The sequence below is a fragment of the Thalassophryne amazonica genome, chromosome 3, assembly GCF_902500255.1.
Source record: "Thalassophryne amazonica chromosome 3, fThaAma1.1, whole genome shotgun sequence".
NCBI classification, from domain to species: Eukaryota; Metazoa; Chordata; class Actinopteri; order Batrachoidiformes; family Batrachoididae; genus Thalassophryne; species Thalassophryne amazonica.
The window spans coordinates 17,895,472-19,048,904 of record NC_047105.1 but is presented as its reverse complement, the minus strand read 5'-3'; the positions used below and the strand labels follow the sequence as shown (position 1 = coordinate 19,048,904).

General features: G+C 41.6%; 1 protein-coding gene and 5 long non-coding RNA genes across 6 annotated transcripts; 5 read left to right on the top strand and 1 right to left on the bottom strand.

Moving 5' to 3' along the window:
• The first annotated feature begins 205,877 nt into the window (after nucleotides 1-205,877).
• Nucleotides 205,878-221,893, top strand: LOC117506390. The gene is made up of 3 exons (XR_004559451.1): nucleotides 205,878-205,888; nucleotides 217,715-217,721; nucleotides 221,810-221,893. It is a non-coding gene; the product is annotated as an uncharacterized LOC117506390 (long non-coding RNA).
• Nucleotides 221,894-226,335: 4,442 nt separating this feature from the next.
• Nucleotides 226,336-1,148,896, top strand: LOC117506389 (metabotropic glutamate receptor 7). Its single transcript, XM_034165896.1, is given in 13 exon segments — nucleotides 226,336-226,961; nucleotides 507,327-507,543; nucleotides 644,451-644,586; nucleotides 646,795-646,949; nucleotides 769,275-769,412; nucleotides 859,646-859,846; nucleotides 871,307-871,446; nucleotides 978,339-978,359; nucleotides 978,361-978,424; nucleotides 978,427-978,470; nucleotides 978,472-979,275; nucleotides 1,128,478-1,128,724; nucleotides 1,148,596-1,148,896. Coding segments are annotated over 13 exon segments (2,715 nt in total). The 5' UTR covers nucleotides 226,336-226,463; the 3' UTR covers nucleotides 1,148,646-1,148,896.
• LOC117506391 lies at nucleotides 232,251-239,907 on the top strand. The gene is made up of 3 exons (XR_004559452.1): nucleotides 232,251-232,262; nucleotides 233,898-233,905; nucleotides 239,701-239,907. It is a non-coding gene; the product is annotated as an uncharacterized LOC117506391 (long non-coding RNA).
• On the top strand, nucleotides 535,869-550,794 carry LOC117506392. Its single transcript, XR_004559453.1, has 3 exons — nucleotides 535,869-535,879; nucleotides 548,363-548,366; nucleotides 550,715-550,794. It is a non-coding gene; the product is annotated as an uncharacterized LOC117506392 (long non-coding RNA).
• Nucleotides 659,310-679,833, bottom strand: LOC117506393. The gene is made up of 3 exons (XR_004559454.1): nucleotides 679,634-679,833; nucleotides 674,897-674,901; nucleotides 659,310-659,320 (listed from the first exon to the last, which is right to left on the bottom strand). It is a non-coding gene; the product is annotated as an uncharacterized LOC117506393 (long non-coding RNA).
• Nucleotides 775,710-780,778, top strand: LOC117506394. The gene is made up of 3 exons (XR_004559455.1): nucleotides 775,710-775,728; nucleotides 776,456-776,457; nucleotides 780,707-780,778. It is a non-coding gene; the product is annotated as an uncharacterized LOC117506394 (long non-coding RNA).
• Nucleotides 1,148,897-1,153,433: the final 4,537 nt, after the last annotated feature.

The following is a 1,153,433-nucleotide window of genomic DNA, read 5'->3' as shown; positions in this document are numbered from 1 at the left end:
TGTTTGTGTACTAAACCAGCTCTCCGTCTCTGGGGTCCGACCTTCGTGTCTCCACGGGTATTACCCGGCAGGGCTGCACAAAGGCTGTTCAAGCTGGTGGCGAGGAGATTCGTCTAGCCGCTCACTGCCTCCATCCGGACGTCCACCCCGCTGACGCTGATCTCGCACCCCGGTTGAATAGCCTTCTCTGGAACCAGGATACGAACCGGCCACGCCCGTTAACGGCAGCTCTCCTCTTATGGATCAGGGCTCTTGGAATGTTGCTAGAGTTTGAATTTAGTGACTCGTACAGCGAGTCCCCAGGATGTGTTATTTTCATTAAAAAACCAGACTAACCTTTTAGAGCCTTTTTTGATGTTGTACACCCAATAAACTTTAACTTTTACACCTTAAGAAGCATCAATAATCCAATGTCCGAGCCTTAACACTTTAATTGCATGCTTGGAAATTTATTGCAGGTTTTGCAAGTGCCAATAACATAATCAACATAGATTATATGGTGATAATTTCACAACAGTAATTCAAGTTTAATTAGAATAATGATTGGCAGAGATTTTTGTTTTTGATTCAATAATTCTGTCTGATCTTACTTAGACTGGGACTGGATTGACTTCTTAACTATTTTTTCTAGGAGTGAGGGAAGGAGGTTTTTGAGGTTAAGGTCCCCAGCTCGATGAACTTGATTTCCTCTTCATCAGCTATTAATCGTTAGCTGACCACGATCCTTGTGTGATGTTGTAATCCTTCAGGAAGTTAATCCACGTAAGAGTTTATTCCTTCTTCAATCTACCAAAAGTTGATCTAATCCATTCTGGTATGCTGTGATGTTCCTTGAGAGAGAACTCGTTGAACATTCCACACTCAGACTTAAGGCCAGTGATTATTCTCCAATGTTCTGCTACTCCGTGACTGGACGGCCTGAGTGGGAGTTGAAAACTCTCTCAAACGATCTTCATGGCTCCAATCCTCTCACTCCACGATTCCAATTGATGCTCACAAGATGGTCAAGTCTTGTGATCTCCTTGTAGCAGGGGAGAAGTGGCAACAGCACCTCTCCCTGGAAGAATAACCCCGTTTTCTGGTGTTTCACAGTTTATATATGTGCTTGACTCTTGTTGTCTTCAGATGATCTTGGTTACCATGGGGGCGGTGTTGACTCAAAACCTCCTCCCTTCTCCTTCCACTTACTGGAAATCTCTGCAGCTCCTTACCAGTAACTTATTGCTCAAGTTCCTCTTTTCTGTTAACACTTCAGCTTTTCTGAGAATTCATTCTTTTAAATCATTTCTTTAGAATCACATCACTCATATTCAATCATTTCATTACAACTTTCTTTCACATAAAAACAATTCATATGATCATATACAAACATTTTCATTCCTTATTATTCATTTAATATCTTACTAACATTTTAATTATTTGATCAGTTGTTTAACATCAGCTTTTCTTGCCCTGCTTGCGACATCTTCTTCACTTCCTCTTTTTTTTCTCTGACTCTGCACTCTTTATGAAAAACAACTCATATAATCATTCATTTCACTTATTTGTAACATACTTTTTCTAATACTTTTTCTAATCAACTCTTAATTTTAATACATTAATACTTCATTTGATCATACTTGTCATGTTAGAATCATTCTTAGACATATTCCATCGTCTTCATCACCGAGTTCATTCCATGGGCCTCCCCATTTCTAATGGAAAAGTCTGGTATGACCTCACTTACTTCTGTAAGGTTCCAAACATTGTGCAGTTTAATCCAACAGCATGTATATTAATTCCATGGCTCGTATTATATTCCAAGATGAAAACAAGCTGAAAGCAAACTTAAAGTCATCTTTCCTGACAATGGCTTTCACTTTGCATAGTAGAGTTTTAACTTGCACTTGTAGATGTAGTGACAAACTGTGTTAACTGACAATGGTTTTCTGAAGCGCTCCTGAACCCATGCAGTAAGATCCTTTACATAATGATGTCAGTTTTTAATGCAGTGCTGCCTGAGGGATCGAAGGTCACAGGCATTCAATGTTGGTTTTCAGCCTTGCTGCTTACTTGTAGAAAGTTATCCAGATTCTCTGAATCTTCGGATTATATTATGGACTGTAGATGATGGAATCCCTAAATTCTTTGCAATTGAATGCTGAGAAACATTGTTCTTAAACTGTTAGACTATTTTTTTCACGCAACTGTTCACAAAGTGGTGATCTTTGCTCCATCTTTGCTTGTGAATGGCTGAGCCTTTTGGGAATGCTCCTTTTATACCCAATCATGACACTCACAATTAGTGTCCTCAGTTCCCAGATGCTTACTGAGAGTTGTTAGAAGGAAAGGTGATGTAACACAGTGGTAAAGATACCACTGTCCCAGCTTTTTTGAAATGTGTTGCAGGCATCATTTCAAAATGAGCAAATATTTGCACAAAAACAATAAAGTTTATCAGTTTGAACATTAAATATCTTATCTTTGTGGTATATTCAATTCAATATAAGTTGAAGAGGATTTGCAAATCATTGTATCCTGTTTTTATTTACATTTTACACAATGTCCCAACTTCATTGGAAATGGGGTTGTAGCACTTTGTTCAGAATGTTTCCACAACTCCGCAAAAAAATGTTTGTGAAGCAAATCTAGATCAGCCCACGAGAGGTAAGTGACACCTTATTAAACATAATGCTTTGAATCCAGGAAAAGAACAAATATAACTGTCAGATCTGGTTTCTAATTTTCAGATGGGAAATATGAAGAGATCTTCCTGTTTCCGTTCATCACCTTCCACCCATTTATCTCCCTTTTGCAACACAATAAGTCAACTTGTAATTTATTGTCTTTGTGTTGTGCATCTTCAGTAAACTGCTTAGTGAGTCCTAATTACCTCTGCATGTATGGCAAGTGTCTTTAGGATTTTATTTATTTTTTATTCAAATAAGCCTCTACAATTGAACCACTGGGATGTGACAAGTTGTCTGGTCTGTAATCCTGAAAGGATTGTTTACATGTGAGAATATGGTAGCTGATTGTCTCCTTGGTGCAGTAGAGCTTATTTGTGTGGTATTAAGGGGAAGGGGGACTGACTGTTAAAACAACAAACCATGAGGACTCAAACACTCTGCCCAACAATTAAATCATATTTCTTCAGTTTCGGTGGGGAAACTGGGGAGATTTAGTTGATGATGAAAGGAAAGGAAAATGCATAACAATTATTGGGGAAGTGAGGAAAGTCAAACATATTAAAATTATACCACTTTAGTTACTATAGAAATACTACTATAGAAATGTACACATGGTCTATTTAGTCGCAAGGAACAACATTGAGTCTGTTTACAGCAGTGTCCACATACGTTTCACTCTTTCAAATACCTAATAAGCATGATTTTGATGGTGGGTGGAATCTAGGAAAACTGGAGGGAACCCACACAAACACAGGGAAAACAGGTGACCTTCTCACAGAAAGTTTAGTTTATTACACTTTCCCTCTGGCGGATGATATATGGTGCACATACCATTAAATACAAGAGATTATTACAGCAAGAAGATATAAATTTTTCTGGTACCATCACAAAATGTTACCAGGCAGAAAAATGTAAAACCTATATCTGTGCATACAACTTAAAATTAAGTCTCAACAACATGAAGAATGACAAAATGAAACCCAGGTACAGCAGATAGTGATATCATATTCAGAGTTGAATTTTGAAACGTTAGTCAGAAATTTGTGTTTTAAACATGCCAAAAATATTCTACTGACCTATTAGCCAGAGGTAATTGATTCCACATGGGTATTATTCTCTGAAAGTACACTCAACAAAAATATAAATGCAACAATTTTGGTTTTTCTCCCATTTTGTATGAGATGAACTCAAAGATCTAAAACTTTTTCCACATACACAATATCACCATTTCCCTCAAATATTGTTCACAAACCAGATGATGCTGATTAGACACCATGATTAGTGCACAGGTGTGCCTTAGACTGCCCACAATAAAAGGCCACTCTGAAAGGTGCAGTTTTATCACACAGCACAATGCAACAGATGTCGCAAGATTTGAGGGAGCGTGCAATTGGCATGCTGACAGCAGGAATGTCAACCAGAGCTGTTGCTTGTGTATTGAATGTTCATTTCTCTACCATAAGCTGTCTCCAAAGGCGTTTCCGAGAATTTGGCAGTACATCCAACCAGCCTCACAACCGCAGACCACGTGTAACCACACCAGCCCAGGACCTCCACATCCAGCATGTTCACCTCCAAGATCGTCTGAGACCAGCCACTCGGACAGCTGCTGAAACAATCCGTTTGCATAACCAAAGAATTTCTGCACAAACTGTCAGAAACCATCTCAAGGAAGCTCATCTGCATGCTCGTCGTCCTCATCGGGGTCTCGACCTGACTCCAGTTCGTCGTCGTAACTGACTTGAGTGGGCAAATGCTCACATTCGCTGGCATTTGGCACGTAGGAGAGGTGTTCTCTTCACGGATGAATCCCGGTTCACACTGTTCAGGACAGATGGCAGACAGCGTGTGTGGTGTCGTGTGGGTGAGCGGTTTTCTGATGTCAATGTTGTGGATCGAGTGGCCCATGGTGGTGGTGGGGTTATGATATGGGCAGGAGTCTGTTATGGACGAAGAACACAGGTGCATTTTATTGATGGCATTTTGAATGCACAGAGATACCGTGACGAGATCCTGAGGCCCATTGTTGTGCCATACACAACATCACCTCATGTTGCAGCAGGGTAATGCACGGCCCCATGTTGCAAGGATCTGTACACAATTCTTGGAAGCTGAAAATGTTCCAGTTCTTGCATGGCCAACATACTCACCGGACATGTCACCCATTGAGCATGTTTGAGATGCTCTGGACCGGCGTATACGACAGCATGTACCAGTTCCTGCCAATATCCAGCAACTTCGCACAGCCATTGAAGAGGAGTGGACCAACATTCGACAGGCCACAATTGACAACCTGATCAACTCTATACGAAGGAGATGTGTTGCACTGCATGAGGCAAATGGTGGTCACACCAGATACTGACTGGTATCCCCCCCAATAAAACAAAACTGCACCTTTCAGAGTGACCTTTTATTGTGGACCGTCTAAGGCACACCTGTGCACTAATCATGGTGTCTAATCAGCATCTTGGTATGGCACACCTGTGAGGTGGGATGGATTATCTCAGCAAAGGAGAAGTGCTCACTATCACAGATTTAGACTGGTTTGTAAACAATATTTGAAGGAAATGGTGATATTGTGTATGTGGAAAAAGTTTTAGATCTTTGAGTTCATCTCATACAAAATGGGAGCAAAACCTCTGAAAATTCTGAATTTTTTTTTTTTTACTGTTCCTACAAGTCTAATGCTTTTGCTACTTTTTCAGTGTAACTGTTGTGAATTTTAATTCATTTATTTATGTCTGTGTGAATCCTGTGTGAGCCTCAGGAGTGGTTAGCTTATCCATTATTGGTTAGCTCGTGTTTGCTTGGCTACATTCTTGAATTTCTTAGTGCACAAAGCACACAACTTTACCTACTTTACACCCTCCGTAAATCCTGCGTGATGTTGGAAGATAGGGTGGCTCTCTTCGAGAACTGTGTCCGTAAGTTAGAGCAGCTTCTTAGCTCAGTGGAGTTAGATGTTAATGTTATGAGCACCCCAGATGAGGTTAGTGTTGGGCCGGCTAGCGAGCCCATTAGCATTAGCCTAGAAAAGCCGGCTGTGGAGGATGGCTTTCAGACTGTGGCTAGGTGAAGGAAGCCCCTTAGGGCTTGGTGCCCACTTGTGGTACCCCAGTCACACTCGCCACTGCGAACTGTGAATTGGTTCTCCCCCTTGGAATTGCCTGATGTGAATTCTCTGAGCCCACAAGTGACTTCCACGCATGTCTCCAGGCCAAAACACCGGACATTAGTGATAGGGGATTCTGTCACCTGCAAAGTCAGGTGACAGACACCGGCTGATGTTAAATGTATTCCTGGGCCAGAGCTCCCGACACTGCATCCCATCTTAGGGTGCTGACGCTGCAGAAGGGAAGACACACTAAGGAACATGACATGAGATATAGTCACATAATTATTCACGTCAGCACCAATGATGTCAGGATGAAGCACTCAGAGGTCACAAAAATGGACATAGAGAGGACTTGTGACCTTGCCAGAAAGATGTGTCAGCATTGATTAATAGTCTCCCCCCCTCCCGGGGTACTGATGAGGCATTTACCAGACTGACATCGTTAAATAGGTGGCTGGCGCAATTTTGTAGAAGCAAGGCTTTAGCTTTCTTGATAAATGGCCTTCGTTCTGGGGCTGCCGTGGCTTTCTGATGCCGGACGGCTTTCACCCTACTGGGGAAGGCGCCTCCATTTTGTCTGAAAACATAGATAGAGCTCGACCGGGAGGGTAACATTAGGAATTTACAGCAGGCCACGGAGCATGTGATTAGAGACCCTGCAAGACGTATGACAAATGTGGGTGTGGAATCCATTAGCTTCGCGGGGAAATTAGAGCAGAAAATCCACTATGGTGATAGTGCAGTTTATCTGCGAGGTAGGTAAATTCAACAAGTTGAGACTGTGGCCTGCTTCCGTAGATGTGTCCATAAAAATCATAGAGCGATATGCTTTGCAAACTTAATACCCATTACTACATTGGATGATGTGAAAATGAGGATGGCCCAGTTGTTGTTCCAGCAATAGCAAAGATTTTGTGTCTGCTACCTACAACGCACATGGAATGTCTCAAACCTAAACCTACTTCTAGGCATTTTATATATGCTACTCTGGAACCACCCCTAAATCCAAACAGTTCAACTGTCAACCCCACTGAGGTCCTTAGTCTGGGTCTCATTAACATAAGATCACTGTCCTCAAAATCATTGTTGATTAATGATCTAATTATTGATCATCACTTAGATATGATTGGGTTATGTCAAACCTGGCTTAAACCTACAGCTGTCCTCCCCTTAAATAAGGCCTGCCCACCAGCATATACATTTAGTCATGTCCCTCGTGATGTGAAACAAGGGTGTTGCTCTTATGTATAAATCTAGGTTTAGCTTATTAGCTGTTGGGGGTTACAAATATAACTCATTTGAGCATCTGATTCTCCGCTTTGCTCAGGATATTATGCATTGCCAAGGTCAGAAGTAAAAAATTAGCCATATTACTTTGTCACTGTATATAGGCCTCCTGGCCCATATTCTGAATTCTTACATGAATTTGGTGGATTCATCTTTAACTTGTCAACTAGTGCAGATGACATTCTAATAACTGGTGAATTTATCATTCATATAAATAAGCCTTCTGATCCCCTCTGCACATCATTTATGGAAATTGTGGATGCATTAGGATTTCGGCAATGCATTCGGGACTCAACGCACATTAGTGGAAATACCCTGGATCTGGTTCTCGCACGTGGTATTGCTGTCATGACGATTGACATCATGCCTCTTACATCAGTGGTCTCTGATCACTCACTTATTAAGTTTACAGTTTCACTGCCGTATTTAGTGGAACAACAACCTTATATATCATGACGGCAGTGCATCAACTCCTCAACTAAGACTGAACTCGAAGCTAGACTGCCTGATGTCTTAGCTTCACATTTGGCAAATAACCCAATCAGTTGACAGACTTGTGGATAGTTTAAACTCAGTGCTCAAAACTACACTCGACATGACTGCACCACCTGTGTTAAAACCGCGCACCCCCAAATCACAGTCACCTTGGTTCAATGATTACCTGCGTGACCTCAAGCATAAGGCAAGAGGTCTAGAATGAAAATGACATTGTTCAAAATTAGAAGTATTCCACCATGGCATGATGCTATCTTAGACTATAAGCATGCATTATTGGCTACAAAGCAGACCTACTACTCTGATTTAATCAACAAAAACAAGCATAACTCAAAGTTCTTGTTCGACACAGTGGCAACACTTATTCATGGACAACCACCTGTAGTTTGCTCTCCTTTTACAGCACAAGATTTCCTGGATTACTTTGAGAAGAAAACAGAAGACATGAGGTTAACCATATCCCAGCATGCCTTAACCCAGCCACTACACACTGCTATTGAGGTGGGCGCCATTACTGAGGTATTGCCTAGATTTACAGAATTTGAGAGTATCTCACTAGGCATGCTGCTGAAACTCGTAACGTCAACAAAAAGCACAGCCTGTTTATTTGATCCTATACCAACAAAACTGTTTAAGGACCTGTGGTCCACTCTTGGGCCGACTGTGCTGGAAATGATTAATCTTTCTTTCACTTCTGGATCTGTTCCTAAATGTTTCAAATCTGCAGTGATTAAACCATTACTTAAGAAACCTAATCTTGACCCGAGTCTATTGAAAAACTATCGGCGCATATCAAATCTATCATTTTGCTCTAAAATTCTGGAAAAATTGGTGTCACGGCAGCTCGTGGACTATCTTACTGAGAATAATCTCTTTGAGCTACTGCAGTCTGCTTTTAGAAAATATTATTCCACAGAGATGGCTCTCAGTAAAATGGTGAATGATCTTCTGCTTACAATGGATTCAGACACCACTACTGTTCTGGTGCTGTTAGATCTCAGTGCTGCATTTCATACCGTGGATCATCATATTCTACTTGATAGGCTGGAAAATCATTTTGGGATTACTGGGAGTGCCCTTGCATGGCTGACGTCATACTTGACCAGTCGTTCTCACTGTGTTTTGTACAGTAACACTACCTCTAACCTTAGTGACATGAAATTTGGGGTTCCACAGGGGTCCGTCTTAGGCCCCCTGCTTTTCTGCCTTTATATAGCACCCCTTGAGCACATATTGCAGCATTTTGGGTTTACCTTTCACTGCTATGCTGATGATACTCAGTTATACATGCCGATAACTGCTGTCAGTCTTAGAAGATTACCTTGCATCAGTGAGAAGCTGGATGTCTAGAAACTTCCTACTTTTAAACTCTGATAAGACTGAAATGATGGTTCTTGGTCCAGTGAGACATCGGCTTCAATTTGACCAGTTAACGCTCAGCCTAGGCTCATGTGTCATCCATCACACTGACAAAGTGAGGAACCTTGGGGTAATTTTTGATGCTACATTGTCCTTTGACCTCCACATTAGAAATATTATGAAGACTGCTTTTTTCCACCTGCAAATCATAGCGAAGGTTCATCCCAGCCTATCTATGGCTGATGCTGAGACCCAGATCCACGTGTTTATCTCTTGTAGATTGGACTACTGCAATGTTCTATTTTCTGGTTTACCGCAGTCTAGTATTAGGGCTCTCCAACTGGTTCAGAATGCTGCAACCAGACTTTTGACACGAAGCAGAAAGTTCGACCACATTTTGGCATCCCTTCACTAGCTTCCTGTACCAGTGAGATCAGATTTTAAGGTTGTGCTACTAGTCTATAAAATTGTTCACGGTCTGGCACCTCCCTACCTAGCTGACCTAATTAAACCTTACGTACCGGCCCAGGCTTTGCATTCTCAGGGTGCAGCACTACTTTGTGTCCCAAGGGTGAATAAGAAGTTTGCAGGTCTACTGCAAACTGGACAGGCAGGTCAAGGCGGTTGTTAAATCCAGCTTTTATCAGCTTCGTCTTTTAACCAAAATTAAATCAATTTTATCCTTTTCTGACTTGGAGCGCGTCATGCATGCTTTTATTTATTCACGCCTGGACTACTGCAATTCACTTTTTTTTTTAATTAATCAAAATACACTTCACAGATTGCAGTTAGTCCAGAACGCTCTTAACTGGCACGCCTCTTAACTGGGAGCAAAAAACATGAACATATTACACCCATTCTTGCGTCTTTGCACTGGCTCCCTGTTAATTTTAGAATTGATTTTAAAATTTTATTATTTGTTTTTAAAGCTTTAAATGGACTGGCCCCACAATATATTGTAGACCTCCTCCAAATTTACTCCCCAGCGCGTGCTCTGAGGTCTGAGGGCCAGCTCCAGCTTGTGGTGCCTAGGACGAGACTTAAGACCAGGGGGGACAGAGCCTTCTCTGTGGCTGGGCCCAGACTCTGGAACGCTCTGCCTCTCCATGTTCGAACAGCCCCCACAATGGAGTGTTTTAAGTCTCATCTGAAGACCCACTTTTATTCTCTGGCTTTTAGCTCTGCGTGAGTTGTATTGTCCTCTGTTGTCTTTGGCCTAGTGTTTTATTTATTTATTGTTTTATTGTTTTTATGTTTATTTATTTATTAGTATCTGAGTGGGTTTATTGTTTTGTATAGCTGTATAATCATTTTTATGTGCAGCACTTTGGAAACTGTTCTGTTGTTTAAATGTGCTATATAAATAAAGTGGATTGGATTGGATTGGATAGGTCATAGAGTTTTCTCTTATCATGCCCCTGCTCTGTGCAATGATCTCCCTGTGTCAATAAAACAGTCACAGTCAGTCCTGTGCACCAACAGCATTTCCTGTATATTAGTTTTGTGAATTGTTCTGTAATTTATGTCTGTAGCATGGCCCAAGCAGAGGGTCACCCCTTTGAGTCTGGTCTGCTTGAGGTTTCTTCCTCAGAGGGAGTTTTTCCTTACCACTGTTGCTTTGGGGGTTAGTAAGGTTAGACCTTACTTGTGTGACGTGCGTTGAGTCAACTCTGTTGTGATTTGGCGCTATATAAATGAAAAAAAATGAAACTGATATTTCAAATTATATTAACAAGAACAGGTTCTAGTAGAAAGTAACCAGGTGCTGGTGGAATAGAGCACTAGCAGGAGGTTTTATACTCCTTTGAGTCCATAGGGAGGAAGTAAGTTAGTTCTTTTGGCATCTACCTTTATACCACTTGTATTCACCACAGTGGATCTGATATGGATCTGCATATTGATCTGGCACAAATTTTATGTGAGATACCCTTCTAAATGCAGCTTCATATTACATGGAGAATAAAAATGAGTGGGCTTGAACTAAAAACCTTCTGTTCTGAAAGCAAATGCATGATCCAGTGTCTGAAGCCATTGTAACATTCTGCACTATTGACTGATTGATCACTCTTGTACTTCAATAAAATTTGTATTGGTCTTTGATTATATTGGAATTGAAGATATATGCAAAGTGGATCATGGTTTGATTGTTTGGTTGGGGCCTGTACTGTTGTCTAACTAGTTGATACATTGGAGAGAAAGAATAGTGAAGCATAATTGTGAAGTCGCAGCAGAGATATGTTTTTGTATTTGTATCTTTGTTTTTAGATTTTGATGTGAGGACAGCAAGCATACACATGCATGTGTTCTGCAGGTGTGACGTCCAGGATCAGAGATGTCTCAACAGCTGTTGGCAGCCAGCCACGCCCCTGTCCGTTCAGCACACAGACCAAGGTGTGTCTCTGTGATCAGATGAGAGATGCCTTGCCTGTGTCGGGGCGTGCAAACTCCACGCAGGCATGTGTTGGGGGGAGAGTGGGGGAGCGCGCAACACACGCACATGTGTTGTGGGGGGAGCCAACACTCTGGCACATCACGTGCACTCGCCAACTCCACAGTCGTGGGGCACTTAGACAAATTTCACATCCAGCTTGACAATGATTTTCTGCCAACTGTCTTCGTGATTATAGTAGGAATGGCCACACATTTTCTAAGTGCCAAACAAGAAGTGTTAGATGTTTGTGTGTGTCAGCTGGAATTTCACCTGCCGTGAGAGGGTTTGATGGGCTCTCACAGCGCACACTCTGTCTTTCAGCCGCTGGTGTGCGCAAATAGTTGTAGCAACAGGTGTTCGAGGCGTTCGAGGCAGCTACAAATTTACACCTTTTGCATACAATTCCTGCTTCATGTGCACTTTGACCAAATTCACACATTGTGTGAAGGGGCCCTAAGAGTAACCAAGTTAGATTACTCATTACCTTATTAGTTACATTACTTATTAGTTAAGTTAGTAGTTAGTAAGTTGTTGGCAGCTACTAATAAAGTACCTACATAAAGCTGCTAGTGATGCAACTGTATGAAGTAACTAAAGTATAAATTAGTAATAATAAACTAACTTTTCAACATAAAGGTACCCTGACACTTGCACAACTTTGAACCACGCACTTGTGTCGTGATGATCCCACCCGCTGTGTTCCTAACTGAACGCCGTGCTTTGTTCCATTGGTTGCCATGCATTGTGCTGCTTATATAAAATAATTATTTTGTAGCGGATTAATCATTTTCTGTCAGAGTTAGCTGTTGAAAATGCCTCTAATTGCTTTTTGAATCACAGAGGATCTCTCCAGCTGTGCTTTTTCTCGCGCGCATGCAGAATGAAGTGGAGAAAGCATTTGGAGCCATCTAAAAAGGTAATTATCATGTTTATATTGTCATGGCTTGGTAAACCAGTTGCATGTGCTTTCCTTCTTGTGTGCAGCTGTAAAAGTATGTTTATGATTGATTTAAAATCTCATTATAATTGTTCAGATGAGGTGCGCTGTGATGCGGTACGCTGACACAACCACTCACACTGTTCATTTCTATACTCGACTTGACAAGCTGTGTGTGCAATCTCACACACCATCAAGCATCAACATGCATCAACATGTAGTGTTGGCGAGTAGATCGCGCAACGTTCACAGCCATTTCACGTATGTTGCATGACTTTGATGCGTGAGAGATTTTTTTGAACATTTCAGAATGCTCTTTGTGCACTTGCACACAGCAGCGCACATCTCAAGTTCAGTCTACACCGGTTCACAATGAGTTTACTCACCAGTGTGACACACTGCATACGGGTGTGTGAATTAAAGTCGTGCAAGTGTCAAGGGGGCCTTAACTGTGGCAACATTGGTTCACACAAAGCACGTGCCAGTGCACTTCACGTTCTGCAAGACTGTGATGAGTAGATCAGATCTGGGAGCATGCACGAGTGTTGCACATTACATCCACCAAACGACAGAATCGCTTCGAGTCTTGGGTGGCAGCCACTCAGGCAGACTATCAGTCCATCTCCATTTCTCTAAAGAAATCTATCTGCATGTAGGTGAGATGTGGGTGTGTCCTTCAATTTCTCCAACTGTTGGTGTCCTCAACATTTAGGCTCCCACATGCTCAATCACTACCTGAGAAGCACCATACAGCCAAACTGTTATAGCCAATGTTCACCTCAAATGGCCAGTGACACTCCTCCTCTGAGTTCACCAAGCAACCGCTCATTTGACACAAAGTCATTCCAGTGATACCCAGACATCTTTCAGAGACACAGAATACCAAAGACATCCAGCTGTTGGTTTAGGCCACTGGTTAGTGTGCAAGTCTGCAAAGGGAGAAAACCAATTTGACATATGTCCCAATGCACGGGAATACGACAGGTCAGAGTGGCACCTGTCTCGTCTTTTGAACTCTTGTGCACCGGGTGCACAGTGCTGTGTTGTTGAGGAAATGAATGCAGAAAGGATTAGTAGCTTATTATGCATATTCGTCATCCTGTCAGAAGGCTCAGCTGACACCAAACCTTCTGAGAAGAAGCACTTCAGCAGCAAGGTAAGGGATTATTATTAGTAGTAGTAGTATTGTCTTATTTTGTTTCAGTTCTTTTTTGGTCATGCCACACATATGTCAGGAGAAAGAACAAGAGAGGGAATGAAGGAAGGAAGGAATGGGAGGGACTGTCCCTTCATTAAATATGAGCACCTCATTTCTTCCCCCTCTCACTCCATTTTTTTTTCTTCAGTGGTTATAATACATTGAAACATTAATTGCAGATGTATAATTATTCGTGCAGGCAGAGCGTACGTACAGTATGAAGGTATTTCTTTTCTCTGCATCTGACTATTAAATGCTTTGAGCAGCACTAGACGTTGACTTTTGACTTTTGATTTTATTGGTCTAACATGCACACACATTGTGGTGATGGTAGGTATCAAAACCAGCTTTGTGCTGGACCAGACATTGTTTTTAGGCTGGCATGCACACAGGAGTGTAATTGATTGTGTTATTTATAGGATGTGGGTGCTAGGTGTAAAAATCACAAATGCATTAGGTGGAAATTGGCACTGACACCTCCACAGGGGTTTGTACAATAGGGCCCTAAAATTACATGACAATCAGAGAAGTTGGAATATGAAACAAGTGTAATGAGGAAAAAACAAAAACAAAAAAACAAGCAAATTCCAAGTACATTTAAAAGAATCTATAAAAATAACACTGAAACCATGTGCCATGGATAACCAATGAGGGGAAATTGCCCAGTGAGATGAAGTGACAATATGTTCATGTTGGTTTAATCCGTACTGTTTTGATCAATGAATGAATGTCTTTATGACTTTATATTGCTTATTTGTCTTTGCTTTGGTATATTTACTAGGAATTATATTAATGGAATTGCAATGACAGTAAATTCTGGTCATATTCCAGTTAATCATGAAAAATTTGTTATTGGAATTCCGTTTCCATAGTATTGCCCGTACTTCTGTGGAATTCAAGTTATGCATGGCACCACATTACAAAGATTACAGACCCACTTTAAAGAATGGGGCAGGATTTGATCAGTATACACTTCTTACTCCTGTCTGGGTGTGAATCATTTCATTTCGGTGAACATATATGCTGTTATTTATATTTCCTGATTTTTTTTAAGTGTTAATATATCTATTTGGAATGGCAGGTGTGATGTGAAAAATTGAAAACAAATGATGTGAATTTTCCTGAATTCCATATTAGTCAGCTTTGCCAGGCTCACATCCAGCCTTTATATTTGACTCAAAGTCAGTCTTTGCATGCTGTTGCTATGGCATCATGCTGTAGGATGATGGAATTCACCCACCATTGGTGGAACGCTGCCTGAAGGCTCCTCAGGATTCTCTCAAGCGTCACATACTGCAAGCTGTGACTCCCCTTCTTATTCCTCCTCCACCTTCCTGCATTTCCCATCTCTCTCTCTCTCTCTTTCTCTCATGGTGTCAGGATCCTCAGCCCAGCATCATTCACAGCAGTTTGCACTTCAGTTCCAAACAAATCAACCAGAACTTTACAGGATGTGCAGATCAAACCCTCATCCCTATGGATGGAGATGCTTGACAAGTAAATGATACAACTTTAATCATGTCAACATTTCAAAGCAAATAGGACAATGAAAACACAAAGCAGATCAAAACTGCTTATTGACACCACACCTCCATTTCAAAGGAAGTGCTTCATGTGATTTTATATTGTCAAGATCACTGACTACACAATAGAAATCACAATTCTTAGGGCCAAATCTGTGTGTTTATGTGTGTCTGTCCACTGAAAAAATATAAAAGAAAAAAAAAAAACACACTTGGGCACTTTTTCAGGCAACATCTAAAATGACCTGAAGAAGTGCAAAATAGAAATATTAGTATGTTTTTTGAAGTACAATATCAATCTCATTGCTCACAATGGAGGCAGTCAGTGTCTTTACTTCACACCGAACACTAAGCGAGCACCAATACAATTATACGACATGACATCAAAACTGTAACTTTCAGTGAAAATAAGGAAATTGTGCTGAAACACAATGGCAGTATATATATATATATATAAAAGAGAGATATGGACAGGTTTCAGTCTGTGTTCAGGTGTGATAACATCTAAATACATGCAGGAAGAACATTTTGTTGTTGCCGATGTGACGTCTCATTTTCCCAAACATCTGACAGTTGTAACGGATCGAGAATTGTCAACTGACAACTGTCAGTAAAGACTTACATTCTGTCTTAATGCTGTGTTTACACATAGGCAGGACACATTACGAATGTCATATTTGTGTCATTCTTGGCACATTCCTGACATTCTTAACATGACAACACCTGAATAGTTTTCTTAATAGTACATGTTGGTATGTCATATTCGTGATTTTCGTGGAGCATGCTTTTGGCTTTCAAAAAATCTTCCATGAATGTCACGCACCACCCTCATTTTGCCTCATGTTGTGGAGGTTGCAACTGAGCGTGCTGATCCATCTTGATTAGTGGTGATCCTTAACAGAGCGTGACAGCATTCTTCTCTGATGTGCGCACAATTACACCCTGCTGCACCGCATTCAATTTCATCCAAGTCGGTTAAAAGTTTCGTTCCAATGCTCATCAGCGCTCTCCTGCAGGTGTTCCACATGCTGCTGCTGCTGTGCCTGATGTTTGGGAAAACGTGCGAGACGAGATCCGCGTGGAGCCACACATCTGGCTCTCTCCATCTACTCCTCCTCTCTGCGCCACAGAGCCCAACTAAGCATGCAATCACAAAGTTCTTCTGCTGTGGATTTTGAGGAGCAAACTGAAGTGATCTGAATTGTTCAGCAGCTGATGGATGAATATGGGTGTGTGTGTGTGTGTGTGTGTGTATGGGTGTGTGTGTGTGTGTGTGTGTGTGTGTGGAGACCATTCACTTCATTCACAATATGACTGAACGTAACAATGCTCTGTTGCGTGCCATTGCGCATAACAGTGGGTAACATTATTATTGACCGTGTGCAGTGGTGGGCACAGCTAACCAAAAAGTTAGCTTCGATAACCATTAATCAGATAACTGCAAAGTTATCTTTTATGATGATAAACCGATAAACTGCTAAAAAAAATTATCTTTATCACAGATAACCGATAACTATTAGTATTGATTTGGACGTGGCCACTTCAGATTACACTGTCGGCTTCTGATAAACCAGTTTCACTTTAAGCGCCGCAGGGGCTGCTGGGTAAATTCAAGGATCACAAACACAAAGAACACACGAAAAATGAATAAATAAAAAAGTAAAACCCCAAACACTGTCATCATCTTTCAAAAGCAGTAAAACACAGATTCAGAAGTCACAGTTTATCTCGATATTAGATACACCATCATTTACGAACTAAAAAGCTGCCGCTTTTTTCACACTCTTTGAACCCTGTGGCTTAAACAACTGAAATACATCCATTAATGCATTGACTGGCAGAATAAAATACACGTAATAAATATAAATTCTTACCTGTTAGTTTCAGTGGGATTCATCTGAATTAATAATCCACATAAAGCGTCTTTTTTTAAATCCTAAACAGTGTCTAAACATGAAGAAAAGTCCCTCCCTCTGTACACACAGCTGCGCCGTGAGAGCTCCTCTCCCCCACAGAGTCTTGGTGATTAAATTACAGCCACAATGAAATAAAATAAAAGTGTTAAAATAAGTCTGTTTTGTTTTTGTGTCGATTGGACGAGTCACTGTAATGTCCAATGTGAATCTGAACTACACTACCCATAATGCTCCCTGCGTCGAGCAGCCAATCACGTTTTGTGCTTAATGATGATGTCATCAGCATGCGACAGGCAGCCAGTCTGCTAAAAACACAACAAACTAACTAAAATGTTTGATTTTAGGGTTTACAAACGTTTTTGACCGTTAAACTTTACCAGCAAAAAAATGTTATCCGACTGAAAGTTATCGGAACTAAATTTATTGGAAGATAATTGGTCCGATTATGGTTTTAAAACTTATTTGAAAAGCTAATCTGATAGCAAAAACATTAGCTTTGATAATTATCTGCTATCGGATTAGCTGAACTGTGCCCACCACTGACTGTGCATAATGGTTCCTGATAATTCGCCAGCCACATGTGCCTTTAATCGTAACGCGTGGTAATAGGTTGCAGCAGTTCCTGAGGACACTTGACGCCTCTGCCTCAAATTATCACATTCGTGATCAGTGGGCATGAATGTATACTTTGTGGCATTTGTGGCTTGTCGTTAAGTGTAAAAGCAGCATAATGTGCTGCTGTTCGTCTTCTTTAGTTAGTACTGTGGGTACATTTTGTCGCATAATCTAGAGCCACAATTTCATTCTTACACTTCTCACCTATTTTGTTGCCAGGTTTTTTGCAAAACTCTTTCAAAACATCAACTTTCCAGTGCACAAAGTCTTCAATATTTGTGTTGCTGTCAGCGCTTATAGTGTGTTTTGGATAGTTGTGAACTTTGACCCAACCCAGCATGCCCTACATTGACTGCTGAAAGCAACATTTCTTGAAAATGTGTGAAGTTTTGACTCACTGGGTGCAATGTTGAGAAATGTTGCTTTCTCAGAAAGCAAAAGTTGGAAAACCACACCTTACTTTTTCTGGAGCAAGATCAAAACGTCTCAATCGCCCCTTGTATGTCTGTAACTTTAGCCATTTTCCTATATGTAAGCATGGGTCTGGAAAATTGTCCTCAATCTCCAACATTGATCATTCACCAAACATAGCCTTAATCAAACCACTTGTGGCCATGCATAGGCCCATGCTGTGAGCATGAGCCCATGGGAACCTTTTGCCATTCCCAAATCTCTATAATAACTGCCTGTCTACCGCAGCCTGGTGAGACGTGAACATTCTTCAGCCACAAGTTCTCAACACTCAGGCACCTGCAGACTGGGTCACCATGTGGTCAAAATGTCGAAGGTGACATGCTCTCACAATGCAAGTGATACTCCTCCTCATAGACTCTTCATGAAATGTCTGGATGTCTGCTCCTCTCCTCAACCAACTAGTGCTGTCCTGGACATCTGCATGAACTTAATAACTCTCAAATATTTGATGTTCCTCTGTACTGTTAAAAATGTTTTATGTTAGTATGACCTAGGCAGTGGGTCACCCCTTTGAGTCTGGTCTGCTAGAGGTTTCTTCCTCAATATCAACAAAGGGAGTTTTTCCTTACCACTGTTGCCTGTGTGCTTGTTCTAGGGGTTGGTAACATAAGACTTGTGTGAAGTGCCTTGAGGCAGCATTGCTGTGAATTGGAGCTATATAAATGAAATGTCCAGTGTACCTGATGCAGTTATTCAAAACTGGATTATGTCTTGCTAACAAATATTCAGTTTCATACAAACATGCGATCACAAGAGCGTATGCCACTGGTGGGGGCATTTTGAAGCCATCGTGTGTTATTATGTGAGTTGTGTGAACTTGCTCAGTTGTTTGCAGTGCATAAACAATATCTGGAAGGGGGTGCAGTCTGACTGAACATGTCAAAAAGCAGTGGTGGAAAATTGTAACTGAAATAAAGATTTTGACTTGCAAATTAAAATCTTTCCGGTGGCTTTTGACATTCTTGGATGGGGGGAGGCAACACCCTCATTTAGTCCCTCCATAGATTTACCAGTGAGTACAGACTTTGTCCTCCCATTTATTTAATTCTTATATTTATCACATTTACTCAAGGTTTTTTATCACCAGCACATAAACTGTCACACCTTCATTCATCCCGATTCCAAATTTCCCTTTAGCCTCCACCTTTGCTCACACCTTCCATCAGCTCCTCAGCCATCTGCCTCTCTCCTTCTCCATTGCTTCCACTCCGCCTTCACTCATCTGTCTTTCCTTCTGCTTCTGCACTTCCAACCATGCTTTCATCCCTCCATCTTCCTCTCGAGCCTACTCATTCTCCCTCTCGCTTTCTCAGCTGCCGCCTCCGGTCTTCTCTCATCATTGCTAACATCCCGCTGAGGGTAGGAAAGGAATGTCACGCAGTCGAGAGCAAAGGAACAAGCAGGAGGCCTGTCAATGTCTTGTGAGGATTCAGAAAGGCCTTGCAGTGGGGGTAAAAAAGCAGCATGTGAAAAAAGCACAGGGCAACCTTGCTTTTCCCTTTGTGCTCCGTTTTTTTCCCTTTTCGTCATCGTTTTTCCCTTTGTATCTACATCTCCTCTTTGGTTTGAACCCATCCCCTCTGAGTCTCTGCAGTAACATGTGCTGTTATCTCAACCCTTTTGCCTTCCCACGCACGCAAGTCTTTTTCTAATAAAGTCATGAAAATTTCATTCCAATATCCTGCTGAGAGAGAAGGAACTTTATCTTTCAGTGGAGGCTTTTGCACTTAAACACCTTCCTCTGCTGATTTTAAATCTGATGAAAGGTGACTGTATCACGATTGTCTGCACATTAACACTGCATGCAGCAGCTTTCTGCACGTCGTATATAAAGATGTACAGAAATAAATGCTTGAATGTAGATCTGACTGAAAAAAGCCGTGGAAGATTTTTTGAAAATGGCAGCAAATAACAGCAAGTTTTTGAGACAAACACGGAGGCCGTCAAGAAGTCTGGACAGCACTGGCAGTAAAACAAAGATCACGAGATTGAGTTTGTCAGGAATGCTGTCAGTCTGCAAGGTAGAAAATTCAGTTATACTTCAATTTGGTCTGTCCACAAACATGACTCGCTTGTTCAGTCATGATCACTGTATGGTTTGTTGGCAGACCATGTCCATACATATTTGGACAGCGGCACAATTTTTGTAACTTTGCTCTTTTGTACCACCACAATGGAGTGAAAATGAAACAACCACCATGTGCTTTTAGAGAAGGATTCCACTTTAATTCAACAGGTTTGGGATACTGTATTTTCCTCATTATAAGTCACACCTTTTTTCTGTATTATGAGCTCTTTAATTTGGGATTTTAATGCTTTGTTGGAGTGTACTTATTACTGGTGCATTTATTGTTTTCCCAAATAGAGTTTATTTGGGAGAGCAGCGTCTGTTTCTTTTTTCCCCTCTTATTCTTCAACTCATGTAAAGTCTTGTATTGTTTCTTTAATTGACAGTTTTTGTAAAAATAAGAAATGATAATAAAGTTTGGAAAAAAAAGAAAAAAAAGATTATGTTTTGCTTTGGGAAACATGAGTCGGACGTGTGGTTTTTGAACGTACAATGTGAGTAGTCAGATCGCATCAGCGCATCGGGCCGTATAGTGTGAGAACATAAATCGTGCGCTTTGAACTTTTACACCATGCGGTTTTGTCGTACAGTTTGACCTGGAGCAAGTACGATTGAAAATATCGTACAGTGTCTGAACAGCTTGATATGAATCATGAAGAGAAATAAACAGTATAGCACTCCATGGTAAATCTATCTGTAGACAGTTATCATAAACGTAATGACTGTGACAGGAGACAAGGCAATTCTGAAGAAATTACAGGATTCTGTAGATGTGACTGGAGAAACCGCATCATAGAACACCAGTAACAGCAGTTACTGAAGAAAAACGGATCAAAGCTCATCAAAGCCCACTTTCACGTGCACCTTCTGGCACTACGGTGGTGATGGTAGTGGTGTGTGTCTTCCTCAAGCTTAGGTCCTCTACCAGAGGGTCCTGCACCTACAACTGCAATCTTCTCGAACCTCAGATGCTTCTCCTGCACTCTGATAGAGCCACTCCCCTCACACACACACACACACACACACATATAGTTTGAAGAATATATTGTTTTATTTGAATGTTTTAACATTAACCAATTGTGCTTCTTTCTCTATTCAGAATCAGTTTACTGTTTTATCCTTTATTGAGCTAAGAATATATTGTGTTGTTTGTGTTCAAATGTTTTGAAGTGATCATTTACATTTTAATAGAGCTTGTTGCTGTAGAAAGATAATTAATCATATGCGCATAATGATTAACAAATATTAGTGCTTATTAAACATGCAAACAATAGCTAAGGTTAATCACGTGATATCCAAATGTTTAAATATATTTTGAGTTATACGTTTGAATGCTGTTTGCTGACAGTTTTTCAGTTAGTGATTGTTGTCTAAAAACCTTATCAGAAGACTTCACAGCACATGTGGGCAGAACCTTCAGTTGACAGTTGGTGCCTAAAACCTTATCAAAAGACTTCAGAGTGCGTGTGGACAGGACCATGCAACGACATGGAGGGATCAAGACCACCCAGATGAAGGACACCGCCCAAGATTAGCAGAAAGACGTTGTAGTAGCGTAGGGTATAAATTTAAATGCCAGCCCACTGTTCGGGGTTTCTCTTTGCTGTCAGCTTGTTGCTGGTTGGAAGCTCACAGCTCCTGGGACCCTCAGAACTTCTGGGTATGGTTTTGTTTATCTCACTCATTCTGTAAAACTTAAATTCTGTCAAAATTTGTGACAGTTAAATCCTGTTCAATAAATCTCTGAGTGGTGGACTAGCCCTCAGGTCTGCCACATTGCACCTATATTATTGTACTCAGTACTATTGCACTCCAGTAACATACCTCAACCGACTACATTCTGAAACACTGACAGCCCTGGAAATGTATGCTCACTGTTGTCTATATGTCGTGCTGATTGTTGTTCTGTTATTGATATTATTTGCATTTTATGTCCTAGTGATGTCTCATGTCCAGTCTATATTTAGTTGTATGTCTAATTTAGCCTCTGTTACTGCACATTTGTAGTCTGGGGAAACACAATTTCAGTCTTCTGTGTAATGTACTGTTGCATGGCTAGATTGACAATAAAGTTCACTTTGACTTTGACTTCTTCAGCTTGATGGCATCCCTTACTTCCGACGTCCACCACCGGGTTCGGGGATTGCCGCCGCGACAGGCACCAGAGACCTTGTGACCATAGCTGCGAGCGGCCGCATCGACAATGGAGGAGGAGAGCATGGTCCACTCGGACGCCATGTCTCCAACCTTCCCCGGGATCTAGGAGAAGCTCTCCCGGAGGTGGGAGTTGAAGACCTCACTGACACAGGGTTCCACCAGTCATTCCCAGCAGACCCTCACAATACGTTTGGGCCTGCCAGGTCTGACCGGCTTCCTCTCCTCCCAGTGGATCCACCTCACCACCAGGTGGTGATCGGTCGACAGCTCAGCCCCCCCTTCACCCGAGTGTCCAAGATACGTGGCCGAAGGTCAGAGGATACGACTACAAAGTCGATCATTGACCTCCGGCTCAGGGTGTCTTGATGCCACATGCACTTATGGACACCCTTGTGCTCGAACATGGTGTTTGTGATGGACAAACTGTGACTAGCACAGAAATCCAACAACTGAACAACAACTGAACACCACTCGGGTTCAGATCGGGGAGGCCGTGCTTCCCGATCACCCCCCCTCCAGGTCTCACTGTCACCGCCCACATGGGCGTTGAAATCCCCCAGGAGAACAATGGAGTCCCCAGTTGGAGCACTATCTAGTACCCCTCACAGGGACTCCAAGAAGGTCAGGTACTCTGCACCACTGCTCGGCCTGTAGACCGAGACAACAGGGAGAGACCTGTCCCCGATGAAGGCGTAGAGACGTGACCCTCTCGTTCAACTGTGAACTCCAACACATGGCGACTGAGCTGGGAAGCAATAAGCAATGCTACCCCAGCTCTCAGCCTCTCCCCAGGGGCAACGCCAGAAAAGTGGCGCGTCCAGCCCCTCTCCAGGAGTTTGGTACCAGAGCCCAAACTGTGCGTGGATGTGAGCCCGACTATCTCTAGTTGGTATCTCTCAACCTCCGCACAAGCACAGGCTCCTTCCCCCCCAGCGAGGTGACATTCCACGTCCCAACAGCCAGGGCTGTGAGCGCGGACCGGGCCACCGGGCCACCCACCCTCGACTGCGACCCAATCCTCTCTGCACCCGACCCCCATGGTCCCCTCTGCAGATGGTGAACCCACAGGAGTAACAAAATATGTAATGTCTTTATAAAACATTTTTAATTCTCTATGAACCATTTAAGAAAAGTTGATCATTAATAGTTCATCATTTACAAATGTAAAATCTAAATGCTCAATGTATCAGTTATAACATTTGTAAAGATTGCAATAACTACATTTCCATATTCCTCAATACTTCATGTATCATTTGTTAATGTATAAGTCTCTTTCCCCATCACTATAAGTATGGCGTTTTAAAGACTTTATCTATGTACGAATTGTTCTGTTGTGTGGGCCGCTGAAGAGGAGGTACTGCTGGCCCACCACGACCAGATGGCGCCCTGCTTGAAGTGCAGGCTTCAAGCACGAGAGGGCGTCATAACAACCAGGAGTGAAAGCTGTCACTCGTCATCAGCACCAGCTGTCACTCATCACACATCACCATCACAATAAAGGCTGGACTGCCACTCCACCTCCCCGCCGAGAAATCAGCTACCACTCAAGGTAACCTTCTCTGCGATTCATATTGAGAGTTAAAACATTGTTCTGTGTGCAGCCGTGTTCCTGCGGGCTCTGTCGGAGGCTGGATTGGCGGACGGTGAGAGGGCGACGTTCTTCGTCTCTCACTCCATCCAGGAAAGAGATCAACAGGAGCTGCACGGGTGAAATTGTTTCTGGAAGTGGAGGTTCTCCCTCCCGGAGGAACTGAGCAAGGAAGGATTACTGGGTGTGTCTTCACACACCCACCATTAACTGTTTCTGTTTCTGCCAGCAGTACCAGGTCTGACAGCTGGAGACGGTGGCCACCTGGGACTCGGGACTTGGCGGCTCCGGTGTTCTTCAGATCCGCTGGCGGTGGAAGCCATGTGGGATCTGGCTCTTCTCTGGACAGACGTCTTCTATCCTTGAGCCTGCCCACACGTCACCTTGTGTATGATTGACTGTACTCCTCAATTGTTATTGTCTGTATTCCCTTGTGCAATTCACAACATTAAATTGTTACTTTTTGGCTTATCCATTGTCCGTTCATTAACGCCCCCTGTTGTGGGTCCGTGTCACTACACTTTCACAACAGGATTTCTCGGCCAGCGTCATGGATCCCGAGGGGCGTCAACCATCGCTTGAACAGCCAATGGAAGAGCGAGGTGCACAGGCGCCAGCAGGAGGCGTGTTAGGTGAGCTGCAGCACATCTTAACCGCTTTTACTGCCCGGTTGGACTTAGTTACCGAGCAGAGCATTATTCTCAATCGGAGGATGGACGCTCTCACCGCCCAGGTGGAAGCGCATGCTCAGGGCGCTGCTGCAGCACCACCTCCTGCTGACTGAATGCCAGAAACAGACATTCCACTGGTCATTCAGCGAACCCCCCCACCTTCCCCTGAAGCATACATAAGCCCTCCGGAGCCGTACGGAGGCTGTGTCGAGACGTGCACGGACTTCTTGATGCAGTGCTCGCTCGTCTTTTCACAGCGTCCCATCATATACGCGTCAGACGCTAGCCGGGTGGCTTACGTTATAAATTTGCTTCGTGGAGAGGCACGCGCCTGGGCTACGGCGCTCTGAGAGCAGAATTCACGGCTCCTTACGACATATGCTGGGTTTGTGAGGGAGTTCCGAAAGGTGTTCGACCACCCTCATAGAGGCGAGACCGCTTCAAGCGTGCTGCTGTCGATAAGACAGGGGTGTCGGAGCGCAGCGAAGTATGCAGTCGACTTCCGCATCGCGGCAGCGTGAGCCGGCTGGAATGCTGTTGCGGTTAGACAACTGATTAATCTTGTAAACAGACACACGCAGAACACAATGCGCATACTCTTCCTTTGCGGTGATGCCGACTGGCCTGATTGATGAAGACGCAGAACACAATGCGCTGTAAAAAAAAAAAAAAAAAAGCATACAAAATTGGACTAAAAAAAATCCGTGAAACTGCAAGGCCACGAAAGGTGAACCATGTTATAGCGAGGGACCACTGTACATATTTTAATCACAATCTCAAACAGTTGACCAATTCACTTTTATATGTCCATTTATAAATGTTTATCAACACATTAGTAAACTTAAAAATACTATTATAAAGCCTTTACAAGCTGTTAAGACTGTTGATCTTACAGTGGAGAAATTCACGTTACGTCAGCTCTTAAAAACACACAAGAAACAGCGTGTGCAAGGATAAGCAATAATAATAATACTTGTAACAGTACAATAAAATAAGAAAATGAGGTAGACAGAATATGTGTATATATATATATATATATATATATATATATATATATATATATATATATATATATATATATATATATATATATATATATAAAAGTACATATGCATATATAAGCATGATTGGAATTGAAAAAAATAGGAGCATCATATTTACAATATGTGAAGTGGAATTTAGATGTGATAAGGTGACACTAGTGCTGGGATTTGTAAACAAGTTATTTCACATGATTTGTGGACATATTAATATTGCACGTGATTTGTGGACATATTGCATATGGTTATTTCACAGTGTTATTGTACAGTCTGACAGCAGCAGGGAGGAACAGCCTGCGGTATCGTTCCTTCTTGGACTGAGGGTGCCTCAGTCTGTCACTGAAGAAGCTTCAGTAAAGTAAAGTATTAGTAAAGTATTTTGTGTGAGCTCAGCTAAAGTGATAAAGTTGCATTATAACTCATTTGTAGATGCTATTTATATGTGTTACACAGACTCACCAACAATTGACCAATTCACTTTTATATTTCCATTCATAAATACTTATTAACACATATTTTGTTTTTCAGGAATTGATATGGTGGTATTAGACGAGGAGTGCGGGTTCATTCATCGTGAAATGTTAAAGTGATGTTCGGTGAGGAGAGCTGCCATTAGTTGCTAACCAATAGCTAAACATGGGTTCAGAACGGGTCGCCATTAGCCGCTAAGCAATTGCGGCTAATCGGCTAACTGGTCTTAAAAAAACTAACGAGGTTTTACATCCGACGATATAAATTCGCATCGGTCAAGCGGATAATCTCTCGGATGAAAAGAAAGTGTCCCCGTGGTGATTTTCAACCTTAGAAAATGTTAAGCAGTTAAATTTGGTATGACATTGTTAGCCAATGCAGCTTTAGGCTAGCTTTTGCATTTTCAGTGAGAATGCCAGTGTTAAAGATTTTGTATATATGTTTATCACTGTTAAACATTTGTACCTTTGTCTTTGTTCTGATAAAATGTTATTGTGCTGTTTTGCACCTGTTTTAAAGTAACCCTGAGAATGTACTTGTTATTCAACTTTGTTTTAGCATACTGGGGTCAGTCTGAACTGGGAGTGAAGAGCTGGAGGTTATTTTGACTGTTGTGACCTTTATGACCTTATGTTGTGCAAGTGCTGTGCTAAACAGGACACTCCAAGCTTTTGCAGAACAGATGATAAGTGCAAACAGACGAGCCTGCAAGAACAGGATGTGCTGACCTTCAATGATAAGACTAAACAAAAGGAAGCGAAACTGTTTCTCCACGCAGCTGCAATCATTAGTATACGTGCCATAAGATGTTTTGTATTACGGGAGGAAACTTGTCATGCGAAGTTCCCCCCACCTTTAGGACAAGTTTCACAATGTGGGTAGGGCGTCTCCTAATAAAAAGAGTGGGCGTGCAGCAGTCCACAGTGCTCTCAGTGGTACTACGTGTACGGACTGTCTGCACTCCTCGCGAGCTAAATTTGACTTCCTGTCTCACTGGTGTTTCTTGACTCTGTTTGTCTTATCAAGGTTTTAAGAATGTTTGGAGGAGTAAATACCCAACATTGACTGGGGGCTCGTCCGGGATCTCAACAACACCGGAGGTGTCCGGCGGAGGTCGTCAAGTCCAGACGAAAATCCTTGGCCAAGGTCCGATCGATTGATCGTGTCTGCAATTGTCGACCGCCGTTGGCATCGTCTGGTTGACGAGATTTTCCCGAAGAAGACAGACAGGAGGTCGAGTCAGTGAGTAGAATTTCTTTGTAACAGTACTGGATGAGTGGTGATCAGATCACATAAACAGTTAAATTCTGCAAGCGATGACGTAGAATCGTCTGTTAATGAAACACAGTTAAATTCTGCGAGGAGGTCGGACTCCTCTACGATGGCGAGGAACGCACGTAGTTAAATTCCGAAGGAGGGTGCGGACTCCTCTGTTTATATACGTGTACCGGTAGGGAATAAAAGTGTGAACGTGTAATACTTTGGACAAAGTAAGTGACGACCGTGTGTGGAGGCAGAGGCAAGTGATTCCGCTTCCTACGGGGAGGTGAAAGGAATCAACCACACGACGGACTGTTAATTGTCACGTCCAAAGAAAGTGAAAACTTCAGATTTAGAACACCCTAGGTGTGCCCCCGTCTGAAGTCCAAATTATAACGAAGAATAATAAAAATGGGGGGAAAGACGTCTAAAAAGAAAGAAAATTTATCAACTGACGACTGGAAATTTATGGAAGCAAAAAATCCAAAGACAACAAAGAAATTGGAGACCTGGATTAATAAACATGACTTTGACGGACGACTAAACTTGACCAGTATTCAGAAGTTGAAGGAGAAGCTGGAAAAAGAACATAAAGGTGATGAGAAAAAGAAGCAGAAAATAGGAGCAGACTTAGTGGCATTTTGGGAGGAAGAGGCGCAGAGCAGACAGAAAGGAGCAGAGAAGAGGAGGGTGGAAAAAGCAAGGAAAAAGAAAGGGGTAGGTAAGGCAGAGGAAGATGTAATAATTCAACATAAAGAACCTGAACAACCTCAGAAACCACCGACGGCTGGACCGTCGGCAACAACGCATTTGTACCCTCCTCTACCAGAGGATGGTGATGTGCCGCCACCGCAGTATGATATGGCAGTGCGACCTAAAGTAAAAAGTGAAAAACAAGAAAAGCCACAAACAAGCAGTCAAACAAAAGTGCCTACAGCTCCTCCCATGGAGGAACACAGTGACCAGGAAGGTGCCTATCCTTTGATAGAAGTACCAAATCCTCGTGCAGGAACTCCAGGGCACCGACCAACCATGCTCGTATATCGAACATGGAATGCTGATGATATCAAAGCAGCAGTCGACATGATACCATCACCACATGTCGATATTGAAGGATTCATGCAAGATATAGAAAATATTAGAAATTCTTACCACCTCAATGGACCTGAAGTCCAACAGGTATGGATGAAAGCATGTGGCCCTAAATGGAGTCAGGTACGCGGAGACTGGAATCCTGCAGACCAGGATGGCGTACCGTTGCCACATGATGATCCAGTCTTGCAAACACGAGTGGAAGCTATGATTACACGAGCAAAAGGTGTGTTAGGACCAAAAATAAATTATACTGAAATTACCAGGACAACTCAGAAAGAAGGAGAGCCATGGACAGAGTTTAGATGCAGATTTGAGAGTGTATTTAGGGTCCATAGTGGCATTTTGCCAGGAACACCAGTGTATGAACAACAATTAAAAAACGCTCTGATCCAGCACTCCAATAAGGATATAAAAGCTTGGATACAGAAACATTGGATTGGATTGCCAACAGGCACATTGGAAGAAACACATACCCACTGTTGTCATGCAGAAGAAGTCTTAAAGCAGAAAAAGACAGGAAACAGTGACAAAGGAGTGTATGTAGCACAAGGAGATGATGAAATATATTACCAACAGGGTAACTTAAGACAGCAAAAGCAGTGGAAGCGCCCCCAAAAGCCATGGCAAAACAGACAAGGTGGACAGCCACAACGTCAAGGACCATGGCAACCACAACAGCAGCACAGACGGGGAGGGCCACCACGTGGTCCCCTGATTTGTTGGAACTGTGGAAGAGAGGGACATATGTCTAGAAATTGTCCGAATCCACCTACTGATGGAGCAGCAGGAAGAATTCCACAACGGAATAATCCTCCACAACCACAGTATCCACAATGACTAGATTCCATAATCCATGACACCACTCCAGACAGTGAGGCTGAGTGCGATATGGATTTATGTGCCTTACTGGGAAATCCGGTACCAAAACCGGAAGTGACTTTGTTGGTAAATGGACGACCAGTGGTATTTCTTTGTGACACAGGAGCATGTAGAACCACATGTAATGACAACATACCTGTCCATAAATTAAGCAACAAAGCCTTTAGGGTTCGCTCTGCAAATGGACAAACATCAGATGTCCCTATTACTAAACCCATAACCTTGGAAGATCCATTTGGAATGACGTGTACAATGCCATTGCTGAACATGCCACAGTGTCCCGTGAATCTTCTGGGACGAGACGGATTGACAGCATTGGGCTTGTCCATAATTGTGGAACAAGGGAAATTAGTTGTTAAGCGCACAGGAGGTGTTAACATGGTGAGAGAAGAAAGCGATGACCCCACATTCCACTATTACTATACATTTGACATTTCTGAAGAAGATGCTGCAGGATGGGGTAAAGATGTCGTCTTGCAAGCGACAGCCCTACTGAAACATCCTGAACAAAAGATGTCGCCACCTGACCTGCATGTCACAATGTGGCACAAAGACACTCCAGGTCCTGATGGTGACTATGAAAACAAACTAAAAGATATTTCACCTGTGAAGCTGACAATGACAGATTTGATTCATGATGGCAATTCAACAGCTGTCATAACTGTAACAGGTGCCACTGAAGATATTCTAAAATTAAGGCTCACAGGCATGCCACTACATGTATCACTTTGTAAACCATATTTAGCTGAGTGGCAAGATTTAGGTGTAATGACCATGACAGCACTATCAGTAACTGATTGGGACAAAGTGGGACCACACACTGAGTACAGCCCTTCAACAAAATTGTACAAAATCCCAGTTAATGTGTCTCTGTTATTGAAGGCAGGAACACATATTGATGTGTCCACTTCACAGTCCTGAGTGTTTCAGTTGAGTCCTGAAGAAGATGATCTTCTTTCTTCAGTACCATCAGGCTTGTGGACAACAGGTCCTTCAGACGTAGGACTGATTAAAAATGCACAATCTGTAGTTATAAGACCAAAAACAGAATACAGACCATGTGTAAGACAGTATCCATTGAAACCTGATGCAATTGAAGGAATCAGACCAGTAATAGAGGATTTGTTAACAGCAGGAGTAATAGTGCCATGTCCAGATTCACCATGCAACACACCCATATTTCCTGTAAAAAAGGCTCCGCCCTCAGTAGGATGGAGAATGATACAGGATCTCCAAGCTGTAAATGCTGCTGTAGTGAAAAGAGCTCCATGTGTTCCAGATCCGCACACACTGTTAAATTCATTGAGACCAAATTCTAGTTGTTTTTCTGCAATAGATATCAGTAATGCATTTTTCTCTGTACCGGTGGACCCAGATAGTCAATTCTGGTTTGCTTTTACCTTTAAAGGACAACGATATACATTTACCAGATTACCGCAGGGTTATGCAGAAAGTCCAACTATTTATTCTCAAGTCATGTCAGCATGTTTAGCCAATTTCGTTCCACCGGCAGATAGCCAATTATTAGTGTATGTTGATGACATTTTGATTGCCTCTGACACACGAGAAAACTGCATAACTGACACAGTAGCATTATTGTGTTTCTTATTTGATAATGGCCACAAAGTGAGTAAAAACAAAGTTCAGTTGTGTAGGGATAAAGTAAAATATTTAGGACATGACAGGAAGGAAGCGATTTTACATGCTCCAAAACCACAAACTAAAAAACAGATGATGTCATTTCTTGGACTGAGAAATTACTGCAGGGCATGGATCCCTTGCTATGCAGAACTGACTAGTCCACTTTCTGATTTGATGTACAAAGATGATATTTCAATGTCAACCGTGTTGGAATGGAACAAAGATGCTGAGGAAGCTTTTGTGAAAGTGAAACAAACATTAGTGTCATCCACAGTTTTGGCACTACCAGATTATAGTAAACCATTCATTCAAACAGTAGATTGTAAGAATAAGTTCATGACTAGTGTTTTGGTACAAGCATATGGTTCAAAATTAAGGCCAGTCGCCTACTACTCATCTAAACTGGATGCAGTGGCAAGCGCTCTACCACCATGTGTGCAAGCTGTTATTGCAGCCTCCATGGCTGTTCAAAGTAGCAGTAATGTTGTTCTATTCCATCAGCTGACATTGAAAGTTCCACATGCAGTTTCAGCACTTCTGTTGCAAACAAACATGACCTTCTTATCTCCAGCAAGACATCTTTCGTGTATGTCGTTACTGTTATCACAACCACATCTTACTGTAGAACGATGTACAACATTGAATCCGTCGACATTGATACCTTTACCTGAGGATGGTGAACCGCACAATTGTCTCAATGTAGCAACAGTTTGTATGAAGGCTCGCGCTGATCTACTGGATACGCCCATCCCACACAGTACAATTGTGTATGTGGATGGTTCCTCCACTAAAAATGCTTATGGACAAACACAATCTGGATATGCCGTTGTCACAAATTCAGAAGTATTGGATTCTACTTCATTGCCATCGTCATTCTCAGCGCAAGCAGCTGAATTAGTTGCTTTAGCTGCAGCTTGTCATTTGTTTAAAGGAAAAGCTGTGACAATCTATACGGACAGCCAGTACGCTTTCAGCACGGTGCATGTGTTTGCAAAATTGTGGGAAGAGCGCGGGATGGTGACGTCGTCTGGAAAACCGGTGACTCATGCCACTCTTCTAACTACACTACTGAAAGCTGTCAAATTGCCGAAACAGATTGCTATATGCAAATGTGCGGCTCACACCAAAGGCTCTGATGTCGTTTCAACAGGAAATGATTTCGCTGACAAAACCGCAAAGGCAGCAGCAGCTTCTTCTGTTTTTGTTGTACAGGAAAACACTCCAGATTTGCATTTAGGTCACACACTGCTTGCTGACATGCAACAACAGGCACCTGAAAAGGAAAAACAAATGTGGTTAAACAAAGGAGCTACATTCGCAAATGATTTGTACTCATGACCACAAAAGAAACCCATATTGCCAAAAAATATGTTTAAATGGGCAGCTATCATGAGCCATGGCGTGACGCATGTCTCATCAGGGGGTATGATATCGCAATTACAATCTATTTTTTGTCTTTATGGGTTTGCTGCATATGCAAAACAGCATTGTAGAGCATGCATGACATGTGCAAAACACAACTCACAAGGCAATTTGAGACCCCAAAGAGGCAAATTTCCAACACCACAATATCCCTTTCAAGTGATTCATATGGATCATATACAGTTGAGTAAACATGAAGGGAAGGAATTTTGTTTAGTCATAATTGATGCCTTCTCAAAATGGGTAGAATTGTTCCCCACAAAACATGCAGATGCACTTACAGTGGCTAAAGCATTGTGCAAAGACATCATTCCACGATTTGGAATACCAGAAACAGTCTATTCAGATAATGGAGCGCACTTTGTTAATACAATAGTGCAATATGTAGGAGAAGCGCTACAGATTAATCTCAAAAATCACTGTGCTTATCATCCACAAAGTGCCGGATTAGTGGAAAGGATGAATGGGACAGTAAAAAACAGACTTAGAAAGACTATGGACAAAACAGGCAGACCGTGGACACACTGTATAGATTTGGTGAAGATGTACATAAACATAATGTGTACCACGGGTTTGACACCATATGAAACATTGTTTGGAAGAAAATATCGACTTCCATATTATGGGCAAATCTGGGACGTTCCAGAAGAAGCAAATTTGGCAGATTATATGAGAAAAATGCTGGAAAAGCAAAAGGACAGGACCTCAAACATTGATGATCCCATCTCTCCACGGGACGACCCTAAAGTGGTACCTGGAGACTGGGTACTGATAAGAAGCATCAAGAAGAAACACTGGCACTCACCCAAGTGGGAAGGTCCATTCCAAGTACTGCTCACTACACCCACAGCCTTGAAAATTGGAGAAAGACAAACGTGGATACATTTAACACATTGTAAGAAAGTGATCTCTGTAAACCCAGTGTAAGTACAGAAAGTGAGCAAGTCTGATAATAGTGTGTGGCTCTGGTGTTAAGATCCAGGGCAGACATGAAAATCAGCAGAAGAAATTACAAGCCACTGACCAGAAACTTAGGACACTGACTTTAGGGAGATCCTGACTATGGGGCGTCATACACCATTATGGCTGAAAACAGCATTGAGATGCTGGGCATTAGTGTTAGGCGCCGTAGCGGTCACTATATGGGGAATGCACGTGTGGACACCATTAGTGAAGAAGGGAATTGACTATGGGGCAGTAGAGAACATCACAACCAGAACAAACGAAACTACAAGTAGAAATCCAATCCGTCGCGTTAAACGATATGTGGGAACCTCAAAGGGAGTAACCTGCTACAATCATGGGAGGCAGATAATATGCAGACTAAATCCTTGTGAAGACCAGGAAACATCCTACCAATGGTTTTATGCCTGTTACACCACGCCCAGGATTTATTATGTTGTACAGATACCCTTTTTGGCCCTCAGACAAGATAGCTGGGTTAGCGACCCGGAACAATGGCTGCATTATGATTTTTATATGACTACAGGTTTTCCCCGAGCCAGTCATTGGTGGGGAAATACCTTTCTAACGAATGGCCACTGGGCACAACATTCTTATGGGTGGACAGATGATGCAGTCAATTGGAAAAACATCATATCAAATTTAACAGTCAGCGGCCAAACCAAAACAGTGACATTCACAATAAATTCATTAGCAGTCCCGATAAGTAACCCAGTGCATGTCTGTCACACCTTTGCACTGTGCGCCTACAAAGCGGGATATGATCCCTGCTGGAAGATAGTGCTGTGCCCAAAAATACCCCACACCAACGTTTCAATAAATACCACAGATCAAGCAGTACCGGGCGACCTTCTGCCAGGACCGGGGTCTGTAAGAGCAAAGCAGGCTCGTCTGCACAAAGGGCCGCTATCGGCAGACGATTGGTTCCTAGTGACCACAGGAATTAGTGGACAAAATAATAATTGGCTCCTGATGGCAGAGCAAGCAGGAAAGTCCACAAAACAGGACTGCATAGTATGCATGGGTCCAAGACCTATATTGCAAGTCATACCAGCAGCCTTAGAACAAAGCTGTGTACTACCGGTAATGACTAGTACATCAATTAGACCCGAACATAATTGCTCAAAGTGGGATAAGATCTATCCACTGTCTGCCATGTCACGAAGCAAACCGCTGTTCTCTGAAAAAGTGGCACTAGGAAATTATACGTGTGTAAACCTCCCAGGAACGGGAAAACAGTTGGGTTTGTTGAATCACAGTGCCTGGTGCCAAAACACCATTCAAACCAACACGCCCTTCAAGCCAGTGAGTAGGAGTGACGTGTGGTGGTGGTGTGGAGATAATAGACTTTTTGACAGGTTGCCTAAAAACGTGTCAGGCTACTGTGCTTTAGTGTCCCTACTCCTCCCAGTAAAAGCCATTCCCATTTCAGCCAAGGACTTGCTGTCGCACCTACAGTCTGTGGTGCCTGAAAATTGGCATAGAGTAAAAAGAGATTGGAAAGGAGTGGGAGATCCAACATATATTGATGCGATAGGAGTCCCCAGAGGAGTGCCTGACGAGTATAAACTGGCTGATCAGATAGCAGCTGGATTCGAATCTTCCATCTGTTGGTGGTGTTCAATTAATAAGAACGTAGACAGGATAAACTACATCCACTACAATGTACAGAAATTAGGAAATTGGACTGAGGAAGGATTTAAGGCTGTCCATTCACAGTTAGCAGCCACATCCCTTATGGCCTTCCAGAACCGGATTGCTCTGGATATGTTGTTGGCAGAGAAAGGAGGTGTTTGTGCCATGTTCGGAGAACAATGCTGCACATTCATTCCCAACAACACAGCTGCAGATGGCAGCCTCACTCAAGCCATCGACGGTTTGAGGACATTGAACAGGAAGATGAAAGAGCACAGTGGAGTAAACACCGAAGGCTGGGATTGGTGGCTGGAAGGGATGGGAAAATGGAGGTCTTTGATTTCTTCACTATTAGTGTCTATAGCAGTGTTTGCTGCGATTCTGACATTGTGTGGATGTTGTTGTATTCCGTGTATACGTGGACTTATTAATCGAATGATTACAGCGGCAATAGGGCCAGGAATGCCCACTTCAGCTGCATACCCTCGGACCCAAAGCCGGGGACGATGACGAGGATGAAGATGGCCACAATGATGACTGGGAGCAAGGAGTTCCCGAACTTTTCCCTGACCAAACTAAGTATGATGACCCAGACACCGATGATGATGAAGACGATGACATAACCTCTGGGGTGTAAGCCTGTAGAACATACCATGAACCTCTTAGTGAAAATCTCAAGAAAGAAGTGCTAAGCTAGGTGATAACTACTATATGTTTAACAAGCGATAACAGGAGGGAAATGTTAAAGATTTTGTATATATGTTTATCACTGTTAAACATTTGTACCTTTGTCTTTGTTCTGATAAAATGTTATTGTGCTGTTTTGCACCTGTTTTAAAGTAACCCTGAGAATGTACTTGTTATTCAACTTTGTTTTAGCATACTGGGGTCAGTCTGAACTGGGAGTGAAGAGCTGGAGGTTATTTTGACTGTTGTGACCTTTATGACCTTATGTTGTGCAAGTGCTGTGCTAAACAGGACACTCCAAGCTTTTGCAGAACAGATGATAAGTGCAAACAGACGAGCCTGCAAGAACAGGATGTGCTGACCTTCAATGATAAGACTAAACAAAAGGAAGCGAAACTGTTTCTCCACGCAGCTGCAATCATTAGTATACGTGCCATAAGATGTTTTGTATTACGGGAGGAAACTTGTCATGCGAAGTTCCCCCCACCTTTAGGACAAGTTTCACAATGTGGGTAGGGCGTCTCCTAATAAAAAGAGTGGGCGTGCAGCAGTCCACAGTGCTCTCAGTGGTACTACGTGTACGGACTGTCTGCACTCCTCGCGAGCTAAATTTGACTTCCTGTCTCACTGGTGTTTCTTGACTCTGTTTGTCTTATCAAGGTTTTAAGAATGTTTGGAGGAGTAAATACCCAACAGCCAGTTATTAAGCAACATTAGTCCATACGATACGAAAAACAGTTAAAGCCAGTTTTTCATTTTAATCTTTCTCCTCGGACATTTGTTGTCAATGAGAACAAAAACAGTAAGTGTCGTAGGACATCTTCCTCGCCATTTTAATTTGTTGAACAATTGTGTGAGCTGCTGCCATCTGTCGGCGATATAGTATCATTTACACTTGGTGTTGGAGGCCATTTGTCGGCGAGGTAACTAAATTCACATCTTATTTGGTTTGAAAAAACAATAGGTTTATGTTCCTGGAAATGATTGGGTGATTAAAATTAAGAAATTTAATTAATAAAGCATAAAATAAATAAATGATTGAGTGCTAAAAATGAAAATAATTTGAATAAAATAAAATATGATTAATAAATAATAATAATAAATAAAAATAAAATATGATTAATAATAAAAATTAAAAAAAAGATGACAATGGGAAAAAGCTCAATATGAGGACCTTCGAGAGCAGGTAGCAGCAAAAAAAAAAAACAAGAGAAATGTGATGAACCACTAATCGGTGCGAAGTCATTATTGTAGGATTCTTAAATGGTTTATAGAGAAATAAAAATCATTTATAAATGTTTTATAAAGACATTACATATTTTGTTATTAATAATTATTAAGCCATTTATTTATGTTCTTACCAATGAGTAGCTAATAAAAAAGAATGCTTAATAATTTGAGGAAAAAATGTAAAGACAATAAAAATATGATTTGTAAAGTGTTTATATCACTAAATGATGAACATAATGGTGCTTCTTGTCTTCTTGTTTATATGACTGGGATAGAAACTGTTGACCATTAGTGACATATATATCTGTCACTAATGGTCAACAGTTTCAACAGTTTATATATATATATATATATATATATATATATATATATATATATATATATAGTTATGACATTATGATGTTAATCCTGGCCACATGATATATTGTATTACTCGTACATCACTGACTGAGTCAGTTGGTGCTCATTTACTGTGCAGCCAGTTGCTGTGATGCAGTATCATCTAAATCATTTGTATTAAATGTTTTCATGCAACCCAGTGGCAGGTCGGTGTACTTAACATCACATGGATTTGGGTTTACAGATTTTAACCTGAAAGATATGTGTGGTCATTGGAGGCAGTGGGTAACATTTACAATCACTTGAAATATTCTCAATGTGTAAAATGTAATGTGTCACATAAAATGAAGTGATTGCAGCTCTGATAGGAATGATTCTATTTACTTGGCTCCAGTAAACCCAGTGGTGTGTTTCTTGTAGGAGGTTTTAAACGTTTACACTCCATAAAAAATTATTAGACACCATTCAGTGTGTACCTTCAGTGAGGTTTGATGCAACAAAGAACAAGATAAAACAGACTGAGGCAGTGCACAGGTCAACTGCCAGCAGGCGTACCATGATAAAATAGATCACAAGTCCTGATCTTTACACCTGCTGTAAATTGCTGTTTCTGGTATTCAAGGCCAGACTTTGGGACTCAAGATGCCCAAGGTTTACATGATGAGAGTACATGAGAAGAGGATATGTATTAATGATGTCATTTTTCAAACCTGTTTTGCACTGTCAAGATAATTACAGGAGAATAATGGTTCAAGTATTTTGGGGAGTGGTGCTTCTTGTCTTAATGTATGTGTTAAGGATTTTATATATATATATATGTTATCACTGTTAAACATTTGTACCTTTTGTCTTCTTTCTGATGAGAACGGTGTTGTGCTGTTTGCACTTAAACCCGAGAATGTACGTGTTATTCAACCTTGTTGGAGCTGGATGTACTTATTATTATTATTACACAACTTGTTTTCGTAGCCGCTAACGACTGGGAGTAAAAGAACTGAAGGTTGAATTTTGACTGATTGTGATGTGATGCTTAGTGTTCCAGGCAGATGCAGAACAGCTGATAACTGCAACAGACGAACAAGATGTGCTGACCTCCGACGATAAGAGTAAAGAAAGAAACTGTTTTTCCTTACAGCTGCGCTTATTGACGTATGTGTTTATGTTACGGGAAGAAACTTGTCTCGCGTTGTCCCCCCCCCCCTTAGGACAAGTTTTATGATGTGATGAGGGATTCACTAATAAAAAGAGCGAAGCGCAGGCCAGACTTTAGTGTAGCTTTGGTGTATAGCCTGACTGCACTCCGCGCGTAAAATTTGACTTTCTGTCTCACTGGTGTTTCTTGACTCTGTTTGTCTTATCAAAGGTTTTAAGAATGTTTGGAGGAGAAAATACCCAACATTGACTGGGGGCTCGTCCGGGATCTCAACAATACCGGAGGTGTCCAGCGGAGGTCGTCAAGTCCAGACGTAAATCCTTGGACAAGGTCCGATCGATTGATCGTGTCTGCAATTGTCGACCACCGTTGGCATCGTCTGGTTGACGAGATTTTCCCGAAGAAGACAGACAGGAAGTCGAGTCAGTGAGTAAAATTTCTTTGTAAATAGTACTGAGTGAGTGGTGATCAGATCACATAAACAGTTAAATTCCGCAAGCGATGATACAGAATCGTCTGTTAATGCAAAGCAGTTAAACTCTGTAAGGAGGGTGCGGACTCCTCTGTTTATATACGCGTACCGGTAGGGGATAAAAGTGATCACATAAAACAGTTAAACTCCGTAAGCGATGATACAGAATCGTCTGTTAATATAACACAGTTAAACTCTGTAAGGAGGGCGGACTCCTCTACGGTTGCGAGGGACGCACGTAGTTAAATTCCGGAAGGAGGATACGGACTCCTCTGTTTTAATACGTAAAGGAAATCCCGGGTAGAAATATGTGCACTGTAAAAAAGCAGTTAAATCTGGCAGGGACGGCGGAGTCCCCTAATGCAGGACATTAGTTAAATTTCACGGGAGGGCGAGCTCCCCTGACATAAGAATACGCGTACGATTATTAAAAGTGTTTCTATGTGTAAATAGTGTTTTGTGTAAGTGTAAATAACTGTGAAAGTGTAATACTTTGGACAACGTTAGTGACAACCGTGCGTGTGGAAGCAGCAGGCAAGTGATTCCGCTTCCTACGGGGAGGTGAAAGGAATCAACCACACGACGGCAAATTAATTGTCACGTCCAAAGAAAGTGTGAAAACTTCAGATTTAGAACACCCTAGGTGTGCCCCCGTCTGAAGTCCAAATTATAACAAGGGATAATAAAAATGGGGGGTAAGACGTCTAAAAATAAGGAAATTTATCAACTGACGACTGGAAATTTATGGAAGCAAAAAATCCAAAAACAACAAAAAATTGGAGACCTGGATTAATAAACATGACTTTGACGGACGACTGAACCTGATCAGTATACAGAAGCTAAAGAAGGAGTTAGAACAGAAACATAAAGGTGATGAGAAAAAGATGCAGAAAGTAGGGGCAGATTTAGTGGCATTTTGGGAGGAGGAAGCAGAGAACAGACAGAAGGGAGCAGAGAAGCGACAATTAGAGAAAGCAAGGAAAAAGAAAGCTGTAGGTAAGGCAGAAGAAGATGTGATAATTCAGCACAGAGAACCAGAACAGCCTCAGCAACCACTGCCGGCTGGATCGTCGGTGACAACACCACCCTTATCTCCTCTACCAGAGGATGACGATGTACCGCCACCACAGTATGATTTAGCAGTAAAACCTAAGGTAAAAAGTGAAAAACCAGAAAAACCAGAAAAACCACAAACACGCAGTCAAGCGAAAGTGCCTACAGCCCCTCCCATGGTGGAACACAGTGACCAGGGAGGTGCCTATCCTATGATAGAAGTACCAAATCCTCGTGCAGGAACAGCAGGATATCGATCAACCATGCTCGTATATCGAACATGGAATGCTGATGATATCAAAGCAGCAGTCGACATGATACCATCGCCACATGTCGATATTGAGGGATTTATGCAGGATATAGAAAACATTAGAAGTTCTTACCACCTTAATGGACCTGAAGTCCAACAGGTGTGGATGAAAGCATGTGGCCCTAAATGGAGTCAGGTACGCGGAGACTGGAATCCTGCAGACCAACAAGGCGTACCACGGACACATGATGATCTAGTCTTAGAAACAAGAGTGGAAGCTATGATTACACGGGCAAAAGGTGTGTTAGGACCAAAGATAAATTATACTGAAATTACCAGGACAACTCAGAAAGAAGGAGAGCCATGGATAGAGTTTAGATGCAGATTTGAGAGTGTATTTAGAGTCCATAGTGGCATATTGCCAGGAACACCAGTGTATGAAAACAAATTGAAAAATGTTTCACCTGTGAAGCTGACAATGACCGATTTGATTCATGATGGCAACTCAACAGCTGTCATAACAGTAACAGGTGCCACTGAAGATGTTTTAAAATTGAGATTCACAGGTATGCCATTACATGTGTCACTTTGTAAACCATATTTGACAGAATGGCAAGAATTGGGACTGACAGTCATAACAGCTTTGTCAGCCACTGATTGGAGCAGAGTTGGACCACGAACGGAGTTCAGTCCATCAACTAAATTGTATAAAGTGCCAGTTAATGTCTCATTGGTGCTGACAGCTGGAACACACATTGATGTGTCCACTTCACAATCCTGAGTGTTTCAGTTGAGTCCTGAAGAGGATGATCTCTCTCTTCTGTACCAGCGGCGTGCTCAGCGCCGCCGCTGCCGGACTGTTGGTAGGGCAGCCGGTTGCGTTGTGATCTTAGTGTGTTTTGTGCTCCTCGGATTCCTGGCCTGGTGGTTGACCCAAGAATTGCAGCTCACTGTGGACCAAGCCAGAGAACAACGCAAGCAACATCAGAAGAGGTTTATTCATAATGTGAATGAGACAGATGGACACCCTCATATATACCATACTAATATGTGGTACAGATATGTTCATTTATTGGCTATGGAATTACGTTACTAATTGTTATGTTTGTTCGCAAATACCTATATCCTCAACACACCCAGCTCTGACGGCTAAACCGTACCCTGCTAGGGTGACAGAATGTCTTATCATACGGATGCATAATCAAACTGTATTTCGGGGGCAGCAGTTCTCAGCAAATCTGATAAGATGTAACACCACTTGCCTCAGTGCAACCACTTATATGATAGGGATTTCAACAGAGGACGTACAAGCGTGCCCAAGTGCTGCTCCATTGACTAGACTGAAGGGAAACGCAAAAATATCATCACGTTAAATTGTCATCACAACGGCCATTCCCAATTTGCTTTTACGGGACAGGGAATAAAAATGTAGGTAAAATTAAGAAACGTCTGTGTACCCAAACGTATGTTTTATCAAATAATTTAAGCCTAACCAAAACATAATATGTGGATGGTACTTATCTTCATCACATTGGACGGGGATGTAATTATACAGGCTCCTGTCCATGGGGAACGGATGAATCATGTGCTTATGTTAGTAAGTTTTTGCTACCACCTGTAAATGGTATTCCGGTGTATGATGACATCTATTGGCTTTATGGTTCCAGACTGTACATGAGTCTCCCACCAAATTGGGGTGGTGTGTGTGCACCTACCCAGGTGACTGACCATACATATGTGGTAGGACCTCCACAGAGAAGAATGGCAGCACCAGATGGAGGAGATTGATATACCCAGATGTGTTACCACATAATCACATGTGGGGCTCGGATGTACTAAAGGACCAAAAAATTGTGGTCTGTAGGAGATAAAATAGCACATTCATTGTTCCCCTGGATAGGAGTGGGAAAAAATTCATTAATGATTGACACTCTGAATTATCGATTGGGTCTGTTCATGAATGTAACTAAAAAAAAAAATAGTAGCAGCTCAAAACACTGAAATAGATGCTTTACGTACCATGGTGATGCAAAATCGCATGGTTTTAGACTTGCTTACTGGTTCACAGGGAGGAGTTTGTGTTCTGCTGAACACAACATGCTGTACTTTCATCCCAGACTCCATTCATTCAGTGGATATGCAGGACGCATTGGAAGAGCTGAATAAACTTCGTGATGCAATGCATAAAGACACCCTAGCCGTGAACCGGTGGAATCCCTGGTCCTGGTTGACTTCAGGACCATGTTGGCAGTTACTATTGAAAATGGTGACACCAGTTATTATAGTCCTAATTCTGATTGGACTTTGCATGTGTTGTGTGATCCCTTATATCAAAACAATGGTTGGCAAAATGGTGTCAAATACATTTGTACAGTGTAATCTGGCCTTCCAACAAACTATGCCAAAATATCAAGCATTGAAACAGTCAGACCTTAGTGGAGAAAACTGTAATGACTGTACTGAGAATTATGATGATATTGAAAAGCTCACAACTCCAGTTCAAGCTTGAACTGTTGACGTGATGAGTTAACACACTCTTAGCCTATGAAGCTTTAGCTGAAAAAGTAATAAGACAAGTGGTGTAGTCGAATAATACAGAAAAACGGTTCATTTATACCAGTCGGTAGGAGTGATGTATGGTGGTGGTGTGGTGATAACAGAATCTTTGACAGACTGCCACGAAATGTGTCAGGTTATTGTGCATTAATATCATTATTGTTACCCATGACCCCTGAAGACGTTACGACATATGCAGCCTCTCTTATTCCTGAGGATTGGCAGAAAGGCATAGCCAGACATAGAGTAAAAAGAGATTGGAAAGGAGTAGGAAATCCAACATATATTGACGCAATAGGAGTCCCCAGAGGAGTGCCTGACGAGTATAAACTGGTTGATCAAATAGCAGCTGGATTCAAATCTTCCATCTGTTGGTGGTGTTCAATTAATAAAAACGTGGACAGAATAGATTAAGTTAATAAACTAACTAACTAAGCTGGGTGATGCCTACTGTATGTTTAACAGGTGATAAACAGGTGGGAAATGTTAAGGATTTATATATATATATATGTTATCACTGTTAAACATTTGTACCTTTTGTCTTCTTTCTGATGAGAACGGTGTTGTGCTGTTTGCACTTAAACCCGAGAATGTACGTGTTATTCAACCTTGTTGGAGCTGGATGTACTTATTATTATTATTACACAACTTGTTTTCGTAGCCGCTAACGACTGGGAGTAAAAGAACTGAAGGTTGAATTTTGACTGATTGTGATGTGATGCTTAGTGTTCCAGGCAGATGCAGAACAGCTGATAACTGCAACAGACGAACAAGATGTGCTGACCTCCGACGATAAGAGTAAAGAAAGAAACTGTTTTTCCTTACAGCTGCGCTTATTGACGTATGTGTTTATGTTACGGGAAGAAACTTGTCTCGCGTTGTCCCCCCCCCCCTTAGGACAAGTTTTATGATGTGATGAGGGATTCACTAATAAAAAGAGCGAAGCGCAGGCCAGACTTTAGTGTAGCTTTGGTGTATAGCCTGACTGCACTCCGCGCGTAAAATTTGACTTTCTGTCTCACTGGTGTTTCTTGACTCTGTTTGTCTTATCAAAGGTTTTAAGAATGTTTGGAGGAGAAAATACCCAACATTGACTGGGGGCTCGTCCGGGATCTCAACAATACCGGAGGTGTCCAGCGGAGGTCGTCAAGTCCAGACGTAAATCCTTGGACAAGGTCCGATCGATTGATCGTGTCTGCAATTGTCGACCACCGTTGGCATCGTCTGGTTGACGAGATTTTCCCGAAGAAGACAGACAGGAAGTCGAGTCAGTGAGTAAAATTTCTTTGTAAATAGTACTGAGTGAGTGGTGATCAGATCACATAAACAGTTAAATTCCGCAAGCGATGATACAGAATCGTCTGTTAATGCAAAGCAGTTAAACTCTGTAAGGAGGGTGCGGACTCCTCTGTTTATATACGCGTACCGGTAGGGGATAAAAGTGATCACATAAAACAGTTCAACTCCGTAAGCGATGATACAGAATCGTCTGTTAATATAACACAGTTAAACTCTGTAAGGAGGGCGGACTCCTCTACGGTTGCGAGGGACGCACGTAGTTAAATTCCGGAAGGAGGATACGGACTCCTCTGTTTTAATACGTAAAGGAAATCCCGGGTAGAAATATGTGCACTGTAAAAAAGCAGTTAAATCTGGCAGGGACGGCGGAGTCCCCTAATGCAGGACATTAGTTAAATTTCACGGGAGGGCGAGCTCCCCTGACATAAGAATACGCGTACGATTATTAAAAGTGTTTCTATGTGTAAATAGTGTTTTGTGTAAGTGTAAATAACTGTGAAAGTGTAATACTTTGGACAACGTTAGTGACAACCGTGCGTGTGGAAGCAGCAGGCAAGTGATTCCGCTTCCTACGGGGAGGTGAAAGGAATCAACCACACGACGGCAAATTAATTGTCACGTCCAAAGAAAGTGTGAAAACTTCAGATTTAGAACACCCTAGGTGTGCCCCCGTCTGAAGTCCAAATTATAACAAGGGATAATAAAAATGGGGGGTAAGACGTCTAAAAATAAGGAAAATTTATCAACTGACGACTGGAAATTTATGGAAGCAAAAAATCCAAAAACAACAAAAAATTGGAGACCTGGATTAATAAACATGACTTTGACGGACGACTGAACCTGATCAGTATACAGAAGCTAAAGAAGGAGTTAGAACAGAAACATAAAGGTGATGAGAAAAAGATGCAGAAAGTAGGGGCAGATTTAGTGGCATTTTGGGAGGAGGAAGCAGAGAACAGACAGAAGGGAGCAGAGAAGCGACAATTAGAGAAAGCAAGGAAAAAGAAAGCTGTAGGTAAGGCAGAAGAAGATGTGATAATTCAGCACAGAGAACCAGAACAGCCTCAGCAACCACTGCCGGCTGGATCGTCGGTGACAACAACACCCTTATCTCCTCTACCAGAGGATGACGATGTACCGCCACCACAGTATGATTTAGCAGTAAAACCTAAGGTAAAAAGTGAAAAACCAGAAAAACCAGAAAAACCACAAACACGCAGTCAAGCGAAAGTGCCTACAGCCCCTCCCATGGTGGAACACAGTGACCAGGGAGGTGCCTATCCTATGATAGAAGTACCAAATCCTCGTGCAGGAACAGCAGGATATCGATCAACCATGCTCGTATATCGAACATGGAATGCTGATGATATCAAAGCAGCAGTCGACATGATACCATCGCCACATGTCGATATTGAGGGATTTATGCAGGATATAGAAAACATTAGAAGTTCTTACCACCTTAATGGACCTGAAGTCCAACAGGTGTGGATGAAAGCATGTGGCCCTAAATGGAGTCAGGTACGCGGAGACTGGAATCCTGCAGACCAACAAGGCGTACCACGGACACATGATGATCTAGTCTTAGAAACAAGAGTGGAAGCTATGATTACACGGGCAAAAGGTGTGTTAGGACCAAAGATAAATTATACTGAAATTACCAGGACAACTCAGAAAGAAGGAGAGCCATGGATAGAGTTTAGATGCAGATTTGAGAGTGTATTTAGAGTCCATAGTGGCATATTGCCAGGAACACCAGTGTATGAAAACAAATTGAAAAATGTTTCACCTGTGAAGCTGACAATGACCGATTTGATTCATGATGGCAACTCAACAGCTGTCATAACAGTAACAGGTGCCACTGAAGATGTTTTAAAATTGAGATTCACAGGTATGCCATTACATGTGTCACTTTGTAAACCATATTTGACAGAATGGCAAGAATTGGGACTGACAGTCATAACAGCTTTGTCAGCCACTGATTGGAGCAGAGTTGGACCACGAACGGAGTTCAGTCCATCAACTAAATTGTATAAAGTGCCAGTTAATGTCTCATTGGTGCTGACAGCTGGAACACACATTGATGTGTCCACTTCACAATCCTGAGTGTTTCAGTTGAGTCCTGAAGAGGATGATCTCTCTCTTCTGTACCAGCGGCGTGCTCAGCGCCGCCGCTGCCGGACTGTTGGTAGGGCAGCCGGTTGCGTTGTGATCTTAGTGTGTTTTGTGCTCCTCGGATTCCTGGCCTGGTGGTTGACCCAAGAATTGCAGCTCACTGTGGACCAAGCCAGAGAACAACGCAAGCAACATCAGAAGAGGTTTATTCATAATGTGAATGAGACAGATGGACACCCTCATATACCATACTAATATGTGGTACAGATATGTTCATTTATTGGCTATGGAATTACGTTACTAATTGTTATGTTTGTTCGCAAATACCTATATCCTCAACACACCCAGCTCTGACGGCTAAACCGTACCCTGCTAGGGTGACAGAATGTCTTATCATACGGATGCATAATCAAACTGTATTTCGGGGGCAGCAGTTCTCAGCAAATCTGATAAGATGTAACACCACTTGCCTCAGTGCAACCACTTATATGATAGGGATTTCAACAGAGGACGTACAAGCGTGCCCAAGTGCTGCTCCATTGACTAGACTGAAGGGAAACGCAAAAATATCATCACGTTAAATTGTCATCACAACGGCCATTCCCAATTTGCTTTTACGGGACAGGGAATAAAAATGTAGGTAAAATTAAGAAACGTCTGTGTACCCAAACGTATGTTTTATCAAATAATTTAAGCCTAACCAAAACATAATATGTGGATGGTACTTATCTTCATCACATTGGACGGGGATGTAATTATACAGGCTCCTGTCCATGGGGAACGGATGAATCATGTGCTTATGTTAGTAAGTTTTTGCTACCACCTGTAAATGGTATTCCGGTGTATGATGACATCTATTGGCTTTATGGTTCCAGACTGTACATGAGTCTCCCACCAAATTGGGGTGGTGTGTGTGCACCTACCCAGGTGACTGACCATACATATGTGGTAGGACCTCCACAGAGAAGAATGGCAGCACCAGATGGAGGAGATTGATATACCCAGATGTGTTACCACATAATCACATGTGGGGCTCGGATGTACTAAAGGACCAAAAAATTGTGGTCTGTAGGAGATAAAATAGCACATTCATTGTTCCCCTGGATAGGAGTGGGAAAAAATTCATTAATGATTGACACTCTGAATTATCGATTGGGTCTGTTCATGAATGTAACTAAAAAAAAAAAATAGTAGCAGCTCAAAACACTGAAATAGATGCTTTACGTACCATGGTGATGCAAAATCGCATGGTTTTAGACTTGCTTACTGGTTCACAGGGAGGAGTTTGTGTTCTGCTGAACACAACATGCTGTACTTTCATCCCAGACTCCATTCATTCAGTGGATATGCAGGACGCATTGGAAGAGCTGAATAAACTTCGTGATGCAATGCATAAAGACACCCTAGCCGTGAACCGGTGGAATCCCTGGTCCTGGTTGACTTCAGGACCATGTTGGCAGTTACTATTGAAAATGGTGACACCAGTTATTATAGTCCTAATTCTGATTGGACTTTGCATGTGTTGTGTGATCCCTTATATCAAAACAATGGTTGGCAAAATGGTGTCAAATACATTTGTACAGTGTAATCTGGCCTTCCAACAAACTATGCCAAAATATCAAGCATTGAAACAGTCAGACCTTAGTGGAGAAAACTGTAATGACTGTACTGAGAATTATGATGATATTGAAAAGCTCACAACTCCAGTTCAAGCTTGAACTGTTGACGTGATGAGTTAACACACTCTTAGCCTATGAAGCTTTAGCTGAAAAAGTAATAAGACAAGTGGTGTAGTCGAATAATACAGAAAAACGGTTCATTTATACCAGTCGGTAGGAGTGATGTATGGTGGTGGTGTGGTGATAACAGAATCTTTGACAGACTGCCACGAAATGTGTCAGGTTATTGTGCATTAATATCATTATTGTTACCCATGACCCCTGAAGACGTTACGACATATGCAGCCTCTCTTATTCCTGAGGATTGGCAGAAAGGCATAGCCAGACATAGAGTAAAAAGAGATTGGAAAGGAGTAGGAAATCCAACATATATTGACGCAATAGGAGTCCCCAGAGGAGTGCCTGACGAGTATAAACTGGTTGATCAAATAGCAGCTGGATTCAAATCTTCCATCTGTTGGTGGTGTTCAATTAATAAAAACGTGGACAGAATAGATTAAGTTAATAAACTAACTAACTAAGCTGGGTGATGCCTACTGTATGTTTAACAGGTGATAAACAGGTGGGAAATGTTAAGGATTTTATATATATATATATGTTATCACTGTTAAACATTTGTACCTTTTGTCTTCTTTCTGATGAGAACGGTGTTGTGCTGTTTGCACTTAAACCCGAGAATGTACGTGTTATTCAACCTTGTTGGAGCTGGATGTACTTATTATTATTATTACACAACTTGTTTTCGTAGCCGCTAACGACTGGGAGTAAAAGAACTGAAGGTTGAATTTTGACTGATTGTGATGTGATGCTTAGTGTTCCAGGCAGATGCAGAACAGCTGATAACTGCAACAGACGAACAAGATGTGCTGACCTCCGACGATAAGAGTAAAGAAAGAAACTGTTTTTCCTTACAGCTGCGCTTATTGACGTATGTGTTTATGTTACGGGAAGAAACTTGTCTCGCGTTGTCCCCCCCCCCCTTAGGACAAGTTTATGATGTGATGAGGGATTCACTAATAAAAAGAGCGAAGCGCAGGCCAGACTTTAGTGTAGCTTTGGTGTATAGCCTGACTGCACTCCGCGCGTAAAATTTGACTTTCTGTCTCACTGGTGTTTCTTGACTCTGTTTGTCTTATCAAAGGTTTTAAGAATGTTTGGAGGAGAAAATACCCAACAGTATGTTCATATGACTGGGATAGAAACCGTTGACCATCAGTGACAGCTAGATATCTTTGGCACTAGGTGTCTTCAGCAGTTCCTTGGGTACTGCTGAAATGGCTTTGTTTCAAACTAATATTTACTTTGAGATACTCAGATAATCACCATCACGTGCATTTTTGAGTTAAGGTCAGCTGTGACATTTTAGCCACATGATGTGTTTTCTGGTTGTGATCTAATATGCGGGTGATTTAGTTTTGAGGACCCCAGTGGCTGGAGAAGCCTAAGGGGCAGTGGTGGGCACAGTTCAGCTAATCCGATAGCAGATAATTATCAAAGCTAATGGTAGAGAAGCTTGAATCCTCGAATGGACTGAGCTGCTTGACGTGAGGACATTTCGCTTCTAATCACAGAAGCTTCCTCAGCTAAAGTTCTTGCTCTGGTAGTCTGACTTCTGTCTTGACTCTTGTAGAGAAGAACAACAGAAGCCAGCAAAAGCTGAAGTATTAAACCTGACCAGGCCCCTCCTACCGAGAGGCAGACTGCTATTGGCTAGTGACTAAAAATTGCTCTAATTAGCATCTACTGTGCTCTAGTTAGCACCCTCCTAATGACAGGGTAGCTGTCCCTCCTAACGATGGAACTGACGCCTCTCCTGACTACTCTGACGACTCTCCTGAAGACATGAACAAAGGACTGAAACTGCTTTGTCTTGAGTACCCCATTTTAAACAGGGGACAAAGTGTGTCTCAGACGCCCTCCCCAGTTAAGGCTGGGTTTCAAATGTTTCACATACAGGGCTTCCTTCACTCCCCTTTCAAACCATTTAGTGTTTGGTGATGAGAGAGGAGATGAACTGCAAAGACACTATCAACACATTTGAGGACAAGGAAGTTAAAATCTTAACCAGAGAAAAGAAATGGTTTTGCAACTAAACAAATGACTATGGCTGCCAGGAGCTAAGGTTTTGTAAAATCTCAGCAATCACTCACCAGCCCGGTAGGTGGCGGTAAATGCACCTTAAGCTGGTACCATCTGCCATTGGATCTGAAAGAAGAAGAAGAAGAAGAAGAAGAAGCCTGCTCAACACAAAAACATAAACTAATTTTAATATTATTTTTATTTTATTTCTTTATGGCTGACGGTATCACCAAGACTCGGTGGGAGAGAGGAGCTCTCACAGCGTAGCTGTGTACAGACTTGGATGTTTCTTCACCGTTTAACTGTTTTGGATAATCTCAGGATGATTAGTTTTTCAGATGAATCCCACTCAAAATAACAGGTAAGAATTTATATTTGCTACCTGTATTTTACTCTGCCAATCAATGCATTAATGAATGTATTTTGGTTGTTTAAGCCGCAGGGTTGAAAGTGTGTGAAAAAAGTGGCTTTTAGTTTGTAAATGACAGTGTATCTATTACTGAAATAAACTGTGACTTCTAATACTGTGTTTTACTGCTTTTGAAAGATGATGACAATATTTGGCATTTTATTTTTTTATTCATTCATTTTTTGTGCACTCTTTTTGTGTTTGTGATCCCTGAATTTACCCAGCAACCCCTGCGGCGCTTAAAGTGAAACTGGTTTATCAGAAGCCGACAATGTAATCTGATGTGGCTGTGTCCGAATCAATACTAATATTTATCGGTTATCTGTAATAAAGATACATTTTTTTTAGCAGTCCATCGGTTTATCATCATAAAGATAACTTTTCAGTTATCTGATTAATGGTTATTGAAAGTAACTTTTTGGTTAGCTGTGCCCACCACTGCCAAGAGGACATTCATATTCCACCTGGCTGTAGCAGGTAGATGGCAACTTTCTCAAGTTGGGGATGGTCCAGTCTGATTGTTTGCCTGGATATTTGCCATCCAGGAGCCAGATCTGTATGGTGGTGGAAGGGGCAGTAAGCAGTAGGGCTGCCGCGATTAGTTGACTATTCACGATTACGTCAACTGTCAAAATTGTCGGCAACTAATTTAATAAGTGAAGTCATGGTTTATTTTTTAAGGTTTGTTATTCTCTCAAAGCTGCCCAAACAATGTCATGACTAGCCGCCAATGAAGATAAAAAGTTTGGAAACATTTTAACCAAATTAAAGACAAACATGCAATGCAAAATCTGCAAGGGAGAACTTGCCTTCCATGGCAGAACAATGGTGATGCAGGAGCATCTGAGAAGGAAACACATTGTGGCTGATTCTAACTAGGGACAGTTGTCTTGGAAACTAATTGGCTAGTTAACTGCTAACATTAACATCAGGAGTGAGCTACTTATTTTGAAAACTGTAAACATTAACAATAACAATTTCTTCAGCCTTAGCACACATATGTTATGTGTTTGCTGTAACGTTATAACAGCGATGTCATGTTTGAATAGGAAATGTGAGTTGGGCACTCTCTCTCTCTCTCTCTCTCTCAATTTCAGTATGCTTTATTTTCATGGCTATATTAAGCAATATTGCCAATAACAACACATAGTAAAATGAATAATTAATTAAATGATATAATAAACAATAGCTACATTCAAAGAGAAATAACAGCTGCATGCTAGTGCGATAAACCGCAATGTATGTATGATTCAATTAGTTGACTAATCGCAAAAATAATCAGTGACTAGTCGATTATCAAAATAATTGTTTGTGGCAGCCCTAATGAGCAGCACCACTGCATGCTGACCTTGGCTGTAAGTATTGCTCTAGTTTGAGTCACAGTTGGCTGATGCCATTTTTATATATATATATAAAAAGAAGGAAATTTGAAACTGCTGGCTAAGGCTAAGCATAAATTTGGTAAGATTGTAATTCACGTCGGCAGTAATGACACCCGGTAACGGCAATCGGAGGTCACTAAAATTGACATTGAATCGGTGTGTAACTTTGCAAAAACAATGTCGGACTCTGTAGTTTTCTCTGGGCCCCTCCCCAATCGGACCGGGAGTGACATGTTTAGCCGCATGTTCTCCTTGAATTGCTGGCTGTCTGAGTGGTGTCCAGAAAATGAGGTGGGCTTCATAGATAATTGGCAAAGCTTCTGGGGAAAACCTGGTCTTGTTACGAGAGACGGCATCCATCCCACTTTGGATGGAGCAGCTCTCATTTCTAGAAATCTGGCCAATTTTCTTAAATCCTCCAAACCGTGACTATCCAGGGTTGGGACCAGGAAGCAGAGTTGTAGTCTTACACACCTCTCTGCAGCTTCTCTCCCCCTGCCATCCCCTCATTACCCCATCCCCGTAGAGACGGTGTCTGCTCCCAGACCACCAATAACCAGCAAAAATCTATTTAAGCATAAAAATTCAAAAAGAAAAAATAATATAGCACCTTCAACTGCACCACAGACTAAAACAGTTAAATGTGGTCTATTAAACATTATTCCCTGAAAACTCCCTTCTGTCTGATCATTTCTTAATAACATTTACATTTACTCTGATGGACTACCCAGCAGTGGGGAATAAGTTTCATTACACTAGAAGTCTTTCAGAAAGCGCTGTAACTAGGTTTAAGGATATGATTCCTTCTTTATGTTCTCTAATGCCATATACCAACACAGAGCAGAGTAGCTACCTAAACTCTGTAAGTGAGATAGAGTATCTCGTCAATAGTTTTACATCCTCATTGAAGACAACTTTGGATGCTGTAGCTCCTCTGAAAAAGAGAGCTTTAAATCAGAAGTGCCTGACTCCGTGGTATAACTCACAAACTCGTAGCTTAAAGCAGATAACCCGTAAGTTGGAGAGGAAATGGTGTCTCACTAATTTAGAAGATCTTCACTTAGCCTGGAAAAAGTCTGTTGCTCTATAAAAAAGCCCTCGGTAAAGCTAGGACATCTTTCTACTCATCACTAATTGAAGAAAATAAGAACAACCCCAGGTTTCTTTTCAGCACTGTAGCCAGGCTGACAAAGAGTCAGAGCTCTATTGAGCTGAGTATTCCATTAACTTTAACTAGTAATGACTTCATGACTTTCTTTGCTAACAAAATTTTAACTATTAGAGAAAAAATTACTCATAACCATCCCAAAGACGTATCGTTATCTTTGGCTGCTTTCAGTGATGCCGGTATTTGGTTAGACTCTTTCTCTCCGATTGTTCTATCTGAGTTATTTTCATTAGTTACTTCAGGGGTAGGCAACCTGTTCCAGAAAGAGCCATGAGGGTGCAGGTTTTCTTTGCAGCCACTGACTCCACCAGGTGATTTCACTGATTAACTGATTCCATCTGCTCAAAGTGATATTAATCAGTAAAATCACCTGGTGGAGTCAGTGGCTGCAAAGAAAACCTGCACCCTAATGGCTCTTTCTGGAACAGGTTGCCTACCCCTGAGTTACTTCATCCAAACCATCAACATGTTTATTAGACCCCATTCCTACCAGGCTGCTCAAGGAAGCCCTACCATTATTTAATGCTTCGATCTTAAATATGATCAATCTATCTTTGTTAATTGGCTATGTACCACAGGCTTTTAAGGTGGCAGTAATTAAACCATTACTTTAAAAGCCATCACTTGACCCAGCTAACTTAGCTAATTATAGGCCAATCTCCAACCTTCCTTTTCTCTCAAAAATTCTTGAAAGGGTAGTTGTAAAACAGCTAACTGATCCTCTGCAGAGGAATGGTCTATTTGAAGAGTTTCAGTCAGGTTTTAGAATTCATCATAGTACAGAAACAGCATTAGTGAAGGTTACAAATGATCTTCTTATGGCCTCGGACAGTGGACTCATCTCTGTGCTTGTTCTGTTAGACCTCAGTGCTGCTTTTGATACTGTTGACCATAAAATTTTATTACAGAGATTAGAGCATGCCATAGGTATTAAAGGCACTGCGCTGCGGTGGTTTGAATCATATTTGTCTAATAGATTACAATTTGTTCATGTAAATGGGGACTCTTCTTCACAGAATAAAGTTAATTATGGAGTTCCAGAAGGTTCTGTGCTAGGACCAATTTTATTCACTTTATACATGCTTCCCTTAGGCAGTATTATTAGACGGTATTGCTTAAATTTTCATTGTTACGCAGATGATACCCAGCTTTATCTATCCATGAAGCCAGAGGACACACACCAATTAGCTAAACTGCAGGATTGTCTTACAGACATAAAGACATGGATGACCTCTAATTTCCTGCTTTTAAACTCAGATAAAACTGAAGTTATTGTACTTGGCCCCACAAATCTTAGAAACATGGTGTCTAACCAGATCCTTACTCTGGATGGCATTACCCTGACCTCTAGTAATACTGTGAGAAATCTTGGAGTCATTTTTGATCAGGATATCTCATTCAAAGCGCATATTAAACAAATATGTAGGACTGCTTTTTTGCATTTGTGCAATATCTCTAAAATTAGAAAGGTCTTGTCTCAGAGTGATGCTGAAAAACTAATTCATGCATTTATTTCCTCTAGGCTGGACTATTGTAATTCATTATTATCAGGTTGTCCTAAAAGTTCCCTAAAAAGCCTTCAGTTAATTCAAAATGCTGCAGCTAGAGTACTAACGGGGACTAGAAGGAGAGAGCATATCTCACCCATATTGGCCTCTCTTCATTGGCTTCCTGTTAATTCTAGAATAGAATTTAAAATTATTCTTCTTACTTATAAGGTTTTGAATAATCAGGTCCCATCTTATCTTAGGGACCTCGTAGTACCATATCACCCCAATAGAGCGCTTTGCTCTCAGACTGCAGGCTTACTTGTAGTTCCTAGGGTTTGTAAGAGTAGAATGGGAGGCAGAGCCTTCAGCTTTCAGGCTCTTCTCCTGTGGAACCAGCTCCCAATTCAGATCAGGGAGACAGACACCCTCTCTACTTTTAAGATTAGGCTTAAAACTTTCCTTTTTGCTAAAGCTTATAGTTAGGGCTGGATCAGGTGACCCTGAACCATCCCTTAGTTATGCTGCTATCAACTTCAACTTCAACTTTTTTTTTATATAGCGCCAAATCACAACAAACAGTTGCCCCAAGGCGCTTTATATTGTAAGGCAAGGCCATACAATAATTATGAAAAACCCCAACGGTCAAAATGACCCCCTGTGAGCAAGCACTTGGCTACAGTGGGAAGGAAAAACTCCCTTTTAACAGGAAGAAACCTCCAGCAGAACCAGGCTCAGTGAGGGGCAGTCTTCTGCTGAGACTGGTTGGGGCTGAGGGAAAGAACTAGGAAAAAGACATGCTGTGGAGGGGGGCAGAGATCGATCACTAATGATTAAATGCAGAGTGATGCATACAGAGCAAAAAGAGAAAGAAACAGTGCATCATGGGAACCCCCCAGCAGTCTACGTCTAAAGCAGCATAACCAAGGTGTTGTGTGGGCCGCTGAAGAGGAGGTACTGCTGGCCCACCATCACCAGAGGGCGCCCTGCCTGGAGTGCGGGTTCCAGGCACCAGAGGGCGCCGCCGCCTCACGGGAGCAGCCTCGGTGACAGCTGTCACCCATCACCTGAGACAGCTGACGGCAATCATCAGTGGGGTATATCAGCAGGACGGCATCTCCACCTCATTGCCGAGATATCGTTTCTACCAGAGAGGTAACATATCAAAGCCTACTGAGTACACAGTTTTGACTGAGCTAGTTATTGGTTTACTGTTCCAACGAGAGGTGGAGGTACCTTTCCTGCCGTTCGGAGTTCTGGGTGCAAACGCGCCCCCATCTAACTGTTCTTTTTCCCTCGCCAGCAGTACCAGGTCCGACACGCGGAGGCAGTGGCCACCTGGGAGTTCGGGACTTGGCGGCTCCAGTATTTCCGGGGTCCTGTGGCGGAGGAAGCTGTGTGGTTCCGGTCTTACCTTGGAGAGGCGTCTCCTATCTTCGAGCCTGCCCACACGACACCTTTGTGTATTGACTTTTGTCCATTTCTGTAATTGGTTGTATTCGTTGTGCACATTCACAACAGTAAAGCGTTGTTATTTTGACTTACTCCATTGTCCGTTCATTTGCGCCCCCTGTTGTGGGTCCGTGTTCCTACACTTTCCCAACAGGATATCTCGGCCAGCGTCATGGATCCCGAGGGGCGTCAACCGGCTGTTGAACGGCCAATGGAAGAACAAGGCGCACAGGCGTCCACAGGAGGGGTAATCGGTGAGTTGCAGCGGATCCTCACCGCTTTCACGACTCGGTTAGACTTGATGGCCGAGCAGAACGCCCTCCTGAACCGCAGGGTGGAGGCTCTCGCCGCGCAGGTGGAAGCGCGCCCTCCGGGCGCCGCTGCGGCTCTCCCTCCCGTAGACCCTGTGCGTGACAGCGACGTTCCACTGGTTGTCCAACGACCCCCCCCACCATCCCCTGAAGCATACATAAGCCCCCCGGAGCCGTACGGAGGCTGTGTGGAGACGTGCGCGGATTTCCTTATGCAGTGTTCGCTCGTCTTCGCACAGCATCCCGTCATGTACGCGATCGACGCTAGCAAAGTAGCTTATGTGATAAATCTGCTTCGTGGTGAGGCACGCGCTTGGGCTACAGCGCTCTGGGAGCAAAGTTCACGGCTCCTTCTGACATATGATGGGTTTGTGAGGGAGCTCAGAACAGTGTTCGATCACCCTAATAGAGGAGAGACCGCTTCAGCCGTGCTGCTGTCAATGAGACAGGGGCGCCAGAGCGCAGCTGCCTATGCAGTCGACTTCCGCATCGCGGCTGCGAGGTCCGGCTGGAATAACACTGCCCTCCGCGCCGCCTTCGTAAACGGACTGTCATTGGTCCTCAAGGAGCACCTGGTGGCTAAGGACGAACCGCGGGATTTGGATGGGCTTATCGATCTTGTCATACGATTAGACAATCGGTTAAATGAGCGCCGTCGGGAACGAGACGAAGGGGGTGGCCAGGCACACGTCGTCCCTCTCCCTTCCGGTTCCAACCGCGTTCTGCCCTCCCCACGCTCCACGGCCCCTGCGCTCCGTGCGATCACAGCTCCCCCTGCTGACGAAGCTATGGACACGAGTAGGGCAACATTTAGGGCACCGGCCACACAGAGGAGGCTGGCCCGCGGAGCGTGTTTTGTTTGTGGCTCGATTGAGCATCAGGTACGAGACTGCCCCGAGCGGTTAAACACCAACGCCCGCCCCTAGACACTGGGCTAGGGGGGGGCCGAGACGTGCACGTGGGACACACCCACATCGCCACACGACTCCCAGTTACAATCCTTTATGAGGATTTAACCCTGAAGGCCCCAGCACTGGTGGACACGGGCTCAGAAGGGAATTTGCTTGATAGCAAATGGGCCAGGGAGATAGGGTTCCCTCTGGTGGCACTTACCTCGCCTGTGCAGGTACGGGCACTAGATGGCTCCCTACTCCCTCCAATCACTCACAAGACACCACCAGTAACTCTGGTGGTGTCGGGGAATCACCGGGAGGAGATCGAGTTTTTTGTGACTCCGGCCACCTCCCGTGTGATTTTAGGTTTTCCCTGGATGTTGAAACACAATCCCCGGATCGATTGGCCGTCCGGGGTAGTGGTCCAGTGGAGCGAGACCTGCCATCGGGTATGTTTAGGTTCCTCGGTTCCTCCCGGTTCCCAGGCCAGGGAGGAGGTCAGAGCCCCGCCCAATCTAGGGACGGTGCCGGTGCAGTACCATGACCTTGCGGAGGTGTTCAGCAAGGATCTGGCACTCACCCTTCCCCCGCACCGCCCGTATGATTGTGCCATTGATTTGGTTCCAGGCGTTGAGTTCCCGTCCAGCAGGCTGTACAACCTCTCACGACCTGAACGCGAATCAATGGAGACCTACATCCGGGACTCTTTGGCTGCCGGGTTGATCCGGAATTCCACCTCCCCGATGGGTGCGGGTTTCTTTTTTGTGGGGAAAAAGGATGGCGGATTACGTCCATGCATTGATTACAGGGGGCTGAACGAAGTCACGGTTCGTAACCGATACCCCTTACCCTTGTTGGATTCGGTGTTCACGCCCCTGCATGGAGCCAAGATATTCACCAAGCTTGATCTTAGGAATGCGTATCACCTGGTTCGGATCCGGAAGGGAGACGAGTGGAAGACGGCATTTAACACCCCGTTGGGTCATTTTGAGTACCTGGTCATGCCGTTCGGTCTTACAAATGCTCCCGCGACGTTCCAAGCATTGGTTAATGATGTCTTGCGGGACTTCCTGCACCGATTCGTCTTCGTATATCTAGACGACATACTCATCTTTTCTCCGGATCCTGAGACTCATGTCCGACATGTACGTCAGGTCCTGCAGCGGTTGTTGGAGAACCGGCTGTTTGTTAAGGGCGAGAAGTGTGGGTTTCACCGCACCTCTTTGTCCTTCCTGGGGTTCATCATCTCCCCCAACTCCGTCGCTCCTGATCCGGCCAAGGTTGCAGCGGTGAGAGACTGGCCCCAACCCACAAGCCGTAGGAAGCTGCAACAGTTCCTCGGCTTTGCAAATTTCTACAGGAGGTTCATTAAGGGCTACAGCCAGGTTGTTAGCCCCCTGACAGCCCTGACCTCACCAAAAGTCCCCTTCACCTGGTCGGATCGTTGCGATGCCGCGTTCAAGGAGTTGAAACGGCGCTTCTCGTCTGCACCCGTTCTGGTGCAGCCCGATCCTAGTCGCCAGTTAGTGGTTGAGGTGGACGCCTCGGACTCAGGGATAGGAGCTGTGCTGTCCCAGAGTGGGAAGACCGATAAGGTCCTTCATCCGTGTGCCTATTTTTCCCGCAGGTTGTCCCCGGCTGAACGGAACTATGACGTCGGCAACCGAGAACTCCTTGCGGTGAAAGAGGCTCTTGAAGAGTGGAGACACCTGTTGGAGGGAACGTCCGTGCCATTCACGGTTTTCACTGACCACCGGAACCTGGAATATATCAGGACCGCCAAGCGGCTGAATCCCAGGCAAGCCCGCTGGTCACTGTTCTTCGGCCGTTTTGACTTCCGCATCACCTACCGGCCCGGGACCAAGAACCAGAAGTCGGATGCCTTGTCCCGGGTACACGAAGACGAGGTCAAGGCGGAGTTGTCGGATCCACCGGAACCCATCATCCCGGAGTCCACTATCGTGGCCACCCTCACCTGGGACGTAGAGAGAACCGTCCGGGAGGCCCTGGCACGAAGCCCGGACCCCGGGGCTGGACCAAAGAACAGACTTTACGTCCCACCAGAGGCAAGGGCTGCAGTCCTGGACTTCTGTCACGGCTCTAAGCTCTCCTGTCATCCAGGGGTGCGAAGAACCGTGGCAGTTGTCCGGCAGCGCTTCTGGTGGGCATCCCTGGAGGCCGACGTCCAGGATTATATCCAGGCCTGCACCACCTGTGCCAGGGGCAAGGCCGACCATCGCAAGGCTCCGGGACTGCTACAGCCGCTGCCCGTGCCTCATCGCCCCTGGTCCCACATCGGCATGGATTTTGTCACGGGCCTCCCGCCGTCCCAGGGAAACACCGTGATCCTCACGATAGTGGACCGATTCTCCAAGGCGGCCCACTTCGTGGCCCTCCCGAAGCTCCCAACGGCCCAGGAGACAGCGGACCTCCTGGTCCACCACGTCGTCCGCCTGCATGGGATACCATCAGACATCGTCTCCGATCGCGGTCCCCAGTTCTCCTCGCATGTCTGGAGGAGCTTTTGCCGGGAACTAGGGGCCACGGTCAGTCTCTCGTCTGGGTATCACCCCCAGACCAACGGGCAAGCAGAGCGGGCCAATCAAGAAATGGAGCAAACACTGCGTTGTGTGACAGCCGTGCACCCGGCGGCCTGGAGTACTCATCTGGCCTGGATCGAGTACGCCCACAACAGTCAAGTGTCATCAGCCACCGGCCTCTCCCCCTTTGAGGTGTGTTTGGGGTATCAGCCCCCGTTGTTCCCGGTGGTTGAGGGAGAGGTCGGTGTGCCCTCGGTCCAGGCCCACCTGCGGAAGTGCCGTCGGGTGTGGCGTGCCGCCCGTTCTGCTTTGCTGAAGGCCCGGATGAGGGCGAAGACCCATGCAGACCGGCGGCGGACCCCGGCCCCTACGTATCGCCCCGGGCAGGAAGTGTGGTTGTCCACCAAGGACATTCCACTGCAAGTGGCCTCCCCAAAACTCCAAGACAGGTACATAGGTCCGTTTAAAATTCTCAAGGTCATCAATCCCGCCGCAGTGAGGCTTCGGCTTCCAGCCTCACTGCGGATCCATCCAGTATTTCATGTGTCAAAAATCAAGCCCCATCACACCTCGCCCCTCTGTACACCCGGTCCAGCACCACCTCCTGCCCGGATCATCGATGGCGAGCCGGCTTGGACAGTGCGCCGGTTGTTGGACGTCCGACGGATGGGCCGGGGCTTTCAATATCTGGTGGACTGGGAGGGGTACGGTCCCGAAGAACGCTCCTGGGTGAAGAAGAGCTTCATCCTGGACCCGGCCCTCCTGGCCGACTTCTACTGTCGCCACCCGGACAAGCCCGGTCGGGCGCCAGGAGGCGCCCGTTGAGGGGGGGGTCCTGTTGTGTGGGCCGCTGAAGAGGAGGTACTGCTGGCCCACCATCACCAGAGGGCGCCCTGCCTGGAGTGCGGGTTCCAGGCACCAGAGGGCGCCGCCGCCTCACGGGAGCAGCCTCGGTGACAGCTGTCACCCATCACCTGAGACAGCTGACGGCAATCATCAGTGGGGTATATCAGCAGGACGGCATCTCCACCTCATTGCCGAGATATCGTTTCTACCAGAGAGGTAACATATCAAAGCCTACTGAGTACACAGTTTTGACTGAGCTAGTTATTGGTTTACTGTTCCAACGAGAGGTGGAGGTACCTTTCCTGCCGTTCGGAGTTCTGGGTGCAACGCGCCCCCATCTAACTGTTCTTTTTCCCTCGCCAGCAGTACCAGGTCCGACACGCGGAGGCAGTGGCCACCTGGGAGTTCGGGACTTGGCGGCTCCAGTATTCCCGGGGTCCTGTGGCGGAGGAAGCCGTGTGGTTCCGGTCTTACCTTGGAGAGGCGTCTCCTATCTTCGAGCCTGCCCACACGACACCTTTGTGTATTGACTTTTGTCCATTTCTGTAATTGGTTGTATTCGTTGTGCACATTCACAACAGTAAAGCGTTGTTATTTTGACTTACTCCATTGTCCGTTCATTTGCGCCCCCTGTTGTGGGTCCGTGTTCCTACACTTTCCCAACACAAGGGATGGTCCAGGGTCACCTGATCCAGCCCTAACTATAAGCCTTAGCGAAAAGGAAAGTTTTAAGCCTAATCTTAAAAGTAGAGAGGGTAACTGTCTCCCTGATCTGAATTGGGAGCTGGTTCCACAGGAGAGGAGCCTGAAAGCTGAAGGCTCTGCCTCCCATTCTACTCTTACAAACCCTAGGAACAACAAGTAAGCCTGCAGTCTGAGAGCGAAGCGCTCTAATGGGGTAATATGGTACTACGAGGTCCCTAAGATAAGATGGGACCTGATTATTCAAAACCTTATAAGTAAGAAGAACAATTTTAAATTCTATTCTAGAATTAACAGGAAGCCAATGAAGAGAGGCCAACACGGGTGAGATATGCTCTCTCCCGCTCTCTCCCCCCAGCAGTCTACGCTATAGACGTAGACTGCTGGGGGGTTCCCATGATGCACTGTTTTACATAATTATTGTATGGCCTTGCCTTACAATATAAAGCGCCTTGGGGCAACTGTTTGTTGTGATTTGGCGCTATATAAAAAAAAAAATTGATTGATTGATTGATAAAAACAAATAATGGATGGTAAGGAGTCCAACATAGGGAAATATTGGATGAAGAGAAGTTATATTGGACTCGGCTACACCTCGTCCATCAATTGTTATGTTCTCCACCCCCCTCCCAAATTAAGCAAACAACAAAGAGTCAAGTAAATTAGATCAATTTATTTTGTTGTGAACAGCATATGAATGCTTCTAAAACATCAGTAGCGTGCTTGTCTACCTTCTTAGTGTTTTTGGCATCCTTAGAGTTCAATATTTCCACCAGTTCCTCCTCTGTGAACTCAGCAAACCTCGCTGGCAGTCCGCGCGTCGGGACGCAGCCGACGCGGCGCGGCGGCACAGGAAAAACACCTCCGTGTTGATAACCATTTGTTAAAATCCAGTTGGCTTTTGATGGCTTTCAGTGGAGTGAGTATATGAGAAATTGTTTATCAGCTGGAGATGTTCCAACTTGTCCTTAAGGCTTCCAACGGAGGTGTTTTTCCTGTGGCGGAGCGTCGCGGCGGCTGCATCCCAACGCTGCAATCCGCCTGCACGTCTTTCATTAAAAAAATCTCCTTTAACAGTGGAATATCCGGATAAAATGCTGAAACCGACTTCTTCTGAAACTTCTCTGTTCTCTCACGACATCCTGGATCAATAGAGCCTGAAATGTGGAGGTTTTAAGCTTGAAACAGGCTGATGACGCTGCCTGAGAGCGCCGCACGACGTCTCGCACCGTGAAAAGTCCTTAAAGCGACAGAATCACCTCAAAATCTCTCATCAGCTGTTAAAATTTTCACTGAAGACCAGCTTAATTTTTCGAACCATGTCCACTTCGATGTGTCTCACAGGTTTAGAAAAAATTTTGATCAAACAAAGCGCCAGTCTCTCAGCAACTTCTCAGACAAAGGAATTCCGACGAGGGGCTGGACGACTCCTCCCACAAGGAGTGCTCACAGGCGAATGACGTCACCGACAGGCGTGGAAAAACTCACGCATGCGCACGAGGGTTCAAGCATGTCTGACGTAAAAACATATGAAAGAAATCCATATAGTTTTTGAAAAAATAAAAAGGACCTATACTTTACGGACAGACCTCGTGTATAGATAGATAGATAGATAGATAGATAGATAGATAGATAGATAGATATACAGTGACTACATACTATGTGACTAAAAAGATTAATCCAGGTTTTGAGTATATTTCTTGGTACCAGTAGATTCAGTACATTCTCACAAATCCAACAAGACCAAGCATTCATGATATGCACACTCTTAAGGCTATGAAATTGGGCTATTAGTAAAAAAAAAGTAGAAAATGGGGTGTTCACAATAATAGTAGCATCTGCTGTTGATGCTACAAACTCAAAACTATTATGTTCAAACTGCTTTTTTAGCAATCTTGTGAATCACTAAACTAGTATTTACGAGGTCTGTCAATAAAGTATAGGTCCTTTTTATTTTTTTCAAAAACTATATGGATTTCATTCATATGTTTTTACGTCAGACATGCTTGAACCCTCATGCGCATGCGTGAGTTTTTCCACGCCTGTCGGTGACGTCATTCGCCTGTGAGCACTCCTTGTGGGAGGAGTCGTCCAGCCCCTCGTCGGAATTCCTTTGTCTGAGAAGATGCTGAGAGACTGGCGCTTTGTTTGATCAAAATTTTTTCTAAACCTGTGAGGCACATCGAAGTGGACACGTTTCGAAAAATTAAGCTGGTTTTCGGTGAAAATTTTAACGGCTGATGAGAGATTTTGAGGTGATACTGTTGCTTTAAGGACTTCCCACGGAGCGGGACATCACGCAGCAGTCCCAGGCGTCGTCGTCAGCCTGTTTCAAGCTGAAAACCTCCACATTTCAGGCTCTATTGATCCAGAACGTCGTGAGAGAACAGAGAAGTTTCAGAAGAAGTCGGTTTCAGCATTTTATCCGGATATTCCACTGTTAAAGGAGATTTTTTTTAATGAAAGACGTGCGGACGGATTGCAGCGTCGGCTCGCAGCCGCTGCGACGCTCTGCCACTGGAAAAACACCTCTGTTGGAAGCCTTAAGGAAAAGTTGGAACATGTCCAGCTGTTAAACAATTTCTCATATACTCACTCCACTGAAAGCCATCAAAAGCCACCTGGATTTTACAAATGGTTATCAACACAGAGGTGTTTTTCCTGTGCCACCGCACCGCGCCGGCTGCGTCCCGATGCGCGGACCCAACAAGGAGTGCTCACAGGCGAATGACGTCACTGACAGGCGTGGGAAACACTCACGCATATGCACGAGGGTTCAAGCATGTCTGACATAAAAACATATGAATGAAATACATATAGTTTTTGAAAAAAATAAAAAGGACCTATACTTTATTGACAGCCTTCGTAGTTGTATAACCACAGTTTTTCATGATTTCTTCACATCTGCAAGGCATTAATTTTGTTGGTTTGGAACCAAGATTTTGCTGGTTTACTAGTGTGCTTGGGGTCATTGTCTTGTTGAAACACCCATTTCAAGGGCATGCCCTCTTCAGCATAACGCAACATGACCTCTTCAAGTATTTTGACATATCCAAACTGATCCATGATACCTGGTATGTGATATGTCCTCCGTTCCGTTGGCACAGCTCCAAACGCTGCATGGCTCTCTGCTGAGAAAGAGTCCGGACGGAATTAATAACTTCAAAAAGAATCGCTGCTTTAAATAAAATGACACCTCTTTCCAAACACTGTAATACAGACAATAAACTAACATTTTTCCTCCCAAAATGAGATGTCCTGCATTCTTTAGGAATTACATCCCGACGTGCAGCACAGCCGGCTGCAAGAGCTCAGCTCAGATGCTGTTAGGGGTCTTAAGCTGGTCCAGAACGCTGCTGCCAGACTTGTGACATAAAGCAGAAGGTTTGAAAATACACTCAACAAAATATAAAGGCAACACTTTTGTTTTTGCTCCAATTTTGTATGAGATGAACTCAAAGATCTAAAATGTTTTCCACATACACAATATCACCATTTCCCTCAAATATTGTTCACAAACCAGTCTAAATCTGTGATAGTGAGCACTTCTCCTTTGCTGAGATAATCCATCCCACCTCACAGGTGTGCCATATCAAGATGCTGATTAGACACCATGATTAGTGCACAGGTGTGCCTTAGACTGCCCATAATAAAAGGCCACTCTGAAAGGTGCAGTTTTATCACACACCACAATGCCACAGATGTCGCAAGATTTGAGGGAGCGTGCAATTGGCATGCTGACAGCAGGAATGTCAACCAGAGCTGTTGCTCGTGTATTGAATGTTCATTTCTCTACCATAAGCTGTCTCCAAAGGCGTTTCAGAGAATTTGGCAGTACATCCAACCAGCCTCACAACTGCAGACCACGTGTAACACACCAGCCCAGGACCTCCACATCCAGCATGTTCACCTCCAAGATCGTCTGAGACCAGCTACTCGGACAGCTGCTGAAACAATCGGTTTGCATAACCAAAGAATTTCTGCACAAACTGTCAGAAACCATCTCAGGGAAGCTCATCTGCATGCTCGTCATCCTCATCGGGGTCTTGACCTGACTCCAGTTCATTGTTGCAACTTCGCACAGCCATTGAAGAGTGGACCAACATTCCACAGGCCACAATTGACAACCTGATCAACTCTATGCGAAGGAGATGTGTTGCACTGCATGAGGCAAATGGTGGTCACACCAGATACTGACTGGTATCCCCCCCCAATAAAACAAAACTGCACCTTTCAGAGTGGCCTTTTATTGTGGGTAGTCTAAGGCACACCTGTGCACTAATCATGGTGTCTAATCAGCATCTTGATATGGCACACCTGTGAGGTGAGATGGATTATCTCAGCAAAGGAGAAGTGCTCACTATCACAGATTTAGACTGGTTTTTGAACAATATTTGAGGGAAATGGTGATATTGTGTATGTGGAAAAAGTTTTAGATCTTTGAGTTCATCTCGTACAAAATGGGACCAAAACCAAAAGTGTTGCGTTTATATTTTTGAGTATATTACACCCATTTTGGCATTGTTGTACTGGCTTCCTGTATCTGTGAGAGCATATTTTAAGGTTTTGTTATTAACTTAACAAAAATAAAAATAAACAAATATAAAGATGCAGGACTACTGTGTGTTCCCAGGATGAAGTCATCATCAGTGGGTCAAAGAGCTTTTTCTTGTTGTGCACCCACTCTGTAGAACAGTCTCCCTGTGACCGAGAGTCCATTTTTTTAAAATAGAGACTTAAAGCATATTTTTTATTCTCTTTCTTATGAATAGCTTTTATTTTGTTTACCTGGTTTATTCTTTTACTTGTGTTTTTTAATTATGTATTTGATTTTTTTTATTTTTTTACTCGCTTATTTTTAAATCTTATTTTGAACTGTTTGTTCTGTGTGAGGGGCCTTGAGGCAGCTTTTGTTGTGATTTGGCACTTTATAAGCTCATTAAATTGAATTGAATTGAAATTAATGTGAGTCAATTGCTTCTTTTGGCTGCTGACCAGATCCTCATATGTGAGGTATACGATACGATACACTTTAAACATGCAATGCAGTTAAGTGTTTGAATGTTGAATGTTTGAATGATGAATTTATAACACAAGCATTTATAAAAGATAGTAGTGTTGGGAAGGTGTCGTGACACGGACCCACAACAGGGGGCGTTAATGAACGGACAATGGATAAGCCAAAAAGTAACAATTTAATGTTGTGAAGCGCACAACGAAGTACAGACAATAACAATAGTGCGAAATGTCAATCATACACAAGGTGGCGTGTGGCAGGCTCGAAGATAGAAGACGTCTGGTGATAGAAGAGCCGGAACCCACACAGCTTCCAACACGAACGGATCTGAAGAACACCGGAGCCGCCAAGCCCTGCTGAAGACAGTGGCCCCAGGTGGCCACTGTCTTCAGCAGTCAGACCCGGTACTGCTGGCAGAGAACAGAAACAGTTTGATGAGTGTGAGTACGCACACTCAGTAATCCCACAGTCTGTGTTCAGTTAGGAGGGAGCACCTCCACCTCCAATAACACACTCGTACAGCTCCTGTGAAACCACTTATCTGGTTTGGGGTGTGAGTCAAAGCCGTCGCAGTCCACACCAAACGCCAATACCGCAGATAAGGACACCGTCACAGGAAAACAGCTGCAAATGAGATCAGACTATTATTTGTTATAGATACTGCAGAGAATTACCTGTATGGTAGATGATTTCTCGGCGAGGAGGTGGAGTTGCAGTCCGGCCTTTGTAGTGATGGTGATGAGTGACAGCTGGTGCTGATAAGTGACAGCTGTCACTTCCAGCGGCTCCGACGCCCTCTCGTGCTTGGAGCCCGCACTCCAAGCAGGGCGCCATCTGGTGGTGGTGGGCCAGCAGTACCTCCTCTTCAGCGGCGCACACAACAAGTAGACTTACCTTAGCTTACCTGACTTGTCCTTGCTATTTCTGTCATCTCACAAAGTCTAAACATCTATTGTGCTGAGCAGTATAAAAATGATATTCCCTCTTTTTATTGCAGAGCATGGTCTTCCAGATAGAGAACTTTATTTCCTAAATTTTCTCATTATGATTTTCATTCTACTTTTTGTTCTTCTTTTGCTTGAGAGTGTGAATTGCAATACTTCATTCAGTATACTGTAACAGCTTGTCACATATGTTGAAGGTCTTGCAGTCAGTTTTTTTTTTTGTTGTTTTTAGGTATAATTCCCTTTGAAATATGAGTCACAGGACCTCCTGAATTCATTAAACAAATTTTAAAAAGTAACATACTCCAAAAAATACAGTTATCATAAAATGCAAGAATGCATTTATAATTACATAAAGCATCTTTTCTGTTTGGAAAAAAATATGCATATGGTTTAACTTCATTTTAAGTTTAACTACTGCATTGATACATTCAGATTTCATTTCTAGCAGTTTGCAGAAAACGGAGTTTCTTTCAAAGGTCAGGAGAGCCCACATGGGCTTGATTTACAATGTTTAATATGATAAAGTCAAGAAAAAAAGAAAAAAAAAAAGAACAAGAACTGAAATTACCCTTTAGAGTATGATGACCATGAAATGGGTCTCTGAATCACTAACATATCATTACTCAACTGCTGATTCAGTTTTAGAATATATTATCTGGACTCCTCCTGTGGTTGGGTCTGATGGGAGGTCCAATTTTACTGCTTATCAGGTCCCTCGAATACCTTGAGATGTTGGCAATTCTGTATCTGTTTGGTTGCTAACAGGGGGGTGCACCAGAAAGCTGGGATAAAATGTAAAGGGAAGGCTGTAATTGCTGTGGTTGGCCTTTCACAGCCCACTTGTGTATTTTTGTGTTTGTGAGTGCCCACTCTTCTTTATCCAGCTGGCCTTTAGCTGTCTGTGTGTACTGTTAGTGCCATTATAACTTTGTGTTTGTGCGCACGTATGGCATGAGTGTGTGTATCTGTGTGTGTGCATGCACAATTTTGTGCGTTTTTCATTGAACATGCCAACGTAAGTACATTGTAGCAAAGAGATGACCCCGCTTCAGATAAACTTGGTTTCAGGTCAACACACCAGCTGATCTCTTGCTTTTCTGAACAGTTGTCACTTACATTGATTTATTACACATAGTGCAATGCTTGGCTGCTAAACTGAATGCATTAAATTTCACAGGACATTATATGAGGAGTGACTGAAAGGTTTTGAGACTGACCCCCAAAAAACGTCCAGCATGGTTCTCCATCTTTTACATTCTCAGAACCCACATTCTCAAGGCCCAGTCCCACTTTGCAAGAATGAATCCGAATAAGCTCAAATAGGCAAAAAAAAAGCCAAATTTCGAGACAGTCGGGAGGGACAAGTATTGGGCCAGCCATGTACGAATGTCGTCCGAATACCCACAAAGTGGACTGAAACCACCTCCACTGATTCGCTCACATTCGGAGTGCAGCAGCTCTAGGATGCACATCGAATGTTGTACGTGTGTCATTCGATTGCCACCCGAGGTCTGGGTAGATGGCAAGCAAGGGGGAGGTGTGGCAGACTGAGCGCTGTGATCCGCTCTTTTGAAGACCTGCCATGTCTCACTACTGGGTTCTGAATCATATCCAACCCATGGACTAATTACATGTAAATCAGGGTCCCCTGACTATCCCCCCACTGTAGTGCCTGTGATGATGTGTGATTGGATTATTACGTACATCTGATCACCGACGTGCACACCCACAGCTGTTATTACTGGTAATAGCCACCAGTCTGTGGTGCATTGGTGTAAACCCATGATCAGTGGACCCTGTATGATATACATCAGTCCATATATTGGATAAAATATGGAAACCAGAAGAGAGATAAGGTCCTGAGAAGAATGCATCAGCAGCCGCATGCCACTCCCCCTCACACACGCACCCTCTCTCTCACTCTCACTCCCTGACCCACAAGGATATCAGCTGTTTAGCGGACAGCAGGACATGCTGTCCAGATGGACTCATGCATGCACAGCGATGTTATGAGCACACAGCATACAGTTGAGCGATCATGTGATCCAGCCTCTTGCATGTGCAGCGGCTTGATTAGATGAGGGAGCCCAACAGAGGACCTGTGGAGCAGTGAGGTGATTGAAGCTCATGCACACGCAGTGGTTCAATCAGATGAGAGAGTCCTACACCTTTCCTCTTCCCAGAATACTGGGCCCATGAGCTGACCACAATGGTTCACATGTGTGCCCTGGCAATTAATCAATGCTTCACACTGTGTTGAGCATACAATCGCATGTTATGTGCCTTGATGTACAGCGGGGCATCACGCCATATTGGAATTACATTTTGTGGTGGACGAGGCATTTGAAAGCTGTTGTTGGCAGCTCAGAGCACTGGCAGGATCAGAGGGTGGTCATGACTGCAGCTCCTGCTGGTGTTCACCCTGCACACTGTGACAGGCACCTGGAGTCGTTCCAAAGGTGCATATATATATATATATATATATATATATATATATATATATAGGTGAAGGCATGGCGAACCAGCTGTCTCATCATTCCTCCTACAGATGTACATGGGGTTCATGTCATGATAGGTGTATTACAGCTGTCACATCCCGTTCAGCTACATTGTGATGCATTGCACTGAGCCTATGAGCACACCTGCACATTGTGTTATAGCTATGATGACCATATTATTTCACATACATTATCTAACCCTTGGGAGGGTTATATAAGGTTTATTATGGGTATGACAGCCCGTTCAGATGACCAGCAGTGACACAGGGTGCTTTGATTGCACAATGTTCACGTCAGATTCCCAAGATGAATGGATGCCACAGACCTTGCACATAATATTTTGTTTGCACTCCCTGAACAGGATTCAGTGGAGGTGCACATATACCTCATCCTTGCCACAATCAGGCTGGCAGGATTTGCCATGCCTTACCATGGCGACCCCTGTGCTCTGCATTTGGCCTTGGCCACGCGAATGTGCCCGACTGTTTGGAGTATGCTGAGATACCTGTCTGAGGTGTTTGATTGTGCTGCAACTTTGGCTGAATGGCGTCGAATTTTCATTCATTCGGCATTCGGCCTCTAGTGTGAAGAGGATTTTGACATTCGGAGCAGCCGTACGACTCTGCCCACCTGTTTGACTACTCTGCGACTGCCGTCCGACATTTCCAAATGCACCTCGACACTTCTCGAGTGTCGCTCAAATAGTCATTTGGCCAAGATTCAGCCTAATTTGTGCTAGGTGTGACAGGGGTATAAGTAGAATGAGTGAAATTTGAGCAGGACGGCGGCTTACTGGTTAGCACTGTTGCCTCACAACAAGAAGGTTGTGGGATCACATCCCACCTGGTCCTTTCTGTGTGGAGTTTGCATGCTGTCCCCATGTTTGCATGTGTTCCCAATGGGTGCCCCAGCTTCCTCCTACTTCCAAAGGCATGCAGGCTGGGTGAATATTGATTTTTTTTTGTGTGTGTGTGTGTGTGTGTGTGTGTGTGTGTGTGTGTGTGTGTGTGTGTGTGTGTGTGTGTGTGTGTGTGTGTGTGTGTGTGTGTGTGTGTGTGTGTGTGTGTGTGTGTGTGTGTGTGTGTGTGTAGCCCTGTGATAGACTGGGTGCAGTTTTGCAGACACAATATTTCAATGAAGTGAGTATGGGTGTGCTAGATTGGCAAAATAGACAAAGCTGGTGGGTGTGCTATGATTTAGTATCTCATGAAAATGGGAATGTCTCCAAATGAGACAGGATATGGTAATGACATGCTAGTTACATGCTGGTCAGCGTAATCAACATAGACAGAATAATTTTCAAATATTGTGCAAGATCAGGAAGACCCAGAACTGCCACCATGACAAACATGATCCAGAAGATCCATGATATGTTCCTCGCAGACAGGAGAGCAGTCATCACACTTGAGCTGCAGTGCATGCTTTTCTTAAAGAATACTTGTATAAATTGACAAACATGCCAGAGAAGGATTTCATGCTCCCCCATAAAAGTGCATTTTATCTTCTTAGGCTGACAAATGTTTATGTTTCACCCAGGTTGTAAATCTATTGTGCTGATTAATCTGCATAACAGTAATAACCCAGTAATCAACCCTCACATTGTTTTGAGGTACTACCTGGACTCCATCCATTTTCTATACCTATCCCTGGAACCTATCCCAGCAGTCATAGGATGTGTGTCAGGGTACAGCTTGGAAATGACACCCGTGTGTTGCAGGGTGACACATAGACTTTAGACATATTGACCTACGGACAATTTAAGATGTCCAGTTCATCTAACCTGCATGTCTTTGGATGTGGGAGGAAGCCGGAGAACCCGGAGAGAACCCACGCAAACATGGAGAGAACATGCAACCTCCACATAAATAGGTCACAGGTGGGAATTGAGCCCATGACGTTCTTGCTATGAAACAACAGTACTAACCACTAAGCCACTGTGCTACCACCAGCTGGACTGTCACAGAATTCAGTCCTCAAATTGGATTAAAAAAAAAAAAGTCTTCCTTCTTAAACATTCTTGAGAAACATTCTTTACAGGGAGTCACCCAAGGGTTCAATATGAAATACTGGTAGAGTTGGTATAAGGCAGTCCTGCTTGTTTAAGATAATTAATGTACCACATTAGCCTCTTCTTCAAATAGATCCAGCCTTTCATGAACATTATGAATGCAAAAGCACATGTGCATGCTTGCTTGCAATAGTTCCTTGCTTAAGACTTTTAAGAAAAACACTGCTGAAATTTGGGCATTTGTGCATACACACGTCCATGCGCTATACACAACCATGTACAAGATGCTTTGGCACTCTGTTACATTACTTTTGTTTGCTTTAGAAAACCTGTGTGCATATTTGTGTTTTGGTGTTTACTGCCTGCAGATAAGCTTCCAACAAACATTAGTCTTTAATTAGTTTCTTAGAGCTCCAATACTGTATACGAGTCATCTCTGTTGCCGGTCTGGAGGTCTCTCCTAGGAGACGGAAAGCCTGAGTGACAAGGCCTCGAGACAATGAACACAAAGTCGAACTTCATAAGTGCAGCAAAAATACCGGTCAAAGGTCAGGCTTACCGTCTCTGAGGAGAGACCTGAAGACCGACAACAGAAAATGGCTTGTGATAATTATGGAGGTCTAAGAAACTAATTAAAGACTAATATTTGTTGGAAGCTTATCTGGAGGCAGTAAATACAAAAACACTACGATACACACAAGCACAACTCAAACAAGTGGAAAGATGGACAAACTATCTTAAGGTCTCTAGGACCAAGTGCTGACCAAGCTTTTGCAAGGGCGAATCTAGCTTCAGGTTGCATGCCCCCCCCCCCCCCGCCCCTGAAAAAAAATTCAATTCTTTTGCCTTTTTTCTGCATTCTAAGGCAATATGTGCCACTAAATACTGATTCTGTAGCCATAGATTTTAATACAGAATTTAAAATTTAAACACTGAAAGGCTGACCTGTGCATTGCAATAATTGATTCTGCATGCAGCAGCATTCATCAATCAGCCTTTGTCTATGCAAAGCCTTTCGCATATTTTATCACATTTTTGGTCAGTGGCGCAAGGGGACGAGCAGGTTGAAACCCACTTATGCCCTGCCCCCAATCTACTGCTGTTTTGTCACTGGAATGTCACATTTTTAACACATTTATCGGTTTTTGTTGTATCTTTATACATTGAGCCCTTAAAACTGGCTATTCATTAATCAACAGTATAAATAATTTTGTGAATATCTGCAAAAATCATACCTTTGAAACAAAAGCACATCCAAGCTCTTTTTCTCTGTAAAACCAAAAATGAGAGAATTTTTTATTTGGTGCTGGTATAGCCTTTTGTGTAAAGGTTGCTTAGTCTCACCTATGTACTGTTCGTTAACAGTTTTCCTGACATCTGATAGAATACACTACATTGCTCTGTTTGTAACTATGGATCCTGTCCTTAGGGTGAACTAATTTCAAGAATACAATTTAACACATTGAGACAGAAATCTAAGCTAGAGAGATAAATACATGGTTTGAGAGAGGGGTCAAGGAGGCATTCTATGTGAAACAGTTGAAACCCAGCCTTAACCGGGGAGGGGGTCTGAGACACGCTTTGTCCCCTGTTTACAATGGGGTACTCAGGTCAAAGCAGTTTCAGTCTTTTGTTCATGGTAATGAGTCATTCATGTCATCAGGAGAGTCATCAAGGGAGCCATCAGGAGAGGCTTCCGTCCCATCATTAGGAGGGATGGCTGCCCTGTCATTAGGAGGGTGCTAACCAGAGCACAATAGGTGCTAATTAGAACTATTGTTTAGTCACTAGCCTATAGCAGTCTGCCTCTCAGTAGGAGGGGTCTGGTTAGGTTTAAAACTCCAGCTTTTATGGCTTCTGTTTATTCTTCTCTACAAGCGTCAAGACAGAAGTCAGACTACCAGAGCAAGAATTTTAGCTGAGGAAGCTTCTGTGATTTGAAGCTAAATGTCCCCGCGTCAAGCAACCCAGTCCAGTCGAAGATTCAAGCTTCTCTACTATGGAAACCACCTGGACAACTGAGAGCCTACACAGAAACTTTTCATTTGGAGAAAAAATTCAATTAACAAACTCAAATGTTAATTTCTCTTACAATCTGCAACATAATGTGGTCTATTTCTGGTTTGTTGAACAGTAACTCCAGAGCGAATGAGTCAGTATAAGAAAGAACCGAAACATTGCCTCCGGCTTATGATTTCTGAGGGATGGCACATGACTCATGACCATGAAATTAAAGACATGGCCTCCACACATCTAACGGTGTTCTTAAATTGTATTGTTGAATAACCTCAGTTTTTATTCAGTCTGCTGCTGAAATTTATCATCTCTTTGTTGTAATCATCCAATAATCCAGTAATGCATTAATAAAATTATGCTCACTTACATTATTGGCAGCGGGCTGTCAGAAATCATCAAAAATAGAAGAAAGATGGCAACGCCATGCAGGAGCAGAAAAGGAACACCAAACAGATTGTTTATGGTCGTGGTGGTTTGAGAGAGGAAGATGCAGAGGACAGCACAAGAGGGAGATGACCTCCTGCCGTGACGCGTAACTGATGTCTTTAGACATAAAATGACTGGACACACATTCCCATTCAGTTGACTGTCGATTGGGTGCAATGGGGACTGGGTGTAATTTCATTAAAACTTTTTTAATATTCAGAAGTCTCTTTGTTTAAGGCCCCTTCACACATAGTGCGAATATGTACAACTCCAGGGCGACACCCGTTGGAGTAGCTGGTATGTGCCCACCACAAAACATCGTGCTGATGGGCACAGTTGATGCACGCGGGAGCACAGTGCCAGCTGCGCAATGTGTAACCAACATTGTGCAGCTGGTGTGAAGAGAAAAATAAATAGCAAATAAAAAAAGATACATGTTGCAACGGTTCCATGCATGAGTAAACACAGCAGCTTTTCCCCAGCAGCTGTGCAATGTGTAACCACATTGCGCAGCTGAAAACAAAATAAAAATACGTCACCCATGGGATTCGAACCTGCGCCTTCCAAAAGCTTTGATTGCAGTCAAAAATGTTACCAACTGAGCTATCACTGTCCTGTAAGAGGTGCTGAACACTGCCTCATATCAGGAAGCACATGGACGTATTTAAAAATAAAAACAACACACCACATAAAAACATTGCATTGTATTAAATCCCTCTCATCAAGCGGGCAATACAAATATGATCCGTCTGTTCCTCTGTATGACATATGGTCACTGATATACAGTCATGAAATGACATGCATGAGAAGCTGTTCACTCATCTCATTCATGTCCACATCTGCTGGCATGTGTCCTGCCGGCCTGCGCATGTCTTGCTGACATGTGTGTTTTGTGGATGGTGTGCCACAGGACACCGCGTCATGTGGAACTGATGGTCCGTTTCAACCTGGGGGCAGTCGGTCCATGTGCGTGCCATGCGCGCATGTGCTTGCTTGCTGCAGCCCGTCACCACAGTGATATATGTTTTTATTTATGTCCACTTGATGACAGCAAACAGACACACATGCGTCACAGTGGTCAGTTGTTAGTCCATGTCTGTCCAAACACAGTACTGTACAGCTGGGATGTCCAGAATAACAGAGCTCCACAGCTGCTTCTGTCATAGCCACACCTCCTGTCAGTTCAGCACACACACCAAAAGGCAACACACCAAAGCCACACTCGTGGGGAATGTAGACAAGGTAGTTCAGTTCCTGTGTCCTTGGATAAGACCCTTGTTATAAATTGTCAGGCATCCCGTGCATTCATAGACTAGGGAAAAGCACCGGCACTCATGGGCCTCTGGACCAATATACAATCATCATCTTCATTATCTTCTTTTTTTATTATCTTCATCTTCATGACCTTTTATAAGATTGTTCAATCCATCAAATTACACTGAGAATGGCTCAGGGTTTTTTCTAATCTCACAGACAAACCTCCATGATGAGGTGATTAACTTTGGATCTATGTGTGCCACCTTTAATCGAAAATACTTCATGGCTGGTGTTAACCATTAACAGTTTCTACTACACACTATTGATGAGTTTTAACACATTAGAGGCAGTTCTGCACCTCAGTAAGTCAACTTTAGCACTCTGCTCCTTTGTTAAGTGAAGGGCTAAGTGTGGGATGCAACCTCACACCTCCTTTCCTGACTGAAAGTTGTGGCACCAGGGATGTGCCTAATGAAACAACTACACATTCAAAGATGAATGTAACATTCAAGGCAACACATGATATGTGATGAGATTAAATTTGTTAATAAAAGCAAATTTATCCTCCTGATTTAGATTTGTGCCTTTCTTTGTGCCTTCTTTCCCACATTACACCCCCTCCTTCCCCCGCTTCTCTGAATTGGTGAGAATTGACACATAATGGCAGTGGTGGGACTGTGAAGTCAAAGCCTGCAAATAACGCACATATTGCCTGGGTTACTATGGTGATGGACTCGGAGCCCACAAGGTGCAATGGGAGTTCCTCTAACAGTGCTGGTGTAATCTCACCCACAAACCCCCTCCTTTTAGTTGGGGTTGAAATTTTAAATGGGAGTTTGTTGTTGTTGTTTTCCCATATCAAACAGAGATGTGGGTGAAAAGCTAACTTCAGTGAATGGAAGGCACGCAAAATAGATCTTTCACCTGAGCAACATTTCCATTGACAAGCTCAGTGTCAAAAATTTGAACATGTAGCAACAGCAATGACTTCTTTATCCTGTTTTGAAGAGTATCACCTTTGCTTTTGGCAGGGGTGGTGGCCAAGTGGTTAATGTGCTTGGTTTCAGTGCAGAAGGTTCTGGGTTCAAATCCCACCCCTGACACATTTTCCATGTAATGTGGAGTTGCGTCAGGAAGGGCATCTGGCGTAAAACCTGTGTCAATTCAACATGCAGATCCACCTTGGATTTGCTGTGGCGACCCTGAGTGCAAACAAGGGAGCAGCCAAGGGTCTACACGGGCATGAATTTTGATAGATCTATACTCAACAAAAATATAAACGCAACACTTTTGGTTTTGCTCCCATTTTGTATGAGATTAACTCAAAGATCTAAAACTTTTTCCACATACACAATATCACCATTTCCCTCAAATATTGTTCACAAACCAGTCAAAATCTGTGATAGTGAGCACTTCTCCTTTGCTGAGATAATCCATCCCACCTCACAGGTGTGCCATACCAAGATGCTGATTAGACACCATGATTAGTGCACAGGTGTGCCTTAGACTGCCCACAATAAAAGGCCACTCTGAAAGGTGCAGTTTGTTTTATTGGGGGGGGGATACCAGTCAGTATCTGGTGTGACCACCATTTGCCTCATGCAGTGCAACACATCTCCTTCGCATCATCCGTGAAGAGAACACCTCTCCAACATGCCAAACGCCAGCGAATGTGAGCATTTGCCCACTCAAGTCGGTTACGACGACAAACTGGAGTCAGGTCGAGACCCCGATGAGGACGACGAGCATGCAGATGAGCTTCCCTGAGACGGTTTCTGACAGTTTGTGCAGAAATTCTTTGGTTATGCAAACCGATTGTTTCAGCAGCTGTCCGAGTGGCTGGTCTCAGACGATCTTGGAGGTGAACATGCTGGATGTGGAGGTCCTGGGCTGGTGTGGTTACACATGGTCTGTGGTTGTGAGGCTGGTTGGATGTACTGCCAAATTCTCTGAAACGACTTTGGAGACGGCTTATGGTAGAGACATGAACATTCAATACACGAGCAACAGCTCTGGTTGACATTCCTGCTGTCAGCATGCCAATTGCACGCTCCCTCAAATCTTGCGACATCTGTGGCATTGTGCTGTGTGATAAAACTGCACCTTTCAGAGTGGCCTTTTATTGTGGACAGTCTAAGGCACACCTGTGCACTAATCATGGTGTCTAATCAGCATCTTGGTATGGCACACCTGTGAGGTGGGATGGATTATCTCAGCAAAGGAGAAGTGCTCACTATCACAGATTTAGACTGGTTTGTGTTTAATATTTGAGAGAAATGGTGATATTGTGTATGTGGAAAAAGTTTTAGATCTTTGAGTTCATCTCATACAAAATGGAAGCAAAACCAAAAGTGTTGCGTTTATATTTTTGTTGAGTGTAATTTCGGCCGCTCATGTTATACCAGCATTATAATGAACACACACACACACACCACGCTAGGGTTAGATACAACCAGAAGCTGGATATTAGACCAATGCCCCTGCCATTTACTGTCCTGGTACCACTGGGGTGCAGCAAGCTCCATCAGATGACAGCTGGGAAAAACTGAGCACCACGGACTTGCTTGCATGTAGTTTCAGTTGCCACTGGAGAGTTCTCTCTCCTGGTTGTGTGTCTAATGAGCAGCTGTGGAAGTGTTGGCTCAGCCGGTCATTCACTTAAAATGTTCCCACAATGTACCTGCCATTAACCTGTCAAATGCGAAAATATGTTTTGATGTGAAAATGCCTACTCAGCATTAGAAATCTGGGGCCTCATTTGTAACCAATGCATGCCCCATAAAAAAAAGGCTATCCAGAGCCTAGTTTCAGAAAGCTGTCCAATCTTTTCATCTACTAAAAACTTACTTAGTCGACTCGGGTCAGTCGGCCAACATTAGAAGTCTAAACTCCATTTCACATCCACGAGTAAAGTTCTAGATTAGCCGTTTTACGTTAGGCAATGATTTTTATGGGCATAGTTGCCTCGCAAAGTGCCGTTGCCAAGAAATGCCTCCAATGTGGGAGAGTTTTGTTTACTTCTGGGTTGGTCGCAACCTCAACATGTGCATTAGACTACCACCCATTCCCACAATGTGTATGTCCAGTCCCATGAAACTCTAAGAATTTATGCCCGCACAATAATAGAGATGCACTTGGGTGATTCTTTAACTACGGGCACTATTGGCCTTGTAAATGTAATTTCCACCACACCATTGCCTTACAATATAAAGTGCCTTGGGGCAACTGTTTGTTGTGATTTGGCGCTATATACATGTGCTCTGATGTTACTGTTTATCTCCATAGAAACTACCCACACAATCTTTCATACAATCTTTTTAAAGGGACATTATTGTTGTGGTGGAAATTACGGAAATAGTGTGGGACAACTACATTTTGTTTAAAAAAATCACAACAGTTGTATGACATTGAATACCCCAATTATGTTTTGATTATTTTACTGATATTTTATTCAGAGATATTTTAAAACATTAGAAAAAACGTTTGTTTACTATTCATTTTTATCATTGAAGATCATAAGTCTGGGTGTGGGACAAGCACAAAACGGCAATACTTGCATATAATGATGCTGAAAAAAGGTGAAAAAGTCATCATAGACTACTAGGACAAATTTCTTCAAACACTTTCATTGTAAAGATAATTATAAAAGTGTGAAATTTCCCCTTTTTTCTTTTTTTCATAAAATATGATCAAGGGACATAAAAGTGTCCGTAGTCTAAGAATCACCCACTTATTTTTTTTGTCTTCTCCCCTCCTGCAGAAGAAAAGAGATCATTTAGGGTATTCATAAAGAGATTTGTGGGGTTGTTTGTTTTGTTTCTCTGGCCTGTATGTCTTTTGACACATTGGTCCTATTTCGTTGTTTTCACTTAGTTTTGCTCTTTTCTCTTTATTTTCTGTCCTTTCTGTTATCACTGCAGGATTTATGTTTGTAGGAAGACATTTTTCTGCAAGGTCTTTGATGTCACTAGTTGTCATAAATCTAGTTATGTCATTGGTTGACATGGAGGCAGTGTATAGTTTACCCAGCATTCATCACTGCATAGCATCTTATGAAATACCTCAACAGACATTACACTATTCTTTTAACTGAGTATTCTTTATTGTAAATTTAGTCTGTTAATAAAAAATACACCATTTTAGAATATATTGTGCTTAACTATTTCACCAATTGACATAGACAGAGAGAGGTTTGCTTCAAAGTTATAAGGTAATGAGTCAGCTGTGGAATGTGCATGATGTGCACTTTTATGCATGTTGTTTAGAGTACACAGAGTGCATCACTATGCTCATCTAAATTACTTCAGAAAAATTCCTGGCCACCAGTGCAATGGCACATGCTGCACTGTCTATCCCTACGCCACTGTCTTGATCCAGGATGGTCAAACACAAACAATCTGACATCCATTGATTCCACAAAAATTACAGTATCATCTGCAAAGTCAAGTTCAGTTAATAGTGCAGCAGATAACAGAATATTTACAGAGGAATCCTTCAAATCTGGAATGAAGCAGAATCTGGAAACAAGAGTAATGTCTAAGGAGTATTTGTGCCAACTTTGGTGCTTCTTTCCAGAAATGAACAATTGTTAGTTATCTGCTCCACTAAACTATTCAGAACCAACAAAGGCACTTATATCACTGGAAAATCATGGAATGACACGCACATCACAAAATGTATTGGCGTACAGGGTCAAAAAATTGCATCAAAAGCAAAAAAGAAAGAGACCCGCACAGCCAGTCAGCTCCCAAACAAACCTTTAATGCAGCACCAAAAAAATGTGACGTTTCGGGCCTCGCCCTTCCTCAGACATAATTATCATGTCAGGATGCACCTGTATATAAACACATAATGATTAGCAACATGTGTTGCCAATCATTCTTACCCTCTACACACAATCAAACAGGATACATGCTGAATAAATGTCCCACTTCAATACATTAAAATATCTATTGCAGATGAAAAAAAGACACATTTCACTGCAGTTGAAATCCAATAAATTACATGACAAAAAACGCCGATTTAATACTTAAAAAATCTATTACCTGTAAAATGGCCCTAATCCATTGCCAAATGGGCCAGAACTACCTATAGGCAAAATTTATAACACTCTACAACTGTTAAAAATGACATAATTAAATAATTTAATAAATTCATATATGTCGATTAAAAAAACTCAATTAAATCCATAATAGGCATGATAGTAAAGAATAAAGAGTGGACCTAAGTCACTAACCGATCAATGCCTCTACACAGTGCCACAGCATCGAACAAAACAAAACACACAAGTTGAATGCCTTATACAATGTGAGCATCAGGTGTACACCATCCTAGACTGCTGTGGACAACTAATAATAAATAAACCAAAAAAATGGTACAAGCCAAAAGAAAAAGAAAACAGGTGCATCCAAATGGTGCGAACACCACAATACTAGAATTGAATCAATATAAACATACAACAGGGAAAAGATCACAAAAACAACTACATAAATATTCATGATGACAACGCTACAAAAAAGAATCACAAAAAAGGTCTGATGTCAAAGTCCTCATTAAGTCCTTTAGGATTGAGAGTGTCCAGTGTGTAGATCCCATAACTTTCTCTTCTGAGTAAATTTTGATTAATGTCACCACCACGGTTCGTCAGTTTTACTTGTTCTATCCCAATAAATCTCAATGTACTTACATTATGTTGAGCCTGTGTGAAATGAGTGGCCACTGAACTTTTCTTATCTTTATTCCGAATATTAGATCTGTGTTCCGATATTCTAATTTTAAGAGGTCTTGTTGTCTTGCCAATATAGGTTAGGCCACAAGGGCATTTTAACATGTAAATAACATTAGCAGTGTTGCATGAAATAGTGCCACGAATCTTAAAGACTTTGCCAGTACTGGGATGTGAAAATGATTGAGTTGTATATGTAAAATTACATTGGGCACAATGGCCACAACTATAGTTCCCATGTGGTGATACTTGTGGAGAATATGGTTGACAGCATGATGATAAATTTGCACGGACGCGCATGGAGCCCAGATTAGGAGCCCTCTTAAAAATGATACGAGGTGGCAAAGAAAAATCTTTGATGTCTTTTAATTTAGGATCAGTTTTAATGATGTGCCAATGCTTCTTAATAATCTTCTCAAATGCTCCACCTAATGGTGAATATTAAACAATGCAGTTCAATCTGGAAGGTTCTGTTTTAATATGTTTGTTCTTACTGTAAAGACAGTCATTTTGCGACATGGTCTCAAATTTTTTTCGAGCTTCTATGATCCACGCTGAATTATACTGTCTCTGTTCAAAACATTTTTGCAAATCTTCAGCTTGTAAATTATAATCAGAATTTGAACTACAGATCCGACGTATCTGGTTAAACTGTGAATAAGGCAAACTCTTCTTCAAATGAATCGGATGATATGATGTACCATGCAAAAACGAATTGCAATCAGTGGGCTTTCTATACAGACTAGTCTCAAGTCTATTGTCTTTTTTATGAATTAAAATATCCAGAAAATTGATTTGATCTTTGTGCCATTCAATGGTAAATTTCAAATTGTAATCATTATCATTGATAAATTTATGAAAATCCCTGAGTGATGATTCAGTATCGCTCCAAACAAAAAATATGTCATCAATATACCTCTTCCAATGTGCAATATGTTGTAAATAAGGATTACCGGTTCCAGAAAGAACAACTTTTTCAAAGAAGCCACAAAACAAAGAAGCAAAGCTAGGGGCCATTCTGGACCCCATGCTCGTCCCGGAAATCTGGAAATAGTAGTCAGAGTCAAACATAAAAAAATTAGATGTCAACACAATTTCCATCAAATCTACAATGCTTTTAGTACTCTGTGTATATTCAGTCCGTTGATTTAAGAAAAATTCTGCAGCTCTGAGACCACTCTCAATCGGAACATTTGTATATAAGGACTCTATATCCATAGTGACCAAGAAACACTGATCTGGGACTGTAATAGATTGTAACATTTTCAAAAATTCCATGGAATCTTTAACATAAGAGGGAAGTAATGTAACTAATGGCTGTAAAAAATAATCAACAAAGGCTGAGATATTTTCTGTTAAACAGCCAATGGCTGAAACAATGGGTCTGCCTGGAGGTATATCTGTATACTCTTTGTGGATCTTGGGAAGAATATACAGAAACATTTGAGTTTTTTTAATCGACATATATGAATATGAATAGGTGCATCCTGACATGATAATTATGTCTGAGGAAGGGCGAGGCCCGAAACGTCACATTTCTTTGGTGCTGCATTAAAGGTTTGTTTGGGAGCTGACTGGCTGTGTGGGTCTATTTCTTTTTTACTTATATTACTGGAGCCAACAACACAACCCAACACCCAATGCATGCATGGATTCAAGACAATACTACACCTAACGAGGTAATGTTTTCAGCACTGTTTGCCTCTGGCAAAAAGTACTAGAACAATTTTCAGGAAATATGTTGAAGAAGGGGAATATAGTCCAAGAAAGAACTCTTTAAATTCTGGAGCAGATTGCGATCTCACTAATTGTGAGTGTCATGATTGGGTATAAAAGGAGCATCCCCAAAAGGCTCAGCTTCAACAATTAGTGTCCTCAGTTCCCAAATGCTTACTGAGTGTTGTTAGAAGGAAAGGTGATGTAACACAGTGGTAAACATACCACTGTCCCAGCTTTTTTGAAACGTGTTTCAGGCATCCATTTCAACATGAGCAAATATTTGCCCAAAAACAATAAAGTTTATCAGTTTGAACATTAAGTATCTTGTCTTTGTGGTGTATTCAGTTGAATATAGGTTGAAGAGGATTTGCAAATCATTGTATTCTGTTTTTATTTACATTTTACACAACGTCCCAACTTCACTGGAATTGTGGTTGTACATATGTATTGTAATATCTATGAATGTATAGCATTTTGGAGGTATTTTGACAATTCAGATCAACTGGAAGAAAATAATTATTATTATTTATTATTACAATTATTATTATTGTTACTAATTTATTTATTCATTCATTTTTGTGTAGGGGGATCTCAAACAAAAACACATTTACCTCATTGTCTGGTTTGGTTTTTAATTTGGTATTTTTGTGCATTGAATTATTTTGTTATTGCAGTATATTTTGTTTAATGCTTTTATTTCTGGGAAAGCCTTATACAAATAGTTACAGTATTATTAATAATAACGGGCGTTTGATAGCTCTTTTCTTTCGGGGTGGGGGGGGTTGGTATATGTCGCACCAGAAGATAAGTCACAGGACCTCCCAAACTACGCGTAATAAAAAAAAAAGTGACTCTTAAGACCATAAGATGGAAAATATGGTAACAGAAGAGTGAATTATTGGCCTTGGTGGAGGTCTGCACTCTGAATCCCCAATATAACCAACTAACAAATGTATGAGTGAAAACACAACCTTCTTGACATAGGAAATATAAATATTGCAAATTGCCTTACACTAGTCACATTTGCTTGCCCCAGACTAAATAATAGATGCATGCGAAGTAATGATGAAGCAGTTTGAAATCACTAAAAACCTCCTTGGTTAGATGTGGTACTCATGGGGAGATCACACTCAAGAACGTTTCCGTCTCACCTTTTAAATGATACAACACCTCGCTGAAATAAAGAACAGAGATGGAGAATTTTCATTCTCGCTATTAAGGTGAAAGCTTCTCCCTGGTGATTTTTCCATTATTGAACGATTATGGCAGTAGGACAAGGTGCGTACAGGTTTTTCCCACCACCACACTGAGTTATGGCTTTGTCACAAATTGATTAATGTCTTAAAGGGCGCTGTTAAAGAATGCAATTTAGCAGGGTTTGACTGGGCCTGCTGTGTGATGTGATCATTAATTTGTATTACAGAGATTCTCAAATGCCGATAATTCTCCTCGTGTTGTTTTTGACACTGAACTTGAAGGCAATCATAAATCATACTTTTCTTCCACAAGGCAGTACAAGATGTCCCATCCACAAGCCATTCATCATATTAATAAAAGTGCCACGATTGTGCGTTATTTTTATATTTTTACTTTTTCCCCCACCACCTTGCTGAACTCAAAGACAGTGGAGTTCATCTTAAAAATTCAAAATGCATGCATTCAAAAGAAGGATAATCTAAAAATGAAAGCTGTGAGCTTACCATGCTGTCTCCTCTGGGGTCACTTTCAGGAACAAAGTGTTTCTGGACACATGCAGGAAGTGACGCTGAGTAAAGCTGCCTTCTTATTTCGGAGGGTTGTCATGGAGCATTCCATTCTCATCAAGTCCTGATTCATCCTGGGTGAAATCTTGTCTTTTCTACTGTAATCTTGGCCGCTGCCCAAAGTCACTGTGACTGGCTGAAGGTTAAGTGATTTCCTCAAGTTCAGCTCAAACCACTTGTTCAATTTTCGCGGCCACATATTTTCAGTCACTCTTGAGGATCAACCCAGTATGTGTCCAGACACCGGTGCACCACGTTGAACAGTTTGTCACGTTTCCTCCCATTTCACTGGAAACTTGCCACATGATCAAACACTACAGTGGATTAAGTTCATTCCAATTTTCAACCAGTGGGAGGAGCATCAGCATCCATTGTAATGTCGAGGACAAAAGCCCCCCTCTGAGTAAATTTCCTGTTACAAATCTGCATTTTTAAAGGTATTGTTACTTACATTTTTTTAAGTTTATTTCATGAGGATTTTTTTCCAACATTGTACAGTTTTACAGTATTCACATTGTCAGAGTTGTTCAGAGTTGGACCTGAAAAGAACAACTGTTTACACACAGAAATGATCACGCAAGAGACACTGAAATTCTTTGTCCTGTACAGGAGAGGACAAACGAGAAGCTCCTTCAGAAAGAACTGTCGTCCGTCCTAAAAGTCCCACCCATTTGTCTCTCCTTTTATTGAATATCGTTACACACAGCATATAGGAGTGACAATATCACAAAACAATGGAAAGACACAAAGTCTGGTCTTACATTGATATGAAAACTGTTATGGCTTTTGAGCCCTCAGTCTCCTAAGCTTTCCATAACAATGTCCAGCCCTTGAACCCTGTTCCAGTTACAATGCTCTTCTTCAAGGCTGAACCATTAATCAAAAGTACACATCTGCGATTAGCCAAGCATGACCCTAGCCAACCAGTCTGACATTCTGGCAAAACAATCTACACATTGAATGGTCAAAGATCATCTGCTCACTTTTCTCGTTTGACAGTCTTAATGATCACTTTAACCATTCAGCATGATTGCTTTTGACACTAAGTAATTATTTAAAGGAACAATGGTGCATGAACTTTCACACATGCATATATGTACGAGGTCTATTAGATAATAAACCAACCCTTTTATTTTTTTTTTTAACTATATGGATTTGAATGACCAATCATGCTTGAACCCTCGTGTGCATGCGTGAGTTTTTTCACGCGTCGGTGACGTCATTTCCCTGTGGGCAGGCCCTCTCGGCTGAATTCCTTTGTTTCACACGCTGCTCGAGACGGCGCGCGTTGCTTTATCAAAATTTTTTCTGGACCTGTGAGGTATATCCGAGTGGACACTATTCGAGAAATTAAGCTGGTTTTCGGTGAAAAGTTTAACGGCTGATGAGAGATTATGGGGTGTTTCTGTCGCTGTAAGAACTTCCCACACAGCGGGACACGGTGCAGCGCTTCCAGGCACCGTCGTCGGCCTGTTTCGACCTGAAAACATCCTAATTTAAGGCTTAATTCACCCAGGACGTCGTGAGAGAACAGAGAAGATTCAGAAGAGGCCGGCTTGAGGACTTTATGCGGACATTCCACTGTTTAAGGACATTTTGTAATGAAAGACGTGCGCGCAAATTCGCCGAGTCGTTTCCGTGACGACTCGGCAAATCTGTGTGCGCCGCGACAGGAAAAACACCTCCGTGTTGAAAACCATTTGTAAAATTCAGGCGGCTTTTGATGGCTTTCAACAAGTGAGTAACTGAGAAATTGTTTAACAGCTTGGGCATGTTCCAACTTGCCCGTTAAGTTTTCCAACGGAAGTGTTTTTCCTGTCGCGACCCCCCCCCGCGGTCGGGTCCAGCCCGACATGCGACTCTGCCCGCACGTTCTGTCATTACAAAATGTCCGTTAACAATGGAATGTCCGAATAAACGCCTCATGCCGACTTCTTCTGTAAGTTCTCTGTTCTCTGACGACTTACTGGGTCAACAGAGCCTGAAATGTGGAAGTTTTCAACTTGAAACGGCGAGACGCTGCCGCCTCGAAGCGCAGATCGCCATCAGGCGCCGTGGGCCGTCCTTACGGCGACACTACCAGACCAAAATCTCTCATCAGCCGTTAAAATTTTTACCGAAAACCAGCTGAATTTATCGAATGGTGTCCACTCAGTTGTGCCTTACAGTTTTGAAAAAAATTTGATCAAACAAAGCAGCAGTCTCTGAGCCATTCCTAAACAATGAAAAAATCGACGAGAGGGTGGGCGACTCCTCACTCAAAGACTGCTCACAGGCGAATGACGTAACCGACAGGCGTGAAAAAACTCTCGCATGCCCACGAGGGTTCAAGCATGTCTGATGTAATCACACGTGATTCAAATCCATATGGTTTTTGAAAAAAATAATAAGGTCGGATACTTTTCTAATAGACCTCGTATATATGAAAAATAGAGAACAGAATCAAAGACATGATTACAGAGAGTACATCCAAGTGACGACATTAATATTTGATAATACATATATTGACAATATAGAGAAAAACCCTGTCACACATAAAGGATTCATAATATTATATTACCAGTATGATCAAAATTCGCCTTGTTCAAAAACAACTTAGAATTGTGACCCACATGGGTTTAAAAAACAAGACTCCATGACACTATTTCTGTTGAAAAGATATAGATGATGCCGGGTCTTTTCTCATCCTTAAACTGCAAACTTCATCATCAGATTTGCCAGGCCTACTTTAAAAATGTGACATGGGACTACTTGCATAAGGTACTTGTTTTAAAAAATTGTAATGCATTGTGCATTGTAGGTTTTTGGCATTTTTTAAACTATTGACCAAAACTCTATATGTTGCTTTTTTTTTACATGCAAGGTTGCTTTTTCCCCTATGTACATCATCATTTGCAAGATCTGCAAATGTGCTAAATCTGTCATTAAATCCCTCCAATTTAAGAAAATATTATTAGTTATTTAATTAATTATTATTAATATTATTATTAGAAAAAAAATATAAAATTGAAGGGAATTACACTTTTAAAGATATGGCTCCAATAAGCAGCTCCTTCCTATTTTCTGCTGACTGTTAAAATATCACCAGATAGTCACACATCTACAAGAGAGTGACATTGCAAATTTAATGACAATTAATAAAAACAAACAAACAAAAAAAAAAAACTGATGTGAGAGAGAACAATGCAGAAGTTCATATTTCAATGCTAGGACCCAATATCAAGTCCAGTGTACTTAACACACAATGAGTGAAGCCCTGCACAAACTGATGATAATAGGAAGAAATGAATGCCAATGGGGCAGCACGGTGGCTTAGTGGTTAGCACCGTTGCCTCATAGCGAGAAGGTTGTGGGTTCAATTCCCGTGGCCTTTCTGTGTGGAGTTTGCATGTTCTCCCCGTGTTTGCGTGGGTTTCCTCCGGGTGCTCTGGTTTCCTCCCACATCCAAAGACATGCGGGTTAGGTGGATCGGAATCTTTAAAGTTGTCCGTAGGTGTGTGTGTGTGTGTGTGGGTGTGTCTGTGTTTGTTTGTCTATTTGTGGCCCTGCGACAGACTAGCGTCCTGTCCTGGGTGTACCCCGCCTCGCGCTCTATGGCTGCTGGGATAGGCTCCAGCCCCCCGCGACCCTTAATTGGACTAAGCGGTAGAAGATGGATGGATGGATGGATGAATGCCAATGTTTTTTGTTTTGTTTTGCTTTGTTTTTCTGCTGCTTGAAAAACTACACATTTCTTAGGTAAAACAAGGATTGCATGTTTAAATCATTGATGTGTGGTTGTGTCAGTTTACTACTGCTACCAAAGAGGTTATGTTTTTGCTGATGTCTACAATTTTGAGCAGGACTACACAAAAATTATGAGCCAGTTTTAATTAAAATTTTTGAAGGGTAGGTCATGGATCAAGGAAAATATTATTAAATACAATTTAATTGTGTAAATCATGGGATTGATACAGTTACTGCAAACAAAATTAAAGATCAGTAATCAAGACTGAAGATCAGGTTCATATTCAAGAGAACACTGGACAAACTGCCGGACATTATGGACGATGCCAGTCACCCTCTGCACACCGTCATCAGCAATCAGACAAGCTTCTTCGGCCACAGACTGCTCCTTCCCAAGTGCAGGAACAACAGACTGAAAAACTCCTTTGTCCCTCAAGACATCAGACTGTACAACTCCTCGCTCAGGGGGAGGAGGAGTAACAGTAATACAGAAGACGGGAAGGAGAGGAGCAGTAGTGGCCAGTAAACCAGTATTGATCAGTATGTTTGGTATTTATATTTGTGTATTTATATTTATATTTGCAAACTGTTTTAACAGAATAGAATAGAATTTATTATTATTATTGTACATGACACCAGAAAAAAATACTGTGCATGACAATGAAATTAAAAAGAATCTCTTAAAAGCACAATTAAAATAAATAAATAACCCTAAAAAATTCTACATAAAACCTAGATAAAAACACTCAATCACAATCACAAAATGGCAGGTCCAGCGGCATTCAATGCACCAATAGCTCTTCCCACAAAGCTATTTTTCTTAAGTGCCCTGTATCGTCTGCCTGATGGCAGCAATAATTTTATTTATTTATTTATTTATTTTTCAACTGATGGCAGCGCATTCAGACGCAGCGGCTTGCGGTCTCTTTAAAATGTTTTAACTTTAACTTTTGATACTGTGTGCTTCTTACCCTGTGTGCTGCCATACAAAGATGCCAGAACTTCAAATTCTATCTAATCTAATCTATTCAAATGTCAGTATTTACAATCTAAATTCAGCAACCAGAATCAGTGATCAAGAACGTGATTAAAAATGAGCGATAGGGCTCTAAAATCCATATCAAAGATGAATGACTAGGAACAAAGATCAGCATCAAAAGTCAACTTTCATGATCATATTAATGATTTGGACTAACGTTGACTGTTCAGGTTCACATGATGGTCTGCCCATATGTGTATTTGGGTCCAGATCCAAATAATGATCCAGATCTATTCAACACAAATGTCTTTGCTGTGAGGCATGGTCCACATGAGTGGACTAACAACTACAATCATGACAGTGGTTCAAAATAAATTACAGGGTACTATAGGGACTTGGAGAGATGCTGCATTGTACCTTTAGAGTTTTTAGGATACTTGCTAATACTAATATTGTAGGAAACACTCAGAGCAAACATACACAGTAACTTCCAGTACTGTTTGGATTTTTTGTCCTGATTTGACATGAGGGTGGGGGCGCTGTTTTACCAAAGTACAAAGGCTAGTAAGTAAGTCCCTTCGGCTGCTCCCTTGTTTTTGCACTCGGGGTCACCACAGCAAATCCAGGGTGGATCTGCATGTTGAATTGGCACAGGTTTTATGCTGGATGCCCTTCCTGACGCAACTCTACATTACATGGAGAAATGTGGCAGGGGTGGGATTTGAACCCGGAACCTTCTGAACTGAAACCAAGCGCATTAACCACTTGGCCACCAAAGTACAAAGGCTAGTCAGTGTAGTCGACTTACAAAAGTCAACTTAATTCAGATCTTCTTTAAATACCTGCATGATGTCCTCCTGCAAACAGGCTGACAAACAGACCATTGTTACCTTTGTGCTGGAGGTAAATAAATAAATACAATTATAATCCAGGCTTTAAATCTAAAATGTCATTAGCCTCTGAGGTGAAATTATTACTCTAATTGTTTTATAAACCCTGCCAGTTATAACACAAGTTTGTAACAGATTTATGAATAATTGTTGTAGTTCCCAGAGGACCGTAAATGACCTAAATTCCTAACGATGTACCTGTGAAGTAAACCGTACCTTCTATTGTTGCACTGCGGACACACTGAGGGAAATCGTTTTGAATGGAATAACTGCGACCTCCAAATTTCTTTGTCCTCCAGCTTTTCTTCTCCTATGCATTTTCAAATATACTGTGTTTGAAGTCGTAGCAGTGCCGCTAGATTATCGCTCTGTCATTTTTGTATTTATATATTGGAAAGAGCACCCTCCATTTAGAGCCAGTCCCTCGGATTACTGCATTCTGAATCAGGAAAATTGTGTGAACAGGAATGATGTCTTCTCTTTGTGCTCCTCCAACAAAAGGCCAACTTCATTATTCCCCTTAACTGTGACATTCAAAGCGTGGCATTTAGTGTGCCACACAGGTGTTTTCACAGTCTCTCTCTTGTATTTAAAGCAGGCAAAATTGCAGTAATGACTCCAAAATTGACAGCCCATGTAGAACAATTTATCCCATTATTTTAAATTGGAAAAACTGTGATTAACAAACCCAAAGCAGAAGTCCAGAATTACAAATCTTAGCTGTAATCATTATGACACAATTAACATATTTTCCAGTAAAAAAAAAAAAAAGTCAATTTGTTGCTTTTTGTTGTTGCTGCTGTTTTTGTCAGTTTTGGAAAAGGCTACGCAAGTCCTCTGTAAAATCTTGTTCATGCATAGGTACATATGGCAGTCAGTAAACCTTGCAGGTTTTTAACATAACTCAAAAACAATAAATGCTAACATTTTATACATCACCATGATACAAGGGCACATACTGAGGACAAACCTGTTAAAATTTGGTAATTACAGGTCAATCCAAAAAGTAACTATGTTTGCCTATATGATATCTGATGGACATGTCTTCCACTTACTGGGTGGTTAATGTATGCTGAATGTACAAACGTGTGGTTGTGGGTGAGAGAAATTGACTGTTTGGACAAAATAAACTAAATCAGAAAAATAAACCATTATTTTATTCATTGTGGTCTCCACACAACCCCGCAGAAAGGATTCCACATGAAAGTAGCCTCACAAAGAAAGACGGCAAGGGAGATGGTCAAGCATGGTACAGACGGGATTTTATACGCTTGCAGCTGAAGTAGATGCTTCTGTTGCTCAGCATATGTTTGGCTTTGAAGTTATATTGCTCGACCTCCAATTTCAGTTTCTTTCATTTCCCATGTCTAAGACAGGCTACCAAGGTCATTGCAGCTTTTTCAACAGTGTTATAAATTATTCATTGTATCTATTCACTGTCGATGTTTTTAAAGCCGCTGGTAATGGTGAACACAAATGCAAAGTGTTCATATTGCAAAATATCACTGGTAAATGTTTATTTCCTATGTTGTCTGCAAACTTTACAGAAGCATCTTTCCAAAGCAACTACAGTTTAAGTCATGGTTAAGATGAGACAACCTTTTTGTAGGTTGTAATGATAGGGGAGAAATGGAATGAACATTTGGTCCCCACGGTGATCAAAACTGTTCCGTTCACAGCAGCTCAGCCACTCTTGGAAGCACAAGCCAGTACTGTACATTGTGAGTACCAGTCCTACTCCCACATAAATGAGGAGGGTTGGGTTAGGAAAGATAAATTGTGCCAAATCAAATAAGCACATAACAAACCAGATTTCCAGATTGGATCTGTCATGGTCTTGGTTAACAATGACCGCCACTTGTACTACTGTCCATCAGTGCACTATCAAAAGCTATGCTACTCTTAGGTAAAGTTGTAAGTTGTCCAAAGACCCCGAGAGAGGATGGAGGTAAGAAGTGTGGAAGTGAGACCTTGAATGTTACCACTGTGAAGTGTAAAGGGACAGAAGTACAATGGATACACTGGAGAGGGTAAAAAGTGGATGTACAGTGTGCACAAGAGACTAAGTGTAAGGAAAATAAGGCCAGGAACATCAGAGGTTGGTTCAAACTGTCATACAATTGTGGACGGGAAAGGAAATGGTGCAGGCAAATGGAACTAACCATATATCTATAGCACTTTTCCAGGTGGTGCAGATACTCAAAGCACGTTACAGTGATGCCTCACATTCACTCAACTGGACTCTGGGTTTAACTTTGGAATTAAGGACATTTGTGAGGCTATTCTGGCCTCATGCTCACCTCTCTAATCTCTAGACAATCACCCAGAGTATCTAACACAGTGATGAGCATGAAGCTTAAAACTGAAGTTGTGACGATGAATGTCATCAGAGCATATGCCCCAAAATGGGGTGTGAAGGCCCTGTCACACCTTGATGATTCAGCAAGTGTATGCCAACCGTATTAAAAAACGCTGGCATAAGTCCAAGTTTTTTTTATAAGTTAAGAGCAAGTTGACGCACGTTAAAACTTGTTGAAACATGTTGAAGCTCACTGATGTATGTTATAAATAGCTGAGCTCCTCAAAAAAGTTTGGGCATGCTGAAAATTTTCAACAAGTGTCAGCGTGTGACTCATATGTCCCACACATGCTGGACACAAGTTGCAGGTAAATTCTGTGATTGTTGCCACACATTTCTTGTAATTTACTCATCCGTCTATTAATGCTGGCCACTGACTGGCTGAAACCTGTGGTCATTATGCAGAATGACTGTTTCATTCACACACAGAGTATCTGACCTGTTCATTTCAGTCCAATTCACCATCACAGATAGACATGAAGCCACATAAAGCTCCTGATTTTTGAAAATGACCTCGGAAAATCCTTTAATTTGTGGCTGGAAACTTAGTGTTTGAAACTTAGTCCCTCTGTGGTTTTTCCTGCTGCAGGTGCATTTCTCATGCCCGTGTCTTGCTCTGATCACACAGAAGCGCTGTAATGATTTAAACTTTTAAAGCCCCGTCGCTGTGGTGTGATCATCCGATGATCTGATCGATCGATCAGGGTGATCACGCCTGATTAATGCGTTGTTTAAACATTGAAAGTGCCGGCTGTCGGCGATCACCACACCAACAGGTCATACAGCACTTCATTCAGATCTGATCACACCTGATCGCGGTCATCTGGTGCTTTAAAAGTTTAAATCCTCACAGCGTTTCATTATTCAGGTCTGTGATGACCAACTGCTTGGCACTTTCAGCTCTGCTGATCAGGAAGCAGCCACTCGGCGCTTTAAAAGTTAAGAGTCACAGCCCTCCATTCATTCACAGCAGCCTTTTGCACAGCCAGTCCACTAATCACCATTCTGTACACAATGAAAATGGTCCACCAAGATAAAAAATGAAAATAAAATAATGTTAAATTACTCTGTTTCTGACCCGCACCACACTGCAGTACCGACCAGAACCATTGGGTGTAAACGGGGCTGTCGGCAGATGCTGGTTAATCATCAAGGTGTGACAGCTGAATTAATTTATTAGACTTACGACAGCGTGTGCCAGAGTTTTTAATACGGTCGGCATACACAGGCTAAATCATCAAGGTGTGATAGGGCCTTGAGATGGACAAGGAAAAAAAAAACACTTTTGGAGTAAGTTACGTATATGTGGTGATAGAGAGCAGACACAAGGACAAAAGAGAGATGGTTGGAACAGATTTCAGTAATCAAGTTAGTGGGGGGAGCATATGATAAGGTGATGTTGAGGTCAAGGAGAGATATGTGAAAAGGTAGATAACGGTGGATTTTTCATAAAGGATGGAAGCAGCTTCAGTTAATACATATATTTAAAATGCAACAGGTTCATCATCATGTCCCACAGGAGCCTGTACTAAAGGTTCTTTAAATGGAGCTTAGTATTTTAAAAAGGCACATTTTACTCTTTACACACACACACACACACTCTTTTCACTCGATTGCACCCCCACCTATGCCTCCAACACCTTTGTAAAATATGCTGATGACACTGTAGTGATAGGCTGCATAACCAACAACGATGAGACCCACTACAGAGAGGAGATTCACCATGTGGCACGGTGGTGCTCAGACAACAACCTAGTTCTGAACGCCACCAAAACTAAAGAGATCATCGTGGACTACAGGACAACTAAGATAACTGCACATACACCCCTACTCATACATGGTGTTGAAGTGGAGCGTGTGAACGACATCAAGTACCTCAGACTCTACATCACAGCTGATCTCACCTGGACTCTCAACACCTCATACCTCATTAAGAAGGCCCGTCAAAGACTTTTCTTTTTGAGGAAACTCAAGCAGAGTGGACTCCCCCCACAATTACTTGTGAACTTTTATAAGAGCACAATCAAAGTATCATTTGTCTCTGCATGACTGTATGGTATTCCAGCTGTACAGTGCAAGACAGAAAGGACCTGACCCTGGTGGTGAGAACAGCGCAGAGGATCATTGGAAGTCCACTCCCAGATCTGGACTCAGTGTATGCTGACCGCCTATGCAAGAAAACCAACAGCATTACCAAAGATCCCACCCACCCAGGACATGATCTTTTTTGTTCCTCTTCCTTCTGGACGGAGATACGAACAATAAAATCTCGGACTAGGAGGCTGAGGAACAGTTTCTTTCCCAGAGCTGCATCATCCATCACTCCCTCTGTATTACATAAAACTTAAAATAAATACTGTCATATGTTGTCTTCCTTTGTTAAAGAGGTACCAATCAGAATTTCGTTGCATCATATATAAGGACAATAAAAGCTCAATTCCATTCAATTTAATCCAACAACTTATTCATTTATACCTTGCACTAACTCCATATTTTGCACTATTTTCTCTCTGCCATTTTGCAGCACCTGTACGTTATTATTATTATTTTTTGTATTTTTATTCTTATTTTTCTATTTTATTATACCAAAGTGCTGTATGTTGTCTTCTGTTGTAATATGTTATTGTATGCTGTTGTATGTTTTCCCCTGTTGTCTTTTGTTGTCATATGTTGTGTTCTTTTGTTAAGAGGTACCACACAGAATTTCGTTGTATCATATACAATGACAGTAAAGCTCAATTCAATTCAATTCACATGGTGTGACATGTCAGGGTAGACGATGGTACACACAACTGGATAGTTACAGTTGTTTCAGGAGATGCAAACTGAAAGAGTTGAGGCTGTAAGGTGATGGCAAAGAACAGAGAGTGACAGAGCTGATGACATGCTGCAAATATCCTTAAACCTCATGAGGATGGATGGGATTGGAAATGAGCATATCAGAGGTACCACACAGGCACAGCAGTTTGGAGACAAAACAAGAGTGGCAAGATGGGGATGGTTTAGGCATATGTAGATCACTGATGCAGGGTATATCCAGAGAGAGATGCTAAGGATGGAGCCATCACACAGGAGAAGAATAATAAGGCCAAAGAGGAACTTTGTGATTGTGGTGAGGGACGGTATGAATGTCTTATTGGATGCAGAGTTTAGGATGAAAACGTTGATGTCCTGTGTGGACCCTGAATCGGATATGTGGGTCAACTTGTGCTACCTCAAGAATGTGAACACCCCCGCCTTGCATAGTATTGAGTGGCCCTTGGTGAAGATTAGCCTCCCGGCAGCAGGGCAGTGATATAGTAGTGCAGATGGGAACTGGTTGTACTACTATGATGTTTGGTGAACACCACAACCTTGGTGAGGACCACCTGGTCAGCTACTGTGGGGCAACTTTGAAATATGTCTAAAGTGTTTCACTTGGTGTACCCTAGTCACAAATACAGGAGTCCTGAGGGGATGATGTTGACTTTCTTCCAATATTCCAATGTGAGAGAAAATAAATGTGGTGTGTACAATAAGCTCCACCAAACTTCAAACTAAGTTCTCATCAAAATCGGTGGACTGCTAGAGTTGACCCCAAAACACCAACTAATAATATTTGAAATTAAAATGCCCCATTACACTGCAGTGAACTAAAATTCAACCTGTATATGAACCTGCACAGGTGTTGGATCAGTTTAGATTACTAAGATCCAGTTAAAAGCTGCGAACATGTGTACTATTTCTCCATTTTCTCTCTGTCTAGTTTCTCATAAAATGTTTGATAATGAGGAACAGTAACAAAGATTTATTGTGTCATTTCAGGGTTGGTCTGACATCTGAATATGTAATAAAAGCAGCAGTATCTCAGAGCAGAGCTTTAGAGACCAGCACCATCTGCCTTCACTGCCAAACACTGACTGATCGAGTTCTTCAGCACTGAATGTTCTCACAATGTTATAATACAGGTCAGTATCTTCAGAAAAGGCTACATCTGATGTCTGTCTCATATCTATCTTGTATCTTTGTGGTTTTTATTATCAGTGTCAAATGACAACACAAGGTGGGAGTCAAATGTTCTCATACAAGAATTTCCATGATCACAGCAGACTGATTTATTAGTGTAATGAAGATATGTCTCCTGTTCCTGCATTATAAAAGCTGTGCATCATTTTGAACTACAAAGACTATCAGTTATGGGTAAGAACTTTGATTTTTATTTACCTCAGGTAATTCATTTTATTGTTGGATAGTTTTGTTTCGTCAATTTGCCTTGCATTGCTGTTAATTACGACAAATCGTTTTTGTATTTCCTCTGTTACTGCTTTACATTGACTAGTTCAGTGCCCGTAGGAAGTTTGTATTCAATAGAAAATTGGTACCTTAAATAGATTTCTCATGGATGTTCATATGAGGCTGTGTTCGAAGGTGGGATTTACAAAGAGGTACACTTATATTATTATTTGAATTTAGTATTTCATATTGTTTTAAATAATCAGTTTTATTTTCAATTAAATGAAAATAAAAGGATTCCTATTAAACAGGTTATTGGAAGAGAGTCAGACAAAATTAAACAGAACATTTAGAATATTTATAGAAATATATATAGAATATAGAAATAAAAGGATTAATAGATGGAATAGTTTGACCGTGTTGAACATGTACTTTGGACATGTCATAGGATCCATTGGATTCTTTACCAAAATTGGAGCAACTTTAAGTTTTGACCCCTGCACAAACTGAAACTGACCTTTGTCACTATTTTTGCTGTTTTTACCCCATAACGTAGAACATTCAGTCATATACAGTACAAACTATACCTTTTTGGAATTATGATCAGAGAAGTAATGTGGTATAGTTTTCAACATGATTGGAGCTTTTTTAAACTTTTGACCCCTGTGTAATTCCTTATTGGCCCTATAGCTGAAAATAAACATTAGTTAATTTAGAATGTGTGTGCCAAATGTGATGCTTTTATCACAAAATGCACAGTTGTTATGGAAATTTTAGTTGAGTTGCTCCACTATGTGAGATCGTAGCGTCTTCTGGCACAGATTCTGGAGTACTGGCCCAACTGGCAAAATGGCAAAAGATTCTGGTGCTGATGAGCTGGATCACGGGGTTTAAGTACACAGACTGATAAGCAGATGAATCACAGGTGTGAGAAGCAGATGAATCACAGGTGTGAGAAGTAGATGAATCACAGGTGTGAGAACAGGTACTTTTGCTTTGCTAGCACGCCACCTGGAGGGAAAACAGCTGAACAACACACAGAAAACAGACAACAGGGTCAGAGCAGACCATGACATTTATACTTGTATGCAGACTTCACGTCTACAGTTTGAATCCTACAATTTACTGCTTCGAAAAAATATACCAGTGAAGCTTCTGCTCTTGAGCAATGCACCTGCAGCTGTTTATCCTCACGTTCAACCAAATGGGTGTTAAAAGATTGAACGCAGTTCAGCAGCAGTACACTGCTAATGTGTTCAGTGTCACTTTCAGCAAATGGAAGAGAGAAGTGAAACACGTAAGAGGTTGTTTAGTGGTGTATTTTGGACTTTTGCGCTGCACATTCATTACCATGAGTACACCATCATTTTAATCTTTTTCCTGCTGTTGTTGTTGTTTTTCTCAAAGTGGCATTTGTGACCGATCTAAATCCAACACTTTCATGGCACAGGAATATTTTTGAGCACTTTTGATATATTTAATTTCAGATACAAATTAAAAGTGCTTTTAAAAACTTTGCTAAAGCCTGAGGTTGACTTTCATGAGGCTTTACTGAAATGTAAATGCAGCCTCTTCCTTCTGAGTGCTCCAAAGTGATATTAAATGTACAAACAGATGGAAATTTTATGAAAAGTATTTGATTTCTAACACTGTTACTGAAACTCCAAAAACCAGATTGGTGTCAAACTCACTGAATTAGATGATTCACACAGATCATCAATTCATTCTCCATGACTGCTTAATCCATTTAAGTGTCACAGGGGCGCTGGAGTCTATCCCAACAGTCATAGGTCATGAGGCAGGGTACACCCAGGACAGGATGCCAGTCTGTCGAGGGTTATGTATAGACAAACACAGCCATACTCTCACTCACACCGATTGTCAATTTAAAGTTTTCAGTTCACCTAAGCTGCATGTCTTAGGAAGGAGGAGGAAGCAGGAACACCCGGAAGGAGCTCACATGAACATGCAAACTCCACACAGAAAGGCCCAGGCGGGAAGTGATCCCACACCCTTCTTTCTGTGAGGCAACAGTGCTAACCACATGCCACTGTGCCGCCTTCATACAGATTAGGGTTTCCCAAACAGATGAATCTGTGCACACATTGCCACTAGGGGTTGCTCTGGTTAGTTTGGATTTTTGCTTTTTTGGAGGGGGTTATCATTTGAAACAAGGCAACCACTTTTGATCAAAAAAAAAAAAAAAAAAAAAGATTTCTTTGGTCCAAACCATGTTATGATTCAGCTTTCACACCTGTTGTTTTGGCCTAATGCATAATTAGTCATTCTCTATACCTGCTTATTCCAATTAAGGATCATAGGGGGCCTGGAGCCTATCCCAGAGCAGAGAGCCATATTGTAAGAGACAGGATATACCCTTAAAGGACATCGCAGGACCACATGTGGACAGACAATCTCAGTCACACTCACACATAAGACCAATTTAAAGTTTCAAATCATCTAACCTGCATGTCTTTGGAAGTGGAGGGCTGCCGGAGCACCCAGAGGGAACCCACAGGAACATGGGGAGAACTTGCAAATTCCAGACAAAAGGGTCCAAGTGGGAACTGATCTCATGACCTTCTTGCTGTAAAGCACCGTGCTGCCCTACATGTAAACACTTGTTGCTTTGATTTAAAGGGCATTATGCACTTTTGGTAGATGATTAGTTAGTTGCCTACTTGAACTGATGGCTATATGCAGACATATGTAAAAATAAAGCCAATGACTTTGCTTTATATTCTTTTACAATTCCACCTGCAACCTACAATTCATAACATGGTATAAATATCCACAACAGTTATAAATGGATGGTCTTCTGGTTCTCTTGAAGAGGTTCTACTGAACAACTCATGCTCACTTTTCTAAGATTAGAAATGGTGAACTACAGATGTGAATTTATTATTTTAATCCATGTGAATTAAACTTTTAGTTCTTGCACATCATTGGTTATTGTTATTGCGGTGGGGTGACAGTCAGGATGTACACAGGGGTGTGCAACCTAAAAGGTTTGGGAGCCACTTTTCCATGGTCATGAAAACACAGTGAATTGCAAGAAATTGTACACTACTGTGCAAATGGTTATGAATGGTGCAGTATATTTTGCTAAGAAACACCCCTAAATCAACTGTAGCTTTAATGTTACTGCCAGTTTTACATGTATTGTTCACACAGTACGTACTAGCAGTTTAACTTCCACAAGTGGTTTTAATATTCAGCTTCTCTTTTCAAAAACCTACTGCTATTTGATGCTATTGTTATTTTGCTGCTACTTTGAGTGTATGGATTTTTGTAACCCCAGGGATATTTGCCATGTTCATTCTCATTCATTCCTTCATAAAATAGTTGCTTGAAAAAAATATTTCTCCCAAATGAACCATTCATCAGCCATGACTTCAGCACTCAGAGGTTTGACTGCTAACAATGGTGTAATTTGACTGGGTTTGAAAAAAAATAATTTGTCCTTTGACACCAAAAGAAAATTAGTAATACTGACAAAACGAGATGGTGAATTTGCACTACACATGCTGTACCTCTGCTGATGGAATAATAATGGCTCACCATTATTCCATTTGCCAGCCCGCAGATTTTAATTCTTGGATTTTTCTCTGATTATATGTAACTCTTTCCAGGTGACTTTGTGGGAAAGGAGTTGAACATCAAGTATTGCAGGGTTCGATTCCAGGTGTGAGTCACACATTACCTGTATATGTCCTGAGATAAGATACATCATTTGCAGTGTATAAATCCGCCCAGCTGTAAATTGTAATCAGCTGTTGCCTGCATTGCACATGGTTGGCCCCAATTAACTTCCCCATTGCAAAAATGATGAAATCAGGACAATTGTCCACAGCAGCAGTCTAAAGTTGTGTGTCAGTGTTACGGTGCATCCACAAAGTATTCACAGCGCTTCACGTTATCCACAATTTGCTATGTTACAGCTTTATTCCATTGAATGAAATTATTTTTTTCCTCAAAATTCTACACACGGTCCCCCATAATGACAATGTGAAAAAAGTTTTTTTTTTTTGCAAATTTATTAATAATATCCATCCATCCATCCATTTTCTTCCGCTTATCCGAGGTCGAGTCGCGGGGGCAGCAGCTCAAGCAAAGCCTCCCAGACCTCTCGATCCACACACACCTCCCCCAGCTCCTCCGGGGGAACCCCGAGGTGTTCCCAAGACAGCTGAGAGACATAGTCCCTCCAGCATGTCCTGGGTCTTCCCCGGGGCCTCCTCCCGATGGAACGTGCCTGGAACACCTCTCCAGCGAGGCGTCCAGAGGGCATCCGGAAAAGATGCCCAAGCCGCCTCAGCTGTCTCCTTTCGACATGGAGGAGCAGCGGCTCGACTCTGATCTCCTCGCAAAACTGAGCTCCTCACCCTATCTCTAAGGGAGCGCCCAGCCACCCTGCAGAGGAAACTCATCTCGACCGCTTGTACTCGCGATCTTGTTCTTTCGGTCATGAGCCAAATATCATGACCATAGGTGAGGGTCGGAATGTAGATTGATCGGTAAATCATGAGCTTTGCCCCCCGCGCTCAGCTCTCTCTTCACCATGACGGTCCAATACAGCGTGCAGCGACTGCATCATTGCAGACGCTGCACCGATCCGTCTGTCGATCTCACACTCCATCCATCCCTCACTCATGAACAAGACCCCAAGATACTTAAATGTCTCCACTTGAGGCAAGGACACCCCACCAACCTGAAGAGGGCAAGGCACCTTTTTCCAGTCGAGAACCATGGCCTCGAATTTGGAGGTGCTGATCTTCATCCCGGACGCGTCACACTCAGCTGCAAACTGCCCCAGTGCACTCTGAAGGTCCTGGTTTGACAAAGCCAACAGGACCACATCATCCGCAAACAGCAGAGATGAGATTCTGTGGTTCCCAAACCAGACCCCCTCTACACCCTGGCTGCACCTAGAAATTCTGTCCATAAAGGTGATGAACAGAACCGGTCACAAAGGGCAGCCCTGGCAGAGGCCAACGTGCACTGAAAACAGGTTTGACTTACTACTGGCAATGCGAACCAAGCTCCTGCTGCAGTCGTACAGGGACCGGATAGCCCTTAGCAAAGGACCTCGTACTCCCTTAGCACCCCCCACAGGGCGCCTCAAGTGACACGGTCAAACGCCTTCTCCAGATCCACAAAGCACATGTGGACTGGTTATGCGAACTCCCATGAACCTCGAGCACCCGATGGAGGGTGTAGAGCTGGTCCAGCGTGCCACGACCAGGACGAAAACCACACTGCTCCTCCTGAATCCGAGGTTCAACTATCCCCCTGTAGTTGGAACACACCCTCTGGTCCCCCTTCTTAAACAGAGGGACCACCACCCCAGTCAGCCAATCCAGAGGCACTGTCCCCAACCACCACACGATGTTGCAGAGGCATGTCAACCAAGACAGTCCCACAACATCCAGAGACTTACCTCAGGATGGATTTCATCCACCCCAGGAGCCTTGCCACTGGGGAGCTATCTGACCACCTCTGTGACTTCGGCCTGGGTGATGGATGAGTCTGCCTCTGATTCCCCAGTCTATGTGACGATGGGATTGAGTAGATCCTCAAAGTATTCCTTCTACAACCCGACAACATCCCCAGTCAGGGTCAACAGCTTCCCACGTGCACTATAGACAGTGTCGGTGGAGAGCTGCTTCCACCTCCTGAGGCGTCGGACGGTGTGCCAGAATTTCTTTGAGGCCGACCAATAGTCCTCCTCCATGGACTCCCTGAATTCCTCCCAGACCCAAGATTTGCCTCTGCAACTGCACAGGCTGCAGCACGCTTGGCCTGCCAGTACCTGTCAGCTGCCTCAGCGGTTCCACTTACCAACAAAGACAAGTAGGACTCCTTCTTCAGCTTGACGGCATCCCTTACTTCCGGTATCCACCACCGGGTTTGGGGATTGCTGCTGCGACAGGCATCAGAGATTGCGACCACAGCTACGGGCGGCCGCATTGAAAATGGAGGTGGAGAACATGGTCCACTCGGACTCCATGTCTCCAACCTCCCTGGGATCTGGGAGACGCTTTCCCGGAGGTTGGAGTTGAAGACCTCGCTGACAGAGGATTCCGCCAGTCGTTCCCAGCAGACCCTCATGATACGTTTGGGCCTGCCAGGTGTGACCAGCTTCCACCCCTCCCAGTGGATCCAACTCACCACCAGGTAGTGATCGGTCGACAGCTCAGCCTCTCTCTTTACCCGAGTGTCCGTGACACGTGGCAGAAGGTCAGATGATATGACTACAAAGTCGATCATCGACCTCCTGCTCAGGGTGTCCTGGTGTCACGTGCACTTATAGATACCCTTGTGCTCGAACATGGGTAACTTAGTTACACGGTGTAATTCTTCAATTGACCTCTACCTGAACGCCAACTGAAAATTCAAGTGGCCAATCGTTTTTCCAAAGAGGAGTGTCTAAGGAGTATTTCTGCCAAATTTGATGCTTTTATCACCATTCACACTCTACTCTCTTATCTGCTGCACTATAAGGGGAGCTTGGGGGTTATGGTTAGGGTTACAGTTAAAATTAATTAACTCAATTTGACCATGTCATGAAAATGTGGCGCATATCCAGAAAAAAAAAAAAATCTGTGCAACTGGGCTGCAAAATGTGCACATTACAGGTACTGCAGTATGGAATCTAACCATGTAAAGCATTTTCATTAAGTGAATTTGGTGTGTTTTTTAAGCTGTCTGAGTAGAGCATGCTTGTCTGCAGAAATAAAATTTGACTATGTCTTGAACTCCACCAGTGACAAGTCATGCACAAAAGCACCTTGGAACCATTTTCTGGTACTGTAGCTTTGGCTGCTGCCCAAAAACAGTGATTGGCAGAAGGTTAAATGATTTCCTGCACTCCCAGTCAAAGGTTTTCGTTTAAGCCACCTTCTTAAACAAGAGAACATAAATAAAATATTTCACAAATGCTGACTGACAGTTTTCATTCAAATACACACACACACACACACACTTTCCATGTGTGAAACAGCCAAAATATAACTCAAAGGATGCTTAAATTAATATGCATTTTATATTTTTGTTTACATTTTTTTTTCGAAATATTGACCATATTGTTCATTTGTTATTATTATGTTCTTATGAGCTACAATTGCATGAAAGTGATGTGACCAAATAATGTCTGGTTTAAAGTGGAGCTACAGTATGTCGGATTTATTGTCATCTAGCAGTGAGGTTGCGGATTATATTAGTCCATTGCCAGTCAGAATTATTGTTTGTCTTCATGTTTTTGAATCTTTGTCAATGGATTTTCATGGTCTCTTGCCATCTTTTGTGATAATCAACATGTGTGATCCTTCATTTCACAAAAATGTGGGTTATCAAATGTGCTACCCTGCACTAGCAACCAGTAGACAGTGTATCGGGGAGTAACCACTGATTCCTCTTCTTTTTCTTCATTCTTCAAGCCATGCTGCAACATGCAAAAGATGGAGAAAGTATGATCCTTTTGGGTTAGTCTATCAACATGGTGGTGCAACATGGTGGCCTCCATGAGGGAGTCCATGGAAATTTAGACCTGGAATGGACGTGCGCACCTCAATCTATTAGCGTCACTCAGCACCATTACTAAGAGTGGAGATGTGCCGATCATCAATAATAAACTGACCACTTTTTTTGCAGTAGCGTCGCTAATTCTTAACGGATTTTAATAAATGTAGGTAGGCTTGGCTAGGTAGGTAAGCCATTTGAAAGCTCTTTCCAATGAACCTATGGATGTGTGGGTGAAAAAAAAAAAACTTTTATGTAAAATGTTTCTGTGTAGGCTCTCAGTTGTCCAGGTGGTTTCCATAGTAGAGAAGCTTGAATCTTCGACTGGACTGGGTTGCTTGACGCGAGGACGTTTAACTTCAAATCGCAGAAGCTTCCTCAGCTAAAATTCTTGCTCTGGAAGTCTGATTTCTGTCTGACTCTTGTAGAGAAGAATAAAACAGAAGCCAACAAAAGCTGGAGTTTTAAACCTAACCAGACCCCTCCTACTGAGAGGCAGACTGCTATAGGCTAGTGACTAAACAATAGCTCTAATTAGCAACTACTGTGCTGTAGTTAGCACACCTAATGGCAGGACAGCTGTCCCTCCTAATGATGGGATGGATGCCTTTCTGATGGCTCCCTTGATGACGTGAATGACTCATTACCATGAACAAAAGACTGAAACTCCTTTGACCTGAGTATCCCATTGTAAACAGGGGATAAAGTGTGTCTCAGACCCCCTCCCCGGTTAAGGCTGGGTTTATGTAAAATGCAGAAATTTGGGAAATTATGACAAACTGTGCTGCTTTTCTCACTCTATTGTCGCTATTTGTTAACAGATTTTAAAGGGCTTGTTTTAAAGGGCTTGTTTTAAAGGGCTTGCTTTAAAACCCTTTAATTGATCTTTCTAATGAACCCATACATGCCTGGGTAGAAAAAAATTGTTTTATGTAAAGTGTGGAAAATTGGCGAAAAATATGTTCATTTACTGTGATTTTTGTTTCCTGTCATCATAATTCTCGATGGATTTTTATAAATGAAGCCTTGTAAGTTGTATTCAAGCTGATTCAAAGCTCTAACTAACCCATACATGCCTGGATAAAAAAAAATCCTTATGTATTAAAATATAAATCTGAAGTATGCCTTGTGGTCATTTACCTTGCTGCTTTTTCCACTGTAATAATATTGCTAGTCTTTTAATAACAACATATATATGATTTTTACTAACATTTTATTACAAGTAGATATAAAGCCATTCAGAAGTTGACTTTTGACCTTCAATCAGGGTAAAAAGTACCTCCTCCATCCCCTCCAACCACACTGTTAAAATTTAAATGCTGCCTGTGACCACCATGTACATATCATATTAAACAACAACTGCAAGTATATATATATATATATATATATATATATATATAAATATGTGTGTGTGTGTGTGTGTGTGTGTGTGTGTGTGTGTGTGTGTGTGTGTGTGTGTGTGTGTGTGTGTGTGTGTGTGTGTGTGTGTGAACGCAGCTTAATGAAAAGAACTTATGGCATTGAGTTATAGTCTCAGTATATCGATATTAGATTGCCACATAACAACTTTAAAATATACATTTATTTTACATAATTACACTAAGGCTCTTGTACAGTTCATTTTAGTATTCGAGAATTTGTTTTTGTAGTTGGTGCAGTTGATGTGAAGCACTGGCTGCCTTTTTTTACCCTCATTTCGCTTCTGTTTAACAGGTTCCTTAACTGGCTCAAGGCGCTCTCTCCACCCTTAGTAATGGCCGCCGTGCGGCACGCCACTAGTCACGTGACGTCCATTTCAGGTCTCTATTTCCATGAGGGAGTCCACTCCCATGTGCATATTAAGGACTCGGTCTAAATTTTTGAATACACATTGATTTGACACAGAGCATGCCATAGGTATTAAAGGCACTGCGCTGCGGTGGTTTGAATCATATTTATCTAATAGATTACAATTTGTTCATGTAAATGGGGAGTCTTCTTCACAGACTAAGGTTAATTATGGAGTTCCACAAGGTTCTGTGCTAGGACCAATTTTATTCACTTTATACATGCTTCCCTTAGGCAGTATTATTAGACGGCATTGCTTAAATTTTCATTGTTACGCAGATGATACCCAGCTTTATCTATCCATGAAGCCAGAGGACAGACACCAATTAGTTGAACTGCAGGAATGTCTTACAGACATAAAGACATGGATGACCTCTGATTTCCTGCTTGTAAATTCAGATAAGTTATTGTACTTGGCCCCACAAATCTTAGAAACATGGTAACCAGATCCTTACTCTGGATGGCATTACCCTGACCTCTAGTAGTACTGTGAGAAAACTTGGACTCATTTTTGATCAGGATATGTCCTTCAATGCACATATTAAGCAAATATGTAGGACTGCTTTTTTGCATTTGCGCAATATCTCTAAAATTAGAAAGGTCTTGTCTCAGAGTGATGCTGAAAAACTAATTCATGCATTTATTTCCTCTAGGCTGAGGTTTTAAGCCTAATCTTAAAAGTAGAGAGGGTGTCTGTCTCCCTGATCCGAATTGGGAGCTGGTTCCACAGGAGAGGAGCCTGAAAGCTGAAGGCTCTGCCTCCCATTCTACTCTTACAAACCCTACATATTTGTTTAATATGCGCATTGAATGACATATCCTGATCAAAAATGACTCCAAGATTTCTCACAGTATTACTAGAGGTCAGGGTAATGCCATCCAGAGTAAGGATCTGGTTAGACACCATGTTTCTAAGATTTGTGGGGCCAAGAACAATAACTTCAGATTTATCTGAGTTTAAAAGCAGGAAATTAGAGGTCATCCATGTCTTTATGTCTGTAAGACAATCCTGCAGTTTAGCTAATTGGTGTCTGTCCTCTGGCTTCATGGATAGATAAAGCTGGGTATCATCTGCGTAACAATGAAAATTTAAGCAATGCTGTCTAATAATACTACCTAAGGGAAGCATGTATAAAGTGAATAAAATTGGTCCTAGCACAGAACCTTGTGGAACACCATAATTAACCTTAGTCTGTGAAGAAGATTCCCCATTTACATGAACAAATTGTAATCTATTAGATAAATATGATTCAAACCACTGCAGCGCAGTGCCTTAATACCTATGGCATGCTCTAATCTCTGTAATAAAATTTTATGGTCAACAGTATCAAAAGCAGCACTGAGGTCTAACAGAACAAGCACAGAGATGAGTCCACTGTCTGAGGCCATAAGAAGATCATTTGTAACCTTCACTAATGCTGTTTCTGTACTATGATGAATTCTAAACCCTGACTGAAACTCTTCAAATAGACCATTCCTCTGCAGATGATCAGTTAGCTGTTTTACAACTACCCTTTCAAGAATTTTTGAGAGAAAAGGAAGGTTGGAGATTGGCCTATAATTAGCTAAGATAGCTGGATCAAGTGATGGCTTTTTAAGTAATGGTTTAATTACTGCCACCTTAAAAGCCTGTGGTACATAGCCAACTAATAAAGATAGATTGATCATATTTAAGACTGAAGCATTAATTAATGGTAGGACTTCCTTGAGCAGCCTGGTAGGAATGGGGTCTAATAGACATGTTGATGGTTTGGAGGAAGTAACTAATGAAAATAACTCAGACAGAACAATCGGAGAGAAAGAGTCTAACCAAATACCGGCATCACTGAAAGCAGCCAAAGAGAACGATATGTCTTTGGGATGGTTATGAGTAATTTTTTCCTCTAATAGTTAAAATTTTATTAGCTAAGAAAGTCATGAAGTCATTACTAGTTAAAGGAATACTCAGCTCAATAGAGCTCTGACTCTTTGTCAGCCTGGCTACAGTACTGAAAAGAAACCTGGGGTTGTTCTTATTTTCTTCAATCAGTGATGAGTAGTAAGATGTCCTAGCTTTACGGAGGGCTTTTTTTATAGAGCAAAAGACTCTTTTTCCAGGCTAAGTGAAGATCTTCTAAATTAGTGAGACGCCATTTCCTCTCCAACTTATGGGTTATCTGCTTTAAGCTGCGAGTTTGTGAGTTATACCACAGAGTCAGGCACTTCTGATTTAAGGCTCTCTTTTTCAGAGGAGCTACAGCATCCAAAGTTGTCCTCAAAGAGGATATAAAACTATTGACGAGATAATCTATCTCACTGACAGAGTTTAGGTAGCTACTCTGCCCTGTGTTGGTATATGGCATTAGAGAACATAAAGAAGGAATCATATCCTTAAACCTAGTTACAGCGCTTTCCTTCTAGTGTAATGAAACTTATTCCTCACTGCTGGGTAGTCCATCAGAGTAAATATAAATGTTATTAAGAAATGATCAGACAGAAGGGAGTTTTCAGGGAATACTGTTAATTCTTCAATTTCCATACCATAAGTCAGAACAAGATGTAAGGTATGATTAAAGTGGTGGGTGGACTCATTTACATTTTGAGCAAAGCCAATCGAGTCTAACAAGAGATTAAATGCAGTGTTGAGGCTGTCATTCTCAGCATCTGTGTGGATGTTAAAATCGCCCACTATAATTATCTTATCTGAGCTAAGCACTAAGTCAGACAAAAGGTCCGAAAATTCACAGAGACACTCACAGTAACAACCAGGTGGACGATAGATAACAACAAATAAAACTGTTTTTTTTGGACTTCCAATTTGGATGGACAAGACTAAGAGTCAAGCTTTCAAATGAATTAAAGCTCTGTCTGGGTTTTTGATTAATTAATAAGCTGGAGTGGAAGATTGCTGCTAATCCTCCGCCTCGGCCCGTGCTACGAGCATTCTGACAGTTAGTGTGACTCGGGGTGTTGGCTCATTTAAACTAACATATTCATCCTGCTGTAACCAGGTTTCTGTAAGGCAGAAGAAATCAATATGTTGATCAATTATTATATAATTTACTAAGAGGGACTTAGAAGAGATAGATCTAATGTTTAATAGACTGTTTAATAGAATAGAATGTTTAATAATGTTTAATGGATCAGGTGACCCTGAACCATCCCTTGGTTATGCTGCTATAGACTTAGACTGCTGGGGGGTTCCCATGATGATTTGGCGCTATAGAAATAAAATTGATTTGATTTGATTTGTTGTTGCAGGTAATTTATACACAAATGAAGAGATGGTTGCAAATGCTATATTTCATTTCCGCTAATAAACAACACTAAATCCTGCACACTTTACCTTTAAGGTTTTATTTAACTCTATTATTCTGTCCTAAAATACATTGAAATTCTGAGCAGAAAATATTGTTTTTCGTATTTAATGTAATTTTTCATAGAGCAAAGCAATGCTGCAAATGGAGAGAATAATGGAAAACTTGTCTCAAGCTATGAAAAGCAAACACTGTTTGGACAAAGCTGGCACCAGTGGCTATCTGTGGACTCCCAGACAGGCAAGCTTTGCTAATTAAAGCAGGGGTTTAAGGATTCCATGTGGGAATGTGAAATATATGTCTTAGTATTGTACAGATGACTCAACATGTTAAATCACCCACCCATCAAAAACAAGAGTGCAGCTTATTTGGGATTTCAGTATCTACGTCAATTGTTGTGATTCCAGAACACCATGCAAGGTATTATTCATTTTCCACTGATTTAAACACCATTGTGCCGGTACATGATTATATAGTGGAGAGACTCTTACATACAAACAGACTGAAAAATTATTCAGATTCCAGTATTTATTACCAAATCAAGCTGTCAAAATCCAACCCCTTGTCCAAGTCATGGCACATGGGTCACAAAACAAGCAGGGGATTCCCTGTTGGGGTGAAATATGATGGGGTCCTTGTTTGCCCCATGACCATCACAGTAACCGGGAAGGCCATTAAGGAACCCTGAACACAAGATGGCTAATGGGGCTCTGGTGAAACAAGAACGGCAGATTAGGGGGAGGAGGTGATGGCTTGTAACCCTATAGCTGTGAACATTGTGAAGGCTGCAGAAGGTCCTCAGACACTGATTATCTGGGATTTCCCAGCCATCAGACCAGGCTAAGGATCTGTCAAGGACCTTGCAGCAACATATTCACATGAAACAAACCCACGTACAGGCATCTCTCGGTCGACTCGATGTAGATGAGAGCAGGATTCTGACTGGTAGAAGCTTCTCAGAGCAAACATGTTCAACTTCTGTCAAAAACAGTGTGCGTCAACACTGGAATACCATCTGGGAATCTATCAAGATCCAATCTTCGTTGCAACTGAGGGATTGCCATGACGACTATGAACAAATCACTGATTCCAAAACAAAAGGGAACTCAAGACATACCAAGACATACCTGCACCAAGGACCAACAGTGTGCTCAAAATACAGTGTCTGTTGATATTTTCATTCTACATTGCATCCAGAAAGTATTCATAGTGCTGCATTATTTCTACATTTGGTTATGTTACAGCCTCATTCAAAATTGGAGTAAATTCATGTTTTTGTCTCAAAATTCTACTCAAAACAGGCCATGATGATAAAAAGTTTATTTGAAATGTTTGTAAATTTATTAAAAATGAATTACTAAGAAATCACATGTGCACTCAAAAAACTGACTCATTGAATTGGATTTCCATCTCATTACATATTAAACAAATATGTAGGACTGCTTTTTTGCATTTGCGCAATATCTCTAAAATTAGAAAGGTGAAGCGCCTTGGGGCAACTGTTTGTTGTGATTTGGCGCTATATAAATAAAATTGATTTGATTTGATTTGATTACTGTATGCAATCCCAAGGAAATTAAATTAAGTAATCTTGCATGGATGTGCTTTATTTAAGTTGGGGCTACATATATTTATGAGATGGAAATCAATCCAATGAAGTTTATTGAGCGTACATAAGTATTCACACTCTTTGCTCAAAACTTTGTTGATGTGCCTTTGGTAGCAATTACAGCCACAAGTCTTCTTCAATATGATGCCATAAGCTTGGTGCACCTATCTTTGGGCAGTTTTGCCCATTTCTCTTTGCAGCATCTCTCAAGCTCCATCAGGTTGGATGTGGAGCGTCGGTGCACAGCCATTTTCAGATCTCTCCAGAGATTTTCAATCAGATTCAGGTCTAGGCTCTGGCTGGGCCACTCAAGGACATTCACAGAGTTGTCCTGAAGCCACTCATTTGATATTTTGGCTGTGTGCTTAGGGTCATTGTCCTGCTGAAAGATGAACTGTAACCCCAGTCTGAGGTCAAGAGCACTCTGGAGCAGGTTTTCATCCAGGATGTCTCTGTACATTGCTGCATTCATCTTTCCCTCAATCCAGACTCGTCTCCCAGTTCCTGCTGCTGATAAACATCCCCACAGCATGATGCTGCCACCACCATGCTTCACTGTAGGGATGGTGCCTGTTTTCCAACAAACATGATGTCTGGCATTCATACCAAAGTGTTTAATCATTGTCTCATCAGACCACAGCATTTTGTTTCTTCTGGTCTGAGAATCCTTCAGGTGCCTTTTGGCAAACTCAAGGTGGGCTGCCAAGTGCCTTTTACTAAGGAGTGGCTTCCATCTGGCCACTCTATCATACAGGCCCGATTGGTGGATTGCTGCAAAGGAAGTTGTTCTTCTAGAAGGTTCTCCTTTCTCCACAGAGGAATGCTGGAGCACTGACAGAGTGACCATTGGGTTCTTGGTCACCTCCCTGACTAAGGCCTTATACCTGATTGCTCAGTTTTAGATGGGCAGCCAGCTCTAGGAAGAGTCCAGCAGCAATCTTCCATTCCAGCTTATTAATTAATCAAAAACCCAGACAGAGCTTTAATTCATTTGAAAGCTTGACTCTTAGTCTTGTCCATCCAAATTGGAAGTCCCAAAAACCAGTTTTATTTGTTATTATCTATCGTCCACCTGGTCGTTACTGTGAATTTTCTCTGTGAATTTTCAGACCTTTTGTCTGACTTAGTGCTTAGCTCAGATAAGATAATTATAGTGGGCGATTTTAACATCCACACAGATGCTGAGAATGACAGCCTCAACACTGCATTTAATCTATTATTAGACTCAATTGGCTTTGCTCAAAATGTAAACGAGTCCACCCACCACTTTAATCATATCTTAGATCTTGTTCTGACTTATGGTATGGAAATTGAAGACTTAACAGTATTCCCTGAAAACTCCCTTCTGTCTGATCATTTCTTAATAACATTTACATTTACTCTGGTGGACTACCCAGCAGTGGGGAATAAGTTTCATTACACTAGAAGTCTTTCAGAAAGCGCTGTACCTAGGTTTAAGGATATGATTCCTTCTTTATGTTCTCTAATGTCATATACCAACACAGTGCAGAGTAGCTACCTAAACTCTGTAAGTGAGATAGAGTATCTCGTCAATAGTTTTACATCCTCATTGAAGACAACTTTGGATGCTGTAGCTCCTCTGAAAAAGAGAGCTTTAAATCAGAAGTGCCTGACTCCGTGGTATAACTCACAAACTCGCAGCTTAAAGCAGATAACCCGTAAGTTGGAGAGGAAATGGCGTCTCACTAATTTAGAAGATCTTCACTTAGCCTGGAAAAAGAGTCTGTTGCTCTATAAAAAAAGCCCTCCGTAAAGCTAGGACATCTTTCTACTCATCACTAATTGAAGAAAATAAGAACAACCCCAGGTTTCTTTTCAGCACTGTAGCCAGGCTGACAAAGAGTCAGAGCTCTATTGAGCAGAGTATTCCATTAACTTTAACTAGTAATGACTTCATGACTTTCTTTGCTAATAAAATTTTAACTATTAGAGAAAAAATTACTCATAACCATCCCAAAGACGTATCGTTATCTTTGGCTGCTTTCAGTGATGCCGGTATTTGGTTAGACTCTTTCTCTCAGATTGTTCTGTCTGAGTTATTTTCATTAGTTATTTCCTTCAAACCATCAACATGTCTATTAGACCCCATTCCTACCAGGCTGCTCAAGGAAGCCCTACCATTATTTAATGCTTCGATCTTAAATATGATCAATCTATCTTTATTAGTTGGCTATGTACCACAGGCTTTTAAGGTGGCAGTAATTAAACCATTACTTAAAAAGCCATCACTTGACCCAGCTATCTTAGCTAATTATAGGCCAATCTCCAACCTTCCTTTTCTCTCAAAAATTCTTGAAAGGGTAGTTGTAAAACAGCTAACTGATCATCTGCAGAGGAATGGTCTATTTGAAGAGTTTCAGTCAGGTTTTAGAATTCATCATAGTACAGAAACAGCATTAGTGAAGGTTACAAATGATCTTCTTATGGCCTCAGACAGTGGACTCATCTCTGTGCTTGTTCTGTTAGACCTCAGTGCTGCTTTTGATACTGTTGACCATAAAATTTTATTACAGAGATTAGAGCATGCCATAGGTATTAAAGGCACTGCGCTGCGGTGGTTTGAATCATATTTATCTAATAGATTACAATTTGTTCATGTAAATGGGGAATCTTCTTCACAGACTAAGGTTAATTATGGAGTTCCACAAGGTTCTGTGCTAGGACCAATTTTATTCACTTTATACATGCTTCCCTTAGGCAGTATTATTAGACGGCATTGCTTAAATTTTCATTGTTACGCAGATGATACCCAGCTTTATCTATCCATGAAGCCAGAGGACACACACCAATTAGCTAAAAAGCAGGATTGTCTTACAGACATAAAGACATGGATGACCTCTAATTTCCGGCTTTTAAACTCAGATAAAACTGAAGTTATTGTACTTGGCCCCACAAATCTTAGAAACATGGTGTCTAACCAGATCCTTACTCTGGATGGCATTACCCTGACCTCTAGTAATACTGTGAGAAATCTTGGAGTCATTTTTGATCAGGATATCTCATTCAAAGCGCATATTAAACAAATATGTAGGACTGCTTTTTTGCATTTGTGCAATATCTCTAAAATTAGAAAGGTCTTGTCTCAGAGTGATGCTGAAAAACTAATTCATGCATTTATTTCCTCTAGGCTGGACTATTGTAATTCATTATTATCAGGTTGTCCTAAAAGTTCCCTGAAAAGCCTTCAGTTAATTCAAAATGCTGCAGCTAGAGTACTAACGGGGACTAGAAGGAGAGAGCATATCTTACCCATATTGGCCTCTCTTCATTGGCTTCCTGTTAATTCTAGAATAGAATTTAAAATTCTTCTTCTTACTTATAAGGTTTTGAATAATCAGGTCCCATCTTATCTCAGGGACCTCATAGTACCATATCACCCCAATAGAGCGCTTCACTCTCAGACTGCAGGCTTACTTGTAGTTCCTAGGGTTTGTAAGAGTAGAATGGGAGGCAGAGCCTTCAGCTTTCAGGCTCCTCTCCTGTGGAACCAGCTCCCAATTCAGATCAGGGAGACAGACACCCTCTCTACTTTTAAGATTAGGCTTAAAACTTTCCTTTTGCTAAAGCTTATAGTTAGGGCTGGATCAGGTGACCCTGAACCATCCCTTAGTTATGCTGCTATAGACTTAGACTGCTGGGGGGTTCCCATGATGCACTGTTTCTTTCTCTTTTTGCTCTGTATGCACCACTCTGCATTTAATCATTAGTGATTGATCTCTGCTCCCCTCCACAGCATGTCTTTTTCCTGGTTCTCTCCCTCAGCCCCAACCAGTCCCAGCAGAAGACTGCCCCTCCCTGAGCCTGGTTCTGCTGGAGGTTTCTTCCTGTTAAAAGGGAGTTTTTCCTTCCCACTGTCACCAAGTGCTTGCTCACAGGGGGTCGTTTTGACCGTTGGGGTTTTTACGTAATTATTGTATGGCCTTGCCTTACAATATAAAGTGCCTTGGGGCAACTGTTTGTTGTGATTTGGCGCTATATAAATAAAATTGATTGATTGATTGATCTGACCTTCTTCAATTTATGGATGATGGAGGCCACTGTGCTCATTGGGACCTTCAAAGCAGCAGAAATGTTTCTGTACCCTTCCCCAGATTTGTGCCTAGATACAATCTTGTCTCCGAGGTCTACAGACAATTTCTTTGACTTCATGCTTGGTTTGTGCTTTGACATACTGTCAACTGTCAACCTTATATGTAGACGTGTGTGTTTTTCCAAATCATGTCCAATCAACTGGATTTACTCCAGGTGGACTCCAATTAAGCTGTAGAAACATCTCAAGGATGATCATTGGAAATAGGAGGCACCTGAGTTCAATTTTGAGCTTCATGGCAAAGACTGTGAATATTTATGTACATGTGATTTCTTAGTTTATTTGTTATGTTGTTTGTTTTAATGCATTTACAAACATCTAAAAAAAAAAAAAACTTTTTCACATTGTCATAATAAGGTACTGTGTGTAGAATTTTGAGGGGAAAAAAGTATTTAATCTGTTCATGTCCTTTAAGCCTGCTTGCAAAACCTTCTCATTCTTTGATTCTGATCACTCATCTTTGATCCTGATTTGTGTTTTTTTTTTTTTATCTTGAATCCTGAAAACATAACCACTGCCAGGGATTCTTGAGGTATCATTAATTGCATTTTCCACAATCAACTTTCAATCAATCAACTTTTTTCTTATATAGCGCCAAATCACAACAAACAGTTGCCCCAAGGTGCTCCACATTGCAAGGCAAGGCCATACAATAATTATGAAAAACCCCAACGGTCAAAATGACCCCCTATGAGCAAGCACTTGGCCACAGTGGGAAGGAAAAACTCCCTTTTAACAGGAAGAAACCTCCAGCAGAACCAGGCTCAGGGAGGGGCAGTCTTCTGCTGAGACTGGTTGGGGCTGAGGGAAAGAACCAGGAAAAAGAGATCGATCACTAATGATTAAATGCAGAGTGATGCATACGGAGCAAAAAGAGAAAGAAACAGTGCATCATGGGAACCCCCCCACAGTCTACGTCTAAAGCAACATAACCAAGGGATGGTCCAGGGTCACCCGATCCAGCCCTAACTATAAGCCTTAGCGAAAAGGAAAGTTTTAAGCCTAATCTTAAAAGTAGAGAGGGTATCTGTCTCCCTGATCTGAATTGGGAGCTGGTTCCACAGGAGAGGAGCCTGAAAGCTGAAGGCTCTGCCTCCCATTCTACTCTTACAAACCCTAGGAACTACAAGTAAGCCCGCAGTCTGAGAGCGAAGCGCTCTAATGGGGTAATATGGTACTACGAGGTCCCTAAGATAAGATGGGACCTGATTATTCAAAACCTTATAAGTAAGAAGAAGAATTTTAAATTCTATTCTAGCATTAACAGGAAGCCAATGAAGGGAGGCCAACACGGGTGAGATATGCTCTCTCCTGCTAGTCCCCGTCAGTACTCTAGCTGCAGCATTCTGAACCAACTGAAGGCTTTTTAGGGAACTTTTAGGACAACCTGATAATAATGAATTACAATAGTCCAGCCTAGAGGAAATAAATGCATGAATTAGTTTTTCAGCATCACTCTGAGACAAGACCTTTCTGATTTTAGAGATATTGCGTAAATGCAAAAAGGCAGTCCTACATATTTGTTTAATATGCGCTTTGAATGACATATCCTGATCAAAAATAACTCCAAGATTTCTCACAGTATTACTAGAGGTCAGGGTAATGCCATCCAGAGTAACGATCTGGTTAGACACCATGCTTCTAAGATTTGTGGGGCCAAGTACAATAACTTCAGTTTTATCTGAGTTTAAAAGCAGGAAATTAGAGGTCATCCATGTCTTTATGTCTGTAAGACAATCCTGCAGTTTAGCTAATTGGTGTGTATCCTCTGGCTTCATGGATAGATAAAGCTGGGTATCATCTGCGTAACAATGAAAATTTAAGCAATACCGTCTAATAATACTGCCCAAGGGAAGCATGTATAAAGTGAATAAAATTGGTCCTAGCACAGAACCTTGTGGAACTCCATAATTAACTTTAGTCTGTGAAGAAGATTCCCCATTTACATGAACAAACTGTAATCTATTAGACAAATATGATTCAAACCACCGCAGCGCAATGCCCTTAATACCTATGACATGCTCTAATCTCTGTAATAAAATTTTATGGTCAACAGTATCAAAAGCAGCACTGAGGTCCAACAGAACAAGCACAGAGATAAGTCCACTGTCCGAAGCCATAAGAAGATCATTTGTAACCTTCACTAATGCTGTTTCTGTACTATGATGAATTCTAAAACCTGACTGAAACTCTTCAAATAGACCATTCCTCTGCAGGTGATCAGTTAGCTGTTTTACAACTACCCTCTCAAGAATCTTTGAGAGAAAAGGAAGGATGGAGATTGGCCTATAATTAGCTAAGATAGCTGGGTCAAGTGATGGCTTTTTAAGTAATGGTTTAATTACTGCCACCTTAAAGGCCTGTGGTACATAACCAACTAACAAAGATAGATTGATCATATTTAAGATTGAAGCAGTAAATAATGGTAGGACTTCCTTGAGCAGCCTGGCAGGAATGGGGTCTAATAAGCATGTTGATGGTTTGGATGAAGTAACTAATGAAAATAACTCAGACAGAACAATCGGAGAGAAAGAGTCTAACCAAATACCGGCATCACTGAAAGCAGCCAAAGATAACGATACATCTTTGGGATGGTTATGAGTAATTTTTTCTCTAATAGTCAAAATTTTGTTAGCAAAGAAAGTCATGAAGTCATTACTAGTTAAAGTTAATGGAATACTCAGCTCAATAGAGCTCTGACTCTTTGTCAGCCTGGCTACAGTGCTGAAAAGAAACCTGGGGTTGTTCTTATTTTCTTCAATTAGTGATGAGTAGAAAGATGTCCTAGCTTCACGAAGGGCTTTCTTATAGAGCAACAAACTCTTTTTCCAGGCTAAGTGAAGATCTTCTAAATTAGTGAGACGCCATTTCCTCTCCAACTTACGGGTTATCTGCTTTAAGCTACGAGTTTGTGAGTTATACCACGGAGTCAGACACTTCTGATTTAAAGCTCTCTTTTTCAGAGGAGCTACAGCATCCAAAGTTGTCTTCAATGAGGATGTAAAACTATTGACAAGATACTCTAACTCCCTTACAGAGTTTAGGTAGCTACTCTGCTCTGTGTTGGTATATGACATTAGAGAACATAAAGAAGGAATCATATCCTTAAAGCTAGTTACAGCGCTTTCTGAAAGACTTCTAGTGTAATGAAACTTATTCCCCACTGCAGGGTAGTCCATCAGAGTAAATGTAAATGTTATTAAAAAATGATCAGACAAAAGGGAGTTTTCAGGGAATACTGTTAAGTCTTCTATTTCCATACCATAAGTCAGAACAAGATCTAAAATATGATTAAAGTGGTGGGTGGACTCATTTACTTTTTGAGCAAAGCCGATAGAGTCTAATAATAGATTAAATGCAGTGTTGAGGCTGTCATTCTCAGCATCTGTGTGGATGTTAAAATCGCCCACTATAATTATCTTATCTGAGCTAAGCACTAAGTCAGACAAAAGGTCTGAAAATTCACAGAGAAACTCACAGTAACGACCAGGTGGACGATAGATAATAACAAATAAAACTGGTTTTTGGGACTTCCAATTTGGATGGACAAGACTAAGAGACAAGCTTTCAAATGAATTAAAGCTCTGTCTAGGTTTTTGATTAATTAATAAGCTGGAATGGAAGATTGCTGCTAATCCTCCTCCTCGGCCCGTGCTACGAGCATTCTGACAGTTAGTGTGACTCGGGGGTGTTGACTCATTTAAACTAACATATTCATCCTGCTGTAACCAAGTTTCTGTTAGGCAGAATAAATCAATACGTTGATCAATTATTATATCATTTACCAACAGGGACTTAGAAGAAAGAGACCTAATGTTTAATAGACCACATTTAACTGTTTTAGTCTGTGGTGCAATTGAAGGTGCTATATTATTTTTTCTTTTTGAATTTTTATGCTTAAATAGATTTTTGCTAGTTATTGGTGGTCTAGGAGCAGGCACCGTCTCTACGGGGATGGGGTAATAAGGGGATGGCAGGGGGAGAGAAGCTGCAGAGAGGTGTATAAGACCACAGCTCTGCCTCCTGGTCCCAACAATCCTTGACCTCACTCAAAAACAACTCATTGGATGAATGTCACCCCAACAGCCTCAAAGCACATCCATGCAAGATAATTTAATTTAATTTAGTTGGGACTATATATATTTATTAGATGGCAATCCTGGTCATAACTGAATTCAGTTCATCCAGTGAGTCAGTTTTTTGAGTGCTGCGTGGATTATCATTGTCAGATTAAATTATTCTCAAGAACAGAACAAACTGCATGAGCTTTACTGAGATCACCAGATCCTGGATCAGACAGTGGCTTGTTAAAGCAATGTGCAGCCTCTGATTTCAAGATCAAATGAATCAGGAACAAAGCTGAAACATTAATTTTCAAAGAGAAGCTTCACCTCTTGAACAATATCTGCAACAAAATTTAATCAAATTTTTCAGTGGAGAAGCCCGACTTTAATTAAGCCCAAATTGTTGCTCGTGTCATGTTGTCAAACGCAGTAACATACTGGCACATGGCAAAGAAAAGAAAACCTACTTGGTAGACTTGAAAATGGCTATAATGGAAATATTTCTACTTTATGTGAAATGGTGCTTTTCTATACCCACACAATACCTGTGACATATGCTCTGTTCCATTATCCTCTTTCACTTCGATGTATTGTTTAGTTTGATGGCAGGTTATACAATAAATGATAAATGTATCCCTTAGGCACTGAATTGAGTTGGGGATCTTTGTGTTGCCCCCCCAAGATAGCAGATGAAAATATCACGGAAAAGAGCTCAATATCCTTTTCCCAAGGCAGTATAATTAGAATGCATTTAGACTGAAAGTCTGAAATACCAACGTGGAAGTATTGATTTCCAGCATGCAACAGAATGCAGCAATACTGTAGCATGAACATTTCTGTTCATATTGTAACAACTAAAACTTGGTGAACAATGAAGACATTCAAGGAAAAACTTTTATAATGCCACACTTAACCCATCACATGATTCTGCCATGCCATAGCAAATTCGATTTCGATGGAGAAATACACTTCTGTCTGACACCAGAGAGGACTGTACTTTCAAAGGTTGGCGTTGCTCTCCCCTGCAGTGACACCACAGCCAAAACCTGCATTTCTAGATGGCAGTCCTAGATGACAACCACCCAGGGAAACGACTAGCCCATCATCATCTCTTGCAAATAACATCTACCTGCTGCAGGCAGACAAAATGTGGGTTTGCCCCGTCCTTCTCCAGTCACTGGGGTCCTCAACACTGAGGCAGCTATGTTAACCACATGCTTGACAAAAACCCACTGAGGTTATACCCAATGGTCCTCCAAAAAGACCTGGTACTAAAGACATCCTGTCTTAGTTAGCTGGCTAGCATCCAAACATCACAACCAACTATACATTAGGATGGGTAGCAATAGAATCCTCAAGACTTGGACCTTCCTTCTCATGCAAAGATATCAGCATCACCAAACACCTGTCCAATGAACTCATGACTCAAGAAGCTGTTCCCAGATGTCTCCATTTCAAATGCTTAGGACCAGAAACATGAATGTCACTGTCAATATAAGTGCAAATTAAACTCTTTGATTATAAACTGGTGCTTTTCTGAGTCCAAGAAGACAATGGAAGCCTGGATCTTAATTGTTTCAGGAAAATTGCATTACTTTGGTACCGTTTTGATATTGAAGGATAACTGTACAGCAAAATAGTAATATTTAAATTCACTTGCCATGAGCTGATATCATGGACTCTGGGAAGAGATATTGATGTTTTAATGCCCTTCAGAATTCTGAGCACGCTAAATCGATTCTCCCCATGACTTTGATCTCTGTGTTTACTTGTTCCTATCAATAATCCATCCTGCTTCACCACCTTCATCTCCTCCTCCCTCTCACCTCAATGGGTGGCAAATTAATTCAGTTTCTCTTGTTGCTTTTAATCAAAGGACCATTACACATCACGTCAGGTGGCCATTGAAGGTCAGTACAGTCTGCACATGAGAAGATGCAGGCAAAACCTGACTGACAGCTAAATGATCAACTTTTTGATTAAAATCCTCTCATCGTGACACATTTGAGAAACTAGTGGCCATGGCAGTGTTGTGTCCTGATGGTTACCCTTTAAAGGGCATTAATTATCTATTACAAGCAGTAGGGGTGGTGGCCAAGTGCTTAGTGTGCTTGGGTTCAGTGCAGAATGTTGCCCTTCCAAATCCCACCCCTGCCACATTTCTCCATATAATTGTGGAGTTGCCTCAGGAAGGGTATCCAGTGTAAAACTTGTGCCAAATCAGAATGCAGATACACCTCAGATCCGCTGTGGCAACCCCGAGGGAAAACAAGGGACCTGCCGAAGGAACTTACTTTTTAATTATCTATTAATAACAGTGTAGCAACCAAAAATGGTAGTAGAAAATATAATACATCACTTTTCAGATTAAAAATTGATCTTTAAAACATAAAGTTTTGCATCTTTGTAAACAAAGCAAATTATCTGAAACAAATTCTTGTCTGCTTTCCCAAATAACAGTTGTGTTGTGGTGTTTGCCGGTTCTTCAACAGTTCTTTCATTCAGTCACCTCCAACAGCGTTAACAATTCAAGACTTTCTGGGAAAAACGTAAAAACGCTCCCACCCTACTGATGTCACTGCACACCTGGCCAATTGATACATGTGTAGATTGATATACAAATAATGAATGTTTATGAGTTCAATGAGGTGAAAGATGGAATGCTCCATCTTTCACCTCATGAAATATTCATAACATTGGAAGAATGAAATAACATTTATTATTTGTTTTATATAACACCTAAAATAGATCCTTGTCATTTGATATTTTATTCATTTATAAATGACAGAAAAGGTGCTTACATTTTGTTATGACTGGTGCTTTAACATCAACAGTCCAACACGAACTTTAAATAGAAGACCAAAATTGTTCTCAATCAGCTTGCAAAAACAATCCTGATGATGATGGATTGACACCGTGCACTGACTGCATGTACAAACTGCTGTCTGCACTTTCCTCACTCCAGCAAAAAAAATTACATCAGAAATTTGTCCAGCATTTCATTTTAACTTCATCCTCTTCATCCTAACAGGTCTTCATGCTGCCAGATGGCTCACGGCGTAGTGGATTTGTTTTTGTGTTAGAAGAATTAGCACCACCAATTAGCTCCTTCAAATCATCATCCATCAACAAAACAAACTCTGACATGTTCAGCTAAGTGCCACCCCCAATAGTGTCTGCACACGGTTGGCGCAGCATGCAATGGTACAAAATGTATGGAACCAAATTTGCACGGTAAATGCAACACAACACAAATGGGATGAAAATTCCATGTCACATTACATACAAAGCACCAATCAAATGGCAAGGATCCGCTCAGTCGAGAGAACAGGTTGAGCATGTAAGAAAACAGAAAAATGTCACTTTGTGTCTGTATGACAGAGTAATAAAGTGCACTTTGAAAATCTTCTGAAATTATGTGTCAGCCCTCTTGGATTTTGCCATTAATTATCCCAGGGGAAAATTGAGCTTGGTATGATTTCTATTTTTTATTGACTTATTGTATTAATTAACAATGTCTGTGCAAGATTTGGAGCATTTCCCATAATACACGCAATCATAATGATTATTGTGCGCATATTTGCCCCACTTAACAAAGAGGTAGTCTGCAGACTGAACAAAGGACACGTGGAGCAGCCAAAAAGCCTAAGCTCAGACAATGTCCAAATATTAAATGAACTACATTTATATATTGCATTTCCTGCTGATCCAGAGGTTCAAAGAACTTTGCAGTAATGCTTCACATGCACTCATTCAGATATTCACTTGCGTACCAGTGCCATGCACGGCACGCAGCTGCACATAAGGAACAATTTGGAGATTATTACCTTGCGGGAGAGCAATTTTAGACTTTTTTTCACATCCTGGAACTGAAAGGAGGATTTTCTGGTTGCAAGCCTGCCTCTCTATCATCAAGGCCAAAAGTTTTTGAATTTCAATGGGTATGGCAAGAATCAAAATTCAAACAATAGGTGGATTTTACAACCAAGGGAACAAGAATGGTTGGACAGGAGAACTTAAATTGAGTAAACAGGAGAGAAACAACCAGATGTATCGATAGCTGGAGTACTGACTGAATCATTGATAACAGGTGCTGAGAAGACTGGTGGGAATCTGAATAATGGTAGGAAGTAAAGCAAGCTGTGATGTGTCCACAAAGTAAAAAAGTAACTAAAGTTCGTTAAAGTCCATGTGGGGCATTACAGTTGGTGATGGCACTGTTCCCAGATATAGAGAAAACAGCTGGTAACAGGATGGCCAAAACACTTTGCAAAACTGACAACAGAATAGGAAATAATGATAACAAAAGATAACAAAGACACCATGAAAGAACGAGGTAGAGGAAATGTGACCCGCCCCGGAGAAAGCCCAGGGCCATCATTTTGAGCCAAGCCTGGATGTAGGGCCTATCAGTGAGTGCCTGGTGGCTGGGCTTGCCACAGAGCCCAGTCAGGCACAGCCCGAAAAGGCAATGTGGACCTTCCATCTCCACTCTGTGGGCTCACCACCCACAAGGGGAACTGCTGGTGTTGGGTGCGCTGTCCCATGGGTGGCAGTGAAAGTCGAGGGCCTCGTCGGACCAGACCTGGGCAGCAGGGGCTGGCTCTGGGGGTGTGGAATTTCACCTTGGTGTGGGGGAAGGAGCGGGAGCTTGTGCGGGAGGTGCAGTGATACCAGTTAGATCTGGTGGGCCTCGCCTCCACGCACAGCCTCGGCTCCAGAACCACTCTCCTTGATAGGGGTTGGACCTTATTCTTCTCTGGAGTTACCCGGGGGTGAGGCGCCGGGTGGGTGTGGGGATACTCACGGGTCCCCGGCTGAGCGAAGCTATGTTGGAGTTTACTCCAGTAGACGAGAGGGTCGCCTCCCTGGCACTTCGCACAGCCATTGAAGAGGAGTGGACCAACATTCCACAGGCCACAATTGACAACCTGATCAACTCTATGCGAAGGAGATGTGTTGCACTGCATGAGGCAAATGGTGGTCACACCAGATACTGACTGGTATCCCCCCCAATAAAACAAAACTGCACCTTTCAGAGTGGCCTTTTATTGTGGACCATCTAAGGCACACCTGTGCACTAATCATGGTGTCTAATCAGCATCTTGGTATGGCACACCTGTGAGGTGGGATGGATTATCTCAGCAAAGGAGAAGTGCTCACTATCACAGATTTAGACTGGTTTGTGAACAATATTTGAGGGAAATGGTGATATTGTGTATGTGGAAAAAGTTTTAGATCTTTGAGTTCATCTCATACAAAATGGGAGCAAAACCAAAAGTGTTGCGTTTATATTTTTGTTGAGTAAAATGCATTTTGAGCTTTGTGCTTGTCCCACATCCAGATTTTGATCTTCAATGATAAAAATGAATGGTAAAAAACGTTTTTTTCTAATGTTTTAAAATATCTCTGAATAAAATAACAGTGAAATAATCAAAACATAATTGGGGTATTCAATGTCATACAACTGTTGTGATTTTTTAAAACAAAATGTAGTTGTCCCACACTATTGCCGTAATTTCCACCACAACACTGTAATGTCCCTTTAAACAGTTTGTATGAAAGATTGTTTGGGTTATTTCTATGGAGATAAACAGTGACATCAGAGCACATGTATATAGCACCAAATCACAACAAACAGTTGCCCCAAGGCTCTTTATATTGTATGGCAATGGTGTGGTGGAAATTACATTTACAAGGCCAATAGTGCCTGTAGTTAAAGAATCACCCATTTAAATCATTCATTCCTCATAAAAACAATTACCTTTCTGTTCAAATGTTCCAGCAGTAAGTCAGCTGTAAATGTAATTGTTATTACTGTTTTCTTTTGTTTTAGATTTTCTAGTGCATCTTTTCATTTTTGGAGAATATTCAGTGGAAGGTCATCAAGTGCTATGTATTTTTCCATATGCTAAGAATGAGGTCTTTTGTGATGTCACATTCTAATATTTAAACCACCTGACCTTAAACAAATTTAAGAAGATGCATCAGTCTGACATATCATTGACACCTAAGAGATTGAGAGCCAATTTATCCTCACCACTCATAACGCCTACGCCTGTGGAAAGCATGAGACCCCACGTCCACATTATTTTTTTTACAATGGCAGTGTCTTTTTTTTCAATTGCTCAAAATGAGTACAGGGCATATTTGGCTACATCAGTGGCCTAGAAAAAAAAAAATCACACCCAGTGCTTGAAGTTGAAAATCTCTGAAGTTCTCCAAAAGGCACTTTGATGTCACTGCAACACTTTGTCAGGCAACCAATCAGATGGAGCAAACTTATGGCCTTATATAAACTTATGCCCCTTCATACAAAGTGCGAAGTGTGGACAAAAATGACAAAATAGCATGAAACAGTTCGAAATTAGTGCACCACAAAACATCACGCCGATGGACAGACGTGCTAACGCCAGCATGACCTTTCGTGCACGCAGCGGTGTCTGTCGAGGAGGAACAGCTGGGGCAGCTGCTCACATTGTGTTCCATGGGACGAGCTGCACCACATCACGCTGCTGATTTGGAGGAAAATGAAATTTAAAAAACAGCTGTATAATTAGTGAATATCACTGGGTTGATATAAATAAAACATAAAAGGGGACGCAATACAAAACTCCACGGTTAAATAACCCTGGTTTAAAAAAAAAATACAACATTCACAGGATTTGAACCCACAGATCCTAATTACCAGATGGCAACTCTACCACCCACAATCACTGTCTTGTAAAAGGAGCGTGAAATGGTTCTCATCAACAAGCAGGCAAATGTATTTTCTCAAAAAAATAAAAAAAACCCTGTGATAACTGACCAAATAGCGTTTGCTACAGTGTATTTCTGCTGATATGTGACTGAAAGTGGTGTATTTGTCATCAGGGTTGGGTAGGATTACTTTGAAATGTAATCCAAAAGTAATCAGATTACAAGTAATCCAAATGTATGTACCTACATACATGTAATCCACATGTGGGTGAATCTTAGACTACGGGCACTTATTATGTCCTTTGATCATATTGTATGAAAAACAGAAAAAAGGGGAAATTTCACACTTTTATAGTTATCTTTACAATGAAAATGTGTTAAGAAATTTGTTCTAGTAGTCTATGATGACTTTTTCACCTTTTTTCAGCATCATTATATGCAAATATTGCCGTTTTGTGCTTGTCCCACACCCAGACTTTTGATCTTCAATGATAAAAATGAATGGTAAAGAAACGTTTTTTTCTAATGTTTTAAAATATCTCTGAATAAAATATCAGTAAAATAATCAAAACATAATTGGGGTATTCAATGTCATACAACTGTGATTTTTTTAAACAAAATGTAGTTGTCCCACACTATTGCCATAATTTCCACCACAACACTGTAATGTCCCTTTAAACAGTTTGTATGAAAGATTGTTTGGGTTATTTCTATGGAGATAAACAGTGACATCAGAGCACATGTATATAGCGCCAAATCACAACAAACAGTTGCCCCAAGGCTCTTTATATTGTAAGGCAATGGTGTGGTGGAAATTACATTTACAAGGCCAATAGTGCCCGTAGTTAAAGAATCACCCATGTATTCTTTCAAAGTAATCCTACCCAACCTTGTTTGTCATACTGCTGGCCTGTCATATGGTCCTGCGGTGCCCCGCTCACTGTCCTGTCAGACAGACGGGACGTTCAGATCACCTGCTGCATGTCTGCATCCACATAAACTGATGGTCCGGTCCAGCTGGACATGTCAGTGTGCGTGCTCTCCAGCCTGTCACAAGCGATATATGTTTTTATGTTTTCGATGTGAGTACAGCAAGCGCACACACACACGCGTGCTTGTCCGTCAACACACGGTGCGTGTTCTGCAGCTCTGATGTTCAGGTCCAGAGATGTCAACAACTGTCACGCCCCTGTCTGTTCAGCACACAGACCAAAGTGTCCCTCTGTGATCAGATGAGATGCACCTCACCTGCAGGGGGGGAGAACCACATGCATACATGTGTTGGGGGGGCGCGAACCACATCTCGGCAACTCCACAATCATGGGTAAATTAGATGAATTTCACTCCCATCTCTCTTGTCATGCCAAGAGTGCTACTGGCCACACATTTTCTAAGTGCCATGTGAGCGGTGTTAGATGTTTGTGCGTGTCACCTGGAATTTGGCCGACACCTGCCGCGAGAGGGTGCAATGGGTTCGCACAGCGCACACATCGTCTTTCAGGCGCTTGTGTGTGCAAGTAGTTGTAGCAACAGGGGTACGAGGTGCTGGCAACAGGGACGAAAGTACATGGTTTGCACACGATTCCTCATGTGCACTAAGTGTGCACCTCATCCAACCTTTGCACTATGTATGAAGGTGCCCTTAGGGATTAATAACTTTGTTTTTGCCCTTTCTGTCTACAGTCAGGTAATACGTTGCACAAAATCTGTCACAACAGAGACAACAAAGTGTTATTAGTTTGGACAGATAATATGTTCCTGCTGATGGTGAGTGCTTTTTTTAAAATCACAATACACAATAAGCTAGTTGTCACCCATACACGAAATTCAACAAAACAACTTTCCTGGTCACAATTTTTTAAATTTTGCCTCCAAATTTGACATGAACATAGTGATATATCTTGCCCATAAACCATTACCTGGGATAAGCGATTGACCTTGACTTTCATGGTTTCGCTGGAGGTCAAAGGTCACCTAAATAAGGTCAAACTTAAGATCACAGCAAAACATGTCGTGTAATACATGAAATTAAATGGCCTGATGAGGGGATCCAGAAGATAGCAAATGTTTTAAGTTATGATGTCATTTGATGACGCCGTCATGCAAAAAAATGCATTTGTTTTTATTTTTAAGGGTTTTAACTCGCTGTGCAGCACACAGTTTACATTGCAGACACGTGCAACTTTGCATATAGCAGCCCTAGCAAGGTACCTTTCAGCACACAAAAGGATCAAACTCAAGGGCAAAGGTCAAGGTCACAGCAAGGTCAAACATGTAATTCAATGAAACAACTGTTCTGGTCGCACTTTTTTGAACTTTTGCCTCCAAATTTGGCAGGACCATAGTGTTTTACCTTGCCCATAAGCCATTACCTGGGATAAGCAATTGACCTTCACCTTCAGGGTTTTGTTTCAGGTCAAAGGTCACCTAAATAAGGTCAAACTTCAGATTACAGCAAAACACCATCTAATACATCAAATGAAAGGGCTTGATTATGGGATCCAGAAGATAGCAAAGGTTTGAAGTTATGATGTCATTTGATGATGTCATCACGCAAAAACATGCAAAATTTTGATTTTTAAGGGTTTTGTTACCTCGCTGTGCAGCACACAGTTTACATCTCAGACTTTTGCAACTTCACATATAGTAGCCCTACCAAGGTACCTTTCAGCCTACAAAAAGATCAAGCTGAAGGTCAAAGGTCAAGGACACAGCAAGGTCAAACACTAAATTCAACAAAACAACTTTCCTGGTCGCAGTTTTTGAAATTTTGCCTCCAGTTTGGCATGGACACAGTGATTGGCCTTGCCCATAAGCCATTACCTGGGATAAGCGATTGACCTTCACTTTCAGGGTTTACCTTGAGGTCAAAAGTGAGCTAAAGTAGGTCAAATCTCAGATTTAAGTAAAACATGCTAAATTAAAGTACTTGATGAGAGCATCCAGAATTTTTCAATCTTAAGTTATGATGTCATTTGATGACATCATCACAAAGGGTGTGACAAAGCGTGTAAATCATCATTGCAGACTCTTGTAAAATCATATGTAGCAGTCCTACGGAGATGCCTTTCAGCACACAAAAGGGTCAATGTTGAGGTCAAAGGTCAAGGTCACAGGAAGGTCAAACACTAAAATTACCAGCAACAAAAAACTTTGGTGGTCGCAATTTGTGCTTTCTTGCCTCCTAATTTGGCATGAATATAGTACAACCCCTGGCAAAAATGATGGAATCACCGGCCTTGGTGGATGTTCATTCAGTTATTTAATTTTGTAGAAAAAAAGCAGATCACAGACATGACACAAAACTAAAGTCATTTCAAATGGCAACTTTCTGGCTTTAAGAAACACTATAAGAAATCAGGAAAAAAAAAATTGTGGCAGTCAGTAACGGTTACTTTTTTAGACAAGCAGAGGGAAAAAAATATGGACTCACTCAATTCTGAGGAAAAAATTATGGAATCATGAAAAACAAAAGAACGCTCCAACACATCACTAGTATTTTGTTGCGCCACCTCTGGCTTTTATAACAGCTTGCAGTCTCTGAGGCATGGACTTAATAAGTGACAAACAGTACTCTTCATCAATCTGGCTCCAACTTTCTCTGATTGCTGTTGCCAGATCAGCTTTACAGGTTGGAGCCTTGTCATGGACCATTTTCTTCAACTTCCACCAAAGATTTTCAATTGGATTAAGATCCGGACTATTTGCAGGCCATGAGATTGTCCCTATGTGTCTTTTTGCAAGGAATGTTTTCACAGTTTTGCTCTATGGCAAGATGCATTATCATCTTGAAAAATGATTTCATCATCCCCAAACATCCTTTCAATTGATGGGATAAGAAAAGTGTCCAAAATATCAACGTAAACTTGTGCATTTATTGATGATGTAATGACAGCCATCTCCCCGTTTGCCTTTACCTGACATGCAGCCCCATATCATCAATGACTGTGGAAATTTACATGTTCTCTTCAGGCAGTCATCTTTATAAATCTCATTGGAACGGCACCAAACAAAAGTTCCAGCATCATCACCTTGCCCAATGTAGATTCGAGATTCATCAGCTAACTGATCATCTGCAGAGGAATGGTCTATTTGAAGAGTTTCAGTCAGGTTTTAGAATTCATCATAGTACAGAAACAGCATTAGTGAAGGTTACAAATGATCTTCTTATGGCCTCAGACAGTGGACTCATCTCTGTGCTTGTTCTGTTAGACCTCAGTGCTGCTTTTGATACTGTTGACCATAAAATTTTATTACAGAGATTAGACCACGCCATAGGTATTAAAGGCACTGTGCTGCAGTGGTTTGAATCATATTTATCTAATAGATTACAATTTGTTCATGTAAATGGGGAATCTTCTTCACAGACTAAGGTTAATTATGGAGTTCCACAAGGTTCTGTGCTAGGACCAATTTTATTCACTTTATACATGCTTCCCTTAGGCAGTATTATTAGACGGTATTGCTTAAATTTTCATTGTTACGCAGATGATACCCAGCTTTATCTATCCATGAAGCCAGAGGACAGACACCAATTAGCTAAACTGCAGGATTGTCTTACAGACATAAAGACATGGATGACCTCTAATTTCCTGCTTTTAAACTCAGATAAAACTGAAGTTATTGTACTTGGCCCCACAAATCTTAGAAACATGGTGTCTAACCAGATCCTTACTCTGGATGGCATTACCCTGACCTCTAGTAATACTGTGAGAAATCTTGGAGTCATTTTTGATCAGGATATGTCATTCAAAGCGCATATTAAACAAATATGTAGGACTGCTTTTTTGCATTTACGCAATATCTCTAAAATTAGAAAAGGTCTTGTCTCAGAGTGATGCTGAAAAAACTAATTCATGCATTTATTTCCTCTAGGCTGGACTATTGTAATTCATTATTATCAGGTTGTCCTAAAAGTTCCCTGAAAAGCCTTCAGTTAATTCAAAATGCTGCAGCTAGAGTACTAACGGGGACTAGAAGGAGAGAGCATATCTCACCCATATTGGCCTCTCTTCATTGGCTTCCTGTTAATTCTAGAATAGAATTTAAAATTCTTCTTCTTACTTATAAGGTTTTGAATAATCAGGTCCCATCTTATCTTAGGGACCTCGTAGTACCATATCACCCCAATAGAGCGCTTCGCTCTCAGACTGCAGGCTTACTTGTAGTTCCTAGGGTTTGTAAGAGTAGAATGGGAGGCAGAGCCTTCAGCTTTCAGGCTCCTCTCCTGTGGAACCAGCTCCCAATTCAGATCAGGGAGACAGACACCCTCTCTACTTTTAAGATTAGGCTTAAAACTTTCCTTTTGCTAAAGCTTATAGTTAGGGCTGGATCAGGTGACCCTGAACCATCCCTTAGTTATGCTGCTATAGACTTAGACTGCTGGGGGGTTCCCATGATGCACTGTTTCTTTCTCTTTTTGCTCTGTATGCACCACTCTGCATTTAATCATTAGTGATCGATCTCTGCTCCCCTCCACAGCATGTCTTTTTCCTGCTTCTCTCCCTCAGCCCCAACCAGTCCCAGCAGAAGACTGCCCCTCCCTGAGCCTGTTTCTGCTGGAGGTTTCTTCCTGTTAAAAGGGAGTTTTTCCTTCCCACTGTTGCCAAGTGCTTGCTCACAGGGGGTCATTGTGACCGTTGGGGATTTACGTAATTATTGTATGGCCTTGCCTTACAATATAAAGCACCTTGGGGCAACTGTTTGTTGTGATTTGGTGCTATATAAATAAAATTGATTGATTGATTGATCACTGAATATGACTTTCGTCCAGTCATCCACAGTCCACGATTGCTTTTCCTTAGCCCATTGTAACCTTGTTTTTTTCTGTTTAGGTGTTAATGATGGCTTTTGTTTAGCTTTTCTGTATGTAAATCCCATTTCCTTTAGGCAGTTTCTTACAGTTCGGTCACAGACGTTGACTCCAGTTTCCTCCCATTCGTTCCTCATTTGTTTTGTTGTGCATTTTCGATTTTTGAGACATATTGCGTTAAGTTTTCTGTCTTGACGCTTTGATGTCTTCCTTGGTCTACCAGTATGTTTGCCTTTAACAACCTTCCCATGTTGTTTGTATTTGGTCCAGAGTTTAGACACAGCTGACTGTAAACAACCAACATCTTTTGCAACATTGCGTGATGATTTACCCTCTTTTAAGAGTTTGATAATCCTCTCCTTTGTTTCAATTGACATCTCTCGTGTTGGAGCCATGATTCATTCAGGTGTTAGTTTTGGGGATGAAAATTTACAGGGTGATTCCATAATTTATTCCTCAGAATTGAGTGAGCCCATATTTTTTTCCCTCTGCTTTGTCTAAAAAAGTAACGCTACTGACTGCCACAATTTTTTTCTTGATTTCTTATAGTGTTTCTTAAAGCCAGAAAGTTGCCATTTGAAATGACTTTAGTTTTGTGTCATGTCTGTGATCTGCTTTTTTTCTACAAAATTAAACAACTGAATGAACATCCTCCGAGGCCGGTGATTCCATAATTTTTGCCAGGGGTTGTATATACTCTTGCCCGTCAGTCCCTCTTCATGGTGGTGGTCGTTCCTCGTAGTGGTCTCTTTTGGTCACCTTTTGGCAAGATACCGGTCACTGTCACAGCTGTGACAGCTTTCATTTTAATTTGTTTGTTTGTTTTTGTTTGGTTGTTTGTTTTTTGTTGATAGAATCAAATCCCACAAGGATTTATACATATATTTTTTTTAGTGCTGAGATGTGGGGCTCCATATGGACACAGCCCTATAACACACTGATTTATAGAGCTGTCCATTATTGAGGACATTGAAAAAGCATTGCTGTTTCCCTGGTGTATAAAACTACAATCACCAGCTCCAGTTTAGTATAAAAATGGTCCATGTAAAATTCACACTATCAGACTGCAGAATATCATATAACAAGGTGGTACAACAGTTGAGCATCACAATTGTAAAAGCACATTTTTTTCCCTTCCCCAAACCCAACCAAGATGGATGATGGGGTAACTTTCTAGAACATTCTGTTCATGTACACTTGCGTGACTTTTGTCCCTCCTTTTCATTTTTGTGTGTGTGTTCCTGTTGCTGCTTTCTAATCAGTGTTTAGTGTTAAAGAAATCCTTTGTAAACACCCAACCCAGCACTCCTCCTTTCCCTTTTGGTTCATCTTACAAAAACCCTTTCACATGATGCAAGAAAAAGACCAAATTTCCAACATCATGTACATTAGAGCTGACGGGTGTATGGTCAACAAGGTCAACTTATCCAGCCACCTACCAGTTTTTTTATTATTATTATTATTATTATTATTATTAGCTGAAGGGACTTACTACTATTATTATTATTATTATTATTATTATTATTATTATTATTATTAGCTGAAGGGACTTACTACTATTATTATTATTATTATTATTATTATTATTATTATTTCAGTGCATTTTGTGTTTGAGGAAAAAAAAAAAAAACACCTTCATACATTTCAGCAAAATGCCTTCCCACAAGTAAAGTAAACTATGATGCCAGTGCCAGATTACAGAATGAAATGAAATGTTCCACTCAAGGCCAGGGTAAGACATTTGAATATCAAGGAGAAGAATGGAGACATTGTGTTACTGTATTGAAAAGAGCCAGCTGAAGTGGTTCATGCATCTGGTGAGGAAAACCACCTAGCTGTCTTCCTAGAGAGGTCTTCCAGGCATGTCCACCTGGGAGGTGGCCCTGGGGAATAATCAGGGCATGATAAAGGGATTATATTTCTCAGATGGCTTTGCAATGCCTCGGGATCCCCCAGAAAAAATGCAGGACTTGACAGAGGAGATGAGCTGTTGGATGACTTGTAACTATATGGTGCTGAAAATTAATTTTGTATTGATTATGGTTTTCTTGTTTAGACAACTTATTGTTGAATATCTATCTATCTATCTATCTATCTATCTATCTATCTATCTATCTATCTATCTATCTATCTATCTATCTATCTATCTATCTATCTTTGTACTTCATTAAAAGTAAACTAAATCAAATGAAACCAAACAATATGACATGTCAAACATCTGCAAAGTACAATACAACACAAATCAATTATCTAACCAGAATCCCATTAATTTACTGTAGCAGATTTAGGTTTAATCTCTGAACATAATCTGGTCCAGATAAGGATCATTTCACAGATGACATTACCATCGAGATCTAACCAGGTAAAAATAGACACATCCTCGCTAGCCTCACTTTTTAGTATATTCAATCTGTTCATCATCAACATCAGAACTAACTTTGTTAGTTAGTTATTTCATTATGTCCTCATGCCAAGGCGTTAAAATAGCTGCTGACATTTGTTGCCATTTAAATTTAGATGTTACATTTCCTGTGGAGTCGTTGAGAACTGTGAAGCCTAAAGTTAGAATTCATTTTACTTGACCATCTTTTTAATTGCGAGAGCTACTGGGTGAATGCTGTGAGACGTGATAGGTTAATTAACTACATGAGAGTGTACATTTCCACCACTGCAGAAAGCACCGAGAAACTCCACACAGATGCCAAAGGTCATCTTTCATGGAGATGTAATGATTTTGAAAATGTCATTATGTACAGTAAGTGCCATCGGGAGAGACGGTACTGAGATAGCAAGCTAAGGTCACTCGAAGTGACAAGGACATGATCAAGGAGACAACGGCAACAACATCTAGCAGAGATTGAGCCTGATTTAATGAGCAATGTGATCAGTGTCATGGCTAACAAGTACTAAAGATGACATCCACTTTATCTACTGCTCATACATTCATATGGTATGAATGGGATGTGATGTAACAAACCCATCAAATACTCATTTATAGTAAAATGAAACTCAAATAAATGTGTTAAAGATTTCTAAGAATTATTTTCTGGTCATCCACAAGGAAATGCAATGGATCCTGAGGAACCTGCATGCTGGATCATGCCCAGAGTATGTGTCACATTTAACGGTAACCAAGGGTCATTTAGTTACTGCATTAGGTTACTGGTTAGCATCCAGTTCGCATAACGTACACTTAAACAGGAAATCACAGGATCAGAAAGACTTGGACCTTCATTCTCCTGCAAAAGTACTTGCGTCTCTGTGGGGAAGCGGGGTGGTGAGGGAATGCTAAAAAGATGTCGTCAGGATAATAGCAGTGATCAGACAACTGCTGTACAAATTACTGGGTATACAGAGAAGGTGTGTTGCATGAGTTGCATGAATGTGTATGTATTAGAGGTGAGCGGATCGATCCTAATGTCGATAATATCGATACCAACGCTGGTATTGATATTGAACGATCCTCGTGTAAAAAGATCGATACTCAAGCTTTTTTCTCTCCCGCACGCACTGACTGCTGCGCACGCAGATTCATCAAAGTCTACTCTCTGTCTGTAAGAGCAGCGCTGCACTGTGTCACACAACACGGAGCAGCGCACCTTTTATTGTGGTTTGTCTGTTGGGAAGGTGTCGTAGCACGGACCCACAACAGGGGGCGCAAATGAATGGACAATGAGTAAGCCAAAAAGTAACAATTTAATGTTGTGATAATACACAACTAAATTTACAGAAATTTGCACAGTCAATAAACACCAGGTGACGTGTGGGCAGGCTCGAAGATAGAAGACCCCCGACGAGAGAGAAGCCGCGCCCCACACGGCTTCCACCACCAACGGCCTGAAGAACACCGGAGCCGCCAAGTCCCGAGTCCCCAGGTGGCCTCTGTCTTCGGCTGTCGACCCTGGTACTGCTGGCAGAAAGCAGAGATAAGATGTATGAGTGTGAGTCCGCACACTCAGTAATCCACAGTCCATACACAGTTAGGAGGGAGCACCTCCACCTCCAATCACACACTCGTACAGCTCCTGGTTTAACCACTTATCTGGGTTGGGATGTGAGGCGAAGCCGTCGCTGTCACACCAAACGCCAATCCCTCAGACAAGGAAACACTCCAGGAAAACAGCTGTAACAGAAGTTCAGGTTATACACACAAAGTGTCTGTCAGCAGAGAAATTACCTTTTCAATGGTAGTCGATTTCTCGGCGGGGAGGTGGAGTTGCAGTCCGGCTTAAGTAGTGGTGTAGATGAGTGACAGCTGGTGCGATGAGTGACAACTGTCACTTCCTCTGGGTCTGGCGCCCTCCCGTGCTTGGGGCCCGCACTCCAAGCAGGGCGCCCTCTGGTGGTAGTGGGCCAACAGTACCTCCTCTTCAGCTTCCCACATAACATTGTCAGCCCTCTACCTCAGGAGATTTTGTTTTAAATTGTGTTGAGTGATATAACAAAAATGTTGATTGTGGGCGGCACGGTGGCTTAGTGGTCAGCACTGTTGCCTCACAGCGAGAAGGTCGTGGGTTCAATTCCCGTGGCCTTTCTGTGTGGAGTTTGCATGTTCTCCCCGTGTTTGCGTGGGTTTCCTCCGGGTGCTCCAGTTTCCTCCCACATCCAAAGACATGCGGGTTACGTGGATTGGAATCTTTAAATTGTCCGTAGGTGTGCGTGTGGGTGTGTCTGTGTTTGTTTGTCTGCTTGTGGCCCTGCGACAGACTGGCGTCCTGTCCTGGGTGTACCCTGCCTCACGCCCTATGACTGCTGGAATAGGCTCCAGCCCCCAACTACCCTTAATTGGACTAAGCGGTAGAAGATGAATGAATAAATGAATGTTGATTGTGATAATAAAGTATTTTGTTGTCACATACAATGTTTGGTGAAATTCTGTCCTAGGTCTTTTGGATTCTTTGGATCTATGAGGCTTAAATATGAAAAAGTATCGGTATCAGTATTGATATTGGCGATATTGGGCCTGTATTTACTTGGTATTGGATCAATACCAAAATTCCCGGTATCGCCCACCTCTAGTATGTATGTGGGAAAGCTGCAAATATATATGCAGAGTGTTAAAAAATAAAATGGATATGTGATAATGTAAATGACTTTGAAGCACTGCATCAGAGCTGCAAAACCCCAAACTTCGATGTGGCCACATGGAACACCTCTGTCAAAGCAAGCATCAATGACCAAGAGCACCATGTGAATGAAAACAGGCATGGGAATAGGACCAGTTTGCACACCACCAAGAGTTCAGAAGCTATCATGGGGACTGGAGTCCAGACACTCAATGTAAGAGTCCATCTAACCTCTGTGTACGCCGGAGTGAGGCAACTGTGTGAGCATGAGATATAGGACACAGACTCATGGTCCCAACACCAGACAGAGCACAGCACCTCACAGAGTGAATGGGTCAATACCCCTCCAGGAACTACCCACCAAACCAAGTGGCCGTAACACCCCCAAGCACCACTTTTCCGCCCAGGGGCAAGGTCTTTGTACCAAAACTAAGGGCAGTCAACCAGCTGCTGGTGCCAGGAACATATCATGAAGGTGACCCGTACCACAAAGGAGGGGGACTCTCAATAGTCCTGCAGCACACCAGTCTCCCACCCCAAGCCCCTGCTCAACCCCAGGTCATGTCAACGTAGTCTTCTTCCAACATCTGGTCAGTTCTCAGGTTTATGGATGCTGTAATGTGATATCAGTCGCGAGTACTTTGTTTTTGCTCATTCATGATGTGCACACTTTTCTTGATTTTACAGGAGTGAAACATTAAAAATGTAGATAATGTGAGAATCCCAGAAGCCTCAGTACATAAAGGATTCATATTTCACATGTACTATAGCTACATACAGAACACAATGTGTGTTTGTATGGCTTGTAATGCCATGATAGCATTACATCACACAACAAGCGTATGTTGTTTCTTGTAAACTGGAAGTGAACAACAAAATCTTCACTCTAATTGTACAACATATGAAATACGAGCCTCACTTTACAGGTCAGGTAAATGCCTTTGCTTTCGGTAACATTATTGATGGTCCAAAGTGTTGTTTAATTCCTTACAAAGCATTTTCAGTCTGATTACTCTCTTGCCCTTGGATGTTGTGCCAAGCATCAGCTATGATTGTTTTGTTTGTTTGGGTTTTTTTGACAAACAATCTACAATCAGGATTTGGTTGTATCAACCAAACCAAAGGTACAATCTGACTAAAGTAATGAGTGCTGTGACATTGATTACTATAATATATAGACAGATTTGTAACTTTGCAGACATGGAGATGGGATAGAAAAACATCATTTTATACGGTAGATGTTATTTCCAGTGGGCAATGATATGAATCAGATGTGCAGTTTGTTAGATGAGATAGCAGAATGTATAGCTCAGTGAAATAAGGACTTTGGCTCCCAATATGTAGGTCCTTGGTTTGTCCTTGGACAAGATACTTCAAATGCACTGTTCTAGTCAACCCATATGGGTACGGCCTTGGCTGGGGAAGTGACCTGAGATGGACTGATGTCCAAGACACTAGGGGGTGTAGACTGTCATCTGCTTCTGTCCAGGGTACCCAGGGATCAGAACCTCTACCACTGGGCCTCAGGGCCTGCGTAAGACTTATGCAAAGCATTCCTTCATTCATTCATTTTCAATACATGCTTATTCCAATTAAGGGCCACGGGAGCGCTAGGGCCTCAAGTACAAAGGCTGTGTATGCACAAAAACGTGGCATACATCATTCTCTATGCTACCGTTCAGGTGTATCAAAAGTGAAATTGCCATGGAAATGCGCAGTACACCATGCCAAAATTATGGCTGGCATATGCACGTTCTACAATTATTGGTCCACTGCTGACACATTGAGGTGATGCTGACAAACTGTTAATAGTGTGAACACAAGAAGTCATCAGAGTGGTGTGCACATCAGAGACACACTTAATTAACACACCCACATGTTTGCAATTATATGGATGGACATAAAAACATGTGCAAAGTGATGAAGAAAATGGCATTAACAATGGCTGCATTATGAATGAATGAATGAATGAATTTATTTGGCACAGACTCAACAATAACAAAAAACTGATACACAAGACAATTCCACAGTGACATGTGTGACCAAAAGGGGGTGAGCAGAAGCAAAGCTTATAAACGCCCATCCCTTATATACATGCATACATACATATATACTCATTACCAACCCCCAGAGCAAGCACACAGGCGACAGTGGTAAGGAAAAACTCCCTCTGATGTATTGAGGAAGAAACCTCTAGCAGATCAGACTCTAAGGGGTGACCCTCTGCTTGGGCCATGCTACAAACACATTTAACAACACAAACTCAAATCCCATCATCATAAACATATCTATTGAACACCATATCTTTATATAAATATTTAAATCTGTGAATATTTGGACATTGAGTTTTTTCTGTTAGATTATTCTATTTTTTTGGGGGGGGGGGCACAAATACTGTTTACTGTTTATTTTGGACATGTGACACAAGGTAAGTGAAGAGTGAAAAAGACACGAAAAACCCAATATAATTAGATAAATAAAAACAGAAGACAATTAAATAAATAACACTATGTACCCAACGTATTGAAGCATCAGCTTATTTATCCCAACCTTTTCTCCCCCACTACCAATTATTACCTATGCCCCAAATATGTATATACACATCTACACATACATATATACATATATACACATACCTACATACATATACATCTACACATACAGTGAGGAAAATAAGTATTTGAACACCCTGTGATTTTGCAAGTTCTCCCACTTAGAAATCATGGAGGGGTGTGAAATTTTCATCTTTGGTGCATGTCCACTGTGAGAGACATAATCTAAAAAAAGAAAAGAAAAATCCGGGAATCACAATGTATGATTTTTTTTAATAATTTATTTGTATGTTACTGCTGCAAATATTTGAACACCTACCAACCAGCAAGAATTCTGGCTCTCACAGACCTGTTAATTTTTCTTTAAGAAGCCCTCTTATTCTGCACTCTTTACCTGTATTAATTGCACCTGTTTGAACTTTTTACCTGTATAAAAGACAACTATTCACACACTCATCAATCACACTCCAACCTGTCCACCATAGCCAAGACCAAAGAGCTGTCTAAGGACACCAGGGACAAAACTGTAGACCTGCACAAGGCTGGGATGGACTACAGGACAACAGGCAAGCAGCTTGGTAGAAGACAACAACTGTTATGATTATTTATTAGAAAGTGGAAGAAACACAAGAGGACTGTCAATCTCCCTCAGTCTGGGATTCCATGCAAGATCTCACTTTGTGGGGAAAGGATGATTCTGAGAAAGCTCAGAACTACACAGGAGGACCTGGTCAATGACCTGAAAAGATTGTATTAGTAACGTATGATGCTTTCATGGTTTAAAATGCTGCAGGGCAGCAAGGTCCTCCTGCTCAAGCCAGCACATGTCCAGACCCGTTTGAAGTTCACCAGTGACCATCTGGATGATCCAGAGAAGGCATGGGAGAAGGTCATGTGGTCAGATGAGACCAGAATAGAGCTTTTTAGAATCAACTTCACTTACCATGTTTAGAGAGGATGAGAACAACCCAAAGAAAATCATCCCAACCATGAAGCATGGGAGTGGAAATATCATACTCTGGGGGTGCTCTTCTGCAAAGGGGACAGGACGACTGCACCGTATTGAAGGGAGGATGGATGGAATCATGTATTGCGAGATTTTGGCAAACAACCTCCTTCCCTCAGTAAGAGCATTGAAGATGGGTCATGGCTGGGTCTTCCAGCATGACAATGACCCCAAAACACACAGCCAGGACAACTAAGGAGGGGCTCCATAAGATGTCAGTTTTTCTGACATCTGATAGAAATTGTATTCTATCAGATGTCAGGGAAACTGTAACGAACACTACATAGGTGAGACTAAGCAACCTTTACACAAAAGTCTATACCACCACCGCAGAGAGGGCACCAGTGGACTTCAGTCTGCAGTTCATCTCCACCTTAAAGACATTAACCACACGTTTGAGGACAAGGAAGTTAAAATCTTAGACAGAGAGAAGAAATGGTTTGAGAGAGGGGTCAAGGAGGCATTCTATGTGAAACAGTTGAAACCCAGCCTTAACCGGGGAGGGGGTCTGAGACACGCTTTGTCCCCTGTTTACAATGGGGCACTCAGGTCAAAGCAGATTCAGTCTTTTGTTCATGGTAGTGAGTCATTCACGTCATCAGGATAGTTGTCAAGAGAGCTATCAGGAGAGGCGTCCGTCCCATCATTAGGAGGGACAGCTGCCCTGTCATTAGGAGGGTGCTAACTAGAGCACAATTGGTGCTAATTAGAGCTATTATTTAGTCACTAACCTTAGCAGTCTGCCTCTCGGTAGGAGGGGTCTGGTTAGGTTTAAAACTCCAGCTTTTGTGGCTTCTGTTTATTCTTCTCTACAAGAGTCAAGACAGAAGTCAGACTACCAGAGCAAGAATTTTAGCTGAGGAAGGTTCTGCGATTTGAAGCGAAACATCCTTGCGTCAAGCAACCCAGTCCAGTCGAAGATTCTACTTCTCTACTATGGAAACCACCTGGACAACTGAGAGCCTACACAGAAATCATTGGTGAATATATTATCGATTAAGGTGGCACAATGGGATGTAATTCTACTTGGCCTAGTGATTTTTGGATATAAACTCATGCTGTACATTGTATTGATAAATTCATCTATTATTTTCTGCCTGTTTGGATTAAGCAGATCAATATTTAAGTCACCACAAATGAAGACAACTTCTTGATTGGTTTCTGAGAACATTTCTCCCATCCAGTCATGAATGCTTCAATACTAGAACCTGGTGCTCTATATATACAGCTGACTATTACATTTTTATTTTTTCCTTCACATATTTCAATAGTTATACATTCTAATAAGTTATCAATCACAGTTGTCATATTTTCTACTACTTTATAATCCATGTTCTTATTCACAAACACAGCCACTCCTCCTCCACTCTTACTCTGTTTACACAGTTAAATTCATATTCATCCAGTTCAAAACCCATTCCTTTATCTGCGTTGATCCACGTTTCTGATATAGCAATTATATTGAAAGTTTTTTTAATTGAATTAAATATTCCTTGATGTTATTAAAGTTTGCATACTGACTTCTGCTGTTGAAATGAATTATTGATAATTTATTATCTGTTTCAAGTTTTCAAGTTTCAAATTTATTTGAAGATGTGTATAGTACACAAGACAAGACAAAACAATATCATTACTACATAAAAAAGTACATATTCAAAAAGGAATGGAAGAAGTATAGACTTATTAGTCCCACCCTTTACTCTGAACTTACAATACAACTGATATCATCATTCGGTTCCTTGGTTACAGTGTTGTCCCCACTTCTGTAATTTATATATTTCAGAAGTTTCAAGCTACTTATAACAATTAATACTCACTTAATTGTGAACATTAATTGTTGCTTTCACAGTTTCAGTCAACTTTTCTATAATTTGCACATTCCAAAATTCATTTGCATCAATTTTATAAGACAAGTGCAACAGGGTTTCTTCTATTGCTCAACTCTCAAAAATGCATTAGCTCTAAGTTGCTCTAAGTTGCTTCACTGTATTGTGACAGAATCACCTCTTTAAACATTTTTTTAAACCTTCTCATGTCTGGACACCCTCTCAGCTCTTCACTGATTGAGTTTAATGGTCTGATTGAACTGTTCATCTGTGTAATAGCAACAACTGTCATTGATGTTTGAGAAAAACATTTTTGTCCGGATCTATATCATGCTCCAAGTCCAGTAAATTATAATCCATGTATTTAAATGTTCTCAATTCCAGTTTTTCATGATCAACAATTCTTTGAATTCTATCCCTCTTGTGTCCAGATGTAGTTGATGTAGATGAATAAGTTCTTCCAGTCTGCGTCATGGTGCTGCGTTATGTTTGAGTCATCATACCTTATTATCCGTATTTGTCCAGTTCCTCCATGTTCCTGATTGACATGACTTTAGCTTGCTCTGGAGTTCCGTTCAATTTGATGAATATTTTACAGTTTGATGTTCATGTATGCTGAATTTTTCCCTTTGTTTTTAAGAGGCGAGCTTTCCTGGCAATGTCGGCATTTTGTTTGGTCAGATGTTCATTGAAGAATACGTTCTATCTTTTCAGTTTTCTTCCTTGTTTTAACAGTGCGATTTTATGTTTTCTGTTGATGATCTTCGTGATAACAGCTCGTATATCACTGTCATCTCTCCAGGGCAGAGGGTGGCACGCTTCAATATTATTGAAATCTATTTCAGTTCCTATGGATTGTAGGAAGTCAGCCAGCTGTTGTTCTACAGAGCTGACATCCTGCTCACTGGGCTCCCCCCCGCTGTCGTCGGTCACCGCCCATGGGTATGACCAGGGTTTGATACGGAGCCCGGTGATAATGACGTCATTTATCCTGGTGTTTGCTCTAACTCCGCAACACAGTTCTCAGGTGCACCAGATGCCAGTCCTTCTCGGTGTTCTGGATCCGGAGAGCCTTTACCTCCTCCACCAGGTCCATAATGGATTTCTGCTGCATTTTTACAACAGAAATCTCCTCAGACAAAAAGTCCAGAGACCTCTTGATATCATCTTCCTCCTCCGCCATCAGTGCCTTCATTGGACCCACAGTCAGGTGAATCTGTGCTGGCGGCTCGAGGCCTCTGTGAATCCACACTGGTGGCTCCGCACTTCTCGGTGCTTGTGGGCCTGTTTGGTGAACTCCAGTGCTGCTGAGGACTGAATTGGATCTCCGATGGTGACGAGGGGCTGGGCTGGGAATCTGACTCCACCGCGGGGCTTGGTTTACGGCCTCCGAGGAACTGCAGACCAGGATGGATCTTCGACACTGCCGCGAGGCCGGGCTGAGCCTCCGACGCTGCCCGCAGTGCTCTTGCGGGTTTGGGCTGCTGGGTTGCCGGCCACCGAAGAACTGCGGGCTGAGATGGAACTGTGACGCTGCCGTGAACCTGGATGGCAGACTCGGGCGAGGCTGCTTGTAGTCAGTTAAAGTGCAAGTTTCATCTTTTTTTTCTGTATTATGTTTAGCATTGTTAGAGGACCTTGCAAAGGGTGTAACCCGAGAAGAGCGTGTATTCAGGGAATATGAGGAATTACTTTCAAATGATGATAATTGGTTCATAGGCCACTGTTACTGGAGTTGCACGCAGAACTGTGGTCGGCCCTCAAGCACAATACGGCGAGCAGCCTGGTGTTGTCTGTGCCCACACAGGTGCTGAACACACTGGTGTTCTTGGCAACAGGGGCATTCCAGTGGGAGCTGGCCAATTGGCCAGGAGTGTGCCAGTCAATTTTGAGCTGAGCCATGCCAGCTGTATGGAATGCAGTCATCCAAATGCCATCCAGGTACATCACATTCCAACATTAAAGCGCAATTTGCAGCGAGAGCCGGTTTCCCTAATGTAATTGGCAGTGTTGACTGCACACACATTGCTATAAAGGCACCATCACATGATAAATTTGTTCTTTTTAATAGTAATCATTTTCATTGTTCTGAACCAAAACCAGAGTGGGCACATTTGGGCATGTGCACATTCAAATATGTTTCTTAACAGTCCCCTAATATCTCCCTGTGTTGATTATTTGGCAGTAAACGTGTGTAAAGTATTGAATGTCACACACTATCAGCCGCGGTGCACCTCATTGTTATTTTTCCTTCAGTGTGTGCACTGTTCTGAGTCCACAGCATTTACAGCCTCTCTCTCTCTCTCTGTCTCTCTCCTCACACCACACACACACACACACACACACACACTCATACATAAACGTGTTTATTTCACACGCAAAAGTTTATTTCTCTTTCACTGTTTATTCTGTTTGACAGAGTACCAAATAAACTATCCCTGCATGTCTCCACATTATTTCCAGTCATCTGTAGCTCACACCCCTTATAATTTATTTTCTGCGCTAATGTGGAATGATTGAACAGAGGGGAATCCCACGTCCCACGGCCTATTTATATGAATTTGCATATTTAAATAGGGGCGTGGAGAGAAGGAGATTGGTATGTCTGCATGTGCGCTCAATTCCACGTTAGTGGGATATACAAACACAACGTGCTTGATCCATGCGTATGCAAACTTTGACACATTTTGATATTTTTGTTGCTTACGCCAGTTTCTGGGTGTTACAGTCAGAAATCCATGCAAGACTTTGTACATGAGGCCCCTGGAGGCTGTCCCAAAGGTCACTGAATGAGAGGAGGAGTACACTGTGGGCAGGCTGCCGGACTGTCACAGCACTGCATGTAAAACACTCTCACACACACACACACACACACACACACACACACACACACACACACACACACACACACACACACACACACACACACACACACACACACACACACACACACTCATCTTCAACCGCTTAGTCCAATTAAGGGTCGTGGAGGGCTGGAGCCTATCCCAACAGTCATAGAATGTGAGGCGGTGTACACCCAGGACAGGACGCCAGTCTGTCACAGGGCCACAAACAGACAAACAAACACATCCACACCCACTCGCACACCTACGGACAATTTAAAGATTCCAATCCACCTAACTCGCATGTCTTTGGATGTGGGAGGAAACCGGAGCAACCAGAGGAAACCCACGCAAACGTGGGAAGAACATGCAAACTCAACACAGAAAGGCCACAGGCGGGAAATGAACCCATGACCTTCTCGCTGTGAGGCAATAGTGCTAACCTCTAAGCCACTGTGCTAACCGCATGTAAAACATACTCTTCTAAATTATGTCATACTTCAAAGTACAATACACGCATGAATAAATGAACATCAGTGGGAACAGAATGGCATGTTTCTGAAATGACAGAAGTTGAAATGAAATGTCAAGAGCAAAAGACATTAAAGTGATCTGATGGAAAATTAGAACCTGTTCAGGGTGCTTTCAGTTTATTGAAAATTTTTAAGAACTGCAAGATGATTTGGTGTTTTAATAAGAACAATGTTGTGAAGGTGTCGTGACACGGACCCACAACAGGGGGCGTTAATGAAGGGACAATGGAATAGCCAAAAAGTAACAATTTAATGTTGTGAAGGTGCACAACGTAGTACAGATAAATACAAATAGGCGGAATATCAATTTGACACAAGGTGACGTGTGGCAGGCTCGAAGATAGGAGACGTCCGGTGCGAGAAGAGCTGGATCCCACACAGCTTCCACCACCAACAGATCTGAAGAACACCGGAGCCGCCAAGCCCTGCGCCCCAGGTGGCCACTGTCTTCAGCAGTCAGACCGGTACTGCTGGCAGAGAACAGAAACAGTTCTTGGATGAGTGTGAGTTCGCACACTCAGTAATCCCACAGTCTGTATTCAGTAAGGAAGGAGAACCTCCACCTCCAGAACAGTTTCACCCGTGCATCTCCTGTTGGTCTCTTTCCTGGATGGAGTGAGAGGCGAAGAACGTCGCCCTCTCACTGTCCGCCAATCCAGCCTCCGACAGAGCCCGCAGGAACACGGCTGCACACAGAACAATGTTTTAGGCAACAATAATCACAGCAGAGAAGATTACCTGTATGGTAGAAGATTTCTCGGCGAGGAGGTGGAGTTGCAGTCCGGCCTTTGTAGTGGTGGTGATGGGTGACAGCTGGTGTTGATAGATGACAGCTGTCACCTCCAGCGGCTCCGACGCCCTCTCGTGCTTGGAGCCCGCACTCCAAGCAGGGCGCCATCTGGTGGTGGTGGGCCAGCAGTACCTCCTCTTCAGCGGCCCACACAACAAACAAGCTGCTAGAAAGTAAAAACTTAATTTGCAGTACTTCAAAAATATTTTATTTGATGACCAAATATGTAAGCACCATAATTATCTTGAAATAAAACTCAGAAAAATGTGAAGTACATTTTCTTTCTGCACATATAACTTACAGTATGATGCACAGTCCACTATCTGCCAATGCTTGGATATATTTTCCTATTCAAGTCAAAGGAAAAGTGTGTTCAAGCTTTTGACAGGCAGTGTGAAAGTGAAGGAAGACCCTGTATATGAATCCAGAAAATGCAAGTTCTGAAATAGACGATCCATTTGAACCTACTTAAATAAATAAATAAATAATCAGACCAGGTCATGGTCTCAGATTTGCTACATTTTCACATTCTATAGGTTATGGGCCACATAAAAAAAATCTAAATATTAGATTAATATCTCAAATACTTTTCTCTTCCAGAAAGGTTTGAAAAGGGACACTTATTTTATTGCCAACTTTGAAGGACTCTAAAACATAACACATTTTCCTTTCATTTTTAGATGGTTTTTGACTGTATTCTGTTGACCATTTTAAAGCTAATAAAAGTTTGCTTGAATATAGTTGTTAATTTATTGATGTTCAAAGAACATTTTTAAGTCAATTAAAAAAAAAAAAAAAAAAAAAAAAAAAAAAAAAAAACATCTGTGGAGTATTCTGCCTTACATACTGAAAACGATTTCTGGTCAACAGGCAGATGACATCAGGATCTGATGTTGTTGTTGTTGTTGTCGTCCTTTCGGCTGCTCCCATTTTGTTTGGGATCGACACAGTGGATGCAGCCAGAACCGCATTGGTATTTGGCACAGGTTTTACACCTGATACCCTTCCTGACGCATCTCCAGTTTTACCTGGAGAAACACACACACAGCCCCTGGTGTTCCAGAGGTCTCCCATCGAAGTACCAACCAGGCCCCACAGTGCTTAGCTTCTGAGATCTGATGGGATCAGGATGACACAGAGCAGACTGATTCTGACATCAGGATCTGATAAAAATCTGAATTCCATCCATGCATTATCTATTCCCGCTTACTCCAATTAAGGGTCACGGGGGGCTGGATCTATCCAAGCACTTACAGGGCGTGAGCCAGGGTACATCCTGGACAGGACACGAGTCTGTCACAGGGCCACATATAGACACACAGACACTTTCGCGCCTGCACATACACTTATAGTCAATTTGTTGTACAATTCACCTAAACTGCATGTCCTTGGATGTGGGAGGATGCTGGAGCACCTGGACGGAACAAAAGGAAACACGGCGAGAACATGCAAACTCTACACAGAATGAGTAGGAAGCGATCCCATGACCTTCTTGCTGTGAGGCAACAGTGCTAATCACAAACCACTGTGCTGCCCTAAAATCCAAATTTTCATACAAATGAACCATTTTCTTCTTGATCCTTAAAACTCCAAGAAAAAAGACCATTTTGGGTGTCAAGCCAAATCTGAGTCACCTTTTCTCCACATTATAAATCTTCAGGATACTTTTGAAACCATATTCCTGTTTTTTCTTCAACAGAGGCTGGATACAGTAGTGTTCCCAATAATAGTAGTGCTATGTGACTAAAAAGATTAATCCAGGATTTGAGTATATTTCTTATTGTTACATGGGAAACAAGGTACCAGTAGATTCTGTAGATTCTCACAAATCCAACAAGACAAAGCATTCATGATATGCACACTCTTAAGGCTATGAAATTGGGCTATTAGTAAAAAAAAGTAGAAAAGGGGGTGTTCACAATAATAGTAGCATCTGCTGTTGATGCTACAAACTCAAAACTATTATGTTCAAACTGCTTTTTTTTAGCAATCCTATGAATCACTAAACTAGTATTTAATTGTATAACCACAGTTTTTCATGATTTCTTCACATCTGTGAGGCATTAATTTTGTTGGTTTGGAACCAAGATTTTGCTTGTTTACTAGTGTGCTTGGGGTCATTGTCTTGTTGAAACACCAATTTCAAGGGCATGTCCTCTTCAACATAAGGCAACATGACCTCTCCAAGTATTTTGACATATCCAAACTGATCCATGATACCTGGTATGTGATATATAGGCCCACCACCATAGTAATAGCCCGATTTCATAGCCTTAAGAGTGTGCATATCATGAATGCTTGGTCTTGTTGGATTTGTGAGAATCTACTGAATCTACTGGTACCTTGTTTCCCATGTAACAATAAGAAATATACTCAAAACCTGGACTAATCATTTTAGTCACATAGCGCTACTATTATTCGGAACACTACTGTATGTCAGACAAGGGTGTTGAGAAATGGGCCCATAATCTAAATAGCATGAAAATTAAATATATTTTAGACCATGGACTCAGAGACACTTGTTGATGTAATATGGACTGATCCATTTTAAGTTTAGCTGAAAATAATGAAATTGTTAAGCTAGGTTTATGCTACCAACTAATCACATGAAATTCCTGTGAGATGTGTTGGAGACCTTCAACAGGGTGAACAGGAGAAGATGGATGGATGGATGGATGGATGGATGGATGGATGGATGGATGGATGGATGGATGGATGGATGGATGGATGGATGGATGGATGGATGGATGGATGGATGGATGGATTATAAAAGAGTTGTAGCTTTATGTACTTTTAAAAAAATAAAAAGCTGAAATTTGTAATGATATACATTTACACTGACTGAATATGAAATGCAACATGACTGAAGTAAACTAGAGATATTCATCATGAAATGCCCCGCGCGCAGTATTATTTTCTATGCAAAGTGCAGTAATATGTACTTGTATGGGGTGGGTATTTGGTTGAAGACATATGTGTTTGATGTAACTGGGATATACAATGAAAAAATTGGAGATTGGCATAATATTCATGTAGAGGATATGACAAACAGTGACCATAAAAGTCGGTCACGGTCGCCAGCCTTCAAAACAAATGCAACCACTGGTGACCTTGAAACAAAGGTGGTCAAGGTCACCGGCCTTCAAACCAATGCAAAGTACTCCTCCAAAGCATGTACCCACCAAGTATAAAGTTTCTATGAGCAAAAGGTACCGAGCTCCTCCAAGGCATGTACCCACCAAATATGAAGTTTCTGCAAGCAATAGGTGCCGGGCTACTTTGCGGCAAAGGATTTGACAGTTGTGACCCTTGGTGATCTTGAAAAGTAGGTCAAGGTTACCGGCCTTCAAACACATGCGAAGTACTCCTCCAAAGCATGTACCCACCAAATATGAAGTTTCTGTAAGCAATAGGTGCGAAGCTATGTTGCGGCGAAGGATTTGACAGTTGTGACCACTGGTGACCTTCAAACGTAGGTCAAGGTCACGGCCTTCAAACCCATGCAAAGTACTCCTCCAAGGCATATGTACCCACCAAATATTAAGTTTCTGCAAGCAATAGGTGCTGAGCTACGTTGCGGCGAAGGACTTGACAGCTGTGACCACTGGTGACCTTCAAAAGTAAGTCAAGGTCACTGGCCTTGAACCCATGCAAAGTACTCCTCCAAGGCATGTACCCACCAAATATTAAGTTTCTGTGCAATAGGTGCTGAGCTACATTGCAGTGAAGGGTTTAATAGTTGTGACCACTGGTGACCTTCAAAAGTAGGTTAAGGTCACTGGCCTTCGAACCCATGCGAAGTACTCCTCCAAGGCATGTACCCACCAAATATGAAGTTTCTGCGAGCATAGGTTCATAGCTACGTTGCGGCGAAGGATTTGACAGTTGTGACCACTGGTGACCTTGAAAAGTAGGTCAAGGTCACTGGCCTTCGAACCCATGTGAAGTCCTCCTCCACGGCATGTACCCACCAAATATGAAGTTTTTGCGAGCAATAGGTGCTGAACTACGTTGCGGCGAACAAATTGCGACCAGACAGATGGACAGACAGACGAACTGATGGAAGGATGGACGGACAACCCAGATGCTGTATGCCCCACATGGCGCATATAGCATCTGATAAAATTAAATAAAAACAACTGATAAAAATATTTGCACACTAACACTAAATGACAGGTGAATCCTCCTTCCAGTAATTCTCATTAATTTGGCAAAATGAAAAATCTGTTCATTGAATACACAACAACCATTTGAGTTGCAAATACTGGTGCTCTGAGTCTAATGAAAGGGACATAAATATTTTAAACGACGTTATGGAAAAAATGATTGCCCTTTACTGTGTGTGTCACAGTCACACAAACACACTGAGGTAAGCACACACTGCTATTACGCTTCTGAGCAACCACTTTTTTGAAAGTAGTAGAGGACCTGGCTGAGACATGTATGCACATCATTTTGGAGAAGATAACGCAAGTGTTCAAGACGACTATGACCTCAGTGAACAACTTGGGATATCTGCCAAAATCTCCATTTGGGTTAAACTGCCCGAAAATGACCTCTCTCTTTTCAACTCACTTTTTATTTTCTAAACTGGAGCAGCTATAGATTTTCCAAGGTATTCAAAATGTTCAGAATGACCAATACATGTTTGGGAGGGTCAAAGAATAGTGTAAAATTTCTATTTTGATATTTTAAGAGAAAATGGCTAAAATAAGTGGGTCAACTTATGACCGTACATCGAAAGAAAACAAACATTTGCCAAATATTAATGAAATTTTATTTTCAGTCACACTGATATCAATGGAATATTGATTTAAAGTGACAGTGGCTTAGGTGGTTAGCACTGGTGCCTCACACAGAGAGGTCATGGGATTGCTTCCCACCCTTTCTTTGTGGAGTTTGCATCTTCTCCCATGTCTGCGTGGGTTTCCTTCGGGCACTCCGGTTCCTGCCACAATCACAAACATGCTTATTTAGGTTCTGCAACTTTCTCTGCCCTTGAACAAGGCAGAGTCCTCTACATCTGGAGATGGTCCCCGGTCTCTGGACTATGACTGCAGACTGCTCTGAATGGTTGTAATGTATCTAATTCCAATTAGGGTGAGTTAAATACAGATGACAGCTTTCACTGTACTGTATATGTGTGTGTCGACAATAAAGCCACTTCACTTACTTACTTAGATACAAAAGAAAACTTTGTTTCTTAAACAGCAGTACCTCGAGATCTTAAATGTTTTAAAGATTATCAGGGAAATGTTTCCAACAGCCAATAGCCTAGAAAGTTTAAGTTCCTAAATATGTGATGATTCCGACTGTATGTAGGTCATTTGACATAATGTTTTCTAGTGGTTTTCTTTTAAAATATCAAAATTAGTTATTTTACACTGTAGCCCTTCTAAACATGTACTGGTCAATCTGAACATATTGAGTACACTGGGAAGTCTGTAGCTGCTTGCAGTTTAGAAAATACAGCTGTATTTGAAGTAACACTCGGGAGACAAATGGCACGTCATTTTTTGGGCTGTTCGTCCCAGATATACTTTTTGGCACATATCCCAAGTTGTCATTGGGATCCATAACAGTGTAAAACAGTTGGGTTGTCTTTTCCAAAGGGCCCCTTCACACATAATATGGATGAGGCCGAATGGTGCACAATGGAGTATTTTGAGTGGCACTTGTGAAAAATCGGAACCGCACTCGAATGCCTCGTTCAGCAGTTACCACATCCTTCGGGACAAAGCACATGCACTCTACATTTGGGTGCTGCTCATGCTGGAAACCCATTTGATGGCAGAAGAAAATGAGGTCACACGGCCATCTGATCATGCTGGCAACATTCGCATGGCGGGTTGAATGCAGGTCGGACATATCGTGCTGCCAAGAAGCTGCATGAAATCATCGGCCACGTCGAAACCCTGGCTGAATGGCGCTATCGAGGCAGCCTTCACACCAGTGACCGAAAGACGGTGAATGCTGGAACAAGTGGCCATTCGACCTACTCTCAGCCTGAGTCCAGCTGCCACCCACAAACATCGAACACCACTCGCGGGTCACTGAGAAAAGGTGGGGCAACCAGCACGAAAGTGGAGAACAGATAGACCACTTTTGAGCCGCTGTGTGAATCACTCCACATTTTCTTAGTGCTCAGTGACTGTGTCCCCCCCAGCAACACAAATGGCATGTGAGTGTGTGATGTGCAACACAAATGGCATGTGAGTGTGCAGTGTGTCCCCACCAACACAATGGTGTGCGAGTGTGCAATGTGCCCCCTCGAACAGTGAGTGCAGTGCAGTATGATCGCTGTCAGCGTAGCGTGCACAGCTGGATGGCTGTCATGTCCATCTTGGAACAGCTGACAGCTGTGGAACCACCATGGCATATCCCAATCCCACACCATCACAAGAGATGAAAATAAAATCCCCCACCCGGCTGTATGCATGTCACAGCGGCAGTGGTGCCATCTGATCGTACAGGCACGTCATTTGACACATGATCACAACATCCACACAGTTCCTCCATCATCTAACATTGCCTGACGGACAACCTCACAGAAAAGGTCAGCCTGGCTAGCTCAAGTGGCGCACAGCCTGGAGCCGTGAGCCCATTTATGTGAGTGCATTGCTGCAATGGAAAGGTGGGCATGTCACTTGTCGATGATGTGATGTCCATATTGATTGACATGTTCACATGTGGCACACACCCACGACAGTTATGCATTTGTCAGGGGACCGTGGTTGACATGTAATCACGTCATGTGTTGGATGTCATTCCGAAATCAGCAGGGAGGGAGCTGACCACCGCCCACAGCCAGTGCTGCATTCCTGTAGCTTGCGCTGCTCCATATCGCAGCGCCACATCAGAAAAACACAAAGCTGGGAAACACATATGTGTCACATGTGCTCCAAGGCATGGTGTTTGCACGCATGTCTGCAAATAATGATGACTTGGGGATAAATCAAAACAAACTGGAGTGCTCCCAACCATGTTTTCAGCATGCATGGCGATGAGTATGCAGTCAAAGCTACACCTGACCGCTGCATCATCGCTATGCACAGGTGGGGAATACATATCGTGCCATGCAGAAATCACCTCACAACACTCCACCCGCGATGCACATATTTAAAAACACATATCACCTTAGCAATGTGGTCACCAGCACCTCAGTGTGCGATGGACAGCTGGACACATAGAGCTGGCTGATGTGTTTATGAGCCCATGGTTTCATTCATGTGAGTAAATTACTTCCTTCTTACGTCCATGGCCATGGTTCATGTACATAAAGGAACAGGAGGAGGTTAATTCTTGTATTGTCCACTCTTTGTAACAGGAATTAAATATTAAACATTGCTTTGTTTTATTTCTTCTTTGTGTGTGTGTTTTTAAAAGTGAGAACAGATTCATTACCAGTAAGCTACATGATTGTCTTACATTTAAACAGTACAGTCATTGTTCTTATAACTCAGCCACATGGGGTGTGCACCCAGTATGTTCTGAGTGCCAGTCCCAAGCCTGGATAAATGAAGAGGGTTGAGTCAGGAAGGGCATCTGGCGTAAAACAAGCCAACCCAACTATGCGGACTAAGAATCAAATTTCCATACCGGATCGGTCGCAGCCCAGGTTAACAACGTCCCCCACCGGTGCTGTTGCCCAACAGGGTGCCGGTGGAAATTGGGCTACTGCTGGGTGAAGATGACGATGAAGAAGAGGAGGAGAACATCTCAACAAACAGCAGAAGAAGAAGAAAATTAGAAGGGTGGAAATGAGAGTGGGGACTTTGAATGTTGGTAGTATGACTGGTAAAGGGAGAGAGCTGGCTGATATGATGGAGAGGAGAAAGGTAGACATATTGTGTGTGCAAGAGACCAAGTGGAAGGGAAGTAAGAGCAGGAGCATCGGTGGTGGGTACAAGTTGTTCTACCATGGTGAGGACAGGAAGAGAAATGGTGTTGGGGTCATTTTAAAGGAGGAGTACGTTAAACGTGTGTTGGAGGTTAGCGAGTGTCTGACAGGGTGATAGTGTGAAAGTTGGAAACTGAAGGGGTGATGATGAATATCATCATTGCATATGCCCCACAGGTAGGTTGTGAGATGAAGGAGAAAGAAGATTTCTGGAGTATGTTAGATGAGGTGGTGGAGAGTGTGCCCAAGCATGAAAGAGTGGTGATAGGAGTGGACTTCAATGGGCATGTTGGTGAAGGGAAGAGAGGTGATGAGGAAGTAATGGGTAGATATCAATCAATCAATCAATCAATTTTTTTATATAGCGCCAAATCACAACAAACAGTTGCCCCAAGGCGCTTTATATTGTAAGGCAAGGCCATACAATAATTATGTAAAACCCCAACGGTCAAAACGACCCCCTGTGGGCAAGCACTTGGCTACAGTGGGAAGGAAAAACTCCCTTTTAACAGGAAGAAACCTCCAGCAGAACCAGGCTCAGGGAGGGGCAGTCTTCTGCTGGGACTGGTTGGGGCTGAGGGAGAGAACCAGGAAAAAGACATGCTGTGGAGGGGAGCAGAGATCGATCACTAATGATTAAATGCAGAGTGGTGCATACAGAGCAAAAAGAGAAAGAAACAGTGCATCATGGGAACCCCCCAGCAGTCTACGTCTATAGCAGCATAACTAAGGGATGGTTCAGGTCACCTGATCCAGCCCTAACTATAAGCTTTAGCAAAAAGGAAAGTTTTAAGCCTAATCTTAAAAGTAGAGAGGGTGTCTGTCTCCCTGATCTGAAATTGGGAGCTGGTTCCACAGGAGAGGAGCCTGAAAGCTGAAGGCCTCTGCCTCCCATTCTACTCTTACAAACCCTAGGAACTACAAAGTAAGCCTGCAGTCTGAGAGCGAAGCGCTCTATTGGGGTGATATGGTACTACGAGGTCCCTAAGATAAGATGGGACCTGATTATTCAAAACCTTATAGTAAGAAGAAGAATTTTAAATTCTATTCTAGAATTAACAGGAAGCCAATGAGAGAGGCCAATATGGGTGAGATATGCTCTCTCCTTCTAGTCCCCGTCAGTACTCTAGCTGCAGCATTTTGAATTAACTGAAGGCTTTTTAGTGAACTTTTAGGACAACCTGATAATAATGAATACAATAGTCCAGCCTAGAGGAAATAAATGCATAAATTAGTTTTTCAGCATCACTCTGAGACAAGACCTTCTGATTTTAGAGATATTGCGTAAATGCAAAAAAGCAGTCCTACATATTTGTTTAATATGCGCTTTGAATGACATATCCTGATCAAAAAATTGACTCCAAGATTTCTCACAGTATTACTAGAGGTCAGGGTAATGCCATCCAGAGTAAGGATCTGGTTAGACAACCATGTTTCTAAGATTTGTGGGGCAAGTACAATAACTTCAGTTTTATCTGAGTTTAAAAGCAGGAAATTAGAGGTCATCCATGTCTTTATGTCTGTAAGACAATCCTGCAGTTTAGCTAATTGGTGTGTGTCCTCTGGCTTCATGGATAGATAAAGCTGGGTATCATCTGCGTAACAATGAAAATTAAGCAATACCGTCTAATAATACTGCCTAAGGGAAGCATGTATAAAGTGAATAAAATTGGTCCTAGCACAGAACCTTGTGGAACTCCATAATTAACTTTAGTCTGTGAAGAAGAATTCCCCATTTACATGAACAAATTGTAATCTATTAGACAAATATGATTCAAACCACCGCAGCGCAGTGCCTTTAATACCTATGGCATGCTCTAATCTCTGTAATAAAATTTATGGGCAACAGTATCAAAGCAGCACTGGTATCAAGGATAGGAAATGGGGAAGGACAGATGGTAGTTGATTTTGCAAAAAGGATGGAAATGGCTGTGGTGATACCTACTTTAAGAAAAGGGAGGAGCACAGGGTAACATATAAGAGTGGAGGAAGGTGCACACAGGTGGACTACAGGCCTGTGGCTCTCACGTCTGTAGTCATGAAGACCTTCGAACGCCTGGTTTTATCCCACCTGAAGTCCATCACCGACCCCCTCCTGGACCCCCTGCAGTTTGCCTACAGAGCCAACAGGTGTGTAGATGACGCCATAAACCTGGCCCTGCCTCCATCCTGCAGCATGTGGACTCCCCAGGAACCTACGCTAGGATCCTGGTTTGTGGACTTCAGCTCTGCATTCAACACCATCCTTCCAGCTTTGCTCCAGGACAAGCTTTCTTCTCTGCTCCAAGTGCCCAACTCCACCTGCAGGTGGATCACAGACTTCCTGACGGACAGGAGTCAGCGTGTGAGGCTGGGAAAAAAAATGTCTTGAACCACTCGTGCTCTCAGCACAGGATCCTCCACAGGGCTGGTCCTTTCCTCCCTCTGCTCTCTCACCTCTACACTAACTGCTGCAACCTCCAGCCACCGAATACTCTAAAGGCTCATCAAGTTTTGCGGAAGAACACCACCCTCATCAGACTCATTTCGATGGGGATGGATCTGCCTACAGGAGGGAGGTGGACCGGCTGGTGACCTGGTGCAGCAACAACATTGGAGCTCAACGCCCAGAAAACAGTGGAGATGAATCATGGACTTCAGGAAAGCGCACAGCCCCCCCCGCCCTCCCTTCGGCCCTCAACCAACAGCCCCATCACCACTGTGGTCTGTCGACCACTTCCCTCCCGCGGCACCACCATCACCCAGGACCCTCAAGTGGGAGTCAACCATCACTCACCTCATCAAGAAGGCCCAGCAGATGATTACTTCCTGTGGGCAGCTGAAGAATGCCAAGCTGCCTGTCCACTGATGGTGCAGTTCTTAACACGGGCCATCATCGAGTCCATCCTCTGCTCCTCCATCACGGTGTGGTATGCCGGGGCCACGGCCAGGGACAGACAGAGACTGCAGCGCATTGTGGCCTCTGCTGAGAAGGTGATCGGCTGTAGCCTTCCATCTCTCCACGACCTGCACGTCTCCAGGACTCTGGGCCGAGCAGGTCGGATCACAGCTGACCCTTCTCACCCTGCACACGGTCTATTCAAACCACTCCCCTCGGGCAGGAGGCTACGGTCCATCCGGCCCAGAACCTCCTGCCATAAGAACAGTTTCTTCCCCTCTGCCGTTAGACTCATGAACACCTCATAACTCAGTCACCTTAAGCTTAACTCTGTCACTATTATTTTTATCACGGGTCACTTTAGACAATGTACATTGGTTTTTAATTGCACTCCTCCCACTGCACTGTTTTTTCTGTTTTTCTGTTGCACACAGCCTTTCATATTTCATATTTCTTTTTTTTATCTTATATTTTACCTTATTTCGACACATATGTTATATTTTATCTTAGCATTTTATCTCTTCTTAATGTTGCACATTGTACCGAAGCAAATTCCTAGTCTGTGAATCCGTTCACTGGCAATGGCAATACACTTCGTCTGATTCTGATTCTTTATAGGAGATGCAAGCTAAAGAAATCAGAGACTGTAAGGTGGTGGCAGGAGAGAGTGTCGTTAGACAGCATAGGATGGTTGTTTGTAGGATGACTTAGAGATAAAGAAGAAGAGTGGTGAGAGCTCACAAAGGATCAGATGGTGGAAGCTGAAGGAGGAAGACTGTTGTGTGAAATTTAGCGAGCAGGTGAAAGAAGCACTGGTTGAAGGGGAAGCAATTTGGACAACTGGAAAAGTACTGCAGATGGTGTTGGAGGGAGACAGCTAGGGCAGTACTGGGTATGACATCTGACAGTGGAAGGAAGTCAAGGAGACTTGGTGGTGGAAAAAGCATCCAGGAAAGCATAAGGAGAAAGAGGTTGGCGAAAAGTTTGGGATAGTCCGGCAGAGATGAAGAAAGTAGAGTACAAAGGAGATGTGGCGTAAGGAAAAAAGAGAAGTGGCAAAAGTGGAGGAGAAAGGCATATTGCGAGCTGTACAAGAAGTTGAATACTAGTAAGGAAGGAGAAAAGGACTTGTACCGAGTTGGCCAGACAAAGGGACAGAGCTGGAAAGGATGTGCAGGCAGGTTAGGGTGATAAAAAGATGCACATGGTAATGTGCTGACAAGTGAGGAGTGTGTGCTGAGAAGGTGGAGGGAATATTTTGAAGAGCTGATGAATAAAGAAAATGAGCAAGAGAAAGGCTGGATGATGTGGTGAGAGTAAATCAGAAGTACAAGAGATTAGTATAGGAAGAAGTGAGGGCTGCTATGAAGAGGAATGAAGAGTGCAAAGGCAGTTGGGTCCAGATGACATTCCAGTGGAGGCATGGAAATGTCTAGGATAGAGATGGCAGTAGAGTTTCTAACCAGAATTGTTTAATAAAATCTGGAAAGTGAGAGGATGCCTGAGGACTGGAGACGAAGCATGTTGGTTCCTATTTTCAAGAACAAGGGTGATGTGCAGAGCTACAGTAACTACAGAGGCATAAAGGTGATCAGCCACAGCATGAAGTTATGGGAAAGAGTAGTAGAAGCTAGGCTTAGAAAACAGGTAAAGATCTGTGAGCAGCAATATGGTTTCATGCAGAGAAAGAGCACTACAGATGCAATGTTTGCTCTGAGAATTCTGTTGGAGAAGTACAGAGAAGGCCAGAAAGAGTTACATTGTGTGTTTGTGGACTTAGAAAAAGCTTATGACAGGGTGCCAAGAGAAGAGCTATGGTATTGTATGAGGAAGTCTGGAATGGCAGAGAAGTATTTTAGGGTAGTGCAGGACATGTACAAGAATAGTGTGACAGCGGTGAGATGCGCAGTCGGAATGACAGTCTCATTCAAGGTGGAGGTGGGATTACACCAAGGATCAGCTCTGAGTCCTTTCTTGTTTGCAGTGGTGATGGGCAGGTTGACGGATGAGATCAGACAGGAGTCCCCATGGACTATGATGTTTGCAGATGACATTGTGATCTGTAGTGAGAGTATAGAGCAAACTGAGTCTAGTCTGTAGAGGTGGAGATATGCTTTGGAGAGAAGGGGAATGAAAAGTCAGTAGAAGCAAGACTGAGTACATGTGTGTGAATGGGAGGGAGCCCAGTGGAATAGTGCAGTTACAAGGAGTAGAAGTGGTGAAAGTAGAGGAGTTTAAATATTTGGGGTCAACTGTTCAAAGTAATGGAGCGTGTGGTAAAGAGGTGAAGAAGAGAGTGCAGGCAGGGTGGAGTGGGTGGAGAAAGGTGGCAGGAGTGATTTGTGACCAAAGAATATCAATCAATCAATCAATCAATTTTTTATATAGCGCCAAATCACAACAAACAGTTGCCCCAAGGCGCTTTATATTGTAAGGCAAGGCCATACAATAATTACGTAAAACCCCAACGGTCAAAACGACCCCCTGTGAGCAAGCACTTGGCTACAGTGGGAAGGAAAAACTCCCTTTTAACAGGAAGAAACCTCCAGCAGAACCAGGCTCAGGGAGGGGCAGTCTTCTGCTGGGACTGGTTGGGGCTGAGGGAGAGAACCAGGAAAAAGACATGCTGTGGAGGGGAGCAGAGATCAATCACTAATGATTAAATGCAGAGTGGTGCATACAGAGCAAAAGAGAAAGAAACAGTGCATCATGGGAACCAAGAGTGCAGCAAGAGTGAAGGGGAAAGTTTACAAGACAGTAGTGAGACCAGCTATGCTGTACGGTTTAGAGACGGTGGCACTAACAAAAAGACAGGAGGCAGAGCTGGAGGTGGCAGAGCTGAAGATTCTCTTTGGGAGTGACAAGAATGGACATGATTAGGAATGAACATATCAGAGGGACAGCTCAGGTGGGACGGTTTGGCAACAAAGTCAGAGAGGCGAGATTGAGATGGTTTGGACATGTGCAGAGGAGGGACCCAGGGTATATAAGGAGAAGGATGCTGAGGATGGAACCACCAGGCAGGAGGAGAAGAGGGAGGCCAAAGAGGAGTTTTATGGATGTGGTGAGGGAGGACATGCAGGTGATTGGTGTGACAGAGGAAGATACAGAGAACAGGGTGAGATGGAAATGATTGATCTGCTGTGGCGACCCCTAACGGGAACAACCGAAACACAAAGAAGAAGTCATTGTTCTTATAATGTTCTGTGCTCTCTGATTATTTTGTGCTTACATGTTTCGTTGATTATGTTCATATTTCCAGCATGTGATCGCTGCTGTTGCTGTGTGAGCACAATGTGGTATCACACCTCTCATGTGCTTGCACTGTGTTAGTGCACACTTGTGTGCACGTGGACAAAACCATTTCCACAGGATTGTTCATGCCTGTCTGACCATGTGTCCCTCCCGACAGCGGGAAGATTTTTTCACAGTTTGCCAATTCTGTTTTGTTTTGGTTTTTTTTCACCCTTTTCGGGCGGTTTCTGCTTCTTTCGCCTAACTTCGTGTTATGTGTGATGGGGCCCTAAATGTTGTGCATACATGTCTAAGCCAGGTCCTAGACAAAAGATAACATGTGGATTTAATTAAAGAAACTTGTTCTATGTTTTCAGCATTGCGAGTGGTTAATGGAACAGTAATGGGCATAGACAAGATCGGCATCCAATTATTTTCATCATTACTTTAATGGGAAGCATGGTGGCTTAGTGGTTAGCACTGTTGCCTCACAGCAAGAAGGTCATCGGTTCGATTCCCAACTGTGGCCTTTCTGTGTGGAGTTTGCATGTTTTCCTTGTGTTTGCGTGGGTTTCCTCCGGGTGCTCCGGTTTCCTTCCACATTTAAAGGCATGCAGGTTATGTGAATTGGAAACTTTATAATTGTCCAGGTCTCCTTTGCAAAAGAGATCTTGATCCCAATGGAACTAACCTGGTTAAATAACGGTTAAAAAAATGTAATAAATTTCAGTAAGCATGTTCAATATTTTTTCCCCGTCATTTCATTTTATTACACATAACTTCATTTCTGTACTATTTTTTGGTTTCTTTGTATGTGTGGATTACTTGGGTTTTTACCGACATGTTGTGAAAAATTCATGTCAATAGCACCTTTATAAATATATTTACTGAGAAAAATGGTGACGTGTTACATACGTACTTATTTTATCTGCTGTATGTAGACCAAAACCGTATTTTGTACCAGGTGTTAAACATGTTTATTTCGGCCCTAACTTTGGACATTTTAACATGGAGTCTTATGGGAATGTACTTGCTTTGGTGTCAGCCTCAAGCAGCCAGTCATAAAAACTGCAATATGACTTCTTGGGTTTTGCTAATGTGTTGCAGTCATTGCTCACCATTGGGGGCAGCATCACACACCATCTAATTGCATAGCATAAACTATCCATCCAACCATCCATCTAAGCCCTTTCCACCCTGTTTTTATTGTCCCCGTCACTCAGTATGCATTCAGCATGTGGAGCTGTGTACACAATCTTTCTGTTTTTCAGCTTTTTCATAAACATAATAATAGCATTGCTGAACAACCCACACAAAGGTTTTTTTCCTCTCCTGTGGGAAGAGTCAGGGGCTGATAAGGGTTTTCTCTCAGATTCTGGAGGTTGAATATTACGTGTATAATTATGTGCAAAAAGAGAAGGAACAGCAGTAATTGGACCTGATACTCCCCTCATTCCCCTCCGCTACAGGAGCTGAATTTGAATAATCTTGACAGTAAGGTGCACACACTGAGCGATAAGTGTTTCTTGGGGAAAGAACTGCAGATATTGCTGAAAATGACATGTATTCACGTTGAAGCAGTGATGGACACAGAAATCGTTCTCATCTGAGCTTTTACGTTTATTGCTTTTCCTTGTACCTCTGTCTTATATGTGAAGACAAGAAAACTGCCAGGCCATTAGGTCCTTTTTCCTGTTTACAGCATATAGTTGATAATCTACTGGAGGAACTCTTTCATTTTATTCACTCTGATGTTCTTCACCTTTGCCTCAACCCTCTGCCAGGAAGGCTGTCGTTACACATATAAATCAACAACTACCACACAACTTGAATGGAGAATGGAAAGTTTAGCCAGACATATTCAGACCTGAATCCAGATTTCAAAAAACTTCACAGGATGTTTCAGAAACTAAAATAGACATAAAGTACCAGTCAAAAATTTGGATACACTTTCCTATTCAGTTGAATGGGAAAGTGTGTCTAAACCTTAGACCAGATGCCCATAGTGATGCAACTCTACATCACATGGAGAATGGGCAGGGGTGGTCTTGAAATGGAATGTTCTGCTCTGGAAAGAAGCACACTAACTGCTTGGTCACTGCAATGCCAATTTCCTGTTGCATACCTGAGATGCATTAAGAATTTAACTGAAAATTTCATATAAAAGTTAATGTGACTTTTATGGTGTCATTTTCTTACTTGCATGGACTAGCTGTGGAGTAGGGTTGTGGATTCCAGCAACTTCTGTGTTTTTGTCAACAAAGAAGGGTCTACTTACCTCAACTTTGCAGGAGATCATGCAGTCTTTGCAGAAGCAATGGATGAACTCCTCACAGCACTTCAGAAAGCTGATTGATTCGGAACAGGAAATGTTTAGGTTTGCAATTTTCCAAGACCAAGTTTTACACTCTCCATGACTTCCGGGGCTTGGTCATTACAAATGGGTCTGTCTGCAGTGAATGTATTGAAGTTGTAGAGTCATAGAGAAAGAATATCATGGAGAGATTCACTTATCTTGGCAGTGACATTCATATATCACTTGCCATGAAAGCTGACTGGTTATCATTCAGGTCTCACAATGGTACCAGAAGCTTAAAGACTGCAAAGATTTTGAACAGAGTCCTCCTACAAACATTTTGACATCATCATACATGAGTTTCATTCCCCTTGTCTCCAGAGTGTATCTTCTTCTTCAGTCTCACCTCAACCTGCTCTCTATTCTCACACTACAGACCTGCAAACACCTAATCTAAGTTAAAGACTTATTTATTTAATCTGGCTTTTAACACCTAGTAGGGAGGTGACATGTTCTGTTTTTTATGTTTTTTTATTCAATTTATTGTATGTGTGTTTTATTTTTGTGAATCTGTGTTTTTACTGTAAAGCACTTTGGACACAATCTAGTGCTTCTGTGAAGGCTCTCAGTTATCCAGTGGTTTCCATAGTAGAGAAGCTTGACTCTTCGGTTGCTTGATGCGAGGACATTTCGCATCAAATCGCAGAAGCTTCCTCAGCTAAAATTCTTGCTCTGGTAGTCTGACTTCTGTCTTGACTCTTGTAGAGAAGAACAAACAGAAGCCACAAAAGTTGGAGTTTTAAACCTAACCAGACCCCTCCTATCGAGAGGCAGACTGCTATTGGCTAGTGACTAAACATTGCTTTAATTAGCACCTATTATGCTGTAGTTAGCACCCTCCTAATGACAGGGTAGCTGTCCCTCCTAACAATGGGACTGACGCCTCTCCTGACGAGTCTGATGACGTGAATGACTGGTTACCATGAACAAAAGACTGAAACTGCTTTGTCCTTCATGCCTCTCTCAAACCATTTCTTTTCTCTGGCTAAGAATTTAACTTCCTTGTCCTCAAACGTGTGGTTAGTGTCTTTAAGGTGGAGATGAGCTGCAGATTGAGGACCACTGGCATCCTCTCTGCAGTGCTGGTATAGCCTTTTGTGTAACGGCTGCTTAGTCTCACCTATTTAGTGTTCGTTACAGTTTTCCTGACATCTGAGAGAATACACTACATTCCTGTCCTTAGGGTGAACTAATTTCTGTCTCAAGGTGTTAACAGGTTTAAACAGGGATTTTGTGCTGTCTGAAGATCCTCTGTAGTTTTTCCCCTACTCCTGCTAAATAAGGGAGAGACACTCTTCTTCTTGTCTCTGTATCCTGTCTGTCTGGTCTCTTTGTTCTTGGGACTTCTGCACTTTATCCAGGGACCATCATGGGTATGAACATATTGTGAGGGCTTTCCGGACAAGTTGTTGTTCTTTAGCCCTTCACTCTGTAGTTGTGGGCACCTGTAGGGCTCCATGTTGAAGAATCCTGTTCTCCCCGAGCTTGTGTTCAGGGGGGTTTGAGCCAAAGAGCAGATATTGGTCAGTGTGAGTGGGTTTTCTGTAAACCCCTGTCTGAAGCTGCCTGTTCTCTCCAATCATAACATCACAGTCCAAGAAGGCTAAATGGTTGTTTCTGGCATCCTCACGTGTGAACTTGATATTGGAGTCCACTGAGTTGATGTGCTCTGTAAAGTCCTCAACTTCCTGTTGCTTGATTTTAATCCATATGTCATCGACATATCTGAACCAGTGACTGGGAGAGATGCCCGTGAATGACGTCAAGGCTCTCTTCTCCACTAGCTCCATGTACAGATTGGCCACAATGGGGGATACCGGAGACCCCGTCGGTAGGCAGATCCATGGTTGTGCAATGGGCGTCAGTCCCATTGTTAGGAGGGACAGCTACCCTGTCATTAGGAGGGTGCTAACTACAGCACAATAGGTGCTAATTAAAGCAATTGTTTAGTCACTAGCCAATAGCAGTCTGCCTCTCGGTAGGAGGGGTCTGGTTAGGTTTAAAACTCCAGCTTTTGTGGCTTCTGTTTGTTCTTCTCTACAAGAGTCAAGACAGAAGTCAGACTACCAGATCATGAATTTTAGCTGAGGAAGCTTCTCCGATTTGAAGTGAAATGTCCTTGCGTCAAGCAACCCAGTCCAGTTGAAGATTCAAGCTTCTCTGCCATCTACAGTAGTGCTGTAAATGTTGGTTGGTTGATTGATTGATTGATTGATTGATTGATTGATTGATAGATACAGTTTTTCACAAAAAAATATAACATGCTGAAAAGTCCTGAAAGTTCATTTGAAAAAATAGAGGAAAAGGTTAATCAGTCATTAAGCTTTGCCTCTGCTCTGTGATTGGCTTATTCAACTAGTGATGTTGCAAATTCCAGACTGCCATTCAGAAACTCAGATTTCAGACATGGATACTGATATGATACTGAAAAAAATTCAATGTATTATTTAAAAAATAAAACATCTACAGAGATGTAATCACAACAAAACACACTTTTGCATGCACTGGACTTATGAATATAATATATCCCTCTGAGAAAGTAAGTGTGAAGGACCCTCAGCAACAATTGTTGTGAGAAGGCAAAACTTTAATCATATCCATCGGAAAAGAAGATCAGCCACTGATACAATTCATATTTAACTGTGACCAGGGAAAAACTTTAGAGCCCCTTCACACATAATACAAATATGTACAACTCAGGGTGACTCACGGCAAAATGGCTTGTATGCGCGAACCACGAAAACATCGTGCTGACAGGCAGGCATGCATGATGTCAGTGCGTGCAATGGTTCGTGCACGTGTGTCTTTTGAGCAGGAACATAGTGCGAGCAACTGCACCACATCATGCCGCTGATGTGGAGAACAATAAAAAAAACCAGCTGTATAATTAGTGACTATCACTGCGTTGATATAAATAATACATAAAAGGGGACACAATACAGAACCCTGCGGTAAAATAACCCTGGTTTTAAAAAAAAAAACAACAACAAAAAAAGTCACTCACGGGATTCAAACCCGGAAGCTCTGATTACCAGAAGGAAATTATACCACTGTGCTATACATCTCTGGCCTGTAATCTATGCAAAAAATACCTGAAATCAACAAAGACGTGGACGAGGTGCACTGTGTCTGGCCACTGCAGCCCGGCGCGAAGGCAACAGATGTTGTATATTTCGCCTTGAGGACAGCAGGGTCAGACACGCGCCTCATGGAGGAATGTTGTAAGTTTGTGTCCTTCCAAACATGGAACGTGTTCTCAAGCTGGGATGTCCAGGAACAGAGATCTTTACAGCTGCAGCTGTGGGCAGACCCCCCGTCTGTTCAGCACTAACGTGTCACTCTCTGTTAGGTGGTCATTCTTTTTCCTTATTGTTATGTAATTGCATATGTAGGTATTGGTGTAATTATTTATATAACTGTCCTGGCGGTGGTTTCTGTGTTTGTAATGTGTGCAATGAGCTGTCATCCAGCTGTCAGTGCTGTGAACAGCTGTCAGCACTCCCTGTGTTGTGTGCAATCAGACCTCGCTGTCTGGCCCCCATATGATCAAATTTGTACATACATATAAGCATTTTATGCAAGTGTGCAAGTGTGTGGGGGGTTGGCGCGACACGCGCACATGTGCGAGACACATGCACCACATGTGTGTGGCATTTTGCAACTCAACAGTCGTGGGGCACTTTGTCCAACCTGTTCTCACAGCAAGTCATGATTCAGCAGCACAAAATATACATTAATCTACTGGTTCATGATATTGTGACAAAAAGTGCCTCATTTTCATCACGGCAGCACAAATTCATTCTAATTAATTCCGTGATGGCTGCACAAAATCAAAAGTGAAGCGGGGGGGGGGGGGGGGGGGTGTCAGGGATGGTTATGGTTAGGGTTGGTGGAAGGAGTAGGGTTAGTTTATGGTTAAGGTTAGGTTTGGGGTAGGAGTAGGGTTTGTAATAGGGATTTATAAAAATCCCATCACGAAAATTTTACTCATTTCGTGACACAAGCACAAAAAAAAAAGTGAGACTGGGCTGGATTGTCTGCTGACTGTTTTCGTGATGATAGTACAAATGGCCACACATTTTCTAAATGCCAAACGAGCGGTGTTAGATGTTCGTGTGTGTCAGTTGGAATTTGGTCGGCACCAGACGCGAGTAGGTTTGACAGGCTCGTACAGTGCACACTCTTTCTTTCAGCCGCTGGTGCGTGCAAATAGATTTTACACGGTTTGCATATGATTCCTGCTTCATGTGCAATTCGACAAAATTTGCGCTATGTGTAAGGGCCCTTGGTTAAAACAAGATATCTCCGTTTTTATTTTTTAGCCAGTGAATATGACATTGTTGCTGTTCATCATGAACAAAACTTTGGTGACAGAAAACATTGGTTGTGGTTTCAAGTCAAATATTTACTTAAATTATGTAGCCAACGTAATCTTAAACACATTCTAGAAAGAATGTATACAGTGCAGGTTTATGTTTTCATATATTCCCATCGGTCTATCTGGTGCAAGAATATGTTAAGAGTGTACTGCAGGTTCAGCAAATGTTTGACAGGGTGACAAGTGAGAAGTTGAAATTGATGGAGAATGATGAATGTCATTAGTGCATGCCCCATAGGTAGGTTATGAGATGAAGGAGAAAGAAGATTTCTGCAGTGAGTTAAATGAGGTGGTGGAAGCATGCCCATGCTTGAAAGACAGGTGATTGGAGCAGACTTCAGTGGCCATGTTGATGAAGGGAACAGAGATCAGAAGTTTCAAGCTACTTATAACAATTATACTCACTTAATTGTGAACATTATTGTTGCTTTCACAGTTCAGTCAATTTTCTATAATTTGCACATTCCAAAATTCATTTGCATCAATTTTATAAGACAAGTGCAACAGGGTTTCTTCTATTGCTCAACTCTCAAAAATGCATTAGCTCTAAGTTGCTCTAAGTTGCTTCACTGTATTGTGACAGAATCACCTCTTTAAACATTTTTTTAAACCTTCTCATGTCTGGACACCCTCTCAGCTCTTCACTGATTGAGTTTAATGGTCTGATTGAACTGTTCATCTGTGAATAGCAACAACTGTCATTGATGTTTGAGAAAAACATTTTTGTCCGGATCTATATCATGCTCCAAGTCCAGTAAATTATAATCCATGTATTTAAATGTTCTCAATTCCAGTTTTTCATGATCAACAATTCTTTGAATTCTATCCCTCTTGTGTCCAGATGTAGTTGATGTAGATGAATAAGTTCTTCCAGTCTGCGTCATGGTGCTGCGTTATGTTTGAGTCATCATACCTTATTATCCGTATTTGTCCAGTTCCTCCATGTTCCTGATTGACATGACTTTAGCTTGCTCTGGAGTTCCGTTCAATTTGATGAATATTTACAGTTTGATGTTCATGTATGCTGAATTTTTCCCTTTGTTTTTAAGAGGCGAGCTTTCCTGGCAATGTCGGCATTTGTTTGGTCAGATGTTCATTGAAGAATACGTTCTATCTTTTCAGTTTTCTTCCTTGTTTTAACAGTGCGATTTTATGTTTTCTGTTGATGATCTTCGTGATAACAGCTCGTATATCACTGTCATCTCTCCAGGGCAGAGGGTGGCACGCTTCAATATTATTGAAATCTATTTCAGTTCCTATGGATTGTAGGAAGTCAGCCAGCTGTTGTTCTACAGAGCTGACATCCTGCTCACTGGGCTCCCCCCCGCTGTCGTCGGTCACCGCCCATGGGTATGACCAGGGTTTGATACGGAGCCCGGTGATAATGACGTCATTTATCCTGGTGTTTGCTCTAACTCCGCAACACAGTTCTCAGGTGCACCAGATGCCAGTCCTTCTCGGTGTTCTGGATCCGGAGAGCCTTTACCTCCTCCACCAGGTCCATAATGGATTTCTGCTGCATTTTTACAACAGAAATCTCCTCAGACAAAAAGTCCAGAGACCTCTTGATATCATCTTCCTCCTCCGCCATCAGTGCCTTCATTGGACCCACAGTCAGGTGAATCTGTGCTGGCGGCTCGAGGCCTCTGTGAATCCACACTGGTGGCTCCGCACTTCTCGGTGCTTGTGGGCCTGTTTGGTGAACTCCAGTGCTGCTGAGGACTGAATTGGATCTCCGATGGTGACGAGGGGCTGGGCTGGGAATCTGACTCCACCGCGGGGCTTGGTTTACGGCCTCCGAGGAACTGCAGACCAGGATGGATCTTCGACACTGCCGCGAGGCCGGGCTGAGCCTCCGACGCTGCCGCAGTGCTCTTGCGGGTTTGGGCTGCTGGGTTGCCGGCCACCGAAGAACTGCGGGCTGAGATGGAACTGTGACGCTGCCGTGAACCTGGATGGCAGACTCGGGCGAGGCTGCTTGTAGTCAGTTAAAGTGCAAGTTTCATCTTTTTTTTCTGTATTATGTTTAGCATTGTTAGAGGACCTTGCAAAGGGTGTAACCCGAGAAGAGCGTGTATTCAGGGAATATGAGGAATTACTTTCAAATGATGATAATTGGTTCATAGGCCACTGTTACTGGAGTTGCACGCAGAACTGTGTCGGCCCTCAAGCACAATACGGCGAGCAGCCTGGTGTTGTCTGTGCCCACACAGGTGCTGAACACACTGGTGTTCTTGGCAACAGGGGCATTCCAGTGGGAGCTGGCCAATTGGCCAGGAGTGTGCCAGTCAATTTTGAGCTGAGCCATGCCAGCTGTATGGAATGCAGTCATCCAAATGCCATCCAGGTACATCACATTCCAACATTAAAGCGCAATTTGCAGCGAGAGCCGGTTTCCCTAATGTAATTGGCAGTGTTGACTGCACACACATTGCTATAAAGGCACCATCACATGATAAATTTGTTCTTTTTAATAGTAATCATTTTCATTGTTCTGAACCAAAACCAGAGTGGGCACATTTGGGCATGTGCACATTCAAATATGTTTCTTAACAGTCCCCTAATATCTCCCTGTGTTGATTATTTGGCAGTAAACGTGTGTAAAGTATTGAATGTCACACACTATCAGCCGCGGTGCACCTCATTGTTATTTTTCCTTCAGTGTGTGCACTGTTCTGAGTCCACAGCATTTACAGCCTCTCTCTCTCTCTCTGTCTCTCTCTCACACACACACACACACACACACACACACACTCATACATAAACGTGTTTATTTCACACGCAAAAGTTTATTTCTCTTTCACTGTTTATTCTGTTTGACAGAGTACCAAATAAACTATCCCTGCATGTCTCCACATTATTTCCAGTCATCTGTAGCTCACACCCCTTATAATTTATTTTCTGCGCTAATGTGGAATGATTGAACAGAGGGGAATCCCACGTCCCACGGCCTATTTATATGAATTTGCATATTTAAATAGGGGCGTGGAGAGAAGGAGATTGGTATGTCTGCATGTGCGCTCAATTCCACGTTAGTGGGATATACAAACACAACGTGCTTGATCCATGCGTATGCAAACTTTGACACATTTTGATATTTTTGTTGCTTACGCCAGTTTCTGGGTGTTACAGTCAGAAATCCATGCAAGACTTTGTACATGAGGCCCCTGGAGGCTGTCCCAAAGGTCACTGAATGAGAGGAGGAGTACACTGTGGGCAGGCTGCCGGACTGTCACAGCACTGCATTAAAAACACTCACACACACACACACACACACACACACACACACACACACACACACACACACACACACACACACACACACACACACACACACACACACACACACTCATCTTCAACCGCTTAGTCCAATTAAGGGTCGTGGAGGGCTGGAGCCTATCCCAACAGTCATAGAATGTGAGGCGGTGTACACCCAGGACAGGACGCCAGTCTGTCACAGGGCCACAAACAGACAAACAAACACATCCACACCCACTCGCACACCTACGGACAATTTAAAGATTCCAATCCACCTAACTCGCATGTCTTGGATGTGGGAGGAAACCGGAGCAACCAGAGGAAACCCACGCAAACGTGGGAAGAACATGCAAACTCAACACAGAAAGGCCACAGGCGGGAAATGAACCCATGACCTTCTCGCTGTGAGGCAATAGTGCTAACCTCTAAGCCACTGTGCTAACCGCATGTAAAAATACTCTTCTAAATTATGTCATACTTCAAAGTACAATACACGCATGAATAAATGAACATCAGTGGGAACAGAATGGCATGTTTCTGAAATGACAGAAGTTGAAATGAAATGTCAAGAGCAAAAGACATTAAAGTGATCTGATGGAAAATTAGAACCTGTTCAGGGTGCTTTCAGTTTATTGAAAATTTTTAAGAACTGCAAGATGATTTGGTGTTTTAATAAGAACAATGTTGTGAAGGTGTCGTGACACGGACCCACAACAGGGGGCGTTAATGAAGGGACAATGGAATAGCCAAAAAGTAACAATTTAATGTTGTGAAGGTGCACAACGTAGTACAGATAAATACAAATAGGCGGAATATCAATTTGACACAAGGTGACGTGTGGCAGGCTCGAAGATAGGAGACGTCCGGTGCGAGAAGAGCTGGATCCCACACAGCTTCCACCACCAACAGATCTGAAGAACACCGGAGCCGCCAAGCCCTGCGCCCCAGGTGGCCACTGTCTTCAGCAGTCAGACCCGGTACTGCTGGCAGAGAACAGAAACAGTTCTTGGATGAGTGTGAGTTCGCACACTCAGTAATCCCACAGTCTGTATTCAGTAAGGAAGGAGAACCTCCACCTCCAGAAACAGTTTCACCCGTGCATCTCCTGTTGGTCTCTTTCCTGGATGGAGTGAGAGGCGAAGAACGTCGCCCTCTCACTGTCCGCCAATCCAGCCTCCGACAGAGCCCGCAGGAACACGGCTGCACACAGAACAATGTTTTAGGCAACAATAATCACAGCAGAGAAGATTACCTGTATGGTAGAAGATTTCTCGGCGAGGAGGTGGAGTTGCAGTCCGGCCTTTGTAGTGGTGGTGATGGGTGACAGCTGGTGTTGATAGATGACAGCTGTCACCTCCAGCGGCTCCGACGCCCTCTCGTGCTTGGAGCCCGCACTCCAAGCAGGGCGCCATCTGGTGGTGGTGGGCCAGCAGTACCTCCTCTTCAGCGGCCCACACAACAAACAAGCTGCTAGAAAGTAAAACTTAATTTTGCAGTACTTCAAAAAATATTTTATTTGATGACCAAATATGTAAGCACCATAATTATCTTGAAATAAAACTCAGAAAAATGTGAAGTACATTTTCTTTCTGCACATATAACTTACAGTATGATGCACAGTCCACTATCTGCCAATGGCTTGGATATATTTTCCTATTCAAGTCAAAGGAAAAGTGTGTTCAAGCTTTTGACAGGCAGTGTGAAAGTGAAGGAAGACCCTGTATATGAATCCAGAAAATGCAAGTTCTGAAATAGACGATCCATTTGAACCTACTTAAATAAATAAATAAATAATCAGACCAGGTCATGGTCTCAGATTTGCTACATTTTCACATTCTATAGGTTATGGGCCACATAAAAAAAATCTAAATATTAGATTAATATCTCAAATACTTTTCTCTTCCAGAAAGGTTTGAAAAAGGGACACTTATTTTATTGCCAACTTTGAAGGACTCTAAAACATAACACATTTTCCTTTCATTTTTAGATGGTTTTTGACTGTATTCTGTTGACCATTTTAAAGCTAATAAAAGTTTGCTTGAATATAGTTGTTAATTTATTGATGTTCAAAGAACATTTTAAGTCAATTAAAAAAAAAAAAAAAAAAAAAAAAAAAAAAAAAAACATCTGTGGAGTATTCTGCCTTACATACTGAAAACGATTTCTGGTCAACAGGCAGATGACATCAGGATCTGATGTTGTTGTTGTTGTTGTCGTCCTTTCGGCTGCTCCCATTTTGTTTGGGATCGACACAGTGGATGCAGCCAGAACCGCATTGGTATTTGGCACAGGTTTTACACCTGATACCCTTCCTGACGCATCTCCAGTTTTACCTGGAGAAACACACACACACCCTGGTGTTCCAGAGGTCTCCCATCGAAGTACCAACCAGGCCCCACAGTGCTTAGCTTCTGAGATCTGATGGGATCAGGATGACACAGAGCAGACTGATTCTGACATCAGGATCTGATAAAAATCTGAATTCCATCCATGCATTATCTATTCCCGCTTACTCCAATTAAGGGTCACGGGGGGCTGGATCTATCCAAGCACTTACAGGGCGTGAGCCAGGGTACATGGACAGGACACGAGTCTGTCACAGGGCCACATATAGACACACAGACACTTTCGCGCCTGCACATACACTTATAGTCAATTTGTTGTACAATTCACCTAAACTGCATGTCCTTGGATGTGGGAGGATGCTGGAGCACCTGGACGGAACAAAAGGAAACACGGCGAGAACATGCAAACTCTACACAGAATGAGTAGGAAGCGATCCCATGACCTTCTTGCTGTGAGGCAACAGTGCTAATCACAAACCACTGTGCTGCCCTAAAATCCAAATTTTCATACAAATGAACCATTTTCTTCTTGATCCTTAAAACTCCAAGAAAAAGACCATTTTGGGTGTCAAGCCAAATCTGAGTCACCTTTTCTCCACATTATAAATCTTCAGGATACTTTTGAAACCATATTCCTGTTTTTTCTTCAACAGAGGCTGGATACAGTAGTGTTCCCAATAATAGTAGTGCTATGTGACTAAAAAGATTAATCCAGGATTTGAGTATATTTCTTATTGTTACATGGGAAACAAGGTACCAGTAGATTCTGTAGATTCTCACAAATCCAACAAGACAAAGCATTCATGATATGCACACTCTTAAGGCTATGAAATTGGGCTATTAGTAAAAAAAAGTAGAAAAGGGGGTGTTCACAATAATAGTAGCATCTGCTGTTGATGCTACAAACTCAAAACTATTATGTTCAAACTGCTTTTTTTTTAGCAATCCTATGAATCACTAAACTAGTATTTAATTGTAACCACAGTTTTCATGATTTCTTCACATCTGTGAGGCATTAATTTTGTTGGTTTGGAACCAAGATTTTGCTTGTTTACTAGTGTGCTTGGGGTCATTGTCTTGTTGAAACACCAATTTCAAGGGCATGTCCTCTTCAACATAAGGCAACATGACCTCTCCAAGTATTTTGACATATCCAAACTGATCCATGATACCTGGTATGTGATATATAGGCCCACCACCATAGTAATAGCCCGATTTCATAGCCTTAAGAGTGTGCATATCATGAATGCTTGGTCTTGTTGGATTTGTGAGAATCTACTGAATCTACTGGTACCTTGTTTCCCATGTAACAATAAGAAATATACTCAAAACCTGGACTAATCATTTTAGTCACATAGCGCTACTATTATTCGGAACACTACTGTATGTCAGACAAGGGTGTTGAGAAATGGGCCCATAATCTAAATAGCATGAAAATTAAATATATTTTAGACCATGGACTCAGAGACACTTGTTGATGTAATATGGACTGATCCATTTTAAGTTTAGCTGAAAATAATGAAATTGTTAAGCTAGGTTTATGCTACCAACTAATCACATGAAATTCCTGTGAGATGTGTTGGAGACCTTCAACAGGGTGAACAGGAGAAGATGGATGGATGGATGGATGGATGGATGGATGGATGGATGATGGATGGATGGATGGATGGATGGATGGATGGATGGATGGATGGATGGATGGATGGATGGATTTAAAAGAGTTGTAGCTTTATGTACTTTTAAAAAAATAAAAAGCTGAAATTTGTAATGATATACTTTACACTGACTGAATATGAAATGCAACATGACTGAAGTAAACTAGAGATATTCATCATGAAATGCCCCGCGCGCAGTATTATTTTCTATGCAAAGTGCAGTAATATGTACTTGTATGGGGTGGGTATTTGGTTGAAGACATATGTGTTTGATGTAAACTGGGATATACAATGAAAAAATTGGAGATTGGCATAATATTCATGTAGAGGATATGACAAACAGTGACCATAAAAGTCGGTCACGGTCGCCAGCCTTCAAAACAAATGCAACCACTGGTGACCTTGAAACAAAGGTGGTCAAGGTCACCGGCCTTCAAACCAATGCAAAGTACTCCTCCAAAGCATGTACCCACCAAGTATAAAGTTTCTATGAGCAAAAGGTACCGAGCTCCTCCAAGGCATGTACCCACCAAATATGAAGTTTCTGCAAGCAATAGGTGCCGGGCTACTTTGCGGCAAAGGATTTGACAGTTGTGACCCTTGGTGATCTTGAAAAGTAGGTCAAGGTTACCGGCCTTCAAACACATGCGAAGTACTCCTCCAAAGCATGTACCCACCAAATATGAAGTTTCTGTAAGCAATAGGTGCGAAGCTATGTTGCGGCGAAGGATTTGACAGTTGTGACCACTGGTGACCTTCAAACGTAGGTCAAGGTCACGGCCTTCAAACCCATGCAAAGTACTCCTCCAAGGCATATGTACCCACCAAATATTAAGTTTCTGCAAGCAATAGGTGCTGAGCTACGTTGCGGCGAAGGACTTGACAGCTGTGACCACTGGTGACCTTCAAAAGTAAGTCAAGGTCACTGGCCTTTGAACCCATGCAAAGTACTCCTCCAAGGCATGTACCCACCAAATATTAAGTTTCTGTGCAATAGGTGCTGAGCTACATTGCAGTGAAGGGTTTAATAGTTGTGACCACTGGTGACCTTCAAAAGTAGGTTAAGGTCACTGGCCTTCGAACCCATGCGAAGTACTCCTCCAAGGCATGTACCCACCAAATATGAAGTTTCTGCGAGCAATAGGTTCATAGCTACGTTGCGGCGAAGGATTTGACAGTTGTGACCACTGGTGACCTTGAAAAGTAGGTCAAGGTCACTGGCCTTCGAACCCATGTGAAGTCCTCCTCCACGGCATGTACCCACCAAATATGAAGTTTTTGCGAGCAATAGGTGCTGAACTACGTTGCGGCGAACAAATTGCGACCAGACAGATGGACAGACAGACGAACTGATGGAAGGATGGACGGACAACCCAGATGCTGTATGCCCCACATGGCGCATATAGCATCTGATAAAATTAAATAAAAACAACTGATAAAAATATTTGCACACTAACACTAAATGACAGGTGAATCCTCCTTCCAGTAATTCTCATTAATTTGGCAAAATGAAAAATCTGTTCATTGAATACACAACAACCATTTGAGTTGCAAATACTGGTGCTCTGAGTCTAATGAAAGGGACATAAATATTTTAAACGACGTTTATGGAAAAAATGATTGCCCTTTACTGTGTGTGTCACAGTCACACAAACACACTGAGGTAAGCACACACTGCTATTACGCTTCTGAGCAACCACTTTTTTGAAAGTAGTAGAGGACCTGGCTGAGACATGTATGCACATCATTTTGGAGAAGATAACGCAAGTGTTCAAGACGACTATGACCTCAGTGAACAACTTGGGATATCTGCCAAAATCTCCATTTGGGTTAAACTGCCCGAAAATGACCTCTCTCTTTTCAACTCACTTTTTATTTTCTAAACTGGAGCAGCTATAGATTTTCCAAGGTATTCAAAATGTTCAGAATGACCAATACATGTTTGGGAGGGTCAAAGAATAGTGTAAAATTTCTATTTTGATATTTTAAGAGAAAATGGCTAAAATAAGTGGGTCAACTTATGACCGTACATCGAAAGAAAACAAACATTTGCCAAATATTAATGAAATTTTATTTTCAGTCACACTGATATCAATGGAATATTGATTTAAAGTGACAGTGGCTTAGTGGTTAGCACTGGTGCCTCACAACAAGAAGGTCATGGGATTGCTTCCCACCCTTTCTTTGTGGAGTTTGCATCTTCTCCCCATGTCTGCGTGGGTTTCCTTCGGGCACTCCGGTTTCCTGCCACAATCACAAACATGCTTATTTAGGTTCTGCAACTTTCTCTGCCCTTGAACAAGGCAGAGTCTCTACATCTGGAGATGGTCCCCGGTCTCTGGACTATGACTGCAGACTGCTCTGAATGGTTGTAATGTATCTAATTCCAATTAGGGTGAGTTAAATACAGATGACAGCTTTCACTGTACTGTATATGTGTGTGTCGACAATAAAGCCACTTCACTTACTTACTTAATACAAAAGAAAACTTTGTTCTTAAACAGCAGTACCTCGAGATCTTAAATGTTTTAAAGATTATCAGGGAAATTTTCCAACAGCCAATAGCCTAGAAAGTTTAAGTTCCTAAATATGTGATGATTCCGGACTGTATGTAGGTCATTTGACATAATGTTTTCTAGTGGTTTTCTTTTAAAATATCAAAATTAGTTATTTTACACTGTAGCCCTTCTAAACATGTACTGGTCAATCTGAACATATTGAGTACACTGGGAAGTCTGTAGCTGCTGCAGTTTAGAAAATACAGCTGTATTTGAAGTAACACTCGGGATGAAAAATGGCACGGTCATTTTTGGGCTGTTCGTCCCAGATATACTTTTTGGCACATATCCCAAGTTGTTCATTGGGATCATAACAGTGTAAAACAGTTGGGTTGTCTTTTCCAAAGGGCCCCTTCACACATAATATGGATGAGGCCGAATGGTGCACAATGGAGTATTTGAGTGGCACTTGTGAAAAATCGGAACCGCACTCGAATGCCTCGTTCAGCAGTTACCACATCCATTCGGGCAAAGCACATGCACTCTACATTTGGGTGCTGCTCATGCTGGAAACCCATTTGAATGGCAGAAGAAAATGAGGTCACACTGCCATCTGATCATGCTGGCAACATTCGCATGGCGTGTTGAATGCAGGTCGGACATATCGTGCTGCCAAGAAGCTGCATGAAATCATCGGCCACGTCGAACCCTGGCTGAATGGCGCTATCGAGGCAGCCTTCACACCAGTGACCGAAAGACGGTGAATGCTGGACAAGTGGCCATTCGACCTACTCTCAGCCTGAGTCCAGCTGCCACCCACAAACATCGAACACCACTCGCGGGTCACTGAGAAAAGGTGGGGCAACCAGCACGAAAGTGGAGAACAGATAGACCACTTTTGAGCCGGCTGTGTGAATCACTCCACATTTTCTTAGTGCTCAGTGACTGTGTCCCCCCCAGCAACACAAATGGCATGTGAGTGTGTGATGTGCAACACAAATGGCATGTGAGTGTGCAGTGTGTCCCCACCAACACAAATGGTGTGCGAGTGTGCAATGTGCCCCCTCGAACAGTGAGTGCAGTGCAGTATGATCGCTGTCAGCGTAGCGTGCACAGCTGGATGGCTGTCATGTCCATCTTGGAACAGCTGACAGCTGTGGAACACCATGGCATATCCCAATCCCACACCATCACAAGAGATGAAAATAAAATCCCCCACCCGGCTGTATGCATGTCACAGCGGCAGTGTGCCATCTGATCGTACAGGCACGTCATTTGACACATGATCACAACATCCACACAGTTCCTCCATCATCTAACATTGCCTGACGGACAACCTCACAGAAAAGTCAGCCTGGCTAGCTCAAGTGGCGCACAGCCTGGAGCCGTGAGCCCATTTATGTGAGTGCATTGCTGCAATGGAAAGGTGGGCATGTCACTTGTCGATGATGTGATGTCCATATTGATTGACATGTTCACATGTGCACACACCCACGACAGTTATGCATTTGTCAGGGGACCGTGGTTGACATGTAATCACGTCATGTGTTGGATGTCATTCGAAATCAAGCAGGGAGGGAGCTGACCACCGCCCACAGCCAGTGCTGCATTCCTGTAGCTTGCGCTGCTCCATATCGCAGCTGCCACATCAGAAAAACACAAAGCTGGGAAACACATATGTGTCACATGTGCTCCAAGGCATGGTGTTGCACGCATGTCTGCAAATAATGATGACTTGGGGATAAATAAAAACAAACTGGAGTGCTCCAACCATGTTTCAGCATGCATGGCGATGAGTATGCAGTCAAAGCTACACCTGACCGCTGCATCATCGCTATGCACAGGTGGGGAATACATATCGTGCCATGCAGAATATCACCTCACAACACTCCACCGCGATGCACATATTTAAAAACACATATCACCTTAGCAATGTGGTCACCAGCACCTCAGTGTGCGATGGACAGCTGGACACATAGAGCTGGCTGATGTGTTTATGAGCCCATGGTTTCATTCATGTGAGTAAATTACTTCCTTCTTTACGTCCATGGCCATGGTTCATGTACATAAAGGAACAGGAGGAGGTTAATTCTTGTATTGTCCACTCTTTGTAACAGGAATTAAATATTAAACATTGCTTTGTTTTATTTCTTCTTTGTGTGTGTGTTTTAAAAGTGAGAACAGATTCATTACCAGTAAGCTACATGATTGTCTTACATTTAAACAGTACAGTCATTGTTCTTATAACTCAGCCACATGGGGTGTGCACCCAGTATGTTCTGAGTGCCAGTCCCAAGCCTGGATAAATGAAGAGGGTTGAGTCAGGAAGGGCATCTGGCGTAAAACAAGCCAACCCAACTATGCGGACTAAGAATCAAATTTCCATACCGGATCGGTCGCAGCCCAGGTTAACAACGTCCCCCACCGGTGCTGTTGCCCAACAGGGTGCCGGTGGAAATTGGGCTACTGCTGGGTGAAGATGACGATGAAGAAGAGAGGAGAACATCTCAACAAACAGCAGAAGAAGAAGAAAATTAGAAGGGTGGAAATGAGAGTGGGGACTTTGAATGTTGGTAGTATGACTGGTAAAGGGAGAGAGCTGGCTGATATGATGGAGAGGAGAAAGGTAGACATATTGTGTGTGCAAGAGACCAAGTGGAAGGGAAGTAAGAGCAGGAGCATCGGTGGTGGTACAAGTTGTTGTACCATGGTGAGGACAGGAAGAGAAATGGTGTTGGGGTCATTTTAAAGGAGAGTATGTTAAAGTGTGTTGGAGGTTAAGCGAGTTGCTGACAGGGGTGATGAGTGTGAAGTTGGAAACTGAAGGGGGTGATGATGATATCATCATTGCATATGCCCACAGGTAGGTTGTGAATGAAGGAGAAAGAAGATTTCTGAGTATGTTAGATGAGGTGGTGGAGGAGTGTGCCCAAGCATGAAGAGTGGTGATATGAGTGGACTTCAATGGGCATGTTGGTGAAGGGAAGAGAGGTGATGAGGAAGTAATGGGTAGATATCAATCAATCAATCAATCAATTTTTTTATATAGCGCCAAATCACAACAAACAGTTGCCCCAAGGCGCTTTATATTTGTAGGCAAGGCCATACAATAATTATGTAAACCCCAACGGTCAAAAACGACCCCCTGTGGGCAAGCACTTGGCTACAGTGGGAAGGAAAAACTCCCTTTTAACAGGAAGAAACCTCAGCAGAACAGGCTCAGGGAGGGGCAGTCTTCTGCTGGGACTGTTGGGGCTGAGGGAGAGAACCAGGAAAAAGACATGCTGTGGAGGGGAGCAGAGATCGATCACTAATGATTAAATGCAGAGTGGTGCATACAGAGCAAAAAGAGAAAGAAACAGTGCATCATGGGAACCCCCCAGCAGTCTACGTCTATAGCAGCATAACTAAGGGATGGTTCAGGGTCACCTGATCCAGCCCTAACTATAAGCTTTAGCAAAAAGGAAAGTTTTAAGCCTAATCTTAAAAGTAGAGAGGGTGTCTGTCTCCCTGATCTGAATTGGGAGCTGGTTCCACAGGAGAGGAGCCTGAAAGCTGAAGGCTCTGCCTCCCATTCTACTCTTACAAACCCTAGGAACTACAAGTAAGCCTGCAGTCTGAGAGCGAAGCGCTCTATTGGGGTGATATGGTACTACGAGGTCCCTAAGATAAGATGGGACCTGATTATTCAAAACCTTATAAGTAAGAAGAAGAATTTTAAATTCTATTCTAGAATTAACAGGAAGCCAATGAAGAGAGGCCAATATGGGTGAGATATGCTCTCTCCTTCTAGTCCCCGTCAGTACTCTAGCTGCAGCATTTTGAATTAACTGAAGGCTTTTTAGTGAACTTTTAGGACAACCTGATAATAATGAATTACAATAGTCCAGCCTAGAGGAAATAAATGCATAAATTAGTTTTTCAGCATCACTCTGAGACAAGACCTTTCTGATTTTAGAGATATTGCGTAAATGCAAAAAAGCAGTCCTACATATTTGTTTAATATGCGCTTTGAATGACATATCCTGATCAAAAATGACTCCAAGATTTCTCACAGTATTACTAGAGGTCAGGGTAATGCCATCCAGAGTAAGGATCTGGTTAGACACCATGTTTCTAAGATTTGTGGGGCCAAGTACAATAACTTCAGTTTTATCTGAGTTTAAAAGCAGGAAATTAGAGGTCATCCATGTCTTTATGTCTGTAAGACAATCCTGCAGTTTAGCTAATTGGTGTGTGTCCTCTGGCTTCATGGATAGATAAAGCTGGGTATCATCTGCGTAACAATGAAAATTTAAGCAATACCGTCTAATAATACTGCCTAAGGGAAGCATGTATAAAGTGAATAAAATTGGTCCTAGCACAGAACCTTGTGGAACTCCATAATTAACTTTAGTCTGTGAAGAAGATTCCCCATTTACATGAACCAATTGTAATCTATTAGACAAATATGATTCAAACCACCGCAGCGCAGTGCCTTTAATACCTATGGCATGCTCTAATCTCTGTAATAAAATTTTATGGGCAACAGTATCAAAAGCAGCACTGGTATCAAGGATAGGAATGGGGAAGGACAGATGGTAGTTGATTTTGCAAAAAGGATGGAAATGGCTGTGGTGAATACCTACTTTAAGAAAAGGGAGGAGCACAGGGTAACATATAAGAGTGGAGGAAGGTGCACACAGGTGGACTACAGGCCTGTGGCTCTCACGTCTGTAGTCATGAAGACCTTCGAACGCCTGGTTTTATCCCACCTGAAGTCCATCACCGACCCCCTCCTGGACCCCCTGCAGTTTGCCTACAGAGCCAACAGGTGTGTAGATGACGCCATAAACCTGGCCCTGCACTCCATCCTGCAGCATGTGGACTCCCCAGGAACCTACGCTAGGATCCTGTTTGTGGACTTCAGCTCTGCATTCAACACCATCCTTCCAGCTTTGCTCCAGGACAAGCTTTCTCTGCTCCAAGTGCCCAACTCCACCTGCAGGTGGATCACAGACTTCCTGACGGACAGGAGTCAGCGTGTGAGGCTGGGAAAAAAATGTCTTGAACACTCGGGCTCTCAGCACAGGATCTCCACAGGGCTGTGTCCTTTCCCCTCTGCTCTTCTCCCTCTACACTAACTGCTGCACCTCCAGCCACGACTCTCTAAAGCTCATCAAGTTTGCGGAAGACACCACCCTCATCAGACTCATTTCGGATGGGGATGAGTCTGCCTACAGGAGGGAGGTGGACCGGCTGGTGACCTGGTGCAGCAACAACTTGGAGCTCAACGCCCAGAAAACAGTGGAGATGATCATGGACTTCAGGAAAGCCACAGCCCCCCCGCCCTCCCTCGCCCTCACCAACAGCCCCATCACCACTGTGGTCTGTCACCACTTCCTCGGCACCACCATCACCCAGGACCTCAAGTGGGAGTCAACCATCAGCTCCCTCATCAAGAAGGCCCAGCAGATGATGTACTTCCTGTGGCAGCTGAAGAAGGCCAAGCTGCCTGTCCAGCTGATGGTGCAGTTCTACACGGCCATCATCGAGTCCATCCTCTGCTCCTCCATCACGGTGTGGTATGCCGGGGCCACGGCCAGGGACAGACAGAGACTGCAGCGCATTGTGGCCTCTGCTGAGAAGGTGATCGGCTGTAGCCTTCCATCTCTCCACGACCTGCACGTCTCCAGGACTCTGGGCCGAGCAGGTCGGATCACAGCTGACCCTTCTCACCCTGCACACGGTCTATTCAAACCACTCCCCTCGGGCAGGAGGCTACGGTCCATCCGGCCCAGAACCTCCTGCCATAAGAACAGTTTCTTCCCCTCTGCCGTTAGACTCATGAACACCTCATAACTCAGTCACCTTAAGCTTAACTCTGTCACTTTATTATTTTATCACGGGTCACTTTAGACAATGTACATTGGTTTTTAATTGCACTCCTCCCACTGCACTGTTTTTTCTGTTTTTCTGTTGCACACAGCCTTTCATATTTCATATTTCTTTTTTTTATCTTATATTTTACCTTATTTCGACACATATGTTATATTTTATCTTAGCATTTTATCTCTTCTTAATGTTGCACCATTGTACCGAAGCAAATTCCTAGTCTGTGAATCCTGTTCACTGGCAATGGCAATACACTTCGTCTGATTCTGATTCTTTATAGGAGATGCAAGCTAAAAGAAATCAGAGACTGTAAGGTGGTGGCAGGAGAGAGTGTCGTTAGACAGCATAGGATGGTTGTTTGTAGGATGACTTTAGAGATAAAGAAGAAGAGTGTGAGAGCTCAACAAAGGATCAGATGGTGGAAGCTGAAGGAGGAAGACTGTTGTGTGAAATTTAGCGAGCAGGTGAAAGAAGCACTGGTTGAAGGGGAAGCAATTTTGGACAACTGGAAAAGTACTGCAGATGTGGTGAGGGAGACAGCTAGGGCAGTACTGGGTATGACATCTGGACAGTGGAAGGAAGTCAAGGAGACTTGGTGGTGGAATAAAGCAGTCCAGGAAAGCATAAGGAGAAAGAGGTTGGCGAAAAAGTTTTGGGATAGTCGGAGAGATGAAGAAAGTAGAGTACAAGGAGATGTGGCGTAAGGAAAAAAGAGAAGTGGCAAAAGTGGAGGAAAAGGCATATTGCGAGCTGTACAAGAAGTTGAATACTAGTAAGGAAGGAGAAAAGGACTTGTACCGATTGGCCAGACAAAGGGACAGAGCTGGAAAGGATGTGCAGCAGGTTAGGGTGATAAAAGATGCACATGGTAATGTGCTGACAAGTGAGGAGTGTGTGCTGAGAAGGTGGAGGGAATATTTTGAAGAGCTGATGAATAAAGAAAATGAGCAAGAGAAAAGGCTGGATGATGTGGTGAGAGTAAATCAGGAAGTACAAGAGATTAGTAAGGAAGAAGTGAGGGCTGCTATGAAGAGGATGAAGAGTGCAAAGGCAGTTGGTCCAGATGACATTCCAGTGGAGGCATGGAAATGTCTAGGAGAGATGGCAGTAGAGTTTCTAACCAGATTGTTTAATAAAATCTTGGAAAGTGAGAGGATGCCTGAGGACTGGAGACGAAGCATGTTGGTTCCTATTTTCAAGAACAAGGGTGATGTGCAGAGCTACAGTAACTACAGAGGCATAAAGGTGATCAGCCACAGCATGAAGTTATGGGAAAGAGTAGTAGAAGCTAGGCTTAGAAAACAGGTAAAGATCTGTGAGCAGCAATATGGTTTCATGCAGAGAAAGAGCACTACAGATGCAATGTTTGCTCTGAGAATTCTGTTGGAGAAGTACAGAGAAGGCCAGAAAGAGTTACATTGTGTGTTTGTGGACTTAGAAAAAGCTTATGACAGGGTGCCAAGAGAAGAGCTATGGTATTGTATGAGGAAGTCTGGAATGGCAGAGAAGTATTTTAGGGTAGTGCAGGACATGTACAAGAATAGTGTGACAGCGGTGAGATGCGCAGTCGGAATGACAGTCTCATTCAAGGTGGAGGTGGGATTACACCAAGGATCAGCTCTGAGTCCTTTCTTGTTTGCAGTGGTGATGGGCAGGTTGACGGATGAGATCAGACAGGAGTCCCCATGGACTATGATGTTTGCAGATGACATTGTGATCTGTAGTGAGAGTATAGAGCAAACTGAGTCTAGTCTGTAGAGGTGGAGATATGCTTTGGAGAGAAGGGGAATGAAAGTCAGTAGAAGCAAGACTGAGTACATGTGTGTGAATGGGAGGGAGCCCAGTGGAATAGTGCAGTTACAAGGAGTAGAAGTGGTGAAAGTAGAGGAGTTTAAATATTTGGGGTCAACTGTTCAAAGTAATGGAGCGTGTGGTAAAGAGGTGAAGAAGAGAGTGCAGGCAGGGTGGAGTGGGTGGAGAAAGGTGGCAGGAGTGATTTGTGACCAAAGAATATCAATCAATCAATCAATCAATTTTTTATATAGCGCCAAATCACAACAAACAGTTGCCCCAAGGCGCTTTATATTGTAAGGCAAGGCCATACAATAATTACGTAAAACCCCAACGGTCAAAACGACCCCCTGTGAGCAAGCACTTGGCTACAGTGGGAAGGAAAAACTCCCTTTTAACAGGAAGAAACCTCCAGCAGAACCAGGCTCAGGGAGGGGCAGTCTTCTGCTGGGACTGGTTGGGGCTGAGGGAGAGAACCAGGAAAAAGACATGCTGTGGAGGGGAGCAGAGATCAATCACTAATGATTAAATGCAGAGTGGTGCATACAGAGCAAAAAGAGAAAGAAACAGTGCATCATGGGAACCAAGAGTGCAGCAAGAGTGAAGGGGAAAGTTTACAAGACAGTAGTGAGACCAGCTATGCTGTACGGTTTAGAGACGGTGGCACTAACAAAAGACAGGAGGCAGAGCTGGAGGTGGCAGAGCTGAAGATTCTCTTTGGGAGTGACAAGAATGGACATGATTAGGAATGAACATATCAGAGGGACAGCTCAGGTGGGACGGTTTGGCAACAAAGTCAGAGAGGCGAGATTGAGATGGTTTGGACATGTGCAGAGGAGGGACCCAGGGTATATAAGGAGAAGGATGCTGAGGATGGAACCACCAGGCAGGAGGAGAAGAGGGAGGCCAAAGAGGAGTTTTATGGATGTGGTGAGGGAGGACATGCAGGTGATTGGTGTGACAGAGGAAGATACAGAGAACAGGGTGAGATGGAAATGATTGATCTGCTGTGGCGACCCCTAACGGGAACAACCGAAACACAAAGAAGAAGTCATTGTTCTTATAATGTTCTGTGCTCTCTGATTATTTTGTGCTTACATGTTTCGTTGATTTATGTTCATATTTCCAGCATGTGATCGCTGCTGTTGCTGTGTGAGCACAATGTGGTATCACACCTCTCATGTGCTTGCACTGTGTTAGTGCACACTTGTGTGCACGTGGACAAAACCATTTCCACAGGATTGTTCATGCCTGTCTGACCATGTGTCCCTCCCGACAGCGGGAAGATTTTTTCACAGTTTGCCAATTCTGTTTTGTTTTGGTTTTTTTTCACCCTTTTCGGGCGGTTTCTGCTTCTTTCGCCTAACTTCGTGTTATGTGTGATGGGGCCCTAAATGTTGTGCATACATGTCTAAGCCAGGTCCTAGACAAAAGATAACATGTGGGATTTAATTAAAGAAACTTGTTTCTATGTTTTCAGCATTGCGAGTGGTTAATGGAACAGTAATGGGCATAGACAAGATCGGCATCCAATTATTTTCATCATTACTTTAATGGGAAGCATGGTGGCTTAGTGGTTAGCACTGTTGCCTCACAGCAAGAAGGTCATCGGTTCGATTCCCAACTGTGGCCTTTCTGTGTGGAGTTTGCATGTTTTCCTTGTGTTTGCGTGGGTTTCCTCCGGGTGCTCCGGTTTCCTTCCACATTTAAAGGCATGCAGGTTATGTGAATTGGAAACTTTATAATTGTCCAGGTCTCCTTTGCAAAAGAGATCTTGATCCCAATGGAACTAACCTGGTTAAATAACGGTTAAAAAAATGTAATAAATTTCAGTAAGCATGTTCAATATTTTTTCCCCGTCATTTCATTTTATTACACATAACTTCATTTCTGTACTATTTTTTGGTTTCTTTGTATGTGTGGATTACTTGGGTTTTTACCGACATGTTGTGAAAAATTCATGTCAATAGCACCTTTATAAATATATTTACTGAGAAAAATGGTGACGTGTTACATACGTACTTATTTTATCTGCTGTATGTAGACCAAAACCGTATTTTGTACCAGGTGTTAAACATGTTTATTTCGGCCCTAACTTTGGACATTTTAACATGGAGTCTTATGGGAATGTACCTTGCTTTGGTGTCAGCCTCAAGCAGCCAGTCATAAAAACTGCAATATGACTTCTTGGGTTTTGCTAATGTGTTGCAGTCATTGCTCACCATTGGGGGCAGCATCACACACACCATCTAATTGCATAGCATAAACTATCCATCCAACCATCCATCTAAGCCCTTTCCACCCTGTTTTTATTGTCCCCGTCACTCAGTATGCATTCAGCATGTGGAGCTGTGTACACAATCTTTCTGTTTTTCAGCTTTTTCATAAACATAATAATAGCATTGCTGAACAACCCACACAAAGGTTTTTTTCCTCTCCTGTGGGAAGAGTCAGGGGCTGATAAGGGTTTTCTCTCAGATTCTGGAGGTTGAATATTACGTGTATAATTATGTGCAAAAAGAGAAGGAACAGCAGTAATTGGACCTGATACTCCCCTCATTCCCCTCCGCTACAGGAGCTGAATTTGAATAATCTTGACAGTAAGGTGCACACACTGAGCGATAAGTGTTTCTTGGGGAAAGAACTGCAGATATTGCTGAAAATGACATGTATTCACGTTGAAGCAGTGATGGACACAGAAATCGTTCTCATCTGAGCTTTTACGTTTATTGCTTTTCCTTGTACCTCTGTCTTATATGTGAAGACAAGAAAACTGCCAGGCCATTAGGTCCTTTTTCCTGTTTACAGCATATAGTTGATAATCTACTGGAGGAACTCTTTCATTTTATTCACTCTGATGTTCTTCACCTTTGCCTCAACCCTCTGCCAGGAAGGCTGTCGTTACACATATAAATCAACAACTACCACACAACTTGAATGGAGAATGGAAAGTTTAGCCAGACATATTCAGACCTGAATCCAGATTTCAAAAAACTTCACAGGATGTTTCAGAAACTAAAATAGACATAAAGTACCAGTCAAAAATTTGGATACACTTTCCTATTCAGTTGAATGGGAAAGTGTGTCTAAACCTTAGACCAGATGCCCATAGTGATGCAACTCTACATCACATGGAGAATGGGCAGGGGTGGTCTTGAAATGGAATGTTCTGCTCTGGAAAGAAGCACACTAACTGCTTGGCCACTGCAATGCCAATTTCCTGTTGCATACCTGAGATGCATTAAGAATTTAACTGAAAATTTCATATAAAAGTTAATGTGACTTTTATGGTGTCACTCTTTTTCTTACTTGCATGGACTAGCTGTGGAGTAGGGTTGTGGATTCCAGCAACTTCTGTGTTTTTGTCAACAAAGAAGGGTCTACTTACCTCAACTTTGCAGGAGATCATGCAGTCTTTGCAGAAGCAATGGATGAACTCCTCACAGCACTTCAGAAAGCTGATTGATTCGGAACAGGAAATGTTTAGGTTTGCAATTTTCCAAGACCAAGTTTTACACTCTCCATGACTTCCGGGGCTTGGTCATTACAAATGGGTCTGTCTGCAGTGAATGTATTGAAGTTGTAGAGTCATAGAGAAAGAATATCATGGAGAGATTCACTTATCTTGGCAGTGACATTCATATATCACTTGCCATGAAAGCTGACTGGTTATCATTCAGGTCTCACAATGGTACCAGAAGCTTAAAGACTGCAAAGATTTTGAACAGAGTCCTCCTACAAACATTTTGACATCATCATACATGAGTTTCATTCCCCTTGTCTCCAGAGTGTATCTTCTTCTTCAGTCTCACCTCAACCTGCTCTCTATTCTCACACTACAGACCTGCAAACACCTAATCTAAGTTAAAGACTTATTTATTTAATCTGGCTTTTAACACCTAGTAGGGAGGTGACATGTTCTGTTTTTTATGTTTTTTTATTCAATTTATTGTATGTGTGTTTTATTTTTGTGAATCTGTGTTTTTACTGTAAAGCACTTTGGACACAATCTAGTGCTTCTGTGAAGGCTCTCAGTTATCCAGGTGGTTTCCATAGTAGAGAAGCTTGACTCTTCGGTTGCTTGATGCGAGGACATTTCGCATCAAATCGCAGAAGCTTCCTCAGCTAAAATTCTTGCTCTGGTAGTCTGACTTCTGTCTTGACTCTTGTAGAGAAGAACAAACAGAAGCCACAAAAGTTGGAGTTTTAAACCTAACCAGACCCCTCCTATCGAGAGGCAGACTGCTATTGGCTAGTGACTAAACATTTGCTTTAATTAGCACCTATTATGCTGTAGTTAGCACCCTCCTAATGACAGGGTAGCTGTCCCTCCTAACAATGGGACTGACGCCTCTCCTGACGAGTCTGATGATGTGAATGACTGGTTACCATGAACAAAAGACTGAAACTGCTTTGTCCTTCATGCCTCTCTCAAACCATTTCTTTTCTCTGGCTAAGAATTTAACTTCCTTGTCCTCAAACGTGTGGTTAGTGTCTTTAAGGTGGAGATGAGCTGCAGATTGAGGACCACTGGCATCCTCTCTGCAGTGCTGGTATAGCCTTTTGTGTAACGGCTGCTTAGTCTCACCTATTTAGTGTTCGTTACAGTTTTCCTGACATCTGAGAGAATACACTACATTCCTGTCCTTAGGGTGAACTAATTTCTGTCTCAAGGTGTTAACAGGTTTAAACAGGGATTTTGTGCTGTCTGAAGATCCTCTGTAGTTTTTCCCCTACTCCTGCTAAATAAGGGAGAGACACTCTTCTTCTTGTCTCTGTATCCTGTCTGTCTGGTCTCTTTGTTCTTTGGGACTTCTGCACTTTATCCAGGGACCATCATGGGTATGAACATATTGTGAGGGCTTTCCGGACAAGTTGTTGTTCTTTAGCCCTTCACTCTGTAGTTGTGGGCACCTGTAGGGCTCCATGTTGAAGAATCCTGTTCTCCCCGAGCTTGTGTTCAGGGGGGTTTGAGCCAAAGAGCAGATATTGGTCAGTGTGAGTGGGTTTTCTGTAAACCCCTGTCTGAAGCTGCCTGTTCTCTCCAATCATAACATCACAGTCCAAGAAGGCTAAATGGTTGTTTCTGGCATCCTCACGTGTGAACGTTGATATTGGAGTCCACTGAGTTGATGTGCTCTGTAAAGTCCTCAACTTCCTGTTGCTTGATTTTAATCCATGTGTCATCGACATATCTGAACCAGTGACTGGGAGAGATGCCCGTGAATGACGTCAAGGCTCTCTTCTCCACTAGCTCCATGTACAGATTGGCCACAATGGGGGATACCGGAGACCCCGTCGGTAGGCAGATCCATGGTTGTGCAATGGGCGTCAGTCCCATTGTTAGGAGGGACAGCTACCCTGTCATTAGGAGGGTGCTAACTACAGCACAATAGGTGCTAATTAAAGCAATTGTTTAGTCACTAGCCAATAGCAGTCTGCCTCTCGGTAGGAGGGGTCTGGTTAGGTTTAAAACTCCAGCTTTTGTGGCTTCTGTTTGTTCTTCTCTACAAGAGTCAAGACAGAAGTCAGACTACCAGATCATGAATTTTAGCTGAGGAAGCTTCTCCGATTTGAAGTGAAATGTCCTTGCGTCAAGCAACCCAGTCCAGTTGAAGATTCAAGCTTCTCTGCCATCTACAGTAGTGCTGTAAATGTTGGTTGGTTGATTGATTGATTGATTGATAGATACAGTTTTTCACAAAAAAAATACAACATGCTGAAAAGTCCTGAAAGTTCATTTGAAAAAATAGAGGAAAAGGTTAATCAGTCATTAAGCTTTGCCTCTGCTCTGTGATTGGCTTATTCAACTAGTGATGTTGCAAATTCCAGACTGCCATTCAGAAACTCAGATTTCAGACATGGATACTGATATGATACTGAAAAAAATTCAATGTATTATTTAAAAAAATAAAACATCTACAGAGATGTAATCACAACAAAACACACTTTTGCATGCACTGGACTTATGAATATAATATATCCCTCTGAGAAAGTAAGTGTGAAGGACCCTCAGCAACAATTGTTGTGAGAAGGCAAAACTTTAATCATATCCATCGGAAAAGAAGATCAGCCACTGATACAATTCATATTTAACTGTGACCAGGGAAAAACTTTAGAGCCCCTTCACACATAATACAAATATGTACAACTCAGGGTGACTCACGGCAAAATGGCTTGTATGCGCGAACCACGAAAACATCGTGCTGACAGGCAGGCATGCATGATGCCAGTGTGTGCAATGGTTCGTGCACGTGAGTGTCTTTTGAGCAGGAACATAGTGCGAGCAACTGCACCACATCATGCCGCTGATGTGGAGAACAATAAAATAAAAACCAGCTGTATAATTAGTGACTATCACTGCGTTGATATAAATAATACATAAAAGGGGACACAATACAGAACCCTGCGGTAAAATAACCCTGGTTTTAAAAAAAAAAAACAACAACAAAAAAAGTCACTCACGGGATTCAAACCCGGAAGCTCTGATTACCAGAAGGAAATTATACCACTGTGCTATACATCTCTGGCCTGTAATCAATGCAGAAAAATACCTGAAATCAACAAAGACGTGGACGAGGTGCACTGTGTCTGGCCACTGCAGCCCGGCGCGAAGGCAACAGATGTTGTATATATTTCGCCTTGAGGACAGCAGGGTCAGACACGCGCCTCATGGAGGAATGTTGTAAGTTTGTGTCCTTCCAAACATGGAACGTGTTCTCAAGCTGGGATGTCCAGGAACAGAGATCTTTACAGCTGCAGCTGTGGGCAGACCCCCCCGTCTGTTCAGCACTAACGTGTCACTCTCTGTTAGGTGGTCATTCTTTTTCCTTATTTGTTATGTAATTGCATATGTAGGTATTGGTGTAATTATTTATATAACTGTCCTGGCGGTGGTTTCTGTGTTTGTAATGTGTGCAATGAGCTGTCATCCAGCTGTCAGTGTGCTGTGAACAGCTGTCAAGCACCTCCCTGTGTTGTGTGCAATCAGACCTCGCTGTCTGGCCCCCATATGATCAAATTTGTACATACATATAAGCATTTTATGCAAGTGTGCAAGTGTGTGGGGGGTTGGCGCGACACGCGCACATGTGCGAGACACATGCACCACATGTGTGTGGCATTTTGCAACTCAACAGTCGTGGGGCACTTTGTCCAACCTGTTCTCACAGCAAGTCATGATTCAGCAGCACAAAATATACATTAATCTACTGGTTCATGATATTGTGACAAAAAGTGCCTCATTTTCATCACGGCAGCACAAATTCATTCTAATTAATTCCGTGATGGCTGCACAAAATCAAAAGTGAAGCGGGGGGGGGGGGGGGGGGTGTCAGGGATGGTTATGGTTAGGGTTGGTGGAAGGAGTAGGGTTAGTTTATGGTTAAGGTTAGGTTTGGGGTAGGAGTAGGGTTTGTAATAGGGATTTATAAAAATCCCATCACGAAAATTTTACTCATTTCGTGACACAAGCACAAAAAAAAAAGTGAGACTGGGCTGGATTGTCTGCTGACTGTTTTCGTGATGATAGTACAAATGGCCACACATTTTCTAAATGCCAAACGAGCGGTGTTAGATGTTCGTGTGTGTCAGTTGGAATTTGGTCGGCACCAGACGCGAGAGGGTTTGACAGGCTCGTACAGTGCACACTCTTTCTTTCAGCCGCTGGTGCGTGCAAATAGATTTTACACGGTTTGCATATGATTCCTGCTTCATGTGCAATTCGACAAAATTTGCGCTATGTGTAAGGGCCCTTGGTTAAAACAAGATATCTCCGTTTTTATTTTTTAGCCAGTGAATATGACATTGTTGCTGTTCATCATGAACAAAACTTTGGTGACAGAAAACATTGGTTGTGGTTTCAAGTCAAATATTTACTTAAATTATGTAGCCAACGTAATCTTAAACACATTCTAGAAAGAATGTAATACAGTGCAGGTTTATGTTTTCATATATTCCCATCGGTCTATCTGGTGCAAGAATATGTTAAGAGTGTACTGCAGGTTCAGCAAATGTTTGACAGGGTGACAAGTGAGAAGTTTGAAATTGATGGGAGAATGATGAATGTCATTAGTGCATATGCCCCATAGGTAGGTTATGAGATGAAGGAGAAAGAAGATTTCTGCAGTGAGTTAAATGAGGTGGTGGAATGCATGCCCATGCTTGAAAGACAGGTGATTGGAGCAGACTTCAGTGGCCATGTTGATGAAGGGAACAGAGATGATGAGGAAGTAATGGATAAATATGGTACCAAGAAGAGGAATGCAGAAGATCAGATATCAGTACATTTTGTAAAATGGATGGAAATGGCTGTTGTGAAGACTTATTTTCAAAATAAGGAGGTACACAGGGTCACATGTAAGGATGGAGGAATGTGCACACAGGTGGACTACATGAGGATATGCTACCTAAAAGAAATTAGGGACTGTAAGGTAGTTGGAAGGGACAACATGAGATGATGGTTTGTAGGATGACTTTAGAGATGAAGAAGAGAAAGACAGTGAGAGCTCAACAAAAGATTGAGATGTGGAAGCTGAAGGAGGAAAACTGCTGTGTGAAATTCAGAGAAGATGTGAGACAGGCACTGGATAGAGGTGAAGTGATTTTGGACAATTACCAAAAGTACTGCAGATGTGATGAGGGAAACAGCTAGGAAGGTCCTGAATGTGACATCTGGACAATGGAAGGAAGATGAGGAGACTTGGTGGTGAAATGAAGATGTTCAGGAAAGGATAATGAAAAAGTTGGTGAAAAGAACCGAGGTAGTCAGAGATATGATGACAGTAGGAAACAGTACAAGCAGATGTGTAAGGTGAAAAGAGAAGTGCTAAGGAAAAGGCATATAGTAAGCTGTACATGAATTTAAACACGAAGGAAGGAGGAAAGCACTTTAACTGATTGGTCAGACAAAAGAACCAAGCTGGAAAGGACGTGAAGCTGGTTAGGTTGACAAAAGAATGGTAATGGTAAAGTGCTGACAAGAAGGAGATTGTATTGAGAAGGTGGAGGGTATATTTGGAGGAGCTAATGAATGAAGAAAATGAGACAGAGAGAGAGAGAGAGAGAGAGAGAGAGAGAGAGAGAGAGAGAGAGAGAGAGAGAGAGAGAGAGAGAGAGAGAGAGAGAGAGAGAGAGAGGGAGGGAGGGGGTGAGAGGCCTGGATGATGTGGAGAGAGTAAATCTGGAAGTGCAAGGGATTCAGCAAGGACGGCTATGAAGAGGATGAACAGCAGAAAGACAGTTGGTCCAGATGACATTCTAATGGATGCATGGAATTGTTTAGGGATTGTTTAGAGATGGGAGAAGAGTTTCTCACCAGACTGTTGAATGAAATCTTGGAAAGTGAGAGGATGCCTGAGGAGTGGAGGCGAAGTGAGCTTGTGCTAATTTTTAAAAACAAAGGTGATGTGCAGAGCTGCAGTAACTACAGTGGTATTAATTTGATCAGCCACAGAATGAAGTTGTAGAACAAGCTCGGCTTAGAAAAGAGGTGAAGAACTGTGAACAGCAATATGGTTTCATGCTCCAAAAGAGCACCACAGATGCTGTAGTTGCTGAGAGTACTGATGTGCATTGTGTGATTGTGGATTCAGAGTAAGCCTATGACAGGAACCCAAGATAAGGGCTGCAGTATTGTGTAAGAAAGTCTGGAGTGGCAGAAAAGGATGTAAGGGTGGTGCAGGATATGTGCAAGGACAGTGTGACATTGGTGAGATGCAAGAATGAGGGCTGCATTAAAAGTGAAAGCAGTATTACTTCCAGGATTGGCTCTGGGCTGTTTCTTCTTAGCAGATGTAATGGGAAGGTTGATGGACAAGATCAGACAGGAGTCTTCATGGATTATCATGTTTGCAAATCACATTGTGATCTGCAGTCAGAGGAGAGAGCTGGCTGAGACAATGCTGGAGAGGTGGAGATGTGCTCTGGAGAAAAGGGGAATGAAACTCACCAGGAGCATGACTGAGTGCATGTGTTTAAATGAGATGGAGCCTGGTAGAATTGTGTGGTTACAAGGAGTAGAGGTGGTGAAGGTTCATGAGTTTTAATTCTTGGGGGCAAATACTTGGGGACAAAGCCAAAATGGCCTAGAGTAGGAGTTTCACTGGGCCGCATCTGTATGTATCAGAGGCCAAAAACTTTGAACCGAATACTCATATGCAGTAATTTTTACAGACTTGCATGTGAAAATTTTGTAGACCCACTCACTGACTGACTGACTGGTGCCCTTATTCCAGTGCCTGCCCAGGAAACATTTTTGTCTGTTTGTCAAATTACTTTTCGCTTATGACACTGGAAGGACTGTTTATGAAAATGGTTGTCATTCAGAAGTGGTTAATGACATATTTTTGTTCTATCCTTTGAATTAAAGCAAAATTTTTCACACACTTATCTAGATATTAATAGCCAAGTGGCCTCTGTATGTGTATATGCATGCGTGTGTATGGCTTCAGTCACAGAGAAATTGAGGAGAGCTGACATTTGCCGTTTGGTATGCTTATGTATTTTGGGTCAAGAATGAACACCGTAAAAACAGAAAGTTGATAGGACTAATTTTGGGGGTAAAATTAGGGATATTAGCTTACACCAGTGAGCAAAGGACATTGATAATTAAATTCTGGATTCACACACCATTCCAGCAGAGGGTGGTAAATCATCTTTATATTAAAACCCACGTGGCCTCTGTGTACGTCTGTGCGTGTATGTAACTTCACTCACAGAGAAACTGGGGAGAGCTGACATTTGCAGTTTGGTATGTTTATGTATTTTGGGTCAAGGATAAACACCAGACAAACTCAGCCACATGGGGTGTACAGCCAGTACATTCTGAGTGCCAGTCCCAAGCCCGGATAAATGAGGAGGGTTGCGTCTGGAAGGGCATCTGGCGTAAAACAAGCCAACCCAACTATGCAGACTCAGAATCGAATTCCCATACCGGATTGGTCGCGGCCCAGGTTAACAACGTCTGCCACCGGTGCTATTGCCCAACAGGGTGCCGGTGGAAATTGGGCTACTGCTGGGCGAAGACGATGAAGAGAAGGAAAATGTTGCCACGAACAGCGGGAGAAGAAGAAAACTAGAAGGGTGGAAATGAGAGTGGGGACTTTGAATGTTGGTAGTATGACTGGTAAAGGGAGAGAGCTGGCTGATATGATGGAGAGGAGAAAGGTAGACATATTGTGTGTGCAAGAGACCAAGTGGAAGGGAAGTAAGAGCAGGAACATCGGCGGTGGGTACAAGTTGTTGTACCATGGTGAGGACAGGAAGAGAAATGGTGTTGGGGTCATTTTAAAGGAAGAGTATGTTAAAAGTGTGTTGGAGGATAAGCGAGTGTCTGACAGGGTGATGAGTGTGAAGTTGGAAATTGAAGGGGTGATGATGAATATCATCAGTGCAAATGCCCCACAGGTAGGTTGTGAGATGAAGGAGAAAGAAGATTTCTGGAGTGTGTTAGATGAGGTGGTGGAGAATGTGCCCAAGCATGAAATAGTGGTGATAGGAGCAGACTTCAATGGGCATGTTGGTGAAGGGAACAGAGGTGATGAGGAAGTAATGGGTAGATATGGTTTCAAGGATAGGAATGGGGAAGGACAGATGGTAGTTGATTTTGCAAAAAGGATGGAAATGGCTGTGGTGAATACCTACTTTAAGAAAAGGGAGGAGCACAGGGTAACATATAAGAGTGGAGGAAGGTGCACACAGGTGGACTACATTCTTTATAGGAGATGCAAGCTAAAAGAAATCACAGACTGTAAGGTGGTAGCAGGAGAGAGTGTCACTAGACAGCATAGGATGGTTGTTTGTAGGATGACTTTAGAGGTAAAGAAGAAGAAGAAGAGAGTGAGAGCTCAACAAAGGATCAGATGGTGGAAGCTGAAGGAGGAAGACTGTTGTGTGAAATTTAGCGAGCAGGTGAGAGAAGCACTAGTTGGACGGGAAGCAATTTTGGACAACTGGAAAAGTACTGCAGATGTGGTGAGGAAGACAGCTAGGGCAGTACTGGGTATGACATCTGGACAGTGGAAGGAAGACAAGGAGACTTGGTGGTGGAATGAAGAGGTCCAGGAAAGCATAAGGAGAAAGAGGTTGGCGAAAACGTTTTGGGATAGTTGGAGAGATGAAGAAAGTAGACAGGAGTACAAGGAGATGCGGCGTAAGGTGAGAAGAGAAGTGGCAAAAGCAAAGGAAAAGGCATATTGCGAGCTGTACAAGAAGTTGAATAGTAAGGAAGGAGAAAAGGACTTGTACCGATTGGCCAGACAAAGGGACAGAGCTGGAAAGAATGTGCAGCAGGTTAGGGTGGTAAAAGATGCACATGGTAATGTGCTGACAAGTGAGGAGTGTGTGCTGAGAAGGTGGAGGGAATATTTTGAAGAGTTGATGAATAAAGAAAATGAGGGAGAGAAAAGGCTGGATGATGTAGTGAGAGTAAATCAGGAAGTAAAAGAGATTAGCAAGGAAGAAGTGAGGGCTGCTATGAAGAGGATGAAGAGTGGAAAGGCAGTTGGTCCAGCTGACATTCCAATGGAGGCATGGAAATGTCTAGGAGAGATGGCAGTAGAGTTTCTAACCAGATTGTTTAATAAAATCTTGGAAAGTGAGAGGATACCTGAGGAGTGGAGACGAAGTGTGCTGGTTCCTATTTTCAAGAACAAGGGTGATGTGCAGAGCTGCAGTAACTACAGAGGCATAAAGCTGATCAGCCACAGCATGAAGTTATGGGAAAGAGTAGTAGAAGCTAGGCTTAGAAAACAGGTGAAGATCTGTGAGCAGCAATATGGTTTCATGCCGAGAAAGAGCACTACAGATGCAATGTTTGCTCTGAGAATACTGTTGGAAAAGTACAGAGAAGGACAGAAAGAGTTACATTGTGTGTTTGTGGACTTAGAAAAAGCTTCAATCAATCAATCAATCAATCAATTTATATATATATATATATATATATATATATATATATATATATATATATATATATATATATATATATATATATATATATATATATATATATATATACCTGACTGAAACTCTTCAAATAGACCATTCCTCTGCAGATGAACAGTTAGCTGTTTTACAACTACCCTTTCAAGAATTTTTGAGAGAAAAGGAAGGTTGGAGATTGGCCTATAATTAGCTAAGATAGCTGGGTCAAGTGATGGCTTTTTAAGTAATGGTTTAATTACTGCCACCTTAAAAGCCTGTGGTACATAGCCAACTAACAAAGATAGATTGAACATATTTAGGATTGAAGCATTAATTAATGGTAGGGCTTCCTTGAGCAGCCTGGTAGGAATGGGGTCTAATAAACATGTTGATGGTTTGGATGAAGTAACTAATGAAAATAACTCAGACAGAACAATCGGAGAGAAAGAGTCTAACCAAATACCGGCATCACTGAAAGCAGCCAAAGATAACGATACGTCTTTGGGATGGTTATGAGTAATTTTTTCTCTAATAGTTAAAATTTTGTTAGCAAAGAAAGTCATGAAGTCATTACTAGTTAAAGTTAATGGAATACTCAGCTCAATAGAGCTCTGACTCTTTGTCAGCCTGGCTACAGTGCTGAAAAGAAACCTGGGGTTGTTCTTATTTTCTTCAATTAGTGATGAGTAGAAAGATGTCCTAGCTTTACGGAGGGCTTTTTTATAGAGCAACAGACTCTTTTTCCAGGCTAAGTGAAGATCTTCTAAATTAGTGAGACGCCATTTCCTCTCCAACTTACGGGTTATCTGCTTTAAGCTACGAGTTTGTGAGTTATACCACGGAGTCAGGCACTTCTGATTTAAAGCTCTCTTTTTCAGAGGAGCTACAGCATCCAAAGTTGTCTTCAATGAGGATGTAAAACTATTGACGAGATACTCTATCTCACTTACAGAGTTTAGGTAGCTACTCTGCACTGTGTTGGTATATGGCATTAGAGAACATAAAGAAGGAATCATATCCTTAAACCTAGTTACAGCGCTTTCTGAAAGACTTCTAGTGTAATGAAACTTATTCCCCACTGCTGGGTAGTCCATCAGAGTAAATGTAAATGTTATTAAGAAATGATCAGACAGAAGGGAGTTTTCAGGGAATACTGTTAAGTCTTCTATTTCCATACCATAAGTCAGAACAAGATCTAAGATATGATTAAAGTGGTGGGTGGACTCATTTACATTTTGAGCAAAGCCAATAGAGTCTAATAATAGATTAAATGCAGTGTTGAGGCTGTCATTCTCAGCATCAAGCTTATGATAGGTTGCCAAGAGAAGAGTTGTGGCATTGTATGAGGAAGTCTGGAGTGGCAGAGAAGTATGTTAGGGTAGTGCAGGACATGTACAAGAATAGTGTGACAGCGGTGAGATGCGCAGTCGGAATGACAGTCTCATTCAAGGTGGAGGTGGGATTACACCAAGGATCAGCTCTGAGTCCTTTCTTGTTTGCAGTGGTGATGGACAGGTTGACGGATGAGATCAGACAGGAGTCCCCATGGACTATGATGTTTGCAGATGACATTGTGATCTGTAGTGAGAGTAGAGAGCAAGTGGAGTCTAATCTGGAGAAGTGGAGATATGCTTTGTTGAGAAGGGGAATGAAAGTCAGTAGAAGCAAGACTGAGTACATGTGTGTGAATGAGAGGGAGCCCAGTGGAATAGTGCAGTTACAAGGAGTAGAAGTGGTGAAAGTAGATGAGTTTCAATATTTGGGGTCAACTGTTCAAAGTAATGGAGAGTGTGGTAGAGAGGTGAAGAAGAGAGTGCAGGCAGGGTGGAGTGGGTGGAGAAAGGTGGCAGGAGTGATTTGTGACCGAAGAATATCAGCAAGAGTGAAGGGGAAAGTTTACAAAACAGTAGTGAGACCAGCTATGTTGTATGGTTTAGAGACAGTGGCACTAACAAAAAGACAGGAGGCAGAGCTGGAGGTGGTAGAGCTGAAGATGTTGAGATTCTCTTTGGGAGTGACAAGAATGGACAAGATTAGGAATGAACATATCAGAGGGACAGCTCAGGTGGGATGGTTTGGAGACAAAGTCAGAGAGGCGAGATTGAGATGGTTTGGACATGTGCAAAGGAAGGACCCAGGGTATATAGGGAGAAGGATGCTGAGGATGGAGCCACCAGGCAGGAGGAGAAGAGGGAGACCAAAGAGGAGGTTCATGGATGTGCTGAGAGAGGACATGCAGGTGGTTGGTGTGACAGAGGAAGATACAGAGGACAGGGTGAGATGGAAACGATTGCTCTGCTGTGGCGACCCCTAACGGGAAAAGCCGAAAGACGAAGAAGAAGAAGATAAACACGAGACAAACAGAAATAGGACTAATATTTTTTTTAGAAATTAGGGATATTAGCTAACAACAGTGAACAATGGATGTTGATATCACCATTAATCAGTCCCTGGTAACCACACAAGGCCGGAACAAAGGAAATATCTCAAACATGCCAGTTGTACACATGACATCAACTAAATTCCTAATTTCCTGCATTTTTAGTTAAATTCATTATAGAAATTTTGCATAATTTATTGCCACCATTGAAAATGACCTATTTCATAACACTACCCAGTCTAGAGCCCATGATCCCCATGGGCAACATGCTAGTTTCAGTTTAAGTCCACTGTGGCGGCATACAGAGGCAAAAATAGCAAAATTCATTGTCACTGTCCACATACTTATGGACCCGTCCACATTATTAATATAAATTGGAGATCATTTTACTTTTGATGCCGCTCTTAAGACGTTTTCTGTTCGCCACATAGAGGAAGCATCATGCAGTAACAGCCGTGCACAAGTAATAGACAGTGCAGCATATTTAATATAAAGTTTACTTGAGATGGATAAAAACTCCTGCAGCTTAGAGCCGTGGCCTCAATCCAACACTACACTTCACTCTCTCCCTCCGCCATCTGATTACAGCCACGGACTGCCAAGAGCGCTGCAACGTCTAACTCGATACATGTTTTGGTGATTAATTATAGTTATTTTTCATTTTACACTTGGAAATGTCAGCCAGCAGATCAGGTAACAGTTTCCTAATTATGTTTTGAGGGCTTTTTATTTAGTTAGGCATTAAATTAGTGCACTCAGTGAGGAGATCCCAAAGAGGCCATGACCCTTCATTGATAAATTTCTTGTAAGATGTCAGTGATGGAGATATACTGGTTGATGGATGTTAGATATAATTATGTATGCCTTGACAGGGAAATGCATGGTTATATAACTGCAACTGGGAGTTAGTGTGAGTACTGAAAAATAAGAACTGATAGAAATTGAATGGTCTTTTCAGCAATAGTAATACTATAATATCATGACAGTAGAATGGGGTCATTGCCCCCTCCCATAAATTATTTTCATGTGATTGGAATTGTAAATGTAGTCCAGCTCAGGTCTTCTAGTGACACTTAAATAATAAACTATAGTTGTATGCAGAATTTTGGGCACCCCTGATAATTTTCATGATTTTCCTTTATAAATCATTGCTTGTCTGGATCAGAAATTTCAGTTAAATATATCATATTGCAGACGAACACACTGATATTTGAGAAGTGAAATGAAGTTTCTAGTATTTACAGAAAGTGTGCAATAATTATTTAAACACAATTAGGCAGGTACATAAATTTGGGCACACAAACTACAGTTTGTTCATGTAAATGGGGAATCTTCTTCACAGACTAAAGTTAATTATGGAGTTCCACAAGGTTCTGTGCTAGGACCAATTTTATTCACTTTATACATGCTTCCCTTGGGCAGTATTATTAGACGGTATTGCTTAAATTTTCATTGTTACGCAGATGATACCCAGCTTTATCTATCCATGAAGCCAGAGGATACGCACCAATTAGCTAAACTGCAGGATTGTCTTACAGACATAAAGACATGGATGACCTCTAATTTCCTGCTTTTAAACTCAGATAAAACTGAAGTTATTGTACTTGGCCCCACAAATCTTAGAAGCATGGTGTCTAACCAGATCGTTACTCTGGATGGCATTTCCCTGATCTCTAGTAATACTGTGAGAAATCTTGGAGTTATTTTTGATCAGGATATGTCATTCAAAGCGCATATTAAACAAATATGTAGGACTGCCTTTTTGCATTTACGCAATATCTCTAAAATCAGAAAGGTCTTGTCTCAGAGTGATGCTGAAAAACTAATTCATGCATTTGTTTCCTCTAGGCTGGACTATTGTAATTCATTATTATCAGGTTGTCCTAAAAGTTCCCTAAAAAGCCTTCAGTTGGTTCAGAATGCTGCAGCTAGAGTACTGACGGGGACTAGCAGGAGAGAGCATATCTCACCCGTGTTGGCCTCCCTTCATTGGCTTCCTGTTAATGCTAGAATAGAATTTAAAATTCTTCTTCTTACTTATAAGGTTTTGAATAATCAGGTCCCATCTTATCTTAGGGACCTCGTAGTACCATATTACCCCATTAGAGCGCTTCGCTCTCAGACTGCGGGCTTACTTGTAGTTCCTAGGGTTTGTAAGAGTAGAATGGGAGGCAGAGCCTTCAGCTTTCAGGCTCCTCTCCTGTGGAACCAGCTCCCAATTCAGATCAGGGAGACAGATACCCTCTCTACTTTTAAGATTAGGCTTAAAACTTTCCTTTTCGCTAAGGCTTATAGTTAGGGCTGGATCGGGTGACCCTGGACCATCCCTTGGTTATGTTGCTTTAGACGTAGACTGTGTTTCATAATTATTGTATGGCCTTGCCTTGCAATGTGGAGCGCCTTGGGGCAACTGTTTGTTGTGATTTGGCGCTATACAAGAAAAAAGTTGATTGATTGATTGACTTGTAATTTTATTGATTTGAATACATTCAGTAGTAATTATTGGAACACAAAATTGGTTTGGTAAGCTCATTGACCATTGACCTCCTTACACGGGTGAATCCAGTCATGAGAAAGGGTATTTAAGGTGTCCATTTGCAAATGTTTCCCCTCTTTGCATCTCATCTAATGAGTGACAACATGGGAGCCTCTAAATAACTCTCAAATGATTGCTGTCAGTTTCCACTGTGAGGAACATAGTAAGGAAATGGAAGACCAAAGGCACAATACTAGTTAAAGCCCGAAGTGGCAGGCCAAGAAAAATCTCAGATAAGCTGAAGAAAAGGATGGTGAGAACAGTCATAGTCAACCCACAGACCTGATCCAAAGACCTACAACATGATCTTGCTGCAGATAGTGCCTCTGTGCATAGTTCAACTATACAGCACTCTTTGCACAAGGAGATGCTGTAAGATGCTGTAATGCAGAGGAAGCCTTTTCTGTGTACACACCATAAACAGATTCACTTGAGGTATGCTAAAGCACATTTCAAATCAAATCAAATCAAATCAATTTTATTTATATAGCGCCAAATCACAACAAACAGTTGCCCCAAGGCGCCTTATATTGTAAGGCAAGGCCATACAATAATTACAGAAAAACCCCAACGCTCAAAACGACCCCCTGTGAGCAAGCACTTGGCAACAGTGGGAAGGAAAAACTCCCTTTTAACAGGAAGAAACCTCCAGCAGAACCAGGCTCAGGGAGGGGCAGTCTTCTGCTGGGATTGGTTGGGGCTGAGGGAGAGAAACAGGAAAAAGACATGCTGTGGAGGGGAGCAGAGATCAATCACTAATGATTAAATGCAGAGTGGTGCATACAGAGCAAAAAGAGAAAGAAACACTCAGTGCATCATGGGAACCCCCCAGCAGTCTAAGTCTATAGCAGCATAACTAGGGGATGGTTCAGGGTCACCTGATCCAGCCCTAACTATAAGCTTTAGCAAAAAGGAAAGTTTTAAGCCTAATCTTAAAAGTAGAGAGGGTGTCTGTCTCCCTGATCTGAATTGGGAGCTGGTTCCACAGGAGAGGAGCCTGAAAGCTGAAGGCTCTGCCTCCCATTCTACTCTTACAAACCCTAGGAACTACAAGTAAGCCTGCAGTCTGAGAGTGAAGTGCTCTATTGGGGTGACATGGTACTATGAGGTCCCTAAGATAAGATGGGACCTGATTATTCAAAACCTTATAAGTAAGAAGAAGAATTTTAAATTCTATTCTAGAATTAACAAGAAGCCAATGAAGAGATGCCAATATGGGTGAGATATGCTCTCTCCTTCTAGTCCCTGTTAGCACTCTAGCTGCAGCATTTTGAATTAACTGAAGGCTTTTCAGGGAACTTTTAGGACAACCTGATAATAATGAATTACAACAGTCCAGCCTAGAGGAAATAAATGCATGAATTAGTTTTTCAGCATCACTCTGAGACAAGACCTTTCTAATTTTAGAGATATTGCGCAAATGCAAAAAAGCAGTCCTACATATTTGTTTAATGTGCACAATGGAATGACTTATCCTGATCAAAAATGACTCCAAGATTTCTCACAGGATTACTAGAGGTCAGGGTAATGCCATCCAGAGTAAGGATCTGGTTAGACACCATGTTTCTAAGATTTGTGGGGCCAAGTACAATAACTTCAGTTTTATCTGAGTTTAAAAGCAGGAAATTAGAGGTCATCCATGTCTTTATGTCTGTAAGACAATCCTGCAGTTTAGCTAATTGGTGTGTATCCTCTGGCTTCATGGATAGATAAAGCTGGGTATCATCTGCGTAACAATGAAAATTTAACCAATGCCGTCTAATAATACTGCCTAAGGGAAACATGTATAAAGTGAATAAAATTGGTCCTAGCACAGAACCTTGTGGAACTCCATAATTAACCTTAGTCTGTGAAGAAGATTTACCATTTACATGAACAAATTGTAATCTATTAGATAAATATGATTCAAACCACCGCAGCGCAGTGCCTTTAATACCTATGGCATGCTCTAATCTCTGTAATAAAATTTTATGGTCAACAGTATCAAAATCAGCACTGAGGTCTAACAGAACAAGCACAGAGATGAGTCCACTGTCTGAGGCCATAAGAAGATCATTTGTAACCTTCACCAATGCTGTTTCTGTACTATGATGAATTCTAAAACCTGACTGAAACTCTTCAAGTATACCATTCCTCTGCAGATGATCAGTTAGCTGTTTTACAACTACCCTTTCAAGAATTTTTGAGAGAAAAGGAAGGTTGGAGATTGGCCTATAATTAGCTAAGATAGCTGGGTCAAGTGATGGCTTTTTAAGTAATGGTTTAATTACTGCCACCTTAAAAGCCTGTGGTACATAGCCAACTAATAAAGATAGATTGATCATATTTAAGATTGAAGCATTAATTAATGGTAGGGCTTCCTTGAGCAGCCTGGTAGGAATGGGGTCTAATAGACATGTTGATGGTTTGGAAGAAGTAACTAATGAAGATAACTCAGACAGAACAATCGGAGAGAAAGAGTCTAACCAAATACCGGGATCACTGAAAGCAGCCAAAGATAACGATACGTCTTTGGGATGGTTATGAGTAATTTTTTCTCTAATAGTTAAAATTTTATTAGCAAAGAAAGTCATGAAGTCATTACTAGTTAAAGTTAAAGGAATACTCGGCTCAATAGAGCTCTGACTCTTTGTCAGCCTGGCTACAGTGCTGAAAAGAAACCTGGGGTTGTTCTTATTTTCTTCAATTAGTGATGAGTAGTAAGATGTCCTAGCTTTACGGAGGGCTTTTTTATAGAGCAACAGACTCTTTTTCCAGGCTAAGTGAAGATCTTCTAAATTAGTGAGATGCCATTTCCTCTCCAACTTACGGGTTATCTGCTTTAAGCTGCGAGTTTGTGAGTTATACCACGGAGTCAGGCACTTCTGATTTAAAGCTCTCTTTTTCAGAGGAGCTACAGCATCCAAAGTTGTCTTCAATGAGGATGTAAAACTATTGACGAGATACTCTATCTCACTTACAGAGTTTAGGTAGCTACTCTGCACTGTGTTGGTATATGGCATTAGAGAACATAAAGAAGGAATCATATCCTTAAACCTAGTTACAGCGCTTTCTGAAAGACTTCTAGTGTAATGAAACTTATTCCCCACTGCTGGGTAGTCCATCAGAGTAAATGTAAATGTTATTAAGAAATGATCAGACAGAAGGGAGTTTTCAGGGAATACTGTTAAGTCTTCTATTTCCATACCATAAGTCAGAACAAGATCTAAGATATGATTAAAGTGGTGGGTGGACTCATTTACTTTTTGAGCAAAGCCAATAGAGTCTAATAATAGATTAAATGCAGTGTTGAGGCTGTCATTCTCAGCATCTGTGTGGATGTTAAAATCGCCCACTATAATTATCTTATCTGAGCTAAGCACTAAGTCAGACAAAAGGTCTGAAAATTCACAGAGAAACTCACAGTAACGACCAGGTGGACGATAGATAATAACAAATAAAACTGGTTTTTGGGACTTCCAATTTGGATGGACAAGACTAAGAGTCAAGCTTTCAAATGAATTAAAGCTCTGTCTGGGTTTTGGATTAATTAATAAGCTGGAATAGAAGATTGCTGATAATCCTCCGCCTCGGCCCGTGCTACGAGCGTTCTGGCAGTTAGTGTGACTCGGGGGTGTTGACTCATTTAAACTAACATATTCATCCTGCTGTAACCAGGTTTCTGTAAGGCAGAATAAATCAATATGTTGATCAATTATTATATAATTTACTAGCAGGGACTTAGAAGAGAGAGACCTAATGTTTAATAGACCACATTTAACTGTTTAGTCTGTGGTGCAGTTGAAGGTGCTGTATTATTTTTTCTTTTTGAATTTTTATGCTTAAATAGATTTTTACTGGTTATTGGTGGTCTGGGAGCAGGCACCGTCTCTACGGGGATGGGGTAATGAGGGGATGGCAGGGGGAGAGAAGCTGCAGAGAGGTGTGTAAGACTACAACTCTGCTTCCTGGTCCCAACCCTGGATAGTCACGGTTTGGAGGATTTAAGAAAATTGGCCAGATTTCTAGAAATGAGAGCTGCTCCATCCAAAGTGGGATGGATGCTGTCTCTCCTAACAAGACCAGGTTTTCCCCAGAAGCTTTGCCAATTATCTATGAAGCCCACCTCATTTTTTGGACACCACTCAGACAGCCAGCAATTCAAGGAGAACATGTGGCTAAACATGTCACTCCCGGTCCGACTGGGGAGGGGCCCAGAGAAAACTACAGAGTCCGACATTGTTTTTGCAAAGTTACACACCGATTCAATGTTAATTTTAGTGACCTCCGATTGGCGTAACTGGGTGTCATTACTGCTGACGTGAATTAGAATTTTACCAAATTTACGCTTAGCCTTAGCCAGCAGTTTCAAATTTCCTTCAATGTCGCCTGCTCTGGCCCCAGGAAGACAATCGACTATGGTTCCTGGTGTCGCTAACTTCACATTTCTCAAAACAGAGTCGCCAATAACCAGAGTTTGATCCTCGTTGGGTGTGTCGCCGAGTCGGGAAAAACGGTTAGAAATGTGAACGGGTTGGCGGTGTACATGGTGCTTCTGTTTAGGGCTACGCTTCCTCCTCACAGTCACCCAGTCAGCCTGCTTTCCCGGCTGCTCAGGATCTGCTGGAAGGGAACTAACGGCGGCTAAGCTACCTTGGTCCGCACCGACTACAGGGGCCTGGCTAGTTATAGAATTTTCCATGGTGCGGAGCCGAGTCTCCAATTCACCCAGCCTGGCCTCCAAAGCTACGAATAAGCTACACTTATTACAAGCACCATTACTGCTAAAGGAGACCGAACATTTCACACCCAGACCAGAAAAGTGCGGGAGAGACAGGAGAAGCCGCCATGCTAAATCGGCTAAGAGCTAGTAGCTGCGCTAAGCTAGCGGATTCCTAAAAACACACAAAGTGAATAATGTGTAAATAATTTAGAGGTGATTCAGCAGAGGGAGTGCTTTAGTTAAGGCACGTGAAGATTACACTGTGAAACAAATCGTTATCTAGTTATCTAGATCAATCTAACTGCGCAGATTAAACAGCTAACAGATACAGCAAAATACATACAGCAGATACATTTGGACAAGCCAGCTTCATTTTGTTTTGGAACAAGGTGCTGTGGACTGATGAAACTAAAATTGAGTTACTTGGACATAACAAGGGGCAGTATGCATGGCGGAAAAAGAACACAGCATTCCAAGAAAAACACTTGCTACCTACAGTAAAATTTGGAGATGGTTCCATCATGCTGTGGGGCTGTATGGCCAGTGCAGGTCCTGGGAATCTTGTTAAAGTTGACGGTCACATGGATTCCAGTCAATATTAGCAGATTCTTGAGAACACTGTTCATGAATTAGTGACAAAGCTGAAGTTGCGGCAGAGCTGGATCTTTCAACAAGACAACGATCCTAAACACTGCTCAAAATCTACTAAGGCATTCATACAGAGGAACGAGTACAGCATTCTGGAATATCCATCTCAGTCCTCAGACCTGAATATTATTGAAAATCTGTGGTGTGGTGTGAAACCTGACATGTTTTGTAAAGAAGATTGGTCCAAAATACCTTCAACCAGAATCCAGACTCTCATTGGAACTTATAGGAAGCATTTAGAGGCTGTTATTTCTGCAAAAGGAGGATCTGCTAAATGTTTTTGGGTGCCTAAATTTATGCACCTGCCCAATTTTGTTTAAAGAATTATTGCACACTTTCTGTAAATCCTATAAACTTCATTTCACTTCTCAAATATCACTGTTTGTCTGCTATATATACGATATATTTATAACTGAAATTGTTGATCCAAACAACCAATGATCTATAAAGAAAAATCATGGAAATCATCAGGGGTTCCCAACCTTTTACATACAACTGTAAATGCATTAGTTAAAACCAATCTACTCACTTTTATTATTATTATTGGATTCATATGCAGCTGTTAAAAATCCACACCAGAAATTTTTGTTATTTAACCAAATTAGCACATGTACTTGTACCCAAATGAAAGGGAAAAGAAAAAAAATGATTGAATGCAAGTAAGTCTGTGTCAGTTATCATAGTGAGAAAACAAATGGCTCTTTAACCTTCGTTTTAAACAGTCCACAGAATCAGACTGTTTTACTGTATCTCAGTAGGTAAATTCTTGTTATTGTTGCTGTTGTTACTGTAGGGGATTTTCTGTTTGCTGAACCCCACCCGGTAGTTTTATGTGGTGGCAAAATCAATAACTGACAAGAGACAGACTTAAAAACCAGACATTGTATTAAAAAGATGCTGGCACTGATGAACAGTCACTAAGACAGCGCTAGGATCTTCCAGAAGCAAAATGTCACATGCACCGTTGCAAGTGAGAACCCCAACCTTAAGGCTATGCTGTTCTTAAGCCTGTACTTGACCTGCTCCCAGGTGGGCAGGTCTTTCCCTGCTGTGTGGGTCTGAGGAGCTGTGTGACTGACTGCAAATCGTGTTGCGTTGATGTGGTAAGCAGGTGACATGATTGCACTGTTATCTTCAAGCAGTATGTGTCATATCAAAACTTTATAATGAATGTGTTTGTGTCAGGGTGATAAGCAATAACAGAACATTTCATAGTGCCAAGGTTTGTCCCAAACAGAGATGAAGCACTTAGATTTATCAGTTTAGACTGTGCACAAATTATGCCATTTGGGCATGCATTATGACGGTATGTAAAGCAGTCAGGTCAAATCCAGTGTGTAACATTAAGCGGTCTGAGGACATTTGGACATGTGTCATGGAACATTCCAACATTACCCAGTACATTTTGCAGAGGAAATAGACTGCACAGTCCAGATCCTTCAAAATCAACTTCTTCATTATGTTAAATTAGCTTGAATCTAGTTGATCAGCTCTACTAAAGTTCACTTTTACAGTGATAGAGTTGATTTAACAGTATTTGCAGTGGGACCAAATGTCCTCTAGCAGAGTGTATTTTTACTCTGCACAAATGAAGGACTGTTTCCAGGAGTGTGGCACAGCGATCACGTCTACAAAGATTAAGAAGATGTAGTCTGTTGTCCCTGCTATGCTACAGAAATGACAGATAAGGTATTTGAAGCTTTGCTTGCTGTATTTTATTATGATTCTTCTTATTATTATTATATTTGATATTTTCTGGTGCTACAGCCTCCTGGTTGATTTGGTCCTGATATATTTTTGCAGTTAGCTCCCAAGCTGTTGCATGTATACATTGGTATAGAAAGTTTTACTGTCATCTTCGAAGTGTAATTTAAGTTTCCAAGCGGGAAGCTTTCTGCCCTGAGCAAAACATGTCTTGACCAAAATCGGCTCCTATGCCTTTTTAGCAGGACGTTTGAAGAAGGGCCTGTATTGTCAGTGTACATACCGACAACAAAATTTGTCCGCTATATTTAACCCATCCTAATAATAGTTAGACACGATGCAGGCACAGTCCGGCACACAAGTACCAATTATAGATGTAGACGCTGCATTGGTCAGAGGCAGAGGAAAGAGTAGACCCTAAATAAGCACATTTTTGATTGCTGGAGGAAGCCAAAGTGTCCGGAGGAAACCCACGCAGACATGGCGAGAACATGCAAATTCCACCCAGAAAGGATCAGGCGGGTATAGGGATGGGTATCGAGAACCGGTTCCTTTCGGGTATCGTTAAGAAATGATTCGATCCACCGACATCAATAAGCTTTGTGCTTAACGATTCTGTTATGGGTCCTTCAGAGTGGCCGTTGTTTTGGCGGGTGTTTGTCAGGAAAATGATCATTTCTCTCCATTGATTACAGACCCTGCAGCAGATCCTTAATCAACTTTTCTGCAGCGCGGCTTTGCTTTGAACCTTGAACCAATCGAAGCGTGGTTCGCAGATTGAAGCAATGCTTCGGTCGATTGCTTCGTTAATTTTTTTCTTTCGCTTAATTTCCCCCCGCTAAAACCCTAAAGAGCATACGTCTGTGAGTATTATTTACCTTTTCTATGTTAAACCGACCTGTTATGGTCTTCTGAAACAGTTGATAGATGTATTTTATAACTTAAAAACGGGAGCGATGCTAACGCGTTAGCATGTCTATGGCATTTTCAATGTTAAAAGTTAGCATTTAGCAATTGCAGCTGTCATCACGTTCGGGTGCATTTGTTTTCAAGTTGTAATATTCCTTAAATTTATTTTTGCTTATATATTAATAATCTAATGATTATTATATACAATTTTAGAGAAAGAGACAAAAAGAACCTGAATAGAAACACAACAGAAAATATATAATAGCAACTAACATAAATAAATAAATACATACAGAAATAAGTGTTTCCTGTGAACACCTAGTGACTCTCACACCTCCATTTCATCCCTGTCTTATTTAAGTTTAATGACAGTTTGTTTCGGTCAAACCATATTTTCAATTTGTTAATTTCTTCAGTGATTTCCTCCAGAACTATCTGCCAAACTAGAAAACTGCTGCATCCTTCTAAGAGCAGAATACTACTGGAATGAATTTGAATAAGGAAAGTTGTATTTTTTTTTTTCTCACCTAAATGGATGCTGCACTCACTCCAGTTTATTGTCTGGAATAGTCCCAGATTGCATTTCAGAGCTTCTAGAATTCAAACATTTTCGTGCAGGTGGTGTTGGGGGTAATTTTGGGTTTCAGCTTTTTTTGTTTTTCACCACTTTCATCACTGAATATGAGTCGTGATTCGCTTTTGTGCAGATTAAAGTTACTAACTGGGACTCCTGTCTCGTTGCGAGAAAGAAACAATAATCATCCTCCATTCTGTTCACACAGCTCCAAATGTTGCGCGGCTCTCTGACAAGTCAAGATAGAACGATAGAATTCAGTCTGAATAACTTCAAAGCGAAACACAGTTTTGTTTATTTTTATTTATGTCCAGAGATCAAGGATACTGTGTTGCAAGGATACTCAAGTGACTAATTTCATATTTATTTGCTTTAAGACTCAAGGAAATACATAGAAAACCTGTAAAGCCTACTTTTAGTACAAAATTCACGAGGTATCGATAAGGGAATCGATAAAGAATCGGATCGATAAGTAGAATCGATAATGGCATCGATATCGATAAAACCTTATCGATACCCATCCCTAGGCGGGTAGCAATCCCATGACCTTCTTGGTGTGAGGCATCAGTGCTAACCACTGAGCCACCGATGCTCTGAATCTGATGCAGAAAATACATAGTGACCAGTGCAGAGACTTTTTGGGACGACTTTGTCTCGGATGATGTGATGTGTGACCTTTGGTGGATGCAGTGGTTACTGCTATCAAACGGGCCACCTGCCAATTTTTTTTTTACTTCTTTTTTTGAAATTACCAGCTTACAAGCTCTTTTTTCTGTGTTTTTGAGCACCTGGTAGCAATGATTGTTCAAGTGAGACATTTATTATAACCAGTCTGACAGCTGAGTGCAGCGGCTGAGCAAAATTCAATACCACAATTCAATTACCATGTAATGTATTAACAAATCTGCGCATAAAGCATTTTCTTTGCCATCAAACAAGAAACATTTTGTTTGAGGTTTCACACAACTGGCAAAATATGTAATTCATCAAATGTGTTGGTTCAGTGAGTGTCCTTGAACTCGCTTGCTCTCTTCTCTGGGTAAGACTATCCTGCAAATGTCTGAAATACACAAATGAAATGATTGTTTCTGAAAGCCAGTGCTAGATTTCTGTGAAGGGTATTTTTTGGAGGCTGGTACACCTTTATTTGAAGACGTAGAAATGTAACAGTGAGACATCTATACAAAAAATTGGCAACAGGATGGGTCACATTTGGACTTTGTGTTGCTTGTGGAATGGAGCTCAACACAGTAAGACACTGATGTACTTTGAAGTTTTACTGTCCTGCTGAATAAAATGCATAAACATGCTCCCTGTGGTCCAGCTTTGAGAGAGAGGTCTTGCTGTACAAGGAATTTGTTTGCCTCCTTTGTGCTGCCGTGTTTTCTGATGTCCTATGCTGTCTTGGAATGAACAGTGGGACAGAAACTGACCTCGGCAGCAAAAGAAAATGGATCCAAGAAGTACAAATGAGAATTAGACTTAGGTTGAAGGCAGAGAACTCAGATTTGTTCAGCCTAGAGGTTGACTGATATATAGGTTTACCAATAATTTTGGCTGATATCAGCCCTTCATGGACATTTTACATACATTACATACATTATGTAGTTTGTCCAGCATAGGGCACTCTGTCGGCATTATTTACAATGCTATCAAGCATGGCTGGGACCCCCATCATCCTATAGTCACATTGTTTGCAACGCTCTTACTCACTCACGCATCTTCAACCACTTATCCAGGGCCAGGTCACGGATAGTTCCAACAGTTGGAGGGGAGGTGATGGTCTAGTGGTTAAGGTGTTTGGCTTGAGAACAGAAGATCCTCGGTTCAAATCCCCACCTGACTGGAAAATCATTAAGGGCCCTTGTGCAAGGTCCTTAATCCCCTATTGCTCCCGGTGTGTAGTGACCGCCTTGTATGGCAGCACCCTGACATCGGGGTGAATGTGAGGCATTATTGTAAAGTGCTTTGAGCGTCTGATGCAGATGGAAAAGCGCTATATAAATGCAGTCCATTTATGGAGGCAAAGCAACCAGCTGCCATTTTCAATGCAAGTGGGCATTTTACAGCGACGAGATAAGTAGTCAATATGCTGCCAGCTTGGCGGGAGAAGAATAGGTGAGAAGTCTATTTTATACAAATGCTAATTGATGTGAAACAGCAGCTGCAGTCTGAGTGAAGGCAGAAAGTTGTCAGTAATATTTATAGTTATTTGGAATAAAATTCATGTTTAATCTGTGGAATATCAATCCTTATTTACATTTCTATGACATCAGTGTTTAATACTGAAATATTGAATTGTTCAGAATCATTGCCAATTAATGTATATATTGGCAGATAACTCAAATATTTGTATCAGTAAGGTCGCACCCCTCCCCCCCAAAAAAATCCATATCTGTCGGGCTCTAGTTCAAGCATAATTCAGCTTTTCTTTGCTTTGGACACACACTCTTGTTACTTAATGCTACTGCAGCTTTTGACATGATTAGACCCCATATCTATTTTAGCATCTTTGGTGTGGTTAGCTGACATCATTCGAGAGAAAGTCCATCACAGCAGCTGCCACTCTCTCCGTACATTGACCATTGGGGCAATCAGGCTAAAAGTAGGTGTATCCACCCACATCCCACAGAGATGACTGGAAGTCTTTGGTACTAGGTCTCTTTTGAGGGCCCTTGGGTACCACTGGAATGAGTTTTGATCAAATGAGTGGTTTCTTTGAGAGACTGTTTTCAGCTTGGGGCTCCGGCAAGGATGGTCACATTCCTCCTCTCTCCTCTCCTCCTTTCTGTTCATTATCTCTGCTCTGACCTTCAAAGTCCCAGCTTCACCAGACTGTGAATTCTTCAAATTAAGATTTGGATTAACCATGGAATTGATCAGCTGGTCTCCCAATGCTATTGGCACCATTTTTTTCGAGAAGGAAATCAGGGCTGGGGGACCCTGCGTGCCCTGATGGAACCTACCTAGCGGGCTATGCTCTCGATGCCTGAGAGAATGGAGTGTGACATGCTTGGCTCCACTCTCTGTGGAAGAAGTTGAGGATTTATTTCTATTTGCTTTTATGGTGGGAAGTTTCGCGCTGAACTTGAACTTGCTCGTTCCCTGTGTGTGGATCGGCAGTTCTGGGTGGCTTTGCTTGAGCTGCTGCCCCCGCGACCCAACTCTGGATAAAGGGGAAGAAAATGGATGGATGGATGGTTTGGCACTGATTGGTTTGTGCGCTGCCCTGACCCACAGGAATATTAGCAAGACGGCTGCTTCCAGAATCTCGTCCCCTTGTCTGTCCGTCATGATTAATGAGTTGGGCAATGCTGTGTAATCTCAGTGGCATGAACTCTTGAACTCAAACGCAAAATGGATACCATCTTGGAGCATATCACAGCATTGCAAAGGAATGTGCTGCTGAGGACCGGAAAATATTCTTCATACATTTGGACTCTAGACGGTCAGAGGTGCAGTAAATGGAATTCTGTATCTCTCCGCCTAATATCAACATGGCAGCCATATCGGCTCCTGAAGGGCAAATACCCTGCTCTTCCCCCAGAAGGATCTACGGCCTTGGTGAAGGAATTCGGCTCCTCCTTCTCATCTATCTACCCCCCCCGCCTGCTGTTGCCTAGCAATGTCAGACTTTACACACACACGGACAGAAACTGACAGAAACTTAACTCATCTGCACACGACACGTCTCCCTCCCTCCATCTCTATTACACCCCCCCCCCCCATGTCTCTCCACTCCCCTCACACTGGCTTCCTCCCTGCCACCTCGAAGGCAGCGCGGTTTTTACTGCTGCAGCCTTCAACTCCCTAAGCTGGGTGGCGTGGGCCCCTCCTGCTGCAGCCTTCACCCACTTTGCCTCATTTTGGATGACGGACTGCTTCAAGTTTAGTGCACATAAACAATGTCAAATGTATATGTGTTGTCTTTAATTCTGATGTGTGCCATTATTACGGAAAACAAGTAATAATTGTGGATTAATTGCTGTATCTTGTCTGAGGTAATTGGAGTGTAAACATAATTTTGTTGTTGTTGCACTCATGTAATGACAATGACAATAAATCTCATCTCATCTCATTTACCTGATAAGTACCACTTGCATTATAAAGAAGTGTCAACTATGACATTTTGGCCATGTGGTGCATTTACCTGTGTATGATCCAGCACATAGGTGTTTCAGTGTTGAGGTCCCCAGCGACTGCAAAAGACCAAGGAGACAACGACTTTTCACTTGGTTGTCTGAGATGCATGGAAACTTTTAAAAGGTGGGTGTTTTATATCTAGCATCCAAGGTGGTTCTGTCTTGTTGTAGATGCCATGGTGCATGAATACCAGACTTGACTTGACCTGGTCTAGTTATTTCATAGCTGAATTGATGCATATCTGAATAATTAATGATTCCGATAAAATAACACTGTATCTGTATTTTCTCTCAGGAAATATGGGGTGATCTGTCAAACAGGTCAGGTCTGGATCCATCCCACCTATAGAGACTAACTATAGATCTGCTGTAGTCAGATGAAACGTGCATGTGTCCTTGGCCTTTTGTAGTTAATAGGGTCCTCAACACTGATGCACCCGCACTCAAAAAACTGATGCATTGGATGAACTCAATTCAATTATGGGCAGGATTTCCATCTAATAAACCCAACTAAATTAAATCACATTATCTTGCATGGATGTGTTTTATTTGAGTTGGGGCTACATATATTTATTAGATGGAAATCCTCCACACATAATTGAATTGAGTTCAGCCAATGAGCCATTTATGGTGTCTGTGTGCTAAATCATGCTCAGAGACATGTACCACATGGACAAAAAATGTCATATAGCTGACTTTCCCTCCTAATACAAGTTATGCACCTCATCTGAGTCTCTTGAAGTATGTATTATGCCTGCAGGGTGTAGATGTTCATTACAATCACACACTCCATGTGATTTCACTGCCTGACACCACTTAGAGCAGTGTGGAGAAATTTCTCAGTGAGTTCAGGTGCTGACGTACTCTGCAGGAATCAGAACTTGCACCTTAACAGCCCTTTCTAGAATCACTTTGTGATCACTACCTTAAGATTTGTGAGTTATGTTGTGGAACTGAAACACTTTTTTTTTTAAGACACACCAAAAAAAAAGTTTTCTTCCTATGTGGCATTCCCACTTAATCTGTGGAAAAGAAATAGAAAGCACCATGTTGGTAATCTGCAGTACACTTTCCAAAGCACAGATTGCAAGTGCATTTGCAGTGTGTTCAACTGCACTTTGCCCTTTACAGTGTGTAAGGTACGCCCAAATAAAGTGCAGGTTGTAAAGAAGCTGTATTTAGTCACTTTATTTGTAGACTGCACATGCATTGAGAAAATGTGTCTGTAATGTCAAAATAGTGGGCCATGTAAAGAAAAACTGTTGTACCAAGATTTTGTTAAGGGCCCTTTCACACATAGTGGTTGAATTGAGCATGAAGCAGGAATCGTATGCAGTACGTGTAAAATCGTAGCTGCCTCCAACGCCTGTTGCTACAACTATTTGCGCACACCAGCGGCTGAAAAACAGAGTGTGCATGGTGAGACACCATCAAACCCTCTCGTGGCAGGTGTCGGCCAAATTCCACCTGACACACATGAACATCTAACACTGCTCACTTGGCACTTAGAAAATGTGCGGTCATTCGTATTGCTTAAATTTTCATTGTTACGCAGATGATACCCAGCTTTATCTATCCATGAAGCCAGAGGACACACACCAATTAGCTAAACTGCAGGATTGTCTTACAGACATAAAGACATGGATGACCTCTAATTTCCTGCTTTTAAACTCAGATAAAACTGAAGTTATTGTACTTGGCCCCACAAATCTTAGAAACATGGTGTCTAACCAGATCCTTACTCTGGATGGCATTACCCTGACCTCTGGTAATACTGTGAGAAATCTTGGAGTCATTTTTGATCAGGATATGTCATTCAAAGCGCATGTTAAACAAATATGTAGGACTGCTTTTTTGCATTTATGCAATATCTCTAAAATTAGAAAGGTCTTGTCTCAGAGTGATGCTGAAAAACTAATTCATGCATTTATTTCCTCTAGGCTGGACTATTGTAATTCATTATTATCAGGTTGTCCTAAAAGTTCCCTAAAAAGCCTTCAGTTAATTCAAAATGCTGCAGCTAGAGTACTAATGGGGACTAGAAGGAGAGAGCATATCTCACCCATAATGGCCTCTCTTCATTGGCTTCCTGTTAATTCTAGAATAGAATTTAAAATTCGTCTTCTTACTTATAAGGTTTTGAATAATCAGGTCCCATCTTATCTTAGGGACCTCGTAGTACCATATCACCCCAATAGAGCGCTTCGCTCTCAGACTGCAGGCTTACTTGTAGTTCCTAGGGTTTGTAAGAGAAGAATGGGAGGCAGAGCCTTCAGCTTTCAGGCTCCTCTCCTGTGGAACCAGCTCCCAATTCAGATCAGGGAGACAGACACCTTCTCTACTTTTAAGATTAGGCTTAAAACTTTCCTTTTTGCTAAAGCTTATAGTTAGGGCTGGATCAGGTGACCCTGAACCATCCCTTAGTTATGCTGCTATAGATGTAGACTGCTGGGGGGTTCCCATGATGCACAGTTTCTTTCTCTTTTTGCTCTGTATGCACCACTCTGCATTTAATCATTAGTGATCGATCTCTGCTCTCCTCCACAGCATGTCTTTTTCCTGGTTCTCTCCCTCAGCCCCAACCAGTCCCAGCAGAAGACTGCCCCTCCCTGAGCCTGGTTCTGCTGGAGGTTTCTTCCTGTTAAAAGGGAGTTTTTCCTTCCCACTGTCACCAAGTGCTTGCTCACAGGGGGTCGTTTTGACCGTTGGGGTTTTACATAATTATTGTATGGCCTTGCCTTACAATATAAAGCGCCTTGGGGCAACTGTTTGTTGTGATTTGGCGCTATATATAAAAAAAAAATTGATTGTTTGATTGATTCGCATGACCACAGTCAGCAGACAATCACTTTCAAGCTGGATGTGAAATCTAAGTGCCCCCACAAGTGTGGCTTTGCAAAACAGCAACACACATGTGAGGTGCCAGAGTGTCGGTTCCTCCCGCACACACGTGCCATGCATGTGAACCGTGAGTGTATTGTGCTCCCCCACCCCCATCCGTAAACACGTGGAGTGCCGGGGTGGGGGGGAGCACACTTGCATGAGCTGCTGATATACAGTGAGGAAAATAAGTATTTGAACACCCTACGGTTTTGCAAGTTCTCCCACTTAGAAATCATGGAGGGGTCTGGAATTTTCATCTTAGGTGCATGTCCACTGTGAGAGACATAATCTAAAAAAAAAAAATCCGGAAATCACAATGTATGATTTTTTTTTTTTTTTATTTATTTGTATGTTACTGCTGCAAATAAGTATTTGAACACCTACCAACCAGCAAGAATTCTACCTCACACAGACCTGTTAATTTTTCTTTAAGAAGCCCTCTTATTCTGCACTCTTTACCTGTATTAATTGCACCTGTTTGAACTTGTTACCTGTATAAAAGACACCTGTTCACACACTCAATCAATCACACTCCAACCTGTCCACCGTAGCCAAGACCAAAGAGCTGTCGAAGGACACCAGGGACAAAACTGTAGACCTGCACAAGGCTGGGATGGACTACAGGACAACAGGCAAGTAGCTTGGTAGAAGACAACAACTGTTATTATTATTTATTAGAAAGTGGAAGAAACACAAGATGACTGTCAATCTCCCTCCGTCTGGGATTCCATGCAAGATCTCACTTTGTGGGGTAAGGATGATTCTGAGAAAGCTCAGAACTACACAGGAGGACCTGGTCAATGACCTGAAGAGAGCTGGGACCACAGTCACAAAGATTACATTAGTAACACATGATGCTGTCATGGTTTAAAATCCTGCAGGGCAGCAAGGTACCCCTGCTCAAGCCAGCACATGTCCAGGCCCGTTTGAAGTTCACCAGTGACCATCTGGATGATCCAGAGGAGGCATGGGAGAAGGTCATGTGGTCAGATGAGACCAGAATAGAGCTTTTTAGAATCAACTCCACTTACCATATTTAGAGGATGAGAACAACCCCAAGAAAACCATCCCAAATGTGAAGCATGGGGGTGGAAACATCATACTCTGGGGGTGCTCTTCTGCAAAGGGGACAGGACAACTGCACTGTATTGAAGGGAGGATGGATGGGGTCATGTATTGCAAGATTTTGGCAAACAACCTCCTTCCCTCAGTAAGACCATTGAAGATGGCTCATGGCTGGGTTTTCCAGGATGACAATGACCCCAAACACACAGCCAGGGCAACTAAGAAGGGGCTCCGTAAGAAGCATTTCAAGGTCTTGGAGTGGCCTGGCCAGTCTCCAGACCTGAACTCAATAGAAAATCTTTGGAGGGAGCTGAAACTCCAAACCTGAAAGATCTAGAGAAGATCTATATGGAGGAGTGGACAAAATCCCTGCTGCAGTGTGTGCAAACCTGGTCAAAAACTACAGGAAATGTTTGACCTCTGTAATTGCAAACAAAGGCTACTGTACCAAATATTAACATTGATTTTCACAGGTGTGCAAATACTTATTTGCAGCAGTAACATACAAATCATTTATTTAAAAAATCATACGTTGTGATTTCTGGATTTTTTTTAGATTATGTCTCTCACAGTGGACATGCACCTAAGATGAAAATTTCAGACCCCTCCATGATTTCTAAGGGGGATAACTTGCAAAATCGCAAGGTGTTCAAATACTTACTTTCCTCACTGTATGGATGTACAGATGGTGTGTTGGTGTGTGTACTGGACTGACAGGGTGTGTGTTTGCCAAAAGCTGCAGGTGTTGAGATCTCTGGTCCTAGACGTCACAGCTGCAGACCATGTTTTGACGGACATGCACGTGTGTGCTTGCTGTCCTCACTTGGAAATACATAAAAAACATATATATTGCTTTTGCTATGGGCTGGAGAGTGCACACATTGACAGGCTGTCCCAGCTGGAATGGAATACTTCATGTGGACACACAGCAGGCGATCTGAATGGCAAGTCTCTCTGACAGGACACATGTGTCCTGTGAGTGGCACACTGCAGGACCATATGACAAGCCAAAAGCAGCAGAATCAGCAGAAATATGCCCTAACAAACGCTGTTTGGTCAATTATCATGGTGCTTTCTCTCTTTAAAAAAATATACGAGGTCTCTTAGATAATAAACCGACCCTTTTATTTTTTTTTTAACTATATGGATTTGAATGACATGCGATTACACCAATCATGCTTGACCCCTCGTGCGCATGCGTGAGTTTTTTCACGCGTCGGTGACGTCATTTCCCTGTGGGCAGGCCTTGAGTGAGATGTGGTCCCGCCCTCTCGGCTGAATTCCTTTGTTTCACACGCTGCTCGAGACGGCGCGCGTTGCTTTATCAAAATTTTTTCTGGACCTGTGAGGAATATCCGAGTGGACACTATTCGAGAAATTAAGCTGGTTTTCTGTGAAAAGTTTAAGGGCTGATGAGAGATTATGGGGTGTTTCTGTCGGTGTAAGGACTTCCCACAGAGCGGGACGTCCTGCAGCGCTTCCAGGCGCTGTCGTCGGCCTGTTTCGAGCTGAAAACATCCTAATTTAAGGCTTAATTCACCCAGGACATCGTGAGAGAACAGAGAAGATTCAGAAGAGGCCGGCATGAGGAATTTATGCGGACATTCCACTGTTTAAGGACATTTTTTTAATGAAAGACGTACGCGCAAATTCGCCGAGTCGTTTCCGTGATGACTCGGCAAATCTGTGTGCGCCGCGACAGGAAAAACACCTCCGTGTTGAAAACCATTTGTAGAATTCAGGCGGCTTTTAATGGCTTTCAACAAGTGAGTAACTGAGAAATTGTTTAACAGCTTGGGCATGTTCCAACTTGCCCGTTAAGATTTCCAACGGAGGTGTTTTTCCTGCCGCGACCCCCCGCGGTCGGGTCCAGCCCGACATGCGACTCTGCCCGCACGTTCTTTCATTACAAAATGACCGTTAACAATGGAATGTCCGAATAAACTCCTCATGCCGACTTCTTCTGAAAGTTCTCTGTTCTCTGACGACTTACTGCGTCAACAGAGCCTGAAATGTGGAAGTTTTCAACTTGAAACGGCGAGACGCTGCCGCCTCGAAGCGCAGATCGCCGTCAGGCGCCGTGGACCGTCCTTAAAGCGACACTACCAGACCAAAATCTCTCATCAGCCGTTAAAATTTTTACCGAAAACCAGCTGAATTTATTGAATGGTGTCCACTCAGTTGTGCCTTACAGTTTTGAAAATTTTTTTATCAAACAAAGCAACAGTCTCTGAGCCATTCCTAAACAATGAAAAAAATCGACGAGTGGGTGGACGACTCCTCACTCAAAGACTGCCCACAGGCGAATGACGTAACCGACAGGCGTGAAAAAACTCTTGCATGCCCACGAGGGTTCAAGCATGTCTGATGTAATCACACGTGATTCAAATCCATGTGGTTTTTGAAAAAAATAATAAGGTCGGATACTTTTCTAATAGACCTCGTATATATTTATCTTCTTGTTGATTTTAGCCATTTCACACTCCTAAGAAAGGGATTGTATAGGGCAGTGGTAAAGTTTCCGTCTGGTAATCAAAGCTTTTGTAAATTGCAGGTTTGAATCCTGTGAGTGGCATTTATTTTTTATTTATCCAGGGTTATTTAACCACGGGGTTCTGTATTGTGTCCCCTTTTATTTATTATTTATGTCAACACAGTGATATTCACTAATTATACAGCTGGTATTTATTTTATTGTTCTCCACTGGCATTTATTTTATTGTTCTCCACATCAGGGGCGCGATGTGGTGCACCACGTCCCAGCTCCTCTCACTGTGTTCCTGCTTGCACAGCACCATTGTGTGCACGATACTGTCACAGCGGGTTCGTTCACGCCTGCCCATATGCTCGATGTTTTCGTGGTTCGCTCATACGAGCTGTTCCGCTGTGATTCTCCCTGATTTGTACTTATTCCTACTATGCGAAGGGGCCCTAATATATGGTTTACTTACTTTCTGCTGAGTGCCTGAGTTTGAAATTGTCCTGGATCAAGACTGAGAGCAAGGATTTCAATGACGTCCTGATCTTGGTCATCAGAAGTGTCTCATTCGGTTTTTCCATCAAAACATCCCAAGACACTGTAGAGACGATCACTTATCTCAGCACTGACATTCATGCCTCTTGGTCCTCGACCTTTGAGATGAAGAGACACCTGGGAAGAGTTTGTGGACTTGTGAAGTTGCTGGGCAGAGGTGTTTAACGATTCAGGAGAATGACGGTCCAAGTTTTTGTGCCCCTGCTGCTTCCTTTCTGACTCTACATTTGTGAGACTGGGATGCCAACCTGTGACCGACAGCAATAACTGGTATTTGGTCATTTCAGAGGATCCTTGGATAGACCTGGAATGATTTTGTGTACAACAAACTGTGGCATGCTAGCCACAACCATTGGTCTACTATACTTGGCGCAAATACTGTTGAATACTGTCACATAGCACATGTATGTGCCATGTGACTGCTGAATGTGCACATTGTTCCGTGTCATTTAACATAGTGCATCATCTGCTGCTTCCTGGTCAACATTTTATCAATTTTATCTCTCGTTTCTTCTTTCTTTTATATATTTGAAGTTACTGAACAACCTGCTGCTTTCCAGCCTTTCACACGGATGGCGCGTGTGTGGAGAGTTGGTGGCATGTAAAGGGCTGAATGTGCGGCGAGTGAAGTTGAGTGGCGATGAATTTGAACATTACAAAAACACTCACCACACCCTGGTGATTGCCAACAAGCACGTGTTATTGTGTGATGTATTTGTAGGGAGTCGTGACATGTTTTGTCATGGAGAGTGGCGAGTGCTACAGGTACTTTTTTAAACGCTGCACACGGGCCTTCTGTGTGAGAGGGGCTTTTATAAGACTCAGATGAAGAGGGTGTCATTTGCTCGGTGAGCGAATGCTGGCTGTGACATTTTGACCATGAAGCATTTCTCTGGATTTGATCCATCACACAGGTGACTCAGTGTTAAGGACTCCAGCGGCTGGAGAAGGCCAATGGGACGCCTACATTTCAGTTGTCTGCACCAGACACATGCTGATGTGTGACAGTTGGGGACAGCCTGGTTGTCAGGATGATGGTTGCTATCCAACACCCACAGTGGATCCTCCATCATGTGGCACATGTGACTGTGGGTTGGGGGGGGGTGCAAACAACGACATGCTGTAATTTGTCCTGGATCAATAAGAACTGACTGATGTCATAAAACATGTGCATGAATCATATGACACATCATATAAATGTAATGGCATGAAACGGGACAAACCATGTCAAGTACTAAATAGCCACTACAGCTGTTCCAGCGAGCTACCAAGAGTGCAGAGCATCTATAGAGCAAAAAATAAAAAGTATGTTCTGTGTGTATTCAAACAACGAATAAGGTGGATGATTGAAGAACACAGGTCACCAGATACCTCAGAATATCTGAAAAGTCAGCAAGGTCTTAGCAATTCAGCAACTTACATGTAAATGACAACACCAGTTATGTCACTTAATTATCTAAAATATACAGAAAACTACACTGGCTACATTTACATTCCATTAATATTCAGGTTAAGGTCAATATTCCGGTTTCTGAATCTTTAGGAATAACCCGTTTACATGCTTAAGCAGACAGAGTTACTCCTGTATACATGGTCATTGGTATCATTTGGAATATCCCCATCTAAACAGCGATGCATGTCTTCCACCGGTGCTTGATTTAGTCTGGCGTTCGTGCAAATCCTGCTTGGCATAACTTTTCGGCCACCTTCTTGTAAATGTTGCTATCTCGGTACTTTCTACCGTCAATAAAAGACATTTGTCTTTCATGATACTAATGAAGTACAGTGGTCCCTCGTTTATCGCGGGAGTTACGTTCTAAAAATAACCCGCAGTAGGCGAAATCCGCGAAGTAGTCAGCGTTAGTTTTTACAATTATTATAGATGTTTTAAGGCTGTAAAACCCCTCACTACACACTTTATACACTTTTCTCATACAGGCATTGACATTTTCTCACTTTTCTCTCCTGTGTAAACACTCTATTTTTTCTTCTGGGTGAGAAGATTATAAACAGACACACGCAGAACACAATGCGCATGCTCTCTCTTCGCTCACTGCCTCCGGGGGTACAGATGCGGGACCCGCAAAGAATCCAAGTCATGGCCACAGAGCTCTGCGGCTGCGGTATACCGAGACCCTGCGGCGCTGTGGATTTTTCTGTAAGAAATCTATCTTTGTGGGCTGCCGGAGCGCTCTACATCAAAACAGCGATCGTAGTCTCTGGACCTGTTGCCAGAGTTGGTGCAGCTCCGCACAGCAGAGAGGGGGGGCGGTGTGAGTGGCCTGCTGCAGCGTTTACCGAGCCCCCAGACTCAGTAAGCGCATCAGAGGCAGTGAGAGCAATCTCGGTGATGCCGACCGGTGCCGCGACCAGCCCGCCTGATAAGGACGCAGAACACAATGCGCTGTTTACATCTGCTTCGGTGGTGTTCGGTGGTGTCCGGTGGGTTGCCCGCGCCGCATACAAGTAGTTGCTGTACTCAAAAGACCAAGATTCCTCGCGGATAGGACATGCGCAGAACACAAAATAATGTTCCTTTCTGTGGGGATATCCCGATGCGCGTTTATATGACCTGATATTCGGGTTAGAAAAGGAGTAACCCAGGGGTCATATTCGGGTTTTTAAAAACTGGAATATGAGCATATCCGGGTTTTGCGGATGTTTACATGGCCGTGCGCAACTGGGTTATTGCTAATATTCTGGTTATGAAAGGGTTATGAAAAGTTGTGCATTGAAAACACAGGATATAGAGTCAGTATCTAGCTTCTCAGATTGACTTGCATTCAAAAAATGGCTCTTTGGATTAACTCAATTCAATTATGAGCAAGCTTTCCATCTAATAAATATATGTAGCCCCAACTCAAATAAAGTGCATCCATGCAAGATAATTTAATTTAATTTAGTTGGGACTACATATATTAGATGGAAATCCTGCCCATAATTGAAGTGAGTTCATCCAGTGAGTCAACAAATGACTCATTGGATTGGATTCCACCTAATAAATATATGTAGTCCCAACTACATTAAATATTATCTTGCATGGATGTATTTTGTTTGAGTTAGGGCTACATATATTTATTAGATGAAAATCCTGCACATAATTGAATTGAGTTAATCCAAAGAGCCATTTTTTGAATGCAAGGCAATCTGAGAAGCTAGATACTGACTCTATAGCCTGTGTTTTCAATGCACAACTTTTTTTAACACTGGAAAACTGCAGACAGTGAATTTGTCAAATTGGGCAGCACAGTGTCTTAGTGGTTAGCACTGTTACGTCAAAGCAAGAAGGTCATGGGTTCAATTCCCACCTGTGGCCTTTCTGTGTGGAGTTATGTTCTCCCCGTGTTTGTGTGGCTTTCTTCTGGGTGCTCCAGTTTCCTCCCATTTAAAGACATCCAGGTTGGAAAGTTGATAATTGTCCAGGTCTCTCCTCCTAAAGAGGTCTCGATCCCAATGGGACTAACCTGGTTAAATAAAGGTTAAATAAAAAATAAAAAAAGCTGAGCCATGCACCTCAGCGTTCATCAGTCAGGCTTTGTTCATGCCAGACCTTTTCAATATTTTATCACATCTTAGTTCAGACCCCCCCCCCCCCCAACCACCACCACCACCACCACCACAAAAAAGACAAAAAAAAAAATCCATCACTGAATGTACTGACAAATATTTGACAGACGCCACAATAGCAACAGGAAATATTCTATTCTATTCTATTCTATTCTATTATTCTATTCTCTTGGTGTTCATTCATAATAAGAGGACTGGTCCATATTTGCTAAAGAACAAACTGAAGCAAAGCGCATGTGCATGCTGCTTTGGCAGCGCCTACCTTTCACTAACGCGTGTGGGTGGACTGCGCGCGCGCGTGTGTGTGCGTGCGTGCTTGCGTGCTTGCGTGCTTGTTACGAGAGAGGGGAGGGAAAGAAGCTCGGTGCTGTTCTTCAGCTTTGCGACATGATAGATCTTGTTGCTGCGGACACTTTCTGTGGGTAATAATTAAATGCTGCAATTTTTTTTTTTTGGTCTTGTGCGCGTGCACAGGCTGACAGCAGGTAGATTATTGGCGACTCGGACTGATAAGTAACTACACATTCAGACTCGTAGTCCGTTACAGATTGTTGGCGCGTGTGCCATGCGCGTAAGAGCGCGCGCGATGTGTCGCTTTTTCTGCGCGTTTTTTTCATCAGTTGATATTTATCCGCAGGTGTAACCTGACTTTTTTTTTTTTTTTTTTGGTATGACATCACAGCCGACTGAGGGCTGCACGAGTAATTCACATCTCCAAAACCGGATCGCAGACCGGATACAAGTTAACGGGCACCTTTTCTCTATCTCTCATCACCAAAGACGATGTTATGTTTTGGCTGACTCTGTTTGCTCCCTTGAAATCTTGGAATGAGTTCTCATGCAACAAGCGACCGTGGCTGTGCGCGGCAGCAGCCCTGCGCGCACTTGAGGATTCACGCCTGTTTTATGTCCGTGGAGGCTTTTCCCGCTGACTTATTCTGTCATTCCCTTCCTTTCTTTTCTGGTTTGTTCTCTCTGTGGGATCAAGGAATGGACTCGGCTGTTGGATGCCTAAAAGTATCCTAAAAGTGCCTCGCGCTTGGCGTTGGTTCTGCGTTTTCCCAGCATTAGTGCGCGGCGGCGCTGCTTTTATTTAACTGCGCGCGAGGAGGAACGTCGATCAAATCATGGCCATCCACTCGAACTCTTTACCTAAACCTTGCTTGGTGTTGTGGATGCTTCGGGCTTTCCTGGACCTGGCCGCTTCGCAGGAGGTTTACGCGCCGCACTCAATTCGGGTTGAAGGAGACGTGACGCTGGGGGGACTCTTCCCCGTCCACGCCAGAGGGGTCCCTGGGATGCCGTGCGGGGATATCAAGAAGGAAAACGGCATCCACCGGCTAGAGGCGATGATGTACGCCTTGGACCAGATTAACAACGATGACGACCTGCTGCCCAACGTCACCCTGGGCGCCCGGATCCTGGACACCTGTTCCAGAGACACTTACGCACTGGAGCAGTCGCTGACTTTTGTGCAGGCGCTCATCCAGAAGGACACGTCGGACGTGAGGTGCACCAACGGCGAGCCGCCGGTGTTCGTTAAACCCGAGAAAGTTGTCGGGGTGATCGGGGCAGCAGCCAGCTCTGTGTCGATCATGGTGGCCAACATTCTGCGGCTCTTTCAGGTACAGAAAACCACAGCGCACTGTGGTACTTACTCTCAGTACTTTTAGCAGCACCTTCATGCTGCAGGTCTGCTGCATCTGCACCACTTAAAATTTATTTATTCGTTTTTAAATCAATGCATTTGTTTACTTATTTATGAAATTCAACAGAGTCCTTCACATTTGTCCACTTTGCATTGAGGAAGGATCACACTTTTCCTCCAGGCATGGTGAATATTAAGAATGTTTTTAGGAAACTACATTTTTTGTGGCTGTTATTTCTTTGGTTTTTATTTATTTATTTATTGTCAGAACCACCTGTGAGGCAGGTGACATCACTTTGGTTCGTGCTTGTTTCTATCGATGCGCGGTTTGGATTTGGTCTTGGTGTTGTGGTTGATGTAAATCTAGAGATTTAGAACACACACACACACACACACACACACACACACACACACACACACACACACACACACACACACACACACACACACACACACACACACACACACACACACACACACAAGGAGCTGATTCGTGTAGAGTTTAGTTTGTAAAACGTCAGAAAACAATGCTGGTTAGAGTTTCAGCATTCATCAACTGTTTCATTATATTTTTTTTATTTGTTTTTTTTACAGTTAATTCTTTCAGATGATAAAATGGCAAATAAAATCTGCTAATTTTTTCCCCACAGAGCAAGATGACGTATGAAAAATACTGCATGAATATCTTCCCAAGGGGGGGAGATTCACCATAAATGACCATAAGAGCAGAGAAGCAAATGAGAAGCTGGAACCAGTCACTAAAAATCTTAATAAATGACTTAAATGAGTAGCCAGTGATCCAACAAGATGAGAATGATTAGTTTGAGTAATTGATTAATGATGTGTTGATGTTGTGATCTTTATAAGCAGCCCAATAGCCACAGTGAGGGAGGAGTGGTGCTGAATGGACAGCTCCCCACTCTGACTCACTCTGACTCCACTCTGCTTTAACCTTTCTTTGTTTCCTCCCACCAACCATGCTGTCTTCCTACTCAGCAGATCGTAGTAGGGCTGGCTCCGCCCCCAAAAGAAAACAACCATTTCTGCCATTCAGCATCCTATGTGATTCTCACCACTGTTCTCTGGCTCCAGGCTGCCAGCGTTTCCATAGCAGCCGTTGGATATTAGAGTTGAAACAGCGGCAATTTGCAGTAGTTCTTTTTGGAAGTAGTTCTTAGTTTCTTGTGCATATGTTTGAACTTGACTACACACAGCAACTGGCAGCTCCACATGTTTGAAATAGTTTTACAATTGACAGATGTATTTTCAATCATTTTCATTCATACATTCAATGTCTAGATGCAGCCGGTCTTCTCTGGCAATTAATCGAGTAATCGGATAAAAAGTACTTTTGCGTTTTTAAACATCAATAGTCCAGGGCTCTCCCTAAGCAGTGGCACAGTATCACTGCACCAAAGTGTTGACAGTTTGCTGAAATGGTGATAGGATGTGGCTTTCTGTTTTTTGTTTTGTTTTCTCCAACTTGTAAAATGTAACCATTTTAAGGTTTTTTTTTTTATAAAGGTTGATGGACTGGGTCCCTGCGTGATTGTTTTTATTTTTTTATCCCTCCTTTCTCTGTGATTCAGCAGATGCATTTCAGCTGGAGGTTGAATATGCAAGCCTCGTTTTTTTTATTTTTTTTATTGTTATTTAAGTTACCATGTTTGTGAGGCATTGTGTGTTGCACAAAAAAAGCGAAAATTAAAAAGCAAAACACTCAGTGCAAGTCTGAGGAAAACACAGAAGAAAGAGTGGACAGAGAAACAAGTCGGCTGCCGGGTGAGTCCCCACATCGAGTGGACCGTGCGTTCTTTAAAAAATAGACAAATACACTGCTTCACTTTAAATGCACAGTAAAGTCTATTTCAGATGATCAGCGTGGGCCGTCTTTCTTTTAAAAGGCTTTATTTTACTCTGTGTGTCGAGTTGGAAAGCAGTAGCTATCATTACTAATTTGATTAGCTGTTTTGTTCTCGTCATCTTCTGTTTTTTTCTGGGGATGTTGCAGCACCACACACAGGTCTGGCATATGTACTACAACATTAAACGAAGCTTCGAGGCACAGAATTTGTCTCAAACATTTTTTGTAATCGAATTATTCGAGTTACTCGACTAATCATTTCAGCCCTAGTCAGGAAGGGCATCCGGTGTAAAACCTGTGCCAAATACCGATGCGGATCTGGCTGTATCCGCTGTGGTGACCCCGAACAAAACGGGAGCAGCTGAATGGAAAACAACAACAACATTCATTGTCTATACACTCATATTCCAGTTACGTATCACAGGGCTGGAGCCTATCCCAGTGGTCACTGGGTGAGAGGAGGAGTACACCCTGGACACGCTGCCAGTCCAATGCATGCCCACATAGAGACAGTCACATTCACACTATTACTCAGACTTACAGTCAATTTAGAGCGACCAGTCCACCTGCTAACATGCACGTCTTTGGAAGTGGGAGGAAACACGGTGGGAACATGCAAACTCCACATAGAAAAGACCTGATGGGAGGCAACCACTGTGACCTTTTTGCTGTGAGGCAACAGTGTGAACCACTAACCACCGTGCCGCTTTTTTTCAATAATTTTGCTATAATTTTTTATAATGAAATATTTAATCATTAAATCATCCATATAGAAGTGTTACTCCAGCTTAGGAAGCAGTTGAGCTGGAATTTCTGTTATCATGTACAAATTTATAAATTTTAAACCAGTGTCGATAGTTAGCATTAAGTTGTGTCTGATTAAATTCCTCAGCTACAGGGCTGTGGCTGAAATGTAGATCGATTTCCAGTTTCCATAGCAGCACTTTTAACCTTATTCCTGATTAATGTCTTGATTGTTTCCACACTTCACAGGAAGTTCACACCATTAGCACACTATTCCATTTTCTTTGATGTGCTTGCATTATTGAAAATGGATTATGTTCAAGTTAAACAACTCCATCCAGGAACGCGAACCTACAACCTGATCTCATGCAAAGTTGGTGGTGGCATCAGAAAACCTGATTTATTAGTTTGTGATACTATCATGAAATGTGTTACATTTTCATGGCTGTATCACAAAATGATTCCATGAAGGCATCATAAAATTTTGGGTGACATGGGGGGGGGGGGGGGGGGGGTGTTGGGGTTAGGGTTAGGGTTAGCATCAGGGTTAATAATGGTGACAGAAACTTGACTGCATCATGAAAATATTACACATTTCATGACAGTATCATGAAAAAAGTGTCAGATTGGGCTGGGACCCATGGAGTTGAAGGGTCACAGTCATAAAGATTTATCAAAAGTAAAGTAGAATTGACTGATGTCTGGGAGACCTGTTTTGATCCTGACTGTCTGACTGCTGTTTTTAGTTTGGTTTGTGCTGTGTTGTGTGTGTGAAACACAGATTTAGAGAATAGAGTGGGCATTGATGTCCTTCTGTGATATTTTCTTCGGCCATCTTGTGTGAGGTTATTTCCTTAGCAGTTTTGGGTGGCAGGAACTTGGCACCAGATTAGGATTATTGTGTCATATACGTCATATTTTAACCCTCAAACGAGACTGCGCTGCCCAATACCTTTACTAAGATGGTTACCCGGGGTACTTATGACTGGCTGTGTCAACCAATGACTGTGCCCACACTTGTCTTTTTTTCATCTCAATGGTGTGAAATAACAATGTGCGTCTACAAGATGCTTAACGTGTAACTTTTTTTGCTACAAATTGTGTTGCTCCACCACAGAATAATCATACTCCCATCTAACCTCACCAAGAAAAGAACCACTGGAGGCCCCTCTCGTCTTTCTCAATATTACAAAAACCACAACATGGTCACTGTGCTTCTGCAAAAATCTCTTTCCCTATTTGCAGTTGTTTCATTATTGGCTAAAGTTACGATTGAGCATTTAAAGTGTTGACTTCTCTTCCATGTGCCGTTTTGTTTGTTCAATAGGGACAAAAAGGTTTTCGTTTCATCGAGGTTGTTGGACTTCCTTTGGAACTGTCACAAAAAGTAACTCATTCATATAAATGGAATTCAGATTCTCTAATTATTTTTCCCTCTCTCTTTGATTCTTCAGCTATGGTTTAATAATTTTTGTTCGTTTCAAAGCTTTTGCTTTTCATGCTGGCAAAACTGAAAGCTGGTGTTGAAAGTAATTTAATATCCGTGGAGCAGCAGAATTCAATGGCCGACAAGCTTTAGATGTTTTTAATACCAGACACTGAAAGGAGAATCACAGGCAGACCAGACCGTGATTTGTCGTCATTGCAGTCTATTAAAATGGCAGAAACCTCAAATTAGTAATTGTCACAACTTTAAATAAAAAGTCATTTTCCACTGATATGTGTGTGCCACTCATTAATGAGTGAACTAAGATGAGGCCAGGATGTCTTGGGTACTAGGTCTTTTCAGAGGATCTTTGGGAATGACTGGAATAACTTGATGTCAAACAAACAGTTACTGAAGGAGACTAATATGAAGCATCCACGCATCCGTCTCTGTGCATCATCCATCGCACAGGTGCCTCGCTGTTGAGGATCCCAGCAACTCAAAAAGGTCAAGTGGACGCCAATGTATTGCTTGGCACAGGCAAATAAAATGTCAGGTGGGGATGGACTGGTTCTCAATATAGGTGACTGCGAGTGGTGTAACAATTAACTAATACAAATTGGAAATTCACTGACCCCTGAATTGATCAAAATGTACTATGAACTGGACAACGGATCAATTCACTGCTACTTCCATCTCTTCAAATGCTCATAAAAGTTGAAAGGTTCGCAGAAGGTTCAGTCTTCTTTTGCGCTTTGTGCTACTACCATTTAAGTCACACCTGTCAAAAATGAATTGTGAAGAGGAAAAAAAATATACAAAAGTTACAAATGTTGATTCTAAGTTGCAGGTTCCCACACCAGTAAAAAAAACAAACAAAAACAAACATACAACATATGAACATGCAACTTATGGTGAAGAAACGTTAGGATGAGGAAGCACTAATGTGCTGCAGCGCAGTAGTAAAAATGTTCATAATTCAATGGTTCATTGTTTTTCACAAGTACTTGAAGAAAAGCAATATATTTTTTGCTTACCATCTTGTAAATGGGGCCAGTACAGTGGCTTAGTGGTTAGCACTGCTACCTCACAGCAAGAAGTGCGTGGGGTCGCTTCTGACCTTGTTTCTTTGTGGAGTTTGCATATTCTCCCCATTTTGCGTGGGTTTCCTCCACTTGGCCCGATTTTTTTTCCCCACTTCCAAAGGCATGCAGGTTGGGTTATTTGGTGACTCAAAATTGTCTGTAGGTGTGTGTGCATGTGTGAATGTGTTTGTGAATGTCGCCCTGCAGCAGACTGGCATCCTGTCCAGGATGTACCCTGCCTCAGGCGCTATGACTGGTGGAATAGCCTCCAGCACCCCCATGACCCTTGATTGGAGAAAGCGGGTATTAACCCTCTGGGGCTGACGCCATTGTATATGATGGCTGGGACCAAGCTTTACTAAATTAGAAATAACTTTTTAATGATATGAGATAGAAACTTACTCTTTTTTTTTTTTGCTGAAACGTTAACTCTGCTGACTTTCGATCCGCCGTCAGCCATCTTTGTACTCCTCATAGAAGCTTTGTGATGACATGCACAATGTGAGTGTCCAATTGCAGTTGGTTCACCATCACATGGTTTTCCAAAATCCAATCGTAGGGCAGATGATAAACCAAAGATCGTTTTCAGGAGTGATATCTTACTAGTTGGCCCATTTGAAGAGCCCCCTAACTCCTCCAAAGCACCCTGTGCCATTACGCACAACGAAAGTGAAAGCAGATGGAGAGCCTCGCATGACAATCTCACATGGTCAAACAAAGAGTGTGTAACTATCATGATTGGTCCACTAGTTTGCATTTGAATGTTACTGGATTACTGTGTGGCTCTCTCCCTCTGGCGTAAAGCACTGTTTACCATATCAATGAGGTGAGAGAGAGGGGCTGGTCCTCAGACTGGAGCATAAACGCATAGACCATTTTGTGTATATTGTTCAAAATGTGCATTTGTGTTTATTGTTTGAACTTTTTTGTTGTACAGTCTTTCATACAAGACCTGAAATTACCTTTATAAAGTGTCAAAATAGTTGTTTATTATAGTTTGCTGTGTGTTTTGAATAAATGTGTGTGGACAATTATTTTTCACTTTACTTTTTCCTTTGTTGTTTTTGATTGTAAACCTTTATTACACTACACTTTTTTTTTTACATTACACTTTATTACCAGGAGCGATGAGGCACGGGCAGCGGCTGGAGTAAACCTGATGCCCGGCGATGGTCAGCCTTGCCCCTGGCGCAGGTGGTGCAGGCCTGGATATAATCCCGGACTTCGGCCTCTAGGGACGCCCACCAGAAGCGCTGCCGGACAACTGCCACGGTTCTTCGCACCCCTGGATGACAGGAGAGCTTGGAGCCGTGACAGAAGTCCAGGACTGCAGCCCTAGCTTCTGGTGGGACGTATAGTTTGTTCTTCGGCCCAGTTCCGGGGTCCGGGCTTCGTGCCAGGGCCTCCCGGACGGTTCTCTCTACGTCCCAGGTGAGGGTGGCCACGATAGTGGACTCCGGGATGATGGGTTCCGGTGGATCCGACAACTCCGCTTTGACTTCATCTTCATGTACCCGGGACAAGGCATCCGATCTCTGGTTCTTGGTCCCGGGACAGTAGGTGATCCGGAAGTCAAAACGGCCGAAGAACAGTGACCAGCGGGCTTGCCTGGGGTTCAGCCGCTTGGCGGTCCTGATATACTCCAGGTTCCGGTGGTCAGTGAAAACTGTGAATGGCACGGACGTTCCCTCCAACAGATGTCTCCACTCTTCAAGAGCCTCTTTCACCGCAAGGAGTTCTCGATTGCCGACGTCATAGTTCCGTTCGGCCGGGGTCAACCTGCGGGAAAAATAGGCACACGGGTGAAGGATCTTATCGGTCTTCCCGCTCTGGGAAAGCACGGCTCCTATCCCTGAGTCCGAGGTGTCCACTTCAACCACTAACTGGCGAATAGGATCGGGCTGCACCAGAACGGGTGCAGACGAGAAGCGCCGTTTCAACTCCTTGAACGCGGCATCGCAACGATCCGACCAGGTGAAGGGGACTTTTGGTGAGGTCAGGGCTGTCAGGGGGCTAACTACCTGACTGTAGCCCTTAATGAACCTCCTGTAGAAATTTGCAAAGCCGAGGAACTGTTGCAGCTTCCTACGGCTAGTGGGTTGGGGCCAGTCTCTCACCGCCGCAACCTTGGCCGGATCAGGAGCGACGGAGTTGGGGGAGATGATAAACCCCAGGAAGGACAAAGATGTGCGGTGAAACTCACACTTCTCGCCCTTCACAAACAGCCGGTTCTCCAACAACCGCTGCAGGACCTGACGTACATGCCGGACATGAGTCTCAGGATCCGGAGAAAAGATGAGTATATCGTCTAGATATACGAAGACGAATCGGTGCAGGAAATCCCGCAAGACATCATTAACCAATGCTTGGAACGTCGCGGGGGCGTTTGTGAGGCCGAACGGCATGACCAGGTACTCAAAGTGACCTAATGGGGTGTTGAATGCCGTCTTCCATTCGTCTCCCTTCCGGATCCGAACCAGGTGATACGCATTTCTAAGATCCAGCTTAGTAAAGATTTTGGCTCCATGCAGGGGGGTGAACACGGAATCTAATAATGGCAACGGGTATCGGTTGCGAACCGTAATCTCATTCAGCCCCCTGTAATCAATACATGGACGAAGTCCGCCATCTTTCTTGCCCACAAAAAAGAAACCTGCCCCCATCGGGGAGGTGGAGTTCCGGATCAGCCCGGCAGCTAATGAGTCCCGGATGTAGGTCTCCATTGATTCGTGCTCAGGTCGTGAGAGGTTGTACAGCCTGCTGGACGGGAACTCAGCGCCTGGAACCAAATCAATGGCACATTCGTACGGACGGTGCAGGGGAAGGGTGAGTGCCAGATCCTTGCTGAAGACATCAGCAAGATCGTGGTACTCAACCGGCACTGCCGTCAGATTGGGAGAGACTTTGACCTCCTCCTTAGCCTGGAAACCGGGAGGAACCGAGGATCCTAAACACACCCGATGGCAGGTTTCGCTCCACTGAACCACCACCCCAGACGGCCAATCGATCCGGGGATTGTGCTTTAACATCCATGGGATGCCCAAAATCACGCGGGAGGTAGAAGAAGTTACAAAAAACTCAATCTCCTCCCGGTGGTTTCCAGACACCACCAGAGTTACTGGTTGTGTCTTGTGTGTGAGTAAAGGGAGGAGGGTGCCATCTAGTGCCCGCACCTGCAATGGCGAAGGAAGCGCCACCAGAGGGAGCCCTACCTCCTTTGCCCATCTGCTGTCTAGCAGATTCCCTTCTGACCCCGTGTCCACCAGTGTTCGGGCTTGAAGGGTTAAATCCCCGCTCAGGATTGTGACTGGGAGTCGTGTGGCAATTTGTGTGTGTCTCACTTGAATGTCTTGACCCCCCCTTAGCCCAGTCTCTAAGGGTGAGTGTTGACGTTTTGGCCGTTTGGGGCAGTCTCTCTGTGTGTGCTCTGTTGAGCTGCAGAGAAAACACTCTCCACGGATCAGCCTCCCCATTTTGGCCCTGTGCGTTTCCCTAACAACGTCACCAGGGGGAGCTGTTGCCCCACAAAGCGCTGCGGCTGTGGAGCGTGGGGAGGGCGGCCCCTTTTCGAACCCGGAAGGGAGAGGGGCGGCGCGTATCCGGTCACGTCCTTCGCCTCGCTCCCGACGGCGTTCCTCTAACCGATTGTCTAATCGTATAACGAGATCAATAAGCCCGTCTAAATCCCGCGGTTCGTCCTTGGCCACCAGGAGCTCCTTCAGGACCAACGACAGTCCGTTTACGAAGGCGGCACGGAGGGCAGTGTTATTCCAGCCGGACCTCGCAGCCGCGATGCGGAAGTCGACTGCATAAACAGCTGCGCTCCGGCGCCCCTGTCTCATTGACAGCAGCACGGCTGAAGCGGTCTCTCCTCTATTTGGGTGATCGAACACTGTTCTGAACTCCCTCACAAACCCATCATATATCAGAAGGAGCTGTGAATTTTGCTCCCAAAGCGCTGTAGCCCAAGCGCGTGCCTTGCCGCGAAGCAGATTAATGACATAAGCTATCTTACTAGCATCAGTCGCGTACATGACGGGACGTTGTGCGAAGACGAGCGAACACTGCATAAGAAAGTCCGCGCATGTCTCCACACAACCTCTGTACGGCTCTGGAGGGCTTATGTATGCTTCCGGGGAAGGTGGGAGGGGTCGTTGAACGACCTGTGGAACGTCACTGTTACGCACAGGATCGACAGGAGGGAGAGCCGCAGCAGCGCCCTGAGGGCGCGCTTCCACCTGCGCCGCGAGAGCCTCCACCCTGCGGTTAAGGAGGACGTTCTGCTCGGTCATTAAATCCAACCGAGCCGTGAAAGCGGTGAGGATCCGCTGCAACTCACCGATCATTCCTCCTGCGGACGCCTGTGCGCCCTGTTCTTCCATTGGCCATTCAACAGCCGGTTGACGCCCCTCGGGATCCATGACGCTGGCCCAGATATCCTGTTGGGAAAGTGTCGGTACACGGACCCACAACAGGGGGCGCAAAGGAACGGACAATGGAGTAGGTCAAATAACAACACTTTACTGTTGTGAATGTGCACAACAAATACAACAGATTACAACAATAGATCAGAATCAATTCACAAAGGTGTCGTGTGGGCAGGCTCGAAGATAGGAGACACCTGTCCAAAGCAGAACCGGAACCACACGATTTCCTCCGCCACCAGACCCCGGGAATACTGGAGCCGCCAAGTCCCGAATTCCCAGGTGGCCACTGCCTCCGCGTGTCGGACCTGGTACTGCTGGCGAGGAACAAAAACACAATTAAAGGTGGGCGCGTTTTCACCCAGTAATCCGCACGGCAGGAAAGCTACCTCCACCTCTCGTTGGAAAAAAGGTCTGTTATCACTCACAAAAATCACAAAAGGTTACTGTCAAGCAGTCAGCTGAGAATATTACCTTCCAGGTAGAACGATATCTCGGCAAAGAGGTGGAGACGTCGTCCTGCTGATGTATCCCTGCTGATTGGTAACAGCTGTTGCAGGTGATGCGTGACAGCTGTCACCCTGGCTGCTCCTGTGAGGCGGCTGCGCCCTCTGGTGCCTGGAGCCCGCACTCCAGGCAGGGCGCCCTCTGGTGGTGGGCCAGCAGTACCTCCTCTTCTGGCGGCCCACACAACATCCTCAACAGTTTTGAAAGTTATTCTCTTTGGAGTAATGGATATCTTTTAAGGGCCCCTTCACACATAGTACGAATAAGTACAAATCAGGGCGAATCACAGTGGAACAGCTCGTATGAGCGAACCACGAAAACACTGAGCCAACGGGCAGGTGTGAACAATCCCACTGCAACAGTGCATGACACCATTGGAGCGGGAAGGCAGTGCGAGGGGTTGGTAAGGTTAGACTTTACTTGTGTGAAGCGTCTTGAGGCAACTTTATTGTGATTTGGTGCTATATAAATTAAAATAAATTGAAATTGAGCAGCTGGATCATGTGTAACCACATCACGCAGCTGCTGTGAAAAAATAAATAAATACATGCCACCCACGGGATTCGAACCTGCAATTTACAAAAGCTCTGATTGCCAACCAGAAACTTTACCACTGTGCTACCATCACTGTCCTGTAAAACATATAGTGGCATATTTGTCGCATTGCTGGTTTGTCAGACAGACGTGACATTCAGATGGCCTGCTGCGTGTTCACATGAATTGATGGTCTGTTTCAACTGGGACAGCCTGTCAATGTGCGCCCTCTCCAGCCTGTTGCAAAAGCGATATATGTATTTATGTATTTCCACGTGAGGACAGCAAGAACACACAAGTGCGTGTCCGTCAAAACACGGTATGGGTTCTGCAGCTGTGACATCCAGGACCAGAGATGTCAACAGCACCTGCTGTTGGTGGCCAGCCATGCCCCCTATCTATTCATCACACAGACCAAGGTGTCACAGGGGGTGCGACCCACATGCACGTACGTGTTGGGGAGGGACCGGGGGAGAGTGCGCGAAACGCATGCACTTGTGTTGTGGGGGAGCGACACTCTGGCACGCCACATGTGCAGTCTGCAACTTCACAGTCGTGGGGGCACTTAGGCAAATTTCATTGCCAGCTTGAAAGTGATTGTTTGCTGCCTGTTTTCATGCTAATAGTGCGAATAGCCACACATTTTCTAAGTGCCAAGCGAACGGTGTATATGTTCGTGTATGTCACCTGGAATTTGGCTGACACCTGCCGCGAGAGGGATCGATGGGTTCTCACAGGGCACACTCTGTCTTGTACCCGCTGGTGTGCACAAATAGTTGTAGCAACAGGTGTACGCGGCATTGGAGGGAGCTCCGATTTTACACGTATGGCATACTATTCCTGCTTCATACACAATTCATACGGAATTCGACCACATTCTTACTATGTGTGACGGGGCCCTAAAGGATGTTCAGAGTTTGGACCATGATAGAATTTCTAAATAGAGGCCAGCCAAGACATTTATGTTCAGAAATTCATCAGAAAAGTCCATTTTGGATCTGAGACTGTTGTTATCTAGGAAAGGTTTCACTTTGAAATTGTACAGAACAGATTCTACCAACTTTTTGTTGAAGTAATTGGGTCAACTGGAGAACACAAGTGAAGGGGCAGAGGCTGGAAATCCAGTAAGCTGAAGCAGGCAACTGCATCACTGCAACACAAGACTCAGTGGAATGAAATGGGATGGTAATTATTTTCCCCTGTGATAGAGAAGTCATCTATTCCACAGCTGTTTTCACTTCATTACACCCGTGATGTTCCTAAATGGCCTAGTTGGTGTCAGCAGCACACCACCAACACATTGAAGTTTTACTCTCTGGTTGGTTGTGCCCTTTAGAGATCACAGGCTGGTCAGACCCAGATTTCCATATGTAGGGCAGAAGGGTGGTCCACCAATAAATTAGATGAATAACTGCGAATTACTTTGTATCTCTGTTTTCCACTCGCAGTCCCACTTTCTTAATTTGTCTCCTATTAAGTATTTTACTTTCTGCTTTTCTTTCCAGCTGTGGCTTCTTGCTTTTCATGTTTGTCTCCCACTTTGTTTGTAGGTAGGTGTGCATTATTAGGTGATGCCACAGGTTGCACAGGTGAAGGTTTAGGAGAAGATGCACAATCATTAAGTCTTTCTTGTCACAGTGCTTTGTGGATCACCCATCTTTGTTTTCCATAAGACAAGAGCAAAATTAAACTTTGTATTGCTGCAACTCTTCCATTTGTAGCAGATAAGTACCTTGGTAGGTGGGTTTGGCACTTTCCACAACATAAATCACAGCATGTTTTGTTTTTTATAATGTTGTTCGTAATGGGAGTTAATGGGTGGGGTATCGGTTGCAGCTCATTAGGTACATATATACTATATTATACCTGTAACATACGACAAATAATAAGGTATTGGAGTGGAATTGCACAAATACCCATGCAGAGCCTGGATGGTGCTCTTTGCCAAGAGCACAGGCAATGGCTGGGTTTATTTTTGGACATTCAAAGCCAGTCAAACACAGCAGGATGCCAAGTTATGAGTCTAAGGTCTTCACTCTTCTGCAGAGCAGAATAATACTTCTTAACTAAAGTGATACTGGACCTCTTCTTAAACTAAAGTCAGTTTAACTACAAATAAGGGTGACAAGTAGTTGACGTTTGTCACTTGATGGGCATTCCTGGACTGTGGCCAGCTCACGGTGACTTGGTGTTACTGTGCACAGTGTTGAAAGAGATTATAGAAGAGGGGGAAACTTGAGACGGTCACTATGAGCTTTTACTCCATACTTAACTGCTTAATGGAACTAAAGTTCAACTGATTTGTTTCAGTCCACCGTCTTTCACAGTGATATTCCTGTATCACTAGTTTGAATGCTGACATCATAAACTGTTTTGTAAATTCATTCAGAGGGTTTCTTTTTCTGGTTACAAAAGCAGTTTTTTTTTTTTTTTAGATTTAGAAGTGTTTGTATCTTGCTAGGCAGTATGATGGTGAATTAGTGGTTAGCACTGTTGCCTCACAGTGAGAAGGTCATGGGATCGAGTCCCACTTGTGGTCTTTCTGTGTGGAGTTTGCATGTTCTCCGCATGTTTGTGTGGGTTCCCTCCAAGTGCTCCAGCTTCCTCCCACATCCAGAGACATTAAGGTTAAGTGGACTGGAAACTTTAAATTGTCCGTAGGTGTGAATGTGTTTGTTTGTCTATTTGTAGCCCTGTGACAGACTGGCGTACCTTCCAGGGTGTAACTTGCCTCACACCCTATGACTGCTTGGATAGGCTTCAGCCCCCTACGACCTGATCCTGGATAAGTGGTTGAAGGTGTGTGTGTGTGTGTGTGTGTGTGTGTGTGTGTGTGTGTGTGTGTGTGTGTGTGTGTGTGTGTGTGTGTGTGTGTGTGTGTGTGTGTGCATGTATCTTGCTAACTTTCACAAAATGTAAGTAGAAAAAAATGCCAAATAATTTTGTAAGGAAATCTGGCTCTTTTGGAGGATATATCCACCATCTTGGATTATTTTGTTTGAGTGAGCAACCAACGGATGTTACACTGACAACACATTGACGCAATGTTGCCTTCACTCTGATTTGTAGTTGCCATGTTGTGTTGCTCAGTATTTGCATAAAATAGACTTCTCAGCTATTTTGAACATTTACAAGTCACTGAATTGTGGCAATTCCTCTGTAGAGAGGAAGACTGTCTCTTGATCAATTCCTGGACATGATGGTGGATGCGAGGATGAGGCCCAGTCTTGAACGGGAACTGTTTTTGACACTCTGCAAGGTGGTGACCTCATTTACATCAAGCATAAAGAAATACAATGTACAAACACTATGGTTCTGTATGGTAAATCTGTGTCAAGTAGGCAGTTCTCAAATATTGAGTGACCATGCTGGAAGTAGACAAGTGAGGGAAGCCACCAAGACACCCAGTCAAGTCTGAAGGAGTTATAGGCTTCTGTTGTTGTGGCTGGGCAAACTCTAGATTGTGCAACTTTTGTATGTTGCATCACCAGTTATGTAACTTTGTGATGAAGTGGTATAAATGAGGATTTTCTGAAAAATAACATGCAAAATATCAGTTGCAGCCTGCCACACAGCACAAGGGAGACCCAAGCCTAGATTTGCTCTATTTTCCTGTTTTACAATCCTTCTCTACTCTACCCCAACATCAAGTTGTAAAAAGGGGTCCAACAGGCAAAGGCTGCACCATTTCCACTTTCTCCACACGCACAACCACAGAAGCCTTTGATTATTTATATAGTTCATGAGGACTTTCACAATAAAATCAAAGATGTGTCTGGAAAAACTGTCTTTCCAGATAAAGTCTTCAGGGTAGCAGCTTTCATCTCAACAGCAACATTCTTTTTCTGAAGATTGTTTGAAGGGATTTTTTGGTTTCAACTTACTATCTTGCCTATTATTGGGAGGATTACTCCTCTAAATCCGTCATTATTGTAACACCAACAAACACATTTACAGTCATGTTGAAGACACAATTAAAAAGACGAAGCACAGAAAAACAAATGCAGTACGGATTCAGTTTTTCTAAAGCAATCCCTCTCTCTTTTTTTCATTGACCCTTTCCCAAATTTGACCCTCAGTCCTCTCGCCTCCAAATGACAAAGCTGCAGCTATTCCAATCTAGTAATACAAGACCTGAGAGAGAACAGCTCCATGCTCAGTCATGCCTCTGCTTGTTTTGGGGCATCTTTGTGTTGCTTCTCAGCCTGTCACAGCTGCTTGCAAAGCCTCTTTCTCCTCGCTGTCTTTGCTAAGTATAAATGAATTACGGTGGTAGACTTAGCCCTTTGAGTTTCACAAAAGCCATGCAGGTCCATTTATTACTGCTACAAAAGCTCACGTGGGTCTAGACTGCAGCAGGCTGTGGTGCCAGTGCTGGCTGGTGGGGCTAAGATGAAAAAAAACAAACCTTGTCGGCCTGTTGACAGTAATTTTTTTTATTTCATTTGTTTTTTTTATCATTGCGGGCTTGGGTTTAGATCTATTTTGATCAATCAGTATGATACACTTTCATCGTTGGAACAATGGTACAAAGTATGTCACCGTACAATAGATATATTTATACATTTTTATACAATATGCTATGGCTTGTTTTTTTTTTTTTTTCTTTTTAATTAAGCCCCTTTGATCTTGAGGAAATCATTACACCTTGCTGATATAATCAGTGTATGTTGACCGTATTAAAAATGCTGGCATAAGCTGACGTACACGTAATAAATTATGCAGCTATCACATCTGGACGATTTAGGGAGTGCATGCTGACAGTCCCATTTCTGCCATGTGGTTCAGGTCATACTGCACAGTGTGGTATGGGTCGGAACAGTTAGTCCAGCTTGGTTTGCGTTTCTACCACAGGCAGAAACCTTTTGTTTGGCAAGTGGAACACTTAAATTTTGAAGAGCACATCATCGAGCACGCATATGCTGTTGTGGGGCATCTCTTCTCCACACGGAGACAAAATAGAGTAATTTAACATAATTTTATTGTATTTTTTCTTGGTGGGTCATGGGGATTTATTTTCATTGTGTGCAGACTGCTGAAGACTCGACTGATGGCTGTGATAAACAGTGAGGTGAATGAATGAGGCGCTGTGACTCTTTCAACTTTTAAGGCTCTGGTTACGGTCTGATTGGTCCTCCCATCTGACAGGGGGACCGATCTGGAATACCACCAAGGGACTGGCTTTAAAACACTACGGATCAGCCATGACAAGGAATTAAAGTATTTTCAGATGTCGTTTTCCAAAATCAGGACCATTTATGTGGATAGGTTTTCATCAGGCTGTGATGATGAATCTAACTGAAATGAACAAGTAAGTTTAAGACTTTATATTTACTCCGTGTGAATGCATTTAATATATGAAACAGTCTGTTTGCACAAGGACTGCAGCTTTCAACCAATCAATGGACAGCATCAATGGACGTATTTTGATTTATGAGTAAATTACAAGATACGTGCATCAACAATCGCATAACTTGCCTACAACTTATGTCCTGTATGAGTCATACGTTGGCAATTTTTCAAGCTGCTCAGTGTATTATGCCATATATCAGTGTGCTTCAACGTGCTCTTGTTGATTTATTCTCAGAACTCACAGGGTGGTGTGATATTCTGATTTTTAATCAAAATGCAATGTGTTTTTTTGTCACAAGCAGATGCTTGGAGATACATTGCGTACATCTGGAAAACTGATCTCAAGTGAAGAAAAAACATGAAAAACCTGGGAAGTCAAAATGTAAAACAATAGGTTGCATCATTCAATATAAATTGATGTGGCTGCAATACATTTTGGATATTCTACAACACTTTTCAGGAAAATGTTCTGGAACTCAAATTGATAACATTTTATCAGTACCACGATTGAGTCTGCCTTATCGATCCAATAAGTAATTCCTGAACAATTTCCTGTGAATAAAGGAAAACCTACAGAGGTTTTCAGCATCAAGGCAATTAGATTCTTAGTTACTCGATACAAAGATTGAGGTCCTGATATTACATCTGAAATGATGTCACATGAGCTTGAAACTTGGAAATGCCAGAAAATCATCTCGGAATTGACCATGCTTGATGCATATGATTCTAATGGATTGAACTGGTTCTCACTTGGAACTGGATTTTGATTTCCATCCCTAATTGTGTTCACTTCAGTTGAAAGATTCTATTAATATTACTTTGCATTGACAGTTCAGGTCTGTAACTCCAGCATGTGCTTTCATCTTCACCTTTAATTCATAAGTAGCTTCATAATCACCATATTTTAATGTAGCATTGTGCTTTCATGAAAGCAGCAGAATTTTTCAGGGAATACTGATTTGAAAATGGCCAAGGGCATATAAACCAGGATCATGTTTGCAGTGGGCTTTTGTACATCATCATTATTTATGTAATGTGCTAAACGGCAATATTATGATATGACGGATATGATATGATGGACCAGCAAAGTGAAGAGGACAAAGGTGTGGCTTAAGACCACAGCACACTTTTCCACTTTGCGTCTGTCCATTTTAAATGAGCTCAGACCTAGAGAAGGCGGCGGCGTTTCTGGATGTTGATGATGTATGGCTTTCACTTTGCATGGTAGAGTTTTAACTTGCACTTGTAGATGTAGCGATGAACTATGTTAACTGACAATGGTTTTCTGAAGTGTTCCTGACCCCATGAGGTAAGATCCTTTACACGATGTTGGTTTTTAATGCAGTGCCACCTGAGGGATCCAAGGTCACAGGCATTCACTGTTGGTTTTTGGCCTTGCTGCTTACGTGTAGAAAGTTCTCCAGATTCTCTGAATCTTCTGATTATATTATGGACTGTAGATGATGGAATCCCTAAATTCATTGCAATTGAATGTTGAGAAACATCGTTCTTAAACTGTTGGACTATTTCTTTCATGCAGTTGTTCACAAAGTGTTGATCCTCACCCCATCTTTGCTTGTGAATGGCTTTTGGGGATGCTTCTTGTATACCCAATCATGAGTCTCACCTGTTTCCAATTAGGTGTTCTTTGAGCATTCATCAACTTTCCCAGTCTTTTGTTGCCCCGTCCCAACTTTTTTGAAATGTGTTGCAGGCATCTATTTCAAAATGAGCAAATATTTGCACAAAACAACAAAGTCTATCAGTTTGAACATTAAATATCTTGTTTTTGTGGTGTATTCAATTGAATATAGGTTGAGGAGTATTTTCAAATCATTGTGTATGAGATGAACTCAAAGATCTAAAACTTTTTCCACATACACAATATCACCATTTCCCTCAAATATTGTTCACAAACCAGTCTAAATCTGTGATAGTGAGCACTTCTCCTTTGCTGAGATAATCCATCCCACTTCACAAGTGTGCCATATCAAGATGCTGATTAGACACCATGATTAGTGCACAGGTGTGCCTTAGATTGCCCACAATAAAAGGCTACTCTGAAAGGTGCAGTTTTATCACACAGCACAATGCCACAGATGTCGCAAGATTTGAGGGAGCGTGCAATTGGCATGCTGACAGCAGGAATGTCAACCAGAGCTGTTGCTCGTGTATTAAATGTTCATTTCTCTACCATAAGCCGTCTCCAAAGGCGTTTCAGAGAATTTGGCAGTACATCCAACCAGCCTCACAACCGCAGACCACGTGTAACCACACCAGCCCAGGACCTCCACATCCAGCATGTTCACCTCCAAGATCATCTGAGACCAGCCACTCGGACAGCTGCTGAAACAATTGGTTTGCATAACCAAGGAATTTCTGCACAAACTGTCAGAAACCGTCTCAGGGAAGCTCATCTGCATGCTCGTCGTCCTCATCGGGGTCTCGACCTGACTCCAGTTCGTCGTCATAACCGACTTGAGTGGGCAAATACTCACATTTGCTGGCATTTGGCACGTTGGAGAGGTGTTCTCTTCAAGGATGAATCCCGGTTCACACTGTTCAGGGCAGATGGCAGACAGCGTGTGTGGCGTCGTGTGGGTGAGCGGTTTTCTGATGTCAGTGTTGTGGATCGAGTGGCCCATGGTGGCGGTGGGGTTATGGTATGGGCAGGCATCTGTTATGGACAAAGAACACAGGTGCATTTTATTGATGGCATTTTGAATGCACAGAGATACCGTGACGAAATCCTGAGTCCCATTGTTGTGCCAATCCAAGAACATCGCCTCATGTTGCAGCAGGATATTGCACGGCCCCATGTTGCAAGGATCTGTACACAATTCTTGGAAGCTGAAAATGTTCCAGTTCTTGCATGGCGGGCATACTCACCGGACATGTCACCCATTGAGCATGTTTGGGATGCTCTAGACCGGCGTATACGACAGCGTGTACCAGTTCCTGCCAATATCCAGCAACTTCGCACAGCCATTGAAGAGGAGTGGACCAACATTCCACAGGCCACAATTGACAACTTGATCAACTCTATGCGAAGGAGATGTGTTGCACTGCATGAGGCAAATGGTGGTCACACCAGATACTGACTGGTATCCCCCCCCCCCCCCAATAAAACAAAACTGCACCTTTCAGAGTGGCCTTTTATTGTGGACTGTCTAAGGCACACCTGTGCACTAATCATGGTGTCTAATCAGCATCTTGATATGGCACACCTGTGAGGTGGGATGGATTATCTCAGCAAAGGAGAAGTGCTCACTATCACAGATTTAGACTGGTTTGTGAACAGTATTTGTAGGAAATGGTGATATTGTGTATGTGGAAAAAGTTTTAGACCTTTGAGTTCATCTCATACAAAATGGGAGCAAAACCAAAAGTGTTGCGTTTATATTTTTGTTGAGTGTATGTTGAAAGTGGCACTTAATCTTCTTGTGATCACGGGACCAACAGCTTGTGTACAGTAGCTCACTGCAAGTTTACTGAAAGTTTTACTTCTTTGTCAAGGCTAGAATCAACACTGGCTACCTTTTTTTAAATTGGCATTTTATTGTTATATTTCTAAATGTAACATGGAATTGCATCAGGAAGGGCATCCAGCATAAAACATGTGCCAAATAAACATGCAAATCCACCTCAGATCTGCTGTGGTGACCTCTAGTGAAAACAAAGAAGCAGCTGAGGAAACTTACATTTATTGTTATATTGTGGAGGTAAAAGATTGGACATTACACACCAGGTGTCTTGGAGTTCTGCAATAGTGGCCAGCACCAGATGGAACATCTTTAGTTCCTTTGACAGGCTGTTCTTCTGATGACATATCATCCTTTTGAAAGGTCAGACTTTCTTCAGACTTAAATGCAGAAAGAAGGTTTTGGAGGTGAAGCGGGATTAATTTTCTGCCAGCTCAGTCAACCATCAAGTCAGGGATGGATTTGAGAAACTCTCAGGCTGCCATAGCCAGAGGAAAAGGCAGACTCGTCAAGCATGCATGGCCTGCACTTCTGACCTTCTGCTCCACTAGTGGCAACCTAGATAAGCTGGAAGCCTTTTTTTTTTTTTTCTTATTTCATTTTTTCAGTCAGCCAACTAACTGAAATCCAAAAATAGATGAGAAACCAGATTATTGAGACAATGTATCTTTGATGTCCCACTTAAATGTGCAACAAAAAGGACTGTGATTATTTTCAGTAACCATGCTTGTCTAAGGTACATCAGCTACATCACAATGAAGTCAAAACAGCTGTCAGGTTATTGCAGAGGTGTAGAAATATTCAAAGAAATTTGATAAACCACAAACAGCACACAACAGCAAGGCATTTGATTCAGTGTTATATAATGCAACCAGTACAATTCTTTGTTTAATATTCATTTCCATGATAAATTAGAATGCTTTTCAGTCATGTGATTATCCGAGAAATTGAGCATGAGCTGGACATGCCCCAACATGTCCTGTGAGGCTTCATCACGGCGTTGCTTTGTGCCATGTGGCTCCACCGCGACGCGCGGAATTCCGCTCCTCTTTCCATGACAAAAACTCCTGTAACAGTGGAATGTGCCATTCATTTCTAAACTGGACACTGTCTTGATCCGGTATGTCGTCTGACTAGCACAGGAATTGTGAAAAGACGTGGACATCAGCACTTTTTCGGCACATTGAGACAGACGTGCGGACAGTTCCGTGCGTCACGATGGAGGCGAATGGCTCAAAGCAACGCCGTGATGAAGCCTCACAGGACATGTTGGGGCATGTCCAGCTCATGCTCAGTTTCTCGGATAATCACACGACTGAAAAGCAACCGACAGCCGTCTGACAACCGACAGCGCTCCGATCACAAATCAGGGATATTCAACATGTTGGATTTTTTTGGCCTGATATCACAGCGTGTGTTGTGTCCCTCCGATCACAAACGTGCACGCAGCCTGCTGAATGTGAAGTGCAGCCAATCAGAAAGCGAGGTGACGGAGGGGAAAATAAAATTAAAACAGCTGTTCTGACTTACCAGAAAGTCCGGTGGCCGCGCTGTCTCCACTCCTTTAAAGAACACCTTTTTCTTTTTGTATTGTTTTTTTCCCTCTGTTTTAAATAGCCCACAAAGTATCTCCGTTTGTTTACTCTGAAGTCACGTTTAATCTCGAGAGATATTGCGAGATTTCCTGTCTGAGCTGTGAATGTTCGTGTGTGAAATCTGTTCGTGTGTGGTGGTGTTGTTCTTACCGTGTGGCTGAACACCACACACTGTACGACCAAACCTGTTAGAGCTATGATTTTTTTATCTTCACATGTGTGGTCTCTCAGGTTTTGGAAACCTAAAGATAATTTTAAAATCCTGTCGTGTGAACCAGGCATAAGTCTCACAAGAGTCTCGCACCAACCTTTGAACTTTTAGAAGAACTTTTAGAATGTTCCCCGGGCGCCTAATGGCGACTTCTGCTCCTACTGGCAATTAGGATGGGTTAAATGCAGTAGACACATTTCATTGTGCAGGGAACATGTTCTTCTGTGCATATGACAATAAAATTCCTTTGAATTTGAGTTTGAAAATGTGGCTGTACCTAAATTTTTATGTATTTATTCATTTGCTTAGAATCAAATTCCAATGTCTTTTAGAAAGGCTTGATTTATTTTCCTTTTGGTAACAAAAACAAGTCTGGCATTAATATTGTTTATCAGTTGTTCCTCGGACAGTATATCATCCAGTAAGCCCAATTAAAGAAAAGTGTGTGCCACGCTGGTGGATTGAGGAAAAGTATGAGTAACATACGTGGTGTGTCCATAAAGTAACGGTCCTTTTTACTTTTTTTTAAAAACTATATGGATTTCATTCATATGTTTTTACGTCAGACATGCTTGAACCCTCGTGCGCATGCCTGAGTTTTTCCACGCCTGTCAAGCACGCCTTGTGGAAGGAGTGGTCCCGCCCCCTCGTCGGATTTTCATTGTCTGGAAATGGCGGAATGAAAAGGACTTTTTTTCCATCAGAATTTTTTCAGAAGCTGTTAGAAACTGGCACCTGGAAACCATTCGAAAAAGTTATCTGGCTTTTGGTGAAAATTTTATGGGCTTCACAGAGAATAAGGACTTTAACTACAGCTTTAAGGACCCCTTTAAGGACGGTCGGTGCGCCGCGCTCCGAGCTGCGACGATGCGGCACAAACCACTGGATCATTTCTAAGCTGATAGCTCTGTGGATACGAGACCGTCGTGTGCTCTTTCTCTGGTTATCACAAGAGCTGGACATCAGCCATTTTCCGGCAGATTTCACTTTTAACAAGAGATTTTGTCATGGAAAGCCGCGCGGAGGCTTCGCACGTCACGACCGATTCGCTGATGAAGCGAGACAAAGAACACCTCCGTTTCGGAGTGTTAGAGGACAAGTTTGGACATGCCTATCTCGGCTTTCAGTGCTTACCAGTCAAGTGAGTATAAGAGAACTTGTGGAGAGCTGGACAGAGCCTCAAATCCACGGGTGGCTGACAGATTAAGCGATATTTGCTACCGGACAAATTATTTCAATCTGTTACTAATCAGTTTACTCAATCATTCATAGTGTGACAACACCTTAACAGGTGTACTTGTGTCATATATTACAACACCAAGGAATCAACACAGAACTTCAACCAGGGTGACACAAATCAACCTTGATGACCGGTTTGTGCATGTATACATGTCTGTGTGCACATGTGTATTATAACCACCACTTTCAGCTTCTTTTATTAGATATTTGTTTGAGTGAAGGTCCCAACACCTGTGAAGAAAAACTTTCTTCTTCTGTTTAAACTTGCAGCAGTGCTTCCTCCTCCCACACTCATTCTGCCTTTTCCTTCACTCCAGTCGTCACTGCTGTCACCGTTTCCAAACGCTGCATACAGATTGCAACCTGCATAGAGACACTTTATATTTGCCCTCTGCTGTGTGTCCCTCTGTCTGAACAACAATCCATACAGTCCAAGAAGAAAAAAGATGGATCACGGATGATTACATGTTTTGCCTAACAGTCGTGAGACATAACTCTCATATCTGTGATATTAAGACAAAAATTGGAAAATTACAACTGTGCTCAGGATTCCAGCAGGCCCACAAAGCAGTTGTGTAATTACTGTATTGTGGGTGTACATGATGTAGCCATGCCTGACATGATTGCAATTGAGTTGACAATAAACAGTTGGGAGTCTGAAATTAACCTGGACTGAAACTGGATTATTATAGGCTTCAAATCCAGCAAACTGCTGTGTCTATTCTGCAGTTTTCTTTTTAGTAATTACTGTTAAAATGTTTACAAGATGAAAAAATTGAACAGAGGAAGGGGGGAACATCCTTGACGTCCTTGGTTTTCAAGGCTGACAGTACTCTGGAAAGAATCAGCAGAAAATTACTACATCTGTTACGATTACAGTGAAATTGCTGCTCAAAACAGAATCAATACTGAATTAAAATTTGGAAGTATCCATGATTCTATGATGGTTTAACTGTAGGTTCAGGTCAGCTCTGGAAGTATGCACTAGATGTATGTACAAGTCCTCACTCGATGGAAGGAGGAGTGACAGGAAGGAGAGGAACAGTAGTTTTTTTACTGTTAATTTTGATACTGTGTATGCTTCTTACCCTGTGTGCTGTTATACAATGCTGCTGGAACCTCAGTTTCCCTGAGGGAGTCTTCCCAAGGGATTAATAAAGTTCTATGTAATCTAATATAATCTAGAATCCACCACCTTGAAGTTCTGCTCTGGTTTTTGACTAGCAGCCACCCAGGCAGGGTAAAAGTCCATCCCTAACTCAGAATGTGTCCTCTGTCTGGAGCAGCCAGGAGACAGATGGCATCTCCTTGTCTTTTGTCCTTGTTCAGCTGCTGGGTTTTCAACACTGAAGCACTTGTATGCTGAATCCTGTACAGTGAAATGTGCCTCATGGCCATCATCTGTGGAGATTCTCAGAACTTCAACGAACTAAAGAAGTCCAACTGATCTGACTCAACCTACTGGAGCACTCATGACCATTGTGTCTTCATTTACATTCCCTCACAAATGTGTAGGGCAGGTTTCTCAGTGGAAAAGGAGCTGACTTGCTAGTATCTGGGTTTGAATCCTGCTCGTGCTACGCGTCTGTGTCATTGGACAAGACACTTAATCTGTATTGTCTCAGTCCACCCAGCTCTAAATGCATACCAGCCTTGGCTGGGTAAGTAACCTGCATCGGATTGGTGCTCAATCCCGGGGAAGTCGTAGATTCTTATCTGTTTCACACAATAGAATATGGAGCTAAGCACCAACTCTAATTGGCCTCTACAGGACAATGCAAGTAGTACCCTAAATTTTGGATTCTATGCATAACCAGTTGTTTGATATGATGCCACTCAATTATGGACCAACAATCCTCCAAAGAAACCCAGCACTCAAGAACGCTTAAAGTGGGTTTTATTTATTTATGCTTGCTTTTAGCTGTCCCCAGTTGCTTGAGGTCATGGCAGCAGATCCAGTAGATATCAGCTTTGGGATTTTGTACAAGTTTTACTCTGGAGGCTCTTCTTGACACAATTCCAGTTTGGATGGAGAACATGTTACACTGGAAATATTTCACATAAATTATTCATCTCTGAAGTAAATGCGTCTTAACTTCAGGGCCGTCCTGTACCTCATTCCCACTAAAGCGGTACACAGTTCATGTTTGGTAACTGCTCAGCTCTTGTAAGAATTTGTTTCTATTAGCTTCAGATGTGGCAAAATGACATCTTGATGGAAAATATGCAGGCAGCTTCTAAATCTGAGCTCATTAAGGTATCGTTGTTTTACTTTAGTGTCACTTCTCATTTGTTTGGTTTTTCTTCTCAAGTTTCTATCCTGTCCTTGGCATTGCCACTGTCACATGCTGTTCCACACCAAAGATGGGTTAGACACATCCTGTTTTTTTGTTTAGGTTATTTTTAGGCTATTTTTTGTTTGTTTTGGTTATTTAATTATTTATTTGTGGCCAATGTGATTGAAACGGGTTGAATGTACCAAATGGTTTGAATTCTGTCCAGGGGGCTGAAAACATAGAAAACAGATGCAAGTGCCAGTTTTGCTCCAAGCTGTCATAGTTGCATTGGTCTATTTTGCTGATATGCTGTGTGACTCGTATTGCATCACATCATGTATGTATCCTTTACAATTCTACTCAGGTAAACCCCTTGAATTCTTACCATAGGTATAAACACTGTATGTGTGTGTGTGGGTGTGTGTGTGTGTGTGGGGGGGTGTCATGTTCTCAATGACTACATTTACATGCTGTTAATATTCGGGTTAAGGTCAATATTCCGGTTTCTGAATCATTAGAAATAACCCGTTTACATACTTAAGCAGACAGAATTACTCCTGTATACATGGTCATTGGTATTATTTGGAATATCCCCATCTAAACAGCGACGCACATCTTCCACTGGTGCTTTATTTGGTCTGGCATTCGTGCAAATCCTGCTTTGTGTAAAACCCCTCACTGCACACTTTTCTCAAACAGGCATTAACATTTTTCTCACTTTTCTCTCCTGCGGGCTGCCTCCACATCAAAACAGCGAGCGTAGTCTCTGGACCTGTTGCCAGATTTGGCGCAGCTCCGCACAGCAGAGAGGGGTGCAGTGTGAGTGGCCCGCTGCGGCGTTTACCGAGCCCGCAGACACGGTAAGCGCATCGGAGGCAGTGAGAGCAATCGCGGTGATGCCGTCCGGTGCCGTGACCGGCCTGCCTGATAAGGACGCAGAACACAATGCGCTGTTTACATCTGCTTCTGTGGTGTCCGGTGGGTTGCGCGCGCCGCATACAAGTAGTTGCCGTACTCAAAAGACCAAGATTCCTTGCAGATAGGACACGCGCAGAACACAAAATAACATTCCTTTCTATGGGGATATCCTGATGCACGTTTATATGACCTGATATTCGGGTTAGAAAAGGAGTAACCCAGGGGTCTTATTCGGGTTTTTAAAAACCGGAATATTAGCATATTCTGATTGTTGCGGGTGTTTACATGCCCGTGCGCAACCAAGTTATTGCTAATATTCCGGTTATGAAAGGGTTATTGGCTGCATGTAAACGTAGTCAATGTATATCATGGACCTGGTTTAATGGTTTCATTGCTGTTTGTTATCAAGATTACCTTCAAAAACTGCTGAACCAATTGTCTTGAAACTTGTTGGAAGGGTGGTGTATGGTCCAAGGATGAAACCATGAACTTTTGGAGTGGATCAATTTAAGAAAGCGGATCCATAAAATTTTATTTGCTGTCTTTAACATTGCAAGATCAGATGATTTAGTGGATTTTCATCAATTTCTCAGAAATTAATGGATGGATCATTATATGAAGAAAATGATGTGTTTCCATTATGATACATTTTAACTCTCTATTTAATTTGGTGCAGATACTTGTAATATATATGGATTTTATGGATCAAAATATGATTTTGTAAGGGGCTGCATTTATCTTTGGTAAGTTTAAGTTAGGAAACTGGGATATACTATAAATCTTCAACTTTACATTTTCCACATATCTGATGGAGTCAACACAGCAACATGATTAAGTTTGCATGGTATAAAATATGACGTACCGTAAAGGGTTGACCATAATTTTGTGTTCTTTCCATCAGAAATAAATATTTTGTTTGTATGCTCAAACAATATGTGGAAAATATACAGTTGCAGATTTCCAGCCCAGTTTGTTACCTTAGACTCACACTACAATTAAGGAGCACAGCTTTCAGGTCAGTGTTCTAGTTATGCCAAGACAGGTACTGCATGAAGAGATTCCTGTAGTTTTCTTCTCTCTCAAAGTTCTCTTTATGGATCCAGTGGTTAAAAACATGCCAGCAAGGAGTTTTAAAGGAGTTTTTTCATGGAAAGAAAATTTGACAGATGTGCCACCGTGCCGTTCATGGCGTGGGACAAAACCACCTCCGTGTTGGTCTCACAGGACGGCTTTGAGATGGCTTTCAGACGGCTGTCGGTGGGTTTTCAGTCGTGTGACTAACCGAGAAATTGTGGATGAGCCTGGACATGCCAGAACATGTCCTGTGAGGCTTCATTGCGGCGTTGCTTTGCGCCATGCAGCTCGACCGCGACGCGCGGAATTCCTCCGCTCCTCTTTCCATGACAAAAACTCCTGTAACAGTGGAATGTGCCGTTCGTTTACAAACTGGACACTGTGTTTTATCCGGGACATCCTCTGACTAGCACAGGAATTGCGGAAGACGTGGACATCAGCACTTTTTCAGCACATTGAGACAGACATGCGGAGGAATTCCACATGTCGTGATGGAGCCGCATGGCGCAAAGCAATGCCTTGATGAAGCCTCACAGGACATGTTCTGGCATGTCCAGGTTCATCCACAATTTCTCGGTTAGTCACTCGACTGAAAACCCACCGACAGCCGTCTGAAAGCCATCTCAAAGCTGTCCTGTGAGACCAACACGGAGGTGGTTTTGTCCCGCGCCATGAACGGCATGGTGGCACATCCGTCCACTATTCTTTCCATGAAAAAAAAACGCCTTTAACAGTGGAATGTGCCGAAAAGTGCTGATGTCCACACTTTCTTCCTTTTTTTGTGGAAGTCAGACGACGTCCTAGATCAACAAAGCCTTCACGTTGGAAATGATCTGGTTGATTCAGACTGTCAATCGGCGCTTGGAGCGCAGCGCGCTCTCAGCAGCTGTGGGCGGTCTTTAAACCGGCTGGAGCACTCCTTAATCTGTGTAATCCCCATAAAATCGTCCCTGAAAGCCAACAGAATTTTCAGAATGGTGTCCAGCTGGAGGTCTCTCACAGTTTCTGGAAAAAGTTGATGCAGCAAAGCTTCAAATCGTTCAGACATTTATTCGCAATAAAAATCCGACGAGAGGGGTGGACCACTGCTCAATTAAAGCCTGCTCACAGGTGAATGACGCAACCGACAGGCGTGAAAAAACTCACGCATGCACACGAAGGTTCAAGCTTGGCTGATGCAATCACATATGATTCAAATCCATATGGTTTTTGAAAAAAATAAAAAGGTCCGATACTTTCTGACAGAACTCATACTTGCACAATCACTTCCACGTTCTACTTAATACAGCTCCATTTTTTTTTGCTGATCCAACAGTAGTATTGTTCTGCAACCAATACCTGCAAGAGTTTTCCAAATTTAACATAACTAGTATTCATTGGATTTGCCGAGCAACAAAAGCCTAAAGTAAGTCCCTTCGGCTGCTCCCTTGTTTTGCACTCGGGGTCGCCACAGCAAATCCAAGGTGGATCTGCATGTTGAACTGGCACAGGTTTTACGCCGGATGCCCTTCCTGATGCAACTCCACATTACATGGAGAAATGTGGCATGGGTGGGATTTGAACCCGGAGCCTTCTGAACTGAAACCAAGCGCTTTAACCACTTGGCCACCACCCCTGCTAGAGCAACAAAAGCCTCAGCTAGCAAATTAAATAAAGTATAAAAAATATATGTTGCAACTTATACATCTTCACTCGCTTATCCAGGATCGGGTTGTGGGAGCAACAGCTCCAGTAGGGGACCCCAAACTTCCCTTTCCTGGTACACATTCACCATCTCTGACTGGGGGATCCTGAGGTGTTCCCAGCAGAACAATGGCATCCCCCACTGGGGAACAATGGCGTCCCCTACTGGACCACCAGTCACGGACTCCAAGAAGGCCTGTTACTACAAACTGCTGTTTGGTGCATACACACAAGTGACAATCAGAGAGACCCTCTGCAACCCAAAGGCATAGTGAGGTGACCTTCTCATCGACCGGGGTCAACTCCATTGCAGTGGTGCTCAGGTGGGAACACAAGAGTATCCCCACAATTGCTGATGTCTCACACCCTGGGCAACTCCAGAGAGGAATTAGGTCCAAATCCTATCAAGGAGAGTGGTTTGGCAGCCAGGGCTGTGCACGGATGTGAGGACCACCTGATCTAACTGGTATGCTCCACTTCCTGTAAAAGCTCAGACTCCTTCTCCCACATTCAGGTGACGTTCCACGCCCCCATTGCTAGCTTCTGCCACCTGGGGTGTCTCCGTTGAGGGCCTCAACTTTCACGACCACCCAAGTGACAGCGCACCTGAACCCAGTGGTTCCCCCTCCGGGTTGTGAGCCCACAGGGTGGAGATGGAAAGTTCTCATTGCCTTTTTGGGCTGAGCCCGGCCAGGCTCCGTGGCAAGCCCATCCACTGGGTGCTTACTGATGGATCTTTCGTCTGGGCCTGGCTTGAGATGGGGGCCCCGGGCTGCCTCCAGGCCAGGTCAAGTTTCCTCTGCCTCGTTTTTCCATGTAGTCTTTGTGAACCATTCTTATTCCCCTTGCTTGAGACCAATTTGTTATGGAAGACCCTACCCGGAGCAGTAAGGCTCCAGACAACACAACTCTCATGTTCATAGAGACACACAAACCTCTACACCATGATAAGGTGATGGTTCTGGGAGAGGTGTGTGTGTGCGTATATATATATATATATATATATATGTATGTGTGTGTGTGTGTGTGTGTGTTGCAACAAATATAACAAATATAAAACAATAACTAATACAAACAATGACTAAGTAACATTAACTAATGTCAAATGCTAGTTTTCAGTCACGGTTCTGTGTGCTTCATCCAGTTAAACTCTCTACAACATTATAACAAAACTAAAATAAAATCTACTATGTAAGGTATGTAGTTAACTCAGAGTTGCTGCTAAGAGAGGCTGTTTTACCAGGAAGAAAACTGCCTTCCCAGTTGCTGGAGAAAGGAAACGGCACACCCACACTTTGCCTGGAGGCAGCAGACAGATGGTTACTTTCAAGAGATGGAAATGGACCAGTTGTCTGCTTGGGTGGTTGCCATTCAGGACCCATGGTGGTTTTGTCTCGTGATGATGAGGGGCACAGGAGCATGCACCCAGACATATTTAATGGTCAACTCAACCGTTTGGTGGAGCATATTGATATCTACTACATTCGATTGAAAATTTTTAGGATATTGAAACGTTAATAAAGAAATTCAAAGATGAACCCTCTGAGCCCAAATGATGCTCTTCTGTGTCCTGCTCAACTTTTCACAGTATGTCTACAAATAGATCATATGACAAATATATTGACAAATATATCTCACCTTCAGAAAGCTGAGATTGTTCTGAAAATTTTGATATGCAACACTTGTGCATGATACTAAAATTAAATACCTTAAAACAGGAATTACTTAAGGTAAGATAAAATTGAGAAAATACCCTTCAGGCTCTCAAGGTTAAAAAAAAAAGTGAATTCTACTGGTTTGGACCGCCCATCCTACCACAATGTGCTTTTTATGAACTCAGAAATATATTTGCCGCATTTACATTAAGTATGGTGCCAAAAATCAGGTCTGGCCCATGGATTCACATGGGAATCTACATCTACTAATTGACCATGAAGTGTTGAGCTTTCTATTCATGTTATCCTCCAGTTAAAGCCGAGGTGCTAATTATGCGGTGTGCTTTTATGCACTTATGACTTCAACAGTGTAAGACACTGTGACAGGCTGAGATGACACACACTATTCACCATACCCTCACATTTATATTCATCTTCAGCCAGCTTGCTTGTGTTTTGTGCTCCTGCACCAACATGGATCTGGAAACAAACACACAGTCCTTCTGCACTTGTACCACTGAAATAAAGCCCTAAATCTAAATTTATATGCTTTCTTTCTGTTTTATCCCCCTTGCAAATATGCATCATCCTTTCTCTGCTGTCTCTCGCTCCCCCTCTTTCAAGTAAATGCATAATTCACATAAACTTTTCTTGTCTCTGCTCTTTCATCCTCTGATTATTGTCATAAAGTGGGGCACAGGGAGAGCTTGTCAGCCTGTCATCGCCGCGCTCTTCCTGGTTGTTGTTTTTGTAACGAGGATCACCCCGCAGAGGGAAGCTGCCAGAAATCGTTACAGCCATCTCATCATGCCGCTCAATTCTCTAAGTATGAGCTGATGACACATAATGACAACAATGAAGGAGGAATCTTCCACTCCTCGCACTCTAGCGCCTTTAAACATATGCACGCGACTACGCGCTCGCACATACCCACTCAGACCGCGATCAATAGTCACTGCAGCTTCCCCACAGACTGACTCCATTCTCGCAGTGACATTCATTAAGCTCACGTTGAAACCATTAATTTGTTTCAGCATTAATTCATGATGAGAGAAAATTGTGGGGCTGAGCGGGGCTTCCAGCGACGTGGATGTCATATGTCATGTCAGGCTGATGGCACGCTTTTGTTGAAGATTATCGGTTCCATTTTTTGTGTGTGTGATAGGGTCATTTCTGTCAAAGGTTGAAATCATGATTAGGATTTCCAATCTTGGCACAAAATGCAGCCTACCGAAATGATGAGTGGCTTTGTCCAACACACAGAGATCTGATGCACTCACTGACACCTTTTGTGTCACACAACTTACATGTTTTTATACCAGAGGACTATTGCAGGCAAAACACTTTACTCTGAAGTCAACCCGGCCACACAGAACCAATTAAACTGTGACAGTGGTCCAACTAAATGAGCATCATATCCTGACTTTCATCGTTAATGCTGGTCTTTGATCCTGAGTGCTGCCCTTTAATCCTGATTGCAGGATCACAGAAATTATGTTCAAAGATCAGTAATAAGGATCTCAAAGATCTTGGATTAGGACAGGCTCAAAAGCCACTGATTAGAATCAAATGCGAGTGATCCTGATGAAAGCTCAAACCTAAAGATCAAATATAAAGATCAGGATTTAATTTTGGCAAATATCATCAAGCTTCAGATGTCAGTAGTTAAGATTAAACTACAATGATCGCAATTAAAGTCATAACAGGTATCAGAGCCCAGTGAGTGGGATAAAAAGAGGATGCTAAAGTTAATGGAAAAGGACAAGATCAAAGGCAATCATAATCAAATGGGAGAGACCAGGATGAAAGCTTGAATATTAGGATGAAATATCAGGATTAAAGATTGACAATCATCATCAAAGGTCAGCTGTCTGTAATTGGGATAATAAGACAACAATCATGATTTAAGTCATGATAGGGATCACAGTTCAGTGATTGGGATCAATGAACAGAAATCAGGATATCAAAGTTCTTCGATCGAGACAAAGATCAAAAGTCAGTCATCAGGAGTAAAGTTCAGCAATCAGAATCAAATGCGAGTGGTGAAAGTTCAAACCTTATGATGAAATGTCAGAACTGAAGTTCGGAAACCAACATCAAAGTCCAGTTCATCCTGATTAAAGTCATGACAGGAATCAGACTTCAGTGATTGGGATTAAAGATCAGTCATCTGCCTAGAAAATGTATGCTCCAACACTGTAAAACCTGATACATTTGTCCAACTCAAACATTTTGATGCAATTGATTACCTCAGAATTAATCCAAACTCATTTTTAATCACAACGAGACTTGTATCTTTAATCACTTCATCCAAATAGCCTTTCTAAGTATGCCCTATATTTCTATCAGCATTATGTCTAAATTTGACCTTGGGCTTTGACCTTGACTTTTATCTGATTCCTCTCAAAATCATATGAATTTGTCTTTGTCTGACCCTCAGACATTCCACCAGGTTTGGTCCAAATTAATTCAAAACACTTTGAATTATTTTGTTATTTTGTTTGCACACAGACGGATACACCAGACTGAAAACAATACGTCATTCTGACATCTGCTGCCACATGCAGGAGTGAGGAACAATTAAAAATATTATTTTCATTTGAAGGAACACGCATAGATCCCCATCCTACAGCTACAGTTTGCATTTGTAGAAGAAATGGTTCCAACGTTTTGTCAGCTCTGAAGCATTTCTTTACCTTCACTGCCATTCCGAAAAGGCAATCCCAGTGTTTACAGAATGTGATTCTGAAGCAAATCTGGTCTTGTCTGGCTTTCAGACTTTTTTTTTTCATGTCGATTTGAGTCTCATTCAGTTAAAGAATTTTCTCTCCGGCTGCACAGTCAAACTCTGCAGAAAACCTGTTTTCTTCTGAACTGAACGTGTCGCTTTCACACAAGCTTGTGTCATCTTTCTGAGTGCAAGACTAGTGTGATGCAGAATAACATGTTTGTGACAACATAGTTTTATTGCTTTCACACAATATTTTGTATTGTGGAATAAATTGGATTTAAAGTGTATGATGGATGTTGGCATGAAGATTTGCAACAAAACATCAAAGAATATAAGTAGGAGCTTTTCTGAATATTTGTTTTTGTATTTCATAGAGCATCCTGCAGTTATTTTAGTCAACTTTTCAAACTAAGAATCACTTTATAGGTGCTGCAGCAAAGTGAGATAGAAGGAAAAAAAAAAGCAGGCCTGTTGCACACTGTGATCTACTTTGCTCATTGACGCCACCACGGAGACTCTCCAGTCACAATGTTTTAATGACTCACAATGCACTGTTTCTGGAGTACCTGAGTGGAAAGATCAAGCAGATATTGTATGATCTGTCATGAAATTAGACACATGAGCAGACAGGGATGTGACATCACAAAACTGCAACCTGCAAAATGTCCACAACTTAAAGTGATAATGTGTTAAGCCCCATTTACACATAGACGGTAAGAGCTCCCGGAAGCGTCCCGGAAGAGTTTTTGGATCCTCCGGGGCGTCTTAGGGATCAAACACCGTTGTTAACGCTGGCGCTAGGGGGCGTGGCTTAGTTCCGGCTTCACCGGGAATCGTCAAAAAAATTATTCAACATGTCGAATAATTCCGGGAGCACTCCCGGAGAATTCGCGTGACGACAGAGACAACGTGAACAACGGCGTTTGATACATTTTAATCGCCGTTTCATCCTGTCCCTTCCTGTAGTGCTGCAGTTTACACCGCCGTTATTCGGCGGCCGGCGTTGTATCCCTAATCAACGGCGTATAAAATGGAGATAGAGCCCACATCGGCATACACAACAGCGTTTTAACCGGCGACAGAGGCAGACCAAACAGCGGCCCTAGCAGACAGTACGCCGTTCTAAACGCCACCTCCTGGTTAAAACGGCGTTCCAAATGGCCAATAGGTGGCGGTCAGTATAAAAACGCTAGCGTGCTGCATGCAGGCCTCTCACTCGTGGCCAGCTCCAGATATTTTTGCAGAGAAGCTCCAGTATGCCTCCTAATAGAAAGTTGGCAGCGGCAAGGACTTAAAGAAGAAGGAAACCAACAGGTCTGGTTCAGAAGCAGAGGGGAGGCCTGTGGTGGAGACCGAGCAACACGTTGAGGATAGGGAAAGGAAGGAGAAGAAAAGGCTGAGGATGATCTCCCTCCCCCTGCAGTGACAGAGGCATGTATTCCTGCTGCTTCAGCCTATTATACTCTGGGGGCGGTGCCTATATGCAAATGATCCTGGAGTAACGCAGGATTTGCCTGGATAAAAACCTGCATATTAACCAGCGGTACACAGGGCATTATCGGCAGCAGCAGAACACTGCCATTCTCAAGCGCGTCTTAACCTGTGATTGTAAAGGATAGAACTGGGTATTAACCCCCGTTGCCTGACGTGTGCCGGATGCTACGGCGTCAAAACGTTGTTTTATTCGGCAGATTTAGCTGCGTTTTATCCGCCTATTTGAGGATAGTATGGCGGTCAAAATGCCGGCGAAATGCTCCACCCCTTTCCACTGCAAAAACAGTCGGAACTACTGCGAACTTCAGTCTACATACTACCCGCCGACAAAACCGTCTATGTGTAAACGGGGCTTTAGGATTTTGGGGTAGTCATCAGCAGTTAGGGAATATAGCACTCATAACCATGTGCTCATTAGTGTATAATTAATTATCTGCAACAATGAGTAGATGCAGTTTCATTGGTTTATAATAAGTCCTTCATATGTCCATGGGAGACAGCCATGTTGCACTGCCATGTTGGTACAGCAACCTATTTTTTTGCAGGATGGCTGGAAAAGTGAACCAAAAAGTAGTGGTATCAGCGGTTGCTCCCCTATACACAGTGTAGTGGTTGCTAGTGCAGGCGAACAACATATGAAACCCTATTTTTTGCAGAATAGAGGCTCATATATATTGCTTATCACAAGGTTAAACAAGTGAATATCATGCAAAACCTGTGACCAGTGATGGCTAACATGAACTCAGGCATTTTAATGTGGACAGCACTTTTATGATATTTTATTGAATCTGTTCTTACCTTTTCTTTTATCTGTTGGCATGGGTTTTTAACTTTAAAAAACAACAACAAAAAAACTTCCTTAAATGACCATCCATAAAAACAGAGCCATTAAGAAGTTGTTGTCTATCCTGGATGATCCTAGTCACCCCTTGCACCAACTATTCAAACTGCAACCATCTGAGAGATGTAAGACCAGTAGGTATAAGAACTCCTTTATACCCACTGTTGTTTTTTAAACACTATCACAAGAGTGTTTTTAAATAGTTCCATATAACTTGACCACTGTCTGGTGAGTTTTCATTTCATATTTAAGTTTATGTATGTATGAATGCGTTCTGCTGGCTGCACAACAAATTGCTCCATTGGGTATAATCAAGACACCTTGATACCTTGATGCCACGAGATGATGCTAAATCGACCACTGCAGGTTTACAGCTATGTCATTCCAACCAGGGGTATTTCAAGGGACTCTGAGGTCCCATTACGCACACAGAGACGGAGCAGACGGAGAGCCTCTGATGACAAACTCACATGCTCGAAAAAGAGTGTGTAACTATCAGGATTGCTCCACTAGTTTGTATGTGAATGTTACTGGATAACTCTTTTACTTTCTTGGCGTAAAGCACTGTTTACCATATCAGTGGAACCAGGTGGAGGGCCGCTCCTCAGACTGTAAGGAGCCAAAGTGGGCCAAAGTGTGAATGAAAGCTGCTTTAGGAGCAGCACAGAACAATCCAAAACACAGTAGAAGTAGAAGTTTGTGATGTAACCTTTGTGCAATATCAAATCAAATCAAATCAATTTTATTTATATAGCGCCAAATCACAACAAACAGTTGCCCCAAGGTGCTTTATATTGTAAGGCAAAAGCCATACAATAATTACAGAAAAACCCCAATGGCCAAAACGACCCCCTGTGAGCAAGCACTTGGCGAAAGCGGGAAGGAAAAACTCCCTTTTAACAGGAAGAAACCTCCAGCAGAACCAGGCTCAGGGAGGGGCAGTCTTCTGCTGGGACTGGTTGGGGCAGAGGGGAGAGAAGCAGGAAAAAGACATGCTGTGGAAGAGAGCAGAGATCAATCACTAATATTAAATGCAGAGTGGTGCATACAGAGCAAAAAGAGAAAGAAACACTCAGTGCATCATGGGAACCCCCCATCAGTCTAAGTCTATAGCAGCATAACTAAGGGATGGTTCAGGGTCACCTGATCCAGCCCTAACTATAAGCTTTAGCACAAAGGAAAGTTTTAAGCCTAATCTTAAAAGTAGAGAGGGTGTCTGTCTCCCTGATCCGAATTGGGAGCTGGTTCCACAGGAGAGGAGCCTGAAAGCTGAAGGCTCTGCCTCCCATTCTACTCTTAAAAACCCTAGGAACTACAAGTAAGCCTGCAGTCTGAGAGCGAAGCGCTCTATTGGGGTGATATGGTACTGTGAGGTCCCTAAGATAAGATGGGACCTGATTATTCAAAACCTTATAAGTAAGAAGAAGAATTTTAAATTCTATTCTAGAATTAACAGGAAGCCAATGAAGAGAGGCCAATATGGGTGAAATATGCTCTCTCCTTCTAGTCCCCGTCAGTACACTAACTGCAGCATTTTGAATTAACTGAAGGCTTTTCAGGGAACTTTTAGGACAACCTGATAATAATGAATTACAATAGTCCAGTCTAGAGGAAATAAATGCATGAATTAGTTTTTCAGCATCACTCTGAGACAAGACCTTTCTAATTTTAGAGATATTGCGCAAATGCAAAAAAGCAGTCCTACATATTTGCTTAATATGCGAATTGAAGGACATATCCTGATCAAAAATGACGCCAAGATTTCTCACAGTATTACTAGAGGTCAGGGTAATGCCATGCAGAGTAAGTATCTGGTTAGACACCATGTCTCTAAGATTTGTGGGGCCAAGTACAATAACTTCAGTTTTATCTGAATTTAAAAGTAGAGGTCATCCATGTCTTTATGTCTGTAAGACATTCCTGCAGTTTAACTAATTAGTGTGTGTCCTCTGGCTTCATGGATAGAAAGCTGGGTATCATCTGCGTAACAATGAAAATTTAAGCAATGCTTTCTAATAATACTGCCTAAGGGAAGCATGTATAAAGTGAATAAAATTGGTCCTAGCACAGAATCTTGTGGAACTCCATAATTATTAATAACATAATAACAACATAATAATTAACCTTAGTCTGTGAAGAAGACTCCCCATTTACATGAACAAATTGTAATCTATTAGATAAATTTGATTCAAACCACCGCAGCGCAGTGCCTTTAATACCTATGGCATGCTCTAATCTCTGTAATAAAATTTTATGGTCAACAGTATCAGAAGCAGCACTGAGGTCTAACAGGACAAGTACAGAGATGAGTCCACTGTCTGAGGCCATAAGAAGATCATTTGTAACTTTCACTAATGCTGTTTCTGTACTATGATCAATTCTAAAACCTGACTGAAACTCTTCAAATAGACCATTCCTCTGCAGATGATCAGTTAGCTGTTTTACAACTACCCTTTCAAGAATTTTTGAGAGAAAAGGAAGGTTGGAGATTGGCCTATAATTAGCTAAGATAGCTGGGTCAAGTGATGGCTTTTTAAGTAATGGTTTAATTACTGCCACCTTAAAAGCCTGTGGTACATAGCCAACTAATAAAGATAGATTGATCATATTTAGGATCGAAGCATTAATTAATGGTAGGGCTTCCTTGAGCAGCCTGGTAGGAATGGGGTCTAATAGACATGTTGATAGTTTGGAGGAAGTAACTAATGAAAATAACTCAGACAGAACAATCGGAGAGATATGATATAAGATAACGATATGTCTTTGGGATGGTTATGAGTAATTTTTTCTCTAATAGTTAAAATTTTATTAGCAAAGATAGTCATGAAGTCATTACTAGTTAAAGTTAAAGGAATACTCGTCTCAATAGAGCTCTGACTCTTTGTCAGCCTGACTACAGTGCTGAAAAGAAACCTGGGGTTGTTCTTATTTTCTTCAATTAGTGATGAGTAGTAAGATGTCCTAGCTTTATGGAAGGCTTTTTTATAGATCAACAGACTCTTTTTCCAGGCTAAGTGAAGATCTTCTAAATTAGTGAGACGCCATTTCCTCTCCAACTTACGGGTTATCTGCTTTAAGCTGTGAGTTTGTCAGTTATACCACGGAGTCAGGCACTTCTGATTTAAGGCTCTCTTTTTCAGCATCCAAAGTTGTGCTCACTGAGGATGTAAAACTATTGACGTTATAATCTATCTCTCTCACAGAGTTTAGGTAGCTACTCTGCACTGTGTTGGTATATGGACAGTATATACCAGACAGAATAGCAGACAGAAATTGCTTTGAGATGAAGACAAACAAAACGCATAGACCATTTTGTATATATTGTTCAAAATGTGTATTTGTGTTTACTGTTTGAACCTTTTTGTTGTCCAGTCTTTCACACAAGACCTCAAATCACCTTTATAAAATGTCAAAACAGTTGTTTATTATAGTTTGCTGTGTGTTTTGAATAAATGTGTGTGGAAAATTATTTTCCGCTTTACTTTTTCCTTTCTTATTCCTGATTGTAAACCTTTATTACACTTATAAAACACAACAAAAGCATATATATGCTGAAAGTACAGGTTGTCCTGGAAAAAAGAGACATAAAACTTGACTGTGGGATGCAGGGTGAGCTTTTAACAGCAATAATAAAACATTTATGCCAGGCGAGTAAACTGTCCAAAAAATTCCCTCGGACCCCAGAGGGTTAATATGTGGTCTGTGTATGAATAAGCATTCAGCTGGCTGTCTTTTGCAAGAACTGACAACCAACCTATTTTTTCTGCTGTTGCAAAATAATCTTTGGCATAACTAATTTACTCCATACAGCAGCTAATTGCTCACAGCAACATATCTGTTTTGTTGTTGTTGTTGTTGTTTTTTGTTTTTTTTTTGGTCGTCTTGCTTGCACTTTCTTTTCTGATGACCTGAAGGATAGGTGTGCCTCATGGGGCTTTCTAGTATATTGCTGCTTTTTTATAAACCTCTTTTACAGCAACATAATTGCGTAGACCCTCATTAGGACAGGTTTCTGGACAAATCTCCTCAACTGTCAATTAATGGAGGTTCTCATGAAATTATGGCTGCCATAGACTGTGTAACTGTGTGTGTGCGTGTGTCAGAGAGATGGGTAGGTCTACATCAGGGGTCTTCAACTTCAGTCCTCAACTTTTAGATGTCACTGCTTCAACACACCTGAGTCAGTTAATGAGGTCATTAGCAGCACTCTGGAGAACTTGACTGCATACTGAGAAGGTAATTCAGCCATTTGATTAAGGTGTGTTGGGCCAGGGACACATCTAAAAGGTACAGGACACCGCCCCTCGAGGGCTGGAGTTGAAGACCCCTGGTCTACGTGTTTGGGTCTTAAGCAGTTGCCCACTTTGCCTACCCTGTTGCGTTGTGCCTGATTATTGTACCTCCTGCTTATAATTTATGTAGGTCTTGTTTTACCAACGCAGAGACTTCTCGACTTGCTGGTTTGCAGTCTTCTCAAATCTTTACAGGTTATGTGTCCTTATGCAAGGAAATGGAAAAAAAGTGATTAGTTGAGTTGCCTAACTCTAATCAGCATGCTCTGTTCAAAGCAGTTCAGCAGATTTACTCAGTCCTGGATCTTGGTTTTGGTGCCGTCATACTGGTTGAGTTTGTGTTCAAGTGGTTGCACTGGAAAAGATCAGTGCTCCTTTATTTCCTGTGAAAAGGCTTTATTGTCCACATGATGCCTGTTACTATAACGTCTAGTTTTTAGCTTAAGCAGCGGCAGATGTGCAGGAACGGACACCGGCAGACACGGCGAGCACACACTGGCTGTCCCCTTGATATCAGGCAATTTATAGAGCAGCACAGACTGCTTGAGTGATGCACACACACGCAGATTGACAGCAGGTCAAAAGGAAAGGAGAGAAAAGTGAGCATCAAGATTCCTCCGCAAGTGCACAAAAAACAAAATCCTCTACCTTTGTTTGTGAGAGATTGAGAGTAAATTTGTCTGACAGAGAGGGAGAGAAAAAAAAAAAAGTCTAATGAGCCGCTTCAGAGTGTGCTCTTCTTTCTGATGTTTATTGCCATTCAGCAAACCCACTGGCGCGTTACTGCCACTAACTCATCCAGGGCGTGTAACAGCAAGCTGACAACACAACACACAAACAAACAAACACCAAAAAAACGACTGTTGCAGGGTCACCTATCGACGAGACGCCCATTCCGCCACAGCGCTCACCACTGTTGGCCAGCATGTTCCCACTGTGCCAAAATTCACTTCACTCAAACCTTATTTTCTGGCCAACTACTAACCCAAGTTGAGCCATTGATGGCATCATCCAAAAACAAAAGACCCAACTTTGTCCCCAGGATTGTATTTTCAGTCACTCCACCAGAAAGAAGACACGATTGTGTATGATGGGTCACTTCATGCACATTGTTCATTTAACATGAACATTTGGAAACCACCATACTTTTTTTTTTTTTAAGTATCTTTGTCAGAAATGCCAAAGTTGTTCTTCTGTCTCTGTATCACACCAACCCGTTTGTTCGCCTCACATTTTTTTAATTAAGTGTTCTGACCATAGAGACAGACGAATGCGTTTAATGGAGGTGGAGGCGGAGAAGGGAGGGACGGAGGTTTGCACCCAATGTAAACACAAACTAAACTTAAACTGTAACTCCTTAAAAGGATCATACAGACGTAACTTTAATTGTAAACTTGGAGGTCTTTGGTCCCGGAAACAGATTTATCACATTATGCGTTACGTCAGCGCTTAACAACCGGATTGTTTACTCTGACAAATTGCTGTAACACCACAAAATCTGTGGCAGTTGCAAGACCTGGATAGCAGCTGCACGTACAGCTGATAAACACCTTATCTGGCAACACATCAGAACCAAACATTATCAGGACAAATCAACTGACTTGATCACAGTAACATTTTTACTCTGCGTGTTGGTGAAACAGCGATAGCAGGGTATTGTTTTCACTGGTGTGTGTGTGTGTGTGTTTGTGGACAAGGTATCTCAAAAAAGAAAGGATGGATTAACTTCAAACTTCGTATGAATATTACATGATTTTACATGAAATTACATATATTGATTTTGTATTAGTTTGGTCAATGGTCAAGGACAACATGGTCCTATATATATATATATATATATATATATATATATATATATATATATATATATATATATATATATATATATATATATATATATATATATATATATATGAAGCCTAGATGGATCAAATTTGCTGTGAATATTACTTAAATATGGCAGCATGGTGGCTTAGTGGTTAGCACTGTTGCCTCACAGCGAGAAGATCATGGGTTCAATTCCCACCTGTGGCCTTTCTGTGTGGAGTTTGCATGTTCTCCCCGTGCTTGCATGGGTTTCCTCCAAGTGCTCCAGTTTCCTCCCACATCCAAAAACATGCGGGTTGAGTGGATTGGAATCTTTCAATTGTCCGTAGGTGTGCAAGTGGGTGTGAATGTGTTTGTCTGTCTGTTTGTGGCCCTGCGGCAGACTGGGGTCCTGTCCTGGGTGTACCCCGCCTCGCGCTGTATGACTGCTGGGATAGGCTTCAGCCCCCCGCGACCCTTGATTGGACTAAGCAGTTGAAGATGAGTGTGTGTGTATTACTTAAATAGATATCTAGAGGTGATGAGATTTTTGTCGTAGTTTGGTTAAAGGTCTGTTGGGGATTTTTCCGCTGGTTGATTTTCTCCTGGTAATGTAATGAGGGGAGCGAACTCAGAAGACTCAAAGACTGACAGGAAACAGACTTCAAATTCAGATGACGTATTAAAGATGATGCCTTCACTGAACAGAGAGTTTCTGCGAAAGCCACCCTCCCACAGCGCTCTACCTACGTCTTCCGCCTGCTCTCGACCCGCATCCAGATGGGCGGGCCTTTGACCTGTGCATGGATCAGTAGAGCTATATGATTGGTTGAAAAGTGATGTATTTGACATTTATTTTTGGGTGACCTGCTCGCTTTGTTTATCTGAAACGGTATGTGTTAAAGCAAAACTATGCTCTGTGTGGCGTTATAAGCAAAGAACAGTGTGCATCATGGCGTCCTTCTCCCCAGAGGAGATATGAAGTGATGAAATAGACCGAGGACAGGGTCATGAGACATACTGCTCAACTGGTGAAAGAAAACATGGTCTGGAAAACATCCTTTTTGTATAGCACAACAACCAAGAAACCTTGATGGATGATCTAAAGCATATATTGATTAGCAAAATATTTGCAATTGATTGGTATGACTGACTTCATAGTAAAGTCACAGGGAAGTCATATGATGAAGTCATAAATAGCCAAAACTACTATTTACAGAAGTGTTCAGAATAATACTAGTGCTATGTGACTAAAAAGATTAATCCATGTTTTGAGTATATTTCTTATTGTTACATGGGAAACGAGGTACCAGTAAATTCAGTAGATTCTCACAAATCCAACAAGACCAAGCATTCATGATATGCACACTCTTAAGGCTATGAAATTGGGCTATTAGTAAAAAAAAAAAAAAGTAGAAAAGGGGGTGTTCACAATAATAGTAGCATCTGCTGTTGATGCTACAAACTCAAAACTAGTATGTTCAAACTGCTTTTTTAGCAGTCCTGTGAATCACTAAACTAGTATTTAGTTGTATAACCACAGTTTTTCATGATTTCTTCACATCTGCGAGGCATTCATTTTGTTGGTTTGGAACCAAGATTTTGCTCATTTACTAGTGTGCTTGGGGTCATTTTCTTGTTGAAACACCCATTTCAAGGGCATGCCCTCTTCAGCATAAGGCAACATGACCTCTTCAAGTATTTTGACATATCCAAACTGATAAATGATACCTGGTATGCGATATATAGGCCCAACACCATAGTAGGAGAAAGATGCCCATATCATGATGCTGGCACCACCATGCTTCACTGTCTTCACTGTGAACTGTGGCTTGAATTTGGGGGTCATCTCACAAACTGTCTGCGGCCATTGGACCCAAAAAGAACAATTTTACTCTCATCAGTCCACAAAATATTCCTCCATTTCTCTTTAGGCCAGTTGATGTGTTCTTTGGCAAATTGTAACCTGCACATGTCTTTTATTTAACAGAGGGACTTTGCGGGGGATTCTTGCAAATAAATTATCTTCACACAGGCATCTTCTAACCATCACAGCACTTACAGGTAACTCCAGACTGTCTTTGATCATCCTGGAGCTGATCAGTGGGTAAGCCTTTGCCATTCTGGTTATTCTTCTATCCATTTTGATGGTTGTTTTCCATTTTCTTCCGCGCGTCTCTGGTTTTTTTGTCCATTTTAAAGCATTGGAGATCATTGTAGATAAACAACCTATAATTTTTTATACCTGCGTATAGGTTTTCCACTCTCCAATCAACTTTTTAATCAAACTACGCTGTTCTTCTGAACAATGTCTTGAATGTCACATTTTCCTCAGGCTTTCAAAGAGAAAAGCATGTTCAACACGTGCTGGCTTCATCCTTAAATAGGGGACACCTGATTCACACCTGTTTTTTCCACAAAATTGACGAACTCACTGACTAAATACCACACTGCTATTATTGTGAACACCCCCTTTTCTACTTTTTTTTTTTTACTAATAGTCCAATTTCATAGCCTTAAGAGTGTGCATATCATGAATGCTATGTCTTGTTGGATTTGTGAGAATCTACTGAATCTTCTGGTACCTTGTTTCCCATGTAACAATAAGAAATACTATATTCAAAACCTGGATTAATCTTTTTAGTCACATATCACTACTATTATTCTGAACACTACTGTATTTATCATGATGTGTGATGTATCATTACACCATGAAGAGAAACCAATAGAGCTTGTTTTTTTAACTGTAACTCAGCTGTGAATGGGTACTGGGTCTTGACTCGGGAAGGAATCTGCAATGGCCTGGTGCCCTTCCACGGGGAGGTGTAGACTGTCATACTTTACCCACGATGGCTGGGCTGTTGGACAATTCCGCTGTCCATCATCAATGGCTGAATGATATGATGTAACGTGGCGCCACCACGGTGATGCCGCGCCGCCCAGACTTCCACAGACACATGAATTCTGTTATTTCTGCTCCAATGTAAATATAGATTTCTTCATGTATGCCAGAGATAAACTTGTGCAGGGATAAATACGCACTTTACAGCATCAGCCAGAGAGTGCCCAAATGAAGAATGGCAGTGTGTCTTTATTTGTGTGTAAAACAGCTGAAATGTGCAGTGTGTGGGCTGAAACGAGGAAGGTTAATATCCACGTCCCAGCACCCTGCTCAGAGTGCCGCTCTCATTGGAGCAACATCTTAGCTGTTATGGAACTGTGGGATAGCTTGCGCCCACAGATTGAGCTCGCCGGACTACTTTCGCCACCTTGCTCAGCGTGCCGCTCTCGCTGGAGCGACAACACACAGAATGTGTCTCTTCCCAGATAGATCTCTTTCAGTGCAGCTTCTTGTTCTGACTGTAACACAAAGTCAACATCCAAGTCTTTCATTGCCAACTGTAAATGGTAATCAAACCATTCCAATCGTATCTTTCTGAACTCTGCATCAAATTCCATTGTGTCAAAATACGAAATGGGTGAAATGGAGCTGAATAATCATGAAAAGGCAGTAAAAATTAATGAAATGGAGCAGACTCCCAACAAATATGGTTAAATATGATTTACTTAATTACTTTTATTTAATTATTTTTAAGCAAAATGGCGCAAAATGGGGACTGATATTAACAAAACGGAGGTAAAACGTAATGTTTCTTAAATATAGTTTCTTAAATAAAGTTTCTTAAATATTTATTACAGCCACTCTTAAAACTTCAGTTATCTTTATAATTTTATTACTGGTACATTTTAGAATTAATTTAGATGAGATATACTCATTATCTCACAGAAATATATCACAATTACCTGGGAACTACTTTTTGCGCAGGAATCCATCAAGCATGTTGGCTGCGGGCGCGTACTAACACAGAATACCCAGAAACTGGCTCGAAGTTCGGCCAAAATGAGAGCTTCCACTTTTATCTTGCCATAAGCTATGCTAGTGCTTGTGAGAGTGTGACATCTCACAACCAAAGATTTGGACATTTGGTCGGCCCTTCCTGTGTCCTGGGGCCTCATAACTCCAAAAGGTGTTCCCAGACATCTGTTGATCTCAAAGGTCCAGAACCCAGAAACATGAATGTTTCATTCTCAAGATGTCCCAGAGAGAAATGTTGAAGTCATGCTCTCTAAATTTCATCAGTATTACCTGAAGCATGCAGAAACATTTCTATAGCCCCATACACTGAACAACACAATTAAAATGGCCAAATCATTACAAACTGACTGAATGAGGCTTTCAATATGCACTGAATCCAAAAGCGTGGGACTATACACTCCGCACAAATGGAATGAACCTGATAGAACATTGTTTGATTATAAACAAATTAAATTGGAATTTAAGTAAGTAAGTGGAATCAATTTGTTTGACATTGATTTTTCTTTTGAGAACATTCTCGTAAAAGGTCCCCAAGTGCTGGACACCGTCTGTTTACTAACAAACATTAGTGCAACTTTCTAATCAGCAAGCCAACAGTGCACTTTAATGTCTGCTAAACGAATGGAAGACAATGAAGCATTTCTAATTGGACACTGAAGAGTCAGACCATGACCTAAATATCTCTGACACATTACTGCTAACTCAAGCTTCAGTTGATGGTGTTTGTGATGGCATACCCATTGTGTGTGTGTGTGTGTGTGTGTGTGTGTGTGTGTGTGTGTGTGTGTGTGTGTGTGTGTGTGTGTGTGTGTGTGTGTGTGTGTGTGTGTGTGAGAGAGAGAGAGAGACAGGCCTCTCGTACATCTGCCTGAAAAATTGCATCATCATTCAAGCACATGCAAGCACACAGACACTCAGGGAAATGAAGGAGTAAGAGAAAAACTGATGCAAAAGAAAGGTGAGGAAAATATGCTTTCATCCCCATCACAGCAGAAACACAATGTGGTTATTCAACTGTACAAGAACACCATATGTTCTATAGACAAACCATATACTGTTTGTTTTCTAGCCTTTGGAAAAGCCTAGGAAAACAAATTCTGGGGTCCAACCAAACACACACACACACACACAAATCTCTCTCTCACCCTTCAATGAATCCCTATGCACTATTCCTATTTATAATACATACATATCTATTCAAATAAAACTTAATTTGAGCAACTTTGCTCATATAATGACTGTTTAATATACATTGTTACATAATTCTGCAATATTCTTCTACCAGAAGGACTCAGAGAGGCAAGTTAAAGTTAATAATTTTAATACACAAGGTAATGCACAGAAAGCTATAGTCCATGGTGGCTTATATTTGGCGTTGGTCCCTGTTATGGCATAGAGTTTGCTTGAAAGGATCACAAATCCTGCTGATGGAAGTGGCAGGGGTGCAGCCTGCCCCCAGTCAGAGGACAGGCATCAACTGGTGGCAGTGGGGTGGAGGAGGGGATGTCCCAACAGTGAACTGTAAAGTCTGAGAGGTGACTGAGAACACTTTTAAGGAATGTGCATGGTTCCTATTGGTTGAGCCCTGATGACAAATGTAGACATCTGCTTTTTTAGAGATTAAAGCAGATTTTAATTAACCAATTCTGGGTTACTACTTCAAAATCCTCAAAAGTCCTCTGATACAACCTATGCTGCACTGCATTTCTGATTTTTTTTTTCTAATGGGATCTGCAAATTCACCAATATCATAAAAAAATGCAGGCAGAAATCAATAAATCAATACATTTAGTTTTACCTCCATTTTAAGGGCAAAGAACCCCCCTTTACCCATTTTGAATTCTTAAATTGAAAAAGTGTAGTACATTGCCAAGTCTCTAAAGAGAGGTTGTCATTGAAGAACACCAAATGAATGGTGTGAAGAAATAGGTGTTTTTTATATTGCCAGACCAGGCAGGTGAGAAATTTCAAGGAAGGAATGCCTTTGGAAAATAAATACAACCTCTGACCAGAAAAACAGTAATTATTTATTTTGCTTTGCATTCAGTTTCATTGGATACAGTATGAACTCAACATATTTCATGTTTTGTGTGGTCAACTTCATTTTATTTATTATAATATACATGTGTTCCTCCATTTAAGGCCTGGAACAGATTCCAAGAAAAGTTGGGATGGGGCAATTTAGGGCAAATAATGAGGTACAAACATTGAATTGAATATTGATGGTGATGTCAACAGGTGATTGTGATCACAATATGGTACAAAAGCAATATCCACAAAAGGCTGAGTCTTTGAGGAGAAAATTTGGGGAGAGGATCCCCAGTTTGTCAACAAAAGTATGACAGAATTATTGAAATGTTGAAAAAGAATATTGCTCAGAGACAAAGATTTGAAGGGATTGGCATATTTCTCCCTCTACAGTGTATAATATTATTAAACAACTTAAGCAAGACCTGTGATCCAGAACCCTCAGACAGCACTGCATCAAGAACTGTCATTCATCAATAGCTGACATAACCACATAGGCAAGGGATTACTCCCGGAATCCTTTGCCAAGTAATACAATACCATGCTACATGCATTCACAAATTCCACTTAAAAAAATACTGTGCATAAATTGTTAATCATGAAGAAAAGTGGTGCCAGTTCTCTGGGCACAGATCTGGATTGGACCATCACAAAAGTGGAAAAAGTTGTATTGTGGACATATAAATTAGTATTTCAGATTGTTTTGGAAGAAATGGATGCTGTTTCCTCCAGACCAAAGACAAAAATGACATCCAGACTGTTATCAACAAGTCTAAAAGACAGGGTCTGTCATGGATTGGGGTCATGTCTGCGCCTTTGGCAAAGGTGCATTTCTGTGATGGCAGCATTAATGCAGAATAGTACATTGAGTTTTGATTGATTGAATGTATTCTTATAAATATATACATGTAAATACAGGGTAACACAATAAAGTGAAATTCACTTGGTTCCATTGTCACTCAGAGATATCACCGACTCAAATAGCAAGAGAGATGGATTATGAATGTATACGAGTATGATGCATTCAAGGTTAATATAAAAATATGATTATTATTTAAATATGACGTTATATGCCACGTTCCGGGCACATCCCACTGGGAGGAGGCCCCGGGGAAGACCCAGGACACGCTGGAGGGACTACATCTCTCGGCTGGCTTGGGAACGCCTTGGGGTTCCCCCGGAGGAGCTGGGGGAGGTGTGTGTGGATCGGGAGGTCTGGGCGGCTTTGCTTGAGCTGCTGCCCCCGCGACCCGACTCCGGATACAGCGGAAGAAAATGGATGGATGGATGGATTTAAATATGATTACTCTGTGCCTCTGTGTGTGTCCTCACTAAAAACAGCTGATCCGCACACATTAACATATGCTACCGCTTAGTTATTTATTTATTTTGCTTTGTTTGTTCACCCAAATGTGCCTAAAGTCTCTTTCTAAGGATGACATGATGTAAAAAAAAATGCTGAAAAATGTGAAAAAATTCCCTAACTGTCAATCTGGTCATGCTTTTTCCATAAATACATGTTGTCAATTCTTCCCGCTCAGCCATCCAGGGGCTAATCCAGGTTGGGGGGGGGGGGGGGGGGGCTCCACACCCCGAGATTAAAGGTCCATTTTTGAAGACAGTTTTTCATACTACGAATAATACTATACTAATAATAATTTTAACAATTAAAATGTTGAGAAAGAATTTAAAGAATTTAATTGTTAGAAAAATATTAGAAATAATTTAATAGTTACATTTATAAACAATGCAGATTATAAATTGTAGGTTTTACTGTTACAGTGCTGTCAACATTTAAATATTAGGTCAAAAAGATGTCTTTATTTTTTTTTATAAAACAAGTATTTATGTTCATTGAAGTCAAGAAAGGGTGAGTATAAAGTTATTATTGGCAAAAAGGATTATCATTTTAATGTTGAGGTGGCAGGGGGTTGTTGTCAGCAGCTGCTGAAAGTAATAAAGTAACTAGTAATCTAACTTAGTTAATTTTAAATTTGAGTAAAGTTACTTTTTCAAGGAGTAATCAGTAATTGGATTACTTTTTCAAAGTACCTGTAGCAACACTGGTGCTCACAGACATAAGTAAAATTAGTGATGGACTGTTTCAGTTCTGTTCCTGGTGTGGTATATTTCGCAGTGCTGAAGTCCACAGGTTACATTTCAATGAGATGTCTGGCAGTGTCATGTTTGTTTAGCAACACAAAGTTAATGTTAAAGCAACATTTGTTGTCATCAAAAAGTGAATTGAAACAGCGTTTGTTACAGTGTATTTCTGCTGATACGTGACTGAAAGTGGCATATTTGTCGCACTGTTGGCTTGTCATATGGTCCTGTGGCTGACAGGACACGTCTGTCCTGTCAGACAGACATGATATTCAGATTACCTGCTGCGTGTCCACATGAACTGACGAGCAGTGTTAGATGTGCATGCGTATCACCTGGAATTTGGCCAACACCTCCCGCGAGACGGCTCGAATGGGCTCTCACTGTGCACACTCTGTCTTTCAGCCACTGGTGTGGGCAAATAGTTGTAGCAACAGGTGTACGACGCGTTGGAGGCAGCAACGAATTTACACGTATTGCGTATGATTCCTGTTTATGCGCAATTCGACTAAATTCATACTGTGTGTGAAGGGGCCCTAAGGAACAACTAATGAATAAAACATTTTCAGTCATCATAAAACTGTAATGGTATCATTAAGTATTCGTATTGATACTCGGTATCGACGAGTACCCAAATATAAGTACTTGTACTTACTCAGTCTGGGAAAAGTGGTATCGGTGCATCCTTAGTTTTTGTCCATACATACCCAAATGACACATATAATTTACTTAGTTACTTGAATTTTAAAGGAATTTTTAACAAGTTTTCTCTGAACATGGATGCGCTTGGTCTTCGAGGAGGATAAATGTTTTGTTTTTTTTCTTGTACGTGAGCTGATCCAGAACGAGAGGTTTTTTTTTTTCTTAAATCATCATAAATTCATAGTCACAGGTCTTTGTGTATTGGATCTGCAAAACAAATGTGTAGCAGCAACAGCAAATCTGGTTTTCATGGATTTAAGTCATAAAGAACTACTATTTCTCAGTCTACCATTTTTCTTTTCTTTTTTACAACCTTGTCGGTGCACCGTTTCGACTCCTGTCTCTGTGTCACATATAGATTCTGTCCACATGACGGGGTGAGTTCAGGCTCACTCAGACCCACAGATGGGTAGTTAATTTGGGCGATGGTTTGCTCATTCTGGGCACCATGTAGAATTGGAAAGCCTGCTGTTGACACGGACCTGTCAGCCAGAGAGAAGAGATTAAGACAGATGAAGAGGGAGCGAGTGGGTAAGTAGGCTGAGGGAACGGGGAGGAGAGGCAGATAGTGATGGAGGGAAAGCCTTGGAGGAGAGAAGTGGAAATGCATTTCACCCAGAAAGAGGCCCAAGGTGCTGTTTAGGGACCAGATATCAGTCAGACCACGGTAATGTAAACAGGCACCTTGTTTCGGGATTGAAAGTGTAGACACTCCGCTCGCTCACTGGCCTTTTCTCTGTTGCCTCAGGGAAGAAGATACAATATCTTGTTACTTACTTTTGACTCCTGTTGAGCTCACGCTCCACATCAGGTGGAATATGGTGTGAGAGCATTTCTGATGTACATCCATACATTTTTGTCTTTATCGCACATTTATCTCCTGACAGACTGTTACACTTGCTATTTGATTCACGGTAGATCAAAACTGATTTTGTTTGACTTTTCTCAATGCCAATAGGGGCCATACACTCTCACAACTTTGGGTGGGTGGGTGGTGGGGGGGGTTCACTGGGGCTTAACATTTAGATTGTGGCCTCAGTGATGTATAGGTCTGTGGGACAACATGAGAATTTGTGTGATCCCCAAGATGTTGCAGGACATCATGACACTTATAGGACATCATGCAGAGGTACTGTGGATACTGTGCAGAGCAGGGGACAGAATTGCTAAATTTTTCCCAGCGAAAACTGGTGCTCATGGATGTGTTCTAGCTCCTACTTTGTTCATTGCTTGCATAGTGTACATGGGTGCCTTTGCCAGCTGCTGGACATTGCTGGCAGTGGGCCATGCTGTCCCATGCGTCAGACGTAGGCTTTCCAGGGAACTTTAATTTCTTTTTTTGTCTGTTTTGGCTCACTTCAGCAGTACAACATGACTCTGGACACCGCGATGGTTGGATTATCACATGGGATTTATTTTTGCGTGGTTGTTTCCAGCACACAGCAGCCTGGTGAGAGGATTTTAACCACAGGCTGCGGTCCCGGCTACACGTCCACATCTGCTCTGTGAAACACTCCTGGGCTGTTGTTGGAGGTGAGATTCATGTTTATTAATGCTGTCACAGCCTGGCACAACAGTTCCATGTCATATCTCCTACAGAGTTAGAAGGTGATTATATATTACAGCGGTGAGATACATTCAGCTCTAAGCCTGACATGTGCAATGACACGTTACTGCGCATGAGTCCACAGAGAGGCGCAGCTGCCCGTGTTATATACAGATATGATGGAGACAGTAGTTCACATTATTTATGTCACCCATGGGAAGGAATGGACAAATATCTGTACTGTAAGGTCTATTGTGGATATAAAAGCCTGTTCAGATTTGCGGCAGCGTGCGCGCAGTAGGGCATGGTGCTTTCAGTTGGATAGCCGCTGTTCATAATCATTGTACATGATAATAATCCATAATAATTATTACCATGATGAAGCATGCCACATACATATAAACAGTTCCTTTGTGCTCCGGGGGGTTGGGGGGGGGCATTGGAGGTGGACATTATTATCCGTGGCACTTGCAGGTCATACGTACGCTTAAATTGTGGTCAGATGGTACTCAGATTGCACATGGTCCTCCGTCGGACAGGTGTCCCATCTCAATGGCGCCTGGACGGTTTTAAATATGGGCATCACATTCGGGGCTGCCGGCCAATTTTGACCAACTGTGTGGACTCTCACAGATGGCTGTCAGAATGTTTTCAAATTGCAACTGGGCACTTTTTGGATGTGGGTCGAATGGTCATTCGGACACCAATCGGCCTCATTCTGGCTGTGTGACTTAATTGGAACAAATGAGCATAGAAGAAGGATGAATGAATGAATGGCCCTATTAGTTATTTACCTTTTATTTGCACATTGTGGGCTCTATTTTAGTGCTGCAGTTATAATAAAATCACTGGCATTTATGTATTTGTCTGTCTGTCTGTCTGTTAGCAGGATTACATCAAAACTACTGCATGGATTTTGACTAAATTTTCACCACAGATATTATGCCATGGAAGACTCCATTAAATTTTGGAGGTGATCCGGATCTGAAGCCGGATTCTGGATCAAGATTTCACTTTATATAGGCTTGGAAGGATTACTTCAAAACGACTTGGTGGATTCTCACGAAATTTGCACCACTGATAGATATTTGACGATGGAAGACTGCACTGAATTTTGGAAGTGATCTGGATCCGGATTGGCTGATGTTAGAAATCTCTGATTTCACTTGTTAATTTTTGCCCCATCTTGGAATCTTGGAATTGGTTCACTGCAGACATGGAATGTGTCCAAAAAATTAGTAAAACTGTTCACAGGACATAGGCTTTTACATTTAAATTATCAGCGAGCACATGAGTAACTCAAGCCTCAGTTTCCTTTGATCTGTATTTGAAAGAGCTTGCATGAGCAAATACTGATGGATAGACACTACTTCATGCAGAATTACAAGATTTACAGTGTTTAAAAGAAATCTTGTGTATGAAAAACTGTGACTATAGTGTTGGTATTTGTCTTCCCAGATGGCTTTGGAATGCACCAAAAAGGCAATAGATTTTTTTAAATTTTCAGAGAGATCATCCCCATGCACACCCCAAGTAGGAACGTGCCTTCAGCATATCCATCCAAATCACAATCCCTCCACCCCCATCCCCCACCTGAGGCGAGATCCGCCCATAAGCAGTTTAATCAAATATTTGCTCTTTTCCAGTCCACATAAGGCTATAAGATTTTAACTTATTCAAAGTTGCCATGGGTATTTTGGTTGCTTCCCTCACTTGTCTCCTTCATGAGCATTGACTGATCTTTTGAGGACAGCCTGCTCTAGATTAGATTAGATTACATATAAATGGTAAATGGACTGCATTTATATAGCGCTTTTCCATCTGCATCAGATGCTCAAAGCGCTTTGCAATAATGCCTCACATTCACCCCAATACAAGGCGCTCACTACACACTGGGAGCAATAGGGGATCAAGGACCTTGCCCAAGGGCCCTTAGTGATTTTCCAGTCAGGTGGGGATTTGAACCGAGGATCTTCTGGTCTCAAGCCCAACACCTTAACCACTAGACCACAGAACCAGCCTGCCTGATCAGTTTGTCCAGCTTGGATGTGCGCCGCCCCCCCCCCCCCCCCCCCCCAATTTGGATAGAACATGATAGATTTGTTCTGTGAGAAATATTCAGTAAGTTGGATATTGTCATTTTGCATGTCAGTCACCTTTTCACAGTTGAATGCATTTTTTTCCTTTCTATTCATTTTGTTGAAACTTCTTAAATGAGCAAAAATACTCTCATTTTAACCAGTCGGGTGACTTTTTTAAGGCCCTGAAATTGTGATTTAGCCCACAGTGTGAACGCTCTTTATAGGTGCTGTGTGTTGTGTGGCTATAGTGTGTGTGTGTGTGTATGTGTATCTATGTGTGCTTGTTTAGTATTCTGCACTGTTTGCACTTCTACTATGTGTGTTTTCCTCCAGGGACTTTTAAGTTAGAACTCCAACTTATCTTGTTATCTTGTGTTTTATTAAGTCTATTGACTCAGCAGCAGGTGGTCTTGTTAAAGTGTGTAAATTAACAATGTGATGTTCAATTCAACAGAGAGTCTATGCCTTTCCCATAAAATTGTCCATAACTCCCAATGTAAGAAAATGTAAAGTGCTCAGATCAGAGCAGATGGAAATGTGTAGTTGTTACACGTGTGTGCTGTGGTTGTTTGACAGAGGATTCCATTGCAAGATTTGATCTATGTAAAACTATTTCCTCCCCTTGAAATGAATCTGGTTTGTCAGTATTTGGACAGTGCCACTATTGCCATTATTCTTTATCTCTTTATTTTTCTTCCTTTTTTTGTATTAATTGCACTGAATCCATGCTATTGCCTCTTACAGTGACTTACTCTACCCTATTTAATGGCGAGTTTGTCTGCAGTTACCTCATTTTTGCTTGAAATGTGGATAAAGTGATTGATACATGAGTCACTCCAATCCACCAGAGCTGCTTGTGGAAATGTACAAACGATTTCAGTAATTTATGCATCACTCAATAAACTTTTTAGGCTGCCATTCAGTCGGTACTTCAAAAGAATAACAATTTGTGTTGTGCAGTGTAGCAGTTTTCAGCTGAGCGTGAAGCTCTTGGAATGAGAACATCACCTCTGAAATTAATGGTGGGGTACTCTGCCAGGAAATGCTGGATTTATGTCTCTGGGTTCAGAGTAACTTGCTGTCTGAAGTGAAGGTGTTGAAGCATTGTTCGGCCTTTTTTTTGAGTGATGGAAAACAGTATGAGATGGACAGGCAGACAGGCTGGATGGATCAGTCATAAAACAGGAATGTTGTGGGGAATACCGTGCATCCAGAAAGTATTCACAGTGTTTCACTTTTTCCACATTTTGTTATGTTATAGCCTTGGATGAAACGAATGGAAGTCATTTTTTCCCTCAAAATTCTAAATGCAAAATTCCATAAGAATTTTTAAGAATTTTGCAAAGTAGAAATCGCATATACATACAGTGAGGAAAATAAGTATTTGAATACCCTGTGATTTTGCAAGGTCTCCCACTTAGAAATCATCATCTTAGGTGCATGTCCACTGTGAGAGACATAATCTAAAAAAAAAAAAATCCGGAAATCACAATGTAAGATTTTTTTTTTTTTTTATAATTTATTTGTATGTTACTGCTGCAAATAAGTATTTGAACACCTGTGAAAATCAATGTTAATATCTGGTACAGTAGCCTTTGTTGCAATTACAGAGGTCAAACATTTCCTGTAGTTTTTCACCAGGTTTGCACACACTGCAGCAGGGATTTTGGTCCACTCCTCCATACAGATCTTCTCTAGATCTTTCAGGTTTGGAGTTTCAGCTCCCTCCAAAGATTTTTCTATTGAGTTCAGGTCTGGAGACTGGCCAGGCCACTCCAGGACCTTGAAATGCTTCTTACGGAGCCCCTTCTTAGTTGCCCTGGCTGTGTGTTTGGGGTCATTGTCATGTTGGAAGACCCAGCCATGACCCATCTTCAATGCTCTTACTGAGGGAAGGAGGTTGTTTGCCAAAATCTTACAATACATGACCCCATCCATTCTCCCTTCAATACGGTGCAGTCGTCCTGTCCCCTTTGCAGAAGAGCACCCCCAGAGTATGATGTTTCCACCCCCATGCTTCACGGTTGGGATTGTTTTCTTGGGGTTGTTCTCATCCTCTAAACATGGTAAGTGGAGTTGATTCCAAAAAGCTCTATTCTGGTCTCATCTGACCACATGACCTTCTCCCATGCCTCCTCTGGATCATCCAGATGGTCACTGGTGAACTTCAAATGGGCCTGGACATGTGCTGGCTTGAGCAGGGGGACCTTGCTGCCCTGCAGGATTTTAAACCATGACAGCATCATGTGTTACTAATGTAATCTTTGTGACTGTGGTCCCACCTCTCTTCAGGTCATTGACCAGGTCCTCCTGTGTAGTTCTGAGCTTTCTCAGAATCATCCTTACACCACAAAGTGAGATCCTGCATGGAATCCCAGACTGAGGGAGATTGACAGTCATCTTGTGTTTCTTCCACTTTCTAATAAATAATCATAACAGTTGTTGTCTTCTACCAAGCTTCTTTCCTGTTGTCCTGTAGTCCATCCCAGCCTTGTGCAGGTCTACAGTTTTGTCCCTGGTGTCCTTAGACAGCTCTTTGGTCTTGGCTATGATGGACAGGTTGGAGTGTGATTGATTGAGTGTGTGAACAGGTGTCTTTTATACAGGTAACAAGTTCAAACAGGTGCAATTAATACAGGTAAAGAGTGCAGAATAAGAGGGCTTCTTAAAGAAAAATTAACAGGTCTGTGTGAGCCAGAATTCTTGCTGATTGGCAGGTGTTCAAATATGTGTTCAAAAATTCTAAATGGGATGAGTTGCAAAATCGCAGGGTGTTCAAATACTTATTTTCCTCACTGTAAGTATTTGCAGCCTTTGCATGGAAGCTCAAAATTGAGCTCAGGTGCCTCCTGTTTCCACTAATCAGCCTTGAAATGTTTCTGCGGCTTAATTGGAGTCCACCTGGGGTAAATTCAGTTGATTGGACATGATTTGGGAAGGCACACACCTGTCTACATTTAAGGCCCCACAGCTGACAGTGCATGACAGAGCACAAACCAAGCATGAAGTCAAAGGAATTGTCTGTAGACTTCTGAGACAGGATTGCCTTGAGGCGCAAATCTGGGGAAGGGTACAGAAACATTTCTACTGCTTTGAAGGTCCCAATGAGCACAGCAGCCATCATTATCCAAAAATGGAAGAACTTGGGATCGATCAGGACTCTACAAAGAGCTGGCCGCCCGCCTTAATCTGAGCAAACAGGGCAGAAAGGCCTTAGTCAGGTAGGTGACCCAATGATCACTCTGTCAGAGCTCCAGCATTTCTCTGTGGATAGAGGAGAGCCTTCCAGAAGGACAATCATCTCTGCAGCAATCCACCAATCAGGCCTGTGTGGTAGAGTGGCCAGAGGGAAGCCACTCCTTAGTAAAAGGCACATGGCAGCCTGCATGGAGATGCTAAAAGGCACCAAAAGGACTCTCAGACCATGAGAAACAAAATTCTCTGGTCTGATGAGACAAAGATTGAACTCTTTGATGTGAATGCCACGCATCATGTTTGGAGGAACCCAGACACCATCCCTACAGTGAAGCATGGTGTTGGCAGCATCATGCTGTGGGGATGTTTTTCAGCAGCAAGAACTGGGAGACTACTCAGGATTGAGGGAAATGTGAATGCAACAATGTACAGAGACATCCTGGATGAAAACCTGCTCCAGAGCGCTCTTGACGTCAGACTGGGTCGACGGTTCATCTTTTAGCAGGACAATGACCCTACACACACAGCCAAGATATCAAAAGAGTGGCTTCAGGACATGTGAATGTCCTTGAGTGGCCCAGCCAGAGCCCAGATCTGAATCCGACTGAACATCTCTGCAGAGTTCTGAAAATAGCTGTGCACCGACGCTCTCCATCCAACATGATGGAGCTCGAAAGGTGCTGCAAAGAGAACTGAGCAAAACTGCCCAAAGATAGGTGCGCCAAGCTTGTGGCATCACATTCAAGAAAACGTGAGACTGTAATTATTCCCAAAGGTGCATCAACAAAGTATTGAGTAAAAGGTAAAAGGTGTGAATACTTATGAACACGTGATTTCTTAGTTTTTTTAATTATTATTTTTCATAAATTAGCCCCCCCAAAAAAAAACTTTTTCGTGTTGTTATTATGGTGTTGTGAGTACAATTTTGAAGGAAAAGAATGAATTTACTCTGTTTTGGAATAAGATTGTTACATAGCCAAATGTGGAAACAGTGAAGTGCTGTGAATACTTTCCAGATGCACTGTATATCAGTTGATTTACATCTCAAGCATCACGTCTGGCTATAAACCTTTGGGAATAACCAGAAAACAAGAGACCATGCAAGCATCTGAAATGAATTGTGTTCACCCTTTGTCCAGAAGTGAGAAGCCAATGTTGAAATAATTGGTTCCACTTAAGGGCAGTAAATGGCATGAACAACCCAGCCACAGTATACCATGCCCTGCACAAATGTATGGTAGCCATCTGAGTTTCTGAGTCATTTCTTAATAACATTTACATTTACTCTGATGGACTACCCAGCAGTGGGGAATAAGTTTCATTACACTAGAAGTCTTTCAGAAAGCGCTGTAACTAGGTTTAAGGATATGATTCCTTCTTTATGTTCTCTAATGCCATATGCCAACACAGTGCAGAGTAGCTACCTAAACTCTGTAAGTGAGATAGAGTATCTTGTCAATAGTTTTACATCCTCATTGAAGACAACTTTGGATGCTGTAGCTCCTCTGAAAAAGAGAGCTTTAAATCAGAAGTGCCTGACTCCGTGGTATAACTCACAAACTCGCAGCTTAAAGCAGATAACCCGTAAGTTGGAGAGGAAATGGCGTCTCACTAATTTAGAAGATCTTCACTTAGCCTGGAAAAAGAGTCTGTTGCTCTACAAAAAAGCCCTCCGTAAAGCTAGGACATCTTACTACTCATCACTAATTGAAGAAAATAAGAACAACCCCAGGTTTCTTTTCAGCACTGTAGCCAGGCTGACAAAGAGTCAGAGCTCTATTGAGCTGAGTATTCCATTAACTTTAACTAGTAATGACTTCATGACTTTCTTTGCTAACAAAATTTTGACTATTAGAGAAAAAATGACTCATAACCATCCCAAAGACGTATCGTTATCTTTGGCTGCTTTCAGTGATGCCGGTACAATTGGTCTCTCCAATTGTTCTGTCTGAGTTATTTTCATTAGTTACTTCCCCCAAACCATCAACATGTCTATTAGACCCCATTCCTACCAGGCTGCTCAAGGAAGCCCTACCATTAATTAATGCTTCGATCTTAAATATGATCAATCTATCTTTATTAGTTGGCTATGTACCACAGGCTTTTAAGGTGGCAGTAATTAAACCATTACTTAAAAAGCCATCACTTGACCCAGCTATCTTAGCTAATTATAGGCCAATCTCCAACCTTCCTTTTCTCTCAAAAATTCTTGAAAGGGTAGTTGTAAAACAGCTAACTGATCATCTGCAGAGGAATGGTCTATTTGAAGAGTTTCAGTCAGAGGTTTAACATGGGTAAAACGTTAAATTTGCTCCAGTTTTGTTAAAAAAAGAGAAAGTGATTCAGATTATACATTGAGCTGATAGAATTAATAAATGGAATAGTTATGACAGTTTTGAATACTTGGTCTCGAAAGTAATGCTCAAACAAGGTTGAAATTCTGTTGGGAAAGTGTAGTGACACGGACCCACAACAGGGGGCGCAAATGAACGGTCAATAGATGAGCCAAAAGGTAACAATTTAATGTTGTGAATTGTGCACAACGAACATACAGACAATCTTAGAATATCATTACAGTCAATCCACAAAGGTGACGTGTGGGCAGGCTCAAGGATAGAAGACGTCCGTCCTGAGAAGAGCCGGAACCACACAATTTCCGCCAGCCACAGAACCTGGTGAATACTGGAGCCGCCAAGTCCCGAATTCCCAGGTGATCACCGGCCCCGACTGTCAGATCTGGTACTGCTGGCGAAGAACAAAGACAGTCAAGTGTGGGTGTGTGTACACCCAGTAACAACAGCGGTGGGAATGCCACCTCCACCTCTCACTCAATATGTTGCAGCGATCCCTCAGAGGAAAAAGAGTGCCGTCTTGCACAGCCTCCACAAAAAGGACCGGTACTCCTGCAAACACTCACAATAAACAGATTTACAAAAGGCTGAGGATATTACCTCCAATGAAGTATGATATCTCGGCGATGAGGTGGAGATGACGTCTGGGTTTTATGGAGTGAGATGATGAAGAATGAGTGACAGCTGTCAGAAAGTAATGAGTAACAGCTGTCACTCCCGGCTGAGTCCGTGGCGGCAGCGCCCTCTCGTGCCTGAAGCCCGCACTTCAGGCAGGGCACCCTCTGGTGGTGGGCCAGCAGTACCTCTTCTGGCGGCCCACACAACAAATTCATTATTTTATGTCATATGTTACCTTGTAATGTGATTACTGAGTATAACAAATGGTGTATATTTTCTCTTTTTAAAACCCTATTAACTCAAACAAGAATTTGCATTATTTGTATCACCATTTTTGCAGTTTTTACCTCACTCCATAAAATTCAGAGTATAACTAATTGCATCTTTTATGATCAGACAAATAATGTAGTTTAATCTATTTTCAATATAATTGGAGAACTTTTTTTTAATTGTTTACCCGTGTGCAAATTTCATTGACCCCTACCTATCATCCTCAGATGGCCATCATATATATTTGTATAGGCCATGGTACTGAGGCAGGATTGGAAGAGTTGTACCAAAAACCTGCTTGTCCGTGGATGACCTTTGTGACATACCAAACATCATTATTTGAATGAATTTGGGTGGTCCAACATGACACTGGCAGTTTAATTATCATATTTATTCTAGAAAACCTTCATGAGTGATGCCAAATGGATGAAAGAAAAATCACTTCATTCATTAAACTCCACAATGAATGTCTGATGTCAGAAATGATGTATTTGTCGACTTTAAAAAATTGTGCTATTGAACTAAAAGGTCAGATTTCAGATACAGTAGTGTTCAGAATAATAGTGGTGCTATGTGACTAAAAATATTAATCCAGCTTTTGAGTATATTTCTTATTGTTACATGGGAAACAAGGTACCAGTAGATTCAGTAGAGTCTCACAAATCCAACAAGACCAAGCATTCGATATGCACACTCTTAAGGCTATGAAATTAGTCTATTAATAAAAAAAAGTAGAAAAGGGGGTGTTCACAGTAATAATAGTGTGGCATTCAGTCAGTGAGTTTGTCAATTTTGTGGAACAAAGAGGTGTGAATCAGGTGTCCCCTATGTAAGGATGAAGCCAGCACCTGTTGAACATGCTTTTCTCTTTGAAAGCCTGAGGAAAATGGGACGTTCAAGACATTGTTCAGAAGAACAGCGTAGTTTGATTAAAAAGTTGATTGGAGAGGGGAAAACTTATATGCAGGTGCAAAAAATTGTAGGCTGCTCATCTACAATGATCTCCAATGCTTTAAAATGGGAAAAAAAAAACATGCGTGTGGAAGAAAACAGAAAACAACCATCAAAATGGATAGAAGAATAACCAGAATGGCAAAGGCTCACCCATTGATCAGCTCCAGGATGATCAACGACAGTGTGGAGTTACCTGTAAGTGCTGTGACAGTTAGAAGATGCCTGTGTGAAGCTAATTTATGTGCAAGAATCCCCCGCAAAGTCCCTCTGTTAAATAAAAGACGTGCAGAAGAGGTTACAATTTGCCAAAGAACACATCAACTGGCCTAAAGAGAAATGGAGGAATATTTTGTGGACTGATGAGAGTAAAATTGTTCTTTTTGGGTCCAATGGCCGCAGACAGTTTGTGAGATGACCCCCAAATTTAAGCCACAGTTCACAGTGAAGACAGTGAAGCATGGTGGTGCAAGCATCATGATATGGGCATGTTTCTCCTACTATGGTGTTGGGCCTATATATCGCATACCAGGTATCATGGATCAGTTTGGAAATGTCAAAATACTTGAAGAGATCATGTTGCCTTGTGCTGAAGAGGACATGCCCTTGAAATGGGTGTTTCAACAAGACAATGACCCCAAGCACACTAGTAAACGAGCAAAATCTTGGTTCCAAACCAACAAAATTAATGTTTGGGAGTGGCCTGCCCAATCTCCGGACCTAAATCCAATTGAGAACTTGTGGATTTGTTGTGTGGGCCGCTGAAGAGGAGGTACTGCTGGCCCACCACCACCAGATGGCGCCCTGCTTGGAGTGCGGGCTTCAAGCACGAGAGGGCGCCGGAGCCACTGGGAGTGACAGCTGTCACTCTTCATCAGCACCAGCTGTCACTCAGCCAATTCATCACCATCTCTATAAAGGCCAGACTGCGACTCCACCTCCTCGCCGAGAAATCAACTACCAATCAGGTAATTTTCTCTGCTGTCTCAAAACATTGAGTAATAATCTGAACTTCTTTGCAGCCGTTTTCCTGTGGTGTGTCCTTATCTGTGGGATTGGCGTTTAGTGTGATCAGCGACGGCTTCGCTTCACACCCCAACCAGATAAGTGGTTAGACAGGAGCTGCACGAGTGTGTGATTGGAGGTGGAGGTGCTCCCTCCTAACTGAATACAGACTGTGGGATTACTGAGTGTGCGACCTCACACTCATCAGGACTGTCTCTGTTCTCTGCCAGCAGTACCGGGTCTGACTGCTGAAGACAGCGGCCACCTGGGGCGCAGGGCTTGGCGGGTCCGGTGTTCTTCAGCTCCGTTGGCAGTGGAAGCTGTGTGGATCTGGCTCTTCTCTCGCCAGGCGTCTTCTATCGTCGAGCCTGCCCACACGTCACCTGGTGTATGATTGACAGTCACTATATTGTTATTGTCTGTACGTCGTTGTGTGATTCACAACATTAAATTGTTACTTTTGGCTTATCCATTGTCCGTTCATTTACGCCCCCTGTTGTGGGTCCGTGTCACGTCACTTTCACAACAGGGTTGACATCAAAAAAGCTGTTTCTGAAGCAAAACCAAGAAATGTGAATGTATTGTGGAATGTTGTTAAAGAATCTTGGAGTGGAATAACAGCTGAAAGGTGCCACAAGTTGGTTGACTCCATGCCTCGCAGATGTGACGAAATCATGAAAAACTGTGGTTATACAACTAAATACTAGTTTAGTGATTCACAGGATTGCTAAAAAAGCAGTTTGAACATAATAGTTTTGAGTTTGTAGCATCAACAGCAGATGCTACTATTATTGTGAACACCCCCTTTTCTACTTTTTTTTTACTAATAGCCCAATTTCATAGCCTTAAGAGTGTGCATATCATGAATGCTTTGTCTTGTTGGATTTGTGAGAATCTACTGAATCTACTGGTACCTTGTTTCCCATGTAACAATAAGAAATATACTCATGGATTAATCTTTTTAGTCACATAGCGCTACTATTATTCTGAACACTACTGAAAGTTTAGGGTAAAACATTGAAAGGTGTAAACAGAATCAGAAAGGTAAGCTTGTGCTGAACTGAAAATCAGGCCATCAGATCATACTTATATCAACGAACAAGAACATTCATATTGTCTATGATCTCGGTCAATAAACTACTCAGATCCACTCAGTCATTACTTCAGTGATTCAATCAGTAAGTAAACGCTGTCTTCTCAGTGCCTCTGTTGTTTCTTTGCTTTCTGTTTTGCTCAGTTTGTTCAGAATGAATCTCATCACTTGACTCATCTGCCACTGCACATTAGCCCACTCAGCTTCTCCACAGCCCATCTCCACAGCCCATCTCCCCTCTCGGGTTGTTGCTGCACATGCGGTCTTGGAATCTGCATATACACAGTTTCATGTTTGCAGATACAAATCAAGTACACACAGTAAATTTGTTCTCAGATGAAAATGCAAATAAAAAATGCACACACATACACTCAACAAAAATATAAACGCAACACTTTTGGTTTTGCTCCCATTTTGTATGAGATGAACTCTAAGATCTAAAGCTTTTTCCACATACACAATATCACCATTTCCCTCAAATATTGTTCACAAACCAGTCTAAATCTGTGATAGTGAGCACTTCTCCTTTGCGGAGATAATCCATCCCACCTCACAGGTGTGCCATACCAAGATGCTGATTAGACACCATGATTAGTGCACAGGTGTGCCTTAGACTGCCCACAATAAAAGGCCACTCTGAAAGGTGCAGTTTTGTTTTATTGGGGGGGATACCACCATTTGCCTCATGCAGTGCAACACATCTCCTTCGCATAGAGTTGATCAGGTTGTCAATTGTGGCCTGTGGAATGTTGGTCCACTCCTCTTCAATGGCTGTGCCAAGTTGCTGGATATTGGCAGGAACTGGTACACGCTGTCGTATACGCCGGTCCAGAGCATCCCAAACATGCTCAATGGGTGATATGTCCGGTGAGTATGCCGGCCATGCAAGAACTGGGACATTTTCAGCTTCCAAGAATTGTGTACAGATCCTTGCAACATGGGGCCGTGCATTATCCTGCTGCAACATGAGGTGATGTTCTTGGATGTATGGCACAACAATGGGCCTCAGGATCTCGTCACGGTATCTCTGTGCATTCAAAATGCCATCAATAAAATGCACCTGTGTTCTTCGTCCATAACAGACGCCTGCCCATACCATAACCTCACCGCCACCATGGGCCACTCGATCCACAACATTGACATCAGAAAACCGCTCACCCACACAACGCCACACACGCTGTCTGCCATCTGCCCTGGACAGTGTGAACCGGGATTCATTCATGAAGAGAACACCTCTCCAATGTGCCAAACGCCAGCGAATGTGAGCATTTGCTCACTCAAGTCGGTTATGACGACGAACTGGAGTCAGGTCGAGACCCCGATGAGGACGACGAGCATGCAGATGAGCTTCCCTGAGACGGTTTCTGACAGTTTGTGCAGAAATTCTTTGGTTATGCAAACCGATTGTTTCAGCAGCTGTCCAAGTGGCTGGTCTCAGACGATCTTGGAGGTGAACATGCTGGATGTGGAGGTCCTGGGCTGGTGTGGTTACACGTGGTCTGCAGTTGTGAGGCTGGTTGGATGTACTGCCAAATTCACTGAAATGCCTTTGGAGACGGCTTATGGTAAAGAAATGAACATTCAATACACGAGCAACAGCTCTGGTTGACATTCCTGCTGTCAGCATGCCAATTGCACGCTCCCTCAAATCTTGCGACATCTGTGGCATTGTGCTGTGTGATAAAACTGCACCTTTCAGAGTGGCCTTTTATTGTGGGCAGTCTAAGGCACACCTGTGCACTAATCATGGTGTCTAATTGGCATCTTGATATGGCACACCTGTGAGGTGGGATGGATTATCTCAGCAAAGGAGAAGTGCTCACTATCACAGATTTAGACTGGTTTGTGAACAATATTTGAGGGAAATGGTGATATTGTGTATGTGGAAAAAGTTTTAGATCTTTGAGTTCATCTCATACAAAATGGGAGCAAAACCAAAATGTATCTGTGTACTGTACATACAGAAAGTCCACTAGAATGCTCATTTTGACCAGAGCAGGAATGCTTTTATTTTGAAATATTTGTGATTCGACTTTGTACCCTGATGTATTGATGGGTTTTAAAAAAGGAAAGCAAAACAGCAGAGACCTGAAATTAAGCTCACAAAATAATACATCCTGCTTTGCCATTACTCTGTGCTTGCATGCACCATATATCAGTAGAAGTAAATATTCATGATGAAATACCTGAATTGCCAAATGTGTTAATCTCTTTACATGGAATTGGCAAATGATGTATTTAACAGAAAAATCAGTCTAATTATCTCTGCATGAAAACGTCTGAGCAAAATTATTTTCTTTCATGCACATCTTGACATGATGTACTACCATTGTGTGAAGTTTGACTGCAATCCATCAACTGGTTTAGCAGGAGTTATATTTATGAAATCACTATTATATGAATCACAGTGGAGAGGTGGAGATATACTCTGGAAACAAGGGAATACAAGTCAGTAGTAGCATGATGGCGTGTGCGTGTGGTGGTTGGAGTAGAGGTGGTGAAGGTAGATTCCTTGACAGACTTGGGGACAACTTTTCATAAAATTGTGTTTTCTTTCCAATTTAAACATAAAAGCTATTTGGGACTTTTTGACAAGTGTAGATATGCTCTGGAGAGCAGGGGAATGAAAGTCATTAGGAGCAAGACTGAATATGTGTGTCAGTGAAAAGGAGCATGGTGGAATAGTTGATGGGGTGAAGATGAATGACTTTAAATATCTGGGGTCAACTGTTCTTAATGATCATACAATTTATTTTAACAAGTTGTTTAAATTAACTGTGTATCCATTTAAACAAATAAATTATGTGGGACCGGTTGACATAACTAGATTAAATAAATGTAGCATTTCATTTTTAGGGTGTGGAGCTGCACCATAATCCTAAATTGCAGTGGTAGGTAACTGTTGCAGGCCATGTCCAAACCTTCATCCTCTTATTTTGGTATGTGTAATTTATTATTATTATTTTTTGTGTGTGTGTGTTCTATTAAACAGATGCAACTGAAAATAAAGTCTCCGTGACACATGGAGCAGAAAGCTTTCGATATTTTGGTGCTTGGCAACAACTATCATTACTCAGGCGGTGCTCATGCCTTAGGTGACTCAGTGACTGTGCTGCTCGCAGTACAATGACTGATGGCAACATCAGCTACATGTGCACAATCCTCTCATGTCTACGTTGTCACCCAGTGTTATACAGTGATCAGCCAAATTCATCTATCTTACAGGCAATGAGCAAGGCTCAGTGCAGTCACACAGAACTCACACAACCAAATCACATTCTGATCAGGAATTATACGTACTTAATGTGAGACAGATTTGACCAGAGCATGTCCTGTATTCTCCATCACCAGTATTTTCTAAGTGCAAGCAAAAGTACCCTCTTAATTCAGAAGAAGATTGGTAATTTCTTCCACAGGAGCAAATTTAACCAACACCTCCAACTGTAAAACTTTTCATCTAAGGCTTCATGCAGCCTGATAATGAGGAGATAAATGCTCAGGAGGAATGTTTTACCTCCAGCATGCAATAGATATGAGGTAGGAGGGTCCCAGAGATGAAGAGGGCAGGTAATTAATTAACACTCTACATCTGCTGTTAACGTGTCGATAAGTGATGCATGAAATGCAAGATATAAAATGGACCAGGCCAGCAGTGAAGAGAAGATAATTGCAGCTTTACTTAAAAGAAGATTGGCCTGACTGGGTGAAAGCAGTATTTTATTTTGTAAGGACCGTTGGATAATAGCTCTTAATTTTGCAGTGTAATAGACATTCTGATTTACTATATCTTGAGTTGTGTCCAAAGCGCCCAGTGTGCCATAACTATACATCAAATTATTGTTAGCCATCCTATTGTGTCACTATGAAGAACTCTATAGTTTAACACAAATTGCTTGAACTTGGCTAGAAACAAGTGAATGAAAGCAGTTTTATGATTTAAACATCGGTGACCCCAAGAGTTTCACTGAATGTCTTCAGACTTTGAAAGTGACAAAAAATTAGTTAGATGTGATCCTTTAATCACTGGCCAATGACATAGTTAAACATCATTTACAGAATTAGCATACACGTTACCCAATGGTGAGCACAGTTGAGCTAATCATCTAACATCTATTTACCCAAAGTTAACTATTTTTAGTTAGCTGATTAGCTTTTTAGCTCACTTTGAAAAACCATTCATGGGCCGATTAGCTTCTACTAAAATTAGTTCTGCTAACTTTAACTTAGCTAACTTTTTTAAATAAGTCAAGCTAGAGTAAATATTCACTATTTCAATGTGTTTATTTTTTAATATGTCTTTTTGCTTTAATACTGTTTCTCTTCTAAATAATGTTTGATGGAAACTACTGGTTAGCTTAATTTGTTCATTTAATTATTTCTGTACATCTTGGTCACATAAAGATGGCGTGATGTCACGCTTGTGGGTAAATGTGTGTATTTCACACATGCTTTGACATGGTCATGGGGTTAGCAAATTTCAATAGAAATGGAGAGTTTTCACTTGTGAAATGAGCTACCTGTACCAGGATAATTTAGTTGGTGAGGAGTTAGCAAATGGTGTGTCGTCATGATCATGTTACTGTTGTATTCTCCTAGTAAGAGAGTTTGTATTTGTTCGTGATTTTCTACATCAACCGTTGTCCCCGGGGGAGAAGTTGTCCTAGCCTATCTTGCCCCCCACCCTGGATATCTCACCCCAACCCCCTGCATAGCAAATCTTCTGCAGTATTATCACACTTTTCATCCTACCCAGATTTACACATGGCTGACAGAGTGGAAACAACATTGATGTTATATGTCTCAGTGATGTGGTCTTGCCCTGGACTGATTGTAGGCCATTTGATAGAAAACCGATTTCCATGTTGAACACATATCTACTTGTGGATGTACAAAGGTTGACTATAGAAGCAAGATCCTCCATTCTGAAGTGACTGACCCCTTTTTTGTGTAAATTCTGTCATTTCACATCTACAATTTCTTCCCTGCTCATGTATTATTTGACCTCCCCACATAAGCCCCCGTCACACTTAGCCTGAATATGCAGGAACCAAGCTGAAACGGCAAACATTGCCATAATCGGATGCAGTCAGGAGGTAAAGAGGCGTGGTCAGCAGTGTCAGAATGCAGCAAGACTACCTCATCCACACCTGCATGATGGCATCCAAAGCGTATGTAGACAACAGGTAGATGACTCAGACTGCCATCAGATGGCCATAAAAGGTGAAGGTGATAAAAGCTGAAGACTGCCCAATGTCCAAATGTCTGGATGGTAAACATGGGACCAGAGTGGCAGGGAGTGCTGTGTTTCTCCCTGTGCACAGCCCCTGCCGGTACTGGACATCAGAATACAACCAAAGTATGGACCAGACCCATGCCATATGTGTCCAAGTCGGCATCGTGCGGTCACTCACTCAGTCACATCTGCGATCGTCCTCCCCTTCCCAGCGCTACTGATCTCACATGCGTGTGCATGTTGAAATGATCACTCAGCTGTGTGTGTAAGTGTGTTCATAATGGCTGCATGAGCCACTAAGCGTGCGCGCATGTGCATGTGGTACATGTGCCACTGGACACCTCTGCTGAAAGTTTGCTGGCAGTGGGCCAAGCAGTCCCACCATGCATCAGATGCAGCCTTTCTAGCAAACTTTAATTTCTTTTCTTTTTTTTCTTCTTTTTTTTGCTCACTTTAGGAGCACAACCCATTACATTGTGATGTCAGTTGGATTATCACAGGGGATTTAATTTTTGCCGTGGTTATATGCAGCACACAGCAGCCGGGTGAGAGGCTTTTCCCCACAGGCTGTGGTTTGGATCCTGTGCCCTCTGCGCTGTGAAATGATTGTGGTTCTGTGAGTTTCATGTTTAATAATGTTGTCGTGGCCTGGTGATACAGTTCCATGTCACACTTCCGGCAGAGTTTAGATGGTGATCAAGTAATAATATGTATGTTACAGTGGTGAGATCCGTTCAGCTCTGATGCATGCACATGGTGCTTTCAGGCTGATTGCGTGCTGTTCACACCCACTGTATGTGATAAATGTGTGCCACATGCATGTTATTTCACACCAACATTTCCTTTGCCCTCCCTGGCCGGGGTCCAGTGGAGGTGGACATCCGTGGCACACCATGCCCGCAGGCTTTGCTGTGACCAGTCAATCTCAGAGCTCACTCAGCCCCAATCAGATCGTTTCAGATGCTGTTTTGATGCCATCAGAATATGTAGACTGCGTTCAGATGACGCAAAAACTGCACATAGACTGCCGTCAGATGTGCATCCCATCTTGATGGCGCCAAGAGTGTCTTGAACATGTGCAACACACTCGGGATAGCTGAGTGAATGGGACCAAATATGTAGACTGCTCGGAGACTGCCATCCATAGGTCTTCAGACCGCACCTCAGTACTTCCCAATTGTGGCTGGATGACTCATTCTGATGCCATTCAGCCTCAATCAGCTTATGTGTGAAGGGGGTATTATGAATGGGTGGGAGGTACGATATCAGAATCAGAATCACCTTTATTGTCATTGCACAGCAATCAACACAACGAAATTTGCTTGTGCATCCTCAAAAACAATGACCATCCTCAAACACACTCACCCATACACATACTTCAATAAATATTAAAAAAAACATCAGAAGATTTGGGGGGGCAAGCTCGGAGACAAACATAACTCATATTGCACTGATCCCACATTGTCATTGTCCCATATTACACTACATATTATTACATATATATATATATATATATATATGTATACACACTCAACAAAAATATAAATGCAACACTTTTGGTTTTGCTCCCATTTTGTATGAGATGAACTCAAAGATCTAAAACTTTTTCCACATACACAATATCACCATTTCCCTCAAATATTGTTCACAAACCAGTCTAAATCTGTGATAGTGAGCACTTCTCCTTTGCTGAGATAATCCATCCCACCTCACAGGTGTGCCATATCAAGATGCTGATTAGACACCATGATTAGTGCACAGGTGTGCCTTAGACTGCCCACAGTAAAAGACCACTCTGAAAGGTGCAGTTTTATCACACAGCACAATGCCACAGATGTCGCAAGATTTCAGGGAGCATGCAATTGGCATGCTGACAGCAAGAATGTCACCCAGAGCTATTGCTCATGTATTGAATGTTCATTTCTCTACCATAAGCCGTCTCCAAAGGCGTTTCAGAGAATTTGGCAGTACATCCAACCAGCCTCACAACCGCAGACCACGTGTAACCACACCAGCCCAGGACCTCCACACCCAGCATGTTCACCTCCAAGATAGTCTGAGACCAGCCACTCGAACAGCTGCTGAAACAATCGGTTTGCATAACCAAAGAGTTTCTGCACAAACTGTCAGAAACCGTCTCAGGGAAGCTCATCTGCATGCTCGTCGTCCTCATCGGGGTATCGACCTGACTCCAGTTCGTCATCGTAACCGACTTGAGTGGGCAAATGCTCACATTCGCTGGCATTTGGCACGTTGGAGAGGTGTTCCCTTCACGGATGAATCCCGGTTCACACTGTCCAGGGCAGATGGCAGCCAGCGTGTGTGGCGTCGTGTGGGTGAGCGGTTTTCTGATGTCAATGTTGTGGATCGAGTGGCCCATGGTGGCAGTGGGGTTATGGTATAGGCAGGTGTCTGTTATGGACGAAGAACACAGGTGCATTTTATTGATGGCATTTTGAATGCACAGAGATACCGTGACGAGATCCTGAGGCCCATTGTTGTGCCATACATCCAAGAACATCACTTCATGTTGCAGCAGGATAATGCACAGCCCCATGTTGCAAGGATCTGTACACAATTCTTGGAAGCTGAAAATGTCCCAGTTCTTGCATGGCCAGCATACTCACCGGACATGTCATCCATTAAGCATGTTTGGGATGCTCTGGACCTGCGTATACGACAGCGTGTTCCAGTTCCTGCCAATATCCAGCAACTTTACACAGCCATTGAAGAGGAGTGGACCAACATTCCACAGGCCACAATTGACAACCTGATCAACTCTATGCGAAGGAGATGTGTTGCACTGCGTGAGGCAAATGGTGGTCACACCAGATACTGACTGGTATCCCCCCCAATAAAACAAAACTGCAAACAAAACTCATACAAAATGGGAGCAAAACCAAAAGTGTTGCATTTATATTTTTGTTGAGTATGTGTGTGTATATATATATATATATATATATATATATATATATATATATATATATATATATATATATATATATATATATATATATATATATTACATACTATATTACATTACATATTACATTCTGCACATGTCCCATATTGCACGTATCCCTCTAAAACAGTCACACACCACTGAAAAGCAAGTCTGTTGTAGTATTATCTCCCATTTCATCCATCCAAGATTTATATGTAGCTGAACCAGTGGAAAACAACATTGATACTATATGCCTCAATGATGTGGCCTTGCCCTGGACTGAGTGTTGGCCATTTGATAAAAAGCCTATTCCCATCTTGACCACATATCTACTTGTGGATGCACAAAGGCTGGCTAGAGAAGCATGGTCCTCCTCTTTTGTGTGAATTCTCTCAATTACGATGTACAGTTTCTTCCCTGGTCATGTATTATCAGACCTTCCGAAGTAAGGATTGGGGGGGGTAAGATATCCTAACCTGGATATCTTCCCCATACTGCCAAAGTTATTTGGGGCTGAATTTAGTGATATACAGAATTCTTGATGTTGGGGTGGGGGTGGGAAAGGGAAGATATCCAGGTCACGATATCTTACCCCCCCCCCCCCCCCCCCCGCCACCCCATCATGGACTGATGGTCTATCATATTTCAGGTAGTCAATCAGGTCCATATATTTGTAGAGTATACTTGCATGAACAGGGGGAATTTAAAGATATTTCAGAATAGGAAATATTACTGTTGTGTACAGCTATAGATATGAGGTCTGTTAGAAAAGTATCCGACCTTTTTATTTTTTGCAAAAACCATATGGATTTGAATCACGTGTGATTGCATCAGCCAAGCTTGAACCTTCCTGCGCATGCGTGAGTTTTTTCACGCCTGTCGGTTGTGTCATTCGCCTGTGGACACCATTCGGAAAATTCAGATGGCTTTCAGGGACGATTTTATGGGCATCATACGGATTAAGGAGTGTTACAGCCGGATTAAAGACGGCGCACAATGGCGGAGGGTGCGCCGCGCTCCGAGCGGCGATCGACAGGCTGAAACGACCAGATCATTTCCAAACTGAATGCTGTGTTGATCCGGGACATCGTCTGACTACCAGAGAAATTTCAGAAAAGGTGGACATCAGCACTTTTCCGGCACATTCCACTGTTAAAGGAGATTTTGTCATGAAAACAGGAGTGGAGGAATTTGCCATGGAGCCGCTAATGGCGCAGAATGAAAGCACCTTCATGTTGGTCTCACAGGACATGTGACATGCCCAGATCTTCGACAATTTCTCGGATACTCACTCGACTGAAAAGCCACCCAAAGCCATCTGAATCTTCCGAATGGTGGAAGAGCTGGGCGGCTCCATCCTGACGTGCGAATTCTGCCGCACATCTTTCATTACAAAATCTCCTGTAACAGTGTAATGTGCCGAAAAAGTGCTATGTCCACCTCTCTTGCCATTTCTCTGGTAGTCAGACGACGTCCCGGATCAACACAGCCTTCACTTTGGAAATGATCTGATTGTTTCAGCCTGTCGATGGCCGCTCAAAACGCGGCGCACCCTCAGCCGCTATGGGCCATCTTTATTCCGGTTGTAATGCTCCTTAATCTGTGTGATGCCCATAAGATCTTCACCGAAAGCCATCTGAATTTTCCGAATGGTTTCCACCTGGCTGTCTCTCACAGTTTCTGAAAAGATTTTGATGCAGCAAAGCGGCAGTCACTCAGCCATTTTCCTGACAATAAAAATCCGCCGAGGGGGCTGGACCACTCCTCCCACAAAGCATGCTCACAGGGGAATGACGCAACCGACAGGCGTGAAAAAACTCACGCATGCGCACGAAGGTTCAAGCTTGGCTGATGCAATCACACGTGATTCAAATCCATATGCAAAAAATAAAAAGGTCGGATACTTTTCTAACAGACCTCGTACATACGAGGTCTCTTAGATAATAAACCGACCCTTTTATTATTTTTTTTAACTATATGGATTTGAATGACATGCGATTACACCAATCATGCTTGAACCCTCGTGTGCATGCGTGAGTTTTTTCACGCGTGTCGGTGACGTCATTTCCCTGTGGGCAGGCCTTGAGTGAGATGTGGTCCCGCCCTCTCGGCTGAATTCCTTTGTTTCACACGCTGCTCCAGACGGCGCGCGTTGCTTTATCAAAATTTTTTCTGGACCTGTGAGGAATATCCGAGTGGACACTATTCGAGAAATTAAGATGGTTTTCTGTGAAAAGTTTAACGGCTGATGAGAGATTATGGGGTGTTTCTGTCGGTGTAAGGACTTCCCACGGAGCGGGACGTCCTGCAGCGCTTCCAGGCGCTGTCGTCGGCCTGTTTCGAGCTTAAAACATCCTAATTTAAGGCTTAATTCACCCAGGACATCGTGAGAGAACAGAGAAGATTCAGAAGAAGCTGGCATGAGGAATTTATGCGGACATTCCACTGTTTAAGGACATTTTTTTAATGAAAGACGTACGCGCAAATTCGCCGAGTCGTTTCCGTGACGACTCGGCAAATCTGTGTGCGCCGCGACAGGAAAAACACCTCCGTGTTGAAAACCATTTGTAGAATTCAGGCGGCTTTTAATGGCTTTCAACAAGTGAGTAACTGAGAAATTGTTTAACAGCTTGGGCATGTTCCAACTTGCCCGTTAAGATTTCCAACGGAGGTGTTTTTCCTGCCGCGACCCCCCGCGGTCGGGTCCAGCCCGACATGCGACTCTGCCCGCACGTTCTTTCATTACAAAATGACCGTTAACAATGGAATGTCCGAATAAACTCCTCATGCCGACTTCTTCTGAAAGTTCTCTTACTGCGTCAACAGAGCCTGAAATGTGGAAGTTTTCAACTTGAAACGGCGAGACGCTGCCGCCTCGAAGCGCAGATCGCCGTCAGGCGCCGTGGACCGTCCTTAAAGCGACACTACCAGACCAAAATCTCTCATCAGCCGTTAAAATTCTTACCGAAAACCAGCTGAATTTATTGAATGGTGTCCACTCAGTTGTGCCTTACAGTTTTGAAAAAATTTTTATCAAACAAAGCAACAGTCTCTGAGCCATTCCTAAACAATGAAAAAAATCGACGAGCGGGTGGACGACTCCTCACTCAAAGACTGCCCACAGGCGAATGACGTAACCGACAGGCGTGAAAAAACTCTCGCATGCCCACGAGGGTTCAAGCATGTCTGATGTAATCACACGTGATTCAAATCCATATGGTTTTTGAAAAAATAATAAGGTTGGATACTTTTCTAATAGACCTCGTACATACAGAATACTAATATCATTCACCATCAGTCAAACTGTGCTTCATCTGGGACCATAAGACATTCAATTTCAATTTCTATTTATTTTCATTTATATAGTGCCAAATCACAACAGAGTTGCCTCAAAGTGCTTCACACAGGTAAGGTCTAACCTTACCAACCCCCAGAGCAACAGTGGTAAGGAAAAACTCCCTCTGAGGAAGAAACCTCAAGCAGACCAGACTCAAAGAGTGTCCTTCTACTTGGGCCATGCTACAAACATAAATTACAGAACAAGTCACAGAACAATTCACGGACCAATATACAAGAAATGCTGTTGGCACACAGGACAGGAGGGTCGCCAACGCAAATACAACTCCCATCTCTGGACGGAGCTGCACCTTAAACAGAGAGAAAAAACAGAATCAGGCATAAAAAGATAAAATACTGTATAATTTGCCAGCATTAAACAACAAGAAAAACAGAAGAAATACTAAGGTGATCGCTGGCCAGTATGCTGGCCATATGAAAGGGAAAATAAGTGCGTCTTAAGTCTGGACAGAATCTGACTGTTTTATTGACGCAGGGAGATCATTCCACAGAACAGGGGCACAATTGTTGGGAAAGTGTAGTGACACGGACCCACAACAGGGGGCGTAAATGAACGGACAATAGAAGGAGTTAAATTGAACACTTTACTGTTGTGAATGCCACAACCAAACACAGCAGATTACAGAATGTACGAGGGCTGTCAATAAAGTAACGGTCCTTTTTATTTTTTTCAAAAACTATATGGATTTCATTCATACGTTTTTACGTCAGACATGCTTGAACCCTCGTGCGCATGCGTGAGTTTTTCCACGCCTGTCGGTGACGTCATTCGCCTGTGAGCACTCCTTGTGGGAGGAGTCGTCCAGCCCCTCGTCGGAATTCCTTTGTCTGAGAAGTTGCTGAGAGACTGGCGCGTTGTTTGATCAAAATTTTTTCTAAACCTGTGAGACACATCGAAGTGGACACGGTTCGAAAAATTAAGCTGGTTTTCAGTGAAAATTTTAACGGCTGATGAGAGATTTTGAGGTGATTCTGTCGCTTTAAGGACTTCCCACGGTGCGAGACGTCGCTCAGCGCTCTCAGCCACCGCCATCAGCCTGTTCAAGCTGAAAACCTCCACATTTCATGCTCTATTGATCCAGGACGTCGTGAGAGAACAGAGAAGTTTCAGAAGAAGTCGGTTTCAGCATTTTATCCGGATATTCCACTGTTAAAGGAGATTTCTTTAATGAAAGATGTGCGGACGGGTCCGCGCGTCGGGACGCAGCCGACGCGGTGCGGCGGCACAGGAAAAACACCTCCGTGTTGATAACCATTTGTAAAATCCAGGTGGCTTTTGATGGCTTTCAGTGGAGTGAGTATATGAGAAATTGTTAAACAGCAGGACATGTTCCAACTTGTCCTTAAGGCTTCCAATGGAGGTGTTTTTCCTGTGGCGGAGCGTCGCGGCGGAGTGCTCACAGGCGAATGACGTCACCGACAGGCGTGGAAAAACTCACGCATGCGCATGAGGGTTCAAGCATGTCTGACGTAAAAACATATGAATGAAATCCATATAGTTTTTGAAAAAAATAAAAAGGACCGTTACTTTATTGACAGCCCTCGTATACAAGTCAATCAATAAAGATGTCGTGTGGGCAGGCTCGACGATAGGAGACGCCCGTCTGGAGATGAACCGGAACCACACGATTTCCACCACCACCGAACCCGAGGGATACTGGAGCCGCCAAGTCCTGAAGTCCCCAGGTGGCCACCGTCTCGGCGTGTCGGATCTGGTACTGCTGGCGGAAAACAAAAACAGTCAAGTGTGGGTGTGTGTACACCCAGTAACAATTATGGTGGGAATTCCACCTCCACCTCTCACTCAATATGTGTAAGCAGTGATCCTTCAGAGGAAAAGAGTGCCGTCCTGCACTCACTCAGCCTCCACAAACTAAGGACCGGTACTCCTGCAAACACTCACAATAGAAAGATTAGTAGATTACCACAAAGGCTGAGGATATTACCTCTCACTGAAGATGATATCTTGGCGATGTGGTGGAGGTGTCTTCCTGCTTTTATTCCAGATGTGATGTAGATGATCAGTGACAGCTGTCATGGTTGATGGGTGACAGCTGTCACCTCGGCAGTTCCTGGAGGCGGCAGCGCCCTCTCGTGCCTGAAGCCCGCACTTCAGGCAGGGCGCCCTCTGGTGGTGGGCCAGCAGTACCTCCTCTTCTGGCGGCCCACACAACAACAATAAGAGAAAGCTCTGTGACCCGCAGACTTCTTATTCACCTTAGGGACACAAAGTAGTCCTGCACCCTGAGAACGTAAAGCCCTGGCCGGTCAGCTAGGTAGGGAGGTGCCAGTCCATAAATAATTTTACAGATTGGTAGCAGAACCTTAAAATCTGATCTCACTGGGACAGGATGCCAGTGAAGGGATGCCAAAATGGGTGTAATGTGGTGGTACTTTCTGCTTCGTGTCAAAAGTCTGGCTGCAGCATTTTGAATCAATTGGAGACCCCTAATGCTAGACTGCGGTAAACCAGAAAATAGAACATTGCAATAGTTCAATCTAGAACAGATAAATGCATTGATCAAGGTCTCAGCATCAGCCATAGACAGGATGGGACGAATATTCGCTATATTTCACAGGTGGAAGAAAGCAGTCCTAGTAATATTTCTAATGTGGAGGCCAAAGGACAACGAAGGATCAAAAATTACCCTAAGGTTCCTCACTTTGTCAGTGTGATGTGTGACACACGAGCCTAGGCTGAGCGTTAACTGGTCAAATTGATGCCAATGTCTCACTGGACCAAGACCCATCATTTCAGTCTTATCAGAGTTTAAAAGTAGGAAGTTTCTAGACATCCAACTTCTCACTGCTGCAAGGCAATCTTCTAAGGATTTTATATGAACAAGATTACCAGCAGTTATCGGCATGTATAACTGAGTATCATCTGCATAGCAGTGAAAGGTAATCCCAAAACACCACAATATGTGCCCAAGCCGTGCTATATAAAGGGAGAAAAGCAGGGAGCCTAAGACAGACCCCTGTGGAACCCCAAATTTCATGTCACTAAGGTTAGAGGTAGTGTTACTGTACAAAACACAGTGAGAACGACTGGTCAAGTATGACGTCAGCCATGCAGTAATCCCAAAATGATTTCCCAGCCTATCAAGTAGAATATGATGATCCACTGTTTCAAATGCAGCACTGAGATCTAACAGCAACAGAACTGTAGTGGTGTCCGAATCCACTGTAAGCACAAGATCATTCACCACTTTAGTGAGAGCCATGGAATGATGTTTTCTAAAAGCAGACTGCAGTGGCTCAAAGAGATTATTCTCAGTAAGATAGTCTACAAGATGCCGTGACACCACTTTTTCCAGAATTTTAGAGAAAAATTATGGATTCAATATCGGCTGATAATTTTTCAATAGACTCGGGTCAAGATTAGGTTTCTTAAGTAATGGTTTAATCACTGCAGATTTGAAACAGTAAGGAACAGATCCAGAAGTTAAAGAAAGATTAATAATTTCCATCACAGTCGGTCCTGATTTCCTGATCCTTATCCTGATTCGTCAAATCAGGACTTTCAGCATGCACTGAGGTGATTTGCAGCCTAGTGTGAAGCTTCCAGGATGAAAATCAGCACCTCCAAATCCGAATATATATATATATAGGGCACTTTGCCCTCCTCTCCAGTCAGTGGAGTGTCCTTGACTCAAGTGGAGGAGTTTAAGTATCTCGGGGTCTAGACCTCTAGCTTTATGCTTGAGGTCACGCAGATAATCATTGAACCAAGGTGACTGTGATTTGGGGGAGCGCGGTTTGAACACAGATGGTGCAGTCATGTCGAGTGTAATTTTGAGCACTGAGTTTAAACTATCCACAAGTCCATCCATGCACATCCATGAAATATAGAGTTTAAAGGTTGCTCTATCCTGATTGGGCCTTGTCAAGGTTTGGGTAAGCTTTAATGAGTGCTGCCCTGTGGGAATGTTGCCTTTTGGGGCGGGTGGGGGTATACTGTTACACCAGGCTTCAACCATGCTCCAGCAGACATTTTTCCAAAATGGAGTAACTTATTTTTCAGCAATTACAGTCTCAGTCTTCTTGAATATGATGCCACAAGCTTGGTGCACGTATCTGTGGGTAGTTTTGCCCATTCCTCTTTGCAGCATCTCTCAAGCTCCATCAGGTTGGATGGGGAGCGTCGGTGCACAGATATTTTCAGATCTCTCCAGAGAGGTTCAATCAGATTCAGGTCTGGGCTCTGGCTGGGCCAATCAAGGACATGCACAGAGTTGTCCTGAAGTCACTCCTTTGATATCTTGACTGTGTGCTTATTATCCTGCTGAAAGATGAGCTGTCACCCTAGTCTGAGGTCAAAGGCACTCTGGAGCAGGTTTTCATCCAGGATGTATCTGTACATTGCTGCCTTCTTCTTTCCCTCAATCCTGACTAGTTTCCCAGTTCCTTCTGCTGAAAAACATCCCCACAGCATGATGCTGCCACCACCATGCTTCACTGTAGGGATGGTGCCTTGTTTCCTCCAAACAATTTGCTTCTGTCTCTCTTATGCATATTAATTTCCTGTGATTGCTTCTCCATTGCTAACTCACGCTGCCTCCTCATTACATCCGAGTTTATCCTGCCACTCTTGGATCGGTCCATTCGCTTTGACTGAACGCTGCATTTTGACCCTCTGCCTGTGTTTTTGGATCACTCTTTTGCTTGTTTCTCAACATGCCGAGGACACTTGGCTAGGTTCATATTTGTTTGTGATGGACAGGAATAAACCAGCTGATCCATGCATGTTTATTTGAGTTTGTGCATGCATTTCTACATGCTGCCTATGTGCACCTCCTTATTTAACGTTTGCATTTCCCCCTTATTTTACAAATTCATATGTAAAGGAATTATATTACTTATAGGTCAAAAATGTATTGGGAGTTACACAAACCACAGTACTTATTTGTTTTCATGATATGCACCATAACTGTTTGCAGCTAATTGAAAACATGAGGATGTTTATGCACATTTCATATTTGGCACAGCAAGACGTCGGACTGAAGAGCAGAGAAACTAATTAAGCAGCATAAAAGCATGCAAGCAAATTAAAGGCTTTTTGGAAAAACATGAAAATTTGCCCCCCCCCCCCCCCCAAAAAAAAGCACATTGATTGCAACACAGTTTGTACATTATAATATTGTGCAGAAAACACTTAATAGAAAAAAAATGTTCACTGCAGCTTTGACTCTGTTCATGCAAGTGAAGCTTTGTCTGATTAAAAGTTGTAATTCTGTGCTGTTATGAGAACATGCAAGTAGGTCAGTAAAGCTGTGAGAGTGAAAAACAATGAGGGAGGGTGACAGACTCAGAGAAACTTAAACAGGTCATATTGTGCAAAATTACCATTTTCTGTTAAATTTGTTAAACATTCTCAAAATCCAACAACTCTGTGATGGTGAGTGTAAAAATTGGAAGGCCACTTGACACACAGCAAATAGCCATCAAGGTGCCACAGTCCCCTTTCACTTAAATAAAACCTTGATCCACATTCCAATCAGTTTAGTCAAGTTGGCTGCTCCTGCTCACTGCTCCTGCTTTTGATTGCTCACCTTTGTTTCTAATTGCTGACCTGCAAATCATGATCCTCATCTTTGTTCCTGATCATTCATTTGTGATCAAGTTCCTGCTTTACTTCATGAATGCTTGAACCCAGTATATGTCGAGAGGAGCCGTGAGTCCTGCTCCCAGAGCGCCGTAGCCCAGGCGCGTGCCTTGTCTTGAAGCAAATTTATGACATAAGCCACCCGGCTGTGGTCTGACGCGTACATCACGGGGCGTTGTGCAAAGACGAGCGAGCACTGCATCAGGAAGTCCGCACATGTCTCGACACAACCCCCGTACGGTTCCGGGGGGCTAATGTATGCTTCAGGGGAAGGGAGAGTCCGTTGAACGACCACTGGATTTTCCCTGTTTTGCGACAGGTCCGCAGGAGGAGTGGCCGCAGCTGTGCCTTGTGTGCGTGCCTCCACCTGAGCAGTGAGAGCCTCCATCCTACGGTTGAGGTGTATATCCTGTTCGGTTAATAAATCCAACCCTGCAGTGAAGTTGGTGAGAATATGCTGCAACTCACCCAACGCACCTCCTGCTGGAGCCTGCGCACCTTGCATCTCCATTGGTTGTTCACTCGGTGGTATACGCCCCTCGGAGTCCATGACTTGGCCGAGTTATCCTGTTGGGAAAAGTGAACGCAAGGACCCACGCCAGGGGGCGTAAATGAACGGTCAATAGAGATTCCAAATAAATACAATTTATTTTGCAAATGTGCACAATCACTCAAATATGCTTTTAGTCTGTCAATCCAAAAACAGTGACGCGTGGGCAGGCCCGAGGGTAGGAGACGCCTATCCAGAGAAGAGCCGGGACCCACGAAGTTCCACCGCCAACGGAGACCTGCAATACACCAGAGCCGCCAAGTCCTGAATCCCCAGGTGGCCACCGCTCCAGCTGTCAGACCCGGTACTGCTGGCAGGAACAAACACAGGTTAAGGTGGGTGTGTGTACACCCAGCAAACAGTCAGTAACTCACAGAAATCCTCCTGGAGGAAATAATCCAGATACTCCCAGAGTGCAGAGGAAAACTGGAGAACGTCCAGTGTCAGTGGTTATACTCAATAAGTCAGAAGTGAGGAGTGGAGACGCCAACTCCTCCAACTTCCACAAACTCGGCTACAAGCTGCAAGTATAAGTCACAACTGCAAAGATTTCAGTAACAATGAATGTGCGTACGTCACAAAACGGCTGAGTTGGTTTACTTGAAAGGTAAGCAGATAACTCGGCAGAGTAGTGGTGTCTCTCTCAGGCTTTTTATAGATGAGGTGATGACTGATGGATGACAGCTGACAAGGTGCACCTGGTGATCCAAACAGGCCACTGCACCCTCTGGTGCCTGAAACCCGCCAACAGGCAGGGCACCCTTTGGTGGTGGGCCAGCAGTACCTCCTCTTCGGCGGCCCACACAACAGTGTGGTCCTGATATCTGTTCTTTGATCCACCCTTCTGGATTTGTCCCAAAATTGACTGCATCCTTCTTTGGACCACGTCTCTTCTCTCCACCAGGTTTCATGTAAACCAGTTCATAATCTTGCACACAAACAAACAAACCATCGCACTTTGGTGAAAACAGTTTTGCTGGAGATACTTACTTTGGTTTAACCCTCTTGGCTAAAAAATTTAATTTAAAAAATCCATTCATTTGGATTCACAGACACATCCATGTTTCCCCAAGGGTTAAATACAACTTAGGTCTGAAGTATCTTGCTTGAGAATGCTTATATTTATGTTATGCGACGTCCATATCTGGAGTCCTGCTTGCTTTAGCACAAGGCCACTGAGCCATCTCAAGTTCTGTGCCACGCCCACGCAGTCTGTTGGAGAACCAGATAACACACCCCTTCTCCAATGGGGAAGATTAGTGTGGCTAACCAGCAGATCATTACCAATTAAAGGAACAGGTGCAGGAGCAGGTAATTTCTTTGAGATTTTACAGTGCTTTTTTTGGATTCACAGGATGATTTCTGGCTGTAAATGACACCTGGTGACATGCATTAATTTGCTGAAAATGTGTTTTTGATGATCCCTTTAAAAGCCATGCCAGTCCCAGGTGATTTGATGGGTTAACATGCTTAAAAGCCATACAGCTCAGTTTTACGGTTCCTGTTCCGGCTCAGCTGAACCAAGCAGTGCAGCGATAGCAGGATTCCACAGAAATCTGTTCTACTTGTGTATTTCCTGCTGTCTAAGTGCTGTGTCTGTGTGTTTGTGGGTTCGGCAGCTGTTGTTTGCAGACTGCTCGCACTGGGGCTCCGGCCTGCATGCTAATGATAATAATCGCGGCGGGCAAGGAAACATAAAGGAGACGAGGGCAGGCAAATGAATAAATAAAGATTCAAATAGGAAGAAGGAACAGTGAGGGTGGGACTAATGAAGGCCTGAAGGAAGGATGTGATGACCGAAAGAAGGAAAAAACTTTGAAGAGAAGGCAACAGCAGTGAGCCGTAATGGTGGCGAAAACAAAAAGCACTAATGGTGTGTATGTTTTTTTTTTTTTTTGTTATATTGCCAGGAACACAAATCTCGGTTAACTTCATCAAATAGAGAAATCTGTGGTGTTTCTGAAAATTCTGAACACTGAAGAATTCAGGTGACCCTAGTGGCTGGAAAAGGCCAGTTGAATGCTCATGTTTCACCTTGCTGTAGCAGATACACTGTTAAAAACAAACAAACAAACAAAGCCAGCTGTGGTTGCCAGAATAAATATGGAAAAATAAAATCCAGTAAAATATGTCAACACCTTTACAGAACAACTTGCTTATGTTGCAGTACAAATGTGTTGTAATTAAAATGATTATGATAATAATAATAATTACATTTTAAATCTGTAAATCCAACAGCATTCATTTTATTTTTCTAAATGAACATTATCAGATTGTTTTTTAACTTATTTTCCCGTTCCAAGAGGTTTTGTTGTGCTGCTTCCATTTTGCTCAGAGCCGCCACAGGAGGTTTGGTGCAGGATCCACATACTAAAGTGGATTTCTAGCTGCAGAAGGTGAAGAGGCCTCAAGCAGCCTTGAACCTTACTGCACAGCACTGGTGGCTGAGGCAGATCTAAAGTGGGACAACGCTGATGTTCAGATTATTGATATGTTTTATCTGCATATAATGATGGATGTTACTTCTATATTTGCTGAAAGAAGGAATAAATAAATACACTATTAAAAAAAAAAGATAATATAAGTACATGTACTCTTTGCACCACTGTGCTGTCACACAACAGGAATTACTATGAAAATATCATGAATTGTGTCTCATATTGCCATATTAACATTTTTTTTATTGTATTGTACAAATTATCTTAACATGAGTGCGTCTGAAAAAAATCATGTCTGTTTCAATCTGCAGTTCATCACATTTTCAAACCATGTGATAGAATTGTGGTGCAAGCAGGTCGTGCTCTTGATTCCAAACAGGATATTTCTAGTTCAAGGCCACCCATATCTTGTTCTCCTTCTATTATTACTGTTTTATTTTTTGTTTTTTTATTTATTTTTTCCAAATTACAATGGTATTACACTGTAAAATATATACTGTTTTCTATAAAGGTGTCCACACATTTTTTTCTGCATTTTTTTTGTAGTGTAGATGGTTACTTTTGAGAGGTGGGGATGGACTGGTTGTCTGCCTAGGTGGTTACCATCCAGGCACCAAGGCGGTCCTGTGCAGTGGTGGATGGAGTGACTTGCAGATCTAGGACATGCTTCCGGACCTGACCTGACCTGTCTGAACCTCCTTCAGCAGATGTGTAAACCAACCCAGTCTCATGGCAAGTCGTGATTCAGCAGCACAAAATATACATTAATCTATTGGTTCATGATATTGTGAAGAAAAGCGCCTCATTTTTGTCATGGCAGCACAAATGGTAAATGGTAAATGGACTGCATTTATATAGCGCTTTTCCATCTGCATCAGATGCTCAAAGTGCTTTACAATTATGCCTCACATTCACCCCGATGTCAGGGTGCTGCCATACAAGGTGCTCACTACACACCGGGAGCAATAGGGGATTAAAGGCCTTGCCCAAGGGCCCTGAGTGATTTTCCAGTCAGGCGGGGATTTGAACCCATGATCTTCTGGACTCGAGCCCAACACCTTAATTCATTCCGTGATGACTGCACGAAATTAAAAGTGAAGTGCGGGTGGGTCGGCATGATTATGGTTAGTATGGGGGGGAAAGAGTAAGATTAGGTCATGGTTAGGGATGGGTATCGAGAATCAGTTCCTTCAGGTATCGTTAAGAAATGATTCGGTCCACCGACATCAATAATCTTTCTGCTTAAGGATTCTCTTATCGGCCCTTCAGAGTGGCCGTTGTTTTTGCGAGGGTTTGTCAGGAAAATGATCATTTCTCTACATTGATTACAGACCCTGCAGCGGGTCTGTAATACATTTTCTGCAGCGCGTCTTTGCTTTGAACCTTGAACCAGTTGAAGCAGTGGTTCGCAGATTGAAGCAGTGCTTCGATCTATTGCTTTCTTTATTCATTTTTTTTTCTTTCGCTTTATCTTAATTTTCCCCAGCTAAAACCCTAAAGAGCACACATCTGTGAGTATTATTTACCTTTTTTATGTTAAGCCGACCTGTTATGGTCTTCTGAAACAGTTGATAGATGTATTTTATAACTTAAAAACGGGACCCATGCTAACACGTTAGCATGTCTATGGCATTTTCAATGTTAAAGTTAGCATTAAGCAGTTGCAGCTGTCAGCACGTTCGGGTGCATTTTTCTGTATAATAAGCGTTTGTTGTCATAAAAGAGTCAAATGTATTACAAACTGTAATAATAGCAACCACAACAATAACAGTAATAACTAGAAGCACTCAGAGAGTGCAAACCTCCGCCAAGGCCATGGAGTCACTGACGCCATAACATCTACACGCCGTGGAATCATTGAACCTAAAAAAGTCTAACAATGATGTTTGCTCAGTAGTAAAAAAAAGTTTCATCTGCTGTGACTGGAAAGCATGTATCCTTAGCGCTTGGCATCACATTTTATTGCAACTTGCACCTTTCCCAGAAGCTACTGTCATCTGATCACTGATATTGATATTGCACGTGCTTATAGACAAAAACAAATAAGAGACAAAATTCAATTTATTATTCAACTAAACTGCAAATATATGAATTTTTTAACATTTATGAAACACTTCTCTAAACAAGGCCATAGGGTCACTGACCCTAAAGAGATTCACTCCTTGGCACAGTGGTCTATTTCTTTTTGTCTCTTTCTCTAAAATTGTATAAAATAATCATTAGATTATTAATATATAAACAAAAATACATTTAAGAAATATTACAATTTGAAAACAAATGCACCCGAACATGATGACAGCTGCAACTGCTTAATGCTAACTTTTAACATTGAAAATGCCATAGACATGCTAACGCGTTAGTATCGGGATCTGGATCGTGATCCAGATCACCACTAAAATTGAATCACTTGTTCCTCTTGTCATTTCCAACCACTCCACAAAATTTCATCAAAATCCGTTTAAAACTTTTTGAGTTATCCTGCTGACAGACAAACAAACAAACAAACAAACAAACAAACAAACAAACGCGACTGAAAACATAACCTCCTTGGCAGAGGTAATAACTAATCTGATTAGTTATTATATACGATTTTAGAGAAAGAGACAAAAAGAACCTGAATAAAAACACAACAGAAAATATAAAACCAACTAACAATGAACATACAGAAATAAATAAATAAGTGTTTCCTGTGAACACCTAGTGACTCTTACACCTCCACTTCATCCCTGTTTTATTTAAGTTTAACGACAATTTGTTTCGGTCAAACCATATTTTCAGTGTGTTAATTTCTTCAGTGATTTCCTCCAGAACTATCTGCCAAGTAAGAAAACTGCTGTGTCCTTGTAAGAGCAGAATACTACTGGAATGACTGAATGAACTGGGAAGTTGTTTTTGTTTTCTAACCTAAATGCATGCGCACTCACTGCAATTTATTGGCTGGAATAGTCCCAGATTGCATTTCAGAGCTTCTAGAATTCAAACATTTTCATACAGGTGGTGTTGGGGGGTAATGTTGGGTTTCAGCTTTTTTTGTTTTTCACCACTTTCATCCCTGAATATGTCAATCGTGAGTCATTTTGTGCTGATTAAAGTCACTAACTGGGCCTCCTGTCTTGTTGGGAGAAAGAAACGAGAATCATCCTCCGTTCTGTTCACACAGCTCCAAAGACTGCAAGGCTCTCTGCCGAGTCAAGTTAGAACAATAGAATCCAGTCGGAATTAATAACTTCAAAGTGAAACACCGTTTTGTTTATTATTTATGTCCAGAGATCAAGGATACAGTGACCAATTTCATATTTATTTACTTTAAGACTCAGTGAAATACATAGAAAACCTGTAAAGCCTACCTTTAGTACAAAATTCACAAGAGGTATCGATAAGGGAATCGATAAGGAATCAGATCGACAAGCAAAATCGATAATGGCATCGATATCGATAAAATCTTATCAATACCCATCCCTAGTTATGGTTAAGGTTAGGGTCGAGGGTAGGAGTAGGGTTAGTAATAGTGAGTTTAAAAAAAAAAAAAAACCCTCACGAAAATTTGACTTATTTCGTCACGGGAGCACAAAAAAACAAACAAACAAAAAAAAAAAACGTGAGACTGGGCTGGTATAAACACCTGCCCGAACAAGGCAAACTTGGGATGAGCCATACAGTCATTGTAGTTTGAGGGTAATAACTGTGATCATCTGCATTATTTAGGAGTTGCTGAGTGTGTATTGAGGCTCATTATGCAGCGTGAAGGAGGAAAGAAGAGCGATGCAAAGTTTGATGAGGATTATGAATAAAGAGGGAGAGATAAAGTGATAACCCATTCTTATTTTACTCTTATAATTGAGATCACAGTGACAGCCGTACTACAGCTGCTCAAAACTGGCGTGACAATTTGTTGTTGGTTTCCTTTACATTGCATTATGGGTTGCCCATTTAATACATTTGATTTAATGGCTATTTCAATTTGGGGTGTGTCTACTGGAGTGCACAAAATACTAGGAGGAGAACATGCAAATGGTGTAATTTAACACACGCTATGAGATGAATCAAACCCAAAAGAAATTTAAGTGCAAATATCTGTGTCTGTAGTTTTCACATTTGTAAGCAGTGTGCTGACTGTGTTGGTCTGTGCTTCATTCAGGGATTGAAACAGCATCTCACCACTATAGATCCCGAGCCCGGGGAATCCAGGCTTGTGCCACACATCACACACTTCCCTTGAAATGGCAGAAAAACCATTTTCAAGGCACATTCAATAAAAAAATAACTTTTTTTCACTTATGTAATATCCCGTAGACCCGTCTGACACCTGCTGAACAAAGCCACCTGCTGGATAGCAAGTAGATTACAGGACAGATGATGGAAATTAGGAGCAGGTGTGGTTGAATTTTTGCATGTAAATTCAAACTTGTGGTTTAAGCCCATTGTGCAGCAGAGGTGACATACTTTGACATAGTAGAAGCCATTTGTTAGTTTGTCAAAAACTAGACAGCTGCGCCACAAACCCTGTGAGCTCTGAACAAACATCTCTTCCTTTTGTGATTTCCTTGTAACTTCATTTTGACACCACTTATACCAATCAATCACAAATATTTTGCTGATCATTATAAACTTCAGATGATCTCTCCAGCCTGATCGGTTGTGTAGATATAGCAGAAAAGGCTTCCTGCACCACTTTTTGGATGACCTTTACCCTTGCTTTGGCCTGTCCTCTTCAAAAGTTAATCATCTCACAAAATCAGCCCAAGTAATATTCCCACTAAGTTTGATGAAATCCATCAGGCTGTTTTTAGTTATCTTGCCCACAGACAGACACAGACACAACCGATTACAACATCCACCTTGCCATCATGTAAGGTAATGATGGGAAGGAATTGCAAAAGCAAGAGGCTGTATATATAGAAAAGCAGCAAAAAACAGCATCAATGTGTATTTAAAGTTATGGTGAAGACAGAGTCTCAGAAAATTACACAAAACAGTGGCACTGATATTATAATGGCATTAATTTTATGTGTCAGAGCTTCCACTCCCCACTCGATGTCACATTGTTCCACGTTCTGTCTTTGGCTCTTCTCTTCCCTCCTCTGGTTGTCTCACATCTGCACCCTCCTTCTCTGTGCAGTGTTTTCCTATTCTTTCTTCCCTTTATATATTTTCTGCAGTATTAAAGCAATTTAGCTCCTTTGTTACATTTATGCAATTCCAAATTAATTATAGATCCTAGTAGCTGTCACATGGCTGGACTTCATGGAGGCAGTGTGCACATGTGCATGTGTGTGCATGTTGCAATTATTGTCACTGTTCTTTATAATGGAATCATCCAGAATATCTGGTGCTCCGAGAACAAAAGTGTCATATCAGTGAAGCAGGATTCTGTGCAAATGCAGCCTGGATTATATGAGTGCACAAAACAAATTCACCTTTAGGCTTTGGAAGGAAACATTGCAACTGTACCTCCTTTTGAAAGAGTCATTATGAAATCCAAAACATTCAAGCCCATGAATACTTTGGCAATCGTGCAATTTTTGTCATTTTGCCTCTGGACACCTGGCATTGGAGCTGTAATGAAGCAGTCAAGATATGCTTGTAATGTTGATTTTCAGCTTTAATTCAAGAGATATTATAAAAATATTTATTTGACCATTTAGGAGTAGACACTGTGTTCTGCAGGCAAATCACTCCATAGCATGGTTTGTGTTGTTTTCTGTCAGATGCAGAAAAAGTTGGGTTAATATAGACATGTCTCCACATTAAAGAGGACATGTGGACAAGTGACTGCATTGAAAGTGTTGCAGAATGTGAATAAATGTTTGATGAATTTGTGCTACATCACATCTGAATGGACATTAGTGTAATCTGCATTGGAGTGGGGAATCATTCCACATTGTTGACATTTTCCATGAAACTGGATAATCCTCCTGCTGCAGGGACTTAAGAGTTATGTCAAAACACTTTTGTCACAAATGTCTGTATGTGAAAGAATGAATGTCATATTCTCTGTAAATTTTGTGCTTGTTTTCTATGCATGTGTTGCAGACAGATTTTTACATAGCACATAAGTACTTTGGTTCGTTGTAAATACTTGTAGCAGTATTGATATTTTTGCTGATGTTAATTCACTGAATTTATTTTGAAACAACCAGAAGTACTTACCACCCACTCTGTTGAAGTAGGCCCAGAAGCTTAACGCATTCATTCCGCCAACATTAGTTATTGAGACGGGATGTGCAAGTACTTTATTGATTTTTAACTTTTGTAACACTTAATCCTAAAGCTATTCTTCTAAAACTTTGTTTATTCACAGGGGACCTACTGACTGCTACCACTACTACTACTTTTGTGAAAACTTAAAATGTGCACACCGTGAAGCTTCACAAATAAATGGGAAAAAAGCATCCAGCCCTGTGGTTATTTCAAGGAGGCAACACATGAAAAAAAATTCCCATTCCAAACTTTAAAGATATAAAATATTGAAGATTAAATCAGTAATTAGCATTTCAAACCATTTGGAACAGAAAGTAGGAAACATGGAAACACACCTTGCAATGTCTTCTTTGCATTATTACCGACTGAGGAAATGTATGAATTATGTATATGAAATTTGGATATCCATTTTTGTCCTTTTTTGTTCTGTACAATTCCTTTTCTCATTCTTTAAATACCTCCTTGTCAGCTGATGTCCAGCAACTCTGTCAGAAAGTTTGGTGCATGCTCAAAACTTTGGCAGACCTCAGACGGAGTTTTTGTTTCCTGTTTTGTTACTTGTTTGTCACTTCTACAATATTCATATGTTCATATCCTGTGGTCTTTCTTGACTAAACAGGCAAATTTTTCTGAATGTCGCAAACATGCAGTTGTATGTAAAGGTTTGGGCACCCCTGATGATTTCTATAATTTTCCTTTATAAATCTTTGGTTGTTTGGATCAGCAATTTCAGTTAAATATATCATACAGCAGACAAACAGTGATATCCAAACCGTGACTATCCAGGGTTGGGAACAGGAAGCAGAGTTGTAGTCTTACACACCTCTCTGCAGCTTCTCTCCCCCTGCCATCCCCTCATTACCCCATCCCCGTAGAGACGGTGCCTGCTCCCAGACCACCAACAACCAGCAAAAATCTATTTAAGCATAAAAATTCAAAAAGAAAAAATAATATAGCACCTTCAACTGCACCACAGACTAAAACAGTTAAATGTGGTCTATTAAACATTAGGTCTCTCTCTTCTAAGTCCCTGTTGGTAAATGATATAATAATTGATCAACATATTGATTTATTCTGCCTAACAGAAACCTGGTTACAGCAGGATGAATATGTTAGTTTAAATGAGTCAACACCCCCGAGTCACACTAACTGTCAGAATGCTCGTAGCACGGGCAGAGGAGGAGGATTAGCAGCAATCTTCCATTCCAGCTTATTAATTAATCAAAAACCCAGACAGAGCTTTAATTCATTTGAAAGCTTGTCTCTTAGTCTTGTCCATCCAAATTGGAAGTCCCAAAAACCAGTTTTATTTGTTATTATCTATCGTCCACCTGGTCGTTACTGTGAGTTTCTCTGTGAATTTTCAGACCTTTTGTCTGACTTAGTGCTTAGCTCAGATAAGATAATTATAGTGGGCGATTTTAACATCCACACAGATGCTGAGAATGACAGCCTCAACACTGCATTTAATCTATTATTAGACTCTATTGGCTTTGCTCAAAAAGTAAATGAGTCCACCCACCACTTTAATCATATCTTAGATCTTGTTCTGACTTATGGTATGGAAATAGAAGACTTAACAGTATTCCCTGAAAACTCCCTTCTGTCTGATCATTTCTTAATAACATTTACATTTACTCTGATGGACTACCCAGCAGTGGGGAATAAGTTTCATTACACTAGAAGTCTTTCAGAAAGCACTGTAACTAGGTTTAAGGATATGATTCCTTCTTTATGTTCTCTAATGTCATATACCAACACAGAGCAGAGTAGCTACCTAAACTCTGTAAGGGAGTTAGAGTATCTCGTCAATAGTTTTACATCCTCATTGAAGACAACTTTGGATGCTGTAGCTCCTCTAAAAAAGAGAGCTTTAAATCAGAAGTGCCTGACTCCGTGGTATAACTCACAAACTCGTAGCTTAAAGCAGATAACCCGTAAGTTGGAGAGGAAATGGCGTCTCACTAATTTAGAAGATCTTCACTTAGCCTGGAAAAAGAGTCTGTTGCTCTATAAAAAAAAGCCCTCCGTAAAGCTAGGACATCTTTCTACTCATCACTAATTGAAGAAAATAAGAACAACCCCAGGTTTCTTTTCAGCACTGTAGCCAGGCTGACAAAGAGTCAGAGCTCTATTGAGCTGAGTATTCCATTAACTTTAACTAGTAATGACTTCATGACTTTCTTTGCTAACAAAATTTTAACTATTAGAGAAAAAATTACTCATAACCATCCCAAAGACGTATCGTTATCTTTGGCTGCTTTCAGTGATGTCGGTATTTGGTTAGACTCTTTCTCTCCGATTGTTCTGTCTGAGTTATTTTCATTAGTTACTTCATCCAAACCATCAACATGTTTATTAGACCCCATTCCTACCAGGCTGCTCAAGGAAGCCCTACCATTATTTAATGCTTCGATCTTAAATATGATCAATCTATCTTTGTTAGTTGGCTATGTACCACAGGCTTTTAAGGTGGCAGTAATTAAACCATTACTTAAAAAGCCATCACTTGACCCAGCTATCTTAGCTAATTATAGGCCAATCTCCAACCTTCCTTTTCTCTCAAAAATTCTTGAAAGGGTAGTTGTAAAACAGCTAACTGATCATCTGCAGAGGAATGGTCTATTTGAAGAGTTTCAGTCAGGTTTTAGAATTCATCATAGTACAGAAACAGCATTAGTGAAGGTTACAAATGATCTTCTTATGGCCTCGGACAGTGGACTCGTCTCTGTGCTTGTTCTGTTGGACCTCAGTGCTGCTTTTGATACTGTTGACCATAAAATTTTATTACAGAGATTAGAGCATGCCATAGGTATTAAAGGCACTGCGCTGCGGTGGTTTGAATCATATTTGTCTAATAGATTACAATTTGTTCATGTAAATGGGGAATCTTCTTCACAGACTAAAGTTAATTATGGAGTTCCACAAGGTTCTGTGCTAGGACCAATTTTATTCACTTTATACATGCTTCCCTTAGGCAGTATTATTAGACGGTATTGCTTAAATTTTCATTGTTACGCAGATGATACCCAGCTTTATCTATCCATGAAGCCAGAGGACACACACCAATTAGGTAAACTGCAGGACTGTCTTACAGACATAAAGACATGGATGACCTCTAATTTCCTGTTTTTAAACTCAGATAAAACTGAAGTTATTGTACTTGGCCCCACAAATCTTAGAAACATGGTGTCTAACCAGATCCTTACTCTGGATGGCATTACCCTGACCTCTAGTAATACTGTGAGAAATCTTGGAGTCATTTTTGATCAGGATATGTCATTCAAAGCGCATATTAAACAAATATGTAGGACTGCTTTTTTGCATTTACGCAATATCTCTAAAATCAGAAAGGTCTTGTCTCAGAGTGATGCTGAAAAACTAATTCATGCATTTATTTCCTCTAGGCTGGACTGTTGTAATTCATTATTATCAGGTTGTCCTAAAAGTTCCCTAAAAAGCCTTCAGTTAATTCAAAATGCTGCAGCTAGAGTACTGACGGGGACTAGAAGGAGAGAGCATATCTCACCCATATTGGCCTCTCTTCATTGGCTTCCTGTTAATTCTAGAATAGAATTTAAAATTCTTCTTCTTACTTATAAGGTTTTGAATAATCAGGTCCCATCTTATCTTAGGGACCTCGTAGTACCATATCACCCCAATAGAGCGCTTCGCTCTCAGACTGCAGGCTTACTTGTAGTTCCTAGGGTTTGTAAGAGTAGAATGGGAGGCAGAGCCTTCAGCTTTCAGGCTCCTCTCCTGTGGAACCAGCTCCCAATTCAGATCAGGGAGACAGACACCCTCTCTACTTTTAAGATTAGGCTTAAAACTTTCCTTTTTGCTAAAGCTTATAGTTAGGGCTGGATCAGGTGACCCTGAACCATCCCTTAGTTATGCTGCTATAGACGTAAACTGCTGGGGGGTTCCCATGATGCACTGTTTCTTTCTCTTTTTGCTCTGTATGCACCACTCTGCATTTAATCATTAGTGATCGATCTCTGCTCCCCTCCACAGCATGTCTTTTTCCTGGTTCTCTCCCTCAGCCCCAACCAGTCCCAGCAGAAGACTGCCCCTCCCTGAGCCTGGTTCTGCTGGAGGTTTCTTCCTGTTAAAAGGGAGTTTTTCCTTCCCACTGTAGCCAAGTGCTTACTCACAGGGGGTCGTTTTGACCGTTGGGGTTTTACATAATTATTGTATGGCCTTGCCTTACAATATAAAGCGCCTTGGGGCAACTGTTTGTTGTGATTTGGCGCTATATAAAAAAATTGATTGATTGATTGATTGATTGATATTTGTGAAATGAAGTGTATAGGATTTACAGAAAATGTGCAATAATTCTTTAAACAAAATTAGGCAGGTGCATAAATTTGTGTACCCCAACAGAAAAAATACATCAATATTTAGTAGATCCTCCTTTTGCAGAAATAACAGCCTCTAAACACTTCCTATAGCTTCCAATGAGAGTCTGGGTTCCGGTTGAAGGTATTTTGGACCATTCTTCTTTACAAAACATCTCAGGTTGGTTTCCGACATGGACAGCCCGCTTAAAATCACACCACAGATTTTCAAGAATATTCAGATCTGGGTGATGGCCATTCCAAAACATTGTATACTTGTTCCTCTGCAAGAATGCCCTAGTAGATTTTGAGCAATGTTAAGGGTCGTCTTGTTGAAAGATCCAGCGCAACTTCAACTTTGTCACTGATTCATGAACATTGTTTTCATGAATCTGCTAATACTGACTGAAATCCATGAGACCCTCAACTTTAACAAGATTCCCAGGACCTGCACTGGCCACACAGCTCCACAGCATGATGGAACCACCTCCAAATTTTACTGTAGGTAGCAAGTGTTTTTCTTGGAATGCTGTGTTCTTTTTCAGCCATGCATGCCGCCCCTTGTTATGTCCAAATAGCTCAATTTTAGTTTCATCAGTCCACAGCACATTATTCCAAATTGAAGCTGGCTTGTCCATATGTGCTTTAGCATACCTCAAGTGACTCTGTTTGTGGCGTGTACACAGAAAAGGCTTCCTCTGCATTACAGCATCATACAGCATCTATCTGCAGCAAGATCATGTTGTAGGTCTTTGGAGCAGATCTGTGGGTTGACTATGACTGTTCTCACCATCCTTCACTTCAGCTTATCTGAGATTTTTCTTGGCCTGCTACTTTGGGCCTTAACTAGTACTGTGCCTGCGGTCGTCCATTTCCTCACTCTGTTTCTCAAAGTGGAAAGTGACAGCTGAAATCTCTGAGATAGCGTTTTGTGTCCTTCCCCTAAACCATGATGTTGAACAATCTTTGTTTTCAGGTCATTTGAGAGATGTTTAGAGGCTCCCATGTTTCCATTCATTAGAAGAGATGGAAAGAGGGGAAACATTTGCAAATGGCCACCTTAAATACCCTCTCTCATGATTTGCTTCACCTGTGTAAGGAGGTCAAGTGTCACTGAGCTTACCAAACTAATTTTGTGTTCCAATAATTAGTGCTAAATGTATTCAAATCAGTACAATGACAAGGGTGCCCATTTGTATGCACATGTCTAATTTTGTTTCAAGAATTATTGCACACTTTCTGTAAATACTAGAAATTTCATTTCACTTCTGAAATATCAGTGTGTTCATCTTTTATATAATATATTTAACTGAAGTTTCTGATCCAGACAACCAATGATTTATAAAGGAAAATCATGAAAATTATCAGGGGTGCCCAAACCTTTGCATACAACTGTCTTCTCAAATGACTTAGACACAATAAAACTGCTGCTGACCTTAAATGGCACTTGGACTAATGTGTCTGTGGTTTTGGTTTGTGAAAAGAATTTTATAGGGTTTACGATGGTGGTATGTAATTAATGACTGTCTTTTTAAAGCTTGTTAAATGCTTAACAAACAAATATGGTACACTCGCACTTTGCATAAAATACTGAAGAAACAAAAAATGTTCTCAATTATGTATGTAAATTTTGAGGCAAAACTTTATATGGGCCACTTAATATTAGTTTCTCTCTTTAATCGTTGATAATGCAGATCTCACAGAAAATAATTTGTCAACAATTGATCACAGGTTTAATCATAATTTAATCCCTAGTTTGTTCATTAACAAACATGAGCTCTGATAAACTTCCCACTGTCGCCAAGTGCTTGCTCACAGGGGGTCGTTTTGACCAGTGGGGTTTTTACGTAATTATTGTATGGCCTTGCCTTACAATATAAAGCACCTTGGGGCAACTGTTTGTTGTGATTTGGCGCTATATAAATAAAATTGATTGATTGATTGATTGATTGATTGATTGATTGATTGATTGATTGATTGATTGATGAACTCCATAAAGTGATGATCCTTCAAAAGATAGCACCCCCACAAATATAATCTTCAGCTGCGGAGTGTTATTTTTATTTTGATGAAGCTTTTGGGTGTGCTTTCACTGTCCAGGCTGGCAACATGCCCTGGCCCACAAAGCCACCCAGCCACACACAGCCAGACCCATTGTCTGGCTGGGTCCCACCACTGGGTGTGCCCCACCTCTTGAAACTGAAGTGGGTGTGTCCTTAGCTTTTTCCATTTACTTTGCTGCCAAAACTTTGGTTTACCTGATGGATATTCCAGAGACATGTCTGTCACATGGTGGATGGTTGGGTGAGATGCCCACTTAGGCCTTGGTCCCACCGAGTGAAGAAGGAGCCACGCACCCTGTTTTTTTTTTTGTTTCGTGAGCTATCGTGGCATTATAGTGGCTCAGAGTGGCTCTTAGAGGCATTATCTTCAGTTAACGAGGCTCCTCTCTGAGCGTGGGGCTAATTTCAAGATGTTCAAAATTTAGCAACAACAGCGTGGCGCAGTTTGTGTTCGAGTTACTGCGATGGCTTAGAGGCATTTGCGTGGTGCTTACGAGTCTGCAAAAAGTCCATTATCCGCCTGGCACCTTCGCAGGACCCGAGAGGCTATTTTTGGAGCGGCTCCTCCTCTTGCACACACAATTCCACCTGCTCTGTGCGCTGGACTCTATATATTTTGTAGTGGATTAATCATTTTCTGCCAAACCTTGGATGTTGAAACACTTCTAATCACTTCTGGCATCACAGAGGACTATTTCATCTGGACACTTTTTTTCCCTCTCTTTCCTGCTTCATGTGGGATGTATTTTGAGCAGCTTAAGGTAATTATTTTTAATGCTTTTTATAGCTTGATAAAACAGTTCCTTGCTATAAAAGTATGTCTGTATGTTGATGTCTGTTGTATGTAAAAATATGCTGATTTAATATCTTGTTAATGGATCACTGTGTGTGCGCGCACTGAAGCAAGACCTGAGAGGCTATTTTGGAGCGGGTCTCCTCTTTGCGCACCAAATTCCACCTGCTCTGTGCGCTGGACTCTATATAAAATAATTATTTTGTAGCGGATTAATCATTTTCTGTCAAACCTTGGATGCCAAAAATACCTGTAATCACTTCTGGAATTAATGTATCACATGAGCTCCGCTGTGTGTGCGCACTGAGGCAGTAGTGACTCCTCATAACGCTTCAAACGAGCATTTAGGCAGAACGCCAGCTCACAAAAGAGTGATATTTCAGTCAATATTGGACGAACACAAAGTTAAAATTTGGGTGACTGCGTGAAAGTGGATGTGTGTTTAAAGCCATGGAAGATAATAACTCCAGTGGAGCAACTAAGAGCAGGAGCTGTGCAGCAACACAGGTGGAGAACGCGCAAAAGAGCGATTTTGAAGACACAAGACAAAGTTAAAAGTTGTATCATGGTGACTCGTAAGCTGTGGAAGAAATAAAGAAATATATATATTGAAAATGATCCACAGGTGTATATAATAAAACGGCCACCTCATTCCATATGCAGAACGGCACCGCGCGCAAAAGAGCGCTTTTGCAGAAATAAACAGACGAACACAAAGTTAAAGTGGAATCACGTTGTAAAAATGATTGTGCTTAAAGCCAGGGAAAAAATAAAGCCAGCAAGCCACGGATGGAACGGAAGCCAGAAAGAGCAGAGAGGCGGCTGTCCATGAAAGGACAACAGCAGCGCGCGCGCGCAAAAGAGCGATTTTGCAGAATAAACGGACAAACATAAAGTTTTGTGTGTTTAAAGCCGCAAAAAAAAAAAAAAAAAAAAAAAAGCCAGAGAGCCGCGGAGCCAGCGAGGAGCACAGAGGCGGCTCTCCAGGAACCCGTGGTTCGGGTCTAGCTGGTCTGGTGCATTACAGGTGGACTGCAGCCTGGCGCACAGCGCACAACTGAACTGTGATGGAGTGTCTATTTTTGGACTGTGTTAAAAAAAAAAGGAGACATCTTTAAATGCTGCTGTGAATCTGTGAATTGAAAACCCACACTTTAAAGGGACCAGGTGTGGGAGGGCTGGAGGTTTGGACCAAACTCATGCCTAAACGTGCGCCATGGCGCTATCATGGCACTACGTAGCTTAGTGTGGCTGATGCGAGCCATTCGAGGCTGTAATGACAGGTCGGTTGTTGTGTGGGCCGCTGAAGAGGAGGTACTGCTGGCCCACCACCACCAGAGGGCGCCCTGCCTGGAGTGCGGGCTCCAGGCACCAGAGGGCGCTGCCGCCTTACGAGAGCAGTCAGGGTGACAGCTGTCACCCATTACTGGACACAGCTGACTCCACTCAGCACGGAGGTATATCATCAGGACGGCGTCTCCACCTCAGTGCCGAGATATCGCCTTAAGATAGAGGTACAATTCTCTGCTATATTATATTGCCTTTCTTGTTGAGCATTGCAGGACAGCTGTCTACTCAAAGATAAGTACTCACCTTCCTGCAGTATTGTGACGTGAGGTGGAGACGGCTTCTCCCCTCTCTGTGTTACTGGGTGCAGCCGCATCCACACCTGTGTGTTTGTTCTCTTGCCAGCAGTACCGGATCCGACGAGCGGAGGCAGTGGCCACCTGGGAATTCGGGACTTGGCGGTTCCAGTACTTCCAGGGTTCGGTGGCAGAGGAAATCTGGGTGGTTCCGGTTCGACTTGGACGGACGTCTCCTACCTTCGAGCCTGCCCACACGACACCAGTGGAATTCGGCTTAACCCCAATTGTCAATTGTTGTATTGGTTGTGCACGTTCCACAACAGTAAAACCTTGTTATTTACCTTCTCCATTGTCCGTTCATTTGCGCCCCCTGTTGTGGGTCCGTGTTCCTACACTTTCACAACATCGGTCGTGGCTCACTAGAGGCTGCTACGCGGCACATGCGGGGTACAGAGAGGCACATAGTGGCACCTTCATAGTGGATACGTGTTAAACGTGGGTCATTCTTCAAATAATCACCCCACACCCATGCGTGGCTCCTTCTTCAGCCTTCATTATTCAGTGGGACCGAGGCTGTACTAGTAAAAATCTGTGAAAGTGCATGTAGTTTATCTATACATGTACTCATCACTTTACTTAATGAACTCGTTGACAACTGTTGGGAGAAACATGATGTCCACTTGCAGCAAACTTGCAGAAAAATATAGAAAAGACCGGAAAATAAAAAAGGAATTAAAAAATGATAGAAATGTGGCTTGGGATGGCACCAAATCTTGTCATTGGCCCTACAAATTAGTGATGGCTAACTCAAAACACTGTTCCAGAATATTTTGAAACTTGTTTTGAACATATGCAGTCTGTATCAAAAGAAGGGATCACAAGCTGTGCTAAATGGGACTTCAGTACATAATCATTCATGATCTGAAACAAAAGTGTGATGTTGTTGAAACATATAAAAAAAAAACCAAATAAATTTGAATAATACCATTTTTGAATTTCACATGTTGCATTATACCCTTGCCAGTCATGATTTAGTTTTCCTTGACATTTCTGCTTCTTTGGAAATGGGAATTCATGTACCATTGCAAAATGTTGTGAGAAGCAATATCACAACAATGAGGGTTCTCAGACTTGTTAGCCTGTCCTAGCAACCACTAGACAGTGTATAGAGGAACCAGCGGTGGGCACAGATAACAAGAAAATTAACTTCAATAACAGATAAAAAAAAAAACAAGTTGTAATTAGATAACCGTCTGATATAGCCGGTGTCAAAAATAAATAATAGAACACTGCCATGATCTACTGGTCCCAGACATTCAGTACTTCAGCTGGGTTTACACTGTGTGAGTTTTGGCCCTTTTTCAGATTATTTTTCATTTGTGCGAGAATTTTTTGGAACGCGCAGAGTTTCAGGTTAATCGTGGATCCTGCATCATTTAGTACACATGGAGAAACGAGCTGCGTTTAACATCTCACGACCACCTCCTGATCGGCGATTGTATGGTCAGATGAAAATCAAACCTCTGTTTGATATTCTGGTCGGCCGGCGTGAGGGTATCCCGCTGCTGAAGCGCTACAAGTGTCCAACCTCTTGCACTGTGCCTGTGCAAACACTGCAGACCTGTCTTGTAATGTTTTTTTTTTAACTTTGATGTCTCCCATCGAGAGTTTTTGTAAAAAATAAGAAATGTAAATTAAATTTGAAAAAAAAGCTTCTGTTTACATTTTGCTTCTGGAAACACGAGTCCAACGTGTGGTTTTTGAATGTACAATGTGTGTGAGAACATAAATCGGCACTCTGAACTATTACACCGTGCGGTTCTGTCGTACTGTTTGAGCTGGAACCGAGTACAGTGATTGAAAATATCAGCCCAGCTTCAGTTTGAATGCTGCCATGAACACTACTGGCTAGTAGATGGCAGTAGAGACTGTGAAAACTTGCCAAAACAAAATTCCAAATAATCCGTGTCTGCTACATCTAAGATGCGTGGAATTTAATAAACGCAAACACAATAACAACGTCTATAAACCCAGAGAATATAGTCATTAGAGTTTTTGGCACTAGAGTTTAATGCTGTTGTCCGTGGAGCCTGATCAGAGTGTCTGAAATGCATTTCTCCTGTCGTGAATGTACTGAGATTACCCTATCATACCCATAATGCACTGGGCACAGCATGTCCACACTAAAACCTTAAAAATTAGTGCATTACTTTAAAACTAAAACATATATCTGATATTTTCACTTTATAAAACATCAGAGATGATGGTAATTTTAAATAACTTGTCCTAAATTACTTTGGTTAAAATTTGAACCATAAGTTAAAAATGTATGCCTCTGGATGACTTGGTGATATTGCCTGCATATCAGTATGGGGTTAAAAGGAATGAATTTTGTGTGTGTGTGTGTGTGTGTGTGTGTGTGTGTGTGTGTGTGTGTGTGTGTGTGTGACCAGTTCTCCTTTGACTGCAGAGGATAGAACAGTTTCTCCTAGAAGTGTCTCTCCTCTGTTTGCAGAGGGCAGAACTACACATCTGCTACAAAACATTTAACAGGTAGGTGCTCAACTGATTTTAAATTTTAAAAATGTTGGTAGCTGTTCAGCTTTATTTACCACGTTAACGGTCTAAACATTATCGGACAAAAATTTATTGGAAGATAATTAGTCTGATAATGTTTTTTAAAGTTATCTGACAAGATAATCCGATAATGAAAACATTATCTTCGATAATTATCAGTTATTGGATTATCGGAACTGTGCCCACCACTGGGAGGAACCACTGACATCTGTTATATTTCCATGGTGCAAAATGTAAAAGATGGAGAGAATATGACCCTTTCGGCTACTGTATCAACATGGTGTTGCAACATGGCAGCTTTTGTGAGGGAGCCCCGTCCCACGTAGATATGATGGGTTCATGGAAGCACATCAATTTGGTGTTGCATGTACAACTATAAAACACATAGTGGTCAATGCTATATTCCATTTCTGCAAATAAACACCCCAAAATCCTACATACATCAGTTTTAAAGGCTACAGTCAGCACTGGCTCTGTACATGCTCTCACACTCTGAAGTTTCTGAATTCAAATCAGATTGGTTTCAAAGGGACAATGAAATGATTTAGCCTTGAACATAATGGATCTGATTTACTAAAGATGTGCTTGTGTAAACACATGCTTAAACACCATAGCACTGAAGAAAAAAAAATCACTAAGAGCGCATTGTAAGGACTGTGTCTTTAAAATGTACCCAATATTAGGTATTCTCAATTTAGCATGTTTGCTTTCATGAATATGCAAAATTGTGGCTAGGAACATGGATACAGGTGAGGTTTGCACTTGCAACATGATTTATTGAGGTCAAAAGGAAATTTGCAGGTGCTGGTATCACCTATATTTTGCACATTTGAAACCTTGGAGTTACCTTATTGCACTTTACAGACTGCAGTTCCAGCAGCAGAAATGTTGGTGCCTCCTCATACTTCTTGTTCTTCTTCGTCTTTGTCTTTCAGCTGTTCCCATTAGGGGTCTCCACAGCAGATCAGTCGCTTCCATCTCACCTCTGTAGTGCTCTTTCTTGGCATGAAACCATATTGCTGCTCACAGATCTTCACCTGTTTTCTAAGCCTAGCTTCTACTACTCTTTCCCATAACTTCATGCTGTGGCTGATCAGCTTTATGCCTCTGTAGTTACTGCAGCTCTGCACATCACCCTTGTTCTTGAAAATAGGAACGAGCACACTTCGTCTCCACTCCTCAGGCATACTCTCACTTTCCAAGATTTTATTAAACAATCTGGTTAGAAATTCTACTGCCATCTCTCCTAGATATTTCCATGCCTCCACTGGAATGTCATTTGGACCAACTGCCTTTCCACTCTTCATCCTCTTCATAGCAGCCCTCACTTCTTCCTTACTAATCTCTTGTACTTCCTGATTTACTCTCACCACATCATCCAGCCTTTTCTCTCACTCATTTTCTTCATTCATCAGCTCTTCAAAATATTCCCTCCACCTTCTCAGCACACACTCCTCACTTGTCAAGACATTACCATGTACATCTTTTACCACCCTAACTTGCTGCACATCCTTTCCAGCTCTGTCCCTTTGTCTGGCCAATCGGTACAAGTCCTTTTTTCCTTTCTTACTATTCAACTTCTTGTATAGTTCGCAATATGCCATTTCTTTCGCTTTTGCCACTTTTCGCCTTACGCCGCATCTCCTTGTACTCCTGTCTACTTTCTTCATCTCTCCGACTATCCCAAAACTTTTTCGTCAACCTCTTTCTCCTTATGCTTTCCTGGACCTCTTCATTCCACCACCAAGTCTCCTTGTCTTTCTTCCACTTTTCAGATGTCATACCCAGTACTGTCCTAGCTGTCTCTCTCACCACATCTGCAGTACTTTTCCAGTTGTCGAAAATTGCTTCCCCTCCAACCAGTGCTTCTCTCACCTGCTCGCCAAATTTTACACAACAGTCTTCCTCCTTCAGCTTCCACCATCTGATCCTTTGTTGAGCTCTCACTCTCTTCTTCTTCTTTACCTCTAAAGTCATCCTACAAACAACCATCCTATGCTGTCTAACGACACTCTCTCCTGCCACCACCTTACAGTCTCTGATTTCTTTTAGCTTGCATCTCCTATAAAGAATGTAGTCCACCTGTGTACACCTTCCTCCACTCTTATATGTTACCCTGTGCTCCTCCGTTTTCTTAAAGTACGTATTCACCACAGCCATTTCCATCCTTTTTATAAAATCAACTACCATCTGTCCTTCCCCATTCTTATCCTTGATACAATATCTACCAATTACTTCCTCATCACCTCTGTTCCCTTCACCAGCATGCCCATTGAAGTCCACTCCTATCACCACTCTTTCATGCTTGGGCACACTCTCCACCACCTCATCTAACACACTCCAGAAATCTTCTTTCTCCTTCATCTCACAACCTACCTGTGGGGCATATGCACTGATATTCATCATCACCCCTTCAATTTCCTACTTCACACTCATCACCCTGTCAGACACTCGCTTAACCTCCAACACACTTTTAACATACTCTTCCTTTAAAATGACCCCAACACCATTTCTCTTCCTGTCCTCACCATGGTACAACAACTTGTACCCACCGCCGATGCTCCTGCTCTTACTTCCCTTCCACTTGGTCTCTTGCACACACAATATGTCTACCTTGCTCCTCTCCATCATAACAGCCAGCTCACTTCCTTTGCCAGTCATACTACCAACATTCAAAGTCCCCACTCTCATTTCCACCCTTCTAGTTTTCTTCTTCTCCCGCTGTTTGTGGAAACGTTCTCCTCCTCTTCTTCGTCTTCGCCCAGCAGTAGCCCAATTTCCAACGGCACCCTGTTGGGCAACAGCACCGGTGGCAGACATTGTTAACTCGGGCCACGACCGATCTGGCATGGAAATTCGATTCTTAGTCTGCATAGTTGGGTTGGCTTGTTTTACGCCGGATGCCCTTCCTGACGCAACCCTCATTTATCCGGGCTTGGGACCGGCACTCAGAATGTACTGGCTGCACATCCCATGTGGCTGAGTTGGTGCCTCCTCATACACAGAATAATAATAATATAAACAGTTTCTCCTAGAAGTGTCTCTCCTCTGTTTGCAGAGGGCAGAACTACACATCTGCTACAAAACATTTAACAGGTAGGTGCTCAACTGATTTTAAATTTTAAAAATGTTGGTAGCTGTTCAGCTTTATTTACCACGTTAACGGTCTAAACATTATCGGACAAAAATTTATTGGAAGATAATTAGTCTGATAATAGTTTTTAAAGTTATCTGACAAGATAATCCGATAATGAAAACATTATCTTCGATAATTATCAGTTATTGGATTATCGGAACTGTGCCCACCACTGGGAGGAACCACTGACATCTGTTATATTTCCATGGTGCAAAATGTAAAAGATGGAGAGAATATGACCCTTTCGGCTACTGTATCAACATGGTGTTGCAACATGGCAGCTTTTGTGAGGGAGCCCCGTCCCACGTAGATATGATGGGTTCATGGCAGCACATCAATTTGGTGTTGCATGTACAACTATAAAACACATAGTGGTCAATGCTATATTCCATTTCTGCAAATAAACACCCCAAAATCCTACATACATCAGTTTTAAAGGCTGCAGTCAGCACTGGCTCTGTACATGCTCTCACACTCTGAAGTTTCTGAATTCAAATCAGATTGGTTTCAAAGGGACAATTAAATGATTTAGCCTTGAACATAATGGATCTGATTTACTAAAGATGTGCTTGTGTAAACACATGCTTAAACACCATAGCACTGAAGAAAAAAAAATCACTAAGAGTGCATTGTAAGGACTGTGTCTTTAAAATGTACCCAATATTAGGTATTCTCAATTTAGCATGTTTGCTTTCATGAATATGCAAAATTGTGGCTAGGAACATGGATACAGGTGAGGTTTGCACTTGCAACATGATTTATTGAGGTCAAAAGGAAATTTGCAGGTGCTGGTATCACCTATATTTTGCACATTTGAAACCTTGGAGTTACCTTATTGCACTTTACAGACTGCAGTTCTAGCAGCAGAAATGTTGGTGCCTCCTCATACTTCTTTTTCTTCTTCGTCTTTGTCTTTCAGCTGTTCCCATTAGGGGTCTCCACAGCAGATCAATCGCTTCCATCTCACCTCTGTAGTGCTCTTTCTTGGCATGAAACCATATTGCTGCTCACAGATCTTCACCTGTTTTCTAAGCCTAGCTTCTACTACTCTTTCCCATAACTTCATGCTGTGGCTGATCAGCTTTATGCCTCTGTAGTTACTGCAGCTCTGCACATCACCCTTGTTCTTGAAAATAGGAACGAGCACACTTCGTCTCCACTCCTCAGGCATACTCTCACTTTCCAAGATTTATTAAACAATCTGGTTAGAAGCTCTACTGCCATCTCTCCTAGATATTTCCATGCCTCCACTGGAATGTCATTTGGACCAACTGCCTTTCCACTCTTCATCCTCTTCATAGCAGCCCTCACTTCTTCCTTACTAATCTCTTGTACTTCCTGATTTACTCTCACCACATCATCCAGCCTTTTCTCTCACTCATTTTCTTCATTCATCAGCTCTTCAAAATATTCCCTCCACCTTCTCAGCACACACTCCTCACTTGTCAGCACATTACCATGTACATCTTTTACCACCCTAACTTGCTGCACATCCTTTCCAGCTCTGTCCCTTTGTCTGGCCAATCGGTACAAGTCCTTTTTTCCTTTCTTACTATTCAACTTCTTGTATAGTTCGCAATATGCCATTTCTTTCGCTTTTGCCACTTTTCGCCTTACGCCGCATCTCCTTGTACTCCTGTCTACTTTCTTCATCTCTCCGACTATCCCAAAACTTTTTCGTCAACCTCTTTCTCCTTATGCTTTCCTGGACCTCTTCATTCCACCACCAAGTCTCCTTGTCTTTCTTCCACTTTTCAGATGTCATACCCAGTACTGTCCTAGCTGTCTCTCTCACCACATCTGCAGTACTTTTCCAGTTGTCGAAAATTGCTTCCCCTCCAACCAGTGCTTCTCTCACCTGCTCGCCAAATTTCACACAACAGTCTTCCTCCTTCAGCTTCCACCATCTGATCCTTTGTTGAGCTCTCACTCTCTTCTTCTTCTTTACCTCTAAAGTCATCCTACAAACAACCATCCTATGCTGTCTCATGACACTCTCTCCTGCCACCACCTTACAGTCTCTGATTTCTTTTAGCTTGCATCTCCTATAAAGAATGTAGTCCACCTGTGTACACCTTCCTCCACTCTTATATGTTACCCTGTGCTCCTCCGTTTTCTTAAAGTACGTATTCACCACAGCCATTTCCATCCTTTTTATAAAATCAACTACCATCTGTCCTTCCCCATTCTTATCCTTGATACAATATCTACCAATTACTTCCTCATCACCTCTGTTCCCTTCACCAGCATGCCCATTGAATTCCACTCCTATCACCACTCTTTCATGCTTGTGCACACTCTCCACCACCTCATCTAACACACTCCAGAAATCTTCTTTCTCCTTCATCTCACAACCTACCTGTGGGGCATATGCACTGATATTCATCATCACCCCTTCAATTTCCTACTTCACACTCATCACCCTGTCAGACACTCGCTTAACCTCCAACACACTTTTAACATACTCTTCCTTTAAAATGACCCCAACACCATTTCTCTTCCTGTCCTCACCATGGTACAACAACTTGTACCCACCGCCGATGCTCCTGCTCTTACTTCCCTTCCACTTGGTCTCTTGCACACACAATATGTCTACCTTGCTCCTCTCCATCATAACAGCCAGCTCACTTCCTTTGCCAGTCATACTACCAACATTCAAAGTCCCCACTCTCATTTCCACCCTTCTAGTTTTCTTCTTCTCCCGCTGTTTGTGGAAACGTTCTCCTCCTCTTCTTCGTCTTCGCCCAGCAGTAGCCCAATTTCCAACGGCACCCTGTTGGGCAACAGCACCGGTGGCAGACATTGTTAACTCGGGCCACGACCGATCTGGCATGGAAATTCGATTCTTAGTCTGCATAGTTGGGTTGGCTTGTTTTACGCCGGATGCCCTTCCTGACGCAACCCTCATTTATCCGGGCTTGGGACCGGCACTCAGAATGTACTGGCTGCACATCCCATGTGGCTGAGTTGGTGCCTCCTCATACACAGAATAATAATAATATAAACAGTTTCTCCTAGAAGTGTCTCTCCTCTGTTTGCAGAGGGCAGAACTACACATCTGCTACAAAACATTAACAGGTAGGTGCTCAACTGATTTTAAATTTTAAAAATGTTGGTAGCTGTTCAGCTTTATTTACCACGTTAACGGTCTAAACATTATCGGACAAAAATTTATTGGAAGATAATTAGTCTGATAATGGTTTTTAAAGTTATCTGACAAGATAATCCGATAATGAAAACATTATCTTCGATAATTATCAGTTATTGGATTATCGGAACTGTGCCCACCACTGGGAGGAACCACTGACATCTGTTATATTTCCATGGTGCAAAATGTAAAAGATGGAGAGAATATGACCCTTTCGGCTACTGTATCAACATGGTGTTGCAACATGGCAGCTTTTGTGAGGGAGCCCCGTCCCACGTAGATATGATGGGTTCATGGCAGCACATCAATTTGGTGTTGCATGTACAACTATAAAACACATAGTGGTCAATGCTATATTCCATTTCTGCAAATAAACACCCCAGAATCCTACATACATCAGTTTTAAAGGCTGCAGTCAGCACTGGCTCTGTACATGCTCTCACACTCTGAAGTTTCTGAATTCAAATCAGATTGGTTTCAAAGGGACAATTAAATGATTTAGCCTTGAACATAATGGATCTGATTTACTAAAGATGTGCTTGTGTAAACACATGCTTAAACACCATAGCACTGAAGAAAAAAAAATCACTAAGAGTGCATTGTAAGGACTGTGTCTTTAAAATGTACCCAATATTAGGTATTCTCAATTTAGCATGTTTGCTTTCATGAATATGCAAAATTGTGGCTAGGAACATGGATACAGGTGAGGTTTGCACTTGCAACATGATTTATTGAGGTCAAAAGGAAATTTGCAGGTGCTGGTATCACCTATATTTTGCACATTTGAAACCTTGGAGTTACCTTATTGCACTTTACAGACTGCAGTTCTAGCAGCAGAAATGTTGGTGCCTCCTCATACTTCTTTTTCTTCTTCGTCTTTGTCTTTCAGCTGTTCCCATTAGGGGTCTCCACAGCAGATCAATCGCTTCCATCTCACCTCTGTAGTGCTCTTTCTTGGCATGAAACCATATTGCTGCTCACAGATCTTCACCTGTTTTCTAAGCCTAGCTTCTACTACTCTTTCCCATAACTTCATGCTGTGGCTGATCAGCTTTATGCCTCTGTAGTTACTGCAGCTCTGCACATCACCCTTGTTCTTGAAAATAGGAACGAGCACACTTCGTCTCCACTCCTCAGGCATACTCTCACTTTCCAAGATTTTATTAAACAATCTGGTTAGAAGCTCTACTGCCATCTCTCCTAGATATTTCCATGCCTCCACTGGAATGTCATTTGGACCAACTGCCTTTCCACTCTTCATCCTCTTCATAGCAGCCCTCACTTCTTCCTTACTAATCTCTTGTACTTCCTGATTTACTCTCACCACATCATCCAGCCTTTTCTCTCACTCATTTTCTTCATTCATCAGCTCTTCAAAATATTCCCTCCACCTTCTCAGCACACACTCCTCACTTGTCAGCACATTACCATGTACATCTTTTACCACCCTAACTTGCTGCACATCCTTTCCAGCTCTGTCCCTTTGTCTGGCCAATCGGTACAAGTCCTTTTTTCCTTTCTTACTATTCAACTTCTTGTATAGTTCGCAATATGCCATTTCTTTCGCTTTTGCCACTTTTCGCCTTACGCCGCATCTCCTTGTACTCCTGTCTACTTTCTTCATCTCTCCGACTATCCCAAAACTTTTTCGTCAACCTCTTTCTCCTTATGCTTTCCTGGACCTCTTCATTCCACCACCAAGTCTCCTTGTCTTTCTTCCACTTTTCAGATGTCATACCCAGTACTGTCCTAGCTGTCTCTCTCACCACATCTGCAGTACTTTTCCAGTTGTCGAAAATTGCTTCCCCTCCAACCAGTGCTTCTCTCACCTGCTCGCCAAATTTCACACAACAGTCTTCCTCCTTCAGCTTCCACCATCTGATCCTTTGTTGAGCTCTCACTCTCTTCTTCTTCTTTACCTCTAAAGTCATCCTACAAACAACCATCCTATGCTGTCTCATGACTCTCTCCTGCCACCACCTTACAGTCTCTGATTTCTTTTAGCTTGCATCTCCTATAAAGAATGTAGTCCACCTGTGTACACCTTCCTCCACTCTTATATGTTACCCTGTGCTCCTCCGTTTTCTTAAAGTACGTATTCACCACAGCCATTTCCATCCTTTTTATAAAATCAACTACCATCTGTCCTTCCCCATTCTTATCCTTGATACAATATCTACCAATTACTTCCTCATCACCTCTGTTCCCTTCACCAGCATGCCCATTGAATTCCACTCCTATCACCACTCTTTCATGCTTGGGCACACTCTCCACCACCTCATCTAACACACTCCAGAAATCTTCTTTCTCCTTCATCTCACAACCTACCTGTGGGGCATATGCACTGATATTCATCATCACCCCTTCAATTTCCTACTTCACACTCATCACCCTGTCAGACACTCGCTTAACCTCCAACACACTTTTAACATACTCTTCCTTTAAAATGACCCCAACACCATTTCTCTTCCTGTCCTCACCATGGTACAACAACTTGTACCCACCGCCGATGCTCCTGCTCTTACTTCCCTTCCACTTGGTCTCTTGCACACACAATATGTCTACCTTGCTCCTCTCCATCATAACAGCCAGCTCACTTCCTTTGCCAGTCATACTACCAACATTCAAAGTCCCCACTCTCATTTCCACCCTTCTAGTTTTCTTCTTCTCCCGCTGTTTGTGGAAACGTTCTCCTCCTCTTCTTCGTCTTCGCCCAGCAGTAGCCCAATTTCCAACGGCACCCTGTTGGGCAACAGCACCGGTGGCAGACATTGTTAACTCGGGCCACGACCGATCTGGCATGGAAATTCGATTCTTAGTCTGCATAGTTGGGTTGGCTTGTTTTACGCCGGATGTCCTTCCTGACGCAACCCTCATTTATCCGGGCTTGGGACCGGCACTCAGAATGTACTGGCTGCACATCCCATGTGGCTGAGTTGGTGCCTCCTCATACACAGAATAATAATAATATAAACAGTTTCTCCTAGAAGTGTCTCTCCTCTGTTTGCAGAGGGCAGAACTACACATCTGCTACAAAACATTTAACAGGTAGGTGCTCAACTGATTTTAAATTTTAAAAATGTTGGTAGCTGTTCAGCTTTATTTACCACGTTAACGGTCTAAACATTATCGGACAAAAATTTATTGGAAGATAATTAGTCTGATAATGGTTTTTAAAGTTATCTGACAAGATAATCCGATAATGAAAACATTATCTTCGATAATTATCAGTTATTGGATTATCGGAACTGTGCCCACCACTGGGAGGAACCACTGACATCTGTTATATTTCCATGGTGCAAAATGTAAAAGATGGAGAGAATATGACCCTTTCGGCTACTGTATCAACATGGTGTTGCAACATGGCAGCTTTTGTGAGGGAGCCCCGTCCCACGTAGATATGATGGGTTCATGGCAGCACATCAATTTGGTGTTGCATGTACAACTATAAAACACATAGTGGTCAATGCTATATTCCATTTCTGCAAATAAACACCCCAAAATCCTACATACATCAGTTTTAAAGGCTGCAGTCAGCACTGGCTCTGTACATGCTCTCACACTCTGAAGTTTCTGAATTCAAATCAGATTGGTTTCAAAGGGACAATTAAATGATTTAGCCTTGAACATAATGGATCTGATTTACTAAAGATGTGCTTGTGTAAACACATGCTTAAACACCATAGCACTGAAGAAAAAAAAATCACTAAGAGTGCATTGTAAGGACTGTGTCTTTAAAATGTACCCAATATTAGGTATTCTCAATTTAGCATGTTTGCTTTCATGAATATGCAAAATTGTGGCTAGGAACATGGATACAGGTGAGGTTTGCACTTGCAACATGATTTATTGAGGTCAAAAGGAAATTTGCAGGTGCTGGTATCACCTATATTTTGCACATTTGAAACCTTGGAGTTACCTTATTGCACTTTACAGACTGCAGTTCTAGCAGCAGAAATGTTGGTGCCTCCTCATACTTCTTGTTCTTCTTCGTCTTTGTCTTTCAGCTGTTCCCATTAGGGGTCTCCACAGCAGATCAATCGCTTCCATCTCACCTCTGTAGTGCTCTTTCTTGGCATGAAACCATATTGCTGCTCACAGATCTTCACCTGTTTTCTAAGCCTAGCTTCTACTACTCTTTCCCATAACTTCATGCTGTGGCTGATCAGCTTTATGCCTCTGTAGTTACTGCAGCTCTGCACATCACCCTTGTTCTTGAAAATAGGAACGAGCACACTTCGTCTCCACTCCTCAGGCATACTCTCACTTTCCAAGATTTTATTAAACAATCTGGTTAGAAACTCTACTGCCATCTCTCCTAGATATTTCCATGCCTCCACTGGAATGTCATTTGGACCAACTGCCTTTCCACTCTTCATCCTCTTCATAGCAGCCCTCACTTCTTCCTTACTAATCTCTTGTACTTCCTGATTTACTCTCACCACATCATCCAGCCTTTTCTCTCACTCATTTTCTTCATTCATCAGCTCTTCAAAATATTCCCTCCACCTTCTCAGCACACACTCCTCACTTGTCAGCACATTACCATGTACATCTTTTACCACCCTAACTTGCTGCACATCCTTTCCAGCTCTGTCCCTTTGTCTGGCCAATCGGTACAAGTCCTTTTTTCCTTTCTTACTATTCAACTTCTTGTATAGTTCGCAATATGCCATTTCTTTCGCTTTTGCCACTTTTCGCCTTACGCCGCATCTCCTTGTACTCCTGTCTACTTTCTTCATCTCTCCGACTATCCCAAAACTTTTTCGTCAACCTCTTTCTCCTTATGCTTTCCTGGACCTCTTCATTCCACCACCAAGTCTCCTTGTCTTTCTTCCACTTTTCAGATGTCATACCCAGTACTGTCCTAGCTGTCTCTCTCACCACATCTGCAGTACTTTTCCAGTTGTCGAAAATTGCTTCCCCTCCAACCAGTGCTTCTCTCACCTGCTCGCCAAATTTCACACAACAGTCTTCCTCCTTCAGCTTCCACCATCTGATCCTTTGTTGAGCTCTCACTCTCTTCTTCTTCTTTACCTCTAAAGTCATCCTACAAACAACCATCCTATGCTGTCTCATGACACTCTCTCCTGCCACCACCTTACAGTCTCTGATTTCTTTTAGCTTGCATCTCCTATAAAGAATGTAGTCCACCTGTGTACACCTTCCTCCACTCTTATATGTTACCCTGTGCTCCTCCGTTTTCTTAAAGTACGTATTCACCACAGCCATTTCCATCCTTTTTATAAAATCAACTACCATCTGTCCTTCCCCATTCTTATCCTTGATACAATATCTACCAATTACTTCCTCATCACCTCTGTTCCCTTCACCAGCATGCCCATTGAATTCCACTCCTATCACCACTCTTTCATGCTTGGGCACACTCTCCACCACCTCATCTAACACACTCCAGAAATCTTCTTTCTCCTTCATCTCACAACCTACCTGTGGGGCATATGCACTGATATTCATCATCACCCCTTCAATTTCCTACTTCACACTCATCACCCTGTCAGACACTCGCTTAACCTCCAACACACTTTTAACATACTCTTCCTTTAAAATGACCCCAACACCATTTCTCTTCCTGTCCTCACCATGGTACAACAACTTGTACCCACCGCCGATGCTCCTGCTCTTACTTCCCTTCCACTTGGTCTCTTGCACACACAATATGTCTACCTTGCTCCTCTCCATCATAACAGCCAGCTCACTTCCTTTGCCAGTCATACTACCAACATTCAAAGTCCCCACTCTCATTTCCACCCTTCTAGTTTTCTTCTTCTCCCGCTGTTTGTGGAAACGTTCTCCTCCTCTTCTTCGTCTTCGCCCAGCAGTAGCCCAATTTCCAACGGCACCCTGTTGGGCAACAGCACCGGTGGCAGACATTGTTAACTCGGGCCACGACCGATCTGGCATGGAAATTCGATTCTTAGTCTGCATAGTTGGGTTGGCTTGTTTTACGCCGGATGTCCTTCCTGACGCAACCCTCATTTATCCGGGCTTGGGACCGGCACTCAGAATGTACTGGCTGCACATCCCATGTGGCTGAGTTGGTGCCTCCTCATACACAGAATAATAATAATATAAACAGTTTCTCCTAGAAGTGTCTCTCCTCTGTTTGCAGAGGGCAGAACTACACATCTGCTACAAAACATTTAACAGGTAGGTGCTCAACTGATTTTAAATTTTAAAAATGTTGGTAGCTGTTCAGCTTTATTTACCACGTTAACGGTCTAAACATTATCGGACAAAAATTTATTGGAAGATAATTAGTCTGATAATGGTTTTTAAAGTTATCTGACAAGATAATCCGATAATGAAAACATTATCTTCGATAATTATCAGTTATTGGATTATCGGAACTGTGCCCACCACTGGGAGGAACCACTGACATCTGTTATATTTCCATGGTGCAAAATGTAAAAGATGGAGAGAATATGACCCTTTCGGCTACTGTATCAACATGGTGTTGCAACATGGCAGCTTTTGTGAGGGAGCCCCGTCCCACGTAGATATGATGGGTTCATGGCAGCACATCAATTTGGTGTTGCATGTACAACTATAAAACACATAGTGGTCAATGCTATATTCCATTTCTGCAAATAAACACCCCAAAATCCTACATACATCAGTTTTAAAGGCTGCAGTCAGCACTGGCTCTGTACATGCTCTCACACTCTGAAGTTTCTGAATTCAAATCAGATTGGTTTCAAAGGGACAATTAAATGATTTAGCCTTGAACATAATGGATCTGATTTACTAAAGATGTGCTTGTGTAAACACATGCTTAAACACCATAGCACTGAAGAAAAAAAAATCACTAAGAGTGCATTGTAAGGACTGTGTCTTTAAAATGTACCCAATATTAGGTATTCTCAATTTAGCATGTTTGCTTTCATGAATATGCAAAATTGTGGCTAGGAACATGGATACAGGTGAGGTTTGCACTTGCAACATGATTTATTGAGGTCAAAAGGAAATTTGCAGGTGCTGGTATCACCTATATTTTGCACATTTGAAACCTTGGAGTTACCTTATTGCACTTTACAGACTGCAGTTCTAGCAGCAGAAATGTTGGTGCCTCCTCATACTTCTTGTTCTTCTTCGTCTTTGTCTTTCAGCTGTTCCCATTAGGGGTCTCCACAGCAGATCAATCGCTTCCATCTCACCTCTGTAGTGCTCTTTCTTGGCATGAAACCATATTGCTGCTCACAGATCTTCACCTGTTTTCTAAGCCTAGCTTCTACTACTCTTTCCCATAACTTCATGCTGTGGCTGATCAGCTTTATGCCTCTGTAGTTACTGCAGCTCTGCACATCACCCTTGTTCTTGAAAATAGGAACGAGCACACTTCGTCTCCACTCCTCAGGCATACTCTCACTTTCCAAGATTTTATTAAACAATCTGGTTAGAAACTCTACTGCCATCTCTCCTAGATATTTCCATGCCTCCACTGGAATGTCATTTGGACCAACTGCCTTTCCACTCTTCATCCTCTTCATAGCAGCCCTCACTTCTTCCTTACTAATCTCTTGTACTTCCTGATTTACTCTCACCACATCATCCAGCCTTTTCTCTCACTCATTTTCTTCATTCATCAGCTCTTCAAAATATTCCCTCCACCTTCTCAGCACACACTCCTCACTTGTCAGCACATTACCATGTACATCTTTTACCACCCTAACTTGCTGCACATCCTTTCCAGCTCTGTCCCTTTGTCTGGCCAATCGGTACAAGTCCTTTTTTCCTTTCTTACTATTCAACTTCTTGTATAGTTCGCAATATGCCATTTCTTTCGCTTTTGCCACTTTTCGCCTTACGCCGCATCTCCTTGTACTCCTGTCTACTTTCTTCATCTCTCCGACTATCCCAAAACTTTTTCGTCAACCTCTTTCTCCTTATGCTTTCCTGGACCTCTTCATTCCACCACCAAGTCTCCTTGTCTTTCTTCCACTTTTCAGATGTCATACCCAGTACTGTCCTAGCTGTCTCTCTCACCACATCTGCAGTACTTTTCCAGTTGTCGAAAATTGCTTCCCCTCCAACCAGTGCTTCTCTCACCTGCTCGCCAAATTTCACACAACAGTCTTCCTCCTTCAGCTTCCACCATCTGATCCTTTGTTGAGCTCTCACTCTCTTCTTCTTCTTTACCTCTAAAGTCATCCTACAAACAACCATCCTATGCTGTCTCATGACACTCTCTCCTGCCACCACCTTACAGTCTCTGATTTCTTTTAGCTTGCATCTCCTATAAAGAATGTAGTCCACCTGTGTACACCTTCCTCCACTCTTATATGTTACCCTGTGCTCCTCCGTTTTCTTAAAGTACGTATTCACCACAGCCATTTCCATCCTTTTTATAAAATCAACTACCATCTGTCCTTCCCCATTCTTATCCTTGATACAATATCTACCAATTACTTCCTCATCACCTCTGTTCCCTTCACCAGCATGCCCATTGAATTCCACTCCTATCACCACTCTTTCATGCTTGGGCACACTCTCCACCACCTCATCTAACACACTCCAGAAATCTTCTTTCTCCTTCATCTCACAACCTACCTGTGGGGCATATGCACTGATATTCATCATCACCCCTTCAATTTCCTACTTCACACTCATCACCCTGTCAGACACTCGCTTAACCTCCAACACACTTTTAACATACTCTTCCTTTAAAATGACCCCAACACCATTTCTCTTCCTGTCCTCACCATGGTACAACAACTTGTACCCACCGCCGATGCTCCTGCTCTTACTTCCCTTCCACTTGGTCTCTTGCACACACAATATGTCTACCTTGCTCCTCTCCATCATAACAGCCAGCTCACTTCCTTTGCCAGTCATACTACCAACATTCAAAGTCCCCACTCTCATTTCCACCCTTCTAGTTTTCTTCTTCTCCCGCTGTTTGTGGAAACGTTCTCCTCCTCTTCTTCGTCTTCGCCCAGCAGTAGCCCAATTTCCAACGGCACCCTGTTGGGCAACAGCACCGGTGGCAGACATTGTTAACTCGGGCCACGACCGATCTGGCATGGAAATTCGATTCTTAGTCTGCATAGTTGGGTTGGCTTGTTTTACGCCGGATGCCCTTCCTGACGCAACCCTCATTTATCCGGGCTTGGGACCGGCACTCAGAATGTACTGGCTGCACATCCCATGTGGCTGAGTTGGTGCCTACTCATACACAGAATAATAATAATAATAATTAAAAAAAAACATTAATTGTAAATGTTAGGCATATTTAAATAGTTAAGTTTACTTTGAGATTGTTTCTTTTAAGAAGAATGTCTCCATGTGTAACAACTAGGTCAAAGGTCTGTGCTCTTCTACGCTAAGCACAAACTACATTTTGGTGTTTGGTGCTGGAGGTTTCTTCCTGTTAAAAGGGAGTTTTTCCTTCCCACTGTCGCCAAGTGCTTGCTCATAGGGGGTCGTTTTGACCGTTGGGGTTTTTCTGTAATTATTGTATGGCTTTTGCCTTACAATATAAAGCGCCTTGGGGCAACTGTTTGTTGTGATTTTGGCGCTATATAAATAAAATTGATTTGATTTGATTTGTCTCTCATTATGTTTGCTGTCATTGATGTGTCACACAAATCGACACAAACCTCTTGAAGCCTCTGTATGATGATGCACAGCTGTCTGCAAATATTGCACACACAGCTGTCTGTGTGTAGAGTGCTCAACTGTCTGTATGAATTCTGTGTGCAACTGCCTGTGTGCATTCCACTGGAAGAATGCAAGATAATTATGAACCACTTTGCTAAATTCTTCTTCTTTCAGCTGGTGTTGGGGGAATTCACAGCAGTTCATCAGTTAAGCTTTCACTCTGTCTTCTGCCACAGCAGCCACTCGCATATGGATGGATGGATGGATGGATTTATTGTCATTGTCATTACAAGTGCAACAAGAACGAGATTACGTCCACACTCAAATTGCCACAGTCAAGATACAGCAATTAATCCACAATTATTACTTGTTTACCATAATAATGGCACACATCAGAATTAAGACAACACATATACATTTGACATTGTTTATGTGCACTAAATTTGAAACAGTCCATTTTCCGAATTGAGGCGATGTGAGTGTGTGATAGCCGTAGCAACATGTAGTTGCGCCGCCGCCAGTTTGGGGGGAACGGGAACCTACCGCAGTTAAAACTGCACAGCCGCTGGAGGGGGAGGAGTCCCAAGCTTTGATATCCTCCCTCAGCATGTCCATAAACTTCATCTTTGGCCTCCATCTTCTCTTCCTGCCTGGTGATTCCCCATGTACTCCGGTCCTTCTCCGCACACATCTAAGCATCTCAATCTCGCCTCTCTGACTTTGTCTCCAAACTGTTTTACCTGTGTTGTCCCTCTAATATGTTCATTCCTAATCTGTCTGAAATAGGACATTCAGTTATCTGGCAGAGTTTGTGCACATGGAAGCACAACATGCATACCTGAATTTGATTTGACACTTATGACCATTATGATAGTAAATCCTCATTTACATACTGCTGTTTATGTCACGTTACCACATACAATCAATTGCACATTTAGTACTATTAAATCACCCAGTGCAAAAGTTCTGATTGCGCTCGCAATTTATCTCTTTATCTGGGATCTTAGCAAATCAGGCTCGATTACCACTGTTTAATGCATTTGCCATGTTTTCACCTGCAGTTTCTTTTACAACATAAAACAAGCTCTGTGACGCAGGATATAAGAATAACAAATACAGTAGATTATTGGGATAAGCATTTTGCTTTTTGTCAAGCACTTCACCTGAGCCTCTTTCTATGACGGGACACACAAAAGCAAGATTGTGCTGTCAAGTCTGGCACAAAATGAATGTTGGCACTCGGAATCAGGCGCTCAATTATGCACCACTCTGACTCAAAGTGAAAGGATTCTGTCATTTTGTCAGCCTGAGTTTGACATCTCTGCCTACATCTGTGCCGACCGTTTCAAGTGCACTTGCATACCTGCAAGGATATTAATTCGCAAAGGGCTTTCTTCGTAGCGTAAAACTGTCTTAGTTGTTTTGTTAGTCTTGTTTGTGTCAGGGATAGATATTGTTTTGTTATATTAAATTTGCATTGTGTAAGATTCCAGGGACTTCTTTTGTACTTTGTTTGTTTGCACATTGACTTTGGTTTTACCTTAAGGTTTCTCATTTTTCTTTTCTTCCCCCCTTCTCTCTTTAGTATTGTATTTTTGTTGACTGGTTGGCGGCTGATGCACAGCCCTAATTTCCCAGCAGGACTGATGACTTTCTTGCAGGCAGGTGACAATTAAGTAATAGGATGTCAGCATCCTATTCTGCTCTTCGAGTTTGATGTGTCATAAATTGTGCAGCTGGAGACGATGGCACAGTAAAGCCAGAAAATTGAGGGTTCGTATAGCTGAGAGTTAAGTGGTGTGACGCGAGAAGACGGGAATGGTTACGAAGATCCAAAAGAGCAAGTGACACAAAATGAAAGCAAGGAACTGATGAATTTGATCAGCATGGATGGGATGTGGAAGAGCAAAGAGGCAAGCATGCAAAAGGTGACAAGAAAGGTGAGGAAGCAAAGTAATCAGGCTCACATTTTGACTGGCTGCCTCAGCTGACAGTGTTGTGCAGTGGCTGCTCCGGATTAGACACCCTGTGACACATCATATTTCTTCACCTTTTAATTGGACTGTCATGCCTCGGACCACCCACCTTGAGGTGCGTGGGACTTGATTTGTTCCTGTTGAATGGGGGCCTGCAGCTGCATTATCTCACACAGGCTGCACATGCTTTACAGATTTATTTTGCACACAACAACTCATGAGAACCGCAAATGAACAGAGGGGCACGTCAAAAGAATTTCCAATGAGTAAAAGGTGTCTGGACATACAGCAGATAAACGGCAGCTGCTGAGGAGCTAGTTTGTTTATACATCCACCGAGGCACCAATGTTGTCCTCAGTGCTTATTTGTTTGTTCCTTCGTCATTAAAGATAGCTCAACAACAGATGTTGATGAAAACTGGTTGAGTGGTACGCCAAGGAAATTTATTTTAGGCAGTTTTACATCCGGATTAATTTTTAATGCATATTTTTATAATGCCTCCTATTGTTGTCTATATTATTTATACTTTGATCAAACTGTATTTTTGGAAAAAAGCACCCTTACCTCTACTGCATCTTGCAGTAGAAGTAAGGGTGTAATCCAATATTATATATATACACTCAACAAAAATATAAACGCAACACTTTTGGTTTTGCTCCCATTTTGTATGAGATGAACTCTTGACGATCTTGGAGGTGAACATGCTGGATGTGGAGGTCCTGGGCTGGTGTGGTTACACATGGTCTGCGGTTGTTAGGCTGGTTGGATGTACTGCGAAATTCTCTGAAACGCCTTTGGAGACGGCTTATAGTAGAGAAATGAACATTCAATACACGAGCAACAGCTCTGGTTGACATTCCTGCTGTCAGCATGCCAATTGCACGCTCCCTCAAATCTTGCGACATTTGTGGCATTGTGCTGTGTGATAAAACTGCACCTTTCAGAGTGGCCTTTTATTGTGGGCAGTCTAAGGCACACCTGTGCACTAATCATGGTGTCTAATCAGCGTCTTGGTATGGCACACCTGTGAGGTGGGATGGATTATCTCAGCAAAGGAGAAGTGCTCACTATCACAGATTTAGACTGGTTTGTGAACAATATTTGACGGAAATTGTGATATTGTGTATGTGGAAAAAGTTTTAGATCTTTGAGTTCATCTCATACAAAATGGGAGCAAAACCAAAAGTGTTGCGTTTATATTTTTGTTGAGTGTGTATATATATATATATATATATATATATATATATATGTGTGTGTTTATTAACACTAGATGCGAGACTTGTGACATATTTCAGAAAGTACACTAAGCTCAGCCACCTCAGCCACTCCTCCTCGGTCCTCCTTCCTCCACCTTAAACATAATTCAGTTTGAGTCTTTTAACATGTCCAACATGCGTTTATTTGGGAAAAGCCACACATTTTCTCTGTTCTAGTCCTACCATATTTTTGATCAGAGGCATTTTTAACCTCTAAATTTTATGTTATGTTATACACAAGCCATCTGTGAGTAGTGAACACAGCTGTTGTTGTCTAAACAGGGGAGGGGGCAGTGGTGTCACAGGCCGTGACTTGCATGCACGAAATGCACATGTGTGTATTACTGTGTAGCATTGCTGAGTTTGAAACATGTACACAAAGCAAGACCGAGAGTGTAAATGGGGCAGAAAAGCTCAGAGCACAGAGGGAGTGTTGCTTCCTTCTCTATGCAGGACACCATTAATCCACTTAATCTTACATGGAAAGTCGTTGTATGTTATATTAATGTGTAAAATGTCACTGGTAACATCTTTAAGTACAGAGCAAGGCCCGAGCTCAATGTCTCATAGTCATAGACTAAGGCTTTTGAAGCTCATGTGCATCCATGAGGGGTGCGGCTGTCCCAATATAGAATCATCAAGTTGAGTCTTATATAGAGATTTTCAGCCCTTCTTCTAAAATCACTAATTCTGCTGAATCTAGGTTACATGATGCAGTATGTTGCATCATGGTTGTTGTGTGGGCCGCTGAAGAGGAGGTACTGCTGGCCCACCACCACCAGAGGGCGCCCTGCCTGGAGTGCGGGCTCCAGGCACCAGAGGGCGCTGCCGCCTCACAGGAGCAGCCGGGGTGACAGCTGTCACTTATCACCTACGACAGCTGTCATCAATCATCTGATCTTCAGTGGTATATCAGCAAGACGACATCTCCACCTCTTTGCCGAGATATCGCTCTACCAAGGAGGTAAAGTACTCAGCCGACTGTGTTGTCTTCCTGACATTAATACTTTGTTACTTTGTGCATTGGATAGCAGACATTTCTTCCGACGAGAGGTGGAGGTGGTTTTCCCACCATACGTGTTGCTGGGTGCAAACGCACCCACATGTAACTCTTTTTGTTCCTCGCCAGCAGTACCAGATCCGACAAGTGGAGGCAGTGGCCACCTGGGAGTTCGGGACTTGGCGGCTCCAGTATTCCCAGGGCTCGGTGGCAGAGGAAATCGTGTGGTTCCGGTTCTGCTTTGGACAGATGTCTCTTATCTTCGAGCCTGCCCACGTGACACATTTTGTGAATTGACTTCTTTGTCTACTATTGTAATCTGCTGTGTTTGTTGTGCTTATTCACAACAGTAAAGTGTTGTTATTTGACTTCCTCCATTGTCCGTTCATTTGCGCCCCCCTGTTGTGGGTCCGTGTTCCTACACTTTCACAACAGGATATCTCGGCCAATCGTCATGGACCCCGAGGGGCGTCAACCGGCTGTTGAACGGCCAATGGAAGAGCAGGGCGCACAGGTGTCTGCAGGAGGAATGATCGGTGAGTTGCAGCGAATCCTCACCGCTTTTACGGCTCGGTTGGATCTAATGACCGAGCAGAACGTCCTCCTTAACCGCAGGGTGGAGGCTCTCGCCGCGCAGGTGGAAGCGCGCCCTCAGGGCGCTGCTGCGGCTCCCCCTCCTGTCGATCCTGTGCGCAACAGTGACGTTCCACAGGTCGTTCAACGACCCCTCCCACCTTCCCCTGAAGCATACATAAGCCCTCCAGAGCCGTACGGGGGTTGTGTGGAATCGTGCGCGGATTTTCTTATGCAGTGTTCGCTTGTCTTCGCACAACGTCCCGTCATGTACGCGACTGATGCTAGTAAGATAGCTTATGTGATTAATCTGCTTCGCGGTGAGGCACGCGCTTGGGCTACAGCGCTCTGGGAGCAAAATTCACGGCTCCTTCTGACATATGATGGGTTTGTGAGGGAGTTCAGAACAGTGTTCGATCACCCAAATAGAGGAGAGACCGCTTCAGCCGTGCTGCTGTCAATGAGACAGGGGCGCCGGAGCGCAGCTGCTTATGCAGTCGACTTCCGCATCGCGGCTGCGAGGTGCAGCTGGAATAGCACTGCCCTCCGTGCCGCCTTCGTAAACGGACTGTCGTTGGTCCTGAAGGAGCACCTGGTGGCCAAGGACGAACCGCGGGATTTAGACGGGCTTATTGATCTTGTTATACGATTAGACAATCGGTTAGAAGAACGCCGTCGGGAACGAGATGAAGGGCGTGGCCGGGCACGCGCCGTCCCTCTCCCTTCCGGTTCTGACCGAGTTCCGCCCTCCCCACGCTCCATGGCCTCTACGCTCCGTGTGGTTACAGCTCCCCCTGCTGATGAAGCTATGGACACGAGCAGGGCCACATTTAGGCCACCAGATAGACAGAGGAGGCTGGTCCGCGGAGCGTGCTTTGTTTGTGGCTCAATAGAGCATCAAGTGAGGGACTGCCCCGAGCGGTTAAACACCAACGCCCGCTCCTAGAAACTGGGCTAGGGGAGGGCCAAGACATTCACGTGGGACATACCCATATTGCCACACGACTCCCAGTTACAATCCTTTATGAGGATTTAACCCTGCAGGCCCCAGCACTGGTGGACACGGGCTCTGAAGGGAATCTGCTAGACAGCAGATGGGCCAGGGAGGCAGGGCTCCCTCTGGTGGCGCGTGCGGGCACTAGATGGCTCCCTACTCCCTCTAATCACACATAAGACACCACCTGTAACTCTGGTGGTGTCAGGGAACCATCGGGAGGAGATCGAGTTTTTTGTGACTCCTGCCACCTCCCGTGTGATTCTCGGGTTCCCCTGGATGTTAAAACACAATCCCCGGATCGATTGGCCGTCCGGGGTAGTGGTTCAGTGGAGCGAGACCTGCCATCGGGTATGTTTAGGTTCCTCGGTTCCTCCCGGTTCCCAGGCTAGGGAGGAGGTCAGAGTCCTGCCCAATCTTGGGACGGTGCCGGTGGAGTACCATGACCTTGTGGATGTGTTCAGTAAGGATCTGGCGCTCACCCTTCCCCCGCACCGTCCGTACGATTGTGCCATTGATTTGGTTCCAGGCGTTGAGTTTCCGTCCAGCAGGCTGTACAACCTCTCACGACCTGAGCGCGAATCAATGGAGACCTACATCCGGGACTCTTTAGCCGCCGGGTTGATCCGGAATTCCACCTCCCCGATGGGTGCAGGTTTCTTTTTTGTGGGCAAAAAAGACGCCGGACTTCGTCCATGCATTGATTATAGGGGGCTGAACGAAATCACGGTTCGTAACCGATATCCGTTGCCCTTGTTGGATTCAGTGTTCACGCTCCTGCATGGAGCCCAGATATTCACTAAGCTAGATCTTAGAAATGCGTATCACCTGGTGCGGATCCGGAAGGGAGACGAGTGGAAGACGGCATTTAACACCCCCTTAGGTCACTTTGAGTACCTGGTCATGCCGTTCGGCCTTACAAACGCCCCCGCGACGTTCCAAGCATTAGTTAATGATGTCTTGCGGGATTTCCTGCACCGATTCGTCTTCGTATATCTAGACGATATACTCATCTTTTCTCCGGATCCGGAGACTCATGTCCGGCATGTACGTCAGGTCCTGCAGCGGTTGTTGGAGAACCGGCTGTTTGTGAAGGGCGAGAAGTGTGAGTTTCACCGCACTTCTTTGTCCTTCCTGGGGTTTATCATCTCCCCCAACTCTGTCGCTCCTGATCCGGCCAAGGTTGCGGCGGTGAGAGACTGGCCCCAACCCACCAGCCATAGGAAGCTGCAACAGTTCCTCGGCTTTGCTGATTTCTATAGGAGGTTCATTAAGGGCTACAGTCAGGTAGTTAACCCCTGACAGCCCTGACCTCTCCAAAAGTCCCCTTCACCTGGTCGGATCGGTGCGATGCCGCGTTCAAGGAGTTGAAACGGCGCTTCTCGTCTGCACCCGTTCTGGTGCAGCCCGATCCTAGTCGCCAGTTTGTGGTTGAAGTGGACGCCTCGGACTCAGGGATAGGAGCTGTGCTTTCCCAGAGCGGAGAGGCCGATAAGGTCCTTCACCCGTGTGCCTATTTTTCCCGCAGGTTGACCCCGGCCGAACGGAACTATGACGTCGGCAATCGAGAACTCCTTGCGGTGAAAGAGGCTCTTGAAGAGTGGAGACATCTGTTGGAGGGAACGTCCGTGCCATTCACGGTTTTCACTGACCACCGGAACCTGGAGTATATCAGGACCGCCAAGCGGCTGAACCCCAGGCAAGCCCGCTGGTCACTGTTCTTCAGCTGTTTTGACTTCCGGATCACCTACCGCCCCCATGACCAAAATCCAGAGATCGGATGCCTTGTCCCGGGTGCATGAAGACGAAGTCAAAACGGAGTTGTTGGATCCACCGGAACCCATCATCCCGGAGTCCGCTATCGTGGCCACCCTCACCTGGGACGTAGAGAAAACCGTCCGGGAGGCCCTGGCACGGAGCCCGGATCCCGGAACTGGGCCGAAGAACAAACTTTACGTCCCACCAGAGGCCAGGGCTGCAGTCCTGGACTTCTGTCACGGCTCCAAGTTCTCCTGTCATCCGGGGGTGCGTAGAACCGTGGCAGTTGTTCTGCAACGCTTCTGGTGGGCGTCCCTGGAGGCCGACGTCCGGGATTATATCCAGGCCTGCACCACCTGTGCCAGGGGCAAGGCTGACCACCGCAGGGCATTGGGACTGCTCCAGCCGCTGCCTGTGCCTCATCGCCCCTGGTCCCACATCGGCCTGGATTTTGTCACGGGCCTCCCGCCGTCCCAGGGCAACACCACCATCCTCACGATAGTGGACCGATTCTCCAAGGCGGCCCACTTCATGGCCCTCCCGAAGCTCCCGACTGCCCAGGAGACAGCGGACCTCCTGGTCCACCACGTTGTCCGGCTGCATGGGATTCCAACAGACATCGTCTCCGATCGTGGTCCCCAGTTCGCCTCGCAAGTCTGGAGGAGCTTCTGCCGGGAACTGGGGGCCACGGTGAGTCTCTCGTCCGGGTATCATCCTCAGACCAACGGGCAAGCAGAACGGGTCAATCAGGAGGTGGAACAGGCCCTGCGCTGCGTGACGACCGCGCACCCGGCGGCCTGGAGTACCCATTTGGCCTGGATCGAGTATGCCCATAACAGCCAGGTGTCTTCAGCCACCGGCCTCTCCCCTTTTCAGGTGTGTCTGGGGTACCAGCCCCCGTTGTTTCCGGTGGTTGAGGGAGAGGTCGGTGTGCCCTCGATCCAGGCCCACCTGCGGAAGTGCCGTCGGGTGTGGCGCACCGCCCGTTCTGCTTTGCTAAAGGCCCGGACGAGGGCAAAAGCCCATGCAGACCGTCGGCGGACCCCGGCCCCTGCGTATCGGCCAGGGCAGGAGGTGTGGTTGTCGACAAAGGACATTCCCCTCAAAGTGGACTCCCCTAAACTGCAGGATCATTACATCGGTCCCTTCAAGATCCTCAAGGTCATCAGTCCATCCTGTTTTCCATGTGTCCCGGATAAAGCCGCATCACACCTCACCCCTCTGTGCTCCGGGTCCGGCACCGCCTCCTGCCCGGATCATCGATGGCGAGCCGGCTTGGACTGTGCGCCGGCTCTTGGATGTCCGTAGGATGGGCCGGGGCTTCCAGTATTTGGTGGACTGGGAGGGGTATGGACCCGAAGAACGCTCCTGGGTGAAGAGGAGCTTCATCCTGGACCCGGCCCTCCTGGCCGATTTCTACCGCCGCCACCCGGACAAGCCAGGAGGCGCCCGTTGAGGGGGGGGTCCTGTTGTGTGGGCCGCTGAAGAGGAGGTACTGCTGGCCCACCACCACCAGAGGGCGCCCTGCCTGGAGTGCGGGCTCCAGGCACCAGAGGGCGCTGCCGCCTCACAGGAGCAGCCGGGGTGACAGCTGTCACTTATCACCTACGACAGCTGTCATCAATCATCTGATCTTCAGTGGTATATCAGCAAGACGACATCTCCACCTCTTTGCCGAGATATCGCTCTACCAAGGAGGTAAAGTACTCAGCCGACTGTGTTGTCTTCCTGACATTAATACTTTGTTACTTTGTGCGTTGGATAGCAGACATTTCTTCCGACGAGAGGTGGAGGTGGTTTTCCCACCATACGTGTTGCTGGGTGCAAACGCACCCACATTTAACTGTTTTTGTTCCTCGCCAGCAGTACCAGATCCGACAAGCGGAGGCAGTGGCCACCTGGGAGTTCGGGACTTGGCGGCTCCAGTATTCCCGGGGCTCGGTGGCAGAGGAAATTGTGTGGTTCCGGTTCTGCTTTGGACAGATGTCTCTTATCTTCGAGCCTGCCCACGTGACACATTTTGTGAATTGACTTCTTTGTCTACTATTGTAATCTGCTGTGTTTGTTGTGCTTATTCACAACAGTAAAGTGTTGTTATTTGACTTCCTCCATTGTCCGTTCATTTGCGCCCCCCTGTTGTGGGTCCGTGTTCCTACACTTTCACAACAGTGGTCTCCTATTTCTGTTTGTACCATTGTTCAGCCCTTACCACCCCTTGCAGTTATAAGCTGGAACACCTCTAGCTCTGCCACCTCCATGGCAACCACCCAGGCATACAATCTCTCCAAAGTATCTATCCGCTGCATCCATGTGAAACGTGGCTTTCACCTTCTCCAGCTGCTGGGGTCCTGAACCCTGATCCACCTGCTTGTTGGATTGTGCACAGAGAAAGGGGCCACATGGCCAAAATATTTTAGCTGATGTTACTTCACAATGCAAGTTATACCCCTCATCCGATTCTCACTACATACAGAAAAAATGTTATAATAATCCATAAAAAAGGATCTGTGACAACAGGTGCAAGTGTATGTGACAGCAAGACGTGCATTCTTCACATAAATCTTTCCATTATCTATACAAATGATTTAGCTCCATGTGATGGCAGGAAGTCATCCTTTTTCCTCGCTTGTTTTTTAATCTCTCTGAATCCATTTCTCCCGCTGTGTTATCTTCCATTGTTTGTTTTACATTTTTTGTTGATAGCCTGGGTGATTTTCATTGCTTCCTCTCATATCGGCATGCGTTTATGACCAAACGTAAGCGACTCTGACTGCATACATATGAATGCATGAATCATCTGGCTTAATAGTTTCCTGTGACCGTCTGCGCTTACAGATTCCACTCATCGTTTTGAGCCACATAACAAAGACACAGCAGCTTTGAGTTTGAACCTATTATATATTTTCTTTAACGTCTTTGTCCATTTCTTTGCTTCCTCTCCTTTTATTATTTTTTAGTCTGTCTCTGAGTCACAAAGAAATGTTTTGTGATTTGGTCACCAGGAAATGCAGAGCAGCAGAATTTATTCTTGAGGTAAAAGGAAATAATATATGTCTCCTTCCTCTGCCATGTGGGTAATTTACCTTGAGATTTAGGCTTGGGATTTTTGTGTGTGTGTGTGTGTCGATGGTGGGAGAAAGGGGGGGGGGGGGGGGTGTCTTTTTTTAAAACATTCCACATATATATATATATATATATATATATATATATATATATATATATATATATATATATATATATATTTTTTTTTTTTATTATTATTATTTTTTTTTGGTTTATTTTTTATTCAAATGCATGGATTGGAGTGTAATCAATCCTCCTGTGATGTAAAATGAAGACTGGTTTTGAGATGGGGATTTATTTAATACCTACTTCAAATACGATAAAAAAACAACCTTGTGGGTTTATTGTGTTAAGTTAGAATTATGGCTGAAGACTGAGTTCAGACCTTAACTCGATGTCATAACAGTCCAGATATCTCAATGAAAATCGTCGTCATCGTCTAATCGGAAGTGGATCTGAGGATAATTATACCTCATTCAAAGTACGATCAACCTGAATAGAAGGGCAGAGAACACCATTACGATGCACCTTTTTTCAGTTCATTTCTTCAATAACCCTAATTTCTCTGGACTTGCCAGTTGACCCTCTCTTTCTCAACACATTTTATTATTATAAATGAGATGATAATTCTATATGACATGGTCGGGGTAACAAAAAAATCACTTGGAACCTCTTGATTATAAAGCCCTGTTCTCACTTTCAGACAAATACTTCCCAGAAAGTCACAGTTGGAAACCTTGTCCATATCTTGGGAAAAACTTAGAGCATGGTGGGCATGAAGGGCCAAAATTGATGAAGGTTGTCCCTGCAACCAATCACCTCAGCAGGTAGTTGTACTGATGAGTTACAGAACTTCAAGGGCATCCTGCACTGTGTTGGCCTTTCATCTCTGCTCTGGCTTTAAGATCTGCCAGATTTTCAGTGATAAACCGCTTAATTTTTCCATTGTGTTCTCCTCTTGTAACTGTGGTGCAATTATCAAGATGTTAAACCTCATTTTACTGTTGTGAACTCTGACATACATTCATAATCAATTGCATCTTTTTGGAGCCTGTAACTTTGTTGTGCATCTTGTGACATCATCATTTGCTTTTCTGGAAGAGCCAGATTATACTAAGAGCATGCTACAGTTGTACTAATGGTACATGTCTGGTGCATTTTGTCACGAAACTTCATGCTAGATCACATTCATGGGCAAAAGCAAAATTCACACAATAGTTTGTCACGATTATTGACCTTGAATTCCCGAGATGCAAACCCATGAAACTGCCTTAAGATGTAATGTTACAGTTCCACCCGTTAGGCAGTTGCCAGACATATCAAACAATCCAGTATTGTTTTGTCCACCTTCTTTGCTAGTAACCTTAGCTGTATCCAAGTTTACTTGTATTTAGGCATAATTAGGTTTGTGCTCTGGAGAAAACACATACTTTACAGTTTCACAAGAATAAAGTCCACAGTCCACACTGTTTGTATCTATTTCTGTGTCCATAACATGTCTTAGAGGTCCAATCCCGACATGCAAACTCTCAGGTATAAATCATTTACTCCACAGTGCATAAATGTGTCTTTACCGTCATGACTTTCATACCAGCTGCTGATGGGCAAATCTGCACCCCATCTATATACTGACCTTGAGACTAATCCTGGCAAGTGAATCCACACACTAATATTTTGTAGCATTACTGATGCAGAGAAATGAGACTACATGCAACAGAACTTCACACCAGCCCTTGCTAAGTTCCCTGGTTGGTTCCAAGTTCCTAGGAACCTCTGTGTGAACCTCTAGTGAAGCACAGTTCTCATTTGTTTATGTTGTTGTGTACATTGTACACAATATAAATAATGACTAAGATAGTCTATTCATATTCTGTGAGATTACTGCCATTAAAATATTATGCCTGAGGATGGATAGCTATAGCTATTTGTGTGATCATCTCTGGGGAAAAAATAAATGTCTGGAGAGCCCCAAAGGTCATGTCTAGGAGGGTTGCAGTTGGTGTGGTACTGAGGTCCGAACTTGAGGCAGCTCGTATTGATGAGCACCTGGAACATCTCTTCTTTCAGGAAGGATAACCATGAACTTGAAAAGCTCCAGACTGCAGTGGGTGCAGTATTTAAAATTTGAAGACTTTTAAATGGCCTGATCTCTATGGGTGTATCACCTCTGTTAACAATGATGATACAAAATGCAGGCTTAATCATTACTCTGGTGTTTGGTCTGTTGTCTCAATCTATGATCTGTTTGCAGTCACTCATAATGGAAAGGAAGGCTTTTTACTCACAGCTTCACTTGGTCAACACTCCTCTGGTCAGTGGTGATTTGATCATGACCACTGGCACTGAAACATTGGGTTATAAGGACTATAAGGACTATATCTCTATAAATCTGGTAAACATGAGGAGATTGGCTCAATGCTTCTTAATTTTGCAAAATGTGGAGAGCTATGAGTTGATAAATCCTGGTGTCAGCATCCAGTGTGACACAGCTAGACATAGAATTTAATATTGGTAGTGCAGCTAAAAAGATCAATAAAGTTCAAGGAAGATGACGCCCACGATTCCTGCATAAATCTCGAAGAGAAGATGATGAATAATTCTATAGAAGTGCCCAGTTTGTGATCTCTGACCAGTGACATGACATACAGTCAAGATCAGATGGTTTCATGGGAATTTCAAATTAGGTTGAGGACTCGCAAAAATGGACACAACTATTGAAGCAAGTGGTCACTTGGGACTTATTTCATGATAAAACCCTGAAAGTTGCAAGGGAATGCATTGAAATTGTCAGCGTTGACAGCAGGTCATGTTGCATCGCTCAGGGCATGCTGAAATAATTCAGAGGAGTCATAGTGCAAGGTCTGGAAATTCCAGGGCGTATGCTAAGCTAAGGAAGTGGACAACAGTGGCACTGAAGGTAGATAGGGAGGCATTTATTTGAGGAATCTGCAAACATGTGAAACACTATCTGTGGTCTTCTTTGACCTCCTTATAGAGTAATTGATGCAATGTGTTCATTCAAACAAACATCATGGATCATTACAGTCATGGGAAATCCTGGCACAGTCATAACATAAGACTTTACACAACTCTCCTACTGGGTTGGCTAGTGTGTGCAGTTGTCTAAGCCTGATTATCCCATCAGGATGTTGGACATTTCCAGTCATTACCTGACTGATCTGTTGGCCAACTGAAAACCACCAATTTGAGGTTGCAAAGTTGGTGAAACAGTTGAGGAAGAGCAAGGTCCAGGGATTTTCTGGTATTGGAGCAAAGCTCATTTGTGAAGGAAGAGCTCAGCAAATGATTGCCTGTATTGCAGCAAGTACAGGTGTACTACACACTGCACTGGGTCAGATACTTGCAAGGGTCATTCTTAACAGGGTTGAGTCCCAGTTGCTTGCTGCACAATGACTTCAGCTGAAGTACCTTTGTCGGTGAAGGAAAATTCACTAACCTTAACTTTGTGATCTTCATGGAATCGATGGATGCCTTGACTATAGTACATGAGGAGCTGAATGAGGAGCTGGATCAAGACTTAAATCCAAATACTACTTGTTTTGACTTATGGGCACAAACTACTGCTTTTTTTTCTTTTGGATGATTGGTTGTTAATTTTCAGACATTAATTCTCTGCCTTTGTGTGAAACAGAGTTTGAGAGTCCATGTAGTCCACTTCAACAGTCTGTGGGAGCATCTGTCCAGGGAATTATTTGCTGTAAATCATGGGTGAGAAAAACGGAATGGGTTTTAATCCTGATGGAAGCAAGTGTGCAGACTGAAGCAGTAAAAATGTGAGTGTTCAGGCTGCAGCAGCAGAAAATGATGACTTCACATAAAATGTGAGCATTATGTGAAAAAATGCGACAAAACCAACAGACATAAACATCTGTAGTTATGTATGTGGAGTTAGATATGAACATATATATATATATATATATATATATATATATATATATATATATAGCTTTTTATTCTTAAATATTAGAGTTGAAGAGTCAACTGATGCTATTTTATTTTAACCTTGAAAATAGTAATGATTCTACTTTTTAATGACAACATATTTGCGGGGTTTTCTGTTGAGAAATTAAATTTGTAGTTTCCAGTGTCAATGTGTGAGGGCCCCTTCACACATAGTACGAAAAAGTACAACTCAGGGTGACTCACGGCAGAACAGATGGTATGAGTGAACCACGAAAACATTGCACCGACGGGTAGGTGTGCACGATGACGCTGCGATGGTTCGTGCATGTGGGAGCACAGTGCAAGCAGCTACACGATGTGTAACCACATTGTACAGCTGCTGTGAAGAAAAAAAAAAAAAAAAAAAATTCATGCTGCGATGGTTTTGTGCACGCGGGAACTCAGTGCGAGCAGCTGCTGTGAAAATACAAATAAAAATACATGCCACCCACAGGATTTGAACCTGCACTTTCCAGAAGTTCTGATTGCCAGCCAGAAACTTTACCACGGTGCTACCATTGCTGGCCTATAATCGGTTCGGAAAAAATGCCTGAAATCAACAAGGACATGAAGGAGGACACAGCCGGACACAGTGCACCTGTGTCTCCTGTAATGTGTGTCGTCTTCTGTAATGGTCATGAAATAGATGGAATCTGTGGACCCCCCCACCCAAGCCAGTCTGTCATCCTGGACACCAGCATGGACTCCCAATCACCACTTTGAGTCTGGTCTACTTGTGGTTTCTTCCTCAAATCACCTCAAATCACCATTGTCACCTGCGTGCTTGCTCTAGGCAGTTGATAAGGTTAGACCTTTCTTGTGTGAAGCACCTTGAGGCAGCTTTGTTGTGATTTGTCGCAATATGAATGAAATCAATTGAACTGAATAGGTTATGTCCTCAGCCAAATGCTGGAACCTGTTTACACATGGGTGGACAGACACCATGCAGAACAACTGTCTTGCCCAAGGACACAAACACATCTGTATATTGGTCGCCTGACTCTTGTCCCGCAGAGTGCAGATGCCACAACAAACACTATGTGTGGAGAGAACAAAGGTAAGGCTCCAAAAAAACATAATTCCAACCATGAAACACATGGGGCAGCATGCTTTCTGGGGACTGGTGCCTTCTGTAACATGAACAGCATCATGAAGAAGAAGCATTACTTGGAAATTTTCAAGCAACACTTTGTCCACCCAGAAACTGGGTAAGGCAAATGATTGGTCATCTTACAAAGGTTTTTTTTTGTTTTTGTTTTTTGTTTTTTGTTTTTTTTTGTATTTAGTGAGGTACACATTTGCACATTTAACTCTGCAGCAAAACTGTGTGTGCAGTCAGACAACTGTAATGGTGTTCAGTGATAACAGGAAGCTGTTTACTCTGTGTTTCTTATTGTTCCATCCAGTAACAGTAATGAGCTGGTTAGGACACAGTGGTGTTTGTGTTCCAAATCAATAATGGTCCAATTAAATTTGTTTATGTCTTGAGTGATGAGATGACCCCCAAAACATCGAACAATGGAGACGAGGTTAAAAAACTAAATGTGGGAGGGAGATCTTGTTGGGCTTTTGTCTCACCTTTATTGTGTAGATTTCTCCAAATTTTCCTGACTGCATATTGTGACATCCAAGCAACCATGCACATTATGATTATTTTCCTTATTTTGAAGAGATTAACTGGTAGCCCTTCTTCAAATTGCACTCTAACTGGTGCAGCCATCTATAAAAATACATTCAATAAGTGTAAACCAGACTGGATGAACTAAAGGCCCAGTCACACTTAGTACGAATGATCATGAGTCAAGCCGAAATAGGCAGAATGTTAACAAAAACAATTTGTGCCACATCTGGGAAGGAATAAGAATTACAGAGGACAGCTCTCTGAGTACTCAGACTGCGCTCTGACCCACCCTGACTGCATGAATCAGCTCTCGAATGCAATATTTGGAACACAGTATGAATACCAAGAATGCTGTTAGACTGCAGGAAGAATATTACGAATGCACCTCAAATGCGGTTCAAAAGCCACCTGAAGTCTGGGTGGAGGGCAATTAAGGGGATGGGTGTGGCAGAGTGAGTTTTGTGATCTGCTATCTTTTGGAGACCTGCCGTGTGTCTCTGCTGGATATCGAATTATGTCCAACCTATGAAATGAATAACATGTAAACCAGGGTCCATCATATTACTGTAGTGCATGTACACCTGTGTGAGGCTACTACGCCCATCAGATCACTGATGTGCACACGCGTCATTACCGGTGTGTCAGTGATAGCCCCCACTGTGCGATGCATCACAGTACACCCACAATCAGGAGAACTTGGACTACATGTATCAGGCCATATACTGGATATCATATGTAATCCTGAGAAGGGTCAAGACAGGTGCTAATGTGAAAGCATCACACAACAGCTGGCCAGCCCCTATGTCCTCATGCACTCTCTCTCTCTCTCTCTCTCTCTCTCTCTCTCTCTCTCTCTCTCTCTCTCTCTCTCTCTCTCTTTCTCAATCTCTCTCTCTCTCTCTCTCTCTCTCTCTCTCTCTCTCTCTCTCTCTTTCTCAATCTCTCTCTCTCTCTCTCCCAATGTCAGTCACCCCCCTCACCCTTCCTCTCACAGCCTCTCTCCTTCTTGCACAGTCACTCAGATTTTGAGAACTGTCTACTCCACACAGATTTAACATAGAGTGCCATACTTTTTGTATTTCTTTGTAACTGATGTAAATAAAATCCAAAACATATTCAGCAGCAGCTTTACCATCAGAGAGCCTCGTCCACAACGACCACAAAAGACTCCAAGCTGTCGCTGATGTTAAAGTGGGCAACACACCATATTAAGAACAGGGGGATGTAAACTTTTGATCAGGGTCATTTGGGTAGTTTCTCTTGTCATTATTTTATTTTTATTTTTTTTTAAAGGACAGTTGTTTGACAATAAATGGCTTCACCCAACCACTAACCATGCGTGAAAAAAAAAAGTTTTGTTATTCATATTTTCTGAAAAATTGCAAAAAAAAAAAACAAAAAAAAATAAAAATTCTGTCAGAGTATGTAAACCTTTTGAGCACAATACATGATACATAATGTCTCATTTTGTAAGTAAGTGTGTGTGTGTGTGTGTGTGTGTGTGTGTGTACTGTACATGACATTGCCCACTTTTATTTTTTTATGTCCATCGATAAAATAAAATAAGCCTCTTTAACCTCTTAGCATTCATTAGACATTTTAAGTCGAAAACAGGTTGTGAAGACAGATTTTGTGCTACAATCTTAAACAAGAGCCATCTGTTAATTTAAGAGGTGATAGATGGAGGGTTGAATGAACGATGAATCACTGCAGCAGCTGCCTTTTATCCATGTCATTACTTTCATTGTGGAGGCTATATTTTACTTCACTTGTCTGTTTGCAGGATATATCAAATGCTGATAAAATGGTTTAATTCTGAGGCTTTGACAAAAGTCAGTCAATCAGATGATTGTTGAATCTTGTTCATTTTCTCAATATCTATGATGAAAACAAGTTTGTTTTGCTTATTTAACATTCCTGTTCACCTGTTGGACATGTCCAGGCTTGCTGCAGGTAGTCTTCATCGCATGCACAACAGAACTTAGGAGAAAGTGCCACTTGTATCTTAAAGATATAAGGCCTTTCAAATTTCACAAAACTGAGAAAGTTTGGTTTGTACTAAAATCCAAGCATGAAAATTTAGGTTTATTTATTTTTATTTATTTATTTATTTATTTTAACATGTATTTAACCAGGTAAGTTATTAAGAAAAAATGTCTTATTTACAATAACAACCTGGTGGAAAGGGATTTTGGTAAGATGCTGCAAAATTACACCTCTTTATAATGAAGAGGACAAATTTATTTGGGGGGGATTTCATAGTGAATATCTTCTTTTCCTTCATCAGCGTCATGCAGACTAACTACAGGAGGAAGCGCATGTGCGCATGCATGAGGTTTTGTGATCACCTGTGACCCATCTTACATTAACATTCATAAGATTTATTGTAAATTCCTTCCAAATCTACTCAATGTTGGACAAAGCATGTGATTTCTCCCCCTCAGGGGTTGAAATTCTAAATTGTTTCCAGACAGCATGAATTTTGATCATGAATTTTGATCACCCTTATACAACCCCAATTCCAATGAAGTTGGGACGTTGTGTAAAATGTAAATAAAAACAGAATACAATGATTTGCAAATCCTCTTCAACCTATATTCAATTGAATACACCCCAAAGACAAGATATTTAATGTTCAAACTCATAGACTTTTTTGTTTTTGTACAAATATTTGCTCATTTTGAAATGGATGCCTGCAACACATTTCAAAAAAGTTGGGATGGGGCAACTAAAGACTGGGAAAGTTGATGAATGCTCAAAGAACACCTGTTTGGAACATTCCACAGGTGAACAGGTTAATTGGAAACAGGTGAGTGCCTTGATTGGGTATAAAAGTAGCATCCCCAAAAGGCTCAGCCGTTCACAAGCAAAGATGTCGCAAGGATCACCACTTTGTGAACAACTGCGTGAAAAAAGAGTCCAACAGTTTAAGAACAACGTTTCTCAACGTTCAATTGCAAGGAATTTAGGGATTCCATCATCTACAGTCTATAATATAATCCGAAGATTCAGAGAATCTGGAGAACTTTCTATACGTAAGCGGCAAGGCCGAAAACCAACATTGAATGGCCATGACCTTCGAGCCCTCAGGCAGCACTGCATTAAACTAACCAATACATTAATGTATGTAACGTGCTGCTGAATCACGACAAGCCGTGAGACTGGGGTGAATTTAACATGTATGTTGTTTTGAACTTGCATGCAACTTGAAATGAGCTTGTTTCTCAGTTATTTTTTTTTGTTTTAGCCACGTTCTGGTGGCCAGCAAGGACACTGTTGTTTGTTGTCATAAGATGAAGAATATATTAGATTCATGGACATGCACCTGTTGGTTGGCATTCATGAGTGTTTCAAAATTTCTTCTGCACATACTCAGTGATCCAGTTCTTGCAGTTTCCTATGTCTCTGTGGAGGTGGGCGGGTGGCACGGTCACTTCGTGGTTAGTACAGTTGCCTTGTAGCAGGATCGCTTCCCGAATGGGCCTTATAGGTGAAGTTTGCATGTTCTTGTGGGTTCTCTCTGGGTGCTCTGGCTTCCTCCCAATTCCAAAGACATGCAGGTTAGGTAAAAGGAAAACTTTAAATTGACCATAAGTGTGAATGTGTTTGTATGTGGCCCTGCGACAGACTGACGTCCTGTTTAGGGTGTATCCCGCCTCTCACCCTCTGACTGCTGGGATTGACTCCAGCGTTCACTTGATTAGAGGAAGCAGGTGTACAAAATGAATAATGAGGAATGCACTCTTATGAGTGCTGCTTTTTGTGTTTTGAACGTTTTATTTCCTTATATCTTTTCTGTTAAATTTTGATCTCTGGCTCTGTAGGAGATTGCGTGGGTTGTTCACCACACTGCCGCTTTGAGGCACCTCTTTCACTGGTGCTAATCACCACACTAACTGTAGCTGTGAAAGGCAGCAGCAGTCAGGAAGTGAATGAATAATTTAGCTGTGGTGGGCTGTGTGGCCAGCAAAAGACACAGATAACCCGTACAGCAAAGCCCAAGTGGACTGTCAGTAACAAAGAGTCTACCGGATGGAGCTACGCCGGCCAGATTAGCATAAAACATGAAAGCCACTTTGCTTTTGGGTGGAATACTCCGTGTTCTCCCTGCCAGGGTATCACGGGTAGCACTGAAAACATTTATCCACCAAGAGAAAAAATATGGCAATGAATCCAGTGATCATCTCAAGTCATATATTAGGAAAAATAGACAACATGTTCCCAGTTCTCAAATATGATATTTTCTGCTTAGTTTTAACTCATTTTCAACTTCAAGCAATGAAGACAAACAAAATTAAATAACAGTTTTACAACCGTTTCAAGCATCTTTAAAATTCTTTTAAAGCAAATATATTATTTTGTGTGACATTTTGGCCTCAATGAGTAATGTTTTGGCCTGTGCTGTTCATCTAAAAGCCTGTTCCACCATCCCATAAATATGGTACAAAAACAGGAGTATCAGATCATAGTCAAACTGCATACAGAAAAATAACATCCTGGATGAGTTTCAATTCCATGGGCGGCATGGTGACTTAGTGGTTAGCACTGGTGTCTCACAGCAAGAAGGTCGTGGGACTGATTCCTGGCCTTTCTGTGTGGAGTTTGCATGTTGTGTCCTTGTGTCTGTGTGGGTTTCCTCCGTGCACTCTGGTTTTATATATATATATATATATATATAGAGAGAGAGAGAGAGAGAGAGAGAGAGAGAGAGAGAGAGAGAGAGAGAGAGAGAGAGATACACTCAACAAAAATTTAAACGCAACACTTTTGGTTTTGCTCCCATTTTGTATGAGATGAACTCAAAGATCTAAAACTTTTTCCACATACACAATATCACCATTTCCCTCAAATACTGTTCACAAACCAGTCTAAATCTGTGATATTGAGCACTTCTCCTTTGCTGAGATAATCCATCCCACCTCACAGGTGTGCCATACCAAGATGCTGATTAGACACCATGATTAGTGCACAGGTGTGCCTTAGACTATCCACAATAAAAGGCCACTCTGAAAGGTGAAGTTTTGTTTTATTGGGGGGGGGATACCAGTCAGTATCTGGTGTGACCACCATTTGCCTCATGCAGTGCAACACATCTCCTTCGAATAGAGTTGATCAGGTTGTCAATTGTGGCCTGTGGAATGTTGGTCCACTCCTCTTCAATGGCTGTGCGAAGTTGCTGGATATTGGCAGGAACTGGTACACGCTGTCGTATACGCCGGTCCAGAGCATCCCAAACATGCTCAATGGGTGACATGTCCGGTGAGTATGCCGGCCATGCAAGAACTGGGACATTTTCAGCTTCCAAGAATTGTGTACAGATCCTTGCAACATGGGGCCGTGCATTATCCTGCTGCAACATGAGGTGAAGTTCTTGGATGGCACAACAATGGGCCTCAGGATCTCGTCACGGTATCTCTGTCCATTCAAAATGCCATCAATAAAATGCACCTGTGTTCTTCATCCATAACAGACGCCTGCCCATACCATAACCCCACCGCCACCATGGGCCACTCGATCCACAACATTGACATCAGAAAACCGCTCACCCACACGACGCCACACACGCTGTCTGCCATCTGCCCTGAACAGTGTGAACCGGGATTCATCCGTGAAGAGAACACCTCTCCAACGTGCCAAACGCCAGCGAATGTGAGCATTTGCCCACTCAAGTCGGTTACGACGACGAACTGGAGTCAGGTCGAGACCCCAATGAGGACGACGAGCATGCAGATGAGCTTCCCTGAGACGGTTTCTGACAGTTTGTGCAGAAATTCTTTGGTTATGCAAACCGATTGTTTCAGCAGCTGTCCGAGTGGCTGGCCTCAGACGATCTTGGAGGTGAACATGCTGGATGTGGAGGTCCTGGGCTGGTGTGGTTACACGTGGTCTGCGGTTGTGAGGCTGGTTGGATGTACTGCCAAATTCTCTGAAACGCCTTTGGAGACGGCTTATGGTAGAGAAATTAACATTCAATACACGAGCAACAGCTCTGGTTGACATTCCTGCTGTCAGCATGCCAATTGCACACTCCCTCAAATCTTGCGACATCTGTGGCATTGTGCTGTGTGATAAAACTGCACCTTTCAGAGTGGCCTTTTATTGTGGGCAGTCTAAGGCACACCTGTGCACTAATCATGGTGTCTAATCAGCATCTTGATATGGCACATCTGTGAGGTGGGATGGATTATCTCAGCAAAGGAGAAGTGCTCACTATCACAGATTTAGACTGGTTTGTGAACAATATTTGAGGGAAATGGTGATATTGTGTATGTGGAAAAAGTTTTAGATCTTTGAGTTCATCTCATACAAAATGGGAGCAAAACCAAAAGTGTTGCGTTTATATTTTTGTTGAGTGTATATATATATAGATATATATAGATATAAAAATGCATGTGTGTGTGTGCAATGACAATAAAGTTTCTATGCTGTTCTATGACTCACCTTTACAATAGGTGAGACGGATTCTAACTTTGGGTAATAATAATATTAAATGCTTCAGGTGTGCCGGTGGCTGATGTGGTTAGTCCTCTTGGGTTGAAGGGTATTTTATTGATTTTACCATGCTTTCAGTAATTCCCACTTTAAGATACTTTTAAAACTATAATAACCATGTGTTGTACATCATAATGTTCACAATAAACTCAGATTTCAGAATATGTGTCAGATATTTGTTAAGAATGCTATATGTAGAAATATTTTAGCTCTAAATCTTTTTTATTGTTATTATTTTAGGAATTTTGTCAAATCTTTTCTGAAAATACAGTTTTATTCATGTGGAAGAATAGTTTTGGTGCTCAAAATTGGTTCACCGTAGCCTTTGGCTCAAAACAGTAGTGCAATATAGAGAGAAAATGGTATATCAGTTTAAGAAAATCACTTACCATTCCCAGCTATGTTTTCTGTCTTCATATGTACAAATGTCCATAAATATGTTAGTTTTTACACCAAAAGCACAATTTTTACTGTTATTTCAATCCCACATTTCCTGTTTCAGTTCAATTTTTCAATTTATTTTCATTTATATAGCACCAAATCACAACAGAGTTGCCTCAAGGCGCTTCACCCGTCTAACCTTACTAATCCCTGTTTACACATTTATTTACTGTAGAATATTGTTAAGTGTATGTACATCTTCTTGATTTTTATTGTTATTTTTTATGCTATGTAACACTTGTTTTGACAATGTAAACATATGTTTCCCATGTCAATAAAGCTCCATTGAACTTGAGACAAACAGCGAGACCTATGTGACTTTCTCCAAACAAGGATTTGCTGTGAGGCAAAGATTGTCTGGAACATGGATTGAAATTAAAGGTGACAATTCAGTATGTTGTTTCAGGAAGTGGTTGAATGAAGTCTGTCTGACATGCAGTCACTGATTATTAATGGAAACATGATGAAAATCAGTGTTGTTAAGATGCAAACCGTATGTTTTGACATGCGGTTTGCATATGCAGGTTGGAATCCCAGCCTGGGCAACATTAACTGCATGTGTTTTCCTCATCCATTTCCTGTTCCTTTCTAAAGCTCTTTTTAGACCTGGCTAGGTTTTGTGACATATTAGCCTTTATTGAGGAGGTCAGCCACTTTACAACTCTGCAAATTTACACACACCTTGGTCGAATTCCTCAACTGTTGAGCCATTCTCACACTTAGCTGAGTTTAAGGCTGAGGCTTCATGAGTAGCAAACCAGGAGAACCTGACATGCCATTTAGCACAGCCTTGCACAAGTCGAGGCATCTTGGTGTCAGCTTGGCTGCCACACAGTATAATATGGATGTACTTGACGTACATGCCGGGTGAAGTCAGCATAAGATAACCGTATACCAAGCTGCGCTGAGCTTACCCCAAAATATGGAAACTGAGTAAGAGTTCAGCTGGGTCGTTGGGTTTGAATGAGTTCCTGAAAGTTATGAACATGTTCAAAGTGAGTGTGAGTTGGACATTCACTCTCGGTATGTGTCTTCCCATCAGTTTTCCTGTACTTTTGAAAGGTGTTTTCATACCTGGCCAACTCTGGTGACATCTTGAGCCATTTTGGGGCAGTGCCATGAGAAAGCCAATGACACGCCCACTTTCCACCTGTTTGTTCATACTGATGGTTACTGTTGAGAGGGCAGATTTACCGGTTGTCTGCCGGTGTGGTTACCATCTTGGAACCAGGGTGGTTCTGTGGATGTGGCAACACCAGCACTTCCAGACATGACCTGGTGATGCACCTTTAACAGTATCTGAGCTCATCCTCCTGATATATTGCAGTGGAGGTGGACACAGTTTGACTTTACTCACTCCACCGCCACCTGGCAGCGTCTGAGTTTTCAGAGTGTATGTGGGGGTAATAAATATTAATTACGTCATTGAACTGCATCAGCTTGAATCAGTATGTTTAGATTTGGTCTGTAAAGCCTTCATACTTCCAAAAATCTATGATGAACACCAAAATTGAGGAAATCTGAACATTTTACTCCAGTTGTTGTTGTTTTGGAGATGTGATCATTTGTAGAATCAGGATTTTCACCTGGCAGTCCATTTAGTCAAGGAGTAAATTTAAAGGAGGCTGTTTTTCCTTCCATTTCACACACGTCAAATTAACACACAAAACCAAAATGTCTCACCAAGTGAGCCTGCCAGCTTCTACTAATGACTCCTGCTGCGCCTCAATTCTCCAAACCCCGCTGTTGATTATGTGCACTGGCTTATAGAAAGAACACAAGAGAAAAGGAGGCAAAAACTTGAGAGAGAACACAGCGACTTAGCTAGAAAGAGATGGGCAATTGACAAACCTATGGCTTGAAATGGATGTGCATGTTCACATGCGACAGCAGTATCTAATCGGTGCTGTTACAGAGGAGGCGTCTCCTTGTGCAGAACCATAATTACTGTTGCCACATTGTTTCACGAGTAACTTTTCCAGACGTTTTCCACTGACAGGTGATGAATGATCTTGATTTTCAGCCTTTTCATGCTTCCACTGTGTAGGATGCACCAAGTGTTCCATCTGCACAAAGTGTCTGTCTACATTCTTCATAATGAATGCATCCAACATGGATCACTATGTCCCAAATGCTTACTTGATCAAGATATTCATGTAGGACAGAAATCTCAAACTCATTCCAGAAAGGGCCAAGAGGGTGCAGGCTTTCTTTGCAACCGCCCACTCCACCAGGTGATTTCACTGATTAACTTATTCCATCTGATCAAAGTGATGATAATCAGTGAGATCACCTGGTGGAGTGGGCGGTTGCAAAGAAAGCCTGCACCCTCTCGGCCCTTTCTAGAACAGGTTTGAGACCTCTGATGTAGGCTATTGTCCATGATGATGTCTTAATATCAAACACACGGAGAAACTAGAAGCTCCACTTGACGTTTTCACATCACTGTTGATAATACTTATACAACTAATGGATGAGAGCCCTGACAGTTCTTTGATCCTAGCAGCTACTTGTGACATCATAAAAGAAGGATACTGAAGATTTAAGTAAAAGAAATAGGCCAAAAAAAGATACAACTGGAGATGAGGTCAGCATCTATTTTTCAGTTGTTCTAAATTAAAACCAAATGCATGTGGCTATTTTTGTTGTGTGTGCCAGTTCTGAGGGTTTTCATATTGAAAGTGCCTGAACTTTTCAGGGCAACGCTGTGACTTTGCTGTAGCACAATTCCAGGATATTGACAGAAGAGGATTATTTTAAATGATTTGTCAATCAAAATCTATCACAATAAAGAAAAAAACACCTCATCTGTGATAGTAGATTGGACAGTCATTTGGTTCTGTCTGAGGGTGAGTGCTTTTTATTGCTGTACATTATAAGGCAGTGGTGTCCAAAGTATTCAAAGCTTGTGGTTGTGGGGTTTTCACAGCACCTTAGGGCCCTGTCCCACTGGCATTTAGGAGGATTTGCTTACGGACTGCGCACAAAATTGGCCCATATTCCCCAAACATCCGCAATATCCGTGTAACATGCCTGTATGAGTCGGCCATCATCCGAACACGCCCATGATCATCCGCAGAGGCACGCATGTCCTCAGCCAGGATTTTTGAGTAGCTCAAAAATCTGGATGCGGATAACATCCGCCTTACATACTCCATACATACTCAATTCACACACAATACATACTCACTCTATGCGCTGTATATCTGCCGTTAACCGCTGATATCCGCAACTGACGGGGATTTGCGGCTTGGCAGCGGACTGGGACAGTGTGTAAAACAGATATATTGCGTGCCCATCATGTCCACATCACAAACTAAAATATGTTGTAGCGAATGCATACAAATTGGCCACGAATAAAGCATTTTTATTACATCTGCTTCGCAGCTGATTTGCAGACAATCTGTGAATGCATAACAAACACGTCACGTAAACCCAAAATACTATATGTGGCAGAAAGCGACATACCTGCCAGTCAGTGCCGGTCCGGCTGTGTAGATCCACAAAGACGTAATTGCTGCTGCAATCCAGGACTTTTATTTAACACCAACAAAAGGAAGAGTTGCTGTTTAGCCACAACTCACGCTGAAGTTTGTTTTCTGTGACACTCCCAAAAAAAAAAAAAAAAAACTTCTCACCCCCCGAGCGGCTTCCCCCCTCCCGCTCCCCAAACTCATGAACATTTAACCCTCGCATGATAGCAAGACCATTAACTCTGTGATCAACTTGTCCAAGTCCAGCAAATGCTCCAGAGGCTGTATTGTTGGTGTGAATAGTGATCCTGAAAGCAGCGAGTGCTCTTCTTTTATGACCGCAATGCAGAGGCCGTGCACACGCAACACGTGCGCGATACATTCATAATACACCCGTAATACTGCCGTGATAATCTCAATGTGTCGGATCAGTTTCCTCACTACATGTGTTATATAACCGTGATTGTTCATCATATATTCGCTATAGATTATTAATATAACCGTAATTCAGAGTTGTAGTCTTACACACCTCTCTGCAGCTTCTCTCCCCCTGCCATCCCCTCATTACCCCATCCCCGTAGAGACGGTGCCTGCTCCCAGACCACCAATAACCAGTAAAAATCTATTTAAGCATAAAAATTCAAAAAGAAAAAAATAATATAGCACCTTCAACTGCACCACAGACTAAAACAGTTAAATGTGGTCTATTAAACATTAGGTCTCTCTCTTCTAAGTCCCTATCTAGGTTATAGTTGGTCCTATTTTATATTTTACAATGAGAAAAATTAGAATTTTAAACAACTTTGCATTTAGTTGTGCCAGACATTTATTCATGGCATGTGCAAAAATGTTGTAAATCAAGAATGGGGGAAAAAAAAAAAAAAAAGTTTTTATGAATCTACATATCACACAAACGAGATGTGTTATGTCATGACAAAAAAAAAAAAAATCAAGATCAAAGCCATTTCATGCTCTCCTTCAAAGACAACTCTGCATATTTATCATGCAGTTTGGTGAAACCGCGGCATTTGCTGCCCTACTGTGTGTGCATGTTAGCGCGCCTTTCTGTGTGTGTGTGTCTCAAATGCAATGTGCCCAACAAAGACCAGGCCAAGCATGCAATGTGCATTTGATCTCAGCGGCCCGACAAGCAATAAATTTTATATCAGGCTGGAAATGGAAATCCTACCAGACTGATTCTAAAAGGAGCTGATCAGAATACAAACAGCTTTAAAGCAGAGAAAGGAGAAGAGACGGCAGTGAGAAGAAAATAGATGAAAAGATAGATAGATGGATAGGTAGATGGATAGATAATAAACCAATTTTATTTGAACTGCGCTTTCAACCAAGTGCTACAAAGTGCTTCATAATATCATTAAACAAACCATAGCACGCAGGAAAACAGACAATGCAGGAATACCAAATCAAGATCACAGTAATAAAGACAGTCAAGAACATTAAAATCAACCATGAACTGATTCAACCTACATAAAATATAAATAGGAGAAAATACAATCAACCCAGCAGCACCAACCTCAAGCAGTCACATCATATGTTTTAAGCAACAGAGAACAGATGTGATTGCTGTAGATACTTAAAACACTCAGTGGAATCCGACTGCAGGATCTCAGCAACCAACACACACGTTAACTAGTGTTTTTTTTTTTTTTTTTAACAACCAACCACTGATAAGGAGGCTCAATTTCCCATAATGCCTCTGGGCATCTGTGAGTTTTACGTTGTGAGGGCCGCCAGAAGAGGAGGTACTGCTGGCCCACCACCAGAGGGCGCCCTGCCTGAAGTGCGGGCTTCAGGCACGAGAGGGCGCTGCCGCCACGGACACAGCCGGGGGTGACAGCTGTCACTCATCATCTCATGACAGCTGTCAGCCATCAACACTTCATTGTGCTACTCCATTGTCCGTTCATTTACGCCCCCTGTTGTGGGTCCGTGTCACTACACTTTCCCAACATTTTAATGCTCAAACATTTAGAATTATTGCATTACTTTAAAACTAAAATATATTTGTGTTGTTATCACTTTGTAAAAATGACAGTTAATGTTAATATAAATAAACTGTCTGGAATTAGTTTGGTTTTTAAATCAAACTATAAGTCAAACCTGCTTTGCTTTTCATGACTTCTGCCTCATGTCAGGGGCTTTGTACGCTGGCAATGAAAATTACTTTTTTGTAGCAGCCAGGTTCCTTCTGCTGGGGTCGGGTTGAGCTCAGCTCCTAACAGCTGCCTGAATGCTGCAAAACACAACAGAGAAGAACTAACCTATGATTTTAGGGTTTACAAATGTTTTCGAACGTTTGGCTTTACTTATTATGCCAGCAAATAAAATGTTAGCGGAACAAAAATTAGTGAAACTAAATTTAGCAAAAGCTGATGGTTTTGAAGTTGGCTGAAAAGTTAATCTGCTAACAAAGTAATTTGCTTTGATAATAAGCGGTTTGCAGATTAGTAGAACTGTGCCCACCACTGCATGTTTTCCATTTTATATGGCTAGAATACTGGCATAGTATGTTACTTTGCTTTTTACCCTTTTAAATTAATTTTATTAGGAAACGGAGCGGGCCGTGGCCTCAAGTTTACCTAAATTCTGAGTCTTTTAGTAGAGCTTAGGGCTGGTAGCCGGCGATCACCTTAGTATTTTTTTCAGTTTTTCTTGTTGCTTAATGCTGACAAATTATACTGTATTTGTTGTCTTTCCGATGCCTTGTTCTGTTTTTTTTTCTCTCCGTTTGAGGTGCAGCTCCATCCAGAGATGGGTGTGGTGTCTGTTTCTGCAACCCTCCTGTCCTGTGCACCGGCAAAATTTCCTGTATATTCGTTTTGTGAATTGTTTCGTAAATTGTGTTGGTAGTATGGCCCAAGCAGAGGGTCACCCGTTTGAATCTGGTCTACTTGAGTTTTCTTCCACAAATCATCAGAGGGAGTTTTTCCTTACCACTGTCGCCTGTATGCTTGCTCTGGGGGTTGGTAAGGTTAGACCTTACTTCTGTGAAGCACCTTGAGGCAACTTTGTTGTGATTTGGCGCTGTATAAATGAAAATTAATTGGAAATAAATTGAAACTGAATCATGTCTGTATTACATGGAGTGCTAAAGGAGTCGTGAACAAGACAACACCCCTTTTCCTCAAAGTCGTACATCTCAATGACCCCCAATCAAGGTCATTTTGGAGGTCAACATCAAAACCGACTAGCCATATATTCCCACTTAAGAAATTACGTAGCGATTCAGAAATCGCATCATAAGTTGGGATTTCTTGACAGAATGACAGCTTGCTCCAAATCCTATACCTCCGCTGTGAGACATTGCAGCAGGAGCTGAAAAGTTGATGGCATCCAGACAGACAGACAGACAGAAACTGAGTCCAAGTGAAAATCTCCTTACATAAAGAATCACATACACAGAAACACAAACATGCACATAAAATGTGCCTCAAAGGTACCATTTTACTGCTCCTGTGCTGCTCTGAGGCTTGAAAAGAATTAATGAGCCAGAGCAAGGCATTGTTAGGAAATAAAAATGAGGCGAGGTGGGGTGATAGACAGCTGCAATGAGTAAGGCAATGTGAGAAATAATGCTTGTCAGATCTGTTAGCATGCTGCTTTAGGCTCAAACACGTAGCTCTCTTCTTCCATTCTCTCTGTGCTCCTCCTCTTCAATGCTTCCTTTGGGAAAATCCCAATAAGACTTCACATACATAAGGAATGGTCTTTCCAGCAGCAGTGTTGTCTTTGGCTGAACACTGTTTTTCCTAATTTCTTCCTTTGTTACTCCAATGTGGAAACATTCATAGAAATCTGGGGTTGCAGGAATAGCTGCCCTATATCTGTGTGCAGCCTGGGAGCTAAATGTTTTTGCTTGTTTTTGCTTGTTTTTTTTGTTTTTGTTTTGTTTTTACTCCCAGGTGGTGGCTGCCTTTCTTCAGAGTGAGGACTGTTTTATTTGAAAGCATCTCTTCTTTAATTGTTGCCACCTCACTAAGGGCCCTGTCCCACTGGGGAGAGGATTAATTGCGCATGAATTAAGTATACAAATTACGGGCGTTCATTGTCATCCGCAACAAAAATGGCCAAAAATGTCCCAGTATGAATCAATCAATCAATCAATCAATTTTATTTATATAGCACCAAATCACAACAAACAGTTGCCCCAAGGCGCTTTATATTTTAAGGCAAGGCCATACAATAATTACGTAAAACCCCAACGGTCAAAACGACCCCCTGTGAGCAAGCACTTGGCTACAGTGGGAAGGAAAAATTCCCTTTTAACAGGAAGAAACCTCCAGCAGAACCAGGCTCAGGGAGGGGCAGTCTTCTGCTGGGACTGGTTGGGGCTGAGGGAGAGAACCAGGAAAAAGACATGCTGTGGAGGGGAGCAGAGATCAATCACTAATGATTAAATGCAGAGTGGTGCATACAGAGCAAAAAGAGAAATAAACACTCAGTGCATCATGGGAACTCCCCAGCAGTCTAAGTCTATAGCAGCATAACTAAGGGATGGTTCAGGGTCACCTGATCCAGCCCTAACTATAAGCTTTAGCAAAAAGGAAAGTTTTAAGCCTAATCTTAAAAGTAGAGAGGGTGTCTGTCTCCCTGATCCGAATTGGGAGCTGGTTCCACAGGAGAGGAGCCTGAAAGCTGAAGGCTCTGCCTCCCATTCTACTCTTACAAACCCTAGGAACTACAAGTAAGCCTGCAGTCTGAGAGCGAAGCGCTCTATTGGGGTGATATGGTACTACAAGGTCCCTAAGATAAGATGGGACCTGATTATTCAAAACCTTATAAGTAAGAAGAAGAATTTTAAATTCTATTCTAGAATTAACAGGAAGCCAATGAAGAGAGGCCAATATGGGTGAGATATGCTCTCTCCTTCTAGTCCCTGTCAGTACTCTAGCTGCAGCATTTTGAATTAACTGAAGGCTTTTCAGGGAACTTTTAGGACAACCTGATAATAATGAATTACAATAGTCCAGCCTAGAGGAAATAAATGCATGAATTAGTTTTTCAGCATCACTCTGAGACAAGACCTTTCTAATTTTAGAGATATTGCGTAAATGCAAAAAAGCAGTCCTACATATTTGTTTAATATGCGCTTTGAATGACATATCCTGATCAAAAATGACTCCAAGATTTCTCACAGTATTACTAGAGGTCAGGGTAATGCCATCCAGAGTAAGGATCTGGTTAGACACCATGTTTCTAAGATTTGTGGGGCCAAGTACAATAACTTCAGTTTTATCTGAGTTTAAAAGCAGGAAATTAGAGGTCATCCATGTCTTTATGTCTGTAAGACAATCCTGCAGTTTAGCTAATTGGTGTGTGTCCTCTGGCTTCATGGATAGATAAAGCTGGGTATCATCTGCGTAACAATGAAAATTTAAGCAATGCCGTCTAATAATACTGCCTAAGGGAAGCATGTATAAAGTGAATAAAATTGGTCCTAGCACAGAACCTTGTGGAACTCCATAATTAACCTTAGTCTGTGAAGAAGATTCCCCATTTACATGAACAAATTGTAATCTATTAGATGAATATGATTCAAACCACCGCAGCGCAGTGCCTTTAATACCTATGGCATGCTCTAATCTCTGTAATAAAATTTTATGGTCAACAGTATCAAAATCAGCACTGAGGTCTAACAGAACAAGTACAGAGATGAGTCCACTGTCTGAGGCCATAAGAAGATCATTTGTAACCTTCACTAATACTGTTTCTGTACTATGATGAATTCTAAAACCTGACTGAAACTCTTCAAATAGACCATTCCTCTGCAGATGATCAGTTAGCTGTTTTACAACTACCCTTTCAAGAATTTTTGAGAGAAAAGGAAGGTTGGAGATTGGCCTATAATTAGCTAAGATAGCTGGGTCAAGTGATGGCTTTTTAAGTAATGGTTTAATTACTGCCACCTTAAAAGCCTGTGGTACATAGCCAACTAATAAAGATAGATTGATCATATTTAAGATCGAAGCATTAAATAATGGTAGGGCTTCCTTGAGCAGCCTGGTAGGAATGGGGTCTAATAGACATGTTGATGGTTTGGATGAAGTAACTAATGAAAATAACTCAGACAGAACAATCTGAGAGAAAGAGTCTAACCAAATACCGGCATCACTGAAAGCAGCCAAAGATAACGATACGTCTTTGGGATGGTTATGAGTAATTTTTTTCTCTAATAGTTAAAATTTTATTAGCAAAGAAAGTCATGAAGTCATTACTAGTTAAAGTTAAAGGAATACTCGGCTCAATAGAGCTCTGACTCTTTGTCAGCCTGGCTACATTGCTGAAAAGAAACCTGGGGTTGTTCTTATTTTCTTCAATTAGTGATGAGTAGTAAGATGTCCTAGCTTTACGGAGGGCTTTTTTATAGAGCAACAGACTCTTTTTCCAGGCTAAATGAAGATCTTCTAAATTAGTGAGACGCCATTTCCTCTCCAAATTACGGGTTATCTGCTTTAAGCTGCGAGTTTGTGAGTTATACCACGGAGTCAGGCACTTCTGATTTAAAGCTCTCTTTTTCAGAGGAGCTACAGCATCCAAAGTTGTCTTCAATGAGGATGTAAAACTATTGACGAGATACTCTATCTCACTTACAGAGTTTAGGTAGCTACTCTGCACTGTGTTGGTATATGGCATTAGAGAACATAAAGAAGGAATCATATCCTTAAACCTAGTTACAGCGCTTTCTGAAAGCCTTCTAGTGTAATGAAACTTATTCCCCACTGCTGGGTAGTCCATCAGAGTAAATGTAAATGTTATTAAGAAATGATCAGACAGAAGGGAGTTTTCAGGGAATACTGTTAAGTCTTCAATTTCCATACCATAAGTCAGAACAAGATCTAAGTTATGATTAAAGTGGGACCTATCTTTATCTTTCACATTTGGCACATAGATTCATAGCTTTCCCACATAGATATGAACACGTATGTTCAATGTCTGAATATGCTTAATTCATCTATACTCCCGCTGTATATGAAGAGTTCAGATGCAAAACCCAGTATCTCCAAAACCATAAATTTTTAGTTGAGGCCAACATGTACTTGGCTGTCAAGGGGACCATCAGTGTGCAAAATATGAAAGAATTTGAACAAACTGTTTTCATTTTACTGATGAAGGTCTGTGCATTTCCAAATATGGTTTCCTTTAAATATCCATTTTCAACTGTATTTTTCTCCATAAAAAAATAAAATAATAAAATACCTACTGGGTTTTGCATCTGAACTCTTCATATGTATAATTCAGTTTAATTCATGCTGTCTGCTGTCTCTGTGGGTGGGTGTGGTCCACTGTCTCCTTGTTGTTTTCTCTCCTCATTGCTCTTGTTGGTGTCTTTGTTGTTGTCACAGAGGCACCGTCTTTGCTGTTGTGTCTTGCTGCCACGATTGATAGTGCTGTGTTGGGTCACTCCTTGATCTTTGAGAATAAGAGAGGGAGCAGCAAATTGCTTCTGGAATATTAAAAAATTGGACATATTCTTTGTGTTATGAACATGCCATGAGTCACACCAGAACAATATATACAGACACAGACTTTAACTCTTTAAGCCCTGAAAGGCTGAAGAGCCAATTGGGCTTAAAGGGCTTTAAAAAGTAACTATGGCACACAGACTAGCACTGTGTGGGGATGGGTGGTGGGGACTGGCACCTTAGCAACCAAGTACAAAATGAACTAACAATGTGATTCATGTTTCTTCTGTCTCTACTTCTTAAGCCCACATTTTTATCAAGATAAGGAGGGCAATGCACCTTACCATCAAGCAGTTTTGGATTTCAGTTTAGTCATCAATGATAGGGGCAACTTGTTCTATAGCTTTGTGAGGTACATGTAGGCTGAATCTCAATTCTACCCCTTGGCCCTTCCCCTTACCCTTTACCTTCCGTTTTGCGCGGGCACGAGAGACAGAGGGGTGTCTCATTTGTCTTTTTGGAGCGAGGCGGAGGGGTAGGCGGAGGGCTTCAACCCCCTCCGTTTGGAGTGAATCTGGATGCACAATCCGTTTGGAGGGGTAGGAGGAGCTTACTGCTGTCTCCGAAAAAATAAACATGGCACAGAAAGAGCCGCACAAATGAAACAGCTTTCATTACAAATTACGCTGTTTAGAAAGTTATAACTTGCCAAAAAACTTTACAGGCAGTTGTCTATGACAGCAGCATGTATGCTGCTGGATGCATGTTGCGTATATTGTCGTTCTGAAGAACATCGTAACTTCCCTCGTGCGATGAGGCGTTATAATGCATATACACACGAACGCTACGATGAAACACTTTTATATCTCACAATGGAGAAAATCATGATAAAGGATAAGCACGTTAATTTGTATGTTCATAAATCTTTGGATAATATCAATCCCTGCTGTTGGATTTCAAGGTCTGTAACGTGTGTGTATTTTGTAAACAAACAGGGAGCCCTGAACACAGTCGTCTCCTAATAAGAAAATGAGGCTGACAATGAGGAGAAGTTTAATCAATGGGAATAAGTTGGAAAATATATACACACATGTATATGTGTAACACATAACCTGATGTCCTAATAGACTTTTATTATTTCTCAAGGAAATTTCAAAAGGAAATAGGGCTGGATGCAAAAATGGCACAATTTGAAAAAGAAATATAAGGATAACAAAACTGGATGCAGCCCATAACATACATACAGGTGCTGGTCATATAATTAGAATATCATGAAAAAGTTGATTTATTTCAGTAGTTCGATTCAAAAATTGAAACTTGTATACATTCATTGCACACAGACTGATATATTTCAAGTGTTTATTTATTTTAATTACTAATGAATTAATTAATTACTAATCAGTCAATTAATGATTAATCAAACAATATTATTACTATTGCTGAATTATTATTAGTATTATTAACAATTAATTACTAATTAATTAATTATTAATACTATCAATTATTATTATTATAAATTACAAATTAATTACATTAATTAACATGACATGATTGCGATATGTCGAAGAAATCTGCGACTTCTATTTCTTTGCATTTACACAGAAAGGCAAGAAAATAAAAAGAGCAAACAGGCTACTGCAACAAGTTGCATTTCAGTTGCCATGTTAGCAAACATTGAAGATGGCAGTTTGACACGGGCAGTTTTTTTTTCTTGTAAGGTGGAGGGGTGTCTCAGTTCATAGGGCGAGAGGCATACCCCTTCACCTTACCCCTTGTTTTAAAGGGGTAGGCGTAGGGGTAGGGGTAGGGCCAAGGGGAAGGGGAAAGGGGAAAGGGTACAAAAGAGAATTGAGATTTGGGGCAAGTCTCCTTATGAAACAGTCACATTATATAGAAACGACAGAGACAAGCAGCTGCTTTTTTCACTCAATGGGCGTTCCCAGGGCATGCCCTGCTAAATCACCTTAAGATGTCTTCAGAGATGTTATCCCAATGTCAAAGAGGAAGCGTAGAGGTGACCAAGCTTTTTCAGTCGTTGCCCCGAGACTGTGGAATGATCTTCCTTTGCACATTAGGCAGGCTGATTCTCTCTCTGCTTTTAAATCGTCTCTTAAAGCACATTTTTTCTCTTTGGCTTTTAACACAGCTTGACACTTTTTTTTGTGTGTGTGTGTGTGTGTGTGTTTTTGCTTTTAACTGTAACTTTTTATTTATTAAATTATTTTAACTTGCCTGTTTTTCTTGTGTACAGCGCTTTGGTTGTTGGTGCATTTTAAAGTGCTTTAGAAATAAATTGAGATTGAGAAATTGAGATTGAGATCTGGTTACAATAACAGGGTTTTTAGATTTAGAAGTGTTTATTTCTTACTAACTTGAACAAATTATATGAGGAATTTATTCAGAAATGCAGCTGTTTCTGAGAGTTTTCCATCATCTTGTATATTTCTGTGAAGGCTCTCAGTTGCCCAGGTGGTTTCCATAGTAGAGAAGCTTGAATCTTCGACTGGGCTGGGTTGCTTGATGCAAGGACATTTCGCTTCTAATCGCAGAAGCTTCCTCAGCTAAAATTCTTGCTCTGGTAATCTGACTTCTGTCTTGATTCTTGTAGAGAAGAATAAAGCCCCGTTTACACATAGACGGTAAGAGCTCCTGGAAGCGTCCCGGAAGAGTTTTTGGCCATCTTAAGGATCACATGCCATTATTAATGCCAGCACTAGGGGGCGTGGCTTAGTTCTGGCTTTACCGGGAATTGTCGAAAAAATTATTCAACGTCGAATAATTCCGGGAGCGCTCCCGGAAAATTTGCGTGACGGAGACAACGCGAACAACAGCGTTTGATACTTTTTAATCGCCGTTTCATCCTGCCCCTTCCTGTAGTGCCGCAGTTTACACCGCCGTAATTGGCGGCCGGCGTTGTATCCCTAACCAACGGCATGTAAAATGGCGATAGAGCCCACATCGGCGTCCTCAGAGGCATTTTAACCGGCGACAGAGGCAGACAAAACGGCGCTGCCAGCGGACAGTACGCCGTTCTAAACGCCACCTCCTGGTTAACGGCGTTCCAAACGGCCGATAGGTGGCGGTCAATATAAAAATGCTAGCGCGCTGCATGCAGGCCTCTCACTCGCGGCCAGCTCCAGATATTTTTGCAGAGAAGCTCCAGTATGCCTCCTAAAAGAAAATTGGCAGTGGCAAGGACTTACCAAGAGGTCTGGTTCAGAAGCAGAGGGTAGCCCTGTGGTGGAGACGAGCAACATGTTGAGGAGGGGAAAAGGAGAGGAAAAGAAAAGGCTGAGGATGGGCTCCCTCCCCCTGCAGTGACAGCTGCTTCAGCCTATTATACTCTGGGGGAGGTGCCTATATGCAAAAGTTCCTGGAGTAACGCAGGATTTGCCTGGATAAATTCAGCGGTACACAGGGCATTATTGACCATAAACATTGCGCTCTTAAAAGATGAGATTGTGTGTGTGTGTGTGTGTGTGTGTGTGTGTGTGTGTGTGTGTGTGTGTGTGTGTGTGTGTGTGTGTGTGTGTGTGTGTGTGTGTGTGTGTGTGTGTGTGTGTTCAGTCCAGTCACTGAAATATTTGTGACTGTTCAGACAAGACTCTGATTGTTGAGGAGTCTGATTATTTGGGGGAAGAACCTGTTGCACAGTCTGGACGTGAGGGCCCAGATGCTTTGGTAACTTTTTCCAGAAGGTAGGAGGGTGAAGAGTGAGTGTGAGGGGTGTGTGTGATCATCCACAATACTGGTTGCTTTGCGGATGCAGCGTGTGGTGTAAATGTCTTTGATGGTGGAAAGAGAGACACCAATGATCTTCTCAGCCATCCTCACAACTCGCTGCAGGGACTTGCGATCCGATACGGTGCAGTTTTAAAACCAGCCAGTGATACAGTTGCTCAGGATGCTCTCGTTGGTTCCTCTGTAGAATGTGGTGAGGATGGGAGATGTGCCTTTTTCAGCCTTCGCAGGAAGTAGAGACGCTGCTGGGCTTTCTTGGTTATGGTGCTGGTGTTGAGGGACCACTCTGTCCTCTGCAGGTAAAGCAGAACTATTCACAAAAAAGAAAAAAGCTATTTTTTTTTTGGACACCATACTGATATGCTGGCATTATCACCCAAGTCATCCAGAGGCATACATTTTTAACTTATGGTTAAAATTTTAACCAAACTAATTTGGGACAAGTTATTTAAATTAACGTCACATATGAAGTTTTATAAAGTGAAAATATCAGATATATGTTTTAGTTTTAAAGTAATGCACTAATTTTAAATGTTTTAGTGTGGACATGCTGTGCCAAGGTGCATTATGGGTACCTCAGTACATTCATGACATACGAAATGCATTTGAGACGCTCAGATCAGGCTCCACACGGACAACATTAAACTCTTTATATATTGTGCATAATGCTATTGTGAATATATTCTCTGCATTTATAGATGTTGTTATTGTGTTTGTTTTATGTAAAAATGTCAGAAGAACCTCTGGTTGCTCCTCCATTATTTTCAATTGGAATCATTGCAGTTGATTCCTGTTTGCTATTAGAGTCCTGCTTATGTCAAACACTGTCTGTCATCTTTGTTCTAGAGTAATATATATAAGATGTCTGAAATTCAGTTTGCGTTTATTAAATTCCATGCATCTTAAATGTAGCAGACAGGTATTATCTGGAATTTTGTTTTGACAAGTTTTCACGGTCTCTGCTGCCATCTACTGGCCAGTATTGTTCATGGCAGTATTCGCCCTAGTACTGAGCGTCCAGGAGTTGGCAGTGTTCTATATACACTCAACAAAAATATAAACACAACACTTTTGGTTTTGCTCCCATTTTGTATGAGATGAACTCAAAGATCTAAACTTTTTCCACATACACAATATCACCATTTCCCTCAAATATTGTTCACAAACCAGTCGAAATCTGTGATAGTGAGCACTTCTCCTTTGCTGAGATAATCCATCTCACCTCACAGGTGTGCCATATCAAGATGCTGATTAGACACCATGATTAGTGCACAGGTGTGCCTTAGACTGCCCACAATAAAAGGCCACTCTGAAAGGTGCAGTTTTGTTTTATTGGGGGGGGGATACCAGTCAGTATCTGGCGTGACCACCATTTGTCTCATGCAGTGCAACACATCTCCTTCGCATAGAGTTGAAGAGAACACCTCTCCAATGTGCCAAACGCCAGCGAATGTGAGCATTTGCCCACTGAAGTCGGTTATGACGACGAACTGGAGTCAGGTCGAGACCCCGATGAGGACGACGAGCATGCAGATGAGCTTCCCTGAGACGGTTTCTGACAGTTTGTGCAGAAATTCTTTGGTTATGCAAACCGATTGTTTCAGCAGCTGTCCGAGTGGCTGGTCTCAGACGATCTTGGAGATGAACATGCTGGATGTGGAGGTCCTGGGCTGGTGTGGTTACACGTGGTCTGCGGTTGTGAGGCTGGTTGGATGTACTGCCAAATTCTCTGAAACGCCTTTGTAGAAGGCTTATGGTAGAGAAATGAACATTCAATACACGAGCAACAGCTCTGGTTGACATTCCTGCTGTCAGCATGCCAATTGCACGCTCCCTCAAATCTTGTGACATCTGTGGCATTGTGCTGTGTGATAAAACTGCACCTTTCAGAGTGGCCTTTTATTGTGGGCAGTCTAAGGCACACCTGTGCACTAATCATGGTGTCTAATCAACATCTTGATATGGCACACCTGTGAGGTGGGATGGATTATCTCAGCAAAGGAGAAGTGCTCACTATCACAGATTTAGACTGGTTTGTGAACAATATTTGAGGGAAATGGTGATATTGTGTATGTGGAAAAAGTTTTAGATCTTTGAGTTCATCTCATACAAAATGGGAGCAAAACCAAAACTGTTGCGTTAATATTTTTGTTGAGTGTATTTTGACACTGGTTATATCGGATGGTTATGTAATTACAACTTGGCTTTTTTTTTTTAAAATGCCTTTTTTTTTCCAAATAAAAAATGGCACATTTTACAAAAGCACATTTTTCTGTAATGTTGTGTTTACACATGATGACAAGTCATGAATGCCACGAAGATTCGGGGCAGAGGCATCAGGTGTCCTCAGGAACTGCTGCAACCTGTTACCACACGTTACGATTAATGGCACGTGTTGCTGGAGAATTATCAGGACGTGTCTCCAGCACGTGTTGCTGGAGAATTATCAGGAACCATTACGCACGGTCAAGAATAGTGTTCCGCGCGCGCAACAATATTTCCCTCCACGAATATCAAGAATATCACGCACCAACACGCACTATTAAGAAACCTATTCAGATGTGTTAAGTCACATTAAGAATGTCAGGAATGTGTCACGAATGACAGAAAAATGACATTCGTAACGTGTCTTGGTTATGTGTAAACACACCATAAACACCAATACATGACAAATGCTGCTTGAAGATGAAAAGAAAATATGTATGAGTGTAAGTAACATCTGTTTCTGTATGTGGTACTAACTTGGGGGTCAGTTTGAAAACAGGCAGGAGCTCAGTGTAGCACATGTGCACAACACTGTTTGTACTGTTACTTAAAATAAAGACTTTTAAATTCCAAAAAAAAAAGCAAGATTGACAAATAAAGTGTGATGGACAACATAACGGATGTTATTTGATGCAGAGTGGGGCAACAGAAAATGTCAAATGGAGACAGATGAGAACTGCAGGCAGACCCCAGCTTGTGGTGTGTGCAAAAAGGACTTAAATAAAAAAAATAAAGCTATATTGGCAAATAACTGTCTGATGGACAATATATATTGGATGCTATTTGGTGCAGATGGACATAGATTGCAGATCCACAACACTGGAAACATGAAAACAAAACACAAGGCCATGTATTTATTTATTTATTTAAATCAGCTCTTTTATTTGGGATTTTGATTATTGTTGTAGTGTCATTAATTATTAGAGTTGATTTTATTTAGTCCACTGATTCCTCTGAAGCCTAAATATACTGTAAATATTATTAATTCAAAAAGCATGTAGTTTTTGGATATACAACCCCTGGCAAAAATTATGGAATCACCGGCCTCGGAGGATGTTCATTCAGTTGTTTAATTTTGTAGAAAAAAAGCAGATCACAGACATGACACAAAACTAAAGTCATTTCAAATGGCAACTTTCTGGCTTTAAGAAACACTATAAGAAATCAAGAAAAAAAGATTGTGGCAGTCAGTAACGGTTACTTTTTTTAGACCAAGCAGAGGAAAAAAATATGGACTCACTCAATTCTGAGGAATAAATTATGGAATCACCCTGTAAATTTTCATCCCCAAAACTAACACCTGCATGTGAGGCATATACCTCACAAGACCTCCCAAACACTTACAAAAACTGACTGATACTTTTATTGATGACAAATTGAGATGGAAAACTCATATCAATAATGTTAAATCTAAAATGTCTAAAGCCATTGCAATCCTATATAAAGCAAAATACTTCTCGCAACATTCATGAACTATTTTATATCATTCATTACTTGTTCCATATATGATCTATTGCTTTGAGGTTTGGGGAAACACATACAAACCTAATACAAAACCAATATTTTTACTACAAAAGAAAGTCATAAGAATTACTAGTGACAAACCTGTCAAGGGGGTAGGTGCCAGGCACCTGGAGTGGTAGAACCCGCAATGTAGACTCCCGGACTCCAGGCTTGGGTGTAAAAGAAAACATGTTCTTAATTCAGGCTCAGGTACGGTACACAAGTGATCAGTCAGCGCAGCAGAAGTACAAACAGGGCGTGGCAAAAACGCAGTCATAAGAAAATAAACACAAAGACAAAACTAGACTGGAACTAACTTGTGACTTTAGTAATCAATAAAAGATGACCAGATGACAAAACAAACAAGCAAAGACTAAATAATTAACAGAAAGCAAAACCCAATATTAAAGCACAACAAATAACATAAATGAGAACAGCAAATATAAACAGACGATAAATAAATGATGAACAATGAAAACACAGACTGACTGAACAAAACAAGAACAGAACTGAACGATGGCAGAAGTAAGAAAAGTAACAAAGAAACAAAGCAAACCAGAACAGAACACATGATGAAAATAAAACAACTAATAAATCAAAACTGGGGCAAGTGATGATGAAAAGAAAGAGGCAAAAATAGAATCAAAGCCACAATCAGGGCCAAATCATGACAAAATCCTACCATGAACCGACAAACCCTTTATTTGTTGGTTTACATATTTTAAAATTCTAGGACTTAGTTGAGTGAAAGATTCAAACTACTGTAAAAAACATTGCATTTCTGTTAAAAGTGTTAATATTTGGAATAATTGTTCCAATAACATCAAATTATCTGGTACATTAGTTGGCTCTATAAGAACAATATAATTGCTTCTTATAATCAGTGGTGGGCACAGCTAACCAAAAAAAATAAATAAATAAATAAATAGTTTCAATAACAGCAAATCAGCTAACTGCAAAGTTATCTTTTATAAAGCTAAACCGATAAACCACGCAAAAATTTATCATAAGCTACAGCTAACCTGATAACTTTAAAAATCGAGTTTTAACACCACAATCACAAACCCAAACAATGAATCACCACTTCTGTATTTGTGTACTGTGTCCCCTGCTGGCAGCTCCTGTCTACTAAGTATTTTACTCCACAGCAGCAAAAGGAGCCTGACCACCAGGTTGTCACAAAAAAGTCATTATTCTTTAACCACATCCAGCAGCTCCGCAGTGTGGCAGAGGTCTTGGAAAATAAAGCAATTTTGACTCATAGTTTTGATTTATAAATCAAATTTTTCTGGATAGAATAACTACATTAATGACAATTCTGTCATTTGTACAAAGTTAAAATATAACACATATCTTTTAATTTTAAATAATGCACTAATTCTATAATATAATAATAATTTATTAATTTATATAGCACCAAATCACGAGTAATCGCCTCAAGGTGCTTCAAACATTTAAAAGCAGAATAAAATGAAATAAGATTAAAACACAATAAAAAATTTAACCATAAAAGGTAAAAGAAGTAAAATAAATAAAAAAATAAAAAAAGACATACAATCATATAAAATACTAATGATACTAATTCTGAAGTTTTGAAACAAACAAACACAGATGCCAAAGGGATTATGGGTAAAATGAACCTCCACTAACACTGATTGGTTGACTCATTCATTCTATGTAAAAACAAACACGTTAATGTGAGGTGTGTGTTTGTGTTTACATATAAATGTGCTTTTGTAATGTGTAAATATGCTATTTTCTTCATATGTAAAAAACAGCCATTTGCAAAAACCAAAAGTCAAGTTTGATTGGACAACCATCTGATGTAACCGGGGACAAATGCATAGAACACTGCCATCTACTGGTGCCCAGATCCTCAGACCCTAACCCATAATCCTTTGCGCGCCAGAGAGTTGCTGCAGTTTAAACAGCTTAGGATCGAATCACAGATCTGGCAACTTACTTTTGACGGATTGTTTGTTACTGTGACGCTACTCTGAACTTCACACGGTTGTATAAGCTTCTTTTAGTTCTGTTTAGCACTCTTCTGGTTATTAATTGTATCTACTCTGAACGTTATTTAACAATAGTCCTGTTGTGAATCGCTAGCAGTTAGCATTTGCTAGTGGTTAGCATTTGCTAGCAGTTAGCTTTCGCTAGCTAGGTTGACTCTTCCCCTCCCCCCGTCGTTACTTTTTATAGCTGTTTTCTTGTTTACCCGTTTAATACTTCTGTTCGTTTTTCAGTCGAACTGCTGTGAATTTTAAGTAATTATTGTACTCCTGTGTAAAATCTTAGTAGCGGCTAGCATTTTCGCTAGCGGTTAGTTTGCATTAGCTATTTCGGACCCCCGTCATCATTTTTCATTTCATTTTTTTATACTTCTGTTAGTTAATTAACTGTTTAGTACATTTTGTAGCTGCTGCTTTTTTACCTGTTTAATACTTCTGTTAGTTTTTCAGTGTAACTGCTGTGAATTTTAATTCATTTATTTGTGTCTGTGTGAGCCTTAGGAGTGGTTAGCTTATCCATTATTGGTTAGCTCGTGTTTGCTTGGCTACATTCTTGAATTTCTTAGTGCACAAAATACACTATAAATCCTACTTTACACCCTCCATAAATCTTGTGTGATGTTGGAAGATAAGGTGGCTCTCTTAGAGAGCCGTGTCCGTAAGTTAGATGTGTGATAGTGGAGTTAGATGTTACGGGCACTCCAGATGAGGTTAGTGTTGGGCCAGCTAGTGAGCCCATTAGCATCAGCTTAGAAACGCTGGCTGTGGAGGACGGCTTTTGGACTGTGGCTAGGCGGAGGAAGCCCCGCGGGCTTGATGCCCAGTTGTGGCACCCCGATCACACTCGCCAGTGAGAAATGTGAATCATTTCTCCCCCTTGGATTTGCCTGAGGTGAATTTTCTGAGCCCACAAGTGGCTTCCACTCCTGTCTCTAGGACGAAACACTGGACTTTAGTGATAGGGGATTCTATCACCCACAAAGTCAGGTTACAGACGCCAGCTGACGTTAAATGTATTCCTGGGGCCAGAGCTCCCGACACTGCATCTCATCTTAGGGTGCTGACGCTGCAGAAGGGAAGACAGACGAAGGAACATGACATGAGATATAGTCACATAGTTATTCATGTTGGCACCAATGATATCAGGATGAAGCACTCAGAGGTCACAAAATGGACATAGAGAGGACTTGTGACCTTGCCAGAAAGATGTGTCGGCATCGATTAAGACTCTGTGGTCTCCTCCCCTCCCGGGGTACTGATGAGGCATTTAGCAGGCTGACATCATTAAATAGGTGGCAGGTGCAGTTTTGTAGACAGCAAGGCTTTAGCTTTATTGATAACTGGCCTTCATTCTGAGGAAGGCGCCGCCATCTTGTCTGCGAACATAGATAGAGCTCTACAGGGAGGGTAACATTAAGAATTTACAGCAGGCCACGGAGCAGGTGATTAGAGACCCAGCAAGGCTTATGACAAATGTGGATGTGGAATCCATTAGCTTAGCGGGGAATTTAGTGAAGAAAATCCACTATGGTGATAGTGCAGTTTATTAGCCAGGGAGGGAATTTCATCAAGTTGAGACTGTGGCCTGCTTGTGTAGTCGTGTCCATAAAAATCATAGAGGGATATGCTTTCCAAACTTAATACCCATTACTATGTTGGATGATGTTGAAAATGTGGATGGCCCAGTGATTGTTCCAGCAATAGCAAAGATTTCGTGTCTGCTACCTACAACGCACGTGGAATGTCTCAAACCTAAACCTACTTCTAGGCATCTTATATATGCTACTCTGGTACTGCCCCTAAACCCAAACAGTTCAACTGTCAACCCCACTGAGGTCCTTAGACTGGGTCTCATTAAAATAAGATCACTGTCCTCAAAATCATTGGTGATCAATGATCTAATTATTGATAATCACTTAGATATGATTGGGCTATGTGAAACCTGGCTTAAACCTACAGTTGTCCTCCCCTTAAATGAGGCCTGCCCACCAGCATATACATTTAGTCACCTCCCTCGTGATGCGAAGCAAGGCGGTGGTGTTGCTCTTATTTATAAATCTAGGTTTAGCTTATTAGCTGTTGGGAGTCACAAATATAACTCGTTTGAGCATCTGATTCTCTGCTCTGCTCAGGATATTACACATTGCCAAGGACAGAAGAATAAAAATCAATTGGATTATTTTGTCACTGTATATAGGCCTCCTGGCCCATATTCTGAATTCTTAGATGAATTTGGTTCGTTCATCTCTAACTTGTCAACTAGTGTAGATAACATTTTGATCATCGGTGACTTTAACATTCATATAAATAAGCCTTCTGATCCCCTCTGCAAATCATTTATGGAAATTGTAGATGCATTAGGATTTCGGCAATGCATTTGGGATTCGACACACATTAGTGGAAATACCCTGGATCTGGTTCTCGCACGTGGTACTGCTGTCACAAATATTGACATCATGCATCTTACATCAGTGGTGTCTGATCACTCACTTACTAAGTTTACAGTTTCGCTGCTGTGTTTAGTGGAACAACAACCTTATATATCATTACGGCGATGCATCAACTCCTCAACTAAAACTGAACTTGAAGCAAGACTGCCTGATGTCTTAACTTTACATTTGACAAATACCCAGTCAGTAGACAGACGTGTGGATAGTTTAAACTCAGTGCTCAAAACTACACTTGTCATGATTGCACCACCTGTGTTAAAACCACGCTCCCCCAAATCAGTCACTTTGGTTCAGTGATTATCTGCGTGACCTCAAGCATAAGGCAAGAGGTATAGAACGAAAATGGCGTCATTCAAAATTAGAAGTATTTCACCTTGCATGGCGTGATGCTATCTTAGACTATAAGCATGCATTATTGGCTACGAAGCGGACGTACTACTCTGATTTGATCAACAAAAACAAGCATAACTCAAAGTTCTTGTTCGACTCTGTGGCAACACTTATGCATGGACAACCACCTGTATTCGCTCTCCTTTTACAGCACAAGATTTCCTGGATTACTTTGGAAAGAAAATACAAGACATCAGGTTAAAAATATCCCGACATGCCTTAACCCAGCCACTATACCCTGCTGTTGAGGTGGGCACCATTACTGAGGTATTACCTAGATTTAAAGAATTTGATAATATCTCACTAGGCATGCTGACAAAACTTGTAATGTCAACAAAAAGCACAACCTGTTTTTTTATCCTATACCAACAAAACTGTTTAAAGACCTGTGGCCCACTCTTGGGCCGACTGTGCTGGAAATTATTAATGTTTCTTTAACTTCTGGATCTGTTCCTAAATGTTTCCAATCTGCAGTGATTAAACCATTACTTAAGAAACCTAATCTTGACCCTGTGTCACGGCGGGCGGTTGCCCGACACCAGGAGCGGTTGGACCCGCGAAGCAGACTCCCAGACTTGGTTTAGGCGTGTGAGTAATCATGGTCTTTATTCCAGGCTCAGGTTCAGCACACAGGTGATCAGTCAGCGGAGCAGAAGCTCAATATGGGTTTGGCAAGAACGCAGTCATATTCAGGCAGGGTTCACAGGCACAACCAAACAGAGTTATCAAGGGTGAGGCAAAAAGGAATGGTCGAGGAAAACAGAGCAAAACACGGTACATGGCAAGGCAAGAAATCAGGACAAAATACAGAGGTTGGGATGTGTGCATAGAGCGACAACAAACTGGCAAATGTGTGGTGGCTGGGTGGAGATTAAATAGGCAGGTGATAACAAGGTGCACGTGAGGAATAATCTAGAAGGGGGTGTGGCTAGTGAACAAAGAGTGCGGATGGGACAAGATGGTGAGGAAGGGAGTGCGCAAAGTGGAGTGATGTAGTAGACAAAGATATGTGAACAGGTGCCAAGAGCGTAAGTAAGTGAAAACACAAAGCAGACTGGAACAAAGTGTGAATGGAGTGAAGTGGAGTGAAACAGAGAACTAGGAACAGAGCTACAACTGAAGACAAAATACACCAAACTGGAACATGACAAACTGATCAGAAAACATGGAGGATAGATAGTAAAGCAAAACTAAACAAGTATTAATAGTAAAATAAACAAGTGATAACCTAATGAAAACGGCATGAGAAAATAGAGATAAATACAAAATTAAACCAAAACTGACTTAACAAGGCGGTAAGACAAACCATAAGTAAAAGCAGTGACTAAATAATAACAGAAAACAAATCCTGACATAACTGTACAACAAATATTACAAATGAGAGGAACTAGATAAAACAAGTGATAAATTAAATAAAACAATAAATAAAACACAACTGACTGAAGAAAACTAGAACAAAATGAAAAGCCAAAGAAACAAGTAACAAAGAAAACAAAGTGACAAATCAAAACAGAACAGAGAATAATCACTTGATGAAAATAAAATAACTAGTAAATCAATACTGGGGCATGTAAAGGGGGGAAAAGAAAGAGGGAGAACCCAAATCAAACCCCAGATCAGGCCGAAATCGTGACACCCTGGTGTATTGAAAAACTATCGGCCGATATCAAATCTATCATTTTTCAAATCTGCAGTAATTAAACCATTACTTAAGAAATCTAATCTTGACCCTAGTGTATTGAAAAACTAGAGGTTGATATCAAATCTATCATTTTGCTCTAAAATTCTGGAAAAAGTGGTTTCGCTGCAGCTCGTAGACTATCTTACTGAGAATAATCTCTTTGAGCCACTGCAGTCTGCTTTTAGAAAATATCATTCCACAGAGACGGCTCTCACTAAAGTGGTGAATGATCTTCTGCTTACAATGTATTCGGACACCACTACGGTTCTGTTGCTGTTAGATCTCAGTGCTGCATTTGATACAGTGGATCATCATATTCTACTTGATAGGCTGGAAAATCATTTTGGGATTACTGGGAGTGCCCTTGCATGGCTGACGTCATACTTGACCAATCGTTCTCACTGTGTTTTGTACAGTAACACTACATCTAACCTTAGTGACATGAAATTTGGGGTTCCACAGGGGTCTGTCTTAGGCCCCCTGCTTTTCTCCCTTTATATAGCACCCCTTGGGCACATATTGCGGCGTTTTGGGATTACCTTTCACTGCTGTGCAGATGATACTCAGTTATATATGCCGATAACTGCTGGTAATCTCGTTCACATAAAATCCTTAGAAGATTGCCTTGCAGCAGTGAGACGTTGGATGTCTAGAAACTTCATACTTTTAAACACTGATAAGACTGAAATAATGGTTCTTGGTCCAGTGAGACATCGGCATCAATCTGACCAGTTAACGCTCAGCCTCGGCTCGGGTGTCATACATCACACTTACAAAGTGAGGAACCTTGGGGTAATTTTTGATCCTTCGTTGTCCTTTGGCCTCCACATTACAAATATTACTAGGACTGCTTTCTTCCACCTGCGAAATATAGCAAAGATTCGTCCCATCCTGTCTATGGCTGATGCTGAGACCCTGATCCATGCATTTATCTCTTCTAGATTGGACTACTGCAGTGTTCTATTTTCTGGTTTACTGCAGTCTAGCATTAGGGGTCTCCAATTGGTTCAAAATGCTGCAGCCAGACTTTTGACACGAAGCAGAAAGTACAACCACATTACACCCATTTTGGCATCCCTTCACTGGCTTCCTGTCCTAGTGAGATCAGATTTTAAGGTTCTGCTACTAACCTATAAAATTATTCATGGACTGGCACCTCCCTACCTAGCTGACCTAATTAAACCTTACGTACTGGCCCGGGCGTTACGTTCTCAGGGTGCAGGACTACTTTGTGTCCCTAAGGTGAATAAGAAGTCTGCGGGTCACAGAGGTTTCTCTTATGCCCCTGTTCTGTGGAATGATCTCCCTGCATCAATAAAACAGTCAGATTCTGTGGAGACTTTCAAGTCCAGACTTAAGACGCACTTATTTTCCCTTTCATATGGCTAGCATACTGGTACAGTTTTGGTTTACACTTTTTATTCTTTTAATTCATTTATTAGTAATTGGAGCAGGCTGCGGCCTCAACTTTACCTAAATTCTGGGTCTTTTATTGACGTTTAGGGCTAGTGGATGGCAATCACCTTAGTATTTCTCTGTTTTTCTTGTTGTTTAATGCTGGCAAATTATACAGTATTTTTTTGTCTTTCTGATGCCAGATTCTGTTTTATCTCTCTGTTTAAGGTGCAGCTCCATCCAGAGATGGGAGTTGTATTCGTGTTGGCCTCCTGTCCTGTGCGCCAATAGTATTTCTTGTGTATTTGTCCGTGAATTGTCTGTGAGTTGTTGAAACTGACATTGAAAACACATGATGACAACTGTAAATGAACATTATACAACCAAAATGTACATTTTTATTTCTTTTCATCAGCTGTAGCAACTCTCTGGCATGCAAAGGATTATGATATCTTGCAATACTTAGGGCAAATACTGCCATGAACACTACTGGCCAGTAGATGGCAGTAGAGATTGTGAAAACATGCCAAAACAAATATTCCAAATAATCCGGTTCTGCTACGTTTAATCTGTGTGGAATTTAATGAACACAGTAAATTGTGTAAATGTCTGACATTTTAACCACAAGGTAAAACTGTATGCCTCTGGATCACTTGGGTGATATTGCCCGCTAGTTAGTAGTGTGTCAAGAGATTTTTTTTTTTTTTTTTTTTGTCTCTCATTTTGATTTTCTTCTGTGACCAGTTCCCCTCTGAATGCAGAGAATAGAACGGTTTCTTCTGAAACCAGCTCTCCTTCGATTGCAGAGGATAGAACTGTACACATACTACAAAGCATTTAACAGGTCGGCTCGAAAATCTTCGATATCAGACTTTAAAAATGTTTATTAACTGTTAAAACTTTATTCACTAAACTTGCAACAAGAATTTAGCGGTCTAAAAATTATTGTACCAAAATTTATCGGAAGAATTGATCTGATGATGGTTTTCAGAGTTATCTGAAAAACTAATCCGATAATGAAAACATTAGCTTCAATATTTAGTGGTTACTGGAACTGTGCCCACCGCTGCTTATTTCAGTTTCAATTTCAATTTATTTTCATGTATATAGCACCAAATCACAACAGAGTTGCCTCAAAGTGCTTCACACAGGTAAGGTCTAACCTTACCAACCCCCAGAGCAACAGTGGTAAGGAAAAACTCCCTCTGAGGAAGAAACCTCAAGCAGACCAGACTCAAAGGGGTGACCCTCTGCTTGGGCCATGCTACAAACATAAATTACAGAACAATTCACAGAACAATTCATGGACGAATATACAAGAAATGCTGTTGGTGCACAGGAAACTTCACTAAAAGACCCAGAATTTAGGTAAAGTTGAGGCCGCAGCCCGCTCCAATTACTAATAAATGAATTAAAAGAGTAAAAAGCGTAAAACAAAACTGTACCAGTATTCTAGCCAGATGAAAGGGAAAATAAGTGCGTCTTAAGTCTGGACTTGAAAATCTCCACAGAATCTGACTGTTTTATTGACGCAGGGAGATCATTCCACAGAACAGTGGCATGATAAGATGCTTATAATATGATGAATTAGGTTTATAGATTTTTGTTACTGATTTTTGCTACTGTTTTGGGGGATTGTGCACTGTTTGGCGGTGTTTTCTTTTTTTAATGATTAATTTATACTGTCTGTGCTGGCATTTGCTGTTGGAAGTATGCATTTATGTATGTTTACGAGGTCTGTTAGAAAAGTATCCGACCTTTTTATTTATAAGTATATATATGGTATAGTATATCCATATATCCACTGCTTCCTTGTTAGCACAGTCACATTATTATGCTGTGCTGGCCTCCACCATGCCTTACAAGCATATAGTCAAGTATGAAAAGTGATTTATGCTGAGCTTACAAATTTTTGGGAACACCTGCTCACTTCATGAAATAAACTTGGCAATGGAACCCAGATCATAACTCGACACCGCTTGAGATTTCACACATTATAGCTGCACTCTGCAAGATTTATTTAAAAATACATCTGTGTTATCGGCCTAAACCACAAAGTGAGGCTGCAACAGAAACGAGTGCTTCATCTCTGCTTAATGAAACTGTCGATTGGCAGGTTTTCTCAAATTTAAATTCAAGTGTTAAATGCAGGGGCTGGCAGGAAATCATCCTCACAAGTGTTACAAGTTGTAAACTGAGTGAAATGCAGTGGGAGGAGGTGGGGTGGGGGGTGTCTTTTAATGAACAGTCTGTCCCTGAGATGTAGATATTTACTGGCTTATGTTACATTCAAGGATTGTGAAACCACCAAATATATTTGGAATATTAGGCACATGAACAAAAAAATGCATAATATTAAAACATGTTCCAAATCTAGGGAAATTGCACAACAGTTTGAACTGCAACAAAATCTAAAGTCCTGGTCACACGGCACTAACAAAGGACACCGAAGCCAAAATGAAACAAGTAATCTGGACTTATGTTGACTTTCGGAGACATTGTTTAACCGTCATCCAGCTTCGTTCCTGTAGCTGGCGCTTCATCAGAATTTTCAAACTGTTGAAAAAATGTGAACAAATCCCAACGACAACTTCAATTTGTCCGTATTCCGTTTTTGCTTTCTGTCTTGATGGATCCTCATTGTTTGCGTAGTTCCCGTACCGTCAGCGTTCCATTTGACTATTGTGCAACTCCGTCCAACCTCCCAAGTCTGACATCTTGCGTGAACATTGGTGATGTCTGAACGGATCACTAACTAAAGATTCAACGATCTGAACATGACTCGTCCATGTGTGGGACAAAAAGCAGTGTTTTCATACAGAAACAGTAGCGGCAAGAACATTTTTCAACTACTTTAACTATTTACAGACGTTCCAGATGTATGTGGCTGGAGAGGCTGTGCGCCACAAATGGCTGTGTGCACATTCACATGCCGTCTGTAGCTGGGAAGTGTGTGTGCGCACACGTTGTCGTTGTGAAGACAAACCTGTTGTCAAGACAACCAGATCTCGTGCCTGGGTCCCCACAGGTCTGTAGCTGGGAAGATCCATGAAAGCAGCCCTGTGCCCATCCAGATGGAGAGACCACCTACAAAGCAGGCCAGCCTGTCCATGCCTTCAGCTGGAAGCAGAGGTGGAGATAATGGGGTGACTTTTCTCTCAGTCATGGAGTAAGATCAGCACCGCTTCTCACCCAAAGTTATAGATAGATAGTTAGAGTGATGCCACACCTGTCCCAAGATGCCTTTCTTATGGAAGGGGACATAAAATAACAGGATCCATCAGAATAAGATCATGAAAGAAAGAAAGAAAATGTTCTTTGTTCTGAAAATGTTCTGTAGTGTGATTTTTACTGGAAGAGCACACATTTGAATGAAGATGGAGTAGTTTTCATTCTTTTTTTTCTTTCTATTTGGAAGAAACCTTATTTGGACTTATTTGAAAGTATAAGGGCAGTTATTTTAAAGAGAAGAAAATTAATGATGAGTTTATTTTCTAAATGTACTAAAAAAGGAGTTTAATTTGCATTTAAATTACCTTGTATGTTGAGCTCACAAATGAGGTTCAGTGGTTTAAAGTTTTATGCTTGTAACAAAATCATGAATTAGCTCTTAGCGTCCGATGGCTAAAGCAATGTTTTTGTTGTAAATATATAAATGATACACTGAGTTTTCAAACCTTTCATATGATCATCTGTTCAGGGGCTGAAAGAAGCGGGTTGCTCATATTTTGTGCCATTAGTGACTGCTCCATTACACCGTCTGTGTCTTATAAATGAACAGTACAATGATTTAAACCATTTTTCTTTTTCTTGCATGAAATGATAAATATGACTTATACTCTGGTGCTTATACTTATACTCCAGAAAATACGGTAATCAACATGGGGAATTGCTCTCTTATCAAATTCAGTGATGTCATTCATTGTTTTTAGTTACACAACAAAAACTCAAAATTAAATGGTTAAAAAAATGGCCCTTTAAACTGTGAAATGAACTTAATTTAAGATGGAGTCATTCATCCAACCTACTGTTAATTTAAAGGCATCTATTTCAATGTGGACAGAATGCAGGTGGTATATGTGATTTTCATGCAGGAACAAACCATCATTATCAGCTCGACTTCAAGTGTCCTTGTTAGTGCCGTCCAGGCCCTGAATGTGTTCTGCTCTGCTCCTGGCAGGGTTTATGAGCAGAGCGACTCAGGTACAGATGGTGGTCTCACCCCGTGGGTCACTCTGTGTTCATGTTGGCTTGCAGGGGGAACTCACCTTCAAAGCAAATATAGAACACAGCAGAGCCAGCACGGATGGCACACTGCACCCAGGAAACTGAATACGTTGTAGTCAAATCAAACCAGGGGCGTAAGAGTAGGTGAGGAGGTTGGTGCAGTGCTCTTTCAACATCTACAACTTAATTGTCAAAAAATATGCCTACAGGGGAATTAATACTGTTGTGTTACTGTTTTGTGAAGTCAATTTAATTCAATTTATTAATTTATATAGCGCCATCTCACAACATACAACCCCTGGCAAAAATTATGGAATCACCGGCCTCGGAGGATGTTCATTCAGTTGTTTAATTTTGTAGAAAAAAAGCAGATCACAGACATGACACAAAACTAAAGTCATTTCAAATGGCAACTTTCTGGCTTTAAGAAACACTATAAGAAATCAAGAAAAAAAGATTGTGGCAGTCAGTAACGGTTACTTTTTTAGACCAAGCAGAGGAAAAAAATATGGACTCACTCAATTCTGAGGAATAAATTATGGAATCACCCTGTAAATTTTCATCCCCAAAACTAACACCTGCATCAAATCACATCTGCTTGTTAGTCTGCATCTAAAAAGGAGTGATCACACCTTGGAGAGCTGTTGCACCAGGTGGACTGACATGAATCATGGCTCCAACACGAGAGATGTCAGTTGTAACAAAGGAGAGGATTATCAAACTCTTAAAAGAGGGTAAATCATCATGCAATGTTGCAAAAGATGTTGGTTGTTCACAGTCAGCTGTGTCTAAACTCTGGACCAAATACAAACAACATGGGAAGGTTGTTAAAGGCAAACATACTGGTAGACCAAGGAAGACATCAAAGCGACAAGACAGAAAACTTAAAGCAATATGTCTCAAAAATCGAAAATGCACAACAAAACAAATGAGGAACGAATGGGAGGAAACTGGAGTCAACGTCTGTGACCGAACTGTAAGAAACCGCCTAAAGGAAATGGGATTTACATACAGAAAAGCTAAACGAAAGCCATCATTAACACCTAAACAGAAAAAAACAAGGTTACAATGGGCTAAAGAAAAGCAATCGTGGACTGTGGATGACTGGATGAAAGTCATATTCACTGATGAATCTCGGATCTGCATTGGGCAAGGTGATGATGCTGGAACTTTTGTTTGGTGCCGTTCCAATGAGATTTATAAAGATGACTGCCTGAAGACAACATGTAAATTTCCACAGTCATTGATGATATGGGGCTGCATGTCATGTAAAGGCAGTGGGGAGATGGCTGTCATTACATCATCAATAAATGCACAAGTTTACGTTGATATTTTGGACACTTTTCTGATGTTTAAGGATGATGAAATCATTTTTCAAGAAGATAATGCATCTTGCCATAGAGCAAAAACTGTGAAAACATTCCTTGCAAAAAGACACATAGTGTTGTGAAAGTGTAGTGACACGGACCCACAACAGGGGGCGCAAATGAACGGTCAATTGATGAGCCAAAAAGTAACAATTTAATGTTGTGAAGGTGCACAACGAATATACAGACAATCTCAGAATCTGATAACAGTCAATCCACAAAGGTGACGTGTGGGCAGGCTCGAGGATAGAAGACGTCTGTCCTGAGAAGACCCGGAACCACACGATTTCCGCCGCCACCGAACCTGGTGAATACTGGAGCCGCCAAGTCCCGAATTCCCAGGTGATCACCGTCCCCGACTGTCGGATCTGGTACTGCTGGCGAAGAGCAAAGACAATCAAGTGTGGGTGTGTGTACACCCCGTAACAACAACGGTGGGAATGCCACCTCCACCTCTAACACACACTCGTGCAGCGTCTGTGTAACCACTTATCTGAATCTGCAGGCTGAGAAGGTTACCTCCATAGAAGTACGATATCTCGGCGATGAGGTGGAGATGACGTCTGGGTTTTATGGAGTGAGATGATGAAGTATGAATGAGTGACAGCTGTCAGGAAGTAATGAGTGACAGCTGTCACTCCCGGCTGTGTCCGTGGCGGCAGCGCCCTCTCGTGCCTGAAGCCCGCACTTCAGGCAGGGCGTCCTCTGGTGGTGGGCCAGCAGTACCTCCTCTTCTGGCGGCCCACACAACACATAGGGTCAATTTCATGACATAGGGTTAATGTCAAGGAGCAGATGTGATTTGATGCAGGTGTTAGTTTTGGGGATGGAAATTTACAGGGTGATTCCATAATTTATTCCTCAGAATTGAGTGAGTCCATATTTTTTTCCTCTGCTTGGTCTAAAAAAGTAACTTTACTGACTGCCACAATCTTTTTTTCTTGATTTCTTATAGTGTTTCTTAAAGCCAGAAAGTTGCCATTTGAAATGACTTTAGTTTTGTGTCATGTCTGTGATCTGTTTTTTTTCTACAAAATTAAACAACAGAATGAACATCCTCCGAGGCCGGTGTTTCCATAATTTTTGCCAGGGGTTGTAGTCACCCCAAGGTGCTTCACATAACACACAATTTATGACAGCACAAAGTAATATAAAATCAAAATTTAAAATCAAAAGGGTACAATCAAAAGGTAAAACACAGTAGAATAAAAATAAATTACAAATCAAACATAAAAACAGAATAGATTAATAATGATAAGACAGTCTAAAAAAGTGCGTCTTCAGTCTTGATTTAAAAGTATCCACCGTGTCAGACTACCTAATAACTGCAGGTAGATCATTCCAAAGAGTAGGTCCACGGTAGGAGAAGGCTGTATAGCCCACAGACTTTTAATTTACCCTTGGAACACACAAAAGCCCTGCGCCCTGCGAATGCAAGGGCCAGGCAGGTACGTAGGGCTTAACAAAGTCCGCCAGGTAGGAAGGAGCCAGTCCATGAACAATTTTATAGACCAGCAACAGGACTGTATAATCCAATCTGGCAGAAACTGGAAGCCAATGAAGGGATGCCAGAATGGGTGTAAGGTGGTCAAACTTTCTACTTTGTGTCAAAAGTCTGGCAGCAGCATTCTGCACTAATTGAAGACCCAAATGCTAGACTGCAGCAGACCAGAAAATTAAGCATTACAATAATCCAATCTGGAAGAAATAAATGCATGTGTCAAAGTCTTAGCATCAGTCATAGACAGGATGGGACAAATCATCGCTATGTTTCGCAGGTGGAAGAAGGCAGTGACAGGACTGAGCGGAGGCGAGGCACAGTCAGAGGCTGGACACAAATGCAGGCTCACCACAGGACGTATGCATAAAGGATGGTTTTATTCAGGCCTGGGTTCAGTAACAGAAAGGCAGTCCGCGGAGCAAAAGTACCAGGCAGGGACAAGACAGAGGACGTGGTCAAAAACAAGCAGGGTCAGTACACGAGCAAACAGAGTTGTCAGGGCTGAGGCAAAAGGCAGGATCCGGTACACAGAGCAGAGTCAAAAAACACGGCTTGGCAAAACAGGACTGAAACAAAGTGCTGGTGAGTGAATGAATCAACAAACGAGCAGGGAGGAAGTGAACTGAAGCAGTTTAAATAAGAACAGGTGTTAATAACATAATGAGGTGCACGTGGAGGAGGAAGGGCCTGGAAGGGGGCATGGTCAGATGACAACTAAGAGGCAAAAGAGATGCAGAAAGGCGGTGACAAAGGGGCAAGTAAATGACAGATGAATGGGGCGTGGCCAACAGTGATGACAAAGTGCAGGTGCGGGACATGAGAGTGCAGTGATCAGAAAGAGACTGTGATAACAGAAGCCCCGTGTACACCGCCAACCCGTTCACATTTCTAACCGTTTTTCCCCACTCGACGACACACCCGCAGAGGATCAAACTCTGGTTATTGGCGACTCTGTTTTGAGAAATGTGAAGTTAGCGACACCAGCAACCATAGTCAATTGTCTTCCGGGGGCCAGAGCAGGCGACATTGAAGGAAATTTGAAACTGCTGGCTAAGGCTAAGCGTAAATTTGGTACGATTGTAATTCACGTCGGCAGTAATGACAGCCGGTTACGCCAATCGGAGGTCACTAAAATTAACATTAAATCGGTGTGTAACTTTGCAAAAACAATGTCGGACTCTGTAGTTTTCTCTGGGCCCCTCCCCAATCGGACCGGGAGTGACATGTTTAGCCGCATGTTCTCCTTGAATTGCTGGCTGTCTGAGTGGTGTCCAAAAAATGAGGTGGGCTTCATAGATAATTGGCAAAGCTTCTGGGGAAAACCTGGTCTTGTTAGGAGAGACGGCATCCATCCCACTTTGGATGGAGCAGCTCTCATTTCTAGAAATCTGGCCAATTTTCTTAAATCTTCCAAACTGTGACTATCCAGGGTTGGGACCAGGAAGCAGAGTTGTAGTCTTACACACCTCTCTGCAGCTTCTCTCCCCCTGCCATCCCCTCATTACCCCATTCCCGTAGAGACGGTGCCTGCTCCCAGACCACCAATAACCAGCAAAAATCTATTTAAGCATAAAAATTCAAAAAGAAAAAATAATATAGCACCTTCAACTGCACCACAGACTAAAACAGTTAAATGTGGTCTATTAAACATTAGGTCTCTCTCTTCTAAGTCCCTGTTGGTAAATTATATAATAATTGATCAACATATTGATTTATTCTGCCTTACAGAAACCTGGTTACAGCAGGATGAATATGTTAGTTTAAATGAGTCAACACCCCCGAGTCACACTAACTGTCAGAATGCTCGTAGCACGGGCCGAGGCGGAGGATTAGCAGCAATCTTCCATTCCAGCTTATTAATTAATCAAAAACCCAGACAGAGCTTTAATTCATTTGAAAGCTTGACTCTTAGTCTTGTCCATCCAAATTGGAAGTCCCAAAAACCAATTTTATTTGTTATTATCTATTGTCCACCTGGTCGTTACTGTGAGTTTCTCTGTGAATTTTCAGACCTTTTGTCTGACTTAGTGCTTAGCTCAGATAAGATAATTATAGTGGACGATTTTAACATCCACACAGATGCTGAGAATGACAGCCTCAACACTGCATTTAATCTATTATTAGACTCTATTGGCTTTGCTCAAAAAGTAAATGAGTCCACCCACCACTTTAATCATATCTTAGATCTTGTTCTGACTTATGGTATGGAAATAGAAGACTTAACAGTATTCCCTGAAAACTCCCTTCTGTCTGATCATTTCTTAATAACATTTACATTTACTCTGATGGACTACCCAGCAGTGGGGAATAAGTTTCATTACACTAGAAGTCTTTCAGAAAGCACTGTAACTAGGTTTAAGGATATGATTCCTTCTTTATGTTCTCTAATGCCATATACCAACACAGTGCAGAGTAGCTACCTAAACTCTGTAAGTGAGATAGAGTATCTCGTCAATAGTTTTACATCCTCATTGAAGACAACTTTGGATGCTGTAGCTCCTCTGAAAAAGAGAGCTTTAAATCAGAAGTGCCTTACTCCGTGGTATAACTCACAAACTCGTAGCTTAAAGCAGATAACCCGTAAGTTGGAGAGGAAATGGCGTCTCACTAATTTAGAAGATCTTCACTTAGCCTGGAAAAAGAGTCTGTTGCTCTATAAAAAAGCCCTCCGTAAAGCTAGGACATCTTTCTACTCATCACTAATTGAAGAAAATAAGAACAACCCCAGGTTTCTTTTCAGCACTGTAGCCAGGCTGACAAAGAGTCAGAGCTCTATTGAGCTGAGTATTCCATTAACTTTAACTAGTAATGACTTCATGACTTTCTTTGCTAACAAAATTTTAACTATTAGAGAAAAAATTACTCATAACCATCCCAAAGACGTATCGTTATCTTTGGCTGCTTTCATTTGGTTAGACTCTTTCGCTCCAATTGTTCTGAGTTATTTTCATTAGTTACTTCATCCAAACCATCAACATGTTTATTAGACCCCATTCCTACCAGGCTGCTCAAGGAAGCCCTACCATTATTTAATGCTTCGATCTTAAATATGATCAATCTATCTTTGTTAGTTGGCTATGTACCACAGGCTTTTAAGGTGGCAGTAATTAAACCATTACTTAAAAAGCCATCACTTGACCCAGCTATCTTAGCTAATTATAGGCCAATCTCCAACCTTCCTTTTCTCTCAAAAATTCTTGAAAGGGTAGTTGTAAAACAGCTAACTGATCATCTGCAGAGGAATGGTCTATTTGAAGAGTTTCAGTCAGGTTTTAGAATTCATCATAGTACAGAAACAGCATTAGTGAAGGTTACAAATGATCTTCTTATGGCCTCGGACAGTGGACTCATCTCTGTGCTTGTTCTGTTAGACCTCAGTGCTGCTTTTGATACTGTTGACCATGAAATTTTATTACAGAGATTAGAACATGCCATAGGTATTAAAGGCACTGCGCTGCGGTGGTTTGAATCATATTTGTCTAATAGATTACAATTTGTTCATGTAAATGGGGAATCTTCTTCACAGACTAAAGTTAATTATGGAGTTCCACAAGGTTCTGTGCTAGGACCAATTTTATTCACTTTATACATGCTTCCCTTAGGCAGTATTATTAGACGGTATTGCTTAAATTTTCATTGTTACGCAGATGATACCCAGCTTTATCTATCCATGAAGCCAGAGGACACACACCAATTAGCTAAACTGCAGGATTGTCTTACAGACATAAAGACATGGATGACCTCTAATTTCCTGCTTTTAAACTCAGATAAAACTGACACCATCTTAGAAACATGGTGTCTAACCAGATCCTTACTCTGGATGGCATTACCCTGACCTCTAGTAATACTGTGAGAAATCTTGGAGTCATTTTTGATCAGGATATGTCATTCAAAGCGCATATTAAACAAATATGTAGGACTGCTTTTTTGCATTTACGCAATACCTCTAAAATCAGAAAGGTCTTGTCTCAGAGTGATGCTGAAAAACTAATTCATGCATTTATTTCCTCTAGGCTGGACTATTGTAATTCATTATTATCAGGTTGTCCTAAAAGTTCCCTAAAAAGCCTTCAGTTAATTCAAATGCTGCAGCTAGAGTACTAACGGGGACTAGAAGGAGAGAGCATATCTCACCCATATTGGCCTCTCTTCATTGGCTTCCTGTTAATTCTAGAATAGAATTTAAAATTCTTCTTCTTACTTATAAGGTTTTGAATAATCAGGTCCCATCTTATCTTAGGGACCTCGTAGTACCATATCACCCCAATAGAGCGCTTCGCTCTCAGACTGCAGGCTTACTTGTAGTTCCTAGGGTTTGTAAGAGTAGAATGGGAGGCAGAGCCTTCAGCTTTCAGGCTCCTCTCCTGTGGAACCAGCTCCCAATTCGGATCAGGGAGACAGACACCCTCTCTACTTTTAAGATTAGGCTTAAAACTTTCCTTTTTGCTAAAGCTTATAGTTAGGGCTGGATCAGGTGACCCTGAACCATCCCTTAGTTATGCTGCTATAGACGTCGACTGCTGGGGGGTTCCCATGATGCACTGTTTCTTTCTCTTTTTGCTCTGTATGCACCACTCTGCATTTAATCATTAGTGATCGATCTCTGCTCCCCTCCACAGCATTTCTTTTTCCTGGTTCTCTCCCTCAGCCCCAACCAGTCCCAGCAGAAGACTGCCCCTCCCTGAGCCTGGTTCTGCTGGAGGGTTCTTCCTGTTAAAAGGGAGTTTTTCCTTCCCACTGTAGCCAAGTGCTTGCTCACAGGGGGTCGTTTTGACCGTTGAGGTTTTACATAATTATTGTATGGCCTTGCCTTACAATATAAAGCGCCTTGGGGCAACTGTTTGTTGTGATTTGGCGCTATATAAAAAATTGATTGATTGATTGATTGATTGATAATGAAACTGGACATGACAACTTAGAGACCTGAGAGAAGTGCAGACAAAGAGAGAATGACAGGCAGGTGCAAGTGAGCGGTGAAGAGATTACAGACATGACAACTAAAGATCATACAAAGAAAACATGAGCACAAATCTAAACTTGATCAGGACTGGGAAATAACACACTGTGACAAAACCAAGTGGAACAGACAGACAAAACTATAAGAAAAAACAGAAACTAAGTGATAACAAAACCTGGCATAACAGTACTACATAACAGAAATGAGAACAGCAAAAACAATAGGCAAATGATAAACCATGAAAACACAGACGGATAGAACAAAACTAGAACGGAACTGGAACATGGCTGAAGTATAAAAGTAACAGAAGAATGTGCCAAAGCAAAAATAGAACATAGAATAAACACATGATGAAGAAGGCAATTAATAAAACAAGGCTGGGGCAAAAGGAACAGAACCAAATAAAGAGGAAAAATAAGGGCTGAAGCCTGGAACTGGGCGGGGCATGACAGGCAGTCCTCGTAATATCTCTAATGTGGGGGCCAAAGGATAACGTAGGATCAAAAATTATCCCAAGATTCCTCACTTTGTCCGTATGATGTATAACACACGAACCCAAGTTAAGTGCCAACAGGTCAAATTAATGCTGATGTCTGGCTGGACCAAGAACCATCATTTCAGTCTTATCAGAATTTAAGAGTAGGAAGTTACTAGACAGCCAACTTCTCACAGATACAAGGCAATCTTCTAAGGGTTTTATGTGGGCAAGATTACCAGCAGTTATCGGCATGTACAGTTGAGTATCATCAGCATAGCAATGAAAAGCAATCCAGTAATGCCACAGAATATGCCCCAGGGGCACTATATAAAGTGAGACAAGCAAGGGGCCTAACACAGACCCCTGTGGAACTCCAAATTTCATTTCACCAAGGTCAGAGGTAGTGTTATTATGCACAACTCAGTGAGAATGACTGGACAAGTATAACGTTAACCAAGCAAGGACACTTCCATTAATTCCAAAGTAATTTTCCAGCCTATCAAGTAAAACATGATGATCCACAGTATCAAACACAGCACTAAGATCTAAAATCACTAAAACCATTGTGGTGTCCGAATCCATTGCATGCAGAAAATCATTCACCACTCTAATAAGCGCTGTCTCTGTGGAGTGATGTTTTCTAAAAGCAGACTGCAGTGGCTCAAAAACATCATTCTCAGTAAGATGGTCCACAAGCTGCCATGAAACCACTTTTTCCAGAATTTTAGAGCAGAATGACAGATTTGATATCGGGCTGTAATTATTCAGTACACCAGGGTCAAGGCCAGATTTCTTAAGCAATGGTTTAATAACTGCAGATTTAAAACACCTAGGAAGAGAAACAGAGGTTAATGAAAGATTAATAATTTCCAACACAGTCAGCCCAAGAACAGGCCATAGGTCCTTAAACAATTTTGTTGGTATAGGATCAAATACGCAGGTTGTGCTTTTTGTAGACATCACAAGCTTCGCCAGCGCATCTAGTGAAATAGTGTCAAATTCTGTAAATCTAGGTGTTACCTCATTAATACCACCCACCTCTACAGCAGGGTGCAATGATTGAGCCAAGGCATGTTGAGATATGCTCAATCTAATGTATTCTATTTTCTTTTCAAAGTAATCCAAGAAGTCCTGAGCTACAAACGGAGAAACAGGTGACCGTCCATGGATAAGAAATGCTACCGTGTCAAACAAAAATTTTGCATTGTGCTTGTTTTTATTGATCAAATCCTAATAGTAGGCCCGCTTTGCAGTCCATAATGCATGTTTATACTCTACGACTACATCATGCCATGCAAGGTGGAACACCTCTAATTTGGAGCTACGCTTCTTCCATTCCAGACTTCTAGCCTTCTGTCTGAGGTCCCGCAAGAAACCATTGAACCAAGGCGACTGCACTTTTGGAAGGCAAGGCCTTAATAAATGAGGCGCAATCTCATCAAGTGTAGTTTTGAGTACTGAGTTCAAACTATCCACCAGACTGTCTACTGATTGAGAAATCTGCAAAGTTGAAGCTAAAAGATCAGGCAGTCTAGCTTCAAGTTCAGTTCTAGTTGAAGGTTTAATGCGTCGCCGCAGTAACAGGCAAGGTTGCTGCTCCATTAAACGCGGGAGTATGAATGTAAACTTAATAAGTGAGTAGTCAGAGACCACCGATGCAAGGGGCAGGATACCAATATTCGTGACAGCAACACCACGTACAAGAATCAAATCCAGGGTATTTCCACTAATGTGCATTGAGCCCTGAATACATTGCTGAAATCCCAATGCATCCACAATTTCCATAATGATTTACAGAGGGGATCAGAGGGCCTATTCATATGAATGTTAAACTCACCAATGATCAAAATATTATCAGCACAAGTTGACAAGTTAGAAATAAATGTACCAAAATCAAATTAATCACCAAATTCATCCAAGAATTCAGATTATGGGCCAGGGGGCCTAGAAACAATGTCAAAATAACACAACTGATGTATGATGATGGTATGATATGATTTTATTTCTCAGGGACAGTGCACAATAATATATTGACCTAAAAAACAGGAACGATGCATTGTGCCAGGTTATAGCAAAAATACTAATTTCCACCTGTAGTCCCTGGACAGGTTGATGTCTAACTATAAGTGACAGAGTTTGTAAGTGAAAAGAAAGTCCATTTAGCACAAAGACTATTCATACTGTAAACATATCATACCTCGCCCCTCAAATATACCATTCATAAAAACTTTCAACATTTTATCAATTCAAAGACATATTCAAAAGATACCACTTTGTTCACACTCATCGTATATATATATATATATATATATATATATATATATATATATATATATATATATATATATATATATATATATACATACACACACACACATACATATATATATATATATATATATATATATATACATAGTCACACTTTTCAAACATCTTCACGCTATACTCTCACGCATAGGCACATACATACATCATATATACAAATCATACTTTTCAGACTCCTGCACTCTGTGCTCTCACGTGCACACACTCTCATAGACATACATTCATTAGTGGTGGGTGCAAACTTGCTTTGATAAAAGACATTTCTTTGGCAGCTGTGCAAATGTTGGAAAAGTTGTACATTTCATTATGTCGTTTGGTAAGATATTCCACTGACTAGAGGCAACAACAGAAAAGCCAGATTTGGCAAAAGAGGTCCTACAGTTAGCGATGCTGCACTCTACTCTAGAGGTCGCCCTTGTAGCTCGAGTTGTCCTTTCTGAGCACAATGTGACAAACCTTCTTAGGGGAGGAGCAGCCATATCATAGATGATTTTAAAGAGTAGACAGATATTTGCATGTATTATTAGATTGTCAAAATTTAGAAAATCATACTTAGAAAGAATAAGACAATGATGATATTGTCTGGATTTCCTATCGTGAATTTGTATTGCCCTTTTGAACATTGATTCAAGTGGCTTTAGGACTGATTTACTGGCCTGCGACCAACTAGTCACGCAATACAGAAGGCGTGAGAGAATAACAGAATTTAAATACATATGAGATGCCTCAATAGTAAGAGATCCTTGAATGTACCTAAAATTTGCCAGATGAAATTGTAAAGAATTACACAATTTCTTGACATGATTTTTAAAAGACAATGTTGGGTCATTGTAACGCCCAAGTAGGTGAAATTGTTTACATTTTTTATTTTTTTCCCATTTATATGGATGTGTGGTTGATTTAAAGGTTTTTGTCTGTTTGTAAAGTACATTGCAACCGTTTTGTCAACATTTAGTGTGAGACAGCAATTTTGTAGCCAAGCAGCAACCTTTTTCAATTCTCCTGTTAATTTTGTGGCCACTTCTGTCATGTTCTTTCCATGACCATGTTCATAATTAATATGTACCATCATGGGCAGAGCGGAGAATCAGATGCTCAAATGATTTACACTTGTGACCCCCAACAGTTAATAAATTAAACCTAGACTTGTAAATAAAACCAGTTCCCCCACCTTGCTTCATACCATGGGAAACATGACTAAATGTGTATGCCGGTGGGCAGGCTTCATTTAGGGGAAGGACATCTGTAGGTTTAAGCCAGGTTTCATACAAACCAATCATATCTAGATGGTGATCCACAATTAAATCATTGATCGACATAGATTTTGAAGACAATGATCTGATATTTATAAGACCCAAACTAAGGACCTCGGCAGAGTTGACAATTGGACTATTTGGGTTTATGGGTGGTTCCAAAGTAATATTTCTGAGGTACCTAAAAATAGGTTTAGGCCTATTCCACTCCACATGGATCGTAGGCATCAGACATAAAATATTGAATACAGCAGGAACAGCCAGCGGGCCATCCTCAAATCCATTGTCATCCAATGTAGTAATAGATATTAAATTTGAAAAACATATCCCCCTATAATTTCTATGAACATGTCTACAGGGCAGGCCATAGTCTCAACCTCATAAATCTCCCTCTCGAAAAAAACACTATCACCACCTTGGATTGTCTGCACTAAATTCCCTGCTAAACTAGTGGATCCCACACCCACATTCATCCCGTGCTCTATGATCTGCTGTATACTCCCAGTGTTACCATCCCTGCAGAGTCCTATCTATATTTGCGTACAAGATGGCAGCTGTCCTGGCTTCCCCGCAGAAAAGACTAACTGCCGTTGTAATGGCAGCCTCTGCCGCTGCAGCAGGCCTGGCTGATAGGCTCCGGTGAGTCATGGGTCCAGCTGGTGACCACCACCGAGTCACAGGTTAGGCTATAGGTCTCCAGTGATTCACAGTCGTGGCTAGTGGCCTCCCAAAGCGACCTGCGCTCTGACCAGCAGACGTTGAACGAGCCAAAGACCTGATTCGCGACTCTCAATGAGTCGCAGGCCCAGTCAGTGGCACCAGACAAGCCACAAATCCAACTGGCTGCCTCCAACATGCCGCTGCCCCGATGAGCCTGGATGGGGCACCGACACGGCTGCAGCCTAGCCAGAGGACTCCAGACGTGGTCGCATGCGATACAGCCGTCTGCATTGCTGCTGCTCACTCTGCTCATGCTGCTGCTGCTCACTCTTCTGCTGCTCACTCTGCTCATGCTGCTGCTCATGCTGCAATAAAGTGTGTTGACATTTTTTGTATGTGCTCACCTTCTGTATTACTGCACAGTATATGTGGTGGGTTGTTATGGTCTTGAGTAGAAGAATGCAACATAGTCCAGGGTTGCTTCCTGCACTGACAATGATGAATTTGTTGAATGCATAGCTGAGCCAAGCAGTCAGTCAGCAGTGATTAAGATAAAATTTAAATTAACTTCAGTACCACCATCAGCACCTCCAAATTTGAGACTATGGTTACGTGTCAGAAAAGGGTGGTGTATCCCCTTTAGGTCAGGGGGGCAGTGGTGGGCACAGCTAACCAAAATGTTAGCTTTGATAACTACAAATCCACTAACTGAAAAGTTAACTGTTATAACCCAAACAGATAAACCACTAAAAAAGAAAATAGTGGAAGCTACAGCTAACTGATAACTTTCAGTATTGACTCCGGTACACTCTCAGCTACTGACACGCCAGTTCTGAGTTTAAGCACTGCCAACACTTCTAATTAGAATCAAAGGCAATCACAAACCCAATACAACCAACGGGTCAGAGCATCTGTCTTTGTGCGCCCTGCCCACTGCTGTAAGCAAGAGTCAATTACATTCAACATACAGTGCCCAGATGTAAGGCAGAAGTCATGAAAAGTAAAGCAGGTTTGACTTATGGTTTTGATTTATAAACCAAATGAATCCGTATAGTTTATCTACATTAATGTCAACTCTGTCATTCTTACCAAGTGAAAATATAACAAATATCTTAAAATAATGCACTAATTCTGAAGGTTTGAACATTAACACACAGAGATGCCAAACGGCATTAATGGAAAATGAGGCTCTGCTCATTACTGGTTGGTTGGTTTATTTATATGTAAATGTATATTTGTAAATATGTCATTTTTTCATTTTTAAAAAAAGAAAAGGCATTTGCAAACCTGAAAATTCTGTTTGTGAAGTGTGATTCAGACCAACAAATAGCGACCGTGTGATATTTGGGCACACTGCCATCCAGTAGATGGGTCAAAATGCATAGTGTGGGGCAGTGTGAATAGCACCCACCCACATGATAATGTGAAGATTTGTTAGCACTTACACATACACATAACCCAGTTAAAAATTAGTTAACAAACATATTAGTGTTGGTTTAGCATTAATGTGTATGTTGCTGCTATCTCTGAGCACTTTTTATCACATTATTCTTTTGCTTATAATCTAGCATTTTTATTGTGAATAATGGATTCTAAACTTGACATAAAGATGAATAACAACAAAGCAGCATCCGCCACATGAATCTAACTGAGATTATACATATATGTGGATCTGCCATATAATCCATACGAGCCATGCATGATCTCATCTCTTATGTTTGTTGACTGAAGCCTGTTTCTGCTCTGCAGCGATTTCATAAATAGATCACTCTGAGTAGTTTCCTGATGTCTGAGCTTCCACCAGGGACTTTCCTCATTTAACAGAGAGGAATTTGCATATTAGTCACACTTAACAGCCAATCCCAAAACCCCATCCTGCCAAGAATTGTTATTCCACAAGAGTGGTGCCAATGCAGCCAGCCAGAGAAGATGGAAGGATAGAGAAGATAAATAAGGATTAGAGAATGAGGACAAACAGCATGAGAAAGGAAAAGAGAAAAGTCCCATCTTTTCCCAACTCGCACACCCCTTTTCCCTTCATCTAGCATTTCCAACTTTCCTCTGTTGCCTTTCTCAACACTCTAATGATCTTAGCAAAGAAATGCCTAGAATTTATTCCATAAATGGCCAAAACATACTCTGCAGTTAGTTGCTGCTGTATTGTTGATAGAACTTTCTCTTTTTTATTTATTTGAACAAGTTAAAAACATCCATCTATTGTGCACATTCATCTTTTAGAGTCCGTACATTACTCAAAGGGAGTAAGATGAAGTAAAACTTATATTTTCTACATGTATTATTTTCGGCTGTGCAGACAAGAATAAATAAAAAGTTTTGAGATCATACATACCTATATAAACACACATCTTGCATTATACATATCAACATATATTTACATAAATACATTACTTCTATACACAAATACCCTTGCATACACCAATACACACACTAGATTCAATGAGATTTTATAATATAACAGTTTTAACCCACATACATGCACCCATGGGCACCCAAGCCCATGCATGCATGCATGCACATTTCCCTGTATTCGATTAGACTTGATGATATAATAATTTTTTATCCACATACATGCACCATGGGCAACCCGCGCCCACGCATGCATGCATGTTTCCCTGTATTCAATATGACTTAATACAGGACTTGATACAGCTGGGCTGGGTTCTTCAGTTGTTTGATATCAGAGTTCATGCAGTTCTTAAACAGAGCTCTAGGAATAGTTCTTTATCCTAGCACAGTCACAAACAGGTACAAGTGAGAACGGGATCCCACTGAGACGAAGGAGAATTTAACTGGCATTTAGTCGAGACGCGCTCCATGCCGGGAGCCGAGTTCCCAAAGTGATATTGCGGTGCAGGTAGTTAATGCCAGGGTCCAGGTCCACTTGGGAGCCATACTGGAATCATCTGGAACGTCAGGAAAAGACAGTTCGCTCTAATGCAGGAATCAGAGGGGAAGGCCAGAGCTACCTGAGCTTAAGCTGCGGAAAGCTTTGGTGTCTTGAGCGCACAGCTGGAAGACACGGTCAAGGTCCCAAGGCGGAAATCAGGTTTGGTCCTTCTGGTATCTGTCTGGATCATAGATGAGGATTTGGAACCTGGCAGGGCAGAACGAGGAAAGCGAGGCAACAGACAGCAAAGGACATGCAACATGCAAGTATCTGGCTTTGCTCTGGGAAGAATCAGGCAATTAAAGTACAGAAAGTCCTGGTTTAAATAGTATGTCAGAAATCAGTCACTCATCTGATCCAGGTGTGAAACAAAACTGAGGGCACCATCTGGTGGAGAAACTAACAAATTACACTGGTAAAAACAGTTAAAACCAGGATCGGGAGTAAATCCTGACACTCCTGTGGCATTGAGCTCATCTGGAGAACAATCGAAAGATGATCAGACTGCTCCAAATGCGGGTGGATTGCCATTTCAGATCCCAATTCAAATGCTATTCAAGGAAGCAGTCACACAGCAGTCCGACCACCGTATGAACATTCCCCAGTTTGAATGCATCACGACAAGACTGTGCTTCTTCTCTACATTCATGATGGCCTGCCAATCTCACATATTTCCCTAAGTGCCAGGTGGATGTTGTCCGAGGAATTTGAATGCACGAATGATGTCCGAATGTCCAATCCTATGGCAGTATGAATGCGGTACGACTGACTCCACCACCATTTGGATGTTTCCCGAATGAGCGACACATGAATGTGCCGACTGCTGTAAGAATGCTGTACGAGGTGATCGAGTGCAGTTCGATTTCAGCACGAATTGCACGAATGTCATTTGAATGTAAATTAATTTGGCATTCATGCAATTCCTGCTCTAGTGTGACAACTGTAGTATTACCACAACCTGTTATGATGATCCTGGGCACTCATCCTGAGTTGCAAGGAGTGGACTGCACTCATAATGTGGACAGGGTTCTTATGTGGTTGTTCTGAGAGACAATGATGCATTATATTGATATGTTATTTTGTGTTCATATTGTATAGTGCATAGGTGTCAAACTGATTCCAGAAAGGGCCAAGAGGGTGCAGGTTTTCTTTGTAACCACCACCTCCAGCAGGTGATTTCACTGATGAACATCACTTTGAGCAGATGGGAAGAGTTCATCAGTGAAATCACCTGCTGGAGGTGGTGGTTACAAAGAAAACCTGCACCCTCTTGGCCCTTTCTGGAATCAGTTTGACACCTATGGTATAGTGTGTAGCTTCCTTAAGCCCAGCCAAATATCTGAAACTGTTTTAAATGACCTTCTTGAATCTTTGGTATCCATGTGAGACCAACTTTTAATCAGTTTAATTGTGCATTGCTTTATTAGGAATAAATTTGACCTCGACTTCAAAGAAATGATGTGCACTGAGAAGATTGTAGAAGATATATTGTTAGATGTTACTGTGTTAGCCCTGCGGCTCAATTCGGAAACAAAATAGCCAAAAGTCTGTCAAAAACGTGACTTTTTGTCCCCTTCACCCAATGGAGGAGCAATGCCTTCCATCTATCCCTGCCTGCATCCCTGAAACTTTGTACTCCTTATAACCTTTCATAAATTTGAGAAAGGTTTAGCAAATTTGCAGCAAGGATGTTGTACATTTCTCTGAGAATGATCCAGCATGCAGATGCCTCTGTACTGAGGATGCCAGCAGCTAAAGAACACCAAAGGGGATGTCTACATTTCCACTGGCTGCAGCAGATAAATTACTAATTTTGACAAGTGGGGATGGATGAGGTGGTTGCTATTGAGGACCTTAGTTGGCTCCATGGTGTGGTGCATATGACATCTGTGCATGTCTCCCAGATGCGACTTATGGTCCACTTGTCCTCACCGCTACAATTTTTTGACATACCCAAAGAATATAGTAACTTTTCTGCATGTGTGCAATTACAAACATCAGAATCAGAATCAAATTTATTGCCAAGTAAGTTCTCACATACAAGGAATTTGTTCTGGTGTCACTGGTGCATAAACAACAGTAAAAGAAAATGCTTCTGTAAGAAGTAATAGTGTGTCAAGAACAATTAAAAGAAAAGGAAAAAAAATACTTACGTAAGAAGTAAAGAAGCCAAATAGACAAATGAGAAAAGCTAAGTTTACTGTCAAATAGATACAGTGGAATGGTGGAATGGGGCTGTGTAAGCATGCAGATCAACAGTACAGGGATGATCAGTCTGTACTTTGTGGGCGTGGGGATGGGGCAGGATAAATGGGGGTCTTTGGCATTATTTATAAGTCTAGCTGCGGACGGAAAGAAGCTGGTTTTGTGTCTTGAGGTTTTAGTCCTGATGTACCTCAACTGTCTGCCAGAGGGGAGGGTAACAAAAACTTTGTGTCCTGGGTGAGAGGGATTGGCCGCTATATTCCTTGCTCGCCTCAGGGCCCTGGAGGTGTACAGGTCATGAAGTGATAACAGGTAGTCAATCACTGCTGCATGGATGATATGCTGCAGTCTGCTCCTGTCCTTAGCATTGGCAGCAGCATACCAGACAGTGATGGAGGAAGAGATGATGGATGCAGTGTAGTGTCAACATGTAAATGAACATAAGTTTTTGTGTAAGGGCCCCTTCACACATAGTGCAAATATGTACAACTCAGGGCGGCATCTGTCGGAGCAGCTCGTATGAGCGAATCACGAAAAATCACACTAATGGTCAGGCATGCAAGATGCCGGATGCCGGTACGACTGTTCATGCACGTGGGAACACAGCAGCTTTTCACAGCAGCTATGCAATGTGGTTACACATCACACAGCTCCCGTGAAAATAAAAAATGAATAAAATGACATGCCACCCACGGGAATTGAACCCATGCCAAAAGCTCTGATTACCAGTCAGAAACTTTACCGCTGATCTACAATCACTGTCCTGTAAAAGCTGCAGGAAACTGCCTCATATCAGGAAGAACATGGTCATATTAAAAAAAAACGCACACCATATAAAAACACCACATTTTATTGAATCCCTCTTATCAAACAGGCAATAGAAGTATGATCCGTCTGTTCCTCTGTAGATAACCCATGGTCACAGACATACAGTCATGAAATGACATGAATGATGAAGCAGTTCGCTCTTCTCATGTCCACATCTGGTCCGATGCATCCAGCCAGCCGTGTGCGTGTTCTGCCCGACACACGTTCCTTATGGATGTGCCGTGGGACTGACACCACGTCATGTGGAACAGAGCTCACGTGAGTGGTGTGACAGTCAGATCACCTGCTGTGTGTTATGATCTGATGGTCCGTTTCAACCTGGGGACAGCCTGTCCATGGGCTGCAGCATGAGCGTGCTCCCTCGCTGCAGCCTGTCAACAAGCAATATAAGCTTTTATTTATGTCCACGTGATGACAGCAAGCAGACACGCGCACGTCACAGAGGGCAGTTGGCACTCCTTGTCCGTCCAAACATAGTACATGTTGTCCGGCTCTCCATCTTTATTTGGGTCTGTCTCCTTATCTATCCCTGTATCTGCCTGTCTCTGTCACTTTCGCTGCCTATGTCACTGTCATTCCCATCCGTCTCTTTCTGGTTGTGCTCAGGCCTCTTAATGCATTTTGCTACTGTGGCTCCTGCAGGCACTCTATGGATGATTGACCATTTAATATTTAATGTGTCTGAATCAAAGTTTGGCTACTGCCACTGTTGTCCCTATGCAGAGCAGGCTTTCTGCCATGTTGAGCAAGATCATAAAGGACATATCCATAAACACAGGTTTTATTTTTCAAGCTATACCCAGTGGAATGTGTTGTAAGGACAAAAACAAGGCTGTTTCTCACTACCGAGAGTAAAACGGCAAAATGTTGGACCGTGTCACTGCATAGAACTGTTTGCTAATCATCTTGTCAGCCCTAACTTTCTAAGCACTCAATTATCTTTAAGTTCTTGTCCCCAAGCTAGCTAAAAATGAAAATAAAAACTGAATATAACAGAAGAATGCAATCTTTAAAGCTGTCAATGATCCCGACAGAAATAGAGTAGAATTTTGCTTGTAGTACTAATTCATTTTAGTTGGAACCTGTCCTTTAAGCTAGCTACTTTAATCAAGCTAGCAGCGAGCTTATGTACTCACAACAGCAGCAGTGATATAATAAATTTTCAAGAAGTGAAGAAAGAAAAAAGGGTAGTGATCACCCTAAATTGGCATGTTTATTTTGAGAATTGAGAAACACAAGGATAGGAATAAAATTCACAAATGCCAGTTTCTTCGCTCTGTTGTCAGGTGGCTTTAGCATGTTTGAGTTCATGGTGCCGTTTTAATTTTGACTCCCCTTCAGTGATTTTATGCTAAGGTTTGTTTGGAGTTTTCTTGCACAGTAAAGTTTGTATTTTTAAAGGAAACACATTCAAGACGAGACTGACAAGGTTTGTGGTCAAGATGAACAGGCACATTTCCAAACTGTTGCCAGTAAACAACAGGGGCTTTGAACAGATCTCGAGTCTTAGAATCACTTCCTTTTGTTGTCTTTGTTGTCTTCTTCTCGCTATCTGTTTTATCTGTTTTTTTTTCCACTAAATTCTTGAGGACAGGAGGTGTTACATGAATTAAAATGGATTATCTAGACTCCAGGTTTGAAAACAATGTGGTTCAGCAAGTGTACGTGCAAGCAATTCAATAATGGTCATTATGGAAAGGAGTAAGCTGTTCCACCAAGATTGAGGAATGGTTTGCACAGCACATTAACTTTAGTATTAATTTCATTGTTCTTAAAACTGAAAAATTTTTTGCTCAAAGGTTTCTTGGATATAACATTAAATAAAAGGCAACATATATAAGGCAATATATATATATATATATATATATATATATATATATATATATATACTTTTTCTTTTAAAGCTAATTTCTGCACACAAAATGGACACAAATAATTGGTCAACCCAGTTCTGGAAACGCAAGTAAATATTTCCATAACACTTAATGAAACCTTGGAAGTGTGTCCTTTACAACACCACTGCAGCAATAATGTTTTTATAAGGCTCACAGAAACAAAAATCCACAGGAGAATGCACTTTTTCTTTTTTTTTTTTAAATACCTGTCAATAAATAAATAGTTTTGTAAACCGCGCAGATGAGCAAATATGAGTCAAATAGACAAGAAAACACCCACGTAATCAAATTTCCTTATCTGATGTTGGGTCTTTATGTGGGTGAACAACATGTTGTCTCAAACTCCTCTACAAATTGAAACCATGCTCTTCCAAAGTGATGTGGAAAAGGCAATTCATGCTTATTTTTCCCTCAAAGTCATTTTGCCCCATATGCACTTAAGCACTTAGTTATAAATCCTCAGGCGGGTCCAAAGTACATGTTAAAGCCTAAAGACACCCTTCTCAGGGATTGCTCCTAAGGATGTGAGGCATAGGTCAGTCTCAGTTCTTAGTTTCTTTCTAACCACTATAAAAGCCTGTATTTTTATATAATTTCCATATGATGCTGAAAGTGCTCATTTCTATTTTTATGTCAATGTGTCTTTTAAATTGCTTTCCTTTGTGCTGTTTTACATTGAAACATTTGCAAGCATTGCTTTCAAACAGGTGTTATACAAATGAAGTAATGGGCATGACATTAAACTACATCTGGGATCTGAAGGCTGAAGGTGGTCTGTCATCGTGCAGACAACTGCCTTTGGTGGCTCACAGTAGGACTCAATTCAATTTATTGATACAGCACCAAATGACTCCAAACCTAAGGCACTATATATAAACAAGGTTTTACCCTTCCCCACCCTGATGAGCACTGTCACTTCAGCCAGCATATAACAGGATCAAAATTAAGATGCAGGTTTTCAATGTCTTCTTAGACCATCATTAGATTATCTGCATATGGTGAAAGTGTTGAACATTTAGAGAGGCTCGTTTGTCTGTTGTCTGTTGTTGTTTGAGAGACATCTGGAAAGAGCTGATGTGGTCATGAGGTCTCTGGACAGAGGTGTTTGAGACCTTTGCAGTTGAACCAAGGTCCAGGTCTTTCAGTATTTGAACTGGTTGTCTGCTGGGTGGTTGTTATCCACGACCCAGGTCATTTCCATTGTAGAGCAATAGAGCAGTGGTTTCACATTGAAAGCCATTTGGTGAAATAGACACACCATTGCAATTCTAATGGTAAGACAAAAATGACTGACTTGAGTCATCATTTGATTAAATTAATTTGAGAATAAAAGTAGTGTTACAAGTCATACTTTTAGAAATGAGTTCAGTGAGGCTAATGGCAAGGAGCCACAAGAACCTCAGTCTAAAAGCATCCTTACATTGTAATAAGCCAATTCATGATTATGTTGTCAGTGGCAAAATTGTGAATTTAAAACTAGTGTTCTTGGCATTTTCTTGAAATTGAAGTTCAACAACAGGAGAAAAAAAAAAAATGGCTGACCATAAAAAAAAAATGGACGCTTTTGCATTAGGGGAGGTGATGGTCTCGTGGTTAAGCATTGGGCTTGAGACCAGAGGATCCTTGGTTTAAATCCCAGCCTGACTGGAAAATCACTCAGGGCTCTTGGGCAAGGTCCTTAATCCCCTACTTGCTCCCGGTGTGTAGTGGGCGTCTTGCATGGCAGCAGCCTGACATCGGGGTGAATATGAGCCATTGATGTGTAAAGCACTTTGAGTATCTGATGCAAATGGAAAGGGCTATATAAATGCAGTCCATTTGCATTCCCTTTACGTTTTCATTTCTTTGGCACCGGGGTCCTCCATTTCACAAGAATGAAGGTTCTCCAATGTGTAGCCTGCACAAGCAACCTGTTTTTAGTCTTCAGGCAGCACTACTAAATATGTATGTCGCAGTGGCGGCTGCTGGTCTGTCAAAAGGGGAAGCTCATTGTCGCCTTACATCATAAAATTTATCAATTTGTTTATATATAATTTCAAATATGTAAAATGGTCATAACAGTCCCAAGTTGCACAGGCATTTCACAGTTTATATCTCTATTACCAAGTGGTTAATGCACTTGGTTTCAGTGTGGAAGGTTCCTAGTTCAAACCCCACCCCTGCCACATTACTCCATGTAATGCAGAGTTGCATCAGGAAGGACACCCGGCATAAAACCTGTGCCAGAATCAACATGCAGGTCCACCTTGGATCTGCTGTGGTGACCCCGAGTGAAAACGATGGAGCAGCTGAAGTGGCTTACTTTTACAAGAATATTATTAAAGTTTTTAAACTGTTTCCTGACATTGTTCCATGAAATGTTATTTTAAAGATTGCCCAGCAGATGTCGCCATATGTAATTTTGTCAAAGTTTCAAAACACTGAACCATTGGTTTATATTGATTCAGTGATTCAATACGCTTCGGTTTCTCTGTCACTAATTTTCATGAATAAAATACATCACCAACCGCTAATTATTACCACAATTGCTGGGAGAGACTTATAATTATGAAAACTTTGATGTTGTGTTGCGACCAGGGACGTTAATTAATGTGAGACAATTTTGAAACACTTACTGAAGAACGAAGCAGAGAGTAACTCACTGAGCAGCCCAGTCTCACGTGTTTTTTTTTCTTCATGTTCCCGTCACAAAATGAGTCAAATTTTCATGACAGGGTTTTGTTTTTTTTAACTCACTATTACTAACCTTACTCCTACCCCTAACCATAACCACCCCAACCCCCTGCTTCACTTTTAATTTTGTGCAGCCATCAAGGAATGAATTAGAATGAATTTGTACTGCTGTGATGAAAATGAGGCACTTTTTGTCACAATATCACGAACCAATAGATTAATGTATATTTCATGCTGCTCAATAACTGATTTATAGCGCATGCAAAACACTTTGGCATAAATTTAAAAATGCATAAATGCACAAAAATGTGCAAACTAATTTTCATTCCTATAGCCGTCAATCAAAATGGGATTCAGCCTTTTGACTGATCATCAAGTCATTGTGCAGAACTCTAGAGTCTAGGCCCGCCCATAGCTCCATTCACCAGCAGAGACATTCAGCGTCCGGGGGTCAAAATTGGGACAAAATTGTGGCTTTATCCAATAACCGTCGCATTTCATGGCAATGACAAAACACCCTTTCCAGGCAGTTCTACTGACGTGAACGGATGCTCAGCTTCTACAGGAAAATGCATTGACCGGCAGACTGTTTGAGAAAAAGATTTCTGAGAAGTTAACAAAATAGAGTCAATTGATTTGTGATAAGTAGCGGATTCTGAACAAACTCGTCTTCAAGATGAACGTGTTCTAACGCATTTGTAGTCAGTGAAATAACAAACTGTACATATTTGACCATTATTTTTTTGACATTTCAGGGAAGCTGAGCTTCCCTTGCAGTCTTAGAGAAACCACCTCTGGTATGTGGTTTTTGGTTGAGAGTAATAACATGGTGGCCTCCATGATCGTACCCTTTCCCATATAAATTTTAAAGGGCTCTTTCAAAGCTCATGCAAAATCATCAATTCATTGCACAAATATGGACACCTAAATCCTACACACTGTATGAAGCTTTCATTTTGTAACAATAATTTTTTAAGTATTTCAAAGACAGTATGTTATGTGTTTTGTGTAATGTTTCACAAGCATTACACTAATTTTGAAATTATATTGCTGTATTATTAATAAAGTAAAAAATGTTTATTATACTGTCAATCTTTGAATTAAGTCAGAATTTGAATTTTTTTAATAGATAACAGCACTTTATTAATGTAGCCCACAGGTGCATATATTGACTTTTGTTTAAAAAAAAAAAAAAAAATTGCATATTCAGGAAAAGACCTTAATGACTGTTTTCAGAATCTACAAATGAACAATAAGAGTTATAGGTATGAAATCACAGTGCCAGTCATCAATATTCAAGTACTAATTACAAAATGTATGATCTGTGTCCCCTGTAGACATTACTGTTTCCTGCTTTGAAATGAATGAATGAATGATGATGCTTGCTAATTGTTTTTCAGGAAAATGGAGCTCTTGAGCTTCCTACTGCCTCCAAATAATCACCATGATACATTTAATATATTGACTTACTCTAATGAGGCAATTACTGAGGCAAATTATTGACTTAATTACTAAATGTTTCTTTACCAACAGACTACATACCTCTTGGGTGTGAGTATTAAATTTCTTATTTCTCAAACTATTACAGACAGAACCAGGATGTTCCTGACAGTGTGTCATACATCCAGAATGGAACTCACTATCTCACTGTTAAGGCCAAGTCAGATGTTAAAACTGCTGTGGATGTGCACTGGAACAGCTGCTTCGGGCCATTTCTGTTTACACGTGATTCTGGTATGTGCTGGGTGGTTTGTGTTCCACATACATGGGCAGATTGGCATCCACAAGAATGTGAACTGTGTGTTGCAGTGTGTTAATGAGAAGCGACTCTATGTGGAAACAACAGCAAAAACCACTACATCCATGCCAAATGAATGAATGAATGAATAATAATAGTAATAATAATAGTGATGATGATTTATTTATCTGGCATTTTAAGTAGAAAAATGTACAAAGTACTTAATAAAACATCAAAACAGAAAAAGTAAAATTTCTGTGTCCATAAAAATATTAATTGTCAAATGCAAATAAATGTAAAACATCAGAAATTGTTAAAAAAAAATGAAAAAACAAATCTAATAATAAACAGCAATATATATATATATATATATATATATATATATATATATATATATATATATATATATATATATATATATATATATACATACACGAGGTCTGTTAGAAAAGTATCGGACCTTTTTATTTTTTTCAAAAACCATATGGATTTGAATCACGTGTGATTGCATCAGCCAAGTTTGAACCTTCGTGCGCATGCGTGAGTTTTTTCACGCCTGTCGGTTGCGTCATTCGCCTGTGAGCAGGCTTTGTGTGAGCAGTGGTCCACCCTCTCATCGTTTTTTTATTGCGAATAAATGTCTAAACGATTTGGAGCTTTGCTGCATCAATTTTTTTCCAGAAACTGTGAGAGACCTCCAGGTGGACACTGTTCGGAAAATTAATATGGCTTTCAGGGATGATTTTGTGGGGATTACACAGATTAAGGAGTGTTACTGCCGCTTTAAGGACGGCCCACAGCATCTGAGAGTGCGCCGCGCTCCGAGCGCTGATCGACAGGCTCACACCCCGCTGAAACAACCAGATCATTTCCAACGTGAAGGCTTTGTTGATCCGGGACATCGTCTGACTTTCACAAAAAGGCAGGAGACGTGGACATCAGCACTTTTTCGGCACATTCCACTGTTACAGGAGTTTTTTTCATGGAAAGAAAAGCGGAGGATTGCGCCACCGTGCCGTTCATTGCGCGGGACAAAACCACCTCCGTGTTGGTCTCACAGGACGGCTTTCAGACAGCTTCTGGTTGCTTTTCAGTCATGTGATTATCCGAGAAATTGAGCATGAGCTGGACATGCCCCAACATGTCTTGTGAGGCTTCATCACGGTGTTGCTTTGCACCATGGGGCTCCACCGCGACGCAAATCATGTTGATTTGGTACAGGTTTTACACTGGACGCTATTCCGGACACAGTTCCAGAATGGGCAGGGGGTTGGTTTTCAACCGGGAACCTTCTGTGCTGAAAACAAGCACACTTAACCGCTTGGTCACCGCCCCTTCCTACAGTGTTCTAACAACTCATACAAGAACTAATTGTATCAGTGGTTTAATGAATAAAGAGTCTTTGGTTTCTGGGCAATCTCTGCTCTTTCTGTGAACCAAAGATGACCTGGGACTGTAATCTGTCCCCGTTTTGCTGTTCACGGTCGACAGGGACTGAGCTTAATCTGGCCGGTGATGGCACGTGAGCTAGCAGTGTGGAGGATGGGCCGGAATCACAAGAGCGAATCACTGAGGGGAGATTCATTGTTGGTGCTGTTGTGTGAAGCAACTATCTCTCTGAAACATGTCTGGCACGTGGCAGAACGACATTTAAAAAGCCCGCAGAGAGCTGGACGCTGAGGAGAAGAGTGTGTGTTTATGTGAGAGAGCGATACTGAGAGCCTGGAGCATATCCACTCCACAGTCAAGTGTTTCATTGCTGCTTTTAGCAGAATGCTGCTGCTCTTACCACCACTTTGGGATTGAATGCAGTGGATTCACACCGTGTAAACACGGGATCAATATGTACGTGTGGAGCTGTGAATGCACTGCCTGAAAAACAAAATTAATGAGTGAACTGCCATTTTGTTGATTGCTTAATGGGCTCTCGGCAGACTGTAATGTGTCGACTGTATAGTTTTGGCAGGGATGGAGCTGGAGACAGAATCAGAAAGAAGCGAGGAGAATAATCAGACAGTAAGAAAGGCAACTGGCAAAGTGGTTAAGAAGTTGAGCCAGAAATGCTGAGCCAGTGAACGAGAGGATGATTCTGGTTTTAAATGATTGATGGGACTTTTCATAAATGGAATATGTACCATGAAAGCCAGACACAGGTTCCAATTTCAAACACAGCCTCAGCAGCTCATTTCACTGATTCATTGAAGTTGGTTAATCACTAACAGTTTTACCTTAAATACTTTAAGGTTAGCAGGTCAAGCCTAGTAGTCAGTCAGTCAGTGGTTTCACTAACTGACTGACTGGCAGACAGGCCCAAAACAGGACCACAAAGAACACACTGGGAAAAAAATGAGCATTTATGCTTTCATGTGTTATCCTGGGGCAGGACGGTAGCTTATTGGGTAGCACTGTTGCCTCACAGCAAGGAGGTCATGGGTTCGATTCCCACGTGTGGCCTTTCTGTGTGGAGTTTGCATGTTCTCCCCATGTCTGCGTGGGTTCCCTCTGGGTGCTCCGGCTTCCTCCCACATCCAAAGACATAGAGGTTAAGTGAATTGGAAACATTAAATTGTCCGTAGGTGCACGTGCGGGTGTGAATGTGTTTGTTTGTCTATATGTGGCCCTGCGACAGACTGGCATCCTGTCCAGGTTGTACCCTGTCTTGCGCTCGATGACTGCTGGGATAGGCTCCAACCCCCCGCGACCCTTAATTGGACTGTGTGTGTGTGTGTGTGTGTGTGTGTGTTATCCTAATTTTTAATGTCATATTTACGTTTCGTGTTTGTATGCATTTTTTGCCGAATAAACAAATAAAAAAAGTCCTGATTGCTTCTTAAGCCGCAATGCTCCTCACAGGGTCCTAGTGGAGACTAAAGCCATGAGGGATTGGAATCAAGAACCAGTCCCAATATTTAATTCCACTGGAACTGCCTCAGACATGATCAGCTCCGCCTGTCAGTGCCAGAACATTATTCTAAGACTCCTGCATTGAAAAAAAAAAAAAAAAACATGTCATAATGCCAGAGCTAACATCATGAGATTCTCAAGATTCGTCCCATCCTGTCTATGGCTGATGCTGAGACCCTGATCCATGCGTTCATCTCTTCTAGATTGGACTACTGCAATGTTCTATTTTCTGGTTTACCGCAGTCTAGCATTAGGGCTCTCCAATTGGTTCAAAATGCTGCAGCCAGACTTTTGACACGAAGCAGAAAGTTCGACCACATTACACCCATTTTGGCATCCCTTCACTGGCTTCCTGTCCCAGTGAGATCAGATTTTAAGGTTCTGCTACTAACCTATAAAATTATTCATGGACTGGCACCTCCCTACCTAGCTGACCTAATTAAACCTTACGTACCGGCCCGGGCTTTATGCTGTCAGGGTGCAGAACTACTTTGTGTCCCTAAGGTGAATAAGAAGTCTGCAGGTCACAGAGCTTTCTCTTCTCGTGCCCCTGTTCTGTGGAATGATCTCCCTGCATCAATAAAACAATCAGATTCTGTGGAGACTTTCAAGTCCAGACTTAAGATGCACTTCTTTTCCCTTTCATATGGCTAGAATACTGGTACAGTTTTGTTTTACGCTTTTTACTCTTTTAATTCATGTTATTAGTAATTGGAGCAGGCTTTAACTTTACCTAAATTCTGGGTCTTTTAGTGAAGCTGAGGGCTAGTGGCCGGCGATCACCTTAGGATTTCTTTTGTTTTTCTTGTTGATTAATGCTGGCAAATTATACAGTATTTTTTGTCTTTCTGATGCCTCCTGTCCTGTGCACCAACATCAATTCTTGTATATTCGTCCGTGAATTGTTCTGTGAATTGTTTCTGTAATTTATGTTTGTAGCATGGCCCAAGCTACAAAGTCTCGTCTGCTTGAGGTTTCTTCCTCAGAGGGAGTTTTTCCTTACCAGTTGCTCTGGGGGTTGGTAAGGTTAGACCTTACCTGTGTGAAGCGCCTTGAGGCAACTCTGTTGTGATTTGGCGCTATATAAAGGAAAATAAATTGAAATTGAATTGAAATTCTCTGCATCAAACAACAAAAGAAACAGTTGCATTGATGATGAAATCCTATCTAACAGTCCATTTTTCCCCACACATAAATGAACAAGAATTGACTGAACAATCAATAAATAATCAGACCAATCAGCAGTATTGATGATGGTGATAATATCGATTTAAAATCTTCACACGTCCCATGCTGAAAATCATTGATGCTTGTTTGAGAAATGTACAGAGAAATCAAATCGGTTTGTGACCATGTCCTGGTGCTTTTTGTTTTCAGCATCCAGAACATCATGGAATTGCATTAGCTCCTGAATTGCAAGCATTTCTATTTCTAACCCATTTGCCATCAAAAAGGTATTCTTGAAAATTGTCATTTACACACTCCTCTCACAGCCATGAGAATGGTTTGAATCCACTGTAAACTGGACTTCATCTCTGTAAAGCCTGGTTTATTTTCATTGTTGTAAAGTCCGATAGTCACTTTTTGACAAATCAATGGACACCTATTTGTCTGCTGGAAAAGTAAAGGAAGCACAAACAAATTTTTACCTGGATATGGCAGATAGATGACTCATTTTTGGAGGTGGGGATAGACTAGTTGTCTGCCTGAATGGTTGCCATCAATAACACAAGGCAGACAGTGCGGTGGATTTGGTGACACACAGTTTCAGTGCAAGATCCCAGACCTGAACTAAGTGTACCTTCTTAATAGCAATGCACAATCACTTGGCACACATGATGGCAGGTTGTTGAATGACTATGTTTGGCTCTCAATGTACTCATGACTGATGAGGTAACTTAATCCAACCCTTACCAAACTTTCCCAAAGTTGTGCTAAGGGTGCTCAGTGCTGTGGATAGTCCTCATATTCTGCACTCTGTAAATAGACACGCAACAGATAGGCATGTACTCTACACCGCAAACCATGTGCCATAGACTTTTTGCTAAAAAGATTTAGGTACATTTGTGTAATGCAGTGTATGTGTGCAGCCCTTCCCCTCTGTGCATACCTGATCAGATCTCAGAAAGTATACAGTAAGTCATGATTAGTACTTGGCTGACAGACTGCTTGCAGAAACCAGTGGTTGTTTCACCATCTAAAGTTACATCAGGAAGAGCATCCCCTCGAAACATTGTGACAAATTCCTTATTAGTACTTGGTTGGGATACTGATTGGAAATAACAGTTGTTGTGTTTCTCCGTGTAGACATGGAGTTGCACCACAAAGGTTATCCAGCATACAATTTGTACCAAATTTCAATGCCGTTAAGTCACAACAAAGCCTTACCCGTGTGAAGCACCTTGAGGCATCAAGGTGCTTCACACGGGTAAGGTCTAACCTTACCAACCCCACTGAGCAAGCACACAGGTGACAGTGGTAATAAAAAACTCCCTCTGATGATAATGAGGAAGAAACCTCAAGCAGACCAGACTCAGAGGGGTGACCCACTGCATAGGCCATTCCAACAGTTACAAGTTTTTTTTTTGTTTTTTTTTTACAAAATTTACAAGAATTTCTTTATAAACAGAAACAGAAGTGCAACATCTTCATTGAAATTAAAAAGGAGCCCATCTTGGGTCTTTAGTCTCTGTACCTCTAGGTCTTGAATAGATAGGGTTCCTAATATGTTTGGTATTTTTTTCTCTTGTGTTTTGTAAAAGTTCACAAGAAATAAAAATACTACCATTGGAGTCTCTCATAATACAGAATCACTGGGAAAGACGTTGGACTGAAACAAATAAATCGAACTGTGATTCCATTAAGAAATAAAATACAAAGTAAAAGTTTGTACAGACAGTGTTTGGTTTCCTCATCCTTTGTAATCTATTTAAACACTGTGCGCAGTAACACCATATAACCTCGAGCTTGCCATTATGTGACAAACTGCAACTGCTTGTCACCCTTATTGCTAATCTAACCGTACCTTATGGCCCCTTCACATTGGATGATGTTTGGATGAAAACGGTGAAACAGCGCAAAACGGTTTCTAAATTAGCACACAAAATATCGTGCCGATGGGCGGGCATGCACAAACCCAGTGTGAGAGTTCGTGCACGTGCCGGTGTTTTTCGAGCAGGAACAGTGCCAAGTGCACCACATGGAAGAAATAAATATGTGGAAGAAATAAAAAAATAAAAACCAGCCGGTACCTGTGGAACCACATTGCACCGCTTTTGTGGAATAATTAAAAAAAAAAGGAGAAAAAAACACACCACCCACCTGGATGCGAACTCATGCCTTTCAAAAGCTCTGATTGCCAGTCAGCGACTTTACCACTGTGCTACGGAACTGTTCTTTGAAAGCTGCGGGAAGCTGCCTCATATCAGGAAGGACATGGAAGTATTACAAAAAAAATTAAAATCCCACACCTTATAAAAACACCGCATTTATCAAGCGAGTAATGCAAATATGATCTGTTCCTATGGTGATGACCCATGGTCACAGACATACAGTCATGAAATGACATGAATGAGAAGCACTTTACTCATTCTTGTCACATCTGCTGGCGCACCTTCAATGGGTTGCGCGCATGTATCTTGTGGACGACATGCCGCAGGACACTGCATCATGTGCAACAGATCTCACGTGGTTGACGTGACACGGAGATCGCCTGCTGCGTGTTCTGATCTGATGGTCCATTTCAACCTGGGAGCAGCCTGTCCATCTGCGCGCCATGTGCATGCTCAGTCGCTGCAGCGCGCTTTATTTATGTCCACTTGACACCAGCAAACAGACACACGCGTGTCACAGTGGGCAGTTGTTTGTCTATGTCCATCCAAACACAGTATGTGGTGTCCAGCTGGACTGTTCAGATCCACAGATTTCCACAGCTGCTTCAGTGGGAGGACACACCTCCTGTCAGTTCTCAGTGCACACTCCAAAACCACACTCATGTGGGACTTAGGTGATTGTCTGCAGTCTGTTATCGTGCCAAGTGTGCAACTGGCCACACATTTTCTAAGTGCCATGCTGATCTTTCAAAAGAGACTGATAGAAAAGAAGGCAAATTGGTTCCAGTGAAAAGTGGTGAATGTTCAATCCAGATTTATATTGTTGGTGTCACATAGTGTAATTTAGACAGAGTAAAGTTCAAGAAGATTAGTTTCAGCTCAGCCCCCAAAATTAAAAATCACTCCAGTACTCCTGACATTATTTTACAGTAGTCAGAGCCCTTCAGCTTTCCAAATGGGCTGAATTAAAATATCCATTAAGTGAGGTCATTCAAAATGTAATTGCAAACCAGGTCATTACTTAAAGACTGATGTGGATTTGGACCCTTCACACTGCCTCTCTGCTTCCATATTCATCCTCTCAGGTCATCCATCCTTAAATCCAAACATTTGTTTGTTCACACTTACTCTCCCTCCATCTACCTCTCTGATACTTTTTCAGATGACAGTGAGGTGAAAAACGAGGGTGTTGTAGGACAAATGAATTAACCTCTTCAGATTAAATAGGATTACTCCACTCGCTGACAGAGAGGAGCTCCGTGCCCGTAATGAATTATGTAAACACCAAAAAGTCCCGACCAGATTTAATGACTGCTGCCTGTGTGTGGGTGTGTGCATGTTTGTTGGTGTGTCTAGTGTCAAATAGGTGAGGTCAAAAACAGGCTGTTGTAATTGTGTAAAGGCATAATGACTTGGAAAGGAATACAAAAATGTAAATGAGGTGTGTGTGTGTGTACGTGTGCAGGTGTGTATAGTGTCAAATAGGTGAGATCAAAAACAGGATGTTCTAGTTGTGTAAAAGCATAATGACACAAAGGAATACAGAAATGTAAATTAGGTGTGGATGTGTGTGTGTGTGTGTGTGTGTGTGTGTGTGTGTGTGTGTGTGTGTGTGTGTGTGTGTGTGTGTGTGTGTGTGTGTGTGTGTGTGTGTGTGTGTGTGTGTGTGTGTGTGTGTTTATGCAAGGGTGAAATCTGAAGTTGTAAAGTTAAAGGGGTGGGCTGACAACCAGAGGACCCTCAGTTTGATTCCCTGTCAGGCAGGACAATCACAGAGGCCCCTTGGTTAAGAACCTTAATCCCCACGTTGCTGCCGGTGTGCAGTTGAGCATCTTGCATGGCAGGATGCTGAGACCAGTGTATGTGTGTGTTAGTCCATGGGCCAAGTGGGTTTTCTGTACCACTTAATGTGATGAAACAACACTTAGAATCCAGCCTCAGTGTTCCGTGGTCTACACACAAATGTATGATAACCATCCCAGGCTGGTAGTTATAGCCAGGTAGGGGTCAATGAAGAATTACACAGAGGTCAAAATGTAAAAATACTCCAATCGTGTTAAAAACTATACCACATTATTTGTGTGATCATAGCGATTCCAAAAAGGTATAGTTTGCACTATCTATGACTGAATGTTCTGGAGTTATGGGGTAAAAACAGCAAGAATGGTGACAAAGGTCAGTTTCAGTTTGTACAGGGGTCAAAATTTAAAGTTGCTCCAATTGGCTACAACTGCCACCCTGGGATGGTTATGATACATTTTTGTGTTGGCTGGATTCTAAGTGTTGTTTCATCACCTTAAATGGTGCCTATTAGGTCAAAATTGAAGTCTGGCCCATAGACTACGTGTGCAAGAAAGATATTGAGACAGAAAGAGAGGAATCATTGTACAGTGGTCCCTCGCTATATCGCTGTTCACCTTTCGCGGTCTCGCTGTTTCGCAGATTATTTTTTTTTTGTGCAATTTTGCATGCTGCTTCTTTTTTTTACTGTCTGCTGTGCTTAGTTGCAGTCAAAATCTGGCAACAGGTCCAGAGACTACACTCGCTGTTTTGATGCAGAGCGCTCCAGCAGCAAAGAAAAAGCACGCGCATTGTGTTCTGCGTGTGTCTGTTTATAAGAATCTTCTCGCTCAGAAGAAAAAAAGAGCGCCAGCAACTACCCATATCACTCGGAAAAAGACACCTGCCCCGAGGTGGAAAAACACGCTGCGGAGCGGTGCCACGATGAAGGCGCGATCAGAGGAATACTGGTCAGTTACTATTAAGAATTTCTTATGTGTCCAACCTCGTAGGTTGATCGTTAAAATTAAATTTGTTAGTTCTAAAAGCCATCATAATTATTTATAGGAAAACGTTCTATTTTTATTTCTCAAATAAATGTTTGGGCCTGAAAACAGGTTTTGATCTTTGGTTTCATTCTATAATATACTGGGCGTATTTTTCTACTAAGGTTTGAACTTTGAGAGTGTTTACACAGGAGAGAAAAGTGAGAAAATGTGTGTAGTGAGGTGTTTTACAGCCTTAAAACATCTATAATAATTGTAAAAAAAATAACGCCAGCTACTTTGCGGAATTCACCTATCGCGGGCTATTTTTAGAACGTAACTCCCGCGATAAATGAGGGACCACTGTAAATCATTTTGAGCACCTGCATCAGATGGAAACACTCAACAGAAATACACTGAACATAGCCTGCTCGTCCTCGTCCCTCGTCTCTAGGACAGTACGAGTTGACTGCCAAGGAGGTGCCGCGGCAGCACAAGCCTCTATAATTAGTCATTTTTAAGTCTGTTTCCATTTTGGGGTAAACATGTACACACTCAGCTCTGCATGGAAAGTGTTCTTGCAGCCATACACATCTAATGACATTTTTGTCTGTTCGGTGGTCTCCCTGTAGTTGTTGGCCTCTCCAATAACATTGATTAGCTGGTTGGCTTCTGTTCATCCCATGTTGTTTGGGTTCTAATTAAATAATCCACCAATTCAATTCAAGATTGCCCCCAATATGTATAAAAATAGAGCCTCACTATAAAGCCTGACAAGTTGACTTTACTTAAAAAAAAAAAGGTGAAGACCGATTGCCTGTAAAAAGATAAGTAAAGGATAAGTACTTTTTAATTTATTATGGTTTGTAAATTCTGGGAGTCCTGCTTTAACTGTTCATAAATGAGATTTATGTGAATGAGATTTAAGTTTATGCAAAAAATGTTGCACTCAGAGATGATACATATGGAGTACATATAGAGTAGTGTGCAAAAAATCATAATCACCCTTGTGCTTCTTTTGTTTTTGTTTTTTTTTTTCTACACAAAATGTAATTTTCTTGAAGATTAAAATATCCAAATATTCGTTTGGAAAAACAAAGAAAACATTCAAGACAATTGTTTATTTTATTGTGTAGATTATAGTAAAGTAAAAAAAAATATGATTGCTTTGTACCATTATAGCCTGAGGCATGAATTTGGTAAAACTGTATTTTTTCACTTCTTTCCCATCTAAGGCAGAGACTAAGAGCTCTTAACAATGACCCAACCTCAGGAGCTGCCATGCAAGGCACTCAGCTACAGGCCGAGTGCAATTTGGGGCTTAAGGATGTTACTCAAGGGCACTTCAGGGTACAACATGCTGTTCTTTGATCTACCCAGATGCTTTTATTGATTTAGTCAGGGCATGGATCCTTATTCTTGATGTCACACTTAGAATCCAGCCTCAGTGTTCCGTGGTCTACACACAAATGTATGATAACCATCCCAGGCTGGTAGTTATAGCCAGGTAGGGGTCAATGAAGAATTATCCTTGACGTCACCAATTCCCAAGAATGACAACAGACAGGGATACAGTAATCAGTGGAGAATGAATTGCTGATATGTAGGAGCTTTTATTCATTATATAGCATCCAGTGGAGCGCACAGTTCAGTGAATCAGCTAACAGCTAATTAGCGACACCACCTGTTTTGTTAGCAGATTATCTTTTCAGCAAACTTTACAAATTATTAGCAGACCAATTAGCTCCCACTACGTTTAGTTCTGCTAACTTTAAAACACCTGACATTTTAAAAAATAAAATGTAAAGGTAAAAAACATTAGCAAAATTTGAAATTAAGCATTTGATCGTGTTTGATCAATCAATGACTGAAGTTGATACAGCTCATGAAGGCAGAGAGGGTGCAAAGCGTGCACAGCTGGATGTCTGTCATGTCCGCTGTGGAACACGATGGCATATCGCAAACCCACACCACCACAACAGAAATGCAAATAAGAACCCAGCCCAGCTGCGTGTCACAGCACACCACCTGTCCAGACTGGCACATCACGTGACACGCGATTGCAACGTCCACACAGTCCATCCATCATGTCACAGCCTGACTGACAGCCTCAGAGAAAAATCAGCGTGGCCAGCTCAATTGCCCCACAGGTTGGAGCCACGAGCCCATCTATGTGAGCACATTCTGGAGTATAAACTCAAATAATAAAAGAATAAATGTCAATACTAAAAGGTACATTTCAACAATGAAAAAAAATCCAAAATTAAAGAGATGATGACATAGAAAAAAAATGCTACAGAGCGACCTATATATGGATTTTTCTTCTTTAAGAGGCATTTTTTAACAGGTATGGTTTATGCTACTAAATTAATTTCATAAAAGTTTGTGATTAGCAGTAGCTTCAGCAAAATGTTTTAGCAGTTTTATGATTTAACGTCACCACAGTGAACTTTTCAGTTAACAAATTAGGGGTTATTGAGACTAACTTTTAGGTTATCTGAGCTCAAGATCTAATTTTAGTTCATGCAAATGACTGTAAATCTCTGCAGTTTTAAAGAGATGATCACCAAACTCCTCCACTTTCAGAAACTGTACTGTTGCCAAACGAGTTCACTCTTTTTGTGAGTGGAGTGAGGGAGAAAAAAAAGAGAAGGAAAGCATAAAAGAAAGAGATAAAAGAGGAAGATTAGGACAGAGATAGATGAAGAAAGTGAGCAGAAAGTAGATGAGTAAAGAGAAAGAAAGGGAGGATAAAAGGATTAGGAAAGTGAGTCAGTTAGCGGAGGGAGTTTCATCTTCTGTCAGACTGTTTTTTTCCTTGAATGAGTCACTGTCTGGCAGAATGCTGAGGCACACGTTAACAAATAAAGCATAAATAACATTGTAGGTACACGTATACACTGGCACTCGCACACAAGCACCCACAAGTCCATTGAGTCAGCGAGTGCAACCAGGCAGCGGCTTGTCGCTTTCTGCTTCATTTAACTGGTATTGGCGAGCTGGGAAAATAACAGTGTGTTGATGAATACATGAGCCTGTGCTCATGTGTATATTAGTGTGTGTGTGTGTGTGTGTGTATACCAAAATTTCAAGCCCGAGTGAATGTTTGCTGCCCGACAGCGAGCCGGAAGCAAGAAATCGCACAAAATGAGAGCTTGTAATGAAATCAGTGACTGACATTCCCCTCGCGAGCAGGGCCGCCGTAATTAAGTGTGATTAGGATGCGCCGCTTCTTTCTCAACTGCATCTTGCCGTCAACATCTACGCACTAGCGTACAGTAAGTATAACCCCTGCCTGACCCACTGCAAGCTTTCTTGTTTAATCAGTGGTCTTTGAAGAAGTGCTGGTCATTTTAAAACCACTCATCTTTATCGTGATTTGTCAGATGTGACAAAATCTGTTTCAGTCGTGCAGCATTTCTCAAAACACCCAAAATGTGTTGATACTGTTTAAGTTTTAGGAAAGCCTGAATTAGTGATGGCTAAACCCATCAAAACCGCTGCTATCTGTTCACAGCAAAAGAGGAGCCAACCAATAGTAATGATGTCATAATCACTTTGCAGAGGTAACAAATATCAGCTGAGGCTGTCAGTGTTGTCGTGATCCACCTCATCAGCTTCGGTTTTTAAACTCTTGTACACAGTGAAGGTGGTCGATGTCTTATGACATCACAAAGATCAAGAACTATCACACATTTCTTGATGTGTTCACATAGACATGACACATGAGGGAACTGTAGTATAGGTAGTTGGATTTAAAACAACTTACCCGGTGATTTCATTACTTTGCGGTCTTGATGGCTTTACATCACCAGACGGATCTCATGAATAAATCAGTTTCTCTCAGATATTATGATTCATTTTTGTTTTCTTTCATTTGTATAGCACCAATTCATAGCAAAGTTGCCTCAAGGTGCTTCACACAAGTAAGGTCTAACCTTACCAACCCCAAGAGTGAGCACACAGGAAAAACTCCCTCTGATGATTTGAGGAAGAAACCTCAAGCAGACCAGACTTAAAGGGGTGGCCCACTCCCACTTCTGGATGGAACCACACCTCAGACTGACGGGGAAAAAAAAAACAGAATCAGACAACAAATACAGTATAATTTGTCAGCATTAAGCAACAAGAAAAACAGAAGAAATACTATGGTGACCATGCTCTGTTTCCTAATAAAATGAATTTAAAAGCGTAAAAAGCATATTAACATACTATGCCAGTATGCTAGCCATACGAAAGGGAAAATAAGTCCATCTTAATTCTGGACTTGAAAGTCTCCACGGAATCTGACTGTTCTATTGACGAAGGGAGATCATTCCACAGAACAGGGGCATGATAAGTGAAAGCTCTGTGACCTGCAGATTTCTTATTCACCTTAGAGACACAAAGTAGTCCTGCACCCTGAGAACATAAAGCCCGGGCCGGTACATAAGGTTTAATTAAATCAGCTAGGTAGGGAGGTGCCAGTCCAATAACCCCCCCCCCCCCCCCCGTAACATACAAGTGCTGACATGCTGTAATTCAGATGTCTGACAGATATTTTGAGTCACCCCCTTGACATTTGGCAGCTGTGACTCTTAATCTAAGTGGCCATTATGATGAAGTCCTCTTTGGTGCTTTTAGAAATTGCACCTGCGCCACTGAGTAAAGTCACTTATAGGGTTCATTGATTACACTCAGCTTGGTGGAGCTGTTTTCAGTTCTGTCTGTCTGCTCGCGTGAAAGCCTTAAATATTTGACCTGAGACGTGGCTGCACATTGTTCTGTAGGTGATCCATGTATGGATTCTTAAATTTTTTAACAACCCATAAGACTTTTACAATGTTCCATGCCCCAACAAACCAGGCAACAATGCATTCCTGCAATCTTCATGAAAAGATGCAGGCTCAGTAATTGATGTGGTTGTGGTGAGTTTAGTATTTCATCAGCACCATGGACAGTTGCCCTTAACAGCACAAATGCACTCACTTTTGAAATGCTTTGGCTTTACACAGTTCTTTTATAACAGAAATACATCAGAGCAATTTTTTTAAGGTCAGCTACAATAGAGTATGGTTAGATTCTGCTGTCATTTTGACTCCATTATCGTAGTATTTCACCAGGGTGCTTTACAGCAGCAAACACGCGGGCGTGAGAAGAGTTATGACTGAGGTTGTTAATAAGTTGTTAATATTAATATCAACTGGAAACAAAGACTCTGGTCCATAGAAACTGTTAACATTATAAACCATAATACCTCCCCATCGAGGGGCATGAAATGCATTGGAAGGCACTTCTCGTTTCTTATGGTCATAGATGTAGAGTGGTGAATGATGGGCATCCAGAACATACAGCAGAAAATTTAGCACTGGGTTGGAAGATGCTGCCTTTGCACACTGCAATCACCTGACTTTGCTTGTGTTCAAACACACCTCCAGATGTACAAATCCCCACCAAAAACATGGGTGTTACGTGTGAGTGACAACGGGTCAACATGAGCGTCAGCCTGTGTGCTCTGTGCCATGTGGTGTGTGTGGGATCTGTCAACACGACGGGATCAGAGGCGATGTTTGGTCACACTGTACCAGATGTCTGAGTACGTTCTTGTACAGTGTAATACAGACTCTGAAGTGCACCATGACACACAGACACACTTACGCGCATTCTTACATCATGTAATCCTGTAATTAAGTGAGTCCTACCCTGCTACAGAGTGCAGGCGCTGCTGTAAGAGCCCTAAGAAGCTGTACAGTGACAGGTTTTGTAATTTTCCTTCTGTACACCGCCACAGCAGAGCTGCAGTGAAACAGTCAAGATGTGCTTGAGCTTTAATTCGAGTAGGGAGCAGATGATGGAAAAATTGTACATTTGATGAAAGAAGCACCAAATTTGGCCTGGTGACTCTCATGATGTTACTTCAGCCCACATCTCACGGAGCTGCGAATGCTGGCGAACGTAGCAAATTTTGTTTTGTAAAAGGTTGCAAAACAGTTTGCAAAACAGTTTTTAGGGTTGCAAAGAATATTTCTTGTTGCAAAATGTTCCATTTTTTAGCTTTTTTTTGTGGACGCCTGTAAAACAGTTTTAAGCAAGTGTAATCTGTAATCTTTATTGTTTGTGGCTAACGTTTTTGTGGTTTGCAACCACTCTCTAACCCAAACAGTATACCTTTTCTTCTTTTTTCTGCTTTTTCTTCCTCTATTTTCCTTCTCTGCAGCAGGATAGCTGCAGCAGCAGCCAGACAAAGTAATTCTTCGTCAAGGGCAGCAGAAATTAGCTACGTTCGTCCATGAGATATTATCCTTGGCATATTTAATCGATTGGCCACTTGAAAATTCAAGATGGCAGCCTTAGAAATGTTCCTATTTGATTGATTTTAAAATTTAAAATAACATTTATATTGCACAATTTTAGTTTAAAAGTTATTTCTTCCAGTAAAGAGGTTTGTCAAAAATATACAGGGAAGAATACAGTTTCATGATGAAGTGGTATAAAGGAGGATTTTCTTTAAAAGAACATTTGAAATTTCAGCTGCAGTTTGCCAGAAGGAACATGGGAAACCCAAGTCAAGATTTGATAGGTTTTCTCGTTTTACAACCCCAATTCCAGTGAAGTTGCGACATTGTGCAAAATGTAAATAAAAACAGAATACAATGATTTGAAAATCCTCGTCAACCTATATTCAATTGAATACACCATAAAGACAAGATATTTAATGTTCAAAGAAATAGTCTTTGTTGTTTTAGTGCAAATACGAGGTCTGTCAATAAAGTAACGGTCCTTTTTATTTTTTTCAAAAACTATATGGATTTCATTCATATGTTTTTACGTCAGACATGCTTGAACCCTTGTGCGCATGCGTGAGTTTTTCCACGCCTGTCGGTGACGTCATTCGCCTGTGAGCACTCCTTGTGGGAGGAGTCGTCCAGCCCCTCGTCGGAATTCCTTTGTCTGAGAAGTTGCTGAGAGACTGGCGCGTTGTTTGATCAAAATTTTTTCTAAACCTGTGAGACACATCGAAGTGGACACGGTTCGAAAAATTAAGCTGGTTTTCAGTGAAAATTTTAACGTCTGATGAGAGATTTTGAGGTGAGACTGTCGCTTTAAGGACTTTTCACGGTGCGAGACGTCGCACAGCGCTCTCAGGCGGCGTCATCAGCCTGTTCAAGCTGAAAACCTCCACATTTCAGGCTCTATTGATCCAGGACGTCGTGAGAGAACAGAGAAGTTTCAGAAGAAGTCAGTTTCAGCATTTTATCCGGATATTCCACTGTTAAAGGAGATTTTTTTAATGAAAGACGTGCGGACGGGTCCGCGCGTCGGGACGCAGCCGCCGCGACGCTCCGCCACAGGAAAAACACGTCTGTTGAAAGCCTTAAGGACAAGTTGGAACATGTCCTGCCTGTTAAACAATTTCTCATATACTCACTCCACTGAAAGCCATCAAAAGCCGCCTGGATTGTTATGTGTCGGACGCAGCTCGGAGAACCGACACATAACAGTAGTCTCTGGCCAAACATCACGGACCCAGCGGTAGCAGAGACGGTAACGCGCCGGGAAGGCGGCAGCAGACGTTCAGTGGTTATCCGGATCAGTTGCGGGGCTCTCCGCCCGGAAGGTGCGTGTTTGAAACCCATTACTGGATACTAATTTGTGCTCTCTTGCAGCCGTGTTCCTGTGTTGTGCCTTATCCGTGGGTCGTGGTGGAGTGTGACTGGCGACGGCTTCGCGTCACACTCCGACCGGATAAGAGGTGTAAACGGGAGCTGCAAGAGTGCGTTTGTAATGGGTTCACGCGCACGGCGGAGCTCTGTTAGCACGGGTCGCTGGGCTTCCTGTGTTACAGTCATAGCCCCGTTTCCCCGGAGAAAGGTAACTACTGCGTCTGTTGTATCAGCTCCGGCGTTATTTAGTTGAGCACATTTTGGTTGTGTGTTGCACTCAGCTGCGCACACAAAAGCAGCTCGTTTGTTTTTTTCTGTCGCCCAAGGGGTTTTTTCATTTTTAGCACTCTGGTTCCCCCTTGTGGTGACTGAATCACGTTACCGTCAAGCTCTTGAGTAGGAACAGGTGTGTTCCATTTGGTTGAGCTTGACGGTATAACTCACTGATTTGTTTTGTGTTAGTTCATTTTGTGTGGGTGTTTTTTGAGTTGGTTTTTGTGTGGGCTTTTTCTTTTTTGTTGTCCACTATTTGTCTGGGGGTGTGACCCTGTAGCCTTTGCTAAACAAGAACAAAAAAAAAAAAAAAAAAAGAAAAACGGGGACCCAAACAACTGTGTGTTGGTCTGTTTTTTTTTTTCCTTTTGTTTCTTTTTGTTTCACATCCCCAGGGTTAGATGGAACGGTCCCCTGGGGGGTGATGGGGTGGTATTTGGGTTGTTTTGTCTCTTTGTTTTTTGTTGTGCCCTCTCTTCTCCTCTGACTCCAGCCGGGTGTGCCGTAGTGTCGGCATTGCTGGAGGGGTGCAGTTAGGTTGTGCTGGGCGTTTCCCAGGTGGCCTCTGCACCCGGGAGGGGAGGGGGGGGGGGGTTTGGGTTTTTTTTTTTGTTTTCCCTCCCCCAGTTTCCGCCCTCAGGGTTTGACTGTGGGGTCCTCTGGGGGGGAAAAGGCGTTGGGTCCATCTAGCCGTGGACGGCCGGGGTTGGGTCCATTGGTCGTGAGGGGAGGCGTCTCCTGGGGTTGACGAGTGGTCCTCTGGGGGGCGCTGGTAGTCCCCGTGGGTGACGGTGGATCCCAGAGGGACCTCGGCCGTGGTTATTACTCCTGGAGCTGGCGGGTGGCCCTCTGGGGGGTGTTGGTCCCTGCGTGTCGTTTGGGGGGGAGGAGGGGGGGTATTTTGGCATTTTTGTTTGTGAGCTTACATGTGGGTTGTTTTTCTTTTCTCCCCTTCCCTGGGGTTTGATGGAACGGTCCTCTGGGGGGGGGGGGGGGGGGTGTTTTAGTATTTTTGTTTGTAGGCTTGGGTTTGGGTTGTTTTTCCTTTTTCCCCTTCCCTGGGGTTTGATGGGACGGTCCCCTGGGGCGGGGGGGGGTGTTTTGGTTGTTTTGTGTTATGACTAATCACACATGTTTGGTTAAAGGCTGACCGCACAGGTGTAGGAACTCCTGGCCACACCTGTGCTGAGACTGTCAAACAAGGGCAAAGATGCAGCCAGTTCAACCAGTCTGTTGGAGGACGAACGCAGACGCGGTTTCCAGCCATGGTCCCTGGAGGGGGGTGTTTCTCCTGGGCCAGGTGTGTGTGGTCGCCGGGAGGCTTCCCGTGAGGGTGGGGTACTGTTATATGGCTGGGGGGGCCTGGCTGCCGGTTTGTTTGTCTTTTTGTTTTCCTCCCAGGTGGCGTGCATTTGGGACTGAGTGGCTGTGTTGCTGAGGCTGTCAGGACCTCACCCTGATCACCTGCGACTCGTCAGGACTCACAGCTGAGGTGCATCTGGATGGATTGGAGCATGTTGGCATTTAAGACTGGAGTGCACAGTGTGTATTTGCCAGAGACTCGACCTTGTGACCAGACGGGTGAGATCGTCGTCTCGGGAGCCATCTCATCAGCAGCGGATGCTGAGAAACGTCCAGGTTTGATGCACAGTCTGTGAAAGAGGAGGGGGTGAGGTCTCACGCTCGTCAGCACACTTCCTGAGGTACGTTAGATTTTGTGACTAACAGTTATACAGTCAGTAAATGTGGTGTCCCTCACACCTTATTGTATTGAGCTGTTTGTTAGTCATGTATCAGCTTCCACTGCGGTGGAGTTTTGTGAACTGGATGTTCCATGCCTGCAGGTTGGAAGCTGATCAGCAATCAAGCCAGGAAGTGTTTGCTGTTTGTACACCTTTAAGTGTTCTGTGTGTAGAGTGTGGACTCACATAATGGTTCCTTCTTTCACAGACTCGGTTGTTGCGGCCACCTGGGGGGTGTCGGCGGGGTCCTTGGGTCCGAAACAGCTTCTGGCTCCGGACCGTTAGCGCTGCTGGGAGCGCACCACGCCAGACCGCACCTTTTTGTATTATCACTGTTATGTATTAAATTCAGTTAGCCTTTGTACCGTGCTCTGCTTATTTCATACTGGGTCCTTCAAACGCTGGTCGGTTCTCCGAGCTGCGTCCGACACATAACATGGATTTTACAAATGGTTATCAACACGGAGGTGTTTTTCCTGTGCCGCCGCACCGCTTCGGCTGCGTCCCGACGCGCGGATCCGTCCGCACGTCTTTCATTAAAAAAATCTCCTTTAACAGTGGAATATCCGGATAAAATGCTGAAACCGACTTCTTCTGAAACTTCTCTGTTCTCTCACGACGTCCTGGATCAATAGAGCCTGAAATGTGGAGGTTTTCAGCTTGAACAGGCTGACGACGGCGGCTGAGAGCGCTGCACGACGTCTCGCACCGTGAAAAGTCCTTAAAGCGACAGAATCACCTCAAAATCTCTCATCAGCCGTTAAAATTTTCACTGAAAACCAGCTTAATTTTTCGAACCGTGTCCACTTCGATGTGTCTCACAGGTTTAGAAAAAATTTTGATCAAACAACGCGCCAGTCTCTCAGCAACTTCTCAGACAAAGGAATTCCGACGAGGGGCTGGATGACTCCTCCCACAAGGAGTGCTCACAGGCGAATGACGTCACCGACAGGCGTGGAAAAACTCACGCATGCGCACGAGGGTTCAAGCATGTCTGACGTAAAAACATATGAATGAAATCCATATAGTTTTTGAAAAAAATAAAAAGGACCGTTACTTTATTGACAGCCCTCGTATTTCCTCATTCTGAAAGGGATGTCTGCAACGTATTTCAAAAAAGTTGGAACAGAGCAACAAAAGACTGGGAAGGTTGATGAGTGCTCAAAGAACACCTAATTGGAAACAGGGGAGGATCACCGCTTTGTAAACAACTGCGTGAAAACAGTCCATAATATAATCAGAAGATTCAGAGAATCTGGAAAACTTTCTACACATAAGCGGCAAGGCCGAAAACCAACATTGAATGCCCGTGACCTTTGATCCCTCAGGCGGCACTGCATTAAAAACCAACATCATTGTGTAAAGGATCTTACCGCGTGGGCTCAGGAACACTTCATAAAACCACTGTCAGTTAACACAGTTTGTCGCTACATCTATAAGTGCAAGTTAAAACTCTACCATGCAAAGCGAAAGCCATACATCAACAACATCCAGAAACTCCACCGCCTTCTCTGGGCCCGAGCTCATTTGAAATGGACAGACGCAGAGTGGAAAAGTGTGCTGTGGTCTGATGACTCCACATTTCAAATTGTTTTTGGAAACCATGGACGTCATTTCCGCTCACAAAAGAGGAAAAAGACCATCCAGAATGTTACCGGCGTAAAGTTCAAAAGCCAGCATCTGTGATGGTATGGGGGTGTGTTAGTGCCCATGGCATGGACAACTTACACATCTGTGATGGCACCATCAATGCTGAAAGGTACATCCAGGTTTTGGAGCAACACATGCTGCCATCCAAGCAACATCTTTTTCAGGGACGTCCCTGCTTATTTCAGTAAGACACATTCTGCACGTGTTACAACAGAGTGGCTTCGTAGTAAAAGAGTCCGGGTACTAGACTGGCCTGCCTGCAATCCAGACCTGTCGCCCATTGAAAATGTGTGGCGCATTATGAAGCACAAAATACGACAGCGGAGACCCTGGACTGTTGAACAACTGAAGTTGTACATCAAGCAAGAATGGGAAAGAATTCCACCTACAAAACTTAGTTTTGTTAGTTCCTCAGTTCCCAAACGCTTATTGAATGTTGTTAGAAGGAAAGAATAAAAAAATAAATGCCACTCATGGGATTCGAACCTGCAGTTTACAAAAGATCAGATTACCAGAAAGAAACTTTACCACTGCACTACAATTACTGTTTTATAACAGGAGCGTAAAATGGCTAAAATCAACAAGAAGATAAATGTATCTTTAAAAAAAAAGAAAAAAAAGCACAGTAATAACTGACAAAATGTCATTTGTTATGGCATATTCTTGGTGATACGTGGCTGAAAGTGGTGTATTTGTGGTGGTGTTGGGTTATCAAATTGTCATAGTCCTGCGGCGCGTGTGTTCTGCTGGACACACGTGACATTCAGATCATCTGCTTCGTGATCCGACGGTCCATTTCACATGCAGCAGTCTGCTGATGTGCGCTGTATCAACCGCTGCAGCCTGGCTGTGTGTGTTCAGAAATGGCTGTCCGGCCCCCGGTGATCATGTCTGTAAATACATATCAGCATGTCATGCAAGTGTGCTCTCCCCCCACATGCCACGTGTGTGTGTCTGTGTGTGTGGGGTGGGGCGGGGGAGGGCGACACATGCGCACGCCACATGTGTGTTGTGTGCTACACTCATGGGGTGACTTAGACAAATTTTACTGCCAGCTCAAAAGTGGTCGCCTGGTCATTATTTTCATGCAAACTGCACCACATTTTCTAAGTGTCCATTGAGCGGTGTTGGATGTTCCTATGTGTCACCTGGAATTTGGCCGACACCTGCTGCAAGAGGGATTGAATGGGCTCTCACAGTGCACACTCTCTTTCAGCTGCTGGTGTGCGTGAATAGTTGTAGCGACAGGTGTACGGCGCTTTGGAGGCAGCTCCGATTTTTCACGACTGGCATGCAGTTCCTCCTTTGTGCGGTACTCGGGTTCAATCGTGTTATGTGTGAAGGGGCCCTTACTCGAGCCCAACAGGCAAACGTTGCACCATTCCCAGTTTCTCCACTCACATCTACAGGAGTCTGTAATTCTTGTCTTCGGTGTCTTGGTGGTTTCCCTCACTCGTTTTTTTTTTTTTCCCCCAGCAACTTCAGTCAAGATTTGAGAACTGCCTACTTGACACAGGATTACTGTATCGTACCATACTGTGTATGTTTCTTAATGATTGATGTAACTGAAGCCCAAGACATATTCAATTACTCGAAACTGTTCGTGTTTCCATCCTCAGATTTGTCTCAAGAATACTGGCTGCAAAATGAATAATTTAACCCTTGTTTTTTGTTTTTTTTTGGAATGTGTTGCAGACCTTTAATGCAGGAATGGATGCATATTAACTAAGGAAATATCTCAAAATGTTCAATATTCTACTAATATATTTTTTTTCTGATTTGGAGTTGTAGCAATAATTCTTATATTTTGTTTGTTCAATTAATTATGGGGTCTCAAAGTGGAGTATTGATAAAAATGGTTGTAATTCCTAAATAATTAATGCAGTAATTTTTGTCAGACCCCTTGAATTAAAGCAGAAAGTTGACACTATAAACATGCCTTGACAGTACACCTTAATTTGAATTCTGTATTGTGGTACAGAGTCAAAATTACAGAAATTGTCTGACTGTCCAAATACTCATGAGTGCTGCAAGTTTATGATAATTTTGTTTTGGCCTGAAGACACAAAAATATCAAATGATTTCTGCATCATCTTATTCAATGTGGAGGGAAAAAATGCTAATTTAGGCATAGATATTAATCACATTCAGAAGAAAAATATAAGAATGTGATCTCCTGAATTGATCCCTGTGCTGCCTTTACGGCTGAGAGGCAACTATGAGAGGGATCTGGATAAAAAAGGACAAAGAACGAGAGCTTATTTTTGAGAAAAGTCGGTGTGTGAGCCATCACACAAATCCTGGCACACTTTGTGTGCACAAGGTCAGTGTGTGTTTCCAGCTCACACCTGCGCACTGACTAAACACGGATTGCATAAAGAGAGCGTGAATCCAGCCGACATGTCTGCACAAAGAAAGAATTCACAATGTGCATGTACCTTTAGAGGCCGAACATCGACCTCTCATACTGCATTTCATTTGTATACCTCAGTTCAGAATTATAGAGATTGAAACTTTAAGCAAGTTAAAATATTCCTGAAACCAAGCAGCTGCTAAACTCTGCTCAACACTGAACATAGTGAGCCAGACAAACTGATCTGAGAGTAACTTCAAAGAAAGAGTCTGTCAAACAGACAAAGAGTGGTGGAGCAGATTGTTCCTAAACCAACAGGTTGGTGGCTCCAGTCCCAGGTAGTCTCTTTCAATGTGTCCTTAAGTAAGACGCTGCACTCCATATTGTTCCTGATCCCAACCAGACAAAAAGTGAGTGTGCAGAAGGGGGTTAAAAAAGAGCTTTAATTTTCTCAAAGTTTGTTTTCCACTGACTTATTGTTCATGCATTAAGACTCTGATTTGATGGAGTCAACATTTTCAGTTTGTATGTTCAGTTAGGTTATGTAAAATGTACCCACCATATTTTCCGTAGTATAACGCTATGGCCGCTTTAGCAACAATCGATAGCAAGCAACGTGACAACTTCAAATTCATTTTCAATCAGAGCGGGAACTGTCACTCCGCCGCCAGGTAGGTGGGGCCAAAATAGGCCAGAAGTGTATTTTATCCAAATACTGAGCAAAGCGACATGGTGACCGCCAATCTGAGTGAATAGGCAGCGTGACATCAGCTGTCTGCTCGCTCGAACAAAACAAAGATGTTGGAAAATGCCTTACTTTGCTTATTTCAGCATCAATCTAGTGTTTCTCATATATTTTGTAAAAAGGTAGCGAAAAATAAAGACTTCTAAATCTAAAAAAATGCATTTTTTTGTCACGACATATATATATATATATATATATATATATATATATATATATATATATGTATTTTTTTGTTAATCCTTCTTTTTTTGATTGACTTTGCTTTCGTATTCCACTCGTGTACAGAGATGCTTCTGGGCCTTTGAATCAATTCAGAATTATGGCATTGTCATCCACTTGCACTTCCCTGCATCCCTATTACCTATCCTGTCCATCCCCTTGTCTGCTGTATCTGTCACTTTCTCTCCTCTGTCCTCCTTTTGCCACCTGTTTCAGATCAATGCAGTTTTATCTGCTGTCACCTTTCAGCTCAGGTCTTGTTTGCTTCTCCACGCCTTTCTCAGAGTCGCTTTTGCTGTCACTTATTGCACTCTGAGTGGCTTTGTGCATCATTCTCACCTCGTGTGTCAGATCAGTGCCCGGTTTTGCCATTGCCACGTTTGTGGTGTACGTTGCATTTTATTGAATTTGTCAAGGCATTGAACTTTCCATGTCCATGGAGAGAATCCAGGATGCCTGCAGGTATGACAGAAGGAGAGAAGAATAGCAAAAATGTCCCAGAATCTAATCTATCAAAGAGAATATAAGGTTTAGCTTGAAGCCAAACTTTGATTTATTTATTTTCTTATATCTCTTAGCACTCATTTTGAATATTTCAAGGATGATGTAAGAGTTAAACTTTGTGATTTGAAGCACTGCTGAGCCTGAAAGTACGCTGAAAACCAATAAGGTGAACCTTGATCTTTAAAAACTGCATCATTCACGATTAATCAGCTTTGACATGAGCTTGAGCAGCTAAAAGTTGTGACCTTAAATTTTGTCGACTCCCCCAACACCCGCCGTTACTTTTAGAGCTGTTTCTTTTTTATACATTTTTAAAATACTTTTTTTTACTTTTTTTTCAGTGTAACTGCTGTGAATTTTAGCTTATTTCTTTACTCTTGTGTTAATCTTAGGAGTGGTTTACTTGTTTGTTTGTTTTTTATTTACTGTTCCTACAAGTCTTATACTTCTGCTACTTTTTCAGTGTAACTTCTGTGAATTTTAATTAATTTATTTACATCTGTGTGAATCCTGTGTGAGCCTTAGGAGTGGTTAGCTTATTCATTATTGGTTAGCTCGTGCTTGCTTGGTTATACTCTTGAATTTCCTACTGCACAAATTACGCTACTTTACACCCTCTGTAAATCCTTCGTGATGTTGAAAGATAGGGTGACTCTCTTAGAGAGCCGTGTCCATCATCAGCCTAAAAATGCCGGCTGTGGAGGATGGTTTTTCGGACTGTGGATCGGTGGAGGAAGCCCCGTAGAGCTTGGTGCCAGGTTATGGTACCCCGATCACACTCGCCACTGTGATTCAGTGCTCTCCCTTGGATTTGCATCATGTGAATTCTCTGAGCCCATGAGTGACTTCCACTCCTGCCTCCAGGCCGAAACGCTGGACTTTAGTGATAGGGGATTCTATCACCCGCAAAGTCAGGTTACAGACGCCAGCTAACGTTAAATGTATTCCTGAGGCCAAAGCTCCTGACATTGCATCCCATCTTAGGGTGCTGACAGACTAAGGAACATGATATGAGATATAGTCACATAGTTATTCACATCGGCACCAATGATGTCAGGGTGAAGCACTCAGAGGTCACAAAAATGGACATAGAGAGGACTTGTGACCTTGCCAGAAAGATGTGTAGGCATTGATTAATAGTCTCTGGTCCCCTCCCCTCCCAGGGTACTGATGATGCATTTAGCAGGCTGACATCGTTAAATAGGTGGCTGGCGCAATTTTGTAGACAGCAAGGCTTTAGCTTTATTGATAACTGGCCTTCATTCTGGGGCCAACTGGCTTGCTGATGCCGGACGGCCTCCACCCTCCTGGGGAAAGCACCGCCATCTTGTCTGCAAACATAGATAGAGCTCTACAAGGATGGTAACATTAGGCATTTACAGCAGGCCACGGAGCAGGTGATTAGAGACCCTGCAAGGCTTATGACAAATGTGGTTGTGAAATCCATTAGCTTAGTGGGGAAATTAGTGCAGAAAATCCACTCTGGTGATAGTGCAGTTTATGTGCCAGGGAGGGAAATTCAACAAGTTGAGACTGTGGCCTGCTTCTGTAAAGGTGTCCATAAAAATCAAAGAGGTACATGCTTTGCAAACTCAATGCCCATTACTGCATTGGATGATGTTGAAATTGAGGATGTCCCAATGGTTGTTCCAGCAATATCAAAGATTTTGTGTCTGCTACCTACAATGTGTGTGGAATGTCTCAAACTAAAGCTACTTCAAGGCATCTTATATATGCTACTCTGGAACCACCCCTAAACCCAAACAGTCCAACTGTCAACACCACTGAGGTCCTTAATCTGGGTCTCATTATCATAAGATCACTATCCTCAAAATCATTGTTGATTAATGATCTAATTATTGATCATCACTTTGATATGATTGGGTTATGTTATACCTGGCTTAAACCTACAGCTGTCCTCCCCTTAAATGAGGCCTGCCCTCCAGCATATACATTTAGTCATGTCCCTCGTGATGTGAAGCAAGGCGGGGTGTTGCTCTTATTTATAAATCTAGGTTGAGCTTATTAGCTGTTGGTGGTCACAAATATAACTCGTTTGAGCATCTGATTCTCCGCTCTGCTCAGGATATTATGCATTGCCAAGGTCAGAAGAATAAAAATCAGCCGTATTACTTTGTCACTGTATATAGGCCTCCTGGCCTATATACAGTGACAAAGATGAATTTGGTGAGTTCATCTCTATCTTGTCAAATAGTGCAGATAAAATTCTGATCATTGGTGACTGTAACGTTCATATAAATATGTCTTCTGATCCCCTCTGCTAATCATTTATGGAAATTGTGGATGCATTAGGATTCCAGCAATACATTCAGGATTTAACGCACATTCGTGGAAATACCCTGGATCTGGTTCTCGCACATGGTATTGCACAAATAATGACATCATGCCTCTTACATCAGTGGTTTCTGATCACTCACTTATTAAGTTCACAGTTTTGCTGCTGTGTTTAGTGGAACAACAACCTTCTATATCATTTCTTTTCCTGATTCTTGCTTGCCTCTACTGGTGGTTGGCTCTCACTGCGGTATTGTATCACTTCCTGTTCCGGAGCACAGCGGTGTTTTGCTGTATCTGTTAGCTGTTTAATCTGCGCAGTTAGATTGATCTAGTTATCTAGATTACGATTTGTTTCCCAGTGTAATCTTTACGTGCCTTAACTAAAGCACTCCTTCTGCTGAATCACCTCTAAATTAATTACACATTATTCACTTTGCGTGTTTTTAGGAATCCGCTAGCTTAGCGTAGCTACTAGCTCTTAGCCGATTTAGCATGGCGGCTTCTCCTGTCTCTCCCGCACTTTTCTGCTCTGGGTGTGAAATGTTTAGTTATTCCTCGGCCTCCTTTAGCAGTAACGGTACTTGTAATAAGTGTAGATTATTCGTAGCTTTGGAGGCCAGGCTGGGCGAATTGGAGACTCGGCTCCGCACCATGGAAAATTCTACAGCTAGCCAGGCCCCTGTAGTCGGTGCGGACCAAGGTAGCTTAGCCGCCGTTAGTTACCCCCTGGCAGATCCCGAGCAGCCGGGAAAGCAGGTCGACTGGGTGACTGTGAGGAGGAAGCGTAGCCCTAAACAGAAGCCCCGTGTACACCGCCAACCCGTTCACATCTCTAACCGTTTTTCCCCACTCGACGACACACCCGCCGAGGATCAAACTCTGGTTATTGGCGACTCTGTTTTGCGAAATGTGAAGTTAGCGACACCAGCAACCATAGTCAATTGTCTTCCGGGGGCCAGAGCAGGCGACATTGAAGGAAAGTTGAAACTGCTGGCTAAGGCTAAGCGTAAATTTGGTAAGATTGTAATTCACGTCGGCAGTAATGACACCCGGTTACGCCAATCGGAGGTCACTAAAATTAACATTAAATCGGTGTGTAACTCTGTAGTTTTCTCTGGGCCCCTCCCCAATCAGACCGGGAGTGACATGTTTAGCCGCATGTTCTCCTTGAATTGCTGGCTGTCTGAGTGGTGTCCAAAAAATGAGGTGGGCTTCATAGATAATTGGCAAAGCTTCTGGGGAAAACCTGGTCTTGTTAGGAGAGACGGCATCCATCCCACTTTGGATGGAGCAGCTCTCATTTCTAGAAATCTGGCCAATTTTCTTAAATCCTCCAAACCGTGACTATCCAGGGTTGGGACCAGGAAGCAGAGTTGTAGTCTTACACACCTCTCTGCAGCTTCTCTCCCCCTGCCATCCCCTCATTACCCCATCCCCGTAGAGACGGTGCCTGCTCCCAGACCACCAACAACCAGCAAAAATCTATTTAAGCATAAAAATTCAAAAAGAAAAAATAATATAGCACCTTCAACTGCACCACAGACTAAAACAGTTAAATGTGGTCTATTAAACATTAGGTCTCTCTCTTCTAAGTCCCTGTTGGTAAATGATATAATAATTGATCAACATATTGATTTATTCTGCCTTACAGAAACCTGGTTACAGCAGGATGAATATGTTAGTTTAAATGAGTCAACACCCCCGAGTCACACTAACTGTCAGAATGCTCGTAGCACGGGCCGGGGCGGAGGATTAGCAGCAATCTTCCATTCCAGCTTATTAATTAATCAAAAGCCCAGACAGAGCTTTAATTCATTTGAAAGCTTGACTCTTAGTCTTGTCCATCCAAATTGGAAGTCCCAAAAACCAGTTTTATTTGTTATTATCTATCGTCCACCTGGTCGTTACTGTGAGTTTCTCTGTGAATTTTCAGACCTTTTGTCTGACTTAGTGCTTAGCTCAGATAAGATAATTATAGTGGGCGATTTTAACATCCACACAGATGCTGAGAATGACAGCCTCAACACTGCATTTAATCTATTATTAGACTCTATTGGCTTTGCTCAAAAGTTAAATGAGTCCACCCACCACTTTAATCATATCTTAGATCTTGTTCTGACTTATGGTATGGAAATAGAAGACTTAACAGTATTCCCTGAAAACTCCCTTCTGTCTGATCATTTCTTAATAACATTTACATTTACTCTGATGGACTACCCAGCAGTGGGGAATAAGTTTCATTACACTAGAAGTCTTTCAGAAAGCGCTGTAACTAGGTTTAAGGATATGATTCCTTCTTTATGTTCTCTAATGCCATATACCAACACAGTGCAGAGTAGCTACCTAAACTCTGTAAGTGAGATAGAGTATCTCGTCAATAGTTTTACATCCTCATTGAAGACAACTTTGGATGCTGTAGCTCCTCTAAAAAAGAGAGCTTTAAATCAGAAGTGCCTGACTCCATGGTATAACTCACAAACTCGTAGCTTAAAGCAGATAACCCGTAAGTTGGAGAGGAAATGGCGTCTCACTAATTTAGAAGATCTTCACTTAGCCTGGAAAAAGAGTCTGTTGCTCTATTAAAACGCCCTCCGTAAAGCTAGGACATCTTTCTACTCATCACTAATTGAAGAAAATAAGAACAACCCCAGGTTTCTTTTCAGCACTGTAGCCAGGCTGACAAAGAGTCAGAGCTCTATTGAGCTGAGTATTCCATTAACTTTAACTAGTAATGACTTCATGACTTTCTTTGTTAACAAAATTTTAACTATTAGAGAAAAAATTACTCATAACCATCCCAAAGACGTATCGTTATCTTTGGCTGCTTTCAGTGATGCCGGTATTTGTTAGACTCTTTCTCTCAGATTGTTCTGTCTGAGTTATTTTCATTAGTTACTTCATCCAAACCATCAACATGTTTATTAGACCCCATTCCTACCAGGCTGCTCAAGGAAGCCCTACCATTATTTAATGCTTCGATCTTAAATATGATCAATCTATCTTTATTAGTTGGCTATGTACCACAGGCTTTTAAGGTGGCAGTAATTAAACCATTACTTAAAAAGCCATCACTTGACCCAGCTATCTTAGCTAATTATAGGCCAATCTCCAACCTTCCTTTTCTCTCAAAAATTCTTGAAAGGGTAGTTGTAAAACAGCTAACTGATCATCTGCAGAGGAATGGTCTATTTGAAGAGTTTCAGCCAGGTTTTAGAATTCATCATAGTACAGAAACAGCATTAGTGAAGGTTACAAATGATCTTCTTATGGCCTCGGACAGTGGACTCATCTCTGTGCTTGTTCTGTTAGACCTCAGTGCTGCTTTTGATACTGTTGACCATAAAATTTTATTACAGAGATTAGAGCATGCCATAGGTATTAAAGGCACTGCGCTGCGGTGGTTTGAATCATATTTGTCTAATAGATTACAATTTGTTCATGTAAATGGGGAATCGTCTTCACAGACTAAAGTTAATTATGGAGTTCCACAAGGTTCTGTGCTAGGACCAATTTTATTCACTTTATACATGCTTCCCTTAGGCAGTATTATTAGACGGTATTGCTTAAATTTTCATTGTTACGCAGATGATACCCAGCTTTATCTATCCATGAAGCCAGAGGACACACACCAATTAGCTAAACTGCAGGATTGTCTTACAGACATAAAGACATGGATGACCTCTAATTTCCTGCTTTTAAACTCAGATAAAACTGAAGTTATTGTACTTGGCCCCACAAATCTTAGAAACATGGTGTCTAACCAGATCCTTACTCTGGATGGCATTACCCTGACCTCTAGTAATACTGTGAGAAATCTTGGAGTCATTTTTGATCAGGATATGTCATTCAAAGCGCATATTAAACAAATATGTAGGACTGCTTTTTTGCATTTACGCAATATCTCTAAAATCAGAAAGGTCTTGTCTCAGAGTGATGCTGAAAAACTAATTCATGCATTTATTTCCTCTAGGCTGGACTATTGTAATTCATTATTATCAGGTTGTCCTAAAAGTTCCCTAAAAAGCCTTCAGTTAATTCAAAATGCTGCAGCTAGAGTACTGACGGGGACTAGAAGGAGAGAGCATATCTCACCCATATTGGCCTCTCTTCATTGGCTTCCTGTTAATTCTAGAATAGAATTTAAAATTCTTCTTCTTACTTATAAGGTTTTGAATAATCAGGTCCCATCTTATCTTAGGGACCTCGTAGTACCATATCACCCCAATAGAGCGCTTCGCTCTCAGACTGCAGGCTTACTTGTAGTTCCTAGGGTTTGTAAGAGTAGAATGGGAGGCAGAGCCTTCAGCTTTCAGGCTCCTCTCCTGTGGAACCAGCTCCCAATTCAGATCAGGGAGACAGACACCCTCTCTACTTTTAAGATTAGGCTTAAAACTTTCCTTTTTGCTAAAGCTTATAGTTAGGGCTGGATCAGGTGACCCTGAACCATCCCTTAGTTATGCTGCTATAGACGTAGACTGCTGGGGGGTTCCCATGATGCACTGTTTCTTTCTCTTTTTGCTCTGTATGCACCACTCTGCATTTAATCATTAGTGATCGATCTCTGCTCCCCTCCACAGCATGTCTTTTTCCTGGTTCTCTCCCTCAGCCCCAACCAGTCCCAGCAGAAGACTGCCCCTCCCTGAGCCTGGTTCTGCTGGAGGTTTCTTCCTGTTAAAAGGGAGTTTTTCCTTCCCACTGTAGCCAAGTGCTTGCTCACAGGGGGTCGTTTTGACCGTTGGGGTTTTACATAATTATTGTATGGCCTTGCCTTACAGTATAAAGCGCCTTGGGGCAACTGTTTGTTGTGATTTGGCGCTATATAAAAAAATTGATTGATTGATTGACTATGGCGATGCATCAACTCCTCAGCTAAGACTGAACTCAAAGCTAGACTGCCTGATGTCTTAGCTTCACATTTGGCAAATACCCAATCAGTAGACAGTCTTGTGGATAGTTTAAACTCAGTGCTCAAAACTACACTCGACATGATTGTGCCACCTGTGTTAAAAACGTGCTCCCCCAAAACACAGTCACCTTGGTTCATTGATTACCTGCGTAACCTCAAGCATAAGGCTAGAGGTCTAGAATGGAAATGGTGTAGTTCAAAATTAGAAGTATTCCAACTTGCATGGCGTGATACTATCTTAGACTATAAGCATGCATTACTGGCTACAAAGCAGACCTACTACTCTGACTTGATCAACAAAAACAAGCATAACTCATAGTTCTTGTTCGACAGAGGGGCAACACTTATTCATGGACAACCACGTGAAGTTCACTCTCCTTTTACAGCACAAGATTTCCTTGATTACTTTGAGAAGAAAATAGAAGACATTAGTTTAAACATACCCCCGCATGCCTCAACCCAGCCACTACACCCTGCTATTGAGATGAGCGCCATTACTGAGGTATTACCTAGATTTACAGAATTTGATAGTATCTCTCTAGGCATGCTCACGAAACTCGTAACGTCAACAAAAAGCACAACCTGTTTATTTGATCCTATACCAACAAAACTGTTTAAGTACCTGTGGCCCACTCTTGGGCCAACTATGCTGGAAATTATAAGCCTTTCTTTAACTTCTGGATCTGTTAGTGTATTAAAAACTGTCAGCTGATATCATATCTATCATTTTGCTCTAAAATTCTGGAAAAGCTGGTGTCATGGCAGCTCGTGGACTATCTTACTGAGAACAATCGCTTTGAGCCACTGCAGTCTGCTTTTAGAAAATATCCTTCCACAGATACGGCTCTCACTAAAGTGGTGAATGATCTGCTTGCAATTGATTCGGACACCACTATGGTTCTGCTGCTGTTAGATCTCAGTGCTGCATTTGATACCGTGGATCATCATATTCTACTTGTTAGGCTGGCAAATCCTTTTGGGATTACTGGGAGTGCCCTTGCATGGTTGACGTCATACTTGACCAGTCATTTTCACTGTTTTGTACAGTAACACTACCTCTAACCTTAGTGACATGAAATTTGGGGTTCCACAGGGTCCCTCTTGGGCCCCCTGCTTTGCTCCCTTTATATAGCACCCCTTGGGCACATATTATGGCGTTTTGGGATTACCTTTCACTGCTATGCTGATGATACTTAGTTATACATGCCAATAACTGTTGGTATTCTCATTCACATAAAATCCTTAGAAGATGGCCTTGTATCAGTGAGAAGTTGGATGTCTACAAACTTCCTACTTTTAAACTTTGATAACAATGAAATGATGGTTCTTGGTCCAGTGAGACATCGGCATCAATTTGACCAGTTAACGCTTAGCCTAGACTCATGTGTCATACATCACACTGACAAAGTGAGGAACTTTGGGGTAATTTTTGATCCTTCATTGTCCTTTGACCTCTACATTGCAAATATTACAAGGACTGCTTTCTTCCAACTGTGAAATATAGCGAAGATTTGTCCCATCCTGTCTATGGCTGATGGTGAGACCCTGATCCATGCGTTTATCTCTTCTAGATTGAACTACTGCAAATGCTCTATTTTCTGGTTTACCTCATTCCAGCATCAGGGGTCTCCAATTGGTTCAAAATGCTGCAGCCAGACTTTTGACATGAAGCAGAAGGTTTGACCACATTCCACCAATTTTGGTATCTCTTCACTGGCTTCCTGTCCCTGTGAGATCAGATTTTAGGGTTCTGCTACTAGTCTATAAAATTGTTCTCAGACTGGCAACTCCCTACCTAGCTGACCTAATTAAACCTTATGTATTGCCCCGGGCTTTGTATTCTGAGGGTGCAGGACTACTTTGTGTCCCTAGGGTGAATAAGAAGTCTGCGGGTCATAGACTTTTCTTTTATCGTGCCCCTGTTCTGAGTCAATAAAATTCTGTGGAGACCTTCAAGTCCAGACTTAAGCCACACTTATTTTCCCTTTCATATGGCTAGCATACTGGCATAGTCTAGTTCTACGCTTTTTACTCTTTTAATTAATTTTATTAGGAAACGGAGCGTGCCGCGGCCTCAACTTTACCTAAATTCTGAGTCTTTTAGTGAAGCTTAGGGCTCGTGGCTGGTTTTCACCTTAGTGTTTTGTGTTTTTCTTGTTGTTTAATGCTTTCTTGTCTTTCTGATGCCTGATTCTGGTTTTTTCTCTATTTAAGGTGCAGCTCCATCCAAAGATGGGTGTGGTAATTTGCGCTGGAGACCCTCCTGTCCTGTGCACGAACAGCATTTCCTGTATATTCATTTTGTGAATTGTTCTGTAATTTATGCCTGTAGCATGGCCCAAGCAGAGGGTCACCCATTTGAGTCTGGTCTGCTTGAGGTTTCTTCCTCAGAGGGAGTTTTTCCATACCATTCCTGCTCTGGGGGTTAGTAAGGTTAGACCTTACTTGTGTGAAGCGCCTTGAGGCAGCTCTGTTGTTATTTGGCGCTATATAAATGAAAATAAATTGAAAAATTGAAATTTTAGTTTTAGATAAATTTAGTGATAATTTATTAATATCAACCCATCTCTTTAACTTTATCATTCCAATATGTAAATCGGACAATAATTGCTGCAGATTTTCTCCTGAACAAAACAGGTTTGTATCATCTGCAAACAGAACTGTTTTAAACAGATCCGACATAAATCATGAATGTACAACATAAATAATTCTGGCCCACAAACGATATCCAGATAAGAAGAGCAGCAATTCCTGAGTTTAACAAACTGTTTCCGGTTTTGTAAGTAATTTTTAATCCAGTTCAAAGCCACCCCTCTTTACTTTTATAACTGTCATAAGCCACCAAAATAATCAGAAAAATCATCAATTTTGCAGTTTCAGTCAGAAAACTGTGCTCTCCATAGTAAAAAATTGATAGTACTCACTTGAAAGAAAATAAAATAGCATGAAAGACAAGACATTCAGACACCAAATTTAAAAAAAAGCCCATCAAACCAGAAACAAATATAAATAGCATAAGATAAAATCATGCCTGTTATGTGTCGGACGCAGCTCGGAGAACCGACCAGCGTTTGAAAGACCCAGTATGAAATAAGCAGAGCACGGTACAAAGGCTAACTGAATTTAATACATAACAGTGATAATATAATAACAAAAAGGTGCGGCCTGGCGTGGTGCGCTCCCAGCAGCGCTAACGGTCCGGAGCCAGAAGTTGTTTCGGACCCAAGGACCCCGCCGACACCCCCCAGGTGGCCGCAACAACCGAGTCTGTGAAAGAAGGAACCATTATGTGAGTCCACACTCTACACACAGAACACTTAAAGGTGTACAAACAGCAAACACTTCCTGGCTTGATTACTGATCAGCTTCCCAACCTGCAGGCATGGAACATCCAGTTCACAAAACTCCACTGCAGTGAAAGCTGATACATGACTAACATACAGCTCAATATAATAAGGTGTGAGGGACACCACATTTACTGACTGTATAACTGTTAGTCACAAAATCTAACGTACCTCAGGAAGTGTGCTGACGAGCGTGAGACCTCACCCCCTCCTCTTTCACAGACTGTGCATCAAACCTGGACGTTCTCAGCATCCGCTGCTGATGAGATGGCTCCCAAGACGACGATCTCACCCGTCTGGTCACAAGGTCGAGTCTCTGGCAAATACACACTGTGCACTCCAGTCTTAAATGCCAACATGTTCCAATCCATCCAGATGCACCACAGCTGTGAGTCCTGACGAGTCGCAGGTGATCAGGGTGAGGTCCTGACAGCCTCAGCAACACAGCCACTCAGTCCCAAACGCAAGCCACCTGGGAGGAAACCAAAAGACAAACAAACCGGCAGCCAGGCCCCCCCAGCCATATAACAATGCCCTACTTATAGGCAACCAGAAAAATAATGTTTTGAGATTAACCCTGAAATGTTTAACAGATGGGAAAATGTACCATAAAGTTGGCACAGTATTAATTTTGACAATTACAGTGCTGTTATAAATTATGACCTTTTAAACTTTAATTTTTTTTTAAATTTATGACAGTAAAAAATAATTACATTTCATTCTATTCAAATTTATAAAATTTCACAGTCACAGTTAAAACAAATCTCTCCAATGTGACATAAATGAAATAAAAACAAAACAATGAAATGTAATCGTCACTTTTACATCCAGCTTTTTTGATAGGAGTCAGGAAAGGAGTCAGGAAATGGATACATGAATGTTTCCAAGAATATGCACTGCTTTACATCTGTCCTTCAGAAATACAAATGGTGCGATACAGTACTGTAAATCTGTATGGAGTAGGCACTTCTCAAAAACTGAGCCATCATGCAAGGAGGAGACAAGTGAGGGAAGCCACCAAGACACCCACACAACTCTGAAGGAGTTTTCAGTTTCTGTGTCTGTATAAACTGTACAGAGTAACATTTATCTATGGCATCCCCAGTGTCACAGTGAAGTGAAACAGAGAAAGCTTTTCTGAAAATGTGAAATTTCAACTCAAGTTCAGTTCAAGTTCAGTTTCAAGGTTGACAGAAGGTACCTGGGAGATTCAAGGCTCCTATTTGCTTGTTTAAAAATCTATGTCTGTTCCACCATGAAGTCCTGTATAAGGTCATGAGGTCCCCCAGATTCTGTAGGGTGATGTGGACAGGAGTCCATGGCCCCCCCTTGACAGGACACCAGTCCATCACATGTTACTTCCCAGAAAGCCATAGGACCCATTTGGAGCTGGGTGGACTGACGGTCCAACTCTTATCCCACTGAACCCATAAATGTCACAGATTGATTTCAAACTTTAAACAAGGACACTGTGGGTCAGCTCAGGGTCAGTAAGATCAAATTCTGGACCGTTTTTAAAAGGTTCTTCTGAAACTGTTGCATTTTTAGCAGTGCTGCTGGAGGCGGATACTCTTGCAATCACCTTGGTCAATCTGGGACTGTGTCGAGAGCTTGCAATCTCTGATTATTCATATTATGATGAGTGACCCAAAAGCGTTGAGGTGGAAACAACATTTGGAGGGCTCACTGTGGCAGGTTCCCTCGTGACCACCGCAGCACCTAACACGCTCCTAATGAATCCCCTTATTAGCCCCGTCAGGGATGTCGGTGTGCTGTAAGCCCTTGGGGATTTTCAAACTGTCCCCAAATCCTCAGGCAGCAGGTCGAGTTTCAGCTGGTAGCGATTCTGTGTTTTAGAATGTTAAAGAGGAAGGGAAAGAGAACAGGAAAGATGTAGAGGATTCTCCTGGCCTACAGACAGCTGCCCTGTGTGAATTAATCACCTATTCTCCAAAGGTTTTTCTTTGTGGCTCTGGGCTTAAACACCGTTCAAGGTCAGTGGATCTGAAGCTTTGAATAAATTACTGATGGAAAAATGTTTTGGCTGTGGCAGCCATGCTTGATGACATAGTTTTTGGACATTTAGACTTTGCTATGCCATTTTTTGCTATGCCATTTTTCTGTCTCTCCTCGTGTCTCACTCCAAAAATAAAACACATGCTCTGGCTTTTTACCTTTCTACTCCAGAACGTGTGTTGGAGGAAGATTCCCTGAGACGTAAAGTCATATGAATTATTTCTACAAGTTAAGGTTGTGCAAGGTGACTTTGCACCTCATGTGACGTCAATCAATAGTGTGTGGTAAATATTTGTTAAAAAATACAATAAAATATAGATTGCAATGGTAAAGTACCCTCGATTGTATGAGCATTTATTAAGTGAAAGAGTGTGTAGAAAGAATGTGACCCTTTGACCCCTTAGAATAGGTCAAGGTTAGCCATCTTTGAATTTGCCCAAGATCTGTGTCCCAAGAATGCTCCCTATGAATTTGAAGACCCTGGCATTAAGAAGAATAGACTCATGCTGAAAACAGTCAAACAGACAGATGGACGGATGAAAGAAGAGATGGATGGATGAAGAGATGGACAGGTTGATAGGCGGAGGGATGGACGGGCCGACGGATGAACGCAAAGACTTCACAATAACCAGTGACCATATTTTGGCGCGGTTAATAATTTCAGCCATTATATATATATATATATATATATATATATATATATATATATATATATATATATATATATATATATATATGATTAATTCAAATGACAAATGGATATAATGACAGACATGGCATGGTGGCACATCAGAATGTCCAGTCTGGGGTGATGCACACTGTGGCATTGAGGGATAGGATCTCAATGGTATCAAAACCTTAGTAAAAAAATCATATTATTAAAGTGGCAATGCATATATTCCCCATAACAAAACTATTTGCCTTTGTGAAATTCAAATGATACATCCAGGTGATGACCAGGAAACCTTCTATTTTAGGTCATGATGGCTTGTTTTAACATACTGAAAGGCATCAGAGGGGCCGATTCAAACCCTGCACGCTCTGCACCCTGGGATATATCAATGTCAGCTACCAATCAGTCACAAATATTTTACCCATCAATATAAACTTTAAGGCCCCTTCACACATAGTGCGAAAATGTACAGCTGCAGGGCGACACCTGTGGGAGCAGCTGGTATGTGCGTACCAGGAAACATCTCACTGAGGGGCAGGCATACATGATGCTGGTGCGATGGTTCGTGCACACGAGAACACAGTGCCAACATAGTAGAGAAGCTTGAATCTTTGACTGGACTAGGTTGCTTGACACGAGGACGTTTCAAATCGCAGAAGGTTCCTCAGCTAAAATTCTTGCTCTGGTAGTCTGACTTCTGTCTTGAACCTTGTTGAGAAGAACAAACAGAAGCCACAAAAGCTGGAGTTTTAAACCTAACCAGATCCCTCCTACCGAGAGGTAGACTGCTATTGGCTAGTGACTAAACAATTGCTTTAATTAGCACCTATTGTGCTCTAGTTAGCACCCTCCTAATGACAGGGTAGCTGTCCCTGTCCCAGAGAACAAAGAGACCAGACAGACAGGAGATGGAGACAAGAAGAAGAGTGTCTCTCCCTTATGTAGCAGGAGTAGGGGAAAAACTACAGAGGATCTTCAGACAGCACAAAATCCCAGTTTACTTTAAACCTGTTAACACCTTGAGACAGAAATTAGTTTACCCAAAGGACAGGATCCCTAGTTACAAACAGAGCAATGTAATGTATTCTATCAGATGTCAAGAAAACTGTAATGAACACTACATAGGTGAGACTAAGCAGCCATTACACAAAAGGCTATACCAGCACCGCAGAGAGGGCGCCAGTGGACCTCAGTCTGCAGTTCATCTCCACCAAAAAGAGACTAACCACACCTTTGAGGACATGGAAGTTAAAATCTTAGCCAGAGAGAAGAAATGGTTTGAGAGAAGGGTGAAAGAGGCATTGTATGGGAAACAATTGAAACCCAGCCTTGACCGGGGAGGGGGTCTGAGACATACTCTGTCCCCTGTTTACAATGGGGTACTCAGGTCAAAGCAGTTTCAGTCTTTTGTTCATGGTAATGGGTCATTCACGTCATCAAGAGAGCCATCAGGAGAGGCGTCAATCCCATCATTAGGAGGGACAGCTACCCTGTCATTAGGAGGGTGCTAACTAGAGCACAATAGGTGCTAATTAAAGCAATTGTTTAATCACTAGCCAATAGCAGTCTACCTCTCAGTAGGAGGGGTCTGTTAGGTTTAAAACTCCAGCTTTTGTGGCTTCTGTAGAAGTCAGACTACCAGAGCAAGAATTTTAGCTGAGGAAGCTTCTGCGATTTGAAGTGAAACGTCTTGCATCAAGCAACCCAGTCCAGTCGAAGATTCAAGCTTCTCTACTATGGAAACCACTTGGACAAATGAGAGCCTTCACAGAAACAGTGCCAACATCTGCATAGTGTGGTTATACATCATGCAGCTGGTGTGAAGAATAAACAAATAAATAAATAAAAATACATGCTCCAATACAGGTTCCATGCATGCAGAAACACAGCAGCTTTTCGCCAGTTTTAATACGTCACCCATGGGATTCGAACCCGTGCCTTCCAAAAGCTCTGATTGCCAGTCAGAAACTTCACCAAGTGAGCTACCATCGCCGTCCTATACAAGGTGCTGAACACTGCCTTATATCAGGAAGCATGTGGACGTATTTTAAAAATATATATAAAAACTATGCACCATATAAAAACATTTCATTGTATTAAATCCCTCTCATCAAGCAGCAATACAAATATGATCCATCTGTTCCTCTGTAGATGACCCATGGTCACTGATGTACAGTCATGAAATCACATGAATGAGAAGCAGTTCCCTCATCTCATTCATGTCCACACCTGCTGGCATGTGTCCTGCTGACACGCGTGTCTTGTGGACGGTCAGCCGCAGGACATTGTGTCATGTGGAACAGAGCTCACGTAGGTGACATGACAGTCAGATTGCCTGCTGTGTGCTATGATATGACGTTCCGTTTCAACTTGGGGGTAGCCTGTCCATGTGCACGCCGTGCGCACACTCACTTGATGCAGCCCATCGCTACAGTCATATATGTTTTTATTTTTGTCCACTTGATGACAGCAAACAGACACATGCGCGTCACAGTGGTCAGTTATTAGTCCGTGTCCATCCAAACACAGTACTGTTCAGCTTGGATGTCCACAATGACAGATCCCCACAGCCGCTTCTGTCATAGCCACACGTCTTGTCAGTTCAGCGTACACACCAAAGCCACACTCGTGGGGCACTTGGACAAATTTCACTGCGAGTATGACAGTGATTGTCTGCAGACTGTTGTCATGCCAAGAGTATGAATGGCCACACATTTTCTAAGTGCCATGCGAGCGGTGTTAGATGTTTGTGCGTTTCACCTGGAATTTGGCCGACACTTGCTGTGAGAGGGTTCAATGGGCTCACACAGCGCACACTCTGTCTTTCAGCCGCTGGTGTGTCCAAATAGTTGTAGCAACAATTGTATGAGGTGTTAGAAGCAGCTACGAAATTACACGGTTTGCATACGATTCCTTCTTCATGGGCACTTAATGCTCATTTTGACCAAATTCACACTATGTGTGAAGGGGCCCTTAGATAACCTCAGTCCCTATGGGTTGTGGATATATAGCAGAAAATATGTTCTGCACCATTTTTGTTTACCTTGAACTTAATTTTATGTGTTTGTTTCCAAATGTTGCCAACTTGGCAATTAAGGATCTTGCCCAAGGACTTTCATGGTGTTCCTGTCTGATGGCATTTCTCAGCATTTCAAACAAACTTTCTGTTTTCAGCCAAAGCAATATAAAACTTTGTGGAATGATCTAGCTTATGTAGCAGGAAGAATCCACACTGATCAGGGCCACAAATTGGATGCTTTTTCTATTTTTCTAAGTTGCTTGTGTCTTCCTCATTCTCTTAACTCTCATTCAAAGGAAGAACTCTTTCAGTTCTTTATGTCAGTCGTTATCTGGATGTGGATTCTTGCTAATTGCTTTCTTTTTTAAAGCATAGGAGATATAAAGTACTGGAGAGCAGTTTTCAGCATTTTCAACAATGTCTTGAAAAGTATTGTACGTAGTGATCCTGGTGAGCTGATGTCACTTGTCTGACAGTTAAACGTACTCGTACATCCACCGTCTGATGTAAGTTACAGTAATGTTGCACAGGTTGAGCAGAGGTATGGAGCTGTGGGCTGCTTTTATTATTTCTTGCTGTCTCTTTCTGTCTTAAACCATTTTGCCTCCTCTTTTGTTTATTCTTCCTCTTTTTGACTCTTTTCACTCTGTCAGACTGAGTGACAGAAGAGTGACAATGCCTCCAGTAAGTACAGTCAGCCTTTTCTTCATGTCAGCCACTGCTTATCGCTTCCGTGTTGTGTGTGCATGTGTGTAAGGTCGAACTGTCATTGCAATTATACAGTCAAACTGTTCATGTGTGTGACTGGAACAGTATGTATGCATTTGTCAGTGGCTAAGCTGAGCCTTTTGGCTGCAGCTCGGTTACTTTGAAGCAGATCTGGAAACCTTCGACAAGCAGCTGTCTCTGCTGGAGCCCTCAGGTGATAGACGTGGCGGAACTGGTGTCATTTTATTTTAGTTTTTGACATTAGTTTTGAATGCACAGTCACTTCTTAAGGCCACTCGGGTGCCCGGTGTTTCAACACAGATATACGGACGCTTGAGGAGACGATCTTCTCCATTAGTTTTATCAGGACGAAACAGATGTCCTCTGCCGTCCTGCAATCCAGCCTGCAGGAGATGATTTACCTGATGGTGGCAACACTGACATTTTTAAGAGCTCCCGGAGAATTAACCAGTGTATGGTCAGTAGGGCTACTGTTAGGTTTAAAACCACCTAAACATCATAAAGCTGTAAAAGAGAAAGACACAACAGTCAAATAAGAGTCAGAGAGTACAATTCAATTGTAAATGCTCGCGAGGAGTGCAGCACAGAGACAAACTCATCTAACAATCTCCAAACTGCACTAAACTCTGGCTGCACTCTCGCTCTTTTTATTAGGATGTCATACAGGTGCGGTTGTCAGCATACGTGGCATAAGCAGTTGAGCAATCATAAACGGGTCTTGCAACTACAGTTGAGCAAGATTTGCGACTTCTGGTTTCTGCGACCTCAGGCTACTGGTTTGGGGAAGGTGCGGTCGGGACTTCTCTCCTGGGCTCCGTTCTTCAGGTGTTATCTTCAGTCAGCACATGTCGGTTAACCTTTTGTTCTTTCCTGTGGTTGAAACCACATGCGTGCAGTAGAAACATCATTTGGCAACACAGCTTGTAACACAATTTGCAATACAGCATACTTTCTTTTAGAGTCATATTCAATCTTTCCATTACAACTCTCTTTTGCACAAAAGCAATTCATATGATCATATACAAACATTTTCATTCCTTATTATTTATTTCATATGTTATTATATCTTTAATGGTTTGATAAGTTGTTTTGGACATCAACTCTTCTGACCTCGCTTTGCGACATCACTTAAGTTCCTCTTTCTCTCTAACTGCAAGGATAAAAACAACTCATATAATCATTCATTTGTAACATACTCTATCAAGAGGTCATCAAGAAGTCAGCAACAGACTTCTAACAGATACAATGAGTTTGTTTCTATTACTAAAGTATTAATAAAAGAATGTATAATAAAGGAATATAGAATAAAGGAATATAGAATAAAAGAATGTGTGATAACTAACATATCCATATATACATAAATCCAACATTTCCCCCCTGTTTATCATGCATTCTTACGGTATAAAACATTCACCCATGAACAAAATTTATTCTAACAACCACTTCTTTTCAGATTTTCAGTTGCAGGGATCATCCAACAGTGGTAAGGATGCATTTACACTTGGGAGGCTTGGAGGTCATCGTCGTCATCAGGTTCACCGTAGTCACCTGGGTCTGGGAACAGGTCGGGCAAGTGCACGCTGTCATCAAAGTCATCATGACAGCAGCCTTCTTTATCATCTGTGTCAGGGTTGTCTCCTAAGAGGGGGTACATCTGAGCATTGTCTTTTCCTGCTGGTGAGATAGCAGTGGTGATCATTCTAGTGATTAGAGATCGTAGACAGGGTATACAACAACATCCACACAAGGTCAAAATAGCAGCAAAGACAGCAATAGAGATGAGTGCAGATGAGACTAACGTGCAATATCTCCCAAACATATCTAACCACGAGTCCCAAAACGCAGTGTTAACTCCGCTGTGCTCCTTCATTTTATGATTCAGGGTGCGCAGACCCTCGATAGCCAGGGTCAGGCTGCCATTAGCCGCTGTATTGTTTGGAATGAACGTGCAACACTGTTCTCCAAACATGGCGCAAACCCCACCTTTTTTAGCCAACAGCATATCAAGGGCTATACGGTTCTGGAACGCCATCAAGGATGTGGCGGCTAGTTGGGAGCACACTGCTCGGAATCCTTCCTCAGTCCAATTGCTTAATCTTTGAACGTTGTAATGGATGTAATTGATCCTATCTACATTTTTGTTAACAGTACACCACCAACAAATAGAGGATTCAAAACCAGCTGCGATCTGATCAGCTAATTTATACTCATCTGGAACCCCTCTAGGGACCCCTATAGCGTCAATGTAAGTTGGATCTCCAGCAGTCTTCCATGCGTTTCGCTTAGTGCGGGTCCAATGTTCAGGGACGACTGCTTTGGCATTTAAAGTTAGTTCTTCAACAGTCATGGGCAACACTTGTACAGGCAAAAGGAATGATACTAGAGTACAGTGACCCGAGGCATCGTTTGGTAATCTATCGAAAATCCTATTATCTCCACACCACCACCACACATCGCTTCTAGCAATGGGTTTAAAAGGGCTTGGTGGTGTGAGAGTGTGGCTACACCACACGGTCTTATTTAGTCCCCCTAACTTTTGACCAGTACCTGGAAGCTTAACACAGGTAAAGTTTCCCTCTGCCACATCTTCAGAGAACAGGGGTTTATTCTTGGCCATGTTGGCCACAGGATAGATGGTATCCCAACTTATGCACCTGTGATTCAAAGGAATGAACGTGTTCACCATAATTTCAAGCAAACAATCGGAGGTCAAAGGGGCTGGTACTACACGCAGTATTGGACGAGGCCCTAAGCACACTACACAGTCTTTTTTGGCAGGTTTTGCTGCCTGCTCTGCCATAAGCAACCAATTGTTTCTTTGTCCACTAATTCCTGTGGTCACCAAAAACCAATCATCTGTTTCAATTTTCCCATTTATGATCTGAATTTTTGTCACAGACGTCTGTGGACCCAATGACAGTCCTACCGCTGTGGGTGTCGTCGGAGAAGAGTCAGTTCGTTTTGTTATGTTAGTACAAATTGAGAAGTCGGTATGTGGGTCAGTGTAAACACCGGGCCTGTACACAAATAATGTTAAATGATAACAAGATGCTTCTGTATATGAGTGTATTCTGGGAGGTTTTTCTAGAAGCGGCTGATCGGTAGTATTGAACGACAGCAGGAGATGGTTATCATGTCGAGTCAGAGTTAGTCTACGCTTCCACTCTTTGGCATGCTGGGTGGTAGGATATGGTGTCATCTGAACTCTGATGTTGCATATCAGAGAGAACTTGAGAAGATAAACTGTTTTTGTCAACAGGAAGTGTGACGTCCTGTACTGGGTCAACATGGAGTACACTAAGCTCTCCTGCTGCAGCAGCCTTTGCAGAAATATCTGCATAATGATTTCCTTGAGATACAGAGTCAGATTTCCCTGTGTGAGCTGCACATTTGCATACTGCAATTTTGGAGGGTAACTGAACAGCAGCCAGGAGGCGGTTTAGTTGTTCTCCATGTGTGACAGGTTTACCAGGTTTACCAGTGGAGGTCACCATCCCCCTGTTTTTCCAATGTTGAGCAAATACATGAACGGACGCAAATGCATATTGACTGTCAGTGTAAACAGTGACTGGTTTGTCTTTATATAAAGTGCAGGCATGTGAGAGAGCAATTAGCTCTGCAGCCTGAGCCGAGAAATGCGGTGGCAGGCGCTCGGCTCGCAGAACGCGAGTATTTGTGACTACAGCATAACCTGTCAAAGTTATGCCCATATCATTCTTCCTAGAAGATCCATCCACGAAAACTACATCGCCAAGTGTCAGGGGCGTGTCTTGTAAGTCCGGTCTGGATTTTGCTACAGTCTGAGTCGAATCTAGACAGTCATGTGGTTCCCCGTCATCAGGAAGTTGAATCAAAGTTGCAGGATTCAGTGTGGTGCATCGTTCGATTGTGACATGCGGTTGGGACAGCAGCGTGGCCATGCAAGACAGATGGCGTGCCGGTGATAAAAAGGTCATGTTGGTTTGTAGCAGCAATGCCGACACTGCGTGTGGCACTTTGAGGATTAGTGGGTGGAAGAGGACTACGCCAGCACTGCATTCCACAGCCATTGATGCTGCCACAACAGCACGTACACAATGGGGGAGGGCGCAAGCCACACTATCCAATTTGGCAGAGTAGTATGCAGCTGGGCGGAGTCTGGTTCCATGTTGCTGTGTGAGTACGGAAGTCATAAAGTGGCCCTTACAGTCAATCATTTGTACAAAAGTTTTGTTATAATTTGGAAGTGCCAAAGCAGCTGCAGAGGTTAATGCTTGTTTTATTTTTAAAAATGCGTCTTCTGCTTCAGAGGTCCATTTAACAATTTGTGTTCATGGAAATGTCTTCAGTGTACATTAATCTGTTTAAAGGGTGCACAATTTGTGCATAGTCAGGCACCCAACTTCTGCAATAGTTTGTCAGGCCCAAAAAGGACATCACTTGTCGTTTAGTCAGTGGTTTGGGGGCCTGTAGAATGGCTGTTTTCCTGTCTGCTACGATTGTTCGTCCTTCACAACTCAAATTGTGACCCAAATATTTTACTTCATTTTTCCACAACTGCAATTTATTCTTACTGACTTTGTGACCTTCTTTTGCCAGATGGAATAATAGAGCAAGAGTGTCTTCTATACATGTTGTTTTATCGGGTGAGACCAGCAAAATATCATCAACATACAGGAGAATTTGACTGTTTCCTGGTGGAACAAAGGATGCCATGCTGGCAGACATTACTTGTGAATAAATTGTGGGACTTTCACAATAGCCCTGCGGTAGGCGAGTAAACGTGTATCGCTTTCCCGCAAAGGTGAAAGCAAACCAGAACTGACTATCCTTGTCTACAGGAACGGAGAAAAAGGCATTGCTGATGTCCACAACCGTGAAGAACGTAGCATCAGGTCGAAGAGAATTCAGCAATGTATGTGGGTCAGGTACACAAGGTGCCCTCTGGACTACAGCATTATTAACAGCCTGTAAGTCCTGGACCATTCTCCAACCAGTGGAAGGAGCTGCCTTTTTCACCGGAAAAATTGGAGTGTTGCATGGTGAGTCAGGACACTCCACAATGACCTTTGCTTGAATAAGATCTGCTATGATGGGTTTGATGCCTTCCAATGCATCGGGTTTTAATGGATATTGTCTGATACAAGGTCTGTATTCAGTCTTTGGCCTGATAACTACAGGTAGTGCTCTCTTGACTAGTCCAACATCAGTTGGCCCTGAAGACCACAAATGTGGCGGTACTTCAGTAAGGAGTGACTGCTCTTCTTGAGTTAGTACAAAATTTCATGCATCAGAGCTGTCATCAGGATGAACTCCAACAGGAGTGTCGATTGGAAGATAAATTTGAGTCCTAGTCAACCCTGTCTGAGGGCTTTCCCAAATATCCCTAGTTTTCCTCACCCAATCGGTGGTTTTTTGTCCCATGTCCACTAGTGCTGATAAGCAATGCCAAGGGACAACAGAATCTTTGAACAGGGAAACGTGTGGTGGCCCGCTTTGTTTGTACAAATGCATCACAGCGTCCGATAACTGTTCCACTCCGCACGCCGCGTTGGAGATCCCATCACTGTAGATATAGGTCACCAACGGTCGTGGAGTAGGAAGAGTGCGTAAGGTGGTTTCATATTGCAAGTCGGGACCTGGCGTATTTTTGTACCACATAGTTATGTGGAGTTGTTCTGCTGACATTTCGTCCTGGACCTGTGTTAGGGTGTCTCTTCCCCAATTTAGGAGTAAAGAAGCAAAGTTTTGTGGTTCAACATTTGGAATGTCCAATGTGTAATAAAACTTATCAGTTGTATCAGTAGTCAGGACATGAAGAGCTGTAGGTTGTAAATCATTTTTTCGCTTCACAATCATATTATTCCCCTGAGGCACCAGTGCTAGTCTCAGTTGACAAAGTCCATCTCTGCCTAACAGATTAACTGGACATTCAGGCATCAGTAAAATAGGCATGTAACATGACTGTCCCTCAGGGTCCCGCAGCCATATTGGGTCAGACAGTGGGACTGGTGTAATTTTCCCATTTGCTGATCGAACCCAATATATTTCGCTTCCGCGATGGACACCAGGAATCTTCACATTACAGGTTGTCTTACAGGCACCTGAATCGCACAAGAAGGACACAGAGTGTCCATTCACCAAAAGCGTTATTTCTGGTCGAACACTTTCAACTGACATTAGTTCCTGCAGATCAAGATCAACAGGCATGTCTGGACTTAATTTTGGTGATTGGTCGGTTAGCCATTTACTCTGATGTGTGTCTTGTCCTCTGCGAGGACAGTCCCGAGAGATGTGTCCTTCCTCATTACAGATCCAACACTGTCGTGGCCCTGTTGGTGGTGGGAAGTCCTGTCTCTTCTGATCTCCCCTGTCATTGAATCTGTCGCTATTTTGACTCCAACGTGGAGGTCCACCTCTCTGTTCTACGTGTCGGCGTCCTTCCTGAAATCTTCCCTTGAAATTCCCTCGGCCTCGTTGACCACGATCCGGGTATCCTCTTTGATAATAGAGGTCCTCGTTTGGATCATCGGTCAGGTCAGCCAGGAAAACAGCAGGTGTTTTCCCTGTATTTTTCTTTTGACTTTGGACCTTATCAGCATGCATAGCATGGTCGACATAGTTATCTAACGTGGATGTGGGAAAATTTATCATGTGTTTCTCAATCCAATGTTTAACTCCCTGTTTGCTGTTTTGATGGAGGGCGTTTTTGAGTTGTTGTTCATATACTCCTTCTTCCTGCCCTGGTACTAGACCACTGTTTGCACAGAAAACCTTTTCCATTCTTAACTTGTAATCTTCAAAAGGTTCATCATCTTTTTGTTTAGTACGATTAATGTCAGCATAGTTAGCTTGTTTTCTGAATTTTTCTTTGATTCGTTTTTGTAACGCTGTCACTCGCTGGGTCAGTATGTCGCTATTATGTGGTAAAGCTGTGCCGTCGCCACTTGCAGGTGACCAATCCCCTTTTACAACCCCCCAGTATTTCTTTAAAGCTCCCATATAAACCTGCTGGACCTCTGTGCCATTTAGATTATATGAACCACGGAGGTTTTCTAAATCTCGACAGCACTGTTCAACATCTTCCTGAGGATCCGCCACCCCTGTTAATGCGGACTTTATGTCGTCCATTGTCCAAGTGCGGTAGACCAAAAGTGTAGGTCTTTGATCCACCGCTACATTTGGATTAGCTACTTGTATCATGGGGTACTGTTCTGTACCATCAAGTGAGTATACGGGCGGTGATTTTGAGCCCTTTAGTTTAACCCAATCCCACCCTGATGCTTCAGGTGCACTGGGAGGGGACAGAATTTCTCGAGATCGTGTCAAGGACCTTGTAACTGGTCTCTGGGGCGGCGGTGAATGATATGCTGGTGGTTTGTCATCTGTTTGTTGCTCCAGGTCTGGATACAGACTTAGTTTTGTAGAATCAGTCATTTTTTCAGTTTGTTTTGATTCTGATTTGGTGTCATTTGTCTGTTCCTTTTCTCTGCATCTTTCTTCAACATACACTTGCACTCTTATGGGTGGACAGACGGTTTCATCGTCCTCCTTTTTGTGCAAGAAAATTTCTGAATTTCCTCCTTCAGTCTTGCTTTGTTTTTCCCTGTCTTTCTCCCTACTCTTCCTCTCGCCTTCTCGTCTTTGATCTGCAGCTTCCTCCCATGCAATAATTTTGTTCCATCCCTCCTTCATCATTTTCCACTCATCATTTTTGTTTTTCTTTTTAATAGATTCTCTTAATTTTGACAATGATGGTCTGTTTATTTGGCCATCGAATCCATGTTTTGTAATCCATGTGTCTAAATATGAGACGTGTAGGATCTTTTTGTTCCATAAATTTCCAATCTTTGTTACTTAGACGGTCCCGTGGATCCTGCCTTTGTGTCTTACTGTTTGACTTCCCCATTTTTACGTTATTTTTATTTTTATTTTTTGTGTTTTTATAAAGATAAAATTTAGACCAGTGGGGTTTCAACACCTACAGTGTTCTAAACACTGGTTATGTGCTTCTTACGGGACAGCGAATTTAATTTTCCACCAGTCAGTGAGTTCCCTTTCTCCTCCCCGAAGGAAGCGGGAAATCCTTGCCTCTGCCTCTGACCAGTGGTCGCTGTTTACTTTCCCGTAATTTTATACAGAGGAGGATCTAATGACCCGTCACTCTCATTCAGTCACCTTTATTACACTGTCACACTTTTTCACCGGTATTAATTTAGACGCCAGAGGAGCCCGTGCCTCCTAATACAGAGTTTAACTAGTTCGATACTAGAGGATTCTGTTCATCCTTACGGGGTTTAACTGCGTTTAACATTACCTGACATTGTCTGGAATTCTCAGGGTTTTAACATGACTTCCTGTCACTATTCACTGTCCTGTCCGTTTATGTGACTACCTGTCACCACACACACTTATAGTTTTTCAATTAAAATTCTACTCACTCAACCGCTGTCTTCCCCTCACGGATTAGTCTTCAACCTTCCGGATCCCAGCCGGCGGACCGAGCCAGTCCCGTCAAAGGGTCTCAGTACCTTGGCCAAGGATTTTGCTGGTGTCAGTCTCGTCCGCTGGAACCCTTCAGGTATGTTGACATCCGGCTTGAAGGACCAAAGTAATGTTAGGTTTAAAACCACCTAAACATCATAAAGCTGTAAAAGAGAAAGACACAACAGTCAAATAAGAGTCAGAGAGTAGAATTCAATTGTAAATGCTTGCGAGGAGTGCAGCACAGAGACAAACTCATCTAACAATCTCCAAACTGCACTAAACTCTGGCTGCACTCTCGCTCTTTTTATTAGGACGTCATACAGGTGCGGTTGTCAGCATACGTGGCATAAGCAGTTGAGCAATCATAAACAGGTCTTGCAACTACAGTTGAGCAAGATTTGCGACTTCTGGTTTCTGCGACCTCAGGCTACTGGTTTGGGGAAGGTGCGGTCGGGACTTCTCTCCTGGGCTCCGTTCTTCAGGTGTTATCTTCAGTCAGCACATGTCGGTTAACCTTTTGTTCTTTCCTGTGGTTGAAACCACATGCGTGCAGTAGAAACATCATTTGGCAACACAGCTTGTAACACAATTTGCAATACAGCATACTTTCTTTTAGAATCATATTCAATCTTTCCATTACAACTCTCTTTTGCACAAAAGCAATTCATATGATCATATACAAACATTTTAATTCCTTATTATTTATTTCATATGTTATTATATCTTTAATGGTTTGATAAGTTGTTTTGGACATCAACTCTTCTGACCTCGCTTTGCGACATCACTTAAGTTCCTCTTTCTCTCTAACTGCAAGGATAAAAACAACTCATGTAATCATTCATTTGTAACATACTTTATCAAGAGGTCATCAAGAAGTCAGCAACAGACTTCTAACAGATACAATGAGTTCGTTTCTATTACTAAAGTATTAATAAAAGAATGTATAATAAAGGAATATAGAATAAAAGAATGTATAATAAAAGAATGTGTGATAACTAACATATCCATATATACATAAATCCAACAGCTACTGTGCAAGATTGTGGAGGAGTTTTTGTCCTAGTCTCTGCTGATGTATTACCAGTAAGATTCCTCGGATTTCTGACAGCAGGTACTTGGACACAACTGGTCACAACTGTGGATTTTCATCCTTCTAATCAGCATGATATTGCACCAATTTCACAAACACATTTCACAGCTTTGATTATATTTATTTTGGGTACAACAAACATCTGAGGGAGTGACTGGAGTCCTGTGTTTTAGTACTCTGTTGGGAGAAATTGTTTTTTTCTTCTGAAAACATGATTTATGCTTGTCAATTCTGACTTTTTCTCTCAGAATATCAATACTACGACGGAGTTTTAGGGCCACATTGAATTTCTTTTTTTTTTCCTTTGGACTTTGAGAATAAAGTCATAATATTACGAGAAAAAAGTCGCAATATTATGAACATAAAGTCGTAATTTTACGAGAAAAAAGTCATAATATAATATTTTGACTTTTTCCCGTAAAATTACTACTTTATTCTCGTAATATTACGACTTTTTTCTCGTAAAATTACGACTTTATTCTCATAATATTATGACTTTATTCTCGAAGTCTTCAAATTATGACTTTATTCTTGAAGTCTTAAAATTATGACTTTATTCTCATAATATTACAACTTTATTCTCGTAATATTACGACTTTATTCTCGAAGTCTAAAAAAAAAATTCTATGTGGCCCTAAAACGCCGTCATACAATACCTCTTCCAGCATGCCATCATTTAAATGCATTAAATGTACATGACCTTGTATGTTTCTAAAAATAATCTTGATCTTCAGGACATCCGCAACATGAAAATACCCAAGACGTGTGTTGTTCATGATTACTTAACATCGCTACCACAGGGATTTAAAATTAGCTTTGATCACTATGACCACAGTGCAAAAACCCGGGACCTAAAAAATAAATTTAAAGTTTGTGACCACGTATGAGTGGATATCCTGGGACCTCTCATCCAGTCACAGTCAGCAAAGCCAACAACTCTTTCAGCTCATTCATGCTCTCACTCACACTTATGGTCAATTTCGGCACCAAGGTGCTTTTGGCAGACTGTGAGGCACCTCAGGAGGGGAAAACGGGGAACCATCCAAGCTGCTTACAGTAAGAATGGGACTCTGTTGACCTCAACTGAGGATGTAATCCAGAGCTGGAAGGAACATTTTAAGGAACTCCTGCATCAGACCGGAGCACCCTCTATAGTAGGGGTAGAGCTGGAAGCTAATGGAGGATTTTCATCAATTTCTCTGGTGGAAGTCACTGAGGTAGTGAAACAACACTGCAATGGCAAGGCCCCGTGGGTTGATGAGATCCGTCCAGAAATGCTGAAGGCTCTGGGTGTGGAGGGGTCATCTTGGATGAGACGTCTCTTCAACATTCCGTTGAAGTCTGGGACAGTGCCTAAGGAGTGGCAAACTGGGGTGGTGGTTCCCATATTTAAAAAGAGGGACCAGAGAGTGTGTGCCAATTACAGGGGCATCACTCTACTCAACCTCCCTGTTAAAGTCTACTCCAGGGTGCTGGAAAGGAGGGTTTGGTCGACAGTCAAACCTCTGAAGAGGAACAATGCGGGTTCCGTCCTGGTCCTGGTCTTTATATCCTTTCACTAAGGTACTTATATCATGTCTCCATATACATTTCTACACGCTTTACTTTTTCTTGTCCCCCCCCTCTTTAATATTATTATATTTATGTAAATATTGGAGGAGTGGGGTACAATTAGTTACACCTAACAGCTAATGTTAGGTTATCTAGCCGGATGTAGCACCATTTATCGTAGCTTACAAAATAGTTGGTTCTTTTCTTTTCTGTTTGATAACCAACAATAATTCATACTTTTGTCCACATTTATTTTTATATGTATATGTTAATACCGTTATTGTAGGTTTAACTATGCTATTATAGTTTATACACCAATTACCATTTTTGTTTATCTTGTTAGCTTGCTAGGTACGGTTGGCTTATTAACGGCTAATTTAGCTCTTTTAACTAAAACTAGCTTATTTTCGTTATTTGCAATTTTATTTTACATGGTGTAGATTTTTAATGATTCATCAGTTTATGTGTTCTTTTAAAGATATCAACATATAGTACCATAGTTTTTAGGTTTCCATTTGATAGTATATAGATTATGCTTTTTATTTTCCTATAGTATGCTAGCAGAGTTACTTTAGATACCAATACACATTACATCATAGCTTCTGTTTCTATAATAAAATACCAGATTTATAGCTTAGCCTACTAACTATAATTTAATTTTACTACTAGTCTACATACTAAATACCTATATTACAATCTTCTCCTGTATTAATATTTAGGTTTTAATACGTACTCCTGTATATTATATAGTACCATATTTATTGTATATGTTGTTTATTACCCTTAATATTTAAATATAACTTATATATATATATATAGTATGGTGTCTTATCTTTCTTATGTCTTATTATTTATTATTATATATACTTTTTTCTTGAGCCACTTGGGTGGGTAGAGAGAGTTCCCATGGGATAAAAATGCTTTTCAACCTACCATCCCTGGTTCTCAAGACCAGGCACCTAAGTGGCTCTACTCTACTCTTTTCCATTCTTCTATTTTACTCTTCCTTTTTAGAAATTTAGATATACCTTAGTATACTATGTCAATGTCAATGTCAAATTTATTTATATAGCACATGTAATACAGAAAAACTGCCTAAAGTGCTGCACACACCCAAATAATAATAATAATAATAATAGTAATAATAAAAAACACAACATGAACAAAATGGCTAAGATGATAATCATAACCAAATCAGGAATCGACTAGCTTGAGTCAAAAGCCAGAGCAAACAAATAAGTTTTTAGACTTGAAGATGTTTAAAGATGGGGCCATACGAACACTCAAAGGAAGCCCGTTCCAGAGTCTCGGCGCCGCCACTGAAAATGCACGGTCTCCCCTAGTTTTCAGCCGGAATCTCGGCACGTTCAGAGTCAGTTGATTGGCCGATCTCATAGTTCAACCTGGAGCATGAACCGACAGAAGCTTGGAGAGGTAGAAGGGAGCCAATCCATTTAAACATTTAAAAACCAACAACAACAACTTAAAATGAATCCTGTAACTGACTGGAAGCCAGTGCAGAGAGGCCAGTATAGGAGTTATGTGGTCCCGCTTTCTGGTGCCTGTAAGCAACCACACTGCAGCGTTTTGGACTAACTGCAGATGATGAATGGACATTTGATCAAGCCCACAATACAGGGAGTTACAATAGTCCAAACAACATGTGATAAAAGCATGAATCACTCTCTCCAAGTCAGGGCAAATAAGGTTTAACTTTACCCAGGAGACGAAGCTGAAAAAGCTAGACTTGATGACAGAGTTAATTTGCTTTTCAAATTTAAAAGAACTGTCAAAGATGACACCACAGTTCCTACTACTAGCATAGTTCCACCTTAGAAATGGTATATAATATATAAGATATAACTTACTGAATTTTCATGGAACAACGGACCAGCTCTTCACTCTCACAAGGATCCTGGAGAGTGCCTGGGAGTATGCCCATCCAGTCTACATGTGTTTTGAGATACTGTGGGAGGTGCTGCGGGAGTATGGAGTGAAGGGGTCCCTTCTCAGGGCTATCCAATCTCTCTACTCACAAAGCAAGAGCTGTGTTCAAGTGCTCAGCAGTAAGTCGGATTTGTTCTCGGTGGGGGGTGGCCTCTGCCAGGGCTACGCCTTGTCACCAATCCTGTTTGTGAGATTCATGGACAGGATATCGAGGTGTAGTCGGGGGGAGGAGTGTTTCCAGTTTGGTGGACTCAGGGTCTCATCACTGCTTTTTGCAGATGATGTGGTCCTGTTGGCTTCATTGGCCAGTGACCTTCAACACTCACTGGATCGGTTCGCAGCTGAGTGTGAAGCGGCTGGAATAAGGATCAGCACCTCTAAATCTGAGGCCATGGTTCTCAGCAGGAAACCGATGGATTGCCTACGCCGGGGAGTGAATATGGTCTTGCCCCAAGTGAAGGAGTTCAAGTACCTCGGGGTCTTGTTCATAAGTGAGGGGACAATGGAGCGTCAGATTGGCCGGAGAATCAGCGCAGCATGGGCGGTGTTGCATTCACTCTACTGTACTATACTGTACTGTAGTAACGGGAGCTGAGCCAAAAGGTGAATCTCTCAATCTTCTGGTCAGTTTTCATTCTTACTCTCACCTATGGTCATGAGGCTTGGGCCATCACCGAAAGAACTAGATCGTGGGTACAAGTGGCCGAAATGGGCTTCCTTAGGAGGGTGGCTGGTGTCTCCCTTCTAGACAGGGTGAAAAGTTTGGTCATCCGTGGGGAGCTCAGAGTAGAGCCACTGCTCCTTCGCTTTGAAAGGAGCCAGCTGAGGTGCTTTGGGCATCTGGTAAGGATGCCTCCTGGGTGCCTACCTAGAGAGGTGTTCCAGGCACGTCCACCTGGGCAGAGACACTGGGGAAGACCCAGGACTAGGTCGAGAGATTATACCTCCACACTGGCCTGGGAAAGCCTCAGGATCCCCCAGACAGAGGTGCTCAATGTGGCACAGTGGGGGGGAGGGCTGGGCTCCCCTGCTGGAGCTGTTGCCTCCGTGACCTGATCTTGGATAAGTAGTTGAAGATGACATGAGAATAGAATACAATAGAGGCTTCATTGACATTGCACATATATACATACAACGACACTTGTCCTCTGCATTTTACCCATCCTAGTTACAGTTAGACACAATCTAACCACTAGGAGCAGTGGGCAGCCACAATCCAGCACCCAGGGATCAACTCCAGATGTCGACGCTGCCTTGGTCAGGGGCAGAGAAAGGAGCAGACCCAAAATAAGCATGTTTTTGATTATGAGAGGAAACCGGAGTGCATGGAGGAAACCCATGCAGACACGGGGAGAACAAGCAAACTCCACACAGAAATTGATCCCATGACCTTCTTGCTGTGAGGCACCAGTGTTAACCACTAAGCCAGCATGCTGCCACGGGCGGCAACATAAAGGGCAACATACTCCTACCAGTTTTGCTGTGATGACCCCGTACTTGAAATTCTGATGAGAATCTTATTTCCATTTGAGCGGGGCAGCTTGCACATTGGTGTGTTGATGTCTGGGTACTTTGACAGGGTGTCGGTATCGAATGAAAAGTTGTTGTGGGATAATAAACACTGAAACTGGCAATGCTTTCAGCAACTTTGCTACAACCTGCAAATATAAGAGGAGGCTTTAAGAGAGTTCAGGAGAGAGGAATGCTGCAGAATACAACAGGAACAGCAGGTTGAAAGTGTTTCTGGATCCCTGAGGTTTTACTGTGTGCTAATGCTTTAGGCCTTCACCCCAAATCAGCAGAAAATTACCCCACAGTGTGTGTCTTGTGTTTTGGCGTGCACACACATCTGCATGCATATACAGTCTTTTCTGTTTGCTGAGGCATTGTCAGCTGTGAGTTTCATGCGATACCTTGTTTTAGTGATTTTTACACCTTGTTGGTGTGTATGTGAAGGCTCAATGTGTTTGCGTATGTGTGTTGTTTGTGGAAACCACTGAGCCCTGCAGGATGGGGATGAGTTGGCCTTTGTGACATTTTCTGTCAGAAGCCATAAAACTTGAACATAATTCCAGCTACATGTCAAGGACACAGCTTCTAAACAAGCCCACGTTCATAAAGACCTCAGGCTCTGCAGCTTTGCTCTACTGCTTTGTGTGTATCACTGTTTGCAGCCTGACTTTCACCTGCCACTCTGACTGTCATTGGCAGTTTTCAAAAAAAAAAAAAAAACCTGAAAGACCATCATTTTGCTTTGTTCCCTCTCATTAAAGTGCCACTGAAATACCAATTGCAATGGTGTAAAACTGAACTATAAATCAAAATCAAAATCGAATCAATTTTATTTATATAGCGCCAAATCACAACAAACAGTTGCCCCAAGGCGCCTTATATTGTAAGGCAAGGCCATTCAATAATTACGGAAAAACCCCAATGGTCAAAATGACCCCCTGTGAGCAAGCATTTGCCAACAGTGGGAAGGAAAATCTCCCTTTTAACAGGAAGAAACCTCCAGCAGAACCAGGCTCAGGGAGGGGCAGTCTTCTGCTGAGACTGGTTGGGGCTGAGGGAGAGAACCAGGAAAAAGACATGCTGTGGAGGGGAGCAGAGATCAATCACTAATGATTAAATGCAGAGTGGTGCATACAGAGCAAAAAGAGAAAGAAACACTCAGTGCATCATGGGAACCTCCCAGCAGTCTACGTCTATAGCAGCATAACTAAGGGATGGTTCAGGGTCACCTGATCAAGCCCTAACTATAAGCGTTAGCAAAAAGGAAAGTTTTAAGCCTAATCTTAAAAGTAGAGAGGGTGTCTGTCTCCCTGATCTGAATTGGGAGCTGGTTCCACGGGAGAGGAGCCTGAAAGCTGAAGGCTCTGCCTCCCATTCTACTCTTACAAACCCTAGGAACTACAAGTAAGCCTGCAGTCTGAGAGCGAAGTGCTCTATTGGGGTGATATGGTACTATGAGGTCCCTAAGATAAGATGGGACCTGATTATTCAAAACCTTATAAGTAAGAAGAAGAATTTTAAATTCTATTCTAGAATTAACAGGAAGCCAATGAAGAGAGGCCAATGTGGGTGAGATATGCTCTCTCCTTCTAGTCCCTAATGTGGGTGAGATATGCTCTCTCCTTCTAGTCCCTGTTAGCACTCTAGCTGCAGCATTTTGAATTAACTGAAGGCTTTTCAGGGAACTTTTAGGACAACCTGATAATAATGAATTACAATAGTCCAGCCTAGAGGAAATAAATGCATGAATTAGTTTTTCAGCATCACTCTGAGACAAGACCTTTCTAATTTTAGAGATGTTGCGCAAATGCAAAAAAGCAGTCCTACATATTTGTTTAATATGCGCATTGAATGACATATCCTGATCAAAATTACTCCAAGATTTCTCACAGTATTACTAGAGGTCAGGGTAATGCCGTCCAGAGTAAGGATCTGGTTAGACACCATGTTTCTAAGATTTGTGGGGCCAAGTACAACAACTTCAGTTTTATCTGAGTTTAAAAGCAGGAAATTAGAGGTCATCCATGTCTTTATGTCTGTAAGACAATCCTGCAGTTTAGCTAATTGGTGTGTGTCCTCTGGCTTCATGGATAGATAAAGCTGGGTATCATTTGCGTAACAATGAAAATTTAAGCAAAGCCGTCTAATAATACTGCCTAAGGGAAACATGTATAAAGTGAATAAAATTGGTCCTAGCACAGAACCTTGTGGAACTCCATAATTAACCTTAGTCTGTGAAGAAGATTCCCCATTTACATGAACAAATTGTAATCTATTAGATAAATATGATTCAAACCACCGCAGCGCAGTGCCTTTAATACCTATGGCATGCTCTAATCTCTGTAATAAAATTTTATGGTCAACAGTATCAAAAGCAGCACTGAGGTCTAACAGAACAAGCACAGAGATGAGTCCACTGTCTGAGGCCATAAGAAGATCATTTGTAACCTTCACTAATGCTGTTTCTGTACTATGATGAATTCTAAAACCTGACTGAAACTCTTCAAATAGACCATTCCTCTGCAGATGATCAGTTAGCTGTTTTACAACTACCCTTTCAAGAATTTTTGAGAGAAAAGGAAGGTTGGAGATTGGCCTATAATTAGCTAAGATAGCTGGGTCAAGTGATGGCTTTTTAAGTAATGGTTTAATTACTGCCACCTTAAAAGCCTGTGGTACATAGCCAACTAATAAAGTTAGATTGATCATATTTACGATCGAAGCATTAATTAATGGTAGGGCTTCCTTGAGCAGCCTGGTAGGAATGGGGTCTAATAGACATGTTGATGGTTCGGAGGAAGTAACTAATGAAAATAACTCAGACAGAACAATCTGAGAGAAAGAGTCTAACCAAATACCGGCATCACTGAAAGCAGCCAAAGATAACGATACGTCTTTGGGATGGTTATGAGTAATTTTTTCTCTAATAGTTAAAATTTTATTAGCAAAGAAAGTCATGAAGTCATTACTAGTTAAAGTTAAAGGAATACTCAGCTCAATAGAGCTCTGACTCTTTGTCAGCCTGGCTACAGTGCTGAAAAGAAACCTGGGGTTCTTATTTTCTTCAATTAGTGATGAGTAGTAAGATGTCCTAGCTTTACGGAGGGCTTTTTTTATAGAGCAACAGACTCTTTTTCCAGGCTAAGTGAAGATCTTCTAAATTAGTGAGACGCCATTTCCTCTCCAACTTACGGGTTATTTGCTTTAAGCTGCGAGTTTGTGAGTTATACCACGGAGTCAGGCACTTCTGATTTAAAGCTCTCTTTTTCAGAGGAGCTACAGCATCCAAAGTTGTCTTCAATGAGGATGTAAAACTATTGACGAGATACTCTATCTCACTTACAGAGTTTAGGTAGCTACTCTGCACTGTGTTGGTATATGGCATTAGAGAACATAAAGAAGGAATCATATCCTTAAACCTAGTTACAGCGCTTTCTGAAAGACTTCTAGTGTAATGAAACTTATTCCCCACTGCTGGGTAGTCCATCAGAGTAAATGTAAATGTTATTAAGAAATGATCAGACAGAAGGGAGTTTTCAGGGAATACTGTTAAGTCTTCAATTTCCATACCATAAGTCAGAACAAGATCTAAGATATGATTAAAGTGGTGGGTGGACTCATTTATATTTTGAGCAAAGCCAATTGAGTCTAATAATAGATTAAATGCAGTGTTGAGGCTGTCATTCTCAGCATCTGTGTGGATGTTAAAATCGCCCACTATAATTATCTTATCTGAGCTAAGCACTAAGTCAGACAAAAGGTCTGAAAATTCACAGAGAAACTCACAGTAACGACCAGGTGGACGATAGATAATAACAAATAAAACTGTTTTTTGGGACTTCCAATTTAGATGGACAAGACTAAGAGTCAAGGTTTCAAATGAATTAAAGCTCTGTCTGGGTTTTTGATTAATTAATAAGCTGGAATGGAAGATTGCTGCTAATCCTCCGCCTCGGCCCGTGCTACGAGCATTCTGGCAGTTAGTGTGACTCGGGGGTGTTGACTCATTTAAACTAACATATTCATCCTGCTGTAACCAGGTTTCTGTAAGGCAGAATAAATCAATATGTTGATCAATTATTATATCATTTACTAACAGGGACTTAGAAGAGACAGACCTAATGTTTAATAGACCACATTTAACTGTTTTAGTCTGTGGTGCAGTTGAAGGTGCTATATTATTTTTTTCTTTTTGAATTTTTATGCTTAAATAGATTTTTACTGGTTATTGGTGGTCTGGGAGCAGGCACCGTCTCTACGGGGATGGGGTAATGAGGGGACGGCAGGGGGAGAGAAGTTGCAGAAAGGTGTGTAAGACTACAACTCTGCTTCCTGGTCCCAACCCTGGATAGTCACGGTTTGGAGGATTTAAGAAAATTGGCCAGATTTCTAGAAATGAGAGCTGCTCCATCCAAAGTGGGATGGATGTCGTCTCTCCTAACAAGACCAGGTTTTCCCCAGAAGCTTTGCCAATTATCTATGAAGCCCACCTCATTTTTTGGACACCACTCAGCCAGCAATTCAAGGAGAACATGCGGCTAAACATGTCACTCCCGGTCCGATTGGGGAGGGGCCCAGAGAAAACTACAGAGTCCGACATTGTTTTTGCAAAGTTACACACCAATTTAATGTTAATTTTAGCGACCTCCGATTGGCGTAACCGGGTGTCATTACTGCCCACGTGAATTACAATCCTACCAAATTTACGCTTAGCCTTAGCCAGCAGTTTCAAATTTCCTTCAATGCCTCCTGCTCTGGCCCCCGGAAGACAATTGACTATGGTTGCTGGTGTCGCTAACTTCACATTTCTCAAAACAGAGTCGCCAATAACCAGAGTTTGATCCTCGGTGGGTGTGTCGCCAAGTGGGGAAAAACGGTTAGAAATGTGAACGGGTTGGCGGTGTACACGGGGCTTCTGTTTAGGGCTACGCTTCCTCCTCACAGTCACCCAGTCGGCCTGCTTTCCCGGCTGCTCGGGATCTGCTGGAAGGGACCTAACGGCGGCTAAGCTACCTTGGTCCGCACCGACTACAGGGGCCTGGCTAGCTGTAGAATTTTCCACGGTGCGGAGCTGAGTCTCCAATTCGCCCAGCCTGGCCTCCAAAGCTACGAATAAGCTACACTTATTACAAGTACCATTACTGCTAAAGGAGGCCGAGGAATAACTCAACATTTCACACCCAGAGCAGAAAAGTGCAGGAGAGACAGGAGAAGCCGCCATGCTAAATCGGCTAAGAGCTAGTAGCTGCGCTAAGCTAGCGAATTCCTAAAAACACACAAAGTGAATAATGTGTAAATAATTTAGAGGTGATTCAGCAGAGGGAGTGCTTTAGTTAAGGCACGTGAAGATTACACTGTGAAACAAATCATTATCTAGTTAACTAGATCAATCTAACTGCGCAGATTAAACAGCTAACAGATACAGCAAAACACCGCTGTGCTCTGGAACAGGAAGTGATACAATACCGCAGTGAGAGCCAACCACCAGTAGAGGCAAGCAAGAGGGTTATGTACAGGCTACTATAAAGGCAGTTGGTAGAACATGTACCTCCACAAGGCCAAAGAGTCCCCTAAATGAGGCCTCAAATCAAACTCCAATCCTTAATCTACTGTAATGAACCAACCACTATGATTTGAAAATGCATACCTGTTGACCAAATTTGAATTTGGATCTGGATCACAGTACATCATCAGTATGTATACACAGTCATGGGATTCTTAACACTCATCTTCGATCATGATCACTAAACTTTGCTTGAAATTGCTGGTTGGGGAGTCTAATGTTTGATTATGACTGTTCATCTTTACACTGCATGTCAGCAGTAGTACATGGTATTGTAATTACAGCCCACCTGATATATTTGTTGGTTGATAATAACAGCTGATATGAGCCTTTCACAAACATATCGGTATCTGTTATTTTTGCTGTTATGAACATTCTAAATTTAACCTAAGGGCCCTGTCCCACTGGCGTTTAGGAGGATTTGCATACGGATTGCGCACAGAATTGGCTCGTATTCGCTTAACATCCACAATATGCGTGAAACATGCTTGTATGAGTCGACCGACACCCGCAGATGTCCGCAATGATCTGCAGAGGCATATTCTACCGTTGCCTGGATTTTTGAGCTGCACAAAATTTTGCTGCGGATGACATCCGCCTTACATACTCCATACATACTCAATTCATACACAATACATACTCACTCTATGTGTTGTATATCTGCCATTAACCGCTGATATCCACAACTGACGGGGATTTGCGGCTTGGCAGCGGACCGGGACAGTGTGTAAAACAGATATATATCGTGCCTATCACATCCACATCACAAACTAAAATATGTTGTAGCGACTGCATACAGAATGGCCACAAATAAAGTTTTTTTATTACATCTGCTTTGCAGCTGATTTGCAGACAATCTGTGAATGCATAACAAACACGTCACGTAAACCCAAAGTACTGTACGAGGTCTATTAGAAAAGTATCCAACCTTATTTTTTCAAAAACGATATGGATTTGAATCACGTGTGATTACATCAGACATGCTTGAACCCTCATGGGCATGCAAGAGTTTTTTCACGCCTGTCGGTTGCGTCATTCGCCTGTGGGCAGTCTTTGAGTGAGGAGTCGCCCACCCTCTCGTCGATTTTTTCATTGTTTAGGAATGGCTCAGAGACTGCTGCTTTGTTTGATCAAAATTTTTTCAAAACTGTCAGGCACAACTGAGTGGACACCATTCGATAAATTCAGCTGGTTTTCGGTAAAAAATTTTAACGGCTGATGAGAGATTTTGGTCTGGTAGTGTGTGTGTCTGCGCTTCGAGGCGGCAGCGTCTCGCTGTTTCAAGTTGAAAACTTCCACATTTCAGGCTCTGTTGACCCAGGAAGTCGTCAGAGAACAGAGAACTTTCAGAAGAAGTCGGCATGAGGAGTTTATTCGGACATTCCATTGTTAACGGACATTTTGTAATGAAAGAATGTGCGGGCAGAGTCGCATGTCGGGCAGGACCCGGCCGCGGGGGGTCGCCACAGGAAAAACACCTCCGTTGGAAACCTTAACGGGCAAGTTGGATCATGCCCAAGTTGTTAAACAATTTCTCAGTTACTCACTTGTTGAAAGCCATCAAAAGCCACCTGAATTTTACAAATGGTTTTCAACATGGAGGTGTTTTTCCTGTCGCGGCGCACACAGATTTGCCGAGTCGTCACGGAAACGACTCTGCGAATTTGCGCGCATGTCTTTCATTACAAAATGTCCTTAAACAGTGGAATGTCTGCATAAAGTCCTCATGCCGGCCTCTTCTGAATCTTCTCTGTTCTCTCACGACGTCCTGGGTGAATTAAGCCTTAAATTAGGATGTTTTCAGGTCGAACAGGCTGACGACGGCGCCTGGAAGCGCTGCACAACGTCCCGCTCCGTGGGAAGTCCTTATAGCGACAGAAAAACCCCATAATCTCTCATCAGCCATTAAACTTTTCACCGAAAACCAGCTTAATTTCTCGAATAGTGTCCACTCGTATATTCCTCACAGGTCCAGAAAAAATTTTGATAAAGCAATGCGTGCCATCTCGAGCAGCGTGTGAAACAAAGGAATTCAGCCAAGAGGGCGGGACCACATCTCACTCAAGGCCTGCCCACAGGGAAATGACGTCACCGACACGCATGAAAAAACTCACGCATGCGCACGAGGGTTCAAGCATGATTGGTGTAATCGCACGTCATTCAAATCCATATAGTTTTTTAAAAAAATAAAAAGGTAGGATACTTTTCTGATAGACCTTGTATGTGGCAGAAAGCGACATACCTGCCAGTCAGTGCCGGTCCGGCTGTGTAGATCCACAAAGACGTAATAGCTGCTGCAATCATGTCTCCTCCAGGACTTTTATTTAACACCAACAAAAGGAAGAATTGCTGTTTAGCCACAACTCACGCTGAAGTCTGTTTTCTGTGACACTCTCAAAAAAAAAAAAAAAAAAAACAGTCTCACACCTGGAGTGACTTCCCCCCTCCTGCTACCCAAACTCATGAACAGTTAACCCTTGCATGACAACAAGAACCTGTGATCAACTTGTAAAGTCCAGCAAATGCTCCAGAGTCTGTATTGTTGGTGTTAATAGTGATGCCGACGGCCCGAGTGACCTTATTTTATGACTGCAATGCTGATGCTGTGCACGCGCAACACGTGCGCGATGCATTCATAATACACTCATAATACTGCCGTGATAATCTCAATGTATTGGATCAGTTTCTTCACTACATGCGTTATATAACTGCGATTGTTCATCATATATTCACTATATATTATTAATATATCCGTAATTCATACTGGGACATTTGTCATTTTTGGCCATTTTTGTTGCAGACAACAACGAACGCCTGTACTTTGTATACTCAGTTCATGTGCAATTAATCCTCTCCCCAGTGGGACAGGGCCCTAATGAACAATGCAGGAAAAAAAGACTTTTGCTGCTGGAAATTATGCTGTTATATAATTTGTCCAGCAGTTGGTGTTCAGATGGCATTGATGACAATGCTGTCCAGCATGGCTGGGACCCCATTACCCCTTGGTCCTATTAGCTAGCCGGGGCCATGCAAATGTTGACAGACCCAACACAGCAACTGCCAGTCCAAGTGAAGACAGCATGATGGAAGTGTGACATACACTGGTTGCTTGTTAGAGAGTAAGTTAACCCACCTTTTGTCAAAAACTGATTTATGGCCCTGTCAGCCAATCAGAATCGACTACGTCACTAAGCCCCACCCCCTTATGACATCACAGCCAATCAGAATCGATGATGTCACTATGTCCCGCCCCTAAGCCCCTCCCCTAGTCCCGCCTCCAAGCCCCGCCCCTTTTGACGTCACGGCCAATCAGAAATGATTACGTCACTATGTCCCGCCCCTAACCCCCGCCCCCAGCTCCTCCCCTAGTCCCGCCCCTGGCTCCTCCCCTAGCCCCACCCCCAAGCTCCTCCCCTAGCCCCACCCCAAGCACCGCCTCCAAGCCCTACCTCCCCTCCCACCCGGGTCTAATATTTTAATGTCATTTTATTTCATGAATTAAAGAATGATTAAAAATACCTAGATCTTTTTAATGTATGAAAGAATTAACTAATTCTGAAATAATTAAACATAAATCAGTGTCTATTATTTAATACCCCTTTAATATTTTTAATTCTTAAATTAAAGCGCCTCCTTTTATGGTTTTTTAATGCCTCAATTAAAGAAGGAATAAAAAATACCGTATCTTATGCATAATTATGGGAGGTTTTCTTCAATTTAGTGATTAAACACGAATATTTTAATACGCCTTTAATATGTCTTAATTCTTAAATTATCACGTTTCCTTTTCTGTTTTTTAATTCGTAAATTAAAGAAGGGAAACAAATAGCCGTCTCTCACGGCTGTAAGTCTTTGCAGCAAGACGGTCAAATACCGACGCATAGAGCTGCTCGCGGAAACATGACCCCACGGCTGTAATACCTGTTGCAGACGCTAGCTGTGTCTGTGTGTGCGTGCGTGCGTGTGTGTGTGTGTGTGTGTGTGTGTGTGTGTGTGTGCTTGCGTGTGTGTGTGTGTGCGTGTGTGTGTGTGTGTGTGTCAGGCCAGATGGTCTTTTATAACATAGTAGAGAAGCGTTCGTTGCGCTTGTTTGACGGGAGGCCGCTCTCAACACATCCGGTCCGTTTTCAGGCAAAAAAAAACATTGAAAAATTTTAGGATCAAAGATTAACACGAACCGTGACAATTTTTAAACGCGTCCAAACGCGGTAAAACTTTAAAGGTATGATCGGGACAGCATTCTCAACACACCAGAAGCATTTTTTCACAAAAATCGCGCATAAAAAATTTGAGGTCAAAGGTCAGCGCTTCTTTCTGCGTTTAATAACGGGGGTTTAAATTATGCAAACGTGATAAAACTTTAAAGGTATGATCGGGAGAGCGTTCTAAGACGGGGGTTACATTTTCACACGGAAAAACATAAAAAAATAGGAACGCCGGTTAACACAAGCCGTAACAATATTTAAACTCATGCAGAGGCCCTGCTAGCTGGTTACAGGAGGTATTGCAGCTTTTCTTAAGGCAATAACGATATCTTTTCACAAAATCAGAAACCAAATCATCGTTCGCGATAGTATTTTCGGTGTATAAAGACACCACGTCCTGGTACGACTTCCCAGTGGCTTTGTTATACAGATAATACACGCAGTGTTGTCCGCATACGTCCGATAACTCGTGCTGAAGCTGTTTGTTGTGATACAGAATGTTTTTAACATCTGGGAGATTCTCCAGATATCGCAGGATGCTTTTAGGGTAGTATTCAAAGTCCGGGCTGAGGCCGAATGAGTCAAAAAATGTGGCTCGACCATTTTTTTCAACGGTGAGCGCTAACCAGTGTTCCCCCGGTAAATGTCTAGGGTGGGTGTTTACAATGAATTATACGGGAGGGCCCGGCTTGATCCGGAATAACTCGTCAGACGCAAAAACACCGGCGAACAGGTCTCCTATTAAGCCCCTCATAACAGCGTCCAATTCCAGGGTGTTCATCAGTAAAAATCCACAAGGACCTGTCGCTTGGAATTAATCTCCAGGAGAGAATCGTAACATGCGTACACTATCAGCGTGGTGGTATGCGGAGTCGCGACTCTGAATCTCATCTCAAGTCGCAGGGTCCCTGTGGAGACGGGGCTCAGAGCGCCGCTGTCCTCCTCCGGGTTTAAATTGAAGACGTACAGCGCGTAGCCGTGCGCAAAATCCTCCCGGTCTATACAGAGAGGCAGGTCCTTGAGGTGTCGTCCGGTCGCGGTGTAGAGATTGTAAAACTCCCTGACAGAGAGTTCGTTGTTAAATTCAGGCTGGAAAGCTTTAGCCGGCAGCTGTCTCCCGTTTTGACTGAGTGCGAGGTACTCCAGGTCATAGTGTGCAAATTCAAACGGGGACAGATCTCTTCTCCCGCTGAATGCATTGTGATTCACCATACCCAGAACCACATATTTGGGCATGGTTCCTAAAAACAGGTTCTCCTGGTTGCATATCCTGGAATGGCTGGGGATCAACGGGTACACGGCGTTCCCTTTCATGAGAGCTGCGGAGTGACCCAATCTCACTGCAGGGGATACGGTGACTTTCTTAACGAATAGGGATGCGCGCAGAATTTTCAGCTTGAAAGTGGAGGCCGCCAGCCCCATCAATCAACTTCAATCAATCAACTTTTTTCTTGTATAGCGCCAAATCACAACAAACAGTTGCCCCAAGGCGCTCCACATTGCAAGGCAAGGCCATACAATAATTATGAAACACAGTCTACGTCTAAAGCAACATAACCAAGGGATGGTCCAGGGTCACCCGATCCAGCCCTAACTATAAGCCTTAGCGAAAAGGAAAGTTTTAAGCCTAATCTTAAAAGTAGAGAGGGTATCTGTCTCCCTGATCTGAATTGGGAGCTGGTTCCACAGGAGAGGAGCCTGAAAGCTGAAGGCTCTGCCTCCCATTCTACTCTTACAAACCCTAGGAACTACAAGTAAGCCCGCAGTCTGAGAGCGAAGCGCTCTAATGGGGTAATATGGTACTACGAGGTCCCTAAGATAAGATGGGACCTGATTATTCAAAACCTTATAAGTAAGAAGAAGAATTTTAAATTCTATTCTAGCATTAACAGGAAGCCAATGAAGGGAGGCCAACACGGGTGAGATATGCTCTCTCCTGCTAGTCCCCGTCAGTACTCTAGCTGCAGCATTCTGAACCAACTGAAGGCTTTTTAGGGAACTTTTAGGACAACCTGATAATAATGAATTACAATAGTCCAGCCTAGAGGAAATAAATGCATGAATTAGTTTTTCAGCATCACTCTGAGACAAGACCTTTCTGATTTTAGAGATATTGCGTAAATGCAAAAAGGCAGTCCTACATATTTGTTTAATATGCGCTTTGAATGACATATCCTGATCAAAAATAACTCCAAGATTTCTCACAGTATTACTAGAGATCAGGGAAATGCCATCCAGAGTAACGATCTGGTTAGACACCATGCTTCTAAGATTTGTGGGGCCAAGTACAATAACTTCAGTTTTATCTGAGTTTAAAAGCAGGAAATTAGAGGTCATCCATGTCTTTATGTCTGTAAGACAATCCTGCAGTTTAGCTAATTGGTGCGTATCCTCTGGCTTCATGGATAGATAAAGCTGGGTATCATCTGCGTAACAATGAAAATTTAAGCAATACCGTCTAATAATACTGCCCAAGGGAAGCATGTATAAAGTGAATAAAATTGGTCCTAGCACAGAACCTTGTGGAACTCCATAATTAACTTTAGTCTGTGAAGAAGATTCCCCATTTACATGAACAAACTGTAATCTATTAGACAAATATGATTCAAACCACCGCAGCGCAATGCCTTTAATACCTATGACATGCTCTAATCTCTGTAATAAAATTTTATGGTCAACAGTATCAAAAGCAGCACTGAGGTCCAACAGAACAAGCACAGAGATAAGTCCACTGTCCGAAGCCATAAGAAGATCATTTGTAACCTTCACTAATGCTGTTTCTGTACTATGATGAATTCTAAAACCTGACTGAAACTCTTCAAATAGACCATTCCTCTGCAGGTGATCAGTTAGCTGTTTTACAACTACCCTCTCAAGAATCTTTGAGAGAAAAGGAAGGTTGGAGATTGGCCTATAATTAGCTAAGATAGCTGGGTCAAGTGATGGCTTTTTAAGTAATGGTTTAATTACTGCCACCTTAAAGGCCTGTGGTACATAACCAACTAACAAAGATAGATTGATCATATTTAAGATTGAAGCATTAAATAATGGTAGGACTTCCTTGAGCAGCCTGGCAGGAATGGGGTCTAATAAGCATGTTGATGGTTTGGATGAAGTAACTAATGAAAATAACTCAGACAGAACAATCGGAGAGAAAGAGTCTAACCAAATACCGGCATCACTGAAAGCAGCCAAAGATAACGATACATCTTTGGGATGGTTATGAGTAATTTTTTCTCTAATAGTCAAAATTTTGTTAGCAAAGAAAGTCATGAAGTCATTACTAGTTAAAGTTAATGGAATACTCAGCTCAATAGAGCTCTGACTCTTTGTCAGCCTGGCTACAGTGCTGAAAAGAAACCTGGGGTTGTTCTTATTTTCTTCAATTAGTGATGAGTAGAAAGATGTCCTAGCTTCACGAAGGGCTTTCTTATAGAGCAACAAACTCTTTTTCCAGGCTAAGTGAAGATCTTCTAAATTAGTGAGACGCCATTTCCTCTCCAACTTACGGGTTATCTGCTTTAAGCTACGAGTTTGTGAGTTATACCACGGAGTCAGACACTTCTGATTTAAAGCTCTCTTTTTCAGAGGAGCTACAGCATCCAAAGTTGTCTTCAATGAGGATGTAAAACTATTGACAAGATACTCTAACTCCCTTACAGAGTTTAGGTAGCTACTCTGCTCTGTGTTGGTATATGACATTAGAGAACATAAAGAAGGAATCATATCCTTAAACCTAGTTACAGCGCTTTCTGAAAGACTTCCAGTGTAATGAAACTTATTCCCCACTGCAGGGTAGTCCATCAGGGTAAATGTAAATGTTATTAAAAAAGCCCCATCAGGCAGAAAGCATCGCTGGCTCGAATTAATTTAACTCTTAGATCAACGTTATTCAGAAGAAGCCTCTCGCAGAAAAATATGTCCGCGTGCAGCGGGCCCTGAACTTGAAATTCACGCGATTCGGCGCTAAAGCGCGCTCTGCTCACGAGGCCTTTATTCAGGCCCGCGTCATCCACAGCGGTCGAATTGTGCTGACCCGGTGTGTCCTTGTAAAACAAACCGCCGTGAACTGCGATTTCAATGAAGCGGGGTAAAAGTTCAGCAGCGTCTCAATCATCGCCCTGTACGGGTGCATCGCTCTGGACTGGAAAATCAGCCGGTCACCCAGAGTCACGTCGACTTGCGAGAAAATCGTATTGAGAAGATAATTTATGACGCCCACGCGGGCGTCATTAGCCAGGTCAGTCCCGTCGGCATTTGTAATTTTCATTCGCAGATAAAGCAGCATATTATTGTGGTCTAAATACCTCTCACCGTTTCCGGGGATAAAAAACTCGATAGGGCCCATGTCCGTCAGGGCTGATAACGGGCTGACTTCAACGTATTGGCTTTGCTCGATGGACAGCTGGGTCCCGGGGACGGCGAATAAATCCAATTCGCTCATGGTGCATTCGGGGGAATTATTTCGCAAAAGAGACATTGTTTAAGAGAAAATATCCCCGGACAACCTCCTCTTCTTATGCTTCCTTCGAACTGTTCTGCTTTTTCCGGGGGTCTTTCGCTTTTTAACAGTTTTGACCCGTTTCCCCGGGGGGGCGTTTCCGGGGCCTTCTTGAGAGCACCATGATCCCGGACCCCCGCTGCTGCTCGGGTTCCTGACTCCGTCCGGCCCTCTCAACAACGCGGCTCACTACGTCGGAAGCGATGCTTCGGGCTGCGTTTTTCAGGTGAGGTTTGGCGATCGTGTATCCTTGTTTAATTAGCGGCGACACAAATTTGAACAGTTTCGAAAATATGTTCCCGAGCCCGCGCCCATACATAACAGGAGCGCTGTGGAAGCCGTGAAGGCCGTTCCCAACTTGATTTTCATAGTAAGGCACAAATCTATAAATGTCGGCTTTGTGCGCTGCCCCAGCCATTTTTTTTTTTATCCCGCCGGTTTAAAATGTAATGTCACAACCACTTTACCGTATCTGAAATCCACTGATCGATCTTGATCGCTTTTGATTTCGATGCGTATTGTCTCAATATGTCTTTTGGAGACCGGGATGTAATAAGCGGGGTTGAATTTCTTTGTAATTATTTCCCCGAAACGACCTCCAATTTCGAACGCTCGGAGGAGAGGAGCAAAAGCGTCACCCACCGCCTGAGGCTGTACAACGTGTGTATAACAGAACAGGTGATACATCCCTGCTTTTATATCGGGGTAGCGGAGACAGCTCGTGACCCCGGGTCCGCATCTCAGCCACTGATTAGGCTGTATCCCCAGCATGTACGCTGTCGGGGCTTCAAAATATACCTGGCTGGTACCGTCTCCTTCCCACAGAAACGTTTTCTGGATATCGTCATATTTTAAAGTCAGATGAGGATCTATAGTCTTCAAACAAGGGTTTAAAAATGAGGTGGGCTTCATAGATAATTGGCAAAGCTTCTGGGGAAAACCTGGTCTTGTTAGGAGAGACGGCATCCATCCCACTTTGGATGGAGCAGCTCTCATTTCTAGAAATCTGGCTAATTTTCTTAAATCCTCCAAACCGTGACTATCCAGGGTTGGGACCAGGAAGCAGAGTTGTAGTCTTACACACCTCTCTGCAGCTTCTCTCCCCCTGCCATCCCCTCATTACCCCATCCCCGTAGAGACGGTGCCTGCTCCCAGACTACCAATAACCAGCAAAAATCTATTTAAGCATAAAAATTCAAAAAGAAAAAATAATATAGCACCTTCAACTGCACCACAGACTAAAACAGTTAAATGTGGTCTATTAAACATTAGGTCTCTCTCTTCTAAGTCCCTGTTGGTAAATGATATAATAATTGATCAACATATTGATTTATTCTGCCTAACAGAAACCTGGTTACAGCAGGATGAATATGTTAGTTTAAATGAGTCAACACCCCCGAGTCACACTAACTGTCAGAATGCTCGTAGCACGGGCCGGGGCGGTGGATTAGCAGCAATCTTCCATTCCAGCTTATTAATTAATCAAAAACCCAGACAGAGCTTTAATTCATTTGAAAGCTTGTCTCTTAGTCTTGTCCATCCAAATTGGAAGTCCCAAAAACCAGTTTTATTTGTTATTATCTATCGTCCACCTGGTCGTTACTGTGAGTTTCTCTGTGAATTTTCAGACCTTTTGTCTGACTTAGTGCTTAGCTCAGATAAGATAATTATAGTGGGCGATTTTAACATCCACACAGATGCTGAGAATGACAGCCTCAACACTGCATTTAATCTATTATTAGACTCTATTGGCTTTGCTCAAAAAGTAAATGAGTCCACCCACCACTTTAATCATATCTTAGATCTTGTTCTGACTTATGGTATGGAAATAGAAGACTTAACAGTATTCCCTGAAAACTCCCTTCTGTCTGATCATTTTTTAATAACATTTACATTTACTCTGATGGACTACCCAGCAGTAGGGAATAAGTTTCATTACACTAGAAGTCTTTCAGAAAGCGCTGTAACTAGGTTTAAGGATATGATTCCTTCTTTATGTTCTCTAATGCCATATAACAACACAGTGCAGAGTAGCTACCTAAACTCTGTAAGGGAGATAGAGTATCTCGTCAATAGTTTTACATCCTCATTGAAGACAACTTTGGATGCTGTAGCTCCTCTGAAAAAGAGAGCTTTAAATCAGAAGTGTCTGACTCCATGGTATAACTCTCAAACTCGTAGCTTAAAGCAGATAACCCGTAAGTTGGAGAGGAAATGGCGTCTCACTAATTTAGAAGATCTTCACTTAGCCTGGAAAAAGAGTCTGTTGCTCTATAAAAAAGCCCTCCGTAAAGCTAGGACATCTTTCTACTCATCACTAATTGAAGAAAATAAGAACAACCCCAGGTTTCTTTTCAGCACTGTAGCCAGGCTGACAAAGAGTCAGAGCTCTATTGAGCTGAGTATTCCATTAACTTTAACTAGTAATGAGTTCATGACTTTCTTTGCTAACAAAATTTTAACTATTAGAGAAAAAATTACTCATAACCATCCCAAAGACGTATCGTTATCTTTGGCTGCTTTCAGTGATGCCGGTATTTGGTTAGACTCTTTCTCTCCGATTGTTCTGTCTGAGTTATTTTCATTAGTTACTTCATCCAAACCATCAACATGTTTATTAGACCCCATTCCTACCAGGCTGCTCAAGGAAGCCCTACCATTATTTAATGCTTCGATCTTAAATATGATCAATCTATCTTTGTTAGTTGGCTATGTACCACAGGCTTTTAAGGTGGCAGTAATTAAACCATTACTTAAAAAGCCATCACTTGACCCAGCTATCTTAGCTAATTATAGGCCAATCTCCAACCTTCCTTTTCTCTCAAAAATTCTTGAAAGGGTAGTTGTAAAACAGCTAACTGATCATCTGCAGAGGAATGGTCTATTTGAAGAGTTTCAGTCAGGTTTTAGAATTCATCATAGTACAGAAACAGCATTAGTGAAGGTTACAAATGATCTTCTTATGGCCTCGGACAGTGGACTCATCTCTGTGCTTGTTCTGTTAGACCTCAGTGCTGCTTTTGATACTGTTGACCATAAAATTTTATTACAGAGATTAGAGCATGCCATAGGTATTAAAGGCACTGCGCTGCGGTCGTTTGAATCATATTTGTCTAATAGATTACAATTTGTTCATGTAAATGGGGAATCTTCTTCACAGACTAAAGTTAATTATGGAGTTCCACAAGGTTCTGTGCTAGGACCAATTTTATTCACTTTATATATGCTTCCCTTAGGCAGTATTATTAGACGGTATTGCTTAAATTTTCATTGTTACGCAGATGATACCCAGCTTTATCTATCCCTGAAGCCAGAGGACACACACCAATTAGCTAAACTGCAGGATTGTCTTACAGACATAAAGACATGGATGACCTCTAATTTCCTGCTTTTAAACTCAGATAAAACTGAAGTTATTGTACTTGGCCCCACAAATCTTAGAAACATGGTGTCTAACCAGATCCTTACTCTGGATGGCATTACCCTGACCTCTAGTAATACTGTGAGAAATCTTGGAGTCATTTTTGATCAGGATATGTCATTCAAAGCGCATATTAAACAAATATGTAGGACTGCTTTTTTGCATTTACGCAATATCTCTAAAATCAGAAAGGTCTTGTCTCAGAGTGATGCTGAAAAACTAATTCATGCATTTATTTCCTCTAGGCTGGACTATTGTAATTCATTATTATCAGGTTGTCCTAAAAGTTCCCTAAAAAGCCTTCAGTTAATTCAAAATGCTGCAGCTAGAGTGCTGACGGGGACTAGAAGGAGAGAGCATATCTCACCCATATTGGCCTCTCTTCATTGGCTTCCTGTTAATTCTAGAATAGAATTTAAAATTCTTCTTCTTACTTATAAGGTTTTGAATAATCAGGTCCCATCTTATCTTAGGGACCTCGTAGTACCATATCACCCCAATAGAGCGCTTCGCTCTCAGACTGCAGGCTTACTTGTAGTTCCTAGGGTTTGTAAGAGTAGAATGGGAGGCAGAGCCTTCAGCTTTCAGGCTCCTCTCCTGTGGAACCAGCTCCCAATTCAGATCAGGGAGACAGACACCCTCTCTACTTTTAAGATTAGGCTTAAAACTTTCCTTTTTGCTAAAGCTTATAGTTAGGGCTGGATCAGGTGACCCTGAACCATCCCTTAGTTATGCTGCTATAGACGTAGACTGCTGGGGGGTTCCCATGATGCACTGTTTCTTTCTCTTTTTGCTCTGTATGCACCACTCTGCATTTAATCATTAGTGATCGATCTCTGCTCCCCTCCACAGCATGTCTTTTTCCTGGTTCTCTCCCTCAGCCCCAACCAGTCCCAGCAGAAGACTGCCCCTCCCTGAGCCTGGTTCTACTGGAGGTTTCTTCCTGTTAAAAGGGAGTTTTTCCTTCCCACTGTAGCCAAGTGCTTGCTCACAGGGGGTCGTTTTGACCGTTGGGGTTTTACATAATTATTGTATGGCCTTGCCTTACAATATAAAGCGCCTTGGGGCAACTGTTTGTTGTGATTTGGCGCTATATAAAAAAAAAATTGATTCAATTGAATTGATTATCAGCCCTGCAATAACCTCAAAGTTATCATAATATCCCGTGTCAAAATATCGCGAGTGAACGGCGAGTTTGTTCTTGCCCGTAATTTTCATCACCTGGAACGTACGGGATATTTAACCAGGTGTGCGGATAAGAAATTTCCGTCAGCGCCACATCCCAGTCACCCTCTAGATCCAGGTGTCGAGCCAAGTCCACCTGGTAGCATGAAATTGTGTTGTCCGGGAATACTTTTAGGCTGGCGTTTGAAGGCAGAGTCATATAAAATCCGTGTTTCAGATCCCGATCCATTTCTCATATGTCGGTTGAAGATAGATGTTCTCATATTTATACGGCCATCATCTCGGGCCAATTTTTCCATCTGACAAATACAAATTTCTTCCCCTTGGTAAAACGTTCACGAATAATTTCTTGAACCTGATACGGTCTGTCTTTTGCTATTTTAACCTTCTGCAATTCTGGTTCATAGAATGAACCTTCAATGATCTCGCCATCATAATCTTTCAATTTATAAACGGGCGGCGTGCGTTGTATACATTCTGACACCGTGAACATTTCATCCATAAAACTTTGTTCATATTTTTTATCAAAAACTCCCCTGAGCTTGGAGACCCTGACTATATCTCCGACCTTATATTTAAACTTCGCAGGCCTCCTGCATAGGGTGGCTGCCCCATACAAATTTTGAAACACTTGATCGACATTTCGAGCATTAACCTCATTCGGCCTCATCTTAATGCTTTTATGATAACTCTCGTTATAAGCCGTGAGTAAAGACGGTAGGACGTCGATGTATCTTCTCGTGTTTTTAGCAGTAAAATATCTCCACATTCTCGTCTTTAGCGTGCGATTAAACCTCTCGACAACCGAGGCTTTCAGATCACTGGCCGTGGCAAAATGTAGAATCCGGTGTTTTTTCATTAAATCCTTGAACGATTTGTTAAAAAACTCTTTCCCGGCATCAGTCTGCAACTTCAGAGGCACCCCGCTCTGCTTTAAGAGCGAGGCAAAGGCCTGTGAGACTTCGCGCCCTTGCTTTGACTTCAGAGGTCTGGCATACGCTTTTTTTGAGAAGATATCGATAACGGTCAGCAGGTACTTGTACCCGTCATTAAAATCTGATAACCCCTGCATGTCGCATAAATCTGCCTGAAATTGGTTAAGCGGGTTTGTGACAAATACTCTATTTCTTGGAAAATGCGTCCTGGCAGGTTTGTGTAATGTGTATGCATCTTCCCCCGACAGGAAATCTCTGATATGCTTCATACGAATTTTAGAGCCGTGTTGATCGGTCATAGCCCTGCGTAAACGCTCCGGCCCTCCAAAGCTCCCCGGATTTACCGGACTATAATATATATCCTTCATTAAACCCTCATCACCCATCTAAGAATGATGATCCGGATAGTCCTTTTTGCATTTTTATATGTTTTAGCGACCATAAATATTAGTCTTTTGTTTTAAATAGGCGCTATTGGAAACTTTAAATTGAACTCTGATTCAGCACCGCGGAGAGTGCTCACAGAGCAGCCTCGAGCTTTTAATAAGACCGTGTTAAAACCCCGCATTAATTCACACGAGCACCTTTTTCCACCAAAAACCTCGTTTGTATGACTCTGTCTTGCAATATGAAGCGCCTTGGGGCAACTGTTTTGTTGTGGTTTTGGCGCTATATAAATTTGATTTGTAAAACATTTCACCCTTTTTCAACAATATTATTGGAAAGAACACTGACCGTCTGAGTTTTAGAATGTATGCTTTATTACATTCATTAAAGTCACACAGAGAAAAAACAATTGTTCATGTTTATTAAACACAACATACGTGAAGGAAAAAAGTATACGTTTTAAATAGGCACTCTTGGAAACATTAAATTGAACTCTGATTCAGCACCGCGGAGAGCGCTCACAGAGCAGCCTCGAGCTTTTAATAAGACCGTGTTAAAACCCCGCATTAATTCACACGAGCACCTTTTTTCCACCAAAACCTCGTTTGTATGACTCTGTCTTGCAATATGAAGCGCCTTGGGGCAACTGTTTTGTTGTGGTTTTGGCGCTATATAAATTTGATTTGTAAAACATTTCACCCTTTTTCAACAATATTATTGGAAAGAACACTGACCGTCTGAGTTTTAGAATGTATGCTTTATTACAATCATTAAAGTCACACACAGAGAAAAAACAATTGTTCATGTTTATTAAACACAACATGCATGAAGGAAAAAAGCATACGTTCACGTACAAAACTGGAAAACTCTCAGTAATACATCTCCCCCGCATTTACGGTTTATTTCAGTATTCAGCTGTAAAAGTGTAGGAACAATCTCTTCTCTGGAGAGCCCCATCTGTTTCACTCGGCACGCTATCACATCCACAAACAGAGTGTATAATGTAAGCAGGTGCATCGGATTACACCGTGTAAAATCGTCAGTGGTCAAAACAGAGATTTTCAGTAATACGTTGTACAGAGATTTTTCAGATGAATGGAGAGCCGCGTTGTAGATATGATCTGTCCACACTCTGGGCCCGGGGCGACGTCTGATAACGTCGAAGACCCTCTCCAAAGCGCATGAAGGCGGGGCGTCTGGGGTCTCCAGCCTGCGAATGACTACCCGCTCCAGCTTATACGAGAGTCCACGTATAATATAAACTTCCCGCAAGCTTTGAAAGAGACTCATCACACAATTACCCATGACTGTAAAACAATATAATGATATTTAAAAAAAAAAAAAAAAGCAGGTTTTTTTCTTCAGTCGTCTGGGTTATAGACGGCTACCATCCCCTCCAGGTCGAGATCTGCGTCTTCACCGAAACATGTGTACAGTTCGTTGATCTTTGCTTCAAAATTATCAGTGTATTTCAGCTCAGTGAGGATGTTTTCTACCGCCCCGTGGACCCTCGCAGCCGATGGGTTGAGGAAGCGCTGGGTTAGGAGCTTTACCACAGCCGGGATGAAGGTCAGTCTCCAGAGTCTCACCATTAATCTCTCAAAATGTCCGGTAAAGAAATATTCATTTAACGGGTCCAGGCACTCGTGCTGGCGCTGGCTGGGGTGATCGATCTCACACCCGTAACAGAGTTTTTGTCTGTAACTTTTGATCACAGCCAAAAGTAAGTGTGCCACGCCGACTTTCACCGTTTTCAGGAATTCCTCTGACAGGAACCCGTCTGGCCGGTCAGATGCGAAAGATGTGGCGTATTTCTCAGCCCGCTCGAGGTCTTGTACCTCCCGCGGACTCGCGGCCTCCGTGACAGCGGGAAGAGACCCCACGCCTCCCGGGCTGGAAAGCGCGTGAGAAGGATGGATCTCGCCCCAGACCGGCTCGAGCTGAACTCCCCACGGGCTCTCGTACCCGCCGCGGGTCCGTGAAGCTTGCCCCAGGGATGCCAGGTCTCTTCCACACTCGAGAGCGCAGTCACAAGCGATGTCGTCGGCCGCTGCAATGGGAGAGGTTGAGGAGCTCATGCTGGTTCGTCGTCCAATGCTTGAATGAGATGTGGTCCCCTGGTTTTTTATAGAAACCCGCGTGCATGCGGGGAGGAGCTACGTCAGAGTTTTTTTTTTTGTGTTAAAAAGGGGCAGGACATAGTGACGCAATCGATTCTGATTGGCCGTGATGTCATAAGGGGCGGGGCTTGGAGGCGGGATTAGGGGAGGGGTTAGGGGCGGGACATAGTGACATCATCGATTCTGATTGGCTGTGACGTCATAAGGGGGTGGGGCTTAGTGACGTAATCGATTCTGATTGGCTGACAGGGCCATAAATCAGTTTTTGACAAAAGGTGGGTTAACTTACTCTCTCTTGTTATTTTATTTATAGTTATTTATAATAAATTTGTGTTCAAACTGTAAAATCAAGCCTCAGTTATAGTTCTTTGCCATTATGGTTTGATAATGAAATGTAAGGAATCATTGCAATTATCAATCAATCAATCAATTTTTTTATATAGCGCCAAATCACAACAAACAGTTGCCCCAAGGCGCTTTATATTGTAAGGCAAGGCCATACAATAATTATGTAAAACCCCAACGGTCAAAACGACCCCCTGTGAGCAAGCACTTGGCTACAGTGGGAAGGAAAAACTCCCTTTTAACAGGAAGAAACCTCCAGCAGAACCAGGCTCAGGGAGGGGCAGTCTTCTGCTGGGACTGGTTGGGGCTGAGGGAGAGAACCAGGAAAAAGACATGCTGTGGAGGGGAGCAGAGATCGATCACTAATGATTAAATGCAGAGTGGTGCATACAGAGCAAAAAGAGAAAGAAACAGTGCATCATGGGAACCCCCCAGCAGTCTACGTCTATAGCAGCATAACTAAGGGATGGTTCAGGGTCACCTGATCCAGCCCTAACTATAAGCTTTAGCAAAAAGGAAAGTTTTAAGCCTAATCTTAAAAGTAGAGAGGGTGTCTGTCTCCCTGATCTGAATTGGGAGCTGGTTCCACAGGAGAGGAGCCTGAAAGCTGAAGGCTCTGCCTCCCATTCTACTCTTACAAACCCTAGGAACTACAAGTAAGCCTGCAGTCTGAGAGCGAAGCGCTCTATTGGGGTGATATGGTACTACGAGGTCCCTAAGATAAGATGGGACCTGATTATTCAAAACCTTATAAGTAAGAAGAAGAATTTTAAATTCTATTCTAGAATTAACAGGAAGCCAATGAAGAGAGGCCAATATGGGTGAGATATGCTCTCTCCTTCTAGTCCCCGTCAGTACTCTAGCTGCAGCATTTTGAATTAACTGAAGGCTTTTTAGGGAACTTTTAGGACAACCTGATAATAATGAATTACAATAGTCCAGCCTAGAGGAAATAAATGCATGAATTAGTTTTTCAGCATCACTCTGAGACAAGACCTTTCTGATTTTAGAGATATTGCGTAAATGCAAAAAAGCAGTCCTACATATTTGTTTAATATGCGCTTTGAATGACATATCCTGATCAAAAATGACTCCAAGATTTCTCACAGTATTACTAGAGGTTAGGGTAATGCCATCCAGAGTAAGGATCTGGTTAGACACCATGTTTCTAAGATTTGTGGGGCCAAGTACAATAACTTCAGTTTTATCTGAGTTTAAAAGCAGGAAATTAGAGGTCATCCATGTCTTTATGTCTGTAAGACAATCCTGCAGTTTAGCTAATTGGTGTGTGTCCTCTGGTTTCATGGATAGATAAAGCTGGGTATCATCTGTGTAACAATGAAAATTTAAGCAATACCGTCTAATAATACTGCCTAAGGGAAGCATGTATAAAGTGAATAAAATTGGTCCTAGCACAGAACCTTGTGGAACTCCATAATTAACTTTAGTCTGTGAAGAAGATTCCCCATTTACATGAACAAATTGTAATCTATTAGACAAATATGATTCAAACCACTGCAGCGCAGTGCCTTTAATACCTATGGCATGCTCTAATCTCTGTAATAAAATTTTATGGTCAACAGTATCAAAAGCAGCACTGAGGTCTAACAGAACAAGCACAGAGATGAGTACACTGTCCGAGGCCATAAGAAGATCATTTGTAACCTTCACTAATGCTGTTTCTGTACTATGATGAATTCTAAAACCTGACTGAAACTCTTCAAATAGACCATTCCTCTGCAGATGATCAGTTAGCTGTTTTACAATTATATACACATATATATTACAGCTTTGTTCAAAAATGGAGTAAATTCATTTTTCCCCTCAAAATTGTATTAACAACACACTATAATCACAACATGAAAAAGTTTTTTTATTTTTTTAAATGTATTAGAAATAAAAATCGAAGAAATCACATGTACATAAGTATTCACACACTTTGCTCAATACTTTGTTGATGCACCTTTGGCAAAACTCAGCCTCAAGTCTTCTTGAGTATGATGCCACAAGCTTGGTGCGTCTATCTTTTGGCGTTATTGCCCATTTCTCTTTGCAGCACCTTTCAAGCTCCATTAGGTTGGATGGGGAGTGTCAGTGCACAGCCATTTTCAGATCTCTCCAGAGATGTTCAATCAGGTTCCGGTCTGCGCTCTGGCTGGGCCACTCAAGGACATTCACAGAGTTGTCCTGAAGACACTCCTTTGATATCTTGGCTGTATGCTTAGGGGCATTGTTCTGCTGATAGATGAACCATCACCCCAGTCTGAGGCGCTCTGGAGCAGGTTTTCATCCAAGATGTCTCTGTCCATTGTTGCATTAATCTTTCCCTCAACCCTGACGAGTCTCCCAGTTCCTGCCACTAAAAAACATCCCCACAGCATGATGCTATCACCACGCTTTGCTGTAGGGATGGTGCCTCATTTCCTCCAAACATGGCACCTGGCATTCACACCAAAGAGTTCAATCTTTGTCTAATCAGACTAGAAAATTTGGTTTTTCATCGTCTCAGAGTCCTTCAGGTGCCTTTTGGCAAACTTCAGGCGGGCTGCCATGTGCCACGTGTCTAAGGAGTGACTGCCATCTGGTTCCTCTACCATACAGGGCTGATTGGTGGATTGCTGCAGAGATGTTGTCCTTTTGGAATGTTCTCCTCTCTCCACAGAGGAATTCTGGATAGGTATTAACCACAGCCATTTCCATCCTTCCTGCAAAATCTACTGTCATGTTCCCTTCCACATTGCTGTCCTTGATACCATATCTAACTATTATTTCCTCGTCACATTTGTTCCCTTCACCAACATGCCCATTGAATTCTGCTCCTATCACCACTCTTTCATGATTGGGCACACTCTCCACCACCTTATCTAACCCACTCCAGAAATCTTCTTTCTCATTTGTCTCACAACCTACCTGTGCAGGATATGCACTAATGATATTCACTGTCACCCCTTCAATTTTCAACTTCACACTTGCTTAACCTGCAGCACGTCCTTAACATACTCTTCCTTTATAATGACTTCAAAACTATTTCTCTTCCTATCTACACCATGATACAACAACTTGAACCCACTGCCTATGCTCCTGGCCTTACTTCCCTTTTACTTGGTCATACTGCCAGCATTCAAAGTCCCAATATATATATATATATATATATATATATATATATATATATATATATATATATATATATAAAATATGGTCTTCTGGTCTATTCCCAGGTGGGATGGTGACACCACAGTGATAGCTGAACAGGCTCAATATTGACACGCACTGTCTTACAGACGTTGCTGCTGGAAGCATCTACCAATTAGGATCTTCCTTTCTGTACTTTTTCTTTCTCCTCTTCTATTCTGTGTTGTTCCGCTGCATTTTTTGGAGACTTCCATTCTCATGTGGATCATTGCTCACCAGCTGGCTTGGTCTTCCAGTCAACTGAGTTGATCTTGAGGTTGTGCTTTAGGAGGTTCTTGTAGAATTTATTCTGCCCTCCTATGGAATGTTTACCTTCACTCAGCTGGGAGTAGAGGATCTGTTTGGAAAGTAAGCACTTCTTCTCACTTGATGCAGAGGATACTCCTCATGCAGCAGTGGTGGAATCGGTCGATGGTCTTCAGGTGGTGACAGTAGGTAGTTCAGGTCTCAGCTCCATACAGGAGGGTTTGCATGAAGACTGCTTTGTGGATGAGGATTTTAACCTTGTATCGAAGGTCTCTGTTGTTGGAAACATGGGTGCAAAGCTGCCCAAAGGCATTTCCTGCACAGTTGAGCCTGTGTTTGAGGTTGTCACTGATGTCTGCATTTGATTACATATGGCTGGCCAGGTATGGAAAGTGAGTCATGTTCTCCAGGACATGTCCATGCAGATTTCTAGCAGGAAGCCTTTGGTTGACCAAGTTGGTTGATAGCTGATAAAGGACCTGTGTCTTCTTCAGACTATTGTGAAGACTGAGCTTGTTGTCTGCATACTGGAAGTCCAGGAGTGAAGTGGTAGAGAATTTCCTCTTTGCTCTCAATCAGCTCACCATGTTTATATATGTATTGGGGCAGAGTAGGTAGCACAGTGGATTATGACTTAGGCTAACAATATGGTGACCTGGATTTGATTTCCAGTCTTACCACCCATCTGTGTCCTTGGCCATGACAGTTCTTCTGCATTGTCCCAGGTCACCCAGCTGTAAATTGACACTGACTTTAACTGGGGGAGTACCCTGTGTCAGACTGGTGGGAAGGGGGGGTGCAGGCTCTCCACTGACGCATGCTGTAGAATTTGAGGTATGCGCTGGCACCAATGGGCCCCATGGCTGATTTAAGCCTTCTATATTCTTCTTTATATGTGTACATATAAAGAATATATATGTACAAAAATCCAATTTTCTCTTCTATATTTCTATTTTAATATTTTCTTTCCCCTCATCCTCCCAAACAGGGACATTAAAATGTATTGCATTCACCCGTGTGTATGTGTGTGTGTGTGTGTGTGTGTGTGTGTGTGTGTGTGTGTGTGTGTGTGTGTGTGTGTGTGTGAGAGTGCGTATGCTGCTCCACCCCTTGTTGCTGCTGCAATAACATAGCACTTCCAAGTGACACTTTATCGGATGCACATGCAATATAAATCACACTCTTGGATGAGTTGATATTATGACATCTCTATGCCACTTGTAAGAAATTAAAACTGTTGCTTTCATATTGAACACAGATGCTTTCTGGACTGAAATATTCAACAAGTTTGATTGTGAATGCTCTACTTGTGATGTGTTTAAATGTAGGTCACGGTCAAAACCTTGTTGCCATGATAACTTATCAACAGTGCAGGGTCTGATTTTCACATGGGATACATCTGATCCCTGGACCAAAATCTTATACGTTTGCATGTGAGCACACTGTGTCCCTTGCAGCATTTGTCTCTCCTGTGAACTCTGTAGCCCTTGTGGCCTGTTGAAAAATAGATCATGGTGAAACCTTTCTCACATCAGTAACTCATCAACACTTCCAGGTATTGTTTTCATATTGGCTACACATGCTGTCTGGTCAAAGACCTCAGAAAACCTTGCACATGATCCATGTGACTTTTGTGTTTCTGTTAAATCTAGGCCACAGTCAAAGCCTTACTGCCATGATAACACATGGATGCTTTCATATAAGATGGAGATGCTCTCTGCAACAATTTCTTTGAAAATGTTGCACATGAGCACTCTGTGATGATTGTGACCTAATAAAATGTAAATCATGGTCACAACCTATACACAAACACTAAATTGAGACACTTTAATTATATCACACCATATTTCCTTGATTACAAGCAGGGTATTTATTTATTTCAAACCGACCCGGCACCTAAACGAGGGAGGCGATTATTAACAAAATGCTGCTTGTTCCCTGCACTCTAATGTGCTGTTAAGTTTCACACATATCCCTAGGTGTGATGAACCAAACCACTTTAAATCAGAGCCCTATGTGTGGCTCTCGAGCCTGACACGCACCTGCAAAATGACTGAGACCGCAATGGACTGTGATTTCTCACTTTTGTGTTTTCAGTACTTCATCTCCCATCATATTTTAAAAGTTTTTGCAGTGCGCCTCCCGATTACATTTCGATCATGGATCAAATACGTTTTGATCTACAATTCATGGGGGAAAATTGTGTGTGCTATACCACTGGTTTGGAGGTCGATGATTGTATAAAGAAATGGAGCTCGTTGAGGGACAAATTAATCCAGAAAAAAAGCCAATATTCCTGCAGAAAATTGCATAAAGATGCCACAGAGAACTTTAAAAGGGTCACATACACATCGTCATTGCATGGCCATGGAGCAGGAAAAGCATAAATCAGGCTTTTGGATTTTAAGGTACCATTCTGCAGCTGGACTGTAATCTTTTTAATGCACATAATGCCTGCCACTTATTTAAAGCAGTTTCTTTTCACAAAAGGTTTTGACCCGGTCATGAAATGAGGCAGGTCCTGATTGAAGTTCAGGCATTTAATCAAGGAAATATGTAAGCCTAATTGGTGCTGGGGATTCCCCATAGACCGTTCGGCACCTCCTGGCTGTAATTTACTCGTATTACATACATATAATGGATTTTGTCCATTTTATACATAGAGCGGATTTTGTCTGTTTTATATGTTTTATATATGTTTTACTGTATATGCTTTCATATTTTAATGTTTTAATAGCACTTTAGACTGTCACAGGGCATAGAAGTATGCCACTCATTTTTCTAGTATTTATTCAACTAATTATTAACTCTCAAAACCAAAACCCACATCTCAAGCAATCTCCCTCATAGTTTTGTATTTGAACCACTCATGCTAATGGTTCTTGAACATGTGACAAAAAGCCTTTTGGTTATTTTGATTAAACCTACGGTAAATAAGCATCTGTATTACAATGAAGTCGTAGGTTTATGTCAGAGTTTTAGAAATGTGAAAAAAAAATTGGCATTGCAATCATGTACGTTATATATGAACAACTGTCATATATAACGTCATTTTTATTGCACCTGTGGGAGATGCTTAAGAGGTAAAAAGGCAATTATAAGGAAATTTTATTGAGGGGTTTACAGCTTTAATAGTTTCTTGGAGATTTTCTGTCAGTGTTTCAAGGCCAAATATATTTTGCTAATTAGCTTCATGGTCAAAGATCAAATCATTGTTCACCTCACACAGATTTTGTTGAATTACTGTAAACAGCTTTTAAGCATCATTGTGTCAAACTCATTTTGGAATAAAAAGGCATCCATAATCCCTTGAGTAATTGTTCTCTTTCTTTTTTATCATTTTATTGCCTGGATATTCTTTAAAACTCTGCCACACCACTGAAGTGTTCATCACTCACTTTTTGATCATTTTTCTCTCTTTGGTCAATCTCTCCAGATCCCTCAGATCAGCTATGCATCCACGGCACCGGAGCTAAGTGATGACCGGCGGTATGATTTCTTCTCCCGGGTGGTGCCGCCAGACAGTTTCCAGGCCCAGGCGATGGTGGACATTGTGAAGGCCATGGGTTGGAACTACGTGTCCACTGTGGCATCTGAAGGCAGCTACGGGGAGAAGGGGGTGGATGCTTTCACACAGCTTTCCAGAGAAGCAGGTAAGATTTGAACAAGCTAATGTTATTAGAATAAACAAATGGAGCATTATTTTTGACAGTTCTTTAAGAGAAACCACTTTTTCTCCTCTAGAATGGTAAAAAAATACACAGGTTTCCAATTGCTTGAAGGGACTTTTGCCTAGAGTCTAGCAAACAGGGGCATGCCAGACCAAATTGGTGCCAGTGCCAACCACTAGAGCAATGTGCACTGGTATGTTATCAAGGCTGGAAAACCACTACTAAAATTAAAAATGGAACTTTGATCCATTCAGATAACCAATTGATATTTTTAACTAAAAACACCACCTTCACTGATTTTAATCTCTTCTACAGTTATATGGCGTAACTGAAGAAACCGCTTAAGATAATCCCCAATTCCAATGAATTTGGGACATTGTGCAAAATGTAAATAAAAACAGAATACAATGATTTGCAAATCCTCTTCAACGTACATTCAATTGAATACACAACAAAGACAAGATATTTAATGCTCAAACTGATAAACTTTATTGTTTTGTGCAAATATTTGATCATTTTGAAATGGATGCCTGTAACACATTTCAAAAAAGTTGGAACACATGCATCAAAAGACTGGGAAAGTTGATGAATGCTCAAAGAACACCTGTTTGGAACATTCCACAGGTGAACAGGTTAATTGGAAACAGGTGAGTGTCATGATTGGGTATAAAAGGAGCATCCCCAAAAGGCTCAGCAAAGACGGGGTGAGGGTCACCACTTTGTGAGCAACTGCGTGAAAAAATTGTCCAACAGTTTAAGAACAACGTTTCTCAATGTTCAATTGCAAGGAATTTAGGGAATCCATCATCTACAGTCCATAATGTAATAAGAAGATTCAGAGAATCTGGACAACTTTCTACACGTAAGTGGCAAGGCCGAAAACCAACATTGAATGTCCGTGACCTTTGATCCCTCGGGCTGCACTGCATTAAAAACAGGCATCATTGTGTAAAGGATCTTACCGCGTGGGCTCAGGAACATTTCAGAAAACCATTGTCAGTTAACACAGTTCATCGCTACTTCTACAAGTGCAAGTTAAACTCTATCATACAAAGCAGGAGCCATACATCAAAAACATACAGAAATGCCGCTGCCTTCTCTGGGCTCATTTGAAATGGACAGACGCAAAGTGGAAACATGTGCTGTGGTCTGATGAATCCACATTTCAAATTGTTTTTGGAAATCATGGATGTTGTGTCCTCCGGACAAAAGAGGAAAAAGACCATCCAGATTATTACCAGCGCAAAATTCAAAATCCAGCATCTGTGATGGTATGGGGTGTGTTAGTGCCCATGGCATGGGCAACTTACACATCTGGGATGGCACCATCAATGCTGAAAGGTACATCCAGGTTTTGGAGAAACACATGCTGCCATCTAAGCAACGTCTTTTTCAGGGATGTCCCTGCTTATTTTAGCAAGACAATGCCAAGCCACATTCTACATGTGTTACAACAGCGTGGCTTCGTAGTAAAAGAGTGCGGGTACTAAACTGGCCTGCCTCCAGTCCAGACCTATCGCCCATTGAAAATGTGTGGCGCATTATGAAGCAGAAACTATTACAAAGGGACTGTTGAACAACTGAAGTCGTACATCAAGTAAGAATGGGAAATAATTCCACCGACAACACTTCAGCAATTATTGTCCTCAGTTCCCAAATGCTTATTGAGTGTTGTTAGAAGGAAAGGTGATGTAACACAGTGGTACACATAACACTGTCCCAGTTTTTTTGAACATGTTGCAGGCATCCATTCCAAAATGAGCAAATATTTGTACAAAAACAATAAAGTTTATCGGTTTGAAGATTAAATATCTTGTCTTTGTGGTGTATTCAAATTGAATATAGGTTGAAGAGGATTTGCAAATCATTGTATTCTGTTTTTATTTACATTTTGCACAACGTCCCAAATTCATTGGAATTGGGGTTGTAATTCTGGGGTGATCGTGCATTTACAGTAGCTGGCCCGAGACTACGGAACAAGCTACTCCCAATCTAGCACTTTTTAAATCTAAGTTAATGACTTATTTATTTAATACTGAGTGCTGTTTTAAATGTATTGCATGTGTGCTTTATTTTTGGGAATCTGTGTTTTTACTGTTAAGCACTTTGCACACCATTTGGTGCTGTAAAGTGCTTTATAAATAAATCTTGATTTCTTGATTGACTGATTGATTAAGCGAGGTGTCACATGACTTTACACTACTGGGTTAGCCACAATCATATTGTCATGAATTTTGCAAAGAGGGCAAATTTTTAAATGTTGATCAGTGTATGCCCAATGTAGAATATAATCATTTAGGGATATTAGTTCAAAATTTCATGAAGTATACTCATCAGCCCGCCCCCCAAGTCTACAGAGGACTCATTGAAAGCATCCTCACCAGTGGTATTGCAGTGTGGTATGGTAATTTCAACCCAGCTGAGAGGAAATCACTGCAACAGGTTGTCAAAACTGCAGAGGGGGTGACTGGCTCCAATATCCCTTCCATGGACACTGTATACACTCACCGCTGCCAGAGGAAAGCACAGAGCATTATCAGGGACAATCATTACTCTGCTCATGATCTGTTTTAGTGGGTGGATTCAGGGTACAACCTGAGACACCTCAGCCCAGTGAGCAGTAGTGGTCACAGGGCTTGTCTCCACAACAGCTTCTTTTCAGCCACTGTCAGACTTGTGGCACAGGACATCAAAGAGGGAAGGAAGTATGTGTCATTCCAACCCAAAACCAGTGTGTTCAATAAAATCTAACACATCATGAATTTAATATGTACAATATCTCATACACTAAATGTGCAATGCTTAACAAAATGTGCAGTAATTAATGATGTGTGAAACCGACACCACACAATACCATGAAAAAGCGAGGTAGAGGAAATGTGACCCGGCCTGGAGGAAGCCCGGGGCACCCATCTGGAGCCAGGCCTGAATAGAGGGCCCATCAGTGAGTGCCTGGTGGATGGGCTTGCCGCAGAGCTCAGTTGGGCACAACCCAAAAAGGCAATGTGGACCTTCCATCTCCTCACTGTGGGCTCACCACCTGCAGGGGAAACCACTGTTGTCGGGTGCACTGTCCGATGGGTGGCAGTGGAAGTCAAGGGCCTCAGCGGACCAGACCCGGATGGCAGGGGCTTCCTGTGGGGGTGTGGAACACCACCTTGATGTAGGGAAAGAGCCTGAGCTTGTGCGAGAGGTGGAGTGATACTGGCTAGATCTTGTGGGCCTCGCCTCCATGCACAGCCTTAGCTCCGGAACCACTCTCCTTGATAGGGGTTGAACGTTATTCTTCTCTGGAGTTGCTCAGGGTTTGAGGTGCTGGGCGGGGGTGGGGATACTGATGACTACTACTCCAGTAGATGAGAGGCATGCCTTCCTGCACCTCTGGGTGGTGGGGGGAAAACTCTGACTCTGTTGTTTGTGCATATGCACCAAACAGCAGTTTGTAGTATTTGGCCTTCTTGGATTTCCTGAGTGGAATCCTGTATGGGGCTCCTGCGGGGGCTCCATTGTTTTGCTGGGAGACTTCAATGCTTCAATGACAAAGACACCTGGAGAGGTGTGATTAGGAGGAACAGCCTCCCCAATCTAAACCCGAACAGTCATTTGTTATTGAATTTCTGTGCTGGTAATGGACTGTCCATAATGAACACCATGTTCGAACATATGGATGCTCATAAGTGTACATGGTACCAGAGCACCCTTGGCCAAACATCGATGATTGATTTTGTCATTGTATCATCTGATCTGAGGCTGCATGTTCTGTACACTCGAGTGAAGAGAGGGGCAGAGCTGTCAAATGATCACAATCCGGTGGTGAGTTGGATCAGAGGGTGGGGGAGGACTTTGGACTGACCTGCTAAGCCCAAACAGATAGTGCGGGTGAACTGGGAGCATCTGGTGGAGCCCACTGTCTGACAGATCTTCAACTCACACCTCCGGCAGAGCTTTTCTTGCATCCCTGTCGCCTGTGTGCTGTTGCATGTGTGCTTGCTCTAGGGGTTGGTAAGGTTAGACCTTACTTGTGTGAACCACCTTGAGGCAACTGTGTTGTGATTTGGCACTATATAAAGGAAAATAGATTGAAATTGAAAATCCTTGTGGTGGTTGGGGGCATTAAACCAGAATCAGGGCAATGTTCAAAGCTTCCATTCCTGAAGTTGCAGCAAGGAACTGTGGCCTGAAGGTCTTAGGTGCCTCAAGGGGTGGCAACCCTCAAAGACTGTAGTGGACACCAGTGGTCCGGGATGCCGTCCAACTGAAGAAGGAGTCCTTTCAGGATATGTTATCTGTGAGGACGCCGGAGGCAGTTGCCAGGTACAGACAGACCTGAACGGCGGAAGCTTCTGCTGTGGGGGACGCAAAGCTGCGGGTGTGGGAGAAGTTCAGAGCAACCATGGAGAAGGACTTTCGGTTGGCACCAAAATGTTTCTGTGTTGAGGTTTGGGACAATGCCTAAGAAGTGGAAAACTGGGGTGGTGGTCCCCATATTTTAAAAAAAGGTGTGCCAATTACAGGGCGATCACACTACTCAGCCTCCCTGATAAAGTCTACTCCAGGGTGCTGGAAAGGAGGGTTCAGCCGATAGTCAAGCCTCTGATTGAAGAGGAACAATGCAGGTTATGTCTTGGTTGTGAAACAACCAACCAGCTCTTCACTCTCATAAGGATCCTGGAGGGTGCCTGGGAGTATGCCCATCCAGTCTACATGTGTTTTGTGGACTTGGAGAAAGCATATGATTAGGTACACAGGAAGATACTGCAGGAGGTGCTGCAGGAGTATGGAGTGAGGGGGTCCCTTCTCAGGACCTTCCAATCTCTGTACTTACAAAGCGAGGAAGTCGGACTCATTTCCGTTGGGGGGTTGGCATCCGCCAGGGCTGCACCTTGTCACCAGTCCTGTTTGTGATATTCTTGGACAGGATATCAAGGCATAGTCGGGGGAGGATGGTTTCCAGTTTGGTGGGCTTAGGGTTGCATCACTGCTTTTTGAAGATGATGTGGTACTGTTGGCTTCATTGGTGTGTGGCCTCCAACACTCACTGGATCGGTTTGCAGCTGAGTGTGAAGTGACTGGGATGAGGATCAGCACCTTTAAATCTGAGGTCATGGTTCTCAGCAGGAAAATGATGGATTGCCTACTCCAGGTAGGGAATGCAGTCTTGCCCCAAGTGAATGAGTTCAAGTACCTACCTCTGGGTCTTGTTCACAAGTGAGGGGACAATGGAGCGTGAGATTGGCTGGAGAATCAGTGCAGCAGAGGCGGTATTGCATTTGCTCTACCGTACTGGTGTGACAAAAAGTGAGCTGCTCCAAAAGGTGAAGCTCTCAATCTACTGGTCAGTCTTTGTTCCCACTCTCACCTATGGTCATAGGTCAAGGCTGAAAGAACTAGATCACGGGTACAAGCGGCTGGAATGGGCTTCCTTAGGAGGGTGGCTGGTGTCTCCCCTGTAGATAAGGTGAGAAGCTCAGTCATCCGTGAGGAGCTCAGAGTACAACCACTGCTGCTTAACATTGAAAGGAGCCGGTGGAGGTGATTCGGGCATCTGGCAAGGATGCCCCCTGGGAAGACCCAGGACTAGGTGGAGGGATTATATCTCCACACTGGCCTGGGAACGCCTCGGGATCCCCCAGTCGGAGGTGGTCAGTGTGGCCCGGGAAAGAGAAGTCTGGCATCCCCTGCTAGAGCTGTTGCCCCTGCGACCTGATCCCGGATAAGTGGTTGAAGGTGAATGAATGAAATTTGCGATGTGCCTGTACTTAAATGCACTTGCACAAATGGCAAATAAACTTTATTCTCGATTAAAAAAAAACAACAAAAAAAAAAAACGTAATGACCACATTTGCATTTTCTGGCATTTCAGGCTCTACATAGCAGAAAATATTTACCGTACAGATTTTGAAGACAACATGTATACCTTATCAGGATTTAAGATAGCCTCTTACATAGTAAGGTACTGTTTACAGAAATACCATAATCTGAGAGAATATTTGAACATTCATACAATCAGTTACATTCCATTACAGACATTTTATTCATATTTTTTATTAACTCAAGGTGTTAATATGAATTTTATTCTATGCATAAATATAATCAGAAAACAATAATATACATGTTTTTTTAGTACTGAAATTAACCCAGGTTATATCTTCATTATGAGACCATTACAGACTCTACATAAATCATCAGGCATAACACAGTTTATATTTGATGGTACTTTTACACGCACAAATCCTCAGACAGTTCAAATTACTGTTCAGTTATTGGCAACTTCGTAACACTGACAAAACATTTTTTTTCTTTAATTTACTTTCTGTTCAAAAGAAAATTTGTATTCTTTCAAGGTAATAATTGAATACATGGATCAAGTAGGAAGTTATTGGTTTTATAACCAAGAAAAAAAAAACACAGGTACTCATGACTTCTATAACAACTTCTTATACATAAATGCCAGTTAATTGTGGCTGTGGCATGTACTACACATTCTGTATGTCTTAATGTGCCATCAGAATTTTTACATTTAACAGTTTGTCTGTTGATATGAAATGCACAACCAGCCACCTGTGAATGGATTTAAACCACTGAGACAAATAAACGCAGTATTTAATTAGGTGATGTGGTAATGTTGATTGGTTTCTGAATAATCACAGTGACATTTAAAGCAATCTGGTGACTCCTCACAACTCGCCAATTAGGATGTGTCCTGAAATTTATGTGCTTATTTTTGTATGGGGTTATTAAAAGACACTGCACTGCTGCAATGCAGTGAGGATGCCACAGAATCCTTTAACTGCACAAACCTTAGGGCCCCTTCATGCATAGTACAAATGTGGTCGAATTGGGCACAAAGCAGGAAACATATGCAATTTGTGTAAAATCAGAGCTGCCTTCAATGCCTCGTACACCTGTCGCTACAATTATTCGCGCACACCAGCGGCTGAAAGACAGAATATGCCCTGTGAGAGCCCATTCGATCCCTCTCGTGGCATGTGTCAGCCAAATTCCAGGTGACACACAAACATTCAACACCGCTCGCTTGACACTTAGAAAATTTGTGGCCATTCACTCTGTTAGCATGAAAACAGTCAGCAGACGATCACTTTTGAGCTGGATGTGAAACTTGTCTAAGTGCCCCCACGAGTGTGGCGTTGCATAAAGCAACACATTTGTGGTGCATGTGTCTCATACATGTGGGCATGTGTCGTGCTCCCACTCCCCCTACACATGAGACGGGGCGAGACATGAACACATGCGGGGGCCGGACAGCCAGGTCAGAGCGCACACAGCACGGCAAGGTGCCTCCCAGCTGCTGACCAGAAACACAAATGACTGCTCAGCATCACATTACAAAAACAGAGAACACTCCCAGGACAGGTACATTAATAAGTACCACACTACTATAATGATATAACTTGCTGGATGAAGGTCAGTGTGGTTTTAGAGCAGGTAGGTCCAGTGCACTGGCTCTGCTCGATTCAGTAGAAGAGATCAGTAGTCATGTGGACCAAAGGGAAATAGTAATAGGTTTATTTATTGATCTGAGAAAGGCTTTTGATACAGTAGATCACAACATATTATTTCAAAAGATGGAACTGTATGGGATCAGAGGGGTGGCTTTGAACTGGATTAAAGACTACTTACAAAACCAGAAACAGTTTGTTAAACTCAGGGATTGCTGCTCTTCTTATCTGAACATCGTTTGTGGGCTTCCTCAGGGTTGTGTGTTGGGGCCAGAATTATTTATTTTGTACATTCATAATTTATGTAAAGTTTCAGATCTGTTTTGAAAGTTTCAGTTCTGTTTGCAGATGATACCAACCTGTTTTGTTCAGGAGAAAATCTGCTGCAATTGTCTGATTTACATATTGGAATGATGAAGTTAAAGAGCTGGTTTTATATTAATAAACTGTCACTAAATTTGGCTAAAACCAGAATATTGTTATTTGGGAATTACAATAAAGACATACAAATTCAGTTAAATATGTTGTGAAAGTGTCGTGACACGGACCCACAACAGGGGGCGTTAATGAACGGACAATGGATAAGCCAAAAAGTAACAATTTAATGTTGTGAATCGCACAACGAAGTACAGACAATAACAATATGGTGGAATGTCAATTATACACAAGGTGACGTGTGGGTAGGCTCGACGATAGAAGATGTCTGGCGAGAGAAGAGCCGGATCCCACACAGCTTCCACCACCAATGGATCTGAAGAACACCGGAGCCGCCAAGCCCTGCGCCCCAGGTGGCCACTGTCTTCAGCAGTCAGACCCGGTACTGCTGGCAGAGAACAGAGACAGTACTGATGAGTGTGAGTTCGCACACTCAGTAATCCCACAGTTAGTGTTTAGTTAGGAGGGAGCACCTCCACCTCCGATCACACACTCGTGCAGCTCCTGTTTAACCACTTATCTGGTTTGGGGTGTGAGGTGAAGCCGTCGCTGATCACACCAAACGCCAATCCCACAGATAAGGACACACCACAGGAAAATGGCTGCAAAGAAGTTCAGATTGTTACTTTGTAAGTCAGCAGAGAAGTTACCTGATTGGTAGCTGATTTCTCGGCGGGGAGGTGGAGTTGCAGTCCGGCCTTTATGGTGGTGGTGATGTGTAGTGGATGAGTGACAGCTGGTACGGATGATGAGTGACAGCTGTCACTCCCGGTCGCTCCGACGCCCTCTCGTGCTTGAAGCCCGCACTTCAAGCAGGGTGCCATCTTGTGGTGGTGGGCCAGCAGTACCTCCTCTTCAGCGGCCCACACAACAAAATATACAAGGGATAATCATAGAGTGTGTCAAAGAAAATAAGTTCTTCAGTGTTATTATTGATGAAAGAATTAATTGGAATGCTCATATTCAACATATTCAAAAGAAAGTGTCAAAAAGTACTGCATTGCTAACTAAGGTAAGGCATGTTCTTGATTGCAAATTTTGAATTTGAATGTTTGCAAAGCACTTCATACAATGTACTGTTCATTGTTTGCTTCCTACTTGTCTTACTGTGCTGAAGTTTAGGGCAACAATTATAAAACCACATTGCAGTCATTATTCATTCTTAAAAAAAGAGGATTAAGAACAAGTCACAATATAGGTTATCGAGATCACACCAATTCATTGTTTATTAAATCTAAAATATTAAAACGTCTTGATATGATTATGTTTAAAACTGTCCAATTAATGTATAAAGTGAAAAATAAGCAACTGCCCTTCAGAATTCAAGAATTTTTTTTAAGGAAAGAGAGGGAAAATATAATTTAAGGGGTTTGTATCATTTTAAAATTGCTGGCGCTTGGACAACCAGGAAAGGCTTTTGTGTTTCTACTTGTGGCCCTAAAATATGGAATCATCTGTCTAAAGAGCTCAAGCGAGCAATGTCCAAATGTCAATCAGTTTAAATGACAATATAAGGAAATGATGTTCTCTGAAAATGTGAAAACTGTCTAAATTCTCTGAAAATTCAATTTATGGTTGAAGGACTATATAGCTGTTGGTTAAAGTATAGACAATTGAGTTATTCTTTTTTTTTTTTGATTATGTGATTTTATTTATGGATTATGTTATTTTTTATGGATTATGTGATTATGTGATATTGTGTACTTTTATTGGTGTGGATATGATGAAGAATTTGAGTTTATTGATTATTTTAAGATGTCTGTGTTTGCTGTTCTGCTCACTTTGTTTTGTTTGGTTTGGTTTTGCTGTGATACATAAACGTTACTGAGGTAAAAGGGGTAGCTGTATATAAGCTTTGCTTCTACCTACACCCTTTCGGTTGCATGGGTTGACTGGCTGAGAAATCAATGTTGTTTAGTTTTATTTTGTTTTGTTTTTATTTTATTGCAAAGTGCCAAATAAACTTGAACTTGAACTACCTACATACACAATTACATAACAAATAACTAAAAAAATGATCACATAACAGGGAGTGACACATTGGTGTGTGTGCTGAACCGATGGGGAGGGGGGGGTGTCCGCCAACAGCCGCAGCTGTTGAGATCTCTGGTTCTGGATGTCACGGCTGGGGGACACGTGCCGTGTTTGGACGGACATGAACTTACAACTGTCCACTGTGATGCACATGTGTCTGCTTGCTGTCCTCGCGTAGACATACAAAAACATATATTGCTGTTACAACAGGCTGCAGAGCGAGCGCACGGTGCGCACATTGACAGGCTGATGGCATTTTGAATGCACAGAGATACCGTGACGAGATCATGAGGCCCATTGTTGTGCCATACATCCAAGAACATCACCTCATGTTGCAGCAGGATAATGCACGGCCCCATGTTGCAAGGATCTGTACACAATTCTTGGAAGCTGAAAATGTCCCAGTTCTTGCATGGCCGGCATACTCACCGGACATGTCACCCATTGAGCATGTTTGGGATGCTCTGGACCGGCGTATACGACAGCGTGTACCAGTTCCTGCCAATATCCAGCAACTTCGCACAGCCATTGAAGAGGAGTGGACCAACATTCCACAGGCCACAATTGACAACCTGATCAACTCTATGCGAAGGAGATGTGTTGCACTGCATGAGGCAAATGGTGGTCACACCAGATACTGACTGGTATCCCCCCCAATAAAACAAAACTGCACCTTTCAGAGTGGCCTTTTATTGTGGACAGTCTAAGGCACACCTGTGCACTAATCATGGTGTCTAATCAGCATCTTGATATGGCACACCTGTGAGGTGGGATGGATTATCTCAGCAAAGGAGAAGTGCTCACTATCACAGATTTAGACTGGTTTGTGAACAATATTTGAGGGAAATGGTGATATTGTGTATGTGGAAAAAGTTTTAGATCTTTGAGTTCATCTCATACAAAATGGGAGCAAAACCAAAAGTGTTGCGTTTATATTTTTGTTGAGTGTATATAGAACATGATGTTGATAATGAATGATAATGCACTTTTTTCACTCATGGTTAGTGGTTGGGTGAAGCCATTTATTGTCAAACAGCTGTTTACTGTTATAAATCATAATAACAACAGAAACTACCCAAATGACCCTGATCAAAAGTTTACATACCACCCATTCTTAATACTGTATTGTCCCCTTTAAAGTCAATGACAGCTTGGAGTCTTTTGTGGTAGTTTTGGATGAGGCTCTCTGATGGTAAAGCTGTCACTGAATATGTCTTGGACTTTATTTACATCAGTTATGAAGAAATACAAACAGTATGGAACTCTATAGTAAATCTGCATGGAGTAGATATTTCTCAAAATCTGAGTGACTGTGCAAGAAAGAGTAGAGTGAGGAAAGCCACCAAGACACCCAGACAACCTAGAAAAAATTATAGGCTGATGTGGCTGTGACTGGAAAAAAAAAAAATCATTCATATTCTCTGAAAAATGGCCCAAAAAAAAAAAACACAAATTCTGCTTGGGTATGTAAATGCTTGAGCACAGCTGTAATGTGCCCCAAGGATGAGCAACTTTGAGGTCCATGGATTTGCTCAAGGAAGTTTTAAGATTTAGCAGCAGTAATTTGGCATCATGCACAAATCATCCATACTAACACAATTGTTCAAAAATGGTGGGCACAACTCATTTAACACTGAACTGCTACTTCTTTAATTCAGAATGAATGTATGAATTTGTTTGGGCAAAGTAATTATTATAATAATAAATATTTATCATGGGTGTGTTTTGGCTCTGACAGTAAACCAATCAGATTCTCATCTGGCCTTGTCTGTAAAATCAATGTGCATGTGAATTTGGCACATTTATTTAAGTGGTGGACTTATGTTACTTTGCTGTAGTGGAGCAAAATATGTCCTATTTAAATATAAAGATGAATGACTTAAAGTTGGTCTATATTCAAGGAAGATTGACCAACTCTCCGGAGGTTTACCTCATTAATTTTTCACAGTGGATTATACTTTAAATCCATGAGAGGGGAACAATGTGGTATATGTGTTGTTCTTGCCAAAGGAAGGTTTTGGTTCTCCAATATACAGTCTGTGCAAATGTTTTATGTACTCTGCATTTTTCAGTAGTGAAAGACACCAGATAGCCTACAGCAAGATACAAACTACAAAAATTCAACCCAGCAGGACACCATGACAACACGAGTCTGGTAATTGTACAAGTGATGTAGATGTCATTAAATCCTCTTATTGTTGATGCTATCACTCAAAGAATATGCAGAATTCCTTGTTAATTGACTATCCAGCAAATCAGTAGTCACTAAACGAGCGGGATGTGTTGAGCACGAGGATAGGTCTTCCCAGGTTTGTGCTGATTCATGAGTAATCCTCCATGTATTGATTCTGGGAGGTTTCTTCTATCAGATGACAGTGCATACGTAGTCTCAGCACTGCCATTGGTTTCCAGCACCATGTTAGGGCTCTGTCCCACTGGCATTTAGAAGGATTTGCATATGGATTACGCACAAAATTGGCCCATATTCGCCAAACATCCACAATATCCGTGTAACATGCCTGTATGAGTCGGCCGTCATCCGAACACGTCCCTGATCATCCACAGAGGCACGCATGTCCGCAGCCAGGATTTCTGAGCTGCTCAAAAATCTGGATGCAGATGACATCCGCCTTACATACTCCACATATAGTCAATTCATACACAATACATACTCACTCTATGCGCTGTATATCTGCTGTTAACCGCTGATATCGGCAACTGACGGGATTTGCGGCTTGGCAGCGGACTGGGACAGTGTGTAAAACAGATATATTGCGTGCCCATCATGTCCACATCACAAACTAAAATATGTTGTAGCAATGCATACAAATTGGCCACAAATAAAGCGTTTTTATTACATCTGCTTTGCAGCTGATTTGCGGACAATCTGTGAATGCATAACAAACACATCACGTAAACCCAAAGTACTATATGTGGCAGAAAGTGACATACCTGCCAGTCAGTGCCAGTCCAGCTGTGTAAATCCATAAAGATGTAGCTGCTACAATCGGGTCTCCTCCAGGACTTTTATTTAACACCAACAAAAGGAAGAGTTGCTGAAAAACTCATGAACAGTTAACTCTCGCATGACAACATGAACATTAACTCTGTGATCAACTTGTCCAAGTCCAGCAAATGCTCCAGAGGCTGTATTGTTGGTGTGAATAGTGATGCTGACGGCCCAAGTGCGCTTCTTTTATGACCGCAATGCAGATGCCAGGTACGTGCAACATGTGCACGATGCATTCATAATACACCCGTAATACTGCCGTGATAATCTTGCGTTATATAACTGTGATTGTTCATCATATATACGCTATATATTATTAATATATCCATAATTCATACTGGGACATTTGTCATTTTTGGCCATTTTTGTTGCGGACGACAACGAACACCCGTAATTTGTATACTCAATTCATGCGCAATTGATCCTCTCCCCAGTGGGACAGGGCCCTTAGGCAGTAATGCAGAGAGGATACATCCAGGGCAATTAGTCAGGTGTGAGAAGCCTGATTAAGAGAGATAACCAATGTTTTCTTATCAAACTTGGGTTCTCTCGTAACTTCCTTCTCTCTCTGTCCATTTATTAGTCTGTTGAATGAAATGAAGTTATTCAGTAGTCCGAACTCTGGTGTGGTTATCTTGTTGTACAAAATGGAACAAATAGAACTTAAATGCCTGCTGTGGGTATACAACACATTGCATCTGCATATGAGTTTCATACATAAAAAATAATTTTCTTACTGCTCTGCTTTCTGCTCTGCTGACATTACACACAAACCTCTATAGAATACAAAGAATGAAGCTGGACATTGCAGTGCAGTCTATCACATCCACTGTCATAAGATCAGTGAGTCAATTAATGTGAGCTAATACATTTCTCCCGCCATGAAAGCTGTGTAGTGTCTTTAGTCTGTTGTTTGTCATGGAGATTACTTAAAATATTATACTCTCTCTCTCTCTCTCTATGTAGTGTGTGTATACCTTTTGCCCAAGTGTTGTGAAATATTGTGTAGAGGGTGAAGCTGATTCTGTGAATATATATATATATATATATATATATATATATATATATATATATATATATATTTATTTTCACAGAATGAGGAAGTGAGGAATCAAAATATCTGGGTTTGCAAAAGTCCTGGATCAAGACTAGGATCCAGGCTTTCCTTGAGTTCTTGGATTTAGCCATCAGATGTCTATATTTATGCAATGAAAGTGTTGAACTTGTAGAAAAATTCACTTATGTTGACAGTGATGTTTTATCTCTGGGACCTCAACCTTTAAGACTGAGAGATACCTTTGCTGAAGAAAGAAGGTCCATCTCTTTTTGTTCCTGTAGCTTCATGTCTTACTGCATAGTTGTGAGACTTGGATGTTAACCAGTGACCTTACAATAAGAATCAGAGTAACAATAAGATCAGCTTTATTGATCCCAATGGAAATTATTTTGCCAGAGTACCGAAACAGTGACTGTAAACAGCGAACAATGTTTTTTTAAAGACATTTGTACAAGATGGTCAACAATATTACACATAACTCTGAGTAACTGAATAACTCATTATGTATTCATCCTGAAGAGGGGGAGGAATTATATGGTCTCCATGCCACAGATAGGAAAGACCTCCTGTAATGTTCTGTGGTGCACCTCGCTGGTCTCAGTCTGTCACTGAAGATGCTCTGACAGGATGTCAGTGTGGCATGAAGGGGGTGGGAGGTGCTGAGCAGTTTCCTCAACATCCTCCTCTCTGACACCTCCAACCACAGACTGGAGCTCAACTGCCAGGACAGAGCCAGCTCTCTTGATGAGCTTGTTGAGTCTTTTCATGTCAGCTGCCTTCAGCTTGTTCCCCCAACACACTACAACATAGAAGATGATGCTGGAGACCACTGAGTAGTTAAATATCTGCAACATATTTCTGCAGACATTGAAAGATCTGAGCCTCCTAAGGAAGTAAAGTCAGTGCTGATCTTTCCTTTATACAGCATCTGTGTTTACAGTCCAGTCCAATTTGTTGTGTATGTGGACACCAAGATACTTGTCATAGTCCACAATGTCCACCTCAGTTACATTGATGGTAACTGGATTTGGACGGGTCTTCCATCTTCTGAAATCCACCACCAGGTTCTTTGTCTTTGATACGTTGAGCTGCAGGTGGTTGAGTCTACACCAACTCACAAACCTGTCCACCACACTCCTGTACTCAGCCTCCTCGTCACTGCCAATGCAGCCCACAATGGCAAAGTTTTCGGAGAACTTATGCGGATGGCATTACTGTCACCAGAACCTGAAGTCTGAGGTGTAGAGTGTGAACAGGTAAGGAGACAGGACCATCCCCTGTGGTGCCCCCGTGCTGCACGCTCCTTATGGTGTTGGATGTAATGTCCCAAAGCCTCACATAGTGTCGACGGCCTGTGAACTAGTTGGTAATCCAGACCATGAGTGGAGCCTCCACCGTCATGTCATGAAACTTTTTGCTGAGTGAGTCAGGTCGGATGGTGTTGAACGCACTGAAGAAGCCAAAGAACATAATTCTCACAGTGCTGCCTGCCTTCTCCAGGTGAGAATAAGCACTGTGCAGCATGAAGATGATGGCATCCTCCACTCCCCTGTTGGGCTGGTACACAAACTGCAGGGGGTCCAGCAATGATTCAACAACTGTGTGGAGGTGTCTCAGGATGAGCCTCTCAAGTGACTTCATAGCATGTGATGTTAGGGCCAGAGGTCTGTTGTCATTCAATGTGTTGGGATTCTTCTTGGGCACAGGGTCAGACATGAGGTTTTCCACTGCTCAGGAACAACCACCTGGCTCAGGCTCAAGTTAAAGATATGCTGGAAAATCCCACACAACTGGATAGCACATCCCTTCAACACTCTGTAGCTGAGGCTGTCAGGTCCTGCAGCCTTTCCTGGACACAGGCAACTAAATTCTCTTCTCACATCCTCCCCAGTGATGGTGATGGGAGGCTTCAAGGACAATGAGGGAGTAATGGAGGGAGTAATGGAGGGAGGGGAAGTGGGGACAGGTTGGTGGGAGGAGGGGGTGGTACTATTTGGGGTGTGAGATGAGTGCCCAGGGGAGGGGGAGCAATGGGAGGAGCTGAGATGATTTGCTCTCTTTGAAGGACCTTTGGGTACCTCTGCCATGACTTTGTGCCAAATGAACAGTTACTTAGGGAAACTTAGATGAGTATTTCCAGCATCATGAGGTTAGACCTTCCTTGTGTGAAGCTCCTTGAGGCAACTTTGTTGTGATCTGGCATTATATACGAGGTCTATTAGAAAAGTATCCGACCTTATTATTATTTCCAATTGTGATTGTGCATGAGCTGGACATGCCAGAACATGTCATGCTCATGCATAATCACAGTCGGATAGTCACACGACTTGAAAGCAACTGGAATCCGTCTGAAATCCACCTGAAAGCTGTCCTGAGAGACCAACACCGAGGTGGTTTTGTCCTGCGTAATGAACGGCTCCGTGGCGCATCCCTCCGCTTTTCTTTCCATGAAAAAAACTCCTGTAACGGTGGAATGTGCCAGAAAAAGTGCTGATGTCCACATCTTCTGCCTTTTTGTGAAAGTCAGACGAGGTCCCGGATCAACAAAGCCTTCACGTTGGAAATGATCTGGTTGTTTCAGCGGGGTGTCAGCCTGTCGATGGGGGCTGGGAGCGCGCTGCACTCTCAGGAGTTGTGGGCAGTCCTTAAAGCGGCAGTAACACTCCTTAATCTGTTTAATCCCCATAAAATCGTCCCTGAAAGCCATATTAATTTTTTGAACGGTGTCCACCTGGAGGTCTCTCACAGTTTCTGGAAAAAAATTGATGCAGCAAAGCTCCAAATCGTTCAGACATTTATTCGCAATAAAAATCCGCCGAGAGGGTGGACCAGTGCTCACACAAAGCCTGCTCACAGGTGAATGACGCAACCGACAGGCATGAAAAAACTCACACATGTGCACGAGGGTTCAAGCTTGTCTTACACAATCACACGTGATTCAAATCCATATGGTTTTAAAAAAAAAATAATAAGGTTTCTTTTCTAATAGACCTCATAAATGAAGTAAATTGGAAAATGAAAAAGAAATTGAATTGAATCATGAGGGAGTGCCAGTGACATTACTCTGTGCATGATGCAGCACAGTGCCTCAGTGTTCAGGAGCACAGTGGCTTGAAATGAAAATACAGACTGCTGATAATACAACCCCAATGAAGTTGGGATGTTGTGTAAAATGTAAATAAAAACAGAATACAATGATTTGCAAATCCTCTTCAACCTATATTCAATTGAATACGTGCACCACAAAGACAAGATATTTAATGTTGAAACTGATAAACCTTGTTGTTTTTGCAAATATTTTCTCATTTTGGAATGGATGCCTTCAACACATTCCAAAAAAGTTGGGACTGGGCAACAAAAAACTGAGAAAGTTGATGAATGTTCAAAGAACACCTAATTGGAAACAGGTGAGTGTCACGATTGGGTATAAAAGGAGCATCCCCAAAAGGCTCAGCCATTCACAAGCAAAGATGGGGTGAAGATCACCACTGTGAGAACAACTGCTTGAAAAAATAGTCCAACAGTTTAAGAACAATTTTTCTCAAGTTCAATTGCAAGAAATTTAGGGATTCCATCATCTACAGTCCATAATATAATCAGAGGATTCAGAGAATCTGGAGAACGTTCTCCACGTAAGTGGCAAGGCAGAAAACCAATATTGAATGCCACAGACCTTCGATCCCTCAGGTGGCACTGCATTAAAAACCAACATCATTGTGTAAAGGATCTTCCCTTGTGGCCTCAGGAACACTTCAGAAAACCATTGTCAGCACAGTTTGTCGCTACATCTACAAGTGCAAGTTAAAACTCAGCCATGCAAAGCAATAGCCATACATCAACAACATCCAGAAACACTGTGGCCTTCCCCGGGGGACGATCTCAGTTGAAATGGACAGATGCAAATTGGAAAAGTGTGCTGTGGTCTGATGAGTCCACATTTCAAATTGTTTTTGGAAATCATCGATGTCGTGTCCTCCGGACAAAAGAGGAAAAGGACCATCCAGATTGTTACCAGCACAAAGTTCAAAAGCCAGCATCTGTGATGGTTTGTGGGTGTGTTTGTTGTGCACTACTGGTACTGCACGCTCTCAGTTTTCCTCTGCTCTCTGGGAGTTTCTGGATATTTCCTACAGGAGGATTACTGTGTTTTGCTGACTGTTCGCTGGGTGTACACACACCCACCTAATCTGTTTTTGCTCCTGCCAGCAGTACCGGTCCGACAGCCTCGAGCGGTGGCCACCGGGGGTACCAGGACTTGGCGGGTCTGGTGTGTTGCAGACCTCCGGCTGGCGGAGGAACTACGTGGGTCCCGACTTTTCTCTGGATAGGCGTCTCCTACCCTCGGGCCTGCCCACGTGTCAACATTGGTTACTGAATTGGACTTTGCATATTTGAAACCTTGTTTGCACCTTGCATAATAAATTGTGATTCATTCGTATCCTATTGAACGCTCATTTATGCCCCCTAACGTGGGTCCGTGCTTTCACTTTCCCAACAGTGTTAGTGCTCATGGCATGGGCAACTTACACATCTGTGATGGCACCAACAATTTTGAAAGGTACATCCAGGTTTTGGAGCAACACATGCTGCCATCTAAGCAACGTCTTTTTCAGGGAAGTCCCTGCTTATTTCAGCCAGACAATGCCAAGCCACATTCTGCACGTGTTACAACAGCGTGGCTTCATAGTAAAAGAGTGCAGATACTAGACTGGCCTGCCTGCAGTCCAGACCTGTCGCCCATTGAAAATGTGTGGCGCATTATGAAGCGCAAAATACGATAACGGAGACCCCAGACTGTTAAACAACTGAAGTCGTACATCAACCAAGAATGGGAAAGAATTCCACCTACAAAGCTTCAACAATTAGTGTCCTCAGTTCCCAAATGCTTATTGAGTGTTGTTAGTGGAAAGGTGATGTAACACAGTGGTAAACATACCACTCTCCCAGCTTTTTGAAATGTGTTGCAAGCATCCATTTCAAAATGAGGAAATATTTTCACAAACACAATAAATTTTATCAGTTTGAACATCAAATACCTTGTCTTTGCAGTGTATTCAATAGAATATAGGTTGAAGAGGATTTGCAAATCATTGTATTCTGTTTTTATTTACATTTTTCACAATGTTCCAACTTCATTGGAATTGGGGTTGTACATCAACATTCTTAACAAACTTGTCATACAAAAGCACATCTGTGTCTACATCAGAGCATAGTGCACAGTTCACACAGCATTTCTGTTTTCAGAGTGAACCGTTTTTGCTTTACTGTTAAAAGTGCTGCAGGTGACATGTCTTGGTGTGGAATCTCCTGAGGCTTATCCATTCATTCATGCAATTGCATGTGCCTCTTTGAATCCTTTTTCTAAGTCTTTTTGAAATGCAAAGGTATGCAATGAGTTGCTGTACTCATATTCTAGTTTAAGTCATTCTCTTTTCAAAGTCTTTCATTTCCTTCATAAAAAGCCATCTCTGTAGTGTGTTTATTTCTATCATCATTGCACTGGAGAGAAACATGAGGCACTACACCAGTTAATGTAGCACCTAATTTGCCAGTTTGATTACCTGAGACTCCCGGATGGTGTTCGTGACTCCATTTATTAATCTCATTTGCCCCCATGAACAGGAATAGTGATGCCGTACTTATCACCTCATAGGAACTGTTGGGGATTTTCTGCCTGAGAGCCCCACCCGGTAATTTATTGTGGTGAGTGAACTTAAGACTCAAATATTGACAAGAGACGGACTTAGAAAACCAGATGCTCTGTAAAAGAGATGCCCACGTTGAACAAAAAGAGTCACCATTACAGCGCTGGGGCCTTGAAACAGACGTCACATGCACCGCTGTTTACAAGAACCATGACCTCCGGGCTTCCCTGCATTTTAAGCCTGCGCTCGGCCAACCTCCAAGTGGGTGGGCCTTCCCTGCTGGGTAGATCACTGGAGCTATGTGATTGGGTGAAAAAGTGTTTGCGTTTGACATTGATGTTCGGTGACTGCTTGTGTTGTTATTTGAAAGGTATGTCGAAAAGTAAAACTGTGTTTTGTCTGTGTAGCATGTTAAGCAAAGAACATGAAGTTAGACCAAGAACACGGCCCTGAGACACATTGCCCAACAACTCCCCTTGATGATATGACCTTAAATTACGTCACCTAAGACAAAAGTGAAGTGTGAAAACAATAAAACAACAAAAACATCTAAATACCAGAGCTATCTACCAAAACAACAAAAACACCCGTGAGTACAGGAGTCTGCATGGACCCAAAGGGAGTACTTTGTCAGTGGTGTCAGTGGTGGCAGTGCTGCCTGTGCACCCAAGCAGGACTTGACGTAACCATCCGAACTTGCTGCTACTATTTGAACCAGGCTCCCTTGAGGCAAGCAATGTAGCATGTGGAAATTTCTATTTTCTGGTTTAACACAGTCTCTCCAATTGGTTCAAAATGCTGCAGCCAGACTTTTGACACAAAGCAGAAGTTTGATCACATTACATCCATTTTGGCATCCCTTCACTGGTTTCCTGTGCCAGTGAGATCAGATTTTAAGGTTCTGCTAATACTCTATAAAATTGTTCACGGAGTGGCACCTCCCAACCTAGCTGACCTAATTAAACCTTACGTACCATCCCGTGCTTTGCGTTCTCAGGGTGCAGGACTACTTTGCGTCCCTAGGGTGAATAAGAAGTCTGTGGGTCATAGAGCTTTCTCTTATTGTGCCCCTGTTCTGTGGAATGATCTCCCTGCATCAATAAAACAGTCAGATTCTGTGGAGATTTTCAAGTCCAGACTTAAGACACACTTATTTTCCCTTTCATATGACTAGCATACTGGCATAGTATGGTACTATACTTTTTCTCTTTTAATTCATTTTATTAGTAAACAGAGTGTGCCGCGGCCTCAACTTTACCTAAATTCTGGGTCTTTTAGTGAAGCTTAGGGCTAGTGGCTGGTGATCACATTACCATTTCCTGTTTTCCTTGTTGTTTAATGCTGACAAATTATACTGTATTTCTTGTCTTTCTGATGCCTGATTCTGTTTTTTTTTTCTCTCTCTCTGTTTAAGGTGCAGCTCTATCCAGAGATGGGTGTGGTATCTGTGCTGGAGACCCTCCTCTCCTGTGCAGCAACAGCATTTCCTGTATATTTGTTTTGTGAATTGTTCTGTAATTTATGTCTGTAGCATGGCCCAAGCAGAGGGTCACCCCTTTGAGTCTGGTCTGCTTGAGGTTTCTTCCTCAGAGGGAGTTTTTCCTTACCACTGCTGCTCTGGGGGTTAGTAAGGTTAGACCTTACTGTGTGAAGTGCCTTGAGGCAACACTGTGGTGATTTGGCACTATATAAATTAAAATAAATCGAAATTGAAAAATTGACATTTTTGCGGGATTTTGCTCCGCTTATTGGAAAGCATGTAACATGAAAATACTAACAGTATGTGTAGTAACACAGTAAAAAACAACAACAAAAATACTAGTCAAAATGCACATATTACCTTTAGCAACATAGTGAGATCAGTAAATGTAGACCTGACCGTTGACCCTGTACTCAGTGAAAGGTGGAGTGATCTTCACTCAAGAGGGCCAGGAGGGACGAGAGGCCAGCAACAAATGGGCCAGCCGCTGCACCACCTACTGGTTTCCACTGCCAAGTACCGATATGCTTGTTGCTCATCACTCTTCTTTCATCCAGGAGACAGAATGCTTGACGGGAGAATAGATTAGTATATCGTAGAAACATCAATGAATAGGTTCATCTTAAGGCCAGTTGTTTCCTGGATACCTGTGGAGGAAGGTATTGTTGTTCCCAGAGCTCTGGCAGGAGGTGTGATACATTTACTGTAACAATTGTTCACCATCACCGTAACTGTCCACCATAATTGTAAATTATGATTATGCTTAATGAAATTTTTAATTAACTCCACCTACTAATTCAGCCTACTAATTGGACTACTTGCTTCGACCAGAGGACTGCTAGCCACCCAGGAGAATGTTGTCTCAAACAGACTTGTGTTTTTTGGTGGTGGTAACAGTGTTAATGGACTATAGTGTGAAAGACAGGTTTGTCACCAGATTTCCTGTCGCTGTTTATATTTTTAAATTTGTACCTGTAACTCATATACCATGTCATTCAGAATCTTCCAGGTGCATTTAATATTAGTAGCAGAAATGAAATAAATTCAAATTCAAATTTATTTATATAGCACATATAAAACACAGCTGCAGCTGACCAAAGTGCTTCACAATAATAGCAATACAAAAGTGTAAAATATTAAAGGAAAATAAAATAAATAAATAAATAAATACTCTAAAAATACAGAGCAAAATAGCAGAGCAAAGCATACACCACTTAGCCAGTGTTGAAAGCCAGGGAGAAGAGATGAGTTTTCAGTCTGGACTTAAACTGTCCCACAGACTCTGAGGACCTGACAGTCAGCGGAAGATCGTTCCAGAGTTATGGGATTATGCTAATCCCAGGATTAGCATAAAGTCATTCCAGGGGAGGTTTCACCCTGAATCTTATTTCTCATTAAACCACAGTCCCATGTTTGGTGTTTCTCTCTTTTTCCTTTTTTTTCCCAGATGCAAACCATACACAGATTTTTATTGTTCATTTAACTACTACAGTTCCCAACATGAACTTGAATAAGTATATTCAGACATGAAACTGTGATGCAGTTTTAACATTTTAAATATGAACAGGTAAAAACAAAGCTGCTTTTAAACCCTGACCAAGCTTAAAAAGTAAGTCCCTTCAGCTGCTCCCTTGTTTGCACTCAGGGTCGCCACAGCAAATCCAAGGTGGGTCTGCATGTTGAACTGGCACAAGTTTTACGCCGGATGCCCTTCCTGACGCAACTCCACATTACATGGAGAAATGTGGCAGGGGTGGGATTTGAACCCGGAACCTTCTGAAATGAAACCAAGCGCATTAACCACTTGGCCACCACCCCTTTTTTTTTTTGTAAATAAAATTCCATCTTATCAGCCAAAAAACAGGTTGATTGAATCAACTGTAAATGATTTCATACTTTAGTGTGTTAATGTGCGAAACAGGAGCTCTGCAGTTTCACTTCTACTCATTTAATCTCAACTGTCGCTCCTTTCATAATGTCTCCGTGGGTAAAGAGCATATTTCTGACAATTGTGCATTGATTTAACAGAAAGAACAACACCCCTTCCTGGTTGTAAGAATTCACAACTCGTGTCACTGTCTGACAGCAAGCACGGCTGTTATCACACGTTGTCCCTAAACAAACTGATAAACCCGTCTCTACAGGTTGTATGCAGCGGTTGTGGGGACGGGGCGTGGAGGTGAACGCTTTAGCGTCACCCATACGCAATTGTTAAAAGATGTGAGTTTGATGAAATGTGATTTCGAGCTCCCCTAGTCAAAGTGTTTGACGCTCCTGAATAGTTCAAGAACAGCAGGAGCTTTGAGAACATAACAATAACTTAACTTTTGCAATTTCCAGTTTTGTGTAATTTAGGTGATTTTGAGACTGAAAACACTCCCAGTGGGTTATGGCCTTTATAAGATCACCTCTAAATGGTTTACTTGTATTTTGCTTACATGTAACAGGAATAAATGTGAGAACAGATTTACAATTTTTTCCAATAATTTGGTAGATAAAAATTAACCATATTCCATTTGATATGGCAAGAAACAAGACAATAGTGTTTATTGTTTTCAAGTTATTATTCTAACAGCCACATAAGATGTATTGATTACTTCAGCCACTTTTCATTTGCAGCTTAAAGGGTACATGCCTTTTGTGCAAAATTTCCTGTGTGCATGTGTATTTTTTATTTTTTTCTCTCTTTCCCTTTTCCCTTTTCTCACACTGCTTTGGTTTAAATGCACAAATAGCCTGTTTCAGATGATCAGCGTGGACCCTTTTTCTCTTAAACTTTACTTTAGTCAAAGTGCAGATTCGTAAAGGGGGTAGCGTCTGCTGCTACGCTGATTAGCTCTTACAGCCCTTACAACTGCTCCATGCATGCTCCATCGTCTTTTTCTCTATTTTCGTGGGAACGTTACAGCATCGCCTATAGGCCAAGCATATGTATCACAGTGTAAAGTGAAGCCTCGAGAACAAAGAACAAAGATCATTTCAGCCCTAAGACGTCGAACACAATTAAAAATACAGATACATGTCTGTGAATGTGTCTCAAATGAGGATCTGATGCGACTGATCAGTGAATTTCAGTTAGCGCTGTCAGCTTACAACCACTTCAACCACTCGCTGCTTCAACCATATGAAAATGCCGTCACTCCCAAGACATCTCATTCACACGACAAGACAAAGATAACATGGGCTCACTGCACTTACAGCAGAAACAGGAACCTTTTTGACCCGGGGACTTCTGTTGACTACAACTCAAAGCATGCACCATCCATGGATCCCTGCTCTGGCGGGTTGGGAGCCAGTTTGAACCTCCCGATTCTCTGTAATTATCACCCTCTGTTATTCCAAACTTCTCTTTATTCCTGGGGGGCCTTGGCAATGTCAGCATGCACTGTTACCAAGCCCACAGTACGCTGGCTGTCTGATTACGTCAGCATGCACTGTTCCCAACCCGGCGGTTCGCGGGCCGTGCATTGTCTTAACTCTTCATCATTCACCTTATTCATCTTATTCACCTTCAGGACTCTGGGTGACATCCACATGCACCGTCACCAGGCCAGTGGCTTGCCGGCCAATTATAACAATAGTGACTCTTGTACAGTGAGGGTTCTACTTGAAAATTCTTCTTCAACATCAGTCCGTCGATTTTAATTCGCCCTGTTGAGGTTTAAAATCACACAAACCACCAAAGAGTTCACCGCTCTGCAGTAACATTGAGAAATGTATTGAGACGCCCTGATAATGATGCAGTTTATCTGCTGTACACGGGCAACAGCAATAACATCGCAACACAAACGTCTTTGTATATTGTGTGTAAAACTCTCGTAAATATAGTCTCAGGGTTTTTAGACATTATTATCGTATCTGTTTTATGTTCACATGCGAAGAGCTCGAGTTGTTTCTCTGTTATTTTCAATGGGAATTGCTGTGAGCCGTGATCGCTTCCTGTTCGTGTCGTTGTGAGAGAAAGTAAAGTTTGCAAGTTTGCTCTTTAACTCCCTGTTTACTGACCTTAGCAACACTGTTTGTGCTGTTTGTTCCAGAGTGAGATATATATATATATATATATATATATATATATATATATATATATATATATATATATATATATATATATATATATATATATATATAAAAGATGTCTGAAGGTCTGTTAACATTCATGATGTTCCATGCAGGGTAAATCGAGTAGACACGGAATAACTGGAGTATTGTTATGTATTGTTAATTATTTATTTTCAGAGGTGGTTGCTGTATAATTTCATAAAACAGTTCAAGGTCTTTTACAATCGTATTTAGAGACTTATGGTCTGTCCTTGTCTGACAGCTTAACACTCCATTGCATTGGTATTTAAACTGCTCACAATTTAGCATGTATTGAAAATCGAAAAACGATTGTGATAGATATTACGAGTATTAAAAGTTGGAGGTGTTTTCATTATGCCAATGCACATAATCCATCCATTTGACTAATAGGATGTTATCATTGATTAGAAATAAGCATTCCAGTCAATAGCCGTGTACTGTAATGTTTGATCCTATCCATAGGGGACCCTTGAGACTCCAGCTGTAGTTTGGAGATTTGAGATTTGAGAGATTTATTTATTTATTTGAAACAGGGACAGTGCACAATATACATTATCCTTAAATAGGAGAGATGCATTATGCCAGGCTGTAGCACACGTGCTAATTTCCACCTGTAGTCCCTAGACAGGCTGATGGAAAACAATTAAAAAGAGGAAATTTACATTACATTAAATTTTAAAAATTACAGACACTGTATCCAAAGCACATGACATTAGATCACACTATGGTTACATGTCTGTCCCGAGAGCAACCGATTTTTAACCAGTCGTGAAAAGGTGTAAAGGTTTGTACAAGAAATAAGTTCAGTTGGTAACATATTCCACTGGCACATGGCCACACAAGAGAACGCTGAGTTCCCAAAAGTTGTTCTACGTCTGGGAATCCTGCACTCGCCTCGACGCGTTGACCAAGTGGCTCGAGATGTTGTTTCCGAGTTCAAGGATATGAAAGTTTTTAACGGTGGAGCAGCAGTGCCATGAATGATTTTAAACAACAAACATAAATTTGAGTACATGATTGAATTTTCAAAGCTCAGAATATTATACTTTGAGAGTATGTGACGATGAAATAAATGTTTTTTTCGTATCATAAATCTTGAGAGAGCTTTTATAAAGTGATTGAAGAGGCCTAAGGGCAGTTTTGCACGCCTGTGACCAACTTGTCATACAGTAGCGAAAATGTGGTATAATCATTGCATTAAGATATACATTAGAAGCTTCGATGGTAAGAGAGTTTCGACTGTATCTATAATTTGACAAATTAAATTTTAAAGTGTTTGTTATCTTTTTAACATGTTTCTTAAAATTCAAATTTGAATCAAGTATTATACCCAGATATCTATATAGTTATCAATTTGGATGTTTGATCATAAATTTGCTTCACCCTTGACCATATCATACCATGCTGACTGTCATACTAGTAACTTCAGTTAGCATCTGCTTTAGCATGTGAATCTGCTTCAGATTTGGTAGTCCTTGTTCCAAAATTGTCTTCTAGTTGGTTACTGCTTAAATGACAGGTTGAACTTCTGCAAGTATTGATCCTGATATGAATAGAATTTTCTTAGAATTAGATCTCTTAAGAGTTTTGTTGAGTGTCTCGTTGTGGGTACATTCTATGTTGGTGGTCGTGTTTCCGCCGAGTTTGTTACTTTCAGTTTTTGTTGTTCCCCTGTTGATCCTGTTTAGCAAACATGACGTGGTCCTTATCTCAGAAACAGTATCTGCATAGTGTTCCATAAATTTCTCTGCATGCAACAACAGCTTATCAACAGGCATGTCTACTGTTTAGTCTTACATTTTGCAGAATTATATGAATGTGAACAAGGATCTCGTTACCTTTATCGTTGTTTTCATGCAGGTGGAAATCGATGAATGACCTGTACACGGTGAACAGTTTGTGTAAAGTTATTGCACAGCACACAGCAGCTCACTTTTTCAATCCAGACAATCACTGCAGTTTCGTCAAATTTTGGCTGAGTCTAAAGCCCTGGTCCACCAAATAATGAAGGATGAATAATGAGCCATGCAGCATGTTTTTTTTTTTTTTTTATTGCTACGAGAAGATTTATTCAACTATTGTGGAAGAATGCTGGCTCTGAGAGGCATTATCTTCAGTTAACGAATCTCATCTCTGAGTGTGGCGCAAATTTCAAGATGTTCAAAATTTAGCAACCACAGCGAGGGCAGTTTGTGTACAAGTTACTACAAGGACTAACAAGGATTATAGAGGCATGACTGTGGTGAGGACAAGGTTGTAAATTATTATCTGAGTGCCTTGCAGCTACGAGGACCGGGGGGGAGGCTATTTTTGGTTCAGCCCTGTTGCGCACACAATTCCACCTGCTTTTTTCCTCTTTCTCTCTCCTGCTCCATGAAGTGGAGAATGGATTTTAAGCAGCTAAAAGGTAATTATTCATAATGTTTTTATTTTAATAGCTTGGCAAAATTGGCCTATAAAATTGTTCACGGACTGGCACCCCCCTACCTGGCCAGCCTGGTTGAGCCCTATGTACCGGCTCGGGCACTGCGTTCACAGGGTGCAGGCCTACTGTGTGTCCCTAGGGTGAATAAAAAGTCAGCGGGTTACAGAGCCTTTTCCCATCACGCCCCAACTCTGTGGAACCATCTGCTTGCGCAGATCTGACAATCAGACTCTGTGGAGACTTTTAAGGCTAGATTGAAGACACACTTTTTTCCCTGTTTTATCATTAGCATTTTATACGATTGTGTGTCTTCTTTTATTCCTTTTACTTATTTTATTCCTTTTACTTATTTACGTTTTTAATTTTTTTTATTGTGTTTTTAATCTTTATTTCATTTTATTCTGCTTTTTAAATGATGACTGTGAAGTGCCTTGAGGCGACTTGTCGTGATTTGGCGCTATATAAATTAATAAATTTGAATTTGAAATTTGAATTTGGTAAAACAGTTGCATGTTCATTCATTCTATACAATCAACTTTAACATCTTGTTAATGGCTCAGGAGCTCCGCTGAGCGTGCGCACTGACACAATGACTTGTGCTCAAAATGAGCATTTAGGCAGAATGCCAGCTCATAAAAGAGTGATTTGCAGTCAATCACGGATGAACACCAAGTTAAAAGTTGGACTGCGGTGTGAAAATGACTGTACTGAAGCATCTATTTGTGACACCATCTTGCTGTTGTGAATTGAAAACCCACACTTTAAAGGGACCAAGTGTGGGAGAGGTGGAGGTTTGGATCAAACCCATGCCTAAACCTGTACCAACATGATGTTATCATGGTGCTACATGGATCATATGTGACTTGACATGGATCATATGTGGCGACACAAGCCATTTGAGGCTGGACGGGGCTCACTAGAGGCTGATACCTGACACATGTGAGGTACAGAGAGACACATAGAGGCACCTTAGTAGCGGATACGTAATAGATTAAAACATAGATCATTCTTCAAATAATCACTGACACACCCATGCGTGGCTCATTATTCATGGCTTATTATTCGGTGGGACTGAGGCTTAAATTTTTTGATATTATGGTTAAGGTTTGTTTGAGGTTTTTTTGTTTTTGTTTTTTTTGCTTGGAGAAATCCTCAGTGTATATGAATGAGTTATAACATCCAGTTATAACATGAGTTGCAACATGTCCATGGTGAGACAAAAATGACAAAAAAAATGGGCTTACTCACAGTAGCAGTGAGTTTGATGAGCCGTAGAATGTTTTCTTCTAAAACAGGCAGTGTTGCCAACACCTCAGTAAGAAAAGCAGCTATTGGCCTTCCTAAAAGTCGCTAAATGATGTCATCATCGATTTTGCATATATTTACATAGTGTGACGTCATCTGCAGATGCTGTCAGAAAAACATTGTGGGAGAGACCACTGAATACTTTAGCAACCTTTTAATGTTTGGTAAATCCCATATTCATAAATGCAGAGTATTGTAAAGAATTTACACTGGCTTCTGCGTGAATCTGTCTGAACAATCTATAAGCAGTACTAAGCTTATAGACTCAAATGTCATAAAACTGCCACGCCCTGTAAGGAATTTTTCCCTGAAGAATCCATTTAACAATTGTTATTTTATAGTTTGTTTTTAATGTTACTGGGGAGGTTATTGGGCTTGAGACCAGAGGATCCTTGGTTCACATTATTTCCCATGCTATTTTATTTGTCTAAAAATAACAGGTAAGTTATAATTTTAATTTACAGATGAAGAAAGATTTCTAAAGAATCTTTTATATTTTTTCTTAGTCAAACCGCCTCCTTTCTTTTCTCTCTGGTGCCTGTGTGTGAGATCACTGTATTCCCAAACTGTATTCCTTATCTCAACAGCCATGAATGTTTTTCCCTTTTTTTTCCTGTCATTTCAACAGGGAAAATGGTGGTGGTGGTGGTGGTGGTGGTGGTGTGTGTGTGTGTGTGTGTGTGGGGGGGGGGGGGGGGTTACAGTGAATTTTAAAGCTATCCTTCCCAATGCAACATTGTAGCTGTTTTTTTCCCCCACTATCAACACAAAATTGTTTCCCGCTATGCTGTCATTTGTCAATTACAATTATATTAAGAATGACTTAGATAAGATATCGGATTGGTCACATGAATGGTTGAAAAATGTACTGCATTTTTGTGCAAAAATCCTTGTTATGCGTATTATGTGAATAGAGATAAAAATAGACACTGTTATGGAATTAAAAGATTTAGGTATTTTGTTTATCAGTAATTTATCATTTTCCAAGTACATAAGTAATGCAGCTGCAACAGCTAATCGAGTGCTCGGTCTTGTCAAAAAGTCATTCAGTTACATCAATAAGGAATCTTTCCAGGTGTATAAGAGTTATGCTAGACCTTAAAAAATGTACCTGGTTTAGAAAACTTATCTTATGAAAGTAGGTTGAACTCAGTCTCACTACACTAGAAAACAGAAGAGTCCGTGGGGACCTTATTGAAGTTTATAAAATATTAAACTACCACAAAAATGTTGATTGCAATCAATTTTTCCAATGTACAGATTATACTGGTCTGGGAGGCCATTCAACTATGTTAAAGGTTATTAGGTCAAGATTGAATGCCAGCAAAAATTTTTCTCTTTTTTGTTCATGGATTTCCCTCTCTCTGTTTTCCCCGTTATTTTTTTTTTTTTTTTCCATGTTATTATGAGTTTTTGATTTAGAAACTTTGACTTGGTCAAATTTGCTTTTAGTTTCAACGTTGCTGGTAACCTCAGTTCTGAACAGGGTGGATTGCTAATTTTCACACTGATGCACTTGTTATAAGCAGTTTAGCAGGTTTTCAGGGTCTCATGCAGCAGTCTCTTATCAATGGGATGAAAGGCATCTCTGCGTTGTTTAAACTGCAGCGACTCTCTGGCACGCAGGGATTATGGGATGTCTCAACAAGACAACTACAGAATCATTCCAGTGTGTTCATTTAACACTGGACTTCAATTTTACAAGCTTAAGCACGGGAGAAATTTAAGAAAAGGTTTTCTGGTTACCTTCGTTGTGGCCACCACAGACATCCAGTGTCAGCGAATCCACCATCAGACTCGGTAAAACTGCTGTGGCTTTCACCAGATTTTTGCTCAAAGACCACACAATTAGAAAGGTCTTGTCTCAGAGTGATGCTGAAAAACTAATTCATGCATTTATTTCCTCTAGGCTGGACTATTGTAATTCATTATTATCAGGTTGTCCTAAAAGTTCCCTGAAAAGCCTTCAGTTAATTCAAAATGCTGCAGCTAGAGTACTGACGGGGACTAGAAGGAGAGAGCATATTTCACCCATATTGGCCTCTCTTCATTGGCTTCCTGTTAATTCTAGAATAGAATTTAAAATTCTTCTTCTTACTTATAAGGTTTTGAATAATCAGGTCCCATCTTATCTTAGGGACCTCATAGTACCATATCACCCCAACAGAGCGCTTCGCTCTCAGACTGCAGGCTTAGTTGTAGTTCCTAGGGTTTGTAAGAGTAGAATGGGAGGCAGAGCCTTCAGCTTTCAGGCTCCTCTCCTCTGGAACCAGCTCCCAATTCGGATCAGGGAGACTTTTAAGATTAGGCTTAAAACTTTCCTTTTTGCTAAAGCTTATAGTTAGGGCTGGATCAGGTGACCCTGAACCATCCCTTAGTTATGCTGCTATAGACTTAGACTGCTGAGGGGTTCCCATGATGCACTGAGTGTTTCTTTCTCTTTTTGCTCTGTATGCACCACTCTGCATCTAATCATTAGTGATTGATCTCTGCTCCCCTCCACAGCATGTCTTTTTCCTGGTTCTCTCCCTCAGCCCCAACCAGTCCCAGCAGAAGACTGCCCCTCCCTGAGCCTGGTTCTGCTGGAGGTTTCTTCCTGTTAAAAGGGAGTTTTTCCTTCCCACTGTCGCCAAGTGCTTGCTCACAGGGGGTCGTTTTGACCGTTGGGGTTTTTACGTAATTATTGTATGGCTTTGCCTTACAATATAAAGCGCCTTGGGGCAGCTGTTTGTTGTGATTTGGCGCTATATAAATAAAATTGATTTGATTTGACATCCGGGTCATGGCGCCAGATTGTTGGGGATTTTCGGCCTGAGAGCCCCACCCTGTAATTTAATGTGGTGAGCGAACTTAAGACTCAAATATTGACAGGAGACAGACTTAGAAAACCAGATGCTCTATTAATGAGATGCCCACATTGAACAAAAAGAGTCACCATTACAGCACTGGGGTCTTGAAAACAGGCGTCACATGCACCACTGTTTACAGGAACCACAACCTCCGGACTCCCCTGCATTTTAAACCTGCACTCGTCCAGCCTCCAAGTGGGTGGGCCTTCCCTGCTGGGTGGATCAATGAAGCTATATGATTGGGTGAAAAAGTGTTTGCGTTTGACATTGATGTCCGATGACTGCTCACATTGTTATCTGAAAGGTATGTCAAAAAGTAAAACTGTGTTTTGTCTGTGTAGTGTGTTAAGCACAGAAGAGTATGCATCATGGCCTTCCAGCAGCATTTATCGCGGCCATCCAGAAGAGATATGAAGTTAGACCAAGAACACGGCCATGAGACATACTGCCGGTGTTCCAGAGGAGATGTGAAGTTATCAGAATAGACCAAGAACATGGCCCTAAGACATACCGCCGAACGGAACAAGGAGGAGGAATCAAAGAATTAAATGAGACCTGGTTTGACCATACTTCGTCAGACCATAGTGGGTTTTTGTGGGAATGATGACCAGTCTGACACGATTCAGCGACACAACACTTAGCAAAGGAAACATATGGTGGGTGAGTTCCATCATAAAATTTGACACTTCACAAGCTTCGAGAATGTTGTTTTCAGCCCTTCTCAGTATAGAAATTCTATTATTAATCAAAATAATGGCCTCTGAATATCCAGGTTTATAATGTGTGTGTCTCTGCAATAATGACCAAACGCTTGTTTTTTTTTTTTTTTTCCTTCATTGTGGCATCAATTTATCAATGTTCATGCCTCTTTATTTCAATAAACAAACAAATTCCCAATTTGATGCTGTGTAATTAGGCAGCACGGTGGCTTAGTGGTTAGCACTGTTGCGTCACAGCAAGAAGGTCATGGGATTCCTTCCCAAATGTGGCCTTTCTGTACAGAGTTTGTGAGTAGGGAGAAGAAAATTGGTAGACATGTGACTTGCATAGATGTACAAAAAAGTCTCTTGCACCGTTGGTCTACTCCAAACAGGAAGTTGGCTATTTTAAATTTTCTTGTCGTTTGAGCGTGATTTCCACACATTGTATTTGGATGAACTCCTAGGGATTTTGTCCAATGCGCTTCAGATTTCTTTCAAATCATCCACAGACTATACTGATCAAAAGTTATCAAATCTTTTTTCTATGTTCAAGAGTGTGGCTGCAGCTCCTTTGCCCGCCGGGGGTGGTGGGGGGGCATTATTATACATTACATGTGCAGGTCATATCGGCAGGCATACCTGCCAGATCCATCTCGAGGTTCCCTCGTATGCGCTCAAATAATTTTGGATCCTGTTTTGCCACCATCAGCATATGTAAATTGCGGTCAGATGGTCCTCGGATTACACATGGACCGCTGTTGGATAGATGTCCCACTTCGACAGTGCCCAGAGGGTTTTGAACATGTGCATCACACTCAGGGCCGCCGGCCGATTTTGACCAACTGTGTGGACGTCTGCAGATGGCTGACAGAAGGTTTTGGAACTGAAATCCAATGCTTTTTGGATGTGCGATGATTCATAATTCTGACGCCATTCTGCTTGATTGCGGCTTCCGGAGGAGCAGCTTGGGACTCCGACGAGGGCAGTCGCATCTCCTCCACTCTCCCTTATCTCTCTGCTTTTAACCTTCAAGTCCCTACTTCACCAGACTGTGAATTCCTCAAAACTATATTGGATTCTGGATCTATTGGACTACTATTGGATTAACCATGGAATTGATCAGCTGGTCTCTGAACGCTATTGACACCATTTCTTCTACAAGAAGATCAGGACCGGGGGATCCTACCTGCCCAGATGGAACGTATCTTGCGGACTATGTCCTCGACTCCTGGAGTTCCTAGCATGTGGCATGCTTGGCGCCTTTCTCCGTTGAGGATGTCGAGGATTTATTCATTTTTGGTCTCATGGTAACAGGGCTGGTAATTTTTGGCTTATGTGATCTACCGGAAAATTGGCAAGACAGCGGCATCAAGAACCACGGGCCCTCGCTTGTCCGTCATGATTAACGAGGTTGGCAATGCAGTGCATTCTCAGACTGCGTTGACTCTTGAACTCAGACACAAACTGGATGACACCTTGGAGCTGATGCGTGCCTTGCAGTTGAAGCTGAAGGTTTCGGAGGTCGGTGAATATTCTTAATTCATAATTGGGATTTGGCTGTTCAAGTGGGAACTGTTAAAAGTGTTTTTCACTGCGCGGCTGCAACACTACAAGCTATCTAGCCTCAAGGTCAATTGCCCACTGTTTACCTCCAGAGGAATTTATTTAGGCTCTGGTGAGATTATTCGGCTCCATTCTTATCTCAACCCACAAGGACAATAAACTGACAGACTTACACATGGACTGAAGCATGCTCCGGAACTCTTGTTGTTGTAATGTTGTTATCTATCTATCTATCTATCTATCTATCTATCTATCTATCTATCTATCTATCTATCTATCTATCTATCTATCTATCTATCTATCTATCTATCTATCTATCTATCTATCTATCTATCTGTCTGTCTGTCTGTCTGTCTGTCTGTCTGTCTGTCTGTCTGTCTGTCTGTCTGTCTGTCTGTCTGTCTGTCTGTCTGTCTGTCTGTCTGTCTGTCTGTCTGTCTATGTGTGATGGGGTATTAGTCATACAATTAAAAATCAATTGCTGTGCGGAAATCTTGTAATGTTGTAATCTATCTATCTATCTATCTATCTATCTATCTATCTATCTATCTATCTATCTATCTATCTATCTATCTATCTATCTATCTATCTATCTATCTATCTATCTATCTATCTATCTATCTATCTATCTATCTATCTATCTATCTATCTATCTATCTATGTGTGATGGGGTATTAGTCATACAATTAAAATGCATACAAGCTGCAGGGTTCATAAGCATAACGCCTGAATTTATATAGCTGTATATAAAAAAATGTTTTGTGTGTGTTTTTGCCTTTAAGTAGATGGTAAATAATGTTGAGATTATTAATTTCACTTTTGCACAAAAAAAAATTTTAGTATGTTGCAAATTTGCGACAACAGGCATAATGGTCAATAATAAGATAACAATAACACAGTAATATAACAGTGAAAAACGTTTTATTGATTCACACTTTTTTTTACTTATTTATTTATATAAATCTGCAACAGCAGGTATTCAATAATAAGAATTATGACCACTTTCATGTCACCAACACAATATACACAAACATTACTGTTAAGGCTATAGGAATGTAACAGTAACAATGTAACAATGTAACATAACAATGTTACTCCACTCTAATTATTTTAGGAGCAGGGGCCATGAAACACCTTTGGGTAGCCCCAGGGTTAACCTCACCACACACACACACACACACACACACCCACTCACACATGCATGTATGCACACACGCGCACACACACACATAAATACATACAAACACACACGCATTCATGCACATGTGGATACACATGCATACATACAAACACTCATACACACACTCACGCATGCACGCACGCACAACAATGTAAACAATGTAACAAAACTGTTTTGTTTTTTTTCTCACTCGTGGAATGCACAGAAGCAGTTTTTGTTCTTGTTTAGGCACAGGTGAACATCACATTTTGTACACTTGAAGCTAGTGTGGCCCGTGCACTTAGGGAATTTGCAGCGTTGCCGCACACTGTCAATTTGTGGCCAGTGACCCACAGCATCAGCACGGACACCTTAGTTGGTCCCCTGCGCTGCTTCTTCTGGAACTCTCGCTCCACATCAGACGAAGTCCGCTCCCTCTTTTTGGCCGACAGATCTTTGCCTTGCATGCAGAGGGCCTGTGCAGTGGAAAGCCTGAAAGCCAGCATGTCCTTCTGGTTCTTCCGTGGAACATTCATATTGTCACAATCACGCCGATAGAGCAACCAGCCGTTGACAACCACCATGTCCACGAAGTGAAGGAAGAATCGGTGGTAGTACTTCTTAGATCTGATGTGGATGCAGTAGTAGGCGATTAGGGCATCAAGTGCATCAAAACCACCCATTAACTTGTTATAGAGGGTGATAATGCTAGGACATTGCACAGACACTTTCCTCCTTTGCTTTCTGTCCCACCTCTCTATGAAGGGCACTTGCAAAAGTGCTGGCAACAATCACCCCTCTGTTGTCAAACCATTTGACAGCCCTAACCTCCACAAAGTCAACAACACCCTGTTGCTCCTCAAATGTCCCTCTTCCCTTCTTTTTGAGCTTTTTGTCTTCGCTGAAACTGCAGCCTTGCAGGCGATTTTGCCGCACAGTGCCAAGGGCTGGTATCCCCCTTTTTGCAAGAGCTACAAACAAATTGAGTGAGGAAAACCAGTTATCAAAGTACAGCAAGTGGTTGATAGAGCCTTCAATAACTTGTGCAAGTTTTAGCACGACATTCCCGCTTGCCTAATGTCTTGTGAACCTAGTGGAGGATCAGATTTCCCTGCATAAACATCAAATGAGTGCACCAAACCTTTTGTGTCACACAAAACAAAGATTTTGTATCCCCATTTGTACAGCTTTTTGGGGATGTACTGTTTTAGAACAGACCTGCCTTTGAATGGCACTATTTGTTTGTCAATGGACAGCATCTGATCTTGAGGCAGGGCTTGGAATTTGGGGAGCAGGGAATCAATTAGTGGCCTAATTTTGAACAGCCTGTCACTGTTGTTGGGTGCTGTGTTGTCACTAAAATGAATGAAATGTTTAATTTCTTCCCACCTGTCACGGGGCATCACATCTGCCACCTGCTCTACACGACATGCGTTACACCAGTAGATCCTAGAGCGAGGTAAGCGGATAACACTCATGTACAGAACAGTTCCAATGAACTGCTCCAATTCCTTCTGATCTAATTTCAAGGCATGGTTTGGATTTCCTTGTGTGCTGTACAGATTACTCTGACAGACAATAAGAGCCAAAAGTTCAGTGTCAAAAAACTGTCTGAAATAATCAATAGGCTGTCTGATTGAGTCACTGTCTGGGAGAGCACCTTGCCACACTGGCACATTTTTTGCAGAGCTCTGAGTCCCCCTCGCCGTCTTCCACGCCACTTTGTCTTTGTTTTGTCTCTTTTGTTTCTTTCTTGCAGCTTGGGCACTGGTGCTATCAACCTCCTCCTCACTGCTGCTCCTGTTGCTCTCGATATTGCTCTCACCATCACCTGCAGGGGTCAAAATTAACTTTTAGAAATGTCAAAATCTATGGATAATCTATGCACAAACTGGTGAAATTCACTAGCCATTCAAATAGGAGATCAGCATTTTCAGTCTAAAATCTACTACCAGCCAACATAAAAATTTACCAGCATTTGGCTGGTGGTGGTCCTAATTTTGAATCCTGATTCACCTGGCTTGGCAACATATTCCTCATCACTGCTGTCTTCATCACCTGGCTTGGGAACGTATTCCTCCTCGCTGAGACAGCTATCCTCACTGTCCTCTGGGGGAGTTCTGACGCGAGGTTGTGCGCTAACGCGCGTGCCATAGAACATGGAAGGTTTCATTCGGATCTGCATAAAAATAAATAGCTTTTGTATTCATATCCTAGCATGGTATATCCCAGCACTGTGTCTGTATAAAGACTATTGAAAATCACTAAGCAAAATACAAAGGATTACCTAGATAAGCCGTCCCGAAAAGTGTTTTTCTATATAGCACTGGTTAGCAGTTAGTATTAGGCTTATGGCCTACTGTCGCTAATTTACTACAAAGCTAGATATTATAATAACTTCAAAAATACTTGTCACACATATTTCACCTCATTACGTCGAGTGTATAAGCACATAAGAAGCAGGTGAGTATTTTTATCTTAGCACAACTTACCTTATATTCACCTCAGGATCAAATTTCTCCGCCTTATATCGATAAATCCGCGACCAGAGTTGTCCTCGTGCGTAAACAGGAAATAAGTCTGTCACTTTGCGGTCCCACTAGAAACAAGTGCTTGTCGAAGGTTCCTAGGTCCATAGCGAATATGGACTAACCGCCATTGGGGGAATGCAGATGCTATCTCGTCTGGTTGATTGAGTCAAACGGTTTGTAGCATATATGCGACAATAGGTGTCAAGGGGCTAAGGAAGAAGTTATGTCGGACAGCTGAGCTGAAAAAGCAGGAGCCACTTGTCTGCAGCATCAACCTTTGTGCAACATTTCTTAATGCATTTGAGTGAGTTGATCAGTAGCCTTCAAAGTGTTGTGATTGATTTTTTTTTTCCCATTATTGACACATCAAAGACAGATGCCTCACAGCACTGCCAAATGACCATCCGGCAGGTAGCATTTTAGCTGGAGGCAGGTTATTTGGAGGATGCTGGTTGTGAAATGTGTGTTGCCGATAATGACGATCCACCATCATTTAGGATTTGTGCTCAGAGCACTGATCCTCCATTGCTGTGTCTTCTGTCATTGTGAATGGTGATCCTGCACAACTCACTGTAATTTACAGTTTGTTATATATCCCCGCACATCATTAAATCCTGTTCAGGAATGATGCTTCTTTGTTGTGGTTGTCAAATGCTCAACACTGCAGGGGAACTCTTATTGCTGCTACTTTATTCAGCCGGCGATGATTCTGTCTTATCATCATGATTTAATTGAATGATGAGCATCATGAAAGACCGCCTACAGAGCAGACAGCCGAGATACCACTCATTAAGAGGATGGTGTATTATATGTTCTTGTATGTCCTGACTCAGACAGTGACTCATCACCACAGATGCTGTGGTTTGTGACTCTCAGTGAGCAACATCAAACCAAGCATGTTTCTTTCTTTCTTTAGTAAGACCCTTCGGCTGCTCCCTTTTTTGCACTCGGGGTCGCCACAGCAAATCCAAGGTGGATCTGCATGTTGAATTGGCACCAGTTTTACGCTGGATGCCCTTCCTGACGCAACTCCACATTACATGGAGAAATGTGGCACGGGTGGGATTTGAACCCGGAGCCTTCTGACTTTCTTTCTTTCTTTTTCTTAAAAAAGTGCAGCAAAAGCGATCTTTTGATAAGTCTTGAATGTAACCTTGGTGAACCAAGGAACGCTGCATCCCATGGTTGCCAGTATTACTGGGTTATTTTGTGTCATTTCAGTTGAGACTTTAAGCATGTATGCCACTAAACAAGACCTATCTCCATCTTATGTGCACGTGACAGTCTAGACCTTGACGTATGTTGTTGCCTAGTAATCCATGAATGTAAAATAGCTTCAGTTTCAGAAAAGATTGAACATATCATACAAAGCTAACTGCTTGACTCCTGCATCATCCATCATGACAACGGGAACATTCATCTATGTTTGAGTTGTGGTTAAGGTTAGGGTTTCCCCATGTGCCACTAAGTGATACAACATGGGTACCTAACTCAGTGCATATTGATGTTCAGTCATGAAAAGTGTTTTATGTCAAAATGTGACCAATTGGGTGTGAAAATGAAGGGGACCCATCCTGACTGTGGGTATCGGTCTGTCAAAGTCAGTCTTGTTTGATGGTTCATTTAACAACTTGACTTGAGAACAACTTTCCTTACTGGAAAGAAAATCCTTCAAATAATTTTGAGTCACCACCACAAGCTTTAGTTCAAGGTTCAAAAACACTGATGAACAGGGATGGACCATGGCTTATCACATGATCATGAAACTCAACTGAAAACAAAAATTAACAACGAAATATGAGTAATAACTAATGAAAAAACATTTGAACAACTTTGGATTGTATCATATTTCCACACTGCTTCTCTTTCATACCATGGCTGCTGCAGGTTGGAGGTCTGAACGCATCAAACAATAATGACACACTCCAGTCTAGTTCTTTGCGTTAAAGGTGAAAAGTCAAGGACTCTAGTGCATATCTTGTAAAAATCATTTGAAAGCAATAACTTATTTCCAAATTGCCTGACTGTTACCAATCTTGGCATCTGTGTTTGGCATGGTGACCACAAAAAGCCTATTGATGTTTGAAGTCAAAGGGTCAAAGGTCAAAATCACTGAACTGTACTTTGTAAAAGCCTTCTGCAGAAAAGCATCACATCAATCGTAAACTTATTAAGGTTTGCCTAGAGTGCCATGGGTTAGTGCAGATTATGTGCTTGTTTATGTCGCGGCCTCAACTTTATCTAAAGTCTGGGTCTTTTAGTGAAGCTTAGGGCTGGTGGCCAGTCACCTTAGTATTTCTTCTGTTTTTCTTGTTGCTTAATACTGACAACTTATACTGTATTTGTTGTCTTTCTGCTGCCTGATTCTGTTTTCTCTCTCTGTTTGAGGTTTGGCTCCATCCAGAAGTGGGAGTGGGTGTCTTCTTCTGCAAGCCTCCCATCCTGGATACCAGCATGGATTCCCAAAGGTTACTGTATATTTGTATTGTCAATTGTGTCAGGAGCATGGCCCAAGCAGATGTCACCTCTTTGAGTCTGGTCTGCTTGAGGTTTCTTCCACAAATCATCAGAAGGAGTTTTTCCTTACCACTGTTGCCTGTGTGTTTGCTTGAGGACTTGGTAAGGTTAGACCTTACTTGTTTGAAATGCCTTGAGGCAGCTTTCTTGTGATTTGGTACTATGTAAATGAAATAAATTGAAATTAAATAGAAATTGTTATGCTCACAACATGGACATAAATATTTAAGAAACTTATTCCAGCCACTTTGCACCAAGTGCCCTGGTTTGCACTACTACTTCATCCCACATAATCCCACATGTGTCAACAGATATACCCCACACACATCTGTGCTTTACATTTCTAACCTTGTGCCATAGAACACCAAGATAGTGGCCAATATCTGTTGGCCAGAAATCAGTTGGGAACAAAGCATCACTTTGTAATTATTCCACATTGACTGTGTCTCATGACCCAACATAATACCACAGAAAAATCATTAAAGCAAAAGGAATCGTTTTTAAAATTGCGATTTCTTGTAGCATAAGTGACACATACTGTACTATAAAGTGCAGTGTGAAAGTATGCAAGCAGCGGCCTGGGTCATTAACAGTAATTGCATTATTATAAACGAGCAAAGAAAAAAAAAGTGTGCTTAGAGTCCATAAATTCTCAGTTATCATGTTCAGTGGTGGCACATGTATCAGTTCATATTCCACCCTGACAATGTATTCTTAGCTTTACACATCTGTCTATCCATCTCCTTGCCACAGGAAACATATTGTTTTGTTTATATGTGGCCTCTTCTCATATCTTTTATACTTAAAATATTTTGAGCTGGTGAAATTGAACTGAATTTAATGTATTTCATGAACTATGCATACAAGTTACAAAGTTAAATGTCAGGAGTCTGATTTATGGATTTATGCTGAAAATGCTTGTACAGAAAAATACATCTATGAAAGTATGTACATGCACACCTGCGTGTAATTTTCATTTCATCCTCTGCCCAACTTTCCCAAAAATAACAATAAATCAACACAAAGCACATCATGAATATTGATATTTGTGTAAAATGCACATGCCGACATCACCACGTGCATTTCCAATAGGCCTCCAGCTCCACCTGCAATGTAGCACCTCTCCTCTACATCCTGAAGATATGTGAACACAATTTCTACTGTCACTACTACAGTGACATACTGTTCTGCATACTGCACACAGTATACTGTGGAGACACGTAAACCTTTGCACAATACAGTTGTATATAATTCCAGGTGGAGTGTGTTTTAAAAAAAATTGAGCTTGTAAATCTGGCATATTATATCCACTAAAATACTTTAGCTCATCTGGAACATTCCAATAACTGGGCATGAAGTCAGAAAATAGTATAAATTTCCAAAATATATATTGTCCCACCATATTATTTTAGTCCAGACCCATTCAGTGGCATCACACAGCAGTGCTACTCCCCATGACTAATGCAAAGCTAACTCTAAACCTCATTTGAACCTTTTTCTCGGTAATAAATCTAAAAGACAATTAGTACTTCAGACTGTTCACAGGTATTATATTACCCATTCTTTCCTGACTACTCTAGAACTATGGAGCAAGTTCATTCAGCTTCTCCCTTGTTTTCACTCGGGGTCACCACAGCAGATCCGAAGTGCATCTACATGTTGATTTTAGCACAGCTTTTACACTGGATGCCCTTACTGACACAATTCCATATTACATGGAGATGGGGCTGAGGTAGTGCCTTCTGCTCTAGTGACAAGCACTCTGAACCGCTTGGACACCACCCTATCATGATGCTATCATTTAAACGGACTGCATTTATAAAGCGCTTTTTCATCTGCATCAGACGCTCAAAGCACTTTACAATAATGCCTCACATTCACCCCGATGAGAAGGTGCTGCCATACAAGGCGCTCACTACACACCAGGAGCAACTAGGGGATTAAATACCTTGCCCAAGGGCCCTTAGTGATTTTCCAGTCAGGCTGGGATTTTAACCAAGGATCCTCTGGTCTCAAAGCCAACACTTCAACCACTAGACCAGGGGTGGGCAATCATGTGCCATGAAGGGCCAAAGCACGGCAGGTTTTCCTTGCTACCAGTCACCTCAGCAGGTGATTTCATCAATGATCAGGTGTTTCAGCAGGTAATTTCAAGATGACCAGGTGTTTATGTTCAAGGTAGAAGATCATCAGCAACCCACCTGCTGAGGTGATTGGTTGCAAGGAAAACCTGCAGTGTCTCGGCCCTCGTTGCCCACCCCTGCACAGTTATATCAATTACATTAAAATGTGGATATTTCGCCATGTTTTTTTTGTTTTGTTTTTTTGCTTTAGCCCTTGCCATGGGAAGTGGGGGTGCTAGGGGTGCATAGATCTGTACATGCATTACCAAATATGCTGTTTGATTTTATGTACTTAATCAAAATATCTGTGCATCACTGATTGGTGAATGTAAGTGCCTTGTGTCTGGGGAAAAGATATCATGAACAAATTCAATAGTTTTTGTTCGTTATTGCAGAAAGTGAAAACAGCATATATTCTGGAATCATTACATATAAAATAAAGTGATTCAGACTTTTTTTTAAATGATGGTAGCAGTATTAAAAAAGTCATAAAACCATTACAAAAGAGTATTATGCAGAAATGTCAAACTTCTGAAAATTAAGCAAATTGACTTTGGACCACTGAGCAACGTTCCAGTTCTTTTTCCCTTAGAAGAGGTAAGATGCTTCTGACATCTATGGTTCAGGATTAACTTAACACAACAAATGAGAGACTTGAAGTCCATTTCGTGGACAAGTCTGTGCCCGGTGGCTCTTGATGCATTGACCCCACCCTCAGTCCACTCCCTGTGAACTTCCCCAAAGTTCTTGAATAGGCTATGCTTGACAATATTCTCAAGGCTGCAGTTATCCCTGTTGCATTGTGCATTTTTTCCAACCACACATTTCCCTTCCAGTCAATTTTCCATGAATATGCTTTGATGCAGCACTCTGCAAACAGCCAGCACTCTCAACAATGAAATGTGTCTTGCCCTCCTTATAGAGGGTGTCAGCGAGTGTCTTCTGGACATCTGTCAGGTCAGCACTCTTCCACATGAGTGTGTTTGTGTGTACTGAACTTGACTGACAGATTCATGGTATTTTTACTGTCTAAAATAGTGAGTTACACAAACTTCAAATGAAATATTCTCATATTTTGAGATCTTTTCTCTATATTGTGGTGCTTTAGGCCATAAAAACTTCAAACATTATATTTTAGACATAATGAGTATAGAATATATAAAACTTTCACTTTCCAAAAACACCCAGCCAAAAGTATTTGTTTTTTGTAGTATATGTATCTGTACATGTACAGGTACCTTATGCATCTTTGTCACACAGCAGGTTCTGTGATGATGCATCCATGTTTAGCTAATATCAAGTCAATTCATCTCTGGGAGCATGCTCATGTTGCGCATTGACACATCCACAACACCAATCATTTGCCCCGGGTTCTACACGTGAAATTGTGCATGAGCTGGACATGCCCCAACATGTCCTGTGAGGCTTCATCACGGCGGTGCTTTGCGCCATGCGGCTCCGCCGCGAAGCGCAGAGTTCCTCCGCACGTCTGTCTCAATGTGCCGAAAAAGTGCTGATGTCCACGTCTTCCGCAATTCCTGTGCTAGTCAGACGACATACCGGATCAAGACAGCGTCCAGTTTAGAAATGAACGGCACATTCCACTGTTACAGGAGTTTTTGTCATGGAAAGAGGAGTGGAGGAACTCCGCATGTTGCTGCAGAGGCGCATGGGGCAAAGCACCGCTGTGATGAAGCCTCACAGGACATGTTGGGGCATGTCCAGCTCATGCACAATTTCTCGGATACTCACACGACTGAAAAGCAACCGGAAGCCGTCTGAAAGCCACCTGAAAGCTGTCCTGTGAGACCAACACGGAGGTGGTTTTGTCCCGCGCCATGAGCGGCATGTTGGCGCAATCCTCCGCTTCTCTTTCCATGAAAAAAACTCCTGTAACAGTAGAATGTGCCAAAAAAGTGCTGATGTCCACGCCTTCTGCCTTTTTTGTGAAAGTTATACGACGTCCCGGATCAACAAAGCCTTCACGTTGGAAATGATCTGGTTGTTTGAGCAGGGTTTAAGCCTGTCCATCGGCAATCGGAAGCCGTCTGAAAGCCACCTGAAAGCTGTCCTGTGAGACCAACACGGAGGTGGTTTTGTCCCGCGCCATGAGCGGCATGTTGGCGCAATCCTCCGCTTCTCTTTCCATGAAAAAAACTCCTGTAACAGTAGAATGTGCCAAAAAAGTGCTGATGTCCACGCCTTCTGCCTTTTTTGTGAAAGTTATACGACGTCCCGGATCAACAAAGCCTTCACGTTGGAAATGATCTGGTTGTTTGAGCAGGGTTTAAGCCTGTCCATCGGCAATCGGAGCGCGCCGCGCTCTCAGACGCTGTGGGCGGTCTTTAAACCAGCTGGAGCACTCCTTAATCTGTGTAATCCCCATAAAATCGTCACTGAAAGCCATCTAAATTTTCTGAATGGTGTCCAGCTGGAGGTTTCTCACAGTTTCTGGAAAAATTTGATGCAGCAAAGCTCCAAATCCTTCAGACATTTATTCGCAATAAAAATCCGACGAGAGGGGTGGACCACTGCTCACTCAAAGCCTGCTCACAGGCGAATGACGCAACCGACAGGCGTGAAAAAACTCACGCATGGGCACGAAGGTTCAAGCTTGGCTGATGCAATCACACGTGATTCAAATCGATATGGTTTTTGCAAAAAATAAAAAGGTCGATACTTTTTGGACAGACCTCGTATATATATAAAACCCTACATATATATATTTAGTCTCCATCATTGGGATGGAAGAACAGTTGCTCCTCCTGTGGTGTACAGTAATCTCCATAAAGCCATTTCTGAGCGCACTGCCATACCTATGTGGAACGACATTGAAACCATCACTGTACTGAGGCCACAAGCTCAAACAAAGCATCATCTATCTGTGCTCTTAATGGGCTATTATGAAGAGCTCTTACATGCCGTGTTTGCTGTTTTCCCCAGGCTGAGAATGTCATGTATTAAATTTTAAAGAGAATGGAAGAGTGGTGCATAAACAGCTGGTGAAACCTGTGTTTTGTGACTACGATGAGGAGTATCACAAAAGCTGACAACAGTTGCAACAGGCATGGCATTTTGGCAGTACTTTGGTCTTGCCAAAGTAATTTTGAAAAGTTACTTTATTAGTTACTTTATACATTTATATTTTACATTTACTTCATACAGTTCCTTCATTAGCGGCAGCTGCTGAATGTAATGAATAAAGTAACGCATAATCTAACTTGGTTATTTTTAAGACTGAGTACTCAGAAAAGTAACTATTAGTGACATTGCTGATTAGTTATATTGCTGATTACTCAATCTTAAGAGTAAAGAAGCTAGTTTACTAGTTACCTTATTAGTTATATTAGTTGCAAATTGTCAGCAGTTAAAGTTGCTAATGACGTAACTGTATAAAGTAACTGAAAAAGCAACTAAAAAAGTAACTAATAAAGTAACTTTTCAAAGTTACTTTGGCAACACTGGTGGTGGGCACAGCTAACCAAAAAGTTAGCTTTGATAAGCATCAAATTGCTAACTGAAAAGTTACATTTTATAACGCCAAACCTATAAAACGCAAAAAATAAATAAATAAATAAGCAGAAGCTAACCGCTAACTTTTAGTATTGACTCGGTCTCAGTCACATCGGCTTACACTGTCGGCTACTGATAAGCAATCTTTATCATCATCTTTATCAAAAGCAGTAAATCGCAGTGTTAGAAGTCACAGTTTGTTTCTATATTATATATTTACGTATAAACCATTAATGGAGCTATGGCTCGCCCGTATTGCGTTCACAAACACAAAACAAATGTACAAAAAATAAATCAACAAAAATATTGACTTTTGAGCTGCTTACATACCGTTTTTGTCCACAGTGTAACGTCTTGTCTTCTTACCAGCACTTGTGTGCTTTGACCTGTGAACCAGAAGTGTTACCTAGCTCTCTGGATTCATAAACAGGAGCTAACATGTATGTTTCATATGTTTTTGACTGTTAAATTTACTCACTTTACCAGCAAAAAAAAAAAAAAAAAAAGTTAGGTGACCGAAAGTGAACAGATCTAAATTTAGCAGAAGCTAATTGGTCTGCTGATGGTTAGTTGAAAAGCAAATCTACTAATGAAAACGGTAGCTTCACTAATTAGCACTTAGCGAATTAGTGGAATTGTGCCCACCACTGCATTTTGGCCATGTGACACATTTCTCTATGCATGATCCAGCGCATCGGTGTTTATGTTGAGGATCCCAGCAGCTGGAAAAGGCCAACATAAGGCCTATGATTCAACTGGCTGTGCCAGCTGGCTTTCAAGAGGTTGTGATGGATTGTTTGTCTGTCTGGGTGGTTGCATCTGGGACCCAAGGTGTTTCTATGATGTGGTGACGCATGACACAGGCACATGCTCCGTGATTTGTCTAGATTTTATCTTGAAGACTTAAGCTCATTTACAAGTCAAATCAAGCCTGGGAGCATGTCCTCATGCTGTGCCTTGAGAAAATCCTCAGCACCACGGAACCACCTTGGGCACAATCCATCGACATCTCTAAAGGAATCATTTATTTGCTGCAGACAGGTAAAATGTAGTTCATCCCTTGGTGTTCTCCAATTCCTGAGGTCCTCAACATTCAGGCGCCTGCGAGATGGATTATGCACAAAGAAACAGGGCATTTGGACAAAATGTCAAAGCTGACACTCTGTCAAAATGCTGATACTCCTCATCGTAGTCTGTCTTAGTAACCGCTCATTTACACTCAACGATAAACATGAATGTGGATGTGGATAGCACCTTCTCTCCACATTTTGTCTACATTCTATCCGTATTTGTGTCCATTTCCTGAAAGCTTATTGATATGAATGAAACAGTTCAATACCACCAGAAATTGTGGGAGCAGTATCACCAATATTCAACCAAGACAACCCTTGGAAAACGGACATGAATAAGACCATTAACAATGGCGGAGTATTCTAACAAGATTTTTATATATGAGATCTTGTCCTGGTGTATTTAATATTTGTGCAGAGCACCCCTTTTGTCTCATTTGTAGGTGAGACAAAATTATAACTTTTTCTGACTGGCGCCATGTTTGATCTTGTCAATTATTATGCAATGCCAACTAATGTATTTTGATTGTTCCTGGTTGGAAGTACAACCCCATTTCCAGTGAAGTGTAAAATGTAAATAAAAACAGAATACAATAATTTGCAAATCCTCTTCAACCTATATTCAATTGAATACACCACAAAGACAAGATATTTAATGTTCAAGCTGATAAACTTTGCCAGTCTTTTGTTTCCCCGTCCCAACTTTTTTGAAATGTGTTGCAGGCATCCATTTCAAAATGAGCAAATATTTGCACAAAAACAATAAAGTTTATCAGTTTGAACATTAAATATCTTGTCTTTGTGGTTTATTCAATTTTTGACATTTGGCACACTCCTCTGGTCATGCATGTGCTTTAGTGTTCCATGCTTCACCGACGTAGGAATAGACTTGTTGTCTGCCTGGGTGATTTCTATCCAGGACCTGTGACAGTTCCTTGATGTGGTGATATGTGGTATCAGGACACAGTACACCCAGAATCTGACTTGCTTGTCTTCGTTTGTCTTTTTTCCCATTTAACACATCTTTGCATCAATCTGGTTTTCACCTGAATCAATTAATAAATTAATTTGTATGCCTCCAAGGAAATGTGGCACTTAAACCTGTGCAATTAGTCTAAATTATCCTCCTGGTTAACCGGTGTAAAACCTGTGCCAATTCAACATGCAGATCCACTTGAGATTTGCTGTGGCGAGCCCGAGTGCAAACAAGGGAGCAGCCGAAGGGACTTAACTATTCTTCTGGTTAGAGGAATTATTAAAAAAGGTGAGTGAAAAACAAACCAAGTTCTTCCATATTATTAAATTTAAAACAGTCACGAGCTGCTGCGCAGTGGAACAATACCAACCTTCGACATAGGTCAAGTCGGGGAGCATGCACTGGTCACGGCTTTCAACAAACCACAGAATTGTCAGTTCTGGATGGCAACCACCCAGACAGACAAGCAATCCATCCTCACCTCTGCTATGAATATTGATATAATATTAAATGAAAGCCATCAGACGATATATGTGCACAAGGTGCATACGTTACGCCACAGTATGAATGTATAAGTAAATATACATATATGTATCTGTAATGTTGTTTTAGACTGTGTATGACTTCGTCATATGACTTCTGTGTGACTTCATTATGAAGTCATTATACCAATCAATCACAAATATTTTGCTGATCAATATATGCTTTACAGCATCCATAGGTACTTCTTGAGTGTTGAGATATACAAAAGATGGAGTTTTCAGATTATGTTTGACCTTTGAGTTTTTGGTTAGGGCTATATTTTGGTCAAACCTGATTTTTATGCTACATATGAGGACACTATGTGACTTATGAGTACAATAACGTCACACTGAAAGTGTGTGAAAAGTGTGTTAAGTTCCAAAACTGGCCACTAGGCCAGGAAATTGAAGATGAGCAAAACTGATAAACACGCTTACTTATTTTTCAAAATTGTGATATTTTAGGACATCTGAGATTTTTGGTCTGGGAGCATGTTGGGGGTGGGGGGGCGGGTCAAGAATGCTTTCGAGTCCTCAGAAAAATGAGGACGTGGAAAATGTCCCCGTTTCTCCCAGTGTCCTGATATTGAAGGTGTGTTTGACCAGTTAACGCTCAGCCTAGGCTCGTGTGTCATACATCACACTGACAGAGTGAGGAACCTTGGGCTAATTTTTGATCCTACATTGTCCTTTGGCCTCCACATTAGAAATATTATGAGGACTGCTTTCTTCCACCTGCGAAATACAGTGAAGATTCATCCCATCCTGTCTATGGCTGATGCTGAGACCCTGATCCATGTGTTTATCTCTTCTAGATTGGACTACTGCAATGTTCTATTTTCTGGTTTACCGCAGTCCAGCATTAGGGCTCTCCAATTGGTTCAAAAGGCCGCTGCCAGACGTTTGACACAAAGCAGAAGGTTTGACCACATTACATCCATTTTGGCATTTCTTCATTGGCTTCCTGTCCCAGTGAGATCAGATTTTAAGGTTCTGCTACTAGTCTATAAAACTGTTCACAGACTGGCACCTCCCTACCTGGCTGACCTAATTAAACCTTACGTACCGGCCCGGGCTTTGCGTTCTCAGGGTGCAGGACTACTTTGTGTCCCTTGGGTGAATAAGAAGTCTGCAGGTCATACTGCTTTCTCTTATCGTGCCCCTGTTCTGTGGAATGATCTCCCTGCTTAAATAAATCATTCAGATTCTGTGGAGACTTTCAAGTCCAGACTTAAAACGTACTTATTTTCCCTTTTGTATGGCTAGCATACTGGTATAGTTTTGTTTTACGCTTTTTACTCTTTTAATTAATTTTATTAGTAAACGGACTGTGCCCCGGCCGCAACTTTACCAAAGTTCTGGGTCTTTTAGTGAAGCTTAGGGCTAGTGGCCGGTGATCACCTTAGTATTTCTTTTGTTTTTCTTGTTGATTAATGCTGGCAAATTATACAGTATTTTTTGTCTTTCTGATGCCTGATTCTGTTTTTTCTCTCTAAGGTGCAGCTCCATCCAGAGATGGGAGTTGTATTTGTGCTGGAGACCCTCCTGTCCTGTGCACCAACAGCATTTCCTGTATATTCATTTTGTGAATTGTTCTGTAATTTGTCTGGAGCATGGTTCAAGCAGAGGGTCACCCCTTTGAGTCTGGTCTGCTTGAGGTTTCTTCCTCAGAGGGAGTTTTTCCTTACCACTGTTGCTCTGGGGGTTAGTAAGGTTAGACCGTACTTGTGTGAAGCGCCTTGAGGCAACTCTGTTGTGATTTGGCGCTATATAAATGAAGATAAATTGAAAATTGAAATTGTGTTACCATGACAATTTTCTGAATTGTGAGGAAAACAAGTGAACACACACGCACACACCAGTGAAAACAACACTCTGCCATTGGAGCTTTACCATTGTGTGAGGTAAAAAAAAAAGGTTTAGAATAATAATGTCTGAATTTAATTGTATTCTTTTGAATTAGGATTACACAAATGTAGAAAATGGTGTGTGGGTGATGTAGAGGCATATCAAATATTAAACTGCTGTTCTCTCCGGTCTCCATTATCAGACACAGTGAGTGCTGTTTCTGTAACCACTTTGAAGAAGAGACTTTCTAACATCAAGTGGAATGTGCAGGACAATCATGCATTAAGTACGTGTCTGCAATTTGTCAGTTTCCGTTGTATCTGTTCTCGACTACTTACAGGATACTGGCACAGTGATGAAGTCATTCCATCATGTATCCCTGTTTGACGTCAGGTAATGACCTTAACACATCGCCCCCTCGTCCTCAGAAGCCCAAAAGCAGCAGGCAGCCATTAACTTGTCCCATGACTGCTCTTTAGTTCATTAAGGATTTAATGATGATGAGTAGACAGTTTTAAATACAGCAAGGAGAACTGCTTATCATTCTTTTATTCTGTAATATTTCTCTCTGCTTGTGGGAAGTGAAGAGAGCCTGAAGGCTGGAATATAATACTGAAAACACTTCAAAGTTTCATGAAAGCAAAGGGTTTTTTTTAGTTGTGTTTGGATAGGAAAAATGTTCTTCATTTGGCACAATTCATATCTTCGGTAGTTTCTCAGTTGGTGCTGGAATCTATCAGTTTTAGCTTGTGACAGATTGTGTTTGTCATTTTTCATGCACAGAAACTCTAGAGGGGAAGCACAGCGGGTTTGTGGTTAGCACTGCTGCCTCACAGCAAGAAGGTCATTGGATCGATTCCCGCCTGTGGCCTTTCTGTACCCTCAACTCAAATAAAGCACATCCATGCAAGATAACTTAATTTAATTGGGACTACATATACTTATTAGATGGAAATCCAATCCAGTGAGTCAGTTTTTTGAGTGTGTGTGGAGTTTTCATGTTGTCCCCGTGCTTGCGTGGGTTCCCTCCAGGTGCTCCGGTTTCCTCTCACATCCAAAGACATGCAGGTTAGGTGGATAGTGGAGCAGATAACTGTAACAATTGTTCATTTCTGGAAACAAGCGTCAAAATTGGAACACATACTCCTCAAACATTACTCTTTTGAAAAAAACTGAGTATCCATGTGAATTTTCAGTAGTCGGCCAGGTAGGGGTCAATTGAAGAATTACACAGGGGTCAAAATTTAAAAATGCTCCAATCATATTGAAAGCTATACCACATTATTTGTCTGATCACAACGATAGCAAAAAAGTATAGTTTGGACTATCTATGACTGAATGTTATGGAGTTATGGGGTAAAAACAACAAGAATGGTGACAAAGGTCAGTTTCAGTTTGTACAGGGGTCAAAAGTTAAAGTTGCTCCAATTTTGGTAAAAAGTGGTGCAAATTATTGGTTGAACTAATAGGATTAATAAATGAAATAGTTTTCACTGTGTGGAATGCTTGGTCTGCAAGGTAAAGGTAGAGCAATGTTGACGTCCATTGGATTCTATGACATGTGACATGTGTTACCCTGTAACATGATAACTAAGCATGCCACATAGTGCAAACTATTCCTTTTTAAAACCCTATTAACTCGACCAATAATCTGCATCACATTTTACAATATTTAGAGCAACTTTAACATCTGACCCATGTACAAACTAACGCTGACCTTTACCATTCTTGATGTTTTTACCCCATAACTCCATAACATTCAGTCATAGATAGTCCAAACTATACCTTTTTGGTATCGCTGTGATCAGACAAATAATGTGGTATAGCTTTCAATATGATTGAAACATCTTTAAATTTTGACCCCTGTGTAATTCTTCAATTGACCCCTACCTGGCCACCTACTGAAAATTCAAGTGGATACTCAGTTTTTTCAAAAGAGTAATGTCTAAGGAGTATTTGTGCCAACTTTGGTGCTTGTTTCCAAATTTGAACGATTCCTCTGTAAATATTCTGTTATCTGCTGCACTAGGAATGGAAATCTTAAATTTTCCGTTGGTGTGTGTACAGGTGTGAATGTGTTTGTTTGTCTATATGTGGCCCTGCGACAGACTGGCGTCCTGTCCAGGGTGTACCCCGCCTCACACCCTATGAGTGCTGGAATAGGCTCCAGCCCCCTGTGACCGTTAATTGGAGGGGATGTGGTTTTTGATGCAGGCGAAGTGGGCCGCTTCCCGGGACGCATTTTTTTTTTCATGACACACACGGGGCAGCACAAACACTTAAAAAAATAAAATAAATAATCATCGTCTGCGCAGCAAAGCGGTTATCATATCACTGTGTGGGGAATTAACAAATCGGCGCCCCCTCCCTGCAGCTGTAGGCACCTCTGCTTTCTGAGCTGCACAGAACAGAACCAGTGTAAAAGGTTAGGCAGTTTTTTTCTGCGTTGTCCTCCTGGACAGGCGCTCTGCTCTGACGGAGAGTCCTGCAGTGCTCCTGTTTCTCCGCTGTTCCACTCAGCAATCAAGCAATCATCCTGCTGTCTGGTGGCAAAGTCCACTTAGGATGCAGCACAGAACCAGACCTCTGTACCCAGAACAGGTGTTTGAAAGCGAACAGACAGAGTGCAAGAACGGGTTCGAATTTCACCAGAGAGGACAAACTGCCCACTCATGGAAAAAAAGTTTGCAGAAGGAGAGCCTGTTTATTGAGGGTTTAGAAATTGAAGGCCTCTACACTGCTGACTGCTGAGTCTCAGAGGTTCTTTTGGTATTTTCTTCAGCTTCTGCAATTTGTAATGAAGTGTTTCCAGTTGTTTTATGGCATGATGTTGAAGATGAACAGGAATCCTAGCCTTGTCCCAGAATACCAAGACTTCTTTGATCACAGCTGTTGCACTTACATGAATAGTTTTTTTTTCAATGATTTATGGTGATATAACAACACACATAAATCCTGCTTCTTTGAGGGCAACTTTTATCCAGTTATTTCAGTCACTTCTGATCCAAGTAACCATATAGCAGACTTGCTTCGTGTTGCTTCAGCCATTGTCTCAGTGTATGTATATTGTCTATTGTACTTCATTGACATTGACGTGATCTTGCTAACTAAAACAGGAGTTGCTATAAAAATTGCTCACAACAGCAAATTATTGGGAAATGCTGGAATCAGCATTGTGAATTTGCGTGTACAATATAGAATTCCCATTTTAAGTTTCATTGGGTGATGTAGGTAAAAGCACCACATGTAGTCACCAATGACTGCATGGTTAAATAAGTCCATTGCTGCCATAAGCACACATTATTAAACAATTATACATGCTAGCACAATATATAACATAATTTGCGACAAATTTCGAATATTCATAGTATGTGTTGAACAACCTCTAAATATTGATTTATATATATATATATATATATATAGCTTATTCAAACATATTGGTGGGGTGAGAACATGAACATTTAAAAACTGACAAGTAAGGACCAGCCTATTCCACACACTTATGCCAATGTCGGACAAGTTTTTGCATGTCATTGGTGGAGAAATCGGACGTCTTCTCTTGGCAACAGTGATGCACAGCTGCTTTCACCTCTGCATCCTTTGTGTAACTATGACCCTTAAGTGCACTTTGGTCTTGGAAAAAAGGAAAAAGTCAGAGGGTGCGAGTGTTATAAGATTTTGTAAAATTTGAGCCACTGCAGTGCATCCTGTGTTTGTCAACTCGTGTGGATGAGCATTGACAGGCTGAAGACTGCATCCTTCAAGAGTACGTGCAGCTTTTGCAAAGTCTCCACAGACTTCGTTGGAGCTGACAGTGCTGTCGTGTTCCAGAAATAGTGTGAGGACTATGCCATTGCAACCGCACTCGATGATGTGCATCTGTGACTGTTATGTGGCGGCCACTATAGGCCTGGTGATGCAGCTTTTCACCATTTACACTGGTTGGTGTAACCATAGCCAGTAAGTAAAGGATTAAGGAAAGGACTGTGGCTGCCCATTGCTCTGAGTGGCTGGATTGCATCTAACTGTAACCAGAATGGGTTAAATGCAGAGGACAAATTTCACTGTATGTACAGTATATATATGTACAATGTCAATAAAGGCTCTATTCATTCAATTATCATTGTTCCAGTTTTAAAACAATGTCATGTTCGTTACTGAAATAATTGCATTAGAGGCTGAACTTTTCAGCTGACCTGATCTCTTCTCATTTACAAGGCTCAATTGTCAAAATTACTTTTATGCATGATTCACTATTAGGTTCACAAGCAAAAACAGGCCTGCAGTGTGTATGCATGTGTGTGGAAGGGAGTTTCTGCATACATAGGCTATGATCACTATGATACAAATAATGAATGTTTAATGGGACGAATATTTCATGAGGTGAAAGCTGGAATGTTCCATTCCATTTGTTTTATATAATGGCTAAAATAGATGGTTGTCATTTGATATTTTATTAATTTATAGACAACAGAAAAGGGACTTACATGTTGGTGTGTCACTGCTGCTTAACAGTCCAACACGAAATTTCAATAGGAGTCCAAAATTGTTCTCAGTCAAATTGGAAAAAGAAACACAAAGGGAATGTGTACTTCCTCAGTGCAGCGAAAAAAATCACATCACAAATTTGTCAAGCTTTTCATCCGAACAGCTCTTCATGACTCCAGATGGTTTGCAGTGTAGTGGATTTGTTTTGTGGGTGTGTTTTAGAATAACTAGCACAGTCAGTTAGCTCCTTCAAATTGTGGTCCATCACCAAAACAAACTTTGCAAAACAAACTCTTAGCTAAATGCAGTGGTGGGCACAGCTAACCAAAAGGATAGCTTCGATAACAGATAATCAGCTAACTGAAAAGTTATCTTTTATAAAGCTAAACTGATAAACCACCCAAAAATTTATCAGAAGCTACAGATAATTGATAACTTCCAGTATTGTCTCTGGGACACTTGCAACTACTAACAAGCTGATTTTGAGTTTTAACACCACAGTCATTTCTGGTAGCATCAAAGGTGACTACAGACCCAAACAATGAGTCCACTTCTGTCTTTGTGCACCCTGCCCACTACTGGAAGCTGTTGACATATATTTTGCAGCAATTGTGAGGAGCTAACAGACACAAAAAAACAAGCCATTATTCCTTAACAGGATATAGCAATGCCACCGTGAGGCAGAGGTCTTGGAAAATAAAGCAGTTTTGTCTTATGGTTTTGATTTAAAATCAAATGAATCCAGATAGAATAACTCCATTAATATCAATTCTGTCATTTGTACAAAGTTAAAATATAACACATACGAGAGTAGGCTGAAAAGTTCTAAGGCTCACCAAGAAGGAGAAATGCCATTTCAATAAATCTTGGCATGCATTAAGTTCAACTCTTCTGATGACTAACTGTGTTATTTTCTTCCAGGTTGTGAGGTAGTTTGTGGTTCATAGCCAAGGTTGAAAGTTCGTGGTAGAGGGAAACGGCACAAATGGACAAAATCTGGCATCGCGGTGTGATTAAGTACCTCCATAAGAAGGGGTTAAAGCCCAAGGACATTCATGCGGATATGGTTGCTACATTAGGGGATGAAGCTCCCTCCATATCTACAATGCAGAAGTGGGCAGCTGAATTTAAGATGGGCAGAGAGAGCCTTGAAGACAACCCAAGGTCTGGGCAGCCTGCAACAGCCACAACCCAGAATAACATTGACCTTGTTCATGAAATGGTGATGGACAACAGACGATCGACGATTAATCAGCTAGCAGATGCTGTGGGAATATCCCGTGAGAGAATTGAACACATTCTGCATGAAGAACTTGGAATGTCAAACGTGTCAGCTCGGTGGGTGCCACATCTTCTAACGCCTGATCAGAAACGCACCAGGCTAGTCATGTCGAAGGCAAACTTGGCGCAATTTGAAGAGGATCCAGCCAATTACATGGAACATTTCCTTACCCAGGATGAGTGTTGGGTTCACCACTTTGAACCAGAGACAAAAAACAATCAATGCAGTGGAAACACCCAAGGTCACCACCTCCAAAGAAGGCCAAGGTCATTTCGTCTGCGGGGAAGGTCATGGTTTCAGTTTTCTGGGATGCCAAGGGCATTGTGTTCGTGGACTATCTTGAAAAGGGACAAACCATAAATGGACAGTACTATTCTAACCTACTGAGACAGTTACGCGAGGCTATCAAAAAGAAGCGACCAGGAAAGCTGACGAAAGGGGTGCTGTTCCATCGACACAATGCCCCAGCTCACAAGTCAACAGTGGCCATGGCCACTATCCACGAGTGTGGATTCGAACTGGTAGATCATCCACCATACTCCCCTGACTTGGCACCCTCGGACTTTCATCTGTTCCCAAACCTGAAAAAAAAACTTGGCTGGGAAACACTATCGGAGCAATGATGAGGTGATGTCTGCCGTTGAGGACTATTTTGACTCTCAAGATGAAAGCTTCTATGCCAAGGGAATCGAAGCACTCAAGCACCGCTGGAAGAAGTGTGTGGACTTACAGGGAGACTATGTAGAAAAATAACCCTGAATTTGTTCAATTCGACAACTCCATCATAGTCAGCCTTAGAACTTTTCAGCCTACCCTCGTATCTTTTCATTTTAAATAATGCAATAATTCTCAAGTTTTGTAACAAACACAGACAGATGCCAAAGGCATTATGGGTAAAATGAGGTGGTTGGCTCTCACTGCGGTATTGTATCACTTCCTGTTCTGGAGCACAGTGGTGTTTTGCTGTATCTGTTAGCTGTTTAATCTGCGCAGTTAGATTGATCTAGTTAACTAGATAACGATTTGTTTCACAGTGTAATCTTCACGTGCCTTAACTAAAGCACTCCCTCTGCTGAATCACCTCTAAATTATTTACAAATTATTTACTTTGTGTGTTTTTAGGAATCCGCTAGCTTAGCGCAGCTACTAGCTTTTAGCCGGTTTAGCATGGCGGCTTCTCCTGTCTCTCCTGCACTTTTCTGCTCTGGGTGTGAAATGTTTAGTTATTCCTCGGCCTCCTTTAGCAGTAACGGTACTTGTAATAAGTGTAGCTTATTCGTAGCTTTGGAGGCCAGGCTGGGCGAATTGGAGACTCGGCTCCGCACCGGGGAAAATTCTACAGCTAGCCAGGCCCCTGTAGTCGGTGCGGACCAAGGTAGCTTAGCCGCCGTTAGTTTCCCTCTGGCAGATCCCGAGCAGCCGGGAAAGCAGGCCGACTGGGTGACTGTGAGGAGGAAGCGTAGTTCTAAACAGAAGCCCCGTGTACCCGCCAACCCGTTCACATTTCTAACCATTTTTCCCCACTCGACAACACACCCGCCGAGGATCAAACTCTGGTTATTGGCGACTCTGTTTTGAGAAATGTGAAGTTAGCGACACCAGCAACCATAGTTAATTGTCTTCCGGGGGCCAGAGCAGGCGACATTGAAGGAAATTTGAAACTGCTGGCTAAGGCTAAGCGTAAATTTGGTAAGATTGTTTTCTCTGGGCCCCTCCCCAATCGGACCGGGAGTGACATGTTTAGCCGCATGTTCTCCTTGAATTGCTGGCTGTCTGAGTGGTGTCCAAAAAATGAGGTGGGCTTCATAGATAATTGGCAAAGCTTCTGGGGAAAACCTGGTCTTGTTAGGAGAGACAGCATCCATCCCACTTTGAATGGAGCAGCTCTCATTTCTAGAAATCAATTTTCTTAAATCCTCCAAACCGTGACTATCCAGGGTTGGGACCAGGAAGCAGAGTTGTAGTCTTACACACCTCTCTCTGCAGCTTCTCTCCCCCTGCCATCCCCTCATTACCCCATCCCCGTAGAGACGGTGCCTGCTCCCAGACCACCAATAACCAGCAAAAATCTATTTAAGCATAAAAATTCAAAAAGAAAAAATAATATAGCACCTTCAACTGCACCACAGACTAAAACAGTTAAATGTGGTCTATTAAACATTAGGTCTCTCTCTTCTAAGTCCCTGTTAGTAAATGATATAATAATTGATCAACATATTGATTTATTCTGCCTTACAGAAACCTGGTTACAGCAGGATGAATATGTTAGTTTAAATGAGTCAACACCCCCGAGTCACACTAACTGCCAGAATGCTCGTAGCACGGGCCGAGGCGGAGGATTAGCAGCAATCTTCCATTCCAGCTTATTAATTAATCAAAAACCCAGACAGAGCTTTAATTCATTTGAAAGCTTGACTCTTAGTCTTGTCCATCCAAATTGGAAGTCCCAAAAACCAGTTTTATTTATTATCTATCGTCCACCTGGTCGTTACTGTGAGTTTCTCTGTGAATTTTCAGACGTTTTGTAACTAGTAATGACTTCATGACTTTCTTTGCTGATAAAATCTTAACTATTAGAGAAAAAATTACTCATAACCATCCCAAAGACGTATCGTTATCTTTGGCTGCTTTCAGTGATGCCGGTATTTGGTTAGACTCTTTCTCTCAGATTGTTCTGTCTGAGTTATTTTCATTAGTTACTTCATCCAAACCATCAACATGTCTATTAGACCCCATTCCTACTAGGCTGCTCAAGGAAGCCCTACCATTAATTAATGCTTCGATCTTAAATATGATCAATCTATCTTTATTAGTTGGCTATGTACCACAGGCTTTTAAGGTGGCAGAAATTAAACCATTACTTAAAAAGCCATCACTTGACCCAGCTATCTTAGCTAATTATAGGCCAATCTCCAGCCTTCCTTTTCTCTCAAAAATTCTTGAAAGGGTAGTTGTAAAACAGCTAACTGATCATCTGCAGAGGAATGGTCTATTTGAAGAGTTTCATTCAGGTTTTAGAATTCATCATAGTACAGAAACAGCATTAGTGAAGGTTACAAATGATCTTCTTATGGCCTCAGACAGTGGACTCATCTCTGTGCTTGTTCTGTTAGACCTCAGTGCTGCTTTTGTTACTGTTGACCATAAAATTTTATTACAGAGATTAGAGCATGCCGTAGGTATTAAAGGCACTGCGCTGCGGTGGTTTGAATCATATTTATCTAATAGATTACAATTTGTTCATGTAAATGGGGAATCTTCTTCACAGACTAAGGTTAATTATGGAGTTCCACAAGGTTCTGTGCTAGGACCAATTTTATTCACTTTATACATGTTTCCCTTAGGCAGTATTATTAGACAGCATTGCTTAAATTTTCATTGTTACGCAGATGATACCCAGCTTTATCTATCCATGAAGCCAGAGGACACACACCAATTAGCTAAACTGCAGGATTGTCTTACAGACATAAAGACATGGATGACCTCTAATTTCCTGCTTTTAAACTCAGATAAAACTGAAGTTATTGTACTTGGCCCCACAAATCTTAGAAACATGGTGTCTAACCAGATCCTTACTCTGGATGGCATTACCCTGACCTCTAGTAATACTGTGAGAAATCTTGGAGTCATTTTTGATCAGGATATTTCATTCAATGCGCATATTATACAAATATGTAGGACTGCTTTTTTTCTTTTACGCAACATCTCTAAAATTAGAAAGGTCTTGTCTCAGAGTGATGCTGAAAAACTAATTCATGCATTTATTTCCTCTAGGCTGGACTATTGTAATTCATTATTATCAGGTTGTCCTAAAAGTTCCATCTTATCTCAGGGACCTCATAGTACCATATCACCCCAATAGAGCGCTTCGCTCTCAGACTGCAGGCTTACTTGTAGTTCCTAGGGTTTGTAAGAGTAGAATGGGAGGCAGAGCCTTCAGCTTTCAGGCTCCTCTCCTGTGGAACCAGCTCCCAATTCAGATCAGGGAGACAGACACCCTCTCTACTTTTAAGATTAGGCTTAAAACTTTCCTTTTTGCTAAAGCTGGATCAGGAAAGGGTTGGATCAGGTGACCCTGAACCATCCCTTAGTTATGCTGCTATAGACGTAGACTGCTGGGTGGGTTCCCATGATGCACTAAGTGTTTCTTTCTCCTTTTGCTCTGTATGCACCACTCTGCATTTAATCATTAGTGATTGATCTCTGCTCCCCTCCACAGCATGTCTTTTTCCTGGTTCTCTCCCTCAGCCCCAACCAGTCCCAGCAGAAGACTGCCCCTCCCTGAGCCTGGTTCTGCTGGAGGTTTCTTCCTGTTAAAAGGGAGTTTTTCCTTCCCACTGTCGCCAAGTGCTTGCTCACAGGGGGTCGTTTTGACCGTTGGGGTTTTTACGTAATTATTGTATGGCCTTGCCTTACAATATAAAGCGCCTTGGGGCAACTGTTTGTTGTGATTTGGCGCTATATAAATAAAATTGATTGAATGCGCCTCCGCAAACACTGATTGGTTGACTCATTCATTCTATGTAAAAACCAATACGTTAATGTGACGTTACATGTGTGTTGGTTTACATATCAATGTGCTTTTGTAAAATATGCCATTTTATTCATCTGTAAAAAAAAAAAAAAGCCATTTGCAAAAAGCCAAAAGTCAAGTTGTGATTAGACAACCGTCTGAAATAACCGGGTTCAAAATGCTGAGAATACTGCCATCTATTGGCGCCCAGACGCTCAGACCCTAGCCCATAATCCTTTGTGTGCCAGAGTTTGTTTTTTTTTTTGTTTTTTGTTTTTTTTTTTGGGGGGGGGGGGGGGGGTGCCAGAGTTGCTACAGTTTAAACAGCACAGAGAGAATCCACGACAACAATTATAAATGAAAATTATACAACCAAAATGTACATTTTTATTTCTTTAGCTGCAACAACTCTCTGGCACACAAAGGATTATGGGATATCTCAAAACTTAGGGCAAATACTGCCATGAACACTACTGGCCAGAAGATGGCAGTAGAGACTGTGAAAATCAAATATTCCAAAGAATCCGTGTCTGCTATGTTTAATCTGCGTGGAATTTAATAAACCGAAACCAAATTTCAGACATCTTATATGTATTATTGTGGAACAAAGATGACAGTGTTGTAAAGGACAATAAGCACGGCATTAAAGAGCAAACAAGAAGCGACTGTAATTCACAATGATTCCAATTGAAAATAATGGAGAAGCAACCTGAGCTTCTTCTGGCATTTTTACATAAAACAAACACAATAACAACATCTATAAACCCAGAGAATATATTCACAACAGTTTTAGGCACAATATACAAAGAGTTTAATGCTGTTGTCCGTGTGGAGCCTGTTCAGAGCGTCTCAAATGCATTTCTCCTGTCGTGAACTTTTACCCATAATGCACTAGCACTGCCGAGGCGTGTCCACACTAAAACCTTCAAAATTAGTGCAATACTTTAAAACTAAAACATATAGCTAATATCTTCACTTTCTAAAACTTCAGAAGTGACGCTAATTTAAGTAACGTCCGGAAAAGTTTGGTTAAAATTCTAACCATAAGTTAAAACTGTATGCCTCTGGATGACTTGAGTGATATTGCCAGTGAGTTAGTATGGTGTCAAGAGCAATTATCTTGTGACTAGTTCTCCTCTGACTGCAAAGGATAGAGTGGTTTCTTCTGAAACCAGCTCTGCTCTGTTTACAGAGAATAGATCTGTTTATCTGCTGCAAAAAATTAACAGATAGTCAAATCTTAATTAACAGATGTTTTTAACTGTTAAAGCTTTATTCACAATGCCTGCAAAAAACATGTTAGCGATCTAAAAATTATCAGACCAAAATTTATTGGAAGAGAATTGGTCCGATGATGGTTTTCAAAGTTATCTAAAGAGCTAATCTGATAATGAAAACATTATCTTTGATAATTAGTGGTTAGCGGATTAGCAGAACTTTGCCCACCACTGGCTAAAAGTCACTCCCACTAGTGGGCGGGGTTCATAGCGTACAATGGTACAAAATATATGGAACCAAATTTGCACGCTAAATGGAACCAAACTGCACGCTAAATGCAATGCAACACAAATGAGAAGAATAATTCATGTCACGTGACATAGAAAGCACCAATCAAATGACAAGGATCCACTCAGTTGTTACATAAAGTATGATGACAAATTCATTGACCATGGGATATAAAGAGTACCAGTCAAAAGTTTGGACCTCTCTTCAAGTGTTGTATTTTTGTATTAATTTAGATTTTTGGGTGTATGTGCATACGTGCCTGCGGACAATCTCTGGAAATTTGTGAAAGCACAGTAATAATTGTGCGCTGGCCAATTTTGCTTTTACGACGAATATTAAATCACAGATGTTCAATAATTCAGACATTCTTATGTAAGATCCAGCAGTATGTTTTCAGCTGCTGATGATCTTATTACTTTTGCACTGCGATATTAAACAAACTTGCCAAGACTGTACACATACAGCTCTGTGTCTAAAGTCTTTTCATGTATCATTGATGCCGTTGTTCCTCCAGCTCTATGCAGCTCTTTTATTCTTGCCGACATGTATAAATCACTGTGATCTGCCAAAGCCCCAGTGTTTCCAGTCATATGTATGCCATTCGTGGATTGTGTCCTGAAGTTATATCACTACAGTACCATGATTTGAAGCCTTCAGTCATTCAACTGCAGCCATAGGGAAATTGCAGTTGGAATAAAAGAGGGTATACAATATACAATATACTGAATTGATCCTGCCAGTCAAACAGCAGACTAAGGTAAATGTCAGAGGGGAACCAATCCTCAAACTATTGCATATTCAAGCCATAGTCTTTCACCTCAGAAGCAGGCAAGCATAACAGTAGCTCAGGAAGAACTGGTGAAATTAATCCGACCACTCATGACACGATGCAATACAAATGCACATTTTGCCATGGATGTACAGAAACACAAGCCCTGTTCCAGCACCACAGCACCTGCAGCACCTGCTTTACAAATGAATGTCTATCTGTGAAACAACAGGCTCCTTATTTTCCGTTTTACATCTTAACGTGCATTGCATGATGTTACATAGATTGAAGAAGTTAAACTGACACATGAAATAATGATAATAATAAAAAGATACATGTAAAAGGCAAAAGTATTGAATTTTAATAGCAAATAAATGATTTGCAAGACATAACCACCCATGTTAATAGCATAACAGTACATCAAGAACACAGTGATGAATACAAGATCCTTGTGTATTGAGAGGATACAGAACTGGTAATAACATTTTGATAATAATACATGTTATAACAAGTAGAAAAGTGCATACAGGGGCACACAAGTGTATATATATATATATACACACACACACACATTTGAGAGACGACTACTTTAAAGAATTAAAAATAAAGAAGCTTTGCCCCTTTAAATGACACAACTTAAAAGCCATGGAGAGGACAAATGAAATATATATATATATATATATATATATATATATATATATATATATATATATATATATATATATATATATATATATATATACACAGTGCATCTGGAAAGTATTCACAGCACTTTTTCCACATTTTGTTATGTTGCAGCCTTATTCCAAAATAAATAAAATTCATTTTTTCCCTCAAAATCTTACACATAATACACCACAATGGCAATGTGAAAAAGCTATTTGGAGATTTTTGCAAATTGATTACAAATAAATAAAACTAAGAAATCACATGTACGAACATATTCACAGCCTTTGCCCTGAAGATCGAAATTAAGCTCAGGTGCATCCTGTTTCCACTGATCATCCTTGAGATGTTTCTACAGCTTAATTGGAGTCCATCTGTGGTAAATTCAGTTGATTCAGTTGAGTTGATGCACCATAAAGGAGAGGACTGCAAAAGCTGCAACTTTACAACATGCACCCACTCTTGCTCTCACTGGGGACTACTGGACATCAATGGGTAATTTTACAGTGTAATTTAGCATATTTTGTTTGTGAGTTGGTGAAAAATGTGAGACACCAAAGAGGCGGAATCCCAATCATACAATATACCAGGACCAACAACCACACGCAAACAAGCATTCATACCACATCCACAGACCCAGATCACATCTCAATGTGGCTGGTGTGTTAGGCCAAGACAAAAGGACACCAGAAGCCCAGGGGGAGAACCAACCAACCAGGGGGCCAGGGCGCCAGACAGCCAGAGAAGGATGAGCCACACCACAGGGCAGTCCCCGTCCCATGGAACGCATTACATGAGGCCCAAGAGCAGCAGGGGCAACCAAGGAGTCAGAGGGAGAGAGACGGGCCCCGCAGACCCCGAGGGAGAGCCCAAGGCATGGAAGGCCATGCATGTGCCACGCTCCAGAGAGGCTCCCATCCTCACCTAGGCACCGGACCTCAGCCCACCCGCGGCAGAGTAGGCCAAACCTGCACCCAGGAAAGGAATGTCGGCTGCCCAGTTACGCCAACACCCCCGCCCACCCCCAGCAGGCCAGACCTACAGCCCAGCACCACCCCCAGGCACAGAGGTGGCCCCACGCCCCGCAAGTGAGGAAGCCGGAAGGGCGCCCAGGCAATTCAATGTTGTTCAAAGAGCATTTGACGTCAGCCTTAAAACATGATTGCAGAAAAGTAAAGCTGCCTAGTCTGTGCAACTCTGAGTTCAAACTTATTTATGTCTCCTTTTGGGTTTAATACAGTATGTGGAAGAAGACAATTTTTTATCACTACTAAATCCTTGCTGTTTGTAAAACTATGTAGTTTGCGTGCTCATTGAATCCTATCAGCAACTGTGCAAAACAAAACAATATCCACACTTAGACTACAAAACCAACATGATGCTTCAACTTTTTTATTTTATGTCAATAGTTGATTCATCATTGACCCACTTTCTTAATGCGTAACCCCGGTGTGTTCTTATGACACGTGAAAAGGGAACAGAACAGATTCAGTTGTGCAGCTCACCTCCTTACAAGGGCTTCTTACAACCACCAGAGAAAGATCTGCAATATCCACCACATAGATGAGCCTAATCAGCATGAATTTCAAAAGCCTCAGAGAGCAGCAGTAGACCTTTGAAGTAAGATTCAGCCACACATCACATCGCCCAGCTAAACACCACACAACACCACAGAAAACACACAATTGCAAAGCTCCACCGAGTCCACACAAAGACGGAAAGAAGAGGAACTGTGGTCATAAACCTCCGTTCATTCTACACAATTTCGCCACAGAAAAGAAAGATCCAGATGGACGTAAAAGACAGACTAAAATTGTAAGTTTCTTGCACACATTTATTTTGTCAATATCCTGAAACTGCCGCCGTTTTTGTGCATTGGCTTATGACTGTAATGTTGCGCCATGAATGACGTGGCGCGTAATATTGTAAAATTGACATGTTCTATAAACGAACTGCATGCATGCACATGTCATTGTATGTCTGTCAACTTATCAAAACAAACATGACACCAAAGAGGTTATATGTGAGACTCACCGTCATTGTCGTCATTATGAAGCCGGCGGAGTAGCGATTTCTCATCCCTGCTGAGCAAATATTCTGCAATATCCACAGTTTCAGTCTCTGGACTTCGTCTAACCATCCGTCAGTTGCCTTCAAGGGTTCAGAAATTTGTTTGTCTCCAACTATCAACAAGGACTGGTCATTTTCGACAGCAGCACGCTCTTCCTCCTTTGTCGGCACTAATGGTAGTTTCGGTACAGATGCAGCACACGCAAGCACAACCAGCTCTTCTTTCCATTTCTGTCCACTGCCGTACGTAGTCCTGGTTGTAACAGGCAATCCGCGGAGCTTACAAAAACGCTTTAAATCGTCAACTTTCCAGCGGTTGCCGCCACCATAGCTTGTGGGTTGGTAGCTGAAAAAGTTAGCCTACCCATAATGCACCACACGACCTGAGATGTGCATTTTGCTTATTATGGTCATCAGGTGACTGTCCTGAATCCTGTAATTGAGAGTTGCTTTCTTCTACCTTTCAGTGATTGTGCACAGCCAATCTTGTTGCTCCATATCTTCCCTGGTGGGCGACATAATGCTGTTTGGCCTTCGGTGCATCCTTCCATACAGAATACTGACAATAACCTTCCACAGGTTGAGTGCAGGGACACCAAATTTGTACCACATATGCACCTTATGAGGATCTTTTTTTAGTTCAATGATGAGTGAGCTTGATGCAATTTGATAGGTCACACAGCGAAACAAAACAAAAAACTGAATTACTTGTAATAACTTTCCACAGATTGAGTGCAGGGTCATAGTTTTTGCACCACTTATGGACCTCAACTAGGTCTTCTATGACTTCAATTATGAATGACCTTAAATGGTAAATGGACTGCATTTATATAGCGCTTTTCCATCTGCATTAGACACTCAAAGCTCTTTACACATCGATGCCTCACATTCACCCCGATGTCAGGCTGCTGCCATGCAAGGCGCCCACTACACACTGGGAACAACTTTTAGGTCCTTGCCCAAGGGCCCTTAGTGATTTTCCAGTCAGGCTGGGATTTGAACCGAAAATCCAAACCAATCCAAAAAGAAACTTTCCTTAAAAATGCTCCCAGAACATCAGGTCTAACGTTCACAAAATATTTTTGCTAACGTTTCTGTCAAACATTCTGGGAACCAAAAAGAAACTATTTAAAAACGTTCCCAGGATGTTAGGCCTAACATTCTCAAAACCATTGCACTAACGTTACTATCAAACGTTCTGGGAACCCAAAAATCCTTCCTCTGAAAATTCTGAGAACTTTACAGCTAACATTCTAATAACATTTGACAAATGTTCTTATAACTTTTTGGAAACTTTTTTGTTAGCTCGGTAGGGACGTTATTTTTATATAATGTTCTGGGGACGTTTTTGAGAATTTTTGCCAAGTATGAATGCTTAAATTATTCTAATAATTGCTTTGCAATTTTAAAGTTGTAATAATTGCAATTTAAAAGTTATAGCACATACAAGAAGATGTCGCAGGGGTGGTGGCCAAGTTGCATCAGGAAAGGCATCCGGTGTACAACTACAAAATCAACATGCAGACCCACCTTGGATCTGCTGTGGCGGCCGCAAATGAAAACAAGGGTTCAGCCGAAGGGACTTACTGTACTTTTATATAGTCCAAACATGAATGTTAGACCTAACTTTCTGAGACTGTATGTGCTAACATTATTGTCAAAAGTTCTGGGAACCAAAAAAAAAAACTTAAAAACATTACAAAAACGTTATGATAACATTTGTCAATCATTCTTATAACATTTTGGGAACTTTATTTTGTTAGCTGCGATGTGTTTGCAGCATCATGCTGTGGGGATGTTTTTCAGGGGCAGGAACTGGGAGACTAGTCAGGATTAAGGGAAAGATCAATGCAGCAATGTACAGAGACATCCTGGATGAAAACCTGCTCTCGAGTGCTCTTAACCTCAGACTAAGGTGACGGTTCATCTTTCAGCAGGACAGTGACCCTAAGCTCACAGCTAAGATATCAAGGAATGGTTTCAGGACAACTCCATGAATGTCCTTGTGTGGCCCAGCCAGAGCCCAGACCTGAAACCGATTGAACATTTCTGGAGAGATCTGAAGATTGCTGTGCACAGATGCTCCCCTTTCACTGTGATGGAGCTTGAGAGGTGCCACAAAGAGGAATGGGCAAAACTGCCCAAAGATAGATGCACCAAGCTTGTGGCATCATATTCAACAAAACGTGAAGCTGTAATTGCTGCCAAAAGTGCATCAACAAAGTACTGAGCAAGGGGTGTAGATAATTATGTACATGTGACTTCTTAGTTTATTTTTAATGCATTTGAGGAAAAAAAAAAATCATGTTATCATTATGGGGTGTTGTGAGTAGAATTTTGATGGAAACAAAATTTAATTTACTCTCTTTTGGAATGTGAAAAGTGAAGAGCTGTGAATACTTTCCAAATGCACTGTAATGCCATTTTTCCTACCTCTCCTCCTCCTCTGTAACACCAGTAATTTTTTTCCTAACCCTCCTCCTCTCCTTCCCCTCCTTTATTACTTTCTTGTGGTGCTTGTGGTGATGAGTGGTGGAAATATACAGCTCTAGGGGTCATAAGCCCAGCCAACCCCCTTGTAGGCCCATTCACCCAAGGGAGCTCATCAATTGACACTGAATTTTCTACAATAACTGCCAAAGAGAAGAATGAGCTTTATGGTTTGAAAATGCAAACACAAACACATATACAGAAGTTGTGACTCTTAAAATGCATTTTACATACCTGCACCAACACAAACAAGTCGTAATATATACATTGACTGTATGAAAACCCAACAGCCGCTGTAGTACGAGTGTGACCACACAGAAACTTACACCATTCCACCACATTCAGACACATTAGAGCCTCATAGATCCATCTTTAAAGAGCCGACTGGCAGGCTAATCAGTTCTCCAGCCACTCATCTTTTAGCGAGTCTGGCCAAGAGGGAATGTGGTAATGACCCAGAGACAGTTCATGGAGTGAAAGTTTTCACACTCAGAAAGAGTTTCAGAGTGGACATGGGCAGGCTTAAAGATGGATAGAAAAAAAATACATCAAGGTTTCATTGGTCTGATAGCACTTTTCACTACAAGAGTTGTAAAATTGTTTACCATAAAACCTAGAAGACTCTGTGAAAGGGATCAACAACATTGTATTTGTAACTTGTGTCACAATTACCCAAAAGTTAATGCCAACAGATAGGAAACTGTGTATATGTAGTGGTCATTTTATCTATTGCATGTCATTGTCATATGATCTATGGGTGTTATGTTTGGTATTTAGCATTTAACTGGGTTGAAGTTATTTGTAATGCTTTAGGAGGTTTTAATTGTTTTACTAATGTTTATTTGTAACTGTGGAGCGTAAATAAAGTTTACTTAGTTACCCTCATGAGCCTGTTGGCACGCGGACTGGCATGGTGCTTGTCTGGGTTTTGGCTGTTCATTCTCTTAGGGCTTCACTTTGTACTTGTGTTTATTTCACCACAGCATTCTGCACACACCTTCTACACACAGAACAACCGCATGGTGTTCCTTTGGCTTGCCCTGCACGCACCTCTTCCAGGTGTGGGGAGGACAGTTAGCAGGTGTCTCGTTTAATTTTACGTTATGGACTCTCATGACTCATTTTCATCTCCTGTCTGTGTCTTTAGTTCCGCCGGTCCATTGTTGTCACATCTCTTGGTATTCATGGTGGTGTTACATCTCCTGTGATTCTGACTGGCTGTCAGTTATGTTTATGTGGCTTTATTCACGTGGATGTGTGGTGCTGTGGACAGATTACGGTTACTTTTGCGTTTTGCGCGCTTGCAGCTATTAGTTCTGCTTTCACATCTATTTATTCAAGTCACACCTGATTTCTTTTTTGAGAGTGGTGTCTTCCAGCTCTTGATTGGCTGAACACACCTGATAGCATTAATTGCCTGGGAGTAGAACAGGAAGAGTTAGAAAACATGCAGGGCAGGGGCCCTCCAGGAACAGGGTTGCGCACAGCTGTCCTAGAGTGTTCCATTAGAATTGTTTAATGTGCGGCAGAGCATCGTAGGGTGTTCCACTTTTTTTTTCTAACTTGGGCCAGAACATTGATGTTTGCATTGCTTCTGCGCCACCCAGCCCCAATCTCATAGACTGTCCCCATTTGGGTTCCCATGAGTCATTAACAAGATCATGTTTCTGGCATTCTGATATTCTCATGTTCTTCTGTTCCTGACCCTGCCTCTCATTTATGGTAATGATTGTTTAAATTATTCCTCGTGATACAGCTGGATTTTGGTCCTGTTTCCCCTTTCTGTTTTGGAAGGATCAATTTGAGATTTGGAACCTGTTTGCTTTTTTTTTTTTTTTTTTTTTTTTTTGGCTTTTTTTTCACTCTTTTTTTCTTTTTATTTTCACTCTTTTTGCTCACCAGAACTGCATGATAATTTGGACTGCCTCTTACTCATTTGCATTCCTTTTAAGAGTGCTAATGAACTATTGCAACAGGTGGTTCAATCTAGCCTTTTGCTTAAAATAAAGACTTTTTGAGTTGCTGAATCTGTGTCCTTGTTTCTGCAGATGGGTTCTAAAGCCGTGATCCATGACAGTTACAAGTATGATTCGGTGGACCTCTGGGTCTAGAGCCATTACAGTAGAAATATACAGTCAAGAACTGGGTTAATCCTCTTCTCTGAAAAATAGACATCTATATTCTGCAGCCCGGTGAAATGTGGGCATCACCTTGACCTTCTCTAGCTATGGGGAGCTAATACACCGATGCACTGTGTGATATTATCATGTGAACAAAAAGGTGAGGAACGTTCAGTCTATGCCATAACTGATAGTTACTGGTGTTGCGCCCAGGGACTAGAGATGAAAATTAGCTTTTAGCTGTATCTAGTGTAAAGTGATCTGTAATCACTTTACATGGTCCTGTTATATGTAATTTATTACACCACAGTCTTTGTATCTGTGTGACAGTGTGAGGGGAAATAGTAAGTGTGAATGCAGCTGCAATAGCGTCTGGACGTCTTCTATCAAGAGCTCCATGATTCTCATAAATCATCCCTAATGAGGCAAAGCCTTTCCTGAGGTCTGCCAAGTAGAAATGGTTCTTCAGAAAAGAGATGCATTGCCCTTTTTCAGACCTTCAATATACAGTACATGTCTCCAGACTTTCACCCTACAGAAAATCAAACTCGTATTTATTCAGTGGATTTGTACAAATATCGAGTCATTTTGTCAAACCGTATTCAACAATCAGTCTCAACACTGACCCAAATTTTAAAACTACACAAATCCATATTTTTGACAGGCAGACAAATATTTGGGTCTTTGGTTTTCCAGCATGACCACAACTCCACACCTGCTGGAAGGTGAGATGAGGTGAAAAAACAATTCTAAAGATTCAAAGCTAATTATGGGTAGCACCAAAGTCACTAGTCTAGACCATAAAGATGTAAATTTCTAGAATATTGAGAAGCAAGTGCTTGTCATTATCCCCTTCATTAAAGTAACATTTACACCGTTGCTGTGTGTTGGTGACTGGGACAACTACAACCCCAATTCCAATGTTGGTTTTCAGCCTTGCTGCTTGCGTGTAGAAAGTTCACCAGATTCTCTGAATTTTCTGATTGTATTATGGATTGTAGATGATGGAATCCCTAAATTCCTTGCAATTGAACGTTGAGAAAAATTGTTCTTAAACTCTTGGACAATTTTTTTCATACAGTTGTTCACAAAGTGGTGATCCTCGCCCCATCTTTGCTTGTGAACAGCTGAGATTTTTGGGGATGCTCCTTTTATACCCAATCACGAGTGTTCTCAGTTTCCAAATGCTTATTGAGTGTTGCTGGAAGGAAAGGTGATGCAACACAGTGGTAAAAATACCACTGTCCCAGCTTTTTTGAAACGTGTTACGGGCATCCATTTCAAAATGAGCAAATACGAGGTCTGTTAGAAAACTATCCGACCTTTTTATTTAAAAAAAAACTATATGGATGTGAATCATGTGCGCTTGCATCAGCCAAGCTTGAACCTTCGTGCGCATGCGTGAGTTTTTTCACGCCTGTCGGTTGCGTCATTCGCCTGTGGGCAGGCTTTGAGTGAGCACTGGTCCACGCCCCTCGTCGGATTTTCATTGTCAGGGAAATGGCTGAGCGATTGGAGCAGCGCTGAATTAAATTTTTCCAGAAACTGTGAGAGACAGCCAGGTGGAAACCATTCGGAAGATTCAGACGGCTTTCGGTGAGGATACTCTGGGCGTCACACAAATTAAGGAGCATTACAACCGGATTAAAGACAGCCCACAGCGGCGGAGGGCGCTCCGAGCGGCCATTGACAGGCTGAAACGACCAGATCATTTCCAAAGTGAAGGCTGTGTTGATCCGGGACGTCGTCTGACTACCAGAGAAATTGCAGAAGAGTTGGACATCAGCACTTTTGCGGCACATTCCACTGTTACAGGTGCTTTTTGTTGTGCGCCATTGCGGCTCCGTCCCGACGCGCGAATTCCTCCGCACGCCTTTCATTACAAAAGCTCCTGTAACAGTGGAATGTGCCGCAAAAGTGCTGATGTCCAACTCTTCTGCAATTTCTCTGGTAGTCAGATGACGTCCTGGATCAACACAGCGTTCACTTTGGAAATGATCTGGTCGTTTCAGCCTGTTGATGGTCGCTCGGAGCGCCCTCCACCGCTATGGGCCGGCTTTAATCCGGTTGTAACGCTCCTTAATCTGTGTGACGCCCAGAGTATCCTCACCGAAAGCCGTCTGAATCTTCCGAATGGTTTCCACCTGGCTGTCTCACACAGTTTCTGGAAAAATTTGATTCAGTGCTGCTCCAATCGCTCAGCCATTTCCCTGACAATGAAAATCCGATGAGGGGGGTGGACCAGTGTACACACAAAGCCTGCCCACAGGCAAATGACGCAACCGACAGGCGTGAAAAAACTCACGCATGCGCACGAAGGTTCAAGCTTGGCTGATGCAAGCGCACATGATTCAAATCCATATAGTTTTTTAAAAAAATAAAAAGGTCGGATAGTTTTCTAACAGACCTCCTATATGCACAAAAACAATAAAGTTTGAAGATTAAATATCTTGTCTTTGTGGTGTATTCAATTGAATATAGGTTGAAGAGGATTTGCAAATCATCATATTCTATTTTTATTTACATTTTACACAATGTCCCAACTTCATTGGAATTGGGGTTGTAGTTACTGTCATGACTTCAAGCATCTAATAAAAAAAGAGCTTTCTGTAGGATTTTGGGAAGAAAATTATAAATGTAAAGATGGCCCAAAATGATTAAAACCAGAAGGATTAACACCTTCTTGAAGTTTTTTTAAAACAACCAGAGGTCTGTTAAAGCAGAATGATAGAATTTTCAATGACATCTACCAGTAAGGTTTCAATTGACAATTGAAAGTTGACTTGTTGTGACTGTAGTGCGGAATTGCCAAAACAGAATGCCAAGGTAAGACAAATTGTATAATTAGTTATTTTCAAAAGGTTTCTCCACCGGGGACCCTTCCATACTACCAGATACTTCTATTGATATTGTCACCTACACAGTGGCAAAAACAAGGTTTTGAGCATGCCCTGTGTGGGCATACATTGTATAGTGTGGTGTTTGTCTTCTAATTCTAAAGTGGACTGTTTGAAACAGTATTTGTCTCAAGCCAAAATTTTAACCCAACAACATCTAAAAATAGTCACCAATTATGACATGGATGGCACTGAATAATTGGGGATTAACTCTTTTACTGCTATATTTTTTAGTTTTTGCTTTTGTTGTTTTTTTTTTTTTGTTTTTTTTTTGTTTTTTTGTTTTGGGGTTTTTTTTTTTTTGCTTTTAGTGGGCATTGTGAAAAGTGGCCTTAAAAGGGAACATAGAGGACATGCTGCAAAGCTGTGCTGGTCAGGATTCAAACAAAAAGCATTTCAGTCACAGGGTCTGTGTCTTAAACCCGCTGATCTGCCGGGGCATCAACAACAATGCTGATTTTCAAAATAATAAGAAAAGGAAACTAGAAGCTGGAGGTGAACAGAAGAATGGGGCGAAAGAAATAACACAGGATGAAAAGCCAAACAATGAGTGGATGAAGGCAGTTCAGACAAACAGTGGGGACAAATGGAAGACTTTGTAAATGTGAAAGTGCACTGGAATGGTTTGCAAAGGGGACGTAATCTCTGCACTGTGTGGCTTGTGTCTCCTCAGGAAGACAGACAGGAAAATCCATCAAGAGTTGTATAGCAAGAATAAAAAGTAGCAGCGAAGGATTAATCAGTCCTCAGAAGGAACATTATTATCATGAAAATTCAGTAAGGTATATCTTATATATTATTTTCCAATTCTAAGGTGGAACTATGGCAATATACAAAGCTATATCTAAATATCTAAAAAAGAAGAGTAAAATAGGAGAGTAGAAAAGAGTAGAGTAGAGCACACATGGAGAAAGGTGACTTAATCAGATGGAGGCCCGAATAATGATAAATGGTTATGAACTACATTGGTATTACCTACTTCCGAATTTATTCTCCATCCTAAAAAGAAGTCAGCATCCATTTTGCAAAGTATCAAATGGAAAGCTCACGTTGGATGCCAAAAAACAAGTGATGTCTTGTTCATAATTGAACAGATTTCTGAGAAGTCTTTTTAAGTCTTTTTTCTGTCTAGTGTTTGTCTGTTTGGCTGCCTGTTTATTCACATGAGCCACAGTAGTCAGCCACAAACCTGCAACCCATTCGGACATAATTAGTACCACCTCAGTTGATACCACAACTTATGCTAAAACAGTATTTACAAAAGACTGCATGGGTTTAAAATTTAAAAATGCACCAATCATGCTGAAAAGCCTACTACCGTATTTGACTAATCACAAGGATTCCAAAAAGGTATAGTTTGGAATGTCTCAGACTGAAGGTTGTGGTGTTATAGAGCTATGTGATGATGTCACAGCCCCTTGACAACTGCTCAGTTGGTTCTACACAAACTGTTGCTAAGGGGAAAATAGTAGAGAAGCTTGAATCTTCGACTGGACTGGGTTGCTTGACGCGAGAACCCAAAGGGTCAGACAGAAGTCAGACTACCAGAGCAAGAATTTTAGCTGAGGAAGCTTCTGCGATTTGAAGCGAAACGTCCTCGCGTCAAGCAACCCAGTCCAGTTGAAGATTCAAGCTTCTCTACTATGGAAACCACCTGGACAACTGAGAGCCTACACAGAAATAAGGGGAAAAATGAATGCCCTCAAAATTGTCTCATTAGCTTTGTACTTTACTGATGAAGTAACTACATCACAAGGAAAATCACGAAAAAAATGATATTATTCTTAAGTTGTGCACTTTGCACTCAGATTGGTCTTCCAGACACACAATGACCATTTTGAAAAAATAGCATAGAACCAGCATGAGTGTTGTTACATATCCGTGGATTAAAAACGCCAAAAATAGTGACATAAGCAGGTTTCAGTTTGTTCAGGAGTCAAAAATTTAACTTTTTACAATTTTGGTAAAAAGTGATAGAAATTATTGCTTTAGCGAGTTGGATTAAAAAAAAAAAAACAGAATAGTTTGGCAGTTTTGAACACTTGGTCTCCCAAGTAACTGGTCACCAAGGTCAGTGTCCATCGGTTCCTATGACATATGCTACATAATAACTACATTTCTTCTGTTTTCAAATGTTATTCCCTGAACCAATAATTGGCCCCATACAAACTTAATTGGCCTATGGCCTTCCATAACTTTCAGCCATATATTGTCTAAACAATACGTTTTTGGACTCCTTATGATCAGACAAATAATGTGGCGTACGTTTCGACGTGATTGGAGTAGTTTACTTGTTGAACCCCCAGGTCCCATCCATACACACATTTTCTATACCTGCTTTCTCCAATTAAGGGTCATGGAGGGGCTGGAGCCCATCCCAGCAGTCATAGGGTGTGAGGTGGGGCACATCCTGGACAGGATGCCAGCCTGTTGCAGACCCCCATGTCTCCTAACTGAATATCGCTCCCACCCTGGAACCAATGTTGGGGCTGTTTCTCACAAAAAAAAAAAAAAGTTACGTATTACACATTACTCACTACTTTAAAAAAATGAAGGCCTACTTTACTTCCCTACTGCCTGTGGACTGTAACTTCTTCCAATACTCATATTTGTGTTACTCAGAAACAGTCTGAAGCCAATCAAACCTCATGAGGAAGTCTTTCTCTATCTCTATCGCTCTCTGTCTCTCTCCCTCTCTCTGTCTCTGTTTGTCTGTCTCCCTCTCTGTATCTGTCTCCTTCTCCCTCTCTGTCCGTCTCTCTCCCTCTGCGTGTCTCTCTCTCTCCCCTCTGCCTTTCTCTCTGTCTATTTCCTTCTCCCTCTCTGTCTGTCTGTCTCTCTCCCTCTCTGTCCATCTGTCTCTTTCCCTTTGTCTCTCTCTCCCCCTCTCTCTGTCTTTCTGTCCATCTGTCTTTCTCTCTCTCTGTTTGTCCATCTGTCTCTCACCCTCTCTCGGCATGTCTGTTTCCTTCTCTCTCTCTGTCTGTCTCTCTCCCTCTTGTCTCTCTCTTCTGTCTGTCTTGTTCTGTCTGTCTGTCCATCGGTCTCTCTCCCTCTGCGTGTCTCTCTCTCTCCCCTCTGTCTTTGTCTCTGTCTGTCTGTCACCCTCTCTCGGCATGTCTGTTTCCTTCTCTCTCTCTGTCTGTCTCTCTCCCTGTTGTCTATCCCTTCCTCTGTCTGTCTTGCCCTGTCTGTCTGTCCATCTGTCTCTCTCCCTCTGTGTGTCTCTCTCTCTCCCCTCTGTCTTTCTCTCTGTCTGTCTCTCACCCTTTCTCTGTATGTCTATTTTCTTCTCCCTCTCTGTCTGTCTGTCTTACTCTAGCTCTGTCTGATTGTCTGTCTATTTGTCTCTCTCCCTCTCTCTGTCTGTCCCTTCCTGTCTGTCAGTGTCTCTCTCCCCTTTCTCTCTCTCTCTCTCTCTCTCTCTCTCTCTATACGTTCATGTGTTAACAGTCTAGCGTACAGAGCATTTTTGTGCAAAACCTGCTTGCACAAGAGCACACACACACACACACACACACGTTTATTTCTGACAGTTATTAAAACGAGGCACATCTATGAAAGCAACATAATCAACAATTGTTTGACCTACATGTGCAGAAGAACAGCAGCAGGAAAAAAAAAAACAAGCTATTTAATCCACACGTTTCGCCTCCAACTTTATATGACCTATTTTTCGGTGAAGCACGCGCCGTCCCCTGAATATTCCATGAAGTTCTCCCATTTCTTGAGTTCTCTCCTCGTCATTGTGAGCGTGAACAAAGTTAGCAGCTGGCCAACAGATTTTTCATGTGACATCTTCATGCTGAGTTCAGGGAAATTCAGTTAAACTGTAGATGGAGCACAGTCTTTGGAACTGTATTGGGATTACTGAATTTACAACAGTAATGTGTTACGTTACTGCATTACAGGCAAAATGTTATGTGTTTACAGTAATTGTACTGTGTAACATGTTACACTCAATACTGCCTATAAAGCCCCCGTCACACATAGCAAGAATGTGCAGGAACCAGCGGGAAACAGCAAATATTACCTTCATCGGACGCAGTGGGTAGGTAAAGAGGTGTGGTCAGCAATGTCAGAACGCATCCAGATTACCTCGTCCACACCTGCACGATGGCATCCATAGCGTATGTAGACAACAGGTAGATGACACAGACTGCTGTCAGACGGCCATAAAAGGCACTGAAGACTGTCTGATGTCCAAATTTTTGGTTGGTAAATAAGGGATCGGAGTGGGAGGGAGCACTGTATTCCTCACGCGCACATGCACGTGAGTGCCCAGCGCACACGCACACGCGTGGGGCTGAAATTATCACTCAGCTATGCGGCTGTGTGTGTGTGTGTGTCTGTGTGTGTGTGCATGAAAGGTGCATGAGCCACTAAGCACCACTGGACACCTCTGCTGAAAATTTGCTGACAGTGGGGCAAGTAGTCCCACCATGCATCAGACGCAGCCTTTCAGGCAAACTTTAATTTCTTTCTTCTTTTTTGCTCACTTCAGGAGCACAACGCAACTCTGTACACCGTGATGTCGGTTGGATTATCACATGGGATGTTATTTTTGTAGCCGGGTGAGGCTGTGGTTTGGATCCTGTGCACCCTGCACTGTACTGGTTCTGTGCTGGAGGTGAGTTTCATGTTTAATAACGTTGTCACGGCCCGGGATACAGTTCCACGTCACACCTCATACTGTTGGTCTGTAATCATGTAATAATATGCATATTACAGCGGTGAGATCTGTTCGGCTCCGTGCCTGATGTACGCTGTGATGCATTACTATGCATGACACCACAGAGAGGCGCAGTGGCACACGGTGCTTTCAGTTTGATTGTGCACTGTTCACATTCACTGTATATGATGAATGCGTGCCACATACATGTTATTACATACAAACATTTCCTTTGCCCTCCCTGGCCGGGGTCCAGTGGAGGTGGACATCCCACAACATGCCGGCAGGCTTTGCTGTGACTGATTGATCTCAGAGCTCAATCAACGCAATCAGATCGTTTCAGATGCCGTCAGAATATGTATTCTGCAATCAGATGATGCAAAAACTGCACACAGACCGCCGTCAGATGTGTGTTGCATCTCGATGGCACCAAGAGTGTTTTGAACATGTGCAACACACTCGGGACAGCCGAGTGATTGGGACCAAATATGTCCATGCTCATAGACTGTCTGTTGGTCTTCAGACCGCAAGTCAATATTTCCCACTTGTGGCCAGATGTGTCATTCTGACGCAATTTGGCCTCAATCGGCGTCTGTGTGTCGGGAGTATAAGTTCTAAAGAAGGATAAATGGAATGAACCGTAAGTGGTACCTTGTTTCCTTCAGGAAGTAGCAGTGCACAAAGTGCACTTTTGAGATGCCAGCTGAGTAAATGAAAATCCAACTACATCTGTCATTCCTAAGGAGCTGGTTCTGGAAGATAAATAGCTTCACTATTTCAACAATTTTCTAATCATCTCCAAACCCATTGCACCAGTGACCTTTTTGCTACACGTTTCTGTGTAACAACTGCTGAAAATCATTTCTCTTTTTTGCAAAAAAAAAAAAACCCTACCAAACAACATCATTGTCTTTTTGTCTATGACAAATTGCTTTCGTGTTTTGAAATATATTTGAACCACTGACTCGTAGAGAGCACTCTCAATTCTTAGCCTAAGTCCCGATGCTAGTTTTATTATGAGATGCACCTAAACAGTCAGAGGAAAGAAGACAAAACTGCACCAGCATTTGAATGACAGATGGTTTCAGCCTTATTTTAGGCAGACTCAGGACCATTTTGATCAACAAACACCAATGGCATCTTTTCACCTGCAAAATAAAGGCAGATAGGTGTATTATGATGCTTGTGAGGTTTTGGTACGAACTGCAGCGTTGCGGTGGCTACTAGATGCCCCACAATGTTGGAAGCTTGAATGGATGCATCGCCTCCTCTGGATCCCTTGGACATGAAGAAATTTGTTGATATATGAAAAATATGAAGAATCAGTCTTTACAAGGCACCAGTATTAGGTAGCGCACTCATAGAAATACTTTGATTTAATATAGGCTCCGCTATGTGGCGTCTCATACGTTGAGTTGAAGATCAGCTACGGTACTGCTCCGCGGAGTGCGCTACCAATGTGCCTGCCCTTGAGTGGCAAAAAGTGAAATACATCCTATAGTAAGTGACCAGACCGTCACCAAATGACAAACTCTAACAGGACACTGTCACCCTCTGTTGAGCTACATCGACTTGTTGTGAAGACAGAAAATTTGTAACGCTGACGTGATCCTTGTCCAGCATTTCACAGAAATGTTTGAGAATGTGCTACATTGGCCACCATCAGCTACTTCATGTCATACTGTGAATGTTGCCCATATCTATCAGAAGCCAAAATATCAGAGCTGAATATGCAATCGGAAATTATGCTGAGTATTAGTCCTATGCATAGTATGCAAATCTAGGCAGTAACACACATTTGATGCTACACATTTCACCTTGTGATGAAAGTTTTCCATGAATTGTCACATTTTTGGATGTGGAGTGAAGCATTATTTTCTGGACAATGTCACGTTAACATCATGCATGTGAATGCTCATTCTAATCCAATTACATTTTTTGTGCAAATCTGATTGGTTAATCATGTGAGATTTCAGACCGTATAATATCGGGGTAACGGCTGCAAAATATTTGTCTTGCTCTGTGCCCTGACCGGTGTTCTGACGAGATGTCATTCCTGTCGAATATCGTTCCTGTCCTCCACGCAACTGTGCATGTGTACGCATGAGCAGTTGCGTGGAGGACACAACTGCGCACGCATGCACAGTATTAACTGTCGATTTATGCAACGAGACACGCAATTTGACAGAAAACCACCGCGCACTGCTAGCTGTTAGCGCTGTTAACTGAGAGTGAGAGAAAGTCGCATACCGACAATGCCACCGAAATGGGTGAATTTAAGTTACCATGTGAAAGTATTGATGTGGATTCTGATACAGAATTACTATTTCACATTTGATGGATTTTCAAGTTTGATGGATTACTCTGCACCCTGACCGCTGTTGGAGTGACGCTGCCTCAGCTCAGCGGTGAGCCTCGCTGACCGAATTACCGACAGAAAAATAAACTGTGCAAACAATGGAAATAAATGAGAATGGGAATAACCCCCTTGTATCTGATGATTTGCGAATGTTCATACTGGTTATACAGTCACAAAGGAGTTTTACGGCAACGCGTTTGCAGAGCTGTAAAACAGCTGTTGTTCCCTAATTAACCATAAAATTACTGCATCTAACACTAACCATTAGTATTGATTGCAGTTGCCATGTGCAGCAATGCTAACTGTGGTCAATGCTAAAGGCTTGCATCAGTTAAGATTTACATCAATGACAGGTAACATATATGCTTATGCTAATTCAAACTGCTAACACATGACCGCATATGCCAACACCAACTGTGGGTTAGCATATAACTTATCAGTATTGAAGCATGCCATGTTGGTGTAGTCATATATGGTTTGCAGCTTCCAAGCTCTTGGAAAATGTTTGTCACTGGCCTTGAGGAAGCAGGCAGCACTCTACTAAAAATGTCAGATGTGTCCAAGAGCATTGTGACAATGCAATCATGTGGAAAAAGTACACAGCGTGCATTTGATACACTGAAATAAGTAAAAGAGGGTCGTGTTCTACGGATAAAAGCACAGTCAGTGTGATCGCCATCCTGAAGGGGAAATAGCAATCGAGAAAATCTGTTCAAACTATAAAAGTCACTCATGACCCATTTTTATATCTATGATATGTCAGACAGCTTTCCAGTTACGCTGACTCTCAGTCTCAGGTTAACTTGCATTTTTTAGTAGGCAGCAAAAGAGCAAATCTTCATATTATTTATTTCCTGTCGCACTTCCTGGCCTTTTCACTGAAGAGCATCACTGAGGCACAAGGAACTCATTTCATTGATGTTTAACCCCGGAGTGTCTGGGCTTCTGCAAAGTGCTTCAAAAATCAAGCTGTACTCTGCAAAGGTGGTTGGAGACAGAGGCGACATTGTGCAGGACGAGATGGAAGGACAGATACAGGGACTAATGGTGTGATGGGCACAGAGACAAGATGATGAAAGTCACATTGACCAGACCCCTCTGCAGCTGTCTGTCAGTGGGGGAGGAGGAGAGGTCTTGATCTTAGCCGTCAGATGTCTGACATGTTTCCAGGAAATCAGGAATGACTCATGAACACATGTGCAAGAACAGTCACGATGGTTGATCACACGTGCTCGCACACCCGGGTGTGTGTGAGGCTCCTGTCGTTGCCTAAATTAATGGTGTGGTGGATTTAGAGGTGTTTCATTGCAAAAAATTGAAAATAGCATTCATAACGATGTCTTCATTAGTGTAGAACTACCTGCAACAATGAATCTGTGTTTTCATGAGCTTAGAATGAGCCCTTCATATCTAGATGGGAGCAGGCCCCCTTTCAAGGAAGCTGCCATTTTGCACCATCATAGTGGTACAACTGCCCAAAAGGGACACATAGTACCTACTCCAACTTTCACATTTTGCAGCACAGCTAGAAAACTGCAGAAAAAACAAGAGGAATCAGTGGTTTCTTCCTTATACACTGTCTAGTGGTTGTTATTGCAGCTTAACAAGTTCAAGAATCATCATTTTTTGTGAAATGTAGGATCCTGTATAGCCAGGCATGCACATAACTGGTGTTCAGGTGCTTGTGTTTGCTAAAAACACGATGTCAATAGAAAACACATAGGACAGCATTTCTCAGGAAGAAATTGATGGCGACGGATTGAGGAAAAACACTTCCTTTGTGCTTTCTGCTGCACATTATTTATTTTTAGCATGTACAAGCACCATTTATGTGCGCACCTGCATAGAGCGCTTCACAAGAAAAAGCATGAATGATGACTGGCAATGGCATAATACACTCTGCAACCTCACCGCTAGATGACACTAAATCATTCACACTGGAGCTTTAATGACATTAAACAATGACACTGTACATGAAATAATCACTCATACTATGTCGTAAAATGTTGGGAAATAGTGCAGCAGATAACTGAAACAATCTTTCAAATGGTGATACAAACACCGAATTTAGCACAAATACTCCTTAGACATTACTTTTTATAAAAGCAGGGTGGTCACCTAAATTTTCAGTAGGTGGCCAGGTAGGGGTCAGTTGAACAATTACACAGGGGTCAAAAATTAAAAATGCTCCAATCATATTAAAGGTATTCCACAGTATTTTTCTGATCATAAAGATTCCAAAAAGGTGGAGTTTGGATTATCTATGAATGAATCATATGGAGTTATGGGGTAAAAATAGCAAAAATGGTGACAAAGGTCAGTTTCAGTTTGTACAGGGGTCAAAAGTTAATGTTGCTCCAATTTTGGTAAAAAATGATGTAAATTATTGGTTGAGCTAATAGGATTAATAAATGGAATAATGTTGACCATGTTGAATGTTGTCTACAGTAAAGGTCAAACAGTGGTTGCATCTATTGGATTCAATGACATGTGACATATGTCACCCTGTAATATGATAACTGTGACACATTGTGAAAACTATTCCTTTCTAAAACTTTATTTGCTCAACCAGTAATTTGCATCACATTTTGATCACAACTGTGTTTTGAGAAATTCAGATTTCAAGAACACATTATTTCCCTCAGCAGAGAACTGTTAAATAAGTGACAAATGCTGGACACATGTCAGAAGATGAAATGAAACTTTAACAATCAGGAACCAAGTTATTGATCAAAATGTGATTTTTGTTTGTTTGTTTGTTTTTGCTGTTTGTCAAAGGTGGCTTGTTTTAACCAAAGTAACTTACTACTTCAAAAGGTTGTGAAGGACATTTTGCCGGATGTTTTTGTTTGGGTGTTCAAACTGCACTAGGGTCTGGAGTACAAAGAAAGAGGTCAAAAAGAAGATCATTGTCAGAGACCTTGTTTTTTCCACATCAAAGACAGAAACTCATCCGCTTTTGGTTTTCTGCTGCTGATTTGTCGCTATTTTTAAGATACCATGGTGGACAGAACCTTTTATAAGATGTGGCCATGACCAAGTAGGTTACTGGTAAATAATAATAATAATTGCAATAATTATAAGAATAGGTGGCATGTGGATTAGTGGTTAGCACTGTTACCGCACAGCAAGAAGGTCGTGGGATCGCTTCCTACCTGGGCCTTTCTGTGTGGTTTCCATGTTCTCTCGGTCTTCGTGTGGTTTTCCCTCCAGGAGCTCTGGTTTCCTCTCGCCTCCAAAGACCTGCAGTTTAGGTGAAATGGAAATTTGAAACTGACCGTAGGTGTGTGTGTGTGTGTGTGTGTGTGTGTGTGTGTGTGTGTGTGTGTGTGTGTGTGTATGTGTGTGTGTGTGTGTGTGTGTGTGTGTGTGTGTGTGTGTGTGTGTGTGTGTGTGTGTGTGTGTGTGTGTGTGTATGTGGCACTGTAATAGACTGTGCGCTGTCCAGGATGCACTCCACCTCATGCCCTATGACTGCTAGACGGCAAATCAGTTGATGGAGAAGGCTTTTTTAATGTGAGAAAAGATGTGAATTTGCATATTTTTAAGTTTTATTTTTGTGCAAATATGTCTTTGAGCACAAAAACCATATGTATACTTTGTACAAAATGGGAACAACAATGAGGCCAAATTGTGAAACGTTACTGAAGTTTGCTCAATAATTCTAAATGTTTCTCATCAACATCACAAACACTTTCTTAAGGAGTTGGCTTGTTTTGTTCCAGAAATAACCATTTTAAAATTTGTTCATAAAATCCCATGTTCACCTAAGCAGTATTTTCACCATCATGGTTGAACCTCTCTAATTGTGAAAACAATTAATTTCGCTGTTAATATTGTTAACATTTGTTATTTAGATTCTTCTAGATATCTGGACTATATAGGTTCACACTGACACTTTTTTGAAAAAAATGGCTATTGAGTATGTGGTTCATAAAACAGATTTCATTTAGAATTATTTTTTTCTTTTCAAAAACTATTTTTCAATACAAAGTTCACGTCCTGCCCCAACTAACTGTAGTTGCTCTGATGCAAACAATGGTTCAGTAGTTCTGATCAACTGATACGAAGCTCAATATTTTGCAGTAGAGTCTGACCAGATACCATTATATCAAAGACGAAGAAGAAGAGCCTTTATTGTTGTTTTGCATATATACAACAAAATTTGTCCTCTGCATTTAACCCATTCTAATTACAGTTAGACACAATCCAACCACTAGGAGCAGTGAGCAGCCACAGACCAACTCCATCTGTAGAGACTCTGCCTTGGTCAGGGGCAGAGAAAGGATCAGACCCTAAATAAGCATGTTCTTAAATTGTGGGAGGAAGCCAGAGTGCAAACTCTGGTGCTAACCACTTTTCCACAGTGCCACCTAAAGTAAGGTGCAAGCAGATCCCGTAAGAAAAATTATTATGGAGGCCACCGTATTTAATCAAATATTATCAAAAGAACTGAAATTGAAGGTAACTGTATATCTGATAATTTCATAAAATTTGATCTTCATAAGTGTAACTGTTCAGAAAATATATATATATAAAATATACCCCCAGGATCCACTTGGAGCCCATATGATTTCTATTATTTGCTACAAAAAAAAGGTTCCTTTATGTGTTTGAGCATAAAAAATGCTTTTACTTTTGTGTCGGTCAGTTAATTACTTAAAAACACCAGCCATAAAGAGATAATTGTTATCTTGTGTTTATTCAAAAATGTATTACCTTTAAGTATTTGCTCAACGCGTGTCCTTCTCTTTTGATCATTACACAAACACTCCTGTAATAAATATACTGTGATGTGCAGACACTCTAATCCAGCATTGATATGAACAGAATGGATAAACGCAGTGAAGAAATAAAGGAGATGGAGTCAGCGAGATGTGCACGGCAGGGAAACGTTTGGTATAAAGAGAAAACATTCATGTATTAATCATTTCAATATCTTAGTCTCAGAAACTTTCACTCCCATTGGGAAATATTGTTCTTTCTATTTTTTGGAGTTGTGCCATTAATATTTCACAGTTCACTCTCACGGCTGCTTGTTCCAGCACAGCAGAAGGGCGTCACACTGACAAAGATGATTTGATGTGTGACGGTACGTCTGAAGTCCTCATCTGCCGCCATCAACTCACAACTGTGAAGCATGCCAATAAATGTAGAGTTAATTTTTGCTTTGCTATATTTTTGTTTTGAGGGTATTTTTGGTAGTAATCTGTAAAAGTTCAGAAAGTAACATCTTGGCACATGTTGATTCTATTTTGCGTCTGCTCAGTCATCCAAAACCCAACAGTATTTAAATTTATTGAAAACACCTCAGTAATAGAAGGTTTATGACAGGTGATTTAAATATTACATATAACTGTAATAACATTTCTTCTGTGGTTAATTAACCAAATCATCTAAGACCTGTGTGTGCAGGTGTTTGTGTCAAGTGAAATTATCATGATATATTTTTAGCAGGTATCGGTAGCTTCATGAAGTTAGGTCCATTAATTTTTAATGCCCACACCAAAGCAAAACCATTATGAGAAACACCACTCACCCACCCACCCCAAAAAATGTTGTAATAGGTACAGGTTTAGCCTGTTAACCCTCTGGGGTCCGAGGGCATTTTTTGGACAGTTCACTTGCCTGGCATAAATGTTTTATTTTTGCTGTTAACAGCTCTCCCTGCATCCCACAATCAAGTTTTATGTCTCTTTTTTTCAGGACAACCTGTGCTTTCAGAATATATATGTTTTTGTTGTGTTTTATAAGTGTAATAAAGGTTTACAAACAAAAATAAGAAAGAAAAAAGCGGAAGAAGCTGAAAGTGGAAGAAGCGGAAAATAATTTTCCACAAACATTTATTCAAAACACAGCAAACTGTAATAAACAACTGTTTTGACACTTTATAAAGGTAATTTGAGGTCTTGTGTGAAAGACTGTACAACAAAAAAGTTCAAACAAACACAAATGCACAATATATACAAAATGTTCTATGCGTTTTGTTTTTTTTTGGGGGGGGGGGGGTTTGTCTTAATCTCAAAGCAATTTCTGTCTGCTATTATACAAAGGTTACAACACAAACTTCTACTTCTACTCTGTTTTGGACTGTTCTGTGCTGCTCCTAAAGCAGCTTTCATGTGAGATTGTCATCAGAGGCTCTCGTCTGCTTTCACTGATCCCTGTGCGTAATGGCGCAGGGCGCACTGAGTATGTAACATATCACTCTTGAAAACGATCTTTGGCTTTTTACGTGAGGTAAATCTGCCCTACGATTGGATTTTGTAATACCATGTGACGGTGAATCAATTCTGATTGGACACTCACATTGTGCACGTCATCACAGCTTCTATGAGGAGTACAAAGATGGCCGATGGCTGGCTCGAACGTATGCGGAGTTAACTTTTCAGCAAAAAAAAGAGAGTAAGTTTCTATCTCATTAAAAAGTTATTTCTAATTTAGTAAAGCTTGGTCTTAGCCGTCGTATATGACGGCATCGGCCCCAGGGGGTTAACCGATAGATGAATGTACAGGCTGTTTTCTCCTTTTCAACTTTAGATGCTAATAATTATGTCACATCTTTGAACAATGAGTCAGTATCTTGTATTTGTGAGAAAACACTACTCAGTGATAGATTTTCTCTTGTTTTTAGATTTAAATATGCATAACTATGATTGGTATCCTGCAGTGATGAATCAGAATGTTATTAAAGTGACTTGGCATGTTCCAGTTATGAGAAATGGACATGTGATTACCACATAGTGAAGGGTTTTTAATTTAAGAAGTTTATAATTATTACTCAGCAACTTGCAAGGGTGACTTAGGCTGAGTCTCAATTCTACCCCTTGGCCCTTCCCCTTACCCCTTCCCCTCCGTTTTGTGCGGGCACGAGAGACAGAGGGGTGTCTCAATTCTCTTTTTGGAGCGAGGCGGAGGGGAAGGCGGAGGGCTACAACCCCCTCTGTTTGGAGTGAATCTGGATGCACAATCCGTTTGGAGGGATAGGAGGAGCTTACCGCTGTCTCCGAAAACAAACAAACATGGCGCCAAAAGAGCCGCACAAATGAAGCGGCTTTCATGACAAATTACGCTGTTTAGAAAGTTATAACTTGCCAAAAAAGTTTACAGGCAGTTGTCTATGACAGCAACATGTATGCTGCTGGATGCATGTTGCGTATATTGTCGTTCTGAGGAATATTGTAACTTCGCTCATGCGCTGTGTTATAATGCACATACACATGAACACTACGATAAGACACTTTTATATCTCACAATGGAGAAAATCATGATAAAGGATAAGCACGTTAATTTGTATGTTCATAAATCTTTGCATAATATCAATCACTGCTGTTGGATTTCAAGGTCTGTAACGTGTGTGTATTTTGTAAACAAACAGGGAGCCCTGAACACAGTCGGTGCTTTCAGGCAGAAAATGAGAAGTTTCATCAATGGGAATAAGTTGGAAAATATATACACACATGTATATGTGTAACACATAACTGACGTCCTGCTATTATTTGTCAAGGAAATTTCGAAAGGAAATAGGGCTGGATGCAAAAAATGGGAGAATTTGAAAAGAAATATAAGGTTAACAGAATGATATGCAGCCCAAAACACACATACAGGTGCTGGTCATATAATTAGAATATCATGAAAAAGTTTATTTATTTCAGTAATTCCATTCAAAAAGTGAAACTTGTATAATGTATACATTCATTGTACACAGACTGATATACGAGTATTTCGTGTTTATTTTAAATAAACTGTTTTTCTGTTTTATCATTGGTATTTTATATGATTGTGTGTCTTTTTTATTCTTTTTATTATTTTACTTCTTTTACTTATTTATGTTTTAAACTTTTTTTATTGTGTTTTAATCTTGTTTCATTTTATTCTGCTTTTAAATGATGTTTGTGAAGCGCCTTGAGGCGATTAGTCAAGATTTGGTGCTATATAAATTAATAAATGATATTATAAATTATTTTAACTACTAATTAATCACTAATCAATCAATTAATGATTAATCAAATAATATGAATTACTTTTATTGATTAATTATTATTAGTATTATTAACATTAATTAATTACTAATTAGTTAATTATTAATACTATTAATTATTATTATTATTATTATTATAAATTACAAATTTATTAAATAATTAACATGACATGATTGCAATGCATTGAAGAAATCTGCGACTTCTATTTTTTTGCTTTTACGCAGAAAGGCGAGAAAATAAAGAGAGCAAACAGGCAGATTGACGCAGGCAGTTTTTTTTTCTCCTAAGGCAGAGGGGTGTCTCAATTCATAGGGCTAGAGGCATACTCCTTCACCTTACCCCTTGTTTTAAAGGGGTAGGCGTAGGGGTAGGGGTAGGGCCAAGGGGAAGGGGAAGGGGTACAAAAGAGAATTGAGATTGGGGGTTAGAATCTTGTAAAAATGAGTCACTGTGTTTTAATGATGAGAAAACTTTCTACATGTAAGCGGCAAGGCCGAAAACCAACCAACATTGAATGCCCGTGACCTTTGATCCCTCAGGATCTATATTAAACACGACATCATTGTGGAAAAGATCTTACCGCGTGACTGTTGGACTATTTTTTCATGCAGTTGTTCACAAAGTGGTGATCCTCACCTCTTCTTTGCTTGTGAATGAACTTTTGGGGATGCTCCTTTTAGTGTTCTCAGTTCCCAAACGCTTATTGAGTGCTGTTAGAATGAAAGGTGACGTAACACAGTGGTAAACATACCACTGTCCCAGCTTTTTTGAAACATGTTGCAGGCATCCATTTCAAAATGAGCAAATATTTGTACAAAAACAATAAAGCTTATCAGTTTGAACATTAAATATCTTGTCTTTGTGGTGTATTCAATTGAATATAGGTGGAAGCTTTGTATTCTGTTTTTATTTACATTTTACACAATGTCCCAATTTCATTGGAATTGGGGTTGTAACAATGAGTCAGTATCTCGTATTTGTGAGAAAACACTACTCAGTGATAGACCTTCTCTTGTTTTTAGTTTTAAATATGCATAGCTATGATTGGTATCCTGCAGTGATGAATCAGAATGTTATTAAAGTGACTTGGCATGTTCTGGACATGTGATTACCTCATAGTGAAGGGTTTTTAATTTATGAAGTTTATAATTATTACTCAGCAACTTGCAAGGGTGATTTAGAATCTTGTAAAAATGAGTTGCTGTGTTCTAATGATGCGAAAACATGATAAACTTTTAGCAATAGTTGTTTTCTTCTTTTCAACATTTGAAGCTTATAATTATAACTTGCCATATTGTAATGACACAGTATTTTGTAGCAATGAGTCATCTTGTATCCATGAGAAACAATCCTTAATGATAGGCAAAATACAGCGTGGGCTATATTCTTCTTTTGACTGTTAGAACAGGATAATTGTGCCTCAGTATCTTAGAACAATGACTCAGGATTTTGTAGCAACAACTCATCAGTAGCACTTTAAAATATCAACACACTACACACAATTATTAAGCATTTATAAGATACTGGTTGATGCTTTGTTCCTCATTTCAGGCTTTGGTCACAAAATAATCCTAATTTTTAAACACAGCTATAAATGTTTTGTTCCTGAAAAAAAGCCCATTGAAAATATGTTTATTAAATTAATTGTCATAGTTAATAAAAGATGTGTTAATTATTTCAAAATGAAGTAATGAATGATGAAGTAATATTTTTATTTATTTATATTTATAAATGAAGTAATATTTGTTGCTAAGGAATTGGGGAGGTGATGGTCTAGTGCAGTGATTTTCAACCTTTTTTGAGCCGCGGCACCCTTTTTATATTTACAAAATCCTGCGGCACACCACTGTCATGTGTCATGTGTAACGCACCACTAACTCGACTGTCTCTACACGGTGCCATAGCACGTTAGCAACACGTGCGGTACAGATATGACGTAACATAGTATACTATAGTCATGGAGCTGTATATAAGAACTAGAGGGCGCAGTCCCAATGCTGCACATTAAACGAAAACGTCCCTTCATGGACAGCGACATGACGCCTCCTAACCGGGCAAAATATTGACGAAGTACCCGGATGTTAATGCATTGTCAATGGAGATTCGCGACTGAACACACTCAGAAAAATGCTCGCAAAATACGTGTTAAAATGCCATTTTGTCCTGGATATCGAGCCAGTAAAATTAAATTACATTAAATTATGTCAGGAAAGTATTAAACTTACTCTGACACCCACACATTCACAAATAGTGTTGAAAGTTACACGGATCTGCGCTGTTAAGCTGCGCTGCTCGGCTGAGCTGCAGCTGCTGTTCAACGCAGCGCGGCTCCTAAAACCATCACAATACATTTATATATATTATATTTTTACACAATTATCCTTTATTGACCGAGTTTCATTCATGAAGTCAGTGGTGTGTGTGTGTGCACATTTCTGTGTGTGTGGCAGCACAGCGCGGGTCATTAATCTCATTATTTTAAGGTGAAAAAAAAAAAGCAAAAAAACTCTCCAGTCTTGTCGAACAAGTTTTAGTCACTAACGACAAGAATTTTAACTAGGCATTGTTCTAGCAGTGGAAAATATCAACTAGACATAAGTGAAATTAATGATCCGTGTCATCGGGTGACACAGGTACGGCAGGAGACATACAGCTGTTTATCATCCAAATATCACGGACAAAGTGACAACAATAACCAAAACCACTTACTTATGGAAGGAAATATTGTCTCCCTTGTTCTTCCGTTTGTGACTTTGCCAACATGCGCAGCTTTCCAGCAAATTCCACCTGTTTCTTGACGAGACTAAGTGAACTTCTACGCACACAAATCACTAACTTGCCCGGAATTAAAATGGCGATCACGCCTCCTTGTCGGCACATGGCTCAGCGCTACTGTGCGCCTTGCTGCCATCTACTGGAATAAAAGAACATTACACCATCTGCCACACTATTACAGCACATACACCCGATAATATTTGATAATTGCCCACGGCACCCCTGACAATTGATCACGGCACCCTAGGGTGCTGCGGCACCCCGGTTGAGAATCACTGGTCTAGTGGTTAAGCGTTGGGCTTGAGACCCAATGCTTGAATCCCAGCCTGACCGGAAAATCACTAAGGACCCTTGGGCAAGGTCCTTCACCCCCTTGTTGCTCCCGGTGTGTAGTGGGTGCCTTGCATGGCAGCAGCCTGACATCGGGGTGAATGTGAGGCATTGATGTGTAAAGCACTTTGAGCATCTGATGCAGATGGAAAAGTTTCCTTATTTTAGTATTGTATACTATACGATGTATACTCATAGTATACATTGTATACTATGTTGTAAAATTGGCTTGCCGTTAACTTGGTGTTAAGCATAATGTTGCATATAACATTAGCATTAGCTGAGGACCTCCATTGTGAGCAACAAGATTTAATGTCTTAAAAAGATACATAGTTGTAGAATCACTGATTCAGGAGTCATAAGGTGATGTGAACTGGTGTCACCACATTGTGATGCTAATGGGCTAATGCTAGCATGAGCTGAGTGCCTCCACTGAAAGCAATGTCATTTATAATGTGACCTTGATGTTGTGGAAGATGAGTATCATTTTGTTCTTTACTGTCCTTTGTACTCTGATTTAAGACTTAATTAATTAATTCAGTGTGTGCAAAAAAATAATGTAGATGTGTTTTGGTTTTCTGAGGAAGGAGGAGGTTTATGAGAAAATTTTGAGTTGGATTTTTCAAAAAGAAACATTTGCTTTTGCTGTTTTTGTCTGTAAAGCCTGGAAAAGGAGGCAGCATGTGTTGTACCCTGTTGTATCCTGAAATTGTATTGTATTGTGGAACTTGTGAGATGTATGTGGTTATCTTGTTTTGTAAATGGAGTGTCTTATAAGTCCATGCGGGCTGGGCACCAGTGGTGCATGACACAAAATCAATCAATCAATCAATCAATATAATGTGCTTTAAAAATACACTTAGATTAACAGTTTTACTTATAAAAATCATAGACATTTTATACATTGCCCGACAAAAATCTATTTAGTATCTATCTATTTGTGCTTTTTGAGTTTTTTGTTGTTGTTTTTACTGGACAGACTAACATGTAACAGACACACATATTTAGGCTTAGGAGATTTTTTTTTTTGAAGCATATGTATATTTTATTCATGATCAAAAATTTCCATGAACAAGGAAGAAAAGAAGATAAATCTTGTAAACATTGTCCGTGGTAGTATAGATTACATTTGATTCTTTTAAGGAAGTATTATTCAGCAGAGAATATTCAGCACAGAATATTTGCAAAAATGAAGTGGAAACATTTAACATGTTACCACATGATAAAATCCAGTAACATAACATCTGTAACAACCATATAGCTTAAAAGTACAAGTAACCATTTAGGTTTCAAGGAATATTTATTCCAGTATGGTTCAATTTCACTGGATAACAATAAATAGGTGTTATACAGATAATTTTTTTGTAATGTACAGGAATAGAACTTTTATTTTAACTGCCATTGGAAGCAAAAAGGTCCATTAGAACATATTTAAAAAATGAGATCATACCATTGATCACCACATGTTGTGAACTGTGGTATGTAAATTGATGGGACTTGGACTTGCGTGTTATTTGTGTATCTCTAATGAGCACACTGTCTGCTCTGGATTCTCTGTAGTGTGAATACAAATGCAATGCTTTGATATTCAGCAGATGGTCTGAGAGTAAAATAACTGTGGCGATGAAAACACATCTCCTTCGCTCTCTGATTGATTCATCCACTCTCAAAGCAAATCATTTGTAACTTCCTTAGTCAAACATAATAAAATATGTATGATATTTCTACTTTTTCTAACTTAGCATATTGTGTGCTCTGTGAATTTCTTGCCTTCTTTTTGGCTGCTCGTGTTTGCCGCAGAAGATCCTGATTTAGTGCAGGGCGAGTTCTGTGCTGGATCTTCTTCCTGATGTAGATCCAAATCTACGAGGAGAATGGCCCATGGGTGGGCCTGAGCCCACAACCTTCTCACTGTGAGGAAAGACTGACAATCTGAAGAAAAAACACGTAATTTGTTGAAGTCCTGGCAGTACGGTGGCTTAGTGGTTAGCACTGTTAACTCACACCAAGAAGGTCATGGGATCGCTGTGGCCTTTCTGTGTGGAGTTTGCATGTTATTCACGTGTTTATGTGGATTCTAGCTTCTTTACGCATTCAAAAACATGCAGGTTAAGTCAACTGAAAACTTTGAATTGACCTTAGGTGTGCATGCAGGTGTGAATGTGATTGTCTGTCTATATGTGGTCCTGCATTAGACTGGCGTCCTGTCCAGGGTGCACCCTGTCTCACACCCTATGGCTATAGCAAGTTTTAAGCCTAATCTTAAACAGCCTAATCTTAAAAGTAGAGAGGGTGTCTGTCTCCCTGATCTGAATTGGGAGCTGGTTCCACAGGAGAGGAGCCTGAAAGCTGAAGGCTCTGCCTCCCATTCTACTCTTACAAACCCTAGGAACTACAAGTAAGCCTGCAGTCTGAGAGCGAAGCGCTCTATTGGGGTGATATGGTACTACGAGGTCCCTAAGATAAGATGGGACCTGATTATTCAAAACCTTATAAGTAAGAAGAAGAATTTTAAATTCTAGTCTAGAATTAACAGGAAGCCAATGAAGAGAGGCCAATATGGGTGAGATATGCTCTCTCCTTCTAGTCCCCGTCAGTACTCTAGCTGCAGCATTTTGAATTAACTGAAGGCTTTTTAGGGAACTTTTAGGACAACCTGATAATAATGAATTACAATAGTCCAGCCTAGAGGAAATAAATGCATGAATTAGTTTTTCAGCATCACTCAGAGACAAGACCTTTCTGATTTTAGAGATATTGCGTAAATGCAAAAAAGCAGTCCTACATATTTGTTTAATATGCGCTTTGAATGACATATCCTGATCAAAAATGACTCCAAGATTTCTCACAGTATTACTATAGGTCAGGGTAATGCCATCCAGAGTAAGGATCTGGTTAGACACCATGTTTCTAAGATTTGTGGGGCCAAGTACAATAACTTCAGTTTTATCTGAGTTTAAAAGCAGGAAATTAGAGGTCATCCATGTCTTTATGTCTGTAAGACAATCCTGCAGTTTAGCTAATTGGTGTGTGTCCTCTGGCTTCATGGATAGATAAAGCTGGGTATCATCTGCGTAACAATGAAAATTTAAGCAATACCGTCTAATAATACTGCCTAAGGGAAGCATGTATAAAGTGAATAAAATTGGTCCTAGCACAGAACCTTGTGGAACTCCATAATTAACTTTAGTCTGTGAAGACGATTCCCCATTTACATGAACAAATTGTAATCTATTAGACAAATATGATTCAAACCACCGCAGCGCAGTGCCTTTAATACCTATGGCATGCTCTAATCTCTGTAATAAAATTTTATGGTCAACAGTATCAAAAGCAGCACTGAGGTCTAACAGAACAAGCACAGAGATGAGTCCACTGTCCGAGGCCATAAGAAGATCATTTGTAACCTTCACTAATGCTGTTTCTGTACTATGATGAATTCTAAAACCTGACTGAAACTCTTCAAATAGACCATTCCTCTGCAGATGATCAGTTAGCTGTTTTACAACTACCCTTTCAAGAATTTTTGAGAGAAAAGGAAGGTTGGAGATTGGCCTATAATTAGCTAAGATAGCTGGGTCAAGTGATGGCTTTTTAAGTAATGGTTTAATTACTGCCACCTTAAAAGCCTGTGGTACATATCCAACTAACAAAGATAGATTGATCATATTTAAGATCGAAGCATTAAATAATGGTAGGGCTTCCTTGAGCAGCCTGGTAGGAATGGGGTCTAATAAACATGTTGATGGTTTGGATGAAGTAACTAATGAAAATAACTCAGACAGAACAATCGGAGAGAAAGAGTCTAACCAAATACCGGCATCACTGAAAGTAGCCAAAGATAACGATACGTCTTTGGGATGGTTATGAGTAATTTTTTCTCTAATAGTTAAAATTTTGTTAGCAAAGAAAGTCATGAAGTCATTACTAGTTAAAGTTAATGGAATACTCAGCTCAATAGAGCTCTGACTCTTTGTCAGCCTGGCTACAGTGCTGAAAAGAAACCTGGGGTTGTTCTTATTTTCTTCAATTAGTGATGAGTAGAAAGATGTCCTAGCTTTACGGAGGGCTTTTTTATAGAGCAACAGACTCTTTTTCCAGGCTAAGTGAAGATCTTCTAAATTAGTGAGACGCCATTTCCTCTCCAACTTACGGGTTATCTGCTTTAAGCTACGAGTTTGTGAGTTATACCACGGAGTCAGGCACTTCTGATTTAAAGCTCTCTTTTTTAGAGGAGCTACAGCATCCAAAGTTGTCTTCAATGAGGATGTAAAACTATTGACGAGATACTCTATCTCACTTACAGAGTTTAGGTAGCTACTCTGCACTGTGTTGATATATGGCATTAGAGAACATAAAGAAGGAATCATATCCTTAAACCTAGTTACAGCGCTTTCTGAAAGACTTCTAGTGTAATGAAACTTATTCCCCACTGCTGGGTAGTCCATCAGAGTAAATGTAAATGTTATTAAGAAATGATCAGACAGAAGGGAGTTTTCAGGGAATACTGTTAAGTCTTCTATTTCCATACCATAAGTCAGAACAAGATCTAAGATATGAATAAAGTGGTGGGGGGACTCATTTACTTTTTGAGCAAAGCCAATAGAGTCTAATAATAGATTAAATGCAGTGTTAAGGCTGTCATTCTCAGCATCTGTGTGGATGTTAAAATCGCCCACTATAATTATCTTATCTGAGCTAAGCACTAAGTCAGACAAAAGGTCTGAAAATTCACAGAGAAACTCACAGTAACGACCAGGTGGACGATAGATAATAACAAATAAAACTGGTTTTTGGGACTTCCAATTAGGATGGACAAGACTAAGAGTCAAGCTTTCAAATGAATTAAAGCTCTGTCTGGGTTTTTGATTAATTAATAAGCTGGAATGGAAGATTGCTGCTAATCCTCCGCCCCGGCCCGTGCTACGAGCATTCTGACAGTTAGTGTGACTCAGGGGTGTTGACTCATTTAAACTAACATATTCATCCTGCTGTAACCAGGTTTCTGTAAGGCAGAATAAATCAATATGTTGATCAATTATTATATCATTTACCAACAGGGACTTAGAAGAGAGAGACCTAATGTTTAATAGACCACATTTAACTGTTTTAGTCTGTGGTGCAGTTGAAGGTGCTATATTATTTTTTCTTTTTGAATTTTTATGCTTAAATAGATTTTTGCTGGTTATTGGTAGTCTGGGAGCAGGCACCGTCTCTACGGGGATGGGGTAATGAGGGGATGGCAGGGGGAGAGAAGCTGCAGAGAGGTGTGTAAGACTACAACTCTGCTTCCTGGTCCCAACCCTGGATAGTCACGGTTTGGAGGATTTAAGAAAATTGGCCAGATTTCTAGAAATGAGAGCTGCTCCATCCAAAGTGGGATGGATGCCGTCTCTCCTAACAAGACCAGGTTTTCCCCAGAAGCTTTGCCAATTATCTATGAAGCCCACCTCATTTTTTGGACACCACTCAGACAGCCAGCAATTCAAGGAGAACATGCGGCTAAACATGTCACTCCCGGTCTGATTGGGGAGGGGCCCAGAGAAAACTACAGAGTCCGACATTGTTTTTGCAAAGTTACACACCGATTTAATGTTAATTTTAGTGACCTCCGATTGGCGTAACCGGGTGTCATTACTGCCGATGTGAATTACAATCTTACAAAATTTACGCTTAGCCTTAGCCAGCAGTTTCAAATTTCCTTCAGTGTCGCCTGCTCTGGCCCCCGGAAGACAATTGACTATGGTTGCTGGTGTCGCTAACTTCACATTTCGCAAAACAGAGTCGCCAATAACCAGAGTTTGATCCTCGGCGGGTGTGTCGCCGAGTGGGGAAAAACGGTTAGAGATGTGAACGGGTTGGCGGTGTACACGGGGCTTCTGTTTAGGGCTACGCTTCCTCCTCACAGTCACCCAGTCAGCTTGCTTTCCCGGCTGCTCGGGATCTGCCAGGGGGTAACTAACGGCGGCTAAGCTACCTTGGTCCGCACCGACTACAGGGGCCTGGCTAGCTGTAGAATTTTCCACGGTGCGGAGCCGAGTCTCCAATTCACCCAGCCTGGCCTCCAAAGCTACGAATAAGCTACACTTATTACAAGTACCATTACTGCTAAAGGAGGCCGAGGAATAACTAAACATTTCACACCCAGAGCAGAAAAGTGCGGGAGAGACAGGAGAAGCCGCCATGCTAAATCGGCTAAGAGCTAGTAGCTACGCTAAGCTAGCGGATTCCTAAAAACACGCAAAGTGAATAATGTGTAAATAATTTAGAGGTGATTCAGCAGAAGGAGTGCTTTAGTTAAGGCACGTAAAGATTACACTGGGAAACAAATCGTAATCTAGATAACTAGATCAATCTAACTGCGCAGATTAAACAGCTAACAGATACAGAAAAACACCGCTGTGCTCCGGAACAGGAAGTGATACAATACCGCAGTGAGAGCCAACCACCAGTAGAGGCAAGTATACCCTTATAATATATACCCTTTTATGTTAAACCGACCTGTTATGGTCTTCTGAAACAGTTGATAGATGTATTTTATCATTTAGAAACGGGACCAATGCTAATACATTAGCATGTCCATGGCATTTTCAATGTTAAAGTTAGCATTAGCTGTTCGCATTTCAGCACATTTGTGCGTATTTGTTTTATGTATAATAATGAATGGCTCAGTGTTTGTTGTCGTAAAAGAGTCAAATGTATTTTTTTTTTTTTTATTTGTATTTATATATTAATAATAATAATAGCAACAACAGCAATAATAGTAATAATAATTCTTCAGAAGCGGCAAGTCTGCTTCTTAACTCCTCTCAAAGCCATTAAAATATATAAAAATCGTGACTGTGAGTAACTTTTGTGCAGATTAAAGTCGCTAAGTGGGACTCTTGTCTTGTTGCAGTCAAGAAACGAGAATCATCTTCTGTACCTTTGGCACAGCTCCAAACGCCGAGACAGAGTGCAGTAGGAATTAGTAGCTTCAAAATGAACTGCAGCTTTAAATAAAATGACACATCTTTCCAAATGCTGTAATACAGAAAATAAACTACAATCGACTAAAACATTTTTTTATGTGCTGCATTCTTTATGAATTAAACTGATGCTGACGTGAAACACAGCCGGCTGTAAGAGCTCAGCTCAGAGGTATGGAAAGACATTCATGCCAATAATGTCTGAAAGAAAATGCTTTTTGACAAAAACTACAGATTTTGTTTATTTCTATTTATGTTCAGAGATCAAGGAGCCACCATGTAGAGTTTATTTAGGTCCAGAGTCAATTTCATAGTTATTTACTTTAAGACTCAATAAAATGTTGTTGACATAGAAAACCTTAAAAGCCTACTTTTAGTACACAAAAAATTCACAAGTGGTATCGATAAGAGAACTGATAAGGAATCGGATCGATAAGCGGAATCGATAATGTATCGATATCGATAAAATTTTATCAATACCCATCCCTAACCACATTCCATGCTCCCGCAGAATCTCGCGCACATTGAAATGTATGTTGTCGATGTGCGGAGCGTGTGTTCAGCCGTTTCCGTCACCGATCTTTGGCAATGTTCGTTAGCATCTTTAAATGTGCGCGAAGCTGCAGGAAACAAATTTGAACAAGACGTAAATCTAACAGAAGGCTTTGAAATTGGAATTGAAATATGTTTAAACTACAACCACCCAAACCCGGCCAACAACCAGGAAAGAGTTTTGCTAAAGGAAATGACCAGAAGAGGAAGCTTAGTAATGATGAGTTAAGGGAGAGAGACAGGCTGTATGAAAGAAAAAGAGGAAGAGAGGTTTTGTCCCAACCTGGCCACAGAAATGGCTGTGGCTTGGTCATGACCAAGAGAAGAATAAGATTTTCTGCCAAATCTGCAGGGCCTATCTGTTGTATGCTGACAAGTAAGTAAAGTATATATTTAGTAACCCCACGGTGACAACATTTGCAAAGGAGCCAACCAATTTTTTTCAATTTTTAGATCTAGAACTCCAATCCAGACAAGGCATACTTTTTTGTTTTGATATGGACCTACATCTGTATTTTACATTTCTGACTGGGAGTTAGCCAACTCTGACGGTTGCTAAAAAATGCCCTCTAAATTTTATGGGAGTCACTTTATTTTTTTACACTTGAGAATGCCCTCTGATAAATTTTTTTTTTTTTAACTTCATGGTCCATAGACAATTTTATGTTTTTTTTTTCTGGATTGGTTTATATTATATCGGCAGTTTTATTTGCAGGATTTCAGGGTGGAATATCATGAACTCTCGCTCACAAAACCATGGGCCAGTGCTCCTACACTGGGCCACTAACGTCTAAATTCTACTGGCCCTGTGGGCCAGTGGGGCAAATTGGTTTATGTCAAGCCCTGAAATGTAACAGTCAGTGCAGGGTTTTTTTTTTTTTTCTATATTGTCCCAGCTTTTCATTGTATTAATTTGTGGTGTAGGGTTATACAACCCTATCCCACTGTATTTCATGATGGCATCATAAAAAGTAAATTAACCTATTAGTTTGCGCTCCCGTCATGAGGGTTAGGTTAGGATTAGGGATACGGTTATCAATAATAAAATTTAAAAAAACATCCCGAAAATATGACTCATTTCATGCAAATTGGCTGGCTTATATGGGTTTGGGATGTTGCCAAGTAGGTCATTCCTTACCAAAGCTCCTTTTTCACAGTTCAGTGTTGGCAGGTATGTATAATGTAATTATCCATCATCCATTTTCTATACCTATTTACTCCAATTAATGGTCATGGGGGTCTGGAGCCTATCCCAGTAGTCATTATCATTATTATTTTCTTTTTGTTGTTATTTATTTTTTAATTGGATGTTACAAAATGCTTACATGTGGGCACTTGAATATTTGACAAACTATATTGGTCAAATGTGGATGATTTGGGCCAAGTAAATGACAAAAATCACAGAAAACCTAAAACAAATGCAAATCTGCAGAGAGGGGGATCCCCATCTTGAAACTGTCTTCTCTTCTTCTGTTCTGAGTTTTTGATAAACTTAAAAAAAAAAACCTGTAAAACTGTTACATTAAGACCATTTCATATTGAGTGCAGTTTTTTTTCCCCACAAACTACGTTTTTATTTATTTTTGTAGCGCTGATATTACTCATGTATATTGAACGAGTTTTTAATGTCTTCCTTAAGTAAACTTTACCTGCTACATTCTTTGAAACACAGAAAGTACATCAGACAGAAAGTTAAATGCTTTCTGAGCCCAAACTTGATTGTGTTTCATAGAGTGCACATGCATGTGCGTGCATGTCTGTGTTTTAGAGTGGATTAAGCACCGAGGTTCCATATGGTACAAACTGACAGAAACGCAGAATGACATGTTTGCTTACTCTGTTTTGGATTGGTTGCCATCCTCTCTTTTCCATCACACTTAACAAACATCACTTGCTGTTTCCTCAGGAAGACGCTAAAATGGTCAGACATGAGGCCCAAGAAAAAGACTTTTGGCAGGAGCTCTGTTGGGATGAGCAAGAACTGAGATGCCATTTTCTGTCACACGCACTGAAATTTGGCCTTTAAATTTTTCTTAGCCACAAAAATAATTAAATGGCAGTTAAATGACTTTGACCCTAAATGACTTTTGAAAGTTATTCTCAGGAATCGTTCTATAACTTTGAGAGGATGGGAAAGGTCACGTGATCACCTCTGTCTGTCTTTCTCAGAAAGAAAGGCAGATCCAGTCTTCCAACTAAAATCTAATTTCAGTTCAATTAATTTTCATTTTTACAGTGCCACTTCACAACAAAGCTCCCTCAAGGCGCTTTGCGTGAGTAAGGTCTAACCTTACCAACCCCCTAGAGCAGGGGTGGGCAACGAGGGCGGGGCAGTGCAGGTTTTCCTTGCAACCAGTCACTTCAGCAGGTGGGTGCTGATGAGCTTCTCCTCTGAACATAAACACCTGATAGTCAATGAAATCACCTGCTGAGACACCTGATCTTTAATGAAATCACCTGCTGAGGTGATTGGTAGAAAGGAAAACCTGCAGTGTTTTGGCCCTTCATGGCACATGATTGCCCACCCCTGCCCTAGAGCAAGCACACAGCTGACAGTGGTGAGGAAAAACTCCCTCTGATTATGTTGAGGAAGAAACCTCAAGCAAACCAGACTCAGAGGGGTGAGCCACTGCTTAGGCCATTCTGACAGTTACAAGGTTTTTACAAAGTTTTTACCAAGCTGAAGAAACAGGAAACAGAAAAAAAACAACAAAACAAAACAGAATAGCACAAAATACAAAGTGCATTATTGAGATGAGCATGCACTCATTGGCACCAAAGGTAGGGTGTTGTGAGATAAGTCCAGAGCCCTGGGGTGCAGGGCCAGTGACCATCCATCACGTCATCAGTGGGTCACCGCAGAAACTGTCATCATGAAAGAGTACATTCCAACAACAGACTACAGCGTGCTGCATAAGCTTCAGACAGGAAATCTCGTGGTCAGTCCGGTGCCCAGTGGTGAGCAGTGGTCAGCCTTGGGCGATGTCTTCAGTGCCTCAGACAGAGTTAAAAAGAGCAGAACCAGTCAGCCGGAAATAACTGCACCTAAGGTGTGAGTTCACTCACAGTAAATTGACAGGGAAGTAGGGAGAATGCTAAGGTGATTGCCACCAGCAAGCCCTGAGCTTCACTAACACACCAAGAATTTAGATGAAGTAAGGCCAAAACCTGTTCTATTGCTAATAAGATGAGTTAAAGGGATAGAAAGCATAGTTCCATACTGTGCCAGTATGCTAGCCATACAAAAGGGAGAATAGATGCAGCTTAAGTCTGGACTTGAAACTCTCTACAGTATCTGACTGTTTCATCTCTGCAGGTAGGTCATTCTACAAAACATGTGCACGATAAGAGAAGTGTACCTGTTTTACCTGCAGACTTTTTATTCACCCTAGAGACATGAAGTAGTCCTGCTCCCTTAGAACGCAGAGCTTGGGCCGGTGCGTAGGGTGTAATTAGGTCAGCAAAATAAGGAGGCGCTAGTCCGTGAATAATTTTATAGGTTAGTAACTGAACCTTAAAATCTGACCTCACACAGACCGGAAGACAGTGAAGAGAATAATAATAAAATTTTAACTATTAGAGAAAAAATTACTCATAACCATCCCAAAGACGTATCGTTATCTTTGGCTGCTTTCAGTGATGCCGGTATTTGGTTAGACTCTTTCTCTCAGATTGTTCTGTCTGAGTTATTTTCATTAGTTACTTCATCCAAACCATCAACATGTCTATTAGACCCCATTCCTACCAGGCTGCTCAAGGAAGCCCTACCATTATTTAATGCTTCGATCTTAAATATGATCAATCTATCTTTATTAGTTGGCTATGTACCACAGGCTTTTAAGGTGGCAGTAATTAAACCATTACTTAAAAAGCCATCACTTGACCCAGCTATCTTAGCGAATTATAGGCCAATCTCCAACCTTCCTTTTCTCTCAAAAATTCTTGAAAGGGTAGTTGTAAAACAGCTAACTGATCATCTGCAGAGGAATGGTCTATTTGAAGAGTTTCAGTCAGGTTTTAGAATTCATCATAATACAGAAACAGCATTAGTGAAGGTTACAAATGATCTTCTTATGGCCTCAGACAGTGGACTCATCTCTGTGCTTGTTCTGTTAGACCTCAGTGCTGCTTTTGATACTGTTGACCATAAAATTTTATTACAGAGATTAGAGCATGCCATAGGTATTAAAGGCACTGCGCTGCGGTGGTTTGAATCATATTTATCTAATAGATTACAATTTGTTCATGTAAATGGGGAATCTTCTTCACAGCCTAAGGTTAATTATGGAGTTCCACAAGGTTCTGTGCTAGGACCAATTTTATTCACTTTATACATGCTTCCCTTGGGCAGTATTATTAGACGGCATTGCTTAAATTTTCATTGTTACGCAGATGATACCCAGCTTTATCTATCCATGAAGCCAGAGGACACACACCAATTAGCTAAACTGCAGGATTGTCTTACAGACATAAAGACATGGATGACCTCTAATTTCCTGGTTTTAAACTCAGATAAAACTGAAGTTATTGTACTTGGCCCCACAAATCTTAGAAACATGGTGTCTAACCAGATCCTTACTCTGGATGGCATTACCCTGACCTCTAGTAATACTGTGAGAAATCTTAGAGTCATTTTTGATCAGGATATGTCATTCAAAGCGCATATTAAACAAATATGTAAGACTGCTTTTTTGCATTTACTCAATATTTCTAAAATTAGAAAGGTCTTGTCTCAGAGTGATCCTGAAAAACTATTTCATGCATTTATTTCCTCTAGGCTGGACTATTGTAATTCATTATTATCAGGTTGTCCTAAAAGTTCCCTGAAAAGCCTTCAGTTAATTCAAAATGCTGCAGCTAGAGTACTAACGGGGACTAGAAGGAGAGAGCATATCTCACCCATATTGGCCTCTCTTCATTGGCTTCCTGTTAATTCTAGAATAGAATTTAAAATTCTTCTTCTTACTTATAAGGTTTTGAATAATCAGGTCCCATCTTATCTTAGGGACCTCATAGTACCATATCACCCCAATAGAGCACTTTGCTCTCAGACTGCAGGCTTACTTGTAGTTCCTAGGGTTTGTAAGAGTAGAATGGGAGGCAGAGCCTTCAGCTTTCAGGCTCCTCTCCTGTGGAACCAGCTCCCAATTCAGATCAGGGAGACAGACACCCTCTCTACTTTTAAGATTAGGCTTAAAACTTTCCTTTTTGCTAAAGCTTATAGTTAGGGCTGGATCAGGTGACCCTGAACCATCCCTTAGTTATGCTGCTATAGACATAGGCTGCTGGGGGGTTCCCATGATGCACTGAGTGTTTCTTTCTCTTTTTGCTCTGTATGCACCACTCTCCATTTAATCATTAGTGATTGATCTCTGCTCCCCTCCACAGCATGTCTTTTTCCTGGTTCTCTCCCTCAGCCCCAACCAGTCCCAGCAGAAGACTGCCCCTCCCTGAGCCTGGTTCTGCTGGAGGTTTCTTCCTGTTAAAAGGGAGTTTTTCCTTCCCACTGTCACCAAGTGCTTGCTCACAGGGGGTCGTTTTGACCGTTGGGGTTTTTACGTAATTATTGTATGGCCTTGCCTTACAATATAAAGCGCCTTGGGGCAGCTGTTTGTTGTGATTTGGCGCTATATAAATAAAATTGATTGAAATTGATTGATTGATTTCCAAACTGGACGCTGTGTTTTATCCGGGACGTCGTCTGACTAGCACAGGAATTGTGAAAAGACGTGGACATCAGCACTTTTTTGGCACATTGAGACAGACGGGTGGAGGAATTCCGCGCGTTGCGGCAGTGCCGCATGGCGCAAAGCAACGCCGTGATAAAGCCTCACGGGATATTCACTCGATGGAAAAACCACCGACAGCTGTCTGAACGCCATCTCAAAGCCGTCCTGTGAGACCAAAACGGAGATGTTCCTTTGTCTCGCTCCATCAGCAAATCGGTCATGACGCGTGAAGCCTCCGGTCGGCTTTCCATGACAAAATCTCTTGTTAAAAGTGAAATCTGCCGGAAAATGGTTGATGTCCAGCTCTTGTGATAACCAGAGAAAGTGCACACGACGGTCCCGGCTCCACAGAGCCATCCATTTAGAAATGATCCGGTGGTTTGTGGCTCTCGATGGTGGCACAGAGTGCGGCGCGCCGAGCGTCCTTAAAGCTGTAGTAACAGTCCTTATTCTTTGTGAAGGCCGTAAAATTTTCACAGAAAGACAGATACATTTTTCGAATGGTTTCCAGCTGCCAGTCTCTAACAGTTTCTGAAAAAATTCTGATGGAAAAAAAGCCCAAATCATTCCGCCATTTCCTGACAATGAAAATCCGCCGAGGGGGTGGACCACTCCTCACTTAAAGCCTGCTCACAGGCGAATGACACAACCGACAGGCGTGGAAAACCTCACACATGCGCATGAGGGTTCAAGCTTGTCTGACGCAATCACACATGATTCAAATCCATATGGTTTTTGAAAAAAATAATAAGGTCGGATACTTTTCTAATAGACCTCGTATAGGGGACACCTGATTCACACCTGTTTGTTCCACAAAATTGACAAACTCACTGACTGAATGCCACACTGCTATTATTGTGAACACCCCCTTTTCTACTTTTTTTTACTAATAGCCCAATTTCATAGCCTTAAGAGTGTGCATATCATGAATGCTTGGTCTTGTTGGATTTGTGAGAATCTACTGAATCTACTGGTACCTTGTTTCCCATGTAACAATGACATACTCAAAACCTGGATTAATCTTTTTAGTCACATAGCAATACTGTTATTCTGAACACTACTGTATAAAACCAGTTTCTACCAAACAAATTTCATTTTAAAATCTAAAAAAAATTAGCAATGACAATAAGAGTAATTTTTTTTTGTAAAGTAAAAAGTAATAAAGTTAGCATCACAATTCTTTAAGAATCTTGAACATTTTTTTCATTAATAAATGTTGATTCATTAATAATTATCAAATAAGTTCAAATATGATACTGTCAGTCATACAGTTGTGGCTGTTCTCACCAGATTTTGGGCAAAGACAAACACACATAGACTTGAAAGCTGTGATTTCCAACTTTGTAAGTTAGCGTTTAGAGCTTTGTTTTGTAAGAGGTGCCCTTCTAATTTAATAACACACAGCGCCAGCCTAGTAACAGTTGTTCCGATGGTGGCACTCTTATTGAATAGTACAAACTCCACCAACATGACTGATTTGTGACCTGCCGTTGTGCAGTGACAGCACCGGATCATTAAACATTATTCAGCTCATCTGTTAAGCATCTCTAGGACAATTCAGCCATCAATGGCAGCTTGATGAGCTGTGTGATGACATATCTCAAAGTTTTGACATTAAAGCATTTCAGCTTCTCCATTCACTGTACACAGGTAGATTTGACAGCACAAAAATAGGTGAAAATTGTATGTGGTGGTACATGTTGTTTCCTCACAGATTTTACTCCATAGTGACTAAATACTATGAAAACTGAGCTCCAACAGTTATTTCACTGCATCATTTGTTAAACTTTTGTTTGTTTGTTCATTTTTTTGTGTTGTTAGTATGACCATTGCAGATGGCCATTCCACTGTGTCCGGTATGTTTGAGGTTTCTTCCTGTCATCAAAAAAAAAAAAATGTTATGGGAATTTTCTTTACCTCTATTGCCAGTGTACTTACTCACTGGGTTGGAAAGATCTAGACGTTACTTGTGTATACATCTGGAATAAATTGTTACCATTTGGCACTGTATTAAAATTTGTGGTCTCACACCACCATTATGTACATCTGGAACTTGTTCATGTCACCTGATGGCCAGTGGTGGGCACACCTAACCAAACATTTAGCTTCGATAACCATTAATCCAATAACTGAAAAGTTATCTTTTATGATGCTAAACGGATAAACTGCTAAAACATTTATCTTTATTACAGATAACCGATAACTTTTAGTTTCAATTCGAACGCGGCAACATCAGATTACACTGTCGGCTTCTAATAAACCAGTTTCACTTTCACTTTTCGCTGCTGGGTAAATTCAAGGATCACAAACACATAAGAACGCACTAAAAATTGAATGAATACAAAAATAAAACCCCAAACACTGCCATCATCTTTCAAAAGCAGTAAAACTCAGTTTTAGAAGTCACAGTTTATCTCAGTATTATATACACGAACTAAAAAGGATACACTTTGAACCATGCGGCTTAAACAACCGAAATACGTCCATTAATGCATTGATTCACAGAATAAAAGACACATAGTAAATATAAATTCTTACCTGTTAGTTTCAGTGGGATTCATCTGAAGAAATAAAGTATCCTTTTTTAAAAATAAAAACGATGTCTAAAAAGTGATGAAAAGTCCCTCTGTATACACAGCTGCATCGTGAGAGCTCCTCTCCCCCATCAAGCCACAAAGAAATAAAATGAAATATGTTAAAATTAGTCCGTTTTCTTTGCATCGAGGGGGCGGTAATAGTGTAACGTCCAAAGTGAACCTGAAATACACTACCCACAATGCTTCCTGCATCGACTGGCCAATCATGTCATGCACTTAATGATGACGTCATGAGCAAGCAACAGGCAGCCAGTCTGCTACAAATACACAACAGACAGACTAAAATGTTTGATTCTAGGGCTTACAAACGTTTTTGACCATTAAACTTTGCTCAGTTTACCAGCAAAAAAATGTTATCGGACTGAAAGTTATCGGAACTAAATTTATCTGAAGATAAATGGTCCAATGATGGTTTTAAAACTTATCTGAAAAGCTAATCCGCTAACAAAAACAATCCATCCATCCATCCATCCATTTTCTTCCGCTTTATCCGGAGTCGGGTTGTGGGGGCAGCAGCTCAAGCAAAGCCGCCCAGACCTCCCAATCCACACACACCTTCCCCAGCTCCTCCGGGGGAACCCCAAGGTGTTCCCAAGCCAGCCGAGAGATGTAGTCCCTCCAGCGTGTCCTGGGTCTTCCCCAGGGCCTCCTCCCAGTGGGACGTGCCCGGAACACCTCTCCAGCGAGGCGTCCAGGGGCCATCCGGAAAAGATGCCCGAGCCACCTCAACTGACTCCTTTCGACGTGGAGGAGCAGCGGCTCGACTCCGAGCTCCTCCCGAGTGACCGAGCCCCTCACCCTATCTCTAAGGGAGCGCCCAGCCACGCTGCGGAGGAAACTCATCTCGGCCGCTTGTAATCGCGATATCATTCTTTCGGTCATGAGCCAAATCTCATGACCATAGGTGAGGATCGGAACGTAGATCGATCGGTAAATCGAGAGCTTTGCCCCCCTACTCAGCTCTCTCTTCACCATGACGGTCCCATACAGCGACCGCATCGCTGCAGATGCTGCACCGATCCGTCTATCGATCTCACCCTCCATCCGTCCCTCACTCGTATTTGTTATTGGATTAGCTGAACTGTGCCCACCACTGCTGGTGGCTATATCAGCTGTGTTGGCTGTGGTACTAGGGTGTCTTCTGAAACAATGTTGAACCCTGGACCAACAGTTGTACAGAATAGATTGTGTTACATTCAGTTTAATGTTTGCTTAATAAACAAGAGCAGAGGCAGTTCATATTATTTCATGTCATTGATGCTAAACCGTGACCTAAGTTGACAATTAGACAACTTTGGGACTGTTTTTTGTTGTTGTTGTTGTTTTGGATGATTCTTGAGCACCACTGGAATGACTTTATATCAAATGAACAATAACTTAGGTACACAAAATGAAGAGTAACACTTTTTAGGCCTGTGGCATATTTCTCAGGATATGATCCATGGACCACAGTGGCTGGAGGAGACCCAAGGGGACACCAATGTTTCATTTGGCTGTTTCAGAGAGATGTTTTTGAGATGTGGCAAAGAGCCAATTGTCTCTCTGTGTGGTTGCTCTCCAGGATGCAATGCAGTTCTGTGATGTAGTGGATGTGGAAATGTGTGGTATCAGCTCATGCTGCCAGATCTGACCTGCTGCAATGTTAAAGGTCTTTGTCCAATAACAGCACCTCATGTCAGAATAGTGTGTACTGCTATAGCGTGATCTGTGATGCTTTTTTATCTTTGAAAAGACACTTTGTTAAACAATTCTGGAACATTATAGCAGAATATATATATATATATATAGAGAGAGAGAGAGAGAGAGAGAGAGTGACAGATAGATAGATAGAGAGATAGCACACTGAAATCTTAGTGGAAAGTCTACTTCTTTTTTAATGTAGACAACAGATTACATTGATGGACTGTAAGAAAAAAGTGGGTTTTTTGACACCTCAAAGTCATTTCAGTGATATAAGGTTCATTATAACACTTTATGTGTTTATTTGTTAAATGTGGCACATATAACAATAACCTTGTAGTCAATGTCCCCATCTTACACTAAATAGTACACAAATTACGAGTCTGTAGTGAGCTCCTTTGGATCATGACAGTATGTTCAGGTTTCAACAGTCACTGACAATTCAGCCTTGACAGCACCCTGACGGTGCATCATGCTTCGACCTTGTACGTTTTGACACACTGCACCATAATTCCAACCCTGAGTGGCTGGAGTAGAATGAGGCTATAATTCATTCAGCTGCAAGGGCCTACTAAACACATTGCGACAGACATGGACATATTTTGAGGAAAGAATGATTACCTTGATCAATATTTAGTCACTGGTTAAACAGATAAATTCTGTAGTTGGCACAGACTGGAAGTGTAGTTAGTGATCAGGCTGTGAAAAAGGCTATAAATTGGTGGTATTTATGAATGTTGTCTGGCTGGGATGTCTATGGATTGCTTGGTAGATGTAGGACCTAAAAATAAATACATAAATAAATAACCACAGAAAAGTTCAATTACAAGCAAGTTGCTGGTGAATTTGTGACACTTGATGGAAACTTTCAAGGATTTTGTTGCAGTTTAATTGTAATGAATTTATAACCAGATGTAAAGTTCAATCCAATTATACTGATAAATGTACATGATCCAATTCCCTGTCTGACTGGGAATTGGATCCACTGGTGCCAAGCATGTTGCTTTAACCTAGAGGGCATGGCCTGCCCGTGATAAGTCTTTCTTTTTACCCTGTGCTGGCAGAGCAGTGAAGTAGGGTTTTATAAGTGGTTTAGTGTGTCTGTCTGTGTGTGAAGTAACTAAAAAAAAAAAAAAAAAAACTGCTCTGTGGATTTACACCAAACATGATGGGAATATTACTTGGGCAGATGATGAACTTTTTCGAGAGGAAAACAAAAACAAAAACATTTTCTGATATATCTTTGCAGCCAAAAGGCCAGCCAGATGTTATAAGTTTGTATATAACGGCTGAGTGGATCCTTGTCATTTGATTGGTGGCTTGTATGTCACATGACATGGATTATTCATACCATTTGCCATTGTGTTTCATTGACTGTGCAATAGTTATTTTTAATGTGCAATTTTGGAATTATATGAAATGTGCTATTGCATGCCCCAACCACCGTGCATGCTCACAATACCGGTGACGTCGTTTAGTAAAACATGGTGGAGTTTGTTTTGCTGGTGGACGACGATTTGAAGGAGCTAACTGACGCTGCTTATTCTTCTAATAAAAAAAACAAAAAACAAATCCACCACGCCATCAGATGTCTGGAGGCATGAAGAGCTGTTAGGATGAAAACCTGGACAAATTTGTGATGCGATTTTTCACTAGAGTAAGGAAAGCAAACAACAGTCTGTACACGAAGTCAGTGGACAGCATCATGGACTACTGAGAACAATTTTGGACTCCTATTTTGGACTTTTAAGCACCAGTGACGAACACCAAAATGTGAGTCCCTTTTCTGTTGTTTATAAATTAATAAAATATCAAATGACAAGGATCTATTTTAGCCATTATATAAAACAAATAATGAATGTTTTTCCATTCTTTTAATGCGACGAATATTTAATTTGGTGAAAGGTGGAATGTACCGTTCTACTCGGCTTTACCTCGTTGAATGGTACGTTCCACCTTTCACGTCATGAAATATTTGTACCACTCAACTAATAAGCATTGATTATTTGTATAATATTGAAATATTTGAAATTGATTTTTATAAATGGTGTCCTAAGAAAGTTATAAAAGGAAGTCATGTTGGTTCTTTATCAAGGATTCAAAGGATTCAAAGGAATTTTATTGTCATATGCACAGAAGAACATGTTCCCTGCACAATGAAATGTGTCTACTGCATTTAACCCATCCTAATTGCCAGTAGGAGCAGAAGTCGCCATTAGGCGCCCGGGGACTAGCTCCAGATGTACATCCCTGCCTTGGTCAACAGCAGGGCTGAGCAAACCAACACCGACCCATAACAAACAACACACACACAACACACAACACATAGGCCGACCCGGTACATAAACATATATATGAAAAGCAAAACATGAGGGAAAAGGAGAAAAAAAAACCCTCATAGCCGCTGCATTACACAGCAGCAATGAGGAAAAAAATCCCCATCAGCACAGAAAAACAATAATCACACAGAAAAAAACAAGGACACAGGACGACAACCGAGATTTGAAAAGGTCCAGTTTATCAGAACACTCCGGAGGCAGCCTGTTTGGCGCCGTCAACGGCCTTGTCCGACAATCCTGGAGGGGGAGGGACAGCCCTGAGCAGTCCTGAGCACAGTCAAAGTCAGAGCTGGAGAAGCTGAGGGGAGGGGGGAAGACCAGGGTTTTTCCATCTATACAGAAAATGCCCTGATTAGATACAGTGTGAGATCTAAAAATAATTTTCTTCATGGTTACCATGTTCTCTGCTGATAAATAAGTCTGATTTGGGAGTGAGAGAATAATAAATATATTATCTTGGATTACCCTTCAGCAAAAAAGTTGGAGGATTCTAAGAAACAAATTTTCACCACAGCTTTTTTATTTTTTTTTATCAAACCACTGTGGCACTGTTGCACTGTCAAAAGCTTGCATATACTACTCACATAAATTATCGGACATGGCTATATCCCAGTATGCCAAGCGTGCAAGGTTGCATCAGCTCCCTGATGCCTTTCATTTTAAAATATTTACATTCTCAGCTTGTGAAATTCAAAATGCCTGCCCGAGAGCTGTTTTTATTTGGTTCAGTAATGCATCCAGTGATTGCACAGATAAAGTGGACAGAGTGCTTTGTAAAAACCTTTACCACTTTTGAAAATTAATCAACCACAAAATATTTTTATATTCTATGGGGTATATGAGATCTATAGGGATTTCCACAGTGTTGACCACTGCATACCCAATGCCAAATGTTTTATTCATTGACTGAATAATGTGAAGCCCACACCAAACATCCATTTCTCATACGTATATTAGATCACTGCAACACACTGCAACTTTCCAACTGAATATGAGATGAGAAATGTCAATATTTTATGGAGGCTTGCATTGAGTTTAGCATGTAGAAGAAATATCATGGCTCATTTGTCCTGAATTGGCCTTTATGAAACCAAATAATTGGGAGCTACATAGGATGACCAGTGTTGGTCTGGAAAGGTTTAGTGTCTGCAAACTATATCAACCTTTGAATGAAATGGACAATATGTAAGTAAAGAAGAAGAAGAAGAACCTTTTATTGTCATTGTACGTGTCCTGTGCATTTAACACATCCTAATTACAGTTAGACACAATCCAACCACTAGGAGCAGTGGGCAGCCACAGTTCAGTACCCGGAGACCAACTCCACACGTTGGTCTCCTCTGTTTAGAAACCTATGTTAATACACACTTTTGTCTACATTTGCTGTTACATGTATTTGTTAATACCATTATTGTAGGGTTTAACTATGCTATTATACTTTATACGCTAGTTACTGGTTTTGTTTATCTTGTTAGCTAGCTAGGTACGGTTGGTTTATTAACAGCTAATTTAACGGTAGCTCTTCTAACTATAGTTAGCTTATTTTTGTGATTTACAATTTTATTTTACATGGTGTAGATCTTTAATGATTCTTCAGTTTATGGGTTCTTTAATAGATATCAACATATAGTACCTAGTTTGAGGTTTCCATTTGATAGCATATAGATTATGTATTTTATCTTCCTATAGTAAGCTAGCAGGGTTTACTTTAGATAGATACCAAAACGTATTACATCATAGCTTCTGTTTCTATAATAAAATGACCATATTTATAGCTTAGCCTACTAGCTATAATTTAATTTTACTACCAGTCTACAGACTAAGTAGGGCAGACCGGGGTAATTCCATACCCTACTTTTATAAATTTGAATATTTTATCCATGTGGAAGCAGAATCAATTCAAACTCATTCTAACAAACAGTCAATACCTACTAATCAAAAACATAAATGAACTACACCTTTGCACATGCAAATAATATTTATTTATTAAAATTACAAAAATCTCAATAAAATTTGGAATGGGGCAATTCCATACCCCATTAACGTTAACAGTAAAACATTCAACATTGTCAGAAATTCAGTCATATATCTTTTAGTCAATCTTGAAATTTAAACTTTAACGAAACAACAACTTGCTAAACCTATTTTACTTTCACATTCCAATAGAATATCAAAACATATATTAAACACATAAAACTTTGAAAGATAGAAAAAATAGTAATTTAAAAAGACAAAATTCACATTTTTTATCATTAAATATATGTGTGAGTAATCCCATATCAGTTAATGTATTCCTAAGAAATTGAGCGTTTCCTAACAACCCATTGTTTATCTCTGGGGTAATTCCACACCCAGGGGTATGGATTTACCCCATTCACAGTGTTGAGAATATGTCAAATCATTTTACAACTGAGTCTGCAGGTCAAGATATAATATCTATTTTTACATTATTAGATCCTTTATTTCGAAAACATATCAATTCTATACAATTATTTGAGAGTTTATAAAACATACTTACCAAAATGCAAGCTTGGATGGTGTAGTTTTGGACCCAAAAGTATGGATTGTTTTTTGTTGTCTGCTCAGCTGCCATATTTTTGGCCAGACAGGCCCAAAGGTCAACAGCCAGTCAGAAGGCTTGTTATAAAATATACCTGAAATATAACTTTCTCCCCTCCAATCGTAAAGACCCATAACCAGGATAAAATAAATCTGGTTATGGAATTGCCCCGGGTATGGAATTACCCCAGTCTGCCCTATACATATACTACAATCTTCTCCTATATTAATATTTAGGTTTTAGAAGCTAACTCCTATAATATTTTGTAGTAACCATTTCCTTTATATGTTGTTTATTACCTTTAGTATTTAAATATAACTTATATACATGATGTCTATTTTCGTATGATATGTCTTATGATACATTATTATGATATGTCCATTTTCTTGAGCCACTTGGGTGGGTAGGGAGAGTTCCCATGGGATAAAAAGCTTTTCAACCAACCATCCCTGGTTCTCAAGACCAGGTACCTAGGTGGCTCTTCTCTACTCTATTCTACTCTTCTATTCTACTCTTCCTTTTTTAGATATTAAGATATACCTTAGTATACACTAATATAGTTCTACCTTAGAAATGGAATATATTATAGAAGACATACCTTACTGAATTTTCATGTAGAGACACTGTGTTGGTCAGGGGCAAAGAAAGGAGCAGACCCTAAATAAGCATGTTTTGATTTTGGAAGGAAACCCACACGGACAGAGGGAGAACATGCAAACTCCACCCAAAAAGGGCAGGAAGTAATCCTATGACCTTCTTGCTGGGAAGCATCAGTGCTAAGCCACCGTGTTACTTTGCAACAAAAATAACACTGCAGTCACTGTAGTAGCATTCACCCAGCTCGAAACCACGTGGGTGGACTAAGACTTGGCTTTTTCTGCAACTGCTTATCTGCATGCCTGGTATTCCATATTCTAATCCAATTTTTTCCACAAATCTTATTGGTTAATCATGTGAGATTTCAGACCATATTAAACCCACTGGGTTCTGTACTGCGTCCCCTTTCATGTATTATTTATATCAACCCAGTGATATTCAGTAATTATACAGCTGGTTTTTATTTTATTTTCCTCCACATCAGCAGCGTGACGTGGTGCAGCTTGTCCCATGGAACACAGTGTGAGAGTGTGAGCAGCTGCAGGAGCTCATACTGTGTTCCTGTTCGAAAGACACCGTCACGTGCACAAACCGTCGTACCGGGATCGTGCATGCCTGCCCATCGGCGATGTTTCGTGGTGCGCTCATATGAGCTGTTTCGCCTTGAGTCACCCTGGAGTTGTACATATTCACATTATGTGTGAAAGGGGCCCTTAACGTCTGCAAATCATGAGACATAACATGCCTAATTTCATGACAAGCATGCACAAACATCATCAGTCATCATCAATTTTATTTATATAGCGCCAAATCACAACAAACAGTTGCCCCAAGGCGCTTTATATTGTAAGGCAAGGCCATACAATAATTATGTAAAAACCCCCACGGTCAAAACGACCCCCTGTGAGCAAGCACTTGGTGACAGTGGGAAGGAAAAACTCCCTTTTAACAGGAAGAAACCTCCAGCAGGACCAGGCTCAGGGAGGGGCAGTCTTCTGCTGGGACTGGTTGGGGCTGAGGGAGAGAACCAAGAAAAAGACATGCTGTGGAGGGGAGCAGAGATCAATCACTAATGATTAAATGCAGAGTGGTGCATACAGAGCAAAAAGAGAAAGAAACACTCAGTGCATCATGGGAACCCCCCAGCAGTCTAAGTCTATAGCAGCATAACTAAGGGATGGTTCAGGGTCACCTGATCCAGCCCTAACTATAAGCTTTAGCAAAAAGGAAAGTTTTAAGCCTAATCTTGAAAGTAGAGAGGGTGTCTGTCTCCCTGATCCGAATTGGGAGCTGGTTCCACAGGAGAGGAGTCTGAAAGCTGAAGGCTCTGCCTCCCATTCTACTCTTACAAACCCTAGGAACTACAAGTAAGCCTGCAGCGAAGCGCTCTATTGGGGTGATATGGTACTATGAGGTCCCTAAGATAAGATGGGACCTGATTATTCAAAACCTTATAAGTAAGAAGAAGAATTTTAAATTCTATTCTAGAATTAACAGGAAGCCAATGAAGAGAGGCCAATATGGGTGAGATATGCTCTCTCCTTCTAGTCCCCGTCAGTACTCTAGCTGCAGCATTTTGAATTAACTGAAGGCTTTTCAGGGAACTTTTAGGACAACCTGATAATAATGAATTACAATAGTCCAGCCTAGAGGAAATAAATGCATGAATTAGTTTTTCAGCATCACTCTGAGACAAGACCTTTCTAATTTTAGAGATATTGCGTAAATGCAAAAAAGCAGTCCTACATATTTGTTTAATATGCACTTTGAATGACATATCCTGATCAAAAATGACTCCAAGATTTCTCACAGTATTACTAGAGGTCAGGGTAATGCCATCCAGAGTAAGGATCTGGTTAGACACCATGTTTCTAAGATTTGTGGGGCCAAGTACAATAACTTGGAAAGAAGAAAGTCAAAGAAACAAAGAAAGTCATGAAGTCATTACTAGTTAAAGTTAAAGGAATACTCGGCTCAATAGAGCTCTGACTCTTTGTCAGCCTGGCTACAGTGCTGAAAAGAAACCTGGGGTTGTTCTTATTTTCTTCAATTAGTGATGAGTAGTAAGATGTCCTAGCTTTACGGAGGGCTTTTTTATAGAGCAACAGACTCTTTTTCCAGGCTAAGTGAAGATCTTCTAAATTAGTGAGACACCATTTCCTCTCCAACTTACGGGTTATTTGCTTTAAGCTGCGAGTTTGTGAGTTATACCACGGAGTCAGGCACTTCTGATTTAAAGCTCTCTCTTTCAGAGGAGCTACAGCATCCAAAGTTGTCTTCAATGAGGATGTAAAACTATTGACGAGATACTCTGTCTCACTTACAGAGTTTAGGTCGCAAGTTTGGACATGTCTATCTCGGCTTTCAGTGTTTACCAGTCGAGTGAGTATAAAAGAACTTGTGGAGAGCTGGACATGTCCCAACTTGTCCTCTAACACTTTGTCTCGCTTCATCAGCGAATCGGTCGTGACGCGCGAAGCCTCTGCACGGCTTTCCATGACAAAATCTCTTGTTAAAAGTGAAATCTGCTGGAAAATGGCTGATGTCCAGGTCTTGTGATAACCAGAGAAAGAGCACACGACGGTCTCGTATCCACAGAGCCATCAGCTTAGAAATGTTCCAGTGGTTTGTGCTGCATCGTCGCAGCTCGCAGCGCGGCGCACCGACCGTCCTTAAAGGGGTCCTTAAAGCTGTAGTTAAAGTCCTTATTCTCTGTGAAGCCCGTAAAATTTTCACTGAAAGCCAGATAAATTTTTCGAATGGTTTCTAGGTGCCAGTCTCTAACAGCTTCTGAAAAAATTCTGATGGAAAAAAAGTCCTTTTCATTCCGCCATTTCCAGACAATGAAAATCTGACGAGGGGGCGGGACCACTCCTTCCACAAGGCGTGCTCACAGGCGAATGATGTCACCGACAGGCGTGGAAAAACTCACGCATGCGCACGAGGGTTCAAGCATGTCTGACGTAAAAACATATGAATGAAATCCATATAGTTTTTTAAAAAAATAAAAAGGACCGTTAATTTATGGACAGACCACGTGTATATATATATATATATATATATATATATCATGGATCAGTCACACCGGATGTCCTTTTTGACAAAACTCTCAATCCACAACAAATGAAAGGCATCACAGACTGATGCAGACTCTAAATGTGCACTCTACACAACCATGATATGACTCTACAAATAAATAGACAAATGCCTGTAATGGTGTTTTTGACTATATATGACTGCATTATATATTGTAGTAGTGACTGCATTATCGTTCACACCAATAAAGTACAAATACATCACTACAAAAAACGGTGGGTTTTTAATCATGATTTACTTGACCTTTAAGGGGAGGTGATGGTCTAGTGCAGGGGTGGCCAAGTTTGGTCCTCGAGAGCCACCTTCCTGACGCTCTTAGTTGTCTCCCTGCTCCAACACACCTGAATCCAATGAAAGGCCCATTAAAAATCTGCTAACGAGTCTTTCATTGGATTCAGGTGTGTTGGAGCAGGGAGACAACTAAGAGCGTCAGGAAGGTGGCTCTCAAGGACCGAATTTGGCCACCCCTGGTCTAGTGGTTAAGGTGTTGGGCGTGAGACCAGAAGATCCTCAGTTCAAATCCCTGCGTGACTGGAAAATCACTAAGGGCCCTTGGGCAAGGTCTTTAATCCCCTATTGCTCCCGGTGTGTAGTGAGCGCCTTATATGGCAGCACCCTGACATCGGGGTGAATGTGAGGCATTATTGTAAAGTGCTTTGAGCATCTGATGCAGATGGAAAAGCGCAATATAAATGTAGTCCATTTACCATTTCCATTTTGATAGAAAAAACGCAACATAAATGCTATAAATGCATATACTGTTTATGCTAAAATCTAATCACCTCAAAATATCTTTCCAAATATTATTCTGATGAAATTTGAAGCAAATCCATCCAGCCATTTTTGAATTTTGTACACAGACACACCTATGCATGCCAGTGAACACAATACTCTGCCTTTGCCACTTTTTTCAATGTGCTGGGTAAAAAACAAAACAAAAAAAATGAATGCAGTTGTTTTTGAGGGTGGAAGATAACCTCAGTACTCAGAGGAAACCTACACAGAAAAAAGGAAATACAAAGTCTACACAGGCAGACCTAAACCAATGACCTTCTTGCTCTAACACAAGAGTGACAATCACTGGGCCACCATCATAATCATTTTCGGTTTTAAAATACCGCCAGTCTGGAGAGAGACAATGAAACCAATTGCAAAAATCACGTACATCCTAGAAAGTAACCAGTGCCTGAGTCTCTTATGGATGAGACTGGAAGGTTTTCATTCTGGTGCTCATTATGTCGGTGGGGGAAACTAATTACACATCTTGTCCGGCACCGTATGTTTCTTTTAATTTATTTTTGATTCCTCTATCCTCAGGCTATGGCATGTTTCAGGATGGTTCTAATCGGCTGGCTAATTGTGGTTGATGGGTCAAATAAATCTAACCAGACTGATGTAGAGGTAATTGGATCTCACTTTTGTTTCCAAAGGAATCACATTCCAAACACGTCTGTGCTTAACAACCCTAAGTTGTTTGTTATTAACTAAGTTATTTTGAGTTAATTGACAGTCACATTTGACAGTTACATTGCTACTGACACAACTTCACCGCACACCACATATTGCCAGTGTGCCCATCCAGTCGATCCCTGACTGAGTTCCAGTCAGTCACATGAAAAAAAAAAAAATCTCAAGCGCTCCTTTCTACCTGCGCATGTGCAGGGTCAAAAGTCATCAGAAGCTAGACTCGAGTGAGTGGGTACTACAGTGGCAGAAGCTAAAAATTAAACTTATCATTTTCATTTAGAGTGGGAGGAGGATTTTTTTTTTTTTTCCTGTTGCTGTTTATTCAAATGCCAAGTCCATCTGTCTTATCAGCAATGCAAAAGTGGCTTTACCAAAGAAAGCGAATTTGGAGCAGCATTTTAAGATGATCCACAAGAGCTATGGTGCAAACTTCCCAACTAAATCACCTCTGTGTGCCCGAAAAGTCCAGGAATTGAAAAGTCATATAATTCAACAGCAAAGGTTATGCGGGAAGATTTTAAATATGGAAGACATGATGGATGTGGCTAACAAGATCACGTTTTGTTCTGCAGAGGCAATTATTCCGTGTTCAGCTGGAGGAGGCAGGTGCAGAACACACAGATCTGCTGCTGCACACAGACATTAGGTGGCTCAGCAGACGTAAATTTCTGGGTTGTTCAAACCATGCTGAATATACACAGATAGAAGACAGTCAGTGGCTCTTGGATTGAGCCTTTCTTACCAATTTTTTTTTTTTTTTTCTGCCATCCACTGAGCCTGTTGTGAGTTTTATCTGTTTTCCATTTGGGGAAAATATACAGTAGATGTGGACTACATAACATCCAAAGCGGCATCAAACTTCAACCTGGATAGCTGTGCTTTGGGAGAACGAAATCCTCAAACTGAAAAATGACATTGAGCTCAATCCAGAGCAACACCTGACATGAATGCCCTATTCAGGAATCTAATGCAGAAAAAGAAGCACCCCAGCCTCAGACAAACTGCACAGAATTTTACTGCACTTTTACGATCTACATATTTGTGTGAGTCTGCCTTTACACCCATGAAAATGGTCAAGTCAAAATAAAGATCCACCATGACTGATTACCACCTTGCGGCCTGCTTATGGCTGACACTCAGCTCCTGCTTTCTGGACTATGAAAGACTAGGTCCCTCATCTCAGTGCCACAAGTCCCACTAACTTTTCCAACTTGAATTGAGGCATTGTATAATTTGGGTTGTTTGTTGTTGTGTTGTTACGAGCCAGCCCTAGGCCTACTTGTACTTATTCTTTGCACCACGCACATTTACTTCAACAATGTATTATTATTATTATTGTTAAAACTTTATCTTGGTGCCAGAAAATTGTGTTATTATAATGGTGCACAATAAATTATGTCTACGTTATGGCTTTTGATATGGCTTGGTAGATCTCGACACAGTGTCATCTTTAAAAGTAGATCTTGGTTAAAAAAAAAAAAAGTTGGGCACCCCTGACAGCTGTTTTTCTTTTCGTTTTGTTTTCCAAACTTCTAGTTGTCCTTCATCTTGTCAGCTCAATGCCGTGGTGTTTAGATTAATTAATTCCAAGTCAAAATTTAAATACTGTAGTGAAAGAATAATTATAGAGTAAACTGGCATCCTATAAACATATAGAGCCGACATTGTGATATTGAGTTGGGTTTCGGATGAAGTATGGAATAAGGCAGGGACTTACTGATACTTCTGCACTTTTTCAAATAAACACATCCTGTGTTTTTTTTGTTGTTGTTGTTAGTTGGATTTCTTGTTTTTCTTTGTTTTACATCTTTTATGAAATAGTGCATGAAATAGTTCTTGAGAGAAGAAGGTAGTTGGAATTCATGGCATCAGAAGTTATCCTGGGCTGTTATTTGGTCTTAATTAACTGACAGCGAGTACACGAGAGGAATATTGATGTATTTTGGCAGTGTGTCGGATAATTTGTCATTCATGTCCTGCCTTTATTGAAAGCCTGTCCAATCACTCACTCTCACACCCATCCGTACTCTCCGTCTTTCCTCACAGAGCAGTAAAACTAACTCCTATGTCTTTTCGTACTGCAGCAGAACATGACACGCTGCTCATTAAACCGAGTGTCATCGACTGGAGTGAGAAATGATCTTATTTTTGTGGACAGCAGTAGCTTCATTTGCCTTTATTCAGTGATGGGGCTCTGTTCATCCAACACTCAAAAGACAGTTGTGCATTACTTCACAGGAGTAGCAAGTTTGTAACACTGTAAATAACCAATCAGACGTTGTACTTGCTGCACTTGAACATAACATAAACATGAGTCTGTTCTTTGGAAGTGAAGCAGAAAACACAGAAATATGACAAAGAAATGAAACTAACAAGGAAAGGAGCAGTCAGGAGGAGGAGAAGAAAACAAGGAAAAGGATCCTAATTATTTTTTCACATTGTTTGAATAATAAGCGGGCACTTCTCCGCCGCAGAGACTAGTTCCTGAATATTGCACTGCCCATCTTCCAGTGACTAGTGTAATGAGGGTTTTATTGTAAGAATATTGTAATTTTTGAAAAGTGGATTTAAGACACAAAATGGCCAAGTTAACTAATTATTGACAATAAAAGCTGGAGTGACCAAACAAGGCAAAACCACACATTTAATAATTTATTGCAGTATTTAAAATACTAAAAAAAGATTAAAATACAAAATCTCCAAAACACTAATTAAGATGCCAAACCTCCAACACAAAATAATGCAGCCAATAGGCGGGAACAACCAGTCTGGGTCCAGCCAAGCGTCCGCCAATCCGCGAACGTCCTCCAGATATCAGCTTGTTTGGGGCGTGTCCTCCTTTCCTCCAGCGCGGCACAATGTAATCTTCCATGCGAGGCAGGGTTCCTCCCCTGCCGCTGCATGTAATGAACTTCACGACACTCGTCTCACTTCCCGGCATTCCTCTCTGATGCCTCTCTTCCCGTGCGCCTATCACACACACACACACCCAGGCCAGCGAGCGCACGGCAAACTGTCCCCTGAGGAAAACTCAAACTTTTCGAAACACCACTACACAAACACATAAAAGTGTACTCACAGACACGGCAGGGTTCTCCCCTGCCACTGCGTGTAATCCACGTTGTGGTGTTCCTCCGGCGCAACCATTCAGCTGGAACCAGTGGCGTCAATATCAATACGACTCCTATTGTCCAGCCACTCTTCCCGCAAGCTGCTCTTCACGCCTCACACTGCCGAGTCCTTTTTCTCTCCATTGGCTGCTGCTCTCGCCTCACTCTGCAGAGTCCTTTTATCTGCCACCTCACACACACTGTGCTCCAGGTGCGCTGATTGCGGATGTCAAATAGAAATCAGGTGCGTTTGGGGTTGCCATAACAACCACTGAGGAGCAAAAACTCCAAAAATCCAACCAGCAGAATAAATTCTCCCCAGGGCTGGATTACATCCCCCCACACTTTATCGTTGCCAGTCCCTGCAACGCACACAAGAGACTAGTCTGGGTAACGGGCCGGTGGTTGGCCATAGTTCACACGAGTGGAATGGCGAGGCAAATCCTGGGGGACATCCAGCGGCCGCTGCTCAGGTACAGCTGGGAAAAACCCATACCAGACAGGAATTTTGTGTTCCGGGACCTGAGGGGTCCATCCTCTAGCAGGTGACCCAGGCTCAATCTGGGGTGCAGTGCACACTTTTAAAGCATTCCTGTGCACAGTCTGCTCGTGCCCACCTTTCTCCGGACGCACTCTATATACAACCCCAGTATTCCCTACACAGTCCAAGATTACATGGAGTTCAGGGTCCCACCAGGTACTTAACTTACCCCTCCCCTCCCGACGTCTATTCCGTATCCACACACGTTCCCCAGGTACCAGAGGCAAGGCTTTAGCATTTTTGTCAAACTGACATTTACGTTGGGAGGCTACAGTAGCTGCTTTCTGATGTGCAATGTTATAGGCCAATAAAAGTTTGCAGTGATGATCTTTCACCCACCCTGTCAAATCAAATGATGACTGCTCAGAACTTAAACCAAGACCCACATCCACAGGGAGTCGTAAATGTCTACCAAACATCAAAAACGAGGGGGCATAACCCGTCGCGCTATGTACTGTATTATTATAAGCATGGACCAACTCTGAGATGTAATTTTGCCAACTGCACTGCCTCTCCTCCTCCAATGAATGGAGCATGTTTAACAACGTTTGATTGAAACGCTCCACACCACCATTACCCGTGGGGTGATACGATGTTGTTCTGCTCTTACCTATCCCATACAACTCACAGAGTTGCTGCATTAAAGCAGACTCAAAGTTCGGACCGTGATCAGAGTGGAACCGTGCAGGGCAACCAAACTGCTGTATTATGTGCTTCCAAAGCATTTTGACCGTCGTTTGTGCAGACTGATCTACAGTGGGAACTGCCCATGCAAAACGGGTAAATTGATCAGTTGCAACTAGAATGTTTTGATATGTATCTGTTGGTCGGCCAAGGGTTAAAAAATCCAACCCAATGACCTCCAGTGGGTAGGTGGTTTCAGTTGGATTAAGCGGGGCTCTAGGCTCAACACGGCTCTTTTGGAGACTGCACATAACACACTTCTCATGAAATGCCCGTACCTCCCTCTCCATATCAGGCCAATAAAACTTTTGGCGAAGCTGAGCAAGAGTCTTATCCACACCAAAGTGAGCCCCAGCCTCAGGAATCTTCTGCCATACCTCCTCACAACGGCAGCCCGGACACACAATCTGACGATACTCCTCGTGACTCCGTCCATCAATAAAGGTCCGATATAACACACCTTCTATCACTGTCAACCTTTTCCATTGCCGGAGTAATTTTTGGGCTCGGCCAGTAAGCACTGAACGATGGGAGCGAGTTGGAACACTCCCCTCAATGACATACTCCTTAATGGCCTGGATATCTGGATCCAAACTTTGGGCCTCCATCCATCCATCCTCAGGTGTTACCTCGACAGCCGCACTAATCATTAACCCTTGATCACGCTCCTCTGCTAACGCTGTAACCCCTTTCGGTGGAACGGGAAATCTCGACAAAACATCAGCATTGACGTTAGCTTTAACTGAGCGATATTTCACTGTATAATTAAATGAGGCTAGCTGTGCCACCCAACGTTGCTCCACTGCTCCAAGATGTGCTGTCTGCAAATGAGCCAGAGGGTTATTATCTGTATAGACAGTAAATTCTGCTCCTGTTAAAAAATCTTTACATTTTTCGGTCACAGCCCATTTCAAGGCCAACAACTCGAGTTTAAACGAGCTATAATTCGCATCATTCTGTTCACTTGGATGCAAACTCCTACTAGCATAGGCTACAACACGTTCCTGGCCATCCTGAACCTGAGACAAAACAGCACCAAGTCCCTGGTTAATAGCATCGGTGTACAAAATAAAATCACGCTCCAGGTGTGCTGATTGCGGATGTCAAATAGAAATCAGGTGCGTTTGGGGTTGCCATAACAACCACTGAGGAGCAAAAACTCCGAAAATCCAACCAGCAGAATAAATTCTCCCCAGGGCTGGATTACACTAGTCTCAGCTGCAGTCTTGAGTCTTGGAGCTCATTTAAAACACTGCGAAGTGTTCATAATAAAAGTATGTGTACGAACAAAAGGCAAAAACGATATACTTACAAAACATTTAAAAAATGGCAAAACTGATCGTACGCACACTGTCACAAAATCATGCAACAGGGTTGGACTGACTGCTGTCTTGAAAACTTTCCCCTTCATTCTTGCTGCTATTCCTACATCACTAATCACTCCTGCCACTTTTCTCCGCACACTCCACCCTGCCGGTGCTTTCGTCTTCACCTCTCTACTTCAGCCATACAAAATATGCCCTTTCTCTCTAACTATTCAACACATGTAAATACAGACAAACACAATGGCTCCTGCTGATATGAGCGGTTAAATTAGACATCTGAAATGGAGGAACAACAGTGCGTCATGTGATATGGTCATGTGGGTGAAATGCCTCAGAAGGCTTGGTGGGCTACCCTGAAAGCATGAACCAATGCCAGGTCAGAAATATATTTTTAGGAAGGCCAAAGAAAAATAATGCTAATAATTACCTATTAATATAAAGGGTGGGTCCTGTGCTCGTTTTAATGAGCTTCAGTTAGAGTTGCACTTGTGAAGGGGCCACTGCCTGATGAGGTACGTTGGCTAATTGCTTTCCTTGTCACTTTATACCCAGAGGTGTCAAATCCAGCTTCAGAAAGTAAAACTCCAGCCACATATTTGTTCCATCTTCCCAATAAACCAGCTGATTGTAATTAGTTCAGCTCTTCAGGCAGGTGGATGAGCTAATTATTGAGATAATCTGTTTTAGGTGCACAGGTAGAAGCAACACATGGGAGGGTTTTTACTTTCTCAAGCCGGATTTGACACCTCTGTTTATACCTTCCCAAGCTATTAGTTAGGTACCCCTTTTACCGTTGGGTGGGCACCAGCGGAACAACAGGTTCCAGTCCCAGCTGGGGCGCAACCTTCTGCACAGAAGTCCAGTGCTCTAGTCACTGAGCCATCACACCTCTAATCTTGTTTCCTATTTGTAATTAACAACGGCTCTTTATTTTATTGGTGAAACTTGGAGTGAAGGCAAAAAAATCAGACTTCTTGTCAATGAGTGTCAAACCAGTCTTTGTTATTCATGTTATGATATGTGCCTCTTTATACCTCAGTCCACAAAACAAGTACTTCCACAGGGGCAGGCACTTGAATCCCTCATGTTTTGTTCCAATAAGGTGATCTTCTTTTACTACATTTTGGAGATGACATTGTGTGATAATGATTATGAAGGAGGTTAAGGTGAGACTGAAGAGATGGAGGTACACACTGGAGAGAAGGTGAATGAAAGTTAGTGCAGTAGATGTGTGCCATTGATAGGACTTCAGACAACTTTATTGATCCCAAAAAAGGGCAATTACGTTTACACTCCAATTACCTCAGACAAGATACAGCAATTAATCAACAATTATTACTTGTTTACCGTAATAATGGCACACATCAAAATTAAAGACAACACATATACATTTGACATTGTTTATGTGCACTGAACTTGAAGTAGTCCGTCTTCTGAATTGAGGCAAAGTGGGTGAAGGCTGCAGCAGGAGGGGCCCGTGCCACCCAGCCTGGGGGTTGAAGGCTGCAGCAGTAAAAAACCATGCTGCCTTCGAGGTGGCAAGGAGGTGCCAGGGTGGGGGGAGTGGAGAGACAATGGAGGGGGTAATAGGGATGGAGGGAGGGAGACATGCGTGTGCAGATGAGTTAAATTTCTGTCAATTTCTGTCCGTGTGTGTAAAGTATGACAGTTTCTGTCCATGTGTGTGCAAAGTCTGATGTTGCTAGGCAACAGCAGGCTGGGGGGGGGGGGGTAGATTAGAAGGGGGGGAGGCAAATTCCTTCACCAAGGCTGTAGATCCTTCTGGGGGAAGAGCAGGGAATTTGGCCTTCAGGAGCTGATAAGGCTGCCATGTTGATGTTTGGCGGAGAGATACAGAATTCTATATACTGCACCCCTGACCATCGAGAGTCCACATTTATGAAGAATATTCTCTGGTCCTCAGCAGTACAATTCCTTTGCAATGCAGTGATTTGCTCCGAGATTGAATCCATTTTGCGTTTGAGTTCAAGAGTTCACGCAGTCTGAGATTACACAGCATTGCCCAACTCATTAATTATGATGGACTGATGAGGGGACAAAATTCTGGAAGCAGCCTTCTTGCTAATATTCCTGTGGGTCAGGGCAGCGCACAAACCAATCAGCACCAAACTTCCCACCATAAAAGCGAATACGAATGAATCCTCAACGTCTTCCACAGAGAGTGGAGCCACATGTCACACTCCATTCTCTCAGCCGTCGAGAGCAAAGCCCACTGGGTAGGTTCCATCAGGGCACGCAGGGTCCCCAAACCCTGATCTCCTTGTCGAAAACAAATGGTGTCAATGGCGTTGAGAAACCAGCTTATCAATTCCATAGTTAATCCAAATCATAATTTGAAGAATTCACAGTCTGGTGAAGCTGGGACTTTGAAAGTCGGAGCAGAGATAGAGAGCAGAAAGGAGGAGAGGAGAGGGGAGGAATGCTACCATCCTTGCCGGAGTCCAAGCTGTACACAATGAAGAAAGAGAGTAAGCACCGGGACCCAAAAGGCTTGGATCTTCGTTCAACATGCAAAGATATTGGCATCGAAAAAACACCTCTGTGTTTACCTTATGGACCATGAACCTTAGGCCCAGAAAAAAATATATTGCTTCTTCTCTTGAGAGGGCATGGCCAAGAAATTTTGTGGACTACTGTGCAAGAACAGCCTTTATACAAGGTGTATAGTACAGTATTGCGGCCAATCCACCACAGCTGTCCATGCCATGGCCTGACCTGAAGAACAGTTCATTAAATGCTATCTTTTACATGTTATGTCAGTTTGTTTTTATACAGATCCAAATCTGTATTACAATCTGTTCAAGCTATAGTATCTTCTGCATGTAGCTGTCTTTGTGAAGCTCTTTTAAACTGAGACTAACTAGCACTGCTATAATGGTAATCTCACCTCAAATCTGATCTTTTGACTGTTCCCATTAGAAGTTATCACAGTGTGCCATCCATCTCCATCCCATCCTGTACTCTGAGTCTTCCCATGTCACAGTAACCACCTGCATGTCCTCTCTGACCCCATCCAGGAACTTCTGCTTTGCCCACCCTCTAATTAGTAAAATCTGACATTCCATTCATACTGGCATTATCTTTGTTTTATGGCGATGACAGCAGTTACTCTTACAGGCTGAAGTATTTTTGCAAAGTCGTCACGCCACTTTACACACCATTATGAATGCGCAACATGTCATTTCAAGACTGGGTGTTCCATAGAGTTAGTGAATTGGTCACAGTCCTGATGATGATGATGATGACCTCTCTCAAGCTGTCACCCGTGTTAAATAATCATGAGATTTAAATTTGAAGGATCAGATGCACGCAGTGTACAGCGCGGATCATTTAGAACCCATCCTCTACTATTACTGACTTCTACTTGCTTTGGCCAGTCATACCCCCTCCCAGGCTATCTGTACTTATAAAGGACTTTGTTAAGGAGAAAATGTACTTCAAATATTCATCATTTTTCAAACTGGTATGTTACATGTTGTAATTCATTTTTAAAACATAGGCTTGTGTGTATTAAAATGTACAAATGCCCTAACACATGAACAAATGTGCAACCTGATTTCCTAATTTGTGCACTGAAGACTGTCTTTGAAATGTGAAAAATAATACATATTGCCATTTAACACATTTGCCTTCATGTATATGCAGGGGTGGGCACAGTTCTGATAATCTGATAACCGATAATTATCGAAGATAATGTTTTCATTATCGGATTATCTTTTTGGATAACTTTGAAAACCATTATCGGACTAATTATCTTCCGATAAATTTTTGTCTGATAATGTTTAGACCATTAACACGGTAAACAAAGCTGAACAGCTATAAACTCTTATAAAATGTTGAAATCAGTTGAACACCTACTTGTAGTGATGGCAATTTCGAGGCCTCATGAACCAATGAGCCACTTCAACACAACTGGCTGAAAATCGACACACTGCTTCGAGGCTTTTGATACAGTTTGAAGGGTGACATCTGCTGGATTGTTTTGAGAATTACCCTGAGCGAGTGCTGTGACAAATGTTTGCAGTAATTCATGACTGATGTGGTTTGTCCTTGAAAAATACTAATAAAAAATGTCATCTTCATTATTGTGTCTTTCTTAATGTAATAAATAGTCCCTACAGATGCACACATACTGGTTATGAAACCCTTTATTGTAGACTATATGTAGATTCATCAGTCCTCAAACAATATTTGGATGGAATGTGATGGGAAAAGTGAGAAAGGCATGTGCTGTTATGTGTCGGACGCAGCTCGGAGAACCGACCAGCGTTTGAAGGACCCAGTATGAAATAAGCAGAGCACGGTTCAAAGGCTAACTGAATTTAATACATAACAGTGATAATATAACAAAAAGGTGCGGCCTGGCGTGGTGCGCTCCCAGCAGCGCTAACGGTCCGGAGCCAGAAGCTGTTTCGAACCCAAGGACCCCGCCGACACCCCCCAGGTGGCCGCAACAACCGAGTCTGTGAAAGAAGGAACCATTATGTGAGTCCACACTCTACACACAGAACACTTAAAGGTGTACAAACAGCAAACACTTCCTGGCTTGATTACTGATCAGCTTCCCAACCTGCAGGCATGGAACATCCCGTTCACAAAACTCCACTGCAGTGGAAGCTGATACATGACTAACAAACAGCTCAATACAATAAGGTGTGAGGGACACCACATTTACTGACTGTATAACTGTTAGTCACAAAATCTAACGTACCTCAGGAAGTGTGCTGACGAGCGTGAGACCTCACCCCCTCCTCTTTCACAGACTGTGCATCAAACCTGGACGTTCTCAGCATCCGCTGTTGATGAGATGGCTCCCGAGACGACGATCTCACCCGTCTGGTCACAAGGTCGAGTCTCTGGCAAATACACACTGTGCACTCCAGTCTTAAATGCCAACATGTTCCAATCCATCCAGATGCACCACAGCTGTGAGTCCTGACGAGTCGCAGGTGATCAGGGTGAGGTCCTGACAGCCTCAGCAACACAGCCACTCAGTCCCAAATGCACGCCACCTGGGAGGAAACCAAAAGACAAACAAACCGGCAGCCAGGCCCCCCCAGCCATATAACATGTGCTTCTGCAACTTGTGCTTATGATACTGTAATTTGTAAATTAGAATAGAGCGGATAGGAGACGGTGATTGTGCAACTATCAACAATTTTTATTCAAAAAAGAATCATTTCAACAGTGCTGGGCTTTAATCGGCTCCTCTTCTGCCTCACCACCTCTCCAGCTTTGGAGAAGACCCGCTCGCCAAAATCACAGCTCTTCAGTCACTCAGCTCAGTCTCTGATCTACCTATGAATATATAGTCTAACCTACAACCTGTGTTGATGTACTGTGTGGATAAATGTTGTATATGAATGGATGCCTGTTGTGTGTGGTGTGTGTCTGTCTATGTTAGGTCCTATGTGTATGTAGGTAACTATACTAAATGAACTCTAAACTAGACCTAAATATAAACTAATGCTGTCCCTGTCACGTAGTAATTGGCAATAACACGGTCGCTAGCAGTCTCCTCCTCTCACAAACCCACAGTTTGTGCCACGATTCAGATCTCATTTAAATACTTGGTGGGTCGTATTGACACTCCCAGATTATTTGACTTTCCCGCGAAGCTCGACACGTGGTGTGACGTAACGAGGCCTTGCTGGCAGTGGTCACGTGATGGGGGCATGCTTGAAACGCTGCTCACCGACACTTCTGGTTCACAAAGCTCGATGCTGTGTCGAGCAGCCTGACTCGAACTTAACATCACTACCTACTTGTTAAATGTTTTGTAGCAGATGTGTAGTTCTACCCTCTGCAAAAAAAGGAGAGCTGCTTCTAGAAGAAACCGCTATATCCTCTGCAGGCAAAGGAAAATTGGTCACCAAAAAATAAAACTCATTTCTTTTAACCCCATACTGATACGACGGCAATATCACCCAAGTCATCCAGAGGCATACATTTTTAACTTATGGTTCAAATTTTAAAAAATTAATTTTGGAGAAGTTATTTAAATTAATGTTATGTCTAAAGTTTTATAAAGTGAAAATATCAGATATGTGTTTTAGTTTTAAAGTAATGTGCTCATTTTAGGGTTTTAGTGTAGACATGCTGTGTCCAGGTGCATTATGGGTATAGGATAATCTCAGTACGTAAAATGCATTTGACATGAAAAATGCATTTGAGACACTCTGATCAGGCTCCACGGATAACAGCATTAAATTCTAGTGCCTAAAACTCTTGTGAATATATTCTCTGGGTTTATAGACATTATTGTGTTTGCGTTTATTAAATTCCACGCATCTTAAACATAGTAGAGTAGCAGCAGACATAGATTATCTGGAATTTTGTTTTGGCAAGGCTCTACTGCCATCTACTGGCCAGTAGCATTCATGGCAGTATTCAAACTGAAGCTGAGCTGATATTTTCAATCACTGTACTCGGTTCCAGCTCAAACTGTACCACAGAACCACACGGTGTAAAAGTTCAGAGAGCATGATTTATGTTCTCACACATGTACGTTCAAAAACCACACGTCGGACACGTGTTTCCAGAAGCAAAACGTACACAGAAGCTTTCTTTCAATGTTAATTTACAAAAACCACCTATGGGAGACATCAAAGTTTAAAAAAAAAAAAACATTACAAGACAGGTCTGTGGTATTTGCACAGGCACAGTGCGAGAGGTGGTCGTGAGATGTTAAACGCAGCTTGTTACTCCATGTATACTAAACGATGCAGGATGCGCAATTAACCTGAAACTCGGTGCGATCTAAAAAATTCTCACATGAATGAAAAATAAACTGAAAAAGGGCCAAAACTCGCACAGTGTAAACCCAGCTTAAGTACTGAACATCTGGCACCAGTAGATCATGGCAGTGTTCTGTTTATTTTTGACACCGGTTATATCAGACGGTTATCTAATTACAACTTGGCTTTTTTTTTTTTAAATGCCTGTTTTTACAAATAAAAAAATAAAAATGGAATATTTTACAAAAGCACATTTATCTGTAAACACCAACACACGTCACATTAATGTGTTGGTTTACATAATGAATGACTCAACCAATCAGTGTTTAGCGGAGGCACATTTTACCCAGAATCCTTTGCGATCTATCTGTTTGTTACAAAACTTCAGAATTAGTGCATTATTCAACAATAAAATATATATGTTATATTTTAACTTTGTACAAATTACAGAATTAACATTAATGGAGTTATTCTATCAGTATTCATTTTATTGATACACCAAACCATAAGTCAGCATTGCTTTATTTTCCTTTGCCTGATGGCAGCGTTGTGGTTGAGTAGAGTTGAGTTTTCTGCTCCTCTCAGCTTGCTTCTGTGCTGGAGGCCATGTTGTAAACAGGAGATTCCAACAGGGGATAAGATGTTCAAAGACAGAAGTGCTGGCTGATTGTTTGGGTCGGTTGTCGCTTTTGATGCTTTCAGAAGCGATTGTGGTGTTAAAACTCAAAATCAGCTTGTTAGTAGCTGATTATCTGTTATCGAAGTTCATTTTTTGGTTATCTGTGCCCACCACTGTGTATATGCAATATTAGGTGTGTCTACTCAAGTGCACAAAATTGTGGGAGGTAAATATGCAAAAGGATAATTTAGTACACACAATGCAATATATTAAGGCCAAAATGAAATTTATCAGGTTGCAGACCTCAAAAAAATAAATAAATAATTCTTGCATGGACTTTGAGAACTGATTTAATTATGTGGTGCTGAATCCGAATCTGTGCTCAGATATTCTCCATCACGTCATGTTTTTTACAATCTGCATCTTCCATATTGATGGATTACACAAACGTTGCTCATTCACTCATGAGTTTTAAGCCACTAATCATACAGAAAAGCATAGTTTTTAAATTAGGTTCGCAAAATGTGAACAAGAGCCGTAATTTCGTTTATGGCACCGAAGAGGTGTGCGACACTGCAGCTTTTGCTTCAATACTTGATACAAGAAATATATTTTCATACCTCAAAAACATGTGATTGGCAAAAACTAACATCAGATTTGGATTTGGTGCCCCCAAATTACACAAAATCCCTTGAAAAACTTCATGCAATAAAAAAATCGTGTTGACCAGCGGAATCATTAACACAGAAAAACACCATAATCATACATGCATTTGTCATGGTTTATTCATAAAGAAACAAAATGAAATCAATCAAATCAAATAAATGAATGAAAACAAATAAAAATAGATAAATAGAAAGATGTGATATGACATCTTTTCATTTCTTCTTCTCCAACATTACGTTTCTATCAAGATTTTATATTTGCAAGCGAGCACGGGACAGATTTGCATTGGACAGATGCATCCCGCAATAGAGGTGCTGGGGCAGCACCATCAAGTGATGGACAGCTCCAGCCTGCACCTCCTGTATGTGTCACATCATCTCCAGTTATATGAAAGTGAAGGGAATATATTAAGATGGCAGTCCGTAACCATGCTGTGAAAAAACATCTCCGCCTCTGTGCACAAAGTCTATTTACAGCATGGTAACTTAACTAAATGATCTTTATTCTGGGAGGAGGCTTGTTTTCCATGGCAGCGATCCGGAATCCAAGCTTTACGGTTTTGTTTTATCATGGATGCAGCTTCAGTTCCCTCTGGCAGCATTTCACTGACTGAGCTTTTCAGAAGAGGAACATTTGTTTACTTGTTGATTTGAATATTTTTCCTTAAGTTTACATGGGTCCTTTTTTGTATGTTTTCATCATGCTTAATGGAATTTCCTCTGTGTTTCAAAGTTCAAAACCCAGGTCTGAACAACATGGATCAAAGACTGCTGTCTGTGATTTAGTAGTGCTAAGATAAGCAGGATGATGGGGAAAACCCCTGAATGGTGGCTAAAGCACCACCGTATTCATATCAAAAACAGATGGCACCTATTTTCTATGAAAGAGAGCAATGAGTCTCTTCTGGGCCACACCCCAAACTGCGCCAAGCTTTGAATAGAAGATCGGCACAAATGGCCATGAGCCCAAGTAGTTGGGATGCAGCCGCAACATACCACAGCCGGTGTCACCGACCAAACGGTCCCCCCCAAAAATTGGTCCGTCCTGCCTTCACTGCACATGCGTCATTTCTGAGCTCAGCAGTGACATTTCTGAGCATCAACAGCAATTCACTGATTATCACTTTCTGCTTCAAACTGCACTCCAGTCATCCTCTATCTCAGCGACAGATATCTGAAGCTTTTGTACAACAATCATTTCTACATAAATTCATTATTTCAGAGCGTCAGTAATGACTCACTGATTATCGCCTCGTTTCTGTTTAAAATGGCCTCGTTTTTGCTTAAAACTGACTTTAGAATGATTTAAGACATTTTACTTTGTCATCTGATGGTTAGTAATCACATTATTTCCTTTGATCGCTTTGAGTATAGAGAGTCAGACTCAGACAAGCTGCAGTGGTTCCAAATGATGCATGCGTAGTAACGGTGGGATGGACCAATTTTTAGAGGGGGACCATTTGGTCTGCGACACCAGGTCTGGTGCAGTTGGGGATTACACACCTTCACAAAGTGTATCATGTAAGGTTGGGAGTTGAAGGGGTCAGAGGGAGGATTATTTCAGTGAAACTTTGCAGAAGGGCAGAGATGGGGGCTTAATAACTGGCACTGTTGTGTCGCAGCAAGAAGATCTTTGGATTGTTTCCTCCTGGGCCTTTCTGTGAGGAGTTTGCATGTTCTCCCTCTGTTTGTGTGGGTTCCCTCTGGGTGCTCTGGTTTCCTCCCACTTCCAAAGATATGCAAGGTAAATTGGAAATTTTAAATTGACAGTAGGTGTTTGTGTGGATGAGAATGAGATTGACTGTCTCTATATGTGCCCCTGTGATAGACTGGCGTGCAGTTCAGGGTGACCCTGCCTCTCACCCTGTGGCTGCTGGAAGAGGTTCCAGTCACCTTGGTGACCCTTGACTGGACAGTAGCACACTATATGAACATACAGTGAGGAAAATAAGTATTTGAACACCCTGCGGTTTTGCAAGTTCTCCCACTTAGAAATCATGGAGGGGTCTGAAATTTTCATCTTAGGTGCATGTCCACTGTGAGAGACATAATCTAAAAAAAATAAATAAAAAAAAAAAAATCCAGAAATCACAATGTATGATTTTTTTAATAATTTATTTGTATGTTACTGCTGTAAATAAGTATTTGAACACCTACCAACCAGCAAGAATTCTGGCTCTCACAGACCTGTTAATTTTTCTTTAAGAAGCCCTCTGATTCTTCACTCTTTACCTGTATTAATTGCACCTGTTTGAACTTGTTACCTGTATAAAAGTCACCTGTTCACACACTCAATCAATCACACTCCAACCTGTCCACCATAGGCAAAACCAAAGAGCTGTCTAAGGACACCAGGGATAAAACTGTAGACCTGCACAAGGCTGGGATGGACTACAGGACAACAGGCAAGCAGCTTGGTAGAAGACAACAACTGTTATGATTATTTATTAGAAAGTGGAAGAAACACAAGATGACTGTCAATCTCCCTCGGTCTGGGATTCCATGCAAGATCTTACTTTGTGGGGTAAGGATGATTCTGAGAAAGCTCAGAACTACACAGGAGGACCTGGTCAATGACCTGAAGAGAGCTGGGACCACAGTCATAAAGATTACATTAGTAACACATGATGCTTTCATGGTTTAAAATCCTGCAGGGCAGCAAGGTCCCCCTGCTCAGGCCAGCACATGTCCAGGACCGTTTGAAGTTCACCAGTGACCATCTGGATGATCCAGAGGAGGCATGGGAGAAGGTCATGTGGTCAGATGAGACCAGAATAGAGCTTTTTGGAATCAACTCCACTTACCATGTTTAGAGGATGAGAACAACCCCAAGAAAACCATCCCAACCGTGAAGCATGGGGGTGGAAATATCATACTCTGGGGGTGCTCTTCTGCAAAGGGGACAGGGCGACTGCACCGTAATGAAGGGAGGATGGATGGGGTCATGTATTGCGAGATTTTGGCAAACAATGTCCTTCCCTCAGTAAGGGCATTGAAGATGGGTCATGGCTGGGTCTTCCAGCATGACAATGACCCCAAACACACAGCCAGGGCAACTAAGGAGGGGTTCCGTAAGAAGCATTTCAAGGTCCTGGAGTGGCCTGGCCAGTCTCCAGACCTGAACTCAAAAGAAAATCTTTGGAGAGAGCTGAAACTCCAAACCTGAAAGATCTAGAGAGGATCTGTATGGTTGAGTGGACCAAAATCCCTGCTGCAGTGTGTGAAAACTTGGTCAAGAACTACAGGAAACGTCTGACCTCTGTAATTGCAAATAAAAGCTAATGTACCAAATATTAACATTGATTTTCACAGGTGTTCAAATACTTATTTGCAGCAGTAACATACAAATAAATTATTCAAAAATCATACATTGTGATTTCCAGATTTTTTTTTATTTATTTATTTATTTTAGATTATGTCTCTCACAGTGGACAAGCACCTAAGATGAAAATTTCAGACCCCTCCATGATTTCTAAGTGGGAGAACTTGCAAAATCGCAGGGTGTTCAAATACTTATTTTCCTCACTGTAAGTCCTGTATATGTCCTGAGGCCTATTTCTGTTGATGCCCATCTCCAGATTCTGTGTTTCAGATCCTCCAGTGTTTCTGCCTAAAAGGGATGTCAGTCCAATGTAGGTTACTTTCCCAGGAAAGACTGGTACATATTTACAGCTGTGTGGACTGGGACATTGCAGATGAAGTGTTTTTTCCAAGGAGACAAACATATAGCCTGACCGGCAATCAAACCAGTGTGTGAATTTTGGTAGTTCTACTCCTTATCGTGATAAAAATGAATGAAAATGTGCATGATGGAAAATAATTACACTTAGACATCTCTGGAGATAAGCATTGGCTGATTGTGGGACATCTTCATAAATGGATTGTATTTTTATAGTGCTTTTCCATCTGCATCAGACTCTCAAAGTGGTTTACACCCAAATGAGGTGCTGCCATACAAGGTGCTCACTACACACCGGGAGAAACTAGGGGATTAAGGACCTTGCCCAAGGACCCTTAGTGATTTTCTGGTCAGGCTGGGATTTGAACTGGGGATCCTCTGGTCTCAAGCCCAACGCTTAACCACAAGACCATCACCTCCCCTGAAAGTGGAGGTGATGATAACTAGACATTTGTTTGGTGTTTATTAAAACATAATATTTGTCAATTACATTTATGAAAAAGCCTGATGGGCTCTTTGGTAAAGATGTTGGTTAATTTACTTCAAGCATTTCATCACAAAGATTTACTCCCATTTATATATAATGAATGCAACTACTGTATCATTGTGTGTGTGTGTGTGTGTGGGGGGGGGGGGGGGGGGGTTGCTCAGACTTCTTGGTTTTTAAATTTTCTTTTGGCCTCTGATTGTGTGTCTCTGCAGGTGGAATCTGTATAGCACAGTCACTGAAGATTCCTCATGACCACAAACCCTCTGACTTTGATAAAATCATTCGCCTGCTTCTCGACACTCGGTACGCCAGGGCAGTCATCCTGTTCGCCTCTGATGAAGATATCAGGTAAATAATTACACTTCATTTGTACTCCAGTTGTGCGGAACTCTGGGTTGGTATAATCAAGGATATAATTGGTGTCTCAGCAGTATGTGCATATTTTATAACAAAGGCTTATTTGCCAAGAAGTCTAAACACAAGTTTGACTGTTCTATTTTGTCATGTTTTTATCATTTCTATTACTTCTAAAATTTTCACTTGAATTCTTTATGCAAAATCGTGTCTCACATTACACACATAAGTTACACACATTTTTATTAGTTAATTCCTCCAAACCATCAACATGTCTATTAGACCCCATTCCTACCAGGCTGCTCAAGGAAGGAATGCTTTGATCTTAAATATGATCAATCTATCTTTATTAGTTGGCTATGTACTACAGGCTTTTAAGGTGGCAGTAATTAAACCATTACTTAAAAAGCCATCACTTGACCCAGCTATCTTAGCTAATTATAGGCCAATCTCCAACCTTCCTTTTCTCTCAAAAATTCTTGAAAGGGTAGTTGTAACACAGCTGATCATCTGCAGAGGAATGGTCTATTTGAAGAGTTTCAGAATTCATCATAGTACAGAAACAGCATTAGTGAAGGTTACAAATGATCTTCTTATGGCCTCAGACAGTGGACTCATCTCTGTGCTTGTTCTGTTAGTCCTCAGTGCTGCTTTTGATACTGTTGACCATAAAATTTTATTACAGAGATTAGAGCATGCCATAGGTATTAAAGGCACTGCGCTGCGGTGGTTTGAATCATATTTATCTAATAGATTACAATTTGTTCATGTAAATGGGGAGTCTTCTTCACAGACTAAGGTTAATTATGGAGTTCCACAAGGTTCTGTGCTAGGACATATTTTATTCACTTTATACATGCTTCCCTTAGGCAGTATTATTAGAAAGCATTGCTTAAATTTTCATTGTTACGTAGATGATACCCAGCTTTATCTATCCATGAAGCCAGAGGACACACACCAATTAGTTAAACTGCAGGAATGTCTTACAGACATAAAGACATGGATGACCTCTAATTTCCTGCTTTTAAATTCAGATAAAACTGAAGTTATTGTACTTGGCCCCACAAATCTTAGAAACATGGTGTCTAACCAGATCCTTACTCTGGATGGCATTACCCTGACCTCTAGTAATACTGTGAGAAATCTTGGAGTCATTTTTAATCAGGATATGTCCTTCAATGTGCATATTAAGCAAATATGTAGGACTGCTTTTTTGCATTTGCGCAATATCTCCAAAATTAGAAAGGTCTTGTCTCAGAGTGATGCTGAAAAACTAATTCATGCATTTATTTCCTCTAGGCTGGACTATTGTAATTCATTATCAGGTTGTCCTAAAAGTTCCCTGAAAAGCCTTCAGTTCATTCAAAATACTGCAGCTAGAGTACTGACAGGGACTAGAAGGAGAGAGCAAATTTCACCCATATTGGCCTCTCTTCATTGGCTTCCTGTTAATTCTAGAATAGAATTTAAAATTCTTCTTCTTACTTATAAGGTTTTGAATAATCAGGTCCCATCTTATCTTAGGGACCTCTTAGTACCATATCACCCCAATACAGTGCTTTGCTCTCAGACTGCAGGTTTACTTGTAGTTCCTAGGGTTTTTAAGAGTAGAATGGGAGGCAGAGCCTTCAGCTTTCAGGCTCCTCTCCTGTGGAACCAGCTCCCAATTTGGATCAGGGAGACAGACACCCTCTCTACTTTGCTAAAGCTTATAGTTAGGGCTGGATCAGGTGACCCTGAACCATCCCTTAGTTATGCTACTATAGACGTAGACTGCTGGGGGGTTCCCATGATGCACTGAGTGTTTCTTTCTCTTTTTGCTCTGTATGCACCACTCTGCATTTAATCATTAGTGATTGATCTCTGCTCTCTTCCACAGCATGTCTTTTTCCTGATTCTCTCCCCTCAGCCCCAACCAGTCCTAGCAGACGACTGCTCCTCCCTGAGCCTGGTTCTGCTGGAGGTTTCTTCCTGTTAAAAGGGAGTTTTTCCTTCCCACTGTCGCCAAGTGCTTGCTCACAGGGGGTCGTTTTGACCGTTGGGGTTTTTCTGTAATTATTGTATGGCTTTCGCCTTACAATATAAAGCGCCTTGGGGCAACTGTTTGTTGTGATTTGGCGCTATATAAATAAAATTGATTTGATTTGATTTGATTTGATAAGGCTTCACAGACTGACACAGGTGTTTTTCTGTATTTTCTAGGGGTATCCTTGATGCGAGTAAGCGAGCAGACCAGGTTGGCCATTTTTTGTGGCTCGGCTCAGACAGCTGGGGAGCCAAAAACAGTCCCATCCACCAATTAGAGGACGCTGCTGTCGGGGCTGTCACAATACTGCCAAAAAGAGCAACCATCAGTGGTATGTTCATTCAGAAAGCTCTTATTTCATTTCACATGTCATTTTGTTTGCTTGTATGTGTATACAGTATGGATGTTAAAAAGCTATCTTAAGAATGACTTATCAAATTGGCATCAAACTTGGCATCTAAACTGGGCCTATGGATGGTGAAAATGTGACGTGAGTTTGGTTCTCATTTGTCAACAATCAAGGCATACGTCAAGTTCAAATTTCTAGCCACATGCTAATATACAGTGAGGCAAATAAAATGCAAATTAATTTTTAAAAAATCATACAATGTGATTTTCAGGATTTTTTTTTTATTTTATTTTTTATTCTGTTTCTCACAGTTAAGTGTACCTACAATAAAAATTACAGACCTCTCCATTCTTTGTAGGTGGGAAAACTTGGAAAAACATCTGTGGATCAAATGCTTATTTGCCTCACTGTATGGGAAAATGACAAACTTTATAAAAACAAGTTATTGTGTCATAGTTTCTCAAGATGGGTATCGCTGTTCTCTGTGAGCACTTTTTCTTTCATTCAATGGTTGCATGTTCACATTTATGTTTTTAGGACTCTGATATACTCTCTTATTGTTTGACTTACCAAAACTATTAAAATTACAGTTATCAAGAATGCTATATGTAGAATTTTCCATCGTCCAACTCTCCAACATGTCAATATCATAGTTGGGATTGAAAGCAGACTGTCAGTTTCTGGATGCTGAAGCAAATAAAGTTGCTCAGTATCTCACTTGATAGTTTGTGAATATATGGTGCCTCAAGAAAGAGCTGACAAAATTGTGGGGGTGATCCAAATCTGTCTCATTATTTAAATGTGTTTAACTCAGTATTGAAGTTCTTTTGTAAGTTTTGTTTTCCATGTAACTCTTTGTTAACATTTGCATTTAAATGTGTCCCAAAGTCGGGTTTTTTGTTGTTGTTGTTGTTTTTACAATTAACTGAAGCCTGGATTTCACATTAAAGGTGTTGACCAGAAAATAGAACTCTATTAAGACAGGTGTTTTATCTTGGGATTTTGACATGCAAATTAAGAATTTACTATTTTTGGTAAGTCCTCTTTAAATCCCTCAATTGGAAGCAGCCAAATATTGCTTCACGATGGTACATATAACCCATATTTGCACTTTTAAAACCAAAGCTATTTTATGAAAACAAAATATATACACTATATTTTCTTATATCATTAAATTCTAGTCTTTTCTTTCCCCACACGACTGCACATTCATCTAAAGGTGATGGTTTAGATCAGGTGTCTCCACCCCTGCTCCTGGAGAGCACTTGCCCTGCGTGTTTTCTAATTCTCCTTGTTCCACTCCCAGATAATTAACTGCATGCAGGGCAGGTGCTCTCCAGGAGCAGGGTTGGAGACTCCTGGTGTAGGTTTACCAAGCAGTTAAGTGCACTTGTTTCTACAAGTAGTACGTAAAGTCCCAGGTTCAAGACTTCACATTCTCCATGTCATGTGGATTTACATCAGGCCAATGACCCAGAGTGAAAAAAGAGAGAAGCTAGTCTATGTCTGTCCATGGTTGGTTGAAATCCATCCATTGTATTCAGTAAAACTCTCTTCTCAGACAAAGTCTGGGGGAAATTTTGTTGAATTAGAAGACTGCAATTCTCGGTCTTCAATACCCATACTGGAAAAACTGAAGTGAGGAATTCATATTTTCCACATATTTCCTGCTCTTGAAGTCATGACTGCTTAGTATTTTTCATCCGGTTAGATTCCAGTTCTTTCTAGGTGCACATTTGCGTCTGTATTTTTTTTTTTTTATTACTATAAATGCCATTGCCCAACAGCTGAAGGTTTACACCAAAAATGAAGCAAGAATTTACAGCAATACTGTTAATTTGTTCTTCCATATGTAATACTTTTTCCATCATGTTACACATTGTTGTAATCATTTTCAAGACAGGAAAGAAAATTATTATTATTACTGTATTTTTTAAGAGTTTTTGATCTGAACATACAGTAAGGGTCTACATATATCAGTTTGTGGCATTATTGGAACAGTGGTATAAGAAATTCGGTATGCATACTGGTTTTTGCTTCGCCATCTTTTTGATACGTCAGCACTCGTTATGGCAACCACTTAATATCTTTTTTTTTTTAATGTGGCAGAACAGAATTCTTTAAGTTGAAAAAAATAGATCATCTGCAGTGCATATCATCTTGCACTTTCCATATAAACACACATTTTTCTTCTCATCATAGGTTTTCTTTCTGTCCATTTAGACTGTGCAGGTGCATTGTCAGAGGGGAGAGGGGACAGAACAGCCTCCTTCTGAGAGTAAAGGTCCTCTTTTGAAGACATTGTACACATTTTTGGCAAACAATAATAATAATAATAATAATAATAATAATAATAATAATAATGGATATATTCTAACAGCTAAAATGTTTAATCAATATTACTCCATGTCCGAGTTTTGCTACAATTCTGCAGTGGAACTGATGAGCCATATTAAAAAAAATACTACTAGAACACACATTAAGTAGTATAACTACAGTACTACTCTCTTACTGTCCAGAGCAAATCCAAAATTGAGAAAGTAGTTCGATAAGCCATGAAAATTATTGGCAAGAGAGAGTATCCCTCTTTAAAAACTATTTTCAAAACCTTGGTCCTGGCGCAAGCTAAAAACATTCTTAAGGAGCCTTCCCATACGCTTTTCAGTGAATACGAGCTCTTGCCATCAGGGAGACGGTATCAGGCTGTCAGGTATAAGAGTAATAGATATGAAAATCCTTTTGTTCCTTTGTCTATTACTCTTTTGAATAAATCTGGATAGTACCTACAGACGCATTACTGGACATTGAGAGGCCTCACTGAAGATTATCTAATTTTAACTGACTGTTTCCTGTGTTCTTGTAATTGTATATTATGTGGTTGTTGTATGATTGTATGTGTTTTTACTTTTTTAATCACAGCATTGCAAGCCCAAGACATATTTCCCTTGGGACAATAAAGTGAACCTTGACTTTGACCTTAAATAGCTGGGTTGCACACCAACACATTATAAATTATGCATTCATTTAAAACAATTTCATATAAGCAGTATTAAGCACCTAAATGTGTAGATATCATGATACGTAATACAAAATAAATAATAATAAATAAATAAATAATACAAAGTCCTTTCTGAGCACTACTTTCGAGTGATCTGCATCCACTGGTAGTATGATCTGATGCCATTACTTCCAAAGTATGTTTTTTTCTGGCTGTGGTGTTTAAGAAGAGAGAAATGCATACTGCACAGAGAGTTCAAGGATTGCATGACTCAAAATTGTTTAAGCACAAAACACTGCCCCTAAATTCTTGCTTCCAGTCTGAAGTCATTTGTATTTGTTTTGAACAATGGGGCAATGGCACTAAAACCCTGGATTTGAGAGCGGAGTTTTACACTTGAACAATTTTTAGAAATGTCCCTTAAGTCCTTAATAGTACTTTATTCAAGCACCACTGACTGTCTGCTCTCACACACACAATATTCTTTGCTTTTCTTGCCTCAGTGTCAAATATTTGTCAGATAGGGAGCATCAGGCAAGAGGCTGCATTAAATTATTAAAAACAATAGATATATAATTTCTTACCTGCTGTATAATTTGTGGTTTGGAAACAAATAGGAGAAGGGAGACTGCCTTGTTTTTGTTGTTGTTGTTGTTGTTGTTGTTTTGTTTTTGTTTTTGTTTTGTTTTTTACAATTATTCAGATGAAAAAGATGCATTCCAAAATACACAAGCAACATATCAGTGAATGTATATATAGACTTGATGCTGACTGGAGCATTTAAATATGAAATTTGAAAACAGTGCAATTTTAGTATTGATTAGGGTTGAGCCTAATCAATACTAAAGGATAAAGCATTTTTGCCAAGCATGAACATGATCCGAATAAAACTCACCAATATCTGTGCTTGTGCTGGAGGAAAATCCTCATTGGCTAACTGACTGTCTTCAAGCTCAGTGATAGGCCAGTCACACACAGCGCCCGCCCCTCCCTACACAGACACGTCTGTCTGCAGCTTCTCTCTCACACACACACACACACACACACACACACACACACACACACACACACACACACACACACACACACACACACACACACACACACACACAGGATCTCTCTCTCTGTGTTTGACCTGACTCCAGCTCACGTTGCTGTGCTCCTTAATTTTTCTTCAGTTCACCTCTGTTTTGGTTTGTATGGTATTTTTAACGTTACTTGGTGAACTTGTTTCATAATGTACGTGGTGCATTTGACAAGACAGAGCTGAAAGCGGCTCATGTTGTGTCGCTCACTGACTCCGCTCCAGTCGGGGTTTTTTAACCGTTTGTTTGCTGGCTGGTGATATAAAGTCAGTCGGAAAACTTTGCTTATACTGAACGCGGTGCTTTTGAGAAGAATACAGTGAACAAGGCTGACATATTACGTATTTCCCTCTTTGCCATCACTGGATGTTTGCATGAATCACCAAGTTCATACAGATCATTAAAAATAAACAGTTTTTAGAACAACCTCTCACTCAGTCACACACACATGCACACAGACACACACGCACAGACACCTTAATCAAAATGCCAAGAACGTTAGGTAGTAAAAATAAAGAAATAATTGAAAAAAAATCACAGTTTGATCAGAAAATTTAAAATAATAATAATAATAATAATAATAATAATAATAATAATAATAAAAAAGAAAGTTGTATTGATTATAACAACTCTTGTTCATGCAGACTTCATAATTTCCTACTACATTGAATGTCAATTCTGAGGCTGTTGTTGTGTGGGCTGCCAGAAGAGGAGGTACTGTTGGCCCACCACCAGAAGGCGCCCTGCCTGAAGTGCGGGCTTCAGGCACGAGAGGGCGCTGCCGCCTCAGGAACAAGCCGTGGTGACAGCTGTCACCCATCATCCGTGACAGCTGTCACTAATCAACACATCTGGTATAAAAGCAGGGAGACACCTCCACCAAACTGCCGAGATATCATCTTCATCTGGAGGTAATACTCTCAGCCCCTTTTGTGAGATCGATAAATCTATTATTGTGAGTGTTTGCAGGAGAACCGGTCATTTTTGAGGAGGCTGTGCAAGACGGCGCTCCTTTTCAGCTGAGACCGCTGCAACGCGCTGAGTGAGAGGTGGAGGTGGCATTCCCACCATTGTTACTGGGTGTTCACACACCCACCCTTTGACTGTCTTTTGCTTTCTGCCAGCAGTACCAGATCCGACACGCCGGGAAGGTGGCCACCTGGGGACTCCGGGACTTGGCGGCTCCAGTATTCCTCGGGTTCAGGTGGCGGTGGAAATCGTGTGGTTCCGGTTCGTTTCCAGACGGGCGTCTCCTATCGTCGAGCCTGCCCACACGACACCTTTTATTAATTGACTGTTGCACATTCTGATTCTGCTGTGTTTGGTTGTGACATTCACACCAGTAAAGTGTTATAATTTGACTCCTTCCATTGTCCGTTCATTTACGCCCCCTGTTGTGGGTCCGTGTCACTACACTTTCCCAACAGCTGTTCTGTAAATATTCATTCATACTCTAAAAAATATTCATCTTCTGAGTTGATTAAAAAAAAAACTTGTTCTGTAAATAGTTCTCTTACTTTGTGATCAAAATTATTGATTTGAATTTCCATTTTGAAGCTGTTTTGTAAATAGTTCATTTACTATTGTGATCAAAAACATTTACTCTCAGTTCTGAGGCTGCTCTGTAAATATTAATTCATACACTTAAGAACATTCATGTTCTGAGTTCATAAAAAAACTTGTTCTGTAAATAGTTCTCCTACTTTTGTGATCAAAGTCATTGATTTGAATCTCAATTTTGAGGCTGTTCTTTAAATAGTTTTCAAATAAATAATAAATATAGCAACTTCTGATCAATCCATATCAATTTCAGACTGAAAATAATGTACAGATGTAAGCCCCACCCATTTCTGGTTAAACCACGCCCACTTCTGGTTTAGGCCCCGCCCACACCAACTACAGATACGGATGCAGATCATTTAGATGGTTGAACAGATACAGATACAGATACTGGTGTACTCGCTCATCCCTAATATTGAAATATTTCAACACCAAGGGTGGCAGAGGGGATTAGTGGTTAGCACTGTTGCCTCACAGTAAGTAAGTCCTTGGTTCAGTTCCTGCCTGGTCTTTTGTGTGGTGCTGCATGTTCTCCCATGTCTGCTTGAGTTTCTCCCACTATCAACAACATGTTTATTTAGGGTCTGCTCCTCTCTCTGTTCCTGACTAAGGGCCCTTTCACACATAGTACGACTGTGGTTGAATTACACATGAAGTGTGCATGAAGCAGGAATCATATGCAATACGTGTAAAATCATAGCTGCCAACCAATGCCTCGTACACCTGTTGCTACGACTATTTGCGCACACCAGTGGCTGAAAGACAGAGTGTGCACTGTGAGAGCCCATCGAACCCTCTCGTGGCAGGTGTCGACCAAATTCCAGCTGACACACATGAACATCTAATATCACTCGCTTGGCACTTACAAAATGTGTGACTCTTCGCACTATTAGCACAACAGTCAGCAGACAATCACTGTTGAGCTGGATGTGAAATTTGTCTAAGTGCCCCACAAGTGTGGCTTTGCAAACAGACACAGTGACACATTGGTGTGTGCACTGAACTGACGGGGTGTGTCCACTGACAGGAGCAGCTGTGGTTCTGGATGTCATGGCTGGAAAACACGTACCATGTTTGGATGGACATGAACTAACAACTGCCCACTGTGACGCCCGTTTGTCTGCTTGCTGTCCTCACATGGACATACATAAAAAATATATTGCTGTTGCAATGGGCTGCAGCGAGCACGCACGGCGCGTACACTGACAGGCTCCCCCAGGTGAAACGGACCGTCAGATCATAACACGCAGCGGGCGACCTGAATGTCACGTCGGCTCGATGTTTTCGTGGTTCACTCATATAAGATGTTCCGCCGTGATTCGCCCTGATTTGTATTTATTCATACTATGTGTGAAGGGGCCCTAACGCAGCCTGTCTATGTCTGGAGTTGGTGCCCAGGTTCTGGACTGTGGCTGCCCACTGCTGCAAGAGGATTGTTTCTAACTGTAACTAGGATTGGTTAAATGCTAAAGACCAATTTCAATGTATGTATGTGCAATGACAGTAAAGGCTGTGTAATATAATCCTATTTTAAAATCCAGTTGGTTTTGACTTGCATTTGAAATGAGCCTTATTTGATCCAAAATTCATTGACAAATTTCTCCAAATTGCGGTAGTAATCAGCCTTTTATATTGTAGACACTACCTATTTTAAAATGATTACAACCTGTCAACAACATTGGCAATCAGAATAACTCCTATGCATTCTGACAGGGTGCATCCAGGCCTATCGGAATAGTAGACATTTACTTTGTAAAAGACTTCTATAAGACTCAGAAGGCATTGTCTACAGACACTACAGAATATTTCAGACAATTTCACTGTCATTTCTTGATGCTGGTAAATGGGAAAATCATAGCTGTCAAAAAATGTGAGTTGCAAAGAAGATAGCTCCTATGCAGTCACATATCACAAATGCTTACTGGAAAAATTCTGCAAGTGTATTTGGAATTTGTCAGTATGAAAAGGAAATTAGTAATAATGTCACTGATAGATTCATAGTATTTGATGAAGATACATTTTTGAGCTGCAACAAAACTTTTGCCAAATTTACCTAAAAACAGGGACGGAGTGAGGCAAAAGCAGCCCAGAAGGTGCGGGGGGGGGGGGGGGGGGGGTGCTAGTGAAAAGTGCTGGCATCTTGTCTCTGTGATTTTAAACTAATTTTAAAAAACACACTGATGGACTGTTTATGATTGACACTCTCTATCATCTTTTGAGCTGCCACAATCTTCAACCTGAATAAAGAAACAATGAAGTTGAATGCTAATGCTATTGTTGATTTAAACTATGTGATGGAATCTGGAAAAACCCTTCACATTGTGCATTGGCATATGTCCAGGAAAGAGTGAAAATGTGTTGAATGCCAATATTTTGGTGGAATTGGGTTTTCATTAAATTGCTATTGTAACATGTAACTGTAATATCCAGTCTGTCATATTTGAAAATATCTCATCAAAATATGCTTGATTAACATTTATTAGTATTATTTGGAGTGCCAGCCTTTAAACGTGCATTTCACCTCAAAATTCTATTTTTAAAAACCAGCTAGCTTTGGTTAATCATAGTATTTGATACAGACAAGAAAAATGAAAACAGATTTGAAAAGAGCTTAAATATAATAGGGTTTCAGTTGGTATCAAAATCTCAAAAAGTCAAATTTCATTGGAGTTTTTTCCTAGATCCCATCACATTTAGCCTGTTAGGTTTATTCCATGTAAGAAGTAGCCTGCTTGACACATTTTATAGTTTTAATATTATGCCAATATTTTTCTTAGCTTATAGTTAAACCTGACAAACAGACCTAAACTAGGCTATTAACAAATTGCACAATGCAACACTGCTGTGATTAGTTATCATCCTTCAAACAAATTTGCTTGGTAGTTTGTTTTGACAGCAATAAACCACGTAATTATTTCTCATCATAACGACACAAGAGGGATCAGTGAGTGGTTTATACATAACCTGCTGTTTTATGTCGTTCTCACTTACTGGTGTCGCTGACCGAATGGTCCCCCCTAGAAGTTGGTCCCCCCTGCCTTCACTGTGCATGCGTCATTTTGGCGCGTCAGCAGCGATTCACCAATTATCACCTCGTTTCTGCTTCAAACTGCACTCCAGTCATCATGTATGTCAGCGACAGATATCTGAAGCTTTTGTACAACAATCATTTCCACATAAATCCGGCATTATTTCATAATAAAAGACAAGGGAGCACGACAGCATCACGTCTGAGTCTGACTCGAGTCAGACTCAGAGATCTCTGAGTCTGACTCTCCAGAGCCAAAGCGATCAAAGGGAATAATGTGATTATTAACCAGCCGATGACAAATTAAAACATCTTAAATCATTCTAAAGTCAGTTTTAAGCAGAAACGAGGCCATTTAAAGCAGAAGCGAGGCGATAATCAGTGAATCGCTGCTGGTGCTCTGAAATGATGTAAGCGCAGCAGCACGTCAAACTCAGATGTGCTGCTGTTGCTCTCTGATCGCTACCCCATCTGTTATTATCTGCCCCAGATACAGTGAGATGAAGACAGAAAAATGTGAGAGATGGAGAGTGATAATAAAAAAACAAGTGAATGATAAAGTTGAACAGAACAAAGAGTCCCAGAGAGGAAAAAGAGAAGATGGTATGAGCCAGCTTTGCATAAATCAGAACAATGTCTTCAGGCTGTGAGATGTTTGCCCCCCAAGTGGCACAGGATCCCTGCTGAGCCTGTGGCCTCCAACTGAGATGTAACCACTTCTCAGGGTCAATTACACCTTCTAATCCAGTGGTTTTCAAACTGTGGGGCGTGCCCCCCGGGGGGTGCCAGAGTTCTTCAGGGGTGGTGCAAAAAATAAATATAAACACTGTTAATCAACAAAAGAAGAAGGGGAAAAAAGGAAAAAGAAATCATTGTTAGCAACATGCCAGGATTAGTGTGTAATTCTACCAGTGAGAAGACAGAGTTTGGGGCAACCCAGACTCATTGCTCACACTAAACAAGAGGTGAGACTAGATGAGAGACAAAATATGTATAAATGTTTAATTAATATTATTTATGTTAAAATGTGTTAGTTATGTCAAAAATGTTTAAAAACACACAGAGATGTTTAAATGTAAAAAAAAAAAAAAAACTATTTTTAAAATATGACAAAAGGTGAAAATAGAAGAATAGAAAGTTTTTACAAACACATTTAAAATGTTTGAAAAGGGTGTAAAATGTATGAAAGAATAGAAAGTTCTTTAAAAATGTTTAAAATGTTTACAAAGTCTGTAAAATGTGTAAATGCATAGGCAGTTCCTTAAAAACACATATATTTAGAATGTGTTTAACATGTGTAAAAGAATAAAAAGAAACACAAAGATGTTGAAATTGTGTGTATGTGTGTCGTGGTGGGGGGGCAGCTATTCATTTGTTCCCTGGGGGGGCTGACTCACCCAACCCCTGCTCTTATCCACAAAAGTCCATCATTTGAAATCATATTCTTCAACACTGCTGAGTGACACACCAGTGACACAACTTTAGATAAATAAATCTAAAGTTCTCTTCCTTAAACTCAAGCTGAAAGCAAATCTCGACAACTTGATATAAATTAATTAAAAATATAAAATCCAGCTTCCTGATGAAGTGGTGTGGAGGAGGATTTTCAAAGAAGATCCGATAGTTCAGCTACAATTTGCCAGAAAGTACACATTACCACATTACAGGGCTGTGAAAAGAAAATTGTGAAATCCGAGGAAAATTCGCAGGGGGCCTGCCCCCCCGAGGAGCAGGGGTCTAGGGTCTTGTGGGGCCCCAGAAACCAAATTAAATTTTCATCTACTGAAATCTCAAAAAAAAAGTGTATATTTAAATGATCCGAGATTCAACCTTTCATTTGAACCGTCAATGATCATGTTGAAATAACAGAATATGACGTGGAAGTAGGACCTGGTATGATTTTCCTTTTAATTGTAAACCAAATTATGCATTAACTGATGAAGTTCATGAAGACTGAAAAGACTGTTAAAGTATTTCAAAAACCACAGCTATAGCTTGTAGAATATTTTAAAAATCAGGGTAAAGTATTAATAAAATACCTTATAATAAAAAGCCACACATTTTTGTAAATTCCTGTAAATCCACTCAAATCCACAATGTCTTTTTTCCCATGAAAAAAGTCTACATTAATAAAAACTAATTTACATTGTTGCGTAAATTCATGTAGCCTAAATTCATTCAAAGCCACAATGTCTTTTTTTTCAATGAAAGAAAGTGTAGATTAATGAAAGGAAAAAAAGGCACATAATCCTTTCTGAAATCCTGTTTGAACAGCACAATGTTTATTTTCCAGAGAGAGAAAAAAATTCTTACTAGTTCACTTTTCCCATTAATTTTTCAGGTGTGTTGATGAAGCCAGCAACAATTCCACAGATTCTTGTCCTTATCAGACTTTTTCAAACCGTCTTTCTCGCCATCTTCGCTCTGTCTGATGTCGCTCCATGACACAGAAACTTGAAAGTTCTAAAAGTTTGCGATGTCCACATGCTACTTTTAGCTAAGCATCGCACAGGAGCCACACAGTGTCACCGCAGCAACCAACCAGTGCCGCTTTACGACATCTGTCGTAACAGCCAGGCTTTGAGTGGCGTTTATGAGTGGCATCCTCGAAACTCCGCAGAAACTGATTTGTATCTGTAACACACAGATCAGTGTCCACGGACTTATAAAACTTGCATGATGTCGTAAAAAAAGAACGCTTTGCGATAACTCAGTAACAATCACGATTAAAGAGTACAACACTAACAGCCCCGCCCCCCTCCCCATGATGAAATCTGCGGAATCCCACAGATCCGCTGAGTTTTCACAGCCCTGACATTAAAAGCCTTCTGTAGAGATTCAACAGCTTTAGCGGGGGTGAATCCAAAATAGTATATAATTGAGTCATCAACATACAAATGCATATTAGCATCTGACATATTTTGTCCTAATTCATTAATGTACATAATGAACAAGATGGGATCCAATACTGAACCCTGTGGCACCTCCTTGTGGGCACCCATAAATTCAGAACACAGACCATCACACTTAATACACTGAGTCCTGTTACTCAAATACAACCTCAATTCCAATGAAGTTGGGACATTGTGTAAAATGTAAATAAAAACAGAATACAACCTACATTCAACTAAATATACCACAAAGACAAGATATTTAATATTCAAACTGAAAAACTTTATTGTTTTTGTGCAAATATTTGCTAATTTTGAAATGGATGCCTGCAACACATTTCAAAAAAGCTGGGACAGTGGTATGTTTACCACTGTGTTACATCACCTTAAATTCTAACAACACTCAGTAAGCATTTGGGAACTGAGGACACTAATTCTTTCCCATTCTTGCTTGATGTACAGCTTCAGTCTGGGGTCTCTGTTGTCGTATTTTGCGCTTCATAATGCGCCACAAATTTTCAATGAGCAACAGGTCTGAACTGCAGGCAGGTCAGTCTAGTACCCACACTCTTTTACTACGAAGTCACGCTGTTGTAACATGGTGCAGAATGTGGCTTGGCATTGTCTTGCTGAAATAAGCAGGGATGTCCCTGAAAAAGACGTTGCTTGGATGGCAGCATGTGTTGCTCCAATACCTGTATGTACCTTTCAGCATTGATGGTGCCATCACAGATGTGTAAGTTGCCCATGCCATGGGCACGAACACACCCCCATACCATGACAGATGGTGGCTTTTGAACTTTGCGCTTGTAAAAAGCTGAATGGTCTTTTTCCTCTTTTGTCCGGAGGACACAACGTCCATGATTTCCAAAAACAATCTGAAATGCAATCTAAAACGCTTTTCCACATTGCGTCTGTCCATTTCAAATGAGCTCGGGCCCAGAGAAGGCGGCGATGTTTCTGGATGTTGTTGATGTATGGCTTTTGCTTTGCATGGTAAAGTTTTAACTTGCACTCACTTGTAGATGTAGCGACGAACTGTGTTAACTGACAATAATTTTCTGAAGTGTTCCTGAGCCCACACGGTAAGATCCTTTACACAATAATGTCGGTTTTTAATGCAGTGTCTCCTGAGGGATCGAAGGTCACGGGCATTCAATGTTGCTTTTCAGCCTTGCTGCTTTCGTCTAGAAAGTTCTCCAGATTCTCTTAATCTTCTGATCATATTATGGACTGTAGATGATGGAATCCCTAAATTCCTTGCAAATTAATGTTGAGAAACATTGTTCTTAAACTGTTGGGCTATTTTTTTCATGCAGTTGTTCACAAAGTGGTGATTCTCGCCCCATCTTTGCTTGTGAACGGCTGAGCCTTTTGGGGATGCTCCTTTTATACCCAATCATCACACTCACAATTAGTGTCCTCAATTCCCAAACACTTATTAACTGTTGTTAGAAGGAAAGGTGATGTAACACAGTGGTGAACATACCACTGTCCCAGCTTTCTTGAAACGTGTTGCAGACATCCATTTCAAATTTAACAAATATTTGCACAAAAACAATCAAGTTTATCAGTTTGAACATTAAATATCTCGGCTTTGTGGTGTATTCAGTTGAATATAGTTTGAAGAGGATTTGCAAATCATTGCATAATGTTTTTATTTACATTTCACACAATGTCCCAGCTTCATTGGAATTGGGGTTGTAATTCATCAAACAGGAAACTACATGATCTGACAGTCCTAAACAAAGAAGCCTGTATTTTAGAGCAACATGGTCCACAGCGTCAAATGCCTTTAACAAATCAATAAAAAGTGAAGCTTTCTATCAAGAGCAACAAGCGTATAATTAATAACTTTTGTGGCCATGGTAATGGTGCTATGCTTTTTCCTGAAGCCTGATTGGAGTTTTGAGAGAAGTTCATTTGAGTTTAAAAACTATTTTAATTGATCACAAACAAGAGTTTGAAGGATTTTTGACAAAACAAACAAATTTGATATTGGTCTGTAAAAAAGTCCCTTCAGCTGCTCCCTTGTTTTGCACTCGGGGTCGTCACAGCAAATATGAGGTGGATCTGCATGTTGAATTGGCACAGGTTTAGTTAGGTAAAACTGCTGGATCACCTCCTTTTTGGCCCCCTTCACACATAACATGAAAGACACAGAAACCGGAAGAAAATCCGTGAACCAAACATGAAATGGGGAACCACGAAACATCCACCTACTGTCATGAGGGACGCATGGTCGCACATGCATGCACAACACACCGGCGATGGCTTTGTGCATGCTTCTGCGTGTGCACAAACACAGTGCAAGCAGCTGGAACATGTTGCACCACATCATGCCTCTGCTGTGGAGAAAAAAAAATAAAAACCACCAGTGTTGCCACAGTTACTTTGAAAAAGTAATCCAATTACTGATTACTGATTACTCCTTGAAAAAGTAACTTAGTTACTTTACTGATTACTCAATTGTAAAAGTAACTAAGTTAGATTACTAGTTACTTTTTTAGTTACTTTTCCCAGCTGTCGACAACAACCCTCTGCCACCTCAACATGACAATGATACCTGTTTTGCCAAAATTCACTTTATAGTCACCCTTTCTTGACTTCAATGAAAATAAATACTTGTTTTATAAAAAGTAAAATAAAGACCTCTTTCTTGACCTCATATTTAACTGTTGACAGCACTGTAACAGTAAAACTTACAATTTCTAACCTACATTTTTTATAAATGTAACTATTAAATTCTAACATTTTTCTAACATTTAAATTCTCTCTAAACATTTTACTTGTCGAAATTATTATTATTTTAAGCAATATTAGTAGTTGTAGTAAAAAACGGCTTCAAAACTGGACCTTTAATCTAGGGGTGTTGTGGGGGGCACATCCTTGCCCCACGCCCCCATTCCATCTGGATTCGCCCCTGCTTTGGCGTTTGAGCACAAAGAATGGATTACATTTATTTATGCAGAAAACATGACCAGATTTACAGGTAAGAAAGTTTTATTGCGTTTTCACATCATGTGGTCCTCAGAAAGAGAGTTTAGGTGCATTTGAGTGGAAAATAGTGTTAGTTGTTGACACGTCGCGGAGGATCAGCTTTTTAATGACCAGATACAGAGCGGCTCAGCTCAGAATTCTAAATAAAGGAGGAAAAAAAGTATAAAAATGTCTTTGTAAAGCTCAGTGCAGGTGTGCTGATCACCGCGCTTTAAGAGGTGAGGACGAGTCGAGCAGCTGCAAAAAAACGCGGATGAAAAGCTCACAGCTCACTGAAAATGGGCAGTTCAGTCGAACCCCGACCTCCTGCCCACGGACCAAGTTTAATGCTGCTATCGACCCACAATGAAAAATAATAGTAACGCACAGTGACATGGAGAAGTAACTTTAATCTGATTACTGATTTGGAAAGATTAACGCGTTAGATTACTCGTTACTAAAAAAAGTGGTCAGATTAGATACCGGCATCACTGAAAACCACACACCATAAAAAAACGCTGTATGTTATTGAATCTCTCTTATCGAGCGAACCGTCTGTTCCTCTGTAGATGACCCATGGTCACAGATGTACAATCATGAAATGACATGAATGAAGCAGTGCACGCTCATTATGTCTTATTATGTCTAGCCAGCTATATAAATAATTAACAGAATGACTGGACACAGATGAGATACTGGTGTATAATTAGTGAAAATCACTGGGTTGATATAAAAAATAAATAAAAGGTGACCCAATACAGACCCCTGCAGTTAAATAACCCTGGTTAAATAAAAAAAAAAAATGTCACTTGGAGAATTCGAACCTGTAATTTACAAAAGCTGTGATTAACAAACGGAAACTTTACCACTGCACTACATTCACTATCTTATAACAAGAGCGTGAAATACTTAAAATCAACAAGGAGATAAAAGTATGTTTTCAAAAAAGAGAAATTAGACGATGTATGGACACGCGTGTCAGGCTGGCCTGCAGTCTGCTGAGGTGCACTATGTGCGGCCGTTGCAGCCTGGCGCATAGGCGAAAGATGTTTTATGTATTTCCATGTGAGGACAGTGGACCGAGACACGTGCCTCACGGAGGAAAGTTGTAAGTACTTGTCCTTCAAAACATTGTACGTACGTGTTCCCAGCTGTGATGTCCAGGAGCAGAGATCTCAACAGCAGCTGCTGTTGGCAGACCCCCCCCCTCCCCCCGTCCATTCAGCTCCCATAGCACGTGTAACTCTCTGTTTCTGTGTTATGTGGTCATTCATTTTAGCTATTTATGTAATTACGTATATAGGTATTGTCAGAATTTGTTATATACCTGTCCTGGTGGTGGTCTCTGTGTTTTTAATGTGACACGTTGTGTGCACTGGGCCATCATTTCCAGCTGTCTGTGTGCTGCGATCAACTGACAGGTACCTCGCTGTGCTGTGTGTGCTCAGACGTGGCTGGCTGGCCCCCATGTGATCATGTCTGTACATAGATATCAGCATTTTATGCAAGTGTGCCTCTCCGGCACACCACTCCGGGGGAACGGGGGTGGAGCGCAAAACACACATATGCCACATATGTTTTTTTTGGGGGGGGGGGGGCACATGTGCACACATGCGATACAGATGCACGACACTTGTGTTGCATTTTGCAACGCCACACCCATGGGGGCACTTAGACAGATTTCACATCCAGCTCAAAAGTGATTGTCTGCTCACAATTTTCATGCTAACAGCGTGAATGGCACCACATTTTCTAAATGCCCAGCAAGCGGTGTTGGCTGTTCATGAGTGTCACCTGGAATTTGGCCGACACCTGCCTCAAGAGGGATGGAATACTCCACGAAAATCACGAATATCACGCACCAACACACACTATTAAGAAACCTATTTAGATGCATTAAGTCACGTTAAGAATGTCAGGAATATGCCAAGAATGATGCAAATATGACATTCGTATTGCGTCCTGACTATGTGTAAATGCACCATAAGGTTCTCAGTTGCGACAGATAAGTAATATTCTGATTTAGTTTTGTTTTGATTAAGGAAGTGCATTTATATCTTAGTTGCCTGAATACATACCAATCAGTGGCAGAATCACCTTTTCTGGCTTTGGCCCATGCCACATTACGCTGTTGATTGGGATCTGACAGCTCTGGAGAAAACCAGATCTGTTTGCAGGCTTGAGACAAACAGCAAATGAATGAGTTTTTTGAGGGTAAAAGCATGCCCACACTCCAGCTCTGTTCTATCCTCTCTGTTCCAAAGGCAAAGCTTGTCGGTTCAGTGTGCCCATGTGTGTGAGAAAGATAGGAGGATGTGGATTTCAGACTGGCTCTATGTTTTAAACATGATCAGTATCTGCCAAGATGGATGTTCCCTGCACACATTTGTGTGAGAAAACAGGAAACAAACAGGGGATGACTGGAAGTGCTTTGTTACTATCACAACTAAGCAAAAAGTAAAAGCCCCCAAACCTCCATGCATGATTTTTTTTTTACCACCACACCATCACAGCTATCAAATTTTGGCAGGTCCTGGGCATAGTCTTGGAAACCTTTAAATTGTGATGGTACAAGATGCTGACACGGTTGTGGAGCTTTTACAAATCCTTTTATTCTTGGATATTCCTGTCAAACTGGGGTTACATTTTTATGCTACAATAGTATACAGGACTGTACTAGAATACAGTCTAGAGCAGGAGTGGGCAACTGTATGCCGTGAAGGACCAAGGCAGTGCAGCTTGTCCGGGCAATTGATCAGCAGTGGCAATCGATCAGCTTCTCCCCTGAATGTAAAGTCCTGTTCATCTGTGAAATCACCCTGCTTATTTTATTTGATTGGTAGTAAGGAAACCCAGTACTGTTTTGGCCATTTGTGCCCACCCCTGGTCTGGAGTCTTGATTACATATTGGTAAATTATGGTTGTTCATAGTTCACTCTTGAGTTGTCTTCAATGCCATACGTACATAACATCACAGTGCAGCTGGAGAGAAGCCTTGACAGTTGTCAGGATGCAATCAAGATTCACCATGACAACTTCAATATGATGTATTTGTGGAACCTAGTGGTCAAAATCATGTGTGTAGGAACACAACTGAAGATGCATTTGTGAATAAAATAATGTAAAAGCAGGATACAAGGGTGACATTGCTCTTATTTGACATAAGTAAAAGATGTTCTGTGCAGAGGCTGAGGCCCATTTGTGCAAATGTTTATCTGAAGGATTAAGTAACATGAGGTGGATGAGAGAATATGACTCCCCCTGGATGAGACGCCACTCTGACGCAGGTTACATGAAGTGTCTTGTCCAAGGACACACATACAGTGAACTGGAATCAAACCCAAGCCGATGCTGTTGGTAGACGAACTCCTTATTATAATGACCTACCCTGCTGTACAATTGCATTTGACACTTTACTTTAACAGGGCTATTCTATGGGGCGCTACTCTACTACGATCGCCCCCAGTCTAAAAAAGCAAAAATGGGATAAAACAGCTTAATCTGGCTTGTGTCTTATCAGACAAATATTATGTTATTATAAATTATGTCCATTAGTTAATAGTGGTAATGTGGTTGAACATTCGGCTGCTCCTGTTTTTGTGTTTGGGGTCGCCACAGTGGATACAGCCAGATCTGCATTGGTATTGTTTTACGCCAGATGCCCTTCCTGATGCAACTCCAGTTTCACAGCCGCTGGTGTTCCAAAGAGGTCTCCCATCCAAGTACTAACCAGATCCCACACTACTTAGCTTCTGAGATCTGACAGGATCAGGCTGACACAGAGCAGATTGGCTACTAATAGTGGTAATAATAATAATAATTAATAACTGCAGTTGTGATAAGAGTCAGCAGACCTGCAGGTCCCAGTGTCAGTAAACAGTCGATCTGTTTGTATTTCACTTAACCACAGGGTGCAGTTTGCTTTGCCAGTGGGACCCAACAGTAAGGATTTGTCACACACTTGGTAACTAAACAAAGTATACTGTATTTTTATTTTTCCTGTCGAAACAGTTGATACATTCTTGACAGAAAATTTAAACCCAGATTCAGCACTAATACTCAAATCCCCTATGGAAGAAATAGCCTTCAGGAGATTTTATCCAAACATGTATTTTACAATCTAAAATTTAAATGGAATCTCTGATTCTTCTGTTTCTGTGGATGACATTTTGTTTTTTTTTCCCATGTCGAGGCAAAAGAGCTTATCAACGGACCAATAATTTCTAAAGCCAGAGAACTGCTGCACATTCTGAAAGATGGCTCACCAGTGCCTTGGAGTCAGCATTTTTTTTTTCACCAATTATTATTTATATGTTGAAATTGAATGCTGGCAACAGTAATCATGTTGTCACATCAGTAATTGGTATTAGGAAGTGACTTAATCAAGGTCTGTAGGGCAGCCTTTGGAAAATCCACACTTATTTCTGAAAAAATAAAGAAGAAATATGAAGAATCCATAGTATTAGTCTTGATGTCAAAGCAAATAATCTTGTAATTTCACTTAAAGTTTATACATTGACAAGAGTGGCCCCATCTTCCATATGATATAAATCACCACACAGCACAGTGTAATGGGCCTTTCAGATTGAAGGTGGCAGAAGCAGCAGTTAATGGATCAGTGACGTCAGTTGCGTCGGAAAAAGCAAGGGGGGCAGAGATTGCTACGTCGCACTCTGGCTGGTTCCACCACAACTTGAAAAAAGCTGAGCGATCGCCATCTTGGATTTGCATATGTAGAACCATGAAAAAGCTTTTAAAAAACAGCAGTAGAACTGTGTTTCTCCCATCACCCTGCTGGGAGAAGCTTTTTTTGATACCAAGCCGAGGGAGGAATGACAATTTGGTGGGGTATTGATTGAACCGCGACAGCGGGCAGACCCACACGTAGGAGCCAGAGTTCAGGCCTCTAATGTGCTCTGTAAATCTTTATTTTTCTTTTTCGTTTCAGATCTCTGTGTTATGAAAGCTCCAGTCCTCTGACAGCATTTTTAACTACTCCGCTAAACATCAGAGCTAAATATGGGAAAGCAGCATTTCATTATTTCGAACAAACTTCCAGAAAGTCCTCATCCATTAAATCCTTTAAAGTTTACCTCATCACAAAAATAAGAGCAGAAAGCTGCACTGTTTAACTGTTTAACTAAATCTGAGCATTCTTTTTTCTGTACTGAGTAGCACATTTACTTTTTAAAACTTTTTTACTGTATTATTCATTTTATTTTCATGATACTTTTCTTTGACTTTCCATTCTTTATTATTTTAATAGTTTTTGTCATTTGCCTTTCCATTGACCAGCACTTTTTACATGCAACATATTGTATTTTGTCTTCTTTGTAAATGCCTTTGAATGGCCTTTGTGTCCAAAGGGTGCTGCATCAATGTGAATATGCAGCTGTGGCGTGGCTTACAGTGTCATGAACGGGTTATTTCCTGGAGGACTTGGCTAATTCTGTGGGAATGCTCTCTGGCAGCCTGTCACAATGGATTCTTTCGCCAGTGATTTGAGACAGAACACTAATCTGACAAATGGCAAATAGTTTGGAGGAAGAGATGCTTAGCCACTGAAAATGATCAAGTTAAGCATCCTTACACTCCTACTTCACATCAAGTGTTGATTCTTTGTTTCCTCCTCTTTGTCATTTTTTCTTCTTTTTCTCTCCAGTCGACGTACATCTTCACTATTTGAATGGCACTTGCTTGCTGTAGCTGCTGTCTTAGTATTTCCATTGTTTGCTATAAACGCACTAGATGAAATACAGTTTCATGTCGGTATTTGAAGAAAGGAAGGGTCCATTGCACATTGATTTTGATAGACCACTGCACAATTCTGAAACCTAAAATTAAGCTTTATCAGCAACTAGCTGGGGTACCCGGCGTTGCCAAGGTTAACCTGTTTAAGATATAATCAACAAAATATTCCAAAGTTTATATTTTGTCATGATTGTAGATATCTTACAAGTATATATGTAGTCCGAATAGGAAAGGTTTGAACTAAAAACCCAAAATAGGTGGAATCCCCAAACCAAGAGAGAAAACTGAATTTTGCTGCATGCAAGAAACAACAATGAAGTTCTTCAGACTTTATATTGCAGATCAAGTATGCTCATAATCATTAATCAGAATTGATGTTATGACCTTTATATTGTTGATACATTGCAAATCTAGTTTATAATCAATCAATCAATCAATCAATCAATTGTATTTATATAGCGCCAAATCACAACAAACAGTTGCCCCAAGGCGCCTTATATTGTAAGGCAAGGCCATACAATAATTACGGAAAAACCCCAACGGTCAAAACGACCCCCTGTGAGCAAGCACTTGGTAACAGTGGGAAGGAAAAACTCCCTTTTAACAGGAAGAAACCTCCAGCAGAACCAGGCTCAGGGAGGGGCAGTCTTCTGCTGGGACTGGTTGGGGCTGAGGGAGAGAACCAGGAAAAAGACATGCTGTGGAGGGGAGCAGAGATCAATCACTAATGATTAAATGCAGAGTGGTGCATACAGAGCAAAAAGAGAAAGAAACACTCAGTGCATCATGGGAACCCCCCAGCAGTCTAAGTCTATAGTTAAAATTTTATTAGCAAAGAAAGTCATGAAGTCAGTACTAGTTAAAGTTAATGGAATACTCAGCTCAATAGAGCTCTGACTCTTTGTCAGCCTGGCTACAGTGCTGAAAAGAAACCTGGGGTTGTTCTTATTTTCTTCAATTAGTGATGAGTAGTAAGATGTCCTAGCTTTACGGAGGGCTTTTTTATAGAGCAACAGACTCTTTTTCCAGGCTAAGTGAAGATCTTCTAAATTAGTGAGATGCCATTTCCTCTCCAACTTACGGGTTATCTGCTTTAAGCTGCGAGTTTGTGAGTTATACCACGGAGTCAGGCACTTCTGATTTAAAGCTCTCTTTTTCAGAGGAGCTACAGCATCCAAAGTTGTCTTCAATGAGGATGTAAAACTACTGACGAGATACTCTATCTCACTTACAGAGTTTAGGTAGCTACTCTGCACTGTGTTGGTATATGGCATTAGAGAACATAAAGAAGGAATCATATCCTTAAACCTAGTTACAGCGCTTTCTGAAAGACTTCTAGTGTAATGAAACTTATTCCCCACTGCTGGGTAGTCCATCAGAGTAAATGTAAATGTTATTAAGAAATGATCAGACAGAAGGGAGTTTTCAGGGAATACTGTTAAGTCTTCAATTTCCATACCATAAGTCAGAACAAGATCTAAGATATGATTAAAGTGGTGGGTGGACTCATTTACATTTTGAGCAAAGCAAATTGAGTCTAATAATAGATTAAATGCAGTGTTGAGGCTGTCATTCTCAGCATCTGTGTGAATGTTAAAATCACCCACTATAATTATCTTATCTGAGCTAAGCACTAAGTCAGACAAAAGGTCTGAAAATTCACAGAGAAACTCACAGTAACGACCAGGTGGACGATAGATAATAACAAATAAAACTGGTTTTTGGGACTTCCAATTTGGATGGACAAGACTAAGAGTCAAGCTTTCAAATGAATTAAAGCTCTGTCTGGGTTTTTGATTAATTAATAAGCTGGAATGGAAGATTGCTGCTAATCCTCCACCTTGGCCCGTGCTACGAGCATTCTGGCAGTTAGTGTGACTCAGGGGTGTTGACTCATTTAAACTAACATATTCATCCTGCTGTAACCAGGTTTCTGTAAGGCAGAATAAATCAATATGTTGATCAATTATTATATATGCAAGGGCACTCCCAGTAATCCCAAAATGATTTTCCAGCCTATCAAGTAGAATATGATGATCCACGGTATCAAATGCAGCACTGAGATCTAACAGAACAAGAACCATAGTGGTGTCAGAATCCATTGCAAGCAGAAGATCATTCACCACTTTAGTGAGAGCCGTCTTTGTGAAATGATATTTTCTAAAAGCACACTGCAGTGGCTCAAAGAGATTATTCTCAGTAAGATAGTCCACGAGCTGCCATGACACCACTTTTTCCAGAATTTTAGAGCAAAATCATAGATTTGATATTGGCCAAAGTTTTTCTAAACTCTCGGGTCATGATTAGGTTTGTGAAGTAATGGTTTTATCACTGTAGATTTGAAACATTTAGGAACAGATCCAGAAGTTAAAGAAAGATTAATAATTTCCAGCACAGTCGGCCCAAGAGTGGGCCACAGGTCCTTAAACAGTTTTGTTGGTATAGGATCAAATAAACAGGTTGTGCTTTTTGTTAACATTATGAGTTTCGTCAGCATGCCAAGAGAGATACTCTCAAATTCTGTAAATCGAGGTAATGCCTCAGTAATGGCACCCACCTCAATAGCAGGGTGTAGTGGCTGGGTTAAGGCATCCTCATGTGCTGCAAATCTTGTGCTGTAAAAGAAGAGTAAACTCCATGTGGTTGTCCATGAATAAGTGTTGCCACAGTGTCGAACAAGAACTTTGAGTTATGCTTGTTTTTGTTGATCAAATCAGAGTAATAGGTCTGCTTTGGAGCCAGTAGTGCATGCTTATAGTCTAAGATAGCATCGCACCACGCAAGGTGGAATACTTCTAATTTTGAACTATGCCATTTCCGTTCTAGACCTCTAGCCTTATGCTTGAGGTCACACAGGTAATCATTGAACCAAGGTTACTGTGTTTTGGTTGAGTGCGGTTATAACAAAGGTGGCACAGTCATGTCGAGTGTAGTTTTGAGCACTGAGTTTAAACTATCCACAAGACTGCCTGCTGATTGGGTATTTGCCAAATGTAAAGCTAAGACATCAGGCAGTCTAGCTTTGAGTTCAGTGTTAGTTGAGGAGTTGATGCATCGCCGTCGTATAGGTAAGGTTGTGGTTCCACTAAACATGGCAGAAAAACTGTAAACTTAATAAGTGAGTGATCAGAGACCACTAATGTAAGAGGCATGATGTCAATATTTGTGACAGCAATACCACGTGTGGGAACCAAATCCAGGGTATTTCTACTAATGTGCGTTGAGTACTGAATGCATTGTCAAAATCCTAATGTATCCACAATTTCCAAAAATGATTTGCAGAGGGGATCAGAAGGCTTATTTATATGAATGTTAAAGTCACCAATGATCAGAATGTTATCTGCACTAGTTGACAAGCTAGAGATGAATGCACCAAATTCATCTAAGAATTCAGAATATGGGCCAGGAGGCGTATATACAGTGACAATTGAATACAGCTGATTTTTATTCTTGTGACCTTGGCAATGCGTAATATCCTGAGAAGAGTGGAGAATCAGATGCTCAAACGAATTATATTTGTGACCCTCAACAGCTAATAAGTAATAGTGTAACGGTACATGTATTTGTATTGAACTGTTTCGGTACGGGTATGTTTTTGTTTTCAAAACTTTATTTAAAAAGATATATTAACAAACATTAAACAAACAGTTAATAGAAAGAGATAGAAAATAAAATAAATTGTACAAAAGTAAAGGGATTCTTTAACATTAATTCTCTTTAAAAATCCCTTATACATTATACAGTTTTGGACAAGTTAATTTTTCTGGCAAAAAATATGAAGGTTCAATAAAATTGAACAGGGCTTCATGCTGGAACCGCATTGTGCTGCTCTTTACTTGTGGAAAGGTTTTGTTAAAAGCTGTTTACTAGGAGAAACAAAATGCTTAATGCGTAGACAGATCGTCAGTGTAGAGTACCTCACCAGGTCGTTTCGGCCCTTTACCTCTAATACGACCTTTATGGTGAGGGCGGGCCAGCAGTGTCTTGTCAGACACCACCTCTGTCTGCCTTAAACTTCTGCTAAATCCAGATGGATGATTTGACAACTGATGTTATTGCCACAGTTGCGATCTCCTTCTTCATCTTGTCGCTGATCCCTAGCTTGTGGAGAAAACTCATCAAGGACCTTCCAACAAAACCGCGACAACCCACTTCAGTCATGAAAATATGCGTACGCCAGCCATTCCTACGACACTCTTCAGCATACCGAGACTTCTTAAATTCTTGGGCACACTTTGTGTTCTCTTCCCAGGGAACTGTCAACTCACCCAACACCATTATCTTCTTCTCTTCTGCCCACACAAGCAGGTCCCGACCCTGATTCGTCGTCACTGCACTTACAGGGAAAGCTAGTTGGTCACCAATATCATCCTCACACTTCCAGTCATTTGCACAGGACAAGATTCCTTTCCGGGTGGTCTTCAAACACGCAGGCTTTGACCTGAAGCCTTCCCTCACAAATGGAACATCAACTCTGGCATCTGTAATTTCAGTGATAGAGTTAACTTTACCAATCTCTTCTCTAAGGCCACCTGAAGTTGCTCCCAGAACTTGATTATGCCTCTAACTATACTGTCCGGAATCCAACGCTCTCTTACAACCAGATAGCACGTGCCTCAGTGAGCCAACTTTCCCGCAAACACACTTATCATTCGATGACTTGTACCACTTCTTTAGGTTGTGGGGTGAAGGCAGCACATCATACGTTGAACTAATCAGAAACCTCAGGGTCAATTCTTCCATTCCCCAAATCTCTTTCCAGGACAGCTTCCTAGGTTCAGTATCTTCCCATGATGTCCACTGTCTCTGCTGCACCATACCTGCTGCTCATGCTAACCTCTTCTGATCTTTGTCCGAATGGATTTCTTCAGCAACCAGGCTCCTTTTATCGGCATCCGTAGCGGAAGTGAAGAACAGCATAGGTTTCATCGCAATCCCAGCACGCCCAGTTTGAACAATACCAACTATGTCCTTGTGCTTCAATCTCAATTCCCTCTCATCCACTTCGCTCGATGCAGACCACTTGACACCTGTTCTAACATCTGGTACAGTGTTCCTAACAACGGGATCCTTAGAATCACGTAGGGTCATCAACACTCGACTCTTTCCCACTTTGAATTCTTCAGACAAAGCTGCAAACGGCAAAGATAGTTTGGCATTGTGACCATAGAAACTGATGTTGGTCAAACAATTTGGCACACCAAGCCATTTCCTTATCTGTACTGAGATCCGTCTTTCCATTCTTTCAACATATGTAAAACCGATGTCATAGACCATCAGCTGCCACAGTAACCTGGGCATTAACCCAAACTTGAAACACCATATCTTCAACCAAACTGGTAACTGACATCGATCGATACGCTCAAGACCATCTTTCAATAGTTTCTGAACCTCATGAACCCTCTTGCTGTCGTTCAGGCTTTTTGTGTACGACCTTCCTAGGCTCTTCACAGGTTCCTCTTCAACCATTGGAATTGGTTCATCATTCAGATAAAACTGCACTTTAGTAACTTTCCCCTTTTTAACGTCAAACTGTGAGAGTTCTTGGCTTTAAACGTCATACAACACCATCTGATCAAAACTGCCAGTCTTTCCAGGGTACGTTTAGCATCAAGAAACTTCAGATGCAGCAAGGTCAAGTCATCCATGAAAGCTTGAATCGGTGAAAGTTCTTGTCCAGAAGCCAACTCCACACCACGACCTTCATCTCTTGCACCTCAAACAACTAGCTCCATTGCCAATACAAACAACACTGGGGATATCGTGCATCCCATCGCTATACCAGCTTCTAGAGGCTGGAAGCCCATCGTGTATGACGCAGTGCTGAACCCCATCCTGAAGTACTCAATTTTCAATTTATTTCAATTTATTAATTTATATAGCGCCAACTCACGACAAATTCGCCCCAAGGCGCTTCACACAATTCACAACAACACAAATTAATCTAAAATCAAAATTAAAATCAAGAAAAGCACAATAAAAAGATAAAACACAGAAAAATTAAAGGAAATTACAAAGCAAACACAAACAAATTAAATTAATGATAAGACAGTCTAAAAAAGTGGGTCTTCAGTCAATCAATCAATCAATCAATTTTTTTATATAGCGCCAAATCACAACAAACAGTTGCCCCAAGGCGCTTTATATTGTAAGGCAAGGCCATACAATAATTATGTAAAACCCCAACGGTCAAAACGACCCCCTGTGAGCAAGCACTTTGCTACAGTGGGAAGGAAAAACTCCCTTTTAACAGGAATAAACCTCCAGCAGAACCAGGCTCAGGGAGGGGCAGTCTTCTGCTGGGACTGGTTGGGGCTGAGGGAGAGAACCAGGAAAAAGACATGCTGTGGAGGGGAGCAGAGATCGATCACTAATGATTAAATGCAGAGTGGTGCATACAGAGCAAAAAGAGAAAGAAACAGTGCATCATGGGAACCCCCCAGCAGTCTACGTCTATAGCAGCATAACTAAGGGATGGTTCAGGGTCACCTGATCCAGCCCTAACTATAAGCTTTAGCAAAAAGGAAAGTTTTAAGCCTAATCTTAAAAGTAGAGAGGGTGTCTGTCTCCCTGATCTGAATTGGGAGCTGGTTCCACAGGAGAGGAGCCTGAAAGCTGAAGGCTCTGCCTCCCATTCTACTCTTACAAACCCTAGGAACTACAAGTAAGCCTGCAGTCTGAGAGCGAAGCGCTCTATTGGGGTGATATGGTACTACGAGGTCCCTAAGATAAGATGGGACCTGATTATTCAAAACCTTATAAGTAAGAAGAAGAATTTTAAATTCTATTCTAGAATTAACAGGAAGCCAATGAAGAGAGGCCAATATGGGTGAGATATGCTCTCTCCTTCTAGTCCCCGTCAGTACTCTAGCTGCAGCATTTTGAATTAACTGAAGGCTTTTTAGGGAACTTTTAGGACAACCTGATAATAATGAATTACAATAGTCCAGCCTAGAGGAAATAAATGCATGAATTAGTTTTTCAGCATCACTCTGAGACAAGACCTTTCTGATTTTAGAGATATTGCGTAAATGCAAAAAAGCAGTCCTACATATTTGTTTAATATGCGCTTTGAATGACATATCCTGATCAAAAATGACTCCAAGATTTCTCACAGTATTACTAGAGGTCAGGGTAATGCCATCCAGAGTAAAGATCTGGTCATCCATGTCTTTATGTCTGTAAGACAATCCTGCAGTTTAGCTAATTGGTGTGTGTCCTCTGGCTTCATGGATAGATAAAGCTGGGTATCATCTGCGTAACAATGAAAATTTAAGCAATACCGTCTAATAATACTGCCTAAGGGAAGCATGTATAAAGTGAATAAAATTGGTCCTAGCACAGAACCTTGTGGAACTCCATAATTAACTTTAGTCTGTGAAGAAGATTCCCCATTTACATGAACAAATTGTAATCTATTAGACAAATATGATTCAAACCACCGCAGCGCAGTGCCTTTAATACCTATGGCATGCTCTAATCTCTGTAATAAAATTTTATGGTCAACAGTATCAAAAGCAGCACTGAGGTCTAACAGAACAAGCACAGAGATGAGTCCACTGTCCGAGGCCATAAGAAGATCATTTGTAACCTTCACTAATGCTGTTTCTGTACTATGATGAATTCTAAAACCTGACTGAAACTCTTCAAATAGACCATTCCTCTGCAGATGATCAGTTAGCTGTTTTACAACTACCCTTTCAAGAATTTTTGAGAGAAAAGGAAGGTTGGAGATTGGCCTATAATTAGCTAAGATAGCTGGGTCAAGTGATGGCTTTTTAAGTAATGGTTTAATTACTGCCACCTTAAAAGCCTGTGGTACATAGCCAACTAACAAAGATAGATTGATCATATTTAAGATCGAAGCATTAAATAATGGTAGGGCTTCCTTGAGCAGCCTGGTAGGAATGGGGTCTAATAAACATGTTGATGGTTTGGATGAAGTAACTAATGAAAATAACTCAGACAGAACAATCGGAGAGAAAGAGTCTAACCAAATACCGGCATCACTGAAAGCAGCCAAAGATAACAATACGTCTTTGGGATGGTTATGAGTATTGATTTAAGAGTCTTGATTTAAAAGTCTCCACCGTGCCAGACTGCCAAATAACAGCAGGTAGATCGTTCCAAAGAGCTGGACCATAGTAGGAGAAGGCTCTATACCCCACAGACTTCTTGTTCATCTTCGGAACACACAGAAGCCCTGCGCCCTGCGAGCGCAAGGGCCTCGCAGGTACGTAGGGCTTAACCAAGTCCGCCAGGTAGGAAGGTGCCAGTCCATGAACAACTTTATAAACCAACAATAAAACTTTAAAATCCGATCTGGCAGAAACCGGTAGCCAATGAAGGGATGCCAGAATGGGAGTAATGTGGTCAAACCTTCTACTTTGTGTCAAAAGTCTGGCAGCAGCATTCTGTACCAACTGAAGTCCTCGAATGCTAGACTGCGGCAGGCCAGAAAATAAAACATTACAATAATCCAATCTGGAAGAAATAAACGCATGTATCAAAGTCTCAGCATCAGCCATAGACAGGATGGGACGAATCGTCGCCACATTTCGCAGATGAAAGAAGGCAGTCCTCGTAATGTCTCTAATGTGGGGACCAAAAGACAATGTATGATTGAAAAGTACTCCAAGATTCCTCACTTTGTCCATATAATGCACAACACACGAACCAAAATTAAGCGCCAACTGGTCAAAATGATGCCGATGTCTGGCTGGACCAAGAACCATCATTTCAGTCTTATCAGAATTCAAGAGTAGGAAATTACTAGACAACCAGCTTCTCACAGATGTAAGGCAATCTTCCAAGGCTTTTATATGGACAAGATTACCAGCAGTTACCAGCATGTACAATTGAGTATCATCAGCATAACAATGAAAGGCAATCCCATAATGCCGCAGAATATGCCCACATATCGTGTCAACTTCTCCGGCACATGGAAGAAATCCATTGCGAACATTATGAACTTGTGTGGTACAGATCCATATGCATTTGCAAGGTCCAAGCAAATCGCAGCCAGGTCAGATTTGGACTTCTTGGCGTCTTGAATTGTATTCCATATCATGGCTGAGTGCTCAACACATCCAGGAAATCAGGACACTCCAGCCTTCTGCACAGAGGTATCAATGTAACCATTTGCCAGTAAAAATTCCTTTGCCTAAACGCTAAAACACCAAGCAGAATTTTACCATCAACATTCAGAAGTGATATCGGACGAAAGTTGCCGATTCCTTTGGCATTCTCACACTTCAGAATATAAATACCTTCTGCTTTGTTCCAGGTTTCCGGAACAATGTCCCCTTGCCAAGCTTGTCATAGAAGTAACCATAACTGCCTCCTCATCTTCTTACAACTCTTGAAGACTTTGTAGGATACATCATTTGGTCCCGGTGATGATGCAGCCCGTGCCTTCTTCAGACAAGCTTCAACTTCAGACAGTTTTGGCAAAGAAACGTCAAACTCGACAAATGGCTCCGTAGGTCTAACCAAACCTGCCAGCTGTGGAATAGGTTCCTCTCACCTTGTATCAGAGTATGTGGTCTTAAGGTGTTCTTCTAACTCTTATATGGATCCTCAAAAACCTCTTCCGCTGCCTTACATGCTTTTTTCTTTTCGGCCTCAGCATTTCAGCCTTCCTTAACACCTGCAGCCTCCTCTTCAAATCTATACGCAACTGGTCCAGTGTAACCATCTTGAGCCCATCGTCGCGTCTCTTTGCGGCCTTCCAGTTCTTCGTTGTTTGCCGTAGCTCTACACGCAGCTGGTGAATCTCTTCTTGGCGTCGGCTTCTCCTCGCGACCTAGGTTGACTTAGATTTACTTTCCACTGTTCTAAATTTCTCCACTCCGTATTCATATACGGCATTGTTCAAAATTGCAAATTTGGATTTCACACTCCCTTTCATTTCACATCCTAACAACAGACCTAACACCTCATCCTTCTTCATCCATTGGGCTTTATCGGCCATGGGCGGCCACTTAACTCGTGCTCTTCTTGTAGCATTATCTTTTGGAAGCTTCAAAGTGGAGACGTTCGTGACACTGTGGGGGTTGTCCGGGCCATGACTATCAGGTGCATTACATGTTTGATGAACAAAACGTTGCCTCTTTGCTTCCGAGGACTTAACTAGCTCCTTGCATGACTTAGCTGTAGCTTGGTGGATCTTCAATCCTTTCAACGAACCAAACATTCCCCTACAGAACAAACACGATTTATTATATGTCTATGTATTTTTTATAATATTTCACACATTTGTCATTTATTTGAGAACATTTTATTTAACTTATTACATGGCAGCACTTTGCAATTATTTTATTTTCCTGTTTGTATAATGTTACAATAAATTGTTAGTTTAAACAACAAGCAAATTTAGTTTTTGCATTTTGTTCCCATACTGTACTGAAAATGAACCGAATCGTGACCTTAGAACCGAAGTACGTACCGAACCGTGTTTTTTGTGTATCATTGCACCCCTACTAGTAACCTAAACCTCGATTTATAAATAAGAGCAACACCCTGTCTAGCTTCACATCACGAGGGATGTGACTAAATGTATTTGCTGGTGGGCAGGCCTCATTTAAGGGGAGGACAGCTGTAGGTTTAATCCAGGTTTAACATAACCCAATCATATCTAAGTGATGATCAAGAATTAGATCATTAATCAACAATGATTTTTGAGGATAGTTATATTATGTTAATGAGACCCAGACGAAGGACCTCAGTGGGGTTGACAGTTGAACTGTTTGGGTTTAGGGGTGGTTCCAGAGTAACATATGTAAGATGTCTAGAAGTAGGTTTAGGTTTGAGACATTCCGCGTGGGTTGTAGGTAGCAGACACGAAATGTCTACGGGGCTTCCTCCGCCAAGCCACAGTCCGAAAGCCATCCTCCACAGCCGGCGTTTCTAGGTTGATGCTCATGGGCATGCTCGCCAGCCCAACACAAACCTCATCTGGAGTGCCTGTAACATCTAACTCCACTGAGCTAAGAAGCTGTTCTAACTTATGGACACGAGCCACTCTATCTTCCAACTTCACACAGGATTTATGGAGGGTGTAAAGTAGTGTACTTTGTGCACTAGGAAAGTCAAGAGTATAGCCAAGCAAGCACGAGCTAGCCAATAATGAATAAGCTAACCACTCCTAAGGCTCACACAGGATTCACACAGATGTAAATAAATGGGTCAAAATTCATAGCAGTTATACTGAAAAAGTAGCAGAAGTATTAGACTTGTAGGAATAGTAAACAGTAAAAAAAAAAAAAACCCTCCTACAAGTAATGAATGGTTTGTTCCAGTTTTCACCAAATTAAATATTTGTTCCACTGAAAATATGTAAAACCATTCCTTATTTGTTTTATATAATGGCTAATATAGATCCTTGTCATTTGATATTTGATTAATTTTTAAACAACAGAAAAAGGACTTACATTTTGGTGTTCCACTGCTGCTAAAGTCCTAATTGTAACATGTAGTGATGCTATGCACAGTGATGCTGTGCACTGACTTCGGACTTCCATAGAAAAAAAAAAAAAGACTTTGGGTAGTTTCCCAGTCCAGCCAAAAATCACATCAGCGTTTCATGTGAACAGGTCTTCATGCATCCAGACATCTTACAGTGGAGTGGATTTTGAGTGCGTATGTGTGTATGTTACAAGAATAGCAGTGTCAGTTAGCTCAATCAAATCATTGTGTCGTTGTCCCCCGCATGCGTATGCACACACACACGCAACTGGGCCGGTCGACTGTGTACGCCCTCAGTGCAGCAAAAAAAAAAAAAAAAATCACATCAGAAATGAGTCCAGCTTTTCTTCTTTTTTCCTGCTAACAGCCTCCAGACAGCACAGTGGATTTGTTGTGTGTGTGTGTGTGTGTGTGTGTGTGTGTGTGTGTGTGTGTGTGTGTGTGTGTGTGTGTGTGTGTGTGTGTGTGTGTGTCTTACAAGAATTAGCAGCGTCAGTTAGCTCAATCAAATTATGTCTCCGTAGAGTCGTTGGCCCCTGCGCACACATGCAACCTGGTCGGCACTTGTGCATGTGTGTACTACCAAAAAAAGACTGTGTACGTCCTCAGTGCACCAAAAAATAATCACATCAGAAATGATGTGCGTGTGCGTGTGTGTGTGTGTGTGTGTGTGTGTGTGTGTGTGTGTGTGTGTGTGTGTGTGTGTGTGTGTGTGTGTGTGTGTGTGTGTGTGTGTGGAGTGCAATGGTGCCAAATGTATGGAACAAATTTACACTTTAAATCGACCCAAGCTGCACTCTAAATGTAATGCAACACAAATGGGATGAATTAATCCATGTCATGTGACATACAAAGCACCAATCAAATGGCAAGCATCCACTCAGCCGTTATATAAAATAGACATGTACATGTGATGGAGGCCAGGAGGAGTTGCTGTGCATGTGGTGGTCAAAAGGCCTTACTCCCCCGACAGCCAAAGGAGGTTCTGGCCACTCAGGCCAGGGCCCGGGTTTTAGCCGACTGGTCACAGCATCTGCCTCCCATGCCTGAGATTCTGAGTTTGCGTCCCGAGTTGAGTGAGTGGGAGGAGTCAAACACACAACACATAAGCAGAGAGAGTACAAGCTGCTACATACATATTAATGTCATCAGCATAACACTGAAAGTTAATCTCATGGATAAGTACAATCTGACCAAGAGGCAGTGTTGTATAGTAATGAAGTAAAAATACTTCACTACTGTACTTAAGTATGTTTTGGGAGACTTTGTACTTGAGTTTTTTATTTCAGCTTACTTTCACTTTTACTTCACTACATTTCCGACCTTAATTGCATACTTCTACTCCGATACATTTTCTATGCGCCATGCCGTTACTCGTTACAAAAAAAAAAAAAAAACACACGAAAAATGTCGTGTTTTCACCCAGAGACACCACTGATTACTAGTGACTGCAATGAAGTCAGGCCGATTTGTCATGAGGAGGTAGGCTTTTTTGCAGCTGCGCACTTGCGCACTTGGGGGGTGTTTGTCAGGAATATGATAATACCTCTACATTGATTACAGTCCTGCAGCGGGTCTGTAATCAACTTTTCTGCAACACGGCTTTGCTTTGAACCTTGAACCAGTCAAAGCAGTGATTCGCAGATCGATGCAGTGCTTCGATCTATGGTTCGTGGATTCATTGTTTTTGTTTCGCTTTATCCTCATTTTTCCCCACTAAAACCCTGAAGAGCATATGTCTGTGAGAAATATTTTTTATGTTAAACCAACCTGTTATGGTCTTCTGAAACAGTTGATAGATGTATTTTATAACTTAAAAACGGGACCGATGCTAACGTGTTAGCATGTATATGGCGTTTTCAATGTTAAAGTTAGCATTAAGCTGTTCACATCAGCACGTTTGTGTTGATTTGTTTTCTGTATAATTAATGGCTCAGCGTTCATTGCCGTAAAAGAGTCAAATTGTAATTTTTTTTATTCATATATTAATAGCAACAACAATAATAGTCTACATAATAGACAATAATAGTCTATATATTAGAATAATGTTACAGTACAGTTTTTGAGAAAGAGACAAAAATAACCTAATGAAACAAAACACAACAGAAAAGATAAAACCATGTAACAATGAAAATAAATAAATACGTAGAGAAATAAATAACTGTTTCCTGTGAACACCTAGTGAGTAGCCTACTCTTGTTTAGGTTTTGAAACCTTGTTTCTGAAGTGTTTTTGTGTGATGTGCACAATTTTCAATACTTTGACTAATACTACCAGTCATTTGCAAGCCTAGATAAACTTTGTAATATAAAAAAGTCCGTTTTTGATTATTAACATTTACTTGTACTTTTACTTTCAGTACTTGAGTACATTTAGTTGTACATTACTTGTCATACTTAAGTACAATAAATACTAGATACTTTAGGACTTTTACTTGAGTAGCATTTCAGTCGGTTCCTTGAACGTCTACCAAAGGAATTTTTTTAATGGGTATCTGTACGTTTATTTAAGTGTGATTTTCCGGTACTTTATACAACACTGCCAAGAGGTGGTATACAGCCAGTGAAGGGAGAACAACAAAGAATCTTCATACACTGAACATCTCCTGCCAATAATGTACCATTGTTAGCTTGATCAGACTGGCAGATGAATGAAGAGATGCTCACTGACATATGTCATTTGTGCTCTGATTCTGTATTTGGAAATCCTATATATAATGCAGTGTAGGTCTGTGTGTCCACAGCCCATATAAAGTATAAAGAAGTGGCATGTGGGTGAGAACATGTATGACCTGGCAGGACAGAATGAAGCCCAAGTACTGAGAAGCTGAGCTAACAGGCTAACCTCAATTTGGGTTTTTATTAAATCATATGTTGGCGGAGCTGAGCGGTGGTTCTCATAACAGTTTTGCTGTAGGGTGGGCATTAAAATTTATATCCCATGTATTCCCTCAGTAATTGTGGATTAACAACCAAGTATCCTCAAGCTACTGATAGCTACTACAAGTGCTAATACCATTAGCATTTTACCGACAAGCTCAGCTAACAGGCTAGTAATGGCTTTGCCTTGGTGTGAGCATTAAAACTTATGAGTGCTTTATTTTCTCATATTTTTGGATAACCATAATGTCATGGAGCTACTAATAGCTGCTAAGAAATGCTCACACTGTTAGCATCCAAAATTACACCACTTACTTCACTGTTTGTTTGACTGATTTGTTAGAGTAGAGATATAAAAACTGACAACAATATTGGAAAAAAATACATCTGCCATTGGGTAATGTAGTGCAGTAATGAATTATCTGGTCAGTGAAGCCGGCAGCCCTTAGAGATGTTGGTGAAACCCAGTAATGCTCAAATTTGAATTTGAAATGTGATCCACTCATTTAGGATCTCCAAGTCAAATCTGGTGAAAATCAGGCACATTTTGTTCAGGCTCTCATTGGAAAGATGCACAGACTGAGTGAAGTTCTACTGGATATAAGTCTTCAGGCTGGTAGCGGATGATAACAGTGTAAGAAGTAGAACAGAAAAATACTCAAAGAGAATTATAGGCTCACTTTGTCATACTGACATACTATATTGTTGAGGCTTGTTTCTCCTGCATGCAGTGTGATTGATGATGGTATATTTTTAGCTCAATTTGTCTGTTTCAACTCAAGTGAGGTCTGAATGATAATGTGCATGTGCACTTTACAGCACAGTTTGTACATTATCAGTACAGTTTGTACAGTTTGTACTTCATATAAATCATCATAAAGTAAATCACATTATTCAGAAATACAGTAAAGGCACTGGAAATAAAATGGAAAAAGGGCAATTTTCACAAAATAATGTGGAAACACAAACAGAATCAAAGGTGAAGATTAAAGATCAGTGATCTACGTATGTCAAAGACAAGGATCAGCATCAAACATCAGGATCAAAGATGCACAAAAAAGATCAGACATCAGGATCAAAGTTTAATCAGATACAAATTTTCAGCCATTAGGATCAAAGACCGCTCATCCAGGTATAGTAACTGGAAATTACCACAATCAAAGAAAAGTGATAAAAAAAATAAAGGTCATAATCAGATTAACGAGTAATCAGAAACAAAGAGGAGCAATAATTCTGAATATGTTCCCCTGTAAGTCTGTCCAACATCATCTCCAGCTGTAAAATGGATGAATCATTCAGTCAAATTCAAGATCAATCCCCAATACAAAGGACCAAATCTGAATTTTTTTTTTTTTTTTGGTGAAACAGCAAGCACCCCATTGGACAGACCTTCAGCCATATGATGTACAAGTACACACATTCAAGTGGAAGCAGGAGATGATATGTTTTGCACAATACATCTTTTCTTGTGTAGCTCAAATGACTGGCTGGACTCCAGGCCCTCCATCCTTAAACAGGTTTGTTAGCTGTGCCTGAGGTAAATGATTTTTATCAGGATGATAAAGAAGCACTTCTTTCTCAAGCTTTTCAATTCACAAGGCTGTGGGTGGAAATGTTTAAACTGTATCTTTCATAAACACCCTTCACTGCTATTATTCACTCACGTCTTCCTAATTCATAGACTGTATTGTGAAGCAAATTCAAAATTCCGAGACTTTCTTTTACTGAGCTGGGTGAACAAATCCTCATATCTTGATCACTGTTAGGTACTATTTGTTAGCCCTGACTGCCTCATGTTTTGTGTGTTCCCATAAAAGAAGGCATGCAACAGGTCACTCTTCTTCAAAAATGGACCAGTTACATCCCACATATTTATTTATTTTATTAATTTGAATTCCAGACTACACATAGACACCACGAGTGTTGGATGGAGTGGGAGCAGAAACTCTTTTTCCTAGTGAGAACTGGTGTTACTCAGGGATGTGTTCTGGGTCCTACACTATTCAATGTTTTCATGGACTGGGTAGTGGGTAGGGTTGTGGGTTGTGGGAACCAGTGACTTTGGTGGGTACTCTGACTGAAACTGTGATCCAGGGTGAGTTGACTTTCTTTTTTTTTTTCCTGATTGTGTTATTGTGTGTGTTAATATATTTATTTTTACACTCGTACTCTCAGCACCCACATTCAGTGCTGTTGATCTTCAATCTCAATGCAACAGATTTAAAAATAATATTCTCAAGGAGTGCATTTGTCTCTGGCTGTGTCCCATAATGAAGGGGAAGTGCAAATCAATTTTATCCATGCTAAGTAACAGTAGACTTGATTTTTGTTGTTGTTGTTGTTGTTTTCCTTTTGAAAAATGGCTTAAAGTGTGGAAGATTCAAGGTTTAAATCCCACCCCTGCTTATTCTCCAATATGGAGTTGCATCAGGAAGGACATCTGGCATAAAACCTGTGCTAAATCAACATGCAGATTCAACTTGGATCTGCAACCTACTGCACCATTAGTAATTTACATTGTGACATATCAAAGCAGTAGTTAGCATGATAAAATATAAATTCAAATTCAATTACATTTGTTCCACAAATCTGACTGGTTATTCGTGTGAGATTTCAGACCATAAAATATCGAGTAGACTGTGGCAAAATACTCAACCGTTTCACATTTGACGTATAACTCTGCTCCCTGACCGCATTGCTGCGCAGGTGTCAATAATGGCGCACTCAGCTGAGAGCAAGAGAAACTGGTGCAGCGACGACGATGCCAATATAAGAGGATTTAATGGATTTAACTGGATTGATTGATAGATTTACCATGAATTTAACTCAATGCAGCTGACAAGATGGAGAAATCTGTGTGTCTGCTTACAGAATTTCCAGTTTGAAGACCCTATTGCAAGCTTTTGATGAGCCCACCACCAGTGATGCCGGTAATGTGGTACTCTAATCTAACCACTTTTTTTAGTAATGAGTAATCTAACGCGTTAATCTTTCCAAATCAGTAATCAGATTAAAGTTACTTCTCCAAGTCACTGTGCGTTACTATTATTTTTGCATTGTGGGTCGATAGCGGCATTAAACTTGGTCTGTGGGCAGGAGGTCGGGATTCGACTGAACTGCCCACTTTAAGCGAGCTGTGAGCTTTTCATCCGTGGTTTTCTGCAACAGCTACGACTCGTCCTCACCTCTTAAAGCGCGGTGACAACAGCACACCTGCTCTGAGCTTCACAAAGACATTTTTATGCTTTTTCTCCTTTATTTAGAATTCTGAGCTGAGCCGCTCCGTATCTGCTCGCTAAAAACAGCTGATCCTCCGCGACGCGTCAAAAACTAACACTATTTTCCACTCAAATGCATCTAAACTCTCTTTCTGAGGACCACATGATGTGAAAATGCAATAAAACTGTCTTACCTGTAAATCTGGTCATGTTTTCTGCATAAATAAATGTTATCCATTCTTTGTGCTCAAACGCCAAAGCAGGGGCGAATCCAGTGGAATGGGGGCATGGGGCAGGGATGTGCCCCCCCACAACACCCCTAGATTAAAGGTCCAGTTTTGAAGCCTTTTTTACTACAACTGCTAATACTACTTATAATAATAATAATTTCGAAAAGTAAAATGTTTAGAGAGAATTTAAATGTTAGAAATAATTTAATAGTTACATTTATAAACAATGTAGGTTAGAAATTGCAAGTTTTACTGTTACAGTGCTGTCAACAGTTAAATATGAGGTCAAGAAAGAGGTCTTTATTTTACTTTTTATAAAACAAGTATTTATTTTCATTGAAGCCAAGAAAGGGTGACTATAAAGTGAGTTTTGGCAAAACAGGTATCATTGTCATGTTGAGGTGGCAGAGGGTTGTTGTCGGCAGGTGGGGAAAGTAACTAAAAAAGTAACTAGTAATCTAACTTAGTTACTTTTACAATTGAGCAATCAGTAAAGTAACTAAGTTACTTTATCAAGGAGTAATCAGTAATCAGTAATTGGATTACTTTTTCAAAGTAACTGTGGCAACACTGCCCACCACACTCTTTCATAATGATTCGCCGACTGAATTACTTACAGAAAAATAAACTGTGCAAATGATGACATTGCATGACAATGGGAATAACTCTGTTGTGTCTGATGATTTGCGGACATTCATGCTGGATTAAGCTCGCAAATATCTGTTTTACCGGCTCCAATAAAACTCAGTTTGCAACCGTAAATTCCAGCATGAAAGTCCGCAAATCATCAGAGACAACAGGGTTTTCCTCAATCAGTTCTCGAATGTAAGAGGTCTGTTAGAAAAGTATCGGACCGTTTTATTTTTTTCAAAAACTATATGGATTTGAATCACGTGCGATTACATCAGACAAGCTTGAACCCTCGTGGGCATGCGAGAGTTTTTTCACGCCTGTCGGTTACGTCATTCGCCTGTGGGCTGGCTTTGAGTGAGGAGTGGTCCACCCCTCCCGTTGGAATCTCTTTGTCTGAGAACTTCCTGAGAGACTGACGCTTTGCTTGATCAAAATTTTTTCAAAAACTGTGATGCACATCGAAGTGGACACCATTCGAGAAATTCAGCTGGTTTTCTGTGAAAATTTTAATGGCTGATGAGAGATTATGGACTGTTGCTGTCACTTTAAGGACTGCCCACGGAGCGGGATGTCGCGACACACCCTGTGCCGCCGCTTTCTGCCTGTTTTGAGCTGAAAGCTTCCAAATTTAAGCCTCTGTTGACCCAGGACGTCGTGACAGAACAGAGAACTTTCAGAAGAGGTCGGAATCAGCAGTTTATCCGGACATTCCACTGTTAAAGGAGATTTTATTAATGAAAGTGTTATGTGTCGACGCGGGTTGAGGAACGGACCTGCGTCTGACGGAACCCAGCGCTAAAATAACCAGAAAGCGGTTCCAATAACAAAACAATTTATTCTTTCCACCAACTGGTGCATAACAAAGTGAATGAACAAAAAAATGCGTCAGTCTGGTGGAGTGAAGGCTGGCACGCTCTCCAGCGCCTAAAAGGATCAAAGCCCGGCGCTTCTGGACTCACTTTTACCGCCAAACACCCCCCAGGTGGACACGACAAACCGACTCTCTGCGAAGGATAGAAGAGGTGAGGTAAGTCAGCAGTTACAAGCAATATCCTTCAAAAGGCACACACTATCAGCAACACATTCAGGTCTGTATTTAAGCTTTATGTAAATGAGCAGCTTCTCACAACAAGTGGAGGATCAGTTGTCCGCACGCCACGGCAGTGAGAAGCGAGCTGCACAATTCTTATCACAATTCAAATATACTGCGTAATAAAATACCAAGTTACTATCAACAATTAGTCAAACAATTATTCACCTCTGATGTGTGCTGACAGCATGTGTCCCTCACCCTTCTTCCTTCACAGGCACGATGTCAAACCCAGGCGCTGTCCTCAGCGTCTCACAAACGAACACCACAAGGTCGAGTTCCCGGCAATTCTGCTTTAATCACACATGGCTTAAATGCAGAACGCCATCTAATTATCTGCTTCAGCTGAAAGTCTTTAAGGTTGCATGTGAGCACCATCCACAGGTGCTGCACATAACGTTGATGAGGGTGAAGGACTCTTCAGCCAGCACCTTCTCCACAGACAAATCAGTTTTCATACCACCTGGAGAGCAAAGAAAAGAAAAGAACACCAAAATGTCCAGCCACACCCCCCCAACACACAACAGTACCCCCCCCTTCAACGGGAAGCCTCCCGGCGACCGAACAGACCAGGTCCGAGAACAGCACCTCCCTCCGGGGGTCCTCGTCAGGAAGCAGACAGCATAACGCTTCCAAGGTCCACCACAGACAGCAGGACAGGGCACCGCAGCTGGAAGGCCGGCTGGCATCAACAAAAAAACCCAAAACATAATACAATAATAATAATACAATCCCTAATCCAACATACAAGAAAAAACATAAAACCCACCCAAAACCTCGCCAGGGGACCGTCCCATCCAACCCCGGGAAGAAAAGAAAAACTCCCGAATGCAAAAAACCCAACACAGCCCCACAAACACAATACAAACATAAATGTATAAAAGAAAAATAACAAACAACCCCCCCAGAACGACTCACAGAGCTCAACACCCCCCAGAAGGCCTTTACCGCCAGTTCCAGGAGGAATAGCCAGAACCGGAATCCCACAAAGGTCCCCAGGCACACATGGAGCAAACGGCGCCCCCCAGAGGACCGTACCATCAAACCCCAGGAGGCACCCTCCCCACAACCCCGGAACCCCAGACCCGGCCACAGCTGGCCAGTCGGCCCCACAAGCCAATTCCCCCCCAGAGGACAGTCCCATCTACCCTGGAGGTGGAACCCGGAAGGAAACAAAACAAAATCAAAGTCCAACCCCCGGAGGACTACCCTAAACAACCCCGGGGGCAAATAAAACAACCGTCAAACCCTGTTACCTTCCCCGGCACCCCGAAAGACCCCAGGTCCCTCCCAGAGCCCCTCGGCGGCCCAATTTTGGCGAACGGCACAAAACATTAAGCCGGGGAAGGGAACAGGAAAAACTAACCCAGCCCCAACTCCAAGGCGCAGCGGAAAACCGGAAATACGTCTGGTGCCCCAACTCGACCATACCCCAGCCTCTCGGGAGGGGTGGAACTACCGAAATGGCGAACGGCAACAGATCGGCCCACCCCTCCGACTGAGGTATGTTCCCGCTGCACCACACCCCGGCAACACCAATGACGAACGGTACAAAGGCTCACCGAGGCTAGAGTGGAACCGGGCCCTAACCAAACCAAGAAAAACGCCCCTAACAACCCCGCCCTAGGTGCAGAGGTCTTCTGAGAACGCTCAGCGTGACCAACCTGCACCACCCCACAACCCACAAGACGAACGGTCTTGGGGCACATGAGGTTGGGGTTAGGGATGTAGGGAAATAAAAAACAACAAAACAAAACGACCCCAAAAGCCAAACAGAAAATACCTAAATACACATAAAAAATAACGATCAAGTGAGCCCAGACGGGCTTCTAACCCCCTAACGTTCACTCCACCAGACACGCCTCTGACTCCCCAAACAAAGTATAACCCCTATTAAAAAAAAAACAAAACATTAGCCCAAACAAGTTCTTTTTTTGTGTGTGTGTGTGTGTGTGTGTGTGTGTTATTTCGCCTGTCCCAGAACACCTGGAGATACGTCACCATTATTTTTCTTGACGCTTATATGTCGGGGCAATGCAGTAGTCTCTGCTCGTCCGAGCTGCATGGGGTCGTCTGCAAGAGGAGCCAGAGGTCCCGTCGGAGGAGCCTCAGTGGGGCGAAGAAGAGGCGGCCCAGATCTGTGTCGGGGAAAGCCCCGAGACGAAACAACCCGCTCTGATGGCCGCCCTCTCTCGCGTCCACGCTCCTTCATCCAATCATCTAGACGAATCACCAACGATATTAGCTCATCTAAATCGTTTGGCTCGTCACGGACTGCCAGCTCGTCTTTTAATAACTCATTTAACCCATCTACAAACACTCCTCGTAAAGCTGCGGCGTTCCAACCTGACTGAGCAGAAAAAATCCAGAAGTCCACGGAATACTCCGCCGCACTCCGCCTCCCCTGCCTGAGATTCAGCAACCGTTGGGCAACGGTATTCGTTCTCACCGGATGGTCAAAAACCAGTCGGAACTCCCGGGAGAAATCCTTAAAGGATCCTAACAATGGCGAGTTGTTACTCCATAACGCTGTGACCCAAGCTAAGGCGTCACCTCGGAGCAAATTTGTCACATATGAAACACGGCTCCCATCAGAAGAGAAGGAAGCCGGTCGCTGAGCAAAAACCAGAGAACATTGCATCAAAAACGAAGCACAGGCTTCAACGTCTCCCGCATAAGGCTCCGGATGACAAATAATCGGTTCGGACGCCGAATCTCTGGGTGACGGAGTTATTTTGGTGACACTGCCACACGGAGGAAGACGTTGCATCACAATTTTGGCTCTCTGTTGGAACTGTTTACACAGAGACTGCTACCTGCTGCTTTGGACTTTGAACTAACAGTCTTTTTCAAGACTTTTTAACTTTTTTATTTTTTTTTTACTTTTTTTACTTATTTACTTTTTTAACTTTTTTTTTTACTTTTTCACCGTGCTCCAACGCCTAAAGAAGACCTCTAACGGTCGAAACATCGCGACGGAGCACTTTTATCAGCTAACTTTCATCAGCGTTGGCAAGCTAACTAGCTTGCTAACGCTTTCGTTTTTATTTTATTTTTTAGCACTGTTGTCGTGCGTTACCTGTGCTGCTCCACAGCCTGTCTAGTGGATTTTTATTTTATTTTAGCACTGTTGTCGTGCGTTTGCTGTTGCCGTGCGTTACCTGTGCTGCTTCATGGCCTGTCTGGTGCCTTAACTAAAGCACTCCTTCTGCTGAATCACCTCTAAATTATTTACACATTATTCACTTTGCGTGTTTTTAGGAATCCGCTAGGTTGCGTAGCTACTAGCTCTTAGCCGATTTAGCATGGCGGCTTCTCCTGTCTCTCCCGTACTTTTCTGCTCTGGGTGTGAAATGTTTAGTTATTCCTCGGCCTCCTTTAGCAGTAACGGTACTTGTAATAAGTGCAGCTTATTCGTAGCTTTGGAGGCCAGGCTGGGCGAATTGGAGACTCGGCTCCGCACCGTGGAAAATTCTACAGCTAGCCAGGCCCCTGTAGTCGGTGCGGACCAAGGTAGCTTAGCCGCCGTTAGTTCCCCCCTGGCAGATCCCGGGCAGTCGGGAAAGCAGGCTGACTGGGTGACTGTGAGGAGGAAGCGTAGCCCTAAACAGAAGCCCCGTGTACACCGTCAACCCGTTCACATCTCTAACCGTTTTTCCCCACTCGACGATACACTCGCCGAGGATCAAACTCTGGTTATTGGCGACTCTGTTTTGAGAAATGTGAAGTTAGCGACACCAGCAACCATTGTCAATTGTCTTCCGGGGGCCAGAGCAGGCGACATTGAAGGAAATTTGAAATTGCTGGCTAAGGCTAAGCGTAAATTTGGTAAGATTGTAATTCACGTCGGCAGTAATGACACTCGGTTACGCCAATCGGAGGTCACTAAAATTAACATTAAATCGGTGTGTAACTTTGCAAAAACAATGTCGGACTCTGTTGTTTTCTCTGGGCCCCTCCCTAATCGGACCGGGAGTGACATGTTTAGCCGCATGTTCTCCTTGAATTGCTGGCTGTCTGAGTGGTGTCCAAAAAATGAGGTGGGCTTCATAGATAATTGGCAAAGCTTCTGGGGAAAACCTGGTCTTGTTAGGAGAGACGGCATCCATCCCACTTTGGATGGAGCAGCTCTCATTTCTAGAAATCTGGCCAATTTTCTTGGATCCTCCAAACTGTGACTGTCCAGCGTTGGGACCAGGAGGCAGAGCTGTGGTCTTATACACCTCTCTGCAGCTTCTCTCCCCCTGCCATCCCCTTATTACCCCATCCCCGTAGAGATAGTGCCTGCTCCCAGACCACCAATAACCAGCAAAAATCTATTTAAGCATAAAAATTCAAAAAGAAAAAATAATATAGCACCTTCAACTGCACCACAGACTAAAACAGTTAAATGTGGTCTATTAAACATTTGGTCTCTCTCTTCTAAGTCCCTGTTGGTAAATGATATAATAATTGATCAACGTATTGATTTATTCTGCCTAACAGAAACCTGGTTACAGCAGGATGAATATGTTAGTTTAAATGAGTCAACACCCCCGAGTCACACTAACTGTCAGAATGCTCGTAGCACGGGCCGGGGCGGAGGATTAGCAGCAATCTTCCATTCCAGCTTATTAATTAATCAAAAACCTAGACAGAGCTTTAATTCATTTGAAAGCTTGTCTCTTAGTCTTGTCCATCCAAATTGGAAGTCCCAAAAACCAGTTTTATTTGTTATTATCTATCGTCCACCTGGTCGTTACTGTGAGTTTCTCTGTGAATTTTCAGACCTTTTGTCTGACTTAGTGCTTAGCTCAGATAAGATAATTATAGTGGGCGATTTTAACATCCACACAGATGCTGAGATTGACAGCCTCAACACTGCATTTAATCTATTATTAGACTCTATTGGCTTTGCTCAAAAAGTAAATGAGTCCACCCACCACTTTAATCATATCTTAGATCTTGTTCTGACTTATGGTATGGAAATAGAAGACTTAACAGTATTCCCTGAGAACTCCCTTCTGTCTGATCATTTTTTAATAACATTTACATTTACCCTGATGGACTACCCTGCAGTGGGGAATAAGTTTCATTACACTAGAAGTCTTTCAGAAAGCGCTGTAACTAGGTTTAAGGATATGATTCCTTCTTTATGTTCTCTAATGTCATATACCAACACAGAGCAGAGTAGCTACCTAAACTCTGTAAGGGAGTTAGAGTATCTCGTCAATAGTTTTACATCCTCATTGAAGACAACTTTGGATGCTGTAGCTCCTCTGAAAAAGAGAGCTTTAAATCAGAAGTGTCTGACTCCATGGTATAACTCACAAACTCGTAGCTTAAAGCAGATAACCCGTAAGTTGGAGAGGAAATGGCGTCTCACCAATTTAGAAGATCTTCACTTAGCCTGGAAAAAGAGTTTGTTGCTCTATAAAAAAGCCCTCCGTAAAGCTAGGACATCTTTCTACTCATTACTAATTGAAGAAAATAAGAACAACCCCAGGTTTCTTTTCAGCACTGTAGCCAGGCTGACAAAGAGTCAGAGCTCTATTGAGCTGAGTATTCCATTAACTTTAACTAGTAATGACTTCATGATTTTCTTTGCTAACAAAATTTTGACTATTAGAGAAAAAATTACTCATAACCATCCCAAAGATGTATCGTTATCTTTGGCTGCTTTCAGTGATGCCGGTATTTGGTTAGACTCTTTCTCTCCGATTGTTCTGTCTGAGTTATTTTCATTAGTTACTTCATCCAAACCATCAACATGTTTATTAGACCCCATTCCTGCCAGGCTGCTCAAGGAAGTCCTACCATTATTTAATGCTTCAATCTTAAATATGATCAATCTATCTTTGTTAGTTGGCTATGTACCACAGGCTTTTAAGGTGGCAGTAATTAAACCATTACTTAAAAAGCCATCACTTGACCCAGCTATCTTAGCTAATTATAGGCCAATCTCCAACCTTCCTTTTCTCTCAAAGATTCTTGAGAGGGTAGTTGTAAAACAGCTAACTGATCACCTGCAGAGGAATGGTCTATTTGAAGAGTTTCAGTCAGGTTTTAGAATTCATCATAGTACAGAAACAGCATTAGTGAAGGTTACAAATGATCTTCTTATGGCTTCGGACAGTGGACTTATCTCTGTGCTTGTTCTGTTGGACCTCAGTGCTGCTTTTGATACTGTTGACCATAAAATTTTATTACAGAGATTAGAGCATGTCATAGGTATTAAAGGCACTGCGCTGCGGTGGTTTGAATCGTATTTGTCTAATAGATTACAGTTTGTTCATGTAAATGGGGAATCTTCTTCACAGACTAAAGTTAATTATGGAGTTCCACAAGGTTCTGTGCTAGGACCAATTTTATTCACTTTATACATGCTTCCCTTAGGCAGCATTATTAGACGGTATTGCTTAAATTTTCATTGTTACGCAGATGATACCCAGCTTTATCTATCCATGAAGCCAGAGGACACACACCAATTAGCTAAACTGCAGGATTGTCTTACAGACATAAAGACATGGATGACCTCTAATTTCCTGCTTTTAAACTCAGATAAAACTGAAGTTATTGTACTTGGCCCCACAAATCTTAGAAGCATGGTGTCTAACCAGATCTTTACTCTGGATGGCATTTCCCTGACCTCTAGTAATACTGTGAGAAATCTTGGAGTCATTTTTGATCAGGATATGTCATTCAAAGCGCATATTAAACAAATATGTAGGACTGCCTTTTTGCATTTACGCAATATCTCTAAAATCAGAAAGGTCTTGTCTCAGAGTGATGCTGAAAAACTAATTCATGCATTTATTTCCTCTAGGCTGGACTATTGTAATTCATTATTATCAGGTTGTCCTAAAAGTTCCCTAAAAAGCCTTCAGTTAATTCAAAATACTGCAGCTAGAGTACTGACGGGGACTAGCAGGAGAGAGCATATTTCACCCGTGTTGGCCTCTCTTCATTGGCTTCCTGTTAATTCTAGAATAGAATTTAAAATTCTTCTTCTTACTTATAAGGTTTTGAATAATCAGGTCCCATCTTATCTTAGGGACCTCTTAGTACCATATTACCCCATTAGAGCGCTTCGCTCTCAGACTGCAGGCTTACTTGTAGTTCCTAGGGTTTGTAAGAGTAGAATGGGAGGCAGAGCCTTCAGCTTTCAGGCTCCTCTCCTGTGGAACCAGCTCCCAATTCAGATCAGGGAGACAGATACCCTCTCTACTTTTAAGATTAGGCTTAAAACTTTCCTTTTCGCTAAGGCTTATAGTTAGGGCTGGATCAGGTGACCCTGGACCATCCCTTGGTTATGCTGCTTTAGACGTAGACTGTGGGGGGGTTCCCATGATGCACTGTTTCTTTCTCTTTTTGCTCTGTATGCATCACTCTGCATTTAATCATTAGTGATCGATCTCTGCCCCCCTCCACAGCATGTCTTTTTCCTGGTTCTTTCCCTCAGCCCCAACCAGTCTCAGCAGAAGACTGCCCCTCCCTGAGCCTGGTTCTGCTGGAGGTTTCTTCCTGTTAAAAGGGAGTTTTTCCTTCCCACTGTAGCCAAGTGCTTGCTCACAGGGGGTCGTTTTGACCGTTGGGGTTTTTCATAATTATTGTATGGCCTTGCCTTACAATATAAAGTGCTTGGGGCAACTGTTTGTTGTGATTTGGCGCTATATAAAAAAAAAGTTGATTGATTGATTGATCTGCATCGGTATCGATGGTGCCGCAGCTGGAGCAGCAGGAAGCGGAATGGCTTGCGCTGCAAGCTCCGTAACACGGGCATCTGTTTGTTTAATTTGGTTTGCGAGATACTGTAATTGCTCCCATATTTTCTCCAAGTGTTCTTGAACTTTTTTGGCGAAAGGAACCGCCTCTGCCGCTGGGTCCATTATGGAATGGCCGGGAACTACTGTTATGTGTCAACGCGGGTTGAGGAGCGGACCTACGTCTGACGGAACCCAGCGCTAAAATAACCAGAAAGCGGTTCCAATAACAAAACAATTTATTCTTTCCACCAACTGGTGCATAACAAAGTGAATGAACAAAAAAATGCGTCAGTCTGGTGGAGTGAAGGCTGGCACGCTCTCCAGCGCCTAAAAGGATCGAAGCCTGGCGCTTCTGGACTCACTTTTACCGCCAAACACCCCCCAGGTGGACACGACAAACCGACTCTCTGCGAAGGATAGAAGAGGTGAGGTAAGTCAGCAGTTACAAGCAATATCCTTCAAAAGGCACACACTATCAGCAACACATTCAGGTCTGTATTTAAGCTTTATGTAAATGAGCAGCTTCTCACAACAAGTGGAGGATCAGTTGTCCGCACGCCACGGCAGTGAGAAGCGAGCTGCACAATTCTTATCACAATTCAAATATACTGCGTAACAAAATACCAAGTTACTATCAAAAATTAGTAAAACAATTATTCACCTCTGATGTGTGCTGACAGCATGTGTCCCTCACCCTTCTTCCTTCACAGGCACGATGTCAAACCCAGGCGCGGTCCTCAGCGTCTCACAAACGAACACCACAAGGTCGAGTTCCCGGCAATTCTGCTTTAATCACACATGGCTTAAATGCAGAACGCCATCTAATTATCTGCTTCAGCTGAAAGTCTTTAAGGTTGCATGTGAGCACCATCCACAGGTACTGCACATAACGTTGATGAGGGTGAAGGACTCTTCAGCCAGCACCTTCTCCACAGACAAATCAGTTTTCATACCACCTGGAGAGCAAAGAAAAGAAAAGAACACCAAAATGTCCAGCCACCCCCCCCCAACACACAACAGAAAGAAAGTGCGGATGGGTCCGCGCGTTGGGACGCAGCCAGCGCCATGCGCCGCCACAGGAAAAACACCTCCGTTGGAAGGCCTTAAGGACAAGTTAGAACATGTCCAGCTGTTAAACAATTTCTCAGATACTCACTCAACTGAAAGCCATCAAAAGCCGCCTGGTTTTTACAGATGGTTATCAACACGGAGGTGTTTTTCCTGTGCCGCCGCACCGCGCCGGTTGCGTCCCGATGTGCGGACCCGTCCGCATGTCTTTCATTAATAAAATCTCCTTTAACAGTGGAATGTCCGGATAAACTGATCCCGACCTCTTCTGAAAGTTCTCTGTTCTCTCACGATGTCCTGGGTCAACAGAGGCTTAAATTTGGAAGCTTTCAGCTCAAAACAGGCAGACAGTGGCGGCTCAGGGCGCGTCGCGACGTCCCGCTCCATGGGCAGTCCTTAAAGCGACAGTAACAGTCCATAATCTCTAATCAGCCATTAAAATTTTCACAGAAAACCAGCTGAATTTCTCGAATGGTGTCCACTTCGATGTGCCTCACAGTTTTTGAAAAAATTTTGATCAAGCAAAGCGTCAGTCTCTCAAAGAGATTCCGACGAGAGGGGTAGACCACTCCTCACTCAAAGCCAGCCCACAGGCGAATGACGTAACCGACAGGCGTGAAAAAACTCACGCATGCGCACGAGGGTTCAAGGTTGTCTGATGTAATCGCACGTGATTCAAATCCATATAGTTTTTAAAAAATATATAAAGGTACATTAGTTTTATCACAGACCTCATATGTTCCAATAACTGTGGTACAAGCAGCATTCAATGGATTTTGAGGCAAATAAAAACTTCTGTCTGTATTTTCCATCTGCTATTACTCACATATGGCTCAAGCAGTTAAAATATACAACATATTCCCTCAGCTGAGACTCTGTATCATTCATAGATAATGTCATAAGAAAAAGGCAATGGCTCACTCCCATCTCTATATTCTGCCTCTCCCCAAATAGAAATGTTAGATGCTAAATCCACATCTGAACTGCAGTTTTGTATTCATAGTATTAAGGAATTTCATGAAATCTCAAACTACCCTGCAATGTAAAAAAGAAATATGACTTAAATATGTGCATCATTTGCACATGATCAGAATGTGTCCAAATAAAATAATATCAGTTACAAAGTCTTATTTGTAAAATTGAGAAAATTTGAAAAAACTATGTTATTTGGACACATCGTTGTCATGTGCAACTGTGATCCATATTTTAAAAAACATAATTAGTTTTTTCTTTTTGTATGTGTGTTTGTGTGTCTGCACATCAGCGAAGCGTTAAGTAGTGTCTTTTTGTCACTGCTCTGTGTATATCTGTTAGAGGTGGGCGGATCGATCCTAATATTGATAATATCGATACCAATGCTGGTATTGATATTGAACAATCCTTGTGTAAAAAGATCAATACTCAAGCTTTTTTTCTCTGCCGCACACACTGACTGCTGCGCACGCAGATTCATCAAAGTCTACTCTCTGTCTGCAAGAGCAGCGCTGCACTGTGTCACACAACACAGAGCAGCGCACCCTCCCCCCTCTGGTTTTTTGTTGTTGCGCCATCACGTGGCTCAGCGGCGCCAGCCAACAGCCATGCAGGTAGTCTCAGCCTGGCCCGCCCACTCAGCGCTCCTCGAGTCAGCCCTCTACCTCGGGAGATTTTGTTTTAAGTTGTGCTGAGTGATATTTTTTTAAACAAAAATATTGATTGTGATAATAAAGTATTTTGTTGTCACGTACAATGACGAAATTCTGTTCTAGGTCTTTTGGATCCTTTGGATCTATGAAGGTTAAATATGAAAAAGTATCGGTATCCATATCGGTGATACTGGGCCTGTATTTACTTGGTATCAGATCAACACCAAAATTCCCGGTATCGCCCACCTCTAATATCTGTGTACCTGTGGCCAAAAAAACCTATTGGAACCAACTTGGTGCGAATATTACTTGGTGTTGCACGGTCAAAGATCAAGGAAAATGTGGTCCAAAAATACCTTTTTTTACACACATCTGACACCTAGATGAATGAAGAAGAATATTCTAAATATATTCTAAAGAATATATTGATCAGCAAAATATTTGGGATTCATTGGCATGAATGACTTCATAATGAAGTCATACATAACCAATTAAAAAAACACTCCATTGCAGACATATTGATATTTACTTGTACATTTATACAGTGTGTAAAGAGTTGAGGGTATCCATCGTCTCTGGGATACCTTTTATTTACACATTGCTGTGGCCAAGCAATATTTTATGTAAGTGTATTTCTCTACGAATGAGGCTAAATAAAAATGAAAATGATTTAAAAAGTTCATAGATTTCAATTAAAAATGAAAACTAAATCTTCCCAAATTGAAATACATATAGTTTGGGGGAGTTTTTTAAAAGTGCAATACATTTTAGATCTGATTTAAGCTGAAACTATTCACAGCGCTTCACTTTTTCCACATTTTATGTTACAGCCTTATTCCAAAATGGAGTAAATTAATGTTTTCCCTCAAAATTCTGCTCACAACACCCCATTATGACATCATGAAAAAGTCTTTTGGGGAATTTTTTTTTTTACAGATTTATTAAAAATAAGTATTCACACCATTTGCTCAATACTTTATTGATGCATCCTTTGCAGCAATTACAACCTTAAGCCTTGTTGGATATGATGCTCCAGTGTTGGTGCACCTGTCTTTGGGCAGTTTTGTCCATTCCTCTTTTCAGCATCTCTCAAGCTCCATCAGGTTGGATGGGGAGCGTCGGTACACAGCCATTTTCAGATCTCTCCAGAGAATTTTGTTTCTAATGGTCTGAGAGTCCTTCAGGTGCCTTTTGACAAATTCCAGGTGGGCTGCCATGTGCCTTTTACTTAGGAGTGGCTTCTGTCTGGTCACTCTACCATACAGGCCTGATTGATGGATTCCTGCAGAGATGGCTGGTTTCTGGAAGGTTCTCATCTCTCCACAGAGAAATCCCGAAGCTCTGACAGAGTGACCATCAGGTTCTTGATCACCTCCCTGACTAAGGCCCTTCTCTCTCAGTTTTGACAGGTGACCAGCTGTACAAAGAGTCCTGGTGGATCCAAACTTCTTCCATTTATGGGACCAGGCCAGGTTAAACCAGAGCTATATGAATCCATGGAAATCATGGCTTTAATCTCAACATAATCTGATAACCTTCAAATCCTACTTCACAATACACCACTCAGGAGCAGGTGATTAGCATCAAGGGTTTGCAAGCAATTTGATAGGCCTGTCTGTCATCATTTCATGTTATGGTTATTTTTTATGTTAAAAGATGCCCTGCATGGAACCCTACATTTCAGAGTTGAATATACAGTACTTTTAACAGAGTGTTTCCATTGAGATAAGGCTTTCTTTTTCTTTTTTTTTTTTGCTGAACATTTGTCATATGAACTTAAAAACCTTTTTGTGATATTTGAGTGTTATTTTTACAATTTTGACAGGAAGCAGAAAGTCTGACTACATTACACCCATTTTGGCATCTCTTAACTGGCTTCCAGTCCCAGTGAGATCAGATTTTAAGGTTTTGCTACTAACCTATAAAATTGTTCACAGACTGGCACCTCCCTACCTAGCTGACCTGCTTAAACCCTACGTACCGGCCTGGGCTCTGCGTTCTCAGGGTGCATTACTACTTTGTGTCCCTAGACTGAATAAAAAGTCTGTGGGTCACAGAGTTTTCTCTTATCGTACCCATATTCTGTCGAATGATCTCCCTGCATCAATAAAACAGTCAGATCCTGTAGAGACTTTCAAGCCCAGCCTTAAGAAGCACTTATTTTCCCATTTGTGTGGCTAGCATACTGGCAAAGTATGTTACTATGCTTTCTACCCTTTTAAATTCATTTATTAGTAAAGAGAGTGGGCTGCAGCCTCAACTTTATCTAAAGTCTGGGTCTTTTAGTGAAGCTTACGGCCATAGTGGCTGGAGATCACCTTAGTATTTCTTCTGTTTTTCTTGTTGCTTAATGCTGACAAATTATACTGTATTTCTTGTCTTTCTGCCACCTGATTTTGTTTTTCTTCTCTCTGTTTGACGTGTGGCTCCATCCAGAGATGGGAGTGGGTGTCTTCTTCTGCAAGCCTCCCATCCTCTGCACCAACATGGATTCCCAAAATTTCCTGTATATTCGTTTTGTCGTGTGTTGGTAGCATGGCCCAAGCAGAGGGTCACCTCTTTGAGTCTGGTCTGCTTGAGGTTTCTTCCTCAAATCATCAGAGGGAGTTTTTTTCCTTACCACCATCGCCTGTGTGCTTGCTCTGGGGGTTGGTAAGGTTAGACCTTACTTGTGTGAAGCGCCTTGAGGCAACTTTGGTGTGATTTGGTGCTATATAAATGAAATAAATTGAAATTGAAAATTTCCATTAAGCATATTTTCAAGTACTTGTTTGTCTAATATTTTGTGAACCCCCAAAACATCAGCAGTTAGGCAGTTTGTGTTAACAAATGCTTTAATAACTGATATTTATGCAGTTTTGTATATATTCCCCAACCACTTCGCAAATTCTCACTAGCCTGTAACACATGCACCCTGTACCCAAAAAGATAAATCACATATCCTGCAGCACTATCAGAACACAAAACTGCACTCGTAGATTTCCAAAACACTTCACAGATCTCTTAACACTTGTTTCTTTGCACAGGCTTCTCTTTGATACTGAACTATTAACCTCAGATATATCCAACAATATCTGTATATCAGATACAGGTTGTAACTTTTATTTATCAGTGGACACAAGAAAGTAAAATAAACAAGGCAGCCAAGAAAATAAAATCTGTGCAATCAAGCAACTTCTCAAATGATTAAAACAGACTTTTGGCTGTTCTATTTAAATGGCTGCTTTTGGGAATCTGGGATGAACCAGTGGTCTGCCTGGGTCATTGCCATTTAGAACCCATGGCATTTCCCTATGCGTCACTGTGTGGCTCCCGGACCCAAGTCGACAATATTAGTGTACTTGCTCATTTAATCTTCTATATAAATACAGCAAAGTGTAAAATATGACAATTTGTTGTGCCAAGAAGGAAGGAAATGCTTTCTATCACCATATGAACATAGAAAATACACTGCTGAAGATCCGACCGGAGCGAATGGGCAGAGTCATAACAACACAACGCAGAGTGCAGCCACTACATTGGTGCCGTAAACCCAGATGGGAGTGAGTTTAGGGGGGTGAGTGTAACGGAGGCCAGCAGGTGTTGCTGTGCATATTTACTTAGTAAACCTCACTCCCAACAGCTCAAAAGGATTCTCTGGTCACAAGGCCAGAGCCCTGGGTTTAGCCTTCTGGTTAGAGAGTCCAACTACCAGGATGGAGATCGTGAGTTCGTGTCCTAAGGGGAGCATATGGATGGAGTCATAACAACGCAACACAGAGTGCACCTGCTGCATTTGTGCCGTGACCCGGATGGGAGTGAGTTTAGAGGGGTGAGTGTAACGGAGGCCAGCAGGGGTCACTGTGCAGATGTAGTTAGTAAAACCTCACTCCCAACAGCTCAAAAGGATTCTCTGATCACAAGGCCACAGTCTTGGGTTTTGGCCTTCTGGTTAGAGAGTCCGAGTCCCATGCCGGAGATCGTGAGTTCGTGTCCTGAGGGGAGCAATTGGGTGGAGTCATAACAACACAACACAGAGTGCAGCCGCTACATAAGCATATATTGATATTAAAGTGATGTCAGTTAACTATTTACCCAATGTTCCCTTATGTTCCCTTAGATGATGATCTTCCCTTATTAAATCTGGGGGACATACAATAAAATTTGTTGGTTTGAATTTCCAAGAGGGATTAGAGAAGATACTAAATAAGTTCAAACTTGTGCACCCACTTCTTGTTTTTAAAGTCATTAATGATGTATGCTGTGCAATCATTCCACCCTAGAAAATGTACAGTTCAAAGACATCATTAAAAGCCCAACATTTACACAACATTCATGCCCATGATGATTGTATGTAAACATCCGACCACAACTGTGTGAGGCAACATGGTGGCTTAATGGTTAGCACAGTTGTCTCACAGCAAGAAGGTCTTGGGATTGCTTCCCACCTGGGACCTTTCTGTGTGGAGTTTGGATGTTCTCTCCATGTTTGCATGGGTTCCGTCCAGATGCTCCTTCTTCCTCCCACTTCCAAAGACATGCAGGTTTGGTGAATTGGTAACTTTAAAAATTGTCCGTAGGTGTCTGTGCGGGTATGAATGTGTTTGTCTGTCCATATGTGGCCCTGTGATAGACTGGCATCCTGTTTAGGGTGTACTCTGACTCATGCCCTATGACTGCTGGGATAGGCTCCAGCCCCCCTGTAACTCTTAATTGGAGTAAGCGGGTATAGGAAATGGATGGTGCACAATTTCTCCAATCACAGCCATGTAAGCCTATAACTTGTTCTGGGTTGTCTGGTTGTGTTGGTGCTTTCCTCACTCTTCTTCTTCTTGTATATTCACTCAGTTTTAGAGAACTGTCTACTCCATGCAAATAAATTTTGAAACTGAAAATTAAAGTTTTGTAATCTGAAAATAAAAAAAGGTTGAAAAAATAAATTTTGAAACAGAAAATTCAATGTTTGTTCTTGAATTTTATAATCATTTAAAAAGTATTATCAAAATAAAAATGAGTGTAAGATATATATTTTTCAGTTTAAATAAATTTTTGATTCAGCTCTGTAATTTTTTTGATCAAATAATTTAGTTTCATTCATTCTCTCACTGCGGTATTGTATCACTTCCTGTTCCGGAGCACAGCGATGTTTTGCTGTATCTGTTAGCTGTTTAATCTGCATAGTTAGATTGATCTAGATAACTAGATAATGATTTGTTTCACAGTGTAATCTTCATGTGCCTTAACTAAAGCACTCCCTCTGCTGAATTCACCTCTAAATTATTTACACATTATCCACTTTGTGTGTTTTTAGGGATCCGCTAGCTTAGCGCAACTACTAGCTCTTAGCCGGTTTAGCATGGTGGCTTCTCCTGTCTCTCCCGCACTTCTCTGCTCTGGGTGTGAAATGTTTAGTTATTCCTCTGCCTCCTTTAGCAGTAATGGTACTTGTAATAAGTGTAGCTTATTCGTAGCTTTGGAGGCCAGGCTGGGCGAATTGGAGACTCAGCTCCGCACCGTGGAAAATTCTACAGCTAGCCAGGCCCCTGTAGTCGGTGCGGACCAAGGTAGCATAGCCGCCGTTAGCTCCTCCCCAGCAGATCCTGAGCAGCTGGGAAAGCAGGCCGACTGGGTGACTGTGAGGAGGAAGCGTAGTCCTAAACAGAAGCCCCCTGTACACCACCAACCCATTCACATCTCTAACCGTTTTTCCCCACTCGGCGACACATCCGCCGAGAAACAAACTCTGGTTATTGGCAACTCTGTTTTGAGAAATGTGAAGTTAGCGACACCAGCAACCATAGTCAATTGTCTTCCGGGGACCAGAGCAGGCGACATTGAAGGAAATTTGAAACTGCTGGCTAAGGCTAAGCGTAAATTCGATAAGATTGTAATTCACGTCGGCAGTAATGACACCCGGTTACGCCAACTGGAGGTCACTAAAATTAACATTGAATCGGTGTGTAACTTTGCAAAAACAATGTCGGACTCTGTAGTTTTCTCTGGGCCCCTCCCCAATCGGACCGGCAGTGACATGTTTAGCTGCATGTTCTCCTTGAATTGCTGGCTGTCTGAGTGGTGTCCAAAAAATGAGGTGGGCTTCATAGATAATTGGCAAAGCTTCAACTGCACCACAGACTAAAACAGTTAAATGTGGTCTATTAAACATTAGGTCTCTCTCTTCTAAGTCCCTGTTAGTAAATGATATAATAATTGATCAACATATTGATTTATTCTGCCTTACAGAAACCTGGTTACAGCAGGATGAATATGTTAGTTTAAATGAGTCAACACCCCCGAGTCACACTAACTGTCAGAATGCTCGTAGCACAGGCTGAGGGGGAGGATTAGCAGCAATCTTCCACTCCAGCTTATTAATTAATCAAAAACCCAGACAGAGCTTTAATTCATTTGAAAGCTTGACTCTTAGTCTTGTCCATCCAAATTGGAAGTCCCAAAAACCAGTTTTATTTGTTGTTATCTATCGTCCACCTCGTCGTTACTGTGAGTTTCTATGTGAATTTTCAGACCTTTTGTCTGACTTAGTGCTTAGCTCAGATAAGATCATTATAGTGGGCAATTTTAACATCCACATAGATGCTGAGAATGACAGCCTCAACACTGCATTTAATCTATTATTAGACTCAACTGGCTTTGCTCAAAATGTAAATGAGTCCACCCACCACTTTAATCATACTTTAGATCTTGTTTTGACTTATGGTATGGAAATTGAAGACTTAACAGTATTCCCTGAAAACCCCCTTCTGTCTGATCATTTCTTAATAACATTTACATTTAATTTAATGGACGACCCAGCAGTGGGGAATAAGTTTCATTACAGTAGAAGTCTTTCGGAAAGTGCTGAAACTAGGTTTAAGGATATGATTCCTTCTTTGTTATGTTCTCCAATGCCATATACCAACACAGTGCAGAGTAGCTACCTAAACTCTGTGAGTGAGATAGATTATCTTGTCAATAGTTTTACATCCTCATTGAGCACAACCTTGGATGCTGTAGCTCCTCTGAAAAAGAGAGCCTTAAATTAGAAGTGCCTGACTCCATGGTATAACTCACAAACTCACAGCTTAAAGCAGATAACCCGTAAGTTGGAGAGGAAATGGTGTCTCACTAATTCACTAATTTAGAAGATCTTCACTTAGCGTGGAAAAAGAGTCTGTTGCTCTATAAAAAAGCCCTCCGTAAAGCTAGGACATCTTACTACTCATCACTAATTGAAGAAAATAAGAACAACCCCAGGTTTCTTTTCAGCACTGTAGCCAGGCTGACAAAAACTCAGAGCTCAATTGAGCCGAGTATTCCTTTAACTTTAACTAGTAATGACTTCATGACTTTCTTTGTTAATAAAATTTTAACTATTAGAGAAAAAATTACTCATAACCATCCCAAAGACATATCGTTATCTTTGGCTGCTTTCAGTAATGCTGGTATTTGGTTAGACTCTTTCTCTCCAATTGTTCTGTCTGAGTTATTTTCATTAGTCACTTCCTCCAAACCATCAACATGTCTATTAGACCCCATTCGTACCAGGCTGCTCAAGGAAGTCCTACCATTAATTAATGCTTCGATCTTAAATATGATCAATCTATCTTTATTAGTTGGCTATGTACCACAGGCTTTTAAGGTGGCAGTAATTAAACCATTACTTAAAAAGCCATCACTTGACCCAGCTATCTTAGCTAATTATAGGCCAATCTCCAACCTTCCTTTTCTCTCAAAAATTCTTGAAAGGGTAGTTGTAAAACAGCTAACTGATCATCTGCAGAGGAATGGTCTATTTGAAGAGTTTCAGTCAGGTTTTAGAATTCATCATAGTACAGAAACAGCATTAGTGAAGGTTACAAATGATCTTCTTATGGCCTCAGACAGTGGACTCATCTCTGTGCTTGTCCTGTTAGACCTCAGTGCTGCTTTTGATACTGTTGACCATAAAATTTTATTACAGAGATTAGAGCATGCCATATTTATTAAAGGCACTGTGCTGCGATGGTTTGAATCATATTTATTTAATAGATTACAATTTGTTCATGTAAATGGGGAGTCTTCTTTACAGACTAAGGTTAATTATGGAGTTCCACAAGGTTCTGTGCTAGGACCAATTTTATTCACTTTATACATGCTTCCCTTAGGCAGTATTATTAGAAAGCATTGCTTAAATTTTCATTGTTACGCAGATGATACCCAGCTTTATCTATCCATGAAGCCAGAGGACACACAAAAATTAGTTAAACTGCAGGAATGTCTTACAGACATAAAGACATGGATGACCTCTAATTTCCTGCTTTTAAATTCAGATAAAACTGAAGTTATTGTACTTGGCCCCACAAATCTTAGAAACATGGTGTCTAACCAGATCGTTACTCTGGATGGCATTACCCTGACCTCTGGTAATACTGTGAGAAATCTTGGAGTCATTTTTGATCAGGATATGTCTGTTGTGTGGGCCGCTGAAGAGGAGGTACTGCTGGCCCACCACCACCAGAGGGCGCCCTGCCTGGAGTGCGGGCTCCAGGCACCAGAGGGCACCTGCCGCCTTACGTTAGAGGTAACGATTCTCTGCTACATTATATTGTCTCTCTGAGTTTTGCAGAACAGCTGACTACTAAAAGATAAGTACTCACCTTTCTGCAGTATTGACGTGAGGTGGAGTCAGCTTCTTCCCTCTCTGTGTACTGGGTGCAGCCGCATCCACACCTGTGTGTTTGTTCTCTTGCCATCAGTACCGGATCCGACGAGCGGAGGAAGTGGCCACCTGGGAATTCGGGACTTGGCGGTTCCAGTATTTCCAGGGTTCGGTGGCAGGGGAAATCTGGGTGGTTCCGGCTCGACTTGGACGGACGTCTCCCACCTTCGAGCCTGCCCACACGACACCAGTGGAATTCGGTGTAAACCCAAATTGTCAATTGTTGTATTGGTTGTGCACTTTCACGACAGTAAAACTTGTTATTTACTTTCTCCATTGTCCGTTCATTGCGCCCCCTGTTGTGGGTCCGTGTTCCAACACTTTCACAACAGGATATCTCGGCCACCGTCATGGACCCCGAGGGGCGTCAACCGGCTGTTGAACGGCCAATGGAAGACCAAGGCGCGTCGGCGGCTTCGGGAGGGGTAATCAGTGAGTTGCAGCGGATCCTCACCGCTTTCACCTCTCGGATCGATTTAATGACCGAGCAGCACATTCTCCTAAACCGCAGGGTGGAGGCTCTCGCCGCACAAGTGGAGGCGCGCCCTTCGGGCGCCGCTGCGGCTCTCCCTCCCGAGGACCCTGCGCGTGAAAGTGACGTTCCACTGGTCGTTCAACGGTCCCTTCCTCCGTCCCCAGAAGCATACATAAGCCCCCCAGAACCGTACGGAGGCTGTGTGGAGACGTGCGCGGATTTTCTGATGCAGTGTTTGCTCGTCTTCACACAGCGTCCCGTGATGTACGCGACTGATGCTAGCAAAGTAGCTTATGTAATAAATCTGCTTCGCGGGGAGGCACGCGCTTGGGCTACAGCGCTCTGGGAGCAGAACTCACGGCTCCTTCATACATACGTTGGGTTTGTACGGGAGCTCAGAACGGTGTTCGACCATCCCAACAGAGGAGAGTCCGCTTCAACCGCGCTACTGTCAATGAGACAGGGGCGTCGGAGCGCAGCTGCCTATGCAGTCGCCTTCCGCATCGCGGCGGCGAGATCCGGCTGGAATAGCACTGCCCTCCGCGCCGCCTTTGTAAACGGACTGTCATTGGTCCTAAAAGAGCACCTGGTGGCGAAGGACGAACCGCGGGATTTAGACGGGCTCATCGATCTGGTCATACGACTCGACAACCGGTTAGAAGAACGCCGTCGGGAACGAGGCGAAGGGCGTGGCCAGGCACGCGTCGCCCCTCTCCCTTCCGGTTCCGATCGAGCTCCGCCTTCCCCACGCTCCACAGCCCCTGCGCTCCGTGGGGTCACAGCTCCCCCTACTGACGAAGCTAGGGACACGAGTAGGGCAACATTTAGGGCACCAGATGCACAGAGGAGATGGACCCATGGAGCGTGTCTTGTTTGTGGTTCAATAGAGCACCATGTGAGAGACTGCCCCGAGCGGTCAAACGCCAAACGCCCGCCCCTAGAGACTGGGCCAGGGGTGGGCCAAAACATTCACGTGGGACACACCCACATTGCTACACGACTCCCAGTCACGATCCTGTATGAGGATTCAACCCTGAAGGCCCCAGCACTGGTGGACACGGGCTCTGAGGGGAATCTGCTTGACAGTAGATGGGCCAGGGAGATAGGGCTCCCTCTGGTGGCTCTTACCTCGCCTGTGCAGGTTCGGGCACTAGATGGCTCCCTACTCCCACCAATCACGCATAAGACACCTCCAGTAACTCTGGTGGTGTCAGGTAACCACCGGGAGGTGATCGAGTTCTTTGTGACTCAGGCCACCTCCCGTGTGGTTTTGGGGTTTCCATGGATGCTAAAGCACAATCCCCGGATCGATTGGCCGTCCGGGGTAGTGGTTCAGTGGAGCGAAACCTGCCATCGGGAGTGTTTAGGTTCCTCGGTTCCTCCCGGCTCCCAAGCTAAGGAGGAGGTCCGAGTCCCGCCCAATCTGAAGGCGGTGCCGGCGGAGTACCATGACCTCGCTGACGTGTTCAGCAAGGATCTGGCTCTCACGCTTCCTCCCCACCGCCCGTATGATTGTGCCATTGATTTGGTTCCAGGCAGCGAGTTCCCGTCCAGTAGGCTGTACAACCTCTCACGGCCGGAGCGTGAATCAATGGAGACCTACATCCGGGACTCATTAGCTGCCGGGTTGATCCGGAATTCCACCTCTCCGATGGGTGCTGGTTTCTTTTTTGTGGGTAAAAAGGATGGCGGGCTTCGTCCATGCATTGATTATAGGGGGTTGAACGAAATCACGGTTCGCAATCGATACCCGTTGCCCCTGTTGGATTCGGTGTTCACCCCCTTGCATGGAGCCAAAATCTTCACCAAACTTGATCTTAGGAATGCGTATCATTTGGTTTGGATCCGGAAGGGAGACGAATGGAAGACGGCATTTAACACCCCGTTGGGCCATTTTGAGTACCTGGTCATGCCGTTCGGTCTCACTAATGCTCCCGCGACCTTCCAAGCGTTGGTAAATGATGTCCTGCGGGACTTCCTGCACCGGTTCGTCTTCGTGTATCTGGACGATATACTCATCTTTTCCCCGGATCCTGAGACTCATGTCCGGCATGTCCGTCAGTTTCTGCAGCGGTTGTTGGAGAACCGCCTGTTTGTGAAGGGCGAGAAGTGTGAATTCCACCGCACTTCTTTGTCCTTCTTGGGGTTTATCATCTCCTCTAACTCCGTCGCCCCTGATCCGGCCAAGGTTGCGGCGGTGAGAGATTGGCCCCAACCTACAAGCCGTAGGAAGCTGCAACAGTTCCTCGGTTTTGCTAATTTCTATAGGAGGTTCATTAAGGGCTATAGTCAGGTAGTTAGCCCCCTGACAGCCCTGACCTCACCAAAAGTCCCCTTCACCTGGTCGGATCGGTGCGAAGCCGCGTTCAAGGAGTTGAAACGGCGCTTCTCGTCTGCACCAGTTCTGGTGCAGCCCGATCCTAGCCGCCAGTTAGTGGTTGAAGTGGATGCCTCGGACTCAGGGATAGGAGCGGTGCTCTCCCAGAGCGGGAAGACCGATAAGGTCCTTCACCCGTGTGCCTATTTTTCTCGCAGGTTGACCCCCGCTGAACGGAACTATGACGTCGGCAATCGGGAACTCCTTGCTGTGAAAGAGGCCCTCGAAGAGTGGAGACATCTGTTGGAGGGAACAGCCGTGCCATTCACGGTTTTCACTGACCATCGGAACCTGGAGTATATCAGGACCGCCAAGCGGCTGAACCCCAGGCAAGCCCGCTGGTCACTGTTCTTTGGCCGTTTTGACTTCCGGATTACCTACCGTCCCGGGACCAAGAATCAGAGGTCGGATGCATTGTCCCGGGTGCACGAAGACGAAGTCAAAACGGAACCGTCGGATCCCCCGGATCCCATCATCCCGGAGTCCGCTATCGTGGCCGCCCTCACCTGGGACGTGGAGAAGACCGTCCGGGAGGCCCTGACCCGTGTCCCGGACCCCGGAAACGGACCAAAGAACAGACTATACGTCCCACCAGAGGCTAGGGCTGCAGTCCTGGACTTCTGTCACGGTTCTAAGCTCTCCTGTCACCCAGGGGTGCGAAGGACCGTGACAGTCGTCCGGCAACGCTTCTGGTGGGCATCCCTGGAGGCCGACGTCCGGGACTACGTCCAGGTCTGTACCACCTGCGCCAGGGGCAAGGCCGACCACAGAAAGACCTCAGGGCAGCTACAGTCACTGCCCGTGCCTCATCGCCCCTGGTCCCACATCGGTCTGGACTTCGTCACGGGTCTCCCGCCGTCCCAGGGAAACACCGTCGTCTTCACGATAGTGGACCGTTTCTCCAAGGCGGCCCACTTCGTGGCCCTCCCGAAGCTCCCAACGGCCCAGGAGACAGCGGACCTCCTGGTCCACCACGTCGTCCGTCTGCATGGCATACCATCAGACATCGTCTCCGATCGCGGTCCCCAGTTCACCTCACATGTCTGGAGGAGCTTCTGCCGGGAACTGGGGGCCACGGTCAGCCTCTCGTCTGGGTACCACCCCCAGACCAACGGGCAGGCAGAGCGGACGAATCAGGAACTGGAGCAGACACTTCGCTGTGTGACAGCCGCGCACCCGACGGCCTGGAGTACCCACCTGGCCTGGATCGAGTACGCCCACAACAGCCAAGTGTCATCAGCCACCGGCCTCTCCCCGTTTGAGGTGTGCTTGGGGTATCAGCCCCCCTTGTTTCCGGTGGTTGAGGGAGAGGTCGGTGTGCCCTCGGTCCAGGCCCACCTACGGAAGTGCCGTCGGGTGTGGCGGGCCGCCCGCTCTGCCTTGTTGCAGGCCCGGACGAGGGCGAAGAAACATGCAGACCGGCGGCGAGCCCCGGCCCCCAAGTATCGTCCTGGGCAGGAGGTCTGGTTGTCCACCAAGGACATTCCTCTACAGGTTGACTCACCAAACCTCCAAGAACGGTACATCGGACCTTATAAGATCCTCAAGGTCATCAACCCCGCCGCAGTGAGGCTCCAGCTTCCGGAGCCTCACTGCGGATCCATCCAGTTTTTCATGTTTCCCGGATCAAGCCTCTTCACACCTCACCCCTCTGCACCCCGGGTCCGGCGCCGCCTCCTGCCCGGATCATCGACGGAGCACCGGCTTGGACTGTCCGCCGGCTCCTTGATGTCCGTCGGATGGGCCGGGGTTTTCAGTATCTGGTGGACTGGGAGGGGTACGGACCCGAGGAGCGCTCCTGTGTGAAGAAGGGCTTCATCCTGGACCCGGCCCTCCTGGCCGACTTCTACCGTCGCCATCCGGACAAGCCCGGTCGTGTGCCAGGAGGCGCCCGTTGAGGGGGGGGTCCTGTTGTGTGGGCCGCTGAAGAGGAGGTACTGCTGGCCCACCACCACCAGAGGGCGCCCTGCCTGGAGTGCGGGCTCCAGGCACCAGAGGGCGCTGCCGCCTTACGTTAGAGGTAACGATTCTCTGCTACATTATATTGTCTCTCTGAGTTTTGCAGAACAGCTGACTACTAAAAGATAAGTACTCACCTTTCTGCAGTATTGACGTGAGGTGGAGTCAGCTTCTTCCCTCTCTGTGTACTGGGTGCAGCCGCATCCACACCTGTGTGTTTGTTCTCTTGCCAGCAGTACCTGATCCGACGAGCGGAGGCAGTGGCCACCTGGGAATTCGGGACTTGACGGTTCCAGTATTTCCAGGGTTCGGTGGCAGGGGAAATCTGGGTGGTTCCGGCTCGACTTGGACGGACGTCTCCTACCTTCGAGCCTGCCCACACGACACCAGTGGAATTCGGTGTAAACCCAAATTGTCAATTGTTGTATTGGTTGTGCACTTTCACGACAGTAGAACTTGTTATTTACTTTCTCCATTGTCCGTTCATTGCGCCCCCTGTTGTGGGTCCGTGTTCCAACACTTTCACAACAATGTCCTTCAATGCGCATATTAAGCAAATGTGTAGGACTGCTTTTTTACATTTGCGCAGTATCTCTAAAATTAGAAAGGTCTTGTCTCAGAGTGATGCTGAAAAACTAATTCATGCATTTCTTTCCTCTAGGCTGGACTATTGTAATTCATTATTATCAGGTTGTCCTAAAAGTTCCCTGAAAAGCCTTCAGTTAATTCAAAATGCTGCAGTTAGAGTACTGACGGGGACTAGAAGGAGAAAGCATATTTCACCCATATTGGCTTCTCTTCATTGGCGCCCTGTTAATTCTAGAATAGAATTTAAAATTCTTCTTCTTACTTATAAGGTTTTGAATAATCAGGTCCCATCTTATCTTAGGGACCTCTTAGTACCATATCACCCCAATAGAGCGCTTCGCTCTCAGACTTCTGGCTTACTTGTAGTTCCTAGGGTTTGTAAGAGTAGAATGGGAGGCAGAGCCTTCAGCTTTCAGGCTCCTCTCCTGTGGAACCAGCTCTCAATTCGGATCAGGGAGACAGACACCCTCTACTTTTAAGATTAGGCTTAAAACTTTCCTTTTTGCTAAAGCTTATAGTTAGGGCTGGATCAGGTGACCCTGAACTATCCCTTAGTTATGCTGCTATAGACTTAGACTGCTGGGGGGTTCCCATGATGCACTGAGTGTTTCTTTCTCTTTTTGCTCTGTATGCACCACTCTGCATTTAATCATTAGTTATTGATCTCTGCTGTCTTCCACAGCATGTCTTTTTCCTGATTCTCTCCCCTCAGCCCCAACCAGTCCCAGCAGAGGACTGCCCCTCCCTGAGCCTGGTTCTGCTGGAGGTTTCTTCCTGTTAAAAGGGAGTTTTTCCTTCCCACTGTCGCCCAGTGCTTGCTCATAGGGGGTCGTTTTGACCGTTGGGGTTTTTCTGTCATTATTGTATGGCTTTTGCCTTACAATATAAAGCGCCTTGGGGCAACTGTTGTTGTGATTTGGCGCTATATAAATAAAATTTATTTGATTTGATTTCATTCATATTTCTTTTTTTCACCTTCAGATCTTTTTTTCACTTTCAGATCTTATTTTTTCAGTTTCAAACTTTTGGCCCCGTTTTGGTGTGGGGGGGCATGCCTTCGATTGAGAGGGGTGTGGAATTGTGAGTGACAGGAGAGCAATCAGTCCTCACATGATGTTGCTTTCAGGAAACGTGGGTCCTTTGATAGATAATGACTTAACACTTTCTCTCCAATGTGTTGTCTTGATACCTGTAAATAAAGTGATGCTAAAGATGTCTATTACAAGTAATTCTAGACAACTCTTGGTCATTTTTGATGTTTAAAAACTGGAAAATGTGCAAGATTGTAAAGTTTAATACCTAAAAAACCGATGTGTCCCAAATCCACACAAGACCGTGAATGCAGCGCAGCATCGCGTATAAAAATGAGGCAGGTCGCTCATTTTACAGGCTGCAGTGGAGTGTTACAAGCTTTCTAAGTGACACACAGAGAGACCTGGATCAGCAGATCTGAAGGAAGCTTTAATATGGCCACAACCAAGCAGACCGCCCATAAATCCAAATTCAAAGCTCCCCAGAAGAGTGCTCCGGCTACCGGCGGTGTGAAGAAGCCTCGCCGTTACAGGCCCGGCACTGTGGAACTGAGAGAGATCCACCACTACCAGAAATTCACCAAGCTACTGGTCCACAGGCTGCTCTTTCAGCACCTGGTGAGAGAAATCGCTCAGGACTTCAAGACCGACCTCTGCTTTCAGAGCTCCGCTGTGATGCTCTGCAGGAGGCCGGTGAGGCTGACCTGGTCGGCAGCTTGCGGATCAGCAGCTTGGTGGATTTCTGGTAGTGGTGGATCTCTCTCAGTGCCTCAGTGCCAGTGATTCACTGAACCAACTGTTACACATCGTTCACAATAAACAGCTTTATCTCAAGGGTTTAAATCTTCGTAATAAGCTTCGTAATAATCAAAGCCACGCCCTCCCACGCCAAAACAGGGCCAAAAGTTTGAAACTGAAAAAATAAGATCTGAAAGTGAAAAAAAGATCTGAAGGTGAAAAAAGAAATATGAATGAAAATAAATTATTTGATCATTCATCAGAGCTTAATCAAAAATTTATTTAAACTGAAAAATATATATCTTACACTTATTTTTATTTTGATAATACTTTTTAAATGATTACAAAATTCAAGAAAAAACATTGAATTTTCAGTTTCAAAATTGCCTTGAGGCAACTTTGTGATTTGGCACTATATAAATGAAAATAAATTAAATAAAAAAAAAAACTTTTGAGATTTTATTTGTAAAAAAAAGGCATTTAAAAAAAAAGCCAAGTTGTAATTAGATAACTGTCTGATATAACCGGTGTCAAAATAAATAGAACACTGCCATGATCTACTGGTGCCAGTGCGAGCTTTGGCTCTTTTTCAGCTGATTTTTCATTTGTGCGAGAATTTTTTGGATCACACCGAGTTTCAGGTTAATCGCACATCCTGCATCAGTTTCGTATACATGGAGTAACGAGCTGCGTTTAACATCTCACGACCACCTCCTGATCGCCAATCATATGGTCAGATGAAAATCAAACCTGTTTGATATTCTGTTCAGCTGTCGTGAGGGTATCCCGCTGCTGAAGCGCTACAAACATCCAACCTCTTGCATTGTGCATGTGCAAACACCACAGACCTGTTTTGTAATGTTTTTTTTTTTAACTTTGATGTCTCCCATTGAGAGTTTTTGTAAATTAAATTTGAAAAAAAAGCTTCTGTTTACGTTTGCTTCTGGAAACATGAGTTCAACGTGTGGTTTTTGAACATACAGTGTGTGTGAGAACATAAATCAGGCTTTTACACCAGGATTTTTACACCGTGCGGTTCTCTGGTACATTGTCTGCCCAACTTCAGTCTGAATACTGCCATGAACACTACTGGCCAGTAGATGGCAGTAGAGACCTTGAAAACATGCAAACACAAAATTCCAGATAATCTGTGTTGCTACTTGCTACGTTTAAGATGCGTGGAATTTAATAAAAGCAAACACAATAACAACATCTATAAACCCAGAGAATATATTCACGAGAGTTTTAGGCACTAGATTTTATGCTGATGTCCTGATCAGAGTGTCTCAAATCCATTTCTCCTGTCGTGAACGTACTGAGATTACCCTATCACCCATAATGCACCTGGACACAGCATGCCCACACTAAAACCTTAAAAATTAGCGCATTACTTTAAAACTAAAACATATATCTGATATTTTCACTTTATAAAACTTCAGAAGTGATGTTAATTTAAATAACTTGTCCAAAATAAGTTTGGTTAAAATTTGAACCATAAGTTAAAAATGTATGCCTCTGGATGACTTGGGTGATATTGGCCGCATATCAGTATGGTGTTAAAAGAAATTAGGTTTTTTTTGTGACCAGTTCTCCTTTGCTTGCAGAGGATAGAGCGGTTTCTTCTAGAACCAGCTCTTTTCTGTTTGTAGAGGATGGAACTACATATCTGTTCACCTTTGTTTACCACGTTAACAGTCTAAAAATTATCGGACAAAAATTTATCGGAAGATAATTAGTCCGATAATGGTTTTCAAAGTTATCTGAAAAGATAATCCGGTAATGAAAACTTTATCTTCGATCATTATCGATTATCGGAAGTGTGCCCATCACTGTCCATACAGAACCTGACTTCTGTATTTGGTAATTATTTTTCTTTTACCTTATTTTTGGGTACTTGCACTGTTGTTCTGTGACTGTCCCTATGCTGCTGTAAGATCGTAAATTTCACTGCCGTGGGACTATTGAGGGACTATCTTCTCTTAAACCCATCTGCAAAACCTCCAACGCAAGTGTACAATGTTCCATGTTAGCACAGCCACCTGTTTTTGCCTGACATGCTCATATTTATCATGTATGAAAAGTGAAGTGTGATAGGCCTCTAGTGGTGGTTGGCTCTCACTGCGGTATTGTATCACTTCCTGTTCCGGAGCACAGCGGTGTTTTTCTGTATCTGTTAGCTGTTTAATCTGCGCAGTTAGATTGATCTAGTTATCTAGATTACGATTTGTTTCCCAGTGTAATCTTTACGTGCCTTAACTAAAGCACTCCTTCTGCTGAATCACCTCTAAATTATTTACACATTATTCACTTTGCGTGTTTTTAGGAATCCGCTAGCTTAGCGTAGCTACTAGCTCTTAGCCGATTTAGCATGGCGGCTTCTCCTGTCTCTCCCGCACTTTTCTGCTCTGGGTGTGAAATGTTTAGTTATTCCTCGGCCTCCTTTAGCAGTAATGGTACTTGTAATAAGTGTAGCTTATTCGTAGCTTTGGAGGCCAGGCTGGGCGAATTGGAGACTCGGCTCCGCACCGTGGAAAATTCTACAGCTAGCCAGGCCCCTGTAGTCGGTGCGGACCAAGGTAGCTTAGCCGCCGTTAGTTTCCCCCTGGCAGATCCCGAGCAGCCGGGAAAGCAGGCCGACTGGGTGACTGTGAGGAGGAAGCGTAGTCCTAAACAGAAGCCCCGTGTACACCGCCAACCCGTTCACATCTCTAACCGTTTTTCCCCACTCGACGACACACCCGCCGAGGATCAAACTCTGGTTATTGGCGACTCTGTTTTGCGAAATGTGAAGTTAGCGACACCAGCAACCATAGTCAATTGTCTTCCGGGGGCCAGAGCAGGCGACATTGAAGGAAATTTGAAACTGCTGGCTAAGGCTAAGCGTAAATTTGGTAAGATTGTAATTCACGTCGGCAGAAATGACACCCGGTTACGCCAATCGGAGGTCACTAAAATTAACATTAAATCGGTGTGTAACTTTGCAAAAACAATGTCGGACTCCGTAGTTTTCTCTGGGCCCCTCCCCAATCAGACCGGGAGTGACATGTTTAGCCGCATGTTCTCCTTGAATTGCTGGCTGTCTGAGTGGTGTCCAAAAAATGAGGTGGGCTTCATAGATAATTGGCAAAGCTTCTGGGGAAAACCTGGTCTTGTTAGGAGAGACGGCATCCATCCCACTTTGGATGGAGCAGCTCTCATTTCTAGAAATCTGGCCAGTTTTCTTAAATCCTCCAAACCGTGACTATCCAGGGTTGGGACCAGGAAGCAGAGTTGTAGTCTTACACACCTCTCTGCAGCTTCTCTCCCCCTGCCATCCCCTCATTACCCCATCCCCGTAGAGACGGTGCCTGCTCCCAGACTACCAATAACCAGCAAAAATCTATTTAAGCATAAAAATTCAAAAAGAAAAAATAATATAGCACCTTCAACTGCACCACAGACTAAAACAGTTAAATGTGGTCTATTAAACATTAGGTCTCTCTCTTCTAAGTCCCTGTTGGTAAATGATATAATAATTGATCAACATATTGATTTATTCTGCCTTACAGAAACCTGGTTACAGCAGGATGAATATGTTAGTTTAAATGAGTCAACACCCCCGAGTCACACTAACTGTCAGAATGCTCGTAGCACGGGCCGGGGCGGAGGATTAGCAGCAATCTTCCATTCCAGCTTATTAATTAATCAAAAACCCAGACAGAGCTTTAATTCATTTGAAAGCTTGACTCTTAGTCTTGTCCATCCAAATTGGAAGTCCCAAAAACCAGTTTTATTTGTTATTATCTATCGTCCACCTGGTCGTTACTGTGAGTTTATCTGTGAATTTTCAGACCTTTTGTCTGACTTAGTGCTTAGCTCAGATAAGATAATTATAGTGGGCGATTTTAACATCCACACAGATGCTGAGAATGACAGCCTCAACACTGCATTTAATCTATTATTAGACTCAACACTGCATTTAATCTATTATTAGACTCTATTGGCTTTGCTCAAAAAGTAAATGAGTCCACCCACCACTTTAATCATATCTTAGATCTTGTTCTGACTTATGGTATGGAAATAGAAGACTTAACAGTATTCCCTGAAAACTCCCTTCTGTCTGATCATTTCTTAATAACATTTACATTTACTCTGATGGACTACCCGGCAGTGGGGAATAAGTTTCATTACACTAGAAGTCTTTCAGAAAGCGCTGTAACTAGGTTTAAGGATATGATTCCTTCTTTATCTTCTCTAATGCCATATACCAACACAGTGCAGAGTAGCTACCTAAACTCTGTAAGTGAGATAGAGTATCTCGTCAATAGTTTTACATCCTCATTGAAGACAACTTTGGATGCTGTAGCTCCTCTAAAAAAGAGAGCTTTAAATCAGAAGTGCCTGACTCCGTGGTATAACTCACAAACTCGTAGCTTAAAGCAGATAACCCGTAAGTTGGAGAGGAAATGGCATCTCACTAATTTAGAAGATCTTCACTTAGCCTGGAAAAAGAGTCTGTTGCTCTATAAAAAAGCCCTCCGTAAAGCTAGGACATCTTTCTACTCATCACTAATTGAAGAAAATAAGAACAACCCCAGGTTTCTTTTCAGTACTGTAGCCAGGCTGACAAAGAGTCAGAGCTCTATTGAGCTGAGTATTCCATTAACTTTAACTAGTAATGACTTCATGACTTTCTTTGCTAACAAAATTTTAACTATTAGAGAAAAAATTACTCATAACCATCCCAAAGACGTATCGTTATCTTTGGCTGCTTTCAGTGATGCCTGTATTTGGTTAGACTCTTTCTCTCCGATTGTTCTGTCTGAGTTATTTTCATTAGTTACTTCATCCAAACCATCAACATGTTTATTAGACCCCATTCCTACCAGGCTGCTCAAGGAAGCCCTACCATTATTTAATGCTTCGATCTTAAATATGATCAATCTATCTTTGTTAGTTGGCTATGTACCACAGGCTTTTAAGGTGGCAGTAATTAAACCATTACTTAAAAAGCCATCACTTGACCCAGCTGTCTTAGCTAATTATAGGCCAATCTCCAACCTTCCTTTTCTCTCAAAAATTCTTGAAAGGGTAGTTGTAAAACAGCTAACTGATCATCTGCAGAGGAATGGTCTATTTGAAGAGTTTCAGTCAGGTTTTAGAATTCATCATAGTACAGAAACAGCATTAGTGAAGGTTACAAATGATCTTCTTATGGCCTCGGACAGTGGACTCATCTCTGTGCTTGTTCTGTTAGACCTCAGTGCTGCTTTTGATACTGTTGACCATAAAATTTTATTACAGAGATTAGAGCATGCCATGGGTATTAAAGGCACTGCGCTGCGGTGGTTTGAATCATATTTGTCTAATAGATTACAATTTGTTCATGTAAATGGGGAATCTTCTTCACAGACTAAAGTTAATTATGGAGTTCCACAAGGTTCTGTGCTAGGACCAATTTTATTCACTTTATACATGCTTCCCTTAGGCAGTATTATTAGACGGTATTGCTTAAATTTTCATTGTTACGCAGATGATACCCAGCTTTATCTATCCATGAAGCCAGAGGACACACACCAATTAGCTAAACTGCAGGATTGTCTTACAGACATAAAGACATGGATGACCTCTAATTTCCTGCTTTTAAACTCAGATAAAACTGAAGTTATTGTACTTGGCCCCACAAATCTTAGAAACATGGTGTCTAACCAGATCCTTACTGTGGATGGCATTACCCTGACCTCTAGTAATACTGTGAGAAATCTTGGAGTCATTTTTGATCAGGATATGTCATTCAAAGCGCATATTAAACAAATATGTAGGACTGCTTTTTTGCATTTACGCAATATCTCTAAAATCAGAAAGGTCTTGTCTCAGAGTGATGCTGAAAAACTAATTCATGCATTTATTTCCTCTAGGCTGGACTATTGTAATTCATTATTATCAGGTTGTCCTAAAAGTTCCCTAAAAAGCCTTCAGTTAATTCAAAATGCTGCAGCTAGAGTACTGACGGGGACTAGAAGGAGAGAGCATATCTCACCCATATTGGCCTCTCTTCATTGGCTTCCTGTTAATTCTAGAATAGAATTTAAAATTCTTCTTCTTACTTATAAGGTTTTGAATAATCAGGTCCCATCTTATCTTAGGGACCTCGTAGTACCATATCACCCCAATAGAGCGCTTCGCTCTCAGACTGCAGGCTTACTTGTAGTTCCTAGGGTTTGTAAGAGTAGAATGGGAGGCAGAGCCTTCAGCTTTCAGGCTCCTCTCCTGTGGAACCAGCTCCCAATTCAGATCAGGGAGACAGACACCCTCTCTACTTTTAAGATTAGGCTTAAAACTTTCCTTTTTGCTAAAGCTTATAGTTAGGGCTGGATCAGGTGACCCTGAACCATCCCTTAGTTATGCTGCTATAGACATAGACTGCTGGGGGGTTCCCATGATGCACTGTTTCTTTCTCTTTTTGCTCTGTATGCACCACTCTGCATTTAATCATTAGTGATCGATCTCTGCTCCCCTCCACAGCATGTCTTTTTCCTGGTTCTCTCCCTCAGCCCCAACCAGTCCCAGCAGAAGACTGCCCCTCCCTGAGCCTGGTTCTGCTGGAGGTTTCTTCCTGTTAAAAGGGAGTTTTTCCTTCCCACTGTAGCCAAGTGCTTGCTCACAGGGGGTCGTTTTGACCGTTGGGGTTTTACATAATTATTGTATGGCCTTGCCTTACAATATAAAGTGCCTTGGGGCAACTGTTTGTTGTGATTTGGCGCTATATAAAAAAATTGATTGATTGATTGATTGATAGTAATCACACATAATAACCCATAAATAGTGATTGTCTGCACAGATCCACCACAGCCACACATTTGTAGTTGTGTTGCAGTGTCGTGGGACACACTGGTGCTTACCAATAATAACAGCTGCTGCCTCTGGGAGGGTTTGAAAACGCACTTATTGTATACTTAAATTAGCAAAATGGGCCCTTAGGAAAGGATTCCCTTTCCTCTTCAAAAGATTATTGGACTTTTATGATGCTCACATTCTTCCTGACACACTCTTCACATGTGCTTACACATTTTCTGAAGAAGGTATTAGTCTGCCAGGGCAGTTTTCCAGTTGGTGTTGGCTGAGTGTCTCAGGTGCTGTATAATGTGTTTGTTTTATTGATGTATGATTATAGATTCACTGACTGCCTCAAACTTGCCAACTTCAGGAGACTTTGAGAGATACAAAAAAACTGTTAAACCTTAAAACTGTGAGCGAGTCTTGCTGGCCAAGTTGGGAGAGATTTTTTTTTTGTTTGGCTTGTATTCTGTGCTGCACAGCATATAGGAATCCATATGGATGCAGACAAATATTCTGTACCGCATATAGTGGATGGTTTCATTTCAGTTTCATCACACTGCCTGTATCGAGACAGAAAATGTGCAGCCATAAGAATTCATTGGGGAGCATCAGCTGGTGCAAACCAACAACATCTTGTCCTTCCCACTGTTGCCAAGTGCTTGCTCACAGGGGGTCGTTTTGACCGTTGGGGTTTTTCCGTAATTATTGTATGGCCTTGCCTTACAATATAAAGCACCTTGGGGCAACTGTTTGTTGTGATTTGGCACTATATAAATAAAATTGATTTGATTTCATTTGTTTTGGAATGAGAAAACATTTTCCGTCTTCAATGTAAAAAACAAAAAACAAAAAAAAAAAACAGGGAGAGAAACAAAAATTTGGAAAAAAAATTAAAAACAATTTTTTTCTTTTGATAAATAAATAAAACAGAATATGATTTTTTTTGTTCCTTTTTTCTTTAGCTCTGTGTGCATTTACATTTAATGTATTAGAGCCATAGAGGAGCTGGACATGACTTCTAGCAGTTTCATTGTCATTATTTGTGTGAAAACCTTTCGTCTGCTTTCAGACAAACCACAAACTGGGCTACTGTCTTCCCCAATGTTTGTTTGTTTGTTTGTTTGTTTGTTTGTTTTGTTTTGTTTTGTTTTTGTGCGAATTATTGCTTCCACCTCCACCACAAAACAATTCAATGCAAGCTTGAGAAAGATCATTTGTATCGAAGGATTTTAATTCCTAATTCCCACACTGGACCCGAGGACCCTATTGTAATTGCACTGTTTATTATTATTATTATTATTACTTTTGAAATTGAAATTTCGGCCTCTTCCCATTCTCAAAAACTCACCAAACTTTCCAAAGTTGTCCGGCCGGATCCGAAATTCGATATTTTGGGGGTGTCGCACATGGTCGCAGCAAAATCGCGAAATAGCGCCCCCTACAAATTTTCAAAAACCCCTCCGCATTGGGCTTTTTTCGTCGTAGCCTCACGAAATTCGGTACACATATTTATCATGCCAGGATGCACGAAAAAGTCTCTTACTGTCATGGTGAAATATCGACAGGAAGTCGGCCATTTTGATTTTAAGTTTCGATTTTGAGCAAATTTTTGCCATTTTTGGCCATTTCCACTACTTACATTTGAACGAACTCGTCCTAGGGATTTCATCCGATCGTCTTCAAATTTTGTCAAAATCATCACAACACAATGGTGATCAAAAGTTATCAAAAGATTCTAATTAAGTCAAAAGGCGTGGCTGCTAGGGGTCGTCAAACTTTGGCGAGCTTTTCGGAGCACGCCATTTCACTTCGAACGGCTGTCACGCCCACATACTTCATTGTAGATCCTTCAAACTTGCTGGACATGATGAGGGCTCCGCCCTGAATGTCTACATATCTTAAGTTCCCACCTGCGCCATAGCACTCCCTGGTGGTGGCGGGAAAGGTCCTATTTTTACTTTAAGAGGTCCTGATGTCACATACTTAACCCAATCAACTTCATTCCACTTCTAAAACATGCAGAACAAATTGGTGAACGTAGGCGATGAACGCCGTGAAGTTACGAGTAACGGCGTCCGTGTGGCAGCGTGCCGAATATTGACCATTCGCCATGAAATTACGTTCTTCCTTTTGACGGCTTTAATTTTGTCACATCATCATGAAAATTGATACACAGGTCGAGCACGACAACCTCTTACAATTCATAGGGGCGTCGCCCATGGGTGGGGCAAAATGCCTCAATAGCGCCCCCTTGAATCTTTCAAAAACCCCTCCACATAGGGGTTTATTGGGAGTAGGGAGATGAAAATTGGTACACATATGTGACTTGCATAGACGTACAAAAACGTCTCTTGCACCATGGGTCTACTCCAAACAGGAAGTCGGCCATTTTGAATTTTCTCATTTTGGCGTGATTTCCACATGTTGTATTTGAACGAACTCCTCCTAGGGATTTCATCCGATCGTCTTCAAATTTGGTCAATATCATCACAACACAATGGTGATCAAAAGTTATCAAAAGATTCTTATTAAGTCAAAAGGCGTGGCTGCTAGGGGTCGTCAAAGTTTGGCAAGCTTTTGGGAGCACGCCATTTCACTTTGAACGGCTGTCACGCCCACATACTTCATCGAAGATCCTTCAAACTTGCTGGACATGATGAGGGCTCTGCCCTGAACGTCTACATAACTTACGTTCCCACCTCCACCATAGTGCCCCCCGGTGGTGGCGGGAAATGTCCTATTTTTACTTTAAGAGGTCTTGATGTCACATACTTAACCCAATCAACTTCATTCCACGTCTAAAACATGCAGAACACGTTGGTGAATGTAGGCCATGAACGCCGTGAAGTTACGAGTAACGGCGTCTGTGTGGCAGCGTGCCGAATATTGCCCATTCGCCATGAAATTACCTTCTTCCTTTTGACGGCTTTAATTTTGTCACATCATCATGAAAATTGATACACAGGTCGAGCACGACAACCTCTTACAATTCTTAGAGGTGTCGCCTATGGGCGGGGCAAAATGCCCCAATAGCGCCCCCTTGAAACTTTCAAAAACCCCTCCGCATAGGGGTTTTTTTGGAGTAGGGAGATAAAAATTGGTACACATGTGTGACTTGCATAGACGTACAAAAAAGTCTCTTGCACCATGGGTTTACTCCAAACAGGAAGTCGGCCATTTTGAATTTTCTTGTCATTTTGGCGTGATTTCCACATGTTGTATTTGAACGAACTCCTCCTAGGGATTTTGTGCAGTGCACTTCAAATTTCTTCCAGATCATCCAGAGACGATACTGACCAAAAGTTATCGAAATCTTTTCGCTATGTTGAAGGGTGTAGCCGCTATGGCGCCGCCATTTTGACCCTTCGCTATGGAACAACAAGTCATGATAACTCTTTCATGCTTTGCCTGATTGACTTGAAACTTCACATGTGTGATCACGGTTGGCCCCTCTTTTTGTACACTGAGCGCCCCCGAGTGGATGAACCTTCAACATGTTATAACTCCTTGATGCATTGTGTGATTTGTTTAAAATTTTAACTGCGTGATGAGTAGTTGCCCTTGAATGCACATGCCCACATGTGGCCAAAAGGGCACCCACTGGCCTGGGTAGGCGGTCGCGCAGAACAAGGGCCCATATATCCTAGTTTTTGTTTTGTATTTTCTTTTTTGAACTCCCCTAGGTTCAGAATACAAATAAATATCTCTTGATTGTCCTTTGGCTGAGAGTCTGTTTGTGGACATCAGGAGTGCTTAACATGTTTCTCTATATAGAACTCTAGTTCCAACAGGAAGGGCTTCCAGAGTAAAACTTCTGGCAAATCCCAATACAGATCCAGTTCCACATCCACTGTTGCAACCAGGAGCAAGTGCAGCTAGCAGAAAGCACAAAAACTTCAGTAGGGGGCAACAGTGAGAGGTTTTCTGGTGAGGAAACAGACAGTAGTTATCCAACAAACCTCCCTGAGGTGAAGCAGTTGACTGCCTCATTCCTATGGCACTTCATCAGGTGCAGAATTCTGCTGCTCCTTGATCCTTCTATGGCCAGCCCCATCTTGATGTTCTTTTCCTGCAAACCTGGGAATGACTCCACCCATCATAAAATTATAATACAAACCGGATTTCTAAAAGCTTTTTTATTTTGACATGAGGTTTTACTTTTATTTGAGTTTTAATTTTGGGTTTCACTTCAGTGTGGATTTAGCTTGATGAGTGATGATGGGGAGGTGCAACGCCAATGTGCACTGTTGTGTGGACAAGCAGTATCTTGAACCCAACTATATAAGACGTATCTGAATGTTTCTGTGAATAAATCACAATAACAAGGTGGGCATCCTCCGCTGGTAGTAACTGAAGAATTCATATAAACATCACACTCATAGCCCCCCCCCCCCCAAAAAAAAAGGACTGATGCATGCATGCACAGGTGGAGGGTGATGCTACATGACCCAAAGGTTTATGGGGTGGGGAAGTCTTCTATATGATTATGTAGAGTATTTTCCAGAGTATGTCTCACAGGAGTATCAGATTCAACTGTCAAAAAAATGCCTCTTGAAGAGATAAAAATAGACATGAGTCACACCAAAGTACATACTGCAGGACCTTCTTAACTAGTAAAAAAGTGACTTATACTACTTATAAAATAGTGACTCAATTTTAGAATACTTGGACAGAGTTCATTGCCATTGTTGAACAATGATATACTGTCCAAACTCCACTGTGTTTGAAATGGCTCTGTTGTAAAAATCCTGACTGAGGTTCAAAGGTCACAGAGTGAGGAAACAGCATATGATGAAGTATATTATGGGGTGTCACAGTACACAGAGATCATGGTTCTGTTCACACCTCTGTTTAGGCATCATGGTTTAGTACATGGTTCTTGAAGATTCTTTAAATCTTTATTGAAAATACACCTTTATTCATGTGGATGAACTGTTCTGGTGCTGAAAATGGGTTTACCAATGCAAATAAATGTGAAATAAAATCACAAACCAATTTGCTGCATTGGGGCTAGGGGTGGGGATGTAGTTCCTGGAAAATGAAAATAGCTGCTACGAGTGTGAAAACATTTGTTGCCTGGTCTGTATTTGCATCTACAGGCTGCTTAAAGGCAGCTGAGATAAAGGGTTGAGTAACAGGATTATATGGCCTTGATCCGCTAATAGCTACATCTGAGTGATGCCTTTGGGTGTGCATTAGCATATTTGTTGTGTGTCCATTAACATACTCTATAACTGCAAGCAACGTTGGCGCACATTCTTCATACGATCCACAGCTTGCTCTCCATTGCTGTTATAGCTCACAAGGAACCCCAAATTTTCCCACACAGGAGATTTAGGTCCCATCCACACTAAATCGTTTCTGGTGTATTTGCATAAGCTTTGTATTGTATTGCCATTTCGTCCATACCAAAATGGCATTTTCGGTGGGCAAAACTATACTTTTTGAAAACAGGTCCTAGAGTGGATAAATCTGAAAACGCCTGCTCTGTGTCTTCATGTGGGCAAGCAATAGGGACCTTTTATGAAACAATAATGTCATATCCCTGCCTCGCCAACGTCAGCTGCTCATAATGAACGGCACATTGTAGTCAAAAGCGTAATTTAACATATATTTTCATCTTGGTGATTGCTCAATGGGATTTATTTTCATTGCCAGCAGGTGTGAATAAATGGAACTCTGTGACACTAATACATCGAAGCGGTGCGGCGAAGCTCGCTCATGGTACAAGGCGTCCTAAACAGGAAGTGCCAACTTTCAAATCCACAGGAAAACAGGAAATGTTCAAATGTCAAACACTTCCAGGATTGACAGACGAGATCCAATGGAATCTCACAGGAACTCAGTGGCAAGCTCACACTCGAACAGGAAGTGCCAAATTTTCAGTCACAGTGAAACAGGAAATGTCAAATGTTGAACACTTCTTGCCATGGGTGGAGCTAAAGCGGAGGCCAGGGTTTCACTGGACTCCCCTGAAATCTGATTGGACACAGATGATTGACATGTCACAGCACCACACGTCTGGCTGAAAGAGCTGCATTTTGAAATTAGTGAGTCACATTGACTGCTAGGTTCCTACTGTCCAGTAGTTTGTGCTGTGTACCACCAAAAGTTCTAATCCACCTTAGTAGAAGAAGAAAAATGTTTGCTCCAGATTTGAACTGAACACGTCATTTGAACTATGGAATTCTAATGACACCAGACCTATATTGGTGAGTAAATGAACATATTTTAAGGCAGAAATGAGGTCCCGGTTGTTAAAAGCAGCACTTTTCCTTAAGCTAACAGACAGCAGCTGGTTCATGCTCCATTGGCTTATTAGTGCAAATGGTGATACAAGTATCAAATTCAGTAGAAATACAGCTGGAGCAAAATTAATGGAGCAACTTTAATCTTTTGACCCCTGTACAAACTGAAACTGACCTTTGTCACCATTCTTGCTGCTTTTACCTCATAACTCCATAACATTCAGTCACAGATTGTCCAAACTATCCCTTTTTTGGAATCTTTATGATCGGGCAAATAATGTGGTGTAGTTTTCTACATGATTGGAGCATCTTTTAATTTTGACCCGTGTAAATCTTCACTTGACACCTACCTGGCTGCCTATTGAAAATTCAAAAGAGTTCATGTCTATGGATTATTTGTGCCAGATTTGATGCTTGTATCACCATTTGCAGGATTCCACTCTAAATATTCTCTTATCTGCTGCATATATGAGATTAAAAATATAAAATCCAGCTTCCTGATGAATTGGTGTAGAGGAACATTTTCTTAAAAAGACGACCTGAAAGTTCAGCTACAATTTGACAGAAACTACATTTGAAATGAAAGCTTAGATTTGATGTTTTGGTGAAAGAAACTTTTGTATTTCTTCATAATTGATGTAGATAAAGTCCAAGACATATTCAGTGACTTGAAAATGTTCATGTTTCCATCCCCTGACTTGAAAACTGGCAATAAAACCAATGATTATTTACAGGTTTTATCAAGTTTTAGAGCTTTGCTTTCAGTTTGAGTTTGAGGAAGATAATTTTAGACATTTTTATTCTTTTTTTTTTTGTATTTCTTGTATTTAAATTGGCATAAACAAATTAAAATATGTGAAATTCCAAGTGTTCCAATACTTTTGGAGGGCACAGTATCCTAATCTCATGATGAGTGTGGTATTATTAGTGTTTTGTTTAAGAATGTTTAAAGTGTCCCTGCCACACCATGACGTTTTTACATATTCTTGAAGAATAAAAAAACTTTTTCTACATGTTGTCTTTGTTTTAAAATGATCATAAAATTAAAATCATAAAATTACACTGAACAAGTATTTCGACGTTTCGTTATCCATCTGAGAATTTGAATTTACCGCCTCTGAGTTGACCTACTTTTTTGATGCGACGGATGTGACGTCATTCGAGTAGATGTCTCGCAGCGCGGCTCTGTTTACCAACACGGCAGACACGGACAGCGAAGGCATAGTGCGCGATTATAGCGAAGATTTAAGTGACATATCAATTGTTTTTGAAGAAGATGAGGAAGTTTCTGATGAAAGGAAGCCACGGTAAAAATAATGGGCTGCTCCAAACCGTGTATGTTCCAGCCAAACGCGACAGAAAGAGGATGAAGTGCTGCTGTCAGCTGACGACAGCAGCGTTGAGGAGGACGATATAAGCTGCTGAATGGTTTGTTCACTCACCACTTTCTTATAAACGATCATTTATTCCTGGCACGGTGTGTTTGTGTATGAAAAAAAATATTTCAGCAGCACAGCATGCTTAAACTCAGGAGTTTGTTCTAAAATCACTGAAAATAAAGTTTCTGTACATTCTGTATATATTTAATCATTTATAAGTCAGTTTCTTGTGATTGCTAATTCTTCACTTTTTATTCAAAGCAAATGATTGCAAATCTTTATCTGAAAAGCTGTAGATCCACATGGAATGGTAAAAAAGATTTCTAAATAAAAGAACATTTTGCTTCTATATCTGTTGTCAAATTTTATCAGGCATAATATTGTAGAAAAATGTTTATGCTAAATGGAGACTTTCCTGTCTAAAATAGACATACAGAACATCTGTAATCATAAATTGTATCACATCTAATCTACTTTGAATGAACAGACATCTGAACAAAAACAGGCTGTTCAGTTTACATGCATATGTATATTTGGAAAACACAAAAATGTCAATGTTCTGTTTTTTTTTCCAAGTGCTCATGTGAACACAGTCAGCCGATGCCACTCGTGATCGAGTCTCCTCATATCAGGGTCAGCTTTGCAAGTAAGTTGTCTATGTTATCTCAGTAACACCCTAACTTTCAAACAGCATTTTTTAATGTATATAAGCAATGTTTTTATTAATGTTGTTTTAACTTCTGTTTTAGGACTTTGGTGGCAACCCTTCATTTGAATGAAAATGCAGGGAGACGACAAAAGCAGACAAAGTAAGAGAGACCAAGGTTCAGAATATACTTTCCTTAGTGGAAAAGAGGAGGATTCACAGTGACAAAGTTAGCCACATATCCAACATGTGATATGTGGAAAATGAGAAAATGATAAAATTAATAAAAATACAATTTCACATCAGTTTCACATTGTTTCAGCAAAAGAGGTTCTTCAGATCTGCAAAACACCAAATCGACCAGAAATCCCCACCAATGATCCTCCTCCAATGAGCAGCCAACGTAAACGGACAAAGCTGAGGCTGATGCCAAGCGGACCAGGTACCACCGATGAGCCCAACCCCTCACTCCAGAGGAGGAAACTGGAAGCCAGTGTAGTCAGATGATGGTGATGGAAAAGTACTCCTTATTTTGAATACAACACAAGCTGGTAGTGGCAACCTTCTTGCCTTCCCAACTGTCCCCAGCACAACCGCACAAATTGCCGATATGCGATATGATGATACTTTCTGCAACAAAAAAATAGCATGGAATTATGTTCAAAACAACAGTTCATTTTTTATGTATTTGAATATTTTTTACTTTTTTCTATAAACCATGTAAATGAAACTTTCTATTTCATGTGCTGACTCGTACTGTGGAGCATCGTGTAGGCATAGTGTGCCACTCTGAGGACATCTGCATCCAAACACATAATCGAGAAACTAGCCAGCTGTGTGACACATTGAGGATTTTTGCCACCACGTTGCATCTCCGCCAAGACTGCAGAAATTTCCCTGCAACAGCGAGACTCAATCACAAGTGGCATCGGCTGACTGTGTTCACATGAGCACCTGAAAAAAACAGAACATTGACATTTTTGTCTATTAGAAAAGTATCCGACCTTATTATTTTTTTCAAAAACCATATGGATTTGAATCACGTGTGATTGCGTCAGACAAGCTTGAACCCTCGTGCGCATGCGTGAGTTTTTCCACGCCTGTCGGTTGCGGCTCTGAGTGAGGAGTGGTCCATCCCCTCGACGGATTTTCATTGTCAGGAAATGGCGGAATGATTTGGGCTTTTTTTCCATCAGAATTTTTTCAGAAACTGTTAGAGACTGGCAGCTGGAAACCATTCGAAAAATTTATCTGGCTTTCAGTGAAAATTTTACGGGCTTCACAGAGAATAAGGACTGTTACTACAGCTTTAAGGATGGCTTTAAGGACGCTCGGTGCGCCGTGCTCCGTGCCGCCATCGAGAGCCACAAACCACCAGATCATTTCTAAACAGATGGCTCTGTGGATCCGAGACCGTTGTGTGCACTTTCTCTGGTTATCACAAGAGCTGGATATCAGCCATTTTCTGGCAGATTTCACTTTTAACAAGAGATTTTGTCATGGAAAGCCAAGCGGAGGCTTTGTGCATCACGACCGATTTGCTGATGGAGCGAGACAAAGGAACACCTCTGTTTTGGTCTCACAGGACGGCTTTGAGATGGCGTTCAGACAGCTGTCGGTGGTTTTTCCATCGAGTGATTATCCGAGAAATTGTGGATGTGCCTGGACATGCCAGAACATGTCCCGTGAGGCTTCATCACGGCGTTGCTTTGCGCCATGCGGCACCACCGCGATGCGCGAAATTCCTCCACACGTCTGTCTCAATGTGCCGAAAAAGTGCTGATGTCCACTTCTTTTCACAATTCCAGTGCTAGTCAGACGACGTCTCGGATAAAACACAGCGTCCAGTTTGGAAATGAACGGCACATTCAACTGTTACAGGAGTTTTTGTCATGGAAAGAGGAGCGGAGGCTTCGCGCGTCACGGCGGTGCCGCATGGCGCATAGCAATGCCGTGATGAAGCCTCACGGGACATGTTCTGACATGTCCAGGCACATCCACAATTTCTCAGATAATCACTTGATGGAAAAACCACCGACAGCTGTCTGAACGCCATCTCAAAGCCGTCCTGTGAGACCAAAATGGAGGTGTTCCTTTGTCTCGCTCCATCAGCAAATCGGTCGTGACACGTGAAGCCTCCGCTCGGATCCACAGAGCCATCCGTTTAGAAATGATCCGGTGGTTTGTGGCTCTCGATGGCGGCACGGAGCACGGCGCGCCGAGCGTCCTTAAAGCCGTCCTTAAAGCTGTAGTAACAGTCCTTATTCTCTGTGAAGCCCATAAAATTTTCAACGAAAGCCAGATAAATTTTTCGAATGGTTTCCAGCTGCCAGTCTCTAACAGTTTCTGAAAAAATTCTGATGGAAAAAAAGCCCAAATCATTCCGCCATTTCCTGACAATGAAAATCCGCCGAGGGGGTGGACCACTCCTCACTCAAAGCCTGCTCACAGGCGAATGACACAACCGACAGGCGTGGAAAAACTCACGCATGCGCACGAGGGTTCAAGCTTGTCTGACGCAATCACACGTGATTCAAATCCATATGGTTTTTGAAAAAAATAATAAGGTTGGATACTTTTGTAATAGACCTCGTAATCGCACACTATGCCTTCGCTGTCTGTGTCTGCCGTGTTGCTAAACAGAGCCGCGCTGCGAGACATCTATTCGAATGACGTCACATTTGTCGCAGCGAAAAAGTAGGTCGACTCAGAGGCGGAAAATTCAAATTCTCAGATGAGTAACGAAACGTCCAAATACTTGTTCAGTGTAATTTTATGGTAAAAAACAAAGGCAACATGTGGAAAAAACTTTTTTATTCTTCAAGAATATGTAAAAACGTCATAGCGTGGCACTTAGGTGCCTGGTTTTGAGAACCAGGGATGGTAGGTTGAAAAGCTTTTTTTATCCCATGGGAACTCTCCCTACCCACCTAAGCAGCTCAAGAATATGGACAGCATGTATATAAGTATTTATATATTTATATATTTCTATGACAATATCAAGATATGATAATTTGGCCATATTGTACAGCCCTACTGTCAACTAGCTAAAAACTTTGAATATTAATTTACAGTTAAAAAAAATGCTTAAAGTGGCAGGGGGTTAAGAGGGCTGTAATTAGGGGGGGCCAGCTGAAAAGCAAAAAAGAAAAATGCTTAAAAAGGCTGGGGGGTATAGGGGGCAGAGCCCCTCCAGAAGTTGAAAGGCTGACGAGCTTTGCTCATTCATGTCCTTGACATGTGCATATTAAAACAAGAGCAAACAGAGATTTCTGACATCTGCCAATCCGGATCCAGATCACCTCCAAAATTCAGTGGAGTCTTCCATGCCCTAATATATATCTGTGGTGCAAATTTGGTGAGAATCCGTGAAGTAGTTTTGACGTGATCCTGCTAACAGGAATCCTTCAAAGCCTGCAAAAAGTGAATCTTGATTCAGAATCCGGATTGGATCTGAATCCAAAATTTAATGGGTTCTTCCATGGCCTAATATCTATCTGTGGTGAATATTTTGACAAAATCCGTGCAGTAGTTTTGATGTAATCAGGCTAACAGACAGACAAATAAATAAACGCCAATGATTTGGCAGACGTAATGATTGTAGAAAGAACTTTCAGCTTTTAAATAAGTTATTTTTTTCTTCATGTTGGTGGGACAAAGAGCTGGTGTCCTCTGGTCCAGGCTGAGAAAGGCACCTGGAGCAGAGAAACACTGAGAGACTTCTTTAAAAACACTCGGTTTTTTCCACAAGTAATTCCATGATAAGGAATTAAACTATTTCCAGTTCATATGTGCATAACAGTTTTTATCAGTCAGTGATGATGAATCTGGTTGAAACAATGCAGTAGGACAGATTAACACTTTATATTTACTCAGTAGTGGAGGGTTTTCATATTTGATACTGTATAAGTCGGAACTGTATGAATGGTTGAGTACATGATGACTTCACTGAAAGAAATATGGGGGAGGTGATGGTCTAGTGGTTAAGGTGTTGGGCTTGAGTCCAGAAGATCATGGGTTCAAATCCTCGCCTGACTGCAAAATCACTCAGGGTCCTTGGGCAAGGCCTTTAATCCCCTATTTCTCCCAGTGTGTAGTGAGCGCCTTGTATGGCAGCACCCTGACATTGGGGTGAATGTGAGGCATAATTGTAAAGCACTTTGAGCGTCTGATGCAGATGGAAAAGCGCTATATAAATGCAGAAAAAAATAAATAAATAAAATATAGGGTCTGTCAATGTTATACTGTATCTCTGTATTTATGCGGATCATTCTAAATAAAAATATATTTTATTATTAGTCATATGTGTGCCTCTGTGTAGTGTAGCTTTTGCTTCTGCTGCTACAATGATGATCTCTTACACCGGCCAGTTTTCTGTGGATGTTATGTTACAGCACCAGATACAGGTGTGGCATATGTACTACAACAATTTCAATCATTTTGAACATTTTTGTGTGGATGCAAATAAATCTTTTTATCTTTTTAAATCTTTTATCTTTTATCTCTTTTAATCATTTATCTTTTTAAATATTTTCCAAAAAGCATGTTGACTATGGTGATGTCTTGCTTGTCTGTGAATTTCCGGGATCTGCTACCTCTTGTTGGTAGTGTTTCTATTCTGGGAAACCTATATACATACTTTATAGGACACACATTTTACTGGATAAATGTAAGACAAAACATTGCACTATAGAATCCATTTCTGTGAGCTCTGTAAATATCTGTAGAAACTAAAAAGTCATGGCATACTGAAATTACTTTGGAGAGTGCTGTAAATCTTTGAAAGTCGTTACTTGCCTGTTCTCTTCTCAAAAGGCCTGGATAACTGAGGCTACTGTGAATCAGCTCAAATTCAGCTTCAGTCATGGTTAGGTTATGATTTACTTTTCCTCTTTCTCATCCTTGATGGCCTCTGTGGCTTGCTGGGCCTCCTCTTACTCTGTCTTCTGCTTCCTTCCTCTTCTTGCTGCTCCATCTTCTTGCTCTGTCTTCTTGTCAAAGGACAACGTGGGATCAAACATCACCCCAAAGTTCCTCATTTTGTCAGTGTAATGTATAATGCATGAGTCTAGGTAAAAAGATAGCTGGTCAAATGTGTCTGTTTCACTGGACCAAGGACCATCATTTCAGTCATCTGATCAACAAAAACAAGCATAACTCAAAGTTCTTGTTTGACACGGTGGCAACACTTACTCATGGACAACCACCTGTAGTTCGCTCTCCTTTTACAGCGCAAGATTTCCTGGAAGACATTAGGTTAAACATATCCCATCATGCCTTAACCCAGCCACTACACCCTGCTATTGAGGTGGGCGCCATTACTGAGGTAAAAAGTAAGTCCCTTCGGCTGCTCCCTTGTTTGCACTTGGGGTCGCCACAGCAAATCCAAGGTGGATCTGCATGTTGAATTGGCACAAGTTTTACGCCGGATGCCCTTCCTGACGCAACTCCACATTACATGGAGAAATGTGGCAGGGGTGGGATTTGAACCCGGAACCTTCTGAACTGAAACCAAGCGCATTAACCACTTGGCCACCACCCCCTTACTGTGGTATTACCTAGATTTACAGAATTTGATAATATCTCACTAGGCATGCTGACGAAAGTCACAACGTCATCAAAAAGCACAACCTGTTTATTTGATCCTATACCAACAAAACTTTAAGGACCTGTGTCCCACTCTTGGGCCGACCGTACTGGAAATTATTAACCTTTCTTTAACTTCTCGATCTGTTCCTCAATGTTTCAAATCTGCAGTGATTAAACCATTACTTAAGAAACCTAATCTTGACCTTAGTGTATTGAAAAACTATCCGCCGATATCAAATCTATCATTTTGCTCTAAAATTCTGAAAAAAGTGGTGTCACAGCACCTCGTGGACTATCTTACTGAGAATAATCTCTTTGAGCCACTGCAGTCTGCTTTTAGAAAATATTCTACAGAGACGGCTCTCACTAAAGTGGTGAATGATCTTCTGCTTACAATGGATTTGGACACCACTACAGTTCTGGTGCTGTTAAATCTCAGTGCTGCATTTGATACCGTGGATCATCATATTCTACTTGATGTTTTGGGATTACGGCGTTTTGGGATTACCTTTCACTGATATGCTGAAGATACTCAGTTATACATGCATGTTATTACCAGCAGTCATAACTGCTGGTAATCTCGTTCACATAAAATCCTTAGAAGATTGCCTTGCATCAGTGAGAACTTGGATGTCTAGAAACGTCCTACTTTTAAACTCTGATAAGACTGAAATGATGGTTCCTGGTCCATTGAGACATCGTCATCAATTTGACCAGTTAACGCTCAGCCTAGGCTCGTGTGTCATACATCATACTGACAAAGTGAGGAACCTTGGGGTAATTTTTGATCCTACATTGTCCTTTGACCTCCACATTAGAAATATTACGAGGATCGCTTTCTTCCACCTTAAAAAAAAAGACTTTCCGGACTTTCTTGTTATAATTCTCGGCGATTTTAACAAAGGGAATCTCAGTCAGGAATTACCAAAATACAAACAGTTTGCTAAATGCCCGACCAGAGAAGGGAGCACGTTAGATCATTGTTACACGACAGTGAGCGGCGCCTACCGCGCGGTGGCCCGTGCAGCTTTGGGACTCTCAGATCACGTGATGGTCCACTTGATCCCCACGTACAGACAGAGACTTAAACTCTCTAAACCTGTTGTGAGAACATCTAAAGTGTGGAGCAATGAAGCTGTAGAGGAGCTACGCGCGTGCTTGGCCACCACGGATTGGGATATGTTTGAGGCTTCAACAGACAGTCTAGATGACTACACGGACACTGTGACGTCATATATTCATTTCTGTGAAGACAGCATCATCCCACAGCGTACCAGGGTGAGATACAACAACGACAAGCCCTGGTTCACACCTAAACTCCAGCAGCTCCGTCAGCAGAAAGAGGTGGCTTTCAGAGAAGGAGACAGAGACAGCTATAGAGGTGCAAAGTACAGATTTAGCAAGGAGGTGGCAAAGGCTAAATCCATGTACAGTTCACGTCTGCAGCAAAGGTTCTCTGCCAACGACTCGGCCTCTGTGTGGAGGGGGTTGAAAGAGATCACCAACTACAAGCCCAAAGCACCTCGTTCTATTGACGACTTCAAGCTGGCCAACGACCTGAACGTCTTCTATTCACGGTTTGAAGACAAGGACTCACACCTCCCCACCCCCCACACAAATGGATATTCAAACACTCTGGACCTCCCCCCTCTCACTGCTGCCCTCCCCACTCCCCCTGTTGCCCTCTCGGTCCAAGAGGAGGACGTGAGGAGACATTTCAAAAGGATGAAACTGTGAGACTGTGTCTCTCCTGCCACCCTGAGACACTGCGCTGATGAGCTGGCCCCGGTCTTCACGGGGATCTTCAACACCTCCCTGGAGTCATGCCATGTCCCAGTCTGTTTCAAGTCCTTAATCATAGTTACAGTCCCCAAGAAACCACGCATCACTGGACTTAATGACTACAGGCCTGTGGCTCTCACGTCTGTAGTCATGAAGACCTTCGAACGCCTGGTTTTATCCCACCTGAAGTCCATCACCAACCCCCTCCTGGACCCCCTGCAGTTTACCTACAGAGCCAACAGGTCTGTAGATGATGCCATAAACCTGGCCCTGCACTCCATCCTGCAGCACCTGGACTCCCCAGGAACCTACGCTAGGATCCTGTTTGTGGACTTCAGCTCTGCATTCAACACCATCCTTCCAGCTTTGCTCCAGGACAAGCTTTCTCTGCTCCACGTGTCCATCTCCACCTGCAGGTGGATTACAGACTTCCTGACGGACCGGAGTCAGCGTGTGAGGCTGGGAAAAAAATGTCTCGAACACTCGGGTTCTCAGCACAGGATCTCCACAGGGCTGTGTCCTTTCCCCTCTGCTCTTCTCCCTCTACACTAACTGCTGCACCTCCAGCCACGACTCTGTAAAGCTCATCAAGTTTGCGGACGACACCACCCTCATCGGACTCATTTCAGATGGGGATGAGTCTGCCTACAGGAGGGAGGTGGACCGGCTGGTGACCTGGTGCAGCAGCAACAACTTGGAGCTCAACGCCCAGAAAACAGTGGAGATGATCGTGGACTTCAGGAAAGCCACAGCCCCCCCCCCCCCCCCCCCCCCACCCTCACCAACAGCCCCATCACCACTGTGGTCTGTCACCGCTTCCTCTGCACCACCATCACCCAGGACCTCAAGTGGGAGTCAACCATCAGCTCCCTCATCAAGAAGGCCCAGCAGAGGATGTACTTCCTGCGGCAGGTGATGAAGGCCAGGCTGCCTGTCCAGCTGATGGTGCAGTTCTACACGGCCATCATCGAGTCCATCCTCTGCTCCTCCATCACGGTGTGGTACACCGGGGCCACGGCCAGGGACAGACACAGACTGCAGCGCATTGTGGCCTCTGCTGAGAAGCTGATCGGCTGTAGCCTTCCATCTCTCCATGACCTGCACATCTCCAGGACTCTGGGCCGAGCAGGTCGGATCACACCTGACCCTTCTCACCCTGCACACGGTCTGTTCAATCCACTCCCCTCGGGCAGGAGGCTACGGTCCATCTGGACCAGAACCTCCCGCCATAAGAACAGTTTCTTCCCCTCTGCCGTTAGACTCATGAATTCCTCATAACTCAGTCACCTTAAGCTTAACTCTGTCACTTTATCATTTTATCACGGGTCACTTTAGACAGTGTACTTTGGTTTCTAATTGCACTCCTCCCACTGCACTCTTTTTTTCTGTTTCTCTGTTTTTCTGTTGCACACAGCCTTTCATATTTCATATTTCTTTTTTTTTATCTTATATTTTATCTTATTTTGACACATATATTATATTTTATCTTAGCATTTTATCTCTTCTTAATGTTGCACCATTGTACTGAAGCAAATTCCTAGTCTGTGAATCCTGTTCAATGGCAATGGCAATAAACTTCTTCTGATTCTGAAAATGTAGCGAAGATTCGTCCCATCCTGTCTATGGCTGATTCTGAGGCCCTGATCCATGCGTTTATCTCTACTAGATGGGACTACTGCAATGTTCTATTTTCTGGTTTACCGCAGTCCAGCATTAGCGGTCTCCAGTTGGTTCAAAATGCTGCAACCAGACTTTTGACACGAAGCAGAAAGTTCGAGCACATTACACCCATTTTGGCATCCCTTCACTGGCTTCCTGTCCCAGTGAGATCATATTTTAAGGTTCTGCTACTAGTCTATAAAATTGTTCACGTACTGGCACCTCCCTACCTAGCTGACCTAATTAAACCTTACGTACCGGCCCGGGCTTTGTGTTCTCAGCGTGCAGGACTACTTTGTGACCCTTGGGTGAATAAGAAGTCAGTGGGTCTTAGAGCTTTGTCTTATCGTGCCCCTGTTCTATGGAATGATCTCCCTGCATCAATAAAACAGTCAGATTCTGTGGACACTTTCAAGTCCAGACTTAAGACACACTTATTTTCCCTTTCATATGGCTAGCATACTGGTATAGTTTTGTTTTACATTTTTTACTCTTTTAATTCATTTTATTAGGAAACAGAGCGTGCCACGGCCTCAACTTTACCTAAATTGTAGGTCTTTTAGTGAAGCTTAGGGCTAGTGAACAGTTAACAAACAGTTGCCCCAAGGCGCCTTATATTGTAAGGCAAGGCCATACAATAATTACGTAAAAACCCCAACGGTCAACACGACCCCCTGTGAGCAAGCACTTGGCGACAGTGGGAAGGAAAAACTCCCTTTTAACAGGAAGAAACCTCCAGCAAAACCAGGCTCAGGGAGGGGCAGTCTTCTGCTGGGACTGGTTGGGGCCGAGGGAGAGAACCAGGAAAAAGACATGCTGTGGAGGGGAGCAGAGATCAATCACTAATGATTAAATGCAGAGTGGTGCATACAGAGCAAAAAGAGAAAGAAACACTCAGTGCATCATGGGAACCCCCCAGCAGTCTAAGTCTATAGCAGCATAACTAAGGGATGGTTCAGGGTCACCTGATCCAGCCCTAACTATAAGCTTTAGCAAAAAGGAAAGTTTTAAGCCTAATCTTAAAAGTAGAGAGGGTGTCTGTCTCCCTGATCTGAATTGGGAGCTGGTTCCACAGGAGAGGAGCGTGAAAGCTGAAGGCTCTGCCTCCCATTCTACTCTTACAAACCCTAGGAACTACAAGTAAGCCTGCAGTCTGAGAGCGAAGTGCTCTATTGGGGTGATATGGTACTATGAGGTCCCTAAGATAAGATGGGACCTGATTATTCAAAACCTTATAAGTAAGAAGAAGAATTTTAAATTCTATTCTAGAATTAACAGGAAGCCAATGAAGAGAGGCCAATATGGGTGAGATATGCTCTCTCCTTCTAGTCCCCGTTAGTACTCTAGCTGCAGCATTTTGAATTAACTGAAGGCTTTTCAGGGAACTTTTAGGACAACCTGATAATAATGAATTACAATAGTCCAGCCTAGAGGAAATAAATGCATGAATTAGTTTTTCAGCATCACTCTGAAACAAGACCTTTCTAATTTTAGAGATATTGCGTAAATGCAAAAAAGCAGTCCTACATATTTGTTTAATATGCGCTTTGAATGACATATCCTGATCAAAAATGACTCCAAGATTTCTCACAGTATTACTATAGGTCAGGGTAATGCCATCCAGAGTAAGGATCTGGTTAGACACCATGTTTCTAAGATTTGTGGGGCCAAGTACAATAACTTCAGTCTTATCTGAGTTTAAAAGCAGGAAATTAGAGGTCATCCATGTCTTTATGTCTGTAAGACAATCCTGCAGTTTAGCTAATTGGTGTGTGTCCTCTGGCTTCATGGATAGATAAAGCTGGGTATCATCTGCGTAACAATGAAAATTTAAGCAATGCCGTCTAATAATACTGCCTAAGGGAAGCATGTATAAAGTGAATAAAATTGGTCCTAGCACAGAACCTTGTGGAACTCCATAATTAACCTTAGTCTGTGAAGAAGATTCCCCATTTACATGAACAAATTGTAATCTATTAGATAAATATGATTCAAACCACCGCATCTCAGTGCCTTTAATACCTATGGCATGCTCTAATCTCTGTAATAAAATTGTATGGTCAACAGTATCAAAAGCAGCACTGAGGTCTAACAGAACAAGCACAGAGATGAGTCCACTGTCTGAGGCCATAAGAAGATCATTTGTAACCTTCACTAATGCTGTTTCTGTACTATGATGAATTCTAAAACCTGACTGAAACTCTTCAAATAGACCATTCCTCTGCAGATGATCAGTTAGCTGTTTTACAACTACCCTTTCAAGAATTTTTGAGAGAAAAGGAAGGTTGGAGATTGGTCTATAATTAGCTAAGATAGCTGGGTCAAGTGATGGCTTTTTAAATAATGGTTTAATTACTGCCACCTTAAAAGCCTGTGGTACGAGGTCTGTCAATAAAGTATAGGTCCTTTTTATTTTTTTCAAAAAATATATGGATTTCATTCATATGTTTTTACGTCAGACATGCTTGAACCCTCATGCGCATGCGTGAGTTTTTCCACGCCTGTCGGTGACGTCATTCGCCTCTGAGCACTCCTTGTGGGAGGAGTCGTCCAGCCCCTCGTCGGAATTCCTTTGTCTGAGAAGTTGCTGAGAGACTGGCACTTTGTTTGATCAAAATTTTTTCTAAACCTGTGAGACACATCGAAGTGGACACGGTTCGAAAAATTAAGCTGGTTTTCTGTGAAAATTTTAACAGCTGATGAGAGATTTTGAGGTGATACTGTCACTTTAAGGACTTCCCACGGTGCGAGACATCGCGCAGCGCTCTCAGGCGCCGTCGTCAGCCTGTTTCAAGCTGAAAACCTCCACATTTCAGGCTCTATTGATCCAGGACGTCGTGAGAGAACAGAGAAGTTTCAGAAGAAGTCGGTTTCAGCATTTTATCCGGATATTCCACTGTTAAAGGAGATTTTTTTAATGAAAGACGTGCGGACGGATTGCAGCGTCGGCTCTCAGCCGCTGCGACGCTCCGCCACAGGTAAAACACCTCTGTTGGAAGCCTTAAGGACAAGTTGGAACATGTCCAGCTGTTAAACAAATATACTCACTCCACTGAAAGCCATCAAAAGCCGCCTGGATTTTACAAATGGTTATCAACACGGAGGTGTTTTTCCTGTGCCGCCGCACCGACCCGTCCACACGTCTTTCATTAAAAAAATCTCCTTTAACAGTGGAACTTTATTGACAGCCCTCGTATTTCTTCTGTTTTTCTTGTTGTTTAATGCTGGCAAATTATACAGTATTTCTTGTCTTTCTGATGCCTGATTCTGTTTTTTCTCTCTGTTTAAGGTGAAGCTCCATCCAGAGATGAGAGTTGTATTTGTGCTGGAGACCCTTCTGTCCTGTGCACCAACAGCATTTCCTGCATATTCATTTTGTGAATTGTACTGTTTCTGTTTCTGTGAATTGTTCTGTAATTTATGTCTGTCGCATGGCCCAAGCAGAGGGTCACCCCTTTGAGTCTGGTCTGCTTCAGGTTTCTTCCTCTGAGGGAGTTTTTCCTTACCACTGTTGCTCTGGGGGTTAGTAAGGTTAGACCTTACATGTGTATAGCGCCTTGAGGCAACTCTTTTGTGATTTGGCTCTATATAAATGAAAATAAATTGAAACTGAAAAATAAATTGAATCTCCAAAATTAAAAGTAAAAAACTGCTAGACATCCAGCATTTAGTCTTACGTGGATTTTAAATGTTTACCCTTTTTTTTTTTTTTTTTTACATATTTTGTCTTTTACAAGTAAAACTGTTGAATACCCATTTTCGCTAGGATGGTTTTTGCCCCTTTTAAACCATGATCAGTCTAAAACATTCCAAGCCTGCTTTGAAACATGATTGAGGTATTCTTCAAATTGAGTTTGCAGAAGTGCAGCATTAGTGAGACGAACTGGTAATCACAGTGTTGCATTTTGAAAGCCAGTGTTTCTAGGTGAACAAAGTGCACAGATGCACTTTATGTTCAGAGATTTGCACAGCTGTTATTTTGAATGATACTTGAGGGAGACCAGAGGAATTCTCCCGAGAGTTGTGTGCATAGTTCTATTTTTGTGTGTATAAAATGTTGGAAAACTATAATATAATACATTATTTTTGTTGCAATATCACTTTTTGGGCATTTAACATTTGTATTGACATGTTAATGAGGAAAAAAACTAAACATAAAAACCACAATTAAAATTTAATGGTTGGTAAAACCAGTGGTGGGCACAGTTTCGCTCATCTGCTAACTGCTTATTAGTGAAACTAACATTTTCGTTAGCAGATGAGCTTTTCAGCTAACTTTGAAGACCATCAGTTGCCCAATTAGCTTCTGCTAAATTAGTTCTGCTAACCTTCAGTCCACTAACATTATTTTTGCTGATAAGTGATAAATTTGCTGCTGATAAATTTAACAGTCAAAAACGTTTTTAAACATGATATCGAGATAAACTGTGACTTCTAACACTGTGATTTACTGCTTTTGATAAAGATGATGACAGTGTTTGGGGTTTAATTTTTTTATTTATTTATTTATTTGTTGTGTGTTCGTTTTGTGTTTGTGATCTCCTTTGAATTTAACCAGCAGCCCCTGTGGCGCTTAAACTTGAAACTAGCTTATGAGTAGCCGACACTGTACAGAGTCAGTACTAAAACTTAGCGGTTAGCGGTAATTTCCGCATTTTTTTCTTTTTTTTTTTTTTTTTTTGCGATTTATCAATTTAGCGTTATAAAAGTTAACTTTTCAGTTAGCAGTTTCATAGTTATCGAAGCTAACTTTTTGGTAAGCTGTGCCCACCACTAGCTAAAACTTTTGCACAGTTGGGGATGTGCTAAAGTTGAATGTATTCATATTTATGAAATGGCCTCTTTACTGAACTTATTCAGTGTTTCTTCTCTCAGTTGTTATTTATGCAGTTTAGCTCCAGTGATTAAAAATGGTGTGTTTATTCTGATGAGATGAAGTTCAGAGGTTCAGCTGATTGCTGGGTTTTGGGCTGTTATTTTTGAAAAGAAGTGCTTCTCTGTTGTTGCTCAACACATTATTCACAACCAACTTGCTCCGGTCGAAAGGAAAAGCTGGTTGAACAGCTGACATAAAAAAAAAACAAAACAAGCACTTTGCTGTCACGATGACATTGTTAAAAAAAACAAACAAACAAACAAAAAACAAAATCTCAGCCAGCTGTCACAAATTGCCAGACTCTGGCACAGCTGCAGACTCAGTAAGTGACCCTGAAAATCTCTGGCTTTGTTCTGGGTCATGTTTGGCGTTGTTAGCAGTAATTCACTGGAAGAACATGTCACAAGAGCCTGACGCACGTCACAGCACTTTCCCTGAGTTCTGTGACCACAAAACACCGTTGGAAGTTTCTCATTAAAAAAGAACCTGGAAAACTAACTCCACAAAGGTGAAGTCTCTGGAGTGTGTTTCCAACTGTGTGGAGTTTTTCAGCTTTTCTCATTGTTCTTGTCAAACAGTGTTGTGTTTCTTTTTGATCTCAGCTTCCAACTGTGATAAAACACATTCAGGATCAAACATTTAGTTGGACGCTTCAGGTTTTACGTGTTGTGAAAGTGTCGTGACACGGACCCACAACAGGGGGCGTTAATGAACGGACAATGGATAAGCCAAAAAGTAACAATTTAATCTTGTGAATCGCACAACGAAGTACAGACAATAACAATATGGTGGAATGTCAATTATACACAAGGTGACGTGTGGGCAGGCTCGAAGATAGAAGACGTCTGGCGAGAGAAGAGCCGGATCCCACACGGCTTCCACCACCAACGGATCTGAAGAACACCGAAGCCGCCAAGCCCTTTGCCCCCAGGTGGCCACTGTCTTCAGCAGTCAGACCCGGTACTGCTGGCAGAGAACAGAAACAGTACTGATGAGTGTGAGTTCGCACACTCAGTAATCCCACAGTCAGTGTTCAGTTAGGAGGGAGAACCTCTACCTCTGAATCACACACTCGTGCAGCTCCTGAGACAACCACTTATCTGGGTGGGGTGGGAGGCGAAGCCGTCGCAGTCCACACCAAACGCCAACTCAGCAGACAGGGTATCCGTCCCAGCAAAACGGCTGCAAAAGAGATCAGACTAATGCTCGATTAAGATTCAGCAGAGAAGTTACCTGAATGGTAGCTGATTTCTCGGCGGGGAGGTGGAGTTGCAGTCCGGCCTTTATGGTGGTGGTGATGAGTAGTGGATGAGTGACAGCTGGTACAGATGATGGGTGACAGCTGTCACTCCCGGTCGCTCCGACGCCCTCTTGTGCTTGAAGCCCGCACTTCAAGCAGGGCGCCATCTTGTGGTGGTGGGCCAGCAGTACCTCCTCTTCAGCGGCCCACACAACATTACGTACATACATAAATTTGCAAAAAAGAATCAAAGGAGAAAATGGAGCAAATTTATATTTTCTTGTATTGCCAGTTATCTGTTTTTAATGCTTATTTTTCCCTTCATCTATTAAGCAGTTTTTTTTTTAAATCTTTAAACAAAACAAAACCAAATTACTCACTCAGTGACTCATCAATGACAATAAAGACTGTTCTATTCTATTCTATTCTATTCTATTCTATTCTATTCTATTCAACTGCTTATCTAGGATCGGGTTGCAGGGCTAAACCAAATCGTATGTATGTATTTTTGTAACTCAGTGTATTTTTATAAATACCAGATTGTATTTGTCTGTTTTATTGTTGTCTGATTCTGTGTACTCCTCTTGAAACTTTGTCCGTAAACTGCTTTCTTGGCCAGGCTTCCCTTGGAAAAGAGATCTTTGTGTCTCACTGGGATCGACCTGGTTAAATAAAGTGCCACACTTTAACAAATTCTATACACCCATGTAGTAGCGCATGCAGGAGTATTGTTTTGAGTGTGTAGGTGTGTGTGAGAGAGAGAGAGAAAGAGAGCCAGAGAGAAAATGGGTAAGCATGAAGCACCTTTGAGCTTCTTAATCAGATGGAAATAGAGATTCAGTCCATTTACCATTTAAGGTCTACGTCTTTAGTTGAGTCGAAAAAAGGGGTTAGCGTGCACCCCCGGAGATAAACTTTTAACTAACATTTTTATACAGGGAAATATGCATAGGAAATGGTTTTCTATGTTTAAAAAAATCACAAATTGTCCCAATTTCAATTCAATTTCAAGATGTTTTCATTTATATAGCTCCAAATCACAACAGAGTTGCCTCAAAGCGCTTCACACAAGTAAGGTCTAATCTTACTAACCAGAGCAACAGTGGTAAGGAAAAACTCCCTCTGAGGAAGAAATCTCAAGCAGACCAGACTCAAAGGGGTGATCCTCTGCTTGGGCCATGCTACAAACATAAATTACAGAAACAATTCACAAAACAAATATACAGGAAATGCTGTCGGTGCACAGGACAGGAGGGTCTCCAGCACAAATATCACACCCATCTCTGGATGGAGCTGCACCTTAAACAGAGAAAAAAAAAAAACAGAATCAGGCATCAGAAAAACAAGAAATACAGTATAATTTGTCAGCATTAAACAACAAGAAAAAGAGGAAATACTAAGGTGATCGCCGGCCACTAGCCCTAAGCTTCACTAAAAGACACAGAATGTAGGTAAAGGTGAGGCCACGACACACTCTTTTTCCTTATAAAATGAATTTAAAAAATGTAGAACTATACTATGCCAGTATGCTAGCCATACAAAAGGGAAAATAAATCAAATCAATTCAAATCAAATCAATTTTATTTATATAGCGCCAAATCACAACAAACAGTTGCCCCAAGGCGCTTTATATTGTAAGGCAAGGCCATACAATAATTACGGAAAAACCCCAACGGTCAAAACGACCCCCTGTGAGCAAGCACTTGGCGACAGTGGGAAGGAAAAACTCCCTTTTAACAGGAAGAAACCTCCAGCAGAACCAGGCTCAGGGAGGGGCAGTCCTCTGCTGGGACTGGTTGGGGCTGAGGGAGAGAACCAGGAAAAAGACATGCTGTGGAGGGGAGCAGAGATCAATCACTAATGATTAAATGCAGAGTGGTGCATACAGAGTGGTGCATCATGGGAACCCCCCCAGCAGTCTAAGTCTATAGCAGCATAAATAAGGGATGGTTCAGGGTCACCTGATCCAGCCCTAACTATAAGCTTTAGCAAAAAGTAAAGTTTTAAGCCTAATCTTAAAAGTAGAGAGGGTGTCTGTCTCCCTGATCCGAATTGGGAGCTGGTTCCAGAGGAGAGGAGCCTGAAAGCTGAAGGCTCTGCCTCCCATTCTATGCTTACAAACCCTAGGAACTACAAGTAAGCCTGCAGTCTGAGAGCGAAGCGCTCTATTGGGGTGATATGGTACTATGAGGTCCCTAAGATAAGATGGGACCTGATTATTCAAAACCTTATAAGTAAGAAGAAGAATTTTAAATTCTATTCTAGAATTAACAGGAAGCCAATGAAGAGAGGCCAATATGGGTGAGATATGCTTTCTCCTTCTAGTCCCTGTTAGCACTCTAGCTGCAGCATTTTGAATTAACTGAAGGCTTTTCAGGGAACTTTTAGGACAACCTGATAATAATGAATTACAATAGTCCAGCCTAGAGGAAAGAAATGCATGAATTAGTTTTTCAGCATCACTCTGAGACAAGACTTTCTAATTTTAGAGATATTGTGCAAATGCAAAAAAGCAGTCCTACATATTTGTTTAATATGCACATTGAATGACATATCCTGATCAAAAATGACTCCAAGATTTCTCACAGTATTACTAGAGGTCAGGGTAATGCCATCCAGAGTAAGGATCTGGTTAGACACCATGTTTCTAAGATTTGTGGGGCCAAGTACAATAACTTCAGTTTTATCTGAGTTTAAAAGCAGGAAATTAGAGGTCATCCATGTCTTTATGTCTGTAAGACAATCCTGCAGTTTAGCTAATTGGTGTGTGTCCTCTGGCTTCATGGATAGATAAAGCTGGGTATCGTCTGCGTAACAATGAAAATTTAAGCAATGCTGTCTAATAATACTGCCTAAGGGAAACATGTATAAAATGAATAAAATTGGTCCTAGCACAGAACCTTGTGGAACTCCATAATTAACCTTAGTCTGTGAAGAAGATTCCCCATTTACATGAGCAAATTGTAATCTATTAGATAAATATGATTCAAACCACCACATCTCAGTGCCTTTAATACCTATGGCATGCTCTAATCTCTGTAATAAAATTTTATGGTCAACAGTATCAAAAGCAGCACTGAGGTCTAACAGAACAAGCACAGAGATGAGTCCACTGTCTGAGGCCATAAGAAGATCATTTGTAACCTTCACTAATGCTGTTTCTGTACTATGATGAATTCTAAAACCTGACTGAAACTCTTCAAATAGACCATTCCTCTGCAGATGATCAGTTAGCTGTTTTACAACTACCCTTTCAAGAATTTTTGAGAGAAAAGGAAGGTTGGAGATTGGCCTATAATTAGCTAAGATAGCTGGGTCAAGTGATGGCTTTTTAAGTAATGGTTTAATTACTGCCACCTTAAAAGCCTGTGGTACATAGCCAACTAATAAAGATAGATTGATCATATTTAAGATCGAAGCATTAATTAATGGTAGGGTTTCCTTGAGCAGCCTGGTAGGAATGGGGTCTAATAGACATGTTGATGGTTTGGATGAAGTAACTAATGAAAATAACTCAGACAGAACAATTGGAGAGAAAGAGTCTAACCAAATACCGGCATCACTGAAAGCAGCCAAAGATAACGATACGTCTTTGGGATGGTTATGAGTTTTGAGCTGAGGAGGAGGAGACGAATACAGAGATTCTGTTCACCAAAAAGGGAAAAAGTCCTCAAAGTTCTGCGCATGTGCATCGCTGATGATACACCTATTCTAGAGTTGAAAGGCTTTGTGCTTCCAAATAGTTTGAAGTTTGCGCAGCATGGAAACAGCGAGAGAGAGAGAGAGGGAGGACCTAATTTTAATTTTTTTTTATTCTTATCACTTGCTTTGACAATTTAAACATATGTTTCCCATAATGATAATCTAAGCTTGCATCTTCGATGCCCTTTCTGCCAAATTGTAGCTGAACTTTCAGGTCTCTTTTTTAAGAGAATCCTTATAAAATCAACAATAATGACAATAATAATATTAAAACAAACAGAGCTCTGGTATTGGAGCGGAAAAGTATTGGTTTCGGCAGATATCCACATTCAGGTATTGGTATCGGATCGGAAATCAAAAACTGTGCGTCGGTGCATCCCTAATACTAGTCATACTTTGAGTGGTTTCCTGTCAAAGATCAATTTTAGATCGAAATAATTTCAGTCAGGGATGGTTAGTTGTCAAGCAACTAACCATCATTATGTTCTAAATTGTTTTGGTCGTTTTTTTATTTTCTTAATTTGTTATAATTATTGTCTTCTTACCAACATGTACATGTTGTGTGGAGAAGCATATTATTATTTAACAACTGTCTTCCCATCGACAGTCTTATTCATTAATGTCTTTAACATGGGTTTCAGCCATGTATGTATTCATAATATTTGATTATTTATCTATTGTCATCATCACTTATATATGAAACAGTATAAAAGTTCTAGCCTCACGATCCATCAACAGACACAAAAAGGCAACATGTATTTTATACATATACAAGGTCTGTTAGAAAAGCATCTGACCCTATTATTTTAAATAGCAATAGTAATAATCTTAAATAAGTGCATCTTAAATCTGGACTTGAAAGTCTCCACAGAATCTGACTGTTTTATTGATGCAGGGAGATCTTTCCACAGAACAGGGGCACGATAAGAGAAAGAACTGGGGCACAGTAAGAGAAAAGGTCCATAAAAAAGGTCCCACATACCTTTTATATGGAAATTAAGCCAACATTATGGAAAAATCTGTTATTCGCCATATCTTCATTAATATGGGAGATAACTGAAAAAATAAAGGTGTATAGATCCATGTTTTGAGGGTCAAGGATCATTATCAGACCTGTCATGATGTGATCACGTGTCCTTTTTGTAGAACTAGTTCTGCCATTGCCAAAAAATATATTTTTCACCACATCTCAACCATTATTTAAGATAATTAAATGATATGGTGACTTGACTTATGTTTTGACGGTCAGAGAACATTATTAAACATTTTATATGGCTGATTAAAATAACAAACATGATTAAGAAGAAGAACCTGGCACAAAAGATATAGAAATAATATGAACAAACTTGCCATTAAATGCTCACTGCAGATGCCAGTGACCGCCATCATACTTTTTCTAATTTAAGGTCAGAAGCGAAATATTCTTGCATCGTATTAGCAAAACAAATTTTTATCCTGTGTGAAAATTATGTGAAGCATACTATAGAGCAGGGGTAGGCAACCTGTTCCAGAAAGAGCCATGAGGGTGCAGGTTTTCTTTGCAGCCACTGACTCCACCAGGTGATTTCACTGATTAACTGATTCCATCTGCTCAAAGTGATATTAATCAGTGAAATCACCTGGTGGAGTCAGTGGCTGCAAAGAAAACCTGCACCCTCATGGCTCTTTCTGGAACAGGTTGCCTACCCCTGCTATAGAGTGTCTCAAATTTGAGCCAAATGTGTTTGAGCCGGCCAGTATGTCCTCAAGTTTATATCACTGAATAATTAGAAGGACAGAGACTGGATACATCATGGTGTGTTTGGTTTTGATTAAATTTCAATGTAAATGTTTCTGAAAGGGTAAAGTGCTGGTGTGCAGTCTCCAGAACCGCTACTACTGTTTTATGAGGAAATATTTAAATGAGCACAAAGGTATTTGAAGAAGATTTATTGTGCAAAACTGCATTAAATAGGAAAAAATACTGAAATGTTTTTCAAACAACACAGGCAATGCAACACTCTTCTTCAAAGTCCTATATCGGCCCTGAGGCCTGATGGTGCCGAGGCTTCTCTCCAGATTCTATAGCAGGAAGTGGATGAGTGTCTGTTTCCCCTGGATGGGATGCCAGTCTGACACAGGTTACTTCTCCAACCCAAAGCCAGCTGGGAAGTAACCTGTCACTGAGACACCCATGACAGCTCTGAAAGAATTTGGGGCTTCTGTGGATGTGAGTGGAGGAACTGGGAATGGTGCAACATTTGCCTGTTGCTGTGGAATAGAGAAGGGAAACAGATCAAATCTCATCTCAGGATTTCCATGTGCCTTCTGGCAAATTGTAGCTGAATTTGTTCTTTTTAAGAAAATCCTCCTCTATAACACTTCATCATGAAGCTGTGTAAATGCTGACCCAACAGTCAAAAGCTGCCCTATGTGCAGTTTCTCCAACCACAACCACAGCAGCCTATAACTCTTTCAGAGTTGTCTGGGCATCTTGGTAACTTCCTTCACTAGTCTGGTTCCAGCATGGTTACTCAGTTTTTGAGAAGTGCCGACTTGACACAATTTTCTTTTGTATTTTTTAATGATTGATGGAAATGAAGTCCAAGACATGTTCATTGACTTGGACATGTTCATGTTTCCGTCCCCTGACTTGTCTCAAGTAAACTGGCTGTAAAAGTGTTGATGTAATTCTTATACTTTGAAAAAATCACTCCGTCCCAACTACAATTGGAATGTATTGCAGATCTAAAATACAGGTATGGCTGAATATTAACAATTTAAATTGATTTGATCACAAAAAAAACATCAAATATTTTGGATTCATAATCAATCAATCAATCAACTTTTTTTTTATATAGCGCCAAATCACAACAAACAGTTGCCCCAAGGCGCTTTATATTGTAAGGCAAGGCCATACAATAATTATGAAAAACCCCAACGGTCAAAACGACCCCCTGTGAGCAAGCACTTGGCTACAGTGGGAAGGAAAAACTCCCTTTTAACAGGAAGAAACCTCCAGCAGAACCAGGCTCAGGGAGGGGCAGTCTTCTGCTGAGACTGGTTGGGGCTGAGGGAAAGAACCAGGAAAAAGACACGCTGTGGAGGGGGGCAGAGATCGATCACTAATGATTAAATGCGGAGTGATGCATACAGAGCAAAAAGAGAAAGAAACAGTGCACCATGGGAACCCCCCCACAGTCTACGTCTAAAGCAGCATAACCAAGGGATAGTCCAGGGTCACCTGATCCAGCCCTAACTATAAGCCTTAGCGAAAAGGAACGTTTTAAGCCTAATCTTAAAAGTAGAGAGGGTATCTGTCTCCCTGATCTGAATTGGGAGCTGGTTCCACAGGAGAGGAGCCTGAAAGCTGAAGGCTCTGCCTCCCATTCTACTCTTACAAACCCTAGGAACTACAAGTAAGCCTGCAGTCTGAGAGCGAAGCGCTCTAATGGGGTAATATGGTACTACGAGGTCCCTAAGATAAGATGGGACCTGATTATTCAAAACCTTATAAGTAAGAAGAAGAATTTTAAATTCTATTCTAGAATTAACAGGAAGCCAATGAAGAGAGGCCAACACGGGTGAGATATGCTCTCTCCTGCTAGTCCCCGTCAGTACTCTAGCTGCAGCATTTTGAATTAACTGAAGGCTTTTTAGGGAACTTTTAGGACAACCTGATAATAATGAATTACAATAGTCCAGCCTAGAGGAAATAAATGCATGAATTAGTTTTTCAGCATCACTCTGAGACAAGACCTTTCTGATTTTAGAGATATTGCGTAAATGCAAAAAGGCAGTCCTACATATTTGTTTAATATGCGCTTTGAATGACATATCCTGATCAAAAATAACTCCAAGATTTCTCACAGTATCACTAGAGGTCAGGGAAATGCCATCCAGAGTAAAGATCTGGTTAGACACCATACTTCTAAGATTTGTGGGGCCAAGTACAATAACTTCAGTTTTATCTGAGTTTAAAAGCAGGAAATTAGAGGTCATCCATGTCTTTATGTCTGTAAGACAATCCGGCAGTTTAGCTAATTGGTGTGTGTCCTCTGGCTTCATGGATAGATAAAGCTGGGTATCATCTGCGTAACAATGAAAATTTAAGCAATACCGTCTAATAATACTGCCTAAGGGAAGCATGTATAAAGTGAATAAAATTGGTCCTAGCACAGAACCTTGTGGAACTCCATAATTAACTTTAGTCTGTGAAGAAGATTCCTCATTTACATGAACAAACTGTAATCTATTAGACAAATATGATTCAAACCACCGCAGCGCAGTACCTTTAATACCTATGACATGCTCTAATCTCTGTAATAAAATTTTATGGTCAACAGTATCAAAAGCAGCACTGAGGTCCAACAGAACAAGCACAGAGATAAGTCCACTGTCCGAAGCCATAAGAAGATCATTTGTAACCTTCACTAATGCTGTTTCTGTACTATGATGAATTGTAAAACCTGACTGAACCTCTTCAAATAGATCATTCCTCTGCAGGTGATCAGTTAGCTGTTTTACAACTACCCTCTCAAGAATCTTTGAGAGAAAAGGAAGGTTGGAGATTGGCCTATAATTAGCTAAGATAGCTGGGTCAAGTGATGGCTTTTTAAGTAATGGTTTAATTACTGCCACCTTAAAAGCCTGTGGCACATAGCCAACTAACAAAGATAAGTTGATCATATTTAAGATTGAAGCATTAAATAATGGTAGGACTTCCTTGAGCAGCCTGGCAGGAATGGGGTCTAATAAACATGTTGATGGTTTGGATGAAGTAACTAATGAAAATAACTCAGAGAGAACAATCGGAGAGAAAGAGTCTAACCAAATACCGGCATCACTGAAAGCAGCCAAAGATAACGATACATCTTTGGGATGGTTATGAGTAATTTTTTCTCTAATAGTCAAAATTTTGTTAGCAAAGAAAGTCATGAAGTCATTACTAGTTAAAGTTAATGGAATACTCAGCTCAATAGAGCTCTGACTCTTTGTCAGCCTGGCTACAGTGCTGAAAAGAAACCTGGGGTTGTTCTTATTTTCTTCAATTAGTGATGAGTAGAAAGATGTCCTAGCTTTACGGAGGGCTTTTTTATAGAGCAACAAACTCTTTTTCCAGGCTAAGTGAAGATCTTCTAAATTAGTGAGACGCAATTTCCTCTCCAACTTACGGGTTATCTGCTTTAAGCTACGAGTTTGTGAGTTATACCACGGAGTCAGACACTTCTGATTTAAAGCTCTCTTTTTCAGAGGAGCTACAGCATCCAAAGTTGTCTTCAATGAGGATGTAAAACTATTGATGAGATACTCTAACTCTCTTACAGAGTTTAGGTAGCTACTCTGCTCTGTGTTGGTATATGACATTAGAGAACATAAAGAAGGAATCATATCCTTAAACCTAGTTACAGCGCTTTCTGAAAGACTTCTAGTGTAATGAAACTTATTCCCCACTGCAGGGTAGTCCATCAGGGTAAATGTAAATGTTATTAAAAAATGATCAGACAGAAGGGAGTTTTCAGGGAGTACTGTTAAGTCTTCTATTTCCATACCATAAGTCAAAACAAGATCTAAGATATGATTAAAGTGGTGGGTGGACTCATTTACTTTTTGAGCAAAGCCAATAGAGTCTAATAATAGATTAAATGCAGTGTTGAGGCTGTCATTCTCAGCATCTGTGTGGATGTTAAAATCGCCCACTATAAGTATCTTATCTGAGCTAAGCACTAAGTCAGACAAAAGGTCTGAAAATTCACAGAGAAACTCACAGTAACGACCAGGTGGACGATAGATAATAACAAATAAAACTGGTTTTTGGGACTTCCAATTTGGATGGACAAGACTAAGAGACAAGCTTTCAAATGAATTAAAGCTCTGTCTGGGTTTTTGATTAATTAATAAGCTGGAATGGAAGATTGCTGCTAATCCTCCGCCCCGGCCCATACTACGAGCATTCTGACAGTTAGTGTGACTCGGGGGTGTTGACTCATTTAAACTAACATATTCATCCTGCTGTAACCAGGTTTCTGTTAGGCAGAATAAATCAATACGTTGATCAATTATTATATCATTTACCAACAGGGACTTAGAAGAGAGAGACCTAATGTTTAATAGACCACATTTAACTGTTTTAGTCTGTGGTGCAGTTGAAGGTGCTATATTATTTTTTCTTTTTGAATTTTTTTGCTTAAATAGATTTTTGCTGGTTATTGGTGGTCTGGGAGCAGGCACCATCTCTACAGGGATGGGGTAATGAGGGGATGGCAGGGGGAGAGAAGCTGCAGAGAGGTGTATAAGACCACAGCTCTGCCTCCTGGTCCCAACGCTAGACAGTCACAGTTTGGAGGATCCAAGAAAATTGGCCAGATTTCTAGAAATGAGAGCTGCTCCATCTAAAGTGGGATGGATGCCGTCTCTCCTAACAAGACCAGGTTTTCCCCAGAAGCTTTGCCAATTATCTATGAACCCCACCTCATTTTTTGGACACCACTCAGACAGCCAGCAATTCAAGGAGAACATGCGGCTAAACATGTCACTCCCGGTCTGATTGGGGAGGGGCCCAGAGAAAACTACAGAATCCGACATTGTTTTTGCAAAGTTACACACCGATTTAATGTTAATTTTAGTGACCTCCGATTGGCGTAACCGAGTGTCATTACTGCCGACGTGAATTACAATCTTACCAAATTTACGCTTAGCCTTAGCCAGCAATTTCAAATTTCCTTCAATGTCGCCTGTTCTGGCCCCCGGAAGACAATTGACAATGGTTGCTGGTGTCGCTAACCTCACATTTCTCAAAACAGAGTCGCCAATAACCAGAGTTTGATCCTCGGCGAGTGTATCGTCGAGTGGGGAAAAACGGTTAGAGATGTGAACGGGTTGACGGTGTACACGGGGCTTCTGTTTAGGGCTACGCTTCCTCCTCACAGTCACCCAGTCAGCCTGCTTTCCCGACTGCCCGGGATCTGCCAGGGGGGAACTAACGGCGGCTAAGCCACCTTGGTCCGCACCGACTACAGGGGCCTGGCTAGCTGTAGAATTTTCCACGGTGCGGAGCCGAGTCTCCAATTCGCCCAGCCTGGCCTCCAAAGCTACGAATAAGCTGCACTTATTACAAGTACCGCTACTGCTAAAGGAGGCCGAGGAACAACTAAACATTTCACAACCAGAGCAGAAAAGTGCGGGAGAGACAGGAGAAGCCGCCATGCTAAATCGGCTAAGAGCTAGTAGCTACGCAACCTAGCGGATTCCTAAAAACACGCAAAGTGAATAATGTGTAAATAATTTATAGGTGATTCAGCAGAAGGAGTGCTTTAGTTAAGGCACCAGACAGGCCATGAAGCAGCACAAGTAACGCACGGCAACAGCGAACGCACGACAACGGTGCAAAAATAAAATAAAAATCCACTAGACAGGCTGCGGAGCAGCACAGATAACGCACGACAACAGTGCTAAAAAATAAAATAAAAATCCACTGGACAGGCTGTGGAGCAGCACAGGTAACACACGACAACAGTGGTAAAAAAATAAAATAAAAATCCACTGGACAGGCTGTGGAGCAGCACAGGTAACGCACGACAACAGTGCTAAAATAAAATAAAAATCCACTAGACAGGCTGTGGAGCAGCACAGGTAACGCACGACAACAGTGCTAAAATAAAATAAAAATCCACTAGACAGGCTGTGGAGCAGCACAGGTAACGCACGACAACAGTGCTAAAATAAAATAAAAATCCACTAGACAGGCTGTGGAGCAGCACAGGTAACGCACGACAACAGTGCTAAAATAAAATAAAATCGACTAGACAGGCTGTGGAGCAGCACAGGTAAGGCACGACAACGGTGCAAAAATAAAATAAAAATCCACTAGACAGGCTGCGGAGCAGCACAGATAACGCACGACAACAGTGCTAAAAAATAAAATAAAAATCCACTGGACAGGCTGTGGAGCAGCACAGGTAACACACGACAACAGTGGTAAAAAAATAAAATAAAAATCCACTGGACAGGCTGTGGAGCAGCACAGGTAACGCACGACAACAGTGCTAAAATAAAATAAAAATCCACTAGACAGGCTGTGGAGCAGCACAGGTAACGCACGACAACAGTGCTAAAATAAAATAAAAATCCACTAGACAGGCTGTGGAGCAGCACAGGTAACGCACGACAACAGTGCTAAAATAAAATAAAAATCGACTAGACAGGCTGTGGAGCAGCACAGGTAAGGCACGACAACGGTGCTAAAATAAAATAAAAATCCACTAGACAGGCTGCGGAGCAGCACAGATAACGCACGACAACAGTGCTAAAAAATAAAATAAAAATCCACTGGACAGGCTGTGGAGCAGCACAGGTAACACACGACAACAGTGGTAAAAAAATAAAATAAAAATCCACTGGACAGGCTGTGGAGCAGCACAGGTAACGCACGACAACAGTGCTAAAATAAAATAAAAATCCACTAGACAGGCTGTGGAGCAGCACAGGTAACGCACGACAACAGTGCTAAAATAAAATAAAAATCCACTAGACAGGCTGTGGAGCAGCACAGGTAACGCACGACAACAGTGCTAAAATAAAATAAAAATCCACTAGACAGGCTGTGGAGCAGCACAGGTAACGCACGACAACAGTGCTAAAATAAAATAAAAATCGACTAGACAGGCTGTGGAGCAGCACAGGTAAGGCACGACAACGGTGCTAAAATAAAATAAAAATCCACTAGACAGGCTGTGGAGCAGCACAGGTAACGCACGACAACAGTGCTAAAAAATAAAATAAAAATAAAAACGAAAGCGTTAGCAAGCTAGTTAGCTTGCCAACGCTGATGAAAGTTAGCTGATAAAAGTGCTCCGTCGCGATGTTTCGACCGTTAGAGGTCTTCTTTAGGCGTTGGAGCACGGTGAAAAAGTAAAAAAAAAAGTAAAAAAGTCTTGAAAAAGACTGTTAGTTCAAAGTCCAAAGCAGCAGGTAGCAGTCTCTGTGTAAACAGTTCCAACAGAGAGCCAAAATTCTGATGCAACGTCTTCCTCCTTCCTCAAACACTGCGAAAGTAAATGTTGGGATCACTGTTGGCAAAAAAACAAAACAAAAACAAACATTGTCAATATCATCCCAATTTTTTCTGATTTAGAGTTGAAATTCATTTTACTTACTGTTCTGCTTTCATTTTCGTAATCTGTTTTTAATTTTTGTCGAGCACTTTGTGATTTTGTTCTCGAAAGTAAATTTTACTTATGTACTTTGTGTGGAGGTGTGACTTTTTGTTTGTGTGTGAGATTTAGAATGTGCCTGCCATGAAACGATGCATGTAAAATAACTTGCTTTCTGATTCACTGCTTTGTTTTCACTAAGCCACTTCCTCTCTTTATTTACTCCATCTCTCATACTGAAACACCAGTACTCATAACTTAGGTGTTCTCACTGTTCACATACTGTACAGAGACATAATTTAGGGCAAGCAGTGAAACTTGCTCCCATGGTGGAGGTCTCACAGACTCACTGGGTTGAGTCAAAGCAAAATTAATTTGTCTCATGTTGTTCAAATGATTCACTGATGAAGGCTGATGATGATGAGGTCTGTTCTGCCGGTTGTAACAATAGCCAAAATTAATGCCACGGGAAAACTCTTGTAAGTAAAAAAAGTAAGTCCCTTCGGCTGCTCCCTTGTTTTTCACTCGGGGTTGCCACAGCAAATCCAAGGTGGATCTGCATATTGATTTATGTGAGATGCCCTTCCTGATGCAACTCAACATTACATGGTACTCTTTGGTATTTACAAAAATCACTTCTGTAAGTACAGATCAGGTCAGGGAGTGTGGACTAGTACTGTGTGTCAATATATCTACCACACTACAGAACCACTTTTGTGCTAGGATGGCAATCACCTAGACAGATAACTGGTCCATCCCCACCTCTCAATTAGTCCATGGGCCAACCAGGTTTTCAGTACCACTGAAGGTGACCAAACAACACTTAAAATCCAGCCTCAGTGTACCATGTTGAAAACTATGTCACATTATTTGTCTGATCATAACGATTCCAAAAAGGTATCATTTGGACCATCTGTGACTGAATGTTCTGGAGTTATGGGGTAAAAACAGCAAGAATGGTGACAAAGATCAGTTTCAGTTTGTACAAGAGTCAAAAGTTAAAGTTGCTTCAATTTCAGTTAAAAAAAAAAAAATTATGCAAATTATTGGTTGAAATAAAAGGATTAATAAATGGAATAGTTTTGACTGTGTTGAATGTATGGTCTCCAAGGTAAAGGTCAAACAAGGTTGACGTCCATTGAATTCAGTGACAGTTGGTATATGTTACCCTGTAACATAACTAAGCAAACTATTCCTTATGAGAACTCTATCAACCCAAACAATAATTTGCATCATAGGCAAATTTAAGATTAAGATTAAGATTAGTCTTAAAACTTTCCTTTTTGCTAAAGCTTATAGTTAGGGCTGGATCAGGTGACCCTGAACTATCCCTTAGTTATCAATCAATCAATCAACTTTTTTCTTATATAGCGCCAAATCACAACAAACAGTTGCCCCAAGGCGCTCCATATTGCAAGGCAAGGCCATACAATAACCATGAAAAACCCCAACGGTCAAAACGACCCCCTATGAGCAAGCACTTGGCCACAGTGGGAAGGAAAAACTCCCTTTTAACAGGAAGAAACCTCCAGCAGAACCAGGCTCAGGGAGGGGCAGTCTTCTGCTGAGACTGGTTGGGGCTGAGGGAAAGAACCAGGAAAAAGACATGCCGAGAAGGGGGGCAGAGATCGATCACTAATGATTAAATGCAGAGTGATGCATACGGAGCAAAAAAATAAAGAAACAGTGCATCATGGGAACCCCCCACAGTCTACGTCTAAAGCAACATAACCAAGGGATGGTCCAGGGTCACCCGATCCAGCCCTAACTATAAGCCTTAGCGAAAAGGAAAGTATTAAGCCTAATCTTAAAAGTAGAGAGGGTATCTGTCTCCCTGATCTGAATTGGGAGCTGGTTCCACAGGAGAGGAGCCTGAAAGCTGAAGGCTCTGCCTCCCATTCTACTCTTACAAACCCTAGGAACCACAAGTAAGCCCGCAGTCTGAGAGCGAAGCGCTCTAATGGGGTAATATGGTACTACGAGGTCCCTAAGATAAGATGGGACCTGATTATTCAAAACCTTATAAGTAAGAAGAAGAATTTTAAATTCTATTCTAGAATTAACAGGAAGCCAATGAAGAGAGGCCAACACGGGTGAGATATGCTCTCTCCTGCTAGTCCCCGTCAGTACTCTAGCTGCAGCATTTTGAACCAACTGAAGGCTTTTTAGGGAACTTTTAGGACAACCTGATAATAATGAATTACAATAGTCCAGCCTAGAGGAAATAATCCGGCAGTTTAGCTAATTGGTGTGTATCCTCTGGCTTCATGGATAGATAAAGCTGGGTATCATCTGCGTAACAATGAAAATTTAAGCAATACCGTCTAATAATACTGCCCAAGGGAAGCATGTATAAAGTGAATAAAATTGGTCCTAGCACAGAACCTTGTGGAACTCCATAATTAACTTTAGTCTGTGAAGAGGATTCCCCATTTACATGAACAAACTGTAATCTATTAGACAAATATGATTCAAACCACCACAGCGCAGTGCCTTTAATACCTATGACATGCTCTAATCTCTGTAATAAAATTTTATGGTCAACAGTATCAAAAGCAGCACTGAGGTCCAACAGAACAAGCACAGAGATAAGTCCACTGTCCGAAGCCATAAGAAGATCATTTGTAACCTTCACTAATGCTGTTTCTGTACTATGATGAATTCTAAAACCTGACTGAAACTCTTCAAATAGACCATTCCTCTGCAGGTGATCAGTTAGCTGTTTTACAACTACCCTCTCAAGAATCTTTGAGAGAAAAGGAAGGTTGGAGATTGGCCTATAATTAGCTAAGATAGCTGGGTCAAGTGATGGCTTTTTAAGTAATGGTTTAATTACTGCCACCTTAAAGGCCTGTGGTACATAACCAACTAACAAAGATAGATTGATCATATTTAAGATTGAAGCATTAAATAATGGTAGGACTTCCTTGAGCAGCCTGGCAGGAATGGGGTCTAATAAGCATGTTGATGGTTTGGATGAAGTAACTAATGAAAATAACTCAGGCAGAACAATCGGAGAGAAAGAGTCTAACCAAATACCGGCATCACTGAAAGCAGCCAAAGATAACGATACGTCTTTGGGATGGTTATGAGTAATTTTTTCTCTAATAGTCAAAATTTTGTTAGCAAAGAAAGTCATGAAGTCATCACTAGTTAAAGTTAATGGAATACTCAGCTCAATAGAGCTCTGACTCTTTGTCAGCCTGGCTACAGTGCTGAAAAGAAACCTGGGGTTGTTCTTATTTTCTTCAATTAGTGATGAGTAGAAAGATGTCCTAGCTTCACGGAGGGCTTTCTTATAGAGCAAAAGACTCTTTTTCCAGGCTAAGTGAAGATCTTCTAAATTAGTGAGACGCAATTTCCTCTCCAACTTACGGGTTATCTGCTTTAAGCTACGAGTTTGTGAGTTATACCACGGAGTCAGACACTTCTGATTTAAAGCTCTCTTTTTCAGAGGAGCTACAGCATCCAAAGTTGTCTTCAATGAGGATGTAAAACTACTGACGAGATACTCTAGCTCCCTTACAGAGTTTAGGTAGCTACTCTGCTCTGTGTTGGTATATGACATTAGAGAACATAAAGAAGGAATCATATCCTTAAACCTAGTTACAGCGCTTTCTGAAAGACTTCTAGTGTAATGAAACTTATTCCCCACTGCAGGGTAGTCCATCAGGGTAAATGTAAATGTTATTAAAAAATGATCAGACAGAAGGGAGTTTTCAGGGAATACTGTTAAGTCTTCTATTTCCATACCATAAGTCAGAACAAGATCTAAAATATGATTAAAGTGGTGGGTGGACTCATTTACTTTTTGAGCAAAGCCGATAGAGTCTAATAATAGATTAAATGCAGTGTTGAGGCTGTCATTCTCAGCATCTGTGTGGATGTTAAAATCACCCACTATAATTATCTTATCTGAGCTAAGCACTAAATCAGACAAAAGGTCTGAAAATTCACAGAGAAAATCACAGTAACGACCAGGTGGACGATAGATAATAACAAATAAAACTGGTTTTTGGGACTTCCAATTTGGATGGACAAGACTAAGAGACAAGCTTTCAAATGAATTAAAGCTCTGTCTAGGTTTTTGATTAATTAATAAGCTGGAATGGAAGATTGCTGCTAATCCTCCGCCCCGGCCCGTGCTACGAGCATTCTGACAGTTAGTGTGACTCGGGGGTGTTGACTCATTTAAACTAACATATTCATCCTGCTGTAACCAAGTTTCTGTTAGGCAGAATAAATCAATACGTTGATCAATTATTATATCATTTACCAACAGGGACTTAGAAGAAAGAGACCTAATGTTTAATAGACCACATTTAACTGTTTTAGTCTGTGGTGCAATTGAAGGTGCTATATTATTTTTTCTTTTTGAATTTTTATGCTTAAATAGATTTTTGCTAGTTATTGGTGGTCTGGGAGCAGGCACCGTCTCTACGGGGATGGGGTAATAAGGGGATGGCAGGGGGAGAGAAGCTGCAGAGAGGTGTGTAAGACTACAGCTCTGCCTCGTGGTCCCAACGCTGGACAGTCACAGTTTGGAGGATCCAAAAAAAATTGGCCAGATTTCTAGAAATGAGAGCTGCTCCCTCTAAAGTGGGATGGATGCCGTCTCTCCTAACGAGACCAGGTTTTCCCCAGAAGCTTTGCCAATTATCAATGAAGCCCACCTCATTTTTTGGACACCACTCAGACAGCCAGCAATTCAAGGAGAACATGCGGCTAAACATGTCACTCCCGGTCTGATTGGGGAGGGGCCCAGAGAAAACAACAGAGTCCGACATTGTTTTTGCAAAGTTACACACGATTTAATGTTAATTTTAGTGACCTCCGATTGGCGTTACCGAGTGTCATTACTGCCGACGTGAATTACAATCTTACCAAATTTACGCTTAGCCTTAGCCAGCAATTTCAAATGTCCTTCGATGTCGCCTGCTCTGGCCCCCGGAAGACAATTGACAATGGTTGCTGGTGTCGCTAACTTCACATTTGTCAAAACAGAGTCGCCAATAACCAGAGTTTGATCCTCGGCGGGTGTGTCGTCGAGTGGGGAAAAACGGTTAGAGATGTGAACGGATTGACGGTGTACACGGGGCTTCTGTTTAGGGCTACGCTTCCTCCTCACAGTCACCCAGTCGGCCTGCCTTCCCGACTGCACGGGATCTGCCAGGGGGGAACTAACGGCGGCTAAGCTACCTTGGTCCGCACCGACTACAGGGGCCTGGCTAGCTGTAGAATTTTCCACGGTGCGGAGCCGAGCCTCCACTTCGCCCAGCCTGGCCTCCAAAGCTACGAATAAGCTGCACTTATTACAAGTACCGTTACTGCTAAAGTAGGCCGAGGAATAACTAAACATTTCACACCCAGAGCAGAAAAGTGCGGGAGAGACAGGAGAAGCCGCCATGCTAAATCGGCTAAGAGCTAGTAGCTACGCTAAGCTAGCGGATTCCCAAAAACACACAAAGTAAATAATGTGCAAATAATCCAAAGGTGATTCAGCAGAAGGAGTGCCCCAATCAAGGCACCAAACAGGCCATGAAGCAGCACAGGCAACGCACGACAACGGTGCTAAAATAAAAAAAAATAAATAAATAAATAAATAAAAACGAAAGCGTTAGCAAGCTAGTTAGCCTGCCAACGCTAATAAAAGTTAGCTGATAAAAGTGCTCCGTCGCGATGTTTCGACCGTTAGAGGTCTTCCTTAGGCGTTGGAGCACAGTAAAAAGTAAAAAAAAAATTAAAAAATAAAAAGTAAAAAAAGTCTTGAAAAAGACTGTTAGTTCAAGTCCAAAGCAGCAGGTAGCAGTCTCTGTGTAAAGTCCCCAACACAACAGGAGATGATGTAACAGTGTGATGATGTGTTTCAGTGTGTTTAGACTTAGACTGCTGGGGGGTTCCCATGATGCACTGAGTGTTTGTTTCTCTTTTTGCTCTGTATGCACCACTCTGCATTTAATCATTAGTGATTGATCTCTGCTCCCCTCCACAGCATGTCTTTTTTGTGGTTCTCTCCCTCAGCCCCAAGCAGTCCCAGCAGAAGACTGCCCTTTTTGGAATTGTTATGATCAGACAAATAATGTGATATAGTTTTCAACATGATTGGAGCATTTTTTGAATTTGACCTCTGTGTGATTCTTCATTAACTCCTAGCTGGCTTCAACTACCACCCTGTGATGGCTATCATACATTTTTGTGTAGGCCATGATACACAATGAGGCTGGATTCTAAGTGTTGTTTGGTCACCTTCAATGGTACTAATGAGGTCAAAATTGATGACTGGCTCCTGGACTAAATAGTAACCATCCATCTGCTGCAGCCATGTGAAACGTGGACATCTACTCGTCCTTGTCCAGCTGCTAGAATGTACAGGATGGGAAATGTCCTGTTTTTTAACCATGTGTTTCACAAAGGAAGACAAGTCAAAAGCCACCACCTCTGTTGTGAAAGAGACCTCATGGTGTGATATGTCTGGACCAGTGTCTTCCACAGCACACCATCGTTCCCCCAGTCTGATGGCATGATGGCATCATTTTGTGAATTACAGTATGAACTTGATGGCTTGGTATAATGGAATCATTCCAAGTTTTGTTCTGCTGCCTTTTGATTCTATTTTTTTTATCTGTGTCTTTCGGGCTGCCTATCACTCAACACATTAACCTTCCTGCAGACTTTGAGCTCTACACAGCATAGTCCATATTTTAATTTTAGGCTGTCAGAAATGGTTAAAAAAAAATAAATGTATGAATTAGTGAGATCCTCACAGGATGTCAAGGACATCTCAGCAGAACTGGTGACTTGGAGAATATGAATAGAATAGAATAGAAAGTTTGTCATTACACATTGAAACTTGTCCTCCGCATTTAACCCATCCTAGTTATAGTTAGACACAATCTAACCATTAGGAGCAGTGTGAACATCCACAGTCCAGCACCCGGGAACCAACTCCAGATGTAGAATCTGCCTTAGTCAGGGACAGAGAAAAGAGCAGACCCTAAATAAGCATATCCTTGATTGTGGGAGGAAACCGAAGTACTCAGAGGAAACCCACACAGACACGGGGAGAACATGCAAATTTCACACAGAAAGGGCGGGAATCAATCCCACGACCTTCTGTGCTGTTAGGCACCACTAAGCCACCATGCAGCCCACAGTGGAAAAGCCACAGATTGATGATCTATCTGATGATACATTTTTAGTAAGAAAGTGAGATAACTTACAGTTGTGAAGATAAAAAAAATCTTAAATTTTCCAGGTGTTATACAAAATCCATGGCTCTTTCAAACTCTTTGTTTTCCCAAAGAGAAGTTTATAATGGACATGAAAATGAATGTTTCTCCCCAGACCCCCTACTTTTCCTTCCTTCACATGAGCCATATTCTTCTTATGGGTGTTACTTTGTTAGCCAAATTAGATTGTTGACATTCTGGTGTGATCCTGGATGTTTCAGTTCTACAAAGCCGATGCTGGATAATCAGAACACAACAGCAAACCTGCTCTGAACTTACAGTAGTGTTCAGAATAATAGTAGTGCTATGTGACTAAAAAGATTAATCCAGGTTTTGAGTATATTTCTTATTGTTACATGGGAAACAAGGTACCAGTAGATTCAGTAGATTCTCACAAATCCAACAAGATCAAGCATTCATGATATGCACACTCTTAAGGCTATGAAATTGGGCTATTAGTAAAAAAAAGTAGAAAAGGGGGTGTTCACAATAATAGTAGCATCTGCTTTTGATGCTACAAACTCAAAACTATTATGTTCAAACTGCTTTTTTAGCAATCCTGTGAATCACTAAACTAGTATTTAATTGTATAACCACAGTTTTTCATGATTTCTTCACATCTGCGAGGCATTAATTTTGTTGGTTTGGAACCAAGATTTTGCTTGTTTAATAGTGTGCTAGGGATCATTGTCTTGTTGAAATACCCATTTCAAGGGCATGTCCTCTTCAGCATAAGGCAACATGACCTCTTCAAGTATTTTGACATATGCAAACTGATCCATGATACCTGGTATGTGATATATAGGCCCAACACCATAGTAGGAGAAACATGCCCATATCATGATACTTACACCACCATGCTTCACTGTCTTCACTGTGAACTGTGGCTTGAATTCAGAGTTTGGGGGTTGTCTCACAAACTGTCTGCGGCCCTTGGACCCAAAAAGAACAGTTTTACTCTCATCAGTCCACAAAATATTGCTCCATTTCTCTTTAGGCCAGTTGATGTGTTCTTTGGCAAATTGTAGCCTCTTCTGCACATGTCTTTTATTTAACAGAGGGACTTTGCGGGGGATTCTTGCAAATAAATTAGCTTCACACAGGTGTCTTCTAACTGTCACAGCACTTACAGGTAACTCCAGACTGTCTTTGATCATCCTGGAGCTGATCAATGGGTGAGCCTTTGCCATTCTGGTTATTCTTCTATCCATTTTGATGGTTGTTTTCCATTTTCTTCCACGCGTCTTTGTTTTGTTGTCCATTTTAAAGCATTGGAGATCATTGTAGATGAACAACCTATAATTTTTTGCACCTGCATATACATTTTCCCCTCTCCAATCAACTTTTTAATCAAACTACGCTGTTCTTCTGAACCATGTCTTGAACGTCCCATTTTCCTCAGGCTTTCAAAGAGAAAAGCATGTTCAACAGGTGCTGGCTTCATCCTTACATAGGGGACACCTGATTCACACCTGTTTGTTCCACAAAATTGATGAACTCACTGACTGAATGCCACACTACTATTATTGTGAACACCCTCTTTTCTACTTTTTTTTTTTTACTAATCACCCAATTTCATAGCCTTAAGAGTGTGTATATCATGAATGCTTGGTCTTGTTGGATTTGTGAGAATCTACTGAATCTACTGGTACCTTGTTTCCCATGTAACAATAAGAAATATACTCAAAAGCTGGATTAATCTTTTTAGTCACATAGCACTACTATTATTCTGAACACTACTGTACGTCAACAGGATTAGTTGACAGAGGTGGGTATTCCACTCAACCAGTGGTTGTGTTCATTTTGTGGTAGGCACCAGCTGCTATCGGTGCATTAATAATAAGAAGAAGAAAATTCCATGAAGAGAGAATATTATGTGATTGTCACAATCCTTTAGCTTACGATGACTCATTGTTTTTAAAACAGTACCTTTTCATTTGGGAGGGAATAATTATATTATATTATATTAAAAATCATTCAGTAGATCATGTGTGTGTGGAGAGACATTCATGGATATCGGCAGTGACATTCATGTGTTTGAGTCTTCGACCTTTGCGATCAAGACATAAGGGAGAAAAAGAATTGCTTTTCTGTAGCACTTTTCCATCAAGCAGATGCATCGCAAGGATGACTCACATTTAATTCCCCAGCCAAGGGCGGTACCCATTTTTACAGCTGGGTGGACTGAGGCAATGCAGATAAAGGTCCAGTCCTGCCACTTTGTTCAGATATTCATATTCACACATTCATGTGAATATCTAAAATTAAGGTAAAGGGTGAATACTGGGACTGGGCCAAAGTGTCTTGCCCAAGGGCACAGACAGGCAACATGAGCAGGATTCAAACCCAGGTCTACATATTGGCAGGCCAGCTTCTCATCCACTCAGCTACCTGCACTCGTTGAGATGCCTAGGTAGAGCTTATGCATTCATGGCGTTGCTGGACAGAGGTGTTTGACAATGTCAATATCTTTGGAGGAGAAGAAAGGTCCAAGTTATTAGGATCCTGGTGCTCCCCATCTTACTATATGCTTGTGAGACTTGGATGCCAACCTCTGACCTAGACTGGAAGTGTTTGCTACTAGGACTTTTCTGAGGATCCTTGAGTACTGCTGCAATGACACTGTGTCAGATGGTTACTTAGAGAGACTCAGCTGAGGAGTATTGCTTGCATTGTGAGCGAACGTCAGTGTTGACATTTTGACCATCTGGTGTGTTTCTCTGTGCATGATCCAGAACACAGGTGCCTGGGTTTTGAGGACCACAGTGGCTATAGAAGGCCAAAGACACATCCCGGTTTCACCTGACTGCAAAAGATAAATGGTTACTTTAAAGATGTGGGAATGGTCCTGTTGTCCTGTGATTACCATCCAAGACCCAAGCCAGTTCTATGGTGTGGTGGATGTAGTAACACCAGCGCATGTGCCAGTATTTTGCTCAATGTTATATTGAGCTGTTCTGTATTTTTCTTGAATGCATTCCCAGGTGCTTGGTGAGCTGGTACTAAAATGAATGAATCAATGATGAAAGCATAGAAACAATAAGATCATGAATTCAGTGGACACACACAGGTTGTGACATTGAACAACTATAAAGAATGCTCTTCTCATTCATTTCCATGTGTGCAATTTGGTTCTTCATTTCTCTTACTTGGATGCTCTTCGTGAAATGTCCTTTTTACTTTGATACTGCTGTTCATCTTGATTTTTCTGAGCTGACATTTATGCTTTGCCAGCTCACTTTAGTCATGCACAGATTATTACTAATATATTTTTTTCTGTTAGCTGCAGCTTTGCTTATCTGTGAATCATGTCAGCAAATTTATCAAAACCCTATAAAAGTCACTGTAGCTCTACTGGAGTGAATATTAGCCCTGTCCACTGTGTGAAGAGATCTCTATCTATCTATCTATCTATCTATCTATCTATCTATCTATCTATCTATCTATCTATCTATCTATCTATCTATCTATCTATCTATCTATCTATCTATCTATCTATCTATCTATCTATCTATCTATCTATCTATCTATCTATCTATCTATCTATCTATCTGTCTGTCTGTCTGTCTGTCTGTCTGTCTGTCTGTCTGTCTGTCTGTCTGTCTGTCTGTCTGTCTGTCTGTCTGTCTGTCTGTCTGTCTGTCTGTCTGTATTTAAAATGTCACCATTTTTCTTAGTAAGGATTCATAGATCCTGGATCACCTAGTTTATCTTGGATATTTTAAGCGACACACAGAATATTCCCCAATTTACTTTTGAGGTTTCATCTTGTGATTCCATAACCCTCCATCCACACTTATGTCACCATTTGGGAGGGTGTTGGGTCCTCTCACAGAGGCTTTTAAGTTTAAGGGTTCTGAGCAGTATCTTACACTCAACAAAAATATAAACGCAACACTTTTGGTTTTGCTCCCATTTTGTATGAGATGAACTCAAAGATCTAAAACTTTTTCCACATACACAATATCACCATTTCCCTCAAATATTGTTCACAAACCAGTCTAAATCTGTGATAGTAAGCACTTCTCCTCTGCTGAGATAATCCATCCCACCTCACAGGTGTGCCATACCAAGATGCTGATTAGACACCATGATTAGTGCACAGGTGTGCCTTAGACTGCCCACAATAAAAGGCCACTCTGAAAGGTGCAGTTTTGTTTTATTGGGGGGGATACCAGTCAGTATCTGGTGTGACCACCATTTGCCTCATGCAGTGCAACACATTTCCTTCGCATAGAGTTGATCAGGTTGTCAATTGTGGCCTGTGGAATGTTGGTCCACTCCTCTTCAATGGCTGTGCGAAGTTGCTGGATATTGGCAGGAACTGGTACACGCTGTCGTATACGCCGGTCCAGAGCATCCCAAACATGCTCAATGGGTGACATGTCCGGTGAGTATGCTGGCCATGCAAGAACTGGGACATTTTCAGCTTCCAAGAATTGTGTACAGATCCTTGCAACATGGGGCCGTGCATTATCCTGCTGCAACATGAGGTGATGTTCTTGGATGTATGGCACAACAATGGGACTCAGGATCTCGTCACGGTATCTCTGTGCATTCAAAATGCCATCAATAAAATGCACCTGTGTTCTTCGTCCATAACAGAGGCCTGCCCATACCATAACCCCACCGCCACCATGGGCCACTCGATCCACAACATTGACATCAGAAAACCGCTCACCCACACGACGCCACACACGCTGTCTGCCATCTGCCCTGAACAGTGTGAACCGGGATTCATCCGTGAAGAGAACACCTCTTCAATGTGCCAAACGCCAGCGAATGTGAGCATTTGCCCACTCAAGTCGGTTACGACGACGAACTGGAGTCAGGTTGAGACCCCGATGAGGACGACGAGCATGCAGATGAGCTTCCCTGAGACGGTGTCTGACAGTTTGTGCAGAAATTCTTTGGTTATGCAAACCGATTGTTTCAGCAGCTGTCCGAGTGGCTGGTCTCAGATGATCTTGGAGGTGAACATGCTGGATGTGGAGGTCCTGGGCTGGTGTGGTTTCACGTGGTCTGCGGTTGTGAGGCTGGTTGGATGTACTGCCAAATTCTCTGAAACGCCTTTGGAGACGGCTTATGGTAGAGAAATGAACATTCAATACATGAGCAACAGCTCTGGTTGACATTCCTGCTGTCAGCATGCCAATTGCATGCTCCCTCAAATCTTGCGACATCTGTGGCATTGTGCTGTGTGATAAAACTGCACCTTTCAGAGTGGCCTTTTATTGTGGGCAGTCTAAGGCACACCTGTGCACTAATCATGGTGTCTAATCAGCATCTTGATATGGCACACCTGTGAGGTGGGATGGATTATCTCAGCAAAGGAGAAGTGCTCACTATCACAGATTTAGACTGGTTTGTGAACAATATTTGAGGGAAATGGTGATATTGTGTATGTGGAAAAAGTTTTAGATCTTTGAGTTCATCTCACACAAAATGGGAGCAAAACCAATGACCACTCTTCTGCAGAGACGTTTGATATTGCGTCTGAAATCTTCTGAAGCCGCTTTTCCAGTTTGGGGTTACAGATCTTAATGCTCCTAATAGCAGAACATGCAAATTCCACATAGAAAATACCAGGTGGAAAGCAAATCTGGGACCTACTCGCTATGAGACAACAGCACAAACCACTAAACCACTGTGCTGCCTGTGTTCATCCACACTGTTTAAATTTAAATACTGACTGTGATGTTACATTTGAAAAAACACAACATTCCTCCTCCACATTATTTAAATGTAAAGTGTAAACATATTTAAGTCCTGAAGATCTCTCCTTCTGCAGGAAGCACACTGTCATGCTTGCTACTCTTCACACGTCAATGCTGCTGTCACACTTTACGCTTTTATTATTGTTAGAGACTAATGAATATATTCTGTTTTGTTGACCTGATATTCTTTGTCCTCCAGGATTTGATGCATATTTCACATCACGCACTCTGGAGAACAACCGGCGGAACGTGTGGTTTGCTGAGTACTGGGAAGAAAATTTCAACTGCAAGCTGATGAGCTCCTCCAAGAAAGATGAGAACAGCAGAAAGTGCACAGGTATGCATGTGTCTGAATGTTTCATCAGTGTTCGTGTTCTGCACGTGCACAGAAATGTTTCAAAATACTTGTGCACACCAGAAATGATAAATGTCACAGCACAATAGAAATGCTTGAATTCCATCTGTCCATCCATCATTCATCTTCTATACCCGGTTAGTCCAACTAAGGCTCATGGGGTAGGGGCAGTGTGTGTGTGTGGGGGGGGGCTGTACCCTATGCTAACAGTCATATGGTGTGATGCAGGGCACCCCCTGGACAGGATGCCAGTCTATCACAGGGCCAGTGATTGGATTCAGTTGAGTTTTTCATACTTTCTGGGAAAGATCAATATTACAGTTTTACAGTTATCATGAACACTTGTTATTGCATCTTGACTTTTTTGCACACTTTAAAGGTTGCTCATAGAATATAGCTGCATATGCAAAGGTAGTGTTTCTTTGGTAAACACAGACTCATAGGTTTCTGGTCTGCAATCAACAATGTTTTGCAATTAGTACCCCGATGTGATGCATGAACAGGCCTTCAGTGCTAATTAATTTGTTCAGTTACTGTATGAGTATTGACTGAATCCACAGATGACCACATCTCATTTTTCTTTGCTATCCTCCACTAAATAGGCACTTGTACATTCTCCCATACTGTTTATTAGTCTGGATGTTGGCAGACAGCTTACTTCAATCCCTATTAGCCTTACTGAAGATCTTCATTCTCTGAAGAACCAGTAGACCTCGACCATCATTCTGATTAAGGGGACTTACTGTCCTTTGTGTCTGCTGTTGTGTATTGTGTATTGTAATGTACTCCTTATTGGGATCCCTGGCAGGAACCTTCAGAAGCTCCCACACATCCAAAACAGTGCTGCCAGTAACCTGATGAGGGTGCGGAAATATGAGCACATCACACCAATCCTCTGGACACTTCACTGGCTCCCTGTTCACCCCTGCATACAAACTCAATCTACTTAACCACAAGTGCATCCATGGAAACAGCCTTCAATATCTCAAACAACTCCTCACAACACAGTCCATAACAAAACACCCCCACGATAACACAAAAGTACTCCCTTGGCCATGGTGGAACTCTGTGCTTTTTGAGTGCCCTTCTAGTTTTGCTTCTTTGTGTTTATAATACATTATACACTATAATCTTTGTACTCTCCTTCTCAGCCATACAAGTGATACTTTGTAATATGAAATTTACACATATTTATATAACGATATATGGAGGATTTTCAGTCAGGTTTTAAAACCCTTCATAGCACCGAGTCTGCTTTAATAAGGGTTTTTAATGACATCCTTCTTGCGTGTGATTCTGTCAACCATGTTGTTTTGGTTTTGCTTGATTTAACTGCTACCTTTGATACAGTGGACCATAACATTTTATTATCTCGATTATATCACTTAGTGGGTATCGGTGGCATTGCAATTGAATGGGTCACTCTTACTTGGAAGACAGAACCTTTTCTGTGCATATTCATGGTTCAGAATCTGCAGCTTCAGTGTTATGTGGAGCCCTACAGGGAATGATTCTCGGGCCACTGTTTTTTTTCATTGTATTTACTGCCTCTAGGTTCCATCCTTAGATGGCATGGCATTTCAATTTCACTGCTATGCTGATCACTGCCAAATTTCCCTTAGGGCAGAAGGATGTCAGTTCTATAAAACAGCTCTGGGTATGCCGAGAGGACATTAAAGGTTGGTTGGCCTTGAATTTTTTAAATTTTAATGAAAAGAAAACAGAGGTGATGGTGTTTGGCTCCAGTGGCCCCTGTGAGTTCTCCTTCATTGCCTTAGGACCTTTGGAGGTTTATTTTAGACCTGTTATTAATGATCTTGGTTTTAAGGTGGACAGCCAAATTAAAACTATGCTTAATTCTGGTTTTTTTTTTTTTAGCATTTATAGCAGTTAGCAACTGTGAAATCGAAATCTTTTTTGTCCAGACAGTACTTTGAAACAGTGATCCATGCTTTTATTTTATCTCTGCTGGATTATTGTAATGCACTTCATGTTGGAGTCAATCAGTCGTTACTTTCGTGTCTGCAGTTGGTTCAAAATGCTGCTGCACGACTTTTGACAGGAACTCAAAAGCGAGATCATATATCTCCCGTGTTGGCCTCACTTCATTGACTGCCTGCATGTTTTAGGGTGCATTTTAAAATTTTTATGTTCGCTTTTAACTCTCTTCGCAGTATTGCCCCGCCTTACCTCTCTGAGCTTCTTCATCCTTATGCTTCTGGAAGTACCGAGACCTAGAAGGAAGCTCAGAGGGGACAGGGCCTTCAATATTGCTGCTCCTAAATTATGGAACAGCTTGCCCTTGTCTGTGAGAGAGGCCCCTTCATTGCCCATTTTAAAGTTTGTTTAAAAACCTATTTTTCTCCTTGGCTTTCGGCCCCAACTAGACTTATGGGCCTTTCACACTGCATACTTCAGGCCAATCCGTCAATGCTTTCCAATCCGTCAAGATGCATTTTTAACGCATCCGATGCATGACGTCAGACGCGTCGCTTGGGAAGCGGCAAGGGAGCGGAGATTGCCACGTCACACTCTGGTTGTTTCCACAATCTGAAAAAAGTTCAGCGATCGCCATCTTGAATTTGGGTCGCCTGATCCACAAAAAAGCTTTAAAAAACAGCAGTAGAACGATTCTCCCATCACCCTGCTGGGAGAAGCTTTTTTTCAGCTACTTTTCAGACTGACGCCGACCGAGGGCGGACTGACGACTTGGTGGGATATCGATCGAACCGCGACAGCATGCCGACCCACATGGACAAGCCGGCCTTCAGGCATCATCACTGGGCAGACCGAGGCAGGCAGCCGGGGGCATGGAGCAAACCCACTCAGTCCGAAATCTCCCACTTTTTGGATATATGCGAAGTCCCAGTTTGCCCAACGGAGTTTAGTTCTGCAGCTTTATTGAGGTGAGAATAATGTAAAAATAAAACATGACGTTTACTGAACTGCTGTGAACGTTAGCTTAGCCTTTTAGCACAGTTGATCTGAGTGAACGCTTTAATTTCTAAATGGTTCAGTCTTTTTTTATTTTTACCAAATAAAGCTACAGCTTTTTTCAGACACCACAAAAGCTCAACTTTAAATAACTTATTTTTTTCTGGCATTTTTTTCCATCGGTTTTTTTTTCCTTCTTTATATATAAACTGTTTAGTGTTTCTTTATATTTAAAGAAATATTTTTATTTGTCCCAATCAGGAACATTTGCTGTGCAGACAACCATACTTCCATTGATGAGCTGAACACCACGAAGTCCAGTCGAAAGAAAACATCTCTGCTCTTCAAAATAGGACAAAAGTGTCTTCAGCAACACCACCAGTTCAAAGCTGCAGAAGAGACCTTCATTTGGTCCCAAGAATCCAGCATAACATCACCTGCTTGTAAATAAAAGGCTCTTTGAACAACAACTATTTTATTATTTTTTAAAAGCTGTTTTATTTTATATTTTAACAATAAATTAACAGATCATTAAAAATGTCCACAAAATCAAAGTCCAAAGACATTTGCACAGGTAGAAGTTCTCCACTTATTGTGCTCAAATTCATATTTTAGAAATGACTCTGTCCTGATAACAACATTAAAGGCAATTACATATTTTGGCGAAATTACAAGTTGAAATGACTATATTAAAAAAAACATCATGAGGTTTATGTCACAGAAATCCTACTTTACAGTCACACTGCAGTCATTATTAAATTATTTCCTGTTGCATTTATAATAAACATTTGTATTTATTTACAGTGTCTTTCTGGTTGAAATGAGATATAAATAATCTACCAGACGTCAAAAAAATGTACAAATTTCCATGTTATTTTGTCTAAAAATAAATGTCCTTATGTTAAATAAGAAATTATCTAATCTGAAATAACAGGTGGTTTTAATTTACAGATGAAAGGTTCCTAAAGAACCATTTATTGATTTATTTAGCTATTTTAATTACAAGTGTTCTAAACTTTTTTTTAACAGTAATCAGAAATTCTGAGGTAACAAACAACAACAAAAAACATTTTGAAGGATTTTTCTTCAGAAAACTGCTCCATAAATGAGCAGTCCTGTGACACATATGTTTTGCACAGATCAGTGGTTTCTGCACCGATCCATTTTGTAGAGATCAGTGGTTTCTGTACCAATCCGTTTTGTAGAGATCAGTGGTTTCTACACCGATCCGTTTTGTAGAGATCAGTGGTCTTTGCCACTAGTCTTCCGTGTTTTGGCCCGATGCATCGTTCCTATTGGACAACGCAAAGGTACGTCACAGCTCAGAGCATCAAAAGTTGGATTGGATTGAAGTTTGACCGTGTCAGCCTGCCGACGCTCCCATCAGAAGCGTCGGTTTAGCTCGGCTTTTGACGCGACGCATCTGACGCATCTAAAAAGCAACACGTCTCATTGAAAATAATGCTTTTTAGACCGATTTTTGACACATTTGACGCATCTGACGTATTCAGTGTGAAAGGCCCTTAAAGTTTTAAGTTGTACTCCTTATTTATTTAAATGTGTTTTAACCCCTACCACCCACCTCATTTTGGCTTGTCAGTATCACAAATAAAAAGTGAAATTTCCCATCAATGGGATATACAGGCTTAGAAGGGGTTAATGGATGTTTTAGTGTACAGCACTTCGTGTCAGCAGTGGCTGTGTTAAAGTGCTTCATAAATAAATTTGGTATGGTAGTTGGTATAGTATAACTCCCCTAACTAATTTGTGGTGCGTAATTTATTGTCACAGTTTCCCTCGCTGCATTATTTATTCTTTGTCGGAATTCTCCTCCTTCCTTTGCAAATTATTGCTTCTACCACACAGACAGCTGGGATCATCTGTGGACCAAGAACTAAACCTCCAATTACATAATGAACAGGCCTTCTGTGCCACTTCGGGATGATCAACTCCCTCTGTATCCACGAAACAGCAGGAAGAGGTGGCGAACAAGTTCACAGTATGAAATGATTATGCCTTAAACAAGGAAAACCAGACTTCTTTCATTGCATCAAAGGTCGTCTGTGGAGAGCTTTGTCAAGGGAACCCTCAAAAATTGGACAGGAATGAGGTGTGAGGATGATGCTTATGATTTTGGTCAGGATGGAGGGTTAGTTCTGGATAATAATGTGGCAGCACTGCAATTATTGTCAGTTTCACCAAGCATCTTTTTTTTTTAATAGTTACAGCACAATATGCTCATAAGAAGTCAGTGGGGAATATAATCAGAATGTTTTTGAGACCAGTAATTCAGAATTTCGCTCACTTTTGTACTTCACAGATGGACTGCAACGGCACAGCAGCATTTTTCAGAAGACAATTTTGATATAATTTCATTGCCAAAGCCCTTGTTAGGTATTTGCTCTAATTGCGTAAGAAATTACTTTAATGTTTCTGGCGCCAGTAGAACAGGGACCGCTGTTATTGCATTTCTGTCCACCAAACTGCAAGGGAAAGATATGAAGAAAATACTCAGTTGCACAGCGTTGTGAGAGCGCTGCGGCCTCTCAGCAAGGAGGTTTGAGTCTCTGCAAGACCAGATCAGCATGTGCTTCATTTACACAGCTGGATCATCTCGAGGCAGTGAGGGGGTGCATACTTTGGCAAAACACTAGAATTCCTGGACTTTTGCGATTAACATAATTGCATATATATATATATATATATATATATATATATATATATATATATATATATATATATATATATATATATATATATATAGCTCTGTTTCTTACAAAGAAAAACTGCTTTGACATCTCCACTACCTTGTCATGGTAAGAGATGAAGATTACCTCTTTTTTGTAAAAAGATCTTTCCTTTTTCATCCAATGCAAAGCATGCCATTCGTAGTTATCACCAGATGCAATTACAGTTTTCAAGCCAATGCCCACACCATGTCCACAGCAACATCTGACTACTGAGGCTGCTGCTTGTACCCAAATGCAAACTGTTCACATTCAGATCATTTCTATTGCAAAATAAAAGTCTACAGATGGAAAATTTAGATTCTGTGGTACAAAATTAAGTATTAAGTGTAAAATCAGGAGAGTAAAAAATGTCTAAGATCATCCTGGCACAAGGCTGGAGTCATAGAATGGTATGGATTTACATATAGGTTAAAACTTCACACATGAAAAATACAAATAGAAATTTGCACAGAGGATAACACATAAAGTATAAAACACAATTATTTCCTGTGCGGCCCTCATAAAGTTTCAAAATGACAATTAGCAAGAAGTCAAATGCATAGATATTGAATTTCAAAAATAAAATAATAAATGTAGTAAATGCTTAAAATAGAAAACCTTTTTTTAAAAGATAAGTTTAACAATTTAAACAAACACTATAAATATGAAAACAATAAAATAAATCATGAAGCAACTGTATGTTTACAAATGTGTACTGAATACAAAGACTAAAACATGGTAAAAGGAAAATCTGAGTGGACATTTAAAAATGGTGGCAAACAAATGATGACATTAATTGGAAAATTAACACCAAAAAATGTATTTGCTTTAAAAAGACATATCTGAGTCAGCTGTTGAACTGATTGAAGCAGACTTTTCCAAGCAATGAGATCCAAGACATGGTGTGAAAGCTATGAAGAAACCAGAGAGTATGGGCTTGAGAAAACTAGTGTGACATGTAAAACCAATTTACAGGTTAAGAATAAATAAATAAATTGTTACCTAAAAGTATTTTAAAAAAATAGATTTAAAAACTCTCGATAAACTTATTGTATTTTTCAGTTACATATTTATTGATAGTTTAACATGTTTATATGTTTAGATATTTATTTATACTTTAATACATGTACTTATGTTTAGACATTTATTTATATGTGATTAAGTTTATTTATATGTTCAGACATTTATTTATACTTTAATACATGTATTTACTTCCATCCATCCATCCATTTTCTTCCGCTTTATCCGGAGTCGGGTCGCGGGGGCAGCAGCTCAAGCAAAGCCGCCCAGACTTCCCGATCCACACACACCTCCCCCAGCTCCTCCGGGGGAACCCCAAGGCGTTCCCAAGCCAGCCGAGAGATGTAATCCTTCCAGCGTGTCCTGGGTCTTCCCTGGGGCCTCCTCCCAATGGGACGTGCCCGGAACACCTCTCCAGCGAGGCGTCCAGGGGGCATCTGGAAAAGATGCCCGACCCACCTCAACTGACTCCTTTCGACGTGGAGGAGCAGCGGCTCGACTCCGAGCTCCTCCTGAGTGACCGAGCTCCTCACCCTATCTCTAAGGGAGCGCCCAGCCACCCTGCGGAGGAAACTCATCTCGGCCGCTTGTACCCGCAATCTTGTTCTTTCGGTCATGAGCCAAATCTCATGACCATAGGTAAGGATCGGAACGTAGATCGATTGGTAAATCGAGAGCTTTGCCCCCCTACTCAGCTCTCTCTTCACCACGACGGCCCGACACAGAGACCGCCTCACTGCAGACGCTGCACCGATCCGTCTATCGATCTCATGCTCCATCCATCCCTCACTCGTGAACAAGACCCCGAGATACTTAAACTCCTCCACTTGAGGCAAGGACACTCCATCGACCTGAAGAGGGCAAAGCACCTTTTTCCGGTCGAGAACCATGGCCTCGGATTTGGAGGTGCTGATTTTCATCCCGGACGCTTCACACTCGGCTGCAAACCGCCCCAGTGCATGCTGAAGGTCCTGATTTGATGAAGCCAACAGAACCACATCGTCCGCAAACAGGAGAGACGAGATTCTGTGGTTCCCAAACCAGACCCCCTCTACACCCTGGCTGCGCCTAGAAATTCTGTCCATAAAAATAATGAACAGAACCGGTGACAAAGGGCAGCCCTGGCGGAGGCCAACGTGCACTGGAAACAGGTTTGACTTACTACTGGCAATGCGAACCAAGCTCCTGCTGCGGTCGTACAGGGACCGGATAGCCCTTAGCAAAGGACCCCGGACCCCGTACTCCCGGATTCGGGTTCAGATCGGGGAGGCCGTGCTTCCCGATCACCCCCCTCCAGGTCTCACTGTTGCCGCCCACGTGGGCATTGAAATCCCCCAGGAGAACAATGGAGTCCCCAGTCGGAGCGCTATCTAGTACCCCTCCCAGGGACTCCAGGAAGGTCGGGTACTCTGCACAGCCGCTCGGCCCATAGGCCGAGACAACAGTGAGAGACCTGTCCCCGACCCGAAGGCGTAGGGACACGACCCTCTTGTTCACCGGAGTGAACTCCAACACATGGCGAATGAGCTGGGGAGCAATAAGCAATGCAACCCCAGCTCTCCGCCTCTCCCCGTGGGCAATGCCAGAAAAATGAAGCGTCCAGCCCCTCTCCAGGAGTTGGGTACCAGAGCCCATGCTGTGCGTGGAATAAGATAACTATATGATAAAGATAAAAAAAAATCATACATTTATTTATTGATCAAATTATTTAGTTTTAATCCATGCTTAGTCCTCCATAGCTGATATCTTTGCAGGAAGAAGGTCATTCAATGCCCAAACCCTCTAGCTGTCAAAGCTGAAACCACCCAGAAAAGAAAAAAGTTGTGGTTCCTTAAAATGCCAGATGAGGCTGATTCCAAAGGTAAGTGTGAGTCCCGTAGAATCCCATGTTAAAACATCCAATGTCACAGGTGAAGGGTTTGTTTTTGTCTTGTTGCTGAATATTCCAGATGATGCACCCATGGGAGTTCTGGCATTCCTAAGCTATGTAGTCACACTGCTGTTGCTGTTCCCCTTCTTGATGCAACTCCAGTTTTACCTGGAGAAACACACACAGCCTCTGGTGTTCCGAAGAGGTCACCCATCCAAGTACTAACTAGGCCCCACACTGCTGAGCATCTGAGGTCTGATGGGATCAAGCTTCCACAGAACAGACTGGCTGCCTATATAGTTACACTGCAATAGTTATAATTTTCCTGGGATACTCAGTCTTTTGCATGTCATATATTGGGGTAGTAGTAGAGAAGCTTGAATCATTGACTGGACTGGGTTGCTTGACGCGAGGATGTTACGCTTCAGATTGCAGAAGCTTCCTCAGCTAAAATTCTTGCTCTGGTAGTCTGACTTCTGTCTTGACCCTTGTAGAGAAGAACAAACAGAAGCCAGAAAAGCTGGAGTTTTAAACCTAACCAGACCCCTCCTACCGGGAGGCAGACTGCTATAGGCTAGTGACTAAACAATTGCTTTCATTAGCACCTATTGTGCTCTAGTTAGCACCATCCTAATGACAGGGTAGTTGTCCCTCCTAACAATGGGACTGACACCTCTCCTGATGAGTCTCCTGATGATGTGAATGACTCATTACCATGAAAAAAGACTGAAACTGCTTTGACCTGAGTGCCCCATTGTAAACGGGACAAAGCGTGTCTCAGACCCCCTCCCCGGTTAAGGCTGAGTTTCAACTGTTACACATAAAATGCCTCCTTCACTCCTCTCTCAAACCATTTCTTCTCTCTGCCTAAGATTTTGACTTCCTTGTCCTCAAACATGTGGTTAGTGTCTTTAAGGTGGAGATGAACTGCAGACTGAGGCCTTCTCTGTGGTGCTGGTATAGCCTTTTGTGCAATGGCTGCTTAGTCTCACCTATGTAGTGTTTGTTACAGTTTTCCTGTCATCTGATAGAATACACTACAAATACACTACGTTTGAAGCAGAACATCCTTGTGTCAAACAACCCAGTCCAGTCGAAGATTCAAGCTTTTCTACTATGGAAACCACCTGGACAACTGAGAGCCTTCACAGAAACATATATTGGGGTCCATGTCCCTGAAACCACAATTGTGATAAACGGTTTAGAAAGTATTTGGTCAAATGGGGAGATAGATGGATGTACTCCAACTTAAAAACAAATCTGCATACTTTTAAAAGTAATTTATGGGAAATAAACCTGTCACAGTCTGTGATGCTATTTTATGTCTTCCACTGATGATGAGTCTGTGCCAAGCACCTACCCACACACATCACCATCATAGCCATAAACTCAGTGAGGAACAGTCTATCAATTGTTATTGCTATAATAAAGCTGCCACATGCTACAATATTAGGATGCTGGCATTTGGTCTGGATACAGCCAGTTTGCTTAGTGGCTACTTTACAAGGAACAATTAGTCACACTGAGTGGCTTTATAGGCTTGATCGCAACAGTATTATTCACTTAAAGTACTTATATTTACCAATTTCATGATATATCACATTGTATAATTTTGCTTTTTGTTTCAACTATCTGGAGTAAAGAACCCAGAAAAAAAAAATCAGAGTAAATGCTCAGTGTGATTCCAATTATCCATGAAAGTTTGTCTGAAAACACCTAATGACTGATATGATAATTGTCCACAATGACTTCTCTGGATCATATCGAGCTGCTAATTACTTTTATTGTTTAAACTCAAATATGCATTTTAGAAAATGGCTTACAAATGGATTTTTCCTTTTACTTTAATGATATTTGAGGGATTTCACAGTAATTAATACATTCTATGAAAGTTTGAATCTTTGTATATGCAGTATGATCACTGTGTTTAAAGCATGCTTTAAATGTAGAAACGGGGGTGATGCACGTTAGGGTTATTAGGCCAATATGTCATTCACCCATATGCTTCAGAGTAGCCGATTTTTTAATGCTGCCACCAACAAAATTTTATTATAATTTCACAGACAAATACAAATCTGGACATATGTTTACATAAATCTTTGCTGAAAAAATTTCTTATGAGATCTGACAGATTTAGCTCTACTCAGAGTGATATGACTTTACAGCAACTGCACAATTTATTCCAACTCCAAATCAGAAAATTTGAGACGATGCAAATACGCAAATATTTTAAAAAGTGATCCTTGCATTAACATTTACTTCCATTTCATTGCAAACAGTATGAACCCAAGATATTTCATGTTTTGTGTGGCCAACTTCCTTTCATGTGTTAATAAGCATTCATTTCTGCATTCAGAACTGAATCACATTCCAAAAAATTTGGGTGGGGGAAATTTAGGGCTAATAATGAGGTAAAATAAAGACATAAATAAACAATGATGTTATTTCAAGCATGTGATTGTGGACATGATTTGGTACAAAAGCAGTATTTAGACCACAGGAATTCTGATAGATGGTCATTCATCAATAGCTGATATAACCACATGGGCAAGGGATTACAAATGCCATGTTAAACTTTACTGTGCAACAAAGAAGCCTTATGTTAACCTTGTGCAGAATAAGAATGTTGTCTCAAGGCATCCAAATCATCTGGGTTGGACCATCACGCAATGGAAATGTGTATTGTGGTCAGACAAATCAGTGTTCCAGATCGTTTCTGGAAGAAATGGATGCTGTGTGCTCCTGACCAATGACAAAAAGGGCCATCCACACTGTTATTAGCAACAAGTCCAAACCTATATCTGCAATGGCGTGGGCTTGTGTCAGTACCCTTAACCAAGGTAATTTACACTTCTGTGATAGCAGCATTAATGCAGAATTGTACTTTGACATTGTAGAGTAAAATATGCTGCCTTCAAAATTACACCATTTCCTTGGACATCCATGCATTTTTCATCAAGTCAATTAGAACTGGACTGGCGTGCTTCCAGTCCTAACATGTCCACAAAAGAGAATGTGTGGTGAATTTTGAAATAAAAAAATGAAACAAAGGCCCTGTGACAGACTGGTGGGATAGGCTCCAGCCCCCCGCGACCCTTAATTGGAGTAAGCAGTTGAAGGTGAGTGAGTGAAAAATGAAAGAAAGACAACCCTGTACTGTTGCACACTTTAAGAGCCCCTTCACACATAGCACGAATAAGAATAGCTCACGTGCATGACGTGACATTCGGATCGCCCGCTGCGTGTTATGATCTGATAGTCCGTTTCACCTGGGCAGCCTGTCAATGTGTGTGTCATGCGCTCACTCGCTGCAGCCGGTCACAACAGCAATATATGTTTTTATGTATGTCCATTTGAGGACAGTAAGCAGACACGCGCATCACAGTGGACAGTTGTCAGGTCATGTCCGTCAAACACGGTATGTGTTCCCCAGCTGGGATGTCCAGAACCACAGATCTCAACAGCTGCTGCTGTCGGCGGCCACGCTGTTAATGATCACATAACACAGAAACAGAGAGTAACATGATGAAGTGGTACAGAGGAGAGTTTTATTAAAAAGAAGACCTGAAAGTTCAGCTACAATTTGCCAGAACATACATCTAAGATGCAAGCCAAGTTTTAATGTTTTGGTGAAAGAAATCTCTCCTCTATACCATGTCATGAAGCTGTATAACTGGAGATACAAAATGCAAAACATGCACCATGCACAATTTCTGCAATCACAGCCACAGAAGCCTGTAACTTCTTCTGGGTTGTCTGTGTGTCTTGGTGTCTTTCCTCACTCTTCTCCTTCTTGCACAGTCACACAGTTTTTGAGAACTGTCTACTCCACACAAATTTACCACAGAATGCCATACTGTTTTTATTTCTTCATAACTGATGTGAATAAAGACTTGCAAATGTGCATGTATCCATCCCCTGACTTGTCTGAAGAAAACTGGCAATTAAACTGATTATTTACAGGTATTATACCAAAGGGGCTGATTACCATCATCTTGGCTTTTATATTTTTAATTCATTTATATCAAGTTGTAGAGATTTACTTTCAGTTTGAGTCTAAGGAAGATAATTTTAGATTTTTTTATATTAAGAAGCCTGATTTACTTTTTGTATTTGAAATGCCATAAACAAATTAAAATGCGTGAAATACCAATGGGCTAAATACTTTTGCAAGCCACTGTACATACAATGAAACTTTCCTCTGCATTTAACCCAAATTACAATTAAATGCAATCTAACCACAAGGAGCAGTGGGCAGCCACAGTCCAGCGCACCAGGCACCAACTCCAGATGTAGAGACTCTGCCTTGGTCAGGGGCAAAGAAAGGAGCAGACTCTAAATAAGCATGTTCTTGATTGTGGGAGGAAACTGGAGTGCCCGGAGTAAACCCATGCAGACATGGGGAGATCATGCAAACTCCACACAGAAAGGGCGGGAATCGATCACATGACCTTCTTGCTGTGAGGCACCAGTCCTAACCACTAAGATACCATGCCGCCCGAATGAATGAATGGGGGAATAAAGCAGTTCAGCCTCATTAAAGTGCTCCCTTGACATGATGATGCTGCCACAGCCTGTGTTACTGTGGACAGTAAAAACACTTCAGCAGCTTGGGGCAGTAACAAGCACCAGCTCTGCTGTTGGGGATAACATAATGCTTATGCTGCCTTGAGATAAAATTATGCCAATGGCCTTCCTACTTTATGTGTGTGCGCTCATGTGTATGTGTGTGTCTATGTTAGAGAGTAGAAGAAAAAGCAGGAGCAGGTCAGAAAGAGTAGAGAGGAATCCCTGTTTATGAGATTTGGGTCCCTTAGCCACAGGCAAGGAAACAGAGGGGCTAAAAACTATAGTCACAGTCTCTAAAGGCTTTGCAAAAAAAAACAAAAAACAGAGAGAGTAAGAGATCATCTGCTTAGCAGTGTAAGTGCATGGCAGATACCCAGGGTAATTATTGGTGCTGTCAGTGCATGGAGCCAATTCATAGGCGAGCACAGAACAATCTGCTTCCTTCACAGTTGAACTAAAGTAGTACCTAACAATGTCAGGGCACAAGCAATTGACAGGTCAGGAAGTGTATTTTAAAGTAGATGCATGTCTGTTATTAAGGCTAATACTTATATTGCTGACAGCAAAGGCACCCAGTAGTTAAGTGGGGAGAAAACATCTGCTTCTTACACTGCACCAAGTTGTATCTCAGATTTGGATATTCATCGAAGTCTGTTAAGTGATGAAATCAAAGTGTAAAAGGAAACTCACAATGGGAAGTTTTCATTAGCGTACCCACGTGGCGGCATATGCGTTCCATGTGAAATGCGGCCTGAAGAGGGGGTGGGTTGATGCACCAGCATGGCCAATATTATGTTTGTTGGAATGCACATGATAAGAAAATCTTTGATTTCATCATAAATAAAATGTAAATAAAAAATAACTTACCTGTTTGTGTGCATTTTTTCCTGTACAAATCCTTTTGTCAGCTGATGTCTAGCGAGTCCATCAGAAAGTTGTGTGTGCTCTAAACTTTGAGTGGACATCAAACAGAGAACTTTCCCAATGGCTGAATATTTGTTTTGCACTCTACTTTTTGGTAGCTTTCCAGTGGACCTCCACTCAACATTAAGCTGCTTTCTCATGTTGGCAGCATGAAAACTGTATAGCAGAATTCTGTCTGCAGCTGCAGACTACAGGAGTCGACATGCATATCATTGAAAAATGATACACATGATAACGACATGGACAATAATTTATTAAATGAAGGATACATCAGAGTTTTAATGTTTTGCACAGAATTATATTAAAATCGGGACCCCTGGCTATGATGGCAGCTTTAAAAGTAAACTTCTTATGGGTTTATGAATGAATTCCTTTCTGAAATATCACACAGTTTATTTCAAATTGTTTAAAACCAGGTGACTCTATTGGCAGGTGTTCACGTTGGCAGCTATAGTCGGCAGTCTGTGGCAACATCCAGTTTGTCCTTGCAGCTGACTCCAACCATAGCTGCCAATGTGAACGCAGTTTTATACGTGCATTTGCATTTGATTGTCTTCTGTTTGCATCCAGAAGCGCTGCACATCTGCATTTGATGGTTGTCCATTCATTGCATCAGAGATCCAAAATCCCCTGGAGACCGACCAAGTAGGCGATTTTTGCTGCTGGACAAATTTTTCATTAAATCCCTTCTAATCACTTTCCTCAATCCATCACAGTGTGTGACTATTGCCTTAGTGCAGTCCTTCTGAAATAGTGGGGCACACAGTGGGATGCCGGGTTGGGGGGGGGGGGGGGGTGCATACATGTCAACCCCTTTGAGCGTCCACCTGTATAACCAAGTGAGAAAATCCATAAAATCAACACAAAATCCTTATAACCTCCAAATCGCACCACAATCAGTTTTATTACAGTACACACAACCACATAGCGGTATCACATAACTGGGTTTTTGTCCACAAATTATGAGTTGCCACAATGACATTAAAGTCGGGATCATTACTATTTCCTCCACAATTGAATTTCAAACAATAGAGATCTAGTATTCATGCCTCAAGCTGAATTTTATAGAACTGAATGTGTCAAATTTAGTTATTTTTTTATAGAAACAAAAACTGTGTGTCACTAGTGGAAATATGTTAATAAAATTAAAAATAAATGGAATATAATTAACAAAATAAATCATACCTCAGAGCTTCATCAAGTGTATCGAAAATCGCCTCGCCAGTGCTGATGTTGCAGACTGGCATGTCGATGATCCTTGACTTCACCCCTGTGTTTATTAGGGATGGATATCGATAAGATTTTATCGATATCGATACCATTATCGATTCCACTTATCGATCTGATTCCTTATCGATACCTCCCGTGAATTTTTTGTGTACTAAAAGTAGGCTTTACAGGTTTTCTATGTCAGCAGGTCAAAGAGCTTTTTCTTATCTTGCACCTGCTCTGTGGAACGGTCTTCCTGTGACCGTGAGGCAGTCGGAGTCTGTGGACATTTTTAAGTCAAGACATAAAGCCTATTTTTATTCTCTTTCTTATGAATAGTTTTTATTTTGTATCTGTTTTATTCTTTTACTTCTGTTTTAACTATGTATTTGAAATTTTTAATTTTTATTTATTTATTTAAAAAAAAATTCTGTTGAACTGTTCTATGTGAGGTGCCTTGAGACGGATTTTGTTGTGATTTGGCACTTTATAAGCCGATAAAATTGAAATCGAAATTGAACAACATTTTATTGAGTCTTAAAGTAAATAAATATGAAATTGGTCACTGGATCCTTAAACTTTGGACATAATAAACTCTACATGGTGGATCCTTGATCTCTGGACATAAATAGGAATAAACAAAATCTGTAGTTATTGTCAAAAGCATTTCCTTTATTGGCATAAATGTCTTTCCATACATCTGCGCTGAGCTCTTGCAGCTGTGCTGTATGTCAGCATGTAATTCATAAAGAATACAGCAAGTCTCATACTGGGAGGAAAAAAAAACATTTTAGTGGATTGTAGTCTCTTGTCTGTAATACAACGTTTGAAAGAGGTGTCATTTTATTTAAAGCGGCGATTCATTTTGAAGCTATTAATTCCAACTGGACTCTGTCTCGGCAGAGAGCCATGCAGCGTTTGGAGCTGTGCCAACAAAACGGAGGACGATTCTCGTTTCTTGACTACAACAAGACAAGAGTTCCAGTTAGTGACTTTAATACACACAAAAGTGACTTACGGTATTTTAATGGCTTTGAGAGGGGTTAAGAAGCGGACTTGCCGTTTCTGAAGAGCAACGAATCAAAGAACCAACGAGCTAGTGGATCGAAGCATTGCTTTATTGGCTCACACATTAAAGTGGAGTCGCACTGCAGAAACAGTTGATTACAGAGACGCTGCAGACCAAACCCTGAATATCCGTAAGACTTTATTTGTAAGTCCGTATGACTCTGAAACTCGGAAAAATCCGTATAATTTATGGACAATCCGTATAGGTTGACATGTATGCGTGTGACCACGGGGAACATGCTTTTTTTTTCCTAGGAGAAAGAAGTGTAATTGCACATCCACTACAGTAGGTGGCAGTGGCCCTCTCATTGTCAGAGTGTGCGCAGGGAGTATTGAGGACTCTAGCATAATGGAATGCAGCTCGATGTTGGGTTTTTTCGCACTACAGTGGGAGACGAGGACAGACTGCTGTCTTAAACTGTTGTCTAGTCATGGCGGAGAGTGGGGCAGTGGGCGCAAAATGTTTTCTTCTTCCTGGAGGGGGTGAAACAGAAAATAATTGAGAAACACTGCCTTAGTGCCAAATCCATTCTTTGGCTGTAAGAGAGAGAGTTGTAAGAGAGGTGTCAAGGAAGCATTCTTTGTAAAACAGTTGAAACCCAACCTTAACCGCGGAGTGGAGACACACTTTGTCCCCTGTTTACAATGTGGTACTCAGGTCAAAGCAGTTTCAGTCTTTTGTTCATGGTAATGAGTCATTCACGTCATCAGGAGAGAGTCATCAAGGGAGCCATCAGGGGAGGCTTCCGTCCTGTCATTAGGAGAGTGCTAACTAGAGCACAATAGGTGCTAATTAGAGCTATTGTTTAGTCACTAGCCTATAGCAGTCAGCCTCTCGGTAGGTGGGGTCTGGTTAGGTTAAAAAACTCCAGCTTTTGTTGGCTTCTGGTTTATTCTTCTCTACAAGAGTCAAGACAGAAGTCAGACTACCAGAGCAAGAATTTTAGCTGAGGAAGCTTCTGTGATTTGAAGCGAAACGTCCTCACGTCAAGCAACCCAGTCCAGTCGAAGATTCAAGCTTCTCTACTATGGCTTTCAGGGACAATTTTATGGGGATTACACAGATTAAGGAGTGCTCCAGCTGGTTTAAAGACCGCCCACAGTGTCTGAGAGCGTGGCGCGCTCTGAGCACCAATCGACAGGCTCAAACCCGCTGAAACAACCAGATCATTTCCAACGTGTAGGCTTTGTTGATCTGGGACGTCGTCTGACTTTCACAAAAAGGAAGAAGGCATGGACATCAGCACTTTTCGGCACATTCCACTGTTACAGGAGTTTTTTTCATGGAAAAAGAAGAGGATGAATGCGCCACCGTGCCACTCATGGCGCGGGACGAAACCACCTCCATGTTGGTCTCTCAGGACGGCTCTCGGGTGGCTTTCAGATGGCTTCTGGTTGCTTTTCAGTCGTGTGAATATCCGAGAAATTGAGCATGAGCTGGACATGCCCCAACATGTCCTGTGAGGCTTCATCACGGCGTTGCTTTGCACCATGCTACTCCGCCACGACGCACGGGATTCCTCCGTTCCTCTTTCCATGACAAAAACTCCTGTAACAGTGGAATGTGCCATTCATTTGTAAACTGGATGCTGTCTTGATCCGGTATGTCGTCTGACTAGCACAGGAATTGCGGAAGACGTGGACATCAGCACTTTTTTGGCACATTGAGACAGACGTGCGGAGGAATTCCGCGCGTTGCGGCGGAGCCGCATGGCGCAAAGCAACGCCGTGATGAAGCCTCACAGGACATGTTGGGGCATGTCCAGCTCATGCTTAATTTCTCGGATATTCACACGACTGAAAAGCAACCGGAAGCCGTCTTAAAGCCACCTGAAAGCCATCCTGTGAGACCAACACAGAGGTGGTTTTGTCCCGCGCCATGAGCGGCACGGTGGCGCATTCATCCGCTTCTTTTTCCATGAAAAAAACTCCTGTAACAGTGGAATGTGCCGAAAAAGTGCTGATGTCCACGCCTTCTGCCTTTTTGTGAAAGTCAGACGACGTCCTGGATCAACAAAGCCTTCACGTTGGAAATGATCTGGTTGTTTCAGCGGGGTTTGAGCCTGTCAATCGGCGCTCGGAGCGCGCCACGCTCTCAGACGCTGTGGGCGGTCTTTAAACCGGCTGGAGTAAGTAAGTAAGTAAGTAAGCTTTATTTATAAAGTGCCTTTCACAGACCAGGGTCACAAAGCGCTGCACATGGCATACAAAAATAATCTAAAAATAACATACGAAAACAATAAAATACAATATTAGGCTAAAAAGCTAATTTAAAGAAATGCGTCTTTAGTTGCCTTCTAAAAGTATCTATACAATCCAGAGAACGAAGGGCACAGGGAAGCTCATTCCAAAGGCTAGGCGCCACCGCTTTAAAAGATCTGTCCCCGCGAGTTTTAAAACGGGTCCGAGGAACCATCAACAGGTTCTGATTGGACGACGTGAGGCTCCTGGAGGAAGCATAAGGCTGGATCAGGTCCCTGATGTACTCCAGTGCCTGTCCATGCAGAGCTCTAAAAGTCAATACCAGGATTTTGTAATGAATCCTGTAGGAGACAGGCAGCCAATGCAAAGTATTAAGAATAGGAGTAATATGGTCCCTCCTGCGGGTGCGGGTAAGCAGGCGTGCAGCAGAATTTTGCACAACCTGCAGGTGGGCCAACTCCTTCTTATTCAGACAGGTGAAGAGACTGTTACAATAATCCAAATGCGATGAGACGAACGCATGAACAATCATCTCAAGCTCTTTTAAAGTCACCATCTTACGGAGCTTAGAGATGTTCCGAATTTGGAAAAAACAGTTCTTAACCAGGTAATTTGTGTGCTGCTCCAAAGACATCCCGCCATCCAAAATGACACCCAGGTTACGCAGGCTGCTTTTGACCGTGCAGCTTAGGCTACCGAGATGCTGCTTAATTCCAGGTACAGCACTACCTGGTGCTACAATCAGTGTCTCAGTCTTATTGGAATTTAACTGCAGACTGTTCTCAGTGAGCCATTCCTTAATTTTGGCCAAACAATTTGTGAGAGAGCAAAGTTTCTGTGGCTCAGTTGTCTTAAAAGAGCAGTACAGCTGCAGATCATCGGCATACAAATGATAGGACACATCACTGAACTGCTGGATCAGCTTGCTGAGAGGAAGGAGATACAACGAGAACAAAACAGGTCCCAAGACCGATCCCTGTGGCACACCCCACAGAAGATCTGCAGATTCCGACACTGCATTGCCCACCGTCACACTAAAAGTTCTACCAGTCAGGTAAGAGGTAAACCACTCTAAAACACAACCTGACATTCCAACCAAATCCCGCAATCTGTTTATCAGAATGCCATGGTCAACGGTATCAAACGCCGAAGACAGATCAAACAGAATCAGCACAGAACATTTGCCAGTGTCAGCTGCCATCATCATGTCACTAGACACCTTCAACAGGGCTGTTTCAGTAGAATGAAACTCACGGTACCCAGATTGAAAAGTGTCATGGATGTTGTTAGCCTGCAAAAACGATCTCAATTGAGCACAGACTACCTTTTCCAAGACAAGGAGCACTCCTTAATCTGTGTAATCCCCATAAAATCATCCCAGAAAGCCATATTAATTTTCCGAATGGTGTCCACCTGGAGGTCTCTCACAGTTTCAAGAAAAAATTGATGCAGCAAAGCTCCAAATCATTCCGCCATTTCCTTAACGATGAGAGGGGTGGACCAGTGCTCACTCAAAACCTGCTCACAGGCGAATGACGCAACCGACAGGCGTGAAAAAACTCACGCATGGGCACGAAGGTTCAAGCTTGGCTGATGCAATCACACGTGATTCAAATCAAATCAAATCAAAACAAATCAGTTTTATTTATATAGCGCCAAATCACAACAAACAGTTGCCCCAAGGCGTCTTATATTGTAAGGCAAGGCCATACAATAATTACGGAAAAACCCCAACGGTCAAAACGACCCCTTGTGAGCAAGCACTTGGCAACAGTGGGAAGGAAAAACTCCCTTTTAACAGGAAGAAACCTCCAGCAGAACCAGGCTCAGGGAGGGGCAGTCTTCTGCTGGGACTGGTTGGGGCTGAGGGAGAGAACCAGGAAAAAGACAAGCTGTGGAGGGGAGCAGAGATCAATCACTAATGATTAAATGCAGAGTGGTGCATACAGAGCAAAAAGAGAAAGAGACACTCAGTGCATCATGGGAACCCCGCAGCAGTCTAAGTCTATAGCAGCATAACTAAGGGATGGCTCAGGGTCACCTGATCCAGCCCTAACTATAAGCTTTAGCAAAAAGGAAGGTTTTAAGCCTAATCTTAAAAGTAGAGAGGGTGTCTGTCTCCCTGATCTGAATTGGGAGCTGGTTCCACAGGAGAGGAGCCTGAAAGCTGAAGGCTCTGCCTCCCATTCTACTCTTACAAACCCTAGGAACTACAAGTAAGCCTGCAGTCTGAGAGCGAAGCGCTCTATTGGGGTGATATGGTACTATGAGGTCCCTAAGATAAGAAGGGACCTGATTATTCAAAACCTTATAAGTAAGAAGAAGAATTTTAAATTCTATTCTAGAATTAACAGGAAGCCAATGAAGAGAGGCCAATATGGGTGAGATATGCTCTCTCCTTCTAGTCCCTGTCAGCACTCTAGCTGCAGCATTTTGAATTAACTGAAGGCTTTTCAGGGAACTTTTAGGACAACCTGATAATAATGAATTACAATAGTCCAGCCTAGAGGAAATAAATGCATGAATTAGTTTTTCAGCATCACTCTGAGACAAGACCTTTCTAATTTTAGAGATATTGTGCAAATGCAAAAAAGCAGTCCTACATATTTGTTTAATATGCGCATTGAATGACATATCCTGATCAAAAATGACTCCAAGATTTCTCACAGTATTACTAGAGGTCAGGGTAATGCCATCCAGAGTAAGGATCTGGTTAGACACCATGTTTCTACGATTTGTGGGGCCAAGTACAATAACTTCAGTTTTATCTTAGTTTAAAAGCAGGAAATTAGAGGTCATCCATGTCTTTATGTCTGTAAGACAATCCTGCAGTTTAGCTAATTGGTGTGTGTCCTTTGGGGTGTGCAGCCAGTACATTCTGAGTGCCGGTCCCAAGCCCGGATAAATGAGGAGGGTTGTGTCAGGAAGGGCATCCGGCGTAAAACAAGCCAACCCAACTATGCAGACTCAGAATCGAATTCCCATACCGGATCGGTCGCGGCCCGGGTTAACAACGTCCGCCACCGGTGCTGTTGCCCAACAGGGTGCCGGTGGAAATTTGGCTACTGCTGGGTGAAGACGACGAAGAAGAGGAGGAAAACGTTGCCACGAACAGTGGGAGAAGAGGAAAACTAGAAGGGTGGAAATGAAAGTGGGGACTTTGAATGTTGGTAGTATGACTGGTAAAGGGAGAGAGCTGGCTGATATCATGGACAGGAGAAAGGTAGACATATTGTGTGTGCAAGAGACCAAGTGGAAGGGAAGTAAGAGCAGGAGCATCGGTGGTGGGTACAAGTTGTTGTACCATGGTGAGGACAGGAAGAGAAATGGTGTTGGGGTCATTTTAAAGGAAGAGTATGTTAAAAGTGTGTTGGAGGTTAAGTGAGTGTCTGACAGGGTGATGAGTGTGAAGTTGGAAATTGAAGGGGTGATGATGAATATCATCAGTGCATATGCCCCACAGGTAGGTTGTGAGATGAAGGAGAAAGAAGATTTCTGGAGTGTATTAGATGAGGTGGTGGAGAGTGTGCCCAAGCATGAAAGAGTGGTGATAGGAGCAGACTTCAATGGGCATGTTGGTGAAGGGAACAGAGGTGATGAGGAAGTAATGGGTAGATATGGTATCAAGGATAGGAATGGGGAAGGACAGATGGTAGTTGATTTTGCAAAAAGGATGGAAATGGCTGTGGTGAATACCTACTTTAAGAAAAGGGAGGAGCACAGGGTAACATATAAGAGTGGAGGAAGGTGCACACAGGTGGACTACATTCTTTATAGGAGATGCAAGCTAAAAGAAATCACAGACTGTAAGGTGGTAGCAGGAGAGAGTGTCACTAGACAGCATAGGATGGTTGTTTGTAGGATGACTTTAGAGGTAAAGAAGAAGAAGAGAGTGAGAGCTCAACAAAGGATCAGATGTTGGAAGCTGAAGGAGGAAGACTGTTGTGTGAAATTTAGCGAGCAGGTGAGAGAAGCAGTAGTTGGAGGGGAAGCAGTTTTGGACAACTGGAAAAGTACTGCAGATGTGGTGAGGGAGACAGGTAGGGCAGTACTGGGTATGACATCTGGACAGTGGAAGGAAGACAAGGAGACTTAGTGGTGGGATGAAGAGGTCCAGGAAAGCATAAGGAGAAAGAGGTTGGCGAAAAAGTTTTGGGATAGTCGGAGAGATGAAGAAAGTAGACAGGAGTACAAGGAGATGCGGCGTAAGGCGAGAAGAGAAGTGGCAAAAGCAAAGGAAACGGCATATTGCGAGCTGTACAAGAAGTTGAATAGTAAGCAAGAAGAAAAGGACTTGTACCAATTGGCCAGACAAAGGGACAGAGCTGGAAAGGATGTGCAGCAGGTTAGGGTGATAAAAGATGCACATGGTAATGTGCTGACAAGTGAGGAGTGTGTGCTGAGAAGGTGGAGGGAATATTTTGAAGAGTTGATGAATAAAGAAAATGAGCGAGAGAAAAGGCTGGATGATGTAAAAGAGATTAGCAAGGAAGAAGTGAGGGCTGCTATGAAGAGGATGAAGAGTGGAAAGGCAGTTGGTCCAGATGACATTCCAATGGAGGTATGGAAATGTCTAGGAGAGATGGCAGTAGAGTTTCTATACAGATTGTTTAATAAAATCTTGGAAAGTGAGAGGATGCCTGAGGAGTGGAGACGAAGTGTGCTGGTTCCTATTTTCAAGAACAAGGGTGATGTGCAGAGCTGCAGTAACTACAGAGGCATAAAGCTGATCAGCCACAGCATGAAGTTATGGGAAAGAGTAGTAGAAGCTAGGCTTAGAAAACAGTTGAAGATCTGTGAGCAGCAACATGGTTTCATGCCGAGAAAGAGCACTACAGATGCAATGTTTGCTCTGAGAATACTGTTGGAAAAGTACAGAGAAGGACAGAAAGAGTTACATTGTGTTTTTGTGGACTTAGAAAAAGCTTATGATAGGGTGCCAAGAGAAAAGTTGTGGCATTATATGAGGAAGTCTGGAGTGGCAGAGAAGTATGTTAGGGTAGTGCAGGACATGTACAAGAATAGTGTGACAGCGGTGAGATGCGCAGTCGGAATGACAGACTCATTCAAGGTGGAGGTGGGATTACACCAAGGATCAGCTCTGAGTCCTTTCTTGTTTGCAGTGGTGATGGACAGGTTGACAGCTGAGATCAGACAGGAGTCCCCATGGACTGTGATGTTTGCAGATGACATTGTGATCTGTAGTGAGAGTAGAGAGCAAGTTGAGTCTAGTCTGGAGAAGTGGAGATATGCTTTGGAGAGAAGGGGAATGACAGTCAGTAGAAGCAAGACTGAGTACATGTGTGTGAATGAGAGGGAGCCCAGTGGAATAGTGCAGTTACAAGGAGTAGAAGTGGTGAAAGTAGATGAGTTTAAATATTTGGGGTCAACTGTTCAAAGTAATGGAGAGTGTGGTAGAGAGGTGAAGAAGAGAGTGCAGGCAGGGTGGAGTGGGTGGAGAAAGGTGGCAGGAGTGATTTGTGACCGAAGAATATCAGCAAGAGTGAAGGGGAAAGTTTACAAAACAGTAGTGAGACCAGCTATGTTGTATGGTTTAGAGACAGTGGCAATAACAAAAAGATAGGAGGCAGAGCTGAAGGTGGCAGAACTGAAGATGTTGAGATTCTCTTTGGGAGTGACAAGAATGGACAAGATTAGGAATGAACATATCAGAGGGACAGCTCAGGTGGGACTGTTTGGAGACAAAGTCAGAGAGGCAAGATTGAGATGGTTTGGACATGTGCAGAGGAGGGACCCAGGGTATATAGGGAGAAGGATGCTGAGGATGGAGCCACCAGGCAGGAGGAGAAGAGGGAGACCAAAGAGGAGGTTCATGGATGTGCTGAGAGAGGACATGCAGGTGGTTGGTGTGACAGAGGAAGATACAGAGGACAGGGTGAGATGGAAACGATTGATCTGCTGTGGCGACCCCTAACGGGAACAGCCGGAAGACAAAGACGAAATCCTCTGGCTTCATGGATAGATAAAGCAGGGTATCATCTGCGTAACAATGAAAATTTAAGCAATGCCATCTAATAATACTGCCTAAGGGAAACATGTATAAAGTGAATAAAATTGGTCCTAGCACAGAACCTTGTGGAACTCCATAATTAACCTTAGTCTGTGAAGAAGATTCCCCATTTACATGAACAAATTGTAATCTATTAGATAAATATGATTCAAACCACCGCAGCGCAGTGCCTTTAATACCTATGGCATGCTCTAATCTCTGTCATAAAATTTTATGGTCAACAGTATCAAAAGCAGCACTGAGGTCTAACAGAACAAGCACAGAGATGAGTCCACTGTCTGAGGCCATAAGAAGATCATTTGTAACCTTCACTAATGCTGTTTCTGTACTATGATGAATTCTAAAACCTGACTGAAACTCTTCAAATAGACCATTCCTCTGCAGATGATCAGTTAGCTGTTTTACAACTACCCTTTCAAGAATTTTTGAGAGAAAAGGAAGGTTGGAGATTGGCCTATAATTAGTTAAGATAGCTGGGTCAAGTGATGGCTTTTTTAAATAATGGTTTAATTACTGCCACCTTAAAAGCCTGTGGTACATAGCCAACTAATAAAGATAGATTGATCATATTTAAGATCGAAGCATTAATTAATGGTAGGGCTTCCTTGAGCAGCCTGGTAGGAATGGGGTCTAATAGACATGTTGATGGTTTGGAGGAAGTAACTAATGAAAATAACTCAGACAGAACAATCCGAGAGAAAGAGTCTAACCAAATACCGGCATCACTGAAAGCAGCCAAAGATAACGATACGTCTTTGGGATGGTTATGAGTAATTTTTTCTCTAATAGTTAAAATTTTATTAGCAAATAAAGTCATGAAGTCATTACTAGTTAAAGTTAAAGGAATATTCGGCTCAATAGAGCTCTGACTCTTTGTCAGCCTGGCTACAGTGCTGAAAAGAAACCTGGGGTTGTTCTTATTTTCTTCAATTAGTGATGAGTAGTAAGATGTCCTAGCTTTACGGAGGGCTTTTTTCCAGGCTAAGTGAAGATCTTCTAAATTAGTGAGACGCCATTTCCTCTCCAACTTACGGGTTATCTGCTTTAAGCTGCGAGTTTGTGAGTTATACCACGGAGTCAGGCACTTCTGATTTAAAGCTCTCTTTTTCAGAGGAGCTACAGCATCCAAAGTTGTCTTCAATGAGGATGTAAAACTATTGATGAGATACTCTATCTCACTTACAGAGTTTAGGTAGCTACTCTGCACTGTGTTGGTATATGGCACTAAGAGAACATAAAGAAGGAATCATATCCTTAAACCTAGTTACAGCGCTTTCTGAAAGACTTGTACTGTAATGAAACTTATTCCCCACTGCTGGGTAGTCCATCAGAGTAAATGTAAATGTTATTAAGAAATGATCAGACAGAAGGGAGTTTTCAGGGAATACCTTTAAGTCTTCAATTTCTATACCATAAGTCAGAACAAGATCTAAGATATGATTAAAGTGGTGGGTGGACTCATTTACATTTTGAGCAAGCTCCATTGAGTCTAATAATAGATTAAATGCAGTGTTGAGGCTGTCATTCTCAGCATCTATGTGAATGTTAAAATTGCCCACTATAATTATCTTATCTGAGCTAAGCACTAAGTCAGACAAAAGGTCTGAAAATTTACAGAGAAACTCACAGTAACGACGAGGTGGACGATAGATAATAACAAATAAAATTGGTTTTTGGGACTTCCAATTTGAATGGACAAGACTAAGAGTCAAGCTTTAAAATGAATTAAAGCTCTGTCTGGGTTTTTGATTAATTAATAAGCTGGAATGGAAGATTGCTGCTAATCCTCCGCCTCGGCCCGTGCTACGAGCATTCTGGCAGTTATTGTGACTCGGGGGTGTTGACTCATTTAAACTAACATATTCATCCTGCTGTAACCAGTTTCTGGACTCATTTAAACTAACATATTCATCCTGCTGTAACCAGGTTTCTGTAAGGCAGAATAAATCAATATGTTGATCAATTATTATATCATTTACTAACAGGGACTTAGAGAGAGAGACCTAATGTTTAATAGACCGCATTTAACTGTTTTAGTCTGTGGTGCAGTTGAAGGTGCTATATTATTTTTTCTTTTTGAATTTTTATGCTTAAATAGATTTTTACTGGTTATTGGTGGTCTGGGAGCAGGCGCCGTCTTTACCCGGATGGGGTAATGAGGGGATGGCAGGGGGAGAGAAGCTGCAGAGAGGTGTGTAAGACTACAACTCTGCTTCCTGGTCCCAACCCTGGATAGTCACGGTTTGGAGGATTTAAGAAAATTGGCCAGATTTCTAGAAATGAGAGCTGCTCCATCCAAAGTGGGATGGATGCCGTCTCTCCTAACAAGACCAGATTTTCCCCAGAAGCTTTGCCAATTATCTATGAAGCCCACCTCATTTTTCGGACACCACTCAGACAGCCAGCAATTCAAGGAGAACATGCGGCTAAACATGTCACTCCCGGTCCAATTGGGGAGGGGCCCAGAGAAAACTACAGAGTCTGACATTGTTGTTGCAAAGTTACACACCGATTCAATGTTAATTTTAGTGACCTCCGATTGGCGTAACCGGGTGTCATTACTGCCGACGTGAATTACAATCTTACCAAATTTACGCTTAGCCTTAGCCAGCAGTTTTAAAATTCCTTCAGTGTCGCCTGCTCTGGCCCCCGGAAGACAATTGACTATGGTTGCTGGTGTCGCTAACTTCACATTTCTCAAAACAGAGTTGCCAATAACCAGAGTTTGATCCTCGGTGGGTGTGTCGCCGAGTGGGGAAAAACGGTTAGAAATGTGTACGGGTTGGCGGTGTACATGGGGCTTCTGTTTAGGGCTACGCTTCCTCCTCACAGTCACCCAGTTGGCCTGCTTTCCCGGCTGCTCGGGATCTGCTGGAAGGGAACTAACGGCGGCTAAGCTACCTTACTCCTCACCGACTACAGGGGCCTGGCTAGCTGTAGAATTTTCCATGGTGCGGAGCCGAGTCTCCAATTCGCCCAGCCTGGCCTCCAAAGCTACGAATAAGCTACACTTATTACAAGTACCATTACTGCTAAAGGAGGCCGGGGAATAACTAAACATTTCACACCCAGAGCAGAAAAGTGCAGGAGAGACAGGAGAAGCCGCCATGCTAAATCGGCTAAGAGCTAGTAGCTGCGCTAAGCTAGCGGATTCCTAAAAACACACAGTGAATAGTGTGTAAATAATTTAGAAGTGATTCAGCAGAGGGAGTGCTTTAGTTAAGGCACGTGAAGATTACACTGTGAAACAAATCGTTATCTAGTTAACTAGATCAATCTAACTGCGCAGATTAAACAGCTAACAGATACAGCAAAACACTGCTGTGCTCCGGAACAGGAAGTGATACAATACCGCAGTGAGAGCCAACCACCAGTAGAGGCAAGCAAGAGGGTTATGTAAAGGCTACTATAAATGCACTTGGTAGAACATGTACCTCCACAAGGCCAAAGAGTCCCCTAAATGAGGCCTCAAATCAAACTCCAATCCTTAATCTACTGTACCGCAGTCTAGCATTAGGGCTCTCCAATTGGTTCAAAATGCTGCAGCCAGACTTTTGACACGAAGCAGAAAGTTTGACCACATTACACCCATTTTGGCATCCCTTCACTGGCTGGTGTATTCAACCTATATTCAGTTGAATACACCACAAAGACAAGATATTTATTGTTCAAACTGATAAACTTTGTTGCTTTTGTGCAAATATTTGCTTATTTTGAAATGGATACCTGCAACACATTTCAAAAAAGCTTGGACAGTGGTATTTTTATCACTGTATTACATCACCTTTCCTTCTAACAACTCTCAGTAAGTGTTTGGGAACTTAGGACACTAATTGTTGAAGCTTTGTAAGTGGAATTCTTTCCCATTCTTACTTGATGTACAACTTCAGTTATTCAGCAGTCCGGGGTCTCTGTTGTCGTATTTTGCGCTTCATAATGCGCCACACATTTTCAATTGGCGACAGGTCTGGACTGCAGGCAGGCCAGTCTAGTACCCGCACTCTTTTACTACAAAGCCACGTTGTTGTAACACGTGCAGAATGTGGCTTGGCATTGTCTTGCTGAAATAAGCAGGGACGTCCCTGAAAAAGATGTTATTTGGATGGCAGCATGTGTTGCTCCAAAACCTGGATGTACCTTTCAGCATTGATGGTGTCATCACAGATGTGTAAGTTGCTCATGCCATGGGCACTAACACACACCCATACCATCACAGATGCTGGCTTTTGAACTTTGCACTGGTAACAATCTGGATGGTCTTTTTCCTCTTTTTTCCGGAGGACACAATGTCCATGATTTCCAAAAACAATTTGAAATGTGGACTCATCAGACCACAGCACACATCTACGCTATGCGTCTGTCCATTTCAAATGAGCTCGGGCCCAGAGAAGGCGGCGGTGTTTCTCGATGTTGTTGATGTATGGCTTTTGCTTTGCATGGCAGAGTTTTAACTTGCACTTGTCGTTGTGACGAACTGTGTTAACTGACAATCGTTTTCTGAAGTGTTCGTGAGCCCACGCGGTAAGATCCTTTACACAATGATGTCGGTTTTTAATGCAGTGCTGTCTGAGGGAAGGTCACGGGCATTCAATGTTGGTTTTCGGCCTTGCCACTTACATGTAGAAAGTTCTCCAGATTCTCTGAATCTTCTGATTATGTTATGGACTGTAGATGATGGAATCCCTAAATGCCTTGCAATTGAACATTGAGAAAAATTGTTCTTAAACTGTTGGACTATTTTTTTCATGCAGTTGTTCACAAAGTTTTAATCTTTGGTTGTGAACCGCTGCGACTTTTGGGGATGCTCCTTTTTTACCCAATCATGAGTGTCGTCAGTTCCCAAACACTCATTGAACCTTGTTAGAAGGAAAGGTGATGTAACACAGTGGTAAACATAACCACTGTCCCAACTTTTTTGAAACGTGAAAATATTCATGTTTTGCGAGAATATCATATACACACACACACACACACACACACACACACACACACACACACATATATACGTATATATATATATTTTTTTTTTTTTTTTTTTTTTTTTTTTTGTATTTGAACACCCTGTGGTTTTGCAAGTTCTCCCACTTAGAAATCATGGAGGGGTCTGAAATTTTCATCTTAGGTGCATGTCCACTGTGCGAGACATAATCTAAAAAAAATCACAATGTATGATTTTTTTTAACAATTTATTTGTATGTTACTGCTACAAATAAGTATTTGACCCCCTACCAACCAGCAAGAATTCTGGTTCTCACAGACCTGTTAATTTTTCTTTAAGAAGCCCTCTTATTCTGCACTCTTTACCTGTATTAATTGCACCTGTTTGAACTTGTTACCTTTATAAAAGACACCTGTTCATACACTCAATCAATCACACTCCAACCTGTCCACCATAGCCAAGACCAAAGAGCTGTCTAAGGACACCAGGGACAAAACTGTAGACCTGCACAAGGCTGGGATGGACTACAGGACAACAGGCAAGCAGCTTGGTAGAGGACAACTGTTATGATCATTTATTACAAAGTGGAAGAAACACAAGATGACTGTCAATCTCCCTCAGTCTGGGATTCCGTGCAAGATCTCACTTTGTGGGGTAAGGATGATTCCAAGAAAGCTCAGAACTCCACAGGAGGACCTGGTCAATGACCTGAAGAGAGGTGGGACCACAGTCATAAAGATTACATTAGTAACACATGATGCTGTCATCGTTTAAAATCCTGCATGGCAGCAAGGTCCCCCTGCTCAAGCCAGCACATGTCCAGGCCCGTTTAAAGTTCACCAGTGACCATCTGGATGATCCAGAGGAGGCATGGAAGAAGTCATGTGGTCAGATGAGACCAGAATAGAGCTTTTTGGAATCAACTCCACTTACCATGCTTAGAGGATGAGAACAACCCCAAGAAAACCATCCCAACCATGAAGCATGGGGGTGGAAACATCATACTCTGGGGGTGCTCTTCTGCAATGGGGACAGGACGACTGCACCGTATTGAAGGGAGGATGGATGGGGTCATATATTGCGAGATTTTGGCAAACAACCTCCTTCCCTCAGTAAGAGCATTGAAGATGGGTCAGGGCTGGGTCTTCCAGCATGACAATGACCCCAAACACACAGCCAGGGCAACTAAGGAGGGGCTCCGTAAGAAGCATTTCAAGGTCCTGGAGTGGCCTGGCCAGTCTCCAGACCTGAACGCAATAGAAAATCTTTGGAGGGAGCTGAAACTCCAAACCTGAAAGATCTAGAGAAGATCTGTATGGAGGAGTGGACCAAAATCCCTGCTGCAGTGTGTGCAAACCTGGTGACAAACTAAGGAAACTGACCCCTGTAATTGCAAATAAAGGCTACTGTACCAAATATTAACATTGATTGATTGATTGATTGATTTTCACAGGTGTTCAAATACGTATTTGCAGCAGTAACAGACAAATAAATTATACTCAACAAAAATAGAAACGCAACACTTTTGGTTTTGCTCCCATTTTGTATGAGATGAACTCAAAGATCTAAAACTTTTTCCACATACACAATATCACCATTTCCCTCAAATATTGTTCACAAACCAGTCTAAATCTGTGATAGTGAGCACTTCTCCTTTGCTGAGATAATCCATCCCACCTCACAGGTGTGCCATATCAAGATGCTGATTAGACACCATGATTAGTGCACAGGTGTGCCTTAGACTGTCCACAATAAAAGGCCACTCTGAAAGGTGCAGTTTTGTTTTATTGGGGGGGGATACCAGTCAGTATCTGGTGTGACCACCATTTGCCTCATGCACTGCAACACATCTCCTTCGCATAGAGTTGAAGAGAACACCTCTCCAACGTGCCAAACGCCAGCGAATGTGAGCATTTCACACCCCTCCACTTGTAAAATCGCAGGGTGTTCAAATACTTATTTTCCTCACTGTATATATATATATATATATATATATATATATATACACCATGGTCAGTGAGAATTCCATGTCTAACTGGCGTGCATTATTTTCGTGTATACACACACGTAGTTCAGCGAGTTAAGTCACTGTAATATCCACTCTGGTTGTCTCCATAGCAATGCGCAAATCAGTTGGCACAGATCAGCTGTGTTTTGACAGGTGAATGAAAGAAACGCGATAAAACATGGACTTCCAAGTGAATTTTAACATTTTTTTTTTTTTTTAACTTTTTATTTAGCCGTTTAAGACATTGAACAGAACAATTCTTGACATCTCATTTCCCTTAAAATAAGAGGGTACACTCCATACATATATGATTTAGGGGTATAGTGAATAGAGTCTATACATGGTGTGTAGGGTAAACTTTTCACAATCTAATGGGGAGGTAATATTTTGTTACATTTCTCGTCAAACCTCCACGTATCTCAAGATGCATGTCCATTTTTGTTCAAAGATGTCCATAGATAGCTGGAGATTTGCAGTCAGCCGCTCCATTATGTACACATTTTTCAGTTTCTGTTTCCATTGTTCTATAGTTGGCGGTTTTACCTCTTTCCAATTTACCGTAATCATTTTCTTTGCTATCAGCAAGAGGATCCTCAATATGTATCGCTGATTAGTATTATATAGGTCTCTAGGAATAACTCCCAGTAGGAACAACATAGGTTCTGGGGTAATATTTATTCCTAGAATAGTGTCTATCTCTTTTTTAATGTTGTCCCAATATTCCTTTATTACCGGACAATCCCAAAAAATATGTGTTGTATCTCCTATATTTCCACAGTTCCTCCAACAGAGTGCTGTGGTAGGTTTCTCTGCAAATGAAGAGGTGATAAGAGGGGTATAAAAATATCTAGTTTTCGCTTTCCAGTCGAATTCCTTCCACAATTGGCTGTTAATTCCCTTATGGCAACCTATACATATATCATTCCATGTGGAATCTTCAATTATTATATTCATTTCCATCTCCCATTTTTCTTTGATATAGTTTGTGTTTTGTAGAGTGTCTGTTTTCAACCTTTTGTATATATTAGATATGTGTCTTTTTGTTGGAAAGTGTTTTTCCACAATGCTGATAAAATACTCCTCCATCTCATTTGGGGCTTCACTAATCATTTCCTTTTCTTTGTGGCTTGTAATATAGTGCCTAATCTGAAGATATCTATACAAGTCATTCGACGGAAGGTCAAATTGCTCTCGAAGTTGGGAGAAGGATTTGAGTTCTGTTTCTGTAAAAAGTTGGTTAATTATATGGAGGCCTTTTTCTGCCCATCTTCTAAACCCATTGTCCCACATCGAAGGGGGAAAATCAATATTTCCTACTATAGGCATAGCCCTTGAGATTGACTGAGGCCCCCCAAGGGCTTTTTTAACTGTTGTCCAAATTTTTAAGGTGTACTTTATCCATTCATTCTTTAATTTAATCTTTTTGACTGACTTTGTGTCCATAAAGGGTAGTATTGATAAAGGAACACCCTCAGTTGAATTTTGCTCTATCTGAGTCCATATTGTTTCCTGATCATTTCTAAGCCATGCCACAATTGCATTTATTTGTGCTGCCCAATAGTAGTTTTTAAAATTTGGTAAACTCAGTCCTCCTCTATCCTTAGGCAGATGGAGGCATTTCAGTTTTATCCTCGGCCTCTTCCTTTGCCAAATAAATGTTGATATTAGTTTATCTAACATTTTTAAGGTGGAAGCAGGTACTCTTATTGGGAGGGATTGGAACGAAAAAAGAAGTCTGGGCAGTAGGTTCATTTTTATTGTCTCTACTCTACCAAATAAAGACAGGGGAAGCACCTCCCAACGTGTCACATCTTTCTTTAATTGTCTAATTAATTTGTTATAGTTGGCCTCAAACAATTGAGTGGAGTTGGGTGTAAGAATAACTCCTAGATATCTGAATCCTTGTTTGGACCAGTGAAAGGAGACACTATCATTCAATTGTGTAGGCCAAGTACCCGAGATCATCATAGCTTCTGATTTAGTCTCATTAATTTTGTATCCCGATATTGACCCGTATTTATGCAAGCATTTTATAAGTGTGGGAATGGAAAGGACAGGGTTTTTTATAAAGAGCAAAATATCATCCGCGAATAAGGCTATTTTGTGGATTGTCCCTCCTTCATCTGCTATCCCTTGGATCTGCGTGTTTTGGCGTATTGCCTCTGCCAGAGGTTCAATACTTAAGGCAAATAAAATGGGAGATAATGAGTCTCCCTGTCTCACACCTCGCTCAATCCTGAAGGAGCTAGAGCAATGGCCATTGACTCTTACTTTGGAACGAGGTTCTTTATATAGAAGACTAATCCATGTCACAAATTCCTTTCCAAAACCCATTTCTAACAATGTCTGTCTCAAAAATATCCAGTCAACTCGATCAAATGCTTTCTCCGCATCTAAACCGAGAAGCATCGACGATTGTTTCTCCCTTGCTGCAATTGTTTGCAAATTCAGGGCTCTTCTAATGTTATTTGTTCCATGACGTCCTGGTATGAACCCCGTTTGTTCTGGGTGTATTAATTTCTTAATATTTTTTTGAATTCTGGTAACTAATATAGAGGTCAGGATTTTATAATCCACACACAAAAGGCTTATTGGGCGGTAACTAGCACACTGAAGAGGATCCTTTCCCTCCTTATGTATAACCGTTATCATGGCTTCTGACCACGAATTTGGGGGATTTCCTGATTTCAGTGCGTAATTGTATACTTTACATAATACAGGAGTGAGTTCCTTCATAAATATTTTATAATATTCACCTGAGAAACCATCTGTTCCTGGTGATTTATTATTTTTCAGTTTAGTAATAGATTCTTTAATTTCATTTTCTGTAATAGGTTTTATTAATAGTTCTGCTTCCTCACTTGTTAGTTTATTCAATTTAAGTGGCTTTAAGAATTCTACGCTCTCCTGTCTCCTAGATTCTGATTCATCTGTCCTATATAATTGTTTGTAATATGTTGCAAAGGAGTCTGATATTTTAATTGGGTCGGTTTCTATCTGGTTAGTTTCTGGGTTCCTTATCTTAGGGACTGCGCGGTTAGATTGGGTTTTTCTAAGTTGGAAAGCCAGTAGCCTACTGGCTTTATTACCCATTTCATAGTATTTTCTGTTGGTGTATCTAAGAGCTCCCTCTGCCTTATATGTCAAAAGTTCATCTAATTGTTGTCTAACCTTTTTTATTTTGTCAAGGGTGTCTTTATTTCCATATTGTTTGTGTTCCCCTGTTAATTTTTTTTATTTCTGCTTCCAATCCTTGTTGTTTTACATGCCTTTGCTTCTTTATTCTAGATCCTATAGATATAATCTTCCCTCTAATTGTGACTTTACTGGCATCCCATACAACTGAGGGTGAAACACTACCATCATCATTAATAGCAAAGTATTCAGTCAGAGCTTTTTGTATTTCTTGTCTAATATTTGAGTCCGTTAATAATGAAACATTAAGTCTCCAGTGTTTAAAGTAGTTTTCTGCTCCCAGGTTAATTTTCATGGTCACAGGGCCATGATCCGAAATAGTTATTGGTTCAATTGTACACTCTTTTACCCTGTGGAATTTGGTTTTTGATAAGCAGAAGAAGTCTATCCTCGAATAGCTTCCGTGTGCTTGAGACATAAACGTAAAGTCTCTCTCATTAGGGTGAAGTTGGCGCCAAATATCTACGAGGCCCAGTTCTTTCATCATGTCCGTCAGCCCCTTAGCCATTTTGGATTGAGATAATCTTATTTTAGGTAGCCTATCTAGCTTTGAATTTAGAGTGCAGTTAAAATCACCCCCTATCAGTATGATCCCCTCGCTTTTCTCCGCTAATAAAGCTGTTATTTTTTTAATAAAATGTGGACAGTCTTCATTTGGGGCATACACATTAACTATAGTTATTTTCTTTCCTGCAATCGTGCCTATCACCATCACATACCTTCCTTCCTCATCTTGAAAGAGTTTCTCATTATTATAGTACACAGATTTGTGAAACAATATGGCAACCCCTCTCTTCTTTGCTCTCTCGCATGATGAGCTATAAACCTGATCTACCCATTCTCTCTTCAATTTTAAATGCTCCACCGTTGATAGGTGTGTTTCCTGTATCAGAGCAACAGAGCAATGTAGTTTCTTTAATTGTCCCAGAATTTTTTTCCTCTTGATCTGGTTGTTGATTCCTCTTATATTATAACTTATGAAATTCAACTCAGTCATAGTCCCCATAGAGTCTCACCATATAATTCTCTACCTGTTCACCCTTAAACATCATATTGAAGTTAACCCCCAACCAAGTGATATCAGTTATGTATGTCAAGAGAACCAAAACACAAAGAACATAAGAAAAAGAAAAAAATGCTTCCACTACATCAATCTGACATATCGGCTGAGCTATGACCATGTCAGATCCCCGTTGGTATTGGGGCAGAGAGGTGTGACCTACCTTCTCTGTGGAAAAAAGTACATACAATGCAAATGTGACCAATGTTACACTAAACTGTAAGAGAGGTCCAGCAGAGTGTATACCACTCATAGGGTCAGCGTATCCGCCTTGGACCATCTATCATATATCCTTGTTTTGTGACAACAAAATATACTCAAATCATAGAACATAGTGACGCTTGTTGTGTTCCTTTAAGTCCGTTAGATGTATCTACTATAAGTCCAGAAACCTTATCTCTATGCTAGTTAGAATATGCTTATTGTCCACCTTATTGGTAGGGACCCTTCAGTCTTCTCCTTGCAGAAAGGTTTTGAGATCAGCTGAAGACAAAGGCATCCCTCTCCTTCTCTTTTCTTTGCTCCTCCATCCATCCTTCAGTTCTTCCTCAATGCGTTCCTTCTCCTCGTATCGCCCCTCGATCCCCAGCTCCTTCAGCAATGTGGCAGCGCTCATTAGTGATCTGAACGTCTTCTCTCCGGTGCTCAGCTTAATTTTCAGTTGTGCCGGGTACACACACTTTGCCTGGATGTTCTTCTTTTTAAGTTGTTTGATAACTTCAAGGACCCTCATTCGTTTCTGTTGCAGATCGGGAGAATAGTCCTGGTCGAAGTAAATCCTTTTACCTTGGTAGACCACCTTCCCCTGGCTCCATGCCTGCTTTATAATCGTGTCCTTTACCGCTGCATCCAGGAATCTCACTATTATCGACCTCGGTGGGGCTGTTGGATCCTTGGGTTTGGCCGCCAGGGAGCGGTGTGCCCTTTCGATTTTTATGTCTAAGTTTGGTGGTAGTTTAAGCTCTTTCAGGAGCAAGTCTTTAACAAAGCCAGCTACATCCCCTCCTTCACTATCCTCTGGGATTTGAAAGATCCTGATATTGTTTCTTCTCAATCTGTTTTGGAGGTCATCACACTTTGCTGTAAGCTCAATATCGCGATGCAGCAAATACCTCAGTGCTCTGTGGTGACGCGTCTCTGTGTCCTCCACCGTGCTAATTCTCTCCTCCAACCTCCCCATTTGTTGTTCGTGTTCAGCCAGTTGGTTTTTTAAATCGGAAATAGATTGTTCCACACGGTTAAGAGACAGTTTAGTTTGACTGTGTCCGTCTTGGTTTTCTTTTCGAAGTTTTCTCAGTTCTTCCAGTACCATTGTATCTGGTTGATTTATGCTGCTACTAGCCGAATTCTTGCTAGTTGGGCTCGGCGGGTTCAGCTTGTTATCGTCTTTTCCTCGCGTGGGGTCAAGTTTCTCCTGTCTTCTTTGTCCCGCAGAGGAACTCATGTTTTAGTATTCTGTTTCTAACGTTTCAGCGTCGAATTATTATAGTTGTCACCTTTATTTTCTTTTATGTCCGGCGGAGCTCCGTTACTTTGCTACCGCTGCATCCATGACGTCACCGGAAGTGAATTTTAACATTTTTGACCAAAATAAAATGTTTGAGGAATGGGAAGAGGAGGAGAGCAAACGAGAAGAACTGCAAAAGCAACGGCATAAAGATCGGACAAACTGGACAAGACTGAAGACGGAAAGAAGAAGAACTGTTGCCAAGGATGAAAATATCTTGAGACTGGCATAAAATAGTCCCAAATACTTACGCATTTTTATCAAATTCTGTTAACTTAAATAAATATATGTGTGTTAGCTGACTGTGTGGGACCATGGTATAAGCAGATTAAATAACTCAAACCTGTGCATTATACAGTTTGAATGCACGACACGGAGTCTAAAACACCACGACGCGAAGTGCATTCAAACCGTATAATGCACGGCTTTTCGTTGTTTAATCCTTAAATTATATATATACACACACCCACACACACACACACACACACACACACACACACACACCTATATATATTCAGTTTAAGTAGTTTATGGATTTCAGCTTACGGATCAATTACTGCAGGAAATCTTAATTGCAAACCCTCTTACCGCAAAAATGATTTTTTTTTTTTTTTTTTTTTGCACACCTAGTGGGGCTGTACACTTAATTGACACCAGAAGTGAGAGCTGCTCGGATCACCTCCCCACCTCATCGGCTGTAATGACACCCCACCACCAAAAATAAACTTAAAAATGAAAAAATAATAATCATTTTTGCAGTGATAGGGTTGGTGCTGGCTGTTGGACTCACTCGGCTGTTGGACTCGCTGTCAGCTCCTCTGTGATCATATAAAAGGAAAAAAGGAAAAGTGTGTGCCAACCCCTCATACGTTGTTTCATGTTGTGCACGTTCTGAGTTGCAGAGACTACATGAAGAGTGGTAGAAAATGGCGTCTGACTATCTGGTAAGGATGTTTGTCGTCCAATTTTTTTTGTCTGTTAAAAGTGACATGCGGGCACCGCCCTACAGTGAACAGCTGTGAAAATCGCATGAAATTGCATGAATTCCCTCGAGAATGCTGTTCACAGGCTGTCGTAGCCCAATGAGATGCAACACTTACTTATGGAAACTCAGATGAGGTTTATTCTTTGCATTATGACGGAATTCCAGCAATGGCCATGCAGTATGTTTCCTTGAGCATGTTTCAGCACAGTATAGCATATGCTCCTTGACCTGGCCTGTCTCAGGCACCTATTTTGATACTCGCATTTGAGAAATCTCTGCGATTCTTGAATGTTTTATTCCTTTTTTTAAAATGTTGTCAGTAAAAATTGTCACCAATTTGTGAGATTATCAGTTTGTCCTACTGTGCTTTAGAAGTTGAAGAAAGTTTGTAATTTTCAAAGATCGTAGTGTGATAGTACATGAAAAAGTCTCTTTTTTTTAAATGCTGTGGGTACAAAGGCACAGAGTACACCATGTGCTAATTTCTGTTCTGTGTTCATATGCATTTGACCTCATTCCATTTATATCAGCCTTCTCATGCCTTTCCAGACACCCTGCTCTTCTATGTATATCTGTTTAGCACAGGCACATTTATCCCACACTCACAGAGTGCTGCCATTGTTACAAGCATTAAGCAGAAATGTGATGCTGGGGGCCAGAAGGCTTGAGATTATGCTTCATTTCAGAGAAAATCACAGAGCCACTGCAGCAAGAGTGAGAGTGATGGGACGACATGCAATACAGGTCAAGTGCCTGGCATGTTGTTCAAATGTGACAAAAATACAGAAGTACAGTGGGAAAAATAAGTATTTGCCCCCCTGTCAGTTTTGCAGGTTTTCCCACCTACAAATAATGGAGAGGTCTGTAATTTTTATCGTAGGTTCACGTCAACTGTGAGAGACAGAATCTATATATATATATATAAGTATTTGACCCCATACCAACCAGCAAAAATTCTGGCTCTCACAGACCTATTAATTTTTCTTTAAGAAGCTCTCTTATTCTGCACTCTTTACATGTATTAATTGCACCTGTTTGAACTTGTTACCTGTATAAAAGACACCTGTTCACACACTCAATCAATCACACTCTGACCTGTCCACCATAGCCAAGACCAAAGAGCTGTCTAAGGACACCAGAGACAAAACTGTAGACCTGCACAAGGCTGGGATGGTCTACAGGACAACAGGCAAGCAGCTTGGTAGAAGACAACAACTGTTATGATTATTTATTAGAAAGTGGAAGAAACACAAGATGACTGTCAGTCTCCCTCAGTCTGGGATTCCATGCAAGATCTTTTTGGAGCTTTTTGGAACCAACTCCACTTACCACGTTTAGAGGATGAGAACAACCCCAAGAAAACCATCCCAGCCGTGAAGCATGGGGGTGGAAACATCATACTCTGGGGTGCTCTTCTGCAAAGGGGACAGGATGACTGCACCATATTGAAGGGAGGATGGATGGGGTCATTTTGGCAAACAACCTCCTTCCCTCAGTAAGGGCATTGAAGATGGGTCATGGCTGGGTCTTCCAGCATGACAATGACCCCAAACACACAGCCAGGGCAACTAAGGAGGGGCTCTGTAAGAAGCATTTCAAGGTCCTGGAGTAGCTTGTCCAGTCTCCAGACCTGAACTCAATAGAAAATCTTTGGAGGGAGCTGAAACTCCAAACCTGAAAGATTTGGAAAAGATCTGTATGGAGGAGTGGACCAAAATCCCTGTTGCAGTGTGTGAAAACTCGGTCAAGAACTAAAGGAAACATCTGACCTCTGTAATGGCAGACAAATGTTTCTGTACCAGTTGTTAAGATCTGTTTTTCTAGGGGGTCAAATACTTATAAAATGCAAATTAATTATTTAAAAATCATACAATTTGATTTTCTGGATTTTTTTTTTTTTTTTTTAGATTCTGTCTCTCACAGTTGAAGTGTACCTACGATAAAAATTACAGACCTCTCCATTCTTTGTAGGTGAGAAAACCTACAAAACTGACAGGGGGCTTAATACTTATTTTCCCCACCGTATGTTTCCACCAGATCGTGCACAGCTGAAATGTGATCTTGTAAAACAAAAAAATTTGTTTTACACATTGGTGCTTTTGAACAGCATAAATTGTCTGGTATTTTTGTTATTTTTCTTATTGCATTGTTTTTTGCATGTTTGTTCTCTTGCTGTTTTTTTTCTGCTTAGGTCTGTCTGTGTCTCTCTCTCTTGTCTATTTAACTGACAAAACAAGACTTATAATGTTCGGAAGTGGTCCATCTGATTCTCCTGCTGGCTTTCTGGGCCCTCTTACAACAAACATCTGTTCATCAGTGAGAATTCTTGGTGTAATATTTGATGACAGGCTGAAATTTGATCATCAGGTTAGTTTAGTTGTGAAAAACAGCTTTTTTCATTTAAGGATTTTATCGAGAGTAAAAGGGGACCTGTCATGTTGTCATGAGACTGTAATCCATGCTTTTATTAACACAAGACTGGATGACTGTAGCTTGCTGTATTTTGGCCTGGACCAGTCACACCTGCACCACCTGCAGCTTGTCTCCTTACTGGCAAACACAAGCGTGACCGCATATCCCCTCTCTGAGCTTCACTGCACTGGAATCCAGTTGCTTTTAGAATAGATTTTAAAATTTTATTATTTGTTTTTAAAGCTCTTAAAGGCCTAGCCCCCCAGTACTTGGCTGAGCTCCTTCGTGTCTACACCCCAGGCAGAGCACTGAGATCTGCGAATCAACTGCTACTGGTCACCTCAAAAAATGAGGCTAAAAACTAAAGGGGACAGAGCTTTTGTGGCTGCAGCCCCTAGGCTCTGGAGCAACCTGCCCTGGCACATCCATTCTGCGGGATCGATCGAGGCTTTTAAATCTTCCTTAAAGACTCAACTCTTTTCTCTGGCTTTTGATCAAGTTTAAGTGGGCTTCTGGCAAAATTTTATTTTAATTTTATTTCAGTTTTAATTTTATTTATATTTTAATTAATTTATTCAATTCTATTTATAGCACTGTGTTATGTATTTTAGTTCTATTTATTGTAATTGCTGCATTTTGAATATACTGTTTTAATGTGTACAGAACTTTGGTCAACCTCAGTTGTTTTAAATGTGCTCTATAAATAAAGTTTGAGTTGAGTTGAGTTGTCTATCTCTTGGTTCTTGGTGGTGGGTGTTTCCCTCTCTCTGGCCATGGCCTTGTTCTGGTGCTTTCCATACACACCTGTTCCTGACTTGCTGCTCATCACCTGGGGTTATATAAACTCTATAAGGCCCCCTGACACGAGTATGACTTTGATTCACGCACTTGCACGAGCTGTGTTGTGACGCAATCTAATCGGCAACATGACGTGCAGCTCGTCAAGTGGTGTAAAGAAGTGAACAGAGGGAGTGGTGACGTGAGTGAATTGCATCAGAGCACAGCTCGTCTGAAGGATTAAAACAAGATGTTAAATCTGTTATAAACAGTTTAACACCTGCACACAAGAAGGAAAGAACACATAACTATTTTACCAAGCCATGACAACATGACAAATAATTACTTTTTAGATGGCTCCAAATGCTTTCTCCAGCTAGTTAGGCATGCAAGCGAACAGTTGCGGCTGCAGCACTCCTCTATAATTCAGGAAGCGATTAGAGCCATTTTCAGCAGCCAGTTTGCAGAGAAAATGATTAATCCGCCACAAAATAATTATTTTATATACGCAGCATCCAGTGCAAAGCACGTGGCAGCCGGTAGTACAAACCACGGCATCCAGCTGGGATCACAGTGGGTGAGATCGTTACAATGATGGCTGTGCAAGTGTGTGAGTCAAAGTCATGCTCGTGTCAGGGGGCCTTTAGTTCCTCGCCAGATCCATGCACCTTGTGCCTTCTTTCCAGCTCTACCTTTGTGTTTTTGCCTTGCCTCATCATGTTTTTGACCACCTGCTTGCTTTTCTTGACCACGCCGTCAGTCTGATGCTTTTTGTACTTCTGCTCCTGTTTGACTGCCTTGCTGTGTACCGAACCCAGCTAACAAACTCAGTAAAGGATTAGAACTTACAGAGCTGTGTGTTTGTGTCCTGCATTTGTGTCCAGTCAGCTTTGACAACCAAGCCTGACAGATTAAGTGCCAAAATACTGGCATCATAGTAATGGCCTCATGGGAATGTTTACCTTTTACATATAGTTTATACAGAAGGTTTGAGGTCAATAAATAATTACTGAGGTAGATTAAGATTTAGTTCTTTTTTTAACCCTCTGCGGTCCAGGGAATAATTGGCCATTTTTGACTACTTTTGGTTTTACCTTAATAATTTGCCTTTAAAAAAAAACTGTTTACTTTGCCTTGTTTGGTGTCATTATTTTCAGAACAACATGACCTGTGTGACTTTATAGATTTTTTTTTTTATTCTGACATACTGTATTAACACATTGGACCTAAATTCACACAAAAACTGAATAGAATTTTTTTTTCATTGTTTTACTGTGAAAACCACAAACATGTTTAACAAAGCATTTTTATAACTTAGAATGCAAATTCATTCATTCATTCATCTTCTACTGCGTAGTCCAATTAAAGGTTGCGGGGGCGCTGGAGCCCATCCCAGCAGTCATAGGGCGTGAGGCGGGGTACACCCAGGACAGGACACCAGTCTGTCGCAGGGCCACAAACAAACACAGACACACCCACACGCACACCTACAGACAAGTTAAAGATTCCAATCCACCTAACCCGCATGTCTTTGGATGTGGGAGGAAACCGGAGCACCCGGAGGAAACCCATGCAAACACGGGGAGAACATGCAAACTCCACACAGAAAGGCCACGGGAATTGAACCCACAACCTTCTCGCTGTGAGGCAATAGTGCTAACCACTAAGCCACCGTACCACCCTAGAATGCAAATATAATTTGTAAATTTCAAAAACATATGTACAAATGTAGCAAACAACACTGCCTCCAGGTGGACAACAGGAGGAGTGACACTCCTCCTGTGCATCAGGACTGTGTCTCTCTGTCTTGTGTTCAACAAGATTGTTTTTTGAGTGGCACATATAATTTGTATTGTAAATAGTTGTACAAAAAATGCCTGAAGCATTTGCTGCATTTTAATGTAAATAGTTATAACTTTGTTGTTTGCTACATTTGTACATATGCTTTTGGAATTAATAATTTCTATTGCATTGTAAGTTTTAAAAATGGTTTGGTAAACATATTTGTGGTAAAAAAAAAAAAAAAACCTCACTTTTTCTTATTCAGATTTTATGTTTTTGTTTGTTTGTTTTTTTTCCAGTGAGTTTAGGTCCATTGTGTCAATACAGTATGTCAGAATGAAAGAAAAACTGTAAAGTCATGCAGGTGAGGTTGTGCTGAAAACAATGACACCAAACAAGGCAAAGTAAACAGTTTTTTTCAGGCAAATAATGAAGGTAAAAACAAAAGTAGTAAAAAACAAAACAAAAGCAGCCAATTATTCCCTGGACCCCAGAGGGTTAAGTTAGTAACCTGGCTCTCTGATGTAAGCTGTAAGCTAACTAGCAAGCCATGCACCAAAGCACCAAAGAATATGACAGATCACAACACCTTCTGTGTTTCTGTTTTAACTGCATTTTTATAAATTTACAAAGGGTACAAACCCCTGTTGTACCACTGAACAATACTGACATTCAATACTGATATTGTTCAATATTGAAAGTATTACTTACTGATGTTAAATTTATCCGGAAATATCGTATTGTATCAGTAAATATTGAACTTACTGATATTATCAGTTATCAAGTTGTTCACCAATGAATATGGCCTTATACACCCTGAGGCCGAAAAAAAGCCATATTCATTGGTAAAACAATTTCATAACGATTTTATCATATACCTATAAATGATAAATGTTGTATGGTTTTCTGAAGGGTGTAAAAAGCCATATTCATTGGTAAAACAACTTGATAACGATTTTATCATATACAGTGGTCCCTCGTTTATTGCGGGAGTTACATTCTAAAAATAACCTGTGATAGGCAAAATCCGCGAAGTAGACAGCGTTATTTTTTACAATCATTATAGATGTTTTAAGGCTGTAAAACCCCTCACTACACACTTTATACACTTTTCTCAAACAGGCATTAACATTTTCTCACTTTTCTCTCCTGTGTAAACACTCAAAGTTCAAACCTTAGTAGAAAAAAATAGAAAGTTTTCCTATAAATAATTATGATGGCATTTAGAACTAACAAATTTAATTTTAACGATCAACCTACAAGGTGGGCAGCATGGTGGTTTAGTGGTTAGCACTGTTGCCTCACAGTGAGAAGGTCGTGGGTTCAATTCCCGTGGCCTTTCTGTGTGGAGTTTGCATGTTCTCCCCGTGTTTGCATGGGTTTCCTCCGGGTGCTCCAGTTTCCTCCCACATCCAAAGACATGCGGGTTAGGTGGATTGGACTCTTTAAATTGTCCATAGTGTGTGTGTGTGTGGGTGGGTCTGTGTTTGTTTGTCTGTTTGTGGCCCTGCGACAGACTGGCGTCCTGTCCTGGGTGTACCCTGCCTCACGCCCTATGACTGCTGGGATAGGCTCCAGCCCCCCGCGACCCATAACTGGATTAAGCGGTAGAAGATGAATGAATGAACCTACAAGGTTGGACATGTAAGAAATTATTAATAGTGACTCACCAGTATGTCACAGTTCCTCTGACCATGCCTCTTCATCGTGGCGCCGCTCCGCTGTCCGGATTGGCTGATTACTCGGGTGGTATGAAAAATATTACCCGTCTGCGAAAAGGGTGTATTGCTATTTATTCTTCAGTGTTTTATCCAATCATATTGGCGTATCATTTATAGGTATATGATAATGTTCAATATTGGCATTCAGGACTTGTATGGGGCATTGAACGTGCATCATTTGAAGGCAGCTCCTTCTTTTATGTGGAACACAATAAACAGCAGAGCTTCAAAATGACACTCCAAAGTGGAATTCGTCATGGGAAAGCAAACGCTGTCCACTCATTTCTCTTCAGCTCACCTGTGACAGAATGTGACCGACTGCCTATGCCAACCTTTGTTTATCCACACGTCAATCACATTGGTATGAACTGAAACGGTGCTGAGTGAATGTTGAGCTGTGACCATCAGTTACTGTCATTGGGGGGAAATGTAGTGAAAAAGGGCATTTATTTTAAAGGAGCATTAAAACTTTTTTACAGTAAAAAAAATGTTTACTTTGAAGTCTGTTTAATGATACAAGAACCAGAGATAAATTGTGGAGTAGGTTTAATATAGCCACCAGGTTAAAGAGCATTTACTCTGAACAGAGAGCGATAATTTATTTATGAAATTATTACTGAAGTGATGTGCATGTAAAATTACACATCAATTATAAAAGAAAAGTTAGTAATTTAATTGAACTTTTCACTTTATCCTCGGGGTCACTGCAGCAAATCCAATATGGAGCTGCATGTTGATTTGGCCCAGGTTTAACACTGAATGGACATGGGGTCTTGAAGCAGGAATCTTCTGTTTTGGAAGCAAATACACTAAGCAATTGACCACTAACAAAGCTAGTTTTATTGTTGGCGGTTTTGCTTCTCAGCAAACTATGAAACTCAGACATTTGTTTCCACCAAATTTAGTTCAACCAATTTAAATCAACTTACTTTCATTAAATAACATTTAATAGGTAAAGATGCTTCTTCACATCAACAGGCGCCAACTGGTGTCATTCAAGCATCTGGTGAAGATGGCCCCTGATCATCTAAGGAGGTGTTGTAGGTACATCCAACTGGGAGCATGCCCAGGGGAAGAACCAGGAAACACTGGAGGGATTCTGTCTCCCAGCTGGTTTCGGAATGTCTAGGGAACCCTTAGGGGAAGTTAGAGGGCCTAGCTGAGGATATGGAAGCTGGTTCAGGACAATATTCTTAAAAGGATTCTTAAACAATGTGGTCATGAAGTTGTGAGACATCAGTCACTAGACATGCAGATGTGTGACAAGAAAGGACTATTGTCAGGTTTACGTGAGAAGTGACTGAACGTGAGAGTGAGGAAGCCCCGGCCGAACTAAGCCCTTCTTATAAAACTCTGTGAGGATGAGGAAGTGCTGTAGTTTCTTGAGAAAGAAAAATTGAGGAGACAAACATACATAAGAGAGGGAGGAAGAAAACGATGTAGAGCAAAAGTGATAGAGATGCTGTTGCATGAAAGCACATGAAAAATGGAGAACAAAGATGAGGCTCCCAAATTTAATGGGGCAAATCAAAGGCTTCAGTTGTACCTGCTGCTTGTGGTTTTCACATGAATGCATGGTCATAATGCACACGTATATTAGGTTTGATGTTTCCATTTTTCTGTAATCCGTGAAGCCCCAATGATCATTTAGTCTGATACAGAATGACACGCCTCTGCAGGTTCTTTTGTTTTCTTCATCCTCTCTGTCTCTAATGCAAACTGTGGTTTCTAATTAAGTATGAAAGGCCTGTTGAGCTTTCAGGAGATCAAAGTGAAAGCAGGAGCGAGGAGGCATTGTCATGGAGAAGTGGTTTGCTTATTCCTTGGCTGTAGACATGGCTTCAGAGAGTAGAACTGGGCGCTGCACATGGGCGCTCGCTTTAATTCGTAATTACTTCAGTGTGCTGTTTCCTTTGTACACACACAAAAAGAATTCAGGGTTATTACATATCGCCATTCACTGGTGCCTCACGGATACTTCAGAGAGGTCGGCACACAGAATATTCTTAGTTTTGATGTCTTGTGCTGTGTTTAAAACAAGACAAAACACTTAAAATATTAAGTAAAAAAAGTAATGGGCAAATAAAAGGGGTGTGCATCTCTCCCTTATAAAACTACAACCCCTGGCAAAACTTATGGAATCACCGGCTTCAGAGGATGTTCATTCAGTTGTTTAATTTTGTAGAAAAAAAGCAGATCACAGACATGACACAAAACTAAAGTCATTTCAAATGGCAACTTTCTGGCTTTAAGAAACACTATAAGAAATCAAGAAAAAAAGATTGTGGCAGTCAGTAACGGTTACTTTTTTAGACCAAGCAGAGGAAAAAAATATGGAATCACTCAATTCTGAGGAAAAAATTATGGAATCACCCTGTAAATTTTCATCCCCCAAATTAACACCTGCATCAAATCAGATCTGCTCATTGACATTGACCCTATGTGTCTTTTTGCAAGGAATGTTTTTGCAGTTTTTGCTCTATGGCAAGATGCATTATCATCTTGAAAAATGATTTCATCATCCCCAAACATCCTTTCAATTGTCCAAAATATCAACATAAACTTGTGCATTTATTGATGATGTAATGACAGCCATCTCCCCAGTGCCTTTACCTGACATGCAGCCCCATATCATCAATGACTGTGGAAATTTACATGTTCTCTTCAGGCAGTCATCTTTATAAATCTCATTGGAAAGGCACAAAACAAAAGTTCCAGCATCATCACCTTGCCCAATGCAGATTCGAGATTCATCACTGAATATGACTTTCATCCAGTCATCCACAGTCCACAACTGCTTTTCCTTAGCCCATTGTAACCTTGTTTTTTTCTGTTTAGGTGTTAATGATGCCTTTTGTTTAGCTTTTCTGTATGTAAATCCCATTTCCTTTAGGCGGTTTCTTACAGTTCGGTCACAGACGTTGACTCCAGTTTCCTCCCATTCGTTCCTCATTTGTTTTGTTGTACATTTTTCGATTTTTGAGACATATTGCTTTAAGTTTTCTGTCTTGACGCTTTGATGTCTTCCTTGGTCTACCAGTATGTTTGCCTTTAACAACCTTCCCATGTTGTTTGTATTTGGTCCAGAGTTTAGACACAGCTGACTGTGAACAACCAACATCTTTTGCAACATTGCATGATGATTTACTCTCTTTTAAGAGTTTGATAATCCTCTCCTTTGTTTCAATTGACATCTCTCGTGTTGGAGCCATGATTCATGTCAGTCCACTTGGTGCAACAGCTCTCCAAGGTGTGATCACTCCTTTTTAGATGCAGACTAACGAGCAGATCTGATATGATGCAGGTGTTAGTTTTGGGGATGAAAATTTACAGGGTGATTCCATAATTTATTCCTCAGAATTGAGTGATTCCATATTTTTTTCCTCTGCTTGGTCTAAAAAAGTAACCGTTACTGACTTCCACAATCTTTTTTTCTTGATTTCTTATAGTGTTTCTTAAAGCCAGAAAGTTGCCATTTGAAATGACTTTAGTTTTGTGTCATGTCTGTGATCTGCTTTTTTTCTACAAAATTAAACAACTGAATGAACATCCTCCGAGGCCGGTGATTCCATAATTTTTGCCAGGGGTTGTATCCAGATACAAGGCCTACGATACGATGCAGAAACAATTTTCACATATTACAACAAAAATCTGCCCTTTATTCATAAACCAGCCCTCATGAGATATAAGAAAAAATAGGGCTGATGAATCATACACTTTTCCTATCAACTTTACTGCCCTGGAAACTGGGGCAATAAAGTCAGGGTGATACAAATCTTAAAACAGGGCGATACAAAAAATACCAGGCTTTGTATCACCCTGCTTTTCATCCAATCAGGAGCCCACATTTCTTGGCCCCACCAATGACACACCCCCATTTGTGTTACCCTGGTGGCCTCTACTGGTGGTTGGCTCTCACTGCGGTATTGTATCACTTCCTGTTCCGGAGCACAGTGGTGTTTTTCTGTATCTGTTAGCTGTTTAATCTGCGCAGTTAGATTGATCTAGTTATCTAGATTACGATTTGTTTCCCAGTGTAATCTTTACGTGCCTTAACTAAAGCACTCCTTCTGCTGAATCACCTCTAAATTATTTACACATTATTCACTTTGCGTGTTTTTAGGAATCCGCTAGCTTAGCGTAGCTACTAGCTCTTAGCCGATTTAGCATGGCGGCTTCTCCTGTCTCTCCCGCACTTTTCTGCTCTGGGTGTGAAATGTTTAGTTATTCCTCGGCCTCCTTTAGCAGTAATGGTACTTGTAATAAGTGTAGCTTATTCGTAGCTTTGGAGGCCAGGCTGGGCGAATTGGAGACTCGGCTCCGCACCGTGGAAAATTCTACAGCTAGCCAGGCCCCTGTAGTCGGTGCGGACCAAGGTAGCTTAGCCGCCGTTAGTTCCCCCCTGGCAGATCCCGAGCAGCCGGGAAAGCAGGCTGACTGGGTGACTGTGAGGAGGAAGCGTAGCCCTAAACAGAAGCCCCGTGTACACCGCCAACCCGTTCACATCTCTAACCGTTTTTCCCCACTCGACGACACACCCGCCGAGGATCAAACTCTGGTTATTGGCGACTCTGTTTTGAGAAATGTGAAGTTAGCGACACCAGCAACCATAGTCAATTGTCTTCCGGGGGCCAGAGCAGGCGACATTGAAGGAAATTTGAAACTGCTGGCTAAGGCTAAGCGTAAATTTGGTAAGATTGTAATTCACGTCGGCAGTAATGACACCCGGTTACGCCAATCGGAGGTCACTAAAATTAACATTAAATCGGTGTGTAACTTTGCAAAAACAATGTCGGACTCTGTAGTTTTCTCTGGGCCCCTCCCCAATCAGACCGGGAGTGACATGTTTAGCCGCATGTTCTCCTTGAATCGCTGGCTGTCTGAGTGGTGTCCAAAAAATGAGGTGGGCTTCATAGATAATTGGCAAAGCTTCTGGGGAAAACCTGGTCTTGTTAGGAGAGACGGCATCCATCCCACTTTGGATGGAGCAGCTCTCATTTCTAGAAATCTGGCTAATTTTCTTAAATCCTCCAAACCGTGACTATCCAGGGTTGGGACCAGGAAGCAGAGTTGTAGTCTTACACACCTCTCTGCAGCTTCTCTCCCCCTGCCATCCCCTCATTACCCCATCCCCGTAGAGACGGTGCCTGCTCCCAGACTACCAATAACCAGCAAAAATCTATTTAAGCATAAAAATTCAAAAAGAAAAAATAATATAGCACCTTCAACTGCACCACAGACTAAAACAGTTAAATGTGGTCTATTAAACATTAGGTCTCTCTCTTCTAAGTCCCTGTTGGTAAATGATATAATAATTGATCAACATATTGATTTATTCTGCCTAACAGAAACCTGGTTACAGCAGGATGAATATGTTAGTTTAAATGAGTCAACACCCCCGAGTCACACTAACTGTCAGAATGCTCGTAGCACGGGCCGGGGCGGTGGATTAGCAGCAATCTTCCATTCCAGCTTATTAATTAATCAAAAACCCAGACAGAGCTTTAATTCATTTGAAAGCTTGTCTCTTAGTCTTGTCCATCCAAATTGGAAGTCCCAAAAACCAGTTTTATTTGTTATTATCTATCGTCCACCTGGTCGTTACTGTGAGTTTCTCTGTGAATTTTCAGACCTTTTGTCTGACTTAGTGCTTAGCTCAGATAAGATAATTATAGTGGGCGATTTTAACATCCACACAGATGCTGAGAATGACAGCCTCAACACTGCATTTAATCTATTATTAGACTCTATTGGCTTTGCTCAAAAAGTAAATGAGTCCACCCACCACTTTAATCATATCTTAGATCTTGTTCTGACTTATGGTATGGAAATAGAAGACTTAACAGTATTCCCTGAAAACTCCCTTCTGTCTGATCATTTTTTAATAACATTTACATTTACTCTGATGGACTACCCAGCAGTAGGGAATAAGTTTCATTACACTAGAAGTCTTTCAGAAAGCGCTGTAACTAGGTTTAAGGATATGATTCCTTCTTTATGTTCTCTAATGCCATATAACAACACAGTGCAGAGTAGCTACCTAAACTCTGTAAGGGAGATAGAGTATCTCGTCAATAGTTTTACATCCTCATTGAAGACAGCTTTGGATGCTGTAGCTCCTCTGAAAAAGAGAGCTTTAAATCAGAAGTGTCTGACTCCATGGTATAACTCTCAAACTCGTAGCTTAAAGCAGATAACCCGTAAGTTGGAGAGGAAATGGCGTCTCACTAATTTAGAAGATCTTCACTTAGCCTGGAAAAAGAGTCTGTTGCTCTATAAAAAAGCCCTCCGTAAAGCTAGGACATCTTTCTACTCATCACTAATTGAAGAAAATAAGAACAACCCCAGGTTTCTTTTCAGCACTGTAGCCAGGCTGACAAAGAGTCAGAGCTCTATTGAGCTGAGTATTCCATTAACTTTAACTAGTAATGAGTTCATGACTTTCTTTGCTAACAAAATTTTAACTATTAGAGAAAAAATTACTCATAACCATCCCAAAGACGTATCGTTATCTTTGGCTGCTTTCAGTGATGCCGGTATTTGGTTAGACTCTTTCTCTCCGATTGTTCTGTCTGAGTTATTTTCATTAGTTACTTCATCCAAACCATCAACATGTTTATTAGACCCCATTCCTACCAGGCTGCTCAAGGAAGCCCTACCATTTTTTAATGCTTCGATCTTAAATATGATCAATCTATCTTTGTTAGTTGGCTATGTACCACAGGCTTTTAAGGTGGCAGTAATTAAACCATTACTTAAAAAGCCATCACTTGACCCAGTTATCTTAGCTAATTATAGGCCAATCTCCAACCTTCCTTTTCTCTCAAAAATTCTTGAAAGGGTAGTTGTAAAACAGCTAACTGATCATCTGCAGAGGAATGGTCTATTTGAAGAGTTTCAGTCAGGTTTTAGAATTCATCATAGTACAGAAACAGCATTAGTGAAGGTTACAAATGATCTTCTTATGGCCTCGGACGGTGGACTCATCTCTGTGCTTGTTCTGTTAGACCTCAGTGCTGCTTTTGATACTGTTGACCATGAAATTTTATTACAGAGATTAGAGCATGCCATAGGTATTAAAGGCACTGCGCTGCGGTGGTTTGAATCGTATTTGTCTAATAGATTACAATTTGTTCATGTAAATGGGGAATCTTCTTCACAGACTAAAGTTAATTATGGAGTTCCACAAGGTTCTGTGCTAGGACCAATTTTATTCACTTTATATATGCTTCCCTTAGGCAGTATTATTAGACGGTATTGCTTAAATTTTCATTGTTACGCAGATGATACCCAGCTTTATCTATCCATGAAGCCAGACGACACACACCAATTAGCTAAACTGCAGGATTGTCTTACAGACATAAAGACATGGATGACCTCTAATTTCCTGCTTTTAAACTCAGATAAAACTGAAGTTATTGTACTTGGCCCCACAAATCTTAGAAACATGGTGTCTAACCAGATCCTTACTGTGGATGGCATTACCCTGACCTCTAGTAATACTGTGAGAAATCTTGGAGTCATTTTTGATCAGGATATGTCATTCAAAGCGCATATTAAACAAATATGTAGGACTGCTTTTTTGCATTTACGCAATATCTCTAAAATCAGAAAGGTCTTGTCTCAGAGTGATGCTGAAAAACTAATTCATGCATTTATTTCCTCTAGGCTGGACTATTGTAATTCATTATTATCAGGTTGTCCTAAAAGTTCCCTAAAAAGCCTTCAGTTAATTCAAAATGCTGCAGCTAGAGTACTGACGGGGACTAGAAGGAGAGAGCATATCTCACCCATATTGGCCTCTCTTCATTGGCTTCCTGTTAATTCTAGAATAGAATTTAAAATTCTTCTTCTTACTTATAAGGTTTTGAATAATCAGGTCCCATCTTATCTTAGGGACCTCGTAGTACCATATCACCCCAATAGAGCGCTTCGCTCTCAGACTGCAGGCTTACTTGTAGTTCCTAGGGTTTGTAAGAGTAGAATGGGAGGCAGAGCCTTCAGCTTTCAGGCTCCTCTCCTGTGGAACCAGCTCCCAATTCAGATCAGGGAGACAGACACCCTCTCTACTTTTAAGATTAGGCTTAAAACTTTCCTTTTTGCTAAAGCTTATAGTTAGGGCTGGATCAGGTGACCCTGAACCATCCCTTAGTTATGCTGCTATAGACGTAGACTGCTGGGGGGTTCCCATGATGCACTGTTTCTTTCTCTTTTTGCTCTGTATGCACCACTCTGCATTTAATCATTAGTGATCGATCTCTGCTCCCCTCCACAGCATGTCTTTTTCCTGGTTCTCTCCCTCAGCCCCAACCAGTCCCAGCAGAAGACTGCCCCTCCCTGAGCCTGGTTCTGCTGTAGGTTTCTTCCTGTTAAAAGGGAGTTTTTCCTTCCCACTGTAGCCAAGTGCTTGCTCACAGGGGGTCGTTTTGACCGTTGGGGTTTTACATAATTATTGTATGGCCTTGCCTTACAATATAAAGCGCCTTGGGGCAACTGTTTGTTGTGATTTGGCGCTATATAAAAAAAATTGATTGATTGATTGATTGATTGGTGTCAAGTGCAGGATCTTGACACAGGATCCAGATTATTTCATTCAACCAAGATGTCTGATCAAGGTGAGAGAGGTTTAAGGTGCCCTGACACTTGCAGGACTTTGATCCGTGCACTTGCATGCACTCTGCCGTGCAGGAATGTAAACTCATCTCAGATTTATTACAAACCATTGTAAACTGTGTGCGGCTTCATGCACATGCGCAAAGAAAATTTTGAAATGTTCAAAGTCTCCATCACGCATTAATTATGTAAACTTTGAGTGAACATTGCGCAAAAAAATTCAAAAACACTGCATGTAAGTGCGAGTGATTGCATCAGTGCAGTGCATCAGAGCGCAGCTCGTCTGAACGATTATAACAAGATATTAAATCTATCATAAACATACTTTTACAGCTCCTCAAAACAAGTATTGAACATGCAACTGTTTTAGCAAGCTATTACAATATAAACATTACAAATAATTACCTTTTTAGACGGTTCCAAATGTATTCTCCACCTCATTAAGCTCACATGCGTGCGAGAGAGAACAGCTGCAGCTGTAGATTCCTCTGTCAGGATGTGAGATTTTGTCATGTTGGTTGTTTTATTTATTTATTTATTTTGCTTTGTTTTGTTTCTTTTTCTGTTCATTTGTTTTCTTGTAGGTTTATTTTCTTGCTGGGTTTTTCCTGCTTTGGTCTGTCTATCCCTATCACTCTTGTCTGTTTCATGGTTCTTGGTGGTGGGCATTTTACACTCTCTGGCCACACAGTCTTTCTGGTGCTTTCCACGCACACTTGTTCCTAATTTGCAGCTTATCGCCTGGGTATATTTGAGGTTCACTGTTTGCTCTGTTCCCTCGCCAGATTGATATGCCTTTGCCTTCTCTCCAGCTCTCTTTCTTGTATTTCTTCATCCTGCTTGCCTCCACATGTGTATGACCACCTGCCTGTTTAACCAACCACGCTTAAGCCTGATGTTAGTTGTACTTTTGCTCTTGTTGGACTGCTTTCTTGTGTACCGGACCCTGTTTGCTGTTTCAGTAAGCCATTTTTTACATATAGAGCTACCTGTCTCAGTACTGCATTTGTGTCCTGTTGTTTCTGACTACCAAGCCTGATATCCTCTCTGATTCCAGAAGTGATTAGAGGCATTTTCAACAGCTAACTCAAAGAGAAAATGACTAATCTGCCACAAAATAATTATTGGTAACACTTTACTTGAAGGTACGTCATAATCATGACATGACACTGTCATAACTGTTACATGATACAGTCATGAATGTGTCAAAAACATTACGTCAATGTCAAGCGTTTATGACTGCTGTCATGAAGTGTCATTCGGGTTTTGTCATGACAAGTTGACATTTTTTGGGATGTCCTTGTTATGACAATTTGAAATTAATCAAAGTAACATTACCAGAAAATGTCTTTGTCATGACAACTTGACATTACATTTGTTTGGGATGTCCTTATTATGAGAACTTGACATTAATCAATGTGACATTATCAGAAAATGTCTTTGTCATAACAACTTGACATTAAATTTGTTTGGGATGTTCTTATTATGACAACTTGACATTTGTGACATAACCTGAAAATGTCTGTCATGACAACTTGACATTCACTAAATATGCATCTATTTTTGTGTTTATGGCAAGTTGACATAATGATTGTTATTATTATCACTTACTGAGGCGTTGCTGGGCCAGTAGTATAGATTTACATTTACGCTACCTTTCGGTACCTGCTCGCAGTAACGAGCGGTTATCCCAATACCTGCCCGCTGTGCATAAAGTGATGATGTCATATCATGCGCAACCCAAGAACTGTCTGCAGACGAGAACATGAAAAGGCAAGAAGTTTGTGTTGGTCTCAATATGGATATTCCAGAGGATCATGGATTGTCTGACAATGAACAGCAGCCAAAACAGCCAGCTTGATGAGGACGCCCTGGCGAATTTGGAGAGCAGCTTGGTACCAGCTAACACGACAAAAGTTAAAGTGAGCCAACTTTTTATGTATGCGTTTGCTGGGTGTCGTGCGTTTTGAAATTACATTAAATATTGTTAATGTGTTGTGTATCTCAGTAAGTGATAATAATGCAAATAACATGCAGTTGTCATGCGCTGTGCATTTTCACAGCTTTCAGAGACCGATATTCGCCCTCGTCTAACTCGGGTGAATATCGGTCATTTTGGGTGACTGGGCATGGTTAGGGTTAGGGTTAGGGTCATCGGTCTGAAAATGCATACTGCCCTCCAAAAGCATGTTATTGTATTATTAGCTAGCACTTTATAATGACTACACCTTATTTAGCCTCAATTAAGCATGAATTCATGACATATTTATATATGTCATGAATTCATCACAAATAATTAAGAATGACTCATACTTAATAAGTAATTAAGTAGCAAGTCCCTTGGCTGCTCCATGGTTTGCACTCGGCATCATCACAGCAAATTCGAGGTGCATCTGCATGATGAATTGGCACGTTTTATGCCAGATGCCTTCTTGATGCAATATGGAGACATGTGGCAGAGGTGGGGTTTAAACTGGGAACCTTCTGCACTGAAACCAAGGACATTAACCACTTATCCACCACTCCAGCCTACTTAATAGGTAATTAATACATTTAATTAATAATGCTTTACTTCTCATGAATAGTACAAGGGTACCCCCACTTTGATGCATCTGCCAAAGAGGAGCTGGCTCTCCATGCTTTCCTACGGGGGCTTGCACCTGAGAAGTTGCAGCAGCATAATGCAGTCTCTCACCGAGGCACTGCATGAAGCTGAATGAGCTGAGGTGGTGCTCACCACCCGACCTACACAGACTGCAAGGGCACCTGCTCCACGATCACTTGTCAGAATGGCAGACTGCGATGAGGAAGAGGAGACTGGAGGGGTCCACCAAGGCATGCCACCACCACTACAGTCCCAGAGGAGACCTCCACGCTCCCCATGGCAGGTCCCTCAACTGATCGCTGGTACTGGTGTGTTGAGCCTGGTCACATTGCACAGAACTGCCCAGCCCCTGCCCAAAAGCCAAGGTGGTGGGAATCTACCGCGGAGTGGCCCAGTGAGGGGACCGCCACTCCAGCCTCCATCCCCCCTCCATCCCCCCTCCAAGGCAGATGCACGCTGGTGGACCGTTGTGGCCAGGATAAAGAACTGTACCTTAACTGCCAACTGGTGGGCCAAACCTGCCAGACCCTGATAGACATGGTTTCCACCATTTCCTTGGTGAGACCGGGCACCCTCCCTGACACCTCCAACCTGCCTTCCCTGTCTTGGGCCACTACCAACACCCAGCTGATGACAGTAACTGGAGAAAAACTTAGCACGGGAGGAAGGAGGCTGCTGACAGTCAAAGCTGGAAACAAGGAGGTGGTGCACAAATTCTGGCTCGACAATCTCCAGGACACATGTATCATCGGCCTGGGGTGATTGAGCCTTCAGACATCCCATGGGCAGCTCCAGTTATACTGGTGAGGACGAAGAATGGCACATGGCAGTTTTGTGTGGACTACCGTTGCCTCAATGGAGTCACCAAGAAGGACTCCTATCCACTCCCTCAGATCGATGACACCCTTGACTACATTGCTGGGTCCAGCTGGTTCAGCTCCCTGGATCTCCGCAGTGGGTACTGGCAGGTAGAACTGGCCCCAGAGGTGAAGCCCAAGACTGCCTTCACCCTCAGACAAGGGCTATGGCAGTTCCGCGTCATGCCGTTTGGGCTCTGCAATGCACAGGCTACATTTGAGCGACTGATGGAGAGGGTGCTAGCCAACGTGCCCCAGAGTTGTTGTGTGGTGTACCTTGATGACCTCCTGGTGCATGGCACTGACTTTGAGCTCTGTTGAACCTGGTTTGAGGTCTTGTCTGCCATCCTCCAGGCCGGGTTGTGGATGAACCCAGCAAAGTGTTGCCTGCTATCCAGGGAGACGGAGTTCCTGGGTCATGTTGTCAGCACTCAAGGTGTTGCTACAAACCCAGCAAAGGTGGTTGCAGTCCGAGATTGGCCAACACCTGCAAATGTCAGCAAGCTGCGGAGCTTCCTGGGACTGGCTTCGTACTACCGGCGGTTCGTTCGAGACTTTTCCATCATTGCCAGTCCACTACACCACCTCACCAACAAGGGCCAGCCCTTCCGCTGGGATGACAACTGTGCAGCAGCCTACACCCAACTCAAAACAGCCCTCACTGAAGCTCTGGTCTTGACATACCCCAGTGCTCAGCAGCCATTCATTGTGGACACAGATGCCAGCAACATGGACATTGGAGCTGTCCTCTCCCAGCAGGGGAAGGTGTGGAACATGTGGTGGCCTACTTCAGTTGACCACTAAGCAGGGCCGAAAAGAATTACTGTGTCACCCGCCATGAGCTGCTGGCGGTGGTCCTGGCACTGCAGTAGTTTTAGCCATATCTGCATGGGAGCCACTTCCTCCTCAGCACTGACCATGCCTCACTCACCTGGCTCCTGAGCTTCAAGAACCCCGAAGGCCAGGTGGCCCGCTGGCTGGAAACCCTCCAGGATTATGACTTTGAGATCCAGCATCGGGCCGGGCAGGCTTCACCGTAACGCTGACACTCTCTCACAGCATCCATGTGCAGCCATGGAATGAAAATAAAACAGCACCTTGTTGCGGCAGAGTGCAGAAAAGCTCCGAGCGTCTCATTCTTCCACACCGCTTGCCACAATACGTTATGGTATGTTAATGGAAAATCGAAAAGCTACCACTTTACCTAAGGTCAAAGAATACCTACATTACATTGTCATAATAGTGTTATGATAGGTTTAGATGTCATAATATGTTCATGACAACTCAATTCTGCAGTGCATTACCAATTCAGGCAATTACATGTACATTTTGTGAACACTACTAAAGTGAAGACTATTTATGCTTTATAAAATATTTGTTAAGGTGGACAAAACCCTAAAATGTCACGAATCCCTTTTCAGTGCAGAAATCATACCAAAATTAGTATAAAGCCATGAGACATCAATACAATACGATACGTTATGATACACTTTAATGTCCCCCTCCGGGAAATTTGTCTTGGACTCCAAGAGCTGCACAGGTAAAACTGCCATGGCATAGTTACATAACTCATGCATATTGCACATAAATTAATACACACGCCAATATTGCACATACCCCATTTGCACAACACTCTTGCACAAATGGTTCATGCATATTGCACATACCACTAATACACATATCTAAACTGCACATAACCCTACTGCACAGCAGTCTCACACAGATGATTCATGTATATTGCACATATCCCTAATACACATACCCAGTGGTGGGCACAGTTTCGATAATCCGATAACAGATCATTATCGAAGATAATGTTTTCATTATCGGATTATCTTTTTAGATAACTTTAAAAACCAATATCGGACTAATTACCTTCCGATAAATTTTTGTCCGATAACTTTTAGACTGATAACGTAGTAAACAAAGCTGAACAGCGACAAACATTTTTAAAATTTCAAATCATTGAGCACCTACCTGTTAAAAATTTCCTAACAGATGTATAGTTCTACCCTCTGCAAACAGAACAGAGCTGCTTTTATGAGAAACTGCTCTATCCTCTGCAGGCAAAGAAGAACCAGTCACACACATCATTTCGTTTAACACCATACTGATATGCTGGCAATATCACCCAAGTCATCCAGAGGCATACATTTTTAACTTATGGTTCAACTTTTAACCAAACTAATTTCAGACACGTTATTTAAATTAATGTCATGTCTGAAGTTTTATAAAGTGAAAATATCAGATATGGTTTAGTTTTAAAGTAATGCGCTAATTTTTAAGGTTTTAGTGAGCACATACTGTGCCCAGCAGTGCATTATGGGTAGGATAGGGTAATCTCAGTACGTTCACGACAAGTACATTTCAGACACTCTGTTCAGGCTCCACGGACTACAGCATTAAACTCTAGTGCCTAAAACTCTCGTGAATATATTCTCTGGCTTTATAGACGTTGTTATTGTATTTGCGTTTGTTAAATTCCACGCATCTTAAATGTAGCAGACACGGATTATCTGAAATTTTGTTTTGGCATGTTTTCATGGTCTCTACTGCCATCTACTGGCCAGTAGTGTTCATGGCCGTTCATGGCAGTATATGTCCTGAAGCTGGGCAGACACTGTATGATATTTTAAAATCACTGTACTCGGTTTCAGTTCAAACTGTACCACAGAACCGCATGGTGTAAAGGTTCAGAGCGCCCGATTTATGTTCACACACATTGTACATTGTGGTTGAACTCATGTTTCCAGAAGAAAAACGTAAGCTTTTTTTTCCAAACTTAATTTACAAAAACTCTCGATGGGAGACATCAAAGTTTAAAAATAAAGCAAAATAACAAAAAAAAATTACAAGACAGCTCTGCGGTGTTTGCACATGCACAGTGTGAGCGGTTGGATGCGTGTAGCTCTTCAGCAGCAGGATACCCTCATGATGGTCGACCAGAATAATATCAAACAAGTTTGATTTTCATTCGACCATATGATCGGCGATCAGGAGGTGAACGTGAGATGTTAAACGCAGCTTGTTACTCCATGTACACTACATGAGGCAGGACGGATGATTAACGTGAAAGTCGGTCCAAAAAAATTCTCGCACAAATGAAAAATCATCCGATAAAGGGCCAAAACTCGCACAGTGTAAAACCAACATTTATGTGTTAAGACAATATTGAGTGCACGTTTTACAATATAATAAAGCGTGTGCACAATCATATAATAAAATGGGCGCACAACATCATACAACGTACGCACGGCACAATATAATAAAATGAGCGCACATTCTCTCCACATGCAAAACATTTTGTGATGACACTTCCAGGGCTCCGTAAAAATGCTTGTTTTTACAAATAAAAGAAATGGAATATTTCACAAAAGCACCTTTATCTGTAAACACCAACACACGTCACATTAACATGAATGACTGAACCAATCAGTGTTTAGCAGAGGCACATTTTACCCAGAATCCTTTGCGATCTATCTGTGTTTGTTACAAAACCTCAGAATTAGTGCATTATTCAACATTAAAAGATATTATATTTTAACTTTGTACAAATGACAGAATTGACATTAATGGAGTTATTCTATCGGTATTAATGTTATTTACACTCAACAAAAATATAAACGCAACACTTTTGGTTTTGCACCCATTTTGTATGAGATGAACTCAAAGATCTAAAACTTTTTCCACATACACAATATCACCATTTCCCTCAAATATTGTTCACAAACCAGTCTAAATCTGTGATAGTGAGCACTTCTCCTTTGCTGAGATAATCCATCCCACCTCACAGGTGTGCCATATCAAGATGCTGATTAGACACCATGATTAGTGCACAGGTGTGCCTTAGACTGTCCACAATAAAAGGCCACTCTGAAAGGTGCAGTTTTGTTTTATTGGGGGGGGATACCAGTCAGTATCTGGTGTGACCACCATTTGCCTCATGCAGTGCAACACATCTCCTTCGCATAGAGTTGACCAGGTTGTCAATTGTGGCCTGTGGAATGTTGGTCCACTCCTCTTCAATGGCTGTGCGAAGTTGCTGGATATTGGCAGGAACTGGTACACGCTGTCGTATACGCCGGTCCAGAGCATCCCAAACATGCTCAATGGGTGACATGTCCGGTGGGTATGCCGGCCATGCAAGAACTGGGACATTTTCAGTTTCCAAGAATTGTGTACAGATCCTTGCAACATGGGGCCGTGCATTATCCTGCTGCAACATGAGGTGATGTTCTTGGATGTATGGCACAACAATGGGCCTCAGGATCTCGTCACGGTATCTCTGTGCATTCAAAATGCCATCAATAAAATGCACCTGTGTTCTTCGTCCATAACAGACACCTGCCCATACCATAACCCCACGGCCACCATGGGCCACTCAATCCACAACATTGACATCAGAAAACTGCTCACCCACACGACGCCACACACGCTGTCTGCCATCTGCCCTGAACAGTGTGAACCGGGATTCATCCATGAAGAGAACACCTCTCCAACGTGCCAAACGCCAGCGAATGTGAGCATTTGCCCACTCAAGTTGGTTACGACGACGAACTGGAGTCAGGTCGAGACCCCGATGAGGACGACGAGCATGCAGATGAGCTTCCCTGAGACGGTTTCTGACAGTTTGTGCAGAAATTCTTTGGTTATGCAAACCGATTGTTTCAGCAGCTGTCCGAGTGGCTGGTCTCAGACGATCTTGGAGGTGAACATGCTGGATGTGGAGGTCCTGGGCTGGTGTGATTACACGTGGTCTGCGGTTGTGAGGCTGGTTGGATGTACTGCCAAATTCTCTGAAACGCCTTTGGAGACGGCTTATGGTAAAGAGATGAACATTCAATACACGAGCAACAGCTCTGGTTGACATTCCTGCTGTCAGCATGCCATTTGCACGCTCCTTCAAATCTTGCGACATCTGTGGCATTGTGCTGTGTGATAAAACTGCACCTTTCAGAGTGGCCTTTTATTGTGGGCAGTCTAAGGCACACCTGTGCACTAATCATGGTGTCTAATCAGCATCTTGATATGGCACACCTGTGAGGTGGGATGGATTATCTCAGCAAAGGAGAAGTTCTCACTATCACAGATTTAGAGTGGTTTGTGAACAATATTTGAGGGAAATGGTGATATTGTGTATGTGGAAAAAGTTTTAGATCTTTGAGTTCATCTCATACAAAATGGGAGCAAAACCAAAAGTGTTGCATTTATATTTGTGTTGAGTGTACAAATCAAAACCATAAGTCAGCACTGCTTTATTTTCCTAGACCTCCGCCTTACCGGAGCATTGTAATTGGGTAGAGAGCTGGGCTTTGGCTGCTATTAGCTTGCTGCTGTGCTGGAAGCTGTGTAGTAAACAAGAGCTTACAGCAGGGGGCAACATGTTCAAAGACAGAAGTGTGGGCTCATTGTTTGGGTCTGTTGTTGCTTTTGATGCTACCAGAAGTGACTGTGGTGTTAAAACTCAAATTCAGTTTATTAGTAGTTGCAAATGTACCAGAGACAATACTGGAATTTATCAGTTATCGGTTATCTGTAACTTCCGATCCTTTTTTGGGTGGTTTATCATTTTATCTTTATCAAAGATAACTTTTCTGATTATCTGTTATCAAAGTTAATTTTTTGGTTATCTGCGCCCACCACTGCACATACCCATATTGCACATACCCCTATTGCACAGCCATCTTCTACATATGGTTAAAAGGAAAGTGCTGACAATAGAGTGAATGACAATGAATAAATAACACTGAATTAGCAATGCCACCATGACATTAATGCACAATCCTAACTGACGTGGGCACAGATGAGTTCTTAAAGCGATTCAGTCTGTACTGAGGGACTCTGTATCACCTACCAGATGGTAGGAGTTCATACTCGGCGTAGAGGATGTGGGAAGGAGCCGACAAAGCTCACTGTGCTTGTGTGAGAACAGACTGTTCATACATGAATGAATGAATGAATTTATTTATCCAGCACACAGATGAACAACAACAAAGGCAATAACACGCGGCTCTCACTGCGGTATTGTATCACTTCCTGTTCCGGAGCACAGCGGTGTTTTGCTGTATCGGTTAGCTATTTAATCTGCGCAGTTAGATTGATCTAGTTAACTAGATAACAATTTGTTTCACAGTGTAATCTTCACGTGCCTTAACTAAAGCACTCCCTCTGCTGAATCACCTCTAAATTATTTACACGTTATTCACTTTGCGTGTTTTTAGGAATCTGCTAGATTACCGCAGCTACTAGCTCTTAGCCGGTTTAGCATGGCGGCTTCTCCTGTCTCTCCCGCATTTTTCTGCTCTGGGTGTGAAATGTTTAGTTATTCCTCGGCCTCCTTTAGCAGTAATGGTACTTGTAATAAGCGTAGCTTATTCGTAGCTTTGGAGGCCAGGCTGGGCGAATTGGAGACTCGGCTCCGCACCGTGGAAAATTCTACAGCTAGCCAGGCCCCTGTAGTCGGTGCGGACCAAGGTAGCTTAGCCGCCGTTAGTTTCCCTCTGGCAGATCCCGAGCAGCCGGGAAAGCAGGCCGACTGGGTGACTGTGAGGAGGAAGCGTAGCCCTAAACAGAAGCCCCGTGTACACCGCCAACCCGTTCACATTTCTAACCGTTTTTCCCCACTCGGCGACACACCCGCCGAGGAACAAACTCTGGTTATTGGCGACTCTGTTTTGAGAAATGTGAAGTTAGCGACACCAGCAACCATAGTCAGTTGTCTTCCGGGGGCCAGAGCAGGCGACATTGAAGGAAATTTGAAACTGCTGGCTAAGGCTAAGCGTAAATTTGGTAAGATTGTAATTCACGTCGGCAGTAATGACACCCGGTTACGCCAATCAGAGGTCACTAAAATGAACATTGAATCGGTGTGTAACTTTGCAAAAACAATGTCGGACTCTGTAGTTTTTTCTGGGCCCCTCCCCAATCGGACCGGGAGTGACATGTTTAGCTGCATGTTCTCCTTGAATTGCTGGCTGTCTGAGTGGTGTCCAAAAAATGCGGTGGGCTTCATAGATAATTGGCAAAGCTTCTGGGGAAAACCTGGTCTTGTTAGGAGAGACGGCATCCATCCCACTTTGGATGGAGCAGCTCTCATTTCTAGAAATCTGGCCAATTTTCTTAAATCCTCCAAACCGTGACTATCCAGGGTTGGGACCAGGAAGCAGAGTTGTAGTCTTACACACCTCTCTGCAGCTTCTCTCCCCCTGCCATCCCCTCATTACCCCATCCCCGTAGAGACGGTGCCTGCTCCCAGACTACCAATAACCAGCAAAAATCTATTTAAGCATAAAAATTCAAAAAGAAAAAATAATATAGCACCTTCAACTGCACCACAGACTAAAACAGTTAAATGTGGTCTATTAAACATTAGGTCTCTCTCTTCTAAGTCCCTGTTAGTAAATGATATAATAATTGATCAACATATTGATTTATTCTGCCTTACAGAAACCTGGTTACAGCAGGATGAATATGTTAGTATAAATGAGTCAACACCCCCGAGTCACACTAACTGCCAGAACGCTCGTAGCACGGGCCAAGGCGGAGGATTAGCAGCAATCTTCCATTCCAGCTTATTAATTAATGAAAAACCCAGACAGAGCTTTAATTCATTTGAAAGCTTGACTCTTAGTCTTGTCCATCCAAATTGGAAGTCCCAAAAACCAGTTTTATTTGTTGTTATCTATCGTCCTCCTGGTCGTTACTGTGAGTTTCTCTGTGAATTTTCAGAACTTTTGTCTGACTTAGTGCTTAGCTCACATAAGATAATTATAGTGGGCGATTTTAACATCCACACAGATGCTGAGAATGACAGCCTCAACACTGCATTTAATCTATTATTAGACTCAATTGGCTTTGCTCAAAATGTAAATCAGTCCACCCACCACTTTAATCATATCTTAGATCTTGTTCTGACTTATGGTATGGAAATTGAAGACTTAACAGTATTCCCTGAAAACTCCCTTCTGTCTGATCATTTCTTAATAACATTTACATTTACTGTGATGGACTACCCAGCAGTGGGGAATAAGTTTCATTACACTAGAAGTGTTGTGAAAGTGTCGTGACACGGACCCACAACAGGGGGCGTTAATGAACGGACAATGGATAAGCCAAAAGTAACAATTTAATGTTGTGAATCGCACGACGACGTACAGACAATAACAATATGGTGGACTGTCAATCATACACCAGGTGACGTGTGGGCAGGCTCGACGATAGAAGACACCTGGCAAGAGAAGAGCCGGATCCCCACACAGCTTCCACCACCAACGGAGCTGAAGAACACCGGAGCCACCAAGCCCTGCGCCCCAGGTGGCCGCTGTCTTCAGCAGTCAGACCCGGTACTGCTGGCAGAAAACAGAGACAGTCCTGATGAGTGTGAGTTCGCACACTCAGTAATACCACAGTCAGTGTTTAGTTAGGAGGGAGCACCTCCACCTCCAATCACACACTCGTGCAGCTCCTGTTTCACCACTTATCTGGTTTGGGGTGTGAGGCGAAGCCATCGCAGATCACACCAAATGCCAATCCCACAGATAAGGACACACCACAGGAAAATGGCTGCAAAGAAGTTCAGATTAATACTCAATGTTTTGAGTCAGCAGAGAAAGTTACCTGAATGGTAGCTGATTTCTCGGCGAGGAGGTGGAGTTGCAGTCCGGCCTTTATGGTGATGGTGCTGAGATGAATGAGTGACAGCTGGTGCTGAGGATGAGTGACAGCTGTCACTCCCAGTGGCTCCGGCGCCCTCTCGTGCTTGAAGCCCGCACTCCAAGCAGGGCGCCATCTGGTGGTGGTGGGCCAGCAGTACCTCCTCTTCAGCGGCCCACACAACAGGACCCCCCCCTCAACGGGCGCCTCCTGGCACCCGACCAGGCTTGTCCGGGTGCCGGGCGTAGAATTCGGCCAGGAAGGCCGGGTCCAGGATGAAGCTCCTCTTCACCCAGGAGCGTTCTTCGGGTCCATATCCTTCCTATTCCACCAAATACTGGAACCCCCGGCCCTTTTGAAGAACGTCCAGGAGTCGGTGCACAGTCCAAGCCGGCTCCCCGTCGATGATCCAGGCAGGCGGCGGCGGCGGTCCGGGGGCACAGAGGGGAGAGGTGTGGCAGGGTTTGAGTCTGGAGACATGGAATACTGGACTGAGGACCTTCACGATGGTGAAGGGTCCTATAAATCTGTCCTTCAGCTTCTGGGATTCCGTTTGCAGAGGTATGTCCTTTGTGAATAACCAAACCGCCTGCCCGGGCTGGTATGCAGGGGCCGGGGAACGCCGGCGGTCTGCATGGGCCTTAGCCCTTGTCCGGGCTCTGAGCAGGGCAGAGCGGGCGGTACGCCACACCCGACAGCACTTACTCAGATCGGCCTGGACCGAGGGCACCCCGACCTCTCCCTCCACTAGCGGAAACAATGGGGGCTTGTACCCCAAACACACCTCAAACGGGGAGAGGCCGGTGGCAGATGAAACTTGGCTGTTATGAGCGTACTCGATCCAGGCCAGATGGTCACTCCAGGCCGTCGGGTGCATGGAGGTCACGCAGCGGAGGGCCTGCTCCAGTTCCTGGTTCGTCCGCTCTGCCTGCCCGTTCGTCTGGGGGTGGTACCCAGACGAGAGACTGACGGTGGCCCCCAGTTCCCTGCAGAAACTCCTCCAGACCTGGGAGGAGAACTGAGGACCACGATCTGAGACAATGTCTGCTGGAATCCCATGCAGACGCACGACGTGGTGGACCAGGAGGTCTGCAGTCTCCTGGGCTGTCGGGAGCTTCGGGAGGGCCACGAAGTGGGCCGCCTTGGAGAACCGGTCCACTATCGTTAAGATGGTGGTGTTGCCCTGGGACGGCGGGAGGCCCGTGACAAAGTCCAGGCCGATATGAGACCAGGGGCGACGAGGCACAGGCAAAGGCTGGAGGAGGCCTTGGGCCTTGTGATGGTCGGCTTTGCCCCTGGCACAGGTGGTGCAGGCCTGGACATACTTCCGGACGTTGGCTTCCATAGACGCCCACCAGAAGCGCTGCCGGACCACTGCCACGGTCCTTCGCACCCCTGGGTGACAGGAGAGCTTGGAACCGTGACAGAAGTCAAGGACCGCAGCCCTGGCCTCTGGTGGGACGTACAGTTTGTCCTTCGGACCTGTCCCCGGGTCCGGGCTCCGTGTCAGGGCCTCCTGGACGGTCTTCTCCACGTCCCAGGTAAGGGTGGCCACGACAGTGGACTCGGGGATGATGGTTTCAGGGGGGTCTGACAGCTCGGTCTTGACCTCCTCTTCATACACCCGGGACAGGGCGTCAGATCGTTGGTTCTTTGTCCCGGGGTGGTAGGTGATCCGGAAGTCAAAACGCCCGAAGAACAGCGACCAGCGGGCTTGCCTGGGGTTCAGACGCTTCGCGGTCCGGATGTACTCCAGGTTCCGATGGTCCGTGAAAACCGTAAATGGTACCGATGCTCCCTCCAACAGGTGTCTCCACTCCTCAAGAGCCTCCTTCACCGCAAGAAGTTCCCGATTGCCGACGTCATAGTTCCGTTCAGCTGGGGTCAACCTGCGGGAAAAGTAGGCACATGGATGGAGAACCTTATCGGACTCTCCGCTCTGGGATAGCACGGCTCCTATCCCTGAGTCAGAGGCATCCACTTCAACAACAAACTGGCGCTTGGGATCGGGCTGCATCAGAACCGGTGCAGTCGAGAACCGGCGTTTCAACTCCCTAAACGCGGCTTCGCACCGATCCGACCAGGTGAAGGGGACTTTTGTGGAGGTCAGGGCTGTCAGGGGGCTAACTACCTGACTGTAGCCCTTGATGAACCTCCGGTAGAAATTTGCAAAACCGAGGAACTGTTGTAGTTTCCTACGGTTTGTTGGTTGGGGCCAATCTCTCACCGCCGCAACCTTGGCCGGATCAGGGGCGACGGAGTTGGAGGAGATTATGAACCCCAAGAAGGACAAAGAAGTGCGGTGGAACTCACACTTCTCGCCCTTCACAAACAGCCGGTTCTCCAACAACCGCTGTAGGACCTGACGTACATGCTTGACATGGGTCTCAGGATCCGGAGAAAAGATGAGTATATCGTCTAGATATACGAAGACAAACCGATGCAGGAAGTCCCGCAAGACGTCATTAACCAATGCTTGGAACGTCGCGGGCGCATTGGTGAGGCCGAACGGCATGACCAGGTACTCAAAGTGACCTAACGGGGTGTTAAATGCCGTCTTCCACTCGTCTCCCTCCCGGATCCGAACCAGGTGATAAGCATTCCTAAGATCCAATTTCGTGAAAATTTGGGCTCCATGCAGGGGCGTGAACACTGAATCCAACAGAGGTAACGGGTATTGGTTGCGAACCGTGATCTCGTTCATCCCTCTGTAATCAATGCATGGACGGAGTCCGCCGTCCTTCTTGCCCACAAAAAAGAAACCAGCACCCATCGGGGAGGTGGAGTTCCGGATCAACCCGGCAGCTAACGAGTCCCGGATGTAGGTCTCCATTGATTCGCGTTCCGGACGTGAGAGGTTGTACAGCCTGCTGCACGTCTCCACACAGCCTCCGTACGGCTCCGGAGGACTTATGTATGCTTCAGGGGACGGTGGGGGGGGTCTGTTTCTGGCACACGGTCAGCAGCAGGAGGTGCTGCAGCAGCGCCCTGAGCACGCGCTTCCACCTGGGCGGTGAGAGCCTCCATCCTGCGATTGAGAACACTGCTCTGCTCAGTAACTAAGTCCAACCGAGCGGTAAAGGGGGTTAAGATGTGCTGCAGCTCACCCAACACACCTCCTGCTGGCGCCTGTGCACCTCGCTCTTCCATTGGCTGTTCAAGCGATGGTTGACGCCCCTCGGGATCCATGATGCTGGCCGAGAAATCCTGTTGTGAAAGTGTCGTGACATGGACCCACAACAGGGGGCGTTAATGAACGGACAATGGATAAGCCAAAAGTAACAATTTAATGTTGGCCGAAAGGGTGAAGGCAGAAGCAAAGCTTATAAGCACCATCCCCTTATACATTTAAAATAAAGAATGTATAAGCTCATAACAACTATACTAAAAAGAAAAAAGTGCATAAACTTAATCACAGAAATTTCAAAACACAAATAAGTAAGAGTGAACAATGACAAAAATGGTAAACCTAATCCTACATGTGGTTTCATTGTTACAACATCAGGTTGTATTTCTGAATCATATTAATTTTAACTGCCTTTTAAATATGATTGATTTAGCTTCTTTAATTTCCTTGTTCAGATTATTCCATAAACTGACTCCCTTGATAGAAATGCAACATTCTTTCAATTTGGTTCTGAATCTTGGTTTGTTAAATATCTCTGCTCTTTTTAAGTTTCTCTTTCTCTCAAATTTGTTCTGGATGTTAGTTGGTAGTATTTTTTTGTGAGCCTTAAACATTATCTGGAGAATAGTGTAATCAACCAGGTCATGAAATTTCAACAAATGTAACTGCAGAAATATTGGACTTGTGTGTTCTCTGTAATGCCTCCGACTAATTATCCTCATTCCTCTTATCTGTAAAATGAAAAGTGAATGTGTGAATGTTTTGCAGGCATTTCCCCATATTTCAATACAGTAGGTCAGATGTGGAACAATCATAGAACAGTATAATATATATAGTCCTTTCTCATCTAGCATCTCTTTTACTTTGTGTAGTAGAGCAATCATTTTTAATAATTTGTTCATTGTATAGTTAATATATGATTTCCAACTCATGTTCTCATCAATCATGACACCCAGAAATTTTATTTCCATCATTCTTTTAATTTCTACACCATCTATAATAATTGGGGTATTCATACTTTTATCTCTATTACTAAATATCATGAAATTAGTTTTATCAAAGTTAAGTGATAATTTATTAATGTCAAGCCAAGTTTTTATTCCCATAAATTCTTTTATGACTACTCTCAACACATGTTGTAAATTTTTACCAGAATAGAAAAATGTGGTATTGTCAGCAAACAGAATACAATATAACATCTTAGATACATTAACAATGTCATTGACATATACTGTTAAAGGTTTTGGTCCAAGAACCGACCCCTGAGGTACCCCACAGGTAACACTTAATAATACAGATCTTACATCGTTTACCTGTACAAATTGTTTTCTGTTGACTAGATAGCTTGATACCCATTTGTGAGCAACCCCTTTAATTCCATATTTGTTTAATTTTTGAAGAAGTATAGTATGGTAAATGGTATCAAAAGCTTTTCTGAAGTACACAAAAATGCTCACAAAAAAATCCTTATCGTCTATTGCAGTGCATATTTCTTCAGTTAGTTCCATAATTGCCATGGCTGTAGAGTGACTAGTACGAAAACCATAATGACTATTACTTAGAATGTTATATTATCAAGGAACTTATCCAATCGATTTACAAATAATTTCTCTAATATCTTGAAAAATTGTGGAAGTAAGGAAACTGGTCTGTAATTGGATAAAACATATTTATCCCCACTTTTATATAGTGGAATTACCTTAGCTGTCTTCATGCTATCAGGAAAAGTTCCTGTTGAAAATGTCAGATTACAAATATAAGTAAATGGTACAATGACTGATTCAATAATGTTCTTAATTATAAACATGTCTAGATCATGACAATCTGTTGATCTCTTGCTTACACAACCTCCAACAATGTTCAGTATTTCTTCCTCTTCAATCTTGTCAAGAAGGATGCTGTTCACATTGTCCATGAGTAGACTTCCAACTGCAGTATCACTCTTTGTTTTTGGAATATTAGCCGCTAAATTTGGACCCACCCTTACAAAAAAATCATTAAAACTATTCACTATTTTTATCTTATCTTGTATGCATACATTTTATTTCACAAAATAATTTGGAATCATTGGTTTCTCTTTGTGATTTTTTTTATTACATTGTTAATTACTCTCCATGTTAATTTTATGTTTTTCCTATTTTTAGCAAGTAATTTACCATAGTATTCCTTTTTGTGCTTTCTTATTATCTCTACTAATTTATTTTTATACCTCTTATATCTAACCTCATCATCTCGTGACCTTGATTTTAAGTAACATTTAAATAAATAATTTTTCTTTTTGCAATCATTTCTTAACCCTTTAGTCATCCATGGTTTGTCAACAGCATCCCTCCTGGCGAAATTCATCAGTTTACAGTTTTTATAATACAACATTGTGAAAATTTTCAGAAATGCATCATAGCTTCATTGACATCATTTGCAAATATTCCATCCCATTTCTGATTTTTAAGGTATTCCTTTAGTGCCAGTAATGCTTTTTCAGATCTGTTTCTGACTATTATTTTATTGGTGGTTTCCTTAATATTATAGCCATTTTTTTCATATATCGCAAACACAGGTAAGTGATCACTCACATCCGTTATTAAGATTCCACTCACTACTTTTCCAACGATTATATTAGTAAATATATTGTCAACTATATAACACAATTTTTGTTCCTGGCTTCTAAGTGTTATATTTCAACTGCTTATGTGTAAAGACTATGGAAAAATGACTACATTCAGCACAAACTTTGATTTTTTTTTTTTTTAATGTTCTAGAAAGTTCTAAAAGTTTCTTGAAATTTCTAAATAATTCTGGAAACTTCTAGAAAATTCTGGACAGTTCTAGCAGTTCAAGAATATTCTAGAAGACTACTCAGTAGTAGTGAAGGCGAATCGAGAATATTCTTGAAAACAGACAAATCTTCTATTTTAGATAATTTACAATTTCAACTTCTGCTATTAAAGTGAATAATGGATAGGTTACCCTTCATCATTATCTTATTCATAAACTGCTTCTCAGTATAATAATCACAGTTGTTACTTTCAAGGATTGATCAATTGTGATCTGTATCCCTATCTATGTTGTATATCTTGTCATCTAAATCCTCTACTATGGTAGCATAAGTGACCATGTTTTAGTGTAAGTATCACGCTCTATCAAACACAGAATTCTTGTTAATAATACTCCCCGAATACTGAGCATGTTCTCATTTATATTGTTCAAGTTCTTTTAGTTCTCTTATCACAATCACCTTTGCTTCCTCTGGTGTTCCCTTCAGTCGGATCATTACTTTGCAGTTTCTTGTCCATGTTGCTTGAATTTTGTTCAGTTTTCTCAGGAACCTTGCCTGTCTGGCAATTTCAGCATTCTTTTTTGTTAGATGTTCATTTATGTACACACCAGTTCCTTTCAAATATTTTGCTTGTCTCAACAGGTCAATTTTATGCTTTCGATTCACAAAACGAACCACAATTGCTGGTTTTGTGTTGCTGTTCTGGCGAGGAAGTGTATGGCATGCTGCAACACTGTTTGTATGAATTCTTATCTCTTTGCTTTCAAGAAATTGCATTACTTGCCATTCCAGTGTTTGCAGCTCCTCTGGTGGTGCGTCCTCCCCGTCCTTACTCTTGCCAGCTGTAATACTGGCATAACTCCGATGAGTAGTGTCTAAACCATTTATAATTACATCATCCATTCTTGTGTATTGCTCCAAGTCTTCAATCCTTCTTTCCAGGTCATTAATTTTATTGTCCTTTTCCTTTATTATGTTCCTCAGCTGCTTGATTTCACCCATCAAATCAAGCAACATTTGCTGTTTAGCAACTCATCTGACATGACGTTTAGTGATTTCTTGATTTCTTCTAATTCTTCTTCAAGTGTGGCCATATTTTTCTTTGGTCCCATGATGTAGCAGGTTGTTGTTGGATCCCGGCCTGTGATTTGAGGCCCGTCTCAGCCCACTGTTGGCTGCCGCTGTAGGCCTGTCTCAGCCCGCTGTTGGCTGCCGATGGAGGCCTGTCTCAGCCCGCTGTTGGCTGCCAATGGAGGCCTGTCTCAGCCCGCTGTTGGCTGCCGATGGAGGCCCGTCTCAGCCCGCTGTTGGCCATTGATGGAGGCCCGTCTCAGCCCGCTGTTGGCCATTGATGGAGGCCCGTCTCAGCCCGCTGTTGGCCATTGATGGAGGCCCGACTCAGCCCAATGCTAGCCGCTGCTGTAGGCTCGTCTCAGCCCGCTGTTGGCCGTCGATGGAGGCCCATCTCAGCCCACTGTTGGTTGCCGATGGAGGCCCGTCTCAGCCCGCTGTTGGCTGGTGATGGAGGCTCGTCTCAGCCCGCTGTTGGCCGACGATGGAGGCCCATCTCAGCCCACTGTTGGCTGCTGATGGAGGCCCGACTCCACCCGATGCTAGACGCCACTGTAGGCCGGACTCAGCCCGATGCTAGCCACCACTGTAGGCCGGACTGAGCCCGCCCGTTTCAACCACTATTAACTGTCATTCCCTTCACCAACAGGATAAAAACTGCTAGAAAAATTATCTCAGACAAAAACAGACGAACTTTACACCTGCAAAACTCAACTATATCGAGACACAGCGTCGACACGTCTCTTCCATCTTCTGCTTGTTTGGTGATGCGTTCATGTGTCTAAAATAGATAAATGGTAAATGGACTGCATTTATATAGTGCTTTTCCATCTGCATCAGACGCTCAAAGCGCTTTACAATTATGCCTCACATTCACCCCGATGTCAGGGTGCTGCCATACAAGGCGCTCACTACACACTGGGAGCAATAGGGGATTAAGGACCTTGCCCAAGGGCCCTAAGTGATGTTCCAGTCAGGCGGGGATGTGCACCGAGGATCATCTGGTCTCAAGCCCAACACCTTAACCACTAGACCATCACCTCCCACACAAATGGACTGCAGGGAAGAGTTTTCAGTGCTCCCTACAACTTTCATGGCAGTCTTCACCAGACAAGCAAGCTTAGAACCAGTCCCAGCAGAAGACTGCCCCTCCCTGAGCCTGGTTCTGCTGGAGGTTTCTTCCTGTTAAAAGGGAGTTTTTCCTTCCCACTGTCGCCAAGTGCTTGCTCACAGGGGGTCGTTTTGACCATTGGGGTTTTTACGTAATTATTGTATGGCCTTGCCCTACAATATAAAGCGCCTTGGGGCAACTGTTTGTTGTGATTTGGCGCTATATAAATAAAAATTGATTGATTGATTAGATTTTAACTGGACAGAGAGATTACTGTACCAAGCTGACATCCCATACCGGATAATCCTTTCCAAAAGAGCCTGATAAAACAGAAACAAGATATTCCGATCAACCCCAAACACCCTGAGTCTGCGCAGAAAATATAGCCTCTGCTGTAAACAGGAACATAAATTATTGACGTGTTTCCCAACTAAACTGGTTATCTAAGTAAATGTCTAGATACCTGTACAAGCTGACTTGATTGATTTCTTCGTCATGGATTACCAGAGGGGTATGATTGCCAATAGGATGAGGATTATCATCGCCTCAGTTTTCTTTACATTTATGGTAAGAAAATTAGCATCACACCAGTGGACAATAGGCTGCATCTCGTTAAAGTACAGTGATGGATCTGAGTCTTTGTGAAGCAGACTGAGGATAGCATTGTCATCAGAAAGTGACCATGAAAGTTTTTGCATTAGTAAATGAGGCTGTAATGTGTTAAAAGCAGAACTTAAATCAGTAAATAAAAGACGTGCATAAGCCTTTGGGTCTTCAAGGTGTTTTAGTGACAGGTGAGTGATGCCATTAATGGCATCATCTGTGCCTCGCCCTCTCCTATAAACAAACTGCAGAGGATCTAGATCGAAATTTATCTCTGACTTTAAAATAGACACAATAAATTTTTATAAACATTTCATAACAACAGAAGTTAAAGCTACAGGTCTAAAATAATTGTTAACTGTTGGGCAGGGTTTTTTAGGGACTGGAACAATAACTGATTTTTTCCAGAGTAAAGGAACTGTGTGCTGGTCTACAGACTGCTGGAAGACTGGACATCAGGCTGGTGTGAGCTCCTCTGAAAAAGTCTTTAAAAGAAAGACTGAGATGCCATCTGCGCCAGCAGACTTCTTTTTCTGAACCCCACTAAAAAGTGACCTGATTTTGTCTGGATCAACTACTAACCTAGTGCACAAATCAGTAGGTGAAATAGAATTTAAAATATTAGCAGAATCCAAAGAAAAATCCTGAGTCTCAAATCTCAAATAAAAGTCATTGACCTTATTCGCTTTTTCCGATCATCATCTGTTACAAAGCATTTCCTTTTTGTTGTCATGTTAGCTCCCATTTTCATCAAATCCCAAAGTTTTTTAGAGTCCATTGAGGCAAAATTCTGCTTGATGTTGTCCTTGTACATCTTCCTTACATGCCTTAGCATCCAATTCAGTTCTTATTGCACAGTTTTCAATCCTATCCTGTCAAGATTCTTAAAAGCATTTTTTTTTGCGGTTGATACAGTCTTTAACTTCTTTGGTTACGTAAGGTTTGTTGTTTGGATACATAATAATATCCTTTTTGGTAACCACACAGTCAGTGCTAAACTGTATGTAGTCTGTTATAGTATGCGTAGCCTCATCGCTGTCCAGTGTATGAAAAATGTTCCAATCTGTGCCGAGGGAAGATCCCTATAAAGCCTGTATGTTATCACTAGACCAAACAGACACTGTCTTGATCCATGGCTTGCTGCTCTTAAGGACAGTCTTGTAAGTTGGGCTCAGGTGTATTGTGTTGTGATCTGAATTAGACAGAGGAGGCTTTGCTCTGACCCTGTAGGCATTCTTAATGTTACCATAACATTGATCTAAAATCTTATCATCCCGGGTGGCACAGTCAACATACTGATCAAGTCCAGGGAGGGACAGTTCTAGTTTACACCTATTAAAATCACCGAGTATAAACACAGGAGCACCAGGCGTACATTGCGGTTGAAGGTGAACAAAGTCTGCAATTTGAGCTGCAGCTTGGGCCGCGTTTCCACTTGGGGGAACATAAACAGCAAAAATTAAAATATTACCAAACTCCCTGGTAAAAGCCACAGACGTTCCACATCTCTGTTACACACCATCTCCCTGCCGGTGTAATTCCTGCACCAGTCTTCATTGACAAACACACAGATGCCTCCCCCACAGCTCTTACCTGAGGATGCGCTCCGGTCTGCTGGAATGACAGAGAAACTCTCCACATCAATAAGAGAGTCTGGAATGTCCGTATGTAACCATGTGTCTGTGATCACAAGCATGCCCGACTCCCGGTACTCAAAGGTTACAGAAGTAAGTATTTGCAAAACTGTACAGAAATAAAATCAATGTACATCTGTGCACACTTACATAAGTTATAAAAGATTAAAGTTCCAAAAATGTGCCATTAAAACTTATCCTGCACAGTTGCAAAACTTGTGTAGGCTACTTAAATCACAAAACATTAATGATCAGAAATATTTTATCAGTGCAAATACTTGTAACCATAATTCTGAAATACTTTTCAAAGGCAACAATATCTTAGTGCAAATGTTTCTATCGTAAATACAACTCTGAAATACTTTCTGAAACCAATGAACACTCAACAGTATAATCCATCATTATTTTATCTTTAAAGGCAGTAGCTTTCCATACAGTAAAATCACCAGTGTTAAATTAACACCGACAGTAAACATACAGCCACTCTGACCAGAGTAGGACAATATGTACAGTAGTAGAGAAGCTTGAATCTGCGACTGGACTAGGTTGTTTGACGCGAGGACGTTTGACTCTTGACTCTTGTCTTGATTCTTGTAGAGTCAAGACAAGAGCTCCTCTTTCCATGAGCCGTTCATTTCCAAACTGAACGCTGTGTTGATCCGGGACGTCATCTAACTACCAGAGAAATTGCAGAACATGGACATCAGCACTTTTTCAGCACATTCGCGCATGCACTTTTTCAGCACTGTGGCGCATTCCTCCGCTCCTCTTTCCATGACAAAAACTCCTGTAACAGTGGAATGTGCCGAAAAAGTACTGATGTCCACGTCTTCTGCCATTTCTGTGATAGTCAGACGACGTCCCGGATCAACAAAGCCTTCACGTTGGAAATGATCTTGTCGTTTCAGCCTGTTGATCGCCGTGCGGCGCGCTCTCAGCCGCTGTGGGCGGTCTTTAAACCGGCTGTAACACTCCTTAATCTGTGTAATCCCCATAAAATCATCCCTGAAAGCCATCTGAATTTTCCGAATGGTGTCCACCTGGCTGTCTCTCACAGTTTCTGGAAAAATTTGATGCAGCAAAGCTCCAAATTGTTCAGACATTTTACTCGCAATAAAAATCCGTTGAGGGGGGTGGACCACTGCTCACTCAAAGCCTGCTCACAGGCGAATGACGCAACCGACAGGCGTGAAAAAACTCACGCATGCGCACGAAGGTTCAAGCTTGGCTGATGCAATCACACGTGATTCAAATCCATATGGTTTTTGCAAAAAATAAAAAGGTCGGATAGTTTTCTAACAGACTTCATATAGTGAAAAAGATTTATCTGATGCCAACTGCTCCTTCAGAAAGTCTCGTTCATTAGTCAACTCATCGATTTTGTCATTTTGCCAGTCTACCTTCATCTCAAGCATTTTTATTTTATCTGATCTTTTTTCATCCAACATTGCAGTTGGGGCCATCGAAACACCTGAGGCAGAGGGCACAGAGAAGTCCATTTATTAAAGTAAAAGAAAAGTAGAAAATGACACTGAATTGTGTCAACACCGTTAAAAACAAAAATGTAAGTGCTTTGAGAAAACATTATAAAGCGCAATATAAATCCAATCTATTATTATTATTATTATTTATTTTTATTTTAAACAATGCAAAAATACTTAAAGTGAAAGTAGTATTGAATAAAAAAGATAACATGCAGGATACAATAATCAGAGCAAATCATACATGTTTAATCATAATTGTGTGAAAAATACATTTGTATATTAATGAGCTCTGTGTTGAGCCTTGCGAGTGACACCGGGGTTGCAGTCAGTGATCTGTTGTAAAATTTTTTGTATTTCTCATTGTACAATAAACACAGTACAAACCGTTGAAGCAAATGAGTGGCCATGTTACCACTCGCAAGGTATGTGGACCACATGTAGACGGCTTAGAATGTCAACGATTTTGAGTAATAACTGAGCTGATTCTCTTATTTCGTTCCTTTTATTTATCAGTAAATGTAAACTTCATCCCTCCTCATCTGTGTATGTCATGATTAGCTATTTCATTTATTTCCTTTCTTTCTTTTAGTACTTTGACACTTTCTTCCCTTTCTATTCTCAATTACTCATATCTCACTGGGACAAATGCTCAGTTCTCCTCAGCACTGCCAGTGTAAAAGTCAATTGTAAACAGCAATTAAAGACAATAAAAGTAAGCCCTAATCGAAAATAGAAAAATCCATCAGGCAGCTTTACTGTTTCACCTCAGGGAGCTTTGGCAGCTGTTCTTCGGGAGCATGCATTATGGCAATGTGCATAGATCCATCACCTTGCCAGACATTCTCTCAGTTGAATTGATTGTGACTACAGCATCAGACCAGGTTCAAGTGCACCCCCCAGCTGGGTGGATGACAGATGATAGAATGACTCTATACAGTGCATCTGGAAAGTATTCACAGCACTTCACTTTTTCCACATTTTGTTACATTAGAGCCTTATTCCAAAATTGATGAAATTCATTTTTTTCCTCAAAATTCTACACACAGTACCCCATAATGACAATGTGAAAAAGGTTTTTTTTTAGATGTTTGTAAATTTATATATATATAAAAATAAAAATAAAAACTAAGAAACACATGTAAGTAAGTATTCACAGCCTTTGCCATGAAACTCAAAATTGAGCTCAGGTGCATCCTATTTCCACTATTTAACTGGAGTCCACCTAGGGTAAATTCAGTTGATTGGACATAATTTAGAAAGGCACACACCTGTCTACATATAAGGTCCCACAGTTGACAGTGCATGTCAGAGCACAAACCAAGCATGAAGTCAAAGGAATTGTCTGTAGACCTCTGAGACATGATTGTCTTGAGACACATAATCTGGGGAAGGGTACAAAAGCATTTCTGCTGCTTTGAAGGTCCCAGTGAGCGCAGTGGCCTCCATCATCTGTAAATGGAAGGAGTTCTGAGCCACCAGGAATCTTCCTAAAGCTGGCCACCCATCTAAACTAAGCAATCGGGGGAGAAGGGCCATAGTCAGGGAGGCGACCAAGAACCTGATGGTTACTCTGTCAGAGCTCCAGCATTCCTCTGTTGAGAGAGAAGAACCTTCCAGTAGGACAACCATCTCTGCAACAATCCACCAATCAGGCCTGTATGGTAGAGTGGACAGATGGAAGCTACTCCTTAGTAAAAGGCACATGGCAGCCCACCTGGAGTTTGCCAAAAGGCACCTTAAGTACTCTCAGACCATGAGAACAAAATTTTCTGGTCTGATGAGTCAAAGATTGAACTCTTTGGTGTGAATGTCAGGTGTCATATTTGCAGGAAACCAGGCACCATCCCTAAAGTGAAGCATGGTGGTGACAGCATCATACTGTGGGGATGTTTTTTTTTTTTTTTCAGCAGCAGGAACTGGGAGCAATAAATGCAGCAATGTACAGAGACATCCTGGATGAAAACCTGCTCCAGATCACTCTTGACCTCAGACTGGGGCAACGGTTCATCTTTCATCTTGACCCTAAGCACACAGTCAAGATATCAAAGGAGTGGCTTTGGGACATCTCTGTGAATGTCCTCGAGTGGTCCAGCCAGAGCCCAGACCTGAATCTGATTGAACATCTCTGCAGAGATCTGGAAATGTCTGTGCACCGATGCTCTCCATCCACCCTGATGGAGCTTGAGAGGTGCTGTAAAGAGGAATGAGCAAAACCTGCCCAAAGATAGATGCACCAAGCTTGTGGCATCATATTCAAGAAGACTTGAGGCTGTAATTTCTGCCAAAGGTGCATCAACAAAGTATTGAGCAAAATGTTTGAATGCTTATGTACATGTGATTCCTTAGTTTTTTTATTTTTAATTAATTTGCAAAAATTAAAAAAAAAACTTTTTTCATGTTGTCATTATGGGGTGTTGTGAGTATAATTATGAGGGAAAAATGAATTTACCCCATTTTGGAATAAGCCTGTAACATAATAAAATGTAGAAAAAGTGCAGTGCTGTAAATACTTTCTGAATACACTGTGCAACCCATTTGTACCTTCCAATCTGCTTTGTACTCAGTCAACCTTTGATGTAATGAATCAAATCAGGTCACTGCTGCTATGGTGACTTCCAAGAACCTTGGAGATAATGGGGTGGGGGGGAGCTTTCTTTTTCCTGAGGAAAGTAGTGTATAATGTAAAGTACATTTCCACAGGGATCATTTTGTGATCTTGCTCCCACATCTCTCGTAAGTTTGTCCAATTACTTAAACCCTCTGAAAATGGGAAACCGTTGTAATCCCTTCATGGTTAACATGATATTTGTTGTTGTTGTTAAACACCGTGAAGTTAAGCTTAAAGTCTACACTATAAGATCATTTGCATTGTTTCATTCCAGCTGTATTTTGATGATGTACAGAGGCAAAATTCCCCCAAAACATCACTGTACAAATACTTATGGACTTCACTGGGTACTCAGTGCACACATACCATGGTATCAGATCACAGATATTTTTTGTGTGTGTTCTTTTTGAGGTTATATGTGATTATCTTCACAGATCAACATTGTTCACATTCTTTGTGTTTGCTCTCTGAGGTAAAAGTCAGAATGCTGCTTTGAAAGTGACCAGATGAGGTAATTACCTCTGCTGCACCTGATATAACGGCAAAATGATACGAATCCACACAGTGCAACTCTTTAAAGACCTCTTAAATGACCTTTTAAAACCCTTCCAGTGTTATAAATTGATCTGAAAAGAAACAGGAGCAGAATGAGGCCACATAAAAAAATGCCTCTTTTTGAAGTGTGAAATTTCAAAGTCTTTGTACTCTTTTTTTATTATTATTATTATTATTTTTTTTAAAGAAGGTAAACATTTTATGTAAAATGGGCCCGGCAGCTGCCAGGATTTAAGCTGCTTAAGTTATTTTGCATTTTGCTGCATAATTCTTCCCACCAGCATCATGAAGCTGCAAAAACCATCCTAAGCAATTATGCATCACGCTGACGTGCACAGTTTTATATCATGGGAGGTGATGATCAGGTGGTTAAATCAGTGGACTTGCAATCATCTGTTCAAATCCCTGTCAGATCAGAAAATCACTTAGGGCTCTTGATCAAGGTCCTTAATTCCAAATTATTCCCGGTGTGCCATTAAGCACCTTGCATGGCAGCACCCTGATATCGGTGTATGAGTGGGTGCATGTGAGGCATCACTGTAAAGCCCTTTCAGCATGAAAGCCCTTTATAAATGCAGCCCATTTAACTTTCTCACTGTCTATCTGTGTGACTGTAATTGTCTGTTTGTGTGAGTTTATTTAATTTTTTTTCTCTGTAATTGTCATTGCATATATTAGGCAAACTAATCATCATAAAAGAAACTAAACATTTTATGTAAAATGGTTCCTGCAGCTGGCGGCATTTAAACTGCCTAAATTATTTTACATCTTGCTGCAAAATTCTTCCCACCAGCATCATAAAGCTACAAAAACCACCTGAAGTAATTATGCATCACTCTGATGTGCACAGTTTTGTATCATGGGAGGTGATGGTCAGGTGGTAAAAGCTGTGAGTTTGCATTCCTCGGTTCAAATCCCTGTCAGACCCTAAAATCACAAAGGGCCCTTGGGCAAGGTTATTAATCCCCAAATTATTCCCAGTGTGAATGTGTGAATGGGTGAATGTGAGACATCACTCTAAATTGTTGACAATGTGAAATTCTGATGATATACTGTATTGTCTTCAGTATGAATTTTTTTTATTATTATTTCATTAGTTTGTGACTTATACTCTGATGTCGTATATGCCAAAAAAAATCACATTCATTATTAATAATATAAACTATAATGGCTATTTATATAGGACTTCCCAGGATTCAAAACACTCAACAAAATAAACTAATCATAAAAGACTAAATGATAATACTAAAAAGAAAATGACAGCAATGTACAAAAATCCCAAATTAAGGAGCTGATAATACAGAAAAAAACATGATTTATACTCCAGTGTGACTTATTTATGGGTTTTTCCTCTTCAAGATGCATTTTTTAACAGGTGTGATTTACAATGTGGTGCGACTTATACTCTGGAAAATACAGTAAAAAAAATTTAGTATAACTTGTCCACTGTTATTGTGTGCCCCAGCACCACAGGACTTCTTTTTCAGCCAGGGACATCTGGTTATCATGATTCAACAAATTTAAGCACTTTTTGTGTGTAACAAAAAAAACAAACAGTTGCCCCAAGGCGCTCCATATTGTAAGGCAAGGCCATACAATAATTATGAAAAACCCCAACGGTCAAAACGACCCCCTATGAGCAAGCACCCGGCCACAGTGGGAAGGAAAAACTCCCCTTTAACAGGAAGAAACCTCCAGCAGAACCAGGCTCAGGGAGGGGCAGTCCTCCGCTGAGACTGGTTGGGGCTGAGGGAAAAAACCAGGAAAAAGACATGCCGTGAAGGGGGGCAGAGATCGATCACTAATGATTAAATGCAGAGTGATGCATACGGAGCAAAAAGAGAAAGAAACAGTGCATCATGGGAACCCCCCCACAATCTACGTCTAAAGCAGCATAACCAAGGGATGGTCCAGGGTCACCCGATCCAGCCCTAACTATAAGCCTTAGCGAAAAGGAAAGTTTTAAGCCTAATCTTAAAAGTAGAGAGGGTATCTGTCTCCCTGATCTGAATTGGGAGCTGGTTCCACAGGAGAGGAGCCTGAAAGCTGAAGGCTCTGCCTCCCATTCTACTCTTACAAACCCTAGGAACTACAAGTAAGCCCGCAGTCTGAGAGCGAAGCGCTCTAATGGGGTAATATGGTACTACAAGGTCCCTAAGATAAGATGGGACCTGATTATTCAAAACCTTATAAGTAAGAAGAAGAATTTTAAATTCTATTCTAGAATTAACAGGAAGCCAATGAAGAGAGGCCAACACGGGTGAGATATGCTCTCTCCTGCTAGTCCCCGTCAGTACTCTAGCTGCAGCATTCTGAACCAACTGAAGGCTTTTTAGGGAACTTTTAGGACAACCTGATAATAATGAATTACAATAGTCCAGCCTAGAGGAAATAAATGCATGAATTAGTTTTTCAGCATCACTCTGAGACAAGACCTTTCTGATTTTAGAGATATTGCGTAAATGCAAAAAGGCAGTCCTACATATTTGTTTAATATGCGCTTTGAATGACATATCCTGATCAAAAATGACTCCAAGATTTCTCACAGTATTACTAGAGATCAGGGAAATGCCATCCAGAGTAACGATCTGGTTAGACACCATGCTTCTAAGATTTGTGGGGCCAAGTACAATAACTTCAGTTTTATCTGAGTTTAAAAGCAGGAAATTAGAGGTCATCCATGTCTTTATGTCTGTAAGACAATCCTGCAGTTTAGCTAATTGGTGTGTATCCTCTGGCTTCATGGATAGATAAAGCTGGGTATCATCTGCGTAACAATGAAAATTTAAGCAATACCGTCTAATAATACTGCCTAAGGGAAGCATGTATAAAGTGAATAAAATTGGTCCTAGCACAGAACCTTGTGGAACTCCATAATTAACTTTAGTCTGTGAAGAAGATTCCCCATTTACATGAACAAACTGTAATCTATTAGACAAATATGATTCAAACCACCGCAGCGCAGTGCCTTTAATACCTATGACATGCTCTAATCTCTGTAATAAAATTTTATGGTCAACAGTATCAAAAGCAGCACTGAGGTCCAACAGAACAAGCACAGAGATAAGTCCACTGTCCGAAGCCATAAGAAGATCATTTGTAACCTTCACTAATGCTGTTTCTGTACTATGATGAATTCTAAAACCTGACTGAAACTCTTCAAATAGACCATTCCTCTGCAGGTGATCAGTTAGCTGTTTTACAACTACCCTCTCAAGAATCTTTGAGAGAAAAGGAAGGTTGGAGATTGGCCTATAATTAGCTAAGATAGCTGGGTCAAGTGATGGCTTTTTAAGTAATGGTTTAATTACTGCCACCTTAAAGGCCTGTGGTACATAACCAACTAACAAAGATAGATTGATCATATTTAAGATTGAAGCATTAAATAATGGTAGGACTTCCTTGAGCAGCCTGGCAGGAATGGGGTCTAATAAACATGTTGATGGTTTGGATGAAGTAACTAATGAAAATAACTCAGACAGAACAATCGGAGAGAAAGAGTCTAACCAAATACCGGCATCACTGAAAGCAGCCAAAGATAACGATAACAATCGGAGAGAAAGAGTCTAACCAAATACCGGCATCACTGAAAGCAGCCAAAGATAACGATACATCTTTGGGATGGTTATGAGTAATTTTTTCTCTAGTAGTCAAAATTTTGTTAGCAAAGAAAGTCATGAAGTCATTACTAGTTAAAGTTAATGGAATACTCAGCTCAATAGAGCTCTGACTCTTTGTCAGCCTGGCTACAGTGCTGAAAAGAAACCTGAGGTTATTCTTATTTTCTTCAATTAGTGACGAGTAGAAAGATGTCCTAGCTTTACGGAGGGCTTTTTTATAGAGCAACAAACTCTTTTTCCAGGCTAAGTGAAGATCTTCTAAATTAGTGAGACGCCATTTCCTCTCCAACTTACGGGTTATCTGCTTTAAGCTACGAGTTTGTGAGTTATACCACGGAGTCAGACACTTCTGATTTAAAGCTCTCTTTTTCAGAGGAGCTACAGCATCCAAAGTTGTCTTCAAAGAGGATGGTATATGACATTAGAGAACATAAAGAAGGAATCATATCCTTAAACCTAGTTACAGCGCTTTCTGAAAGACTTCTAGTGTAATGAAACTTATTCCCCACTGCAGGGTAGTCCATCAGGGTAAATGTAAATGTTATTAAAAAATGATCAGACAGAAGGGAGTTTTCAGGGAATACTGTTAAGTCTTCTATTTCCATACCATAAGTCAGAACAAGATCTAAGATATGATTAAAGTGGTGGGTGGACTCATTTACTTTTTGAGCAAAGCCGATAGAGTCTAATAATAGATTAAATGCAGTGTTGAGGCTGTCATTCTCAGCATCTGTGTGGATGTTAAAATCGCCCACTATAATTATCTTATCTGAGCTAAGCACTAAGTCAGACAAAAGGTCTGAAAATTCACAGAGAAACTCACAGTAACGACCAGGTGGACGATAGATAATAACAAATAAAACTGGTTTTTGGGACTTCCAATTTGGATGGACAAGACTAAGAGACAAGCTTTCAAATGAATTAAAGCTCTGTCTAGGTTTTTGATTAATTAATAAGCTGGAATGGAAGATTGCTGCTAATCCTCCGCCACGGCCCGTGCTACGAGCATTCTGACAGTTAGTGTGACTCGGGGGTGTTGACTCATTTAAACTAACATATTCATCCTGCTGTAACCAGGTTTCTGTTAGGCAGAATAAATCAATACGTTGATCAATTATTATATCATTTACCAACAGGGACTTAGAAGAGAGAGACCTAATGTTTAATAGACCACATTTAACTGTTTTAGTCTGTGGTGCAATTGAAGGTGCTATATTATTTTTTCTTTTTGAATTTTTATGCTTAAATAGATTTTTGCTGGTTATTGGTGGTCTGGGAGCAGGCACCGTCTCTACGGGGATGGGGTAATGAGGGGATGGCAGGGGGAGAGAAGCTGCAGAGAGGTGTATAAGACCACAGCTCTGCCTCCTGGTCCTAACGCTGGATAGTCACGGTTTGGAGGATTTAAGAAAATTGGCCAGATTTCTAGAAATGAGAGCTGCTCCATCTAAAGTGGGATGGATGCCGTCTCTCCTAACAAGACCAGGTTTTCCCCAGAAGCTTTGCCAATTATCAATGAAGCCCACCTCATTTTTTGGACACCACTCAGACAGCCAGCAATTCAAGGAGAACATGCGGCTAAACATGTCACTCCCGGTCTGATTGGGGAGGGGCCCAGAGAAAACAACAGAGTCCGACATTGTTTTTGCAAAGTTACACACCGATTTAATGTTAATTTTAGTGACCTCCGATTGGCGTAACCGAGTGTCATTACTGCCGACGTGAATTACAATCTTACCAAATTTACGCTTAGCCTTAGCCAGCAATTTCAAATGTCCTTCGATGTCGCCTGCTCTGGCCCCCGGAAGACAATTGACAATGGTTGCTGGTGTCGCTAACTTCACATTTCTCAAAACAGAGTCGCCAATAACCAGAGTTTGATCCTCGGCGAGTGTATCGTCGAGTGGGGAAAAACGGTTAGAGATGTGAACGGGTTGACGGTGTACACGGGGCTTCTGTTTAGGGCTACGCTTCCTCCTCACAGTCACCCAGTCAGCCTGCTTTCCCGACTGCCCGGGATCTGCCAGGGGGGAACTAACGGCGGCTAAGCTACCTTGGTCCGCACCGACTACAGGGGCCTGGCTAGCTGTAGAATTTTCCACGGTGCGGAGCCGAGTCTCCAATTCGCCCAGCCTGGCCTCCAAAGCTACGAATAAGCTACACTTATTACAAGTACCGTTACTGCTAAAGGAGGCCGAGGAATAACTAAACATTTCACACCCAGAGCAGAAAAGTACGGGAGAGACAGGAGAAGCCGCCATGCTAAATCGGCTAAGAGCTAGTAGCTACGCAACCTAGCGGATTCCTAAAAACACACAAAGTGAATAATGTGTAAATAATTTAGAGGTGATTCAGCAGAAGGAGTGCCCCAATCAAGGCACCAAACAGGCCATGAAGCAGCACAGGCAACGCACAACAACAGCGAACGCACGACAACGGTGCTAAAATAAAATAAAAATCGACTAAACACGCTGTGGAGCAGCACAGATAACGCACGACAACAGTGCTAAAAAAAAATAAATAAAAAAAATAAAATAAAAACGAAAGCGTTAGCAAGCTAGTTAGCTTGCCAACGCTGGTGAAAGTTAGCTGATAAAAAGTGCTCCGTCGCGATGTTTCGACCGTTAGAGGTCTTCCTTAGGCGTTGGAGCACAGTAAAAAAGTAAAAAAAAAAAAAAAAAAAAAAGTAAAAAAGTAAAAAAGTCTTGAAAAAGACTGTTAGTTCAAGTCCAAAGCAGCAGGTAGCAGTCTCTGTGTAAACAGTCCCAACAGAGAGCCAAAATTCTGATGCAATCTCACTCCGAAGACCAAGTCAGCAGTATAAGATGAACTCAAAGATCTAAAACCTTTTCCACATACACAATATCACCATTTCCCTCAAATATTGTTCACAAACCAGTCTAAATCTGTGATAGTGAGCACTTCTCCTTTGCTGAGATAATCCATCCCACCTCACAGGTGTGCCATATCAAGATGCTGATTAGACACCATGATTAGTGCACAGGTGTGCCTTAGACTGCCCACAATAAAGGCCACTCTGAAAGGTGCAGTTTTGTTTTATTGGGGGGGAGGGGGGGATACCAGTCAGTATCTGGTGTGACCACCATTTGCCTCATGCAGTGCAACACATCTCCTTCGCATAGAGTTGATCAGGTTGTCAATTGTGGCCTGTGGAATGTTGGTCCACTCCTCTTCAATGGCTGTGCGAAGTTGCGTCGACGAACTGGAGTCAGGTCGAGACCCCAATGAGGACGACGAGCATGCAGATGAGCTTCCCTGAGACGGTTTCTGACAGTTTGTGCAGAAATTCTTTGGTTATGCAAACCAATTGTTTCAGCAGCTGTCCGAGTGGCTGGTCTCAGACGATCTTGGAGGTGAACATGCTGGATGTGGAGGTCCTGGGCTGGTGTGGTTACACGTGGTCTGCGGTTGTGAGGCTGGTTGGATGTACTGCCAAATTCTCTGAAACGCCTTTGGAGACGGCTTATGGTAGAGAAATGAACATTCAATACATGAGCAACAGCTCTGGTTGACATTCCTGCTGTCAGCATGCCAATTGCACGCTCCCTCAAATCTTGCGACATCTGTGGCATTGTGCTGTGTGATAAAACTGCACCTTTCAGAGTGGCCTTTTATTGTGGGCAGTCTAAGGCACACCTGTGCACTAATCATGGTGTCTAATCAGCATCTTGATATGGCACACCTGTGAGGTGGGATGGATTATCTCAGCAAAGAAGAAGTGCTCACTATCACAGATTTAGACTGGTTTGTGAACAATATTTGAGGGAAATGGTGATATTGTGTATGTGGAAAAAGTTTTAGATCTTTGAGTTCATCTCATACAAAATGGGAGCAAAACCAAAAGTGTTGCATTTATATTTTTGTTGAGTGTATATATGCACAAAAACAACACTAATGGGAATTCTTTACTGAGCTGCTCAGCACGTCTTGCTATGCTTGCTTTCACCACCCTTTGTCACATGCAATATTTTCAAAATTGTGACATTTTATTCTCATTTGAGTGCTGCTGCACTTAAAACTGTGACCATGATGTATCACTTTCATTATTCTGAATAAATATGAGATGTTTGAATTGCAATTCTGACATTTGTGTCTGTAACATTTACATATTTGATGTCCAGATCTGATGCCAAAGGATGTATTCAGTGATTAGTTCTGAAAGCAAGTAAAAATAGGATGTAACACACACACACACACACCTTCAAATGCTTACTCTAAATGGGGAGCCGGAGCCTATCCCAGCAGACATAGGGTGAGAGGTGAGGTCCACCCTTGATAGGACGCGAGTCTGTCACAGGGCCACATATAGATGAACAAACACATTCATACCCACACGCATGTCTACTGACAAGTTAAAGCTTCCAATCCACCTAACCAGCACATCTTTTGGATGTGGGAGAAAGCCGGAGAACCCGGAGAGAACTCATGCAAACATGGGGAGAACATGAAAACTCCACGCCGAAAGGCCACAGGTGGAAATCGATCCCATGACCTTCTTGCTATGAGGCAACAGTGTTAACCACTAAGGCACCATGCTGTCCGACTCAACAGATTCAACATTTCATTTTTTTTATTGTCACAATCAAGATGTGGCTTGTGTGAAGTATCTGTCAGACATGACAGACATGAACAGAATTCTCGTTTCTACCCAACTGACTTAATCTGCTGTGGAAAATTAACATCATCATGAGCTGACTACAAAAAAGAACTCATGAATATTGTGAAAAAAAATTTAAAAAGCAGACCTGTTTACATTTGCAAACCATGACAAGAAACACCCATTTGTTGTATTGGTATTCCATAGTGATACACAGTATAATGGGCACTGGACAGTTTTGAAAATGGAGTAGAAGACTGAAAATTACATGTTTAACTGTGACAAGGAAGTACAATTTTAAGTAGTATTTGTGTGGCTGTTAACAGGGCTGCTGGATCTCCAAGAAACTCAATGGACTGTCAAGTTTACCAAAATCCAGATAGGAATTATGAAACTTAAAAAAAATATTAACACAGTGAGATGAGGCATCTTCAGGATGTGGTGGAGATATGTTCTTTTCCGCTCCACTCCACCATGAAGGTGTATAACTGGTGATGCAACAGCAGCTGCATGATGCACAGTTTCTGTAATCACACCAACAGAAGCCTGGCTGAGCTGTCTGGGAGTCTTGATGGCTTCCCTCATTTTTGCTCTTCTTGCATGGTTACTCAGTTTTTGAGAACTGCCAACTCCAGACTTCATGTTTGTCCTGGTGAATGATGTGAATCAAGTCCAAGACATGTTCAGTGACTTAGAAATGTTCAGACATCCATCTCCTGATGTGCATTAGTGTTCATATTGATGGCTGTATTCCTGTCTTTGTTAAACAATTTGAATTAAGCCTACAAGGCGACACCATAAGCACATCTTTATTGTTTCATTTCAGCTTGTACAAGTGTACAGTGAAAAAATTATGAAACGTGCCACTGTCCAAATACTATGGATCTCAATATACCCTCTGTGAGTGTCCCCGTCTATTTATTAATGGAGTTGATCTACTTAATTTCATCAAGTCATTCTCAGACAGCCAATGTTCCCCAGTCAAAAATCTATGCATGTCTTGATTGTCTTTGTTCATCATCATCATCCAGTGTTTCTATGTATACCAGATCGGAGAGATGTACAAGTAATGTCAGACTATGTCAGGTCGAAGTGTCCTCCTCTGTCACCTTCTATACCAGGTCCAATAATACTGTAAGATGGGTATCTAAAATGAGATGGGTGCCCAAAAAAAGCAAATCTATATACCAATATAAAAGCTTGTTTTCTAAGTATGCAACACAAACACAAAGCATTTCTGTCATGTCTAACAATGTGCAGAATACTGTGTCTCACCCAACTCTAGTAACAAGTGTTTTTCAACCTCATCTGAATCACTTCTTCTGTCTTTGCTGTTCAGGTCTGGAGCGCATTGGAATAGATTCCAAGTACGAACAAGAGGGTAAAGTCCAGTTTGTGATCGATGCCATATATGCCATGGCCCACGCCCTGCACAACATGCAGAGGGACCTCTGTCTAGAGAACTCTGGAATCTGTCCAGAGATGGAAGTAGCAGGAGGAAAGAAGCTGCTCAAGTACATCCGTAGTGTCAGCTTCAATGGTGAGTGGACTGATGGCACCGTCCTTCTGTTGGTGATGATGTGAACTGAACTACAAGGTAAAGATACACTGTCTTGACTTTGGCAGCAACTTAAAATGGAATAAAAGCCAAGTCTGACAAACAGGTGATGGGGCACACAACTATTATGTTGTTATAAAACTCTGAAATACACAATGTGACTCATTTGTCCCTCAGAAAAAGGTTATCTCCAATTTACATAATGAATATTTGGTGCTACATGACCATCTACTGGTAACTGAAATGCAGATACAAAATGTTAACTGTCCCAAGCAACACGAAGTGGCTTCTTTGACCAAGAAAGTTTGCGCTCTCAATCACATATAGTCTGTCTGATTGGTATATTTTGATCAATAAGGTCAAAATGACCATATTAGGTGTTTAGAATTTAGTTTCACTATAAATAACTAAGTTAATTCATGTCAGTTACATTAAAACTATGTGTTGCATTTGGAATTTAAAAAAATAATTGCTGCACTGCTTGTGATGCAAAATTCTGCAGTCAGTTGTTAAATAGGAGTAGCTCAAGTGTTAAAGTGGGTAGAGGAGAAAAAAAATCATTGTTTGTGGCCATCACATCCAGGAATCCATCAATAACAGTATGCCCAAAACAATGTTGATGTCCCCCTGGTCAAACTCATTTCTTCATCCAACATTCTGTCAGCTATGCCTGTTAGTAATACTGTTTATAAAACACCTTTCGACTTGGAATATGGCTGTGTAACTGTAGATTGTGGTAGAAAATTTTGGCCTCTCACATGAGGACATGGCAACTTATTTTGGGCCTAATATTATTATTATTATTATTATTATTATTATTATTATTATTATTATTATTATTATTATTATTAATAATAATAATAATAATAATAATAATAATAATAATACATTTTACTTAATTTTGTTTATTTTGAAAATAGATAATAAAATATTAAAATTGACAATATGTATGTAGGTAAGTATAGACATCAAAAATAGATAATATGCATTATAAGTCCATAATATGGTAATATTCAAATAAAACTATAACACAATACAAACAAAAATAGTGCATCACAGAATAAACCATAATAAAAAGAACATAATGCCAATAATTAAAATGCAATAATTAAAAATAACAAAGTATGTAAAATAAAAAAATAAGAATACCTAAAAACAGAAATAAAACAATAACAATTTCATGCATCAGTGATTATAGGCAACCAAGAAAAAAACTCATCTTTAGTCTAGATTTAAGCATTGTGAATTGACAAGTGGGACATTATTTGTATTTGTCCTGCAGAGATAAAGGATTTGTCCAGCACTGGCCAAATTAATCAAATTCAGTTTTGTTCTAGTCAATTTGAGTTACACTAATTTAAAAATTATTTTTACTCATTCCATTTCCGAAAATTTTTTTGCAATGCAGCTGATGAGCAACAAATGGAATTGCACTATTTCTGCTTTTACAGTAGACAATACCAGTACTATTGTTTTGAAGGTGCTTTTGAAAATGAACTTTGCAATCTTTTGAAAATGAACTTTGCAATTTGTTTCATGCTAAGTATTACAGTTTAGCTGCTTTAGCTATTACAATTTTCCAGTTTTACCCAAGGCCATAATGTGGCCATTGGGTTTTGCAAATACTTTGTATCCGTCCAGCCATCTGTCCATGTGTCCGTCCATCTGTGCTTAGCATAGATCTAGTCCTATTACTGCCAGGGTCTTCGAAATCACAGGGAACATTCTTGGGACACAAACCTTGGACAAGTTCAAAGATGGCTAACCTTGACCTATTCTCAGGGGTCAAAAGGTCATATTCTTTCGACACACTCTTTCATTGATTACATGCTCATGTAGTCGAGGATACTTTAGAATCCCATTATATTTATATTTGGCTACTAGCATGTTTAACTGTAGTATGTTTTTTCCCCGTAAAATTAATCCATGAGGCAGAACCCAATGAATCTTCCCCTTCAGTGAAATTTGCTTATCAGGCAATTAGCAAAACCTGCAATGTTCTAATTTAAAATGAACATGGCAGTTAAACTGCTCATTCACGATATGTATTAGTCTTAATAATTACATACACAAAAATTGTTATTGCATGCATTAAATAGTACTGAAATAGTTATTCTCAGACATGCTCAACTGTATTTATCCTGTTTAATTATGTAATGAATTATTGTGCATAATTTTTAAAATGCTTAAAAAAATTTCCTTTTTTGAATGGCAAAGCAGAGGTGGATTCTGCCTTTTTTTTTACACAGTACATTTATGTAACACTCAAAGCTGTTATTCTACCACACAGAATATTTCTTTCAGGTTTTTTTCCCCCTATCCTGGCAAACGTATTGTAGCAAACATGAGCCAAATATTGATTGAGAAGCAAAAATCCATTTTGTATCAAGAGGTTGGTCTGTGTTGCCTGTGGTAGCTATTAACCCAAGTATTGATCTTGCGTACTTGTCTGGTCATGGGAGGGATGACTAATTGAGGTTCACAGCACCAAACAGACACCATCAGATTATCATCAGCTTTTAGCACTTTAAAGTTCTGCTCTGACGTTATCCTTAAAATTGAGAATCAATTTCCTCTGATCCCAGTAGTCTATCTTGTTTTTGCAAACACAGAATGTGGAACAGAAGTAGACACTTATTTGTAAAAAGCAAAATGAATTAATGCAACAGGCTGTGCAATGAACAGGTATTAAGTAAAATAAAATAGATTTTAAACAAAATGCAGTTGAAACAAACACATCTGCAGTGTCTAATTTAATTTGTTGAAGTATTTCCACTTATAGTGCCTTAATTACAAAGCAAATGTTCATTATGTGAACATTAACATTTTAGCTGTTAGAGCTGTTATTGAAAATATAGTCAGTCCATCACAACATAACTTGGCAGAATCATCAGCAGGATGACAAACATGGTTCTGAAGACCTTCTCACTGGCACCCATTTACAAATGCAAATTAGAGAACCACATTGGCTACTGGATGTCAACCATCCAGGCAGAAAACCAGTCCATTCAGATCATTTATCTGGCTCAGCCAGGTCCAACATACAGTAGATGTTCCCTTGGCCTTTTGCCATTTCCATGGGACCTTGACACATCATGCACAGAGAAACTTGCTACAAATTGTCGCAAATAGCATCCCCTCACAATGCAACTGCTACGCCTCATCTAAGTCAACATTTGATAGTCATTCCAGTGCCAAATGGTCAACAAATGGGCTGTATTTCCACACAGCAAAGGTGTTGCTGTTAAATTGCAAAATGTGTTGGGGTGAAAACAGTTTCTAACGTTTGCATTTATACAGCTTAAAAAGTCATTTCCAATGTCAGGCTCAAATAGGAAAATACAAGATATGATCCCTTTGGTACTACAACGATGCATCGCCCCATCACATTCAAGGGGTCAAAATGACATTCCCTTGCTTTAAAGGAGGCAAAGATAATACATTTATGAACAGGTTATTAAATTTTGAATGACTATACACCTGACTCAACAACTTTTTTCCTGCTGAAACTCACTGGATTTAATGGTTTAGTTTGCAATGCTATTAATACAGGGTTACCATAGTTACGTAGAGTAGGAGAGCATGTGCCCTGAATGCTGGTCTCCAGACTCTTGAGTCTAATTGCTGATTTGGATCTCCACAGCTATTGCTTTCGACTCTGGATATCACATACTCACTTGGTTTTAATATCACACTGTTTGTTTGACACATCACTGGCTGAACAGAGCGCGTACGCCGGAAAAATCTTTGCACCACATTAATGGATTAAATTCGTTCTTCGGTTATCTCACATGACAATTCAAGTGTGGACATGAATGCTAAATTCATAAGCATGGTGTGGTCTGCCCCACAGTCAAAAAATCAAACGCATCCATTTGTGCAGCCGCACTGCAATACGACAAAGAAACATAACAGAAAATAAATCTACTCTGTGCTTTAAGTTACTGAATTAAATCATAGAAATGATTAACCAAGGACAACATATGTATGCATTTAAAAAATTTAAAGCATGGTTGGATGTGAGTGCTGCTGTTTTTTCTTTTGTTTTTCCCTGTCTGCATATATAGTAATGGTAAATGCCACACTGGCAGAGCCATTTATGAACATTAATACACATATATGCAATTTATTCTTGCAAGACAGAAGGTATGTAGTGCGTGAGTGAATGTGGTGAGTGTGTGTGATCCCCATCCACCCTTCCCGATCAGCCTGCAACATCCTACCCAAAGCCAACCGACAACTTCTATCAGGAAGGGCCGATCACCAAAACAACACAAAGACAGACAAGAACGAAAGACAAGTGGTGAAGGCAGTAACTGAAGTGAGAAACCGAGGAGACGGCCCCAACCACACATGAACAAACAGTGATGGCAACAGTCAGTTGTCTAATTAGTGACCATCCATACCCTAATCTAGGACACCAGAGCCATAGGTATTAAAGGCACTGCGCTGCGGTGGTTTGAATCATATTTGTCTAATAGATTACAATTTGTTCATGTAAATGGGGAATCTTCTTCACAGACTAAAGTTAATTATGGAGTTCCACAAGGTTCTGTGCTAGGACCAATTTTATTAACTTTATACATGCTTCCCTTAGGCAGTATTATTAGACGGTATTGCTTAAATTTTCATTGTTACGCAGATGATACCCAGCTTTATCTATCCATGAAGCCAGAGGACACACACCAATTAGCTAAACTGCAGGATTGTCTTACAGACATAAAGACATGGATGACCTCTAATTTCCTGCTTTTAAACTCAGATAAAACTGAAGTTATTGTACTTGGCCCCACAAATCTTAGAAACATGGTGTCTAACCAGATCCTTACTGTGGATGGCATTACCCTGACCTCTAGTAATACTGTGAGAAATCTTGGAGTCATTTTTGATCAGGATATGTCATTCAAAGCGCATATTAAACAAATATGTAGGACTGCTTTTTTGCATTTACGCAATATCTCTAAAATCAGAAAGGTCTTGTCTCAGAGTGATGCTGAAAAACTAATTCATGCATTTATTTCCTCTAGGCTGGACTATTGTAATTCATTATTATCAGGTTGTCCTAAAAGTTCCCTAAAAAGCCTTCAGTTAATTCAAAATGCTGCAGCTAGAGTACTGACGGGGACTAGAAGGAGAGAGCATATCTCACCCATATTGGCCTCTCTTCATTGGCTTCCTGTTAATTCTAGAATAGAATTTAAAATTCTTCTTCTTACTTATAAGGTTTTGAATAATCAGGTCCCATCTTATCTTAGGGACCTCGTAGTACCATATCACCCCAATAGAGCGCTTCGCTCTCAGACTGCAGGCTTACTTGTAGTTCCTAGGGTTTGTAAGAGTAGAATGGGAGGCAGAGCCTTCAGCTTTCAGGCTCCTCTCCTGTGGAACCAGCTCCCAATTCAGATCAGGGAGACAGACACCCTCTCTACTTTTAAGATTAGGCTTAAAACTTTCCTTTTTGCTAAAGCTTATAGTTAGGGCTGGATCAGGTGACCCTGAACCATCCCTTAGTTATGCTGCTATAGACGTAGACTGCTGGGGGGTTCCCACGATGCACTGTTTCTTTCTCTTTTGCTCTGTATGCACCACTCTGCATTTAATCATTAGTGATCGATCTCTGCTCCCCTCCACAGCATGTCTTTTTCCTGGTTCTCTCCCTCAGCCCCAACCAGTCCCAGCAGAAGACTGCCCCTCCCTGAGCCTGGTTCTGCTGGAGGTTTCTTCCTGTTAAAAGGGAGTTTTTCCTTCCCACTGTAGCCAAGTGCTTGCTCACAGGGTGTCGTTTTGACCGTTGGGGTTTTACATAATTATTGTATGGCCTTGCCTTACAATATAAAGCGCCTTGGGGCAACTGTTTGTTGTGATTTGGCGCTATATAAAAAAATTGATTGATTGATTGATCCCCTTGACAGCACTCAAAACCGAATACAGATACACATACAGAGACCCAGATCACAGCTAAATATCTGATCACTACTGTGGTTGGTGTGTTGGGCCAAGACAAAAGTACAGAACCTTACCATATGACGTGGAGGACTCTGGCACGTCAATGCTGCTGTTGCCACTGGGAGCCAGAAAGATACAGGAGAAACAGGATGTCAATGGTGAGGACTGTGTGATTCTAATCAACATTGCTGTTACTGAAGAGCAGGCAGGATAGGAGTCGGGCTACTAATATATGAATCTAAGTCACGCTACTTGTTTATGTCTTATCCTTGGACAAGACTCTTGTATTGTCCACCAAGCAGTAAATGGGTACTAGCAAAGTAACCTGCTATATATTCACACCCCATTTCCTGTGTGACTTGTAGATTCAGAACCCAGGGATAAGCACCAGCACCAATGGGCTTCACAGAATGGGCCCCATGGAGAACCTCCTTCTTCTCTTACTGTTATAGTGATCAGACTTAAGGAATGGGGAGCAGTAGCTCTTTTTACAGCTGCTGTGAAAATAAAATAAAAAATAAAAAATACATGTCACCCACGGGATTCGAACCCACACTTTCCAAAAGCTCTGATTGCCAGTCACAAACTTTACCACTGATCGACCATCGCTGCCCTGTAAAAGATGCAGGAAACTGCCTGATATTAGGAAGGACATGGATGTATTTAAAAAAATAAAACCACACTACACCATATAAAAACATCGCATTACACTGAATCCCTCTTATCAAGCGGGCAATACAAATATGATCCATCTGTTCGTCTACAGAGCTGCAGCTACAGCTGCAGCCCGTCGCCACAGTGATATGTTTTTATGATGACAGCAAGCACATGTGTCACAGTGGGAAGTTGTTAGTCCATGTCCGTCCAAACACAGTATGTGTTATCCAGCTCAGTGTCCAGAATGACAGATCCCCACAGCTGCTTCTGTCGGTGGCCACACCTTCTGTCAATTCAGCGCACAGACCAAAGCCACACTCATGGGGCACTTAGACAAATTTCACTGCCAGCACAACAGTGATGATCTGCTGACTGTTGTCGTGTTAATAGTGCGAATGGCCACACATTTTCTAAATGCCATGCAAGCAGTGATAGATGTACGTGCATGTCACCTAGAATTTGGCCGACACCTGCCGTGAGAGGGTTCGATGGGCTCGCACAGCGCACGCTCTCTCTTTCAGCCGCTGGTGTGTACAAATAGTTGTAGCAACAGGTGTACAAGGCATTGGAAGCAGCTACAATTCTACACATTTTCCTGCTTCATGTGCACTTTATGTGCAAATTGACCAAATTTGCACTATGTGTGAAGGGGCCCTTATGGTATGCAACAATACAGTGTCATCGTTGTTGCATATTTGTTTCAAAATTCTCCACACATTCTCTGTTGGAGACAAGTCAGGGCCATGGGCACACTGATCCAGTTCCTTCCTCTTCTGCAGCTATATCTTTGTAATATGTGCAGAATGAGGTTTTGCATTGTCTTATTGAAAAATGCATGGATGTCCCTGGAAAAGATATTGCCTTGAATTCACCATATGTTGCTTTAAAATCACAATACATATCAGCTTTAATGCTGCCATCATAAAGTGTAAATTATCTTTGCCAAGTGCACTGACACAACCCCATACATGACAGAGATCCCAGCTTTAGCACTTGTTGATAGTAGTCTTTGGTTTGGAGCATACAGAGTCCGTTTCTGCCAAAAACAATCTGACATACTAATTTGTCTGATCACAATACACCTTTCCACTCTGTCTCTATCAATCCAGATGCTTCTGAGCTCAGTGAAGGTTAACATAAGACTTCTTTTTGGCCCAGTAAAGTTTTTGTGGCTTTTATGAACATCACTCCATATTGTGGTAATTAAAAAAGGTTTTCCAGAGTAATCCCTTGCCCAGCTATTTGAGGGACTGGAAATAACTGATGTTCAGCTTCGGCTTGCACCCGTGCCCTTCATGCACTAAAATGCCTCCAGATTCCTTGAATCAATGATATTATGGACTGTGCATGGAGAAATATGCAAATCACCTCCAGTCTTCCTTTGAGGAAAATTGTTTTAAAATTTAAATTTTTTCATGCATTTCTTGACAAACTGGAGATCCTCTGCCCATCTTTGCTGTTCAATAATTCAGACACTGCTTTTGTACTAAATCAAGATGACAATTACCTGTTGACATCACCTGTTTGAAATAAAACCATTTAAACACATTACTAGCCCCAAATTGCCCCCTCCCAACTTTTTTTGGAATGTGTTGTGGAATGTGGCCTTGCAGCCAGTCTGCTCTGTGTAAGCCTGATCCTGTCAGATCTCAGAAGCTAAGCAGTGTGGGGCCTGATCAGTACTTGGATGGGAGACCTCTTTGGAACACCAGGGGGTGCATGTGTTTCTCTAGGTGAAACTGGAGTTGTGTCAGGAAGTGTATCTGGTGTAAAACTGCCAAATACCAATGCAGATCTAGGTGTATCCACTGTGGCGACCCCAAACAAATGGGACCACCCCAATAAGGGTCAGCAACAGTGTTGTGGAACGTGGTCTTAAATGCAGGAATGGAAATAGATTAACAAATTAAAGTTGACCACATGAAACATTAAATATCAGGTTCATTCTGTCTGTAGTGAAATAGAAGTCAAAGTAAAGAAAGGATGACTTTTTCCCTATCATCCCAACTTTTTTTCTTACTTGGGATTATGCACACAAATTGAAAGATTTGTTTATTTATTTGGACAGTCAATTCCTTGTATGACTTCAGCTAATTTCCACATAACTAGCAAAATGTTAAATAAGTTCTAAGGACCTGAATGTGAATTCTGGATGTAGAGCTAATGCACAGCTCATGAAACCATGCAAGTCTCTTGACAGGCCATCAAGTCAAATGTCATTCAGTTCCACATATGTGGCTTGAATGAGAAAAACTGAGCAGTACCACGTTAAAACACCTATTTCATATGATCGCACACAAAATTCTGCTTTAAATAACACATTGGTAGATGTACACGCTCCACTTCTGTGTAGGACAGATTTTTTTCTTTACTTAGCCAATAACAGGAATATGTTTTAGAGATTGCAAACACAAATATGGCTTAATGATGCCAACAAGGCAGAAAATCCAACAGAGACAGAACTGATGATGCAGCATCACTTCTACTGGATGTCACGTTTCTTGATGTAAAGATATTTTGAAAAAGACACTGCAGTAACTGGTACATGTCCCTGCACAAACATCTTATTACAACCTGAGGGTATCTCGTCATTTCTCTGTCCATTTCACAGCGAGCTGAAGGAACCAAACACCATCTGTCCCCTTTACTCAGTGTCTCAGCCAGTTCCCACTCTCTCTTTCAACCACATTTCTGTTTTATTCAGCTACTTCCCACCTCTGCATCACTTTCATTTTAAATTAAATATAGTCTTGAAAGAGAATTCCAGCTCATACCAGAGATACGCACACCAAAGTAAATAAACAGTGCCTTTGAGAGGGCCTCTGAGTGTGGCAGAATAACAAGAACAGAGGGAATAGTAAAGGAGATGGAGCTCAAGGTGCAGAAACAACACATGGGTGCCATGAGGTCAGAGTCGAGCCGTGCTGAGGGCTATGCTGTTGAGCTGTGGCACACAATGGCGTCTCAAAGAAGAACACAAGGACAAACATCACAAGTCATAGGTCTGTCTGCAGTTTACCAAATCCAGAAAAGTGCACATTTCTAATCCTCTCTGCCCAGGGGATTGCATCCAGGTCAATGTTTGTTGAAAAAATGAATTACCAATTTTCTCAAAATGTGCTTGTACTTGTTTCTTTTGATACAAAGTCATTCCATTTGTACCCAAGGATCTTCCAAAGAGAAGGGCAAGGGGAGGTGATGGTCAAGTGGTTACCGCGGTAGTTGGTAAGGTTAGATCTTGCCCTTGTGAAGCACCATTGGGCAACATATGGTGTGATTAGTTGTGATTAGCGTATAGTTAAATTTAATTGAACTGAATTGGGCTTGTAACCAGAGGATCCTTTGTTCAATCACTGCCAAACAGGAAAATACCTAAGGTCCTTTGGGCACCGTCCTTAATCCCCAAATAACTGCTAGTGTGTAGTTAAGCATCTTGCATGGCAGCACAATCCAAATACAGTCCATTTATACTTGAATGAGAAGTAACACCTGCATTGTGAGGTACAATAATTTGGCCCTGTGGTGCATTTTTCTGGGTATGATCCAGCATGCAGGTGGCTCTGTGTTGGGGACCCCAACAATTGGAAAACACCAACTGCAAGGCTGCAGCAGACAGATTGCAACTCTTGAAAAGTGGAGACGCCAGCGTATGGTCCCACATCTGACCTCAACTGATGCTAGATGGATGGCTAATGCCTGAGTCGAGGGAGAATTCTTTAAATATTGGTATAGAGCCACATCCAGGCTAGTGGTGTATTCCGAACTTGGTGTTTCTATATAATCACCACTGTAACATAGAACTTTAATGTTGTGACTGTGGAGAGTTTAAGATTTAAATATTAAAGGGTTGGAATATGAATTCAATACAGTTTAATTGTTTTGAGTGGCTTAGCAAAGGCATGCACTCGAGTTAAACAGATGAAAGGGTATTTCCATTAACTGTGAAGATCCTGAAGCTCAAAACCATGTGTCCAACTGGAACCACATAATGCACTTAGAAGACCCAGTATGTATCCTGATTTTGTTTTAGCACAAGTTTTACACTGTATGCCCTTCCTGATGCAACATCAGATATAAAACATATGGAGAATTGAGCACAGGTGGCCTTTTTTTCAGTACCTTATGGTACAATTTTTCAGTAACATATTTTTGTAAAAAAGGACTATCTGTCGGCCTCGAAGAGATTCTGGCGAACCGTCCGACGCCTCAGGAGGCGGAAGCAGCTCTCCACCAGCACTGTTTACGGTGCGGGTGGGGAGCTGTTGACCCTGACTGGGGATGTTGTCGGGCGGTGGAAGGAGTACTTCGAGGATCTCCTCAATCCCATCATCACGTCTTCCAAAGAGGAAGTAGAGACTTGGGACTCAGAGGCGGACTCATCCATTACCCAGGCCGAAGTCACCGAGGTGGTTAGAAAGCTCCTCAGTGGCAAGGCTCCTGGGGTGGATGAAGTCCGTCCTGAGTACCTTAATTCTCTGGATGTTGTGGGACTGTCTTGGCTGACACGCCTCTGCAACATCGTGTGGCGATTGGGGACAGTGCGCATGCCTCTATCTTGCAGTCTGTTTATTTAAAAAAAAAGCATGAATTACTATTAACCAACGATCACTAATCCTCAAGGGTATATGTACCCTATATATATATATATATATATATATATATATATATAATATGGTATTTTTTCTCCTTTTTTGACAAATCAATCAAATGACAACACTGTAATAGCCTCCCTGGCTATTACAGTGCCACTTGATTGATTATTTGATGATTGATTGTTTAAGTGATACTGAGTAATTGGATGGTTGGCTGACTTACTAATGATCCATTCTCCCTCCACAGGAAGTGCAGGTACTTCAGTGACATTCAATCGTAATGGCGACGCCCCTGGGCGCTACGATCTGTTTCAGTACCAGTGGAATAATGTCACGGGACCAGGCTATCGCGTGATTGGACAGTGGACAGAAACCCTGCAGCTCAGTGTGAGTGAGAAAATGCATGAACAGATACTAGATAGCATTGTGGGCATGGAGTGGGCACACAATGAGGTAATCACCCTGGCATTTTGTGTTCACTGTGTTATGCTGAATTAATAAAATCATTTGTGAAATGGTCGTGCGGCAGCTTTTGGATAGGCGGTCAGGTTTTTAAAGTGTCCGTCTGGCTTCATGTTGGTACAGATCCCTGTTTGACGATTTGTGTCATCATTTGTCTATCTGTGCATTTGTTTGTTGGTTGTGTTTGTCAAAGATCAAAGACAAGATCCACCGTTCCATCCATGCCCTACTTTTTTCTTTGAATTTTGATCAAGGGGCATATCCAGCCTTTCATTTTGATGTGTGATCTCTGCTCAGGAACCAAGATTAAACCTCTGGGTCCGACGGCTAAGACCAAGCTTTATTAAATTATAAATAACTTTTGAATGATATGAGATAGAAACTTACTTTTTTTTTTCCTGAAAAGTTAACTCTGCGGACCTTCGAGCCAGCCATCGGCCATCTTTGTACTCCTCATAGAAGCTGTGTGATGACGTGCGCAATGTGAGTGTCCAATCGGAATTGGTTCACCGTCACATGGTTTTCCAAAATCCAATCGTAGGGCAGATTTACCTCACGTGAAAAGCCAAAGATCATTTTCAGGAGTGATGTGTTACTAGTTGGCCTGTTTGAATAGCCTCCTGGGTGCTCCAATGAGTACATACTATTAGTACATACTCAGTGCGCCCTGCGCCATTACGCACAGCGATCAGTGAAAGCAGGAGCACACCGGAGAGCCTCTGATGACAATCTCACGTGCTCAAACAGTGTGTAACTATCAGGATTGCTCCACTAGTTTGCATGTGAATGTTACTGGATAACTCTGTTGCTTTCTCTGCATAAAGCACTGTTTACCATATCAATGGACAACAAAACACATAGACCATTTTGTATATATTGTTCAAAATGTGCATTTGTGTTTATTGTTTGAACCTTTTTGTTGTACAGTCTTTCACACAAGACCTCAAATTACCTTTATAAAGTGTCAAAACAGTTGTTTATTATAGTTTGCTGTGTGTTTGGAATAAATGTGTGTGGAAAATTATTTTTCGCTTTATTTTTTCCTTGCCTATCTTTGATTGTAAACCTTTATTACACTTATAAAACATAACAAAAACATATATATTCTGAAAGAACAGGTTGTACTGAAAAAAGAGACATAAAACTTGATTGTGGGATGCAGGGAGAGCTGTTAACAGCAATAATAAAACATTTTTGCCAGGCGAGTGAACTAATTTAACTAACAAATAATTTAATTTAATTTAATTTAGTTGGGTCTACATATATTTATTAGGTGGAATCCAATCCAGTGAGCCAGTTTTTTGAGTGCAAACAAATGGCTCATTGGATGACTACAATTCAATTATGAGCAGGATTTCCATCTAATAAATATATGTAGTCCCAGCTAAATTAAATGATTTTGCATGGATGTGCTTTATTTGAGTTGGGGCTACAAATATTCATTTGATGGAAATCCTGCACATAACTGAACTGAGTTCATCCAATGAGCCATTTTTGAGTGTGTCTGAATCGGCACACCAAACATCTGACAATTATTTCAATTCAATTCAGTTTATTGACAGGCTGCAAAAATGCTGTTATCGTAGGAGCACAGTCATCACTGCCACTTCAGCTCACTGGCTAAATTCAAATTATGCTCTCTCTATTAGTTTGCCTTGTCAGTTCCTCCTTACTTTTTAATGTGTTATTTTCCAAGTATGAGTGTGCGACTGCCACTGCACCTGTTTCATAGCATTTCCTTTGTGTTCTATGGATAACTCTGAAGCTTGCATATGACACCTGGAGAGAAGAGACTGGGTGAAACAAGTACATCTCAACTTGTTGATACCATACATCTCCATATTAAAAACTAGAGTGCAACTCCTATACTGCTTCCAAATACACTGAAGTAAACTGTGACAATGAAGCCACAAAAAAAGCTATGATGCGTTGCATCCTCTCTTTCTCCTGTTCATGCATTTGTAACGTTAAGAAAAATAAGAAATCTTGGATAATTTACATTGTACCTTCGACATGGTGTTATTACGCTAAACCATGAACTCACATTTGGTTCTGAAAGTCGCAGACAAAATAATATTTTCCCACGGTTAAGGATTAAACATCGCTACAAATGCTTACTTCAGCATCGCCACACAGTTACTCAGTAGTACATTAAATAAAGCATGCACTTTTCTTACACCCCTATTCCACAGGGCATCATTCAAATACGATCGGCCAAAATCCAAAACAAGTGAAAAAACTGGACAAACTTGCCTCTTAACAGGCTGGCTTATAAAGTGCAGACCTGGCAACCTGCCCCAAAAGTAAAGTAAGTGGTGCTTCTGCTTTAAATTTTTAACCAGATGGAGAACAATCAAACAAGTTTCAAGCTCACGAGGAATATGCTGGTTAAAGAACATGAATGAAGCTATTAATACCCCTATTTCACAGAGCGAGTTTCTTCCCGTTTCATCCCGAAAAGCAAATCGGGGAGCATTTTAACTTCTTGATCCATCTTTGTCAATCTTGAACAAACTCAATTTGCAGTAGTTACGGCCATCATCAGCACCGGTTTTGAAATCAGGGTGATATTTTCAAGCTGTTCAAAAATTTCCAAATTACGTGGTCACTTCCAGGTGTTTGTGGTCTTAACAGCTTCAATACTATTCAAGCATCTTTAAACGGGGTAGTCCTAGTGAGGACAGCTTGATACTTGTTTGATTGTGTTCCATCAGGGTAAACATTTGAAGCAAAAGCAGCATTTGTTGTGGTTCTGGCTGAGAATGGAGCCGGGTGCAGCTTTACTTTCGTTTTCCAGGGGGTTGCCACGTAGGCGCTTTATAAGCCAGCCAGTTGCCAGGTCAGCACTTTATAAGCTAACTAGACAAGAGGCATGCCGGAGTAAACTGTTTCATCACGTTTTAGCACTTTTTCTGTATTGTGGGAGATTTTCATAGAACGGTGCCCTGTGGAATAGGGGTATAAGGTTACTGCAAACGCCCGGTAGTTACCGCGCACTAATGACAATTTGGGGAATCGGGATGAAATTTTTGAACAGCTTAAAAATTTCACCCCAATTTCAAAACTGCTGATGATGATGCCCATAACGACTATGTGTACCAAGTTTGTTCAAGATTGATGAAGATGGATGAAGAAGTTATTTGGATGCCATTCATATATCTGTAACAAGCTCTACTTTGAAGCTATTTTGTTACACTGATGGCTTACAAGCGTGTTGTTGTTGTTTGTTGACCAAGTCAAAAATAGCAACACTGTCTCCTTGCAGGTGCCCAAAAATGGCCGACTGCCCACTATGGTTCTTCTTATATACGCCTCTATTGTTAATAAGGATTTTTAGCTTACTGTACTGTATATATATGGAGTGTGGGGCACATAAAACCTCGGTTGGTAAAATGTCAAATTCATTTTATCCTTAGGATTTTGCAAAGGCATGAATTCAAAAGAAGCCATTTGCTGTAATTTTGCGAGATTGTCTCGTAAGTGGTGAGAGGCACTTTTTCACAAAGGTTTTTCAGTCTAATTGGCTTTGCAAATTGCTTTCATAGCAAATATACAGTCAGATGAAGAGATCTTGTCGCACACCCCATGGCATAATTAGCACTGTTAGTGTAAATTTGAAAATGCCAAAAGAATGCAAGCATGTGAGTGCGATGAATACTGCTCCCACAATTGATAAAAACATGATTTATGGCATTTGAGATTGTCTGACTGTGTTGAGGGCCAATCCATATACTGATCATGCATTAATTATGGAGGACAAAAATGGGCCTATGTGCAGGAAACCCTCTTACCCAGGTGTGGGCCTGAAGGGCCAAAGCTATGAGGTTTTTCCTTGCTACCAGTCACCGCTGCAAGTGAATTCAAAGTTGATTGGGACTTTTGAGGAGGAGCTCCACAGTAAATCCACCTGCTGAGGCAATCGGTTGCAAAGAAAACCTGCACCATCTTGCCCTTCATGTTGCTCACCTGAGGTCTTATCAAATCTTTCTTGAGCAGGGGTGAGATCTGAAGGATCTGCACACACCTATATTAATTCATCCCTTTCATCACTGGTCATTGAGGTTTCAGGTGCTCCTCTGTGCAATGTGTTTTATCAGACACGAGCTGCACAAGACAGCATAACTTATTTTCAAGCCAATTTGCTTATCCCAATCAGACCAGTCTTTTTAATTAGAGACTTGGTCAAATGATCTGTTTGGGTGCTTGAATCAGCACCTCCAAATCTAAACCCGTGATGTTCTGCATGATATTAGTATTTTGTCACCTCCGGTTTGGGTTTGAGGTGCTGCCTGGAGTGAAGGATGTTAAGTATCTTGGAGTCATTTGTAAGGGCAAAATAAAGCAATGGATCAGCAGGTGAACTCAGCTGTGTGAACTCAAGTGCAGGTTTTGCTTTGGATTGGCACGGGTGAAGGAAGAGATTAGTTGAGAAGCAAAGGTCTGATAATCTTACCCCTGATCTTGATGGTTCATCTATGGTTCTGAATTTTGACTGTGACCATACGAAAGAGCACATTGATGCAAGTGACTAAAATATCTTTCCTTTGTTCACCTGCTCGATTGCACATTTAGACAGTGAAAAATGTTGATGTCCAGCGAAACCAATTGAGTTGGTGTTGGTCAGTGGCTCCCAGTCCTTCTGTGGATTGGAATTACTACACATTTTCAATTTCTCTCTGCCTTAACTGTACATTTTGAGTTAAATCAGGTTTGTTAAATTACTGAGCCAGCTTATGATTGGTTGGTTGATATCTGGAGTGTGCCTGTGGGTTAAATGACCATCATGTGATCAAAAAAGTAGATCTGTAGAGCCTGAGAAAAAAATAGTCCATCAATGTTTTTTTTTTTTCTTGACAGCATTATTATTTATTTTTTATTTTTTTACCATCATGAGGGTTTGATGACATTTGGTGCTGTATAAATAAATTGAATATTGCATTGAATACAACTGTCTTATCTCTACAATGACATTCATGTCTGTGGGTTTTCAGCCTTTAAGATGGAGAGGCATCAGGGAAGAAGAGCTTACAGACTCATGAGGTCACTGGACACAGGTGTTTGGTGATGCTTATATCTTTGTAAGAGAACATAGGTCCAATTCTTTTGGATCCTGCTGCTTCCTGTCTTAGGCTAATATCTCAGTGATGTACGACTGGTGGAGAGGAAGTGGAGACACAAAATCGTGTGAAAACAGGCAAAAAAGTGATAACTTTCCCCTGTGGAATCTCACTGAATTGGTCCTCCTGACATGTGTGCATGATGACCGACTGTCCGCTGAATGCCGTCTCGAGTGGCGGCGACAATACAGTCACAAATCTCGAGCAGTGACAGCACACATGTAAAAGTCTAGCAGTGCTGATGCGTCCTTTGCAGGCACAGGATTTGCACGCAAATAGTTTATGGCACTCTCATGAATGTTCAGCAGCACTGGCATGGCTGACACAACATCACATTTGTGCACATAGTATGCAGGACTGATGTGGACTATTGCATTGTTATTATGTGAAACACGCTGTGAAAATTCTGACTTTAGGCAGAAAAAGCACTAAAAATAATAATAAAATAAAGTAAAATACATAACAAATAATCATTCAAAACCACAAGAAATGTGTGGAAAACCCTCACGGACTTGCAGAAGATGTCCAGGAAGTGCTATACATCCATATTATTCTCCAAGCTGGTGACTCTCCTCTTGCCCCGCAAATGATCATACAATCCTCCACTGGCTGAGCACCGTGATGCACTCGATGCTGTGCCCCATGCGCGCACAGGCTCTGTGATCCTCTGGAAGGGCGCTGATAAAAAATAAAATAACAAAAATAAATAGATAAAAAAATAAATAAATACAATGTGTGTGATTCATGCAGCTCGTGCATCCAGCCCAGCGTGCATGTGCACGTGCATGTTTGCACTGACCAGGAGCATTAAACTTAATTTCCACTTCTTTCCCCAGAAAAATAAATAAATAGACACAGTGAATCTAGTTCAGGCCACTCGTGCGTCCAGCCCAGCGCGTGCATGCATGTTGGGTGGGTTTCGGCCAGCTGCAGAGCATGGTGGCTGGAGGTTCCAGAAGCGCTGTTCCTCTTTGATCATATGAAAAGAAAAGTGTGTGGCAACCAGTGGTGTGCACAGTCCAGCTAATCCGATAACAGATATCGTAGCTAATGTTTTTCCTAGAGGATTAGCTTTTCAGATAAGTTATCTGAAAATTATCATTTAGGGACGAGGTGACAAGATGGCCGAGTGAGCAGGGGGTGCGTGAGCTCGTCTTGACAAACACAGTCTAATTCTAAGGCATATGCTTATGGATTAAGCAACAAATGTATTTAATTGTTGCATGAAGGTTTCATCTACACAGCAGTCCAAAAGACCAAGCGCAAGGATGCCTAAATCAAGCCAAAAACTAAATGAAGTGTCTGAAACCACGCCACCACCAAAGCAGGAAATCTGTGTGGAGAGGAACACTGAGAGCGTAGGAGAAACTTGCAAAATTCTGAAAGAACTTTGCCAGTTCCGAAATGAAAGAGCTGGGAATTTTGGTGAGCTAAAGAAGGAGATTTCAGACATTAAGCAGAACTTTGAACAATTAGAAAAAAGAATTGATGACGCGGAGCAGAGGATTGCACACAATGAGGACAGAGAAATGGATCTAACAAAAGTTTTATTCCATGTACTGTGCAAACAGAAGCAACTTGAAGATAAATGCCAGGAAATGGAGGGACGTGCACGAAGAAAAAAACTTAAGAATTTATTCTGTTCCAGAAAAAAAAAGAAGGAAGTAATATGGTTGAGCTTATTGAGAAACTTCTCCGTGAGAAACTGAGCATCCAGGAGGAAATCCACATTGAGCGGGCGCACAGTGCCGCAGGTGTCTCCTCGGTGCGCAAGGACTACACTCGCTCTGTCCTTGTCCGGTTCCGAAGCTACAGCGAGAAACAAAGAGTACTGCATGCTGCATGGGCCCAGAAGGACATTTGGATAGATGATCAGAGGATTTATTTTGATGATGATTTCACCACCGAAGTGATTAAGGAGCGCACAATGTACCGAGGAGCGAGGAAGCAACTTCAGGAGAGGCGTATCAAGTCTCGCATTCTGTTTCCCGCAAAATTAAAACTGTTCTTGCAAGATGGAAAAACAAAGACGTTTGATTGTCCTCGAAATGCGGTTGAAGGACTACGAGAGTTTGGTGTGACGATGGAGATGCTGAAAAAGGAGCTAGATTGGAAGACAGCCCTGCGCGCAGCGGGCTGGCACTCTCCCCGTAGCCGTGGTAAGCATGGTCCTGGAAATGGAAATAACTACCAGTTTGAAGGCTCTCCGTGGGTCTTTGGAAAATTATGAAGAAAGTATAACTAAGGACAAATAAGGTATGTGCAAACTGACATAGTATCAAGGGGCAAGCGGCCTGGAGGCCTTTCAATGTACTAATTAATTCCAATGACTGCTGGTCAATTGATGCGAGCGGTAGACACTGACTGTCAGTTCTATGATTTTGAGTATGATCTGGACTCAGACACAAATTTGCAAACATTTGCACTTGATATATGTAAGTATTATACTGAAAGTGACTTTAAAAACAGTGTTTAAATTGGCAAAGCATTTTCTTTAATTCATTTTAATTGTCACAGCATGTATTCCAATTTTGTTGAAATCAGAAATTTTTTGGAAACGTTTCAGGACAGATTTGATGTTGTGGCTTTGTCTGAGACATGGATGAATGAGAATAAAGGGGTTGAATTTCATTTTGATGATTATGAATTATTTTATGTTATTGAACCAACAGAAAAGGTCGAATGCATGACCACTGCAACTGAAGATTGGATGGAATGTTTAACTATTGAGATTGAAATGGAGAAGCAAAAAAATGTTTTGGTTTCATGTATATACAGAACTCCTGGTTGTAGTGTAAAAACATTTACAGATAAATTGGATGAAATTTTATTTTGTTTGAATGACAATAAAACAATTATAATTTGTGGAGATTTCAATATTAATCTTTTAAATGTATCTACTGATATGAATAGTTCAAATTTCCTAGATATCATGTACAGTAAAAGTCTTTATCCAGCCATCACAAAGCCTAGTCGAGTCACTTCCAGCTGTGCTACATTAATAGACAATATATTTTTAAATGTAGGCCTAATAGAAAATACAGTTAAAAGTGGTCTTCTAATAAATGACACAACTGATCATCTCCCTGTATTTATAGCATATTCCTTCGAGGTCAAGAAAACTGAGCATAAAAAAGGTAACAAAATAATTAGAATTAGGACTGAGGAAAATCTCAGATTTAGGAAAGATCTTATGAAAGAAGAATGGGACAGGGTTTGTAAAAGTAATAATGCAAACAAGGCATGTGATGAATTTTTGAGTAGATACTTATTGTTGTATGATAAGAACTGTCAAATTAAAATACTAGAAGAAAAGAAATTTGATGGCAAACCCTGGTTAACAAAGGGGATTTTAAAAGCATGTAAAACAAAGAACAAATTGTATAGAGATTTCATAAAATTCAAAACAGAATATGCTGAAAAACGATATAAGGCGTATAAAAATAAGTTGACAAATATTAAGAGAAATGCAAGAAAAGATTATTATTCATTGTTGTTATCTGAAAACAAAAGTAATATTAAGGAAACATGGAAAGTGTTAAGGGATATAATTGTAACAAACTGTCTCATACTCATCCACCTTATTTATTTAATGACCAAAATACAGAAATAAGTGCTGCAGAAATTGCAGAAGAATTTAATTCATATTTTGTCAACGTCGGTCCATCTCTTGCAAATGCCATTCATTCAAATGATACTGAGGAGAACTGGAGACTTAAAAGCAAAGTTTTAAAATCCTTCTACCTTGGCGAAGTTGATAAGTGTGACATAACTGCCACTGTATCCAAAATGAAGGGCAAAAAATCACGTGATTGTGATGGTTTGGATATGTTTATTGTAAAGAAAACTATAGATTGTATTGCTAAGCCTTTGAAATTCATCATTAATCTTTCTTTCAACACTGATGTTTTTCCAAATAAAAAGGAAGGTGGCTAAAATCATACCCCTTTTTAAGTCAGGTGACTGTCACAGTCTCACCAACTATAGGCCTATATCTTTGCTTTCATAGTTTTCCAAAGTTTTGGAAAAAATATTTGTAGATAAATTTGATTATTTCATTGAAAAACATGGCCTGTTACATGACAGTCAGTTTGGATTCAGAAGCAATCGATCAACAGCCTTAGCATTAATGAAAATAACAGAGGACCTTGCTACAGAATTGAACAACAAAAAACATACAATTGGAGTCTTTATCAACTTAAAAAAGGCCTTTGATACTCTTGATCATCAAATTTTATTTACTAAGTTACAGGCGTATGGAATTAGAGGGGTCGTGTTAAAATGGATGACAAGTTACTTAGAAAACCGACATCAGTATGTTGAATATGCAGGACAGGTATCAAATTGTAGAAAGATTCAATGTGGAATTCCGCAAGGTTCTGTCTTGGGACTGAAATGTTTTATTTTGTATATAAATGATTTATGTGATGTGTCAAAAATATTAAGGTTTGCACTTTTTGCAGATGATACAAATTTCTTCTGTTCTGGAAAGAATTTGGATGAATTATTTAATACAGTTGAGCAAGAAATGGCCCTACTTCAAAAATGGTTTAATGCGAACAAACTTTCATTGAATTTAAGCAAAACAAAGTATGTTATTTACGAATCAAAGACAAAGAGATACTGCTGAATTTATTTTTCATGGGATTAAAATTGAAAGAGTGTCAGAATTCAGATTTCTGGGGGTTATTATAGGTGAGAAGCTAAAATGGAAGCAACACATTGCCTATATAAAAAAGAAAGTCAGTAAAAACTTTGCTATTTTGAGCAAAGCAAAATTTTGGGTTAATTATAATGCAATGAGAATTTTGTAACAAAAAACAACAACTTTGATGTGGTTTGACCAAAACAAATTGTCATTAAACTTAAATAAAAAAGGGATGAAGTGGAGGTTTAAGAGTCACTAGGTGTTCACAGGAAACAGTTATTTATTTATTTATTTATGTATTTATTTATGTTCATTGTTAGTTGGTTTAATCTTTTCTGTTTAGTTTTATCAGATTCTTTTTGTCTGTTTCTCTAAAACTGTATTGTGGCATTATTAGCTATTATTACTATTATTGTTGTTGTTGCTATTATTATTATTGATATATAAATAAAAATAAATGCATAAAATATTACAACTTGTAATACATTTGACTCTTTTATGACAACAAACGCTGAGCCATGAATTATTATACAGAAAACAAATGTGCTGACAGCTGCAACAGCTTAATGCTAACATCAACATTGAAAGCGCCATAGACATGCTAACACGTTTTTAAGTTATAAAATACATCTATCAACTGTTTCAGAAGACCATAACAAGTCAGATTAACACAAAAAGGTAAATATTACTCACAGACATGTGCTCTTTGGGGTTTTAGTGGGGAAAAAGTAAGATTAAGCGAAATAAAACACTGAATCAACAAAGCACCAGATCTAAGCACTGCTTTGATCTGTGAATCACTGCTTCAATTTGTTCAAGGTTCAAAGCAAAGCCGCGCTGCAGAATTGATTGATTTATATGGAAGAAACAAAACATTTGCGGTAAAACAAAGTTATTTTACAACTAATCAATGACTAAATTAGTTGACAACTATTTTAATAATTGATTAAATCGATTAGTTGTTTCAGCTCTACTGAACACCTCCGCTTTCTGTGAGATCTCGTGTGGGATGTGTGTGTGTGTGTGGGGGGGGCGCAGAGTGCCGCCTGTGCGCCTGGACTAAACCATTGTACAACTGTGCAAGGCCCTCAGAGATCTTTCAGTATTATTGTTAGAGCAGAATTATGTTTTGCAACATTTATACATTCATTCTAATTATATTCTTTTACAACGTGAATTGTATGGACATTAATAACATGCAACACAAAAATGTATTCAATGCCAGTTTTTTTGTGCCCCCCCCCATGCTCTGGGCTCTGGGTACATAGTACCCTTTACACCTCCATTCCGTCGCCCCTGGGGAGAGGAGCTCTCACGGCGCAGCTGTGTACAGAGGGATTTTTCTTCACCGTTAAGACACTGTTTTGGATTTTAAAAAGGACGCTTTATGTGGATTATTTATTCAGATGCATTCCACTGAAATTAACATGTAAGAATTTATATTTACTATGTGTCGTTTACTCTGGTAATCAATGCATTAATGGACGTATTTCCGTTGTTTAAGCCGCAGGGTTCAAAGCATGTGAAAAAAGCAGCAGCTTTTTAGTTCATAAATGACGGTGTATCTAATACCGAGATAAACTGTGACTTCTAATACTTTGTTTTACTGCTTTTGAAAGATGATGACAGTGTTTGGGGTTTTATTTTTTATTCATTCATTTTTCATGCCTTCTTATGTGTTTGTGATCCTTGAATTTACCCAGCAGTGAAAAGTGAAAGTGAAACTGGTTTATCAGATGCCGATAGTGTAATCTGTTGTGGCTGCATCCGAATCAGTACTAAAAGTTATTGGTTATCTGTAATAAAGGTTTTTTTTTTTTTTTTTTGCAGTTTATCGGTTTAGCATCATAAAAGATAACTTTTCCGTTATCAGATTAATGGTTATCAAAGCTAACCTTTTGGCTAGTTGTGCCCACCACTGGTGGTAACCCCTCACAAGTTGTCTTCCATGTTGTGCACTTTCTGAATCACAGAGACGACATGGTAAGGGGTACAATGATTTGGCAGGGGTTTTATCACAGTAGTTTTTTTTTTTTTTTGGTTTGTTCAAAAATCAAGCGATGCATAGGCGCCGTCCCACGACTAAGACAAGGGGATGGTGAACAGCTGTGAACCTTGCACAGAACTATGAGAATTTCCTAGCGAATGCCAATTGCAGGCTGTCCCAGCCCATTGGGATACTATCTTTGCTATATGTTTGTGTAGCGCAATGGCCTCGATTAGACCTGATTAAATAAAATATATTAATCCTCTCTCAACCACAAAAACCCACTGGAGACAGACTGTGCTTTCCACTCTCAGTGGAGAAATTCCTAAGTCATCTGGAGATCTTCAGATACGTTTTGGAGACATCACCCCATGGTCCAACACTGCCTTTCAGAGAAAAACAAGCTTGCAATTTGTGAACTACATGACATGATAATGGCTTAACGTCAGAATCTGAGCTTCTCCAGGACAGGAGAACCCAATCTTTTATGATCAAGATAAGACAGGACCTCTCCTCATCCAGGGGGGGACCCTTCCTCCATGATAACACGTGGCCATAAATCGTTGATCCTTCACAACTAACTTTTATCTTGAGTAAAGCAAAGAGAAGACCTTTGGTTTGAAATAAGAACTGACATCATTATGTCTCTCATTTATATCTAAAGACTTATAAAGTTGTTGCATTTATTATTCAAACGAAATGCTTTGCATGTAGTCATTCCAGTTATTGATGTGCTCATGTTAACTGATGTGTGTCTGTGTGTGTGTGTGTGTGTGTGTGTGTGTGTGTGTGTGTGTGTGTGTGTGTGTGTGTGTGACTTTTCTGCAGTATCTAAAATGCTGATGTTGAAGTACTCTGTTTATCCAAAGGATGTGTTTAAGTAGCGAGTAATAATACGTGTCCATGTCAGTGTTTTTGAACAAATCAAATCAATTTTATTTATATAGCGCCAAATCACAACAAACAGTTGCCCCAAGGCGCTTTATATTGTAAGGCAAGGCCATACAATTATTACGGAAAAACCCCAATGGTCAAAACGACCCCCTGTGAGCAAGCACTTGGTGACAGTGGGAAGGAAAAACTCCCTTTTAACAGGAAGAAACCTCCAGCAGAACCAGGCTCAGGGAGGGGCAGTCTTCTGCTGGGACTGGTTGGGGCTGAGGGAGAGAACCAGGAAAAAGACATGCTGTGGAGGGGAGCAGAGATCAATCACTAATGATTAAATGCAGAGTGGTGCATACAGAGCAAAAAGAGAAAGAAACACTCAGTGCATCATAGGAACCCCCCAGCAGTCTAAGTCTATAGCAGCATAACTAAGGGATGGCTCAGGGTCACCTGATCAATCAATCAATCAACTTTTTTTTTATATAGCGCCAAATCACAACAAACAGTTGCCCCAAGGCGCTTTATATTGTAAGGCAAGGCCATACAATAATTATGAAAAACCCCAACGGTCAAAACGACCCCCTGTGAGCAAGCACTTGGCTACAGTGGGAAGGAAAAAACTCCCTTTTAACAGGAAGAAACCTCCAGCAGAACCAGGCTCAGGGAGGGGCAGTCTTCTGCTGAGACTGGTTGGGGCTGAGGGAAAGAACCAGGAAAAAGACATGCTGTGGAGGGGGGCAGAGATCGATCACTAATGATTAAATGCGGAGTGATGCATACAGAGCAAAAAGAGAAAGAAACAGTGCATCATGGGAACCCCCCCACAGTCTACGTCTAAAGCAGCATAACCAAGGGATAGTCCAGGGTCACCTGATCCAGCCCTAACTATAAGCCTTAGCGAAAAGGAAAGTTTTAAGCCTAATCTTAAAAGTAGAGAGGGTATCTGTCTCCCTGATCTGAATTGGGAGCTGGTTCCACAGGAGAGGAGCCTGAAAGCTGAAGGCTCTGCCTCCCATTCTACTCTTACAAACCCTAGGAACTACAAGTAAGCCTGCAGTCTGAGAGCGAAGCGCTCTAATGGGGTAATATGGTACTACGAGGTCCCTAAGATAAGATGGGACCTGATTATTCAAAACCTTATAAGTAAGAAGAAGAATTTTAAATTCTATTCTAGAATTAACAGGAAGCCAATGAAGAGAGGCCAACACGGGTGAGATATGCTCTCTCCTGCTAGTCCCCGTCAGTACTCTAGCTGCAGCATTTTGAATTAACTGAAGGCTTTTTAGGGAACTTTTAGGACAACCTGATAATAAAGAATTACAATAGTCCAGCCTAGAGGAAATAAATGCATGAATTAGTTTTTCAGCATCACTCTGAGACAAGACCTTTCTGATTTTAGAGATATTGCGTAAATGCAAAAAGGCAGTCCTACATATTTGTTTAATATGCGCTTTGAATGACATATCCTGATCAAAAATGACTCCAAGATTTCTCACAGTATTACTAGAGGTCAGGGAAATGCCATCCAGAGTAAAGATCTGGTTAGACACCATGCTTCTAAGATTTGTGGGGCCAAGTACAATAACTTCAGTTTTATCTGAGTTTAAAAGCAGGAAATTAGAGGTCATCCATGTCTTTATGTCTGTAAGACAATCCTGCAGTTTAGCTAATTGGTGTGTGTCCTCTGGCTTCATGGATAGATAAAGCTGGGTATCATCTGCGTAACAATGAAAATTTAAGCAATACCGTCTAATAATACTGCCTAAGGGAAGCATGTATAAAGTGAATAAAATTGGTCCTAGCACAGAACCTTGTGGAACTCCATAATTAACTTTAGTCTGTGAAGAAGATTCCCCATTTACATGAACAAACTGTAATCTGTTAGACAAATATGATTCAAACCACCGCAGCGCAGTGCCTTTAATACCTATGACATGCTCTAATCTCTGTAATAAAATTTTATGGTCAACAGTATCAAAGCAGCACTGAGGTCCAACAGAACAAGCACAGAGATAAGTCCACTGTCCGAAGCCATAAGAAGATCATTTGTAACCTTCACTAATGCTGTTTCTGTACTATGATGAATTCTAAAACCTGACTGAACCTCTTCAAATAGACCATTCCTCTGCAGGTGATCAGTTAGCTGTTTTACAACTACCCTCTCAAGAATCTTTGAGAGAAAAGGAAGGTTGGAGATTGGCCTATAATTAGCTAAAATAGCTGGGTCAAGTGATGGCTTTTTAAGTAATGGTTTAATTACTGCCACCTTAAAAGCCTGTGGTACATAGCCAACTAACAAAGATAAGTTGATCATATTTAAGATTGACGCATTAAATAATGGTAGGACTTCCTTGAGCAGCCTGGCAGGAATGGGGTCTAATAAACATGTTGATGGTTTGGATGAAGTAACTAATGAAAATAACTCAGACAGAACAATCGGAGAGAAAGAGTCTAACCAAATACCGGCATCACTGAAAGCAGCCAAAGATAACGATACATCTTTGGGATGGTTATGAGTAATTTTTTCTCTAATAGTCAAAATTTTGTTAGCAAAGAAAGTCATGAAGTCATTACTAGTTAAAGTTAATGGAATACTCAGCTCAATAGAGCTCTGACTCTTTGTCAGCCTGGCTACAGTGCTGAAAAGAAACCTGGGGTTGTTCTTATTTTCTTCAATTAGTGATGAGTAGAAAGATGTCCTAGCTTTACGGAGGGCTTTTTTATAGAGCAACAAACTCTTTTTCCAGGCTAAGTGAAGATCTTCTAAATTAGTGAGACGCCATTTCCTCTCCAACTTACGGGTTATCTGCTTTAAGCTACGAGTTTGTGAGTTATACCACGGAGTCAGACACTTCTGATTTAAAGCTCTCTTTTTCAGAGGAGCTACAGCATCCAAAGTTGTCTTCAATGAGGATGTAAAACTATTGACGAGATACTCTAACTCCCTTACAGAGTTTAGGTAGCTACTCTGGTCTGTGTTGGTATATGACATTAGAGAACATAAAGAAGGAATCATATCCTTAAACCTAGTTACAGCGCTTTCTGAAAGACTTCTAGTGTAATGAAACTTATTCCCCACTGCAGGGTAGTCCATCAGAGTAAATGTAAATGTTATTAAAAAATGATCAGACAGAAGGGAGTTTTCAGGGAATACTGTTAAGTCTTCTATTTCCATACCATAAGTCAAAACAAGATCTAAGATATGATTAAAGTGGTGGGTGGACTCATTTACTTTTTGAGCAAAGCCAATAGAGTCTAATAATAGATTAAATGCAGTGTTGAGGCTGTCATTCTCAGCATCTGTGTGGATGTTAAAATCGCCCACTATAAGTATCTTATCTGAGCTAAGCACTAAGTCAGACAGAAGGTCTGAAAATTCACAGAGAAACTCACAGTAACGACCAGGTGGACGATAGATAATAACAAATAAAACTGGTTTTTGGGACTTCCAATTTGGATGGAAAAGACTAAGAGACAAGCTTTCAAATGAATTACAGCTCTGTCTAGGTTTTTGATTAATTAATAAGCTGGAATGGAAGATTGCTGCTAATCCTCCGCCCCGGCCCGTACTACGAGCATTCTGACAGTTAGTGTGACTCGGGGGTGTTGACTCATTTAAACTAACATATTCATCCTGCTGTAACCAGGTTTCTGTTAGGCAGAATAAATCAATACGTTGATCAATTATTATATCATTTACCAACAGGGACTTAGAAGAGAGAGACCTAATGTTTAATAGACCACATTTAACTGTTTTAGTCTGTGGTGCAGTTGAAGGTGCTATATTATTTTTTCTTTTTGAATTTTTTTGCTTAAATAGATTTTTGCTGGTTATTGGTGGTCTGGGAGCAGGCACCGTCTCTACGGGGATGGAGTAATGAGGGGATGGCAGGGGGAGAGAAGCTGCAGAGAGGTGTATAAGACCACAGCTCTGCCTCCTGGTCCCAACGCTAGACAGTCACAGTTTGGAGGATCCAAGAAAATTGGCCAGATTTCTAGAAATGAGAGCTGCTCCATCTAAAGTGGGATGGATGCCGTCTCTCCTAACAAGACCAGGTTTTCCCCAGAAGCTTTGCCAATTATCTATGAAGCCCACCTCATTTTTTGGACACCACTCAGACAGCCAGCAATTCAAGGAGAACATGCGGCTAAACATGTCACTCCCGGTCTGATTGGGGAGGGGCCCAGAGAAAACAACAGAGTCCGACATTGTTTTTGCAAAGTTACACACCGATTTAATGTTAATTTAGTGACCTCCGATTGGCGTAACCGAGTGTCATTACTGCCGACGTGAATTACAATCTTACCAAATTTACGCTTAGCCTTAGCCAGCAATTTCAAATTTCCTTCAATGTCGCCTGCTCTGGCCCCCGGAAGACAATTGACAATGGTTGCTGGTGTCGCTAACTTCACATTTCTCAAAACAGAGTCGCCAATAACCAGAGTTTGATCCTCGGCGAGTGTATCGTCGAGTGGGGAAAAACGGTTAGAGATGTGAACGGGTTGACGGTGTACACGGGGCTTCTGTTTAGGGCTACGCTTCCTCCTCACAGTCACCCAGTCAGCCTGCTTTCCCGACTGCCCGGGATCCGCCAGGGGGGAACTAACGGTGGCTAAGCCACCTTGGTCCGCACCGACTACAGGGGCCTGGCTAGCTGTAGAATTTTCCACGGTGCGGAGCCGAGTCTCCAATTCGCCCAGCCTGGCCTCCAAAGCTACGAATAAGCTGCACTTATTACAAGTACCGTTACTGCTAAAGGAGGCCGAGGAATAACTAAACATTTCACAACCAGAGCAGAAAAGTACGGGAGAGACAGGAGAAGCCGCCATGCTAAATCGGCTAAAAGCTAGTAGCTACGCAACCTAGTGGATTCCTAAAAACACGCAAAGTGAATAATGTGTAAATAATTTAGAGGTGATTCAGCAGAAGGAGTGCTTTAGTTAAGGCACCAGACAGGCCATGAAGCAGCACAAGTAACGCACGGCAACAGCGAACGCACGACAACGGTGCAAAAATAAAATAAAAATCCACTAGACAGGCTGTGGAGCAGCACAGATAACGCACGACAACAGTGGTAAAAAATAAAATAAAAATCCACTGGACAGGCTGTGGAGCAGCACAGGTAACGCACGACAACAGTGGTAAAAAATAAATAAAAATCCACTGGACAGGCTGTGGAGCAGCACAGGTAACACACGACAACAGTGGTAAAAAATAAAATAAAAATCCACTGGACAGGCTGTGGAGCAGCACAGGTAACACACGACAACAGTGGTAAAAAATAAAATAAAAATCCACTGGACAGGCTGTGGAGCAGCACAAGTAACGCACGGCAACAGCGAACGCACGACAACGGTGCAAAAATAAAATAAAAATCCACTAGACAGGCTGTGGAGCAGCACAGGTAACGCACGACAACAGTGCTAAAAAATAAAATAAAAATCCACTGGACAGGCTGTGGAGCAGCACAGGTAACACACGACAACAGTGGTAAAAAATAAAATAAAAATCCACTGGACAGGCTGTGGAGCAGCACAGGTAACGCACGACAACAGTGGTAAAAAATAAAATAAAAATCCACTGGACAGGCTGTGGAGCAGCACAAGTAACGCACGGCAACAGCGAACGCACGACAACGGTGCAAAAATAAAATAAAAATCCACTGGACAGGCTGTGGAGCAGCACAGGTAACACACGACAACAGTGCTAAAATAAAATAAAAATCCACTGGACAGGCTGTGGAGCAGCACAGGTAACGCACGACAACAGTGGTAAAAAATAAAATAAAAATCCACTGGACAGGCTGTGGAGCAGCACAAGTAACGCACGGCAACAGCGAACGCACGACAACGGTGCAACCTGATCCAGCCCTAACTATAAGCTTTAGCAAAAAGGAAAGTTTTAAGCCTAATCTTAAAAGTAGAGAGGGTGTCTGTCTCCCTGATCTGAATTGGGAGCTGGTTAGTATTGGGTTTTTGGGTTATCTTTTGATTTTTTTTCTTTCTTTTTTAATTTTAAATTTATGCAAATTTATTAGAAATTTAAAACTAAGAAATCATATGTACATAAGTATTCACAATCTTTGCCATGAAGCTCAAAATGTAGCTCAGGTGCATCCTGTTTCCACTGCTCATCCTTCAGATGTTTCTACACCTTAATTGGATTCCACCTGGGGTAAATTCAGTTTATTGGGCATGATTTGGAAAACCACACACCTGTCTACATATAAGGTCCCACAGTTGACAGTGCATGTCAGAGCACAAACCAAGCATGAAGTCAAAGGAATTGTCTCGAGACATAAATCTGAGGAAAGGTACAGAGCTCCAGCATTCCTCTGTGGAGAGAGGAGAACCTTCCAGAAGGACAACCATCTCTGCAGCAATCCACCAGTCGGGTCTGTATGGTAGAGTGGCCAGATGGAAGCTATTTCTTAGTAAAGGGCACATGTCAGCCTGCCTGGAATTTGCCATAAGGCACCTGAAGGACTCTCAGACCATGAGAAAGCAAACTCTCATTGACTGAATATTGAACTCTTTGGGATGAATGTCAGGTGTCATGCAAACCAGGCGCCATCCCTATAGAAAAACATGGTGTTGGCAGCATCATGCTGTGGGGATGTTGTTCAGTGGCAGGAACTGGGAAACTAGTCAGGATTGAGGGAGAGATGAATGCAGCAATGTACAGAGACATCCTGGATGAAAACCTGCTCCAGGGCGCTCTTGACAGATCATCTGTCACGGTTAGATAAATTTGCCAAAAAAAAAAAAAAAATCATGTTGTCATTATGGGGTGTTGTGAGTCGAATTTTCAGCACTTTCAGCACCACAGCATATCTCAACAACCAAGAAACCTAGATGGATTAAGGTTTGTATGAATATTGCTTTGATAGATATCTACATGTGACTAGATTTCGTAGTCCTTTGGTCAAAGGACAAAGTTCAAGGTCAAGGAAAACAGTCCAAAAAACCATCTATGTCAACAACCAAGAAGCCTAGATGGATGCTATATTGATCAGCAATATATTTGTGATTGACTGGTATGACTAATTTCATAAAGAAATCACAGAAAAATCATATGATGAAGTTATATATAGTCACAAACACCATTTGAGACTTATGTATATTTACTTGTACCTTTATATTATGGTGTGAAGAGCGCATGAGGTATGCATCAGTGCTCCGATGCCTTTCATGACTTATTGGAATTTAATCGGAGGAACTCTAGGCTACAAAGTTAAGAGTAGTCCTGCGTACTGGGCAGATTATGGCAACACAAACCCCTAACAAAAGTGCATCAGAGCAGAACGTAGTCTGATTGATCCATTAAGGCACTGCAAAGTCTGGTACCAGCAGAGAACTATTAAAAAAGACAAAATAGAAAAGCACTGACAAGAAAAATACTATGTTGACTATTTTTTATACATTTGTAATAAGATGCATTTAATTTATCCAAGACAGGCATTATGGACACTTAATATGTGAAAATCTATACATGCAAGAATATTTCCACTGTTTTATCTCCATGTATTCAGATGCCAGACACATAGTACATTAGCACTTATTGGCCTGATCATGTATGCCACTGTGGCACATTATGATAATTGATCAACGCATTATATGTTGTACATCCCCTGAGGCCTGCTGATTTCTTTTTCCTACACTGTTCAATCAATCAATTTTATTTATATAGCGCCAAATCACAACAAACAGTTGCCCCAAGGCGCTTTATATTGTAAGGCAAGGCCATACAATAATTACGTAAAAACCCCAACTGTCAAAACGACCCCCTGTGAGCAAGCACTTGGCGACAGTGGGAAGGAAAAACTCCCTTTTAACAGGAAGAAACCTCCAGCAGAACCAGGCTCAGGGAGGGGCAGTCTTCTGCTGGGACTGGTTGGGGCTGAGGGAGAGAACCAGGAAAAAGACATGCTGTGGAGGGGAGCAGAGATCACTCACTAATGATTAAATGCAGAGTGGTGCATATAGAGCAAAAAGAGAAAGAAACCCTCAGTGCATCATGGGAACCCCCCAGCAGTCTAAGTCTATAGCAGCATAACTAAGGGATGGTTCAGGGTCACCTGATCCAGCCCTAACTATAAGCTTTAGCAAAAAGGAAAGTTTTAAGCCTAATCTTAAAAGTAGAGAGGGTGTTAATCAAATTAATTAATGTGTTTAGATAGTTGAATCATTTGAGTTTGAGTCTGAGGACATGAAGTTTCTGAGATTACACACACCATAAATGGGCGGAGTTTGGTGACATAAGTCCCCCTTTAAAAGTGAGAACAGCTCTGCTCCTGCTTTCTCTTCCTCTTCTCTTTTCTCCAGCCACTTCAGACACTTTTAAGGTGCGTCAAGCTTTTGAATTTTTAAGAGAACTTCCAAGCTGAGCTTTTCAAATTAAGAGCGAATTTACAGAAAAAGCGACTTTTCCTTTTCATTCAATTTTCAACGCTCTTATTAAAGTTTTACTTTTTCTAAAGTCACAAAGACTTTAATTTGGCTCCAACACCCTTTTTTAACAAACACCTTCCACCTCCGGGTCACCGCACGCTGACACGCAGCTGATTCCAAACCTGACTGCAGCAGCTACGATAAAACCAGCCGACACCAGCCGTGGGATCACACGGGGGACACACCTCAGTGAACCCCTCCGACCCAGGTGAGCTCATGCTGCCCGATATCGACGACGGACGGACGGAACCAGCCCTCCAACAGCAGCTAATGGACCCGGTCCAGGCTCCATGAAGGAGGTTTGTTGTAAATGGGTACAGGTGGCTCCTCATCTCCTTTTTATTTAAAGACATTCATGTAATATTTTTCTTCATAATTGGCTTCAAAATTCATCACTAAATTTCAATCAGATTTATTTACTGAAAGTTTTAAGCTTCACCTCTTTCTTCCAATGTCTCATGAGTGAGTAAGAAAATTGTTTCCCTGAATGAACGTATTTTCCATGACTGTCTATAAAACGCCAGTCAAATGTTCATTTCTTGTATAAATTGTAAATAAATTGTAAATATTTTCTGCTGTGGTTTATTTTGGGTACAGAAGGAAACTCTTGGTCAACCGTATTGTGAAGAATTCATGATTTTCAGATCAGAGATTGATTAAATTAAATCAAGACTAATTAATTCATTTGAGACTGATAAATTAATGTTTAAATCAGAGTACCTATGCTCTTAATAATAAATAGGTGGTGCCCCATTAATGCTTAAATAATAAGTATTAAACCCTAAATCAATTATTTTGGTGACCCGTTATTTTGGGGCCTAATCCGGTCTAATTCAATTTAGGAGTTTAATTACTTATTCACTACAACTAAATGCTACATATAATTGGTCCCCGTAGTGAGGCCTGAATATATGTAAAGCAAAGTGTCTCCACTCAAATCACCAATAATCACCACTTTCTACATTTATTGGTGCCCGCGTGTGAGGCTTTATTATTAATATCGTTACATTTTATCAGTGCTCCATGTGAGCATGATTCACTAAATTATTAATAAATGTATTCCAATAAATTTATTAATATTCATTACAGTTTTATTGGTGCCTCCATGTGAGGTTTAACCCATATTCGTTACATTTTATTGGTGCCCCGTGTGAAGGCATAATATTGTTACATTTGTGAGACTTCAATACTAACTGGCAACTTAAAGTGACAACTAGATGTATTTGGTACCAGGTCTCTTGGGTGTTGTTGTGACTTTGAGTCAAATAAGCAATTATTTTGAGACACGAAGATGAGGTTGTATCACTTGCATTGAGAGGGAGAGTCAGCGTCGACATTTTGGCCATGTGGTGTGTTTTTCTATGTGTGATCCAGCATATAGTGCTGAGTGTGTGTGCCTGTGTTTTGAGGACCCTTGTGAGTGGAGAAACTCACACTTGACCTGACTGTGGCAGATGGATGGTTGCTTTCGAGAGGTGGGGATGGACCAGTTCTCTGTGTGGCCTGTTGCTGGTCAGAACAAGAAGTGATTCCTTGGTGCCTTGGATGACAGCATTTGTTATTATACATGTATCCATTCACTGAGTTCAGGTGTGGGCAACGAGGGCCGAGACAATGCAGGCTTTCCTTGCAACCAATCACCTCAGCAAAAGGGTTTGCTGATGAGTTTCTCCCTGAATATAAACACCTGATCATCAATGAAATCACCTGTTGAGGTGATTGGTAGAAAGGGAAACCTGCAGTGTTTTGGCCATTCATGGCACATGACTGCCCACCCCTGATCTAGTCTTTAAAGCACATATCACACTGCATACACCTCTTCAGTCACTCAGGCATTTTTAGGTACCTTCTTTTAAGCCAAAGACACCAGCCAGTCTGTCTCTCATTCTTCTAAGTACTCTTCCACAAAACAGTCTCTAAAAAGTAAGTCCCTTTGGCTGCTGCCTTGTTTGCACTTGGAGTCACCACAGCAAATTCAAGGTGGATCTGCATGTTAAATTGGCACAGGTTTTACACCGAATGCCATTCTTGACGTAACTCCACATTACATGGAGAAACATGGGGTTTGAACCAGGAACCTTCTGCACTGAAACCAAGTGAACTAACCACTTAGTCATTACCATGCCACAAAACAGTATATAAAAGATGGAATTTGCAAGACGGAACAATTATGTATGTATCAATTGTAAAGACAACAGTGGAGCTTGAATATGGTACTGCAGACACTCATAGGCAAGGCAAGGCAAGGCAAATTTATTTATATAGCACCTTTCATGCATGAAGCAACTCAGAGTGCTTCACAAGATTAAAAAAAAAAAAAACACCTTAACATTACAGGATTAAGAACATTAAAAAAACAAGACATTTGAATTACAATAAAAGGAAATGTATATATATATATATAGAGAGAGAGAGAGAGAGAGAGAGAGAGAGAGAGAGAGAGAGAGAGAGAGAGAGAGAGAGAGAGAGAGAATAATACAATATTTAATAAGTTATAGAAAGGCAGCATTGAATAACAATGTCTTAAGCCCAGATTTAAATAGACTAACTGTTTGGGCAGACCTCAGATGTTCAGGTAGTTTGTTCCATAAATGAGGAAAATAAAAACTAAAGGCTGCCTCACTGTGTATAGTTCAAATTCTAGGGATACACAGTAAACCTGTCCCTGATGACCTGAGGACTCTGGGCGTTGCACAAGGAATCAACATATCTAGTATATACTTTGGTGCAAGTCCATTTAACGCTTTATATACCAACAATAATATTTTAAAATCTTTCCTATTTCTCATATAGTTTTTTTTAGTTGATCAAGGGAATGTACTGTATGCTTTTCTAATCTCAGAGGTTCTCAACTTGGGTTTTATGAGTTTATGTTATCCTGAATGCAGAAACTCCTGTTTTTCACTTGATCTTCACTTAATCTGAGTGATCAAGACATGCCAAACTGTAGGCTCAATACCCCCAACCTCTCACCACATGATGTATGCCTACACATAGGCAAGGCCAGAACTACTTAATTTTGAATTTAAAACAAATAACATTTAATGGATCTTGTCATTATTTTGCACTGAAAGTATGGAAAAAAAAATCAGTAAGACTCTCAATAAGTACTGGTATCAGTAAAGAGTATTGGTATTGATACTTCACTCACTCATTCATCTTCAACCACTTATCTGGGATCAGGTCACGGGGCAACAGCTCCAGTAGGGGACCCCAAACTTCCCTTTCCGGGACATGTAAACCACCTCTGACTGGTGGATCCCAAGCAGTTCCCAGGCCAGTGTGGAGATAATATCTTCCCCAGGGCCTCCTCCCAGCTGGACGTGCCTGGAACACCTCCCTCGGTAGGCGCTCAGGAGGCATCCTTACCAGATGCCCAAACCACCCCTTGCTGGCTCTTCTCAATGCAAAGGAGCAGCAGCTCTACGCCAAGCTCCTCATGACTGACTGAGCTTCTCACCCTTTCTCTAAGGGAAACACCAGCCACTTTTGTAGTTCTTGCGGTCATGACCGCAACCCTTACTGACCATAGGTGAGAGTAGGAACAAACATTGGCCGGTAGATTGAGAGCTTCACCTTTTGGGTCAGCTACCTTTTCATCATGACAGTACAGTAAAGCAAATGCAATACTGCCCCTGCTGCACCGATTCTCTGGCCAATCTCACGCTCCATTGTCACCTCACTCGTGAACAAGACTCCAAAGTACTTGAACTCCTTTACCTGGGGCAAGACCTCATTCCCTACGTAGAGTAGGCTATCCATCAGTTTCCTGCTGAGAACCATGGCCTCAGATTTTGGGGTGCTGATACTCATCCCAGCCGTTCCACACTTGGATATGAACTGCCCCAGTGAGTACTGGAGGTCACAGGCCGATGAAGCAAACAGGACCATATCATCTGCAAAAAGCAGTGATGAGACCCTCAATTCACCAAAATGAAGACCCTTCTCCCCCTATTTACACCTTGATTTCCTGTCCATGAATATCACAGACTGGATTGGTGACAAGGCACATCCCTGGCAGAGGCCAACCTCCACCAGAAATGAGTCCGACTTACTGCCACGGACCCAAACGAAGCTCTCACTTTGTGAGTACAGAGATTGGATGACCCAGAGAAAGGACCCCCTTACTCCATATTCCCACAGCACCTCCCACAGTATCTCCCGGGCTACCTGATCATACGCCTTTTGTGGACTCCAAGTCCACAAAACACATGTAGACTGGATGGGCATACTCACTAACTTGCAGAATAATGTCCCTGTGAGATCCACTGTTCTCTCCTCCTTGGAATGACTGGTATATGATCCACCATTTATACAATCCTGTTGTCCTTGACTCCAAGAACAGTCCATTGTGCACTAGACGAGTCTCTTCTCTGTGACACGGCATTGTCCAGCAGCACCTTAGGGATGTGCAAATTTTGATTTGATTTATTTGGCAATAACACAGTAATTCCCTTTTGATATTCCCTTGTTTTTTTTTTCACTTGAGGTCACCACAGCAGATCCGAGATGGATCTGCATATTGATTTGGCATAGACTGTGCATGATGTCATTTTCCACCATACTCCTGCGTGCACAGTGGGTTGGAGATGGGAAGTAGAATATAACTTAAAATGGGCTGCCGGACTCACTCGACCGCTTCCAGAAGCGCTATAATTTTTTTTTAGCAATTCACTTACGATGTCGTTTCATGGCTCACCCACCCGCTCACAGTTCTCTCATGAATCTTGTACTTCATGAGTTCCAGCGTGTACATTCAGAGGGTTGCACAACACCAGCAATTACTCTGGGGGCATATTGGGAGGGCCCTTGTTGCCTCACCAACTTTGAATAGTTAAACATTTTTGTGACATGCGATCTCTGGCATGCTTCTCAAGCGAGGGAATTCTCACAACCAGCGAATGTCGCACGAAATCAAGCAAATTCCCTTGCAATTGCCATTCACACGCTGTTGCAGCCCAGTGAGATACTACTGTACTCTTAATTCTTTCCACTATTGTTTCACATCTGCTGAGGATCTGATAAAATTGCATTGGGGAAAAATAACACTTGTGGCTTCATGTCTCATTGCACAAAAACCTACTTTTCTTGTGTTTGGAGAAAGTGTGAAAGCACAAAGCCAGCATGTGTGCAAACAGTGTATTTCATTCACATTTTTCTGCTTGTGCATTCATGGTCGTGTCTTTGCTTCTTCACAACACTAAATTATTCACCTCAACAGCCTCTGGTAAGCCAGATGTGGCAGAGCCGCTGCCATTAGGCCTCCCATTATTGCTTCTTTCTCCTCCGTCCTCATAAATCTATTGTGTGTGTTTTGCGGTGTGTCGCCTTCAAGATTACGGAGAGGAGCTATTACTGAAACTATATGTTCAAGAGTGACAGTTCTAATAAGATTTAGCCAAGTTGCATGTACACTGATTTTCTCATGCAACTTAGCATCATGACTTGGAAGAATAATCAGCATATTTTGGAGATTAGTAACCTTTGTTTGAACTTGGTGCTGTTAACAGTGTAGGAAAAAGAAATCAGCGGGCCTCAGGGGATGTACAACATATAATGCGTTGATCAATTATCATAATGTGCCACAGTGGCATACATGATCAGGCCAGTAAGTGCTAATGTACTATGTGTCTGGCATCTGAATACATGGAGATAAAACAGTGGAAATACTCTTGCATGTATAGATTTTCACATATTAAATGTCCATAATGCCTGTCTTGGATAAATTAAATGCATCTTATTACAAATGTATAAAAAACAGTCAACATAGTATTTTTCTTGTCAGTGCTTTTCTATTTTGACTTTTTTAATAGTTCTCTGCTGGTACCAGACTTTGCAGTGCCTTAATGGATCAATCAGACTACGTTCTGCTCTGATGCACTTTTGTTAGGGGTTTGTGTTGCCATAATCTGCCCAGTACGCAGGACTACTCTTAACTTTGTAGCCTAGAGTTCCTCCGATTAAATTCCAATAAGTCATGAAAGGCATCGGAGCACTGATGCATACCTCATGCGCTCTTCACGCCATAATGTAAAGGTACAAGTAAATATACATAAGTCTCAAATGGTGTTTGTGACTATATATAACTTCGTCATATGATTTTTCTGTGATTTCTTTATGAAATTAGTCATACCAGTCAATCACAAATATATTGCTGATCAATATAGCATCCATCTAGGCTTCTTGGTTGTTGACATAGATGGTTTTTTGGACTGTTTTCCTTGACCTTGAACTTTGTCCTTTGACCAAAGGACTACGAAATCTAGTCACATGTAGATATCTATCAAAGCAATATTCATACAAACCTTAATCCATCTAGGTTTCTTGGTTGTTGAGATATGCTGTGGTGCTGAAAGTGTTGAAAATTCGACTCACAACACCCCATAATGACAACATGATTATTTTTTTTTTTTTTTTGGCAAATTTATCTAACCGTGACAGATGATCCATCAAGAGCGCCCTGGAGCAGGTTTTCATCCAGGATGTCTCTGTACATTGCTGCATTCATCTTTCCCTCAATCCTGACTAGTTTCCCAGTTCCTGCCACTGAACAATATCCCCACAGCATGATGCTGCCAACACCATGTTTCTCTATAGGGATGGAGCCTGGTTTGCATGACACCTGACATTCATCCCAAAGAGTTCAATATTCAGTCAATGAAAGTTTTCTTTCTCATGGTCTGAGAGTCCTTCAGGTGCCTTATGGCAAATTCCAGGCAGGCTGACATGTGCCCTTTACTAAGAAATAGCTTCCATCTGGCCACTCTACCATACAGACCCTACTGGTGGATTGCTGCAGAGATGGTTGTCCTTCTGGAAGGTTCTCCTCTCTCCACAGAGGAATGCTGGAGCTCTGTACCTTTCCTCAGATTTATGCCTCGAGACAATCATGTCCCGGAGGTCTACAGACAATTTCTTTGACTTCATGCTTGGTTTGTGCTCTGACATGCACTGTCAACTGTGGGACCTTATATGTAGACAGGTGTGTGCTTTTCCAAATCATGCCCAATAAACTGAATTTACCCCAGGTGGAATCCAATTAAGCTGTAGAAACATCTGAAGGATGAGCAGTGAAAACAGGATGCACCTGTTGTATGGTTGGGGGTGCCTGGCTGCCTTTCGTTTCTGTCTTCTGTTTCTGTCTTTTGTTTTTCCTTCCAGGTGGCACGCATTTAGGACTGAGTGGCTGTGTGGCTGAGTTATCAGGACCTCACCCTGATCACCTGAGGCTGATCATGTGCAGCTCGTCAGGACTCACAGCTGTGGTGCATCTACACGGATTGGAGCATGGTGGCATTTAAGTCTGGAGTACACAGTGTGTATTTGCCAGAGACTCGACCTTGTGACCAGACGGGTGAGATCGTCGTCTTGAGAGCCATCTCATCATTATGGATGCAGAGACCGTCCAGGTTTGATGCCATGGTCTGTGAAAGAGGAGGGGGTGAGGTCTCACGCTCGTCAGCACACTTCCTGAGGTACGTTAGGTTTTGTGACTAACATAAGTACAGTCAGTAAATGTGGTGTCCCTCACACCTTATTATATTGAGCTGTTATGTTAGTCGTTTAATCAGCTTCTACTGCAGTTGAGAATGTGAACTGGGTGTTCCATGCCTGCAGGGTGGGAAGCTGATTAGTGATTAAGCCAGGAAGTGTTTGCTGTTTATGTACACCTTTGAGTGGTCTCTCTGTGTGTGGAGTGTGGACTCACATGATGGTTTCTTCTTTCACAGACTCGGTTTGTCGCGGCCACCTGGGGGGTGTCGGCGGAGTCTTTGGGTCCGAACTGTTTCTGGCTCCGGACCGTTAGTGCTGCTGGGAGCACACCGGCATTCCACCACGCCAGACCGCGCACTTATTTGTTTGTACTTTTATCACATCACTGTTATGTCATTAAATTTTGTTATCCTTTGTACCGTGCTCTGCTTATTTCATACTGGGTCCTTCAAACGCTGGTCGGTTCTCCGTCCTGCGTCCGACACATAACAGCACCTGAGCTACATTTTGAGCTTCATGGCAAAGATTGTGAATACTTATGTACATATGATTTCTTAGTTTTAAATTTCTAATAAATTTGCATAAATTTAAAATTAAAAAAGAAAGAAAAAAATCAAAAGATAACACAAAAAACCCAATACTAATCAAAAAAGTCCATTTAAAATAGTCCAGAATACGACTGCAAAGCTGGTCAGATGTGGGCGTGGTTCCCTCTCAGCCACAACCTGGGCAGACAAACAGGAACGTCAGGAAACAGAAAGACAGAGATAACGTGGCTTCCACAACATTCAGCAATTACACCAAACGCTAACAACAAATAGCGCAAAGTCCAGCTGGACAAAGCATTAAAGAGGCAAATGCTCCCCTTCCACCGTTCCCACGACATGTCCTATCGCTTGTTCCAGCGGTGTCCTTCTGTGCACGCTCAATCTGGTCCACTATCCTTCCTCCCTCTTGCCGCTCGGCGCCTGAAGACTTGCCACCTCGCTGCTGCTCCTCCACAACTCCCTCTGAACCTGGCCCACAAAGTCACTTCAGTCTGTGCAGGTACACTTATGTTGGTGCAAAGAGCTAATCTAGCAGCCACTTGCCACTGGTCATCAGAAGAAACAGCATAGATATGTTGGCAATCTACAAAAACAGAGTCCCACTCTTTACCAAGCAACGGCTTTGGGTGTTTTGAAGACAACTTATATTTACTAAAAAGTTCCTCCCAACAGTCTCCAATTACATTCATCCCAAGGATAGCTTTGCCGGCTCCAATACAATCATCCTTGGCCACAACAATGCCACATGCTGGCACACGGACCCCATGAACCACAAAATCTGCCACCATGTAACCCACCCAAGGGATATCAAGTCCATTCACAGCCCTTAACGTTAACCAGGGTAATTCTTTACACCCTTTAAGTCGCTCACTCCCAAACAGGTTTCTACAGACACTCTCACTGAACATGGTTACTTGGGATCCAGTGTCTACCAAACATTTGACATTTTCGCCATCTACTCCCACTTCTACCAGAGGACAAACACCTGTGAGCCTTACTTTAGGACTGCAATCAATTGGGTCACATGGGATGGGTCCGGACACTTGACCCACAGTGGCCGGGGCACTTAAAAATCCTGACCAAAGGGTTTTGAAGAGCACCTACGACCGATATGACCAACCTGTCCACACAAACTGCATATAGGCCAACCCTGTGAATCCCACTTAAATTTAGCATGGTTACGAGCCACGTTCGGCCTTGGGCTTCTAGCTAGGTGTTGTGGGGCATCAAAAGGGGATAAGACTGTGTTTCTTAATTCTTCTAAGATAGTATTTGTCATAGTAGACATTTGCTCTTTCACATCATTCATTATTTCATCACGCAATTGCTGCTTCCAATCAGTCACTAAACCAGAGCCTGGAGGTGCTCTACTCACCACTGCACAATCATATGGAGGCCAACATTCCCCTCGTTCTTCATCCAAGGCCAGAGCTTCTATTTTTACCTCCTCAAAGGTGAGCTCCAGCCTCTTCCGCACCTGCTGTCTAAGCTCCTGGCGGATGGGGCCCTCCCTCAGGCTCATAATAAACTGGTCTCGCAACACCAAATCTCCCTGTTTCAAACTCATGATATCTTTCTGCTTCAACCTGGAAAATAATTCCCGTAATCTTAGAGAAAAAGCTCTTAGAGGTTGATGAGGCTCCTGCCTACAATTATAGAACTGAGTTCTTAAAATGGAGACGTGTATTGTCTCCGTAAAGTGCAGATAGTGCATCAAAAATCTCCTTAGATGTATTTCTCTCAGAACGATCTAAAGCTAAAATCTCTCATTTGGCTTCACATCTAATAATCCCAGGATAAGGTCTGCCTTCTGTGAATCTTTGGTTGATTGGAAAGTAAGCATAGTCTCAATTTGGCTATGCCATTCTCCAAAATTATCAGACTGTGCCCCGCTAAATTTTGACACCCAAGGGCCACCCATAAAAAATGGCATCATCATGGCCTGTCCACCTAACTGTGCCTCATCCTTTGACATGTTAATTTAATAGAGGCTCAACCAAAAGACCGGATCCTGTTCGTGACGCCACTTATGTAACAGGGCAAACATCCCAGCTTAGAAGCCTCCAGTCCAAGGGGAGTAATCTCTATTAAACTACAACGTCAAATATTTAAGAAAAAAATGGAAAATTTTATTAACGATAAAAAAAGAAAAAAAAGAAAGAAAGGAAAACTCAAAAGATAACACAAAAAACCCAATACTAAAAATTCTAATCTAAAAAGTCCATTTAAAATAGTCCAGAATACGACTGCAAAGCCGGTCAGATGTGGGTGTGGTTCCCTCTCAGCCACAACCTGGGCAGACAAACAGAAATGTCAGGAAACAGGAAGACAGAGATAACGTGGCTTCCACAACATTCAGAGAGGAGAGGCACTTAGCTGAGAGGAGGGGGATTGGCAAACGCTCCCCCCCCGCACCGTTCCCAGGACGTGTCTTATCGCTAGTTCCAGTGGTGTCCTTCCGTGCACGCTCAATCCGGTCCACTGTCCTTCCGCCCTTGTGCCGCTCGGCGCCTGAAGACTCGCCACCTCACTGCTGCTCCTCCACACTCTCTCTGAACCTGCCCCACACACACCTATCCCTAATATCCCTAATTATCAAGGCGGGGTCGCAGTCACACACACACTCCCACATCAGCCCCTCCCTGCTCTCACCAACACATACACAGGTGAAATTAATGACCCCATGACATCATTATGGGGTATTGTGTTTACAATGGTTACCACTAACATACCACACACATGCCTTCTGTGTTGAGCTTTACATCAGAATTTTTAAAGCCAGTTTGTACACTTGGGGAACATGATCAGAAAGCTTGCTGTGGTTCATGATATCATGATGTGAAAGTCAAGTGCACGGCAGTAGACGGCTCACCGAGCAACGAACTGTCATCGAGCAGTTCCAGTGATATCTAACAAAAAATTAGGGACAGTATTTCATCCATAGTCATATCACTATCCATGCTCCTGCACAATCCCTCAGCAACGCAGGGCCTTGTACTGTGATTATTTTTTGTTGCAACAACTTACAGGTCATATTTATAGGTCATGTGATCACTGCCTCCCCACTGATGAGTCCATGGGTTATACATGAATTACTGTGCATTGCTTTTCACACCTTTAACTGCAAACACTGAGTGAGAGCAGCCTGCACAAAGTGAGTCTATCAATGACTGTTTCTCATTCCCAGTGTAATTAAAGATTAATTCAATTTATCATGGCAGCATGGGACAGGCTGCCGTGGTGTCTCCTTGCAGGAGTCATGCAGTATTTGTCTTTTATTTCACAGCCTCACCTGAGTATTTGTCTACATGTGTGATCACAGTGAATTCCCACTGCTCCAGTGTCTGCTGTCTGCCTACCTTTTCCATACCCTACTTTTTTATGCATCAGTATTTTTTATGGACGAATGAAAAAATGAGCAGATAGAAAACAAGATTTTAAGGGTGCATTCACTGAAACGTTATATTACATTTTCTGAATGAATTTAAAATTTACAGAGATTCCATTTGTATTCATGTGAGCAGCTGGGAAATTATTGACACAATGCTCATCCAAGACAGTCTGGCATTGCTCACTGCTAACACTGTACTACGCTCAGGAACTAATTGCTCATTTGTGCAACTCCTGTCATCAAGTGGCCCAGTGGATACTCACAGATAAGGAATAGTCTCGATGCCACAGAGAAACGGATTCAAAAAAGTGTGTGATTTCCCATTAGAGGACTCACAAAAATGTTCCACAGCTCTGAAAACATTCCCCTCCTTTGTCTTGTGATTGCTTCTATGTCACTGCCATTTTATCACTTGTTGTGCACTGGAAATGTCAGCGGAACATGAGTAAAAAATGTACCGTATTTGATTGAACTTTAAGCATGACATCAAATTGGGTCACACGAATGAAGCGTATTGCTCAGTGTAGTGCAACTGCAAGGTTGAGTGGCGTTGTTGAACTCCATGAAAAACAATGGACTGGGGAGTGCAGTCCAATTTCATCAGTGCTCAGTTAAACACAAACAGATGCTGAAAACAAGGGAAAAGAGAGAGACAGAAGGTGAGGCAATCCCATCACTTTAATTAGAAAAAAAAAGCTGAAACAAAAGTGTGCCTCATGCTTTCCAAGTCTGGTCTAAGGGAGCTGAATTAAATACCTCAATTAAATGTGGCATATATATATATATATATATATATATATATATATATATATATATATATATATATATATATATATATATATATATATATATATATATATATATATATGCTTTGAAGTGTTTCTTCCACCATTATTATTTTTTTCATTGGGCTTCAAGAGAGTAGTTTTGCCAAAATAGTGATAAATTTATTGTTGGTCTATTTGCGGCTTTTTGGTTGCTTTGAAGAAGCTTCTGTGGAGAAATAAAGTGTGATAGTAAGGCATTGGGCCACTACATGCAATCAGTACAGTTCCAGTGCACCTTTGCATTGAATCTTCAAATCTCTTGATCTCTTCTAGAGGGATGGAACATCACTCTATGAAAGGACATTCCCTCATTTGGTTATTTTAAGATTGGATGGCAAACACTTTATAACATGGTGGGTGCAAAATGTCCCAGAGGAGTTCTACTGGGTTGAGAGCTGGTGACTGTGAAGGCCAGAGGATATTATACATATAATTGTCATACTTGTCAAACCATTCAGTGAACCCTCCTGCCCTATGGATCATGGTGCTGTCATCCTAGAGAGCATTCCCTTCAGATACAAATGTTTCAAACGTGAAAAATGTGATGACTCAGAACAACTTCATACTGATTTGCAGTTACCCAAACCAAGTCAGGAAAATTCTCCCAATAGCAAAACAGAGACACCGAATCCTCTCACTGTTGGGGTGAAGCATTCAAGGTTTTCCTTTCATTCGTCGACCACTTGCATATTTTATATTAATCATCTTGTTCAAGGCCACAGATAGATAGCGAGAGTTGGAACTGTACGCAGGTCTACATATTGGCAGGCCAGTTCCTTATTCAGTCAGCCACCTTTTCTACTCTTCTTCATGGTGAAAAGAGGACAGCTGGGTTTCTTTTCAGTAAACCTTCGAACAGACAGATAAAAACATTAGCGATCACATAACCTGTCAGAGTTCAAAAGAGAGCGATGACAAAGGCAAACGTCAGGACAGCAGTTACGGTAAGGTCTTGGAGCTAATGCCACATGTCACCGCTGTCACCATATGACAGAACCACTTTAAGTCCTACATAGCACCCACTTAGGCAGACAACTGGTCCATTTCCATGTCTCAAAAGTAAACATCTGTCTGTCACAGCCAGGTGAAACATGGGCGTCCCTTTTTTTGATTTGCTGGGATCCTCAGCACTGACTGGTCTGAGTGCTAGAACATGTCCTTAAAGCCACATGGCCAAAATGTCATAGCTGATGTTCACTTATGATGAAAGTGATAATCCTCATCTGATTCTTCTCAAAAGCACCTTTCACACCAGGCCTGCATACAGTTGCAAATGCTACATATCTAATAACGCAGGAATGTCTGAGTCGGTTGTCCGCAGGAGTGGGGGAGAAGCTTGAGGAGGTGAGAGCACCAAGGACCTGCAGCCAGGCTGTAATGATCAGGCGCGTGCTTTGATTTCTCTCCTAGTTTCTTCCTTTGACCGCGGAGAGGCAGCCAGTGATCGTGCACATGCACGTGCGAGTGTGATCCGTCCGAAATTGGACGTAGAGACGTCCTCCGTGAGGAGAAGTGGAGATGTCCTCCACGAGGACACTGGATGTGGACATGTGCTCGAACTGGCTATCGGTCTGTGAGCAGGAGTTTAACATGTTTAATTTTTTGAAACATGTTAAATTGTTTGCATCTGTTTCGCGTCGCTCTTTGCATCCTTCAGTGTCTTGTAGCATTAGACTGCAAACCTCAGCGTTGTTATGATGTCGCATGATGCAACTGTGTGAAAGGGGCTCCATTTGTTTGACACAGTGTCATTGCAGCAGTATCCAATGGTCCTCCAAAGAGACCCATTCAAGTGCTACGTTATATGACAATCCAGCCTTCCAAGACCTACAAAGGCTGAACCAACCATTATGAAATGAGATGGTCCCAGCAGGCACACTATGTGTTATTCATGTGCCATTCACATAACCCATGTTTGTGTCAATTACGTAAATATTTTGTAGAATATGTTAGTTAAATTTAGTTGTTTATTGCGACGTCATAGTTACGTTATACATGTTGACAAATACGTAGTTTTCACATAAAATGAACCCAGTGTATATTTGATAATTTCATTTTATTTTACAGTTATGCACTGAAAATTGAACTCAGTTTAGATAACATAACAGTATGGCAGCACATGTTTTGTTTTCAAATAATTGCAAAAAGTAAAGAACTGTCAATCAAAACTTCCCTAACACATGAATGCACAGCTTTTTGAAAAATACACTCGATGAGTTACTGTTAAATACACATGCCAAAAAAAATAGGTGTTGAGTGAACTACAGCTCTAACTTCTGAAATACAAGTTCATTCTAAACATATTTCTTTTCAGGTTAAATATCATAGATAAATAATCTTCTTATTCTTCCACATTCATTGGCGGACGGCACCATCTTAAGGTACATTTACCGCCACCTACCGGGCTGGTGAGTGATTGCTAAGACTCTACAGAATTCTAGCTTCTGGCAGCCACAGTCATTTGTTTAGATGCATGGGTAATGCTTGCACACAATGATACGAATTATGCTTATTATTCATCATAACATTTCACACTCATAGAATCTACGTTGAAAACGTGAACACTGTCATGAATAATTTGCGTTGAGTTTTTGATTTACTCTATATCACGTGGGGATGTGTAACTATCTTATGATGCATCCTTTCTATGTATATTTTATGTACATGTGACTGCTGAGGTCTGACTCATGCGTAATTTGCTTATCCCCCGTCACCTAGCACACTGGCAGCGATACGTGAAGCCATTTCAATATTTATTGAAATTTTGCTTATAAACATTACATATTTACAGTTGTACATATGGAGCCTGAAATTGCCTCTTTTTTTCATTTAACAACCATTTTGTTTGGGCCACAAAAGATACACTTGTATTCTTTGTTTTTGTGGAAAACAAGGCTGCATTCGTTGGTCGCATTCCAAGAAGCCTTCAAGATGAGAACACCTAGTCATGCCGTGATGCCACATGTGGTAGATGAATGCAGCCTTACAAGGTTGTAGCCCCTAAATGGAGTCACACCATAGTACCAGTATCGTAAAACAGGTTCAAGTACTCAAACCATTCGCTTGCAAAGGTACTGCCCTCGCCAAGCACCGCTGTGCAGAGACCTCTTGACTCTCTAAGCTCTTTCTATGCATATTTTGATGTCAAAGACTGAGGACCCAGAGATGTGAATCAGTGCAGGATCAATTAATGTGTCTACTAGTTCAAAGCTTTTGCCACATACATGTGTATGTACATATGATGTCCGAGTCCAAGAAGGCATTGAAAGCCCGGATCTTAGTTTCTATTCTGGACAGTCACAAATTCAGACACTTCGACTCCTCACTCAGCTCCTCAAGTGCTGCAATCAGAGCTTCCACTGAATCCATAAAGCTCCCACAGTTATGATTAAAAATCAATGGACAGCATCAGACAGAGAGGAACAAGTGTGCCGACTGCAACGTGTCTGTAAAATATAAAAAAGCTTCTGCATGTCACATCATGTATATAAGACTAGGGGAAAGCATAGAGGGTACACAGCAGACAGACATCAGGACCTTTAATGTTTTTTCTACACCTGAACAATATCAGCAAAAGGTAGCACAAAGAAAAACCCCCCTCAGAGGAAACGAAGGGAGGAAATAAGACATGTAAGCAAGTTGAGACAGTTTGATCTCATTGTACTCCTCTCAGTCTCCTACAAAATGTATTTTAGTATATTTGAGGTTGGAAACACATGCCCTGTTCTCTTCAAAAACTATATCTCAATAATCTGATAAGGTGATCACAGCATCTATCAGAGGCAACTTGCAGAATGCACAAGGAGACCACCATGTTTTTCACATGAAATTACATGTTTGCACATGTAGCCATGTGCATCTATGCCATAAATGACCTTACACATGTAGCTCTGTATGTGTGCATGTGTCCATGTGTCTGTATCCGCCACTCTTGACTTGGACTGGCTGGGGTACGGTACACAGGAAGGCAGGCAGCAAAGCAGAGGTACAGTAAAGTGCAAGGCAAAAACGTGGTCAAAAAACAGGCTGGGTTCAAAGACAATCAATCAATCAATTTTTTTATATAGCGCCAAATCACAACAAACACTTGCCCCAAGGCACTTTATATTGTAAGGCAAGGCCATACAATAATTATGTAAAACCCCAACGGTCAAAACGACCCCCTGTGAGCAAGCACTTGGCTACAGTGGGAAGGAAAAACTCCCTTTTAACAGGAAGAAACCTCCAGCAGAACCAGGCTCAGGGAGGGGCAGTCTTCTGCTGGGACTGGTTGGGGCTGAGGGAGAGAACCAGGAAAAAGACATGCTGTGGAGGGGAGCAGAGATCGATCACTAATGATTAAATGCAGAGTGGTGCATACAGAGCAAAAAGAGAAAGAAACAGTGCATCATGGGAACCCCCCAGCAGTCTACGTCTATAGCAGCATAACTAAGGGATGGTTCAGGGTCACCTGATCCAGCCCTAACTATAAGCTTTAGCAAAAAGGAAAGTTTTAAGCCTAATCTTAAAAGTAGAGAGGGTGTCTGTCTCCCTGATCTGAATTGGGAGCTGGTTCCACAGGAGAGGAGCCTGTTTGATATTATTCTGGTTGGCTGTCATGAGGGTATCCTGCTGCTGAAGAGCTACAAGCATCCAACCACTCACACTGTGCCTGTGCAAACACCACAGAGCTGTCTTGTAATTTTTTTTTTTTGTCATTTTGTTTTGTTTTTAAACTCTGATGTCTCCCATGGAGAGTTTTTGTAAATTAAGTTTGAAAAACTTAACTTGTGATTAAAAATATCATAGAGTGTCTGCTCAGCTTCAGGATGAACACTGCCATGAACTGCCATGAACGCTACTGGCCAGTAGATGGCAGTAGAGGCCCTGAAAACTTGCCAAAACAAAATTCCAGATAATCCGTGTCTGCTACATTTAAGATGCATGGAATTTAACAAATGCAAATACAATAACGTCTATAAACCCAGAGAATATATTCACGAGAGTTTTAGGCACTAGAGTTTAATGCTGTTGTCCGTGGAGCCTGAACAGAGTGTCTGAAATGCATTTGTCCTGTCGTGAACATACTGAGATTACCCTATCCTACCCATAATGCACTGCTGGGCACAGCATGTGCTTACTAAAGCCTTAAAAATTAGCACATTACTTTAAAACTAAAACATATGTCTAATATTTTCACTTTATAAAACTTCAGACATGACAGTAATTTTAAATAACTTGTCCAAAATTAGTTTGATTAAAATTTGAAACATAAGTTAAAAATGTATGCCTCTGGATGACTTGAGTGATATTGCCAGCGTATCAGTATGGTGTTAAAAGTAAGGATTTTTTTTTGTGTGTGTGTGTGTGTGTGACCGGTTTTCCTTTGCCTGCAAATGATAGAGCAGTTTCTCACAGAAGCAGCTCTTTTCTATTTGCAGAGAGTAGAACTATACATCCGTTAGGAAACTTTTAACAGGTAGGTGCTCAATGATTTTAAATTTTGAAAATGATTGCTGCTGTTCAGCTTTGTTGACTATGTTATCAGTCTAAAAGTTGTTGGACAAAAATTTATCGGAACATAATTAGTCTAATTGTTTTTAAAGTTATCTAAAAAGATAATCCGATAATGAAAACATTATCTTCGATAATTATCTGTTATTGGATTATCGGAACTATGCCCACCACTGTATGTGTGTATATATATATATATATATATATATATATATATATATATATATATATATATATATATATATATATATATATATATATATATATATATACTCTTTGATACCTTCATTTGAATATGCTGAATATGAGCTTTCCAATTAATTTTTTCATCAATAATGACACCTAAAAACGTATTCTCTTTGACACGCTCTATGTTTACCCCAATGTATATTTAACTGAATTTGCATGTCTTTTTTATAATTTCCAAATAACATTAATTTAGTTTTAGACAAATTTAATGATAATTTGTTAATGTCAAACCATCTCTTTAACTTCATCATTTCTGTTCCTAAATCAGATAATAACTGTTGCAGATTTTCCCCTGAGCAAAACAGGTTTGTGTCATCTGCAAAGAGCGCAGTTTTAACCAGATCTGAGACTTTACATAAATCATTAATGTATAAAATAAATAATTTTGGGCCCAACACAGAACCCTGTGATAGCCCACAAATGATATCCAGACATGAAGAACAGTATTCCCCGAGTTTAACAAACTGCTTTCGGTTTTGTAAGTAGTTTTTAATCCAACTCAGAGCAACCCCTCTGATCCCATACAGTTCCAACTTTTGAAATAATATATTGTGATCAATTGTGTCAATTGATCACAATATAATGTGACAATGTGACATTATATTGGCCACAGAGGCCAATATAATGTGACAATGTGATGGACAGGTTGAAAGATGAGATCAGATAGGAGTCTCCATGGACTATGATGTTAACAGAAGACATTTTGATCTGTAGTGATCTGTAGTGGCTTGAGTGTAATTTTTATTTTGGATATGTACTTAACGTGGTTTTTGGTCCTTCAGTGTGCATTTTTATTTATCTTTGATTGTTTATTGCCTGCTTTGCGCTGTACGACGCTGCATTTCACTCCCTCGGCTGGCGTGATGCTAAGCTACTCTGCAGCTGAGCTACGAAGCTTGAACAACAATAATGTCCCTCGGGACATTCTCGCTATCAGAGAGCTTGGCTTGTTCCGCCGACGTCGCTGTGTCCACAGAGGCTCCCGGAGAAAGTTTGTGTTCCATCGAACTGGGTCGTCTGTGCCGGTCATCTGGTCAGCTGAGCACATCGGTGCTCGGCGCCCACGTCATCAGAGCGCTGCAGCTTCTGGGAATTGTAGTCCTGATGTGACGACAGTGGTTCCTGACACTCTCCGGGCGCTGGATGGAAAACGTGGTGTGGATTTTAAGATACTCAGGCCTATTCAAAGATGTCAGTCTGTCAAACCGACAGAAGTCTTCAGTTTGGGTCTTATTAACATCAGATCTTTGTCCTCAAAATCCCTGTTGATTAACGATCTAATTATGGATCATCATTTGGACATGATTGGGTTATGTGAAACCTGGCTCAAACCCACAGCTGTTCTTCCTCTGAATGAGGCCTGCCCACCAGGGTACACATTCAGTCACATGTCTCGTTGTGCGAAGCAAGGCGGGGGTGTTGCTTTTATCTATAAATCCAAGTTTACCTTCTTGACTGTCGGGGGGCATAAATATAATTCGTTTGAGCATCTGACTCTCCGCTCTGCCCATGATACTACATATTGTCAGGGTCAGAAGTATGGAAATCAGTCATGCCATGTTGTCATTGTTTATAGGTCTCCTGGCCCATATTCTGAATTTTTAGATGAATTTGGTGCATTCATCTCTAGCCTGTCAGCTAGTGTGGACAACATTTTGATTATTGGTGATTTTAATATTAACATAAATAAGCCCTCTGATCCCCTTTGCAAGTCATTTATGGAACTTGTGGATGCGCTGGGATTCCAGCAATGTATTCAGGATTCAACACATACTAGTGGAAATACCCTTGATCTGGTACTCACATGTGGCCTTGCTGTCACAAACATTGACATTTTGCCTCTTGCCTCGGTGATCTCTGACCACTCATTTGTTAGGTGTGCATTTATGTTGCCGCGCCTAGTGGATCAAAAGCCTTGTCTTTCTTTGCGGTGACGCATTACTCCTTCAATTATGATAGAACTCAAAGCCAGACTGCCTGAAATTTTGGCCTCGGGGTTAGGGAATATTCAATCAGTAGATAGTCTTGCGGATGGCTTGAACTCAGTGCTCAAGGCCACACTGGACAAGGTTGCACCTCCTCTCTTGAGGACACGCCTTCCCAAGGCATACTCACCTTGGTTTAATGGTTACCTGCGTGACCTTAGGCAGAAGGCTCCAGGTTTTGAACGGAAATGGCGTAGTTCTAAGTTAGAGGTGTTCCATCTTGCATGGCGAGATGCTGTCTTGGATTATAAGCAGGCACTACTGGCTACAAAGCGTGCCTATTATTCTGATTTGATTAATAAAAATAAGCATAATTCCAAGTTTTTGTTTGAAACTGTAGCACTTCTTATTCATGGACAGCCACCTGTTATTCACTCTCCTTTCTCAGCACAGGACTTCTTGGATTACTTCGAGAAGAAAATTGAGGATATTAGGTTGAGTATATCTCAGCAGGCTTTGGCCCAACCACTGCATACTGCTGTGGAGGTGGATGCGCCCACTGAGGTGGTATCCAGATTTACAGATTTTGATGGTATCTCGCTAGGCGCACTGACGAAGCTCGTGACGTCTACTAAAAGCACAACCTGTTTTATTGATACCTATACCAACAAAACTGTTTAAGGACCTGTGGCCCATTCTTGGATCAACTGTGCTGGAAATTATAAATCTCTCATTAACTTCTGGATCTGTTCCTAAGTGTTTTAAGTCTGCAGTGATCAAACCGTTACTTAAAAAATCTAATCTCGACCCTAGTGTATTGACGAATTATAGACCGATATCAAATCTGTCATTTTGTTCTAAAATCCTGGAAAAAGTGGTCTCGCGACAGCTCGTGGACTACCTCACTGAGAATAATCTTTTTGAGCCACTGCAGTCTGCTTTTAGAAAATTTCACTCCACAGAGACAGCACTTACTAAAGTAATGAATGACCGTTTGCGAGCAATGGACTCGGATATCACTACGGTCCTGGTGCTGCTGGATCTTAGTGCTGCATTTGACACTGTGGATTACCATATTCTACTCAATAGGCTGGAGAATCACTTTGGGATTACTGGAACTGCTCTTGCATGGTTGACGTCGTACCTGTCCAGTCGTTCCTACTGTGTATTGTGTAATGGAACCTCCTCCGATCGTAGAGACATGAAGTTTGGGGTTCCTCAGGGATCCGTTTTGGGCCCCTTGCTTTTTTCTCTTTATGTAACACCCCTCGGGAATATGTTGCGGCGTTTTGGGATTCCCTTTCATTGCTATGCTGATGACACTCAATTGTATATGCCAATAACTGCTGGTAATCTTACTCACATAAAATCCTTGGAAGATTGTCTTGCATCAGTAAGAAGTTGGATGTCTAGTAACTTCCTACTTTTAAATTCTGATAAGACTGAAGTTATGGTTTTTGGTCCAGCGAGATATCGGCATCAATTTGATCAGCTAGCATTTAGCTTAGGTCCGTGTGGTATACATCATACGGATAAAGTGAGGAACCTTGGAGTAATTTTTGATCCTGCGTTGTCCTTTGATCTCCACATTAGAGACATTACAAGGACTGCCTTCTTCCATTTGCGAAATATAGCGAGGATTTGTCCTATTCTGTCTATGGCTGATGCTGAGACTTTGATTCATGCGTTTGTCTCTTCTAGATTGGACTATTGTAATGCTCTATTCTCTGGCTTACCGCAGTCCAGGATCAGGGGTCTTCAGAATGCTGCTGCCAGACTTTTGACACGGAGCAGAAAGTTTGACCACATTACGCCAATCTTGGCGTCCCTGCACTGGCTTCCTGTTTCTGCAAGATCAGATTTTAAAGTACTGATTTTAGTTTATAAAATTGTTCATGGACTTGCACCTCCCTATCTGGCTGACTTGATAAGCCCCTATGTACCAGCTCGGGCCCTGCATTCTCAGGGTGCAGGACTTCTGTGTGTTCCCAGGGTGAATAAAAAGTCTGCCGGTCACAGAGCTTTTTCCTATCGTGCCCCAGCTCTGTGGAACGATCTGCACATTTGGCAGTCGGACACTGTGGAGACCTTTAAATCACGTTTAAAGACTCATTTATTTTCCCTGTTTTATCATTAGTATTATGATGTGTTTTTAATCTTCTATTCTTTTACTGCTGTCTTTCTTTTATGGTTGTTTTTATTGTGTTTTAAATTTTTAATTGTTTTTTATGTTGTGAAGCGCCTTGAGACGATTTTGTCGTGAATTGGCGCTATATAAATTAATAAATTTGAATTTGAATTTGGTAGGAATGGGGTCTAATAGACATGTTGATGGTTTGGAGGAAGTAACTAATGAAAATAACTCAGACAGAACAATCGGAGAGAAAGAGTCTAACCAAATACCGGCATCACTGAAAGCAGCCAAAGAGAACGATATGTCTTTGGGATGGTTATGAGTAATTTTTTCTCTAATAGTTAAAATTTTGTTAGCAAAGAAAGTCATGAAGTCATTACTAGTTAAAGTTAATGGAATACTCAGCTCAATAGAGCTCTGACTCTTTGTCAGCCTGGCTACAATGCTGAAAAGAAACCTGGGGTTGTTCTTATTTTCTTCAATTAATGATGAGTAGAAAGATGTCCTAGCTTTATGGAGGGCTTTTTTATAGAGCAACAGACTCTTTTTCCAGGCTAAGTGAAGATCTTCTAAATTAGTGAGACGCCATTTCCTCTCCAACTTACGGGTTATCTGCTTTAAGCTGCGAGTTTGTGAGTTATACCACGGAGTCAGGCACTTCTGATTTAAGGCTCTCTTTTTCAGAGGAGCTACAGCATCCAAAGTTGTCCTCAATGAGGATATAAAACTATTGACGAGATAATCTATCTCACTCACAGAGTTTAGGTAGCTACTCTGCCCTGTGTTGGTATATGGCATTGGAGAACATAAAGAAGGAATCATATCCTTAAACCTAGTTACAGTGCTTTCTGAAAGACTTCTACTGTAATGAAACTTATTCCCCACTACTGGGTAGTCCATCAGAGTAAATGTAAATGTTATTAAGAAATGATCAGACAGAAGGGGGTTTTCAGGGAATACTGTTAAGTCTTCAATTTACGCTTAGCCTTAGCCAGCAGTTTCAAATTTCCTTCAATGTCGCCTGCTCTGGCCCCCGGAAGACAACTGACTATGGTTGCTGGTGTCGCTAAGTTCACATTTCTCAAAACAGAGTCGCCAATAACCAGAGTTTGATCCTCAGCGGGTGTGTCGCCGAGTGGGGAAAAACGGTTAGAGATGTGAACGGGTTGGCGGTGTACACGGGGCTTCTGTTTAGGACTATGCTTCCTCCTCACAGTCACCCAGTCGGCCTGCTTTCCCGGCTGCTCGGGATCAGACGGGAGGGAACTAATGGAGGCTAAGCACAAGCCGCGGGCGTGTACTAACACAGAATACCCAGAAACTGTGGAAACTGTGGAAAGACGAGAGCGTCCACTTTTAGCTTGTCATAAGCTAAGCTAGTGGCGCTCGTGCATGTGGGAGAGATCATAGCAGACAGAGACAAAGATGAAACAGGCAGGTGCAAGAGTGTAAGTGAACAGACTGGGAAAACAGAGACAAAGAAGAGACAGACAGGTGCAAGAGTGAAACAATCAGTGACTAATAAGATAAACTAAACTCAACACATGGCTAAAAGTCCAAAACATAATAAACATAACAAAGTAACCTGTAGATGAACAAGACAACTGTATAATGAGCAGAAAAAAAAGGAATGAAACAATTAAGACTATCATGAGAAGCAGAAAATAAAACCAGAAACAAAAGCATAACACAATGGAAAAACAATAGCTGGACAGAAACTACAACTGAATAAACCACATGACTAAGGTATGATAAACAGAAAATACATAAGAAACAGAAAACAAAAGCAGAGACTACAAAATACCAGACAGACCATAAACGATACACAAAAACAAAACTGACTACAATATCAATTTGTGGAAAGGGGAAAAATAAGAAACAACACCACCCCGTGGCTGAAACCTAACTGTGTGTATGTGTGTGTGTGTGTGTGTGTGTGTGTGTGTGTGTGTGTGTGTGTGTGTGTGTGTGTGTGTGTGAAATTGAAGCATTAATTTTTGTAAGTCAATACAATACAGAACATGAAACAATACAATTAAAAATGAAATAATTAAAATGTATAATAAATGTCTTACCACTTAAGAAATTTAACTTGAATATAGTCCAGTTTTTAACACAATCATAAAGCACTCATGAAGCCTGAACAAAAGGATTCTGAATGCTGTATTTTATTTATAAAACCTAAAACCACCACTTTGATGCTCTGATTCCATAGGTGTGCATACATTATTTTGTTTTGTTTTTTGCAAAAAACACTTAAAACTTGATAAGTACTCTTCCCCCAGGACAAGACAGGCAGCTCTGCTTGTATAAATACATTTGCAAATGATGGCTGCATCTTGACACGTACGCTGTATGTAATAAGCTGCTTTCAGTGCCTTGATTGTGGAAGACAAGCTGCAGATTTAGCACGTGCATTAATAATGTATTACATTTTCACACGCTGTAAAAACACATTATAATAGTTATGAAATTACACATCCCTCATTTGCTTCAAATCCAGTTGTCTTTAAAAAGCTTTCGGGGCTTTTGTGCAACGATGCAATTGTTTGTTCATGCTGTTGCACAAAAGTGCCTCCTCATTGCATCTTAGCAAAATCAGTTTTGTGTTTTCTAAGATCAGAGATACCTGAAATGCGGGGGGGGGGGGTCAAGTTATTTTGACCCAGCAGCCGGGGAGAAGATATCACCGTCTCTTGCATTGTTATCTCTAATAGCTCAGAAATCTCTCTCCTCAACTCCGAAATCTGCTGCTGCTTGTCTTTCATATCTGAAAGGCAGAGAGAGATGGAGGGAAAGAGACACTGATAGATGCTAAGCCTCATTAGAAGTAATGAAATTTGACCTGGATTTCTCACTGCACTTCTGATGGTGTTACGAATGAGATGGAGAGATTTGGCCAGTAACACACACACACACACATACACACACACACACACACACACACACACACACACAAGCAGGTCATGAGAACAACACATTATGTCTGATGAAGACAGAAATGGCCAAAGGCTTTAACAGAATTCAAACTGAGAACAGAGCCATGCTGGTTCAAATCCCAATGCAAAATTACAAGAAGTGATGTTGATTACAAGAAGTGATGTTGATCCCCATCTGTTCACAGTGCAAAGAACAGATAATCAGGTTCAGTCGGGGAGGCTGGGCTTTGCCATATCCATGACACCAAGGAACCGTCTTGGGTCCTCAGTCATAATGGTCTACGCAGACAACAGGTCTGTCATCTATTTCCATAACTAGTTGATACGAGGGTGTCCTATTGACCTTCTCCATTCATTGGGGAAGTCAACACTGAGGCACCTATGTGCTGAACCTTACACTAAGAAACACACCACATGGGCAAAAAATCTCATTGCTGACTCTTCCTTACAATACAAGTGATTCTTCTCATCTATGTAAATAACCATTCATTTGATGCAAAGTGGTTCCCAAGGAGGTTCTGAACAGGCTCAGTATCAAAGACATTGCGTCATTGTCCTTAAGTCGAATGTCAAAAAAAAAACTGAAATTCATGGCACGTCTGGGAGGAAATAAGAATTGCGGAGGACAGTCGTCCGAATACCCATACTATGCTCGGACCCGCCTCGACTGATCTGTGCACATGCCATGCGCATGAGCCTTCGAACGCAGTACAACTGTAGGTGGAACACAGTAAGAGTAGCTGGACAGCTGCCAGAAAGCAGTAAAAACAATAAGAAGGCACTTACAAGCCATACGATTGCGGTCTGATAGCAGTTCGGCCGAATATATTCCAGCAGCAATACACTCAAAAAATGGCTCTTTGGAAAAACTCAGTTCACTTATGTGCAGGATTTCCATCTAATAAATATATGTAGCCCCAACTCAAATAAAACACATCTATGCAAGATAATGTAATTTAATTTAGTTGGGACTGCATATATTGATTAGGTGGAATCCAAGCCAGTGAGTCAGTTTTTTGAGTATATCACACAAACAAATGACTCATTGGATGAACTCAATTCAATTATGGGCAGGATTTCCATCTAATAAATATATGTAGCCCCAACTAAATTAAATTAAATTATCTTGTATGAATGTGTTTTATTTTATTTGGGGCTACATATATTTATTAAGTGGAATCCAATCCAGTGAGTCAGTTTTTTGAGTGTATCACTCAAAGAAATAACTCATTGGATGAATTAATTTAATTTACGGGCAGGATTTCCATCTAATAAATATATGTAGTCCCAACTAAGTTAAATTTAATTATCTTGTATGAATGTGTTTTATTTGAGTTGGGGCTACATATATTTATTAGGTGGAAACCAATCCAATGAGTTGGTTTTTTGAGTGTATCACTCAAAGAAATAACTCATTGGATGAATTCATTTAATTCACGGGCAGGATTTCCATCTAATAAATATATGTAGGCCCAACTAAGTTAAATTTAATTATCTTGTATGAATGTGTTTTATTTGAGTTGGGGCTACAAATATTTATTAGATGGAAATCCTGCTCATAACTGAATTGAGTTGATCCAATGCATCAGTTTTGTGAGTGTAGTGGTGCACTCGTGGTGCGCTTGTTATGCGATCAGGTGCATTCCGGACATTCAGCCAGGGTTTGACATGACGGAAACATGTCAAGTGTCCACCCGAACGCGGTCAGAATGTCACGAATGCCATTTTCACACTGTCCAGTTGTTTTGAATGCAGTCTGACTGCATTCAGATGGCAATATTCAATATTTTTTACTCCGCCCCAGATGTTTTGAACATGTGCGAAAAATTCAGGTCGGCTGTATGATTGTGCCCGACTTTGCCTCTACTGGTGGTTGGCTCTCACTGCGGTATTGTATCACTTCCTGTTCCGGAGCACAGCGGTGTTTTGCTGTATCTGTTAGCTGTTTAATCTGCACAGTTAGATTGATCTAGTTATCTAGATAACGATTTGTTTCCCAGTGTAATCTTCACGTGCCTTAACTAAAGCACTCCTTCTGCTGAATCACCTCTAAATTATTTACACATTATTCACTTTGCGTGTTTTTAGGAATCCGCTAGCTTAGCGCAGCTACTAGCTCTTAGCCAATTTAGCATGGCGGCTTCTCCTGTCTCTCCCGCACTTTTCTGCTCTGGGTGTGAAATGTTTAGTTATTCCTCGGCCTCCTTTAGCAGTAACGGTACTTGTAATAAGTGTAGCTTATTCATAGCTTTGGAGGCCAGGCTGGGCGAATTGGAGACTCGGCTCCGCACCGTGGAAAATTCTACAGCTAGCCAGGCCCCTGTAGTCGGTGCGGACCAAGGTAGCTTAGCCGCCGTTAGTTCCCATCTGGCAGATCCCGAGCAGCTGGGAAAGCAGACCGACTGGGTGACTGTGAGGAGGAAGCGTAGTTCTAAACAGAAGCCCCGTGTACACCGCCAACCCGTTCACATTTCTAACCGTTTTTCCCCACTCGACGACACACCCGCCGAGGATCAAACTCTGGTTATTGGCGACTCTGTTTTGAGAAATGTGAAGTTAGCGACACCAGCAACCATAGTCAATTGTCTTCCGGGGGCCAGAGCAGGCGACATTGAAGGAAATTTGAAACTGCTGACTAAGGCTAAGCGTAAATTTGGTAAGATTGTAATTCACGTCGGCAGTAATGACACCCGGTTACGCCAATCGGAGGTCACTAAAATTAACATTGAATTGGTGTGTAACTTTGCAAAAACAGTGTCGGACGCTGTAGTTTTCTCTGGGCCCCTCCCCAATCGGACCGGGAGTGACATGTTTAGCCGCATGTTCTCCTTGAATTGCTGGCTGTCTGAGTGGTGTCCAAAAAATGAGGTGGGCTTCATAGATAATTGGCAAAGCTTCTGGGGAAAACCTGGTCTTGTTAGGAGAGACGGCATCCATCCCACTTTGGATGGAGCAGCTCTCATTTCTAGAAATCTGGCCAATTTTCTTAAATCCTCCAAACCGTGACTATCCAGGGTTGGGACCAGGAAGCAGAGTTGTAGTCTTACACACCTCTCTGCAGCTTCTCTCCCCCTGCCATCCCCTCATTACCCCATCCCCGTAGAGACGGTGTCTGCTCCCAGACCACCAATAACCAGCAAAAATCTATTTAAGCATAAAAATTCAAAAAGAAAAAATAATATAGCACCTTCAACTGCACCACAGACTAAAACAGTTAAATGTGGTCTATTAAACATTAGGTCTCTCTCTTCTAAGTCCCTGTTGGTATATGATATAATAATTGATCAACATATTGATTTATTCTGCCTTACAGAAACCTGGTTACAGCAGGATGAATATGTTAGTTTAAATGAGTCAACACCCCCGAGTCACACTAACTGTCAGAATGCTCGTAGCACGGGCCGAGGCGGAGGATTAGCAGCAATCTTCCATTCCAGCTTATTAATTAATCAAAAACCCAGACAGAGCTTTAATTCATTTGAAAGCTTGACTCTTAGTCTTGTCCATCCAAATTGGAAGTCCCAAAAACCAGTTTTATTTGTTATTATCTATCGTCCACCTGGTCGTTACTGTGAGTTTCTCTGTGAATTTTCAGACCTTTTGTCTGACTTAGTGCTTAGCTCAGATAAGATAATTATAGTGGGCGATTTTAACATCCACACAGATGCTGAGAATGACAGCCTCAACACTGCATTTAATCTGTTATTAGACTCTATTGGCTTTGCTCAAAATGTAAATGAGTCCACCCACCACTTTAATCATATCTTAGATCTTGTTCTGACTTATGGTATGTAAATAGAACACTTAACAGTATTCCCTGAAAACTCCCTTCTGTCTGATCATTTCTTAATAACATTTACATTTACTCTGATGGACTATCCAGCAGTGGGGAATAAGTTTCATTACACTAGAAGTCTTTCAGAAAGCGCTGTAACTAGGTTTAAGGATATGATTCCTTCTTTATGTTCTCTAATGCCATATACCAACACAGTGCAGAGTAGCTACCTAAACTCTGTAAGTGAGATAGAGTATCTCGTCAGTAGTTTTACATCCTCATTGAAGACAACTTTGTATGCTGTAGCTCCTCTGAAAAAGAGAGCTTTAAATCAGAAGTGCCTGACTCCGTGGTATAACTCACCAACTCGTAGCTTAAAGCACATAACCCGTAAGTTGGAGAGGAAATGGCGTCTCACTAATTTAGAAGATCTTCACTTAGCCTGGAAAAAGAGTCTGTTGCTCTATAAAAAAGCCCTCCGTAAAGCTAGGACATCTTTCTACTCATCATTAATTGAAGAAAATAAGAACAACCCCAGGTTTCTTTTCAGCATTGTAGCCAGGCTGACAAAGAGTCAGAGCTCTATTGAGCTGAGTATTCGATTAACTTTAACTAGTAATGACTTCATGACTTTCTTTGCTAACAAAATTTTAACTATTAGAGAAAAAATTACTCATAACCATCCCAAAGACGTATCGTTATCTTTGGCTGCTTTCAGTGATGCCGGTATTTGGTTAGACTCTTTCTCTCCGATTGTTCTGTCTGAGTTATTTTCATTAGTTACTTCATCCAAACCATCAACATGTCTATTAGACCCCATTCCTACCAGGCTGCTCAAGGAAGCCCTACCATTATTTAATGCTTCGATCTTAAATATGATCAATCTATCTTTGTTAGTTGGCTATGTACCACAGGCTTTTAAGGTGGCAGTAATTAAACCATTACTTAAAAAGCCATCACTTGACCCAGCTATCTTAGCTAATTATAGGCCAATCTCCAACCTTCCTTTTCTCTCAAAGATTCTTGAGAGGGTAGTTGTAAAACAGCTAACTGATCACCTGCAGAGGAATGGTCTATTTGAAGAGGTTCAGTCAGGTTTTACAATTCATCATAGTACAGAAACAGCATTAGTGAAGGTTACAAATGATCTTCTTATGGCTTCGGACAGTGGACTTATCTCTGTGCTTGTTCTGTTGGACCTCAGTGCTGCTTTTGATACTGTTGACCATAAAATTTTATTACAGAGATTAGAGCATGTCATAGGTATTAAAGGCACTGCGCTGCGGTGGTTTGAATCATATTTGTCTAATAGATTACAGTTTGTTCATGTAAATGGGGAATCTTCTTCACAGACTAAAGTTAATTATGGAGTTCCACAAGGTTCTGTGCTAGGACCAATTTTATTCACTTTATACATGCTTCCCTTAGGCAGTATTATTAGACGGTATTGCTTAAATTTTCATTGTTACGCAGATGATACCCAGCTTTATCTATCCATGAAGCCAGAGGACACACACCAATTAGCTAAACTGCAGGATTGTCTTACAGACATAAAGACATGGATGACCTCTAATTTCCTGCTTTTAAACTCAGATAAAACTGAAGTTATTGTACTTGGCCCCACAAATCTTAGAAGCATGGTGTCTAACCAGATCTTTACTCTGGATGGCATTTCCCTGACCTCTAGTAATACTGTGAGAAATCTTGGAGTCATTTTTGATCAGGATATGTCATTCAAAGCGCATATTAAACAAATATGTAGGACTGCCTTTTTGCATTTACGCAATATCTCTAAAATCAGAAAGGTCTTGTCTCAGAGTGATGCTGAAAAACTAATTCATGCATTTATTTCCTCTAGGCTGGACTATTGTAATTCTTTATTATCAGGTTGTCCTAAAAGTTCCCTAAAAAGCCTTCAGTTAATTCAAAATGCTGCAGCTAGAGTACTGACGGGGACTAGCAGGAGAGAGCATATCTCACCCGTGTTGGCCTCTCTTCATTGGCTTCCTGTTAATTCTAGAATAGAATTTAAAATTCTTCTTCTTACTTATAAGGTTTTGAATAATCAGGTCCCATCTTATCTTAGGGACCTCGTAGTACCATATCACCCTAATAGAGCGCTTCGCTCTCAGACTGCAGGCTTACTTGTAGTTCCTAGGGTTTGTAAGAGTAGAATGGGAGGCAGAGCCTTCAGCTTTCAGGCTCCTCTCCTGTGGAACCAGCTCCCAATTCAGATCAGGGAGACAGATACCCTCTCTACTTTTAAGATTAGGCTTAAAACTTTCCTTTTCGCTAAGGCTTATAGTTAGGGCTGGATCGGGTGACCCTGGTCTATCCCTTGGTTATGCTGCTTTAGACGTAGACTGTGGGGGGGTTCCCATGATGCACTGTTTCTTTCTCTTTTTGCTCTGTATGCATCACTCCGCATTTAATCATTAGTGATCGATCTCTGCCCCCCTCCACAGCATGTCTTTTTCCTGGTTCTTTCCCTCAGCCCCAACCAGTCTCAGCAGAAGACTGCCCCTCCCTGAGCCTGGTTCTGCTGGAGGTTTCTTCCTGTTAAGAGGGAGTTTTTCCTTCCCACTGTTGCCAAGTGCTTGCTCACAGGGGGTCGTTTTGACCGTTGGGGTTTTTCATAATTATTGTATGGCCTTGCCTTACAATATAAAGCGCCTTGGGGCAACTGTTTGTTGTGATTTGGCGCTATATAAAAAAAAAGTTGAGTTGAGTTGAGAGCATGCCATAGGTATTAAAGGCACTGCGCTGCGGTGGTTTGAATCATATTTGTCTAATAGATTACAATTTGTTCATGTAAATGGGGAATCTTCTTCACAGACTAAAGTTAATTATGGAGTTCCACAAGGTTCTGTGCTAGGACCAGTTTTATTCACTTTATACATGCTTCCCTTAGGCAGTATTATTAGACGGTATTGCTTAAATTTTCATTGTTACGCAGATGATACCCAGCTTTATCTATCCATGAAGCCAGAGGACACACACCAATTAGCTAAACTGCAGGATTGTCTTACAGACATAAAGACATTGATGACCTCTAATTTCCTGCTTTTAAACTCAGATAAAACTGAAGTTATTGTACTTGGCCCCACAAATCTTAGAAACATGGTGTCTAACCAGATCCTTACTCTGGATGGCATTACCCTGACCTCTAGTAATACTGTCAGAAATCTTGGAGTCATTTTTGATCAGGATATGTCATTCAAAGCGCATATTAAACAAATATGTAGGACTGCTTTTTTGCATTTACGCAATATCTCTAAAATCAGAAAGGTCTTGTCTCAGAGTGATGCTGAAAAACTAATTCATGCATTTATTTCCTCTAGGCTGGACTATTGTAATTCATTATTATCAGGTTGTCCTAAAAGTTCCCTAAAAAGCCTTCAGTTAATTCAAAATGCTGCAGCTAGAGTACTAACGGGGACTAGAAGGAGAGAGCATATCTCACCCATATTGGCCTCTCTTCATTGGCTTCCTGTTAATTCTAGAATAGAATTTAAAATTCTTCTTCTTACTTATAAGGTTTTGAATAATCAGGTCCCATCTTATCTTAGGGACCTCGTAGTACCATATCACCCCAATAGAGCGCTTCGCTCTCAGACTGCAGGCTTACTTGTAGTTCCTAGGGTTTGTAAGAGTAGAATGGGAGGCAGAGCCTTCAGCTTTCAGGCTCCTCTCCTGTGGAACCAGCTCCCAATTCAGATCAGGGAGACAGACACCCTCTCTACTTTTAAGATTAGGCTTAAAACTTTCCTTTTTGCTAAATCTTATAGTTAGGGCTGGATCAGGTGACCCTGAACCATCCCTTAGTTATGCTGCTATAGACGTAGATGGTTCCCATGATGCACTGAGTGTTTCTTTCTCTTTTTGCTCTGTATGCACCACTCTGCATTTAATCATTAGTGATCGATCTCTGCTCCCCTCCACAGCATGTCTTTTTCCTGGTTCTCTCCCTCAGCCCCAACCAGTCCCAGCAGAAGACTGCCCCTCCCTGGGCCTGGTTCTGCTGGAGGTTTCTTCCTGTTAAAAGGGAGTTTTTCCTTCCCACTGTAGCCAAGTGCTTGCTCACAGGGGGTTGTTTTGACCGTTGGGGTTTTACATAATTATTGTACGGTCTTGCCTTACAATATAAAGCACCTTGGGGCAACTGTTTGTTGTGATTTGGCGCTATATATAAAAAAAATTGATTGATTGATTGATTGACTGTTTGGACTGCACTCAGAATGCTGTCCGACGGACGCGAATGCACCTCAACACCTCACGAATGTGAATTGTATTTTCATTTGGCTTGCATTTGTCCTTATTTGGCCTCTTGTGTGACGGGGGTATCGGTGTCCAAAGTCTCATAGCCATATCCTAAGACAGAAAACACCAGGAGCCACCTCAGGAAGTCTTTGAAAGCCTGTCTGCAAACTGTCTGAGGAAATTTCTTTTGATTCAGTACAATTTTCTTCAGTTGTCAGATTTTCATTTCACTTGTGGAATGTTTGCTGAAAGCGTCAGTCAGGAACTTTGGTAGTCATTTCAACTTTAGTGAAATTGGATATGAACGTTCATGTTATCACCCATCTCAATATTGCTGAACTTTAACGAGTCTGCCAAAAACAGCCCCCAAGATGGAGGTCACAATCATACCAGCTTGCTCTGTCAGTCAATAGTTGGTTAATAAATTAGAAGGGATAGTACAGTATGAAACCTTAAGCATTTACAAATTGTACATTTTTAGAGCTGATAACTGGTTTATATCTGTTGAATTACTATATATTATTCAATTGGCATTGGTTGTGAATCAATGTGACTTGATTGCCCAAATATTTCACCTGGCCTGAAACACTGTATCACAAAACAGCACTGTGAGGTACATGAATTTCACATATCATTTGAAACTCATCTGGTTTGATCAGTAATCTAATTCATGCACCACAATATTAAAATAATATTTAACTTTATACAAATTTTGGTATAAATATACAGCAGTGCCAGGATGTTCAATATAATCCAGTCATGGTAGTGCAGTTTTTCCATCGTCTAACACCAGAACAAACTTGGATGACACAAGTTACACTTATTAAAGTTGAAGTTTCTCCACCAGCTATGAAACAGCTGAATGCTCAAGTTAAAAAAAAGAAAATAGCATTTAAGAAGCTGGAGTGGCCCAGTTTGTCACAGCACGGAAATGACAAATTGAGACAAGCATCAACTAAATTCAGATTTTCTGTAGACATTCCAAACCCACAGCAACTGGAAATTCCTACATATATTTCTGGAGATCACAGACTTCAACAGCCTGCCTGCAGAGCTCAGTGTATGGATGTTTCTGATGCCATTCAGGCAGTCTCCTCTCCAGCAGCAGCAGCATTTACTTTTATTCACTCGGCAGGAGATAGATGTTGTGAGATCTGTCATGTTTGTGTGCAGAACATTGTGCAACTCAAATAATCCAAATTTTGACAAAAAGTATTGGTAATCTGATGAACATAATTTGTATTCTGATTTTTTGACACTGGCAGATATTCTGTTACTGCTAAAGGTTGAATATGACATTGCTTCATGGAGGACTAGTCATCATTTTCCCCTCCATGTACAGATTCTATTGCTAGTTCCCTTTCTTTCTTCATATACATTCATACATAATAACACAAAAAACACAAAAATATCTCACTTGGAAACTGTTGTGGATGTATTTTCAGTGACGTACTGTCAACTATTTTACTGCTGCTGTTAATTAACTTTACCTTGCCTTTGGTAGTGATACTGAAAGGAATGTAATTATTCAGATTGTCTTTTTTTTATCCCAACTGTAACTTTGATTTGAATAATGGTTAGATGTCTATTTTATTCAGATGTATTCAGCAGCTGCATCAAGGAGCAACAGCAGTCACTTTCACACTTGTAATGGGAAAATACTCCTGTCAAGTTGAGGGGGTGACCAGAGCTTTGCTTCTGCTCACCCCCTTTTTGGTCACACATGTCACTGTGGAATTGTCTTGTATATCAGTTTTTGTTATTGACGAGTTGTGTGCCAAATAAATAAGTTCAAATAAATAAGTTCAAGTCTAGGAGCATGCACTGCTGCCACACTTCACCACATCTGCAACACCATGGATCTGCCTTGGATAAATGGATGGCAACCACACAGGCAGACAATTCACCTCTCTTAAATAATCATCTATCTACCACAGCCTCATTAATAATGTACACAATGTTTCAATTACTTCTTTTTAGATAATCATCCGTCCGTGAGTGGACGTGGAGATATCCTCTGCAAGGAGATGTGAAGATGTCCTCTGTGAGGACACTGGATGTGGACATGTCGTCTACCTGGCGAGCAGTCTGTGAGCAGGTGTTGATGGACTTTATTTAACACAATCGTGAGAGAACTCATGAGGAGATGAGAGCACAGAGGAGACACAGCCAGGCTGTGTGATTTATAGCTCAGCAACAATGGAGCATAGCAGGAATTAGAAATTGGCATCGGGTGGTGTTATATTGTGTCAGTGTGGCATCCAGGCATGTTAAGTACCATTACGTTGCCTCAACTTGCATGAAAACTACTTCCTTTCTGCACCCAGTGCTCTATGTTGAAAATCCGCGAAACAATTAAACGTTTAATTTTTTATTGTTTGTTTTTGTTTAAAGTAAACATGTTAAATTTTTTGGGACCATTTCACTTCACCCTTTGCGTCCCTCAGTGTATTGTAGTGTTCGGGTGCAAACCTCGGCATCGACCATGATGCTGCATGACGCAACTCTATGTTGGCCCGGTGTGAAAGGGGCTTTAAGCACCGGTACCTTGAAGTCCTTGAGTATCCTGCAGATATCATCAACACCAAACACGGTTGACTTCAGGCAAACAAACATTAACTTCAGTGTTAGGTGCAAGACAACATTATAAACTTTGTTTGCCAGCTGTCGCTGGCATCAAATCCTAGCATGCTAGTGAGAAAACAAAAACAGGAATAATTTATGTTTTTTTTGTTTCAAAAAAATTCAGCTTCACAATAGATTGCAGGCTAGTGCTAATATGAGCTTGTGCAGCGCGAGCTCACTTATGGTACAGGGAGTCCAAAACAGGAAGTGCACAACATTGACTCCAGAGTGAAATAGGAAATGTCAAATGTTGAAAACTTCCAGAATCGACATTTCCTGGATTGTCAATAAACGAGATCTTGTGGGATCTCACAGGAATTCAGAGGCAAGTTGACACTGAAAGTGAAATAGGAAATGTCAAATGTTGAACACTTCCTGGATTGACAATAGAGGAGATCTCATGGGATTTCACGGGAATTCAGTGGCAAGTAGACACTGAAACAGGAAGTGTAAAAGTTTGAGCCCACAGTGAAACAGGAAATGTCAAGTGTTGAACACATCCTGGAGTTACAGCAAAGGATATTAACTCTGTTCATTGTGTTATTTTTGTGCTGGTATTTTTATCCTCTATGAAGTTATTTATGTAACTTTTTGTTTGTTTCAGTTAAAAAAATAATAAAATTTTAAGAAAGGGAAAAGGGAGATCTTGCATGAATAGAGGAGATCTTGTCAGAATTCAGTGCACAGTTGACACTGAAACAGCAAATGCTAAATGTTGAGTCAGCCTTGAGTCTGGGAATGCTAAAGTGAGAGGCAACACGCACCTTGACAGCATATGAGGTCAGTCCGTGACAATTTAGTGTCTAAACTGCATAATTTTTTTAGCCATGCTAATGTTGCCCAGAAGCATTTACTGAAAATAAAGTGAAGGACATAAATGAGATGGTGAGGACTTTCCACACATGTGAGATACAAAAAAAGAAAAATGCTTAAAATGGCAGGGGTTAAGATGCCGTAGTTGGGGGTTCAGAAGCTGAAGGTTTTAGCCATGCTAATGCTCCCCAGAAGCATTTACTGAAAAAAAAAAGTCTGAAAAACTTACATGACATGGTGAGATGCTGAAGAGCTTCACTCGTTCACGTCTGCGACGTATACATACTTATACATATTAAAGCATATATTGATCAGCAAAATATTGGTGATTGATTGGTATGGCTGAGTTTTATTGAAGTCACACAGAATGTATCATATGATGAAGTCATATATATATAGTCAAGAACATCATCACAGACATATGTTTACTTGCTTGTACAGTAGTGTTCAGAATAATAGTAGTGCAATGTGACTAAAAAGATTAATCCAGGTTTTGAGTATATTTCTTATTGTTACATGAGAAACAAGGTATTCGTAGATTCAGTAGATTCTCACCAATCCGACAAGACCAAGCATTCATGATATGCACACTCTTAAGGCTATGAAATTGGCCTATTAGTAAAAAAAAGTAGAAAAGGGGGTGTTCACAATAATAGTAGTGTGGCATTCAGTCAGTGAGTTCGTCAGTTTTGTGGAACAAACAGGTGTGAATCAGGTGTCACCTATTTAAGGATGAAGCCAGCACCTGTTGAACATGCTTTTCTCTTTGAAAGCCTGAGGAAAATGGGACGTTCAAGACATTGCTCAGAAGAACAGCGTAGTTTGATTAAAAAGTTGATTGGAGAGGGGAGAACTTATACGCAGGCACAAAAAATTATAGGTTGTTCATCTATAATGATCTCCAATGCTTTAACATGGACAAAAAAAAAATCAGACACATGAAAAAAAAAAAAACAGAAAACAACCATCAAAATGGATAGAAGAATAACCAGAATGGCAAAGGCTCACCCATTGATCAGCTCCAGGATGATCACAGACAGTCTGGAGTTACCTGTAAGTGCTGTGACAGTTAGAAGATGCCTGTTTGAAACTAATTTATTTGCAAGAATCCCCTGCAAAGTCCCTCTGTTAAATAAAAGGCATGTACAGAAGAGGTTACAATTTGCCAAAGAACACATCAACTGGCCTAAAGAAAAATGGAGGAATATTTTGTGGACTGATGAGAGTAAAATTGTTCTTTTTGGGTCCATGGGCCGCAGACAGTTTGTGAGACGACCCCCAAACTCTGAATTCAAGCCACAGTTCACAGTGAAGACAGTGAAGCATGGTGGTGCAAGCATCATGATATGGGCATGTTTCTCCTACTATGGTGTTGGGCCTATATATCACATACCAGGTATCATGGATCAGTTTGGATATGTCAAAATACTTGAAGAGGTCATGTTGCCTTATGCTGAAGAGGACATGCCCTTGAAATGGGTGTTTCAACAAGACAATGACCCCAAGCACACTAGTAAACGAGCCAAATCCTGTTTCCAAACCAACAAAATGAATGTTTTGGAGTGGCCTGTCCAATCCCCGGACCTAAATCCAATTGAGAACTTGTGGGGTGACATCAAGAAAGTTGTTTTTGAAGCAAAACCAAGAAATGTGAATGAACGGTGGAATGTTGTTAAAGAATCTTGGAGTGGAATAACAGCTGAAAGGTGTCACAAGTTGGTTGACTCCATGCCTCGCAGATGTGAAGAAATCATGAAAAACTGTGGTTATACAGCTAAATACTAGTTTAGTGATTCACAGGATTGCTAAAAAAGCAGTTTGAACCTAATAGTTTGAGTTTGTAGCATCAACAGCAGATGCTACTATTATTGTGAACACCCCTTTTTCTACTTTTTTTTTTACTAATAACCCAATACAGCCCAATAGCCCAACTTGGGCCCAAAAGCCCAAGTCTTGCGAAGTACTGTTAAGGTAGTAAAAAAGTGCAGAAAGAAAGATTAGTACCAAATTAAAATTCAGAATCTGTGGATTAAAAAAATGTAAAAAAAATAAATAAATTTTTTGATGAGGGATTCTCAAGAAATTTCATTTTGAAAATTATGCTTATTTTCATCCAAATAATGCGGTTTTGAGGTTTTCGCAAAGGCACAGTATTGTAAATGTTGGACCAAAATAGCATTTAAGATATGAAAGTGGATGTTTCAAGGACAACTTAGTGTAAATATTCTTGTTTTTGACTGGATTTAGTTCAGAGGAGTTACATACTTCCTTAAGCCTATCTACCACATTAAGGTACCAATCACAGACAGGTTTTTTTTTTTATATTTCATATATGGTATTAATTCTGAAATATGAAAAGAAACAAGAACAAACATCTAACAGATAATGAAAAATCATAGAAAGACAAGAAAATTCTGACACATATAGGCTACAAAACTCACTGGTGTCGTGAGTTGTAGGTCACAACACACTTGTGCAGTTGACTAGCATAGTCCTTATTACTCATGGCTCTTTTGTAGCTGCTTCCAACCCAGAGACTATCAAAGTCTGAATGCACTGTCTCAGAAGCCTGCTGTGACCAGTATCCTAGTTCTCTAGACTTTTGGCATTTGAGGAATTGTGGGACATGCGCAAGGACTGCATGAACCTTTGGTGTGACACTCAAGCCAAGTTCCAAGAAGGCCTCAGCAAACCTCTTGACATGAACCTGGAAATCTGCACTGAATGTCATCCCAAAGTAAGCTTTTCTGACCATGTTGAAGGACACAAAGGCATCCTGGAGTGGTGCTCCAACAGTTAAAGCTCCTGCCTCATGAAGAATCTGTTCAAGGCTGTCAGTATTGGACAACAAAGTCCTGCACTGGTTGCCAGCGAACTGTCCTCCATAGTGGGCTGACCTGGCCAGTCCCAGGGAAGCTGCCCAATCTTTTGCTGCGATGGAACTTCCCTTGCTCTTGAGTCTTCCATCAAGCCAATCATAAAGATTGTTGACAACACCTAGCATTAGGTGCAGTTCCATCGGTGGCACCAAGTCAAGCACCAAAGCAGAGTCATCCTCAAGATCACAGAGGGGCATTTGCTCACAGCTGTAAAAATGAGCTGAACTTAGCTTAGTCTTGCCCCTGTGATTAGCTGCTGCAGCTTCATACATGCCTGCATGCGCTCTGATGGAGCCAAGAGTTCGAAGTCTTCCACCATCAAGCAGAAGGACCCCTGAGTCTTTAAACTTTTCAGAGCAAGCTCCTGCTGCATAGGACCACTTGGTCTTTTGGCTAGCTGGGCTGGACAACTCATCATCTTGTCTCTCAAGGTTGAGACAAACCTTGAGGAATGACCCTCCGCCATCAATGCCAACCTTGACAAAATATCTGGTCAGGGGATGGTAACCTCTAATTTGGCGGAGATGGGCAATAAGACCAATAAGGTTGTTACAATAGACAACAGTTCTATTGACCTTTCTGCCTCCAGCCCTCTCCTCCGTTAATGAGAAATCCATTTCACATGTCCCCAAAGTGAAATACTGCTCTAGGGACTTTTCTGCTGCTCTGAGTGTGTCCATAGCTCCAGGTTCAAAGAAATCTCACCCTTTCCAAGATCGAATCATCTTCACAGTTTGCTCAGTTTGCTTCTGTGACATACTGTTCAAAGTCATCAAACACTGGAGCTCTGAAGCTGGAACACTTTCATCCTGAAAAAGGGATTTTCTGGCTTGGGACGGACCAGGTATGAGGATATTTGTTGGCAAGCCACTTGTGGCAAGCATAATGGAGGAAGAGTCTTTAGGTGCAGCATCTAATTTTTGCCTAATGAAAGCAGACGCAGCCATTTCTGCACCTCTTGGATCTTTAAGCATGACATCTTGCAGATTCTCCCTCCTATCAGAAATACCACAAGGTTGTGGATGTTGGATTACTTTGCCAATCAGCTGTCTACAGCGTTTGCAGATTTTGACTGGCTTAGGTGTGGCTAACCTTTTAGGACCTGGCAAAGGTGGCCTTCCAACAGGAAAAGGCCCTTGCTTGGTTTTGCCACCAAATTTATGGCCTTCTTGACCAGGATTCTCTCTAGCAATCATGCAAATACTGCATGGACAACCCTGCAAATCTTTAATCAATCAATCAATCAATCAATCAATCAGTTTTTTTATATAGCACCAAATCACAACAAACAGTTGCCCCAAGGCGCTTTATATTGTAAGGCAAGGCCATACAATAATTATGTAAAACCCCAACGGTCAAAACGACCCCCTGTGAGCAAGCACTTGGCTACAGTGGGAAGGAAAAACTCCCTTTTAACAGGAAGAAACCTCCAGCAGAACCAGGCTCAGGGAGGGGCAGTCTTCTGCTGGGACTGGTTGGGGCTGAGGGAGAGAACCAGGAAAAAGACATGCTGTGGAGGGGAGCAGAGATCAATCACTAATGATTAAATGCAGAGTGGTGCATACAGAGCAAAAAGAGAAAGAAACACTCAGTGCATCATGGGAACCCCCCAGCAGTCTACGTCTATAGTAGCATAACTAAGGGATGGTTCAGGGTCACCTGATCCAGCCCTAACTATAAGCTTTAGCAAAGTAGAGAGGGTGTCTGTCTCCCTGATCCAAATTGGGAGCTGGTTCCACAGGAGAGGAGCCTGAAAGCTGAAGGCTCTGCCTCCCATTCTACTCTTACAAACCCTAGGAACTACAAGTAAGCCTGCAGTCTGAGAGCGAAGCGCTCTATTGGGGTGATATGGTACTACGAGGTCCCTAAGATAAGATGGGACCTGATTATTCAAAACCTTATAAGTAAGAAGAAGAATTTTAAATTCTATTCTAGAATTAACAGGAAGCCAATGAAGAGAGGCCAATATGGGTGAGATATGCTCTCTCCTTCTAGTCCCCGTCAGTACTCTAGCTGCAGCATTTTGAATTAACTGAAGGCTTTTTAGGGAACTTTTAGGACAACCTGATAATAATGAATTACAATAGTCCAGCCTAGAGGAAATAAATGCATGAATTAGTTTTTCAGCATCACTCTGAGACAAGACCTTTCTGATTTTAGAGATATTGCGTAAATGCAAAAAAGCAGTCCTACATATTTGTTTAATATGCGCTTTGAATGACATATCCTGATCAAAAATGACTCCAAGATTTCTCACAGTATTACTAGAGGTCAGGGTAATGCCATCCAGAGTAAGGATCTGGTTAGACACCATGTTTCTATTTGTGGGGCCAAGTACAATAACTTCAGTTTTATCTGAGTTTAAAAGCAGGAAATTAGAGGTCATCCATGTCTTTATGTCTGTAAGACAATCCTGCAGTTTAGCTAATTGGTGTGTGTCCTCTGGCTTCATGGATAGATAAAGCTGGGTATCATCTGCGTAACAATGAAAATTTAAGCAATACCGTCTAATAATACTGCCTAAGGAAAGCATGTATAAAGTGAATAAAATTGGTCCTAGCACAGAACCTTGTGGAACTCCATAATTAACTTTAGTCTGTGAAGAAGATTCCCCATTTACATGAACAAATTGTAATCTATTAGACAAATATGATTCAAACCACCGCAGCGCAGTGCCTTTAATACTTATGGCATGCTCTAATCTCTGTAATAAAATTTTATGGTCAACAGTATCAAAAGCAGCACTGAGGTCTAACAGAACAAGCACAGAGATGAGTCCACTGTCCGAGGCCATAAGAAGATCATTTGTAACCTTCACTAATGCTGTTTCTGTACTATGATGAATTCTAAAACCTGACTGAAACTGTTCAAATAGACCATTCCTCTGCAGATGATCAGTTAGCTGTTTTACAACTACCCTTTCAAGAATTTTTGAGAGAAAAGGAAGGTTGGAGATTGGCGTATAATTAGCTAAGATAGCTGGGTCAAGTGATGGCTTTTTAAGTAATGGTTTAATTACTGCCACCTTAAAAGCCTGTGGTACATAGCCAACTAACAAAGATAGAGTTTAAGTTCAGTGACTCCTCCAAACGTTCTTGTCAGGACTGGAAAGTTCAAAGTTGAAATGAAATATTTATGAACTATAAATATGAAATGAAATGAAATATTTTTGTACTCTGTCAAGAACAATGCCAATGATAGCAGTCATGGGTGAGTCTTTCTTAAAGCAGACAAGGCAAACAAAAGATCTATTGACATCATGAGATTTTGCTGGAGGCATGTTGAGTTCAGCTAAAGTCACTATTTATCTCACCTTCACAAAAAAAGAACCAGTTGCTTTTGAAAGAGCTGATAACAATTTCTTTTTGGATATACCAAATGCTTTTGAAACAGTTGATCACAGCCCTAAAATCATAATTTTCATGCGTTAAATGCTCTTTGATTCCAAAATTTGCAATACTGCGCTTTTGCAAAGACCTCAAAATCACGTTATTTAGGTGAAAATAAGCATAATTTTCAAAATGCAATTTCTTGAGAATCCATCATCAAAAAATTTATTTACATTTTTTTGATCCTCAGACAATGAACTTTAATTTGGCACATATCTTTTCTTCTGCACCTTTTTACTACCTTAACAGTACTTCGCAAGACCTGGTCTTGTTGGATTTGTGAGAATCTACTGAATCTACTGGTACCTTGTTTCCCATAAGAAATATACTCAAAACCTGGATTAATCTTTTTAGTCACATAGCACTACTATTATCCTGAACACTACTGTACATCTATATAATTGTGTGTAGAGGGAACAGGATACACATCAGCCCTCTGGATGCCTTTCATTGTTTGTTTGTTTGCTTGTGTTCCTATTAAATATTTCAGGATGAATGTCTCCATTTGGACACCACAATTTTTTAATGCATACCGAATGCTTTAACAGTTAATCAAAATGTGTCATTTGCTTGGAATGACATTGCTTGCATGCTGTTCATTTGTCACATGACTGCGTTTGTTTTGTGTTTAAATATGCAGAAGTCTAAAATGTTACGGCGGCCACACTGATCCTGATCGTGCACGGATAACATGTCTGATTAGCTTCTTGTCTCTCCGGGTTCTCATTTTGTCCCTGTCACTTGGGCTTGCCACTAATCTGCTAAATGTGTACCTTCAGCTGCACATGGCCTTGCATGGATCCGTGGGAGTTCTTTCCTTTTCCAGTCAATTAATCAATTTAATCAGGATCCACAGTAAGCGAGTTAATGACTGTGGCACGTGGTAATGGGAGGGAAAGGAGAACGTGAATGTGCTTTTGTCTGTGGGATTGTGTTGGTTTTCATGGTGTTGGACTCACTTGAAGAATGGTTGGATTTTTTTTTTTTTTTTGCTGACTTTTATAATTAACGGATGCAGTTAGTCACAAGTGACAGGAGCCATTACACACAGAGCAGTGTGGTAAGTCCAGTCAATTTGCATGTTAACTTTAGGACAAATAGAAAGCCTTTGGTTTAATTTGAGGGCCTGAGTGATTTGGAACAAATTGTTTCCATCAGAAAATGGGGGGAAACTCAGGGTTAATGGAAATGAAAAGGCTCCAATTAAAGATGAAATCAATTGGAAAGAGAATGGACAGCATGTGAAAACGGAGGAAAAGGAGAAAGAAATAACCAAAGAATAGACGCAGGAAACACCTGAGCCACATGCAGCACATCAGCACAAAAAAAAAAGAAACAGAAGCAAATGAGCCAGGGAAAACAAAAGCAACATCTTAAAATCAGTTACGACATGTGTGCACTGAAGCAGCAAAAACAAAAAAAAAACAAAAAAAAAAAAGAAAGAAAGGAGGCGAGGCAGTGGGATATGGGGCAATGAAGACTCCAGGGCAAAAAAACAGATACCGCTCGCATGGTATCCATGGCAACAGCACAGAGCTCGATCCCATCACTATTTCTTTTGAGTCATTGCGATGAACTCGGAGACTGGTGCCCCCTTAGGGTTGGATAATGAACTGCAGTAAGTGTTGTGGAAATGATGAGATTTAAGAATGAACCCTTCATATATGCAAAGTACCTGCTCACATGCAGAAAACATGAGCTCTATTTCTAGGTTTTGGCAAATGCCTCAGCACGTACGACATGAAGTGCAGTAAGCAAATAAATGAAGCGGTGAATCATCCTCAACAATTTAACACGATAACTCACTATTTTAACACAATAACTCAAAATAATAAATGCTATCAATGAGATGGTAGGATTTATTACTTTTGAGTTTGTTCTGGTGGATTTGGGACACCACAGTTGATCACGTATTGAGATGCATGTTGATCGGGCAACGTTTTACACAAGTTGTCCTTCCTGATGGAACTCCACATCTGTGTCCCAATTCACAGGATGCGTCCTCCGAAGGCTTCTTTATTCTCAATATCTGGCCTCCTGATACCACCTACGGAGCATTTTGCGATTGCCTCATTAGCATATCTTGCCCCTACCCTGACATGCTGGAGTGGTTATATTTCCTAGCTGGCCTGGGAATGCCTCAGGATCCCACGGGATGGGTTACAGGACATGGCTGCAGATAGGAAAGCGTGGGAGCTGCTTAGTCTGCTGCCACTGTGACCTGGACCCAGATAAGCAGCAGAAAATGAAGAGCGATAAACATGTTGAAGCCCTTACCCCCTGTTTCCTACCAGTCTTGACACACTCAAAAACTGACTCATTAGATTGGATTTCCATCTTATAAATGTGTGTAGTCCTAACTAAATTAAATTTAATTATCTTCCATGGATGTGCTTTTTTGAGTTTGTGCTACATATATTTATTAGATGGAAATCCTGCACATTAATGAATTGAGTTCATCCAATGAGTAATTTTTTTTGAGTACATCTACATGCAACATGTTGTATATATGGAGCCCAAAATTGTTCTTTAATCTTTTTTTTAAAGTACCAACCATTTTGTCTTGGGGGGGGGTGGGGGGGGGGTGGCGTTGCATAGTCACTCTTGGGATTGTTTGGGGCATGGAGGATACACCTGTTATATCCCTTGTTTTCCGGGGGGGGGGGGGGGGGGGCTGCATTTGTCGGCTGTAGTCCAAGAAGCCTTCAAAATGAGACAGCCTAGTTTGTGTCATTATGTCGGAAGGGATTGAGGAATGTAGTGTTATTTTTACCCGGTACTTTTTATGCAAGATTCTGCACCTTACCAAAAACCAAACCATTGTATTCCTCATTTTGAGTTTATTAAAGGTCACATCAAAAACCAGGCCTGGGACCCTCACAGACAGTGTCCATCTTGTGAAAGGCCCCTAAAATGAGTCATACAACACTTTTAATACCTTGTGGGCATTAACAATAGGTGTGGTTTAGTCTCACATTTCTAATGTTACTGGCACTCACCAACAGGGGGAGCTCTCCCTGTGTCTGAAACTTGGACAGAACTTCCAAACAAATAACAGAAATACTTGACAGCTAACATAAAATAAAGAAGTGGAACAGATATTATCTAACAGTAGCCTTAAAAGTGTGTGGCCCTTGAATTGATACAAATACCTTGACATAACAACTCAAGAGAATGAAGAATAGAGATGTACAATGCACATGGTATGTGGGACACAAGCACAGTATCTGCAGTGGGTAGGGTAAGTCCAGGTTGCGTACAGTGAAGCAGATTTAACACTTGTCATACTTTGTTGACCTGGAATTTAATGTATAAGTAAGGATATACACTCACCGGGAGCAGTACAGACTCTAACACGTGCCACCTGTATCTTATCATCAAACGCATGATGGCAATTTGGAGTAGGTGTGTTTGAAGTTACATCATGTCCTTTCTCACTTTCTTTCGTTTGGAAATCTTAGGTCTGTTGGCTACCAATGCCACCACTGCTTGTGAATACACTAACGCCTATTATGTAGTTGTAATCGTTTTGTTGGATTTGACAGTTGCTGCAGTAACACCTGAAGAGGTACTTTTCTTGGTGGACGTATGAATATTTTGTGGTAAATGTGCAAATATGCGTTTTAAAGTACATTTTCAGTGATTGCTGCATATGTTACTTCATACAAACAAAATGTGATGGATAAAATTCAATATCATTTGAAAAAAAATTCTAATATTCACCTTTTGGGCAAGACACTAATTAAAATTGGGAAATTAAGGGAAAATTACAGGCAAAGCAATGGTGAAAACTACACAAATCCCAATAAATGACCCATTAAGAATCAAAGCTGCTCTCCAATAGATGGCAGTATTCTCCATCACTCTTTTGAATGTTGGACGATCATCCGGACATTTCTCAATTTCAACAGTTTTAAGTTAATTTAAGTTTAAGTTAATTAGTTAAGACACAGGTGTTGTTTGCATGTGAGTAGTGACATCTCACTCATTTAATCCCAGTACAGTGCATAAGCAACATATTGTGAATATTATGGAAACTAGAATAGCTGCATGAATGGATAAATTAATGAAGTGATTCCCAAATTGTGGGCCACTCCTCTATAGCAGCCAATGGTGGGTAGTTTTGTAATGACACTTAAAATTACTCAAAAGTATTTATTTTAAAAACTGTATTCAGAGGTTAAAAAAAGATGGGTTTTTAATTGTTTTCTTCATTTTTCTGACCTAGTTTAACATAATAAGGCAGCACAGTGTCTTCGTGGTTAGCATTGTTGCCTCACATCAAGAAGGTCATGGGATCAGTTCCCAACTGTGGCCTTTCTGTGTGGGGTTTGCACGTTCTTTTATACCTGCTTACTCCAATTAATTGTTCATTAATTGGCATTGGGCCATGGCATTCTTAAGTTTGGGAATGGCTGAGTTACAGAATGGTGGTGGTCAAAAACTGAGGCTGAAAATAAGATTTTGAAGAGTAAATTTTCTGATGGGGTTATGGTGGGCCTTCTAAAATTCTTTGGGTGGTGGATGGCTACAGTCCTGTCAAGCCCCATCCTAGCTCCACCTATGGTATCCAAGCACACATGGAAATCCACTGAGAAAATTCTAAAGGAGATGCATGAGACAGAGATTAACCCCTTAATGCCTATTGTCGCATATATGCTACAATATTTGACTCAAATATGCAACATACCAAATTGACCAGTATGCCTGTTGTCGCAAATTTGCAACATACCATTATTATTTTTATAACATTATAACATAAATTATTACCAAAATACCAAAATTACTATTTATTTTTTGTACAAAAGTGTAATTAATAATCTCAACATTATTTACCATCTACTTAAGGAAAAAACACACACAAACATTTTTTTATATACAGCTATATAAATTCAGGCATTAAGGGGTTAAGGCATGAAAGAGAAGCCATTTACTGGATACTGATGAACAAATGTATGTCCAGAGAAAGACAAGAAAAAAATCGCATCAGTTGTGCAGAGTCAGCAGGGTTCTCTTTCTTCTTCTAACAGGAGGTTTGTTTGTGGCTGGTTTGGACACTTTAAAACATATTTATTCCGACTGACTCTAATGTCGGGCCATTTTAAGTGCTCTTTTGACCTGCAGCCTACAATGACATCAAGGTGGGCAGATGATTTATCGTCAGCCGAGTCTGACAGAAGAGCAGTGGCGGGCGGAGGAGCAAGGTCTGCCAAGGACTGATAAGAAAGAGACAGGGACACGGGGGTTAACAGAGGCACAAAGAGACAGACAGTAAAGAGAGGGCGCTCCCATCTTCTTCTCTGGTGTTTCTTCTGCACAGTACTTTTCATCTTGTGTTTACTTTTCTTCCCTTCCTCATCCTTCACTCACCTGCACCTCTTTCTTTTGTCACTTCTCTTTGTAACTGCTGGTTTTAATGGTACAAGACACCCAGAATGTCTGTTAGAAAGGCTGGAAACTAGGACTTTAAAAATACTGCAGTATTTGTGATTGGTACTTTTTAGATGAGAGCCACATCCGTGGTGTGGAATGTGAAGCAGAATACAAGGCATTGCTGCTCTTGAGGAAATTTTTTTAATACATGTTTGGCTGTCTACATTATAATAGCCAAGTGGCCTCGGTGTGTGCGTGTTTGTGTGCGTGCACGTGTGTGTGTGTGTGTGTGCGTGCGTGTGTGTGTGTGTGTGTATGAGTGCATATGGCTTCAATCATGCAAAAACCAGAGAAAGCTGACATTTGCCATTTGGCATGCTTATGTATTTTGGGTCAGGGATGAACACTGCAAAAAAGGAAAGTTGATAGCACAATTTTTTTTTTTTTTTTTTTTTTTTTTTTTGCAATTTTAGCTAACCAATAAACAATAGATGTTGTGCTGCAATGCACCATAGGAGTTTGGGGTTTGAGGTTTTAAATGTTATTACTGTGGTTTATGTTACTTTGTTATGTAACAGTGTTGTTACTGTTATTAATTTATTGTGTTATTTGAGCTTGATTGGTTTTATCAGTTTAGATAAGTCTTATGTTGCTGTTACCATGAGTGACTTAAGTTTCATGTTGGAACCATGAGTGAAATGTTTAGTGGTTTTAATGTCTTCAGCCACTGCTTTTGTTTGTCCTATTAAAACCACCTGCTTGTGAGCGTGTGTGCATGCGTGCATGCCACTTTGATCAGGGACAAACAGAGCACAGTTGACATTTGCTGTTTGGCATGCTTATGCATTTTGGGACAAGAATGAATGGCACAAAACGGAACACTCATAGGACTTATAGTTGTGGAATGTGAATATTAGCTAACATTGCTAATTATATTTTGGACTCACACGCCTTTTCAGCAGGGGGCAGTAAATCATCTTTATATTAAAAGTGTGAGTGTAAGTGCATATAATTGTAAATAAACCTAAACAATTTATAAATACATTAAGACATTAACATTAAAATGACATGTTTAACAGGAAATAAAAGGCTTGAGGTCTTCTAAAACTGTTGAGGTCTAAGGTTCTAAAAACATTCTGGACTCACAAGTCATTCCAACTCATTATAGAGACTTTGCTTAATTTATTACCACCCTTGAAAACTGTCAGCTACCTATTTTATAAACACTACACAATCTAGAGCCCATGGATCCCCACGGGCAACACACTAGTTTCCTTTTATTAGTACATTATCTCAAAAATGCATCACTAATTCAACGCACCAATAAAAATTGCTCAGACCGCACAGAGATGCCATACCCACATTACAACCTATCAGGCATGAACATGAACATGTTTCATTTTAAACAGTCAAATAACAATAAAATATCAACTGATTTCTGTAAATTAGCCATTTTACTCAATATTACTACAGGGTTGCAAATTTTACCTGAGCATCTAACCTTGATCATGGACTGATCACAACCAAAATCAAGCAACTTCTTCCCATCCATTCACCCAAAGAATCTGCCAAGTTTAATGAAATGCCAATTAGGCATTCTGAAGATATCTTATTACAATATGTACGAACACAGTTACACAGAAACCAAGGTGATCACAAGAGCGTTCGCTTCCAGCGCTGCGAAGGACAGTTGGCAGAGTGGTAGGCATTGGGTCAAAGCAGAGATTTTGAGACACCAGTATAAATCTGTCTTAATAGTTATAGAAAGTAGCTTCATAATGATTTGAAGTTAATTTGCACTTTTGTTAAACAGCGCCCCCACCCCCCAGCACTTAAAATGTAAATAAACTATTTATAATTGTAGTCACGATGGGATTGGGATGGGATGGGAGATCTCAATCCCATCGTCACGTCATCCGTGGAGGAAGCAGAGACTGGGGACTCAGAGGCGGACTCACCGAGGTGGTTAGAAAGCTCCGGTGGCAAGGCTCCTGGGGTGGATGAAATCCGTCCTGAGTACCTTAAGTCTCTGGATGTTGTGGGACTGTCTTGGCTGACACGCCTCTGCAACATCGCGTGGCTAGTGCCTCTGGATTGGCAGACCGGGGTTGTGGTCCCTCTGTTTAAGAAGGGACCAGAGGGTGTGTTCCAACTATAGGGGGATCACACTCCTCAGCCTCCCCGGTAAGGTCTATTCCAGAGTACTGGAGAGGAGAATTCGACCGATGGTCGAACCTCGGATTCAGGAGGAGCAGTGTGGTTTTCGTCCTGGTCGCGGCACACTGGACCAGCTCTACACGCTCCATTGGGTGCTCGAGGGTTCATGGGAGTTCGCCCAACCAGTCCACATGTGTTTTGTGGATCTGGAGAAGGCGTTCGACCGTGTCCCTCGGGGCACCCTATGGGGGGTGCTCCGGGAGTATGGGGTCCGGGGTCCCTTGCTAAGGGCTATCCGGTCCCTGTATGACCGCAGCAGGAGCTTGGTTCGCATTGCCGGTAGTAAGTCAAACCTGTTTCCAGTGCACGTTGGCCTCCGCCAGGGCTGCCCTTTGTCACCAGTTCTGTTCATTATTTTTATGGACAGAATTTCTAGGTGAAGCCAGTGTAGAGGTGTAGAGGGGGTCTGGTTTGGGAACCACAGAATCTCGTCTCTGCTGTTTGCGGACGATGTGGTTCTGTTGGCTTCGTCAAATCAGGACCTTCAGCGTGCACTGTGGCGGTTTGCAGCTGAGTGTGAAGCGTCCGGGATGAAAATCAGCACCTCCAAATCCGAGGCCATGGTTCTCGACCAGGTTGGTGGAGTGTCCTTGCCTCAAGTGGAGGATTTTAAGTATCTCGGGGTCTTGTTCATGAGTGAAGGACGGATGGAGCATGAGATCGATAGATGGATCGGTGCAGCATCTGCAGTGATGCGGTCACTGTATCGGACCGTCATGGTGAAGAGAGAGCTGAGCAGGGGGGCAAAGCTCTTGATTTACCGATCGATCTACGTCCCGATCCTCACCTATGGTCATGAGATTTGGCTCATGACCGAAAGAACAAGATCGCGAGTACAAGCGGCCGAGATGAGTTTCCTCCGCAGGGTGGTTGGGCGCTCCCTTAGAGATAGGGTGAGGAGCTCAGTCACTTGGGAGGAGCTCAGAGTCGAGCTGCTGCTCCTACACATCGAAAGGAGTCAGTTGAGGTGGCTTGGGCATCTTTTCCGGATGCCCCTGGACGCCTCGCTGGAGAGGTGTTCCGGGTATGTCCCATTGGGAGGAGGCCCCGGGGAAGACCCAGGACACGCTGGAGGGACTACATCTCTCGGCTGGCTTGGGAATTCCTTGGGGTTCCCCCGGAGGAGCTGGGGGAGGTGTGTGTGGATCGGGAGGTCTGGGCGGCTTTGTTTGAGCTGCTGCCCCCGCGACCCGACACCGGATAAAGCGGAAGAAAATGGATGGATGGATGTACAATTGTAGTCATATGAAAACATTGTTAGTGTGCTTTGCTGGCAAGAAAGATAGGAAGTGACTTCCTGAAAGTAAATATGGCAGCACTCTTGGAAGTAAAAACCCACCATATGTTTAAAAGAGTAGAGAAATAATGGTAATGTTGACACTGTCACCGTCAACAAAAGAGTCAGGGTTTTTCCTGTGTACTGAGCCCCCTCCTGTTCACCCTTTACACTCACGACTGCTCTCCAACCCATCCCACAAACACCATCATAAAGTTTGTGGATGATACCACTGTGATTGGGCTCATCTCAGGGGGGATGAGACCGACTACAGAGACGAGGTAAATTGACTGACAGCGTGGTGTTCAGCTAACAACCTGCCGCTGAACACCACAAAAACAAAATAAATAATCCTGGACTTCAGGAAGAACAAGGCTGACCCAGCCCCACTCTACATCCAAGGGGACTGTGTGGAAAGGGTCTGCTCCATCAGGTTCCTGGGAGTGCAGCTCTCTGACAGCCTCTCCTGGAATGCCAAAACCATAGTGGTGGTGAAGAAAGCCCGGCAGCGACTCCACTTCCTGAGGGTGCTCAGGAGAAACAATCTGGAGGAGAAGCTGCTGGTGTTGTTCTACAGAGCCACCATCGAGAGCATCCTGACGTACTGCATCACAGCGTGGTACGGGGGGGGGGGGGGGGGTGCTCAGCAGGAGACAGGAGAGCGCTGCAGAGGGTGATCAAAACGGTCCAGGGGATCACTGGTTGCTCTCTGCCCAGACTGGAAGACACTGCCAGCTCTCGCTACCTCAGCAGAGCTGCCAGCATCAGCAAAGACACATCCCACCCCACCAACCACCTGTTTGACCTACTACCCTCCGGCTGACGGTATAGGTCAATCAAAACTAGGACAACCAGACTCAGGGACAGCTTTCTCCCCAGAGCAATCACTGCAATGAACAATAACAAATCACTCTAATCTGCACCTTCAAGTTTCTTGTGCAATATCTGTACACCATGTGCAATATTCCCGTGCAATATGATTCCACAGTTGTATATATTTTACGTTTTACATTACTTAGTCCACATTTTATTTTATTTTATTTTATTTTATTTTACCTTATGTTTATATTAGTTGTACATATACTCTGAATAATTTACTATTAAATTTCACTATCTTTTATTTGGCTAAAAATTACTCGCTCCACAGAAAGCACCTTTTTGGAGTTGCACTCAAATCTCAATGTAATGCAAATTACAATGACAATTAAGGCAATTCTGATTCTGATTCTAATATACTTTTAATTGTTGAAATGTTAGTGGTACAAATAATGTATGTTGCAAATAATCACGAAACTTTACAATTTAAAATTTGGGAAAGTTTTGATTAGAATTTGATTGTGATTCCTTTGCAGCAGTTAGTAAAACTTTGTAATAACGGCACATTAATTGACATTAGTTAACGCAGTAATGAGCACTGATTAATAGTTAATTAGCCCTCAAGCAATCAAGACCATTTTAGCAACTAAATGACAAAGTGGGGTCATTTATGGCCCTGTCATATTTTTACTTTTGTTAATGACTCTATTTGTGTTCATTATCCGGTTGTTAAGTATGATGTAACGCATCATATGATTTTCAACTTCTGGGTCCAAACAAAAAAGGCGCGCTGTCATTAACATTGAGAACTGCACTGAGACGCTCTGATCAGGCTGCACTTAAACCGCTGCACATGGACAACAGCATTAACATTGCAAGATAAAAGTCTTTGTATATTGTGCATAAAACGCTCCTGGATATATTAACTGGGTTTTTAGACATTGTTATTGCATTTGTTTTATGTAAAAATGCCAGAAGCTCATGTCTTTCGCTGTTATTTTAAATGGGAGTTGCTGTGAGCTGCAATCGCTTCCTGTTCATGCCGTTCAGGGGGAAAGTGAAGTTTGCACTTTAACGTCCTGTTTTTGTCCTTTACAACACTGTTTGTCCTCTTTGTTCCAGAGTAATATGTCTGAAATTCGGTTTGCGTTCATTAAATTCCACCCAGGTTAAACGTAGCAGACACGGATCATTGGTAATATCTGCTTTAGCAAGTTTTCAGGGTCTCATGGATGCAGTCTCTTATGAACGTGATGAAAAGCATAAAAAATTACATTTTTAGTAGTACAGTAGAACATTGATTTAAGAGTTTAATTTGTTCTGTGACCAAGCTCATAAGCCAATCTGCTCATATTTCAAATTAATTTTCCCCATTGAAATGAACTAAAATAATCTGTTCCAGCCTTGTAAAACATCCCAGAATCACTCTAAATTATGAAAAAAAAAAAAAAAAAAATATATATATATATATATATATATATATATATATATATATATATATATATATTTATTTTTTATTAACAAACAGACATGTATATTTTACCTGTGCATAATAAAACATATAAAGTAAAAGAAAAAAGTTTTATTAAGTCTTCTTGCCTTAGAAACAGACGAATGTGGTTAACGGAGGTGGAGGCGGAGAAGGGAGGGATGGGTGTTTGCGCACACTGTAAACACAAACTAAACTTAAACTGTAGATCCTTAAAAGGATCAGACAGACGTGACTTTAATTGTAAGCTGCAGGTCTTTGGACCCGGAAACAGATTTATCACGTGATGCGTTACGTCAGAGCTTAGCAACCATATACCTATACTGCTCCCTTTATCTGTGAGAGATATTCTAAAATGTTATAATGTAATCAGTTATTGATTTTCAATCCTTTATGGTAACTTTATTTGTTACTTGCACAACATTTTTTCTTAGTTTCAACAACACTGCAAAACATCTTTTTTTTCCAGTGTTGCCAACTTGACGACTTTCTCGCTAAATCTGGTGACTTTCCAAACCCTCTTGATGACTTATTTTCTCAAAAGTGACTAGCGATAAATCTTGCTACTTTTCCTGGCATTACTGGAGACTTTTCTGGTGTTTGGCGACTCAAAAGTGAAAGTGTCTGCCCCCCCTCCCCACTTCACTGCAGCTGGCTGTAAAGCACTGAGCGGAGGGATAGCTACAATCCTCCGTATTCTAACACTCACATGCAGTGCCTCCGCGGTTGTTCCCGCACTGAATGGCAAACCTGACTTGGATCAACCAACTTACCTCATTTGCTGCACTGTAATTCATCTCCAGACTTTGAGAAGCCCTGGCCTTGAGAAGTTTTTTTAAAAAAGAAGTGATGGCCAATTTTAATGGTAAATAAATAAACAAACCAAGAATCAAGTTTATTTTAAGTTCTAAATATTTTAAGGTGGTTCTGCTCACTTTTTGTTTCTCCCATAACATTTTTTTTTCAAAAAACTTTATTTCAACAAATATATTAACAAGCAGTAAACGATCAATTAAGGCTACAATAACATTCACATAAATAGAAAGAGATAGAAAATAAAATAAATTGTACAGTAATAAAAGTAAAGGGATTCTTTAACATTAATTCTCTTTTAAATGGCATAGTTCCAAACTAGAGGTGTTTCACCTTGCGTGGCGTGAAGCTATTTTAGATTATAAGCATGCTTTATTGGCTACGAAGGAGGCGTATTATTCTGAATTGATCAACAAAAACAAGCATAACACAAAGTTCTTGTTTGATACGGTGGCATTTCTTATTCATGGACAGCCACCTGTTGGTCGTTCTCCTTTTTCAGCACAGGACTTTCTGGACTATTTCGAAAAGAAAATAGAAAATATTAGGTTGAGCACATCTCAGCATACTTTGGTCCAGTCATTGTATTCAGCTACTGAGCTGGGGACTACTACTGAGGTGCTATCTAGATTCACGGAATTTAACAGTATCTCACAAGGTGTGCTGACGAAACTCGTGATGTGATGGCCAACTGTGCTGGAAATTGTTAACCTTTCTTTAAACTCTGGATCTGTTCCAAATTGTTTTAAATCTGCCGTGGTTAAACCACTACTCAAGAAATCTAATCTTGATCCTGGTGTATTGAAAAATTATAGGCCAATATCAAATCTATCATTCTGCTCTAAAATTCTGGAAAAGGTGGTTTCACAGCAGCTTGTGGACTATCTTACTGAGAATGACCTTTTTGAGCCACTGCAGTCTGCTTTTAGAAGACATCACTCCACAGAAACAGCACTTATTAAAGTAGTTAATGATCTTCTGCGAGCAATGGACTCAGATACTACTACAGCATTGGTGTTGTTGGATCTCAGTGCTGCGTTTGACACAGTTGATCATCATATTCTACTTGATAGGCTAGAAAACTGTTTCGGGATTACTGGAACTGCTCTTGCGTGGCTGACGTCTTATGTGTCTGGCCGTTCCCACTGTTTTGTGCAATGACACTACCTCTGACTTTAAGGGCATGAAGTTTGGGGTTCCACAGGGATCTGTTCTGGGTCCCCTGCTTTTTTCTCTGTATATGGCACCCCTTGGGAACATTTTGCAGCGTTTCAGGGTTGCTTTTCATTGTTATGCTGATGATACTCAGTTGTATATGCCGATAAATGCTGGAAATCCTGTCCACATAAAATCTTTACAGGACTGTCTTGCAGCAGTGAGAAGTTGGATGTCTAGCAACTTTCTACTTTTGAACTCTGATAAGACTCAAATGATGGTTCTTGGTCCAGCAAGACATCGGCATCAATTTGATCAGCTGGCACTTAGCCTAGGTTCATGTGTTATACATCATACTGACAAAGTGAGGAACCTTGGGGTAATTTTTGATCCTACATTGTCCTTTGACCTCCACATTAGGGAAATTACGAGGACTGCTTTCTTTCATCTGAGAAATATAGTGAAGATTCGCTCCATCCTGTCTATGGCTGATGCTGAGACTCTGATTCATGTGTTTGTCTCTTCTAGATTGGATTATTGTAATGCTTTATTTTCTGGCCTGCCGCAGTCTAGCATTCGAGGACTTCAGTTGGTACAGAATGCTGCTGCCAGACTTTTGACACAAAGTAGAAGGTTTGACCACATTACTCCCATTCTGGCATCCCTTCATTGGCTACCGGTTTCTGCCAGATCAGATTTTAAAGTTTTATTGTTGGTTTATAAAATTGTTCATGGACTTGCACCTTCCTTCCTGGCAGACTTGGTTAAGCCCTACGTACCTGCGAGGCCCTTGCGTTCGATGAACAAAAAGTCTGTGGGGTATAGAGCCTTCTCCTACCGTGGTCCGGCTCTTTGGAACGATCTACCTGCTGTTTTTTGGCAGTCTGACACGGTGGAGATTTTCAAATTAAGACTGAAGACCCACTTTTTTAGACTGTCTTGTCATTAATTTTTTAATCTGGTTGTGTTTGCTTTGTAATTTCTTTTTATTCTACTGTGTTTATCTTTTTACTGTGCTTTTCTTGCTTTTAATTTTGATTTTAGATTAATTTGTGTTGTTGTGAATTATGTGAAGCGCCTTGGGGCGACTGTCGTGAGTTGGCGCTATATAAATTAATAAATTGAAACTGAATTGAAATTTTAAAAAGTTCCTTATAGAACATGACAGTTTTGTGACATTTGGGAGAGTCTACTTACATATTGTTCAAATTCAGCCAGAAGTCCTTGTAAATTCCTTTTCAATACTCTGAATTTATGAATATGGAATTCACCAAACAATATTAAAAGGTTGATAATGTATTCAGTGGTCTCTCCCACATTTTTTTTGCCTACAGCATCTGTTATGACATCATATTATGCAAATAATATGCAAATTAGATGATGTCATTTAATGACTTTTTGGACAGCCAATAGCTACTTTTCTTACTGAGGAGTTGGCAACACTGTCTTTTTCTTCTTCCGGCTACTCCCATTAGGGGTCGCCACAGCAGATCAATCATTTCTGTCTCACCCTGTCCTCTGTAGCTTCCTCTGTCACACCAACTACCTGCATGTCCTCCCTCAGCACATCCACAAACCTCATCTTCGGCCTCACTCTTCTCCCCCTGACAGGCAGTTCCATCCTTAGTACCTTTCTTCCTACCTACCCTGGGTCCCTCCTCTGCACTTGTCAAACCGTCTCAATCTGGGCTCTCTGACTTTGTCTCCAAAGAGTCCCACCTGAGCTGTCCCTCTGATATATTCATTTCTAATCCTGTCCAGGCTCGTCACTCTCAAAGAGAATTGCAACATCTTCTACTCCACCACTTCTACTCCTTGTAACCGCGCTATTCCACCGGGGTCCCTCTCATTCACACACACGTACTCAGTCTTGTTCCTACTGACTTTCATTCGCCTGCTCTCCACAGCATATCTCAACATTTCTAGGCTAGACTCAACCTGCTCTCTACTCTCACTACAGATCAAAATGTCTTCTGTTAACATCATAGTCCATGGAGACTCCTATCTGATCTCATCTTTCAACCTGTCCATCACATTGTCACATTATATTGGCCTCTGTGGCCAATATAATGTCACATTGTCACATTATATTGTGATCAATTGACACAATTGATCACAATATATTATTTAAAAAGTTGGAACTGTATGGGATCAGAGGGGTTGCTCTGAGTTGGATTAAAACTACTTACAAACCGAAAGCAGTTAGTTAAACTCGGGGAATACTGTTCTTCATGTCTGGATATCATTTGTGGGCTATCACAGGGTTCTGTGTTGGGCCCAAAATTATTTATTTTATACATTAATGATTTATGTAAAGTCTCAGATCTGGTTAAAACTGTGCTCTTTGCAGATGACACAAACCTGTTTTGCTCAGGGGAAAATCTGCAACAGTTATTATCTGATTTAGGAACAGAAATGATGAAGTTAAAGAGATGGTTTGACATTAACAAATTATCATTAAATTTGTCTAAAACTAAATTAATGTTATTTGGAAATTATAAAAAAGACATGCAAATTCAGTTAAATATACATTGGGGTAAACATAGAGCGTGTCAAAGAGAATACGTTTTAGGTGTCATTATTGATGAAAAAATTAATTGGAAAGCTCATATTCAGCATATTCAAATGAAGGTATCAAAGAGTATATATATATATATATATATATATATATATATATATATATATATATATATATATACACACATACAGTGGTGGGCATAGTTCCGATAATCCGATAACAGATAATTATCGAAGATAATGTTTTCATTATCGGATTATCTTTTTAGATAACTTTAAAAACAATTAGACTAATTATGTTCCGATAAATTTTTGTCCAACAACTTTTAGACTGATAACATAGTCAACAAAGCTGAACAGCGGCAATCATTTTCAAAATTTAAAATCATTGAGCACCTACCTGTTAAAAGTTTCCTAACGGATGTATAGTTCTACTCTCTGCAAATAGAAAAGAGCTGCTTCTGTGAGAAACTGCTCTATCATTTGCAGGCAAAGGAAAACCGGTCACACACACACACACAAAAAAAAAATCCTTACTTTTAACACCATACTGATACGCTGGCAATATCACTCAAGTCATCCAGAGGCATACATTTTTAACTTATGTTTCAAATTTTAATCAAACTAATTTTGGACAAGTTATTTAAAATTACTGTCATGTCTGAAGTTTTATAAAGTGAAAATATTAGATATATGTTTTAGTTTTAAAGTAATGTGCTAATTTTTAAGGCTTTAGTAAGCACATGCTGTGCCCAGCAGTGCATTATGGGTAGGATAGGGTAATCTCAGTATGTTCACGACAGGACAAATGCATTTCAGACACTCTGTTCAGGCTCCACGGACAACAGCATTAAACCTAAAACCTAAACCTAAAACTCTCGTGAATATATTCTCTGGGTTTATAGACGTTATTGTATTTGCATTTGTTAAATTCCATGCATCTTAAATGTAGCAGACACGGATTATCTGGAATTTTGTTTTGGCAAGTTTTCAGGGCCTCTACTGCCATCTACTGGCCAGTAGCGTTCATGGCAGTTCATGGCAGTCTTCATCCTGAAGCTGAGCAGACACTCTATGATATTTTTAATCACAAGTTAAGTTTTTCAAACTTAATTTACAAAAACTCTCCATGGGAGACATCAGAGTTTAAAAACAAAACAAAATGACAAAAAAAAAAAAAATTACAAGACAGCTCTGTGGTGTTTGCACAGGCACAGTGTGAGTGGTTGGATGCTTGTAGCTCTTCAGCAGCAGGATACCCTCATGACAGCCAACCAGAATAATATCAAACAGGCTCCTCTCCTGTGGAACCAGCTCCCAATTCAGATCAGGGAGACAGACACCCTCTCTACTTTTAAGATTAGGCTTAAAACTTTCCTTTTTGCTAAAGCTTATAGTTAGGGCTGGATCAGGTGACCCTGAACCATCCCTTAGTTATGCTGCTATAGACGTAGACTGCTGGGGGGTTCCCATGATGCACTGTTTCTTTCTCTTTTTGCTCTGTATGCACCACTCTGCATTTAATCATTAGTGATCGATCTCTGCTCCCCTCCACAGCATGTCTTTTTCCTGGTTCTCTCCCTCAGCCCCAACCAGTCCCAGCAGAAGACTGCCCCTCCCTGAGCCTGGTTCTGCTGGAGGTTTCTTCCTGTTAAAAGGGAGTTTTTCCTTCCCACTGTAGCCAAGTGCTTGCTCACAGGGGGTCGTTTTGACCGTTGGGGTTTTACATAATTATTGTATGGCCTTGCCTTACAATATAAAGTGCCTTGGGGCAACTGTTTGTTTGTGATTTGGCGCTATATAAAAAAATTGATTGATTGATTGATTGATTTTCATCTGACCATGCGATTGGCAATCAGGAGGTGGTCATGAGATCTTAAACGCAGCTTGTTACTCCATGTACACTACATGATGCAGGACGTCCGTTTAACCTGAAACTCGGTCCAAAAAATTCTTGCACGAATGAAAAATCATCTGAAAAAGGGCCAAAACTCGCACAGTGTAAAAATAAAAAATGGAATATTTTACACCACCACAATTATCTGTAAACACCAACACACGACACATATCACATTAACGTGCTGGTTTACATAATGAATGACTGAACCAATCAGTGTTCAGCAGAGGCACTTTTACCCAGAATCCTTTGCGATCTGTCTGTGTTTGTTACAAAACCTCAGAATCAGTGCATTAGTCAACATTAAAAGATATATGTTATATTTTAACTTTGTACAAATGACAGAATTGACATTAATGGAGTTATTCTATCAGTATTCACACCAAAGCATAAGTCAGCAAGACTTCCAAGACCTCCGCCTGACCGGAGCATTGTGATTGGTAGAGAGCTGGCTTTGTGGCTGCTCTCAGCTTGCTTCTGTGCTGTAAGCCATGTAGTAAACAAGAGCTTCCAGCAGGGGGCAGCATGTTCACTCATAGAAGTTTGTTTTTTTTAATAATTTATTTGTATGTTAGTGCTGCAAATAAGTATTTGAACACCTGTGAAAATCAATGTTAATATTTGGTACAGTAGCCTTTGTTTGCAGTTACAGAGGTCAAATGTAGTTGTTGAACAAGTTTGCACACACTGCAGCAGGGATTTTGGTCGACTCCTTCATACAGATCTTCTCTAGATCTTTCAGGTTTGGAGTTTCAGCTCCCTCCAAAGATTTTCTATTGAGTTCAGGTCTGGAGCGTGGCCAGGCCACTCCAGGACCTTGAAATGCTTCTTACGGAGCCCCTCCTTAGTTGCCCTGGCTGTGTGTTTGGGGTCATTGTCATGCTGGAAGACCCAGCCATGACCCATCTTCAATGCTCTTACTAAGGGAAGAAGGTTGTTTGCCAAAATCTCACAATATATGACCCCATCCATCCCCCCTTCAATACGATGCAGTCATCGTGTCCCTTTTGCAGAAGAGCACCCCCAGAGTATGATGTTTCCACCCCCATGCTTCACGGTTGGGATGGTTTTCTTGGGGTTGTTCTCATCCTCTAAACATGGTAAGTGGAGTTGATTCCAAAAAGCTCTATTCTGGTCTTATCTGACTACATGACCTTCTCCCATGCCTCCTCTGGATCATCCAGATGGTCACTGGTGAACTTCAAACGGTCCTGGACATGTGCTGGCCTGAGCAGGGGGACCTTGCTGCCCTGCAGGATTTTAAACCATGAAAGCATCATGTGTTACTAATGTAATCTTTATGACTGTGGTCCCAGCTGTCTTCAGGTCATTGACCAGGTCCTCTTGTGTAGTTCTGAGCTTTCTCAGAATCATCCTTACCCCACAAAGTAAGATCTTGCATGGAATCCCAGACCGAGGGAGATTGACAGTCATCTTGTGTTTCTTCCACTTTCTAATAAATAATCATAACAGTTGTTGTCTTCTACCAAGCTGCTTGCCTGTTGTCCTGTAGTCCATCCCAGCCTTGTGCAGGTCTACAGTTTTGTCACTGGTGTCCTTAGACAGCTCTTTGGTCTTGGCTATGGATGACAGGTTGGAGTGTGATTGATTGAGTGTGTGACCAAGTGTCTTTTATACAGGTAACAAGTTCAAACAGGTGCAATTAATACAGGTAAAGAGTGCAGAATAAGAGGGCTTCTTAAAGAAAAATTAACAGGTCTGTGAGAGCCAGAATTCTTGCTGGTTGGTTGGTGCTCAAATACTTATTTGCAGCAGTAACATACAAATAAATTATTAAAAAAAATCATACAATGTGATTTCCGGATTTTTTTTTTTTTTGATTATGTCTCTCACAGTGGACATGCAGCTACAATGACAATTTCAGACCCCTCCATGATTTCTAAGTGGGAGAACTTGCAAAATCACAGGGTGTTCAAATACTTTCCTCACCGTGTATATATATATATATATATATATATATATATATATATGTGTGTGTGTGTGTGTGTGTGTGTGTGTGTGTGTGTAATTATGTATGTGTAGGTGTGTGTTGGTGTGTGTATATATGTATGTATCTATGTATGTAGGTGAAGACACGGGGTTCACTAGATGTTTATGATGATGGGATTTGAGTTTGTGTTGTTAAATGTGTTTGTAGCATGGCCCAAGCAGAGGGTCACCCCTTAGAGTCTGGCCTGCTTGAGGTATCTTCCTCAGTACATCAGAGGGAGTTTTTCCTTACCACTGTCAGCTGTGTGCTCGCTCTGGGGGTTGGTAATGTGTATAAATGTATGTATGTATATATGGGGTGGGCCTTTTAAAGCTTTGCTTCTGCTCACCCCCTTTTTGGTCACACATGTCACTGTGGAAGTTTTTGTTATTGTCGAGTTTGTGTGCCAAAATAAATCAATTCAAAATTCAAAATAAATTCATTGTGAACAAGAAAGGATTCAGAGCTGATCCTTGGTGTAATCCCGTCTCCACCTTGAATGAATCTGTCATTCTTACTGTGCATCTCACCACTGTCACACTTTGTACATGTCCTGCACCACACCCACATACTTCTCTGCCACTTCAGACTTCCTTGGCACCCTGACATAGGCTTTTCCTAAATCCACAAACACACAGTGTAACTGCTTCTGGCCTTCTCTGTACTTCACTATCAGTATTCTCAGAGCAAACATAGCATCTGTAGTGCTCTTTCTCAGCATGAAACCATATTGCTGCTCACAGATCTTTATCAGTTTTCTAAGCCTAGCTTCTACTGCTCTTCCCCATAACTTCACAAGTGGGTGATCATCTTAATGCCTCTGTAGTTCCTACAAGTCTTCACATCACCCTTGTTCTTAAAAATAGTAACCAGTGTCATCTGGACCCACTTCCTTTCCATTCTTCATCCTCTTCAGGGCTGCCCTCACTTCATCGCTGCTAATCTCTTGCACTTCCTGATTTATGCTCTCTACATCATCCAGCCTTTTCTTTCTCTCATTTTCTTCATTCATCAGCTCCTCAAAATATTCCCTCCACCTTCTCAACACACTCTCCTCACTTGTCAGCACATTGCCATCTACATCCTTTACCACCCTAACCTGATGCAGATCCTTTACAACTCTGTCCCTTTGTCTTTCCAATTGGTACAAATGGTAAATGGTAAGTGGACTACATTTATATAGCGCTTTTCCATTTGCATCAGATGCTCAAAGTGCTTTACAGTAATGCATGTCTCACATTCACCCATTCACACAAACACACACACTTGATGTCAGGGTGCTGCCATACAAGGCGCTCACGACTGGGAGCGATTTGGGGATTAAGGACCTTGCTCAAGGGCCCTTAGTGATTTTCCGGTCAGACTGGGTTTGAATTGAGGATCCTCTGGTCTCAAGCCCAATGCTTAACCACTAGACCATCACTCCCCAAGTCCTTTTCTCCTTCTGTACTGTTCAACGTCATGTACAGCTCACTATATGCCTTTGCCTTGGCTTTTTCCACATCTCTTTTTGCCTTACACTGAATCTCCTTGTACTCCTGTGTACTTTCTTCGTCCCTGTGACTGTCCCAATTCTTTTTTGCCAACATCTTTCTCCTTATGCTTTCCTGAACATCTTTTTCAACCTCCAGGTCTCCTTGTCTTACCTCTATTATCCAGATGTCATACCCAGTACCTTCCTAACTGCCTCCCTCACCACATCTGCAGTACTTTTCCAGTTGTCCAAAATTGGTTCCCCTCCATCCACTGCTTGTCTCACCTGCTCACTGAATTTCACACAACAGTCTTTCTCCTTCAGCTTCCACCATCTGATCCTTTGTTGAGTTCTGACTATCTTTCTCTTCTTCACCTCTAAGGTCATCCTACAAACCATCAGCCTATGCTGTCTAGCAACACTCTCTCCTGCCACCACCTTACAGTCTCCAATTTTTTTTGTCTTGCATCTCCTACAAAGAATGCAGTCCAACTGTGTGCACCTTCCTCCACTCTTATGTCATTCTGTGCTCCTCCTTTTTCCTAAAGTAGGTATTAATTACAGCCATTTACATCCTTTTTGCAAAATTTACTGTCAACTGTCCTTCCACATTACTGTCCTTGATACCATATCTACCCATTATGTCCTCACCTCTGTGGAAAGAGGAGCGGAGGAATGCTCCACCGTGCCGCGAATGGCGCGGCACAAAACCACCTCCGTGTTGGTCTCACAAGACGGCTTTCGGATGGCTTTCCGACGGCTTTCGGTGGCTTTTCAGTCGTGTGACTATCTGAGAAATTGTGGATTAGCTGGACATGCCAGAACATGTCCTGTGAGGCTTCATCACGGCGTTGCTTTGCACCATGCGAATTCCTGTGGTTTTGTCCCGGGCCATTCGCGGCACGGTGGCGCATTCCTCCACTCCTCTTTCCATGACAAAAACTCCTGTAACAGTGGAATGTGCCGAAAAAGTCTTGATGTCCACATCTTCTGCCATTTCTGTGGTAGTCAGACAACGTCCCGGATCAACACAGTGTTCAGTTTGGAAATGATCTGGTCGTTTGAGCCTGTCGATCGCCGCTCGGAACGCAGTGCGCTCTCAGCCGCTGTGGGCGGTCTTTAAACCGGCTGTAACACTCCTCAATCTGTGTGATCCCCATAAAATCGTCCCTGAAAGCCATCTGAATTTAGCGAATGGTGTCCACCTGGCTGTCTCTCACAGTTTCTGGAAAAATTTGATGCAGCAAAGCTCCAAATCATTCAGACATTTCCCTGACAATGAAAATCCGACAAGGGGGGTGGACCAGTGCTCACTCAAAGCCTGCCCACAGGCGAATGACGCAACTGACAGGCGTGAAAAAACTCACGCATGCGCACGAACGTTCAAGCTTGGCTGATGCAATCACACGTGACTCAAATCCATATAGTTTTTGAAAAAAATAAAAAGGTCCGTTACTTTTTGGACAGACCTCGTACTCTGCATCTTTATTTTGGCTTGTTTTACACCGGATGACCTTCCTGACACAACCCTACTCATTTATCTGAGCTTGGGTCCGGAATGGAGTGTAGTGGCTGCACAACCCCATGTGGCTGAGATAACACTGTAAACATACACATTTTTTTTTTTACAAATATATTTTACTTTTACATTTTTCACACAGAACAACATAAACACAACATGCTCAGCAAAACAGTCCTTGAAAAATATGAAAATAACTACAATAACTTGATTGGGGGGGGGTTACATCTTTATGCTAGAAATGCACGGGACAAAATGGCGGATATGTGTCCTTCATTATAGAACAAAAAGGGTTTCCATGTTCTCTAAAAAGTATCAATGTTAGAATGGACCAGGCAAATCAAAAAAATCAAGTGGGATGTACTCCAATAAAAGCTTTCTCCATCCGGTAACAGTAGGAGACTTATTGGAAATCCACTGTAACAAAATGTTCTTCCAGGCACAAAAAGTTAACACATTATACAATTTGTTAATGTATTTGTTGTTAATCTGCTGACTTGGGAGACCAAAAAGAAGAGACACAGGATTGAGATCTATTAATCTTGATAATTTTTCTGATTTTGATTAAGACGGATTCCCAGTATCTCTGGATGTTGGGGCATGACCAAAGACAGTGAGTAAGGCTGCCTGCATGGATTTTGCATTTTGGATACTGTGAAGAAGAGCCTGGTTTAAATTTAGACACTCGATTTGGGGCCAAATGAGCTCTGTGCAGTAATTTAAGTTGCAAAGACCATCAATCAATCAATCAATTTTTTTATATAGCGCCAGATCACAACAAACAGTTGCCCCAAGGCGCTTTATATTGTAAGGCAAGGCCATACAATAATTATGTAAAACCCCAACGGTCAAAACGACCCCCTGTGAGCAAGCACTTGGCTACAGTGGGAAGGAAAAACTCCCTTTTAACAGGAAGAAACCTCCAGCAGAACCAGGCTCAGGGAGGGGCAGTCTTCTGCTGGACTGGTTGGGGCTGAGGGAGAGAACCAGGAAAAAGACATGCTGTGGAGGGGAGCAGAGATCGATCACTAATGATTAAATGCAGAGTGGTGCATACAGAGCAAAAAGAGAAACACTCAGTGCATCATGGGAACCCCCCAGCAGTCTACGTCTATAGCAGCATAACTAAGGGATGGTTCAGGGTCACCTGATCCAGCCCTAACTATAAGCTTTAGCAAAAAGGAAAGTTTTAAGCCTAATCTTAAAAGTAGAGAGGGTGTCTGTCTCCCTGATCTGAATTGGGAGCTGGTTCCAGAGGAGAGGAGCCTGAAAGCTGAAGGCTCTGCCTCCCATTCTACTCTTACAAACCCTAGGAACTACAAGTAAGCCTGCAGTCTGAGAGCGAAGCGCTCTATTGGGGTGATATGGTACTACGAGGTCCCTAAGATAAGATGGGACCTGATTATTCAAAACCTTATAAGTAAGAAGAAGAATTTTAAATTCTATTCTAGAATTAACAGGAAGCCAATGAAGAGAGGCCAATATGGGTGAGATATGCTCTCTCCTTCTAGTCCCCGTCAGTACTCTAGCTGCAGCATTTTGAATTAACTGAAGGCTTTTTAGGGAACTTTTGAGGACAACCTGATAATAATGAATTACAATAGTCCAGCCTAGAGGAAATAAATGCATGAATTAGTTTTCAGCATCACTCTGAGACAAGACCTTTCTGATTTTAGAGATATTGCGTAAATGCAAAAAAGCAGTCCTACATATTTGTTTAATATGCGCTTTGAATGACATATCCTGATCAAAAATGACTCCAAGATTTCTCACAGTATTACTAGAGGTCAGGGTAATGCCATCCAGAGTAAGGATCTGGTTAGACACCATGTTTCTAAGATTTGTGGGGCCAAGTACAATAACTTCAGTTTTATCTGAGTTTAAAAGCAGGAAATTAGAGGTGAGAAACAACTTTACTCAAAAACACTGAAATTTCTGGCATTGAAAAACTGTTTTGACACTCGGGATGTGTCACTTAATATATATTATAGTAAGACATTGAAAAATCATTGTCACCCTGAATCTTTGATGTTGGCACAGACCTGGGGAAGAGAATTGGATTTTAATATTACAGAAGAAATGTGGAGCAGTATTTGGAACGCTGCCAAAAAAATTTCAATCTGTAATCGCCCAATGAAAGACTTAGCAGACTTTTAATGAGCCTTTCATTGGATTCAGGTGTGTTGGAGCAGGGAGACAACTAAGAGTGTCAGGAATGTGGCTCTCGAGGACCGAACTTGGCCACCCTGCACTAGACCATCATCACCTCCCTCTATGAACTTCAATGTCAATGTCATGGGCATTAAGTATCTGCTTCTGTAGCAGTATATTTTGCTACCCTCGACCTGTTAGTCATTATTCACCACAAAATGTTACGAAGCCTTGATAATGAGTGAAATGTTATAATAAGGTCTTCAATCTTAAACATGTACATGCCATATTTTCCAGAGTATAAGTCACATGTTTTTAACTATATGGAATAATGATAATAATATCTTAATTGCCATGAATGCTGTTAATACGTTAATTAATTTTGAGTTAACATTTATTTCTGCATTAATTAGCCCTATTGTAAAGTGTTACCAGCAACATTAAAATGAAATTTCTGCCATGTGACACAAATGTCAGAGGTCTGCAGAGCACTCGGAGACAAACAGGGTTTTTAATATTTTTTTTTAAAAAAGAAGAAGAATTGATCCTTTAATGACAGAGAAACAGAGGGGCCTTAAGCCTGGATGGGACTTGGGTTGCTAATGTCACCGTAAGCAATTAAACATAACGGCGAGCGCAAAGCCTGATTCCACTCAGCTGGATCCTGATTCAAACAAACATTTGAGCTTATCACGGTGAAAGTTTTCAGTGTGATTACGTGTGCGGGTCAAACAGGTAATGAAAACAGTGAGGTAATAACCCAACAGACAGTCAGCGGCTTTACGTGGAGCTGGGTACTAGGAATTTTATTTTATTTTTTACGTTTTTCCCCTCCAGTTGTTGTTGCAGTGAAAACAGCCCACGCTGCACAACTCTCATCAGCCTACTATTTCTATGGGGTTCTTTTTTCATATGTGTAAAAATTGCATCATTTCCAAACAAGGTGGCACAATTTTTTTTAACAGTAGTTGTGTTTGACTTGCTGTCACAGAATGACTCAATATATTAAAGGTATTATACAGTTTAACTTGAGTGACAGTAACAGGAAACTTGCAATGAAATGTGTAACGCTACAAAGGCACTCACTCACTCTTCTAATGGATCCAGGAACAAAATGAATATTTGACCATTATAATGTATAATACACCAAATACATCAATAATTTTCCAAGAATTAGAACTACATGGAATGCTGAAGGCTAATAATGTAACCATCCTTTACTAGCTCCAGATGGAAACATAGTCTCTAGTGTAGTAATCAATTTAAACGAAACACAAAAGAATATAATAGAATTCATATCAAATAATGGACTGCAATTCTGTAGCACTTTTCTATTTGATGTAGATGCTCAAAGCGCTTTACAATGATGCATCACATTCTCCCATTCACACACAGTCATGTGCCAGTGTCATGACACAGCCATGCAAGATGCTGAGCTGCACACTGGAAGAACTTGCGGATTAAGGACCTTGCATAAGGGCACTTTATTTTCAAACCTGTCCAAGATGCATTTATTTAAGAATTACAGTTTAAATTTGGTGAAAAACCAATTAAGTTTGTTCAGGTTATCATGGACACAATATAACTGACACATCAATCCTGCTTCCCTGGGAAATTCAGTATAATATGGATAGATAATTATATTATACAATTTATTGTTTTTAATAAGAGTGATTTTTTTTTTTTTATCATTGTCTTGCATTATTTTTCCGGTGTATGTGCCTTGCAAATAGAAGGGATATTTTCAGAAATTATATGTTATTAAATGTGATTAATATAGATTCATTAATTCCAAATCTTATTAATTAATGAAATATTTTTTAATCACCCAACAGCACTAAACATATATAAGCCCTCAAGCAAAGCAAATAAAATATTGATGTCACTTGAATATTTTTACAGTCATAACTGTCATCTGTTTTTTTTTTCCCTAAAAATTTCCTGAAAAAAAAAAAATTGGTCAGTTTCATCAGTTATGAAAGTAATTGTTAAGAGCCACCCCAAGTGAGACATTAAATTATTTAGTCACAAAATAAGCTTTGTTTAGTTGTGATATGTTTCACTTTTAACCTTTTCAATTGAAGTCCAGGTCATAAACAAACAGCTTTCTGGAAGGAATCACAGACAGTCCACAGACTTCAGGATCAGGACACTTAATCACTTTCTTGGAGAAGCCTTCAGCTGGTTGGCCCTGGAATGAAGACCGATGAGACGGAGAGCGCTTGTCCAGAACTCTCCAGCAGATGTGACCATTCTTCGAAGACCTCTGTGAATATTGACGCACTGGCACCCCTCCTGACTGCTCCGACAGATGGTGCTTCTATTTCAGTGACTGACCTTGTGTCAGTCATTTTTGCCATTTTGAGTCCTATTTAGAACAGCATTTCTTTTTTCATGTCATGAGTCATTTTCTAACCTGCACCATGCACCACTTCTAGAAGTCATGTTTCTTCCATGAAAAGTCAGACTTAATGGATTTAATAAGACAAACATGAGATGTTTTCTCCTGCTGCAGGCCATCACTGAGGAAGAGGATCCGCAGCAGGGATTTGGACATTTTGCTTGGTATACAATGACAAGGAGAAGTGGACACAATGAAGGAGATGTGTGTTTCCCTTGCAAGTACAGAAAGGTTGTGTTGGGAAAGTGTAAGTACACGGACCCACAACAGGGGGCGCAAATGAACGGACAATGGAATAGGTCAAATAACAACACTTTACTGTTGTGAATGTGCACAACAAATACAACAGATTACAGAAATGGACAAAAGTCAATTCACAAAGGTGTCGTGTGGGCAGGCTCGAAGATAGGAGACGCCTCTCCAAAGTAGAACCGGAACCACACGGTTTCCGCCGCCACAGGACCCCGGGAATACTGGAGCCGCCAAGTCCCGAACTCCCAGGTGGCCACTGCCTCCGCGTGTCGGACCTGGTACTGCTGGCGAGGAACAAAGAACAATTAAATGGGGGCGCGTTTGCACCCAGGAATCCGAACGGCAGGAAAGTTACCTCCACCTCTCGTTGGAAAAGTACTCCACAAAACCACGCACAGAATCCAAAAGGATACAATCCGTCAGCTGAGATACGTTACCTTTCAGGTAGAAATGATATCTCGGCAAAGAGGTGGAGACGTCGTCCTGCTGATATACTCCTGCCGATCAGATGATTGGTAACAGCTGTTGCAGGTGATGCGTGACAGCTGTCACCCTGGCTGCTCCTGTGAGGCGGCTGCACCCTCTGGTGCCTGGAGCCCGCACTCCAGACAGGGCGCCCTCTGGTGGTGGGCCAGCAGTACCTCCTCTTCTGGCGGCCCACACAACAGGACCCCCCCCCTCAACGGGCGCCTCCTGGCGCCCGACCAGGCTTGTCCGGGTGGCGGCGGTAGAAATCGGCCAGGAGGGCCGGGTCCAGGATGAAGCTCCTCTTCACCCAGGAGCGTTCTTCAGGCCCGTACCCCTCCCAGTCCACCAAATACTGGAAGCCCCGGCCCTTCCGACGGACATCCAAAAGCCGGCGTACAGTCCAAGCCGGCTCGCCATCGATGATCCGGGCAGGAGGCGGTGCCGGGCCCGGAGTACAGAGGGGTGAGGTGTGATGAGGTTTAATCCGGGACACGTGAAATACAGGATGGATCCGCAGTGAGGCTTCAGCTGCCGGCCTCACTGCGGATCCCACTTTGAGGGGGATGTCTCTTGTGGATAACCACACCTCCTGCCCTGGCCGATACGCAGGGGCCGGGGTCCGCCGACGGTCTGCATGGGCCTTTGTCCTCATCCGGGCCCTCAGCAAGGCAGAACGGGCGGCACGCCACACCCGACGGCACTTCCGTAGGTGGGCCTGGACCGAGGGCACACCGACCTCTCCCTCAACCACCGGAAACAAAGGAGGTTGGTACCCCAGACATACCTCGAAAGGGGAGAGGCCGGTGGCTGACGACACCTGGCTGTTGTGGGCATACTCGATCCAGTCCAGATGGGTACTCCAGGCCACCGGGTGCGCGGCTGTCACGCAACGCAGGGCCTGCTCCATCTCCTGATTGGCCCGTTCTGCTTGCCCGTTGGTCTGGGGATGATACCCGGATGAGAGACTCACCGTGGCCCCCAGTTCCCGGCAGAAGCTCCTCCAGACGTGCGAGGAGAACTGGGGACCGCGATCGGAGACGATGTCTGTTGGGATCCCATGCAGCCGGACGACGTGGTGAACCAGGAGGTCCGCTGTCTCCTGGGCCGTCGGGAGCTTCGGGAGGGCCACGAAGAGCCTTGGAGAATCGGTCCACTATCGTGAGGATGGTGGTGTTGCCCTGGGACGGCGGGAGACCCGTGACAAAATCCAGGCCGATGTGGGACCAGGGGCGATGGGGCACGGGCAGCGGCTGGAGCATACCCGAAGCCCTGCGATGGTCGGCCTTGCCCCTGGCGCAGGTGGTGCAGGCCTGGATATAATCCCGGACGTCGGCCTCTAGGGACGCCCACCAGAAGCGCTGCCGGACAACTGCCACGGTTCTTCGCACCCCTGGATGACAGGAGAGCTTAGAGCCGTGACAGAAGTCCAGGACTGCAGCCCTAGCTTCTGGTGGGACGTAAAGTCTGTTCTTCGGCCCAGTTCCGGGGTCCGGGCTTTGTGCCAGGGCCTCTCGGACGGTTCTCTCTACGTCCCAGGTGAGGGTGGCCACGATAGTGGACTCCGGGATGATGGGTTCCGGTGGATCCGACAACTCCGTTTTGACTTCATCTTCATGTACCGGGGACAAGGCATCCGATTTCTGGTTCTTGGTCCCGGGACGGTAGGTGATCCGGAAGTCAAAACGGCTGAAGAACAGTGACCAGCGGGCTTGCCTGGGGTTCAGCCACTTGGCGGTCCTGATATACTCCAGGTTCCGGTGGTCAGTGAAAACCGTGAATGGCACGGACGTTCCCTCCAACAGATGTCTCCACTCTTCAAGAGCCTCTTTCACCGCAAGGAGTTCTCGATTGCCGACGTCATAATTCCGTTCGGCCGGGGTCAACCTGCGGGAAAAATAGGCACACGGGTGAAGGACCTTATCGGTCTTCCCGCTCTGGGAAAGCACAGCTCCTATCCCTGAGTCCGAGGCGTCCACTTCAACCACTAACTGGCGACTAGGATCGGGCTGCACCAGAACGGGTGCAGACGAGAAGCGCTGTTTCAACTCCTTGAATGCGGCATCGCAACGATCCGACCAGGTGAAGGGGACTTTTGGTGAGGTCAGGGCTGTCAGGGGGCTAACTACCTGACTGTAGCCCTTAATGAACCTCCTGTAGAAATTTGCAAAGCCGAGGAACTGTTGCAGCTTCCTACGGCTAGTGGGTTGGGGCCAGTCTCTCACCGCCGCAACCTTGGCCGGATCAGGAGCGACGGAGTTGGGGGAGATGATAAACCCCAGGAAGGACAAAGATGTGCGGTGGAACTCACACTTCTCGCCCTTCACAAACAGCCGGTTCTCCAACAACCGCTGCAGGACCTGACGTACATGCCGGACATGAGTCTCAGGATCCGGAGAAAAGATGAGTATATCGTCTAGATATACGAAGACGAATCGGTGCAGGAAATCCCGCAAGACATCATTAACCAAAGCTTGGAACGTCGCGGGGGCGTTTGTGAGGCCGAACGGCATGACCAGGTACTCAAAGTGACCTAAGGGGGTGTTAAATGCCGTCTTCCATTTGTCTCCCTTCCGGATCCGAACCAGGTGATACGCATTTCTAAGATTCAGCTTAGTAAAGATTTTGGCTCCATGCAGGGGGGTGAACACGGAATCTAATAATGGCAACGGGTATCGGTTGCGAACCGTAATCTCATTCAGCCCCCTGTAGTCAATACATGGACGAAGTCCGCCATCTTTCTTGCCCACAAAAAAGAAACCTGCCCCCATCGGGGAGGTGGAGTTCCGGATCAGCCCGGCAGCTAATGAGTCCCGGATGTAGGTCTCCATTGATTCGCGCTCAGGTCGTGAGAGGTTGTACAGCCTGCTGGACGGGAACTCAGCGCCTGGAACCAAATCAATGGCACAATTGTACGGGCGGTGCGGGGGAAGGGTGAGTGCCAGATCCTTGCTGAAGACGTCAGCAAGATCGTGGTACTCAACCGGCACTGCCGTCAGATTGGGAGGGACTTTGACCTCCTCCTTAGCCTGGGAACCGGGAGGAACCGAGGATCCTAAACACACCCGATGGCAGGTTTCGCTCCACTGAACCACCACCCCAGACGGCCAATCGATCCGGGGATTGTGCTTTAACATCCATGGGATGCCCAAAATCACGCGGGAGGTAGAAGGAGTTACAAAAAACTCAATCTCCTCCCGGTGGTTTCCAGACACCACCAGAGTTACTGGTTGTGTCTTGTGTGTGAGTAAAGGGAGGAGGGTGCCATCTAGTGCCCGCACCTGCAATGGCGAAGGAAGCGCCACCAGAGGGAGCCCTACCTCCTTTGCCCATCCGCTGTCTAGCAGATTCCCTTCTGACCCCGTGTCCACCAGTGCTCGGGCTTGAAGGGTTAAATCCCCGCTCAGGATTGTGACTGGGAGTCGTGTGGCAATTTGTGTGTGTCTCACTTGAATGTCTTGACCCCCCTTAGCCCAGTCTCTAAGGGCGAGTGTTGACGTTTTGGCCGTTTGGGGCAGTCTCTCTGTGTGTGCTCTGTTGAGCTGCAGAGAAAACACTCTCCACGGATCAGCCTCCCCATTTTGGCCCTGTGCGTTTCCCTAACAACGTCAACAGGGGGAGCTGTTGCCCCACAAAGCGCTGCGGCTGTGGAGCGTGGGGAGGGCGGCCCCTTTTCGAACCCGGAAGGGAGAGGGGCGGCGCGTATCCGGTCACGTCCTTCGCCTCGCTCCCGACGGCGTTCCTCTAACCGATTGTCTAATCGTATAACGAGATCAATAAGCCCGTCCAAATCCCGCGGTTCGTCCTTATCCACCAGGTGCTCCTTCAGAACTAACGACAGTCTGTTTACGAAGGCGGCGCGGAGGGCAGCGTTATTCCAGCCGGACCTCGCAGCCGCGATGCGGAAGTCGACTGCATAAGCAGCTGTGCTCCGGCGCCCCTGTCTCATTGACAGCAGCACGGTTGAAGCGGTCTCTCCTCTATTTGGGTGATCGAACACTGTTCTGAACTCCCTCACAAACCCATCATATATCAGAAGGAGCCGCGAATTTTGCTCCCAGAGCGCTGTAGCCCAAGCGCATGCCTTGCCGCGAAGCAGATTAATCACATAAGCTATTTTGCTGGCATCAGTCGCATACATAACGGGACGTTGTGCGAAGACGAGCGAACACTGCATAAGAAAGTCCGCGCATGTCTCCGCACAACCCCCGTACGGCTCTGGAGGGCTTATGTATGCTTCAGGGGAAGGTGGGAGGGGTCGTTGAACGACCTGTGGAATGTCACTGTTGCGCACAGGATCGACAGGAGGGGGAGCCGCAGCAGCGCCCTGAGGGCGCGCCTCCACCTGCGCGGCGAGAGCCTCCACCCTGCGGTTAAGGAGGACGTTCTGCTCGGTCATCAGATCCATCCGAGCAGTAAAAGCGGTGAGGATTCGCTGCAACTCACCGACCATTCCTCCTGCAGACGCCTGTGCGCCCTGCTCTTCCATTGGCCGTTCAACAGCCGGTTGACGCCCCTCGGGGTCCATGACGTTGGCCGAGATATCCTGTTGGGAAAGTGTAAGTACACGGACCCACAACAGGGGGCGGCAAATGAACGGGACAATGGAATAGGTTAAATAACACACTTTACTGTTGTGAATGTGCACAACAAATACACAGATTACAGAAATGGACAAAAGTCAATTCACAAAGGTGTCGTGTGGGCAGGCCGAAGATAGGAGACGCCTCTCCAAAGTAGAAACCGGAACCACACGGTTTCCCGCCGCCACAGGACCCCGGGAATACTGGAGCCGCCAAGTCCCGAACTCCCAGGTGGCCCTGCCTCCGCATGTCGGACCTGGTACTGCTGGCGAGGAACAAAGAACAATTAAATGGGGGCGCGTTTGCACCCAGGAATCCGACGGCAGGAAAGTTCCCTCCACCTCTCGTTGGAAAAGTACTCCACAAAACCACGCACAGAATCCAAAAGGATACAATCTGTCAGCTGAGATACGTTACCTTTCAGTAGAAATGATATCTCGGCAAAGAGGTGGAGGACGTCAGTCCTGCTGATATACTCCTGCCGATCAGATGATTGGTAACAGCTGTTGCAGGTGATGCGTGACAGCTGTCACCCTGGCTGCTCCTGTGAGGCGGCTGCGCCCTCTGGTGCCTGGAGCCCGCACTCCAGGACAGGGCGCCCTCTGGTGGTGGGCCAGCAGTACCTCCCTCTTCTGGCGGCCCACACAAACAGGTTGGCCTTTTTGCTCTGGTTCTAAATTCTCATGTGGCAAATACAAGCCTTTGGCCTGACTGAGGCTGTAAACATGAAGCAGCTTTTATCCACAACAATTCCAGGTTATCACCTCAGCTTTTCTTTGTTTTATTGTGCAGTGATCCAGCACAGCAGAGCATGTGGATGGTGAATTGTTTCTTGGCATCCAACACTGATTCCAATGTTTTTGTTACATAACCAATTTAAGGATGCATGCATTTGAAAAGATTTAGGTTGGAGAAGCTCTAGCAGAGGTGCTGATGTGGTGGCACCCCCCCTCCACCCCCACCCTAAGATTTATAGTAACCCTGTTATTTCTCCTAAGTCAATTGACATTTACTATTATCCTGTTTTCAGCTTTAATTTCGCACCATCTCTAATAAAAATAATATTTATTGCAGCTCTTTAATAAAAAAATACAAAATGCTCAACATAATCTCTGAATAACAATAAACAAATCCTACATCTAGTAAGGACCAATTTAAAATTTAAAATACTGAAAGCAAATAAAATGTGCAGACCTGCATTGTCATTATTTTGGCCTGATCTGGGCATTGAGCCCATTTTATTCCCCTTTCTGGTAAATCTTTCTTCTGCCCTAGTTTTGAGTATTAGGGTTTTATTCTCTGTTCTAGTTTTGCTGTGTTACGTTGTTTTGTTTTTGTTACTCATCCCAGATGTCGGTGTTGCTCGTGCCTCTGACGCCTGCTTGTTCATGACTGCATCTCTGCCTAATCCTGCTAGTACTTCTGCTGCACTGACTGGACCACATTGTACCGAAGCCAAGCTTGGAATAAAGTCCATGATTTCTCTTCCACCAAAGCTAGTCTGGGAGATGCATTGCGGGTTCAGACGCTCGGGTGCTGGGCACCTGCCCGTCCTGACAGCAATTGGTAATTAAAATCATACAGTACACCATAAAACAAATGAGAGACAAAAAAATAAGTTTTTAAAGAGCTTGTAGGTGAATGTTTTGAAAGCCTGCTAGTCTGCTTTATAACCCTGGAGATCCACATCATCTGGACAGCCAATCCTACAGCATCCCATTTTCAATAACACCTCTGAGATATTGTGATGCACTGCACTGTGCTGAAATGAGCACACTCCCACCACTCACATTACAAAAGATTAGTAGTGGTAGTAGTAGTGGGTGGGCAGCAGCATGGCTTCCAAAAAAGAATGTGTCAGGTTCTGTGCCAGCTATGCTGCATCTGTATACAATTGTATGCAAAGGTTTGTGCACCCCTGATAATTTTCATAATTTTCCTTTATAATCATTGGTTGTCTGGATCAAAAATTTCAGTTAAATATAGCAGATGAACACACTGATATTGAGAAGTGAAATGAAGTTTCTAGTATTTACAGAAAGTGTGCAATAATTATTTAAACTAAATTAGGCAGGTGCATAAATTTGGACACCCCAACAGAAAAAAATGCATCAATATTAGTAGATCCTCCTTTGCAGAAATAACAGCCTCTAAATGCTTCCTATAGCTTCCAATGAAAGTCTGGATTCTGGTCGAAGGTATTTTGGACCATTCTTCTTTACAAAACATCTCATGTTTTTGATTTCTGAGCATGGACAGCCTGCTTAAAATCACACCACAGATTTTCAATAATATTCAGGTCTGGGGACTGAGATGGCCATTTCCAGAACATTGTACTTGTTCCTCTGCATGAATGCATTAGTAGATTTTGAGCAGTGTTTAGGGTCATTGTCTTGTTGAAAGATCCAGCATTGTTCTCAAGAATCTGCTGATATTGACTGGAATCCATGTGACCCTTAACTTTAACAATATTCCCAGTACCTACACTGGCACACAGCCATACAGCATGATGGAACCATCTCCAAATTTTACTGTAGGTAGCAAGCATTCTTCTTGGAATGCTGTGTTTCTTTTTTAGCCATGCATACCGCCCTTGTTATGTCCCAATAACTCAATTTTAGTTTTATGAGTCCACAGCACCTTATTCCAAAATGAAGATGGCTTGTCCAAATGTGCGTTAGCATACCTCAAGTGACTTTCTTTGTGGTGTTTACGCAGAAAAGGCTTCCTCTACATTACCTCTCTCATCCCAGCATATCCTTCTGCAAAGTGTGCTGTATAGTTTGAATGATGCACAGAGACACTATCTGCGGCAAGATCATGTTGTAGGTCTTTGGTCTGTGGGTTGACTATGCCTGTTCTCACCATCTTTCGCTTCAGCGTATCTGAGATTTTTCTTGGCCTGACACTTCGGGCTTAACTAGTACTGTGGCCTGTGGTCTTCCATTGCTTCACTATGTTCCTCACAGTAGAAACTGACAGCTGAAATCTCTGAAATAGCTTTTTATATCCTTCCCCTCAAACCATGATGTTGAACAATCTTCGTTTTCATGTCATTTGAGAGTTGTTTAGAGGCTCCCATGTTGCCACTCATTAGAAGAGATGGAAAGAGGGGAGACATTTGTAAATGGCACTAAGCTTTTTTAAGATTTAAGGCCATAAGCACACTATAATTTTATTATTAACATAATATAACATGCCAATAGTCTAAATTTGCTTTGTCTAGAAAAAAAATAGTTTTCCCTGAAGGGTAAAATTATCAAAAGAACAGATGGACTTGAACTACTTACGGCAGCGATAGTTGAGATCAATACAGTCTATGACAGTGACATCATAGCTCACATGGGGGCTTCCAGACTTGTGCAGGGCATTATGGGAAGGACACGGGGACAGCCGATTTGAGTAGAGAGGCACTGTGATGTCACTGGCTGATCTCTCTTTGGCTCCTCATCCAACATGGCAGAAAATGCTCCAAAACTGCTGTATTTCTGTATAAATCTAACATGTTTCTCATATATTATGTAAAAGCTAGTGAGAAATAAACACTTCTAAAACTAATAACACTGCTTTTGTAACCTGATAACACCTCTGAAGTGATTTAAAAGACATGTCACACACATCAGCGTGGACGCTATGTGTGCGCACATCACCTCCAGTCAAAGGTAACTTTCATCTTTCAAAAGCTCATGCAGATGTCATTAAAAGATAAATAAAATACAGTGCATCCGAAAAGTCCTGCTAGTGCTCACTTTGTCCACATTTATTATGTTACAGCCTTGTTCCAAATATGGATGAAGTTATTGTTTTTTCTCAAAATTCTAAATACAATACCCTATAATTACAATGTGAAAAAAGTTTGTTTTGAGATTTTTGCAAATTTATGAAAATAAAAAAAACTAAGAAAATCACATTCACTAAGTATTCACAGTCTTTGTCATGAACCTGAAAATTGATCTCAGGGACATTATGTTTCCACAGATCATCCTTGAGATGTTTCTGTAGCCTAACTAGAGTCCACCTGGGGTAAATTCAGTTGATGTGATGATAGAATTGGAAAGGCACACACATTGTCTACATAGAAGTATAGACAACTGTGTCTGAGTGTAAATTTAAACTTATTATTGCTCCTGTTAGTCCTATTGGGTGTTGCATGTGCAAATTAATATGCATGTAGCTGTAGGCACATGGAGTTTACAATCTCACTTTCATAGCTGTGACAAATTCTGCCTCCCCAATACGAAATCTACTCCACCAAAAAAAAAAAAAACAAGCCAGGAGCAGGCCGCTACTGTAGCCAAAGCATTTTGAATTTGCTCCAAGTCTGTTCAAATCATTCACACTGAAAGAAGCTTCCTGCCAAATAATCAGCATCAGCATCAATACCTAATAATGTTTTTTTTTTTTTGGCCACCATACTTCCAGCATTTGAGCAAAATGTCAAGTTTCGCCTGGTGCTGATTTTGTCAAAATGTTTGGAAATAACCAAGCGTGCACATTCTGGTCTGTTGTTAAAATGAATACATTCTGTGCAAATTTATTTACACTCATGTTGGACAATCCATACATAATTCAGAATCACTTAAACAAGCTATGGTGTGAAAAGTTGTCATCTTGTTCATGTGAATGCCATATGGCTGTAATACTGAATGTAAATTTATACATAACTAAGACATCCAGTCAGAGCAGAGCTGGGATACAGATGGAATCCATCCACATTGATGGTCCACTAATGGGGTGTTAGTTACTGATTAGCAGCAGTCAAGCTGTCGATCAATGAGACCTTTGCTGTCGGAACAAAGCAGAGGAAAACCAGACTCCTTTTATCACGTCGTTCATATCTGCTCACCATAAATCAGCCTGTGACACCACAGTTTTCGAGTTGATGTGTTTACGATGCACTTTTTAAAAGATTAGACTTCAGCAGCATGGTGAAGTTTGATCTTATATGATGTATGATATACACCCTCATATAAAATAATCTCGTCATAAATTTTTTTACTCATTTCTCTGGTCTGTATACAGCCATGTGCTGTGCAGGTGATTTTGCCAAGTGCGTGTCCTGATGTGTCCCACAGGGGCTCTGAGTGTGTATCATATTTAATGTCACAGTATGGCTGTATGATTCTGTTTCCCAATTTTGTTGGGGGTGTTTTTCAAGCTCTGCCATCAGTGAGAGCAAATCAGTTACAAGGGGTGTACAGCCAGTGCATTCTGAGTGTCGGTCCCAAGCTCGGACAAATGAGTCGGGTTGTGTCAGGGAGGGCATTGGGTGCAAAATGTACCAAACTAAATATGCACATCATAAATTGAATTTGCAAACTAGATCAGTCGAGGTCTTGGTTAACAACATTCAACATATGCGCAGTTGTCCAACAGGCTGCCGGCTGCTGTTGGCTGAAAAATGACACTAGGAAAGTGAGTGCTGGGGGCTTTGAATGTTGGCAGTACGACTGGTAGAGAGAGAGAGTCAGCTGACATGATGAAGAGGAGAAAGGTAGATATACTTTATGTGTACAAGAGACCAAATGGAAGAGAAGTAAGACCAGGAGCATCTGAGGTGGGTTCAAACTGTTGTATCTTTGGGGGGATGGGGGGAGAATGGTGTCATTTCCAAGGAAGATATATTAAGAGTGTGATAGAGTTTAATTGAGTGTCTGACAGAAATTGAAAATGGAAACTAAAATATAAACTGGAAATTGAAGGGGTGATGGTAAATGTCATCAGTGCATATGTCCACAGGTAGGTTGTGAAATGAAGGAGAAAACAGTTTTTTGGAGTCATTTAGAAGTTCTAACATGATGGAAAAAGTTAAGTTCATGAATACTTGGAAGTTACCATGTACTATTAACGATTTTGAGAATCGGGATGAAATTTTTGAACAGTTCCAAAATTGGACCTGATTTCTAATCTGGTGCAGATGATGGCCATTAGATAGATAGATAAATGCTTTATTAATCCTCTCATGGAGAAATTCAGTTGTCATTCAGTAGCAAGTACAGACTGAAAGACAAGGAACAATAAATATATATAAAACTCCAAAAGCCCAAGGCTTAAACCCCCCACACATTTAAATCAATATGTTCATTATAAAATCGAACAGCAGCAGGAATGAAGGATTTTCTAAAACACTCCATCCTACAGCACATGGAGAGGAGATGCTCAGATCTGTTGCTCCTCTGGGCAGACAGAGTCTCATGCAGAGGGTGTCTGGTGTTACTGAGGCTTGCTTGCATTTTTCTCCCTATGCACTGCTCCACCACTGCCCCCATGGTGTCCAGTAACTCCCTGACCACTGACCCTGCCCTCTTAACTAGCTTGTCCAACCTATTACAGTTTTTGACAGAGATGTTATTGCCCAAGCAGACAGCAGCATATAAAAGGACAGCCACAACAACAGATCTATAAAACTTAGACACATCAAAGGGCATCAGCCTCCGAAAAGGCATCAGCCTCAGGAAAAGAGCCTGGTCTGAAAGTTGATGGTCATTTCTTTGGTCTTATTTGTGTTTACAGATAGTGAGTTGTTGCTGCACCATTCACAGAAGGCTGTGATCAGGTCTCTGTACTCCCCCTCCTGGTTGTTCTTAACACATGCCACAATGGCTGTGTCATCAGAATACTTCTGAATGTGACACGTTTTCGAGTGGTATTTAAAGTCAGATGTGTAGATGGTAAACAGAAGGGCGCGAGCACAGTTCCTTGTGGAGCTCCAACGCAACTCACAACAGTGTCCGAAATGATGCTGCCCATCCTCACGTACTGAGGCCAACCCATCAGGTAACTGTGGATCCAGTTTGTGAAGGTTGAATCCACCCCCAATCCCTCCATCTTTTGTTTGAGGATGTCCAGTTGGATAGTGTCAAATGCACTTAAAAAAAATCAAAGAACATCATCCTCACATATCCACCAGGTTCATCCAGGAAAGAGTAGGTCCAATGCAACAGAAAAAGAATGGCATCATCTACTCCAATTGCCTCCTGATTGGCAAACTGCAGTGGGTCCTGCGCATGTTGTACCTGCAGTCTGAGAAGGTGCAGGACCAGCCGCTCCAGCGTCTTCATGATGGGAGATATAAGAGCGACTGGACTGTCATTTGTTTTTTGTTTGTTTTTTTTATCTCAGTAGCACATGCTTCTTTAGTCACCAGGAAGAGGGAAGATGTTTTCCACAGAACAGGGACTCTGCCGGTTTGAAGACTGAAAATGTAGAGTATCTGGAGGGGGTTGCAAGCTGCTCCACACAGTCCTTTAACAGACATGAGCTCACATCATCCGGTCCTGGACCTTTACATGGATGTAGCTTTCTCAGTTCAGCTTTCACCTCATCAGTGGTAAAAGTTGTAAGTGTTGGTGGCACAGAAGGACCTGGGAAGATGTAGCTGTCCGGTGAGGGTGAAGGTGAGGATAGAGGAGGGGCAGGAGTGGAAGCGGCAGAGTGAGTTACATTAAACCTGTTATAAAACAGATTAAACTCCTATCACCTGCTGGCAGACAGTGTTTCCCTTCATGCCCCTCCACACCTCCTTGGTGTTATTAGCCTTTCAGCCTTCTCTCCAGCTTCCGTTTGTAATTCAGCCTGGACTTTCTCAAATTCCTTTTCCCCTCCTGCTGTATCTCCTTACGCTTTTCCCCTGTCAACAAGCCTTAAATGCCCTCTTCTTCCTATTTAGAAAGATGCTGGTGTCTGCTTGTGACCCAAGGTTTATTATTGAGAAAGCACCTGGCAGTTGTAAAAGGCAGAACAACATCCCTGCAAAAGTCAATATAATCTGTTGTGCATTCCACCATTCTGTCAATGTTAATGTCAGTTTCAGTACTCCAGTTGTTGTCCTTTAAATTCTGGATTTCACTCCAGTCAGTACATTCAAAGCAGTCTCTCGGCGATTCACAAGCCTCTGGAGTCCACTTCTTAATTGTCTGACTTGTTACTGGCTGTGTGAGTACCTGAGGCTCATACACAGATCTCAGATAAATTGTATTATAATCAGATTTACCCAGAGGAGGAAGTGCAGACACAGTATAAGCCTCTTTGACATTAACATAACACAAGTCCAGAGTTTTTGCTCTCTTGTGGGAAAAACCACATATTGTGTAAATCCTCAGATGGGGGGGGGGGGGGGGCAATACTAACATGGTTAATATTGCTAGAAATCACAAACAGTGCATCAGGGTGTAGTGTTTGAAGTGTTGCGACAGTTTCATGTGTGACCTCACATGCAGCTGTTGGCTCTGCCCTTGGAGGGATGTAAACAGTGATGGTGACTATGCTGTTCAATTCCCTCGGAACATAGTAAGGTCTTAATCCAACTGCCAGGAGCTCAATGTCTCTACAACACACTCTCTCCTTAACAGAAGTATGTGCAGGATGACACCATTGTTTGTTCACAAAAAGTGCAAGACCCCCCTCCTTTGCATTTTCCACTCGATTTCCTATCTCTGTCCGCACGTACCAAAGTAAAGCCAGGAAACTCCACAGCAGAGTACCACAGTGCTTTTACTCTCACGGAAGGACCAATCATGCCTGACAAGCGCCACCAGCATCATCACTTTTATTAGGGTAGGAGTTGACATTACCCATCATGATTGAGGGTACTGCAGGCTTGAATCTCCGCTTCCTAGCCTTTAGCTTAGCTCTTGCACGGCAGCCTCTGAAAGTTTTTTTAACCTCCAGAGGAATCTTGTGTATCATTCCTTGCCTCGTATGAAGCAGTGTGAGAAGATCGTCCCTGCTGTAGATGATTTTACACATGACAGCAAAACTACTACTACATATACCAAGTTTGTTCAAGGTTGACATGGATGGATAAAGAACTTACTATGATGTTTCAAAATGTGCCCCAGTTTCCTGTTCAGGATTAAATGGGAAGGAACTGTGCTCTGTGGAATACCCTTGTAATGTTGAGTGTAACGCTATTTACAGTGCATCCAGAAGGTATTCACTTATTCCAGCCTTATTCTAAAATAGGATGATATTCTTTCTGCGGCTTTTGTTATTGTGCTGTTGTTTTGTTTTTTGTTGTTGCACAAAACATTTCTACACAAAATACCTAATAATGACAATGTGAAAAAGTTTTTTTTTCAGATTTTTGCAAATTCCTTTAAAAAACTAAGAAATCACATGTACATAGGTATTCACAGCCTTGCCATGAACCTCAAAATTGAGCTCAAGTCCACCTGGGTAAATCCAGTTGATTGGACATGATTGGAAAGGCACACACCTGTCCTACATATAAGGTCCCACAGTTGACAGTGCATTTCAGAGCAGAAACCAAGCATAAAGTCAAAGGAAATGTCTGCAGACTTCTGAGACAGGATTGTCTTGAGGCATAAATCTGGGGAAACACTTGTGCTGCTTTGAAGGTTCCAATAAGCAGAGTGGCCTCCATCATCTGTAAATGGAAGAAGTTTGGATCCACCAGTACTCTCCCTAGAGCTGACCACACATCTAAATGGAGCTATCAGAGGCGGAAGGCCTCAGTCAGGAAGGGGGCCATGAACCTGATGGTCACTCTGTCAGAGCTACAGCATTCCTCTGTGTAGAGAGGAGAACCTTCCAAAAGGACAACCATCTCTGCAGCAATCTACCAATCAGGCATGTATGGTAGAGTGGCCAGACAGAAGCGACTCCTTAGTAAAAGGCACATAATTAGACAAAGACTGAACTCTTTGGTGTGAATGCCACGTGTCATGTTTGGTGAAACCAGGCACCATTCTTACAGTGAAGCATGGTGGTGGCAGCATCATGCTGTGGGGATGTTTTTCAGTGGCAGGAACTGGGAGACTAGTCAGGATTTGGGAAAAGATGAATGCAGCAATGTACAGAGACATCCTGGATGAAAATCTGCTCCAGAGCACTCGTGACCTTAGACTGTCGCGACAGTTCATATTTCAGCAGGACAATGACCCTCAGCACACAGCCAAGATATCAAAGGAGTGGCTTCAGGACAACTCTGTGAATGTCCTTGAGTGGCCCAGCCAGAGCCCAGACCTGAATCGGATTGAACATCTCTGGAGAGATCTGAAAATGTCTGTGCACCGACGCTCCCCATCTAATCTGATGGAACTAAAGAGGTGCAGCAAAGAGGAATGGACAAAACTGCCCAAATATAGGTGCACCAAGCTTGTGGCATCATATTCAAGAAGATTTGAGGCTGTAATTGCTCAACAAGTTATTGAGCAAAGGCATACGTATGTGGATGTGATTTCTTAGTTTTTATTTGTAATAAATTTACAAAAAAAAAATCATGCTGTCATTATGGGGTATTTTGTGTAGAATTTTGAGGAAAAATGGCTTTACTCCATTTTGGAATAAGGTTGTAAACATAACAAAATGTGGAAAAGTTGAGCACTGTAAATGCTTTCCTGATTCACTGTACGCTGGATATTGTTCTGCTGACTTAGTACATGGCACTAATAGGCTGAATAAAATATTATATGGTGAACCATGCATTAATGTTTAGACTTAGCATGTGTAATTATACTTTTCTTCAGTACTAAAGCCTGTAATTCCCAGAAATCCTTAATCTCTGATCCCTTGAGCTATTGTCTAGAAATGTAATCCATATAGAGATTTAATGCTCTTTGTCTTCTTGTCTCTCCAGATTGAAGACATGCAGTGGCCTCGAGGGTGAGCAAGATATTCCAACTTCCGTATGCAGCCTCCCCTGTAAATCTGGTGAAAGGAAAAGGTAGTGAAAGGCATGCCCTGCTGCTGGCACTGCGAACCCTGTGACGGGCTACCAGTACCAGTATGATGAGTTCACCTGCAAACTTTGCTCCTACAACATGAGGCCCAGTCCTAACCGCACGTCTTGCCAACCCATACCCATAATAAAGCTTGAGTGGCACTCACCCTGGGCAGTGATTCCTGTTTTCCTGGCAATGCTTGGGATCATTGCTACAATTTTTGTCATGGCGACTTTTATACGGTACAATGATACGCCAATTGTCCGAGCATCTGGAAGGGAGCTAAGTTATGTTCTGCTGACTGGGATCTTCCTATGTTACATTATCACGTTTGTAATGATTGCTAAACCTGATGTTGGCGTGTGCTCATTCAGAAGGATTTTTCTGGGTCTGGGTATGTGCATCAGCTATGCCGCCCTCCTTACCAAAACCAACCGAATCTACCGTATCTTTGAACAGGGTAAAAAGTCAGTCACGGCACCCAAGCTGATTAGCCCTACATCACAGCTGGCAATCGCCTCAAGTCTCATCTCGGTGCAGCTGTTGGGGGTGTTAATCTGGTTTGGAGTTGATCCACCCAATACGATCATTGACTATGATGAGCAGAAGACCATCAACCCAGATCTAGCACGAGGGGTTCTGAAATGCGACATCACAGATCTTCAGATCATCTGTTCTTTGGGATACAGTATCTTATTAATGGTGACATGTACTGTTTATGCTATAAAGACCCGTGGGGTCCCAGAAAATTTTAATGAAGCAAAGCCCATTGGGTTCACCATGTACACCACCTGCATCGTCTGGCTGGCTTTTATACCCATCTTCTTTGGCACAGCACAGTCTGCAGAAAAGGTAAGAACGAGTGGATGTGTTGAAGTGCAAGTGGGAGTGAGTGGTCAGAAATGGTAAATGAGAGGATGAAAGATGTTGGCTTGGTGGATGAGACTTAACAGGTTATTTATTGAAGGAAAACCCTTAATCAGTTGTTCCACATCCTGCCCTCTTCACCTTTTATCATTTGCCACAATAAAATGCACAGCAACAATTAGGTATTTGTTGGCATTTAAAACTCTGAAGCATTCTAAGGACACCCCTCTGCTAAGGCTCAAAGTGCTTGTACATTGCTTGTTGTTCTTTAAAAAAACGGGAACTGTAATTTCCTGCCTTGGTTGCTTTGCTGTGGTCTCTCCAAGTAATGGTGTACTTTAAGTTCGAGGATGCCGAAGATTGCTGTCAAGTTTCATATAAATTGGCTTGTTGATTATTGCCTGTTGTGTAGTGTTGCACAATTCTTTAAACCTGCCCTCACGTTATCTACAGTCAGAAAGATTATACTATGCTGACATGGTATTGTTTATTTCACAGTATGTGTTGTGAAAAGTGTAGGAACACGGACCCACAACAGGGGGCGCAAATGAACAGACAATGGAATAAGCCAAATATAACAATTTAATGTTGTGAATGTGCACAACAGAGCAACAGACAACACAATTGAGATCACCAGTCAAATAAGTTACGGTGGTGTGTGAGCAGGCTCGAGGATAGAAGACGCCTGTCCAGAAAAGAGCCGGATCCCACACGCCTTCCACTCCACCGGACCTGAAGCAATCCTGGAGCCGCCAAGCACTGGGTCCCCAGGTGGCCACTGCCTCCGGCTGTCAGATCGGGTACTGCTGGCAGAAAGAACAGACAGGTGATGGTGGGTGTATGAACACCCAGCAAACAGTTCAACACGAAGGTGAAAGCACCTCCACCTCTCAATCACGGAGTTTGTACAGATCCTGCAAACTCAGATTACTGTCAGTATGTACAGAAGTAAAACGTTACAACTGTATAAATCAAAGGCTGAGACGTTTACTTCACGGTAGACGATTTCTCGGCAGTGAGGTGAAGATGCTGCCCGGCTCTTATGGAGGTGTGGATGATGATGATGAGTGACAGCTGGTGTTGTAGATGAGTGACGCTGCCACTCCCGGTGCTCCGGCACCCTCACGTGCCTGAAGCCCGCACTTCAGGCAGGACGCCCTCTGGTGGTGGGCAGCAGTACTCCTCTTCAGCGGCCCACACAACAGTATGTGTAAGAAGAAAACACCAAAGACATATACACTTGCATGTTAGCACTTGAGGTTAGCATTAACATGTATGGTCAGACTAATTGCCATTAGCTTTTTTAATACGGTCTCTCAGTAGTCAAATGCATGGTCCTGTACCCGGGGTCAGCAAGTAGTGTTTCACAGTGACTAAGCGCCATCCTCCGACACCAAAAGACGTGAGTCAAGTCCACTGCGGGTCATAATGCAGGTTACATCAGGATAGCAATACCTAAGTAGCAGTACACGCCACATGGGAAAATGGGTAATTCCCACAGTGCTTTTATCACCCTGATCTAGAACCATCCTCAAATGAAAGGGAATATACTCCTTGATAAGACCAATGTTGAACAATCTATGTCAATTAATTTAGTGAGGATGTACTATTTCAAAATCTTAAAAGTTTTGCGTTTTCTTCCTGCTGCCTCTGTAATTTTTCTGCAAATTTATCACTTTTTTCACAAAGATTGATGCACATCAGTTAATTACTTTTTGAGTCATTTTGCAGACAAGCATTTCGTTGCTAACTGTTATGAGTATGGTAACAGTTTCATTCCCTACAGTCACATTAGCTACAAGCAACAGCACGTAACAGAGGCAGAGCCATTATTTTCAATCAGAGTGGGCAGAGAGAAAACAGTTACTCTGCTGCCAGCTAGGCAAGGCCAAAATACACCAAAAGTCTATTTAATGCAAATACTGAGTGAACACAACACGGGGACTGCCAATCTGAGTCAATAGGCTCAGGACATCAACTGGTCATCTTGAACAAAATATAGAAGCTCCGAAACAGCTGTATTTCTGTATAAATCTAATGTGTTTCTCATATATTTTGTAATGTTATAACCAGATAACACCTCTGAAGTGATTTACAAGACATCTTATGGAATGTTGGCATGCACACCCTGGGGAAAGCCCATCAAGTGACAAAGCCAACTGACCCTAATCTGACCATAAAGTTAGGGAGACTCAAGAGGAGTATCACTTGCATTATGAGGGAGTGTCCTGTACACGGTCTGCATGTGTGCTGGTTGTAGTGATGCATGGCAACCTTGACCTGACCAGCCCTATGTATAAACCACGGGGCAGTTATATGCAAACAACATATCTTCTGGTGTTCATTTGAAAAAGACAATTGCTTTCCATGCAGTATCATGGAGGTAAGTATTCATGCATGTCAAGTGCAGCATTAAGGCTAACCCATGTGTTCTCATTTTCTCCAACAAGGCTTCTGATGAAGCAGGTCTGCCAATGGAACAGAAACTCAGGCTGGGTTGCACCAACATAGATTAAATTAAACCTAGGTTTGGCCTAAACTGAATTTAGTAAATCCATGTTTAAACTGGGTTTAAATTCCTGAGATGTGTTGCACATCTTAAATTAAACCTGGATTACCTAAACTGGTTTAATCAAGGATTAAAATAAACAAATATGTTCATCAGACCGCCATTAATGGGTATGGTCAAATGTATGCATAAATAGACAAAATATACAACTAACATTGACTGAAAACAACAAACGATGACACATTGAATTATATAATAATATAATGGGCCGTTGCATTCAGTGCTTTGGAATGGCCTGTTGATAGATTTGTAAACATTGTCGCGTGCTGGCCATTACATTGTATCACTCGGGCAGTGAAGATGGCATCAGTGAAGATGGCATCCTCATCAAAGGGCATCCAATTTTTCTTCTTTTGAGAAAAATTTACTGGCAGGGCTAATGGAGGAATTTGGGAAAATTATAGAGGACAAAAAAACCTGATAATTTAATGACAGAAAAGAAGGAGCAGGCGTGGGCATCATTAACGGAGAGATTCAATGGGGCACGGGAATAAAGGAGGCCAGGGACAAGGCTCAGCTGAAAGGCTGCTGGAAGAATTTAAAAAGCAAGGCAAATCCTGCTGTAGAATTCAACAGGGTTTAGCCTATCTCGAATATTTCTGCATGGAACTCTATCTTGTAACTCAAGCAGACGAATGACAGCAGCCATGTTGTCCGAATAATACATTTAAACCTCCTCCAGGGGGTTATATTAAAACATGCAATCCAGGTTATCCTTGGGGTTAAAATCCACTGGTGCAACAGACTCACAATTAATCTACGTTTAAGTGGGTATTAAATCTGAGATTAGCCATGGATTAGATTTAACCAGAGATTAGTGGAAACTAAATTTAAACTAAGTTTTAAGTGTTGGTGCAACACGACTAAAAAGTATAACTGAGATTAAATGTCGATTTAAAGTTTAAACCACGGGTGGTGCAACCCAGCCTCAGAGGTCAGATTCCCAATTCCTTTTAGTTGTGGTTCTTTTTGGTTTGTTTGTTTGTTTTGGGGTTTTTTTTTGGAATAATAATAGGGGGAAAATGACATATCAAATGAACAAAGCACTCTTGTTTGTTTTACAACTCTGTGGGATTCCAGATTAAATCTTTATGCTAACAGCATATAATGCCATGTTGAGGGAAAATATGGCATTAAGAGGAAATTTTTCTTATTATCTGTTTTCTACAACCCCAGGCTTTGTTGTTCTTGGTCCTGATGAAGCAATTACAGTGTGTAAATTTATAAAAGCCAACAGATGCAACGCCCCAGTGGTTAAGTTGTGTCTGAATAGGTGGTTAAGCTCTTCAGAGACACTGTGTGATTGTGTTGTCTGTGTCTTTTTGAGGTACAACAGGTTAGGAACACTCTCAGCAGCTGACTCCATCAGCTCATTTTCACCAGCTGCCTCAGGCTAAATCCAAATTTTGTTGCGGTGTGAGAAAAGTTACGAGTGAGGAAACTTTAATGGGTGGGTTAAAATGTTCTTGCCGACCATAATTGCAAAACCTTTACATCTAATCGAAGCCTTCTGAAAACTGTTGTGAAATTAAATGTAATTAGTGTCCACATTTAGCCCTCTTTGAAATGTGGAACACAATCTGCCATAGGCTTCAGAGATATCATATTTTCACTGCATGGGAATGAAATTATGTGAGCACTGCATAGATTGGTTGTGTCCCCACAGATTGTTGTTTCAGTACATTTAGAAGCCATCATATACACATATCATTTGTATTTTTTAAGGAAGCTGCAAGAACATGAGTGCAAATTCTTTTCTATGAAGACCCAAGAAAGAATTTGGATGGATCCCACAAGGCAAAAATAAATTTGCGTGTCACTCAAAAAAATTACAATTTTGGTACAAATTAACATTTTGAAGTTTAAAACTAAATTTCCTTGCAGTATTCATTAATGTGCAGACTGCAGAGAAAATAAAACATCAATATGTCTGTCTTTTTCCATCATATTTCCAAAAAAAAGACACCCTGACAGAATGTGCATGCACGTGCTTTGGAAAATTAAGTTGAAAATAGTTGTAATAGTTAATAGTTTTTTTCTGTGACCACTAGATGGCAGTGTTCATTATAAAAATGGTTCACATATCACACAAACTCCACAGTGCCCCACAATTTCTACATGTAAAACTGTGGTCAGATACAGAATTGCAGTAAGCCCTAAGAGACCACAGCGGGGGCGGAATATAAGTATCGCTTTTGCTATAAAATTCATGCAAGACAACATGATGGACCAAATCAAGGGGCTGAAAATTGGGTCATGCTCTAGAAGACATAAATTACATTACACTTAACAAATTTCATATCATGTGTGTGTGGGGGGGGGGGGGGGGGCTTCAACAGCTCAAGGGAAATGGTAATAATGGTATCATTTGTTTAACAGTATGACCTTGTTTGTTTTACAAGAAGACTCTCTCCTGGGCTTTATATATGTGAATTTGACACTATTTCTTTTCAAACAGGAAATGTCACAGCAGATGGCATTGCCACGAGAATTGCGTGGCAGTGCGGGGGTTAAATTTGTGCAAGTGTCAAGGCACTTCAAAGGAGTAGAAAAGACGTAAGCGTGTGTGATGTGTCCTACTGGATGAAAAACTTCATGGACACATTATCAGCCTGCACATGTTTTAAGAAGCCCCGCCTCAGTGGTGGGGAGTTGGGTACTTTCATTTACAAACTTGAATGCTTTTAAGTATCTGGTGGCCTGCTTCTTCACAGCATGTTAAGTTACCCTTTTAAGTAGAAATGGTTCTAATACTTAGTCGTGATTGGCATTTTGGAATAAACTCTGAGTCTAGCCAGAGGCAGAGATATACAGTTTCCTGTGTCCCAAAGGAGGATAGTTGCTGTTACTTCAGTGGCCCAGGTACAACTGTTGAGCTTTGGGGGTCTTGATGTTGACAGAGCTTTCTACTCAACAAACCTCACTGCTCTACTACCAGCATTAAAGAGGTGGACTAAGGTAAAGCGTATGGTGTCCTGTCTAGGGGGATAAACGTGTCCCCTAACAGCCTATCAGGACAGGCTTGTGCAATTTCAGCTTTTACTGTCATGACCTGTTGACACCACCCCACAACTTATAGGTTAGGCCAAGTTCGAATCAAAGAAAATGTTTCATTTGAGTTTTATATTTTGAGCAATTTGAACGGTGGAAAAACAAAAACAAACTGCTCTAATGGGGAATGTGTTATAGACTTTTTTTTTTTTTTTTTTTAGTTCAGCACATCAGGCACAGACAGGCACGAACAACTCCCCACTTCTACAATCCTGATTAAAGACATGGACGGGCAACACAACATAGCAAGAGCAGTTGCTCTCAAGCAACTTAATTTGAAACAGCAATTTGAAGTTGTTAAAAAATAAAAATCCACCCACAAGTCATTAATTAGCACAACACAATCTGCCCATTTTTGTGGAGGCTGGCTCAAACAATTTTCCAAGATTTCTCATTCTTCTCATTCTCATTCTTACATGTCCGAAGAAAGCCACATAAAAAAATTTCAAATCAAAATGACCAAATCACTGATTGACATTTAATGGAACTTTTATATAATTCCTACTTAGTCCAAGAAAGGATCATTGCAAACACTCTGGACTGCCAGACTATCACTGACACACATCGACAAACCTACGTTCAAATGAGAGACACCAGTTCACCAAACCTGTATGTCTATGGAAGTGTGAGGAAACCAGTGTACAGGAGGGAACCTGCTCAAACACCAGAACAACTCCACCCAGAAATGATCTGTGTTGGACTCAAACCCAAAACATTCTCCCTGTGAGGCAACAGCACTAAACACTTTCACATTTAAAAGCATTTTTATTGATAATATGAAAATATTAGATATATTTACAAATAATTGCATGGTAACAGATTATATATAATTATATATATATATATATATATATATATAGAGAGAGAGAGAGAGAGACGGCAGGAAAGTTACCTCCACCTCTCGTTGGAAAAGTACTCCACAAAACCACGCACAGAATCCAAAAGGATACAATCTGTCAGCTGAGATACGTTACCTTTCAGGTAGAAATGATATCTCGGCAAAGAGGTGGAGACGTCGTCCTGCTGATATACTCCTGCCGATCAGATGATTGGTAACAGCTGTTGCAGGTGATGCGTGACAGCTGTCACCCTGGCTGCTCCTGTGAGGCGGCTGCGCCCTCTGGTGCCTGGAGCCCGCACTCCAGACAGGGCGCCCTCTGGTGGTGGGCCAGCAGTACCTCCTCTTCTGGCGGCCCACACAACAGGTTGGCCTTTTTGCTCTGGTTCTAAATTCTCATGTGGCAAATACAAGCCTTTGGCTGACTGAGGCTGTAAACATGAAGCAGCTTTTATCCACAACAATTCCAGGTTATCACCTCAGCTTTTTCTTTGTTTTATTGTGCAGTGATCCAGCACAGCAGAGCATGTGGATGGTGAATTGTTTCTTGGCTCCAACACTGATTCCAATTGTTTTTTGTTACATAACCAATTTAAGGATGCATGCATTTGAAAAGATTTAGGTTGGAGAAGCTCTAGCAGAGGGTGCTTGATGTGGTGGCACCCCCCCTCCACCCCCACCCTAAGATTTATAGTAACCCTGTTATTTCTCCTAAGTCAATTGACATTTACTATTATCCTGTTTTCAGCTTTAATTTCGCACCATCTCTAATAAAAATAATAATTTATGCAGCTCTTTAAATAAAAAAATACAAAATGCTCAACATAATCTCTGAATAACAATAAAACAAAATCCTACATCTGTAAGGACAATTAAAATTAAAATACTGAAAGCAAATAAAATGTGCAGACCTGCAATTGTCATTATTTTGGCCTGATCTGGGCATTGAGCCCATTTTATTCCCCTTTCTGTAATCTTTCTGCCCTAGTTTTGAGTTATTAGTTTATTCTCTGTTCTAGTTTTGCTGTGTTACTTTGTTTTGTTTTTTGTTACTTCATCCCAGATGTCGGTGTTTGCTCGTGCCTCTGACGCCTGCTTGTTCATGACTGCATCTCTGCCTAATCCTGCTAGTACTTCTGCTGCACTGACTGACCACATGTGTACCGAAGCCAAGCTTGGAATAAAGTCCATGATTTCTCTTCCACCAAAGCCTAGTCTGGGAGATGCATTGCGGGTTCAGACGCTCTGGGTGCTGGGCACCTGCCCGTCCTGACAGCAATTGTAATTAAAATCATACAGTACACCATAAAACAAATGAGAGACAAAAAAATAAGTTTAAAGAGCTTGTTAGGTGAATGTTTTGAAGCCTGCTGTCTGCTTTATAACCCTGGAGATCCACATCATCTGGACCAGCCAATCCTACAGCATCCCATTTTCAATAACACCTCTGAGATATTGTTGATGCACTGCACTGTGCTGAAATGAGCACACTCCCACCACTCACATTACAAAAGATTAGTAGTGGTAGTAGTAGTGGTGTGGCAGCAGCATGGCTTCCAAAAAAGAATGTGTCAGGTTCTGTGCCAGCTATGCTGCATCTGTATACAATTGTATGCAAAGGTTTGTGCACCCCTGATAATTTTCATAATTTTCCTTTATAAATCATTGGTTGTCTGGATCAAAAATTTCAGTTAAATATAGCAGATGAACACACTGATATTTGAGAAGTGAAATGAAGTTTCTAGTATTTACAGAAAGTGTGCAATAATTATTTAAACTAAATTAGGCAGGTGCATAAATTTGGACACCCCAACAGAAAAAAAATGCATCAATATTTAGTAGATCCTCCTTTTGCAGAAATAACAGCCTCTAAATGCTTCCTATAGCTTCCAATGAAAGTCTGGATTCTGGTCGAAGGTATTTTGGACCATTCTTCTTTACAAAACATCTCATGTTTTTGATTTCTGAGCATGGACAGCCTGCTTAAAATCACACCACAGATTTTCAATAATATTCAGGTCTGGGGACTGAGATGGCCATTCCAGAACATTGTACTTGTTCCTCTGCATGAATGCATTAGTAGATTTTGAGCAGTGTTTAGGGTCATTGTCTTGTTGAAAGATCCAGCATTGTTCTCAAGAATCTGCTGATATTGACTGGAATCCATGTGACCCTTAACTTTAACAATATTCCCAGTACCTACACTGGCCACACAGCCATACAGCATGATGGAACCATCTCCAAATTTTACTGTAGGTAGCAAGCATTCTTCTTGGAATGCTGTGTTCTTTTTTAGCCATGCATACCGCCCCTTGTTATGTCCCAATAACTCAATTTTAGTTTTATGAGTCCACAGCACCTTATTCCAAAATGAAGATGGCTTGTCCAAATGTGCTTTAGCATACCTCAAGTGACTTTCTTTGTGGTGTTTACGCAGAAAAGGCTTCCTCTACATTACTCTCTCATCCAGCATATCCTTCTGCAAAGTGTGCTGTATAGTTGAATGATGCACAGAGACACTATCTGCGGCAAGATCATGTTGTAGGTCTTTGGTCTGTGGGTTGACTATGCCTGTTCTCACCATCTTTCGCTTCAGCGTATCTGAGATTTTTCTTGGCCTGCCACTTCGGGCCTTAACTAGTACTGTGCCTGTGGTCTTCCATTGCTTCACTATGTTCCTCACAGTAGAAACTGACAGCTGAAATCTCTGAAATAGCTTTTTATATCCTTCCCCTAAACCATGATGTTGAACAATCTTCGTTTTCAGGTCATTTGAGAGTTGTTTAGAGGCTCCCATGTTGCCACTCATTAGAAGAGATGGAAAGAGGGGAGACATTTGTAAATGGCCACTAAGCTTTTTAAGATTTAAGGCATAAGGCACCACTATAATTTTATTATTAACATAATATAACATTGCCAATATGGTCTAAATTTGCTTTGTCTAGAAAAAAAATAGTTTCCCTGAAGGGTAAATTATCAAAAGAACAGATGGACTTGAACTACTTACGGCAGCGATAGTTGAGATCAATACAGTCTATGACAGTGACATCATAGCTCACATGGGGGCTTCCAGACTTGTGCAGGGCATTATGGGAAGGACACGGGGACAGCCGATTTGAGTAGAGAGGCACTGTGATGTCACTGGCTGATCTCTCTTTGGCTCCTCATCCAACATGGCAGAAAATGCTCCAAAACTGCTGTATTTCTGTATAAATCTAACATGTTTCTCATATATTATGTAAAAGCTAGTGAGAAATAAACACTTCTAAAACTAATAACACTGCTTTTGTAACCTGATAACACCTCTGAAGTGATTTAAAAGACATGTCACACACATCAGCGTGGACGCTATGTGTGCGCACATCACCTCCAGTCAAAGGTAACTTTCATCTTTTCAAAAGCTCATGCAGATGTCATTAAAAGATAAATAAAATACAGTGCATCCGAAAAGTCCTGCTAGTGCTTCACTTTGTCCACATTTTATTATGTTACAGCCTTGTTCCAAATATGGATGAAGTTATTGTTTTTTTCTCAAAATTCTAAATACAATACCCTATAATTACAATGTGAAAAAAGTTGTTTTGAGATTTTTGCAAATTTATTGAAAATAAAAAAAACTAAGAAATCACATTCACTAAGTATTCACAGTCTTTGTCATGAACCTGAAAATTGATCTCAGGGACATTATGTTTCCACAGATCATCCTTGAGATGTTTCTGTAGCCTAACTAGAGTCCACCTGGGGTAAATTCAGTTGATTGGATATGAATTGGAAAGGCACACACTTGTCTACATAGAAGTATAGACAACTGTGTCTGAGTGTAAATTTAAACTTATTATTGCTCCTGTTAGTCCTATTGGGTGTTGCATGTGCAAATTAATATGCATGTACAGCTGTAGGCACATGGAGTTTACAATTCTCACTTGCATAGCTGTGACAAATTCTGCCTCCCCAATACGAAATCTAACTCCACCAAAAAAAAAAAACAAGCCAGGAGCAGGCCGCTACTGTAGCCAAAGCATTTTGAATTTGCTCCAAGTCTGTTCAAATCATTCACACTGAAAGAAGCTTCCTGCCAAAATAATCAGCATCAGCATCAATACCTAATAATGTTTTTTTTTTTTTGGCCACCATCCTTCCAGCATTTGAGCAAAATGTCAAGTTTCGCCTGGTGCTGATTTTGTCAAAATGTTTGGAAATAAACCAAGCGTGCACATTCTGGTCTGTTGTTAAAATGAATACATTCTGTGCAAATTTATTTAACACTCATGTTGGACAATCCATACATAATTCAGAATCACTTAAACAAGCTATGGTGTGAAAAGTTGTCATCTTGTTCATGTGAATGCCATATGGCTGTAATACTGAATGTAAATTTATACATAACTAAGACATCCAGTCAGAGCAGAGCTGGGATACAGATGGAATCCATCCACATTGATGGTCCACTAATGGGGTGTTAGTTACTGATTAGCAGCAGTCAAGCTGTCAGATCAATGAGACCTTTGCTGTCGGAACAAAGCAGAGGAAAACCAGACTCCTTTTATCACGTCGTTCATATCTGCTCACCATAAATCAGCACTGTGACACCACAGTTTTCGAGTTGATGTGTTACGATGCCACTTTTAAAGATTAGATTCACAGCATGGTGAAGTTTGATCTTATATGATGTATGATATACACCCTCATATAAAAATAATCTCGTCATAAATTTTTTTTACTCTTTCTCTGGTCTGTAATACAGCCATGTGCTGTGCATGTGATTTTTGCCAAGTGCGTGTCCTGATGTGTCCCACAGGGGCTCTGAGTGTGTATCATATTTAATGTCACAGTAATGGCTGTATGATTCTTGTTTCCCAATTTTGTTGGGGGTGTTTTTCAAGCTCTGCCATCAGTGAGAGCAAATCAGTTACAAGGGGTGTACAGCCAGTGCATTCTGAGTGTCGGTCCCAAGCTCGGACAAATGAGTCGGGTTGTGTCAGGGAGGGCATTGGGTGCAAAATGTACCAAACTAAATATGCACATCATAAATTGAATTTGCAAACTAGATCAGTCGAGGTCTTGGTTAACAACATTCAACATATGCGCAGTTGTCCAACAGGCTGCCGGCTGCTGTTGGCTGAAAAATGACACTAGGAAAGTGAGTGCTGGGGGCTTTGAATGTTGGCAGTACGACTGGTAGAGAGAGAGAGTCAGCTGACATGATGAAGAGGAGAAAGGTAGATATACTTTATGTGTACAAGAGACCAAATGGAAGAGAAGTAAGACCAGGAGCATCTGAGGTGGGTTCAAACTGTTGTATCTTTGGGGGGATGGGGGGAGAAATGGTGTCATTTCCAAGGAAGAGTATATTAAGAGTGTGATAGAGTTTAATTGAGTGTCTGACAGAAATTGAAAATGGAAACTAAAATATAAACTGGAAATTGAAGGGGTGATGGTAAATGTCATCAGTGCATATGTCCACAGGTAGGTTGTGAAATGAAGGAGAAAACAGTTTTTTGGAGTCATTTAGAAGTTCTAACATGATGGAAAAAGTTAAGTTCATGAATACTTGGAAGTTACCATGTACTATTAACGATTTTGAGAATCGGGATGAAATTTTTGAACAGTTCCAAAATTGGACCTGATTTCTAATCTGGTGCAGATGATGGCCATTGAATAGATAGATAAATGCTTTATAATCCTCTCATGGAGAAAATTCCGTTGTCATTCAGTAGCAAGTACAGACTGAAAGACAAGGAACATAAATATATATAAAAACTCCAAAAGCCCAAGGCTTAAACCCCCCACACATTTAAATCAATATGTTCATTATAAAATCGAACAGCAGCAGGAATGAAGGATGTTCTAAAACACTTCCATCCTACAGCACATGGAGAGGAGATGCTCAGATCTGTTGCTCCTCTGGGCAGACAGAGTCTCATGCAGAGGGTGTCTGGTGTTACTGAGGCTTGCTTGCATTTTTCTCCCTATGCACTGCTCCACCACTGCCCCCATGGTGTCCAGTAACTCCCTGACCACTGACCCTGCCCTCTTAACTAGCTTGTCCAACCTATTACAGTTTTTGACAGAGATGTTATTGCCCAAGCAGACAGCAGCATATAAAAGGACAGCCACAACAACAGATCTATAAACTTAGACACATCAAAGGGCATCAGCCTCCGAAAAAGGCATCAGCCCTCAGGAAAAGAGCCTGGTCTGAAAGTTGATGGTCATTTCTTTGGTCTTATTTGTGTTTACAGATAGTGAGTTGTTGCTGCACCATTCACAGAAGGCTGTGATCAGGTCTCTGTACTCCCCCTCCTGGTTGTTCTTAACACATGCCACAATGGCTGTGTCATCAGAATACTTCTGAATGTGACACGTTTCGAGTGGTATTTAAAGTCAGATGTGTAGATGGGAAACAGAAGGGCGCGAGCACAGTCCTTGTGGAGCTCCAACGCAACTCACAACAGTGTCCGAAATGATGCTGCCCATCCTCACGTACTGAGGCCAACCCATCAGGTAACTGTGGATCCAGTTTGTGAAGGTTGAATCCACCCCCAATCCCTCCATCTTTGTTTGAGGATGTCCAGTTGGATAGTGTCAAATGCACTTAAAAAAAATCAAGAACATCATCCTCACATATCCACCAGGTTCATCCAGGAAAGAGTAGGTCCAATGCAACAGAAAAAGAATGGCATCATCTACTCCAATTGCCTCCTGATTGGCAAACTGCAGTGGGTCCTGCGCATGTTGTACCTGCAGTCTGAGAAGGTGCAGGACCAGCCGCTCCAGCGTCTTCATGATGGGAGATATAAGAGCGACTGGACTGTCATTTGTTTTTTGTTTGTTTTTTTTATCTCAGTAGCACATGCTTCTTAGTCACCAGGAAGAGGGAAGATGTTTTCCACAGAACAGGGACTCTGCCGGTTTGAAGACTGAAAATGTAGAGTATCTGGAGGGGGTTGCAAGCTGCTCCCACACCGTCCTTTAACAGACATGAGGCTCACATCATCCGGTCCTGGACCTTTACATGGATGTAGCTTTCTCAGTTCAGCTTTCACCTCATCAGTGGTAAAAGTTGTAAGTGTGGTGGCACAGAAGGACCTGGGAAGATGTAGCTGTCCGGTGAGGGTGAAGGTGAGGATAGAGGAGGGGCAGGAGTGGAAGCGGCAGAGTGAGTTACATAAACCTGTTATAAAACAGGATTAAACTCCTATCACCTGCTGGCAGACAGTGTTTCCCTTCATGCCCCTCCACACCTCCTTGGTGTTATTAGCCTTCAGCCTTCTCTCCAGCTTCCGTTGTAATTCAGCCTGGACTTTATTCAAATTCCTTTCCCCTCCTGCTGTATCTCCTTACGCTTTTCCCTGTCACCAGCCTTAAATGCCCTCTTCTTCCTATTTCGAAGATGCTTGGTGTCTGCTGTGACCCAAGGTTTATTAGTGAGAAAGCACCTGGCAGTTGTAAAGCGGCAGAACAACATCCCTGCAAAAGTCAATATAATCTGTTGTGCATTCCACCATTCTGTCAATGTTAATGTCAGTTTCAGTACTCCAGTTGTGTCCTTTAAATTCTGGATTTCACCTCCAGTCAGTACATTCAAAGAGCAGTCTCTCGGCGATTCACAAGCCTCTGGAGTCCCACTTCTTAATTGTCTGACTTGTTACTGGCTGTGTGAGTACCTGAGGCTCATACACAGATCTCAGATAAATTGTATTATAATCAGATTTACCAGAGGAGGAAGGGCAGACACAGTTAAGCCTCTTTGACATTAACATAACACAAGTCCAGAGTTTTTGCTCGCTTGTGGGAAAAACCACATATTGTGTAAATCCTCAGATGGGGGGGGGGGGGGGCAATACTAACATGGTTATAGTTGCTAGAAATCACAAACAGTGCATCAGGGTGTAGGTTTGAAGTGTTGCGACAGTTTCATGTGTGACCTCAGCATGCAGCTTGTTGGCTCTGCCCGTGGAGGGATGTAAACAGTGATGGTGACTATGCTGTTCAATTCCTCGGAACATAGTAAGGTCTTAATCCAACTGCCAGGAGCTCAATGTCTCTACAACACACTCTCTCCTTAACAGAAGTATGTGCAGGATGACACCATTGTTTGGTTCACAAAAGTGCAGAACCCCCCTCCTTTGCATTTTCACTCGATTTCCTATCTCTGTCCGCACGTACCAAGTAAAGCCAGGAAACTCCACAGCAGAGTACCACAGTGCTTTTACTCTCACGGAAGGACCAATCATGCCTGACAAGCGCCACCAGCATCATCACTTTTATTAGGGTAGGAGTTGACATTACCCATCATGATTGAGGGTACTGCAGGCTTGAATCTCCGCTCCTAGCCTTTAGCTTAGCTCTTGCACGGCAGCCTCTGAAAGTTTTTTTAACCTCCAGAGAATCTTGTGTATCATTCCTTGCCTCGTATGAAGCAGTGTGAGAAGATGTCCCTGCTGTAGATGATTTTACACATGACAGCAAAACTACTACTACATATACCAAGTTTGTTCAAGGTTGACATGGATGGATAAAGAACTTACTATGATGTTTCAAAATGTGCCCCAGTTTCCTGTTCAGGATTAAATGGGAAGGAACTGTGCTCTGTGGAATACCCTTGTAATGTTGAGTGTAACGCTATTTACAGTGCATCCAGAAGGTATTCACTTATTCCAGCCTTATTCTAAAATAGATGATATTCTTTCTGCGGCTTTTGTTATTGTTGCTGTTGTTTTGTTTTTTGTTGTTTGCACAAAACATTCTACACAAAATACCTAATAATGACAATGTGAAAAAAGTTTTTTTTTTCAGATTTTTGCAAATTCCTTTAAAAAACTAAGAAATCACATGTACATAGGTATTCACAGCCTTTGCCATGAACCTCAAAATTGAGCTCAAGTCCACCTGGGGTAAATCCAGTTGATTGGACATGATTTGGAAAGGCACACACCTGTCTACATATAAGGTCCCACAGTTGACAGTGCATGTCAGAGCAGAAACCAAGCATAAAGTCAAAGGAAATGTCTGCAGACTTCTGAGACAGGATTGTCTTGAGGCATAAATCTGGGGAAACACTTGTGCTGCTTTGAAGGTTCCAATAAGCAGAGTGGCCTCCATCATCTGTAAATGGAAGAAGTTTGGATCCACCAGTACTCTCCCTAGAGCTGACCACACATCTAAATGGAGCTATCAGAGGCGGAAGGCCTCAGTCAGGAAGGGGGCCATGAACCTGATGGTCACTCTGTCAGAGCTACAGCATTCCTCTGTGTAGAGAGGAGAACCTTCCAAAAGGACAACCATCTCTGCAGCAATCTACCAATCAGGCATGTATGGTAGAGTGGCCAGACAGAAGCGACTCCTTAGTAAAAGGCACATAATCAGACAAAGACTGAACTCTTTGGTGTGAATGCCACGTGTCATGTTTGGTGAAACCAGGCACCATTCTTACAGTGAAGCATGGTGGTGGCAGCATCATGCTGTGGGGATGTTTTTCAGTGGCAGGAACTGGGAGACTAGTCAGGATTTGGGAAAAGATGAATGCAGCAATGTACAGAGACATCCTGGATGAAAATCTGCTCCAGAGCACTTGTGACCTTAGACTGTCGCGACAGTTCATATTTCAGCAGGACAATGACCCTCAGCACACAGCCAAGATATCAAAGGAGTGGCTTCAGGACAACTCTGTGAATGTCCTTGAGTGGCCCAGCCAGAGCCCAGACCTGAATCGGATTGAACATCTCTGGAGAGATCTGAAAATGTCTGTGCACCGACGCTCCCCATCTAATCTGATGGAACTAAAGAGGTGCAGCAAAGAGGAATGGACAAAACTGCCCAAATATAGGTGCACCAAGCTTGTGGCATCATATTCAAGAAGATTTGAGGCTGTAATTGCTCAACAAGTTATTGAGCAAAGGCATACGTATGTGGATGTGATTTCTTAGTTTTTTATTTGTAATAAATTTACAAAAAAAAAAATCATGCTGTCATTATGGGGTATTTTGTGTAGAATTTTGAGGAAAAATGGCTTTACTCCATTTTGGAATAAGGTTGTAACATAACAAAATGTGGAAAAAGTTGAGCACTGTAAATGCTTTCCTGATTCACTGTACGCTGGATATTGTTCTGCTGACTTAGTACATGGCACTAATAGGCTGAATAAAATATTATATGGTGAACCATGCATTAATGTTTAGACTTAGCATGTGTAATTATACTTTTTCTTCAGTACTAAAGCCTGTAATTCCCAGAAATCCTTAATCTCTGATCCCTTGAGCTATTGTCTAGAAATGTAATCCATATAGAGATTTAATGCTCTTTGTCTTCTTGTCTCTCCAGATTGAAGACATGCAGTGGCCTCGAGGTGAGCAAGATATTCCAACTTCCGTATGCAGCCTCCCCTGTAAATCTGGTGAAAGGAAAAAGGTAGTGAAAGGCATGCCCTGCTGCTGGCACTGCGAACCCTGTGACGGCTACCAGTACCAGTATGATGAGTTCACCTGCAAACTTTGCTCCTACAACATGAGGCCCAGTCCTAACCGCACGTCTTGCCAACCCATACCCATAATAAAGCTTGAGTGGCACTCACCCTGGGCAGTGATTCCTGTTTTCCTGGCAATGCTTGGGATCATTGCTACAATTTTTGTCATGGCGACTTTTATACGGTACAATGATACGCCAATTGTCCGAGCATCTGGAAGAGAGCTAAGTTATGTTCTGCTGACTGGGATCTTCCTATGTTACATTATCACGTTTGTAATGATTGCTAAACCTGATGTTGGCGTGTGCTCATTCAGAAGGATTTTTCTGGGTCTGGGTATGTGCATCAGCTATGCCGCCCTCCTTACCAAAACCAACCGAATCTACCGTATCTTTGAACAGGGTAAAAAGTCAGTCACGGCACCCAAGCTGATTAGCCCTACATCACAGCTGGCAATCGCCTCAAGTCTCATCTCGGTGCAGCTGTTGGGGGTGTAATCTGGTTTGGAGTATTGATCCACCCAATACTATCATGACTATGATGAGCAGAAGACCATCAACCCAGATCTAGCACGAGGGGTTCTGAAATGCGACATCACAGATCTTCAGATCATCTGTTCTTTGGATACAGTATCTTATTAATGGTGACATGTACTGTTTATGCTATAAAGACCGTGGGGTCCCAGAAATTTTAATGAAGCAAAGCCCATGGGGTTCACCATGTACACCACCCTGCATCGTCTGGCTGGCTTTTATACCCATCTTCTTTGGCACAGCACAGTCTGCAGAAAAGGTAAGAACGAGTGGATGTGTTGAAGGGCAAGTGGGAGTGAGTGGTCAGAAATGGTAAATGAGAGGATGAAAAGATGTTGGCTTGTGGATGAGACTTAACAGGTTATTTATTGAAGGAACCCTTAATCAGTTGTTCCACATCCTGCCCTCTTCACCTTTTATCATTTGCCACAATAAATGCACAGCAACAATTAGGTATTTGTTGGCATTTAAAACTCTGAAGCATTCTAAAGGACACCACCTCTGCTAAGGCTCAAAGTGCTGTACATTGCTTGTTGTTCTTTAAAAAAACGGGAACTGTAATTTCCTGCCTTGGTTGCTTTGCTGTGGTCTCTCCAAGTAATGGTGTACTTTAAGTTCGAGGATGCCGAAGATTGCTGTCAAGTTTCATATAAATTGGCTTGTTGATTAATTGCCTGTTGTGTAGTGTTGCACAATTCTTTAAACCTGCCCTCACGTTATCTACAGTCAGAAAGATTATACTATGCTGACATGGTATTGTTTATTTCACAGTATGTGTTGTGAAAAGTGTAGGAACACGGACCCACAACAGGGGGCGCAAATGAACAGACAATGGAATAAGCCAAATATAACAATTTAATGTTGTGAATGTGCACAACAGAGCAACAGACAACACAATTGAGATCACCAGTCAAATAAGTTACGGTGGTGTGTGAGCAGGCTCGAGGATAGAAGACGCCTGTCCAGAAAAGAGCCGGATCCCACACGCCTTCCACTCCACCGGACCTGAAGCAATCCTGGAGCCGCCAAGCACTGGGTCCCCAGGTGGCCACTGCCTCCGGCTGTCAGATCGGGTACTGCTGGCAGAAAAGAACAGACAGGTGATGGTGGGTGTATGAACACCCAGCAAACAGTTCAACACGAAGGTGAAAGCACCTCCACCTCTCAATCACGGAGTTTGTACAGATCCTGCAAACTCAGATTACTGTCAGTATGTACAGAAGTAAAAACGTTACAACTGTATAAATCAAAGGCTGAGACGTTTACTTCACGGTAGACGATTTCTCGGCAGTGAGGTGAAGATGCTGCCCGGCTCTTATGGAGGTGTGGATGATGATGATGAGTGACAGCTGGTGTTGTAGATGAGTGACAGCTGCCACTCCCGGTGCTCCGGCACCCTCACGTGCCTGAAGCCCGCACTTCAGGCAGGACGCCCTCTGGTGGTGGGCCAGCAGTACCTCCTCTTCAGCGGCCCACACAACAGTATGTGTAAGAAAGAAAACACCAAAGACATATACACTTGCATGTTAGCACTTGAGGTTAGCATTAACATGTATGGTCAGACTAATTGCCATTAGCTTTTTTAATACGGTCTCTCAGTAGTCAAATGCATGGTCCTGTACCCGGGGTCAGCAAGTAGTGTTTCACAGTGACTAAGCGCCATCCTCCGACACCAAAAGACGTGAGTTCAAGTCCACTGCGGGTCATAATGCAGGTTACATCAGGATAGCAATACCTAAGTAGCAGTACACGCCACATGTGGAAAATGGGTAATTCCCACAGTGCTTTTATCACTGATCTAGAACCATCCTCAAATGAAAGGGAATATACTCCTTGATAAGACCAATGTTGAACAATCTATGTCAAATTAAATTTAGTGAGGATGTACTATTTCAAAATCTTAAAAGTTTTGCGTTTTCTTCCTGCTGCCTCTTTAATTTTCTGCAAATTTATCACTTTTTTCACAAAGATTGATGCACATCAGTTAATTACTTTTTTGAGTCATTTTGCAGACAAGCATTTCGTTGCTAACTGTTATGAGTATGGTAACAGTTTCATTCCCTACAGTCACATTAGCTACAAGCAACAGCACGTAACAGAGGCAGAGCCATTATTTTCAATCAGAGTGGGCAGAGAGAAAACAGTTACTCTGCTGCCAGCTAGGCAAGGCCAAAATACACCAAAAGTCTATTTAATGCAAATACTGAGTGACACAACACGGGGACTGCCAATCTGAGTCAATAGGCTTCAGGACATCAACTGGTCATCTTGAACAAAATAATAGAAGCTCCGAAACAGCTGTATTTCTGTATAAATCTAATGTGTTTCTCATATATTTTGTAAATGTTATAACCAGATAACACCTCTGAAGTGATTTACAAGACATCTTATGGAAATGTTGGCATGCACACCCTGGGAAAGCCCATCAAGTGACAAAGCCAACTGACCCTAATCTGACCATAAAGTTAGGGAGACTCAAGAGGAGTATCACTTGCATTATGAGGGAGTGTCTGTTACACGGTTCTGCGTGTGCCTGGTTGTAGTGATGCATGGCACCATTGACTGCCAGCCCTATGTATAAACCACGGGGCAGTTATATTGCAAAAAACATAATCTTTCTGGTGTTCATTTGAAAAAAGACAATTGCTTTCCATGCAGTATCATGGAGGTAAGTATTCATGCATGTCAAGTGCAGCATTAAGGCTAACCCTATTGTGTCTCATTTTCTCCAACAAGGCTTCTGGATGAAGCAGGTCTGCCAATGGAACAGAAACTCAGGCTGGGTTGCACCAACATAGATTAAATTAAACCTAGTTTAGGCCTAAACTGAATTTAGTAAATCCATGTTTAAACTGGGTTTAAATTCATCTGAGATGTGTTGCACATCTTAAATTTAAACCTGGATTACCTAAACTGGTTTAATCAAGGATTAAAATAAACAAATATGTTCATCAGCCGCCATTAATGGGTATGGTCAAATGTATGCATAAATAGACAAAATATACAACTAACATTGACTGAAAACAAACAAACGATGACACATTGAATTATATAATAATATAATGGGCCGTTGCATTCAGTGCTTTGGAATGGCCTGTTTGATAGATTTGTAAACATTGTCGCGTGCTGGCCATTACATTGTATCACTCGGGCAGTGAAGATGGCATCAGTGAAGATGGCATCTCATCAAAGGGCATCCAATTTTTCTTCTTTTGAGAAAAATTTACTGGCAGGGCTAATGGAGGAATTTGGGAAAATTATAGAGGACAAAAAAACCTGATAATTTAATGACAGAAAAGAAGGAGCAGGCGTGGGCATCATTAACGAGAGATTCAATGGGCAACGGGAATAAAGGAGGCCAGGGACAAGGCTCAGCTGAAAGGCTGCTGGAAGAATTTAAAAAGCAAGGCAAAATCCTGCTGTAGAATTCAACAGGGTTTAGCCTATCTCGAATATTTCTGCATGGAACTCTATCTTGTAACTCAAGCAGACGAATGACAGCAGCCATGTTGTCCGAATAATTAATTTAAACCTCCTCCAGGGGTGGTTTATATTAAACATGCAATCCAGGTTTATCCTTGGGTTAAAATCACTGGTGCAACAGACTCACAATTAATCTAAGTTTAAGTGGGGTATTAAATCTGAGATTAGCCATGGATTAGATTTAACCAGAGATTAGTGGAAACTAAATTTAAACTAAGTTTAAGTTTGGTGCAACACGACTAAAAAGTAAACTGAGATTAAATGTCGATTAAAGTTTAAACCACGTTGGTGCAACCCAGCCTCAGAGTCAGATTTCCCAATTCCTTTTAGTTGTGGTTCTTTTTGGTTTGTTTGTTTGTTTTGGGGTTTTTTTTGGAATAATAATAGGGGGAAATGACATATCAAATGAACAAAGCACTCTTGTTGTTTTACAACTCTGTGGGATTCCAGATTAAATTTTATGCTAACAGCATATAATGCCATTGAGGGAAATATGGCATTAAGAGGAAATTTTTCTTATTATCTGTTTTCTACAACCCCAGGCTTTGTTTGTTCTTGGTCCTGATGAAGCAATTACAGTGTGTAAATTTAATAAAAGCCAACAGATGCAAGCCCCAGGTGTTAAGTTGTGTCTGAATAGGTGGTTAAGCTCTTCAGAGACACTGTGTGATTGTGTTGTCTGTGTTCTTTTTGAGTTACAACAGGTTAGGAACACTCTCAGCAGCTGACTCCATCAGCTCATTTTCACCAGCTGCCTCAGGCTAAATCCAAATTTTGTTGCGGTGTGAGAAAAGTTACGAGTGAGGAAACTTTAATGGGTGGGTTAAAATGTTCTTGCCGACCATAATTGCAAAACCTTTACATCTAATCGAAGCCTTCTGAAAACTGTTGTGAAATTAAATGTAATTAGTGTCCACATTTAGCCCTCTTTGAAATGTGGAACACAATCTGCCATAGGCTTCAGAGATATATCATATTTTCACTGCATGGGAATGAAATTATGTGAGCACTGCATAGATTGGTTGTGTCCCCACAGATTGTTGTTTCAGTACATTTAGAAGCCATCATACACACATATCACATTTGTATTTTTTAAGGAAGCTGCAAGAACATGAGTGCCCAAATTCTTTTCTATGAAGACCCAAGAAAGAATTTGGATGGATCCCACAAGGCAAAAATAAATTTGCGTGTCACCTCAAAAAAACATTACATTATATTTGGTACAAAATTAACATTTTGAAGTTTAAAACTAAATTTCCTTGCAGTATTTCATTAATGTGCAGACTGCAGAGAAAATAAAACATCAATATTGTCTGTCTTTTTCCATCACATATTTCCAAAAAAAAGACACCCTGACAGAATGTGCATGCAACGTGCTTTGGAAAATTAAGTTGAAAATAGTTGTAATAGTTAATAGTTTTTTTTCTGTGACCACTAGATGGCAGTGTTCATTCTAAAAATGGTTCACATATCACACAAACTCCACAGTGCCCCACAATTTCTACATGTAAAACTGTGGTCAGATACAGAATTGCAGTAAGCCCTAAGAGACCACAGCGGGGCGGAAATATAAGTATCGCTTTTGCTATAAAATTCATGCAAGACAACATGATGGACCAAATCAAAGGGGCTGAAAATTGGGTCATGCTCTAGAAAGACATAAATTACATTACACTTAACAAATTTCATATTCACTGTGTGTGTGTGGGGGGGGGGGGGGGGGGCTTCAACAGCTCTCAAGGGAAATGGTAATAATGGTCTCATTTGTTTAACAGTATGACCTTGTTTGTTTTACAAAGAAGACTCTCTCCCCCTGGGCTTTATATATTGTGAATTTGACACTATTTCTTTTTCAAACAGGAAATGTCACAGCAGATGGCATTGCCACGATGAATTGCGTGGCAGTGCGGGGGTTAAATTTGTGCAAGTGTCAAGGCACCTTCAAATGGATAAGACTCAAGACGTAAGCGTGTTGATGTGTCCTACCTGGATGAAAAACTTCATGGACACATTATCAGCCTGCACATGTTTTTAAGAAGCCCCGCCTCAGCTGGTGGGGAGTTGGGTACTTTCATTTACAAACTTGAATGCTTTTAAGTTATCTGGTGGCCTGCTTTCACAGCATGTTAAGTTACCCCTTTTAAGTAGAAATGGCCTTCTAATACTTAGTCAGTGATTGGCATTTTGGAATAAAACTCTGAGTCTAGCCAGAGGCAGAGATTATACAGTTTCCTGTGTCCCAAAGGAGGATAGTTGTCTGTTATCAGTGGCCCAGGTACAACACTGTTGAGCTTTGGGGGTCTTGATGTTTGACAGAGCTTTTCTACTCAACAAACCTCACTGCTCTACTCCCAGCATTAAAGAGGTGGACTAAGGTAAAGCGTCCTGGTGTCCTGTCTAGGGGGATAAACGTGTCCCCTAACAGCCTCATCAGGACAGGCATTTGTGCAATTTCAGCTTTTACTGTCATGACCTGTTGACACCACTCCCACAACATTATTAGGTTTAGGCCAGTTCGAATCAAAGAAATGTTTCATTTTGAGTTTTATATTTTGAGCAATTTGAACGGTGGAAAAACAAAAACAAACTGCTCTAATGGGGAATGTGTTATAGACTTTTTTTTTTTTTTTTTTAGTTCAGCACATCAGGCACAGACAGGCACGAACAACTCCCCACTTCTACAATCCTGATTAAAGACATGGACGGGCAACACAACATAGCAAGAGCAGTTGCTCTCAAGCAACTTAATTTGAAACAGCAATTTGAAGTTGTTAAAAAATAATAAATCCACCCACAAGTCATTAATTAGCACAACACAATCTGCCCATTTTTGTGGAGGCTGGCTCAAACAATTTTCCAAGATTTCTCATTCTTCTCATTCTCATTCTTACATGTCCGAAGAAAGCCACATAAAAAAATTTCAAATCAAAATGACCAAATCACTGATTGACATTTAATGGAACTTTTATATTAATTCCTACTTAGTCCAAGAAAGGATCATTGCAAACACTCTGGACATGCTGCCAGACTATCACTGACACACATCGACAAACCTACGTTCAAATGAGAGACACCAGTTCACCAAACCTGTATGTCTATGGAAGTGTGAGGAAACCAGTGTACAGGAGGGAACCTGCTCAAACACCAGAACAACTCCACCCAGAAATGATCTGTGTTGGACTCAAACCCAAAACATTCTCCCTGTGAGGCAACAGCACTAAACACTTTCACATTTAAAAGCATTTTTATTGATAATATATGAAAATATTAGATATATTTACAAAATAATTGCATGGTAACAGATTATATATATATATATATATATATATATATATATATATATATATATATATAGAGAGAGAGAGAGAGAGAGAGAGAGAGAGAGAGAGAGAGAGAGAGAGAGAGAGAGAGAGAGAGAGAGATAGATAGATAGATAGATAGATAGATAGATAGATAGATAGATAGATAGATAGATAGATAGATAGATAGATAGATAGATAGATAGATAGATAGATAGATAGATAGATAGATAGATAGATAGACACACACATTAGGGGTGTCACAATACATGTATTTGTATCAAACCGTGTGGGACAGTTTGGTGCATAGAACTGGATGTAGATTACACATTATGACTCTTTACAGTACACACGTACTTATTTGTTTCCATAAGTAACCGTCATTTCAGCGAGCTGCTCTGCTCATGTCCACAGACTGTGTCCCTCAAGTCTCATGCTCAGAGCAGGAGTTGTGGTCAGCCTTCTCAGCCTGCTCTCTGTGCATTTGATCAAAGGAAGCAGTGGGCCAACCAGTTGAAGCAAGTGACCATATTAGTCCATCCATAAACTTTGGAAGCATAAATGGAACTGGTAAATTTACCTTTTTATTCCAAAATCCGGATCACCTCCAAAATTCAGCAGTCTTCCATGCCCTAATATCTATCTGTGGTGAAAATTTTGTTAAAATCTGTGCAGTAGTTTGGACATAATCCTGCTGACAGACAGACAAATAAATAAATGTTGATGTTTTATTGTCCTTGGCAGACATAATAATAAAAAAATAAACCCCAATAATAAAATGTACACTGCTGGCAGGAGGTGGTAATGGTAGAAAATATATATTTTTTCAAATATGCTTACATCCACTTCAGAGATTGTGCATTGTGTAATTTGGGAGATATTTCATATAGGAAGTGGGTGTCTACCATGACAAAAAAAAACCACCCCATGCAAAAAGAAAACTGCAGTATATACTGTAATTTCAACATCTTTTGAAATATTAGAATGCAATTTTTTTTTTTTTGACTTCATGATTAGTTTTGATGAACCCTGCATTGAACACGACATTCAAGTTTATGATATACAGTATAATGCTCCTGACTTGGTAGTATTTGTTTTAGAGAAGTCACAAAAGCTACATTAAGTACTGATATTATTACAGTGATCATGCAATTACACATGTAATTTCAAGTCACAGCATGGCAAGTTGTAGTAAATCAAGTGTCATGGCCAAGCCAAAAACAAGATCTCAGGCTAAAGAATTTGATAAAACCTTTGACAATGGTTTATGTTTTTAAAGTTTTTGAAGAGCATGGCCTCCTCCTAAGTTCTGTTATTCAGACAGTGTTACTGAAATAAAACCTTTGTGAAAGAATTGTGTTTATAAAATTTTTGAAGAGCATGGACAAACTTTACACATAGAATAGCCAGATAATTGAAAATAGACCATACTTTGTTACATTCAAGAGGTGGGGGGTTATTTTCAAGATATAGGATTAATTTTGATGCCAAAATGCTGGTATTAATATTGTGAATCATTTCCCAAGTGGATGTATTGAAATTCTGACTTGTGATTTGCCACCTCCTGCTAACACTGCAACAATGAACAAAAATCCCAAATCAAAGAGCTGATAGTACAGAAAAAGGCACAACTTATGCTCCAGTGCTAATTTATGTTTTATATTTGTTTCTTTTGTTCCTCTTCAAGAGCCATTTTTGACATGCGTGACTTATACAAGTACTTTGGAGGCATTTACATATACTCCAGAAATTACAGCACTGTATGTGTGCAATACATGAGAACATGTGATGGCATGTTGGGTTTATTAAGTACCATAAGGTCAGGACGTGCACATGGATTCAGTATATGTCTTCAACGACACCTAAAAATCAGTTCTTGCATTCATGCAGCCTAAGACTATCATGTTTATGAATTTTTACGAACAGTAAAACATTGAGGGGGGGTGTCTTTTTTTAGACATTATGACCCATTCACCTATTATCATTAACTAAAGGTGAAATCTAGACTGATATATAGTCAGACATAAATCTTTCCACCTGCAAACTAATGCAGTGTGGCCCTGGTGTAAAGACTCGATACCCACAGAGGGTTTAGTATCAGAAGTGACATCCAGCAGTAAAACCTTTGCCAAAACTTAAATCATAAGATCCATCCAATAATTACATAGAGTCAGACATGATTCATTCAGGTGCAGATCAGCATGTGGCGGCAGATGGAACCTGTGCTCACTGAGTGACCGTTTGTTTTGTTTAAAAATATTTGACAAAATTCATTACTTAAATAAAATTGCTCTGATGCCTGTAACATAAATTTAAGGGGAACTCTTGAACAATGAGTATCATCTTTAAAAAAAACTTGAAATAATATACTGGATATGCAAGTAAAGTAATTTCACAGTGGCTATAAAAGAATAGAGTTTCTAAATTACAGCTGCTGAAGCGTGCGCATATATTATAGAAAATAAAGTGACAATTAGTAAAAATGTTATGTGGATGATTTCTTAATTAGTCGCTCACACAAACAATTATTTCATTTTTCATTACGGAGGAACTGGATCTGTACAATAATGGATATTTGAAGGTTTTTGTAGATGGAGACTGAAAGCGAGGCAACTGCAAGGAAGTGATATAAGCCAAGAAAGGACAGAATAATTGCATAAGGAAACAGATGAAGGAAGCATGGTTAAGACTGAGGTCTCATCCAGAGCAAAGAGACACCCGTTGCCCATTGAGATCAGTACCTCTTTTACAAGGGAAATCTGGACAATTATGAAGTTTCCAATCCACTTAACCTGCAACTCTTTAAATGTGGGAGGAAACCGGAGCACCCGGAGGAAACACACGCAAACACGGGGAGAACATGCATCTCCACACAGAAAGGACACAGGTGGGAACCAAACCCATGACCTTCTTGCTGTGAGGCAACAGTGCTAACCACTAATCCACCGTGCTGCCAAGCCAGTGTGAAGATGGTTTTGATAGCGGATGCATAAAACATTTTAGCAAGTTTGTATGAACATGTTAAAATTGCTAACGTCAGAGCAGTGACATCATGGCCTTTGCTGCTTGTGGTTAATTGCCTGCTCCTCAGCAAGCAGAAGACAAATGAGGAGAAAGAGAGAGAGAGAGCATGCATCTTGCAAAGCAGGTATGAAGGAAGGAAAGGGACGAGCGACAGAACAAGGGAGAGTGAAGATGGAGGTGTTGGGGTTGGATGGTGGTGGGGATCCTTTGATGAATAGGCCAATTTAATGTAGATGACAGACAAAACCCAAGTGGGCTTAAAGCAAATTAAGGACCAATATCTTCCTACGCGGTTCAAATGCAACAGTTTAATGAGACTGACACTAATGAGATGGCTCACGGCCCCTGCAACAGTGCACGTACAGCTCATCTCTGCATGTATGTGCAAGTTCAAAGACACAAAAATGGAAGGAATGCTGGGAAATCATTAAAGATTCATTTAGAAATACCAGCATGAGTCCAGATGTGGCAAAGCGGACAAGTCACATTTGATCGTCAAGACAATTGGAAATCATGAATAAACATTAGTCGTACGTCTGACACCACCCTGGGAGTTTCACCCAGGGAATTCGGCAATTAAAAGAAGTTCAACTCAAGACACCCAGGTTCATTGCAAATGAGACAGAGAAGTGGTTCCAAAAATACAAAATAATTTATTAACAATGAAACAATTTAAAATGACAATTTATAAATCCTAACTTTAAAACACTACTAAACATAGCCACGTGAGGGCGCCCTTGCACCACGCAGCACACGCAGCTGTCAGTTTGAGACAAAGAGAACCTTCCCAGTTGTCCATAATGAACGTCAAGGCGGTGCAGTGGACAGGGCACATCCAAATGGCCTTTCAGGGCAAAACCTATCGAACATCAGAGTAAAGCAGCAAGGCTTCCTTCTGCAGTTCGATCCACAATCCTCCATTTCAAACAAGCATAAATAACAAATATCTGAAGGAGGAGGAGCCTCACTTCTGCAGTACATGCCGAACCATCCGTCACAGCAATCAGCTGTGAACACCCCAGCGGCGCGTCAAACGGTGCCACAAGCATCCCACAGCACACAGCCAACAACAGCTCCCACAGAGGTCTCTAAACAACAAAACCATTCACATAAACACTCAGCAACACACACATCAACGAGCCCGCAGCTGTGGCCAGTGCCTACCTGTCCTCACAGGAACGTGGAAGTAAACACGCCCACCAAACACCTGCAGCTGTTCTCCAGTGAGCAAGAGAACAAAGCACATACTCTTCCTTCTTTTATACAAGCATTCTCCTGCACCGATTGGCTGAACTCAACCCACCAGGTGAAAATCATTAAGGTCATCCATCTTGCTACAATCCACCCCCACAAATTGAATCGTCACCCCAACGATGGAACAACCTAAACCATTCCAACTCCCAGCCCAGTCAGTACCACCTACACTACACAGGGCTGGAAAGACCCACACACACTGCAGACTGTGGAAGATTAGAATGATGAGCCACAGTGGCCCTAGTTGTCCACCGAAGTGCAACTCCTTTAATAGTGGGGAGGGAAGAAGTACTAGAACGCCAAAGCCTCCTGAATAACCGAGTCAGCCCTCTGCAACACAGTCAGGTCAGATGGAAGACGGTGGGGCAAGGCTGCAACAACAGCTTGCATTACATCAACCTTGGGAAACCTGCTGCAAAGGCTCCGGAAGCCATGCATCACCCACCATCCATTACCTGGAAGTCCTGTGCCCCAGGAGGGTGCTGACGGGAGAGGACATGAGCGTTCTTATTGCTATGACCCCAGCGATACTTAACCTCAAAATCAAATGAGGCAAGCTGTGCTGCCCAACGTTGCTTAGTGGCCCCAAGCCTTGCGGATGACAAATGACTCAAAGGATTGTTGTCAGTATACACAATGCACTTATGACCCAACAGGTACTCCCTAAACTTCTCAGGCATTGTCCACTTGAGCACCAAAAACTCTAACTTCATGGAGTTGTAATTCACCATGTTACACTCAGTGGACCTTAACCCATGGCTCGCATAAACCATCTTGTTCATGGGTCAGCACTGCTCCCAGCCCCCCATAGCTAGCATTCACCTCCAAAATAAATGGGAGACTAAAATCAGCATATGCCAGCACGGGTGCAGAGGTAAGTTTAGCTTTCATTGCCTCAAAGCTACAGCAACATTCCTCTGTCCAATGACCCAAAACTGGCTGATGGCTGATTTGCCTGACTGGGCTTCACACCAGCCAACTCAGCTAGCAACTTATGCAGGGGTGCTGCCAACCTTGCAAACTGTCTACAAACCGGCAGTAGTATCTGGCAAAGCCCAAGAAAGAGCACAGTTCCGAAAGTGTGGCCAGAGCTGGCCAATGGGCAACCACCTCCACTTTACCAGGGTCAGTGGCAACACCCTTATCAGAGATGACATGCCGCAAGTAATGCATTTCTTGAATTCCACTGAAACAGACCAAAAGGAGTGCAAAAGGCTGTCTTGTGATGATCAGCCTCCGCCACAGGAACCTGGTTATATCCACTCGCCAGATCCATAGTAGAGAACCAACGAGCCCCCATGAGGGCATCCAAGGACTCATCAATCTGAGGCAAAAGGAAGGCATCCTTCCTGGTTTTATCCGTCAGGAGCCTATAGTCAACACACACAGGCAAACTACCATCCTTCTTCTTAACCAGCACAATAAGAGAGGCATAGAGACTGCTACTTTCCCTAATAACTTGTGCTCCAAGCAGCTGACTGATGTGATCTTTAATCACCTCATACTCAGATAGCGGAATTCTGCGGTACCGCTGTCACACCGGAACATCATCCAGGAGCAGAATCTCATGCAATATTAGGTCAGTACAACCCGGATCCCCATCTTGGGCTGAGAAGACGGAAATAAACTAACCCAACAATGCTATCACCTTAGCTTACCTTGTACCTCCAAAGGTAAGTGACCCAACTCCAGGGCAGCAATCTGATCCTGCACTAATGGAAAAACGGACTGCGAGGAAACCATCGCCTCCACCGGGGGCACCTCACCAACCCCCGCAGAAAAACTCATAACCCGCACCTCCTCTAGAGTGCCAATCATAGCCTGGGTACGTAGCCACACATCCACGGACCGCACATTCACCACCGTAATGTAGATTGTACCCCGTTCCATCTGCACCAAAGCAGGAGATGCCAACAGTCTGGCAGGCAAGCCAGACTCCACAGGCTCAAACAGGGCCGCCCCACCAGAATACTGCTCTGAGCATGTGGCCTTAACAAAATTCATCAGACCACCCAGGATCTGATAAGCCTCTCCTCCATGAACCTTAACCTTGCCTGCTCCTCGATCAACAATACCACTGGCTTCGTGACACTTCTGGAACACCTGCGTGACACTTTTGTGGGCTTCAGTCACCACCGGCAGATCGAACTGGGAAACCCCGTACTGCCCAAAAACATCCCCATAACACCTGCAGATGACATTCATCCCCAGGATGCCGGGAACCTGCAGAGACACACCAGGCGAATCTTTAACCACCAAGATGCCACATGCTGGCAACAGCTTACCACAAAGCTCCACATCCAACTCCAAATAATCCAGGTAAAACTATAAACTGCTTTATGCTGTAGCCAATGACAGGATTTCAGCCACCCCAAACCCCATGTCTCAAACTGCTGATGAAAAAGAGACTCTGGAATAGTTGACACCATAGACCCCGTGTCTATCAGACAAGGGATCACAATTCCCCCCATGCTCACCCCTAAATGAGGACACAATGACACAAGCTTGGACACTACTTTGTCACCTGTCCTAAACTAACCCAAACCAGTAACTAACGCCTTTGAACTTTGGCTTCACAGCTCAGCGGGCACTTGTTTCCTGACCCCTGGGTGGAGTGAGATGGCTTATTTGACCAAGAGGCTGACAAAGAGGGTTGACTGCGAGCCATCACTCGAAATCCATCACACTTCCTGGCAAAGCGCCTACAAATGATAGAACCCTGAGGGACTGGTTGACAAAACCACTCAGAATCCCACAAGCAGGAAATACTCTGAGTCAGCAGATTCAACTGCTCCTGCTGCAACTGGAGCATCTCCCTTACTTCCTGCAGTTCTGAGGCCTGAGAAGAACAACCCTCCACCTGCCCACTGCCCTGAACCACACACTAAGTACCTACAACAGACTGGATGGAAGAATCATGACCCTTCATACCTCCAGGTAAACTCTCTCATTCCCACCTAATTGCCTCGCCCCTAACCTCCAGAAAGGTAGCGGTAGGCTGCCGGCGCACCAACTGCTTCAACTCGCAATGAAGTGACAAATCAAGCACACACTCCACAAACTGATCACGTAACAAAGCCTCTGCATTTGGGACACCATTGGGTGTGTGCTGCTTAACAGATGCCATCAGGCCCATCGATGCCAATGAAAACCCCAATAGAGTCTGTCCCTCACATTGTCTGTGGGAGAAAAAGGCCTATTGAAGTGCTATATAAGATTCTGTACACCCATACAGCTCCTGTAACACACCGATGATCTTTGCTGGGTCTGAATGCTCTTCACTGGAATGGTGCTTAATTTCCTCACGTGCTTCCCCCTCCAGATGATCAAAATAAAACATGCCTGGTCGGCTTCCAACACATGACAGGCTTTCATGCAGGCTTGCATATCCTCGTCATTCAGCCAACCCCATTCCTGTCTTTCCCCTAAACATGGGACATTTTCTGTCTCAGGGTAAAAAATGAACTTCTCCATTACCAGAGCTCTCGCACTGGAGGACACATTAAATGAGGGTTCTGTACTCAGGCCAAGCACTGCCTCAACCTGTTCCTATTTCAGCCTCTCACTCTCCATCCTAAGCTGAGTGACTAACTCTCTCAGCTCCTGCATTTCCTCTGCCATCATACCACCTGAGACTTTCTTTCTTATAAGACCAGAAGCATACAATATACTGTATGGTTGTGAGACCTGAATACCAACAGCACATAAAGATGACTAAAATTCTTATTACTTACTCGCTCTTTCCAGACAATCCCATTTTATTTTATGTCAAATGCTCCATGACTCTGAGACCACTCTGAGGACTTTGACTGGAGCTGTGAGGATCAGACCAGGCCAAGGGGATGCCTTGGTGCTACATAGACTGATTGCTGTTTTTGGAGGTTTGTTTAAAACAGATTTAAACTATATATTACCTTATATGGCCAAACAACAGAGCCGATTGAAAGGGTATGATGTGATACGAGTGACATACGAGAGCCAACCACTCTACTGGTGGTTGGCTCTCACTGCGGTATTGTATCACTTCCTGTTCCGGAGCACAGCGGTGTTTTTCTGTATCTGTTAGCTGTTTAATCTGCGCAGTTAGATTGATCTAGTTATCTAGATTCCGATTTGTTTCCCAGTGTAATCTTTACGTGCCTTAACTAAAGCACTCCTTCTGCTGAATCACCTCTAAATTATTTACACATTATTCACTTTGCGTGTTTTTAGGAATCCGCTAGCTTAGCGTAGCTACTAGCTCTTAGCCGATTTAGCATGGCGGCTTCTCCTGTCTCTCCCGCACTTTTCTGCTCTGGGTGTGAAATGTTTAGTTATTCCTCGGCCTCCTTTAGCAGTAATGGTACTTGTAATAAGTGTAGCTTATTTGTAGCTTTGGAGGCCAGGCTGGGCGAATTGGAGACTCGGCTCCGCACCGTGGAAAATTCTACAGCTAGCCAGGCCCCTGTAGTCGGTGCGGACCAAGGTAGTTTAGCCGCCGTTAGTTCCCCCCTGGCAGATCCCGAGCAGCCGGGAAAGCAGGCCGACTGGGTGACTGTGAGGAGGAAGCGTAGCCCTAAACAGAAGCCCCGTGTACACCGCCAACCCGTTCACATCTCTAACCGTTTTTCCCCACTCGACGACACACCCGCCGAGGATCAAACTCTGGTTATTGGCGACTCTGTTTTGAGAAATGTGAAGTTAGCGACACCAGCAACCATAGTCAATTGTCTTCCGGGGGCCAGAGCAGGCGACATTGAAGGAAATTTGAAACTGCTGGCTAAGGCTAAGCGTAAATTTGGTAAGATTGTAATTCACGTTGGCAGTAATGACACCCGGTTACGCCAATCGGAGGTCACTAAAATTAACATTGAATCGGTGTGTAACTTTGCAAAAACAATGTCGGACTCTGTAGTTTTCTCTGGGCCCCTCCCCAATCAGACCGGGAGTGACATGTTTAGCCGCATGTTCTCCTTGAATTGCTGGCTGTCTGAGTGGTGTCCAAAAAATGAGGTGGGCTTCATAGATAATTGGCAAAGCTTCTGGGGAAAACCTGGTCTTGTTAGGAGAGACGGCATCCATCCCACTTTGGATGGAGCAGCTCTCATTTCTAGAAATCTGGCCAATTTTCTTAAATCCTCCAAACCGTGACTATCCAGGGTTGGGACCAGGAAGCAGAGTTGTAGTCTTACACACCTCTCTGCAGCTTCTCTCCCCCTGCCATCCCCTCATTACCCCATCCCCGTAGAGACGGTGCCTGCTCCCAGACTACCAATAACCAGCAAAAATCTATTTAAGCATAAAAATTCAAAAAGAAAAAATAATATAGCACCTTCAACTGCACCACAGACTAAAACAGTTAAATGTGGTCTATTAAACATTAGGTCTCTCTCTTCTAAGTCCCTGTTGGTAAATGATATAATAATTGATCAACATATTGATTTATTCTGCCTAACAGAAACCTGGTTACAGCAGGATGAATATGTTAGTTTAAATGAGTCAACACCCCCGAGTCACACTAACTGTCAGAATGCTCGTAGCACGGGCCGGGGCGGAGGATTAGCAGCAATCTTCCATTCCAGCTTATTAATTAATCAAAAACCCAGACAGAGCTTTAATTCATTTGAAAGCTTGTCTCTTAGTCTTGTCCATCCAAATTGGAAGTCCCAAAAAACAGTTTTGTTATTATCTATCGTCCACCTGGTCGTTACTGTGAGTTTCTCTGTGAATTTTCAGACCTTTTGTCTGACTTAGTGCTTAGCTCAGATAAGATAATTATAGTGGGCGATTTTAACATCCACACAGATGCTGAGAATGACAGCCTCAACACTGCATTTAATCTATTATTAGACTCTATTGGCTTTGCTCAAAAAGTAAATGAGTCCACCCACCACTTTAATCATATCTTAGATCTTGTTCTGACTTATGGTATGGAAATAGAAGACTTAACAGTATTCCCTGAAAACTCCCTTCTGTCTGATCATTTCTTAATAACATTTACATTTACTCTGATGGACTACCCAGCAGTAGGGAATAAGTTTCATTACACTAGAAGTCTTTCAGAAAGCGCTGTAACTAGGTTTAAGGATATGATTCCTTCTTTATGTTCTCTAATGCCATATAACAACACAGTGCAGAGTAGCTACCTAAACTCTGTAAGGGAGATAGAGTATCTCGTCAATAGTTTTACATCCTCATTGAAGACAACTTTGGATGCTGTAGCTCCTCTGAAAAAGAGAGCTTTAAATCAGAAGTGTCTGACTCCGTGGTATAACTCACAAACTCGTAGCTTAAAGCAGATAACCCGTAAGTTGGAGAGGAAATGGCGTCTCACTAATTTAGAAGATCTTCACTTAGCCTGGAAAAAGAGTCTGTTGCTCTATAAAAAAGCCCTCCGTAAAGCTAGGACATCTTTCTACTCATCACTAATTGAAGAAAATAAGAACAACCCCAGGTTTCTTTTCAGCACTGTAGCCAGGCTGACAAAGAGTCAGAGCTCTATTGAGCTGAGTATTCCATTAACTTTAACTAGTAATGACTTCATGACTTTCTTTGCTAACAAAATTTTAACTATTAGAGAAAAAATTACTCATAACCATCCCAAAGACGTATCGTTATCTTTGGCTGCTTTCAGTGATGACTCTTTCTCTCCGATTGTTCTGTCTGAGTTATTTTCATTAGTTACTTCATCCAAACCATCAACATGTTTATTAGACCCCATTCCTACCAGGCTGCTCAAGGAAGCCCTACCATTATTTAATGCTTCGATCTTAAATATGATCAATCTATCTTTGTTAGTTGGCTATGTACCACAGGCTTTTAAGGTGGCAGTAATTAAACCATTACTTAAAAAGCCATCACTTGACCCAGCTATCTTAGCTAATTATAGGCCAATCTCCAACCTTCCTTTTCTCTCAAAAATTCTTGAAAGGGTAGTTGTAAAACAGCTAACTGATCATCTGCAGAGGAATGGTCTATTTGAAGAGTTTCAGTCAGGTTTTAGAATTCATCATAGTACAGAAACAGCATTAGTGAAGGTTACAAATGATCTTCTTATGGCCTCGGACAGTGGACTCATCTCTGTGCTTGTTCTGTTAGACCTCAGTGCTGCTTTTGATACTGTTGACCATAAAATTTTATTACAGAGATTAGAGCATGCCATAGGTATTAAAGGCACTGCGCTGCGGTGGTTTGAATCATATTTGTCTAATAGATTACAATTTGTTCATGTAAATGGGGAATCTTCTTCACAGACTAAAGTTAATTATGGAGTTCCACAAGGTTCTGTGCTAGGACCAATTTTATTCACTTTATATATGCTTCCCTTAGGCAGTATTATTAGACGGTATTGCTTAAATTTTCATTGTTACGCAGATGATACCCAGCTTTATCTATCCATGAAGCCAGAGGACACACACCAATTAGCTAAACTGCAGGATTGTCTTACAGACATAAAGACATGGATGACCTCTAATTTCCTGCTTTTAAACTCAGATAAAACTGAAGTTATTGTACTTGGCCCCACAAATCTTAGAAACATGGTGTCTAACCAGATCCTTACTCTGGATGGCATTACCCTGACCTCTAGTAATACTGTGAGAAATCTTGGAGTCATTTTTGATCAGGATATGTCATTCAAAGCGCATATTAAACAAATATGTAGGACTGCTTTTTTGCATTTACGCAATATCTCTAAAATTAGAAAGGTCTTGTCTCAGAGTGATGCTGAAAAACTAATTCATGCATTTATTTCCTCTAGGCTGGACTATTGTAATTCATTATTATCAGGTTGTCCTAAAAGTTCCCTAAAAAGCCTTCAGTTAATTCAAAATGCTGCAGCTAGAGTACTGACGGGGACTGGAAGGAGAGAGCATATCTCACCCATATTGGCCTCTCTTCATTGGCTTCCTGTTAATTCTAGAATAGAATTTAAAATTCTTCTTCTTACTTATAAGGTTTTGAATAATCAGGTCCCATCTTATCTTAGGGACCTCGTGGTACCATATCACCCCAATAGAGCGCTTCGCTCTCAGACTGCAGGCTTACTTGTAGTTCCTAGGGTTTGTAAGAGTAGAATGGGAGGCAGAGCCTTCAGCTTTCAGGCTCCTCTCCTGTGGAACCAGCTCCCAATTCAGATCAGGGAGACAGACACCCTCTCTACTTTTAAGATTAGGCTTAAAACTTTCCTTTTTGCTAAAGCTTATAGTTAGGGCTGGATCAGGTGACCCTGAACCATCCCTTAGTTATGCTGCTATAGACGTAGACTGCTGGGGGGTTCCCATGATGCACTGTTCCTTTCTCTTTTTGCTCTGTATGCACCACTCTGCATTTAATCATTAGTGATCGATCTCTGCTCCCCTCCACAGCATGTCTTTTTCCTGGTTCTCTCCCTCAGCCCCAACCAGTCCCAGCAGAAGACTGCCCCTCCCTGAGCCTGGTTCTGCTGGAGGTTTCTTCCTGTTAAAAGGGAGTTTTTCCTTCCCACTGTAGCCAAGTGCTTGCTCACAGGGGGTCGTTTTGACCGTTGGGGTTTTACATAATTATTGTATGGCCTTGCCTTACAATATAAAGCGCCTTGGGGCAAATGTTTGTTGTGATTTGGCGCTATATAAAAAAATTGATTGATTGATTGATTGATTGACATCATTTTCCTCATACGCCTTCAAAAATGGTAACAATGAAAACTGGTTGTGACTTTTAAGAATTAGATATTCTTGTGAAAGCAATAACATCTCAAACTACCAGGGACAATAATATCAAAAGATCATGCTTGTCATTTATAACTGTTTCGAATTTTGATGACAGTTTTTAACCATGTCTATACCGCAAGTGCATTTCATACTGTGTCTTCAAGCAAATTCTCATTGCAATTCAAAAACGTCTCCACCTCAGTGTACATAATATTTTATTTTATGTTGTAACAATAGAGGAATACAATGATGTAACATGACAGCTAGGATTTTGTGAGTGGTGGTATATGTGTTTATATGCATTTGCTATGAAGGTAAAAAAAAAAAAATTAAAAAAGTGTCTTTGACTTTCCACAAATGTGACAGCTTCCATTACTACGTACATAAAAATGAAAAAAAACATAAGTAGCCTTGAAGTTAATAACTATTGGAAGTAGCATTTGCCTGCACCAAGCTCCAGTATATTTAATATACCTCTTTAAAGTATGTGTTTAATTGTTGGAGGAGTTTTTAATGAACATCTGACACAGCCAGAAGGTCACTGAAACCCCCCACCCCCCACCCCGTCCCCTTTTTATTTGTAATGTATTTTTATTTTCAGGAGCAATTTTAAGCATGATATTTGCAAAACTAAACTAAACTAAACTAACCAACAGCAGCACAGATTGTAACAATGTGACTTATTGTATGAGGTATCTTATAAAACTAACCGGCAGTTTTATAAAAAAAAAAAAAAAACTATATTGATTTGATTGACATGCGATTACACCAATCATGCTTGAACCCTCGTGCGCAATGCGTGAGTTTTTTCACTCGTGTCGGTGACGTCATTTCCCTGTGGGCAGGCCTTGAGTGGGATGTGGTCCCGCCCTCTCGGCTGAATTCCTTTGTTTCACACGCTGCTCGAGACGGCGCGCGTTGCTTTATCAAACTTTTTTCTGGACCTGTGAGGAATATCCGAGTGGACACTATTCGAGAAATTCAGCTGGTTTTCGGTGAAAAGTTTAACGGCTGATGAGAGATTATGGGGTGTTTCTGTCGCTGTAAGGACTTCCCACGGAGCGGGACGTCCTGCAGCGCTTCCAGGCGCCATCGTCGGCCTGTTTCAAGCTGAAATCATCCTAATTTAAGGCTCTGTTGACCCAGGACGTTATGAGAGAACAGAGAAGATTCAGAAGAGGCCAGCATGAGGACTTTATGCGGACATTCCACTGTTTAAGGACATTTTGTAATGAAAGACGTGCGCGCAAATTCGCCGAGTCGTTTCCGTGACGACTCGGTGAATCTGTGTGCGCCGCGACAGGAGAAACACCTCCGTGTTGAAAACCATTTGTAAAATTCAGGCGGCTTTTGATGGCTTTCAACAAGTGAGTAACTGAGAAATTGTTTAACAGCTTGGGCATGTTCCAACTTGCCCGTTAAGGTTTCCAACGGAGGTGTTTTTCCTGTCGCGACCCCCCGCGGTCGGGTCCAGCCCGACATGCGACTCTGCCCGCACGTTCTTTCATTACAAAATGTCCGTTAACAATGGAATGTCCGAATAAACTCCTCATGCCGACTTCTTCTGAAAGTTCTCTGTTCTCTGACGACTTACTGGGTCAACAGAGCCTGAAATGTGGAAGTTTTCAACTTGAAACGGCGAGACGCTGCCGCCTCGAAGCGCAGATCGCCGTCAGGCGCTGTGGGCCGTCCTTACGGCGACACTACCAGACCAAAATCTCTCATCAGCCGTTAAAATTTTTACTGAAAACCAGCTGAATTTATCGAATGGTGTCCACTCAGTTGTGCCTTACAGTTTTGAAAAAATTTTGATCAAACAAAGCAGCAGTCTCTGAGCCATTCCTAAACAATGAAAAAATCGACGAGGGTGGGCGACTCCTCACTCAAAGACTGCCCACAGGCGAATGACGTAACCGACAGGCGTGAAAAACCTCTTGCATGCCCACGAGGGTTCAAGCATGTCTGATGTAATCACACGTGATTCAAATCCATATGGTTTTTGAAAAAAATAATAAGGTCGGATACTTTTCTAATAGACCTCATATATTTGAGTTTCACATACATCGTAAGCTCTCACTGTTGAATAATTATAGGGGCATTGTGGAGTTTTCAGTGACATCTAGCATTGAGGTTTCAGTTTGCAACCCTGCGAACACTGTGTAGATTTACCATAGAGTGCCATACTTTTTGAATTTCTTCGTAATTGATGTAAATAAAGTCCAAGACATATTTCAGGTGTCTGACCTGTCTGAAGACTGGCACTCTTCTTTTTCTTCTCCTTTCGGCTGTTCCCGTTAGGGGTCGCCACAGCAGATCAGTTGTTTCCATCTCACCCTGTCCTCTGTATCTTCCTCTGTCAGACCAACCACCTGCATATCATCACTCAGCACATCCATAAACCTCCTCTTTGGCCTCCCTCTTCTCTTCCTACCTGGTGGCTCCATCATCAGCATCCTTCTCCATATATACACTGGGTCCCTCCTCTGCACATGTTTAAACTATCTCAATCTCGCCTCTCTGACTTTGTCTCCAAACCTTCCCACCTGAGTTGTCCCTCTGATATGTTCATTCCTAATCCTGTCCATTCTCGTCACTCCCAAAGAGAATAAAAACATCTTCAGCTCTGCCTCCTGTCTTTTTGTTAGTGCTACCGTCTCTAAGCTGTACAACATAGCTGGTCTCTCTACTGTCTTATAAACTTTCCTCTTCACTCTTGCAGATATTCTTCAATCATAAATCACTCCTGCCATCTTTCTCCACCCACTCTAACCTGCTGCACTCAGTTCTTCACCTCTCTACCACACTCTCCATTACTTTGGACAGCTGACCTCAATTATTTAAACTCATCTACTTTCACCACTTCTACTCCTTGTAACTGCACTATTCCACAGGGCTCCCTCTCATCCACACACATGTACTCAGTCTTGCTCCTACTGACTTTCATTCCCCTGGTCTCCAGAGCATATGTCCACCTTTACAGGCTAGACTCAACCTGCTCTCTGCTCTCACTACTATCAGGCTGGATGGTCAGGAATGGCAGGACACAAATGCATGGCTCAAACAAACAGCTCTGGTTTTCAGAAGAATTTATGATTGTGGTTAGCAGAGGTCGTTACAGGAGTAAGCAGTCCAGAAAAAACAACAGTACAAAAATCATCAGGCAAACAGGCATGGTCAAAGCAACAGGCTGAAGGTCAGGTACACACAAGGTAGCAGGCAGGACTATGGAACGCAGATACAGAGCTGGAATGAAGGCACAGGGCATGACAAACTGGCGAGAGACAAACAACCTCAGTGAGCTTGTATCACCCCGGGTGGCAATCAGCAAATCAGAAACAGGTGTGCAAGGAAAGCACCAGAACCAGGGCGTGGCCAGAGAGAAAGAGACAGAGACAGACAACCCCAAGCAGAAAAACCCAGCAAACAAACCAGGCTCAACGAAATACACAAAATAACAGAACAAAATAAAACAGACAACCAAAAACTCAACTCCTGACTACAGATCACAGTGTCATCTGCAAACCACATAGTCCATGGAGAATCCTGTCTGATCTCATCCGTCAACCTGTCCATCACCATTGCAAACAAGAAAGGACTCAGAGCTGATCCTTGGTGTAATCCCACCTCCACCTTGAATAAGCCTGTCCATTGCTACTGCACATCTCACCGTTGTCACATGATCCTTGTACATGTTCTATACTACCCTCATATACTTCTCTGCCACCCCTGACTTCCTCATACAATACCACAACTCTTCTCTTGGCACCCTGTCATAAGTTTTCTCTAAATCCACAAACATGCAATGTAACTCCTTCTGGCCTTCACTATACTTCTCCAACAGTATTCCTAGAGCAAACATTGCATCGGTAGTGCTCTTTTTTTTTGGCATGAAACCATATTGCTGCTCACAGATCTTCATTAGTTTTCTAATCCTAGTTTCTACTACTGTTTGTCATATCTTCATGTTGTGGCTGAGCATCTTAAATGCCTATGTAGTTATTGCAGCTCTGCACGTCACCTTTATCCTTAAAAATGGGAACCAGCACACTTCATCTCCACTCCTCAGGGATCCTCTGACTTTCAAGATTTTATTAAATAATCGGGTTAGAAACTCCACTGCCATCTCTTCTAAATATTTCTATTCCTCCACTGGAATGTCATCTGGACCAACCACTTTTCCATTCTTCATCCTCTTCATAGCTGCCCTTACTTCATCCATATTATCTCTTGTATGTCCTGATTTACTCTCTCCACATTATCCAGCCTTTTTCTGTCACTTTCTTCATTCATCATCTCCTCAAAGTATTCCCTCCACCTTCTCAACACACTCTCCTCACTTGTCAGCATTTTACCCTCTGTATCCTTTATCACTCTAACCTGCTGCACATCCTTTCCAGCTCTGACCTGTTGTTTATTCAAATTCATGTACAGCTCAACATATGGTATGCCTTTTCCTTAGCTTTAGCCACTTCTCTTTTCACCTTACGCTGCATCTCGTTATACTCCTGTCTACTCTCTTCATCTCTCCAATGATCCCAATTATTTTTTGCTAACCTCTTTCTCTTTATGCTTTCCTGAACATCTTCATTCCACCACCAAGTCTCCTTGTCTTCATTCCACTGTCAAGATGTCATACCCAGTATCTTCCAAGCTGTCTCCATCACCATATCTGCAAGACCTTTCCAGCTGTCCAAAATTGCTTCCCCTCTATCCACTGCCTGTCTCACTTTCTCACTAAATTTCACACAACAGTCTTCCTCCTTCAGCTTCCACCATCTGATCCTTTGTTGAGCTCTGACTCTCTTCCTCTTCTTCATTTCTAAAGTCATCCTACAAACCTCCATCCTATGTTGTCTAGCTACACTTCTCCCTGCCACCACCACTAGTCTCCAATTTATTTTAGCTTGCATCTCCTACAAAGAATGTAGTCCACCTGTCTGCATCTTGCTCCACTCTTATATGTCACCATGTACTCCTCCCTTTTCTTAAAGTTGGTATTCACCACAGCCAGTTCCATCCCTTTTGCAAAATCAACTACCATCTTTTCTTCCACATTCCTGTCCTTGATACCATATCTACCCATTACTTCCTCATCACCTCTATTTCCTTCACCAACATGCCCAATGAAGTCCACTCCTATCACGTCTTTCACGCTTGGACCCATTCACTACCTGTCAGGGCGGGTGGTTGCCCGACACCAGAATCAGTTGGACCCGCGAAGCAGACTCCCAGACTTGGTTTAGGCTTGTGAGTAATCATGGTCTTTATTCCAGGCTCAGGTTCAGCACACAGGTGATCAGTCAGCGGAGCAGAAGCACAATATGGGTTAGACAAAAACACAGTCATATTCAGGCAGGGTTCGAAAGCATGAGCAAACACAGTTTTCAAGGGTGAGGCAAAAAGGCATGGTCAAGGAGGATAGAGCAAAACACGGTACATAGCAAGGCAAGAAATCAGGACAAAATAGAAAGGCTGGGATGTGTGCATGAAGTGACAACAAACTGGCAAATGTGTGGTAGCTGGGTGGAGATTAAATAGGCAGGTGATAACAAGGTGCATGTGAGGAATAATCTAGAAGGGGGTGTGGCTAGTGAACAAAGAATATGGATGGGACAAGATGGTGAGAAAGGGAGTGCACAAAGTGGAGTGATGTAATAGACAAAGATATGTGAACAGGTGCCAAGAGCATGAGTAAGTGAGAATACAAAGCAGACTGGAACAAAGTGTGAGAGCAGGGCACAAAGCTAGTTGAGTGATGTGACAATACGGACAGAGGTGTGAGAGGGATGAGAACAGAGCAGATGCAAGGCGCGGAGTGAAACAGAGAACTAGGAACAGAGCTACAACTGAAGACAAAATAAAATAACACCAAACTGGAACATGACAAACTGATCAGAAAACATGGAGCATAGATAGTAAAGCAAAACTAAGCAAGTATTAATAGCAAAATAAACAAGTGATAACTTAATAAAAACTACATGAGAAAATAGAGATGAATACAAAATTAAACCAAAAGTGACTTAACAAGGCGGTAAGACAAACCATAAGAAAAAGCAGTGCCTAAATAATAACAGAAAACAAATCCTGGCATAACTGTACAACAAATATTACAAATGAGAGGAACTAGATAAAACAAGTGATAAATTAAACAATAAATACAGTAGTGTTTAGAATAATAGTAGTGCTATGTGACTTAAAAGATTAATCCAGGTTTTGAGTATATTTCTTATTGTTACATGGGAAACAAGGTACCAGTAGATTCAGTAGATTCTCACAAATCCAGCAAGACCAAGCATTCATGATATGCACACTCTTAAGGCTATGAAATTGGGCTATCAGTCCACAAAATATTTCTCCATTTCTCTTTAGGCCTTGTGATGTGTTCTTTGGCAAATTGTAAACTCTTCTGCACATGTCTTTTATTTAACAGAGGGACTTTGCAGGGGATTCTTGCAAATAAATTAGCTTCACACAGGCATCTTATACAAAAATGAGCCTTTCAAGACATTGTTCTTATAAGTTTTCCCCTCTCCAATCAACTTTTTAATCAAACTACGCTGTTCTTCTGAACAATGTCTTGAACAGCCCATTTTCCTCAGGCTTTCACAAAGAAAAGCATGTTCAACAGGTGCTGGCTTCATCCTTAAATAGGGGACACCTGATTCACACCTGTTTGTTCCACAAAATTGACGAACTCACTGACTGAATGCCACAATACTGTACTATTATTGTGAACACCCCCTTTTCTACTTTTTTTTTTACTAATAGCCTGATTTCATAGCCTTAAGAGTGTGCATATCATGAATGCTTGGTCTTGTTGGATTTGTGAGAATCTGCTGAATCTACTGGTACCTTGTTTCCCATGTAACAATAACAAATATACTCAAAACCTGGATTAATCTTTTTAGTCACATAGCACTACTATTATTCTGAACACTACTGTACATGACAGCTGCTCGTATGGGCATTGGTTTTGATGGAGATTTCATGTTTTCTGCAAGAGGTCTAATGCCATTTCAATGTTAGCAACCCAAATGCACGCCAGCAGAAAACACAGCAACCACATCTCTGTGCTACAGCACAAGATTTTTAATATCAAATAATGCTGAAGGATTAACCAATGTTTGCTTAACCACATCCTATTCTCATATTGATAAAAGGTGTTTGCTGCACCCCCAGAAGGGATTTACTGTATCTGAATGTAACAGATGTATACTGTGTATATTCTCTCATGTGAATTCTATGTCAGGCTCACTCAGGACTGAAGTAAGTAAGTCACTTCGGCTGCTCCCTTGTTTGCACTCGGGGTCGCCACAGCAAATTCAAGGTGGATCTGCATGTTGATTTGGCACAGGTTTTACGCCGGATGCCCTTCCTGACGCAACTCCACATTACATGGAGAAATGTGGCAGGGGTGGGATTTGAACCCAGAACCTTCCGAACTGAAACCAAGCGCATTAACCACTTGGCCACCACCCCTGCTCACTCAGGACTGAAGCATTGGGGGAATTTGTTTAGGTTTCAGGTTGGTGATGTTTTATGCAGCATGATAGGAAGAGTATGCGTATGTGTAAATGGACTGCATTTATCTAGCGCTTTTCCATCTGCATCAGACGCTCAAAGTGCTTTACACATCGATGCCTCACATTCACCCCGATGTCAGGCTGCTGCCATGCAAGGCACCCACTACACACCGGGAGCAAGTAGGGGTTTAAGGACCTTGCCCAAGGGCCCTTAGTGATTTTCCGGTCAGGCTGGGATTTGAACCAAGGACCCTCTGGTCTCAAGCCCAACGATTAACCACTAGACCATCACCTCCCCTGCGTGTGTGTGTTTGAGACTGCAGCACACTGCTAAAAATACAAATTCCCTCAGATCAATGTGTACACAAATATTACATTTTACATAAATTGCACAAGTTACGGAGGATTTTCTTTCAAAAGTTTTATTTTAGATCTTCACTCTCCTCGCCTCAGATTTCCTGCAGTTTTTCAGTCAGATTGCATTCCATTTTGTTTTAAACAATTATTTTCTGTTTGGAGACCTGGGGCCCTGTCTTGATGATCGTTATGTACACAGTCTAAAGTGCAGAATGGAAATGATTAATTGTATTCTCTTTTCATTCCCAGTACCACTTATCATGATTTGCACTGTAACATGTTGTAACGTCGAGGTATCTGGTTTTGTAACACGCTACCCAGGCAGTTTCAGCATTAGCAGTATCCTCCAAGCACTGTTATCATTTTGTTCTTTACAATATTTTTTTCATATCTTAAGCCACTTACCCTGACAGCCTGCATGCTGAGATCTTCAGAATTGATGCAATGCTGGAAAGTCTAGATTTCTCATTTTGACAGTCAGTGAAATAATGGCAGTGGTCATATCTGGACAATATTTTAAAGAGTTTTTATAGCAAAAATCTGCTGTAACAAAATCATCTTCCCATCACATAGAAATAATCAGTGTTACCTGGATTTATCATCATTGTCAGTAAATTCCCATGATGGAATGCTCAGCCTAGCTGCCTTCAATGAAATCAATCAATCAATCAATTTTTTTTATATAGCGCCAAATCACAACAAACAGTTGCCCCAAGGCGCTTTATATTGTAAGGCAAGGCCATACAATAATTATGTAAAACCCCAACGGTCAAAATGACCCCCTGTGAGCAAGCACTTGGCTACAGTGGGAAGGAAAAACTCCCTTTTAACAGGAAGAAACCTCCAGCAGAACCAGGCTCAGGGAGGGGCAGTCTTCTGCTGGGACTGGTTGGGGCTGAGGGAGAGAACCAGGAAAAAGACATGCTGTGGAGGGGAGCAGAGATCGATCACTAATGATTAAATGCAGAGTGGTGCATACAGAGCAAAAAGAGAAAGAAACAGTGCATCATGGGAACCCCCCAGCAGTCTACGTCTATAGCAGCATAACTAAGGGATGGTTCAGGGTCACCTGATCCAGCCCTAACTATAAGCTTTAGCAAAAAGGAAAGTTTTAAGCCTAATCTTAAAAGTAGAGAGGGTGTCTGTCTCCCTGATCTGAATTGGGAGCTGGTTCCACAGGAGAGGAGCCTGAAAGCTGAAGGCTCTGCCTCCCATTCTACTCTTACAAACCCTAGGAACTACAAGTAAGCCTGCAGTCTGAGAGCGAAGCGCTCTGTTGGGGTGATATGGTACTACGAGGTCCCTAAGATAAGATGGGACCTGATTATTCAAAACCTTATAAGTAAGAAGAAGAATTTTAAATTCTATTCTAGAATTAACAGGAAGCCAATGAAGAGAGGCCAATATGGGTGAGATATGCTCTCTCCTTCTAGTCCCCGTCAGTACTCTAGCTGCAGCATTTTGAATTAACTGAAGGCTTTTTAGGGAACTTTTAGGACAACCTGATAATAATGAATTACAATAGTCCAGCCTAGAGGAAATAAATGCATGAATTAGTTTTTCAGCATCACTCTGAGACAAGACCTTTCTGATTTTAGAGATATTGCGTAAATGCAAAAAAGCAGTCCTACATATTTGTTTAATATGCGCTTTGAATGACATATCCTGATCAAAAATGACTCCAAGATTTCTCACAGTATTACTAGAGGTCAGGGTAATGCCATCCAGAGTAAGGATCTGGTTAGACACCATGTTTCTAAGATTTGTGGGGCCAAGTACAATAACTTCAGTTTTATCTGAGTTTAAAAGCAGGAAATTAGAGGTCATCCATGTCTTTATGTCTGTAAGACAATCCTGCAGTTTAGCTAATTGGTGTGTGTCCTCTGGCTTCATGGATAGATAAAGCTGGGTATCATCTGCGTAACAATGAAAATGTAAGCAATACCGTCTAATAATACTGCCTAAGGGAAGCATGTATAAAGTGAATAAAATTGGTCCTAGCACAGAACCTTGTGGAACTCCATAATTAACTTTAGTCTGTGAAGAAGATTCCCCATTTACATGAATAAATTGTAATCTATTAGACAAATATGATTCAAACCACCGCAGCGCAGTGCCTTTAATACCTATGGCATGCTCTAATCTCTGTAATAAAATTTTATGGTCAACAGTATCAAAAGCAGCACTGAGGTCTAACAGAACAAGCACAGAGATGAGTCCACTGTCCGAGGCCATAAGAAGATCATTTGTAACCTTCACTAATGCTGTTTCTGTACTATGATGAATTCTAAAATCTGACTGAAACTCTTCAAATAGACCATTCCTCTGCAGATCATCAGTTAGCTGTTTTACAACTACCCTTTCAAGAATTTTTGAGAGAAAAGGAAGGTTGGAGATTGGCCTATAATTAGCTAAGATAGCTGGGTCAAGTGATGGCTTTTTAAGTAATGGTTTAATTACTGCCACCTTAAAAGCCTGTGGTACATAGCCAACTAACAAAGATAGATTGATCATATTTAAGATCGAAGCATTAAATAATGGTAGGGCTTCCTTGAGCAGCCTGGTAGGAATGGGGTCTAATAAACATGTTGATGGTTTGGATGAAGTAACTAATGAAAATAACTCAGACAGAACAATCAGAGAGAAAGAGTCTAACCAAATACCGGCATCACTGAAAGCAGCCAAAGATAACGATACGTCTTTGGGATGGTTATGAGTAATTTTTTCTCTAATAGTTAAAATTTTGTTAGCAAAGAAAGTCATGAAGTCATTACTAGTTAAAGTTAATGGAATACTCAGCTCAATAGAGCTCTGACTCTTTCTCAGCCTGGCTACAGTGCTGAAAAGAAACCTGGGGTTGTTCTTATTTTCTTCAATTAGTGATGAGTAGAAAGATGTCCTAGCTTTACGGAGGGCTTTTTTATAGAGCAACAGACTCTTTTTCCAGGCTAAGTGAAGATCTTCTAAATTAGTGAGACACCATTTCCTCTCCAACTTACGGGTTATCTGCTTTAAGGTACGAGTTTGTGAGTTATACCACGGAGTCAGGCACTTCTGATTTAAAGCTCTCTTTTTTAGAGGAGCTACAGCATCCAAAGTTGTCTTCAATGAGGATGTAAAACTATTGATGAGATACTCTATCTCACTTACAGAGTTTAGGTAGCTACTCTGCACTGTGTTGGTATATGGCATTAGAGAACATAAAGAAGGAATCATATCCTTAAACCTAGTTACAGCGCTTTCTGAAAGACTTCTAGTGTAATGAAACTTATTCCCCACTGCTGGGTAGTCCATCAGAGTAAATGTAAATGTTATTAAGAAATGATCAGACAGAAGGGAGTTTTCAGGGAATACTGTTAAGTCTTCTATTTCCATACCATAAGTCAGAACAAGATCTAAGATATGATTAAAGTGGTGGGTGGACTCATTTACTTTTTGAGCAAAGCCAATAGAGTCTAATAATAGATTAAATGCAGTGTTGAGGCTGTCATTCTCAGCATCTGTGTGGATGTTAAAATTGCCCACTATAATTATCTTATCTGAGCTAAGCACTAAGTCAGACAAAAGGTCTGAAAATTCACAGAGAAACTCACAGTAACGACCACATGGACGATAGATAATAACAAATAAAACTGGTTTTTGGGACTTCCAATTTGGATGGACAAGACTAAGAGACAAGCTTTCAAATGAATTAAAGCTCTGTCTGGGTTTTTGATTAATTAATAAGCTGGAATGGAAGATTGCTGCTAATCCTCCGCCTCGGCCCGTGCTACGAGCATTCTGACAGTTAGTGTGACTCGGGGGTGTTGACTCATTTAAACTAACATATTCATCCTGCTGTAACCAGGTTTCTGTTAGGCAGAATAAATCAATATGTTGATCAATTATTATATCATTTACCATCGGGGACTTAGAAGAGAGAGACCTAATGTTTAATAGACCACATTTAACTGTTTTAGTCTGTGGTGCAGTTGAAGGTGCTATATTATTTTTTCTTTTTGAATTTTTATGCTTAAATAGATTTTTGCTGGTTATTGGTGGTCTGGGAGCAGGCACCGTCTCTACGGGGATGGGGTAATGAGGGGATGGCAGGGGGAGAGAAGCTGCAGAGAGGTGTGTAAGACTACAACTCTGCTTCCTGGTCCCAACCCTGGATAGTCACGGTTTGGAGGATTTAAGAAAATTGGCCAGATTTCTAGAAATGAGAGCTGCTCCATCCAAAGTGGGATGGATGCCGTCTCTCCTAACAAGACCAGGTTTTCCCCAGAAGCTTTGCCAATTATCTATGAAGCCCACCTCATTTTTTGGACACCACTCAGACAGCCAGCAATTCAAGGAGAACATGCGGCTAAACATGTCACTCCCGGTCTGATTGGGGAGGGGCCCAGAGAAAACTACAGAGTCCGACATTGTTTTTGCAAAGTTACACACCGATTTAATGTTAATTTTAGTGACCTCCGATTGGCGTAACCGGGTGTCATTACTGCCGACGTGAATTACAATCTTACCAAATTTACGCTTAGCCTTAGCCAGCAGTTTCAAATTTCCTTCAATGTCGCCTGCTCTGGCCCCCGGAAGACAATTGACTATGGTTGCTGGTGTCGCTAACTTCACATTTCGCAAAACAGAGTCGCCAATAACCAGAGTTTGATCCTCGGCGGGTGTGTCGCCGAGTGGGGAAAAACGGTTAGAGATGTGAACGGGTTGGCGGTGTACTACGCTTCCTCCTCACAGTCACCCAGTCGACCTGCTTTCCCGGCTGCTCGGGATCTGCCAGGGGGTAACTGACGGCGTCTAAGCTACCTTGGTCCGCACCGACTACAGGGGCCTGGCTAGCTGTAGAATTTTCCACGGTGCGGAGCTGAGTCTTCAGTTCGCCCAGCCTGGCCTCCAAAGCTACGAATAAGCTACACTTATTACAAGTACCGTTACTGCTAAAGGAGGCCGAGGAATAACTAAACATTTCACACCCAGAGCAGAAAAGAGCAGGAGAGACAGGAGAAGCCACCATGCTAAATCGGCTAAGAGCTAGTAGCTACGCTAAGCTAGCGGATTCCTAAAAACACGCAAAGTGAATAATGTGTAAATAATTTAGAGGTGATTCAACAGAAGGAGTGCTTTAGTTAAGGCACGTAAAGATTACACTGGGAAACAAATCGTAATCTAGATAACTAGATCAATCTAACTGCGCAGATTAAACAGCTAACAGATACAGAAAAACACCGCTGTGCTCCGGAACAGGAAGTGATACAATACCGCAGTGAGAGCCAACCACCAGTAGAGGCAAGCAAGAGTTTGAGCATTTATTAGCAAACTCAACTAATTCTGCCTTTGTGTAGGTGTTTGTCATGATTTTTCTTCCATTCAAGTACCTGCGGAAGTCTGTGTCTGCCCTTGTACCCTAAATGTCTGCATCTATCGTTATGCCCTTGTTAACATTTCTGATTTCACTTAAACTGCACAAATGTGATGTTGGGCACCTCCGGGTTGATGGATGCACACAATGCAACCCAATCTCATGGCAGGTCATGGGACTGGGTTATGAAAAGTACATTAATGTATGGGTTCATGACGGGGGACCAAAAATGGGGCGCTTTTCATAACGGTGGCATGAATTCATTTTGTGAAGGCGGGCACAAAATGTGGGTTGAATGGGGGAGTCTGGGGGTCATGGTTAACATTTGGTTAACATTTGTACATACTTACGATATGGTTATGGTTATGATATGGTTATGGTTAGAGTTAGAAGAAGGGGAAGATTAGGAGAGTTTGGAGTTAGGAGAAGGGGTAGATTATAAATGGCAAAATGTTAGGAAAATTACCTAAAAACACTGACACAGACAACCAATGAGACACCAGAGGAAACAGGTTTCAGTTTCTTAGATCTTTTGTTATTTAAAGCTTTAAAGGCAGCTGTCATGCAGAGTGTAGGTCTGAAGACAAATACGAGTACATTCAGTTTTCATACCACTTATATACAGTCCCAAGGTGTTCCAAAGTCCATTCAATTAAATCATTTGATAGTATAAGACAGTCAATCTCAAAGTCTATTGCTGGTTGTCCATTATACACTGATGAAATAATGTCTTGTCTCATCACACAGCATAACAATCAGATGAATTGCCTTTTTAGGGATCAATAAAGTTGTTTGAATCTTTGAATCTTGTTCAAACAATTACTAAGACAATCATAATGGTAAATATATTTGCCAAAGCTTTAACAACATTAACTTTTATACTATTTCCCTCCTGTTTATCCATTATTATTTCCTGCATCGGAATTGTACAATTTCATGGAGATTTTCTGTAAACTCGTCACATTTTAATCACAATGATCAAACAGTAGGACCAATATCGTACACCTCAAAGTCATCCTAATCATAGTTGGCAGCATCATCTCTTGGTTGCAGCTGGACATTTTCTGTCACTCTTTCATAATTTAGCAGTGCCACATAAACATCACCATGGTGTTAGTCCAACCCGACTCTTGTTGTAATGCTATCCCTCACAAAGTACAATGATGAACTATTTCCCAATTTTATATTTATTCAAAGTCAGCATGAAAAACAGGCCTGTGTCTGCAGAGATGTGTCCCACACAGGGGAGTCATCTTGCGAGAGACCCTGAACTAAGCCAACAAGTGGTTTTTATAAAAAACAATATCTGAAGCTTGTGCATGCATAATAGAAGTGAAACTTAACTGTCTGTTGAGACTGTGAACCAGTTAAAACCAGGTTCCAGGCACTTCTAAACAGATAACAAAAGCAAATATTTGATAACTAATATAAAAAATTAAAATAAGAAATTAACACAGATATTATCTAACAACTCCCCCTCTTGACATGACTCCGTCACTTTAAAATTATCGTCAGTTGCAATGTGGTGTGATGTAGCGAGAGATTAATGCAAGTGTGTGATGTTAGAGTCTCTCCATGTATGGGCAAATCAAATTATAGACACCCCCCCCCCCCCTTTTCAGATAAAACAAAACCCCATAATCCTGCACCCCCAATGGTGTATAAATGGTTACTTCATTGCAATATCTATATCAATAGCAAAAATTATGTAAGCAGTACTTCACTGCCAGATTAAGAGTAGCAAGCATTGATCATTACCCCGTGTATCATGGAAAGAATCTACATGGTGTATCAGTGAATAAAAGTTGATAATAAAATTGACAAATGAAAAAGTAATCACAAAAACACAGAATTCATCTCTAAAAAAAGAATTGTGGCCTATATGTGTTAACACCTTGCAGCACAACATTTTAATCAGGCGATAAAAACACATCGGTCTTCATCCTCATCCAGGTCTTCCAGATCTGTTGCCTCAGGAAGGAAGATTAGGAAGGTATGATTTCATTAAGAGAGTGCTGTACCATTTAATATGGGGAAGGTACCCCTAATTTGGTGTCTAAGGCAGTGGTGATGCATCTGAGAGAAAAATGTCTTATACAAAGGACCAGTACAGGTACTGCTAAAGTCAAGTGAATTTAAATAAAATAGAAATTAAGGTACCAGCCCTGCACATTTGCCAAAACTGTGTACCACCACCAAATTCATAGCCAATCCCTCAGCATGTCTTTAGCCCAGTCAGGGCTCTGGTTATAGGGCCATCAGATGCAATAATGTTTGGAAGAAACACTCCTTTTTGTTTGTTTTTTTTGTTTTTTGTTTGTTTTTGTTTTTTTGCTAGAATAAAATGTTTAAGTAAAAAAAAAAAAAAAATGTTTAAGTGAGCAGGGGTGGTTGCCAAGTGGTTAATGCACTTGGTTTCAGTTCGGAAGGTTCTGGGTTCAAATCCCACCCCTGCCACATTTCTCCATGTAATGTGGAGTTGCGTCAGGAAGGGCATCCGGCGTAAAACCTGTGCCAAATCAACATGCAGATCCACCTTGGATTTGCTGTGGCGACCCCGAGTGCAAACAAGGGAGCAGTCGAAGGGACTTACTTTACTAGAATAAAATGTTTAAGTGAGCCTTTAATGAAATGGATGTGAAATATTAATATAGTTCAGTCACAGAGTCTCTGGTCAGATTAATCATCTTTGCACATTAAAATAAACATAATTGAATTCATCCACTTTTTTTTCTTTTTTTTTTTTTAGATTCATCAAGCTTCCCACTAGGTACTCCTAGGGCATCAATAGGAGAACTGACATATATTTGAAATGCAGTATGTTTAAATATATGTAAAATACTAACAGATTTTCTTTTGCTCAATAACCCCTAAAATACTGAATGAAGTCCCTTCCCATCATATTAATAATGGTTAATGAAGCAATAAGGAAATGATGGTGGATATCCCATTCCAGTTTTCTAGAAGGGAATGTCTTAATATGTGTCCTCCTCAATACCAGTAAATAAGTAAATCAGCACAAACCTGCACTAACCCCGTTGTATCTCTCCATGAGATTACATCCATTATGTTACTGCACCCAGATAAATGTTAGCAGGGTCCTTTTTGAGCATCCCCAAGAATTTTAAAAATGGTACCAATACAATCACCCAAATAACAAGTCCCATAAAAGTACATCACAGTTATGCCTATTGTAAGACTTTGGTCTCCATCTATGTAGTTTGTATATTATATCCATTGAAGATATAATATGAATTATTTATTTGTCCAATGTAGGTACCTAAAATAATATTTGTACATTCTATTTTACTTCAATTACATCTGCTGTTTATCTATTCTTCAATAATGTCACCCCATTCTCCTTCTTCCTCTTTTTTTCAATAGCAATTAAGTGTTCTCTTATATATTTGACATATCTATCATTTTGTGTCCCAATTTGCAGCAATTAAATGTATAAGCAATTACTTAATTATTCCCCCTCTAGCCACAAGGTTAATCTGGTGCCAAGCAATGAAATCTGGCATGTGTCGGCATCACCGCGATTGCTCTCACTACCTCCGATGCGCTTACTGAGTCTGCAGGCTCAGTAAGTGCTGCAGCGGGCCACCCCCCCCCCCCCATGCCAACTCTGGCAACAGGTCCAGAGACTATGCTCGCTGTTTTGATGCGGAGCACTCCGCCAGCCCACAAGGATAGACTTCTTGCAGAAAAATATGCAGCGCCCGCTGCATGGTCTCCGTAACCACAGTCGCAGAGCTCCATAGCCATGACTTGGATTCTTTGCGGGTCCCACATCCGTACTCCCGGAAGCAGTGGGTGAAGGGAGAGCACACGCATTGTGTTCTGCGTGTGTCTGTTTCTAATCTTCTCACCCAGAAGAAAAAAGAGAGTGTTTACACAGGAGCAAAAAGTGAGAAAATGTTTATGCTTGTTTGAGAAAAGTGTATAAAGTGTGTAGTGAGGGGTTTCACAGTCTTAAAACAACTATAATAATTGTAAAAAAATAACGCTGACTACTTCGCAGATTTCGCCTATTGCAGGTTATTTTTAGAACGTAACTCCTGCGATAAACGAGGGACCACTGTGTGGGTGGGCAGGTGGCAGGCACCTGAATTGTCAGGACCCAAAATGCAAACTCTTTGACTAGGTGTGGATGTTGAAGAAATCATGGTCTTTAATACAGGCTCTGGTTCGGTACACAGGTGATCAGTTGGCGAGGCAGAAGCACAAAAAGGGTCAGGCAAAAACGCAGTCATGGGCAAGCAGGGTTCAATGGCACGAGCAGACACAGACATCATGGGCAAGGCAAAAGGCGCAGTCAAAAAACACAAAGCAGGGTCTGGATACACAGCGAATCAAAAACAGGACTAGAAACAGAGCTGGTAAACGTGCAAAGACAACAAACGAGCAAGGGTGTGGTGGCTGGGTGGAGATTAAATAAGACACGTGTTAACAAGGTGCACCTGAGGAACAATCAAGAAGGGGCGTGGCTAGTGAACGAAGATACTGCATTGTGCAAGACAGTGAGGGAGGACAACACAAGGTGGAGTGAAGAAAAGACAAAGATTTGTGAACAGGTGTCAAGAGTGTGACTAAATGAAAACACAAAGCAGACAGAGTTGAAGTGAGAGACAGGGACACATAGCAGGTGCAGAGAGAACTTAATCAACTGGCTGTGAGAGATGAAGACAGGAATGCAGGTGCAGGATGTGGAGTGAAACAGAAATAAGTACAAAGCTACAATTGAATATAATATTACTGAACAGGAATCAGACATGAACATGAGAACTGGACTAAACATGAACTGGCGAGAGACTTAACAGGACAGAAAAGCAGACCGGAGATAAACTAGATGACACAGCTCAGAGAATAATAAGAAATTAAACACCATGACAAAACTAAACTGGAACTGGCAGACAAACTCCTGACAAAGTGCAAACAGAAATGAGAACAGCAAAAATAGGCAAACGATAACTAAATGATAACACACACCGTTAGAATGGAACTGAGACATGGCTAAAGTATTAAAGTAACAAGGAAAGAAAGTGACAAAGCAAACAGAACTGAGAATAACCACAAGATGAAAATAATATAACTAGTGAATCAAAACACGAACCAAGTGACAAGAAAAACAAGACAGAACATGATGAAAATAATTACTAATAAATCAAAGCCACAGCAAACGGGAAACCATAAAAGGGGAAAAATAAGGGCTCAGTGCCCTGACCTGGCCCAATCGCTGACTATATATATATATATATATATATATATATATATATATATATATATATATATATATATATATATATATATATATATATATATATATATATATATATATATATATACGAGGGCTGTCAATGAAGTAATGGTCCTTTTTATTTTTTTCAAAAACTATATGGATTTCATTCATATGTTTTTACGTCAGACATGCTTGAACCCTCGTGCGCATGCGTGAGTTTTTCCACGCCTGTCGGTGACGTCATTCGCCTGTGAGCACTCCTTGTGGGAGGAGTCGTCCAGCCCCTCGTTGGAATTCCTTTGTCTGAGAAGTTGCTGAGAGACTGGCGCGTTGTTTGATCAAAACTTTTTCTAAACCTGTGAGACACATTGAAGTGGACACGGTTCGAAAATTAAGCTGGTTTTCAGTGAAAATTTTAACGGCTGATGAGAGATTTTGAGGTGATACTGTCGCTTTAAGGACTTCCCACGGTGCGAGACGTCGCTCAGCGCTCTCAGCCGCCGTCGTCAGCCTGTTCAAGCTGAAAACCTCCACATTTCAGGCTCTATTGATCCAGGACGTCGTGAGAGAAACAGTCGGTTTCAGCATTTTATTCGGATATTCCACTGTTAAAGGAGATTTTTTTAATGAAAGACGTGCGGACGGATCCGCGCGTCGGGACGCAGCCGACGCGGTGCGGCGGCACAGGAAAAACACCTCCGTGTTGATAACCATTTGTAAAATCCAGGCGGCTTTTGATGGCTTTCAGTGGAGTGAGTATATGAGAAATTGTTTAACAGGCAGGACATGTTCCAACTTGTCCTTAAGGCTTTCAACAGAGGTGTTTTTCCTGTGGCGGAGCGTCGCGGCGGCTGCGTCCCGACGCGCGGACCCGTCCGCACGTCTTTCATTAAAAAATCTCCTTTAACAGTGGAATATCCGGATAAAATGCTGAAACCGACTTCTTCTGAAACTTCTCTGTTCTCTCACGACGTCCTGGATCAATAGAACCTGAAATGTGGAGGTTTTCAGCTTGAACAGGCTGACGACGTTGCCTGAGAACGCTGAGCGACGTCTCACACCGTGGGAAGTCTTTAAAGCGACAGAATCACCTCAAAATCTCTCATCAGCCGTTAACATTTTCACTGAAAACCAGCTTAATTTTTCGAACCGTGTCCACTTCGATGTGTCTCACAGGTTTAGAAAAAATTTTGATCAAACAAAGCGCCAGTCTCTCAGCAACTTCTCAGACAAAGGAATTCCGACGAGGGGCTGGACGACTCCTCCCACAAGGAGTGCTCACAGGCGAATGACGTCACCGACAGGCGTGGAAAAACTCACGCATGCGCACGAGGGTTCAAGCATGTCTGACGTAAAAACATATGAATGAAATCCATATAGTTTTTGAAAAAAATAAAAAGGGCCATTACTTTATTGACAGACCTCGTATATATATATATATATATACTATTTTTATTGTATTGTTACAAGTATTATTATTATTGCTTATCCTTGCATACGCTGTTTGATGCACAATTTCCTCTACTCGCACCCATCTTGTGTGTTTTCCTTAAGAACTGACGTAACGTGAATTTCTCCACTGTGAAATCAATAAAGTCTTATCTTATCTTACTTTGAAAGATTTGCAGTGAAATTTACTCGAAAGAAAAACTGCGAGACACTTATATTTCCTCTGGTACTATACCTGTGATGTTTAGTGTTTACATTTGGTCATTTTGTTATGTTGTCAATTACCAACACTTTACCCCAACTTAATCTTATTGTTACTCATACAAGCAAGAATATCTGTCTTTTGATTGTCTTTTGAGTTTATTTTTATTTTCTCGACCAATACCGTGTAAGCGGTCACTTCTAATTTAGGATCAAAGTCATATTTAGTTTTCCATTTTTTCAGGTTTTTTTGTTTTTTAATTTAATTAAATTAATTAATTTAATTTAATTAATTTAATTTAATTAGCTTATAATGCACCAAATCACAGCAAAAGCTGTCTCAAGGCACCTTCCATAAAACAATTCAACATAAAATTTAATAAATAATTAAAAATGAATAAAAAATTTCAAATACATGAATAAAAACAGAAGCAAAAGAATAAAACAGATAAAAAATAAAAACTATTCATAAGAAAGAGAATAAAAATAGGTTTTCAGTCTTGACTTAAAAATGTCCAGGGACTCCGACTGCCTCACGGTTGCAGGAAGACTGTTCCACAGGGTGGGTGCACGATATGAAAAGGCTCTTTGACCTGCTGACTTCTTCTTCACCCTGGGAACACAGAGAAGTCCTGCATCCTGCGACCGCAAAGCCCAGGCCGGCACGTAGAGTTCCACCAGATCAGCCAGATAAGATGGCGCCAGTCCATGAACAACCTTATAAGTGAATAGCAAAACCTTAAAATGTGCTCTCACAGAGACAGGGGGCAGTACAAAGATGCCAAAATGGGTGTGATATGTTCAGATCTTCTGCTACGTGTCAGAAGTCTGGCGGCAGCATTCTGAACCAGCTGAAGACCCCGATGCTGGGCTGCGGTAACCCTGAAAATAGAACATTACAATAATCTAGTCTAGAAGAAACAAAAGCATGGATCAGAGTCTCAGCATCAGCCATAGACAGGATGGGGCGGATCCTTGCTATATTTCGCAGATGGAAAAAAGCAGTCCTAGTAACATCCCTGATGTGGAGGTCAAAAGACAACGTGGGATCAAAAATTACCCCAAGGTTCCTTATTTTGTCCGTATGATGTATGACACACGAACCCAGGCTGAGCGCCAGTTTGTCAAACTGATGCCGATGTCTCGCTGGACCAAGAACCATCATTTCAGTCTTATTGTTGGGAAAGTGTAGGTACATGGACCCACAACAGGGGGCGCAAATGAACGGACAATGGAGTAGGTCAAATAACAACACTTTACTGTTGTGAATGTGCACAACAAATACAACAGATTGCAACAATAGACAAGAGTCAATTCACAAAGGTGTCGTGTGGGCAGGCTCGAAGATAGGAGACGCCTGTCCAAAGCAGAACCGGAACCACACGATTTCCTCCGCCACCAGACCCCGGGAATACTGGAGCCGCCAAGTCCCGAACTCCCAGGTGGCCACTGCCTCCGCGTGTCGGACCTGGTACTGCTGGCGAGGAACAAAAAAGCAATTAACTGAGGATGCGTTTGCACCCAGGAATCAGTTCGGCAGGAAAGCTACCTCCACCTCTCGCTGGAAAAGCAGTCCACAATATAATGCACAAAGTCACAAAGGATACTGTCAAAACAGTCAGCTGAGGTACGTTACCTTCCAGGTAGAACGATATCTCGGCAAAGAGGTGGAGACGTTGTCCTGCTGATGTACCCCTGCTGATCAGGTGATTGGTAACAGCTGTTGCAGGTGATGTGTGACAGCTGTCACCCTGGCTGCTCCTGTGAAGCGGCTGCGCCCTCTGGTGCCTGGAGCCCGCACTCCAGAAAGGGCGCCCTCTGGTGGTGGGCCAGCAGTACCTCCTCTTCTGGCGGCCCACACAACACTTATCAAAGTTTAAAAGTAGGAAGTTACTAGACATCCAACTTCTCACTGATAGACGACAGTCCTCCAGGGATTTTATGGGAGTGAGATTTCCCGCAGTTATCATCAGCGTAACAATGAAAGGCAATCCCAAAAACTCCACAGTATACACCCAAGGGGTGCCACATACAGTGAGAAGCGCAAGGGACCTAAAGATTTGGGGTTCCCTGTGGAACCCCAAATCTCATGTCAGCAAGGTCAGAGGTAGTGCCATTATACAAGACACATTAAGAACGACTGGACAGATATGACGTCAACCAGGCAAGGGCACTTCCAGTAATCCCCCCAAAATTCTCCAACCTATCGAGCAAAATATGATGATCCATGGTATCAAACGCAGCACTGAGATCTAACAACACCAAAACCGTAGTGGTGTCTGAGTCCATTGCTCGCAGAAGATCATTCACTACTTTAGTGAGCGCTGTCTCTGTAGAGTGATATTTCCTAAAAGCAGACTGCATCGGCTCAAAAAGATCATTCTCATTGAGGTGGTCTACAAGCTGCCGTGAAACCACCTTTTCTAAAATTTTGGAACAGAATGATAGATTTGGTATCGCCTGTAATTTTTTCACTCTTTTATTCATGTTTTACACATCGCCGCTTAATTCTACCTCACATTTTTCACAACTATAACAGGAACCCATTTTGCATCACTTAAAGCACAAGATTACTGCAGTAGGTGTACTACAACTGACAGTGGTGATGTTTTCCCACCCACTGCTTCCACCAACTGAGCAATCTTCATTCACACATTACCATTCACTCACCTTTGCTTTTTGTTTTTTTTCTCTTTTTATTTTTATTTTTTATTATTTTTTATTTTTAGTGTTCTTCTTTACCCGGTATTAATTTTCCTTGGAGTCCCTGACTCTCAACTTTTTACATGTCACACAGAGTTATCGTTTTCAAAACCTACTTACTTTGGGTTTTTTCAGAGTCCCTGACTCTTATTTTTCTCTAGTGTTCCAGTCACTTTTCAGAGTCCCAGACTTTTAATGTTCTCTCTTTTTGTGTCTTGTACTCACCCTGGTTGTCTTATATGATGCTGTTGGTATGTTGTCACTCTCACAGGGCTGCTTCAAGATCAACAAACTGGCCTCGAACACTCAATTCAGAGCAGAGGGCTTTCCCGAGTCCCAGACTCGGTTGTGCACAGCTTTCAGTTTGCCGCCGAATCTGTCCCCAGTCCTGGAGAGGTCTTGACATCCAGCTATCAAAGGAGCAAAATGTGTTAGGAAAATTACCTAAAAACACTGACAGAGACAACAAATGGCACACCAGAGGAAACAGGTTTTAGTTTCTAAGATCTTTTGTTATTTAAAGCTTTAAAGGTAGATGTCATACAGAGTGTACGTCTGAAGACAAATACCAGTACATTCAGTTTTCATGCCACTTATATACAGTCCCAAGGTGTTCTAAAGTCCATTCAATGAAATCATTTGATAGTATATGACAGTCAGTCTCAAAGTCTATTACTGGCCATTCATTATACACTGATGAAATAATGTCTTGCCTCATCACATAGCATAAGACAATCAGACTCATATGTCTTGCCTCGTCAATCTTATCTGTGCTCTTTCCTCTTCCATGGCATTGTTCAATCAATTACTGAAACAATCATAATGGTAAATATATTTGACAAAGCTTTAACAACATTGACTTTTATAACACAAAATTAAAAAATCGTGTCATGAAAAGCTCCCGTGTTGAAAAGTACCCGCTTTTCGTGACGGGGGCACGGGAAAAAAAAAAAGAGAGACCAGGCTGTACAATTCCCTACAACCATAAATGTGGTTAGTGCTTCAAGGTTTTTCTAATAAAATAAAATCAAATGATGTATTGTTCCAAATATAATACTTTTTTCCTTGGAAATACCTCTGAAAAAATGAGGTTATCTTATATTCCGGGTCTATACTTAAACATCCACTGCAGTAGTTGGCACCTAATACTTTTGGAAAGAGAGTAGCTCCCAGGAATAAAAGGACCCACCCCTCTAGTGAACACACAGTGCTGAATGAAGTAGACAGTGATTTTCCTGAAAAGAGACCACCTCAAAAGTGTGTTCTAAAATCAGTTAACTGATGAGACATATGATACAAACATTAAGGTTATGGTAATAAATGTGGCAGATTCATCAAACAACTATAAAGCAGCAAAATAAGTATGGTATGAAAAGTATAATGGCAGAAGATGGTGAGCGCAGAAAAACCATCACAAAAATGCGAACAGTCATATTACTGTGGTCTTATAAGCAGCAGTGTGTCGTTATATGGTCATAAAAAAATAAATAATAAAATGTACTTTTTTAGCCTTATTTTCAAAGATAAGCTGTCTTCAGAAGGTCTTTTTACAAAAATATGTCGGGGAGTTCCTTATGATCAGCATCATTTTACATTTGTAACAATGCAGTACTTCAAGATATTTCAACATCTTGTTTCTTCTATTAATACAGTCATCTGTGAAGACTGTGAATATTTTAGATGACTGAAAAGCACCTGCTGCTACCAAATTTCAGTGTCGCTCTTCTGGAAATCTGGCAACACTATGTAATATTCAACAAATTAAAAAAAACACACACACACTGAAAAACAAATAGGTTTCAGAATGGATTTCTTTTTTGATGGTAATTTCTTGTTTTCTGCGAGGGTCTAATGCCGTTTCAGTGTCAGCAGCATGCATAGAGATTTAAAGAAAGAATGAACTGTGACACATCTTCACTTTGTGAATAATTCAGGAGAAAAACATGTTTCTTCAGCAACGACTCATCTTATGAAAAATGTCAAGGTCAGCCAGCACAGGCTTGTTCTTTCCGTTAAGACTTTAACTACCACTGTCCAGCCTTATTTGACCTCATGTTTTCCAGTCAGTCAGGATGGATGGGAAATATGCAGAGTTAAGAAGGAATGGAAGAGAGTGAAGAAAGGGAGGTCAGAGGGGAGGACAATATTTGCAATGCTAATATCATATGCTCATGCAGCCTGTATTTTATGGCATCCATTAATCTTTGTGTTTTGTATCCATCTTTTCTCTCCACCAGTCTTATTGTTTAACACCTTGTCAGCTCCTGTTTCTCGCCTTCTTTGCCCACCCTCTTGTCGTTCCTGGCATTTTGTTTTGTGCACTGAAGCAATGCCTTCAGTCTGAACAAAACATGAATTCCACTCTGCAAATGCCAACAAATGTCAGTCTAAATTATCCACCGAAATCACTTTGCAGATATATGTCAGGGCGAGAAATTTGTGACAACTACAGAAAGATGTGATCATCTACACTTCTCCCTATAGTTAACCGGTCGGTTTGGCTCCAAAGAACTCATTGTTCAATATGCCTTGTTCTGCAGTCTCTCTATGTTCTGGCCCCTGGTGACCTGAAAATTAGACTCTTCACCTGAAAAATATGGATGTACGAGGGCTGTCAATAAAGTATAGGTCCTTTTTATTTTTTTCAAAAACTATATGGATTTCATTCATATGTTTTTATGTCAGACATGCTTGAACCCTCGTGCGCATGCGTGAGTTTTTCCACACCTGTCGGTGACGTCATTCGCCTGTGAGCACTCCTTGTGGGAGGAGTCGTCCAGCCCCTCGTCGGAATTCCTTTGTCTGAGAAGTTGCTGAGAAACTGGCGCTTTGTTTGATCAAAATTTGTTCTAAACCTGTGAGGCACATCGAAGTGGACACGGTTCGAAAAATTAAGCTGGTTTTTGGTGAAAATTTTAACGGCTGATGAGAGATTTTGAGGTGATACTGTCGCTTTAAGGACTTCCCACGGAGCGAGACGTCGTGCAGCACTCCCAGGCGCCATCGTCAGCCTGTTTCAAGCTGAAAACCTCCACATTTCAGGCTCTATTGATCCAGGACGTCGTGAGAGAACAGAGAAGTTTCAGAAGAAGTCGGTTTCAGCATTTTATCCGGATATTCCACTGTTAAAGGAGATTTTTTTAATGAAAGACGTGCGGACGGGTCGGGACGCAGCCGGCGCGGTGCGGCGGCACAGGAAAAACACCTCCGTGTTGATAACCATTTGTAAAATCCAGGCGGCTTTTGATGGCTTTCAGTGGAGTGAGTATATGAGAAATTGTTTAACAGCTGGACATGTTCCAACTTGTCCTTAAGGCTTCCAACAGAGGTGTTTTTCCTGTGGCGGAGCGTCGCGGCGGCTGCGAGCCGACGCTGCAATCCGTCCGCACGTCTTTCATTAAAAAATCTCCTTTAACAGTGGAATATCCGGATAAAATGCTGAAACCGACTTCTTCTGAAACTTCTCTGTTCTCTCACGACGTCCTGGATCAATAGAGCCTGAAATGTGGAGGTTTTCAGCTTGAGACAGGCTGACGACGGCGCCTGGGAGTGCTGCGCGACGTCTCGCACCGTGGGAAGTCCTTAAAACGACAGTATCACCTCAAAATCTCTCATCAGCCGTTAAAATTTTCACCGAAAACCAGCTTAATTTTTTGAACCGTGTCCACTTCGATGTGTCTCACAGGTTTAGAAAAAATTTTGATCAAACAAAGCGCCAGTCTCTCAGCAACTTCTCAGACAAAGGAATTCCGACGAGGGGCTGGACGACTCCTCCCACAAGGAGTGCTCACAGGCGAATGACATCACCGACAGGCGTGGAAAAACTCACGCATGCGCACGAGGGTTCAAGCATGTCTGACGTAAAAACATATGAATGAAATCCATATAGTTTTTGAAAAAAATAAAAAGGACCTATACTTTATTGACAGACCTCGTATCTTTCATAACACAGAGATATATGAAACTGTTTTGATGAAGACAAAAGTCAAAAACATACCGAAATATTTTTCTCACCATCGTCATCTTTTCACTTGGGTGGAAAATATTTGTCTATTCACTGTATTATTTATTTATAACACAAACACCATTTGTGGGTGGGGATGGGACAATATGTTCCCCCCGATTCGATTCTCTCATAATTTTTTGGGCGCTGATTCAATTTAAATTGCAATTTTTACGATATTGCAGATTTTTGCAATTCTTAGTTTAGCTTTCTTAATACCAGTGGAAAAAGTTGCATAATGATGTCTACAGACTATATCAGGAGGCATATTTCCCCCAAAAATACACATCACATGTGAATCTGTTTTTAATATTTATTTAGAAGCTTATTTAACTCTTCTGCTCAGTCAGTGCTGTAAAAAAAACAACTTTCACAAACAACACCTGAACCTGAGCACCTGAAAACTCAAATTTTTGAGGCACTGCTGTTTCAGAGAAATACTTTCTGGAAGGTATCACACACTTCGGCTCCAGCGTGTGTAGCATGTTCCTGAAACCCATATTTTCCACAACACTATAAGGCTGCAGGTCTTTGCAGATAAAGTCCGCGATTGATTTTGTGTTGCGTTTCACTTTTTCAGAACTGCTGGATAGATTGTAAAATGCTGCTTTCAGTGTCTGCTGGCCTGTTGCTGCAGGACATTTGGCTGGAAGCTCTGCATTTACTTCAGGATGATGCCGTTAGGTGGGCATTGAGGTTTGTCGTATTTCCGCAGTACGCAACGTGTGCATTACAGATTTTACAAATAGCTTTCAACATGTCCAGTTCTGCTTTTCCCTTCAAAGCAAAAAATCTCCATTCTCCGCTTTCAATTTAAGTTTATTTTCCCAGCACACGGATGTGACGTCGTGTTGCCGGTAGATAGTTGAAGAAAAGCATTTCGCCCTCTGCTGGAAAAGCGGTAACTTTTACAAACCCGTAGTCTAAAATGAAGCATTCAAATTTAGAAAAATATCAATATTTTTGTGAAAAAATCCATTTAAACATCATAAAACAAAAAATTGCTATACTTATGTGAATTGATTTTTCCTCCCACCCATAATTTTGGGGCTAACTGGTGAATTATTGTTGCTGGCAAACTATACGCCCTATGGGTGGGAACTTTGCTAGGTGAAGATTTCAAATGCTGAAATCATATATCCTGGAATGGAATTATAATCCTCATTTCTCCATTCACCTGCTATGTGATAGTCATGATGGGGACTTTTGATCAAAGAGTTTTGCTATTTCACAATCACACTGGATGCTGATGTTTATGCAGTGATGAAATGTCTAGGGCTGAAACGATTAATCGAGTAATTCGAATAATTCGATTACAAAAAATGTTCGAGGCAAATTCTGTGCCTCGAAGCTTCGTTTAACGTTGTAGTACATATGCCAGGCCTATGTGTGGCGCTGTAATGTCCCTAGAAAAACAAACAGAAGAAGAAGTAGAGCAAACGCTAATCAAATTAGCACAAAAGCCACAGCTTTCCAACGCGACAAACAGAGTGAAATAAAGCCTTTTAGGAAAAAGACGGTCCACGCTGATCATCTGAAATAGCTTATTGTGCATTTAAAGCAAAGCAGTGTGTTTGTTTTTTAAAAAAAACAGTTTTGTCTGCTGTCCGCTCTACGCGCGGCGGCCGACTGCTGCCTCTCTCTGCCCGGACACAGACAGTCTCTGTGTCCACTCTTTCTTCTGTGTGACTCGCAATGAGTGTTTCGCTTTTTAATTTTCGCTTTTTTGGGTAAGACACAATGCTTCACAAACACGAGAACTTAAATAAAATAATAATAACAAAAAACCAGTGACTGCGAGGCTGCATGTTCAACCTCCAGCTGAAAATGAAATGCATTGGCTGAATCACAGAGAGAGTGTTAAAAAGAAATTCATGCAGGGACCCAGTCCACCACCTTAATAAATCAATAAATAAATTAATAAAAATAGTTAAATTTTAACTGCAGCCCTAGAAATGTCATACATTTTGATGCAGCTATTTCTGCATCAGTATTACCAGCAGTGGAGGGTGGATCGATCCAAATATCGATAATATCAATAACAACGTTGGTATCGATATTGATTGATACTGGTGTAATGAGATTGATACTTTAGTTTCAGTTTTGTTTTGTTTTTTCTGTATGCACTGCTGCATTCAGAAAAGAAATGCACTGAAGGGGAGAAATTTTCAACCGCTTTCTCCACTTAAGGGTCACAAAACCCTATCCCAGCAGTCATAGGGTGTAAGGCGGGATACACCCTGTACAGGACACCAGTCTGTTGCAGGGCCACATATAGGCAAACAAACATATTCACACCCGCAAGCACATCTAATCCATTCAGCACCTCTGCACCTATTTTCCACAATTTCCTCACCCAATATGTACCAATATTGGAAGTCCATAATTGTCTTTTCAAAAGTGAATAGCACTAAAATAAGTGTTTGCAAAAAACACTTCACAAGTTAAAGAAAAAGTGAAATCTGACTGTAATCACAGCAGTACAACCTTAAATCAGAAAATGTTGAACCTGTTTGGAGAATGCAATTTAAAAATAAAATTGGCTCTTACGTTTACTTTGACTTCTGTTTCATTCCAGACAGCATGAAGCTAAGATATTTCATGTTTTGTGTGGCCAAGTTTCACAATAGATGATGTGCCCCTATTTTTGTTAGTTCAGGGTTTGCTGAATGAAAATTCAACACTGTGCCAATCAGGGATTCAAACCACCAGCCCTTTGCTTCTTAGAATATCCATTAATAAACAGTATTTACTCCTCAGTAATTTAACCTTGGCTGGAATAATTCAAACCTGACTGGGCATATAGATAATTATAACTCATGAACACACAGTAAAATGTGCTTGAGGTTCCCACATTCTCACTGCATGTTATTCTTTTAAAATTCAGAATTTCCGTGTCGCAAAATGTTTTTGTGTGAGCACATCACAATATATCTGACTCTATAACATCTTGACTGGATGCTTCAAGCATGTTTGAAAACCTTTCAGCTGGGCATGGAGATGCAACAGGATTGCTGGAGGAAAGAGCACCCCGCTGACTCGCTCAGCGCCAGAGGAGTCCAACCCCGACTTAAAGACGCCTAAAATTAGAGGTTGAGTCTTGAAATCTCTTCCTACATTCCTCCCACCGCCCCGTCTCTGATGCAGCTTCCTTTGATGACACACAGTTACACAAGCAAACACATTGCAGCACAACATGATTAATGACACGGTAAAGTGCAGTGTCTGTGCATGTGTGCCTCTGACTGTGCTCTCCGTATACTGCGTAGTTGTATGTGATTCATGCACTCGTCATATGCTGGTGTTCACGCTCAAAGCGTTTGCTGTAAAGTAAGTACTTCCCAAACTTTTTCTGCAGGGCCCCTTTTTGTCTATAAGAATGTTCCACAGTGCATGTGCCACCAACAGAAAAAGAACGGTATACAACCCCTGGCAAAAATGATGGAATCACCGGCCTCGGATGATGTTCATTCAGCTGTTTAATTTTGTAGAAAAAAAGCAGATCACAGACATGACACAAAACTAAAGTCATTTCAAATGGCAACTTTCTGGCTTTAAGAAACACTATAAGAAATCAAGAAAAAAAGATTGTGACAGTCAGTAACGGTTACTTTTTTAGACCAAGCAGAGGAAAAAAATATGGAATCACTCAATTCTGAGGAATAAATTATGGAATCACCCTGTAAATTTTCATCCCCCAAACTAACACCTGCATCAAATCAGATCTGCTCGTTGACATTGACCCTGTGCCATGACATTGACCCTATGTGCCTTTTTGCAAGGAATGTTTTCACAGTTTTTGCTCTATGGCAAGATGCATTATCATCTTGAAAAATGATTTAATCATCCCCAAACATCCTTTCAATTGTCCAAAATATCAACGTAAACTTGTGCATTTATTGATGATGTAATGACAGCCATCTCCCCAGTGCCTTTACCTGACATGCAGCCCCATATCATCAATGACTGTGGAAATTTACATGTTCTCTTCAGCCAGTCATCTTTATAAATCTCATTGGAAAGGCACCAAACAAAAGTTCCAGCATCATCACCTTGCCCAATGCAGATTCGAGATTCATCACTGAATATGACTTTCATCCAGTCATCCACAGTCCACGATTGCTTTTCCTTAGCCCATTGTAACCTTGTTTTTTTTCTGTTTAGGTGTTAATGATGGCTTTTGTTTAGCTTTTCTGTATGTAAATCCCATTTCCTTTAGGCGGTTTCTTACAGTTCGGTCACAGACGTTGACTCCAGTTTCCTCCCATTCATTCCTTATTTGTTTTGTTGTGCATTTTTCGATTTTTGAGACATATTGCTTTAAGTTTTCTGTCTTGACGCTTTGATGTCTTCCTTGGTCTACCAGTATGTTTGCCTTTCCCATGTTGTTTGTATTTGGTCCAGAGTTTAGACACAGCTGACTGTGAACAACCAACATCTTTTGCAACATTGTGTGATGATTTACTCTCTTTTAAGAGTTTGATAATCCTCTCCTTTGTTTCAATTGACATCTGTCATGTTGGAGCCATGATTCATGTCAGTCCACCTGGTGCAACAGCTCTCCAAGGTGTGATCACTCCTTTTTAGATGCAGACTAACGAGCAGATCTGATATGATGCAGGTGTTAGTTTTGGGGATGAAAATTTACAGGGTGATTCCATAATTTTTTCCTCAGAATTGAGTGATTCCATATTTTTTTCCCCTCTGCTTGGTCTAAAAAAGTAACCGTTACTGACTGTCACAATCTTTTTTTCTTGATTTCTTATAGTGTTTCTTAAAGCCAGAAAGTTGCCATTTGAAATGACTTTAGTTTTGTGTCATGTCTGTGATCTGCTTTTTTTCTACAAAATTAAACAACTGAATGAACATCCTCCGAGGCCGGTGATTCCATCATTTTTGCCAGGGGTTGTACACTGCGTCTTTTTTTAGTGCAGACCTTTTTTGTGCAGCTGCTTTGATCAGTTTTCAATTGAAAATTGCTGAACTTTTCATAAAGATGCTGTGATGCCACTTGCCTTTTAAGGCAAAGGGGAGGAGAGGTTCATTTTTGCTGATTTGTTGCTAAAAATCACAATATCATAGACAAAAAACTCTTCTGTGACATCAGATTGGACTGAGGCTTTGTTCTTTCTGAGGGTGAGAACTTTTGATATGGTTAATTATACAGTCATTGGGCTTTTACTGTTGTCTTTAAATTCCACATGGGACCCCCCCACCCAACACTCAAACTGCTGAAACTACAGCGATAAAGCGGTCTGTCAGGGCTTCTCTTCCACAAAAAAAAACAAAAAAAAAAACACTATATGGACAAGGGACCTTGTTGTTTTCTTGTTACATATTCATAAATTCTTCCTTGTTTTGCTTCTGCAGTTACACTATTCCACAACGGACATGGGTTTATAACTCACGGATGTGTCATCTTCATTTTGGAGAACATGTACACAGAATGAAAATACTGGATGCTTAATCAGCTGATCTATAAAGAGTAGCTTGTTCCTTCCCAAATGCTGAACCAACAGACTTAAAAACTCCTCTGTCCCTCAGGCCATCAGACTGTACAACTCCTCACTCGGGGGAGGAGAACAGGAAGACAGATGTTGGGAATGAACATAAGAGGAACAGTAGTATCCAGTAAACCAGTATTGATCAGTATGTCTGGTATTTATATTGTGTATTTGTATTTATATTTAAATTTGCAAACTGTTTTCCTTTATTCACTTTTGATACTCTGTGTGCTTATTACCCTGTTTGCTGCTGGAACTTCAGTTTCCCTGAGGGAGTCTTCCCAAGTGATCAGTAAATTTCAATCTAAGTAGTTAACCTAAACTAAGCTGTTTCAGAGAGCTGTTAAATTTTAGGGTCTATGGTTTAGCTGTATATTTGGATGCAGTGAACAAACCCTGCAGTTCCACTTAAAAAAGGCCCTCTGGGGCCGACGCCGTCGTATACAACGGCTGAGTACAACGTTTACTCCTCATAGAAGGTGTGTGATGACGTGCGCAACGTGAGTGTCCAATCAGGAATTGGTTTACCGACACATGGTTTTCCAGTATCCACTCGTATGGTAGAGTGATCTCACATGGTGAGCCAGAGTCTCAGTGGATGAGATACTTCACTATTTCTTGTGAATGTTGTGTTATGATTGAATATGGCTCTCATAATTGATGCGTAAAGAGCAATGAAGAGCAATAAAACGCACAGACCATTTTGTATATTGTTCAAAATGTGCATTTGTCTTTACTGTTAAAACCTTTATTTTTTTATATTCTTTTGTACAAGACCCCCAAATACCTTTATAAAGTGTGCAAAATAGTTGTTTATTATAGTATGCTGTGTGTTTTGAATAAATGTGTGTGAATATGATTTTCCGCTTTATTTTTTTCCTTTCTTAATTGTGATTGTAAACCTTTATTACACTTATAAAACACCACTATAGCATATATATTCTGAAAGTACAGGTTGTCCCGAAAAAAAGAGGCATACTACTTGACTGTGGGATGCAGGGTGAGCTTTTAACAGCAATAATAAAACATTTATGCCAGGCGAGTGAACTGTCCAAAAAATGCCCTCGGACCGCAGAGGAAGCAATGTAAAAATGTATCTGAGCCCAAACCTCAGCAAAGTGAGAAAACACTGTGATCGCTGCATAACAATTGCAGTTGTGCTTTTTTACGACTGTCTTTGCAAATACAGTGTCTTACGCTGGGATGTTTGCATCAAGTGCTGCAGCATACATGTGTTATCCATCAAAATGTGTCTGTCACTGACAAACTGACAAAGGGGCAGAGCTATAGAATACATTTAACCTCTTAAACCTGAGAGTCTCCAAATTTGGGGATTTGCCCTGTTTTGGAACATTTGAACACTCATAACTAACCAGTGCTGACACCAACACACAGTTATTATACATCAAAATGTCAAGCAAAGTCTCCTCTACAAAGTATCCACTTCAATCACATATCAACTAACCCCAGCCGAAACGCCAAGCAAATAAAGACATAAATTGGAATTTATTTTTTGGAAAAAAAAAAACCTCATTTACTCCTACCAAGTATTATTTACTTTCAGTTTTTTTTTTTTTTTTTTTTTTTGCATCCACAACATCCCCTAGGACCTGTCTTTTAGCTGATCCACACTTTTGCATTTTTGACCTTGTACAAGCTAAGAAATAAATCATAATGTATGGGTATGTGATTTTGGTGAAATAGGCTCTAGGTCTTAAGGGGTTAATCAAGATACCTGAGAGAAAATCAGGGGGTGAAGCTGATGGATCTCATTAAACCACATTACACAGTGTGGGATAGCAGGTGGATCTGACATCAGTGGGGCGTGGCTGTGTTAAATTAGGAGTTACAGCAGGAGGTTACGGTGAATTAGTGGTTAGCACTGCTGCCTCACAGCAAGAAGGACCAATTGTCCGTAGATGTGTGTGCAGGTGTGAATGTGTGTGTCTGTCTATATGTGGTCCTGTGACAGACTGGCATCCTGTCCAGGGTGTACCCCGTCTCACGCTTAATAGGTTCCAGCCCCCAGCGACCCTTAATTGAAGTAAGCGGCTGAAGATGAGTAAGTGACCAGGAGGTTATTTGATAGTGGTTAAAGGGTCCACGTTATCTGTGGCAGCTTTATCTCATTGCTCCCCTCTCGTTTGTTTGCTTTCACCCTCCCTCCCCCCACCACACACACACACACACACACACACACACACACACACATACATACACACACATTTTTTCACACGATCGCCTTATTTTTCACTGTACCTGCGTGTCCTGCACCTGGACCACGGAAACAACATAATCCTGGCTGGATGAGAACTTGTCTGTTTGAGAAGTTAAAATATCAGAAATCATTAAAGAATCTGAAAACCTCATAACAGAGTTTGAAAAACCTTTCTGAATGTTGTTTTTGTTTTATGTTTTGTTTTGTTTTTTTCAATAATTTATTTTAATACATGACTGTGATGCTATGCGCACTCTGATTGGCTGATTACCGGCCTGATATTATCAGTTATCAAGTTGTTCACCAATGAATATGGCTTCAGGGTGTATAAAGCCATATTCATTTGGTGAACAACTTGATAACGATTTTATCATATACCTATAAATGATAAATGCACGCAGAACACAATGCGCATGCTCTCCCTTCGCTCACTGCCTCCGGGGGTAAGGATGTGGGACTCGCAAAGAATCCAAGTCATGGCCACGGAGCTCTACGGCTACCAAGACCATGCAGCGGGCGCTGCGCATCAAAACAGCGAGCATAGTCTCTGGACCTGGTGCTGGAGTTGGATGCAGCTCGGCACAGCAGACAGGGGGCGGTGTGAGTGGCCCGCTGTGGTGCTTACAGAGCCCGCAGACTCAGTAAGCTCATCGGAGGCAGTGAGAGCAATCGCGGTGATGCCGACCGGTGCTGCAACCGGCCTGCCTGTTAAGGATGCAGAACACAATGCGCTGTTAAAAAAAAAGAAGAAGCATGCAAAGTTGTACTAAAAAAATCTGCGAAACTGCGAGGCCGCAAAAGGGAGTTACATTCTAAAAATAACCCGCGATATGTGAAATCCGCAAAGTAGTCACCGTTATTTTTTTACAATTATTATAGATGTTTTAAGGCTGTAAAACCCCTCACTACACACTTTATACACTTTTCTCAAACAGCCATTAACATTTTCTCACTTTTCTCTCCTGTGTAAACATTCAAAGTTCAAACCTTAGTAGAAAATAATAGAACGTTTTCCTATAAATAATTATGATGGCGTTTAGAACTAATGAATTTAATTTTAACGATCAACCTACGAGGTTGGACTCACCAGTATTTCACAGTTCCTCTGACCGCGCCTCTTTGTCGTGGCGCCGCTCCGCTGTCCGGATTGGCTGATTACTCGGGTGCTATGAAATATATTACCTGTCTGTGAAAAGGGTGTATTGCTATTTATTCTTTAGTGTTTAATGTAATCATATTGGCGTATCATTTATAGGTATATGATAATTTCCCATATCAGACCAGTTTCCATGACAGTCGGCCCGCAACGCCTATTTTCTTTACAAACCAGGAAGCTAAAAACGCGATTAGAAAAAGCAAGTCGGACATGAACGTACTCCGTAAATATCTCAACAACATTGAAAAAACACACAGATTGAAAGTTTACCAGCTAACGACCGGACCATGTGTTAGCAAGTTCTTCATGGAGGTGAAGAAAGCGAACAAGCCCAACACTGTCAGCACCATATTTGGGCGATACTGTAAGTTTGCATGTTTATATGCATAATGACCACATAATAAATGAATTATTAACCTCGCTTGCTCGGTCTGTACGGGAATATCAGACCTCAGTACTGACAATATGTCGGTTGGATATTTCCCCGTACAGACCTCGCACTTGGTTAATAATCCTTTAATACAAAGATTTAAAGCAATGAAAGTTTGGAAGTGCTCCAGTTATTGGAGAAAATATGGAGGGGGGGAGCATATGCTGTACATATACCAGTACTGTAAATGTTTCTTTTTCTGTGCTAGTATCTGTTTCCACAATATCTCTCTGTTCTCAGCAGTCCTTCCTGTCTACTCCCGCTTGTGCTTCACTCAAAGAACTTCTCACTGATTTTTTTGTCTCATGACTTTTGGTCTCAGCTGAATCGCTCGATGCTTCTCTGTTGTCCTGAGGAGAGCTGAAAATTTATTTTATATTTTTACAGGATCTTGCAAACAGCTTATTTTTGGCAAAATTTTAAAATAAGAAATAAAAGTGAGTGATTATGATTAAATATCACTATTTGAAGCTTAGAGTTTAGATGTTTTCAATGGCAGCAACATTCTTTGCACATGATTAGTTCAAGGACCTTCAAAAATTGAAAACTCCCACAATATTTTCTCTTTTTACATTTTATGGCTGGGAGGATGTGGGTGGCCAAGTGATTAGTGCGCTTGGTTTCAGTGCAGAAGGTTCCTGGTTCAAACCCCACCCCTGCCACATTTCTCCATGTAATGTGGAGTTGCATCAGGAAGGGCATCCGGCATAAAACTTGTGCCAAATACCAATGTAGATCTGGCTGTATCTGCTGTGGTGACCCCGGCCCAACAACACACACACACACGTGTGCACACACAGTTTATGGCTGGGATCTTCTTTTTGGGGTGGGGGGGAAGGTATCAATTTAGAAAAAAAAAAATCCATGCCTTTCAAACTGACTGGCAACCCCATTTGCAGGCTGTGGGGTTTAATGAGATAGAGGTTTGAATTCTCATTTCATCACTCTATCAATGCTTTGCGTTTTTCTAATGACAGTGGCTGTAATTAAACTCTTAAGTGCCAACAAATCCTGGTGGCAGCAAAGACTGACAAAGTGGTATCTTTGTATTGCAGAGATTTCATTGCATACTGCCTGGTTCTGGTGTGACTTTTCCAATTGGCACTTCCAAGGTGGCAGTGATAACCACGGTGGATTGATGGTTAGCAATGGTACCTCACAGCAAGAAGGTCGTGGGATCACTTCCCACCCTTTCTGTGTGGAGTTTGCATTTTCTTCCTGTGTCTGTGTGGGTTTCCTCTGGGCACTCTGGTTTCCTCCCACAATCAAAAACATGCTTATTTAGGGTCACCAAGGCAGAGTCTCTACATCTGGAGTTGTTCCCCAGCTGCCAAACTGTAGCTGCCCACTGCTCCTAGAGGCTGGATTGTGTCTAACTGTCATTAGAATGGATTAAATGCAGAGGACAAATGTCATTGTGTGTGTGTGTATATATATATATATATATATATATATATATATATACACACAATGCCAATAAAAATTATATTCTGTTCATTCGTGTACATAAATCTTCAAAATAATATGAGCGAAGCGCAGCAGCATGAAGCTTGCTCATGGTACACTGATTCCCAAACAGGAAGTGCCAAATTTTCAGTCCACAGTGAAGCGGGAAATGTCAAATGTTGAACACTTCCTGGATTGTCACTTCCTGGAATGACAGTAGACGAGATCTCGTGGGAATTCAGTGGCAAGTTCAGACTGAAACAGGAAGTGCTAAATTTTGAGTCCACGGTGAAACAGGAAATGTCAAATGTGTTTAACCTGAACTTTTTTAAATAATCCCCCGAGTTTTGATCTGTTTTTTGTCTTTTAATTAACCTGTTCTTTGGTATATTGATTTTTCTGTTGTATTTAATCCTCTGTAAGGTTTCTGTGTAACTTTTTGTTTGTCTCATTAAATAATAAAAAAGTCAAATGTTGAACACTTCCTGGATTGACAATAAATGAGATCTCATGGGAATTCAGTCACAAGTTGCGACTGAAAAAGGAAGTGCTAAATGTTGAGTCTAGAGGGAAACAGGAAATGTCAAATGTTGAACACTTCCTGGCATGGGTGTAGCTGGGTTGCACTGGACTCCCCTGAAGTCTGATTGGACACCCCAGGTGCCACCCAGCTGATTGACATGTCACAGCACCGCGTGTCTGGTTGAAAACAGCCATTTTAAAATCAGTGACACATATTGACTGCTAGGTCCCTCCTGTACAGCAGTTGGTGCTGTGTTCCACAAAAAAAGTTCAAATCCACCTTAATTGTAGAAAAAAAAATCTTTGAGCCAGATTTGAACCTGCACATATCGTCTGAACCACAGACTCCTAATGACAGCAAAGTTATATTGGTGAGTGAACGGCCATATTTTATGCCAGAAATGAGGTCCAGGTTGTTAAAAGCGGCATTTCTCCATTAATTCTGGTAGCCTTATATGTAGGTGTTTCTTCTGTGATTTTACATGAATAAAATGAGTAGGCAGCAGCTGATTCATGCTCTGTTGGCTTATTTGAGATGTTAAGATGCTGCCCAAGTGTTTCTCAATTGCCGTAAAAAGTATTAGAACACTTGGTATTTCACACATTTGTTGATCCCATTTCATTTCATTTTTTTTTCAAAAAATTATCTTCCTTAAACTCATACTGACTGCAAATTTCTACAACTTGGTATAAATTTAATTAACAATATAAAATACATCTTGCTGATGGAGTGGTGTAGAAGAGGATTTTCCTTAAAAGAAGACCTGAAAGTTCGGTTAATTTGGCCATATTGTGCAGCCCTACTGCCAACTAGCTGAAAAGTTTGAATATCAATCAATCAATCAACTTTTTTTTTATATAGCGCCAAATCACAACAAACAGTTGCCCCAAGGCGCTCCAATATGAATTAAGTCTTTTAGCCATGATTATGCTTACTGAAAATAAAGTGTGAAGGACCTAAATGACATGATAAGGTCTCTTTCCAGGCATGTGAGATGCAAATAAAGAAAATGCTTAAAATGGCTGGGGTTAATGGGGCCGTAGTTGGGGGGTCTGGGGGGCTTTGCTCCCCAGAAGCTGAAGGTTTTTAGGCATGCTAATGCTCCCCAGTAGCATTTACTGAAAAAAAGTCTGAAGGACCTAAATGACACTGTGAAATGCTGAAGCGCTTCACTCGTTCATGTCCGCAACATATACATATTACGTAAATTTTCTAATTTGAATGTTAACATTTTTGTAAAAGTCCTCTAATCTCATTCAATTTTACAAATTTCATATATTTGTCAAGATATTTAGTCCTTGTAGGACAACATGTGGTTCCAGGCACAATAAGTAGGGCTTAGCAAACTACCAGAAATTTTCATTTATGACCAACACAAGTCATCTGTTTACCCATTTCAGTCTGTGCTAATCAAGAGCATTTTTAGACGTGACTGTGGTGGATCTAAATCTCTTTGTCTCTTCCGGTCACAATTTATTCAAATGTTTGAATGTTTTTGTAGTTAGTTGGTGTGTGTGGGTGGAAGCTACTTATGCTTAATATTTAACAGCTGATGAAAAGTGCAATCTAGATCATTGCGCTCATAGAGCGCAAACCTCCACCAACACTTGTTTCCAATTCCACAAATTTTTACCTTGGAAAAAATGTAAATGTCAAAGTCCTGTTAGAAGTGGCTTTTCATAAGCTAAAATATGATACAAAATATAGATCAAAAGGGCTTTTCAAAGTTAAAAGAATCAAATCTGCAATACAGATCAAATGTGGATCAAACTTAGTCTATTCATTGAGAGTGCCAGTTTGTACCTCATTGTCAAAAATGAGAGTGATTGAAGCACTTTTGATTTAGTTATAATGCAAAATGTACACCAAATGGGCTTTTCAATATTAAATTCAAGCATCCACAAAATCCACAATCCAAATCAGATCCTGATCAAACTTTGTCAGGTGATAGTGAGTGCCAGTCTGCTCCTCAGTTTCAAGAGAGTGATTGGTGCATTCTTTGATTAAGATATAATGTAAAATAAACATTAAATGGGGTTTTTCCAATTTTAAATTTAAATGGCCACAAAATCTGTAATCTGGATCAGATCCAGATCAAACTGCATCAGTCAATAAAGGATATCATCCTACATAACACTCTCAAATATGAAATAAATGTGATCCTTTTTTGACAGAGTTATGAATTTTTGAAAATTTGTTGTGATAAAGATTGGGATTTTTCCAATTTTCCAAGATTTTTTCCTGAGTTTGCCCCTTGCCCTTAAAGATTTAATCAGTTCTTGCCTATCAGGATATGAATCTTCAGTAAAAATTTCATAACGATATATGAAAAGTTGTGGGCTCCAGGCAGACAAACAAACAGACAAACAGGGGTGATAAAATAACCACCTTCAGCTTCATTGGTGGAGGTAAGTTGCAACACATAGTCGGACCACTGGCTAAAATTTGTGAATAATATCCCGGTGAAGTTAAAATAAATTTAATTAATCTTACAACCCCTGGCAAAAATTATGGAATCACCGGCCTCGGAGGATGTTCATTCAGTTGTTTAATTTTGTAGAAAAAAAACAGATCACAGACATGACACAAAACTAAAGTCATTTCAAATGGCAACTTTCTGGCTTTAAGAAACACTATAAGAAATCAGGAAAAAAAGATTGTGGCAGTCAGTAACGGTTACTTTTTTAGACCAAGCAGAGGAAAAAAATATGGAATCACTCAATTCTGAGGAAAAAATTATGGAATCACCCTGTAAATTTTCATCCCCAAAACTAACACCTGCATCATATCAGATCTGCTCGTTAGTCTGCATCTAAAAAGGAGTGAACACACCTTGGAGAGCTGTTGCACCAAGTGGACTGACATGAATCATGGCTCCAACACGAGAGATGTCAATTGAAACAAAGGAGAGGATTATCAAACTCTTAAAAGAGAGTAAATCATCACGCAATGTTGCAAAAGATGTTGGTTGTTCACAGTCAGCTGTGTCTAAACACTGGACCAAATACAAACAACATGGGAAGGTTGTTAAAGGCAAACATACTGGTAGACCAAGGAAGACATCAAAGCGTCAAGACAGAAAACTTAAAGCAATATGTCTCAAAAATCGAAAAATGTACAACAAAACAAATGAGGAACGAACGGGAGGAAACTGGAGTCAACGTCTGTGACCGAACTGTAAGAAACCGCCTAAAGGAAATGGGATTTACATACAGAAAAGCTAAACAAAACATCATTAACACCTAAACAGAAATAAACAAGGTTACAATGGGCTAAGGAAAAGCAATTGTGGACTGTGGATGACTGGATGAAAGTCATATTCAGTGATGAATCTCGAATCTGCATTGGGCAAGGTGATGATGCTGGAACTTTTGTTTGGTGCCTTTCCAATGAGATTTATAAAGATGACTGCCTGAAGAGAACATGTAAATTTCCACAGTCATTGATGATATGGGGCTGCATGTCAGGTAAAGGCACTGGGGAGATGGCTGTCATTACATCATCAATAAATGCACAAGTTAATGTTGATATTTTGGACAATTGAAAGGATGTTTGGGGATGATGAAATCATTTTTCAAGATGATGATGCATCTTGCCACAGAGCAAAAACTGCAAAAACATTCCTTGCAAAAAGACACATAGGGTCAATGTCATGGCACAGGGTCAATGTCAATGAGCAGATCTGATTTGATGCATGTGTTAATTTGGGGGATGAATATTTACAGGGTGATTCCATAATTTTTTCCTCAGAATTGAGTGATTCCATATTTTTTTCCTCTGCTTGGTCTAAAAAAGTAACCGTTACTGACTGCCACAATCTTTTTTTCTTGATTTCTTATAGTGTTTCTTAAAGCCAGAAAGTTGCCATTTGAAATGACTTTAGTTTTGTGTCATGTCTGTGATCTGCTTTTTTTCTACAAAATTAAACAACTGAATGAACATCCACTGAGGCCGGTGATTCCATAATTTTTGCCAGGGGTTGTATTTACATCATGTGAAATGACAATAGAAGTGATTTTAATGTGTTGTGGACAAAGAGTGATTGGTTACTGTTGCCCAACCAGTGAGCAAGCACGTTTATGGAATGACAAAGAAAAGCTTCCTCTTAACAGTATAATTAAGGCCATGCTGCACAAAAACTTTCATCGTCATCTTTCCTCTCCTCTTTTCTTGTCAACATTCTTTTAACAAGCAGTTAACATCTTTGGAAATCCAGTTTGAAATGCCTTGATCTCAAAATCACAAGTGAAATCATTCTTTCTCTTCCATCTGTTCTCACTGCACTCTACAGTGTATTTGTTCTTCCTCAAGACAGACAGGTGTTGTTGTTGTTGTTGTTTTGTGTGTGTGTGTGTGTGTGTGTGTGTGTGTGTGTGTGTGTGTGTGTGTGTGTGTGTGTGTGTGTGTGTGTGTGTGTGTGTGTGTGTGCGCGCGTGCAAAAGAGACTGAACATTGTCTGAGTTTCAGTCAATAAATATGTGTTGTCAAGTCTGCTTGCGGCCATTCCAGGTTGCAAAACTCTTGCAGTGTGGCTGCGGTTTAACTGAGCAGGCAGGCACTGGACCTCTCAAAGTCCAGAGATCTGTACCCAGTGGGTCAAACTCCAAGTGAGCGCTGAATCCAAGCGTAGTCTTTGGCGCTGTGGTGAGTTGAGCTTGTTTGATTTTGACCAGAAATGGAGCTGATTCACAGTCGCAAGGCACAACGTCAATTTGCATGCACCTTGGGCTACACTTAAGGTTCTGCACACATGGCTAGATGCAAAAGGTCAAGTTTAAAATGTCTATTCCTGACGTGTCTGCTGTATTAGCTGCAGCTGCAGTATTTAATTGCTAATTAATTATTTATTAAAAGAATCACCAAGAGGTAATTTGTCATTTTAAGTCTTCTTTTTTTGCTTTATGTCCCCAAATTCTCTCATCGGCACTGTTGCGTCACAGCGAGAAGGTCCTGGGATCACTTCCCACCTGGACCTGTCTGTGTAGAGCTTGCAGCTTCTCTTCCTCTTGTTGTGGGTACCCTCTGCCAGACACATGTAGGCTAAACTGGAAACTATGAGTAAACTGACTGTACATGAGAATGTGAATGTAATATAGTTGTAATAGAATCTGCATCAAAGCGCTTTTACAAATAATGGCTCACATTCACCCTGATGTGAGGGTGCTGCCATACAAGGTGCTCACTGCACGTCAGGATCAACTAGAGGATTAAGGAACTTGCCCAAGGGCCCTTAGGTCAGGCTGGGATTTGAGCTGAGGATCCTCTGGTCTCAAGCCAAATGCTTTAACCACTAGACCATCACCTCCCCTGTGCTTATCTGTAGGCAGGTGTCCATAACCTTCAAAATTGAAAATACACTTCATGGAAGCATGTATTTAAATAATAAAAAAGACTCTCAAATATTGCAAAATGTTTTTTTATGTTAAAATGTTTTTTTTAAGGCAAATCAAAAAAGCCTTATTTCGAAGAAATGCAATGGAAACACTTTTTTGGCTGTTAGGTTACATGATGTATAGAAAGCATCACATACAAATTCAGTATCCGACGAGGGCGGTCACATCTCCTCCACTCTCCCTTAGCGTGTTTTGTCTGTGAGGCTGCCAGCCCTGCTCCTCTGGAAAACGGCAAAATGGATCTGATGTAGTGGTCTCTGAACACAATTGATACTATTTTTTCCACAAGACACTCAGGAGCGGATGACCCGACCTGTCCTGCCGGGACGCATGTGGCGGGTTATGTGATGGACAGCTGGCAGAGGTGGTAAGTCATGTGCCTGTACACGTTGTCTGTGGAGGACATTGAAGATGTTTACTTATTTGGAGCTATGGTGACTGGGTTTCTACTGTGTGGAGCGGCCACAGCACTGGTCTACCGGAAAATTAAGAAGGTGGAGGCGGCATTAATCGGCCCGTCCAGGCTGCCCCACATGATTGATTCAATTGGAAGGGCAGTGTCAGCTCAGTCAGCGGGTGTCAACCGCACGTTGGAATCCATCTCGGGGAGAATGGCTGCACTGGAAAACCACTTTGATTGTCTGTAAGACCACATCTCTCCTCTATTCAGATGTATTGGGAGCCACTCTGAAGTTTCAGACTGTGGAATCTGCCAGGCGTCTGTTAATCTGGATATCTATTTGGTTTCCAAACACCAGCTGTCCTTCAAGGCCGCTGGGATAAAATCCTCCCCCGAGGAACACTCCTGATAGCCTCGCTCCTCATCTCCCCCTACCCTTCCTCCCTCCCTTCCCAGTCCTGAGATGTTGACTGTGGGACCTTGAGACTCTGGTGGACTGATTCAGGACTGGGATCCCCCCAGGATGGACAGATAAGGCTTGTCGATGGCACCTCACGCGGCCTTCCGGGCTGTCTGTCTGGACACTGGGCCACTCTCTGCCCCTCCCTCCCTGCGGCAGGCCTCGTCCTCTCTCAAGCTGGTCTTGGTGGCGTGACTTACAGTTGCAGCGGCCTTCACCCACTTTACCTCAATTCGGATGACGGACTGCTTCAAGTTTAGTGCACATAAACAATGTCAAATGTATATATGTTGTTTTTAATTTTGATGTGTGCCATTATTACGGTAAACAAGTAGTAATTGTGGACTAATGGCTGTATCTTGTCTGAGGTAATTGGAGTGTAAACATAATTGCCCTTTTTTTGGGATCAATAACATCTGAAGTCTTAAGTATGGTATGTCTTCTGGTATAATACATTCCAATTATAAGGTAGAACTCTACTAGTGTATACGTACTAAGGTCATTCAAAATATCTATAAAAAAAAGAAGAGCAGAATAGAAGAGTAGAATAGAGTAGAGTAGAGCCACTTAGGTGCCTGGTCTTGAGAACCAGGGATGGTTCTCAAGACCAACATGACATCTCAACATGACATTCTCACAATACATGATACCACACGTGGATAGAGCAAGAAATGGAGAGGTCGTTAAATGTTATGAGAGATGTTGTTTTTTTTATTATGAAAGGACAGCATTTAGCGTGAGGACAGTGGTGGTGGTCAAGCGTGCTTGTTTCCAGTGTGGAAGGTTCCCGGTTCACGGCCTCCCCTGTCCACTCTCAGTGTAATGTGGAGTTCCACCAGGAAGGGTAACAAAACTTTTGCCAAATTGACACACTCAAAAAATGGTTCTTTGGATGAACTCAATTCAATTATGCACAGGATTTCCATCTAATAAATATATGTCGTCCCAACTCAAATAAAACACATCCATGCAAGATAATGTAATTCAGTTTAGTTGGGATGACATATATTTATTAGTTGGAATCCAATCCAATGAGTCATTTGTTTGAGTGTATCACTCAAATGACTCACTGGATGAACTCAATTCAATTATGGGCAGGATTTCCATCTAATAAATATATGTCGTCCCAAATAATTAAATTAAATTATCTTGCATGGATGCAATTTATTTGAGTTGGGGCTACAAATATTTATGAGATGGAAATTCTGCTCATAATTTAATTGAGTTCATCCAATGCATCAGTTTTTTGAGTGCATGCAGATCCACGTCAGATCTGCTGCGGTGACCCCAAGTGAAACAAAGGGACTTGCGTGCAACTATTTAGCAGGACTTATCAGTCTGTCACTACTGCCGTTGCATTTCTCACAGAAGGACAAAACCCAGCAGTGCCACTCAATCAGTCAATGGAAACTCTGTCATTGTGCCTTAGTGTTTTAACTTTCAGAAAGTTTTTGCTTTACTTTTGGGCAAATCTGAAATGGAAACTCAACTTATATGTCTCGGATCTGTCAGACTGGTGTCCTGTCTGGGGAGTACCCCGCCTGTCACCCAGTGACCGCTGGGATAAACTCCAGCCCCCCTGTGACCTGTAACTGAAATAAGCAAGTTTGGAAAATGGATGGAAGGATGTGATGACTGACAGCTTTAGAACTTTGGGATGGCTGCCTGTGCAACCTGACATCGCCGTGTGAAAAGCCACAACCATCTCTCTCTCTCGCTCTCTCTCTCAGTTCCTTCATGAATATTTTCATCTGTTCACTCCGTTACATCAGAATTCAACTTATCCTCACACCAACCCGACGGCCAATATCTTTGCATCTGCCCATGAAGCACTTCCCCACCTCCTCTTCTTCAACCTTTTATTGCATTTTGAATGTCCTTCTTAGGCTATAAAAATCTTATCTGCTTCGATACACAGCAGGATGTCGAATATAAGCACCGCTGCTTTATGAGGCCATACATTTTGTATGCAAAGCTTGTGAAGATTAAACACAAAGTAAGGGTTCATCCGGTATTCATCTTCCTTTCTAAAACGAGTCGTCGTGGTGACGGTGCGGCAGCATGGATTCTATTCTTGCTGCACGAAGGCATGAAATCCTGTGTGACGTGCTGCTGTGATGACTTCCCAGCAGAGATCAGGTGTTATCTTTGCTGAGGAGACTCTTCCCGAGTGTTTCATTAACTGGAACCCAAGAGGCTCTCTGGTGGCACTCCTTTTGTTGTTCCAATACTCATGCTGATTGTGCCAGCGTGTTGTTCGGTGTAGCAGAAGTTTTTCCCCAGGAAAGAGGTACAAGCGTTCTGGAAACAAATGAACAAATCGCTGTTTGCACAGCGCATCTGTCCTTCAAAAGTCCGGTGGGTCTGTGTAACGGGTTGTTCAGCAGCTCCTGATTGTGTATTCGATTCACTTTTGTTAAACATCCCGAAGTTATGTTCAAATGGGTTTCTCTTTTTCCTCAACATATGGCACCATCCATTCATGGACCCTCACATCAGAAGAGAAGAAACTCCTCCTGAATGTCAGGACCAGAAATAGAATATTAACACTGAAACCATGTTAAAGGGTCACAACAAATATTTTATATGTATTTACATTTGAAACCAGAATCCCAACACTTGCCAGGTGAAGGCTTCTGATTGGTGGGCGATTGACATAAGAACCTCCCCTTCTCTGTGAGAATTGTTTTACTCCCTGATGAAGACCAAAAGGTGTTGTTTTTGTTTTTTTTCATAAGTTCATGATGACTTTTACCCATAATAATAAAGGCCTTTTGCTTTGTTGTTATGGAGTTATTTTTTGTTTATAGCATTTGTTGTTACTCATAATTAATATAATGAGTATTTATGTACACTGAACAAAATACAAAATTAATACTCTTGTTTTTTTACTCCCATTTTTCATGAGCTGAACTCAAAGATCTAAAACATTTTCTATATACACAAAAGACCTATTTCTCACAAATCTGTCTAAATCTGTTTTCGTGAGCACTTCTCCTTTGCTGAGATAATCCATCCCACCTCGCAGGTGTGACATTTCAAGATGCTGATTCAACAGCATGATTATTGCACAGGTGTGCCTGGAAAATTTTGAAATGAAAATTGCTAAAACCACAACAACCATTGTCAGATCCCGCTTTTTAGATACACGGCACATGCTCACCCTCCGATGAGTGTGTTTGTGTAAAAACCAGCTCTCCGTCTCTGGGGTCCGACCTTCGTGTCTCCACGGGTATTACCCGGCAGGGCTGCACAAAGGCTGTTCAAGCTGGTGGCGAGGAGATTCGTCTAGCTGCTCACTGCCTCCATCCGGACGTCCACCCCGCTGAAGCTGATCTCGCACCCCGGTCGAATAGCCTTCTCAGGAACCAGGATACGAACTGGCCACGCCCGTTAACGGCAGCTCTCCTCTTATGGATCAGGGCTCTTGGAATGTTGCTAGATTTTGAATTTAGTGACTCATACAGCAAGTCCCCAGGATGTGTTATTTTCATTTAAAAAAAACAGACTAACCTTTTAGAGCCTTTTTGATGTTGTACACCCAATAAACTTTAACTTTTACACCTTAAGAAGCATCAATAATCCAATGTCCGAGCCTTAACACTTTAACTGCATGCTTGGAAATTTATTGCAGGTTTTGCAAGTGCCAATAACATAATCAACATAGATTATATGGTGATAATTTCACAATAGTAATTCAAGTATAATTAGAATAATGATTGGCAGAGATTTTTGTTTTTAATTCAATAATTCTGACTGATCTTACTTTGACTGGGACTGGGTTGACTTCTTAACAATTTTTTCTAGGAGTGAGGGAAGGAGGTTTTTGAGGTTAGGGTCCTCAGCTCGATGAACTTGATTTCCTCTTCATCAGCTATTAATCATTAGCTGACCACGATCCTTGTGTGATGTTGTAATCCTTCAGGAAGTTAATCCACATAAGAATTTATTCCCCACTCAGACTTAAGGCCAGTGGTTATTCTCCATTGTTCTGCTACTCCGTGACTGGACGGCCTGAGTGGGAGTTGAAATCTCTCAAAAAATGATCTTTTATGGCTCCAGTCCTCTCACTCCATGATTCCAATTGCTGCTCACAAGATGGTCAAGTCTTGTGATCTCCTCGTAGCAGGGGAGTAGTGCCAACAGCACCTCTCCCTGGAAGAATAACCCCGTTTTCTGGTGTTTCAACAGGTTATATATGTTCTTGACTCTTGTCGTCCTCAGATGATCTTGGTTACCATGGGAACGCTGTTGACTCAAAACCACCTCCCTTCTCCTTCTGCTTTACTGGAAATCCCCGCAGCCCCTACCAGTAATTTATTTCTCAAGTTCCTCTTTTCTGTTAACACTTCAGCTTTTCTGAGAATTCATTCTTTTAAATCATTTCTTTAGAATCACATCAATCATATTCAATAATTTCATTACAACTCTCTTTCACATAAAAACAATTCATATGATCATATACAAACATTTTCATTCCTTATTATTCATTTAATTTTTACCAACATCTTAATCATTTGATCAGTTGTTTAACATCAGCTTTTCTTGCCCTGCTTGCGACATCTTCTTCACTTCCTCTTTTTCTCTGACTCTGCACTCTTTATGAAAAACAACTCATATATATAATCATTCATTTCACTTATTTGTAACATACTTTTTCTAATCAACTCTTAATTTTAACACATTAATACTTCATTTAATCATACTTGTCATGTTAGAATCATTCTTAGAGATATTCCATCGTCTTCACCACCAAGTTCATTCCGTGGGCCTCCCCATTTACAATGGAAAAGTCCGGTATGACCTCACTTACTCCTGGAAGGTACCAAACACTGTGCAGTTTAATCCAACAGCATGTATATTAATTCCATGGCACGTATTATATTCCAAGATGAAAACAAGCTGAAAGCAAGCTTAAAGTCATCTTTCCTGACACCATTGCACACCTTATGACGTGTTTGCAGGTAGAATTGGACAAAATACCACCTGAAACAGTTCATTGCTTTGTATCTTCGATGCTAAAACATCTTTTAAATGTTGTGAGAAGGAATGGCAACAGTACAAAGTGGTAAATGCATCAGCGTTTCAACATTTTTAGACTCTATACCAGGCCTTAAATAAAGGCGATAAGGTTGATATAAAAAAAAACATGAAATATTTTGGGTTTATACTAGGGATGTCCCGATCAGGTTTTGTTGGCCCCGATCCAATTCCGAGTCATCTGATTTTGAGTATCTGCCGATACCTAGTCCCTAGTTCTAAAGAACCATTTATTGATTTAGCTATTTTAATTACAAGTGTTCTAAACTTTTTTAAACAGTAATCAGTAATTTTGAGGTAACAAACAACAACAACAAAAAACATTCAGAAAACTTTCAGAAAAAAAACTTCAGAAGACTGCTCTATAAATGAGTAGTCCTGTGACACATTTCTGTTTTGTACAGATCAGTGGTTTCTGCCACTAGTCTTCCATGTTTTGGCCTGACGGACTGGGTTGAACTTATGTTTTTTCTTTTGTTCAATAAAAAAAAAAAAGATTGGGTTGAACTTTGACCTCGTCAGCCTGCCAGCAAGCGGCAATGCGTGCTCCCGTCAGAAGCGTCGCGTCAAAAACCGAGCTAAAGCGACGCTTCTGACGCCTCTAAAAAGCAACCCGTCTCATTGAAAATAATGCTTTTTAGACCGATTCTTGATGCCTCTGACGCTTCTGACGTGTGAAAGGCCCATGAATCTGCAATAATGAGCTTGAAATACCACTGATCAAAATAATGAGGATAAAATCTATATCAGATTCCTGATCGGAATGCAACGTCTGATTTCGATCAAGTCTGAAACCGGACATCCCTAGTTTATACTGTCTGTAATGAAACAAAAGTTAGTCAATGGAAGAATCACTATTTTGTTTGTGTTTGTTTGTTTATTTGCATTTTCCCCATTGTCTCATCACTCTCTGATTTGGGGTTGTACATTCATGACCATATAACTAACTAGATGAAATACTGGAACGTGGTTTCCTCTGTAGACATCCGCTGTGTCCTGTGGCAAAGAAATGTTTCAAACCTTTGATGTCAGTGATGTCATGTGATGATGTGAGGTGAAGTTGAATGATTAACTCACTGTGTTGAGGCGCTGCAGTCTTGTTTTGTTTTATTTTATTTTTCCACTTGGAGTGTCATCTCACTTCTGCTCCTCTTCTCCTAATATATTTTCTATTAGTTCATTCTAAATTTTTATACATTTTCTTTTATGACACAAATTTCTCTCATCCCTTAACATCTCTTTCACTCGTCTATATTTTCCAAATGTATTTCACACTAACATCGTTTAGACTCTGACTGCACTCTGACTTTTCCGTCCATCACTGCCGAAGCGTCTTCAGATTTTCCAGACTCTCCTCTGCCTTTTTTATTCCTCACTCTTTCAATACGTTCCCGCATTCATTCATTCATTCATCATTTTCAGCACTCTCACCACACCGCTATCTGCACTCAATTCTGTGGCTGTCTCTTTCCACTGAACCTTATCTCACCACCCGTCCACTCATTCTTGGACCATGTCTTTCAGTCAGCTCTTGGAGCCTTTCTCTACCCATCTCAGCCCTGTCACCCTCCCTTCTTGTTTGTTTTCACCCTTGCACTCATCCTGCTCTTCACATTGATCTCAAAGTCTCATTTTTTTCTAGACACCTTGACATCTTTGTAGTTCTCTACAACAAAATAGCACTCATATATTTTTTTAAATTATTATTTTTTAAATCTCGCATCTGCTTTACCATATTTTCCTATGTATAAGTTGCACATACTGTATGTCGCACATTCTTTTCTGTATTATCAGCTCCTTAATTGGGGATTTTTGTGCATTGTTGTAGTTTTTTTATTACCTTTTATTATGTTATTATTAGTGTTTATTTTTGTTTAGTGCTTTGATTCCTAGGAAAGCCTTATAATAAATAGTCATTAAATTTATCGTTATAAATAATGAACACATGATTTTTCAGTACATAAGTTGCATTGCAGTGTAAGTCACCAAAAGGCAAAAAAAAAAAAAAAAATGCAATTTATGCTCTGGAAAATATGGTGAATGTGGTTGTCTGTTGCACCGCAATGGAACTTGCATTTTTACCACTTGCTGCACTAACAAGGACAAATTTTGTGCTGTTAATGTCTTTAACGATAAGAAAACGCATTCAGGAAGAGGTGTACTATTTAAGTGCAGAGAGTCACCTTCTTTTAAGGAAAACATGAATAATAAAGAGAGAAATTAAAGTGTAGCAATACACAAAAATGACTTATTAGGCAACCATCACAGCAAGAGCTTTGGTTTAATATAATGCCAAAACCTTGTTATAGCTTTCATTTGAATTAATTATTGTCTGTCTTGTTAACACTGAAAAACAGTCGCACTATATTTTATCACCTACCATGAACATGTGAAGGCAGCATATCATCGAGTAGTTCTATTACTATTTTGTCACAGTCCAACTAGTCATTGCCCCATTTCAATGTTATTTCATTCTAAACGTATACTAAAAGGGCATTAACATAACCCTACAACCTGTTGGTGGCCAGGTGTTGTTGATGTTGTTGTTGTAGCATTTGCATTGAGGTCATAGTTTCCATTTTTACCAGAGGCCATCAAATGTGGCCATCAGGTATTGCGAAGGCTTTGTGTCTGTCCATCCATCTGTCTGTCTGTCCATTTGTCTGTGCTCAGCATAAGTCATGTCCTATTACTCATAGAGTCTTTGGACAAGTTCAAAGATGGCTAACCTTGACCTATTTTAAGAGGTATCTTAAGAGATTAAAACATCACATTTTATTTCAATCTGTTCAGTTTTGTTTTTGAGTGGCTGGCGTGACAGCCAATCAGATCAGAGCTGCACCATGATGCCACTGGCTAGTCTCTCAAAAATCATTTTGTTTTGTGTGTTTATATACATGATTCTCATATATTATGTAAAGGCTAGCAAGAAATAAACACTTCTAAAACTGAAAATGCATGTTTTTGAAACCTAATAACACCTCTGAACTTATTTACAAGACATTTCGTGAACATTAGCATGGTGACATCACAGGCTGGTAGCTAGCTGCAAAACTATGTTTTGTTTGTGTGTAAATATAACCTCTTTGTCATATATTATGTAAACACTAGCGAGTACTAAACACTTCTAAAACTGAAAATGCTGTTTATATAACCTCATAACACCTCTGGAGTCATTTACAAGGCATTTTGCAGATGTTAGCGTGCATGCTAACTTCCACTAACTCAAAGCTAACTTTCCATGGAATTACATTTGGCTCATTAATACCAACAAATGGACAAAGGGTGATCTACAAATATTCCTTGATTTGCACAACTTCCACTCTTAAAATGTAACTATTGTTTTTGATTGACAGAGGAGCTTGAACATTTACAAACTGTACATAAGACAATAGGATCTTAATAATTAAATAAACAACTGCAAATTATAAATAAACACAATGCTCATATGGCAGAGGGTATTTTAGCATCACATTTTATATAATGGCTGAGTGGATCCTTGTCATTTGATTGGTGCTTTGTATGTCATGTGACATGGATTATTCATCCCATTTGTGTTGCATTGCATTTACCATGCAATTTGGTTCCATTTAGCGTGCAATTTGGTTCCATATGTTTTGTACCTTTGCACGCTGTGAACCCCAGCCACTTGTGGGGGTGGTGTTTAGGTAAACATGTGGAGTTTGTTTTGCTGATGGACAACGATTTGAAGGAGCTAACCATTGCTGATGTGTCATGTACACCTGTGCGACTGTGCGTCCCTCATGACAGCAGGTGGAATATTTCGTGGGTTTCCCATTTGGTGTTTGTTTTCAGATTTTCTCCCGGTTTCTGCGTCTTTCGTGTTATGTGTGAAGGAGCCCTAAGAAATCATTTGAATCTGTGACTGTAGCTTTAAGAGGAAAGGAGCTGCCAGTTGCCAAACCTCGTATTCAGAATGACAACAGTAACAAGGTAATAGTTAAACAGTCCATCTGTACATATTTAGATACAGAATCATGGTATGTTGAAGGTGTTTTACTGGAAAGTGCAACTACAGTTAACTCCAAAGGGTATGTACAAAAAACTATTTAGCTCAATGTGACTCCCTTTAAGCAGTTTATTATTATTATTATTATTATTATTATTATTATTATTTAAAAGGTTGATAATGAGAAGTCTGAGAAGTGCATATGTACAGTAGTGTTCAGAATAATAGTAGTGCTATGTGACTAAAAAGATTAATCCAGGTTTTGAGTATATTTCTTATTGTTACATGGGAAACAAGGTACCAGTAGATTCATCAGATTCTCACAAATCCAACAAGACCAAGCATTCATGATATGCACACTCTTAAGGCTATGATTTTGGGCTATTAGTAAAAAAAAGTAAAAAAGGGGGTGTTCACAATAATAGTAGCATCTGCTGCTGACGCTACAAACTCAAAACTATTATGTTCAAACTGCTTTTTTAGCAATCCTGTGAATCACTAAACTAGTATTTAGTTGTATAACCACAGTTTTTCATGATTTCTTCACATCTTCGAGGCATTAATTTTGTTGGTTTGGAACCAAGATTTTGCTTGTTACTAGTGTGCTTGGAGTCATTGTCTTGTTGAAACACCCATTTCAAGGGCATGTCCCCTTCAGCATAAGGCAACGTGACCTCTTCAAGTATTTTGACATATCCAAACTGATCCATGATACCTGGTATGTGATATATAGGCCCAACACCATAGTAGGAGAAACATGCCCATATCATGATGCTTGCACCACCATGCTTCACTGTCTTCACTGTGAACTGTGGCTTGAATTCAGAGTTTGGGGGTCGTCTCACAAACTGTCTGCGGCCCTTGGACCCAAAAAGAACAATTTTACTCTCATCAGTCCACAAAATATTCCTCCATTTTTCTTTAGGCCAGTTGATGTGTTCTTTGGCAAATTGTAACCTCTTCTGCACATGTCTTTTATTTAACAGAGGGACTTTGCGGGGGGTTCTTGCAAATAAATTAGCTTCACACAGGCGTCTTCTAACTGTCGCAGTACTTACAGGTAACTCCAGACTGTCTTTGATCATCCTGGAGCTGATCAATGGGTGAGACTTTGCCATTCTGGTTATTCCTCTATCCATTTTGATGGTTGTTTTCCATTTTCTTACATGCTTCTCTGGTTTTTTGTCCATTTTAAAGCATTGGAGATCATTGTAGATGAACAGCCTATAATTTTTTTGCACCTGCGTATAAGTTTTCCCCTCTCCAATCAACTTTTTAATCAAACTATGCTGTTCTTCTGAACATTTCCTCAGGCTTTCAAAGACAAAATCATGTTCAACAGGTGCTGGCTTCATTCTTAAATAGGAGACACCCCATTCACACCTGTTTGTTCCACAGAAGTGACAAACTGACTGACTGAATGCCACACTACTATTATTGTGAACACCCCCTTTTCTACTTTTTTATACTAATAGCCCAATTTCATAGCCTTAAGAGTGTGCATATCATGAATGCTTGGTCTTGTTGGATTTGTGAGAATCTACCGAATCTACTGGTACCTTGTTTCCCATGTAACAATAAGAAATATACTCAAAACCTGGATTCATCTTTTTAGTCACATAGCACTACTATTATTCTGAACACTACTGTAAATCTGTTTCTTTCTCAGTGACAGGAGGTAAAAGACAACAAATGTGTTTGCTTCATCAAGAGAAGCAGCATCCGTAACATCAGCCGTAGACAACATCTGGTCCTCAGTACCTTTGTGCACGTGTGCATTAACTTTCTCAAAGCAAACACAGAACATCTGGTGCAAAAAGAGTCTCACCTATAATTTCCAGTGCATATTTTATTGTTGAACCTTCCTTTGACGTAGGTGGCATAAACAGCAAAGTCGTACCTTTAAAAGAGAATATTTATGCAAAGTAACAAATAAGAAAAACATTCAGAGTTCATATATTTGCAAGGAAAACAAATCCTTGAATTTTATAAATGATCAGATTCAGGTTTTGCATTATGATTAACATTAACATCAACCCTCAAATATTCCTCTCACCTGCCACAAAACCACTCCATTTATAAGGATTTATTTGTGATTGACATACAGTTGTTGGAAGTTTATATACACTCATCATGGCCATGAATGTCATGGTTATTTTGGGCTTTTCATGATGCTCTTGAAATGATTGTACAGCAGACATCATTAATGAATTGGGTGCACAAGTTTGAATTTATTTTGGATGTTCTCTCACCCACACAGGGTCAAAATTATGCATACATGCTCAAATATACACATACATCCACTTAATTATTTTTATAAGTAGTGCTGAAGGTTCTACGATGTATTTTATTGTGATAATGCCAAGGCCTATTAACTCCTCATTAGTGATCATGATTGACTACAATTGGCAGTTTCTCTTTGCCAGCATAAAAGTATGTTTGACAGCACTCATTGGACTGACCAATACTCAGAATAATGGAAAAGGCCAACTGCAGATTCCAAGATAATCATTTCAAACAATTGTGCAAAGGTAAACGTTAGTCGGATGTGTCATCACTTTACCAAGATTTGGAAGTAGACCTAACTGTCACTCTCAGATAATAGAAGATTTGCTAGGATGTTCTGGAACAACCCAGGAACCACCAAGACTTAGGCCTCCCATGAACTGGAAACTGTTGGAACACCAGCAGCACTGACCACATTGAAGCAAGCTGCTCACATGGACAAGGTTTTATGGTCAGACGAGAGAAAGATTGAGCTATTTGGTCACAATTACAAGATGTATGTTTGGAGGAGTAAAAGCGAGGCTTTCAAACCTAAGAACACTGTACCAACTATCAAGCATGGTGGTGGTAGCAGCATTGTAATCTGGGGCTGTTTTTGGGCTTCCAGTGGTACTGGTGAATTCCACAAAGTAGACAGAATAATGAAAAACAGAGTACCTCAAAATTCTTCAATGCCACCTCAAGTCAACAGCTAGATGATGAACTTGGCCACTGTTGGGTGCTCTTGCTGGACAATGATGACAAACGCACATTAAACTGGTTCTGGGTTGGATAAAGAAGTAATCTGGAATGATCTTCCCAAAGCCCCGACCTCAACCCCATTGAAAAATTGTGGACTGTGCTTAAAAGCGGGGTTCTTTCCAGGAAACAAACCAGTTTAAACCAACTCCACCAAGAGTTGTCAAATATCCAGCCAGAATTACACCAGACGCTTGTTGATGGCTACAAAAAGTGTTTGGTTGAGGTGCAGCTTGCTAAGAGACATTCAAGCAAATAGTAGGATTATATGTATATAATTTGAGCCTGTGTGTATAATTCTGACCCTGTATGGATTAGAGGAAATCCAAAATAAATTCAAACTTCTGCACCCAGTTCTTGTTTTTGTTGAAGGACATCATTAACAGCCCAAACATACCATAGCATGTATGCGCAGGATAAGTGTATGTGAAAGTCAACTGTACCCTAAATACCTACAGCCTACATGTTGGAAGTAGTTCTTGAAGTTGCAACAGGTGCAGGTTTATGGCAATGTTTTGCAAAAATTGCAAAAATGTTGATAAACTGTAAACTCTTGATGCATTAACTGCATGGCTGGTGCCATCTGCCGCATGCTACCGCTTCCTGTCAGTGGGTGTTGGTCTAAAAGTGTTACCCTATACGTCAACACAAGACATACAGTATATGACATAATCAATTAAATCATATACAACTATACATAGTTTAATAATTCCTCAAAGTTATAAAACATTCAACTAGATTCATCCACTTATATGTATATACTTATATATATGCAGTCTCATCTTGTAAAGAACATTTTTATTTTTAAGGCAAATACAAAATCAAATAATCTATTACTGAATTCAAATTTAAATGAGGGATTTTCTTTTCTTTTTTTAAACAAACTCTTTGGTGTGGAGCACCAAACGTTTTTGCCAAAATAGCTGCCCGTTGTCACACAAGACAGGAGCTTGTTTTGTTGTGAATTAATCACTAATCCATTTTCACCTTTGTGTGTGGCTACAGTAATTATGTATTCCAAAAACAAACACAAACTGGTAATTGACTTTGAAGGCCACAAATATAATACGTGTAAAATTTCTGCACTTGTTTTAGAAACAGTGGCGCTGTAATTGTCACGCACTCTCAATTACGTCCACACATATGTTTGAATGCTGACAATTTTTTTTTATTATTTAATTTTTAGCTTTATTATTTTTGCTGCCTCTTCCTGAATATTACAGTTGAAAGCAAACTGGTTATCAGGTCACAATGCAGACTGTCAGATCATAAGCATTTCCACCTGATTTCTTTTTCTTTTAATAATTCCGCATTAGCTCTTATAGTTTTACCCTCTTTTTGAACTGCTCCCTTTTTTCCCCACTTTGGTGCTTTTTGTATAAATTTCATCTTTAATATATCCCTTGCAAGTGTGCCACAGGGCGATAGCTTTGTTTACCGCGCTGATCGAGTATTTCATGAAGCTGTTTTGCCTTTAAATATCTGTGTTGAGCCTCAAAGATTCTTAAGTGTTGGGAAGATTTTCAGAGGGACCAAAAGACAGTTTAACCTCACCTGACCTCAACTTGATACAGTTTAAATATTGTTTGGCCAAAGATTGAACCATGAAATGTTAGAAAGGTGGAGTTATTACAAAAGTGAATATTTCAAATTGCCACAACGAACCTGAGATGCACCTTAAAAAGTAATTTCCAGGTGATCACACCTCATGTTGTGGCCTGAGAGGTTTCAGAGAAACCCTTGAATGATAATACCTAATTAATGGGATGGTAAAGAAGACATTCTGGATGATTATCATATCCCACAGACATATGACCAGCCTGCAGGAAGTGACATTATACTGTACATTACTGAACTCACTTGAGAACAATCTATCCAACCTACTTGGAGCACAGTGATTGTCACATTGTCCCACAGTGGGACAGTCACAGTGATTTCCTGTCACCTGACATCCAACAGGGGCAGCACCTTTGTTCCTTAAGCTTTGGGAACAGGGCTTGCATCGTGACACAATCTTCTAGGTAGACAGGTGCCTGAGGGAATATCATCGCTCTGCTCTCCGTGGTCGCATTTAAAGGTGAGACACCCAACTTCTCTAAGGGACTCTGCTTCATTGCGGGGAAATTCCAGTGTTCTTATTCCATCACTCTCCTTCACCTGAGCTTGTGTGACCAAGAAATCGAAGGAGTTCTTCATTCTGAAAGATGTTCTGTGCTGTTAGTAGCACTCAGAAGTTTCCTGAGTAACAAGGAAGTTCAAGTGATGTTCTTGTCATGTCAGAGGAACATTTTATCTCTATATGTCAACTGAAAAACAAGGCATGTTATTCTTATTTAGCTGGAAAAATTAAAGATGACATAGAACTTTCAACTTGATGTAGTTACATATTATTATTATTAGTAGTAGTAGTAGTAGTTGTATTAGTATTAAAAATAATCATTATCATCATTTTCATACTTATTACTATTATATAATATTATATAATTTATTATACTACTAAACATTATAATTAATAATAAGTTTAATAATGTTTGATCTATAGGCACAACCTTCATGTTATCATCCATACATTTTAGAGTGCCTTTCACTCCAGTTTAAAAGCTCTTACCTTCCTTTTTTAAACACACATTGGAAACAAGCTAACAAGATAATTGGATATAGACTCATATGTCTATGAGTCTTGTCAGTGCCATTCCTCCTGAACCGTTTGGTGGACTTCAGTGAAGCTTCACAAAGTTGGAACACTGTATTACGATGTGCATGCAGGAAAATAATTCTGGTCCAGTGTCTTCAATGAGACATAATTGGATTTGTGTGTTTAATTGTTCCCCCCGACCCGATCCAGGATGAGTGGTTGAAGTTGAGTGAATGAGTGAGTGAGTGTTTAAATAAATATGACATTTTATTATATGGCTACGACAGTACACACGCTGTGATTGGTTGATTTTTCCCTGATATTTTCCCATATCACACCATTACCATAACAATCGGTCCGCATCATTGATCAGATTTCTGACTTTGTTTACGATTTTCACAGCATTGAATAAATTTTCAGAGCATAAAAAATAAAACAAAAAGCGAACAAAGAAATTATGAACGACGAAGAGGACCATTCTCTGAGTGAATTTTATTACACTGACGAGTTTGAATTAGAGGAATTAACAACAAAAGAGGTGGTCATGCAAAATGAAGACAAACAAAATGATAACATAGCTCCTAACAGTCATATAATAAAAGAATTATGAACCTTGCTTGCTCGATCTTTTTTTGTACAGACCTCAGAAGACTGAGGTCTGATATTCCAGTACAGATCTCACGCTCAGTTAATAATCTTTTTATCAGAAGCACAACGCCTAGTAAATCGATTGATGGATCCCAATAGAAGTCCACACAAGGGTATACGAGGTCTATTAGAAAAGTATCCGACCTTATTATTTTTTTCAAAAACCATATGGATTTGAATCACGTGTGATTGCGTCAGACAAGCTTGAACCCTCGTGCGCATGTGTGAGTTTTCCACGCCTGTCAGTTGCGTCATTCACCTGTGAGCAGGCTTTGAGTGAGGAGTGGTCCACCCCCTCGGCGGATTTTCATTGTCAGGAAATGGCGGAATGATTTGGGCTTTTTTTCCATCAGAATTTTTTCAGAAACTGTTAGAGACTGGCAGCTGGAAACCATTAGAAAAATTTATCTGGCTTTCGGTGAAAATTTTACTGGCTTCACAGAGAATAAGGACTGTTACTACAGCTTTAAGGACGGCTTTAAGGACACTCGGCGCACCGCGCTCCGAGCCGCCATCGAGAGCCACAAACCACCAGATCATTTCTAAACGGATGGCTCTGTGGAGACGGGACCATCGTGTGCACTTTCTCTGGTTATCACAAGAGCTGGACATCAACCATTTTCCGGCAGATTTCACTTTTAACAAGAGATTTTGTCATGGAAAGCCGAGCGGAGGCTTCGCGCATCACGACCGATTTGCTGATGGAGCGAGACAAAGGAACACCTCCATTTTGGTCTCACAGGACAGCTTTGAGATGGCGTTCAGACAGCTGTTGGTGGTTTTTCCATCGAGTGATTATCCGAGAAATTGTGGATGTGCCTGGACATGCCAGAACAGGTCCTGTGAGGCTTCATCACGGCGTTGTTTTGCGCCATGCAGCACTGCCACGACGCGTGGAATTCCTCCGCACGTCTGTCTTAATGTGCCGAAAAAGTGCTGATGTCCACGTCTTTTCACAATTCCTGTGCTAGTCAGACGACGTCCCGGATAAAACACAGCATCCAGTTTGGAAATGAAGGGCACATTCCACTGTTACAGGAGTTTTTGTCATGGAAAGAGGAGCGGAGGCTTCGCGCGTCACGGTGGTGCCGCATGGTGCACAGCAACGCCGTGATGAAGCCTCACGGGACATGTTCTGGCATGTCCAGGCACATCCACAATTTCTCAGACAATCACTCGATGGGAAAACCACCGACAGTTGTCTGAAAGCTATCTCAAAGCTGTCCTGGAGACCAAAACGGAGGTGGTTTTGTCTCACTCCATCAGCAAATCGATCGTGACGCGCGAAGCCTCCGCTCGGCTTTCCATGACAAAAACTCCTGTAACAGTGGAATGTGCCGTTCATTTCCAAACTGGACGCTGTGTTTTATCCGGGACATCGTCTGACTAGCACAGGAATTGTGAAAAGACGTGGACATCAGCACTTTTTCGGCACATTGAGACAGACGTGCGGAGGAATTCCGCGCGTCGTGGCGGTGCCGCATGGCGCAAAGCAATCCACAATTTCTCGGATAATCACTCGATGGAAAAACCACCAACAGCTGTCTGAACGCCATCTCAAAGCCGTCCTGTGAGACCAAAACGGAGGTGTTCCTTTGTCTCGCTCCATCAACAAATTGGTCGTGACGCGCGAAGCCTCCGCTCGGCTTTCCATGACAATCTCTTGTTAAAAGTGAAATCTGCCGGAAAATGGTTGATGTCCAGCTCTTGTGATAACCAGAGAAAGTGCACACGATGGTCCCGTCTCCACAGAGCCATGCGTTTAGAAATGATCCAGTGGTTTGTGGCTCTCGATGGCGGCTCGGAGTGCGGCGCGCTGAGCATCCTTAAAGCCATCCTTAAAGCTGTAGTAACAGTCCTTATTCTCTGTGAAGCCTGTAAAATTTTCACCGAAAGCCGGATACATTTTTCGAATGGATCCAGCTGCCAGTCTCTAACAGTTTCTGAAAAAATTCTGATGGAAAAAAAGCCCAAATCATTCCGCCATTTCCTGACAATGAAAATCCGCCGAGGGGGTGGACCACTCCTCACTCAAAGCCTGCTCACAGGCGAATGACGCAACCGACAGGCATGGAGAAACTCACGCATGCGCACGAGGGTTCAAGCTTGTCTGACGCAATCACACGTGATTCAAATCCATATGGTTTTTGAAAAAAAATAATAAGGTCAGATACTTTTCTAATAGACCTCGTATGAAGCTGATCATGAAGGAAAATATTTCAGGTCTGACATCTTCAAGGGAAGATAATTGGATTGCTATTGTTTTTTTTAAGAAATCATATTTGTCAATTATTTTTTCATGTACAGAGGTTGAAAAATTGATAATTTAGCTATTTCTTCACAAAACATCTACTACCACTGATCTGTAATACTTTCAGGCAACTCGTATGGCAAAGTGGTGAGGATCATTTTGTGAACTTGACCACAGATCTCGAGTTCCTGTCTGCATTGTGTCAACTGTTCTCCAGAAGAAGGTTCTGGAATGTGTCACAACATGTAATTTAATGTCTTACAAATGTTTCAGAAGCTTCCAGGTGCCAGATTGCCATATACAGTCAAACATAAAATGTACTTCATAATTACACTGACGTTATCCCGCTTAACTGTACAGTTTGAATTCTAGTATAATTACAAATTTATTCAAATGGCCTAGGGATATTACATTTAATGGGATTGAACATCTCAAGGTGATGGTCAAGTGGTAAAAGTGGTGGTTTTGTAACCACAGGATCCTCTTGTCCAATCCCTGTCAGGCTGGAAAATCACTAAAGTCCCTTGGGCAAGGCCCTTAGTTCCCAAGTTGATCCTGGTGTGCAGCTGAGCACTTTCCACCCTAACGCCAGTGTGTGTGTGAATGTGAGACATTGCTGTAAAGCACTTCGTCCATAAAAGTGCAATATAAAAAAATGCAGTCCAATTGTTGTGGCCCAGTGTGGCTGGTGGCAGAATTGTACTACAGGGAACAGGATGAGAAATGTCCACAGTGGATTAAACAAAGATGCCAATGTTTTGAATCTTCTTCTTTCATGTCAGTCTTTGTTTTATCAGATGCCTTGTGTGTGTGGACAACAAACTGACAGACTCATTCATACTCACACATACACAAACCTACAGTCAGTTTAGACTCACCAATTCACCTGCATGTCTTTAGAGGTAGGGGGAATTTGGACTTCCAGGAGGAACCCATGTGAACATGGGGAGAACACCCAAGCTCTACACAGAAAGGACCAGGTGGGAAGTAATCCTACCTACTTCTTGCTGTGATGCAACAGTGGTAACCATTGAGCCACCATGCCACCCCAATCATTAATTACTCATCCTCCCAAAATAACTTGTAAAATGTTGAAAGAGAGGTAAAGCACCTCAACATGTCCAGTGTTTGAACTGTCCCACAGAAAATCCTAGTATGTTCTACAAACAGGTAATATCCAACAAAATAGAGCCTGACATGTTTTAGAAATGGGAAATATCTGACAAAAAGAGCCTGACATCCTACAAATTGGAAATATCTGATAAAAAGAGCCTATGTCCTACAAACTGGAAATATCTGGTAAACAAAATAGCCTGATTTGACCTATAAATGGAATATATCTGACAAGAACAGCCCAATATTTCCTACAAATGAGAAATACCCAAAAAAAAGCCTGATATGACCTACAAATGGGATATGTCCATCAAAAAGAGCCTGATATGTCGTGTAAATGGGAAATATCCAACAAAATAGCTTGATACAAACATGATATGTCCAGCAAAAACAGCCCAATATGATCTACAAATGGGAATATCCAACAAAAGTGCCTGATATGTCCTACAAATAGGCAGTGCAGTCATGCCTGTCGGTAGCTGACCATCTGCCGTAGATCACAGTGTGTTTGGTAAAGCACTCAGTCTGCTTCATGGTATTTCTTCACAGTGGGTTCATGTGGCAGGACTCATAGAGAGTTGGCCCCATGTCAATGCACCAGGCTGATTACATACTCAAAGCTTGGCTGAGTTTTGTTATGTCAAACTGAGGAATGTGATCTCTGTGTGCTTGAGGATGTAACAGATTGCGGTGTTGGCACTGTTTTTTTTTAACCACATGCTGCCAATACAACATGCCTCAGCAGAAGTGTGAGCTGTGTGTTTAAGCCCATGAGTAAAGCCCATGTAGTGAATTCAGAGTTTAATCACAGATTGTTCCTGTGCCACCTGCAATCCTACAATTCACCCACAGCTCATGCAAAATTAAAGGTCTCCAGCATCACTTCACATTGCATTCACTTGTCATTTGTTTGTTTTGCAATTTTGATAATGCTGGAAGCTTACTAGCTTAGATGACTCACCATTAGGCAATACATGGTTACATCAGTTAGTTTCTAAAAGTAGCACAGTGTGCACAGTGTGATCTGGCCAATTCCAGGTCAGGAGTGGAAGCAGGCACTGGTGCATTGCCAAATCCACTAACCCCACAGAAGTACTATGTATCCTAATGGCAACAACTAGAGTAGACTGATTCCTTACCAGAGTACCGATCTCTGTGCTATAGGCAGATCATGGTGGTTAGTTCAAACACTGGGTTTCTCAGAAATGAGACACTCGTGACCAGTTGCTTTCAATTTGAATTAAAGCTGCAGTTGGACTAGCCCAAGCTTGTTAGGGGTTGACAATGTTTAAGGTGCAACTCCATCCAGAGATGGGTGTGGTATTTGAGCTGAAAACCCTCCTGTCCTGTGCACCAACAGCATTTCCTGTATATTCATTTTGTGAATTGTTCTGTAATTTATGTTTGTAGCATGGACCAAGCAGAGGGTCACACCTTTGAGTCTGGTTTGCTTGAGGTTTCTTCCTCAGAGGGAGTTTTTCCTTACCACTGTTGCTCTGGGGGTTAGTAAGGTTAGACCTTACCTGTGTGAAGCACCTTGAGGCAACTCTGTTGTGATTTGGCGCTATATAAATGAAAATAAATTGAAATTGAAAGCGAGGTGTGCGTGCGGGTGTGAATGTGTTTGTTTGTCAGACTGGCGTCCTGTCCAGGATGTACCCCGCCTCACGCCCTGTGATTGCTGGGATAGGCTCCAGCCCCCCATGTCCCTTCATTGAAGTAAGCGGTTGAGGATGAGTGAGTGGGTGAGTGTTGACTAAGTGTGTTACAATAACTTATAATTTATGAATGAATTTCAAACAAAGAAAATACACAAAAAAAAATCCCAGAAAAAATGTCAACAAAAACACAACTCGTAAATGAGTAGGAACAACTAATCATTCATTTTCTACACTTGTTTAATCCAACTAAAGGTCACAGGGCAGGAGGTGGCTGGAGCCTATCCCAGCAGTCATTGGGCATGAAGCAGGGTACACCCTGGACAAATTCACCTAACCTGCATGTCTTTTGAAGTGGAAGGGAGCCGGAGCACCAGGAGAGAACCCACGTAAACACAGGGAGAACATGCAAAGTCCACACAGACACTACCAGTTGGGAAGCAACCCTAAGCCCAGTGCGAACTACTAATCCACCGTGCCACCCAAGGAAGAAATATACACATACTGTAAATTTGTACCCCCTTCTCACTATTCATTAAATTAAATGCCATCTTTACATCACCACATAAATCCAGGTTATTTACAGTCAAATGCCCACCCAGTGCCTAAAGATAAATTATAGTATAATATATAAACAATGAAAAATTGTATATATAAACCTGTGTCATGTCCGAGTCCGCATATATTCTTAAAGGGTTCTTTCTGTACATTTTTTTTAGTGCTCTATATCAGTGCTTCTCTGTAACTCTTCATCTCACCTATTCCACAAATCCACCCCACAAACTCAAATACTCAACTTCTTTTAAGTTGAAGCTGGAACTTCGGCGAGGGTGGTTGCATCTCCTCCTCTCTCCTCTCCCCTGTGTTTTTCTATCTCTAAACTATATTTGCAGTAACCTTGGAATTGATCAGCTGGTCTCTCAACGCTATTGACACCATTTTTTCAACAAGGAAATCAGGGCTGGGGGATCCTGCATGCCCAGATGGAACCTATCCTGTGGACTATGTTCTCGACGCTTGGGAGAAGTGGCACATTGCATGCTTGGCACCACTCTCCATGGAAGACGTTGAGAATTTTTTGTTTTCTTTTGTTTTTGATATGGTGCCAAGAAAAGAGTTGTGGTATTGTATAAGGAAGTCTGGAGTGGCAGAGAAGTATGTTAGGGTAGTGCAGGACATGTACAAGAACAGTGTGACAGCGGTGAGATGCGCAGTAGGAATGACAGACTCATTCAAGGTGGAAGTGGGATTACACCAAGGATCAGCTCTGAGTCCTTTCTTGTTTGCAGTGGTGATGGACAGGTTGTCGGATGAGATCAGACAGGAGTCCCCATGGACTATGATGTATGCAGATGACATTGTGATCTGTAGTGAGAGTAGAGAGCAAGTGGAGTCTAGTCTGGAGAAGTGGAGATATGCTTTGGAGAGAAGGGGAATGAAAGTCAGTAGAAGCAAGACTGAGTACATGTGTGTGAATGGGAGGGAGCCCAGTGGAATAGTGCAGTTACAAGGAGTAGAAGTGGTGAAAGTAGATGAGTTTAAATATTTGGGGTCAACTATTCAAAGTAATGGAGCGTGTGGTAGAGAGGTGAAGAAGAGAATGCAGGCAGGGTGGAGTGGGTGGAGAAAGGTAGCAGGAGTGATTTGTGACCGAAGAATATCAGCAAGAGTGAAGGGGAAAGTTTACACGACAGTAGTGAGACCAGCTATGTTGTATGGTTTAGAGACAGTGACACTAACAAAAAGACAGGAGGCGTAGCTGGAGGTGGCAGAGCTGAAGATGTTGAGATTCTCTTTGGGAGTGACAAGAATGGACAAGATTAGGAATGAACATATCAGAGGGACAGCTCAGGTGGGACGGTTTGGAGACAAAGTCAGAGAGGCGAGATTGAGATGGTTTGGACATGTGCAGAGGAGGGACCCAGGGTATATAGGGAGAAGGTTGCTGAGGATGGAGCCACTATGCAAGAAGAGAAGAGGGAGGCCAAAGAGGAGGTTTATGGATGTGCTGAGGGAGGACATGCAGGTGGTTGGTGTGACAGAGGAAGATAAAGAGGACAGGGTGAGATGGAAACGATTGATCTGCTGTGGCGACCCCTAACGGGAACAGCCGAAAGACAAAGAAGAAGAAGGTTGAAGGGCTGGTGCTGATTGGATTATGCACTGCCCTGACCTACTGGAAAATTGGCAAGATGGCTGCTACCACAACCACAACCCCACACCTGTCCGTCATGATGAATGAGGTGGGCAAGGTGGTACAATCTCAGACTGCAAAGATGTCAGAGACCAGGGAATACTCATGAATTAGATTTGGACAGTCAGAGGAGCCATAAATGGAACTTCTGTGTTTCTCTGCCTAACATGGCAGCCTTATCAGCTACTGAATGCCCCCCTTGTTTTTCCTCCAGAAGGATTTCAGCTGCCTTGGTGAATCATTCAGCTTCCCTCTTATCTATCTGCACTCCCCTACAGTCTGTACAGTATGGTCAAATTATCGTATCTCAATAGTGTCATATAAATTGTCATGTAAATGTCACTTATATACATGCTGTCTATATTCTTGAGCCTCTTAGGTGGGTCGGGAGAGTTCCCATGGAATAAAAAAGCTTTTCAACCTACCCCTGGTTCTCAAGACCATGCACCTAAGTGGCTCTACTCTCTCTCTCTCTCTCTCTCTCTCTCTCTCTCTCTCTCTCTCTCTCTCTCTCTCTCTCTCTCTCTCTCTCTCTCTCTCTCTCTCCTCTCTCTCCTCTCTCTCTGTCTCTCTCTCTCTCTCTCTCTTTTTCTTTAAAGATATTTAGGTGTACCTTAGTAAACACTAGTAGAGTTCCATCTTAGATTTGAATGTATAATAGTAGATATACCTTACTGAATTTTCATATCAGTATGATATGACTATGATTTGACACAAAGTGCAGCAACAGTGAAAATTAAACATTCTTAAACAAAACAGTAATAATACCACACTCATCATAAGGTTTAGGATACTGTGCCCTCCAAAAATATTGGAACACTTGAAATTTCACACATTTTAATTTGTTTATGCCATTTTAAATACAAGAAATAAACAAGAATAAACATTTCTAAAATGATCTTCCTCAAACTCAAACTGAAAGAAAATCTCTAAAAATTGATAAAACCTGTAAATAATAATCAGTTTTATTGCCAGTTTTCTTTAGACAAGTCAGGGGATGGAAACATGAACATTTCCAAGTCACTGAATATGTCTTGGACATTATTTACATCAATTATGGAGAAATACAAAAGTTTCTTTCACCAAAACATTAAATCTAGGCTTTCATCGCAAATGTACTTTCTGTCAAATTGTAGCTGAACTTTCAGGTCTTCTTTTTAAGAAGATCCTCCTCTACACCACTTCATCAGGAAGCTGGATTTTATATTTTTAATTAATTTATATCAAGTTGTAGAGATTTGCTTTCAGTTTGATTTTAAGGAAGATAATTTTAGAAAAAAAATGTATTTGAAATGGAATAAACAAATTAAAATATGTGAAATATTAAGTGTTCCAATACTTTTGAGGGCAACTGAGAAACACTGAGGAGCAGTATCTTACATCTCATATATAGTGCAGCAGATAAGAGAATATTTAGAGTGGAATCCTGCAAATGGTGATACAAGCATCAGATTTGGCACAAATAATCCATAGACATGAACTCTTTTGAAAAAACTGATTGGCCACTTGAATTTTCAATAGGCAGCCAGGTAGGTAGGGGTCAACTGAAGAATTACACAGGGTTCTAAATCAGGGGTGTTCAACTTGTTCCAGAAAGGGCCAAGAGGTTGCAGGTTTTCTTTGCAGCCACTGACTGCACCAGGTGATGTCACTGATTAATATCAATTTGAGCAGATGGAATCAGTTAATCAGTGAAATCACCTGGTGGAATCAGTGGCTGCAAAGAAAACCTGCACCCTCATGGCCCTTTCTGGAACAAGTTGCCCACCCCTGCTCTAAATGAAAAGATGCTCCAATCATATAGAAAAACTACACCACATTATTTACCTGATCATAAAGAGTCCAAAAAAGGTAGAGTTTGGACAATCTGTGACTGAATGTTATGGAGTTATGAAGTGGTGACAAAGCAAGAATGGTGACAAAGGTCAGTTTCAGTTTGTACAGGGGTCAAAAGTTAAAGTTGCTCCATTAATTTTGCTCCAGCTGTATTTGTGCAGAATTTGATGCTTGTATCACCATTTGAAGGATTGTTTCAGTTATCTGCTGCACTAATAAGCCAACACAGCATGAACCAGTTGCTGTCTGTTAACTTAAACATGTGTACATAAGACAACCCGAATTAAAGGAGAACTGCTGCTTTTAACAACCTGGACCTCATTTCTGGCATAAAATATGGTTGTTTACTCACCAATATAAGTTTGGTGTCATTACAAGTCCATAGTTCAAACGACGTGTTCAGTTCAACTCTGGAGCAAACATTTTTCTTCTACTACTAAAGTGGATTGGAACTTTTTGTGTTATACTGCACAAACTACTGGACAGGAGGAACCTAGCAATCAATGTGACTCACTGATTTGAAAATGCAGGTCTTTCAACTAGACGTGCAGTGCCGTGACAAGTCAGTCATCTGTGTCCAATCAGATTTCTGGGGAGTCCAGTGAAACCCTGGCCTCCACTCTAGCTCCACCCATACCAGGAAGTGTTCAACATTTCACATTTTCTGTTTCACTGTGACTGATAAATTGGCACTTCTGTTTGAGTGTGAGCTCGCCACTAAGTTCCTGTGAGATTCCATGGGATCTCGTCTGTCAATCCAAGAAGTGTCGATCCAGGAAGTGTTTGACATTTGAACATTTCCTGTTTCACTGTGACTGATAAATTGGCACTTCCTGTTTGAGTGTGAGCTTGCCACTGAGTTCCTGCAAGATTCCATGGGATCTCATCTGTCAATCCAGGAAGTGTCGATCCAGGAAGTGTTTGACATTTGAGCATTTCCTGTTTTACTATGGATTTGAAAATTGGCACTTCCTGTTTAGGACGCCCTGTACCATGAGTGAGCTTCGCGATGCTTCGCTCATATTATTATTATTATTATTATTAATTTAATTTTGACAAAGCAAATAGTCCATGGGCCAAGCAGGTTTTCAGTACCACGTAAGGGGAAGAAACGACACTTCATCCAGCCTCAGTGTATCATGGCCTACACAAAGAAGTCTCACAGGACATGTTGTGGCATGTCCAGCTGTTACACAATTTCTCGGATACTCACTCGACTGAAAAGCCATCAAAAGCCGTCTGAATCTTCTGAATGGTTTCCAACACGGAGGTGTTTTTTTTTGTTGCGCGCCATAAGTGGTTCTGTGCTGACGCGCAAAATCCTCCGCACGTCTTTCATTACAAAATCTCCTGTAACAGTGGAATGTGCCACAAAAGTGCTATGTCCAGCTGTCTTGCCATTTCTGTGGTAGTCACATTATCTCCCGGAACAACACAGCGTTCAGTTTAGAAATGATCTGGTCATTCCAGCCTGTCGATGGCCGCTCGGTGCGCTGCGCGCCCTTCGCCGCTGTGGGCCGTCTTTAAAAAGGTTTTAACACTCCTTAATCCATGTGACGCCGACAGAATCTTCACCGAAATCCATCTGAATCTTTCGAATGGTTTCCAGCTGGCTGTCTCTAACAGTTTCTGAAAAAAAATTCATGGGGCAAAGTGACAGTCTCTCTGCCATTTCCCTGACAATAAAAATCCGACGAGGGGGGTGGACCATTGCTCACTCAAAGCCTGTCCACAGGCGAATGACACAACCGACAGGTGTGAAAAAACTCATGCATGCGCATGAAGGTTCAAGCTTGGCTGATGCAATCACACGTGATTCAAATCCATATAGTTTTTGAAAAAATTAAAAGGTCCGTTACTTTTTGGACAGACCTCGTATGATGAACAATCATGGTTATATAAGGCATGTAGTGAGGAAACTGATCTGACACATTGAGATTATCACGGCAGTATTACGGGTGTATTATGAATGCATCGCACACGTGTTGCGTGTGTACAGCATCTGCATTGTGGTCATAAAAGAAGCGCACTCGCACCTTTCAGCATCACTATTCACACCAACAATACAGGCTCTGGAGCATTTGCTGAACTTGGACAAGTTGATCACAGAGTTAATGGTCTTGTTGTCATGCGAGGGTTAACTGTTCATGAGTTTGGGGAGTGGGAGGGGGGAAGCTGATCGGGGTGTGAGACAGTGTTTTTTTTTTTTTTTTTTTTTTTGAGAGTGTCACAGAAAACAGACTTCAGGGTGAGTTGTGGCTCTTCCTTTTATTGGTGTTAAATAAAAGTCTTGGATTGCAGCAGCTACATCTTTGTGGATTGACACAGCTGGACCAGCACTGACTGGCAGGTATGTCGTTTTCTGCCACATATAGTACTTTGGGTTTACGTGACGTGTTTGTTATGCATTCACAGATTGTCCGCAAAGCAGATGTAATAAAAACGCTTAATTCATGGCCAGTTTGTATGCATTCACTCCAACTTATTTTAGTTTGTGATGTGGACATGATGGGCACTCAATATATCTGTTTTACACACTGTCCCAGTCCGCTGCAAAGCCGCAAATCCCTGTCAGTTGCGGATATCAGAGGTTAACGGCAGATATACAGCGCATAGAGTGAGTATGTATTGTGTATGACTTGAGTATATATGGAGTATGTAAGGCGGATGTCATCCGCATTCAGATTTTTGAACAGCTCAAAAATCCTAGCTGCAGACATACGTGCCTCTGTGGATTATCACGGGCATGTTCGGATGATGGCCGACTCATACAGGCATGTTACATGGATATTGCAGATGTTTGGCGAATATGGGCCAATTTTGTGCGCAATCCATACGCAAATCCTCCTAAAAGCCAGTGGGACAGGGCCCTTAATGTATGCTTTGCTGGCCACGTGTCTCCCTGTGATGTCTTTCATTATGTTGTTGTGACAGCTGTGTTTTTAGACATCTTTTTGGACTCTAGTTGGCAGCTTTTCAGTTTATTTAAAATCTAGTTGTCTTTTTTCCAACCCACACATTTGTTTTTGTCTCTTTGTGTTTACAGCTATGCCATGATTTAAGAACAGATGTTTGGGAGGTAGCGTGTTGTATGTTCAAACAGAAGTTGGGTTGGGAAAACCAAAATCCCGTGTTTATATCTGGTTCTTATAAAAGTCACTTTCATCTGTGCTCTTTCACTGAATGCTAAATTTAATCCACAACATTTCTCTGGCTCTAAAGTTAATGGAATATTTTGGCTACTTCCTTTATCGTTGTCCTCCAGGCAACCAGCTGAGCAGCTGCAGCCTCCCACTGTACTTGCGATCATTTGCCTCCATATGGGGTCAAATGCTTTGGTACTGTTGCCTTTATGAAATGAATAGATTAAATAGATTCATGAATGGTTCATCACATGGATGGAAATGGATGGAAATTTTACTGAAAAAACTTCATATCAAAACAACTGTGTTGCAAAATAGAAAAAATGCAATATTTTAACTGTCAGAGGGTATTACCATTGGGGAAAAAGTAGGTAGGTCAGTGGGTAAGGAGCTGGCCTGCCAATTTGTAGACCTGGGTTTGATTCCTGCTCATGATACCTGTCTGTGCCCTTGGAAGAGACAATTCATCTGCATTGTCTCAGTCCACATAGCTTTAAATGGGGACCTTTCCAGGTGCAGTAACCTGAATCAGATTGACGTCATTCAAGTTGCTGACCATCATTTGCACCATGCTATGGAATCTGAAGATGAGCACTGGCATCTTTGGACCTATATATGGAAATACTATTTCTTCTTTGTTGTTGTCATCTCAGTATTGATCACAGACTGTCATCTTTTAATTTGGGGGTTGCTTCCAAATCCAGCATCACTCAGTATAACCAGTATTAATTTCTCTTACCCCATTTAACTCACCCCAGTCATGCCACCAATCAAGACTGTCCTTATCCCCCAAAAAATAACCTAATGGCCCCAGTTTGTCTTGTTCACTTCATTGAACCAAAGACTTCCTCAACCCTCTGGAGCTGACGCCATCATATACAATGCTGAGTACAAGTTTTACTAAATTATAAATAACTTTTTAATGATATGAGATAGAAACTTACTTTTTTGCTTAAAAGTGAACTCCGCGGACTTTCGAGCCAGCCGTCCACCATGTTTTTACTCCTCATAGAAGCTCTGTGATGACGTGCGCAATGTGAGTGTCCAATCGGAATTGGTTCACCATCACATGATTTTCCAATATCCAATCGTAGGGCAGAGCAGTCTCACATGGTATCCCAAAGATTGTTAGTAGCAGCGATATGTTACTCTGTTTGAACAGCCCTCTGGCTGCTGGCTCCATGTGTGAAAGCGCAGCATTGCACATATGAATGAAGTGACCAGCATAAGAGCATCTCATACCACCTCACGTGGTGGACCAAAGAGTGTCACTGCAAGCAATCCAAGAGGGAGTCAACACCATAGAATTAAAAAGTTTGTGTTGTAAGCCTTTGTGTAATAGCAGGCAGAAACTGCTTTGAGATTTGGCATAAAGGCAAACAAAACGCATGGACCATTTTGTATATATTGTTCAAAATGTGCATTTGTGTTTATTGTTAGAACATTTATTTTGTTAATGTTCTTTGTACAAGACCCCAAACTACCTTTATAAAGTGTCAAAATAGTTGTTTATTATAGTTTGCTGCGTGTTTTGAATAAATGTGTGTGAAAATTATTTTCCACTTAGTTTTTCCTTTCTTATTTCTGATTGTAAACCTTTATTACACTTATAAAAACACCACTATAGCCAGTAGTGGGCATAGCTAACCAAAAAGTTAGCTTCGATAACAGATAATCAGCTAACTGAAAAGTTATGTTTTGTAAAGCTAAACCAATAAACCACCCAAAAATTTATCAGAAGCTACAGCTGACCGATAACTTCCAGTATTGTCTCCAGTACACTTGCAACTACTAACAAGCTGATTTTGAGTTTTAACACCACGATCGCTTGTAGCATCAAAGGCGACCACAAACCCAAACGAGTCTCTGCTGGAAGCTCCTGTTTACTACATAGCTTGCAGCAGAGATGCGGTTGAGAGGAGCAGTGAAGCTCAACTCTCTATTCAATAACAGCTTTGGCGTAAGGCAGAGGTCTTGGAACATAAAGCAGCGCTGACGTATGGTTTGGATTTAAAAATAAAATTAATACAGATAAAATACCTCCATTAATGTCAGTTCTGTCATTTGTACAAAGTTAAAATATATATCTTTTAATGTTAAATAATTCACTAATTCTGAAGTTTTGTAACAAACATAGACAGATATAAAAGGGATTATGGGTAAAATGTGCCTCCGCTAAACACTGATTGGTTGACTCATTCATTCTATGTAAAAACCAATGCGTTAATGTGAGGTGTGTGTTGGGTGTTTATATAAATGTGCTTTTGTAAAATATGCCATTTTTTTATTTGTAAAAAAAAAAGCCATTTGTACAGAGCCCACCTGGGGACATGGTGGTTAATTTTTTTTGGCCCAGATTATTGCGTTCCCTCGCAATAACCTCATATCATATTAAAGCTCATGCCTATCAGAGCACACAGTGAGTGGAACCAAGTGAGGGGAAACTGAACGCATATGTGCGCACACATACACACACACACAGACACAAACAGCAGACAGCAACAGGATTCACGACAGATGAGGGAGTAAGTTGCTACACCTTGCATAGCTGTAAGATTCCGTATGAAATATAGTTTATTTATACAACAGTGGTAGTAAGTAGCAACACCTGTTAGTGTGCCTTATGAACGTTTATGTTGTCTTTTCTTTTTTTACTGTCCTCTCATGAATGCTTTTGCTATCTGCTGTGTGTGTGCGCGCGCGCATTTGCGTTCAGTCTCCCCCTGCACCTGATTCCACTCACTGTGTGCTCTGATAGGCATGAGTTTTAATATGATATTAGGTTATTGCAAGGGAATGCAATAATAATGCGAGAGAACGCAAAAGTACTGCAAGGGAATGCAATAATCTGGGCCAAAAAAAAAATTAACCACCATGTCCCCAGACGGGCTCCGTACATTTGCAAAAAAAAGAGAAAAATCAAGTTGTAATTAAATAACTGTCTGATATAACCGGTGTCAAAATAAATAGAACACTTCCATCTCCTGGTATCCAGTCGCTCATACTGCCATGAACACTACTGGCCAGTAGATGGCAGTAGAGACTGTGAAAACTTGCCAAAACAAAATTCCACATAATCCATATCTGCTACATTTAAGATGCGTACAAACATCTGTAAACCCAGAGAATATATTCACGGTAGTTTTATGCACAATATACAAAGAGTTTAATCCTGTTGTCCACGTGAAGCCTGATCAGAGGGTCTCAAATGCATTTCTTCTGTCGTGAATGTACTGAGATACCCATAATGCACCTCTCGACAGAATGTCCACAGTAAAACCTTCACAATTAGTGCATTACTTTAAAACCAAAACATATATCTGATATTTTCACTTTATAAAACTTCAGACATGACGTTAATTTAAATAACTTGTCCAAAATTAGTTTGGTTAAAATTCTAACCGTAAGTTAAAACGGTGTACCTCTGGATGACTTAGGTGATATTGCCAGCATATCAGTATGGGATCAAAAGAAATTAGTTTTTTTTTTTTGTTTGTTTTCTGTGACCAGCTCTCCTTTGCCTGCAGAGGATAGAGTGGTTTCTTCTGGCACCAGCTCTCCTCTGTTTGCAGAGAATAGAACTTGCGCATCTACTACAAAACATTTAACAAGTAAGTACTCAACTGATTTTAGATGTATTACGTTTTTATAACTGTTAAGCTTTGTTTACCACGTCTGCAAAAATGTGTTAGCGGTCTAAAAATTATCGGACCAAAACTTATCGGAAGATCATTGGTCTGATGATGGTTTTCAAAGTTATCTGAAAAGCTAATCTGATAATGAAAACATTATCTTTGATAATTAGCGGTTAGCAGATTAGCGGAACTGTGCCCACCACTGACTATAGCATATATATTCTGAAAGTACAGGTGTCCTGAAAAAAGAGAGACATAGCACTTGATTGTGGGCTGCAGGGTGAGCTGTTAACAGTAATAATAAATCATTTATGCCAGGCGAGTGAACTGTCCAAAAAATGCCCTCGGACCCCAAAGGGTTAATACAAAGCATGTGCATGAACCGGCGTGCCACTGTGATGTTACCAGTAAGGAAGGTCACACATCTTTACTCTGGATGGCATTTCCCTGACCTCTAGTAATACTGTGAGAAATCTTGGAGTCATTTTTGATCAGGATATGTCATTCAAAGCGCATATTAAACAAATATGTAGGACTGCCTTTTTGCATTTACGCAATATCTCTAAAATCAGAAAGGTCTTGTCTCAGAGTGATGCTGAAAAACTAATTCATGCATTTATTTCCTCTAGGCTGGACTATTGTAATTCTTTATTATCAGGTTGTCCTAAAAGTTCCCTAAAAAGCCTTCAGTTAATTCAAAATGCTGCAGCTAGAGTACTGACGGGGACTAGAAGGAGAGAGCATATCTCACCCGTGTTGGCCTCTCTTCATTGGCTTCCTGTTAATTCTAGAATAGAATTTAAAATTCTTCTTCTTACTTATAAGGTTTTGAATAATCAGGTCCCATCTTATCTTAGGGACCTCGTAGTACCATATCACCCTAATAGAGCGCTTCGCTCTCAGACTGCAGGCTTACTTGTAGTTCCTAGGGTTTGTAAGAGTAGAATGGGAGGCAGAGCCTTCAGCTTTCAGGCTCCTCTCCTGTGGAACCAGCTCCCAATTCAGATCAGGGAGACAGATACCCTCTCTACTTTTAAGATTAGGCTTAAACTTTCCTTTTCGCTAAGGCTTATAGTTAGGGCTGGATCGGGTGACCCTGGACTATCCCTTGGTTATGCTGCTTTAGATGTAGACTGTGGGGGGGTTCCCATGATGCACTGTTTCTTTCTCTTTTTGCTCTGTATGCATCACTCCGCATTTAATCATTAGTGATCGATCTCTGCCCCCCTCCACAGCATGTCTTTTTCCTGGTTCTTTCCCTCAGCCCCAACCAGTCTCAGCAGAAGACTGCCCCTCCCTGAGCCTGGTTCTGCTGGAGGTTTCTTCCTGTTAAGAGGGAGTTTTTCCTTCCCACTGTTGCCAAGTGCTTGCTCATAGGGGGTCGTTTTGACCGTTGGGGTTTTTCATAATTATTGTATGGCCTTGCCTTACAATATAAAGCGCCTTGGGGCAACTGTTTGTATATAAAAAAAAAGTTGATTGATTGATTGATCACCTCAGTAATACTGTGTGTAGGTATGGAAACTTAAAATAGGACAGTGGTGTGCCGATAGTGCGCCTGATGTAGGAAACAGGTGTGTAGAGCGAACAAGCTGGTTCAATGCCACCCGTGCACCCTTGTTAAATATCATAATATAGTAGATTTTTTTCTGAAATATGTGCAGAAAGTCCTCCTTTACCTTGTGTTTTAGACTATGAACAGTCACACCTGCCTCCCATCTGCATATACAGCTTTACATGCCCCCTTCTCCCAAATCCCCCAACCACCACAACCTCCATTCTTTTTCCTGTCTCTGTCTGCTGAACCTGTTTCACACCAGATTGCTTGACTCTGCTCATGTTTGTGCTGCCCATTATATCCTCCTGTCTAACAGCTAAAAAGGTCTAAAGTTGTTATTAGCCACTGTATATTTTACAATGACTTACTGGCAACAGAGTTGCCAGTAAGTTACTGTGAAGCTTACAGCAACACAAAGTTACTTTAAGTTGAGAATATTGTAATTTACTGTAGTTTGCACAGTATTTGGGAAAACTGTCCTAGAATTATTGAGCAGTGTTTTACTGTAAGGTTTACAGTAGAAAGCCCCAGAATCTGTAAATTGTGTTTCACAAAGACCATAATGATTATGGATAAAACTTGGTTTGTTGAAATCACACAATTATAAAATACATAATTGGTTTACAGTGTATATAAAAAATAGCTGTTATTATTATTTATGAGGTGGCATTGTGATTTATGATAAAATGCAATATTTTGAACACATTGGAAGAACTGGAATATATCTACACCAGCATATAAGCCTACATACATAAGGAGACCAAAAGTAGGGTACCATCATAACATGGCTAAAACCAGTGGTGGGCACAGTTCTGGTAATCCGATAACCAATAATTATTGAAGATAATGTTTTCATTATCAGATTAGCTTGTCAGATAACCCTGAAAACCATTATCGGACTAATTATCTTCCGATAAGTTAACGTGGTAAACAAAGCTGAACAGCTACAAACATTTATAAAATTTAAAATCAGTTGAGCACCTACCTGTTAAATGTTTTGTAGCAGATGTGTAGTTCTACCCTCTGCAAACAGAGGAGAGCTGCTTCTAGAAGAAACCACTCTATCCTCTGCAGGCAAAAGAGAACTGGTCACAAAAAACTCATTTCTTTTAACTAATTTCTTTTAACCCCAAGTCATCCAGAGGCATACATTTTTAGCTTATGGTTCAAATTTTAACTAAACTAATTTCAGACAAGTTATTTAAATTAACGTCACATCTGAAGTTTTATGAAGTGAAAATATCAGATATATGTTTTAGTTTTAAAGTAATGCGCTAATTTTTAAGGTTTTAGTTTGGAGATGCTGTGCCCATTATGGGTAGGGTAATCTCAGTACATTCACGACAGGAGAAATGCATTTGAGAAGCTCTGATCAGGCTCCACACAGACAACAGCATTAAACTCTTTGTATATTGTGCCTAAAACTCTCATGAATATATTCTCTGAGTTTATAGACGTTGTTATTGTGTTTGCGTTTATTAAATTCCACGCCTCTTAAACGTAGCAGACACGGATTATCTGGAATTTTGTTTTAGCAAGTTTTCACGGTCTCTACTGCCATCTACTGGCCAGTAGTGTTTATGGCAGTATTTGCCCTGAAGCTGGGCAGACACTGTACAATTATTTTCAATCACTGTACTCGGTTCCAGCTCAAACTGTACGACAGAACCACACGGTGTAAAAGGCCCGATTTATGTTCTCACACACATTGTACGTTCAAAAACCACATGTCGGACTCATGCTTCCAGAAGAAAGACATAAACAGAAGCTTTTTTTCAAACTTAATTTACATTTCTTATTTTTTACAAAAACTCTTGATGGGAGACATCAAAGTTAAAAAAAAAAATTACAAGACTTTACATGACTTGAAGAATAAGGGGGGAAAAGAAACAGAAGCTGCTCTCCCAAAGAGATGATCACTGTTTATGCTCTCTCTGGTGTTTGCACATGCACAATGCGAGAGGTTGGACACTTGTAGCGGGATACCCTCATGATGGCTGACCAGAATATCAAACAGGTTTGATTTTCATCCGACCATATGATTGGCAATCAGGAGGTGGTCGTTAGAGGTTAAACGCAGCTCGTTACTCCATCTATACCACATGATGCAGGACGCGCAATTAACCTGAAACTCGGCGCAATCCAAAAAATTCTCGCACGCGTGAAAAATTTGATGAAAAAGGGCCAAAAATCGCACAGTGTAAACCCAGCTTAAGTACTGAGCGTCTGGCACCAGTAGATCATGGCAGTGTTCTATTTATTTTGACACCGGTTATATCAGATGGTTATCTAATTACAACTTGACTTTTTTTTTTTTAAATGCCTTTTTTTACAAATAAAAAATGGCATATTTTACAAAAGCACATTTATCTGTAAACACCAACACTCAACACACCTCACATTAACGTGTTGGTTTACATAGAATGAATGACTCAACCAATCAGTGTTAGCGGAGGCACATTTTACCCAGAATCCTTTGCCATCTGTCTGTGTTTGTTCCAAAACTTCAGAATTAGTGCATTATTCAACATTAAAAGATATATGCTATATTTTAACTTTGTACAAATGACAGAATTGACATTAATGGAGTTATTCTATCAGTATTAATTTTATTTATACACCATACCATAAGTCAGCACTGCTTTATTTTCCAAGACCTCCACCTGATGGCAGCGCTGTTATTGAGTAGTGAGTTGTGCTTTGTTGCTCCTCTCAGCTGCTTCTGTGCTGGAAGCCATGTAGTAAACAGGAGCTTCCAGCAGGGGGCAGGGCTCACAAAGACAGAAGTGCTGACTCATTGTTTGTGTCTGTAGTCGCCTTTGATGCTACCAGATGCAATCGTGGTGTTAAAACTCAAAATCAGCTTGTTAATAGTTGCAAGTGAGACAATACTGGAATTTATTGATTATCTGTAGCTTCCGATACATTTTTGGGTGGTTTATTGGTTTAGCTAACTTTTCAGTTATCTGATTATCTGTTACTGAAGTAAATTTTTTGGTTATCTGTGCCCACCACTGGCTAAAACATACACAAAAACCTTACAAGTAAATTTGTAATAATACTGTACTGTATTAACAGACCCAACTTACATACATGCAGAACTTTTCCAAATGGAACTGTGGTTGAAAAGATGAAAACAGAAACTGTGACAAACATGCACTAAATTCAGCATCCCTATGTTCTCAGTCAGGCTTTGTATGACGAGAAGTGTTAATATTAGATTGTGAAAAGCAAGGATAGATTATCAGTCAGGCACTTATTCAGTTGTTTGATCCCACAGATCACAACTTTTTTCTTGACAAAATGTATAAAAGACAAGTGTGGATTCCTGTAACAGCAAACATTACAAATACACATATATCTGCTTTCTGCAAGTTCAGACAAACAAAGCCCTGCTTCCCATGGCTTTACACTTCCCAACTCAGTGCACATTTCTGGGAAAATTTTCCCACATATGTGCCCTGTTTACAGTAAAATACTGGACAAAGAATCTATGGTGCATTACTGAAAATTACACAGCAACTTACTGGTGAATTTACAGCAATGTTCTACAGTGTAGTCTTCAAACAACAACCAAACAAAAAACAGGTGATAAATCTGGTTACAGCAGGCCGCCATCATAAACTGATTGACTGCGCATGAAGGAGACAAATGAGGGTCACCTCATGAGGGTCAAATGAAGTCACCACGAAGTCACCACGACACCTTCACTGGCTGTGATGGAAGGGATTTGGATTGTGCCTACTGCTTCACCAGTCACAGTTTCATCATGTAGTGGTGCAGAGAAAAACTCTTTGAAGAGATTAAATCCATTCATCTACCAAAATGAAATGTCAGCTACACATCATACATCTAATTAAGTGCAGCAAATAATCTATCAAATGGTGATCCAAACATCAAACTTGGCACAAATACTCCTGAGGCATTACTCTTTTAAAAAAGTCATGCACTGTATCTATATTAGGCAAAGCCGGCGTGATGTCACCCACAGGTTGTCTGCAGAGATATCTGGGCGTCGCCATGCTGGCAGCAGTGGCAGCACTGATTCTGTTTACATCACGATGAACACATCGTGGGTTGGGTTGGGTTTCTCAACGTGTTACAAAAGAAACCTGGACACCCTTCTCCTTTTGACTCCAAACCAGCTAAGCTAACAGGTTAACCTCAGTTTGGGTGTTCATTAAATCTTATTTTTGGGGACTGGCCAGTGGTTGTTGCAACAGATTGGTTTTGTGTGGACATTAAAAGTTATGGGCCACTTATTTTCTCAGTAATCATGTATTAAAGGGACCTAACGGATCAGGCTACTAATAGCTGCTAAAAGTGCTAATGCCTTTAGCTGACAACAATAAATAAGACAAAAATTTCACTCTGTGTGAATATTGCAGCAGGGACATCTCAGATGACCCATCAGAATGATTCACCACAAAACAAGCCCTATTGTTCCAAGTGTTTGTAACAAAATGCTCCAAAGGAGAAGTCACAGCCCTCCACAACAGCTAGCAGTCGTAGCTCGCAGACAATGACTTCCTGACACAGTGAGAGTTGGAACTCAGCTCAGCAGCTGTCACCCAAAGTGACCACACCCCAATTATACATAACTATTTCTTAAAATGTCTTAAACTAAAATGTTACATCCACAGAGACCTATTGTAGTACATTATTCGTACAAACATCACTAGTAGTGCTGGGCTCGGATTGTACACCATCAAAAAGGTCTAATCTTCCAGAAAATCATCTGTCTTTGCAAGTTGTGAAAATCGGTAGCTATCTTGAATTTTAAGTGGTCCGCATGTGTGACGAAGGCCAGCAGGAGTCGCTGTGCTATAGTAGTTACTTAACTCACTTCCCAACAGCTAACAGGACTCGCTGGCCAGAGCTCTGAATTTTAGCCTTCTGGTTAGAGCGTCCGCCTCCCATGCTGGAGATCATGAGTTTGCATCCATAGGGGAGCGAGTGAGAGGAGTTCTCAACACAACGCAGAGGCAGAGAGTACAAAAGAGTAAAGGACTGCATTTATGTAGCGCTTTTCTACATCAGACGCTCAAAGCACTTTACAGTAATGCCTCACATTCATCCGATGTGAGGGTGCTGCCATACAAGGTACTCACTACACACCAAGAGCAACTAGGGGATTAAAGACCTTGCCCAAGGGCCATTAGTGATTTTCTGGTCAGGCTGGGATTTGAATCAAGGATCCGCTGGTCTCAAGCCCAATGCTTACCCACTACACTATCATCTCCCCAAAGAGTAATGTCTAAGGAGTATGCCTGCCAGTTTTGGTGCTTGTATCACCATTGAAAGATTCCCCTGAAACATCATCTGCTATTATCATCTGATGCACTAATTTGCATGCCGTGAACATGAAAACAAGCTCATATTCATAACTTGCATTTTTTTTTAAATATATGTGCTGTCAGTGTCCAAATACATATGGACTTAACTAGCCATAACTGTGATTTGTGGCCCGTTTTTACAGCGCGCTGCAAACTAAGTGCTTCTCCTCCCTCACTGACTCAGTGATCCAGAACAGATTAATGAGTTCCCCCACCCTGTTCCTCCAGCTGATGGAAGCTTGGAAAGTCTAATTAATGAGCTTTGTTTACACCCACGCCACAGCAACATGCTGAGGAGTTCACCCACAAATATTCAGAAAAACACCATGAATCCAGCATGAATCCTTCTAGGTTTCTTTAGTCATAGTATTTATGTTAAATAAAATACTGTGTATTATGATCACAGAAACTACATCTGGCAATAATCTGTTGAATCATTAGTCTTTCTTTTAGCAATTATTGGGAAAATACTGAGAAACATGTTCCAAAGTCCTTCGAAATGATCTATATTTAATCCAGTTGCAGTTCGTAATCGGTAAATGATGTCATTGTGTTGCAGCACTGTTTTTCTTATTTTAGTAAACTTACAGTCTTCATATAAAATGTGATATAATTGGGTTGGCACTAGGTTGGCATTTGGTGTGATGGCACATAACATTAGCTTAAGTGTTTCCACTGTGAACAAAGGGATTTATAATGTGCTTAAAAAATACATACTTGTGAAAGGTGAGGACCTGAGTGAGCAGATTACCTTAAAGCAGTGATTCTAATGCGCTGTCTTGCCTGATTGATTGGACTACTGCAATGTTCTATTTTCTGGTTTACCGCAGTCCAGAATTAGGGCTCTCCAATTGGTTCAAATGCTGCCACCAGACTTTTGACACAAAGCAGAAAGTTTGACCACATTACACCCATTTTGGGATCTCTTCACTGGCTTCCTGTCCTGTGAGATCAGATTTTAAGGTTCTGCTACTAGCTTATAAAACTGTTCACAGACTGGCACCTCACTACCTAGCTGACCTAATTAACCCTTACGTACCGGCCCGGGCTTTGCATTCTCAGTGTGCAGGACTACTTAGTGTCCCTAGAGTGAATAAAAAGTCTGTGGTTCACAGAGCTTTCTCCTATCATGCCCCTGTTCTGTGGAATGATCTCCCTGTGTCAATAAAACAGTCAGATTCTGTAGAGACTTTCAAGTTCAGACTTAAGACGCAGTTATTTTCCCTTTTGTATGGCTAGCATACTGGCATAGTATGTTGCTTTTTACCCCTTTAAATGTATTTTATTAGGAAACAGAGCGGGCCGCGGACTCAACTTTATCTAAATTCTGGGTCTTTTAGTGAATCTTAGGGTTAGTGGCCAGCGATCATCTTAGTATTTCTTCTGTTTTTCTTGTTGCTTAATACTGACAAATTATACTTTATTTGTTGTCTTTCCAATGTCTGATTCTGTTCTTTCTCTCTGTTTGAGGTGTGGCTCCATCCAGCGATGGGTGTGGTGCTTGCTTCTGCAACCCTCCTGTCCTGTGCATCGGCAAAATTTCCAAATTTCCTGTATATTCATTTTGTAATTTGTTTTGTAAAATGTGTCAGCAGCATGGCCCAAGCAGAGGGTCACCCCACTGAGTCTGGTCTGCTTGAGGTTTCTTCCTCAAATCATCAGAGGGAATTGTTCCTTACCACTGTTGCCTGTGTGCTTGCTCTGGGGGTTGGTAAGGTGAGACCTTACTTGTGTGAAGTGCCTTGAGGCAACTTTGTTGTGATTTGACGCTATATTTATATTTATATTTGGATTTAATTGTTCATGTGTCTGGAAAACTCGCTAGTGTCACATAACATGACACTAACAAGCAGTGTTAATGGTTGTAATATAATGCAATGCTAACAGGCTAAGGTTACCATGACCTGAGTCCCATCATTGTGAATAACAGGATTTGAGGACCTGCGTGAGGAGAGCACCTTAAAGCAGTGATTCATGATGGATTTAAATGACATGTGTCTTGAAAACGCGCTACCATCACATAACGTGATGCTAACAAGGATCACATAATGCAGTGCTAACATGCTAATGTTAGCATGACAGCTCACTAGCATCATATAATGTGATGCTAATGAGCATCATATAGTATAACATGGTGCAAGTGAGCGTCACAATGCGACACCAATGTGTATCACATAACACGATTCTAATGAACATCACATAACAAAGCGGTAACAGGCTAATGTTAGTATGACCTGAATGGCTTCATTTTGAGTAATGAAATTTATAATGATTTATAACGCAGTTTGATTTCAAATTTCACAAAATGGCCAAAATTTAGTTTCAATGGAGATCAAAGCATTATAATGTTGGTTATGTGTTACAAAATGTGTTACAAAATTACAGCTCATTTTAATGATGACAACATATTTACCTGGGGGAATTCCATAAAGAATATTTTATTTTGCTTTTAGTACCGTCTTCAGGTTGAAGTACGTGTGCGCAAGCATGAGGTTTTGAAATTACCAGAAATGACTTTTGACCTTGACTGATGCGTGTAAATGGGGCAATCATACTAACATCTGTAAGATTCATACAGTAATAAGCTGTTTCGGAGCATTTTCCACCATCTTGGTTTATTTTGTACGGACGAGCTGCCAGCTGATATTAGCCTGCTTCTCAACTCTGGCTGTCGGCGTGTGATTCCCACCTTACCATACATTAAAAAACATGTAGAAGATGGAATTTCTTCTACCTAGAGTAGCTAACCATAACCTAACAAATAGGGTAAACCTTTATACAGTTATACTCCTACAGTTATAGGTTAGCTTAATAGCTATTACTTATCTAAAAGGGTGCCTCACCCTCATTCACCTTATATATATATATATATATATATCCATCCATCCATCCATCCATCCATTTTCCTCCGCTTTATCCGGAGTCGGGTTGCGGGGGCAGCAGCTCAAGCAAAGCTGCACAGACCTCCCGAACCACACACACCTCCCCCAGCTCCTCCGGGGGAACCCCAAGGCGTTCCCAAGCCAGCCTAGAGATATAGTCCCTCCAGCGTGTCCTGGGTCTTCCCCGGGGACGTGCCCGGAACATCTCTCCAGCGAGGCGTCCAGGGGGCATCCGGAAAAGATGCCCGAGCCACCTCAACTGACTCCTTTCGACATGGAGGAGCAGCGGCTGGACTCCGAGCTCCTCCCGAGTGACCGAGCTCCTCACCCTATCTCTAAGGGAGCGCCCAGCCACCCTGCGGAGGAAACTCATCTCGGCCACTTGTACTCGCGATCTCGTTCTTTCGGTCATGAGCCAAATCTCATGACCATAGGTGAGGATCGGAACATAGATCGATCGGTAAATCGAGAGCTTTGCCCCCCTACTCAGCTCTCTCTTCACCACGACGGTCCGATACAGCGACTGCATCACTGCAGATGCTGCACCAATCCGTCTATCAATCTCATGCTCCATCCGTCCCTCACTCGTGAACAAGACCCCGAGATACTTAAACTCCTCCACTTGAGGCAAGGACACTCCACCGACCTGAAGAGGGCAAAGACCTTTTTCCGGTCGAGAACCATGGCCTCGGATTTGGAGGCGCTGATTTTCATCCTATATTATATTTTATATCGGTCCTTCAGAGTGGCCGTTGTTTTGGGGGATGTTTGTCAGGAAAATGATAATTTCTCTACATTGATTACAGACCCTGCAGCGGGTCCATAATCAACTTTTCTGTAGCGCGGCTTTGCTTTGAACCTTGAACCAATCGAAGCAGTGGTTCGCAGATTGAAGCAATTCTTTGATCTATTGCTTCGTTTATTCTTTCTTTCACTTAATTTTCCCCCGCTAAAAACCTAAAGAGCATATGTCTGTAAATATTATTTACCTTTTCTATGTTAAACCGACCTGTTATGGTCTTTTGAAACAGTTGATAGATGTATTTTATAACTTAAAAACGGGAGCGATGCTAACGCATTAGCATGTCTATGGCGTTTTCAATGTTAAAAGTTAGCATTAAAGCAGTTGCAGCTGTCATCACATTCGGGTGCATTTGTTTTCAAATTGTAATATTTCTTAAATTTATTTTTGTTTATATATTAATAATCTAATGATTATTATATACAATATATACTTATTATACACAATTTTAGAGAAAGAGACAAAAAGAACCTGAATAGAAACACAACAGAAAAAATATAAAACCAACTAACAATGAACATACATAAATAAATAAATACATACATACATACATACATACAGAAATAAATATGTGTTTCCTGTGAACACCTAGTGACTCACACCTCCATTTCATCCCTGTCTTATTTAAGTTTAATGACAGTTTGTTTCGGTCAAACCATATTTTCAATTTGTTAATTTCTTCAGTGATTTCCTCCAGAACTATCTGTCAAACTAGAAAACTGCTGCATCCTTGTAAGAGCAGAATACTACTGGAATGAATTTGAATAAGGAAAGTTGGGTTTTTTTCTCACTAAATGGATGCTGCACTCACTGCAGTTTATCGTCTGGAATAGTCCCAGATTGCAATTTTGGGTTTCAGCTTTTTTTGTTTTTCACCACTTTCATCCCTGAAGAAACGAGAATTGTCCTCCGTTCTGTTCACACAGCTCCAAACGTTGCGCGGCTCTCTGACGAGTCAAGTTACAACGATAGAGTCCAGTCTGAATTAATAACTTCAATGTGAAACACCGTTTTGTTTATTTTTATTTATGTCCAGAGATCAAGGATACAGTGACCAATTTCATATTTATTTACTTTAAGACTCAATGAAATACATAGAAAACCTGTAAAGCCTACTTTTAGTACAAAATGCACAAGAGGTATCGATAAGGGACTCGATAAGGAATCGGATTGATAAGCACAATCGATAATGGCAACGATATCGATAAAAACTTATCAATATCCATCCCTATATATATATATATATATATATATATATATATATATATATATATATATATATATATATATATATATATATGTGTGTGTGTGTGTGTGTGTGTGTGTGTGTGTGCTAGTTTAATGTTTAACGCTTTAAGTGGTTACTGGGATGATCAGCTGTAATTACATGTGTTCCCACACGAGGGCGAAGCTACTGAATACTGTGTTAAAAATATAGCAGAAGAAGAAAAAACAGCCAGATGTGTAATGCTAGCTGCTGCAGGTTTGGTGTTTTTCTCTTTTCTGCAAATATATGTACTTATGTCTCCATATACATTTCTACACGCTTTACTTTTTCTTGTTCCCCCCTTTTTAATATTATTATATTTAAGTAAATATTGGAGGAGTGGGGTACAATTAGTTATACTTAACAGCTAACGTTAGCTTATGTAGCCGGCCTTAGCAGCATTCATCGTAGCTTACAAAATAGTTGGTTCCTTTGTGTTTGATAACAATCTTCTCCTGTGATGTCTTATCCTTCTTATGTCTTATTACTTATTATATCATATACAACCCCTGGCAAAAATTATGGAATCACCGGCCTCGGAGGATGTTCATTCAGTTGTTTAATTTTGTAAAAAAAAAGCAGATCACAGACATGACACAAAACTAAAGTCATTTCAAATGGCAACTTTCTGGCTTTAAGAAACACTATAAGAAATCAGGAAAAAAAATTGTGGCAGTCAGTAACGGTTACTTTTTTAGACCAAGCAGAGGGAAAAAAATATGGAATCACTCAATTCTGAGGAAAAAATTATGGAATCATGAAAAACAAAACGCTCCAACACATTACTAGTATTTTGTTGCACCACCTCTGGCTTTTATAACAGCTTGCAGTCTCTGAGGCATGGACTTAATGAGTGACAAACAGTACTCTTCATCAATCTGGCTCCAACTTTCTCTGATTGCTGTTGCCAGATCAGCTTTGCAGGTTGGAGCCTTGTCATGGACCATTTTCTTCAACTTCATCACTGAATATGACTTTCATCCAGTCATCCACAGTCCACGATTGCTTTTCCTTAGCCCATTGTAACCTTGTTTTTTTCTGTTTAGGTGTTAATGATGGCTTTCGTTTAGCTTTTCTGTATGTAAATCCCATTTCCTTTAGGCGGTTTCTTACAGTTCGGTCACAGACGTTGACTCCAGTTTCCTCCCATTCGTTCCTCATTTGTTTTGTTGTGCATTTTCAATTTTTGAGACATATTGCTTTAAGTTTTCTGTCTTGACGCTTGATGTCTTCCTTGGTCTACCAGTATGTTTGTCTTTAACAGCCTTCCTATGTTGTTTGTATTTGGTCCAGAGTTTAGACACAGCTGACTGTGAACAACCAACATCTTTTGCAACATTGCGTGATGATTTACCCTTAAGAGTTTGATAATCCTCTCCTTTGTTTCAATTGACATCTCTCATGTTGGAGCCATGATTCATGTCAGTCCACTTGGTGCAACAGCTCTCCAAGGTGTGATCACTCCTTTTTAGATGCAGACTAACAAGCAGATCTGATTTGATGCAGGTGTTAGTTTTGGGGATGAAAATTTACAGGGTGATTCCATAATTTATTCCTCAGAATTGAGTGAGTCCATATTTTTTTCCCTCTGCTTGGTCTAAAAAAGTAACCGTTACTGACTGCCACAATTTTTTTTCCTGATTTCTTATAGTGTTTCTTAAAGCCTGAAAGTTGCCATTTGAAATGACTTTAGTTTTGTGTCATGTCTGTGATCTGCTTTTTTTCTACAAAATTAAACAACTGAGTGAACATCCTCCGAGGCCGGTGATTCCATAATTATTGCCAGGGGTTGTATACCTTTTTCTTGAGCAGCTTGGGTGGGTAGGGAGAGTTCCCATGGGATAAAAAGCTTTTTAACCTACCATCCCTGGTTCTCAAGACCAGGCACCTAAGTGGCTCTGCTCTACTCTTTTCTACTCTCCTATTGTACTCTTCCTTTTTAGATATTTAGATATACCTTTGTATACTGGCATAGTTCCACCTTAGAATTGGAATATAATATATAAGATATACCTTACTGAATTTTCATGAGTCTGGGGAAGCCGCCGCGTGATCTTTGAAGTTGCTGTCATAGACTGTATGGGTTGCTACCAAATGTAGTTCAAGGCCGTCTGTTCATTTGAATTTTTTCCCTTCAGGGGAACTAATTATTAATTTTTTTTTCAGACAGCACTAATTTTGATCATATTGAAGTAAAATGTAGCTTTTATCATTTTCAGATGTTTGCTTTGTCAGCTTCAGCTTTGTGCATGCTGGTCATTTTTGGCACCAAAAGAGCCTCTCTATGTCCAGGAATTTGCATTCACAATGTCCACATTCAACAAATGCATTTAACTAAAACCACAAACAGATGGAAAACTTCAAACGCTGTACATTTTCACCAGCTGTGACAGTCAGCTGTCTTTGTTTTTCTGCCTGTTGAAACCTCCAAAGAAGGATAATAAACATGTTTTTGGCATTCTGGCGGGAACCTCTTCATGTTATCTTGCTGCTCCCCTTGACCTCTCAGTATTGATTGAGGTGCATTTGCATCACTCTAACAACACCCTTGGGTGTTTTGAGAAATTGCCTGGCAGGCATTTGGGACCACTCATCTGAGTCTGAGTCTCGACACCTAGAGCGATCAAAGGGAATAATGTGATTATTAACCATCAGATGACAAGGTAAAAGCTCTTAAATCATTCTAAAGTCAGTTTTAAGCAGAAACAAAGCTGTTTTTAAGCAGAAAATGAGGCGATAATTTGTGAGTCGCTAACTGATGCTTTAAAATGACGGAGGCGCAGTGAGGAGGCGTAATGACGGAGGAGATCATGATCATCTGGTTGCAGCGCTCTGATCGTCTTTTATGATGAAATAATGCTGAATTTATGTGGAAATGACTGTTGTACAAAGGCTTCAGATATCTGTCGCTGAGATAGATGATGACTGGAGTGCAGTTTGATTCACAAACATGATGATAATTGGTGAACCGCGCCTGACGCACAGAAATGACGCATGCACAATGAAGGCAGGGTGGACCGATTTTTAGGGGGGGTCTGTTCAGTCAGCAACACCGGTTTTACAGGCATAACAGGCGTTGCTGTTCCTACTGTGGCTTAGTCAGGACTTTTGGTTTTTAGAGCAGACTCAGTGATTTATTTTACCTATCCAGACTTCAGAAATGTCAACTGCCAAGTTTGTATCACAGAGGGGATTAGAAACAGGTGTACAAAATTATCGCACTCCAGTCAACACTTTTAAAAAAATTATATACGAGATTATAAATCATCATTCCTTCCAACTCTTTAACTTGTGTAAGTCCTGATGTAGCTGATAAAAATTAATTTACCTATACACTGTCTGAAAAATGCACACAGATTCAGGGCTATTTTTAGCTGTAAAAGTGATGTAACCTCAGGTCACTCCACCTGTGTTCATCTGCAGTCAACGTCATGATCTTCTCCAGTACACACAGTCAATCTGGGCACCATTGCAGGTCACCAATCATGTTGCAGGCATTCCTTCTTTTCCTTTCTCTTTCTGAACTGGCACCCTCGACTCTATTCCTTTTGGAATGGTATCCTTCAGGTGACCTTCCTTTTCTTATTTTTTTTCCATCAGTATGTTGGGAGATCAGATGATTAGGCCTTGTTAATAGTTTGACACTTTTCGAGTAAACCATTAGCACAACTCCTGTTTATTTAAAAGTCTGGATTCTTCTTTTCATCTGTGGTTTGAACTGGCCCAAGTGTCATCCATGGTAAAACTTTGTTTAGAAATGTTTGGGGATCTACAAAAACAATGACAAACTAACTGTTACACTTTGGTTGAATTCACGTTGATCACGTCCACAGAGATTTGGGCCCCTGTCAAGTTGATCAGTGCAATGTAATTGTAGAAAAACTGTATCTGCACTTTGAGAGATACCATCTCTGTGTGTTTTGATCAATCTCAATCAATGAATAACTGATCTGCCAAGACAATGTAATGGATCCAGCCAATGGTGTCTTGTATGGTCACCGTTACACACGAAAGGGGCGTCATCTCTTAGGCTTTCCATGCTCCATCTATCTCAGCAGTGACTTTCAAGTCCCAAAGAGCCTATTGTTTAAGGTTGAGAGATATCTGGGAATAATTTTTGAAAGTCATAGGGTCGCTGGATGGAAGTGTCCAGTGATCCTGACATCTTTGCAGAAAGATAAAGGTCCAAGTCTTACGAGTCTGAATGGTTCTGGTCTGACTCTATAGTTGTGAAATCAGGACCCAAGCTAGTGGACTAAGGCAGTGACTAAATGTTTTTAGTAATAGCCCATTCATACCACTGGAATGACACTGTACCAAATGAATTGTCACACAAAGGGATCTAGATGTAGCGTACCACTTGTATTGTGAAGTAACATTAATTGCAAAGGTGTGGCCTTCCTGGGCCTGTTCCGGCACACTGTGAAGACCCCACCAACTGGATGAGGTCAATGGAGTGCTCATACTGTAAATCACTCAGCTGTGGCAAACAAGTGGTTGCTTTTTGAGAGATACAAATGAACGCAAGATGCCATGCCTGAAGCTGATGTAGCAGATGTTTTGAATTTCTGTTTTGTGTTTCTTCACCTCTGTAAAACTTTATAAAAACCTTGTAACTGTTAGAATGGCCTAAGCAGTGGGTCACCCCTCTGAGTCTGGTCTGCTTGAGGTTTCTTCCTCAGTATCATCTGATGGAGTTTTCTCTTACCACTGTCACCTGTGTGCTTGCTCTAGGGGTTGGTAAGGTTTGACCTTACATGTGTGAAGCACCTTGAGGTAGTCTTTGTTGTGATTTGGTGCTATATATAATGTAATAAATTGAAATTGAAACCATTGATGAGCCGCATATCTGAAACAGTTTTGTAGGTTTATGGATGTGGCAAACAGAAGGCTACTTTCAAGCGATAGGGATGGACCATTGGTTTACCAATTGATACCCAGGATGTTTTTGTAGGGTGGTGTATGTGGCAGCCCATAGCACCAGCTCATGCCCCTAAACCTGACCTGACCTCCATTTGAATTTAGCAAAACACTTCTTTACCTTGATGTAAGGCAATACATTGTCAATGGGATATGTCAAGGAGTAATGGTTTGAGGGAAGCCTGAGACATCAGCAGACCAAGTGTGTATAGTGTCCTTCTACATCAGTCCACCAGCACATCTAGAAATAGGGCCAAAATCTTAGTCCAGACCTGGGCAAACTGCGGCCCGAGGGCCACATGCGGCCCTTTGCATGTCTCTGTCCGGCCCACATGAGGTCTGTGATTATTATTACATATATTAAAAATGTCAAGCTTGTGTGTTGCAAATCATTAGAGAGGTTTATTTAGGTATATTTAAATATCTACATATTATTACAATAATAAAAATTACCTATAAAATCTATTAAACAGGTAATTTTTTTGTAAAATTTGTAATGGGAGACAGCCGAGTTATCAATGGTGTGGCCCTCGGACATAATTCAGGTTCCCTATGTGGCCCCTTGTAAAAATTAATTGCCCACCCCTGTCTTAGTCGAAGGGTGCATGAAGCAGGAATCGTGAAAAACGTGTAAAATCATCCCTTCCTTGTACACCTGTTGCTACAACTATCTGTGCACACCAGCAGCTGAAAGACAGAGTGTGCACTGTGCGAACCCATCGATCCCTCTTGTGGCAGGTGTTGGCCAAATTCCAGCTGACATTCATGACAGTAATCTGCAGTCAGTCACTGTCGTATTGGCAGTGAAATTTGTCTGAGTGGCTTTGGTGTGTGTGCTGAACTGACAGAAGCAGCTGTGGAGATCTGTGGATCTGGACATCCCAGCTGGACAACACGTACTGTCTTTGGACGGACATGGACTAACAACTGCCGACTGTGATGCGCATGTGTCTGTTTGCTGTCATTATGTGGACATAAAAAAACATATATTGCTGTGGTGATATATGCTGTGGGCTGCAGTGAACGTGCATGCTCTCCCTCACTGCAGCCCACTGATAGGCTGCCCTTGGGCTGAAAAGGACCATCAGATCAGAACACACAGCGTCGATCTGACTTTCACGTCACCCACTTGAGCTCTGTTCCATGTGACGCAGTGTCAGTTCCAGCACACTGTCCACAAGACACGCATGAGGGCTGCCTGGACACGTACCAGTAGATGTGGACATGAGAAGAGCGAACTGCTTCTCATTCATGTCATTTCATGACTGTATGTCTGTGACCATGGGGCATCACCAGAGGAACAGACGGATCATATTTGTATTGCCTGCTTGATAAGAGGGATTCAATTTCAGGCATTTTCCCCGCACTATTTACAGCTTCAGTGGTAAAGTTTTGGATTGGCAATCAGTAAAGTGCAGGTACGAATCCCATTTTTTTATTTATTTATTTAATCCACATCAGTGGTGCGATGTGGTTCCACAGGTACCAGCTGGTTTTTATTTTTTATTTAATCCACATCAGTGGCGCAATGTGGTTCAACAGGTGCCAGCTGGTTTTTATGTTTTAGTTATTCCACCTCAGCAGCACGATGTGGTTCCACAGGTACCAGCTCATTTTTATTTTGTATTTATTCCACGAGTGGTGCGATGTGGTTCCACAGGTACCAGCTGGTTTTTATGTTTTAGCTATTCCTGTCAGGAACTGTGATGACATGGCACAACAGGCGGGTGGACACAAATGCAGACTCATCGCTTAGAGGTGGGATTTAGAAAAAGGTTTAATCAAAAACAGGCTCAGGTCGATACACAGGGTGACAAGCAGGCATGTGGAGGTACAGACAGTCCTGAGGTGGCGGCGTGGTCAGTAACAAGCAGAGTTCCAGCACGGGCAAACAGGTGTATCAGAGGAGGCAAAAAATGTAGTAAAAAAAACAAGCAGGGTTCAGGCACAGAGAAGAAGGTTAACTGGCTCAGGCAAAAGGCAAGGTCAAAACAGGTGAAGGTCATACATGGCAAGAAATCAGACTATGGCAGAAAACACACTAGAGGCTTGGAACGAGGCAATATGCACAACGAACTAACAGTGAGTGGTGGAATACAAGGGGTTTAAAAGCAGAGGGTAATCAGGGCGTGAAGAGATGCAGGTGCAGGAAAGAAGGCGTGGCTGAGTGAGACAAGAGTGGAGTGACAGGTGGGCGTGTCAGACAAAAGCAGCAAAAAGAGGAATGTGACAGTGACAAAACAAATGTTAACCGATGATACCTAGAATCCAAATGTGACAAACAGAATAAACAAATGAAAAGGCAGAAACAGAACAGAAAATTAAAGGCTAGATCTAAACTAGATGAGAACTCAGCATGTGGCAGGAGTGTACAGAAAAACCTGATTGACAAATGTGCTCAGGACAGTGACTGAATAACCAGAAAGTAAAGGATGAAGACTAAACTAGAACAGAACTCAATAAATGGCTGAAGTGTAACAGATAATCCTCAAAACCTAATGTGATAACACAGTATGACTAAATAAAAAGCAGAGACTAAACTGGAACAGAACTTAACATGGCTGAAGTGTAACAGATCATAAAACCAAGACCAAAGTGGAAGAAACAGAAAATAAACACTCAGAGCCGAACAGAAGGACCAAGACAGGGAAACAGACGAACACTGTGGGATAAAAACCTTATGCTGAGCAGGTCCAGGGCCAAAGCATGACAATTCCACCTCAGCGGCATGATTTAGTTCCACGGGTACCAGCTTGTTTTTATTTGTATTTATTCTACATGAGTGGCACGATGTGGTTTCACAGGTACCAACTGGTTGTTATGTTTTCGTTATTCCACCTCAGCGCTGCAATGTGGGTCCACAGGTACCAGCTCGTTTTTATTTTGTATTTATTCCACTTAAGCGGCACAGTGTGGTTCCACAGGTACCAGCTGGTTATGTTTTAGTTATTCCACAGTAGCGGCGCAGTGTGGTTCGGCAGGTACCAGCTGGTTTTATGTTTTACTTATTCCACAGTAGCACCTCGCACTGTGTTCCTGCTTGAAAGACACCATCGCATCCATGAACCCTCGCACCGGGATCATGCAAGCCTGCCCATGGGCACAATGTTTCGTGGTGCGCTAAACTATTTCGCGCTGTTTCACTGTGTTCGACCAAACTTCGCACTATGTGTGAAGGGGCCTATAAGCCATGTTGTTGCATTTGTTTTTTTTTTGTCATTTTGGTTAAATTTACTGTGCTGACCTACTTTTGTTCACACTCAAACTCTTTCTGCCAATTTTCAAGCTGCATTTGCCCATTTATTGAATGCAAAGGATGTGGCAAAGTGCCACAATATTACTTCATGTCGCCAAAGTATCAAACGATCAACAGCCAACACTGTTGGAACAACTAGGCCAAAAGCAGGCATATCCATCCACGGACACCACTTCCAGGTCTTCACACTTCAGACAGTACTACCACTGCAGTGCTGAGGTTTTTTTTTTTTTCAATAGCAGTGGAAGGTGGTCATCTTTGCTGAGTGAAAGGATGCTCTGCCTCAGGTTTGGTCCTGGGTACCACCATGCAGTGAATGATCACTCAGGAATGCACCAGTCACCATCCTCTAAATCAAATCAATTTTATTTATATAGCGCCAAATCACAACAAACAGTTGCCCCAAGGCACCTTATATTGTAAGGCAAAGCCATACAATAATTACGGAAAAACCCCAACGGTCAAAACGACCCCCTGTGAGCAAGCCCTTGGCAACAGTGGGAAGGAAAAACTCCCTTTTAACAGGAAGAAACCTCCAGCAGAACCAGGCTCAGGGAGGGGCAGTCTTCTGTTGGGACTGGTTGGGGCTGAGGGAGAGAACCAGGAAAAAGACATGCTGTGGAGGGGAGCAGAGATCAATCACTAATGATTAAATGCAGAGTGGTGCATACAGAGCAAAAAGAGAAAGAAACACTCAGTGCATCATGGGAACCCCCCAGCAGTCTAAGTCTATAGCAGCATAACTAAGGGATGGTTCAGGGTCACCTGATCCAGCCCTAACTATAAGCTTTAGCAAAAAGGAAAGTTTTAAGCCTAATCTTAAAAGTAGAGAGGGTGTCTGTCTCCCTGATCTGAATTGGGAGCTGGTTCCACAGGAGAGGAGCCTGAAAGCTGAAGGCTCTGCCTCCCATTCTTCTCTTACAAACCCTAGGAACTACAAGTAAGCCTGCAGTCTGAGAGCGAAGAGCTCTATTGGGGTGATATGGTACTATGAGGTCCCTAAGATAAGATGGGACCTGATTATTCAAAACCTTATAAGTAAGAAGAAGAATTTTAAATTCTATTCTAGAATTAACAGGAAGCCAATGAAGAGAGGCCAATATGGGTGAGATATGCTCTCTCCTTCTAGTCCCTGTTAGCACTCTAGCTGCAGCATTTTGAATTAACTGAAGGCTTTTCATGGAACTTTTAGGACAACCTGATAATAATGAATTACAATAGTCCAGCCTAGAGGAAATAAATGCATGAATTAGTTTTTCAGCATCACTCTGAGACAAGACCTTTCTAATTTTAGAGATATTGCGCAAATGCAAAAAAGCAGTCCTACATATTTGTTTAATATGCGCATTGAATGACATATCCTGATCAAAAATGACTCCAAGATTTCTCACAGTATTACTAGAGGTCAGGGTAATGCCATCCAGAGTAAGGATCTGGTTAGACACCATGTTTCTAAGATTTGTGGGGCCAAGTACAATAACTTCAGTTTTATCTGAGTTTAAAAGCAGGAAATTAGAGGTCATCCATGTCTTTATGTCTGTAAGACAATTCTGCAGTTTAGCTAATTGGTGTGTGTCCTCTGGCTTCATGGATAGATAAAGCTGGGTATCATCTGTGTAACAATGAAAATTTAAGCAATGCCGTCTAATAATACTGCCTAGGGGAAGCATGTATAAAGTGAATAAAATTGGTCCTAGCACAGAACCTTGTGGAACTCCATAATTAACCTTAGTCTGTGAAGAAGAGTCCCCATTTACATGAACAAATTGTAATCTATTAGATAAATATGATTCAAACCACCGCAGCGCAGTGCCTTTAATACCTATGGCATGCTCTATTCTCTGTAATAAAATTTTATGGTCAACAGTATCAAAAGCAGCACTGAGGTCTAACAAAACAAGCACAGAGATGAGTCCACTGTCTGAGGCCATAAGAAGATCATTTGTAACCTTCACTAATGCTGTTTCTGTACTATGATGAATTCTAAAACCTGACTGAAACTCTTCAAATAGACCATTCCTCTGCAGATGATCAGTTAGCTGTTTTACAACTACCCTTTCAAGAATTTTTGAGAGAAAAGGAAGGTTGGAGATTGGCCTATAATTAGCTAAGATAGCTGGGTCAAGTGATGGGCTTTTTAAGTAATGGTTTAATTACTGCCACCTTAAAAGCCTGTGGTACATAGCCAACTAATAAAGATAGATTGATCATATTTAAGATCAAAGCATTAATTAATGGTAGGGCTTCCTTTAGCAGCCTGGTAGGAATGGGGTCTAATAGACATGTTGATGGTTTGGAGGAAGTAACTAATGAAAATAACTCAGACAGAACAATCGGAGAGAAAGAGTCTAACCAAATACCAGCATCACTGAAAGCAGCCAAAGATAATGATACGTCTTTGGGATGGTTATGAGTCATTTTTTCTCTAATAGTTAAAATTTTATTAGCAAAGAAAGTCATGAAGTCATCACTAGTTAAAGTTAAAGGAATACTCGGCTCAATAGACCTCTGACTCTTTGTCAGCCTGGCTACAGTGCTGAAAAGAAACCTGAGGTTGTTCTTATTTTCTTCAATTAGTGATGAGTAGTAAGATGTCCTAGCTTTACGGAGGGCTTTTTTTTATAGAGCAACAGACTCTTTTTCCAGGCTAAGTGAAGATCTTCTAAATTAGTGAGACGCCATTTCCTCTCCAACTTACGGGTTATCTGCTTTAAGCTGCGAGTTTGTGAGTTATACCACAGAGTCAGGCACCTCTGATTTAAAGCTCTCTTTTTCAGAGGAGCTACAGCATCCAAAGTTGTCTTCAATGAGGATGTAAAACTATTGACGAGATACTCTATCTCACTTACAGAGTTTAGGTAGCTACTCTGCACTGTGTTGGTATATGGCATTAGAGAACATAAAGAAGGAATCATATCCTTAAACCTAGTTACAGCTCTAAAGACAAGACCTTCGGTGCTCCGTTGTGGTTTCTTCTCTGGAGACGAGGCTCCAGGCTATAACTGGAATGACTTTGTATCAAACAAGGGGTTACTAAGAGAGACTAAGATGAGGATTATCACTTGCATTGTGAGGGAGCAGCCAATCTTCTCTCTGTAAGCCTGACCCTGTCAGATCTAAGAAGCTAAGCAGTGCAGGACCTGGTTAGGACTTAGATGGGAGACCTCTTTGGAACACCAGTGGCTGTGTGTGTTTCTCCAGATTACACTGGAGTTGCATCATGAATGGCATCCAGTGTAAAACTTGTGGCAAATACCAATGCGGATCTGGCTGTGTCCACTGTGGTGACCCCATACCAAACTTGGGAGCAGTCGAATAGCCAACTACAACAACAACAATTTGCATTGTGAGGGAGCATCAGCTACAAGATTTTGGCCATGTGGCCAGTTTCTCTGTGGATAATTCAGCGTGCAAGTACCTAAGTGTTGAGAACCCCAGTAGCTGGAGAAAGCCAAGGGGACTCCCATGTTTCACCTGGCTTTGGCAGATGATTATTTTAGATATGTGAGAATGGATTGCTGTCAGCCTAGATGGTTGCTGTTCAAGGTGGTGCATACTGTTGTAGATGCAGCAGATGCCCCCAGACCTGATTTGACTTGACTTGCCAAAGGTAGCTGATGACCGCACAAAGCTGGGTATTGTCAGAAACAAATTACTGTTTGATTATTCAGACCCCCTATAAGTTCATTCACAAAGCTTAACTTTTTCATTAGCAGCCTGCACTTACCAGTGTGATTCTGTTCCATAAAACATCACTGAAAATTCAGCATTTTTTGTTTAGTGGTATTATATGAAAACTGTAGGAAGAATAGTGTTCATTAACAGCTCATATCCTTCAGTTTCCTCTCTCTCAGTGCCCCGTAAATATATCCTATAGTAGGGATGTGAATCGTACAAAAACTCACGATTCAATTTGATTCCGATTCTTGGGGTGACGATTCGATTCAGAATAGGTTTTCGATTCAAACAGCTCTGAGAAATAGTTATATTACTTAAAAAATGTTCATGTTTAAGAAAATGCAGCTTTACAAGGTTAATCAAGTGATTCTAGATGTAAATTTCCTCATCCTCTTTGCTCGTTCAGAGTTGGCTCGCAGTTTAGCGAAGCGCTGGTCAGTCGTCGGCAGATACCGCTGCTCCGCTCCTTTTAGCTCCGGGTCTTAGCGTAGCATGTGGGCTTGCGGAGTTGAAGTGTTTCTGAAGTACTTGACTTTCATTTTGCAGATTTTGCACACTGCATAAGTCATGTCAAGCTCCTTACGCAGCAAATATTAAAATCCAAAATGCACTCAAACCTTTGCCTTCAGCAAAGACGGTGCTGGCTGAATTACCATATTTTCTGCACCATAAGGCGCACCTAAAAGCCTTAAATTTTCACAAAAATCGGCCGTGCGCCCTATAATCCGGTGCGCCTTATGTGTGCACTGAATTCCAAAATCTGTAAAAACGACCAACGTTGTCTTTGACCGTCGGAATATCGGACCATTTCCCGCTGACACAAGGACGTAATACATAAAGTACGTACGCTAGCAGCGTATAGTACGTACCCTGGCAGCAATAAACCAATCAGAGAACATTACATAATACGTAAAGTACGTACGCTGGTAGCGTAGAGTACGTACGCTGCCAGCGATAAACCAATCAGAGAAGAGTCCGTGAGTCCGTGGTATGTACACTTACCTCCGCCTCTCCTCCGGTAGTTACCGTATACTACAGGTATCCTGCAAAACATTTGTTTGTCTACGGACCCCCGAAAATGGCAAACTGCAGGCTATCAGTTACGCGGTTGTTCATGGGAAAAGAGCAGCTGCGAGAGGAAACAAGAAAATGAACTGCGCCAAGTTAAAAAGACCAAACGGAGTTTCCAAAGAAACAAAGCGAGGTGGCCACAGCTAGAAGACCAGCTGTTCAATTCAGACACAGAAAATGAAGACTTCGATGGATTTGTGACAGAACCATAATAAAAAATAATGTGAGTACCATATTGTTAAATACCGGTAGTTCAAAGTTGTTAAAAAGTTCAAATAAACTCACCGTTTTGCTTCTGTGACCTTTTTTTTTTTTTTGTAGACTACATGTTTTAGCATGCGCCTTTTGTAAGGGTTAAGTACCCACTAATTGAGGGCACGCCTTATAATCCGGTGCACCTTATGGTGCACAAAATACGGTAGCTCTTCGTCCGCCATGCTAAGCTACAGCTCACGAATGTTTGAAGCACACCGGACCCTCCCCTCACGGGGACGCTGTAGTATGGAAGCCGTTGCCTGACAAACAGTACACGCAGCGAGTAAGTAAGAAAATGTTTAAAAAAAAATGCTTTTTAAAAATCGATTCTTGGACATTTTGGATTGATTCAGAATCGTAATAAATAAGAATCGCGATTCGGACGTGAATCGATTTTTTACGGCACCCCTATCCTATAGATTTGTAATTGGTTTTAAATGGTAGATCTATTTCCCTTGTTGGGTTCACTTCAAGGAAAGTGCAGATATTCCCTACAGAGTTACACATAGTGGAGAACCATTGTTCAGATAAATAGTCCTTGTCTGTGTTTTTGATAAATGCAAGATCTAAGTAGTTCACAGGAGGATGCTACTCAACCAAAGAAGATAAATTATCCACTTAACCTTGCCTCTTGTAGATCCCTTAGCTTAATCTAGAATCTCGCATATCTCTCATTGTCTGATAACTAAAAACAACAAGATTTGGTTGACCACCCACCCAACCCACCAAACCCTCACCCTCATGTCTCAGATCACATAATCAGTCATGTTGCATCAGCCGTCTCTCAAGATGGAAAGAACCAGCATCTTGAATCGTCTCCTCTCTTTATTTTCCACTAATTTTACCACTTATCCTTATCTTTCATCAGTGCTGGTTATCCCTCAAATCAAGTTATTCCTTAACTTACCACCGTGACAAAGAAGATGCATGAGAGCGTGCACAACCTGACATCATCAAAGCACAATAAGAAACTCCGATTAGATTATTCACAAGTAATACACTACCCTTGTGGTTAGCGGCTGTATCTTAACGTGCCATCTTATCTTTGTGCTGTTTCATCGTGTGCTTACCATGCTGATTTATATGTGTGTGTGTGTTCTTGCTGTTTCCTGCTGTGCTGCTGGGAAGTGATATGAGAGATTGGAGTTAGATGCGCAGTTTTCACTGGCATTTATATCTATGGGGATTCTGGGTTTCTCAAAACAATATCTGTTTCTTACAACAATAAAAAAACATATTTCTTCAAATTACCATTTAGAGATTACACATCTGAATGTACGTTGTTACACAATCAGTAGGTTTCCTGTGGCTTTTATTGCCTCTGCTACAAACTTCCAATTATGAAGTGCTTTTTTATGGGTTTAGTTTGTGTTCCAATCATTTCTCTTAAATGTTAAGCAAAGGAAATCACCCTATTTTATAGTATATCACAAAATTGTGACTTTGGGATTTCCTCTTTTTGAAATGTAGACATTAGCATTAGCTTGTTACCCATATTAGGAGACAGTCATTATAGCATTGTTGCTTCACTTTGAAGGAGTTTATCAGTTTGTCTTTTCTCGCCTGGCATAAATGTTTCATTATTGCTGTTAACAGCTCCCCCTGCTTCCCACAATCAAGTTTTATGTCTCTTTTTTCAGGACAACCTGTATTTCAAAATATATATACTATAGTTGTGTTTTATAAGTGTAATAATGTTTTACAATCAGAAATAAGAAAGGAAAAAGTAAAGCGGATATAATTTTCCTCACACATTTATTCAAAACACACAGCAAACTATAATAAACTAGTAACACATCACTCCTAAAACCAATCTTTGGTGTGTCACGTGAGGTGAATCTGCCCTACGATCTGATTGTGGAAAACCATGTGACGGTGAACCAATTCCGATTGGACACTCACATTGCGCACGTCATCACACAGCTTCTATGATGAGTACAAAGATGGTGGACAGTGGCTCGAAAGTCCGCGGAGTTAACTTTTCAGCAAAAAAAAAAGTAAGTTTCTATCTCATATCATTAAAAAGTTATTCATAATTTAGTAAAGCTTGATCTCAACTCAGCCACATGGGGTGTGCAGCCAGTACATTCTGAGTGCCGGTCCCAAGCCCGGATAAATGAGGAGGGTTGCGTCAGGAAGGGCATCTGGCGTAGAACAAGCCAACCCAACTATGCAGACTCAGAATCGAATTCCCATACCGGATCGGTCGCGGCCCGGGTTAACAACATCCGCCACCGGTGCTATTGTCCAACAGGGTGCCGGTGGAAATTGGGCTATTGCTGGGCGAAGACGATGAAGAAGAGGAGGAAAACGTTGCCACGAACAGCGGGAGAAGAAGAAAACTAGAAGGGTGGAAATGAGAGTGGGGACTTTGAATGTTGGTAGTATGACTGGTAAAGGGAGAGAGCTGGCTGATATGATGGAGAGGAGAAAGGTAGACATATTGTGTGTGCAAGAGACCAAGTGGAAGGGAAGTAAGAGCAGGAGCATCGGCGGTGGGTACAAGTTGTTGTACCATGGTGAGGACAGGAATAGAAATGGTGTTGGGGTCATTTTAAAGGAAGAGTATGTTAAAAGTGTGTTGGAGGTTAAGCGAGTGTCTGACAGGGTGATGAGTGTGAAGTTGGAAATTGAAGGAGTGATGATGAATATCATCAGTGCATATGCCCCACAGGTAGGTTGTGAGATGAAGGAGAAAGAAGATTTCTGGAGTGTGTTAGATGAGGTGGTGGAGAATGTGCCCAAGCATGAAAGAGTGGTGATAGGAGCAGACTTCAATGGGCATGTTGGTGAAGGGAACAGAGGTGATGAGGAAGTAATGGGTAGATATGGTATCAAGGATAGGAATGGGGAAGGACAGATGGTAGTTGATTTGCAAAAAGGATGGAAATGGCTGTAGTGAATACCTACTTTAAGAAAAGGGAGGAGCACAGGGTAACATATAAGAGTGGAGGAAGGTGCACACAGGTGGACTACATTCTTTATAGGAGATGCAAGCTAAAAGAAATCACAGACTGTAAGGTGGTAGCAGGAGAGAGTGTCACTAGACAGCATAGGATGGTTGTTTGTAGGATGACTTTAGAGGTAAAGAAGAAGAAGAGAGTGAGAGCTCAACAAAGGATCAGATGGTGGAAGCTGAAGGAGGAAGACTGTTGTGTGAAATTTAGCGAGCAGGTGAGAGAAGCAGTAGTTGGAGGGGAAGCAATTTTGGACAACTGGAAAAGTACTGCAGATGTGGTGAGGGAGACAGCTAGGGCAGTACTGGGTATGACATCTGGACAGTGGAAGGAAGACAAGGAGACTTGGTGGTGGAATGAAGAGGTCCAGGAAAGCATAAGGAGAAAGAGGTTGGCGAAAAAGTTTTGGGATAGTCGGAGAGATGAAGAAAGTAGACAGGAGTACAAGGAGATGCGGCGTAAGGCGAGAAGAGAAGTGGCAAAAGCAAAGGAAAAGGCATATTGCGAGCTGTACAAGAAGTTGAATAGTAAGGAAGGAGAAAAGGACTCGTACCGATTGGCCAGACAAAGGGACAGAGCTGAAAAGGATGTGCAGCAGGTTAGGGTGGTAAAAGATGCACATGGTAATGTGCTGACAAGTGAGGAGTGTGTGCTGAGAAGGTGGAGGGAATATTTTGAAGAGTTGATGAATAAAGAAAATGAGCGAGAGAAAAGGCTGGATGATGTGGTGAGAGTAAATCAGGAAGTAAAAGAGATTAGCAAGGAAGAAGTGAGGGTTACTATGAAGAGGATGAAGAGTGGAAAGGCAGTTGGTCCAGATGACATTCCAATGGAGGCATGGAAATGTCTAGGAGAGATGGCAGTAGAGTTTCTAACCAGATTGTTTAATAAAATCTTGGAAAGTGAGAGGATGCCTGAGGAGTGGAGACGAAGTGTGCTGGTTCCTATTTTCAAGAACAAGGGTGATGTGCAGAGCTGCAGTAACTACAGAGGCATAAAGCTGATCAGCCACAGCATGAAGTTATGGGAAAGAGTAGTAGAAGCTAGGCTTAGAAAACAGGTGAAGATCTGTTAGCAGCAATATGGTTTCATGCCGAGAAAGAGCACTACAGATGCAATGTTTGCTCTGAGAATACTGTTGGAAAAGTACAGAGAAGGACAGAAAGAGTTACATTGTGTGTTTGTGGACTTAGAAAAAGCTTATGATAGGGTGCCAAGAGAAGAGTTGTGGCATTGTATGATGAAGTCTGGAGTGGCAGAGAAGTATGTTAGGGTACTGCAGGACATGTACAAGAATAGTGTGACAGCGGTGAGATGTGCAGTCAGAATGACAGACTCATTCAAGGTGGAGGTGGGATTACACCAAGGATCAGCTCTGAGTCCTTTCTTGTTTGCAGTGGTGATGGACAGGTTGACAGATGAGATCAGACAGGAGTCCCCATGGACTATGATGTTTGCAGATGACATTGTGGTCTGTAGTGAGAGTAGAGAGCAAGTTGAGTCTAGTCTGGAGAAGTGGAGATATGCTTTGGAGAGAAGGGGAATGAAAGTCAGTAGAAGCAAGACTGAGTACATGTGTGTGAATGAGAGGGAGCCCAGTGGAATAGTGCAGTTACAAGGAGTAGAAGTGGTGAAAGTAGATGAGTTTAAATATTTGGGGTCAACTGTTCAAAGTAATGGAGAGTGTGGTAGAGAGGTGAAGAAGAGAGTGCAGGCAGGGTGGAGTGGGTGGAGAAAGGTGGCAGGAGTGATTTGTGACCGAAGAATATCAGCAAGAGTGAAGGGGAAAGTTTACAAAACAGTAGTGAGACCAGCTATGTTGTATGGTTTAGAGACAGTGGCACTAACAAAAAGACAGGAGGCAGAGCTGGAGCTGGCAGAGCTGAACATATCAGAGGGACAGCTCAGGTGGGACGGTTTGGAGACAAAGTCAGAGAGGTGAGATTGAGATGGTTTGGACATGTGCAGAGGAGGGACCCAGGGTATATAGGGAGAAGGATGCTGAGGATGGAGCCACCAGGCAGGAGGAGAAGAGGGAGACCAAAGAGGAGGTTCATGGATGTGCTGAGAGAGGACATGCAGGTGGTTGGTGTGACAGAGGAAGATACAGAGGACAGGGTGAGATGGAAACGATTGATCTGCTGTGGCGACCCCTAACGGGAACAGCCGAAAGACAAAGAAGAAGAAGAAGAAGTAAAGCTTGGTCTCAGCCATCGTATCCAATGGCGTCGGCCCCAGAGGGCTAAACCCTTAGATCTTCAGCAAATGTATTCATAAAGAGAAACTGCATGAACTACACAATTTTTTTTTTTTTCTAATAGCAAGTTTATTCAATGAGGAGAAACAAATACTAAATTGGGAGGTCTGGGCGGCTTTGCTTCAGCTGCTGCCTCCGCGACCCGACTCCGGATAAAGTGGAAGAAAATGGATGGATGGATGGATGTTGTGTTGTAACTTAATTTTTGTGCAGCCTTTGTGACCCGTCTTCATGAATTTGGATGCAAAAATGTTGAAATTGGCCCTATCCTGCAATGATAAAGAATCCTTAAAAAAATTACTGGATCCTGATCATGTTCCGGATCATTACTAAAATGTAATGACTTCTAAGTTAGGCCAAGATACACCCTTGGTAAAAATTTCATTGAAATCTGTTGAGGATTTTTTTGAGTAATCCTGCTAACAAACCAACCAACCAACAAACAAACAAACGGATGAGACCGAAAACATAACCTCCTTGGTGGAGGTAATAAAAATTTAAAGTTGACTTCCCATGACCAAGAAGCCAGTGAAGGGAGATCAATTCTGAACAAACTGGAGACCCTTGGTGCTCAAATTAGGAGCAAGGAAACAGAACATTGTAATCGTTCAGATCAGCAATACAATTTGGAAAGTAATAGAAAACCACCTACAGGCCCCTTCACACACAGTGCGAATTTGGTTGAATTGCACATGAAGTGCACATGAAGCAGGAATCGTATGCAATATGTGTAAAATCGTAGCTGCCTCTAACGCCTCGTGCACCTGTTGCTGCAGCTATTTGCGCACACCGGCAGCTGAAAGACAGAGTGTGTACTGTGAGAGCCCATTGAACCCTCTCCCGGCAGGTGTCGCCAAATTCCAGCTGACACACACGAACATCTAACACCGCTCGCTTGGCACTTAGAAAATGTGTGGCTATTCGTACTATTAACACGACAACAGTCAGCAAATGATCACTGTCGAGCTGTATGTGAAATTTGTCGAAGTTCCCCACGAGTGTGGCTTTGCAAAAAGGCTTCTGGCTGGTAATCACAGCTTTTGGAAAGTGCAGGTTTGAATCCTGTGGGTGGCATGTATTTTTTTACCTGCGCCAAGGAGGTTATGTTTTCGGCCGCGTCCGTTTGTTTGTTGGTTGGTTGGTTTGTTAGCAGGATTACTCAAAAAATCCTCAACAGATTTCAATGAAATTTTTACCAGGGGTGTATCTTGGCCTAACTTAGAAGTCATTAAATTTTGGTAATGATCTGGAACACGATCAGGATCCAGTAATTTTTTTAAGGATTCTTTATCATTGCAGGATAGGGCCTATTTCAACATTTTTGCATCTAACTTCATGAACACGGGTCACGGGTCGGAAGGCTGAGCAAAAATTAAGTTACAACACAACAATAATTTAGCATTTGTTTCTCCTCATTGAATAAACTTATTAGAAAATTAAAAAAACTTGTGTAGTTCATGCAGTTTCTCTTTATAAATACATTTGCTGAAGATCTAAGGGTTTAACCACTGAATCTGAAACATAACAGTAGATGCGTGAAGCGACGTGGAATAAGTGTCCTGGTATTTCCTGTCTTACTGAATGGTTATGAAACCAGGACGCTAATCAATAACCTAGAGCAGCTAGTGCAGTGGCTCCCAAAATGTAGACCTGGGCTTGATTCCCAGTCATGCTATCTTTCTGTGTCCTTTCACAAGACAGTTCACCTGCATTATGTCAGACCACTCAGCTGTAAATGGGTAACAGCCTTGTCTGGGGAAGTAACCCGCATCAGACCGGCATCCCATCCAAGGGGATTTGTGGAACTTCAGCCACTTGATGCTACAGAATCAAGGAATCTTCACCAGCACAAGTAGGCATCAGGGACTATATTGGACTTAATGACATGTGAAAGCCAGTTTTTTCATGCAGCTCTCTACTGTAGTTTCAGGGTAAAAAATTATACCTAGTCGATTCTTTGTCTCTTTCTTTGCACATCCATCCTGATCTCACTCTTAGTGTTTTGACTGTGACAGCAGGGCCATAACACATAAACACAGTGTGGCTAAACGCTATGAAATGCACTCTGGGAAACCCATTACAGGGTGGCCGAGACTTTTTATGCATTCATCCCGTGCGATATTAGCCTGCTATTGGGTTCATAGGGGCATTGAGTTGGATGTAAGTGCAATATTCACAGCACATAAAACATTTATGCTGTGAACCAGCTGTCTGCTGTCGTTCCTTGCTGTCGGTGTGGGTTGAGAACACACAGAAAAATACTAATAATAGCAATAAAAAATACCAATACTTCACCAGCTCATAAAAAAGTGTCTCTCAAACAAATTTTTCAACTTGGCAACTGCATTTCAGGTGGAAGTGCATGTTGTCTACTAACCAATGGCGTTGTTAATTTGATTCTAGGATATTTCTGTTCTTGAGCAAGGCACAGATCTCAGTATTCATCACTGTGTGCAAGCCGGCACCTTCCATATGATATCATAACATATATTATAAAGTTTCCTGTTTCAGTCAGAGCTTTTTATTAAACTATGTTACACCTGAGAACACCTTTAATTATTTAAAGTAACCCCTCAATGCAGACAATAATTATTTTGTGTTACACCTCTTTGAGCATGCTGGACATAATGTAATGTTTGCATCTCACACCTTCCCATGAGCACAATAAAGATAAAAGAGACACTTCATATTGACAAAATACACACTTTTGGAAAGTTCTGTGTAAAAATGTTCATATTAATGAGGATGAAGTGATTTCGATCACAATATATGGTATACACAATATTTTAAAAGCACTGGCATCTCTTAATGTTTCTCAGCCTTTTGTGCAGCATTTGGCATTTATCTCCACACAGGCTCATTTGGGTTAGAGATATTAAGAAAGGGGCTGTGGGGCTGGCAGAGCCCAGGAGACAGACCACTTTGGGTGTAGTGCTGGGCAGATGCTGGATCACTTTGATTGCTCATCCAGGTGCAATTACTAACGTAGTAGTCACGGGTCTGTGGTCTCCATTAACCCTGATTCTTTTCTGAAACTGGGAGTACAGAATTACTGTTAGCTTCATTCTCTGTGATGAAACAGATTAAGACCCACCTCTGAAACAGGCAGGGCAAGGATATAGATTAGATTAGATAGAACTTCATTGATCCCTTGGGAAGACTCCCTCAGGGAAATTGAGGTTCCAGCAGCATTGGATAGCAGCACACAGGGTAAGAAGCACACAGAGTATCAAATGTGAAAGTAAAAAAAAAATGCACATTTGATGCAAACTGGAAAAAAAAATGCTCCTTTGGATCAACTTAAAAAAAAATTTATGTAATTTGTTACAGCTAATTTTTTTTAGTTTCTCACAATGTATATTTATGATTTTGTAAAGTGATTCCAGCAGATTTAAACTGGAAATCACAATTTTCCATTAGACCAATGTAAATAAGTACTTTGAATGAAGTGCACTGTGTTTCACTTTTTTTCAGTGCATGCTGGTTGCAATTGAAGGGCACGAGGGGAACAAAGCTAACTTTGAAAGTTTTCAATTTTTGGAAAGATATGATGCCAGTAATCATTCCTTTGGTCTGGTGCCTCCTTCATCCCCAGACAACATTCTTTCCTCCTTCAACACCACCTTTGCTGGAATTTTAGACTCTATCACCCCTTTTTTGTGTAAAGACACAAAACTGAGGGCAGATCCCTGGTTGCATGACTTTATCCGTGCAGGTAGAAGAAAGACAGATTACAGGTATCTTTGAAAATTCTAAGGAACTGCCTCACTGACTTGACCGGCTGTGAAAGAGGCAAAATGTCATTATTTATCTAATATCATCTCCATCAGCAGCCATCATCCCAGAGAGCTATTTAATACAATTAACTCTGTTATTAACCCATGCACTGCTGTTGATGTCTCAGTGGCCATGTGTGAAAAAAATTTCTGTACTTCTTTCTTGATAATGTTGCTTCTATCACATAACTGACCAGCAACAATTTGAGACTGAATGCTAACCTGACTGATCCTCCGCCTCACTCTGCAGTATTTGAATAGTTTGAACTGGTCTCTTACAACCTGCCCCTTGGACACTGTTCCTTCCAAAGTGTTGGTTAAGGTTTTAATAAGATAACATAACATAAACTTTATTTATCTCACAGAGGAGAAATTTACATGTTACGTCAGCTCTTAAAAAACACACAAGATGGGAGCAAGTAGAGGAAAATGTTCATCAACCAGCGTGTTCAAGGATAAACAATAATAATAATACTTGTAACAGTACAATAACATAAGAAAATGAGGTAGAAATAGAATATGTATGTATATATATATATATATATATATATATATATACACATACACTCAACAAAAATATAAACGCAAGTCTAAGGCACACCTGTGCACTAATCATGGTGTCTAATCAGCATCTTGATATGGCACACCTGTGAGTTGGGATGGATTATCTCAGCAAAGGAGAAGTGCTCACTGTCACAGATTTAGACTGGTTTGTGAACAATATTTGAGGGAAATGGTGATATTGTGTATGTGGAAAAAGTTTTAGATCTTTGAGTTCATCTCATACAAAATGGGAGCAAAACCAAAAGTGTTGGTGCATATACATACATACATATGCACACACATACCTATACAAATACACATATACATATGCATATATATATATATATGTACGTACATATATAAGTACATATGCATATATATAAACATGATTGGGATTGAAAAAGAGGTAGGAGCATCTTATTTACAATATGTGAAGTGGAATTTAGATGTGATAAGGTGACATTAGTGCAGGGATTTGTAAACGAGTTGTTATTGCACATGATTTGTGGACATATTATTGCCTGTGGTTATTTCACAGTGTTATTGTTCCTTCTTGCACTGAGGGTGCCTCAGTCTGTCACTGAACGAGTTGTTCAGCTCCACTACATTCCGGTGCAGAGGGTGAGAGGAGTTGTCCATGATGGATTTGAACTTGGCTAACACCCTCCTCTCAGCCACCAATACCGTTGGTCCAAGTCTTCCCTCAGTTTGGCATGTGTGCCAACTGCCTTAAAACATGCTGTGGTTTGGCCTCTTCTTTTAAAATTTTTTTTACCTGGAATCTTCTATTTGATCTCATTTTAGACCTGTTTCCCACTTGCCCATTCTGTCCAAGGTTTTAGAGAAAGTTGGTTATACCCAGTTACAGTTATTTTTAGAGAGCAATTCTGTCTTCAAAAAAATTCAGTCTGGTTTCAGGTCCCATCATAGTACTGAGTCTGCTCTGCTAAAGGGACATAATGACATTGAATGCCAAACACCCTGTGTTACTGGTGTTACAAGAGACCTCACCAACGCTGTTTTCGCTCTATATGCCACCTTTTTGGTCAGTTATCACTAAGCATAATCTATCTTTCCATTGCTATGCAGATGATGTTCAAATTTACTTACCTCTAAGACCAACAAAGAACGAAGTACAACCAGCTGTAATGGTTTGTACTATATTGCTGATAGCAAAGCTGTAATGGTTTGTACTGTATTGCTGATAGCAAACAGTGGTTATTATCAAACTTCTTGCATTAAATGAAGAAAAAAATGAATGCTCTGGGATAGGAAAAAGTCCAGTTTCTGTGTGATGATTTTAAAACTATTGTCAAGAGTCTTGGAGTCGCATTTGACACTTCGACAGACAAATTGACACGGTAGTCAAATCTAGCTTTTTTCCATTGCATCTTTAACAAAAGTTAAACTTTTTCTTAACCATTCAGACGTTGAAAAAGCCATTAATGCTTTCACCAGCTCGACTTGACCACTGCAGTGCACTTTATACAGGTGTTTCCCAGTCCACGATTAATCACCCAAAGCTGGTGCAAAACACTGCAGCCCGCCTTTAACTAACACTCCCAGACATAAGCACATTACCCCGATGCTCTACACTCTGCACTGGCTTCCCATCCACTGTTGAATTTATTTTAAAATTTTAATATTCTAATGTTTGTTTTAAAAGCTCTTGGCACGATGGCTTAGTAGTTAGCACTGTTGCCTGATCATTATCTGGTCATTTTCTATGTGGAGTACAAGTCGCATTTAGTTTTTTATTTTACCAGTTTCGGGGGTCCTGTGACTTGTGACTGGTATGTGTGTGGATATATGTGTATATATACATACACACACATATGCAGTGTGTTAGCTCCACATTTATGGTAATGTACAAGGATACACTAAGTATAAGTGTTGTAATGGACACTTTGTCTGGTCCCTTTCTCACCCTCAGTTGTACATCCAGACAACCACACTGACCATCTCGATGAACCTCAGTGCGTCTGTGGCCCTGGGGATGCTATATATGCCCAAGGTCTACGTCATCATCTTCCACCCAGAGCTCAACGTGCAGAAGAGGAAACGCTCCTTCAAGGCTGTTGTCACAGCAGCCACCATGTCATCTCGACTCTCTCACAAGGCCAGCGACAGGCCCAACGGAGAGGCCAAAACAGAGCTGTGCGAGAACGTCGATCCTAACAGTAAGTACCCAGGAAAGGTGAAAGATTTTGGCTCAGTCTTATTTCAGTCCTTCCAAGCAAAGTCATTATTGTCATTGTGGCTTTATTGATGGCAAAAGAAGTTTAATTATTTTACAAAACTTTGTGGAATAAAATACAAAGTGGTGATGAATTGACGAATTGAGGAATTGGCAACAAAAATTTATCTGTACAGTTGAGAAAAGTGACATTTGTTGACTCATCACACTGAAATTTCTATAGTCACAAGGGAAGTTTTTCATTTTCAGTAAAATCCTTAAATGGATAGTAACATTACCACCCATGAACATACCGTATATGTTAATTATTTTCTTGTACACAAGTTCAGTAGTCCCAGTTTAGAGCCAACTATAGGCTGTTTAACCATTGGCATAAAACATCTACCAATTTGTAGATGTATTGTTGATTCTTGGTCACACATTCTGTCTATGTCCTTGGACAAGACACTTCATCTTCATGGTTCCAGGCAACCCAGCTGTAAATGAGTACCAGCAGTGGTTAGGGCAGTAAGTGCCTTACAATGTTTTTGGGACAAGTTACACATAAAATGTTAATATTTTTATCAAAATTTTAGGGTGACATGATACTACAAGGTGTAGTTGAAGATTAGAAAAGATCATGTTGGTGGACACCAATGTAAATTCACATGTGAAATTTTACAGAGTTTATACTCCATATGAGGTATTCATGGAAATTACTTGATTGTATATATCGTGTCTTTTGGAGATTTGCACTGACATTTTATTTTTTTAAATGCAACAGTGACTGAGGTACTTGAAATTATTTGAAACAGTAAAGTGTTGAATTTCTTTTGAATCATTCATTAATTGTAACTTATGGATTGACTGAAATACATATGACTGGCTGTTTCAAAGATAATGCGCAGAATGACGATTGTGCCCACAAACACGTACAAGAATTCCATGGGTCTCATTTCCAGGACTGAGACTGAAGAGCTTTAAAACTGAAATCAGTTTTTGGAAGATCTGTCATTTGAATGTGGCTGTAGCACATCAGACATTCAAAATCACACTGAAATAGTTGTGTAAATTATACATATACTGGTCTTCCTTCCCATCAAGAAAGTCCCCAGTTCAAGACCACCTATACGCCCAGTCTCCATATACACCTGTTATAGTTTGTGTTTCAAATCCAAAAGCAAATCCGCACAGGATCTGCTTGTTGAACCAAAGCAAAAAAGTAAACACAAAATACGATCATTTTTTTTAATAGGACGTAATGAAAGTAACAAGAAAATGCAGTTTGGTCGATTACTACAAATGTGCCAAAAGACATGTCCTCTCTTATCTTGTCCTGGAAGTTGAACCATTTTTTGTTTCATTTAATTTTGCACATTAATTAACATGCATGACATCTAGCTGGGTTTCTGTTTAGCCATGTTTTGAAATGCAAAGGAAACCATTTTTTGAAGCTTTTTAAGCTTTTTTTTCTTGTATTTTTTTAATAATAAATGAATGAACACCAAATGCAGCTTAGAAAGCGACACTTTGCATGATGATGTAAACCTTCTTTAAATTGATCTTCCACAAGAAAACTCATCATTTCTTTATGTGTGCTGGGAGGGTGTTTGAAGTGCAGTTTGATGGGGGGGGGGACAACCCCAAACATGCTCTTGCTCCACAGGAAATTATAGAATATTACCAAAATGCTTGCAGAAATATGTGTGCAAATTGAAATTACACAGCTTTGTGATCAAGTTAACATCTCTTACTGGGATTCCTTTTGGGGCTTTTGGGGACAACTCACCAAATAATGTTTTTCTCCCCCTTGACAGGCTAATTTCATAATTTGTCAGAGGTAAGCGCAAATTAATCTTCTACTTTTGCTTTTCTGTCTTGACCTCGATCCATTTTCAAGAGATTTGAGAGGAGTACCAGAGAGAGAGAGAGAACGAGAGAGAGTGAAATGAAGGGAATGTGTGGAGAGAATGTATAAGCACATGTCCACGGCTCTTTATCACCATCTTTCAATTGACTCGTAACTTTTACATGAGGAGTGAGAGCATAATATGACAGTCTGTTTCAGTGGCAGATTTACAGTCTCTATGGTGCCTGCTATTCTAGGTGGCACTACACCACCATTTGGCCACAAGACCTGCACGTTTTACTGCACTATATTCCCATAACCATCTGAGCATTAAACAGCTGTGCATGGGGTCGAAAGTTCCTCAGTCAACAATTCAATAAAGGCGACAGCGAGCGAGCGAGTGAGACAAACTCTCCGGGGATGTTCCTCTGCGGATCTCAATAATTACAGCTCATCAATCAGTCCAGTTTATTATTGCACAGTTGGGGGCAGGATGAAGGTTTGCTGGTATGTTATCAACATTGCAGGGACTCTGGACCCCTAGCGTGTATTGCTATTCACAGTCAGTTCACGGTAGAGAAGACCCAGCCGTGCTGTTGCTGGTGTTGGCAGACTGCAGCTCAGTCATGGCTCCCCACAGACTGCCAGTGCCATCTGTTGGACTGGGCCGCTGTGGCTACTGAGTCACAAAACTCACACAAATTCTTTCTCTTCCAGCCTCCGGTTTGGAAGCGATGAAATATGTCATCCAACAGTCTGATTAGTTTGTCAAAAGGGCCTAAAGCCATGATTTCCATGCTGAAAAGGAAAAATATCTATAACGTTCTGACATTGACAACTCAATGGCTGTGCTGGACTTGTGTCCTGCTTTGGCAAATGTGCAGTATCATCAGTAGGGTTTGTTTGTGTCCACACCTGTAAATGGACTGCATTTATGTAGCCCTTTCATGCTCAAAGTGCTTTACAGCGATGCCTCACATACACCCATTCACACACTCACACACACTGATGTCATGCAAGGCACTCAGATGCACACTGAGAGGAACTGGGAGGATACAGAACTTGCCCAAGGGCTCTGAGTGATTTCTCCAGTGTGACATGGATTTGAACCAAGGATCCTGTAATCACAAGCCCACCACTTTAAAATCTTAACCACCATTCCCCTGTTTCACACCACTATGTTATATGTGTGAGGCGTCTGAGCTGCCTGTGGCTCTCACTTGTGTACGCACTTACATCAGAGAATGTTTCAGCTGCATTTCTGTTTCATTACTGCAGAGCAGTTCAACATATTTTTCCACATCATTTGTCTTTGATAATGGCTTTCTCCCACACTCTTCCTCACTTTCTGTGGAGTCATTGTTTGTTTGTTTTTTAAAGTCATTTTACAGGTCACTAATGGACATGTTCCATATTTCTGTCTTTTTTTTTGTTTGTTTCCAGCAGTCAGCTGGCAGCTCCTCCCTGAAAGCACATATGTTCAATATGTTATAATATAGAAACTTAATAACCTAAATATGTACATACGTATAGGCTCACCACTGGAACCACAAATGTTTCCTCTTTATAACATCTTTATATTCATCTTTATATCTCTTGGATCATAGAGCTTTAGTTGAGCAGCAGCGTTCAGAAAAAAATGAATGCTTTCTGTAGTCATATTGCAGTCGTGTGACTGTTTTCATTTGCTGAAATGATTTTAAAAAAATTGGCACTATTGGCCTTGTAAATGTAATTTCCACCACACCATTGCCTTACAATATAAAGCGCCTTGGGGCAACTGTTTGTTGTGATTTGGCGCTATATATATATATATATATATATATATATATATATATATATATATATATATATATATATATATATATATATATATATATATATATATATGTGTGTGTGTGTGCTCTGATGTCACTGTTTATCTCCATAGAAACTACCCAAACAATCTTTCATACAAACTGTTTAAAGGGACATTACAGTGTTGTGGTGTAAATTACGGCAATAGTGTGGGACAACTACATTTTGTTTAAAAAAATCACAACAGTTGTATGACATTGAATACCCCAATTATGTTTTGATTATTTTACTGATATTTTATTCAGAGATATTTTAAAACATTAGAAAAAACGTTTCTTTACCATTCATTTTTATCACTGAAGATCAAAAGTCTGGGTGTGGGACAAGCACAAAACGGCAATATTTGCATATAATGATGCTGAAAAAAGGTGAAAAAGTCATCATAGACTACTAGAACAAATTTCTTAACACACTTTCATTGTAAAGATAACTATAAAAGTGTGAAATTTCCCCTTTTTTCTGTTTTTCATACAATATGATCAAAGGACATAATAAGTGCCCGTGGTCTAAGAATCACCCATAAATCAATCACCCTGAAAATGTGCGCAAATGCTCTGTATGACTCGGGGTGGGGTTACATGCTGATTACTAATTACTAAGAGAGTGCACTGAGGATTGCATCTTTGAAATTTTCATTTAGCACCATTGCCTTCAGACATATACAATTTGGTGTTTGTCCACAAAGTACACAAAACTGTGGGAGGGAACAAGCAAATAATTGAGATTTGCACACGCAAAGTAGTTTATCACCATCAAAAGGAAATTTGCCAGGTGCTGATAGCATCTGTATTTTGTCCATTTGAAACCTTTGCATTAACTTTTCACACTTGACAGACTGTTGTTCCAGTAGTAGACAGGCTAGACTAGACCACTTACCACCAATTTTTTCAGGAAGTGGCATTTTTGAGTAGAAGTTGGTATCCACTCTTTGTGGATGGAATAAACTCTCCTGAATCTTGGAAAAATGGATACCAAGCTCAAAAAAAAAAAAAAAAGCATTTAATTGGAAAAACGTACTTAGAAATGTAACCCTAAATGGGCAAAATTTCATAGCATTTCAGTGTTTCATCCAATGCCCTTTGCTAATGATGTTGTCCAGCATGTGCAATGTGATCTTATAGTGCTGTCCCAGTTTTGAATGTTGCTACCTCCGCCAAGGAGGTTATGTTTTCAGTCGCGTCCGTTTGTTTGTTGGTTGGTTGGTTTGTTAGCAGGATTACTCAAAAAATCCTCAATGGATTTCAATGAAATTTTTACCAGGGGTGTATCTTGGCCTAACTTAGAATAAGTCATTAAATGTTGGTAATGATCCGGAACACGATCCGGATCCAGTAATTTTTTAAGGAATCTTTATCATTGCGGGATAGGGCCAATTTCAACATTTTTGCATCTAACTTCATGAAGACGGGTCACAAAGGCTGAACAAAAATTAAGTTACAACACAACAATAATTTAGTATTTGTTTCTCCTCATTGAATAAACTTGTTATTAGAAAATAAAAAAACCTTTGTAGTTCATGCAGTTTCTCTTTATAAATACATTTGCTGAAGATCTAAGGGTTTAACCCTCTGGGGCTAATGCCGTCGACCAAGCTTTACTAAATTATAAATAACATTAATGTTATGAGATAGAAACTTACTTTTTTTTGCTGAAAATTAACTCCGCGGACTTTCGAGCCACCGTCCACCATCTTTGTACTCCTCACAGAAGCTGTGCGATGACGTGAGCAATGTGAATGTCCAATTGGAATTGGTTCACTGTCACATGGTTTTCCAAAATCCAATCGTAGGGCAGATTCACCTCATGTGACACACCAAAGATTGTTTTTAGGAGTGATGTCTTACTAGTTTATTATAGTTTTCTGTGTGTTTTGAATAAATGTGTGTGGAAAATTATTTCCCGCTTTAGAGAGAGACTGAGAGCCTACAGAGAAACATTTCCCGCTTTACTTTTTCCTTTCTTATTTCTGATTGTAAACCTTTATTGCACTTATAAAACACAACTATAGCATATATTTTGAAAGTACAAGTTGTCCTGAAAAAAAGAGACATAAAACTTGATTGTGGGATGCTGTTAACAGCAATAATAAAACATTTATGCCAGGCGAGTGAACTGTCCACAAAATGCCCTCGGACCCCAGAGGGTTAACCACTGAATCTGAAACATGACGGGAGATGCATGAAACGACGTTGAATAAGTCTCTTTGCCAAAGGGTATTCCATGTGACGTCAGTGACCCTATGGCCTTGGCGGAGGTTGGCACTCTCCGAGTGCTTCTAGTTTAATAATGTTTCCACATATCAGGTTTATCATGTTTATGGAAAGCAAAAGTAGCAGGACATGATCGATGTTTGAATGGCAGTACATAAAATATGTGTTCTCTCAGCAACAAACATGCATGTTGTTATTATGTAGATTTTCAGTATTTGTCTTAAATTCTTATTTTGGTCGAAGTTGACTTTTGATCTCATGGTCATTTACTGTGTTGGTCATGATTTAAAAAACATAACCTGGACATCAGAATATATGCACTGTTTGTTAGTTTGTTCCTCATAAGCGGTATTCTGCGACCACTGATAAATCAATAAATTACAAACATCAGTTATTACTTCTTAATGAAATGGCATAGAACATGTAGAATTGATGAATTAAGATGTTCATTGTGTTTACTCAACGCTTTAAGAGTAATATGATTTTTGTCATGATGTAATTCAGGAAAATACGTAGAAATGTTGAACGCTTTATTTAAAATTTCTCTTCTAATGTTTCTTGTCCATTTAGAAGCTAAAAATAAAAATGTTATCTTGGTATCCTATTTTTCCATAAACTGGACCATTTGAACAAGTTAAAAACAATGCTCATATAATTCTACTCAAAAATGCCTGTTGACCTTTAATAAAGACACTTTTCATGAATTCTGTCTCGACTAAGCCACCACTTCTGCACACACACACACACACACACACACACACACACACACACACACACACACACACACACACACACACACAGAGAATTAAAAACAAGCAAAAAAAAAAAATTCATTGTAAACTTGAATAGTTCATGATTTAATTTGTGCTTGTTTCTTTTAAGAATAAATGTCTCCATACAAAAACGGTGGATCACGGTTTTGCACTGTTCTGCAAGTACTTCTTGTTGTCATTCAGGAACATTACTGTCACATAAATAAACATACACCCACAGTTCAGAGTCTGTGCGGGATGATGCACAGCTGTATGTGCTCTGTGCACACAGTTGTATGTTTGTTCAATCAGGAGAGTTATTAACCCTCTGGGGCCGGCGCCATTGTATACAACGGCTAAGACCAAGCTTTACTTAATTATAAATAACTTTTGAATGATATGAGATAGAAACTTACTTTTTTTGCTGAAAAGTTAACTCTGTGGACTTTCGAGCCAGCCATCGGCCATCTTTGTACTCCTCATAGAAGCTGTATGATGACGTGCGCAATGTGAGTGTCCAATCGGAATTGGTTCACCGTCACATGGTTTTCCAAAATCCAATCGTAGGGCAGATTTACCTCACGTGAAAAGCCAAAGATCGTTTTCAGGAGTGATATGTTACTAGTTGGCCCGTTTGAATAGCCCCCTGGGTGCTCCAATGAGTACATACTATTATTACATATTCAGTGTGCCCTGCGCCATTACGCACAGCAATCAGTGAAAAGCAGGAGCACACGGAGAGCCTCTGATGACAATCTCACATGCTCAAACAAAGAGTGTGTAACTATCAGGATTGCTCCACTAGTTTGCATATGAATGTTACTGGATAACTCTGTTGCTTTCTCTGCGTAAAGCACTGTTTACCATATCAATGGACAACAAAACACATAGACCATTTTGTATATATTGTTCAAAATGTGCATTTGTGTTTATTGTTTGAACCTTTTTGTTGTGCAGTCTTTCAAACAAGACCTCAAATTACCTTTATAAAGTGTCAAAACAGTTGTTTATTATAGTTTGCTGTGTGTTTTGAATAAATGTGTGTGGAAAATTATTTTTCGCTTTATTTTTTCCTTGCCTATTTTTGATTGTAAACCTTTATTGCACTTATAAAACACAACAAAAACATATATATTCTGAAAGTACAGGTTGTCCTGAAAAAAGAGACATAAAACTTGATTGTGGGATGCAGGAAGAGCTGTTAACAGCAATAATAAAACATTTATGCCAGGCGAGTGAACTGTCCAAAAAATGCCCTCGAACCCCAGAGGGTTAACTGGCATAATTATTAACGAGTTTGCTTAAATAGTGTGGATGGAACAAAAACGACATGTCTGAAATCAGAGATTGATTTTCTTTCATTACTACTTGCCAGTGGATAAACACACCTTGTGCTTCCTTATGCGCCTTGTGCATAAGGAAGCACAAGGCGCATACAAGCAAGTGGCTGATTGAAATTCAAACGTAACAACGCAAAATCCTCATGTACATACTGTTGTCTACAACATGCTACCACCCACTATCAATTGCACCTTTAGTCTAAGTAAATCATCTGCAAAGGTGTCTCCACCCCAAAGCGCAAAAGTTAGGAACAAAATGAAAATCACAAAGCTATGCCACCACCATGTACACAGAACACATTAGATGTGCTTCAGGCTGTGTGCAGATGAACTTGAAAAATGGACCATATTCATGAGAAACTGAAAAACCTTTTCACCAGGATCTCACATAATTTGACGTTCATTCTGATAACAGATTGTTTTATCTCGTCCTTGACTGTCAGCCATAAAGAAGAAAACCTGGGCATTACTTGATGGAGCTTGCTGCTGAGGGGCCCATCACACGTCGTACGAATGAACACGATCCAAGCCAAAACAGGCGGAATGCCCAAAAAAAACCACACAATTTGTGCCACATCTGGGAGGGAATAAGACAGCCGTCCAAATACCCAGACTGCGCTCCAACCCGCCCCGACTGATCCGTGTACATGACGTGCATGAGCCGAACGCACTTACAAGCCATACGATTGCGGTCTGGCAGAATATATTGCAGCAGCATTTGAGCATTCGAGGTGCGCTCGTTGGGTGTTCAGGCACATTTGGTACATTCAGCCAGGGTTCAACGTGGCGGAAACATGGCAAACGTCCCCCTGAACGCGATCAGAATGTCATGAATTCCATTTTCATGCCATCAGATTGTTTAGATTGCAGTCAGACAGCACTTCGACTCGCGTTCGGTATTTTTCCACTTCGACTACACCGGCCCCGACTGTTTTGAACATGAGCAAAACATTCGGGGCAGTCACATAACTGTGCCTTACTGTTTGGACTGTGCTCAGACTGCACTCAGAGTGCTGTCCGACGGCTGCGAATGCACCTCAACGCCGCCCAAATGTGGGTCAAATTTTCATTCAGCTGCATTCAGAAGTGATGGGGGTGTTAGTTTCTGTTTACTTCAAGGGATCATTCATTTGGCTTAACTGTACTTTGCAAAATGCAGCTCCTCATCGATACCGTATTGAAGGAACGAGAAGACCTCATGCAAGAATATTTTCGAAAAATTTCTCTGCGCCCCCCCAATATGGCTCCCGATTGCCCTACAGATGCAGGCTGAGTCTTGCTCTCTCCTGCCTTCTTCATCCGTCACTCTGTCTCCGCCTGCCTTTCACTGCACTATAATAGCCTCTGCACTCGTGGCACTCTATCCTTCCACTCTCCTCCTCCTCCTGCAGCAGATTCTCAACAACAAAGACTTTTCTATCTTCTCTCAGTTCATCTGGATTCAGCTTCTCTTCAAAGGTCCAAATCTTTCTGATTCTACTCTTCTAAGTCCTCTACGCCTTTCTCCAAAAGCTGGTTCCACATGCAACAAAGGTTTCTGTATCTCTCCTAAAAGTCACGAATGCTCCCAAAAAGAACCCTTCCATGCAGCACTTCCCCTATCACGCTTTCTTTGACATGTCCTCTGTGCTTAAGGGAAATACTTCCACGGCATTTATTTGTTTCAGGATGAACCAATCTAAACTGCTCACATTTCAAGTGTTATTTTGCAGAAAGAACATGAAAATTGACAGAATCAATTTCTGGATCACACATTCATCAAAAACATCAACTATGATATAACCAAAAGCATTAGGCAATCCAGAAATGTCGTATTTGATTTTTTTTTTTTTTTTTTTTTTTACCCCTTTTTATTTATTTCTCAGTCTGGCTGGAACCGTTCATGTAGATGAAACAAGAGAAAAGAAACAAATTCTTGCAATGCATCTGAAAATGTGATAACATATTTAAAGCCACAGTATGTAGAATTTGGGGGAGTTCATGCACAGAAATTGAATATAGCGTTCGTAATAATCAGTTCATTTGTCTATAATTACCTGTAATAATGAATCAGTTTGATTTCCCAAGCTGAAAATGAGCCCTTCATATCTACATGGGAGCAAATTCCCTCATGGAGGCCAACATGTGACACGGCCATATTGAAACAGTGGCCCAAAAATGACAAAATTACTTTGTTGCATTTTGAGGCATGGCTGGAAGACTGAAGGAAAAACAAAGCGGAATCAGTGGGTGTCTACTGGTTGGTGGTGTAGGCAGAAAGTTTGAAAACCCTCATTTTTGAGAAATAGAGCATCTATGTCATAATTCTCCCAGACCCAAATCTGTGTGTCTGTTACTTACCTCTGCCAACAACGTTGGAGCAGGTTATGTTATTGCCCCAGTTTGTTTGTTTGTGAGCATCCTGGAGCCCACAATTTTTTATATATCATCATGAAATTTTACTGAAGATTCATATCCTGATAGGCAAGAACTGATTCAATTTTTAAGGTCATAGGGCAAAGGGCAAACTCAGAAGAATTCTTGGAAAATTAGAAAAATCCCCATCTTTATCACTGAAATTTATCTTTATCAACAAAATTTCAAAAATTCATAACTCTGTCAAAAAATCTAATTTCTTTCATATTCAAGAGCATTATGTAGGATGGTATCCTTTATCAACTGATACAGTTTGATCTGGATCTGATCGAGATTACATATTTTGTGGCCATTTAAATTCAACATTGAAAAACCCCATTTAATGTTTATTTTACATTATATCTTAGTCAAACGTGCCCCAATCACTCTCATATTTGAAAGTTGGGTGCAGACTGGCACTCACTATCACCTGACAAAGTTTGATCTGGATCTGATCCAGATTGTGGATTTTGTGGACATTTGAGTCTAATATTGAAAAGCCCATTTGGTGTACATTTTGCATTATATATAACAATGTGCAAACTGGCACTCTCAATGAATAGAGTAAATTTGATCTGCATCTGATCCATATTGCGAATTTAGTGGATATTTGATTCTTTTTAACATTGCAAAGCTCTTTTGATGTATATTTTGTATTATATTTTATCTTGTGAAAAGCCACTTCTAACAGGATTCTGATACAAGGTGCAAATTTGTGTGTTGGCAGAGGTTAGTTAGTTAGTGTGTCCACACTATGGCTGAAAATGGCCAACCTAGCAGATTCTCAAAAATCTCTGCGAAACGCCAGAGAAGGCTCTTTCCAGGGGTATAAATTTTCTGTCTTCACTGCAGATCGACGTAGCTCAGTGGAGGGCAGCGCTGTACTGGCAGAGCTCAATGTTTGCTATGGTCCACTGACTTACTGGAGGATGTAATTCAGTTTTCACCATCGGAGGCAGCACACTCCACAGAGCAGCAGCATAACTTGGCAGAACTGATCATTGGCTCAACATTTGAGACGTCAACTGATGTAGTCTACATGAACTCAGTGTAACTGCAAATGCACCACTACTGCTACATTGTTGAGACAGAGGAGGTAGTGCATCCAGTTAAGTTTCCAATGTTGGCCAATGGAGGCAAGACAATTATCCAACCTTCACGGGTGACTCTATGAATTGCGATGTTTGGCTTAATTTGGAGTAAATGAGACTACTGAACCTTTGGACTAATGAACCCTTACCTTCTTTTGTGACCCCTAATTGCAGTAAGCAGGAACAAAAATTACATAAATAATATGACAAAAGAAACCTTCTAAAATAGTTAGCTGTTGTTATGTGGGAGATTTTATATACTTCATTAAGGAAGTCCCTTCGGCTGCTCCCTTGTTTTGTACTCAGGGTCACCACAGCAAATCCAAGGTGGATTGGCATGTTGAAGTGGCACAGGTTTTACGCCGGATGCCCTTCCTGACGCAACTCCACATTACATGGAGAAATGTGGTAGGGGTGGGATTCGAACCGGGAACCTTCCGCACTGAAACCAAGTGCATTAACCACTTGGCCACCAATTTATTAAAACTGATGAACTATGGCAAGATTAGAGTGGATTTATCTACAGAGACTGTACTAGTCCAACCTGATCTCATGCCATGTTTGTGATAGTGTCACAAAAACTGATTTAATCTATTAGTTTGTGATACCGTCATGAAGTGTGTTACATTGTCGTGACAGTATAATGAAATTATTTTGTGATGGTATCACGAAATGTGGGGTGTTGCGGGGAGAGAGAGTGGGTGCTGTGATTAGGGTTAAGGTTAAAGATTGAGTCCTTGACCTGATCATGAAAATGTAACACATTTTGTGATGTATCATGAAAAAAAAAAAAAACCCAAAAAACATGAGACTGCTGGTGGCGGCACGCTGCTTTAGTGGTTAGCACTAGTGCCTCACAGTAAGAAGGTTGTGGGATCGCTTCCCGCCCTTTCTGTGTACAGTTTGCATGTTCTCCCTGTGTCTGTGTGGGTTTCCTCTGGGTGCTCCGTTTTCCTCCCACATTCAAAACCATGTTTATTTAAGGTCTGTTCCTTTCTCTGCTCCTGACTAAGGCAGCATCTCTACATCTGGAGTTGGTCCCCAGGTGCCGGACTGTGGCTGCTCACTGCTCCTAGTGGTTGGATCGTGTCTAACTATAATTAGGATGTGTTAAATGCAGAGGACAAATTTCATTGTATGTATGACAATAAAGGCTCTGTTCTATTCTGGTTAGTCATACATACTACTTGTCACAAGAGAAGGTAAGTGAACATCAGTACCTGACAGGGTTTCCTCATCTTCAATTGCTTACTCCAGTTAAGGGTCATGGGGGGGTTGGAGCCTGGGCGTGAGGCAGGATACACCCTGGACAGAACGCCAGTCTGTCACAGGGTCACATATAGACAAACGAACATATTCACACCCACACGCACACCTACAGACAGTTTAAAGTTTCCTATCCACCTAACCTGCATGGCTTTTGGATGTGGGAGGAAGCCGGAGCACCCGGAGGGAACCCACGGAGAGAACATGCAAACTCCACACAGAAAAGCCACAGGTGGGAATCGATCGCATGACCATCTTGCTGCGAGGCAACAGTGCTAACCACTAATCCACTGTGCTGCTCAGGGTTTCCCTGTTAACAAAAAAATGAAAAGATGAACGTAAATCAAAGTTCAAAGTTCTTTATTAATCGTCTCCTTTCGGCGAAATTTAGTTTGGTAAATGTAATTATGACAGGTGACAGAATAATACAATTTGCAACCTCACCACTAGATGGCACTGTATCCTACACACTATGACTTTTAAAATATCATAAAGCAAAAAAATCTCGTTAGACTCCAAATCTACATTGAAACTCAAGGCAAAGTGATACTTGAAAATTATTCTCACTATCAGTGCAAAAAATTTAACATTTTTAGTAAATGTTAAGAACATACTGTAAGGTAAGTTAAAAATACTTGTTGGCCCTTGTGGACTGTAGCTGGCATTTCACTTTATGAGTAAGGTCTGGTTATGACAAAGCAGGGAAGGTTATGCAACACTTTCAGGTGATAATATGCATACTGACATTTCTCCTTTTATCTTGTCGGGAAGATTGATGATGGGGTTTTGGCTTTAAGCTACTTGTCACCACATGAGCACACAGGCCAAGTAGAAGCCAGCATAGGGGAGGGGAAAGGAGTGCTGCATCTGAGAGATAGGAAGGCGTTCACGACCAAACGGAACACCTCAGGTGACACCTGTTGCTCCTTCAATTAACATCTGAATGAGAAACTTTCACCATCACACAGTTTGTTTTTTGTCCATTTATTCAACTTCTACTAACCCAAATTAAATTTGATTTGCAGTAAGCATCAAGTCATGTTCAACCATAAAATGTAAAGAAGTAAAGCAAGTACACAATTACATAAAAGTTGTGCAACAAACAAGCAAAAATACTCCCTGAACCAGAACTGATCATTAAACAGCACTATATATTAATGCATTAAATAAACAAGAGCAATCGGAGATTTCTGACGTCGGTCAGTCCGGATCCGGATAACCTCCAAAATTTTATGGAATCTTCCGTGCCCTAATATCTATCTGTGGTGCAAATTTGGTGAGAATCCGTGAAGAGGTTTTGACGTAAGTAGTTTTGACGTAATCCTACAAAGCCTATATAAAGTGAAGTCTTGATCCAAAATCTGGTTCCAGATCACCTCCAAAATTGAAAGGAGTCTTCCATGGTCTAATATCGATCTGTGGTGAAAATGTCGTCAAAATCCTTGCAATAGTTTTGACGTAATCATGCTAACAGACAGACAAATAAATAAATATATAAACAATGATGATTTTATTACATCCTTGGCGGACGTAATAAATGCAAAATCAGTTGCTGTACAATGGCAACAGATAAAATAAATTAATATAAATAAAGAAATAGCATACTAAATCGAAAAATCTAAACTATTAAGCCAGGATACACATAAAAGAAGCAAATTACCCCGATAAAGTAAGGATCTTAATAGCCACAGGAATAAAAAAGCACTGGGGCACCTTGTTTCTGTCCTGGACATTCTAAAACAGCAGCCAGAAAGGATTAAAATCCTTAAAAAGTGGATAGTCAGGACAGTTAAGTATTTGTTGAGCTTTTCTGATAACACACTTACATTAGATATTCTGCAGATGGGCTTGCTGCACCCAATCACATTACTTGCATCTTTAACCAGATTTGTCAGCCTGCTTTTGTTTGACACTGAAAGAACATCATACCAAGAGAATGCGAAATGTGAGGACAGACTGTAACTTTCATTAAAACATTGCACATGTTAAATGACTTCATCTTACATGGTTTGCTTTTGAGGACAGTGTACCACTAGAAATACCACTTTAAAGTGCTATTTCTAGTCTTACTCAAGTTGCTTTATTGCACACGGAAAATGCTTTTTACTTAAGTACATTTGCCATAAAGCCTTCATCACAGCACGTCTGCTGTAAAAAGATAAAGCGACAAACGCGTGAGGAGCAGCTCTGCAGGTGTGCTCCAACTACACAGCAATTAGTCGTGCTGAACCCAAATGACAATTGAAATGGAAATATGTGTGCACAAGCTGGAAGGAGGTGTCACCTGTGATGTTTTCTGTATTTTTAACGCTGTCAGAGCATCACCGATGCAACAAACTTTGACAAAAACACAATGCGCTTTGGTTTTTCTGACACGAGTACAAAGCACACGAGTGCAGCACATCACTCTGCCAAGCGAGACCAGTGTGTACGTGCACATCAACGCTTTCCATGGGTGGAATGATAATAGTCCAAACCAGAATCAGTCAGCATACATGAAGGGAAGGGGAACTCTGATGTTTGGAACCTGGGGCTTGTTTTTAGATGTTTTTGGGTACAATGTTTTGCTCGGGAAAAAAAGTATCTCGTTGATTGTTAGAACTTGTCCTAAGCAGCTATACAATGCCAGTCTACAGGGCGAGATGAAATCACAATATGAATCACAATAAATTGCTTTTTGTCTCCACTGAATAGAGTAACATGTAATTACAAACATTGATATTTACCTTGGTAAATGTAAAGAATTTTTTTTAAATCACTGAGTGGTCCTTGATCGTTTCCCTGTGGTACTCCACTTTATCCATACACTTAGAATGAGGATAAGTGAAGCCTTTTTGTTTACCATCGAAGTACTGATGTCTTCTTACAAAGTCCCGGCTGACTGTTTAGATCATTTTAGTGTAGAGCTGAAACATTTGAATTTGATGGCCGCCCATATATATTTGAACTGAATATGTTGATGAGCAGCTGCAGCTTGCAGGAGCAGATTGTTGTCTTCCTTTTACAAAGTGAGGCTACTGTAATTATTGGTGTCTAACATGCAAAACCTAAACATTAAGGTGCACATTATGCACAACAAATAAATGCTACCTCAGTATAAAAGAAACAGGCAATTATTAATATAAACACATCATGATATAGATTACACAATACAGTCAACACTGTGAGAAATGAGGCCAACAAATATTGCTGGCCCTGCCAGGCCAGAAATATTTTAAAATGACACCAATAAGAAATAACACAAAAATTCACCAAATATCCACTAATTTGGAAACTAGTAATCATTTTGGTGCATCTGCAGCTTTGATCAGCACTGCAGCACTGAGGCTATGATGATCACAGATTCTTTGTTTTTTTTTTTCTCTGCTGAGCTCCACGAGTCAAAACATATGTTAAAATACTTTCTTTTGAATGTCATTAGCTAGTCTTTTTCACATGTAGAAATAACATAACAGTTTGGTTCTGCTGTGTGAACCAGCAGACCTTTGCACTGAAATCACACCTTTTTAAACCTATATGAGCATTATTTAAATATACAGTCAAGATTTGCTTAGCATTTAAAACCGTGTAAAACTGTATAAAAATATTTGACTTGTGAAGGTTTTAATCCAGATTTAACCCTGAAGGAGCAGAAATGAAAAGAAAAATAGTCCAAATTAAACAGTTGATCAAATAAATCAGTATTTATGAGGTCATATCATGCAAAAAACACTCACACCATGATAGAACAAGAGCAATCAGAGATTTCTGATATCCACCAATCCAGATCCAGATCTCCTCCAAAATTCAGTGGAGTCTTCCATGCCCTAATATCTATCTGCGGTACAAATTTGGTGTGATTCCGTGAATCCTTCAAAGCGTATATAAAGTGAAATCTTGATCCTGAATCCAGATTCAGATCACTTCAAAAATTCAATGGAGTCTTCTATACTGTAATATCTATCTGTGGTGAAAAGTTGGTGAGAATCCACCAATTAGTTTTGATGTAATCCTTCAAAGCATAAAGAGAAATGTTGATCCAGAATCCGTATCCAGATCCAGATCACTTCCAAAATTCAGTGGAGTCTTCTATACTGTAATATCTATCTGTGGTCTAAAGCTGATAACCCGTAAGTTGGAGAGGAAATGGCGTCTCACTAATTTAGAAGATCTTCACTTAGCCTGGAAAAAGAGTTTGTTGCTCTATAAGAAAGCCCTTCGTGAAGCTAGGACATCTTTCTACTCATCACTAATTGAAGAAAATAAGAACAACCCCAGGTTTCTTTTCAGCACTGTAGCCAGGCTGACAAAGAGTCAGAGCTCTATTGAGCTGAGTATTCCATTAACTTTAACTAGTAATGACTTCATGACTTTCTTTGCTAACAAAATTTTGACTATTAGAGAAAAAATTACTCATAACCATCCCAAAGATGTATCGTTATCTTTGGCTGCTTTCAGTGATGCCGGTATTTGGTTAGACTCTTTCTCTCCGATTGTTCTGTCTGAGTTATTTTCATTAGTTACTTCATCCAAACCATCAACATGCTTATTAGACCCCATTCCTGCCAGGCTGCTCAAGGAAGTCCTACCATTATTTAATGCTTCAATCTTAAATATGATCAATCTATCTTTGTTAGTTGGTTATGTACCACAGGCCTTTAAGGTGGCAGTAATTAAACCATTACTTAAAAAGCCATCACTTGACCCAGCTATCTTAGCTAATTATAGGCCAATCTCCAACCTTCCTTTTCTCTCAAAGATTCTTGAGAGGGTAGTTGTAAAACAGCTAACTGATCACCTGCAGAGGAATGGTCTATTTGAAGAGTTTCAGTCAGGTTTTAGAATTCATCATAGTACAGAAACAGCATTAGTGAAGGTTACAAATGATCTTCTTATGGCTTCGGACAGTGGACTTATCTCTGTGCTTGTTCTGTTGGACCTCAGTGCTGCTTTTGATACTGTTGACCATAAAATTTTATTACAGAGATTAGAGCATGTCATAGGTATTAAAGGCATTGCGCTGCGGTGGTTTGAATCATATTTGTCTAATAGATTACAGTTTGTTCATGTAAATGGGGAATCTTCTTCACAGACTAAAGTTAATTATGGAGTTCCACAAGGTTCTGTGCTAGGACCAATTTTATTCACTTTATACATGCTTCCCTTGGGCAGTATTATTAGACGGTATTGCTTAAATTTTCATTGTTACGCAGATGATACCCAGCTTTATCTATCCATGAAGCCAGAGGATACGCACCAATTAGCTAAACTGCAGGATTGTCTTACAGACATAAAGACATGGATGACCTCTAATTTCCTGCTTTTAAACTCAGATAAAACTGAAGTTATTGTACTTGGCCCCACAAATCTTAGAAGCATGGTGTCTAACCAGATCGTTACTCTGGATGGCATTTCCCTGATCTCTAGTAATACTGTGAGAAATCTTGGAGTTATTTTTGATCAGGATATGTCATTCAAAGCGCATATTAAACAAATATGTAGGACTGCCTTTTTGCATTTACGCAATATCTCTAAAATCAGAAAGGTCTTGTCTCAGAGTGATGCTGAAAAACTAATTCATGCATTTATTTCCTCTAGGCTGGACTATTGTAATTCATTATTATCAGGTTGTCCTAAAAGTTCCCTAAAAAGCCTTCAGTTGGTTCAGAATGCTGCAGCTAGAGTACTGACGGGGACTAGCAGGAGAGAGCATATCTCACCCGTGTTGGCCTCCCTTCATTGGCTTCCTGTTAATGCTAGAATAGAATTTAAAATTCTTCTTCTTACTTATAAGGTTTTGAATAATCAGGTCCCATCTTATCTTAGGGACCTCGTAGTACCATATTACCCCATTAGAGCGCTTCGCTCTCAGACTGCGGGCTTACTTGTAGTTCCTAGGGTTTGTAAGAGTAGAATGGGAGGCAGAGCCTTCAGCTTTCAGGCTCCTCTCCTGTGGAACCAGCTCCCAATTCAGATCAGGGAGACAGATACCCTCTCTACTTTTAAGATTAGGCTTAAAACTTTCCTTTTCGCTAAGGCTTATAGTTAGGGCTGGATCGGGTGACCCTGGACCATCCCTTGGTTATGTTGCTTTAGACGTAGACTGTGTTTCATAATTATTGTATGGCCTTGCCTTGCAATGTGGAGCGCCTTGGGGCAACTGTTTGTTGTGATTTGGCGCTATACAAGAAAAAAGTTGATTGATTGATCTATCTGTGGTGAAAATTTGGTGAGATTCCACAAATTAGTTTTGACGTAATCCTTCAAAGCCTATATAATGTGAAATCAAAATCTTTATCCAGAATCTGGATCCAGATCCAGATCAGTTCCAAAATTCAGTGGAGTCTTTTATGCCGTAATATCTATCTGTGGTGCAAATTTGGGGAGAATCTGTGAAGTAGTTTTGACATAATCCTTCAAAGCCTATATGAAGTGAAATCTTGATCCAGAATCTGGATCCGGATCACCTCCAAAATTTAATGGGTTCTTCCATGGCCTTATATGTGGTGAAAATTTGTTCAAAATTTGTGCAGTTTTGATGTAATCCTGCTAAAAGTAATCCTTCAAAGCCTACATAAAGTGAAACTTGATCCAGAATCCAGATCCAGATCATCTCCAAAATTTAATGGGTTCTTCCGTGGCCTAATATGTATCTGTGGCAAAAGTTTTGTCAAAATCCATGCAGTTGTTTTGACGTAATCCTGCTAACAGGCAGACAGACAGACGAATAAATAAATGCAGATGATTTTATTACATCTTTGGCAGACGTAATAATGTCCCAATACAAAAAGTGAAATATACAGCGAAATATGCAGTGATGTTAATATTAGTTCACATCGCCCATCCATGTGTGAATGTACCAAATCCAGAGAATCAGCTGCAGAGACGGAAATGTAGTGAGAGGGACGGACGTGTCAAGGATAAACAAAATTAGAATAAGGTTTAAAAGAACTGTCAGCATTGAAGGCACCAGACCCTATTATTCCTTATCATAATTCAACCCTTACTACTTTCATGTATGACCATTTTCATCCACCATCAACTCTCACATCATAACACCATCGCCACTGAAGTAAAATAACAAAGTTTACGACAGTAGTTGATTTTTTTTTTCTGTCAATTTATCTCTCTCTGTAGGTCCTGCAGCAAAGAAGAACTACGTGAGCTACAATGACCTTGTGATCTAACGTCATTCCTCCATCACAAAAACACACTGAGATGGAAAAGAGAGCGTGATCGCTGGAGACAGCTGCTTTCCTGCCCAACATTCATGAAAAATTACAAAAGGGGGGAAAAAAAGGGATGGATTTTTCTTCTTAATTTTGTCCCACTTTCTTGGCTGCTCACAGCGGACTCTGAAATGCAGGCGGCAGCAGCAGCGAATCACTAGAGCGTAGCATTGTGGGACTTTGGGTACGCAAACATCCACTCAGTTAAACAGAAGCCAGAAAGCACTGACATGAAGAGAATTTTAGGTTTGAAGATGGTATGTGATGAAATCAAAATGGGTTTGTTTGTGAGGCAATGGGGACGGAATATATCCACAGACCTTGCAGACGCTGCTTGATGTTGTGAATAGCAGTAGGCAGCAGGTGCGCTGGTGGAGTTCCATATCTCGCTCTGCTGATGATGTCATAAAGGGCAGGGCTTTCAGCTTCAAACTGAGGCAGGACAGGCGACCCAGCCCCTCAGCCTGCCTCTTGTCTCATTGATGTACTTCCAAACTGCAAGTTTCCCAACCTTCCTGTCAACGCGCGTGTTGTTCTTTACGGCCACCTTTGGTTGTTTTTATTTTTATGATAACACTTTTGATGTTGATGATGAATCTATTTTGCTCTTGCTTCTTAGATGCATATTGTTTTTTAGTAACTTGGGTTTTCCGTTTGTTTTGTTTGTTTGTTTTTTAACTAAAGCCATATTCTTCACTTTGAGGTTTCTAGGGCTTTGCTCACACTGCCACCTGGAATCTGATGTTTCCACTGAAGCTTACGTGGCACAGAAATTTGGACTCTAATACCGACATTTTATTCGAGGAGGCTCACACTCTCTCCTCCTTTGTTGCAACTGGGAATCTAATAAATAGATGGATCCTAAATTTTTATTTTATTTTATGTGGTATAGAAATCAGTGAGAAGAGTGAAGAAAACATCACAGATTTTGTTATTATCCACTTATATTCTGACTGGGAATTTACCCCCTACAAAAAAAAAGAGAACCTGTTTCTTGGGGGGGGGGGGGGGGGGCGGTTTGGTTGTTGTTTTGTGTGTGTGTGTGTGTGTGTGTGTTCTGTTTTTGTTTTGTTTTTCTTTGGGTTTTTTTTTGTTGTTGTTAGTTTTTGTTTTTTGTTTGTTTGCTTTGTGTTTATTTGTTTATATTTTGTAGCTATATAAATTAATGAGACAGGATATAAACATCATGGATTTTATCATTCTACACTCATTTTGTGAATGGGAATAATTTATTTTAAAAATAACCTGTTTTTGCTTTCTTCTTTTTTGGTAGCCATACATATGGATGGGACAGGGAAAGAAACATCAAAAATTATACAATTCCACAATAATTTGGCGACCAGGAATGTTCTAAACTAAACATTAAAATATAAAGTTTTTTTGTTGTTGTTGTTTTTTGTTTTGTTTTGTTTTTTTAATGGCTGAAACAGTGAACACATCATCATAAATTTGTACTTATTTTGTGACTGGGAATTTTTAAAAATAAAAATGAAAAAAAAATACAACCTGCTGTGTGTGTGTGTGTGTGTGTGTGTGTGTGTGTGTGTGTGTGTGTGTGTGTGTGTGTGTGTGTGTGTGTGTGTGTGTGTGTGTGTGTGTGTGTGTGTGTATTGGGGATGGGTTTCGGGTTGTTTTTTGTTTGTTTGTTTGTTTGTTTGTTGGGGTGGAGCCATACCAATGTATGAGACAGTAAATGAAACGTCATAGTTTTTGTTTTTTAGTTTTTAGTTTTTGTTCCACATTCATTTTAGAACCTGTTTTTTTATTAATAAATGTATTATTATTGTTGTTGTTGTTATTATTATTATTATTGTTTTTAGTAGCCATACAAATGTATGACACGAGGAAAGAAACAATTAATTTTATTAGTGAGTTATTCCTCACTCATTTGGTAACTGGGAATGTTCTAAACTAAAAATGAAAACATAGAACCTTTTTGGTAGTCATACAAATGGCTGAAACAGGGAACAAATCACCATATATTTGATGATTTAAAAAAAAAAAAACCTCAATATGGTAAGAATGAGATTCTTCAGTTGGTTGTGTAACACAAAGCCAAAAAATAAATAAAAAATAATAATCCGGCCTGCGTGTTTTTAAGGCCTTTTCATTCTGAGCTGTTGTTTGTGGTATCATGATGAAAGCATTTCCATCCCCATATGTACCTTTTCCTATTCACATGCACTCAAGGGTTCTCCGGTATTTCGTAAGAGTTATGACGATGATGATGACGACCCTTAACTGTATTGTAGCTGACTTTAAGAGAACCCGGGTCCTGGCTTCACGGGTGATTTCATGGACTGCTGATAGAACAAAAAGGTGTTGCTGTCAAGGTTGTCAATGCATGCCTGATATGTTTGATGTCGCAATCTGAAAAAAGATAAAATTTACACAACAACAGTTGATTCCACCTGTCTGCTCTGAACTGTAATGTATAATTTTGTTTTTCATTTTGTTCTCTTTCTTTGTGCAACTGATATTTTCTCACATGGCAGAATATGGCTTTGAATCGGTCTTGGAGTTTCTTATGTTCCTGAAAGCTATAAGAAATTGAGAAAAAAAGATGAATATATATTTAAAAACAAAAATATATGAAAAATGGAAGCATGTATGTTTTCTACTGTTTGTAATAGGTATATTCATGTTGCCCTTGCTGCTTATGTGCCAATGTTGTTGGAGAGATTTGGCCACTCATGCAACTATTGTGGTGTTGTTCAAGAATGTATTAACATGAAATAAAAAAAACTCATTTGGTTATTTATTTTTATATACAGATGGATCAGTGGGGAAACAGTTTACATCAAATCAAATCAATTTTATTTATATAGCGCCAAATCACAACAGTTGCCCCAAGGCACTTTATATTGCAAGGCAAAAGCCATACAATAATCACAGAAAAACCCCAACGGTCAAAACGACCCCCTATGAGCAAGCACTTGGCGACAGTGGGAAGGAAAAACTCCCTTTTAACAGGAAGAAACCTCCAGCAGAACCAGGCTCAGGGAGGGGCAGTCTTCTGCTGGGACTGGTTGGGGCTAAGGGGAGAGAATCAGGAAAAAGACATGCTGTGGAGGGGAGCAGAGATCAATCACTAATGATTAAATGCAGAGTGGTGCATACAGAGCAAAAAGAGAAAGAAACACTCAGTGCATCTTGGGAACCCCCCAGCAGTCTAAGTCTATAGCAGCATAACTAAGGGATGGTTCAGGGTCACCTGATCCAGCCCTAACTATAAGCTTTAGCAAAAAGGAAAGTTTTAAGCCTAATCTTAAAAGTAGAGAGTGTGTCTGTCTCCCTGATCCAAATTGGGAGCTGGTTCCACAGGAGAGGAGCCTGAAAGCTGAAGGCTCTGCCTCCCATTCTACTCTTAAAAACCCTAGGAACTACAAGTAAGCCTGCAGTCTGAGAGCGAAGTGCTCTATTGGGGTGATATGGTACTAAGAGGTCCCTAAGATAAGATGGGACCTGATTATTCAAAACCTTATAAGTAAGAAGAAGAATTTTAAATTCTATTCTGGAATTAACAGGAAGCCAATGAAGAGAAGCCAATATGGGTGAAATATGCTCTTTCCTTCTAGTCCCAGTCAGTACTCTAGCTGCAGCATTTTGAATTAACTGAAGGCTTTTCAGGGAACTTTTAGGACAACCTGATAATAATGAATTACAATAGTCCAGCCTAGAGGAAATAAATGCATGAATTACTTTTTCAGCATCACTCTGAGACAAGACCTTTCTAATTTTAGAGATATTGCGCAAATGTAAAAAAGCAGTCCTACATATTTGTTTAATATGCGCATTGAAGGACATATCCTGATCAAAAATGACTCTAAGATTTCTCACAGTATTACTAGAGGTCAGGGTAAGGATCTGGTTAGACACTGTGTTTCTAAGATTTGTGAGGCCAAGTACAATAACTTCAGTTTTATCTGAATTTAAAAGCAGGAAATTAGAGGTCATCCATGTCTTTATGTCTGTAAGACAATCCTGCAGTTTAACTAATTGATGTGTCCCCTCTGGCGTCATGGATAGATAAAGCTGAGTATCATCTGCTTAACAATGAAAATTTAAGCAATGCTTTCACACAAGCACACAAAGATCACACAAAGATATTTCACTCGGACTGCTTCAGTGGCCATCAAGACTGCGTTTAGTAATAAGACTTCATAAACTGCATACAAGTAGATGGTTTAATTTACCATGTCCACTGTGCCAACATTGCCATTTAAATGTTTTATATAAAACAATACTAGCAAATTAATATGTTGAAAGATGCCAACATGCCATAAAGTTTGTATCTGTCAGAATCCAAAATTTCCCAACTAAATATGCAGTAGTTAGTGAAACTGAAATGTCTTGGATCCACTCAGTCTCTAGTGGACTCCATTAAGCCTGTGCATGCCCTGCAAATCATGCATAATACATTTTGCAGTGCTGTTTTTATTTTTATTATTTTATTATTATTCATTCATTCATTTTCTGAAGCTTATCCGGGTCTGGGTTACATTGACAGCAAACCAAGCAGCTCATAACAAACTTTTCCCTTTCCTTGGCCATATCATCTAACTCTTCCCATGGGATCCTGAGGCTTTCCCAAACCAGTTAGGAAATACAGTCCATCTGGGTCTTAACCGGGGCCTCTTCCCAGTAGATCATGCCTGGAAGGAGGCATCCTCAACAGATGCTCAGACCAACCTCAGCTGCCTCCTTTCAATGCGACGAAGCAGCAGCTCTACTCCAAGTCCCTCC